The sequence below is a fragment of the Myiozetetes cayanensis genome, unplaced genomic scaffold, assembly GCF_022539395.1.
Source record: "Myiozetetes cayanensis isolate MyiCay16 unplaced genomic scaffold, myiCay2020 scf5-8, whole genome shotgun sequence".
NCBI lineage: Eukaryota > Metazoa > Chordata > Aves > Passeriformes > Tyrannidae > Myiozetetes > Myiozetetes cayanensis.
In genome coordinates, this window is record NW_026087742.1 from 51118291 (window position 1) to 52271723 (window position 1153433).

The following is a 1153433-nucleotide window of genomic DNA, read 5'->3' on the forward strand; positions in this document are numbered from 1 at the left end:
AAAACATTTTACTCATTAAGACATAAGGGTCTTGTCCTGAACTGAACCATTGCTCAGAAGCAACAGAACGACAGTGGTTGTTCATATTTTTTCTTTCCCTTTGAGCATATGTTAAAGATCCAGGGACAATCTAACTCTTAATTCTTGTCTAGGTAATTACCTCCTAAATAAGTTAATCAGCTTTCTTACCTTCTAAAAGGATGCATGAGTAAAAAGCAATTTTTGACACTAACACCTTGACATTAAGAATAATGTAAAGTGACTGATGAGACAACATAAATAGCAATAAGCCACTAAGAAGATTCCCTCTCCAGTTCTTGCAAACGTGATTTTAGATCAACTGCAGTTTCATTTCTTCAGCTACACCTTTTTGGCAGTACAAAGACTTCCAAAGTACAATTTTTATGACTTTGACAGCTAGTGATGCTATATGCTGTATTTTGCTGCTAAGTACCCAGCATAATTTTGCTGAATTTTTAAGACTATTTACTACTTCCTATTGAATTCCTTTTTCCAGCTTTTTTGTTATTTTTGGGTGCTGTATAGTGGTAAAAAACATTAAAAATATTTACATACAGTAAACTTTATGGGTGATTATCTGAAAGACTGTGGTCCTATCACAAAAGAGCTGATTGTTGCTGTACTTTACCTTGACTGTACCTTGACTTTACTCTGAGGGCCACCACTAAGCTGCAGCTGGCACAGCTGGCAGCAGCACACCTGCTAAGCAGAGCAGGCTAATGAGAATATCTCACACCAGCACGCTTTTCTTTATGGTGGATAATATGGTCCTTCAGCAGAGGAAAAGTCCTTGTCCCTATCTGCAAAGTCCAAACTCTGTGTGGGTCCGCCACAAGCCCGTTCACTGCTTGCCCTGAAATGACAGCTGCAGTTAGCAAGCAGCATTACATAGCAAAACCTTGCATTTATTTGCCTTCCTAATACTCCTTTTTGAACATTTGTATGCTTTTTTATAGAATTCTAAAATACAGGCATAGAAACTGAAGATAAAACTATACATCTCTTGCTACTTTACTTTTGCTGTATAAAATATTATGAATATTCTCCTCAGGGAGCAAGTATACAGCTGGTCACCATGGATTATGAAAATGGTCAGTCAATATTTGCTCACCTTCAAGCAAGGAAGGGTAGAATTTTTAAAAATTAGATGACTCCAGCAGTCTTTTTCATGTCATTTGTTGATCAGCTCTGAAGAGCCATACACTGGCAAAGTCATACCTTTTAAAGTGTCACAGCTTTTGGGGAAAGTGTGCTGTTCTAAAGAGCCTGTATCTTATGTATGAATATATTTTACAAATAAACACTTTCTTAAATATGTATTGAGTAAAATCTGTACAGATTTTTCATTTTCTAATAAACAACTACTTGTTAGTAGTTTAGTCTCTTAAAATAGACTACAAGTCTCTAAGAATTTGGTTAACAAATCCTTACAGTGTGATTGTGTGATAAAAAAACCTTTTCCAGTGATCTTTTCACATTAGGACACCCTAGGTATTAGCTATTTGCATAAGTTTGGTGTATGTTCCTTATAGTTTATAATGAATTTTTTATCATTAGTCCTGAATCTAGACTGTTATTAACTAACAAGCCTTACTCGTACTGAACTGAGAATTAACTGGCAGAGAAATTCAAAATCTTTATGGAAAATGAGACAACTTTACTACTTGTGTGTAGAAACTTTGAATTATAACTGTAGCAAAAGGGTAAATATAATGATTGCATAAATAAAACTATCCAAAATTTTTCACGATTCACCCTAATTAAACAGGCTTTCAGTGTTAATTGCCTGATATTTCACTTTCAGATTGATTAGGACACTGTTTTCATGAACACTGGAATCTTGCCCATATAAGCTTCAGTTTTTTGTTTGCTTTATAATTTTGCAGCATTAGAAAATTCTGAAGCCATCTTATTGACAGAAGTCAAAATTTCATAACCTCTAGACTGCATTTTTTCCGCCAGATACTCTGTAAAGAAGTAGGAGAAAGGTAACAGATTTTGAAGGTTCTTATTAACATAAACTAGCTGGCTATTATTGAGTTCAGAATGTCATTCTCTAAGTTTATACTCTGAAATAACTTTGATGTTTCTTAAATTGTTTAAAATATGTATAAAAGTTATAAAGCTGTTGATTAGTTATTCAATGAATTAAATATTTATTTGAAAGTAGTACTTTTCCTTCCCTATATTTTGAAGTCTAATGGAACTTATTTGGAATTTAAATATATATATATATATATTTATAAGGCTTTTACCCCCAAAATTAATTTCAGTTTTAGTATTTAAGAAGAAGCTAGAAATTGGATGACTTGTAAATAGTAAATCCAAACCTCTATTGAAAGAAAAAAATTGTCTCATATACCTTGGAGTTCATAGACTGGACCCTCTGCTCCCTTAGACATTCTTTTCCCTAATCTTTGAAAATATTTAAATACTAACAGTTTTATATCATGCTTCAAGATATGTCTTGCAGAGGTAACAATCCATATAAAAGAAAACACAGTTCTTATATGCTTAATGTTCCAAAAGTTGTTTTGAATCATTGCTAAAATATCACTGTGGCTGGAATGTAGCTGTTACTACACTTAATTGTACTTACCTTGGACGCAAATTTCTGAAGCTCCTGAGTTGATCAGTTATTTCAGTTACTTAGTAATTTCAGTCCAACTACATGAGTAGCTAGTCAGAAAAATAAAATTTAAATTATGTTTCATGCAAAGTTTTTACACATTTTTAGTGTATGGCTCAGAACTGTAATTTCCTGACAGAGCTCTCAACCAGCATATCAAGTTTATTAGTTTATTGAAACAGCATCAATGTTGCCTTAAGGAAGGGACTTGGGAGAAGCCCTCTGAACCAATGCCTCCTTACACATACCCAAAGCAGGTCAACAATTTTTTAATTCCTCTGTTTTTCACCCTGCTTGTTCTGTAGGTTACTCAGGAAACTAGGGCATATAGAGGGTATAAAGTAGTTTTGATCAGGTTCAGCCAGAGAGCTGGGGAAAAAAATATAGGGTTTGCCTGATGTTACACCAGTTTCTCCACATGAAAAATAAAGCAGTGAAAAATAGTCAGAAAACAGAAGGATGAAATTAAGAATGGAAACCTGATAGCATCTTGAGAAAAGCCGAAGTCTTCCACTAAAGTTGAGTATTTGTAGAGATGTTTTCCAAACCAGAAATTAGCTGTGATCCTGAAGGCTTTGGTAACATCAAGTTTTATTTGTAACTCAAATTTTCCCACCTTCTGGTAAGACAGTCTAAAAGGTTTGTTCATACCTGAAAAGGGGACTTTTAAAAGTTGTCTACGCTACAGTTAATTGAAACTAAAAATAAATATCTGTTTCTTTTGTAAAAGAGTTGGCCTTGCTCTGTTTTTTTGAAAAGAAAAAAAGAAGTTTATTGAAAATTAAAGCAAGTAATTAACAATGTCTTCTCCCTTATCCCATTATAGAAAACCTTTTGTTTCCCAAAAGAGGAGAACATAAGCTGCTTTAAACATAACAGATCCTAGCTAGAGTAATCTGAGTTGTAGGCTATGCACAACTGAAGCTGAAGCTTGTTCCATTTATAGTCATTCTCTAAATGTATGATGAAAGCAAGGAAAACAAAAGATTTTCAAGTCCTCCATCCAGGGTTGCAAGAGAATAATAACAAAGCCACAAGTCAGGCACTTCAAGATACTGCTGTATAGTACAGGATACAAAAACGTACATGAATGCACAAGCTTTAGCGCTTTGAAAGCCAAGGCCGGCACAGGGTGTGAAGCTTTCAACAGCTGTTTCAGAGTGGCTAAGCTGCCAAATAGTGACTGTCAGTGGGAGAAAAAAATCCAGCTTTTAATTCGGTTCTTCTTAGTGCATTCAGTAGGTGCACTTGAAGTGTCTGTGTTCGGGCCTTGTTCAGCTTGAACCACACTTGAGGCTCCTTCCACTCACCTGTGTTCCTGTGTTCTCTGCAGGGACAGCAGCACTGCTTTGCTTACTCTGCTGATGACAGTACACATACCCCTGGCAATGGAACAGCCCATTAGCAAATGGTGTCAGGAAAAAACTGGGCTGTACGGAAATCAATAAGAAAGCTTTTCATTCACTATAATGAAGTTAGATTTCACACTGCAAACCAGAATTCTTACACTTTGGCTTATTGCAGTTCTTTTCCTTAGCATTCAGGAGTTGAAAGGATTGATCTGATGGCACCTTTTATTTTTAATTTACTTATGATGGAAAACTCTTGAATAAAAAGCCCATGTTTGGCAAAGAAAGAATTGTGGGAACTTATTTATGAAATGAAATCTCTACTATTTGTATACCCTCTGTCTTACTGAAAAAGTAGTTGGGACTTTTCTGAATGTAGCTACAAATACACTCTTGGTCTTGCTTGCTGTGAGTGTTGGAAAGGGAAATACGATAAACAGATAAAATTACAACCAACACTAAACTACATCTCTTGTCTTTAGTACCCTAAAGTGATTAATGCTTAGTGTCCCAAACTGCTTCATTCTTTGGAATAAAAGTCACAAATTCTCTTATTGTTTAATTGATTTTGATAACTTAAATGGGGGAAATAAAAAAGTATTCTGCTTATTTAAATGAATCTAAAATAATTCATTTGATCTGGTTGATAAAGAAACAGTGGAATACCAGTGGAAAATTAGTATTTTGGACTATTTAGAAGCTGATTTGTTTCTTTCTTTCTTAGTATGTTCTAATATTTCACTGAAGATAAAAGAGGTAATTCTGAATTTAAATAGAAATACAAATTCTTAAAATTAACATATACTCCAGAGCATCAAAACAGTGTTTCAAGTAATTTGATTTTTTAAAATGTTATTTTTTCATGTATTTATTAATGTACATACCAGTAAATACTTTTGTTTAAAGTATATAAATTTACATTAACACACAATCTACTCTGAGATCACTGCTTTTACTGCATTGTCAGTAGTGATTAGGCATCATAAAATATTTTATATTCATAGTGTATTTAAATTTAAGATCATTTGATTTCAAAGTATTTAGGCCAGATTTATTTGAACATTATTAGGTAGGTTACTGAAAGGAGCTAGTCTTGATTCTGATCCAAGACTAGGATATTTCCATTGCCTCAGGCCCGGGTGCCATCACACAGTGGGATGTCTTCTCTATCTACAACTTAGATACCTGGTTTGAGTTGGTTAATTCAAATTTTAGGCTGTGACTCAGGAGACCACAAGTGATGTGATTTCTACTTAAGGACTCAAACTGTAAATTTATTTGTCAATAGTCCACTGATAATTCACGTGCAGATGTACACTCTTTAAAGATGAACTCTATTAAGTCAGAGGAATCCTAGCCTCAGTACACCTTCCTTCATTCAAGCTATCAGAATGAACAATGTTGTACAAAAGCCACAGGCCTTTCTTGCCTTTTTTAGAAAGGACAAAGACCTTCACAGCAATGTGTGAAGTGATGGAGCAATGCAGCACATCAGGAAGAATACTGTGAAGCTCTGAAAAAAGAGATATTTCTATTTTCTAAAACATCGAAGTGAGGATAAACTCCCAAGTTCTTAGGGCATTGGCTACAGACACATCATGCACAGAGCTGTATAAATGCTGCAGAAAGTGTATCTTTTATACAGTGCTTCCCTCTGCTTCAAGGTACACTAGGATAGAAAAGTCTGGTTCTTAGAGCTCCAGGGAATGAGTACAAATCCTCAAAGGAGGAGACCTTGTTTGTTAACAGTTTGGCTCATGTCTATGGTAATTTCTACTTCACTACTAAGAAGTCTGTGAAGGGCAGGATAAAGATTATTTCAATTTTGCTCACCTTTTTTTTTTTTTTTTTTTTTTTTTGAGGAGGAGGAGGAGGAAGAGGTGGTGAAGGGCATGACCCATAGTACTTAGACCTGGTTGAAAACGAGATTGATTTCAATGCTCAAAGAACAAACCAGGAAATTTGGCGGGACTGAAAAATGCCAAATAGTAACACACATTTCCAGCCCAATAGCTGCAAAGATCTCAAACACATCTAATCCAAGCGAAGAGTTTATTTTAGCTTTCCACATTTACAGTAACAGGCACCTTTCACTCAAGGCCTAAGTAATCTAAGACCTTAATAGCTTTTCACTGCAATGTGAATCATACTTTCCTTTACTCATCCCCAGTAATAGAAATCTGAATTTGAATTATTGGAATAAGACAATTATAGGTAGTTTATGTTTGTTGCAGTCTTGTTTCTATGATTTTGAGAGAAGATGACCATAATTTGTAACCCTGGTAACAGGGACTGCACATACTTTTGTTAAAGCTGACCTGACAAAGTGCTTGCTACTCTAGATTTCAGTTGGAGTGAAAAAAAAAAGAAAAGAAAAAAAAAGAAAATGAGATTAACTCATCATTTGGGAATTTCCTTCTTGTTGTCACTGTTTAATTATTCAAGCAGCATTAGAGAATGAAATATTATAAAAGGATTTCAATAACAGCTGCTTCTGCTGGTGCTATTTTTAATTGTCTCAATCTTAAAGAAAAAAAAACAACTTCCTTTAAATAATGTTTCTGGACAACAACACCAATGTTTCTGGATGATAACACCAAAAATCACCATCCATTTAAGAACACACTTGATTACATCACATGCCTAATTAGCACCTATCCAGATTACTTAAGATTTGATTAAACATATAGTTATGGCAAAACCAGACCTAACATTGAATAACTGCATAAGACCCACAAAGACCCCAATCTTTGTGAAAGATGTGAATCATGACTCTCTGCTCCCACTGTAGTAAACAGAAATCGAAGTTCTTTAAAGCTTGTAAGACGTGCTTTGTAACTTCTAGCATCTTGTCCTCAATTAGCATCAGTTTACAGCTGAAACATTGGTCTGTTAATTTAAATTGATTTGATGTGATGGAGCAGACTGTGTTCTAAATGCTTTTTCCTAAATCACACTCAATTAAATAAAAAGCTTGTGATGTGTTGATGTGATATCAGTACCCAGAAGGTGCAGGGTTTGGCTGCATTATATAAATGTTTCTTTTTTAAAACCAGACCAACAATCTCTCTACTTGTACTATATCCTTTGAATATCACTGCTGAAAACATATTTATCCCCTGAAACATTCCTATTCTAGTGATCATAGTCCATTATCCACCTTTTTCTCAAACATATTGTTCTGTCTGTTAATCTAGTGTACATTTTACCCACTACCTGCCTGCATACATCCAATCTCACAATCATTTTGCACAAAGTAGTGAATTTCATCCTCATAGTCCATTTACCAGGTATTTCTCCAGCTCTTAGATAAAACATTCTATTATCTAAGCAACTGTCTCACCACTGTATTTTGCTAGCCAACAGAAAATGCATGCACCTATGTCCAACCCCCTGTACATTTTTTTTGTTTTGTTTGTTTGTTTGATTTGTTTCATTTTTGGTGGGTTTTATCAGGTTTTATTTGTTACAAACCCAAACCCCCTCTACTGATACAGAGATTTGTCAAGACTTTACTTGTACTCTGTCAGGTCTGGATTGAATCACTGGATCCCATATGTTTCTGTGTCTACTAATACTAGTTAATGACTGATCATAAATTCCAGGCAACTTTCTTGGTTAAACTTCTTTAGTGCACAATCAGGTCGTTTCCTTTTTATGTAATGGAACACCATATGGTGCTGCTGATAACACTGTAAAACCTGTGTGTGAGCCTCCTTGAGACACAGTTGGCTAGAAATATTTGACTTGGAAATTTTTGACAAAAATTTCTGTGCTGCAGCATAGTAGGATTTTGTGATGGCAACATTCAAGGACAATGCAGAGGGACAGGAAGAACCACTGACGCATCTATGCAATTTCTCAAATATGCGTATACACTGTCATTCTTAAAAATTAGAGCACAAATGTATCTAAAACTAAACATCCCAGAAAACATTTACCATTCCTGTTCCTTTAGTAACAGAGAGGACTCAGGAATTAGGCTATGTCTTCAAGACCCACAACCCTCTGGCCTTGCTGAACTGTGTAGCTGGCTACTGAAGGAGAAACTTCCCTGTTTGCACTGAAATTTCACCTTTTAAAACCTTTTCAACCCCCTGCACTTTTGCTGTAAATTTTCCAGCTCTGAAACGAACATGCGCCTTTCAGCTTGTGGGCAGAGAGTTGTTCAAAGTCAAGGCCCTGCTGCTAGCAAGCCCATTGATCCACTGGTGTAAAGCCATTAAGTGTTGATGGCCCTTGATTGCTCTATCAAAGCTTCCCAGCTATAGCCTCCTCTCTACATGTCAACCTCCCCCTCTAAAATGAATGCTCTAAGCTGTGCTTAATGTTACCTTCAAAATGAAGTGTAAAACACAACAGGGTATTCACAAAACACTAATGCCAATTATATATTGACATCGACATATAAATCACCCTTTATTTTTAGTCAAAAGAATTGTCAGTCACTCATTTCCATCAATAAAAAGACTTGAAAATCTAACAAAGCGATAGGGAAGAACGGGGTTTGAAAGACTACCTCAAGTGTGAGTATAAGCAGAGAAGTGCATCTCTGAGAAAATGAATGGATAATAATATTCTGACTTATAGCAAAAAAGGACAATCTCTTACTAGGGATGAGCTAAATAAAGGGCTATATGAATCTCAAGTATTGTCAATCATGTGTCTGAAATGTCCTAAAGAGTCGAGTTTTACATGAGACTTTTTAATGAGCTCAGCTCGACTCACTTTTTGGCACAGTTCATACAATTACTGATGATTTGCACACAAAATCAATGAAAATTCCTATAATAAATTATTGATTTATTTAATCCAATTTCACCTAGTCAGGCATATAATTACTCACAGTTCTGCAAAAACACAGACCTGTTAAAATCCAAATATGTGTGAAATCACCAGTGCTTCTCAGATTAGCTTTAATCTGTTGACTAATAACATGCAGATTGATATTCCCACTCAAACAACCCTCCATCTCTTCAAAGTATACATGTATATTGAAACAGCAAATGGATTTTATATTTTATCCTCTAAATAGATGACAGATGCTCAGCTGGTGTCACCTGATAGAGCTTTATTAAAGGAAATGTCAATTTATACCAGCTGGTCCATGTGACTACATGTCTAGGTGAGAGTGAATTTTTGTTACTTGTATGCGGAGTTCTTTGTTCCACTTGATTCTTCTTTAATCTTTACTAATTAGAGTTAGATGAAAATTGTGGTTTGTGTTAGAAACAAAAACTACAACCTAATGTTGCCTTTATATTTGTCAAAACAGCAGTATTTCCAAACAATACAGAGAAAGGAGAAGCAGTTTTCAACTGAGTTAAAAAGGACAGTGAAAAGAAGAAAAAAAACGGTTGCAGGGAAGAGCACAGAAAACTCCAGAAGGACTAAAACTCAAGAGCAGAAAAATTCAAGCAAAAAGAATTTCAGGAACAAACAAATGGAGTTACAGTGAACTGCAGTCTCAGATGTTTCCATACATGTTTTTTTTTCTCTGTGTTTCCAGGAATGGCATGAATATATACAATAGATCAGTCTATCCCAGTCAGAGTTATAAATGAGTTTTGGTAGGTAGCTTCTTGATACTTCTTTGCAGTTGTTTTCAAGCTACTTTTATGTCTCATTTTGATATGCAAATAACATAGGCTCAAATGTTAAATCACCTACCAAATACATAACAATCCTATTTCATTCTACCTTTCAAAACAGTCTTTTCTGCTTTTGCTTTTTTAAAGGCACAAAAGCTCTTCCATTCAGAAATATGAATTCTAATGAGAGAGAAATATGACTCTAAAGTAGGCTATGTAAAGTAACAGGAGGATTCTGAGATTAAACCCAGACAAGTATTTAAACAGTTTAAACAAAAAAGAATTACAGTATTTTTAAAAACAGAAAGGTTTTCACAAAGGCATAATTATAAATAGGAAAAAAATATACAACCAAGTGATCGAAACAGTGTAAGATTGCACTGAGACCAAGCGTTCCTCAGACTCTAAAGGAGCTGAGTCTCAGCAGAATTTTTCTTCTCCTTGTTTTTGAGATAGTATTTATGTATACATGAAGAGATTCTTGATAATGCATTCACAAGTGTTACGACCAACCAGGAAGCGAAGAAAATGCATTTTTTGCCTACATATAAAGAAATGCTTATAAGCAGAGTCCCTATACCACAGTGTGAGAAACTACCACTGCAATAAGGGCTGAGTGAGAAAGCTTTCGCAGCACAGTACCAGCTGAACTTGGGCTGCTGGGAGAACCTCTTGAAAAATACTCTCAGTGTCACTCTTAACGAATGGTTCCACCAGCGGAGGTAACGGAAGTTACCAAGAAGTGGTGGCACAGTCACAGGCCAATGTGCCTGTGACTATATACTTCTCATGTATCTATATCTATATCTATATATAGAAATAGATACATGAGAAATAGGAGTGTATATTCATATATATATTCTTCTGTGACTATATATACTCAACACAGGAAATTCCACAACAGTGTATGCTGAAAAATCATGTTCTCACAGCTGTCTTACTTTGTCATTTTTTTCTTTAAATGAGCACAGGACAATACATTCTGCCCAAAAGAACTTCTATTTCAGTAACTAGGCAACAAAGGTAGATCAGTGATCAATTATGTCACATTTTTTGAGTAATCAGTGCCTATGGCATCAAGGTTTCCATCTTATCCTTGAGTAGTTCACATACCACAGCTTGCTAATAATTGGCAAATAGAAAGGGCTTTCCTTTATAAATAAGTGAATAACAACAGTGGCTCAAACAAAGTCAGAGGTAATATTGAATTAGGAATAATTAGCCACGGTAGAACCATACTCACATGAACAAATTAAAACAAGCAAGGTCCAGCTACCTCTGACAAGGATCCTGGGACATAATTGAAAGCACTCAGCAAACCAGCTGTCTGGACAGAAAAGGAAGATAATACTTTATTCAGTTAAAATTAGCAGATGAACCTCAGAGGCCAGAAAGCAATTACTTTACTGGGAATTAGGCTCAGCCACACCCCAGTTATGTGACGGGGGTATAGATCTCTGTGGCCACAAACAGGCAAACTTACTTACAATTCACAGAGCTGTACTGAGATTACGGTATCTGCTTGTAATTTTTGTGGGTACTCTATAGACTATTTCAATGCTGAAATTGCAAAGCAACTTGGAGATCGGTACATTAAAATTTTATGAAAGTTGATCAAAAAGATTATTTTAAAAGTTCTTCTGGGAAATGTTTATTTGTGCATTCTACATTACAATATAAATTACTGTGTGTTAAAGATTCTAAACAAAGAGCATACCAAATGCTCAAAAATAATTCCTTTTCTTATATCATCACCTTTTCAAGAAGCATCTCTCCCTTGAGTTTTTAAGTGTGGTTGACAACTAGTGAAATACTGCATATCACAGGCCCACTCTCCTGTCAAAAATAATCACTGACTTCAATGGAGCTTGCCAAATTTAGATCAGCAGATCCAGAGAACTGGACCTCAGATATTATAAGTTTGTTCAAATTATTTTTAAAACCAGTAATTTTTCGCAACTGTGACTCTGAAGATTTGTAGACTTCACAGTGGAGTAACTAAAAAAAAAAAAAAATTTGCTGCTGGACTACAACTCTGACAAGTACATAAAAAGGATTTTTTTTGTTACTGTGCTATTATGTCTACCATGCATTGGACAACCTAATGTAGTCCATCGTGCCTGTAGCTTTCCTCAGCTTGCAGTTTATAGTGTTATTATACAGCCAGCAGCCACCAACAGTTGCTGAATATGCTTTTGAAGTTCAACATACGAGCTCGTCTCACTCTCTGACAGACATTGAAAATACTGTCTATGGAGTCAGCTCATTTAGTTAGAAGATGTAGGTATACCTAGAGGTACATATGTAGGTTTTCTTGAGATTTTCTTAGAAACAGCCCACATATTTCAGAAGAAACTGAATGTACTTCTTAGCTGGAGGGACAGTGTGGATCAAGCTTAGGGGACTATGAAATGCTGGCAGAAGAGAGGTAGAGACTTTTAACTTAGAGAATTTGTTTTACAAAGTTTATCTGGGGGAAGTATCTAACTCAACACTGTAAAATTTTGAAATGCAAGCACATAATTAGGAAAATGTTTCTATGAAATTTAATTAGATCTGTATGATGTGAAAACTGGATGACTAATCATCTCCTGTACACAAATACTTAGTGCACATATATTTCAAATATAAAGTCTAAGGAGTTCATACACTGTCTGCAATATATATTAATGACTAAAATCTTCCAAATATGTGTTCAGATATTACTGGGGGAGTAAACAATACTGTAAAAGGGAGTTGTCATTTTTCACAGAATTCTAGTTAGGGAGTGCAAATGTGGTATGATGACTAAGGAGCTGTTACTCATGGGAGTGTTATTGAAATGTTTTACTGTAATACAATGCTTTTATTCTCTGTTGCTTCACTGGACTAAGGTAAAAAAGGATATGTATCTTTAAGGAATGGAGGCTATTTGTAACTGGGTGTATAAACTTAAAGGAAATCAGAAACAAAACACTTAATGATCTATTTCATAGAACTATAGAATGACTTGGATTGGAAGGGACCTTAAAGATCACCTAGTTCCAAGCCCCCCCTGCCATTGTCAGGGATACTTTTCACCAGACCAGGTTTCTCAGAGCCCAATCCAACATGGCCTGGAACACTTACAGGGATGGGGCATCCACAGCTTCTCTGGGCAACCTGTTCCAATGCTTCAGCACTCTAACAGTAAAGAATTTCTTCCCTATACCTAATCTAAACCTACTCTCAGCTTGAAGCCATTCCCTCTTGTCCTATCATTACATGCCCTTGTAAATAGTCTCTCTCCATCTTTCTTGTAGGCTCTCTTCATGTATTAGAAGGCTATAATAGAAGGCTGCAATTAGGTCACCCTGAAGCCTTCTCTTCTCCAGGTTGAACAATCCAAATTCTCTTAGCCTTTCCTCATATTGGAGGCACTCCATCCCTCTAATCATTTTATCCCTTTTATTCATCACCTCTAAACATCTCATTTGTGTGAGAGCAGTTAGGCCTGCACAGCAATATTTTGCTAGCATTATTAGGTCAACATTAATGATACGTCCTCTGCTCCAAAATTAAGCTCTCTGTTGTGGGAATACATGCTCCTCCTTCATAATTTTTTTTTCTTCCTGGAGCATAAATTATGTTCTTGCTCAGTGCACAGTAAGTGGCTTTTGTTACTGTATATATTATATGTTTACTTCCAGACATGTATGATAATGAGTGTTTCATAAATGTATATATACATTTGAAGGGGTCTATAACAAAAAGAATGATAATTAATCACATAACCCCAGACGCAGAAAAAAATATAAAGGTAATTAAATTTTCAGTTCTCATTTATTCTTAAAAATAATGTGTCTTTTTCTTAAACTCATTACATATTTTGGAAAATTTAGTATATGTTTATTGAAAGAATTTAGGCTTTTAATTTAGGAACAACAATGTGTATTCTGAAGAATCCTCATTTTTATGAACTATTCTATATGCATCCTCTTGATGTAACTGCATGGGATTAAGTTCTCAGCCATACATTCTATTTATATAGAAACATTTGTAGATATATTGAGAGAGAAATTCTGAATCTCTAAAAGCAAATAAATGAGAAAATAAATGACCTACAAGAACCAGCCACTGAGTTGGTAATCAAATCTACAGCATCAAATCTTGAAAGAAAACCACAGGATTGCATATTAAATACTTGACATTATTTTCTTTTCTCCCAGAGAGAATATGACTTTCCTGTGCAAAACATTCAGCCTGTAGTTTGTGTCCTGTGCTCTCAGCCCTTCAAATTGTTTAAGACTTTAAAATTTAATCAAGGGATTTCTTAATGGAGGTGAATGAAGAGTAACATCAGAAATACATTTGACAAAAGGGTAACAAATTTCTATTTAATTATTTACAATGGCCCTATACTGCTACTTAGAGACACAAAGTAGTCAGACTCCCAAGCATCAGATCCAGCAGTCTGAAAGGACAAGGGCATCAACTCGTCCTCACATCATGCAAACAGTTTTCAAGATTGCATCTTGTTGATCTTGATGAAATTACAAGTCTAGGATCTGATGCAGCATGCCAGTAATTTATGATCACAGGTCACTCCAAGCTGAATGCTTTCAGGGCACATCAAGCCTACTTGTCATTTGCATGCAACTCATTTTATCACCTAAGAGATGTTTTTCATCAGGCCACTAGGCAGGCATTTGCAGTTCTGGAAGGCCTGTATTTAAAAAAAAAATGACCTCTTTTCACCCATCACAACATTAAAACAAACATCAATGCAAAATGTAATACTAAAGCAATTAACCTATTATCTTCAGGTCAGGTGTTTGTTATTTTGCCATTTACAGAATGACAAACTCTCCCACTTGGCTGCTGATGTTTGGACTGGGCCAGCTGTCTGTTCTTTCTAGATGCTGTTTCAGTGTATTATGTGACTATGAAGTGCTCTTCTTCCTGCCATTTGGGATTACTCCTAGTTAACTCTATAGATGAGCAATTTCCCTATATTGCCTATTCAAGGAAAAAAAAAAAAAAAAAGGTAGGTTCTGTAGCTATATGTTATATTGTTCTTATCTTGAATTTTCTGGGGCAAGTGGGGTTTTTTTGTGGGTTTATTTTTTGACTTTTTTTTCCCCAGAGGAATCTCTCTCACTCCTAATGTACTAGGAGGGGAAAAAATAAGTAAATAAGAACTTTGATATTGTTATTTCTAATGTTATGCCACTGACAGGGGCCACAGGTTTCCTATAAGAAGAGTAACAATTTAGAAGAGCAAGGTAACATTTCTCAACACATTTCAAAATTAAAGGCTAAATTATAGAAGTAATAATGCCAAGCTCCATATAGACCTAATGGAGGAAGTTTAAATATTTGAATAATTCTGATTATGGGGGAGAGGAGGCAGATGGCAAGCAGTTTGCAACAGGAAAAATTTATTAGCACTAGCTTAGGTATCTTCAGTCCATGTCTTTGCTAATCATCCTAGGTTTCTTTGCAAACATCTCCAAAGGCAAATTCATCCCACCCAATGATAGGCATATAAGATAAATAAGAAAAAGTCTCTTAAGGGTTCCAATTTCTGTCTAATGGCTACGGGGGAAGAGCAGATGATTCATTCGGATTTAGACACAGAATTGATGGTTCTCTGAAATTATACAGGATGAATCCTGCATCAGGCACGTTTTGACTCTAGTTGCAGACTGTCAAGTGGGTTAAACATTTGCTGTGGAATACTTAGTGCACAGCTTCTGTATGTCACAGTGCACTCTAGCTAGCTACTACACAGCAGAAGTCTTGCTTTTAGTCTGCAGCGTAACAGTGGAAAGGTTAACATGATCAAATAAAAGCATTCTAACACAAGTAAAAAAGTATTATGTCGGTACTACTTTTAAACTACTCAGAGTAGTTTAAAACACACTCAGTCCATAGCAAGTTAACTTGCACCTCTACTGATGATGCCCACAACAGGGTAACTGTTGCAGACTATCCTTCTTCCTTGATGCATTTAGACTACATGATACCAGTCCAGTAAGATTTCCGTCTTAGTAGGTGATCTGAAGATCAAATCTAAGTAAGGTATTTCAACAGCAAATAGATTTGCATCTCTGTTGTGATTGTATTAAGCATATGAGAGTTTGATCTCCTGTGCCCACAGACTCTGAAACAGAATAGCCAAAAAATGCACGTGAATACATGTTTAGTGAACAATCAGAGAAAGGTTGCAACCAGAACTTATTTAGATTCATTTATATACACTTTCATGGTGATTTTTTGGGGTTTGGGGGCAGGGGAACATTGGCAATTAGTCAAATATCTCTCCACTTTTTGCCATTTCATGTAATAAGACAAACAGCTCAACTAAACTTTCTGTCATGTGATTCTGTCATCAACTCACACACAACAGAGGGGGAAAAACCCTCTCCTTCTCTACTGCTACTGAAACTGTCATACACAATTATAAACCAGGTCATATAATTTCCTCTAGAACATTTTCTGTAACATTCATGGGAGATGAAGGTGCAAAGAGAATCCAAGGGTGTATTTTCACTTACAGGAAGAATCTGAATTAGTGTTTCAAAAGTGTAAGATTTGTTCCTTGTTCATATCAGAGCGAAAGATCAAGTCTGTTTGGCCAATGAAGTTAGTTCTAACCTCCAGCAAATGTAAATAGATATTGTAAGAAAAACAAAACATTTTTTCCATGTTCTGTTTTCCTATAATACATGTCTATCAAGCTTTGAGCAAAAGTAATAATTAAACTAACCATAAAAGCTTGACATTTAATGTTGAAACAGATAATAAGGGAACACAAGTAAAAACTTCCAGAAAACTGAAGGTGAGTCATAGCACCTGGAATCATTCGTTGATTCTGTATGAGATTTAAAGGACAAATCACATGCAGATTATAAAAATATAATTTTATAATGGATACAAAAACTTGGGTGCTGCAGTGCCACACATCTGTTTTATATACTGTTGAATAATTTAGTAATGAATTTTAAAATTAGAATACATTGAGAAGGGCCATTAATATTGCATGAAGCATTGTTGAATTACATGGTATCAAAATTACATCTGTTATAGAGTGTTTCTTCCAGTAATGGTCACCTATGTTTATACATAGTCACTGCTTTTCTTAATTGTAAATATTTTAGTTACATTCTGGAAAGTGAAATCAACAGATGTTGTATAGTATATAGCTCTTCCAGATGGCAAATACTCCTGCTTTGATAGCCTAAATCAGGCTTGTTTTATCATCAATACCTAAACCATCATTACAAAACTGTTTTTTTTTTCTTGCAACTATTAAGCTGGGAAAAACACGTTGTAAATTTTTCAGTGTGCCCTCAGAAAGATGACGAACACTGAAGCCTTAATCCTGTAAATTTCTACTTGATTATGGTACACATTTGATGTTCTCTGAAGTTCCCCAGGGAAGGGTTTGAAAAATGTGAAAACTATTGCTGTTGAAGAGAAATCGGTCCTATTTCTTTCTGTATCTGTCCAAGTGTCAACATCTTTATGTTTTACACTGCCGTGCTTCTATGTTCTTACCAAATAAAAACATAAGGCTTTCTGAAACAGTGACTGGAGAGTAAAACCTCATCTTTGTTCGTAGAATGTGAAAGGATGTCTGACTTGTACAATGAATTAATTTCTACTAATACGTTAAACAGTATTATTCTATAAAGATGATATTGGCTGGTAATTATTGCTACTACTTATATTGAATAAAAAATATTTTCTCATATTCTTTCAGTGAATGCTGTCTTTATAATGGGACATAATTACTGAAACAATGTTTCAAGAAGCTGATAGACTCTTTAATTAGCATTTTGAAAGTAATAAAATTTTCTACATTTGATCCTTTTGGTTCAGAAAGGCTCAACCCTTGGCATAGCACTGTTGCAAACAGTTATTTTCCTTACTGAAGCCTAATTACAGATATTTAGGTATCTGCCTTCCCAAATGAAGCCTATATTCATTTTGCTGCAATATTACTGTCAATCTCAGCACAGTTGTGAAATATAACAACCCAGCCTGTTGAATAAATGAAGCAAAGAACTTTATGTTTAAAATAATGACAAAAACTAAAAAAAATATTCAAGAACAGAGTTTTTTGGTTGATATTAAGGTACCTTCTATGTTTAGTCACCTGGTAATTCCTTGGACCACCTCCTGCTTCTCTAAAACTCATTGAATCAAGTTGACTTTGCAGGCTTCCAGCTAGATACATAGCACTGATGCATATTGTTTTTTCTCCCACTCCTGCCTCAAAACACAAGGTCATATTTCCACTCTTCTGTCCCTTGATGGGTACCCTCCAACTGAAATCTGTTATGTAGCCATCTGTTTCTTAACTACTAGCACTCTGCAAAACACATCTGTAAAAGAATCTAAATCTTTCAGAGATACCAGCTAGTGCTTTAGAAAACCAGTTTCCATTTTCTGCACCCCAGGCTTGAGAGTGAATGTATCTTCTGCCTATTTTGACCTTCCTTATTGAGCAAACACTGGTTTTTCCTTTGCACTTCTTGAGTGAATAGTGAACATTTCATGTAATTTGTCTGTGTTTAAAGTCCTGGATGATACAATTATTGTAGTAATGTATCCAAGACTTTCTAAAAGATGTTTTCTTTCTCATGTCTGCAGCTGAATGCACACTGAGTATAAACCATTAAATAATCACAGTGCTAACAAAAGTCCAAGTTTTGGAAACTGAACTGTCACCTTCAGGATTTTGAGAAGGGTGTTCCTCACTGATACAAGAGGGGTAAAAGGATGAAACTAAACAACTTTTCTTTCTTTGTGATATTAAAATTTCTGTGATTGAATTTGTCCCCATTATTAAAATTGTAAGAGCTCCTTAGTCCACTTATTCTTTGTCTGATATTTATATGTGTGTGTATAAATATATGCTCACACAGAGAACAGGCGATTGGAGGCAAAGAATATGAGAGTATGTGTTCGAATTCCTGGGCAGGTGACTTCAGGTGTTACTGCCTGTTGTTCTGCAGTTCACAGTATGTTGGTTGACAGGTGCCACTCAGCTGCTGTCTTTTTATGGAAGTAGATAGATGCACAGATGCATTTTGGCTGTGGCAGAAGTTGGAAGAAGAAAGATGGTGGTCTTTTAGAGGGAGGGAGAGAGTAGAAACTTTCCAGGCATAAACAGGAGTTTTAGCAGTAACTTACAAGATGAGCTATATAAAAAAGAGATGAAGAAGAGAAAAGTATTATCACAGCCCACGTGCTATCTAATATATTGTGCGTGGGTTTTTATTTTTTTAACACATCATTAAGAATCACTGCATCCTACTACATCCTAAAGGCCTTAACTTTTAAGCAAGTGGGGGGAGGGAGAGACTAACTTGAAAATATATTATTAATGTTATAATCAGGTGTCTGGTTGATAGAGAGAAATAAGCATCTGTTATAAGAGAGGTGTTTAAGATCAGTGGCATTGCTAACTTCAGGGGTTAGACCATAGAAACAGCAGACCACAGAATAAATGCCCAGTATGCTATAGGGAATACACTGTGAGCCATATTTATAGCTAATACAGCAAACTAATCACCACAAAAGGTAAATTACTATGTCTTACATAAGTGTGTTAGAGTGTAGGTAAATTATCTGAATAGGCTGTTGAGTTATTCTGAGTCATTCTAGTTAAGACTAGCTGATGGAGATAAAAGGTGGATGGTGCATGCTACAGATACTAATAAAATCCATTCTTACATCGTTTCCTATTCAGGATGCTTGCGGCTAATCCACAATTCAGTGACATACTGAGTTTGAATAGTTCCTACAGGACAGTTTAAATTATCATGTGCTCATATAAATATATGATGTAAATATGTGTATTATATAGATTATACAATAATTATTATTTTTCATTAAAGCACCAAGATCATGATATAAAAGATTAAAAATTCAACATTTTTGCAAACCATACCAATTTTTATCGGTTCTAGATTGCAAACGTCAGGAACTAAATACGATTTTCTCTCAGATTATTAGTATAGGCAAGGCCTGACACTCTCAAAGGCACCACTTGTTGTCAGAGGTCTACGTAGTATAAAGTAAAACTGATAAAACATATGAGAGAAACTGGGAGAAATAAAGATGACTCAGTATAGGCATAGACTTTTTTTTTTTATATGCAAAAATACAGTAAAACTTTATTGAACACTACATATACTAGCCTTAATTTTAACTGTTTTGAGTTAAATTCTAAATGGAAAAAAACATCAGTAACGTGTGTACTGTTGTTTATTTAGTACAGATCCATAGCCTTCAATACATTTCAAAGCATTATTTGCTGCTTTCTAGTTTTGAATTAGTCTCGCAATCTTCCTCCAACAGAAAACTACCAGCTGTGACAATTAGTAACTCCTCTTTTTTGTCATAACAAAACATGTAGTGCCATATCCAGAGATAAATTAGTCTGATGGGTTCAGAGATGGGAGTCAGCAAAATCAAAGAAGGAATGAATTACCTAAGAGCAGAACTGTAAGACTGAGAAAAGACTCACGCTGAGAGTACCATAGCATGCATAGATGTACAATGTAATCAGCATAACAAAAATAATTGCTTTACTTTCAGCTGAAGACTACAAAATTTATGTCTAAAATATATAAATGAAAACAACTTTTTCTTAAAACTTCTGAACTTCTTCTATTTTCTGGCAAGTTGAAGTATCTGTTATTACTAGAACTATCTCAACTTTTAGCAGGTAGTTCATTCTCTTGGTTTCCACTAACTGCAATAGATATGTGGTTTGGATCCCTACAAGAAGAGATATCCACTTATAAATAATAAATATATTTAAGAAAAAAAATATTTTACACATCTGTCTTTGTCACCACCTCAGATTCAATGCAGCCTCAGAGATGATGTCTTTATGGACATAAATTGCCTCAAAAATTATTTCCATTACTTCAAGATCTGTAGTAACTTATAGTAACTGGGAATCTACTGTATTTTTGAATGGAAGGATCCCTGTTGGCATTGAAGAAAACAGAAAGATCTACAGTTTTATAGACAGAGATTTGATATACTGATGCCATTGAGAGTGTGAAAGTAAGATGAAAAAACCTCACAAGTGCTGTGTCTGGCACGGGGCATTGCCAGATAACACTGGCCAGCAGCTCCCCACCTGCTCCCTGGCATATCCCAGTACAGACACAGGCTGCAAAGAGGAAAATTTATTTTCATCATCTGAACTCCACCAGACTTGTATCACTGATACCAGGCTGTTATACACAGGCAAACAAATGTAGTCCTACAATAGCAGACAAAGTAACCGTATCAGTTCATAACCAGGACTCAGCAAACTAGCACTAGCTACCTCAGCACAGTTACAGTGTTTAAAAAATGTAGCTTTTCAGAATGGCACGTGCCTGACCTCGCCTTAAAAATAGCATTCTGCCTCTGACCTGACAGGAAAGCTGCAGGGCAACATGCACATCTTACCCACAAGGAAACAGAGGGAAAAACAAAATACAAATGTTTCACAAGATTTCTGAACCAAAAGTTGTTCTGTAAGGATGTGATCTCACCTGAACCGGTTTTATAGCTCTACAGTATAGATATTATATATATATGTATATATATGTATACACCTTAGCTGAACACATTTGACACCCTTTGCAGCCAATGAGAGAAATAGGCACTCTTCAAGGCACAATTCCTCTTACTGTTGAATAGACCTGTTGGTTGATATTACCAGGGAAAGCATTCTCTATTTACTTACTGCTTATTTGGATTTGGTTTAAAAAAAAAAAAAGTACTGAAATATAAACCAGAAAATTAACAAATTCCAAGGAGCATGAAATCTTTGTACAATTCTAGGAACAGCATGGTGCCTCAATAAAAGAGGGTAACTAGCTAATTAAAAGCCCCATTTTATTCAATTATTCACAAGTTGCAAGCAGTATATGAACCCACTAGAACATAAACCCAACTAGAAGTAAATCCAATAAGCTAGTACATAAACCCAACTAGAAATGTTCAGTTACAATAGACAGACCATCACAGTCAACACTGTGTAGATATTTAAAGAGCAAAACATATGGCCTGTATCATATCACAGATTCATGAAATGATTTGTGTTGAAAGAGATCTTAAAGATCATCTAGTTCCAACTCTCTGCCATGGGTAGGGACACCTTCCACTAGACCACATTGGTTATGGCCCCATGCAACCTGATTTTGAACACTCCCAGGGACAGGGCATATGCAGCTTCTCTGGACAGCCTGTTCCAGTGCCTCACCAGCTTCACAGCAAATAATTTCTTCCTTATATCTAACCTAGGTCTACTCTTCAAAGCCATTACCCTTTGTCCTATCACTTATATGCCCTTATAAAAAGACCCTCTGTAGCTCTCTTGTAGACCCCATTTTGGTATTGAAAGGTGCTATAAGGTTACCCTGAAGCCTTCTCTTCTCCAGGTTGAACAGCCCAGCTCTCTCAACTATGATCCCAGGAGCAGTGCTCCAGCCCTCTGATCATCTTCATGGCTCTCCTCTGGACTCAATCCAACAAGCCTGTGTCTTTCCTGAGCTAAGGCCCCAGGTGGGGATCTCATGAGAGCAGAGTAAAAGAGCAGATTCACCTTCCTCCACCTGCTGGCCACACTTCTTTTGATGCCGCCAAGGATATGGTTGGCTTTCTGCAGGTGCAGGTTGTTGTGTCATCATGAGCTTCTTGTCAACAAACACTCCCAAGTCTTTTACTCAACCTGTATTTATGCTTGGGATTGCCCTGACACAGGTGCATGACCTTACACTTGGCCTTGCTGAATGTCACAATGTTTGCATAGCTCCAAGCCTGCCCAGGTCTCTCTGGATGGCATCCCTTCCCTCCAGTGTGTCAACCCAACCACATACTTTGGTATCATCATCAAACTTTCTGAAGGGACATTCAGTCCCACTGTCCATGCCATCAACCCCTAAGGAATGCCATTCTTCACTGGTCTCCACTTGGACATCAGTCTGTTGACTGCCACTCCAGAAGTTACTAAACTTCCATGGACTGCATCTTTCCTCAGTTCCACCTGCCTTAAAAATATGGAAGAGAAAAAACCCAAAACAAATTAAAAATTGCACTAAAAACATTATTAAATATTTAATTTTAAACTGAGAAAGTAGCATTTTGTCCATTGGTCAGTAACTGAAAGACACGTACCCATGCTACTCAGCTCATTCAATGGGATAGTAAATTTAGGCTGGTTTAATCCAGCAGCAAACAGCAATTCTCTTTATGAGCAGAGCTGTCTTGAATACTGCATTGAGGAGTGGACTCAACACTCTGCTTTATTCCTATCCATGCCTCACCTGACTTCGGAGGACTGGGCACACTGAATAACATTTATCCCAGCTAGTTTTAGGTACCAAATCAAGAACTGTTCCCATCAGCTCCTCACACAATCAGTGGAGAGCTGAGTCACCTATAGCAGCACCTGTTGCAATTTAGACACTTAAGTTAGGTGTCTAAATTTAAGTGAAATTAATACAGTTCTGATTAACTGCATAAAAATGGTCTCTGAAGGCCCAACTTCAGACATAAAGGTGTAGGAGGGAAGGTATTTACTCCCACAGGCAAATTTTTATCCAAAAAATTCAGATGTGTTCAAACCAAGTGTGTGATGAATATGAAACTGGCCTACGTAAGAAAAGGGATGGTACCTTAGCGAAAAGCTGAAATATTACTGTTGCTAACATGGGAATTAAGGAAAGATTCTTATCATATTTTGTCATATGTTACGTAACTGAAAACACAGAATTGCTTATCTGACTTCAGTAAACACAGTCCCCAAAGTACTTGGCTTTCATAGATTTTCAACAAAAATGTGTGCAATGTTTAGTTAGTCAGCACAATAGTGGTTTTTTTTCTTGATATACAATGTATGGCAATATCAACATGGTGATAAAGACAGACCTGTCTTGGATTGTATTTTTGTCTTCTGTCTCCAAATAATCTGTCAGGCAGTCTGTCTAAAGCTTTCTGATTTTCTGAAATAGAAGGTATTATGGAACTGTGGTAGGCATTCCATAGCTAAGGTTGAAAGTACCTTCCATTATAGGCTCAATTAGGCCCTTATATCTAATTTTAACATCAGACTATTCTATTAGAAATTTCTCTTGTGTGGTGTTCTGAAAGATGATGATTTCTCTTTTCCCTTAGAAAGTTTGAGGGTAATTGGACAAGGCATTTGTGAGATTTGAGAGGCTGTAAAATCAGTGGTAATTTGCATGTTACATTATCCTAATGTATTTCAGAATAGCATATCCCCAAAACAGCATGTTGTAGAAACAGCAAATGTGATTTATTCTTCTGTCTTCACCAAGAACTGAGGAGTTTATGATCTTTACAGGACTAGACAGAACTACTAGGGCTAGGGAAGAAGCAGAGCTTAAAAGATTCTCAGGAGCTGGGTTGCTGTGAGAGCTTTTGTTTAGCAGGTACTCAGCAAAAGCAGGTTGTGGGAACATCTTCCTGCCTGAGAATATTTTAAAAGAGAGAATTGGGAATAAATAGAAATATTAAATTAGGTTTTCTCTTACTAAAAAAAAAAAAAAGCAAATCTCTTAAAAATCATTGAGTCTAATTTTCAGATATGTCTTTCCATTAGTTTAGAGAAACACTTTATCAGAAAATTCTTCAATAAATAAGAAATTTGAAAGTCAGGAAACTGTAGCATTTTAAAATAAGATTAATGAAACCTAAAAATCAGAAACTCTAACATTCTTACGTAAAGTACCAACTCCTCTGTTATTCTTTTCTCCTGTTCTTGGTCATGTAGCTTTCAGGTATAGTTGAAATGCCATATCTTGACTTTTAAGTCATAAACCACAATGTTTTACTACTGAAAAGAATAATGTTAAAATATAAGTACCATAAAATACTGGGAAAAGTATTACAAATTTAAGCAAAAAGAAATTATATTTTTATGCTGTTCTATTCCCCTTTCCCTAGCTTCTGAGGTATTCCCTCTAAACTTCTGAGAATATACATATATATAAATTACGTTGTTATCACAGGTAATTTATATAATTTCTAATGTAAATCTCATGCTTTCATTTTTCACATTTTACTCAAAGAAGGCTAAAAATCATAGATCTAGAGCAAGTGCCATATTTATAAACCTGTAAACTTGGCAACAAAATATAACTATTACAAGCTTAAGACTAAAATTTACCTCCAACTTGCATACAAATAAAAGATTGTAGTATTATAAACATGATACCAATATTTTATACAACTTATTGAAGGGTTAATGTACTCTATTTAATACAATTTTCAGTATTATTCATAGAATATAAAGTTATGCCTCAGAGTAGAGACTGACTATTAACCCAGTTGCAATGCAAGGTATGGAAAGGAAATTATTTCACCTAACTTCAATTACCTAAAATTTAGTTCCCATGTCCAAGTAGTAGTCTAAAACTCTATTTATCCCATGAAACTAGAGAACACCTCCAGAAAGTAATATATCCCTTTTGAAGATCCAAGAAAATGTTCAGTTTCCTTAAAATAGGGATTCTCTTTTTCAAGTGCTGTAGGACACATGAGACATGAAGATTGGGTTGGCAGAGACAACAGAAGAGACCCCTTCAGAGCTGTTGCTGAAACCAGCACAGAGCACATCAAAATACTTAAAATGTCACTGGATTCAAAGTTTTGGGAACTGAATTCCACCCAGCTGCCAAATTTAAACTAACTGCACAACTTTCTTAGTGACTTAAATTAGGTAAGAGTATTGCCACCCACATTCACAGGCATAAACATAAATCTAATGGGTGGATTTTTTAGCCATATGATCTCTTTTTTCAAAAAAACCCCATGTTACCTGGAGAGCAGTTATTACAGGTCTGCCAATCTATGTACAGCTATACTGTTACAGAGATTCAATGAATATAAGAGTGACTTTTATGCCAAGGAAAGCAAGCATAGAGAGTTCTGTATGTCCATAACTTGTAAAAAACCCCTGCTATTTAGTAAAATAATTAACCACTTTCAAAAAACATGCTTTCGGTCTCATTGACCTTAAGTGTATGTTAAAACTTAGCAATTGCAAAGCTTTTTCTGAATGAGAGCTTAAAAGATGAAAGTTTGACATAAGAGAGAGAAAAAGAGACTGCCCCAAAAAATTGAAGATAAGAAAGCTAAAAATACTTCCTTCTCTCTAGAGTAATATATTTTCTTGGAAATACATAATGATCTAACTACAGTGGTGCTCTTCTTACAATGAAAATTTATTCTTAAATGATTTAGCAATGGTAGTGTATAATGAATAAATTATATATGAAGATTAAGTAAGGCAGCATTGGAGTGTCTATTGCAACTTTTTTTTTCAACAGAATTAAGCCAAGGATACTTTAATAAGGGTTCTTACATTTGAAAAAGCTGTGAACAATCTAATAGCTCCAATGCGTGAATGCAGTTTTACACAGATAATTCCCCAATTCTTCACTGTATTTATAGCTGCATCCTAATACGAACTGATATTATCTTACGTATCATATAGAAGGAGCTCTTAAAAGAATTTAAGATATTATTTTCTTGTTAAGATACAAATCCTGAGGTCTAGAAATGCTCCTGTAATAACAGATTTTTTGAAAGTTTGAAGTGCTTTGGGCAAAACCTATTCTTCCTCTTTCATGTGCAAATGATGGCATACCCACATTTGAACAGTTATAGGTGCCTACACTTAAAAGATCACTGAAGTAATCAATATTAACCAGCTGATTTGGTCTACAGGTTTCTTGTACCATAAAAGAATTTTGTGTAGAGATATTACGTCTTATTTAAAATTATCCTTCTAATTCAATAAGCTTTTTGACTCCTCTAGCTTGGTCATTTTAACTCCAAGGGAGTGATATGTAAGACTGCTTGGTAATCAGCAGATAGCAATCATATTTTCAGTTAAGTGGATGCCCTACATGCAAGTATGAAAAATAATGATAATAAAAAAATTCTGTGTTCTTTAATCTTTTCCTAAATCAATATGACATATTTTGCTCCATGATATCATTCGTCTTACTTCAAACAATTACTGATTATTACTATCCCCTATCAAAGGACTAGCAAAGAGAACCCGTCTCAAATGAATAGATTCTCTTAATAACTGAGATCTACTGTGCCCAGATTTTATTTTTTAAGCTGGCAAGAAAAATTAGCTCTACCTTTCTTTTAAAAATCCTCTCCTGCAATCAATTCAAATTACACTGAATAGTAAAAATAGTGTGAGAAACTGGAATTCTTTAAAATAACATATAGTTGATAGACATTAAAAATATTATTAAATCCTTCTTCACCTTTTGCTATTTGGCATGGGAAATTTAATGTTTCATTTCAGTCTACAGGGGTTTTTGTGTCTGTACAGTACACGAAATTGAAGAAATGCAGAGTGGACAACTCTTCATTCAGAGAACTAATAAGCTTGCTAAGCCATAAGCCCTGCCTCAAATGAACTATCGTTTTTCACTTTTCTTACACATTTGGGAGGCATTAAGCAATTTTTCCTATGAAGGAAACTTCTTTCCCTATCCAAAGGAAGCAGTGTCCTTGTACAGTGTCTAAGACAAATATAAGCTGAGGAGTGTGTGTAACAGAAGTGCTACGTGTGGATTATATATGGGTAAAAGCCCATGGTGAAAATTTTGTCTCTCAGATATCCTCTGACTGCAGGAATCCTGGACAGAGACAGAGATTCTGCTTTCTATCTGAAGTGCTGTATGGTTGTGAGTTTTAGTCCTTTATCATAAATCTTTAGTTTGCTACAGGATGGTAGAAAGTGTTATGTAGTCTGTGATATACAAGGTCATATAAAATCTGTGTTCTGTAGACCTATCCTATATGGGGCACTTACCTACAAATAGGTTTTGAACTAGATTATTTCCAGGCCTTTTTCCATTCTGTGATCCTACTATTTGACTTTCAGAGGACAGTATGTATGATTAGTTCTACAGGTTATACATTTCATCTCTAACACCTCAAAAATACCTTTGTCCAAATTTTCAGTCCTATCACTGAATTTGCTCCATGCTTCTTAAGAAAACTGTTAATTCAGAGGTCTGAAGCTTTGATGGAGTACTTGAAGGAGAGCTGAATCTGAGGAGAGAATGTGGCAGTGATACCAAGCACTTCCGTGAAATTCCATGAGAAATTCCATATCTGAAGAAGGATGAGGAGATAGCTAGCTATCGATGCTGATTAAAACACATTTTTACAATCAGAAACAGAACCGTGCTGCTCTACATTACATTGCTGAAGTCTGAACATGCATTTTGTTAAATGCAAAATAACTTTCCCATTTATTTCAGTGATTGTCGGACTAAGCCCCTGACAGGAGACTTGTCATACTCTTTAAATACAGGGCAAACCTTCTCAGCAGCACACACTTCCAATTCTCAGAAGACATTATGTCTTATAGAAACAAAAAATGAAAGTTGCTTCTAGTTTGTCTTCTCCTGATACAGCTAAGTCTCAGAAATTATAATTGAGCCATATATAGCAGAGAGTGGGTGAAAAGGAACTGTCACAGCAAGAAAATAAAGGTGACCTGATATATGATACCTTTCACTCCATCAAGGCACTTCTCAGGAAATACTGACTGGCACTTTAAGGAAATGAGTATGATGATATTCCAAGGGAGCAGAGGGAAAGAGAGATGTTAAACTTGTCTTTCTTTCTTTAAAGGTTATTTCTAATTTTTCATTTAATCTCCTTAATGAGAGGCCTGTTGTTGCCCCAGACTTACTTGACTACTTCAGCAGGTGACAGATTGAACCCCAAACTTCAAATATTAGAAGGTATTAGCTAATTAAAGATTTTTATAAGAATCATAAAGGAAAAAAAAAAACCATCTACAAGCATTCAGAAAATTCAAAATGTTCAGAAGGGAATGACCCATTCCTGAGTTCTAAATGTGAATTTTATACAGCTGCTTTTCAAAATAAAAGTGTATAGTCTCCAGCATAAAGCACTGCATGGACAGTAAATATATAAGGATGCTAGAGAAGTCAGCCTAATTACAGTTTATGGGCTATGTTTCATATTCAGTGTCAGGTTGCAAACATCACTTTGAACCTGGGACGTGCATGTCTTCTGCTTTCAGCTTAGCATTGAGTTAAATCCCACAGACGGTGTTATGAGAAATTCGTGCTTTTATCACAGAGCAGACAACAAGAGTCATTAAACTTTGATGACTTAAATGGGATAATGTTCAACAAAGAGACGCATGCAATCCAAAATATTTTTCTTTTAAGTTTGTGTCTGAAAGATAGCATTAGTAGGTAACCAATTACCTTGTAAAGGCTTCAGTAACTGTTGATTGACAATTATAGCAGAATTATAAAGGTTTGCTGAGACTCTTCTCTACAGGATGGGTGCTCTCCTTAATAAACCTCCTTGTCCACCAGTTACCCATAGGATAGGACCTAATGAAGAGCATAGAAGCTTTGTCTAACTATTATCTTACTTTTCATCCCCAACAACTGATGCATCAGGGGCATGCACTCAGGTCTCTTTTCATTATGTCCATGTGAGTGTCTGCTGGATTACTCAGTTCACATACAGTCTTGATTTGGCCTTCTGTTAGCAGAGCATGACACATTTATATGTATCTCTTAAAGACTGACCGTAAACCCAGAATGTTCTATTATGTTTTTGTGGAGGGTGTTCAAATGACAGTAGAAGCTGAGCAAAAGAAATTACATTAAGCAGTGTTGCATCCTGCTTTTAAGAAGCAGTAAAGGACAGAGACTTATGCCCTGAAAGGGTGCCAGAGGTTGTAGTTACAATGCTAAATGAACCCACCCTGGGGAGCTGACCCTGTCTAGACCAAGAGCTACCTAAAACTGCTTCCTGCTGCTGAGCACTACACCAGAATAGTGCTCCATGTTGCTGAGCAGTAGTTCACCAGAGCAGACTGGCTACGTCCACAACACACAGAAATCAGTGATAACCTTTTCTGAGACTCATATGGGCAAGGTATAATGATAGTGGTTGGTTTTTTTTAATTTCTCCCCAGAGCAAAGTGAATAATATGAGGGCGCTGCAGCAGATCACCAAAGTGATCTTTTTACAGCATGAAAGTGAGGCCATGGATTGCATACCCAGAGGTGTGTACTTAAGGCATATGTGAGGTTGGGATAATATTGAAGTGAGGAAATAAACCTGCTTCACTCTTGTCTAACACAGCTTAAAAAAAAAAATCAGATAAGTTTGGAGGTTTGCTACTTGATACATTGTGAGCTTCAGCATGAATTACCATTCATGCAAACTGGAGTGTCAGGGAACCTGTATACTAGAGGGAACTTCGAACTGAAACTCATTAACACCAGAAGTGTACTCATAATGGGCAGCGAGGAAACATATTCAAGCTAAGAGAAGTTTGGGAGTACATATTCCCTTGTGTATCTGGGGAAAGTGTACCTGGAATAGCTAATTATCCTTTCAACATGTATCCATTTCATTTTAATTCAGTCGTACTTAAATACTAAGTGATTTCTTCTCCATGATGACATGAAGCAAAGTTTAATCCTGTCAGAGAAGGCACCAAGCTCTAGAAGGGAACAAGAATGCAAGAAAATAGATATTATTATCACTTATAATATTTTATACCAAAGTACAAGAGCTTTCTGGGTTTTTTTATTTTTTATTTTTTTTACCCTTCTAAAGTTTCATGATGTAGTAACTACATTTTCCCTCCTTACCTTGCCACCATCTATTCAAACTTTTTCTCCATTCCTTCTTTAAGCATTTAGTTAAAAAAATTACCTTCACAATTAAAAAATCTCTTGGGGTTTTGTTTTGTTTTTTTCTTCTGAAGTACAGTCTCTACATATTAGTGCTAAACTGAGATGGTCTCTTCTTACTGAGAGTGATCCAAGTAGCACAAAATTCCTGTTTGTAAGTATACATCACTGATACTTCAATGCTTATCACTAAAATTAAATAATAGTATTAAAACCCATTCTTTTTTAAGGAAGATATGCTACCCTGGCATTGTACTCTCTCCTGATCATATGATCAGATCAAAATAAGAGTTACTTGGGGAGTGTGGAAGAGTAAATGATTTACAGTGAACAATTTAATAATAATTAGTCCATTTTCTATGTATCAAGTGCCCACAAGTAGCTTAACACTTTCTTAACTGTATTTATTCCCTGCAAATATTTACCACATATTTTCTCTCAGTTACAAGGATTTTAAGCTCTTCATTTGAACTGTTTTTCAAAATGCAGTGTTATTTTTCTTGACAGAGAAATATTTGTTCAATGAATGTATAAATGTAAATGAACTCAGGTATCTGGTACAAATATCTTAGATTAAAAAATTCACAATTTATTCTCTCAAAAATTTGCAATGTGAGCAGTAAATAGATTTGTTCTATCAAGTTTTCACTAGAATGCCTGCAAATATTGAGAACAACTAGAAGACATTTAATAGCTATATTCTGTTTGTTAAGGTAGAATGGGAAACCAAATCAACAACAAAGAATAACCCAATTCTTCCCTCACACCCGAAACAGGTGTGATACTAATTTCTTTCTTAAGCCAGTTTCTTCTGTATAGTCTTTAAGGTTTTGGCATAAGTTCAGATGTCTCTTTATTTTCACTTTTTTTCTCTAAAGCTCTCAGATATACACTGAGCAACCTCGTCTGCAAAAAGCTATCTATAGCAGCATAGAGGTGGGCCTAACCCCTTGGCCAAGAGTCCTTGTGACAGTAGTTTAAGAAGTTTAATGCGGCCACTATTTTTACTAGCAAAAGTGACAGCCCTTTGGCAGAGCTCTCATAAGCTCTTCCCCCTCTCATTTCAAAGTGCTTTACTACATGTTGCATATTCTTCCTCTAAAAGCTAGTTAACCAGAAAGGATCAAAACAGCTATTAAAGCCACTTATCTGTTCTGGGCTCCTTGCAGTCTTTCCTGATGGTGATGAGGCCCTCCATATAGAAGACTGCTGAGATGTTACAGTGTTTACTGGTATCTACTACTTTTCAATCCTGTTATGCTTTTGCATCATGCTGAACACACTGATCACTCATTTGTATTGCACATGGACTCATTCAAGCATAAACAAGGTTGAATTCATCCAGCTGTTACTACTGTTTTTGACCATAAAGGAGAAACAGCTCATGAATGACCCTCCTTTTTTTTAATCCTGATTCCTTTGGCATTATTTTTCTTTAACATCATCTGTAAAAAGGACACAAAGATTATTTTACTCAAAGTACAAAATTCACTGTAAAGCTAGACATGAATATCTGCAACTGGTGGGCATAAGGCTAGTAAAAGATTGAGAGGCTTAACAGGTCTTTCATTGAAAGGCATTGTACAGACAGAAGGTAGCTACTGCTGCTGCCACCTGATATGCTGACAAAGACTGTAACTGTTGCTCACTTTCCCTTTTGTAGTTATATTCACAACTTTTAAGTGCTGAGATTTGGTTGCCTTTTTCTTTCACGTCTTTTATTTTATCCTTATCACTTCAACATCTTTTCTTGAGAGATTTGCAGGCAGGTTATCACTGAAGCAGAATTCTCAACATCTTTTTGTTCTTATCATACCCATACTCTCTAAAATTAGAAATGCCTTGTTTTAGATCAGCAGAGCTGGTTGTAATAATCATAATCAGTCAAGAGTCCAGATCCCCAGACAAGCTTGTAGGATTGGGGAACATCCAAGGTTGAGCTGGGAAATTATCAGGAAAGAAGGACAGGATCAGGACTGCAGACAGCAAGAAGCATCAGACATAGCCTAGAAATTTCTGGGCAGGTCTACAGTGACAAGACAGGTCTGAGTCAAACCAGAAAGACAAACCTGCAATGTGTTGTATTTATCCTGCTTTCACCAAACCTTTTGTTTATTGAGCTTTGCTCAAATTGCTACCACCAGAACATATACTAATCAAGTGGGAAATCCAAACAAATAGTTTGATTTGATATACCATCTCTTTTTTTTTTTTCTTATCATAAATTTGCACATACTGTGTGGTACCTACAATGAGAAAGAAAAGCATGAATTTTCTCAAGAACACATCTTTTTTTCCTAACATTTTCACAGGTCTGTTTCCTTGCTAGCTGCATGTTATTGCATTTGTTTTGAATATGTGTTTTGCTTGACTCATAGCCATATTCTACAGTCTTTTCCCTAAGTATCCTCAGAATTATCTTGCTGAATACCCATTCTGAAGCAAGGTCTCATCTTCTACTGTCTCTGTAGTGATACTTCTTTTCATGTTGTCTCCAAAGTCATTCTCTATTGCAGTTACTGTACTTTTATAAACAACAGATGCTCCTTGACCCTTAAACAATTGCAGTCAAGATGTAGTATCAAAATAGGCCACCTTGGCAACAAACAAACATAAAATACCCCATTCCAAAGTCTGGACTATAGATCATGCTTTTCAGTGCTAACTGCTCTGGCTGGAGATGTGAACATAATTCCAGCTCTTCTGCCTTTTCTCTGGGTTTAGAAAAACAGAGTTCCAAGAACACTTGAAATTCTGGCAAAAGAATTAATTTAATGAATTATGCTCCAGTGAAAAACAATCATACATGTGGCTAGTGGGTAAGATTCGAACTCATACCAATAAAAAGAACAGTAGAAAGCAAAATACACTCTTATACTTTTGAGCTAACTTTCCTCTTTTCATTTATCCTAGAATTGTTTTGGCTGTAAAATGAAAAAAAAAAAAATCCTCCAGCATAATAATAGCTGTTTTTCATCTTTTACCAGAGAAATTGAAGAGGCTTTACTTGGTAATTACAGGTCAAGTTTTAAAAAGCCATGTGAAGATAAATTCTCTCACACCTAGTCTCATTGACTTGTCCTTAGATTCTGTTGGGTGAAATCAGTAGAGTTTCATTATTAGTTTTTCTCAGGCTTTATGTTTGATGTTTTCTTTTCTCAGTGGAATTTTTAAAATAGGTTTGTATATTTTTATTTTAAAACCTATGTTCCAGTCATGTACTTTTCAATACATAGTTTACAGACACTTGCATATTCAGGAAAGCTGGCTAATGGAAGAAAGCTATATTGTCAGAGAGTTTAATTCTGCATGTCATGTTTTCATTGTGAAAGGGTTCAAGGGGCTGAAAATCATTAAAATTTACTGTCACTTAAATCCTTCAGTTACACCTACTACAGCTGAATCACAGATTAGTTCAAAGAGACCCATGGCCTGCTTTAAGTCTGGTAAAATGATTAAGATGATCTTTCCTGGCCTTAGAAGGTATGAACCTCTGAAATTACTTATATATGATATGTTCGAAAACTATGCCAGTTTAAGCCTTGTACCAACAGAGTGTAATTTGTACACATACACAAATGTGAATTTCCTTTAAAGCAGACAGGAGAAAGCTGATTTGCATGAGTTTGCACACCAAGGACCCTGAAGACAGTACAGGTCAAACTGGGCTTCCAACTTACTTTAACTTAGGCCTTCTTAACTACTGGCATAATGATTACACCAATTTACAGTTCCTTTATACATTAGCAGAATTAAAGCAAGTAAAAAAAAGATTCCAAGTGAGTTTAATGAGAAGTGCTCTAATTTAGAGGACATTATGAATAATTTTTGGACTTTCCCTGCAGAAATTAATGGTGTGAAATGTCTAATAATTCACCTATTTCATCCCATACAGTACAATAAATCTCCCTTGGCGTTATGTGAGTCTATCTTAGATGAGAAAGTAATGAGAAGGTGTCTTAGAAAGCAGCACCTACTTGGCCAACAATTTGAGAAAAATTTCTGAACTCATAGAAGGGGAAATCTATAATAGATTAATAAGACATACAGCTCAAAAGAAATTTGCTGTTCAGAAGTAAAATATATATAGCAATAGAACCCATTCTAATATGTCTAATTTTGCTATACCGTTCATAACAGACTGCACATAAAATTCAGCAATTTTGATCCATTTCTAAGTTTCTAACAATGTGGTACCAAAGGTAATTTTATTTACAGTATATTACTAAGATATTTTTGCTTTTAGGATATTTTAGAACATTATTATATAAAGCAAGAAGTAGACACTGTGATCACCTTTCCTCTGAAATGTGGACACTCAGAAAAGACAGCACTGTACTAGCTACTCCAGCATTGCTGAATGTAGAGTGAAGCCCCAAGACCAACTTGGTATTGCCCTATAGCTTCTATATGCAATATTCATAGCAGGTTTTTTCAATTTAAGTGTCCTAAAGAGAGCTAACATACAGCTGATGAACACTGACAATTCAATTTATTTTTCCCCAGTGATATAGCCCTGGAATATAATTTCTTATTTTCCAGTTTATTCAATCTGAGACCACAGGTTTGGGCATACTAAAACATAAGTTTGTTTACTTGTTTCTAGTTTAGATGCATCCATATAACTTTCTAGCAACATACTATTCTTTCCATTATTTGATTTTCTCAGTCTTTATCAGTCATGTTTTAATCCGTATTGTACTAGTAATGTGAAAGAGATGGGTGCAAAAATCCAAGACCACTCAGGAGAATTTTGTTTTTCATGTTTAGATAGGAAAACAGGGAATGGTTTTAAAAAAACAGAGGAGATATTTAGATTAGATATTAGGAAGAAATTCTTTACTCAAGAGGGTGGTGAGGTTCTGAAACAGGTTGCCCAGAGAATCTGTGGATGCCCCATCCCTGGAAGTGTTCAAGGACAGGTTGGATGGGGCCATAAGCAACCTGGTCTAGTGGAAGGTGTTCCTGCCCACAGCAGAGAGGGTGGAACTAAGTGATCTTTAAGGTCTCTTCCAGTCCAAGCCATTCTATGATTCTATGATTAATATCTGCACATAAGGCAACCAGGGGCAGATCTCTATTCCCCAAGACAAGTTTAATACCAAGACCGTTTAAATCTAGCCTCTTGTACAGCACATTGGCTATATTCACATTGCTATCCCTCTGACCCCAAGGCATAAACACCTTTAAGTCTTGGAGAAAAAAATTCAGGTCAAGTATCTGAAATAAAGTGAGAACTGTTTTGAGCATTTATGTGAGAAGGGCAATGCTTAACCAACAGCCACAGCTAGTCTGGTGGTCTCATCTGTCTTTCCAAACATACTAGTAATTATTGGGCACTGTTCTTTATTAATATATTTTTTAAAAAAAGCACAAAACCTACATTAGTTATGGCACATCATTCAAGAAAAATAATTCTATTTACTGTATAAATAGTCTAGCACCTACTTTTCAAAACAACATCTATGAAGATTATCATTATATGTATATTTTTATTGTACACATTTAGTAACTCTATCACAAAATCACAGAATGGGTCAGGTTAGAAGGGACCACAATGGGTCAACCTGTTCTGATGCATTGTCATCCACACAGTAAAGAAGTTCTTCCTCATATTCAGGTGGAACTTTCTGTGCATCAATTTCTGCCGATAGACTCTTGTCCTATTGCTTGGCACCACTGAGAAGAGCCTGGCTCCCTCCTCTTGACATATACTCTTCAGGTACTTATAGATATTGATGAAGTCCCCTCTCAGTCATCTCTTCTCAAGGCTGAACAGGCCCAGCTACCTCAGCCTACAAGTAAGAGAGATGCTATAGTCGCCTAATCATCTTTGTCGCCCTAAATCAATATGTTATTTCTAATTTCAACCTACATCTACTGCTGATTAGCAAGGAGATTTAAAAAACATTGACAATGTCTTTCAATGTTAAAAATTTACTGGAAGCTTTTAAAACTGTCAGGTTTTTTGCAACAAATGAAGTGTACTGCTTAGAGGAAAGTAAATGAAGCTAAACATGTACTTGATATTGATTCAGTCTACACAACAGATGGCAACATGGATGCAAATAAAGTGCTTGTCCTTTTATTATTATTAGTTAATATTTACATCTCTAGAATGCCCAGAGGCCTCAGTCAGGAGCAGAGACCCATTATGGTAGACACTACACAAATATGCACCGGAACATTTTGTTCCAGTATCATCTTTCTCCTGCTGCACACTAAACTCATTGATGACTCATTTGTACTGCCCAGAGAGCCATTCAAGCATACAGAGGGTTGATTTTCTCCAGCTGCTCTGAAACGTTTTTAACCTAAGCAGCAAGGGAAGGAAGAAACAGAAGAAAGCAAGCTTCATAAATACAAAATTTCACTTTGAATGTTTTGCCTTATGTTTCTTATAACACAGATGTGTTGAAATACCCCCTCTCTTTCTGGTTTCTCAGGTTAACTTCTAGTTTCCCACTTGTACACCATAAGACTTGTTTTCTAAAACCTGCCTCCTTCCCTTTGATGCATTCTCCTCGCTTATTCTCCACTGCTTTCATGGCATGTCCTTTTACCAGATCACCCTATATCCTCCAAGTCTGGCAAGACACTAGGAGCAATACAGGAGTAACAAAGATATGTTATTAATTGGCTAACAAATACTGCTCTAAATATTAACTAAACTGGTGCATTCATTTGGAAATTCAAAATGTTCCACTGTGTTCATCCTGAGTGTGACATATTTTAATTACTATAGTCAATATTTTACTGTATCGTATATGATCAGTTCTACAAAACAATTGATTATTATATATAATCAGTTTTTCACAGAAAAGCCTCTTTGGCACTAAGTTTTTGTCTGAGGGCAGTTTCTTCCAGGTAATAGGAGTGAGCCCCTCCACCCTCGCATCCATCCTTGTCCTCAGCAGGTGCATAGTTCTGTCTCTCACAATCAAGCCCTAGTGGAGTTTGAAACTAGATTTCAATCAACTGCTCTCTGATCCTGTGGATGGGTCTTAGCTACATTTGTATACAAGTTTTTCTCTCTCCTCTTTTTCTGCTTTCTCACCTTTTAGAAGGAAAAATTGAAAGACTTTTTTTTAGAGGTCTACTAAGAGTTTGGATGTTTAAGATTGAAACAGGAACCCATTATTCAGCTCACTTCAAAACCAGTAGAAATTCAATTACCTAAAAAAGAGGAATAGTTTTTATGATTTTAAAATTAAAGACATAGAAAAACCAGACTTTGAATGGAAATTTTGTTGCAGCATAAACTACAAAGTATTATAATATTACCCTTATAATAATCCTAAATGCAAAATATTCCTTTGAAAAATAAAACCATTTTAAAATTCAAGTAGCATTAAAGAAATATTATCAATGTAATTTTGATGTCTTATAAGAAAATTATGCAAATGCAAGAAAAAAAAAAAAGCCTTAAGAGAAGTATTACTTAGACTTAGTATTAAGAATGTCTACTTCTTAAAGAAATTAGGTGTTCCTGATGACATTTAAAGGAATATAATTCATTACACTTAGTCATCACTAGGATTCAGAGTTAATATCATACTGCTATCTTATACCTCTTCAAAAAAGTCACAGATGATGATTTGTGCGTAAAGTGTCCCACAGCATTTATTTGATGAAGTGTTAATTAGTTTTATTGCTGGTAGTATTTCTCTTTAGTAACTCTTGGGGCTAAAAGAAATATATCTGTACAGGTTGCTGACTGGTACAGCTTTGTCTAAACTTACTCTCAGAGTCACTAAAACCAGTTAATAAGTACATTCACACTAAGTTTTTTGGAAACTATTGGCTAACATCAGGGAGCACTGAGGTCTACTAACAGTCATTACTGAGGTGATCCTTTGACTCACATTTTTGTAGAGAATAAAAGAAACCCCAAGGCTAACTGATTATGTGCAATCTTCATGTACCTACTCCTATGCAAGACTGGTAATACTGTCCCAGCTATTATACTGTGATGCACTATTACAGGAAATGAGAAACACCACAGTATTCCCCCAAAGAAAACAAGAATATGCTTTCCTTTTACTAATACTTTCCTTTTACTAATACTAGCTTTTGTCAGGGGTTGTTGCTTATAAAATAGCTCTTGTAGGATTACTTAGTTAGGTGTATTCCCTGTAAATGAAATAGAAATGCTAGGTCAAGCTTTCATCTGGAAAATTGGGGGAAAATTATATTGACTGCTTATCTCTGATAAGTAATAATTCCTGATTCTTTGGTAATAATTCTGGCTTTAAAAAGAACAGGAAATAGTGAATGCAAAAATTGACCTAGAAGTTAAAATAATGGGAGGGTAAAGTTGATCCATAATAGCAAATAATAGAATGATGTTATTTGTGAACTTTCCTACCTCGGTGTTTTGACAACAGATACTGTTTCATTATCATGAAAAGCTGTTGCTATTCAACCATTATCCATGAGCTATCATTCCTTCTATTTCCCATGATTTATTGGCCAGTATTGATAACCTACATTTTGCACAAGATGACCTCTTGTCCTTCCAACAGGTGTTGTTCCAGAGGATCAAGCAAAATTATTGCTCTTTATTTGGCAAGGTTTCCTATAGAGAGTTTTCTGGCTTCAAATGAAGCATTCCCAACTTATTTGAATATTGCCTTATAATACTGCCTTCTTACTCAGGTCTAAAGACATTATTATAATATCAAGGGGGAGACTGTAAACAGATATACAAGAATCACATGCTTCTAAGGAATGAGAGAAAAAATTCTTATTCCTTCTGGAATAAAGCTTTGGATCAAATCCCATCAAGTAGCACTAGTGGTATCAGTTACATAACTAGATTTTACTGCCCAGCTCTTTGGTTTATCTTTAAGTTTCATGCAAGCAACAATTCTGGAATTCATTTCCAAGCCTTGATTTTTGTTATTAAAGGGGAATGTGTTGGCCTAACACCACCAAAAATGCCTTAAAACATGTGCTGTGAACTGCACATGTTCTCCCTAAGTCCCTAACACATTTTGGTAGCACAATGAGTGACAGAGGAATTGCAACTCCACAGCCAGAAGCCTATTATCTATTTCACAGCAGCGATCTGAGCCCAGTTCAGCTGGTATTTTTGTCAGTGGCACATGCCTAATCACAAGTTCTTTCTCCCTACCTCATGCCAGCTATGGTAATGCCATAACTGTTCACTGACAGCCTTGATGACCTTCCTTTATAGGCAATTCAATTGCACAAGATAAAAACCAAGAATGATGAAGATATTGTGTAAGGTCACACATTCAGATACAAGAAGTAAATCATAGACTTCAATTGACAATAAAGCTGGAAATAATGAATGCCACTGAGAGTAGTTCTCAATATATATATAAAAAGTTCTTTTTAATGTTTTTAAAAAGCTATGTAACTATGGATTCAGAAAGTCACACAAGATTATTCTGGTGATGCAGATCGTAGCAGCCTCTGCAGCAAGGAGGTCAGTTTCTATTCTTGTTTATGTCAAGGACTGAAAACAGTATTCCTGGTTGACAGTGGGGACCAGGAAGGAAGAATCTCACCCTTAAAAGCTTGTATTAAAGACAGGACAATGAGTTTCTTGTCAAAGACACTAATTTCAATTTGTGTGTAGTTTAGGACCCATTTTCATTATAGTTATGGATGGTACATAAAGATGTCACTCTTCTGTACTCCACTATGACTTAATTTAGCTTTATTATAAACAGTGTGTAATTAGTGTGGTTTTTTTCTGATATGAAAGAAGAGACACAGATAAAGCTTTGATCTATGTATTCTGTATTGGGCTTGCTCTCTGTCCTTGTTTGTTTTTTGTTGACACAATTCAACTGGATACTGATGAGTCACTTACTGTAGCCTAACATATTTGAAACCAAATGGGTTTAAACAGTACGAAAAAGCAAATGTAAGGCAGAATTATGTTGCTAGTATGGGTTAGAGGAATTTTCTTTTTGGCACTCTTTTTGCAAAAAATGATGAAAGTTTTAATATGCCTTGCTACTGAAAAAAAAGAAGAAGAGAGGCTGTAGACTGTTTTCTGTTACAGAACTTTATGAGCCACTTCATTTGCCATGTGTCACATTTATCAAATAATGCCTATTAATAAAGCTAATCTTGAGCTTTTCGCTAATTCTTATGAAAAATCCTTAGCACCCACACATGATATAACCTTTTTGTAAATGTGAGTCATTCACTTAAACCAAGGAAATGTTTATGGCAGTGTAAAACATTAATTAGCTATCATTCTAAGAAGATACCAGGAACTAATGTTCAAACTCCTTGTATTTTAACAGATGTCAAAGAGATTAAGTCAAACAACTAACCTTTGTATGACAAAAATGTCATAGAGGAGAACAAGTCTTTAGTTTAATAGATATTAAACACAGAGAAAGAGCATGCAAAAGCAAGCAAAAATCTATTCAGCAAAAGGAGACACAGTTATTTCTATATAGAAATATGTTTAACATTGGATGTTATTCAGGGTAGTTCTAACCTTCAGTCTATGCTTCACATTGCTTGGCCAGCATGTGCTAGTGCCACAGTAAATCCATCCCTTAGAATATAGTCTGAAAATAAAACTAATTTTAAATCATGATCATAGTTTATTAATCAGATATTAAATAATATAATGTAGTGACTCTGCATTGCCTTCATTTTGGGTACTGGCTTGTCCTCAGTTAAATAATGCCCTTGTAAAATTGCAAGGCAAAAATAAACTGTTTTTCTCTTAACTAAACAGAGATAGCCCTGTGATGTGAAATTACTGAAAAGATGTGATTTGGGAAAATTACAGTTCCTTGCTTAGTATGTATTGTGCATGCCCTACAGCCTTCCCTAACCAGTAGCTCCCAATTTCATTTAAATTGTAATGATTTCCTTTAAGGACAATTACGTTGCCTAAGAGCAACGTATGCATAATAATGCTGTTCTGGCATGGTTCAATATAGGATGCAAGTAATAACTGTTTATTAATATGATAATTAACTGTTAATGCTTAGCAACCTAATTACATCTGTTAAATAACTTACATTTTTGAGCCAAATTCTAGCAGAAAGAATTCTATTAAAAATAATAAAAAGCAATGAATATTATAGTAAAGGCACAGTTGCAGTTTAAAGTGCTGGATTTTGACTAACTTACATGAAACAGATTTGGAATTTCAGCATATAACAAAAGAGACTGTAAGGATTTCCTTGTTCTAAAAGAAAATGGCTCAGTGTTAGAATCTGGGTCTTATTTCAGGAAATGCATGAATGAATACCATAAAATATGAAGAAATTAGTAAAAGTATGTGTACTCTATAGGGTTATCAGAAAGAGTAGAGAAAGGCTCTTCAAGCAAGAGTTGCACAAGTTTCACCATTATTCACTGGAGCGGCAACTTGTGCAGCAAAAATCACATTTTCAGCTCTGTGACTGCTAACTTTTTATTATGTTCTTATATCTTGACCATAACATGCTTAAAAATATTGCAATTACAATTTCTGTTATTGCTCTTTTATAGACCTTGGAACAACACCTCAAGAAATAATTCACCCTAGAATATCTAGAAGCACAGATAAGAATTAATCTAGGTATCCTGAAGACAATGCCATATCACAGGATTCTGTACTTCAGGCAAACCTTAAAATCATTTGTTTAAGATAGAAGTGGAAATTTTCCACCTTTTGTTTCCTATGGCAATTTGTTTCGCCCATAGTTTTGAGGACATTTTTGCATGGTTTATCTCACACTAACTGTTGGTCCAGATTCTTTTATTATAATATACAGTTTTTTGAAATTCTGTCTGCTCTTCTCTTCTGGATATTTCTTCCCCAGCCCTTTCCTCTGCTCATCACTATTAAGTCAAATAAGAGCATAATGTAAAATAATTTTACATGATCCGTTTGATCTCCTTTCTTTCATAGCTCTGAAACTGGATTTATAACCTATCTCCTATCAGCTTCATTACCCCAATCTATCATTCCATTCTTCAGGATAAAGAATGCAGCTGGATTCAGTATTCCAAATAAGTTCTCCCTACAGTTTCCAAACATAACTTATTGAAAATTGTAATCATCAACAATCATTCAAATTTGATTTTGTTCCAGAATTAAGACCAACTGGCATTTGCAGAATACAATGTCATACCAGCCAATGTCACCTAGCTGGCAGATAGACATTTATTGACCCAGTACCCTAAGAATTCATTGGCATGCTAAGGTCAACATACAAGGGGCATATTGAAAAACATTAGGAGTGCTCAGTAATACAGGAATTGATTCAGAATACCTTGTTGTGATCCAAAAGTTTTATATTAACTCACTAGGCACTGGATAGGACTTTACAATATAGACATTGCAAAATGGCAAAAATTAAAATATATCTTAATAATGGTGATTTGAATCACAAAGATAATGGTAGGAGAACTGACCGATACAAAGTGTACTCTCAAAAGTCATATTAGCCCTACTCTAGAAACTTTCATTTGTAAGAATTGAAAGAATCAAAAAAAGAACACTGAAATTTGTGACCTTTCATCACAACCAGAATAAATCAACTCTAAAATAAAAGGGCATAACACTAGCACTCTGCATTCTCCACACTGAGGAACCTCATTTATCTCTTAGAAGAGAAATGGATTCTTGGCAAAGTGAGCTGGCTGACAGTGTTCTGACTTGTTTGAGCCAGCTATTTCAGGGTGATTCAGTAAGATCTATTAACACAAAATTTAAGATCCCTGACTTTTCACTTTTTATTTCAGAATTAGAAATTCTGCTGCAGTGAGGTCAATTAAACCCTGTATTATTATCATCAAGCTGATAAAGTAAAAAAGACTTTTATTTTCCTTTAACTCATTTATGAATGCTGCAGCAGACTATACTGAGCACGAGAACTGTATTGCAATCAGAACTGGTAGATTGAGGAATCACCTGGCATGAATTTATATACACATTAAATATTAGGATTAATATGAATCCCAGTATGATTTGAGTGTTTACATCCTTCAGAAGAATAGTACTTGTATCCCTCCAGGTGTCTCTGCTGTAAAGAGAAAAAGAAGGAGATACAGTTGCTTGGCAGTCAGGTTCTGAGTGTCCTCTGCTTGGATATGGAGGAAATTGGGTTCTGGTTCTCGTCAGCCTGCTTCTGATTTTCTAATCCAAATATCATGCAGTGTCAAAATGCATAAATAGCTCAGGGCATAAAGATTTAAATGAAAATCTGTTTTTATCAGCTGTATGACCCGTTCACTGACCTGCAGGGTCCAGATTTCTAAATTGTCTCCATTTGGTTCTTTTTGTACATTGGTGAGGGTGCAATAGCAGAAAACATCCATGACAAGGCTCGCTACCAGGGCTCTTCCCTCACCTGAAAACTGGAGTAGGAGAAAGGCATGGGTGTAAATACTAAGCAGAGAAAAAGACTGGAAATAGGTTTCTCTTTTCCTACCCAAACTGCAAGTTGTCTTAACTGAGAGCTTCCTGGCTGAGTAAAGAGAAAAAGGCGTCCCTTTCCTCTAGCCCACAGCTGCTACTCTCCAAAGAAGGTCCATACACTGTGCTTCAGGAATGCTGTGAGCATGGCTTTGGGGTCAGGCTTGTATGAGATGCCCATCTGCCACCAGCCCAAGTCATGATGTAAGAGATGTGAGGGCTACTCATCTCCCTCCCTAGGGGCCACTTCTCCCGTGCATGTGTACACATCTATGAAACTTTATAACTCAAATTTAAGGCATTAAACAAGAGTAAACAAGTGATGAATTGTGTGCTTTTGGGATGTATTTCAACATACAGTAGTGGTTTTTATGATGTTCACTCTTCCTGGTTTGCACTACATCAGTCATTTCCTAATCTCCAGACATAAAAAAAAAAAAAAAAAAAATTCAAATAGATGAAAAATTACTCTCCCATTCCATAAGAAAAGATTTGATTGTATTTTCCACAGATATCTGGTCATGTAATTTTTTGTAACATGTTTAAAGCACCAGTGCAGTGATATAAATAACAAGGAGAGAGTAAAAATGAAAATCACTCAGTTGTTTATATAATCCTCTCCACATTGTTTTGTATCATGGAAAATCTTTTCTTGTCTCTTGGTATGTTTTTCCTAAAAATCAGTAAAGTGGAGAAAGGTTGGGCTGTCTTACGTTAGTCTCTTTAACAGACTCTAGATCACTTTCATTTAGTGAATGACATTGGACCTTACAAATGACCCCGAATGATATTCTCTCTTAATGTTACTTTATTGTTATTTATTGTGTTACTAGAGCCTGAATGCAGTAATCTGTAGACTATGGGAAACAAGACTGCTTGGCACTTCTCAAAACAAAATATCATATTCATAAATTAATACTCAAACACAAGAAAGATAAAAGTCCTGCTGTAAAAAGAATAAATATAATCACTGCTTTGTTTATTATTTATTTTTCTCACAATATTTTTCTCTCTTGACAGAGTTTTCTTAGTACACACATATATAATACAGACATGATTAAAACTGTTGATGACTAAAGAAGTGTAGGAATAAAGGCATTGTGATGGAGAACACTATAAGGTGACCTGAAGAGATTGGGCAATTGGTTATGTAAACAGTATACAGAAGTAAAAGGAAATATATCTTGAAATGGAAGGTAAACTTACTTAAAGGCTTACAAAGAAATATTCTTGTAAGAGATAAAAAAAGGAAAACGTTTTATTTATAAGTATTTTTATATATCTACATGAACTCCAAGCAAACAATAAAAATTAGTACTGTGCCAATGTTCTCATCCATTTCAAGCTGGTGAAGGATTTTAGAATAATAAAAGCAATATGTTCCTCAAATCTAGCAAGAACTAATATAACAACAACCCACAGAGAATAAGAAGAAGCATATAGGACTAAGAAAGGAAAAAGCTTTCATAGAGAAAACATTTCCAGTCTCCAGAATGCAAAAAATGCAAAAATCATTTCATAAATAAATGTATTCATGATAATGTGTGGCTATATTCAGAATCTTAAGATGTGAACAAAATGTTCTCAACATTTCGTTATTAATTTTCCACCACCATTGTAAATTAGTTCTAATCTCTTTTTTTTTTTTAAAATTATATAATAGGTAACAGTATGTGTAATAATTGTCTCTCCACAGCTGAAATTGACTTTATTATCAATCAATGTCACAATAGTGCCATAAATATTTGTACAGTGTCATAGCTCTTAAATGATGTCACAGCAACACATTAGCATTATGTAATACTAAAGAACTGAGGGTCACTAAACAGTTTAGAGACTTTACATTTACTGCACAACTTTTTGGTCCCTTGGAGCCATTTGATACTATTTTCTTCTCCTAATCCACCCATGAATAAAAGAGAAATAATTTTGATATCTGCACCTGAGTTAATCGCACTCGCTGGTCTTGCTTTAAAATCAGTGGAGAAAACCAGCAACTTTCAGACCATTGTTCATCTCATTTTAAAGTGAGTGTCTAAAATAGGTCAGAAGCACTGTACCATGAAAGGTCTTATATCTGTCCCCTGACTAGAAAAGGAGCCTAAAAAGGATACATTACATATAGATGTCTCCAGTGTAGATTTCTAAAGTTAAGTGAGATTAATTCCATTAATACACTTTAAATCTTTATTTTTTTTCTGTATAAAATCCTGGTTACATGTGTCCAAAAGTACAGATAATGCTCCTACGAGCACCAGTGCTCACAGTGCTTGCTTCATCAAACATCCTAAGATTCTGCCAGAGCAGCACAAAACTTTCCCAATATATGTACACTTTAACACTTTGGGTCTCAGACAAAACACCATTGTCTTCAAGGTAATATTTTCTGAAGAAAATTAATTATTAATATCCTCAGACAATGTTATGATAAGAAAGAACAGATTATGTCACATAACTTCAGACATCTAAAAATTACAGATGTAAGACTGAGCCAGTCACTCTAAGTTCCCTTGATAGTAACTCGAAAGAAATTTGCACCTCCAAAGGGCCATCCATCTGACCTACCTTAGATACCAATCTCAGGATGAGAAGCATCATTCCCTTGAGGTGTCCATTTCTCTTCATGGACAATAAAGAAAGAAAAGGGCAAGATAGAGAGATTTAATTTTTTTAAAATGCCAAAATTAATGCAGATAAATCTTAAATCTAGGAGGAAAAACATTAGGCTACTTTATACAGAAAGCCTATAAGAATATATGAGCCAAGGAGCCAAATTAACCTGTGTTCAAAACAGAGAAACAGTACAGATTTTGGTGAATTTTTTAACATTTACTAGGCTCAATATATATTCAGTATAATTGACCACTCAAGAAAACTCAGAACACTGTAAATAAAAAGAACTTCTGCTCAAACACAGAAATAAAGTACACATATTTCATATAAAACCACATATTTCATATTTAATGATATGAATATTTTAAGAGTTCAGACTTAAAAAAATTTGATAGGCTCAGTTTACCTGCACTTTTAGAGTAATAAATTAACCCTTTTGATACTGGTGTCATACCTATAGAAAAGATTAGAGTCAACCCCCTCCCTCTATGTAGGAGACTTTTGATAAAGAGTCCCAAGATTAAAGCCAAATGCAGAACCTGGCCTACAATGAGTACATGTTCAGGGAAATTTCTTTTGTTTTATTCCAGATTTCCATCGTTCTAATTTGCTAAATTGGGCATGAAGTGGTTGGGTTATTTTGGCAATACTACCTTAAACATAAACATCACACCTTTATATAAAGTGTAATGAAATAAAAGCATTCTAGTAATAACAAACAATCCTCATATAGTGATATTTAAAAATCTACAATAAAGGATGATGCATGGAGAAAAAAGAAGGAAGATTTCTTATATTCTTCAGCTGGATGTTGCATAAGGTCAGGTTGGATGGGGCTTTGAGCAACCTGTTTTATTTGAAGATGTCCCTGCTCATTCCATGGGGGTTAGACTAGATGATCTCTAAAGGTCCCTTCCAGACTGTTCTGTGATTCTATGATTCGGTAAGTTAATATTTTCATAAATGTGTATGATTTTCTGTAGAGCAAACATATGCAATATCTGTCCTGAAGTCCATAGGAACATTAAAAAAATTGTTTTATGTCAGGCTTTCAAATGGTCTTGGTGTAATGAGACTGCTTTCTACACAGGTTGCACTACAGGTCTTTCCTCGCTCATTCTGGTCATATACTGACTTATTTGTACAATGCAAATAGTGTATCTGATATTTCACTGAAAAGAGACAGGATTTACTATGGTCAGGCATGAGAAAGGCTCACAGGACAGGAAAGAAGGGACACAGGAATAAGCAAGCACTAGAGAGTGGGAGAGCATCAGGGTAAAGCCAAAGACAGACCTCTGATGTGCAAAGGCACATCAGCTGAAGTACAAGACTAGTATCATCAATGCCTCAATGCATCAAAAACGTCAATATAATTTCATTTTAAAATACATTTAACTACATTTAGAATTATGATATAAATGTAATACCAACAACTTACATTGAAAAAAAATTTTCTTTTTAGTCCATTTAGATTTTACACTTTTATGTGATAGAAAGTTAATACTCTAAGAAGTTATTGAAAATACCATAGAATCATCTTTTTTAAAACTGTATTAGATAGGGAAAACATCTACAAAATTTTTCCCCCAGCCAAGTCATCTAAGAATTTATTTTAAAACTCCAGTGAACCCAACTCTGTTGGGTTGGAACCCAACTTGTTAGCAAAAAGCTACCCACAGTATATGGCCTAATGCATTGACAAAGGACAGAAAGAAAAGACTTTATCAAGACCTGGAACATATAGACTAAAGGAGATACAATATTACACTATGATTTCTGAGCACTGTAGGGACACTGGAACTGCACACAATACGAAAAAGATGATGCAAGACTCTATTTTGTTCGAGTTTATCAAAAGTTATATCAATGCTAACTAAATGAGACTATGAGTAAAATTTTCCATAGTGATAATCTTATTTCATTCTTTTTAAGTGTCCACAGGGGACATTAGAAGGAGAACACCAGGTCAGATAAGCCACAAGGCGGATACATTATAGTCATTTTAATGGTGTAATAAAGAAGACAGAGTTATGATCCAAAAGGTAGGAACTGAGCACAGAATTCCCCAGTCCAGATTGGTGCAGGAGCTGAACAGAGCAAGAGAAAGAAACCTAAAGGAAAGCAAGGATAAAGGAAATATTTGGAAAACATATCTACAGTAGACAGCTTAGAATTTAATTTTCAACATAGCACAAGTACCATTTATATGTAAAATGTGGGTTTTTTCTTACACAAGACTTAAAAGAATTCAACTACAACATTATTTCCATTTCACAAGTATCATGGCTTTCATGAATATTTCTTTTACTTTTTACAAAGTTATTGTATTCAACAGAATGGTCAATGGTCTCTCATAGTGAATAAGCACACAAAAGTTGTAGATTCAGGCTCCACACCTGGATGAATTGTTCAGCAAAATGCAGCTGGACTGTGGAAACCAGTTCTGTTAAATTCAGTGGGTGTCCCCCAAAGAAAGTAGCTGGGAACTACTTATTTTACTCATAACGCTTTCTTTAATTTCATCCTTCCTGTGCACCACTGAATCCAACAGGCCTCACAAACAACTTCCTATAATGTAGAAGAATTAATGAGAAAATGAAGTCAATGTACTGGATTAATGCTTTCCAAAGTCACAGGCCATTAAGTAGGTGCCCAGAACAATTTTCATACATGTTCTCTAATCATCAAAAGGTCCTTAGTACCTAAAAAATTACCTCAAGCACGATTTATTAATGCTTATCATTAACTTACTGCTATTGCATTCATTTTTTTGGACAGAAAGTTGCTGCCAATCAGTCTTAAAATAAGCTTAAAAATCTTCCTACTTTTATTAATATCAGTTAAACTGCTTATGATATTTGATGGCAGGTTTTGACTCTGAAATTAGAAAAACATTGGATGATGATATACCAGTAAGCACAAGACACAACTATAATGACAGGATTTGTTACTGTAAATGCTGGGGTATACTATCAAACAGAAAAATTCAGGGTGAGAGCTTATGAAGGAAAGATTTTAAGCATATTCTTCTCTTAAGTAATGTACTTTATTAAAAGTAATACATGTTTCTTATGATCATTGTAGAGGAAGTTATTCTCTAAAGGAATTTGAATACGTAAGAGCTGATGGTTAAAGACTTGCTGACACTGGAGAAAATCCGAACGTAAGGATTGGATGAAAAAATAGTAAGGACACTAGTACAAGAATGGACTGAATTGCATATGAAGGTTAGAGCAGAAAATTGGGGGCAATTAGTCTGGAACACTGCAGAGAGGCCATTGTGCCTGGCTAGGACGTTTGCTGAGACTGCAAATCACATATTTATTTATTTCTGCTGAACTAGCCCTCTAAGTAATAAAGTGCTACAAGGGCACAGACCAAGAACAGTAACATAATTCATGTGAAATTAAGTCACAGCAACCAGCTTATAGATAAATGGATAAAGAGGTACGTATTCTTCTGGCATAAATTGTGTGTAACGTCATTGCAGTCAATGGAATTGTGTCATTTTACATCAGGAGAAAATTTGTTCTACAACACAAGCAATAGTTTTGACAGTTATGTCCCATTTTCAGAAAAATCCCATTTGCAGCTTCTCGTTGATCTGTCCAGTAGTTCTGTCAAACGGTTAGAAAGGTCCTCCAAGAACTATAAAGGAAATCAATTTCCCTGGTGGTGATATCTGAAGACGAAGGTACGGAATGAAATTCTGACACTTTTTACACCTGGAAATTTCACTGAGCTCAGCAGTATCCTTTTATGACACACAAATTTGGTACATTGTTTCCTACAGTTTCTTGCCATTAAAATATCTGAATATTTGAGTATAATAATGATAATATGTGTATATTAATAAACATAATATCTCATAAATATAGATTATTGACAACAGCAGCACTGACATTTCCTCTATATATAGTTTGATCAGTAAAGGAATGAGCTGAGACAACTTGTCCAGATTGAACATTTAAACGGTTTTATTCTTTAAAGAAATTTCTATTTGTTTTCTTTAGGCATTTAGAAATTATTTTGTAGTTTACAGGAGTGATAATTCTTTATTTCAAAAATTCCAGAGATCCCCAAACACTCAAAAATTGAAATACTTGGCTCTGTACAGACATTGCAATTCTTTCATGCTCACATTTTGCTAATATTTGTTTCTTTTTGTTATCATTTTTTGTTGTTGTTCATCCTGGTATTTCGCAGGTAAAGAAAAAAGTTAAATCTCTTTGAGAAGACAAATGGATCTAAGAAGATAAACCTTACTTTTTATTCTAGAATATTTCCATATTTTTATTCATATATCTGACAAGTCATGGAATCCAACAGGAAAACAGAAATGCCTTTTACTAAAAGGGAAAGCTTTGTTCCAGAACGTATTAGTAATTTTCTAAATATTGTTACATATCTCTTCATGATCTTTCAACAAGCTACATGGACTTCTGAGAGTCTCTTACACTCTTTAAATTTCTTCTTTAGTCTGCTTAAACACAGATGAAACAGAAAGAGAATAAGAAAGTGTTATTTGCAGTGCTACTTGGATCACAGACAGATACTTACACTTGTGACAAGCACCTTTTCATCTTTTAGAAAACATGACATCTGTCCATACACTGACGTGTAACATTAATGACAGGATAACAGCTTACATTGGAGGTCTGGGGAAATTTGAAACTTAAAAAAAAAATGTAGCCTGCAGTGCTGAAGAATTCACACTAAATTTAGACTGTATACTAGTGATCTGCTATAAATATATTTTGGTGTGTCACTGTCACATTAGGCTACATCTGCAAAAGGACTTGTACACCTAGCACCGACACTGTGGCTTTACTATGTCGCTCAGAAGCCTTCTGGACTGCCCTGTTCATCTATAGGACACTGAAGACCTTTATTCCCTGTCTAGTGATCTCCATAATAGAGATTCTGATACTACTGTACTCCTTTATGCTTATACCCTGGTAAGGCTGTAAAAGGGCTGGCCTCACCAGGGACTTCCAGTATGGTCAACTCTCTTACCTGTTTGAACAGCATCACACAAAACACCTTTATCCAGTCCCTTAGTAGTCTCCTGGGACAGACTGAGAACTGAATGCTCACCTCTAACACTGGCCTCCTTTGAGACGACTACTCTATTCCTATGTTAAGAGTGGTTAGGACTCCTCTGCAGACTTTCCTATTGTTCAGTTTTTATTTGTCAGGTTTTGCATAGCAGTGTGCAAAAGTGGTGCATGGGGGTCTTATAGAAAAGAATTCTTGTGTCAAAGAAACAGGCATGTCTTCTTGAGTAAGGGTTTGATACCTTTCTCTATCCTCAGTTTTCAAAGAGCTTTACTATTTCATGTGAATCCCTAACTGGCTTGTAAGTTTCTGTGACACCTCTCTTTCCCCATGCATTGAAAAAAATGGAGAAAACACAATTTGTCTGCAGAGATCTTAGAAATTAGGTATTGCAGTACTTAGATTCTTCTTTGGATCCTTATAAACCTCCCTGATGACCTGGAAAAGAACAAAATTGTACTGCATTGATATCCTGCACAGCATCTGAATTTCAACATATTGCTACACACATAGAGATGCAGATTCAAGGTATTCATTTCTGATGGCCTCACATCCACATGGAGAGGTAGGTGAAATGTCATAGCTGTTCAGAAAAACTTTCTCTATCAGTGACTAATGCAACGGTATTTGTAAATACTAAAGGACTTTATTTCAAATCCTTTTCAAGTTAATGATAGTTTTCAAAGTATTAAATTGAATTCACCCTCTTGAAAGGTGACAAAACCAGTGAAGTTTCACCAGGTAGGTAAGTGATTTGGTAGCAACAACTTTTATCTATTTTTCATTTATATCAAAGGATCCAATCTCCTTTATAAACAAAGGAAAGAGTTCAAAAACCAGTGAAATGCAATCGCCCAGAGATGACATGCAGCAGATTTCCTCTTCTCCTTTTTTTTTTTTTTCAAATTTAAATTTACATAAAGCACTGGCAGTGGAAAAGAATCTATGAGGTGAGATAAATTGTCTGCAATTGATTTTTTTTTAATTCCCCTGAACACAGCAAAACACATCGTGAAGTTTCAGGGTGAACTACAGACAAAGTTTTAAAAAAGAGGAAGGCTAAATTAGGCCCTTAACACATACACAAAGTTATGAGAAAAATTAGTTACAAAAACACTGATCACTAGCTGTCTCAGCTAGGCTGAGAGCTGCTTGATAAGCAATTTATTTGGGTAGGGATATGTGACTGTTACTGACAGAGGTATACGCAAGGGAAGAAAAGGTGTTCTCCCAGTGAAAGGGTTTAAGATGTCAATAAAGCACATGTTTATGGCAGTGACATTAAGCAGTTGGGTGTGATTCACGATTTTAAAAGTGAAAGTCATTTAGCTTTGCTAATTACAATAACAGGTGCAAAACTGAAGAATTCTTCAACTATTTATGAGGTACAAAGTGTCAAGACAAAGCATTAGAACATTTAAGATCTGACCATCAAGGGTTTTCTATTAAAATAGTCTCCAGCAGAGTCCCACTAAAGGGACTTTAGAAGCATCCTCAGTCTTCCCTGCTCAGTCCCTCTCTTGCATTAAAGTTTTTTTTTTAGGTGCTGTTGGTCTTTCAGTTGATTGTTTTAGCACATTGGATGGGTGTTTGGGATGTGAGAGGCCTTGACTGGATATTGTGAATTAGATTCTTATATGCCTGCAGAAAGCTTGATTCAGTGAAATACAAAGTCCTTTCACAGGATGACCAGTTCACAAACCACAGATATCTCAAACAATTCACCTGAATTGTGACTTCCCATCCCTTATTTTCTGCACATGACACAAACATGAGAAAGTGGGCTGTGACCTGTGTGACACTTACAGGGGGTTCATACACAGATCTATTTTGTCCTACTTAATCTTCTGAAATTCACTGTTACACTTCCATTTCCTCTATAGATGTGAATCTGTTTTCAATCGCAACATATTATTCTGTACAAGACAGTAGATAAACAGATGGTTCTGTGGTGGAATATATACATCTGGTCACACTCCTACAAATACACCAGGGATGATCTGCACACGTTTATGCTTAACAGGACTTCGAAAAATCACCTATTTCTTTTGGCAGCAAGGGGTTTTGATTACTTTCTGAGTAAAATACAACAAAGTCATTACTCTGTTTTCTGAGGCACATACAGATAGAAAAATCTAGGAAAGTTACCCTCTGTCTAAGGAAGCAATAATTAAATACATAGTGAAGGAACTTAAAGATGTTTTTACATAAAACTGATCTCAGTTGATCTCACAGAATTACAAGTTATATTAAACAGTAGTGCAGGGAAAGGAAAGTCAAAGCACAATATCCATCAAAGTAGCATGGCAAGGTATATAAACAGCCATTTGATAGCTATCAAGCACTGGATGCCACTGCAATGGCACTGGCAATAAATACAATAAAATCCTGTAGTGGTTATCCACCATCATATGTCTGGCATTCTCATACTAAGTGGTACTGTGCATGCTGTGCTGTCCTTAGGGGAATGCAATTAACCCTGTGGAACCTTGTTGTTCTTATTGCTTCTACAAAGAAGATTTCCAGGGGAGCACGTGATTGAAGCCACGCCTACCTTCTGGAAAACACCTGGGAGTTGCTCATCTATTTTATAAGTAAGGGAAGGAAAGCAGTAGCTAGCAGATGCTCCCTCTGTGCCTGGGCAAGAGCACCTGGAAGTCAGATTTTAGTTTATACATCGTCAGTTTTCTACCTGCCACCTTAGCACAATTCTCTTGCCAGCAATTAGCTCTTGTGCCTTAAGAATAAAGACTTTAATGAAATCCACCATAGGAAAGAGCCCTTGTCCTTTCATTTTGCATCCCCATTGGTCAAACACTTTGGATAGGAAGGGCCTCTCTTCTGGGCTTTCTTTTCTGTTCCCTGTCCATCTTATTTTTGCCCACCTGCCAGTATATCTATATGAATAAAATCCATAGAAATATGCAATAGTTAGTGGAGATGTACTGGAGAATTTGCCACTGAATAATGCCATTTCATTAATTAAATTAGGCTGCTAATAAAGTTAATGATAGAAACAATAGTTTTGGCAACAAGCACGGAGAGCAGTGGAGAAGAATGTGATTGCTACTTGGATCATAATTACCTTTAAAATTGCCATTTTGACGTTCATAAAGCGAACACTGCTTTGAGGAAAGAGATTGCTTTCAGAGCTGCACAGATCAGTAACAACTACAGAATCCGGATAAAACAGGCTGCTTAAGATTCTGGATGTGAGTCATGCCAAATTTTGTACTCCGGAGGGCTCAGAAGCTCACAGCCGGCATCTTCTGGAAACGTGTCACCTTCGGTTGCTATTGATCACTAGCTACCTACCGTTGTGCTGGAGATTCAGCTCACCAGCAACAAAGTACTGTTGACACCAAGGGTGCTGCACAGCAGTGTACACAGCTTTTTGATGACTAAAGTCAAAAAAGAGATATCTTTGAATAAGGTCAGAAATTACTCCGTGATAACATGTTTTCATGTTATCTGTGAACACATCACCACAGCTCAGTTGACAGAGGTGAGAGACTTATCCAAAATACTGAGAAACAATCACATAGACTATCTTGTTTTTTAATACTGAAGAAAAGAGCTTTTTTCTCTTGCTTTTTTTAATCTTCATTTTTATTCAACTGAACTTGCACTGCTTTACTTCAATTTTACATAACAACACTTTGTGAAAAGTGATTTATTTTTAATGTATCAGCAAAATATTTCATAAAGGTGGTCTTTCTAAGCTAGCAAAAAAAATGGAAGTTTAAAATAATTTCTATTAAAAAAATGGTATGAGATAACTATACATGCAAGAAAGATGCAAGGTTGTGATAAATGGGATGTACACAAGCCACCAGAGTACATGCACACACATCAATTCAGTTCACAGCCTAGTCAATCTATGCACTTTCTGCTTAACTCCCTTCCTGGAAACTTGTCGACTGTTAAGACTTTGCATCATGTTCCCTCTTGAATTCAAGGTCCAAAACTTGGCTACAAGAAACTATTATTTTTTGATGTATTCACTGGAGGGAAAAACCTGTGCTGGTTGCACCTACCTATTCTCTGCAGCCCTTGAGATCATGGCAAGGGTCTGTTCAGTCCTCTGGCAGGCAGGAGAAAAGTCCTTCTGAGACCATCGCTTATCGTACTCAAGCAGAAAAAATAATTCATGCTTTGAGTAATTATCTGACTTTTGTTCCCTGAAAAATCCTTTACAAACCTACACATGTCCCTTAAAACAATGGTAAAGAGAGTATGTGGAAAAAAAGATGCTGAAGTCAAGAGAAAACACCATTACTAGACATATACAGAAAGATGATGCATAGATATTTTATCTCAGACCATTTGTGGACTTTTCTGAAGGACGTATCACCATGGACCTGGTTCTCTATTGTCTAAGTTTCTGCAGTAATTTCCCACATGGTTTCCTCCAATGTTAGCAAAAATCTTGTTCAATTTAGAGTAATGTTAGCACAGTCATTATCTAACTGGTTATACTTTGCAAGGGGCAAAGTTACTGAAAGACAGTATTTTTCTTTCCGGTATCAGCATCATTTTAGTGACCAGCAACTGACTGACTGACTCCAGTTTGCTTTTACAAGGGTATTTGCACTTTTAGTCAGATTTCTAATTTTCCAATGGCAATTAGGAATGCTTGGATAAAATTTATGTTAATGTCAGGCTTAGTTAAAATGTTTGTCCTGGAGAACATGCAACTATGGGAAACCAGAGAAGGGGGAATAAGGTTTTTAAAGTCTAAGGCCCAGTCTTAAATTTATGCTATATATTTACCGTAATGGAGGAAAGAAACACCGAGTTATTTACAAAACCTGGAAAGAACTGCAATCTGCTATTATAGGAGGTAAGGTTTAGCAGGCTTAATAAAAAGATATGCCCTTCAGACTGCTCTCAGTTTGTCCTATCATGTCTTTTTCCATCTTCAGCCTTATAACATTTTCTATGCCTTGTAAACTGATAGGAATTCATTCCTCAATGGCCATACACAGAGGTTAATAAGCTCCCAGCAGCAGCTGACTTGGCACTAGAGAAGAAATACTCTCCCCTACATCCAGTTCAGAAATGTTACCTTCATATCCCCTTCCCTGTTTTGGGAAACCTTTTCCTTTTTCCACCTCAGTTCTTCTGGATGTAGACTGGCAGTGTGGTAAGGTTTTCCTCTTGTCCTGTGTCTGAGAGGTTGTTCATTGTGCAAATTGCTGGTCAATGTGATGTGACACTGAGCCAGCCAGAGACATGAGGTAGGTGTGCCAACATTATTCCTTACATCAAAACACAAAATAGGGCTTTTAGTGTTAAAAATAATCATTCATTAGGTCAGAAGGTAGGATAGGGTAACTATTACAATAGTGAAAAGGATGATTTTCTGGGGAAAATAGCTTAAACCATTTGCAAACAAATCTTTCCCCTATCCACTGCGCATGTCCTTCCTTCTGACCTTGTTCTCCTTCCTGCAGTTTTCACAGCGATTGCAGCAGACTCCCTCTGACTGTCTCGGAAAGTTTCCTTTCTGTCACCTCTGTGCCTGTGCTCTCTGCTTTCTCACTGACTCGCACACCAGCTGCAGGCTCCCTGCCTGCTCCACCCTGCACTTGCCAAAGGTTGCCCAGCAAAGCCTCTAAACTCGCTCTTGGAGATAACACCACCTCTCTTTCCCTTCAGAGGGTGTAAAATCCAGGACAAAACAAAGCAGCAGCTTTTGACCTTGCTGTCCAGCCTAGCCTTTCAGAAAAACACCCTGCTCACAGAAACTGTGAACAAACAAATAACTCAGGCTGTTTAACATGTCACTGTGACACAGTGGTGAGCGGTAGGAAAGGCTAAAAGAATTTAAGAGATTATTAGAGGACAAGCAACTAATCCTGTGTGTATTTCTCTCACATTTCTTACATAGTAAAATGTCATTCACTTGTGCAGCCAGGAAGCAGAGAACTTGCTTGTTTAAGAAAAACAGATCAGAAAGGTAGTGAGGATTTTCATTCCTCAGAAGGATTCCTTCTAAGGTGATAAAAGAACATAGTTATCTATACTGGCACAAACAGCAAGATGTCTCTGCCTTGTAATATTAGAGCCAAAATATGACACTTTCTGTGCCTTAAATTCAATTTTTTTTTATCATTGGAAGACGTGTACAAATTCCACTATAAAATAAATGGTGCTTTGCACCGAGTGTTGAGAATGTTAGAGGTTAAAAATACTCTCTACCTTCTGCCTCATCCATGCCCTGTCATCTCTATATATTTTCATACATATGCAAGTTTATGCTGTAAAATGTTCCTAACAAGAATTTGCTATAAAAAATGCTATGCATTATACTTGATAAAATGCTAAAATAAAATGGAATCTAAAAAAGCTCTGAAAAATACCTTGGACAGCATAGGATGCTGCACTAAGAAATGTACCTCACAGGAAACTGCAAAACCCCTAAACTAAAGCATGGCACCAATCAATCCATGAGGAAAACTAATATGCATGGTGCGTGGGGATCATGTACTCAGTGAGCACATTCACATGATAAGACTTTTTATCATTCGAATGTGCTGCACCAGAAGGGAAAGGATAAAAAAGTACACTGTCACCAATTTGGAATGAGGTCTGTGGCAGTCTGCTGGAAAAGATGCCAACCATAAGAGGGGGAAAAAGAAGATGTCTAAACTGGCAAGACTTTCTAGAAAAAAACCAAACAAACTACTAAACAAAAAAAATGCACTTGAAAGAACAAAGACAATTGTTAATGACTTTTTTCTTACTACAGATTTTTTCAGTTATAATTCTTAAAAGATTTGGAGACAGTAAGTAATGTAAATGTTGAAATGTCCTCAATTTATTGTCTTTTTATTTTCCTACTCCTTGCAATTTAATACTGTAATAGGAGCAACATTGAAGGATTTTTTCCATCTTTCTCATTCTTCCACATCCTCAGTTCCTTAAACAGTCATGAAAGCACCAAAAGAAATATTAAGCCCTGTAATTTTTCTAGTATGCCACTCTTCCAACACTCAGTTTTCCTAAAGTTAAATACTCCTTTTTTCACCATTCTGAAGCTTTCATAGGCACAAAGTTACAATGATAAAAATAAAACCTAGCAGAGCTATCACTCAGTGCATTGAACCAAAGAGCACAAATAGGGCAGGAGTAGAAAAGAAAAGAGAACTTAAAAAAACCCAAACAAACCCCATCTTTTTCCAAATTAGTTCCCTTTAAAAATGCATGTATACATGAATTTTTTACTTGTGTCTTTTCTTCTAATTTGATCTTTACAGCAGTGAAAGAAAAATGCAATATACCACTTACTTCTGTTTTTGGCTTTACACAAATGTTTCTCTGTTTTTCAATAAATTCTACTCACAACATGTAAGTATCTGTGACAAAGACCATCCCCCTGGAGTGGTACAGGATGCATTGCTAAGCAACATTTTTTTTTAGTTTGCTTTGGTTTTGTCCTTTTGTTCTCTCTCAGAGTTCTTTCGGTTTCTTGCTTTCTTACCATGTGAATACAGAAGGAAGTTCCACTAGGGTCTCTCTCTGCAAATAATATGCTATGTAAAGGATTCAGATTTCAGAAAGCCCATGCAGAAAACCATGACATTTTTTAACTAACTTTGAATCTGTTATGTTCAGAGGCAGAATCCCACTGGCAATTGGAAATACAAATTCAAAGTGTTTCCACTCTAGATTACCATTACTCTCTGGGTGGATGGATCTGCTGTAGTCTCAACTTCAGAGCAGAAAATTACTTACTTTCTACTTTTTTCCTTCCTCTGCACTTTGTGTTTTATTTGTAAAACAAATCTGAGCACATAGGCTAGAGGGGAATCACAGAGCACACCAGAAAGGTCCCTAACTGGGAGATCAACAGTGAGGACTTGAAGACGTGCTAGAGTATGTCAACCAACTGTTGACACAGCCACAGCTTGTCTGATCCTCACCTAACTAAAGACAGAACATATACAAAATAAAGTTCCTTATATTGTTGAAAATCAAGCATTAGCCTGAAGTCTAAATGTGTATCTCCATACTCAAAATGTTTGAAAATTATTAATGGATATATATGATCTAAAATTGACAACCTGAACAGCAGGAATGCAAACACTCTCATGTTTATATACCTGTGGTGGTGCAAAGTAGTCCCAGCACAGCATACTTTGCCAAAAGTTAAAAACACAATATCAAACTCAGGTGCTTTCCTTAAAGAAAAAAAAAAAAAACAGTTTAGGTTGGTTTGGTTTTATTTTTTTTTTAAACAGGTACAAACTGCTTCTAAAGCTGCCGTTTGAGAATATGAAGCTTTTCATATATGTGTTTCATCATAACATGTCTTCCTGCCTTACTCTTTTATTGAGACCTGCATTTCTGTTGATCCCGGTGTTAGGTGTGACATGGCAGTGGTTTCAAGTAGGTTTGCAACTGACCAGCAGCAGTCTGAAATGTTTCCAGATGTTTATGACAAAATGCATCTCTACAGACAAGGAAATCTTATATTGGTATGATGCTGGCAGCTTCAAGGCAACCTTGACATAAATTTCCTGCAAACATATTCCTGCCATTGCGAGCTGTGCTATCCTATCAATTCAGTGTGATTATCTAGTCCAATACCGGGAATCCACATTTAATAGATGGTTCCAGCAGCAATCCTCTGACACCATCAGCTAAAGCTTGTTCTCTCTATCTTCTTTACCCTCATCTATATTGCTGTCTGTAAGAGTTTCCCAGTTCCATGAATTGGTATGTAAGGGCAGGTATTTGCTTCATAAACTCCTGCTGTTTCTCAACTGTTTGCCAGTGCAAAGGAGGATTTTCAATACGGCATGTAATTAACTATTACTGAGAAAGTAAAAACTAAGTGTAGCAGAGAAAAATGTGATTTGTCAGGGTTGTTCCTTCCTACCGTTTTTTAAATTGCACCATGTCTCTCCCAAAAATGAATTCATGAAAGCCTACAGTATTTTTACCAGTGAACTATATTTGTGGAAATGGAAATTCCTGGCTGCCCTCCAGAAAAATAAACTCTCTCTGAACAGAAATAACACCTCAACATTCCATATAACAGTAGTGCAAATAATATAGGACACTTAGCATGCTGATAGTTCATGGACACCCCTTCTCATTTTAACACAAATATTCATTTGTAATGAGTTAACAAAACTAATTTTGAGCAAAAGTTACATTTTGGGAAGTAGTTACACCAAGAATTTCAGATTTCACACTTGGAGCAATTGTATTTGTGTGATTCTTTCCACAGAATCCATTTTTTCAAGCACTGAAGGTATTTGGTGGGGACAGCCTGAGACACTCTGGCAAGTGCCTTTAACACTGAACTATATCACCCTCTAAGGGCACCAGAGGTCAAGGCATTAGACCACTGACAACTTGACAAATGTACAACTTCACTGTAATACTGTCAAATAACAGCATGTATAAAATGTAAATATTCTCATCAATGCTGCAATTAAGCTTAAAAATATTGTTGTATAACCACCAATCAAAAATATTGTTTTAATTATAAAAAACTTGCATAGATTTTGCTCTCTTTCTCCTTTTGTTTCCTAATTCATATCCTTTCTCTTGGTGTTGCCTATATTTCTGCTTCAATCTTGGCCTTTGTGACTATAGTCCTTTCCTTTTTTGTCAGAATATGCTTTTGCTACCTAGTGCTTCCTAAATGTGTATCATCTCTACAGCTAAATTGCATAAAGCATTACTTTGCTACCAAAAAAAAAAAAGAAAAGTATCTACTACAAGAGATTTCATTCTACTAGTTGATGCTCCCATGGACTGCTTCCATTTCCCCAGTTATTTCAAGATAGGAAGTCCATCTGTTTGCTTTTTTCACTTCTTTCCTTAGAGTTCACACTTTACCTCCAGATACCCTGCTGGAGCAACTGTCTTCGTATACCAAAACCCTCTGGAGATGTATAAACATTAGTGAGCATGTTAGAAGCACTAATGTGCAGAAACTTACCCTCTATTGCGTATGCTGCCTCTTGAGCTCTGTCCAGAGAGCAGTCAGTCTCACAGTGCCCCTCCATCTGAAAACAAAAGACAGTGGATGATAGAAGAAGGGTTCTGTGTAACTGCATCAACACGTTTTTTTCCTCCTGAACACATTTACCAGGCAAACACCCAAATATAGTGGAGCTGTGCCTAATGAAGCATCTCCCCCTGTGGGACTGTGGTCTCTGTCTCTTCAGGAAGAAGCCCCGGATGATGTGCACTTCCCCCATCCCCTCTACCTTTGTCCCTTATAACTGGATGCACGATCAGCTCTGTTGGTCTTACATGAGAAAGTAAGGCCTTTTGATTACACTGGTGGGTTTGAAACAGTATTTTTAATTCTTTTACAGTTATTATTTTTACTTGATTACAATTAAGATCGTGTTCCTATTGTCCTTGTCATGAAAGTTTATGAGAGAGTCACTAGACTAGGAAAAGTGTCAGTTTACAGTTATCCTCTTTCCTTTAGCTCAATTTCTGCAAGTGTTTGCAACTTTCCTTGTCAGACAGTAATTCACTGGATGCAGTAGAGTTTTTAATTACCTCAGTCACCATTCTAATACTATCAATACTCCTATAATATGTACCCAAATAAATATAAACTTATTGTTGGATGTAAGTGATGTCAACCTTCAAAATGGATGGTCACTTCAATTATAACAGAGTCATAAAAGGAAGATTGCTTTTCGCCAGTATCACACTTTCAAAGATTACGTTTAAGTAGTTAACCTGACAGCTTTACGAAAACTCTGTTGTAATTAAATCCCTGTATCATGTCTTGTTTGATTTTATTTCATATTACACATTTTTTTCATTTAATTAACATTAAAGCCTCATTTGGAAATGGTATGTTTTTAATGCAGCTCATTTGTAAAACAGATAATAAATTACACCTTAATGCTCCCATCACATTCAAATTCTACTCTTGCCAGACACATGATTGAATTTAGACACAATCTTAGATATTTCAGTTTTTGAAAAACAGTATGAAACTGTAACAAGCAGGAGATATTTCAAAGATTTTGTTTCCTACCATAGGTTCTGTAGATTTGTTTGATGAATTAAAAATTGTTATATCCTGGGATTAGTTAGGTTTTAAAAATACTTTTTATAAACTTCTTAGTGTAATGTGACATGTTACAGTAAGCAAAATTAGCTAATGGCAACTATTTAAACATTTATTGGTCAAAACTACATGATACTACAAACTTTTTCCTTATTTTCTATTATGGCAATTTGTCACCTTAACAGAACTAAACACAAGGTTTCACACTAATAGTGGGGTTTTAACGCTTAATTTCTTTAAATGCCTGTGATTAAATGAACAGCCTTAAGGCACCCAAGTATTTTGTTGTGACAGTGTGTTAGGATTTCAGGCGTCCCAAAAGCCAAGTATTCAGTAATATTTATACATACATATATATAAATAAATATTACTATAGCAACTGTTTGGCTTTCACTTTGCTTGTCAAAGCCTTAGCAGAAAAGATGCTGGTTTGGGGCTGACATGCAGTATTTAAAAACAGCCTCTAGATGCCGCTGTTTACTGCATTTAGAAGACGGGCGGCAGTTGAGAAAGAATAGCTGTAAATTGAACGAAATGCATTTGACAAGTATTGCTTGAGCCTAAGCCTGCTCTCTTGACGTCAATAGCCAAGATTTCAGCAGTTTCAGGGAAAACAAGTAGAGCTTCTATATTTATCCGTAAAACTAAACAAAAAACCCCTTCTCTTCACCAAATAAGACTGCTCTTTGAAATACAATTAAATAGTTTTCATTGCATCCTGAGCTATAAAATGTACCATAGGATTGCTTCCTAATTACAGAAACTCCTTCTTACATACACACACACATACTTAATTATTCCGGATGTCTTTGTTTAAGAATGACACTGTATAAATATTAATATTTTTTTTCCCAACTATGCTTTGTTCCATGGTCTAGGTTCATTGTAGCATAATAAATTTGAGTTTATTAGATCAGTTGCTTCTATTTAGATGTAAATTTCTTCAAGGAGGATTAATTACTCTGTAATTCTGATTTTTTTTTTTTTAATTAGGAAAATGGAGACATTATCTGACATTTCTCTAACTAAAAAGAAAAATAATGAAGAACACCAAACTCCAAAGAAACTTCCATTGTGCCTCCATATCACAGTTCACAGAACATAAAAATTTTGTAAAGTGTCTGGGTACTTTTTTTGGGACTTGAGTTAGGTTAGGTAAAGTTCCAGGAAGCCATTTAGTGATTGAAATGCTCATGCTCAAGTTGCATATCCCTCACAGGAGCACCTTGGTCACCTCTAGAACACATGTGAAGAGTATAGAATTCCAGAGTGCTACGTTTCAGAAATGAATGAGGCCACTCTTCCCTTTAAACCAGTCAGAGAAGGAAGAATGTGACTACCATGGTGATTTATCCACAAGCACATGAAGAGCATGTAGTTGCATGGAGAGATATTTTGAATGACTTTCCTATTTTCACCTCCCAACAGATTCTCTTAAAGATACAAGAGAGTCCTGCTTAGGAAACTGAAAGTAACTATTAGTAGGAATGTTTTTGAATTACATGTTATAGACCTCTTAGAAATGATAAACAAACCACCAAGCGGACTTGAGTCACTGACTAGAAATTCGTGACAGTTCTCTGATGAAAGAAGGAGAGCCAGAGGCTTTTTTCATTTGTTCAGTGTGACTCAAGTATGCACCACCCTTCCATCAGAAAACCTGCAACTCACTGATTGCTCTTGGCTTACTGACAGTATGGAGGATTTTCTTCAATGACAGTTTCATGCAAGGGACATACTCCAAGTTCATGGAGAAAAGAATGTAAGCCGAGACTCTCCCTTCAGTCTTTCCACTATGTTTGGGAGTCTGCATTCACACACACATACAACCTGTTAAAGCAAGACTTTAATCATATTATCAAGATGAACAGCATCATCAGGAGACAGTTAAGATATTTTTTCAGAAATTAGGAGTTGTGATTTTGAGTCTATAAAGACAAAAACTGAGTAAGGGTCTTCTGGGCTAAAGGAACACTAAAATCATTTAAACGTGAGTTTCATGGTTGTGCTTAAAAATAGACTAAAACAAAATTCACTGGTTTACACAAAGTTTGATTTTGTAGGCAGGCACTGTCTTATCCCATGAGAAGAGGAAAAGCATCTTATTTGTAGATCTTGTAATGGTTTGAGATGTGTTGCTTATGTAGGCCAAGAGTAAGAGGTTTTTGAAAAGCCATAAAAGTACAAATTCAGCTTCTCAGAACTTTGTAAATTGAAGCAAGTTGCAGACAAACTTCCTCCAGTTTGACGACATTAAAGTTCAGACTTTCAGGATTGCAATATAAGGTAGATAGCTATATATTGTCCATAATTTACTTGAGACAACTAATATATTTTTGGACCTGTTTTTTGAGACTTTTTTAAGCACATAGCTTCTTAATGGTCTTCCAGTATTATGCAAGATCTGCTGCACAACAAAGCAAGTTGTATCAGTGTTAATGAGAACAGAATTTGTGACAGTATACTTTAAATTGGGGCTGCCTTAAGCTAAGTGGAAACACTGACATAATCATTTGTAATGCTAACTAGAAGAATGTAATTTAAGAAAGAATTATTAAAATGAGCCTCACGTCTGTATTTAGTGGGGAGGATCTGGGTTCTAAAAGTTACCTCCTCTTAATAATACTAAGACATGCAGGTCCTGATCTTGAAATGAGTTCCATATGCCTTAAAGCCCATGTTCAGCCACAGCATGCTTCTGCTTCATGACCAATTTTTAGTTTTCCACTTTTAGGAGAACTGAAACATATGGACTTCTGAAAGAGAACCATTAGGTTCAACTTCTGTAGGCTGACTGAAAGCCTATATCCACTAATAAATAAAAAATAAATAAAACAGAAAGATTACTCTCTAGCCATAGATGTGTCTCTGCCAAAGAATGCCGAGCTTTGGCCAAAGCTCTCACCTTATAATATTTTACATTAAATATTTCTAACCAACAGATGGGTCTGGCTGAGGAATACCTGGATAGTTGTTCCATGGAAAAAGTATAGAGCATTGAGCCATCAGAGACCAAAGTGGGGTGACAAGCTCTTTTGTAAACGGAATGGATTTTCACTCCCATTCAAAGGTTTATATTCAGGATCAAATACTAAATGGGGAAGAAAATGGAAAGCTCACAACTCCACTGGTTCTCTCATAGTAGTATAGGTATGTGCACAGAGAAAGATTCTTGCTATACCAACAGTAAAATACATGTGCCTATACATATATATATATGTTCACTTAAATGGAATCATGTTAATAAGAATTTCATAGTTTGCAGAATAATTTTTTAAACATTTATTTCTATCAGTAATGGAAAGCATATTATACTGCTGAATACAACTGCCTCTCTCGCTGCATATGCTGAAGTCCTCTGGTATTCACGTTATCAGGAAAATAAAGCCTCTTCAGTAAGACCTCCTACATTTTTCAGTCAAGAATCTGCTGAACAGTAATGTAAACCAGACAACAGATAAGTTCACCTTTGAAATTACTAGTGTTCAGTACATGAAGTTTACTAAACTATGCAGGTGTTTTGGGGGGTTGACAGAACTGCAGAAGAGACAAGAAAAAAAAAGGGTTTGCAATTACTACTCCTCACTGTTATGGTATCAGAGTAGTTTTAGAGTGACTGGTACACTTTGTTATGCCTGAAAGTAAAAGACCACCCAATTACAATAATGAGATAAATGTATAATTTTGTATTACACCTTCATGTGTCTTCCCCTACCACCACATGCATTTCACCTGAGCGTTCAGTCCAAGAAAATCTGCTTTCTTTTTCTATTGCACAAATTTACTGTCTTCAGTGACAAATAGTTACATAAGTATATACTATACAGAGTGTCTAAAGAGAACTGTGACTAACTTGAGTTACTGTTTCCCAAAATATTATCTTGGAAACAAGTATCCTCTCCTCATCACCTCTTGCCTGAGGTTTGCAAGCACAGATATAAGCGAATCAGAGAGAAGGCCTTTTGTCTATCCAAGCTTTAAAAAGATAAAGGGGAAAGACGGAGATATGAAAGGGAATCTAAGAACTGATCCCTGTAAATCCATCTGAAAATAACAACTTTCTGGCCTATGTCAGAATGAACTTTGTCCGGAAAAAAATGTGGGACTTTGAAGCTATTCCTAATGTTCCATTTTTCAGATTCTAAGGTATCCTCTATGGGAGAGATTTTCCTTGCTCACACAATCTGAGTCTACCCAAGCCCAGGTGCTGGGAATAGGGAGATGGGTGCCTTATTAGGCTTTGCTGTGGACCACTGTGGCACCCTCCTGCCTCTGTTAGGACTAAAAGCAATCTAATCTACCTGTCTAGACAAGGCTTTGTGCTGGTCTGATCCCTTTCTTTGGTGCTGCTTGTGACATCCAGAAATTTGACAAGGAAAGCAATTATTGATCAGTCTGAGGTGTGTTTTGCTGTGATAATTGTCTAAGCATGACTGAGTGATGCCCCTATAGATAGGTGCTTACTTATTTCCTGAGGCATGTCGTCCTCAGAGCGACAGAAACATTGATAAGAGAGAGGACAAAATGACTAACTTAGATGGAGTTTGTGTTGAAACATCTGCTGCTTGTCAACATGGGAGGCAGAAGCAGTGATTTATTAGTAATAAAAAAGGAAAACCAATGAAAATCTCTGTCTTATTCTTTCCCTATTTTCTGACTAAGAATGCCCAGGAAGTTCCCCTGAAGAGAAAATACTGCCCCATTATCTGTATATTTTTACTTTGCCTACATTATAACTTATCACATACATGGTAACACATTATTTAGTTCAAGACTTTGAGTACCTTCTGCCTATTAAGGAATATGGACAATAAAGTCACTAAATGCAACTGTGAAAATCTATGGACAAGTCAAATTGTGATCATCTAGATTTTTTTCCTCTTGCATAGAATACAAATATTTTTAGAAAATTGAACTGAATGTAAATTACTGAAAAGATATTTGGTAATGTTTCCTATTCTCTGAATACATAACAAACACAGACCTGTAATTTTTCCTCATTGTTTTCATGAGAGTAATTTCATTTGGATTAATCCTTTCTTTCAGACTCAGCTCTGCATGAGCACTCTGCAGAATTCTGGCTTCCACATAAAGAGAAGCTCTGAGAGAAACTGGCCTCCAGAATGCCAAAATTGCTTCCCCAGAACATGGTGGCATGTACAGTCAGAACATTGTTGCCCATAGGAGGAAGGTACACACCTTCTCTTTTACAGCTTTTGAGCTCTGAAGAACAAAGGGTCTTTGAGAATCACAGCCACGCCACTGGGCCATGGAAAAGGGATGTGATGGAGGAATCTGTGCTCTTCCCTTCCGTGCATATGCATAGTAAATAGATGGGCATCATCTGCTCAACAGTAGGGTGTAGCTTTTGTAGTATTTCTACCACCAGAACACACTCCCCAAAAATAAAACCTCAAAAACATAGATGCCTTGGTTTAACTGGAATATTAAGAAAAGCAAAAGTATTAGAAATTAGAAGAAGCAATCATAACAGCATGATGCTTTTAAACAGAAATTAGTCATCTGTCTGCCTGCCTCTCTGTAATTTAAAGAATGAAGATATGTCTATGTCAAACGAGTTGTTTTTTTTCCCCAGAGGACATAGAGTTTAATCAAGCCTTAGTAACCTTTTGTAAATGGTGAGGCATGACTGACATCAGAGTAGGATTGAAAAAGAGAAGATATTTAGGTTCAAATCCAGATGTAAAGATGTCAATCTCACTAATGCAAGTTAGAGTGAGTATATATATTGATTTAAACTGAGCGTTTTCTACTTTCTGTGCAATCAAGAAGTAGGTCAGAAGTTGAAAGCAGAAAAACAAAGTAAATGCCTGTCCTGGTAAACCACGACAATGCCTGAAGGAGGTCTCATTCTATATTTTGGGTCTCATTCTGATCCTGTCAACATTGCATCAGCACAACTCCATCTATCAGATCTACATTACCGTTTTGATGGAAATGAAATGCCTCAGTAAAGCTTTCTTCAGACATTTTTTCATCTGAATACCTTTAGACTTCCTTTCTTTTTCTGTATTTTTATTTGTTCCCTTTTTAAACAATAAAGCATCAATAAGCCATCAGGTTATTTGCAGGTTTTGGAATATTTTCACCTTACTCAAAATCACATTGGTTGGAATCTGCTTCTGTGTTCTGATTCATCAGGTACTTCCATTGTAACAGGTGACATGAGTGTAGCAAAGAACTAAGCGTTTTTTTTCTCCTGGTGCCACGTGCAATTACATCTATTTTAAGTGGTCTGATAATTACATTTTAAACAGCACTTATTATTCTCTTTTAGTTATATCCAAATGGATTTTTATTGTTATAGTAAATAGTTACTAAAGCCCTCTGAGGGAGAAAAAGCTCCACACATTTTCAAGCAAACAATTCAAGCCTGTACATTAATCTCTACCTTTAAACAAACAGCAATAATTAATGGGAGTTGGGCACCTTGCTGTATTGTACAGTGACAGAGATTAAACACTGGCACTGCAAAATGCCAGTTTTCAGCTTGTGCATTTGTAGACCCTTCAGAGCCACGAACTGACATTTGCAATCTTTGTCAGTCAAAAAAAAATGGCAAATTCAGTTAAATTTAGTTCTGCCATTCAAACGGAATGAAGGTCATCACCTGCCCCTTTTGTGATTTGATTATCCAGGGACTGAGTTTATTTTCCTGAAGAAAGATACATTAAAAGGGCCCAATTCTGCAATTATTGCTCCATCTCAGCAGTTCAATTGGTTTAAATTATTAATCATTAACTGACTTAGCTATTGTTTATTTAAGAGTACAGATTAATATATAGTCCTGAACTGCTTTTTTTCCTTTCCTAGAGCTCTCACAACCATTCTAAAAAACAATTAAATACACTTTGAAATTACAAAAATTAGTATATTAAATAAATATAATTTATAATTCAATTACTGGCTTTTTGAAATGCTATAGTTATGTATCATTTACATTACCCAAAATATTTTGATTGACTTCATTTGGACTACTTATGTAAATAAAGACTCCAGGTCCAATCCTTCTACCCAAGAAGAGAAGGAAACTCTGAAGCAAGCTCCTGAATTCCAAACCATTATGTGCATAAAGCCAGGACCAAAGCATCATGCTTGCAAGGAGAAACATGCTTGACATGCTCCACAATCCTCTCCATATGCTGCTCCTGCCTTTATGGCATTCCCATCTCATCTTCACTGACTCCCTGAAACACTGGGGTTAGGAGTGCAGCAGATTATAAGCACCACTTTTTGACCCAGTACTTCTTGTAAGAAGTGGGTTTCCTGAGGTTACTGTGAGAATCAATTGTGGCAGAAGCCCAAGTCAAGGACACAGCAATGTCAGTGCCAGTTAAAAGAGAATGAATGTCTGACCTTGTGGAAGTGGACTACTTCATGGATTAAAAACCATCTGTAACAGGGGGAGTCTTCACTTCTTTGCCTGCCACACTCTTAATCTCTTCTTCTTCCAGAGACAACAATGTAAAGAACACCCTGAAAAACCTCAGCAGGACCACTAATTTGGCCTTGAATATTTCCTATTGCATATGGGACCAAGGATATATGTACCAATGATTTAAGCAGCATTCAGAAACAAGATTTCTGAGGATAATATTAAGGATTGCTAAATGATTAGCACATAATCTGCTATCTGAACACAGTGGATTTTAGTAATGCATTTTTTCACTATGCTGGACTGAAGGGGGCATCCTATAGGTGCACCACAGGTCAGGTTCCAGTGTTACAGTGCTACGGCATGAAATAAGAAAGCTCATTCATTAGCATATGAATCAGCTCTCCACAGAAAGTGGTAGAACTGCAGAAGAGGAAAAGCCATTTTGCTTTAATAATAACAGCCTGTAAGAGGCAATCCCAGGTACAAAATGATCAAGTGACCAGAGCCAGTTCAGTGAAGAATGACAGCATTTTATGCTCAACACTTCAAGATTAAAGTCTTTAGTTAGCAAAGCATAATGTGAATCACTTTCATGTATAATGCATTGTGTGAGCCCATAGCCACTATGATACAATGTAAGCAATTCCATTTAGTGCAATTTGACTATAGCTAGTACAGAATAATTGGAGTCAGTTTCTAGCATGCTAGAATTTGAGTCAAAAACGGTATGGAAAAGAATTTGATACATAATAATACCGAGCTGCAGATAACAAGTAATGATGTGGATGGATAGTTAATATTCTATACTGTGCAAGTCATCTTAATAGGTTGTGATGTGATTATGAGTTCAGTGTTCTTACACACAGACAAAAAGCTAATACATCACAGCAGAAAGGTGACTATTAAGAAACAGTATAAATAATGACACAGAGCTGCATTGGAGGAGAGTGTAACACCAAATACTGCAGTTTTCTCAAATTTAAGAGTGAGGGAATAAACATCTACTGGAGGATAAAAATGGCTACTCAAGAGAACACTGGACATATTTCAGAGCAATTTCTCATATTTCAGAGGTGGCGTTAATGCTACACTGGGCAACTCCAACTCCTTCTCAGGAACTCAGCCCTTTCCATTCTTTTTCTCTCATTATTAGAAGCAGTTGTGAAAGTTCTCACCTCTTTGATACTCTGGGCCTCAATCCTTTGTGCAAATACTACGGTTTGAAGACCTGCCCCTTCCATGAGGTTAATAATGTATGATTAGCTAAAGAACTACAGTGTTTTAAAGCAAGTACATAAACATTAACATGACAGATCTGCATGTAAACATCTTTGGCTTTCTAAAATTACTACAGAAAACGGCAAAAATGTGCTATTATTGCAACTTGTGACTGCGTTCGGTTTAAAACCAATGGACACTAGTTTATTGACTTTTTTTTTTCTTCCTAACTTTACATGAGTCTACCCTGTGTACCTGAGAAGAGCTCATTTATGAGTATGTGCTAATCGGTTCCGACTACAAGTTTAAGTCATCCCTGAGCAAACAGAAAACTATTCAGCTTAGCAATAAAGTTAAATAATTATTACCAGGCTATGTGATGTGACTACAATGTGACATTGAAATGACTATGGCGTGATTAGAATAAGAATGTTATATGCCTGAGATGTTACTAGAATGAGGCTATAAAATGTCTGTGATGCTATACTGCTGTGATATGACTAGTGTCAGGAAAAATGTGTGCATTATTAATGCATACATAAACATGCCGTATTTCAGAAGTAGACTGCATTACACAGAATGCTAGTAGTTCTAATTACCTTCTTTATTAATGGCTGTTCTGCTTTGTATTTTAAAAGGTAAAAGAACTGTGTACTTCATTCATTCATAGAATTTTTTTTCTAAGGTTTGGCAGTAAGGTTGCTCCTTCATGTCACTTGCTTGACTTTCAATGCCAGGGCTCTAGCCATCCTTCCTGTATTACATAATGAACATTCTTCTTGAACTATTATTAGATTCAGTTCCCTTTTCTAGTGTTACTTGATATCATCAAAACCGGGATCAATTTTTTTCCATGTGTATCTGTAACAGAAGTCTTTTGGAAACAAATACAAAGCACAGCAAAACTAAGAGCGTTTAATCTTTACACATCATGGGATTAGAGGATGTGCAATGTTCACATACAGCGTCTGCATCCGTATGACTTGCAAGGATATGTACATTTATCAGTATGCCACACAATTCCAAGCCATGCAAATTACTGACCTCTGACAGGTGCAAGTAGCAAGTTAACAGTGCGTCCTACATGCAGATACATATGGGAGTCTAAGGGTAGGAGCCTGCGTCTGAAAATGTAAAATCTTCAAGGTAGAACTTGGATCGTTAGCTCACAACGCTATCAACTGAAAATATGCAAATCAGATAGCACCACATAAAGTCAAATACTGATGTTATCTTTGTTTTTTTCTACACAGATATATTTGGAAGGCTTAAACAGAACCAGAGGCCAGTGTGGCCACACACCTGGGCATACTAAATTAGATAGGTTCTGTCATACAGCTTGTAAGTTCAAGCTGAGAAAAGCTAGCAATAAAAGCACAGTCAAACGAAGGTTCATTCATGCTTCAGAAAACGTTGAAAAAGGCACTACATATAATGCACTGTAATCATCTTCTTGTCACACTTTTGAGGTCACTCATATCGTAATACATTGGCATTTTATTACAGTGTCTTCTAGGCATGTGATGCTTCTTTGTGGCTAGCTGGGTAATTTACCTGTGTCATTTATGGGGAAAGGGAAACGATCACTTTTATTATTTATCAAACCACAGAGAGGAGGAATCTTTTCCAGTTCAATGTTTAAGCAGACAAAACCCAGACCAGCAGAGCAGCTCTCTTCCTCCCTCGGCGAGTGTCTCGGCTGACCCTTTGGGAAGGGGAAGGAGAAAGGTGTGCAGGCGTAAATGGGAGCCGAGACACAACTGGAGTCAGAAACGCCTGAATAATAGATGAAAGGGCATGTATTAAATATAAGGCCGAACCGGGCGGAGGAGGGTCGGGGCAGGCGGTTGCCTCCGACCCTGCGCGGCGCCGCCGGCGGCCCCGCGGACACCGCGCTCCGCTCCGCGCCGGGCCCGACACCCCCGCGGGCGGCGGCGCTGCCCGCTCACCGCGCCAGCGGGACCGAGCGCGCACTGGGGCAGCCTCCCCCTTCCCCCTCCCCAAAAAACCAAACAAAACCACACCACCAACCCAAACCCACATCAAACCCTGATTTTCCGGATTAACCCGGAGTTACGCGCAGACCTGATGATGCTTCCTGCGCCCTCCGCGCACACCCCTCCTGCGCTCCCCTCCCCGCGCCCCCCCCGGTGCGCTGCGCCCCCGACCGCGCAGCGCCTGCCCGCACGCCGGGTGGCCGCGACCCCCGCCTGCCGCCGTCCTTCTCTCGCCCCCCGCTCCCGCACTGCCACTCCGCGCCCCTCTCCCGCCGTTTTCCCTCGCCTCCCGCCGGTCCCGTCCGCGCCCCGCGGAGCCCGCTCGCCGCCTGGCCGCCCGGCCGGGCGGGGAGCGACGTGCCCGGCGGCCAATGCCGGGGCCGCCTCCGCCGCCACCGCCCCCGCCGGCGCGGGCCAATGCGGAGCAGCGGGAGGGGTGGCCTCGCACCGCTCCCACCCTCCCTCTGGGCTTATTGAGAGTTATATCAAGAATTTCAGTTCAGAGAGAGAGAGAGAAGGAGAAAGAGAGAGCGTTTGTGAAGGAGAGAGGCTGGGAGGGAGGGAAGAAGGGAGGGAAAAGGGAAAGCGCCGCCGCTTCCTCCCGTCACTAAAGCAATAACCTATTAGGATTTTTTTTTTAATTTTTTTTTTTTTTTTAATGGGCAACTGTCACCCCAGAGCTAAAGAGGGAGAAGAGAAGCACCGCCAGACCAACTCTTGCCATTTCCAGTCAGAAGTTGCAGACTTCATGTAGCTGCCTCTCGTCTGCCGAGAGAGGGATGGGAATGGTGTGCAGTGCAGAGTGGAAAATACCCCCCCTTTAAGAAGTGCACCGGATTTTTCTCTTGCTGTTTGTTTGGGTTGTTGCGTGCCCGTTAGACACCCAAAGGATCACCGCTTCATAGGAATGAAACGTGGAGAGGATGACTAACGACAGAACTGTGAATTTGTTCCCTGGAGTTGCTAATTTGCCACCCCGAAGCAACACATATCTCGAGGACGAAGCGTTTGGCTGCTGCTGATTTCTCCAAAACTGGTGGTTTACCAGATGCATTGTGCTGTATCTGCTGGAACAGATCATTGCTTAGCTGCAGCAGATCGTCAAAGGTAGACAACTAACGTAAGTGCAAAGTTACCTTTACACTGGGATACATTACCTTTAAAGAAAAAACAAAAAGCCAACACGCAGTATATTTATCTAGGAAAGAATCAGTGTTTGGGATTCAGTTGATGGTGGTGGCAAAGGCTCACCTAGTCGCTGTCTCTGCATCCCTACCTGCATTACTCTGCTGGAAGTAATCACGGGCATCAGTTCCCGTGCAGCTTAATGCAGATGAGATTAGTGCTCAGGGACTGCCCAGTTCCGTCAAACTGTAGGTGCCGGCAGCTTTGCACCCCGGTAATTCGCGGTTAGCAGTGCATGCAAACAGAAGTCTGTCCGTCGCTTTTTTTTTTTTTCCACCTGCATTATTAGTCTGCAGTATTTATGTGTGGCAGCTGCTAACATTATCCTGAAGGGAGATCGGTGTCAATGGGGAAAGGCTACACCTTTTTTCCTCCTCATGTCGTCAGAAAATGTATATTCCCCTACCCGCCCCCCCCCCCAGCCGTAAACATGCTTCCTGCCCCTAGGTTGCATTTGGAATTTCCAGCCTCCTGATTTAGATTGTTTAAAAACAAACAAAGTTTCGGTTATTAAACAGGAGAAGTATCCGACATCTGGAGAGGAAACACTGAGCTGAGAGCGTAAGAAACTAAGTCCTGTTATTGTCTCATCAGTTAACAGGGATGTGAAGTAGCCAGTGTCGACTGCTGCAGCAGCAGCAGCATGTCCGGGTGGTTATTTCCCAGTACGATGGCTTTGGAGGGGGATGCAAGACACAGGGCACAGAGAAAAATGTGGTTAGCAAGAGCTAAAAATTATGTATGGAAGCAAACAACAAATTACATTTGGCAGCTGACACAGCAGTTGGAATCCAGAAGTAGTCCGGGAAGGTTTTCTACTTGCACCAAATGACTGGGTGGAGGAGGGTAGAGGGGGAACGCACCTTACGGATTACACGGTGTACAGAGAAATTATTCAGAAAGTACGTGTCGAAATGGTAGTTATTTTCATTCATGCTCTGTGCAAATGCAGCTGATGGGATATTGGTGCATTTGTCCAGACGGTTGCTTGTAAAAGGCAGCAGTAGGAAAATGTACTGCTGGAAGCGTGCATTGCAAAAACAAGTAGTAGTTGGAGATTGTGGATTTATCATGCCTAAAAAAACCAATAATGCTGTTCTGTGTGGTTGTGTTGACAGTGATGTCTCCAAATAAGAAATGAGATGTAATGCATCCTGCAGTCCATGCATGCCTCCTCTTGCAAATCACTCATCATTCCGCTCTGGAAACCTTTAAGTCCTAAAATCCGTGAAAAGAGAATAAAAACATTATCATGGACCTGAGGGATTTTTACCTGTTGGCTGCTCTGATTGCCTGTTTAAGGCTGGATTCTTCTCTAGCTCAAGAACTTATTTACACTATTAGAGAGGAGCTGCCTGAAAATGTACCCATAGGGAACATACCAAAGGACCTGAACATTTCTCATATCAATGCTGCCACAGGGACCACTGCCAGCCTTGTCTACAGACTGGTGTCTAAAGCGGGGGATGCACCTCTGGTCAAAGTGTCCAGTAACACGGGGGAGATCTTTACAACGTCTAACAGAATAGACAGAGAAAAACTCTGTGCTGGAGCTTCCTATGCAGAAGAAAATGAGTGTTTCTTTGAACTTGAAGTGGTGATTCTCCCTAATGACTTTTTTAGGCTGATTAAAATAAAAATCATTGTAAAGGATACTAATGACAATGCACCTATGTTTCCATCCCCCGTCATAAATATCTCCATCCCAGAAAACACTCTGATCAACAGTCGCTTTCCAATCCCATCAGCAACAGATCCTGACACAGGTTTCAACGGTGTGCAGCACTATGAGTTGTTAAACGGGCAGAGTGTCTTTGGACTGGATATTGTAGAAACTCCAGAAGGAGAGAAATGGCCTCAGCTGATTGTGCAGCAGAACTTGGACAGAGAGCAAAAGGACACCTACGTGATGAAAATCAAAGTGGAGGATGGAGGTACCCCCCAGAAATCCAGCACAGCTATCCTGCAAGTCACAGTAAGTGATGTCAATGATAACAGGCCAGTGTTTAAAGAAAGTCAAGTAGAGGTTCATATACCAGAGAATGCCCCTGTAGGCACCTCTGTAATTCAGCTTCATGCTACAGATGCAGATATAGGAAGCAATGCAGAAATCAGATATATTTTTGGTGCCCAAGTTGCCCCTGCAACCAAAAGATTTTTTGCTTTAAACAACACCACAGGGCTGATTACAGTTCAGAGGTCCCTAGATCGAGAAGAGACTGCTATTCACAAAGTGACAGTGCTGGCTAGTGATGGTAGCTCTACACCAGCCCGAGCAACTGTCACCATCAATGTCACTGATGTAAACGATAACCCTCCTAACATAGACCTCAGGTACATAATAAGTCCCATCAATGGCACAGTGTACTTATCTGAGAAAGATCCCATCAATACAAAGATTGCCCTTATTACAGTTTCAGATAAGGACACTGATGTGAATGGCAAAGTGATCTGTTTCATTGAGAGAGAGGTCCCCTTCCACCTGAAAGCAGTTTACGACAACCAGTACTTGTTAGAGACCTCTTCTTTGTTGGACTATGAGGGCACCAAAGAATTCAGCTTTAAAATTGTGGCTTCTGATTCTGGCAAGCCCAGTTTGAACCAGACTGCCCTGGTAAGAGTTAAGCTGGAGGATGAAAATGACAACCCTCCGATTTTCAGCCAGCCTGTAATTGAGCTGTCAGTTTCTGAAAACAACCGGCGTGGTCTATACTTAACAACTATTAGTGCCACAGATGAAGACAGTGGGAAAAATGCAGACATTGTTTATCAGCTTGGTCCTAATGCCTCCTTTTTTGATCTGGATCGAAAGACAGGAGTTTTGACAGCCTCCAGAGTTTTTGACAGAGAAGAGCAGGAGCGTTTCATTTTCACTGTTACAGCCCGAGACAACGGCACCCCTCCTTTGCAGAGTCAAGCAGCTGTAATTGTTACCGTGTTGGACGAAAATGACAACAGTCCCAAATTTACTCATAATCATTTCCAGTTTTTCGTATCAGAGAACTTGCCAAAGTATAGCACAGTGGGGGTGATCACAGTGACTGATGCGGATGCTGGGGAAAATAAAGCAGTGACCCTTTCCATCCTGAATGACAATGAAAACTTTGTGCTGGATCCGTACTCTGGAGTTATAAAGTCCAATGTTTCCTTTGATCGAGAACAGCAGAGCTCTTACACCTTTGATGTTAAAGCAGTGGATGGAGGGCAACCTCCTCGCTCTTCTACAGCAAAAGTAACCATAAATGTGATGGATGTTAATGATAATAGCCCCGTTGTCATCTACCCACCTTCTAATACTTCTTTTAAGCTAGTGCCACTCTCAGCGATTCCAGGATCGGTGGTAGCCGAAGTCTTCGCTGTGGATATAGACACTGGCATGAACGCTGAGCTGAAGTACACAATTGTAAGCGGCAATAACAAGGGTTTGTTTCGGATTGATCCAGTGACAGGTAATATCACCCTGGAAGAAAAACCAACTCCTAATGATGTGGGGCTGCATCGCCTAGTTGTCAACATAAGTGATTTGGGTTATCCCAAATCCCTGCATACTCTTGTGCTTGTATTTCTGTATGTAAATGATACTGCTGGAAATGCCTCTTATATTTATGACTTGATACGCAGGACTATGGAAACACCCCTGGATCGGAACATAGGGGACAGCAGCCAACCCTACCAAAACGAGGACTATCTCACGATCATGATTGCTATTGTGGCAGGTGCCATGGTTGTCATAGTGGTGATATTTGTCACAGTTCTTGTTCGATGTCGACATGCATCCAGATTCAAAGCTGCCCAGAGGAGCAAGCAAGGTGCTGAGTGGATGTCTCCCAATCAGGAGAACAAGCAAAACAAGAAAAAGAAAAGGAAGAAAAGGAAATCTCCAAAGAGCTCTCTTTTGAACTTTGTGACCATTGAGGAGTCCAAACCTGATGATGCAGTTCATGAACCTATCAACGGGACAATAAGCCTTCCAGCAGAGCTGGAGGAGCAAAGTATAGGAAGATTTGATTGGGGCACAGCACCACCAACAACCTTTAAGCCTAACAGTCCTGATCTTGCCAAGCATTACAAATCTGCCTCTCCGCAATCTGCTTTTCATCTCAAACCTGACACTCCAGTTTCAGTGAAAAAGCACCATGTGATTCAGGAACTCCCGTTGGACAACACCTTTGTTGGTGGTTGTGACACCCTTTCCAAACGCTCTTCCACTAGTTCAGATCACTTCAGTGCCTCAGAGTGCAGTTCCCAAGGAGGCTTCAAGACAAAGGGCCCCTTACACACCAGACAGGTAAACGAGCACTTTTACTGGTCTATAAGTACTGCATACAAGTGCCCGATCAACCAGTATTAAAAGTGCCACTGTGTTGTGAGGTGTTTTTTGTTTCAGTCTAATTTAATTTAGTTAACATTATGGGGGGAACAAAAAAAAACCAAAAAACCACCAACAGAAAAACCACAACCAACAAAATCAAAACACCAAAACAAGAACAAATTAACAAAAAAACCCTTGACCCCTTTATCATTTGCCTGGGGCTTAACCATGTGTTTGCAAAATGCATCTGATACTTTGGGTTTTGAAGAATAGTTATCGTTAACAATATGTTATGCCTCTCTGCATATGCACATACATGTGCATAAACAACACTGAAAACCAACTTTTTTTTTTCTCCCCAGTACTTGACTGTCCAAATGTAAAAGTTATGGAAGAACTGTTTCCCTTATATGCTAAATTTCAGTGAGAATATTTGACTGTTTCAAGATTGAAGGGATATGTACATTCTGTTTGAAATTTCGAAGTGAGTTGGCTTGAGTTTCTTTTACAGTTCAAGCTGATTTGGAACCTTGATAAGTTAGTGTTAATAAAGGGGTGAATTGGTGAATTTGTTTCCCTAACAAATGCAGCCAAATTTCCAAGCTACTGCATCAGTGAAGCACGTGGTTTATTGGTAGGATATAACTAAGCCATACAGAAGTCTTCCTCTGTTTGAGTTCAACATGCTTTTGTTGTAATAGATGAAAGTTGGTATTGCATAGGCAGTTTGCTGCGTATTTTAAAAAATGGACAAAACATACTTTTGAAAGGAATGCTTTCTCTGAATACATCTGAATTATGCAGGGGAAAAAAAAAAAGTCAGTCCATTGTTAATATTTTCTCATCTTAGTAATGCATAAGCGATCTGTCATAGCTCATTTTAAATTGTGAAACACGCCATATGAAGAGGGATTAGGAGGCTGAGAGACTCATATTTCAACCAAATCCAGCATTAGTTGTTTGTTTTTTGTTTTTTTTCCTTAGGTCTAATAATTCCTTGCTAATAAAGATTTAAACGCGGTGCTGTCTAATTTATTTTATGGGTGCTTGTCTGCGGCCGCCGCGGGAGCGGCCGCGCCGCCCGTAGATGGCGCTGAGGCACCGCGCGGCCCGCGCTGGCTCCGCGCCAGCCCTGCAGTAGCTGGGGGAGGAACAGGGGGCTGGGGCTGGGGGGTGGGGGAGAAGATGTGGGGGGGGTGGGGTGGGAGGGAAGGATCGAGCTGATATTCCAGCCAAAGAACCTTTTATTTAATGGTAGTTGCACTGGAGCGGTCAGTAGTTAAGTTTGCGTCTTTGCAAGGCGGCTTCCTCCGTGCTCCGCTTTCGCCGCAGAGACTCGGTCGGTTGCTGGGGAGTCGCGTCCGTGTTCCTTGCGGGCGCTGTACCCTCCAAGTGATAGTGTTTTGTCTGAATTTAGTAGGGATGTGAATCCTTGGGAATCAAGTGAGACACGTTTAGGGTTGTCTTTGCAAAAAGATTTTGACAATAGCCAAGTTTAGGTAAAGTCATCCTCTTGCTGTTGCATTAGCCTTATCTGAGATGAATGTGACGTTCCCAGGACTATGTCTTGACTTTGGGTTTCTGTAAGGTGTCACACTAACAAGATGCTAAGAGTAAAACAAGCGCTTTTGAGACAGTTCTATTAAAGTAACTGCTCTAAACCAACTCATACTTACAAAGACACACTGAAAACACCACAGAAGAATCTCACAAAACCTTAGTCTTTCTAAAGGACTTTATAGAAGGGTATACTCCTCAAGACATCTTCAGGCTCTTACACAGCACCATACTCATACTGTCAGCTTAAGTTAAAAAAGAACTGATTTTTAAAAATCCCAACAAATTTATAGAAGAGCTCTGTGTAATCTGTGGTTACTCAGCTGAAGTTTTCTCCCCAGTTTTAGTTACAAAATATAACACCCCCAAACCACAAATTCCTTTTCTGTTCTGCAATGATTTTGATTTAGCTTAAATTAGCTTTCCAAATTCTATTGGGAATGTTAGACTTAACCCTCCATAGTATCTAGAGGCAGTTAAGACCCCAAAAATTATTTACCTGACTGAATATATAAACTCTGGACAGTGAAATTGAACATAAAGGGGAAAAAAACCCCACACCCAAACAAAAACTATTGGCAATATTTCCACAGTTATCTGTGTTCATTACATTAAATACACTGGTGTCCATTTAATAATAATAATAACAATATCAGTCAGTATACCTGTATATGGATCTGATTCACATTTCACTGAGGTCTTAGTGAATAATTTTTGAAGTCAGCAGATATGATTTGCATTGTTTCCTGCAAAATCCGTATTATTATATGTAACTAAAAATATAAGTCTTAGGTAGACAGTTATCTAAACTGAGCTTCTGTATTTTTATTATGTAAGAAAAGAGATAGTGTCTTTTTTTTTTTTTTTTTCTCCCAATGATGAGTGTTACAGGACATAACCTTTTCATGCTTCCTTTTCAGTTTTGGCTGGAGGAGTATAGTCAGCAATAGTAGTAATCATCAATAGTATTTGTGTCTTTTCTGTCTGTAATTCCTGAAATTAGGATGCATCTTAGCTAATATTCGTTGGCACAGGAGTTAAATATACCTTCATAGGTGGTTTTTTTTTTTTTTAGATTTGTGATAGACTATGGCCTTTAAGCAAAGTATTCAGACTTAAAATCTTAATGGATAGTAGTGTATGCTAATGCCACAGTGTCTGAAAAACATTTTTAAAATTTCTTTAGGAAGCAACATGTAGTTCTGTGCCACTGTACTGTTTTCTTCTGGTTTAACGTAACTAATTTCTCTGTATCTAATGTTAGTTGTGTTTAATTACACATATATTCAGAAAATTGTCTTGATGTGCTTTGCAAAGAGTGCAAGAATTGTTGTGGAGGATGTTATAGTAGGAAAACATGAAATACTGGTTTAATACATATCTAAGAAATACTAGCATTCTCCATTTTTACTTACATTTTTTTTTTCAGTCCAAGGTGAATATACATGCAATATATCTTGCAGATATATTAATATTAATAGAGAGGTAAAACCTAAGTCCGCACTTGGACTTGATTCAAGCAAAATCCTGTTACTTTTGATGGGACTTTGGCCCCAGAAATCTGTTAGAACTGCGTCCTAAGTCAAAAAACTTTTAGAATTAAAAAATATATTGTTCAATAAAAACCTCTTAGGTGCCTTTTTTTTTTTTTTTTTTTTTTTTTTGGTGGCATTTTCTGTGCAAACATCAGTACATTTAGTGGAAATTCTGTGGTTAAGTCTTCATATGTAACTTTGAATTGTACAGACTGACGTTTCACAACTACCCAGTATAAAAACCAAAGCCTCCTTCAAGTGCCTATCTTGCAGTAAACCTGGTGGATGCTCTGAAAGGAGCATTTTTGAATACTTGAACTTGGGATTGTTCTAAATGCTAATTCACGTAATTAGGAGTATGGAAAGGATGTTGCATACCACCAGCTCATATAGCTAAGCTTCCAAAATGAGTGTTATGACTCATAAAGAATACTGAAATCTATGCAGGCTTCCCAATCAGTGTTCTTTTCAGTATTTGATTGAACTTTAAAATGCACTTCAAATTACTAAGTCATTACACCAAAAAGCTATACAGAAATACAGAAGAAGACGACATGTATTCTTCTGTATGAAAGACTTCTTTTGAAAAGCAAATAAACAGACAAAAACTCCTACTCAATGTCATTAGATTAACAATAGATTAAATAAGAAAAGAAATTAGGGCAAATTTACTGTGGTTATCCCAATTTTAAATTATAACAACTTCATTTAATCAGATTTAAAGCACAGCAGTGACAAATAACACAGGTTTAAAAATATGTATCAGTATGGGTTATGGGCAAAACCTTCAGTCTTCATTCCTAATCAAATAGGATTTAGGTGTGTGCTTAACTTTCATTTAAAGTGGTGGGACTGAAGTAGTTCTTTAAAAGTCCAAATGACTTCAGATGTTGTCTTCAAGAAAGACAGCTGTAAGCACACTATAAGCACTTTTCTGAATCAAGGTGATAATTTATAAATTTTGGAAATGTGCACAGTTCTAGTAGATTCAGGAAAGCTAAATATATGTTAACACTGTCCATTTATTTCTGTGATCTAATGGCAGAAATTAAGGATTTGGGGCTTGACTGACACATTAAATGCATTCCATATTAAAATATATTTTTAATCTTAAAGTCAGTAACATAAACTCTGTGAAGGTTGCTTTACTCCTTTTTCAGTCAATGGACTTTTTGCCTGATCAAGGAACAAGTAACCAGGATCCCACTGATCAATGCACATAACTTAAGCTTTATGTGGAAAATGTAATTAATGTTCTTACTCTGGAGTTTTTAAATTTGTAAGTTTAGGTTTATGTAAGAGAAAAGAAAAGCTGAAAACATTAATGACTCCTAATTTGATACGCTGAGACTGGCAATTTCAAGGTGCATAAGTTGATGGAAATCTGCATTGGAACAGCAGTGCAGAGCTTACGTCACCTGCAAATATTAAAATTCTGTAACCATAGCATTCCACAATTCTGTGTGCAGTATTATTTTTAGTGGCCTTGTTTTACCTCTTAGTATAAATAAAAAAATTAATTCTGGTTTTGATTTTGTATGCTTAAGTTGGTTTATGTGTTAGCATGGATATTGGTCTTGAGAGAGGAATAGTCACCTGGAAAAGTGTCCTGCATGTAAAATTTAATTGGTTTCTATTTCTGTATATTTATATATTTACACTAAAATATCAGAAATTGTGAAAATGTACCGTGTATTTTTTTCTATTGTTGTATAACTGAAAAATAGGTTAACAGATTTTGCTCAACTGTCTAAAGAAATTCATCTTTGAGCTGAGACCAAGCATGGAAAATTTCAACTGAAAAGAAAAATTTTTTAGAAAGTTAAGAGCATGTGAAAACTGGGGGTTATAATGGGAATCTGAATATAACCCTAAGCTATAATACCATTTTCAGTAGTGAATGTAGACATGCTAAACTCGAGTAGGAACATTTTGTTTCTATCTGTATACAGATAGAGACAGTAAAAGCTTAGGAAGCTTCATTTATCTTTAAACATTTCCCATGCAAAAGATTTTTATCAGAATCACTGAAGTTTCATGTGTCCCAAGCCAGAGTTTCACATATGCTAAGAAATTTGTGTCACGCATGTGAGTGAAAACTGGATCTTGAGAGTTTAATACTCTTGGAATTTTGTGATAATGTTCTTTTGTGTGTAAGAACAAGGGAGGATCTTTTTAGTTTCCATTTCAGATTCTCACTTCCAAAGAATCTCTCCTAGCACAGCAAAACCATATCAGCCACACTTTATTGACAGCAATTTTATTGTAGCTAGAGGCTTACAGTAAGCTGTTTATTGCTGTTCCCTAACATGGTTGACAGCAATTGGGGAATTAATTTTCTTGCCCCTGATGTGCTTTCTTGAGTATAAATGACAGATGTTAAAGATATGAAAACTGTGACCCATTTACATTCAGCAACTCCTTATCGGTGCAGTGTGCCTGTTTGAAGTGAAGGTTTGAGGTCCTGAGTAATACTGCTTCATCAGTTCTAGTATTCTTATTTTTGCCATAGAACTGTTTACCTAGATATATACAGTCCAAGGGCCAGATACATAGTGCCTAATGGACTGATCCTCCTTTAGGCAACTTCTGTTCCGGAATAGCTGAGTTGAAGGTTCACTTATTTCAGGAGATGCTGTATCTTTTTACTTTACCATTTAATTGCACAAAACATATAGTAAGTAACTGACAAAATGTACATAGAGTGTTGTGAAAGATCTAACAGAAATTACAGATGATATCTGAGTTTTTGGTTTCACTTCTTCCACAGAACACCTTGGTGGTCTGGAAAAATCTATACTCTTAAGTTTTCTTAGTTGCTACTCAAGTACAACATCTTACATGCATTCTGTAATGTTCATGTCTTCACTGAATAAAAACCTAACCTACAGACAATCCTTACTTTTTTTTCCCACTTTTATTATTGCTTTGTCTTTTCAGTGTGTGGCACAATGTATGTAAAGTGATTTATCCCCATACACTGATGTGGGCACTTGGTCAGTTCATTTCTGGTTTACATGAGATAACATTCCACTGAGTGGAAAAAGATTTCACAGTCTGTAGATAAGAAATGAATTCATACTATCATATTTTACTGGGAGAAGGACATCTTTTGTTTGTTTCTGTTGGCATCTTTTAGAAAGACATTTGAAATGTAAGGGGGTTTAGCATCTTGCCTGAGATTTTAAGGGCTTGTATAGGCAGAAAATGCATATCATTTTAAATGTTCCTTTATAATTAAAATAGTATGCAAAAAAGTTCTTTCTGATAGAGCCGAAATAATTTTGTTGTAATGGATTGTTTTCTAGTCAGCTATAAACTCTCTCTTGAGGCAGAAATAAGATATTTCTGATAGAAGACACGTCAAATTGATATTGCTACACTTTTTCATTGGTCATACAATAATGAAAATTTCAAATAAATAAATAAATGAATTGTTCTGAATAGCAACATTGTTGTAGCCATACAAAACCATGTGTAGATTATTCCTGGAACCACTGGGATTCAGGAAAAGATAGGGACTACTATAAATTTGATACAAAATTCATATTGATCTTACTAAAATATCTGGAATGTCAAGTCTTGGAATGATTTGGCCTGCATTCTCAATTTAGCGTTTGGGGTTTGTGTGTACCCAGCATTATATGTGATAATACAGAGAAAGGTAGTTTGTAGTGATTTGTAGTCATAGTGAGGAGTCTAAATTGTACCAGTCTCAAAAGTTATCCATTCGTTGTTTCTTCTTCTTGTTTCTTTTGCAGCTAGTGAGTTACGGGGGAGATTTGTTTTGAAGTCTTGGCATGGGTTGTCCTGCATCTTCTGTTGCACAGAGAGAAAACTGAGTAACAGAGCATTTGTCAGGATTTGTTGGCATGTAGAATCTGCAGTTTCTTATGACCTGATGTTGTAGCTTTGCCATTTCTTTTGTGAAATGTCACACTGAACTTTTTGTGCGTAAATATGAATATTATTACTTCAAAGTTGTTTGTAATATGCACACTTCTTGTTACAAGAGGAATATAAGGAGCCTTTTTTTAGAGTAACAGTTCAGCATTGGAAGCTAAAACAAAGCTGGAGTAAATCTCCTGATTTATGCCATCTGCAGCCCTTTCTGATATTAACTTCTTTATAAAAGCAAAAGGATGATGTTTAGATAATATTTCCAAAATCTAAAAAATATTTAAAATTATTCAGTAATGAAATTAATTAAAAATAATTTTACTTTTAGCTTAATTTAATAAAATGTGGAGGATCAGCTGTCACATTTTTCTTCCTTCCTTTGTTTCCTCCCCCAGGTTCACAGAAACAAGATCTAGGTAAAATTTTAAAAAAGCAACATCTACCCAGTCAAATAAATTAAATTAAATATTCTCACTGGCTGATAGTTGAAAAAGGGGAGGTGTTGTTATTGATGTGTAAAACACTCTGTTGCCTGAAACCGATATTCATTCATTTGCTCTCATTCCTTCCATTCAAATTGTTAGATACAGCTACTTTATTTGTAATTCTGCAGGATGTTCTTAGTACCTCCTAAGCTTTCATGTGTTGCTAGTAAGAAAATTCTGTGGTTGATTTTCTTAATTACTAATTTTCTTAATTGTTAAAAATTCTTGAATTTTCCATCAAATTGAACTAATTTAGCCTATGCCTTCCAAGATCATACAACCTTTGAAACACCAAAAAAAGAGGAAGACTGCATTTCACTTGTAAAATAATATTTGCCATTCCTACAACCTCTTCTTGATTGGTGGGTAGCAGTAGTAGCTCTTAAATGGCTAAACCAAATAGATGCAAATTTCTGTCTCATTGTCTGTGCTTCTTCAAAGCACATAAGGTTATGAAGACAATTGTGTTTCTGATGTAAAGGTTCATTAGGATACATATGTCTCTTATTTATGACCTATATATCAAATTGTTATAGAGAGTTTTCATTGAGATTTCTTAAGAGCAATAAAGAATTTGCTACTGAACTTCATGGTGAAATGCTTTCACTGCTGAGTTCTATCTTCTCTTACCAGTATTTTTTCGAAGAAAGTTTTCACGGAAGTTTGGTATTGCAGGAAGGGGTCCTGAACTCCAGAAAAGGGTGCAGAGTAATGAATTTTAAGAGAACACCTGCTTCCTGTGTAGAATAGGATGCAGAGCCCAAAAGGGAGTGATATTTGACTTGTGGTTTTAGTGGCTTTACATTCAGTGGTGTAGGCTTTGGGAATACTGTTGTTATGCCGGTCCCTCTTCTTGCAATATGTAATGAATATATCTGAACATTGTGGTTACTTCAGATGCCCAACCTCTGACTGTGGATCTGGCCTTATTTCTGTAAAGTATGTTCACAAAAAGTATAATCTGTACAGTTTTCACCAGTATACTTAGTTTGTAGTGCCTGTGCACACATTTTTCTTCTGTTGACATTATGGTGGGATTCACCTTGCCAGAATTATAATTGTATATCAAATCTAATCTGCTAAACTGGGTTCATGATTTACTCCACCCTGAAGAAAATACAGTGGTTTAATCTGGTTGCCAAAGCTGATGAACACAGTTGGGTGAATATATCCCACATCCAGTGAAGAGTATGATTCAGGGTGATCCATATTCTTCATTATCCAGTTTTCTCACTGAAGTCAAGAGACAGGTTTTAAGGTTATATATTTCTTTAAGTGAAGATAATATTTGAATAGTGCATATGGGAAAAAAAATGTATAATGTACACAGTTTCCTTTGAGAAAGTCTTCTTTAGATTATGGCTCAAATTCAAAGGCTCCCAAGTCAACAGAAGGATTCTTGCTGACTTTTTATTAAAATGTTATCTGGCCATCAGCTATCTATTTTAGAAGATGGTGCAATGAAACAACACTTACTTTGTTTTGAAGCTGTTCCAAGTATTTCTGTTTCTCTCGCACTTCGTTTTCCTTGGTACCTTGTTCTGTGAACATAAGTACAGGCCATTCACATTATAGTGTAAAAATGTTTCTTCTACCTCTCTGTAGCCATGTGTCTATACCAGTATGAATCTTCAGTTAGTTGTCAGATTTCAGTTTCACCATTGCAAAAGTACAGGTCAAAATGTCAGTGACTTTACCAGCTAGTGCTACCAGTAAGAAAATTTGAAATTACTTTCAGTTTATGACAACAGTACCCTGAAATATGCATCATACTGAAGTTTGTGGCATCTAGAGCAGCAGGAGGTAGGCAGTGTACAAGTTGCAAAGCCCTAGTTATCTCCCAACTGCCAGATAAATAAATAACAAACAAAACACACACACACACACACCACCCCCCCAAAACCAGCAAATGAAATCTGCATCTGTCTAAAGACAGTAAACCTTTCCTGTTCAAATTTAATCTCTGTACTGTACAGGAGATGGACTTTGCTGTTTGAGATTTCATCACTTTCATTGCAGAAAGCTGTTACATCTGTCAAATATTTCAGTTTGAAATGAATGCTTGATTTTTTTTTCCTTTGTATTCTACAAGAGCGCCAGGTCGTCAATCAGCAGAAGTACAAAATGAGACAACATAGGTGATCCACTGCTGTGATTGGCATTTTATTTTTATTTTACAACATCTTTTTTCTTCCTCAAACTTAAAAACGGCAGTGTTTGTCTATACTGTGGAAGCAGATGATGAACATGCATATAGTGAAGGGAAGCCATCCATGATTCACCTGAATCCTGTTTGTCATGGCTACTCATGCGCATTCTATTGAGAGTACTGGTACAATCCAGCTGGTTAGTGAAGCTGCAGGTGACTACCTGTGTGAATTGTGTGAACATCAGTCATGTGAGTGAGATGAAAATACGTTGCATGAATGGGATTTAAATGCACTTAGTTTTGTTATTCTTCATCCTTGCTTTAGTATTAAAGCATTGAAACAAAAGTCATGCAGTATTTAGCTAGTAGAGCAGGACCACTTCTGAGTGGGCTGTGTAAGCTTTCAAATTGCCTCCATGCAAAGAGGTGGTCCAAAACCTTCAGTAAATAATATGAATCTTGTAATATTTTTAGTTTTCTGATCTGTTTCACTGGGGGAGAATCAGAACTTTAGTTTCTTAATGTGATTTTTCAAATTCTGGACTAAGAAATTGGCAAAATCATAGGTACTTCTTGGGAGTTTTGAGGAACTGATGCACTTTTATACTTTTGTGATGTGTCTATTGGTAGCATCCCCAATGAACATCTCTGGATTTCACTGGTACTCAGATTTGCTGAAATCTAGGCTTTGGCCTTCTTCTGTGCTTTAGGAGTTCATTAAGAAATATTCTAATCTGTCACAGAATACCAAGAAACTAATGGCTTGTGGAATATTTTAGTCTTCAAGCTTCCACTATAAATGATATGGAAAGTAGTGTCATTTGTCTGATGCTTAAATACATCGCCTTCCTTTATGAGATACTGTCTCTGTCCTTTCTGGTTTCTCTTTTTAATCTCTTCTTTTATTCTCTGAGGACACTTATTTTCGTAAAACATATTTATGCACATATTAGAAATCTGACTTTTCTCCTCAAATGAACAGTACCACAGTAAAGAAGTGGCACATTTTATGTTCGATCTGTTCTAGTACACCTGACTTATAAGTCCCCACAAGGACTTTTAATGAACCAACTGGCTTCTTTAAGATTCAAAGATTTGAAGCGTGTGGAAGAGTATCTGGATAGAAGCATAATATGGGAAGTAAAACACTTGCTGAACTAGATAGTTTCTTGCTGTGTCTTGTTCCAGTAGCTTTAAAAGAATCAAAATAGAATTAATTATACTTATTAACACAAATCTGAGAAGAAAATCCCTTCCTGCAGTATGTAACATATGTTTTCTTTCTCTAGCTTGGTGGCATACTAAATTTGGATTGCAAAACTGAGCTGAACGTTTGGCAGAAGAGAAACTAGGGCCTAACTTCAAACCATGGATTTGCAGACATGTTAGCTGGGACAGCTCCTTGTTATAATTGGAGGTAGTAAATGTATTAGCCCTAAGCTGCATCTCAAAATCTGAAGTATGTTTAATTTGGTGGACTTGTAAGGTCTAAAAGCAGGTATAGGGAGGACAGAGGTGGTTGATTTTGTAGTGTTACGCACTTGCATTTTAATACTGACCGAATCTGATTTACTTGTATTTGACACTATATAGGCATCCTAAATGTGCACAATAGCGGAGTTAAACTAGTTTCATATGGTATAATGGTTTTTATGAATAATTTTCCTTCATACCAGTTAGTATCTCCATTATAGACATACACAACTAATCATCTTCATATATCTTCACCTACAGCTGCTGAAGTACTGGGCAATACAGTAGTACCAGCTAGCTTCCTGCATTTCACCATCTGTTTTTGTAACCATCCTGTATCTATTGTAGTTGAAACAAGTTGACAGAATAATAATTTAATATATGTTTTACTTGATTTTTTTCTTTTCTCTATATAAGATCATTCATACTTTTCTTTCATATGGCATAATAAATTCACAATTTGTAATAGGTGTGGTATCTCACAGACTTATGATAGAAAATTGATTCTGAAAACAACAAAAAATGGAAATTACAAAGCAGAACAGTGGACATTGCAACTCAGTAACTCAATAGTGCTTCTTGAATTCAGCAATTTGAAAGTGAGGTTGGGATAAGAGATGAAAACACTCATATATCTTTACATTTCAAAATGGTTAAAAGATGACTGGACTTGTAGGAAAACTTACTCTTTTAATAAGAAAGCTGGCAGTGCTGCTGTGATATACAGATAGTCAGTGATCCTTGAGTCTGCTGGTTTAAAGCAGCGTGCTGAGCACTTTTCAGCAGAGCAGTTTCATTCAAGGCCTGCTGAAGCTTTATAGATGGTGCAGATCACCTCCAGACAAAGTACTTCTTGTTGTCATCTCTGATTTTTATCTGTCATAAATATGTCACAGAAGTAATTCCAATTTCAGAACTTTCATTCTTCGGATCAGTGGTGACCACATTAAAAAACGTTCTGTATTCACTATCTCACCCTTGGTATTTTTTAAGATTTTTGTGTCCTAGTGCTAAATACCAGCCTTAGTTGTATTCAGTATTGTGGAAGTTCATTTCACTAAGCCTCTAGCTACTGAAAAGTGTTATATCTTACATCCTGCTGTCCTCAGTAAAGATAGTTGGGGGTCAAGAGAGCCCTCTGCACTGTATGTTCTTGCTTTCTGCTGCTCATGACATTTGGAGTCTGATAGGGATGCTGTGATAGCACCTTCAGTTAAAAGCCATAGGCAACAAGTCTAACAAAGAGATCCTTAAGAGTGCTTAACATTATGCCATTGCCTTGCTAGAATAAAACCAGCATGAGAATAAATTGCCTATGTTAGCTTAATTGTGATCTTCACCTAAGTGCTACTCATGAGACCTTAGACCTAGCAGAAAGCCCTAGCTGAAGTATCGAGGCGGTGTTTTGGGGTTGCTTAAATTTATCATATTTCTGTTAGAAAACTCTGACACAATTCTATTGAAGCTTTAAAGCCTTAAGCTTTTGCTGCTTGTTTGGGTTTTCATTACCTTTACATCTATACAGTTACACAGATAATGAAAAACCTGAAAAACCTGCATATCGCTGCATGTAACACAGCTCTGCAACTATTTACCACCTCATTAGTTTTTTCAATAGCAAAGATAAGTTAGCATTCTGTCAGGAAATTTGAACCACCACCACATCCTGCTGAAGCTTATAAGGCACGGCATAGTAGCTTTCACAAAGTGCATTAACTCGCGCCCCAGAAGATGCAATCTTGTAAACACAAAAAAATCATACGGCTTTTTTTATCTGTGAAGCCAATATGTTTGACATTTTGCCCTGTAAATGTTGCTGCTCTTAGAAATCTTTTAAAATACAAAGGGAGAAATTCTGTTTTTGTCTTATTCTGCACAATGCAATTGACTGAAGTGAACCTAATCTCATTTACATTTGGACTGTGCTGTGAGCTCATTACTCTTTAAACATGATGTGCCTTTTTCTCATTTTTGTTAGGATTCTGTCTTCACTGAAAAAGAAAAGGTGCGTTTTACATCAACATTGCTATTGTGAGGTATCTGTCTAAATGTAAAATCCTTGTGGAGACAAGAAGCAGGTATTTGTACCTTGATGTAGCTTGATGTAGCTGGTTGAGGTCAGCCCCAAACAGTACACCTGGGGTTGATTTCTACTGGCTATGTACACGTGAAACTACAATACCTTATAATTAGCAGGATTTTATGCTGCCTTTTACACTATCTTGCAATGAGATGCCTTTGAGGATATGAATTATATATACTTATTCTAGGTCCTTGAAGACTTCTAAAGTGATGCAAAGTGAGTCTCTGTCCTACTGTCTGGCAAAATAATTTAATTTAGTCCTGTGGCTGAATTAAAGTCCTTGAACTTTCTCATAAAATCCTGGCAATATTAGCAGAGGTACGCCTAAGAGTTCCTGCCAGTCTTGCATCACTGTCTGGTATAATTCCAATGCATTTTCATAACTTTTCAATGTTCTACAAAAGTTCAAAAATCCAAGAAGCTCTGAGGCATTGGTACTACTGTTTTGCAGAGTATGCATGATTGCAATAATGATTGTGGCTGTATACAGTGGCTATAACTCAGTATCCCCCATGAGGAGTAATATGAATCATCAAAATCAAACATTAATTCAACACAGGCCTTTACCTCATGATGGTGATGGTATAGATGTGCCTATATTAAACTTTTACTTCTGAAAGATGCAATGTTTTATAGGAAGCAGGATCAGAATAAAACATTTGTGCAGTAGTTTGAGTAGTTTGAGTCTACCTGCTCCTAAGAATGCAGTTTTCAGTGTGTGTCTCCCACCTTTGTTAAAGTGTCTCCTGAAACTGTCCATAGGTTTGGGTTGCTGTCAACTGATGGGTTACCATTGCGTTAAAAAACACCTATAAGATTTGCTGTTCATTTTAGATAACTAACCTATGTAAACAGTTGTTTTATACATCTTAAAATGTTTGTATAGTGTTGCCTCATCTCTTTATTTTTGAACTAAACTGAATGACATTTTTTGGTATTTTCTACTTCTGAACTTTCTAGGTAATTTGCTTTCTTCATATACTGCACAGATGCTCAACCCATCCTCTCCTTTCCAATATACTTTTTTAATTTATTATTCTTTTCCCCGAAAAAACCTACCTACAAGACCACGTATTTGATAGAGTCAGTAGTTACTCAGTGTGAGACATTTCCCATTCCTATGTGATACCTGCTGGCTGCTGCTTCCAATTATGCCATATGCTGGAAAGCTAAACTGTTGAAGTATTGGAGTCAATGTTATAATCAAACTAGTTAAGAAGGTAGCAGTGTGTCTCATAGAGGGTTCTGGACAATGTCTGATTTCTGCCATAAGCAAAATACTGACAAGTTCTCCTTTGTTTTGCTGCTTTTTCACGTAGCAGAGAGCTAGACATACATTCATTATATTGTAAAATCATAACCTTCGAGATCTTGCTGAATCTGCCCTACAGCTATTTATCACATGATTGCAGGGAATGAAAATAGCATTCTTCCTTCTACTAGGAATATGTTGCTTACCTTGGGGCAAGACAGTGCATAATTTTATGTGTGCCTAGTTTTGCTGTTATATATAGACTGTTTTGAGATGAATCAGTGTTATCATTTCCCAGAATTTAGCACTAGTGTTTTAGCAGAGCCAAGGAGATTTCATATACTTAGGCTCTTGGCTGCAGAAGTGACCAGGGATCGCAAGTCTGAGTCACATTTATATTAATGCCATTTTATAGTCATGGACAAAGGCCAAAAAGATTCCAATATAATTTACTCCCAAGTTAATTTTTTAAATTATTATTATTTTTTTGGGTTAGGGCTGCATGTAGTAGTCTCTAAGTAAAGGCTGTCTCAACCCAATTCTTATTTCACATCCATTCATTTCACATTTGTGAAATTACAGCTATTTTAGTGGTGGTTTTGCTTATAATCAAGAATTGAATCTGTCTCCTCATGTTTGTGCAATAATCCCTTTTTCTTCCTCCCACAAACAGGCAGCAGGAGACTCAAAGATCTGTAAGACTCTTTTTTCCTTCCTATGGCACCTGTCCTTCTCTTGCAGCTTCTTCTATAATATCTGGTTTTTAATAAGAAACATTAATTCACTTTAAATAGCAAGAATTAGGGAAGCTAAAGATCAGTCCCTCTCCACAATTACCAGCTTTACTATTGAGTTGCTTCTCTGATGCTTTTATAAGCATAGCCCTACTCTAGCTGTGTACGTAATATGTTGACTTCTTGACTTCTTGAGTTACTTTTTCTACAGGGTGACCTGCAGTGTGTAGTTGTAAGCACATTCTCTGATACTACATGGACACTTTCTGTCATGGCCTACTTTTGAGCTACTTCTGCATATAAACAGCATTTTTTAGGTATTGTCTAAAGATAAACATTTCTGGAATAAAATTTCTGAGCTATGTAAATTGAGTTTCAGTTTTTAGTGTCTGCAATATTTTAATATCTTAAGAACAGCAGGACACCTTGAGATTTACAGAAAAAGACTGAGGCATATATTGATGAAAACAGTTGAATATGCAAGTCAGGTTACATCCACTCTTTTAAGGAATAAAATACTTCCAAGTGTAGTTGTTTTGATAATCTGTGCCCTTAACAGGAACTTGTACAGTTATAAAATAAGTCTTGTTATCTTCTAATCACAAGGGACAAAATAATCACGTTTCTAGTCCGGGGATCTGTGGTATTTTTAAGTAGTTTAGCACAATGGTGAGATGCATTATACTTAATCCAAACCCACTGGAGCTTCCTGTTATGCTGTTCCAACTTGCTGTGTGAATTTTCTTCAGGAGATTCCTAGTTGTTCAAAGCTTAATAAAAACAGACATCAGAAAGGGAGAAGTTTGTTTTTATTTCCTTCTGGACTGAGTTAGCTGTCCCAAAGTATAGGTACAAAAGCAGCAGTCCACTTTTTCAGACTTAGCTGAGGCAAAAGTACTGTTAAAAATTCTGCAGAACATACTTAGGCAAAGTTCTCATTAATTTTATCGAGAATTCTGCCTGATTAAGACCTATTTCCCCCTTATCTCTTGAGTTTCTTGGACAAACTGTGTTGACTCTGATCCAGTAAAGTAGAGCAAGCTTCTTAGTCTGGCACATTAAATAAAAGCTCAACTTGGAAAGGAATGCAGTATTTTGTCTTTGCATTTCAATCAAGTTGAAAGTCCTTATTTTAAGCTTAGGTTGAGAATCATCTCCCAGTAATGTAACATCATTTACAAAGTCAGGTGATAGATGCTTGGAATGAATACAAGAGTATGATGGGGCACGTCTTTCCTGTTATAAAAACAAAAATAAATAAATGCAGCGTTCAGACTTCCTTATTCAGTTCTGTCAGGCAACTCTGTTCTGACTTCAGTGCTCCTGCTGTTTTGAATCATAGACCTTTCTTTTAACACAGACAGGGTATTATACTAATCTGCATGCTGGGAAAAAGTCCAGTTGAGAGTAGCTGGAAGTCTAAAGGAAGTTTCACTCTTGACCACAGCCCGGTTTTGAATCAAGATTGCTAATGTAGGAAGGCTTGCTACCTCGGGAGTTGTGGAGAGGTCTTGCACCTCTTTCTCAAAACTCTTTTGTCCTTTTTTCCTCTCATTTTGCTTCCTTTTCTCTGGGAAAATTACTCATATTTCTACCAGTTTAATAATCAATAGAGTTGGACTTTTTATTTCTAAAACAAATGAAGATTTTTTTTTCACTTGTACTGAGACTTAAATCTCTGCCAAAAATTTGAATAGAAATCACCAACTGTTCTGTAATTTTTAAGCAATTACTGTTGAATACACACACTGCGATTCAAAATGCTGTAAATACATAAAACTTCAGCAAGAAAAATCTAGCACAAATCATAAACAATTACTGGTTCAAATACTAATATACATATTTTTGATGTTAATACATATAAATTATGAAACATAAATACATTGTCAGTAACTCCATGAATGATTTATAGTCTTATCACATGTTGAATAAGGGGAGACTGCATGTACACTGAATGCTTGTAAACTAATTTATCTCACAGGAGTAGTGACAGTACTCGGTTTAATATACAGAAATACTTGTTAAGAAGCATACCAAAACAATATGGTGAGTTTAGTCCAAGATCATACCAGAAGGTCTGTCCTTCAGTTCTCTGAATCATAAGAAGAAACAGATTGTTTCAAACAGAAAATGAGGAATAACGTAATCTAACCAGTCTGCACTTTGGCAGAGTCGTTATAGGATGGCTGAGGTTTCTTGCCTGTTCTCAGCTACTGAAATTATTTAACACAATACTAAAGAACTGACCATTTAAATTGAGAATATGTTTTCTTGTGAAGCAATCATCTTGGTAGGTTCAGACAGGTCTTTGTCAATGGGTAGTTACATCATGCTCCTCAGGGTCAACCAGCAGGGTGAACCAGTTGGTTGCATCAGCTGTCACTTGGGAACTGTAGTATTTAATAGATGTAGGACAAAAATAGATACTTGCTTCCATCACAATTTTTATTTCTTCTCCTGAAGCCTTCTGTCCATGATTCTTGTTGAACTTTGAAGTCCATAAAGTTTTTTTCTGGGGCTTGGGAACTGTCACTTTACTTTTTAGAAATCTATTGATTTCTGTTTTGTGACTCCTGCGTGGTTTTTTGTGGGTTTTGGTTTTTTTTTTTTTTTTTCCTGAGGCAACAGGCTTAGCTTTTCTGCCTCTTTTAAGGCACTTTGGCTTATGTTCCTATTATCTAACCAAAGGTATCAACAGTATATTACTTCTTTTCTCTTTCTTACCCTGACTGCAGGCTTACTTTTTTTTTCACCTTTGCTTTATTTTGAAGGAGAATGAGCAAATACTCCCACAGAGTAACTATTACTTGTTATGCAGTGAATCATATATCGGTTGCATGTTACTGGCTTGTCCTGTTTTATCAATAGCATTACCTATGTAGGCTCAATTAGCCTATTTGGTTTTGGAATCATAAGCTATAAAGATTTCCCCTTCCCTAAACTAGTGTATTCTGTATAAATGAGAGCTATTTCAAACAGAACAGGCAAAAATACTTATATGAAATATAATGTTGCATAGCTCCTAAAAATAAAATAAAAGAATTATACATTGTTTGTCTAAATTTAAAAGTGTTTTAGAATGGAGAAATACCATTTTGCTATTTCAGTGAAGGGTAAAATGATGTATGTAGAAATAACATCTTAAAGATGATGTTTATTTTCAAAACAAATAATAGAACATTGATTAAAAACTATGTGCATCAGATATAGTATTCCTTATGTAGAAAAGTTGTTGAAATAGATATAAAATGTTGATGTTTTCATGGAGGAAAACGTGGCAGGTTTAGAAAGCTGGGATGCCAATACCACATCAGCAGCTATTTGCATACTATTGTCAGGGACAGCCATTCTGGAGACAATTCAGTGAATCAGAGCTGTTTGATTAATCAAATCAAGTCTCTGTTGTAGCAATGCAAAGAGGTTATGTCTGCTGGCAATCTGATTAGAAATCAAATGTTTATGGATTAATGAACACAAAACAATTGCTTCTAAGCCTCTTTTCAAGCAAAATCTTAGGTCTTTAGAAATGTGTCTAAGTAGGAAATGATTAGCCGGGTCTGACAGCACAAGGGAGAATTTATCCCCTCAAAATACACTCTTTATAATTAAAGAAAATCCAAGCAATTAAAAGCAGTCAAAACAAAGCAAAGCACAAAATCTGTAAGTTGTGTTATTTTATTAACATATGGAAATGTAAGCAAATTGCAATGATAGTTACATTACATTATAATTGAACAGTAAACTTAATAGAGCTATTTCATATTAAGTGAAGATCTGTCCAACAATCTGCCTTTTAAAGAGCAGTCCAGGCCTCATCTTTAGATGACCTCACACTTTAATGTGCAAGAAAGAAGCATTCTTTCTTTCTTAGCAGTTGTTGTTTGTTAGATTATCTTTGAAAACTGTGAACAATGTGCATATTATAAAAGGAAACGTGTAATCCATTTGAGTATAAAAGAAAGTTCTGCTTTTATCGGAATTGACTCAGAAATAATTCAGGTACAATTTTGTGTTCCCTTTGGTCTCTGTTACTCCAAGAAGTTCCTCTGCTTTGGTTTGATATTAAATTAGCAATATCTAAATGCCACCGTTGTCTGCTTCCACTGAGCTTAACAGTTAATTTTCCAAGCTAAAATAAAGAGATTCTTGCTTTCATATTTTATCCCATCCCCACGGTGCAGCAGACCAATAAGAAGCATATAGTTCTTACCGAGTTAAGAGAATAGAAACACTTCTCTGAAGAAAATTGCCTGGCTTTGACACACTGTAGAGAAAATCATCATTTAAAAATGGAAACAGCTGGAATGAATATCTTTCTCCTGTCAAAGGTGAACATTAAACTGCTCCCTGATTTGACTTTCCCTTTATTTGTTTGAAGATGATCATCATTACTTTACAATGCCTCTTCCACTTCCTAAGGTAACAGCAATAGCTTTACCTGCTTGTTTTTTGAAAACTCAGCTATGTGTAACATTTGATCCACAAGTAGTTGCACTGGCTTCTGTGCTCAACGTAACTGAATCTTAAATTCGTGGGGAATTAAATTTTTATCAGAACAGTTTAGAGTTAGCAAAAGACTTCAATTAAAATCCATGGGAATTTTACAATTGATATGAAGTGCTTTTGAAAAGCCTTCACTTTTGCCTCACGTTGTTCTCGTAAGAATCACTGAATTAAATCCTAAGGGTGTTGTCTGCTATTTTATTTGAAAGATGATTTAATCTAGAGGTTAGAATGTTTTAAATGGAAACAGTGATGACGGTAGTTAATCTGAAAAAAACTCTAAACAAACCAACACCAAAACAAAACCTGCAAGAGATCAGCCACACTGTCTTAAAACTTTTAACAGCTATGAATGTGGTATTTGTGCAAGGAAAACTATGAACTGGCCTCTTTGATCAAATTTCATACTGTGTCACCATCTCAAAGTCGTGATTCTCTAAGTGTATAATAGTGAATTGTATTTTTTAGCTGCTTGCTTTAGTTCTATTAATTTTGATTGGTTAGTTCTATTAATTTTAGTTGGTTGGCTGGTTTAGTTTTTTGAGTTATTGTGGTTGCATTAGTTTAATTGGGCCTAAAATAATTCAAGCAAGGAGCATATTCAGTCATCATGTTGTCTTGTGACTATGCATATGCATAGTAGATATGAAAACAGGTACATATATGTGCTTATATCTACAGGATTATATATACTTATTGAAGCATACTGAGGATTCTATCTTAAAGAAAAGACACGATGGTAGCCAAAGATACATTATTTATGTTGCCTAAAGAATATGCACTGGTATGTAGTTAATAGCTCAAGGAAGCAAGTTCAAAGTTACTTTTTTCTAAAGTAACTTTTAGAAAGACCAATATTATTTCTGTTATGACTAAACCAAAAGTACTTAACGTTTTCAAGTTGAGAAGTTAACCAAGTCCTCAGCCAGTACTGGACAATCACGTTGTTTAAGAAAACAAATGAGGATCTCATTTCATTAATTTCAAGACATATTTTGCAGGATAAAAACAGGTGCCAAAAGTTACAACTGGACATCTAGTGCAGTTTCAGTCCAAATCAATGTGAAGTTTCTCACAGAGACCTATGGCATATATACATCAAAGGTGAATATATTCTGTAGGTATGCCTTTACACAAAAGCGTGATAGAAGGCAGATGAGATGAACAGTTTATAACTTCCAGGCTCCTCCTTAGCAAGCAGTTCCTTGACTGTCTCCCTGCTGTTTATAGTCTAAATGAAAACTCAAACATGCAGGGATCTTAGAAAGGCATCACGTAGAATATGATAGGAGAGTTTCTAACTGGAAGAGACCATGAGGCACCTTCTTATTCCATTCGGGTTTATTTGCATTTTACTGTTTGTTTATTGATGTTAAAGTCTTCAGCATTGGAACTATATGAACCTTTGGTCCTGTGGGATCTGGACAGACATTTTCAAAATTTCAAGGAAACAGCATGCTGATACTGAGAGTGAGCTGTCAAGTACCACAAGTTCCATGTGTAGGTGTGTAGAACTGTTGCACTGTGCTAGAAGATAAATTCATTGCCGTCAGTATGGCTTGTACTGTTGGTCATGGCATGGTTGGATGCTGCATGTGCTGATGAGAAGGCCTGTCCTCAGCATCTCCTTAGAGAAAGTCTACATTTCAGTGTAGTTTGGGCTAATGTAGGCATCAGTGCAGACTTGTGTGACTTGTTTTTTGCTGTACATGGTATCTCCTGCTACTAGTATGAACTTTAAAGAGCTGCTAGGGTCAGATCCAAACCTTTTTTTTTTTCAGTCAGACTTCTCTGTCTGATATTGAATGTGTTTCATTGCTCAGCATGTGTTAAGGTCTCTTAAATAAAATTCATTGAGCCTTCTAGTTTTGTGTTAGAAATTACATTTTGCTAAGTGTTTTACTGTAAGAGTAACCTGCTGTTCTCAACGGCATTGCAAGGAGACATGGCTGATATTACTGTAGATTATTTCTAACTGTATTTTAAATGTTGAAATTATTATTACAGTGGAAAGGATAAGATCTTGCTGGATTTCTGAAGGATGAGATAGTAGTGAAAGTATAATACTTCCAAGTCAGATCTGAGAAGCAAAATGTTACAACTAAAAAATATGTGAGATACCTAAGAAGAGCATTATTTTAAATTTTATTCTATTTTGTGATTGATTGTGGAGCTTTCACAGTTTGTTTTGGGTTTTGTTTTTGTTTTTTAATTTATTTGCTTATTTATTTCCCTTTTTTTCAGAATTAAAATATCTAAATATTTAGTCAATTTATTCTTAATTAAAGATTATGGTTGCATATGTCACTAAATACAGACCTTAGTGCAACTAATGAACAAATAAACTTTTGTTTAAAGGCTTCACAGATAATCAATCACAAATCCTGGCTGGGAGCTTGTAGCTGTTACTTTTTCATGTCAGTAGAATTAAGCCAAGCTTTATAGGTTTAAATTAATCAAGCTGATGAAAGGCTGTTTTTTTTTAATTTGTTTGTTTTCCTAAAAAAGTGGATGAATTTGACTTCTGTCTATATGGGAAGAGAGGGACATACGTGATTAGAGATAGAAATCTGTGCATGTGCGTGCATGTGTGTATGAGAGAAAGAGAGCATCCAGACAGATAGATTACTTTGCAGTGTAAAAATGTTGAATTAAAAAGAGAAATGCTGGTGTTTATAGAGAATCTTGTATTTGACGAGAGCAGCCCTGGAAAAGAACTCTCCCAGTAATCTCTGTTTAACTGACTCAAGTGGAAGAAAGCCAAGTTGTTCAGTTGCACAATGGGTTGCAATCATGTGGGAGAGTTCCCAGTTGGAAGTTGAAAACTGAAAACCTGACATGCATAAGTGAATGAAGCTACCCTGTGTGATGTGTTGATTTAAGATTTTTCTCTCCCTCCTTAAAAATAGAACGGGGCTCCCCCCTTTGTCTGGGTACTGAAGAGGCAATACTGTGAGACACAAAATTAGTTTAAAATTGACATTTTGGACATTGGTGATAATTTGTCCTGACATTATGGCTACTGTTTGTTTTTGTGACAAGCAGCCTTGATCCAAGTGGGCATGGTTAGAGCCAAATTTAATAGACAACCATTGTAATTTTCTGCCTTGCAGACAGCAGAGACTTTCTAATGTTCCTTCACCACAACAATAAGGGATTACTGAATAACAAGTCCACAGGATTGGGGGAGGATTGAAAGGATTAATGGAGTATGACAAAATTGCACCTGAGGGGGAGAATCTTTAGCAGTTTCTGTATCCTAATGTTGTGGTACATCAGGCAAATTGGCAATTGCTACTGATCTTTACACATACATGTCTTCAAATAAAGTGGGTGAAAGTCAAGCAGATGCAGCTATGTAGCTAAGGCTGTCATAAACATTTATGTTATCAACTGCAAAAATCATTTAATACTATCTTTTTAAGTGTTTTGATGATCAACTATATTAAACATCAGTGGATTGTAGGCACTGTACTCTAAATCATTTTTTACTCCACTATAACCTCTTATCCTACTAAACTAAATCCTAAAAAAGATTAAAAATGTAGGGTTAGTCCAACCCTTCTCTCCAAAGATAATTAAGGAATACAGTTCCTGTTTAGGAAGAGTATTTTCAGCTTTAGAACTCAGCAGTTCCCCCCCCCCCAACCAGAAAACAAACATATAAAAATTGTTTTGTAGTCGCATTCATGTGGTGACCTAATGGTAACAACCCCCTCTATCCTTCTGATAAAAATCCATTTCAACACAACAATAGCAATCTTAGCCCCAAGTTCTTACCAAGTATTAATTTTTTTTAATGAACTGTTTAGCACTATGAAACATCAGCAGTTTGAAACATCAGAAGTTTGTTAGTAGATGCTTGATTTCTTTTCATACTGGTTTAAACCAAGAATCCCAATACTAGTGGCAGTGGATTTACAGGAAATTGAAATAAGGAGCAATAAGAGCAATAAGGGCATTATTCATCTTTACTTTTAAAACTATAACTTTTCTTTGAAAAGGAACTTAATATATATAGTAAACATTGCTCATTACCTCTCTAAGAAAAATATAAACTTGGCAGCATTTTTTGGACTTAAGTTGAAGTTTTAGCTTTATGTTATGTTCCTAACAACTGAACTAGCCTTTACATCATACTAGTTTTCCTTTCCTCTCAGTTTGGTATAAACAGACATTAGGGAAAATAGAAACTGGTGCAAATAGGTAAACATATACCTATGTAGGTCTACAAAAGAAAGACTAAATTAAAGAAGAGAAATCACACAAATACAGTTGCTATGTGAGGTCATCTCATGTATTGTGAATTGTTTAAGGAAATGTTTCTTCAGCAGCACTGACTGAAGGTCATGTTGTTATTTGGACTTTTGACTAGTGGAACAGCAAACGATTCATTAATTCCATTAGCCATCCTTTCTGCACACTGGGAAAAGCAAATGTAATCTGTCAACTATTCCTACTGTATACTTAAGCTGTCAAGGATCCTGGAAGGCTTCAGTTATCCTCTTTGAAGATATCAAAGGAAGGGGTGGACTATTTTGTGTCTTTAAAGAGAAATAGAGAAAAAATGTGCCACATAATGTAAGCTAAAAGATTTTTTTTTAACCTAAAGTGACACTCTAATACAGAAGCACAGGGCAGGTTTCTGACTGGTAAAGCTTCTGGGTTTTTTTGGTTTTGTTTTTGGGGTATTGTTTGTTTGTGGTGGTGGTGGTGTTGTTTGGAGTTGTTTTTTTTGGGGGGGGTTTGGTTTTGTTTTGGGGTGGTTTTTTGTTTTGTTTTGTTGGGGTTTTTTGGTGTGGTTTTGTTTGTTTGGTTTTTTTGTATTTGTTTTGTGTGTGTGTGTGTGTGTGTGTGTGTGGTTTATTTTTTTTTTTAAGAAGTCTTAAAAGTACAGGCTGTCAGCATGCCATTAAACCTGTCTTGTCTCCAGGAGCCATGCCAGGGACTTCTCATTTCCCTTCCTTTCAGGCTCCTGCAGCAGTTCATAGGTCTCACCCTGCGTGCTGCTGCATGTGGTGGACAGGCGAGTGTAGCATGACTGAAGTCAGTGGGCACACTGCGCTCCTAGCATTGTATATTAGGCAAAATTGTGATGCATATTTTTATAGCTCTTCACCGTGAAGTTTCTGGTGGGTTAGTGGACAGCAAAAGTAAAAAACATCACGTGGATCTGCAAAATTATTAGTATTTCTTCCTGCTGTTAACATGGATGACAGCTGAAAGCCTAGTACTGCATTTAAAATGAAAAAGCGAAGAGGGGTTCCAGGATTAGTAGCCCAGCCAAAAGTGGATTGCATCTGAATTGCAGTGTCTGTCCCTGAAGTGATTACTGCTATGGGTAGTGTTTTGCAGACAGACAGTAGTTTTTCTCCATAGAAGAGACAGTTATATTGAAAAGGCAGTGAGACTCTTTGATGTAAGACATTTCATTTTAACTATGCTGAAAAAACAGTAAGTAAATCCATGTAGGGTGGATTTTTGCAAATCTGTGTAGGAATGGATTTTTGTCCACCTGACCCATGTGCTGAAAAGAAATAATGTGCTCTCTTCTGCAGATCTCAATGTCCCAGACATCCTTGGTGGTGGTTAAAAATCCACCGTCGGTTATTACATGTTTCAGCATATTCCTTTTATTTCAGCAATAATGAATGCAAAGCTGTCTTGTCCTTTGCAAATGCTTTGAGCTGTTCAGATAACACATTGCAGAGTGGTTGGACACAAATCACATAACCCTACTGTGCTCTGTTTGAAAGGAAAGTACAACTTTTAATTCATTATTGGCTAACTAATTTTCTAGTATGCTTTTCCCACAGTTTTGAGTGACAGTCCCACACTCCCAATACATGGTTTCTTTAATTGCAGTGCTAAAATTTGACTTTCTCTTTAAAGATGTAATTTTACGTCCTGATGGTAAAATATTTAGTAGTTTACTGCTCACTCTTCTATCCTGAAAAGGAAACACATTTTTCATACTTCTTAAGGCATAACTTTGTCACTGTGTGATGATTTTCCTCTAAAATATGAAAAACTGTAGAAAAGGAGATCCATCTGTTGGGAAAGTTTCTCTCTGTGTATGATATGATGTAATGAGTAATCATAAATGTAAAACACTTGATGTGACGATTTCCTATATAATGATTATGCAGTAGTTAGTAGCCACAGTATACTATATTACTCTTGTTACGTATTTTGGAGGTGGACGCTATGGATTCATAATACAGTTGAACTTGTATAAGTAGTGTCAGTCCATCTGAGGGAGACTCTTCCCCCAGGTTGAGAATTATGAATTTACAGTGTTGATTTTTTGAACCTTATGAGCCACTACAGAGTGGAAAATACTTAAGGATAGCAGTGTATGTACTTCTGTATGTTACTGAGTGTTAAAATAAACAATCAGTTGATTGTTAAATAAACTAATATATATATATACAATGCATTATATTTATGCAAAAAATAGCTGCAAAAATCAGGTGAAGTGTTTCACTTTTATTGTAGTAATAGGCACCATTGCTATGTATTTATCTATGCATAGTTTAGGAGAGAAGAAGATGCTGTTGATGATTCTGTAATATTTCCTTCATTGTAGTGGCTATGGAATTGAATTCACTGATATGTATAGTAATGAATCTTTAAAACTATCCTTTATAATCAGTGTTGAACAGTGCAAACAAACAGGTGTCCTTTAAAAAATGGGCTTTTGTACACTTTGAGTAAAGAACTACCTAAAAAAGGTATAAAGTAGTTGTACGTTCAAAATGTATTAAATTCCATTTTTCCTTTGCTATATTTTGTAAAACATTTTCATTGTAAACAGTATGCCTCTCACACATGTCAAATCAAAGCTCTTTATTTTAGAAATATATACCTAATGTATAGAAGCTTATTGCACTCTCATGCAATGTATATATTGTGACTTCAAAAAGTCTGTACTGAACTTTGCTTAAACTACTAGTATGTGGATTTCTTTCAAATTTATTTTTAATTAATGATATTAAGGATAAGATCCTTTCTAAATGTACTTTAAAATTCACAATAAAGTTTCAGAAGTTGTTTTGTACAATGTTGAGGCTTTGTGTTGAATTTTCTTGTTCAAATCTTTTTAAACTGTTACCTTGGCTAAGTTCCACATTCCTCAAATATGTGTAAATCTGTGTTTAAGATAATCATGATTTAAATCAGGTGTGCCATATCACAAAATACTTCATTCCATTTATTTCAGAGGTATGTTCATTAAATTAGGGATTGCTACTCCACTGAATACAATGTCTCCTGGCACTTCTGTAATATCTGTCGGAGATACAGTCTGGGTTCTAGAAACTCTCTATATTGGACTTCAAGGGTGAGAGAAAATGTATACTGTATTTTGTGTATGTTCTATGGCTCCTAATTGAAACAAAAATAAATATGACAATGTTGGAGAAAAATGCAGTTGGTAGAGCACACAGTCAAGTCTATTGAAAACTTTAATTTTTATTCTCCACATCTTTGTTTTTAAAGTTATTTTATTGGATGATTCAGCAGTTGCTGAGGTTGGTGGCATCAATGGGGAATTTGCCTGAGTAAAGAAGTAATTGAGGTCTGTAAAGCTTGGAATAACAATTGCTTTTTCGTGTCTGACCTTCCCCATCTGGAAAAAAAAGTGACAATTGTTTTCCTCAGATATAGAAGTTTCTATTTAACTATATGTTTAGCAATGACTGAAATGGTTAAGCAAGAGGATAGAATATTTTTTTCTTTTGAGGACAAAATAGTCTTATTCCTCATGAAATTTAATACTGTTTAGCTGTTTACTTAGCCAAAAGAGGACTAGGTTTCTAATTTTATGGATGAAATCTTTAAAAAAAATAGCATTGCCACTGTGAAAATGTCTAGTGGCACAGTTTTAGATAATTTTTGTACCTGTTTGACAACCCCATATGGCATACCTGTATTATCATGAGATAGTAATTTTTCAAGATGCTTTCACTGGCACTGCACATCTCCATATCTGAAAACATATATAGTTTGATAGTTTCCATTCAGAAATCCCAATATAGCTCCTTAACTATGGTTAGCTAGAGTTTTGCACATTAAAAATGTAATTCTGATGTCAAGTAAATCTGATTTGAGAATGAGCAAGAATGTATATGTCTTTCAAAATCCCCTATTTAACTTGTCTGTTTAAATAGGTAAAACTTCTAGAAATTATTTCCCACTGCAAAGCTTCAACTAAGGTCCAAGGCAAAATTAGAACTAATTATCTTAATGGCAGATAATACTCAGCTGAATACTTTACTTACAAAATGCCTTAACTTTAATGGTGCTATTCCTACAGAAAATCAGATCTTTCTTTTTGAATTACTCCTTCTTAAAAGACTGAAGAACAGTTTTTAATTTTCTGTGAAAAGAATCTGAAATTCAGGCTCTAAAGAGAACCCTCAGATCTCTACAGAGAGATATTTCCACCATACTTAACTATTTTTTAACAGTCTTTAATAACGTTTATCTCATTAAAGATCTGCTATAGGGCTAACTCGACACTCAATTATGGTGAAGCACTGATACTCCAAATGAGAACCATTTTCACTTTTAATTCTGGAAATCGAATGGATGTTCAAATATTCGCATGTGAGGAAACACTGATGACCAAAAGGAGGTAGGATCATGCACTTTTCTTGCAAATACAGCCAGAGAGCAGAAATAGGGCACCAACATTATTGCACAACAGAATAAACAAAACACTGTCATCAGGAATGAAAGTTGGCGCATTGCCTGTTGATGGGTTTGATGCTACTCGTCGCCTGCTTGGCTTGCTGATGTTTTGAGACCCATAATTGTCTCTTGATGTATGGCTTTGTGTCTTTTTGCTAAGGTTCACATCTTCGCCTTTTCGTTATGAATTATGAATCATTTTTATTGCAATATTACTGCCAAAGTTAAGTTATTAGCCTAATTTGGAACCTGATTGTCTAACCCAGGCTCATATTAGCTGGCAGCTAAATCTGCGAGGGGCCCTGTTAGTTTCAGTGTTGCACAGTGCATTTGTAAGTGCTCATTGGCATGCCAGGGGTTGTGTCATCCAGTGCTGAAAAGGTGAATTCCCTTCTGCAGAATCAGACTTTAGCTGAGGTTGAGGACTCCTGTGTTCATTTTTTAAATGATCTGATCTCAGGGACAGAAAAATGATCCCTTGGGTCCGTAAGCTGAAGTCCCTTCCTGAGTTTCAGTTAGTAAAGTTTTACAGTACTTCAATATCTTGGTAAAATGGTGGTAGAAAGAAAAGTTGTTGTCACATTAATTTGCCTCAAGTAGGGCAGAGTTCCTTTATAAGGGGTTTTTAAGAGATGTACATGAGACTGATGAGCTCCAGTTCCTAGGCCATTTAGTCAATACTAAATACAATACATCAACATACATTTTTTTTTAGCTTAGTAAAAGTCAGATTATGGCCGAAATGAACTAAAAAATCATTCTTGATAGCCATCATCAAAGGAAAAAAAGACAATCAGTTTATTATGGACCCAGGGGGATAATTTAATTTAGTTTTTGAACACAGATAAACTCAAAAACAATACCCTAGAGAATGAGCTCTAAATTAAATCTCATTTTGATAATTTGAACATTTGAATATTACATTTTTTTTTTAGGTTTTGAAGGCTTTTGTATATCAAGTGATACCAACAATCCATGAAGTTAGATGTTAAAAGGCATCCAACAGTCTGACTCAGTCAATTATTTCTATATGTGTGAATTTATTTCCATTTTATTTTCTTAATAGGAGAAATTATTTTGATGATGAAGTTTCAGGAAGTGCTCTAGTATCTTTGCAGCTTCCTTAAAGAAAGAATTTTCCAACAGCCAGTGTTTAAATATCTGATAAGAGCCTTCTTCATAGGAAAAGGAGTAAAAGGATTTGGTCTTTGAAAAAGGCCTCCCCTAGATTTTTGATGGGGAGCAGATTTGCTGTAGGTACTTGTTCGATTTTATTCTTGCATATTCACTCTGCATTTATTACAAAATGTTTTCTTGTTTGCAACATGAAGCAGGATCTTGTCACAGCACTGCAAAGGAAAAATATGTAGTGGGCTTGGCATGCCCTGACAATATGCTTTCATTAAAACTTTAAAATGTAAATGTATGGAGAAATACGTGTCATATCCCATCACAGAGCTTCACAGCTATTGCTTTCATTACCACTAGTATGTGGCAGAGTTGCTCTTCTTTTTATAGTTTGTTTGCTTTGTAAATGTAACTATATACAGCAAGTTATATTTGGGAGTGAATGTTTTGCGAACCTCAGCTAATCAATAGGAGTTGGTTCCAGCTCCATTAGATCATTAGCAGTTCAAATTAGTAACTAGTGAATATCATATTTTTAACTGCAGTTTTTCTCCCCCACCCGAGTTCTTTCTCAAACTTCTTTGCAGCACTGTTTTCAGGTCACTACTCTGTCTTCGCAAAAGGAGTGAATGGATTAGAATTCAGGTAGAGGAGAAATGTTAAATGGAAGTTACTCAATACTGCTTTCACTATGGCCAGAAATATGTTAATTAAAAACCGTGGAGAGCATAATCTTTTCTGAATCCAAATGGCTATGACAGTTCCTACAGTTGGGAGGTATGGGGCATGCTTTAATGAGTTACAAAGCTATTTAGATGGATCAGAAAATACAGTGTAGAAAGATTATACAAGTGAGTCCAATTCCAGAAGTATCATATCATCCCTCCTTTTGCCTTCAGTTTTTTATTTCAATGTTAAATACTTGAAACACAATCTATAATTTGGAACATATGTTAAATGCAAAAATAAGAGCTCATTTTGCTGTCAAAAACATTACTGATAGTACATAGCAATATGCCTGACAATAGCATTGTCAGTGGTTTGGAAAGCTTTTTCTGCTCCAGCTTCTTCAAACTAACCTTTCCAAGGGTGTGTTCAGAGATCACAGCGACAAGCTTCATTTCATGCCAGAAAAATCATAAATTCCTTGGTAAGAGTGGGTAACCACAGAACCCAGTTGGAAAACCTATCCTAGGCTATTTTTTCTTTTCAGACAGGAATGTCACTGCTCTGTCCTTCATGGGAGATAGTGGTGGAAGATGTTGGGAGTTGTGTGTGCTGCAATGACAGGACTAGGAGACACCGTTTTACAACTGGTACTCTTGGTATTTATTTCCAAGTGTGCTTTTAAACTATGGTTGTAATACAATTATTTCTGCCATTGATATTCCTGTTCTTATAGAAGTCTCTGACAGGAGACTTACATCTCTATGGTGATATACCTTCTTACCGCAGCGTATGCAGTAATAAAGCATCAATAGTGCTAAGTCTTCATGCTGCTTTGTGTTTTTATGCTTTATTTTAAAAAGTATTTTGACGTGGATTTTTTGTGGCTTTGTTTAGCTGTGGGTTTCTTTTGGGGTTTTTTGTCTTCTCTTACTCTGGCCCAGTCTTTCCAGACTTCCAAAATTATTGATTCCCCCCCTCCCCTCCCATTAATATTCTTTCTTAGATAGTTTCTTTTGCTGATATAGCTCTTTTTCAGGATGACAGAGTATTATCTTGTTGGAGGCAAATGTTGACATCACTTAGAGTTATACCTTTAGTAATGGAAACAGTATATTACTGTTCTGATCCAAATCACTTTACAAATACCATTGTAAACATCTTTGCTATAGACCATGACAAGAAATTAGGTAGTCTGTCTTTGTAAGTGTGACAAGAATGTCAAGCTACAGTAGAAATAAATGGGAAATCAGCATCATTTAAGAGAAAAACTTATTTACTGTCATATCCAAAAACAGCTGGTTGCCAAAAGCAAATGTTTCGCTTAAGCAAAGGCTTGAGCCTTATTTAAACAGACCTATTTAAGGTCTTTAAGAAATAAAAAAGAGAGAAAATTAAAAAATTATGTAATTATCAATAAAGATACAAACTACACTGAGAAAAGTAATTTCAAAAACTCCTTTAAACATTTTCTCTAAAGAACTAGTGATACAAAATGCTATGTAAGAGGAATAGTTTCAGAGAAATAAGTGCTGTCCTCTAGTATTGTCAACCGCTTGCTTCTGCAATTATCTTGGATTAATTTCATTTGACTGAATGATCTAATCACCTAGACACCCATTATAGTTAGTGGAGAGGAACAAACAATTTAGAAGCATTGATTGATCTCATTTCATCCTGAAGTAAGGGCCCAAAATCAGCCATATGAATTTAACCCTAAATGTTAAATAGCTCATGTATAAACATGAACCCTGTAGAGATTTAAAGCTATATGAGGTCAGTTTTTTTAGGCCTTGTATTTCTTTGAATGTTATAAGTATTTCTAACCTCAATATTTCTCTGACATGGCTGTGAGTTCAATAAAAATAATAATAAAAGTAATTTCTTGGCAATGCTCTTCATTTAGAAATGTGTAAGGAATAGAATTAAATGGAGCAGAATGTTTTCAGTAATAGCAGGCTGAAGTCTTGATAGTCATTGTCATTGCAATACCTTAACAAAAGGCATAAGTGATGATCCTAGCATTTCAGTTATTCTTTAATAGTAATGTAATATATGTGCTTTTATGTCAGTTGACCATTTAATGACAACTGATTTGTATGTTGATCATTATCTCCTTTGAAGCAGGTGAAGGAGTTAATTCTTAGGACATTTTTAAGAGCAAACTCTCTAACCACCAACTATTTTGACCAACTTTTAATAAAAAAAAAAAGAACATTAAAATTAGATTTTTATGCGGAAAAGTGGCTCTTTTACCTTTGCTACATGGAAACATTGTCTGCAGCCACCTGTGTCTGACTTGTGTCTAACTTGCTCTAAAAATTGGCATTTTTCTCATGGCTAGCCCAGAAAACTCAAATCTGAATGACAGGCTCAAATTCTTTTTTTTCTTATGCATCATCACCAATTACACGAGCCAGACTAAATTGTTCAATTCAAGTTTATGTGTTTTTCTCATTCTCTGAGGAATTTACACCTCTCTAAAGATTTCCTCACAGATTTAATTTTTTTACTTTTCTGAGTGGTCGTGTTTTACTTCATTATTAAACTCTAGATGTTGTGATTGAGATGAAAGAAGCTTTATTGAAATATTTTTTGAATTTTCTTTGGAATTGCACCTTACTGGAAGATAACTCTAAAGATTTTTTTCTGTGAACCACAGTGGCAGCACCATCCTGTCCAAGCCCCATCTCTGTAACACCTTAAGGCACTTAACACCCTAAGTCGAGCTGGATTCCTTTTATGTGTCAAGAGTGCTGGGGACCGGGATACCTTGGTTGCTCAGTTGCTCTCAGTTTTATAGGTTTGAATCCACTGCTTCCATTCTTTTTGTCTCTAGGGTGAAGAGGAAGATTTTAGCTTCCAATGACAGCAACAATAACCATAATGTTTGAAAAAAACAAAGCCAACCAAACAAACAAAAAAACAAAAAGAAAAAAGGAAGAGAAAACCAATTCCATTATAAATTAAAAAAGAGAGATCAACAAGTCTATGAATATGTAATTTCAAAGGCCTATAGATTTTCAATAAATGCTCTAGAATAATATTTATTTCACAGCAGGATATGATCAACAGCTGGGAATTTATAGAAGGATTCTGAGCTCTCAATCCATTCTTTTTTTTCCAGCTGCTCTGCCTTTGGGAAAAGTAGAGCAGTCTGGAAAAGACTACAGCAGATCAATCCAGAAACTCCTTTAGAGACATAGCAATGAGCAAAATATATCAGCATTTCTCTACTGACAATAAGCAGTAGATGATCCTTTTCAAGACTCTGTTACACAGTAGTAAAAAGACATCCAAAAGCTTAGCGTGCCCATGGGGCTTGGGAGTCAGATAATTTCTCTCAGTGAGTTTGCATGCATAAGTTAAGGACTGTATTCCGGATGTTAGCTTTGTTGGTATAATACAGTCTCATAAAAGAGAAATATATAAAACTAGATCCATTACCATGGAAATACTGAAAGGTCATTTCCATGGCAACCATGGGAAGCTCTCATGCTATAATTTTGAGGAAGCCTGTCTTTGAAGTTGCAATGCATTTATATAATGGGACTTGTTTTAAATTAAATTAAATCTGTATATGTAAAGCGATAGACATTTTGAAAATTCTAACTTGGTACAACCATTTGCTGGAAAAAAGAATGAATATCAAAGCCAGATGTGTTACTCATTCTGACTGTAGGGAAGCTTTCTGGTATCATTTTATGCTTCATGCTGTAAATAGCTGAGATTTTTTTACTGAGAACAGTAACCTTTCAGGATTCAGGACTACTATTTCTGTTTTCCATGGTTTCCTTTCCTGACAAAGTCTGATGCCAGAACTTCAACCTCAGGAGAATGCTTTCTGCTAGATATGCATATATTTGTAATATGAGAGCTCATTCAGGAACAGTGATAAGATAATTTCAAGGATCTACCCTTATGAAGAAATTCTTTAAAATCAGTACAAAGGGCAGGGTTCTGTAGAAATGTCTGTGAAATCCTGTGCATATCCTCAGTTTTTGTTCCTTAGTATCCATCACCACAATTTTTTCAGGTTTTCTATTTAGACAGTCCTTTATGTAGTTCTTTTTAGAGACTATTGAATAACATAAGAACTGCATAGACAACTAGCCTATAAATGTTGTTAAAAAAATCTTATCTGAATAAATAATTCTCCAGTGTGATTTTTTTCACAGTGAGAGACACAATGTACTGTTTCTATAATACAAGAATGGAAAAGTAGATGGAGAAAGAAGAACACTAAGGTATTTAAAGGTGTTTTTTATGGTACTAGAACATACACACACACATACCCTACCATCATTGTGGAATTCCAAGCAAATATAAAGTTTGCTTGCAAAATCTTTGAAAGTTTGCTGAACTAACTTTAAAAAGTAAATCAACTTCAGGATCCTCAAGCACTGGAGGGCAAGAAACCTTACTTAAAATAATTTACATAAAATCATAATGAAGGTTGGAGCCAGACTACTTTCTTTTTCTCTTATCTCATCAGAACCACTGAAGCAAAAGTCAGGGCATCTACTTTTACATACCTGCTTTAGATTTGAAACAGCAGTAAGCTTTCAGACATCCTACTCCCCAGGGTTGCCTATGAAGTCAATTGGAAGAGTTAGTGATATCTAAGGTTAGGCAGATTCTGCACTCCAGGTCTTGGCCACAAAACTATTTAGGAGTCTATGCCCCATTAAATAATTGGAATGCAGTCACTTAAATGTCATTGGAATGTAGTCACCTAAATGTCTTCCCTAGTCTGACTATGCAGTTATTTGATTACAGAGGAAGCCCAGAGCTGCAGCCTGGGAGGGCCATCACCCTTTGTTTTAGTAATAACATCAGCTGTAGGGCTGTGGCTGCACTTTTCTAAATAAGGTTCTGGATACTGTCCATATATTCTTCCTATCAGGATTTCATAATGCCTCCCAACCATTAAAACTTTTACCTTTCTATATTTGAGTGAGTTGAGGATCAAAATGTGTTAAAGCCAGCATTTCTAAGTTTTCACTAATTCAGTGGTTTATCAGTACTCACTTTGAAAAAACTTGGGACTGGCTTCAGTCACAGAGTCGGGGAGTCTAGGACAAGGAGTTCTTGCTGAAAATAGTATCTGCTTACATCGGCATTAACTGAAAATCAATTTGAGTTGTTTATCAGAAGTTTTTTTCCAAGTGGGAAAGAAGAAGTGATGTACTGATCTGAATCATGGGTCACTCTGAATAAGGTTTTCCTAATTTGACATCCTGACTTTCAAGGTGCAGGTAAACTGAAAGAGACAAATGAAAATATTGTGATTGTTCTCACATTGTTCATCATGTCAAGGGGACAGCCTTGTTTGGAGTCAGCATACACTTTATCACAAAATGTAGTACATCCATGCACTTCAGACTTTGAAATTGGAGATTTTTCAATCATCAAATACTCTAAATGCACAGAAGGCATAATTTTTTTTTTTTTTGGTCTTTGTATGCACATATGTAATTCTTTCCACCTGGGAAGCAAATATTCGAACTCATTCAATATTTAACTTATATTAGTTTAACTCAGTGATACTCTCCTGGATATCTCATTTTTTTGGGCAGTCCCAGATTGGCCATATGAAGAGGTATGGAGTGACTGAAGGATGTTGTTAAACACTGGAACGTTGGTTTGTTTTTTTTTTTTTTCTTCTTCCTCACTTCTGCTAATTTTCATTGTTGAACAAAGGTAAATGTCTTGATAGCAGAAGATTCTTTTGCCATGATATGACCATGATAGGTCTGTGGAATGACATTTAGTCTGGAATCTTTCCAAAAGTTCTGTTCACATCCCATCTTTTTTCACTTCTCTTAGTTTCATATATGATACAGAAGCCCCCTTTCATTTTTTTAATCATTTCAGGTGTCAGTACAATCAAATAGCATTTATCAAAAGTATCCTGCTTTACAGATTTTCAAGAAAGCAAAATATTTCACATTTAATTCAACAGCAAGTGAAAATCAGTCTGACTTTTCTGTTCCCTATCTTTTTTCTTAAGTTTCACTTCTCCAGTCTTCCCCACTGGAAAGTTATATTCAAAATTATAATTTTTTTGGCAGGAAAGTTCTGAACTACTTTCAACAGAAAGTGTACTTATACTTTTAATTTATTTATTTTATTTTACCATCTACCGGTGCTAAGAAACTGTAGTTACCTTCCATGTTTTCTTTACATTTGGCCAGATCTGAAGCAAAGTCAAGGAAAGACTTGGAGAAGTTTCAATGGTTTTGGAAGAAACTTAATTTCGTTTGTATATAGCTAGAAATATCAGAGATTCATGAACAGAATCAATCCTAAGGCAAATACTGAGATAGAGAACATAGGAAGAGAGACCCCAATGACCATTTGTATAGGCATCCCTTTGTGCCCTCCCATGACCCAGTTTTTAAATATGTAGATGGCTTTCTTATTTTCTCAAAACTGTTCCTACTTCCAAATCACAATTTGGCTGCTTTTAACCTTTCCTGCTTCCTCCCTCCCTCCCTTTTCTTTTCAGATAGGTTTTTAGAAGACTAAATTTAGTACAGTGAGCTTGCCAACAGTCAGTTGGCCCAAACCACCCCTGACCATTTGTAAAGGTAGTACTTTAAGCAGCATTCTTCCATGTTTTCCAGCCATTAAAGTAAGGAATGAAGCAGGGCCAGACCCATTTGGTCTAACCTTATGGGCCCAATCCAGGTCTTTTCCAAATTTTCTCAGTGACAATACTGGTACCACGAGGAACTTTGCATTTCTGGGATTTGGAAGTATTAGACCTGTTCCTTTGTTTATTATTTTTAAAGGATATGATTATTAAATGCATAAAAATTGGTCTGCATTTCTAAACTAATAATTTTCATCAAAGGAGGTAGAGTATGTTACTCGATATTACATCTGATAGTGTTCAATTGACATTTTTGAGATTAAATTATTAAAATGGGTCAAATGGTAGTACTCTGTTTTGAGCTCAAGAACAAGAATCAGAACCATATTTCTTTGTATATTTTCTGCTCTTGATGCTTTGAAAGTTGGAAATTGAAAAATATAAGTTTGATAACTACAGAGGATATTTATCTGCTGAAAGGTCAAGCAAAAGGTTATCCTGAGATGACATTTTTGAGTACTATATGAAAAAAGGGATTATGAAGTTTGTAGAAAGAGATGCAAGGAGTGAAGAAGCTTTATTAAAAAAGCATCAAAAGTGAAATTATCCATAATTTCAAATTTTCTGGAGAATATATGCTAAAATGTCAGAAGAATAATATTAATTTTAATCATTATTTGTCAGTAAAAGAGATGAAATGCACCACCACCACCCATTATTGTTATTATCTGATTTAGTGTTTTGATTACAGACAATGTTTATATAAACAGTAACTTCAAGAGTGTACTGTCACAGCCAGATCCCATGTGCCTTGCTCTCTGCATTTGCAGAACACTTTACAGCATTGACGGCAATTCTACAGACAATCCCTTTTAGCAAATTAAAGAAAGTTGTATATGTGTTTTAAGATCAAGTCCCCAGTTGAGAACTCAGGAAACCAGAGACAGAATTTTGAGTGTGTCAGATGGCAAAAAAAACCACAAACAAACCTGTAGGAAGATACAAGAGAATTTTAAAATAAAAGCTATCCTTAGTCTGTATTTTCTAGTATGAATGTGACAAAAAGTACTATAATTGAATTGGAGATTAGAGAAGATTGGGCTTGAAACGGAAAAGTTTATAAAAACTTCCGAGTGGAAGATATAATGAAATCCAAAAAAACAAAGTGATGGTCATGCCAACAGAAATTAAACCTAGTCTTTCTCACTCTATTGTAATATAATTTATCAATTTATCAATTTTCACAATATTTTTTTTCTGATAGTAAGAATAAATATACAGGGGGCATCTCTTTTTTAACAGGTGTGATAATTGATAATGCTATTCACAAAAAACCAAAGAATCTCAACCAATTGCCTCCAATTAAGCTGCTCTGCTTAGGGATATATTGGGTACAGGAGAAGGGCAGAAGTGGGAGCAATCAACAGGAAAGAGAAATCCCTTCATCCTGGGCTTATGAAAAGCCCTTGGTCAGTGACACAAATTTGAGCTGCCTCATAAGTGCTGTTTAGGGGGCTGAGTTGAGAAAAAGGGATCAGGAACTCGTTTCTTGTCACCTCCCATATCCTCCCAGGACACATGGAAGGATTAAAGTCATGATGATTGTTTATTAGTTACTGACTCTAGACCAACCAACATTTATCTTTATCCCATTGTCCTCTGACATACTATACTACCCAAAGGCCTGGTTCAAGTATAAACAAACTAGATCTACCAGCATTTCAAAGCTACCCATTAGGGGACAGTCATAGCACTGTCACTCTCTGAAGTTCTTGCTTATTTGTCTACAGTACTAACCACGCTGTCAGTGCTAAAGTAAGTGATATTAAGATGATAATATAACCAATAATAATGCAAGATATAAGGTCCACTTTTTTCATCAGTGAAAATTGTGCTGAGTTAATCAACTCTGTCAGAGAAAATTTGGCTTTTTTTGTCCTTTCAGAAATATAAATAGGATACACAATGAGTTGTTAACAGGATTATGAGGGTGCTATGTCTATTACATGTAATCTTAGTATTTTTATTTATTTTTACATTGAGAGTTTTTTTGAAAGTCTTTTTTTCTTTACATTCTTGTAATAAACCATTTATTGACAAGATTTTACAGTTATAGCATAACAGGCAAAGTGACTAAACATGTAGGAATTCGTAATCCCTATCTTAATTTTTTATTATATATCCTTATATTTAATAACCTTGTATAGAAAATACCTTTAAAATCTGTGTGGTTGTATGGGCATATATATAATTTAAGATAATATTTCAGGTAATATTTCAGTAAAATAATATATAAATATTTAATAATATTTAATTTAATACTTATGTAATTTAAGTAAGATGATTTGGTGTGGCTTACATTTTCCCTATACAGGTAAGTAATTTACCTACCTTTTTGTTTCAGAAAAGCATTGCATAGGTCTTTTTACCTGCTCCCATAAAATCCTAGCTCATGTCAATGAGCTGCAGTTTTTTGTTTGCAGGCATTATCTCTTGTCTTCTCAATACTGAAGACTTTAAAACCGCTTTTTGTTGTTGTTTTTATTTTCAAGATGAAGCAATATTTATCATGTTCCTATTGATAATAATAGAGATTTTGTGTATTACTGCTGTGGGTCCCAGAGTGTGTTGGATCCATGTTTGATCCAAATTACACAATGCAATCAGATAGTCATTACTAACTATACTGAAATCACTACCTTTGTGGAGCGATGAGCTAGCTGATAAGTGTACAAAGAGCTAACATATCTTTGTAAATAAGCATTAGAATTACTATCTTGTGGATATTTTTCATCCTTCCTGATACTTGTGTTCATTTCCAAGTTGCACAAAAATATTTCAGAGAGATAATACTGATGGTAAAATGATCAGAAAAAAATTACTTTGAAAATCCTGTAAATTCCTCTACTTCTCTCAATGACTTTTCCATCAGTGCCAGTAGGAAGTCAAAGATGGCTTTTCTAATTCCCAGCCCTATGAATACAATATCTGAAAATCCATGTTTCTGACTTTCATATTTAGCTTACCAATAAAATTCTGCTGTTCAGATTTAGATAAATCATTTTGCTGATGATGCATAAAATAAAAATTCAGCTTTTAAATGAGGAGTAATTCTGATCATGGTAAAAATGTAGTATTTATTGTTAAAGGAGACTTTCATGACTCTCCAATTGGCTGGGCAAATAGGTCCTTCTGAGAGGGAAGGACAAGAATTGGTCCAGCAATGACTTTCCTGAGTTTCTTTTTTAAATACTCAGTGTAAAATACCTGACCTTAACCCTGCTGAAAAGAAGATCCGCTTTAATTTCAGCAGGCTTTGAATGTTGGGCTGATTAAAGATTACAAAGCACTTACTTCTCAGTTCTTGTAAGTACATTTATGGGAGTTTCTAAGGTTCTGTTCAGCATGTACAATAAGTACCATGATAATACCCTGCTGAGGCAAGACACTTTGAACCTGTCCTCTATCATACTTATTCTGACTGTGCAGATGTGAGGTCTAGTTACCACCTGGTGTTGTCTTTTTCAACGTTAGAAACATGTTCATTGTATTTTGAACTTAATTTATTTCAATTTCATTAAGAAAATACATTTTGAAATCTAAATTGGCTAATTAATACACAAGGTTTTCTTGTACTCTTAAGGACAGGAACTGTGAATTGAGTGTAAAAGGAAGGTATGAAAGTCAAAATGTCCTTATAAATAAACCTTTATGCTTCAAAAATAGCTTGATGGAATCAAACACTTCTTTGAAATAAAGCTCACATATGCATTTGATACAATTTTTAATGGCTAGTGTCCATGGGTGTCTTGAGACATCCCATTTCCCGTTTCTTGGCAGTTTATAACAACTGATGCTGTATAAGTGTAATCCATCAGAGGACACCTTTCTGCAAATTTCTACGCTCTGCTATTGCAGAGCTCCCTAAGGGCTCTGGAGAGACACAAGGAGAGATGTTTATTATGGGCTTCATTTATTGAAGAAAACCGCTCCCACATTTAGTGGGAGGATCACAGAGACACAGTGAAACTCGGAGAATTCTCTCAGCTCTAGATTTGAAATCTCCCAAGCTTGCTTGTTCTTTTATTTGTCTGTCATTATGCACAGAACAGGATGACCACTGTTTGCCTCCCAAGCCACAGCTGCCGGCGGGGGATAAGCGAAAGGCCCGGTGCAGCAGAGGGGAGGGGAGGATGTTTACACAGACCCAGCCTGCTTGTAGTTTATGCAGGAGGAACTGCTATTAGAGATGTACAAAAATGTTAAAAGGGAGGATTTCTTCTAAACCTCTGCTTTGTTGTCTTTCTGCCTTGCAGAGTGAGCAATTCTCCACCTCCCTCCAGCTCCAGTGGGTTTCTTTTAGCTGACACTGAGCTGTTCAGCTGGGCTGGCCCTGGGGAATCTCATGAAGTGTTAAAAGAGGTCTTTGGTCCAGTGGGCAGCTGGTGAGCTTTCTGCATAGCATGGGCAACTGGGGCTCATTGCTGCTTGGTTGCAGTCACTTCTCCCTTCAGTAGTGTCGCCAAACAGAGGTGTTTCTACATTGGTGCTCAGGCTGTTCTGAAAATGCAGGAAAGAAAAAAAAAGTCCCTGAGCCCTTCTGGAGCTCCCCTTCCTACATCCCTGATGATTGCTACAGATTTTGCAGGAGTTGCCAGCATGCAGCCTTTGGACCTCATGCTGGATTTTCTTGTGTGTGGCACACCTTTGAATGGACATCCCAGAAGTCTGGGCGGCACACACTGTGTCAGACTTCAGAAAGATATAATTCACTTTTCCTCAGCAAGTTCAGTGGGCTCTTATCACCCTTCCTGGACACCTGGCAGCATAAATACACAACAATCACTTTGCTCCCTAGCTATACCCTGATTACTGTCATGGGTGTGCAAGGAAGAGGGAAAACCCTGCATGTGATCTTGTGTATGCTTCGGCTGCAGTTTGCCCTTTTGCTTCTTTGGATTACCAAACATTATGGGTATAATATATTGGTATTTTTTTTCTCTCGTATGCTAATTTATGTAAGTATGTGAAACTATACTCAAATACTGGATCAGCTCATAGACAAGAACAGTGTTCAGTGTGGGGATCATCTCACCTAAACCTCATTGTCTACAACTGAAATATTGTACCTGAGCTGTGTATTTGGTTGTAAAGAAACAGAGAATAGGGTGTCACAAGCCATTTGGCATTTTCAACAGTGTAAGATGGCCTACAGTTCCTTATTTTGCTCCACTGACTAAGCATACTAATGCTGTGATGAACTAATATTTCTTACAGGATCAGATTATTTGGATTTCATATATGTGGACAGAAGAGCTAGTTCAGTGTAACACATTTATGTCATAAAACTATCCCCCAGGAATGTTAATTGCTTTAACACAAAAAAGTTAAAAAGTTAACATTTTTTTTAAAAAGGTGTCTGTAATCTAGAGTAGCTATGTTATAGGGAAATGTTTTCCTTTATAGTATGCATGATATTTAAAACTATGCCATAGCAAACTGTTGTTATAACCAAGCATAAGGTTTTCCTCAGATTGAATCACTTTTTTTGTCTTTCTGTGTATGTTTCTTTACAAGCATATTTGTTTCTTTCATACCTGATTGTGTATCTTATTTGCCTGTTTCTACCTCTGTTTTATCTGCCTGTCTAATCTGTCTAACCTATTTTAGGCTTTCATAGCAAGCTTATCTCTTCAGTATCTAGGCATTAAATGCTTCACTTCATTTCTGAAGGCTTTCATTTTAGTTAAATGCCTTTGAACACAGTTAGAAAGTGTTATTAATTAGAATCAGCAGCCCAGTAGAACTTCAGGTACTAATTAGACATTGCCCTTCCATAAATTCTTTATAACTTTCCTACAAAAAGAACATTTTAGCTAACTCAATAATTTGGAGATGGAGAAAACCATTTTACTTGCTTTTGTCAATCTTTGCTGCATACATATTAGATATGACATGGTTAGATTATTCTTTTTTGTAGAATTTAACCATAAATCTTGAAAATAAAGTTCTGTTGTCTCAATTATTGTTATTAAATTCATAGGGAATTTAATGGAGACAGTGAACTTTAAAAACAGTCATCCAATGACAGTTTAATTCTAACATTTTGTTTCCTTTCATGTTTGGTATGGTTTAAAGGGTTTATTTGTTTGTTAGCTTTTATCTCTCCTACCTCATAGCAGTAACCTGCCTAGAGTATTTTGAACTACATTTCCTTTTTCAAAACAGTATGACTGTACTTATACAAGTCCTGTAATTTTCAAGCTGAAAACTCAATAATAGGATGGTAAATATAGTGTCCAACCTTTTATGTGAGTATGACAAACTGTTTAATGCATCTGGTATTGTAGCACAAAGCCCAGTGAGCAAGAATTTAAATACTTTAAAATTCTCAGAAAATATCTTACTGTTTACTGAGAGCTAGGATATCACAGGGAAGTAACAGAAGCTCTCTTCACTGAAAAGCAAAACTTGCTTTGCAGGCATTGCGGCCGCAGTTAAAGCTACAGAGCTGGTGTGTGCTGTGCCCCCCCGGGGCTGTGTGAGCCGTGGGTGGCGTAGCGCTGTAAGACAGGGCTGCCCTGCCCACCACAGTCTCACCGCTTCAGCTACAGCTACATGCACGTCCTGCCTCCAGAGGTTCAGTGCCTGGGTTGTTACTAGTGATCCTCCAGATGTAATCACACTTTGCCGGCCTTCTCATAAGATAAGGAATAGATAATGTTTTCTCCTGGTAGTGGTTCAGATACAGGAAAAGAAGTAAAATATGAGAGACTTCGGTTACATACATAAATGCTTTCCTTGGCGTTGTTTTTTGTTGGGTTTTTTTTTTGTAGTACTTGCAGGACACTTCAACAGATCCTGTGCACTTAAAAAAAAATAAATTGACATAGTGCTTTAAACTCAGTGGGGAAAAATACAATACATGCTAAATGGGAGCTGCTTGAAGTCTGATTCCATGCTAATGGTTTTGAAGAATAACTCCTCTGTCTTTTGTGCTGTAAATTTCAAACTGCATTTTTTAACTTTGAAATTGTTACAATGGGAATGAAAATTGGTTGTTATATAGAGTAAATGTGTGGCTATTTGTGAGATGAGGCTAAGACACATTTGTTTAACTCAAGCAATAATCTTTTATTTGCACCACATTAATCTTTACACCAGAGTTCTATTCTGCATTGTGTATTTCTTTTCTAGTATGAGTGTTCAATATTGTTTCCTCCAAATAATTCTGTGAAAGCATGAGCCTTCTTGCTACATTTGGACAATATTCCATTTATTATGATCCATTTTTATGACCTTTTTCTTTCAAGTAGGCCCTATAATTCATGTATCTTGTAAAGTCAGGGAAAAGTGAGTGTATTCTATGATTAAAATCGCAGCTAGTATAGTTTAGCCTCTTGACACAAGTTTAAAATGATCAAGTTTTTCAAATTATTTTTCTTTCCATTACTTAAGGTGCTGAATAAAGAATAAGTAGATGTTCATGAATCAGTGTTACAGTAAGGGATATCCCCAATGTTTAAACTGAAGCAAAGAAATCCATCCTAACAGTAGCACTTAATGGTCTTGAAAATCATAGGATATTCATCCCACTATTTTTACTATAGAGAGATCAAGGAAGGAGCTTGTAAGACATTTAAACTTTGCTTAGATTTTGGCTAGAAATTCAGCACTAGCATTTAACAGAAATGGACGCCCAGTGTTTGTGGAGGGCCCATCAAATTACAGTAATTTGTGAATCCATATTTAAATTTTCATCTGTATAACACCTGAAATTAATTTATTAATCTTAAAGGAAAATGACAGTGCACTTGATGAACTCCAGAACAACATGCCAGTTCTAAAGATGGCTGCCTCCAGAAAGGTTTATCTCAGCAGGCTGATTTCTATACCTGAAAATAAAAGTATCATATTCAGATATCACATACATATAATTAGAACTGAATCTTAGATCTCAGAAATCTCCACATAACCTCTGCACATCTGCAGCTATCTCTGAAGTCATGATGCTGAATCCTAAAGAGCTAGGAAAGAAAGCAAGTCTTTGTCAGAAGCAGAGCCTTTGCTATTCTTCAGGAAGGAAGCTTTTGTTCAGCTCAGTGCAGTGAGTTGCAGCTCAGCAGAACTTTTTTTACTTTGTTTTTGGCTGCAGCTGAGATATTGATACTTTTTCAATGGATCTTTGAGGAACAAAATGAAAGGTTGTGACAGGGCAAATATTTTTATGAGGTCCTCAGGGAAGGAAAAAAAGGATTGATGATCATAAATTCAGACAGTAATCTGACATTCAGAGTTCACCTGAAATCTGAACTTTAAACTAAAGGACATACAGGTCACAGTTAGCACATGTAGTGTCACAACCACATCTTTCTTCTTTCCTCATTACTTCCAGTAGAGCATACGATGTACACAGTAATCTGAGTGAATCATAACTCCTTAGAGAGTCAGATTCCTGTGAAATAGACACTCTTCTCTTAAATCATATTAGAGTGAGTTCTTCTGCCAGTAGACCACCAACTCTACACTGTCATTTATCCACAGAGACTTATATGAAGGAATGATCTGGAAGTCTGAACTGGATATCAGCCACAGTATAACACTCTGGGTGCTTCCAGTTGTGTCATTTGACACTGGAGCATCTGTTACTTCTTCTTATGCTCAGAATACATGCTAATACCCAAAGGAAAGCTATTTGTGTCAATGTGTACATTTACTGTATTTTTTTATCTATACATACATTTCTGATAAAATTAAACTTTGTAGCTATACTTTAAGAATGAATGGAAATTAGCTAGCTATGTGAGAAGAAAATATTCTCACTATATATAAACTGTAAACTTAGAAATACCTGACTCATTTTCAGAAGAATACAGTTGATAAACGCGTGATATCTTATCTCTACTGAAAAGTGGTGTTGGCTGATGAAAGGAATGGAATACAGTTTGGGACAAAATAATCCTCTGGAGGTGAAAATTATCTGTGTAATTGTTAAGAAAGTTTTCTTTCTTTAAACTGATTGCTTTATTTAGTCAGTTTAGTATAGGAAGTCTTTATTGTGCAAATTGCATATAAGTTTTTTTTCTGCCCTTTTTTAGTCTAAAGAGATCTCTTTTGTGTTTGGGAGTTTTTGTTCGTTGGGGTTTTTTTTTGTTTGGTTTGGTTTTTTGTTTGTTTTTGTTGGTTGGTTGGGTTTTTTTTTAACATCAGAAAAGACTTTTCCTAAAGAAAAAATAAGGAAGATTAATTCTTCATTGAATCTGTTCCACCACAGTAGAGTAGTTTCTCTTGTGTTGAACTTTTAGTTCAGGTTGAAAGAGTAAACCTCCTTCATTAAAGCAAACCATTTAAATTTTTAAAAAGTATAATGTAAAAAATAGTTTTACAACTCAATCCACATCCACCTAAGCATTGCAGGGCTGATTTCCTTCAAGCATGGATGAAATTCCTTATATTGTAATGGCAAATATGTTAGAAAGATATGAGTTCAATGCCCTGCGCTTTGTCCAGAGTATGTGACTTATGCAAGTATTTTCTCCTGGTCTCTTCAGGGATGCCTCAGTGATGATGACAGGTCTAAGAATCCCATCCAAAGCATGAGTTGTTAGCCTTTCCATTCTGACTACTTTGCTCCTGGGCATCACAGTCCTTGTAAACAGACATTTGCAAATTTTGAGATGAAGAAGACTGAAAAAAATTCCCTCCTCTCTCTGTGTGATAAAATACCAAAGATGCCTAGTTACAGAATGTTTTCTCTCTCTTTAGGCATTGCTGACCACTGGTGTAATAGATTCTTGATTACTTTTGAAAAATGGAACTTTCATCCACTTTGTTTTTTGGTGTGTGGGTTTTATTTTCTTTCTTTAAAAATGGTTTAAAATACAGGCTTTTGGGCTTGATGACAGGTATAATATATTGCATTTTCAAAGGAGTCTCACTGGAACACTACAACTTTCTGATGTTAATCCATTTAAAAAGTTCTAAACAGTTTTCTGTTTATCTTGTACAACATAGAGAAGAAACAGCTCATAGCATCATTCCTACTGTCACACCTGCATCCAACCCACCCTCCACATAACTCTTCAGTATGAAGAATTTAGTGGTCTGAGCTCTTGGGTGTAAAGCAGTAGCTGTTCGACTCCTGCTGTCTCTCTTATACATTCTCCAGATAATGTAGTATCTCTCAGTTGACATCATCCTGAAAATGTGCCTTGGATGGATTTTTATTTTTAAAGCCATGGTTTCCTGTACAGTCTGCTCCATCCTGGATCCAGTTCAGTACGGAGGAAGGCAATTTATCATTCTTTAGACTGATTTCATAAGATGGCATGGCTTGGCTCCTGTGAATTCAAAAATGCTGCAGTGTCTGCAAATACGAGCACCTGGAAGTGATGCCTTGTGGTGATCTCATGCCTAGTAAACTAGGATATCTAGAACTCTCCAAAGTGCTCTCATCTTCCAGCGCTGTACCAAAAGCCTAAGCCTAAAAGGCAGTACTGAAACAATAGCTGCATTTCCTAAACAGTGGACCCAGTGGCATCATGCCATTGCAGCTCAATGGATGAGAGATTGCATCTACTGTTCTGGATTGTCAACTGTGAGGTACCCCCTTCCTAAGAGGGAATAACTGTCATCTTATAAAATGTCAGGTTCTCTCTGTCCGAATTCAACCTAGAAAGGAGGGAGCATGACGGCAACAAAGATGACTTAAGATCTGACAAGATCTGTCATCCTCACTGGTTGATAAAGAGAAGAGGATATATACTGTTGTGTGACTAACAATGGCAATAAAAAGTCTGAAAGATCCTTCTCCACAGATTTTCCTGCTACCAACAGGGATTAGAAATGGTTGCTCACCGTGCTTTTTCTTATACAGCAGCAAAACCATCACGTGTTTTGTTTTCCAATGATTTTGGCTTGTATCAAATGTGAAGCTGGCTCACAAACAGCTTGTAAAAGAGAGAAAAGTGAGACTTAGCTCCAGCCTGAATGCTTTCTCATTAACTTGGCATGAGTATGATGGTATTTCAACTTGACATTGACATGAACATTTCAATAGCTGGACAGTAAGCTCTCTGATAAAGCTGTTGTCTAACTAGGAAATAAGGCTCTCATACAGGGCAGCCTCTTTATAGCAATTAAAGTAAAAATTAACCTTTCTGAAGCTAAGTTTCTGTTTGAGGCGCCAAAACAAGAAGTGAAAGCAAGGATTAATTTCCCAGCAACAATCTAAGCTCTTTGCTTTCCAAATTAAAATAAAACTCAAACAGGATTTTATGAGAGGTATTTAGATGCATGTGAAAACATAAATATCTTAATTGTCCTCATTAGGTTCTGCTTCCAGATAAGAACACAAACAGGTCTTACATGTGGAAGCAAACCTTTCCTAAACTTGGGAAAATTCAAAGCAAAATAAAGAAAAAACCCACACAGAAAATAATGATTTTTAGAATAGAACAAATACAGTATGTTTTTTTAGGAATAGACTTTGACAAGAGCTGGCTGCCTCATTATGCTTGGCATTTTTTGGCACACAGTTTGAATATAGTACTCTTTCTGAGTACACTGCATAAAAACATAGCTTTGATATGGCTTAGGATGTCTGTTTTGTGGTTCTCTGTATATTTCTCAGTTTTGCATTAGTTGCCATTGTGTTTCTTTCCAAAATGTACATGAGAATCTTTTCATCTGTCTCTGCTTTTTCCAGTTCTGTGTTTCCTTCTCTTTGGTTATAAGCATTTTATATCAGCCGTCTGAATCTCTTTTACTATACTAGAGCGGCGCCAAAAAGTGATATCATCTGGAAGTAGAGGCTATACATTGAAATGGTTCCTAAATCATATATTCCATGTTAAGAATATTTTGGGGTAATAAAATTTATGTCATGGTTTGTAACTAATGTGCAAAAGACTTGCTCTGTCAGACTGTAAGTGATATCCACAGTGAGAGCCCATCATACTTAATCAGTTTTCAGTCCTTCCAGTTATATTTTTTTCATCTGAATGTTTATTATCAGTTGCTGTACATTCACCCAGTTATTTAGGTTTCAGTAATCTTCTTTCTGAATGTATGATCTTAAACCATTTATTAATCTGAAGATTAATCTGCTTTTAAAGAGTACTTTTTTCCCTGATTAGCATCAAGAAATCCATATTCCTTGCTGCTTTAGATGAATGGAAATTCTTCTGGTTTGTATGTGATGGCAAACTAGGACTTCTGCCAGTTCCCTTGATTGTATTAGAGAAATTCCAGACAACTAGAAAGTAGTAGCACCTTAATGCATGTTTAGTATTGTAACTCTCCTACTGATGCTGCATTAATAGCTGTCATCAGAAGTCTTGTATAAAAATGTTGATCAGCAGTGCTATGTCTAATGGCAGTCTCCTTTTGAACAGGCTACAGAGAGAGGTGAAAAAGGATAGACGATTGTTTTAGACACTTGTCCTTTATTTAGAACAAAAGAGGGGTGAAACTGTCACTTTAAATAATAGTTTTCTGCTTCAGGAGATAGTTTGTTGGTTATTCTCTCTTCTTGTAATGCCAAAGTTGATTTTTGTGTACCAAAGACAATAAATGTAATGTGGGAGCCTGATACATATTCATAATTTTGCTTTAAGGCTAAAGTGCTTTCCTTGTAAATTCATCTAGCTACAGATATTGTAAGCACCAAAAGCAATTACTTCACGCCATCAGTTTGCTCTAAAAGAGAATACCATTAAAATCCTTATTCTATATTTATTGTTCTAACAGGGAACAAGAAGAACGTTCTGCTGAGAGACCAGTGCAAGAACCAAAATTAGGATGCTTTTATTCAATTATATTTGACAAAACTGGACACCTTTTTTTTCAATATGTGTAATGTAGTAAATGTATGTACCTGTCAAAAACAATTCATAAAGCACTCCAGTGGTAAATTGTGCTAAAGTGGGAAGGCTAGGCAAACTTAGAAAAAGAACAGCATCCTTTCCATTTGCAAGGAAAGATATGAGAGTCAGAAAAGAATGCTAATTTTTCAAGTCAGTATTTCTATTCTCTGGTTTTTTACTATATAACACCTAGAAACAATAATCCATTGACTGGGTTCTATACAGAGTTCAAAAAGATGTGTCCTGCCCCCAATACTTACATATAACATAGAATTAAATTCTGTATAAGATCAAAGGGACAGTGGAAAACAGGAAAAAAAAAAGGAAAAAAAAAAAAGAAAATAAGGAGTTATTTTATGGTAAGGGACACTTATAAGTGAAAATTTAAAAAAGAAGAATGGATTAGCTTGCTAAATGGGTAACTAGGAGACATTTCACCAAGCTTCATACACATATAAAGAGTTATTTGTTTGAAAGTGAATAGAAGACTGAAGCTGGGCTCACAGGCTTATCAGGGACAGAGGTAAAACTCTCAGTATGAGAGAAAAATGACAGAAAGGTGGAAGGTCAGCAGTGGATTTTCTTGGACATTAAAAAAAAATTCTATGGTAAATTAAATAATAGAGAGGAGACAGTCTTCAAAAGAAGCATAAAGCAAGGAACATGACAAAACCATCATACCAAGTCAATTACCTTTTCATAAGTACTTTTTGTGACTGCTAGTCTGTCAAAATGGCAGTTGTTGAAACAAGGGGGGACTGTGAATATGTGAGATGGGGAAAGCTATATGCTAAGTTTTTTAATATACTTTGGGAGATCCAATATTCAGATGCTAGCCTGGAACTATCCTTATTCATGTTGCTGCCTACACTGATAACAGTAGTCACTGATTCACTTTGCAGTCAGTGGACACAGGCACCTCCAGAGCACCATCAGGAAAAAACAGGCAAGCAAAGTAGATGAGGTTAATCACTTTTTTTTTCAGGTAGTCCTGGGCTTTTTGCAATTCCAGGCAGTATAGAGGATACCCTAACTTGTAACATAAACACCTTGTCATAACATTATGCGAGATGAGTCTTACCAATAGTTGGATGGTGAATGTAGATTTTACTGCCCCACTGCCAAAAGGTTACACACTATGTTAAAATCTTCTTGTGCAGATGCTGTAAAATATAGCCCTTTATATAGTCATGTATCTTTCTGTGCATACATCATGCATCTCATTTGGAGACATCTGAAGCAGGAGCCTTCTGGACCACAGGCAGAAGCTTTATGAGGAGAACCACAAAGAGCTTTTAAAATGTTTTTCAGTGGACTGAATTTTGTACCAAGATGTTCACAGACCTTGTTTCTTCTCCATTTAATGACGCAAATTTCAGGAACTGTTTTTCTGTTTAATGCAGGTAATGTGAACTGCTGCAAAACAAATTACATTAAATACATTTGTATACCATATCAGATGAAAAATACAGTTAAAAATACATATTTACAATTAAAAAGATAGAAAGAAAATTATTTTTAAATTAATTTAACTGATTTTTTAATGAGTACTGACAGTTTAGAACTGGTCTATACAGATTTAATATCTAAAGTTGTCTTTTTTAAAAAACATAATGCTATAAACAGTCTGAGAGTGTCTTTGAATGAGTAGTTGCAGCTGAAGAAGAATCTAATGCATGTGGAAAGAGCATATTTCAAAAGATCTCCAAGGACAAATCCCTATTTTTACATAGATTTTCAGATTTCATTCTTTCCTGCCTCAAATCAAAAAAGATTTGCTTAGGTAAATTGGAATTTTCAGATATAATTTTTAATTGTTTTTAAAATTACCCTCAGGACAAAGTAGTTTCCTATGCAGCATTGGACTTAGGTGCTCACTTACAGCTGTGTAAGAAAAGAGACCGTGTTACCTGGATCTGTCTCACGAGGAAGGACTTTCCAGAGCCTGAGCTACATGGTGGTAAGGAACAGATGTGCCATCTTGGTGGTATCAGAACTGTGGTTAGAAGATGATGTTACACTTATCACTGCATTACCTCAGAATGACAGTAGTTTGAATTTAGCTGTCATTGCTGTCTTCTATGAAATACGAATTTGTCCTGTCCTCCTAGCTGGCAAACATGTTGGATTAAGTGACTTGGCCAAGATGACATAAGAATTATGTAGTTGTAGTAGAAATGAACACATGCTTCCTTTAAGCATATTCAGTTGCTTATCAAATCAGATCATTAAAAAAACCATCTCCTCCCCAACCCTCACCCTCTCATTTTATTTGATTTTCATTAGGACAGGTGTCTCAGGTATGCATAGAGAGAAGATCTGAACTCTACTGAAACTGGGGTTATATGTGGCATAACTGCTAGAACCCTGAAGCAACTATATAATTTTATGAAGTTGGTTAATTTAGGAGGAAAGTTTCTACTTGGTATGATATCTGTGAAAAAAAGAGTTTTGCCTAACTACCAAGGAAAAAGAGGAGCATGAAGTACAAGGCCACCACACTGGAAACCCTTACAGCTAATCCAGTGGGGAGCAGACATCTTCATCTTTTTGTCATGGTTCTTCTTGCTATTTAAAGCTCTCAGCTGGTTTTGTATGTCAGTTTTAAAAACTTTATTTCAAATCCTGGTTTGGCTTCTCTGTTTCTATCAAAGCTTCCCTCCAAACACATTACCATCTCAGCATGCTCTCTACCTGCAGACCCATTACAAGGTCTCCTTCATATGGTAGGATGCACTGCAAACCATCCCTTCCCTCCTCTGTCCATGTACACAAGGGCTTTTGTTCCTGCAAATGGTTTTTGTTTTTTAAGTGAATTCTTGTCAGTGTGAAGAGGGTCTACCTGTGTCAAGATGAGAATAAGAAGTAGATTTGATTCTGGAGGTCTATATGAAGTAGATAATTTAAAGTTTGGCTTCTATTCATTAGCAGTACTGGCCATCCATTAGTATTCCAGACATATTTTGGACATTAACCATCTTTGTTGCTTTAGTTACATCTGTACTAATGAAAATTCCTGTAAAACTTTCACAGCAAAAACCACCATTAGTAAATTTAAGATAGGGAACCTTTCAATTCATTGTTTTTAATAAATGAGAATTTAAAAGAAATTAGATCTTCTCTGTGAAGATGCTGTAGTGCCAGTAGGATAGTTACAATGAGCTATTGCAGTCATTGTCAAAAGCCCTTTAAAATAAGATTAGATCATTTCATTTTTATACCGTTTTCAGTTGGTGAATTGTAACTTTGTCTTATGAGTACTATTTAATATTCAAATTTCACTGTAACTTGAAGGAGACAAGTAATAGTTGTGATAATTTAAGATTAGAAGTATTTGGATAAATATGGACGAGAGTTGTAATAGATCTGAATTGTCACCTGAGATTACATAACCTGATTTATTGTTCACTGAAGAATTGCAGATAACAGTTTACAATATATTTTCATATGTAGTCTTTTCATTGTTTCCTTTAGTAAATTCTCGTCCTCTGTATAGCAGAAAAAAAGAGTTTTATTTTTTCCTAGGGACATGCAAGATTTATGGAAAATAGTTATTTTCTATGTAGAAGAACTGATATTATTTGCTCATTCACTTTGATACAGGGACGGACAGTTATGATCTTCATGTACTTATTTATATTTAATGCATCTTGTTTCTCCTTTATGCTCTGGAGTTGCTAGAGTAACTGCATTTGTGAAAATTTGCAGTTAATTTAATTTCCATTTGCCAAGTTAATAAAACCACTATAAAAAATTGCTTCTTTGTCAACCTGCTCTAATGATGATGGTGACCAGATAGGTTATGTCTCTGCTTCCGGAATCAGAGGGAGACATAAAAGGATTCTGGTAGGAAAGCATACGCTGTGCATAAGTGTTTTTTGCGTATTTTTGCATTGATTTCCCAACCAACTTTTCCAAACTTTACTATTAAAATTTAATGTCTTGTTTAACAAATACTTTGTTTCAGTAGTCATGAGACAGATAGTTATTTTCTCTGCTCAAAGCAGAGAAAAAGGAGGTCCTTTTTTCTGAATGCATGATCACACGGAGCACTATAGACGAACAAACACATAGTCACTTTCTATCCTGCTAGGCATACAGTGGGGCAAAGGCAAGGTTGTACCTTCTTTTCCTTATTCATCCAGGCCTGTAGCCTTTTTGTCAAGGGTGCTGAAGTACATCCAAATTTATTTTCTGATGCAGACTCCTGCTGACTGAAATCTAGGTCGGAACCTTGTGACCTTACTTAACATGCATTCCTTATGCTCCTCAGCAGCAGCATTGTTTGATGCCGCATTGTGAGCTTGTATATCAGCTGCTGAGAGGCACATGGCACTGAACAATTTTGGCTGTGCCTGAAACAGTTTTTACAAACCTTTCTTACGCAAGAGCTCGAGAGTTAATGCACTGCCTATTTAAAAATATCATATTCCTCCAGGAGTGCTGAGTTATTTCAGTAGTGATCCAGCAGTGTCTCGTAGAAGAGGAAAATAGCTTTCTGAGGTTACAGCAGAGGTCTGGCTTCTGGCAGTGGACAGCAGTGAGTGTCCAAGGAATGGTTTGATGGCAGGGAGATCACAGAGGTGACCTTCCGAGGTGGGGGGTTATTTATCTCTTACTGCTCCATTCACAGCAGTTAGCAAGCAGTTAGTACAGGTAGAAATCAGATCTCCTTCATTTGATAGCAGGGGCAGAGGGAGTTAATGCAAAGTAATGGGAAGTAGAACATGAATCAAGCAGGAGAAATATAACTCGAGTATCAGAGAAACTACTTAGCAATAAGCTGTATTACAGAATCAGGCAGCTTCCCAAGGAGAAATGACGGATTTGTATTGCTTGTGGCATTTAAAAGTGAGCTGTGCATACCACATGAAATACACTGAGGAGGTCTCACCATCTCTAGCAGAATGGCAGATTAGATTAGCATCTCTAGATACGAATATGTTGCTGTCCAGAAAAAGATTTAAAGAATTTCCAGAACAGCTTAAAAAAACACAACAGAAGGAAAATCTGTTAACTTTTCTTTAAAATCTGTCTTGCAGAAATTACCTTCCATCTGTGAACCATAATTTTGCGTGTATATCTTAATTTCTGACACTTATTCAGTGTTATAAAGTTCATATAATAATCTGTATTCAATTACATACTGCAAGACTTATACTTTATATATGTATTTATGTGGTTTTTTACAGAACCTGGTGACTTAAAATATCTTGCATGGTTTTATTTTACAAAACTAGATTACTATGTATTGTATTCTAGATAATCCAAGCAGTATCTTTCACCAGCTCTAGCTCCATGGGAGTAGTGTACTGTTCAAATTAAGTAAGCATGTCATAACCTGGGCTCTCATTTTAACCACTTGAATAGATTTGCCTTGGGTCTGTTAATGATTACTTTGTCCATAATGTCATACACCCTGTAGGGAATAAATTCTCCATAGTCTGAAGCATTTACTTTCAAAAATATTTAATATGCAGCTGTCTGCTAACATACATAGCAAATCTCCACGTGATGCTATGAAGCAGAAATAAGGCACTTACTTAAAAACTTCAAGACATCACACAGTTTTGCTATTGAACACTGTTTAAAGCTTCAGGCACTTAGGTAACTTGATTCTTATATGAGGGAAGAAATAGATTTACTCAGAAGAAGTCAGAGAGTGCTGTGCCAGGTGCTTCAGCTGTAGAAAAGCTTAAAGCATGGAAGGAACAATGTAGTAGCAAAGCAGGCCTGCTGAATAATTCATCACTGTCTTACACACTTCTGCTGCTGTACCATTATTTAGGAAAGAATATTATATTGTTATTGATTACAGCACTTGCTGACACGTTTCATTTGCTGGAAGGTGTGTGTGCATGCTTTGTATTTCCAACACTTGCACCATCACCAGAGAAACTCATGTCTGAGCTCAATTAAAATTTAAGAGGCTGGATGTTATACAGACATGCGCACACATACTCAGCATTTACCCCTAACACCTCCAGTTTGGGCAGTGTGAGTTTGCTTCTCATGTCAGAGGAGCAACCTTCCCACAGATAGTATTTTTGAAGTGATGAGAAACATTTCTTAAGGAAGTACAAGCAGCTTTGCCTTTACTATAACACTTCTGGGAAAATTACTCCTTTGTTATACTAACCTGCCACCCTGCACTGCCACAGGAGCGCATCCCAAAGGACCTAGGAGCATCCTCAACCGTGAGAGGAGGCTCTCCTGTGCTCTGATCATGGACAGCCCCATTTACACAAGTCAAACCCCAAGGGTGCCCTTTACTTAGGCTGCTGCAGTTGCTGGTGCACATAAACCTTCGTCTGCTAAAGTCCAGAGGAACTTGATGCTGTTGCAACTAGTAATACATCTTACAAGTAATACATGAACAATGAAATGAAATCTTGTTCCTCACATGCTTGAAAACAAATATATGTATGTATATATGCATGCATATATATAAAATCAAGAGAGATAAGAAACAATTGAATATCTACATGGACTATAGATCAAAGTGAATACATATATATGCCATTATTTGTGCTTTCAGATTTATACTGGAGCATTGTGAGATGTTTTTAGACTTTTGATGATTTTTAGAGTTCTGAGACAGTGAAGGATATGTTCCTCAGTTAAGGAGAGGAGAAAGCAAGAAATAAACCAGAAATATTTTTCTGATTGGTTTATTCCACACAGAATCACAGAATCAACCAGGTTGGAAAAGGCCTCTGAGATCATCGAGTCCAACCCATGACTCAACACCACTCTGTCAACTAGAACATGGCACTAAGTGCCTCAGCCAGTTTCTTCTTAAACATCTCCAGGGATGGTGACTCCACCACCTCCCTGAGCAGCCCATTCCAATGTCTGATCACTCTCTCTGTAAAGAATTTCCTTCTAATGTCTAATTAAAACCTCCCCTGGCAGAGCTTAAGACCATTCCCTCTTGTCCTACTCCTGGTTGCCTGGAAGAAAAGACCGACGCCCACCTGGCTACAACCTCCTCTCAGGTAGTTGAAGAGAGTGATGAGGTCCCTCCTGAGCCTCCTCTTCTCCAGAGTAAACAACCACAGCTCCCTCAGGTGCTCCTTGTAGGGTCTGTGCTCAAGTCCCTTCACCAGCCTTGTTACCCTTCTTTGGACACTCTCCAGCACCTCAGTGTCCTTCCTAAACTGAGGGGCCCAGAACTGAACACAATACTCAAGGTGTTACTGGACCCCTTTGTTTTCAAGGGATGTTTCCCAAGGCACTGTCTGAACCAGACTCCTGATTAGGCCAAAGTCTGCCCTCCGGAAGTCCAGGGTAGAGGTTTTGTTGATGCCCTTCCTCACTTCTCCAAGTATTGAAAACTCTATCATTTCATGGTCACTGTGCCCCAGACAGGCTCCGACCACCACATCTCACACCAGCCCTTCTCTGTTTGTAAACAGCAGGTCTGATGGGACCCCAGCCCTGGTAGGTTCATTTACGAGCTGCAACAGGAAATTATTCTCAATACACTCTGGGAATCTCCTAGACTGCCTCTTCTTTGCCAGATGAAAAAGGTATTGTGATAAAATCTAGATTGTCTAGAAATGGTATTGAGAACATCCCAAGTGGCTGTGGTGAGCTTTCTCTCAAATGTTCAGCTTGTAAGGGATTCTGTGACTAATTCTGAACAGCACTGAAGGTTGACTGAAAACAAACTGCTTGTATCCTGGAGGAAACCCTTTCCCTTTGCAAGTCCAAATAAATAGCAAAAAACCACCCCCCCAAAAAAAAAACCCCAACCAAACAAAAAAACCCACCAAACCAAAAAACCAACAAAAAACCCCAACAAACTATAAACAGAATACAAGGGACCCTGAATGTTTTACTAAAAGGATAGTAAGGTTTCTTTCCCCTAATTGAAAATCAACTTGGTGGAAATAAAATTCACTTTGTACCAGAATTAATCCATGGTAAGATACTAATCTGTTGAAGCAAATGGTTGCTCTTCCAGTGGTTTTAAAAGACTAAGGGCTCACTCCTACTGGCCAGTTTTCTCAGGTGGCAAACAGTGATTAAATTCATAAATATCTGCTTCTGCTCAGATTTTAGAATAGCTGGTTCACACTTAGCAGGTCCAGAAACTTAGCATGATCCCCCAACCCATCAGTGTATGTACACAGCATATCCCTATTGGGGATACACAAGCTGATTTGGCAACAATTGAATGTTTTTAACTCTCTAAATACTAAATGAGGATTGCTCAGAGGAATATTCAGTAATACAACTAGCAAGTGTTACTTGTAGGTATGTTGTTGTTTTTTTGCTCTTTCTTTCTTTGCCCAGAGGAGAATTGGAGAATTGGATAAAAGTTAATATTTGGGTTTGTATATTTATTTTTTTAATTTTACTCTTTAAAACTGTGATGGCAAGACTGAAGGAAAGCAGTATGCTTGAAATAGATTTCTTGTGATTTGTGCTTCCGGTACCTCTGTGGATATTAAATCAATATCTGAATAGAAATTAGAGAATATAATTTTAAAAAACCTTTCTTCAAAATGTTTGGCCTTTACAGTGGTAATAATGGGTGAATGCTGCAGATTTAGAAGTAGATGCTTCAAGGTTTTGATGCTTTTACATCATACATCTCTGACTTCCACTATTTAGTTATTGTGATTTACCTAAAAAAAATCCATACATAGATTTAATCATTGTTTTGATTCTTGGCAGCTAGCTAAAACAAAAAGCAATAAATCTCTGAAACTTATAGAGCATGTTGAAAGCTACAACTTAATCATTATTTATTGTCTAGAGATTTTGGTATATTTGATTAATTTTCAAGATAAGTGCCAAAAAAAGAGGAATTCAATGTATCTTTTATAAAATGCTCAGCAAAACTCACAATAATATGGTAGTGATTAGTGCAGAGCAATGCTTGCAGCAGTTATATAGTGCCAGTGATTATACTTCAGATCCACTATAAAAACAAGCTGTTCCTGATGTGCTCCTCAAAAGTAGGACAAAATGTTCTCCATTAGTCTCTTGCTACTAACATCTTTCTTTACGTCACATCTTGATTTTTCTCTCATGCCATCTGCAGAAAAACATGTCTCTCAACCTTCTAGATCCTGAGATGGCAATATTCAGAGATACAAGAGGAATTAGGCCGTGTTAGAAGAGAATCTTGTCATGATGGTATTGAAGAGGCTTTTAAAAATATACAGACAAAGAAAAAAGCTGCCAACTTTTTTTGATTTTCAACTTCAGTAGAACTAATTGTAACATTATTCACATAAAAAGTCAGATATAAAATCCACATATAAAATTTAAATATAAATCAGATTCTGTAATTTTAGTCTATTTTTGCTGCCAAAATATATAAATATTTACGTCTTAAATCTTGACCTTGGTCATTAAGATTTAGAGCAATGTGAGAACAGAATGCACTTTGGGGGCAGCTGAATGTATATTTTCTTTCTCTAGAAATGAAAATATTTCATAAATATTTGCACATAAATATGTACTCATTGTCAAACACACTCATGTATGTTTATATATCTTGTATTGCACAAAGAGGGCTCCCACTAGGCAGTGAGCATTGTGGACTATTCTGACAATCTGCATATGTCCTCTTGCCTATATGTCCTCTGCAATAGAATGCTGATGGCATGAGCCTGGACCCAGCTGTCCTGCTAGACTGACACTGCAGTGCTGACCATTCCACCAGCCCTTGCTAGCTCCAGGGGCTGCTTTGTACATTTTCAGCTGCTTTTATAGCAGGTGAAGAAAGAGCAGGAGTGTGTCTCTTCTGCAGGGCAGCACTGGGATCTCTTAGGACTGTTGGTGGTGAATGCGGAGTGGGAACAGTGTGGGAAGAATTGAAATAATACACCTAAATTCATCGAGCTTTTCAGATAGAGGAGCACCTGTGACCTAGTGACACAGTGAATGGTGGTGCTTTTTTTATAACATACATCGCTTCCTGACATGATAATGCTGTCTGTGCCCTAAAAAAACTAATGCCACTCAGCTACATTGAACAACTTGGCTCAAGAAGCTCAAGGTCTCAAGGTATTATTCTACCTGTGAGAAACATGGCTGGTTTGGAAAAGATTAGAGGCCTTAGTGAGGCTCAAAACTGTCCTCTGCAACACAGTGACAAACTTGAAGCTTCACAGTGAATTATAACTGTTGTGATTGCAAGGAAGCACCTACGGACAAAGAGGCAAGACAGCTGGGAAACTGGATGCCTTTCCTGAGTTGACAGAGAGCAAAAAATAATGGAAGATGCAACTAAGGATCTTATGACAAGCTGAGACATTGTATGATGTGAAGTTTTATTGAAACCAATGAAAACCGGTAGAACTGAGCGTTAAAGGAACATCTCAGTCATCATATGTCCATGTATTATTCCCTTTCTCTCTCCCATGTGGTTTCTGATTTGTTGTGGAGTTTTTTGGGCGTTTTTTAGGTTGGTTTTTTTTTTTAGTTGGTTGGTTGGTTTTGGTTTGGGGTTTTCTTTGTTTTGTTTTTTGGTTTGGTTCTGTGGGGTTTTTGTTCATTTGTTTGGCGGGGTTTTGTTTGTGTTTTTGTTTTTCTGTTTGATTTTTGGTTTGGTTTTTGGGTTTTTTTGTGGGGTTTTTTTGTGGTTTTTGTTTGTTTGGTTGGTTTTTTGGTTTTTTGTTTTGTTTTTTTCCAGTGAGCATCTTCTTTTGCTTATCAGGGAATATTTAATTATCAGCTACTCAACTACTATCCAACTTTCACTCCAGGTACGGTTTTTTTTGGTTTTGTTTTTGGTTGTGGGTTTTTTTACATGTTTCATACTGACTTTTTATCCCAGGAGTTTTTATCAGTGCTTCTTTTTTTGCAACTCTCACTGGCATCATCATTTGTTTTTTTCCTATTCCATTTTACTTTCAGTTCTTTATTTCATTCAGCAGTGAGAAGAGAGATTGGTAGGTATTTTATGCCAAAAAGTAAAGGGTTGGAAACAAAGGGTTTTACAGAAGCAGATAGAATTATTTATTGTTGAAAAAAAAATCTCAGTGGTATTTTAAAATTAATTTAAATATTTTCAAAAATCACAATGTTGTGAAACAGCAGCCAGGCTGATGAAGGGACTTGAGCACAAGTCCTGTGAGAAGAGGCTGAGGGAACTGGGGTTGTTTAGTCTGGAGAAGAGGAGGCTCAGGGGTGACCCCATCACTCTCTACAACTCCCTGAGAGGAGGCTGTAGCCCAGGTGGGGGTCGGTCTCTTCTCCCAGGCAATCAAGAGTAGGACAAGAGGGCACGGGCTTAAGCTCTGTCAGGGGAGGTTTAGGTTGGATATTAGAAAGAAGTTATTTACAGAGAGAGGGATCAGGCATTGGAATGGCCTGCCCAGAGAGGTGGTGGATTCACCATCCCTGGAGGTATTTAAGATGAGGCTGGAGGTGGCACTGAGTGCCATGATCTAGTAATCACAGTGGGGTTGGATCAAAGGTTGGACTTGATGATCATCGGAGGTCTCTTCCAACCCAGTTAATTCTATGATTCTATGATTCTAGGAAATAGCTTAGCGTAAAGCAGACTGATGCCAATAGAGGGACCACTAGTGACTTATAGTCAATTGTTATTAGAGCTGATTGGAATCTGTGACTCTTCTGTGAAAAAAATGCCCCTCTCTCTGGGATTAACCAGCCTTAATTTATATTTACAGTATGAATACAGCTGCTGTTGCCACAAGATATGATTGCCTTTCATATTCTGGGATGTACTATGTAGCGTAGTTTTAAAGATTTTTCTATTTTCCATTTTACAGTTAAGAACCGAGGCATGCACTGCTTCTGTGGCTTGCTCAGGGTAACATGTGGAAGTCTGTTTCAGAGCAAGGACTTGAATTTCAATTTTGTGAGTCAGTGCCTTAGCACTCAAACAGTTACTACTGTGACACCTCTCTAGTAATCAAAGACCAAAACGTGAAGAAGGGTAAAATGCCTGTGGTGTATCAAACTTTGTGTTGAACAAGAAACAGAGGGAAAGAATTAACCTAAAAAAAAAGAGTATAGTTCTTATACTATTGAAACTGGGCCACTTGGGCACCCAGGGATTCAAGATTCGTGGATTTAGGACAGCAAACATGAAGGTGCTTGGTTGTATATCCCCATGGTTGAACAACTCACCAGGGATACAAGAGTCTTAGAGGTCTGCTCGTTGCACTGTTCATGCATTTTATATTAGAAAGTTGTCAGGTAAAGAAAAATAAAGGAAGAATAATGAAAATTAAATTACCCCCTCCTCCCCCTGAAATATGCTCAAGTTAAATTTTAGTCATAAATGTAATTGTTTATTCTGCATTATTCTCATGGAAAGTAGATATCTAAGACTGCTTAAATGAGAGGTTGCAGGCATGCTCAGCACGATTAACAAGAACATAGTGTGCTATGCAGTCACAGTACAGATAAGCTTGATCAATCTCTGCATTTTTAATCCTTTATGCAAATATTTTATTTTGCATTTATTTTATAGAATGCTATTTGTGCTTGCTGTGCATAAAAGAGGTACGTTTATGTGTATCTAAATGACAACTGTCTGCAGTTTCTCATGTTACTGTGCCCCTGAGCATAATGAATAAGGGGTGCAAAGAGAAAATATGGTCAGCAATAATATTGTCTCTTTAATTATTGTCACATCAATACAAGTACACGTGGGTATGTGCCTTCATGGACATGTGTTTTCATGGACATGATTCCCACATAACTCTAGAGTTATACAGAAAAACAACTTTACATTTCACTGTCTTATGAAAAAATATATATGAAAATTGGGAGCCTTAACAAATGTGTACACCAACCTTATTTAAGAACTTGGCCTTGTTATAGAAAACAGAGTTTTAAGCTATGAGGCAGTACTTCGGGAAGCTTTTTTCAAACAGTGGTCTTTTGAGACCAATGATCTGAAAAGTTATGTGTCAGGAAGCTGTGACACAATCATATATAAACTTTAATGAGAAGACAGCTCTTTGTTGATTTTCTGATTAGAATATGTGCTAATGGGTTAGGGGATTTTTTTTTTCTCCTTTCCCCTCTGAATTGAGGGAATGTTGGAACATTTCTAAAATAAAACTGAATTGGTTGATAGCTCCTTTCCTTCCCTTCCTTTCTCTTACCTTCTGCCACTATCTTCTATATCCATGTATATCTTTAAGGTGCTTTTTCCTATTTTATTGTGGTTACTCCTTTGACAACTTTCAGCAAATATTCCTTTGCCAGTATTCTTGACAAGTTTTATTGCTACACTTCAACCTCCTACTCCACTTAGGAGTAGAATAATGTCAGTCATCTTGCTCTAAAAAATAAATAAGGTAAATGCCATTTCTTTCCCTATTTGTAAATATGTTTGCACTGTAAAAAAATACTAGTTTTTGGAGGATGGCCCTATTTTGGAAGACTTTATAAAGAATATAGTATTGGATTTTAAGATTTGGACAAGACAGCATCCTCTTGACTGACACAGCGAGGTTTTAGCAATGACTTGAGTAAATGTGCCTCCATTTATATGCATCTATAATTTTAAAGATCCACACCACTTGCAAATAATTGTTCAATTCCTAGTCGGTTTCAAGACTAGGAAATAGAATCATAGAATCATTTATGTTGAAAAAAGGGGCTAAGATCAGCAAGTCCAACCATTAACCTTACACTGCCAAATCCACCACTAAACCACATAATTAATCACTACATCCATATGTCTCTTAAATACCTCCAGGGATGGTGTTTTCACCATTTCCCTGGGCAGCCTGTTCCAATGCTTGACAACCCTTATAGTGAAGAAATGTTTCCTAATACCAAATCTAAACCTCCCATGGAACACCTTGAGGCTGTTTCCTCTTGTTCTATCACTTATCTGTTGTTATCTGGGAGAAGAGACCAGCCCCCACCTCACTACAACCTCCTTTAAGATAGCTGGGCAGAGCAATAAAATAAAAATAAATAAATCAAAAATAAATAGAAGAGATAAAGTATGTTACTTAGCTCAGAGAACAAGCAATAATGTCACGGTTCCCATCCCTGCAGCTAGATGTTCCCAAAATCAAGATGACCATTGCCTTCCAGTTTGGGAAGTGTCTCCATTCCTGGGTAAACCCTGAACTATGCCACAGTGCTATCTACGACAGCAATAGTTGCCTTAAAACTGACAAGGTCTTTGCCACTAAACATGCTGAATGTGTCCTACTCTTTTAGGTTTATGAAGCTGGATGAATTTTTGTTTTTTATGGTTCAACAACAGTGTAAGAAGGAATACTGCATACTGAGAAATGAGTTACACATATATATGTGTATATATGTTTGCATATACACAAATGGGGACAAGGCCCAATAGGGACACTTGGTTAATAGGGTAAAACAAACATGACTGACTCTAGGATGCTATATGTTTTTGAATAGTCATTATGAGAAAAAGCAGTCATATCAGAAGAATTAAAACTAATATACTTAACATCCACTGCATGATAATTTGGTATGTATTGACAGGTCTAATTACAAGAGTCATTGTTAAAAAACAGAGCTTTTTTTTCTTTAGCCATGCATGTGCATGCAACCTGTGTTAGCAACATATGTTGCTGAATATTCCTATGTTCCTATGTGGCTCTTCTAAAATATTAACATCTAGTAAAATCCTTATTTAAAAAAGTGTTGGGGTTTTTTTTTGTGCATAAGTCCACATGCATGTTGATATAGAAACTCACCGTATGTCTTCCTACTTCCTTGCCTCCTTTCTTCCTTCACACCTTTCTTCCTTTTTTCCATTAGACATAACTGTTTGCAGATTGCTATTGTCTTTTGCCATCCAGCAGGGACATCAATCATTTTGAAGCTGAAGATATCTTGAGGAAAATGCTCAGGTCTTTTCATATTGAAAAAAGTTTGATTTAATCAGAGATTTGAAAGCTGCTTTCACCTGTCCACAGAGCCTATGAATTTGACTGCCCTTACGTTGTCACTGTAAAATAAAAGCAAAAATATGTATAAGTAAAATATGTACACAACAGACATTCCTTTAGTTTTACTTTTTTATTGCTAAAGCAGCTTGAATGGCACAACATGGGCTCAGTTACTGAGGATATGGAACCGTGAGAAGTATACTGTTAATTTTATCATCTCAGAGAGAACCATGACTGGAATACATTTTTCCAGTTTGGTACTGGAGCAGAGAATACAGCTAGGGCTGGCCTCTGCATCTGCTTGGAGCACTCAGGACTTCATCTTTGAAGCTAGCTGAGGGACTATACTGTCATCCAAAAGCAGAGTAGATTTTCTTCATTTGAGTATTTGTGCTTACATTTCTTCTGAATGTGATAGGGTCAAATGAGGAGAGCTATGGAGCTTTATAAGCTCTATGACATGCTGTGGCATTAAAGTTTGCCTAAAATCATATTTACATAAGCATGCTTGATTTTATGCAGCAAACATTTACATTTATATCTTGATTGAAAAGACAGAGGGTCTGGCTGCTTCTGTAGAGGTTACTATGATACTCTGGCAGTAATGTAAGTCACCTAACTCAATCCTAATATGTAGTTCTCCATTATTGACATGTACATGCCTTTCTTCTTTTCTGACTGAGTTCTTCCCAAAAATCTAGCATAAAGTTCCTGAGAAAGTTAGTTATGGAACCTTTGAAATTAAGCCAAGTCGGGAGCCTGTGTAACTAAGTAGCATTTTCCCCACTGCTATTGTAAATTATTGCCGTCCTCGTCCTCCTTCTATCCCTGTGGTGTTTCCAGACTAGAAACTGTTGAGATGAAAAAGAAAGCCATTTTTGTTGTTGCTTTTGTTGTCTGGGGAAAAAAAAAAAATCTAAAAAATCTCCACTGTGATTCCAGATTTCAGAAGAGTGGCATTACGCTTTATTGAAATCTTTCCAATCATTTAATTTGTGGGATAACACAAGGGTTAATAAAAGTATTATCCTTATTGCATTGAAGCCAGTTCACACTCCCAGTGACTGCTGAACAGGATCATCTTTTACGCATGCAAAAGGTACAACTCCTGCAGTACCTTTTCTTTTTTCCTTTTTTTTTAAAGAAAAAAGTTTACTTCTCTGATAAAATCAAAATCAAATTAATTCTCATGGTGCTTTTCTGAGACAATAGTGGTGATAAGTCACAACTGTTACTGAACATCTGTCTAAAAGCCAGTGACTACCAGCACTTTAGTATCTCATTTATTACAGTATTTCTAGGTTCATAGAGAAGCAAACACTACATTCTGCTCTCCTTGAGTCAGTGAGAACTTTGCATTGATTTTGAGGGAAGAAGATGAAAGCCCAAGTGCAATATCTTGGATTGCACATTTTGATTATCAACAACAAATATTGACTTCTTTCATGGAAGGTACTAAAGATTGTTTTCCCCATTTTACAAGTGACAAAAATCAAAGTTGAGAGGTTAAATGCCTTGTGTTCAGCCACAGGTAGAGAACATGGAAGAAGTGAGAGGCTCAGGGAGATCTTGATGGTCAGCTCTGAACTGAATCTTCCAGAAATTTGGCAGTTATAGAAGGCAAAAGATGAGACAATAGGCATATACTGACTGAAGGGCCAGGGAAATGCACAGAAATCCTTAGTAGATTAAGTGAAGCATGGACTAAAAAGAGGCTAAGAAAAATTTCCAGGCATGACTATTGCAGTTTGTGCTGTTTCTATTGGAAGCACGGGGGAGCACCTTTGAAGTCAGGGCTTTAGGAGTGTGGGACCCGTGATCTTCGTGTTTGCTACTTGATGAGGTTTGTCAAGGTCACACATTGTTTCACGGGCACAGTGGAAAGCAAAATTGCAATGTGCAGATACAGGAGCACTAAGTCTGCTACAGTGTGCTCAGGGTGGCTGAGATTGATTTAGCAAGGTTTCTCTAGATGACAAAGTAAGAGAAGGAGCTGAATGAGAAGGCTAGTGGCCCTTTTAACCTTAGAATATGAAACTTTTTGCACTGATCAGTTTTACCAGAAAGCCTTCCAGTGAAAAATAAAATATCTTTAGTATTAAATTCTGTAACCAGCAGGATGGCCAGCACAAGGAAGAGGATTTTGTTAGTTTTTTGCCTAGAAGATCCAGACAGTTTTTTGCTGTCTGGAGTTTCTGCAGAGGGGAAAAGAGGAAGAAAATAATGGCTATAGGAGATGAATGTTGCACAACCTAAATTGCTATCTTATGTTTCAAATTTCTGCTTTTATTTCATGAGAGTCCCAGTTTACAGGAAAAGTTACCTCTCACGTTAAAATAAGTGGTAAGGATTACTTATACAGAGCTAGAAAGAACATAGTGCCTTTGTCTGGTAATCCCCTTGACACATGTAACATCCCTGTTAGCTAGGAGAGGAAGGACTGTATGTTAGGTATAGAAATTAGAAGGAGATAGGACATGTCTATAATTGATCCCTAACTGTCTGCAGAAAGAGATGTTTGAAACAAGAAAAATGATCCTGTTCAGCAGTGGGTTTGCATCTTCATTAATAGAGCAAAGGAGAAAAAACTCCAGAGAAATTACAATTATTTTGGAAAAAAAAAAAAGTCTGAATGGACAGTCAACAGTCATAAAGTGTAATGTGCATTTCATATATATACATATATATGCACCCATGTGTATCTATTTATAAATTCTCAATATATAACTGAGAGTTACTGGGCTGCTGAGGACTTATGTTAAAAAGATAGACTTGCATTTAAATGCTGATCTCAGCTTTCCACTAGGGACCACTAAAAAGTCTTTCAGTAGAAAAGGCTGGGATCAGCAAAACATGAAATCATTATAGCTGCAGACTTTCTAGACCTGATTTGTATTAAGGTTTTGATAGGGACAATTGTTTAAGGATAAGAGAGTTTTATCTTACCTTGAAAGCTTAATCTTATTCTATGGCAGAACTCCTATATTCTCACAGTAAGGTCACCAAACAAGGACTGAGGCACATACCTGCCTGCCCTCTCCAAACTGACACCCACAAAGTGCTGCTGCAATCTGACTCTTGAAGGATGTCTACACTAGGAAACCCAGAAGTATTTGTCTTGATTCCATCATTTTTTACATCATCATTTATAAAAACATACCTGCTTTATGATGTAACATAGATTTAACACAGGTGAGGTGTCAGTCAGGTGAGAATTTATTTGGGTGAGTGCCCTAGAGGATATACTAATTTTTTCCTTCTTCAATTCCTTTACAACAAGAAAGTTAAGGTGATAACTCCACTGTAATGGAGTGAGTAGGATTTTTTCAGCCTGTCAGGTTCTTTAATTATTCTGTCAGAAATTTGGTCATACAGTGATGCTGTCATTTCCCTGCAGCAGAAGAGTGAGGAGCTAGCATGAGGTGACCTGCAGCACCGGGGTGACCTGCTATCAAATATCCATGTGCATAGCTCCAGAGAGAAAGGAATGTTGGCCACTCTTAGATTCAATTATGGGAAAAAAATAAGGTACCCATGTTTATGGTAGATTTTTTTTTTTTTTTGCATAATCTGAAGTGTCACTGAGGAATTACACAGGAACATAAAAGGATTCCATACTAATGTAATTCTGTGGAAATTTGGATGAAGTATTGTGGATCATCTGGCCTTTACCTGTGAGCTGATTTATCCTTCAGTGCAATCAGGTCATTGGAATGATTTCAGACCTGGGTAGTGTCCCTATAATCTGCAACCTATAGAAGACAGAGATAATGCTATAAAGAGAGAGTTTGTAAGATGATTTGCATTGGGATTTGCAGAGGTAAAAAACATTCAGAAAGTCAATACTGTTTAGAATAACCTTCCCCCCCTCCCTAGCATATATTTTTGGAGTTAAATAAATCCTTTGTCCTGACTTCTTGCTGCACCCACTTTCTCTTGCTATCATCTGACAAGAGATAACTGCTCATTCTTTTCTCACTTCTACGTGATTCTTGAAGAGGTAGTACCTTCCAAGGCACTTTTTTATACATCTCTTCTGTAATCTTTCATGGCAGTTTTTTACTTAGGTATTAAGTTGTTTAAAATGGGGATTTTCTCTGGGTAGCTTACCAAATCCACCTATTCACTACTCAAAAAAAAAATTTACATAAAAACCATAGTAATCACTGTGACTTCACAAGAAAGCTGATTCTTGCTCCATTCTTCTGAAATATGAGTGAACGGATGTCATCTGAAGTAAAAACTATGAATAAGAATGATAGATATAATAGAGGGATGCTATAAAAAGTCGTTGCATGCACGTGGTAAGCACAGACCTTGAAAGAATCAGTCATCTCATAATAGGTATAGGTGCTTGATCTGTTCATATACAAAACAAGACTAGGAATTTAACATGTTGAGAGGGTCAGAGCTGAACTTAAGTGCCGTTGCCTGTCTGCATGTGTTAAAAATAGCAGCATAGAAGTTGACTGTTTAAGCTCCTCAGTAATGCATGTCATGTGTCTGAGTCTATAATTTGGCATCTGGGATATAGAAACTGTTCTCACTAGAAGATTTGCTTATAATCCAATGATAAATGGCAAAAAGTGTCTTTTCTTAGAAATGAAAGGTGGTCAAGGAAACAGGCTTTAAAATCCTTATTCTCATCCCCTTTTTTACAATGAGTCAATTGAAGTATTCATATGCCTGATGAATGACAAACAGGAACATTGTGACAGAAAGCACTCCGCTTGGTAATCTAAATGCTTAGAGCTAGATCACATCTCCCAAGCTGCTGAATTTTAGCTATATGTAGGTGGATTGTAGCCAAACAATGTCCACATAGTTTGTGCACTAGTGTATAATTAGCCAAGTGCTCAAGTTTTCCTTTTTGTTTTTGATCTTTCACATGTGATAGCTAATGTTCTGTACATGAAAATGAGACAAAATGCTCTCTACAATTCTTTCAGAGTATTTCCATTTATAGAGATGTCAGAGAGCTTTTTTGTTATAATTCTGAGGAACATGAATATCTGAGCCTCTGAACTGTTTAACATCTTGTGCATGCAAATCTAACACAAAAGAATCTATTTACAGCTTGACTTCACAGCAGATTGCTACCATATTAGCAAACACCTTAAAGTTGTTTGAAAAAGTGATGATTTGTTATTTCCTTTAGGCTGTGTATCTCTTACTTATATATGGCTGCTTTTTTTGCTTTTTTAATGATACTCCTATCATCAGCACCACCACCACCCAAAAAAAAAAAAAAAAAGACTTTCATAGTTGCTTTCTAAGTTGGTGAATAATATACACAAAAATAATTTAAGGTAAGACATGGAAACTTCCTCCTTTAGAGTCTGCCTGTGCTTGTCTTAAAGTTTTTACAGATGGCTGGAAGATACTCCACAGAATCTTAATGCAAATTAGAATTTCAATATGAATATGACTGAGCATGAATAGAGTGTGCAACCAAATACATCAGAATAAATTAGTAAAGAAATCTGTTTTTAAAATATCAGTTCAGTATTTGATCAATTCAGTTTCTGCTTTAGAGGTAAAAACTAATGTGTACTGATTAGCTTAAAGACAAAAATAAAAGGAAAACTAAATGAGCATTGAGACTATTTTACAATATCATGCCTAGGAGTGGTTATTTTGGGTCAAGGATATTTTGAAGGAGAGGGCAAGCAAGGACAAACAAGAAAGCTTGCTCATTGCTCCTATGTGGTGCCTGTTCTAAATTTGGCTGTTTTCAGGGAATTCAATCCTAGAGTGTTCAAAAGCAGTGCTGAATGAACAAAAGCATGTCTGGGAAAAGGGGACCAGAGTCCTCAGTTGATGTGAATTATCATGGTTGCACTGACACCAATTAGGCTAGAAGTAGCTATGTACAATATTCTAAAAACACACACACATGTATATTAAATATACATATATCTACAAATTAAAATATTTATATTAATGAGGAGGAACACAGAATCAGACCTGTACATTTTTAATGGGCATGGAAAGTAAACCTATTCAAAAATAACACAAATTTTTTTATAGTTAAATATAACCTAAATAAAGAAATGTGAAAATAAAGACTGTTAAATGTTACAACTTAGTACAAATTTCAAAGTAGAAAACTCATACAGAAACAAGATTAATTTTAGGACTCCACTCATAAATTTTAGGAGCCTTAGTCTTGGAGATGAATTCAGTTGCATTAAATATTATCCAAGCACTGTTAAGGCCACACCTGAAGTACCATATCAAGTACAGACCCCCAGTACAACAAAGTCATGGACTTACATCCAGTGAAGGGCCACTAAGATTTTTAGAGGACTTGAGCATCTCTCCAGTGATGAAAAGGCAGAGAGATCTGGAACTGTTTAGCCTGAAGAAAAGAAGGCTCCTAGGAACCATACCACTGTGTATAAACACCTAAAGTGAGGGTTCAAAGAAGAGGGATACAGTCTTTTCAGTGGTGCCCAGTGATAGAGTTAATGGGCACAAACTGAAACACAGGAGGTTCTTCCTGGACATGGGGAAACACTTTTTAACTCTTGAGTGCGAACAAGCACAGGCACAGGTTGCCCAAGGAAATTGGGTGTCTCCGTCCTTGAGATCTTCAAAAGCCATCAGGACATGGTCCAAGGCATCCAGCTCTAGATGTCTCTACTTGAGCATAGGGGGTTGGACTAAATGGCCTCCAGAAGCCCCTTCCAACCTCAACCATTCTGTGCTTCTGTGAAACAGGGCTGCTAACTGGTACATTTTTGAAGATTTGAAACTTGCTTTATGGTGCTGGACTCTTGCCACAGTATGAAACCAGAGGGCTATTCTAGGCATGCATCTGAATTTATCTATTAGAAGACTTTAAAACTTAAGGCAAATAAATATCTTATGCTAATGTGAGAATTTTATGTGTACTTTATGTGTAGTGGAAATCATACTTGTGCAAATAGAGTGTAAAGGATATAGCTGTGCTAACTAACGTGCTAATTCCTCTTCTGGTAGAAGAAACAAAACCAATTAAAATGCTAAAATTAGAGACTTCACATGAATGTAAAACATTGCAAGACTGGGGTGGAGACAGTGTTCCTAAGTGGGATGTGAAATAGCCAAAACTGAAACTGAAGCTACTGCTTGGGTGTGAACTTGACCATTCCTCTTTAATAAGTGGTCTGTTTTCAGTATGTGCTAATAAGAACATATAAAAGCATTGTGTCTACACACACACCCACACCCACACCCACACACACACACGTGGAGTATCTTAAAGTACAAAATATGAAGAGTATTTTGGAAAGAGCAATCAAAGGGAGAAAAGCTTGTATGAGAGGCTGACATCACAGCTTTTTCAGGTAGCTCTTGAAGAGACTGAATATGGAAGGAAAGAGCAGGTGTTCATCTGAAATAAGGTCACCAACGAATAGAATACCAGACACAGTTTGCTAAAATTGGGTCTGACTCATTTTGGAACAGTATGAAACATTTTTTCTAAAAAAGACCAGTTCTGAATAGGATTTTTTTCTCTGAAGAACTGGTTAGTCAGTCTGCTTTTAGAACATCATGTGAAGGGCTGAGTTGTTGAGAAGTGCTGTCATTAAGCCATTCAAGTTTTCACTATAAAACCTTTGCTCCTCCTGTCTTCATGAGATTAGTGAAGGTTTGCTAACATAATAAAACGATGCTCAAGTATTTTGTCTTTTCAGCTCTATTATATTCTGTTCTGCCACTCTTCAATCTATTGTATGCCTACAGAGCATTATAAATGTATCAGAATATCATTTGCAGTTTATCATTGTCAAAATATAATGCAGCTGTGATTAGCAAAAGCACTGAAACCCAGTAAATAATACCAAATCTTCAAGAAAATTCCAATTTAAGACTTCCTAGTTGTTTAAGAAATGTAACCCTGTGTTTATTGTCATAAATAAGCACAATGCAAAACAAGTTTTAACATGAACAGACCTTAGTGATCAGAGATTTAACAAAGAAGGATATATTAGGCTGCCTTTTAAAAGATAATTTCTTCTCTGTGCTTCTCTGAAAAGTGTGGCTATTAATCAGTCAGGCATTGTGTGTAATCTAGACATTGAATTAAGTCAATTAACAGAGAAAAGACACTAGATTATGGGAGGTAAAAGACTTGGACACCTTGTGGTATAGAAAAGATTGATTAGGAGAGTTGGGGGTTCCAACTAAGCAAAGAGTTTCCTGTGTGGTCCTTCTTCTGAATTCTTATCACTCCTGTCTGCTGATGTCCTTTGCCCATCTCTCATTCTTAATGCTTCCTCTGACTAAAGTCCCTCAAGATGCTTAGATTAGTTTTCTTGATTTATTCAAGCCTGGTTAATCTCAAATAGCTGTTTCTCATGTTGACCTGGCCCATTATTTAGTTCTTGTACTCACAGTTTTAATTTTTGAGATTTTTCTTTTAGAAGAATTGACTAATGCTTTTTTAGCAAAACAAAATGTAATGGAGTATTTTTAAACAAGGGAGATAGCCTTTTTTTTTTTTTTTTCCCCTCCTATTTGGCAATATCAGATGATGTATTAAACAGATCTTTAAAAGTCTTGATGGTATGGCTAATATCATCTTCATTGATATTACTGCTAGCTATTCAGATTTTATTACTTCTTTCAAAATGGAAAAAGACCTCTTTTGTAGGACTTCAAAACTGGAACAGTAAAAATGAAGGGAACCCATGTTCTGTATTATTCTGTAATTCTGCATTATTCTGTAAATTCTAATTAACATTTAAAAAAAGCAAATTACGAACTTTTCTGACATCTTGTAATATTTTACATTGAGACCATTTTTACATTTGAATTTTACATTGATTTACATTTCACTTGCAATTTTGATTGCTTTTAAAGCATGTAAATTAGCTACTAATACACTTATGCTATTCTCAGTTCTGTTGATGCATGTTTAGTTACTGATAAATTACAGAGAAGATCACCCCAAGTATGATGTCTTTTACGTCTGATTAGAAAATGCATCTGTATGGTTCACGCTCAGACGAGATTCATATCTCTAAACTGTGTTAGGGAATATTCTTTCTAGCATACCATTGAGTTTATGTTAAACTCATACATAAAAATGGTGATAAGATTACTGATGATACCCATATTTAAGATTAAATTGTCTTACAAAATACTAGGGATTGTTCTTGTTAAGAATTACAGTCCATTTCTAGCTGTTAAATGCTTAAAGTGTTCTGTCTTGATTAAAATTCTTAACCTATTAATACCTTAACAGATAATTAGTAAAATTCCATTATCTGTGTGAGCCAAAAAATGACAAAACAACAATTAATGAATTTTCTTTTAAAATACCGATATGGGAAAAGTGGGATGATATAAATTTGACTCTTTGCATTTGTCTTTGAGAAGGTTGACTCAGGGGATGAACTTGGATTTGTTAGGAATCTTTTGTCTCTTATGGAATTCACTTAGAGCATAAAAATGTGGTAACTTCAGCAAAGGGTAAAATGCTAACCCATTGCAACAAATTCTAAGGCTGCTTTGGCTTCAGAGGTGACCACTAATTCATCCTGATTGCCTCACAAAAAGGCAGTTTATTCTGCTTACCTGGTTGTTCTCAGAAAAAAATTCTGAGAACCCTGAATGTAAATGCTCCTTATTCATTTACATTGTGATGAGAGCTTAATCTAAGTAATCTTGTAATTTTTATTATTTTCTTCACATTCATATTTTGTACTTTGGCATTTCCCTTAAATGTCTTTGTTTTTAGGAGTGGATCTTGATAGCTTGGGATATGTGAGACTGAACAGTCTCAAACTGAACAGGAATTTTACTACCAATGTGCCATAAAATTTCAGGCATGGTTTAGGGTCTTCAATTCTTCTGTTTATCTTTGTCTCTGTATTTTTGTCAATCATGTCCTCATTCTGGATTCTCTGACAAGTCTGTGGACTTTGGTTTCTATCAGGAGATATGGTCAGTTCAGTTAGAAAAAGCTCTCAGCTGTATGCCAAAAGCTGCAGTTATTATTTAGAACTAACATGCGGTGCTTGGGTTTTTTTCAGTGCTTATTCTGGTTCAGTTTGAAGGCACTGGGCCAAAATCATGAACAATATGAAAAGCTATAGTTCTGTTGATATCAGTGTATTCAATCCTCTAACTCTGAGCATAGACTGGCCCACTGCCTATGCATTTTAACTTTCAGAGAATCTGATACCAGAGCAATGGACATAGAATGCATTTGCCTGTCAGTCTTTTTCAATTACTTGAGAGTCAGTATGGTATACTCCTCTACAGCTGTAATTAGAGTTCTCAAGGGATAGTCAAGACATGGAGCTTTCATTTCAGACAATGCTTGTTGCCTCAGGGGGGAACAATAAACATGCAGATATTCTTAGACAGCCACTGGCACTCACAATAGCTATTCCTATATATATAGGATCATAATGCTGAAGAATATTATGGTTTGTTGTTCATTTTTTTATATAGTTGCCAGCAGCATGAAATGGCAAACTAGTCCAAAGACTGAATTCATTCAATAAACTTCATCTAAGCTAGTATCAATAGCCCATTGAAATGGTAAAGAGAGTCACATAATAAGTTTACAAATATGCATATATAACACGATTAATTTCAAAGTTTATTCTTATCTGCCTGGCATTTCTTTTTAAATGAACACTTCTAGATTGGTAGATCTAAACAGCAAGTGAGAGATGGAGTCTGCTTAGGGTTTCCTTCTTTTGGGTCAGAACTTGCCCACACACTGGGAAGACTGTAGGCATCAAAACAGTCCTCTGGTGCCTTCCTACATTCTCCCTAAGGATCAGCCAAATTTGTGCACGATTGACTAGGAGTGAATGCTGGAACATCTTAGCAAAAAGAATCATGGGCTCTGTTCTCATCAAATACAGCTGAGTGCAGAAACAAAAGACTCTGCTATTAATGGAATCACTTTGTTACAGGATGCTTGCATAGAGGCAAGATGGGCCTGGATGCTCGGTCTTGGGTGCCAATCCATCAGCTCACTGACTACTGCAGATAAAACCTGGGTACCAGAATGAACTGCCCTTTCCCTCTCCCTCTGCATGTGACAGTATGACCTGGCTACAGGAATCAGAGATAGAAGTGGAAATGGTCTGTCATTCCTTGTCATAAACAACAGCTATTCAGAAAGAATTTGAAAAGGTTCTAAAGTGGAAGCAAAAGTGCATTCCTATTAAAAATGTCATTTATTTAAATACCAAGATCACTGAAAGGGTATTTTATTCATTTTCTTGCTTTTGAAAAATTGAAGGAGTGTGTCTTAGAGTTTCACCTCAATGATTGCAGTACAGAAAACAAGGAAACAAGAGGTCAGCTGTTAGTTGTCAGTTTTCTCATTACATTTCACATCAGAAAATTAAGCTCTCTGTGATTTACCATTTTTGTTTATTGCTTTCATCCAGTTTGGGAAATTCCACTTTTTAAAAAATTAGTATTAAATCTGCAGAATCCTTTATTCTGTCAGAATATAAGTAAATTAGGATAATTCATATTTAAATTGTTATGCCTTCTGGTTCTGAAGATACCTTGAGTACTGTTGCTAAACCATTCTTTCAGGCAGTATAATGGCTATCAGTGCAGATAATTTATCCAGTATGTTTTGTTTAAAAGCATTGTTCTTTTAATTAAGATAGGAATCTGAAGGGTTATTATTTGTGTTGTCTTGGGAGCCCCTGGTGGTCTAGTGGTTAAGGGCGCGGCGCTGTCACCGCTGAGGCCCGGGTTCGATTCCCGGTCAGGGACACTCTCCAGGCTGATGGAGCTCGTCAACCCTGTAAAAAGGCAATCCATCTACGTCCTGAGGACCTCACTGCCACCGTCCAAGCTTGCTTGGCCCCGGCAGATCAACCTTAGGATTAAAGGGTGGGCTCAGTTCCGCTCACACTGTGTCTCACCTAAAAAATCCAATGCGCAGGCTGGAAGGTGTAAAGACCTTCCCCGGATCTTTGCTCACAAAGACTGGACATTATTATTTGGTGGAGATTATTAAATGAATGACAACATTTTTCAGAGTTGTATTTTAATAGGTGTGGATGCCTTTTACAGGAGCCTATACCGTTTCTATTCACAGAATTTCCGTGGAAGGAGTGATCCTTGTAACTTCAACACCTTAAAAATACTTGAATGACTTTGTTTTCAGAGTTTACTGTGATCAACCAAGTTTCTGCGTGACTAGATTGAAGGAAGAGTGAAAGGTCTCTTGCATCTTTCTTTGAAGCAGTATATCTTCATCTTCATGTGACTTTATAGGTATATTTTTGTGGTCAGGGCAGAAATGGTTTTAGGATGCATGTATACTGGAAAAGTAAAGAGGGATTGTCTGGAGGCCCCATGTGGCCTACATTTATAAAAACAATGACAAAAATGAGGACAGATGTGAAAAAAGATTCAGGTATTTTTAGGGACATATATTTGATTCACTCACTCCTTCTGTAGTTATCTATGAATGGAAAGGTGGAGAACTAGGTTTTGAATACTTACTATTGCTATTCTTCCAAAGCAAACTTTCATCTGTGAGGTGTCCACTGTTCTTCCACTCAAGCAAGAGAGGAAAAGGAAGGAGAAAACATTAGAGGTCTGCTGTGAAAAACTAATGAGCATAATATAGTTTAAATCTAGATGTGTAGTGATGCATTAAACATTCTTGTTTTGAAGATGAGCTTTGGAACAAGAGAGGTTATTGTAGTCCACAGCTGAAAGACAAGGAAGATCAAATTAGGGGCTATGAAAAGAAATATAAATACCTGTCATCAAAATTCATCTGCCTTGTCTAAACCCAAAAGATAAAAGTAACTTAGTCTTGCCTGTCAGAAACAGAGAGAGTGGATTTAAGGTGAATTATCCCTAATTTGTGACATACTTTTAACCACTAAGGGCGGGTTTTTAGTTAATAAGAGCATGATAACTTTGCTTCCCAAAATCTCAGCTGCACATCAGGGTAAGTCACAAGAGGATAGGGTTATTACACTAATTGTTTATGAATTGATCAGAGTAACCAGATGAACATCTTACGTTCTTTAAAAGGAGGAGACTGATGATTAGGGGTTTTAAATTTTTAAGAGTCAAATAATTAAATAATGAAATAATGGAATAATTCCTGTCTTTCTCCCAATTTTACTGTCAGGCAGCACTCATCTGCCTCTGATAAAAAAAATAAGTGAGGTGATTTTAAGGATTTAACTTCCGTTATGGGATTTAAACTATGTGCAGTTGATAATATGCCTGCAAGGTTTGGGAACCTTATTGGTCATATGTAGTTTAAGTTTCATTTCATAAGTTTCTAGGAATTACTTTGTAAAGTGTTAATGAACTCCAATAAAACTAAAATACATAGAACTTGACCTAAATACATCCTTTATTTTTGAATACCAATTTAAAACACTTGGTAAGAAAAATTTTAAAAAATCTTTTTAGTTCAACAGAATTTATCAGTTTTGATTATGAATGTCATCAAATGCATTAAATAACTTTGAAGGTTAAATCAAATTTTGAAATTATATTTTGAATATATAATTTAGATAACACCAGTCCCTTGGCTTTTTAAGGAAATTTTGGGTTTATTACATTCATTTTCAGCTCTCCTTCACGGATTACTGAATGTTTCTGTGCTATAAAGCAGTCTTTTTCCCCACCTCTCTCCTCTCTAAACTGTGCTCTTGGGCCAGTTTCAAGGAGCGTGCATAACTAACTTCCTTCGCATTGGTGCAAATAAAATAAACTGCTGGAGTCTTTCTTCCCTCAAGTCAATAGCTGGGTAACTGCATGCCTTCTCATATTTATCTGATTGCATATATTGCTTTACTAGAAAATACCTGCTTTATATGTTTATCTTCTCAATATATTTTTTGCTTTGTCCTCCTGAGTCTTAAGCCATATATAATTTTCTTTCTTAGAAACCATCTTCCAAAGAGAACTAGCTTCTTTAAGGGTTGCGCCTTTCAAGGTGACTCACTGTAGACAGACTCAGTGACTTTAATTTGCCTTTACCTTCCTCCAGCAAAACAGAGATCACAATTCAGTAGTCTGCTGGCAAGAAAAACAAACAGTGACAACCTCGAGCACTCCAGACTTCTCAGAGAACATTTGGAGTATAAAAATAACTGAGTTCATATTTATGTAGTTCACCTTTTGGTTTTAGAACAGTTTAAGTCCACCTGGGTGATATTTTCAAACTCTTTCCTGCAACTAGGGAGTTGCATGTGTATTTTATTTACAAGCCACATGGCTTTCGTCTTCAAAATGCTCATGCATTCCTATAAGTAAGAGCCTAAAAGCACAGAAGAGGCTACAAAATATGTGATAAATCCTGGTAACAAATATGAAATGTGCAACTTCCCTTGGACTGACTATTCCTTCCTTTTATTGAGGAGGGAGATAAAAAAAGAGGAGGGAATATTTGCAGTTCTTTACTCAGTCATTTTATTCTCATTTCTGCCTCAGCAAAGGTGAGACAGTTTATCACAACAAATAATCTGTTGCTACAATAGGAATCTTCACTTAGGTCAATCAGTCTCATATACAAAATGGAAATTGAAGTGCCCCTGTGAAGATTTTGTTTATCCTCATTGTATGAATCTTTTTTCACTTATGCGACTTCAGCATTGAGCCTGAAATAAAGTCAGTGTGAGTGAGGATAGTGTTTTAGAGGACTATAATATGCTTATTTTAAAAGGAAGAAAATTCTGGAAGAAAGCCTCCTTACTTTCTTATTGCAAATTGAACTGAAGCTGAGATGCAGCAGTAATGCTACCTCTGCCATTGCAGAATGGGAGCCATGGGGGAGCAACACTACAAGAAAGCAAAATTTGAAATCTGTTTAGGCAGCAGAGACCATGAAAGCCAGCTTGCATAACAGGATAGAACTGTGAAGACATTTCAAGGTGTGTAGCCCTCTAGTGTTTTAAGATCAAATACTATGAACAGTGGGATCCAACAGCTTTTCTCCAGCTAAGAGAGCTTTCTGCTGTGCCAAACAACTTTTGTATTTTCATTCCCAGCTGAAGTGTAGCAATGAAGAGACCCGATTCAAGTAAATTACTCATGTATCAGCTGCTTGCATATATATTACTGATATGGAACAAGTTACAAGTTCTAGCAGCTTTTATAATCAAGGCAGCAGCTTGCTAAAGATGACATACTTTGCATGGACAGATTTTGTCATTTATTCTACTGGTTCCATACCTGCCAGGTATGGTATATCACATAAGATCTCTTTGTATTATGGTGCTTTACTAAAATCCTGAATTTAATTGAATTACATTGAAAGCAACGGAATCATGCTCTTTTACTTTCAAAATGAATTTGACCCATTGATCTAATTTTGTTCATTCTATTTTATCAGTCTCTAAATGTCCCTGCTTTCTGAGGGAAAATATTTCCATAGAGGTGCCTGCTTACCTCTTATGGAAACTTAAAAAAAACCCTCTCCCCCCAACAAAAAAAGCCCCCAAACACAAACAACCACCACAGCAAACCCCGGTGGGGCAGGAATGTATCACACACACAGAGCATTGCTGACTGATGTGTGGTCACCACTAACCTTTCATGCCCTTATTTTTGTGTCTTAACAGCACCACACCATACCAGCTGTGGCAGTGTGCTGGTTTCGGCGAGGGAAGAGTTAATTTTCCTCGGAGTAGCTGGTATGAGGCTGTGTTTTGGATTTGTGCTGAAAATGGTGTTGATAATATGGAGATGTTTTAGCTATTACTGAGCAGTTCTTACACAGAGTCCAGGCCTTTTTGCACCCAGCTAGGGGTGCAAAAGAAGCTGGGAGGGGAAATACACAGGACAGCTGACCCCAACTGACCAAAGGAATATTTTGGACCGTATGGCATCCTGCTGAGCATATAAAGGTGGAGGAAGAAGGAGGAAGGGGGGGATGTTTAGAGTGATGCCATTTGTCTTCCCAAAGAGTGATGCCTGTGATGGAGCCCTGCTCTCCTGGACCTGCCCATCCATGGGAAGTAGTGAATAAATTTCTTGTTTTACTCTGCTTTTATTTATCTGTTAAACTGTCTTTATCTCAACCTGATTTCAAAGATTTATCTCAAAGTCTCTCACTTTTACCCTTCCAGTTCTCTCACCCATCCCGTCAGAAGGGAGTGAGCCAGCATCTCTGTGAGTCTGAGCTGATGGCCAGGGTTAAACCACAATAGGCAGATGCACCACAACCCATGGCACCATACCCAGTGGGGGCAGTGAGAAGTGTGGGACCCCTTGGCCAACAGACAGGGCCCTCAGCCAAGGAGAATCCTGGGTGCAGAGACCAGGCCTGGACCATGACCGTGTATGGTCATGAACCCTAGCTCACCAGTCCACAAAAGGTTCCCTGGAGGTAGCAGGTCTGTGAGGTGAAGCCTTACCCTGGAAGCTGGGACACTACCCACAGAGACTTCCTGGTACAGGTGCCCTCCCACCACCCCCAGGTGAGTGGCTGTTTTTCCACTGGATGTCCCTGAGTGATCCTTTGGCCCTTTGGGTGGAGTGACTCGATCTGCTGGTCTGACTCTGCATGTGTCAGTGCATGAGTGCACACTTTGGGTCATCATCCTTGTCCATATAATAACAATATCCCCAACAGGCTCAGTGCATCCATAACCTGTGAAACACCATGAGAGCATTGCCATAGTCACCTTTGATGTGTGTTAGTTTTGGCCACTGTATTTAGCTGCCAATTAAAAAGTATGTCTGATTTTGTTGCCTGAGTGAAGCTGTTTTCACATACCTCCATGACACCCACACAATTCAGCACTTTACCAACATAAAAAAACACAAGGTGAAAACAGTAAAAGGATTAAGGAGACTGATATGACACATTTTTGTTATTGCCTTAGAGTGGAAAGGACACATTCTTAGTGCAGAGCCTCTGGCTCGAATGCTGTACTTAGGACATTGTATACAGTTATGGTATTATGTGCTTTAAATAAACCTGAACTCAAAAAAAAAAACACAAAAAAAAACGCAACAAAGGGATGTTTATAGGTAGCAAAGTAAAGAATTATAATTTTTATAATTTAACGCAAATTTACAAGTAACAAAAAATGAGTGTAATTACCTAAATACACACACAAAGATAATAGTTTCCTGTGTGAAAAAAAAATTTCTTTGGAAGCTTTTACTATTAACTATGGTATTTGTAGAACAAATGACTTGGTAGAACAACTTTGACTGCCTAATTTTTTTAAGGATTTTTTTTAAACTTAAAGTACCAAAATGGTACATCCATAGCCAGTGTGTTAGTCTTATGTGCGACAGTAATGGGATATTTAAGAAGGTATGTATAAAAAAGATTTGATAAACTAATACACTAGGACTGATTTGTTTCCAAGATTTATTTGTAAATATTAGGCTGAAAAACATTTTATGTATCATATTACTGTGAGTGAAAAAGAGGTACTGAAGATGCTAGGACGAGAAAAATAAATCCACTTCAATTTTTCTCTAAGTTGAGAATGAAATCAGAACTCAAGTTGCTGAGTATATCTCTGTGTTAGCTCTGTGTGTGGGATGTTTTCTCTGTGATGTTGGTAACCTAATGGCAAACATCATAAAAGCTGTACAAAAAAAATAACAATAAAATTGTTGGCAGAGCATATGCAGTCACCCAGAGCAGCAGAGGGGATTGTTCTAGGACAAGTGACAAAGTTTCTCCTGGTATATACTGATTTGTCACTTCCCTTGGGAAATAAATACGTCAATGCGTTCTCTGCCTTATGTGTAATAAAATACCCTTCCAGCCAAAGAAACAAATAAATGCCTCTCTCCTCCTTCCTTTTCCACATAATAAGAAAAACCGAAGTTATACTTTTTGTCTCCGAGCAATCTCTCAAATAAGAAGCAGTGTCCTGTAATTTGATTCAGTTAAGAACTAACCTCCGTTCCATTATTTAGGAATGTCAAATCTAAGCTTATGGGAGAAAGATTTTGAGCGAGAATGGTTTTAGTGGGCACAGTTTATCTTGATTTCACATGCAAAGTAAGAAAAAATGATGTACAGTGAATCTGAAGTCAGTGTATAACCGGCATACAGGTTTGCACTTGTTCACAGTGAGCACAGTCCATGCAACAGGGTGAAGTCACGTGCTAGCAAAGAGCTCATTCATTGACTACTCACTGCAGAGAGTATTCCTTGAGTGTCCAGTAAACCTACAAATTCACATTTATATTCCAACATGATCCTCTGAACTGGAGACTAGCATGAGTTTAGGATAGCTAGACTGAGAGTGCCCTGTGCTTGATTTATGCCATTCATCTCTTGGACTTCAGTATTCCTGGCATGGAGGAATTTAAGTCAAGGTGGTTTGTGACTTTCTCAGTATTGCTACACTGAGTTTCCATCTGCTTTATTCCTGTAAAAGAACGTATATTAATGCTATCCCAATGAATATAGCTAACTGTGAATGTAGCCTGATTCTTCAGGAAGAGCCCAGCTGTGGTGGAGTACTGTAGGTTACCTCTGTTATATTGTTTCCATATTGCTGTGTTTAAGGAAACTTCTGGTGGAACTTGGTGCATGTGGGTTGAGTAAAAAATATTTTTTTTTAATTTTAGTTTCTAGGGTGTTTTTTTGCAGGCAGTGCTAAAAAAATGTATGTAATAAAAATTGGTTTCAAAAATTGTGTTCTCTAGAAAATGTTTGTTATGAAGGATTAAGCTGAGCTTCAAAAGCTTTTTATTTTAAAAGACAATCCTGTATTGATCAGAAAAGTGTAACTAGCAACCATTTTCTTGTATGCTTAGATTAAAAAACGAAAAGCTGGAAGGGACTAGAGCTGTTCTGTTTAGTGTCAGTCATTAATTCTAATGTTTCCTTTTGGTTTTTGGTTTTGTTTGTTTTAGTTTTGTGAGGTTTTTTTGGTGAATTAGTTCTGTTCCTTTTTGGAAATTTAGTTCAGTAAATTTGTGGAAGTAAAGATAGGGATAAAATAATTGTAAGTATCTGTTGTATTCAAGAGATAAATTTTGCCTTTCCAGTTTATTACTTGTTTCTTGACTGTGTCTTAGTTCAGAGTGTCACATCTTGAAAGCTCTACAGTCATTTTAGGCCTCTGAAATGTCCTCATGAATACTTAATTCTGCATTTGTAGGAGAAGAGTCTGTGCTGGAGAGATCTGTAACACCATTCAATCTGTGGCCTCTAGCTCTCATGGCAGATTGTGCAAGGCTGCAGAATAAATTAGTATTATTTTGAAACACCGTTTGCCCACTGGAATGCCACCCCTTTAGATCCTTGCACGGAGCATATAAAACAGCCCCTGATGCAGACAGTGATGTATGTTCCACTCTGGTTCTCCCAGTTATTGTCATGAAGCTCTCTTTGCCTGCATTGATGTTTTGTGAGAACAACAGAGAACAACACTGGTTCTGAAATGTAAGTGTGTGATGAATGTCATTTATTTTCATTTCTTTGTTTCTGTGTAAAGGGAGTGGCTAGGTAGAAGTGAGGCAGATTTATTTTCTTGTGTAGGGAAGGTACCAGAGCATGTGGTAACTAAGCAGGAGCTGTAGCACAGGCAGAGGACAGGGAGCTGATGAAAAGTGCAGAGAGCAGATGTGATGCAGAAGTAAAAACTTCTCAGGGACCTAGAGGGTACTGCACAGAATGTGGTGCAACCCAGATTGAGTCATCTGGTCTGAAACAAAGCCTGGGGAGAAGGAATTGCTTTCAAATATATGACTCGGGATACAGCAAATGGGACATTGTTTATAATACTGTTTTATTTCTGTTTTATTTCACCAATTCTGAAATTTCTCTGTTAAAAATGTGTAGTTGAGTGTTAGTTCAAGTACAAATTGCTTTAATGATTACGAACCTTTTGGAGTATTTTGGGTATCCCTTATCCTAAAAGGGAGTATCAATAAAAGTAAATGGAGTACTTCAAAGGTCTGCATGCCTTTGGCTCTTGTCACAACAGATTGACTATTTCAGATCAGAAATGCATATTTATTTTTTAAGCAACCTCCATGAATTACTTGCTCTAAAAATGAATTCTGTAATCAGTGAGCTATCGGAATCAGGCAGATGTAAATCAAGAATGGCATAGCCTCTGCCCAAGATTTTTTCTTTTTCTTCCCCTCCCCCTTTGTTTTTAACCATTTAGACTTTTTTTCCAAAAAGGGAAAAAAACCCCAAAGAACAAAACAAAAACAAACCCACAAACAAAAAACGCCAAACCACCTAGTTGGCATTCAAGGTGCTGCTCTTTATGAATGTTAGAAGCAGTGTCTGGAAGACCCAAATATGCTTCTGGAAAATGTGAAAATAAGCAGTAAGAAAAAAAAGTGGGTTTTTTTTCTGCTTTTTAATAACTTCCAACAGAATTAACTTTTTTGTGCTACTCATGTATGCCATCTTTAATGTACTGAATGCCATACTGTTCAGACAAACCAGAACCAGTAACAAAAACAATTCAATTAGACAAGACACTTAAGCACTTTACCCTTAAGTGTAAATTGATAGGTGAACTGAGCTCAGTGGAATTTTCCCACTGAGCTCAGTTGTGCTGGAATAGATAAAATGTTACTGGTTTGTGTACATGTCTTAAAAGTGAGGGGGTTTGGCACATGCTCCAGCAATTCTGGCAAACATTCCTCTTGCCCTCTTTTTTGCTTATGAATTTCCTGAGGGTTCTAATTAATAAACTTAGTAAGAAAGCAGTCACAGTCTATCGGCATCCCTAATGGACTTTCATTAGAAGGGAGGCCAACTTCTTGCCTGTTTCTGATCCTCAGTTTATTGGCTGCAATATCTGATTTAGATCAGAAACATTTATTTTTTTTCCAGATTTCTGTAATTATAAATTCCTTGCCAGACAAATCCATTTTTTTACATTTCACAGTGAATTAGTGTCTCTACGATGATGTCCCTCTTTTGTGGAAAAGTCAGGGGCTTTTGCAGTTAAAAATACTCTCTTTGATTACAACCAAACATCCAGCTTCAGAACACCTGAGATGACACATAGAAAGCAATATATTTACACAAGATATTGGCTAAACATACCTATGAAATAGAAGTTTCAGAGCTCAAGTATAACCTTGGAATTGGCTCTGTAAGAATGGCTTGTTTAAAACCTCTCCGTGTTTAAAAAAAAAAAAGAAAAAAAAAAACTTAGTGCTTACTTTGGCATTTGTTTGCATAGATTTAAAAGCTTTTTATAGGAGATAACCTTGACTAATCTTGTTTTACAGATAGGAAGAGAAGGATACAGCTCTCCTAACTTCATTGAACAAATCAATAGCAAACTTACACTTAGAAATTCAGGCCTCCAGGCTGCCTGTCAGGGCTGTCCATGCTAGGTCCCACTTCCAGGCAATGATATAAAATGAAAGTTGTCTCAGTGACTATTCTGGATGGACTTTTATTAGTGTTGTGTATTTACCGAGGTTTGTGTCCTTTGACATTTGTGCACAGCTCTCACAGTTGTTACTATGTGCATAATGTAACACCATAATGTAAACCAGATGCAAAGTTGCTAGAAGTTAATGGGGTTTATGGTAAAGACACTTGCGTGGCAGGTTTTGGCTCTTGTTCTTGCTCATTACCATTGAAAAAGCTGAGAGAGCTGGTCCCGTTCAGTCTCAGAAAGAGAGGATTGAGAGGGGATCTCATCAATGTCTATAAGTGTCTGAAGAGAGGTTGTCAAGAGGATGGAGCCAGGCTCTTCTTGTGGTGCCAATCAATATGACAAGACACAAAGGGAAGAAACTGATACAGAGGAAATTCCACCTGAATATGAGGAAGAACTTCCTCACTGTGCTCATGACCATGAGCTGGGAACAGATTTCCTAGAGTGGTTGTGGAGTCTCCCTCACTGGAGACATTCAAGAACCATCTGGATACAATCCTGTGCAATGTGCTCTAGGATGACCCTGACTGAGCAAGGAGGTTGGACCAGATGACCCACTGTGGTCCCTTCCAACTTTACCCATTCTGTGAGTCTGTGAAAGAGGGAAAAAATCCCAGCATGGAAGAAGGTGGAAGATTGGCAGTAATTGATAAGGACAAAGACTTATCACCAGATACTCTGGAAGAGTATGAGCAGAGGTCTGGGAGCACGAGAAGTAAAAATTTAAGTGGTCATAGGGAGAGGGGAGGTCCATTTACACAGCAGCATTATTTGAGTGAAAAAAGGAGGTCAGAATGCAGTGGTGACATGGACAGTAGATCAAATGAAACTGAGAAACAAAAAGCAAAACGCAGCAACTAATATTTTCCTAGTAAGGCTGTGTGACATTCCTGAATAATTTTAATGTGAAGCAGAGTATATTCCATGGTCAAGGTTCTCCATGTGAATTCTCACTAAATCAATGATAAATTTAAGTTCAGTTACGATAATGTTTTTTTCCATACAGAGCAAGAAGTGTGTACATGAGGGCATTCCCGCTCCAAAATCAGGAGGTGAGGAATTGGCTGCTAACAAATAGGACAAGAAAGTGGATTTTAATATTGTAGTCAGTCTTGGGTCTGAATGTGAATTGAACAAGTCTGATCTAAGAGCATTGGATGTAACACAGCATGCATCCAATTGCTGGCAGCACCCTGGGCTGCATATCTCCAGAGAAATATCAAGCACTCAGCAGTGGAAGAGAAAGATGATTTACTAAGGGAGGCTTAAAAGTGTATTCGGTCTGGGCTCTGTTTAACCTCCAGGACCTTTGTGAGAACAAGAGGCACAGAAGGTAGGGAGTGAACAAAGAGAATGGGAAAGGAAGGATAACTGAGTCAAAAGTGGATACAGGAGAAAAATGAGAAGGACATGAGTGAGGATGAAGTTGAAGAAAGATGGCTGGCACAAGGGATAGAAAGAACCATTGTGCTTTGCAAGAAATGTGGAAGAAGTTTCATTTTAGAATTTTCCACTCAGCGGTATCTAAGGCCCACAATAAACATTTCATTATTTTTACCACTTCTGGTAGTATATACAAAAAAGTACACATTTGAGCATCTGAGCTTGAGCCTTCCCTCATGTATTGTTTATGCAGTGGTAGGGGGGTAAAGGTGGGTGCCCTCAGCATCTCACCTCTTCCTGGTGCAAGATGGTTTGCTTAGGCTACAGGCACAGCATGGAGATGCAGTCATGAGTGAGGCAGGGCTGTGAACCTTATGGGTACTGAGACTCAGAGTGGGCTCTGTGATGGAGTGACAGTGAGTCAGGGCTCTTATGGCATTGTGATACCAGGGCACTTCTGAGAGGTCCTGCTCAGAAGTGTAGAAGAAGCTCAGAAAGTAGAAGAAATGGCTGCTAGGTGAGCGGCTCAGAGAGGCCATTCAGACCTCTACTCTATCCTTTCTCCCAGCTCAGCAGCTGTCATATGTTTAATCATCTTCATTGTTTTGCTACATTTCTCTGGATGGACTTTTTTTTTGAATTCTGCTCTTTGAGGCAAGGCAAGAACATAGACTCTTTAAGGTCACTCTATTTAAAGGTCTTATTTTCATTATTGTTATGTCTTTTAGTACTCTGAATTCTTCAGACCTTAATAATATTGTAGCGCTTTTGACTACTGTTGTACATGGAACAAATGGTTTTATTAAACTGTCCAAAGTACTTTCTACATCTTTCTCTCTGAATAGGTGCACTTAATTTAGAACCCATTTGTACATAGGAGCAATTACCATTATTTCATCCAGTGTATATTGGCTCTGGTCTACACTGAATTTTATCTGTTGAGTTTCTTAAATGCATAACTTTATTCAGCTTTTCTGAAGTTCTCCCTGGTCTTCTCTAATCTTGAGTAACCTATGTCACTTTGATTGTGAGTTTCAAAGGTTCCATTAATACTTTAAATGGTTTTTAATTTTTTGTTTTGTTTTGGGATTGGCAAGGAAGTATCAGAATTTGTACATTGAGAATACCTTTGTTCAGCAGAGCTGCAGTAATTGCTTCTGTCTCTTGTAGTTTGAAGAAAGTGAAATAAAGTGAAAATACCCATTCATAACAAGAAAATGTAAAGTCAAGTAGGCACAAAGTTTTTAATATTTAATTTTCCACATTATAAAGCAGACTCTTCTTCTCCGCCTTCCCATAAATGCAGAAATGGATAGGATTAATTAAACATTAAGCCATTATTCTTCCTAAAAGAAAAGTCCTTCCTGGTCATGTTTGATATAATATATTCCCAAGGTGATCTTTCCCCCATCTGAAGTTTCTCCAGAATTGGTTTAAAAATATTAATAATAAAGGAATAAATATTTTGTTATCATATTGCTCTTATCTTTTTTACTAGGGAAAGGGATATTATTTGGAAATCTTCCTTAATTAAATAATTGACTGGAGGATTATTCCATAATGGAAATGTTATGTGACATTCAGTGCAGCAGTGATTTAGAAATGAGACAGAGAGTCTGTGAAAGGAAGAAGATTTGTAGGTCCTTAGGCTCTAAGGAAAAAGCATATTTACTTTCTAGTCTATTTGCCTTCTAGAAAAGGAGAAGGAGGAGGGAAGGAAACCAACAGAATAGGGCCACTAGCATTTTTAGCTAATGATATGCAGTGTCAAGAAGGTGCTATTTGTATCTGTGAGATATTGCTATGGGCTGACAGAATAAGAAAACAAGAAACATATGAAGTAAACTCAAGAAAGGAAAAAGATGCCATTCAGGGAGAAAATAAACCAGATAATTCCCTTATATAAAAATATATATATGTATATATATATATATGTATATATATTGCATTTTGTAATCATGAGCAAGCATATCAACATAGCATTGCATTGGTTATTATTTCTTAGTTTATCTGTATTACTAGCTTTGTTTCTTTGCAGAATGTTGTTAGATTAATGGATCGTTCTGGTCTACATTTTAACCATGATAGCACTGATTAAAGGTGATAGTTACTGACATATTTACATAAACCTATGGGGAAATCGAAATTTTCTCTATAGATCTAAAAAATAAGGTGGTGGATGGAGTGGTGAGAGAAGGAGATAGGTCCATGTTATATATTTACTGATGGGATACCGGTAAATAATGAATTGTTAGGAACTCTTCAGATGTAGGGAGATAGGAATTTTAAAAAACAGTCTGAGCATTTGCCTTCTCCCTTTATTGCTCCGTGGAAGCTCAGATGAATTTTGCTGATACTCTAACTTAGACTTTATCTACTCTCTTATGAGCTATAACTCTACAATTTGTAGCACTGTATTTTAATCTCCCAATGGTATATTTACTATCTTAGATCATATGTTAACAGCACAGTGAGTCCCAGAGGAGGAAAAGGGAAACCCATCATTGCTCAGATGTATAAAACCTTCTCACAGGCAACATCACCAATGCCTTTCTAAAATGAAACCAAAAGGAAGAGTGGACAAATGATACAAACTTGGGGTGCAAATGTCAGTGGGAAGGGATATGAAAATTAGATAGTGGTCCAATCATTAATGTGACTACGAGAATTCGGTCTAAGGTAGGGCCTTTCTAGCTCCCAACTGCCATAACTTTGATTAACCTTGCAGTGTTTCAGCACAGGGTCATGCTATCCTGTTGACACTTTTCCTTTGAGATGTCAGTCACATTTCAATAACTTTCCAGTGTGGGATTGTAAGTCCTGTCTCTTCATTGACTTTGAATGAGGCAGGTTGCTTATGAATGCAGCTTGAAGTGTCACTCAGATATTCTTGCATTGTGTTATCTTTGATTGACTTGTCTGGAGTAGTGAAAAATTCAGGGTATCTAACTGCCCCTATTTTGAAAGTGAGGACTCTCCATGTGGGGGTTTTTTTTCTCTATTTTTATTTTTAATTCCTGAAACTATCTTGCCCTTCTGATGATAATAAGATTTGGTGTTTGCTTTTTTCTTTATACTCTTAACAAGTACAGGGGAGTCCTATCCTGCACATATAGCATCTTAGCATTTCTGTCTGGAGTTTAGGTTCTCACAGCATGAAAAGCATAAGCTCCACTAATGGAAGATAATACGTTAATGATAGCAGAGAAAGCCCCATTTCAGAAGAGAGCATAAAAGAAATTCTGATTGGTTTAGCCTTCAAGATAGCTTTTAGTTTGTCTGGCTTGTGTAATTCCTAAGGGTTAGGCCCAAAGCCATTTAAAAAGAGCCATCAAGAAGAAAGGAAAAGCATTTCTGGTTTTTAATGTTTATTCTTAGCAACATCAACTGTAGGTGGTTTTGTGGAACTTTCACTATGTATTAGAAAGCTGTGTCCCAGGACAGTGATTGTTCCAAGGCTGTGTTATTCAATACAGTGATTTATAACATATGACTCCAATTATAATCCAAGAGTTTCTCCATTTATTTTAAACAAAATAAATATTTCCCTGCTGTAGCCACTTGAGATTTATAATCTTGTTTTCAGGAGTGCCCTGGCTCACATAAACAGACTTCCTCCCCTTCCAGTGGTAACAGAAAATGCAGGGCTAGTGGTGAAGGGAGGGGGAACTTCTTTAATATAAAATAGTTAATATCTGTTTCATAAATCTGGTTCCCAGGCAGTAAAGGAAAATGAATTAGAAGCATTTTTTTCAAGCTGCTGCTATAGCTGTTCTTGCTTGACTGAATGGAAAGAAGTCTATAAAAACAGCTTGTGATGGAAACTAGATGTAAAACAATAGCAAACAAAAAAACTCTTTAACAAGTGTAATCTGTTGTCAGTGAAAGGCGAAGACATCATTAAATTCTCAACAGTGCTTATTTTTCTAATTTAAGTTGTAGAGGAAGCAGTCATGCTGAGATGTGAAAAAGGAAGTAGCAGCTGTATCTCAAGCATGACCATGCCAAACTCTTGCATGCGTGTCCAAAGCTGAACCCTGACTAGATCTGCAGCCACCCATGTACTGCACAGGGAAAGTGCTGTGACTGGGGTGGAACCCACAAAATTTACTGCCATGAGGAGAGAGCAATTTAATCAAGCTAATAGAAGGGACGAGGCAGAGTCTTATGAATCATCACGCATGATTTCAGCAGCACAAATTAAAAATACCCCATCGTAGCTCATAGTCTGATGAGTATGTCACTTTGCTTGGCAATAGGAGTTGGAATGTTCTTGAAAAAGAATTGAACTGTATTTTCTCACATTACATCAGTCCTTGAACTACTAGGTAATTGGGATGAATGGTTCTTCCTGCAGCCAGGTTTCATTTTATAAGTAGTTCTTACAGTGGCACTCTGTATAGACTTGCATCTGCTACAGGTGCTTGAGAGTTTCTGTCAGATCACACCCTCAGAAAAAGGAGGCAGAAGAACATCTAACTTTTTGATCCTGATGGGGCTAAAGTCTTCTCTGGGAGTACAACTGTTGAACTCTGTTGAAACAGAGACTCTTCCCTGTGTCTTCAGAACACGACCTTAAGTGTGTGAAAATCTTTAGCGTATTGAAGTGTCGTGGGTAGATCTTGGCCAGAGGCCCAGCCAGTGACTCTCTCACTACTCCTCCTCAGCAGCACAGGCAGGAAATAAGGAGAAAAACCTCATGGGTCAAGGGAAAGACAGGGAGATCGGTTACCGGTTACCATCACAGGCAAGACAGACTTGACTGGGAAAAAAAGCTTTTGATTTATTGCCAGTTAGCATAGAGTTGGATGGTAAAAAAGAAAGAAAAATTAAAACAACCAATTCCCCCTCACTAGGGGGAGAAGGATGGGGAATGGGACTAAGGGTCAGTACATAACAGCTCTTCTGCTGCTCCTTCTTCTAAAAATTTTCCTCTGCTGCAGTGGGGGTAATCCATGGGCTTACAGAATCCTTCTGGAGAAACATGCTCTGGCATGGGGTCCTCCACAGGCTGCGGGGAAATATTTGATCTGGTGTGTGGAGCTTGTCCTTCTCCTCCTTACCTTAATATTGGCGTGGCTGTTTCTCCACTATTTTCCCCTTCACTTCTCACTGCCTGTGCCCTTTCTGAAATTTATTTTCCCTGGGATACCACCTCCTTGGTTGCAGGGCTCAGCCATGCCCTGCCATGGGTTGGCTAAGCTGTGTGTCTGGCAGGGAGCAGCCCCAGCTGCTCCTCACGGATGCTGCCCTGCAGCCCTCCAGTATCAAAGCCTTGCCACATTCACCTGATACATCAAGATATGGCACCTGAGAATGGTAAGATGGTGTGTGAGTCGACACAGGCAGGGAGCTGGAATGACCACAAATTCATAGCTAGAAGGCAAAGAATAAATTTAGTTCCGTTTCCTTTGTCTCTATATTTTCTCTAACATTTATTACCTGAATTTTAGGAATCCTAATGTTTACAGAAGCTTTGAGAACTTTGGCAAAATAAATAAGTTCAGATTTGTCCAAATGTTAGTGCTTTGACAGGAAATTCTACCTTCTAATACACATTGCAAGCAGATGTTGTGTTTTATTGTGTGTTACTTAATGGTACCAAGAGATTAACCACACTAGAAAAGGCAAACTGAGCTATGAAAATGTTACAGGTATATATGGACATTAGTCCATCATATAGCTTGGAATCGTGATTTTTCTAAAGAAAAACAGATTTTTTTTTTTTTAATTTAATGATGATTTAATTTTCATGAGTAGTTATGTGTGTTTCTTACTACTCTGGTACCTCTTCAAGCATTTTGGAAAATAATGTCAGCATGTTTTCCTTGCAAGTAGTTTCTTTTAATTTTTTTGTTTGTTTTTTTTTATATAACATTGCATCAGTACAAGAAATGTGTCCATATGCATACATGTGTATCTGATGCGTGCAGTATAATACATGTAATATAATGAAAGAATTCTTTCTACAGCAATATTATAACCATCATAGTGGTAAGGAGCTAATATGCTCAAGAACAGTTCTTTCTAAAACATACTGAAGCTCTGTGTGGTACAAACTTCGTTATTCATTCACCTGTCTTGAAATGTGGCAGAGAAATAAGAAAAAAAAAAAGTATTTCCCAGTGGAAATGGGACAGCCACGAGCAAAAAGACAGAAAGCTGACATGACTTGAGATACCATACTGTGGGCCTTTGTCTAACTGCTGAGATCTGTGTATTATCAAAATACATGGCTGTAGAAAGTTGTGTTGGTTATCTTTCTGAAAGTGCTCAGGAGCAATTTTCTAATGTTGCCATCTAATTTTTGCTTTAATATCTGATACCTACTGAACTATTTCTCCTGACCTAGATGCATGTATTTTGATGCAGTTACTGAAGAGATTTAAGGTACGCGAGCAGGTAGGATCTCTCTGGAAGCCTGTGAAGGCGGGTAGCTTCTCTTCATGGCTAAGCTTAGTTGCTCATAGAAGAAACTTATCATACTTCAGAAAGCTGAATTTGCCCAATACTCCTGATGTACGTGTAAATGAGTGGATAGGATCACATTTAGTCAAATATCTAGTGAATAATAAGTAGAGGAAAACTGAGGGAAGGGATTAGATTTTTATATTAGTCTCTGAGTGGGAACATAAATTTGCATTTTCATTTACTAGACAGATTTTTTCCCCCTAACTCTTCAGAATTGTGCAATTTCACCAGGAGCTTTACCTTATTTCAGGATGAATAGAAGATGTTAGAAAGCATCTGTGTCTATATCCAGTACTTTTTTTTCTTTGCAGCTCTCTGTGTGCAGGGTGTGTTTAAGCCATTTTTGTTGGGACATCATTTTCAAGTCTAGCAGATTTGGTATCATTAGACACTCTTCCCTGGTACTTTGCCAGAAGGGCTCTACTGAGGTTTGCAGGGTAGTGCTGTAGCTACAGGACTGCAGGACTGTACCATGCAAAGCAATAGCAAGGTGATATGCATTTCTGGGATAATGACAACAAATTCATCCTAATCACTCTGGAAATGAGTGATTTTTTTTTTTAATTTTTTTTTAATTTTTTTTTTTTTAATTTTTGGTCTAGTGACTCGACTATATGTGAGTATTCTTTGAGCAATGGCTGTTATCTCTTGAGTTGATAAGTCTGGATCATTAGCCTGCTTTTCCAACCACCTCTCATTGTCCCTGAATGCAGCAAAGATGTAGTGGTGAAATGCTACTATTAAGTTTTTCTTAGTTTTGTCTTCACTGCGTAGGTCATGTAATTTGTGTGTGAAGGTGTCCCCGTGGGAGTGGGAAACATCATTTTCATTCCCATCAAGAAAAACAGCTTCAGCCCAGTTCAGAATATGTGCCAGGCCTGTTAGATAAAACAGCAACCACTACTTCAAACTTTGTGTGTGGTGCCAGACTTTTAGACATGATCCAAGAGTGCTTACTATGGAAACTGATCTAGCAAGCCTTTTTCATGGATTTGAATGGACTAGAGAAGGAGATACTCAGTCCTGAGAAGGCAAGGAAATTGATTTCATGCCTGCATCAGGTGTATGACTGAGTTAGAGAAGCTTCATGGTGACTGCACAACCTCTGAGCTTCAACAAGAGACTTTGTGAGTACTCTTAGCCAAGGTTAACTGACATGTAATTAGATATGATCTGTTGATGTAGCTCAGCTGTGATATGTCTCTATACTAGGATCACTGGAGAGTGGGAGTAAGCCAACTTAGATAAGAAAAAAATACTGATTTTTAAATAGAAGTAATTTTTTTCAGGTTAGATGTTCAGAAAAGCTTTTCAGTGGCAAAGATGATTAAGCACAACTGTTTTGTGATATTGCTATCACTGCAGATCTGGAAGACATGAACTTGTAAACGTAGTAAGAATTATTTTCGAATTGGTAGAGTTAACTTGCAGCTCTAGATTTGAAAAGCCCACAAAAGAAGTTGCTTGCCCTGAGCCATTTAGCAAAAGTTACATGGTAAACCTGTTGTGGAAGAGGGAAACTGTGGCTTCCCAAACCCTGCCCTTCATTTGAATAGAATCCTGGGTCCACAGTTTCTGTTCTCTATCTTCTAGATTTTTATTTTTTTTTTTTAATCTGTGTAATAGTATTTGTATTTCTATCCCGTATACACATATTTCTTTCTGGCTTCTATTTGTTATTTAGATGTTTTCCATCCAATTCTGAGCTAGGGGTTTCGCTAAAATTGTTGTTGCTGGAAGAACTGTGAGGACAAGATACCTATTTTGTTTGAGTTCCTTCATTTAATCTTGAGGGGAAATAAAATTATTTCCCTTTGATGTTTAAAAATGTTCAGTATTTTAAGCAGTAGCTATCATTCCTGGCTCTGTATGCTTATGTGCCTCTGGAGAGAATAGCTGTGAAGTCCCAGGGATGATTCTAACTGGAGCTTCAGTGCCATAGCCACTCCTGGCTTTATTCTCACCATGCATTCACCCTGGGGCAAATACGGTTTTAATTTCAATCGTATTTGCTTTTTATTAATTTTACTTCATTGTATAGTCTCATTTTAATTTCACTCTTGCTTTCTTTTCCTACAGAAAAGTTGTGCTGAAACTAGGAAATAAATTAAAAAGAATCACTGACACACTAGGAGATACACAGCTCAATAACTCATTAAGGTTTAGAGATGCTTATTACATATATTCTCAATTTTCATTCACAACATGCGAAGTGCAAATTCCATCTCTCTTTGACTGTGCACGGTTGGTAAAATGAGTTACATTTTTTCCTTGCACAGGATGTATTGTCTATTGAGATCCATGAAAATAAACACAATAAAAATTCCGATGAAATGTTATTGTATAGAATAAGTGGCTGCTTTAAAAGTCTCACTATTTCAGCTGCATTAATTGTACAAGCTGGAGAATTTATTATTTTTTGAGGAAAAAATTAGGAACTTATTTGAATTATTCATGTTTTAAAAATGGCCTTTATGACAGTTATTTTCATAACTCAATTTTACTGCGAGTTTAGCACATACCAAAACTCCCACTGAATTGAGAAATTAGGATAGTTACTATTTTACGTATTTTCATGCTTTCTTTTAAAGAAATAGTCTCCTTTCTGCTAATATGCTGCACATGGTAATGAATGGGGAACTACAAGCCTACAGAGTCATGTGATACTTTTCTTCAATTCATCAGTCTGTAAGATTCTGTCCTTAGCATTAACAGGATAGCTGGTTTTGCTCTGTAGAGTGGGAGAGTCAGAAACTGAAAGCTGTCTCGTTATCCTGTCTCTGTGTTCACTTCTTGGACCACATGGAAATAATTTGATAAAGAGTGTCAAGTGCTTTGGGTGCAAAGAGGGAGTAAGAACTAGAGGACAGGGTTTTTCTCAGGTTGCCTGATGCATGCAGATTAGTCTGGATCTTCATCCAGACTGCTTCTCACATGCTTCTCACAGTCTGAGTCCAAACACTTATATTTAGCAGCTAGAATCCTACTATCTTCCTTGGAATAGTGACTCTAGATCTGTATTTATTCAACATCTTTTTAAGAATCTCATTTATGTTATCAAAAGGGTACTTTACTTCAGACTTGCTGCTCCTCTATTACAGTAGCTATATTTTTGTCCCTGAGTACAGACAAATTAATTATTTCTTGATATATGCCAGGTTATATTGCACTTTCTTGACAAAATAAACTGATTTAAATATGTTGCTTGTAGTACACTTGGATGCTGACCCTAGTAAATTGTGGTGACATCCAGAAAATTACTCATTAGGAAGAGGTATTTAGAATAAATGTACTGTAGATTGAAGAAGCAAATGTGCTATAAATCTCATTTTTTAATGTGTTTGATTTAATTTACAGTTCTGATTCTGGTGCATCCTCATCTGAATATTGCTTTCTTCTTCAACATTTGGAACAAAATATATGTCAACCTAGCAAGATACTGTGAATATGAGCTTACCTTTGACAGGTTCTTGGGCTTTGAAGGAAAGTAGGAAAAGATGTTTGCCCTAATAAAGGGATTTTTTGAAACAGAAGAAAACATTATTTTATGATGAAAAATTACTAAACATTAAAAAAAAAGAAAATAATATGCCATATGGCAATTATACCAAAAGATAGAATTTATTACCAAATAAAACTGTTGGCTTGTGCATTTCACAGTTTCCACCATTCCCAATCAGTGTGTTTTGAGAGGCTTTCTGTAGGGTTAGTTGCCCAGACTTCTGCAAAAACAACAGTTTGTCCTTATTGCAGGAGGTGTTAAGAAATCAAATCCAACTGGAGCACCGAATAAAATTACAGACTCATTTTGTCCCAGCTGCGTGACACATGCCAAGAGCTGATTTTTCAGTGCAGACATTTAAAGAAATGAATACAGAATTCTATTTGTTCTCCTACTGAATGAATTATCCTTATTGTGTTTTTCATAATTCCATGGTCTATTTAATACTTCAGCAAACTCACTTTTTCCTTTCACCTCAGTGAAAATGCTATTCCACGTCCTGTTTTACTTTAATAACTAGTCTCACCAAAATTTAAAAAAAAGTAACACCCTATATAAAACTTGAGTTTGATTACTAAATAATGTTTGTATGTGACAGATTTAGTTGTGACTGATTTATGAGTGATACCCACAATGACTTAAAAGAGCTTCATACGTGACATGTTTTAATGTTGCTGTTGTTTTATCAAATAACATTTTTTCTGAAAATAAATTATGAAATTTCAAAATTATGCAGTCATTGGCAACACAGAAAATTCTTGTGAAATTTCTTCTAATGTTCTCACATCTCACAAAGCCTGCTAATGAATACTCACATCACAACATGATTTTGAAGCTTTAAAAAAATGTATGTTTAATATTTGAACCTTTGTGCTATCAATTTCCTTCATAATCTACAGTTTTAATTAGGTCACATTATGGAAAGTATTTCCCTTCTTCCTCCCTCTCCCACCTACTGCAGCTGTTCCTCTATGGAAGTGGATGTTTGCACGATCACCTCAGATAAGATTGGTGCTCTGTAACTGTGAGGCTGAGGTGCAGTTAACATGCATTTAGCACGCATTTTTGAATTACATGCATGTAGCTTGCATACAAATTGTAGCATGGCGTGTTTATTTTTTTGTGTGTGTAAACACCTGCTGAATGATCTTTCTCAGTGTATTCAGCAATGCTTACTGCATTCAAATTGTATTGCCAAAATGAGGGTGAAGGGATAAATCTGAAGACGTGATATTCCGTCACTTCCACTTGGGCATGCAGTGTAACTCTCACAATTAAGTTGGCAGAGATCCTTGAGACATGAAAGGGGATTCTTCAGCAAGGACAATGGTGTTTTTATTTGGCAGTAGGGAAAGATGCAAGGGAACACAATTAAGCTCCATACGCTTGTGCTGAATGGCATGATTTGGCTATATTTGTTCACTGATACTTTGCTCCTGTTCCTGTGATTGGCACAGGGAGGAATACAGGAGAACGAGTCCATAGAAGTTCCCTTCACAAGGACAACTTCCTTATCTATAACCTGTCAAATTCACTAAAAGCTACTGTCAGTGTATTAAAGCCTTTCTGAATGTACTTGTGCTATTTGTTCACTGGTTTGGTTCTGTGAACAGAACGCATCCTTGAATGTCTCCTGTCTCTCAGGCCTCTCCTAATTTGCCATCTTTGGCATTTAATGTCAAGGAAATAGTATAATGTGAATTTGTGAAAAATATTTTCAGCAAGTTCATGCTGATACGGAATTTCCCTGAGAGGCAACATTAATAATGGGTTGGCACAACACATTTGCTGGAGTGGGTTTGATGCCTTGATTGAGTTTCCGTGGTGCGTTTGTTGTTGCTTTGGGGAACATGTGGATATTGGGTTCAACAGACCATAGAATTTTGAATTAACCTCTCTTTTTCTCTCCATGAATATAATGGCTTCACAATCTGTTCTTGCTTTGGCCTTTTATGTAAGGGAAGAAGTGAAGCTTTGATTTTAAAAAAAAAAAAATCTGCCACTTTTCAGAGCATTGTGAGGAAAAGTAAATATGCATAAGGAAACATTGATTCATAAGAATCTCTTAGACTGCTTTCCCTGAAGAGTTTTCTACACTGATACTCCATAAAATATTTATTGAACCATAAAGTGCAAAAGATGAAAACCATTAAGACTAAGTTCAGAATATGGCAGATCCAGTTCCACCCATTATTTAGGAGAAGCCTATGATTATTGTCGGAAGTTCTGTAACACTATCAGAAATCTAATTTTAGGTAGTTTCTCCTTTTCTGGGAGTTGTAATTGAATAATGTAACTTTATAAGATGAAGACTGGAAAATAATAGATGCTTTTTTTTTTTTTTAAATTATACTCTGTTGATGTTGCTGTGCTCAGAATATGTTCTTCTTGCCTTTTCAGTCAAGGAATTGTCTTTGAGAGTCTCAAAATACCAGAGCAACAGTCTAATCTGTGCATTATTTCCAAAACCTATGAAGTTCCTTTAGTGTATGTGTGTGTTTGTCTGACAGATCAATACACTTGAATGGGAGAAAGGATAGCTGCTAATAGAAGATAGTGGTTAGAGGCTGTGGCTGTATTCCAAGGTGAAAAATGTTCTCAGGGTTAACTTAAAGGGAAAATTTGCATAATACCTACTAATGTAGTGATTTGTAAACTGAAGTACAGAGTGAGTATGAAATTTGTGTTATTTAAATATGACATAAGTGCCAAAGTACATAACCTTAGCATTTAATTTTACTCCTTAGATTGAAATATTACATAGAGGGTAAAGATTAAATATATTCTCCAATATTTCGCTATGTTTAATCCCTTTTTGCTTATCAAGACAAGTTATTTTAATTTACTGTCTTCCTACTTTAGCTCAACCTCACAGTATTTTGGTTATTGCTCTCACAAGTTTGTATCTCAAATGTTTATACCTAAGCTTTGAATTCAAAATTAATTGAAAAAAAGTAGTCTGTGATAATGTTATATTTTTCATTTTATTTTAAAGAAAACCTGTTAGGAACAGTTTTCCAAGTTTATTAGTTTAATTCTACATTAACAACAAGCCATTGGCAGGTGCGTGAATGTTCTACCTAAGTACTGGATGGGATGACAAAGAATTAGTAAAACTGTTTGATACTTCAGTGATTTGTTTCCCCATATCCTTGTGGAAATTTGTGTGGGTTTTAGAAAACGGGTTAAATTGGGAGAAATTAAATTAACCTTTAGGACAACCTGTCTGTGTTCCAGACCAGTAATAAATGATTTGGGTGAAATTTATTTGACCTAGGAATTAGCTGAAATGGTGTCAACCATAGCTTTAACTGTTCAGAAAATGGTGTTTAAGACTTGTACCACGCTTTTTTCCTTACTGACAAAATGTCCAAAGTGGCAGTTTCCTTCCTTTGTTTATAAAACACTATATCAAGCATAATATGGCTTTTCACTGGTCATTGTATACACCAGGATTTTTTTCCAAATTTTATATTACCTTTATTTTTTGTAATATCGAGGAAAGGAAGAAACCGATAAATTGATCTTTGCATCAAGACAAGGTTAAAGTAGCATAAGCATAGGGTGAAGCTGGAGGAGTAGGGAGCACTGTTTTATTATCATCTGGCTTAACATTCCTGCTCTTTTTGCTCTTCCCTTTGCATATACCAGCTCCACAGGCAGGAGACTGAATTGCTCTTGCATGGACCTGATTTTCTGAATGGTCAGCACCTGTTACTCTAAGCAGAGCACAGAGAAATGAGAATCTCAACAGTCCTGTAAAAAGCTAAGAAACATTTATTTGATAGAGTCTTTTCCACTATTTTTATCTCTAATAGTGGCAAAAGAAAATTTTAGCAAAAGTTGTCATGATGTTGCCCACACAACTGTGCTTGATTTGGTAATCCAGCTTCTTGCTTGACACAAAATGTGGGCAGTTGTGGTATCAGAAAATCACGCTGCTTTTTTGCATGCAAATAGAAGGCACTTAACTTGTCACCATATGGAACAAAAGCAGTTACCAAGGATGAAAGATAAAGCAAGACAATTAACATGCTTGTTGTTTGTCAAGAAGCAACCTTCTATGTCTCAGAATACTGTAATTCAGGTTTCATGGTGAGGGTTTTTGAGAATCCACCAGAAGTAGTGATTTGAAAGATTTACTCATTTATTGCAGTGACAAATGCAATGGAAACGTGTTCAGAGGCTTACTTTATAGTCAATTGCTTCTTGTAACTGATTAATTTATCTGGTATTTGACTAGAAGGAACTCAGTATAACATTATATTGATGTAGATCAATACAGAACAAAATATGTTGAATTTCATAGGCTTGACTATACAGCAGAGCTGATTATCACTGTGTCTTAAATATCAGGTATTTTCTTTGGTAGGATTTGACACCATTTGAACATGATCTTTCTGTCATTGTCTTACAGCATGTTAATTTATAATGATAAATGTAAGGAAATTGTACGCATATAGAAATAATATAAAGAGATTGCTTCTAATATCCTCTCTTCTCTCACATGATTTTGGTCAAGGATACAATAAAGGCTACACTTTGAGACAGAATATTAGAAAGTTGGTGTTTTAGAGCATATCTTCATATTTTCTCTGATCTAGACTAAGCAAGACTGGTTCGTCTGCATAGGGTAATACAGCTGTATGTTATTTCTTCACTTGTTTTATTCTCAGGAAAACTCCAGCTCTTAAAGTCATTAAGAAAATGCTCTTAACAAAAGACCCATCAAGAGTTTGTAACTGGTCACACAGAATTAGTTTGCAGTCTGCAGTCCTCATGGTCCATACTGGGTGCTTTGATGCAAGTCTGAGAATTAGGGATGCCATTAAACCCTTTGCTACCACAGGTTTTTCAATCCTGAGTGAAAGAAATCCTTAATGTGGCATGAAACTTTCTTTTACCTGGGTTAAAGTCTGTACATTTTGTCCCATTCAGGAAATGCCCTGGCATTTTCTCCATCCCTGGTGGTATCATTGCATCCTCTTCGTGTATTGTATAGGGAATATAGGAACAATAATAGACCTGGAATCCAGCATATGTACCTATCTATGCTGGAAGTCTCTGTGTCACATACATAGGATTTATAGTTTTTTTTTTTTTCTGAATAGTATTTTCTAATTTTGGAGTAATGAATATTCAAACCATGTGTTTAGATATGGCAATGTTATTTTACAGTATCCCTTTCCTTGCCACAATTTTTCTTTAATGTAAAATTTGCATGCTACTCCACTCTAAATGTTTCAAATATGTAAAATAAGAAGATGGAAAAATAGAAAACATAAATTGACATTTTTTAAACCTTTCTTATCAAGGAGAATATTGTAATAAAAACGAAGCATATATATTGCTGTGAAATGATATCACTGTGAAACGACTGAAATATTCTGAAAATAGATACCATGCACTTAAATTAAAAAAATAAGAATGTGTTGATAATCTATAATAAAAAATACCAAATTGATTGGAAAAGAAAAAAAAAAGAACAGAAATATTGTTGTTTGCAACAATTAATGTTCTGAAATAGTGTGCTGTACCATGCATTTATATGCCTGTATATGTGTATATCCATTACTTATGCAGTTATTATAATACTGGACTAATGATGAGAAAGTGGAGCTAGAGAGAATAGGTTACACACATAAAAAAGGTTATTTTGTAGCTGACCTCGGTGATGTAACTGTTGACTTACTAGTTGCCAACAATAGCAGCAACTTGTCCAAGGGTTGAGATTTTGTTTTCTTTTTGTGTGTCAGAGAAAGCAACCTTAATTAAGATTTGTGTGATGACTGTAGCTGAATTTTTCTTCATTTAGTCACAGCCTTGAAATTTCTTAATAGTACTGTTTATAGTATGCTAATTTGAGTTAATTGTACTGCACTAGATGAGACACTGATTTAGAAGTGCTTATAATAGTCCAATTTTGAGTGGAAGGAGACCCTTTCTTGTTTTATTTTTGTAGGCAAGTGTGTGCTCTGACCTGGAATTCATGTAATAAATAATTTTGAACATTGTCACAGGTGTCCATTTGAGTTAAAATATGTTTTCCTTTCATGTTGTCTGCTCTAATTTTTTTCTGATGTATGGTTCGTTATCACATCGTTCTGTGTGCAAGTATTTTTATAGCATCAGGTTTTGTAGACATTTCAAGTTTCATAGCTGAATTTCCTATATTCAGTTTTGAGTTTTGTATTCAAACTGTAAGCTTTAAAATACCATATTCGAATCACTCTTGCAATTTTTCAGTGGAATTTGAATCTGTCTGCACCTGATTTATTCTCCAGTCTGGAAACAAATGGTCTGATGAAGTAATGGTTGAGAAAGTAGCAAAGAATTCCAGAGTTCTCTATAATTTCAGATATAGATAGCTACCTATGGCATTACAGAGGTGAGGGCTTGACTCTGCAGAAATGATTTATAGTAGTTCTTAAACATGCAACTAGTATTTCTGACAAACTGTGTGTGTAAAGGAATACAGGAACTTATCTTTAAAAAAGGTTTTTTCCTCCAGTTTGCACAGAAAAAAGATTGGGAATAATAATATGGTTGATGATCCAGTGCCTTCTAAAGCAGGATTAACTATACCTAGGTCATTCCTGACAGATGTTTGTTTCTTAAAGACACCCAACAGTGGGAACTCCAAAGCTTGCTTAACAATCTGTTTTAGTGTTTCAGTAATCTTTCTTACTGTTAGAGAGCTTTTCAGCATCTTGGTGCAATTTAATTTGACTAGTTCTTTATCATGGGCAAGACATTCCTATTTAGACCTACCTCAATGTCTATACATTAAAAGGTTGCTATCATCTTCAGCATCTTCTTCTTTAGCTTTAACAGTCTCAGGGTGTTAAATCTCAAATCTTTCCTTGTTAGTCAGACTCATGAAAGTTTTTCTTTTGAATTTTTTCTGTTGGTTTGTGTCTTTGAGCTTCCTCAAACAGGACAGAAACCATCCATCTCAAGTTTTCCCAAAAATGGAGCACAGCAAAAGATTTATCTTTTGTATCCCACAGGTACTTTTCAGTTTTACATATCCAAGATGTGTTTCTTGAAACAGAATGACACACTTTCCAGATTGCATTGAGATGGGATCTCTAGATTCTTCCTTGGAAAACCTCTACCCATGTAATTTTGCTATATCTAGATTTGTTCCTGCCTTTCAGAAACTTGCATTCTGACTGATCTTCCATTCTGACTGACCCTAACTGGGCCATTGGCAGGCCCAGTTATGTGTAGTCTTTAAATGCAGTAAGCACTCACTCCTTGACTCATTGTTAAAACTTCAAGCAGGCCTGCTAGAGGGGAAAAAAAAAGGAAAAAAACCCACATTTTTAGCAACAGTGTAGGTATGATTACACTATATGTAATCAGTTTTGTTAGTAATACTGAGACAAACTTCCCTTTTTTTATGTCTGAGGATTTTCTCAGGGGCCAGGGGTACACACATAAATGACCTTGCTCATGACTCACCTCTTCACAAGGTCTGTTACCTTGTGAAGAGATATTGAGATATTGAATTCTGTTGACTTGTTGTGTTCTTAAAGGATTGACTAATTCTTAACTACTAATTAATTTTCGTCTTTTCTTACATGCTTTTCATGTTTCCAGCTACTTAAAAATCATGTTGTTCATTTGTTCCATGACTTTTCTGGGACTTAATAGGTGACAGAAAAATTTGTTATTTCTAAGTTTCTGCTTCCTTACTTTTTTTGAAGATGAATATTATGTTTTAACTTTTTCCGTTTTATTGATATTTCGTGTGGCCTTCATAGACTTCTTTTCTTATGGCAACACGGTTCTGAGATGGCTTTATCAGTTCTCTAAGTACCCTAGGAGGAAGTTCATCAGGAACATCTGTTCTGAAAACTAATTTACTTAAGTACTCTGTAACCTTGTCTGTCTATATTTTTTAATTGAAATCATTCTTTTGTTGTTTGTATTAATTTTACTAGTCACCTTCTCACTGTTGACCTTTTTAATTAAAACTAGTGCAAGGAAGACATTAAATGCTTCACATCTGTCAGTAACTTTTTTTTTCTCTGTTGGGTAGCAGAACAGCTCTTTCCTTTGTACTCCTCTTAGTCAGTTTGAACAGATTCAGTTTGATTAGTGCAGGATGCAGATATTTTAATTATGTTTTGTCCTCCCGGTAGACCAGTTTATTATGTCCACAGAAGGGATTTTTTTTTTTTTCATTGACCTTCCTGTATTCATGTTCATGCCAAAAGTTAAATTGCTGGTATTCCTGGAAAGTCTTATACCAGTAAGTACACATTATTTAAAAAAAAGGCATTCAAGCCTAAGCCAGGACAAGTTAAATTCAAGAAACTTGACAGTTTTGTTTTTACTGAGTGACACATTCAGCCCCTCGTTCACACACAATGATAGAGAACACTTCAGCAATTGGAAATCACTGTGGCATGGTCAGTCAGTCAGAGGATTTGATGGTGTGAGTGTTCTTGATCCTCTAGTCTGTTACAAGAGGACATTGTATATTCTGGAATAGTTTTATTACATTTAAACATTTTTCAGTCTTAACTGTTCTACCACAAGAGAAGAGTATCATGAAGCATGATATTAACATGGATATGTTAAAATGAATCAAATGAGAGTAACAATAACAGCACAATCTTAACAGCACAATCTTACCTCTTTCAGAATTAACTTGGACTGATTCTCCGTGATGTGTTTAAATTTCATAATTTTTAAAATATAATTCCTTTTGATATACTCCTGGTAACTGTTTTAAAAAAAAATACTCAGCAGACATTCTCCCTAGGGGAGGACTCACGGGAATGGTTCAAAGCTGCACCAGGGAGGTTTAGAATGGACATTAGAAAACACTTCTTTGAGAAGGTGGTCAAACACTGGAACAGGCTCCCTAGAGAGGTGGTCGATGCCCCAGGCTGGTCAGTGCTTAAAAGGCATTTGGACAGTGCCCTTAAAAACATGCTTTAACTTTTGGTCAGCCCTGAATTGGTCAGGCAATTGGACAGGGTAATTGTTTGAGGTCCCTTCCAAATGAAGTAGTTCCATTCCATTCCACTCTCTCAACACATAAACTGGCCACGATGCCACCCCTGCAATTGAATCAATACAGGTCTTTACTAAGGAGTATGCTACTGCAAATACATTTCTCTTTCTGCCGTTGTCACTTGATCTCTGAATTATTTTTTACATGAAAATCTCATTAGTAGAATTAAAAAAAAACTAAAAAATAAAAATTGTATTTGATTATATCTGTGGTAGTAACATCACTACAAGATGGATGAAGATGCTTTAAAGCAGTTAAGAGCAGACGGAATTTTCATGAAGTGAGTCCTTTAGAAATTTCTCTAGCATCTGAAGTGGAATAAGGTTTTACTGTTGTATGTGCAATTTGCAGGCTACCTATGAGCTGAAGAATGGGAATGTTGACAATCAAGAGAATATACTCCTGGATCCTTTTGTCTTCAGGTGGGACAAGAGTGTTGAACGTGATGATAAGGACTTTGTAAATACTCATATTTACTATTAGTCTCTGGAAAGAGGAACTTTCTGGTTAGACGAGACTGAAATTTACAGTGCTGAAAATCTGCCCTAGGGAACTTAAAGGAAGACTCCAAAGCTGGAAGAGAGATTTGTCTTTTGCTGTGTATATAGGAGGGAAATGACAGCAGAAGAATCACAATTTACAATATGTGTTCTTCAGGATGAATATATAAAGACTTTTTTTTGTTGTAACTAGACAACTTGGAGAAAAACTTACTTGTTGTAATAATACAGATTGTCAATGATGCCAAGGCTGCTAGTATACCATAAGCACTTGCAGACTAAACCTGTGATAACTAAATTTTATGGTAAAGATATATAAATTATTTGTGAGATTTTAATAAATCTACCTAAAATGTAACTGCAGTTACAATGACTTTAAATTTAGTCCAAGAGTTGAAAAATATCTTAAGTCAGCAAAATCTAAATAGCATTAAGGTTACTGCAAGAGGTGGAGCTGCTTTTTTTTTTATTATTTATTTTATTATTTATTTTAATTTTTATTTTTTATTTTATTTTGTTCATTGAATCCCATTAACCGCTTGCTGTTGCTTGGTTAGATATGTCAGGTGCTAACTTGCTGTAGGCAGCACAGGAGTGAAATGAATCAAATGCTGCTACAGCCTTGGGCACTTAGCATCCATGCTGTTTCTTAGCATCGTCAGACATGTCATTCTGAGCATAGATAATGGTAACTTATCACAACCCCATATAACACAAGGGTGAAATCAATCTCCCCAAGCTAAACCTGAAAGAGTTGACAACATATGCTAGAATATATATGTTGTAGCTTTCATCATTCTATTCATTAAATACTGTTTTGGCTAGCTTAACAGTTACAGGCCAACAAAGCAAAAACCAAAACCCAAACAACTAACAGTAAACTATTTCATTTTATGGCTTTGAATGAGATGCTGGAAAACAGTACTGTGGAAAGGGACCTGGAAGTCCTGGTCAATGGCAAGTTGAATATGAGTCAGCAATACCCTGGTAGCCAGGAGGGCCAACTGTGTCCTGGGGGCATCAGGCATTGCCAGCCGGTCAAGGGAGGGGATTGTCCCACTCTGCTCTGCACTGGGGAAGCCTCACCTTGAACACTATGTGCACTTTTGTGCACTGCAATATAAGAACGATATTAAACTATTAGAGAGCGTCCAAAGGAGGGAAACAAAGAAGAGCCTTGAGGAGAACTCGTATGAGGAGCAGCTGAGGTCACTTGGTCTGCTCAGCCTGGAAGAGACTGAGGGGAAACCTCATTGTAGTCTACAACTTTCTTGTGAGGGGAAGAGGAAAGGCAGGCACTGATCTCTTCTCTATGGTGACCAGTGACAGGACCCAAGGGAATGACCTGAAGTTGTCAGGGGAGGTTTTAGGTTGGATATTAGAAAGACGTTCTTCATGCAGAGGGTGGTTGAACAGTGGAACAGGCTCCCCAGTGAAGTGGTCATGGCGCCAAGCCTGACAGAGTTCAAGAAGTGCTTGGACAATGCTCTCAGGCACATGGTGTGACTCTTGGGGATGGTCCTGTGCAGGACCAGGAGTTGAACTCGATGATCTTTGTGGGTGCCTTCCAACTTGGCATATTCTGGGATTCTGTGAAAACATACTGTATTAATCCCTCCATTGGTGTCATATTTACAGAATTCTTTTACCATCTTTCAGGAAATGTATAACCTTTCCACTAAATCTGAACTGACTGGAGGCAGGAGTCCCATCAGCCTCCCAATACCTGAAAACAATCTATCTAAACAAGGTCACAAATTTCATTGTTTAGTTGGGAGCAGTGTAGCATGAGAAGACTTTGTGCAAATCCTGCATTATTCTTTAAACCTTACCAATGAAAATCTTTGGCATTTATCTGTTGATTAAATTGCAGGTTTGTGCAAATGCTGAGTAAAATTTAGTTAATGCTGAAGCCTGGTGCAGAGAGCTTGCTTTGGAGTCAGTCTAATTGTTGGAGTAGAACTTGATGCTAAAATTACTTGGCAATCAAAATAGAATCTCCAATTTTCAAGGTGTAAGTAATTATCCAGTATGTACCACAGTATGTGTGTAAACATTGTTCTCTGATTCAAATACATTAATTTTAATAACCAGTTTTCCTCTGTAATGGAATCATATTTTCCTGTTTTACTATACCTTTTTATCAACCTTAAGCTCCAGGTATTATTATTAATAATGATTTTCTTTTTATGTACCAGTGTATTGAGTAACCTCTTATTTTGAATTGTTCACTTTTAAAAAGGAAACAGTTGAAGATAAAATTACAAAACTCCATGAAAAACTAAGATGCAAACCTAATAATGCAGTATCAAGGACAGTTTCTATGGTCAGATTTTTACAACAAAGATTAATTAAACCCCAGCAGTTCTTTTGTTCTTTTTGGTTAGGTTGAGAGGTAGTCATTTATCTGGAGTCTGAAAATTAGAAGGCCATAGCATCAGGTCCACAAGATTTGCTCAGTATTTTTGAAAAGGACTGAAATTATTGCAGTCCTTCTCCACCCACAGTCACAGGGAGTTCATCTAACACTCATCCCCATTATAGTTATTTTCTAATAGACTTTTTAAAAATTTAACAGATTGTTCTCTTTGCATTTAGAAGTTTTGCATTTCTTTACTCTCAGTTTGATATTGTAATTTTCCAAGGTAATTCTGAGGTAGAAATAAAATAAACAAAACTGTATGTATGATTACAGTAGATATTGAACATACTCTGTCCAGAATTATCAGTGCATAATTCATCATCTTAAGAAGATTTTCTTGTCATGGTCTAGAATTCAGTGCAGTGAACCTCAACCCTTTGAATGTTGAATTGTTAAGACCTGCTACACATATTGAGAAATCCTGCCTCTTATTGATTTTATTTTTCTTGGAGAAAACCAGTAATAAAAATGTATTCTAGAATAAATTTAATTTGCAATTTTTTCTCTACTGCATAAAAGCATCAATTTCTAACTGCTAAAAAGTTATTGGTCTTATTCATTTTACTGAAACAGAACACTGTTCTGTAAAATTGCAGTGAAATCTCTGGCATAGCTGTATTTTTGGAGAGGTAAGAAGACAACTAGATGAATTGTAAACCAGAAAACATTTCTTTCTTTTTGTGTTGATACAGAGAACTCATTAAATCTCATATCAGGCTTGCAGGCACTGCAGAAGGACAGACATTTCAGAGATCTCCAGCCTCTTAGGAACTTTGGAAGTTAATGAACCATCCTGCAGTTATTATTTCATGTTTTATTAGGGGTTTGCTCTGGGCTTTTATTTGATTTTCAGATTGTAGTGTGATCTCCTATGTGTGAGCACTGGATGACATCAGCTTTAGAAATGCTGTGTTTTCCAGTACTGATGGGCTATACCAAAATCTTTTAATGCTGTTTGAGTCTTTTATGATTCTTCAAGTATCCTAACACCATTAAGCATTTCAGACAAGGATCAGTAGGTTTTTGTGGAGTTCTTCAGAGACCCAAGAACACTTTGGCCATGGTGAAGTCTGTAGCAGTAGGATCTACCAGGTGTACTGGGATCTCTAAATATTCTAGTTTCTAGCCATAGCATAAATAATGTTTCACCTCCTTCAGATCCCCCAGACTAACTGTGGTCTCCTGCTTGTCTCAGAAGTGCCCTGTTTGAGGTGTTTTAATGTCAGGATGAAGGGCAACCAGTTAGTATGAGGAGGAGGACATAAATGCCTCCACCTCCTTCCCCTTGTCCTTGGTAGCCTGGAGAGGCCAGCAGGGGAACATTGCCTCAAATTTAGAGAAGCAAATGGAGAACAAGAAGAAAGAAGGAGAAAGAAAGGAAAAGGGTCCCAAAAATGGATTATGATGTTACTGAAGAATCAAAATTGAATAATTCTTACTTTGTTTGGGGTCATTCATTATAGTTTCTCTCATGTTTGTTTCTCCAAGACAAAGGTGTTTAAAATAAAAAAAAAAACCCACTTTGTTTTCTAAAACCATAAGAACATTGCTCTAATGAAAGCTTCCATTAAGGAAGTATATCAGGAAACAGTTAAACATCTGGCAAATGTAAAACCCTCTAAGGGGAACTAAGAACACCACTACAGTCATTGGTGTTTCACCTTTAATGTAGTTTGATTTATCCAGCATTTTTATGTAGACACATAAAGCACAGCAATAACATTGCCATTAGAAATGATGATTTACCTTGCATGTATTATGTGTTTGAACTGACAGGTCCATGTCAGGGGAAAAGGAAGTTTATTCCTGGATTAAACTAAGTCCTTTAGACATAACACTTAGAAGTCAGTTGCAAATTTTCCATCTCCTTCTTTGAACTTTTGCTCAGAAACCCAGGGTCAATTTTCTTCAGCTAGAAGCATCATTTTGTCCTTTTCACGTATTCTCTCTCATACCCTGTATACATTTGTCCTTTTTTTAGAGGCCTGTAATCAAGATTCTCATCTTAGTGTTTTTGACTACTAAAACAAAACCAGAAAAACAAAACAACTATGATTTTTCTGCAAATATATTTATCTTCTGAGGTAAAATGAATATTATTGTTCGATATCTTTGGAACCTAAGTAAGAAATTGAACAATTTGAGACAATTCAGTGAACACTTTTCTTGTGTAGGGGAGGGGGTTGAGGAGGTAAGGAACTAAAAAGACATTTGTTTTAGAGCAATCAGGCCTTCTTGTGCTGACATGCAGGCTTTTTCCACTCCAGTTGACGTGGTTAGACATCGTCTGACACCCCTGGGGTATGTAAATCAGAGACTGAGAATTTTAGACTTTTTACTCTCTGGAGAAATGTACCTAGTACTTTAATGATTATTTATCTTTCCCAACTGTACATTTGCTTAGATGCATGCAGGTTTAAATATATTTAAATCTATATCCCCACTCAAATCTTCAGAAGACAAAAAACTTTAGTCTGTATGGCTTGTTAACATTTTCCTATACATTTTCCAGAGGTGTATTAGGAACAGCCTGCTGTACAGCTGTTCTCCTCCAGCTGAACAGGTTCATAGGGAATGAAGAGCTTAGAGCAATTTGTAGGCAGTGAAGCAAAAAGAAAAATCCACAAAGAAGCAGCTGATGTTAGCAGCTTTTAAAGAGAAGGAAAGGAAAGGGAAAGAATAGGAAGACGAATGTAGAACAGAGAGAGAACACCATTTTGGAAGAAATCTGAATTACTGTTTTTCAAAACCAAGGAGAAGCTACAGTGCTTACCTTATAAGCCATTCTTTATCGTTTCATGCTTTTTACTGCTTGCTGAACAATATCTGCGCTCAGCATAGACAGTTGTTAAGCCAGTGCTTTACCTTGGCTACACAAATGGCTGGGAGCTCGAGGCTGGCAGCCAAAGTTTTGTGTTACAGCTTTGTCACTGACGCACACCCAGGACTCAATCAGGAAAGTGTTTAGGGCATGTTAAATTTTAAGGACATTTTTTAATCCCACTACTTGTCATAATTCCTTTCTGGAATGAAACCTGCATGTTAAACTCTGCAAACCAATCCTGCAGTGCCTGTTTTCTTATGTGTTAAATGGGAATAATAACACTTAATTCTTATGTGTGTTTTGTATTTTAATTCAGGGCATTTATACATCACTTTAAGCAAAACTCTTAACATACCAGAATTGTGGCTTATTATTGTGTTTCATTAGCCTTAATAGGAATTGTTGTATGTGTAGCTCATAGGGATATACATCTAAATTTTCATGGCATTATACAATTGAAAATTTTAAAGGGAAGACTTTCAGTATTAATTGTCATTAAATCAATATAACAGAGTCAAGTTTGGCTCCTTAGCTCAAAAATCACATGGGGCTTATTTTCAAGAGGTCCTTTAATGCCTCTTTTTTATTTATTTACTCCCATACGAAGTGACTGTGAGACATTAACAGTCAAAGCTATATGTCAATATACATTTTATTTACTTTCCAGAGGGACCAATGAACTAAGGAAAGCAGTGATGGGATGTGAAACACCTATGATCAAGGTGTAAGAGCAGCTCTGAGAATACTAGATACTTTTATTTAGATGTTTTCATACAGGCATTATTTAGAAAGAAAATAAATACTTCCTGATGTACAGATAATCTCATAAATCATTAAAGAAAAAAATGTGAGAGAGAATAAATAAAACCACTTAAAAATGTTGTGGCTGCTACGTTTTTTAAAAACTCATGTTAGTGATTTTAAATTGCCCATAAGAGTACATCTGATATTCCTGAGGTATGTAATAGATGTGATGCAGTGTCATGGCTCAGAGGGACCCATTATTATATGTTATTGGTTCATTTATTACCTGAGGGTGAGCACAGGCAATAGAACAAGATGTCAAACTTACTTTTAACCCTTGGTCTTATAAGAAGCTAAATGAAGGGTTTAAGTGTATTTTAAGTTATTATCCTTAGACTTGTCTCTCTCCTTCTCTGTTTGCAACTGGTGGACATGAATGTTATCCAGTTTTCAATGTCAGCCCCATATATTCTGTTCCACTTAGACCTGTTGTTTTCACCACAGGTCCCTTCAAGCTTTTTCCTCTGCTTTGTGTGACAAGCTATAGGTTGTCAGATAACTTCAACAATCGCTCTTTAGGGGAAAAAAAATGTAAAAAAAAAAAAAAAAAAAAAAAAAAGAGAAATACTTCACTTCTGAGTGGCAGTAAAAAAGTACAAGACTGGCATTCTTTTTGAAATGTACACAGGTCATAGACCATAGAAAAGAGTGTGGCACCCATGCTTAAAAAGAAGAATAGGCTCTTTTGAAATAAGGGAGAAGAAAATGGCAGAATATTCTTCTATTTCAGAAATATTATTGCCGTATGTCAGTACTTGCAGTGCTGCTAAAGCTTATTCCTTACTGAGCTTCAAATACAAACCGTTTGTGTAGCTCAGACAGAGGGTAAACCAGGCCAAATCATGCCTTTGCTTTAGAGAAGGCATGTGGACTCTGGGACAGGAGAGCAAGGAAATAAATTTTACTATAAATTTGGAATGAAACTGGAACTTTGTATTTTGTTGCACTTTCCTGCTTCCATACCCTACCATGAAAAGTCTTCAGTCATCAAATAATGTAAAAAGTAATGATGGAGGCTGATGGAGCAAGGACTATGGTGCTGATAACCTTTCCTTTTTCCCTGAAAAATTTGTGTTTCACAGTAAGATACTAATGTGAAGATGTAAGTGTCTCTTAAAAATAATAATAATAAAAAAATGAGTGAATAATAAGGCAAAATAATGAGGCAAAAGAATGTGGTAAACATTTTTTCAGCAGCTTTAAGATTCGAGTAAGCAGCTCCAAAAATGCTTTATTTAAGCCAAGGAGACCTCTGCTGTATTGGGTAAAAAAAAAAAATACAAGCTCCTATGACTTTGACATTAGAAAACACTGAAGGTGCTCATAGCACTAAGCTATAAAACATATATATATATATATGTGACAATACATATTATACTACTGCTAACTGCTTAATTCAAAGTTGTATTCTGGTGTTCAGATTCATTATTTTATTTTCCTTGTCTGACAGTTGTTTTGGGGTGGTGAAGAATGGAACATTTTTAACTCTCTCCTCACTGAAGCTGATGTCATTAAGTGCCCTAGACTTTACCCCATACACATAATTCTACCTGTTGTTGGGTTTGAGTAAAGCCAGCTCAGCAACAAAGAGAATTATTTGAAAGAACTTTTATGTTGCAGCTCTTTATTTTACTACTGAGGGTTTTCTGTGTTTAGTAACTCTATCTTGGGAATCCACCTCATTTCTTGGCTGCAATGACCTTTGTGTTTATAATGTTTCACCATTTTCCAAGCAGTCAGTTGAAGGTGAATGCTGTAGTATTAATATATTTATCATCAATTCATGTGACCTGAACATAATTTCCTTAATCCCCCCGGTCCATTTCCCTTTTAAGCTTTGCTGTAATGCATTTTGTTGAAATCTAGAAGTATTAGGTTCATTACTTTTCAGAAGCTTTATGATTTTAGTCTTCTATTGCAGATACATCAGTTTGCACTTTTTATCATTGTACACGACTTTCTCCTGCTAAAAGTTTGAGCACATATCTGTTGGTTATATCGTATCAGTTGTTTCATACTTAATACTAAACCAGTAATACAGTATTCTCTTTCTTATACGTTTTCAACCATAGATCTGAGAGTATTTTGTAGAGGAATTCGGTATTGATAGCCACCATTTACGTGTTGGGAAAGTGAGGTACAGGAAGGGAAATTAATTGCCCACAAATTAAACTAAAAAAAGCTAAGATAGAACTGAGCATGGAGGCCACATTCATTACCCTCTCCTGCTTCCAAAACATTGAGGTTACTATGTTCCCATGAAGATAAAGGAATATTTTTTTCTTAAATGTACAAGGATCCTTTTAAACAACATCTCGTACCTTGATTTTTTTTTTTTCTCTGTAGGATACATTATCCTTGCTTTTTTCTAAGGAAATTAAGTGTAGGTTTGTCTTTTTCTTAAAGATGTTTGTATGGATTTCTCCAAATATTAATTCAAATTAAATCTTTGTGTTCAAAATGCCTGTACTCAAGAATAACCAGTTTCAAATTTGTTTTTCATTTGGGTCTGGCTGTTTTACTACTTAACGAGGTAAAGATGAACTGGAATAAGGCCTTTGGTAAGCAGGGCTATCTGATAATGTTTGTTTATTGTCCAAATAGAATTTTACAGCACAAAACAAGGAAAAATTGAGGAGAGTTACAAAAACTGACACACCTCTTTTTGTCATCACACTGCTGGTGAAACATTAAATAACCAGTCTTTTTTTAAAAAAATTACTATTTCATTAAAAGTAAAAAAAGCCAGTCAGTTTACTAGTGACATTTAAATGGATTAGTGCCATGTTGTCTCTGTCGTATATTCTGATACTCAGAGTTTAACAAGAAAATACATGCTAAAACACAATCCATGTTTGAAACAGAATGAAAATACATTTAGCTCACTGAAAGCTTATTTACATGGAGATGTTCAGGAGAATTAATCTGTAAAAACGAATTTAAAGTGGATTAGTTAAACCTAATTAAGTCCTTGTATAGATGTTCATTCAGAATAAAAAATGCCATGATTTGGTTTAACTTAACTCCCATCCAAATGAATTACAGCTACCTGATACTTAATATAGTTTAAATAATCCACTTTAAGAATTTAAAGCAGAATAATTTTGCTGCATGCTTCTGTGTAGACAAGGTCTCCGGGAGAAATCTGTCTGTCTGACCCTTTCCCAGCTCTTAACATCTAAGTGTAGACAATAACCTAATTTCAGAGGTAGTCTGAAGTCTTGAAAAAGGTATTAAATCACATTGAATTTGGAAGTGATCTTTTAGGAAAGGACAGGATATAGATTTATAAGCTGTTTATAGAATCACAGAATCAACTAGGTTGGAAAAGACTTCTGAGATCGAGTCCAACCTATGACCCAACACCATGTTGTCAACTAGAACATGGAACTAAGTCTTTTCTTAACACCTCTGGCGACAGTGACTCCACCACTTCCCTGGGCAGCCCATTCCAAAATCTCTGATTACTCTTTCTGTAAAGAATTTCTTCCTAATGTCCAATTTAAACCTCTCTGGCACGGCTTAAGCCCATACCCTCTTGTCCTACTACTAGCTGCCTGGGAGAAGAGGCCGACACTCACCTCCCTCCAACCTCCTTTCAGGTAGCTGTAGAGAATGATGAGGTCTCCCTTGAGCCTCCTCTTGTCCAGACTAAACAACCCCAGCTCCCTCAGCCTCTCCTCACAGGACTTGTGTTCGAGTCCCTGCACCAGCCTTGTTGCTCTTCTCTGGACCTGCTCCAGCACCTCAATATCCTTCCTGAACTGAGGGGCCCAGAACTGAACACAATACTCAGGTGTGGCCTCACCAGCGCTGAGTACAGGGGAAGGATCACTTCCCTGCTCCTGCTGGCCACACTGTTCTTGATGCAGGCCAGGATGCCATTGGCCTTCTTGGCCACCTGGGCACACTGCTGGCTCATGTTCAGCTTCCTGTTGATTAGAACCTGCAGGTCCCTTTCTGCCTGGCCACTTTCCAGCCACTCTGTGCCCAGCCTGTAGCGCTGCAGGGGGTTGCTGGGGCCAAAGTGCAGAACCCAGCACTTGGCCTTGTTGAACTTCATTCCATTGGATTTGGCCCATCTATCCAGCCTATCCAGGTCCCTCTGCAGAGCCCTCCTACCTTTCAACAGATTAACACTCCATCCCAACTTGGTTAACAGGTATGAATTTAGGGTTGGAGGGACAGAATATCTTCTGATGGTACCTGCTGCCATCAACTGTGGGAAAAATCTAACTTTTGTTGAGGTGAACATAACCCCTCTCCTGGAAAGGAATAAATTGGGTAGGGTCATTCTCTGTGGGTGATAGGAAGTTGGAACTTGGATTGTAATTATAATTACCTATCATCTCTTCAGAATATGATAATTTCTTTATTCTGAAATTCCTGTTTGTGTACATTCTGGTAATAATCCTGAATTAACAATAAAGTATTTAGAAGGTTCTTTGACTTTGTATTTTTTTAAAGGATGGCATTTTTTTCAAAAATTTGGAGTATCAACACATATCACAATTTTTGGGTGACAGAAGACTTCAAGCAGACATAGGAACAGAAAGATTCCTAAAGAAAAATAACACCCATTTCTGCCATAGCTGTGCTGTGCTTGAATAAACATGGAAGCTTGGAGGAAACTAGGGGCATAGTCAAAAAATTTTGAAGAGACTACTCCCATGAGGGAGCTTCTTAGTATTTAAAAATGAAGTCTCTCTTGTGGGCAGGAGAGGCTTGCATTGCAGATGATGGCAGTTATTAGGAGTATTGTAGGTAACTTCTTCCTGTCCTAATTTTTTTCTGCCAGTTTTGCAAGATGTTGCATGATTCCAATACTTACCCTTCAGTTGTAGTGGATTGTATTTTTTCACAAGACACTTAGGAACCAGCATTATTTGAGGCTAAAATATTTTGAGTGATAGATTATATCCCCTTTCTTAAAACAACATAAAGAATGATGTTTCTGTAACACCTCAGCTTGATAAATTTCCCAATCCATTGAGGATGTTATCAGAACCACTGTAAGGTGAAAATGCTGTACACATAGAGAGGGTAAAGCCATTGAAACTTAAGAGAAAGACTGATAATTCTGTGTATACAGTAAGCACACATAAGGTGCTTTCATTTTGAAAATGTTAGCAGTATTATTTTCTTCTTTAATTGATTTTTACATGACACAGTTTAAAAGACAGATTTGTTTCTCTTTTCTCGCTTGGTAGGAAACATCAGTGGAGAGAAAACTTCCAATAACTAAAATGAAATGCATCACAGAAATGTTCATTTCAGCAATACTAACTTTACACACTGATTGTACTATTGGATTTTGAAAGAAGAGAAGGGAAAAAGAAACTGTGAAATAGTAATAGAAGGAAACAACAGAACGATTTTGAGAACTGAGAACTGTCCTTCACATTTCACCTTTATGTGAAATAAATTACAGAACCGTAATGAAAGCCATTAATGGTCCACAAATGTACTTCACGTATATGGATCAACTCTGGAGTAACTGAAAAAAATAAAATGAGAAAAAACCAGATTTAAACTCTGCGGCTGCAGAATTGCAAACATACACTTGATGCTTACAGAAAAAAGTCCTCTCTGCTGAGGGTCCCTGGCAGTATGAAACAGCAAAATCTGCCTTGCAGTATCTTCTACCTCCCCTTCAGGTCCAACTCCCCATCCTCTGCTCTGTCTCACATCTGTGAGCCATTGCTGCTTGCCATGTCCACAGATAACAAACCATACCAAAAAATAGTAAGTTCTTTTCTTGTGGCTTTCTGTGGGGTGAGATGTGGGTACACTGGTACCCACAAGTCAGGAGTGGGAACTGAGCCCTGAGTGAAAGAGGAAGGGGAAAAGGGCAGTTTAATTGGCTTTTGCTTACACTTGAGTTCAAGTACAAATATGATAATGTTTGTTGTCTATATAGGTACATATTTGTATCATTCCTATGTAATCATGCAGTACATCTGAAGAGTGATGTATCTGTTTACTTCCCATTCATAACTTTGGAGCTGAAAATGCTTCTTCTCTTGTTTTTTTATGAGGGTTTGTGTTTTTTATTTTTTTGTTCTGCATCTGCAGTAAATATTGCTTTGGTAAATATCTTCTGAAACCTCTGAATTATTAAAGTATAAATTAGGTGATTTAAGAGCAGAACATTGTTTATAGAAGTGCACTTGTCAGTTTTAGGGAGGTAAAAAGGAATAATCCTATCATGCCAGTAGTCCCTCGAGAAGACCTTACCTTCCTGATAACATCCATGTTTCTTGTAGTTCAGAACACTTGTTAAGCTGAAAGGGGGAAAGAGAAGTGCATGACATTCATAGTTATTGTAACATAAACCATTTCTTATCTCTCCCCTCAATCCCTCTCCTCTGCCTTCCTTCTGTCTCCATTTACAACTTCATTATCCCTCATGCCTACTGGGACCATAACCTTAGTTGTAAACTCTGTTCTTTTTGCTTCCCTCTGCATATCTAAGACAAACTGCTTCTTTCTCTCTTTTTTTTCCCAATAGTCTAAAAAAACCAAAAAAGCCCATTTCTTTAAATGTTTTAGCTTCCTTATGTTTTTGTTTTTGTTGTTCTTCTCTTTTTTTTTTAGGCTAAATCTTCTGTCTCATCTCTCTGTCTCACAATTCCCATATCAGCGAGTCCTTGGTGCCAAAATTGCTAAAGACACTACCAATTTTACCAGCTAGTTCTAGGGGATGTTTTTGTCATAAAACAGGTATTTTTCCATTGTACTGTAGAACTGAATGCCTTATTTCTTTTCTTTCCTGCAAAAGACAATCTGAGAGATATTTAATTATGCCAGAATGCACTGTTCTTTCAATCTGGACTGGCTTTCAGTAAGCCTGGAAAACATCTCTATGCTATTATCAACTTCTCAACTACTCACCAGTCATTTTACTCACACTTAGTAGCATATTTCATGGTTTTCATCTTAATTAGACACTTGGTGGTGTGAATTTTCATTTTTCAAAATCCCAAATGAGCCTGAAGAACTTTGTCAGGATTTTTTCAGAAGTGTTGCTATCTTGGAAGAGCAATCCAGCTTGCACTTTACCCGATTTAGATTTACAAAGTAAACATCCTTGTGCTTAAATCCCATGGGTATCTGATCTGGACAGGTGCTCTGCAAAGGAGCTAAACACACACACACACAGGCAGCAGTGAGTTTAGCTGCAAATAATCATGACCACAGCCAGTTTCATTCAAAACACATTTAGAATATAAAGTGGTGCTCTCTTTCTTTTGGAGCATTTGCCCAGGAAGTGACAAACTTGGGAAGACCTATAAAGTTCCTTTGTAGGTTTAACCCTGAATTGTGTTGCTTCACTTCAGAAGAATAGGAACAACATTTGCATATTTTGCAGAATGTTTTGAGATCTTCTATTGAAAAGAACTGTTTAAAAAAGTTGTACAGATTTTAAAATGAAGCTTTGAAGTGTCCATAATTTTGCATTAATATTTCTGTATTAATAGTTTTGAGGTTCAAATTAATGCTGTTATAAATGGCAGCACTTAAATGTGCCTTCTATGTTCCTAACTGTGCAATCACCAAGCAAATGTGGTAGTTAGATATGGCAATTGTACGTGGGAGAACAACTAAAAGTATGAAGTTAATGCAGCAAAATTAAGGACCATTAAACCTCTATATGGAAACTTATTGAAAAGTGAAGTGCTTAAGGGAGGATTAAACTACAAAAAAATAAAGGCATTTTAATTTAGAATGAATGCATCTACCTATAGCTTCGTGTGTCTTAATTTCTCTACATTAACTTCTTAGTTTTAATTGATTCATTTTAACTTTCTAAGCTGCAAGCAGTCCCAAGTGATACTAATTTTTCAAAAAGTATGTCTTTGGAAGCTTTCTCTTTATAGTTTTATATTCTTCTATCCCATTCCTTGCAAGTAACCCAAGAAAAATTTTTATTTAAAAAATAAACAAAAAGAAGAATAGTAATATACATTCTGTTGTCAACTGATTATGACAGCAGACATGACCATCAGAATGAGAAATTTCCATGTTACAGACATGTATAAAATGAAAGAAAATTCATATTTTACAGGTAGAGATTAAAAGCTTGAGGGGAATTTCAAAGTTCATGAATGATGGACACAGTGGAAAATCACAGAGAACAGAAAATGAAGACCAAGATAATAGTAAAGGACATCACATAACTGCCCACTGAAATTGAATGTTCAAACCTGACTATTTATGGTTGAAATGAAAAATACAGATGTTTGTGTGTTTGACACAGCCCAATTTAAAGAAGTACATGAAGCTGTGCTATGCCAAAGCTGGGATTTATTGCATTCCTTTATTCAGCTCGTTCCCAAAACAGTCTTTCTCTTTATTTCTATGGTGTCTTTTCAGGCTTTACTGACTTTGGAGGGATTCAGCTTGGGTTCTTGGTTATCATTTTCTCATCCCTTAACCAAAACTGCCAACTCTGTGCAAAGAAATACACAGAACTGCCAGATAAACAGTCCCACATGTTATACTCTATAGTCAATAGAAATTTCTTCTCAGTCATTGCTATGGAAACTCTGCCACCTTTTCACCATTGCTAAGGCTACATCATGGACATGAGCAGTACTGTGTTGGTCCACTGGAATCAACATTCATGTTTGTCTTAAGCTGTTTCACACAATTAAATAAATGTGCAAACAGCCACAGTGGTGACAGAATACAGTAAGAAACAGAGATATCAATATCTCACATAGAAAGCCAGCAAAGTATTTTCTAATTCTAAGAGTTACCACTTTTCTGAAGGACAAAATTTCTGCTGGTTATTATTGCTGGGTTTAGATTTTAAAGGACCTTGCTAGTGTCACTTTAATGTATTAGAATGCTATTGATTTATTTCTTAAATAATAACCTATACAATTAAGAAGATTAAAAAATTCAAGCCTTTTGTTGTTACTAGAGGGGTTTCTTATCATGTAGTACTGATTTAGTTGATGCTAAGTAAATTTATTTATATAACTTGGTCATTATTGTTTTTTTTTTTTAATGTTTAATTAAACATTAACAGTAGATAACAGGAAATAACAGATGAAAGCAATGCAGCACTTCAGTTTAGGGTCACCTAACTAAACTTCAGTGCAGATCTTTACAAAGGTGGCCTGCTACAAGGGCAGAAGCACAACAGTCTTCATAGATAGATGCCAAATCCCATGCATTTACTTTATCAGGAGTTACAGTTGACTGCCAGTCCTGGGGCTAGTGCTTTTTCTTGTGTACCCGTGCATTTTGTTGTTAGAGTGTGTAGACTTGCATTCTCCATTTAGAGAAATCAATGCTTCTGTCCATCCCCCCTTTTTTTCCCCCTGCCAACCATTTTTCTTGTCAGTTCGCTTTCCCCATTGCTGGGCGAGCAGCTTATGAGAAATAAACCACTAAGGCACATCAAACCTTATAAGAAGAAGGCCAGGGCAGCAATTCAGTAGCTGAGTTTTTTCAGTCCATTCTCTTTCAAGTGACTCGTTTAAAAACGAACAACAGATACAAAACTGTAGGGTGTCTCTAGTTAATATTTAACAAAACTATAGAAAGACCTTTTGCCTTAATAACGCCAGTGACATGCATTTTGTTTATCTTTCTAATTATATATTTATAGTTGACATGAAAATTCTTCCCACTAGACATAGCTAACTGCACAAAACCCAGTTGTGTATTGCTTTTGTGACACTTGTTATTATAACACGATTAAAATAGTACATTAATTATGCATCCTGCTATAAAACTGAGCACAGAAGAGGAAATAAATATGTATTAATAATACATTAGTTATTAATCTGTGTACTTGTCATTTGAATGAGATGTGAACTCCTGTATTGTCAGTTTGTGAGGACCACTTACCTGCTTTTTAAGTCCACTTACATCTCACTACCATGGATAGATAAATTTTTGTTAAAAGTCACCATGTGCTACAAATGAGTTAGCCTCAAGCCCAAAATTGCTATATTACAAAGCTAAAATTTTACCTGACTGTGATAAAATTACGATGGTAGCGTAATAAAGCAGATTTACCACTAGGCTGGGCCACATACATGCAGTCAACTTTCAAATCATTAAAAGTGGTAGACACCTTTCTGAAGCAATAAGAGTGATTCTGAGTTTTTATTTCTGAGTTTGTTTGCGCCACTAGAAAAAGAATTTTTATGCTAAAGGAGAGCCAGCTAAAGCTTATATACTTGATTAAAAATATTGCAGACATGGGTATTTTAAAACAAAAAAAACAGTTGGTCTTGAAAAGTACATAATTTGATTGTATTGACTTAACAGAAGATTGTAAGGTTATGTGTGTATATCTCAAATGTGATGATGTTACACCTACTTTGTAGTAACCAAAGGGTTCATAAATCTTTGCACATCAAGCTGTCATTTAGTTAAAGGACAGAGTCAGTAGATTAAGAACTAAAATTGGAGCCAATTAACTGCGGCAAACTTTTATTAAATGAAACCATTTACTTTCTTTTTGGCTTAAGCTAGAATAAAAATTAGTTTATTTAATGTAAGAGCTGCTTGGCAAGATTTTCACTGGGAAATTAAATGTGCCTGGGACTATTGATGCCAATGAGGTCAACTGTCATGGAATGACCCACATCTATATTATTAAAATTTGCTAATTTAGTGACGAACATTGAAGGTGGATGGGGAGAGGGAACCCCAGGCAAAGGGCTTTTCCTTTTACCCCTTGCTCTGGGGGGAGCATGCCCTCCCCCTGGCCCCCCACCTCACAGTGCCTCATGGCCCCCAGAGAGACCAGGACGCCAGCAGCAAGCAGGGAGAGCAGGTAGAGAGAGTTTTATTGTTCTGGTAACTGCTTAAATACTTTTTGGGGGGATCACAAAGTGACCATTAGGAGTCCAGGAGGTCTTACAAACTACCAATAACAATAAGGGGTTAACAACCAATAGATGAGTTCCTAGTTATCTCTTAGACATTCCAAAGGTACAGGTAAGGGATCTTGGGAAGGAGAAAGGTTTACACAAAGAGTTACACCACCATTTTGGGAGCATGTTCACTTTAAACAACATTAGAACTTCAGCATACTTTTCTATACCAAAAGCATACTGCAACAATCTACGAAAGAAGGTGAGTGCAGGAAAATGGCCTCTGAAGAATACTTTTAAATCGTAAACTTTGTTCATAATATAGTTTGGGAGAGCCTAGTCCTGGTTTTCCAGGAATAAAACTATTCAAGGGAGTATTTGTGAAACTTCACAGGTGGTTGACTTTTAGTGTCTTGGTGCATTTGCTAGCACTGATTATTTTCCTGGTAGTGGTAGTGTTGTTGAGTGAATGCCCAGAAGATGGAGTTGTCCAAAGACGTATTTTCATTGAAGATTTTAGTTTCATCATTAAATGGCTTATACAACAACAGTAACAATATAATAATATGTATCTCTGACTTGGGATTTGCACCAGGGGACCTAGGAGTATATGAACAAGAATGAATATATGTGAATATTATTTTATTTACTGTGAAAGTGAGACAGGGTCAAGTGGAGTGTCATGACCAGAATTTCCTTTTAGGTCATGGACAGCATCACACTATAGCTCTGTTCTCTGTAATGGCATCTATGGTTTGGCACATAAGTTTAAATTTTTCCCTCATTCTGAACAAGGTTCTGAGTTGTGTATCATGGACAAGTCATCTTTAAGAGTAGTGATTCCAAACCCCATGTGAATGTTTATGAATAAACTAAAAGAGCTTTCTCTCTTCCCATCTCTCTTTTCTTCTATTGTCATATCTTAGTTTTCTCTGACAGAAGACAGAAAAGATCACCCAGTCAAGAAAGCTGTCTGCCAAAAAACAGATTCACCTGTCTATAAACACTTCCTGATAAATATTTTATATACTTTAAAAAAACAAAACTGAACTTGCAGTGGTGGAAAATAGTGGTCTCTTTTTATGTAATCTTGTCAGTCCATCATTATCCTTACTCTTGGAAAGCTGTTTTTTTTCTTAGTGTCTAACCTGCATTTCCTTTTATTTAAGTCAATAGTGTCCTCTTCACTTTCCCTTTTATAGAAACTGTCGATATATTGAAAATTGTTCATGATCTTACATATGCAAAATCTTGACTACAGAGTATACCAAGGAGTGGATCTATTCTTTCTTTCATCACTATGTGGAAACCTTTCAATCGCTTTCATTAGAACACTCAGAAAACATTTTAGTATTTTTCCTTGAAAATGTGGTCATCTATCTTCTTCCTTTCTAAAACCACTCTGTTCATTATAGTGTACACCCCTCTAGTAAGAGAGATGATAACACGAGTGCTGATGAATATTAGCTTGAAAACAAGAAAAAGGCAAACTGAAAAAAGGCCTCCACATTGATGTTATAGCCATTCAGCTGTTGTACCATTGAATTTCCTTAATTTAAAACAATGTTGCACAATTATATATTCACTGTTTGCTTTGTTTTGTAAAAACCCTGGAGTGATTTCTGTGAGAGGAAATGAAAAGATCTGGCTGGCTGCTGTATACTTGGGCTGCTTTAGGGCACTTCAGAAGAAGTGGGTTTGCATTACCTGTTTGGATTTTTCCCCTTTCTTTATTCTCTTCCTTTATTTTTGGAAGAACAAGTAATAAATAATTATATTCCAAAACTGTGATACTGTATCGTTCCTATAAGAATCATGTCCTCTGTTTACTAACCTTATACAGCAACAGTGCATTCATTCAGTTAATTTGCAGGGATACTTTGGCAGTGCTGTATTTTCATAAATGCATGCAAATCCTTCTGTTTAAAGTGCTAGGTCTTCTTAAGTTCTGCAAATACACTAATGGTGTTATAGTTGACAGACCACAAAATACTAAACAATATCAGGAGGGTTATCCCTTAATTCCCGCACTGCTGCATAGATGGTTTCTGTGTTTAAACTAACCTTTCACTTTTACTTACTTTGGTAATGTTCATATTTTTAATTAAACCCCCTCCCGTTTTTTCTGGCTGTTGTTGATTGTGCTGCACTCATCCATCAAGGTTGGTGAGACATAAAGACCCTGACACTCCTAGTGGATTTATTAATGGGGGAGAGGATGTTTGAGTAATTTCCCTGGGGCTTTATAACTTCTTTAATTGCAGGAATACATAAATTTTGTTCATTTAGACCATTTCTCTGGTTACCACCAAGAATTACTCTCTATATGTGCATGCATTTTAAAGTGTTCGGAAACACTTTGAGCAATGGAAAACAATACATGCCTCAAGCAAATTTGAAACCTGTCTCTAATTCCAGATAGAAGGTGTTCCAGTTGTATCTCTAGACAGTACAACTCTGATAAATCTTTGCAAAATCCACTTTTGGTAGGTTCTGTGGCATCTCTTTAAAATTTTGCTCAGATGACAGCTGAAAAGAAGTCTACAATGTAATCTGTAGGATCTGGATAGACTAACTAAAAATTCCTTGTGAAGTTAGAGAAAGGTGAATTGGAATTGGAGAGGCTTCCTACCATATGCATCGTCTAAATTATATGATACTTGTTTTATAATATAAAGTTGAAGTTAAAGGTTAGGTGGTAAACATATATGGAATATGAGCTTCAGGAATATGGTTTCATGGGCGTTTGGGATAGTTCTTGCTTCCCTCCCTGCCTTGGCAGCCAAGAAAGCCTTAGTTTTCTTTTTCTATAACATCTGTGGCTTCTAGGTTTTATGGGGCTGGTAAGTTGTAGATATTTTTGACTGGGCATCATCATTACATGTATACACACACATACATGCAGACCCATGCATACACCTACTTTCTCTGATAAGCAACCATAGAAGAGATGTCCAGATGCTATAACGATAAAATAAAAATGATATATTGTATCAAAGCTACTGATCTGGGATTTCTTCATCCCAATGTTTTAATACTACACCAAAGCATTGCGACTCACACCCTAGATACAAAGGAAGTCTGTAGTGAAAAAGAAAGGGGGGTAAAAAATGACAATGTAACACTGAATGAGCCCAATGTTATTCTGAGTGGTGTGAGTGGCTGAGAAAGGACACAACAGCGTAAAATTGCTCTTTCATTTTCTGTTCTTGCTTGTTACTTTTCATGTTTGCTTGGAACCACTTTTATGAGTAAGATAAGTTCTGATAAAGGAAGTGGTGACACATGAAGTAGCACTGTGACAAAGCATAAAGTGATCATTGTCCTTACTTACTCTCACTACTCTTTCACACCATTAATGGTGTAACTAATAAGACTTAGGATCTCACCTCTGTGCTTTCTGTGGTAGTGTCCTACTTGAAAAGTGACAGCCTCTGCTAAAGCACCACAAAATACATTAGGTTATTCTCATCATTCTAAACAGACACGTCTTATTATTTCACACTGTGAGGAAGGTTAAGTGACTTGTTTCAGCTCAAACAGGAATTCAGTGATTATGACTGGGAATTCATATACTTTTTGGTACTTAGTTTACTTGAAATAGCATTATAACATTAACAAATGTGAAAAATAACTGCGCATATTTGGCACTGAGGCAAATTACTAGACTGTGATAACTAATTTTAGAATTATTTACATAAGCAGTTCACTTATCTGTACAAAAGTTGTAATTCTCTTTCTGTTAATACTGAGATTTCTTTTTCTGGTTCCTTCTCTTCATTCCCTTTGGCCTCGTTTTTCCTCCCTCAAAGTTCTTGTATCCCGTCAACCAGGATATGCTCCTAAGTACTTTGCTTTCAATAAGACAATGTCATTTTGTAGCAGATGCCAGTTCTGTGGCAATGGGTTTGCCATATGTAGGATGGAAAAAGTCCTTTCAAAGATGAACTGGTGAAGGAAAAGAAGAAAACAGCTCATATGTTATAGAAACAGAAGGTTTTAATGTTGTTTAAACATATCTTAAAATGGCTTTTCTGTATTTCTGCAAAGTCACTACTTCTTCTTCCCGACACCCCCTGCAAAGAACTCTTATCTCCCATGCAGGAATGTCCTGGGAAGATATCCTGAGGTCTTCTCATTGGCCTTTGTTAACCCTTTCCTATTGGCTATTAACTCTTTACCTGATTGTTTTTTCTGTAAGACCCTGACCCTGTAATTGGTTCTTTTTTAATCCCCCTAAAAGCCTTATAAGCCCCCATCCCCACAATAAACTCCTCTTTTGTCCATTCCTCTGCGTGGTCTGTGTGAGCTTCTTATGGGTTCACAGGCCCACGTGCTTGGGGGGCAGGGTGGGAGAGCATAAACTTTCAGAGAATGGCCTAACACCCAGGACCTAAAGGTTCCCCCTCCAACCCATCTGTCGTACAGTTCCAGCCGGTGGGACTGTAAAAAAAGTACCCATGACAACTGATTCATCCTCCACAGAGACCACACATAGGACCTAGGAAATGTCTGCGCTTACAAAAAGTGGATCCTGTCCCTAGCTCAGGTTTGCAGCACAAAGTGCCAGAACAGGTGCCAAGAGAATTCATTTTGGCTTGAACTTTCTGAATAAACTAATGTGTGATGAGGAATGCAGTCTCCATTGACGTTGCTTCCTGCGTTCTTGCTATTTAAAGAACAGAGGAACAAGATCCAGTCCACAAAGTGTGATCATTTTCCCCAATACCTGATTTAATAGGAGTAATTTCTACTTACACTGTGTCTTTCTATTGAGAAGCTCACACTCTACAAACATGAATTAATTAAGCTTTATACTCCCTCTGTGCAGCATACGTAGACTCAGGAATAGAGTGGTTTAACATTATGCTAGTGTGCCAGTTGGGAAATACCAGAAATCTGGTTTTCTTAATTTGCACATGCCGTGGGGCAGATTCAGTGGATGCCTTAAATGCAAGGACTGAAAAAGACCATAAGGAGTATGGCATTAATACTACCTGTAGGTTTACAGTTTGAGGTAAGGACCCCTGCTTTGGGAGAACTGGAGTGCATATGGCAGTGAAACAAAGGCTGCTCCCTTGTGAAAAGGTGTATGGCAGAGACTGCTAAGGTACAAGGTACACAGCCTTTCCAGTGGGCCTTGAAGAAATTGACTGTTGCAGTGATCTGTACAGTTTTGCCTTGTTGTCTTCTCTCAACTCAAACCAAGTGAATTAGAGATACATCATCATAATGATTTCCCTAAGATCCAGGTGGTGGCTGTGTTGGTGGTGGTAGGTACATATTTCCTGGTGGGGCTGAAAGGGTAAGAGCATTTCTATTTGGCATCACCTGCTATGACATATACTCTTGTGGTATGTGACAGCCATAAATAATTTGGCCTGTCAGACTGGTTCTGTGTATAACCCCTGGTATTGGACACAGAACAGTCAGCTGAGCTTAGGAATCATGTCTCCTGGTTTTGTTACTATAAAAGTTGTCTAATAAATTCTTTTTCTCTTCGAAGCACTATTTTTTAATGTGCAGTAACTTTTGATTTTGTTTTCCAAAGTAGTATCTTTGCACTGTATAAATAATTACCTCAGGTACTAGGACACTGTTGCTAGGAAAGCGACAAGAGAGACTGTAAATAGACATTAAAAAGAAAGAGCTTCTTCATTTTAAGAGTAATGGCTAGAAGACAATTAAGACCTAGCTGCTAAATCGTAGGGCCAGGCCAATACACATTGGGACTGCAAATTGGAAATGCTGCATTATTTTTAAATGGTTGTATATCTGCTACAGCATCCATATCACTTGTTAGTTCTCTAAACCTGCATAACTTATTGCAGTGAAAAAAAAAAAAGGAATGTAATTTAATCTACCTAAAGAGAAAATATCTTGATATTTATCCACTATTAAGTATATGTCCTAATTCCATGCTGTCCCTACACTTTGATTTACAACAAATGACTCAAATGTCTTTTAAAGCCTTCTGGGAGGGAGAGTGGAGGACATGAGGTGCTTGAGCAATGCCTGCTGAAGGCATATGAATGACTTAAGCTTGGAATAGGCATAATATCCCAGTGTGGAGAGTCTTTCTGCCCTGGTAGAACTTTCTCTTCTCCTTCTGGAAGTCTGCATGCTTTTGCAGTATTTCAGGCTATTTACTAGTCTCCAGGGGTAGGCCATGGGGATGCAGTCATCGAAGGAGATAAAAGCTCCTCAGGTCACCCAATACTTAGGAAAACATGAGGTGGTTTTATTCTCCTTCTTCCTCTTGTGCTTACTCAGTAACCCTGTACAAATATATCTTTCCTCTAGCATGTAAAGGGACAAAGGAAGACTTTTTAATAATAAAAACTGGATAAAATAATGTCATTCTTTGTTTTAACCATTAAGAGTCATTGGGTGTTTAATTACTGTAGCATTGATCCCCAACTAGCATTTCAGAGCTGGAAGCCACAGAAATGGGTTCCAATCCTACCTTCTCTAGAGTCCCATTACTCAGTATGGGTCAGATTCTGTCTAAATTCTGTTTGTGCTTCAGGGTCAAACTAGAACTTCATGACAGACTTATGGAGGGAAAAAAAAGGTGAGTCCTGCTACCATCAGAGTTTGCCCATCCAACATTACAGTAAAAGTAATTTGGACTTGTCAGGTTGTTTTGTAGAAGTTCTGTGACTAGCGTGTGCTGCCTTGTCCCTAAATGGAGGCAACTGGCCTAAATCAGGTATGTCAGGTTATATTTAACTATTACTTCTGGCACAGAGTGAATCCTCCAAGTGAAGTAGAATTCAGAAGGGAACGAAATACCTTTGAAGTCCTCTAACTGCACTCGTAACCACTCTAGAACTCCTTGAACGGATGCAACAGGAACCTTTGCGGAACCTTTTGCAAATTCTAGTTGGAGTTTAACTAAAACAATTTCTTTACACTTTCAGAGTTTCTTGAGTATAGGTGCTATAGTGTCTCCAAAGAAGGGCAGTAAAGCTGGTGAAAGGATTAGAGTGCAAGGGAGCTGTGGCTGTTTAGCCTGGAGAAAAGGAGGCCCAGGGTAGACCTTATCACTCTCTATAACTACCTAAAACGAGGTTGTGGTGAGGTGGGTGACAGTCTCTTCTCTCAGTTAATAAGTAATAGGAGAAGAGGAAATTACCTCAAGTTGCACCAGGAGAGGTTTAGCTTAGGTATTAGGAAAAATTTCTTCACTGAAGGGGTAGTAAGGCATTGAAACAAGCTGCCCAGGTGAGTAGTGGAAACAACATCCCTGAAAGTGTTCAAAAATATTTGGATGGCACTTGGGGATATGGTTTAGTGGTGAACATGACAGTGCTGGGTTAACAGTTGGACTCCATGATCTTGGAGGTTTTTTCTAACCTTGACAATTGCTTTTTAGTATGTGGAACTTCACTGACACAGATTGTTGGTAGCTGAAAAGGGGAAAAAGAATGGCTTTCAGTTTGATTCACTGAGTTTTCTTCTGAGTTAAAGTTGCTACAGTCTGGGCATCTATGTTCAGTTTAGTTTTCTGTTTTGGTAGGCAGTAGTGTTAGGAGGAAATGCTTGCATTGTGTCAGAAAGTAAAATTGTAACTGTGCCACAATGAGTCAGACTGAAGCAGTACAAAATGAAAGGGAAAAAACCAGAAAAATGAGGTGATGTTAAATTCCCCAACTGATTTTGAATTAGAAGCAGAAATATGCTTTGGTTTATAATCATGATTCAGTTCTATCACCCAGGTCTCCATTCCAAAGAAGACCACATTCATTCTGCTGAAATATGGAAAACTGAAAATCCATTTTGATGTCGTAAGACGAAGTAAAAAGGGCTGAAAGATTAATAATAGAATGCCAATGTATACATGTAATTCAGGCTTGAACCCGAGGGCAGTCCTTTCAAGGAGTTGAATGACATCTGTGTGTAATTTAATAAATGACTGTTGTAACACAATTGGAGAAGCTCTCAAACACATTGTGTTTGTGTTGATTGCTCAGTTCAATTACTGTAAACAATGTAACGTTATAATAGTCACTGAAATAAATCTAGCCTAAAAGGGTTGGAAAAAGGTTGGAAATATCAAAGCTACATTTATTCATAATTCAATGATTTGTTGCCAGACTCACCTAAAAATAAAAGGTCATCCTTCTATGAGTATATCTGTAGCAAGGTTACCAATTTCAAGAGCTTAATGACAACTTTTAGCTGATGGTTAGAATAGATTTTTTTTTTCCCAGCATAAATATTCACAAGTTACTGTACACATAGAAATACTTAGCAACAGGTAGAGGTTAAATACATTAATTGGAAGACTTTTGTTTTTACAGACACTCCTATTTGAATAGGGCTCTGAGTAACCTGGTCTAGTGGAATGTTCCCTGCCCACTACAGGGGGATTGGAATTAGATGGTCCCTTCCAACCCAAACCATTCTATAATATATATAAAGAGGTGGATTTACAAAGGAAAGATAGATGAACTAAAGTGTAATTTAAAATTAAGCATATTTATTTTACCACTCGGAATAACCAGGTGGTTCATTAGATAATAAGCCAAGTTCTTCTGGAAAGTCCAATTTTGAGATGAATCACAATGCTCCAAATAATTTTTCCCATTCTGTTTTTTCCACATACTACACTTGGTTTCTTCTATTAAAAATGTTTTGTTTGCTCCATAGATCTTCATGATATCTGAATTTTCATGCTTCTTCACCCCGTATTTTTCCTAGACTTCTTGCGTAATTTAGTTACTTCGTATCCCCAGCCTTTTCAGCAGCAGTGGCAGCCTTTCCTCCTTCCCACGAGCTAGCCCAACCCGAAGCAATGCCTTAAGGCTGAGAGGACAGGATGCAGCTGCCTCTAAAAGCCTGTCAATGATGCTTCTTTTTAAGCCACTAAGAACAGCTGCACAGTGAGGTGGATTTACACTTTATACTTTTTTTCCCCTATATGAGGAATTACTCAAAAGCTGTATAGAATAATGAACTAACTACTGATGCATGAAGGCAAATGAAGACTGCCTTATGCTTAATGGCATCCTAAAGACAACCCTCCATTTTAGAGGGAGTTTTCCTGGGGAAACACTGTCTAGGTCAGATGCTGGGGTTATTCTTTACAGGGAATTTGAGGAGATTCATATCTTGACGTGACAGTCCTAGAGTAGGAACAAATTTGAGTTAGCATTAAATCTACAGCTGGTATCTTACATCCTTTGAGCACATAATTGTTTCAGTCTTGACGACTCACACAGTGCCTGTAGACTGCAGCAAAGCAGTTAATTTGGGGCTGTAATGTATAAATTACGATGCATTTTAACATCAGTGGGGTATTTTTTTTATACAGAGCAGTGTCTGGTGACCAGTGTGCCCCGCCCCCCCCACCCCTTTCCCAGCACTCCTCTTTTGTCTCCAGGCTCCATTAGTTACTAGCTTTATCCAGTCTGAGAAAAGCAAAAGGGAAGGGAGCAAGCCTGGCAAGGCTGTAAGCTGATGTTTCTTTGCCTGCTTGCTTCCATTTTCCCTTTTCTTGTTTATTAATATTGTAACTGTCATCCACACGGCAGCTGTGCCTGGTTGGAGGAGTGCAGTGAAGACCCAAGCAGTAACACAGCAAAAGTGGATGCTGCTGGATGTTTATTGCTTTGGTTAAAAATGCCAAGTTCAAAACATGCCTAACATTGCAAATGAAAAGCTATTGTGGCCTTTCTGCAATTTCCAGCTAGTCTGATTACAAAAAAAAAAAAAAAAAAAAAAAACAAACACACGTATTTGATGGGATAAAGAATTTCTGTCCAAACGACGGTCAGAAATAGTTGGTGAATAGTTTGGTAATGACTGATCTAATGACTCAGATGCTGTCTAACACCAGATATATGGGATGAGGCTTGAGTAGCCCCTGCCCACATTGCTTCAAAACTGAAGCAATGTCTTCAAAACTGAGGCCTTCAAAACTGAGTTCTTATCTTGAAAAAGAAAACCCATGGGCACGTAAGTGAGTTTTGCAAGGAACTGGATGCAAAGGATTGTTTTAAATTCCCCTAATACCCCAACATTATTACCTGTAAGAGAATCTTTTTGGTTTTCTGTTTATAAATTTATTTTTAATAAGTTCACAGAATCACAGAATGGGTGAGGTTGGAATGGACAACAGTGGGTCACCTGGTCCAATCTCCCTGCTCAAGCAGAGTCATCCTAGATCATTTATATTTTTCCATATGCATCAAGTTAAATCTTTTGTGATTTTGTGACAGATAAATTTGCCACCTTTAAATGGGATAACAATTTCATTAAATTCATCAATTTTATTAAATCTCCTATTGCAGAGATCAAAACCTTTACCTGGTAAACAGGCTGGAGAAAACATTTTCAAAATGATTAAAGGTTCTTTGAAAATGTAATTCTAACAATTAAAAACAAATTAACTACCAGTTAACATGATTATGTGCACTAGAAAGTAAAACCAGCAGCTTCATGTGATGTATGTTCATAAAAATGAGACATCAAAGAAACTCAAAGCTATAAAATGGTAAGAAAATATTTAGAAAATTAACTTTAAGTTGTACTGCAGGTCATTAGAATTCATTTGAAAAATCTTTAAAAGATATGTTCAGACTAGATTTTAACGAAAACACTTGCTTTGGTGCCTTTAATAAATTTGGATTAATTGGTAAGAAAACATGAAATGTCAGATGCTTCAACATGATACAACACCTTTCAAACACCCAGTGGAATTTCAGAGTAGCTACCAATATGTTACTTTGCCAGTGCTGGGAAATGATTGCTGTATTTCCAAATGTCATCAGAGGAGTTGATTCATGTCATATACAAGTGAGTTCCTGAATATTCTTATGAGTTTTTCCAAACATCTGAGTTCCTCAAGTTTTGGCAGTTACCTAAGCCATAGCTAAATAACCCACAAATGGGTTGTAAATCTTCAATCCCTTAAATCCCAGATTATGTGGGTGTGTTCAGCACTTAGATGGGAATGAAATCTGGAAAACTCTTGATAGATACTATTGTGTTGAAGTTTTCATGTGCCAAAATATCTGCTGATAAAACCTCCAACAGTGCTGCATTAATATATGCATATAGCTGTTCATATACTAAAGCTTCTGGTTTGTTAAAAGCCCTGCCTTTTGAATCTGGTATTTTTAAATCAGATATTCTTCCTTCTGGGACCCCTTATTGTCAGTTTTCTCAGGATGAGTCTCTCTCACTTGTGCACAGAGCCTGTCAATTAGGAATAATGCCCAGGACACAGTATGCATGCTTGCATGGAGAAGGAGAAGTAGCAAGGACTGATGAAATTTGTTCTTTAGTTTTGCTTCAGCATTAAAGAAATTATATGATTCCTATTCCTTTCGGAGCACTTGACTGAAGAAGGGGAGGCAGTGTGCTAGGAGACTCCACAACCTGAAGCTGAATGGCATACTATTCAAGAGGTGGGATACATGCATCCTCTTCTTCCATTGATTATTTTCTGCAACTCTTTTGTTCAGGCTGATGGCTTTTGTAAAGCTATTCTTAAGCACTTTAAAGTGCAAGGGGAACCTAACAACGTAAGGCAGATCTACCCAGTCTGCAACCGGGTGCCAGACAGATATGTCACCACTGAGTATTGCAAAGGCTTAATCCTTCTTTCTTTTATCCTGAGCTAATTGGCGCTATGATTAGAAGAGTGGCTGCAGGCCATGACATGCGCTGCTGTTACCAGCAATGGAGTTAGACCAGTACAACAAGAGAAAGTATATCCTTCACCATTAAGCTTTAAACCTCCTGTGAAAAAGGCAGCGTTTGTTGGCATGGGATAAAATAAACAGTGTCCCTTTTCATGGAACATCACTGTGTGTTGTTCTGGTAATATTAGATCAGATAGTGAACCTGCTGAGAAAGCATTGAGTGAGATTTGTTGGGGCAGCTGCCATATACAACGACCCAACTACAAGGGAAATGGTTAAACCTTTCAAGTTTGGTACCCTGGATTCCCAGAACACTGGGGAAAAGGGTCAAGTTTCATCTAAAACAATATTAATTTTGGATTGCTTATTTTATTAATAAATTAGGTGCTCAATAGGGTGAAGGTTTTTCTTCTTTCAAGGAGTTGGCTTGTACTTTTGTTTGGAACAGATTAGAATTATGATTTCACTGAGGAAATGTAATATCATCTTAAATATTTACAGTATGCTAATTTTATGCTTCTACATTGGCAGAGAAACAGGATAGCATTAATTAGTTTGACTTATTTTCTAACAGAAACATGTTCTCTCCCTTTGGCTAGCACTATGTATTAGTAAAAAACCCACATTCATGTCCATTATTTGGCCCTCAGATAATGCAACACAGTTTGCATCAACATGGCTAAATTTTCCCGTGTTCTTTAACCCTCCTCTGAAAGAGGATTGCCTGCTTTGGAAATTGCTACTGTTTCCTCCTATTTCACGTGGAATAAATAAGCACTACTTGGGGACACTATTTGGTTCTACTAAAGGAGTCAGTATTGATAACTGTGTGACAGTGCTTGACCCCATGTGTTTATATTCTAACTATTCAGAGAGCCTGTGGCAGATGTCGTATGACCACCACCAGGGTTAATACTAAAGGAATAGCTAAGTACTTGTACTGAACACAGAACTTAATTCACTGGTTGCCTACATAGATGTTAGACAAAATATGGCATTATACAGTAGTTTTAACTAAAAAGACTCCCCAAGCATTGAGACAGGTTATGAAGGAGACTGTGAAATACTTTTTTCTGCAAGTCTTTAAGTATAAGGCAAATATCTAGTAGGCATACTTAATCCTGCATTACATTAGGAAGATGGACAAGCTGTTGTCCAGAAATTCTAACAGTGGTTGATTTCTATAACGTTAGGATACTTCCTTTCTGCCACTTATGGCATGTGTGAAAAAAAAAAAAATTTGGAAGTCTCTCTTGTATTTAGTAAACAGTACCTAGGGTATTTTTTGCTCACTGGAATGGAATTCCAAAGTAGTGATTTTTTTTTTTTTTTTCATCCCAGAAATACTTCTATTACAAGAGATACCTTCAGGTATTTTGATACTGAGACTTTCTCTGTATCTATAAACTAATCTATAGCCATGGATGCAGATTAATTTTAAAATATCAAAAAAGAAATTTATAAATACTTGGATGCATTTTTCTTTGATGATTTAAGAATGCCCAAAGGCATTTCCTATTCATATAAAATACTTAAAAAGATAAAATGGTTGAATAATTCTTTACAAGAAAAAGCCACATAAACATTTAAGTTCATAACTGTTCAGTATAACTGTTTGTGATCCATAAATTGAAAGCTCTTAATGTTAATCTCTGACATTCTCCTCCATCTTCCCCCTCTCCACACACTCCTAGACCTCACACAGGATTGCCTTGGGATACACAGTGCTAGGAATTAACAGTGTTGTTCTCCCCTGTAGAATTACCAGTATCTTGGAATATGACTAACATGATATAAGTCACACTTTTTGCTTAACCACCATGAATTATGTTTTCCTTTTTAAAGAAAAAACAGTTGAAAATTTAGTTGTAGATTCAATGCAAAAAAAATATAAAGATTCCTTGGAATTCTAAGCACCAAAATCTTATCCAAAATCAGCATGAAAAAAGAACTTTAATTTTTGTGTTAGTTAAACATCTGACACATACTATTGCAGTTTTGAGCATAAAAAGAAGCTTCTTAGATGGTATTTAGTGTTTATAATGCATTTGTCTGAGCAGATGTTCTTGTAAAATTACCAAACCATTCCAAATTATAAACATAGTTCAAATAAAGCTTGTTTCAACTCTGTGAACAAGACTGATTCTCTCTCTCCAGAATTCCTAGAATACAAACATTATTGATGCAGTTTATGTTGTATGTGGATTGTGACTGCTGGTTCTCTCTCCTTTTTGTTTTTTATTCCTTAGTATGTTTATTTATAGAGGAGTTATGAGATTGTGATTGAAGGTGGAAAAGACTGTTCCCTTGGGCTTGAAAAGTGACTGACCCCAATCAGAAGGGCTTGTTGTCAGTGATGCTGGAATCTCTTCATGAGTGAGTGGAAAGTAGTTTCCTGTCAAGTTTAGTTAGGATTGGTTTTTTTCTCTTCCTTTTTTTCTTTTTCTTTTTTTTTTTTTTTTTACCCCTCCAGCATAGGCAGTCTTTGTTTTTACGTACAGTGTGATTCCTGCGCTGTCTTAAAGATACAAAGAAGAAAGCCTGTGTTTGAAATAGAGAGACTGTCACAGTCTGGTCGCCTTTATCTTCTGTCTCTGCTGTTTGAAACTAAGCTTGATTGTGTCTTCACACAAGTATGTTGTACTTGGTAGGGTATATATGAGGCTACACAGGTAGAGATGTGTCTGATGATGCCGTAGTTGGATGAAGGAATAAAGAACATGCCTTTGAAGAAGCTAATTCTCTACTGAATGAGCTGCAGGGAAACAAACATACAAAAAATTCCTTCAGTTTTCCACACTGGACAATTAATATATGTGAGGTTAGGGTTGTGATTTGCTTTTTATTTGTTGCATAAATTTATAAAGTAATGTACTTCAGTTGAGGGGATTGGATCCATGTTTGACAAGACATCATTACCCCTTTCTGAGAGTGACTTTCAACATTCTATCTGTAAAAAAAAATCCGTTTTTCGTTGCAGTATTTTTCTCAGTATGATGGTCTGGCACTGACCCTTTACATTTGGCAGAACCAAGCAAATACAGTTCTCAAGTAGCCATTTTATTTCTGGATGTTTCTGGCTATTATTGCTTTTATTGTTCCAGTAGTGAAGAACTTTAACTCCTGTCATTTTCTTCCTCTAACTTCTGCTTTAGGAGGAGAAAAAAGAAAGGACAGAAGGAAATTACTGAAGGAGAGTGACATTTTTCACACTTACTTTTGATGGTCAGGGAATTTATTGAAGTGCTGTTCTTGACAGGATGGTTTCAACTGCAATTCAAGCCTGGCCTCAGACCTGAGTCAGAGCCTGGATCTGACTAGGACAGTGGGGGGTTTGCCTCAAACCTTCTTGCAGTTCCAACTACATCAGCTACAATCACAGCTTCCTGTTTTTGTAGGCTGTTGTCAGAACTTGGTTATTAGACTAAAGTGCTCCGAGACAAATGGTGCTCTGTCATAGAAGTGCCAAGTGTTATTAATTATTAATAAAATATTTAATTAGATACCACCATGCTGGTAGTGATCATCTGCAAATCCAACGGGCAAGCTCTGAGATGGTTGGTATATAACTGATTTGAAGTTTTTTTTTCCAGGATTTTGGCCAACTGTCATAAGGAATTGCATTCCCTTACGAAAAAGCCAAAACGCTACAGTGTGTCTGAGGATTGCTTCTGTTTCCCGTACATCTCAAAGCAACTGCTTCCTCTCTCTCTTTGTTTGCTACCTTTTGACATGCTTACAGTGAGGAATGATTGAATATCTGATTAACTTCACATAAGAAGCATTTTTGCCCAGTTTTCTGACGAGATACCGAACCAGTCCAAATCCTTCGAATCTTATGCAGGAGGTAATCCCACGATCCAATGTCAGCATAATCCCCCCAAGACAGCTTAAATATTTGTAGTTCTTTCTTAAATCAAGAAATCCCTTGGGGTTTATACCAATCCCAATTTAAAAAATGACTTGACCTGAAAACCCTGGAGGAATGTTTGAATAAGGTTGTCTTGCCTCTGGCATCTTGGCCAACTTGCTCTAATAAGATGTGAATAAGATATACAAGGTCCTAATTTATAATATGATATGAAAATTATACATTCAGTGAAAGGCTGGAGGGAAAAATAAAGGATGGCAATGGTAGTAGAGACAGTATTTATTGTGATTACTAGAAGGGGGCCTTAGTGGGCTGGGATTATTGTACTTTAAGTGAAATTGATTTTGTTCATGATTTGATTTTAATCTAGTTTAGATGAATCAAATTCTACAAGGAGCAGATATTTAATTTAGTACATTAGGATGAAAAGGACATCAGTTCAGAGAAGTTTAATGCATATGATGTGATAAAAGCAGTATCTGATTATGAGGGCTTTTTTATAGTAATTCCTTGTTATTTCATTACTTATTGGATATTTTTTTTCTCTCCACATAATTTTTTTATTAAATACAGCCAAGATTCTAGTCTCCTTTATGATACTTAGGCTGCTTGCCTAAACAAAAACAATAATAATGCTAAAAATTGGACGTGGACAGGGAGGAAGACAGAATTCTAGACTTACCACACTGATCTATTAGAGATCTACTATTGGACCAAAGTGAATATCATTGCTTGGCTCCAGGGCACTTGCTTCAGGCAAGCTCCTTTGCAGGACGAGCCCTAGCTGTCTTGTTACTGACTGCAGTTGTAAACAAAGAGTCTGTAGAAACCAATCTCCTGCAATTTTCCAGTCTGCTGTTTTCTAATCTAGGGGAGTTGGAATGCTTTGTAATTCAGAAGAACTTGGTTCCTGTTGAAGAGAGGTCTCCTACACTTTAGCAGTTAGGACCAGATGGATATTTTTTCTTCAGTTAACACCGGAGTTGGGAAAGCCATTCATGATTACAGTGCAAAGTTCCGCTGATATATATAGATACACATAGGTTTCTTTTTCTCATGGAATAATTTGTGTGAAAATATTCCTATTTCATTCTCTGTTGCCTGATATCCAAGTGTATCTAGTGCCTCTTGTTGGAAGAAGGAAATGCTGTTGATTCGCTGGCTTCTTTGCACCTTTTCAACACTGTTCTTTGGGTTGCTGTAAATGAATCAGAAAAAACAGTTTCTTCACGGAGGAATGTTTTCTGTTTGGGTGTTTAATGAACAGACTTTTTATATGCTTAAGGAAAAGATTTGCTGAGATGGAAGGGACTGCCCTCTACATTCACAAAGGTCGGCATGGGTCACAGTGATCTGCATGAAAAAAAATAAAAAGGAATAATGAAGGAGAATTCCTACATCATAGATGCAGAGCAGGACTTGTCAGAAAAGCATTTTTATCAGTCTGGGAATGCTTGATTATGTGTCACCTTGCTCGCTTACTTGTGTTAAAACAAATTATGAATGCTTTTGCCCTCTTTGTATAAAATATAATTAAGATTTTTCATTTCCTGAAATGCTTTTCAGCAAAAAGCAAAAGGGGGAAAAAAAAAAAAAGAATGAGACGGAGGAAGAAAACAAAAAGGCAGTTCTGCAGCCCTGTCAGCCTGTGTCCAGAGGATGGGACCTTCCCTTTTAATGCTTAAATCTAATCATGTGTCTCAGGCAAAACTGCAGCCTCCTTTAACTCCCCCTTCCACATAACAAGTTGTTCCAATTTAAAACCAATTTAGTTAAACTGGGACACTGGTGGATAATTGTCAGATGCCTCCTATTTGGAGGCAGAATTCACTCTAGAGAAATCTCCAGAGACGGGTTTACATTGACGTAAATGAAATTAAGATTTTAAAAGAGTGCATGCTATCTGTAGAGAATGCATTGGATTTCCTCCTTATTTTACTGTTTTAAAGGTAGTATCTATCACCTGTTTCCCTGGTCCAACAACTGTGGTCATTGTGGTTCCCCGTCAGAGGCTGAGAGCCAACATAGGAGGCATTTGAAAGACACATTGAGAATTTGGTCTGGCATGCCAGAGAGTTGCTGTTTACATTTCTAGTTTGGAATCTTGGTTCATTTTTGGAATGTCCAGTAAATAACAGTCCCTAAGAGGCTGGTGAATTAGCAAAAGTAGATGGTTTATTTGTTAGTATCTTTTACAGTGTGCCAACAAAGAATGTGTATTGTTTCTGTCCTTAAATACTTATGTGTTGTAGGCTGCAACTTCAATTTTAGTCTGCTGTTTTGAAGTATAATACTTTTATTATATCTAAATTGTTTTGTCTCGTTAACTAATTGGCATTGGCATATATTTTGGATCACATGAAGATCACTTAAGGTTTGAGTCAAGCTATGTTAGACATGGCAAGGGATATAGCATTGAATTTGATCCGTGTCTTATCAATAATCTTGGATTTCTACCACCTGCAACAACTATAGTTTCACTGTCTCCTTCTTTTTCATTGAAATGCTGACAGTAATGAGAATTTTGTTGTCATTGCACACTATAAGTCCTGTACTGAGATTGCATCAGTTCATTTAGCAAGAGTTTTTCAGGGACCTTCTGGTAGAATTGATTTCCTTATTTTGGTCCTTCCGTTTTATGGATTCAACCTGAAAAGCAGACTTCAGTGAAAGAGGTTCTACTCTTATATCTATTTAAAAATTCGCCAGAACATGTTATGCTAGGGAATCCAATTTTCTTTGTAGGTAAGTGTTTTTTAAATTTGCAGAATGCTTTTAAACATTTTATTTCAGATGACAATGCTAACTAGCATGTCTTTAGGAAGAGAAGGGTAGAAGGGAGGGGAGCAAAGTCAACATGTAAATCTGGACGTTGCGTTGATGAGATAAACCAATATGGTGTAATAAAAAGCTTGTGTATATTTGTATTTTTATAGTATCGTATTTCCTTGCTCTTACTAGGCCTTTAACTGCCTGAAACTGTGAAAGCCTGTACTCAATGTCACAGATGTGTCCGGGAGAATGCAAGCGGGTTGACATGTACTTGTCAGTGTCAGCTGAGAAAAGAGCTGGCATGGATTGCTCGGTGGAACAATGAAGGAGGTGGTGTCTCTAGGACAATAGCATTAGCTGGCAGAGCAGATGGACTGCTAGCTTGGGAGGTCTAACTAATCCACTGTCATAACAAAGAACAAGAGTTTATGCTTTACTTGGCTAAAATCTGCTAAAGTGAAATAGAAATTGGGATGTATCAGGAATCCTTAGTTAGGGCCATCAAGTGCAATAATTTTGCCTCTAAAAGCTGTTTGAAATTTTCAGGATGAGTGAATGTATCAGCACAGGGATTCATTACTGTTAAGCAAATCCAGAAATTTTAACTATATAAGTAAACTCTCCTAAGTGAAGTGATAATACAATTTCTTGAATAAAAATCCTTTCACTAGGAGACTGTCATCAGTTCTTTATAACTTTGTCAAAATTAGGTCACCTGACATTTTCCCTTGCCAAGATCTGCCTAACCTCAAATTTTTAAAAATGTTGAGAGGCAAAATACATTATTAAAATAAAATTTTAAAACCACTTGTAACTGTGTGCTAGAGGAAATGTAGCCCCTCTGTGCTTTGAAAAATGAATCTGTAATTTGTAAGAATGTATCTTTTGCTCTTTCTTTTGGAAAACCACCCACAGTCCACTCATTCACAATTAAAAATACCTCGGTTTGCTCTGGCTCAGCAGCAACATTAGAATTTGGCAGAAAGAGTCTGTGATTTGTGTCTGAATTGAGCTTGCTTTATCTCTCAAAAATCATTGGTGTGACCTGACTGCACATGAACCATCCCTAAATAGCTATATCCATGTATATGAGGGTAAGCATCTCTTTTCTTCCAGTGTGATACTTGCAGGGGGCTCTTGGTCTCCAAAGGGAGATTGTCTTCTGTATTTTCAGTATTTGTCTAGGTGATGTCCAAAAAGAACTGAGAACTGCAGACTGGCTCGGTTGTAGTGAGGTGATGAGCAGGTGTGGAGTAGAAAATGGGGGACTTGTATGAAAGAGATACCTCGATCAGCAGAAGGAAGAGGAAGCTCTTCCTTGATGTGTGCATAAATCAGGAGCCACCTGAGAGGCGCAAGGTGGCACATGGGTGGTGCCAACTGCTGTTGCAGCTAGGCAGCAATGTTAAAACTGGAGGTGAGAGAAAAGATGGCAAATAATATTGGTACGGTAAACAGGGCTCATGGATCTGAGGGAGCAGTAGCAGAGTGTGGATAGGAATGGTGACTGAGTAAAATGTTGATGAGAAGCTCAGAGTTGGACAAGAACTATGAACTAGAAGCTCAGAGTTAGAAAATAATCACTGAAAGTTTGGAACCTTCCATCTGTAGGCTTGCTGTGCTATTGATGGTGAGAAAGCCAGGTCAGCTGCCTATGTCAGATATGCTGTCACCCTCTTCATTGCCTGAAAAGTTATCTGTTCAGAGCCTATGGGAGGCTGTGCAGTGCCAACTGCTGGAAAAATTGAGACCCCGGAGCACTGAAATTTATTTTACACCTCCCTTTTTTTTTAGTTTCAACAAATGCACATCAGCCTTCTTTTGTGAAGTATACCCAGCAATGCTACTACATACAGCACAGTGATGATGTGTGGATAAATCTGTTAATGTTTAGAAAAAACTAAAAACTCAAGTGAGAGAATCAAAGCCCTCAAGGAATATTTTGGTATCAAGTCATGATTTGAGCTGCATATTGGAAGGGTGAATGGGTGTATTCACTGAACAGTGAGGATAAAGTAAGCACAGACTAGCTACTGTGTAACAAGCAGTGCATGGTCTGTACGCTGACTGGGAAGAAATTGCAGATGTCATTTGCAACATTTATGTACAGAGAGAGGAAAAGAAAACAGAAATGTACAGAGAGGGGAAAACAGAAAATTTGTTATTCTGGCATTGACTAATTTCTGGTTACCCGATTTTGTGATGTGAACTGTCTGCTGTATAATTTCAGCTGTGCAGCTTTCAGAAATATTCAGGCTAGACCTACTCATCTTCCTTACTCCAGAAGGCTATAAACAAACACCCCAAACCAAAACAAAAACCAAACAGCCCCCCACCACCCCCCCAAAAGCAACAACAACAAAACCCCCAAAAAACCCAAACAAAAAACCCAAACAAAAACAAACAAACAAAAACCCAAACAAAAAAAAACACAGACCAAAAAAACCCCCAAACCTATCAAACGAAAAAAAACCCCAAACCAACCAACCAACCAACAAAAAAAAAAAACCACAAAAGCAAACAAAACACAACCAACCAATCAAAAGAAAAAAACACAAAAAAACAAAAAACACCACAAAAAAACCAAACCAAACCAAACAAACAAAAAAAAAAAAAAAACCCACAAAAAAACCCCAAACCACCTACCACAAAAATCCATGTTTGCTGGGAAGGGGTTAAATAATAAGCCATTTTTCTGTCTGCTTTGCTAATCTGGACACTGTGTTAGATTCACAATTGCCTATGAGGTTATCTACCCTGTTAAGGCTCAGAAGAATTTTCAGTGATGCTCATTTGTAGTTATACCTGCTGGGGGAAAGAAAGAGCTTGTGCAATTACAACTTCTCTTATAGCCATTGCTTATCTGAGTCTGCCTCCGAGTCAGGAAGCCTATTCTGGCTTGAGCAGTGCAGTGAAGAATGACTCTGCTGCCAACAGAATGGAAACTCAAAACGAGATTGAGTTTAAATCCACAGCTGGGACTTGAGCACTTGGCACCAGAGATCATAAGGTCATTGCAGTAAGACAGGGAACGTTCATGCATAGTGTGTAAGGAACACATCAGCTTGCCAGTCCTCACTGCAGATTTTCACTCTCTGGTGTATGTGTGTCGTAGAATAGTTATCCATTTTTTCAACCTGCAAGAAAAAAACAACTCTGTATGACTTTTTCATTTTTATGGTCAGACAAAATTATTTACCTGCAGTAAATATTTATTTATGAGAGTTGTCACTTCCAAAAGAGTAGAAAATGGATTTTTCTATCTTTTTGACAAGCAAAAGATACAAAATGTCCTATGAAATATGATTACATTGCTCAGGATAACAAAAGTCACAAAACTGAAGGAAACTTTTTTTTTTTTAAAACACTGTTTGAGATTTGTGTATATGTCTTAGTATCTTGCAGATTCAAGATTGTATGGCCACTAAATTTAGTAATAATATTAAATTAAGGAAAAAAACCAGATAGTTTGCAAAGGTAAAGCTATATTAGTAGATAGTTACAGTCTTACAGATTTTCTTTTCACTGTTTATTCCAGGTTAGATGTATTACCTTGGATAATTTTTGATAAATGACCAAAAGAGAAAGTGCTTCTTTTTAAAGAGGCAGTGCGGCCTCTGAAACTGGAGGTGCATATTAATCTTACAGCTAATAATCCTGCCTGAAAAATACATAAAATGCATTTTAATAGTATCATAAGTAATAATTTCTTACTGTGAAGGAGAGGTGAAAGCTTCACTTAGACAGAAAGCAATCTTGCTTCAAGGACTTACAATAAAACTTGGTACTGTACAGGAAAACAGGCACAGGAGCATATTTGTGAATCTGCAGAAGATTGAATTGGCAGGAATAGAATTGTTTGGTAAGATAATGTATTCAGAAGAGAAAACATTTACTTGCCTTTTACAAGCTCTTTGTAACTTTGATAATTACTAATGTACCAATCTCCTAGACATGTTTTGTCTCTCTTCTGATAAGTACAGCGAATTTGTCAGAGATATTTGTAAAGCGTGAACTTTATACAGTATATAGAGAGTATATAAACTATACTTTTAGACATCCGAATGCTCACAAGAGAGAGCTGATGAACCCCCTAAGCCTTGAAAAACACTGCTTGCTTGGGATAATTGAAATGCCAGACATAAAGCCATATTAAACTGAGCTTCATCAGTTAAGCCTCTCACAGAGCCGCATGGGCTGTATAAAAACTAGCAAACTAGACAACTGGTATTCTAACTTTTGCTTTCAAATTATTGTGGGTTTTTTTTATGGTAAAAGGGTGATAACCAGTGTCTAATAATGCAAGTAATGAACACCAGTGATAGACTAAATGTATGAAGAAAATCATAAGAACTCCAAAAGGTAGAGATGAAAGCTCTATCAATTGATTTAAACAGCCTGTGACACTGGAGACTATTAAAACGAAAGGGAATCCACATTTGAGAGTCTTATCATTTGAGAAAACATTCAGTATGAACTGGATGAAAAAAACCCAAATAAAACCTTTTGTAATTTGCTGAATCAAAAATTTAAAAAAAAAAAAAGTTTCAAGAGTGCTGGCACGATTTTTTCTGAGTTTAAATGTGTTCCCTGCAGTTGCTCAGTGAAGCTGGCATTCTTGACAGACCAGCAAGTTCAGTTTAGTGATCAGCTACTTTGAGTTTTAGAATCTGTGGCTCTGGTAGCATTTGGGATACTTCAGGCTGTCCCCATTGCAGAATGGGAGACAAATACAGTGAGAATTGGGCCTCTCAGCACTTTCGTTCTCCAGACTCCCTGACAGAACATCCCTGGCATGACTAACTGCCCTGATGGGAGTTCTTAAAACTTTCTTTTTGATTCACTGGCAGTTCATCTACTGCAGCAAGCATAGACCCAAACATTTTTGGGGTCAATGAATACACGGTCAGAGGAATTCGTCAGGGAAGCTGAATAGAGCTTTCAGTAATGAGGAAAATGCCATTTTTCAGTGACTTCCCTGTCATTTTTTATCTGTTTTGTAGTAGCGTCTTCTTACCTTTGCTTGACAAAGCTTTCCACCTATTCCAGTGCTATTCAAACTTTAATTTACTCTGAACCAATTTTGACTGCCAAATGCAGAATTTATTCAGAAAAACATTTTTTTCTGGCTATGATATGTTGAAGCATCTTCATATTGTTTTAAATCCTTTTTTGTTTTTCTTTTTCTTTTTCTACTGGCAGGACAGTTTTTCTAGCTGCAGCTTTCCATGCTTCTCAAAATGGTGATTAAACTCACAACTCAGATACTGATTTACTGCTAATAGGTCATACTCTCCCTCATCCCCAATGAAATTGTTTAGCCATTTCTTATCACATGATGTGATCATGTTTGTTTAACAGTTTCCTACCCTGCTTCAATGGAGTTCTCTGTTGCATCATTTGCTGACAACCAAGAAACCTGTAAAATAAATAACTTAGTTTAACCTTCACTTTACACAATGTTCTTATAAAACATGTTTTGTTATTTTAAGTAGTCTTGTTCTACCAAGTGACTGACACCCTGCATCTTCGTAAGTAATTATTAAGGTTAGAAATATGGACCTTTGTTTACTTGTCACTACCTTTGCAAAATGAAGATCGGACTCTTAAAATATGATAGGACAATAGTCATTCAGCTCCCACCTCTTAACCTTTCATTCTAGCTTTCCATCTTTCTGTATTAACCACAGTGCTGTCTTTCATTCTTATTTATTTTTATTGTACTTTCCCATCAGTCTTGTGGTAATGCTGCTTTCTGAGGCTTCTGTGTGCAAAACACACATTCTTGCAGTAATTGAAATTTTGTTTATTCTGTTTCAGGGGCAAGGGGGTTTGAAGAGAAGTACCAAGAGGCATTCTCTTCATAGTTTCTCTTACAGCTGGCTACAAATTATATTTGACTGCTACTGTAGGCAGAAGTATAGTGTAATGACAAAAGAGTATTGATAGATGAAGGAACCTATTAACTGTTTGTGGCTGTGATTTTTCTCATCTGTGGTGCGCAGGTTTCAACATATATTTTGTGAAACAAGCCCATGGCTCATACACACTACAAAACAGTTTCACATGGTTTCACTCATACAGAATACCTTTGTCTACTAAAGCTATTGTGGAATTATGCTGCTGACATTTCAACCATTGAAAGTGGCCTTTCTTTGTTCTAATTAGACAGCTGAGACTGTCAGTTTTTGCTGTGGAGTGAAATTTTTATGAGATTTATGGTGGCTGCTTCTTCAAGAGGCATTAACTGTGAAAGGACACATGTGAGTATAAAAACTTGCCACTGTGCAAACTGTTCAGGTTGTATTTGAGAGTGTGAGGACTGCTGCTAGAGACATGCTGGCACAGGATGAGTGGTTGGTGTTGCTCTGCTCAGCCAGTAAAAGTGGGGTGGTTTCACAGAATCTTCTTCAAAAATTAATTGTATGCATCCCACACTTGTCCTGTGAGTACAGCAATCGGGGGCTACCTTTGGCGTCACTGTAGAAACTTCCATGGCCATTGGCAGGACACACTCTGTAGACTGTATTTAGTCATTGATTGGAATAGGCTTCTTTTTGGTGTTTTTCTAAGGTTCGAGGGAGAAGGCTCTTCCTTCTTTGGAGCAGTACATCTGTACACTACATGACAGGATTTGCTAGCTCTCAGGCTCCTGAGTACTATGAGTTGCTGGACTGTGTGAAGGCAGGAAAATATTACACTGCTGAATTTCCACCAAATACCTCATCTACTTTTTGCTTCACTTTGAGTTCAGTGTTTACAACTCTTGAGAGAACAAAGCCTTGAGGAGTTTTCAATAAAAATAGACAGAAGGGCGATATACTAGCAGTTGTTGAGGAAAGAAATGCAGACATGATATATATGAAAATCAGAGCTCAGAGCATACTGTATGTAGTGTGGCGGGATCTACCATAAAAGATACATCTCTGCTTGTCAGTGACACTGAATTTTTAGGATCAGATGATTTGATATTTAAAACAAAACAACTTGCCAAAATCATTCCTTTCATATCTTCCAGTAGATACCCTCCTTGTTCAAATCAATAAAATACCCATCCTCAGCTTTCACTGAGCATGAGCCAAATGCCACCATCCCCTAGAAATGTGCTGTAAGATTCCAATATGTAGCTCCCTTCTGCTTATATACCAGTAAGCTTGTGATAAGTTCACTTTAAACCAGATTTTCTTCCTGTTCCTTGCTTCCTTACCCTCCTTTCTTTACTCATAAGGGTTTAATTTCCACTAGCTTGCCAAAAGCATAATTATACTTGCTGCATATAAATACCCAGTGGAGATCAGAAGAGAAGACAGAGAAAGTAATTTTTAGAATTCTAAAAAAAATTTTCAAATGTAAACTGAAAGTGCCGACAGTATTGGAAGTGTGTGGGCTGGATAACTAATTTTCATGAAGGCAGGCTTCATTCAAGGGGAAAATATGGTTAAATTAGACACACTTAGGTAATGAATTATTTGCATATCTCTAATGAGCACTTCAGATTACCTGCTATTAGAATTGTAGTACACCCAACCTAAATTTGGATGGGATACCACCTACACAACTCTCAATTTCAGGAAGAAGAATTACGTTCACTTTTTAGTATATGGGCAGTTCATTTGACTGTATAATATTGTGTGTCATAAATGCTGTCAGTTTAAATAGGATTTAACTATCTGTATACGCAGAAAATACAGTTTAGATTATGTGGAGAGTCTTTGTTCTTTGTGTTAATTTATGATTCATTGAATTCCAGTGAGGCAACTTTAGCAGATTGAAATTGCGACAGCCCCAGTAACATTTAGTAAGTTCTGCTTGCTGATCTGTGTTTGGAAAAGAACAGAATAGTTCTGCACAACGAAACCACAGATGCACAGTTTACATTATTTAATTATATTTTGGCACAGGCTGCATTCCTGTTAGCATGTCTTAAAAAAAAAAAACCTTCAGATCATCAAGGTGAAATTCATATGGTCTGATAGGAAATCCGTTGTAGTCAATGAAAAGACTCCTGTTAATGCAAACTGACTTTATATTAGACTGAAAACCATCTTCTGCAGAGTTCTTCTGAACTCTGCAATCACTTATTTTTATAGATTGCATTTTCTCTAATTCTCCTTACTAAGAGTGTCTCTTACTGATCTCTTGCTCTCTATTTTGCCCTAATATCTTTCTCCACTGCATCTCACTGTTAACTTTTTTAGGCATCTATTCATGAGTCAAATCCCTCTCTTTTGTCTTCATTCAAATAACTCTTCAAAACTCATCCCTTTTATGGAGCCTCTAGGGAGAACTCACTGACTTTAAGAAATCTGAAATGCAAATAATATACTTTGCAAATATACAATATAGTTAATCACCTTCAGTGGAAAACTGTGGTTTTCCAGCACACTTGGGAATATTCTTTTTCCCATATGGCTTTTCTGTATGCCCCTTTTTTCATTCTCCACTAGTTTTTGTTCATGGGCACTAAAGGACTTCTTCATTTGTTTTATTATCACTAAAATTTTAATATTTTTACACAAGGTTTCTCACCTTATTTCCCTATAACATATATGATTAACATATGGGGTTAATATATTTATGAATATAGAAATCCATTAAATACTCTGATGATGATGTATTGTCATACTTCCCTTTATCAAGTAGTGATATTTTAAAAAGATATATACAAATGCATCTGAATCTCTGGTCAATGTCAGAAGTAAAATAAATGCTAACACTGCAAATACAATAAATTATCCTGTAATCTTTTCTGATTTTTGAACATTTGTTTTATGTTACTCCATGCAAATATAATGATTCTCTTGCATTCCTTCCTATGGATATTAGTGAAGGGTTCATTAGAAAAATACTGACAGCTGTATAGGAATGAATTCTGAACCTTTCTGAATTACAAAAGATGAATAAACTAGCTGAAGGTAAAATATATTTCTCTAGCCTTTCTGTATGTATTAAAATATATGACATCCTTTTCCTGTCTGTGGCAGGCCATGAGTGACATTTGAACAGCAGCTCTTGTTCACATGTGGCATACCTAGACTGTCTCTGGATTTCTCTTTAAAAATAAGAACAACCTCTTCCCCAACCCCCCTCAACAACCCTCAAATCCAACTCAGAACAATTACGTAATGATGCCATTTCCAAAGCCCTTTCTTTCAACACTAGAAGCAAATACACAAGTCATTCTTTTGTTTTATAGAATCAATACTGTATCTTATTTGCAAGAGTTTTGCATACATATAAAGATTATTTTGTTAGAAACAAAGACTACCAGCATCCTTTTAATGGTGAAGTGTTTTAAATATCATTTGTCTATTATCACCAGAATAACATCATCACATAAAGTTACTCAGTTTTTAACAAATCCAATTAGATGCTAGATCTTGGTTTATACCTTGTAATACCATCACAAGAAGCAAAAAACTTTACTGATTTGCACTACAATTCTTTTTTGTGTATAATGCTTAAATATTAAAAAACTTCTTTTTACTCATACTTCGCAAACAAGGTTAAAAGTAATAGATACAGAAAACATATTAAATCTAGAAGTATTTGAAATTACAGGCTCAGACTTTCCACAGCTGAGTTAAGAGCTCAGAGTTAAATATGATAGGGTTATTATGGATCTGCTTACTAATAACTGTGATTATCACAAATGAAAAGAGCAATTGTTATATATAAACTGCAAATGGGTCCTCACAAAACAGCATGTTATCTCAGGACCCATGTGCAATGCAAATATAACGTGGTAGTTGTTCTAATAAGGCTTACTGAAGATCTGTTCCAGCAACTTTCTTTTTTGTCAAATGTGTGAAACTAAACATTTATCTATGAAGAAAATATAATGATAAGAAAAAGTAGGGCTGCTTGGCATAAGATAATATTAAATGCAAGACACTTTCATGATGTTCTCTTCAAGATCAGAAAATTATTGGTTATCATTGGATATGTTTCAACAGGAGGTCTGACTTTTATTTTTGTCTTGAGAGAGGTTTCACTTTACAGTTGACATCTAGCTTTCACATCAAACCTTCACATGTATAAACAAGATCAAAAGTTTTGAAAAACTTTAAATTCCTCAGTCAGCATTTCTTTTATGAGCTCAGTCATAATGCTACTTTACACAGTGTGGTATGGCTGTTTCCCTTGATTCCTTTTAGTTATTTTTCATGACTGTGAAAGAATTAATGGTGTTACAATCTGAGAGAAATGGAGCAACATCAGAAAGTGGGGTAAAAGAATGATCTGAATCAAAAGGCCGGGTTATGTAAAGGAATAGCTTTCATCGATCAATGAGGAATAGACAGAATTATTTGGATTGTCATACTCTGTTGCTTTTCAGTTTCTCAAATTGTTGCATTTTTTAAGATAAAAAACAGTGACTCTTCATGCGTAAACCCGAAACCCAAATCTTGGATAATCTATGCAAAACCAAAGCTAGGAGGCAGGAAGATAAGCAGCAGAGGTGCTCCTGGGAAGCAGAGGAAGTGGGCTGTAGGGTTCGACAGCAAAGATTCTAAGGAAGGGAAGTCTTTGTGTTAAATTCTTGCACAATCACACGTAGGTGCTTCTCAGAATCCCTTGTTTAGTTTTGGTTTCCTTTTTTTTATAGACAAACACAGGATCAGAAAATGAATAAACAGTAAAGCCTTAAAGTTGTATGATTTCTGAATACCGTACAGTCTCTTCTGTCATTGAAGGATCAGATTTTTTGTTGGTGTGAGCCAGTATTATTCCATCAACCTTGAGGCTGCATTAGCAACAGTGGGTTCCAGAGGTTTACATCAACTAAAACTGGTTTTCAAACTGAATTGCCTAACTTTGGGGTTTTTTTCTTAATCTATTCAGAAACTGGTTTATGTTGCATATTTCTTCCCCTGACATTTGTCTGACCTTAAATAGTTAAAGTTGACACCCAGGCAGGATTTTCTTAGTGCACAAGTCCTTGAGATATGCATTTAGGTGTTGTCTGTTTCTGTTTTACTAACTTGTTATGTAGTTCATCTAATTTCTCTAAGTTGAGCTGAAGGGTTTGTATTTGGAGCTGTAGTTATCAGTGGAAGTAAATGAGTTGCCACTAGTTACAACACTTTTCTTTTTTTTTTTTTTTTTTTTTTTTTTTTAGTGCCCCTTATACAGCAGTAGTCAGGAAGCCAGGAACAGGATAAAAAAAAATCAAAATAATTGGATGGTGGAAATCTGAAGCTACAGCAGAGATGTCTTTTTTTTTTTTTTTTTTTTTACAGGTAACTGTAGAATTTGAATAATTTAACCTTTAAAATGTTGTTTATTCTGTTGTGATCAAGAGGAAAAAATGTCACTCCTTTCTTTTGCTTATGCCATTTACAGGGTATGATTACAGATGCATGGTGTAGGTGCTTTTGTACAAAGAGCCTTCATCTTGGTGAGGAGCTTTACTCTGTGAAACAAATCAACTAGAATACTTAAAAAATACATTAAAAATAATAATAATAAAAAAAAAAATCACACTTGGATTTACCTGGCACCATTCTGAGCATTTAAAGCTGTAGAGTTTGACTTGCAAAACTAGAAATGATAAATCTGTCATAAACTATAACAAGAGCTTTTGGGTTTATTGCCCAAACCATGATCATTTCTTGCTTTGTTAAATAGGTATTTGTGGTCACCCCGTCTCTTTTACTCTCGAATTGGTTGCTGCCTAGGCATTATGTGGGACAATGGCTCCCTGTGGGCTAGGGCTGGCAGCTGGAGTTGTTCTCTAAGGGGTGTTAGGGAAAAGCCCCATTGCCAGGAGCAGGGCAGCTGGAAAGTGGTAGGAGGAGCCCCACCCCTGGGCATTAGGCCCTTCTGGGGAACTGGCTGAGACCAGGCTGGGAGTCAGGCCAAGGTCTGGACTAGTGGCAGAAGACCTGGGCACAGGCAGGGCTGCTGATGCAAATGGTGATGATGAGACATAGCACCTACTCTCCACACTATATAGTACTTGTGTTCTCTTCCTTGCATGCACAGTGGTGCACACCATTGAAATTGCAGTTGTATGTGGCTAAACCAAAAGATGTTGGGATAACTGGTTCCAGGTGCCATAAAATGATCTGGTACCATTTTGCTACCTCCTGAAGCTGGAAAATTGTTGTTATCTTGCCTTTCCTTGAGGAGATGCAGTTCAGACTGTCATTGTTATGCTGTGTATTAATAGTGCTCTGTGCTGCCTGGTACTAGTCATTGTGGAGCCTTATTCATAGTGTCATACCCATATGTGATTTGTCAGCACTACTTCACCACTTGTGGGAAGATGGTGATGTGCTGTCATTAATATTCCTATTCTGGGAAAGCCAATAGAAAGTGTTCATGGAAAAGTGCAAATAAATCAAGGAAACAGCTTTTTACCCAGAACTTTGTAGTAAAACTTTGTGTGCTTTAACATGTGACTAAAACACTCAAAAAAAATGGCTTCACAATGTGTTACCTTTGTACCTTCCAGAAAAAAAAAAAATTTTCTGGAACATAATTCTCTACCAGGTGTAGAAGATATATTCTGTTATATGCTGCACCACTGCAGATCGTCCACTGAAAATACTTTGCTTGCTGTATGAAGCATGGCCTGTAGCATGCCTTAGGGCATGGCACTTGTGGGGCTCAGGTGATAGCCGAGTTACTGTATATGCGCCGTATACTTGCTTGAACTTACTTCAACATAAAGCAGCACATTTACACATTAGACAAGCACAAAATGGTCCATGTGGAACTACTTTCACTTGAGGCAAAGTGTCCTTGTAGAGGTTTGAAGTGTGGAGTGAATTTTATAATTTTAAATTGTACAAATAAGCAGAAAATAATTTATATTATCTTTCCTGTTTCAGGGCAATTCAGGGGGAATTCCTTTTTCTCTACCTTTTTTTTTTTTTTTTTTTTTTTTTGGAAGGGTAGGAGAACTAAGACAAATTACCTTTTTCTAAGGATGTAAACCAACTTTCAAAGGAATATAAAATATAATAAAAAATGAGGGAGAGTGGGCCTCTAAAAGATTACTTGAGATGTGTGATGAGTACATTTATTTTGTGTTTTATTATGTGGAGCTTTTTGCCTCAGTTTAGATGAGTGGAAAAGGAAGTAACTGTGTTGGGTTTGTGGTCTATCAGAAAAAGTTCTATGCACTTCTCTTTCTCTGGAAAAACCCTAGTTATAGGATGTACCAGTAGCATATTTGAAAATATTTTAAGATCAATCTTACGGGTTGTATCACTTGCATTCCTACTTGAAATGCTGGCATATGGAGAGGGATAGTGTAGTTGATATTTATCATTTTACCTTACAGCTCTTTGGGCAGGTGTGCTGTTCACAAGAGTTTTTAAAAGGTTTTTCACATCTTATGGGCTAGTTCTTTTAATTCAAATATTTTATCTTCCCCCCCCCCCGAGCTTTCCAAAAGATACTCACCAGAACATAGTAAACAATCTGAATTATTTGGAAGTAGTGATTCAGGTGGAAGTATCATTAGTGTGCAGTGGCAGATCTCTGAAAACTGCAATTCATGAACAGCGGCAGTAATTCAGAGACCAAAATGTGGTCCTTTGAGCTTTCAACGTACTCTGACTTGCGAGAAGTAAAACTGAAGTCTCTCTGTGGAAGGCATTGGAGAGAACGAAGCCACTACATCTCAGTCACCATACTATAATAGTATGCTGCAAGTAAAATGCCTGCTGTAACAACTGAAGATTCCTTTTTTTGCCGGGACTATGAAAGCTTTGGCAGTTGCTTTTTTCAAACCTGGAATGTCTGGTTTTCATGGAAAGATCAGGACCATGTAATGAGTGGTGGTCTCTTCAGCTGCCTGGGCCTGAATAGACAGGGCAATCTGGAAATCAGTCTCTCTAGCATGTAGTTCACTATGTGTAAGGCCCCCATTTTAATTTACAGTTTCTTTGGCAGGGATTCATAAATCTCCATTTCATCCGTACAACTGCTGCATTATAATGGAGCTTTCTGTGGTGCTGCCTCTATCTCCACGAAGCCTGCCTCTCAGGACATGCAGAATTCAGCGGCAGGAATCGCCCGATGCCAGTCCTTGCAGATGTGTAGCATTATTGAAAATGCACTAGTACCTCACATTGCTATGCAGTTCCATGGTCATTAAAATTTTATCATATAAACCCTGCTGTCTTCACTGAAGAGGAATTGAGAGCCATAGCAGAGGATGATCATGTACTTTATCAGAATTTTCTGAAAGGAAAAACTGGCAGGTTCAGAGCAGGAAGGAACCAGGATTACATTCCCTTTAATTTAAATATAATATAATATAATATAATGTTGAAAACCTTTCGACTGACATTTATCTACTGTAGTTCATTTTAACTTTTTCCACAGAGTGGCTCAGTGTCCCGTGGTTGCACAAAAGTTCAAACCAGTTGCACATGATGTGATTTTCATGTGTTTCTCCTGCAGGGCAGGTACTCATCAAAGCATGCAACGGACAGCTAAAGCAAAAGGCAGCAAGGTATAGATTATCACATTGATTTTTCAGGGGTCAGGCTATCAGATTAGTAGGTTTAGAGTCTAGGTCATTTGTGCTTCCCAGCACTGATGCAGATAGAAACTGGCAGGCACATAATTAAGCAGAGAATTCTGCAGGTAAGACAATTAAGAAGTTTCAATTAAAAAAAAAATTAGCTAAGCCATTTATTGGCCAAACTATTTTGATTCTTGCTTAACAAAAGATCAAATGAGATCAGTTTTGCCTGGTTGTGATTTTACCAGGATTCTTTTTCTTAGTATTTTGCTTGTGTATGTATGGTTTCCTTTTAAGTTGGAAATAAAAAGAAATTAGAGAAAGAACATTACAGAATTAATTACTTTTTTTAAAAATGTAGGAAATACTTAGAAAATTACTAATCTGAGTTAACCAGGAAATAGACTAAAAATGGTGAATTTCAACTAAGTTTTCTGAAGTAATAATGCATTTTTTTCCCTACTGTCTTGAGATAATTGGCAAACAGAAATTGCACATAGCTCCTACTGCAGAACAAAGAGAATCTTTCTGAGTTTCTCAGCACCTCTTGTACTAGTATCTAATTACCATAGAAGAAATATTCAGAATGCAAAAATTTGAATCCACAGCCTGTTGCAAACTTTAGATTCACTAGTTTTCCCCTAAAGAGTGGTTAGGTCCATAAGCAAAATTTGAGGCCCATATAATTGTTCCTTAAATGAGTAAAGGGAAAGACAAAACCAGTTTTACTACAGGTAAAAAGTATTTTTGTTTTTGTATTTCATGCATACAGGAACAATTTTAGTGTTAGGTGGACTTCAATGATTAATGAATTCGGGAAAAACAAACCAAATTTTCCTAGAAGACTGGCATCTAACTGTTCTTTCTTAAAAAGTAAAAAGAGGACTTTTTTCTGTAAAGAGCTAGGACTAGTGCCAAACACTTCAAAGGTACTTAAAAGAAGCACAAATGTTTTCATTATTTAATGAAATTAAGGAGCACAAAGTAAATGTTTTTTCCTATTGAGAAGTAATATTTATCCCTAGCATTGACAACAGTGAGTATTGTATGGATGTTACTTCTTTATTTTTTTCTTACTTTTTAATGTAACACTGGCTTTAGATCAGATGGCTAACTAACAAGTTCTTGAATTACCTTTTTAAGTGTACATATTATCATTGTGATTTTATTTCACTTAGGAGCTAAAAGTGCTTGTTTATTTCAGGTCTTATCTTCTCATTCTCTTATATATAAGTGCACCTTTGTTTATCTCTATGTCAGGCTAGCTTTGTCTACATAGAAGTACTTTTTTCTGTTGGCTTTCCCTAAGTTTTTTAAAAACTTAACAATTTATATCAGGGAGGATCTACTGCTACAATGAGGAAATGTTGCGAAACAACAGACAAGCAAAGATATGTTGATGCTGAAAAAACTACCTGTCCTCTCTGAACAGCTTTATGTTCTTAGCTACATATTTTTTTCTTTTCTTATTTTTTGTGAGTGATCCTACATGTGCAATTCTCTTGAAGCTCTCCAAAGAGGATGTGAATGGCAAAAAGCTGTGGAGTGGCCATCTGTGAAAGAAAGAACTTCTTCCTCCAGTGTGATAATCTCCATAACTTCATCTTTGTCCACCCTTGTCTTCTACTCTTTGTTCCTGGGAAAGGAGGATGGCATGTAGACCATAGGGTTTGAGAAGCTTAGGAGGAATGAGTATGCTTCCTTGGGGCCTGCTTCTGGTATTATTTCAGATCACTGAGCTTATTCCTATGGGTTTGAGTGCATTAGAGAAAAATTAACAAGGAATTTTGCATGAAATATTTATCTTTACTTTTTGTCTTTCACTATACTTTATGATTAGGTTTTTTATGGAGATTGTAATCATCTAGGTGAGTATTATCAGTTACTTAATGAAAAAAACAGGTCACTTTAACCAATTAAAAATATCTTCTTTAACATGATGAAATTACAAGAATTCCACCATGTGCCTACTTTCTGTAAAAACCAGCTACCTAATGATACATCAGATCTCTGATTAGTAATTGGGAACAGGGTTGCAATCAAGTGTTTTAAATCTAAAATTTGAAAATATTTTGAAACTGTCAAGGCTCTCCAAATACTTAGAACATTATTTTTCTTGCTTGTGCTTGTAGCGATGTTTAATATACTTGTAGATGAAGGCTGCTTCCTTACAAAAAAAAGATATGCCCTATTTTTTGAATGCATATAACCTTTTGAAACTTGTAAGCTGATGAAATCTATTTGGACTTGTTTTCATGGATCTAGCAAAAGAGAGCTCTGTGATCTCGGTACTCTTTCTTTGCTTAATATCAGGTTGTAGGTCAAAGCCTTCATGAAGTTCTTCAAAGAAAGTACTAGAAGAATTCCCATTATAAATAGTAGCAAAATGACTTGGTTCTAATTTGTGTCTTTTTCAAAACCAATAAAAACCTAGTTCACTGAAATATTAAAATCAAGTCAACGCAAAACATCAATTAATGAAAAGCCAGTATGATTGAGATGACAAGCATAATTTTAATTTCATTCAGTAGAAGTTGCACTAAAGTGTAAGCAAATGAGAACACAGCTCCCCCTGTGTCCCAGGAAATTTGACAGGTTTCACTAGGGGCATTTCTACCACCTTACAACCATCATCATCTTATTATTTCTTCCATTCTCTTAGCTGTGGGAAATATGATGAGTAAGCAGTCTCATAAAGTATATTGATCACCCATGAATTAGTCTGCTCAAACACTATTTACAGCTCACGTAGAACTTTTAATTTCTTTAAACATGAAAGCACTTTTAAAAGGCTGGTTGAGTCTGTATTTTTCCATTTTACTTACGGAGAAAATGAAGCAGGGCATGGCTAAGTGGATCTCCAAGTCATGACCTCAGAAGGGCAAATTAAGTGACTTGAACCCTCATGTTTCTAAGGCTAGAAAGGGAGAAAAACTTGGCCAATTTCTCCTACTGTGGTTGTGCCTGCTATTTCTGTAAAAGCATATTTTGTGTAATTTCTTCCCTTTATATTTATTCTCTAAAAATAACAACTTCTTCCACACTTGTTCTATCTCACAGCTTTTTCATCTCTACCCATCTTCATGCTGTTTCTAGGCTTGAAAAATGCATGCATACAGGTCAACCATTGAAGAGTTCTAGGGCTGAATACTAGGTTTTCTTGTTCATCCACTTGGTCGTGGTGTGCAGTCATTCTTAGGAAAATGTACTTGTAGGGAACTCTAGATCAGCACTTCAGCTTTAAACTGATGTAGTACCTCATTTTTATCTCTTTCTGACAGTACTTCAGCAGGAGTTTTCCAGGATTCTGGGACAATGTTTTGTGCAAGATAAGATAATATAGTGCACACATACTGATTCCTGAAAGTGTGCTCTCTAGCATACCACGTTGATAGCACAGCAAGTAAACAACAATAACTAACTCTCTGGCACACACATCCGCAGCTATTGCTGAGGGACACTGCCATCCGAAACCTTTTCTTCCATGCAGTGCTACACAGCTGGGCATGGGCACTGTGATTTATGGTCCCCTGACTGCAGTTCCAGCTAACCTTCTCTGAACCAAATTTTGTTTTTAAAACAACCAGTCTCAGTTTTGTTCTTTGTTTGAAAAAACTGAGTTTTCCACTAGATTTGTAAAGTTCAAAATCCTTTTGTTTCAGTGACAAATACTTCTTCCATTGAGTCCTTTTACATCTCAGGGTGGAACCATCCCCAGGCTGATTTAAAGGCAAAAGACAGAAATGGGACATTTCAGGCTTCTTCTAAACAGTTTAGATGAAAACAATGTGGTAACAGTTCCACACATTTTTCAGAGGTGGCTGAATTTGCTGGATTGCGGAGTCACTGACCAGCTGTCCAGTGAATGAGACAGTAATTTTTTTCAATTAGAAACTCATACAGTCAGGAATATACTTCAGCTATCATGGAGGTAAAATGGAAATTCACCTCCCATTTTGGAGATGAATTCCTCCGCTGCAGTAGAGCAAGCGGCAAGCGATGGAACTGTGCATCTACTTACAGACATCGAACTTATTTTATTATTTTCTTTTTCTTTCTTCCTTTCAGTATTTCCTAACTATTTTTTCTAAATTCATTTTACTGTTGGCTGACTGTCACTGGTCACCATAGCAACAACCTCTGGTAGCAGCAAGTCTGGAATGCCCAGTGTGAGCATCTTCATATTTGAGCCCTGCCAAGACTATTAGTCCAGGGTTATGTGTTGGTTCAACACTGTAAGATTGCTCTGGTTTTCTCCCTGTTAGCTGTCTGCCAGTCTTCTTCTCTTGAGTTGGTTCCTTCTCTTTCCTAACTTCTCTGTTGGGCAATCTGGTGTTAATTTTCATTCTTTAATCTTTTTGTGTTGGTTATTTTGGAGGACTGATTATCTTAAATATCCTTTAACACAATAACATACAAAAGGAATTGCATTAAAAAACCCTTTTTTAAAGTACGATCATAATGAAAAAGAAGGATTTTGAGATGATCTTATTCTTTGGATGAATATTGAAGGTTATTAGAAAAATTCTTACTTGCACACTCTTTAAATGCTTTGCATGGATTAACAGTGGTCAGTTTTTTACTAGGGTAAGGTGAAGAGAAATACATTTAGGCGTAGTGTGTTTGTAAGCAAACAGCTAGTATGGAATAGATGTGAATGATTCAGCACTTAATGTCAGCATAACAGTCTTTAATTTTTTTTAAACTGCCATGATCTGACCATAAAACAATCCCAAACAGCAGCTGAAACCTTGCTGCAAAGCAAAGTAGCAAAGTGGTTAAGAGTACTTGGATGGGAAATGAGAGCTGAAAGAGAAAACTGCAGTGCAGTGATTGGTTTGATTTGCTGAATAAATTGCTATGTTCAGATTCAATTTGTATCAATAAGCAAAGCACTGTACACCTGCAGAGCCTGTCACACTTAGTATCCAAAACTCTGACACAGCTAGTCTTAAACAATCTTTTTACTGTTGTCAATAATGAAAGTTAAAAAAACTCAAAGCACTTCACCAGAAATTCCAACAACTAAACTTAGAGTACTTGCATTTTTATTCCATACATGTGAAAAAAGTGAGTAATGTTTCTTTGGAGAATTTCCTTAAGGAAACACAATACTTTTAATAAATATATGGAATATTGCAGTATTCTCAATGGATTATTTTAAAAGTAGCCAAGGGGTACTGTTCATTCAGTAGAAGGATTTCTCTTTATTAAACCTGACTGAAAGCTAGAAGCATAATATGCTGTCTCCTTAATACAGTGGAAATTGCACTTCGATAATTTGTAACTATGATATAAAATGAGTAAATGTGTAGGCTTTTACATTTGCACCCAGGCAATTGATGTTTATCCCTGTCTGTAATCCCTGTGGCATTTCAGGATTGAAAATAGCTGGTTTCTAGGGAGTGCTTTTCTTCATTTTTTCTTGGTTTTGTTTCTTGTTGTTTTTTTTTTATTTTTTTGTGTGTGTGTCTCGAACCTCTTTGGATATGTTTTGCAATGAGCAAATCATTCAAAATCTGAACTCTACATATTTGGTGGATGGCTTTGGTGGTTTTTTTGTTTGTTTGTGTTGTTGTTGTTTGTTTGGTGGTTTTTTTCTTTTTCTTTTTTTTTTTTTTTTTTTAGTTTGGAAAAATCCCTGCAGGTTTCTATGGAAGAGTTCAAACTGCTGTGATGGGATTTTTCAGAAGAAATAGAACTGAACACTTATAAATGATACAGAATGATATTTATGAAGAAAGGGGAATGATTAATCTTAAGAGAAGTTATAATGACTCCAAGGTGTGAAAGCTTATTTAGACTACACCTAGTAGATTTTAAGGGAATTCCTCAGGCATGTATAAAGTTGCAGACCTAACTGAGAGCCTATGAGCTTAATATTTTCTGTTGGGGAATTTGATTTATTTCTAGGAGAATAAAAAGAGTTTAAACTAAGCATTTGTTTGAGGGAGTAAGTAGAGGGAGTTGATGCTAAATACCTTTTGTCTTGACTCTTTGGGCTGCTACGCTCATATCTGATTTTAGTTAGAATACTTCAGATTTTTTCTGATGGTAAACATGCAACTTTTTGCACAGCCCAGCACAAAGTACAAACTTGGAAATATTGCTTCTTAATTACAGTTCACATTTGTGAACTTGGGGTCAGGACACATTTTGAAAAAATGCCTATGTGTCAAATTTCAAAGTGCATTTGGCAGTTGCAACCCAAAAGACTTATGGTCAGTTCTATGAACTCTTTTTCAGTCTTCCTTAATATTAGTTTAACACCCTCATGTTTGATCAAAATGTTTGATAGTTAAATATTCAACATTGCCATTTTCCTCTGGACACCTAAACCAATATTAAAACAGAGTAAATATGAGCAACTTGTTTAATTATTGTTAATGGTCCAGGCAAATTCCAAGACTGAAAAAATCAGCAGTTATTACACATTTAACAGAAATGTAATTTTATTTATTCTTAGTATTTTCAGCATTTGAACTTCAAATATTTTGACCTGCTGCAGCCTTCTTCAATAGATAATTTCTTTACACTGAAGGGAAGTTAGGCATCAGGAAGAAAGCAATGCTGATTTTTGATAACTGTCTCAAAGAAGGTCTCCATAATATAAAGAGGAATTACAGTCAGTGGTCAGAAGTATATTATTAATTTGGAATCTGTATCACCAAGTATTCTGGGATAAATTTTTAAAGACATACCCTGCATCTGAGACCTTCACATTATAAGTTAGTTCTCAAAAATAAGGAAAGTATTATGGAAAATTAGTCTTAAAAATTTGTACTTCTATGCAAAATAATATATATTAAAGGCCGTATGCAATGATTTGGATTTACTGGATCTTTTTCATTTTGGAGTAAATAAAAACTCAGCAAACGAGCAAAGGAAAAAAAATTAAAATCAGGGAGGAAAAAAAAAAAAGCAGGCTTGGTTTTCAGTGGTGGATGAAATCCAGATGGCAGTAAAAAAAAAAAAAAAAAGGGAGCTAGGGGAAAGACCTTTGACGGTGGGACTGACCAGTCTGTTAAACTGGGTTAAATTAATTTCTTTAACCTTGATCTCTAAGTTTACTTACAGACCTAGTTAAATTGGTGGCTAGGCTGGCTCACCATACTTCCTTCAGGCTACACAGAAGGAGCAATTAAACACTCTTTTATGTAGTCACTGCTGGAAACAGTAGAAACTGTGCCACAAAGTGTTTGGCTGCCTGGCAGAACTTGTACCTATGCACATAAAGAAATAAAAGCTATTTCTAAAATAGAAATTCAGAGTCCAATGGATTTATTGGCTGCAGCTGTGAAGGTGAATGGCTAAAAGCAGTAACAGTAGTCATGGCCATTCAGCTGTGAAGATGCCCCCAAAAAATCCACCAACAAACAAAAAAAACCAGCAGGTTTTTGCTGTGTTCTAGGATTGGGGATTTTTTTGCTGATAGTGTTTTAGTTCTGAGCATGAAAGCTGTATTTTGTGTCCACTTTTTAGATAAAGTCAGGTGTTCTGACATTTACCATAAGTAAACAGGATAGTGTGAAGGAAATTTTTGATGACTCCTTTGTTTCTCCTAACAGAAACAGCAAGCAAGTTTTCCACTAGTGGCAAAACATTCAAGATAAAATATACATGATGGCATTAATTGCTACAGTGTATGAAAAACTAGATGGATTGTTGTACTTGTGTCATGCTTTGAAGGCATGGTATTTTCTTACATAATTTTTAATACATCATTTCGTTAGAAATGCCATGGATATTAATTCAGCACGTACCATACACAAAGAGGTTTACCTGAATTCCTGTCAAAAATCTCTTAATTTATAGAAATCTTTAAAGCACTTTAGCCAAAAGGGTCCTGTGGTGCCACTGTGTGTTACCAGATTTTGTCATTTTAGTGTATCTATGTTCTTGACAGATGGACTCTTCTCTGTCTTCCTCTACTTTAGGGAGCTTTGCTCTTTTCAACCATGTTGTTAATGAAACTAAGGAATCTCTTCCTACACATCTTTATTGACACTCATGCTTTAAAATGGAGAAACAGACCCTTGAGTCTTGATTTTTTGTTGTTGTTTTAGAACAAACAGGCAAAAAGCATTGACTTACTGCACAAAAGATATCAGATGATAATGCAAATGATGATTCAGAAGAGGTTTTAAATGCAGTGCAAATAAATATGATCACAGGTTGTGCCTTCTCAGCTATTTCTTGATCAGTTGGCATTGTATGTGTTTCCTACTCAAAGCCATTAAGCAATTTGTTTACAATGAAGATGGTTAAGCTGCAGAAGCCAAATGACTGAAACAGAATTACCATGCTAGTCAAGCCAGTATTCCCTGGAGTACAGAGAGAGCTTCCTGAGGCTGTGCCTTCTTGAAAGGTAGGTAAGAACCTACAAGTCAACGAGAAATTGAGAGGATATTCAAGGATCTTCCTGCTTTTCTGGATTGTGAGCGGAAGGATAAATACTGAATAACAGCTAAACAAGTCTAGCAGTAAGAGATGAGCAGCTTTTTTTTTCCCTCCACGTGACAAACATTTGCTTCATTCATGCATCATAAATCTGCAGCTTGTTGTCAGTTTTTCCATAGTCTTCCAGTACAGAGCCCTGGAGCGTACCCACACTACTTGTTCTTGGAAGTGAATTGAAATAATGACTGTGATTCACGCTGAGGTAAATGGAAAAGGGAGGAACTTGTAATTTGTAGTGGCAAGATAAGTACTGTTCATGAGCTTGCATTTACTTGCTCTTTGCAAAGATTTCCCTCCACGCCCCCCAAGGTGTTATGCTGCATGTGCTGCTTTTCATTTTAAACTAGATAGAGCCATTTACATTGCAGGGAGTTTATGAAGAGCAACTTGAGGTCTGATTTTCTTCTGTCTTTCTTTAACACAGAGTAATACTAAAACACTAACAAACTGAAATGGTAGTATTTACATTGTTCCAGTGTTACCAAAAAAAAAAAAAAAGAAAGTGCTAACCATTAATTCATTAAGTTTGCTAGACAGTAAGAGATGCCTACTGCAGAGATTGGGACTTGTTCTAGAGGGAGTTAACCTTAGAATATTCCTTAAAATGGCATTTCAACACACTTGGCAGGGGAATTGGTGAGCTTTCTGAGGTGGATTGTTGACACCTGTGAGAGAGCTATGTTTGATTTCTCCCTGTATTGGATTTATGTGGCAAGGCTTTGGTAGTGGGGGGCTACAGGGGCAGCTTTTATGAGGAGCTGCTAGAAGCTTCTCCTGTATCCAATGGAGCCAATGCCAGCCAGCTCCAAGACAGATCCAATGCTGATCCAGGCCAAGCACATCAGTCATGGTGGTAATACCTCTGTGATAACATATTTAAGAAGGGGGAAAAGTTATTGTGCAGAAGTAAATTGCAGAGAAGACAGGAGTGAAAATATGTGAGAGCAACAGCCTTGCAGACACCCAGGTCGGTGGAGAAGGAGATGGAAGAGGATCGGAGCAAAGATTCCCCAGCAGCTCATGGTGCAGGCCATTGTGCATCAGGCTGTCCTCCTGCAGCCCATGGAAGTTCATGGGGGAGCAGAGATCCACCTGCAGCTGCTGGAGTACCACATGCTGGAGCAGGTGGATGCCCAAAGGAGTCTGTGACCCCATGCAGGAGCAGGCTCCTGGCATGACCTGTGGACTCATGGAGAGACAGGAAGGAGCCCATGCTGGGCAGATTTTCTGGCAGCACTCATGACCCCACAGGGGACCCACATTGGAAAAGTCTGTTCCTAAAGGACTGCACCCCATGGAAATGACACATGGAGGCCATTCTCCCCTAGCAGAACTTAATGGAGGACTATCTCCTCTGGAAGGAACACCATGCTGGTGCAGGGGAAGAGTGTGAGGAGGAAGCATTGGTAAAGATGGTGTGTGATGAACTGACTGCAGCCCCCATTCCCTGTCCCCTGTGCTGCTATAAGAGAAGATAGAGATTCAGGGATAAAGTTAAGTCCAAGAAGGAGGGAGAGGTGAGGGGATGATGTTATTAAGATTTAGTTTCGATTCTTATTATTATCTCTCAATTGGTTGTTAATGAATTTGGTTAATTTCCCCAATTATGATTGGTTTTGCCTGTGACAGTAATTGCTGAGTGATTTCTCCCTGTCGTTATCTTGACCCGTGAGCCTTTCATTGCATTTTCTGTCCCCTGTCCAGATAAGGAAGAGAGTGATAGAGAGGCTTCAGTAGGTACCTGGTGTCCAGACAGAGTCAACCCACTATACTCCCATTTTGTTGCTTTGGGAACGGTTGCAGTTCTTAGCCTTCCTCTGAATTCTGCCTTCCTAAACAGAATTTCAGTTACACTTTCTTTATCGCAGACATTTTGGGATGTCACCTGGTAATTCTCATTGACTTCACAAAGAACTCATTTGCAATACACAGTCATTTTAGGTACTTGACAGTTATTTGATTTTGTTTCAATCAGATCACATATTACATGCCACAGCAAATTGAAAAGATTTCATAAACACCTGTTATGAGTTGTGGGTTTATGATTTAAATTTACATCTAAAATAATTTGTTTTCCATGATTTTATTATTCTTTTTTTTCCCCCCCTTTAATCATACTCTGTTGGGATCTTTCTCAATTCCCATTAAATAGATAGGATTCAAATATAAATTGAGAAATAGATATTAGTTTCTTGTTTATGAATGTTATGGAATCTCAGATGAAGACCACCTGATTATTTTATGCTATATTATTTTTAAAATTTTTCTTTTCTTTATCTCTATATCTTTAGTTGCCAGATAGAGTTAATTGCAATGATAAGTGATGAATAGACAATGAGTCCCACTAGTGGCCATTACCTGCAACTGGTGACCAGTTCACATTCTAATCCATTACTAGCAAGTGATGGTTTAGGTTCATTTTTGTAAAACTGCCACTATATTTCAGACTTTGTAGTCCAGTAAGATATGCTACTATAGATAATGTTTAGAATTAGATTTACAAAATCTTATGCTTTAAGAATAAAGGGAGAAGCTTTCCCCTTAAAAGAAGTTTCTTTTAAAGCCACTCTTTGCAGAGAAAAAGCAAACTACATACACATCAAGAAAGTAGCATATGACAGACATCAAGAAAAGCCTGGAATATTTCTCTTTTTTTTATCAGATAGCTTGAAAGTGTCAAATAAAGGCTATGTTGTTCTTTTCATATTAACTCGAAAATTCTTAGCAATTCTTGGGTAGGAGGAAGAAAATATTCATGGATTGTTACATTATAGTCACAGTTTCTGTCATTTCCCAAAATGCACAGCTGCTGTGTCATTTTAAGATTTAGAAGAACTGCATTTACGTTTTAATGATCAATGGTGGCTCTTGATCTGAGTCATTAATGAGATTTTGACTGCAGCTGCATTTAAACCTTGTATATTCTGCAAGAGACAGAGTATGCTTAGAAAATGAGATTTCTGTCATGGTAATAATAAGTTTTACATGCTCAAGCTGAGAGGATTCACTCTCATGAATCCCCTGCTCTACCCTGTGGAAGGTTACACAGTACAAACTTTCTGTTAAATGAGAAGGGGCAGAGGGAGAGCTCTTGCTGCTATTTCCAATACAGCCTTTTGGTCTGCAAGCACATAGAAAATGGCCTCTAGGTGAAGGTACCTGCCACTTCTATGTTGAGAGTGAAGTCGTAGAAAGTCTCCTCAATGTGAGATGTGATTTTGTACCTTGCTCATTTATTAAAATGCTATCTATTGCTTTCTTTGAGGGCATCAGAGTACCTTGAGAATGACAGATTGAGTGCATACAGTGTCACTTGGGGATGTTTAATATATTGTCATAGATATTTGGGTATAGTTAAACTGCTCTTAAAAAATAGGAAGTAATGACCTTCCCAAACAATGTCCAAATTATAATTCTATTCCCTAAAATTTCCCCTTATAATTGTTCTTGTATTATTATTTTTTAAATAATAATAATGAGTATCAGTGGGTATCTTTATCAGTGATAACTTGCTTACAGTTCAGTGGAGAAAAATATAAACATTTTTCAAGCTAAAGAGTGAGTTTCTAACAGTGTTTGTCTTCTTGCATACTGCCTTCTCTGACATATGAATTTCATTAGCCTTTCTATCCTTTCACTCAGAGACTTGTTCTATCTACTTCAGATTCTTGGGAAATTTCTCTAGTTAATTTCTTCTTGCCAGTAGGCTAAATTAAATTCCCAGTACAACAAAAAGAGAATTTTACAAATTAGAACTTGGTGAATATGTCTAAAAAGCACAGAGAGAACCATGATAAAGTTTTCTTCTAAGAGTGTTATAATGTTGTATTTAGACCTATTGAACAAGGAGTTCAGTTGAAGAGGTGCCTCACTGGGTCCTTTATAAAGCCATACCTTTTTCAGGCAATCTGTAGTTATAGTCTAAATAGGCCAGCTGCTGTTGCAAAACCAAAGTACTGCCTATTAAGACATGAGAAGTATCTTAGAGGAACTATAGATTGTTTGCAGAATGTTGGGACCAATCTATTACTTCAAATACCTCACTTACATGAAAAATAAATCTGTAAATGCCCAAGACATTATGTAGAGAAGTAGCACAAGGAAAAGTAACAAATCAATTAAATGCTAGCTTTCTTTTGGACAGCATACATCTGCTACTGATTTCTAGTAAGGACATGAGTCACAATCCTAACCATTGTTCTAGAAAAAATTGTTAAAAATGTACAAAGTTAGGAATAAAGGTGTCCCTATAGGCTATTCACTATTTTGAGTTAACTCTGTTGGAATTTGTTTGGCATGAGCAGTTTAGTAAAAGATACTACTTCTAATTTGTTCATAAAAATTAAGGAGAATGCGAGACAATGTTAAGGTTGACAAGACCAATAACATCTTTTTGTTATCGCTGTCAAAAATTTTCCACTGTTGATTATTTTTCCATCCCATTTGTTCTATACAAATCTTCAGTATGGCCAAATGCTAGCTCTTGGTTCTTCAGCATCATCTCATTTACAGCAGAGAGTTTATCCTTTGGTTTTTGACATGCTACGTGGCAATTGCAGCCTGTGCTAACACTAAATCTTACCACTTGGGCAGAACTTAATAACAAGTGAGAATTAAATAATTTCATACAAAACCCCCTACAATTCTAACCAGTTAATTCCCTTGGAATATTTATGACTACGTGATTCTGAGTCATTTATTTTTGAGCATGGGTGGAGGACAGAATACCCATATCCCCTATCCTCCGTTTTAGATATCAGACTATAACTTGTTTAGGACTTTCTATTCCTTCATCCCAGGTCAGAAATTTGCAGAATCATACAATCATTTAGATGTGACAGATCTTTTAAGATCATAGAGTCTGAACATTGCCAGTTTTGGAGATTAGGAAGAAAATGAAGAAGAGTATTTCAAGAGTGAGCTCTGGTTATCGTGAAATGAAAATCCAATGAATTTCATAAACTAAGGAGAAGAATGATCCAGATTGTCTATCTCAGCAGTGGTTCAACAGAGTCTTATTGGCCCAGACATTGCTTTGCATTTTTATAATTCCTCTTACTAATGATTTTAATATCAGGGAAAACAAAAAAATGAAATATCCTGTGTAGTTAATGTCCACTGCATAACGTAAGATGACGACTCTGTAATGCCCCTTATAAACATAGAACTTACAAAACTGACCTTCCTGGATAAATGTAAAAGTATTTAAAATTTTAAATTTAAAAGAATAATTTAAAAAAAAAGGTACACATACATAAACTACTGGCTAAGAACAAAATCACAATTTAAGGCCTCATCCTACAAACACCTTCCTCAAGTAATTACTTACTCATGTAAGTAGTGAATATCATGGTATTAATTATATGGATAAGGTTGCACACCTGGGTCCTTGGACTGGGCACTTTGAAATCCTGACCTTTGAGCCTCCTGAAAAGGGGCTGATTTTGAGACATGAGTGGTTTTGTAGAAGCCATTACAAATCTGATATTACCTACATTTTAATACTAGAAAATTTTAATGTGGACAAAGGAAATAGTTACAGATCAGATTCTATGCATCTAAACCCAGAGATAAGTTTATGCTAGGACAGTAGAAGCAGAGAATTTGTTATTATCTTTGCTACTGCTGGGACCCTATGGTTTATTTTGGCATTTCTTTTTCAAAGACGTATATGCATAAACCATATACTTACGTTAAGTACAAGTTTTATGTTTAGACAATATTAAGTACGGTTAAGCTTTTCTGATTGCTTAACTATTTGGATGGAAATGTGGCTTATATCCTCATCAAAAATAAAAAAGCTGTCCTTTGCCACTGGTGTCTTCCAATCACACCATTCCGGATTGAAATGTCTGAGAAAAAAAGGAGCTTTTCGCTTTTCAGCTGTAGGAAAACCAATTCAGAACTATTACGCATAGCTCAATCTCCCACACTGAAGAGGGGAAAAAAATCCCTTTTGGATTGAAGATAAAGTGTAGTGTATGCCAAATCCCAAATACTGTGTAGAGAAAGCTACGAGTAAGTGAGTGAATTCTGCATAGGATTGAATATGATTGTCTGTGTTATAGAGTTGTAATATATCGAAGAGCATAAAATTCAGTAGGTCTTTGTTTCAAGAGCATCTATTAGTTTCAGCTTTGGTTCTGAAGCTTAACTTGTAATTGGGTAAATGAAATTTCCAGGTTTGGAAGGTTCCCTTTTTAGAAGTGCTGAATGACGTCTTGTAACATTCTGCACATTAATTTTTGTCTTTTAAAATAGCCACAAATTCTCTTTTCTGTTTCAAGAACACGTTTACCATAATGGACACAGATATGATGGTACTCCCTGGTACTTCTTCCAAAGCTCGTTAGCAAGTATACAGTGACACAAAACAAAACAGGGTGCCCTTTCTTTACTTAAAATAGTAAAATATATCCCATCCATACTTCATTTCATGCACATGTCTACCTAATCTAATTGGACCTGAACTTTTAACATGAGAAGATTGTTTTAATGGTTACAGAAGTGTGTTTATTTGTCTATACCAGACACAATTTATAACAATAGAACATGTGCCTAGTATGAGATATAGGAAAAAATTACAGTATGTTGTTTAGCTTCAATATGCAAAACAAGAAGATATTATGTATTTGTGTAACATGAATGAGGTAATATGGGAAACCTAATTTTCTATAACCGTAATGAAATCTTTTATCTTTTATTTTAATATTTTGGTGAATTTTATTCTTCTTTGCTAAGAAAGGGAAATCATATTAGTTAGAATAGTTTTCAATAATTATGTTTGATTTTTCATATGAAAATGTTTTTTTTACTTCAGGCCATACTTTTTAACTGATGACAAGATTTAGAATGGAGGACTTGACTTCAAAAGTAGGCTAGCAGACTTGGAAAGGTAGCATGAGCATCTAGGTGAAAACTTTTTGTTGCAAAATAGTGATCATTTAGGTAAATCTGCTTTTCCTGATCAGATGGTCTGCTACTTCTTTTCACAATATGAATTGTCAAGAAAGAAGATAAGTTAAAACTAAGTGGTTGTTAGTAAAATAAAATGGCCAAAATATGGCTGGAAGTACAGTGCAGCATTAGGGTATTTTTTTTGTTTGTTTATGTAGTACTTAAGAAGAAAAAATACAGTAGACTCTTTTCCTTGTAGGTGGCTTTCAAATTAAAGCTAATTCATCATTTCATGATGGTGGGATTGTAATCAATGAGAATTAAGCCTTAGTAAAAATTTTAAAGGTGAAGAACAATACACATACTAATTATTCTGAGTTCATGTTTGTAAATATTCATAGATTAGAAATACCTCTCATATTCATGTGAAACTAGAAGTATTCATGCTTTTTATTAATATAGGATCCATTTCTTCTAGGCTTTTAAAATTAAATTCCTTATTGTTGCTAACCAACTCCTCCTCTTTGGCTATTGAACATTGTACTACAATAGCATATTTGTGCCAGAATGTGCTCAGTGCATGTCCTGTGGACTGGATTCAGCCTAAAACCAGTTTTGCAGACTAACTAAACTGTCAGGCATGTCTAAACCATATGGTGAGTGCAGTGTGTATGTCCCAAAGACAGCACAAATATGTAATCCACATGGTGCTTTGTAGCATTGCTTGGGATATACCAGTTCAATATGTGAAAGGTAGAACATAAATTTTTTCTACAGCCCAGGTTGGAAGAGACCTTCAAAGGTCTAGCCTTCTGTGGAAAAGAGAATTATCTAGCAACTTACCACATTGCATCTTGAAAACCTCCAGTGAAGGAAATTGTTGGGGAAGAGAAGGAGACAAAGCACACCACATTTCTATGTAGTTGCTAGTCACATCTTAGCTCAATGAGGGCTGCCTGTCTTCTCTCAGGTGTTGTCCCTGGGTCAGGTACCTACACAGGCTCTCTGCAGTGTCCAGTTTGTAAGTACTGTCTGAAGTCAGCTTCTGTTCAAGGCAGTTACAGTCCCCAAGCTGACCCTACAAGAACAGCTTTTCCATGTCCTGCCACCACCAGTATCTTCATTTACGTTCCAGTTACCCCCAAATCCACATAGAATTTAGCAGGTTTTGTGCTGGCTAGATAAGTAGGTACTTAAAGCTTTTTTCCCTGTCCTCTTCCCCCCTAGCTTTGAGAATGTAATGAAATTAATAACAGTGGAAGGAAGAATTTTTTGAGAACGGTGTTCAAAATCTATGATCCTGCTTCTACTAAGTATCTCTCACACTCTCCTTTTGATTCAGTTTTCACTTAAGAGATCTGATCCGAGGAGAAGGTCTTCTATGCTTCTGCCTATCATTATTTACTTGCGCTGAAAATCTTCATTTAGGAAAAACTAGGTAAAGAAGAAGCTTATGAATTAGAAAAGAAATTGTTTATGAACAAAAAGGGGAAGAATAGTTTATCTCTGAGCAGCAAGACAAGCAGAAAGGATAAAAATTTGGTAAGGAAGCTGTGGAGAATAGGAAGTATAAGAAGCAAAGTGCCTTTTGTTTGGAGACATTGCATATGTCTTCCAGCTGCAGGATGTAAAGCAAGATGTCAGTAGCATAGCTGGAGGTTAGGATAGGGCTGGAAGACAATTGGGCCACACAGAATCAATTGTATAGCTGTCGCAGCAAAAATTAATTTGGTTCTGCATCTAAAAATTTCACAGTTGCTCCAAACACATGCACAATGCTATATAGCTTACAGCAGTGGTTATACTAAGTGACAATGGGTGACAAATCCAGTTGGCTAACTGGAATGGAGTGGATTACAATAGAACATAGAACAATTACTCTGCACAAGGGAAGCCCTAAGTCCTAATACTAAGATTTCATAGGAGATGCTAAGATACTGGGTTTAATACCAGTAATTAGAACAGAATAGTGATTCATTATTACACAGTCTCCCTCCAAGGATGCCCAGATGTCTCAAGAGAAAATGCCAACATAAAAAGCAAAGAAAAGAACAAAATAATCAAACAGCCAGAGATGGGAAAATCCACTTTCAGGGAACTTTTCTCCAAATTATCTTTTAAATCTCGAAACATGACACAGAATCTTTCTTTCAAAACCTTTTAACAGTTGGTCTGCGTAAGATTCCCAAGAATATAAGAGTTATAAGTGCCAAATTCTTCTTTGAATCTTGGTAAGGTCTTGACATCAGTGACATCCTGTGGCACTGAGTTCCATAATCTAATTATGTGCTGCATTAAAAAGTATGTGCTTTTATCAGATTTGGAGCTGCTGCTTTTCACTTTCATTTAGTGTCCTTTTGTTCTTGAATTATGAGATGCAGGACTACAGAAGCTCCTGATCTATTTTCTCTTTGCCACTTACCATTTTTACACTTTCATCACATCCCTCCTTATTCATCTTTCTTTTTTTTTCCCTAAGGTTAACAATTCAATCCTTTTTTTTTTTTTTCTTTTCATATGAAGCCTTCCCTATATGCCTAATTATTGCAATTGCTCTTTTCTGAATACCTTCTAATTCTTCATCTTTTTGTGATGGGGTGACCAGTACTTCACACTCTTTCAGAGGAGGGAAAATTATTGATTAATATAGTGATGTTATACTTTCTTTCTTTTTTATTGCCCACCTCATTTCTTATGCATCTTGACATTTTATGTGCTTTTTTGACTGCAGCTGCTCATTGAGCAGGGCTCTTCAATGAGACCCTAGTGTTTTTCCTAAGTTAGTGCTCATAATTGAGCAAAAAAAGAAAATCTGTTGAAGGTTTGAGTATTTTAGTTTTTGGGGGGTTTGTTTGTTTGTTTGACCCATATGCCTTACTTTGTATTTAAATAAATTATTTTCACCTCTTTTAAGATGGACTATTCATTTACCTTTGTCACTTACCTGTCAAGTTTCCTGTCTTATTCAGATTTGGTTAACAGAATTTTCTTGTAAACCATAAATTTTGCTACATTGCTGTTCACCCATTTTTTTAACTTCAATTAGTTATGTTTTGAACACCTGGCCCTTGAAGTATCCTGCTGTTGAGTTTTTGCTATAATGAAAATGTGCTGCTTTTTTTTTTTATCTTTGAGAAATGTTTTGCTTCATTTTGTATCCTATCCCAAAATTACTTAGTCTCTGACTGAGTCTCTTGAGAGGAACATTGATCTTTCCACATTTATTCAATTACTCTAACAAGGTTAAGGGCCAGATACCTTCACAATTAAAGCTAAATCTTTGAGAGACAACAGTGCTCTTTGTGACCACAAACATGGAAATTAAGGACAGAGGAAGGAAAAGTAATTCATTCATCATGTTGGGCAGACACATTCAAAATTAAGATGTGAGAAAGCTTTTAACATAGCAATTCTTAGCACTGTCTTGGTGATAATCCTAAAAAAAAGGAATATAATCAATCTAATTAGGCAGAAGTATATGAGTCTACTTCTTACACCTAAGACTTTGTCTGAAAATAAGAAAAAAGGAAACTAGTTCTAAGGTCTAGACAGATGTTATTTTCAAGACTTTCTTTCAGACTCTAATATGAACCAAGATATTTTAAGATGTGGAATTCCTAAAGTTCTTGTTGGAAAGGCAAACTTATTTTGAGGCTTTATATGTCCTGACATCCCCTAGGCCTGCTTATTTCCTGGTGTCTCTCTCTCTTTCTCTCAAGTGTTCCCCATCCTCTCCCTGAGAGAGTCTATGTCTGCTTCATCAACCCTGAATGCCTACAGTATGCAACAGACTTCACCACCTTTCTTCACAAAGAAGATTGCTTGCACAAAGAAGGCTCCTCAGACCGCTTGGGACACCTTGCACAGATGCATGCCACTGCCTTGAACTCAGAATGGACACTAAAAGAGATCCTGAACATACTGGTGGAAATGTGATCAGTCACCTGCAACTCAGACCCCAACCTGCTTGGTAAAGGAACTATAAGGACAACTAGAACTTCTCGCGATAGTCCCATAGTTTTATCTGATGGAAATACAGTATTTTCCATGTTATAGTCTACCCAACCTAAACCAAACTATTTTGGGTGGAATGCACTTTGAGAACAGTTAGCTGCTGACAACAGGTATCAAGTATTTATTTTCTGAACAAGCCTGTGAAAATCCTAGTAACCCCTCAACAGTACTGCTACCTGATAAGAATAGAGGGCAGAACAAGGAACATAATAACATGGCTATCTGTGGACTAATTATGCAAGCACTTATCTCTCTTTCTCTCTCTATATATGTACACATATATAGCTGTGTGTATAAGACTATATATACAATATATATTCTTTTTCCTTTAGCAAGATATTTTGATATAGTAAAATATAGGATGCTGAATTATAAGAGAGTAACAGTAAAACTTGCCACTGTGACCTTTTTTGTTCATTCATAGGAACACAAAAATTACCAGTATAATATAGCACAATCAAAAATACAGTTTATTATTCGAAGGAAGAATAGGAAGAAAACTCAGTGCTCTTCCCTTAGTTTTGGAAGGGTCCAAAATACCATAGGGCTTGTGCAGCATAAGAAAGTGACAGGCAGAGAACATAAACTGTGCAGTCACACCTATTAATGAACACAATGTTATATTAATGACACTTTTACATCAATTATAAGAAGAGAAACTGTATTGTGTGCCACTTAGTTAATTTAGAGAGAAAAAATTGTATACCAAAAATATGAGCTCACTGCAGTCAACAATTTAAAGTTGAATGCTTTTCACAATGTATTTGCAAAATAAACAGCAACCTAATAGAAAGTTATGCAAGTCTTTACAATTTGCAGCCAAACCTAAGAAAATGACTTAACGTTAAGTGATTGGAAGCAGAGTTTTGTGGAAACAATGCATATGGAAAACAGTGACAATACTGTGCCTGCTGCTGGCTTCATACTGAAAATATCCGTGCTTTGCAATTGCTGTGGGTTAATATATCTCTTGAAATGTGTGTATATTCAGGTAGTATTAAGAGATAAATATATGCATTTTCAGTGGTGCTTTTTCATTTGGGAGAATGTCACAGAATACTTTCCAACGTCTCTAGGAGGCTGTTACTCATTAACCAAAGCCTGTACCCACTATTTCTCATGTAATCCACCATGAAAAAGTACATGAATAAACCATAGTTAAATATTAAAATGCTGTCTGAAATGAATCCGTATCCCTACAGTATTCCAATGCAGAATCTGTACTCCTTTTTTTCAAGGATTTTTTTTTCTTTTTTTTTTTTCTCTAGACCCTATATAAGAATTAATTTGAACATAGAAAAGATTTATCGTTGCTTTTCAGGCAGGTTTCTTGATTCTCTACTTTCCTTAGGAGGCTATGCATCCACCTATGTTTCCCAGAGTTTAGAGGGACATCAGAACCCATAAGAGATGCTGCATTTTTCAAATCAAATGTTTTAATGCTTTCCCTCCCTCCATGCTGTTAGTCCCCAGTAATGACTTCTTTTTGGGCAGTGCTATCAGTGGATATTATTTTAAAGTACAAGACAGAAAGTGAAATAACACAGTGTAAATGAAATAGCACAGTGTGAATAAACCATAGAGGGTGATACTGGATAACATGCCTGTTTTTGGGAAAGTCCTGCTTCATCCTTAAATCTGTGACAAGATTTACTAGTTTCAGATCATGGGAGTTTTTGTAGCTATTGGTAGCAGGCATGGGTGGTGTTTTTAGTACCTCTGCATTTCAATTTTATGTAAACCTTATTGTAATTATGGTTTTTTTTTCTTTAGGCTAAGCAAACTAATAGAATTATGAGGCACAAAAGGTAACCTTCTAAATTTAGGAGTTTTTTTCTTCTTTCTTTTTTTTTTTTTTTTTTACCTGAGATTCACAGCTATAGAAGTGGATGTGTAAGATACTTCCTTACCTGTCTTCACTTAATCAAGAGTTGGGACAATGCATTTTTGCTGTCCTAACAGGTTTTTCCACATGTATACAATCATGTATAAATGCATGCAATTGTTCTATTTATTTCTTACAATATCACATAAAGGTAAAAATTTTATCAGTAAAAATCAGCAGGAATTTTGGTTTTTTCCTTAAGTGTAACTCAGATTTCATCCAAATATGTCAAAGATACTGTTGAAAAGCTGGTTTTTATGAACACTCTCAGATCAATTGGGATTTCACTTCTTTTGTGTTTTTTTGTTTAGTTGTTTGGTTGGGGTTTTTTTTTTTTTTTTTTTTTTTATGATGGCACTCTATTTTTCAAAAACATTGAATTTTTCCTGACACTTTTAATTATACTTGTCTGTGTAAGACAAACCGTGATCCTCAAACCATCCTCTCAAAACTCTCAGAGCAGAATTATATATGGTTCCCACAAGAAAAAGGCTGAAACCACTAAAGCTAGATGGACAGATACATTAATTATTACATTAACTTCAAATATTTTTTCCATACCAATACCACTTTGAGAAATGGAGAATCTATCAAATCAAGTATTTGACAGGTAACTTACAAGATATCATGTCATTTATCAGTTAGACAAGAAAATACTCTCCCAGCTGAATCTTAATCAAAGAAACTTCTATCTTCATACTAACACAGATTTCACAAGACACTTGGAACTTGCCTATGTACAAGGTGTCTATATCCTCTTCATCCATATTAAGTAAATTAGTGTATCGTTAACAACATGTGAACATTAGCAGGTGAGAATGTTGTCCATCCCTAGAATGGATTGCCTTTTGAAAACATAAGTATCAGAGTGCTTCCTTTGAATTTTCCCAGTTGATATGGAACCCACGGCTGAATCAGTGGAAGTTAACTGCCTTGTAATTTAAAATCAATGGTGGCTTCACTCTCCTATTTGCTTTTCCTTGTTCATCTGTTTTATTTCAATTTCAGTTTTCACTGATTTTGAACGGTGAAATCAGATTGGCCCTTAATTTTTAGGTTCCATTTTGTATTTCACTTAGCACATACAGTGCCACTCATGCAATAGTAAGGTAGGGCTACAAAAGGCACAGGGAGAAGAGAAAACACCCAAATCAAAGCAATGTCTTTTTTTTTTTTTTAATTTAAAAATATATCTATTCAATTAAATTCTTTTTATAACTTCAAAACTATGTGTATTTTCAAGGTACTGGATTTTTTTTTTTCTTTTGTCCCAGGCTAGTTTTGGGAAACCAATTTAAAGATTTGAAGTACAGCCAGAAGTGTTGATCGTAATGTCAGTGTTACATCTCAGCTTGCTGTCATACAACATAGTACTTAGTCTACAAAGGAGACAACTGGCAAAGCAACTTGTTAATCCTATGCCTAACTGTGAAGGAAAAAATTTAATATAGCAGTAGTTAGTTTGCATGCAAACATCTCTGAACTGCCTTGTAAATTTTAGCCCAATGTTTGAAGTTTGCCCATAACATTAGCTGAGAAATGTGGGGTTTAAAATAGAGTATGTTATATAAGTTCTTCCCACCTCCCAGGAATTGGTAAATCCAAGTAAGAAGCCCTGTCACGACTGTCAGTTTGAAATACTTCTTGTACTGAAAACCTATAGGACACATCTTGTATTGTTCCACACCCCTGTGCTTCTTCTTAGAGAATCCGTTCCTCGTAATTGCTATGGCGGAAGCAGATCTGATTGGGATGGATAAACAGTGTTGTGTTGAGTAAAACTAATTCCACTCATTTTAATTAAACTTTGGTTAAATATGAATTATTAGTAATTGCTAGATAAATATTAAAAAAAAAAATTCAAGCACTATGAATAGAAATGCCTGACTTCTTTCAAAGCAATTCTTTGTATATCTAGGTCAGCTAAACATTTTCTTGTACACTTAGAGTAGGTTTGTGGTCTTTATATTATATTGTCTATGAGATCACCAACATGTATCCTATTAATGGAACTCCAAGATAAAGCTATGCCATAGTCATTTCCCTGCTCTTAGTACAGAACATACTTCTTTTTTATGCTATTCAACTATTCAACAACTTCTTTTTTATGTATATTCAACTATACTTTGTTTTTGGTTTGCCTCTGTAATTTTTGTCTACATTACGTGCATTCATTTTGCAACTGAGACAGAAAAAACTTTTTCTTCTTTTTCTGTCTCTCATCACTTTTCTCATTTACCATTCTTTAACTAAGTAATTTGATAGTTGATGCATTCATTGGTTAAGCCTTTTCTTGGCTTGGTTAAAGGGGAGGCTTTCTGAAGTTAATTTTGAATAGCTGGCTTGAAGTTCTCAATAGGTCGAATTATGACACATAATTTATGACTGCCATAATTAGTTGTGATGTACGGAAACAAATGCTTTTAACATTAAATCCTGATACAAAAGGAATCTATAATTTCTTAGATGACTGAAGTTGTGTATGAGAGATGATAAACTAAACAAAATCAACAGCGTACCAGGAAATAATTCAGATATTTAGAATATATGTTTTTCTGTGTCCCAAGAGATCAAAAGAAAAGTATTTGAGTGGTACACTTCTTGCTTCTCATCTGAAGACTTACTAGTTGTCAGTTGAAGATCTGTATTGAGCCAATTAAGCAAAATATACGATCTTTGTCCCCTTGGTAACAGTTGTGTTTAGTACAACGCAGAATGCGTTACTCTAATTATTACTCTGATTGGCACCTTAGTTGGCAGTCTCAGAAGAAAGGTCAAGGTACGGCTAGCCATGGGACTGATGTACTGTCTTACAATCCGCAGCCTCCTTAGCTGAATGCTGCAATGTATCAAGCAACCCTGTGCTTTTTAAATTCTTCTGATGTTTTAGCAAATTCTGTGAATAAATACCATATGTATTTAATTTTTTTTTCCTTCCTTTTCTTTTATGCTTACCTGCAGATAGCATGCTTACTGCATTAAATCTAAGTGAGGAAAAAGAAAAGTGAAGTGCCAAGCTAGTGAGAAAATACCTGCAAACCGAACACGTAACAAATTTGTTTACTGTTGAATGGTAGTGTTTTATACAGTGGAATATTAACACCACCTAGGCCAAGCTACTTTGGGTATTTGAAGAAAGTACATATTAGAACACCTAAGTTTAAAAATGCCTATTCCATATATAGTCATATTCTATGAGGTGTAGGAATTCTTAGAGGATGATTCAGAGCCCTAAATTAGTTGACTAAAGTTAGACAGTGTGAATGCCTCCCACAGCAGCAATATGTTGTAGAGGGACAGAAATCAGACAAGTGAAGAGAGAAAGGGAGGAATGGAGTGATAAGGACAATAAATGAAGTAAGTCTATAGAGAACTTTATAAACTGTTAGAAATTGTCAGAAGCTTTTTACCAAAAGGGAGATCAGTTTGCTTGATGTACCACATGCTCCAAACCACGTAGCATCTTCATAGTTAACTGTAACAATAGCGTAGGTATGACACCTTCAGCTGTGAATATCCATACATACATTTGTTGTATCTGTATTACAATTGTTCCTGGAGTCCCCAGTCAATAGTGGAGAACTAAAGTACAGATATAAATAATTCCTTCTTCAAGGAGCTTACAAGAAAAATAGGATTCATAGGTGAAGAATAGGAATGCAAAGGGAAGAAGGAACAATGAAATTACCTGCACAAAGTCATGAAGGATAATAATTCTTTCTTACTCTAACATGGACTGTAATCTATAATCCCCACAATTTCCACATTGAAAAGCATTTATAATATACACAACTTTTGGGAATTAATTTGTTTTAAAAATATTTTGCCTTTAGTAAAAGAGAAAGTATTTGTACTCACAAGTAATGGTACCACAGTAAACAATCTCATTTATGTTCGTAAACATTGGGTAGAGATCTTGAAAACATAGTCCTTTCACAGTATTTATGGGGTTTATTGTATTTTATTGTATTCTGTATTGTATTAAAATAATTCATTTCGGATGTAAGCACCTTTTTAAAGAGAAATCAAGAATTCTGCATTCATCTGTCCATAAATTTCTTAACTTGTTAGCCACTGTACAAGTAGATAGCAAATTTAAATTTTTCATTCTCAAAACCAAAGGTTGTTAAAGGACGGACATCCCACATATCCCAGACTTTCAATTTTTTTAAATTTTTATTTAACATCTGTTTAAAATCTTTCTAGCATTTAGTGGGATTACTACAAAACTTTCTTGTCATGCATGGACATATATGCATGCACATACTAATGGTTTATATCTGTCCCTTTACCCATATATCCATTACATATCCATTAGTTACATACCTACCTTATATCTATATATCCATCCATTATCTTATCTTGTGTAGAATAAAAACATTTGACATGTTGAGATCCAGGTATCTCTGAGAAAATTGCCATTAGACATTGTTGTTATTGTGCACATTAAAAGAATTGCACAACAAAAAAAAAGTATTATTGTTTGTGAAAAAAATGGGAAGCAAATTCTTCTGTAAGAATTGGTAGAGTCATTATTTTACTTACTGTTCTCTTTGACGGACTTTTGTTCTGCTGACTCACTGTAAATTGCCTCAGTTGATACAGTTATGAAAGTTCATATCCTTAGTTTTGGTAAATCTTATACATGAATCAGAGACTGTAGATCCAGGGTTTCCCATTTGTAAGTGCTGATAGTACACGTAGTCTGATATCAATCTATATAGAGTGGCTCCTTTTATACAAGTACACTATATTGGACTAGAGCAATACATTCTTGATGGTATGTGGATTTCTTAAATTGCATGGTATTTCAGATTTGGGGTTAGATTTGACCTGGACCATCTGTTGAAGACATAATAGCTCTGTATATATTTTATTTTGGCTGCAGTTTATCATCCCATGCCAGTTCTTATAAGTCTATTTGATCTTACTCTGTAGAAAGCTTCAACTGGATACCGGTTTACCAGCAGAGAACTGTTGATTTCAGCTTGCATTCTTTTATTTAGCAACATTCAAGAAAAGTATTTAGGCAAGTTGTCTTCGGCCTGAAAATACTGAAATAAATTTATATGGCCATTTATTCTACTCAACAATATATGTTTTTTGATTAGCTAGAGAAAAAGCACAGGCTGTATTTGGTGCCTGATAGCTGTAGTTTTCTTTAGATAGGCTCATATATTTTGCATCTTAATAGACAGAAAGTGAGCTAACACAAGTTACAGAATTACATATTTAGCTATGTGATCCTTATAACTATTAAATATTGAGATTTTTACAGTTCTAGAAAAAGTTCTAAATGTTAAAGAACAAGAAAAAGTTTAAGATTTGTTTATTATTGTACCTATTGCTTTATGGTCCTCCTTCTGTCTACTTTTTCTTGCTTTTTTAGTCATTTTAATAGGTTGTTCAGTTATATTGGATTGAGAATTTATTCTTGGGTAACAACTGCTGCAATCAGTCACTATTTTCTTTGTTCTGGTGTAAAGAGATAAGCCCTTTCATTCCACCACTATCAAATTTCTCTTCACTGTGAAGCAGGAGGCAGACACTGTATCACGGGACATATCAGCCCTGCAGATGTCACAGAGAACATTCCCAACATGATGCAAATTTTATATTTTGACAACAGAAGGACATATGCCATACTCCTCTTGCTGATGTCCTGATAAACCTAGACAGTAAATCTGGACATATGGAGTGGATAGAACATGGAGTCATGTTCTAAGAGCATTAAGTTTAGATTCAGCTGGAATATTCTGAGCTACTTATGCTGTTCTTGATTTTCTGCTCTCTTACAACATTCATACTGAACATATTTGCTGGTTTATGTACACAGTCTTGCCTAAAAGTGACAACATTTTCTACATGTCTGAAACACAAATCAGAGTACCTCAAAAATGCAGTAAAAATGCACTAGTTTCTTAGAAAGAGCTAAAGCAATTGGCTTCCCTTAGTAGATGAAACTGTGTCTAAACTATCTTGAAAACTGACTCTGTCTTCCTCCCCCCACCAAAAGTTATTTGGAAATAAATAATAATAAAAAAACCAATTGTGAAACAAAAATAGAGGTTATGTTAAAATAAAATAAAATGGAAGTGGTTTACCTGTTACCAGAATGGTTAAAAGTTAATTGTGGTCTAATCCTACCAGACAGCTCAGCCCCACACAGCCATCTGCTCACTTCCCCATAGTGGGCTGGGAAAGTTAATCAGAAGGGTTAAGATGAGAAAACTTGTAGGTTGAGATAAGGACAGTTTAATAGGTAAAGCAAAAGCCACACACACAAGCAAAGCAAAACAAGGAATTAATTCACCACTTCCTGTGGGCAGGCAGGTGTTCAGCCATCTCCAAGAGAGTGGGCTCTGCCATACATAACATGGCTCTGTCATACATAACATGGGACTTGGGAAGGCAAACGCCATCCTTCTGAATGTCTTCCCCTTTCCTCTCCTTCCCACAGCTTTATATGCTAAGCATGACATCATATGGTATGGAATATCCCTTTGATCAGTTGCGGTCAGCATTCCCTGCTATGTCCCCTCCCAACTTCTTGTGCACCCCCCAACCTTCTTGGTGGGGTGAGGTGAGAAGCAGAGAAGGTCTGAGCTTGTGCAAACAGTGCTCAGAAAGACAACTGGATGTTATCAACAGTGAAAAATCTGTCAGAAATCTAAAACCTAGCACCATACAGGCTACTACAAATAAAATTAACTCTATCTCAGGCAAAACATACACAAAATTAAATTAATTATTTATCTCATTTATGCCTTGAACCTAATGTATTCTTCATATAAATACATAGCACGATAGTTTCAAAACCAGTTTCTGTTCTTGGATCCAGTGATGTACACCTCAGGAAAAATCACTAATGTCTAAGTTATCTCATGGAATGAAAGAGAAAAAAAAGACATTTTTGTTTCATACCTTTTCCTTCATGTTTAAAGTATAAAAATTGATTTTCCTATAAATGTGTAGTTTCTCTTACAAACTGTGACTACTCATCTGAGGCTATAATATATTTCCTTGGGTCAACTAAAGACAGATAGGATTAAATATAGTGTAGCTCAGCTTTGGGTTTTTGTTATTTTTGCTGATAGCAATTTCATCTCACTGCTTGTGTTTCCATGCAACCATATGTTTACGTGAAGTCAAATTTCACTTTTTTGATGAATAAAATCCTTCTAATTTCCTCTCACATCAGCTGTAGAACTCATAACTACATGAACTCATAAGTGTCATGTAGTTAAATCAAGAATATCATAGATTTGGAACTTACCAGAACAATTGTGTGGTTTGTTTTGTTATTCACTTCCCTTTATATTGTTTACTTGCTGAGAATTTGCTTCCTGGCATTCTAGAAAAATACCAAACTCCAAGGAAGTTTCTCTTCATTTTTACCTTCTTGTTCAAGTGCTTGTGTGCATTCAGCAAGAGGATGCCAGCTGCATGAATTCAAGTAGCAGAGACTGCAAGAGCAGATGATTTTAGCAGAACTTATTGCTTTCTGTGGTTTTACATGTTCCTTATTGGAACTTGTTTTCATGTTCTGGCTAACAGTGTAATATGTGGCAGTGTGAGATGGACAGCTGTTGAGCACCAACAGTTTAGAGTTCTGGAAAAAAAAAAAAGCATGCCAAGCATTTTTCTTTTTATTTGACAATATGAGGAAGGACAGCTTTCCGGCCATTTTAACAGTTATTTACAATCATTTAGTTTAGTGTCTGTGGAAATACATAGTGCAGCTCAACTATGCCGTGAAAGCCTTTCTTTGCTTGAGTGTTAGTGTTGAGCTGTCCTGCCTTATACAAGCCAAGTGTTTTTGAAATGGAGCCGCTTACAGAAATCTCAGAATGTCTCTGGAGAGATGTGCCAGGACAGAGGCATATTGGTTTTGACTTAGGAACTTGCAACCATTTTTCCTAGGCAAATTAAATATTACTAATGACAGCAGTTCTACAGGAAAACACAAGTGAACATTCTGTAGATAACTGCAGAGGAGGGAGAGAATATATCTTCTCTCTGCCTGTTGTTTTCAAAGTCTAGTCTTAGAAAATTAAAGGACAGGAGAAAAATAAATTATTAATACCTCTCATGAAATTTTAAACATACAAACATATCTTGAAATACAGTAGCAGGAGGGTGATAAACCCACACCCTTTCCCAGTTTTTTTCAGTAGTGGACATGTTTGTGCAACAGCACTCAAGCACAGCTTCTTACTGCAGGTGCTTTTACCATTTGGGGAGTTCACTGCCCTTGTTTTGTTAGCCTCAGCAGTTTGAAAGTGTTGGCTCACCCACAGTGCTTGCAAATATATCACTGTCCATGCTGCCTTTGCTTTTTGTATTTACTGGTGTCTCATGCTTCAGGGTTTCCGATGCCCTTGAGAAGCTGTGACCATTTTTTACATCTGAAAGAGTGCCAATTCATTTATTAAGACAGAGTCTGTGAGGCCTGGATAAATGTATTCTATCTAACATTTAATAAAACATTAAATTAAAAATGTGACTTATGCTGTGACATACTCAGCATTATCCTTCCAAGGTTTATATTTGAGTGTTGCAGGGCCCCACTCTCCAGAAGGTAACGTGCTATCCATCTAGCTCTGAGGTGACAAGGCCACTGATGTTTTTCTGTGGTGGTTGTTTAATAATTAATTTTTCATTGCTAGTCTGTTCAATAAATGGATTGCAACATTTAAGACCAGTTTAATAGGTTTATAGGTCCCTTATAAATTCCAGCAATGATAATAGTTAATAAGAGAATAATGAATTTGCACTCAAAGATCTCAAGATCAATCAAGCAAATTAAATCTGGCCTAAGCTGTGGCTGCTGGGGTGGGGTCTGTTTGTTTGTTTGGGGATTTTTTTTACTATAAAATGTACCCTGTGTGGATAAGCCTATCTGGTGATTTGTTGAATTTCTTAGAGTTGCACTTGTCGTATTAATTTAAATCTTTAATCTGAGGACGTGGCAGGCATATGAAGTGGCACATTAAAGCAATATTATGTTGCAGACGATGTCTCTGAAGAGGGTGCCATTGTGTAGGGGAATGCAATAATAGGAATAATAAAAAAAAAGAAATTGCATTTTGATCTTTCCACATGCGTTATTACAATGCAGTTTGCCCATTTAAAAAACATATAGCTCTGCTTGTAGAGGCAAAATCTTTCACTGGGCTTTGTCACATACTCAAAATGCAAAGTGGAAAAAAAAAAAAAAAAAAAAAAAAAAAAAAGTCCAGATGGAGAAGTCTTGCCAGTTACTATTAGGATTCACAAACATCAGCCCTACAAAGAGGGAGTCTGTTGCTTAACAGGCGTTTGCTTGGCATTTAAAATAGATGGTTGTTGGTCTCGTTGGAGTTCCTGGTAGTCAGAGATAACCTCATTAAGAAAGTTAATAAAGGAGGAAGGTACATTTGGTTTATCTGCTTGCTTTATGTCTCACCCAGGGCCTGATTTTCCACTTCTCTTCAAACTTTTCTATATAATCACTTGAACTGGGGTGATTCTGTCGTTTCACAGCCATCTCCACAGCTCTTTATTATTGCACACACAGTACACTGGAAAGGGATTCAAAGCACTGTTATTCATTCTTGGCTCTGAAACTATCTTACTGAGCATCCATTCATTTCATTATCCATTTTGTACATCTGTAAAATACGAACTGAGCTGATGACCTCAGTAAAATGTTTGAAGTAAAAATGCTGGATAAGAACATACTATGTGAGATCCATAACAGTAGAAATTTGGGGCATTCATTTTTTCAGAACTTCAGTATCTGACTTAAGACCTTGTCTTACCAGTTCTTTTAAAGTAATCCTGCTTAGACAGTAATTCTGCTTGTCAAAATTCTGTGATATAACCTGAAAAACAAGGATAGGGTGGGGTCCCCACACAGCAACCACATCTATTGTAATATAGATTCTAAAGAAAACAATCTTAGGAAGGATTACAGATCTAAAACAACCCCTGTCAACCACTAGGCATTTCATTCGTGTTCCTCCTTCTTGACATAAACCAAGACTACCATCTCTCAACGTTGCCTGGGCAGCAATTGGCTGTGGCTGCTGCCCTAGTGTGTTTGCTGAACAACTTCTAAAGAGAGCATAGGCTGGGTACCCATATGAAGGTGGAAAGAAGAAGAGAAGGTCTTGGGAAATGCATCTGTTGTGGTTCTTGAAGATATAAAGAAGCTGAAATATTATGTTGCACTACTACTACTAAACTATAGACAGGGTGCAAGGATATTGTAGCAATATGTAAAGTTATAGTTAAAGCAAAAAAATAGTTACTATCAATGTGGATGTCTATCCTGGCAAAAGTAGGTATTTCACTACTGTAAGTTGATGGGGTGCCGCAAACTGCATTTGCCATGCTGTAACCCATCAGTGCCACCTGCTGTTATTGCAATATTTGCCATTTTCAAATTTGGACTCGCAATTATAGAATCATAGAATAGTTTGGGTTAGAAGGGACCTTTAAAGGTCATCTAATCCACTCCCCTGCCATGAGCAGGGAGGAACATCTTCAACTAGATCACATTTCTCAGAAGCCCATGAAACCTGACCTTGAATGTTTCCAGGGATGGGGCATCCACCACCTCTCTGGGCAACCTGTGACTACTTAGCCTGTGATAGGAGACATTGGTGACCTATTTCTGCACAGAGCAGTTGCTGGTCATTGGCTGGCAGTGAAGTTTTTCTCCCAGTGGTGAATGGTCATCACTGAGAAGCAATGGGCACTGATCAGTGAATGCAAATTACACTTATTGCATAGCAGCTCATCAGCAGGGAATATTCTGTGTAGGCTCTTATTCTGGGGCAAGGAGCTGCAGAAAGCAGTTACTGCTTCCTGCCAGCAATAGGTCCATAATTAGTTTCTGCAGTTAGCTTGTGATTCACAGCTGGTGATGAGCAGCGATAGCTTACTAGTGAAGGATGTAGTGACTTCAGATAAGAAGCCTGGGACTGAGGAGATAGGAAATGTAGTAGGAAAATGGGATTATTGTAGCTAGAAGAGAATAAGGTAGCCATTTTTTTTTTTTTTTTTTTTTTTTTTTTTTTTTTTTTAAGACAGAAGATGTAACAAGATTTTGAAGTAGGAGAGGAGAGAGCAGATAGGAAGAGGGATTACAGCATGGAAATCCTAGACTGAAATTTTAAGTCGCTCTCCCATTCGTCTTATGCACTTTCCTTTAGTCTAACAAAGGTCTTGATATTGCTGTGACTGAAATCCACTTAATATTTATTCTTTGAATACCCATGCAGTTTCAATGAAATCATTTCTGAAACATAGTGGGAGATTCAAACTCAGTGCATGTGGGCCTACAGATCAGTCACTGAATCCCAAGAAATACTATTTTCTAAAGGGTGGGAGGAGCACTGGTGGGTGGCTTGACTGAAGATAAACATTCAGAATAGATGTGGTAATGAGATTTGTTCTTGATGCATTTGTTCTTGATAAATGCATAGAAAGAATAGCAACAGCAAACCTATGAAGCTGGAAATATTAGGGGGAAATCAGAACATTTAGCATCTATTCTCTCTCACAGAAACTGTAGGAAAAATTATTAAAAGTAGTATCTTACTGATGGCTCCATATAGGCAAATGGCATAGTAATTTGTTTAGTATGTTTTTGACTTTATTTTATGATGTTAGCAATAACACTGCAAACACTGCAGTGATGCAGAATGATAATGTGCAAATGCTTGCATGAATTAGTGGCCTTTTAAAATGTATCCTGATGCTACAGAAGGCAGGGAGGCATTTATTACAGTAGCCCTTATTATTAAGAAAAATTTTACTTGGTGTGTAAGATATCCCTTTGCTGCCTAAAATAAATTTTGAAGAGGGAATGACTAAGAGGTTGTATTTCCTTACCTGTTAAAGTTCAGTGAAATAACTCTTCAGAAATCAGCAAGGTGTGAGTTCTGTTTAATTTGCATACTCAGTTCATTCCTGTTCCCTGGGTATGTAACTCATATGAAATTAACATTAGCACAATTACAGTGTGGTCACCTTTAACTCTCCTGCTCTTGGAGCTAGTTATTTCTATGAATTTGGGAGTGACAAATCCTGTTCCTTGCACTCTGCCCAACACTTTTCTGCATTGGGCAGAGTGCAAAGATCTGAGCAGGAAACCTTTGCTGCTATGGACTGAGGGTCCTTCTTTTGCCTATTCAAAATAGATTTTTATTTCCTGTAGTGCTTTCAGCCTGATGTAATTATAACCTTCTGGAAATCAGTGTTAATAGTCATTCATTTAGGGTATGGAATCTTACATCCCTCCTTAAATACCTCTTATGGTTGGACATGCTATTTAAAAGGCCGGGCTTGTTAATAAAGTATGGTATGTTAGGTCTCAGTTCATTCTATTTTAGGTTTATGAAAAATACCATTTCAGATCTACAGTATTGTAACATTTGAAAAATGCTGACTTGTTAATCATTACATATTTCTGCAGAGAATGCTTTGAAGACATTTGCTTTTAGAAAGACATCAGGTTATAAGCAGACAAAATAGCTCTTCCAACTCCATCTAAATTGTTTCTTCAGTGCTAGTGCTACTTTCAGAGGAGGTGTTTAAATGCCCACATAATAAATTTCAGGGGGGTTATCAGTGCCTTACTTTAAACTGGGGATCAACAAAGACTTACTTTTTAAAAAAATTAGTTTCCAAATAAAACATAGCAGATAGTTAGGTTTTTCTTTACTGACTGAATCTGTTGATTTTCAGGCCATGCCAGGGAGGATCAGTGATAGTCACTCGGAGTCTCTTTTTTTTTTAACAATAGGCAGTGTCAGAGGGAAATTCAGCGAACAACGAAAAGCTCAAAAATGGAAATGTGGCAACATTTCCAATGAACCTGTTTCTAGCCCACATTTCTAGTAGCAGAGTTATACAAAAGAATATATACTGTCCAGTGTAGCAATTGATGGTCTTGTTATGCAAATAAACACCTAAACCTCCTTTGAATCCAGCTGGGCTCTTAGCTTCAGTGACTTCTTGAAGGAATATGATAAAACATGCTTCCCAACACCAACTTTCTCTTCTCCTGGGAATGAGCTACTAGTTATTATGAGAAGGTATTCACCATGGTCCTCTGATTCTGACAGACCTGATCAAATACCTTCCTACCAGAAGCGTCCAGCGTCTTATTCCCTGGGACAGAAAAAATGTGTTTCTGCCTCTCTACTCTATTACTAGTGTTTAGATTCTAATGGATTGGTCTTGCGAAATTGAATTCATACCTGCTGATAGCACCAGCTCAGGCTTGATTCAGTCAGCCATATAGATCATTTATGGACCATGGACAGATTCAGGGCAATGCTTCTTCAAAAATAAGTAAGAAAGTATGGTATGAACTCTGTATAAATCCACATCAGACTTATAACAGGTGGGTTGAAGTGAAAGTACTTTAGAAAAAAGATTAGTGTACCTTGTGGGAATATGCAGATTAATGAAGTAATAAGGACAGAGGGCCAGATCCTCAGGGCATTGTAAATCATCATCACTTAGCTGAAGTTACTGAAGCCATGCTGATTTACAACACCTACAGAACTGATCCAGTAGCAAATCCTTAGTGATAATGTTGGTGTTTTCTCCTAGTAATAGAGCTGCAGGCATCTGGGATGACAGTTGGTTTGTGGGGCAAGTGTAGATAAAAGACAACATGCATATTTAGAGCATGTGGGGAACTTAAGACTGAAGAAGACCTTCTGGAGTTTCTGTGTTCAGTTCCTTTTTACTGTTCCAAGCAATGACATCTTATCATCTCATTCAAATTTTTCTTAGAAATGAAGTGGTTAGTTGAGGAAGGATGATATTTTAAGCACACCATTACTCTGAAAAACAGATTTTATGGAACTTTTATCACATGCTGCCCTCTGGTTTCTTTTATGATCACTTTTGCATCTTTCATTTGAAAAAAGGAAATTGTCTATTAAAAGGGGGGACTGTTTGCAGGTTTCTTCTTTGCTGTTGTGGTTTTGGGGGCATGTTGGTTTTTTGCGGGGATTTGTTTGTTTTATTGGGTTTTTTTAAGTTGTTGGTTGTTTTTGATTGTTCGTTTGTTTGTAGTTTTACCCCGTTAATTCTGTTGTTAACCCTCTAGAGCTGAGGGAGTTGTGGAAGAACAAAGTGGATGTTCTTGTAGTTCATTCATCTTTCAGGATGTTAATAATGTATTTCCAGAGTATATTTTTTATAAAGGCTGTGGGACCTATAGACACTGCTATGTTTCTAGAACTGATAGCACATAGGAACATGATAGGAAGGCGCTACAAGTAGATTGACTTGGTTCTGCTTTGTACCGCAGTATGAAGCTGCACTTACCACATGAAGTACCTGTTCATCTGGGAGTGTCCAGCACACCCCAGTCCTCTGTGCTGTGTCTACTGAGCAAGGAATTTGGTCTGCCTAATTCTTTAGCGCTGGCAGCAATGTGCAGAGCCAGAAGGACAACAGCTTGGCTTACATGTAGCATGCTGAGTCTGCAAAGACCAGATAGATTGAAAGACTGTCTACTGACTTGTAAATTTAGAAAATTTGATAGTGAATCCTGTGGCATACTGAAAATGCAGAAGTGTTCTGTACTGTTTATGAATGCAATATAAGAATAGGATTACACTTTAGATGAAATCAGCTTTTCATGCAGAAGTTCTGAATAAACTCTGGAAATTTTTGATTAGTAATGAAGTGTAACCTCAGCTCCACAAACATTTGAAATTGTGTGTTGCTGTTTTTAGCTAGAGATTTTTGCTTGCTTCAGTTACTAGAGGAGTGCATGTGACAATGTGGTGTGAAGGGGGGAAGATGTGAGAGAAGAAGAGAAAGGAGGGGTTTTTTAATCTTCCAAAATGCAGTTCCTGATAACTGATAGATAAGATAATATGGATAAGCATTTAGTGTTCATTCCCTAAACTCAATCTGTTTTATTTGAATGTATCAGTTTCTCTATCTCCAGAGAAGAACGAAAGTGAACACTTTGCTGTTAAGTGCTTTACCTTTTTTTTTTTTTTTTTTTTTTTTCTGACTAGCTTTGAGAGCCTTTGGGGTCTCTTTTCCTGATGTTTATTATATTCAGTTAAGGTACCACCAAATCTTTGCAAGGCAATGTATACAGAAATTGACTGTTATGAAGCACTAATAAAAGTTATCAAGCTTGTTGTCTTTCCTAACCCCCATGTTCTTATTTTCATGATCAAATACAGTATATTTGAATTAGACCTGCTTTATTTATTCAGCTAAATTGTTTTGAAATAATAATGCCAACAAAATATTTCTGTGTTTTGCTGGAAAACTATATTTGTTTTTCCTAAGAAAACATTGGGTCTCCTGTAGAGGTATAGTTACATTTGAAGTCTGGAGCTAAATCATACTGACATTAAAGAAAGCCTCCCGACAGTAAATGGGTTAAAATATCTTAATATTTAACTGGTGAGTTTTGATGTCGTGGTTTGGGGTTTTTTTCTTGTTTTGTTGGGATTTTTTTGATTTGTTTGTTTGTTTGTTTGTTTGTTTGTTTTATTTTGTTTGGTTGGTTTGGGTGGTTTTTTTGTTGTTATTTTTTGCAGGGGGAAGGTATTTTTGCTGTTTGTTGTTGGGTTTTTGTTTTTAATAAAGGCAAATAATTCTAGTCATGAAGAAGTTCATATCAATATCTCATAAATCAAGGTTTTAAGACAGGAGACTGTGTCACTTGCAGAAGTAGCATTATTTCTAATTATATTTTAAGTATCAGTAGTAGTGCATCAGTGGTAGTGCCAGTATCACTGGCTCAGTATTCCTGAGGAGTGTGCACCGGAGCAGATAAATTTATCCAGGTCCTTAGGAAAGTGCCAGTGTGAAGGAGCTTCAGAGGAATATGGGCTAATTTTATATAGTGCTACTTCCATGATCAGTTGCGTTCATCACTATAAAAAATTAGTTGGGGAATGAATTGCATAGTTTCTTAAATAGCTCACACATATGAAAATACAATTTGGATAATGAATTCTCAGTTTTTGAAACTGTTTGCTAACTCTAGTATTTAATGGAAAATGGGGCATGTTAAATCGGCAGCAACAGCTACACCCAGCATTTATTTTAGGATATTGTACAATAGAGAGCACTTTTTAGACTTATACAATGCAATAAAAGTGATTAATTGAACCAAATTGACTACACCAGGAAAATGAGATTAAATTGGTAAACCTGAGTGTTTCACAGATATGTGCATATTCTCATTGTTATAGAATGAAACTCCCTTTTCATAGTACGTTGGACTAATGTGAAGATTTCCTGGTCTGCTGGGTGATGTACAAACTGTCTTCAATTCTCCTGGGCAGAGAGCGACAGTGAGTCTGTGGATGTTTCTAGCTGTGCTTTACACCGTACAAGACAACAGCTGAAATGGATCTGCTGTACTTTGTGGTACAGAGGTTTCAATACTGTAGGTACCAACAGTTCTTTTTGAACTACACAGTTCAGTTTAAGTATGGAAGATCTTATATGTTTTATCCAATTGCTTTGTGATTATCTTGATTAGAAAATATTTAATTAGCCACTACAAAACTAGTGCTACACATGCACTTAAGGACATCTGAGAAAATCAGTTGAACAAGTCAAAACCTCAGAAGAACTAAATTAGGGTAACAAAGGGAAAAAAACCAACAAAAAACCCCAACCAAAAAAAACCAAAAGAAGTTGAAATTCATTGACTTCATTACTTAATAGAATGTGATCTTGTAGATCTTTGAATTTAATGCCATGTTTAATAGGAGATTTAGAGCAAATGATGGAGTCATTTAGTAAATGGTATTGTAAAAAGTACTGTGAAGAAAAATAAAAATCTGGAAGAGTCTTTACACAGACTAAATTTTTTTTAAGAAGTCCTTAAAATGTTTCTGTTTTACTTCTATGTTGCAATTCACCATAGTATATTCCTTTAAAAAGATTGCACTGGAGCAGTTGGGAAAAAGATTCATGTTTTGCATTGATCTGGTCTCTGCATTTTTTTTCTCAGGTGTATATCTGCAAGGAGAGTGTTTATCCCTTTGCTGGTAGCAGCTGGATATTGGGTAGGAGGTGAGAAGGAAAAGGAAAGTTAAAAAAAAGGATGAGACTTGCCGCACAACAGAGACCTGAATTTTGCTGGGCTGAGCAGGGAACAGAGGTGTAGCCAGTTGTAGGAGGGATGGAGAAAAAGGCTGCTCTGTTTCTTTTTATGTTATTTTTCTTCCCTAAGGAACAGTCACTTCTATGGCATTTTTTTGTAATAGGCAAGCTATTGAAAGCTAGCTGCTCTGAGAGGAAAGCATGAGGAAGAAACATAGCAGGCAAGAGAGATTTGTCTGTAGTCTTATTTCTGGTACATTGAGAGTTTTTTCCATGTTATGCATCTGGTTTTTCAACTTAATTTCTAATACAGATCAATCTAGAGGAAAAACAAAAGAAGATAAAAATGAAAAAAAGCCTTATTTTACATTGCTTGTAGAGATCACCTGAAAGAAAGAGAATGGGCAGGTTTACTTCCAAACTGTTGCTGAATGAAGTCTAGTTATAGTCAAAAAAAAAAAAAGAAGAACTTATTAGAGATGCTCAGTAAGGAAATATATAGGATAATGACAGCTACAGGTGAGTAACTGGGTCCAAAAGTGCTTATGACGAAACCTTAATGTATCATAGTGTATGGGTACATGAATATTCTAAGAATAGGACTGTAGAGGAAGCATGTGGATATCTCTCTTTCCATAAAAGCTGGATTTAGGGAAATTTTCTGAGTTACACTCCCACTGGATCTGACCTTTTTAAGACTGAAACAAAACCTAAAATACCAAACTCTTTCTATCTCCCTGTGCAGTCCAGTCAATTCATAAAGGCAGGCAGCTCTCTGACAGGCATTTGAAGTAACAAGGTTATTTACCTTAGTTACATGGCTTCTAAACCACTAAATTAAGAGTGGATTTTATGTATTTTATTTGTAATGTAATTTCGTCTTCATGCAGGATGATTTTTTATAACCTGCAGCTAGACAATTCATTGAGTTGGGTAGGGGATGTTAATATGTTCTCCAGTTTTTTGTGCGTAGTATACTGGGTCCAGAATGAGTTTGTGGCTTAGAGCCTTTTCCAGCCATCTACAAACAGCAATTTTCATTCACTGTAATTAGGACTGAGTTTGATATGAGGTCAACAGCTGATTCACTAAGTCCCTTGACCTCCTTTCAGTGTCTTATTTCAATACTGCATCCTGTCCTTTTTATCTTTTGCCCCATCAGCTGAGTTCAAAATATATTTTGACTTACAAACATAAAATTCTCTTGTGACATAATACTTTCTATATTAACTCACTTTTTGTCTCTAGAAGATGAGAATAATATTTTCCAAGAAAGAGCTAAGCTCAGGTTCCACTGGTGGGTGTATATATCTGTGTTAAATTGCTTGACACTTAGAAGGGATGCAGAACCTTTTCTGCAATTTCCATGCAGCCTCAAGTCTATAACTGAATTGTGACAAACTTGAAATTTATTTTTTAAGGATAGTTTTAAAAATTGACTTTCTATTTGAATTCCAAACTAGATAGGTAAAACAGGTTTTTTTTTTCCTGAAATTTATATTTTCAAAATATTTTTGAAAAGTTGCAATGAAATTTATGAAATTTGACAACACCAGGCCAATCTGGCATGACCTTATTTTATCGTGCTTTACCAGTCAACCTAGAGTTCACACATTTTTTTTATTCTCTGTATGTCATAACTTTTTTAACAAGGTGAATAAGCATTACACTCTTATTCTTCCAATTTATTTTATTATAGTTTGTGATACTCAGAAGCATCACAAGGATATTCAAGGTTTTTATCATCTGCACAATTTTTTGGTATGTAAAATCAGTCTTACTGAAGTCAATAGCACTGCTTTGTGTGAAGGTAGTGGTCATGTTCTTTTTTATTATGCATATCTATTACAGTATTAATGAATACAATTTAGGGTATTGAACTTGGTAATTCTTTGGGTGAGTTCACAAGAAGGACACATTGGACTGAATGAAAAGTTGTAAAACTTCAGTCAATAAACCAATTAATGTATCAACAGTGTACACTATTACACAGCAGTGCAGTAATGCTGATCCTACAGCAGTCTTTAAGGTTAAATATGGAAGAGGAATAGCATATTACTATCCTTTTTTATTGTGCTGCTAATTTTTTAAAAAAATAAATTTATGTGAGAGTAGTGGAAAGTAAGAGCAAGTTTCTTCAAATTATTCTTTTCAAATAAATCACTTTTGAATATGTCATAGCTTAACACAACAACAAAAATAAACAATGAGAATAGTGTAATTTAAGAGATTGCTCCAGCTTCTTAAAACGCAATTTGTTTAGGAAATTAAATGCCTATTATAATATTCTGAGTACTATCAATGGAATTAAGTGAGGTTTTTATTTTCAGGAAATGATAAGATGTGTTGCAGACAATGACACACCCTGCAGTTTCTCTCCCACCTTGTTTTAAGATTAAGAGCCTCAAGTATCATTAACAATCAAGGCAGGCTTTCCTACAGGAATGGTATCATTACAAATAAGTAGCTTAGCACTCTGTGCATGTTAATGCACAGAACAAATCCTAGCACCGATTTGCTAGCACTAAAAACCATTAGAACACAGGCCCCAAAAGGGGCAAATCATTGAAAATGTACTAATTATCAGTCAGGCTCTTCAGAAAGACTTTGGGTTAATGCCAGATGTTATTAAGATTTTCAGAAAGTTTAGACTAAATTTTCTGGTTGGTTCTACCAAAGAAAAGTGTAGGTAAGAGAATGTGTTTCATGCATGTGTATATTGAAACCTTATGGATTTATGGAATTTTGTGTTAAAAGAAAGTCCATATTTAGTAAGTTCCAGGGTACTGCTGGGATAGGAAGGACTAGCACACTGTGCCATTTCTGAAACCTATATTCAGCCTGTGCTTGGGTCTTGAACCTGGTCCAGGTTATATCACCATTGTTACTTGTCTGTCCTTTGTCAGGGAACTGAAAAGCAGTCAGCGTAAAATAATAAATGAGTAAATGTTTACACCGATGTCATGGCTGGTGCACTGCAGACTGTCTGGGGCGGGGAGCTTGTCTGTGAAAAATGGACAATGTGGGAATTTATGGCTCTGTCAGGTCATTCTTATGTCTAAGGGAATGGGGATAGTGGTTATCGACCAGCACAGAATTTATATCTAGGATTGACTATCGTTTTTCAGTACAAATGGATTGTTTCTCACATGTCTCATAAATAATGTGCAGCTTTTCATTCAAACTGATGAGTATACCAAAAAGTTGTATTTTCTGCTTTCTTTCTGCATAGTGTTCAAACAGTGATGACATTTTTCCACTTTCTTCTGCTGCTTTTATATCTATAAGGCCTGAGAGAGGAAATAAGATAAACAGCTATAGAAATGCGTACTTGCTTATTTTTTTTGGAGCAGCCAGAAGCCCTCTGTTGTGGGATGTGTACTGACACTGTCTCTCCTCCTGGCTGAGTCAATGGTGGCGGGAATGGGTTCTCTACACTCTGGCATCTCAAGATGAAAATGTTCCAGGAAGGTGGTAGAAACTGAAGGTTTTACTAAGTAAATGGGGCATTCATTGGCTTCAGTGAAACTGAATTCCTTTTTACGGTGCTGGATAGCCCAGAAGGGTCTTTAAAGCCTTGAAATAACCTATTCAGTCATGTATGAACTGATAAAAACAACCACTCATGGTCAAGTAAGTTTGTTCTGTCTAACTAAAATAGAACCATGGGAGCAGGGGAGAATGGGAGAAGATGGGATGCTTCAAATAGTCATAAAAATTTATTGTAGGCTTTTCCAGCCTACAGGAAGTGGTGGAAAACACTGACTGCAGCACTTGTGGCTTTCAAAGATTAACAAGGAAATCCGATGTCAGTGTTAAGGTATATGGAGTCTTTTCTGGTGTGATTGTCCCTCTGTCCTCTTCAGAGTTGAGGTAGTATTCACTCCTTTTCTCTGATAACTGTGTCAGCCCCCAGATCTGTCTGTCCAGTTAGTGCTTGTCTAGCAGCTGCATACTGTGGCAGGCCATCCTGGTGGCGATACAGCAGCTTAAGTTGACATTCTCAGTTTATCTTGAGGTGAGCCAGCTTTGCTTTTGTTAGGAATGTAGCCACAGGCAGCACAGTGGCAGCTCTTTGCTGAATTGCTTACTCAGCATCTGCTAGATGGGGCAGTCCTTACTGGAGTGATATAATGGAAACACTATCACATAAAATGTGAGTGGTAGCAACTGTTATATAGTTTACACCATGGAGGTAAGATGCCTCCTGAGGATTTGCACCTCACAAAGCACTGAGAGCTGGGAACAGTGCTTTTTTTTTTTTAAGAAGTGGTGGTATTGGTTTTGGTTTGTTTGGGTTTGGGGGGGATTTTTTTTGTTTATTTTTTTTAATTTGGGGGTTTTTTTGGCTGTGTTTCCTTTGTTGTTTCCTTCAGCTTCATTCTCCCTCAGAACAAAGCTGTACCCATTCTTAAGATGTAAAGCTATATCCTATTGTTCCTCTCAAGAAAGAAAATTCCGTACTACTGATTTCTAATGCTTTACCTGTGCTGTTGTACCAATGGAAGTAGTGCATGGACTTATGTTAGAATGCATTACTTTTCATAATAAGAGCAACTTGGATTTAAAAAAGCCTGAAATGGATAAACAAATTGGTTTTTTCCTAGTCATTATTTTAATTTATTTTAGTATCCTTCAAGTGTGTTTTAACTGCTGTGTATTAATTTGGATTCTTTTTCCCCTGAGTCTTTGTGAAGGCAGATTGTGGTTGCAGTTGTAGTAGATCACCAATCAACATTAAAATATTTTGCCTGGATTTTGAACTCTTAATTTCAGGGTTAAAGGATATTTGGATTAGGTATGAATTATTTCTTTCTGCTGTTTGAGGGAAATACAATTAAGGCTGGAAACAAGATCTTTTTTTGCTTAATAGAGAATAGTGTATCCAATATGTGTATCTTTATTCTCAAAGTCTTAGAAGTGAATTCATTACAAGGGAAACTAAACTAGTGATTCAGTGATAAAGCAGCATGTTTCCACATGGCAGATTTAAGTTCAAATTTACAGCTTTTTCCTCATGTTTTGGATTAGCTGTTAATAGGCAGAAATACTATAATTTCTTAACCATTTATCCTTTGTCATACACTGGATTGCTCTACTTGAAAATGTGTGCAGAACCTCTATTCAAAGGATGATACCTATCCAGGAGTTCCTGCACTGAACACCTCCTGTCTCATGGTAAGGGACCATTCTAATAGAAATGGTAAAGAAGTTCAGGGTGAAACTGTTTCTGAATTCAGGTCCAATGTTTGCTGTTTGAGACATTTTTATGGTTGGATTTGGGGTTTGTTTTTATTATATTTTCACTTGAAAAGAGAACTTAACTGTAGCTGAGCCGTAATACTTCAACCGTAATACTTCGGTATTATTTCAGTAATACTCTTTGCTTGCTATAGTCTGCTAGAGATAGTTCCTTGGGAAGAACAAACTCCCCTCAGATGCCTCTGAACAGCCAAGGTTTCTTTTCCTTGACCTATGGATTTGATCCCAATCGACAGGAATCCTGGAGCACAACTGATACCCTCTCACTTGATCTGTCTGGAAGCAAATTGTGTCACTATACAGCTGGTAGGCTTAGACAACATACATACATAAAAGGCTCAAATAAAAATCACTGACCTTGTTTGTTTATTCTAGCATGGTCTTTTGATATCCATTATAAAACTGAGATGAAATGCACAATAGTGCTGCAAGCAAAGTCCTGTCATGGACCACCAAAGGGATGTGTGCCCAGTGATGAAGAGCAGTAGAAGTGTTGCATCTCATGTGTGATGCAGAGTTAAATATGCCTCAAGCTCTCATATATTTGACTGGCATAGCCTTGCCATTCTTTGTGAGCTTCATCCTTTATGAATTGATATACTTTTCACAGCATAGTACTTCCTTTCTGTATCCCCAATGCCAGTGTAAATTTTGTTTTTAATCCCCTGGATTCTATCCATGTGTCTAAAATGCATCTCATGAGCTCAGTGAGAGCTTACATCCAGTATTTTGAATAAGCAAGTAGGATTTTTTGAATAGTACTTCATTTGTAAGTATTTCCATGCATGTGGTCAAAATTCTGTTGATAGCATGCAAATTTCTGAAGAAAAGAAAGATTATGTGTTCATGATTTACACAGAAAAATTGTCCTTCTTTCTCCTGATAGTTGCTTGTGGGTTGAGTTGTTTGTTTGTTTTCCAATAAAATAGATTATGTATTTAGAGGTGGCTGCAAGTATGTGTATTTGTAATCATATAATAGATATGATGCTGTACCACTCAAAAATGATATGCTGTGATAAAGCACTGGGCTGAGATCTGGTGTTCAGTCTCTTAACTTCTTTAAAGATTTTGAATAACCCTTGGTAGCTCGCTTATCTCTGTAATTAATTTCACATCTATGAAGTAAAAGATATTCTTACTTTTCCTCTTCCCTATATATTTCACTATTAAATAGACGAAAGGTTTTTTTTAAAGCGTGTTTCTGTTAAACAAATTGAACTAGCTGTATCTTATCTGGATTTTCAGTTAATCCTCTAATTTACTCAAATGAGATTATTAAAAGTAAGAATTAGTCCTTTTTCACTGTTGTAAAAGAGAAAGGAGAAATAGAGTCTTTTTAAGTAATAATAGAAGTAGGAATCATTATGATTTAAAAAAAACCAGAGAGTTTTATTCTTGCATCAGGATGAGGACAAATCTTTTATTTTTTCCTTTTGCTAAGTAAAATTTATTTTCCATTTGTATCCCATTGATCAGTTTTGGGTTTACAGATAAAAACATAGTGCTTGATTAATGTATATTTGCATTATGTAGAACAACATATACATTTTTAATGCCCTCTATTCAAATTATAGCCTAGACTATTTTTATAGTTCTCCTTACTATGAAACTCGTGCCACTTCACCCAGTGAGTGATTCAGTGTCTAAAATCTGGCAAAGAAAATAAACATCTAACAGCACAATGAACAACGATGTTGTACCTTTCAGAAAAACAATATTACCTTTAAATCTCTATTTTGTCTTCACAGGGCTTGATGCAGAATAGTCCATTGTATTTAAGTATTGGTGCATATTTTTACTAGAATGATTATTCAGGCAGCTTAGTAATGAGTAAGAGAAAAGCGAAGTTCTAGTATGTTGTCCCAAAAGCTAGCATGTGAGTCACTAAATAATCAAATATTAGGGTAAGATCTGAGAATAATTAATGATTTCTAAATGAAGGTTCTGCCACAGCTGTGTAACATGAACTGTGTCAGGATTTGACAGTACCTGGGAAGACGTTTTTAAAACTGTAGTTGCATGTAGACGCTTACCTTTTACTATAAGAATGTATTTTCTTTACCCATTAAAGTACAAAAACAGCTTCAGCTTCCAGTATAGTCTGTAAATGAGCATTTAATTTGCAAGATACATTTTCTTTTGCCTTTGAATACCCCAAAATAGGGTTTTGATATTTTTTAAATTCTTGATATTAGTCTGAGAGCCAAATAAAAATGCCAGGGCTACACTTCCAAACATCTTTCATCCTGTTTGACAATAGCATATGTATGTGCTTCAATGTCTAAGTTTTGGTGCATGCAAAATTGGAGTTTGATTATGTGACAAGCATCTATTCCTTATGCTCAGTGATTAACGTTATTAATGTTGTGCCTGCAATAGTGGCTATTAATACTACTATTTTAAAATAAACAGAATAGAATAGTTCAGTTTGAAGGGACCCACTAATGGGTGACATTAGATGACAATGTAATCCAACTGCCTATTGGACTTAGCTCTAGGATATAACTTAGGCTGATTCTGACAGAACTGGGTAAATACTTAAAATAGGTAAAATCTTTATCTAAGAGGTAAATATTCATAAAAATTATAGAGGTCATATATCTACAGATAGTATTTGCAAGTGATGAATTTCATACTAATTCAAAATTCAGGACATCTCTGTTGTCAAGGCCAAATTGCAGAAACAACTTCAAGCTATTTAGAAAGGGGGAATAAATCCAAGAGCAAACTGTTTACCTTGCACAGATCACATAGTTACTTAGCTAAAGGCACTGAAATACTTTTTGGCACATGCTGATATAAAGATTGCCTAAAGTCAGACAAGAGTTTGAAAACTAGAGTTAGATTTGTCTTTTTTAATTTTTGTTGAGTTTTAGTTGTGTGAATAACAGCTTCTAAAAATTCCTATTGTTTGTTATAGAAGATCAATCCTCAGTTTGCATTAGAGCAACTATTTTGATTTTCATGCATGTCACAACCTTTCAAATCATTGTTGCAGTAAAAGCAACCTTACTCTTCTGTCTCCCCTCTGTCTTTTTTTCTTAAAATATTTTAATTTTTATCTCTGTTACAATGCAGATGTTGAGAGTTTCTACTTTCACCTACGGGAATTTCTGTGATTCTTAGTGCTACTGGAAGAGAGTAAGTTTAGATTGGATGTTAGGAAGAAATTCTTTACTGTGAGGGTTGGTAGACACTGGAACTAGTTGCCCAGAGCAGCTGTGGATGCCACATCCCTAAAAGTGTGCAAGGCCAAGTTGCATGGTCTAGTGGAATGTGTCCCTGCCCATGGCAGCAGTGTCAGAACTGGATGATCTTTAGGTTGATTCTTTATGTGATTCTGTGATTATATAGTACATGACCAGCCACCTTAATTTAAAAGACGAGTAGAGATGTTTTGGAAGGTTTTTGTCTTACATTGATAAAAGACAAACCCTTCTGCTAGCATTTCTGTGTAATACTGAAATCCTAAGCCACTGAAACTGTTAAGAAGGTGGTTGTGACTATATCTGTGCAATGCAAAAAAATTTAAAATATAAGAAAAGTTTAATCATGTGAGTTTTTTTAAAATTTGTTGCTATTTATAAAGATTATTTTAATTTCTTTTGTACTAATCTGTGTTACTTTTTCATATAGGTTTATTCTGATAGCTGATTTTAGGTTCTGAGGTTCTGCTTCAGTGCTACATATTTTTTAATGTAAAAGAAGAATCACTAAAATTTAGAATCTGGGAAATCTACGTTTCATGTGATATTTGAATAGCTTTTACTAAAATATAAGTTGTGTTTTTCATTTTTCTTTTGGAACACAACAAAAATGAAAGACTCGCTTTGGAATCAGCTAAGTCTTAGTATGATTATTCTTTATATGGTGAGTAAAAATAGAAGGAATATTTTAGTAATTTTTTTTCTTTTCTCTGGGAAAACATTTTGGAATGGAATAGGAGATTTAAGGAGATGCTTAGAAAACAAGTGCCACCGTAAGTCAACAGATTTTTAGCAGACTGTTTTCTTGTACAGCCTTTCATGACCATACACTGAGACAGTATGGATAGTGTCTCACCTGACTAGCATCTTCCTGGGATAAATAATCTGAGCCTTTTTTCAACCATTTTTCTTAGTGATGCTTATGGAATGTTTTGTTGTGCAGGTAGAGAAATAGCATATCTTTGTTGCTTTAAGGGAAGTTAAAGGCAATTATGTTGCATCAGATTTGTGAAAGACAATTTTATATGAGTCTGGTGTCACCTGCATCCAAAGTCAGAGACCTTTTGACTTTCAATTTCTCTCCCTTATAGTAAATTCAAAGTATTTGAATATTGAGACCTTTATCTCTGGCAACTTTTGAGATAGCATAATATTGTTTCAAAAGCAAGTGGGAAATTTTGGAACGTGCCTCCAAGTCCTGGTCTGCCAAGTCCTTAAGTTAGTGTCTGTCTGCAGTACAGACAGCTGGAGATGGAGTTGTGGATGTGGAGGAGAGATTTGTTGGTGTATACTGAGAACCTATACAAGCATATGGAAGTTCTAATCCCTGGTTCCTAGTCAAGATGAGAAGCAACATTGCTTTATAAGTGTGCAGTTGCATTTTTTCTTTTGTGTTGTTTCAATCTTTTTTGAGAATTAATTACACAAATAATTCAATGATGTGATTTTTTCAGCATCAGTGATCTCTCACACATGGACAACCTTAAAATAGCTATTATATTGGTTTGATGGACAGGAACATGATAGGAAAACTTAGATTAGCTTGGAATTTCCAATTAAATAGTGTGACAGCTAACTTTTAAGACCAGGGAAACTAACCCAGTGGTGTATTAAGAGGAGTGACTTCAGAGAATATGTGACATCTTATTTCAAATCATTTCCCCAATGTCCAAGAATATCATCTTCTCCGTGTTTGGATACGTTGAGTAAAATCGAATCCCCAGATAGTTTGTCATTATTCATTCTTGTGGAAACCATTGACACTGCTCTTACTCTTCAAATTTGGCACAAGCTCTTGCACAATTTAACAGTGCTCTGTTCTCATCACTGCTATGTTTTTGTTTATCAGTACACTTTATTCTTGTTCTTCAGTTACTCTATAAATGATGGATTTCAGCAAGTTTTTGAAAAATGAAAACTTAACATTCTTTGGAGGGTTAATGCCTCCTGTCCCTGTGTCCTCTCTACCGTGCACAGACTATTTTTCAATTACAGCACTTGAAAGTGTTGCTGTGAGGTTTATACCATGCTGCCTGTTCCTCCACTCTCTGTGGGAAGTCCTGGTTAGGCCTCCGGCTTGTCTCACACATGCACCAAATTGTCATTCAGAACAAGAACACAATGAGTTGCTACTGCTCAGAGTGTTAGCTTACATTCTGGCATCCTTCCGTTGAAAGTGCTTTAATTCCTACCAACTCAGTAGATATTTTTTGTGGAATCATAGAAATTAGGATTCCTAAAAGCCTATTGGATTGTGTAGCCTCAGCCTCAACTATAACAGGAATTTTCTTGATTTGAAAAACTGGCTTTTGCCTTTCATCTTACTAGACTGCAGGGCCTTTTTTTGTGTGTGAAATCTGTTTTTCTCCAACTTTTCTTTCTTTGATTTTCTTGATTCTTATATTTAGCCTTCAAACAGCTTTTGTTATGTATCTTAAATGTTTCTTGGGGTTTTAAGCCTTCATCTTAGAAGTTAGTATTGCAAAGGAACATATTAACAAGAACTGAAAACATTATTAGATATTGGAATGCTTGGAACAGGAATGATATATTATTTTCCTGACTTCAGGGGAATTTACAGTTATTATCACCAACTAAATTAGTATGCATATGTATTTTAATGCATAAAAAGTTTTACTTAAAAAATGTGTGCTTTCACAGTATTTGAAGTAGTATGCAAAACTATCAGCTATTAGTGGATTTTTAAAGTTGCCATATATTTTGAATTTTCTAGTGCTGACGAAATGAGATAATTTATGAGGCAATTTGCAGTACAGCATAAATATATAGCATTCATCAGATAAAAATGGTTGCTGAGGAATTATACCATATTTAGTAACATTAACTTTTTTGCCCTTTACCTAATGGCATAAAAATGCTTCTGGAATTAAAATGAGTTTTTCCTTGAAATATATTATCCATTAATATTGCTTGTAATTTCTATTATGTATCACCAATTATATCTTGGCACTTTGCCTATCATAGTGGATATGCTGTTAGAGTTGCAAAACCATTTAATCCAGAAGACCTGGTGCCTGGAACAGTGTGTTACATTTACAGCAGAGAGAGAGAATTTAGGGAGAAATGCAATTTTCCAGAAACTCTTGCTAATGGAGTTTGGATGCCTACCAGAAATGATGCTAAGGAGATCTGAGGTATGAGAAAGAGAGAGAGAGAGAGACCTTCTGCTCAGTTGCCATTCAAGCTGTAACCTGCTATGACAGTTGTCAACATTGCCCTTTCTGATTTCTCCCAGTTGTATTCCATTTATTATAGGCACATCAAAGAGACACCTGCTGGGGAATCCAGAAGAGAGTCACCGCAGGAGACTGGCTAAAAGATTTAGTCAAAAGTATCCTTGCCCCCTGCTATGAGCAATAATTTAATGAGCACTTCAAGACATCAATATCAAAATAGGTATGCCCCTTGCTTCAGTGGAGGGAAGAGGTGAGAAGAGTGGGCTTCCAAAATGCATCCTGTGTTTTTTGCAGCTGGAATCTGGGCCCTTGTCTTTTTGCCTTGTTACAGTGAGCAGAGTGCAGAATTAAGTTAAAAGCTTGACCTGTTATACAGGGTGCATGATGTTTGAAAGCAGACAAACACTGCAAGCTTTTCTTACTGGCTCCCCAAAGATTCTTTTTTTTTTTTTTTTCTATTTGAAAATACAAGAGTGATGAGAAGGTCTGTATCTAAGCAGGTGATTGGGGTTTTTTATTTTGTTTTAATTTTACAGGAGAGATAGACATTACTAAAGCAATAGACAAAGGGTAATATACAAATCTCAAACTGTTTTGTGGAATGTGAGATAAAAATTAATGGAATAAACCAATACAAGGCCTTTAGTGGTTGTGTGAGATCTTAAATAAAGGTAATAATTCTACATACGAATTATCTGAGTGGCTTACTTTTGCTGGTTTGGAGAAAGGATCCTTGTGCCCTCTACCAGTACAACCTCTTCCAACTCCGCTTTTGCTAGAGTGGAAAAAATATATAGCCAAAGAATCACAAACCACTCTTTAGAATAAAGCAGTTACTTGTCTGAAAGCAGCTGAGCAGAGCTCTGGTACTTGTTTGGGGGAGCAATGTTAGCTCCTCATTTAAAAGGACACTTCTGTAAAGTACGTTTGTAACCTCATTTCACTGATTGCATGAAGCAATGGGGTTTCACGGTGCAGTAATTTTCCAAATATTGTGCAATAGTTGTTCTATGTTATCTCCTCCAAACTCAGATAAAACAACTAAATGACTACTAGAAGAACTGCACAAAATGCACACATGTCCAGCAAATCATCCAGTGAAATACCAAGAAAATAGCACTACCTGGTGCAGGGCTATGCAGTTTTGTTATTTATTTGCAAATCCAGTTAACTCTCTAAAATATGGACACATGTTAATATTTAGCACACATTTCACAGGCACAGACTTAATTATTTAACTTTTGAGCCACAAAACTATCCTTGTATTAATGTCCTGTCGTCTTGTTACAGATCAGTGCCAGCCTTTTAGATTATTCACTAGAGTTTACAAAATCTATTGTTCTGTGATCCTAATTTAGTTTCTTTTCAAAGAGAAACTGTAGGAGGCAATCACCAGTACACTAATATGGGGCAAGCTGTTATTAATAACAAATCAGAACTCATTAAAACACAATGTTGGAGATATCAATCCTGTATTAAAGTCAGGTTATGCCAGTGCATTTCTGTCAATGAAGAAGGTGAATAGTTCACTCAGGATTGCTAGTGCAGTTGCTCGTAATTAGTCTACAGGATGTTGGATGTCAGTTTGTTACATTTTTAGCCTATTTATGCCCCAGGGGCCTGAAAATTCAGTTTACCATATCACATAATGGACCTTCCCATTATATCCTGTCTTGTTTATTTCCAGTTTTTCCTTTTCTTCCAGTGAATAAGGAAATCTCTTCTTTACTTACTTTACAAAAAAGCCTCTTTTTATGCAAAACAGCATTATTGAAATGAACTTGATCAATCCCATTTTCTCCCTTTTTCTGGGTTCTCCCATGACTTTTCAGCTTCAGAGAAAATAGACAGCTGGCTTTGTAGCTTGTAGGAGTGTGGATATCACTGAGGTCTAGATAACATTAATGTGACTGGGAGTTAATTTGCTTGCCTACGTGCTCTGCATTGTGGGGTGCATCTTTAGGTATAACAGTTGTGCTGGAAGAGCAGTTTGCCTTCAGAGCTGGGTACTATGAATAAGAGGAGATAAGAGGATTCACAGCCAGAATAATTTCTAACTGATGCTGTTAAACCTTGATTTAGGATATTTCTGCACAGCTTGGCCCATGCTCACAAAATGAAACTGGTGGACTATGCTGAGATCATAGGCAGTGATTAAACATTTATAGTTAACCGTAGTATACTATGGTATTGCTGCTGCCCAGAGGCAAAGCATTGTAATGCAGATTCAGTATTCAGTATTGCTGCTGCAAGAATCTAAAATAAAAGGGGACTTAAGAGTCTCTTCGGCAGTATTGGCTCCTGGCTGTTCTCAGAGCTACATATATTCCTATTCTTTATTTTAGAAGGGATGAGGAAGAATAGGAAGTGAAGGCTGCTAATAACGGTTCAAAACCTGCAGTTTCCATCCTTTGTCTGCCCTTTGCATCTGTCCTCTGCTTAAATTTACTCTCATGTATATTACATTATTCTGCTTTTGTAAACTGCTTTATACAACTGAAATTCTGTAACCCTAATGCAAGTAGTTAGCTGTGCTGGTGGTGATGGCCCAGTTGCAAGATAGGTACTTTAGTTAGAATGTCTGCTTTTAGAGGGCCACCGTTTGTTAGGGAGATGGATGCAGACTTTTGGATTTTAAATGCATTCCTGTTATATCTGCGATCCCTTAAGGTGTATAGCTGACAATCATGTTGAAAATGCGGGGCGTATATGTATTGTTTATTTTTAAGTGATTATAAGAAACGATTTCTTGGCTGCCAGCAGCAGCTGGTATTATTCAGGAGTTCTGTGTTTTGCTTTGTTTGTATTTATTTGCATACCAGAGACTACTGTTTGCATAATAAGACCACTTCTAGTTTAAGTCCCTGTATGGCTGATTGCACACACATCTCAACGTGGTACTTTTTGTGCTATGTAGAGATTCAGTTCAGCTTTCTTTCTTGCAAAGTGTTGGCTTGTTAATGTTCATTGTATCTGAAGAAAATTGAAGGGTCATAGCAACATGCTTTTGATGCTAAGTATCATAATTGTTATGCTTTGAATTTCCTGACACTGGCAGGTTGGTGGCAGAGGAAGAGAGGAGGCTACTTAAGGGCGTAGACCATCGCATCTTCTTTATACACATGTAGCAGTTCTGATCAGCATATGCTAATTTATTGCAACAAATGGCATTGAGGAAAGAAAACTGGTTGTCTGCTAAAGTCTCTTAGAGTAGGAAATTCTAAGAACAGTTCCTGTGGGACAGGCAGAAAATATTTAAACCTGTTTTATTCTGCACTTAGTGCTACAACATTGGAATTACACTTCTAAAATCACTTTGTAAGCATGTATACCATGTTCTTAAAGAGGACTTTTATGATGAAATTATATAAATTATGATATGATTAGCTAGTGTCACACTTGGGGCTAATAATTAACGTGTTTTAAAAAGAATTACCTGTTGGGAAGGCACCTACTGCAGGGGTAATTATGCATTGGTAAGCTCTTAATTCATATGCAGCTGAATATAAGCATGTCTGAAAGTTGAGCATGACCTTTTCTTGGAAAAGATTGGGGATTTCAGCTGGTTTCTTAGAAAAAACAGAACCCAACTGGTCCCAGTATGAGATAAACAGCACCATCTCATAACAGAAGTACTGTTACTATCTTAACTGGTATTTGTATTTTCTATGAAATTTTGCTACCCTAAGAATTCCTTGAGTGGCAACTGTGCTTCATAAGCACGTGATTCAAGTCAGCATTTGAAAAAAGAAGAACTGAATAATCGTTGGTCAGAAAAATGCAATTAAAGGCAACATCTTGTTTTAATGCAGAGTTTTGAAAACAGGGATGACCTTTAAAGGTTGTATTGTCTTTTTGTGACAGAATCTATGCAAGCCTGATTTGTCACAGCACAACACCATCACTTGAGGAGAATTGTGGAACTTCTTGCTGTTGCTTATCTTACTCTTTTTCATCTTTCTTATTTTTTTTCTGCTTTTGTGTTTACCCTATCATTAAACATAAAGACAACTTAAGCTTTACAAACTAGGAGGGAAAGGGACAAAGAAGTGCAAACTCACATCTGTATGGACATCAACATGTCTCCTTTCTGTGGCCTGGAGAAAAGGAGAAGGAGAGATGAAGCAACTGCAATACATAATTACCTAAGGGCCTTAATAGGTAATGCCATTACAGAGCGTGGGTGTGGCTTAAGGGCTAAGGCAGGGGATTGGGAATTAGGTCTCCTGGAGACATAGGAGTTTCTTCAGATGATTTGTCCTTGACTTTAGGAGACTTTTTTGTGGCTTGTTTTGTTTGACTATGTCATAATATAGGGGGTTTTTTGTTTGTTTTGTGTGCAGGTTGTTTGTAAAATGCTTTGAAATTCTCAGAGCCAAATGACTCTTACTGCAGGCAGTTGGCAACATTTTTATACTTGTGTTCTGCAGAGAAACAGTGAAGGACAGGTAGAAAGTAATGCCTTTCAAAACTGACTTTCACTGCCTTGCAATGTGTGTAATCATTTACCGTGGTGTAATGTGAGTGTAAAAATGCTACGAACTGGAAGAAAACAGCATTTTATGCTTATTTTATCCAGGTACAGATCACTACACAATGATCAAGACAGTAGCAAATCAGGCTTTCCTGATAGATATAGGATACCCGTTATGGACAGAGTAGCCTGCTATGCCCACAAATTCTCTTGAGAAACCCTCTTTTTCTTAAGGAAGACATTTCTCATGGGAAGTTTCTAAGCAATCAGACATAACTTTCCCCTTTCTGTACAGTCTACCTCAGTGATGGCTTGAGGCTTCTTTCTGAAGGTGGAATAGGAGAATATGGCATAATTGTTGAGATAACCATGCGTGAATTAGCACTAGTTGTTAATCTGATTTATTTCCTCCTCCTGGGTGTGTGCTGTACGTGGTGGCAATAAGGGCTAGATTAGTATCTCTGCTGTCTTTTGTTGAACAGTAAACCTTTGCTTTCTGTTGCTTGCAAAGCTCAAGACCCTTTTTTCTAGGTGGTATGTCTCTAAAAATGTGGCCTGACAAAAGAGGCAGTACTTTCCTGCATCCCTTTCACTGCTCACCACATTGTATAATGATGTAGGAGTGATCTATTTGCATTCTCTTATCCGCTAGAATCAAGTCAGGTTGGACTGCATGTACAGTGGCTGGAAACAGGCCCAGAGAGACGGAAGGCTGCAGAGTTAGTAGAGATAGGAAAGAAAATAGTTTTCATTAGTCCTACATGCTGTTTTTGCAGGGGGTTGATTGGTTGGTTGAGATCTTTTGGTTTGGTTTGCGGTTTTTTTGTGTTTGGGTTTTTTGATGTTGGTTTTGGTTTGGTTTGGGGGTTTTATTTCTGATTATAACATACTGTGTATATGCAGTGATCCTTTGCTATAAATTGTGAAGGAATAATTCCAGATATGTGGGAAATAGCCTATGACATGAAGTTTTAAGTCTTCAGTAACACTATCATTAGAATCTATATTTTAAAAGATAAGATAGGCTAATTCCATGAAGTTCCTTCGGTATAAGATCTTGTTAAAGACAAAATGTGTCTCAACCTAAAGTCATAGTGTATTCTTCAGGTAATGCAAAACACAAAAGCTTACCCAGGTGTATTTCAACCCAATAACCAATATATAGAACAGATGCCTATTCTATAATTGATTTTAGGGAGGGTTTAGATGACAGATAGTAGATCTGTGTTGGGAGAAAGACATGTGATTGACACTGTTGATCAAAGAACTCATATTTACATCTGCAAAGGACGCATTGAAGTTAGTCCACTTGATAATTCATTCACTCCTTTCCTTAGAAGGCAGCTTTGAGAGTGGCAAATTTGAATTTGTGATTAATTTGTGAGTGAACAATATTTTGGCTCTGTCTGAGTCTCAAACATGATAGGATCCCAACCATAGAGGTCAGATTTCTTTGGCTGATAGCAGACTCTGGTTGACTGCTTTCTACTGTGATTCTGTGAACCATATCAGTATTGAACAGAATAAAACTGCTTTCATGCCTATAATATCTGACTATCCTGTAGAATAACTTTTGTTTTAGCCAAATTGTGCTTGAGTGGTTTCCCAGAAAAGTTCTTTTCTCTTTTTTCGTAATCTTGGTTTTTTTTATGATATCTGGTAACATAGCATGTTACTTGCATAAATGTGCAGGTTTCTTTTTATTAAGCTCTTTCAAGCAGCATAGTGAGAAATTCACCTTTTCCTCAGGAGTCATTGTATTGTTCTGACTGGGACTGAGTTTCTTTTTTTCTCCCCTCATCTTGCGGAGGAGCAGAGCAATAGAGCATTTTGGTGGGTACCTCGTGTCTAGACAGGGTTAACCCACTACAGTCATCAGTGCCCAGTTGTACATACTTTGTAAACATGTTTTCAAAAATTCTGTTGAAAGAAAAATGTTGCACTTGCAGGCAAGTCTTTTTGTGTCTTTGTAAAGCTAAGTGTGCCAGAATAACCTGTTGTGGATGTTGGCATGGAGAGGAAAGAAAAAAATTTGTTATGAAGCAAAAATTGCTGCAGTGAAAGGCTTAGAGGGGATCATCTCACTCTCTGGGACTGCAATAAAACTCCAGTGAAAGTTGAAGTCAGATTTTGAGGTGATCAGTGAAGCTTTTTGCCTGTGCGTGAAAGGAGCGTGTGGCTTCATATTTTCGCTTACCTATGCCTCGGTAATACTGCCTAGAACTGTATGGTTTTTTTAGTGGCAGACAGTGAGATGGCAAGTTTAAATAGGGGTGTGAGGGTTGATTATGAAAATGTGCTCTTGAGGAAATTGAAAATTTGGATAGTGAGAAGTCCTCAGATGGGAAATGGTTGTCAGTAGCTACAGGGATGTTTTAGAAATCACCTGTGCAATATTTAATGAATCTTTCTGAGCTCTCCAGCTGAGAAGATTATGCCTTAAAAAAGAGAGTGACTTAAAATAACAGAGAGGGCAAACCTTCTCTAGCTGTTCAGATAAAGCTTTGTGGCTAATTTATTTTATTTCTTCAACAGCTGTAAAGGAACAGTTTGAGAATCTGCTAGGCCAATTAAGACCCATGTGTGTACACATTTAATTTGTATTCTAATGTTTTATGTTTAACTGTATTATACGGATATATGAGTATGAGCAAATTGTCTTTCTTTGTTTTGTTTTTTTTTTTTTTTTTTAAGCAAGTCTAACAGATATGACCAAGGTTAATTTTATCTGTTTATTGGGGGAAAAAAAAAGAAAAATAAAAGATACCTATTTAAAACAAGTAGTCTGTATAAAAAAATAACTAACTTAAAAGAAGAAATGGAGTCAATTATTTAAAGATGAGATAATCTATAAATAGGTACTTGCCTCGCTATTGAAATAGCAAAGCTAAACAAAGCACTGTCCCTACTCAAGCATTGGCAATCTCTAAACAAACTGTAATGTTCTCTTGATTCCAACATGTAGTTCTTTTCTAAACATTGTGCTACAGCTCACATGTAATAGCAGCATCCTTCTTGCTGTAGAACAGAATTCGGTTTTTTACAATCCTAAGTAAAGCAAATAGCAAGTATAGACAGCAGTAAAACAGGCAAGGATGGTAATTTTTTCCAAGAATTACTTTTTAGCTTTATATTGATAAAAAAGTACACTTTCATATAATACCAATGCTTAAAGGTGCTTTTTGGCCATCAGGTGGAAATGGAATATAAATGAATGTCAGTGAAACTATTAGAGGCAGTTATTAACATCTCTATGACAAAGTATGCATTGGTGTAACTACTGTACATGCACTGGAATTTTTTCAAAAACTTCTTCAGCTTTTTAGAAGTGTAATGGTCTGTGCATGTTGCTAGTGGAGAATCTTATCCTTTGGCATGCAGTTCATTTAACAAGAAGTGAAGTAGTCAGTCGTGCATGGATGTGATATGAATATGTATTCTTTTCATATATGGGGTTCTCTAATGAGACACAGAAAATTTCAGTGTTTTTTCTTTCCTGCTTTAAAAGTGATTGTAGGGGATCTTGACTCCTGTGGCTTCACTGTTTATTTACTTTATTTTTTTTTTCTTCTAAGTGTGGCAAGCTAGGAGATGCGTATTGCGTATCATGCTGTGTTTTCGGTTGTCATTTTGAGATGATCTCCAGACAGTAAGGTCAGACAAGAAGTGTATGCCAAATGGGCCAGACAGAAAGAAGATGGGCAGATGATTTAAAATAGAATAAGTAGATAAATATTCCAAACCTGTAAAGTGGTGGGCTTTAATCTCTCAACCTTCTTTATTACTTTTCTTCTCCTCACATACAGAGTTCCTTTTGAACAAGCAGGTATGCTGCACAGTATAAGAATTTTTCATTAAGGTGTCAGTTAAGATTTATTCCTAAATCTTAAAAATATCAGTATATTCATAACTTTATTGGCTTAGGCATTAAAGATGATTTTTCATCAGATTTTGTCTCTAAATATATCTACATGGTTTTGTATCTAATGACCATCTCCAATATTTTTTGAATTTTAGCAAAACACAGTATTTCACTTGTACTTTGCACCTCTTGAGTAAAAGTTCTGCTCAAACATTTCTTAATTAGTTAATCTGAAAATCTCATACTTTTTCAATGAGGAATAAGTGTTCCTATCTAAATGTTTCTGTTACCTCATACTAGGAAGAATGTGTTGCACCTAAAGAAACAAACAAACAAAAAGGGATTTTTCTCTGTCACTGCATATCTAGGAAGTAAATCACTAAACAGTGATTAGATTAAACTTTAATTTGAAATGTAGCCGGCCACCTAACAAAACAGCTTCAACTAACACTGAATTTGCAAAATTAGCATCTACTATCTGTCACCCAAGCCTCACTATGAGTGCCACGTTATACAGAAGTGTGAGAGTTTTACTGCACAGAGACAATCCCTGGTCATTCTCTCATGTCATATATCTAAACGAGTTGACAGAATTTCTGCCCAAGGAGCTAAATTAAATACCTGGATTCTGAAAGTATGCAGGGTTTAGCATCCCATCAGAGAAAATTACCTAATTATAATATTTTTACATGGTCTGCATAAATGAAACATCTACAGCAGTACAACTCATATTTTCCAGTAGCTAAGGGTTAAACATGTCTAGACGAGAAGGCTATCCCAGAATGCTCTTTTAACAAGCAGTCTCCTGTCTCTAATTCTCCTGAGTCTGCTCCCTCTACTGCAATGACCCCTTTTGCTATGATTTTTTTTTCCTTTATTTTTATAAGTAGGTTATCTCAAGTTCTAGTTGTAAGGAAATTTGTATATTTTTAAGACCAGTAGTTCATAAACTGTAAAATACTGCATAGTTCAAGCAACTGTTGTTTTGTTTTGTTTTTCTTTAAATATACATGAACATCTCAGAGGATAAATTAAATTCCCTACTATGGAAGTGCAGAAGAAAACATATGATATATGTTGTTTACAACCCTTACAAGTGTGTTGCCTCTATCTTGACAAAGAGAAACTTTCTTTAAAAAAAACAGGATAGTGTTCCTACTCCTTTCCTTACTAAATTCTGGTTTGACATGTTTGTTCTCCCTTCTGGATCAGAGTTAGATTTTACATAAAATGAAACAGATTTATATTATAGGTTAAATGAAGATAGGCCTATCTGGGGTTTCAACTTTTAAGACTAGTCAGGATGAATGTCCAGCAGAATCTGTTTCTCTTTTATTCTAGTAGTGCTACAAAAGGCAGTAACAATTCATTTTGCAACTGGAGCACTGAAATTCTTTAAAGTTCGTATTTTATTTGATTTGACAAAAATAGGAGATGACTTTGCTTGCAAGCTCATATCAGCTTCTGTTTAGAGTAGAAACCTAAGTGGTTAAATACTGCAAGTTACCACAGTTTATTGTTTTGTATGAACAGTGATGTCTACAGCACTGAACAGTGGAACCAAACTAACTCTTCTGCTTTAAGTGTAGGACACTAAGACTACGCTGTAAATCTTAGACTAACAGCATTCAAATGTAGTTACTGACTGATATCATTATTAGATGATCAGTCTAATGTAAGATTTATGAAGACAAAAGAGCATAGCAAAAGCCCTGAACTGCTGGTTTCCTTAGGTGAAAGGAGGATGAATTTCTAGCAGGCGCTCATCTCCCCACCAAATAATCTAAATGGTGTTTATTTTATATTACACTGATACAATAATTAATTGTTTTGATATTATAATATAGTCACTTTTAAAGATAATATTTTTATCTGAAGAGGTTAGCATTCTAGAAACTTTTCTCTTTTCTTCAGTTTTTAACGGTGTATGTTCCACTATGGAATTGAATGTGAAGAAAATTGTGTTTGCTTAGTTTTACTGGAATCCACCACTTCTTACAAAGTCCACTCAGTGTGCTATTCCACAGTTGTGTAAGCTGGAGGATATTGAAAATTATTTTCTCTCTGAATCATGCTTGTCTCAGTTTGTCCCTGAAGATGGGGAAGAAGATGGGAAAGGTAGAAGAGCATAACTTTGAGTGAGATAGAGTATAGAGAAACTACAAGAAATAGAACTGATAGAATATATTAGGAATATCTTAATCATCATACTCTCACTCTTTTACAGCTTTCCTATAAGCAGCTCTCAATGAAATGTGCATTCATTAGCTTGCTGATGTTCATAATGGCTCACAGATGCAGTATCTCAAAGACAAAAGTCATGAGGGCTTGAATAGTTTTCTGCTGTTAGTGGTAACAGAAACTCCAATGAGATAGAAAATAGGATAGATATAAAGTGGAGAAAATATCTCTTGACCACTTTTTTTTTAAGATAGTGGAATAGAGTTACTGCTTATTAAAAAAAAAAAATCAGTATTGTTAAACTGTTCAGGAGCTGCAAATAGTCACCTCAATTCCTTGCAGAGCAGTAAGTTAAGTATGTGACTGAACTTGCTGGGGTAGACTCTTAGCTCCAACTGCTTCTGAAGATGAACTGTATGTTCTTCTGAATTTTTATCTAAAATATCTTTTTCCCTCTTTAGCTCTTAGCTGGTCTCCAAAAATATTCATCTGCTTTTTTATCAGACTGAGAAACTATACAGACTCATTTGGTGTTAACTACTAAGATCTATCACACAAATATTTATTGCAGAAAATTCTATGAAAATAATTATTTTCTTTCTGGAAGGGGAAACACTATCTTCTGTATGATCTGTGTATGTTAGTTGCAAAGGATGAAGTGTAATACATTATAAATTCATGACTCCAAGAATTTTCCCCTTTTTTTCTGCTTAAGGTAATTATAATTCATGTAACCAGACCTACTGTGAAAACAGTGTAAGGTCTGAATAATACAAATCTACTTTTACAATAACACAACATTGTTGCATGTATAAAAACTGAGGTCTTCATTTCAGTATTACAAAGCTGAAAATAACCACCAGGTATTAATTTTCCCAAAGGGTTGTCAGTAATGGTTTCTAATAAAGCAAATGACTGTGTCTGTAAACCCATACATTCCCTTTGCACATTAAGCAGTGAATGGGAAGTGTTAGCAAGAAGGGATTTAATGCTCAGCAGCTCTGGTGGTAAACACAGGTAAATATTTGATAAGGCAATGTTTCCTAAAGACAGTAACTTCCTTAGCTCTTCTACATGGTTTTCTCAAAGACTATGCATTATAGCTGCAAAAAGATTGTTTCTGACAGCAATGTTCTTCATATCAGAGCATTGTCAAAACAGGTATGTACATAAGGACTAGAAACAGTTGAAATACATCACTTGCTGAACATATTGCTGGGTATGCTCAATCTGGCTGTGGAACTGCATAGCAAAGTTTAAGGCACTCACACAACAGATGTAGTGACTCTGGGCAGTGAATTTGTATTGTTGGAATTACTATTTTTTAGTAACTGTTAGGCTTGAAATATGTTTTCATATTTTGTGTAAAGAAGAGAAATTATTCTTCTCTCTTGCATGAATTCACATTCAACTTTTGTATTTTGACCAACATTGTTGCTATGTACCTGCTAAAGGTTGGTGGAAGGTATTTAAAAAATTTAGAAAAGAGAAAATAGCCTTTCTTGCATTCATTCTCTGATATGATTTCATAATTTATCGTTGTAGTCATTGAGTCACGTGCTCGTGGAGTGGAATACATTATCATGTGTATTAGACGACACGGAGACAGGATTGAGTTTGCATAACTGTCATATACTATCCAGGTATCTCCTCTTCCTCTCTGAAGTGAGGAGGGAAATCTAGTTATCATCAGTAACAGGAGGGACCTGTTTTAGATCTCTCATTGAACCACTTCTGAATGGCTATTCACACTCACTTAACTGGGAATCTGGACTGTGTATACATTAATTTGTCTCACAGAATTTGATGTTGTCACTTGAGTGTGTTACCTTTAACTTCTGCGCCAGAAAAAGCATTCAAACATCTTTATAGTCAGGTTTAATAACCAGGTTTAATAACCAATTCTAAGTCTAAACCATCTTGACAGAAACTTTTGAATATTTGGTAGACATGTTTGGATTAAGAGGCCAGTTCTTTTCTTTCTGGGAGCGTTATAATAATTAACAATGTGTAGAGAGGTGGAATGAGTTTTAATTCTGTAAGCTTTTGCAATGCCTCCAATTAAAAAGATGTCTAATTTGGAAATATTTTTTTTTGCACCTGAGAAGGCCTAAGAAATGTGGGTCCTTGTCTCAGGCCTGGGGAGGCATATGTGTGAACATTAAGTAGTTGGACTTCTAAATGCCCAAAATGCTCTTCCAATCTATTCTTTGATCTTTTTGTGATTCAATTCACAGGTTTGTAGTATCACTAACAACTCTGGGTTGCTTTGAAGCATAGTTAAGGGACATATTCTCTGAAGGAGGCACAGAAATAATAGATTGCACATTACTATACAAAATCTGTGTGCCCTACTTAGCATGTAAAGAAACAACCTGTATTTACTCTTGGATCTAACTAACTTCTGTGATTCTAGTTGGGAACTGCAATGGCAAAAACAGTCTGTCTTAAGTGATCCAGTGCAGATCCTTCTCTATTCCAGACTCCCATTCCCATTTCCCTTTCCACCTCCATCATATCCAGGCAAAAATAGTTGAGCCACCTGGTGCAGCATATCTGCAGGAATCAATTTTCATTTCCCACTGGCAGGTGAGCATCCACTTTCAAGGTGAGTCAGTGGAAACTGACTGCTCCTCTGTTGTAAGCAGTGCACGAATTACAAAGCATTTCTGATGTGTTGTGGAGTGGGGGAAGGGAGGGTCATATCAGTGTAAAAATGTCTGGTTTGCAAGCAGTGCTACTGTAGATAGCAAAAAGTCACATCAGAGTGCAAAAGAGGGATTTGTATCACTGACCTCCCAGCCTGCAATGTGTACTGTGCTTTACTCTCTCTGTGAGAATTGAGAGTGTGGTACAGCCACCTGTCAGCAGCCTGCTACTCCACGCAAGAGTAGCTGGTAGAGTCAGGATTCATCTGTGAAAACATCTGTGTAATTAAGCCGAATGCCGAAGAACATGAGAGTTCAGATGATAGTAGAAAGTTTCAAATATACCCTTAGATAGAGAGATTTGATTATCACATGGTTTTCCCAGACTTGGCTAAGTAATTCAATAGACATTGATCAATTGACAGGTGTGTATGCCAATTGCATTAAGAAGTGTTATACTGATGTTAGGATAGAAAGAGGTAATCTGTTTAAAAGATACTTTCTTGTAAATACACATCATCCTCACGTTCTGTTCAAATGGGCATTATGCAGCTTTCTACTTTCTTCCCAGTTGCAGCTTAAAACAGAAGTGTATGATTTGTGGTACAACGTAAGGATTTAGTTAAAAAAATCCTATTTCTACTTACAAATAAAAGTGTTTTCAAGTACAAAAGTATTCTAATTGCAATAATAACTTGTAGGTGGTGCATACACTCATTATATCAGTATTAGATGAAGTATTGGTATGGCAAGCATGAGAATACCAATGCGCATGATGCCTAATTGCAATATGTTGTTTTTTGCAGAATGTAATTTTCTTTAAAATGCCTACAGATGTTTTAAAAACAAACATGATTCTCAAAACACATGCTTTCCTGAAGATTAAAAGTGCATACAGCTGTTGGGGCTTGTTTTTTTTATTGTTTATTGTGGCTTTTTCCTTTTAAATCACATTTTAATTTTAAGGGATTGTGAATGTCTTACATTAAGGATTATATTGGGCTTGGTATTAACTGAGAGGTTTTTTCCTGTAAAAAAAAAAAAAATCTTTCCTAAAATCATGAATTCTAAATTTCTCTTATAATGTGCCAGATTCAGCTGGGAAGCTAGTGAATGTGCACAGATGTGAGATAAGTTTTGTCCTACCCTGAAGTTTTGTTGGGAACTTTCAATAGGAGCCCATTTATGAGAAAAGCTTCATGATTATTCATTTATTGCCTTTTTTCCTGTCATATTGCAATGATACTATTCATGTCACAATTCAGTTTCTACTATTTACATTTTAACCTATGAATACAGTCAATTTTGCTGTTGAAGAAAGAATTGCATAGTGTTCCAGTAACTCATCTGCTAACATAGTTGGTTTTGATTAATGGACTCAGTCTAAAGGATTCTCTACTATGATGTGTGATACCTCTAACAAAAAGAAATGCATTTTTCATCAACACCTTGGAAGGAATAATTTATATTGTCACATATGAATGACTTGTTCGATTGTTGTGTTTCCTCTGTCATACTGAGCTACTCATTTAAAGTGTGCAAGGAGTACTTACTGGATAAAAACTCAGCTAAATAATAATATCCCAAAATATTTAAAGCAGGTCAATTAAGTGTGACCTTATTTTGTTTTCATTATTTTTTAAAAATAAATTACAGTTCCAATTTTAATAGCATGCTAAGTAGTGTTGAATACTTGAGAATAGTGGCCAGTCTTTTAAATGTTAAATTGGTATTAAAACTTAGATACTTTGTCATGTACACAGGCAAAAAACCTTTTGATTCTAGCTTAAATATCTGATCATCACATAGACATGTTTATTAATTAACACATATATTAAAAAATACTTAGCCTGACCTAGGACGTAGATTTGCACTATAAAAATGCTTGTATCTATATTTGTTTTGTCAGTGGACGAAAAGCCTAATGCATGCACACAGTATTTCTTATGCAATTAATTAATTTCCTCTTCTTTATTTGGGGTAGAATTTCTTAAAAACATACAAACACACTTGTCTGATTTGCCTCTCATTTTAATTCTTGCATAAAGATTCTCTAGGCTTTCTGATCTTCTCTTTTACATATTTAATTTTCCTCAGATTCTGAGAAGGCATTGTATTGAGGGAGTCAACTGGCACAATGCCCACAATTAACGATAAGCCTTTCCTTGTCATTCTTTCTCTGCCTCATTGTAGGCTTTTATGAGTAAAGTAAAAGAATACAGCGTATCTGTGCTTCTAAAAGCAAAATCTGTCACTTCACTTTTTCTTCCAGGGAGAAGGTGTGTAGCTGAAGGGACAGAGCAGGACAGTCGATGTCACTAACAAATGCATAGCAAGCTTGCTTCTTTCTTTTTCTCTCTTATACTTACTTATTTTTAGGGGTTGTGGTTTTTTAATTTCTATTTATTTTATTTTTAACTGTATATACTCATAATTACACCCCCCCTCCCCACCCCATCTTTGTAATACTGTAATTTTGTTCCACTTACAGAATTTTTTGAATAGGACTGTGTGAATGAGCTTTCACAGGCATTTAGATACTACAAACTGATGTCAACACAGTATCACAGTAGATTTGGCTTTAATAATTCTATATGCAGGATCATGTTTTGGGAGGTTGGTAAATGTTTGCTTAAAGATCCTGTAGAGTAAGGTGTATTTCCTCAACCTCTACTCTTATAAACATGAAAAAAATTCTTAAGGATTTATCTAATTTATCTAATTGTTCTTAGTGTGTTGCATACCTGTTGTGTGATTCACAGGAAGGCTCTGAATGACCCCTGTGCAGTGAAAGGTTTTGAGTAATACAGTGTTTAAGGCTTTATGTAATGCCACTTCCATTGGTCATGTTGTTCCATGCTGTTCTTCAAGGTCCAGATGCAAACTCCAGCGAAGTCAGTAAAATACTTTCTTCTTAGTTCAGGAGACTTTTTAATTGGTATTCTCCGATTTTACTGCTTTTTCTAGGGTTAAGTTTTAAAGCCTCTACACTCCGATTTCAAAAATATCTAGAGAGCCCTTAACCTGACAAGAGATTTCTCACAGTCTAACAGCTATCTGAGGTTACACTTAATTAGCACTGGCTTTCAGTTTTTCAGTGAGGGGGAAGAAAAATCTTTTGATTCAGGGTAAAGAAAAGGGTATATGGACATAGTATATGCTAGCTTCAATTCTTTGTTGTAAATTATAGCATCAACCAATAGAAGGACCTTTCCCAACTGTAGAGTTTGTTTTTCATACAACATGACATTATTTAGAGTTGAGTCAATAGCATATTTAGTAGGGAAGAGTTGGTTTTTTTTTTCCTTACTCTTTAAAAAGAGTGACTGTGTCTTAATGATTTTGCAATTGTGTGATAGTGCTAAGAGACCTATTACGACAAAAGAGTAGAACAAGTATAGCATAACTTGTCAAAAGATTCATTTTTCAGGAGATTTAATAGATTTCTTGACTGAAATCTTGGGAGGTACTGAGTCTATCCAATTTCTAATGTAACTTCGTTGTGTTACTAATGTAACCTGAGTGTGTTTTACAGGCTTTGAGGCAAATATATGACAAAATGATGCCTATAAGAAAATACAACTACTATGTCTTATCTTCTCTGGAAAAAAAATGGTACTGTTTTGCAAAATATATATTGCAACATACACAGTGGGTAGCTTTTAAAAATAACCACCACATAATCAATATAAAGAGAAGAAAAGGTGGTAATAGTTGATGATTCATTATAACAGGTGTGACGTAATGGCCTTCCAAAATAAAACTCTGCGGAGTTACTGGAATATAACATTTTTAAATAATTTACTTCTTAAAATTTTATAAAATCTAGAATATTATGATCCACATTCAGATTGCTTACTATACACATCTAAATTTTATATTTGTTGAATATTTATGTAGGGACAGGAATTGATAATAATTTCATTGACTTACTCTGTTGAACTGGATATCTGCTAGTGGAAATAATACCTGAGTAACATACCTGCCACTTTCATTGTATTGTCTTACCATATATTCCTGTTAGAAAGTTAAGGAAGTAAATTTAAAACATGTCCGTACACTGTGGTGGTTTTGTGCATTTTTTAGAAAAACTTCTGTAGACCTCCGTTTTTATCTATATTAAACTCTTGTATTTTTCCACTGGAACACTATTTGCTAGGTTACTACCAGAGTTTTGATAGAACTATCAATCAAAATCATTATAGAAGGGAAAATAAAATGTGGACAAAACAACACAGCAGGACTGGCTGTGAACAAAACTTATGGCCTTTTTTGTAATGTCGAAAGGACGCTCATCGGAATGCCCTCGTTTGGATGCAATTGAGCTTCAAAAGGGCAAGACAGGTGCACTGTTTTCAGGAATCACAATTTATTTTGTGGCACAGTTCATAAACTTGCAGCTAAATGTGAGAACAGAACACGTTTTGGGGGCAGCTCAATGTATCTTTACTTTCTCTAGAAACAAAAATATTTAATCATATTTTTGTACTTCCATACCTGAGAGAAGAGTCTTCTCTAAGAGATGTGCCAGGATGCTGTCTGCTTGGCTGGGATAGTTCAGCACTTCAAAAACCTGGACAGATGGGGTGCCAGCTCATGAGAGACAGCATTCTGCTGGGCTTCAGAGAAGCTAAGAGTTGAAGGTGGGGCACTGTATCCAGCTGACATACCAGTTCTGCTGCTAGCTTATGTTCCAGCAAATGAGGAGATGATGACAAAAAAGAAAAAGAAAAAAAAAAAAAAGGCTAGGGAGCAAAGCTTCATCCATCAAAGATAAGTATGTCAGTTGTGTTCCAACACTTAAACCTTTAAATTGACAGGTTTTGGAGGTAGGAAAAGTCTTTGAATAGACCTTTACTTTCATTTTCCTACTCTCTGTGTTTGGTCCTGCACTTTCCGCATGTATGTGTCCAAACCACTACTGAAAGAACCCTCTCAGTCCTCGGAATGTCTCAGAATCTCTTCTATTTTTGCAGTTTTGCTACTATTCCTATAAAAATCGTAATGTCCTTTTCTGGTTTTGTGGCCTTTATTGGAAAGAGCTATGGTTCCTACACTTATTTTGTTCTTTCTGTACTATTCACCAGCACAGCTAGTTCTCCTGTTTTTAAAGCATTCGTATAGGAACAAATCAGCTGCATACAAATGGATCTGCACTGATGTACCTTCTGCTTGCAAACAGCATAAGGCAACCAAATTTCTACAAGAGATCAAAGAGCTGGGTTATGTGGGTAAAGGTGTGCATTGGAGACAGAACAGCTGCTCCAGATTCTTTTGAACTTTCATCTTACACTTCCCTGTTTCCAAGCATGGTGTCATGGCAGCAGTTTTTCACAGCCATCAGAGACTGCATTCTTTCCCAAACTGTTACCAGGCCTCTCGTATAAGGCTTCTGGCATATGCTTGTGCTGTGTAATTGCAGTTAAGTGTGCTTGAGGCTTATGCAGACTAAAGTACTGTGTGTTGAGAACTGAGTTTAGCACTTCTGAGGTGAAGTCACTGCAAATGGGTGGTGTACAATGGAAAGGCTCACTGTCCAGTTGCTTAGATAAAAAGCAATTACTTCTTCCATTTGTACCCTGGTATAATAGTTCTGAGCTGTCCAACAGAAGTGATATTATAAAACCCCACCTTTATTTTAAAAACAATGCAATTTTCTTCCCTATTTGCAATTTGAAAAAAAATTGGAAGGCTGTATGCTCTTTCCTGAGCAAGTTGCACCCACAGCACAGTCCAGGGACCCTACACTGATGTGGGCTTCTGCACACAGCTGATTGCGACTGGAAATGAAGATGACTCTTTGTCTCTTCTGTCATGTTGAATTCTAGGACTGGCATTTAAGAAGCCCTTTTGAATGAGTAGCTTCAAATTGATCCAGTTTGTTGAAAAGCTTGAGGCCCACTGAATTGAAAAATAGCATTTGGAATGGAAAAAAATGATAGATTTCAAGTCACTATGCAAGCTTTGTGAGACTGGATTTTGCATTGCAGCAGTCATTTAGAGTGTGCAACTGCTTATTTCAGCATTCTTTTAATTCACTGACTTTTATTCCAGTAAACTTAGAACAGGAAAATATTTTTGTATATGTGTGTGTGTATGTGCATATCTCTGTGTGTGCATATATGTATTAGTAACAGCTATATGTAAGAAATACTTATTTTAAACACCTCCTGATGTTTAAAAGCATTTAGAAGCTATTCAAATTTATTTTTCTGAGCATATTGCAGTTGTGAATACCATGTGTTATGTATGGCTTTATGCACATCTGTAGAAGTTGCAATATATGGTTAAAACCCTTAGTTATAAACCTAAAGGCTGAATTATAAGATTTGTGGATAGCCAATTACTATGGATTAGTAATTTATTAAGACACTATTATTTTACCAGCTATTAATAAATACAAGAATTGTTAATGATGTCACGTGAACACACACTGATAACTACTAAGCTTTGCTGTTTTTTCCTTTCAGGAGGTCTTGTGACTAGAATCTTGTAGTTTTTTTTCTAATTGTAACATCATGAATCAGCAATTAGCCTTCTGCTCACAGAAAAACTTCAAGCTGTGCACTTCAAAATCAGATGTTGACGTTTTTTAGTAAGGTTGCACTATGCATTTATTCTGTTTTAAAAACAATCTAGGCTTTGTGAGGACTGTTAAGACTTACTGTTTAAAAATTTATTTAAACTGCATATTTCCATGTGTTACCCCTTTTTCTAGAATATGTTAGTTTTGATTAGGGGTTAACAAAATGATCTAGAAAATTCTGTTCTTCAAATGTCACAGCACTGATCACAGCCATAAATTTATTGTGTGTCTTCACAGTCTGTCTGTTCTCCATCTTCAGAAGAAGTTGCCTGCCAGGAGAGCAGTCTCAGGCCATACTGACATCTTGAGCCATGTTAAGGGATTGTAGTAAATTTTCACAATTCAAACAGTGGACACTGTACAGGCTAGTGAACAGTTTGACCATGCTGATACATATGTGCCAAAGTTCAGAGCTGTGACCTGCTGCTGTTCAGATTACTAGGACAAACGTAACCATTGGGGCCAAGATTAGCAATTTAATTAGAACATCATGTAAAATTCATATCACATGTCATTTGCTGAATAGGACCTATGTCATTTTACATCTATTATATAGAGGTGAAAGGAAAGGGAAAGTCAAGTAATATTTATGTAAACAATATAATTAAATTGCTAGTTTTTAGGGTGTTGCATAATAATCCTCAGGCTTTATAATTTTGATGTATTTCCTATGTTTCATCACAGTAACACTCTCCAGGGTGAAATGCTTACATGGAAAATAGCAACAATTTGGCACTGTCATGTATTACAGTTACCAGAATAAAAATTCAAAGACTCATAGAAAGTTTGCTGTAGAGGAATACAGTTGGTGCAAGTGGCTTCATGTGCAGCTCTAGACTGAGCTCTGGGCGAGCAGGAGCCCAAAACAATGGGCCATGAACTTCTGACTCATTGCATAACAATCTTGGGGACCTGTGGCCCAGCCAGGTGACCAGACACTTAGAGACATGGCAGGGGCCAGGGGCTTCGGAGAAAGAACAAACGTTTTGGGTGCTTGGACTGTTAGAATATCAAACCCAAGAGTGTCTTTTGTTTGGGGTCCCTTCTAAGAGGCACCAGCTCAGGCCATTGTTGCGCCGTGAATGAATGGCTTTATGGAATGAGACATCTATGACTCTGCCATGGGAAACCTGGGGCCGAACTGCTAAGGAAACCTCGTCTGACTGAGTGTGAGTGAGGTGTGTGGGGAGTCAAGGGCGGATCCACTGGGTCACCTGAGCCTCCCACTATGAAGGGGCTTCGGTCCCAGCAGTGACAGTCTCTGGCCTTGGGAATGTGACTGCCAGAGAGTCTCTGAATGAACAGACTGAGAAGTTTCCTTAACATTGTAAACATTTAACTGAAGATCAGGGATATTAATTGTTATGAGAAGCAATGATAGCAAGAATCATATTGGGGATAAATTTCCAATTTAGAGGTCTAAAGTAATTCCTCATTATTAAAAATTAGGATAAAAATATGACAGAGATGAACTGACCTCAGAGGTGCCTAACTGGTACAGTGGGTTTATTCTGCATGATACTGGTAACAGCTGGAAACAAGGTGCTGGGTTTAAATAAAAAAGTAATTTGCCTGAAATTTTCTTATGAGTTGCTAAATTCTGGATCTGTATTCTGTTTTCCAAGGTATAAGTTTTATAGCCTAAAGACCAGCATCCTCTGTTATATACCAAAGCCATTCAGACTTCCAGTTGCTAATAGCTGGTGAAGCTTTCGTCTGTCCTCAGACAGTACAGTGACACTGGTTCCAGAGAGATGCTTGCACAGAAGGGAGATATGTAGCAGGACCATGAGGAAGAAAATAGAATAGTTCCACTAAAATGGTAGTTTACTATGGTTGCAGAAGATGTATTCTTACGAAGACACTTTTTGCATTTATAGATGCAATATGCCCGAGAAGCTGATCAAAGCAGTGACTTGCAATTTTGTGATTAGTTTATGGGATAACTCAGAGTTGACATTTTGTGGCTACACAAAAATAGAATAATTTGCTCCTAAGAAAAAGTGTCATACTTAAAATTTGATATTTTCCTTTTCAAAATGAAAGAAGCCTTTGGCATAAAATTTATTCGAGGTCACATTTCACCTATAACCTGTTCTGTTTTTTTCCTTTCTCAAACCTGTACCTAGTTACACTTTAATATTTGCAGTCTCTCTAGATTGTCAACATCATTGTATAATAACCAACTTATTATAGAAAGCAGCAAATGCCATGCTGCCAATCACTTGTCCATCACACTAACAGGTGCACTGCCATTGTCAGTGTCAAGCTGAATACTGGGGATCAGTTAGACAGGTGGAGTAATTTACTTATCTTGTAGTGGCAGAAGGGGCACCTTATCAAGGAAAAAAGAGAAGTGACTTCCCTTGGTGCATTTGGTATATGGCTGTATAACTTGGATTTATAGTCTCTGTATAGAAACTGATGTGCAGACTAAATTTTACTCTAAGGGAGAGGGGCTTCTTTATGTTATTATGCAAGAGTATTTCTTTTTCCTTTTTCTTCACCTTATCCACTGTCATTCTCACCCTCTCCCCCTGCTCTCCCATCCTCAACCTTTCACTATTGTCAACCTAACAGAGTGCTAGATGCTAAATCCTTGAAAGATCTGTCAGTCTATTTGAGTAAAATAAATAAGAAAAAGGAGTCAAAGTACAATGAGAAGGAGCAATTGATGTGTATTAAATTTTTTCCCGCTGCCATTTTTTTTTGGCAGTGTCTGGAAGAGAGAGGTCCAGAGCATGGTTTACCATTTCATCTGAAGAATAAATGTAGGAGTTATTCCTGCAATACCAATGCCAGTCTTCACCTGTCCTCATCTGTGTAGCTATGACAGCTGCTGGTTAATACCTAGAAAGTTTTGGGGGACATCAGAGAAAGAAGTTTCTTTATTTACCTGTCTGTAACATGAGTGTGCTGGAGAAATTCTCAGGTATCATCTGTGATCAGTCTGGAGCTTTAAGCAGAAGAGCTAAGTCTGGTCTTTGTACCTGTAGCTTCTGACTAAAGCTGTCTGTGGTCATGGTCTGTGGTCTGGGCCAGTTGTCTAGGCCAGTAAATAGAGCTGTAAGAGCAATCTGTGAGCGTTCAAAGTCAGAATGGTAGAGACAGCCTCAGACTAAACAGTGGGAAGGAAGAATTCATGGTAATGATTTTGAAATCTCACTTTTATTGAAGCACAGAGAGCAGTGGCTTGCTGGTAGATGAGATATACTGTAAGTTAATTCTAAATTACTCACAGGAGCAGTCCTAGGAGTACGTGTCCCCTCAGACTATGAAATTCAGGGTTTAAACAAACTTTATGTTGCTAAAGTGTCAATTTTCTTTAGGGTACTGTTAATAATAGGCTTGACCTGTGGGTTGACAGGGGGTTTTGTGGTACATTGACTGTTTATCAAATGACTCCCACAGTCTCCAACTCCATCATCTAGGTATGTAGTTCAGCAATTCATGTTAAGAGCTGAGCTTTCCCTTATTCTCTTTTCTCTTCACTGTCTACCAAAATGTAATGGGCAGTACTAAGGCTTCAGAGGGTCTTGGGCATAATATCACATTGTACCTTATCTGGTCTAATTCCAGGCTGCTGCCAAAAAGGGTGCTCCCAGTCTTTATGCCCTTGTACTTCCTGTTACTTATCTTGTATCCCTTAAAAGGAAAATAAAAAATGTTATTTTCACAAATCAGTAAGAACCAACTATCTCCTACCTGCAGGAGTGCTGGGAAATGAAGAGGACTAGGATTAGCTTTTCCAGTGGCAGGCAGCAGTTAGATGGAGGATGAAACTGCACCTCTGCAGCCCTTCCCTGTTCAGCATGCAGCCCTTGTGGATATGCATCTAATCATTTCCTCTGTTTACTTTGCTATTATTCCCCAAAAAGCAACACAAGAACATTGCTGTCATGCACTAACTTCTGAGGGTTTTTTTGACAGTGCTATAATGTTATCTCTGTTTAACTAGTACTACGTTTACAGGTATTAAAAAGCATTATCCACCTCCACATTCTGTTTACCAGAACAGCATGAAACCCCAAAGCCTGTAATTGCAAAAGATTTTTTTTTTCTCTTTTTCTTTCTGGTGTAATTTGTGAAGTTCAGAGATACTGAAAAGTTTCAAGGGTTTGATCCAGAGCATTTTCTTCTGGGTTAGTATTCTGAAATTCAAGTTGCAAAACAGGAAAAGCAGAAGAATATTTTGCATAGATGGAAAAATGAAACAAAAGCAAACAGTGCTGAAAATATCTCTTATACTGGACACTTAAAGAAAGCATTTTGTTTTCTCTTGATATATTTTGTTTTAAATTGGCATTCTTGCACTGTATTCAGAAACTGGGCTCAGAAATCAGATCAAGGTCAGGTCCTGGAAATGAGCCTGAGGCTCAAAAAGCCCCAGGCTGGATGCACATATCGACTGCTCATATTCTGACACTGCAACTAACACAAGACCTTCATATTCCAGGCTTTCCCCCTTTCTAGCTCCTTTCTTCCTAGAGAAAAGAAATGTGGATGCATACCCTGACTGCATGCTAATCTGTATGATAATTTGGTAAATTAGGACGCTAAGGAATGGTTAAATGCATGCAAACACAAAATCTCCATCACCATTGTGGGTTTTGTCTTTGCATAAAGAAAACCAGAAGCCAGGTGATCCCCTCTTTGGAGGGATCCATGTTGTTTGCATGATGGGGCTGCCAATGGGGAACTGAAATTCAGTAGAATACAAGGCTTAGAAACAAGAGAAACTTGGATTTGGTTAAATGCCATTTTGGCTAATGCCACTGCCACTTTTGTTTTAGAAAGTATTTGATGTCTGAGAACTGAAACACTAAGAACACCCTTTAAAGGTACAGATCAGAAAACACTCTTATTTCTGTTTATTCTTAATAAAATTTTCAACAAGAAAATGACTGCAAATATTTAAATTAGATAAGAAACCTCCACAATGTCTGAGAATGAAAATTTAGATTTGGAGTCCCCGATTCATTATTTTTCTCTCTCACCTGAATGGAGATTAGAAAGGTTAGTTCAGTTATCGCAGCTACATTGACTTCGTTTTCAGAGGTACATTTTAAGGTAAATTATGCTATTCACTTACAATAAGCACACTAGTGTTCTCTGCTGCTTGCAGTTCTCTCTATAAATGAAAACTGTCTCTAATGCAGGCAGTCCAGCTCTTTGCATGACACCTAAATTCCCTTTTTCTCTCTTAATCTTACAGTTCTGTTTCTCAAAAAACCCTCACCACACCATCTCCCTTTCAATGCCTTTTGAATATTTCTTCTATTTCTACTGTGTAGTACAATCTAAAGAGAACACAGCCTTTCACCAGTTCTGATATTATGCTTTCCCACCTGGTGATACAATTTTGTCTGAACTATAACCAATGCTTTCAGATCTGGTGTGTAAAGCTAAGTGTCTGCACCCACAGTGAACTGAATAAAAATTGTAGTTAAATATACCACACATGGATCCAGGAGCTGAGCCGTTAAGTGTCAAGTCTGGAAATGTTGGTCTGTGTGTTCTGAAGCAATGAAGGGAGGAAGAAAAGGGCAAAAACAACGGAAAATTGGTGAGGACTTTTTTTTTTTTTTTAATCAGAATACATTTCTGATGCTGTCATCAAAGTGTGCATATGAGAGCACCTCTTTAGAAAAACCTAATTTTTTAACTATACTGCTTCAGTAGCAAAGCTGCAGTGTAAAATGCTAGGAAGTTCTTTGTCCCTGGATTGCCTTTATGTGTTCATAAAGACTCTAATAATAACTACATTTTTTGAACTCTGTACACATTGCAGAATTCAGGTAGTGCTTACTGCACTTACAAGCTGTATACAATGTGACATGTTCAGATACTATATTATGTGTGTTTTTTGTTATATTTGTTTAATTGAGTAATGAAAAGACACCAAATTTTAAAGTGTTTCTGGTTTAAAGAGTGAATACCTTTTTCTGCCTGAAAATTTATATTCATAAATTTAGTTGACATAATCTCATTGGGAAAATAAACACAGGTTTTGTAACTGTCCTGATGAAGATATGCAGACCTTCTAAAAACGTAATTCCTTGCTTAGAATACAGAGAGCAGAAAACTTACTTATATAGCTAAGATTGTTACAGGATTGAAACCCCAGAGGCCACCTCTAGAGATGGACCATGTATGTGGTCATATATGTGAGGTGGTTCATTTTTCAACAATTTTTTCAACAACTTGCCATTCAAATATTATCTCATAAAGACACAGGGGATTTCTCATCTTCTGTTGTTAACTTGAGGAACCATACTGACAACTGCTTATAGAAAAACAGGTTTGTTTGGTGGTTTTTTTTTTTTTTTAAAGCTCAGCTCCCTGTTCTTAGAGTATGTTTTAACAGAGATGTCTCAGATACAGTTTTTTTGGGGGAAGGAATACTTGTATTGCTGCCAGCTTACATCTCCCACTGGGAGCCACTGTGGAGCAAGGATTACCTCAAATAGGTTTTAGCAGATTAAACAAGCCACCAAAAAAAAAACTTGCCTCTGTTTTTCCTTCCTCTGTTTACAAATAACACAGTGGACAAAAGGAAATAAATTACAATTTAGTATATCAGCCATAACCATCCTGTATCTCAGGAGGTTTTGCTCCAACTTCTAAAGATAATAGCAAATATATATATATGAGATCACACTTGTAGGAACTTATAGCTTTTGTTATGCTGCTGCACTGTTGCTACATTATAATTTTACATTTCTGTTCTCAGTCAAATGTTCTGTTGTTTTGCCTCTGCTTTCAGGAACTGAAAGGCATTTAAATTTTGAAGCAGTGTATACTGACAAACCAGTTATACTAAACAAGATTCTTACTAAACAAGAAATTTTGTTTGCTTTTACACTGTCAAAGTGGGAAAAAAAAGAGTAAAGCCTCTGCCTGCACACACAAGCTGTGGTTCTGTATATGCAGTTGCCATTCTTTCTCGTTGGTCTCCAGGGGCTGTAGAAGTAAGTTGATGGGTTTGGGTTTAAGCTGATCTTTGAGTTTCAAGACTGTGAAAATGTTGTTCATTCATACTCAGAGCCAACATTTTACCTGTTGTAGAGAAATGTAATCCATATAGTATCTTACCGTGTGCGGCCACAGATCACTGCTGAGTTTCTGTCTGGGAATGCTGCTCTCTGTGAATAAAGCAGAAGAGGTAGAGCATGTTTGAAATTCTACTTGGACAGTAAAAATAAAATTCTGTCTGAAGGGTAGGCCTCATCCAAAAGACTTTATCTTGTTAAATTGTTGCCTCATGCCACATCTGTATGTAACTGTGGGCATTTTTCCACATCTTTACACTACCTTCACCATTCTAGCTGTTAGAATCCATAATCAGTTTCACATTTGTTTCCAGCTAAAATCTCTTCTTCAGTAGCTTTAGCCTTTAAAGGTGAGGTGATACAGCTTGCTTCACTGATGTGTGATTACATATTAATTATACAGTACAAATTCACTCTGTTGAAGACGTTTTATAGGATTGCTTGCTTTTTGCCTCTAAATTGGTCAAAAATGAGTAAACATTTTGTTTCTCCTACAATTTTTATGAACAAATTGTTCAAAATATAATTCCTAAGCCTTTAGAAAACAATTCCATATCATTGGACTAATAAAAATTCTTCCTATTTCCAACAAAGTAAAATCTTTAAAATGTGTGCATAAGGTCTATTTATACATTTTCAAAATTTTTTTCAAGGGAAAAGCAATCACTTAATGCTTTCTGGTCCTGAATTACTGTAACAGGTGCCCAGCAAACAATATCTGTTGCTCTCAACCTTTGTGCAGTCCGCATAGTTTATAACATCATTCTTTCTATTGGTGGTATTTTATACTGTTAGAACAAGTGTAAAGCATGTTTGAAGCATGCTTCATGTCAAGCATATAAAGCTAGTTATGACTGAATTGGGGAAAAGGAACAAACAGTCAATTTTCACCAAAACTTAGCCTAAGCTTCTGCAAAGTTTGTTTTTGAAAAAGTTTCTTCATATTATTTGAAACTAAGTTAACTTCTACAGCAATATTTTTTATTGTGGATGAATGATATTGGAATTAATTCTCATACACAGAAAGCATGATGCTGTAAATTATATAATTCTCGAAATGCATTTAGAGTCAAAAAGGTAACTTTGTGAAAATGACAGTGTGGAGTTCCCTATTTCTTCCTTCTCAATGATTTCCCTATTAAATGTGTTTAGCTTGCAAGTCTAGAAATCATTTTTCTAACTACCAGCTGTTCATACTGAACTTCCGATTTTAAATCGGTTTCTCATCTCTTACCCGCAGAATAGAATTTACTTACTGAAACTTAGATGCCAGTCCTTTTTGGTTATGGATGAGGCAGGAAGGGACCCAGCTCATTCTTCCATGGGACAGCTGGAGTGACATTACAACTGCCTTGCAACTATTGTGAAAACATTGCTAATGAGGGAACAGATGCAACTGGACATAGAAACTGTTCTGTGGACTGGAAATACATAATTTTTACATTTTATGTTTTATTTGTGTTCACCAAAGCAAGTTAGAACAAATGCAGGTGTGATTATCTTTCTTTCATATAGAGAGAGAATACAACTGAGACATTAGAAGCTGCATTATTTAAACCCACAAAGGCTGTTTTTCATAGTCTAATATGTGTCACTTTAAGATTGATTTGCTTATCTCTGTGGCTAGTAATAAACAACATTTTACATTTCTGAGTAGTTGCCTTACAAGATAGCAGAGCTGTAAATTGAAGAGTTGTCAAATGGTACTTGCTTGTCTAGGAATCATTTATTTAAACTCCTTTTATATGCACTTAGGTCCTTTCTCTTTCTTTCCATTCCTTAATAGTTTTCCCCTGAAACAGAAAGCATAATCATCTTGATCTCTTTCACCTGTCTACCCAAGTGAAGCCAAAGCTTCCAGGTCTGACTATCGCCAGAATTATGTAACTGTGTAATCTCAGCTGGTACATCATGTCTGTAGGCTCTTTTCTCCCTGTCACCTATCTTCTTTTCCAGATAGCACAACTTGGCCAGTATATGTTTCAGTAAAACACAAAGATTTAAATCAAAACTTTAATTCCCAACTTTTACTAAATATTTTGTTTGGCAGAACCTTAATTACACAATAAATGAGTCTTTTGGAAAAAGCCAACTGCTTTGTATAAAACAAGCTTCTGTTCCTTTATTGCTTTAGGGGGAGAACAATGAAAATTTACTGTTACTGGCCACATCAACCTGAATGAAAGCCAAATAGGAAAATTGAAAATGATTGTCAAGTTCATCATATCTAATACAATAGAAGCAAATTAGAGTTATCTGCAGCAGCAGAAGTAGCAGCAGATTGCATTATAAATCATCATATCATTGACAGTCAATTACATTCAAAACTTTTCAAGCATGAGGCAGCAGCAGTGTTTATCTACTAACAAACTTATTCAAGCCAGAAAACACAGTGTGGGTGCATAAGGACAATTTCTTGGGAATCTGAAGCATTTGCATTAAAAAGAGAGAATTTTATCAAAAACGATATTCCATGAAGAGTAGAAAGGATGAATCCTGAAATTCCAGCTTTAAACCCAATCTACCTTTCTTCTTCCACTACAGTAAATACACATTTGACTGTTGCCTGGGAGAGCCCTCCAGTAATGTCAACTTCTCTCCAGTCTTCTCTGCTTCATTACCACTGCTGCTTTCACAATATTTCTAGTTCCCAGCATTTTCCCCCTTTCCTTGTTCTTTTTTTGTTGTTGTTGTTTTCTTGTTTTTAATTTGAAATACATTTTTAGTTTGTCTACAGGAATGAAGAGTTTTCTGTAAATTATTGAAAGTAAATTACCTTGCATTTTAGGGAATCAGTGACTCACCTAATGGATAATGTCATTTTAATTAAATAAATTCTAATCAAGTAGATTATATAAAAATTAATATAAATTGAGAGAAAAGTCTAGACAATATTCTACCAGTCATTTTATTGTATGAACTCTCAGAATTGGACTGAACCTTCAGAATTAAATGCAGTTTTTTTCTCTACTGAAAGTTACAATGAGTGTACTTTCTGGCTGTTCCCCTGGGCACCAGGGAAAGCACAGAGCAGGAACAAAAACTTCTGGCCCTAAGACAAGGGTTTGTGATTTTGCTATAGTGGAAAAGATGGGGAGAGTGCTCTGTATGATGGTCCGTCTACTTTTTCGATACATGCTGAAAGCCCTGAAGCCGTAACAGAGTGTAATGCAGGGTTAGTATCGATCTTATATCTACACACCTGTATTGAGTAGAAGAGATGGTTGAGTTTTAGGGAGAAGGCCCTAAATTTATTTTTTTGTAATCTCCAGAGGCTCTCTAACATCAGGTCTCTTCATATTTTTTGAATGACGTGAGAAAACTATTGCAATATGGCAATGAATTGCTCTAATATTAAAGCGGATAAAGAGTCAAGGTTGAGAACTGTGCTGCTATTTTGCAGAATAAAAGATTTATTTCTAATAAGAAATAAGAGGCTTCAGGCCTAGGGCCTTTCTCCTACAAGATGTCTTCTCTGTGCTCTGAGAGCCACTGTCTCCATCCCATTCTTGTCAGCAGAGTTCGATTGCACTGCGTGGAGATGCACTTGCGATTCATTCTCAGTTGCAGTACTAAACCACCAAGTAATTTTTGTCACTCGCCACACAACCCTCTGTTTATTTGAGGTAAGAGGAGAATGACAATGAAGAGCCATGTTGTTACAGTTGCCACCCATCTCTGCTGAATTTTGCCCCACCTGAGAACTGATCTGTGTGTCCCTCTAAAATTAAACCACCAACTGAAATTCTAGACTTATCACTTCTTGGATAATTAAACAAAAAATAGAGGTAACTGTAGAAAGTGGTTCAGATATTAGAGGGTATAATCATACCAAGAATCTAGAACAAAAACTGAGGTAATGTAGGTATCATGATTAGTTGCCTGAAGATAGGTAGAATGAACCTATTAAGTCTAAGATCAGAATGAACATTAACAAAATCGACACATAATTTTAAAGCACTGTTAAATTAGCTGAATAGTATAAAAGAAAGACTTCTACATAATTGTGAAATCCAATGTGTGCATGCAATTTTACATGTCTTGAAACAATAAAAAAAATCTCTTAGTTAATGTTTCTATCAGGGAAGTAAGGAATGTGGACACTCTGGAATTCAGATATTCTGGTTATTCTGCTTTTCTAGAACTGTGCCATTGACCTAACAGTACAATATTGTGTCTACCCTATGGGTCACAGCCTGTGTTGTGAAGGAGTCTTTGGGGCACTAGATATCTTTGTTGAGGTAACTGAATCTCACCCCCTCTTTGGACTGTGGTTACAATACGAAATTCTAACTACAAAATAGAAGACAATTATGCATTCAGCACAGTTTTCTTTTGGTTAGATGTTTCACTGAGTATGGGCTGAAACCTACATTTCTGTGGTTTAAACAAAGTTTTGCATATTTTCAAAGATTTTAGCATATTTTCAAAGATTTTCAGCTTTACTAAAGTCTTCACACAAATCTGGCTGTAAATCATATCTTTATTTATCCATCTCCTTTGCCTCTTTTAGCTTTTTATGAAACACTCTTGCATCCACTACTGAAAGAATGAATACTAAATTTAGTATTTAAGTAGTTTTGTAGAGGATTATGTTCCATATCCTTACCATATTAAGAAACTGTGGTGTTTGACTGGCTTGTTTGCTTTTAAAGCTTCTGGACAGCTGGGGTATGACAAAAAAAGCTTTTCTATATGCTTGTTCTGAATTTTTTTGGACTTGGATTATCAAGTAGCCATAAATAAACCCTATTGATCCAGGTTATTATTTTACGTTTGCTTTCACAGATTTCACATACTGAGTTCCATTGTGTGCCTTATTCCAGAGGAATAGGTCAGTGTAAGTTATTCCATGGGTGACATTCTGAGAATGAGTTAAGCCAGAAGTACTTGATTGTTTACAAACATGTATTTCAGTAACCATCATGAATAAAATACTGCATTTCAAATTGTCGTTTTGATTACTTGAAATTGAAAGTTACTACCATTGCGTTATCATACATACAGAAGCAAACTTGTGATGGGAACATTAATTAAGATCAGTGGTAGTGATTTGATCTCAATAACATAAAAAACTATTCAAATCACAGGGGTTTTTGTTGTTTCATTTTGTTTTGGTTGTTTTTTTTTTTTTTTCCTTTTTGAATACATTATTCAACTTTGACCATCTTTTGGAACAGTTTTTCAGTGGTTTTCTTTTAGCTATGCTCATAAAAAATAAATAATGTCTTGGTTTTTTCACTTGTACTACACGATCCTGCTAATATTGACTGAAATTAGTAGGACACCTATCTTGCTTTATGCTGCATATGCTGGAATTGGTTTTGGAAGCCAAATTTTCTGCTCACTAGCTTTAAATATTTGATTTGGTTTAATGTTCTGAGCAGACATGAACAGGGTTTTTGAAAAGCAGTTCTGACATATTGTTAAGTAGTCTTTAGATTGTAGGAATTTGTTGGATACTTTGTTTTTTCTCTCTTATTGAAGTGTATGCTTTGCCAATTAATTTTTGAGATTATGTTCAAACTCTTGAACATATCGCACCCTCAAAACCATGCCATTTCTTTTTAATGCATCCTGAATTTCAGCCTTTTCATAAGACTTTGTGTTGTAACAGTATCTTTCCTACAATTGTAGGCCCTTGAGGTTCATCTTTACTAAATGCAACATGACTCAATTCCTCTATTTCCAAGGAAAAGTTTTTAAAAGCTCTTCTGTTTTGTAAAGAGATGCCATATTTTTGCATTTACTTTGGATTTTTTAGTGGGTTGGGGTCATGTTGGCATGAGGAAAACTGTCTTACTTATTTTTAGCTGCTTCCCAGTGGGAAACATCTTATCTGTAAAAAGCCCAATTATAATCTACAGAAATATGTATGTTCTCAGAATTCTGTAGTGTATAGACAACATGCATAATTTATACAACACGTTTGGAATTTTGTACCTTCTTTCTATTATTTTGTAGGAAGGAAAATGATAGATTGTCAAATGATGCTATATGTTTTAATTTTTTGATAGAAGAAGCAAATATGTTTATACAAGGTCACTCAACGCCTGTAAGAAAACTTATTAATGTGAGAAATTATTTGCTGAGGTAAAGCACCTCTGTTAGAGGTGTAAAATTCATCACTCCAGTCTTGTTTAGTCATGTACAAAATACACTGTAAATCTTGAAAATTCAAGGGAATTAATGTTTTAGCAAAAATATTTTCAGGCTATTCTAGCAGGAACGCTAGGGATTGATGAGAACTGGTTTTGATGAGGTTGACACAAACTGTTTCTCTGATGTGATCTGAAGTTTATGTTGCCACATATGAGCTATAGTTGGTTGACACGTGGTTGAGTATGCAGTGATTCCACAGAATGTGTTTACTGTCCTCCTGTTTGTAAGGCAGTAAGATGAGGCTCTCAGGTAGTTGTGAAGTAGCTAACAATGATTTTGGCAAGTGAAATTGCAACTTATGAGATAAACTATATGCCTTCTAATAATGTAAGATTTCTATTATACTATATAACACTTTTTTGTTATTTTTCTTTAAATAAGTTCATGTTTCATGTTGTGGTTGCATTGTCTAGCTCCCAAGTCAGTCTTCTGGAGTCCCATTACGTTAGTATTCATCTTGTTCTGTATATCTATTCTCTATAGTTTTAAGGAAAACAATTTGAGTTTTCTTCTTAGTTGCTAGAGAGTATTAAAAAATGTGTTTCCCAGGATTTCTGAGTTCAAATTGCAAACCAAGCTTCTTCAAAATTGTGATCACAGAACAGAACACTAAGTGTTTCTAGTTATCAAATATTCTTCCCTCTAGATAATACTGTATCAGTATTTATAGCAACCATGTTTTTGAATGGTCAGCCATTAATAATTGAAGGAGAGAAGGTAATTCCACAATGTATTTTCAGATTTCCTGAAAATGATGAAAAGTTTTTGCGAAATAAAAAGATCTCTGGGATAGGGTGTATGGTATTGTTTTGACATTCTGAAGACCTGAGTTTGTTAGTGTGATCATGACTATATAAGCCTCAAATTATGAACATGTTTGAACAACATGTTTGAATAAACATTTGGAACATACATTTCAGTCTTCTTCCTCACAGAGAGGGAAATACCTACAGCAGAATAAGGATAATGGACTTTGACAAATTTAGGGAACAGGTAAGTAGGTTCCTGAAGGAAGATCATTGAGAAGTGGAGACATGGGCTCTGGTAGGTGTACTACTGCAAACTCTTTTGAGAGATGGTGTAAAAGGGACAGGCAACTCTGTAAAATACCATTATAACTGCATCAGAAGCTCTTTGATAACCTGAACCAGAAAGAAATTATAAATTAAATGAAAGAAAGATATACATAAGAGGGCATAAGAATAAAGAAAATACCAGGGAAATAAAGATAAAATAAAGTTGTGCAAAATGTAACTGTATGTTAGTAAGAAAGTGATAAGAAATAATTAAAGGTTAGGTCAATCTCATATACATATAAAAATTAGAAAATACTATCTTTCCATTGTAAAAATCATAGAATTATAGACTGTTAAGGGATTGGAAGGGACCTGAAAGATCCTCTATTCCCAACCATCCTGCCATGGACAGGGACACTCCCCGCTAGGCCAGGTTGTTCAAGGCCTTAAATATAAATAAGAGAGAAAATATAGGATGATGTAAAGAAAACTAAAGAATTTAGTGCTGTTTTTTGCTTCAGTCTTAATGTACCATCATACAGAATTATTTGACCAATGCCCAGTGGAAGTGTTTTAATGAGTACATAGGGTACATGAGAAATATGAGGACATAGGGACTTATGAGGAGGTACATGCTGAAGTATGGCTGCCTAAAAGAAAGACCTTAAAAATAAAATTAATGAATACAATTAAAAATTAATGAATGAGAGCTTTCTTTGAATCTTTTACATTTTGCGAATTCATGAAGGAGGGTTCAAGGAACGTAAATATATTTCTGGGCTTCAAAATAAGAAAAAGAGAACCATGCTGTCATGACCAGTCTGAACTGAATCCTGGGTAATAGTCTAGAGCAAGCATTTAATGTGTACAAGAAGTGAATTTAGCTCTAGAAATCTTTTGACAGGGCAAAAGATCTCTAGAAATCTGTAAATGTAACACACCTTGAGTTTAGTATACCCTTTCATGTTATCCCCCATGACATTCCTGTAGGCAAACTTGGACTCTGTTTCGTCATTATCCTGTGATGTATTACAATCAATCCATTACTGCTAGTCTCCCTTCAGATTATGAAAATATGCGAATAGATTCCTGCATTGATCTGACCTGGACAGAGTATTATTTTCACTGTGTTCATTAATAATGTCTGATAGACTAATGTATCCTTGTAAAACTTGCAGATAAAATAAGGATTTCAACAATGTGTGTGGGGCTTGTTGAGGATCAGCAATCAAAATTTTGGAAAACACCTTTCAAGTGACAAGTTCATATTCATTCAAGATTTGTGGGAAATGTTACACTCAGAAAGGAGAAATAAAATGCCCTAAGCTGAAAATATCTTGCTAAATAGGTAATAATCAGTCAGAAATGAAACATGAATTAACAATGTGATTCTGAAAATATACGAGCAGGTTTACTGTGTGCGAGATGTGAAAAATAATTATTCAAGTCAGTGTTTCTAAGGCCATAACTAATATGTTGAGTAGTTTTGGTCATCACAGTTTAAAGAAGAGCTGAGTGACCAGAGGAAGTCCAAGAGATAAGATTAAGAATGACGAGGGACTTTGAAGACATGACCTATAAATGATATTGACAGAACTTGTTTTATTTAATTTACAAAAAAGAAGACTCTGAGAAAAGATAACATCTCTGTTATGCAAAAAATTTGTTGCAAACAGGACAGTGGTACTGCTTTTCTTGGCCATTTAATGAAAGAGAAGAATAAATAGTGGTAAACTACAGATTAGGGTTAGGGTAAAAGACATAAAGGTTATCAGGCAGTTAACCCCTGGAATAAACTACTCACAGATATTTTCTTTTCTGGAGTTTTCTTCAAATTCACCAAATGCCAGATAAAATAGTCAAGTATAAATTCTTTTCTTCATTTTCTGTAGCTGAAGTAGATGTTCTATGAGAACTCATTTCCCATTAATAAATATAAATCCATAACATTTATGTTTATTATACCAGGTTTATTTTTGTGGCATTTTTGTGCCTCAGTTCCTTATGCTTACAATACAACAATACTTTTTCTACATTTGGTAGTAGTGGTGAGAGTATATGTACATGAAATATTGAGATTGCTTGGGTACTGTGAGAATGGAAACCATATACATTTACACTGTAGAGTGATAGACAGCTACTCTATGTAAAGTCATTGTAAAAATGACATTTCTTTGTCTTGAATTCTTGCTTTCTATTTCTGGGAGGTTGGAAGATACAGTGGCTTCACAGAGTTGTAAAGGAAGTAGCTAACCTCCGTTGTGCCTCTTGGGACCCTTTGGACAATTTTTGGAGAAGTGTTATTTGCATATCTCCAATCAACTCTTTGGCAAGTATGGAAAAAGTTTCCAGCTGCCAGTTTTGACAGCCACAATTCTGGCAGCTGTTAGTCTTGAAGGGGAAGGAGGCAAAAAAAGAAAAAGTAATGGCATTGGTATTTTTGCAGAGCTTGGGTGACATTTAATATTACCTACTGAAAATAATAAAAAAAAAGGTGTGAATGAGAAGGAGAGAAAAGGGTTCCAACTCATGGAGCAGATAATAGTAATTTAGTATATTAAAGCAACTCAATTACTATTTCATCTCTGAACAGTACCACTTGTAGCTTGTTAAACTGAAAGTAGAAATAAGAAATTACAGGCTGAAGGAATGGGGTTAAAAATAAGTTTTCCAGTGGGCTGGCAAACTACAACAACTTTGGGGAAAGTAGTTTAGCAAGTGTAATTTTTCTCTTGTTATTTTCACAAGAGAAGGTCTGATACTTCCAAGTATTTCTTAAAAGGGAGGTTACTTTAATATAAAGGTGTGGCAGGAAAGCCTACCCCTGATAAGACCTAAAGTCCAACAAAATGCAAGCTATCAACTGCTGGTGCCAGGGTGCTGTCTTGGTGTGCTAAACCCATCCTGGTTCACCAGACTTCAAATACGCATCCTGCTATTGAAGTAGGATTTGACAGATAAGCTAGTCTGCTGGCTTGTAGATCTGTGACTAGCAGTCAATCACTTTAAACTACAAAGGTCCAGTCCCCTCTTATGCAGTCATAACATAACCCTTCTTGGAGTGTATGTGTATTCCTCCCTTGTCTGGGGATGCCCTCCAAGGTTACTCCTCCAGGCTGAGAGAAAGAGATCTCCCCACAAGCATTGGTGTAGGTGAGTTACACTAGATCTCTACTTCTTAATTATTCCTTTTTGCTAACTTTAATGTAACTGCTTCAATAATGCTTTGTTACAGTGCACTATACGACTTTATGCTATATTATACTCTACTAGTAGATTTTTAGCATTTATATTGTATAGTAAATAGTTCTGATGAAAATATTTTTCTGACCATTTTTATAAAATAAATTATTAATTTTATATAAATATTCTCATTTTACCAATCATTAAAAACCTGTGGAAAAAAGGGGTTCAATCACACCTCTATAATTTATTAAATTTAAACCATTAACATAATCTGAGGCTAAGATTGGGCTTAGCCACACCTGAACTCCTCTCTGAGAAGGGTTTTAGAAAACAAGAGAGTCCTTTCTGTACCTCTAGACTCACCAGCAAGGCTTTGGTATTTAATAAATTTGTCTAAGCCTTCCACTCCCACCTGCGACAAAAGGTAAAGATATGTAATAATGATTGTATGGAATAAATAGTTTTTTAGGCGTTTGAAGGATTTAGAGAGAAAACTTTATGAAAAGGAGAGATGCTGTCTCATGTCTTTTATTTGTATTTGCAATATTTTGATTTTAAACAATAAAACAAACTATCTTTTCAATGAACTGCAAGCTAATTTTAGGAGACATCATGATATGGCTTGGCATTGGTTGCTGGCCATTTTAGTGGGACTTGTATTTTCATTCACTAGGATACTATAGTCTTCTGAATGCAAAACTGATGTTACAATAAATTTTGCATGATTAAGAACCGTGTATTTTGACCTAAAGGTCACATTACATTTTCTCTTGTATTGAAGTATTATGGATAATATTAATCTGTATTTGTCTTTTGTTTTCTGCTATATGTTATCATGATGCATTGCCATTACAATAACAAATAGCCTGTCAACACATTTACTGGACCGTAACCCTCTTGGGATAATCACTGAATTTTCATCAAGACTGCAATGATTAGTGTTTCTGATTATGATAATCAAATAACTAATTAGCTATCATGTTTCAGAAAAGACATAAAATTAAAAATGTTTTCAGAATATGTTAAGACTGAAGTTTTTAGATACTTCCACTTTTTTTTTTCTTTTTTTTTTTTTTTTCCCCAGAAAGCTTTGAACATGTAGGAAGAAATGGAATTTGACACATTTTACTGAAAAGGACTTGTTTTTCACTCTGCCCTATACTTCTGTTCCTTCCTTTTTGAGTATAGGTGATTAAAGATATTGTAAAATTACTACTGGACTGTGTAACACAAGGCAAGACATTTTGCATCCGGTGCTTGTATGTTTCTTTTCCCTTTACTTTATATTTTGTGCCTTTTTCAGATTTTCAGAAGTTTTAAGGCCTGATTAGACATCAGTGTATAGACAGAGATAGGTCTCATCTTCACAGATTGCCTCACAGCAGTGCTGCACTGGGAAACAGAGATGGTGTTCTTCTCACCTTTATGTCAATTTTCCCCTTTTGTATTTGAATGTGATGAAAGCTTGTAGTGGTGTTTCATTCAGATTTCTTACCTTCAGAAGTGAGTCTGACTGGAATTTCTGACTTTTGTAGGGTTTTGTTGTTTTTTAAATTATTTACTTATTTGTTTAATGATATGTCAGAGAAAGAAGGCAATACAAGGAATGCTGGAATTTGTTAAAGGATTCATTAGGCATTAGGCATTTACACTTCCTTGTCCTCTTCCAGAACTGCTATTGGATCCAGATACTTGTAATTGCATTGTTTTCCACGCTGTCCTTCATCTGTGCTCATTTTAAATGTCAAAGAAAGAGGTGGTGACATTATGCTAATTTGTAATGGATTCTAGTGTTACAATGCCCCATTTCTTTGACCTCAGCAAAGAGCACTTGCTGAGAAGAACAGAGGATGATTACCTCCCCTCTGAGCATGAACTAGCTGCTATGGCTGCATGACCTTGGATTTAAAGAATAAACTCTAAAATTGCTGTGCAGAGGTTGTACAGGTTTTGTGCCTAAAACAAAGAAAAGATTTCAAAGAGAATTTTTTTCTCCTCTGTGGCTGAGTTTATAGATTCTTCCTCATACAATATATCTCTTATTCAGAAATTCACCCGTCTAAGCTTGTGAGATCAGTTTTCAGTAAACGTGAAAAGAAATGTGACTCACATATATTTAGGATATGCTCTTTAGGAGATATCAAGCTTTTATAGGAGGATTAGATAAAAGACAAAGTATTGCAGTTTATTATGAGTTCATAGCTGGAATTAGACTTTACCTGTATCAAGATAAGGATCTGGCCTGAAAGATTGCTGTGGTTTGATCCTCCTGCAACCTAAATGCAGGAATTATTGAGCTCCCAACTACAAAAAGACTCTCAAAGCAGGCCCTGAAACTATATCAATTCTATATTGCTAGAATATAAAAAAAAAAATGGTGGCAGGATCAAAGGCATAGTTCAACCATTACTGCTCTTTTTAAAAAAGAACTGAACAGGGTCATGTGAGAGGACCCTATGAATGGTGGAATTGAAGGAAGAATTCAATCTCCCTTTGAAAATATACTGGCATTAATATGATTTTGAAGACCATGAATAAGAAGCTCTGTAGTCAAAGCACTGCTGCAGGAGCTGGTTTTTGGCCTTTTTTAAGTCAGTTACAATTACACTGGAGCTCCAAATAAGAGGTGAGTAGAGCCTGAGGACATGATTCTGAATTCATTCCCATCCCAACACTCCCCCTCATGCTCTGTGGGAGCGTAAGGGGGAGTATTGTGTTATGCAACAGTGCTTCACTTCTTGATTCTGGTTCACAGTGAAAGATAAATCCATTGTGCAGCTTCCTTATTTCTTCCGAATCCAACAAAGCAAAACCAAAGAGAAAAACCCAGTAAGCAGATTGGAATTCCTTTTGGGAAAAATAATCTGTTTTCTCCAGATATGTTCTGGTACTTTGATTTTGAAAGATTAGGTGCCTCACACTTGGTGAAAGTCAAAGGCTATTGAACTCTACCCATGGAATAACTGATTTTTTTATATAAGACTTTTGATTTTCGATCTTGAGACTAATTATTTTTTTCTCTCGATGATTATCAGATCGTTAATAGTACTGAAATGAAATGTCTAAGACTTTCAATGCCTTGGTGGATTTGATTTTTTCCATGAGTAGAACAGGAAAAGTAAAATTGTGTCCTGAACAGATGCAGAATGAATGTCAATTATAAGTTACTGTAGCATTTTTCCCTCCATCTTATAGACAGATTTTATATGTTCTTGAGGGAACAGACCTTAGCTTTAGTACCCTTTTGGGTTTCATATATTTTAAAATTTCAGAGTGGGATAGACTTTTTTGTGGGTTTAGAAAGATAGAAGAAAGGAACACTGATCTTAGTAAAAAAAAAACCAAAAAAGAAGCCAAGCTTTTCAGTCATCCTGAGTGTCTTTCTGTCTTCATATCTAGTATGTTTTCCCCCCTTGAAGCTTGTTTCCAGTTGTTTGTTCTGCAAAGTTGGCAGAGGAGAAATCTTAAGACAGTATAGAAAGATGATTTTAATGTTTATTATATTCTTATCTTACATAGGGCAGGTTCGTGAATAAACTTACTTCAAAATGTCACCTTTATTCTGGTCACATTCACTGTCCTAAGGTCCAAATAAAGTATGTTTTCTGTTGTAAAAAGGAACACTTATATGGGTGTGCACACATGTTTGTGCAGATAATGAAGAGGGGGTTTTTTTGTGTGCTTGGAATATCCTTAATTTTAGCACCCTAATACATTATTAAAATCTACTAAAATAAATGATATTTCTTTTAGCTTTCTTTTTCCATAAATTTCTTAACATACACGAAGAAAAAAATTGACTTGTTTGCTTATATCTGTAACAGCTGCTGAAATACCTGTGCGTTGAGTAGGGTGCTTAGAAAGGTATCTTCCATTAAAATTGTATTCCAGTTTTATATAAGGAGAGGTAAATTTGAACTCTAAGTTAAAATACAGCTGGTTTCCATATTTAGACAGGCAATCACTTATTTTAATCAGATCCCAGTATTACAGTGTCATACTTCACCTGTTTCAGAAATAAATTTCTGTTGGAATATACTGCACAGGAGGTAAGGTTTTTTTTTAGCACTGTAGTAATGTCATATTTAATATTATATATTTAAAAGGAGTTAATTCTGTGGTGTAAGGCTAAGTTCATAAAATTCTACAAAGAAAATAGTATGTACACACTTAAAATGCTTTAGTTCACTCGAGTCAGTCTACTTAGCAGCAAATGGAATGAAATCCTTTAGCTATTAATGAAAATATCTGATGTGTTCTTCCTAAGGCAGTCTTTGGACCAAAATGGCATTTGTATTCATCTGGTTGTAAAGTTACAAGTGTCTACATTTCTTGTCTTAATTTATTTTAAGCATAATGTCAAGGAAATCACAGTGGCCTGTAATGCAGATCTGTAGAGCTGTTATCCTATTGTCAGTTAAACCTTTCATTGAACGGTTTTTGGCAAGACAATAACTGTAGGTGGGGAAGTAGCAAGGCAGATCCCATTATTGTTCAAAGCATATTTTGATGAGAACTTCTTTAAATGCATACCTGTGGCAACTTTTCTGGAATAGATGTATAAAATTCAAATACAATGGCTTTGAACCATTGAAACCAAGAAAAAGGCACAGAAAATCTGAAAAGTGTGATCCATACAAAACTGTTTCTGCATTCCTTCTGCTTTGTGAATAGTGACTTGAAATTGCATCCTTTAGGATAAAATAAGATGGAATTACGTATGGTAATTGAATGTGAATAATCTTTGTGGTTGGGCTTTGAAATACAAGATTGGCTTTCCTAAATGTGAGGTTTTGCTTACTGTTCTCCAGTTGCTTGTTTTTTCTTCAGTTTTTTCCTTGGCACACTTAATGTTTTGTTGGGTTTTAGCTTGACTACTCTGGCTTGTATATTACAGATCATTTACTAGGAACCTGCTGGGTTACTTTCAAAAAGGGTGCCATTCTTATGTTCTTAAATAAATCACTAAAAATTCCATCGTAATTGTACATTTAATGTATTATTTGCAAACCTTTGCTGGATTATTTTCAGTGGGTAAGTGAAGTAGTGGTTCATTTTATGTTTTTGCAGTATGTTGGCTGTTACATGTGCAAATACACTGTTATACTTCAGTTCTAATTTAAGTATTGTCAAGTAATATCAGTTTATTTTTTCTCTTTTCTTATACACGTTTAAACAAGACATTTAAAAATAGATCTGGTTTAAGAGTAATTTTCTCTGATATTTTTAGGTGTGTTTAATTATGAAAATGTGCCTTGGAGACGAGTGTTCTACAAGTACTCTAACTGGAATACAAAATGCAGTGGGAAAAAAAATGTTATCAGTATTTGATATCTTTATGTCTCAATTCAGTCTTACTATCACAGTTTAAGAGTTAAAGGAAGAGAATTATTCTTAATATGACATATATCCCTGATTTGATCCTTATCCACTGCTGGTTGTTGCTTTCTGCTATGAATGCTATCCCTCTTTGCAGAGGCCTGGGAGCCCTTGTCAGAGAAGACTCAGGCAATGACAGCATTCAGTACCTCAGCCTTATTTGTGCCTGCTATCACTAAGATACCTGCACTATTCAGTAACAACCAGACATTTTTGCTGTTCTTTTCACTATCTGCATCATAATAGAAATTCTTGTTGTCCTTGCACCCATTGCAAGTATTAGCTTTAGGTGGGTTTTTGCTCTTCTAATACCAACCCTTTTTGCCCTAGAAGTGCTTCTAAATTGCTCCTTTTGTAACTTGTTCTGCTTCCATTTCTTGTAAAATGACCTTACCTGGAGTACTGCCTCCAACTCTAGGGTCCCCAGTACGGTAAGGACTTTGATCTGTTGGAGTGAGTCCAGAGGAGGACCACCAGGATGATTAGTGGGATGGAACACCTCTAATATGAGGAAAGGCTGAGAGAATTGAAATTGTTCAGCCTGGAGGAAAAAAAGGCTTTGAGGTGACCTAATTGTGGCCTTTCAATACCTGAAAAGAGCCTACAAGAAAGATGGAGAGAAACTTTTTACAAGAGCATGTTGACAGGACAAGGGGGAATGGCTTCAAACTGGAAGAGAGTAAGTTTAGATTAGATATCAGGAAGAAATTCTTTACTGTGAGGGCGGTGAGGCACTGGAACAGGTTGCCCCAAGAAACTGTGGCTGCGCCATTTCTGGAAGGGTTCAAGATCAGGTTGGCTGGGTCTCTGACCAATTTGGTCCAGTGAAAATGTCTCTGCTCAGGGCAGGGGGGTTGGAACTACCTGATTTTTAAGGTCACTTACAACCGAAGCCATTCTATGATTCTGTGATACTTAACATTACTAGTATATGGTACTAAAAAGAAATTACAACTTTGTAAGTATTCTGCTTCTCAGTCTGTTATTATCCTGTTATATTTGAAACAATATAAGTCAGTGCAGGTTTACTTGCATTTATTTGCTGTGATGGCCTAACAGTCTTTCATGGTGTACTTTGGTCTTTGTCTGAGTAACTGAGTGCTTATTCAATTTGGTTTGAATATATTTCAGTAGTATTTAACATATACCAAACCTGACTGAGTATGCATCAGGCATGGTGGGTAAGACTCTGCATCCTTTTTCCAATAAACACATAATTTGAGAACACTGTAAGAATTGTTACTGAAGTTGTTGAATAGGCAAAATGGAGTCTTCCATCATGAGGTTTCAACCCTAGAAAAATGTAAAAGTTGGTTATGTGCTTTGCAGGAATAAAATGGCTACTGATGGTAGTAAGATCCTTTTCAGGTGTAAAGCTATATAAACATATCCTTATGGGATGTGTGTGTGCACATTTTTATCTAAACATACACAAATAATTGTTTGATTGCCTTTCTCGTCCCACAACTCCCCCTATTTTCATCTGTATTAACTTTTGAAGAAATTTCCCAGTTTGTTTTCTAAGGAACTTGAAGTGTAGTCCTTTCCTTCCACTCCATGTTCTTTAAACTCTCTTTCCTCACCAAAGGATGTGAAAAAATTTAATTCCTACAGAGCTTTTCAATTTAGAGCATGGGGTTCTTAATGAGGGAGTAGAAATTAGTGTTACTTTAAGCAAATAAATAAATAAAACATGGTTTAGTGAGGAATAACTGGTGTATCTGAGAGTGCTAACTCAGTTCTGATGTCTGTTGGTATTTTAATGCATCCTGCAGCATAAATATAAGACTCTTACCTTCTTAATTATAGCAAACACATTTTATAATGGTTCTATTGATCTTTTGTGAACAATGTTGATCTTGTAGGAAGGGTAGATGGAGCAACTAAATAACAATGTACACTGCTATTACTTTCTAGCAGGGTACTGGCACTGAAGTGCTTCTTAAACAAAAATATTCAATTATTTGTGCAATTGATGTAGCACATATTTTCAATATTATAAAAAGTAAGTGAATACCATTCTCAATTTCATGACTTGGATTGTTATCAGCTTCTGTCATTCACAGGAAATTACATCTTGAAATCTCAATAGATAGTGTGTAGCTGCTGTAAAAGCTAGCGAGATGAGGTAATGCCGTGTAGGCAGTACAGATTGTCCCTCATTGAATACAGATTGAATGTAGCGTTTGGAAGAACTTTTGCCAATAACTGAAAATAGTCATTATGTAATTAAAATTAAAGAAATGCCTTCTGGATTGAGTGGCTTTTTTATAGGGAATTCTAACTAATCAGTGATCTTAAAATGATAATGATATTTCAGGCTGGATAAACCTTGCAGAAATGTGGTAACAGAGATCATGAAGCACAATCAAAGTCAAGCTATTTGACCTTTTTTCATTCACTTTCATTCACTTATCAACACCTTTTTCATCCACAAGTGCTAAGTTCCGGTACTGACAAGGAAATCTCTGAACTTGGTTAGAGAATCTGTTCTTTGTATTAAGCTATTTTTAAATGCTGATTAGATATAATAGCTAATCCTGAGATACAAAACATAGAACTATGTAGTTTTTTCCTGGTCTTGAACCACTTTTTAATCTAATCTTTTCTTATTTAAGTACAATTTGGATACACAAGCTGACTGCATAAACTGTCAAATATCTCATTCCAAAGACAAAATCCTTCTTACATGACTCACAAAGATAGTTTTGCATAATTCAGTGCAATTGGAAAGGATATTTGATAATAAGAATAAAGGTCAGAAACATGGGAGGAAAAATGGTCTTCTTTTTACAAACAAAAAGCATAAGTACACTATGTGCTAAATATCATGCATCGTTGGATGGGGGGATGAATTCTGTGGGATCTGACAAGTTCCCAGTACTATCTAATGGCATTTTAAAATCTCAGGTTTTATTGTGACTTTTCAGAAATGCTGTTTGTTACAATTTAGTAGATCCTTCAAAGAAATTACACGCTCTTCAGGAAAATGAACAGCTATACAGGCAAGCATGCTTGCTTGTACAATTGAGGCTCCTGAATTCATTCTGTCTCTCTCACAAGACAGAAAAGCAGCAGTATTTCAAAAGAAAACATTTAGATTTTTACAATAGTTCTGTAAAATAACATTATTTGCTGGCAAGGAAGTAAACCCTAAGGGTCCTATTCAGTGACTTTGATGCTAAGCAATACCTGACTGAAGTTAGTACATCATTTTCAAACATATTTGTCATCATGGAATATTCTTAGTTTATCCATTGTTAAATATCCCCATCATAAGAAAAGTGCTGGAAACCCCATGAAGACTTATAATAAGTAGGTAGACTGGAGTTCAAGATACCATTTTAGGAAAAGTTTGATCTGAGTCTGGCAAAGACTCATTTATTCTGAAGGAGAAAGGATTTTTATGGTCTCCTTTCTTTTGGTCTCCAGACTCCTTGTTGCAGTTGTTGGCTGCAAAGAGGAAATGTTTATAAAATTGTCACAGAGTAGGAGGGAGGATATAAGTCCTAACTCTGTGCTCTGCAAGGCTGAGTCACACTTCGGTTGATGCATTCTAAGTTCTAGTCTGTCGATAATTTGGACCACTCTTGGGTCAAAACTGGACCTCCTGTCTTAGCCTTGTGTCCTGCTTGTAGTCTTGTTGTAACAACCAATGACCCAACTACATATTATCTCTTTTCATGATTCATATTATTTGCAGGATTTAAGACTGCTGCCATCTGAATAGGGGTCAGTAACTGATGTTAAGTAGGTCAGGATATGTTGATAGTCTTTGGATGGGGCATAAGGCCTTGTCTCTCCAAAAATATAGAAATAGGAAGGAATAGAATATGTGAGATACTTGTGTTTATGTATTCAGTTATTCTCTTGCGCAGTCACATTTTGTATTAGCTTAAGAATTGTAACATATAGCAGTGTATGTGGTAAACAATAACGGTAATCTAATGAGAATGTTTGAAAGGTACACAATTTCCTAAATGGCTGACAATGAAGACTTTGTGCGTAGTCAATGTATAGTAATGCAGAACTAGGCAGAGCTCTAAAAGAGATACTTAGTCTGGAGCTGAGGTTTTGTGAACTATTCAACTTTCCCATGTAAAATTATTGGACTTTCAAACTTACTGATATTTTCAGTGATTTCCGTGGCTTGCTCTCTCTGGAGCACTTGATGTTATTTTTTTCTAGAGTGAAACTTTATGTGTAATCACCTTGAGCTATGAGTAGCTGACTAGTTTTTCACAATCATTTAGCAGTCAAATTCACTGCAGCTCAGCCTACTGAAGTTGACAGTATTCTCACAACAGTGCATGAAATCCCTACGTGATAATTTCTCATTTGTAGAAGACTGGAAAAAGACATTATGAGGTATGTTTCAAGGGAGTCTTCATGTTTGTGTCACTGACTTTCTCCTTGATCACTTCAAGGGTTTTCTTTTATGTTGCTGTTTTCTCGTTAAGTTTGTTACCATTTTCAACCATCTGGTTTTTTGTGAGGGTTTTTTTGTGTGTTATTTTACTATGTCTTCTATGGGCTATTAATTTATTAATATTAGTTATATAAAACTAAACAAGGAAAAAATATTTGACATTAATATCATGAGGTAAAATGTTCCTAAAAATATGCTGCAGAAATACCACTTTTCAGTCATCAGTTCAAAGTACTGCTTAGACTTGGCAAGTCTTATTAGATTCTGGTGTTGGAAATTTCTTTCAGAGGTTTCCTAGTGCTTTTCTATTTCTATTTTATTCAGGTTTTGGTTTTTGTTTTTCTGTTAAGCTCAATAATCTGATTTTCAGGATGCTCTGACAAACAACCACTGAGCATGTCCAGGTCAGACCACACTGTATCATGAACAATGTGTTGCAGGAACATTGGGCTCAGAGTAACTGTCATTGGAAGGACAGGATAGTCTTCATTTAAATTATTAGAATAATTTAAAATGTTTAGACTATGCAGTTTATTGACAGGTGCAATACAGGTCTTTCATAAGACCTACCACCACTAGCAGATTTGCTAATAGTATCAAACTCAATTTCATAAAATAACGCAATTACCTTTCTTTGGCTTTCTCATCTAATTTGATTAAAGACTTCTCCTTGAATTCTGAGTGCTTTTCAACTCTCAGTTAGAGATTCCTTATTTAATACAAGATGGGGGTATCTCCATTTAGGTTTTTTTCTTATGACACAAACTACTTATTAAATGGGTTACTTAAGGTGACAAAACTGTTCTTGCTTATTATTTCCTCAGCTTTAAAATTGTTATGTCAAACCTCCAAGTTTCAAATTTAGCATGGCAAGTGTCAAACACCACTGTCCAACTGTAAATAGAATCTGTCTCAGCAGGTGTGGGTTTTCAGAAGATTCCTAGATACAGATTAATTTAACTTACCTTTTTTCACTTCTTTTAATTTAATTGATTAGTTCAGCCTTAGTTTATCATTTGGCATTTTCAGTTTTTATGCTCAAAGCCATGTGTCCCTTATGCAGCTCTTCTAGTCCTCAAAAGACATTCAAATACAAAAGGCTTTAAACATGGAGATATAAAATTCCAACACAAACATGGAAGTTGGAAAGTATCTTCTGACTCCCCTTCTGACTCTTCTAACACTCAAGCTGTTAGAGTTGATCTACCCATATATGTAAAAAAATAGTTTATGTCTGGGTTTAGGATTGTCTAGGAATGCTTAACTGTGAAGACTACACGAATCTTCATGGTGATTTTGGCAATGACAGCAAAGAAATGGAATAGGAGTCAAGAAGCTCCTAGAGTATAATTTGAGAATTGGGCTTGCCCATTATCATCGCAATAACAGGAGTATGAGTGGTACAAAATGGAGAGACACTAGTCTTCCCTCCCTCCTCCACCTTCATGTTGCAGGAAAAAAGAAAAAAAAAAAAATGCCCAGACACCCCTAGTGATATCTCATGTCGATTTTACATTGTAGTCCAGCAATATGATTGAAGCGTATATAAACACATTACTGATCAAGTAGATGCCAATTTAACTATGGCAACGTTGCGTTCAGTGTGGGCTGAAATATTTTCAACCCTCATCCTTTGTGAGCTTGAGTAGACTGGTCTAGAAGCCCTAGCTCTCCCATTCCACTACCATGATTGTCCAAGGTTATATTTGGGGTCTGATTTCAGAGGCACATGGGACTGCAGTGTAGACAGAACAGTGGGAATATGAATTGTAAGCACAGATGAAGTATAGATTTCTCTTTCAGTGTTGGGTTTGGTTCTGTTTTGATTCCCCCCCTTCTCCCCCCTTGCCCCTTTTGGGAGATGGGCTTGTTGCTTGGGTTTTTTCCCTCTAGAAAAACAAATCAGGAAGGACGTAGTTGAATGTATCTTTGGCTCATCTAGTTGTGTTTATAAGAATATGATCTTTCTCTGAATTTCTCTATCCCTTCAGATGCCTCTGAATATCTGAAGGTATGTTTCTCTAAGACAGGAAGGTAGAAACTTAAGGAGTTAAAATAAAATATCAGCAATTGATAAGAAGGTCAAAAAGATTTCTTTTTGTGTGTGTTTTGTGTTTGATTAGTGTGATCGTTAAATGCTCAGTGGTTTACAATTTCAAGAGAAGTTTAAATCTTTGTGTCTGTGTACTCACAAACCTGAAGTGCCTTCTACGAAATATAGCTTATGATACATACATGCCCATGCACTCACTTTCCCTGAAAATTGGAGAAAATTTTTCTGCCACTCAGTCTTTTCTTGCATTTTTTCACCTTTATACAGCAAAACATTAGTGCAGTTCTCTAATCCTCGTCTTTTATTACCTCAATAAATGTTCTTCTTGGCACACTCTGTTTGGCAACAGCTTTTACTGCATGCTCAAATAAAAACCAGTAAGGAACAGCATACAAAGACAGTGTAATATAAGTGTGAATTAAGAACCTTCAAACTGATTTTGCTGCCTTACCATTCATGGAAATATGCACAGAGATCCTATTTTAATAGATGGCAGTGTTTGCTTGTCTTATATACTTGCTTGTATGGTGAATAAGGCATAAAAAAATACTTCTGAGGGGATCTGTCCTACCTGTAGTAGAATATAAGGTTGTGTAATAATGAGCAGTAAAAAACATATTTCCTTGTTAATTGTCTTCCCAGATCAATGTTATACAGATCTTCTATTTAATGTAATTTTTGATCTTTTCTTGAGAATTAAAACTGTTACAGGATATTTGCCTTTTGCTGGTATGGTATCTAGGCAAAAATAATCACAGATTAAACATTTCCTTTTTTTAAATACTCAGTTTCTCATTACTTTGCACTTGAGTTTTTATCATTAAACACCATGCCTTTCACATTAAACATTAAACATTAAACACCATGCCATTCACACCATGTGTGAATGGTTATTATTGCTGTTTTCTTTTATAATAATTATTTCCGTGAAGGGTTTTCTTTTTCATTTCTAACGAAGGCATTGCACTGATCTTTTGTTTTGTAAAAACTTTTAACAGAATAAATTTTGTAATATAACAAACTTTGTTATATATCTCAAACAGATAAACTAAGAGTTTCTTATTATGACTAATTCTCACCAGTCTGAGTGAGGACTTCCTTTTGAATTCCATCTCCTTGACTTGCTATACAGAAACATGACTTAGAGTTTTCCTCTGGAAAAAAAAATCATGCTAGCTTTATTGACAGTGAAGTAAATGGCTTTGTCTAAATTGATGTATGTGGGATACTTCCAGCTTGGGGTGAACATTTTGCCATATCTCATTTCTCTCAAAGGCCTGGACCTCTGTAGCTATACATGTGGTTTTCCATGAGACCAGCACAAATTTTTCTCAGTGTCAACACCAGAAGTGGATCTTTCTGTGAGTGACAATTTCTTCTGTGGTTGAAGGGAGTTAATTCAATTTCTTATGATTGAAAAAAATAGGAGACACAATTCAGAGGAACTGAAATCAGACCATTGTAAACAGAGAGGGAGTTCTGTGTAAGGTTAAGCACTTATGTAAATGTTTGTCATAATGTGGTATAATTGGGTGAGTCAAACAAAGTGTGGGGATCATAAAATTAAAATTCCAAAATCACAAGTGTTCAGAATTCATACTGTGAACTCCAGAAGCACATTAAATCTTTTTGTAATGCCAGGTGGTCTGCTGTTTATCTAAGGATGTACTTTTAATTAAGTACATTTAATTTTTAATTAATATATCACTATAGTAATTGGTATTCAAAAGTATTCAAACAAGTATTCAAAAATAGAAATTCTAACAGATTTATAGAATAATGTTTATTTTCAGGAAGCTTGATGGTATCTGAAAGCAGGTGGAAAATTAATTTAGTTCACTTTAAATCTGGGAACAACTGGAATTTGAGTGCAGAGTAGAACTGCCTGGAAAATGGAGGAAAAAATACCATTCCACTCCCATCACACTCTTCAATTGGGATTATTTTTTTTTTCCTTTAATGGATCTTTCTAAAACTTCCCCCTCCTTCCTTTCACAGAGGACATATTATTCTTAAATATTTATAAAACTTCTTCCTTTTTTTTTTTTTTTTTTTTGTCAGAACAATTTTTGGTTTTGTAGTAATTGTCTCCTGGTTCAGCTTGTGTCCTCTGGCAATTACCACAACAATCTCTGTATTTAAGATGTTTTAAATACACTAATGTGGTGCTTCTTCCATAACTGCTACCTCATTCTGCCAAGTTTATAAAGAGAACTTCATAAATATGATGAGTAAATTATTTACTTCTTCCCATCACAATAGATCTTTTTCACTGGCAGTATGAATGAGTGAGTGAAAATTTAGTAATTTCATTGGTTAACTAAATAGTTTAGTTTACTAAAATAGTTTAATTAATCTCAATATTCATCTCTTTTAATTACTCATTTAGCATACATAAGAATGGTCCTAATACACTGTGGCCAAGAGTTCCTACCCCATTATGTGGCAGATTAGGACAAACATATTGTGTATGTATTACATATTTATGTTTGTGCCTGGGTTCTGTTTCTCTGTTTATTTTTGACTTTTGTAATCTGGGATCTAAGTGCCTGCTGGATCAGGGGCTGTATTTATCTTTTTATTCTGGAGACCTTGATGGACTTCCATTCTGCTCTTATATGTGAAAAAAAGACTTTTTTTTAATTTTTTTTTTTTTAGTTTTTTTTTCCCCTGTGTATTACCAAAATTTATTTTTCATTTCAGTGACTTCAGCTGACAGCTGAAATAAAGTAGTTGGTGTTTCTATGCCATTTCTGTAGATCTGAATTGTTAATTTTTATCTGGGAGGTAAAATGCATGCACTTAATTTGTTTTCTGAGGTACTTTTGTGAAGCAACTACTGAACAGTGTATAAAATTGATCATAAGTTGTTTTACAAAGCTTTTAAAAGTAGGTTATTTGAAATAGAAGACAAAATATAGAATAATTTTATAGTGTCCATTTTAGACAAAGATTTTGAACTCAAAGTGGGAAAAACCGTATTGGGTAAAATACACAACTTGTCCCAAACACTGTGATGTTAATTATAATCCCACTGGAAGTCACATTAGGCTGTGTTTCAATGCAAGTAGCTGTTCCTTGTCAGTATGTTTGATGCTTCAGCTGAAGCAGTTTTACCAAGTCATACAGTGTGCACTGTATGAGTGTCTCTGATAAGACTTCTTCCTTGTAGGGATGAAATCCAAAAATCCGTGTCAGACAGAAATCAAAGGTCTCAAAGTTTGAAGGATTGATGGAAAGAGATTTTAATGAGTGTGAATTTCAATCTTTACCTTTATAAATTTGGCAGAAAGGGTAAGCATGAAATTCCTGCGAGCAGATGTCTAGGAGACATGTTTGAAAATAAAAAGCTTAAAAGAAAAGTTTAAATAAAAACCAGGCATAACATTTTGATTGAAAAAAAGAAATACTTTTCCCATATTTTACCTGGAAATGTAACTCAGATTTTGAGGAAATTAGGTATATGCCTAAATGAAGCTGGATGAGATCCCCATTCCAATTACTTCTCAGTAATTTGCATAAAATTTAATTGATTCTATTCAAGTAGCTATTTCTTCTTATTTAAAATACATAAGAAATCCCACTACACAAAAACAGCCTTACTAAATACATTGCCAAGTAGAAGACTCAAACAAGGGAAATGAGAAAATGTAGCCTACTTTTTCTCTTTAATTTAAGCATGGCATCACAAAAATGTTCTGTAAGGTGAGGTTAATTTTGTTAGTGATCAGTTAGTCATATAAAAATAAACTAATTTTAATTGGTCATACTTTTGCATCCATATCTTTTATTATAAACTCAATTTTTTTCTAATAATTCTATTCTGATTTTTTTCCTGTTCAGCCTATTCCAGTTTTTCTTTGCTAAAAGTTGTGTGCCTGTGCCATACATTGTATATTACTACTTAAGGAGCTAATTTTAAACTATGATAGGCAAATCATTTGAGGTAAAATAAAGGTAGTTGCTCTTTCTTCATGTAACACTCAAAGTAAAAGTGGGTAATAAAAACAAAGGAGAGAAATAAATTGGAAGCTTGTTAATCACAACAACTGGGTTCCATAGCCACTAATTCTAAAACTGGTATTTGCCCGTTTCAATTATTTACTCTGAAATAAAAATGCAACTATGAAGCAAATATGGGAAAAGAGTTGAAAAATTTACTGCAATGAGCAGACCTTCTTGGAGCAGGTTATATGATATACTGAAGTAGGAGTTAGGTCCTTTTCATACTATGGATTTTTTTTTTTCCAATAAATATTGCACTGAAAACACATATCCTTATGATATTCTTCAGAAATCTATGATAAAGATGTCCCTTTCTTACATGAACTTGGGCAACAGCATGCCTGTGCTTCGTGAGGTACAAAGGCTTCACAGGTAGTGAGGATTTGAAAAAACTCTGCATGACACCAGCACAGTCTTTTCCCAGGTGTGATACGAGAGAAGAGCCATTTTGTACTCAGCTGCAGGAAGCTAAAACTGGCAGTGGAGACTCTTCATCTGTGGAAATTCCCCAAGCTTGATTAGACTAGACAAAGCCCTGAGCAACCTGCCTGTGCCCTGAAGTTAGCTTCTGCTTTGAGCTGTTAGACTGGATGATTACCCTAGTTCTCTTCTATCCTAAATTGTTTTACAGTAATAAAATTTTAAAATTTGGCATAATGGCTGGGCTCAGAGTGCATCTTCCTAATGTGACAGCATCATGCCCACACTATTGGCTATAGCAAACTATTGTGCTTTAACTATGACAGTTCAGATGTCTGAAAACTATTAAAATTAAGTACGGCAGCTCCCCACAGGCATCCCAGAACCTTTTGCCCTATAGTGACCTAATCAGAGACTTACTTTCCTTTCTTATTCTCTTCTACATTTTCATCTTCTTGAAAAAGTGCTCCTGAAGTCCAAAGGTTGTCATTTTGACTGAAGTTTAGCTTCAGGTAATAACATGTGCACGTAATGCTCATTGTATGCAGAGCAAGCCTTGCTGTTGAAGTTTAAAAAAAAAAAAAACCAGCAACCAAATCCCACAAGAAATTGTATACTCTTGGTTGTTGTTTATTAGAAATAAGATTTTTGGAGAGATGAATACTTTTAGAGAAAAGTTTCCAAATCCTGTGATTGCAAATATGTAATTGCCAGTAACAAGTGTATTAGCCCCTATTTCTACAATAACAACAAAAAATGAGTCTGTCCTGCTTCTGCATTTTATGTCTTGCTTTTGATGTCAGAGTTGCGAGCTGTTAGTAGCTGGAAGAGCCAAAATATATGCATAGAAGGGGTTTCAGCAGGTATGAAACAATTCTTACTGAACACTGACAGAGCCTGACCCTCCACTTTCTACTACCCATACGCCACCATCTTTCCTTAGAGGCTTTGCCAGTCTCCCTAAATGAGGAACCAAATGTGACAGCTCAGCTGATGGTGTTGACATTGGCAGCAGGCTTGACGGACAGCACCAAACCTTGCCGTGGCCTCTCTCCTGCTAATTAGCTGTTCGAAGGAACTCTGTGTGCCACAGGCACAGTCTTATCGGGAAAGGACATCTTTGCTGTTCACCCTGACAGCTGTGATGCAGCTGTATGTGGAGCGAACTGAGCACAGAGGGGGAGGATAGGAGGTGGAGGAGGAGGATTGAGAGCAAGCGACAGCTCTGGTATCTTGCATTGCAGCCGTCTGGAGCTCTAATAAACAATTGGAATGGAGAAGAGAGAAGATGGAAATGGAAATTTATAAAATGGGAATGTGGTTTAGGCATGAAATGAGGAAAATGGAGAGGAGGGGAACAGGACTGCCCTGTGAGGGCTTTGTGAGGCAACTGGAGTTATATGTTCTTGAGATTAGTGCAGGTTGAGGGATTTAATATACAAGCCATTGTGCCTTTCTATGGGTTGTGTGCATGTTGATGGATAATAATGGGGTGTGATCCAGAAAGTCCCACAAGTGATCAAGTGGAGGAGCAATATAGGCCTGAATAATTTATTGAGGTGCCATAGATCTGATGGCTTTGGAAACAGGATGAGGGAAGGAGTTGAGAAAAAGTGCTTGCTGTTGTTTTGAATAATTAGAGGTGGGGAATGAGAGAATTTGAGAAAGTGCTTCTTCTGTTTTTCAAAGTAAATACTCTTGCTGATGCAGAAATTCTTAAGTGGTAAAATTTTAGAACTTTCTTATTTAAGACTGGAGTATGTTCTCTATAGGCTGCTTTGGAAGACAGGTTTAACTCAGTTAAATGTTAACTACACAGTACAGAAGTAAAGGTACTAGAGTTGAGGATGTAGAAGATTGAGTTGAAAGAGTGGCATTTTCACCACTGTACTTTTGTTAGTTCCTGTTAGTTTTTGTTGTCCAGTGGTTTGGTTTTTAAAGGACTGAGTGAGATCCCATTTTGGACCTTTTGTGATGCTGAACTATAAGTTTTAAACTTACTAAGCATCTTGTAATACAGCTTTAGAGGGGCAATTCAAGGTTAAAGTAGGTTTGCAATTTTTCAAAAAGTTGATGTCATTTAGGAGGTAAAAAACCAGTTCAGAATAAATAAGTGAAATAAGGATAACAGCAACATTGCCTTCCTAGAAGTCAGTCTAAACATTTTCTTTAACGTTGAGCATTAAAAAAGAAAAAGTTATTACAGCATTAATTGATTTTCCTCTGTGTTCTATAGAAGCAGAAAGATTAAGATAATTATTTTGCTCACAATATATCTTTCCTAGGTAAAGGTAAGGAGTGATAGATTGCCTGAGAAAGCTTGGTTGTAAAAAGCTTTTGGTATAATTTTACAACTGAGTGGGTTAGTTTGTGATAGCATTGAGATTTGGGATGCTCCTGCAAATTATTTTTTTAAGGTTTTCACTTTTTATTGCTGATTACCTGTGGGTTTTACTACATGCAACTTCTCTTTTCTCTACTGACATATAGACAAAGTAGCTAACAGTATGCTGCAGTGAGTAGTCAAAAGTGTTCCAAAGCAGATGTTTCTATTGTATTAGCAAAGAAACCACAGCTCAGCAATGCTTTAATTTTTTTACACTTAGTACCCTGCCTCTTTTTACCTCTTAGCCTGCACTGAAGAAAGAATATCAGGTTGCCCAAAAATAACAGATATCAAAGATGATTTTAATATAAAAAAAATCCAGAACAATTAGAAAAGATGAACTTATACATATTCTCAATCAATACATACTCTATAGTGAGACTGCTCCTGCAACTTTTATTTGTGTGTATACAATGTATCCTGTGCTATATTTACAGACACATGCAATCCCTTATGTGACATTCTGTTTATTTTCAGTCCTAATTTGTGAGGTAATCCCAATTATTATACTGAAAACTTTAGATACTCTTCTTAAATATTTGATATACCTACATAACCTGAGGTCTCAGGTTTTATGCAAGTCTCATGACAAATGTGATATCAATTTTTAGTGAAAGTAGTTTGCTCAGGTTAAAAAAAAAATTACATGGTTTGTCCACTGTTTCTTACATTATTGTTATTTTTTAAAATTTTTAAATAAATTTTTTAATTAGTAATTCAGGAGATAATAATATCTTTCACTTTTATTAAGGTTATGCAGAAGCAAAGATAGTATTTTTAGGTTCTTGAGAGGTAGACCTTCACGTACCTTATGAATTGCCAATGTTTTTGATACTGAAAAAAACTTGGGAATTTTAATGAACTTAAAAGTCTCGCAAGCTAAGGTTAGACCAAGTTGTGCCTAGAAGATGGACATAGCCTGCTAGTCATGAAGTGGTGACTTATAAAGGCCTTTAAGGATTAATGTGTTTAATAGTCCTGCTAATGAGATTATGAGCTGAGTAACAAAAAGACGAGAGAGGGTGGGAATTTTTAACCTTTTAACCTTGTTATACAAGGTTAAAAATGACAAATCAGTGAGGTGAAAGGAGAATGACAGTTTCTTTCATTCTGTTTTCACCACCAGTTTTTGTTGTTTCTTTACTGCTGTTGTGACTAGAAGGCAGCAGAGCACTCCTCTAGACACTGGAATTTAGACATACTTATGAAGAAGAAATATATCGGTAGGAACTATGATTTTTATTTAGCTTTTCTATGGTAGTGAGTTTTGTTTTAATCTGTGAACTTTTTATTGGTGATATTATAATAATCCTCAAGCCACTGATGCCTTCTGCAGTCATAATCTTTCAGATTTCTTCTCTGTCTGAAATTAAAATGGAGTCTCTGGATGCTGCAGATACAATCTGTTTGATGGCATGTTTATGAGTTTCTAAGAGATGAACAGGAAGGAGTTGTTCAGAGAAGCACAGTTTTTCATCTAATATATCAGATATAGTGAGTGTACATTTCAGAATCATATGTATGTGCATTTTCAATTTAATTAATAGACATATATTAGGAATGCAGTTTACAGGTGCATTAAATTGTGTGCTTTTTTATCAAAACAATGTAAGTATTAATAAGCAACAGAGGGATGTTTTTGTGTCTTTTTTTTTTTTTTCAAGAAGAAGGTTTTCAGGTTTGGTTTCCTTGCTCTCAGTCTCACTTTCTTTCACATGTTCTCCTGCCCTCTTTCTGTCACACCTGTTGCATGCATGTTGCAGTCTCTCACATGCATGCTTACTGTCTCTCACACTCTCAGGTGTGCTCTGTCTCTTTCATGTGCTCTCTGGCATGTAGTATCACTCAGTTCTTGCTGGCTTATCCTTACATGCTCACTCTCTCGCTCCCTCACTTTCCTTTGATTGCATGATTTCTCTTACACTCACTCCCTTTCTCACTTATTCTCTTGAACTCTGATTCTCTTTCTTGCTCCTCTGCAGTTTGTATCTTTGTCTCTTTTATTCCCTCATCCCTCTCAAACTTACTGTATCTTTTTTTTTTTTCTAAGGAAAATACGATCTTTTTGTTAGCCAGCAAATGGTCAGGTATTAGTGATACAAGATAGGTTGGTCACCAGGCATAATACTGCTTTATGAACCTTCTTAATTGGATTCACATGTGAGATTTTTTTTTTCCTTTAAGGTGTTCCCTCCCTCTTCCTTCAAGCCCCCCAACCGTTCAATCACATCATTGCTTAGAGGCAAGACAGCATGGGAAGAGGGAAGAGAAGCTCATTTACCAGCCCTGGTAGACATAAGCATCATTGTACCAATCAATCAACAGATATGCTTTCCCACTGAGACTCCCCTGTGACCTTGAGGAGTGTGATAAATGACTTAGAGGATAGAACAGACAGAAGGTTTATGATAAACCAAAAACTTATGTTCTTCTGGGTGATGAAGAAAAATAAAAATGAAGAGTGAGGGTAGATACGTATTTGGCTTGAACAGGAGTTGATAAATTCTGTAACTACCTTTCATGGTACTGGCTGTGGTTAGAGACATTTACTGTCATGGTGATCAAGACTTCTTCAATAAACCCCACTTCAGTGTTTACAGTACTTCTTTTTGTGCAGTACTGCAATACTTTATGGCTCTGAGCCCTCTACTGTAGATGAAGTTTGTAGCAGTTATTGATATCAGATTCCAGAGGCAACATATCTCATCAAATTTATGTTGAGGGAAAATAATCAACAGAGTGAATCACTTAACCTGGATTGACTTGACTCATTCTGAAGTCTGTAGCACATTAACTCAGTCATGAGAAGGTTATTATTAATCATAAATGTTTGATACATTAATAAGTGCAGTTACTTACGATCTGGCTGTAGATACAATTTCAGCAGATTTTTAAAAGCCATTTTTACATACTTTATATGCTTTTATTTTATTAATAAAAAATTTGAAGCCAGAAATATTTTGTATCCGTTATGTATCTATGGATTGAGTACAATATGGGAAAAGAGTGCATTTTCTTGCACCCACCAATGTGTGTCTAGTCATAGCAGAAAACAGTGCTAGGAGAAAGATCTTTTGTCACGTCATTCATTCTTTGTGTCTCCTTCAGAATGCAGATTGGCATTTTCTTTACTGATTCCTCCCATTCCATTTTTCTCTAGTTCTTTGACCCTTGTCACCGTGACTATCTGTATTTGCCCAGTGTTAAGCCCCTAGTGACAATGATTGCTCTTGTGTATTTCAGCCAGCCAAACCACTGGTTTCATACTTAGATTTCTTTTCTTTCCAGCTCAATTTAAAAAAAAAAAAAAAAAAAAAAAAAAGCAAACCCAAAACCCCAAAAGCCAACTAGTCATCTTCCTGATGAAATACAGATTGCGAAATGCATGTCAGAGGTTAATAATGCTTGTTCTCCCTAATTACCATTGTGTTCAAATGCACACAGTCCATAACAACAATTTTCTAATCTCACTGCCAGAGTTTAGGAAATTATTTCCATTTCAATTTCTTTTTTTGTTCTGGGGAGAAGTGGGCTATTGCAAACAAATTTGGAAACTACATTTTTTTCTGATGACAGGCTGCACCTTGCAATGCAGGAAAAGGTATTTTGATTCATTAATCTCCATAGCAGTGGTAGTAAACCAAAGGCTAATTGAAAGGAGGTGGCATGTGTTTGGGAAGCAGGCAGTTAAGTGTCATCATCATTCTAATGATATTGAAGTTGGTCAGATTTACTGCTAAAATGCCCAGATTTTCCTTCTAGTAGCCATAGTCCAGTATTTATCTGATGTTCTAGAGTGCCTGGATAGTAAATAAAAAAAAATATTACCTTGTGGAGAGTTGGAATAATTTACAGAAATATAATCCAATTTAGAAAGGATTAAGTGACAAGACCTGTAAGGTCCTAGCAAATGACAGGAGATAGCAGTCTGTTGCCGTTTCAAAATACTTAAGTTTACCAACAAGGAATGTGCTATCAGACAGCAGCAGGTACATATTAAGAAAATAAATCAGAACGTTTGCTGTTTCTGGGGCTTTTTATGAGGTTAGTAACTCAGTCCTGTAGAACAATTAAAATCTTCAGCACCTCACTGAAGGTGAGTTTTGAAAGTGTTAAGTTTTTCTCACTCAACAGATTTAGCTGAACTTTTCATTCAGGTATAGCCAAATTGGTACTGCGTAGCTTTGCTGCCCACTCACATCCTCGTTTGCCCTAATGAGGGCCCTCAGAATGGTCTGACAAGAGAAAATGACAGAAAAGTGTGATTATAGATTAGTCTGGGGGGGTGGAAAAGTAGAAAAAAAGGTTTAGGTTGTAAGCCATTAAGTATGAATTGTACTTACTAGATGCTATACTCTATGAGTAACTATACGCAGGTATAGAAAACAAGATTGTAACTTTCTATCCAGTAGATGTTTTGTATGCAAGATATTTTACCTGTCAATACCAGAGAGCCAAAAAATGGTTTTCAAGAACTTCAGCTTTCCCGAGGAAGCTTTTCTTTTCTTTTTTAAACACTGGATATCGTGTTGAAATGTTGTCCACTTGGAATAAATTTCTTTTAGTTGGGTCAAGTGTGTGTCTACCAAAAGTAGTTAAAATAAAAAAGAGAAACCAAACTTTTGAAAGTATCTTCAAGGACAGGGAACCATGAGCATCTGGGTATTTTTATTAGTTTGGGAACACAAGTCATGTAGCTTTGTGTCTCAAAGAGATAAGGGAAATAGAACAGAGACTTGAACCCAGGTCGTTAAAGCCCTAAGATAACACTTTAATCACTGTACCTATCCATCCTTTGGAGGAAGATTATTAATGCAAGTATTTTCATCTTCTGTTTTAAAAAATCAGTTTTCTTATAAAATAGCAAACTATTCACCTCAGTGAAGAGTTTCTGCAGCTCCTACCTGGATTTAATACAAATTAAATAATAAGTTCTTTGTGTTATCAATGCCAAAAGCTTTCAGACCTAATTCTGGTTTTATTTATCCTGTAAAAGAAAGATTAGCACATTTGAGACTAGAATGCATATTCCTTTGTCTTTATATGGCAGAAATATGGATATATTTGGCTCATTCAGTTTATTGCTGGAAGTATGAAATACTAGAGACCAAATTTTGAGACACCTATATAGTTGGTTTAATGAAAACTCATGATTTTGTAGGGTGAATGCAAGGTGAATTCGGCTAATTCGGCTTTAAAACTAACAGTAACTCTGAGAAGTGTTAAATATGCTTTAAATGCAAAAATAAGCACAGTTTTATTTGGTGGGCAATAAAATTAGTGTTTTGCAAGGAGAGCACAGTAAAACCTGAGCTTGATAGACTAGCTCTGTTCTTAGTACTTTTGAACAAAACTATGCACATCAGTTTACACAGGTAAACTTTGCTGTAGCAAGATTTAGTTAATAGGAACATTATGAATCATAGTGATGTAATGTTTGTTAGAATGTGGTGGTTTAGGTATAGTATAATGTGTGCCAGTTATGTATAGGTTGATAAGTGTGGGAACTTGCTATATGTGGCAAACATAAACCCAAAGCAAACAAAAACATTCTCATTTTGTGATATAAGAAATCAGATCTTGTGGTTTTCCTTTTTCCCCTCCAGTGAATAATTCCAGTGCCAATGAATCCTGGTTCATGTTTTGTAAATTTTAAATGATTATTAAGCTAGAATCACCATGACTGGGTAAGGGCAAATGAGTAAATGAAGATAATTGAGGAAAAAGAAGCCAGTATACTACCCGATCAATGGTGACATTGATTCTAAGTAGAATTTCTTAAAATAGGTACTCAGAAGTTATGCAACCATAGCTGGAGCTAAGGGAAGGATGTACCAGAGTCATTACCAATAAGTTCAAATTTCAGATATTGGTTATCCTTTTAGTAACAGATAAAAACCCCACATGATTTTAAAAAAAATAAAATAAAATCCCATAAGGGTTTGTGATCTGTATATTCCTAAGTCCAGCCTTTAAGAATTAAAAGAAAAAGAAAGCCTCTCAAACTGTAATGAAATGTATTTTATTTTTCAGGCACTGGGCCCTTGCCATTTCATTTCATTACCAGGATACGCTGAGCGGGCTGGAATCAGCAAGAACTACAGGCAATGCAAGCTGATGATAAGCATTTCATCATGGCCCTAAACATATTAAATTTTTAGCAATAAATTTTATCAACAGCATCTTCATGGCTGGATAGCATTACTCCCCCCTTCTTTCTTCATCCCACTCTCCCCTTGCCCCATTCGCTTTTGCTCTGCAAATACAACTTGTACTTGACTGTTCTAGAAACAAGTTTTTAAAAAATCAATAACTAAAAAAAAATGTACAATTTAGCTAGTCCAGTAATTATCCTTCAGGCTATTGCCTCTACTTACTGAAAATGGGGAAATAAAGTTACAGCATGAGCAAGGGTAACGATAGACGAACTTCATTAGGTTTTGTGACAGTCTCCAGATTTCTTCCTGAAACTAAAACATATCCCAGGGGAAAATATATTCAGTTGAAGACCTCATTCCAAGACATTTTGTCTTTATAGAATACTGATACAGAAACAGGAGGTGCAAGTCTAAAAGAAAAGGTTATAGGTTTGATATTTCTAATAGTATAGTCAATAAAACATCACCAATTTCCAATGGCTGCAACGATGAGATGGCCAAAAACCAGAAGTTCCTGAAGACTGGGACTGGGAGAAAACTTTATCTACTGCACTACTAGGTGATGTCCTAGTAATCAGTGACAGAAAAAAAGGGAACTGTGAAACAGAGGGAGAAGGTGATAATTTTGATTTAGTGTAGCAAAGGGCTGGTCTTTCTGAACACTACTCTGGGTAACTGTAGTAGCATCTTTGATGACAGAAAGGTGCATATTTGAGGACTCTCAAGGCATAAAAATCTGGGGCTGGTTAGAGGCTAATTAGTTTCAAAAATGAAGACTCCAGAGTAGCTGAGGGAAATCCTAACTGTATTAAGAATGAATTATGCTCTTACATAGTGCTATAGTATGGTTCATCACTGCAAATGTGGTTTTAAACAAGTACATTTTAAATTTTGTCTGGTATTAAATAGTGAGAGAGTGGTCTGCTGGGGAAGAAGATCACACTCACAGATGTGTTGACTGCTAAAGCATTGTGTCTAATATCATGATGTAAATCAGGAAAACCTGAAAACAGGAAGTAGGAAGAATGCTTCAAGATCCTAAAGAACTTTTTAACAACTGAGAACAGATTGTCCTTTTTCTCCTTCTCATCCTTTTTAAGGAAATCTATCCTGCTCCTCTATCTGGTATTTCTGGTTCCTTTTCTTGCTGTTGAAAATAGAACCTGTTTGCATATGAGGGAGTAAGGGTTGATAACAGAGGAAATTGGAAAATAAGTGGTCATATCTGCATTTTGTTTAAAAACCCCTCCCCTGTGGTTTGAGAAAAAAAAAATGTTATAATAGGCCTGGAAACATGGCTAGGATAGATTTTTTTGATAGGTACTTGTACCCTATTAATGTAACCATTGCTTGGACTCAAAAGTAAAAATAAAAACATAGTTAAAAAAAATTAGTGGAAAGAATTTCTCTGTCAATACTTAGATAGAATACTCATATTTTTCTCTAATTAACTATTTTTCTTTTTTTTAGATTTTGTTATATAGTATAGCCTTTTGACTAGATTTTTTGACAGCTCATCGTGTGCATATTTCAAAGCCTGATGTAGGTGACATTTCTACAGGTTGCTTTGGGAAGACTTCAGGAAATAGCGGCTGCCATTCTTGGAGGTGGGTAAATTATTCTTGAAAGAAAGTAGGGAGCCTAGGTAACTCCTAATATGGTTTTCATCGCTGTGGTATCTGAGTGTTTCATACAAGTAAAGATAACAATAAAGGTTTTCTCTTTCTTCCTCTCCTGCTGGGAAAAATACAGCAATGGCTCTATGGGACATTTGGCACAACATAAAATAAATGATTAGAGCAGTGTCTATGCACTGAATTTATCAGACACTGGCTTGGTCCCTATGTGGCTACATTACATTTGTCCTTTTGCAGGAAGTTTAGCACGTAAAAGGCTACTGTAAATAGGGAAGGAATCATCTGCTCTCTGTATGTCCATAGTGCATACAAAAAGGATTTAGCTTAAACTGCAGCATTGAAAACTCAGCTTAAAAGTTTTTTTTCCTATGATAGTTGTAAAGCATCATCACCTGAAAATATATTACATGGAGAGATAGAAGACTAGTCATCACTGGATGTTTATTAAGGACAGAGTCGATAAATATCAGTTAATAAAACCATTGTCGGAAGTTTTGTCATGTCCTCGAGTAGAAAATAAGGGTATGACATTCTGCAGTTCATTCTAACCTTTTAATTTCAGAACTCAAAGAAAACACTAACAGTGCTTTTTATGCAGAAAATAGATATGCAGCTAGAACTTCAGTTATAGGTGTTTTTGAGTACTTTTGCAAATGGCAATCTCAATCTCGTAGACTGCTAAGTCTCCCCCAACTGTTTTTGTTTTGTTTTTTGTTTGGTCAGTTGGTTTGATTTTTTTTGTTTGTTTGTTTGGGTTTTTTGTCTTTCTGCTAACCTGCCTTCCTTTCAATCAATAAATTTAAGAGCAGCAGCAATCAGGTTGCTCAGAAATACTGTCCCTCAGTGTCCTAGCTCACTAACACATTTAACCTTCATGGCCAAAGCACCTCAAGAAAAGAGGCAGCAAAATTTAAAAGACTGGTTGTTTCATAAAAATGTTTTGGTTTTTCCTTTCACCTATGGCATATTAATAAATACTAGAACTGTGTTTTTTTCTACTCTTCCAAGGATCAACAGGGAAAAGCTCTTTCCATTAGAACCAAATACAAGAAAACCTTATGGAAAAGTAGATGAACGTTGGACTCTAATAGAAGAGTGGCAAGGTCAAGATGAAAAAATGTATAACCATATTTAATAATTTATTTGTTATTTCTTGTTTCAGAGCCAGATAAGATCTTTATTCTGTATGTGCTCTGATTTTACTGAAATGTTTTTCAATTAAGATATGGATGAAAACTTGTGTGTTCACCAAGTGGTAGTGAACACTTGACATATATAAAGCTACCCTTAGAAATATAGAAGCAATAATAAAAAACCATGAATGCATATGTTATATATTATAATGATAAAATTCTTAAGAAGCTGAAAGCAATTACTTGGTTCAAGAATATTTAAAAAAATAAACTATGTGAGAAAAGAGTTTCACATGCTGAGGTGTGAAAATCCTCAGTTTTCCTTAGGCTAGCATGATCTTCATTACTCATTCAACCTCTTCCTAAACCCTCCCATTGTAATTTCTTTTTTTGTTGTTTGTTTTATTAATATATTGGCTTAGCACTCATTTCTTCTTTCTGTGTTTTCTCTAATATTCACAAAGGCAAATTAAATCTGTTGCATGACAACATGACAGTTCAGTAGTTTCACAATTCCTACAAATATTCCAGATCTATTGCTGTCATAAATGATGCTCCTCTGTGACTTTCAGAGAGCAAAAGCTTTTTATAGGCAGCTATACGATTTGTCCCATTCTCAGTTCTTCAAGTGAACACAGAAGAATTCTACTCCAGTATGGCAAAACTCCCTGAGAAATCATCTCATGCCCATCATGGATTTTACACCTCCTGATGCTGTGCAATACAAAGCTTCTTTATAATTTCCACATGCCTCTGCTGTGCCTTTAGTCTCAAATTTGTTTGTTTTATTTGCAGTGAATGGTCTTCAAACCAAGGCACCTAACTATATCGACAATTGCATATAATCTTGTGATTATGTTCCCTTCCGTTTTCTTACCAACATGTTTTGTTCTGTGGTACTGCCATTGCCATTCTAATAAGTATACATTTTAAGTAAACAATTAGAATTAGTTTTTTGAGGACAGTTTCAGTTTTCCCTGTTTGTATTGCTTTGTAGTGATGTAATTTTCCATATGTCATTTTAAAATATTTAAAGCTACCTGGCAAATATTATTGCTAATTATCCTTATTGCTTCTCACCAATGTCATTTGAGAAGTTATAAGAAGGTAGTACTTAGTGGAACGACTCAGCACTAGACTAATGAAGCTATTTTGCCACTTTCCAGATGCTGTTCTTGTTCACTTCCAATAAAAGTGCTTTAAGTGGTGGAAAAGAAATATGAAGTTATGGAAATAAAATACAAGGGATAGTGGCAAACCAATGCATAATCTTGCAGGCTATCAACCATCCATATTTTTCCTGAAAATCTGGAAAATGTTGGCCTTTATCTCTCTCTGCAAAACTTATTTCTAGATTAAAGTAACTTCTTTTAATTTTTAAGTCCTAAAACAGTTGTCAGTCTTCATTAATTTATTAATAGTTCTTCTCCCCTTCTTCTCCCCCTGGCCTTCAGTATCCCCCTACCAAAAAACCTGTGAAGCTGCAAATTATGGTGTAATGCTACAAGTCTCCTGTCAGTATGACTAGGAGTTATTTTCAGTTACCATCTATCCTTATGAATCCACATTCTGCATTTTCTAATACAACACTGCAGAATAGTGATAGTGTTGTTAGATGTTGAGAAATGCCATGTAGACATAACAAGCGTTCTTCTTGGTTCTGGAACGTGACTTAAAGTATGGTTATCATCTACCTGTCATAAAACAGTGACTGAAGATCAGTTACCTATTCTTATCCTTTCTGAATAATCACCTTTTTAAATGTAAATGTAGTAATAATGGCTATATGGTAATACAAATACATGAGTCTTGACATTACCTGCTGCAATTTCATGAGTTTTTCAGCATACTACAGATACAGTCTCAAGGATGCTGAGTAAAAGGGGATAGTAATTTTCAGCTACCATGCTCCTAATGTGTACTTGTCTTATTTGCCATGAATGCACATTCCACCTGACATCAGTCATAAACTTCAAACACCTTTTCTAGGGCTGTGATTTTCAGTCTGCATAGAGTTGTTTCTTAGAACTTTGCACTTCGCTTTATTGAGTCTCATAAGTTTTCTGCTGGTCCACTCCTCAGTTTTATCCAGGTTCTTCTGAATTGAGTGTCTTCCATTTGTTAAGTCAAGCACTCACCCAACATTACTGCCATCTTCACAGTTGTTGAGAGTGCAGTTTGTGTCATCATCCAGTGTGTAAATTAAGTTACTAAACAATTTAGAAAAACATATCTACCGCTGGGATAGTCTGCTTGTTACCAACTGTTAGCGAGGTGCCCAGCCTTTGGCTTCATGTCAATACAACCAACCCTCACCCTACCTAGCAGTGCTTCTTTTCTAGTCCTTGTCTCCTCACCTGTCATAGGAAGAAAGCATTTGGTATAATATCTGTAGGTTTGCTAAAGTCAAGATAGGTTACATCCACTGTCTTTTGCAGTGAGTCATTTCATCAGAGGTATCAGGTTGGTCATATCAGATGGTCCAGCATGACTTACTATTGGTAAATCCATGTTGCACATTCCTGATTACTTTCTTGTCCACATGTGCTTGAAAAAAAGGATTCCAGGAAGACATATCCTGTGATATTTCTGTTGTCAGGGGCCTATCTGAGGCTCATATCATTGTTCTCTGTGTCATTTTTTTCTTGTCTTTTTAAGGATGAATGTAATTATAGCATTTTCACAGCCATCAGAGATCTCATGTAATTGCCATGGAAGTTATAGACAGTGGACTAAAGTCACATCTGCCAGCCCTTACAGCACTCTCAGGAGAATCCTGTCAGATCTTAGGGATTTGGATATATCCCTATATATCCTATATATATATCCTATATATCCCTAAGATATATCCAAATATTGTCCATAAGCTTTTGTAAGCTTTTCATTTGGAATTAAGAATAAATAATTTCTTGTTAATTATGTCATATAATTATGTCTCCTTCTTATTAATTTAGTACTTTTCTTTCTTTTTATATTGAGATAAATTGATCTTAACAATTCATTTTCACACTAAAACTGTTACCTTGAATTTTATTGTGGCTGATGTTCTGGATTCAAGAAACTGATTCTACAGATCAGCTTTGCACATAAAAATAATGGAATTTATGTGATTTCTTCATGTGTAGGTTCTCTTTCTGTTACTCTACTTTTCTTTTGTGTTTCTTTCTTCCCCAGTCCCCACCATGGCTGTTGTCTGTTGTAATCCTGGAATTTTACCATCAGGACTTTTACCATCTTGCCTATGTTAGGTGTTGGCTTCTCCTTAAGTGACAAGATAGACAGTCTGCAGGGCTTCTCCAGTTGCTGATGGCCCAGAATACAGGTATGGCCAGGAACTAGATGAATGCCATCCATACAAATTTAATTAAATGCTCACAAGATGCTAATATCTTCTTAAATTCCCTTTGTTGTTATAGTTCAATAATCCAGTGTGAAAAGATCAAACTCAAGGTGCTGATTTTGGATTAGATGCTGCTTGCTCTGGGTTTGTGTTCTCACTGCTAGCAAAATAGAATGGGTTGATCTGCAAGGTAAGGCAGTAAGATTACACGTGTCTGGCATAGGGGCAATAAGCAGATTTCCAAGATGTCTGAAGAGACAGAACATAATATGAAGAGAAAAAACTGAAAATTAGTTTAATTTCACTGGAATAAGAAGGGAATTGCTATACTGAGGGCATGGGAAAGGTTAAAACACAAAGCTACTAGAAGAAATGTGGTGCGTAATACTATAAATTAAAAAAATCACCTTGAAAATCTCAGTTTTGTCCTTTCTTTACCACCACTCCAAACCTCAATATCCTTTATAGTCATGGCTAAACTTTCATTATGGCCAACACTTGGACATTTTCAGTGTATTTCAGCATTGCTGGCATCTTTCCTAAAAGTGGCATTTTTATAACAAGACAAAAATAAAAGAGGAAAAAAGTGTCCTGTTCACCCATTTCTCTGTGTGAAGGTTTCACGTTTGTGGTTTTAATGCAATTAATCAAAGACCAAATGCATTTGTATTCTCTGAACAGTTCAGGAATACTTTCATATTTTTTCAGTGTAGCAGTGTGAAATGGTGCAGGATGCCAATCCTAATAGTTCTGGGAAAGATATTGTTCATGCTAGGACAGTTCTTATGGGTTTTGTTTTAGATGATGGATTGCACGTTCTCAGTCATTTGCAAGCCACAGGCTTTACATGTGCTGTCTACATTATCAAATTTCTCACTCAGTTTGAAAACCACAGCGTTTTAATTGAAAGGAATGCTAGCCTCTCCAGCTCTATCAATGTGGCAATGTTGTTAGACTCTGAGAAATGGCCTTCCCAGTTCAGAAAAATGGAATAATACCATACAAATGTTTTCACCCTTAGTAACCAATGGGGCTGAAAGGTGAGCTGGCACACATTCAAGTGCAAAATATCAAACAGTGAACCCTGTGCTACAAGAAACTTTTTAAAATTCACTGACTTGGAAGAGATTGAATATCTGAGGGCTTAGCAATGTTTAACAATGGTGTTATTCTCCCTAGAACTGCAATAGAAAAGACTTTCTCCTTTGAGGCTAGTTTAAGTGTACAACAAAGATTACTGGATCCGTTTCAGTAAGAGAAGGGATCAGAGCAAGGGAATTGGGCATTTGTACAGGAGAAGTTCTAAGATCAGATTGGTGCAGCTCATCAAATGCTGATTAGTTTAGCTCAGATCTCACACAGTAAAACAAACTCAGTAAGAAGTGAATGCTTTAGGGCCTTGACCCTTTGAAATGTCTTAAGATAAGCAGTATGTTGGATTTTGAAACAAAACAGAGACTCTACTTACATCCATACTTCCTTTCTTAGTAGTTGAAAATAGTGCCTTTTCCAGCGGTTGGGAACTTACTTTTGTAATGGCAAAGTATACGTGGTTTACACAATGTTTAGGATTAACTGCTGACATACAGATTTTGTAGGTAATGAATTTAACTTCACAGGCTGCTGGTGTTCTGGCTCTCCTCTTCTGATCTCTGTTCTGAGGGAACAGGGATTGTTCTTTGACAAGTTATTTACACAGATGCTTTTGGAAAAGTTGAAAGCTTGTTTTAGTTGAGAGGAAAGAAGATCTGTGCAGATTTCAGGAAATGTGAAAACATTACTTAAAAGTTTTACTTTTCAAATGCATTCATTATTAAAATACATACATTAACATTTCTAGGGTATATTCAAAGCTTCTCATTACAGCATTTATAAAGACATCAGTTTAATAACTATGTGTAGATAATAAGGTTGACATGAATTAGGGACGCGGGCTAACAATGAGATTGAAATACATGTGGAAAAAAATCAATTTTTGGACTTCCCCCTAAGTAATCCCTAGTATTGTACAATCTGAATTTTAATTAAAAAAAAAAAAAAAAGGTCTACGTCAGAAGTTTTGACTGCTCTTTGCAAGTGCAATCTGAAATTTTTATAAGATTTATAGAACCGTATTTATTCTGAAAGTTCAGTTCTGAGATTGTTTGGATGCAAATTTCTCTTTCTGGAAAGCAAGACCACAGTATTTCTCCAAGTCCAGTCACTTATTTGAAGAAGTGGTTGCTTGATACTATTCAGTAAATATTCAAGGCAAACAGTTTAAACCTGCACTGTTTCAGTTAATTTTCTAGACATATACTTTGAAGAATTGTCAGGGGCGGACCACTGATGGTACAATCATTAATTTTATGCCTGAAGGTTCTTTGATTTTTTTTGTTGTTGTTTTTATTTTTGGTTTTGTTCTGTTTTGAATCAGTATTAGTATTAATTAAATTAAAATAATGTCTTTACAGAGACATATTCATTGTCTTTTCTGTCATTTCTCTCCCATTAGTGTAATGTTAGGAGTGATCTGGTAGACCTGAAGAGCAAGTAGTTATAATTTATTATGAGCACTTTGTTTTGACTTTCTTTCCTTCTTTGAGTGCAATATAGGTATCTTTTGTAGGCTTTATTGTGGTAGATGTCTGATGAACCGTTTCTTTAATGGATCTCAGGGGAACTGTAAAGTGACTGCTTTGGCAGATGCTCCTGACCAAATCCTCTGGTTCTGTGACTACCTGTTCTTTTAAAGAACTTGTTTTCCTAAGTTTTAAAAAGTCAAGATCCTACTCAATGTGCCCCTTGTGGACTGATAGCCCAGCTTCCAATACCATAAATCATCAGATCATTGTTCCAGATAGTGAAAAAGTACTGGTGTTAGCTGACTGTATAATAAAGCTGGTTCTAATGGGAATTTATGTTCATCTCATGCTCTTCCAGTTCAGGAGAAGAATACGGAATGAGATACAGCTCCTGTCATATAATATTCTAGCCTTGTCTTTGATCTATCAGCATCAGTTTTGACCACGCTACTGCCAAAAAGGCAAGTTGTGCTCTTTTCCCTGCCTCCAGCTGTCTGTTCCTGCCACCTCTCTTGTGTCAGCGGTAGTGATTGTTCAGCTCTTCTGGGAAAAATAATAATTTGGAGAGGCAGGTCTAGTTTTTAGTCAGTTCAAGGAACTGACATAACTGGTGAGCTACGTGATTTAAGTACTGACATAGCAAAGGATGTGCCTAGTAAAACAGAAGAAAGTGGGAACTGTCTTTCTGATGGCAGCGCAGTGTGAGATTACGTAAACCTTGATGAAAGTTTACAGAATTAAAAAATTACTCTTAAAAGGTTTGGTTAAGATTTGTGAGTATTTGCTAAAATCTGGAATTCAGCAAATGGCAACTGCTTAATTCTGTTGGTATATGCCCTTGTACCCTGTCCTGTTACTTGCATTTTCACTTCTAGTGATATCTCAGGATGAGCACAAACGAATTAGATAGTTGGGTTTGTTTTTCTTTATATATATTAATGTATGCTGATGCAATTCTTGATTCATTTGTATGTAGGATTTTTCAAGGGAAAACTAAAATTTTACTTTTAATTCTGAATGTGCTGAAGCTCAGTTTTTTTCTGGTGAAGTCAACAGAAGGAAAAATGCAAATTCTCTCTACTACTCTTGATGCCTTCGGGTGGTACAGTTTGTTTTCAGAGAAGCCTGGTTGTCATGGGAGACACAGTGGGAAATGTAGTGTTTTGAGCTAAAGACATTCTGTAGCATCTTCTGTTGAACTCTGTAATAGTGAGACTATCACTGTATGGACAGAATACTAAATAAATATGTTGCTACTATTTGTATCAATCGGACTTCTTAAACTTGTGTTTTGTTTGGTTTGGGTTTGGCTTTTTTTTCCAGTTACTAGATACTTAGAAGTAATACTGAAGAGTCCAAAATATGTGTGGTTTGAGTCACTAAGTACTAGTCTTTATTAAAGACAGAATTAGAAAACAGCAAATTAAAAACATGCCATAAAGCCTCACAGTTGCCTCTATAGGACAGTTCAGCTTCAGCTAATTTCTTTTTACTCGTATGATCATTTTTATCTGTTGTTTAAGAAATTATCCTGCATAGATATGAAACTGTGGGTTTCTAAATAGCTGTCAGGCTGATTTTCAAATAATCAGAAGCTGGAAGAAAGCTTGAGGGATGCTTACTTATCTCTTGCTTTTTCTAGAACCAGCATGAATTATTTGTTGTAAATTTGGGTTTGGGATCTGTTTTCTGAAATAAAGAACTGCCTGTTCTTTTTTTTCTTTCTTTAGAGGAATGACCAATTCTGTATAATACACACAGGAAATTACATGTTAGTTTTCGTCCTGTGAAGGAATAAATCCATTGTAAATCCTGATAACTGGATGCTCTTGAGTTTGTACTCGAGTCATTTTACAAAAGTTGTTGAGATGGCTGGACATGATACACTGAGCCAGCCAGGTCCTTGACCTGAACTGAAATGGTCATGCCTCTGAAGGTCATCTGATCCAACAACCTACTATGTGTCACCTGGCACATTCAAATATTGGAATTTCTGTCTGTCAGGCAGAAATATGATGAGATAGGCTTGTCTTAGTCATGCCACCTAGTTATGTTGTATACACCTGAAGTGTATACAACACTGGACCTGGAAACTCTCAATTTCTGCAATTCTGAAGAAGTTTGACTGAATCTGTTGTAATTAGGGCCATAGTACTTACTGTAGAAGTTGTCATTTAGTGATGAAATAGTAAATAAAGGATTCTAACTTGAAAACCACACCAGAAAATTTTGAAAGTGACAGTGCCTTCCTCTTAGGTACTCAATTATCACAAAGGAATTTAAATTCTCAGGCAAGTTATTGTTGAACTTTAGCTCACATTTTCAAGTTGTTTATTTTCATCTACTGAGGTTTTCCTCCAATCCCCAATCAAATGTAGGCCAGGAATTTATTTTTTCCTCCTATTTACCCAAATGCAAATAAATAAGTAATATATGTACATAAAGAGAGGGAACACAGGGTGACCTGCTGTGATGGCCCATTCAAATAAAGCTGTGTGGAGAAAAAAAGATTTTTGATACACTTGATAATTAGAATTTGTCTGAGGAGTAAAAACAGTTAATTGATGGATCCATATAACTAAATTGAAGAACTTAGTGCAATACTACTGCAGTAAATTCTTTTTTTTTAAACATAGTAGACAAAATTTCTGCAATTAAAATGGTTAATTTCTCTTCTCTGTCTTTAAATTCTAACATGATTTTCACAGTTTCTTTCAGCCTTCATGAAATTATTTTCTTTTCACACTAAAATGCCCATTTGTACTTTAAGTTGAAGGGGTTTTTGAATTATTTTATTTTCCTAAATTCACAATTTAGAAGATTCTGTATAATTAAATACTGGAATTGTATCATAGCACTACCTGCAGTTTACTTTTGCAAAATCAGATACAAGTAATTGTCATGGTTAAATGGATTCTAAATTCATTGATATGATAATATTTCCTTAAGATAATATTGAATTTTATGAAAATACATTAAAAGTTATGTTGGATTTCAGAGTTAAGAGCTTCAAATATCTTACTATGTTATCAGCTGCTGTAGTGCATCAGAGGATTCTCTATCACATTGGGGAATATTGGATTTGCACTAGGACACTGAATGTCAGTGTAATATAAAACTTGCAGAACTGGTGGTTTTTAAAGTTGTTAATATAATAGACTAATTGAGTGAATTATTTTTATGTTTTGTCAGTAGCCTATGAATGAAGAGGCTTATCTTGGCTGCTTAAACTGAAACTAAGTCACTAAAATGTATCATCCTGGTCAGTTCTATATGATTGTTTTAGGCAAAGGGAGGGAACAGAGGATTCATACTTTGCTTCTGTGTGTTTGTATGCCAACTGTCACATAAATGAATGATTTAATAGATCTCTAATTTTCACAGTCTAAGCAATCCTTAAATGATGGGGATTTTGAAGGACTTTTTCCTCTTCTCTAAGTAGAGTATCTCACTACAGGAGGGATGATTTCATGATGACTCTGCATTAAAGAATAGAAATTGTTGCTTATTTTAGCAGAGTGTTGCTTATTTAAGCATAGTATTGCTAATTGTTGAACATCAGCCACGTAAAAAGTGAAAATTTTAAGTGAAATCAAAACAATGTAAAATTTCAATTTAGCCCCAGAAGTGGAACAGGTGACTGATCCATCTTTGTAATGGCAAGTCATCTTTATTTGAGGATCAAAGGGAGGATTCTGTTTAGGATGGCTCACTCATCTTTTCCATTTTCTTGTTTTCCCAAGCAGGACATAAAACTTAAAAGTCAGAAGAGGTGAGTTGTGTTACTTGTAATTCTGGTTTCAGTAAAATGTTGGTGAAGGTATTGATAAGTGGAAATATCGTAGAATATATTCAATACAATTATGTAACATAAATTTCCTCTAAATAAACTGTGAGTATACCTGTGAATGTAAATTTCTATCAAGAGCCATAGTTATGACTGTGTGCTTTCACAGAAAATGCCAGAAACCATCAAAACTACTAGACATTCCCCTCCAAAAAAAACCCAACCCAAACCAAGCCACTCTGTGTTTGCTTGCAGTAATCAAACTGTGAAAAGTTGGACTAAAATATTCCATGAAAGATATTGACTATCAAAGGAAAATTTTGAAGAATATTGAGTTAAAATAAAAATTGTTTTGGAAATAAATTAAAAAAAAGAGATTAGAGAAAAATCTGTTTTCCATCTCTGTATAATTTAATCCAACAAAACAGACTTTTCTCTTACCTTGTATGCATCATATCATAGCATTAAGGAAACTTGTTGGCCTTCTGAATATTTTAGTAAGCAAATACTTCCATACAAACTGGAAGGTGAATCAAATCAGTTACCCATCTGATGGTATGGAAAATGTCTTTGAATAATCATAATAAGATTACTCTTGTGGAACTTTTTGATAGCAAAATGATAGACAGCTGTGCTGGGCTCCATCTGTAGCAAAAGGAGTGGCACTTCCAGAGAGCACATCACCATAATAGAAGTTGGAAAATTGAGTTGGAGAAACGTTTCTACCTTTGCCAGTCATGTACTATTTGACTGTAGGGACTTGGGCACCCTTAAATTGGTATTAATGGTTAGTGTATTGGTTATTAATGGTTGGATATTCAGCATACATAGATTTCATTTTGGGTTTAGGTTTGGTGGGGGATTTTGGGGTGGTGTATGAGTTCTTTTTTTAATTGTTTCAGGAAGGTGACTAGTTTAGGACACCATCCAAAATCTGGTGGACTTCAGACACTTTGGATGAGACCTAAGATGTCTGCTCTATATATCTGTTAATCTATTCTGTTTTCTTTCCAACATTCCCTGTTGAAATACTGTCAAAATGAGGGTTTGTGCCATTCAAAGAGTTGCCACTTTGAAAACTAAAAGCAATCACTACATTGCTAGACATCTTTTAAAGATGAAATTAATTTGATGTTGTGGTACCTATAACCCTAACCCAGCCAGCAGTAAATACAGAATATTGAACATATGCTTTCCTGGCTAACAGTCAGACTTCTCTAGCAGAGATTCTTTTATGCATACACCCTTTTATACATTCCATTTTGAGCTAATGGAATAGTGACAACATGTTTTCTAAAGAAAACCTGTGTATGAGAAAATTGCTTAGACATGCATAATCTTTTTTCAAGAAGCTGTCAAGGATTTGTATTGATGCTTGATGGTATGTTATTAACATGCTTACAAAAATAATTTAAAGGCAGTAGAGCAGGGCTGTTTATACTATTTGTGGTAATATTACCATTACTAATTACATTATATTGTAATACTTACTGATACAAATCAACCCCTGGCAATGACAGGATTAGTGTGGGATGGTATAACAAACCAACATTTTAGACCTTTGAGTTCAGTTTGACATGATGTTGTTGAAAAGTGTTTTTCATCTCCTTGTTTAACATGTGTGGAACATGTTTGTTATGCAAATTACTGCAAAGAAATAATTTTTCTCTTGACTTCTGTTTTTACTTTAGGCCTGGCCTTTGTAGAATTAGTAAAAAAATTAAGAGATTGAAGACTGTATTGTTTGTTAAAAATGTTAGGTCATGTCTATGAAGAAGTACAAACTGGGAAGGTGCTATTTCTTTTTTTCTTAATATAGAGATAATAGATGACAGTGGGATCAGTAGAGATCAGATATCTAAAGGTATCAACCCTTAACTGATTAGGTAAGCAAATGTGTTAATTGTATTATTATATATGCGATGGGTTAAACCTCAACACAACACCTTCCTCTCCCTCTAGTATTAACATCAGTGTAAGAACTGGGAAAAAAATCTGTGGAATTCAGAAGAGAAAATAAGATTAAACTTACTAGAAACAAGGTATATGAATAATTGAATAGAAATGTCTGTAGCAATGTGGTTTATTTATGTAAATCTTGACAAACTATTTTTTTCAGTTTGTGAAAGGGAAAGTTACTAACAGTGGGCTCAGTCAGTCATATCCTAGGCATTGTAATCAGGGTAGTTTCTGAAGTTTATTTCAAGTATTGCTTCGTTTCTTTGATATCCTGGCAGTCTTCATAAGGATTACTTTATTACCATTCTTTATAGAGAGGAAAATAAACTGATCACATTAATCTCCTTGTAATTTTCTTCTGACTATAGTCAGAAATATACAGTTATTTCTTTTGAATGGCAACAGTATTTAACAGTATAAACCTCCTCCTCAGTGAGGGCTGCTACTCCCTTCTTCATAACACAGACTTGATGTGCTACCTGTGCAGAAAATCTCCCTCTATATATTTATTCCCAGAATGGATTTAAGCTTTTAGAATTCATGGGATTGGAGTCAAAGCATTAAAATGGGGAAAAAATGAGTAACCATAATGCCAATTTCAAAATTGAATAATACCTACTTTTGTGACTTTAGGAAAATGTAGCTTTTAATGACAAAGAGTCTTCCCACCATACTAGCATCCTCTTCTGGGGTGTAAAGGATTGTACTATCCGACATAATATGTTCTCTGAGAGAAAGAGAAAATGAAGGAGGAATTTATTTATTGCTTTTAAAGAGAGATTCTATTCCACTTGATTTTTTGTTTGTCTGTGGGTTTTTTTGGTGGTTTGTTTGATTTCTTGGTTTGTTTGTTTTTTTTTTTTTTGGTTGGTTGGTTGTGGTTGTTGTTGTTTGGGTTTTGTTTTTGTTTTTTTTTTTTTAGCATACTGTCACTTAGCATTTAGAAATCTCTGGAGAGTACAAAAACTGTGCTCTTTTTTTCACATTGCATGTAGTTTGCTAACTTACTGTTGCTGCTATTAAACCACTCTCTCCCTGGAGTGTTGCTGTATGCTCATACAATTGACCTTTCTGTAGTTTCACCTGAAGAGTTTCACTGTCATGAGAGATGATACATAAACCCTTATCCTCCACTTTTTTCAAAGTATATCCTCAGAACAGGTGCAGTGCAATGAACAGCCATGCAAAGAGTCAGTCAGTGTTGGTCAGGTAGTGGTTTGAATCTTTGATCTTTTTGACCTTAGTTACCAGTAAGTACTTTATTTGTGTTTCTAATAGATAAATCACATCTCCTTTGAGCTTAATTGAAACCACAAATTTATTTAATGTAGTTGTGATCCACACAAGCCTAAATAGTATTCATCTGTTTCTCAGGAACCACACATTATTCTTTGTCTTTCCCTTGCCTTTGAGAGGAGGGTAGAATACTTCACAGGTCATAATTCTAGACAACACTGAAGAGGCAAACAACCACAATAATTTGATATTTGCAGAATGATAATATAATTTTTTATGACTGAAACCGGTTATAAACTCTTATGCTTAACAGTCAGTCCAGATCCATTTCAGTCATAAAGATTTGCACTGTACTAAAAAGAGGTACATTATTAATTATCAATACATTATTAATTAAATACCTACAAAGAGGTATTTAATTAATAATTGGATGATGTTGTCCTTATGTGTGGATTGCACCTAGGTGTCTGTGTTCAAAATAAGAGAAGACTTCTGCTGGAATTATATATTCATACCTTACATATGATAAAGTTTTATATCTGTCAAATGGTCTCACATCAGGAGATCAGCACTACTTAGACATTATATAGACAATAAGTAGAAGAAAGCAATGAATTGACTGTAGAATATGAAAGGTGAACTTGCTGTTATGTTTGCACTGTCTTTGCAGTGTTACTTCCTCCTTACGTTTCATTTTAACCATTACTAGTCAAGTACCAGAGACTTATTTAACAAAGAAATCTGGGGCAAAGGTAGGGGATATAGGTCTGTGAGGCAATGGTGACTAAGAGATGTGAGTCTTATCAGTAAAATTTTTGATAGTGTAGAGTATTACGTTACACGTACAGAGTTGCGGGGGAATACACATGCTTTGGAAATCAAAACTGAATTATGAAGTCTCTTTTTTCTATCTTCTGATGGGGAGAAATTTCTGTCATCTCCAAGACATTCTTGTTGCTAGATTTTTTGTGTTCTTTGTTGACTGCTAACAGTAGTATAGGTAGATTCCAGACTAGGTTAAAAAAAAAAAAAAAAAAGAAAAGAAAAAAGAAAAGCAGTGAAAATGTATTTCATTTCTTTGACAAAATGTTCATTTGTCTTTCTGAAAACATGCTTACTTGCTATACAGGAAAATAATTGCATGTCATGTGAACCTTTTAGTTCTAACACTGACATCATATTCTTTACTTCTTTTTCATTCTTTTAAAAAAATTACAGTTTGTCTTCTAAGGTTTTACTTCATCCTTTAGAAATTTACTTTGCCTATGTGGGTTTTTTTCGTTGGTTTTGTTTTTGAAAACATACCAAATTGCTTATCTCTGTAACTCATGTAGTTGCTGCTTTTACTTCCTAATGGTTTGTTCCTCTTCTGTGATGAGAAACCATCACCAGTAAATATTATTTATTTAATATTTTTTGGTGTATTTTCAAGTCCTGTAAATTACAGCATTTAAAAATAAAGGAAAGCTGTAGGCAAAAGAATGACAAAGTAAATTTAGACCTGTCTAGCAGGCAAAGAAGGGACCCAGGGAGTTGGCAAGGACTTCATCTGGTGCTGCTTCTTCAATTAAATGTTTGCTGTGGAGGTACTTTATGTGTGTATTAACGTGTCAAAGTGCAAATCAGTCCATCATCCTTATTTCTCCTTTCTGTCATCTGCTAGCTGTTTTATTTCTTCACTATAATTAAAAGATCAGTAGTTCATTATGCTTGAATTCTTCATAAATGAAGGGAATTTTAAAGAATCTTCACAAATATTACAGTATACTCACAGAAAGATATAATCCTGTGTAAGAATCCGTGCAGAACTGTATCATTGCCAGACTGTATGCTAGTGCATTGCAGCTGCTCTCAGGCTCTCTAAATGAACAATTAAATGCTGTGCTGTCCTGTGAGTTATCTCCTATATATACAAGTAAGTACTGTGCTGTTGAAGAGAAAAAATGAACAAAGGAAATTACCCTTGCTAAGCTCTATTAATGATCAGTCATAAATGAGTCTCATAGTTTTTCTTAGGACATTGTTGTTAGCACTACCTGATTTGACAGGTTATATTTATTTTTATTTCTGTGCAAGAGCCTCCCATAATATTTCAGTAGGAGAAAATTGAGAATTATGGTGGGGTAATTATGTTACTATATTACAGCCAAAACTACATTAAATTCTTTTGAATACAGAAATTTCTTGTTTGTGTTGTTTTCTTGGGTTTTTGTAAACTGTATAATTGTCATTTTCCTGAAATGAGTGACCAACAGTCAGCAAAATGAATTTATTGAGGCACACAAGTAATGATTTAAATTTATTCCACTTAGGCACTTACACGTCAGGCATATGTTGCAGGTTGTGTGAGCCTCACTAGGAAAAATGGGCATTGAACCTCAGTCCCTTAACTCCTTGTTTGCTGGGAGTGAGAGACATGGTTGTTCAGAGCCCATATGGGTCTCAGTTTCAGGGAGATTTGCCTGATTAGAAAGTTTGTGTACATGCATTTCAGTTGTGTGATTCAGACAGCTCCACTTCCACATGCAATTGTGTAATTCAGAGAGCTTCACTTTCACAGGCACTGTGCTACAATATCTATCAGAACTGTTTAAGGATGCCAAAATCAGCGTGTTAGGTGTCCAGGTAACCAAGGTTCTTCAGAATGGAGGCTTTACTTATGAAACTGAGCTAAACTTTTGAGGATTACAAAGTTGAGCAGGCTTTTTTCCTCAGGCAAGGTTATGAATTCTAGTGTCTTTATTTTTTAATATATGATCCTAATGGAAAAGAAGAGGAAAAAAAATAAGAAGTTTGATTAATGGAAGAAGCCTAGAAAGAGCTACGTATGAGAACTGATCTCGGAGCTCTTTAGCTCGAAAAAACGTCCCATTAATTTTAGTGGGAGTTTTGACTGCACAAGGACTTTCAAGTTCAAGTGCTTTCTTGTTCATTAAAGGATAGAAGGTAATTAGAAATAAAGCACAGAAAAGATTTTATATAGTATTGCTTTTGTCAGCTGAAAAAAATCCATATTATTGTAGGAGTTTTAGGCTAATCTTCTCTCTCCCTTTCTTGCATAAAATGATGACACAGTAGGTTGTTTTCATTACCTTAGAGGTCTGTGCTTCTGTCTGTTCATTTTATTGGGAAAAAGCAATTGGCAAGTTTTTTCTCTGTTATCTTCCTTGCTGTTGGATTGCAATCTCATCTTTGATGCTGACTTTGTCATTTCTCTCTTCCATCCAAACTGTTTAGCTCAAGATATTCCCATAACATTTTTGTTTGTAAATGTTGGATGATAAATGAAATAAAAAGCTAGTGTGCATTATGGTTGAAGGATTTTGCTGATGTCAGCTCATGAAATAGAAGAACAGTTGGAAAGAAAAAGATAAAGCTGCACTAAGTTTTACAGAAACAAATCTTGCATGTTTTATAATATCTTAAATTATGGTGACTTTTGAACATCATTTAGGGAAGAAGCTATATATTCGTAAGACTTCTTGAATCCAACCCTGAAGTTTAAACATATGGCAGTTATAAACCATTTCAGGAATCATGCATTTAGGTCATCATGTGATGGGAGTACTTTCTACACAGACCTCAGGTACAAGGGACTAATCTTCTGTTAGCACTTCATACTTTGTAATACTTAAAAATAAATTTATTTTACTTGTTCCTTACAACTACTTTTCTTCCTCTCCTCTGTATCAAAAACTTATTTTCCTCATCCTCTAGCTGTAATTTATTTGTGTGAAGAGTATGGTCCAAGTTTAATTCTCTTTGGAACTGCCACTTGGAAGGCTGAGAGCAGGAATTTCTTTCTGTGCTGATGGGCACAGGGAAACTCTAAAAAAGGGCTGGGGATCCAGAGAAGCTATTGTGAAGCTGCTGCTTCCTTGGTTCTCTTTGCTATCCCTGCAATACATTGTGGTCTTAACCATTCCCAAAAGCAAGGAAAAGTGAGAAAGACATATTTCACTTTTGATGTATCAGTAGTCTGCATTTTGTAGAAAAAAGGCATTGTATTTTATGATGCCATGAATTTGTCTTTTCAATCTGCAAATTGTTACATGAATGAGATATTATTTCTGCTCATTCCTGTATTATTTTGATGGTTTCCCCAAGCTTTCAACCAGCAAAGAGAATGGGAGAAACATTCATTATTTGTTGCGATGGAAATTTGCCTTGTGATTCCTTTCCAATTACTTTTAGGTAACTACTTACTATTTCTGCAAAGGTGACTTATTTCAGTAAAGGGTGACTTTCTAACAAATAAGGAGGTATTAGGTGATATGGACTTTGCTTTTAAAATTCATCACTTTATCAAAGTGGATAAAACTGTGCAATATACATTCTAAAAAGAGAGTCTGGTCCACAGGGACTCTTTCTTTGCTTTTTTTACCAGTTTAATTCTATTGCCTCTGGGTGAATTGCTCTTCATTTGTACTCATGTAAATGAGGGAAACAATCATATGTAAAGGAGATACAGGCAGATTTTAAAACTAGGCATTCTCAGTGGGTTTACCTTACTGTTAAGCTATCCCTAATAATAGCATGGATTATGTAAGTGCTTTTTCATTCAGAGTGTAAGACCAAGTAATGTTTCTGCTTGCTTAAGATCAAAACCATTTCTGATTGTTTAAAGTATTTTAATTTTGGGGTTTTGAGGGTTGTTTTCTTTCTTTCTTTCTTTTTTTGAAATTTTATTTTTTTTTATTTTATATGACAAAGAAGGGACTTCCTGAAGTTAGTTGGAAATGTGGCTTCAGATATCAGAGGAGAATACTTCTGCTAGATAAAATACTTAGGATGACTTTTTGCTTTCAAGGGGATTTCTTGGAAAAGCTTTCAGAACTGTGATACAATTCTCAAAGAACACAGAACTTGTGTAAAATATCCGAGGTATCTGTTGGGAGTACTTTGGAAGAGACATGTGTTTTCCATTGCAAGTAAAAGTACTATTTGATGTAAAGTTTTCTGAGGATTTTGCTCACTATACACTGGTAAAGGAGCAGATGAACCATTCTGTACAGAATACTAATGTTCTTTCTGAATATGGTGCACAGAGTGCTTGCTTGCAATTTGGGCATATTACTCTACAGAGAATGGATTTGAAATTGTTGGACTTTCCAAAAACATTACTCTTAATGTAATGTTCTCTCTCTGGGAAGCTTTTGTTTTTCAAATAAAATAGAACAGTGCAAAGGCCTGGTGCTGGGTTGATACCTGACTTTCTGACTCTCCTTCCAAATGCATGTTGCTCCAGCTCAGATAGTTCAGAATTATCATGGCACTTACTCTGCTGTCAGCTCAGTTCCTCTAGAAGTGGGCAGATTTGAAGGTACTGCAAACTTGGTAACCGACCTAACGTTCCCTCCACAGTTCTCTTACAGTCACTTGTGCAGAGTCTTTATGACTCTAGTCCTCAGAGATGTGATATTTTGGGGTGTCTGAGTATTATACTCAGGAGTGAACTTGAAGTCGTACATAGTGCTATTTATATTCAGCAGTTAGTAACAGAGCATGAACATCCATTAATGCTTCCACATTAAACGCAGCTTTAACTGCAGTTTTAAAGATATGATGGTTTTACTTTTTAGAGTTTCGAGGTTGATTAATAATATCTTAATAAAAAGCTTAATAGTGCATTAAACTGAAAAAAAAAGAGAAAAGTTTCTTCTTATCATGAGACAACTTGGTAGTTCACTAAACAGAACAATAAAAACCCTCTGAAAATCTGTTGCCTAACTGCAGCAAAATGTTAAACAATTAGCCTTCAGAAACCACTGATGTTTGATATAGCATTTTAAATGTTAGCACCCATATGTTTACTAGGCTATGTTAACACTAGGCTATGGACTCTGAAGTTTGTGAACCCTAATAAAAAGTTATTTATCTGTCTTCAGTAGAAATTTGCTCACATTTTGCTTTCTGTATTACCAATATTGGGCCATTGGGGAGGTGGGTAATCTGAAGATCTGTAGCAAGAATGACACATCTTTTTTATTTAAATATTATTGCTTTTTAGGCACTGAATTTTGGAGATATGCCGAAGTACTTGTGGGAGATTTGGGTACCTGACAAACCATGGGTGGTAAGATATCAGATCCACTGAAATAAATAAAGTAAACATTTAATTTTTTAGATAGGCATTTTGGGCCCTGCTGTCACTGAAGTCAAAACTCCTGCAGGGCTCATAAGAAGTGCATTACTTGCAAATTTATGCAAGTGTGTTTCCATTATTTTCAATATTGTCACACTGGTGTAAACTTGAAGTAATGCCTGTAGTGAACTAGAACTCTGCAGTAGCATCTGATGGGGAGAAGAGAGAATTGCTCATCTGAAGTTTATGAGACCAGTTCTCTTATCTTTAGACAAGTAACCACAAGCAAGTGGTCAGTTATTGCCTCTCAGCGCAGTTAGTGGTTCACAGATGGACCTACTGAATAGTACCTTTCTCCAGGCATCCTCTTGAAAGTCTTGTTTAGCACTTGCACTCAATTCCAACCCAGTAAGCCAAGGAAAATAGCAATCACCATGTGGACTTCTCAGAAATTGAGTCTGGCAGATGCTGTCTGTCCTCCACTATCACAGTCAGTAATCAGAGGACTAAGATTCAGTGCTCTGATTTCTAAAGCGCTGCATTAAGGAAGAACCATGGTCTATTCAGATGGGTACTTTCTTTGCTGTGCAGAACTCCAGTCCAATCTGTTGGTTTCCACACTGAATTTTTGTGTGAAATAAAGGACTGTAGAATCTGTCTGCACTTTTTAAAGAGAGTCTCTCCAAAATTAATACCAGAAATCTCCATGTATGATATATTTAGTCACGTTTGTTCACCTATTAAAACTAAAAAATTACAGTAAAATGTTGTTTCCTTTATCATATAGGTCTCATTCCCCAAAACTAAGCACTTTTTGGCAATGGTTTTAAGCTACATCAGAAGAAAATTTCCTGGAAACTGGAGTTTCCAGTATCAGTTATTAAATTTAAAACTACATTTTCTACCTACCTACTGGGTGTTTGAATTTTTAGACTTAATAGTAGAATATTTTAGCTTCAGTGTAGGCATTTCAGAGATAAGGGCATTGCTTTCAATTTTTAATGCAAAAAATATTCTGAATAAACTTTGTTGAATCTCTGTAAGTGTACTATAAAATTGATATAGATTAAAAAAATCTAGATATCTATCTATCTCCTTTCTAAAGGTAGAGATTATGGTGGCTGTAAATTAATTCATTACTACAAGAATTTTGAAGGAAATTTTCAGGGACAATCAGGCATTATACCTAATTGAGACTAGGTAATTTAAAGTGAACACTGTAATAAGTGGAATTCACAGTTGGACTAGATGATCATTGTAGGTTCTTTCCAAATAAAATATTTTATTCCATTCTATTCAGCAACAGACACCAAAAGTCTATGTGTCTGTAGGTATATATAAATTCTTATTACGGTGATAGGGAACAGACCACACTGAGGTGGATTCAGGCAGTGGAATACCATATGAGCCTAAAAATGCACGTATGTTCTTAGCTCACATTTGGTATATCCTTTTTTTGTATAAGTACTGAGTACAATGTTTCATCACAAACTGTCAAATCTAGTATTTTATTTTATATTAATTTAAAAATAAAATATCCTGATGTACTTTTTTATTTAAATCTGTAAGAACAATATATATGTAATCCTTCATGACTGAGTCCACTTTTTAAGTGAAAGTATATTATCAATACATCACATTGTAAAACCTGGTCTTTTAAGAGTTTTACATGTTAATGTTTTTTAAGAAATTGGATGTTAATTGTTAGAAAGAAAGTTCTAAAGTAACTAAACAGGAAGCAAGTTCTAAGCTCTTAAGCTAATTTATGGAAGATTCTATGGAAGTGCCCTCAGCCTTTCCCTAAGAATTGTTGTTCTTTGTCAGACTAACTTCTTTCAGCTGAGTTCAATACTTAAAGAGATTTAAACAAAAGGTTTAAGTATTTCCCATGCTTGTTCTGGGTTTTAAAAAAATTGAAAAATTTATTCTCTTTACCAGCTGATAGAGACCATGGAAAACGTTTTCTAACAGCTGACAACTAGCTGGCTAATCAGTTTAATTAAAGTTTCTTTTTTGTACCTGTGAATATTAGGCTTTGAAAAAAATCCTATAACTTGTTACTTATGGAAAGCATTTTAGGTATTTTAATTTGTTTTTATAATTTTTATATTGATAGATGTTCATAGTCTGAGAAATATGTCTGTGTTGATGATCTGGAGAGTGAATGAGGACTGAACATTTTGCAGTGCATTACTGAGTATGAATAAAGTTGTATTCTTGCTTTTTTTAAAGACAACTGAATTACCTATGAGTACTTTGCACATCTAAGTAGCAATTACACAGCCTCTTTCAAAAGGATTCTTGGCAAAGCAAATCTCCATTAACATTGTATGTAATAGACTCAAAAAACCCTCTTAAAACAAGTTTCAGACCTAATGGATTTTCTATTTCTTGAAGTTCAGTTTTAGTCATTGCCTTTAATGTTGGTGGTATCTGGACCTAAATATTAGATGCTGAAGCTCTTAGGTAAATGTCTCATGTATCTGATAAGCTGCAGTGAAGGCAGCATAATTTTTGGGGGAACTGGGCTGGAGCGGGATGGATGCACGAATGGAAACACAGCACTCAGTGATGAATAATAGAAAATGTATTTAGAGTGTGGGAGAGATGAGAGCACGTGGATAGCAATTTGTCTTTTAAGAAGCTTATTCTACAACACACACACAAGCATGCATGCACACACGCGCACACACACACACATACAGACACACAGACACCAGTTAAAGCTGCATTTCCTTCAGTCCAATTCAGACCGGCATACAGAGGTACAGGACACACACTCCAACTGCACACCGTCTGGGTCCCGGTTCTCGACCAGACTCGTGTGTCTATGGTTCAGGCTCAGCCTTCTGTGAGATGCTGCATGCCCATGGATGTGTCCACTCATGAGGAGTTATTGTCTTAATTCTTTATGGATTTATAAATCATGCTGTTGGCATATACCACTATAAGCCAAACTAGCCATGTGGCCTCACTAGTCACATAGCCTCAGGCCAGTCTCCGTGGTATCATCCAACCATAAGGCCAACTAGCAGTGGTCACTGAGGTTTCTATCACCCTGGTCTCCCAGAGTGCCTGAACCAAATGTGTTACAGAAGTATGAAGTCAACAACAATTATACGATAGAGTTCAGCTAATGCAGCTTTGTTCTACATCTCATACTAGGCTAATTTTGTTACTTGCAGATGGGCAGATGTAGTCATGGTTCCATTTTCTGAGCAGTGCTCTTGAGTAGACTCTTATCTTCTTACGTGTGATCAAAATGATCCCTTCTAGGAATATAATGATACTTTGGCATTGACAACATTAACATCTGTTCCTTGAGGGTGGAAACACCACCTCCTGCCCCCACAGATTAACACACAAATCTGGGAGTATGCATGTATAGGAGGGAGAAAAAAGAAAAGAATAATCAAAAGTAGAGGGAAGATTTGTGAAGGATATAATATGATCACGAATCTTTTGGCTGAGCTTGACCTAAGTAACAGAATCTTTCTTTGAGAGAGGAGAGAGATGCAGAGCTGTAGGAAATGGGCAAAGGTTAAAAAAAGAATCCAAGGCTGTTCAAATATCTCATTTGGCACTATGTTCCACATAAATGACTTGATTTCCAAACAGTAGATTGTGGAGGACTATTTATTTCCCTATAAAAAGAAAAGAAAGAAAAAAAAAAAGACTTTTCCCTGCTCTTCAAACTACATGACAATAAGTACTTGAGTCAGGATTCTGAGAAGTGGGCTGTTATGCAAATTTTAATTTTTGGAGTCTGCATATAGAGATGCTGTTATTAACCCTGGCAGAAATTTTCACAGTTTTTATTTTGTTCTGATCAGAACTCTTTGTGCCTATTAACCAGTAAAAGAAGTATCTTAATTTGGGTGTAATTCAGGAATATTGAACAAACACTGATCTTCTTTGTAATTAGATTTTATTATGGCTCTGTTTTCAAAAGTAAACTTCTTTGCAGTTTAGAACTCTCATTGAAATTAATTGTGAAACAGCTCTTTCAAACGAATCTATATAGATGATGGTCAATGAGGTACTACTCTTCTGTCTCAAATGTGCTTGAAGGGAAACTGAGCAACCTCAGGTTTATACAAAAATAAATGTTTACATATATAACTTGACTTCATTTCTCTCCCTAATTAGTAGCATGCCATGTATGATTCTCATTTTTGATTCACCCCCCTTGGTGCCTGAACCTCCCCTTAGGGATTCCAGCTGTTTTCCTCTCCTGCTGTAATTGAAATGAAACTTGTTGCAGCCTGTAACTGATAGTGAATCTAACCATCTAATGTTTTATATGAGACAGATGCACAGCAGAAGCACATGAAGTGGCATATGGAAAAGCAAGTGCCCTACTGAGGCAAAGACAGATCCGTTCTTGTTTTGTTAAATGATATTCCAATACTTTGATCAACTAGTTCACCTACACTTTAGTAATTTAAGAGATATTCGTAGAAAATTTCTAGTATATGCAATGTATTAATTGAAATGGTTAGGCCATATCTTTCTGTCCTCATGAAGAACTGTGCTTCCAGACTGCTCTTACATATTTGCTTTGCCTGCTCTTTTCTCTTGAGATGTTAAAGAAAAGTATTCTAGTTTCTGTCTCAGTGTTGTTATGACAGATGTAATGGCTCATAAGGGAATGTAACTCTAGATGTTCTCTCTCACCCTTGTTTTGGCATCTAGTGCAAATCATAATCTTGTATAAAGAGTGCATCTTTTGTCTCTGGTGAAGACATTTGCTAAGGATCTGCCATTGGAAGCAGGGTGCTGCTGTCTGTTAGTATTTCAATATATTTCTGTTCTTCTTTCTCTCTTTACTCATATAATGCTTCCATTCTTAGAATAAAATAACAAGATATTTCTAAGTACTATCCTATACCTTCCCCCCTCCCCTTCTCTCTCTCTCAGTTTCTGGCATATAAGGAAAAAGAGCACCAGCCATGAATTTTTATATATAAGTAATATTTTAAGATGTGGGGTTTTCTTTGTTGTTTTTTTCTCCCCCTCTGTTGGGGATCTACTCTAGTTTCTACACTAGAAAGGTTATATAGTTTAAATTGCATTCTTCTACCTCTAGCTTCTTTTTATGACTCAACACGCTGTAATTAAATATAGAACTAAAGAGAAGTTGTAGGTTAATAATAACTTTGTTGGCTTCTGGATTTCTTGAGATATTTTGAGGCATATTTTCTTAGCAGAAATAATCTAATAGTCCCCTGTGTGGATTTCCTCATATCTTGTTTTGAAAGGAGCCTCACATGTTCCTTCCAGTGCTACTGATAACAAGGTGTTATCAGCACATCTGAGTCAGGCAGACTAAGACTTTGAGGAATTGCATCTGTAACTAACACTGAAGACCTAGCTTAAGTCAAAAATCACACTTATTCTGTACTGTTTCTTACTCTAAATATGGTTGCCCTGTGTAAAGTTCAGCAGGATTTCTCTTGGGGTAGCAAAGTTCCTTTAGGTATATATAAATATTAGCTTTCTGATGAATACTTATAAAGAGATTTGGAGGAAAGCTAGTTATTCTGTAACTCCTCAGATAATACCTGGTTTCTCAGGGACTGGAGTAAAAATAAAGGAGGAATTAACTTCTTTACTCTGTTCACAATCACAGTGGAGACTATTCTCATTAAATATTTATCCATCATGGAGGAGGAAGAGAGCAGAGTAATCAAACAGTTGGTGTTAATTTAAATGTCAAACCACAATTAGAAAAAGCATCCTTGCAATCAAATTTTATTGTGGTTTCCCAATCTGTGCTCTGAAAATATCCTTCACTCAAGGATTTCCACTCTGAAGGAAGAGAGGAGAATATGATATGGGTTTGACTCAAATTTCATGAACTTTTTCCTTTTTCTGAAAATTCCATAAACTTTCTGTGACTCAGTAATCCTTCATAAGTAAACCTTCATAAGGTTAACTTGAGGTTGTCAGTTATTTCTTTCAAATAGATTTTCCTCCAACTTGATCAGCTTCTACCCTGAAAGAAAGATCTGAAGCCACTTGCTGCACTTTGTGTGACCTTAGTGAAACCAATACAAGTGACAGCAAAGGCAGAAGTTGGTGCGGTTTTTTAAGTGGTTGTGGTGGTTGTTGTTACTTTTTAACATCGCTGGTTCCTTTGGTTTTGGGGAGATGCTTATACGCAAAGTAGTTCTGTTTTTTGATGCTATTTCAACATCAACTCATCTCATACTGTTTTTGTCAGATTATTTGTCTGATATGATTTCTAATAGCATCATCAAAACACTTTGAGTAGTTAAATATAGTTCTAATATTCAAATGTGTAGTGTTTAAACAGATTACCTTTGACTTATGATTAGCTTTTCTGTGCATTACAAAGAAAAAAGTGATGCATTATCATTTGAAATATTACCAAAAAATGAAAAGTATTAAATATATTAAGGCTAGGCATGTGATTATTCTTAATAGGCTTACTATATACATGGAGTTCTATTCTATCATCATGATGAAATCTAAGTTGGAAGGGACCTCCAGAGGTCATTTGATACAATATCCTGCCCAAGGAGTGCAAATTTAGATCAGGTTGTTAAGGGCCTTGTCCAGTCAATTTTTGAATATCTCTAAAGCTTGCCAAGGACTTGCTGGGCAGCCTGTTCTACTTGGGATATCTTTTTCTTTCATACAAAATTAGAATTTCCCTTGTTGCAGCTTGTATCTGTTGCTTCTCATCCTCTCACTGTGCAAAAAGAGTTTGGCTCCATATTCTCCAGACCTTTCTGTTAAGTGGCTAAAACTGCAGTAACTTTTAGATCTCGCGGGTGAGCACATGCAGTTCTCATAGGCCATTTTTATACTTTCTGGTCTTCTGACCAGCTTGGTGCCCTTTGCTGAGCTTGGTAATGAAGTTTTTACTAATATGCAAATCTAAACCTCAACTAGAACAACTGGGGCCATCTGGTCTTGTCCTATATTTTGTTGCTTGGAAAAAGAGACTGACATACTGAATAGAAAAGAATGATTGACTCCTAGAGCTTTCTGGTTGCATTTTTACTGTTGCAATTTGTTCCTGGTTTAAAGAAACACTGCTGACTCATGCTGAAATGGTTGCCCACCAGAATCAGCAGGTATTTTACTGCAAAGCTGGTTTCTATTTAATTGGCCCCCAGGCTGTACTGCTGCATGGGGTTATTCCCTCCTGTGCCAGGGCTCTGTTTGCCATTGCTGCACTTGAAGTACCTGTTGCCAGTTTATCCAGTTTGTCAACTCTGTCTGAATAGAAGCCCGGACTTCCAGCATGCAGAGTGCTTGCCCCATCTTGGTGTCATCTGTAAAGTTACAAGGGATGCCTTCTGCCTCATAATCCAGCTTAATGAAGGCATCAGCTGCAAAGGCATCATTGGCTGCATTATCCACCCCTATAAACAAGCTGCCCATTGGAACCATTTGCAACTGGAAGCCCAAGCAATTTTTCCAGGCACCTTGGAGTCCATCCATTCAAACCGTATTTTCATCAACCAACCAAACAAAAGCAAACAGGTAAGATGAAGATGCCTGTTTTTCACCAAGGCAGCCATCTCATCACAGAAGACATTCAGGTTGGCCAAGCTCATTTTGCCATCAGTGGGAGCTCCTCCTACTCTTATGTGCCTACAGTTTGAGTGTTTGCCCCACATTTTCCTTTGTTTTCCTTTTGCTGATAGCATAACTTTCTTTTTATGCTTCATAGTCCTCACTACTATCAACACCAAGACAGTATTGGCTTTTGTAATTTAGCTGAGCACAATCAGGATTTCCCTGTTATCCACACTGACCTTATACTGTGCCTGTTGGACTTAATGGGCATCACACAGGATTTTCCTGTACTTTGAAGAACTTGTCACTGATGATCAGTCACCTCTCCTGAGCATCTTTATCCTTCAGGGCAGTCCCATTAGTCCCCACCAAGCAGATCCCTGAACAAGTTTAAATAAACTTTTCTAAAGTCTAGGTTTGCAATTTTTTTTTTTTTTTTTTTTTTTGAGTAATAGGTCCAACTATGTGTCTTCTGGTCAGTTTGTCAGACACCTGTACACCTGTATCAAAAACCCCAATTCTTAATGCTTGATTTTTCCCTTTCAGAAGATGCTGGGGTTTATTCTATCTCCTCTGAGAACCATCCATGTGATTGTGAGGCTTTCACCAGTTTTCTAAAGGAGGCTTAATTTCCTCTTCTTGATCAATCAGTCTTTATCAGACACTCATCACTCAGCACCCACCCTGATTGGTCACCTGCACCAGTGCAAATATATTGACATATATGTTTAACATGTGCATACAAAATATCTATGAACATATTTAGTGTCTACCCATGCTTAAATACTGTAAGCAAGTTCATCAAGAGAACAGACACATTATGTATATTGTTCTGCATTTGTGCACAGCAGGAGAAAGAGGAAAATGTAAGAAACTTCCTAAAATACTGAATAATTATCTTTTTGATTTGTCATATTGCCTTCAGCTTTTTATCTCCTACATGCTTTGCTGGCATTCTTATCTTTCAGCCTGATTTTTCAAATGGTACAATGTGTTTTTGTTTTTTTGAACATCATTGAAATGAGAAACAAAAAACAGTCATACATATGCCTGGCCAATTTGATGCTAATGATTTATTCTTCTTTCTAAAGAAGGTGTTGAAATGTTTTGAAAAGGCTGGTCCTGTATAAGGGTTCAAAACACAAGAGTTAAAGAGATACAGCATTCATGTTCTTTTCTTCTAGAACTATAATCATATATGAAATAAATTTTAAAAATCATCAGCATATAGTATTCTAAACACATTTGAAATGTAGTACTGAAATGTGTTATCAAAAAAGACATTTTTGCATACTCTCATGGATTTATTTTCTTTAAAAGCTGTTTTTCTTTGGGGAAAATAAAGAGATAATTTTCATGTATTTGAATATTTTAAGGAAGATATAGCTATTATTTCATGTTTCAAAATGAGAATCTTTTCTGGTAAGGGGAGGTGCCACAAAGGTTGTCTAAGTGGCGTTTTTTGATACTCTATTTATATGAGAAGTCTCTTGGATACTCCTGCTTTTATATCACTGTTTGTGCTATTTTGTTTTCTTAAACCACAGCTTATCATTGTAGGTGGGGAGACAAGGAAGTATTCATGAGAACAGTTCTTCAGAAGTTTTCTTCACCTGTCCTTTGCCTAGTAAAATAAATTTACTTTCCATGCTGAAGGAAATGCTTTCAGTTGTATTTTTCCTTGAAGAAGGAGAGAATTGAAAAGAACATTATGTTCTATAATTCAGAGGTTTTATGATCTAGTGGTAAATGCAAATGTGAAGTAGGATTAAAATAGATTACAAGTGTGATTCATGATAACATCTATTTCTTTATTTTCTTTTTCTTCTTTATTTTTTCTTTATGTGGTGGGGAGGTGCATTTCCTTTGATTGAATATTTTTTTTTCTGTTGATGTTTACCTGAGATGATGTTTAAGTATCCTGCCTCAAATGCTTCTAAATATTCTTTTTATTAGAGAACATGCAGGATGCTTTATAGCATCTTAAATGTTAGCACACTCTGTGTTTAGACAATAGATTGAAGCCTTAGTACTTCACTGCCTGAAACTGGAGCTTAAATATCTATATTGTGGATACCTAACTCTGGGGTCTGGGTTTTTTGTTGTTGTTTTTTTCCAAATCATATCCAGAGAATTTGTTAAAGAAGCTTGGGAAAACTATGCTTACAGAGGTTCAAGTGGTGTATGGGTTGCCTTTAGTTTTTATCCATCTTTTTTGTGCCATGTGACATGAGATTATGTTCTCAGACCTGTAAAAAAGAGCCCTTATGGTTGTCACTGAGGGCAGAATTTAGTAAGGTTTCAAATGCAGAAATTGAATAGGAACATGAAATGTCAGTGCAGACTCTCAAGAGAGTCTTGCAGGGATAAACAGAGGAGGTATATGAAATGTAATTCAACACCATTTTTGTCAATGGCTGAAGAACCGTAGATAAGGATACCTTTATCCTCATTTAAGTAAGCAGACATTTACCACTGACCTTCATACGCTTCTGGATTTTACCACTATATGTGAGTGAACTGGAATTTGGCCAAGTATGTGCCAGTGGTTCTTCTCATCAGTAGAAATTCTGGGTAAAAGCTTTACTACTATTCCCTTCATCAGGGTGAGATACACAGCCCTTTAAAAAGTTTTCTTCATTTGTGATGATTCACCTGATTTGAGCAGAGTGGGGTAAAACATTTGTAGTGACTTTAGTAGCCTCTGAGTATTAAAGTTATTAATAAGAAAGAGGTTTCAATTTTTTTTAATACAATATGTATTAGACTAATTGTTTCTGATTTAGGATTAGTGAGGCTTCACGGATAGGGGTAAAGTGGATAAGCAGTCACTGATCTCTGTAGAAAAGAAATGGAAAGTATTTTATTCTGAAATGTTTCAACAGTGCTGAGTCTTTGAAATCAATTTTCTTGGTTTAATACAGTACTGTTTCAAGCTGTCATATTTCTTATATATTGCACCACTGTAAACCCTCACATCCTGGACCTTCCTTTATAAGATTGGGTATATATGCTTGGGTATGTGAATGCAGCAACCAGGAAATAGCACAAAGTGAAATGGCTGTTACTGCATGTTCTTCAGCATTACAATGTACTGCAGATCACAGGGATTTATTACAAAAGTGGGTTGTTGATTTTGGTTTAGAGAGGGTTTTTTATTATTTTTATTTTTTACGGGAGGGGGTTCTTTGTTTTTCTTTGTTTTTCTTTTTTTTTTCCTTTGGTTTTTCTTTTTTTTCTTTGTTTTTTTTTTTTTTTCCCTTTTGTTTTTCATTGGTTTTGTTTGGTTTTCTTTTCTTCTTCAGATGATCTTCACTTTGCTTTTTTTTTTTTCCTACCCTTCCATTGTCAGAAACAGTATGGCCATTAATAACTACCTAAATACTTACTTAACTGTAGGTAAAAGAAATCATTATATTTTGCTTCATACCCTCTCTGTTTCTCCTCTTCCCAAGATCCAACCTGACCTCTACCAACTTCTGTTAGGTTCAGAATCAGAGGCTTTACAAAGATGAAAGCTGCCAAGTATATTGGCTAGCAATTCATTTGTACACTTTTCAATTTATAGAACTGTCCCTCAGCCTCAGTTTTTAATTTGGTGCTTTAGATGAAATCCTATTTGGGGAAATCAATGAGAAGTTAACCAAAGTCTAGCAGCTGCAGTAGTTAGGAGTCGACAGCTTTGACTGCATGCCAAACTGACATCTAGGTTTAGTTTTTCTGTTTTACTTATTCTCCAACCTTTTGCCATATTGCCTAACATTGTTCTATCAAGCTTTTGTACTGGGAGGGGAGAATTAGTATGCTTAAGAGAGCATTGCTTGTTACCTTATACTGTAATTTTACAAAGACAGAAATATCAAATAAAAAATACAGCAAAAATAGATATTTAACAATTTCTGACAAGCTTACAGCTGCTATGCCTGTTCCTTTGATACCCTTCAATGCTGCTGATTTAAAAGAGGCTATTGATTAAATCATATCATTGGTGGAAAGTAAAAGGCCGAAGATGAATTTATACAACACAAAAGGATACATACAAAAATGTATTATTCATGCTCCCTGCATACAAAATTAATGTGGGTCAGTTCATGTTTTCCACATAATTTCTTTACTTTTTTTTGTGTGTTTTAAAATATTTAAAACCTTCTTGATGAATTAATATGGCAGTTAAACTGAATGCTAGCAATGAAATTAAGACAGATAAAGTAACATGATGTAAATTTCCCTCTCCCATCTTAGTAATGAATTTAAATATATAAATATACATATAAACATATGTATAGAATATATATAAACGTTAAACCCACAAGAACTGTTGAGGAATACATTTAGTGCAGGTAGCTCGCTGTACAGCTGCGATGCCAGGTGTAGGTTGGCATAAAAAAGGACACAGGGACCTGTGTAGGCGCCTGGGGACCGGACACCCAGAGACACGGCAGGAGCCGAGGGCTCAGAGTGAGAGGGTATAAAAGCCTGGGGTGTCCTTTGTTCAGGGTCCCTCTTTGGAAGCACCAGGATGGGCTGTTTCTGTGTTACTGCGCTGTGAATGAATGGCTTTATGGAATAAGACATCTGAGACTCTGCCATGGGAAACCTGGGGCCAAATCGGTAAGGGAACCTGGTCCGCCTGAGTGTGAGTGGTGTATGTGGGGAGTCAAGGGGGGACCCATCGGGTCACTGGAGCCTCCTGCTGTGAAGGGGCTTCAGTCCTAGCAGTGACGGTCTCTGGCGATGGGAGCGTGGCTGCCAGAGTGCCTACTGGGTGCTGGGAAGTGCCTTCTGACTGGGAAGTTTATTTATCCAAAGCAAAAGACTATAATGTTATCTACATATAGCCACATGAGTGCATTCTTATTATATATATTATTACTCACGTAAAAAGTAGTATGCTGAGATCAGTTAGTAAAGTGAGTGAAGCGTCTTGGAAAGTCACAACTGACCTGATAAGAGAACAGGGATTTTCTGTGAGCCTTACAGTGCCCATATCCATTTCACTATGTAAATCCAGCCTCCAGATGTCCATGAAACTGAAAACCAGGCATTGTAAACAATTTGATAGTATTGCAGTGACAGAAAGCAAAGGTTAGAGGGATGAAAATTAGAGACTATGATGCAGAGAGAAGGAGGGAGCAATGGGTGCCTGCTCATAGCAAAGTTCCTTCACTACTTGCATGAAGTCCCCTGGCAAATGCGTTGTAGTATTTAACTCCATATTCACTGGAGCCATGGGTTAGGAAATGGGTAAAGCAAACGTTGTAGCAAACTGCTGCTGTTCCATTGCAGCTGTGGCCAACATTGAAGGCTCTTTTGGGGAACCTCTTATGTTGTGCTTTTATTTTATTCTAGTTGGCTGAATCTGTCCTGCTGAAAGGTCTGAAGGAAGAGTAGGTCTTTGATCTTACTCTGATTAAAGTCAATACAAAATTAGTTTTGAGTTAAGTGGCCTAAGTTCTTCTATGGAGGGAAACCATTTAAGCCTTTCCAGCACATTAGAATATTTCCAAGGTGAAATGGGAACTCAAAAACTTAAAGCTTACCCTTTTTTACCTAAAATTCCTTTTTTTTCTAGACACTCGTTAAGCAAGCGGAGATTGCTTTGACACGCTATTATTCACTGTAAGGTTGGAGTTTAATAGAAAGTCAGGAGCAGTAAATTAGATCACTTTTCTGTATCTCTTACTGTACTTTAAGTACTACCTCAGTATTAATTCCAGAACATAAAGCCATAGTATAGTTCTCAAATAGTGATCTAAAAACTGCTAGTGACCCTCTGTTTTAAAAAAGTATGCCAAAGTTAACTAACAAAACCTTGAGGTCAATTATATTAATATTGAAATTATTTATTGTTATCTGTGATTATAGTTGTCCATGTCTTTTCCATATTGTTATCAAAGAAGCTGACAACTGAAATTAAGTACAGTATCAGAGAAGTGTTTCTTTGAGTTTTGGAGTTGGGGTTTGGTGGTTTTTGTTGTTTGTTTTTTTGTGTGTGTGTGTGGTTTTTTTTTTCCCCCTTTATTTTCCTTTTTTTTTTTTTCTTTTTCATGAATATAACAAATCTCAAATTGACCCATGGGATTTCTTCCCTAAATTTCCTTTGGGGTGTCTTCTTCAGGTAGCAGGGTTAATTTCTTTGTCTTTTTCCTAATCACTCTGTTATCTTCTTCAATTTTTTTTTTTTTTTTTTACTTTCTTATGATAATAGAATTCATGTAAGCAGAAAGCTGTTTATATTTGTCAAAATAATAAGTACTTGGAATGAGAATTTGTCTTTTGTCTAAGGTTGGAAGTACACTTAAAAATAGAAACAGTGAGAGAGCAAATTACCAGAGGTAGATTGGCGTTTAAACAGGTTAACATCTAAACTGTAGAAGGCAATTCAAAGGCAAAACAAAACAAATTAGTTTATAACTTCGATGCTGGAGAGACTGTCAGTACCTAAGGTTTTTCAGGTAAGGTTTATATATCCAATAATCTGTCAATGTGGATGCACAGGGGAAACACCAAACTTGGCTGAACTAGACATTTTGTTGTCAACCTGTGAATTCCAAATGTGCTTAGGCACAAAGGGAATGATTCCTGTGAAAAGATATATCATGCAGTGAGAGGATTTTAGGAATGAGTAGCTGTGAAGTACAGTGTGAAGTACCAACCCTCATTGTCTTGTTGCTTGACAATGGACAGAGGAAGAGCCAACCTGCAATACAGGGCTCTAACAAAGGGCTTTCTTGAGACAGAGCAGAGGTCTGTCCAGGCAGGAGCATGATCATAGCGTGCATCCTTTTACTTTGCATGTGAAGAACTAACATTTTGAACATATTCAGTGAAATTGTAATGTAAATTAATCTGACATCACAGACAGTGGATTTCCTTGAAGCCAGTGCAGTCTTTATATGGCAGGGAACACAAGATTTGGGATATAGGAAAAGGGGGAGAGATGAAACATGAGAAATCATGGTTTAGTGGCATATTTTAGGTCATTCTGATATGTGCATGCTCTTCATTTTCTGGATTCAGTTACAGTACTGTTATTTGCCCAAATATGATTATGCAAAAGCAGACTTAAAAGATGTGTGTAGAATCCAGGTAATAAATTGTAACCCATATTTATAAAAAGAAAAGGAAAAAATACTTTTCTTCCCCACAAAAATTAACGGTGAAAATTAAGTGGTAATTTCAAAGAGGTGTTTAGCTCCAGAGTGATGGTACGATCTGGTCCAGGAGAGAAATATGCATCTATTGGGTGTTTCCAATTGATCAACATATCTATTTTCCTTCATGCCTGGCAGCTACTGCCTGCCTGTCCCAGCATACACTTGCAAATTTAAGTGTGCAGCTTCTTCAAAAGTCTGCCTTGAAAGTGGGTACATAAACGCCCAGTGCCCTTTATGGGTCTTTACGATCTAAGCCATATTTAGAAGCAAGTTTCTCATTTGCCAGATTACAGATTCTTTTTGTAATGCTGCTTATATATGTGGAAACATGGCACTGGGAAGCTTTTGAACAAAACAAAACAAAAAGATGAGAGAGAAACGTGTGATTTTGTTTATTATTAATATTATTATTAAAGAGCCTGAAATCTCTGCAATGAACATACCTCCCTCCAAGCATTTAGTTCTTCTGTAATAAGTACAGTGATTTTGAAATAGAATTGCCAAATTGAAATAAATAAACAGTCATTCTAACAATTGTTTTACACTTTTGTTGTAGTGACTGGATTGGGACTTAGAACAGATTAAAAATTACAAAATGCATGATCCTGCCCCAAATCTTTATCCTAATATTGCAACATTCAGAAAACCTGAAATAGCTATCTGCAGATTACACGCAACTTCTGCTAGGTCAATGGCAATTTTTCACGTCTTGTGTAATGAGTCTTAGGGTGCACAGCTTGCAATTCTGCAGATATTTTTTAATATGTAATACTTCATGATTCTTTCCCTTGGAACCAGCTTCTTATTCTATTTATACAGGTCATGCTGTGTAATCCACAAAGATTCTGTTGTCTTTGCTTCTGTGAGGAAAATATAAATTAGTTTATTGTGAAACCAAAATACAGCTCAGCACCCCACATAAGTGCATTCTGCATTGCAAGCATTAATGATGTTAGGTTTACAAACACCAGCAGGGTACGTCAAAAGATGGACTGCTGCCTAGGCTCTCTGAAACAGTTATTGAAACCCAGAATGCTAGCATGAAATCCATGGAAACTTTACCATGATTTTGTAAAATGTCAAATTATGCCTGAAGAAAGATGGGCAGCTGTAACTCATAAGCACAGTAGGTACAGATGAATTGCAAGGTCAAATCTCATTCTGGAGTACAGCACGAAGATTGATTTTTATTTCATTTTTAACTCCACCTGAAGATTAAAAAATAATGAAATTAGGTTTTCAAGTTTATGCACGACTCTTTTCCATAGAGTGGAAAGGCCTTCTCAGAAGTCTCTCTTTTTTCTCGTAATTTGTAAGGATAGACATTTTTGTAGCTATATAATGAAGATGACTTAGGAGAGTAAAACTTCTGGATCAAAATCTGTAATTCTGAAGGAAAGGAGTTAATGACCAATTTTCATGCAAGTTTTCATGTGCTAGTCTTAAACTCTTACATCAGTTTTACAAAATGAATTTACAACAGATCTATCAACCTGTTCTATCTTGAAGAAAAAAAATCTGTAAAAAATATGTGAGCTACATGGAAGGTATCACAGCAAAAAACCCCAAACCAACATATTTAACCCCTTAATGTAAGGGTAGGATAATGAACCAACTAATCAGCATCAGGTACTTCTGGAAGCTTAGATTAAATTAGCTGACATCCATTTAGGTCCCAGAAAATGCGATACTCTTAGTGCCCTTCTGTTTGTTTTTAGCCACCTCTGCCATGTCAAGTAAATGAATTCAGGAACTCAAACATTCCTTCATCTTTAGATCCCATTTCAGGTGTACTGAATCTGATGTTTGATCCATTTGTTTGGGGCTGGGCACAGGATGTGGATAAAGAGTAAGATCCAAGGACAGCTTTTCAATTCGCTTGATCTTTCCTCTGACCTTGAACCAAAAGCAACTAAAGGAATTGCTTTGAAATTGGAGGTTGTCCAAGCATGGAAGGAGATTATTTGTTGTTTTGGGTGTTGTATTCTTCTGTGGAGCACTTTGTGAACTCAGATCCGCTTCCTTTTTACTACCTTTGTTTACCTATTGTACATTAACCCGGCTGGCAACTAAGCCCCACTCAGTCACTTGCTCCCTTTCCCTGTGGTGGGATAGAGAAAGGAATCAGAAGAGTAAAAATGAGAAAACTTGTGGTTTTGAGATAAAGACAGTTTAACAGGTAAAGCAAAAGTTGTGCATGCAAGCAAACCAACACAAAGATGTTGTGGGGAACCATGTCAAAGGCCTTACAGAAGTTCAGACGGATAATATTCATAGCTTTTCCCTTGTCTACTGATGTAGTCACTCCATCATAGAAGACTAGGTCTGTTAGACAGGACTTGCCCTTGATGAAACCATGCTGGCTGTCTTGAATCACCTTCGTGTTCTCCATGTGACTTAGCACAGCTTCTAGGAGGATCTGTTCCATGATCTTTCTAGTCACAAAGCTCAGGCTGAGATGTTGCTTTTGTAAGCAACCTGCTTTTTAGCTTTTGTAAACATGGGTGCAGTTTTTCTCTTTTTCCAGTTACTTGGGACTTCACCTGACTGCCATGATGTTTCTAATATCACGGAGAGTGGCTTGGCAACTGGATCAGTCAATTCCTTCTGAAATCTGGGATGCATCTCATTGCGCCCCACAGACTTTTGTGTGTTCAGGTTCCTCAGGAAGCTGATTTTCTCTTACAGGCTCTTTGGTCTCCCAGTCTGCATCGTGCTTTCTATCCACTCATGTGGTCTGGGAAGAAAGGTTGCCAGGAAGACTGAGGGAAAGCATTTGTCAAGTAGCACAGCCTTTTCCTTGCCCATTGTTTCCAGTTTGCCAACTGTGTTCATCTGTTGGGTAAACACTTCCTTTGACCTTCCTTTTCTGGCTGACATACTTGTAGAAGCCTTTATTATTCTTTGCATCCCTTGCCAATTGCAGCTCCAGTTGTGTTTCCCAACCCCTTTCCTACACAACTGGGCAACATCTGTATACTCTTCCCAGGACACCTGTCCCTGATTCTACTGCCTGTGAAAGTGCCTGTGTCACTGAATGTCAGTTTGTTGAATGTCTCTTGTTCTTTTGCATTGGTAAATGTCATCAGGTGTGTTATTTTCTTTTGTTAGGCTAAATGTAGATTACATTGACGTTTGCAAGTCAAATTCATGTCTTACATTGTCTCTAAATATTTTTTTCTCACTGATTGTGATTTTCAGAGTAATATTTGGACTAAGTTTCAAAGCAAAAGTAGCTATACTTTTGAAGTCGTTGTCATGACTGTGAGACACTGTAATATTAATGGTTAATGACTCAAAACCATTGGCCATTTTGGGAGGTGGCAGAGTGCTTTACTGGACCAAGTTTACACCCCCTGGCCAAGGCAGAGGAGGAGAGTTTTTGGATCTGTGATGGTGAAACCTCTGTTCTGTGTGAGACAGAGGAGGTAAGCACACACCACTGAAGGCTCTGGATTTTGAGCTAGATCAGGGAGAAAGACAATAAGGGTTGACCCTGTGGAGGCAGGATAGTGCTTTTTATCATACCAGTGACATCAGAATTGCGATAATCAAGTCTTGTCTGTGGATGCAGGGGTGGTGGTATCTTTCCACTCTTATCCTTTCTTTTTCTGTCTTTCTTTTCCTTATACATTTTCATGTGTTATTTTTATGTTTTATATTACCCTATTTCTACAGATAATAATGGAAATGGCTACATACCTGCTTTTAGTTGCAACCAAATTGTTCTGAAACAAACTCTACATATATATAATGTGTGTGTGTATATATTTGCAAACACCAGTCATTTGGTGCTATTTCAGTCTTATCTGCCCCAAAAGAACTGTTAACAAGAACCTGAGTTACCCTCATCTTCAGGGGCAGCTTGTAACAATGAAGTCACTTCTTATATGATAGAACAAACTTTTTGAAGTTCCAAATAGTTACCTCTGTAGAGTCTCTATATATCTTGGTTTGTCTAGTTGTGAATCAAGACCCCATTAACAAGATTTCTTCTGATCTCTACTGGCAAAAATAAAGTACCTTCTAAAGAAGATAAGATCTAAGCTATGAAGGTCCTCAAAGATTAAAATCTACAAATTAATCTTCAGTTACTCTTCCTACTGGTCCAGATTTAAGTGTAGTTTAATACTTGTGACCTCCTCTGCCTAACAAGTGATTCACAGTATTCCTAAGTGCAGCCTGAGATTGAAGCCATCATATAAGTCTAATCTAGATGGACAACAATATGACCATTTTTTTCCTTGAATTAGTGCATAACGGTTTTGCGTGATTTCATGGGGAAAAAAAGAGTTTTGTTTAATAAAAATAGCTTATTTGGTTTTGTATTCTTTCAGTTTAGAAGTATTTTTTTAAAAATACTGACCCTGTGAGTGTGGTATTTGAAAGACTGTATGCCATGGCCAGCTCTTTAGCTCTGACATCGTATGGTTCAAATCAACAACAGTTATACTTACAGCCTTCTGTGGAAGATTTGCTTGTAGAAAGATTGTTGAAACTGTCTAAATAGACCCACAAGGTCAAATAGCAAGGTGAATGATCAGGAATCTAGTATCAGAGGCTGCTTTTACTTGGCAAAAGAGTTTACTTAGTGATGTGCATTGTTATGCAACATGATAAATGGTTATAAATTCATGAATACAACTCAAGCTACAGTTTAATATAATAAATAATTGCAAAATTAAACATAGGTTAAACCTTTGATAATTTGCATTTGGCAATTTTTAAAATATTTTTGTTTGTTTTGTTTTTTGTTTGGTTATTTGTTCTCTTTTCTTTTAATACCTTATTGTCTCAGCCCATGTACATTTTTTTATTTTCATGTTCAGCCTTCCAGAGGTACTTAGGCCTGGCCATTGAATGAACAGAAGATTTAGAGCAACTAGTCTTCTACTTTAAGAAGGGCTGAATGCAGAAACTAGAATTTTTGTTTCATTTCCTTTTGTAGAGTTCTCTTGTAATCCAGATCATTCAGTAATACAGGGAACTGTAACTCACTTCCTTGACAATAGAGAGAAAGTGCAGAAGCTCGAACTGGGATGACTGCTATGCAGTAATAGGTTCAGCACCTTATAAGAAAACCTTGTGCAGGCACGCTAATTACCAACAAGATCATGTAAATATATTTGTCTGGTTCCCTCACCATAGCTGCAAACTGTAGTTCTCTATCTAAGCAGTTAGTCCTGGCCTAATATGTTGGCAGATGGCATGCTGGTCCTTTTCCAGTAGAGTCTGCCAGCTCACAGGGCTACCGCCCACTCCCTTCCTCTTTCCCCCCACCTTGCACCTCCTGTATCTTTTTAATACCCTTGCATCTCCCCAGAGCTCTTGGAGGGTGGTATATTTAGAGAAAGGACAGTTTCATGTTCCAGGAGATTTTAAAACTGTAGCCAACTAAGGCTTAGCTGGCATGCTGAAGTTTGCAGGAGCATCTGTCTGTAAAATATTCTGACTCTACTTCTTACTGATCTCTGTTGGAGGCTTTGAGGGGGAAGCTTGCAGTTCTTGTTCTACAAACTGAAATAAAAAAAAAAAAAGCCCTTAAAAAAAAATCTGTAAAGTAGTTGAAACCTAATAGAAAATATATTTTGCTAGTACTAAAAAAGACAGCCGCAAGGCTACTACTCTGTCTTCTCTCTCCTGCTCATCATGATTTATTCAAAGAACTTATGCCCTCAACAGAAATTTTGGAATAGACTTTTTTTAGGATGAAGACTGGAAATAAAGAGTATTTAATATCTGAAGTAAAAATACACTTTTAGTGTCCAAAAGAGAATTAAATCTGAAAATTAAAGTAATGAATGTGACAAAAAAAATTCAGCAAGGTGTGTTTGTGAGAGATTTTCCTATTATTAATTAGTACTCATATAACGTTAGAGAAAAGTCTATAATTCTAAGCAAGATCAGATTCCCCTTAGAAAATGGTTGACTATGCTTCAAAGGCAATGCCAATTACAAAGAAAACATGGGTAAATAATGGGTTTCAAAAAATCTTGTTGGTTTAAAACCATAAAATAAATTTATATGTAGTCTTTATTTTTAAGCATATTTACCAGCTATTAAAAAACTCTTGGGGCATCTCTATCAATTGTAATGACACAGTTTTTATGGGAAGACTAGGTTCAGTGCTTTTACATTTTAACTTATGGTGCACCTAAATTTCATCCACTATTTGCATGAAAAATGTATCATTACATGAAGTTAATTAGGTATCTGTCATTGCCAGATGCTGCTCTCTTTTAAAGATGGTGACATTTCAGCACTGAATTATGACTGGATTTGAATAAGGAGTTACAACAGACCTTTTCTACACTACTGCCTTATCATAAAGCACACTGGACCTAAGTAATTGCAGTTTTCTTCATGCCGTTTGCAAGGAGTGCTGTTCAGAGTAGAGAATAGGACTCAAAATCTGTGAGGAAAGCTAGTACTTTAAAACTGGCAGAAGTCATAGCTGCAGTTATGACTGAAAGTTGGCAGGGACAGACTTTGGAGTAGTTTGCTCCAGCATGTCTATCCCTGCACGACTGGCTTTGTTACTGGTCAGCAAGCAGAGGAATGAAAGCAAAGAAGGAGTAATCAGAGCAACAATCCTGCTTTATTTGTAAATTTTCAGTGAATAAAACCAAGAAATAATATGAAAAGTGTGATGATCACTTCTTTGGTGAATTCGTGTACTCAAATCCAGGTGGCCTGGCCAGGTGAGGTTTTTCATATGGGAAAGTTTCTGACTTACTCTTTTGTGCTTCAGTGAAAACCAGGATCTTGTAAGCCTGTTTTATTTCCTATGCCTATAGCAGCAGAGATCAAAGAAATATTCTTTATCACCTCTGTGCTCCATTTGAAAAGTTGATGAGCTGTAGAATATCTTTTTGCTTTGGTTGGTCTGCACGGCAGTTCCCTAGAAGGGTATTTGCTTCATGTGACATAACAATTCCTATAGGCAATGTTTTAAATTCCCAGAAACAGTCTTTGAAAGAAGATACCCAAAATGCAGGCATCCTGGGGTGTTTTTTTCAGGTTTTGTTCGTTTTTTGTTTTGTTTTGTTTTTGTGGGTTTTTTTTGTTTGGTTTGGTTTGGGTTTTTGGTTTGGTTTGGTTAGGGTTTTTTTTGAGTTGGATTGTTTTTTTTTTTTGGTGGGTGTTTTTTTTGGTTGCAGGTGTTTTTGTTTTGTTTTACCACATGTAACTGAATAAAATTACACACAGAAGACTGTGATGAGTCAGTAGTATATCTACTGTCTTAGTATTTACTGGTTTCATATAGTGAATCCAAAAGGTGCTTGGTTCTGCTTATACTATGTCAAATTATTATGATATGTCTCTCAGTCATTTTAGGACAATTTCCACTGTTACCATAAAGTTGTTAGCAATGTAGAGGGTTGATAGAGTAATATTTTCAAGAATAATTAATTACTTTTATTTTAGTTGTTTTGTTTGTGTTTTTTTTTTAAGCCTTTTTTTTTTTTAAGTGACTGTGGTGTAGTACTATATTTTCATAAGTTCATAGATGGCAAAGGTAATACCTAAAGGGAAAAGTCCTATAAACTATAACCAGTTACCTGCACACTGTACTCTCTCATTTGAGGTCCCTGCAAGATCTTTGGTTTCTAACCACCTTCTAATTGTATCTGCCTTCCTGAACAGCTTTGTCTTTTCATAGAATCATTGTATTGTTTAGGTTGGAAAAGACATTTAAGATCCAACTGTTAACCTAACACTGCAAGTTTACCACTAAATCATGTCCCTAAGTGTCACAGCTCCGTGTCTTTTAAATACCTCCAGGGATTGTAATTTGACCAGTTATCTGGGCAGACTGTTCTAACATTTGGCAACCCTTCTTGTGAAGATATGTTTATTAATACACAATCTAAACCTCCCCTGGTGCAATTTGAGGTCATTTCCTCTTGTCCTATCATTGGGAAAAGTGACTGACATCTGTCTAACTGAAACCTCCTTTCAGGCAGTTATAGAGAGTGATAAGGAAGGTCTCCCTTGCATGATGCTGGGGAAATTCAGGTCTTCATCTTTACTCCAAATCGTGTCTTTTTTAAGCTAGGTGTTGAATCTGGGAGAGATTTCCTGCATATCACTGCAGTGCTAACAGAGTTATGGTGCCTCAGTAATAGATTTTCAAATACTGCTGAAAAAGAAAATGCATGTATTTGTTTTTAGATCTGTCTCTCTTAACAACTGCAGAAAAGCATAGTGAATGCAGTAATACACACTTACAAGACACAGTTTCACTAGATCCGTCACAGGATGTTAAACAAGTTTATTGTTTGACATATCTTTATTAAAATGCAAATTCTGGCATTTTCCCAAGCTGGCAATCCTTTCCACTCAATAGTGTGAAGCAATAGAACCCACACAACTGTATTCAGAGGGAAAGTAATAGTGCCAAGGCAATTTCCTAAAAACAGTAAAAATTTCAAACTTGGGTAGAGAAAAAATCATCGGGAGATTCTAAAAGGAAACAAATAGAATAATAATCTGGCTTTCCATGTTGTCATTGTCCTCCCTTTCTTACTCATCAACCAGTACTTTATCAGGACTTTAACTGTTCAGTACTGACCTTCATGTTTTGCAGTTGTATCTTGTAACAAAATAATAACTCAAATAGTGTCCTAAACATTTTTTTAATAAAATGTTTACTTTTTTACATTTTTATAAAATATTTACATTTATAAAATGTTTATACTTACCAGTATAAGTATTCTAGCTCATATGTATTTGAATACAATTTACATAAATTGAAAGAAATTGTGCAGTTAAATTGTGAACTAAATGAAGAAAAAGGGGGAAACATTCAGTATAAAGGAATGGTGTTTGGCTAATGTTGTGGGCTCTGAGGTGTTCAGCATGCTATATGGAAGGGAGTAAAAAGCAGTGTATTGAATTATTTTCCCTTTAAGCAATTAGTATTTCTGTTAGCAAAACCTTTTTTTGTTGTTGTTTTTAATCCAACTAGTATCTAACAAGCAGTTCAATATTAAAAAAAATCATTAAATAATTCTTCAAGTCACACTGTGACACCAGTGTGAAAAGTTATACTAGTAAGATAATATTTAGTAAGTCATGAAGAAATGAGATTGTGTTAGCATAAGTAGGGACAGATAAATAATTATTGGCCAAAGGTCCCTATTTTATAAAGCAATGAAAAACATCTAGGGGGAAGGACTTAATGCTTCTTAACCTATGCATGTAGGGGTACAGTTCTGCAGATAAAGAGGAAATTAGTCCTCAGTCCAGGGATTATATGCTATGATAAGATACAAAGTAGCCCTAATAATTGCAAGTAACACTGGTATTGTCTCCTGCAATTTATCCAGAGAAGTCAAAATATTAGTATAACATTAGAATCAAGCAGAGCTATTAAAATCTTGTTTAATGACAGAACCAGAAACATTAGAGTTCTTTTGTACATTCGTTACTAGACATGCTGAATTGTTTAAAAAAGGATTATAGAGCTGACATGGCTTTATATCTGATTTATTTTAGAGCCAGATAGTTGTGGGATTTACAGTTGCCAACATGGGAACTGTTTGACTCTTAGCAAACTATTCTGAAAATGGAGAGTGAATGGAAAGACTACTTTTTCTTGTTAAGACCAAAAGGACAAAATGTACAGTCTTGGCTGTGTCTGCCTTGACAAAGAGCCAGACAGGACTCAGAAAATCATTTGGGTGACACATGGTAAAAAAGAAGTAATGTTTTAGCTAAAGATGTAATGTGTGAAAAGGATTACCCTGTATCTCCAGCGACTGCTTTACATTTTCACAGCCAGAGAAAACAGACAGAGCTAGAGCCTGGCTTAAGGGTTTAGATCTTTATTTCAGCCATAATGAATGCAACTTGGACTTTAGAGGAAGGGCTAAACTTTCATAAGCAACATCTTAATATTAGGAGTGAAATAAATCATGGCAATTTTAATAATTTGAAACTGGCAGGTGAACAGAACTCTTGCAGGCTTCACCTAATAAAGAAGAATACCCTAATCGTATGCCTGTAGAGTCCAAAATATTTAACAAACACTAAAAATCTCAAGACATTATATTCTTTTAAATTGGGTTTATGTAGACTATATTTCATACTCACTCCCATCTTCAGGAAAACATAACATGTACCCTGGAATAAATGTGCTGTTAAAATCTTAGAAAAAGGAATAATTCAGCATTAGATGATTTGATAAAGCTGTTTAATTGTTTGATAATGAAAGTTAATTTCAATTTTCAGGGCAGTAGTCATCCATATAGTCTACAAATATATATGTTTAAATTATAAAGTAACTTTTGATAAGTTGGGCACACTGCTTGAAGATCTCTCAATACAAATGGTATACAGAAACTTGAAGATGTTCGTATTGTGAGACAAGCCAAGTGGCCTTACTGGCAGGTGAACGTTCCTTGCCATGGAAGATTACACTTGGCATGCATACTGGCTGCATTTCTACAACCAGAACAAAAAAAATCTGAAACCTCACTTGTCTAAAATGTAAGGACTGACTAATCATCACATAATATATCTGCAAAACACAGTGACTAATCAGGTATGCAAAGGTTTTTTGTTTGGGAAAGAAATAAGCTATTGCTTAAATGGGTGAAAGAACCAAAGGAAAACAAAATCAAGACATTTAATTTTTAATTGGCATTACTGATGTCAGATCCTAAGACATTTTTAAGGTATTCAAAGTAGGAACATAAACCCACAAACTATAATTTTAATTCATTACCTACTGCAAGATGAAACTAAGCATTCATTCTCCCTTGCTTTTATCAAGACTCCAGGTTTCTCATTCAAAGGTGAATGTTTCTAAAGTGTGTGCATCTTTCAAAAGCTGAAAGATCAACAGAATTAATCAAGACTGATGTGCCCTCATTTCTGCTAGTTCCTTATAATCCATCAAAAATATTTCTGTATAGATTGATTTAGCCTAGGGAGGATTTGAAAAATTTACAATTGATAATGACCACTTGCTTGAACTCCCAAAGTTTAAAAATATGATGCATATATATTCATACTTTGGGCACAACTACTAATCACATTTCTTCCTGAGAGCCATATATATATGTAGTAATTTTATTTTGTTTATATCTATTTTTCAAGTATACAGTACAGAATGAAGGCAGTAGGAGATTCCACTATCAGTTTGTATCATCATTCATGTTTGCAAGTCAGGGTTTTTTCTTCATCCTCCTCTGTAGTCACACAAATAAATACTAATTATTCCTATGACTCCTTTTTTCCTTACAGTTTTTCTTTCTTATTTATATTTTTATTCTTTTTACTTTATTAATATTTTTTACACATTTGATTTTTCTTTTTTGTTTGTTCATCTCAGAGATATTAGAACTTCGGTCATTAATGTATCTTCATCTTCCACAAGAACAGAAAAAGGTTTAGTGTTTTCCATTTGACTTATTGCTTTGCATTTATAAGGTTATTTGCAGGTATTTTTTCATGCCTCCCATTCTATAATGCAAGAGAAAGTTTGTGGCTTGTTATCAAAAAGTACATATTAGTCTGAAGAACAGGAAAGTCAGTAGGAAGTAAGGAACATTTTAATGTTTTAGTTTGGAACATTTTAGCTGTACAGGAAGGCAATGAGCATTATTATGAAGGTTAAGCAAGAATAAAGCCTTAAAAAGAAACCCTCTCTTAATCAGTATTTTTCCAGATGATGAAAAGAAAGCCAAAGAGATGAAATTGACAAATGTAGCATATAATGGTCCTTCTTGGAGCAGTACTACAGGGGCCTCATTAGTAGACATTTTAGTACAATCATTTTTACCCCTGTGGCTGTCACTTCAGACTACTCAGAAAAGGTGGCTGTAGGAGCTAATCACAGTGATGCCTTTCTCAATTGTATTTTCCTTGTAAAAATGAGGCACAGGAGAGTTAGTAAGTTCTAATTGAAATCAGAATTATCATTGCCATGGATGGCATGCTGTGTCTGTAGGGTATGTTTGTGCCAGTGGAAAATTTCCTTCTTCCCCATAATAAGTTTGGAAGCTTTAGACTTAAATGTAAAGTTGTGCTGAAGTCAGTATTACCACATATTTTATTCTGCTATTTTCAATACCTTTTCCATCTTGCTGAACAGAAGTACAGTTGTTAATTTATGTTTAATATTGCTAGCTGTTGTTGATAAGGGGAGGGGCAGACTTCAAGGAGATGTGCCACTTACATTGCAGTTTAAAGTTTCAGTGGGCTCTCGCATGTAATTCCTTTTCCTTCAATATTCCTCTGTTTCTCTTACAAAAATAATTATAAGCACCATTTTCTGCTTGCAGTTTATTGCTACCTTGAGAGACAGAACAAGATCGCCATTGCTAAAAAAAATTGTTTAAGAACCAAGTAAAGTTTTATAATGGCATTTTAAAGTAGGGGAAAATCTCAATTTTATTCAGCTTCAGAGTATCTTCTATTGGTTCATCGTACAGATACCAGGGAAAAAAAAAATAGGAGATTCCTGAAATTAATTTCATTCCTTCCACCACTGAGATTTTGTGGTAGTGATAGAGTAATAATCACTTTCTGTAGCAGGTATTAAAAATATCTTATGCCTTTTTCTCTTGGAAAGTAGGAATGTGTTAGAAAGCAAAACGGAGAGAGTAAATTATTGTTTAGAAATTTTGACCTCCATTGGAGATGTCTTTGAATCTCTGTTCATGCTCTCTAGTTTTGAGAAACTTCGCAGTTTTGAAGAACTGACACATCTGACTCCTAAAAGGAAGGTAAAAGGAAGAATCCCATTCTACTGTATGAGTAATTGGTGAAGCCTAATTAAATTTTCAAGAGTTTTCTCTGAAAAAGGATGATATCACAGTGAAAAAGTGGTGAGTCTCTGTGAGCACATAGGTTTGATACATTGAACCATACTTTGGTTTTAGTACAGCCTTTTGATGGTTGAGAAAATGGAGGATGGCTCTCAAATAAGGTTTCCACCTAACATTTTGTGTGTGTGTGTTAAATCCACTTTTACCTGTCTTCTAATGCCTTAAAATGAGGTTTAGAAGGTAAAAACATTTTACACCATGTTGTCGTTCCTTGGATTATCAAATATTGCCATAACTAAACATCTGAAAGTGAGCAGAAACCACATCATTGTTCTTAAGACTTAGAATCCAGAAAAACCTTTCAGTGAGTTAATGAACTGTGATTTTCTGGTATAAGGGTAAAGAACCCACTATGGCACAGCAGTTATGTGTCATCGTTATCAAGCAAAGGCATGCTTAGAAAATGAGAAAAACTCAAGAACAGAAGTTCTGTCAGTATGCTATCAGCAAAAGGGATATTCACTTCATGTGATTCCTGCTAAAGCTGACAGTTGAAAAGGTGAAGCTGTTCACTGATGAACTAAATGTAGACCTGTTAGACACCACCTGTAATGTGGCTACTTTATCCGTGATCTCCCCATCAAGGAAACAAAATTGTGTTACGAAGTAAAAACTGGGATAGCACAGAGGTTTTTTGAATGCTTCTAGTTATACAGAATTCTATTGAGGCAACAATAAGCAAGGAGTGTGAAAATAGGTAGCTGTAATGGAAACTATTTTTCAGCTTTAACTGAAGCAGATGCTATCGCATAGGATTTGTGATACTTACTTCTGAGGAGGTGAGCATAAGGAGTGATTAACCCAAAAGGTTATATTGACTGAGGTGAAATTAAGGTCAACAGAAGTACAATAAATCCTTATGTTTCTTGAATGTCTAAGTCCAAGTGCAGATATTCTGAGTGGTTTTATTTGTGACCAGTAGAACTATTTTTGTGTGTGTGTGTGTGTGTGTGTGTGTGTGTGTGTGTGTGTGTGTGTTTTGTTTTGTTTTGCTGGGGAGACAGTATTGTGGTAATGATTTCCTAATGTTTTGCAAGTGTTGGGGAACTGAGAGAAGTAATTCTAAAGCTGAAATCTATAGGGATAAACAAAGATTTCAGAATAACTGTTACAATTGAGCCATAATTGTTTGTCTGCAAAGGGAATGCTTTTGTTACTACTAGAAACATTGATGATTTTAATCATATTAGCAGGATTTAAGTCAGAGATTGAAACAGGAAAAAATACTTTAAGCAAAGTGTAAGTTAGTACTTCAGGAGTTAGATATGAGAGACAGAAATAATTCTTGTTCTCTTTTCACATCAGTATGAGACAAGTATCAGAAAATGAGCCAAAAGATGTAGGAAGGAGCTGGAGTGAAGAAATCAACACAGAAGCCTGTTCACTCTTATTGACATTATGGATGATAATGCGAGAGCTGAACTGACTTTCTAGTCAGTTGTCTGTGTCTGAAAAACTAAATAACCTTTAGACTAATTTGGTTCATTTCTCTGATTAATCAATTGTCTGGTTCCCTTAGTGCAATTAACGTAGCTTTTGAATTTTCTTTTTTAATTTTTTTTTTCTATTGTCCTTTCATCCTCTGTCCTTCTGTGAAGATGGACATACTGAGAGAGATATTGGAAGCAGTTCTGTTACAGATAATAAATTCCCTTTCCTTCTGCCTCCTTCCCCCAAATCCTCATGTCCATGTGCTATCCTGAAAGCACGAATAACTAAGAAACCAAATAATAAAATACTGGTAAGAATTTACTACAAAATTATTTTAGAGGAAGCAACTACATCATTTACAGATGTAAATCTTCAAAACCAAAATGTTTTTCTCTTGACTTTCCTTTTATTTTTTGTATTAAATTTTTCTTTACAGAATAAAAGAAAATGCTGAAATGTCTTCAGCATTTTATTTCTATATTGATTTTTTTAAAAGAAAATTCCATGTTGTCATAGAAGGTTTTATTTAGATCTAGCAATGTCAGGTTAAAGATAAGGGGCACAGATATCATGAGCGTTGCATTGAAAGAGCCACAGATTCTTACCACATTCTTGTTCCCAAGTTACATTCAGTGTCTCTCTGTGTGCTTGATTTTTGCATACTTAAACACTTTTCTAAGTAGGACAGTCCTCAATGTGGGCTTGCATACAAGATTTTAATGATTTTCTTCCCCTCTCATAATAATTTCTCATTGGAAGAATGTTCTCTGAGCAGTTGGGAATATTTTTTATCCAGAAGAAAAGATATTTCCTTTCTTTCTCTTTTTCTATTTTTAAGGCAAATAATGTTAATAAAATATGCTTGTATCATACAGCCTTGAATATCAGGAAGGGCTTTGTATTTTATAGCAATTTCCAATTGCTTTCAGAGACTAAGTTAGTTTCAAGAGACATTCCCCAAGCTTTGGATAAACAACTATCTATTATAAACCACAGTGTGTAATGTGTATTATTAATGATGCTTTCATAGGGCTGTCCTTCTTGGAAAAAAAAAAATTGTCAGGATCACATTCGAAGTGAAGGAAGAGAGGACAGCAAAGGACAAAGAACCACACTACAGCTTTACATTCTGTTAATGCAGATGTTGTAATTCATCTTTCAAGTCAATTACCCTGCTGGAGGCTTATGGGGAGAGCACAGACATTAATATTTCCAATAAACCTGATTGTAGTCAGATGAAATTTCAAACAGATTTCAAGCGGGAAAGAAAAGTAGGTCAAGAGAAACGGCCACTACAAATTAATGAGCCCACTGATAACCTCACCATTAGCACCACTACTTCCATAAACCAATCCAATGATGTAGAATCAAATCAGACACTATTTCACTGAATAAGGAGAAAATACAGTAATTATATATATTTTCCCACTTTCTTTCTTTTTAATACACTGAAAAGTTTGCTGCTGAAGCAGGTGGAGTAAACTTTTAAAATCCTTAAATATGGGGAGTTTGGTGTGGATCCTTAGTTCTTTTTCTATGCTTTTCTGTATGCTAAAGCATTTCTTCTGTAGAGAATTAATTGTGGGTTTGTTTCATAGAAGTGATGATATCAGAGGTATCTAGAAAGACGAGACAACCGGGGGCCAAGAGGAGCTTTAACTATTTATATGTGAATCAACCTATTCTGTAAAAGGATCACCAAATAACAATTTTATTTTTGAATGGGAAATGTGAGAACCGTATTCTCTCACTCTCTTGCTTTACTGTTAAAAAGCATCAATGTATGTACAAAATAGATGCTAATGTGTGTGTGTGTCTGTGTGTGTGTACACATACAGTGACTTCAAGATGCCTCAGTGGTTTTTTATACACTGAGAAGTCATCGCCCAGATAAAGAAATGAATCCTAATATTCCCTACATCTGATGTACCATATGTACACGTATGTACACATGTGTAGTATACACATATAGACCAGGACAATAGACACTACTAATTTTAATTGGTTTTACTATATTTACTATTTTAATCTTTAGCTTTTTCATGTCTTTCCAAGGTGATTACTTTAGGATCACATTGCATAGAAAGGAGAAAAAAAACCACTACAAAACCAGGGAATTTCCTAAAGGCTACATTACCCTGTAAGATGTCAGGTGGAATATGTGTTTCATGTTGCTTCTTGCTTTAATGTGATGAATCTTTAAACATTTAGAAAATTTTGTTTAAGTCTCTTGGAAATTTATAATGTAAACATAATATTGCAACTGAATATAGGTAACTCTCTATATACTAGGAATTTAAAAGAATGGTGTGATTGGAATGTGATGGGAGAAGACTCCAAAACCAGCCAGCTTCAAGCCTCAAACTGATTCTTGACTGTATTGACTGGATTCGTTAACAACACACATTGCCAGCAGTTAGCACTTAATCACTATCAATCATCCCTGACAAACTAATTTTAAATTAGTTGCAAGTGTACAATGCCACTGAAGTGATGCCGTTTTAGTTCGTACTGATAGCTATAATCCATCAGTCCAGGGAACAATTTGAGAGGGAAAGCCAGAACAGAGTCTTGTCACCTTCTTTCCTCCTCATCCTTTGCCATAAAACACCATTGATGTTCTGTGCTCCTCTGCCTATTTCTCCAAAAGAAAATTGGGTGATCTCAGCTGCTCTTGATATTTAATTTTGGGATGAGGGCTTGTTCTGGTTTTGCAAATTCTGCAGGATTATTCTGGTTCCATCAGACACCCTGCTTGCTTGCCTTCTCTGCAGGATTATTTTGGTTTTACCAGACATCATTCTTGCCTACTCTGCATCCTTAGTTCTTATGTTGCAGAGTTTAATAGTTGAGCTTTTTTTATGCACCTCATTTGTGCCACTGTATCACAACTCCATCTGCATCTTTGCCAATCAAGGCTATTATTTATATATTAAAGCTGAGCTGCCTTGCAAGATGTTATTAATGTTTTTACAATGCAAAAATATGCTTATATACTTTACCTCGTTGTGCTATTTTAGTGTGTTTATGTCTGTGTTGCAAGAAATACCAGTAGACATCTAGTTACTGCATGTAACAGGCATAATTTCTGGCTATGGTAAAACCAAATCGGGGTTTGGAAGCAAGGATATTTTGACACGTTGAAACTCAGTCTCACACATGCGTCAAAAAAAGGTTAAATCTCTAGTCAATTTCTAGTTGGATTCTATTTATGTTTAAAAAGAGTGTCTTATTATAAGCTACATGTATTTCAATAGAACCTATATGGTGTATTTAGCAGACAAAGACCAAACTGCTTCTGCAGAAGGAACTTTAATCACCACCTTGTAGCATGAAGACTAGATGGCAATCACTGAGTTGAAAATAGGACTCTCATTCTGTGAGCGACAATTAAAAATCATGAGTCTACTTTGATCACAAAGTCATAGGATTCCTGACAATCACAAAGCTATTATGAATATGTCTGTGAAAACTGTGTTGACACATTTTTTTCTGTATTTTTTCTTAATATCTATTCATTCACATGGGTAAATTTCAATTTTCCAAAGATAATTTACTTGAAAGATTGAAGGAGAGACTTGGAAACACATTGTCATTGGATGAAATAGGGAAATTGTTGCTAACAGGAAGCACCTTGTGGTATTGAACTGAATCTCCTGTAGCATTTTTGAAAACCCTCTAGAAATCGTGTGCATAAGTTAGCTCTGTGTGACTAGGAGACAACTTTACTCAAAATAACTCGTGGCAGCTAAGCAGCAGATCACCTTTGGCTGTTACTGTGTTTGGCTATAGTAGCATGTTGTTTTTTGTTATTTTGTTTCTGTTTGGGTTTTGGTTTTTTGTTTTGTTTTTGTTGGGTGGGGTTTTTTTGTGTTTTTTTTTGGTTTTTTTTTTTTTTTAAATTTATCACTGGGCGCAGACAGACTTTCTTGCTCATTTCTCATGCCCTTCCCTCCCTTCCACCTTTCCTCTTACTTTTTCTTTCTTTGAACAGGCAGATTTGAGGAGTTTTATGTCTTTACTTTTTATATTAAGATAGTGTAGATAACTTGTTAGGGCTCTCACAGGAACTCAAGTCGAAGTGAGCAGCTAACAGTATTTGTCGTGGTTCAGAATGGAAAATTAAATTGTTGATTTCAATATATGCAAACTGAAATTTGGAAGTCAGATGCAAATCAGGTTATTTTAGAATATTTTATATTCTAAATATATATTTATGTATTTATATATAAAAATATATTTTAGAAAATCATTCAAAGTTTTTCTCTGTGTTTTGTGTCCCAAGTGGAGCTTACTCATTTGTTCAAACAACTAATGCTTGAATTGCCAACCATCTCCTGATTCGTGATACTCTGCTACCCATAAGGACGTAAAAGAATGTCCTTATGATATCATTTGTTGGGTGCAGCCCCATCCAAGGTACTCACATTCTTAGAGGTAGTTTTTACACTCAACTAAGTGACAGAAATGCTTGGAAGATTTTATTGCTGCTCTTTTTTATTATTTCAGGCTATAAATAGTTTAACATCTTTGAACCTCAGTTTGCAGATATGTGAAATGAAAGCTTTGAATCATAATTAACTTCATTGTAACACTGAGGTGACCATGCAGAAGAGTATTGGAAAATTTTGAAAAATTACTGAGTCTATTTTTTTTTTTCCCATAATACTTCCAAGGACAGTTGGGAAGAAAAAAGATGTTGACCACTCTCATTATGCCAAGTTGCATGGGAAATATACATTTTCTTGACCATTAAACTACATAAGTCTTAGGGTTTCATAGCTGAGTAAACTCAAAAATATTTATAGTTATTCTTATAGCACATTTATACCATAGGAAAATATAAATATCCTTGTACTATAGAGAACTGTCTCATTTAGAAGAAGTGATTTCATTGGAGTAAAGGTCAAGTATTTTATCAGCTTCAGTGAAACCAAGAATTTATGAAATACTATCAGCCCCATGTTGCAAGTGAAATGTAAAGGAAAAAGAAATTCCAACTGTCACTAGATGCTTTGGTGTTTTCTTAGACCAGATGATGGGATCATACCTGCTTTGGGCAAATCTTCATGCTTTGCAAGGTATAAAATGGAAAATGAAAAGATACAAGAAATGATATTAACAAAATAAAAATCATTTAATCTGGGGAATTTTTCTAGTTTTAGTGGAATAGAGGTTTAGGTTCTCTAGAAGAAATTTCAGTTTTAGAGAGAATAAAATCCATTATACTTATCGCACCAGGAGTCTATCCAGAAAACATTTTTTGCCTTGTTATCTAAAAAGTGGTCTCATGAGAGAAAAATGCAGAGGAGGTGAGCTCAGTAAGATTTTAAACATACATGTTAGGAGATGTTCTGCTAATTTCAAGAAGGTGTATGATTAGTAGAGTGAGATGTGACTTTTTGTTTTAGGTTTTCCTAGAAAAGTAGGGTTGTGTCAGGTATGAAGGACAAACAAAATTACTGGAAAATCTTTCCACTTTGGATTTAAGAGCTCACACTTGAGGAAACATTTGTATCCTCTGTTTTAGTAAAACAATTTGATATCTGCATTGAAATGCATTTTCAGTTAATCTTTGTCTCGAGGCCAGTGAAGTGCTGTGAATGTTGAATGTTCTTTGGCTAAAACATTGAGCACACACCGCAGCCATTCCTGCTGTGTTGAAGACCAGCTGGGAAAAAGATATGTACTCTGAAGTTAAAATAGTCAGAACAGGTCCCCTACTTGATAACAGCTGAGTGCTGTAGTCAAATACAGCTATTGCTGCGGGATTCTATTGATTTATACTGGACGAAACTGGTGCTTTTATCAAACAGTTTTGTGGCTACTCAGCAGTCTGTGTCAAGCCATAGGCAAAGATTTTCAGGAAGTTCCTGGCATCTAGACAGACAGAGAAAGCCTGGTTATTAGACCAGGCAAATCGCTGAAATCACTTAACAGCATGCCTACCTTAGTCAGGTGGAAAGCCACATTCACATTATTCGGATTATACTGCAAGATAGCATAGCAGAAAGATTAGGCCTTACAATTTTCCAGGTAGTGTTTAAAATCTTTTCCCTAGCTAAAGGATATAGCTGACAGTTCACACTCCAAAGTCAAGTTAATCTGTAACATTATCCACCCATTTTGCGCTGAGCAGTCCCCAAAGCAGTTTGTAATATGCATATGAACTGAACCATTGTTGTGATCAAATTTTAAATACCCTTGTGAAATGGGAAAAAAGGAAAGATAAAATAAAACCCTGCTGCTCTGGTACTGAAGATTGACAGCAAAAGGGAAAGTATTGCTTCATTGAGTGCATGGCTCTGGCTACACTGGCTGCATTAAGTTGCTGGTGGGACTTCCAGTCCCTCCTCTAATGCATGGCTAATAGCTCAGCAGTAACTCTGTAGAGCTGAGAGATGAAGCTTTCCTATTTCAAAATATTATGAAGTTGCAGCAGTGTGAAATTAGACTGATAGTTATCTTAAATTTGCTTCGGACAAGGATACTTGGTGAATACAGCCCATGAATGCTTCTTTGTGTGGTAGGTATTCCACACTAGCTCACTGCAGCATCAGCAACAGTGCAAAGCGATAGCAATATATATGTTACATTTTCTGGTTTTGATGGCTTTTAAAATTATTTCTTGTGCTGAGGATCACAGATCTGTTTGAAAGTAAGAGGAGAAACCAAGCACAAGGAAACAATTGCCATTATGGCAGAAGGTAGAAAACAATACATCCTTGTTCATTCTTCTGACATGATGCCCTCTCCTAGAGTGGCTGACACCATAGCTAATTATATCTTTCTGTTTCATAGTAGTGAAAGTCACTCCTAACTTTACTGTAGATTCAGAATTGATCCCATTTATAAAATTATATAATTCACTTAAATACCTCACCACTGTTAGTATGTCATGAGATTAGTATAGGACAAGAGGACACAGTCTTAAGCTGCACCAGGGGAGGTTTAGGTTGGACATTGTGAAGAAGTTCTTCACAGAAAGTGTGATTGGGCATTGGAATGGGCTGCCCAGGGAGATGGTGCAGTTACTGTCCCTGGAGGTGTTTAAGAAAAGACTGGATGAGGCACTCAGTGCCATGGTCTAGTTGACAAGGTGGTATTAGGTCATAGGTTGGACTTGATGATCTCAGAGTTCTTTTCCAACCTAATTGATTTTGTGATTCTATCTTGTTAAATTAAAACGCTCTCTGTTAGTATAGTTTTCACAGTATGGCATGAATAAATAAATACTATAAACCCCGCAATTTGTGTTATTGCTGGTAATATTCCTTCTTTGTCTTCTTATTTACTTTTCCTTATCATTGACTCTACTGTGGCTTAGTCTTGCAAAAAGAAAGTTAGAAAAAAATTATTTTTCTCTCTTTACTTCACGTGGGCTTGGCAAAAAAAGTATTTAAGCCAGACTTTCTCACAGAGCAAGAGAGGTCTGAGATGTATTCTCCGCCCTCCCCTCCCAATTCGAGAACTGTATTTAAAGTATTACTCTGTCTCTGTTATTTCTGTTATTTGACAGAATGTGTTTTAGAAACATATTGAAACAATCCTGAAATTCAAGCAATGGGAACTGATGTCTAATATGACACTTACAGAACCAATGCTGCTTATTCAGTATTGAGATGATTTTATAGCAGTTTCTTTTCTTCCAAGAATGCATGGGCACTACAAAGACATTCAGCTTTTCAACCTGAAAGTTACTTCTGTAAACATCGCATTATCAATTTAAGAAAAGCTCATCACTGTGGGAAAAAGGAAGAAAGCAATGGTGAAGCTTCCACCTACTATTGCACAATCTTAAGCTTGGTGATATAAAAGGTATGAAGTCAACAGTCTTCCTTTAACTGATAAATTAGAATGAAATATGATGTAACTTATAGGAATTGTGTTGGTTCCAAACCAAATCCAAATGCAATCTATAGAGGTAAAATTCTAGGATACTACTGAGTTTTCATGATCATTAGAAATGAGTGTGAAAAAACAGTGTTACCTAGTTGTGCAAAATCAACAATGAAACCATTAGTTAGTAATACTGTGACATGTCTTAATTTATTTACTCATGTTATTGTGAAAGTCTTTTTTTATGTTAATATTCATGTATTTTATCTTGAAATTAATGTAATCATAAATTCTGACACAAGTATTGTTTGTATAGCAAATGGTCACAAGGAGTAATTCATTAATATTCAATGAGGTGTCAATATGTGCAGAGCCTAGAGCAATTGTAAACTTCATTTGACTGTAGATGTAAATTTGTTGCAGTGCAAATATAACTGTGTATAATTGTATTTATCAGTCCCAAAGCATATGAGGTTGAAATGTATATTGTTCTTTTATGTTTGACCTACAGTGGTGTAATATGAAATTATTATCATGACAAAGAATAAGTTTTCTAATATTCTCTTAACATCTTACTCTGCAAATATAGTTAGAAACAGCTGGGTTATATTATGAAACTTTTGTTTTCTTTTTTATTTATTAGTTGAGTTACTAATTCAGAAGGATTTTCACCTGTGTTAGAAACTTGAGAAAAGAAAGACAGAGAAGGACATGAAGTTATTTTTGAGAGAGGCATTCTCAGAAAAACATCTGTCACTCTTAATTTTTTTGGGTCTTTATTAAACTGAGAATATAAATCCTATTATTTTGTTTTTAGACAAGTAGGCTAATTCTTGATATACATCTATACAGTTGAAAATGAATGGAGCTGCACATTGGCAGCTGGAAACATCTGCTTATGTTAGTCTTAAATTAGTGCACTTTGTAAGTGGAAGTAGGCAAGTGAATCCCTGAGCCTTGTGATAATATGGATTTCTTGACTTTTCATAGGTGGTTCAGTGGAAAATACACAATAAGCTAACATAAATCAAACATTGAGCTCAAAAGAGTCCTTTTATTAAGCTACTAATGACCTGTATTATATGATTATGAAATACAAAAAAATAATGTTGAACTTGCTGCATATTGAAGGTGCACAGAACCTTGTCACTCCAACTGCTAATCTTTCTTTCAGATCTTATAATCATGGAATCACAGAATCATTTAGGTTGGAAAAGACCTGTAAGATCATCAAGTCCAACCATGAACTGAGCACTGCCAAGTCCAGCACTAAACCAAGTCCCCCAGTTCCATGTCTACACATCTTTTAAATACCTTCCAGGTTGATGGCTCAACCAGTTCCCTGGGCAGCCTGTTCCAATGCTTGATAACTCTTTCCATTAAGAATTTTTTCCTAATATCCAATCCAAACTTCCCCTGGCACAGCCTGAAGCTGTTTCCTCTTGTACTATATTGTTTCTGGATTGTCAGGAGAAAATGGAATATTAAGAGAGAGCAAAAGGTACATACACAGCAGAAATGCTCATATTACCAAAAACAATTTGGGAGATCAGCAGCTAGGGATACCTGCAGTTCTCAGCAGTTCTTCCTGGAAGATTACTACCTGCTGAGAAGAAGAAGAGCTTGTATCACTGTAGGAGGACATCACAGAAGTAGGTCAAATGCCCACAGGTGACTGACCAATATGGATATGTTAATATGTGGATCTTGCTCATATATTTTCTTTCTGTTCATTAGGGTTTTTTTGTTGGTTTGTGTGTTTTGTTTTTTTTAATAAGTGTCTTAGCAGTGGACTCCTTACAACTTGCCAGCCATCTGTCGTTTAGTAGAAGTCTTCTGATAGGAGACTACTTGCAGTATGTTGATACCTGCTTGTTAGTCAATTCAACTACTCTGTTACCTGACCTTCAGTAGTAAAAACTGCATACAGTATGTTCACATGAAAGGATAATCTAAAGAAGTCTTGTTTGAAAATGGTATTTCATGATAGAGCAGTTAACTGGAGTTCCAGATTTGTTATTTTAGGATTGTTGTTTTTGAAGCTGTGAAGAAACATGATGATACATTCAAAGTTTATTTTAATTGTGTAAGGATATCTTGCAAAAGTTGTTTAACTCATTGAACTGTTACAAAACGTAGATTTTAATAGCTTGTAGGAATTTCAGCACTCCAGTTATGACTAACAGGAGTAGATTATTTAGAGGGAACTTATCAAAAGAATGTAGGATTTTTTGACAGAATGAACAGTGGAAGCAGTGATGGAGTTTATGTGGACTCAGGTGATTTAACAGCCATGAGCTTTTAGTTTCATGGGGGAAAACAAAACTGAAAAATAATTACAGCACAAATACAGATTAAAATCATGTTTTCAGAGCCAAAGTATATAGATTACATTAAGCTTTCACTGTTATCTCGCTTCAAGCTTTTTGATTCTTTATTCAAGATAGTAGAAATGCATTTCTGAGCCATTATTTCAAACACTATAAAATTTATATATATATATATTTTTAAAAAATCTAAATTCTCATATTGATGTAACACATAGGAAGACTTTGATCTTGTCTGATCCTATCTCAGCACCAGATGCCTAAGGGATCTCTTGTACAGATATAGCACCCAAATCTCTTTCTCTATCAATAAAGTAAGATTCCATTTAACAGCAGTTAGGATATGCCTTTTTATTTTGGTAGACTATTTGCCCCACAGGATTTATCAGAGAATCTTCAGTTTTGCATTTCCTTTATCACTCAAACTAGAGAATACTGTTTTCATCCAATTTAGATTGGATTTCTTGTGCAGAAGACAGAACTGCTTTTTTAGCTGACCTTTCATATCTGTTTGAATATGTCCAGTTGAAAAAAAGTACCACTCAAAGCAATATTCCTTCATTCCAACCTGTCCCATTGTGTATAACTTCTCCCCCACCTCTGAAAACTAATTAACAAAACAGAAGAAATAAGGTAAAACAAGAGGAACTCTGTGAAGTGGCACTCCAGAAGTTGTATCATATTAACGTTGTGTCATCTGTACATCATGAAGATCTCAGCCTTAATTTTTCCAGTGCCCTTTGCTTACCTGTAACTTAATTACATGATAGTTCCAAACAAGTCTATGCCCTTGTCCTCTTTCCCTTTTCACATCCAAAGACTTGGCTGATGAACAGTGGGGTTCCCCAGTTTACTTTTCAAGTGGGAGACAAGTTTGACTTGGCAGTGCTACCAACAGCTAAAGCAGGCTGGGGGCACAGCTTAACTACCTGTCACTAATTGAAGGTAGAAGACTAATGGCTACATGTAATATTTCCACAGTAATGAGAGCACTACGCTGACACTGCTGTGTTGCTCTGTGAGAGACCAAAATGTTTTACAGGGATGGCAAGGCAGTACCACTCTCAACTGCCTCCACCCACACAGCCTAAATGTCATAATGTAGTGAACAAGCTGACTTGGCTGAGAAATTTCAGGCTGCTTCTTTTCTAGTTCAGAAATGGGAAGAAAATTGGGACTAGTGGAAAAGCACTGGCCAGCTACAACTCAGTGCCAGGACAACCACTTATCCAACATCAAATGCAACCAACAAAATGTCCCCATGCAGACAGCGGTAATTACAGAGTCCTAGTGATGCCACATTAGCATGATTGCTTACATTACTTTTAAAGGTATGCTACTTCGGTGACAGAGACGTGGTTTCACCAATAAATAACTAACACAGCAAATTTAGTGTGAAGAGTAATAGAGGAAGAACCTACCCCAGTGAGTTCAGTGTAGAAAGGAAAGACTGGACAGCATCCACCGTCTCCCATCAGAAAAATGAACAGGTTTCATTCAGGAAGCTGAAACAAATCACTGAAATATAACAGGGGAGAGAGCAGAGTTATCTCTTTAGACTTCCCAAAAGGTGTTGTTTAACAGCTCCTGTCTGCATTCAGATTTAGTATAAAATATTTTTTCTCAGTCATACAGTATACTCTGGCTTAGAAATTCGTTTTGTCAACATGAGCATGTTTACCGTTGCTTTCAAACTCTCTAACTAACTGACTTGGCAGACAGGCAGCTCAGCTACCGAGAAATGTGGGACAGCAACTGCATCTGTCTGCCTACTTTATAAAAGGAAAGGAGGAGAATTCATCTGAAACTTTATAGCTGCTCAGGGCAGTCTCACTGATCATTGTCCACCCTTACACATGTTAGACTTTAAGGAAAGTAATGAAGATGGTAATAAGGTGTGAATGGTATATTATGATGCATGATTTAGAAAAAAAAAAAAAAGAGGAGGTTGTGTTATTCCAGGTAATTTGGACAGGATTATACATTCAGATAACTATCAGGAAGATATTCAGCTAATTCGGAAAATTTACCCTTGTAATCTGTTCTCATGTTCCTTCAGACCTGAAGATATTAATCTTTTAACAACCAAAATATTACAATTAGAAAGCCCTTGCCAAGATTTTAACATAGAAATATTTTTGTAGTGTTCATTTGGCTGTCCCTTGTTATTGAACTCATAAAGTGCTACTTCCAGGCTAACGACAAGTCATAGGTGACATAAATGCTTCTTAATTAATATCTTTACATCAGAGGAAGTATAAACAATGTTTATGTGCCAAAGAATCATCAAGGTCATATAGTTTCAGGAAGAATATAGATATCAGATCACACAAAGGTACTTGCTTGGTCTTATCTCTTCTATTTGGTCCAACTGCAAGACTTGAATCTGTCTCATATTTTAGGAAAATGTAAGTTCCCAACTGAAGCAAACATTTGAACATGCTTTAAACACTATTCTAAGGGAAAACCTTTTTCTTTCTACTATTTCAACTTACTGGCCATTAGCTTATACATTTTCTCACAGCAGTATTGAGATATCACCCCTGCATCAGTATCTTTCTCACTTCTGATTTTGTTCCCGTATGTCTGTAAAAAATTCTTAGCTGCACTGGTACATCAGTCATATTGACTGTGGCAGTATTTATTTGTATATTTAATTATTTTATTAAGGAGTAGGAATTAACAAATTGTACTTTTTTGGAAAGAAAATTTAAACCCTGAAAGTCTTTAAAGTAAACACCGTTATGTTCACTAACAGATAAACTAAGCCTAGATTTTCATACTATACCCCATTAGCCAAATTATCTGATTAACAACTTTATCAATGAAATAGAGTTTAGTATTATTAGTGGTGATGTTACTTCTGTCTCTTGAGATTAGATGTAAGCTGCCTATGGAGTAGGTTTGGACATGGTACAAAGGCTGGTGTTTATATGCATGCAGTTTTTCAGTGCGCAGAGATTGCAGACATTTTTTTGACAATTATTTGCTGTAACACTTAAAAAAGTGGTAGGATGCTACTGAAAAAAAGGTCTGTGTGAGGGGTAGTTACTGAATTCATATCAGATGAAGTATTCACAGAATTAAGGCTAAAGGACACACAGAAATAGCTGGAAGTGGTGGGAGACCCCTAGCTGTTCTTCCCTGTAAATCTCAGCCTTGATCCACAAAGATTGTTACAGCCTCTGAAGGGGCTGGCTGGTAGTGGTGACTGTTATCCTAAAAAACAGATGGCAAAGTGAGTGACACCTATAAGTTTGCAGGCTGTGTTACTTCACTGACAAGATGCTAAGCCCTTCTGGCACTAAAATAAAAAGACAGGTGTTTTTGACACAAAAAAGGAGTATTGAAACTATGCCTCAAGCCGTGTGGAGAGTCGGAGCCAATTTTTCAACTAAAAGTAACTAAAAATCTAAATTGGGGTATACATGTAAAAGCACGACAACTTCAGACCTTTCCCATCAATAAGTTTTTTATGAGTTCTAGTGCCTGTCTTATGCCTCTAGAATTAGCCAATTTCCTTTTCAATTAAACTGTAATTTTCAAGGCTTGAATAGATGGTAGTTTCACTCTGGAAATCTTGTGCAGCTCAATCCTAAGTGAATGAAATGGCAAGCAGTATTTTTGGGCTTCCCTTTAAGTCTGGTGATAGAATTCTTCAATTGCCTCTATGTCTGCCTTAAATATGGTATGAAGTTAATCAGGTGCTCACATACCACATATTATGCTTGCAATTAACTATGTCAGGTTTAGAGATTCATGTGGCCAACAGGGAAATGGCAATGGTGTAAAAAACAGTGTAATGAGTATACTTACTTTAAAATCCATTTTCACTTCAACATATTACTTTGTTTAAGAAAATATTAAAGTTAATAACATTTAATCTACTTGCTTGAATGTAGTGGTATTTTTCAAAAAACAATGAAAATAAAGCTTCAATAATCGAGTACTACCAGACGGTAAAATCTCCAGTTCAATTCTTTCTCAGAGAAATTAGGTTTCTATCTTTTTTTTTTTTGCTTTCAAATTTAAAACACCAATTTATGTTTATGGATGAAAGGAAACTGTTAAGTAATAAAAAGTGCTTCAGGTATTCACCAAAATAAAATGGAATCCACTTGAAAAAAAGAAACAAAAAGGAGAAAGAATGCCTAAAAAACCCAGCAAAATGTTTTTTCCTATGAATTGAAATGAATATCCAAAACTTACTTTAGATTTGCATGACAAGACTTTTTTGTATCTAGTAGTCTACTTTTTGTTTTCAACAAGTACAATGTTCATTAGAGTTACATAATAGGAATCAGTGCCAGATTATCCTGTTCTATTTCCCTCTTTTCCTTCATTTAGTCAGCATAGTTGTTTTCTTGGCAAATACTCTCCTTGCACATATAGATATTTTTCAGCTATATAATTTATTATCAGAGTCCTGATGAAAACTGTGTCTCCAGCCACTATGTATTACTGATTGTAGGGATGCTTTACAATATACTGTATTATGCTAAGGGAACTGAACAAAATAGTGATTGGAGGGTATAGCTATTTCAGTGACAGGTGCAGAACAACACATGGTGAATAATATGCTGGTGACCTTTTGCACATTAAAATAAATTATAAGACCGTTTTATTTTATTGTTCCTCTTGTTTTCCTCCAGTGTCAATGATGGAAAAGTGACATTTAACACAAAAAACATTTTTGGGTCCTAAAGAAGCCAGCATCAGAAAAAGCATGGCTCCTTTGTTTTCTGTTAGGATAGTCACTTAGAAGGGGGAAATCCATTCAAGACTATTTTTTCTTTCTTCCTTTTCCATTTGAAAAACATTGGATAAAATCCTTGGATGTAGGGACTGGAGCCAGAGACTTCTCTCACCTCAGTCTATGTTTGTCCTGTTAGGCTGTCTCATTTGCTCCTTCGTTATTGTTTTTTTCCACCTTTTCCTTGCTATTTATGCACTTCTGTTATGCACAAGACTGTTTCAGTTGTGTGTTTGAAGCGCCATATACTACCCAAGCTCATCTCAGAATATTTCCTTTTGGTATGGACTTGATTGTTTTCTTCTTCAAGGAGTGCATAAGATATTGATATGTTTGATAGATCACTCTCCTTCTTCTAACCCTCAGATAGTTTATTTATTTTTAATAGTTCCCTGGCCAATAAGTGTAAAAAATTTAGTATTGCTCATGAAAAAGTAATTTCCATTTTATGTCTTATAATTTTTGCTAACAACAATATGAAACAAGAGAATTGTTTCTCAGCCATCATCTCATGTACATATGGATCTCTTTTGGATTAATGTCAAATTTAAAGTATTCTGTGATACTAGTTCTTTTTCAGCAGTTGTAGACTTTCATCCACGTTATCATTCATGGTATTTCAAGAATAGCTATATTCAACATTGCATGGTATGAGTTTTTAATTTGACCTGAAAGAGCACTGGATTGCTTCTTCATCTATCTTCTGTACTTCACCCGGTTTAGTTTGGTAGACTCAGCGCTCAGTGAATGTACTTGTTCTCTGCATATCAAGAATTCACGTGAAATAAAATCCTTTACTGTGTGAAAAGTCATATTGTCTATAGGACTACAAGTTTCTAAGACTTCAACCAAGCCTGTGAGCTTTAAAGTATAAAATTCTCTCTGATCTGTATCCTTAATGGTACCCCTTTTTCACCAAGGCAGCCATCTCACATCATAGAAGACATTCAGGTTGGTCAAGCTCATTTTGCCATTGGTAAATGCATATAGGATCTCTTCCTACTCTGTGTGCTTGGATGTGGCTTTCAGGAGGGTTTTTTGAGTACTGAGACTAGGCTGACTGGCCTGCAGTTCTCCTGATGATCCTTCTCCTTTTCCTTGAAAATGAGCAGGAGGAATTCTACCATGAGTCTAAAATTCAGCATTGATGTATCTTTTTGTGAAACTGGAGAGCAGAGGCTTGGGTTCATGTCACACACAGTCATTTTAGCTTCCTCTGTAGTTGAGGTTAGGTGGTGGTTTACATCTGAAACGTGTGGGTTTTCTCCAAAGAAAGTAGGTAAGGAGATTATTGATGCAGTTTACACTAGGTGACTTGAGTTGTGATGTATAAAATTATATTAAATGAAGATTATGTTTAAAGTGTATTTCATTTTGTTAATTTCTGTTCTTTTATATTCTTCTATGTTCTAAAGACATTCAACTGTCCTTTGTTTCTGTAGGAAGCAGCAATGGTTCATAAATGGTTCATTAAAGGTGGGAAGTTTCTAGAAATTATTATTAATTTATTATTTTTAAAATTAATTCTCAGCAGTTCTGGCTTTGGGTAGTCTATAGATTGTCCTGTCAGATAAATCTAAGTTTAGGGATGTCCAAGTTGGGTAAAATTCAATTACTCAAAACCAAGTTTGCAAAGGTCATGAAGTCTAACTGTATCTTGATTTTCTTTCTTATTTGTGTTATGGCACATTAACATCACACTTCACTGTCTATCATTATTCCTTACCAAGCACATCATTACCTTGCAATTTTCTTTTAAACATAGAGGTAGATACTCATGAAAGCTAACATAACCTCTTGGACTGTTGATATTTTCACTGACAGTCTTCCATCCTAGTATTTTCCATCCTATACTCCAGGGTGTATAATTTTACATCTGATTCCCCATACAGTTAAAATATATTGTCTTGAAATGCTGTATCTTTAATCTGTTGATGATAAGAGTGTTAGTCTACCATTTTTTCTCCTTAATGAAGTCATGCATTTCTATAAGTTTATTGAATAATTTTGTATTCTTTACACACTATAAATTATTTACAAATGTTTATGCTGCAATCAACCTCAGAAACAAACCCCCTAACTACATTTCATTAGATTACTCTGTAGAATAGTATTAAGCCATTACATATATTGACTAAAATGTTAACTTCAATTTGTTTAAACAATGGAATGACACCTGTGCATCAATATTACTTCTCAAGGAATGTAGATCCTACCATGTGCACAGAAATTATGTAGACTTCATCTAGTTCAATATTTTATCAGATAAAACTGTTAACATATCAGTGATATTGTTTCATGTTGTTTCATGTTTATAAAGATAGGAGAGGCCATGTGATAGTCTTAACACGCATTTCTGCATTTCAAAGGGTGGAGGATTTCCTCTTATTGATTGTTCCTTTAATTTAAATCTCTCTTTTAATAGAATTTTTTTTATTTTAAAAATAATCAGTAACAGTGAAACTCTCAGAATTTTTATTCTTTTATTTTAATAATTAAACTTGTTATTAAAGTAGTATTAATGGCTTTTATTTTGATATGTTGAACTTCAGTTTGTATTCATTGAATCTTGGTGTACTTTTGCCTGTTAAACCAAAAGCATTTATCAGCACATTCTTAATACAGTAGAAGGTTTTTATTTGATTTTGTTTTTGAGATTCTCACTGGTGCAGTTCTTGAGCCTTGAAACTGTCTTCTATAGCTCTCTCAGCTCCCTCACTCTAATAGTTTTTAAAGACAAACACCATATTCTAGTAATAAACAATCCTGCATGCAATAAAATGCATGGTCATATTTTGATATGAAAATCTACAATAGGTATGTAGGTCTTTTAAATATAATGTAAGTAAGAACCACATTAGACTTCTTGTTTGCTGTATGTCATGGTTTAACCCCGTTTGGTAACTCAGCCCCACATGGCTGCTTGCTCACTCCCCCTAGGAGGATGAGGGAGAGAAGCAGAAGAGTGAATATCAGAAAACTTGTGGGTTGAGATAAGGCAATCAAAGCAAAATAAAAAATTAACTCACTAGCCTGCCCTGAATTATCAGCAGTTTCTCCATAGCCCCATACTGGCTACTACGGAGAAAATGAACTCTACCCCAGCCAAGACCAACACACTGTCTTGTATTTGGAACTCATGTTCAGCTGATTTTCTGTAACAGTCCTCAAATCCTCCTGGATGTTGTTGTTTCCCCAGCTGTGTAAACATGCTCTGTAAGAGTTTCTGTTTATTCATTGTCCAACAACACTCCCATCCCACATTTATTTGGTTTTTTACATCTAGTTGTGTTGAAATACATAGTTTGATTCCCAGATTCCAATGTAATTCAGAATTTCTTCTATTGAGTCACTTTGTTTGTTCACTTTCCACTAACCCTTATGTCATATGTGAACTTCATCCCTCCTTTCTTTTTTTCATCCATTCACTAAAATCTTAAATCATGTTGCCAAGACTTAGGATGTGATGGATATCAGTAAACCTGCTTGATAATGATTCTGTGTTTACCTTTACATTTTAGCAATTACTAAGTAGACATTTTTATTTTTTTTATATCATTAACTAAAAAAAAAATCTTGTAAAAAAAATTGTTTTAGTTTGGGAGAATTTGTTTTCCATGAATCTGTTACATTAGTCTTTTCCTACTCATGTCTGCCTTATTTTTTGTATCTAAATTCCTAGACCTGTATTACTTTGCTTACAACTAGAATGAAGTTGGCTTCTCCAGCCTTCTATGTCTTCTTCATCGTTTTATATTAAAAAACTAGACACTATGGAATATTTTTTCCTTTGTGTCACTCATGACACAGTGTCACATCATGATTGTTTTGAATTTAATGTCCACTTCTGAAAGCTGTTTTCCCTTCTATTCCAAGCTCCATTTTAAAATGAGCACTGTTGTCTTTGGTCATTGTATGTTTTGGGATCTGGTAAAACATATTTTTCCCTTATCTGAATCTGGTCAATTTAAAGGTATCTACTGTCTATGGTGTCACATTTGCATGTCACATTGCTGAACTGAGTCTTTAACATGGAAGACAAATTAGAATTTGGAACAATAAACATTTCTTATTCATAGTACTGAAAGATCAGAGATCTTCCCCAGAGCTTATTTTGAATAAAATATTCAGCACAAAGCTCTGCATAAAATTACAGTGCAGCTTCCAGTGCATTTGGACAGTCTGTTCCCAGTTTGCCCATACAGAACTGTCCCCAACTCAGTATAATATAAAAATATTGCAGAGGCACATATGATACATTCCTGAATGACCCCAAATATATGACATTAAAGATGGAAAAAATGTTAGTACTCTTAGCATAAAGATAGCATTGTCTTTGCAGCCCTATACTCTTCCAAACAAGAGCACAAGATTCTGTAATGATCACAGTTAGTCTTGACCTCTTTTATTATTGTGTTATTTCCAAAACAGTTTAAAACATTTGACATCATAACAGTAAACTGGCGTAGTATTCCGTGAGGTGATGGAGGCTGTAACCTATTCAGTTAAGTATGATAATTCAGTTAGCTTTTTTAGGCATAAAATCTATGAGTTTGTAATAAAACTACTCAAAAGCAAAATACCATTAAGCAGTATGAAGCGATTTTCCTCGACTGATATCTGAAGGGTTTTTTGTTTTGTTTTTGTCTGGGTTTTTTTTGTTTGTTTGTTTGTTTGTTTTTAGAGAGGAGTGGGTTTTGTTAGTTTTTGGTTGGTTTTTGGTTGGTTTGGTTTGGTTTTGTTTTGTTTTGTTAACTGCAGCTCAGTATACCACTGAGCACAAAAAGCTGCTCTATTTGTTCTGCTTTTGGCTGATAAAAAGTGTTATGTCATGATTTTGGCTGGTTTCAGTGAGTATTGTATCAGGTATAACAGTTTAGTTAGATATTTGTAAGATTGTGTGTACTCTTAAGGGATAGAAAACAGTTATCATAGCTAATCTGATAAGTGTTCCCCTCTGTAAACCATTTCCCACGCATGAAGGACAAAATTTAAGTTCTGAACTAATAAACCCTAAAGAGATAGAGTCCCTAGGAATTATAATTTCCAGTCCTGCTTTTTAAAATTCCTTTGTAATCTCACTAACCATTTTAACACCTTGTCAGACATTCAGGAACTTCCATCTGTGCAGCCTAGTGCATTTGTGAAATAAACCCATCTGTACAGCTGATTAAAAGTTGGATGTAGTCCATGTTTTGTCTTTATCCTGAAAGAAACAGTATTGCTGCAGCAGTTGTTGATGTAGGGCCTGAATACCAGAGCGGAATGCACAGGGCTAATGGAGCAAAATAGCTTTTAGTGTTTTCATTTGTATTTAATATTTGTTTAAAATAAAATCAGAACAAATTAAGTGTGACAAGCAAGACTAATTAGAAAGGCTGCAGAGTTCAAATCTGCAGTTAAATGCAGGAAGCAACTCTAGAATTTCAAGTATGTGTTAACAGCAAGGTGAATCCAAGCAGATAGCAACTTCATGTACTCTTCTTACTCTTGTACACACACGCTTATCTTTATTCTGAGAGTGCATGTGTGTGCTTTTCATTGCTATAGTATGCAGTTTTCAACTGCATGTTTTAAGGAAGGTGGAGAAACAGTTGCACAATTCCCTACCTACAAACTAGGTCAGTAGAATAACTGCATCTGATTACTTGATTTGCATCCATATTTTGTAGTCAGAGATACCATCTCTCATATTTCTATTTATAATCTAACTGCCACTGCTAAAAGTTTTATGGGTGCAAAGCTGTGCCTTCAAAAGGTTTTAAGGAACATCTCTTGTTTAGAAAAACAGAAAGAAACAACAAAACCTCACCCAGCCAAGTAGGTTACTAAAAATGTCAGATGAGAAGACATGAATAGGAAGTGAATTATCCTCTCACAAATCTCATGGGCATATGGTAAAGAAAAAAAAAGAAGAGACTTTAAGAGACAGAATGAGAATCTTTGTCTTGTGATTTTTTAGTATCCTCAGGACAATTGTTGTCACACATCTTTCTCCTCCATTTCTGCACACAGAAATGTGCATCTGCTTTTTTGATATCATGAGAGATGTAGCAGAATTCATTTCACACTGAGTGAGGATATAAGTAAAATAATGACATAGGTTCTGATATATGGATCTGTGAGCTGATGTTAATGCAAGCAAATAAATGTGTGATGGCACATCACCGCACAAATGTGCCAGGTCACATCTTACTGGTGCAATGCCAAGCACTTATTTCCTCAGCATTGCATGAATGTGTCTATGCTGCAGGTTATTCCAAAGGTATTGCAGACAATGCTTTCTCAAGGACATATGTCATGTGTTCATTTTGTGTTGTATGGGCATGATCATCAATGCTCTCTAAAGTACAGGAGGTACAGTACAGCAGTAAAATAGTATTCATCACTGGACGCTCAATGTACTGCAAGACCCTTTAATTCTGTCACACCAGTAAAGAATGTCATGTGGTCTCATATATGAAACTGCATCTAAACTTCCTTGGTTATGAGTTAGGTCTTTTGCCCTTCATTCCAACCTAAGTATAGGACTCCATTCTGGTTATCTGCAAGGACTTCTGAAGTCTATATACTAAAAGGACTTTTCTGAAGTTACATAAGTGCAACTTCAAATACAGCATGACCTTAGAAATTTTAGATAAGAAATATGGAGGATTTTAGCTAGCTAAAGATGCCAATAATACTGCATCAAATGTCATAACTCATAAATGAGGGCAACACAGTGTTTTATACTGCTAAAAACAACAACAAAAAAAGAGGAATAGGAGTGGGTTTTTTGTTTGTTTTTCTCAAGGCAGTTACAGTAATTAACAGAGAAACAAGACCTTAATTACAATGTAGATGCATCTGATAATTGTATTTGTTAGCAGTGTTGTATATTCAAAAACCAAAACAAAAGAAATACAAAATCTCAGATCCCAGAGTAATGCTAGAAAAGAGGAAAAAATCCAGATGTTCTAGTGAAAGAATGATATGGATGGAGTTTATTCAAATAATCAAGATGAATAACTGTTTAAATATTGAAAATAATCTCCATAGGGAATTCCTAAGGTGTTTCTCCTTAGATGGAGAAAGGTGAGTTTGTTTTTTCTTACTGTTGAAGTTGAAAAGTGAAAACATGCTTAATCCTGGGATAGGAAATGACAACTATAATTATACACTGCAGAATTGCTGCCCATTGAGTACTGTTTTGTTGAATATGGTTCACTTTTGGTGATAATAACAGTACGTCATTTGGTGAATTGTGAATTCCCTCAAGGAATTTATGATACAACCCAGGAGCTGAGCAAATCCCAAGTGTTGGTGTCTGACTTAAACTAAATAAATGCAGCTGCTGCCTATATAGGACAATTGTCACTAAAATATTTTTAAAATACTGTGTTTGGAATTTCAGTTTCAGGTTGTCCTGTTAAATTGGCTTGAATACACTTTAATTTAATTTTTTTTTTTCCCTTTCCCCCAAGGCAGTTTAATAATGTGTGTATGAAAAGGTGATAGACATGGTTTTCCCCTCCCTCTCCAAACACGTTGTTTTGTCTACGCAGTGCTGAGCCATCAGCTTTGGGTGTATCATCTTTACCTGCTCACAGATGCAGAGGTTGATTCATTCAGGTATAATCTAATAATTACCATTATTTGAGGAGGTTTTCCTTAAAGTCGAGGTGCATGCCTGGTGACTCATACTTTGTTTTCTTTAATAGACTAACAGCAGAAAACTTTCTCATTCCAGGTGGATTGAATGACTAAAGGTGCTCCAGGGAAGTACTGTACTGAAGACAACAGAAAGAATTAATTTAAGCAATGTCATATGTAAATCCCTGTTGCCTTTTCACACCAGAATGTTAATTCTAGGGATATGTGACCCCACTGGAGTTTGTGTCAGTCTCAGACAGGTTAATATAGAGGCATAGCACAACTGAGGGAATAACTTTTAGATTTGAATAATGCTGACTTCAATATGATAGTGACAAATTCACCAGTGGTTTACACTGGTGTAACATAGGATGTCATTTGAGTTATGAATTGTATAATAAAGAGAAGAACTTGTCTCAGTGTTTTTGCATGAAAGATAAACAAGACAATTTTATATAGTCTCATTTATGCAGTGCAGTGTCAAATCAAGCTGAACATAGAAAAAGGTTTTGGGCATCATGTTTGCAATCAACTAAATTTAAGGGGCTGAAACTTAACATTTATGTTTGCCTCCCCTGATATATTTCCTGACTAGACATCTTTTTCAGCCAAACTGTTTGAGCAGCTGATCCAAACTCATTAGTGTAGCAGTATTTCAGCAAAAGTCATGCTGATAGCTATTGGTTCATTAGTGCCTGAATCCAGAAGGCATATAGAAATAGTTAGAATCAACTGACAATACTGGCTTTGAATGTGATACACATACGAATAGTTTAAAAGTGTTTTAGGGGTTTTTGCCTGTATTTGAGAGGTGAAGATTATATGGTATTTGATGGGATTGCTAATAGATTTACTTTCTTATTGTATGTTTATTTCTCACACCAAGTTACAAATCAGATACCACTTACTAACAATGTGTTTATTGTGATCTTACTAAATTGTGGTGTTATAGTAAACTTATCACATAATTTCATTGACTAAAACTGGCATCTGTAGTTATGAAAATTAATGTATCCCTCCATGGTATAGTTTGTGTAAGGTGAAGCTAGAAAAAGATCTTGAATAACAATAGTTGCAAAGTGTACCAACCCACAGAGCAAACTGTCAACATGGTCAGAGGATAGAAGAATCATCAGAGAACTGGGAGAATCAAGAATCTGCCTGTCTGTAGGATATAGTGATGGGATGCCATTGGTCTTCCTCCCCTGATTCATCTTCGTCATAGATTTGTGTTAGTAGATGGAGTTTAAAAGGCAGAAAAGGGAGGATCCCGAGCTGTAGCACCAACAGAGAGGAGGTAGGGTAAAATAGACAAGAACCAAGGCATATCCAAGCAACATCTCAAACAATGGGTGAAATTCCCTCAGATACCTGTTAGATGAGGTAGCAGTATCTGGCTTGTAGAGGAGTTCTTAGTCATCAAGAAACTCACCATGCCTAAAAGGGTAATTGCAGATTAAATATGCTGGTAGAGCCTGACAGTGGGAGCCTGACAGCTTGACAAAGACTGGGGCAAAAAGGAGTGAATGTGAAGCAATTGCAAGAAAGGAATCTGGTACACAATTTTTTTCCTATTTGAATGCAGGAATAGCTTGAGACCTCCTGAAAATATTTTGGTATGTTGAACAAATATCCATGGGCCATAAAATATTCATATTCACCTTGTAACATGTCTAGCACCCACTGAAGTAGACACTTCAAAAACATTCTTCAAGCTTTTCTAAATTAGACTTTTAGGGGTGATTAATCCCACTGGTAACTCTCGGATTAACCTACTGGATTTTTGTGGAGTCATACAACTTGTTTTGCACCAAAATTACATCACGGTAAATCCAATCCCATAGTGTTTTAAAACACCACTCCACAGTTAAAGAGTTCAACCATCGCATTGGTTGTATATAATCTCAAGAAATAAAAATGGTGACTTAGCATTGAAATAGGTTATTTTGCATGCAAATATAATTTGTAACTGCAAAGAATTTGTGTTTATCCTGAATATTATCATTAGAGAAGGAACATATGGAACTTCCAGAAAATGCATAATTTCTTTCTTCTGCGGGTGTTCTCCTATCCCTACAGGGGGATTAAAACAGGGACTCTGACCATGTTTTGAATTGTATTAGTGAACTTTCCCACTGTGCTTTCCAAGTTGTGTAATAGACACACAATTCATCAGCTGGATGCCAAAGTTTCTATGACAGTTGTACTATGGTATTAAATTGTTTCTGTTTCAAATGGTTTGAAATGATTTAATCAAATTAGTGCTTGGAGCAATTCTGAGAAGAAGTTATTCTTTTCAGCAGTTTACCAGGTCCTTAAATTATTTATTTTTTTTTCATTTATTGTCATATTTTAATGGTAGATTTCTCTTGAAAGATATGATTTGACTGCAGAAACTATCATGGCACATGTACGTGTTAAAATAATACCTCATATAAACTATAATCTCAGAGGGTGAGAGTATATTTGAACTACTAATGTACAGTGTAGCTACATGTGGTTTGTAGGTCAAAGTATAATAGTGTGAGCATTTTTTGATTGGTAAAAATTGTAACTACAGTTGTCCACTTGGCTCCAAGAATCCTATGCACTTGGGAAAAAATAATAACATGATTTTTAACGACGTCAAAGTACTTCAGGATATTGCTTCCCCAAATATTAATTCTTCTATGCAAGTTCCACTTTCCTCTTAGTGCTGCCCCCAATTAAAGCTTTAAGCACTTAACCTCTAGTTGTGAAAAAAGCGGTTTATGATGGGTGTAATCTTATTCCCAGAGGTCTAATTATCTCAGTTGGTTCCCAATTAATCCATGAAGTTGTTAGGTCTTCCTTTTAATTAGATCTGTTCTTCTTGAAGAACAGTTTTATTTTTCATATTTCACTTTATTATTTCCTTCACTGGAACCCTGCAGGGTGGGAATTCTACTTTGAAATATTCTTATTTGTTTGATTACTGGTTGATGCTTAATGAAGATGATGTTCTTTACCCTCAACTTGCATTAAAGTTCAGTTTGGAGATTGGAATGAAAGTCCTTTAAGCATGAAAATTAAATGTAAATATGTACCAAGTGAGAGTGTGAACACTTCCTTTGTTCTAAAGCCTTTTTTTTTTTTTTTTTAATTCATGTTAAAGCATAATTATCTTTGGTCCAATCTCACAAAACTGAAATTGAGGTAATTCTAAACACATTCTGAATTAGAATTTTACTGGGGTTTTTGTGTTGTTTATTTTTTGTTTTATTTATTTATTTCATTAATACATATTTTAAAGAAGATACATATATGAGGAAGTTGGATATAAAGTCTTATTTTCCTTATCACTTTCACCTGTGAGAAATCTTTTCATATAATGGGAACCTCCAGGCAGGAATAGAAGCTATATTAAGTAGTCACAAAAACACTCAGTAAATGGAATATTATCTGAAGACTGTTGGGAATTTCCCTTACTCCTCCACTCTTCTGTCAGCTCTGCATGATAGAAAGCTATATTGGTTTATCTGACAGTGTCCTTTCCTCTGTTGTGTCTCAGTGATATTCCCTTGCTGTCTTCCATCAAAAAATCAGTTTACCCACTGGAACTGTGACTCACTTCTAGGAAAAAAAATATCATCTGTGGTCTTCTTAACTTGCAGAATTCAACCAGTCAATGAAACTTTATTCAGTATATGTATTAGACAGTATTCACTGACCAAAATGTTGGTTGTTTTTTTGGTTTTGGTTTTGTTTTTTTTTTTTTTTTCCTGTGATACACGTTCTGTTTTAAAATCTGCAACAGTTTGCTCACTGTTTATTTTTTTGTATTAGTTGTGCAGGTAATTAAATAACTGTCCATTCAGAATTCACCATACCATTTAAGGATTACTTAATAATCAATTACTATTCTTTATGCATATATAATAAAGTTCATGGAAGAAAGCAGTGTTCAGTAAGACAGGAATGAAATTAATAGCCACTCATCTCCACAAACACACATTTTAATGAAATTACATAGGCTACATAAATGAGAATGGATAATAACTGCAGAGAGACAAGACTGTGATATATTTTCTACAGTAATTGGTGGTAGTGGGTGAAGTAGTCATCATCTTGTGGTTTTAGGAGGAAAGGTATATAAAAATACTGGGTCATCTTGTGACTGTTGCTAAGACATCTATTTCTTCTATCAAAAATTAAGAACCCTGAAAAGCATTTAGAATTCCATCGGATTTCATTATATCCCTTTACACCACAAACTATGCAGAGACGAAATCTTTGTAAGGTATTATTAATATAAAGAAGGTGGTGGTGTTTAAGTTACTAAAGACAACGGCAAGGAAAAGCCAAGTACATTGTTCTCTTCCTCACCTCTGGATATAAGTTAACAGTGGAAGTCTAAAGGATTTTTTTCTGCTCATTAGCTTCTGTATAAGGCTCTGACCAAGGTTTTTCATACCTAAACCCTTCAGCATTTTTGCTGTAGAACAATGTGGGTGGAAGAAGCTTGGAATTCACAGATTAAGAACTTACTTCACTGTTTTTTTTCTCTCTTCCAAGGAGCAGTGTGATAATCAGACAAGAGACATGTGTAGCTAGTCTTCTTAAGGGACAATGTAGAAAAATATTAGATTTTCTGTGGATATTTCTTCCCTAAGATGAAAAAATTGGAAATGTGTTTGTGGGTATGCTGTCTCTGAAGAAAATTGCTTACTTAAAGTAATCATATAGATTTTGTTTTGAAATTCTTCATATTTCCATTCAGGAGTTTCTTCTCTGTTCTCTTACCTTTTTGTAACACCTTTAATTCTGTTATTTTCATAGAGATAGCAGTCATTCTAGCAGTGTCTAGTCAAGTCTGCAAAGGAGAAGGTGACTTCAATAGCAGTTTGAACAATCATCACAAAATATTATTTTAAAACAAAACAAAATAACTCCAGTGACTACACTTAGCTTAGGTAATTTTCTGTTGATGTGATGTGCCTTTTTGCTCTGTGCAAAAATTGCGTAATTGTTAAACAAAACAGAAGCCAAAAAAACCCCCACCCCTCCTAAGCCCTATTCACCTTCCTCATTTTGAAGTTTTTTTCCTAGAAGCAAGGAGATCAAGTTTACTCTTTTTCTTCAAGTACGTAGACTACACATTATGTTATCATACATAATATTATCAAGTTCAATGACACAATAGACCACTTTAGAGTGAATCAACTGAAGCTGAGGTCTTGACATTTAAACCTTACAAGATTTTAGAATTTTGCTAGATCTGGCTCTTGTCCTGTGCTGGATGTCCTGGAATACAGGAACTCATTTTACCATTCACCTGAATCAGTTTGTGTAATTTCAAACCTCTCCACATGTAAACCAGGTCTCAGTCAGTGAACACCAGTTGTATCTTCATTTCTAAAACTTGCTCCTGATTCAAACAAAAATATTCGTGTAGGTGAACCCCTAAATACATACAGTTTTTAACTGATCTGAATATAATGTGGATTTCTGAAAGTCCCAAAACACTTAGTATGCTTGAACTATTGGTACTACATTTTTAATTTTATCAGAAGCTGTATGTTACCCGATTTTCCTGCTAATGGGTACTTAGTTGCGCACTCTGCAACAAGCATGAAAACAAAGAAACAAAATGTTTATGGGCAGGTGGAACAGTGGCAGGAAATTAAATGTAGTTGTAGCTACATTTTTAGGAATATAAGAGTAATATAATACTGCATTGCTGTGAATTTGTACGTATATATTTAAGTTGGAACAGTAGTAAAATACCCAACATTTTTTGTGTGTTGAATTTCACATAATCAGGTAGATGACCATTTAACCATATTAACGATCATGACCATATTAACATCAGGTCTTTTAATTATAGCTAATGTGTGCAACATAAGTATATGAATATTTTGCTCAACTCCCCAAATGTAAAACCTAATGTAACAGGAGGAACATGAAGGGAGTAGAAAGCTGGTGTTTTTTTAATGGAAATAGCTGATTTTGGACCTTGCTCATACCTAATCAAAAATCTTTAGACATTACAGGGAGGGAACCTTTTCATCCATCCCAATCTTAAACTTTCACCATGTTATCATGATCTCTGGTCTTCAGACTAGCAGTGATACACAACTATTTTAGCTAATGCTATTGATGCACAAAGCAGGTGTCACAGGGGATGAAATAGAACCAGCTGCTATACTTTCTGTCTCTATTAGAAATAATATCTTTACTGATACTTATGCAACTGAAAATAATGGAGAAATGCTAGAATTTAGTTTGAAAAAGCATTACAGTTGTCTAGGACAAATCATTGGCTTCTGCTCCCGAACAGACCAGGATGTCAAATTTGCCAGTAGATGGCATTACCCTGCCCCTCAGTTATCAGTGCTCCCTCAAATTCATGAAAAGAGAAATCAAGTCCAGCCCCAGAGCGGTGATCTATGAAAGTTAAGTACTCTTGAGGGACAATGTGTTAAAGCTGAGGTTGTGGCTGTTGGCAAGTAGATTAAAAGAAAATGAAGAAAATATTAATTTTGTGTAACTAAAATAATTTATACAGATATTTTTTAAACCACAGATTTTTTTTTTAAATGCTGTTTTGTGTTGTAGATTATTTCTATTAAGTGTATGAAATTTTTGAGTTTATTTTTTTTTAAATGTGGTTCTTAATTTTGAAGTCTAACCTCTGAAATTGCTCAGACAGACCTTTGTTCATTATGCAGTAATTAGAAAGGCACCATTAGCATCTATACTGTGAACTTTTCAGTGTAGTTCAAGACACGTAGTAGTATAGCCAATTAAAACAAAAACATTTAAGTGGGTAAGAAAACTATTAAAGCTAATTCATTAGACCTGCATATTTTAGGGTCAGTGGTACAGAACATGCACATCAAAGCAGAAAAAGCTTGAGTTGGTAATATGCCCCAAAGCACTGAAGTGAGCAGCATTGCAGATTGTGAATTTGAGAGGTAGGGCAGCCTTAGGGTACTGATTACATTGATGAGGATATGGTAATGACTTAAGCAGCTGTCAGGAGTTACAGAGACCAAAATCAACAAGGATGTGTGGCTAAGTAACAGATGCCTTTAAAACTGTCTGGTTTGTTACTGTTCAGCAACTTAGAGCAAAACTTTAATGAGGTGACCCCTGCAGTATTTTGTACATAGATTAGGGGTGTCTTTTTTTTCAATTTTCAAAAGACTGGTTTGTTACAGCAGTGGATGAGCTCAGAGAGATCTGATTTTAGGAGCTACCTAAAAGCTGCTACCTATGTCAGGTCAAAGAGCAGAAATGAGGGAGAAAGGTGATTTGGAGGAATACTGAATAAGAAATTAACTAAGTCAATACAGGATCTTTACAATGCCTAATAAAAATACATCTTAGAGCAGATACCAGTGATCCTTGAAGGATCACTTTAAGGCTGGACAAATGTCAGATTGGCCTAGTGTCCAGTCGTATTGCAAATACACCTGACATTCTGACCAGAACCTGCAGACTGAGAACCAGCAATAGAAATAGGTGGATCAGCAACTTGAAGTAATCTAGTGACTGAAATCATAATTCACTTTCAGAGAAATTTGTTTCGTCTCAATGAAGTTATCCATGTAAAAGTTAGGTGCTGGATCAAAACTAGTCATCCAGGGCTGTCTATGGTTGTTGTAGAAAACCAAGCATTTCAAGGGAGTGAATCATGCTGTCCAAGTGTCTAATATCTGATGTTTGAATTATTCTCTGGAAGATCTTTCTTTTTTGTCTATAGAGGTGGACTGGATGAGCAATTTAGAATGGGTGTCTAGCTAGTAGAATGCTAAAATAACAGACTATTAGAGAGAGTTAAGTGATAATGTACCTGTGACAAATTGCCCAGTTGGTACAACTAGGTTAACTATCTGCTCATAACTTATACATTTTTCTATATTCCCATACTCCAGTACTTGCAGACCACTTATTAAGTGTATAGAGTCAATCGTCTTTTTTTCCCCATGCTGTAGTTGCTACAAATGTTCCACCAATAAAATTGAATTGTGCTACGTGGGTAGTATTGTCAGTAGCGGGGTGCAAAGTGGTATCGGCCTCAGGAGAGGTGTGGGCAATCACTGACACCTGACCTCAGTTAAGCTTATATAAAGTGCTGAAAAGGCCTCATACTGATTATAACAATTCTTCAGGGATCGCCATCCTTCCCTCCTGCAGCTCATATACAGCTCTTTTAATGAGCAGCTCAGTGATCTTGTCCACAGCAAGGCTGGAAGTGAAGGTAGTTGAGAACCAATCAGTGATGTGATTAATCACTGTTAACACAAGAGCAGGGCACTACTGACTGTTGGTATGCACTGTTTGATTTGAATGCATTTGTCTGGGGAGGTGGAAGTCTCTCTTTATTCTGACTGAAGCAACCCTGCTGCTTTCAACAGCTGCTGAAATCAGACATGTTTCATTGCTATTAATTCAACAGAAGAAATCGTTATCATTGTGCTGAGGTGCTGGACACCTGTTATTCTTTCTTGTCTCAATTCTAAAGTCAAATTAATAAGATTCATATGCTCTCAGTCAATAAAGTTTTACTACGTAAATGGCTTTGTCCTGGTCAGAGTTCAATGCTTTCATTTTACCTTGGAAAGTGATGCAGGAGGTATTCAAGCTAGCAAGACTGAAGAGTAAATTAAAAAGTGCGTAGTTCTCTTTTATACCAGATGTGAATAGCTCTCTGTAATGATACTCTGTGTGATAAAAATCAAGGATTTGGGTATCATTCTTGCATCTCAAAACTACACTGCCTCGTCTCTACTGTTTTTGGCAGAACATTATTAAGATTTTTTTTTTTTTGCTTGCTTTAGCTCCCTATTGAAGATGATGGATGTTTACTTCCTTTTGCTGTCAGCTAGCCAGTGAATAGCCAATTGAGAGGAGAATATAGGACCAAACCCCTTTCAATTTCACAAAGTCTTAGAATTTTAACTGGGGAGGCAAGCACTAAATCTATCCTAATTTATTTACTGTGGGTTGCCGTCCATCACCCTGGTATATGAGTGCCTTCTAAATGAAATAAATGGCAATAGGGAGTCTGTAGCTGAATAATAGCACTCCTCTTGTTTGAGATAATTAAAAACCCCATCAGACTCACAAAAGGGTTTTATTGTTTGTGGAAGTATTTCTCCTCATCCAAATTATAAAATACAAATTTTCAGTATTAAATTCATTTGTATTGTGAAATGCTTTCTTCAGACAATTGTTTTGTAGAAATTTATTTAGTAGAATTTGTAGAATGTTGTGACATAAAGATCCTCAAACTTTATATTTTCTGAGTTCTTCTGAGAACCTCTCTCATAGCCATGCAGTTTCCAAGTGGTATATTGGACTCAGCAGTATAATCTGAGTGTACATATCGCAAGGAAGAAATTGGATGACATTATGTGTAGGGTTTTAAATTTATTTTTATTTCATTATAGAGTTTTTATGATAATTTATACAAATATTACATAAGACCAAAAGAGATATTTCTCTAATTTGCTAATTTTTTATTGCTATTTGGACATGATTTTTTATAGCTTGGAAGGCTATACTTTGTTTCCTAAATAATTAGAAGCTGCAAGGTGGTTATTATTATTGTCATTGTTTTTCTTAAAATATATGCTGTAATTTAAGTTATCATATACGTGGCGTCTTAACTGACTTGAGAATATTGCAGAGATAAATGTTCTATTCACATTTTCAGGGGAATATGATCAGGCTACCTGCAACAAATTGTTCTGTCTTCTGCATTCCATAGTATGTAAGATCAGGAATATTTCGTTTATGCTGGTATTTATGGGGGTTTTTATCATTTTAGTTCTTTTTAAACTTTGAGTGGTATTAGTGATCTGATCAATACAGAATACACAAAATTTTGCCTGTTTCATGTGGATGGTGTCTGTTTGACTAGTTATCTGTAGGCTAATTGAAAAGGGGCTTTTATTTTTTTCCTCTCTTTCTTAAAGAATGACAGTGAGTAAACCATGCAGAAAAGTAGTATATAGAAAATTTTGTAAAATTTAAATAGTTTTTTTACATTCTTTAAGGAGAAACTTAAGAATTCCAGGTATCCTGAATATACTAAATAGAAATGTGAAAATAAACATTTATCAACACTTATCTGATGATATATATATATTAAAAAATATAAATATATATAGTATATGTTTTGCCTCCAATATTTACTTGCCAGCAACACTTGCTCATTGCTAGCATTTCTCACATATCCCATGCCCATTTTTTGCTGTGTCTCTAGCTGTTTAAGGTGTTTTGTTTTCTGCTCTGGTAGTTTAAGAACAGTACATAGTATGAAATGTTAATGAAGTACTTAGTAACCATAATAGAATACCTGCTTGCATTTTGATTGACAGTTCATTATATAAAATAAAGTCTCAATCAATAAATTCTCAGCCATTTGTCTGGTGAAGTAGACAGACTATTACGCTTCCAATATTTCTTAGAATACCAGCCAGATGGAGACTGGTAAGTACCTTTTATACAAAAATATGACATGTAATGGAATGTTGGTCTGTTGACATGAAAACTTGAGCATGCTCCGTTTATGCACTGCTTAAATAAACTGATTCAGAAAATGGAGATTGTAAATATTTTTTATTGTTGGATTACTCATATTACCCAGAGCATCAGTGACCAATACCATGAATGGGCCATTGAAAGATATTTTTTCGTATTGTAAGGGCAAATAATCTGTGTCACACCAAGCTGTTTTCATAAAACCTATGTTGTAACGCGTATATTGTAACTCTGTTTAAAAGAAGCACTTAATTCAGATGGCTAAATCAAAATTAGATGTCCAGGATAACATTTTCATGATTAAGAAGTTGGATTACATTTCTGAAGGCTAGCTTGGACCATTGATCTACTTCCAGTATGTGAGCGAGTTCACAATGCTGTGAATCTCCCTGATTCTGATTTTCCTTTGATTCTGCTGACTTGATCATAGTCAAGCCACATTACAGAATAGTGGCACTTTGGACAACTGATGAGTTTTGGCTGAAGTACGGCTTTAGTCGTCATCTAAGATTACATTTTAAGAATAACATTTAACATGTGATAAAAATAAAAGTCGCAAATGTGAGTGTGTTTTTTTTTAATTTTAATTTTACCGGCTTTTGAAAATATGTTTCTTTTGGCTTAATTTTCAAAATTATGCTCAAATAGGAGCTATGCAGTGTGTTTTGAAACAAGTGTTCTATGTAATCATCTAAATCTTAATTTTAGAGAATACTGAAAATCCTTGCTACCTGGTCTTGAAAATGTCCTGGTTTTTTAATTTCATTTGACAAATTATAAATTATAATAGGAGAAACTTTTTTTACTTGAGTTTATATATTCTGACAAAAAGTTTTAAAGTGGTATTAGAAAAGGGTTAGTATTTATTTTTCTTTTTTTTTTTCTTTGTTACTAAGGAAGTTTTTGAAAGCAAGAAAGTATTTTGAAAGCTGTTCAAGTATTCATAGTTTGGGGTTTTTTTGGAGATGGGGGGAGGGATTCTTCCTGGTAATTTTTTAATAGCTATGTGGTGACTCCTCAATTATTTGCATGCTTGAAGTCAACCCAACCATTTCTCATTCTCAGTTACAGGTTCTTAAAGTTACAGTTTATGTTAAAGAGCTGAAACTTGGGATATTATTAAAACTGTCATTCAGCAACTATTACTCTATTTAGCTTATGATTCTACAAATATTATCTCTTGACATCTCAAAGTTTGTCAATAACTCTTTGCATACTGGAATGTGCAACATGCTTAAGAACTATTTAATGATGCTTCATTAATTTCACTAGAATGCTGGGAGGCATATTTTCCAAATGACATACTGATATCACTGTTCTGGGAATACATCGTGTTTTGCAACAATTACAACATCCATAGGGCAATAAATCAGTTAACTATATTCCTCTAGGCTCAGAAAATGAGCTAAATTGCTGTTTCAGAAACAACTTTTCCCAAGCTCATTTAAAATGAGGAGGTTTAGGAACGAAACGTGAGTATATTGAAAGGCCAAGTGAGATGTGTGTCTAGGCACAGTAGAAGGGCATCCTGGAGACTGTAAGCAGGATTCTTTCTGTCACAGTATACAGCTACAGATAATGACAAAAATGGACTGTAAATGACCTATTAGTATGGAGAAAACAGAAACAAGAAAATAAAATAGGTACTTATGTTCTCTGCATTTTGATCAAGATGATGGCTCCACAGTTTTCTTCCAGCTGTGAGGGTAGGGAGAAAAAGTAGAACAAAATGCCCTGGTCAAACTTTGTTTTAACTCCTAAATGACCCCCTGTCATTATGAATTTCTAAGTCTGGATCCCTTTGAAGATTTTGATCTCTGTGAAATACTGTGATGTTCTGGAAAAAAAAACCCAACAACACACAAACAAATTATTTGAGTACCAAGAAACATCAAGAATTATTCCTTGATTATTCAAACAAACACTCATATATATAAATATTATGCACATGTGTCTATATGTAAGTCTCTAAGGGTTTTTTTACAATTTTTTTTCAAACCTTAATGTCACTTCCAAATGTAAAATAACACAGCAGAATTGTCAGGTACTCAAAAAACCAAAAAATAACCCATTTAACAAGGAAGCATTATAACCTTATAACAACAATGTTTTGTGCAAGATATGCTATAGTGCGTCGTAATGCTGTGCAGCTTTGACTTGTTGGGCTTTTATTGTGTCATGTGTGGGAGTGAGTGCATATATATATATATACACATCTATATATATGCATCTTTGGAGATGTGAATAGGTATAGATATATGCATATATATATATATAGCTATCTATATATATCTTGCTCAAGTTCATTAATCTTCAGAAAGTCATACTTTAAACACACTTGTGCACCCACACATTTAGAAACACAGAATTTCTAACATTTTGTAGTGATAGGGAGACTTGTTAAGTAATTCAGTATCTCATAGGCAAGAGAGCTACATATAATGTGCAGAAAATGTGTTTGGGTCTTGCTTCGCCTTTTATTGTTACATAAACAGAGGTTTGAAATTAAAGAAATTTTGTAAGTGTAAAACTGAGTTATATGTAAAAAAAAAAATCTGGTATAATTAAAATACAGGAAAATACTGGAGCATAAACAACGGGAAATCATATAAATGAGCTGCATATTTCCAGTCCAGTGGGCTGTCTGTGGAGATTGGGAAGTGTATCTGCAAAAATATTGACAATCTTCTTCAGTTCCTGAGACTGAGTAAACTGCAAAGATTTCTTCTAAAATAAAACAGAAACAAATTTGGGATGAGATCAATGTCAACATTCCGTTGCTTAGCTGGGCTGAAAGAAACTGTGAACATGACAGAATCTCCAAAGTACCACTGCTTCCAAATTTAGTGTATTTACAGATACAGTGAGAAATGCATTTTTTCTGTATTTAGCTAATTTAACTCTTGGGGAGGACTGATTAATATATTTAAATGTGTCCTTTTCATACATGAAGCTGCACCTCCCAGAGCTGATAACTGATCCTTAGAGTTATTCATCCCTTTACGGATATGTCAGAACAGCAGTCAGAGGTGACTCCTGTTGACATGCTCTACCAAACTTTCAATTCATTCACTCAGCAGTGGGTGGGATAAGACCTACATAATCTTGCAAAATACTTGTTTATGCTTGATTCCTTGTTACCAAGGTATGTGAGTCTGCTAGATATAATTAGCACAGTAGACATGCAATGTGTATGCAGTCCCATGCATACAGGACAGGCAAACTGCAATGACACCTTGGGTTGAAGAGTACACATACATGTCTCCCCCGATTGCATCTATGTAATACATGTAAATGTGTATACATTAAAAAGATGCCATAAAACATAACAGATTTATTTTTTTGCCTATAAATTCCGCCCTTTTCCTTATGTGAAACTGAGTCATAATCTTAAATTAGCCTGTCTGGAAAACATTACAATTAGTATGTGCGTGTATATATATATATATATATATATATATGTGTGTGTGTGTGTGTGTTTACTTGTATGTCAGGGTTATCTATCAGTTAATTTTGAAAAATGTAAAATATTTTCTTGTTTGTGAAAAAAATGCCTGTGTTGGAACCTCTTACTGATAGCTGCAGTTCAGTAAATAAGCGTTGCTGCTATACCATACTTAATATGATCAAGACCTGGGTCCTTGTGAGTTGTCCTTTGTGTCAATCTGCAATAATAACCCAGACTGTGGTACACATAAAACTGCATTTTCTTTTTCTAATGTAACCTTTGAGAGAAATGCTGACCATTGTAGGTTTTCTGTACAAAGATTGGGTTGACAGAACATACATTTGATTTCTGTCACTAGATAATTGAAAGGATGAGGATCAATTGACGACAGTCCAGAGCAGAAAGATGTGGACTGGTTGAAAAGGTTCACTACAGGTGAGCTATGAGAATGATCAGTTGTCTAAAGAAAATATAATCCATGAGGAAAGTTGTAAAGAACAGTGGTTGTTCAAACTGGACAATAACAAACTTCTGTGGGCATAACAGATAAAGAACTAAAATCAGCAAGGGGGATTTAGATTAGACTTTACAAAATATCTTTTAACTGTAAGGATGCATAAGGACCAGGTTATAGGTTTGAGGAAGGTTTTGAAAACTTCACTGATAAGAGTTTTTGAAATTAGACTGATATCAACTGGGATTGAAACAAGTGTAGTTCTTTCTGGGGGGAAAAAGGGAAATATGAGCTACTGATCTTTGTAATAGCCATTTTCTTCCATGATTATATCCTCAGGACTGGTTTCGGTTCTCTGAATTAACTAAAATAGATAGGGAGTTCTTTGTTAGAGTAAGAGAAGTTTTCATTGGTGTTTTTACAAAGGAATAATTTTCTCTATGTATCTGTCCATTGTCACCTCATGTCATATGCTAATGGGAGAATGGTCAAGATTATTACTTTCAAAAATTATTTTGGGCAAATGTATAAATGTAGTTGTTGTTTTGCGCTGTAATGAAATTTACATTTTTAAAAAATTTCCACTGTAGTTGTATTCTGTTATCTTTTAAATGCTGCTTTTTCTCAGAGGCAGGAGAGACATACCTAGATCTGGTTTCTTGTATTTATTTCCTAACCCTAACCCTTCCCCCCTGCCAAGACACATGATTATTATGTGTACAGGAAAATAATGTTTGGGCTTTTGAAGTGAGTAGCTATGAAAACAACTAGATCATTCAACTGAAATTATATCCTAACTCTGGAAAACAAAGCATGAAAGTAATGATGTTTTGCAGCAGTATTCCCAGAAAATTCCTTGTGAACAGAGCTGACTTAACAGGACAGAGCTGACTTAACAGTGTGAACAATTCAGTTGGACTTGAACTGTTGAACTATATGGTACATGTAGGGTGAGAAACATGAACCAGCAGCAGGATATTCTCTTCTACATCCTTAAAATTAGAACCAACCTTCAGCTGAATCACAAAGAATTAATTTAAACAGGAATATTTGGGAGGCATAGGAGGGCATTCTTAGGACCTGACTTGGATATTGAGAGGTTAAAGGGCTGGAAATGGAAAAAACCCCTGTAAATAGTGGTTTGGCAATGGATTGACAGTCATCTGCAGGTTGCAAATGTCGGAACTGATAAGTTACTGATTTTTTAATGGGATTTTGTGTTATGCAGACATCTTTTTACCGGTGTTTGCATTTTTCCCAGTCAAATAATATTTTACACTAATGTGGCATGTCTGTTTTGATTTGGTTTTAAGGGAGCTATTCTAGGGGTTTAGATCAAGCAGTGAAATTGCTCCTGTATGCAAGTTTGTAAGTGATTAGTAAATAATATAAATACCTATTTCATTCAGTTGGTTGACAAAAGTCTAAAGTTGTACAATAGCAGGGACAGAAAAAAACCCCTCAAGTAATCGAAATGTAGCAGATAATTATTTTTTTTAGAGAGGTAGATTATGTCTGAACAGCAAGAAAGTAGATAAAGGAGATTTATCAAGGCACGGTGGGAAAACTGTCGCAGGTGTTAGACGATTAGAGAGAACAAACCCTCTACAAAAGTAGAAACTAGACTGTATGAAAGGATGGAGATGCACTGCAGTTGGTGGAAAGATGATAGATAGCCAGAGAGTATAATTGGACCAAGTCATGGAGGTTTTATTTGTTGACAGGTTTTAAGGGTTTCAACTTAAGCTTTTCTTCCTTACAAATAATTAAGTCCATTTTCTCTAATGCTTTTACAACGTGCAAAGTTTTAACCTCTGAATTTAATAACTTTGCACTTTATGTAAGTTAGACTGTATTTCTCTCTCTCACAGAAAAGATTGGCCTATTAATAGTGTCCTTTTCAACATATGGTATTATATTCTGTCAGTACTTAAAGAGGACATGGTTCTTTTTTTATCCTGAATCCCACTTGTACTTGTAAACTGATGATGCAGAGTTATCAGTGTTAATTTTGTTACAGAAATCTTGCCAGATCTTTCTCATTGCCTAATGATTATCTGTGCTCTAGCTTGTATTCTATCAGTTTCCCAGAATTCACTGTTCTTTTAACCTTATTGAGTGATTTATTTTTGCACTCAGCAGGCTCTGAATATTAATTTTTTTATATCACAGAATTGAATTTTTACATGCATCTGTTTTTTGTGATTTTTAAAGAAAAAGAAAGATGTGCACCCTCTTTTAGACTGTTTGTGGTCTTTTTGCAGAAATCTCCACATGCTCTCTGATTCAATCATAGGAAGGATGGAAAATGTCTCTAAACAATTTGCAATCCATGATTTTTAAATTTCTTTTGAATAATACCATAAAATTTAAAATTTGTAAAATAAAAATACAAATAAAAATAAATCTTTCTTCTCTCCTAAACTCATGGTATCTTTTAAATATTAAGGAATTGTGCTTCCTCAAAAACATTCATCCTCTATCCTCTACATCAACCCCTCCTTGCTAGTATTGACAGTCGTTAAGTTAAAGTCCTGTGGCTAGTTCTTGTATAACTCCTTTAAAGTTTATATAAAATATGTAAGCATTCTGATGGAAAAAAGTCATAAAGCTTACACAAGCAAATGCTGATAAATTAATATTGAGCTATTTAAGTAATATATGGTCATATCTGTCCAATATGTGATGGATAAAGACTGAATACAAATTAATTCACATAGTAGTACGTGGGAAAATAGAAGCGCCTAGAGATGATTTTTTTTTTCTTTCTGTAAATGGGATTCAAAAACTCTGTAGATGATCAGGAGCTAAGGCAGAAGACTACTTAAAATATTTGAGATAATAGGAGAAAAGAATCTTAGGATGTTCCATTATTTGAGCTCAAAGAAAAGTTCAGTATTGAAAGAATTTGAGTGCTTCATAACAGAACATAAAGAGTTTTTGTGGGAAAAGAAAATCCATACAAGAAACCTGAAATTGTAATGAAAGATATGGTAATGCTGCCTCAATTTGCCAGGTATAAATTTTTTCATGTTTTTCCATCAACTGGGAGTGGTGTCCAGAGCAGGAAGAGTAACTGAAGTAGACTTTTAGCATTTGCATTCTATTACAGATATTTAATGGAGTTTAACTTGAGTTGTAAATAGCTAATACCAATCAAACTAGGGTGCCTTGTAAAAGCTTAGAGAATCAAAACAAAAGTCATGCCTTTGATACGGTATTACTGTGACAAGTGCACCAATACAAGGTTAGCAGTAGTTTCACTGTACTGCAGTGTTCACCTGACTAATCTTTATGAGAGGTTAGAAGTACTGTGGTTTCTGATGTGTGGGAGACTCAGATGTGTAAATAGTGTTGTTTTTTGGAGGAGTCTTGACCTATGCTTTTGGATAGTAAGAAATATAGAAAAAGGTGTGATTTTTGCAATTTATATAGATACTGTCACTGTGAATAAAATCGCTGTGATCTCTGTGGAACTTCCTCTAGTTTCTTTCTGAAGATAAAAAGCAATCTTGCCCCATCAAAATACTTTAACGTATTATTCACAGTAGAGATAGGATATGATTACAGGAATCAACAGTCACTTACAATAAATGCATCATTAGTATTTGGTACTTCCAGATACTAAAAAGTCCTCCAAAACCCTTAATCCCAAATCAGCTGAGTTGAAATATCAAGTAGAGATATTTCAGTGAGCTTCTCTTGCCCCCCTTATACACCACATTAAAAATTGGAACCCTCTTCTCTTGCATTTTAAAGCAGTTCAGTATCTGCTATGACATGCTGGAAAATGGTTTTTGTTTCTTAGAATCTAAAGTTATTTAGTAAGTTGTTTTTGTCCTTTACAGCAATCAAATATTGTAAGTGTAATTTCCTGTCTGTATCAAAAATACTTGAGGTTTTTTCTTACACACCTGCTGGGCTCTTGGACACAAATATCAGAATTATAAGAGTCTACTAAAGAACATAGACAAAACCAAATTAAAATGTAAAAATAGTAGTATATATGAGTATCAAAATCTTTGGTGATTCAGGCTGCAAAGAATTCTTGAAATAAAATCAGCTTTTACTTCTTTAAGACTCCAGTGCACCTAAACAATTACAGTATCTTACTGGTTGAGAGGAACAAATTATAATTTTGGTGATTTGTGTTAATCAAAAAAGTACTTTCATTAAGGGTGCTCTGTGGTAGGAATTTTGTGGTTTTGCATAGAAAACAAACAGGTTTTTTAACTTTTACATAGAAGCCGCTTGTCCTAACTTCACCTTTGCTCTGCTTTCAGTATTTCTTTTATTTTACAACTTTCAGAACATTCCAGATAAATGCTCATGGAAGCATGAGGAAACATAGTAACAGAGATGTTTTATCACTCAAGATTTTGAATGTTAATCTTCTTACTTTTTTTTTAGAATGAACCCACATACATCATTTGTTCCTCTCAGCCTCCAACTGTCAGAACAACTATGAGATTTGAGGCTTTTCCATCCTAAAGTATGCCTCAAAGTATCTTGACTGCTTAATGTAGAACATGGCAAAATAAACAAAATTGTGTCCTGGAAATGCAGGAAGGTTGGCATGATTCCATCAGCTGTTGACAGATCAGGATTAGGTGGCTGAGTTTTAAAAGGAATTTGTTTTTCTCATCACACCGATTTCCACTTTTCAGGTTATATTCCTGGTAGATTACATTTCTGAGTTGATCTGATGTTTCAAAAGCATGGAAAATAAAATCTATACTACATATTCCATATACTTTATTGTTATCTTTTACAAGTTGTAATTCAGAAAACTTTCTGTTTATGAAAGAGAGCTATCTACCTGTATTTCATTTTATTTTATTGCCTTGTTGCTTTTTTGGTGCGTCTGGATATTTAGCTGAATGTTGTCTGTTGCCTGATGTTGGCTCCTTTGTGGAATCTAAAAAGCTCAAAATCATGTTTACAACTGTTGCTTATCCAAAGAAATTGTAGAAATACAAATAGACACAAGTAATTATCCTAAGCCTGGGGAATACTAGAAAGTTTTCATCTCTTGTATTTGGTATAAGTGAATTGTGTAGGTCTCTTGTATGCAATTTATATAGATACTCACTTTGAAATATGGTGTTTTCCTTTGGTTGACAAGTGAGCTTGCACATCCTATAAGGACCCAGTATGTATGGAAAAGAGAAACATGTAATTTTAAAAGTTGAGAAGGAATACATTATTGAGGGCATATAAAGAGAGAGAAATTCACTACCTTGAACTGAAAATATTGTGAAAGAAAGTAGGTGGTTTGAAATAGAGTGACAAAAAGCCAGTTTGATTTAAAAATACCCAAACTAAATAATTATTACATTTCCCTGATTCAGAAGTGTATAAAAATATTTTCTTCTATTGTGTCTTCCCCTTTGCATCTTCATCATAATGACACTTAAAGCCTCATTATGTTTTTAAAGTGAAAAATTTTGTCTTAAGATGTATGAGCATGACAGAACGATGCTGTATGATTTTGCTTTGAAGTTCTGAAAAAAGTTCTTCACATTGTGTGACAATTTCTTAATAGGATGTTGGTGGAGTGGAAGCTCAGTGATTTTCTGTGTGAGTGGCAAGGATTTCGTTTGAGTTAAAGAGACTGTAAAAACACACTGTAATGTTCAGATTGATCTAGACACTATCTATAGCTGTCTTTATTACGTTTGCTGCTTTTGGCATAATTTATTTATGACTAAATTCCTTGGTGGAGTCTCAGGAAGATCAAAAAGGGATTTTCTCGTTATTAAAAAATCCCTGCAAAAGCCAACCCAAAAACTTATTTTAATTGTTAAAAGCTTTACTAGTGTAAGAGGAAACTCAAAGGGCTAAAAAGAGTGGATATGACAAATATCATATGTAAAAGATCTGCCTTAGCATAGTACACAGTGAACAGTTAGTTTACTTAGGAACAGATTATAAAATTGCATGTTGTTCAAAGGAAGTCTTATCACCACTAGATTATTTATACTTCACTTTGAAAAGTAAATAAATGTTAAGTGACTCATACTTTCTTCTTTCTTCTGAAAAGACAAATATAATCTCCTGCTATCAAAAGCTCTGTATCATTTATGAACTAGATTTCAGTCTGATTTGTTTTAAATTAAATTGCTTAATATATTTTATACACAATCCAGAGACTTATGAAGGAACTGTTATTCATTGTTACATTGGAAAAATGCAGTTTTATATTAAAAAAAAAATTGTGATGAAAGTCTTCTCATTCATCTTTATGGTAACTCTGTTGAAAACAGTATAAAGCTGTAGATCCTGCAGGTACCATGTATCATGATGGGCAGACGTTGATACTCACATTTGACACTGTATTGGACCCTTCATGAACAAATATCAAACTCGCTCCTCTGCAAAAGCATCCACTGGTCCACTGCATTAAGGTGTTCTATTGGAGCAGCCTTTCCATGAAGTTCTGGGACTTACCAGGCTCAGTGTGTTTGATTACCATCAGACTCTGCTCTGCAATGTTAGGCATAGTCATGGCTGAAGTGGTCTCAGGAGCAGATCTTCTGCTCATGCACGGTGTCACAGTGCTATTGACTTCTTGGGAGTTGCTGCCTTATTTGACTGAGGTCTTACTTCAGAGGATAATCAGATTTATCAGTGTCTTTGCAGGAGTGTAGATGATTATTCAAAGTACAACACAGAGGATCAAGACTTACTTCTTGAGAAGACTACATTGAAGACATAGATACCTTTGATACATGTTGTGGAATTTAATACATAAACAAATGTCTTTTCGATGTACATGCTTTCTAATTAGGGGTTTTTTAGAATTACATTTTTATAAACAACATTTTTCTTGGTCACACATAATAAAAATCTACAATAAAGAGAAGAAGAATTTTCACAGTACAGTCTATTCCAAAAGATACACTTTCCCCCTCATTAAATGAGGCTTCAATTTGTATTAATTAAACTACTTCCTGGGTGGTCAACGATACAAGGTGAAAATTTTGTTAGGATATTTTACACTATAGATGAACACCCTGGTGTTTTATTGCTAATTTTTGCATTTTCACTGCAGTTCCTCATTGCTTGGTGAGCTGTGAGATTATTCTTTACTCTTATGAAATGGGATAATATGCCATAGACTGTTAAATGGGAGATCTTTTTTCTAAGATTCAGTTTTTGACTTCAGTGTTTATGCTCTTTACATTTAAAAATAGTCATAGTTTTACTCTACCACAAAAGAAAGAAAGAAAAAAAAAGCATATCATAGTTTCACAACTTATGGCTCTCTGTTTGAAGTGCATTCCCTCTGGTGTTAACCTGGTTAAGTAATGAATGAATCTAACCTACTGTCTCAGAATGTACCCATTAACCAGAAGATCCCCTCTAAAGGTCCAAAAGAAACAAAAAAGATAGAAGTCCAATAAGGTAAACTGCAAAGTACCTTGTTTTAGAGCTTGCACCACTGCCTGCAGGCTAACAATTTTCTACAAAGATTGGCTTTTAAAATTCTAGTAAACCTGCCAAGCTCAGGGTTGGTGCTTAGTCTGTGTTTTTTTGCTTTGGAGGGCTGTGGAACTAGTTTTGAGATGTGATTTAAATCAAAAGTTATTAAAGACAAAGGGGATGTTGTAAAAAGAAAGCAAGGGAAAAAAAAACAATGAAAAAGAAACCGAACCAACCCTATACATTACAAAGCTGACCTTGCATTAGCTTCCCTCTGGCAAAGAGGAGATATTATTTCACTAGAAGTTGGTTGATAATGCCTGGGTAGGAATCATCTCACCCAACTCAGTTGCCTAGGAGTTGTCAAATTGTAAACTGGACATCTAGCTCTTCCTGGGTCAGTGGAAAGAAAGTGACACCACGTAATTAATACCCTTCAGAAAGAGGCACCTGGGAGTGGTGTGCATTGTCTGGAAGAAGTATTTGAACTGGATAGAAAGGGAGCCTATATAAGTGTATGACGTTTAGATGACTAATCTTAGATGGGTAAGGCTGAAATGCTTTGTTGGCAATTATCCTTAATATGTGCCTTGCTGCATATACAGTTTCTCATACGTAAGGTATTTATCAAGTACTCTGTATTAGAACTCAGCATTATTTCCCAATTGGGTTACAGGAGTAATTCACAAAAATATTTAAGAATAACTAAAGGAGGAACCAGGTGGTATTTTTCCTTTCTTTCCTAATGTACCTTAAAGAAGTTTGCCACCTTATCTCGTGGTCAGAATTTCAAAGAAAATTTTGTTTTCTCTTTCCTTTCTTATCAATGTCTGGCAGAGTTGTGTTTTGGGTTTTGTTATGTTGGTTTTTTAGGGTTTTTTTGTTTGGTGGGTTGGTTTTGGGGGTTGTTTTGGTTTTTGCTTGGTTTTGGCTGCTTATTTTGTTTTTATCTGTACCTTGTATTCTTGGAAATCATATACTTATTTGGGAATATCTATGTTCTGATTGATTTGGTCACAAAAGTGTTCAGATCTTTCATATCAGTTTTTCTTGTTATAAAGTGTAAATAATGGATTCAATAGCCTTTACCACATAGATCTTCGAGTACTACCACAATAAAATGTTTTCCACCATAGAAAGTATTCATAATTTTTGCTAAAGAAAATTTGAAAAAACACAGATTTGAAAGTGAAGGAAATCTTGAGACACAAACTCCATGGGCAATATGATGTTATATACTATTTATTAATTAGGAACAACATAAGGTTGTGTTGCATTTTGTTTGTGGTATTAAGCTAAATGTTACAGTAGGTAGAAAGGAACAGAAAGGCCTTCTTGATCCTATTATGTACAGTACTAATGCAGCTATTTGTGTAAACAATTCAGTTAAAATACAATACTTAAACCTTCTGGAGTTAATTTTGTGTTCAATTACCTGTGTTCATTCAGCTTAAGGTGGGTTTTATTGCTAAATGTAAACAAACAAATTTTACAGACTAGATTTATTCTGCAAAATCGGGACTTAGAACAAATTGAAAAGCATTGCCAAGGGGGAAAGTCATGCCTTGTTTTAGAAGATTTGCTGTAGTGTCATATGAGTGATACATCTACGTTTAATTTCAGCACTGTGGTGGGATAGCCTTGCCTAGGGGACAAACTCCCACCCAGCCACTCAGTCACTACTTCTTCTCTATGGGAAAGAGTGAGAAAATCATCTGAGAAAGCTGGTAGGCTGGGATAAAGACAGGGAGGTGCTTACCATTTACTGACTTGGGGAATATTAATTTTCTCATGACTTAAAGTATATTCAGGTAGTATGAAACAAAACCAAATACTAAACCAACACTTTTCTTCCCCCTTAACCCATGCCCAACTTCACTCTTGGTTCCTCTTCCTTTCCCACAACCACCACTCAAGCAGATCAGGAGAATGGGTGATTGGAGGTTATGGTCAGTCCCGCACACCTCCTCTCTGCTGCTCTTTCCTCTTCACATTTTACCTCTTCTCCAGCATGGGTCCTTCTCATGGGCTGCAGTTACTTTAGGATAAAACTGCTGCAGTGCAGGCTTTTCAGCTGGCTGCAGAGGAATGTCTACTCTATTGCCTGGACCATCTGCTCCCCTTTCTTCTTTTCACACCTTGGTTTTCATAGGGCTGCCTTTCACACTCTTTGCCCCACTCATGATTCTATTGTCCAATGGTTTACTCTTTTATAAATGTTTTCCACAGGAAACATCAGCTTGGCCAGTGGGTTCAGCTGTGTCCTGTGGTAGGTCCATTTGGAGGCAGCTGAAGCTGGATTTGCCTGGAATGAGACAGCTGACTTCCTACTACCAAAACCTTGCCATTTAGACCCAGTACAAGTGTCTATAGAAAAAAATAATGCCATGCATGACTGCCTTAAGTATTGAGAAAGTTCTGAGTGAATGTTTCCAGGAGATCTCCTTGGAGTAGCAAATGGACCCTTCCTGAAGTGAAAAAAAATTGAAGGTGATGTTGAAACAAAGAGAGTATGTTTTCCAGTGCATTTGAAGTATGAATTGAGAATTCAGTTCTTTTGAATTCTCAGGCTAACAAATTACTGCTTAATCAAAAGATGTAAATTTAGGAGGGAGAGAAGGCAAGTTTAGCAGTCATATGTGGGGCTTTTTACTTGTTTAGATAGTTATCTCTGTGTGTGCAAAGAATGAAAGTCTCTGATTGCTGTAAGTAATTTTTCATTCCATTGCTAGAGGAAATGTTGAAGTAATTGCAGTTTTAGCAATAGTCAATGAGTATTTGTAGTTGCAAGTTCTGTGACTACTACACAGAAACATACATTAACCAATATATAGAACAATATCCATATTTGCCTGATCATATTTTTAAGAAATCATATCAAGTGCTGTAGTCTCATTTAAAGTCTCTGTGAAAATAGCCACAAGGAGCATATCCACCCCTGCCCCCTTCAGCAAAAAAACCCCAACCAACCAACCAAGCAAACAAAAAAGACCCAGTAGTTCTTTAGTAGAAAGACTTTATTATACAGTAGACTGTATAAAAAAGGAAAATGGCACAATTTCCATTCATTAACATGACTTGGCTTTGAAATCCTCTAAGCTGTTATCTTTTACAGAAAGAAATTTTCAGTTTGCACACTTAATAAGATTGTGTTATTACATTGCAAGGTAACTTTTTTCCTTTTTCTTACACTTTTTTGAAAAGTGTAAAAAAAAATCCTTCATAAAAAGAATTGTTTGTGAATCTCATAGTCAAAGAACACTCTCTGTTATTCGACTCAAAGACAAAAGAAAATAAATGTTCTTGGCCTTGCCTGTCCCTCTGAAAGGAAGGCTAATCATGTATATTTAAGTTGAGTTAATTGTATGCAATTGATGTTTATTATGGTACATCTTGAAAGCACTCATTTTTTCCAAACTGACTCTGTCAAGATTATGATGAAGGTAATAATATGATTAAACCTGGTATTAACATCAATAGTGATATCTTAGAAATGTTTTAATTGTTGATGGTGTAAGAAACCTTCATTTAAATCTTAAAATATCTCTATGTTGAAAGACTGTAATTAAGGCAGTGACCAAACATACTCCTTGTAAGGTATGAATTGCATTTAAATGCAGATTATTCTCCAAGTTTTGTGGACTGGGTTTTTTTTTCATCCTTTGTGCAAGTTATTTCAGATGGGCAGCCAGATGAATTGAAAAAACAATAGAGTGAGACATGGAAAACAATCAAGGTATTTTTCCTTTCCTAGCTAACCTTTCTACAATCATGCTTGATCTTTAGAAACAAAATGAAAAGTGTTCTCTTCCATTAATACTGAGAAAATATTTCCCTTGATATACAAGACGTAGCGATACATTTAAATAACATTGTGCATAGAAGAATTCTCTGTGGGAAGCTTTTATTTCTTCTTGAAAGTAGCTAGTATATTATCTTCTGAATAAGTATTATGGCTAAGTAAGTAATCTATAGACATGTAGAGTGTTTTAAGAAGGTGTGAACTAGTCCACTCGCAGAACAGAAAGAGGGCACTTGGGGCTTAGATTCACATCACTTATTTTGAGGCACCTAACTGAGAGGGGTGAAACACAAGTGTAGGTGTGCCAGTTTTCAGTGGTTGGAGTGTAACTGAGATCTGAACTGGCTTAAGATCCCTACCTATCATTACTGATTCTCCAGGAAGACTAGGAACACAAGCCTAGGCATTTTTAAAGTCCCTGCTTAGATGTTTTCTATTCCAGTGTTTTTTGGCTTTTGCTAGCAGTGACAGGAATAGAATGAAGAATGATTTTTCTTTTCTCCAACCATGTGATATTGTCAACATAAAAGCAAAACTAACAATAACTGTGTTTGAGTTATTTCAAGGAAGTGAGCCTGAGAGATGTGTCTCTAAAACCACTTTAGTTAAAGGTTAATGCTCATTAGCGTGGAGTCAACAGCACTCTTATAAACCTCATAGTTTAAACTAAATGACAGAAAAAGAGCTAGTAGTACACTAGTGAGCATTACAATAAAACATGATGCATTGCATTTATAAAAATAAAAGCAACGTACTTTAGAAAACTGGATAATGTTTGCATTTGATATATTTCAAGTGGAGTTTTGTCCACATTTCTTTTTGCAGTCTACTATGCAACATTTCTGTTTCTTAAATGATACAGTGAGCGAGATTTTGTTGCTTAAGATCAAAATATGAGACTTGGATGGGTAAAGGTCACGAAATGCATAGGTTGGCTCACAACAGCCTGCAAAAGGGTGGTGGGTTTGGAGAAGGGGAAGAGACAGCCCATGGTACATTGTTCTGTATGAATGCATGATTGACTTGCCAAGTGCAGGCTTTTTTGCAGATCTGCTCCAGCAGTGATTTAAAGACAGGAACTAACTCCAGGAAGAATGAAGCAAATGTTCTCTACACTGAAAGAGGTATTAATTCAAACTAAGGGTGAGCAGAGGCCAACTTTTTTCTAATCTTCATGCCAACCTTTTTTTCAGGCAGTTATTGGGACCTGAACACCCGATCAAAAACAGCTTTTAGACTGAAACAAGTCAGCAATACTCTAGCTAATCAGCACGATAACATTTTCTTGAATACTTTACTAACAATCCAAAAGCACAGCAATTGCTTTTGGAAAATGACCATGGAATAAGGAATGAAAATAAGTAAGACTCTGAGAAATAAGAAGGCCCAGAACAGTCTGAAGTTTAAATTAGTTCTGGATTTCCATTTAGGACTTCTCAAGTTTCATTGCTGCTTTAATACTTCAGAACTATAACTGGTTAAACAATAAAATTCCAATTCATAAGTGAGAAGGTTTTTTTATGATGGCTCCTGTTCTGTAACCCATGAAGGAGATTCAAATGAAAAACAAAAAAACCCATTTCATGACCTGGAAAGGGATAATGAAAAGTAGCTGAGAAACAGATGTAAAGATAAAACAAAGCTGTTGCTTTTGTAGTTGCATCCAATCTCACACATATCTAGCTGTTCACTAGCAGAAGTTAAGTACCTATACCAGCTCCTGAAATAATCAATAATAACAAATATCACAGTCAACACTCTGTAATAACTTTAGGCATTTCAAACCAGAGGGACACATAACAGAACTCTAAAGATTTTTTGACACATTGCAAGTAAAATAATAAAATAAAAATATTGTTTTGTTTATTTGTTTTTCCAGGTTTCTATAATTGCTGATAGTAGAAGGGACTTGCATGCTTCATTTGAACAGTAAATTTATTTGTAATAACAGTTCTGAATATCACAGTATTAATACTTGAGGCGTCCCTTGAAAACCCCAAGAAGTGGAAAATCCTCTGTGGAATCCATGGAATATAAATTCTTGTTTTAGATACCTAATTTTGCATTTTTACTTCTTGTTTGAATGAATTTTTTAGAGCTGAAAGCATGTTAAGGCCTACTTCCTCTCTAGCATATCAAATAGTGTCTGGCTTCCATATTTTAATGTATAATAACCCAAAGTGGTACACAATAGAACTCTAATTCAAGACTGAGTATGATATGAGTTAAGGACAGAGGAGATCTCATGGAAGAGCTTGAGTGAGAAGTATTAAAGTGTCAGTGTATGACAGGTATTTTGGTGCTGAGTTTCTTTGACGATGAGGATTAGCTGTGCTTTCAATTGGTTTTCATTTCCTTGTTGTAGTGGAATTGTAATTAGTTTCTGTGGGCTCAGAACTTCATCCTCTCTTTTGCAGCAACATTGCCTTGCACATATAAAGGTGGTGAACCTATTAACATAAAAGGAAATGTACACACGCTCCAAAAGTCTTTCTAATAAATATTTCCAGTAAGGAAAGCCGAATGCTATGTATCATTCTTTCTCTGTATATATTTATATAATTTATAAATAAAACAAAAGTATTTCTTTATATACCTCTGTATATCTCACAGCAGCAGCAACTGGCAGCCAACCATTGTTTTTGTACAATAAAGCTGTCCTTATTTAAGTTGTTCTGGATGGTGTGACCACTCCTGTGATTAAACTAAGTTAATTTTAATTGGATCACCTTAAATCAATGACTCTTTATACACTTTGTAAATTTGTAAATATTTTTTCAAGAAAAGTATTTTTATGATGTTCTGTCCCTTGTAAATGACATCCAAACCAGATGTCCCTCTGGTGTCAAGACATTCCATTTTCATGGGTACAAGAGTATATGTGTGTTCATGCATTAATATTTTTAGACATTTGTATTTAGAGTTTTGTATATGAATTGATTTTTTATTTAGTCAATGGGAAAAAATAGAGATTCTGTAAACATCATTTGTAGAATGCTTGACCCCCCAAATGACATGTGTTCTTCAAAACAAAACTGAGTAATTTAGGCACTCTAAGAGGGCCCCTGTATAACCAATATGGACTTTTTTGAAAGAAAAAAAAAATTGGTGTGTGTTTAGTACAGGATAATGTGTATGGCAAATCAGAGTCTTGAGATATTTGCAAAATCTAAGTGTATCACTCACACCACCTCCTACTGTCACTTTTTGTGTATGTTCTGATGCTTTGCTAGAAACAGTTAATTTCTTACACTTTTCTTGCAAGATTTTTCCAGAAACAAATTAATGTCAGTGATTAATTTATTGGTATTATTTTACTTCATTAATATTTACCTGTTACATCTACTTACTACAGCATGTTGTATTTCCGTAATAATTTCTCCACCCCTTTTGTTTTAGTGGTTTTTAATACTATGTAGATTATATGCACCTCTCCTGCTGACATGTCTGTTGGTGTTCTCTGAACTTCCTTTCAAGAAAAGGACAACAAACATATCACTGAGCTCCAGCTGCAGTAAGCTAGAATAGAAGAGAGAACATTTTCTTTGTATTCCATGGTTCCTTTTTTACTGCAGTCTATGCACTGTAAATCACAGTCAATTTGCCTCTTATGGAAAGTATTTTCCAACAACAGAACTAAAAATGTTTCTAGCTTCCATTAAATATCAATATTTAGAATTATTTTACTCCAGCTGTAGTTATCAAATGAAACTTGTTGTTGTCCACGACACTTTCTTTATAATAATTTCTTTTTCTGTTACAATAGAGTAATCTGTGATTTTGGTTACCTATTTACAAGGATGGTACAAAATGTTATAAATCTCTGCTCTGTTCCAAACAGGTTATATTGAGCTATTATTATACAAAATTGTCCTTTTTTCGTACTATTCCATTGATGTTAACTCAAGTGACACCAAAACATATTTGTCTTCCAAATTTAATTGTTTTCATGTTTCCTCACAGGACCTTTCCCTGTCCCACCTTCTGGTTTCTTCTCTCTGGTTAAGCATTCCAGCAGCTCTCACACCCTAAGAGCTCTTCTAAGCTCTCACATCCACCTGCCACTGTGACTCATATAAAATGTCTCTGCACAGTTTAAGACAAGAGATAATAAATATGTCCAGGCCATAGGGGATCAGAAAAGAGCCACGAGACAGTACTGGTCAGCATGATGGGCAGTGGTCTCAGCGTGAGAGCAACCTAACCTTATGCTCCATTATTCCTCTGTGTAAATGCTCAGCAAATATCACAATCCCATAAGCAGTTTGTGGCAGGTACCACATGCTGCTGTAGGTCAGCACATAACCACTGTGGAGTTAGCTTTTACCAAATAATTTTTGATAACCCCCGCTAAATATTTCTGAACAGGTTTTTCTACCAAAAAAAAAAAAAAAAGTCAACACTCCTTTTGTATATTTTCAAAAAAAGTTAGACTTACTTTTATTCTTGGAGGAGCCTGGATAGGCTTCTCCTTCCTGTAGTTTTAAATTATTGCTTCATTCAGTCAAAATTCTAGCTCTAAGGAACCCTAGCTGAATTACTTATTTAAACCTACTATTCCTTCTATATTTTCAGCACTTTTTCTGGAAAGGTTTTTCCATTTCCTTAGTAACATTTTCTCTTTGATAATAGTACATTATCCTTTAAATATACAAATTTTATTTGCTTTTGTCTAGCACATAGTTGAAGACCATACAAGCAAGCGGTGGTAATAGCTCTGTAAAACCTTTATGTAGGGAAGGACATGGCAAAGGCAGTTGTCTTTGCAGATGGAGAACATATGTCGGTTTCACACTGAGAGTGTAATTTTGTACATGGCAAAGAATCCAAGTTCTTGTCATGTTGTCTCATGGGTTGCTTTTTTTTTCTTTTCAATTTTTTTTGTTTAAGTTGAAACAAGATCAGAAAGTCAAACTAATGCAGTGAATCTGATTTTTTGATGTTCCCAAAATAATAGTAAAATATAAACCCGGAACCATTGTCTAACAATAATGGATTAAAAAAACCCACAACCCCTAGCCCCAAACCCACCATAAGTGTAAAACACTACCAAGAAAATGGAATATTGCTATGCAAGAAGAGAAGTTTTATTCTTTTAATAAAATAGTCTAAATAATGTGGAATATTTTCTTAAGTTTTAGATTTTACTTTCTAGTTGATTTCCTGGGGGTCTGATGTATACCTTCTTTTACTGTGGTATATTTCTTCTGAAGTATTGAAAATTTTCTTCCCAAATGCTCTTGGCATTAGAAACAAATTTGAAGAATAAAAGTCTTAAATAGAGCAACATGATATCTTCAACCCAAATTTACAAAATGTAGGCCATAGAGCAAAGCTGCTACCAATGAAGAGTGCAGTTCTGAAGTTCAGAATGTTTCCTACTTCTCCATATCAACCTCCAGAGAACAAGGATTCAAAAAAGGGTATCAGATTCATCTCAGTTGCAGAGTGTAATAACATGAATCATCATTTTTTGTGTGCAATGTGAACGTTACATTCCTGTAGAAATTCTGCCAACCTTGCTTAGATGAAACACTGAATTGGCAATAGCTGCAGATTAAGTAGTGTGGTATGACAGAGGAAGGGAAGGCTTGTCTGGAAGAGCAAAATATATATATACTAGTAAGACTGCTCATGTAGTAGATAAAACTCTCTTCCCAATTTGAGTGCTAGGAATATTATGAGTCTTAGAAGCATTATCAGCCCTTCGTAAAGTCTGTCTGACTGCGAAGTAGATGCTGCTTTTTTTCTGCTTTTCTCAGGCAATATTTTTCTATTTTTTATTCTTCTTTAGGATGTCACTCATCATTTGGAAATGATCAGAAACATTCCTTGCTGCCAACCCAACCCAGCATAACACTTTTAGAACTTTCCTGCAGGTCTCTGGAGAGTTAGCAGATAATTTGGGTTATTCAAGTTTACTGATTCAAGGACTCAGTGCAGGTGTTCATTCATTTGGCACATTTCCTTTCATTCTGATAACTGAAAAGATGGTGTTTACCCTTTGGGAAAATGTCTTTGTCAAGTGGCCATAAAAGACGTTTCATGTTAAATGCTATTTTACAGTCCTAGGTGTCTTTGTTTCCAGCCTGTGGTAAAAGGGGCATGTTATCAGAAAAACGTTTTGTGGTATTTTTCTACTTCATAAATATTCTTTAGGAAGATACTGTTTGTTTGCAGCTTCAGGTTGTCAGAGAAGTACAGTGTGACATGTAGTAAGGGTCCAAGTAGCAGAAATAGGTGGACAGAAAAGATCCCAAAGCTATTTTATATGCTAAGTCAAGTGCTTCTGACTGAGATGCAGTTAAAGAGCAATTGTATCGTTTGCAACCAGAACTTGTTAGAAGGTTTTCATCACCAATCCGTGGCTTTAGAATAAGTCTTCTTTTCCTGAAACGGTATATAAGTTGTCAAATGCTGTAATCAACCAGCTCATCCAGGCTTATAGCAAAATTAAAAAGCCTTGGAGACTTTCTTGGGGCTAAAATATTGTCTCATTTTTTATCATATCCCAGAATGTACTGTGACCTCTTAAGTTGTGACAAGACCGCTTCCACTTTGTCATTTTATGGAATTGTAAGTGACTTTTCAACCCTACCACCATAAATTTAGTTGAGGGGCAAGTTTCAGTCTACAAGCTTAGTTTCACTGAAGCATGTGGAGTCCTGCATGGTGTCACTAGAGCAGGCAGATGCCAGAGTTTTAGCTGTAAGGCAGAGTTTTCTGTATTCAGGAGGTCCTTCCCACTTGGATGTGATGCCCAGAGCATAAGTCTAGAATTAGTTTGTTATCCCTAGAGTATTTGTAATTTTTACACACATTTTTCCTTATCATCCCACTGTGTACATGTATATGCTTCAACACATACAATATGTTTGTACATTAAATTCATGTGCATGTGTCTACCCATGTACATAAATTGCCACATAGGAAGCACTGTTTACTCTTTTCTTTCTTGTCTTCTCATTGCTAATAGACGTAATGTAAAAATATCATATTCACAAAAATGGTCAAATGAAGTTGAAAACAGTTTAAATAGTTGTCCATTAAAAGATATACTTCCACTGTATTTGTGTTCTCTGAACATCAATCTCTTTGATTTTCTGTATTTACACTGTTTGACTCTCTGGTATGCCAGATAAACACTTCTTGAAAAAGGCAAGATGAGCACAATTTGAAAAGCGAAAGACATGTGGGCTGAGCAAAGATGGTGTCAAAATACTAAACTCCAGCTCTTGAGACATAGGAGGTATGATGAGACTACATTTCCTGTTGGGCTAAATATTAGTGTTATCCTCAGAGATGTCCAGCATATAATCTTTACAGAAATCTGCCTCAGACTTGTCCTGGCTGGGTAATTGTACTTGGGTGAAGAATAATTCCTTCCCCCCAGATGAGTACAGAGAGTAACTGGGAAAACTGTCTATAGATAGCAACTTCTGTTCCTCTGCCAGCTCTTGATGGTTGCTCATCCCTGTGTAATTGTTCGTAGTGTTTCATGAAGAGCCTGTTAATCCCTATAGGTTGTGTAAAGTGATTCCCTGTGGATGATCTAATCGAAGCAATTAAGGTGGGTTTATTATTGCTGTTTAGTAACTGGACCCATATTCTCCTGTTGTATTCTGAGACTGAAAGAAATGCTGGCAAGGAAGAGCAATGACTATTTCTTCTTTACAAGTGTGGAGAGAATTAAGTGGTATCAAAGCTAAGCTGATAATCAGATGGGTGAGTCGGGGGTTAATTTGCAATTAGAAGATTTTCAAATTTATTAGCTGTTTCTCCCTTAATTTAATTTCTGTTGAAGGTCAGTTTTTGCCTTGATTGTCTCTTTATTTTATCTATAAAAACAATGACTCTGATAAAAGGTTTTACTGAAACCCAGAACAGAGCACAGGGAAGACTTAAGGGAGCACATTAGCATGTAAAAGTGAGGTATTCATCTCCAAGGTGACAAATTTCATGAAGTCCTGTAGCTTCAACAAAAGTCAGTGATAACTGGACCTATGCTGGTTAGGCAAGTAATGCATTGGTGCTGTAGTACTGCAGCACTGCCCATGGCCTGCTGCCTTGGAGGGACTGCTGACATAAAGCTCTGGGCACCTTGTTGCCACTTGCCGTTGCTGTTTTGTGTTGGGAGATCTTCTCTCTTATTGGCATAAGCTGTTCTCAGGTAGTACACAAAGGAGCACAGAAAGTGTAGTAAAGATCAGCTCGACATATAAGAGCTTTTCAGTGGCATTGAGGAAGAGATATTTCATTTTAATTATGTTTTTAAAAAATTCTGAAGGGATTTTTGACTCAGCTGCTTAGCTTATCTGCCGGCCATCCAGAAAGAAGAGATATGTACTATGCTAGGATGCAGGTCAAGGTTGCCACATTCTTTGTAGTCCTTTTATGTTCATGTTCTTTCTTATAAAGTGGTTTTAATTTCCTTTCTTAAAAAACAAACCTGAAATATTGTTTTCCCTGATAGTTCAGCTAAGGGTTCTTACAAAAGGCAAAACAGTGTTTATATTGATTACTTTGCATTTTCTGGATATTATCATATGGAAACAAGATTAGCATAGCTTGCAAACTTGCATTCATTTGAAGAATTCAGTATAACACTCATGTTCTCTGTGTGTGTGTGTACATACACAGAGACACACACACACACACAAACATACATATACAAATTTGCATGTGTATATTTGGAAGCTTAGGGAGAACCAGAACTAGGAAGTGTCTTATTTTCTTAACCATTGTGCCTTGTCACATGTAATTTGAGACTTGGATTCTGTCTTACTGAAATACAGCTGCATGTTGTAGTGAAGGTTATAATCATATATTATAATCTTAAAATATTGAAAGTGATATTGCCTTTATAAAATGTTTAGTAATACTGTCTTCTTAAAATGTTGAATGTCCATGGCAAAATTTGACTTCTTAGAATAAAAACATAACTTAGCCTTCCATTCAAAAACCCCCTACATAATTTCTCTTTTGATCAGTAAAAAAATAATAAAATAGCTTAATCAGACTGTCATATCTGCTGTTACATAATATAACTAAAACAGTGTGTTCTGTTAATTCTTATAAATAGTATAAAAGCAATTCTATTTGTGTTGCTCTTCTAGTTAAAGTGATGCTGAACATTTGTAGTGGTGTTGGAATAGAGAAACTTTGTTGTCTTTTTTGCAAAGTACAGTTCTGAAAACTTGATCTAACATAGTCAAATCAGTTGTTTTACAGCACTAAATCTGTGTTGTCATAGCCAAACAGTGTTTATCCAGGGTTCAGACTGAAATGTATTTTCAGTTGAATTTTTCCTGTCATATTGAATGACTACATACAGCTTCTGTGTGCTGTTAATAGCTTCGATGTGCTGGACAGCTATTTCAGCAGTAGATGGTTTCCTCTCTTGCAAGGCAGAGTTTCTGAACTAAAAAAACCTAACCAAACAAAACAAGACAACAAAACAAAATAAACCATGTAAGTAAACTTTTTAAAAATTGTGAATTTATTAAAAGATGGCAAAAAGTCTGACACCCTAAAACTGCTTCTTTATTACTTTCTTAGTAAGTTTCCTTACCTGAGTTTACACATCCAAATGGGAGCAAAATTACCTGATCTATGTGAAGTACTAGGCACCTATCATCTACAATTCCTCTTATTTTAAGGTCAGTCAGGTAGATCACAGGACTCATGCTCCTGACATACCTGAAAAAGAAGACAACCTGGCTAGCTTGCATTGAAACGCAACTTCTAGACATTTAAAAAGTTGGGTGATTTGTTAGTTGAGAATGTAGGTACATATGAAATATTTATGAAATTTGTATTTCAAAAATTGACTAATTATTGAGTGGCTTTTATTGGTCTTTGTTGGTCTTATTAAGTATCCCGAATATGGAGGGCGTTTTAAAGAACCAGTCTGATGTACAGATGAAAAAAAACTAAACCACTGTAAAGTATGTCTTTTAGCTGAATATACCTTAGAAGTTATACTTTAAAGTCCTCTGTGCGACGTCTCATCCCTGATTCTTAAGGCTGCTGTTGTCATTCTAGGCCAGTAATTGTCTACATCATCGAGATGTTAGTCACAAATATCTCATTCCTTGTAGAATAATTGCTTGTTACTGCTATCTATTCAAAAATATGGTTCTACCATGCAAAGACACACAAAAGTAACACAGATTAGCTGTAGCCACCTGGCCAATTAGAGGAGTTGTCACAGCTCAGCCAAGAAAAAAAAAAACCTCAGGTCCAGGAAATCTCACACAAAGAACACCTGACAAGCTGCAGTGGAGAGGTCTTGCAGATTTAGCACAAAGCTTATGCCTGTTGTGTCAATGACAATACTGTATCACCAGGATGTGCAGTTAGAGCCTGTAAAAGCAAGTGATTAAATTAAATTATGGTAAATAAGGGAAAATTAGGACTAATATGTGTTTAACTGTAGAGAAGAAAGATTCATCCTGTTCATTTTATTGCTTTTACAAATATCTGCTTACCACATTCCACTGCTTGCAGCATAGATTATTTTTGTATGATATATTTTATGTTATTTTTGACATAAGTATGTACAACATCCACAAGGGGTTATCTATAACCAAGGTTCCTAAGCTTTTGGTACTATAAAGCATCAACTATGGTACAACTGTGTTACCAAGGAAAATTAAATTGCTTATTTTTGGCTATTAAATCAGATTACACTCTTGAAATTTGAGAGGCTGTACATGAATAGTTACCTTTTGAAAAACTTTACCATTAATGTTGCTATTCTGTTACAGTTTTCCTTTTTTAAATCACAGTGATCACACTGGACATGATTCTTTTCTCACACAATTGTAATAATGGTATTGATTTCAATGGAATTATTATTCATTTGCCCAGTGTGAGCAGAGAATCAGATTATGTTCTTGCCATGTTATAGGAACTTATTGCTTTTCCTTGTCAGACATTATCATGATAATTTTAGTAGGGAATAGGTTAAAATAATCTTCATCCAGTTGGGCAAATTGAGTCAGCCTGCTGCTGTGTTATATAGCCCGTCTGTTCTGCCAACTTATTTTTGATGATCTTCTTAGAAATAGCTGCTTTTATGCCAGTGACTTAGGGTAGGTTTGTATGTAATTATGCTCTTAGTAACATTGCAAGTATAAAGAAAGAAGAGGAAAAAAAAGGCATAGGTCTTTTATGGGACCTCTTGTAGGCTTCTGTCTCATTATGTTAACAATCTGCCTAGAGAACAGTGTCAGATTTAGAGAGCAGACGAGATTGATTTACTTTTCAGGCCCTTCTACCCAGCCTAATTATTGCGTTACAAATGGCGATTCTTTCACCCCTCCGAAGGAGCACTTTGATTAGTGTCTGCAATGCAGGTGCCAGGGCTTAATACGGTAAGTGCATGTCAACTAGTTTCTTTCATCACATAGTCAAACTGTATAAAAAAGCCATTGCACAGTAGGAGCTGATACATGGCTTTACCAGAGTCTATATGAGCTTAAAACTGATAGGGTTAGAACAGCTACGAAATTTGCCATCTTGTTTTGTTTAATTTTTCTTTTGTTATTCTAGTAAACACAAGAAAAATTGATAGATACCAAATAGAAATTATATCGTGAATAGGTAGCTTGCCACTGTAGAATTTTATTTAAAATTCAGATCAGATTTCTCCCTCTTCCCTGCCCCCAAGACAAGATTGAATGGTTCTTCTCACAAATTAAGTTATAGTTTCAACATTATAGGCTCTCTTCTCCACTCCTGTACTTGATGACTTGACCCTTTTTGAAAGGGTTTTATTATTAAGCGATAGTAGACTAGCACTCTTTTTCATTGCTTAAAAATTAATCTATAAATAGCATTCTTTTTTTTTCAGTTAAGAATGACTACATAAATACAGGACTGGATTCGTAAATAGAAACATAGGATAATTAGCACTAACTCCTTTAGTCAACATTTGTACCAAATTCAACAGAATTCACATCAGACAGTAGACTTCCCATTGACTTCCTATTTATTTTAAGTTTCTCCCTTGTTTGATATGTTGTCTCATTTGCTAGAAAAACAGTTACTTTTTTTTTTTTTCACTTTGTGCATACTAAAGAGAAAAATGTCGTAGCCAGTGTAGGATCCTTTCCTATATAATTTTACACAAGCTAGTACTAAAGAAAAAAGGGGTGGAACAATAGGGAGATTATAGGAATGCTGCTATTCTGAGTGGCACACAAAGGTGAGACTCTTGAGACCGCTGAAGGTAGCGTAATGTTTCTCAAACACCTGTGCATTTGAGTTCCTGGCTCAGAGAACACCTGCTTCTTCCTCAGCTGCCCCATTCCCCTTGGATCCTTATTATGAACTCTCTGAATCCTTATTCCACATTTAACCATCATTGCATGTTAATAAGTATCATTTACACCTCAAATGACTTTCCTATGTTCAATTTGATATATGTTCCTTTTGAATTATGTCTGAATTTATTCTGAAGTTTGCAAAAATTGCTGGGTCTTCTTAACTGTTTGGTGTGCAATGTATTTAATATAATTATCAGGAAACTATATCGGTAATCATTGAAATATTCTTAACTTAAACAACAAATATATCCCATGCCCCATTAATAATGCTTTCTAATAATTTCTGGTTTATCTTAGATTCTTAGATTTTTTTTAAATTTTATTTTCTAATCATGGATCATCATATAGAATGTAGCTGTCAAGACTAGTATTTATATTATATTAAAAAATTCCTCTAAATTTAATAAAATAAATGAAAATACAGAGACAAATGTCAAGTCCAACAGGACTGAGGTCTCCCAAAATATACCTGTAAATTGTTGGCAGTCCAGTAATTTATTTTAATGTAGCCAAATCAAAATTTTGCCCAATTAAACTAAAACATTACATTTGTATTTGTACACCTGAATTCACTGTAGTAACCTGTGTTAAACATGATAGACTTAGCATACATGTATGGACTTGTTGAAACCAGACATTACTGATGAGTAGGAATATAAGAACTTAGAAAGGAGATCAAACATTCACAGAAAAATGTTCTGGTCTACCCACATTTTAAAATTAGGCTACCCATGTCATATCATTACAGTGATATTGGTTACAAACTTTTTTGTCATTTTCCATGTAAGATCCATTGAAAATTTGCTTGCATTTTCCCCAAATTTTTTAAATTTGCATAGATTGATCATGGCCCAGAGGCTGAGTCAACACTTTAAATGTGTATAGGTATCACCCTTTCTACAGGTGATTTCTCTTGGAGGTCCACAGACTTTGGATTCTTCAAAAATAATCCACTTAATGGTGCCTGTTTTGAATGTTTCTTGTAAAATCCTGAAAGGCATGTGTAGGGTACTTTGCAGATTTTTGATTTCCTTATTAAGCTTTGTTAGTTATATTCCAGAAGTATTTACACTTCCCATTTTTTGTTCTGGTTAGAAGTTCTGGAATACAACACAGTATTATAAAATACTTCTTTTAAGTTACATGGCTTTCATAAAGATATTAGGAAGAAATTCTTTACGGTTAAGGTGGTGAGGCACTAGAACAGATTGCCCCGAGAAGTTGTGGATGCCCCATCCCCAGAAGTGTTCAAGGCCAGGTTAGGAAGGGTTTTGAGCAACCTGGTCTAGTAGAAGGTGTTTCTGCCCATGGCAGGGAGATTGGAATGAGGTGACCTTTAAGGTCCCTTCTGACCCAGCCCATTCTATGCTCTCTGAATTCAAAACTTTTATGGGCATGATTAAATCTTGTGTAAACATATTAGAGGCTTTTACTGTGCACTGGTAAACTGGAAGCTGAAGGAGATTACTGTGGTCTGAACACCAAATAGTTAAAGGACTATTTAAATGCTAATGCTATACAGAGACCAAAATTTTTATCCAGTTTAAAAGAAAAGACAACAAGCAAGCAAACAAGCAAGGACAAGAATATAATTTAGGTGCTACAGAATAAATGCAAGAAATAAGGAATAAAGGATTACTGTGTTTACTATTGGACATTAACTCTCTATTTCTCAAGTAAAATAGTATCTATAACCTTAGTCTTTTGCTACTTTTTTCTGTACTGACTCACTCGGTCACATGCAGTGTGTGGTATAATTTTAGGTTTTGGGAGTGATGCTTATGCTCAGGGTGTTTGTAGAATGTGTATCATACACTTGAGTGTAATTTAAAAAACAATCGTAAAGGAGCAGTGCCACTTTGACTTATACATCTTGCAGAAGAATGAGTTTGAAATTTGGTTTCATAAACTTTTAATAAAGTAGAAGTCAGGAATTTTAATGGACCACACTTTCTCCCATGTGCTGAAGAAACCTTAAAGTAAATGAGAATGGAATTTGACTGTATATTTTCAGCATGTTAAGTAACTAAATAAGAAAATCCAGAATAATCTCCAGACTTGTGAATTTTAATTCAAACCTTTGATTCAGATTAAGCAATTACTTATTTTTAGCACTTATCTGCTCATATTAAAGTATGAGGAGTTTCAAAGCTGCAGCAACATATTATCGTGCTTGCAACACTAATTACAACATAGCTTTTTTCAATTGCATGAGAACACAAAGATCATCTGTGTCATCATTCTTGCTTGATGCATAATTATGACCCAGTACTTTAATTTGAATTGTCTAAAGGAGGGTTGAATTAACTTCCTTGCCAGTAAATATAACAGCTGGGATTCTGTTAGTTCCCCGCAGAGATCTCCAGGCAATATTTATCAGAAATTTCAAGTGCAAAATAAACTGTTGTGCTATAGCAGTCAGTCTGCACAGTGATATGTGTACAGCTGTAATAAGAGGCAATATACAGTTAAACAGTGTGAATTTAATCCTGTTAAACTTTTCCTATCAATAGTACTTGAACATTTCAGGTGTTCTTATACATCAACGTTTTCTTCAGAAATACAGGTTTTATGGCAGTGTGTAGCATATAATTTGTTCCTACTGTAGAAAGAAACTATGTTTTGGGTCTTTGAACAAAGAAGTTCTTTTCAAAAAGGAATTAATGTTGATAACACAAGCATTGATGCTTTGTTTATATCTGCATGTGTCTCACATAATTTCTGATCTGAATTTTTAGTCACCTGTCTGGATTTGTTAGTGTGCTTTTATATTTGTACATTAAGGACATCTTGAAGGTTGACCAGGGGGTCTTGCGCTGGCTTTCTAACGTTAGAAGGTTTGATGCTGTACTCTTTCAGTTGTGCAGAGACACTTAAAAGTGATAGCAACAAATACAATAGCAATATTAATAACAGCAGCACTAGTACTACAGGAACAAGGCAGCTGTAGGAGTGACTGTGGCTCTCTGTGTGCTCTGTGCCAGCCTCGCTCCTCTCCAGTGCTGAACTGTTTTGTCAACAGCTCCATCTGCAGCCCATGGGCAGCCGGGAGCCGCGCTGCCAGCCCAACACAGCTGTCTGGGAAAATTAGATTTGAAAGGCAACACCTTAAAACACCTTTTTGCGGTTGAAATTTTGGCACTGTCAGGTTTTATATGATTTCTGAGAATATAGCCGTAGGCTCTGTCAACGGGAACTCACTGGGAAAGAAGCAGACAGAGAGCAAAAGGAGAAGCAAAGCATCACTGCTGCTGAGGGCCTGCAAGCAGGCATAGTAAATTCTCCAGTTAAATATGTACACAGCAAATTAACCTGAATCTTTGATATTATTTCTTTCCCATTCCTTCCTGTAAATATGCTTTTATTTGCAAAGGCCAGTCCTACGCTTTTGGCCACCCGGTACTGTGTCCCTTCTGTGACGTGAGAGTAAGAGCAGTGTAACTTACTCTACTGGAGTTGTGATTTCAGTGATGTACCTTGTATGCCCAGCAGTGGCAAAGTCAGTAGGGCTTCCTTCAGGGTGTGGGGCAGAACTTGAAATTGCTTTGGTCTATTTTTAGGCAGGGTCTGTAGTTTGGCAACACTAGAGGGCTGTAGAAGTCTTTTTTAGTCACCTGCATGTGACAGGTTTTTTTAGTTTGGGTTGGTTTGTTGTCTTTTTTTTTTTTTTCTAGGAGTGGAAGTGGTACTGCTAATGATAGTACTTGTGGAGGGCAGGAGATATGAATGCCCATGCTAAACAGGTTTCAACCCAGCATTAGTGTTAAAAGGCTTTAAATTATCAGAATTCAAGGAGTTAAGTTACGAGTACTTATATTTATGTTTCCTGACTTTTAATAATGTAGTAATTGTCATTACTTTCTAGAATCATTCAGCATAACATTTGTATCTTCCTTATTTTATTTATCAATTTAATTAATAGCAAGTGAATGAAGGATTTTTTGTTGTTTGTCTTTTTTATTTATTCTTTTTTTGGTGGGAGTCTTAGAAATGTTGGGTTCACTTTCATACATGGAGCTATTTCTGATTCTCCAGTCTCTGTGTATATATAGTGTTAAAAGTCTGTATGTTGTCTTCAGAACACCTTCAGATATCTTTTTTGACCTATTGGTGCTCTTGACAAATTAAAATGCCATTCACGATGGACAGGAACATTAGTCAGTAGGCAACAGTCGTTCCCTGGCCACAGAACACAGTATACAGAAAACCTTCCCTTCCCCTTTTCACTTCTCATGACAGCAATCCTACCTACATGTCTGTATAGATGGATGGGGCTTTGGTATATTTTAAAGATTAACAAATTTAGATCACTTCAGATAGGTGTGAATTCTGCAGTGAAAGAGCACTCATATACCTTGTCATTATTTCCCTATCACTCGAAGGTGCTTCAGTGCTGTCAGTAATCTTAACTCATGGGGAGTGAGTCAGTCTCTCAAAAAAGCAAGCTTCAAGTCATTTTGGGCTTTATAGGTCAAAAACAGCACTTCAAACTCCACTTGAAAAACAACAGGCAGCCACAGCAGATTTGGAGAGCAGATGTCAAATGCTCATAAAGGGATACAAATCATATCAAGTAGAATAGCACCTTCCTATACCAGATTGTTTCCGGGTTGATTTAATGTGAGACCTAATGTAGGGTTCATATTCATAGCCAGATAGCTCCTTGCTAAGGACATATTTGCAAATGCAAAATTATGGTAGCATATTATAACACAGAAATATAGTTATGCATTAAAAGAAGAGTTTATCCTCATAATTTTCTGTGTTACAAGGTCATATAAGATTGCTCTCAGAAGGGAGCAATACTGCTCAGTAGAGTTCAGTTTCACCTAGGAAGAAGCCACCTCTACTCAAAACTCCACTCACTTGGCATTGTTAATACCACTGTCTTTTTGGGAAAGGTTCAAGGATTGTAATATACTTTCTTGTAGATTCCAAATAAGATAGGAGGAAGTCAGATGCAGAAAAAATTGTTCCTACATATTCTTCTGATCTAGAAGTCTTTTGCAAGTCTTTGCAGAGATGTAACTTTATGTGCATTATAAGTAGAACTGTTTTTTTCTGGAAACAATTCACCCTGCTTTCAAAGATAGTGAACTCTAGCTTCCATTTCAAACACTGTATTTTAAAATTTCTTAATAGCATGCTATATAAACAACAGTAATTAGTATCTAACATACTCCTGCTATCACTGCGGCTAAAAGAAAATATTGGGACAGTGTAGTTCAGGATTTCAAAATATTACATATTTTATTCTGATCTGATGGTGCATACACTATCTGTCATATTTACAGGGAACTTCAAAACCCACTAATCTGATTAAAGGGCAACAGGACTTATTTAACTATATTTTTGCTTGGCATCAAGCAGGGCTTAATACCCTGTGAACTGACCATTCAGGATGATCGTGTTGAGCTCAGTGTGCATTACTGATGTAATGACTCACTGAAGGTAAAAAGAAATTTTGTGATTTCATTTATTTAGTTTCTGGTTTTGATTTATCTGATTTTGTAGGACTTTTCCCAGCATCAAGTGGGAACAACATGACCAGCAGCTTCATATTTGATTATACAAATAAAGTACAAGCTAAACTTTCCAACATGAGGAAAATTAACTAAGAGGGCATTTTTGCTATATGAAGGAAATGGTTCTTGCTTTTCTGGTACTTTGTGTGTTGAGGAATTAAATTATAATTCCTATTGTATCATTAATTCAGTTTTCTGGTGCCATATAAGTTGGTAAGAGGTTGGTAATAAAGACATAAACAGCTAATTCTGATCAAACCTGGTAAACTGATGTGAATTCCACTGTGAGCACTGTAAAATCCTGGGAAGTTGGACCATATTTACAGATGGGAAATTACTGCTTCAGGAAAGCAGTCACTTTCTATTTACACATGGGAAATTACTGCTTCGGGAAACCAGTCATTTTCACAAAGTGAAAAAACTTTGCAGAGAGAAATACTGGATAAACAATGGAATGTGAGCTCACAAAAATGAAAGGTTTTTAGAGATGTGGCTATGCAAATATTGGGTAAGACTCAGCAGATTATATTGCCCTGGCTCTTGGCATTAGTATGAAGATTTCATGAATATTGTGTCCTATTCTGGTGCCTCAGTTAGGAAAACAAAACACTAAATGTCAATGAAGCACAAAGAAATGATTGAAAGGATTCGAACACGTGCTTTGCAATGAAAAGTTGAGCTTAGTCTAAAGAAAGAAAAGTGTACTTAGGTATTTGATTAGAAGCTATAAATGTCTACATGGAGAACAAAAATTTGTTAATGTTCATCTATTAAGTCTGTAGGCAGGAAAACGTCAAAGTGTAGTGGCTAAAAGCAGAATATAGACCAAATCAAACTAAAAATAAGCTGGATATTTTAACTAATCCTGGAAACTACTTTCTGATGCAATTGATAGATTTTCTGTCACTGGAAATAAAAATGTGACCTTTATTCATTTTCTCCCTTTAAAGATATAGTCTAAATCAAGGAAAAATATTGAATTTGAAGCAGAAATAATTGAAGTGTGGTATCTATAATGTACAGGAAGTCAAATAACCACAATATTTCCTGTCCTTAGAAACATATTAACCTAAAATAGAAAACATACACACTTTCCATTTCTTTTCATTTCCTTTCTATATCCTAACTGTTAAACTATGTGCCAATTTGTTGTCTACTCTTGAAAATACTGTGTGTAGAGTGCTTCCATTTATGTCAATAAGATTAGGGGATCTTAAGGTCATACCCTTAATATAAAATATAATTTATTTGGATATTGGCTACCTTACACTTGATACCATAACAAATTCTACTTACCTGAAAGCATACAGATTTTTTTTTTTCTTCCACTCAAGAATGTATAGCATTGCACAGTTGACCAAGTGTATTATGGGAGAAGTTCATCTTTCTATAGAGGATTAAGTACTACTCTTCCCCAGAGGCAAAATGCCAGATTGATTTGATGGACCAGTTTACCATAGCAAATTGTATATTCCAGAAGCACTTTTGACCAAGAGTTATTGTTTGTAGTATACCATCTGTTAAAAGTCTGATGTCTCTAAATTTAGATGATTGGTGCAGTCAATTTGGATAGTAAATTATTCATTTAAACACTGTAGTGGACACTTCAGCACATGAAAGCCTGTTTCTGCTTCTTCTGAATTTTAGTTAAGTAGGATAGAAAATTGGTGGATAAAAGCAAATCCATTTTTCAGTACTTGGAACCTATACAATTACTCACATCCACAGAAAATGGTGTATCAGTAGAATTGCAATTATAATGTGAGTACACTAATTTGACACTCAGGACCATAAGTTATGAAGAATGAACTCAGGCACTGCAAACTAATAGTACTGTGATTACATTACTTTGAGTAGACAGTTTATAGGATTTAACATCACACCATGTCTGTCTTTAAAATGTTCTATCCTGAGAATGGGAGAAAGCAACACAGAATGTGCAGTTGCAGATTTTTTTAGTTTCTCTTTCTTAATACCTCACTGTCCTTGTAACCAGTGGGAAAATGTGTAACTCTTTTGAGACCAATGACTAGCGACAAGTCTTACTTGCTGGTTAAGCTGTGTAAATTGACAGGATGTCTGGGCTAGACTGGTGCTAGGTCAGTAGTTTGTGACTGCCCACTGGGCCAAAAAACAAAAATTGGGAGTGTCTCAGAGGCTTGATGTCAAAACTGAAGTTTCTTTGACTGTGGAATTTACAGACAGCCCACTCCTGTACTGCAACATGTCCTAAACCTAAATTTAAATGACAGCTGCAGACTGAGCTAAAAAGTAATGATAGGACAAGGAAGAAAAGCTTTAAACTGACAAAGAGTAGGTTTAGATTATATATTAGGAAGAAATTCTTTACTGTGAGAGTGGTGAGGCACTGGAACAGCTTGCCTGGAGAAAATTGCAAGTGCTCCATCCCTGGAAGTGTTCAAGGCCAGGTTGGGTGGGACTTTGAGGAACTCGACCTGGTGGAATAAGATGTATCCCTGCTGGGTTTTGCTGATAATGTTTTTCAATTGTTTGGTTTTTAAATAGCCTATGCACCAACAGATAAGAGAATATCAGGAGCAATGGGTTGGGTGGGGTTTTAATTTCTTTTGTGCTTCTTCTATGACAGCCCTTGAGATAAGATAGACTGTACCCTCTCATGTTCTGTGCTTCTGTCTCAGCATTTCAGGTTATGCCTTTTTTAGCTCTCTGAAACAGGCTTTGCTAGTATTGTGGACCCATATATGCTACCTATCAGCAGTTTCAAAGCCTTTGTGAGCATCATATCTAAGTAAAGATGGCATTGCTAAGTAACTTTGAAAGGTAGAAGTGAAACACATGTAGTACATTAGGAAATTCCAGTGCTGTTTCAGATATAATTCATGCTGGAGAATTAAGGAAGTAGCTCAGAGCTGACACTTTTCCAGGAGCATCCACAGAAGTCAGTGGATGGTCTGTTACTCAGGTGTATACATGAAAGCAGGATAGGCAGCAGTTTTAGTTAGTGTGATAGATAGCAGCTGATTATTACATAATGTATAGCATTCACAGGCTTGACTGCTTGTTCAACAGAGTCTTGCATTGTAATTTGTTAATTTTTTAAAAATTCTGTTGTTAATGACCATGTTACCTGTATGATAGAATAATATAGTGTTTTTGTGGTGTGCTGACACTGATCCCTGTTGCTGGAGATAGATGTTTCTGAGAGAATTTTCAGATCAGGAGCACTTGAGAGTTTTCAATTAAGACTTTTGCTTTGGTGAGAGTTTTTGTTTGAAGTAATGTGGTGAACACTGAAATATCCACTGCTGATTTGGATATGTGTGTCATTGATAATGCAAGTTTTTCAAAGGTGTTAAATAAAAATTTAAAGATAATGTACATAGAACTCAATCATAAAAGCAGAAGTCAGAATTCTGTAATGTTTAATTTATGTGGGTGCTTTTCTGTTTTCTTTCCTTCCAGATAAAGAATGAAAGATATTGGTCCAATAAGAAGTTTCCTTATTTAGAATATAAATGAAAATAACAGTAATGTGTGGTTTGTTGGAGGGGGACAAATTATTGGCATTTTTAAAAAAAGTAACTACAGACTGCATGCACATAATTATGAAACACTAATTACTTAAAGGTCACAGAAAGAGTTTTCAATTTTTTTAATATCCCATGGTTCCTTTTTATAAAACATAGTAATTAAATTCCCTGTCAACCAATTTCATGTGGTGTCATTTCACTGCATTATTCTACTATGTAGAATTTATGCTGGTATAGGACTTCTTATTCTGCTGTTTGCTATTTTTGCTGATTGACACATGTCTGGAAGACACCTTAAGAAACAATATAATTAGTCTATTTGCATTGCCTGGAATTAGGTGACCTTTGGTTTTGGCAGTAATTAGACTGTCCCTGCTGTACACTGTTACTTGCTGGTAGTCACTAACCAGGCAGAAAAGGAGTCCAAGCAGCTCATTTAGTGAGCTACAAAAGCTTTTCAAATGTCATTAAAATGAACAGGAAATTATAATTAATAGTGCGGTCTCATTTTATGGATGTATCCCACAGATAAAACATAGCCAGCAGCAGTTATTTATTTAGCCAAAAAACCCCTTAGGATAAAGGGATATTCTTGAACGCTACAGCACCTGAGAGCATGTGCGTGTTCTGAGTGTTTTCTTCTCAGGATGTGCTTACATACTGAGCTTCATTTTTATCAAGGTTATTTATAACTGTTTCTGTAAGGCTACTGAAAAATGTAGGTAGCTACATCTTTCAAAGCCACACCTCTTGCATAATGCTTCAATGTAACTTGGTTTTTTCATAAAAGATATTAAAAGACATTGTAGTAAATTTCAAGTAATATTTTTTACACTATTCACAGAGACTAGAAAAATCCCTTAAAAAACAAATTCCCAGGTATTTGCATGCTTGATCATATATGGATGATATGCCCTGCAATAACATAAATCTGGATTGCCATTTCAACAAATTGAAGGTCCATGCTTTCATTTCTAGCAGCTAATTGAGGCACCCAAGTTGATAGACTGGATTAAATAGACTCCTAGTTTAAGTCTCGCTTCTGTGCTTCAAGGTACATGGTAGAATGAATCAAAGTCACAAGGTACGAGTAGCAAATGACTCACCAGAACTGTATTTTACACAAAATATCAGGACTGTGTTGAAGAATTACTGGTAAGTGATGGCTGCGTTGCATCACCTGGTTAAAATAATTGATCTATGCATTTCTGTGATTGACTTGTAGCACTGTAGCATCAGAAAACAAATTAGGCGTATTCACAGGATAGTATTTAAACCCAGAAATGACCACAGTCAACTAACTTTGATGATATACTGTCCTTTTGTTGATCATAACTGCTGTGAATTAAAAGTCCTTTATGCTCATTCATGTTGAATACAAACAAGGAGGGTTTGGGTTTTTTTCAGAGTATGACTGGAACCTTATTCAGGGGGTTTGCAGACATCAGTCCTTAATATTTTTGTGAGATAAGTATGTATTATCTATTTGTATATACACTTCAGAAGAGTTATTCTCTTAGCTGAGTGCATTGTGTGTATACTGCCACTCTGCATGCAATTTTATGTCTCTGACTTCATAAATAAGCATCAGATGTTAGGAATTTAATTTAAATTCAAATTAATGTTAACATAATGTAGAATTATATGCATTTGAATTAAGTGATTTTTTTAATCTAAAGCAGCAGATATGTTTTTCACTGCTGACACCACTGCTTCAAATCCTCAACCAGCAAGGGGTTTGGAAAGGTCAGCAAGGTGAATTTTCTTCTCTATCTATTTTTGTCTCTGAATAAAAACTTAAGGGTAAGTTATACAGAATGTCTAAATTCAACTTAAACATCTGATTTTAAATTTCAAGACTGAAATACACTGATCTCACCATTTTCTAAACTTTGGCAGCTGTGTCTGAGTATCATCAAAGAGTTCAGCTGAAAGAAAAAATAACTTCAGTATCTAACATTGCAGCTCTGTAGTCAACCCCCCACTAAGTTCACTGAAAGAATGCTTTAGACCCACGTTACCATGCTACCCTGTCTTTCAGTTGTTTGTGGCTTTTTTCCCTATCTTTTAATTAAGAAGCCAGTTTATTAGAAGTCCATATAAAGTGTTGCTCACTCACTGAAAGAGTTAAAACTTTAGAGTGTCACAGCTAAGATTTCTGATCACTCAGAGAACCTGAATCAGTTTTGACAGTAACTGTAGACAGGTGGTCACAAATATGAATAAATTAATTTAGAACATTCAGCACTTGCTATTAAAAAACAGAAGGTTGACAAGTTGCAAACTTTTTTTCCAGAGGCTTAAAAAATATCTTTTTTTTGAAACACTGGTTCAGTGGGATGCCAAACTTGTAAATGGAACTTTCAATACAAAATGGTTATTTTCACTTTTTTTTTTTCAATTCTGTATTAGTAAATTTGATTTTTAAAAAATATTAATCACAGAAACAATCAGTTATCGATAAAATTACATCATGTGGATGTGTGCCTAAACACTGTTGGCAGAGGGCTAGCCTTTAATAGATTCAACTGTCTAAAGAATTAAACACCTCATAATTGTCTGATGAAGTAGAAAGATATAAGCAGCTCCACAGGCTGCTGATCCTCACCCAACAGGTGAGGACAAATATATAGATATATAGAGATAAATATTATATTATATATTATATAAATATGTATAAATATTAATACATAAATATATATTTAGATATATTTGTAGCTAAATACAAACATGTCATAAACTGTCTTTACTTTTTTATCAATAATTTTTGACAACATATATGAGTTAAATTTAACTAGGTTTGCGCAATGAGCTAAGATTGGATCCTCAATTTTAATAACTATTGTTAGCTGACAAGTGCTCCAAACGTTTCACATTGTTTAGCTGCCAGTGGTAAAATATGTGAAATTTTGTCTCTCATTCAAGGTATAAGAATGGAAAGCAGCTCCTATACCATGTGATTCATCCCTGAGATAGTGACATTGTGTTATAGCAGTTCATTAGTTGCTCAAAATATTCATTGATCTCTATACTGAAATAAGAAATCTGAAATTCTTAAACAAAACAAAACACTTTTTTTTTTTGTTTCTTGTATTAACCCGATAATACCTTTCAAGATTATTTTAGGAATTTTCCCATCCAGCCACATAATTTTAGTTCATAAGTTGCCAAAGGTCATGATGATGATGTTTCATTTTGATAGTAAGAAATTATATAGTGCATAAGTGAGGGGTAGAGAGTAAAGCTTTAAACAAACTGAGTGCCATGTCATGTTACTTTCTTTCATGAACAGATTTTTGTGTTTGTCATTTCAAGTTTTATTGAATTCCTCATTTTTTGAGCTGCTGGGTGAAGGTAAATGATGCTGACTAGCCTACTTTAAAACAACATTATTATAAAAAAATTCAGTGGAAAATATTTGTCTAACTGAGGGTTAAGATAATACAGACTGTTACTCTTTTCTATGTATTGTATTATTTTGGCAGTATTCTGTGGATCTGTGGAAAATGAAGAGAAACACACACATGCCCCCGCACACCCCTTTTCACAGAATCCAAAACCGTAATTGCAGTACCTTCCCTAGATAATGAGACACAAATATAATATTTCTGAATATTTTGTATAATAGAAAATGTTTGTGCAAATTTCTGATGTGATCTATCTACCTACACATCCATATGTTTACAAAGACATGTAAAAACACAGATTTGCTGTGCAGACACAGATATAATGGCTGTGAAACTGTGAAATATTTTCCCAACTGTATTTTACGACAGATTATTATTAGAAGTTGAAAATCAAAGCTTTCTAGATGAAATAAGAAAAAATAATTTTAAAAATATATTAGAGCATATACTTTAATAATTTCTAATTATTTAATGTGTGGTTAAGAAGGATTTGAAGGGTACTCTTGGTTTTGTTTGGTTTTGGGAAAACAGTATGTTATCCACAAACAACTTCCCTCAGCTATGGCTGGTGTTGATGTCACAGTTATATTAATGTCATCTCTGTTAAACCTGTTAGGGTAGCAGGTGCAGACTGAGGGGTTGGTTGAGCATGGAAAGTGTCTGCATTTCTTGTGCACAGCATTTACTATCTATTCAAGTTTAAAATTGCCTGGAGTAAGTCACATGCTACTGACATTCAGTATTTTCAAATTCAGAAGGGCCAAAAGTTTCTTGTCTTTTCATCACTTCCAGTTTGGGCAATTTATTTTCCTAATCAACTTCTTAAAATATGACCTTAGTTATTATAAATGAGGTGAAAATGTCTAGAATTATAGCCCACATAAGGTTCTGAATGTCAAACCTACTAGAAAACTACGCAAAGTACTATCCACCTTTTCAATTTCTTTGTATTTCAGAATTGTTACAGGAGAAACAGAAATAGGATATGCTTGTATATAGAAGTTCTAGATGTACAACAAAGATGTTTGTCGAAAATATTTGCAAAACTGGGATTTTTTCATTTGCATAAGGCATGGCAATTTTTTTTGCAGTAAAATTGATGAAAAAAGTGATTCTAAGTTCATTTGTCTTTAATAATTTTAAAAAGACAATACATGTTTTGCAATAGCTTTTTGAAATTTAGTTTCAAAAGTAGTTTGATTCCATGACAAGTGCAAAGAAGAGGCTTTGTGTTATGCCATGAATTTTCTAGCACTCTAGAAATACTCACAAATGCATTTGTAGAATATATTTAGCTCAGAAGTCTTTGTAAATTATAAACCTGTGAAATTAGGAATTTAGGAAAAAAAACCTCAAACATTTTCTGACCCTTGGCTAAAAAAGTATATAAATCCCTTATTAAATCCATTGCTAACTCTGGAACTACTGAGAAGGGGATTAAGCCTATAGTTTGGCTCAGGATTAGATTTTAAAGTGATTTACTAGCATTATCTGAAAGGTATATTTCAGTATTGCAACTGTCTCACCCCCTGTAAAATGAAAGAAGTCAATGTCAAACATCGTATTATCCTCAGATTTTAGTTTCTGTATTTCTAATAATAATAAGTAGTGGAATTTGCTGTAGCTAAAACATGGATGCATACAAAGTATCAATTCTATTTTTATACGTAAATATAGTTGGAGTAACTTATGTTAAATTGTAGAATTTATAGCAAATAATCCCAAGGTGTTGATTACTCTTAGTTTTAAATCTGCAATAGTTTTAAATACTTAAAAAAGAAAATAGGGATAGAATATTTAATCTACAGATATTTCCCCTTCCGTATTTCTCATTTCTCTCCCAAGTAAGAAACAGAATACTTAGAAGTTCTTTGAAAGTTATTAAAACAAAGTGTCATCAACAGCCTAAGATGTTAAAATAGAAAGTTGTCACTGACATTTTATCTATGCAAAAAGAGATTTCTAATCTCAGGATGTGGAGGTAAAAATGACAGATAAATGGTAAATAGAAGTACAGTATAAAGGTGTCACTTCTCCTTTGCATCTCTGGCTGCTTTCCTCCTCAGCCTTATTTAAATTTATTGCTGATTTTTTTCAAGGCTATAAAATCCTGGAGTGTAACACAACCTCACATAATGCTTCCCTCAACTTTTATTGTGGAGTTATGATTTACTATTGCAGTAAAACTCTGCTATCCAGTATTTTCTAACTGCTTTTATCTCTTCTGTTGATGAATAAAATGTAAAATGAAATTCACATATGAATATATAATTGAAGACAAAGTTACTTATTGCAAAATAGATTTAGATGTGGTAGTTTAACACTGACACCAAAATGTCTCACATTGTGTAATTCTTATATTTGGTATCCAGGAGCTTCAAAATTTAAGCAGACTGTTAAAAAAAAACCCAACCAAACACAAGACTTTGACTCTGTAATTGCAGGGGCATGCAGTAATTTCTGTGTTTGACTTCTGAATCAAACAATTTGATCATTACTGCTCTTCATAATAGAGTTCAAACCTGATCCAAAAGCAATACTATTGAATCTGTTTCTATATATTCCAGTTATGCTTCACTTCTTTTGATCAAGATTTACATTTCTAAATGCTAGAATTCTGAATTCTTTGCAAAGAAAAAGCCATAAACCATTTTATTTGTACAGAAATTGTCATGCACCAACAAGAAAAACAGATTTTACACCTGCTCACTTTCCTCTTCATTCATTACCTGTAGATTTGCAATACTTTTCTCAGCAATCTTGCATGAAAATAGAAGTATAAAAGGAAGAAAGAAAGAAGAAGAAGAAAACAGAACAATGCTGCATATTTCTCGCAGATGTGAGTGCTTTGAATGCCACATCCTCAAAGATCTGGCATCCATTAAACATGCTGCCCCCTGTGGCTTAAAAGGAAGTTTGGTTGATGTTAAATTCAGTGAGTTTTTTGCACAGGTCTGTACAGTGGAGCTGCAATTTAGCATAAAAGAACAGCTTGTAGTCTAAAATGTGCGGCATGCAGAAACTGTCAGATGCACAGTGTGGACACAGAGAACGGAGTATGTCCGAACTCCCGTGTGCAGGGATTTCTGCATGAAACTAACCTAGGCATGAATGGAGACGGTACATACCCTGCTGAGTTGGCTTTTGTGCTTTTATTGCAGTGCTTGTAGCAGACTTACATACTGTTTCTCTGCTGGTTTCCCTTCTCAGATGAACAGTGGGAGCTGCACTTACTGTTTGCTACCAATTCTTTGTCCTGTTTGCTGCCCTGTCAGATTTACTTGAAAGAATTTTCAGAGCACTGGAAAAAATGTTACAAGGAGGCTGCCATTTATAAGAAGCATTTGTATTAGGGTTTTTTGAAGCCTCTTTCTGTTTTTTTCATGAATGATCTCAAGCTTTTGAAATGTCTCTTCCTTCTGAATTGGAACTAAATCTGAAAATTCATAGGAAGGGATTTATAAAAAATAGTTTCAGATTAATCACTTTTATTTAAATTCTATTTTGTACTGTAACACACAGAATAATATAAATAGAAAATTAACAAGATGACAGTTCATGACTGCCTGTGACAGCATAGTTTGGGATTTGCTAACCTAGTAGATCTCTTTCAGTTCTATGAATAGTAATTTCAGAAGAAAGGATTAAAGACAGTCATCAGCAGCAGCTTTTTGCTTCTTTGAAACAAAATTTCAGCAAAATTACAACACTCTGAGATGTTTCACTGTTCTGGTAGAAAAAGTGTTTAATATACAATTTTAAAAGTTATTTGCAGAAGTAGACTGCCATTTTGTAACAAAGGTGTATGCAGAACAGCACTTTGAGTTTGTGCCAGCTTTTCTCTTCAGCGTGGATTGCTAGAAGGTGAAATGGTGCTGGTAACCTTGAATTGCTCTTATAAATCAGTAATCCGATAACAATCCTCCACCTGCATTTTTCTTTCCCTTCCTATGGGGTTTTAACTTAGATTGAATGAATGGACCACCTCATTTTTGGTGTCATTTTTTTAGTGAACTGCATCATTTGCAGACAGAAAAGGCAAGGTGCAGACCAGAGAACTGTACTCTTACTCCTGTATCACCCTGTGGAAGCTAACAGAGGATTTGAATTAAGAAACAGAATAGCAAGTGGGAATGCTATACTGAAGGACTGTGCCACTCAGACTTTTCCTAAGCAACTTACTGAAAAACATGAGGTTTATATAAGTACTTAGTAAGTCTATCTCAGGAACATTGTAATAACAAGCTTTTAGAAAGGAGATTTTAATTGTAACAATTTGAGAAATTAAAACCTGTGACAGAGTAAAGGAAAGAGGCTTGTCTGAAGTCAGGAAGCAGAGCAGGGTATAAAATTCATTTTTCCCAATTTTAAGTCACTACAGCAAATTCTACCTTAACACCAGAGGTGTGTATAAATCACTTTTCTCGCTTAATCAATTGTCTGCCATTGCAGAGGAGTTTGGATTGGTAGCATCTGTTTTTCTCATTTTCCGTCTGCCTTTGGCAAAAAGCTTAGTCTTCTGAGAACCAAAGTGCTAACTAAAGTCTTTGGGCTTAATTTAAGAGCTTGTGGATGAAGCTTAATGGTTTATGATATATAGGAGGTCAGAGCAGATGATCTAATAGTCCCCTCTCACCTTAAACCATATGAAACTATGTAGACTCTTGAATATGATAAAGCTAGTGCCAGTGTCACAGATCACAGTGATAAATGCTGAACTAAACCTTCTGCTTGGCTGCAGCCTGAGAACAAGACTGTCTATGAACATCGAAGAGACGCAGCCTGCCCCTGTATGCCAAAGAGCAGCAGTGAAAGAATCTGAAATAGCAGCACCTCGTGTTATAGCCGGCGTGTTTTGCAAAAAAAGAAATCTGTTGGAAAGTAAACTCATATTTGAAGGATGTATGTTAAATGTTTAGCACTTCAAGACTGTGGCTCACCTAAGAGATCACAGTTTTTGTTCACCAGAATGAAAACTGTTATGTACAGAGGACATTAATTCTTTTTAGTGTCTTTTGGTTTTGGTTTAGATATATACTCTGTGAACAGATTCACTTGAAAAAGATTAGTGAGTGTGAAGTAAGGGACTGAGTTTTTTACGACCACTGAGTTGAGGAATTTCTGGAAAATACAATGTATGTGGGTTTCCAAAAGGGTCTGAATTCATTTCCATGTTGTCTTGCACCCTGTATGTACCACCAAAAAATACTGCTTGAGAAAAGAGTTGCATGCCCTTTTTGATGGGTATGGTATTTCAGTCAAAGCAGGCTGGCAGTGGAGGCTCCGTTGAACTTTGCAGAAAAGCTGCTGCAGAACAGAAGCCGATTAGAAAATGCATCAGAGGTGGAATAGTTTCACTTTTGTGGAAATAGATCTAGTTTTTTGTATACATATCCCAGACAGGAAAAAGCTGCCACTCTCAGACATGTGAAGGCAAAACAGAGATAACTGACACCCATATCTAGCTCCTGAAATATATGTGCAGAGGCAACACCATTGCATTTCACTACAGCTGTTGTCATCCTTTTCCCCCTGCCCGCTCCTTCACTGAGCAGCATGACTGCTCTTGCTATTGCTTTGAAAATTTACTCAGCATGTAGGTCTTGTGATGTGGGACACTGCACTGCTAGCTCAGCTGCCCTTGTGCAGTGAGAAGGGCTTTACACCTTATAAAAAGCCAAAGACAGGTATTTAGGTAAGAAGAATTTTGTGGATTAGATTTCTTCATTTTTTTCTCTTTTGAATTCAAATTCTTATATATTGTCATTAAAACATGGAAATGAATGGAACAGGATGACATTTTATTAAGGGTGAAGAGGAGATGTTGCTATAATCAAGATATAACAAAAAAAGGTTGATAGGGATTTTAGTTGTGTTGATGTAGCTGGGAAATGTCCTTTTTAATCTGTCGGATTGAAAGAGTCCATCAAATTTAGGCAGCATCTGGATGTAAAACCTGGAGGAAGTAACCTAGAGAGAAACATTACTTAAAATAGCATTATTTTAAGTGTCGCAATAAAAATAAGGAAAACAAGCAAAAAACTGCAAACAAAGCAAGCAACCAGCACAATATTTCCTCATATGTCAGTTCCTACATGCAAAAGCAAATTCTAAATGCACAGAATTCTTCAGATGGAGACTATAACTTTCTAAAGAACCAGATAATAAAAAAAGAATGTTGTCCTATCAAAAAAAAAAAATTAAGGACAAAAATCTAATACACATTTCTGTTATCAAGACAGATAAATATCTAGCAAATATCAGGTAAATATTACAAGTAAATATTTAAACAGCATGTCCAAAGAGAAGCAACAAATCTGGTGAAGGGTCTAGAGGACAAGTCTTATTAGGATCAGCTGAAGAAACTGTGGTTTATTTACCCTGGAGAAAAGGAGGCTCAGGGGAAACCTTGCTGCTTTCTACAACTACCTAGAAGGAGGTTGTAGTGAAATGGGGGTCTGTCTCTTTTCCCAAGTAGGAAGTGACAGGACAAGAGGAAATGGCCTCAAGTTGCACCAGGAGAGATTTAGGTTAAATATTAGGAAAAAATGCCTTCAGTGGAAGGGTTGTCAAACATTGGAACAGGCTGCCCAGGGAACTGACAGAGTTCCCATTCTTGGAGGTGGTTAAAAGATGTGTAAATATGGCACCTGGGGACAAGGTTTACTGGTGGACTTGACAGTATTAGGTTTTCAGTTGGACTCAATGATCTTGGAGGTCTTTTCCAGTTTAAATCATTCTATGATTTTAATGTTCTATCTTTCAGGAACACAAAACTTTCCCTGAACAACCATATTGACTGAGAGACTATAAATCTCTTAGTCTCAGAAAGAGACTAAAAATATAAAAGCAGCTTCATGGAATAAATTCTCAACTGACAAAACTGGGATTTTGATGGGATTTTAACAACATATGGCTGGCTAACATAAGTTTCTATCAGAATCACAGAATATTCTGAGTTGGAAGGGACCCACAAGGATCATCAAGTCCAACTCTTAAGTGAACAACCTGTATATAGGGATCAAACCTGCAACCTTGGCATTTTTAGCACCATGTTCTAACCAACTGAACTATGTTCTTCATAGTATGTTCATCATAGTATGTTCTTCATGTTATTCAGAATTTGTGCATCACCTGATCTTTAGAACATTGTTGTCCAGATTCCTCCCTTCCAGTTTTAGCACAGATGAGGACTTACATAATTTGTGATTTCATGGTGACTCTGCAGATCTGTTGAAATCTGATTGGAGGTACTAATTAATTTCTGGTTATACTAGAAATGGATAATTTTATAAGTAAAATGTAATTGTCTTGGATGGTACAAAACAGTCCTCCTTATAAACATATGGGTTTGTTACAAATATTTAATTGAAGGAATGGCATTACTATGAAAGGTGGAAGGTTTGGGGGTCTTTGGATTTTTTGTTTGGTTGGAGTTGTTTGGGGTTTGTTGTGTCTTTTGTTTTTTGTGTTGTTTTTTTTTTTTCTCCCATTCAATTTATCATTATTCATATCCAAAAAAGGAAGAAAAAAATCTATATTAAAATTGAAGAAAACTAAGCCACATTTTTACCTACATATTAAAAGTAAATGTTGACTTATTTTATTATATAAGTGTACCCGAGTGAAGATAGGGAAATATTATGCCTATATATAGAGAAATCTTATACAGCTAAAAAGAATGAATATCATTGAAGGACACCCTAAATCATCTTTTTCCTTTTAGCTTTATGAAATATAAATCAGTGGTTTTGAAGGTTTCCTTAGCAATGTTACACTAACTAAGGGAACCATATCCTTCCCTAATCAAACACCAGTGATACAGTAAGTCACTCTTACTATGATTTTGCAGAAGTTACACTGCCTGGCACACTGCCTCTTAGGTTCCAGGAACAGTGATTTCCTTGTCAGCTTTTCTGGTATGAGAAGTTTTTTCTTACTCTTTGTGTTTAGCAGTCATCAGGATACACTTCTCAGCTATGCAGCTGGGATTCACTTCTTATGCCAGCATTACATCACTTAAGTGTATCCTCACTGATGAGGTTTTGGGCTGTGTGTGATCTTCATGTCCAATTCCACCTTACATTTGCAAGAATTAAACCTCACTGAGGTATCCTATAAGTCTTAATAAGTTGTGATAGAAATGACAGATTTTTCCTGAAGAATTTTCTTTGGTTTCCCCACAAACATGATTTTACATTTACTAACAGCCCTTTGCCATTTTCTGCCAAGACAACATATTAGATTTTCTTATGATTGTTTGCTGAAAGGAAATGGTTAAATCAATATGAAGATACTAATTTGCATCTGTAAAGATAGAGTCTGAACCATGGAGTATAGTCTTTATAAACTAAAATGTGCATTTTGTGTAAACATGTGTATATGGACAACCACAAGTTATTTTGTGTAAATGTGTATATACTGTCAATCACAGGTTATACATGTAACTTAATATTGGGCATTAGCTGAAATAACACATGTTGATAGCTGAATATTTCGAGGTGATGATGGGCTTGGGCACATAAAATTTAGCCTTCTCTCAGAGGAACACAACAAAAAACTTTCTTAAATATATTTCTGGGTATGAACGGGTAGTATTAACCTTGTGTTGATAACAAAAGGCAACCCACTTTTTATATAGACCTTGTATTTTTTCAGTGCCTCCTATATTATTAATCAAGAGGTGGAAATGGAGTCTGATGGGACAGATGAAGCCGTCTGGAGTTATCCTGTTTCTTTCTTCCTGGGATGAGATAGGGGATAGCAGAGAACAATTGCTCACCCTCCATGAAGGTCCTCTTGCACATGGATCGACTTAATTGACTTTCCTGCTTAATACTCGAGACGATGTAGTGATTTGATAGAACAGGTGGTATCACTTAACAGATGGATACTGCATGCTATCTGTCTTTAAAGAACTGAAGTGATGATTTTGATTTGCTTATCTATACCTTGCTGTAACTGGGTTTTGAACGAGGTCTTCCTAATTATGAGTCATTTCACAGCTGAGTGACTTTATTCTACTATTAATAAGTCGTACTAGCTCTTTAGTCACATGTAAATCTATTACTGCCAGCAAGTGTCCTTTCTTTCTTCCACTCCAATAGTTAAGGTCTTTCTAGCTTCTATTTGTTTCAGCACAGTAAACATCAGAATAAAACAGCCTCAGTTTACTGTGTGTGTGTAGGAGGAGACAGATTGGAGAGCAGGAGCTCTCTGTGTGCATAGGTGAATTTTGACCTTATCCACATGCAAGGAACATATTCTTCTCAATGCTAGATAATTCCTTGATTGAGAATTCAATGTCAGTTAGTTGATATCTTCATTTCCTCAGTCTAAAGAGGGCATGGAATAGCATAAAGGGCACATAATTCTGTTATCTGGTTAAGATTAGAAGTTTGTGAAAGGTGGGTATGCTGTTACAGGTTATCACTAAATTAAATTGTATTTACTGGTGGGTAAAAATGTTGTGAACTAATTTCACCAGTTTGTTTCAGACCTTTTCATTTAAACTGACAGAAGCAAATTATGGTGCTATAGCTCATTCATCCATGATTTCACGCTCTTGCACCCTAGGAAACAAGAGGCAAATCTCAACGGGTTTCTCCATGTTAAAACATTTTTAATTAGTAAATAATTCTGAAGCTGCAAATTCAAAGCAAATTTTCACAAAGCAAGCCATATTGTCACTTCCAATGACAGCACTTCCAGATTTCTCAATGACTGTGTGCATTGGTTCACTTTTCACAGCAGCTTTCTTTCCATAGAGAGGGGAGTCAGTCCTGAACATGTTGTTGTTTCTTGCCAGTTATACTAGCATACAAATTGAGCCAAGTATGCCTTTGTGGAAATACTTCAGTCACAAACCATGAGACTTATAAATAGAAACTAAACACAGAGGAACTGTCAAACAAATATGCACTTATTTTAATGGAAGTGCGGTCAAAAATAGTGTTTTCTGATGATGGCTTTAACAGACAGACTGAAAAACAGAAACTTGAATGTCTTTGTAATGTCATTTTGCTTTAATTCAAAATGAATAGAAACAATTAGAACTCTTGGGCTAGGATAAAGAGAATATAAATAAAACAGGAAAAAACGTGAACCACGGTTCCAAAAGATTTTAAAAAAACTTGGCAAAGATGATGGAAAAAGTTGTATAGAAAACCTAGAGTTGGTTTTCACTTACTTTGATCTTCTTCCCCCTGGTAGGACTGTGTCCTGTACTTATGTGGATGTCATAGAAAGGTGTCCTCTCTCCCTAACTATATGCAAGTTGCTGTGGTATATCCACTAAAACCAAATTATAATTAATTATTATTTTAAAGTTGCAGAATCTAGCACTCAGAAGCCAGTATTAATATTGCTCACTGGAAATTCAATTCAACCCCCTGTTTGTAGGAATTACAATGAAGTATTTAATTATCTAATCATATATCAATCATATCTCTAGAGAATCTTGATCCTATTCGGTGCACAAAATCTTCAGTCCAAGTTAATGAGCTAAACTCAATATTTCCCTTCCTTCTAATTTTCTATCTGTTGATGTTATTTGTTCCAGTGTTCATATCCTGTTTTGAAGGAGAACTATTAGTTTTCTCACAGAATTTGCTATGACATTTATCACTACTGTTTCTTAATGCTTTCAAATATTAACACAGTGCAGAAGCAAAAAGTTGTTAGTACCTTTTGTGGCTTTGAAGAAGTGGCACATAAGCCACTGTTGTTGTGATCTCAACTCTCAGACCCTGAATTAACCATTCAGGAAATAAAGAACAGAAACTAAAAAGAAATTACCTGTCTTCACTAACATGTCATCTTACTTAGACAAGGTCATGCAGACATTGGTTTTAGTCAATGTAAAGTAAGTGGCACTGACAGGAAGTGATTCTTCCCACTGTAAGGATGATATCTTAAACATGGCATCTTTGACAAATGCCCATTTGTCTCCAGTGACTTGATAAGTAACCTATTATTTTTATCCTAACTGGTCATTTGTAGAAAATGTAACAACTTCCTTAGTACCATATACACATTCTGTATGGTGAAATAAGCATAAAGTCTTATTGAGTGAGATTCATCATATAGCTTTTCCAGGGATGTTTTTTTTAACCATTAACCAATACCTTTTAATGCCTAGATTTGAAACAAATGATTCATTCCTGATCACTGATATAATACTATTTACTACTTCATTCCTAAGAGAGTTTGGTCCTATTGCGTTCAGTCAGGGAGTGTTTTGTCTTAGACATTTTCTTTGTGAGTTTCTCCTTGTCTCTTTCATCCATTTGTAGTCCAAACTGCTTAGGCCAGCTAGAGACTTTTCTTCCAATTCCTTGTAACAATTGCTTTCTTTCACCACCTTCCTCTTCTCTCACTGGTAAGAATTGATATCTATTCCTATTTTGTCCTTGGCTTGTCATAGAGACTTGGTCTTACCCACTGTCTTTTTGCTGCCTTTCATTTCATTCTTCTTCCATGCTACAAGATTCAGACTACTTCCCTAACTCCAGTCCTCCTCTTTCTATCCAATTTCAGTCCTCTCTCTGTTATGCTTTTTTTTTTTTTTTCCTAGACTCAAACTCTTTGCCACTGCCCTGGTCAGTGTACATACCTTATATCCTTTGCAGTGATCTAGCCTGTGTTCCCATGGTGATCTATCTTTCGCATCTTGCATCTGGCTCCAGAAGAGAAAAGAAAGTATTGTTTCCCCATAAATGACTGTATTCTGGAGCAAAGCAATGCATTAAAAATGGCATTCCGGCTTTTTTTCTTGGATTTTTGTTGTTAAAAGAAGATCAATCAATAAACATAATTAGAAAGAACCCCAAACCTAAACCAAACCAAAAAAACCAAAGCACCACATTTAAAGACATTATGAAGTCTGGTTGAAAAAGTAACTACCTTGATAACTGATCTCCCCCAAATCACATATTCTGCAATTTATTGGAATAAAACTGTCCTGTACTGTCTACTTTCTTCAGAATTCCATAGTCTAAACTGCTGTGGAGCAAAATTAACCTCCTTCTAGTCAGTCTCCCACTGCTCAGAGAGTTTTGAATAGCAGCAGGAAAATATGACAAAAGGCCCTTGTCAGTTTTAACTCTGCCGTAGCCTGTCAAATCTTTTGGTTACAGTAGTGGCACTCCAGCTGTCTGTCTGTCTTTTGATTTAGAAAACAAGCATTGCCTTTGTTCAGTTTATAGTTTTGAGACCTTCTTTCAGATTTTTTTTTAAAAGCTTAGATTCTGCAAAAGCTCATAAGGGCTTGGAAGGAGTGAATATATTCACTAATATCTTAGAGTAAATTTCCAGGTTGACATTAATTTGATTCATCCATGTAAGCGGACTGGAATTCAAGCATTACTTTGCATTTTGATATCCTGATATTTCTTTATAATGAATATCTCAGAGAGTGTAATGAAATTAACCGAAGTACTAGAAACATCACAAGAAAGTGATCCTGCTGAGCCTTCAGGTGAATGAACACAGATAGACAAATGGGCTCCTTTAACATTTGAGAGTGTCTCACAGGAATTATGTAGGTGGGTACTGGCATGTAGGAAGCTAAAGCATTAGTCACTTAAACATTCTTTTTTCTAAGAGCTTTAGAAGATTTTTTTTCTGCCTATATACCATTATTATTTGTATTATTGACATCACTTCTAAGAGTGCATATAATGATGATTCATGTGAATACTGGATAGAATCCTCATCTTGAAATCTGTAGCTTTCTTGTTGCTTCAGAACAAAATGGCAAGTGAAGGAAGATCTTTACCCTGTCAGGCTTCACTAATGTATTGCAGCTCCCATAGTGTTTTCCTATAGTGTCAGAATGCTGTGCTGACTATGGGCACCATTAGAAAATACCAGCTAGTTCACTAACCCCTATACCCAGCCTTTACTTTAAAGCATTTTAGAAATAAGCTGTTGTGCTGGAATTTCTTTATCCAAGTTCTTTAAACACAACAATTGCGAAAAAATCAAGCTGCCCTCTCTCTCCTTGGCCTTGAAAGACCTGTATATTCTACCTACCTCCACAGCCAACTCCATTGGAATTTGAAGAATTACTTCAAAGTTTGATTGTTGGTATCCCAAACCCTGTTAAACTCTGGACAATGCTTGGGGAATTACTTTCAGAGCAATATTTAGGGTCTAAAGGAACATGTCTGTTTAATCTGGCAAAAGCCATCTCAGCAGTGTTATTAAAGCACTGAGGGAATTTTCAAATGCTTGTGTCTTTGTTCTTCTTCCTTCTGGCATCTAACCTGAATTGCTTCCAGATCAGAGAGATGTGAAAGTCCCTTAAGATTAAGGGTCTCTTTGTGAGAGTGTGTGAGTGGCCCTGCACCACACCACTGCCTTTCATTTCTCTAAAACCTTCACCTGCAGATGACAGACAGTAGTGACTGAGTGATAGCTGTTAGAGGGAAGGTGAAAGAGAGAAAACTGTATTTAGAGTGCTGGCAGATTCAAAAATACATGATTATTCTTCCATACCCATCACAAGGCAAGATAGTGGCCATTGAACCAGCTTTGCAAAATTGTGGCCATTTAGGCGTAGGAGGAGAGAAAAGCATTTAGGCATCCTATGTTACCTGCTTTAGTTAGAAGCTGTCCTTGCTATTTTGCTCTGATAGTGCCCAAGGTGCTGCAACTTGCTGATTTCAAGTGTTGGTAAACAATTTTAAGATTAGATGATGCTTTTGATTTAAGCAAATAGGGAATGTTAAAGCTTTCAATATCCTACCATATCTGTACTCAACCAGCTCTAAAAGAATTTGGAGTAACTCTGTTGAATCCATGCGGTTTGATCTGGGCATCTGTATACTGGGAATCTCTAAGTTAATTAATACATCTTGCACCTGGTAGGATTCACTCAATTGGAAAAAACAAAACAAAACAAAACAAAACAAAACTAACCAGCAAAGATTTAGAATAATGTTTAGATATCCTTGCTATTAACATAGCATGTTAGTCTGATTCTAAGTCTTAGAATAGCAAAGCCTGGAAGCTGATATAGTAGTTATTTCTTCACCAAACTGTGCCTAAAAGATAGGAAACCTATTTCTGGAGTTTACAGGGATGTTGTTACTGGGCAGAAAGATTAGGATTTTGCAAAATATTTTTTAGAAATGTCTAGGTTTCAGCTCAATCCTGTTTCTTGCCAGTCTCTTAAAAAGTGTTATTTGTAGCAGGTTTTCAGAGTTATAAATGAAACAAACCTTCCATACCTCTTACATTACCGATTATCTAAGTTGATTTGTTCACTGGTGTTGGGGTTTTTATTTCCTAAAATGAGTGGTGCTGTAAGATTCTTCCTTGCATTAACAAGGATCCAAACCTTATCATCGATATAATTTTCTATTTCTAATCTACATATTTCAAGGCATTTGATCAAGATCCTAATGACAAAATGTTATGTAAGGTTATAATAAACTATGTATTCCATAGAGAAGGGTGATAAAATCATTAATATTAGGTACAAATATGGTTTAGTTAAAGATATTGATAACAAACCTCCAACCTGTCAACCTCAAAGATGCTATGCCAAGATATATACCTAATCAAATTTGCCTTGAGAGCAATCCTGAAAGGAGTTTACTGTTGTAATATTGTATATGAACTGGGGAGGGGTATTTTCACTTGAAAAGTGATGCAAACATGCTATTTTCACTTAGATTGTATTCTTGCATTTGCCTCTTTGACATCATTGTGACTCTATATACGTGTGATTGTAGGCATAGTCTCTATCAACACATGTAATTTATAAGTGCAACCAGTACTGTGCTGTGTAAGTGCTTTTAGATCCAGGACTCTCTTAATCATGGAGAATAGATTTATTAAAGAAAGGAAAAAAGTATATTTTTAACAAATAAAAATGGATCTGTTTGTTTTTCCAAAACAGGGCCAAAATGCTGAGAATAGTAAGTGTTTCTAATTGTAATCCAGAAACCTCTCATGATATGCATGCAAAAATTTCAACTCCCCAGTCTAATTAATTCTGCTCACTATGATTCTGACTGGCAGGTCTTCTCTAGGCTGAGCTTTTGTGGTTCTGCTGTTCATATTTCTTAATTATTTTGGTCAAAAAGTTCTCTCTATGCTCATTTGCATCATTTAATTTCACTTGGTTATGAATGGATCCCAAGCAAAAGTCTTCTCAGAAGAATTTTCCACTAGTTTTTGCTTCTTTAGCCCTGGATTCTTTCACTGGTTTTGCCAACATGAATACTTTTCTGGCACACCTGCTTTTGCTGCCTAGATTGTGTTAGCTCTTCTCTCAGAATCAATCATGAGCAGCTTGCAACCAGATGCCTGATTAAAAAGTTAGCAGACCTTGAGTGCAATTACTTCAGCTCTATGGCATTCACACATTAAACCCAGTGTTAATTGTTTCCCATTTTTGTAACGATCCTTTTAATAGGATAAAACCAGAAGAGATCATTTCTTGAAGTTAAAATAGCAGAAAATAAAGACATTTACTCTGATTAATCATCTCAATATGAAATTAAACACAATCATAAGTAAACATAGAAGGTCTTTGTGCTAGATACCAGAGAAAGTTGTCACTGGTACTGTGTGAAGTATTTATTCTGGAGCCTGGCAGAACACACACATTTGTGTGTGTTTTTTGAGTTTAGACAGAAAACAGGATTGAGCAAAGTAGTTCTTGAGTTGCTGGTTTGAAGGAGTTTCACACCATTATTTATATAAGCACTATTCATATATTATCATAGATTAGTGTCCATATTGTGCAGTGTGTAGAATTACTCATATTTCTTCAGAAATGAATAGTCCTGTGGTTTCACTTAGATTACTCACGTATGGTATCATGTCACTTTAGCTGTGATTTTTGTATATTTTAAGAAATCTTAATTAAAAATATCTCTATAGTGGCAATAAGGGACAACCTGAAAACACAGTGGGTGAGCTGAGTAGACAATCACAGATTAATGACATCATCTAAGATTAAAATAACTCCTGTAATTATTGGAAAACTAACATTTAATAGAAGTTTTTCTGCAGAATATCAGAGTCATAGAATCACAGAATGGTTTGGGTTAGAAGGGACCTAGGTACAATCCCCCTGCTGTGGGCAAGGACACCTTCTGCCTAGACAGGGTTGTTCAAAGCCCCATCCACCCAGCCCCATCCAACACTTCCAGGGATGGAACCTCCACAACTTTTCCGCTCAACCTGTTCCAGTGCCTCACCAACCTCACAGTGAATAATTTCTTCCTTATATCTAATCTAAGTCCACCCTTTTTCAGTTTAAAGCCATTACCCTTTGTCCTATCACTTATATGCCTTTATAAACAGTCCCTCTGCAGCTCCCTTGTAGACCCCATTTTGATGTTGGAATGTGCTATAAGGTCATCGTTCTCTTCTACAGATTGAACCGCCCAACTAAGAATCACAGGATCTGCTGAGTTGAAAGGGACCCACAAGGATCATTGACTCCAAATCCTAGCCCTGCACAGGATCATCCTTAAGAGTCACAGCATGTGCCTGAGAGTATTTCTTGAACTCTGTCAGCCTTGGTGCTGTGGCCACTTCCCTGAGGAGCCTGTTCCAGTACCCAGTCACCCTCTGGGTGATGAACCCACTCAGCCTGTCTTCATAGGAGAGGTCTTCTAGCCCTCTGACAATCTTTGTGGCTCTCCTTGGATTCACTCCAACAAATCCACATCCTTCTTATGTTTGACTGTCCAGGTTGCTGACAAAGATGTTAAACAGAGCCGGTCCCAGTACCGGTGCCAGAAGAACGTCAGTTGTCACTGGTCTCCACCTGGACATTGAGCCATTGAGTGGAACTCTTTGAGTGCAAGCAACCAACGAATTCTTTATTCGTCTGTCAAAACCATGTCTCTCCAGTTTAAAGATCAGGATGTCATGCAGGATAGTGTCAAATGTTTTGCACAAGTCCAGGTAGATGTTGGCAGTCTCTCTTCCCACAAACACTGTAACCACATTGTAGACGGCCAAAAAGTTTTTGCTCTTAGTGAAGCTGTGTTGTTTGTGACCTATCTCCTCCTTCTTTTCCATATGCCTTAGAATAATTTCCAGGAGGATCTGCTCCAAGATCTTGCCAGGCAGTGAGGGGAGACTGACTGGCCTATAGTTCCCAATTCTTACTTATTTGTCTTTTTTAAAAATTGAGGTTATGCTACCCATTTTGTAGTCACTGGACTGCCATGACATCTCAAATATGATCGTTAGTGGCTCAGCCACTTCATCTGCCAGTTTTCTCAAGGCCACCGGTGCATCTCATGTCCCAAGGATCTGAGTAACCCTCAGATTTCTTAGATGTTCTTGAATCTCATCTTTTCCTACTGTGGGCAGCTCCTCATTCTTGGTCCCTGCCTTTGCCTTCTGTAACTTGGATGCTGTGGCTGGAGCACTTGCTGGAAAAGACCAAGCCAAAAAAGATGCTGTGCACCTTAGCCTTCTCCATATCTCAGGTAACCAGATCTTCTGTTTTCTTCTACAGAGGGCCCACATTTCACTTCTCTTCCTTTTATCACTAATATACCTATAGAAGTTTTTCTCGTTGCCTGTGATCCCTGGGCAGATTTAATTCTATCACATATATCCTGTTCTTGCCATCACTTGATAATGACTATTCCTGGGTTTATTTTCCCGAAGACGCCCCAGCTGTTTGCAGGAAGTTGACTGAATAAATGTAATTCCTACTTGATATTGTTTTAAAAATCAAATCAGGAAAATTAATAACTTAAAGTAGAATTTATAATTATAAAAGTGCAATCAGGAGATTAAATAAAAGAACAATATATTATGAAAATAGGAGAAGAAGCAAAGGAAGATCTGCTGATTTTTTAAAAAGGAAAACATATCCTCAGAAACAACTGTAAAGCATAATGATTTAGATCCATCAAGCAGGACACATTGCTAACCACAGTAATCATGTGGAGCTGGTACTGCTACCTTTGTTATTTCCCCATGGCCCTCTTGTTGTCTTTACTTCATCCGGTCTTCAATCAGATTGTAAATTTTATAAGGGAACAGCATTCTTTCCTACGTTATTTGAGTATGACCTCTCACAGGACCATTCTTCTGTTCTCTCTTCCATCCTTCCCCTGCTCAGTATTAAGCCTTTTATAATCAAGTAAAGTAAAATTATAAACATATTTCTTCCACTTCAAATTATGAAATAATAAAATATTTATTCTTTGAATAGCATTTGCCATCTGAGCATCTTAAATTCGTTTGCAAATATCATGCTAGCTTTTGAAAACATCGTGCCTAGCTGGAAAAAAAAAAAAGGCATTGATCTTTCCCATTTACTAATGAGCAAAAATGTTAAGTGTTTCTCATCACTGGCATCTGACAGCAGCTGGCCACCATCAGGAGGTTCTCAATACCTGGAAGATAGACCCCAGGTACCTTATTCTGAGTCTAATTGGAACCTTTCTATTGATTACAGTGACTTACGTTTTATTATGCATGAAATGTGTCACAGAGTCTGTCTTCTAACTCCATGTCCTGTACTTTAACCACATGATCACCCTGCATCCCTCGGGTGAGAATGACTACTCACATTTCCTCACATGTTAGCTTCTCTGTCATTTTCAGTTTAGCTTAGAAACTCAGGATCATGAATTCTTTAAGATGCTACTTGTCTGACCTGGCCCCTGATTTTAATTGTTAAGATTCAGGCTAGCATTCCAGATGGTCCCCTCTACCAGGGCTGCACAAACTGGACCTGGTCGGGGTTTTGCCATTTTTAAGGAAAATGCCAACTGTTAGTCATTTTGCTTGTTACTGAATATCATTTGGGATGATACTAGTGGGCAAATTCCTAAAGGATATTTGACATTACTGCTCTGGTGAATATCTGTAGCCAGTGTTATTGAGTAAGCAGTTTCATCTATGCCTGATAGTCATCTTATGGAAAAAAAGACTAAAGGAAAAAAAAACAACCTACCCAAGAAATTAGAACACATCTGTCTTTCTTTTTCTTCCATCTGTCAACCCAGGACATGTACCATATCATTTTTTTCTGAGTGTGGGAAACATTTTGCTTCCTCATTATGAAGTTAAACATATACACCCTAATTTTGTATTATTTTGTTAGTTTTACTGGTTTTGTTAGGATTGCTATTCAAAATATGTTATTACGGAGGGCTTCTAATTTCAATTTTAGAGATTTTGAACTATGCATTTTCCGAAGAAATAATGATAAATAACCTTGTCTCTACAGAGCAAAGCTCATATCCTCTGGTCTTTTTCAAAGTGGACACAAGGCATTTCTCTGATCTGCTACATATATATGTTTAAAGCTCTTGTTTGCGTTTGATGTAGAATGAATTATTTAATAATTGTGATTGTATTCCATTCAATGCAACTAGTTACAACTAATATTGTCTCTGGCTAGTCCCATGGGAAAAAAAAGGTCATTTTGTGATAAGCCCTTATCCAGATGTAGTCTTGCCTGCTTTTTTTCCTTAATTACAAGAAATCTTACAGAGAAATCCCTGTTACCAAAGAGAGTGATCTAATTACCTTACCTTCTATTTTTCTCCTATGCAATGTTTCAGCTGTTGTGACTCTACCTCAGTGCAGTGTATGTTCTGTTTTAAAGAGTGAAGTGAATACATCTGTGCCAAGTGGGACTTGGCTGTTCTATAACCTTCATATATGGGAGATTTGATCTAACCAAATGTGATGCATGTTTGACACCTTAGTAGTTTGGTTACTTTGTCTTTACATAATGGAGGTATTAACAGAGTTATTACCTGTCAATGAAATCAGTATTCCTTACTGCAGTGCAAGGCCTCCAGTACCTTTTGAAGAATAACTGGAGGATTTGGCCTTTAATGAAACATGCCTGTCATTTCATACTGAAATGTCGATCTTGCTTTGACTGCCACATCATTTTTTGCTACATTTGTTTTGGACATGGTGTAATTCAAAAGTTGGGGGCAGGCTTCATTTATATAGTTTATTAATTACACATAAGAATTTGATGTCCATTTGGAAACTAGAGAGATAAGCTATTAAAAGAATATATATTTAATTGATTCTAGGAAATTCAGGCACAGGAATCTACACACACGGACAAAACAGTGACACACAAAACACTTAACATCAACCCTAAATGATTATTTAATATACTTAAAGCTTGTTTAAGAACCCATAATCAGATTTAATTTTTTTATATCTAAGGAATACTTATTAGCACATATTGGAAAAGGAGATCCAACACTACGAGGCAAAAAAGTAGATTATGTATGATCAGTGTCTCCAATACAAAAGATAATATGTGAGTAATGTAATTTATATTTGAAAGGTTGCTAAAGTCAGAAAACTCATAACAATGACCATTAGAGGACAAGAAAAACTAGTGATTTTATTAACTGTAGTGTTAGTGAAAATGCTGATAAAAAAAATCCCAATACTTTTGAGGCCAGTGGAAAACTTTCCCATGACTTTACCAGGCTGTAGATTAGGCCCATGTTTATTCCCCCTTCAAAAGAAATTCAAAAATGTGTGAAGAACTATTAAAGTCTCAATTTCAGAGAATTTTTAAAGCATTGTTTTGCCTGCTCTTTTTATTGCTTTTTTATACTACTAGTAACTGTAAAGTAATGACATCTTCCTCTGCTCACTCTCTCTAGAGAAAATAGGAACCTTTCCACCTTACTATTTTTTGAAGAACTAGGTGTGGTTATCTGCCATTTTTGACTAGTTATCATCCTACTTGCAGTTCCTGTGGAAATATCTCAGACTTCCATATCTGTGATCTGTCAACAATAGCAATCAAAATAGGGGGTTTGGATGCATTCTTTACATGCCTTGTCAACATGTGAAGACAGAGATAATGTGGCTTCCACAGGCATTGAGTTCTGTGATTTTTTGTGCAGTTTGATAGCACCTTAATCTCAAAGTACCACCATGCATTTTCATCTGTCTGTCACAGAAAGGATCACATCAGAGAGGATTCTGATCTGCTTCTATGTGAGAAATTAATATTAAAACAGTCAGTTCAATTTGCCCATACATAGAAATAATTTATTTAACAATTGTTCTAATGCTGAAATCTCACTCAGAAGTGTGTTTTGTCAGTTCAGTAGGTAGCTAGTAGTGTAATGTAGAATGCATCATGACATAACAGCAATAATAATAATGGCCAGTCTTCGCGAGCGAAGATCCGGGGAAGGTCTTTACACCTTCCAGCCTGCGCATTGGATTTTTTAGGTGAGACACAGTGTGCGCGGAACTGAGCCCACCCTTTAATCCTAAGGTTCATCTGCCGGGGCCAAGCGAGCTTGGACGGTGGCAGCGAGGTCCTCAGGACGTAGATGGGTTGCCTTTAAGGGCTAACGAGCTCCACCTGCCCGGGAGTGGCCCTGACCGGGAATCGAACCCGGGTCTCGGCGGTGACAGCGCCGCGCCTTTACAACTAGACCACCAGGGGCTCCATAACAGCAATACTTGTAAATTATTGGTTTAGGTTTAGATGCAAGCTCTTTGCACTTCTATTTTTAATATTCTCTGGAAAATGAAGACACATAGGGCATGTGTATATACCTTTACAATATTTTTGTGAGGTGCAATTTCATTCCATTGTGGCTCTGTTCTTTTTGTGCTTTTATTTAAATTACTATTGTTGTGTAAAATAAAATGTGAAACGGAAGGTTTGTGCTTGTCAGTTTCTCTAATGAAAAGCTAGCATTTGCAAAATATATACAAATTACCCTTGAAATGTTAGTAAATGTTTAGGTCAAAAGTCTGCAATCCTTGGATATCTGTATTAATTAACATGGTTGTGTGTACAAGGTGGAAAGTGCACAAATAAATCTATCAGCTTTAAACACTGGGATCAAAGGTTATGGCGTCCAAAAAATTCTGTGAAATGAGAAAGTTGCTAGTATGCATATTTGAAAAATATATGCACCGATCACTAAATTGTTTTATATTAAGTGTCCAATGTCCTGCTTTCTCCTATTTTGTAGACAGAAAATGGACAAGTCACAGGCCAAGGTCGTATAAAGTTAAGTAGTTCTCAGAATGTGACTTGGTGAATCTATTTCCACAGAAGCTAAGTAAAAGTAAATGGGTATTATCATCAGTTGATGTAACCTCAAAGACTTCTGCGATGTTATTCTTTTAGGTCACTGAAATTCACCAGTGTGAGTTAACTTTACTAACAATAATCTCAGGCAGCCCAAATTAGGTTAGTTCATCAATATCGCACCATGAACATGGAGTATGATTTTCTGCTCATTTCAAGGGGAACAATGGCATTGGCAGCATTACCTAAAACTATCCAGATGATAGAGTTCTTTTTTTCTATATAACTTTTAATGTGTCAAGAGTATGCCATATGTAATTTGTGGAAAATACAGAAAATTGGATGGAGTCTAATAATAATAGTGATTCTTGTCGGGTCTCATTTGACTTCTACTTGAGGCCAGCAGAAAATATATCCTAATTGTTTTTTCTCAGTGTAAGATACCATTGAGAGTATCTGCTATTTTGATAGTACAGTAGTACCACATTCACATGGCTGATTTTCATGCAAAAGTCCTTTTTCCTCTTTCCCTTTTCATCCTGTTTGTTAATACATGAAGTTTTAGCTTTCTTACTGGCTAAACTGCTGATGTATTTTTTTTTATAGAAATCTCTGTGTGGAGACACCTTCGTAGGATTATTCTTAATTTTTTCTCTTATTTGGGATTATAATTTTATGTATCAGAGACCTGCCCCTACAGCTCACATCACACAGAAATGAAAGACCCATTATCAAAACAACAAAAAAACCTGCACATTCAGCTACAGAAAATAGGAGCATTCACTGTGGATTTAGTTTTTCAAGCTTTGACTTGGAAATCATAAGGTATTGCAAGAGAGATGTACGCGTGTGTTATGTGTGGTAGAAGTTCGTATTCAATATTTGTAATATACATTATTCCCTGAAGAATCCTAAGAGAAAAATCCTAAGTGAAAAGCTGGGGATTTATCTATTTATTTTCATTTTCTCTATCACGTGTTTGCATATGCAAAATGAAAACTCCAATGCTTTGTGAGTTCAAATAAAAGAAACAAATCCTGGAATGAACTCAGAAAACTGTCCTTAGAAAGCAGTTCCTAAGGACATCCTGCCCTTATGACAAAACATAGGGGTTTATGGTGCAAATACTCTAGTTCTTTTCCTATTAGAGATGCAGATATAATTTAACAGAGGTGTTTTAATTAACTTATAGGGTGTGCAGTCAATTGGGATAATAACATTAGTTTCAAAATTAAAATATTCTAGAAATTGCATCTTTCCCAGGATGCACTAGCTTAACCATATTATCCTTGACACTCATGTCCACTTTCAGCTTTTCCAATGTGGATCTATTTATCTAATGTGACAGCTGTAGTGTCCATTGTGTTGATAGATGTACATCTGCTTTCTAGAATTATGGCATGTAAAAGGTCTTATCCTCAAAGGGCAATGCTGCTGCTGCTTCTGCTTTCTGTGCTTGTAGGAGAAGACATGACTACTGACTCAGAATTAGTTTTAATCTAGTGAGCTGTCAGTGATAGATACCTGTTACACGCACTACTACTAGTTCAGGAAGCAATGTCCTGTTGTACTATTCTCCAACAGCATCCTTACATTGAGAGCCTTCTTCCTTGCCCTCCTCCTTCCTCCATGCTAATACAAGATATCCTTAGAAGCTTTATGAGAATTCTGGTTTTTTTTCCTGCATTTATTAATCCTTGATGATCAACATGACCTTCTTAATTGCATTTCTGCAAACTCAAATAAAAGTGAAGATTGCCATCATGATGTCACTTTGAGCTCTGGTTACTTTAGAATGTGATCATTTAAAGACCTTCAGATTTTTTTTTTTTTCTATTTAAAATAGTGTTAATCTGACTGCTCTCTGATATAAGACTTCTTAGTGGACAGCTGGCCATTTGCTGCTAAATCTGAGGATATTGAAGTATGTTTTTCTTCCTTTTATATACATAATTAAACCCAAAGCAATCAAATTAGTTCTAATATAGAGCAAGGGCTGCATTGCCCCAGGCAAAAGATTGCTGCCTGTACACAAGATCCATGGCCTGCTTGATTTCCAAGGTTATATGCAGTACTAAAGAATGCTAATGGAACAGAATTCTAAAGGCGTTTTTATCACATCTTTCTTTTTCCTGAAGATCACTGGAAAGTTTCCTGCTTCTTTGTACTGCAGAACCCTGCATATCTGCTGCAGTCACTGACAATGATGAAAGCATAAATACACAGCGCTTCTGAAACACAGTAATATGCAGCCTCAATAATAAGGTGCAGTATTAGTAATGATTATTGACATGATACCACATGTATCAGTTTGCTCAATATAATTAATAAACCTTAGTTGATGTAACTCGTTAAATACTATAGACCTAATTTATGTTAACATCATAAATTAAAATGCAAATATAGCAGTCGATATTTTCATATATGACAGTAGTAGGGTTCTTTTTATAAGCAGCCTCCAGATAATGTCCAGTCCTCAGATGGGAAACATTCTCTATAGTTTCTTCTCACATTTGAAAATGTAATTTATAGTTAAAAGAAAGTCCCAGAAACTTTATTACCCTGTTCACATTACTGAAGCTGGATGAGTTTTACAGAATGTAAATCAGGGTAAATATATTATTATAATTTAACTTGTTAATTTTCAGCAACAGCTGTTTCTACATTTTAGTATTTCATATGCATTATTGATCAACACATGCTTTTACTAATGTAAAACTTCTCCGAGTGTGGAGAAGTTATCCTGGTTATTGTTGTAATTGGTACAGCACTTCTGAAACACTTCTTCAATTGAGTGCACTTGTAATGTGCATTATCTGTCTTGCTAGGAGTAGCTCATCACCAAAATCAAAATAAACAAATAAACTGAAGATCACTGAAGTCTTTAAATTACTAAAGATCACAGAAAATACAGTTCTAAAATGTTTATATGTAAGTTAGTCTAGGATCTTTTCGTCAGTGAGATCTGTTCCTTCAGGTTCTTGTACCTTAAATATTTTTCTTAAACATAACTAAAATTTCAAGTGTTGAATATCTAAAGTCAGGTGCCTAAATAGTTATGAACATAATGCATGATCTAGTTAGGTTAAGTCGGGGCATTTAAATTTGAAAACTCTGAACTTCATGTCTCTCTGCTGTCAAGGGTTATAACAACAGAGCTGTCAAAGGAATTATTCTGTCTTAGGTCTTCTACTGTGCCCAAGTTTACCTTGCCGTCTATGGTAAATGATCGAGTATGAGAATGTCAAAAAGGTATTTTACTGTTATTTTACAATCAAATATTTTTAGGATGGCTTGAATGTTCATTACAGCTGCCTCTCTTTCTCCATTAACCACAGATCTGTTTAGAAAACTATCCAAATTACAACACTAATTTTTATTAGGTATATACAAAGTTGTTCAACTTTTTAGTGAATCCTTTCTCATTTTTTTTCCCACAGAGTTTCTGGTAAGAAACATGTAAAAAATATATCCATCTAACATGGTTTACTGACATCTAGCCATTTGAGTGAATAATGTATCTGAACACTAGCTTAGTTGTCTACTGGTAATACAACTGGCTATTTTCTTTTATGTTGTATTGTGTACAGCAGTTTCCATCTTTTCTCCCCACTTGTTTTTCCATGCATCTGAGATATGAATTTGCATAATTATAGTCTTAGAACTGATTTTATGAATCTCAGACAATTAATCAGAAGAATGGGGGCTAAGATTTAAAATGTTGAAAATTTATTAGTGTTTTACCAGACACCTAAGTTGAACAAGGTAATACTCTGATTTGGACTAGATTAAACTGTAGAACTTATCTTTCCTGTTAGGTCAAATTTGCCTTCAGTCAAGATATTTGTAGGTAGATAACAATGCTTATTAAGAAAAGGAGTAATTGCCTTCTAAGTGGATATTAGGAAGGCAAAACAATATAAAACATATGATAGTACTGTATTTAGTGTCTTTAGTTAAAGGTTTATCGGTCTTTTGAGTGTCCAATTGGAAAAAAAAACTCCTACAAAACACAGAATGAATTTTTGGTGTAAAGACTATAGTTTCATGAAATAAAATGAAGGAACATCGCAGTGTAAACACAGGAAGAATGTGATATTTCTTCAAAAGATGACTGAAACCACAAGATTTCACTGCAAAACTGTCTCTGCAAAACTGAAACAAGTCCCCGACTAGGGAGGCTGTTTGTTCTCCACATTCAAATGTCCTTGGGACCATCAAGCTGTCATTTCCTTCCCAGTCAGTTGGTAGACTGTAACTGATAATATTTTTCACCCTTATGAAAAGGCCAGTTCTCTGCAGCCTAGGTAGCAACAGTGATACAATAGGTGACTATGTTTATGCTTTCTTTTAATATATTGCAGTGTAATTTACAGACTTCTATGAAATTTTGGTACTGAGAAATTGAGCAGAAGAAATCAAATTTTTGCCTAGTATAACAACAATTTACATTCTGAAATCAATACCAAAATTATTACCTTAGGGGGAAGAAAAAAGTAAATACCTAGCCACTCCAGCTATTTATATGATAGCATGGTATGAGGAAGTAGCATGAAGATTCCATATGAATTGCTTTTTCTTCTTTCGGTCTTATTTTAGCTTGAGAGGTTGGTCACAAACTTAATCTATCTTCATTATCTTGGTTCTGTGGGTAAGATATGAAGATGTGTTTGGAGAATGGATTATCCTGTGATGCAAGCAGGATCCTTGAATAAGGACTCCTGTGAGGACTGCATGAGGAAGTTTGGTTTAGATGTAGCAAAGAAAAAAAACAAACCACCAAACCTATTTGTCTTAGCAAATTGCAGGAATCTACTGCACAATTTGTACATAACACAAAGTTGAGCCAAGATTATCAGGGAGAACACAAAAGCGGCTTTGGCTAAGAAAGTAAAATGATTTTATCTCAGATTTATATTCTTTTGTGAGCTTCAGTGAAACATGAAAGAAGAAGGTGTATTTCAGTGAACTGAGTTACACAAAGCCATGTTTGAGGTGCTTTGTGGCCTTCCTGTGAGACACTCTAAAACTTTCAAAGAAGGTCAGAGTCCAGAACTGTATTTTGATTTGTCTTTCCAATTTGGAGAATAACATGTAGATTGTAGATTTTAGGGGCCTTTCACCATGCAAACAGAAATGCAAAATCATATAACAAACCAATTATAAAACAAATTATTACAACTACCATATGTTAATTCAAAGACCTTACCAGTTCATTCAGTGCAGCAAATACAAACATAGATATGTTTTGTCTAAGTTTCCATTGTATTTTAGTTTAAAAGGAATCTCCTTATCCCAGATCACATTCTTGCCACATTAAAAAAGTGCACTGCTTGTGCTTGCAGTGTCAGAATTAAAGAGAAAAAGTATTTATGAGAAAAGAAGGGATTAAACTATAGCTTGCTAAAACTTTATTTTAAAGCTTGGTGGTGTGCCGTGGCTCTCCTTTCTTCTCCTCTGAAACTGTTATTAATCTGTTTTTGTGACTTGACCTCTATTTACAGTCTTGACCTTGTACAAAAATTTTAATTCATGTTTTTGTACATGAACCAGGAATCTCTGCTTTGATCCTGGAAGGAATAAATTTGATCAAACAGACATTTTCCACAGAGGCATTTGGAATGAAGCATAGATTTTTCTTGTGTCTTTACAACATTTCTTAAACATGTTCTCAAACATGTTCATAATCAACATTTAATACATTATGGGCTTTTTAGGGTATTTGTCTACTGTTTACACTTGATTTTATTTTAGTATGTTTCTCCTCTGACTTCTTTATTCATTAGTGGGGTTTCAGTACATTATGTCATCTTAGATGACATAATATATGACATATATAATATGACGTCACTATAGATTCTTTTGGTATTTTTCCAAAAGATAAATTGTTTTTTTCAAGTTTCTCTTTTAAGCCTCCATATCAACAATCTTTCCATAAAGAAAATATTCCCAAAATGTTTTCTTTGAAGTTGTTTTTCCTTCACAATATTCCTTTGTCCTTTTAACACAAAATGTAGCATAGTAGTTCAGAAGGGAATGGTAAACAGTTTTTGTTGATGTAAAATCTCCATATCTGAATTCAAATGTCTCAATGACAACTAAAGACATGTCCTGCTTGAATATGTATTCTGATATGCAAACCTACATCCCATTCCATAAAGCTTAATTTGACTTGCTGTGAAATGGATGTTTTAGATGTTTAGACTTCTGCCAGTCTGGAAAATCAAGGACAGAAATCAAGGCTTTTAACTTACAATGGTTCTGAGTGGAGAAGAGGGCATTTTGTTTAAAGTACCTGATTTGTAAACTCAAAAGGCAGCTGAGCTTGTTAAAATTCAGCAGGTTCTATTTGCAACTACCCAGTGTAGAAATGTTTTTTTAATTACAGCGTGGTTTATAACAATGGATAGGATCTGTAGCCAAATTTGTCCCTGTGAGACATTCAGCAATGGAACAATAGTATAATTATTTCTGGGATCCCTGATTAGCAAAAACAATACAATAGTAGTACAAAGCTTGAAAGCTTGGGTTTTGGAATAAAAAAAGAGCAAAAGCTCCTCTTAATGCTGATTTCTGTAACTTGCTGTTTGATTCAAGCACATAATTGGAAGTAAAATGCTTTTTAGAAGCTACTGTACAAAGGAAATAACTAAAGAATTTTGAAACCTAGTGCTTATACTTCCTACATTAAAGTTCTGCTTCCAACACAGCTTGTAACTCACCTACCACAGGACATTTCAAACACTCGATATCACATGACATGATCTTTCCTGTACTTCAGGCTTTTAACACTCAGATCCACAAAATACCTTACACTATTTGCAGCCCACTTTCTGACTATGTATAAGGGTGTCTGGGAAAATAGGACAGTAGCAAAAAAGCTTAGTCTCATAACAGTGTCCAAACCTCACTAATATTGGCCCACCTTTTCTAGAAATCAATGCTGAGGTATAATTCCTACCAATTCACTTGCTTAGGTAAAGATTTCAGGATTTCTATGGAATTAAATTAAAAATTGTGGTTTCAGAAAACATTTCATACAGCTAAGATTGTAGAAAATAAAGTACTTCAGTACAGAGTCATGTTGTCTGCTCTGGAAAAAATATGAAACTGCCCCAAGTATGTCCAGGTTTTCTTTTATTTTCAGTTAGAATTGACAGAATCACAGAATCAAATAATGGCTGAGGTTGGAGAGGACGTTTGGAGGCCTTCTAGTCCAACCCCCTGATAAAGCAGGGATAATTATAGCTGTTTGTCCAGGACTATGTCCAGATGGCTTTTGAATATACCCAAGGAGGGAGACCACACAGCCTATCTAGACCACTTGTGCCAGTGCTCAGTCAGTTAAAAAATGTCAGGAAAATGCTTCCTGATGTTCAGAACCTCCTGTGTTAGTTTGTGCCCTTTATTACCTTCCCTGTCACTTGTCATCATTGAATTCCTCATGCCAAGAAAGGGTGAAAAATAGAACAGAAGAGTATATAAAGAGCATATATAAGCTTCAACACAAATATATTTTTAAATATTTTCAGTGTCTCCAAATAAAGTATTGCAATGAAGAAAAATGCAATATGCTATGTCAAGCACAGCTTCTACTTTTCTGTACTTGATCCGTAAGGTTAGAATATCCCCAACCTCTGCCATCCATTACTCATCTCCACACGAGTGTTTTTTGTTGCTATTTTTATTGGCATTTTCAAGTATCACAGCTATAATTTATATTCAGTAATTCCACAAATTACAATTGTTACAAAGTGCTAGGTACATATGTGGCTTTGCTGTTGCAGGAAAGAAGCAGCAAGAGCAGCTTTGTGTGCCTTTGATTTGATATAATTTTGGTTGTTCTGCGTAAAAAAAGTATTGACTGGTTGACCACCTGGTCCAAAAACATGAAAAAAACAAAATGTTCTGAATAATACTTGAACTGTCCTATTTTTAATATGAGAGTTTGCTGTCCTTTATCACCATCTGAGATAGAGTTAATTCTTCTCTGTATCTCTTGTGGGAGTGAAGCCATGCCTCACTTAGATGAGCTTTATAGAATCTGCTGCAATAAGTGATTAAAAGAAGAATGATTCCATGTAACTGGTACTAATTGTTTTCCTGAATTTTAAACTCAGCCCAGGTTCAAAAACCCATTGAGTCAAATTGTTCTGAATGATATATTAAAATTAGTTTGACACAGGTTAAAATTGTATTGCTTTGACTGAATTCTCCTTTCAGTTCTGGGTTTAACATAACAATGATGTGATATTCGCTGATAAAAATAAGGACTAGATGTTTTTCAGAACCTGAAGAAAATCCATATTTCCCCCCCCAAAAAAATATTTGTTCATGATTGAATATATCACAGATATTTAGATTTGAATTTTGGCCAAGTGTTGGGACCTGAACCATAACCTTACCTCATGGTGTATATAATCCTGCATATGTTGTAGCATAATTGAAGTTGTTATCATTAGTCTCAGTGTTGTACTGACTATAAACCACATTACTCAAAATAACTTGATTCTGTCTTTAGGTAAAAAGAATTCAAAGCTGTGTTTGGTTGCACAAGGGAGTAGATAAACACAAACACAGTCTAAGTATGCTGTAGGATTTTCTTCTGAAAGTAGAGGCCCTGTCTCTACTGTTGTGGAGACTAGAATGTCAGTGTACCCTCAGTGAGGGGCTCGATGCTGGATCTGGACTGTGCATCACCGCTTGTACCTTGCCCATACCAAATGTGCACAGGGTGTGCATGTGGATTCACTGGCAAATTCCAAGCTGGACCAGCCAGGGAGTAGAAGGTCCCATGCCTGGTCAGGGGTATAAGGCAGGCAGAAGGGCTGTGCTGATATTTGCGGGGGACCCACAAGTACAGCCTGCTGGTGGGATAAGTATGTGAGTTCTGCATGTGTGTGGTGAGCACCCAGGGACATCAGCTGGTGAGCTGGTGACCTGTGGAATGTGTAAGGGAGGCTGGGATCTGGCAGGGGTGTTGGGCAAGCAAAAGGGCCGTGCCAGTGCTCAGGTAAACCATAAAGGTGTGTGTGTTTGTGAACCTGTGCAGTTTAGTACGTGTGTTGCACCTTCTGCCTCTGCCAGCCTGAGAAAAGAAGGGAACCTGTCTGCCTGTGCCTGTGCCTGGTGTGAATCCTGAATGTGGGGACTGCTGGGAGCAACACCTCATCTGAGGCCATCTGTGTAGCCACAGCTGTGGCCAAATCAGTGTCCATGTGTGTGGCTGGGATACATGCTTAGTTTGGCTACTGCAGCAGCATTGCTAGTGCAAAGGAGACAGTGGCAGATGCATCTCTCAGCCTGGGCAGAGACCTCAGGCTGGGCTCCAGCAGCCAGGCAGGAGGGTTCTGGACTGGGCAGTGGAGGCAGTGGCCTCATATCACATCACTCTGTCATAAGCACTCAGTACTTGGAGTGACAGTCTTTCCTTGCGATTTATATGATATGCCTAAGCTTAAGCTTTTGCTTTGAGTCTCCTTTTGTAGGAGGGTTGTTCCCCTCACTGTTTTGATGGCACAACAATCTAAAGTTTCTTGACAGACTGCATGTTGTCTGTCCATCATCTCTGGAACTGGATCACTATTTACATGACCTTTAGATTTTTTTTATAATCCTTTATAATGATTTGTGAAGTCCTTGATGGGTGCTCAGAAAGCCAAGACAATATGATTTTTTTTAACATTTAAAGTATGGATTTAAAAATTTATAGCACTATAAGCTAAGAAGTTACCAGTATTGGTGTCAGGCCTGTGTCAATTTACTGGCTGACTGGTTCCTGTCTGTCAGTATAGATTCAGAACAGATTTCATTTAGTATGAGGAGTTTTTGTTACTCAAGATCAGTATTTTTACTACATAACTTATGTTATTTCATAACTCATGAAACAGGACATTTTTGTAGTTATGTATTTTTCTGTTTATTTAGGCAGTTAATTAATTACAGGGGTTTAATTATTTTGCAAAACCTAAAAATGACTTTCTCACCTCCCTTATTTTAGGGTTTTATTTTCTCGGTCATTCAGATTTTCTCATAGAGTCTTTTAGGTTTAAGAGCAAATGAAGGTAATCTCCTTTCCTCAGATCATAGTGTAACCTGGGGCACAGAGGGAGAGATGTCCCACCACAGTGAGCATCTTACTGATTTTACTAGCAACATAAATTCTTAGTTTGGAAAAAGATCTCGAAATTTATGTTTCTGAAAATAAATGCAGGAAGAGAAGATTTTAAGTTGTGCAGTTAGCTACATTTCCTTTTTGCTCATATTGAAGGGAAAGAACATGCTAATGATTAAAAAGATTGTTCAAGGTGGTAGTTCCAGAAGAAAAAGTTGTAAGAAAAAGTAACAAAGTGTGAGGTAGAAGTTGTTTTAGTGACATATAGAGTTAGGTTCTCTGTTCATGTAAATGAATACAGCCCAATGACTCAGAGGATCTATTTGGTTTGCTGCATCTGGATTCTAATCCTAAAGCTAGAAAAGGAACTTAAAAGCCGAATACTAATTATAAAATCACAGCCAAGAGCAAATAGTATTACACTTATTTCTATACTGAATAACACAGTAATCCAAAGTTGAGTTAATCATCTATGTCCACCCAAGGGAGATGAATAAAAAGAAACCTAGTAGATGATATTGATCATCATATAAAATAGTAGTAATTACCATTAACAAATAGTTTTTAATAAGCAAACATACAGTTAGTACTATTAACTTGAGGTTTTTCTCATTAAAAGAAAAATTTAAAAAGAGGAAAAAAACCCAGGGGAGTTGGAGCCTGGTGCTTTTTCAGGATGGATACAAGGCACCTGATTTTAACTACTTTAAAAATTGTTAACTAGTGGAAGATACCTGTTGTAGTATCTTCCTGAAGTTCCTTTCTCTTCTGGCTCTGTAGAAATCTTGAATCATTAGCCTAGATATAACCTAAAAGTTTCAGATTACTAATATTGATAAGAAGTAACCACTAAACTAAATAGTTATTCAGCTTAAGATAAACTTTTTGAATCTCTCCTTTATCCTAAATCAATCAAGCTAAACAGACCACTGAAGCTGCTGAAACTCATTTTTGTGGGAAGATGTGCTTAACTTAATTTAGCCACTCTCTTGAGATATTCTTGAACTAGTTGTTTCCAATCCTTCAAAGATGCAGTGTTTTGATCCATGAAGACCTGTAATATTCCTTTCATGAATCCAACAGTCACGGCTGCTAAACAATTTGCAGCGGTGCTTTCAGCTCTGAAGCTCTTGGGGAATCCCTGTATCACTTTGTGGCCACAATTCAAAAAGTCAGATTATTTCTCCAGATGACAGAGGCTCAAAATCAATAGTGGTTAACTAATCTAAGTGTACACTGCAGGACTTTTTTTTCTTTGGAGATGACTGCAGGTTGTTTGTTTTCTTTAAGTTCAGGAAAATGTGTAATTCTGCCTCTCAATCACTGTGTTCTTTTGAATGAAGTATATGCTGTTTATTTTTATTTCTCTTACTGAAGTGATAATTGTTTATTCTGTTATTGCATCCTGTGAGTCTTTGCTGACCACTGTGACTACACGGATACATTATCAATCCTAATTATCCATTTTAGGTAGATAACTGGTATCAGATAAATATCCTTATAGATAGGTATTTATATATGCTACTATTCCTGAAACATAACAACTATTTTTAAGTGTTTGTTTAGTTTAGTGGACTTCTTCTTTTCCAGTTAGAACAGATTTGAACATCAGAAATATATACTTATTACATTTTCAGATGTAATTTTTTTTCATAACATAGTTTGCAGCGGTTTTTGCTTCTCAGATTTTTTTTATAGATCATGTTTTTAAAATTATGAGAAATATACCTAATTTTCTACTGATCAATTTCTTATGAGTAGCATACTTCACTGATGAGCATTTATAGACCTTTGAAATTTGGGTCTGCCATCTACCATCTCCCAATCCAAAAGCAAGCCAAACGAAAAAAAACCCACAAACAAACAATAAGCAACTGTGATAATAGTAATTGCCTCATAAACATTACCAGGGATCTATTTGTATGTCAAAAGTTTAAAAAAAAAAATTGGTCAGGATAACAGAAAAGAAGAGCACTAATCAGTGTGTCCTGTGCTCTTCTTTGTAGTCCCAGCGCCGTGTTACATTTCACCTCCCTGATGGCTCCCAGGAAAGCTGCAGTGACAGTGGTCTGGGAGACCACGAGCCAGTGGGTGGTGGAACCCTGATCTCACACCCTCTCCCTCTGGTTCAGCCGCAGGACGAATTCTACGACCAGGCTTCACCGGACAAGAGGACTGAAGCTGATGGCAATTCTGACCCCAACTCGGGTGAGTCACCATCACTGCTCTGCTTATCTGAGTTGCTTTGCTAACTTAGTTACATTCTTTTTAAATCTTTGAGCTTTGCAATGGTAGAGATGTTTTTAAGCATGTGCATGAATATTTGGTCATGTTATCTCATAAGGATTATTTGGAAATAATGTAGTTTGCCTGAAGTGCCTCATGTTGCAATTTAACTGTGGAACCAAAAATACACCCAGTGGAATAAACAACTTCATAGCAATTGTACAGTAAGTAAGAACAGCTCGGGAGAAGGATGTCCTACAAGGTAGCAGGTTTTTCTTCATGTTTGTAGTGTTGTTGCTATTTAACTTTCTACTTTGTTTTAGGAAAGTAATTCTAAATATCAATTTAAAGAGCAAGGACATGGAGGTTGCACTGTCTTTTAGACTAACATAGGAAATAGTAAATCAGTGAAGGACTGAAAAGTTTAAAGAATCCACATTTCTGTAACACACAATTACCCCTTCTAATAGCAAGAATCTCAGGGTTTCTTTGTTAGGTTGGAATGGCATGATGTTCTGTTTTTTGGAACTGTCAGATATGTGTTTCTGTACAAATATTAAGGATGTGCAGTTTGCCTAATTTGGGAATTCCTACCTTTATTCTTTCCTTCTCTATAATACGTTTTCATTATTGCTTTGTTTTTCTGACAGTCAACACTTAAAAGTGAAACAATGTCTTAACCAATACTGTGACTAGTATTTTGACATTGGAATGTGGAATGTGGAGACTTGGACATACTGAAAACAGGGAGGGGGCAGCGGTACTGCCCTTAAGCCTCTTGTTCTCTGTCTAGAATGTGGACATACAGGTTAAAAGTCTTATCTGTGCTCTTGGAAGGTAATTGAACTTGAGTTCTCTTCCATCCCAGGAGTATAGAAATAAGAACTAGTTTCTGTCTTTGGCATTTCTCCCTTTTGTATAGATGATTAAGTTGTCACTGGGCCTGTACAAACCAGGAAAGAAGGTGTCCTTGGGATCTGATGAACAATATTAAGGTCCATCTTCTCATTTGGGCAGAGCTGGATCTGAATTATGACATTTACATCATGGCAGATGAGAACATGACCCGTGGAATATTGACTTTGGAAATATTTTTCTCATATTTTTATGGGAAGACCAAGAGGTTGTGTTGGATGAAACCTGCAAGAAACATTTTGAAATGCTTTACTGTCTGAGAATTGCATTCTGGTTTATTTTCCCCTATTATCCTTTTCTTTTCTTCCTGGATATGACACCTGCATTTTATTTTCTTTACCAAAACAGAAATGTTGTTGGAACTGTGATCTCAAACCCTTGATCTGTAGAAATACAAAGAATGATAAAAGAATAGCAACTATGAATGGATTGACTCTGGAGCAAGAATGTATGTCTGCTTAAGCAAGTGAAGAGCTTAAGTGGAATTATCCAGTTAATTCTCTGACCATGTATGAGACTTGTGAAAGATTTAACAAGATCAGAGAGGAGTTTTCAGGCAGCATTTCATGTTGCCACTGTCACATTAGCTTCACCGACTCTGAATTGCACATCTCTTCAAAATGTGGCATAAAAATCCTCCAGGAGAGTTAGGAAAAAAGGACTTAGTAAACTTCATAGCAAGTTATTAAAAAGGTGGTTTGGGAAATTTTTGTTAAGCACATTGTGCAAACATAGTATATTAATCATGATCAACTTTTCATGCCTAATATGGATGCTAATAGATGATTAATCAGAATAAGTGTTCTTAAAAGCTATATGAAAAGTTTTAGTATGTCTGTGGTTACACCTGGTTTAGCCCTAGGGATGCTAAATTCGTATCAAAGTTATGAAGATCTAACCATCAAGCTGTAGTGATGATTACTGAAGTATTAAAGCATAGAATTTTTGCCTATTATCAGACATTGAAATAGTACATTCCATATCAGCAAATCTCACAAACTAAGAAGGGAATGATATGGTCATTACTGTGACAGAAATCATCCTAGGAAAACCCAGGCCAGGATGGGAGTGATGGTGCTCATTAGATGGATTTGACTTTTATATGCTATTCAGTATCAAGCTGTTGCCTAGGCATTGTGTCAAAAGTTATTTTGCTACTGGATGCACAAGTTTTTGGATGAGATGTGAAATGGAGTTTAAAGCAGTTTATGGTTATTGAAGATCCTGTGGCAATTTTCAGAAGAGAGAAATGCTGTCTGGTGTTGGGCAAAGTTACTTTGTGGGTATTTACATGAGTTCATAGTTAAAATAACTGGTGTAATATAATTTGAACATTGTATTCTTTGATACTTCTAAGCTGAATTTCTAGTTTTATTGCAGTGAAATGTTCAGTAGTTGTATTTAACTGTAGAGGTAGTTTCCTTTCAGTGGCTGTTTAAGGAATTGCTGTTTATGAAAATACTTGGGTTGCTCTAAGGTAAAAGATACAACTATAAAGTAAGGAAAAAATCATAGTGAAGAGGCATAGTATTACCATGTACATGTACTGCTACCAATTTTGGATGATAAGTGTTGCAGAACAATACTTTATTTCTATTTTAAATGCTTCAACTGAAGAGAGAGAGAACAGTGATTATGGGAATGATTGCTAATGACCTCTACACAAAAAATACAGATTTGTTCCACTGTATTTCTATGAAAGTTAATTCTAGGTAAAAGTTTGCTTCAGCTCATGAGAATGTGATGTTAATCTTGATAGTAAAGTCCTTGTCTCATGCTGAGAGCAATTTTGGTTAATGGCTTTAATGCTCAGTGAATTGTGTGGGTTTATTGTACACTGTGAATTTACATGAATAAAAGTACAACCATTGTTTCTCAGTATTAATATGTTGCTATTTTAATAGATCAGGGCCCAGGTCTTCAAAACCTGAAATGTATGGGGGGAAATGAGCTAAAAGTCTTGCTAACTTGCTAAACAAAGATATGAGAAACCTTATTGTTATATTTGCTTCCAGTCATTAGCTTCTACAGAGACACAAAAAGTACGATTACACGATTTAATGAAATAAACATACACAGTGAGAGTACATTCATCTAGCTAACCTGAAAACAGAAGTCTCTCACACCAGGGGAAACTGAAATGAAGAAAGAAGGCAAATACTAACACTGTCAGCCACACACTGTCACCGTGGTTATAAGGAAAAAGCACCAAGACAGAAATACTAAGTCCTTTATAATGATATGTAAGCTCAAGTTTGGTTTGCATTACTCAAACCTGTCTTCTTCATTTAGAGTCTTTTATTTTAACTTGAGGGTTTCATTTATTTTTCTTAGATATGCTGTCCATTTCACTGTTGTTAATTGATCAGTATTTATTGATAGAGGAGTATGATAACCTGTCAATTGAATCTTCCTTATAGTTCATTTTTGTCTCATTTGCAGCTTGATACACTTGATTCCTATAAAAAGTAAAAGAAGATATTCCAAAGGTCTGTCATCTGAGTCAAGTTCATTACCTTTTAGTATATCAGATAAGAATGCAGAAAACATTCCAGTTCCTTTAAGATCTGAAAAAAAAGAAAAAAAGAAAAAGGTCTCTGTAAAATAGTATTTAGTTTCACTACTTTATAGCATCTCTTATTACCAAAATTCTTGGTTTTTAATAGTTTTAAATGTGCATATCAGCAAGTGCACTTTTAACACAAACATCTTTAGTATCAGTTCCATTAAAACTGTAGAGCTCTCTGATGTATTTTGAAGTGAATTATTTCTTCAGTAATCACTCAAAAGAAAAGTATGTTTTTGTTTGCCAGCGGTCAGGTGCAGAAAGCTATTTTTCATTACACAACTGTGTTTCTCATCGGTGTGAACAAACAACGCAGCCTATTAGTGAAGAATTCTTCTTTCACTGTGGTTTAGTAAAGGTTTTTCAGGGACTTAAATTTAGGCTGGAATTGTTAACATATCTAAGGGTTTCATGTGGCAAAGCTGTGCAATAGAATTGTATGAAGGAAAAATGTGCCTCCTAGTGTAAAAAAAGGGAAAAAAGCACTTTCATGAAAATACTTGATAAATCAAACTTTGATAGCTGCAAGCTGTGGATGTGATTCATTTTTCTTCAAAGAGATAAAGAGGAATAGCATATATTTAGTGAAGTGTTAGAACTGCTCTAGGGAGAAAGACTACTATACACTATGGATCAATCTGTGCAATAATTCCACTGGTTTAAAACCAGACAGAAATATAATATTTATGTCTTCTGATACATGTTTATGAAGTTAAGTAAATGCTTGCCTAATTTCTACACCACATTAATAAGTAGTATCAATATATGTTACATAACACAAACTAATAGCTTTATAAAAACAGGGAGCTGTAGAAAAATTGTAAACCAGTGTTTTGAAGGTCATCCTTTTTATTTAATAAAATTAAATGTTCTGTCCTATGTTCTTAGTTACAACTTTCAAAGCAGTTCCGTGTTCTTAGAAGTTATGTTATAATGCTGTCTTTCAATAATAATATTTGTGGATAGCTTTTTTATTTTTGGTATAGTAAAAACTGTGTGGTTAAATTTGCCTGATAAGTATCTGAGTTCCCACTTTTTACTAAACCTAATACTATGGTTTAGTCAAGTGATGTCAGGGGTATTAAATCATACTCTAATTCCAGTAATAAGTAGGAATATCTCTGTGGCAGTGGTTTAATTATGATTAAGGTTCAGAGTCATGGCAAGACTGTCTTGTATTACACTTGGTCATATGATAGTGTCCCATGTGGAGAAGCTAAACCGTTCATGCAAAGAGCTTTGGTTTTACAGTGTCACTATCATTACACCCAGTGGGTGATGATGGTTTAACCTTGTGAGCATACCCTCTGCTTAATCCTGTCTTTCATTTTGCTGCCTCAAAAGTTTCTTATTTGACAATACTGGAGTAATCTATAGCTGAACATCCTAAGGTGTAGAAAGAAATACTACTCTGTTAATGCTTAGGTCCATAGTAGTTATTGTGTTTTCATAATATGAGAGTATGTGGACTAAAATAGGAACACTTACCTTTGAGTCATATCCTCCATTTTATTAAACACAAGTTCATACCTTAAACAGAATCTAACGCTGTCACATTTATCTACAGGCAAGCAGATTAAGAAAAACTGGAGTCAAGTTGGTGAATTAGCCTACAGAAGAGCTATAAAATAGTCTGAAGCCTGAATTCAATCTTAGCTATTTCTTTAAAAATATAAATAAAATCTGAGAGGCATAAGAAGGAAGTATTTCTAGCTCTTTACATCTCCTTGCTGCCTCATTACAGTGAGGATTTTAAAATAGTCTTGGTTTAGAAAAGCCACTGTGCTACATCAGTTCCTATTCTATTCTCTTTTCCTCCATACAACAAAGCCAATTGGAGTGTAAATCTGGATGCCATAGCCATTGAATGGGCAGTGAGAGGGAACTTGTCCCATCACTTCTTCCAGAGGAACACCTAATATGTCTGAACTTTCTAACTGCTGCTGCCATCCAAGATTAGAACTTGCAGGTCCTCAGCAGTGAGATGAAAAGGTTAAATGGGGCAAGGGGACTCTTAGAAGGGTTAGAGGATTAAAGGGAGGGGAAGGTTGCACATTAGACAAAAGTTAGTGGTTTTGACTGCCATCACTGTTGATATGTAGGACAGATGCTTTTACCAGTGGTGCAGGTTAAAACAAAAGAGTGATTCAAGAAATTAAGAATTATTTTTCTCCTATAAGTATTTTCTTCTCACAAGGATTTTCTTCTTATAACTGTAAGACCAGATCTACTGCAGAGATTCACAGATTTTTTTTTTAAGTGTCAAAGCACTATCATTATCTAGTCAAACCTCTGCCATAGCACAATGCTTAGTATTTCACACAACTTTTCTTAAACAGTTGTTTTGAAATAGTCCAGTGATTTATTTCCACTGGTGTTTAATTATGTTTTACATGGGTTTACATGGCAAGGTTGTGGGGAGGGGGGATGAAGAGATTGCTCCTGTGAGAAGAGACCAGAGGCTGCCCCCATATTAGACAGAACCAATTCCTGGTGGCTCTAAACCTGACCCACTGCTGCCCAAAGCTGCACATCTTCTGAGAGGAAGGAGTAAGAAAAATGTGAGAGAAACAAACCTGCAGACACTAAGGTCAAAGATGAAGGAGGGAGAGAGTGTACTTCAGGCACCAAAGAGATTCCCTCGCAGCTTGTGGAGAAGACCACTGTGTCCCCAGCAGCCCATGGAGGACCCCACCCCAGAGAAGGTAGGTGTGCCCTAAAGGAAGCCCAAGAAGAGCCCTTGCTGGAGCAAAAACTGTGACCTCTGGGGAATCCACTCTGGAGTAGTCTGTTCTTGAAGGCTGGTATCCTATGGAAGGGACCCATACTGAAGCAAGTAATCAAGAACTGTATTCCTTGGAAGGGGAAGAGTATCATGAAGAAGAAGCAGCAGATACAAAGTTTTGTTGACTGACTACAACTCCATGTCCCTCTACACCATTCACTGGCTGCGGCAGAGGCAAGCTGGGTAGGAGTCAGAAGAGGAGGGTATCAAAGAGTGAATTTGAGTCTGGGAAGAACGAAGGGGAAGAGAGGGGCATGTTTAGTTTTGTTTTTCTGGTTTCTCACATTCCTACTCAATTTTTTATTGTTGATAAATTAAACTAATCTTCCCCAGGTTGAGTCAGTTCTGCCAGTGATGTTAACTGGTGAGTGACCTCCCTGTCCTTATCTCAACCCATGAACTTTTTCATCTCATTTTCTTCCTCTGTTTTGCTGAGAAGGAGGAGTGACAGAGGAGCTTGGTTGAGTATTTAAAAGCACCAGAGTATTAAAATTGGTTTAATTTTCCCAGTTTCAAAGCATTTATCTGAAGTTTCTAGCTCTTGTCTGTGTGACTGTACTACCCTTTGTCAACATGAAATCTGTGACTTCCAGAAGTGCATAGATATTTTGAGGCCCAAGGGACTGTTTTGATTAGTATGACCTCCTGCATAATACAGGTTAGGAGTCTTAATCAGTAACATATAAAAGCATGTGTCTTCTGCTAGTGTCTAGAGAATATGTTTCAGAATGATTCCTTGGTTTAATGATCTTCAGTGACAGAGGAAATAGTACTATATTGCTTATTGACTTCACCTGAATCAAATTTTGACCTTTTATTTGATAAAGGGGATGTTTGGTGTCCATAGTTCAGACACGGTGCTCAAGTCTTCTTGAACCTGTGATAAACTGGCTTTGTAGTATTTTGAATGTTGCTACATTTCTATCTGTTTTTAATATGGATCCCATATCTGTATAGCACAAAAAAACCCAAAACACAAAAAACAGAAATCAAAAGCTAGTCTTAAGTTTCAAGTTAAATATTCACAATAAGAAAAAAAGAAAAACATATCTTCCGAACTGCAGACTTTTAAAATCAGTTTTTCTCTTTATCAGTTATTTTTCTGACCTGAGTGGGTTCTTTTCCATGCCTCATAAACATGTTGTTCTACCATACTTTTTAGCAGTAGAACAGCAACAGATTCTTCTATTCTTTAAAGACTTTCCATAGGAAATTAAAGTAAAAAGTACAACTGAATAAATATATCTTTAATCATGATGGAATATATTAGAAATATATTAGTACTCTAGGTGCTCTCTCAGTTAACTGTGTTTGAGACAATGTGCCTTTTAAAGGTGTGATAGTGTGACTATGGCAGCAATATTTGTTTTATATTTTTGAGGTTACTTTTTCTGAAATTCAATGAAGGTTATCATTGCCAGCTTTGACCCTTTTTTTACCTTGATACTATGATTAATTTTCTGATGTTTCACATTCTCTTACTAATGGAGTCTTAGCAGTGTAACTCCCTATTCACAATGACAAGTTGATTAGAAGAAAGATTATAGTTGTGAGAATAAAGGTGTTGAATTTAGCATGGCACTGTTAATTTCAGCATTCAAGTTGTTCCAATTTTTAAGTATAATTAGAATTGTTGATGGTTGCAATGAGAAAAATAACTCCATGCAGGAGGAAGAACCCCATTGCACGAGCACACACTTGGGCCTGACAAGTAGAAAACAGCTTTGTGGTTAGAGAACTGGGAGTCCTGGTGGACAGCACATTGACATGAGTCAGAAGGTACCTTTTAAGAAAAGAAATCAACCTCCTGAACTGCATTAGGAAGGGTGTTGCCAGCAAGCTGATGGAAATGATGCTTTCCCTCTGCTCAAAACTGGTGAGACACATTTGAAGTGCCAAGTCCAGTGCTGGTTTTTTCAGTATGGAAGGGAAATGGAAATATGGATTGAGTCCAGCAAAAGTCCACGAAGATTATTAAGGTATTAGAGCATCTGTTACATGGGGAGATGCTGAGAAAACTGCGACTGTTCATCCCAGAGAAGGGAAGGCTTAGGAATGATCTTATTAATGTGTGCAAATACCTTATGTTATGGGGGGAAGGAGACTAGAGAGAGAGCACCAGACTCTTCTCAGTGGTATACCAAATTAAAGAAGCAACACTGGGCACAAACTGTAATACAGAGAAGTTTTCTTTAAACATAAGGAAAAAACCCACATTTTCTTACTATTAGGACAATAGAACTCTGTACTAGGTTTCTCAGAGAGATTATGGAGTCTCCATTTTTTGGTATTTTGAAAATCAAACTCAATGTGATTCTAGTTGACCCTGATTTGAGCAGATAGGTTGGACTAAAGAATTACCAGACTTCCCTTCCAATCTCAACCTTTCTGCAGTCCTGGAAGTTTATTAAATTTGTCTTGTATAGCTTGAGTACATACAAATGTGAAGAAAGAGGAAAGAAAAATCTGTATTCTCTAAGGTAAATGGATTATAAACTTGTAAATTTACGGTAAAGTATCTGGTGTATGACTATACACGGTATAGGAACCAAACATAAATATGTACAATCCAAGTTACTGATTTCTGTTCCAGTTGCCTAAAAATAACAAAGGAGCTCCATTTGTGATACCATAGGGTATTCAGTACACATCTGGCATATGCTCCTCAGAATCTATTTTCTAGGGGATACCAGGCAGGGTAATGAAAAGCTGTCTCAAATTACACCAAAAGCAGCTATAAGACAGCGATTACACCAAAAGCAGTTATAAGACAGCGATATTGAGACTCAATATCTGTTAGTTAGCCTAAATGCTCTCCACCATGCTAGGCTTCAGAAGAACATAAATAAAAAAGACCAATGTCTATCTAGCCTCATACTCTGTACTGGCAGTGGAAGAAGCTATATGCAAAAGGCACTTTAGCTCCTGAGGCAGATATCTGAATTGGTCTAGTAAATTTTGTAAAGTGCCTCTGTCCCACCACAGGTTATGAATGAAGACTGTAGGAAGTAATCAAGTGATACCTGTGTTAGTTCCAGAAATTAATGATGAACTCAGCTCCATATCCTATATTCCTGAATTTGGATACTTACATTTAGAGGTCTAAAACTTTATCCTAAGTGCCTAATTTATTTTAATTTATTGAGTACATTTAATCTTAAAGCAGGTACCTAAAACAGGTTGGCTAAATTTCACTCTAGAGTCCATTTACCATATTTCTATTGAGTGTAATAGAGCTCAAACACCAAATTCACGTATAGGCTTTTGGGATGGAAATTCATCATGGCTAGGCTTTGCGAACGAGGATTTGAGAAGGGCTCTACCCACGCTTGCTACAGGCGTGCTGATGGCTAAAACGGCCAATGCGAGATAGACAAGTCCGGTTGCAGAAGGTACAGCAGAAAGACTCCCCAGGTGATATCAACAAGACGCAATTCTTTCTGTGTTGTCTTTTCTCCTTGAGAGTGATCCTGCGTGTGTTCTCAAAAGAAGCATCAGTGTTATAGATGGTGTGTCTCCTCTCCGATTGGAGGCCAAGGTAGACCAGTGGTGGTGATCAATATGGCCAAGGCTGAGGGATTGTTTCAGGCAGTCCTTGTATCTGCTCCTCATGGCTCCTCTCTTTGGGCAGCCAGTGGCAAGTTCCCCATAGAGCACGATCTTAGGGAGGCGGTAGTCCTGCATCCTGGAGACGTGCCCTGCCCAGTGCAGCTGTGTTCTCAGCAGCATGGCCTCAGTGCTCGTGACTGCTGCCTGTTCAAGGACAGACGTGTTGGTCACATAATCCGTCCAGTGGATGTTTAGGATTGTATGGAGGCAGCACTGATGGAAGCGTTCTAAGAGACGCAAGTGGTAGTGGTAAATGACCCATGATTCGGATCCATATAAAAGAGTAGACAGTACAATGGCTCTGTAAACGCTGATCTTTGTACTTTTCTTCAGGTGTTTGTTTTGCCACACTCTTTTATGGAGTTTACCAAAAGCTCTGTATGCCTTTGCTAATCTCCTCAGACGGTAAGATTGATGCAGAAATAGACAACAGGGATGGAAATTAGCTCTGGAATATAGATGTATAGGACTCATATTATTTGCTATATGTAGGCATTTGGTGCTCCTTGAAATAACCTGAGATTACCTAGTTCTTGTTAACTGCACTCCCTTCTTTCTTGTTTGATATCCACATGCAAATATTTTGGGTATCCCAGTATGTTTCTAAACTGGTATTGCATGCTAATGGTGAGTCAGGAGAAGTGAGTTTTAGTCCAAGATTCATTCAAGAAGGTGTGAGTGCAGGTGCTATGTGTGGACCCTCTTGATGTATCTATGAGTCATTCAGATGTGAATTGTAGGTAGATGTGAATTAGTCTGAGTTCCAGGTGTAGGCAGTGGAGACCTAGCCAGTATCATAATTGAGTCTAGAGACCCATTCAGTTACTAAACATGCATCTAATTTAATGTGAGAGGCATTGTTTTCCAGACTATACTGACCACATTGCATTGTATGTAGAGGAAGCTTAGACACCTATATTTAGCTGATTACAAAAAATCTAACCTTTTGTGTGAGATGAATCTCAGCTGTTCTTGTTGCTAAGGATATCTTCATATCTTTTATGAGATTTATCAGGCTTTCTTATCTATCTACACATAACATTTTTCAAAGGAAATTTTAAATTTTGTGCCTCATTTCTTAGAGTCCTAATTGAATAAAAATGCCAGTTACATACCTTCCTCTTCCTCCTTTTTTTTTTTTTTTTTTGGTAAAATTGAAGTTAAAACATCCTATCTTCTTAAAGAGCAGTTTGAAAGAAAGATTTCTAATAATGTTTTCATTCTTTAATCAGTTTTTCTTCCTTCAAACAATCACCAAATGTTTCTGGTAAGTAGTGTAAGTCTCATGGCATTTTGAAAAGCAGCATGTCTTGAGGCGAAGATGTTGTATTTTGACTGTCTTTATAAGAATACCTATGTGAGGCATTCATGGAATCCAGGCATTGCTTCCTTAAAACAAATAGCTTGATAAGCTTTTGCTTTCTAGGAAGAAAGTCTAGTCCTTTGGTAGAAAAAATGTGTTATTTTGAGAAATACCTTTATATATCAGTGTCTTCGGGTTTGACCTAGTCTTGTTCAGAGACTAGGTGTTCATTTTGTTCATTATACTTATTTTATGGCTTTATCTTTTTTTCTCTCTCAGATTTTATGTTTGCTTACCCACCACTCCCACTCCCCCCTCCCAGGAGAAATCCATGCATAAGAAGAGAGGTTCCCTGAATAAAATTTGAAAATTCTGTTATATAGGTAATGATTTTTTTTTTTCTTTCAAATATTTGCCTTCTGTTTTCATGCATACACTTGATCTGTTTGTTTTCAGCAGGAGGAGAAGGGGAAGGAAAGATAAATTAAATCGGAAACAAAAAAGGAATTATATTTATAGACTAAAACAAATGTAAATAAACCTTCTAGAAATAGGAGTAAGATTTGAATATTTTCTTAGCCTAAGCTTTACCCCCTTTCATACTGATCCAGGTAAATACATGTTAAAAGAAGATAAGTAAGGAGAATGAAAATAATAATAGAATGCTTTTTTTTTTTTCCACTGTGCATAGCATGTTAAATTTATTTATTCTTTGGTTGCAAGGTGAAGGCATGCCTTCCAGAGAGAATCCATTCAGATGCAGTAGCATCATAAGCAACCCAATTTAGGACATACTTACCTTTGACAAGGAAAGGGAATTATGTACAAAGTCTTTTCCAAAACTTTACAAAACTTTGGGCTTTTTCCCATATGCAAACAAACAAACAGATAAAGACATAAATAAATCTTTAACTCTTCAGGAAGGTCTGAAAATTTTGCAGCTTTGACAAAAATCTTTTTAATATAAAACCCTTGCTGCATCAGCACCAAAAAAAAAAAAAAAAGTTTCTCCCAAAGGTGAGCAGATGCTACTAAAGAAATTTCTTGTGTATACCTATATATTATTTTTACACCTTAGTCAGTGTGTTTATAGATACATGATGAAGTATTACACAGCACAAGAGGAACTGGTATGGATGTGAAGCAGCTGGTTCTAAGAACACACTTCGCTGTGTACACTCCTGCGGCAGTTCCTCTGGACTTCTGTGGCCTCATGGACTGCATACCCTTGGTTACTGAGCAATAATTCTGGTTTCATTACAAAGGTGACTAGGTACTTCATGTCAGAAGTAAACTCCTGCAAACTATTTTTTTTTCTCCATGAGATAACTCACCTATCATTTTAAAGAAATCTGCATTACTGAACTGCCATCAAAATACTGCATACTCAAATATTCTCAGCATACTTATTGTGATTTTAAAATTCTTCACTTGAAAACCACTCAAAAATGTCATTTTCAATACCAGACTTGAAGTTAAATTCTATGTACCTACCATTTAGGTGAAGGATTCTTTCTGCTCACTTGTTGATGTGCTCAATTACTCTTTTAGATTACATCTATGTTGTCTTGGATCTAAAGAAAGTGTTTAAGTTCATTGAGAAAGATTGAATAACTTCTTTCTTTTACTTTATCCTTACTGTACTGAAGTATTTCATTGCATAGCTACCCTTATTAAATAATGTCACAGAGATAACTATTGAAGACATACTCTTATATCAAGTAAAAACATCAGTTATAAATGATTCATCCATCTAAAAGAACTGGGAAAAATTAAAAACCTTCTCAACTTTATGATAATTGCATATTTTATAATCCAAGAGCCTAATGGTATGCATGTTTATCACTTCACTTTTGCTTATGTAAAATGTACATATTTATCACATGACTGACAAAAGAGTATGATGGAATAAGTGACCAGTTTTGAAGTTTCACTTTTACTGAATATTAACAAATTTTAAAGAGCAGTGGTCAATTACTGTATTTAAGGTAAAGCAATTTATTAGTCAAAACATGTTAAGTTGTTGCAATGCAAAATGTACTTGAAAGATGCGAGAGCATATTTCAATTTTACCAAAGACTTACACTTCAATACAACAAAGGCTTACAAAATGGATTTTGTTTTTGGTGGAGAAACCAGTACAATTTGGATGCTTTGGGGTTTTCTTTTTGTTTAAATATATTGCTTTTGCAAAACTGTAACAAAAGCGGTTGGTTTTAATTGGTAGCATTAATGCAAGTCCCTTGAAACCCAGGCACTTAGAGTCATTGTGAGTGTGAATATGATCTGGCAAGTACAGCATAGTCATTAGCTAATGGATTGTAGCTACAGTTTTTCAATAAAAATGTGTAGGTGGTTAGTAGCAGTATAGTGTTACCAGCAATTTTAAAGTCATCTGTAGGTTAGTTTGTGAAGTTAAAAGTGTAATCAAAAATTTCCCTGCACTGCCGTCTTTTTCAGCTGATTTAAGTGCAGATTCCTTGGATCATTTGGAAGAGGAATGAAATGACTCAAGAATAATCACCCACACCACAGTGGATGAGTTATTGGAATGATAGTTTTACAGTTTATGTATTTTTTTTTCATGGGAGATGAAAGGAATAGTATAAAATAGTTGCTTTATGCTATTGCTCCGGGTCTTAATATTTTTTTTTATATACTACAAATACTTATTCTTCATCATTACTTCACTATGAATGGAAATCATATATTTCTAGTTGTAAATAGGCATTTAATAATATGAATCCCTGTTGCATGAGCAGCTACACTGTTTGGAGACATATTAATAATACATTTTGCAGAAGACTGAAAATATCTAACATATGGTATAGATGAATATAGGTCACTGTGACAGCTGTAACAGATAAATATATGCATATCTATGCATACAGACATGCACAGATATAACACGTTCAGCTAGGGTACAGAGATGTTCAGATAATCTAGATGTTTACTAATGGCACTGACCTTTGTCTACCCAACTTTCCCTCAGCATTTAAAGAGATAGTATGACTGGATGGACATTGTTAAAAATAAGCTGTTGCATCAGTGGCTACATTCTGTTGATACTCTCTGCAGTTTAATTAGACTCTTAAGGTCACATTCCCAGGAAATTCTACCTAGGAACCTGTGCTCACTTGCTCTATTTCTGAATAGGTGGACTACTGTGTTAGGCATAGGATACCTGTTCAGTTCATCTTTAGCAGACCTAACTAAAATAGTCCCTTTAGGGCCATGAAGGTGGTGAAGGGTCTAGAGGGAAATCCATACAAGGAGTAGCTGAGGTCATTTGGTTTGCTCAGCCTGGAGAAGAGAATACTGAGGCAAGACCTCATTGCAGTCTACAACTTCCTTGTGAGGACAAGAAGAGGGACAGGTACCAATCTATTCCCTCTGGTGACAAGAGGGAACAGCATAAATCTGGAACAGTCTCCCCAGGGAAGTGGTCACAGCACCAAGCCTGCCAGAGTTCAGGAAGCATTTGGACAATGCTCTGAAGCACATGGAAGAGGTCCTGCCAAAAGAAGGGAATAGACTGAAAAATCCCAACTCTAGAGACACTTGTGAGTTTATCCATGTTATTTTGCAAACAATGACAACATTATTACAAAAAAAAAAATTGCACTGAATGAAGTTTGCTTAAACAAAAACTACTGAAGAATCCTACAGTGGGCAAACAGTAAGTTGTTTTGCATGCTTTATTAACTTTTGGACTGAAGGGTGATCCACAAGAACATGCATGAATTAAAAAACCTCTATTATAAGAGCACATTAAAAGTAAAGAACCTTTTAAGAATTAAAAATTTTGGAAGATATCTTAGTACAAAAGAGACTTATTGTCCACAGTCTTTAATTTTTGGAGGAGCATTTTCTGTGGCTTTTAAAAAGTGTGTATTTCTCTCTTGCTTGACAAAAAAGTGTATTCTACTCTTCTGTCTAATTTCATTTATTTAGTTAGTTGTTTGTTTGTTTATTTATTAACACTGAAAGAATAAATCCTGGTAGCATTGTATGTTGATGTGTGTCCTTATCTCATGTCTTTCATTTAGAAATCAGTATATTGAGTTCATGCATTTTTTCAGTGGGGGAGGTTCAGAAGGGACTGTTGATAATGCCTACTGTGTTGGACGAGTATAGGGAAAGAAAAGAAGAGAAATTAGACTGATATTATTGGAGTAGCAGCAGAGAAAGGAATGTCTTGGAAGATGTCAGGTAAACTGCCAGGTGAATAGATTATGCACAATGGCATAGGTGTTGTGAATGAAAAGACAGAGTGCTGTGGAATTGACATCAGTATAGGTAATTCTTCCATATACATTGAAACATTTTGAAACAGCTCTGTGATACTCAAAAGTTAGAAAACTCTTTTATTTATGACTCAAAAATGTCCATGAATCATTCTGTCAACTGAACAAACTTGAAGGGAAGATTGCCTCTTCTCAGAAGACTGTAAAAAACCAGAACAAACTGGAAAACAACCCAAATTGAAAGAGAGAGTGCTTAGCTGGGGTGAAACATGAGTGCCATGGTGCTTAATTCAGCCTCCTTCGTTTTGGTCTTTTCCAATGTTTGCCTACTACAAAACGCCAACCTACTCAGTGTTGTGTTTTGGTACTATGTATATGACATCTCATAAATCTGGCAGGACACTGACAGAAGTGTTCTACTTTTCTAATCTGTTTGCCCATTAAAATCTGTATAATTAGGTCAAGGCTGTGAAAAGGGGAGTAGCATGCCTAGACTAGCCAATGGTGTTATCTTTTAACACTGACCTCCAAAATGTACTGGAAAAAATATTTGTATGTTACACATTTCTTCTAACACTAACAGTAGAATAAGAACAAGTTTTTGGTGGTTTTTTTTCCTTTTCTTTTTTATGTCATATGTGGCATTGCTTACTCGAATGTGTATAATTCTTATATATTCTGTTCAGTGCATCTGAGATTGAAGTATGTGATATGCAAGTGAATGTCTTTAACATGTCAGGCATAGAAGAGTGTGTTTAGTCTTAGTAAAAAGACGTCAAAATACTGTTTTGCTGTGGGTTTTTTTACAAATAAATTTGTACTATATTGCGCTTTAACCGGATTAAATAACTGGATCATTTAAATTATTTTACTAGATGAAAAAATTCAAATCTCTTTTTCACTGGAACACGTAAGTGACTTTAAACTTGGGTATAGTCTCTACCTAAGTCATTAGTACTGGGGTTTTTTTGATGGAGTTTTTTCCACAGCTTTGATCATTTAAATTAGCCACTCACAGTCAAATAGGGTTAAATGGTGCAGCTAAGTGTATGTCTCCAGATGATACTTCAGTAAAGTTTCAGTTATAAATAGGCAAGAGAGGACCTGTTAGAAAACAAAACAAAAACCCCAGACTAAAATAAATAATTGGAAATAATCTTAAACTTCTTTCTGTATCTGAGGATAACCTGATAATCCGCCTTCTGAAAGGTTTGTCAAACCGGACCATTAATCTGTGTATCAAAGGGCCAAACTGAAGCAACTTGAAAAAGGACTTTCTACTCTAAGGATTGTGCCCCATAATAGAAACTGAACCTTTTTAAAGAAGAAAAAAAAGCAGTGATCTTCAGTGTTAGAGTTTTGTTTGTTTGTTTGTCTGTTTGTTTTTGAAGGTGCTTTTCAGGCAAGACATTTGAGAAAAGTTGTCCTTAATTATCACTGTAAGCACATTTGTTTGATTATACATTGATTGTCCTCCATAGACAACAAAAGTGGGTTAAGGAAGTACTAGTATGATCAGCTAATTATGAAGCCCTTGGTTATTTCTAGATCTGTTTTACATAGTAGGTTCTTTAATAAACTCTACTAATCCAATAATTTATATTCAGCCATTCAAAGTGTGATACAGAATGAGTACCTTATCTATTGTCATCTGTTGTTTGCTCAAATCTTTTTATGTGTTTCTTACAAAACTTTACCACTTAATACTCTTTCAACTCTTCTGAAATAACAATTCATAAGGGTAAAAGAGACCCACCAATTTTTTCTTCATTAGTATGTTATGTGGTAAACAAATTTGGCATGCAAGAATTATTTCTCTGCATTAAGATTAATTCAATCATTAGACTAACGTTTGCTGGTCTACAAATACCCATTTCAACCTATTGAATTTATTATCTAATATCTGTGGGCACTGATTAGCAGTTTTACTCATTATTACTCTGAACCTACTAAATAAATCATGGCCTTAAACTGTTTGTGTGATTGTTCTGTGAACTTCTCTTAACCTTTCTGACTCAAGTGTTTCAATTTGATTTAAAAAAGATAAATATTTCATTTTTTGCATTTAATCTTGACTGTAAATCAGGACAATATATGAAAAATTCTCAACAACTACACAGAAGGAGTCTCTGTCCCCTTTCCCATTACTCAGCCTGGCTATATGCAAGGAAACAAGAGTGTACATTTTTATTTTGCTAAATACTCATATTTTTCAACCTAATATTTTTATTGCACCCATCCTTTTTTTATTATTTTATTTTATTTTATTTTATTTTTATATATAGGGTGTGGTTTTCCAGGATTATATAGACAAGTGTTGTGTACAGGTGCCCCATCTCTGTTGGTGAAGGGGGGTCTTAGGGTGGCCTCTGTGAGGAGCAGCCAGGGCTGCCCCATGCTGGACACAGCCAGTACCAGCTGCCTCCAGCCCACCCACTGCAGGGCATGGCAGAGCCCTGCAGCCAAGGGGGTTGCATTTTGGGGAAAATATACTTAAGAAAGGGTAAAAAGTGTTGCCTGGCAGTGAGAAGTTAGGAAAAATGTGAGAAACATCCCTACAGACAGCCAGGTCAGTGAGGGAGGGGGAGCAGGTACTTCAGACGTGGGAGCAGAGATTCTTCTGCTGCTCTGAAGAAGGGGAAACCAGAGCAAGTATATCCACACATTAGGAATGAGGGAGTGAAACTGAGTCTCAAAAAAGAGAGACTGAGTGGAAGGTGTTGGTTTACTTTCTTTTTCTTTGTTTCTCACCACCCAGCTCTATCTTAATTGGCAACAAATTAAATTTTCCCAAACCTATGCCCATTTTGCCTATGGCAGTAATTGGTAATCACATTTCTCATCTCTGCCTCAACCCACAAATATTTTTGTCTTACTTTCTCTCCTGTCCTACTCAGGAGGAGGAGGAGTAAGAGAGAGCCTAGTTGGGCATCTAGCAGCTAGGCAAGGCCAACCCACCATAAGTAGCAGTTTAAACCAGTTGCATAGGAATATAGTATCAGACTTTAGATAGAAATATTATTCAATAGATGCTCATCTTTACCAGTGAAATCCCTGTTATTATTATGACCAGTTTTTAACCAATCCAATATTCTTTTACTTTCTAGATTTCCAGTGTCTCAGTTTCTATTTTATCTTCCTGAGTCTTCTCCAATCTATCTTCTCTAGTCTATTTAGTCCATGTTTGCATATAAGAGAAATTTGTCAGATAGTAACTCTGTGACATTGCCATACAGATGTAAGTGAGGAATTTTGGCAGAAGATGTCATAACTCTTCTTGATTATGCATAATGAAGTTTTGAGAAACTAATGATGTTTTGAATGTATATATATTTGCATTTCAGAGAAGGATACTGTCAAGTCACTGAGGCAACTCTCTTAAGTATAAAGTTTCAGAACAGGACCTGTGCTGAAAGGAGTACAGTTCTCCCCCTGTCTCCACCTGAGGTTTTATTCAAGCCTTTGCTTCCCAACAAAATCATTCCATGCTTTCTCCTAAAAAAGCTGTACTATTCTCTGTTTCCCACCCAGGAAGACAAGCTTCCTCAGTGACATATGAGAATATTGTTGGAGTCATAAAGCCAAAGATAATAAGCTGTGTCTCATCTATACCAGGGTCAGTGGGGAGAGGTAGCAGCGAGAAACTAGAATCTGTTAAACACATATTGTTTCCCTGTTTTCTTGCATGAAGAAGCTATAGAGAATTGAAACCAGTCTCCTATTTCAGCTACTTACAAGGACCATAACTATACCATTCAAATAAAACGCTTCCATTATATAAGGTTTTGCTTTATTATATATGTGTAAAAGGGAGCCTGGGAAGTAAAAATATGAAATTTACCAATCTGTTTTGTGCAATAGAAGCTCTTACAGGCTCCAAATGACCTGTGCTGTGCTATCACTCACCTCATTTACACTGTTTCCCAGAGTTTTTGGAGACTGCTTTACACAGTGATACACTGTAATAACACTGCTATGAAATATTAATATTATTTCTTTAAAGGATATTTTTTCTTTTAGTTCTTACAAGACTACAGCTATAAATAAAAATAGAAGTCCTGCATTACTGTCATAAACCAAAATTAAGATGCCAAATGCTATCTGAAGCAGTTCTACTTTTTGAATTCAATCTTTCTCTTAAACATAGTACTATAAGAATTTAATTTTCTTACTTTATCAGAACAAAATGTGTTGGATTTTTGAACTTCTGGATTTTTTTTTTTTTCTGGAAGTGGAGCAGAAGACACTGTAGATGCTTTGTACTGTGTTCTGTTTTTCTCCCTCCCCTCTGAACTATAATACATTGCCATTTTGAATTACTTATTCAGAAACTATGAAAATGAATTCTGAATATTAAATAATGTATAACTAAACCTGGAAAATACATTTTAGAAAACTCAAGGGTTAGAGTCTTTCAATTCACAAAATACCTTTTTTTTTAATCCAACAGTACTATTATTATTTATTTTCAGGTGAGTATATTTTTATTGCATGCCTGTATCTGAAAATGCATTCAGAGCTCTTTTTTTCCCCCCTAAAATTACTGCCCAGACATACAACTGTGAACAGTTTAAAAGTAAAAACTGTAAACAGCTGTCACAGAACACAAGATTTTGCTTGCAATCATTTTTTTCAGAGTACTGTAAGAGACTCGGCTTATGTTTCCCATTATAGAGAGCCTCATTCTCTACTAAATAGTGTGTAGATCTTTTGTCCCTGGTGCTTTATTATTTCATCCTTTGGATCTTTTTCTTGCTTGGTTGAATAGTCAACTATTTAACATGAGTTCAGATAACCTTTGAAAATGGCTTTTCCTGATGTTTGGTATTCAAGACCTGTTCTCCAAGTACAAGCAACAGCACTCATGAGAAGGTTTTTGGTTTGCTTTATTTTGGTTTTCTTTGATTTTTTTTTCCCCCTTTCTTTTCCTTAACCTGACTACAAGGCACGTTTAGGAGTGTAAGCCCACAATTTCTTACATCACTTCCACCTGTCAGTGCAACTAGAAATCCAGATGTAGAATACAGTGAGCAAAATAAAGAGGTGAAAAAACCAGCACAGTAGTAAATAAGAGATGAATGGAGCAGTTTGGTCAGTATGCCGTGTTTTGTGGTGTTAAAAGAGAGCCTTGAGTCATTATAGTACTTCCCCGGGTCAGTGTCTCAATTGTTACGCAGTCTCTTGAAACCTAGCAATCCATTGAAGAGGAGTATCCTTTAAACATTCATATAGGTGATACTGCCATCCATCTAATTGTTTTTATTACTATCATAGTTTAACTATACTGGAAGATGCTTTCTGTGTCTTCTGGAAGTAATTCAGAGGTGTATTCTCAACTGTCCCATTTACAGAAAGATTATGCTCAGTTATTTGAGCTCAGTTGTCTCTTCCCATCTAATGAAGTTGTCCTTGTTGTTAAATAATTTCTTGTGATATAATGATGGGACTCAAGGTAATATTACAGCTGTCATAAAGGAAGTTAAAATTCTGTAAAATTAATTGTTGTTAAAATTAAAAACTGTTGTCTGTTTAGTATGCCAATCCTTTTTTAACACAGGATGTTTCTGCAGCCAGGGAGAGTTCTACCATGATAGGCTAAGTTCTGATAGATGATTGATTCCAGATTTTGATTTTCATGATATTCCTCAAATGGGATTAATTCTGAGCCATACAGGAAAAATAGTATCTGACTCCCAGCAAGCAGTTAAAATGGGATTATATTTTATTTAGGTCTGATACATGACCATGACCATGTAATTCCTTAATTAGAATTGCTTAGTGTGTTGGGCTTTACATGAAGTTCAACCTTCATTTCAGTCAAACTGCTATTAAAATAAGTCAGACTTTATAAGGCAGTGACTTGAAAATCATGATTCTTGTTACTAAGTTTTTAAACCATTCAGTTTATTGCTTTACCTGTTTGAAATGTAGCTACAAAGGAATAGCATTAGATTTTTAGTCAGCTTAGGCAAGTAAAGCTTTTTCATGTGCTACGACTTCTTTACAGAATTTTCCAAAATACACTGTTGTCTTCATTGAGACAAAAGACATGCTAACCACTGAAGATGGGTGGCAGAATCAGTTGAACTGTGGTGCATGAAAAGTGCTTCTTTAACCACTGACAAGTGTTATGTAAAAACATAGCTCATGATGCTAAGAAGTAGCATGCTTGCTTTTGTGGTGTGTGCTGATGATCAAAACAAGAGACCAGAAGATGAAAAGGTACTATATCTGTGGCTACATGTTATTTGAGATTTCTATATTCATAATATGTTGAGGAGAATGTATCATATGTTTTATTTGGTTCTGATTTAAGTTTGTCATCCACCCTGTCCCCTCCCAAGCCCGCACACTGTGTGTGTGTGTGTATGTATGTATTCCTGAGGTTCTCTCCTTTGAGTGTAAAATAAAATAAAAAGTAATAACACTGAAAAGCCGATGGGCAAAAATTGATTCATAAATGAGAAGGTGGCATTCATCTTGGAGCTCTTATTGGAAACCTAAATCTCAGTAAATTTGTAGCCTAAGGATACAATGGGCTTAAAGGATTTCTGTCTCTGAAGAAAAATTAGAACGCCTTTGAGGTAAGGTAAATGGAATAGGTTGTTTGGGCAAACGTGGAGCTCTAGCACTATTAAATGTTAAGCACCATCAGGGGGTATCTCAGTCATTAACAAGAATGGCATGTTGAAGATTGTTTCAAGCAGGAGAAGAGTTATGGATGGCTATGTGGAGGTGGCACAATGCCATGGGGAAATTATGTCAAGCCAAAGGAAGATTTTAAAAACATATTGTGGGAAAAATCCTACTGAAACAGTGTCCTTTCTTTACATCACCCCAAATAACCCTATATTGTCTTTTAAATAAAGCAAATCTGAGACACTAACTTTGAAGTCCCTTCTACAACCTTGTGCATGCCAGTTCCCCTTGATCTATGGCATATCTTGTCTTCACTTGAAGTATAAACATAAGTACCAACTTAATCCAAACATAAGCATGTTCACTTCCGATCCAAGTAGTTAGCAGTCTTGACTGACTTGGAGGTATTTTATGGGCCTTGTGTGTTAGTTTTGTATATAATTAAAAGGGATCTCAGGGGTTTTGTAGGCAGCCAGTAAGTTAAGCTATCAGGTGTGAGAATAATGTGTTGCTATCTAGGGAAAGAAAGATTTAGGAGCCAAGCTAGGATCCGTGTTTCAAGCCAACAGAGTTTGAGAAGTGAGCAGACATGAAGTGTTATATCTCTAGGCGGTAGTTACCAGTTTTCTCATTACGCTAGCACATCCTCCTGGCTGCTCTGCAAAATGGCCTTGAGATTAGAAGCTCTGCAGGAAGCTATCTGTGTTCTCACAGTTGGAAATATGTTGTTAGGATGACAGCAGCTACTTGGAAAATGAGTACTAAGATATTCTTCAGCATCAAGAATATTTTCCTTTCCCAATTTGCCTTAAGGTATTGCTTAGAGAGAATAGCAGGTAGTGTGGTCTGTGCTGTAATCCTATTTGAGAGTAAATAGTGAGAAATACCCTAAGTTTGTCTTCTAATGTATAATGTATAAATTGTACTGTGGGAGGACCTTAACACTTTACTCATAGAGTGATCTTTAGTTTAGTAGAGAAATACACTTCCATATCTTCACCACTTCCTATATCTTTTGTTATCAAATAATACTCTTGCAGCTATTTGCACTGGATTTATATGGAAAGGTTTTCTAGTGGGGGGGCCTGCAGGGATGGATTCTGTAAGAAGATGCCAGAGGCTGCCCCCACATCAGGCAAAGTCAGCTCCATCTGGCTCCCAGACAAATCTGCCGCTGGCTAAATCTGAGCCAGTCAGCAACAGTGGTAGCACCTCTGGGAAAGTATTTAAAAAAGGGAAAAAAATGCTATGTGACAGAACCTGGGAGAGATAGTGAGAATATGCGAGAGAACCACAGATCAGTGAATAAGGGGGGATAGGAGGTGCTTCAGGCACCAGAGCAGAGATTCCCACGCAGACCATGGAGGTCCAGGGTTGGGCAGATATCCACGCTGTCCATGGAGGGCCCCATGCCAGATCAGGTGAATGTGCCCTGAAGGAAGCTGCCTTGCTGGAACAGGTTTCTGGCAAAGCCTGTGACCCTGTGGTGGATCCGTCAGGTTAATCCTTGAAAGTCCATGGTAAGGACCCATGCTGGAGAATATTTTGAAGAACTGCAAACCAAGGGAAGGATCTATGATGTAGAAGTTCATGGAGGCCTGTATTCCATGTGAGGGATCCCACACTAGGGGAGGGGAAGAGTGTAAGGAGTCCTCCTCCTGATTTAGGAGGGAGTGGCAGAGACAACGCATGATGAACTGATTGCAGCCCCCTCTCCTTTTCCCCCTGCCCTGCTGGAGGGGAGGAGATGGAAAAAACTGGGAGTGAAGCTGAGACTGAGAAGAAGGCAGGGCTGGAGAGAAGGCGGTTTTAGATTTGTTCTTACTTCTCATTACCCTATTTTGTTTAAATGGCAGCAAATTAAATTAATTTCCATAAATTGAGTCTACTTTGCCTGTGATAGTAATTGTTAAGTGATGTCTCTGTCCTTATCTTGACCCATGAGTTTTCCTCTATATTTTTTCCCTCTGCTCTATTGAGGAGGTAAAGTGATAGAGGGCCTTGGTAGGCACCTGGTGGCCAGCCAAGGTCAACCCACCATACTACTAAAATCAAATACTGATTATTTGTAGGAGAGTTGACAACACAGTGACCTTTCAGCTTCCTTTGAACTGAACTGTCGTTAACAGCTGTACAGCCCACAGATACAAAGGTCTTGTTTATCTTGCTGTTACTGTACACTGGGATTTTAACTGTTCTTTTTTATTCAACATCCTTACTTTGAACTCTATAAAAAATATGGTATTGGTCCCATTTATAGTGTTCTGGGGGTGTTTGATCCCTTTTAAATGACACAGGGAATAAAAGATTTCATCAGACCACTTAACTTTTGTCTCCTCTTCTCCTCAATTTCTGATTTAATGCAGAATAGAAATTTCTTCCTGTCTGTTTTTTCTTTTTTGTTTTTGGTCCACTTGTACAAATGACAGTCACATTAGACCAGATATGCATACAATTTTAGGTACAGTTTCTGAGACTACCATTTACTTTGTGAATACTTTCATAAGTATATATACACCAGGGATTGTGTCTCTTTACTTTTTTCTACAGTGCTAACACCATTTGACAAAATGAGAGATATTAATAGAAACAATGACACTGATAAGCCAACTGAAATATGAGCTATCATAAAGCAGTGATGTAGTAGCTTCAGGTCTGTTGGACACTTACTGATGTCAAAAGTGAAAACATCAGTCCTGAACAACTCATGGGTAAAGGGGATAAAGTGCTGGACTGTGACACAGATTATCACAAGTTGTCCATTTTTGCAGATGAGGTGCAACTACATACATCTTGATACTTTCTTTACTTAAATAAATACCTTATTATTGATAGTTGTTATTGAGAGTTTTAATTCATGTGATTTTCATTGTCAACTAATACAGTAGAACTAAATGTAAATTCATGTTGAGAAATGTGAATACCTGAATTTTTTTAAATTACCATTATATTGAATCTACAGTTGATACCAGAGTTATATAATGGTCTTTCAGTAGTATTATGGAATGAAATAATCCACTTTTTTGGATATAAGTGTGAAAGAAATAACATTACTATTATACCTTGTGCATGTTCAGAATACATAAATACCTTGGCAGAGTAGTACATGAAGGCTTAGTATGACTTGCAGTGTAATGGCAGGATGATGGGTGGGTAAATGGGACTTCATTCACTCATATTTCATCTACGATTGTTTGGAAGAAATGCAGCTTCAAGAAATGAACACATTTTCAGAAACTGATAACATAGAAAATATATGTAATCATGCATATAGAAAACTAATGTGGTACTTCACTGGATTTGCTAAGCTGTCTTAAGTGACAAAATCGTGCGACAATTCTTAACCAGCTTGTTCAGGGTATTTAATGTCTTTAAAAATTAAAACTCATTATACCTATTTCATATTTAATACAAGCCTTAGAGTTCAGGGACTAAAAAGCTGTGAAAGAAAAAAGATCAGTTTCAGGCTAAGATGTTACTCTACTAATCTTGCAGAAACAGATCCAGGTGATGTGAACTTTTATACAGTTTGCACTGAAACATCAACTTGGCAAGAGGAATTAAAGATAAAGAAATGCGTGCAAAGCCCTGAAGTGTTGGATTCATTCCTTAACTAGAAGTTTTAGGCTACATATTTAATGCATAGCTTCTGAAAATGTTAAATATCATACATATTAAGACTACTTAATTCAGATTTATCAGTAGGAGTTTTGGAGGCTTGCCACATACAAAGTAAAAGAGGTAAGCACTCCCTTGATATTAAGAGGAGCCATCACTCAAAATCATTTCTGCCTAATTTCAGACCATAGATTTGCATGCTGAAATCCTATGGAAGATTTGTGTTTCATTCAAAAGTTTACATTAAATCCAGAATAATAATGGCCAGTCTTCGCGAGCGAAGATCCGGGGAAGGTCTTTACACCTTCCAGCCTGCGCATTGGATTTTTTAGGTGAGACACAGTGTGCGCGGAACTGAGCCCACCCTTTAATCCTTAGGTTCATCTGCCGGGGCCAAGCAAGCTTGGACGGTGGCAGCGAGGTCCTTAGGACGTAGATGGATTGCCTATTTAAGGGTTAACGAGCTCCATCAGCCCGGGAGTGGCCCTGACCGGGAATCGAACCCGGGTCTCCGCGGTGACAGCGCCGCGCCCTTACCACTAGACAGAATAAACTGTCCTGATTACAGTATCGGTGTATCATCATGAAAGATATTTGCCATGTCTTTTCAGAGTTTGAATTATAATGCCTGCTAACACCAATCGAGGCCATTGCCTGTTGTGGAATTTTGTTAAACTGAGATTATTGAATGTAAATAATAGCACTATCAAAACATTGTTATTAATAATAACATAGTATCTGTTTCTTCCAAGCAACTGTGATATTGATTGACAAGGAATAGCTGTAGAGCAAACTTTAAATTACAGTATTTATTATGAATGTGACTTACAGTTAATTATTTAAAGGATACATTTTGTCCTCATTTACAGTATTGGAGTTCTCTGGAGTTGGACATGCTCATTAACAGCATAATGAGACTCTCAATTTAAAAGTTTCATGTGATTCATGTTTTGAATAAAGATGTTATTCTTGTGAATAGAGTTTAAAACATGGAACATGTGTACAAGAATCAGACTGCATATTTTTGAACAGTTACACTGAGATCAATTTTTAGTTATTTGATTTATAAATAAACAAATATAAAGGAGAATTTAGGCACCTATATTTGATATGAGGGTACAGCATTATGCCATTTGCGGTCCAGTTTTTCCCAGTTTTTGGTATAGACAACAGTTAGAGCATTCCACAGCTCTGTTATTCTCTCTTATCTTGTATATCATAAATTCCTTTATGTACCTAACCGTTAGTTAACAAACCTGATACCTTACTAAGGACTTAGGAGGCAGCTGAGGCTTATACCTGATCCCAGGAAGCTGAAAATTTGGAAAATTATTTTTGACAATCTATATGTAGCTTTCATTACAAAAGAACAGTATTCAAGAAGTCAGTATGCTGAGGAAAAGTATGTCTAAGATCAGGAGTTAGAAATGGTAAGAACAAAGATTTTGTGCATCACTAAACTTCATTGTCCTCTTTGAGGCTGTGATTCACAATTAAAAATCCAGTTCTAAGATTAAATGTAAATAGCTTCTGTGAACCTGAATTTTTAGCTGAGGCATTAATAATGCTAGGGAAAGAAAATAAGGAGTGCTTGGTTTTACATAATAGCCTATTAATGGAGAATCACCCAAGAGTGTAGGAGATTGTACATAGGATTACTTTGAGGAAGGAATGCAAAATTCATTGCGTCAGAGAGATGAATATTGAAAGATTCCCCTGAAATGTGTGGGATGCTGGGGTCTTGTCCTATGACAGGAGACTACCTTCTGTGTTCTTATAGAGACCACTGGACACATTATAACCATAATGATATAATATATAAAAAAAGTTGTAAAAGAAGTATCAGCCTATCCTATTCCTGCTTCTGGGGTATTTTTCTGGGTTACCATTTTCATTTTGTGTGTAAATCTGGAAAGCAAACTAGAGAAGAAGAAGAATGGAAGGAACTGGTCATGTATAGTAGAAAACAAATGCTTTCAACAAGGTAATAAGTGGAGACAAGCAGTGCAGTCTTCCCTGACTGCAGAGAAGACACAACAGTTGTTCAGAGAGATTTCTTTATAGTACACCTTCATGGAACATGGATTGGACAGCCCACTGACAAATTTTCATAGTTTCATGATAGATGTATGGTAAAGCCTAGTTACTAGTCTTGTTCTGAAAACAACCCATGGGCAGATTTGGTGCATTGGAGAGAGTGATAAAGGGATCAAGGATTCAATAGTGCAAGCTGAAGAGGCAGGGTTCAGAGTCAAGACTAAGAACCAAGAATGCAATAGGCAGAAAATTGCAAGACCATTTACAGCTTTCAAGATATGCTCATGTAGCTCTTACTTTGAGGCATCCAACTGCTCACAAGGCATAGCAGGTGTGAGTGGACCAGAATTAGTGTCCTATGTGTATAGTATCCAGGTACTGCCTGAGGAATGACTGGCTCCTCTAACCTTCCATCTCCAGGGAGGCAATGATTTTTTAATTAGTCACAAATTAAATAGTTTAGGTAAACAGAACTGAAACATTTTTTTGGCTGTTTCAACAATTTCAGGTCTAACCACACCAAAATCCTCTGTGGGCTTCAGTACACTGAAGAGGAACAGTGAGGATGAAAGAAACTTGGGATGTTCACTATTCCCTTTGTAGATATCTCTTTTAGAATAAAAGAAAGCTTAGCAGTTGGTGTAGAAACCTGCCAAAGAGGTCAGAAAGACAACTCAAAAACACACAACACCCTTCTTTTTGCTATTTGCAGCTGGGGAGAGAAGAGGGTCTAGTCATCAAACTACAATTTCATTAAGGAATTAGATAAAAATTCTATGTGAAAATTCTTAGTGTTTTCATTGATCTTCTTGATATTTTATAGTTTTTCTTGGAAAAGATCAGAATTATTATACCATCATATTATAATTTTGCTTCTCTTTGTTTTCTGTTTCTGTCTGGTTTTTTTGTTGTTTGTTTGGAGGGTTTTTTTGTTTGGTTGTTTTTTGTTGTTGTTGCTAATTTTTTTAAAAATGTTACCCTTCTCTGGTACCCACCTTTTGCTTACATTTAATCCCTAAAGCTTGTTAATTTAACATGTACTCATATAATCTTTTGATTTTTGACCATGAATCAAATACCTTACTGGGCATCAGCAAAGTTTGCTGAACTTCATAAATCTAAGTTTATAAAGAGGCAGAACTTTTACTCTGTAAGCATTTTTCTTTTTCTTTTTTTTTCTTTTTTTTTTTTTTTTTAACCAGTAAGTCATCCACTACTGTACCACTCAAGCGGAACACCCAATCTTAGTAAAATATGAAAGCAATCTCCTGTTGCTAGAACAGGCTGCTTCTATTTCGGTTGCTATGGAGCTCTACAAGCAATCAAAATGCAGACATGAGCTGTGACACACCGCACCTCACATGTTCCATTGACAGAGACTGGGGAACCCAAGACCGTGAAACATCTGTACAGGAATGTTATATTCCCACACAGGCAAACCCTAACCTTCAGCCAAGAATTAAAGTTAACCTTAAAAAACTAGTTGCTCTGAATTTTCATACTATGGGCAATATACTTTTATGCATGTAAAGTAAATTTAATACGAGATGAGTAAAAACAATCCCAACAGTGCTTGCAGTGTTTTCTTCTTAGTGAGACTTAGTAACAGAATATCAAATATTGCAGAAGAACAAATCATGCAAGTATACATAATGATAGACTTTTATGATATTCCTGTGATTACGTGCAAATTCTCCAAGTTATTTCTTTACTTGTTCGTGTTCTTTATGTAATAGCCAGTTTCTACCGAAGTTTTCTCTTTTTCTTGGAAAGTTAAAGATTTTTGTTGTACTTTGTGAGAACTTGGTATATTTTTCTGTTTTCTTTCCTTTTGTTGAATATTTGATAAATTTGACTTTTTCCTTAAAAATTTAAGTAAAAATATTGGTAGCAATATTTTTTTATATCCTGTAGATGATAGGTATAATATCGATGACATTTATTACTTCTGTATAGACATGTTCTTTAAATTAAACCAAATATATGGGTAAAGGCTAAATGCAATATGAACACAGGGAGAATATGCATATTTTATATTTAAAAATTGGCTCATAAGCAGTGGGTTTACAGTATATCTATATGTAATCATTTAGTTATTTCTGAACATATGCAATATATTTTTACATATAAAACACATATCAATTTTACCATCATATGAGCTTATTAAAAAAAATCTTTGAATTATTTCTTTCTTCACTATATGTTTTTCATAAACTCCATTTCATCAACTAGTGAATGATTGAAAAGCACTCTGATAACTTTACATTAGTAATTGTTCAGTAAATTAGATCTTTCTCTAAGGTTTCTAGTAAGGATTTAGAAATATAATCAAAGCTGTTTAAGATTTGAGAAAATGTAAACAAAGAAAAATAATTAAGAAACAAGAGGAGATATTTTGTAATAATAAAAATGTTTTCATTTAATATTTTCCTAGTAAAGCCTAGCTATTTTTATTTTAATTATATGTGGAAACTCTTTTGGACAACCATGCTACATTTACCTTGCATTTTTTTATTTCAATAATTTCTTTTCTTCAAGTATTTAATGCCACTCAAGATAGTAAAATTGAAAAGCAGTTAGGCTGAGGCAAAATAATTGATGTTCCTTTAGGTTTGCCCCATGAGGATGCTCACATAATAACCCAAATCCCCTTGATTTGGGTCTCACAGTTTAACTTGTCAATATGTAATTATGGTTCCAAAACAAAACAGATTACTACTCAGTTCTATTGTGGTTTCAACCATGCAGAATGGAGTGGATACACCCAAGGCTGGTAAAAGGGATTGTCCCATTAGCAGTTTTTTATGTAGTGACCCCTGGGGACTGGGACTATACTTGTGTGTATCAGTTCAGCTATCTGAAAGAAGAATCCTTTTCAGAACCCCTAAAAGGACTGGAACTTTAATTTAATTTTAATACCACTAATAAATTTAAAAAGCAGTGGCACTTTTTTTTACACAGTTGCTGTTTATCTTTCTTTAATGGTTGTTGGAAATATCTTCCCAGGTAGACTGGCTAAATAACTCTCTACAGATAACATTTTTGTCACACCAAAGCATTTTCTGTTACAGATTATAATTGATTTTTTAAAAACAGTTTTATGATGTTTTAACATTAGTATGGATTATCAGCAGTAGTGCAGTTTCCCTCACAAAGTAAAGGGGATCAGTTATGGTAACACCTCTTCTATTAGTATATTTTTAGCAACTCAGCAAACAACATGGAAAATGTTCATGCATTCTCAGTTCATCCTCACCTCCAGTTTGGCAAGTGGAACTCTTTAATCCCAGCAAATAGAAGTTACTTGATAACATGATTATAGTGAAGTTGTTAAGGGCTTCTGTTTGTTGTACTTTGATAGATTACATGGTCTTTCTATTAAACCAGTATATTTTAAAAAAGGATAATAACCACAGCAGTGAAAAGCAATTACATATAAACTTTTTTTTTTCTATGCAATATCTATCAGGAGTTTCATTTTAATATAGTTTAATTCAGATGGGAAGCCTGGTGGCTCAATGGGACTCTCCAGTCTCTGCCAACTGAACCACACCTTTTAAGGCTGAGGAAACCAGGATCTTCTGATAGGAGAAAAATTCCTGCTATTAGCCACTGCCTAACTTGAATACCAATGGCAAGCACCAGTCATACACTTCAAAAATCAAGAATGTATGGCATGTCAGTAAAATTATAATTGTGTCATTGTCATTGCTGAGATTGACTCGTGAGCAGTTGTCTTCAGGCAGCTTGACAAGCTACAGCTTCAGCAAGCAAATGACTGTTTAGCAGAATATGCTCAAGCAATGTCTGTCAGAGCAGGTAGACAGGAGTAAAGGGAATTGTGTCAGACATATCTAACTCCATTTTGACCAACTTTCATTGGAAAAAAGCAAACCATCATCTTCTAGGTCTATAAATTCACATTAATAACTGCTCAAATGTTCATGGTTTTCGTTTCCACATTCAGTTTTACCTGAAATTTTCATGGATTTTACTACCCTACAAATTCCTGTGATACTGAAATTAGTAGAGGACAATTTCAGGTGAGCTGACACTTAATCTTAAACAGTAATAATATATTATCAACTAAAGAATCCAATAAATAACAGAGATTACAAGCATCTGTGCTGCTTTTTAATGGAATAAATCTGCATGAAGGCCAAAAAAATTATATGGAAAATACTGTCTTTTAAATAATTGCTTTTATTTACAAGCTAGATTGCTTTTATATAAGTAAAAACATTAGAAGCATGACCAAAGTTTTTTTAGTGGCTTTCTACTTACTAATTAATAGAATTTTGCAAGCACTTCAGTTTAACCAGATATTGCTGTGTCCTTTGCTTGAATGGAAAAGCTTTCCATTTATTGATATTCCATAGGCACTTACCTTTTAAAAATTTCATATTGTGTTTAAGTTGTTGCATTTTTCCCTGTGCATACAACTCAATAGTTTTCATTTATATAAATATAATTATGTGTGCACTGAAGCCAGAATGATTTGAACAGTTAAGGAAACAGGAAGGAAAGTATACTTTTTAAGATACAGGTCTCATAATAGGTTGGTAAATGTGATTTTTTTTTTTTTTTAAGCTTAAAGTTTAATAGACAAAGTATAGTAAACACCATATTGTGTTTGGTTGCCTTGGTGATAGCTTTATTCCTGCAGTGTATCAAAACATGTAGTTTGGTTACTTGGAAGCGATGAAACTTGCTAGGAATTACATGACAGTAAATCTTCAGATATAAATTGTAAGTTCACTTTAATAACATCTGCTCTATCTCCTTCTCAAATTCTTTAAAAATACTGCATTTACGCTTATCCCTTGTACATTTTCTCTAAGTTCTCTACCTCCATTTTCCTTGCTATTGGAAAGAGATGACATATGCTAATGTTTTGCATTCTTTGATTAAGAAGAAAAAGCTACATTAGGAGTATTTGGAGAAAAAATAGACGTTTGGAATTAAGGTTTAGTCCCTCAACTGTCATCAGCTTTATTTTTTGATTGGTGTTATGGTCTTTAAGCGAGCTGACTATGTCTTAACAATGACTTCAAAAACAATGTTAATACAAATAAATTTTGAAATCTGGTATTACAATGAATATTCGTGGAAATTCATATTATTTTTGTGAGAAGATACAGAGGAATTCTTTTACCTAAACAGAATTTTATGTGCAATTCTCTGTCTTTTCAAAGAGGGAATAAGTATCTCTATTCAAATAACCATGTGATCACAGTCTGGATATTTACTTTAAAAGTTTTAGGACATTTTTTCAGAAATAAACTCATTAAAAATATGTATTTCAATGGAATTCTGGATTTAAATATGGTTTCAGAAAATATGCTTGAAAGTTTGTGTTGTATTTCATTGGATTAGTTTCCTTTAAAATTCTTAATTTTTGGCCAGAAACTTATCAGACTTCTCTTGTATGACTAGTGCTCTGTAAACCATTTACTGCTTGTGCTTCCATCATCTTCTGAATGCTTTTCTTCTCAAGGTTTTAACATTGGCTTGCGAGGTATCTCCACTACTATCACCCCTTCCAAAAAATTCCCTTTTTGGAGTTTATATCACACTTTATGTTTTCAGATCATTTCTCCTGCTGTCTTCTCTCTAAATTACAACAAAAATGCATTTTGATTAAGTCACTGAATTTAAGTGTTCTGTAAGTGTTAGACTACTCGAACAGCAGTTTATATCTTTGTGTTCTTGAGGTATGGCAAAAAATGCAAAAATTGCATGCATAATTGGTAAAATAAATCCTAATAACCTCTGATTTAGTCCTATATTTTACTTTCCATATAGTTACTATCTTGGGGCACCAATAGATATTAAATGCCTATTTTGTTGAAGAAATCTAGTAATGTGCACTGCAGTTAATTTATTTGGGAACAGTTAATCACAGGGACTCAGAAGAGACCATTACTACTCCTGTTCTCTTGCTGGGGGGGCATACAGAGTGAATATGAGTGACATGGTGCTTTGTGGTGGTGAGAAGTTTCAGTCGGTCCTCACAAGTGGCCCCCCTGAAAACCTGGAGGGTGCAGAACAGGCACAGAGATACACAAAGTGCTAAGAAACTGTCCTTGTTAGTGTTTGTATAATAGAAAGTCTTACGAGAGCTGCTTTAGTGAAGGTGATTTTGGAGTAGTACACATAGTATTATAAAGTATATATAAATTCCAAATAATTCTCTTGGCACTATTTTTTGCATTTTTTTTGAGGAAAGACATGTACTTTTGCAATTAAATGTAGGTGTTAATGATCTTATGTAGCTGCTCTGTTCACCTGGAATTATCTTTTCTATATGGCATCTAAAAGTTTGAACCAGCCAGAGATTTGATGCATTAAATGCATCTGAGCATTAAAATCTATATAGTCTGTTTTAACAACATATAAGTTTATTTTGCTTTCAATTTTATAATTTACATGGGAACTTTTCCATTAGATAAGAGCTGCTTTTCTACGGCCTTCAGGTGTTTTCTGTACCATTGTCTTATTGACAGATTTCTCTGTAATCCCTAACACAAAATTAAAATCGACCTGCAAACTGAAACAAGTGTTAAGCGGTCAATTCAGTCTCACTAACAGCATTTTTTCTTCCTATCCTTTATTAGAATACAAATATTCCTTCCTAAGTACTTTAGTGAAATTATAAAAATTTTTCAATGTTAGGCTGCAAAGACAGGTTATTTTATAACTTGTATTTCTGTAGGTAACCTCTACCCCAATATTTAACTGTAGTAGAGAGAGAGAGACTTGTTGATTTGCAACACTACAATAAGCTTCTGCTTCTATAATAGCTGCAATATATAACATTCATAAATTACAACAGTAGCATCTCTGCTGACAGCCCATAACTTCGGTTAAGTACAGCCTGAATTCTTTCAGAAATCTTCTCCCCACACAAATACTGTAGCCCATGATCTGTGCCACGTAGTCATCTTGGTGAGAACTTTTCTTATGCCTCTCATTTTAAAAGCAGCTTTAAACTGTTGTTTCATTCCTTGAAAACTTTGCTTTTTTCATATTTTTTCTTTCCTCTTCACTGCTTTTCATTTTTTCAGCACCACAGTGGTAACAAGGATACCAGATCTAGATGCATCTTTCCAGGACCACACTCAGTGCTTATATCTATGGTGGCCCTGTTTATGCTAGACCCTTTATGCTCCCTGATTAGCCTCTGTATATCCATATTGGTACACTGTAAAGGAAAAGAAAAAAAAAAAAAAGAAAAAAGAAGAGAATCATGTAAGGAGGAAAAAAAAAAAGGTGATTCAATACTGGACACCTGGACGCTACTGTACAAGCACTGAAAATTGAGACAAACCAAGAGTGCAGAGAGGTTTGAAAATATGAAATTGAGGCAGGTATTGCTGCTTTGCAAAAAAGACTCTCTCAAGAGACTACAAGTTTATGGCATCCAAGCTTAAGAAACTGGCAGGTGGTTGAGTGATTCAGTTGCAACTAGCTTGCTGTGCAGAGGTGGTAATCTAGCAAAAGGAGCAAACATGGAAATACAGATTATTTTGAATTAATTTATTTCTCTAAAAATACTGGTGTAATAGAATAGTGCTTTGGCTAAAGATACAAGATGCAGAACCTTACTTTTCATTTATTCACAATTAAAACAAACAAACAAATCAAAAAAAGTCCTACCTGTGCCCTCTTTTATCAGAGTAGAGCTGTGATTTTGAACTTCTAATAAATATTTGCAAATTTGATTAATTATTGTAATTTTAAATACTTATTTATTTTTCATAAGTCTCTAAAAGAAATAGGATTTTCTTTTGACACATATTGCATATGTGTTGGTGGGTGGGTATCTTATTCTATTTGTATATAGAAAGGTATATAAAATTATGGTCACTTATGTTTTAGAGAATATTAGCTTTAAGATTAATGGTTGATTCAAACTGTGAGAAATTTCTGACAGATCCAAGGCAGAAAATCATTAGTGAATAGCTTTTTGTTACTGTTGTTGATCAGATAATTAACTTAGGAAATATTAGCCCATGCAACAAGAGAATAAATGCTTGAGTAAAACCACATTTTTTATATAATCTCTGAGATTTATCATTATGTAATAATACATCTAATGACTTCCATGATTTAAAATGATAGAGTAAATTATAAGAAAATGACTGTTTAATGAAATCCAGATGGAAGCTTTTTGTCTCATTGGAATTTTCTCCCATTCCCTCTGCTGTGCCACCAAACCATTCTAGCAATTTCAATTTACAAAAGATGTTGAGAATAATGTGGGGAGCTTAATGCAGTAAACCACCTAAAAAGACTTAACTTTTTCCAGAGGAAAAGGTCTTTAATGATCTTATGTATTGTTTCATCTTCAGAAAAAAGAGTTGAGCTTTTAAATCTTACGCAAAATATTTTTAAAAGTTATCTGCAGATTCCAAGTACTCATTTTCCTAGTAATGTAATCCTACCAGATTTTTATGCTCTGGTGTGGCTTTTGTTCCTTCTCAGCATTTGGGTTCCTGATACAGATAGATGTGTAATGATGTACTGAAGAGGAAAAGTATTAGATCTGGCAAGGGCTTTCACTGAGTTGCCTTAATTTGTGTCCAGTAATCTCTGAACCTCAAGTATTGGATTTAGAACTTTCCCCTGCAGAAGTAATCCTTGGTTGCCTTCCCCTACTCTACTCAGCACTAGTCAGTACTCCTTTAAATACTCAAATAGTCACAAAAGCAAGTGTGGGTAGAACCCTTCTCAAATCTTCGTTCACGAAGCCTAGCCATGATGAGTCACAAAATTTCTATTGTAAGCATCCACCAGGATTTCGATATTAGTGGTGAAAAAGGGAAGTATTGATGCTGTAGTTAGGGGATAGTAGTGTCAACCTAGTAATTAAACTGTATGCCATGGTGGAAGAAGTTACAATGGTTAATCATCACATCGCCTTGAACACAGGAAAAGTGTACAAAAAGGAAACCTCGGCTCCTGGCTGTCTTACTATTTGAGTCAAACAAAGATTTAAAGAGAAACTGACCATATTTGTTCTAAGTACTTTTGTATTAATTTTATATATATATATATACACTATTCTCAAATCCAGGAATACATTATATTTTCAAATATATAGCACTTTTTTTTTTTATGGTGTCAGAGTCGAGACTGTATTTTAGTATAGCAGTGGACAACTGTAGTGATCAAAACAAAGACAAATGGTGTTGTGCACTTTGGTTGAGCTTTTTCTTTTAAGACATGTTTTATGTTACTGTGTCTGGTTGCAGTGGATTGAACAATGAAAAGAAGTTCCATCCTCTGTTAGCATTATTATTTTCTGTGTTTCAAAAAGTGATTAATATTCCAACTCCTTTATTCTGTCTTCTTTCTAGTACTACATAGAAAAAGCAGTGGAGAAATTAACATATTAAGAAAGAAAAAATCCTTGGAAGGTTTTACATTCAGCAAGATTCACCTCTTCTTGTCATCATCCTCTAATTTTCTTTTTGCAAAGCATTCATGTCAAGTTGGTATAGATTATATTCCTTCTACCATAAAAAAAAAAAAGAAAAAAAAAATTTTCTCCTTAGGAAGGCTTTTCTAGAATGCCTGGAACAAAGTTTAACACAGTTTTGAAATATATTTAATTGTAACAGTTTATAGCCCCCAGTATGGATATGACAAAACAATAGTAATAATGCGGGCCCATTTGTTATGAAAGCCAAAAAAGATTAATGAAGGAAATAATGTTTCCAACTTGTGCAGAGAACAGTGGAATCTCCAGAGGGAAATGGCTTATTAGAACCTATGTTCCTCTGCCTTTGGTTAAATTGGCTTGAAAAAACTGTTGGCTGGAAAAACTGTTCCAGAAATCTCCATATGGTGACTGAGAGTGAATGAATATTGCACTGCATTCTGAGCAATTACACAATCCTGTATGATTATAGAAAGCTTCACTTTCTCAAATCAGCATTTAAATGTTATATTAGCTTAGATAGCTTAAACAAAGCCAATTACTTATATGTATTGATAAATCAATTGCAGAAGTGTAGTCAACAATATTGGTTATTTTTTTGCAATCTATCAGTCCTATTAGAATTGTCATGTTTGTGAACTGCTATAGGAGCAACTTCTCTACCTTGATCTTAAAAACTCATTACTTTTTCTTCTATCAAATTAAATTATTTTGTGTTCTAATTTATTCCTATTTGGTGGCATATTGTACTGAATAATTGTATATAGAACTTTTCAGGGCGTTAAGAATTAAATATTTCATGCTTACTTACAGATAGATAAACATAAAAACACAAAAAATTTGATAGACATACAAACACAAAGCAATACTGGAATCTTAGGAGAAATTTGCATATACTTCAGGAGAATCAAGTAACAAGGTTGTGAGGATGTGTAGCAGCAATAAGGCTACCAAATAGATATTTCCCTAATACTTTTTATTTCCAGTATTCTTATTTTTATGTTGCATTTATGTTAGTTACTTGGAAATAACTTGAACACTAACATTTAATACCTTTGATATATTTAGGTAGTTCACTAATTCTACTGTCTGCCGGCCTAGTTACAGAGAAAAAATTATCTTGACTGATCTACTTGGTTGTTTGGTCTAAAAACCTATGTCCAGTATTAAGCTGAAAAAAAAAACAAAATAAGTATTAATTTACCTCAGCAGTTACTTAGATTGTTATCATAAAATATGTAGATGCATAAGGGAGTGTTGTACAAGAGATTGTTTTGGGGTGGGGCATAGGGGGGTTTGATTGGTTTTTTCCTCACAGATTTGGTAATAAAAGTTTTTACCATTCTCTCCTGACCTGTATGCAAAATCAGAATGTTTTTAATTGCATAACTTGGCAGTAAAATAGCTGTTCCTCTAATTGTTTTAACTCATGTTTGAGCTGAATGAAATTGAAAAAAGTAATTAGTAAAAAAAACCAAACAAAAACCCAAACAAAATTAAACAAACAAAGAAACAAGCAAAACCAAAACAAAAACCCCAAACTCCAGATTTTTTAATTAGTTTCATTATGGTTTTTTGCTTACTCAAAAAAAATATCATTGTGAAGACCCTTGTGACTGAAACAGTGATAGACACCCAAGAATAGGAGCCTTTCCCACTTTGGCTATTGTAAGTATTTTTATAATAGAAGCATTAGAAGCATACAGGGTGTACTTTGTTTATTTAAATTAATGATTTGAAAATGTGGCCCTAAGCTGATGGACTGGAGTAATTTTTTGAATGACTATATATCCATCCAACATTTGGATGTAGAAGCATTTTTGTTACAGGAATATTTTCGTGGTAGTGGATGTTTTCTTCATCCATGTAAAAAAAATACATCCTCAATTCATTTCAGGAATAAGGCACTCAAGAGGTTAACTAAACCTCATTTCTATGGTGAGAAAAATAATTGCTATTGATTAGCAGTTGGTGCAACATTGCTGGAAGGGCTATTAATGCCCTAAAGTACAGTACAAAATGGTACTGAAAGCATCATGTACTCCCTAGACTGTCCTATACTAACCATTCCTGTGTTCGAGATGTCTTCCTGACTTTGCTTATGATTCTCAGGAGCTTTGTTATACTCAGTGATTTTAAATTCTATAGAACATTTAATTAGTTAAATGGGGACTAGGGTGAAGGGGAATTACCCAGATATAGAGGCAGCTGTCTTTCCTCTCAAACAAAATTTGAGATCTATTTCATTAAGAAAGAAATCATTAAAAAATTTGATTTTACAGCCATATATTTTATGCAGTTTCACTGTATGCAATAACAAAGTGACAGCAAGGACTGGAAAGTAGATGTTTCTTTCCTTGTGCAGCTGTTTTGTATTTCTCAGTCAGTGTATCCTCACAGTGAGCAAAGAATACACTGGACTTTGCATAAGTGGTATCACAGATGATCTACTCATATTTGTCACTTATATTCTAAGAGAATTGCTTGTCAAGATTTTTTTTTTTAATTAAGCTAAATAAGGAAAATGTTAAAATTAGAACAGAAGTTGCATATCATAAGCTTAAATCTCTTTTCACTTAGATTGATACTAATCCATTTTTTCTATATATCAAACTTTATATACTCATCTTGACATTTTCTGACTGTTTCAACAACAACAACAAAAAGTTGTTCAGTAAAAATGTCAAGCACAGTTAGGTGCTTTAGGGCATTATTTAGACACTAGGTACTGACTTAGAACAGTGTGGTTGGACTCTCTTGTGTCTGGGTCTGACTCAAGAGATGCTTCTCCTGCACTGCCAGGTGGTTGTGATATGTCAACAATCAGTGAAGGAGGAAACTGGAGGGAGTCTGAGGGTGACATTGCATGATCCATGCAGAGGTCCCAAAGGAAGGTTCCAATCCCTGTGGCTTCTATACTTGGATTACCTTTGTTTAGAAAAATTTGCAATTGCTAAAATATAAACTGCAATTTCATTAAAACTTTTAGCAATTTGATTTGGTTTTTATTTTAATTCAAGTTCTCTGGTAGTAAGCCATTGTAATCCCCTAGCAGTACATTTGTTCTAGCCTCAATAAATTGTTTTCAAAACTAATTGCTAAAATGGACTTTTCTAGTAGAAGTTGAGCAAGCGGACATGACGTGACAAAGTTTTGAATTTTTCTTCTGCTATTTCTCCTTAACTTCAGTGTACTGTCACTCAGTCTGCCTGAAGTGTTTGGGATTAGAAAAATATGGTCCAACACATAGATTTTTACAAGCAGATATAAATGTAGTAATAGAATCTGCTATATATAATAAATAATAATAAATAAATAAATAATACCCATTCTATTTATGTTCATATATAAACATATTGTTGCCTTTAGAAAAAATAGTTTATTTTTCTCAGTATGAAACTATATATCTTTTGTTTATTACTAGTGCTAATAAAAAAGATCTTAAATATTAATTTTATTGGGAGGAACAGTATCTTTCCTTAACCTAAAGGAGCTGTCATTCAGATTAATACTTGTAAACTTATTATTTAGGAGATACAGGATAGAACAGTAACTTTTCTAGATAAATGAATGTTAGCACATAATGCAGTATTTCACACAATAACTAAATAACTTAATTCCTTCTTGTGAGATATCTTGGAAGGCACTTGACTGTGTATAGTAACACTACTAGACTTTCTAGATTGACTAGTTCCCCTGCCTAAAAAATCTGTATTATTTCAAATTAAATCCTTCCAAGTTAGCCATCCATAAGTGAGAAGAAATGAAACATCAGCTGTCCATCATGAAACAGATATCTTTACAAAGAAATCCAAGTGTGTTGGTGGCTTTGTTGGGCTACACTTGTGTTTGAAGTTACTGTATAAAGGCAGTAGTGATTTGCAAAAGCTTACTTCAAAAATCATGCTGTCATTTCTGATTTAATAGGTGAAGCAATGTTTGTTCTGTCTTTTAAAGCTATTACTATTATTACTAAAACTATTAATGCACATAGAGATCTTTTGAAAATACTGTTTGAGAGACTGAAATGTTAGTGGTTAATGCCTCAAACATCCATTTGCAAAAGTAGTGGGTGTTTTGTGACCATGTGCAAGGTAGCAGCCCAGGTGCAGAGGGCATGAACACCAGAGGATCACCACAACAAATCAACGTTTGTTTAGCAACAGGCTAGGTTTTGAGCCAGATAAGGGAAGAAGCTGATAAGAAGTAGATGCCCCTAGATGGGATAATGCTTTTTATCATACCAGTGTCCTCCCTTACACAGCTGACTCAGGTGTGAAAACTCCCCCTGGGTAAGTACCAGGATAATCACACTCATCCCTTCTAATGGGGCATAACTGGCTCAATTACACTAGCTGGTGCGAGAGACAGTGTATATATGCAAATAGATTTCCTTGTTCTGGTTAAGATGATCATTAGGCTGCTATACTGCCTGAAACTTAGCTGATATTAAGGGTACACATAGTCTATTTACAAAATGTAATGTCTTAGAAGGAGTCCTAAGCAATCAAAGATGCCTCAAAGGCTGCCAAACTGATTTCTAGAGCCTTCCACCAGAGGGCTGCGCATGGTCCACAGTGTTGCAACAGACAGTGTAAAACCAGCACCCCTGCCCCCAGGGGAGACACCTCGATATTTCCAAGTAAACCTGATCGTATATTAACCCATTGGACTTTGTCTTTTGTGGGCTTCCCCCACGCCCCGTGGATCAAGACTGTGAACATCACTTTGACCAACGGAAACTGAAATTGCAACAATCAAGTCTCATCGCTGCATTCACGGGTTCATATGTTTCCTCTCTACCATCTACTTTTATTACTTCTTTCTCTTTCTTTCTTTTTGGTATACATTTTCTTAAGTGGTATTTTATGCTTTCATAAAATCCTTTTTTTATGCTACATTTCTGCAGATAATAACCAAACCAGCTATACACCTTAATTGCAAACAAATTGTTCTAAAATAAACCATATATATAAATGTATATAAATATATATGTATATATTTATAAACAGTGGTCATTCAGTGTTATTTCACTCTAATCCACCTCTAGGAATATGTTAACAAGAACCTGAGTTATCCTTGCCTTTGAGGGCAGGTTGTAACATACTGCTATTTTCTCAGCCCTCTCTCTACCTAATGCGTGTTTGTTGCAACTTACTTTTCCAGATATTCCCAGAGTTCCCTCTATTTTAAAAATCAACCCTAATATTGTACTTTACAGATGATCTAAACTTATTTCAGTGATGAAAGAAACTGTTATAAAATGTTGAAAGAACTTAGGAGTAACTTGAACAACAGAGTTGCACACATCACATTATATGGTGACAAATTTCACTGAGTACTGAAGCAGAGTACTTTGAAAACCTCTGCTAAACATAGACACAGGTAATGATAAACTAATCAAATGCTTTTGTGGATGACTGTCATCTAGCTTTACCTAAGAACAGACAAGTTGTCAAATCAAGCTAGTCATTGTTAAGAGTCACTCAAGAAAGACTCAAGAAAACAGTTCACTTGAATCTCTTTCACATAAGTAATATATTTTCTACCAATTATTTGGTCTGAAAAACACATAAATAGAAATTCATCAATCCTGAATTCACCTTTTCATTTCCACGAAAATAGTCTGATAAAATTTCTAGAGAAAACTGTGGTCTGTCTTCTCAATATTCAAGAGTTCACACAGAAACCTTGACTGTTATCTTTGGGGAAAGAAGAATATGCCATATTAGTGTATTTATAAAACTTCTTATAGGTGTCCTTTCCTTAGCAAATGATGATTTTCAGGCCTGTAGTTCTTGTGGTCTGTTTGAAGTAACCTGAAAAACAGTATTTTGCTTCACATTATGGTAAGGAATTTAACAGTCTACAAACATATGCAAATAGATTTCCCTGTTCTGGTCAAGATGATTTTTAGGCTGTTGTACTGCCTGAAACTTAGCTGGTATCAAGGGTACACAAAGTCTTTATAAAAAGATGTAAATCCCTGTCATGTCAGTGAGTGTGTCCCGTGGGAATGTCTCTGACCATTTAAATGTGAGAGTGTTAGGAGCACAATATAAAAGTAGGAAGAAACACTAAAAACAAGCTATACTTCACTTGTTTTGCATTAAATAAAGGAATTTATTACATTTTCCTTTGGAGCTTCTTTACCCTTTTTCTTCTTATAAAGTGAACTTCTCAAATCCAGCTTCTTAAAAAAAATACTGAAATGGAATCTCAGTGAACTGTATTTATTACAACTGATCTGAGAATTTTGCAAGACTTAATAAAATCAAGAGCCTTTCCTTATTTCATGGTTCCCCAGCACTTGATTTCACTAGAACCTTAATGCTACAATAATTAAAATAATAAACCAACATAAAAATGAACTCATTGCAAATAGCTTTATCTCTAGTCTATACGTTTGTGTTAGGAAAAAAAAAAGATTATCTCTGTTGAAACTCTACTTTTGCTCAGGAATAAGTTAGATTACTGTGTGCTCTTTAGCTTGACTGCCCAAATGACTAAGTCCATAACTGTAATCGTGATATTCTTTATACATTTGTAAATCTTTCTATGGTGAATTCTTTTTTCTTTATAACTTATGACTTCTGAAAGATGTGAAATGATTTAATAAAATAGATAGAAAGATAGGGAAAAATTGTGATAAGCATGAAATCCAATGTAAGATGTAATTTTCCACTGATTTCAAGTCTACTTTCAAAAGATATAGTTGGGTAGAGGCTGGGGTTGAAAATAATTAGTTTTTATTGTCTGTGTTTGCAGGGTGAATTGGGACACAGTCTGAACAAATGACGTCTCTTGTAAAACTGTATTAAAGCAATTTCTAGAAGAAAATAGAAGAAAAGCAAGATATTTTGCTATTGGTACACAAGTCTTAGGAATTTACAGTTGAAAATATTAATGACTTTTGCATTAGACTTAACTCCAGGAGACTGAGAAGCAAAATGGCAAATTATGATTTCTTAAATCATATACTAATTAGATTTGTATAGCTTTCTCTACTTTTAGTTGAGTTTTATTATTTTTTCTGTAAGATCTTCAAACCAGTTCCTGATCATTGTAGGGCATTTGTGGAAAAATTGTGTAAGTCATTAGCAATTCTTTTTATTGTTTCTAATAATGGAGAAACGGATCTTGTTTAGTCTCTGGCTAGTGTCATAGCAAACAGAGTAAAATAAATAGGAACACAGTACTATTACCAGGACTGGGAAGGGGGAATTGATATTCTTTAAGTAATGCAAGCAAAGCAGTGAAAAGATGTTTGTTGTTTTGATTTGTTTGTTTTTTTGGGTTGTTTTTGTTTGTTTGTTTTTTTAAAAGGAAAGCATATTCTTCTCTGTTAATTTTCATAATTTCAGAAGTATATGAAGGACCTTTTTCATCCTTGTCCTTATTCTTCTATCTGAAAACCCATTTTTCATTTTAAAGAGGTAAGTCTCAAATTAAAGACAGCCTCCAGATATTGCTGATCTGCCTCCTGCTGCTGCCCAAGAAAGGTAGATGTGAGGCACCACATGTGGTAGAGAAAATTCTGCATTATGGCTGGATTAGAGGAGCAGTAGTGACAGGGACAGTGTCAGGACACTGAGTATTACTATTGCTATTTTACTGCTTTGTATTTGTCTCTTGATGTTTGTCTAGTGCTGAAAGAAGGAAAGGGACAATTGAAGTGACGTGACCTCTCACCTCATATGTGCTGAGACAGTCCTCTCTGTGTGCTATGGACCCAATCACTCCCTGGGAAGCATAACATAATTTCAATTGATTTTGGTGGGAGTTGAACTGAGGCAAGTAAGGGCAAAATTTGGTCTTTTGGCTGCTATGGTTCTGTGCTTGAAGATTGCAAAGGCAAATAAGGGTCTGTGTGATTCCATTCCTTCTGAGTAAACTACTGTTTGAAAAAGACTAAAAAACCAGAAACTTGCTGCAATGTCATTATCAGTTTGAAGCCACAGCTTGTGTCACTGTAGAAAGAAGGGGAACATAAGCCAAGTTTTTGAAAATGTCAAGAATTATCTCTGCTTTGTCAGATTTGAAAGTGGCATCATGGGGCTTAATTAGACATCGTGTAATAGAAAATTCAGGGGTGTTAGTCAGTAGTGAGTGTCTTTCACAGAGATATAAACATTCATGCTGCTACATTATTCGACATCTTTCCAGTGAGCTTGTGAATGACCTAAAATATAAAGAAAGATTATTCTGCTATAAAATGTCAGGCTGATGCTCAAGTATAATTTTTTCTCTATTTCTTTCTAACAGATCTCTCTAAATCTACTAAAAGAATCAGCTACAATGATTAGGGTTTTTAAATATAAAATCTGAAATGCTCTAACTGGTGTTTTGTTATGGGAAAACTTAAAAATCCACTGTAATTCAAACAATTTTTTTTTCTTTCGTTTTCTCTCAGAGGCTTTAAGTTTGTAGGAGGTTGAAAATATTGCATTCAGAGTTCAGCTGTGCTTTCCTGAAGGTATATGTGCATGAGCTTCAAAAAAGCCCTGATACAATTGAATACAAAAGTTTTTCAGCCCCTCGAATTTTGGGCACATTTTTGAAGAAACTCAACTTTAGGGACATGTCATATCTGAAAATTATACAAAATAATTAATTTTTTAAAAGTCAGTAAGTACAAGATAAGCCCTGGTACCAGTCTTTTTATGTATCATTTCATATCTTTTTTTTTGCCATCCAAATTATTATATCTTTAGATCATACCAAAAGACTGAAATTTAAATAGTTGCAAAGGAGACATGCATACCTGATCATATATTGTATTGTTTGGCTGTTAATGAAATGTAACCAGAGATGAACCTTTGCAAAATGCCACCTAAGATTCATGAATGTAATAATACACTTTCCTTTCTGTGATGCTTGAATGGATACTGAACTGTCATAGAATGAACAGATTATGATCAGATGCATGATGAATGGGCTGTTTATATTTTTTCAGTAGTCATTGCAATTATAATTAATAAAATAAGAGATTTCCCCTCCGAAGTTGGGATTGTATTGATATAAGACTATGATGTGAAAGAAGTCTGTCCTAATACTTGAAAATCTCTGTCTTCTTCAATTGCCCTGGTTTACAGAAGGGTTCTTTTTCCTGTGTATCGGAAGTTGCTATTTTCCTTCAGAAATTTCAAGTATTCTTTGTTCAATTAATGAGATTTTTTTTTTTAATTATGCTGCTCCAACCTGAGATTATACTTTTTTATTTAATGGGTTGCTGTAATAAAAATATCTTATATCCTCATTGATATCAAGGGACTAGAACAGTCTTAATACAGTGTAGTTGTCACATTAAAGGGCAGTTACCTTGAACCCTTCATGTTTGATCAGTCTGCCAATGCCCCAGGAAAGCTTAACACCTTGTGCCTGATCAGTCTGTCGGCATCCCATTATGGGAACTCCACTGAACAGAGCTGAGGGAGGAAAGTGTTTCAACTACCTTATTCAATGACATGTGCTGACAGCATTTCAGAGTTGAATTCTTTATTATAATTTAGAAAGAGGGACCCCCTCCTGGATCTCCCCACTTTGGTCAAGTACGTTATCCACTGCTGGCAACTGCTAATGACCTTGAAGGACTCAAGCTAAACAATTTACAGAGTAACACACTTTATTAACAAACACACTAATAACATAGAAAATTGTGACAAATTAAAGTTCAAAGATTGGTGGTTATAGTGACTGACAGCAAAAATGAATTTGAAGCAATATAATCTAATTTGAAGCAATAAACTCTAATCACCAACAAAACCTAGTTTGAGATGATCATTTAGTGTGCATAGGGTATATTTCTTACCCAATAGGCGTCCCTATGGGGTAGAAGGCAAGTTCAGCCTGTCGACTGATCCCAGAAGTTATGATGGAGTCTTCCCTAGCTTCTCTCCATCCCTAACTCATTTTTATACTATTTCTTTACCTTTAGGTGAAGCTTGAGTGATTCTAGTTATAGGTGCTTTTGTTGCTGATTGGTGTAAAATTTTCTTGCTTCACATTTAAAGATATAGTCAATTTAAAGATATAGTCAATAAAATATATAAATAAAGATATAGTCAATAAAATATAGAGTACATACCCAGTGAGGGGTGGTCTTGGAACAGCTTGGAGGCAGGTAGCTTTGGGATGGAGGTGTGTGTTAATATTACAGTGAGATTGTAGTGAACCAAGTTCATTCAAAGAAAGCTATTTCACCACAATCATTGCTGCAAGACATCTCCTATCTCCGTCAGTCAACAGCTGCAATGCGGTTTGTCGGCTACATGGTACCATAAGTTTCCCATCCCTGCAAGGATTATGACAGAGGCTGCCTGCAACATCTTCACTCCATTCCACCCTCCATTTCACTCCACTCTCCATTTCATCCCTCTTAGTATGTGCTTAAGGTCACAGGCTGTGTTGTGTGTGGAACTACCATGGAGCAGATTCCGTATGTGCCAGCCACATTCAATCCAGGAAGTAGCGATTGCATTTCACCCTATAATTTTTGTAGTTATGACTTGTTAGAATGTGAATATAACTTTCCAGTTTTCTTGATTTTACCCTCGGTTGTCTTCCTGCAGTAGTATTCTGAAGACTGATCAGAGAATGGGGAAATCTTTTGCCCTGGGCCCATGTATATGCATAATGCATCACTTCACTTGATGTATGGAAATCTAAATGGTAGAAATATAGAAATTTATAATGAGAGATACCATTGCAACTGTATGAAGAAATGCATGACAGTATCTGTTATGACATCTGCTTCTGGGTTAGAAAACCCGCAATAAATACTTTTGAAAATCTGAAAAAACACAGTTTAAAGCTGGTTTTTTTTCAATCTTTGACCTATCCAATAGTTAATACAATCATGCATTAGTAGAGCAAATACTATATTACTAATTCTATTACTAATATAATGTCATATTTTGCCATCAAAACAGCAAGAGCTGTAGATGTAGCCATTCAAAGTAGTTGAGCATAGACTTCATTTGGTTTGATTTCCCATTTTAACAGAAATATACTTTAGCCCAGCTGGAGTTTTGCTATGAAGAAAACTGAGAAAGCACTATCACTGCAACATGTACAAGTTTTCTTTTTGCTGGCTTATTAGCGGGCCTGTCTCTAATTGTGTGTACCTTTTAAACATGCACTGCATATGGAGAAAACCCTAGCTCTTATATTAGAGATGAATCATACTTTTTAAAATAAAAACTGTCCTCCTAGGGTTTTCCTTTGTATAGGTTAGGAAAAAAAACAACAGGAAAAAAAACCAATGAGAAAAAACACACAGAGAGTAAAACAAACCCAAAACAACAAACAAACAAACAAGCCAAAAAAACCCCAAAAAACAACAAAAAAACCTGAATAAAAAACCAAAAAACCCAACCCAACCCAAACCAAACCAAACCAAAACAGAAAAAAACCACAAAAAACCCACAAAAAAAAGCAAAAACCAAAAAACCAAACCCACCAAACAAAAAAATCTGAATATCTTTAACAACCAATTTCATAACAACTGCCTTTTCTTCCCAATTTTCCAAATAATGTGCTACATTGTAAACTGTCACATTAGATTATATCCATCATGTAGCACTATAGCACCTGATTTGACATAAAGGGTTGTGAAGGCAAGTATTAAATATGAAGAGAGGAAGAGGGTTTTATAAATGCCATGGATGCATCTGTGTCTTTGTATATCCACTTATCTTACTATTAATGTGTAAAAGCCACATTTTGCTCACATTAAGATTTTGACTTAACCCCCCTATGCCAAAGACATTTTGAGTGCAGAAGAAAGCTGTATCCTTAGCTCACCGTGCCACACTACAACACATTACTGTCTCTGTTATGCAATATCAGTCATTCAAAGACTTGTCTCTTGACATTTGAGTGTTTTACAGGTATTTTAATTCTGGAAAGAAAAAAAGGCTCTTTTCCCCACTTTTTGTCATCTAGGCTTCTATTGTGTGTGTGCGCTTATGAACGGGGTGGTTTTTCAGCTACAAGCAAAGCTTGCAAGTCTTAAAAGTACTTTTGATTTATTTTCATCTTCCATCATTTTTTATAAGTAATAGTATACTAACAGAATAATTTGTGTCCAAAAGAATCAAAACTCTGGAGGTCACCTAACATAGCCTCTTCAAAGCAGTGTTAAATTCAGAATTATATATGGTAACATGACCTCTTCCTTTTTCATGTGTAAGCATTGTATTACCGTAGTTGGCAACTGTCACACAGATCATGTAACAGTATCCAAATTTTTCACTTTATAATGAGTCCTTTCTTTTTTCTAACTTAGGTTTGTGTTGTGCAACATAAGCAAATTTTGTACCCAAGAAAATAAGATATTAATAACACGGAGTAATAAAATTCTTTAAAAAAAATACACGTGAAAGTAACATACTGTGTTTTCAAAAACTAAGACTTTATTTTATGTGTAATAACTAAAAAAGATAATTTTTGTCTTAATGTCAACTTTGGGTCAAATCAAAAATTTGGTTTTGTTCATTACATTCTGTTGCTTAGAACCTCTTGAGAACTGTTCCCAGTCTAGGGTAAGGCTGAAAGAAAGTGTGTCTGAAAACTAACCAAATGCTTTTATTTTAGCAGTGCAGGACATGGTGCCCTTGCCTTATTTAAAATGCAGTTTACATAGCCAGATAGCTTCAGCATCTGTTTTAGTATTTATTCCTACTGTTCCTAATGTTCGCTAAGAAACATTACTCATATTTCCACCTGTATTTTCTGTGTTGGAAGAGACCTTGGGAGATTGTGTAGTTCAGACTCTGCAATGAAGTCAAGAAGCAGGACTCTTGAATAGTGACTATGTTAGGATACTCATGGTTTTCCATAACTGAGTCTTGAAAATCTCCAGAGATGGAGATTTTGCAACTTCTTTGTATGATCTGATTCAGTGCTGTACAAAAGCTTTTCCTAATGCTGAGTAAACATCGCAAGTTACAGCTTGTAGCAGTTGCTCCTTGTTTTACAGTGAGGCATTGACAAGAGTTTCACAGTTGGAGCTGTAGATGTTCAAGTAGTTGTAGGCTTAATGTCCTCTTAGCCTTCTCTTCAATAGACAAAAAACCCAGCTCTCTCAATTCCCTCTGTTGGGCAGGCACCTCACTATCTTGGTTGTCTTCCACTGAGTACTTCACAGTCCCTCAGTATCTCCCTTTGAACTAAGACACAAAACTGAACATATATTCCAAGTGCAGCCTTACTGGGATTGAGTTGAAAGTCATTATTTACCTCTACCAGCTGACCACAGTTTGTCGGACATAATCCTGTATGTGGTTTGCCACAGTTTGTTCCCACTTGACCTGCCATTCACTGTAACACCCTCATCATTTTTAGGCTATCTGGTACTCAGCCAACTGCTTCTCAGTCTGTGTCAGCTCACAGGTTTATTCTGTCCTAGGTACATAGTTCTGCATTTTGCTGAACTTCATGAGATTTCTGTTAGTCAAATCCTCAGCCTTGCAGTCAGTCTTATCAGCAAGCTCTTCTAATATCCTCAGCTGAATCCCATCAAGTCTCATGTATTAGGTTTTTTTGAGCTCTAGGATATATATAAAATAACCTGAGGATAAATGTAAACACCAAGTAAAGGTTTCAGAGTGTGAGTAATATGACTGCTTTTCTCATCAATAGGCAATAGCTTTTCACTTTCCTTGGCCCCACATATTCCTCCTGTGAGCCACCATCTCAGATTTCATGTTTTGATCCTCATCTGGTACTCATAAATAAAACAGGTCCAGGCAATATTAGTTTCATATATGAACCAGAAGGAAAGTTTCATTCCTCATGGATAGGGCAAACCCCCAAACAGATAGAAGGTGAGTTGGTGGGGAAGATGGCCAGCCTGGCTGAACAGGGAGATTTTGAAGGAAATTAGAGGAAAAAGGAGAGTTTACCAACGGTCTAAAAAGGGCTGGCTACTCATGAAGAGTTTAGGAATATAGTTAGGTCATGTAGAAAGAAAATTAGAGAGACAAAAGCACAGTGTGAACTCAATTTAGCCACTTCTGTTAGGGATAACAAGAAGTGCTTCTACAAATACATCAATAGCAAAAGGAGGGGCAAGGAAAACCTCCATTCTTTATTCAACATGGGGGGGAACATAGTCACCAAAGATGAGGAAAAGGCTGAGGTAATTAACACCTTCTTTGCCTCAGTTTTCAACAGTAAGACAGATCGTCCTCAGGAACAACTGGCCCCTGGAGCTGGTGGACAGAGACAGGAAGCCAAATAGCCCCCCTGTATTCCAGGAGGGAACAGTTAGCAACCTGCTGAGCCACTTGGATCCTCACAAGTCTATGGGACCAAATGGGATCCATCCTAGGGTGATGAGGGAGCTGGTGGAAGAGCTCACCAAGCCACTCTCCATCATTTACCAACAGTCCTGGCTCTCTGGGGAGGTCCCAGATGATTGGAAGTTGGTGAATGTCACACCAATCCAGAAAAAGGTCTGCAAGGAGGACCCAGGAAACTACAGTCCTGTCAGCCTGACCTCAGTGCCTGGCAAGGTTATGGAGCAGATCATCCTAAGTGCAATCACACAGCACCTACAGGATGGACAAGGGATCAGAGCCAGCCAACATAGGTTTAGGAGGGACAGGTCCTGTCTGACCAACCTGATCTCCTTTTATGATCAGATGACCCACCTGGTGGATGAGGGGAAGGCTGTGGATGTGTCTGTCTGGACTTCAGCAAAGCCTTTGACACTGTCTCCCATCATATACTCCTGGAAAAGTTGGCAACCCACGGCTTGGACAGGGGCACTCTGTGCTGGATTAGGAACTGGCTGGAGGGTCAGGCCCAGAGAGTGCTGGTGAACAGGGCTGCATCCAGCTGGCGGCCTGTGGTCACCAGTTGGTGTCCCCCAGGGATCAGTGCTGGGCCCAGTCCTGTTTAATATCTTTATTGATGATCTGGATGAGAGGATTGAGTGTACCACTAGCAAATTTGCGGATGACACCAAGTTGGGGGGGGGAGTGTCTATGCTGGAATGCAGGAGGGCTCTTCAGAGGGACCTGGACAAGCTGGAGAGATGATCTGATTCCAACAGGATGAGGTTCAACAAGGCCAAGTGCCTGCACTTGCCAAGTGTCCTGCACTTTGGCCACAACAACCCCTGCAGCGCTACAGGCTGGGCACAGAGTGGCTGGAGAGCAGCCAGGTGGAAAGGGACCTGGGAGTTTGGATTGACAGGAGGCTGAACATGAGCCAGCAGTGTGCCCAGGTGGCCAAGAAGGACAATGGCATTCTGGCCTGGATCAGGAATAGTGTGACCAGCAGGAGGAGGGAAGTGATCCTTCCCTAGTACTCAGCGCTGGTGAGGCCACACCTGGAGTATTGTGTTCAGTTCTGGGCCCCTCAGTTCAGGAAGGATATTGAGGTGCTGGAGCAGGTCCAGAGAAGAGCAACCAGGCTGGTGAAGGGACTCGAGCACAAGTCCTGTGAGGAGAGGCTGAGGGAGCTGGGGTTGTTTAGTCTGGAGAAGAGAAGGCTTAGAGGTGACCTCATCACTCTCTACAACTACCTGAGAGGAGGTTGGAGCCAGGTGGGGGTTGGTCTCTTCTCCCAGGCAATCAGCAGTAGGACAAGCTCTGCCAGGGGACGTTTAGGTTGAATATTAGGAAGAAATTCTTTACAGAGAGAGTAATCAGGCATTGGAATGGCCTGCCCAGGCAGGTGGTGGATTCATCATCCCTGGAGGTTTTTAAGATGAGGCTGAACGTGGCACTGAGTGCCATGGTCTAGTAACCACAGTGGTGTTGGATCAACGTTGGACTTGATGATCTCGGAGGTCTTTTCCTACCCAGCTAATTCTATGATTATGTGATTCTATGACTTTTCCTGTTTAAAATCCAGAGACAAAATTTTTTCGTTTAAATGGTTTTGAGTAGCCAAGACATTCCAAAGCATAGAAATAATAGAAACAGACCACTCTGGAAATGCTATCAGATTTACTTATTTTTTATTCACAGTATGATAATTGAACCTGTACAAATATTGTTGCTTCAGAAAAAGAAAATAAGTATACATAGTTTCCTATGAATAGGGGGAACATTGTTGAAATTCTTTCTGATCCGTATTTGTGGTACATATAGCAATGACAGTCAGTGCCAAGTTCTAAAATAGATGGTGTATTTTTATTGTATAACAGGAAGAGTCAAAGTCTTATGTGGAGAATAAAGTATTGCAAGTAATTAGTAATGTATAAAATAGTAATTAAATAATGGTAAGTTGCATAATCACTTTCTATTGATACCTGTTATGACACCAGTATCCATAAACAATACACAAATGAACTTCATGGGTAACAGTAGATTAAAAATTCAGTTTATTCACTACTAAATATACAAATCTGTAATTTTGATGTATCACAAATTACGTATTTGTGTGGAGATAAATTTTCATCCAAGGAGCCAATTCTTTATTCACTTACTATCACTCCAGTACTTTTTCATATAATCCTTTTTTTCTGTCTGTAACACTGAGTCCATCTTTTGTGGGACTTTTTTTTCCCCCTTATTTAACCTCAAATATCACCCAGAAATTCATGGGGAAAAAAGAATGACAGGACTAAGCAGATTTTTCTCCTTAGTGAAACTAGATTTTTTTACTTATGATGCACTATTTTTATCACTCTAGAAATTTGACTTGGTGAACTTCTGTTAGCAAGACAGATACACAATTTTAGTGCCAAATATGATTAGAATAGTTGTGTGTTAATGAATCGTTGTATAATATTTTGACAATTTCTGATGGACAAATTATGTATACTTTTCACTCACTGCCTGATAACTTCAGTGATCTAGAGGAATGTGTCAGTGTTTCTGCAATTTGATGTACAGTTGATTTCCCCATTCCCTCAAGCCATTCCTTTAGGAAAGCATTATGTAAAATGAGAAAATAGAAATTGTTTGGGTTTTTTTTTCTGAAAACTTGGTCATACAAAACATTTATAGAACTTCATAAATATAGTCTTTAGCATTGAAAATTGACTCTTTCTATGGTTTATGTTCAGGAATGTATTCAAGATCAACTACTAATACAACACATAGGGAACTGAGTCTATGTGAATAATGAATAATGAATAAATAACTAAATGCACCACCTAACAACCACTGGCTTTTCTCCTATCTGTTTACTACCTAAAATAGAGACCATTTACAGTATCATGCTGTTATGACGTTTTCCTTGGACTATGCATTTTTGCTAATGAGAATTGTGATGGCCATTTCTGAACTATTCTGGTTTTACTTCCGCACGTTTTCCTATCTTTATCACATGGTGAAAGCTAAAACTAGAAATCGTTATTGTTTTGAGAAAAAAAGAGCACTAACAAATATTTGAAAGACATTCAGTGTTTAATTTCTTTGACAATATGGGATTATAACTGAAGGAATATTCTGATGACCTAGAAATAGTCCTTTATCGATAAATTTGGTTCAATTTTTAATGTTGCTAATGTCATTATAACACAGCAATTGTTATTTCTCTTACACATTGATAAAAGAATTAATTCTACATAGCAAAGTGAAATATTGTCACAGCTCAAATATTCAATAAAACATGATGCAAAGAAAAAGTCATGTGCTTTTTTTTTTTTTTTCTTATGGTAAAACTGCAGCAATGGGGCTGAGTCCAGGTCCTGTATTTGGTCTTTTCACCTTTGTTTTAAATATCCATATTAATAGCCTGAAAATACAGAGAGTAATGAAGTAGATATTTTTGCAGATGACATATTTCACTTTAAAGAGATATTCATTCAGGATCAGAGAAATGGGGGGGAAGGATTAGGTATCCAAAGGAGATGAAATAAATGGCAAATGAAACATAATACAATACACTGGAATTGCAGGGAAAATAGCTTAAATTTAATTCAATACTATAATTTACAGTTTTTAAAGTGGATATAACAAATTAAAAAATCCATAACTGTATATGTATGATTTCTATTGGTACAGAACTTAAGAAGCATTTCAGTTCAACATATGGATGTATTAAGACAAAAAGACTAGTTTTTAGTATATGTAAGAAAAGGGATAACAAAGGATAGAAATGCTTTAAATACCTCTTCTAGAACACTATGCAATATTGTCTGTCCTGTATCTTAAAAGATATAACAGAACAAAAAGAGTTTCAGCTATATGTAATGCAGTAATGAAGTATGTAGAAAAGTTCTAGTGAAAGAAACCAAAACTATTGCAAAGGAAAAAAGAAATGAGGAATATTATAATAGCAGTTTTTCTGATATAGGGTATAAATCACATATTTCCACATATCAAATTCTACATGACTGAACACAAGAAAACATGGACAGTAAATTGAAATTAAATGTTGTGACATTCAAAAATACTTGTAGGTTTACTGTTGTGTTCCATGCACATGTAAATGGTTTATGGAGCTCATTAAGGCAAGACAGGGTTTAGATAAAAAATTGAGGAGGTTTTTAAAAAAATAAATAGTGACACTGACAACATATTTAACTTTTAAAAAATTATAAACCATTTTTTTGAAATAAATATTTTAATCTAAAGTTTAAAGTATGCTCTGTATTTTAGACTGAATAACTCTAGATCTGTCTGTTGTAGGTTTCTTATATCTTCCTCTGTGAGAGACAGGATATTGAACTAAATAGCTCTTGGACACCTTCCAAAGTATCAGTTCTTTCTCTGTGCTCAGTGCACCATGTGTTTATAGTAAAGCTCTACTAATACTGGTTCTAAATGTAGGTTCCCTGTAGTGATGCACAATCCTTATTTCCAAAACTGAGAAGGGAAAAGGAGATGGGAATGCAGCCAAGGACACTATAGATGAAGGGAAACAGGTGATAGAGTAAATTATGTAGATAGAGTAAATTATGTAGATGTAGGCATGCAGAATATATCAGTATAAGCCCAGGCAGAGGAACAGGATGGGTGATTCAACTTTAACTTGTTCTGATCTTTAGTCAAATACCTAATAACTAAAGTAAGACTCAGCTTTGAGTCATATTTGCTTCCTGCTACATGGAGAAGAGAGGATGTTAAGTTGGAGGCTCAGCTTGTAAAAACTTTAGGTACAAAGCTAATTCCTGGCCAAAAATTAACTTAGTTATACCTGTCATAAGTATTTGCCATTGCATGAAAAGCAGCTTGTTTGAAATCTTTTCCTATTCTACATCGTTTTGCCAAAGACAGTCCCCAAGGTCACATTGTCAGCTGGTAGAATTTATCATTCCTAAATAGTTTGTCTGTCAGATATATCTGATAGACCTCTGTGCATTTCTTATATTTTCAGAAGATACTGTATTGGCAGCTTTATAGTTCAAACTGTTCCAGGCCTTTGTTTTTCAGATTCTGGCACAAACTCCCAGTCTGAAAAACTTTCATAAGCGTTTCTAATAAACCACACTAATTACATTGCTAATGGCTGCCATTTAATTCATTCCTCTGAATTTTCAGATTTATTCTGTTGTAAGCTTTCTGGTCACTATCAAGGTAAACAATTAGAAGATAATCTGCCTGTTACTCAGCCATCAGCACATGCTGAAGAGACACTAGCTTCATAATAAGAGAATGGCTTCATCCTTCATGCAGTTAAGAACTTCCAGCTGACTTGGCTGTATTTGGGGCTCACTGGATAAAGAATTCATTATATCATTAACTTTCTTTCTGGATATAATTTTAAAAATAAAATTATTACAAGCATCAATGTTCAAGAATATCTGACCTATTGTTGCTGTCCCAATACTGAAACAAGTCTATGCCAAAAGCTGCTGGATAGAGTGTTCCAATATTGTAGCAGGCCTGACACCAGGATATGCATTCCCACCTTTTTTTTTCTAGGATTTTCTTTTCTTTTGAGCAGTCTCCAAATATTTTAATATGAAGAATTTTTTCTTTTCATAGGCAAAATATTTGTCTTTTCCAAAGTGCTAAGACAAGCATCCTTGATATCGCTGACAAAAACTTGCTAGGCCTGAAAGTAACAAAAATGTGCTGAGGCATAATTTGTTCCATTATTTCAAAAGATATTAGTTACTTGAGCTTAGGGCGAACATCTTCTCCCTGTTCTTCATGTCTCTTAGCCTCATCCTTCAGCAAATTCTAAATGCAACTTAGATTAACTGGGATTCCTTTTGTTCTTAAAGATTCTAAACCAGTATTTACTGTTGACAGAGGGATTCGGGTAACATATGACACAATCTATAAGATCTACAATATGTCCGCTTTATTAAAAGAGTTGTGACCTTTTATAGTCTCTCTATACAAGGTCTCGTGACCAGATGCACATAATTGGTTACAAGCAACTGTCCAGATGTAAACATACGTTACAAATACACCAATAATTGGTTTATAACAGGTATCTAGGCAGAATAAGATAGTTATTTACTTTTAAAAACCCCACCTTCTTCTTGGCACAGATTTCCTCTTGTTCTAGCTAGAAAACTCACAGCCATCTTGGCACTTACAACTTATAATAACTATAAAGCTTTATTAAAGCAGCAAAGTTTATAAAACTGCAGAACACAATATAAATTGCTCATGTATCCATCATGTTCCTCCCACAATTTACCAGGCTACCTAGTAGCTTACCAGTATATCTGGCTAATTTTGTACCAGATGCACTGCAAGTTTATTCTAATGTTATTCTAATGTTAATTCTGTGAATTTCATGAAGTCTGATTTAAACCTTATCTGTCTTCATTTTATTTTGGGCCACAATGACCTTAGTTCTCTGCCCTAGTACTTCATGTGCCTTAAAAGCATTCTTAATTCACAGAAAAGAAATATGTTATGGTTTTATTAGTTTTTACCTTTCTGGTGCACTGAGAAAGGGAAATCTCCTCTGCTTCTGTTTTTTTTTCTGAAGTTCTGATTATTCTTTCAAGACTTTCAAGGACAAGGTAATTTCCTTTTCATTCTAGTATGGAAGACAGAGGATCTGAGAAGAAGATGAAAGAGAATCTACTGTTCCCCCAGCTATACTTGCATCATAAGCCCGTTTTCCTTCAGTTCTTTTTATTCTTACAGGTGCTCTATTTAATTATTATTTGTTTGATTAACTGTCCCTCTAATTGAAACAGGAGTGGAAAAACACGTGGCACTGAGATTCAGTTGTCCTTCTGATTTAATTGACTGCTAGGTAAAGTTTAGAAAAAAGTAGGAGAATTAATTTAACAATTAGTTTTTATATTTTTAAAGGGAAGAAAGGATAGGTCTTTAAAGCAAAATGCAAATATTAAATTAAAAAATGCAAAAAATGTTTTCTATTTGGAAAGTATGTGAAGGTCTTGGTTATACCTCACTTATGGAAATATTTATTGAAGTTTAGATAACAAATGTAATTAAAATTAATTTTTTATGTACTTAGTACTTCCATGTTTTGACTGACTATACTGTATTAAAAAACAGGATGCAGAACACTAAGACTTGAAATACCCTGACGTGGCCAGTACAATACACACTACCTATTGAAAGCTAGGATTTTTGACTTAGAGAAAATATTACCAATGCAACTAATGAAATAGGCACCCTGAAATACTGCCATTAAATTGTAAGCTCACACATCTCACCAATTCCAGTAGAACCTCTAAAGCTGATTTTGGTAAATAAAGTTGTAACATCATGTTCTTACATAGAATCCCCTCTGGTTTTACCCAGAATCTTACTGCTGAAATTGTGGAAGTTACCTACTAGGAAGTTATATAGTTGAGCCTTTAACTTAATAAATGGTGTGCAATAATCTTAGTTGCCAGACATCTATAACCAAAGACTCATTAAACCAAGCTAATTAAATAAAACAGTAAGCCAAATAATTAAGATGGAAGTCATGACCTGTAATGACCTCAAGTCCTGTCTATGACACAGAATTAATCTTTAATCATGCCTAATGGCTGCTTGCATATTTAATACCTGCTACAGTTACTATCCTCCCCAAAGGGAATCTTCAGTTTCTTTCCCTCTTTCCATAGTTCCTTTGGGAATATATGTTAATTACTCTTACAGAGGAACAGTTGTGCAAGTTTTCTGACCTTATCCTTTTCTCTCTCTCTCTTTCTTTTTTTTTTCCCTTCATGACTGTCAAGAGTGTAAGTGTACATCAACTTTTAGTTGTTTCTTCAGTGGGATCATATATAAGACTAGCCTCAAGAGTTCCAACAGCATAAGTTGAATTTTTTGAGGGTGAATGGAAGTAACAGTTTGTCACAGGTTCAGGTCAAATTTAATTTCTTGCTGAAATGACTTGGCCAAACTGATACAGCCATATCAAATGTGGTATGATAATTTAGCGGATGTTTTTCAATAGTCTTAGGAGAAATTAGAAATTTTGTTGCCAGTCTTCTTGTTTTCTCCTGCTCTGAGCAGGAAGTGCTTGATCGTTAGGTTTTGTGTTCATTTTCACATTTATTCAGTTCTTTGATTCTATTTATTTTTAGAAGGAAGAAAGTTGTTTCTCTTAGAGTTTTAGATCCCTGTAAGAATATGCCTTGTCACATTTCATGTGAAATTTCACATTGTCAATGAAATTTCTATTCTAAGCTCACAGAACACTTCTCCCCTTCAATGCTTCAGAGAAAGATAAGTATCATGAACATAGTTTAACTAGACTGCAGCCTTTCCAGTATAACATACATTTAAAGAAACTGTGATAAAGTTGTTCTTTTCTGCAATCAGTTCCACCTTTTGAAGGGCTGCTGTTTCCATAAAAAAGTGCTAGGGAACTAGCAAAAAGAGGTTATCTTTTTTTGCAAAATACAACCGTTTTTTAGAGAAAGAACTTCTATTCTACTTCCAGTTACCAGAAAAAAACAAACTTCTGAATAACCATTGTGAAGCACCTGTGGCTATTAACCTTGTTCTGTATTCTCCTGCATATGTAATTTGCCATTCAGTGGTTTATCTTCAACTCAGTCTCTGAAGGAGCTACGAGGAGATTTCATTTGTGCATGTCTGAAATCAGGTAAGCATAGTTTTTACATGTGATGTTGGTTTTTTCCATTATCAACCTAATTCAGTAAATCATTGAAGCATGTGCTTAGTCTTCCATATCTTGTGGACTTCACATATCAGATATTCAGCTACTGTAAATTAGCATAATTTCACTCATAACTGAAACCACTTTGATTTACACCAGCTTTAGAATTAGCCTCAGTATCAAGAGCTACAGGTGGCTCCTGAAGAGACTTAAATTTATTGCTTATGAAGTGTCAGAGTTCAATACTCTCTGATCAAGTTCTTTTAGATGTTCCACATGAGGGTTAATGTTTATATCAAAATTACTTATTTGAAGACAGATGATGTTACATGGCATTTCTGATTTAGTGGAGTGATACAAAATATACTAAAAACACAGTATGAATGTAAGTTATGCTTAGCAAAATATGGCAATTGCAAGATACAGTTCAATCACAATGACAACGTGATAGCCATTATCAGTCTCCACAGTATGCTCAATGAAGTGAGGTTTGCATTCTGTGTGAACTCATTTTTCATTTTTTCCTGTATTTTCAAGTTTTCATGTATCTTCAGATATAGGAAGGTGGAACACTTGCACCATTTGAACCTTCGAATCTGGCAACTTCCTAATTTTTATGTTTAACTATTCTTAGTCATTATATTAACTGTCGTAGATGATTTAAATCCAGAAAAAAGAAAAGTTAATTTTTTTACTTTCCAAAGACAGAAACATGAGACTGTGTCTGAGCCCATTACAGAAGGACTGCATACGCATAGCACCAGCACAGAATTAAACACTGCATTATGAAGCTAAAATAGGACAGATCAAAAGATTTGCTCATCCTTCTGTATAGAAAAAGAAAAAATATGTTCAAAGCACCCCTTTCACTGTTTTAAAGTACTTACTGTTTTATCTGAGTGACTTTCAGTCCCCGTTCTTTCGGGCAGTGTGGATAAATTGCCAATTGCATGAGCAAGCACCTGACATGTATGAGGCAAGTCAAACCATTCAGAAATCCAGTGATTGCTCTGCTACTTTGGATGAGTTCCTGAATTCATACCATATAAATATTTTCCTACCTCTGGATGGGAAGATACCCTTCCAAATGACAAGTAATTACTAAGTGGTAATGATGAGTTATGGTTACAACACATACAGAATGTAGTGCAAGTCCAGAGAATAATTATCCCCACACTTGGAAAAATAAAGTCTTGTTTCAAGGTTGAATTTGTCTAAATTCAAGTTCAAGCCACTTGGTACTGTTTTTCAGTCTGGAAGAGTGAAACTTACTGCTATCTGACCTTTCGCTTGGGATGTGCAAGCACTTGCAGACAGTGGCCAAGTCACATAGTTGTCTGGCAGATGAGCTCTGAGCTGGGTTCTGTGTTTTCTTGGCATTTACTGATGCATGCCTGCCTGGTTTTTATCATTTTTTTTATCATTGAGTTTTTATAATTTCAACCAATGTCAAGTCTGTAAAGTTTAAAATATTTTATCATCTTATGACACTGAAAGTAATAATTCATATTAATTCTCAACTACTTGTTGAGGTACCAAACGGCTCCCAGGGGTCCACCAGGGCAGGGTCTGGCAGTACCTGTCCCACTGCCTGAGCCAGGGGCAGGAAAGCCAGGGTACACAGAAGCAACATCTCCATTGGGATGGGAAGAGGTTGAGGCCAGGCTGTGGATCCACATGTGAGCCCAGCTCAGCAGTTCCCATGGCCAGACAGTGCAGGACTCTGGGAAGCTGGAGACTGACCCCACTGTGGAGTTAATGGGGCAGGGGCTGATAGCCCTTGGAGACTGACAGCCCCAGGGTACTGACATGGGGTCCTGGGCCAGAGGCAGGGTACAGGGAGGCATCTGGAGGCCTGGGCAGGGGCAGTGAGCCCTGTAAATGCCCTCAGGGCTCTGAAAATCCTTTTCCTAAGCCACTGCTTTCTTAGTATCCTAATTTCTAAGTACAGCATTGATAGTTAATTCCCAGGTGCTTTTATTTGCACTATTAAAATGCATCTTGTTAAATGGGCCTTTGAGCTCAATGATCCACATCATTCTGTAAAAGTAACGTGTCCTTAGTATTTATTACTCCATCATTCTTTTTGTCATCTGTAAGCTTCACTAATAAAAATACTAAATTATCCAGTAAACTACAGGTAAAATGCACAGAAATCATGTTGGATTTACAAACCCTCTCTGCAGGACCACAGCAGGACCTGACTCAGTAGGCCAGCACTGGCAGCAAGAAAAGTAAGGGGCGAAAAGTAAACCTTTCTCATTCCTACTGTGTTTCCAGTAAGAAATTATGCTGTGTCCAGAGTGAGGGAAGTCATTTGGCCCCAGGGTTCCTGTGTCACTCTTTTCGGGTTTTGAAGCATTAAAGGACATGGGACCCATTGTGTTAAATGGAGACTGAAAGTTTGGTAGCGGTAATGCTGGGTGGTGCCAGTGTGTGGCTATATTTTGATGCAATGCTTCAGTACCAGTGAGCTTGTGGGAATGATGGATGATGATGATGATGAAGCAGTGTCAAGGACATTGCAGATTTACTGTTCTGAATGACTCTGTCTGCAAGGTCAGATTATGGTATGCTTTAACCATTCTGTATAATGAGCTAGGAGATATGTTTTTAATCATTAGCTAGATTTTGTGAACTCCTCTGTCAGATGCCTAGCACCTGCTCACTGCAAGTCACACTGTTTCCAGCACTTTGTAAAACCTGTAGGGGTTTTGAAGGATGATAGGCTTTCCTTTACTAGTTTTTTTTAGCTATTAAAGCTGCTTTAAACCACTGGCCTTATTTGATAAGAAGTCCTGCTGTCACATGTTTTTGCCTTTTCTAAATCAAATAGAACACACAGAGATGAGCTGTACTTGGGGACTGAAAGAACAAACAGTTCATCCTGTGAACTAAAATGTCTGCTATGAAAATATGGGCATCTTGAAGACACAATAAAGTGCTAGCAGTAGTGGAGCATTAAAATGTATATAACTGTTTGCCGCTTTCTTTTCCTATTCTCTCTCTTTGAAGGTAGATAGGAAAGTAAGCACATAAAAGTGAGCTAAATTAATGAAAAGCATGAGTAGAACATCTGCATTTCTACTCACGTGTCATTGGGATGGAAAGCTTTATTTGAGTGCACCTTTGTCTCTTACCTAGACAAGTAGGATAAGTCTAATGAGTGTGAGCAGACATTGCTTGTATCTATAAACCCTATCAGTGCCTTTTGTCAGGCAGAAAAATAATGATAAAAAGGAAAGAAGATTAGCCTTTGACAGTGACAATTCTCTATAAAAGACTTAAGAGTCATTGATGGTGTTTAATGTGTAATGTACTGGATAACATTTACCTTTATGATGAGACTTCATAAAGAAACAAAAGCATTGGCTTAATGGGTTTTAGCTGTAGTTGGACATTGTATGCTGCAGAAATCCCAGCAGAGCTTGCTGTTCGAAGAGTTCATTGTTATTCAGTTTGTTAACATGACAATGATCAAAGATATCCAGGCTAAACCACTCATTTATTTTAATTAAAATAACTGTTCCAATCTGTTATAGGTTTTATCCTTATAGTGTGTATATCTAGCAAAAGACTAATTGGTAACCTTAAAGTTACAGAAAAAGGCATAGTGTGTTCTACCTCCAGGGGCACTGTGATTTGATGCAGAAGGACCAGTGTCTTTAAGAGCAGCCCATTTTTTGTTTCATCTCACTTGTCATTTGGTCATGACTGAGAGGTCGTGAGAGGTGAGAGGTCCACTGAGAGGTGGGCCCCTGGCAGACAACCAGGTAGCTTGGGACTTTATTTTGTGTTACAGTTGAAAATATGACAATAAGAAAAGGCACTAAGGAGACTGATATGTGTCTACTTTAAGCTGTCTTTCATTTCAGAAAAGCATGCAAAGGCTGGCTTTATGTGAGAGTTCCTATTGGTTTGTTCAAATTAGAAACAACTCTGTGGTAGCTGGAGGAGTAGGCATTTTGATGGGTGGAGTTACTGTATGCCTTCTTTGCTTTGGTCTTTGCTGCTAAGGCCAGCTCTCTGGGAGGAGAGAAAATTCTAGAGAAAGTTTGGCTTTCCCTTGGTTGAGGAGGATTGGGTTAGAGATTACTTAGGCAAACCTGACACCCACAAATCCTTGGGCCCCAATGGGATGCACCTATGAGTGCTGAGGGAGCTGGCAGATGTTATGTAGCTAAGCCACTCTCCTTGATCTTTGAAAGGAAGGCCAATGGAATCCTGGACTGCATTAGGAAGAGAGTGGCCAACACATAAAGTGGCGCAATTCCGTCCCTCTACTCAGTCCTGGTGAGGCCACATCTCAAGTACTGTGTGGAGTTCTGGGCTCCCCAGTTCAAGAAAGAAAAGGAACTACTGGAGTAAGTCCAGAGGAAAATTTTGAAGATGATTAGGGGAGTGGGGCATCTCTCCAATAAGGGAAGGCTGAAGGATCTGGGACCATTTAGACTGAGACCATTTAGGAGAAGATACAACTGAGAGGGGATCTCATCAACACATATAAATATTTTAAGGGTAGGTGTCAAGAGGATGGGGCCAGACTCTTCTCAGTTCTGCCCAGCGACAGGACAAGGGTCATTGGGCACAAACTTAAACACAGGAACTTACATCTGAATATGAGGAAAAACTTCTTTAATATGTGGATGACAGAGCACTGGAACAGGCTGCCCTGAGACATTGTGGAGTCTCTGGTGATATTCACAACCCACCTGGACACAGTCCTCTGCAACCCATTCTACGTTAAACCTGCTTTAGCAAGGGGATTGGACTAGATGAGCTCCAAATGTCTTTTCCAACCCCAACCATTCTGAGATTCTGTGATTCTGCATATTGATTCTTGGTACATTTTATTTGCCGTGTGTCATGTCCTGCAAATTACTTATATTTCCTTTAAATTACCTGACCTTTTAGAATTGCAAAATAATTGTCTTCCTTTCTGTGAAAGAGGGGCTGGCACTGAACTGATCAGCTTGCTTAGCAGTTTGAACATCATCAGAACATTCAACCAATTGCTTAAGAATAAAGAACTGATGAATGTGCATATTCTTTTCTGTTTTATAACAGCTCTTACACCACTCTCATCTTAGAACCAACCTCAGAAGCTATGATTATATGCAAAAATAATATGTGATACAATCTGCCTTTTTAAGAACCTAATTTAGTTGTATGATTAAAGTTCTGGTTCTGATCTTAAATCTTTAGTTTTGGCTAGGCAAGACTACTGTTTTATCTACTGTGTCTGAATGACAGTTACTGGACAGAGAAAAGGATAAGTTACGGGGGGGTGTGATTCTTTCAGTGGGAAAGTAGCAACTGAAACTACCACTACCATTATGAAAGTGTTCTAGTTTTCTTGCTTTCACTAGCAGGAACCAACTGTCTTCTAGGAGTCAATGTGACTCTGGCCATCTTGGAGTTAAATTAGTGCTAGTATAGTATTTATGATGAGTTAACATTGCTGGTTCACGCCTGAGCCTGCATCTCGCCTAGGTGGGTACATGAATTACTTAGGAAGTGCAGTTGGGCATCAGGCTCAACTGGGAAGTCATACTTTTAGCTGCCACCTTCAGTGCATGAAGCAAAGCAGGAATACTCATATACTTGTGCTCTGGACTCAGCTGTGAAGCAGCAATCACAAGCTGAGGTAGCTAAAGGCCTGATTTCCAACTGCAGCTTCCTGTAACCTGAGCTGTCTACTTGGCGTGTTGGAACTCAGCAGGCTTTCCTTTAAGCCTGGGAAGCCCAGTGAGTATCAAGACATGATATCTGTTGTCTGGAATTAAAATGTTCAGTTGGTGAATTAGGGCAAATACTAAGCCATGGCCTATTTCCTGTCCTTGGCTGCATCTGAAATCAGACATAAATAATAGTCATAATTTCAATAACTGTTGTGATGGTTGTTTAAAGTGAAAGTGTCACAGTGACTGAATAGGAAGTCTAGATTGTTTCCCTGAACTTTGTTAATGCACTTTTTTTTTTTTTTACAAAAAGTTGATTTTTTTCTCCTTTTTTCAGGAAGAAAAGGCTGGTTTATATGTTACTATTCGGCATTGTCTCTTTTCCAACAATGAATTGTCTAAATACTAAACTATATTTCCATATCTAAAAAATCAAGATCAAAACAAACTGGTTTTGCTGCTTTTGAAGTAAAGAGATTTTTAGAGAAAATATGCCTAGCAATTTTAACAGTGTACATTTCCCTTTACTTCTGAAGTCCCTGTTATTTTTCATACATCCATTTCCTGCACTCCCCAACCCCACATGATTTTATAATCACCTTAAGTAAATATTTTTTTCCTTAAGAGCAAAGTATAAATAATACTTGTATTACATACATGGAGTGCCACTAAGGACAACTTGAGTACATACTAACTATATAAAACTTAGATTTACTTCAGTGGGGTCTTATGACAGAGATAAGATTTCCTTATTTTATCAAATACTGTGAAACAAGAAAGATTTTCTTTGTGACAGAGACCCTTGTTCCTCAAGCCTTATCTCTCTGTCCATATTCCTGCATAGAACATAGCTGTGAAATAGTATTTATATTCAATTTTCTCCTGCTGTGGCTTACCCCTCTCTTGTAGTTTTGTCACAGTAGGTGGTAGAAAAAACCTCAATAAGAATTTCGAGACAAGAAAAGCTTCAGGACCTGAAAATAAACCAGAATAAAAATATAACAATGTTATTTATTTTTACAGTATGCTTGAAATAATAAACAGTAAGAACAAATGATAGGGATAGGAAAGATATATTAAGTAAGGACAGGTAAACTTTAAAAACCCTACTTCTTTCTCTCAGAAGCAAATCTGACTTACTTTTCCCTGACTTTTTTAATCTTATTTTCCTTTCTTCTGTTTCTCCTTCACCACTTAAGATTTCCACTCCATCAGTTAGGCCAACAGCTGAATCAGCTGTTGATAAACATTAAGTGAGAGAATGAAACCTAGAAGTGAGTGGGAGCTCAGTGGATGGGTATTGAGAGATAAGTAGATAGAGTAGCAATCTCTTAAAATGATAATGAGAGATGAAGTGTTTATAAGTCATGAAATGATAATTGGAAGATACTTATGATTTTTTAGTTCCTGATGACAGCTTGGTGTTCAGCTCTCTACTTGAAACACATTATGCCAGATTATCTCAGAACTGTCCAGTCTGTGGTCTTTCCTTAGTTTCTCTACATTATTTTGCTCTGTTACTCTTTCACTGTCAAAAAGAAAAGAGTAAAGTAGTCACAGAAAAGTATAAACTCTGTTTTCCTTATATAACTGACTTGCCACTGCTGAATCAACTCTCTATCTTATCTCCATTAAGCATATGTGGTACTTAGAATCCTATTTTTTTTTCTAACTAATAAAGAGGGTGGACCAATGCAAATAATGCAAATAACTTCTCAAAGGGTACAGCGTTCATGTGTGAGTTTTTATTCTAGACTGGCTTTATTTTCATCTTTTAGACTAAATGCCTATTAGTGCATTAGGGTGCATTAGAATTATGTCTGTGGTAATAGGTAAAGTGGCCCAGTAGAAGCAGATGTATAGAGTGAACCAGGTGGTGTCAAAGACCCTGTGTCCTCACTGAACATGTTTTAGGGTCTATATGTGTACTCTTGAGAGTAGAACTTGTTTGATCCTGTGGACTGAGTTGATGGTGGACTGACTGTCACATTGCTGGTGTCTTAATTTAATCCAAGAAAAATTCTACTTGTGTGCTCTAATAATTTTCTGTGTTGAGCCAAAGAGCAGTAAATGGGAAGTTCAAGATAGTCCCTTCAAAAATGCACTTCAGATCAAAAGTAAAATGCTAGTATAGATGATCCCTACTTAAAATACCTAATTAGACTATGTGAATAGATATTTGGTAGTTAAATCTTGACTTACATTGAAAACTACTTAACTTAATAAATAGACCTATTAAAATCAATAATGAGACTGCTTCACAGTAAGTGCTACCCAGTATGAGTAAGAACATTAAAATCTATCTTAAAGTAGTAATAACAGTGTTCAGGATCCATAATTGATGGACTCATTTGCAGACCAGAATTAATAAATGAGCTTTCGCCATACTGAAAAAAGGAAAAATTTAAGCTGTTTCAACGTGTGCTTTATGGCTTTTATGCATAGGTTTTCTGGACTGTAAGTGTTTACTTACCTATGGTTAATACAAACTTTAGTAAAAACCAGTCATCCCAGTATTAAATATTCATGAAAGTGGCTGGTTACTGACAGCAGTTAATATAGTGGTGATTAAAGAGCACTTTGAAGGTATGTTCTCCAAAGTAGACTGTTTAGGACATTTAAGCTTAAAGGAAATGGCCAATGGCAAATAAAAGATTTGTCTTACAACAGTATTTCTAAAGTCACTAGTCAATGCCAAGCAAGGTTGACAAGAATAATAATATATAATTCCTTTTTAAAAAGTAACCCCAAAACTCAGGTGTTTAATTATTGATCCAAGTAATATTTTCCTTTCAAACTCATCCGGGGGCTAAGAGCCATTAGTTAAAGCATCTGACAGAAACTCTTCCTAAAGGATTAATGAAATGAACTCTTCAGCCGTTTGCAAAAAAGGATTTTTACACTAGTAGATTAAATAAAACAGACATGTAAAGCATACTGAGTCACTTAGAAAGAATAATAATTACACTAAGGTTTCTTCCATTCCTCCTTTTCCTGTACACTGCTTCTGACTGATAAGTGGTACATTCAGCTAATCCAATGGTAATTAATGATGCATATAAAAACAAAATAATTTTCAGGCCACATCTGCTACCTTTATTCATACTTTATTACTTCACTACCCAACATGTCTGTTCATATATATATATATATATATATAAAATAAAATTGATTAATAAGATACTTCTCATTCTAAGGAAAAATATAATAATTGTTTGTTGCTGTCTTTTTCTTCTGACTGTTAAAACATTTATGAATTATGTGTACAGAAATATTTTAGAGCAACTATGAGGCGTGTGTAAAGTACGACAGTTCTGTTGTGACTGTCTGAGAAATCTCTACCTTCCCGCCCATTCTGTAAAGTCAGCATAGAAGTTTTAAAAAATTAGATACCTTAAATGCTTTCTGAAAATCTAATTTGGTGCCTGTCTGTATTTCTTGAAGCCTAACATCTTTAAAAATCGAGTCCAAAGTGACTTCACTGAGATATTACTGGAAGAGAAAGGACTTTAACACAGATCATAAGTTTATGCCCCAGCCCTTAGATCACTTCTTTACAATACTTTTTCAGTCTTTCTGCAGTCACAATTCTTATAAATGTCATTGGGAGCAAAATTACTAATATTGGAGTTATGAGCCAAGAGTGGGGAAAAGCCAACTTAGATAAATTTTATTTTGCACTCTTGCAAGCTAATCTTCAATAATCCACTTTATGGTACTCTACACCCTGTTGAATTGTGGGATAAAAAAGTGCAACTGACATAATTCACCACCTTGCATCTAAAGGCAGACTCTCATTTGGAGAGTGGTGAAGTAGGAAAACAAAATTAAATTGGTTTGGTTTAGTTTAAGCCTCAGGAACTGTAATGGCATATGCCATTTCACCTAAACAGGTATTTTTAGTGTTTTGTGTAGATCAAAAGCATACTTCGGAATTCCTATCTATTGTAAAATTAAATAGATACTTTCACTTGATTGTACACCAGGAGTGAAATTATGGCCCCATTCAATATGATGGAACATTTTGCAATTGACTTCAAGAGGAGCTAGGACTTCACCCCAGGAATGTACTTTCAGGCTAGCTAACATCTTTTTTTAATGTACCCCCTACATTGCCTATTAAATATTCTTGTCATTACAGAACACAGAAGAGCCCATTTTCCAATTTGTCACGCTCTGATGGGCACTGTTTCATAGAGCTCCTCTCAACCCCTGTTGTTTCCTACTTACTAGTTAGAGCATGAAAAAGCCAGTGGGTCAGAGGTTGCTTCCTCAGGCATCACGTATACCTTCTAGTGGCTAAAGGGGTATGAAGGCTTCCTAAAGGGCAACCTGAATTTAGTTACAGGCTTTTCACATACCTGTTCCATCTTTTATTTGAAGATTTTTATTATAGGCATGGTTTAGTAAAAAAACCACACGATTTGAAACACCTGGCCTATGGAAGTCATAGGGAGAGAAGGCAACACGGGAAAGAACAGGAAAAAAAAACGTTCTGAGTGTCTCTTATGACACCACAAAAGGAAGAAAAAATATACTGAGTGTTATGAACTATTATCTTTTGTCACTCCTTTCAAAAAAAAAACAAAAAACAAACCCAACAAAAAACACTCTAAAGTTTGTAGTGCATTTCAATAACTCTGAAAACAGATTACCTTGCTACATCTGTAGAAGCACCCTAGGGTCCCTGAGTATTGATGTGTGCTGCTACCTCTGCAACAGTGCTGTGGCTGCTGCTGTTCCACAGCACTGCCTGCAGCTAAATGGAAGACAGAGCTGAAAGAAAGACCCATAAACCCAGTTATTTTCACCCCAAAATGTTTACTAAGGGATACAGAAGAGCTGGACTTCACCACATTTAAATCTGAGAGGATAAAATATGACAACTGAAAAAATACTGAAGCTGACTGCAGGATTTTCTTGTGAAGGATCTAAACTGCTGAGAGTTCAGAGAGGTTTACTTTGGATTTGATGGGAAAACTTAGGAGCATCACCTTATGTAGTTAGTTTAGTGAACATTTATCTTCTATGCAGGTATTTATATTTAAGAAATGTTTTCATTTATTTGTGTAAATTTGTGTAAAACTACGTTTACTTAATTGTAACTGAGAAAATATATGGTATTCTGTTCTTATAATGTTCCTATCAGACAAAAAACCCCAAGAACCCTATTAATTAACAAAAATACTAATGGTTACAGTCTCATAAGGACACAATTATTTGCTTGTTTTTTATGGACACATTCAGAAATAGAACCCCATGTCACCAAAACCCAGGAATTAGATTTCCTTTCAATAGTTTTTCCTTTCAAAAGTATTAATGATTGGCACATTTTCAGCTATTAAAAATTGTGCAGGTTATAATTTGAAGGAAAATAAATAGAAAACAATTGTGGGTTTCGATCTCAGAACTTCTACTTTCTTCTAATATTTTTTTTTATTTGGTTTTCAGAACACTGCATTAACCATATATTTTTCCTCAAAATCACTCACAATTTTCTCTGATACAATTGTGTGCAAGTCTGCAGTCTATTTTACTGCTTGTGTAGATTAAAAGCTCTGCTTAGGGCTTATCTTCAAAGCATTTTACAAAGTGTTCTCCTAACTGTATTCAAGTGTGCAATGATTTTTAGAGCCTGAAGTGATTCTTGCTTAACTTGGGAAGGTTTAGGGACTTTTTATGCATAAGAGAGATGGTTAATATAAAGCAATTGTATGGGCCTGATCCACCAAGAGAAAAAAAATCCCCGAGATGACCTGCACATCTAATGCACTTGACAGTTTTTAAGCTGACATACTCGACATACTGTATTGTTGCTATGGGGGCTCTACATTCCACTGTCTCGACATGGCCAGTATATATATGTACAGAAAAAGACTGCTATATCCTTACATCAGAGGATTTTGTACAGTTTATCTTTTGGGATGTTCTAAGTCACTGCTTAAAGCTTATTAATGCATATGTACAGTGTTCACAGAGAAAATAAAAGCCCTTTTTTTCCTTCATTTTTATTCAAGAAACACCAGAAACCTCAAATGCTATTGCATCCTCACTGTGTGAGGGCCTACAAAACTATATAGTAAATATATTTCCTTTTTTTATTTTATTTTTTTTAACACCTTAACCAAAGGGGGAAAAAAAAAAAGGAAGTGTTTATATGCCACTTTTACATCCAGGAGTAAGATTGAGGGACTGGGTCATTCAATCAAATATCATGTTAAAAATGTGTTATCTCATTCTTGTTCACTTTTGTTCCCATATAGTACCTAGCTACCAGAAAAGTGGGCTAGTGAACTGGGTGTGCGATTGGGATTTTTAAAATCTCATTTTTTTTCTAGACTCCTATCCAGTAGACTCACCATTACACTTAATTTTATATATATATATTATATATTTTATGTATATATAGACAAGTCAACCATATTTATGTTTTGCCTCTAAAATCAAAATTAGAACAAAACCTTTCAGGGTGCCTGGGAATAAGATCCTAATAACTTCAGTCTGAGCACTTTTCAAGAACATAATTTTAGCAACTTCAATCCCTTTTGTTTTCATTATTTATCACATTTTAGATAAATGCAAAGGGTGAGATAAATTAAAGATTACATCACAGTGATTTTCCATCCGAAGGGTAGCAGTTGGATACTTGAACTGAGGTACTTTATTGGCAGTGATAACAGGTCAGACTTTGGCTGTATTGGTCTATTTAGTGTCTATGTAGTTAATTAACTGTTTTTACCAGAATTTAAAAGACACAAGACTAATTCTGATGCTGTTGTTGAAGTGAAAGAAAACTGGCCATATTGAATGTATGGATGAGTGATTATCTCACAGTGCTGAAAAACAGATGGGACCAGGAAAATGCAGGACAGTATTTGTAAGCAATGTAAAGCTATCCTTTTGCACTAAGAGCTAAACCAGGGATTAGCTTCTCCAATAGGCAGTCATTCATCACCTTTTATATAGATTCTTTTTGTACATATCCACATTTTCAAGAGTTAATGTGAGTATAAAGAATTGGGTATGAAAGAGAATGTAACTAGTCTGTTCTTTGGATATACAAATTGTAGTCAAAGGACTTTGAATAATTTCCAAGTCTTGTACTTACCTTTCAGTGCTACAGAAACATATTTGCAATCAGAGCTTAGGCAGGTCTTAGTTGTGCCACCTTCTCTAGAAGTTATCATTGGTTTAAATAAAATAAAATTATTTTCTATATAACCTACAGAACTAGTTTCATACCTTCCTTTGTTTACCAGTATATTTACTGTGAGCTTTTCAGTATGGATAACTAACTGGTAGAAGTATTAATTAATGGGGTAAAAACAGTAAAGGAATTGGTTTAAAAATCAGCAGCCTCATAGGAATTTTGATATCATCCTACTTAAAAACATCTTTGGTGTGAATGCTTGAGAGATTTCTACTGGTGGCCTAAACTTCAGCCAATCAATTTCTCATTCTCCAAGCATTTCTTGTACACCTGAAGTGTACAAAAATAAAGAGTAAGTATTTTCCACCCATCCCTAGCTCTTTTCAAAGCTAGATTACCTCTGTTGTCCCTTAAAAACCTCTGCAATCATTACAATGTAAAAATGGCAAGTAATGAGGCATGTGAACCATGAAGAATGGGATACTGAGCCTTTCCAGGGAGAAGTTCAATTCCCAGTTTGAGAAATTAGAATATGCTTGCAGGCTTAGAAATATTTTTAGTAGGTTGAGGAATAGCAACTGCAAAAGAATAATTGAATGTTCTTATAAAGATTGTAGTTACATTATGTTTAATCAAAATGGTTCATCTACTTTTTTTACTGTACTGCATTGCTGTCTGTCTCTCTAATATGAACATTCAAAGAATGAAAAGAAAACAGGAAGACTAGATCTTGGGTAATGTCGAATGAGGGTTTTTTTCAATCTTTACTGGTATACTCTGGGAAAAGAGATGTGACTCATCATTGTCTTGCTTTTCCAGGGGTAAAATGACTGTACTAACAAAACTATAGAGATGTACAAATGAAAAGATAAGTAATAATCATTATTATTTAAAAAGTACATTTTTGTAGTACTGTTGGACGTTGAAATATGATGATATTGCTGTTTTAAGGATAAAGTGATAGCTTCATACATATGGCATTCAAAATATGCTTATAATTTTTATTCTTGTAATGATTTTCCTGAAAAATGTTTAGCAATTCACATGGACTAAATTGTGTAGGTTAAATATATCGAAAGGTAACATTATAATTAAAATATGCAAGTCTGCAGCCTATTTTAAGGAAGAGCAACCAATATTTGCATTAGGAAGTAATTTCAATTGTATAAATATGTTGTATAACCTAATCCACCCCAAATATCATGTGTTACTCTGGATGTGTCATTAAAACCTCTTTAGGATCTAAGTGGTAGCATTTAATTGTCATCAACCTCCTGTCATGTACCGCCCTAATATTAAGCTCATCCACCCACCCCCTGCTAAGGTTAGATACCTTTATGCCTCTGGATGACTGTGCCTCTGTCTGCATATATTACAGGGTGAAGAGAGGGCTTTACTTCACCAACTTGGGCATCCACTGTTTCTGACTATATTGTTTTCTGTAGCGCAGCTATGTCAAAGTCTGAAAACACCTCCATAATACTTGAGTTACTATACAGTCTGGGCTGTTCTGTGCTTGGCTGTGGTCATCCTTGGTCAACACAATTACAGAAACATTCTGTAGGGCTCAGGATATTAAGGAACTTGGGCTATGGACATATCTGAACATACCTTTGAGCATTTCTGATGTAAATAGGGCATAAGTCTAGCCTAAAAAGTTGGCATGTATGCTCATCAAACTATTGGCAGGTACCATATGTCTTAGTTCCCCTTTCACAATGCTGTATGATCAAGACAGGAAAGGTAATCAATACTTAGCATTGTAGACAAAAATCATAGATGGGCCCTTCATATTACTTTCACCTAAAACTGTGGGTAAAAAACTTTCTGATTTATTTGCTTTGTCTGAAAAGTGGTTTGGTCCAGACAAAGCATCTGCACTAGACAAGGACAAACAGTGAGAGGAAGCAAAAGTGATAACCAAGGACATTCTGTCTATTATGGTATTATACTGAACTGTCAGAAAAAATTAAATCAAAAGGTTGTCTGATCTCAGAGGAGAATCATACAGAACTTTAGCTAACATATATGCTGTTCTGCCTTTTCATTTTAATCAACTTTTTTTCTGTGCTCTCAATTTTTACTGTTATTCAGGATTGAGAAATGAATAATTATGACACCATTTCAAAGGATGCAAGGCATGCTAAAATCTTTTTAGAAGGGGATATTAGACATCATATTTTGTTCAAGATTGGTTTAACTGCCTTATTAAAAAGAGAAAATAAACATATATAAAGGGAAGGGATAGCAGGCAGAGAGACCTTGACAAGCTTGGGAGGTGGGCCCATGGGAACCTCATGAAGTTTGACAAGGCCAAATACAAGGTCCTGCCTGTAAGCTGTGGTAAGCTGAAGCACAGATACAGGCTGGATGGGGAATGGATTGGGAGCAGTCCTGAGAAGAAAGACTGAGGATATTGGAGGATGAGAAGCTTGACATAACCCGTCAGTGTGAGCTTGCAGCCCAGCAAGCCACACATATTAAATGAAAAGACGTATGGCCAGCAGGTTGCAGGAGGTGATTTTTCCCCTCTACTACACTCTTGTGAGATCCCACCTGGAGTACTGCATCCAGCTCTGGGCCCCCCAACACAAGAAGGAATGAGCCCAGAGGAGGGCCAAAAAGATGATCAGGGGGCTGGAGCACCTCTCCTATGAATACAGGCTGAGAGAGTTAGAGTAGTTCAGCCTGGAGAAGGGAAGGCTCAAGGGAGACCTACCTTACAGCACCTTCTGGTATCCAAAGGGGGCCTACAAGAAAGCTGGAGAGGGACTTTTGAAGGGCATATGTTGATAGTACAAGGGGCAATGTCTTCAAACTGAAAGAGGGCAGGTTTCAATTAGATATTAGGAAGAGATTCTGAGGATGGCGAGGCACTGGAACAGGTTGTCCAGAGAAGTTGTGGATGCCGCATTCCCTGGAAGTGTTGAAGGCCAGGCTGGATGGGTCTCTGAGAAATCTGTCCCTGCCTGTGAAGGGGAAGTTGGAAGTCAGTGATCTTTATGGTCCCTTTGACCCAAACCATTCGATGGTTCTATGATTATTCTATGAAATAATAACTGAACTATTGTCACAGTACAAATATTAGTGAGGGAATATTCCAGTACAAAATGCTACTGTGAGTTTTTAAATGCTGTATTAATCCAGTAAGGAATACAAAATGTACCTTGGATAGTGTTAGGCATACAGATAGTCTTTCAATAAAATATACCTAATAGACATAACTGAGTCCTGTCAAACATTGTTGTAGAATTTCAGAAAGCCAAAATTTGATAAAGAGTAAATACCTATCTAGGAAGTGATCTACAATGAAGTTTTTTTAGGTTGAGTAGTGTCAGCAAAGGTGCCCTCTTCTAAGCCAGGAAATTTTGAATGGCTGTTTCAGGATGGAAGAGATGGCACTTGAAAATGAACATGACTGCTTTCTGAGTTTTATGTAACCCTTCTGTGTCTTAAATAACATTGCTATATCTTTCCAGTGGTACCATCCTCATTCTGTATTCTCAGTAATGTTGCAATATTATTATGTACTTTGCTGATGTCCGATTGCAAAGAACCATTGCTAATCGGCTTACTCCAGCTTCCATATATAACTTTTAAAGAGCTTATGAAGGTAACCCATTGAGATTAAGGAGGCATAAGGCCTGTTGTTTTCAGGTACCTGACAGAGAGATGGAAATGAACCCACCTTCCCATGCAGTGCAGCAAAAGTAGAGCAGCTTTCTATCAGTAATTCTCATTTATCTTTAGTGTGTCAGATTCAGCACTTTATCATCAAACTCACTGTCTTATCACTGCATAGTCTTGTAACAGGAATAAAGCAAAAACTGAGTTGCAAGAGGTTTAGATGTTTAATATTTGGTTCAATATTTAGCAGTTTGTTTTTTCCTTAGTGATTTAAGACTGTCCTTTATGCAGTTTAAAAAAGACTATTGGCATAAGAATAAGTATTTAGAAGACAAGTATGACATTAAAAAGATAATTTGGTGTTTCCTTTAGAGAAGGTGTAAAAATACTGAAGGTGAGTGAGGAGAAAACAAAAAACTCTTCTGCAAATCAGAGTTTCTACTATGATTATACAAATACTTCAAAAGAAACAGTGATTATATTTCAAGTCCTTCAGAAAACATGTTTGACACTTTTCACCCAGTAAAAACTTTTGGATTACAGTGCAAGAAAACAGCACTGAGATGATACTATGTCACTACCAAAAACATACAAAGTCTTTTTGGGGGGTTGTTATTGAGAAAAGACTAAAAATGTTTGTAAATTTAACAAAAAAGTAATGTAAAAAAATTAAATTACACTTGGTATAGTTTAGAAAACATACATGCTTCTGAAAAACAGACAAATTTCTTAGTTCTTTTTGCTTATTCCAAATTGTTGATTTTCTCTGCAACGGCTAGTAGTTAAGAAGCTAGTATGTCTGTTGCCTTTCTTTCCATTTCCTTGGTGGTAAAATATTTTCCCAGAAAAAATGTTTTATATATGTAAATATAAAAATGTGTTTAGGACTTGATATGACATTGAAGGGCTTTGATCATATAAATTCATGTAACTGTGTAGATGTCCATCTTCAGTATAATTAAGAAGAAATACTCATTCTCAGAAGTTTTAAACTGGTGTATTTGGGGATAAAAAAAGGGCTGTTTTGTAAAACATTAAATTTTTTTTTGCATAAATAGAAATAAAAGCATCCCCCCCATTCTTTCACTGACACTAATATATTGCCACACTGACTCCCTGTGTTCTTTCTGTGTTTCAGTCTTGTCTATGTGTAATCAAGCTAACTGAAGTGCTAGCCATGTCAGCACAAAGCTCAGAGCAAATTCATTTACTTCATTTACCTTCTTCTTTTGAATGTCCTTCCTCTGTCCAAACAATTAACACCAGAGTAAAGCATAATTTTTTCCTCCAACCCATGAGGCATATGAATGCATCAAAGTAGGTTACTCCTGTCTTCTCTGTCCTCTCAACTTTGAGGTGCAGACAGTGACATTCAGGTGCTCTGAAATGATGCCAGAAATTAGAGTTTGAAAGGCCAAATGAACTGCATTCAGAACTATTTTGAAAAAAAGTAATTGTTAAAAAGAGGAGTGATCTCCTTTCTAGCATACACTTATACACCCATATTTCGTATAATGTCCACTGAATGTGCCCATCTGTCTATTCAGCTTGTTGTCCTGATTGGTGCAAACTTTTCAAGTTTAACGTCTTTGCTGCAACAACTGTAATAGTACTTGTATCATCCATCATGTATCAACGTGTGACATGTGTGCCAGCAAGTGACACATGTCACTTGTTTTGCTCTGTTGAAAGGAAATTATGTTTGCTTTACATAAGAAAGTACTTTAGGCTAACAAAGTTAAACTTTTTGACAGAATTCAAGGAAGCGTAGACAGCAGGACTGAAATTTTAATTTCTGAGTATCTCTAGCTCATGCGTGCATGTTGATTAAGCCTAAGGAGACAATAAAACATGGCTGCATGAAAGTAATGTTTGATGTCTGATTGTTTCTTAGATATGATGAAAGATTATTTTTCCTCTGTGGATTTTTTTTGTTGTTATGTAAATAATTGCCTTCCTCTTTATCTGATCAAATCCAATTACCTCAGATCTTCCAATGCCCAGGAGCTTTTTGCTCTTTGTTTTTGAATATTTCTCTGTGTTTAAACATTTTAACTCTTGGAAAAATGTCTCCTGTTTTCTACTTTTTAAAAGTCTTGGTGTTCCACTGCTGAACTAAAATCTTTAATCCAAACTTTTTGAGTCTAAATGTGCTTTATTTCAGGTAGCCAAAGAAACTACAGGTAAGAGATTTAAGTTCCCCTTTTTCTCTCTTATGATATTATCTCCCCTAATGTAGCTTGTACCCCCTGCTGAGAAGCATTACCAATAAAGACAAGAGAAGCACAGACATGCAAATTTAGTTTCTAAGAGTCACTGCAAATTTTTAAATGTTGTATTTTTAAAGGCAAAGCCCTGTAACTATTCAAAATGAAGGTAACTGCTCTGGGAGCATCTAGGAAATAAGTGAAAATGTATATCTCACATTAAACATATTAGGCTTGAGAAGTTCTGTATATGTTTAGGCTAAGATTTTCCATTCTGGCTAGTCATCTCAGGACCATGACTTGAAAAAATCCACCAAAATGGTTTCCAGCAGCTAGGCTGGAGAAAAATGTGTTGCTTTTTAAAGCTAAATTGTAAGTGACCTTGAAACTTGGCAGAGGAGTGCCATTTGTGTCATGAATGTTTCTTTTGCTATCCTGTGACAATCCAAGTAAATTTAGCCAAGTTGAAAAAGTGCATATGTTCAGTAGATGCTTACCAGAAGCTCACTACTGTTAACTCTAAAAAAAGTCACTGAGCATGTATTCATCTCTTACAGTTTCCTATTACTGTCCAGATGATGAGGTGCTATGCTCAAATACATCAAAAATACCTCATTCAGAGCTGCAAGGGTAAAACTAATCACACCTGCTGTGATCTGCTTTCAGCGAAGGCTGGCTAGGAACTCAAACAGGAGCAAGGGAATTTGTCTTTCACCTGCTTTCTCCCTGTCCCAGCCCCTTTTCTCCCCTCCCTCCGCAATGTAACTGCAAAAGGTGGCTAGCATGGCATTTAACAGCCAGAGTTCTACATTGGTAATAGGAGTTTAGGGAGAGTTTCTCTGGATAAGTAGCAATGGAGAGAGCAGCTGGGGAAAGAGGCAGCAAGTGAACTGAATTAAATTAAATGAGGAATTATGGGACTCAGAAGGACACAGTTGCAGAAGATGTGGAAAGAAAGGAGGGTTGAAAAAAAGAGAAGGTTACTTTAAATAACATGTAAAATGAAATTTGACATAAGAAGCTGCAGCCCTGTGACTTTTTTTTTTTTTTTCCAGAAACTGGTTACTTTTGGTACTGTGTTTCCTCAAAATCACTCTTACTGTTGCTAAGTTAAACTATATAGCTAGAATTTTCCATTTCCCTTAAGCAGGGTATTGGTTTCTTCGAAGAAATGGTGCATTTCAATCCCTCTCAGTCTGTCAGTATCTGAGGAGTTATTAACTTAGTTTACGTTTTCTCTGCCTTTCAAAATCTGACATGGATTTGTCCCACATCTCCCAGAGGCTTCCATGTGCAATTAGCCATTGGATTCACTGAGTAATTACTTCATTTTTCATGTAAAATGTGCTTGATATATTGTATACTTGGGAGTGGAAGGCAGAGATAGGTCAACAACAGTTAGAGGAGATTAGCAGAGAGATTCTCTGCTGCTGTGGTAGCAATCAATCCCCAGGGAAGCTGGCTGTGCGGGAGCAGTACCACTCAAGCCTTGGCAGTGGTGCCCCATTTGACTTTGCCACTCCTCGGTGGAATTAATACGAGTGACTGCCAGGCAGATTTTAATCCCTATCTAGCTATAGAAGCCAGCAGATTGTAGAAATGGTGGAGGTGTTTAAAGAATGTGCTTATAAAAAAAGCAGATACTTTTTTTTTTTTTTTTCTCAGTGGGAGCTGTGAACTGTTTTAGAAGCTATCTGCCAGGCAGAGTAGTTTCGGTGTACTTGGAGGGAAATGTAGAGTGCCATATCTATTCAGACAAGTATTATTTGTACTCACTGTTTTGGGTTAATAGCTTTTTAAATAGTGGGTTTAAAATAGTTAGACTATAAAAATTTTGTGGAATAATGTGACCTTTTTTTCCCTGAAAAACAAAAAGCATGGAGGGACTTCTTTATGAAGAAACATGAGCTGCTGAAATTATATAGAGAGATATATGTGGTATATTCTGATAAATAATATAATGAAAATAATTATATAATGAACTATCAAAACATTTCAGTTGTTATGGAACACACTATATCGATTGTATTTTTATATCAAAAGTATCAATGTTGACAATGATTATTCCTGTGGTTTTTCATGAAGTGTTTTATTTTTAAATTCTTCTAAGATTCAGGTTATTAAAACTGAATTTCAGAGGTTAAAGGAGAATTATAAGGAAAATTAAATTATGCTTTTGAAGATTAAGTTATTTAACCCTAGGCACAATTTACCAATGAGCATAATGTTTTAACCACTCTTTAGAATCTGTGCAGTGTTATTGGAATTAATTTTATTTAAAAATAGTAATTTTACATATAGAAATAGGAAAGAGGAGATTGTTTGGTGAATCTGTACTTTTGTATATGAGATCAAATAAGTGATTAAAATAGTACTATTTAGCCTTAAAACTAGTGGGTTTTGGATGACCTTTATCTGCCAAGCTTGTGCTGTCAAGTCTGTCTTTCAGTATTCGTTTTATGAGAAACTAGAAGTCAGAAATATTAGATTATGATGATGGATACTTACAAGCTTTCTGCAGATAATGAAGATAATTTGTAACAGGATTTTATTTTACCCTACTTTGGAACATACTTAACTTTTTACTTTTATTTTATCAACTTAATTATTCTAATCAATGTCACTATATAAAAAGGTCATTGTGCTGAGGTTTTTTGTTATAACATGATATTTGTGATGCACAAAAAGCCTTGGTGTGTACATATAAATTCAATATTCCACAAAAGCTCAGTGTGAGCATTAAGAAATGAGAAATTTATATGTCCCTATTATGAATATATATTTATATGTACCTATTATAAATATGTACATACGTCATATAAGATGATATGATTTTAAATCCGAGAACAGTTCAGCAATATATGTTCCAGTATTTAACTAGCTTGTACTCCAACAACAAAGGGTAACCACCTGTCCTTGCTGTCTCTTCCTGAGAAGTAACCAGTAATCGCAGTGTCTGTATAAGTAAAGAGGATGACCAACTGAGTCTCTCATCAACAACAACTTGCAGTACTCTGGGAGTGATGACAAGTTGTACAGGATTCAGGAATTTACACAACAGGACTTTTAAGTAATCATATATTTCCTGAAAGTTTGCCAGTACTGTGAAGGAGTTTTTCATTGAAGGAATTTTTTATAACTGTATGTGTTTATAAATTTTTTTTCCAACAAATCACAAAATTAAAACTCACTTTTTAAAAAATTATTTTTGCCTTTATTCTAACTCCAAACTTTTAAAAGAAAAGGAAAAATAGACCCTGAAATCTAGAGCCTATAAATTTCTGTGACATAAAACACTTAGCATATAAGATTGTTAAATTATATCAGTGAAAGTCTATGACTATAATTTTGGATATGCTGATAGGGTTTGACTGTCTGATTTATGTGAAGCAAATCCAGACAAGTGATTAAAGTGCAAATGTACCCTTTTCTTCTAATTTTATAACTTTTCAATTTTTCCTGTGCAGTAGAACGGGAACCCAAAAACTGAATTTCTGTATTAGCAGTGAAAAAACAGCAAAACATTTTCAAACTCCAAACTGTGAATCATGTAAAACAGCTTGTTTGGTTATTACCATAGTAAGATTTGAAAAAAGTCCATCCGGGGAAAAAAAAAAAAAAGGTTGTTCCTTAAAATAATTTTCAAAATCAGCACTGGCTTTCCCATCTGATTATAGTGACCATAATCTGTGGTGTCATCCAAGTAATGTAATTCCATTTTTTAAATATAATTTTTTTCCTCATACTATTGCTTTCATTGAGGAAATGTATGTGCTTGATGGATATGGAGAAAAGAGAGAAGGGAATAAAAAATCCAAAGTTCAAATAATACTGAATATTGTAGACCTATTCTTTTTGTCATCTTTAAGTCAGCTTTGCTAGAGGTATTCTATCTTCAAATCCACCCTTAACCTTATCCAGGATGTCTTAAAATTGATGCCAATTTTTTTGGCTGATATTCTGAGTATGCCCAGTTTGGTCTAAATGCAACAGTCATTTAGATGTCCACATGCCCTATTTTATAACAAAAGACTAAATAGTATTCTGGCAGCTAATATAAAATCCTAATAGTAAATGTGTATATCAGAGACAGTACTGGATATTTGTAACTAATATACAGGTTTTGTATTAGGCCAGTTTTGAATTATGTCTTTCTAAGGTTCCCTAAGCAATTCAGTAACTGGTAAGATAAATTTAGCTTTAGGTACTTAGTCTTTTCTTGTAACATTTTTCAGAAACAGGAAGTTAATCAGAAGAGTCCCATGCCTACAAAAAAAAAAAAAAATTCTTCTATCTATAAGGGAATTAAGGAACAAAGGAAAACAAAATCCAAACAAACACCACCACCCCACCCTCATTACTTTTAGAGTTTAGTTGTCTTCCATATTTAATATTTCCTCAATTACACTGTTTGTTTTTATTTCCCCTTTACTGTGACTGGAGATAAGTGCAGTTTAGGGCGAAAGTAAGATAGAGAGTAAATCTGTTTCCTCTCCTTTGTGATCCCTGGCTGGCTTTCTGATGGGTAACTGGCTATCCAATATTTTTAGTGCACATTAGAGAGGCACCAGAGAACACCCAATGATATTGATTGCAAGGGTATAGTCAAGTCAGAGGCTTGATCTTAACTACACTGTATTCCTACATGAGGAACCTAGTAGAGCTGCATTATTGCTACAGTACATGAAAATGAGGTAGCCAGCCAAATGTCTTCTAATTCGTCTTTATTCCATAACCAACACTGCTGCAGGATAATTTAAGAGATGAATCTAAGATTCTCCTTTTCCTTTTTATTTTCTCAGATTGCCTTCTCTGGAGTTGATTTTTTTTTTTTAATTTATTATTGTGCTCGAAACTTGTGTTTCGGCTGTAGTTGGACAATTTGTGATTATCTTGGGCTGTAAAGGTTGCTATGACTTTCCTTACTTTCCTTTTACACAAAGTTTCGGAGGCTAAACTCTCTCAACAAGGAGAAGAGAGCAAGATCCATTCAATGTCGGAGGAGCTTTAAATGATTATTTTCCATTTTCCAGTACAGGTTCCTAAGTAGTAGACTCTAAGGATTTTAGACTTGAATTTTACTCAGTACGTCTTGCTGCAGACATTCTGCTCAATATGGGAAGTTATTTAAATACTTACAGGAACCGAGAGTGAAAATATTACTTTTGCCTGATTAGAGCATCTATCCACAAGATAAATGTGCAGCTTTCTGTTTCTCTTCCCATTAATTTTTAATTGTTTATATGGAGTAAATTGACAGAACCTCCCAGAATTGTTTCTGGCATATTCTTTTGTAAAGTATAAAAAAAAAAGAGTCATATCTTTGGCTTGGAGTCTTTTTTTTCCCCACAGCCTTTTAGGCAACAGGGCAAACAAATAGCTAAACCTGTGTTTTGTAAGACTGAGCAGTTCGTAACCTTTTTCCTCCTTTTGTCAAACTTGAAAATGCTGTGATTTAAACCTCAATTTGTTCTGTGTTTTTGTGTATTTTTTTTGTTAGTTTGGTTATTTTTTTTTAAAGTTCCTTATAAACATTGACTTTTACACGTTTTTGAGATTTTATATCAAAGAATATGAAATATATTACATGTTTAGGTAGCACAGGCATTCACTGCCTGTTTTTTTTCTTTATTTTGTTTTCTACTAACATTCTATTCTGACTTTTATAATCCAGTGTAAAATATCAGCATTTCTGCAATTACTAGGGTATCTTACACTGTTTCAAGGTAAGAAATTTGCCAGCTATTTTCAAGGTTGATTACTCACTTTCAGCATCTATTTAGAAGATTAATCTGTGTAATACTTTTTGTGTGGATCACTTTTGATTTCCTAAATATAGCTTTTTGCACTTTTTCTTCAACTGATGTCAAATTGATTAGACACTAATGCCCTAGTATGTCTCTAGACTGTTTTCATCTGAGAAACGGAGACAGCCCTCAGAGATTTCCAGCTGAAATGAGTTAACATCTGAAAGAGCTACTAAAGTGTCCCTACTTTCTATCTACTCTACTCAGTCATAAGAACTATTAACCTTGGATTAACCTTTCTGTTAACTTTATATTTTCAAATTCCTTATAAGCTCCAATGAGAACTGAAGTCTAAATTTCAGCCAATGCTCACAAAAATTTTCAGGTAAGTAATTTTCAACAGTCTGACTATAAATGTGAGAAAAAAGCTAAGTTCATGGGCCATGCTGGCAAATAAACATTCAGTATAGCTGTGTGTAAAAATGTAACTAATTAATCCTGTGGATGTTAAATGCATTCATTAAAGTATTATCTGAATGTTCTTACTTTGCAAAGGAAAGCGAATGTATGCAATGCCCAAGCTTCTGAGCTGTGTAGACAAATTGAACTTTGCCTCCTCTGAGTAAAGTGACACATAATTTATTTGGTCTTTACTGCAAGTGACATTGGAATTATATTTTGAAGGTGATGTCCTAGTCTATTTGGATAATGTGTACTCCAACTAATGTATTTAACCAGTAATTTACGTTTCTACATACACTCCTTGTTTAGTATTTTATTACTAAGTCCTTCCTTCCTTATGCTCACCACTTATTTTATCCTTCCCTTTTTGACAAGTTTCTTTTAATTTAAGTCTATGGCTATTCTGATATTCTTTGAAAGGCTTTGTTAATCTTATTCACCCCTTCCTTTTCTCTTTTTTTTTTTTTTTCTTGTTGACCTGTCTCTCTAGCTGTTCCATAAAAATTCCTAATATTATGCCTTATGCCTCATCTCTTCAAATAATCTGTTCTGACATGTTCTTCTCCTAATTTCTTCTTAGTTCACCTATTTGTACAGTCTTTTTATCTCTTTTCCTTTAGCAGTGTCCCTGGTTCTTTTTTTTTTTTTCCTTGTGTGTCTCATCTGTGACTTCTCTGGAGACTTGTAGCTGATCTGCCCTTCAGAGCTGACCATTTGTAGACAGAGATGATGAATGGGACAGAGGGTTGGCAAGGAAGTGCCAATTAAAGAAGCACAGCACTTGCTGTTCTTGTGGAAACTACATTGGGACATCACAGTAGTTAGAGTAACAAGTGAATAAATGTCTTGAGCTTTCAATTACCATATATGAGAAAAAATACTACATTTCTAAAAACTCTCTGTAATACTGGAACCAATCTTGTACAATGGTATATTCTTGACATGCTTGGATAGCCAATCACTCAGAGTAAACATCAACAAGTAATGAAAAACAAAATCTGAACTATAATCTAATATGTGTGAGAAAAGGGCATATTTGGGTTTAAAGGAAATTAATAACCATTGTACAACATTGTTGCTTATTAAACTCTGAATCTCTATCACAGACAATTCTTCATTTTCGTTTTCCATTACTTTTCATTTATTTGAATATAACACAGTAATTTCTCTAACACAATGGTGATAAAATAATGTGAACATGAGCTTTTTAAAAACAAGAACTTACTTATGATTGTCTCCTTATTTATGACTCATGTTTCTTGTTTACATAACTAAACAGTGATGGATAAATAAATAACTTATATTAGCTTTTGATGGGAAAACTTAAGTTATGAGTAATAAATAAACATTTCACATGGTGAGCGGTAGGAAAATACCTTCAGGAAAATTTGTAGTGGCCTTCCAGCATGTGGTGTTTATAGAGAAAGCACTCAAAAACTATGTGATACAGAAACTTTTTTTTCTCCTTGTTTAACATTTATGTACTGAAACTAGACACATATATGAAAATGATTCATGAAACTAGATTTGCAGAAGATTCTGGCACATATAAAATCACGGTATCAAGATACCAGATACAGTCTCTTGCTTATCTTTGGTGGTGACTATAGATAAATCATATCTTTTTTTTTTTTTTTTTTCCTGCAGTCATATAGATATAAATAGGTGAGTTTAGTACAGAAACTCCTAAACTGATATATCTTGGATCTAGAAGAACCAAAACTATTGTTGCACAGCTCTGTGCCTAACTGGTAACTCCTGACAGGAAACTGAACACAGACATACAATTTCTGTATTCCAAGTCTACTGATAGGTTGAACGCCGTATTGCAGCTCAGAGGTCCCTTATCCAGTGTGAGTGAGCAAGGCATGTCCCAGGTTCAATTATAGAATCACAGAATCACAGACTATGCTGACTTGGAAGGGACCCACAAGGATCATCAAGTCCAGCTCCTGACCCTGCACAAGACCTTCCCAATCAGGATTATAAAACATTTCTAGTAGTGATGGATATTCTAATGAGATTATTTAGCTAGCAACACCTAAGCAAAAATCTTGGATTTTGATTGATTTCACTGAGATTTCATCTCTTTAGCTTGACTTTAAAAATAATTGAATTTTTTAAATAAAATACATGTATGTAATAACACTAAGTATGATTTAAAAAATCTGTGTAAATAGATTTTACATGAGTATATGGAAATTATCAGAAGTTGATCATATAATAAAGATTTTGTCACTTTTGAAGGTTACTGTATTTTGTGTAACATTAGCACATTGTCAATACTCAATGTATTGAATCAGTTCATATATTTTCCACCAACTCAGAAGTGTTTCCAATTATCTATTTCACAAAGCTCAGGAGTGTACTTTCAGATAACAGCTGACCTCCACAAGAGGTATCGTATTTCACCTAACCACCATCACCTAATTGACCTGTAATAACTGTATTGTAATACAGTTGTTGTATGTTATAATTTTCACATGTGGTTTTTTTCCTTGAATAGGATACCTTTTGTTGGAAATTTCTTTAGATATGCTACTTAAAACCCCCCCAAAGAACCAACAATCAAACTCCTACATTTTACTGCCAGCTTTTTATACAAAAGATGGTAAAAAAATCATAGGTGATGTAATGCTGCTTTTCCCTCACTTGGATTTAGTTATTTAAAAAAATAAATCTGTAAACTAAATATGTCTCCTTTATTTGAGATATACTGGAAAGTGAGAAGGAAAAATCCAGTTCCGAATGTCAGAGGGGCACATGATGTGACTACTATTCAGTATCAAAATAGCCAGTATCACTGTGATAATTTTTTAATGAATTTACCAAACCCCATTGTATTCTTAATCCTATTTACTCTATGTTTCCTTGTACCTTAATTAATCTCAACGTGTTTAGAACCTTAAAAGATTTAAATCAGCAAAATTATCTTCTGTGGCTCTTTACCCAAAACAAAGAGCAAGTGAAAACCCCAATTTGATGGTATATATCATTAATTTCTGCATTCATACATGACAGTAATCTGTGAATGGACAAAATGATGCAAATTCACAACAGTAGGAGGAAATTACACATCAAATCAATGTGTTCTGAAAGTTTTCTTATAGGGTAACTTTTGCATCTGTGATCTCTTTGGCTGTCTTTGAGGTGTCTTTGAATTCCTGCTTCATGTTTTTCATCCAGAATTAAGGGAAGAGAAAGGGAAAAAGAGGGCAGTTAGGAAATTAGAGCAGAAATGTGTAGGAAATCAGTTTTGGTTAGTTTTGCAATCTGTCCACAAGTGGTGATGTTTAGAATAGTATTCTTATCCTAACACAACTTTACTTAGACTAATCTAAGGACTACTTTGCTACTTACAATGTGTAACTATTGGTAACTTAGTAGTGTTCGCTATGTCAGTACTGTACTTAGAAACTGAAATGATACAGAGGTAGAGGTACAGAGTTACAGAAGCTGCACAGACACAAATAAGTTGATATTTCCTGAGCAGCTGAAAAGCCCCTCAGTGACACTCCTTCACATTGTTCACTATGGTATTTGTTTCACACTACACAAATGCTTTGTCAGTCGTTAAAAACTGAGCTCGGTATGAAAATGGTGTGTCAGAGCAGTCATGAGCCTCACAGATCTAATATTTCTGTTCCTATTTCAAAATGGGATTGTATAGTTTCTGGAAATGAGTGACAGGAAACTTCTGTTTATAACCTGATGCAGAAGCAGCAAAGCTCATCACGGTCCATTTCCTTTCCAATTGTTCAAGAAAATAAAAGCTGAAAAATGTGAAGGAAATGCTAAAGAAGCAATTTTTCACTCTGCTAATAATATTCTACAACACACAAAGCCAAATACTCCATTTTATCTCTGTGAGTAACTCAAATTCAGACTTGTAAAGGGTGTGAGTGAGAATGATTTAAACATAGGTCTTGGTTTAATTTAGAACTGATTGCTCATTAATCCTTGGAATAGTTATCCAAGCTGTCTTCCAACTGCAGGGGAGGCAATTGGCTTCTATCATCAAACCCTGCTGTGCAGTACTCAGTTCTTCTCTGGCACAATATTTAGCCTTTTGTTCAATGTTTACATACAAAAAATTATTGAGAAAATATTGCTTAATGAGCTAGTATAGTTGGATCAAAGGAGTTAGGCATTCAGTGTCGGCAAGTCACTAGCCTATGTGAACCCACTTGAGTTGTTAGATGTAAAGCATAATTACTTCACACTTTTGATTTGGTGAGGCAGAAACCTCTGACTCCATGGAAACTGAGGGACTGCTCGAGCCAGTTATTCAAAAACAGGAATAAGATGTGCAGAGTCTAGATTTAATTGTGAATTATTACTTTGTCTTGCTATGAACCACAATTTGGATTTTTCTCTTCAGCAGGATAAAGAAGCAACACTTTGTAGCAAGGGACTGAAGAATTCTGTGAGATGGTTGGGTCTAGTTTAGTTTTTGGCTCTTCCCGATGAAGAACTCTGATGTCTCCTTTCCACCAAGCAAAAAAAAAATTTCCAAGAGTGATTTCCAATCAGGATACACATTGTATGTTTGCTTGAGCAGGTAGAAATGTTTCGATTGGCTCATTTAAAAATATAGGCTATTTGGTGACCAGTGTAATTCTTTCTGTGTTGACTGAGGTTCTTCTTTAGTTTGAGTGACAAAGACTGAATTTTTTGAAGGTCACAAAAAGTGTTGAAGGATATAATCTTGGTCAGATTAGAAACCAGACCATAAACTGTCCATCTGAGAGAAGAGCTTTTAATTGAGCAGTTCCACTGGTGACCTTCTTCAATATCACCCTTTTTAGATTAAAAGTATCACACAAGAGCCCAAGCTCATCAGCCTTTACCTTCTGACATGGCAGAGAAATAAAATACAACAGAAAAATAATAGTATAACATCTAGAATGACAACTATTTTTAGATGGGTATCTGAGGTGAAAGAATAGCTCTGCATGTGTGGAAAAATGTCAATATAAAACTGTTGTTAGGGAATTATCAATCAGAATGGTATTTATTTTTGAGAAATATATGCATTTAAATGTTGGTATTATCATGATTAGAAAACAGCACACTAGTGAAGCCTAAATAAAGAATACATTTGAATTTCAGGACTTCGGGCCTCCAAGTAATTTCAAGGAGCCTGAGGACAAGGACTTTTCGTGTTATGTGGCTTTTTATATCCCTGTTCTGGCAGCAAAGGACAAATTGAGTAATAGGAAACTCATGCCAGTCAAAAACATTTTATTTAGTGTAATCCCTTGTCAGGCTAATGTAAAAGCATATATCTTATTTTAATGGGACTGCCACTGATCTGTCAAATAAAAAAAGTAAGTTGTGTAGCTTAAACATGTTAGTATTTCAGTCTTAAAAAGACAATCAAAGGCAAACCATTGCTGCTTTCTACAGGCATCTCACCAAAACTTCTGACAATGGTCAGAGAAATTAAAACAGGTCGTCTATCATGCAATCAAGTCAGAATTCAGAAGAATTTTATGTGTTGTGAGCTCAATTATTGTAGAACAAAAAATATTAAAGGAAAGGATATTATATAAGGAGATAAAACAGAATAATCATACTTTCAACATATGTATGGAAATTTGGTTATTATTTCATAAGCATAGATCTATGAATTCTGTAGAGAGATATTATATTGCATTAGTTGTCTATCTGTCCTATTTGAAATATGACATGCTGGTTTGAGAAATAAATAACATATTTGGGTTACGCTCATAAAATATTTAATCCATTTTTTTCTGCCAATTCTGCAAATTTTAAAATTTTCCCTCTGAAGATAGTCAAGCATCATTCTCTGTTCTTTGCTAATAAAGACTGATAGCAAAATTGTACATATGTATGAACCAGATATTCTGCACTACAGTTATGGAAATGTTTTTTATATATGCATTTATATTCATTGTATATAGTATAGTGTATTATTACTTGTATTCATAGTATAGTATTGTCACATGATGGTATGAAATACATCTGAAATACATCATGTATGGTATAAAATGTCTGTTTTCCATGGAAAAGTTGAAATGTAATCATTATTTTAGTGAAAACCAAAAGCTTCTCTCTGAAAACTCATTTCAATCTAACTGGAATTTTCTATAGGAAATATGTAACCATGTTTAACCTTGGGAGGGGTGGGTTGGCTATCATACTGCAGTCTCTTCCATCAGAGTGCTGGCTCGGAAAGAAGGTGTAAATTTTAGGAGTAAGAGGAAAATCTGACTGCCTAGGCCAATTTGTTCAGACAGGGTGGCTCACAAACTCGCTGTTGAGCACGTTGTAGATGGCAGAAATAGATGACCTCTTATCTCATCTGTGTCACTTCAAATAGTCTCCTATTATCTTCAAGCTTATTATGCTCCTACCATATTTACCTTCTTATCATTTAATTCTGCTAATCTGAATGGCTAGCCACAGTTCAGAAAAGAAAATATTGAGATATCTGGGTTTCACTCTAAATCTTACCATCAGACCAGCCAGGTTCTTTTCTCTTCCCCTTTCTACTATTCCCAAAACATTACTATTTAAGCTTTTTTCATGGCTGTCAGAGTAAATACATGAAACCATCTTTGTAGGTATTATGAATACATATAAAAATATACCAAGCCCTTCTTTTTAAGTACTGGAACACTAACACCCCAGAGATGTAATGGAAATAGTGGGATAGCCTATAGAGTTCACATATTTGAGTGCTTCTCCTGTCCTGTGAACACTGGGAAGTGGTACGACACCTTCACCCAGTAAATTATTTCAGTCTGTTAGTGAGTCCACATGATCTTAGTTAAATATGAGTACTCTTATGAATAGACTCATTTTAAATTAAAAAATTAATTACTTTTAATTATTTTTCATGTTTTCAGACATTCCTAAACTAGAATTATGGAGTCCTTTTCTTTTCACCTTTTTTAAAAAATAATTAATTAATTTACAATTCTTTATTTGTTTTACTGACCAGACATAGAAAGGGGTATCCCAGACAGAACAAGTAAAAAGAAAGGCCATCTGTCAAAATTCTTTTTGAATATAAAATTACAACAATTAACATGGAAAAGGTGGTAAGTCATAGACTTCAATGCAGTAATTTAATGGCATGTTTCGTTATGCTTAGGGAGAGACAAAGTAACATCTTTCACCTAGTAAATAGGCATGCTTTTTAAAATTTTAATATTAGTGGATTTTTGAGTCCTGTGCATTTTACTATCTCATGTTCCCAGCAGCCATTTTGTAGAGTTAATGTCGTGACTGCTTCTCACTGCTGAACATCACAAGCTGACATTCAGTTTATAATCAGACCTTCAACTCATTGCTTGGTTTCTGACTTCATGTGTCTGACTGAGCCAGTGATCCCTACTCTTCTAATATGTTGCTGCTTAGATGGAATATTTCATTGTTAATCCCACTTGATAGGATAACTCTCAGTGCTAACAAAGTCTGTGTTGAATGGAGATCAGTGTCAAGCATCATTTCAGTGTAATGATTACAAGGCGGACTGTTCTACCCCTCTCCTCTGTGGGTAACATTTATTTAATGCACTCACCATTCATTATTGCTACAAACAAACAATGTATCATATATGGAAGTAATTTTAATCTAAACCACAAATTTTATTCTAACTTGGATTACTATAGAAATATTGATGAATAGAAACAGGTGAAAATGTCAAACCCATCACAATAAAGTTATTCTTTGGATATCACAAAAGACCCAGCACTCTAATAATGCTATTATATTCTCTTAGTAGAAGGGTTAAGCCAAGCAACATTTCATAAAACATGAAATCAGCAATAAGAAGGTAGACTAATCTAAACTAGAATGTAGAATAATTTGAAGTAGAACTGGCAAATGAAATATGGCCTCTGGTATTAACTAAATAGCACAGACTGTTTCTATTTTCGCATTAATATCTTAAGCAATATAATTTGGAATAGCAGCTGCACCTACCACTTTGGGAATTATCAATAGTTTTAATCATAGCAGATAAAGAAGTCCCTCAGCTTTGCCTCAGGGTCCATTATTTTTCTAAGCAGTACAAAGCTGCTGTTGTAAATTCCTCTGTCTCAGGTCTTCCCAATTAATTGTAACCACTACATACCATATGTATTCTACTGTCTCCAGGTAGGTGTTATTAATACAGAAGATCTGCATTTATTATCCATTGAATTGAACTTCTTCAGGGAAATATAAATTAAATTGAATTATTACATACTTCCTTAGGTTAGTAATAAATGAGAAAGATAAAAGTAATCTTTTTTGATACACTAATTCCTTTTAAAATAGAGGGATTCAAATAACATTAAAATGACATGTAAAGAATTCTCATAATATTAAAAAGATATTTTCTTAGCCTTAGCAAGGATCAGTTAATGTCTTTTAATACCATCCTGTTTTGCCATGTATTGCATATTATGTTCAGTTTAGCAACAATAGCCCACAGAATAAAATTATAAATTATATATTCTACTTGATACCCCTTATTGACCAGGAAATCTTAAAAACCAACAAAAAACCCCAAACCAAACAAACAAACATGTTGTCACGTGCGAGACCCAGTGGAAACTTCACACACACCAATATGATGTTTTGGAAGCTTCCTCTTTATTGGAAATTACACTTACTTATATACAATTCAATAACTACCACATATTTGACTACTTAACCTATTATTGGTCACACACACAAAACACACACTGTTCACACGATTATTATTGGTTAGTCAACATATCTTATTTTCTAAATTCTTTTCCTTCTAAATCTAACCACAACACTTCTATTCACATGCCTCCTGGCAGGTTCAGCTTAAACTCCCTTCTGCAAGTGTTGTTTTTCTCATCCCTGTAGATGTCCAGTCTTTGTCATGTTCTCAAAACACTTAGTCCTTGAGACTCCTCAGATTCCCATTAGCTGGTTTACTCCTGCCTTAACCCAAAAGGTCTCTAATTCTCCTACACAAACAAAACAAAACAAAAAAAACCAACAAAAAAACCCCCACCAAAACAAAAACCAAACCAAACAAACAAAAACCCACAAACAAAACCAAAACCAACCAAACAAAAACCAACACACAAACCCAAACCCCATACAAAACCAAAAGAAATGCAAAAGGGGACATTAAGTGTCTATTTCTCTAAGCACAGTATTCTGGATATGGATTGGTGCTGGTGTACTGGCACATAAGAAGTTTTCACAACAATAAAGTTGTCTTGTGAGGTTAGTTATCTGTCTTTTCAGTTAGTATAGGAAAGTGAGGGACTGTATCTTTGCCTGGAACTTGCATTTTAGTGTCTATACTTCATTTTAAGGTGAGTCAAATGTGTTGCTTCCTAACTACAAGTTTTTTAGCATCAAGTGCCGAAATATTTATTACTAGTGCGTATTATAGGCAAATTAATTTTCACAGAACTTTTGAGGACTTGCTTAGAGTAGGAATATGCTCTGTATTGTGAATTTCAAGGAGTATATACAAAGCATGACTCTTTCAAAATTCATAAAATTATGACATGTAGAAGCAGTCACTCAGATATGTCTGCCTAGATGCTCAATAAGCTTTCAGTGCTTATGTTTATGAAGTGCTTATGAAGGTTTTTCTTTTATAAACTTTACTCAAAATGAGTTGAATCTGCTGCAACTCTATATGGGCCCTGCAATATTGAAAACATTTCAATCAGTATACAAGTATACAATGTATTGTTTGTATGTATTTTGTATGCATTCTCTGTATGCATAAGTGCCATGTATTTATGTTGTAGATAGAAAGATACATTAAAATACATTCTCCTTGTGGGTTAATCCTGGTAGGTGGGAATGGGCCCATAGGAGCCTCACAAAACGCAGCAAAGCCAAGTGCAAGATCCTGAACCTAGGCTGGGGCATCCCCCAGTATCAGTACAGGCTTGGGGATGAATGGGTTGAGAGAAGCCCTGCCGAGAAGGACTTGGGGGTACAGGTGGATAAAGAATTAGATATGAGCTGGCAATGTGCATTTTCAGCTCAAAAACCAAACAGATTCTGGGCTGCATAGGAAGAGGAAGTTATTAGTCAAGCAAGTGGTGAAATAAAACTATTTCAACTATATGGAAGCTTAACATTTACTTGATAACTCAGGATGGATCATGTTTTATATATGGCACAGTGAAGACAAGCCCCCAGAGACTATCAGTGTGGATGAAAATTCCCATGAGTTCAGGGAAGTTTAATACAGATATGCTCCAAAATTCTGAAAAAGAAAGTTAAAAGATAAATTCTTGTTAAATAGTAGTTTCCAAGCAAAACATTTTGTGTTTCCCACTTATTAAGTGATGGAATGCTGAAAGTCAAATGATTTTTACTGCTAAGTCATATGGTCTGCTCATATCTGAACTGTTCACTTTGCAGGGTAGTATCTCAAATTCATAAAGTTAATAGCAATATCTGCCTGGGGCAACACACTCAGAAGCCTTCTACATAGACTTTAGAAGATGGATTACCACCAAATAGCATTTCAGCAGTTCAGATTGTGGATTTCACATGTGCTGACAGCAAAGCTCTGCTCAGGGTGATCTAAATCCTTAGGTGTAGGAGCAAGCTGCTACAGAGTTGACGTCACCAGGTCAGGGTGAGGTCTGACCTAAGTGAGATTTGCAGTATAGCTTTCAGGACTTTTCAGGAGACATTGTCCCTTCTTGCTTGTGAACCGTTCCTGGAGTTTTCTCTCTTTAAGTTGTGTGCTAATTATACTGTTTCAGTGGTAAGAATTCAATTTGTGTTATCCCAGAAAAAATCTTTCTACATTCAAGATAGCATCCATGACTTGGTATTTCTCATTGCAATCAAGGGCTTTACCTGTTCTTTCATAACGGGTGGTACATAGTTCAACCAACGTGATCCCAGTTCATATATGTGTTATTTCAGAAAGGATACTTTGATCAGATTGGATCTGTTCTTGCGATTTTGCCCTTTGTACAGTGTTTGAGTCTATTTTTATTTTTAAAGCTACAAATCAGCTAGCAGCACAGATACATCCAAGGAGTTTGTATCTTTCTGTAAGAGTTAAACTGAACAAATGGTCGTGAACTATCCCATATTAACATAGAAACTTTTCTAATTTTAGTAAAAATGAGTAGCAAGGTTTTGTTTACAGGACAGTGCAGACACAATTACTTAAGATAGATATTGCTGTCTTGCAATGCTTCTTTAAAATTGTCCTTTTGGTGGAATACCCCTGTTTTAGATCTTTGCACATCTGATTGTTCTTTTTTTTTATTTTTTTTTTTTTTTAATGGGAGATAATGTTTTGTTTCATTAGGGAGTAGATTTGATGCTTGCAAAAAACTTAAATGAATTTTGCATGTTTTTGTCATATAGGCTGTGTGAGCGCAAAAAGTACAGAAACACAGTGGGGCATCAGGTCCAGAAGGTGAAAGCTGAAAAATCTGCTTTTTATTAGGAGAGATTGTATGTAGTACTCATCTTTTTTTTTTTTTTAATTTTTTTTCTTTTTATATAATAGCCTTGGAAGACAGAACAATGGACTCATATTTTACTGGTGTTTTTTCAAACGACAGGAATGTCTAAAATGTAAAGTAATGCTTTAAAACTTAATGATAGAATTAAAGCAATGTAATACCATTACTAGAGGACTCCTGGTTTGTTTAAGTACTTGAAGTAACAAAAGCCAATTAGAACTTATAACCTGTAAGATACTGGATACAGGCAGTAGAGAAAGTATCCTATAACACCAGGTTCTTCAAATTAAATCTACAGTGTATTAAATTAAGTCCACATAAGATTAGATACTTTTATTTCATTATGAAGCTTTGAGATAAACTTTTGCTTTGAACTTTATGGGAGGAGAGGTAGATGTACTGACTTTCACAATTTCAAGGACAAAGCAAAGCTTAATCTTTTCAATTTCAGGATATTTTTAAACTAAAGAGGGTCACATCATTTGTATTCTGACATCCTTCCTATTGTTTTCATTAAAGAAAGAAGAGTGAGAGTCTGAGAAATCTTGAGCTGCACCTGATAAGAAATTTTTAAAAGATGACCCCAACCTGTGGGGAGGATGATTTATGAAATCATAGTTTTCATTATTAGAGTTAGTGCTGACTCTGTTGTTTTTGATTGATATGCCTGGAGCTTATAGGTTTCATTTTTTTTGTCTAAAACAGAGAGCAAGGACATTGGAATTTTACTGGAGAATAGTTATGTAAAAGACATCAAGGTACCAGAAAAAGTATCACTGAAGATAAAAGGGCTCCAGAAAAAAAGCATTCAAGTTTTTTAAATTACTGTGTAACATATGTAAAGTTTAAATTTTTAACAAAACCTAAAGGAAAACAATATTGAAAAAGAAGGACAATTTACTTTTCATGCACAATCACTGAATGTAAGATATTCCAGATAATTTGATTCCCATCTGCATATCTGTCACTAAAATTAAAAAAGTAATAAAAATCCCCTTAATATTCCTCACTGCCCCCCCCCCCAAGAAAAAATTCCTGCAAAAAATTGCAAGAAAAGAAAGTATAGTTATCATATTTACTATATTGGCATATGTGTGGTACCTACATGGACAATACTGTGCATACCTCTTCTACTAAAGTTACAAAAATTTATGACTGCTCTTTAAGATATTTAAGATGTCTAAACTGAGTTGACAGCAAAATATATCCTACATTAAGATGTAGTTAACGTTTTGTAAACAGTTCACACATCCCATTGTCAATGTCCAGGTAAAAAAAAAAAACACAACAACAGCAATAAACAAAACACCAAGGTTAATTTGTTTGGAGGACTAACTGCAAAAATGATTAATGTATTTTTGTGAAATGAAATTATTGACTGAGACCAAAGTATATTTATGGAAATCAAGATAGGAACATGCACTATAGTAATATTTTCTATAGTTGTTATTATAATACTGTTTGCTGGAAGTTCTTGTGCAAGTTATGGAGGAACATACACTCTGAAAGAAAGATCATATTGCAACTCACCTATCAGGGCCCAAAATCATAAAATCATAGAATGTCTTGGTTTAGAAGGGACCTTAAAGACCATTTAGTTCCAACCCCTTTGCCCTGGGCAGGGACATCTTCCTCTAGACCAGGTTACTCAGAGCCACATATTTTGCTGTCTTGTGATACTTAGATTTATAAGTACTGATATATATGCTACCTATTGCTAAACATCATGGAGCTGAGGCAAAGAACTTTGCGTTGGAGTCATCTGTCTGCATTCACTTTGCTGCAGAAGCCATAGGAAATGAACAATAAGGACAATTAAGCTAGATGCAGAGTGAAACTACTATACCACAGCCAGAATGTGCATCAGTTTATCTGCATTGTCTGAGAGCTAAGAACAAGCAGGTGGTTACTAATCCCATGGATAGCTTGACTCCCTTGATCATATGCCTCAGCCTTAAGTAAGCCCTACTGCACAAGTAAGAGTTAAGGTGCATGTGCCCACCTAAGAATAAAACAAGATGAGGAAGATGTGGAGAGATGAAGAATGGAAAAGATGTTCTTCTGATGAGAGGGTTCTAATTATCTTTACTTATGCTCTTTACTGCATAGCTGTGAATATCATGTGCATAGCAGCTTTTAGACACCCAAACCATTTATAATTCTGTTATTAACGTGTTTCATGAAATATTAGCTTCATGTTGTAAGTCAAAACCTAACAAGCTACAATTCTAGCTACTGATTTTAACGAAAACACTGTAGACTTTAGTTACCCTCTACACTGCCTAGTGTCACTTTCATTATTAACAAATTTCAGTATGAATACAACAATCCTGGTGTATTTTTAATATATGCAGACTTTTATACTTTTGAGCAACTCAAGATTAGTCAAATTGTTTTGAGGGAATTGCTGTTCTAAAATGTCACTGATAATAATTAGACTATTGAAGAAATTGCTTTGTACAACTGTCTCTTTTTAGAATAGATTCTAAATACTGCCCATAATTGCAGTGCTATGCATAGTAGTAAATAGTCATTATGTAGAATTGTGTGAGTGAGGAGTTGGTGAACTTCAAGGAGCTGAAGATATGTTCTTGACACCACAGTTAAACATCAGGAATTTTCTTAGATCATTAAAATAATGAAATGCGCAATTCTTCTAGTACCTGGTTGGTTTTTTATTTGTTCATTTCTATAAAATAAGCAGATATACTTTTTTTCATTTCTGTTTGCGTGCATGAATTTTCTTTTGACAGATTAAACAAACAGTCCAGGAAAATTATTTCAATTAAGTTTTGTAATTTTTCTGGTGTGATTTTTCTTAAAGAAGCCATACTGAACTGTATTCAATATTGTGTACAAGTTTCAACTTTATTGTAATCTACAGTCTTGTAAATGAATAATAGTTTTGGGGACCATACTAAGGTAGCTTCCTTGATGGTTAGCTATTAATATGAAACTGTTCCTGGACTGAAAGATCATAGAATCACAGAATGGTTTGGGTTGGAAGGGACCTCTGGAGATTATCTAGTCCAACCTCCCTTCAGGTTGCACAGAATTGTGTCCAGGCAGCTTTTGAATATCTCCTGAGAAAGAAATTCCACAGCCTCTCTGGGCAACCTGTGTCACAGTGAAGCAGTTTTTCCTCATATTTAGGTGGAACTGCCTGTGATAAAGTTTGTGCCCCTTGTCCTGTTACTGGGAAACTGAGAAGATTCTGACCTTTCTACATTCCATTTAAAGGGATTTAATAAGTAATTTTTGTAATTTTTTAACAAAATATCTCAAACAATGTTCTTTCTAATACCAAAGTCTCAACCCACACATTTGTAAACTGGTAACAGTTTCTATGCAGGAATTTAGAGAGACCCATGTGCAAGATATCTTATTTCTGTGACAGAAGAATCTGCTTAGGCAAAAGATGTTTTATTAGCAGGGTTTAGGAAATTTAGATGATTCATTGATCCCCATCTATTGCTTTTTTGTGTGGAGCTGACTCTTGCTTGTGTTTTCATTAGGCATGTTCATTTCACTACATTTCAAGAAAGGGAAAGCCTGTTCTTTCCCATTCGAATCACAGCTCTGGACAGTCCTAGTAGAAAAATGTTACTCTTATTGATTTGTAGGGTAATATTTTTATTATTATTTTTCAAGTTCTTATTTGAATTCATACACTATTTATTCTAATCGTAAAACTTAACTAATTTCAGTGATGTTCTTTTTCTTGAAGTAAAACAGGGACAGTTTTGTACAAGCAAAGGAGGTTGCACTTATTTGTCATTAGTTTTCTATTCAGTATTTTAGAAGATTACATATCAGGCTCTGGTGGAAATTTATACTTTTTTTGTCACATTTATGACATCTGATAGGAAAATATGTTGCATTAAGAAAATTGCTTTATAGACCCTGGGATGGGTTGATCTTCATTAAAGTAGATTTCTAGTAGGTGTCATCCATGGAAGAAGACATACTCTGCCATATTTGCATGAAGTGAAAGGAAATATGTGCCATGATTCTTCCAATCTGTTAGATAAGTATTTAGGACACCTCTGTACTCTGATTCTCTACATTGATTTTAAAGGACACTGATATGGCTACTTCACACTTATATGTGTAACTTTTAAGTGTTCCAAAGTTAAATGGGATGATTCTCTCTGCAAGTTGTACATTATAACTTTAAACTAATAAAAGTTTTGTAACACATCTGAGAAATATATGTTCATGAACTTAATTTTTTATTTACTGGGTCATAAAATTTCAGCATTACGTATTAATTTTCCCTTATAGAAAAAGTATTTCTCAATTTATTCTGAAAATTAATTATACCAAGAGATAAAATACAACCATAGTGTTGATATTAACCTAAAAAAAAAAAAAAGATCCCTTCTTTTCCCTATTGTTTTGGAAAGGACTTTTCAAAACCTCCAAAATTTATTTTAGGTTTGTTGTAGATACAGTAAACATAGGCTGATAATGTAATTGAGAATAGTCTGTCCATTAGGAAAGACTATCTATGAAATTCTGAAACTCTGAATAATTTTATCCTTTACTAAATTCTTTTGTAATTCCTTCCTTCTCCTCCCCCAGTTCTCGCATGATAAAGTAGGATCCAGTGCTGAATCTCTCTGAATCAACTAGAGGCAAATTATAAGTAATGCCTTGATAAAGAAGTAATCTTTCTTCCAAGTACCTATCTTTGGATACTTTAGGCTTAGCCCCAGAATAAGAGAATTAATTTGTTTGGCATGTGAAATGGACATTTAATAGCTAGATGTTGTTGCTTTTATTATTTCACCTTGGAGATGAAAAATCTTTTGGGATTTCAGGTACATGCACAGTTTAAGAGAATGTACTAATGATTTAGAGAACAAAGCCTTAGCCATTACTCAGGGACAACTCATGATGCCAAGGGATGAAGAATTCAATCACATTGCTGACACTTGTATCCTCTTCTAATAGTTTCCCTTTATTTTAAGTAGGAATTTTTATCCATGAGGAACAACAAGCAATTTCTTTGTTCTTGTTATGCATATAAATTAATGGGGGGACGGGAGGGAAGAGCCTCTAATGACAGATAAGTTTTAGTATTGCATTCTCTTCGTAATACTTTGACAGCATTGACTAACATTTCTTTACCAGAATTCATCCCTGGAATATTATAGGTTTTGTATATACTTCTAGGAAACATAATTAAACAATAATTAAATATTTCTGACTGTGGTGTTCATCAAAAAGAAGCAGAGATAAAACATGTTTTCTGCAATTAGTAATTTAAGTTAGTCCTTTCATAATTTGATTCTTACACCTGTTTAGGTAGAAGCCAAGTTTAATCTGTTGTATCACACAAGGAAGATAAGCATGGATGTAATAGATTAAAACACAAGCCTGTTTGACATTTTAAAATTTTAGAAAAACAGAACTTGTATGTACAATACAGATCAAAGACAAAGTAGAATATTAATTTAATAGAATTTAGAAATTCCTGTAAAAATGAATGCAATCTAGAAATACAGTCTAGAAGAAAAGTCTTGCTCATTGAATACTGTGTAATCGTACTAAGTCCTTCCTTAAAAAATGAATTAAAATTCCTTTATATGTGACAAGTTGACCCAAAGATTCCTAGGCTAGGCTTCAGTACTTTTCTTAGCCTACTTGACCAAACAAGAAATCTGAAACCCCACACTTTATTAATAGAATAAATCTCTCATTGCTTAAGTCAGAAGTTCCAAACCAAGGGTTAGAATTTGTACTTGAATCAGGGTATTCACAGGTATGTTCTTTTTCAATTGAAATTGACATTTTACTCCAGAGATAAAAGGGCCAGTACTAACTAAAGGCAACATCTATCCATTATAGCCAGCGGTTCTCATTCTGGTACCAACCTGGTCCTTAAATATTCTTCTACTTCTATTGTCTTCCTAATGGCAATTATTTTATATCCCACCTCAACCTTTACAGCTCCTCTGTAATAAAGCAAGGAGGAAGCTGATAAAATATGTCCATAAGTATCTTTAACACAAAGGTATCTTAACCAGAGAGAAAGAAACACTGTAGTAATGAATTTTAAGGAGGAAAACCATGATACATCTAGAAAGTTGGGTATCTGAGATGTTTGTAATTTTTTAGACAAACATATGAATATATAAGCATTTGCACTTTTATTTGCCTTTTATGTCACATACATTTTTTAAACTATTTTCTGATTCTATGATTGTATTTGCTCATTATTATTTTGACTGCATGAAAATAGTAGTGCAAGGAGAGAAGATATTAAATATTCTTATATATTTCTCATAGTCATTTGACAGCGGTCATGGGAGAACAACCATGAACTATGTTCTCCCAAATCCTTCTGTCTCCCCTCTGTTCTTGCTACCTGGGTAGGCTGAATCTGTCTCAAACTTAGAGCTTACTAAGTTTCTCATGGCTTTGCCTGTGTTGATACCTGCAGTATCTCGCTCACTCTTTTGCTGTGGGATGCTCCTGAAATATAATGTATCTCTGATTAGAATTTTGTAATACGGCATTTTAAATTACCAAATCCTATGCTAGATTCCCAGTGTTCAACTGAGAACAGTGAGAATAAAACAAGAAAATTCCAAATAAGATGGTGTTTTCCCCATTGAACTCTGTAAAGGAACTAGTTTTCAAGTCTGTGGGCCATTTTCAATTAATTTGTCTGCAGCTGCCTAAAAAAAGAATTTCCCTTGTGAGGAAGAATCCTTTGCTTCTGCGTTCTGGATCGGTGAATTTTATCACTTTTGGTATTCAGAGGAAATCTTGTCTAGGGGGACTCAAGTATTTTATCTTTATTTGCTCAGACCTTTTGGGTTCCATAGTGGGTAAAGCCTGAAGTGAATCTATAAATTGGAAGTTGAGGTAACTCTCAAGACATTACATCCATCTAAAGATTTAACTAGACTTTTGTGATTACTGTAATTACTTACCTTCATTTCAAAGACTGCTACCTGCAGAAATGCTCACCAATGTAAACAAGCTCAGATGGTCCAAACTTAGTCCCTTCCACCACTTATTGTCATTTTATCTGAATACGTTGAAGACGATCAGTCTGAATGTTGGCAAAGTAGCTTACCTAGCCAGAATAATTGAAATTGTGCTGCAAACCAGGGAAAAGAGAATCTGTATACCAAAGCTCCAGATGAATGATTATTTGACTGTCCAGCCCTGATAAATAGACATCTTAAATCTTTAAAACTGAAAAAAATCTTCTATGACTTTAGTGCATTTTGCCTTGAGGAATTTCAGTCAGTTTGAACCTGAAATGCAGTCCAGGGATGAATATTTAATTTCACTTTCCTTATAAGTGAATCACTTCTACAAGTCTGTAGGTGACAGTTTCAAATTTCAGCTCAAGCAGGCAATCATCAGAGAATAACGTTACAGAACAGTAGTAAAGAGATCTGCAATCCCTTGTGAAAGCTTCTGTTGACTTACTAATCAATATCATCATAACAAGCAGAATATGTAAAATTATACTGAATCAGTGCTTGAGGATAACAGAGAAATGCATTCTTCATGTTTTCTTGGGTTTGCAGTTTATGACTTTTTCCTCTCTAAATGATTCAAAGCAGTACTATTTCAACCTACAATCCAGATGTGATCACTGAGGGCTCATGATCCGCTCTTAGGACTTTCACACTTGTGGTCAGAACTAATCACATTTATCTCAGATTTAGTTATCTTTGGGCTATCTTCTTACCTCTTCTAGGACTAGGGTTGGATCAGAACTTAGTTGACCGGTTTTTTCAGTTAGCATAGTGGAACCTCCTAGACAAGCACTGGTCATCACTGCTACCTTCACAGGCTGAACCTTCATTAAGCATTTCTGCATCAATGGTCAAGAAAAGAGTCTGATGCAAAGGAAAGGTCCCTGTTACTCTGGCCAGAAAAAAAAAAAAAAAAAAAAAAAAAGAAAGGATAAATTACATCGACTTGAAACAGAGCAAGGACAGAATCATAGACTCATGTAGTTATAGAATCACAGAATGTTTTGGTTGGGAAGGGACTAGTCCAAGCCCCCCTGCAATGACCAGGGACATATTCAGGGATCAGTTTGCTCAGTACTTCATTCAACTTACCTATCTTCTTTTAGTTTAAAACTATTATCCCTTGTCCTATCACAACAGTCCGTAGGAAAAGTCTGTCCCCATCTTTCTTTCTTATAAGCCTGTTCAAGTACAGAAAGGCTGCAATGAGGTCTCCCCAGAGCCTTTTCTCCAGGCTGAACTAGCCCTGCTCTCTGAGCCTTTCTTCATAGGAGAGGTACTCCTGTCCTCTGGTCATCTTTGTGGCCCTCATCTAGACCCCATCTAAAAGGTCCGTGTCTTTCTCATGCTGAAGACCTCAAAGCTGGAAGCAGAACTCCAGGTGGGGTCTCCTCAGAGCAGAGGAGAGGGACAGAATCACCTCCCTTGGCCTGCTGGCCACAGGTTTTTTGATGTAGTATGTTCTGCAAGCACACATTACTGGCTCATGTCCTGCTTTTCATCCACCAACTCCCCCAGGTCTTTCTCTGCAGAGCTGCTCTCAAACCATTCACTGCGCAGCCTGTATTTGTGCTTGGGATTGCCCCTACCCAGGTAGCGCACCTTGCATTTGACCTTACTGAACCTCATGAAGTTCCCATAGGCCCACTTCTTAAGCTTGTCCAGGTCCCTCTGGATGGCATCCCATACCTCAGTCATTTTAATTGCACCACACAGCTTGGTGTCATCTGCAAACTTGCTGAGGGTGCAATCAATCCTACTGTCTATGTCATTGATGAAGACATTAAACTGTACTTGTGCCAGTACAGACCCCTGAGGGACACCACTCTTCACTGTAATTTTAAAACTGTGAATGGTTTTGCAATGTTTCATTGTGATATAACACAAAAAAAGAGACATAACTGAGTCCTGATGGTGTAATATCATAGCATAAATCTGACACTGACAAGTTGTTATGGCAAAATAATTATATGATCTCTGAGTTACTCATCTGCAATGTTGCCCTGTGTCTTGAACAATCACAAAAGGGCATAAATAAATTATTGTGTTTAATAAAATGCTTCGAATTGTTAAAAATCATATTCCTATCTAAAACAATAAAACCTCAATAAATTATATTTTAAAATTGATTTAGAAATGCATCTTTGAATAGTTTCAGATTATTGCTCATTGCCTGCTTGGTTCCATTTGGTTTCATACATGGTATGTTGTCTGTATATAGAAATTTGTATTTTTGTATTTGTGTATTGGGAGGTAAGCTTGTGTGCAATTTTCTTTAATATTTTTTAGGGGGGTAGTTTGCCTAGTTTTCCTACAAGATTTCTAATGAGATGAATGAAAAGTAGTAAATGAGATGAATGAAAAGTAGTAAAATATTTTTTTCAAGTGGATTCTAATAGATTGATTTCTGTAACTTAGTGAGATCAGTGGATATCCTTATACATTCCAAACCTAACTATTAAGTGCTTTACTGGATATGGTCCTAATCACTTAGCAGAATCTCTGTGGTTATAGACCCAGACCTTTGATTGAAATCAGCAGTTGGGGCTGAGTGGGAAAAAAAAAACCAAAACACAACAAAAAAACCTCAAACCAAACCAACAAACAAACAAAACAAACAACAAAAAAATCAAATCTCTCCTCTCACCCCCCAATAATTGTCGTAGTGATTTTAAAACAATTTTAAAATTATTTTTGGTTTTGACATAAACCTATTAAAAATACTCATTTTGAAAAGACTTCTAATGTGAGGAGTAAAAGAATGTTTACTGGCTCACCCAGTGATCAGGTGGCTTCCTAATTAACATACCAAATGTAGATGACTGTCAATATGTTAGACCTGTGTGCTTCTCAATAAGGGAAAATGTATGTAACTCAAAAGGGAAATGGAGCAGTAATGAAATGCTGGTGTTAATTTTAATACATTTTAACAAACTTAGGTCTATAACATCCTTTGCAGATTTCAAAAGAAGCTTTAACATAGCATTAATTTTAACTCTAGCATAAAGGTGAATACATAAGTAAATCTAGGGAGGCTTTTAAGTATTATCATTGATGTGATTTATAATTCCTTTTTATATTTCTTAAATTCCTTTTTATATTTCTTGCCAAATCCTGTTGGTCAATTTTGTACTTCAAAAAGTCAATTTTCCTCATAATAAATGTATTGAGATCATGCTCTGTGTTACCTCTTTGAAGGGTAAGGGCCTAAATAAAGAAAAAAAATGGATTATTGTTTTTGCCAAAAGGATGAAGAAAGGCAGAGGCTTCTTGATGTGATAATAATTAATCAGTCACCAAAGGGTAAATAGTATTTGCACTGAAGTGAATATATTAAAGTATTGGTAATATATCCTTGAAACACGTACTTTATGATATTGATAAAATATAATTTTAGAATTAATAATAAAGAAGATAATTATTTGGACTTTTGATCTTCAGTACATTTCTACACATGTTCTTCTACTGAGATAGAACTAAGAAGAGCTTCAAACAATATTCTTTACCTTCAAAAACCTTTTGTTCCCAGAAATTTTTATTAATATTGACATTTACTGGGACTCTGCTGTCGTGACTGGAAATTCATAATCTAGTGTCCTTTACCTTCAGGTGAAAAAGTATATGCTATTAGGCTCTTTATAATTTATGCCTTTTTTTCTTTTTTACTTTGTTTTACTTTGTCGCTTTATTTCTTTTTATTTTCTAGTCAGATATCTGTTACTTTTCCACACAATCTGTTTTCAACAGCATAGAAGTCTTTTACCATTTCCCTCTTATGTTTTGTTGGATTGCTAGAAAATGGCTGTTTGAGCTTCTGCTGTGAAATATTTGGGAATCAAATCCAGGTTGCATGTCAGATAAAATCTCTACCATGTTAGAGGCTGTGAGTTTGTAGGTGACTGGTGAACTGCTGCATATGAGGTTTTTTTTAGCTTAATGTTTGTGATTGTCTGTCTTCTTAAGATTTTAGCCTTTACTGATAGAATACCGTTGTATCCCAATGAATGCTACACACTTATGCTGGGTTAGAAACTGCAATATCTGAGCATTAAAAAAAAAAAAATAGTTCAAATATCATTCAGATTATGATCTCATCCCTTTAAAACTATTAATGTAATTCTTATTCATATTTTTGCACAAGACAGGACAGACTAGTATGAAACAGGCAAACCTTTTACATAAAAAAGACAAAAAAGCAGAAAGAATAAGTGTATGTAATGGGAGTATTGCCAGAAAACAGTATTTTATTCCTAACTAGTCTCTTTAAGGCGGTTTTATTTTCCCACCCAAGAGTAGTAAATAGGAGAGCTACATATTAGATGTTTGTGTTATATCAGCATATATAAATGTGTATCTATCTCAGCTGTAACTTATTGGTTTATGCTTCCACAAAATCCCTGAGTACACTCATCATTACCTTGAATATTTTCTCTAATCTGGAATGTACTGCCATCTAGTACAACTTTGAAAAAAGATCTTGATGTAAAAAGAATGTTACCTCTGTTCCTCATGGTGCAGAAGTCTGTAGCATATCACTGTCAGTACTCAGTATATGTCTTAAAACATACTAAATTCCATTTTTATTTTTATTTAAGCAACGAATATACACTTCCTCACTAAAACTGGAAGCAAGAAAATTCAGTACCACCTTATGCTAAATAATGTTCTTAGTTTGCATAAAAATTGCAGGAAACAAATAATGATTTAAAATCTTAGGTAATGATTCTGGATAATTTTGTGTGGCTTTCTGAAGAAGAATCTCAGTCCATGCTTTATGATAATGTAGGAATTTTAGCTGTAGTCAGATATCAGTAACAATATAGAGCACATGCAAAATAAATATTCAGTAGATTTACCTTTCTCATATAGAATGTCACATTTCTTGTCAGAATGAGAAAGCTGTGTATCTGCTCTGCAAAGCTGTGGATTATGTCTGTAAACCAGCTATGAACAAATTCAAAACAGCTTCAACCCCATTTTTCTTGATTTAAAGGCAATTCTGAAGTTTTAAGGAACTGGTCTGGTCCTGTAGTTGCCTTGAGATTTTGCATTTCTCTAAGGGCCCAGACTAAGTAAAAGCCTCATAGAAAGCATTGCAGCATCTGTAGCAACTGGGTTTGACTTTATGGCTGACCAGTTATATTGGGAAAAGCAAGGAAAATGAAAAACTGTTGTGCACTATGGGAGGCAAACAGCTCGTTTACATAATATCTTGACCTCCTGATCTGCTCTTGTGCTTTCAGCCTTTTCAGAGCAATTTATGTTTTCAAGGCATTTGCATAGCTGTCCTCCTGCAGAGCCACTGTCCCTGGTTTCTGCTCTGGATGTGTTCTGCTAGTTTGAGCACTAAACATTTTAAAATTTACGAAGTCTGACAAGCAACTGGTGACATTATGATAGAAAGTATATTTTTAAAACTATTAAGTACTTACTGTGTATATGTTCTATATTTCACTTATCTTTTGACAGCAGAGTAATTGCAAAATGAACATTTAGATTGGATTGAGGAGACCATAAGCTGGAACAGCTGTGGGTGGGAAGAAAGACAGCCTTGGTTGTACATGCTTTGCACTATGTCAAAATAAATAAATTAAATTTGTCATGGTGGCAGAATGCACAAGGTAGAAATGGTACTTTCTTGGTAAATCCTCATGCCTGAACTTTTACAGCACTTGCTATATGAGAGGTTAATTCCTGAGTCTTGGGCGAGTTAAATAATCTTTTAGAGTGTCAGTTCGAATATGTGCTATTCATTGACTATTGAGTAGCCTGCATCATAGCCCTACCCTACATCTCTTAATTCAGTTTCTGAAATTGTTATTAGATGGCTTACTTAAGCACAAGCTTAAGTATTTTGGTGGATCAGCAGCACTCATATTTATCAATTATATTTCATTGTATTGTATAATAGAATTTTCACAAATATTTATTAAAAATATTTGCTGCATGTGAACAATATTTGCTTCATTTACTAGCTGTTCTGAATACATGTGTGTTATATGCCCAGTTTTATTTTCAGAAAACTTGGTCAGGAATGTTGTTGGGAGTGTACCAAAAAAAAAAAAATAAAATAAAATTTTGAACAGTCCTTTGAGTTTCCCAGAAAAGAAGACTCAGAAACGTCTATGAACAGTTAATGCCAAGCTTGTTTTTAGCTTGAATATTAGGGTTTGTGCAAAATATTTCTAAATTCAAATGTTTTAGAATTACTGTAACCCAAATATAGGTGTGTGCCTGAAGTATTTCTTACCTAAATGTAAATTTTATTGTTTTGCCAATTTTAGTGTTGAATATAAACTCAAAAGTATTGTTTCTTTTAATATTGAGTCTAACTAGTTAATCTCCTTCTAATGATGTGTGCTATTTGCCTCATTAATGTAATTTCATCGTTATTCTGTATTATCTTCAGTACCAGGCTGTTTTCCAGCAACAATTGCTATATAAGTCATACTAATTCGTACAGTTTCACTGGCCTAATATTCCACCGAGATACTACTTTAATTAAAACGTGACCTTATTTTTCATAACTAAATGTGAAGCATAACCTTTTATCCTCAAGGAGTGTCATCAAAGGTTGCATCTTAGTTCTGCATCAGATCAATGACTGTCATGCAGGGTGAAGCTCTTATCCTCTGTGAATGGCACCTCATGGTAATTTATAACAGTACCTGCCAACTCATCGATCTTTAGAGACACACTGCAGTCATTCTCAACCTGCTTTAGATACTTTCATTTAGCACTGCCTACCCATCACTCCCCGATGATAGTCAGGAGGCAATTCATAAAATCAGAGTGAATTACAATGTTTATATGTGTCTTAGTATGAAAGGCAGTAAGCAAGTCTCTGGAGGCTGAAATAAGTTTGTATATTTCTGTACCATCAATTTATTTTGTTATTGTACCTGGAGGGGAAAGACTTTTGTTTTAAAAGGTGAGCAGTTCTGCTTCAGAGTTAGGGAACTGTGAAGCAAAGCTGAATAGTTGGACCTATCGCAAGGGAAGAGTGAATGGAACACTCTGCAATAAAAATAGTTAGCCTCGGGTCAGCATAAAAATTCATTGCCATGGCAATTGAGTAAACTGTAAGAAAAATAACTAACAAAATAACCAAACAAAGTGCGTACTGGCCTATATGGATGTTAAGTAAGCATTTTTTCCCCTAATAAAAGAGACTTTTACAAGAGTTAAAGCTGTAAACTGGAAACCCCTACATTGTCTATAAAGGATATCAATATCTGCATCATTATATGTGATGCATTCAACAGCTAGTTCCGTAACTATGGAACTTTCCTTATGGAAAGTGCCCTTATGCCCTGACCTGCATGCAGCTCTGAGCTACTGCTCTTCCTTCAGCCTTGCCATTTGATGGGTTACGTTGGGGTAGAAGAAATAAGAGTGATGGAAGAGTAAGGGCTACTACACAGGAAAATGCAGAAGCTCTTTCAAGAGTGTTGCTGGATTTAGGTAACCATTTTGATTTTGTCCTTATTGCAGTTGGATATCTTTAGAGGGAAGTATTTGCTTTTTCTTTTCTGTTCAGCCAAACTAAAACCAAAAATGCCTTTCTTGAGCTAATATTAAAAGAAGTTAATTTAATGAAATAATTTTGTTTGCTTGTTTTGCTCATTGTTTAGTACCAATTGATTACTCTCATAAGATTTAATAGGACCGGGTCTAATCAGAAGGTCAACTGACAATTACTGTTACTCTCTGGTACTGTTTAACTCAGATGACAGAATGTGCACCTACAGAGGCAAACATTTCAGTAACCATTTGCATCTCTGAAGGTATTCTAATTTTTTTTTCCATTCCTCACCATTTCTGTGAGGTCTAACTATAATAAGAGGGTACATTGCTTTTTTTGTATCATATTGAAATAATATTATGGAAACTTTGGATCTGTAAATTTTCCAGGTAATAAAGTTTTAATAATAGAGAAATCTTTGTATAATTAGAAGGTTTAGTAAATTGCATGTTGTAGAATAACTAAAACATCTTTAAATTGACTAAAAATTGACTTTAAATTGACTAGAGAAAAAATAATAACAACAAGCAAATAGATTAAATAAATAAATACACTAATAAAAAAATGGGTTTCTATTACAAATTAATTTTTTTAAATGCATGAATTTTATAATCAAGCCTCAAAAATCACAATGAAAGAAACATTACATTACAAATAATTAAAAATAGTAATAAATAAAATCTATCCATCTCAGAAAAAGGAAAACAATACAATTCAAAGCAGTAACTTACACCACATGTATTATACCAGCTATGCAAGAAGCTATTTCCAAATTCTTCCAACATAATTTTCCTTTTCCCTTCTGCCGCTACATTTTCCAAAATTCAGTCACTGTTTCATCATTTCTTACATTGCTTCCCACTGTTGAAAAATGTACAATTGTATTAGTAAAGCATCACTCCCTAATGAAAAAAAACTAATGAAAACAAAAATGAAGCCCTACATAGATAGACATTGATAAAAGGATAAATTGTGTATTGCAATAATTAGTATTTTCATTTTACAGTTTATTAATACTTTGTTGAACTCACTCTTTTCACGAGAGTTAAAAAAAAGGTTAATTCTTCTGTGAGTATGATCTGTGGATTAGTGTTGCACACCATAACACTAAACTTTTGTCCTTGTCTATCTTAGTTTTATTTTAATCTCCCAAACATAACTTACCTGGAGTGTTTCACATTCCTTTTATTGAATCTGTTTCATACTAGTGTTCCAGTTAAGAAGGAAGGCAATTTTTCTTCCTTCAAGGCAGAAGGTTTTCTAAATCTTAGCAGTATGTCATTTTGACAATGTACTACAGAATGGAAAAGAAAAATAGTAATAAAGTATGTTCATGTCCTGAAAACTGCCTTTTAAACTTCTGTGCCAAATTCCATTGGTGTTTTTTAATTGACTCATTAATTTTACCTAATTTCTAAGTGAAAATGTGTATATATTTATTTATTTTGTGGCCTTGAATGATCAGTTTGAGTTTTAACTTCACAGGTGAAGATGCCATATTCTAACATTAACCTAGGGTTTCATACTTGTCTGGAGTCCTTGAGAGTGCTACAGTAAAATAGTGAAGTAGAATAATAGATATATACTAAAGGAAGCTAAGCCTCCAGTCCACCAGGATTTACAGTTGAGCTGCTACCAAGCCAGTCCTTCTGTTCCAGCACAAGGGATTCTACCTTTTCACATACATGTCTGTGACTTTGTAATTTTTCAATTCCCTGACAATCCTAGAAGCCCATTCTACCAACCTTCTGAATGATAGTCGTGTCCTCCAACATAGTGATTGCTCCCCCCCCCAGTTTGGTGTCATTCATGAACTAGATGGGAATGCATAACATATTTGTTTGGACTTAATCTTGTTTACCTGTAACAGATAAGATTATCTCATAGAATCATAGAATCATGGACTGGTTTGGATTGGAGGGGACCTTTTAAATCATCCATTTTAACCCCCCCGTGCCATAGATGAGGACATCTTCCACTAGAACAGGTTGCTCAGAGCTCCATCCTGGACTTGAACGCTTCCAGGGATGGGGCATCCACAGATTCTCTAGGAAACCCTTGAGGTGAAGAATTTCTTTCTAATATATAATCTAAGCCTACCCCCTTTCAGTTTAAAGCTTGTCCTGTCACTACATGCCCTTGAGAAAAATACCTCTCCAACTTTCTGGTAGGCCCCCTTTAGATACTGGAATGCTGCTGTAAGGTCTCAAAAAAGCAACATCTAGAGTGGGATGTGTATGTTTGTGGTTTTAGAACTCCTTGGTTGTTTGAGGTAACTTCATCAAGCATAAAACATTTGCAACTTTAATTTTATTACATTTTTTCCTCAGTAATTTTTAGAAAACATAACAATCATGTGACTTCCAACATATACTTTTCAAGTTGAAGTCATACACTGTAATGCAGTTTTTCCACTTATGCAGAAGAAATCAGGTATTCTTTTGCTGCACTAAGTTGTTGGTTTATTATAAATACTAACTAGTGCCTTATATAAGCTGTTTGTTTGATTGTTTGTTAGAACATGAATCTGTGAACAGGCAAAATGTTTTTCTTCTGAGTTACCAGAGAACTCAGGGAGGGTAATACCATTTTTTAAATATAAAGAAATTCTGAGGGTTGTGTTTGTTTTGGTTTGGTTTGGGTTTTTTTTTCACTAAGTCCTGCCTAAATACAGTATATAAGTGATTTTAGCATTCTACTCATGCAAATCTTCCCACCAGGTCTCAGTAATACAGGCTAGATCATAAAAGAGCAATTCCAATTTCAATTTCTCTTTTTTATTATCCAGGCTTCTAGCATTCATATATAGGCAACTAAAGTATTTCTGTTCAAGCTTCTTGGTGCCTTGATTAATTTTATTCTTGACATCTTGATTTCACACTAAATGAGTGTTCATTTGTTTCTCCTTTACACCCTCCTTGGTAGTTGTTAGTTTAATGTCTTTAACTGGCTGAGTCAGCTGATTTCCCACAAGTTTGCAGATTCATTCAGATGGATAAACAGCAGTTGTGCTAAAATGGACCATCACCAATAAATTCTTGTGCAGTGACTGGAAATATATGAATAATCTTGTATTTATGCTGTGGATAATATTTATTTTAGTAATGTAAGTCAGGCATCTGGTCTAAGTTCCACAGGCTTTCTCTATAGTCAGTGTAGAAAGGTTCTCTAAATTCAAAAACGCTCTTAAAATTAAATTAGTGATCATCCAGAATCTCCCTGCTGATGGAAGAAACAGCCTAGATAAAGTCATCTCAACTGGAATACCATTTCTCATGTTCAGGGATAGAACTCATTTAATGATTAGCTGAGTCATCTGGAAATGGTTATTTCTTTTCATTCACTAAACATTACAGCACACTGCTGACATTCCCAATTGAAGACAATTGAATTCTGCCCAATGCAAAAAAAGATATTCCATCCTATTATCTCTCTGTTAATGCAGGATACTCTTTCTATCCTCAGTAATGAGTCCTTCAAATAAATCTTTTTTCTCAACTCATTAAATTCTTTATGTTTGTGAGTAGCCATGGTTATCCTGCAAGACTAGCCAAACAACTGTTTTCAGCAATTTTCTCTACTTTTCAGTGAAAAAGAATTAATTTTCTATAAAAGGACCTTCTCTGCGTGTGGAATTTTCCATGGACCTGTAAGCATATGTTCTTGTCATGTTCATTCTCATCTCATTCCTGTCATTTAGAATATTTCCATATCTTTTAACCTGTAGGGATAAGTTGGCACCCTCTTCTTCTGGTTTCCACTCTTTGTTCAGTATTAAGTGAGTATAAATCTGAAATCAGATTATCAAATTATCAAATTCTCCTCCTTTGTGCTTTTTTATTAGAAGATATGTACTAACCCTAATCTCTGCAATCCACACATCTTTATTTTGCAACATAGCCCCCTCTTTGTACGAAGAAAAGTCCTTTTGGCTTTAGAAAAGAACTAAAAGAGAGCACCAAAGCCTCTTGTAGGGCATCTCCTCTATTTCATTGCTGACCACTGCGGTATGAAGCAAATGACGATACCTACAAAATGTCATCATCTTATGTTAGACATTTTGTTTGCCTGTTTTTAATAGAAATTGTTCTGCATCTCAGATTTCTGTCATTTCTGTAACCACTTGCCACCTTCAAAGCTTAAATAAGATTGCAAACCCATGCTATTGTGCACCATGTTTATTCTAATTTTACATTTACATCACAAAACTTTTTTTTCTGCTCTCTACTGCTTTGTAGCATTTCTTTTAGGATCAAGAGGGCAGGGAGAGAGGGGCATATATTATGATTAAATTAAAACTTGTGATCTGATTAAAAAAGTGGTTATTACTAAAAAAGTGCTTATTACTGTCTAGTGTCATAGTAAGGAAAAATACCTGGGACTCCATTTCAGTGGCTGTACTGGCTGACTTCATTGTGTCTATTTTAAAAATGTTTAAAAAAAAAATTTGGGTTTTAAATGCCCTGGAACAAGACATTTAAAATAGATTTTCTTGTTCTCTACCAGTTAGTCAGCTGACACCATACTGAGAAGAAACCATGTTGAGTCAGCACCTGCTACACGCCTTTATAACACTTTTGTTTCAATTGAATGGTAAGAGTCTCCTGGAATAAAGAATTTATGAAGAAGCAAAATTTAATAACCTGTTTTGCAAACATTGAAATCCAGTCTTTAAGTTCCTTCAATGCCTCAGTTTCTCCATCTATAAACCAAAAATAATTCTCTCTCTATTTAAAACAGAATACTATAGGAGAACCAAGCATTATTAACATCCCTATTACTTTTACATTTATAGACTGCAATCTGCATAGTGACTCATGATACAAAAGCAGTTACTTTATGTAGGATCCTGTGACTGAAAGTACAATGTGGTATTAAAGGCAAACATGTACAATTGTAGATTGTCAGCACATGAGAAAAACAAAAAAACAAACCACAACAAAAAAAAAAATCCAAAAAAACCCTATCAATGACAAAAAAATAATCACCCACCAAACCCTAGAAAAGTCCTTTCTTTGTAGATAATATATGACTGGATGTCTTCTTTTCTCCTGATAGCTCGGTGCTAGGGCTTTACCAGTCTCCAGGGTAAATCAAGATCTGCATTTAAATAAAGATATTAATAACTAAAGCTAGGTTTTATTTTGCAAGGATGGTAAGTGTTGTCAGGTACTTAGTATAAGAGAGCATGTGAAATGAATACTGAATTTCATTCCAAAATATTCAGAAGAGTTCATCTTGTGTCATCTATCACATCTTGTATAGTAAATTATAGTTTATACTGTAGGTAGTATAATAAATACATTATTCAGGAATTATTGGTGGGATTCAGTTAAAGCAATTCAAGTTTAACTTCAGTGTGTATTGCTAAGAGTTCTCATACGCTAAGAGGCAGCATATGTTCATTAAGGCTTGTAAGTATTACATAAGAGAGAAACAGAAAAAAAAAAGGCCCCCCTCAAAAACCAAAACAAGAAAACAAGAACTAAAGAAAATAAACACAGAGTAAACCAACTTTATTGTTGGAAGCAAGCAGCTGTGTAATTTAGTTTTGGAATAAATGTTTAATGTGAAATGAGAGTAACAGTGTTCTGAAGATTATGTAAAGGTTTGGTTAAGGAGACTTTTGGGTGTTATGCAAACAAAACTCTGGTTCCATACCTTTTAGTTTGAGGGACAAGAAGCAGAGATACAGGGCTATAGGGTGCTGAGCAGTGATCAGATGCCTGAGCCACATTACCAAGTCCATGTTTAGTGGGAAATCCTCCAGAAATGTGACATCTTTCTGGATGTTAATAGAATGCATTAAGTTTTAATGGGATGCATTGGGAGAATGAAAAACTGCCCACTGTAGGAGATAAGGTTTGAGATCACCTCAGGAACCTGAACGTGTACAAGTCCATGGGATCTGATCAGATGCATCTGAGGGTCATGAGACAACTGGCAGATGAAGTGGCCAAACCACTGTCCATTGTATTTGAGAAATCGGTGAAGTTCCCATGGACTGGAAAAGGGAAGCATAACCCATATTTTTAGAAAGGGGAAAAAGGAAGACTCAGGGGACTACAGGCTGATCAGTCTCACTTCAGTGCTCAGCAAGATCATGGAGTAGGTCCTCCTGGAAACTGTGCTAAGGCACATAAGAAACAATAAAGTGATTGGTGACACGCAACATGGCTTTACTAAGCTCAAGTCATATCCAGCAAATTTGGTGGCCTTCTACAATGCAGTTACAGCAATGGTATAAGGGAAGAACAATTGCCGTGTACCTATCTTTGCTATATGCAAAGCATTTGACACTGTATTGCATGACATCTTTGTCCCTAAACTGAGGAGACATGGTTTTGGCAGATGGATCACTTGGTGGATAAGGATTTGGCTGGATGATTGAGCTCAAAGAGTTACAGTCAACAGCCTGGTGTCCAAATAGACACCAGTGATGAGTGGTATTCTTTAGGAGTTGTCCCCATATTGGGACTGGCACTGTTTAACATCTCTATTGGTGACATGAACAGTAGGACTGAGTGCAGCTTCAGCAAATTAATCAATGACATCAAGCTGTGTGGTGCTGTTGAAATGCAGGAGAGAAGGGGCGTCATCCAGAGGGACCTGGACAGGCTTGAGAGGTGGGCATGATTGCACCTCATGAAGTTCAACAAAGCCAAGTGCAGACACACACTTTGTGGGCGGAGAATTGTTTGAGAGCAGCTCTGCAGAGAAAGACTTGGGGTGTTGGTTTACCATAAGCTCAACATGACCTGGTAATGTGCACTTGTAGCCCAAATAACCGATCTGGGCTGCATCAAAAAAGGTGTGACCAGCAGGTCAAGGAAAATGATTCTATCACTGTATTCTCTTGTGAGGCTCCACCTGGAGTACTCTGTCCAGCTATGGCAACCTAAGCAGGACATGGACCTGCTGGAGCGTGTCCAGAGGAGGGCCACAAAGATGATCAGAGGGCTGGAGCACCTTTCCTATGAAGATAGGCTGAGAGAGCTGGGGTAGTTCAGCCTGGAGAAGAGGAGGCCTTATAGCAGCCTTCCACTACCTAAAGGGAGCCAACAAGGGAAACCATAGAAGGACTTTTTGCGAGGGCATGTAGTGATACGAAGGAGGGAGGGCTTTGAGCTGAAAGAGGGTAGGTGTAGAGATATTATAAAGAAGTTATGAGTCTGGTTGGTAGGTACTGGAACAGATTATCCAGAGAAACTGTAGATGCCCCATCCCTGGAAATGTCCAAGGCCACATTGGATGGGTCAATGAGCAACCTGATCTAATGGAAAGTGACCCCACCAATGGCAGTAGGGATTGAAACTAAATGATCTTAAAAATCCCCTCAATCACAAATCATTCTATGAAAGTTTCCATCTTTATATCTAATCTCTTCACCTAACAGCATAGAGCATCGTGCTGCACTTGGGCCTTGTCACAAGTTAACAAAGTAAAGAACCAAAGTCCTCTTTGCTTTTCACTAAATCTTGTATCATACTTCATTACTGACAGTTTTGGAATTCCTATGCCTCTTTACCCTTCTGGAACTATAAGTTGGTGGGGTTTTTAAAATAATGCTTTGAAATCCTCATTTTGTAAGGTGGCCATAAAAGATACATTTCTACTTTCAGACTGTATAACTCTCCTGCCCAGCAAAAAGTATGGCTAGGGATTTAATTCTCAACATGACACAGCCAGCATATTTCCTCCTAATTTTGCTTACAAATAGTATTTCCATCTGTATGGACTGGGAAACTGAGAACTGGGAATAATCCAAAATCAAATTGTTTATATTCTGTCAACTTACTATATATTTTGATTTTTCATTGTTTAAACTGTATAAATCTTTTCAAAGCTTTGCCGTTTAAGATTGATTTCTCAAGACAGTGTACAGCAGTGCAATTATACTGAGATGATCAAGCTTCATGCTGTTTTTAATCTGCTTTAGGAAATACAAAAATAATTAATGAAATAGCTGACTCGGCTCACTAAATTCCCCTGGCTCTAGCTGGACTGGCTTGGAGTCAGCAGGAGTCCTTTTTTAATGGGTAGAGCTGCCTTACTGGTGTTTTCACCACCACATAGTCGTTGCTGCTCAGGTGAAGGACTAAGCAGATGATAGTCTTTGCCTGTGACTTTCCTCTTCCAGCTGCAGAGGTGGATGGAGAAGCAAGTGGTTCCCTTCCTCCTCAGTACCACTCCTACTTGTTTCAGCTGTGAGAGTTTGACCTAGAGGAATAAAATGGTGCAAACGTACCCGTACTTCAGCTTCAAATCCCATGTGTCATACCAGAAATATTTGGAAACTGTTAGAAAAATAAAAGATAATTTTTTAATATTGGAAGCACAATTTATATCACAAAGTAGGAAATAGATTATGTGGGAAAAAAAAATTAAATAAGTAATAAAATTTCTTAGGATCTCCAGGATTAATTAGTCAAGGATCTTGATTAATTGGTGGGTTTTTTCCCATAGAAATAGAAATGGTGATATCCATAAACTAAAACAGACACTAACACAATTTAGTGGATAGTAAATCTAGTTTCAGCTGAGTTTATATTATCTGCCATTCATGTTTGTCAATGAAATACTCCTCCAGCGTGTACTAACTGCAGCCATGATGAATTCCTAGGCTTGTGTGAGACGTCACTCTGTGCAGAAATAGGCCTTGTCTTTGGCCTGCCCTTGTTCTGGTAGACTTGCCTGTACTGGAAGGTCACTGCAGACAGCAATTGTTTGGGGTTTATTAATTATCTATTATGTTGCCTCTATTAAAATTGTGACAAAAATGAATTGAAGAATACTGTCACTTTATTGGTTTAAATAATAGCTGAAAGTATATTAATGCTTATTCATTCACACATGAGGGGGAGGAACTGCTGAATGTACTTGAAGCTTTGTGGGTTTTAAGTTAGGATCCTTTGCTTCTCCAGTGAACCTGTAAATAAAAGAGTACCATGCCCCAGCAACCTGTGATGTGTAATATTAATTAATAAAATGACACTAGAAAAAAGATCTTTGTCATATTTTCACTTTATATTATTATACTCTCAATAGTTGTTTCTGCAGCACTTCCACTGTGAGACAACATAATGTGCTTTTGTCAAAGTACAATGTTTCTTTGTGCTGAAAACAGATATATTGCTGTCTGCATTAAAATAAATTAAATTGTCAACTACAACTATATCCCTAATTGTTTAATTTTCTGGCTTTTTCTAAGGGGACGTAGTGAATTGAAATTATCTATAAATCTGGGTGAAATTTTGTTTTCCAGTTTTTCAGTATTTGATATATACTGATGTATGTCCAGGTAAAGACAGTTATTTTCTTGGCTTTATTGTTCTCTCTTTGTTACAGTGAAGATTCTTGAGGTCAAACTCTCTTGCCTGCATAAATCAAAAGAACTCAGCTTGCTCTAAGGCACTAGCTTAATTTCATTAGGAGTTTTTCCAGTTTTTCCAGCCTAACTTTTTCCATTAAAAGACCAAACATTTCTTTTCTTTTACTTTTCTTTTTTCTTTTTCCCTTCTTATTATGTAGCTAAAAGTGCTCAACAACCAATAATAAAAATACAAAGTTAAGGAGCAGGTTCGAGGAAAGGAATAATAAAAATAGGAGGAAAATGTTTAATAGAGAAAAATATTCTGAAACACAAATACTGAATAGCTTGGAACCCAGTAAGAAGATGTACCATTTCTATAGTGATAAGCTGCACTGGGGCAGGAGTTCATCAGCTGAGATCTGGCCCAGTGTGGTCTGCTCTCAAGCCCGATGTTTTGTTTTCTAGTATACAACTGCGACTGTAAAAATTGATTTTTCAAGAAAGAGGGTGGTGTTTTTTTGTTAGAAAAATCAAATTCAGCAAAACGTTCAGAAACATGCCAGTTCCAGTGAATATTGTCCAGAGAAATATTTCCCACATCTATCAGTCATTTTCAGAAAGGGAGAGGAAAGACCTCCTCTGCAATATTTGGTAACTGGCATCCACTGGCATGTAGAGAACAGTTCATGCCCCTGTTGTGCCTCATTAGTGTAAGGAACTACAATGTAGTACTCCTGAGGAATGCACAGCTCCAGTCCTTGCTGGCTTCCTCTCTCCCATTGTTTCTTATTCTGCAATGGATGTAGCTCTCTTCTGACTATTGAGAAACTTTGTTTCTTCAATTACTGTATAAGAAAGTTTATAAAAACTTAAAAAGTAAATCTTGATGGGAAAATGATTTCCCAGGCAGCACTATTTGTGGTCAAGACTGGTTTACTGCCATGGCTAACAGTATATCTCTATCTCAGATCAGCGTATATTCCCAGTAAGTGACTGGTAAGCCTCAGATTCTTTAGAGAAGAAGTTTAGAGTTTTGGATATAATATGAAAAATATTTATTTCCATCTATTGTTACTTTGGACAATTTTGTGACGTTCTGCTAAATGCAAACTGCTCCTCGTTACATTATTTTGGTGGTTTGTTTTTGAATGTTCATTCACATGTTTATTTATAAAGACATTGCTATATGTGATGGCAGTTGCAATCTCAGTGAGAATAATAATCAAGCAAAGCCAATAATCATTGAAGAAATATATAGGAAAAGCTAAATTAATACCAGAAAAGTGTAGTCACACTACAGTGAAAAAATACCCACTTTGGATACTGTGTTTATGATGAAGTCTCTAAAGCATTAATAACTACATGCTCACAAAAGGAAAATTTGATAGTTGAAGAAAAGGAAGCAATGCGTATTATTAATGAACATCATAAAATATGTGAATTAGTAGTACAAGGCAAAATAATGTATGAGAAAAACTCAATGCTAATAGTCTTGCAGGGGAGGAGGTGGAAGCCCCATTGCTTTAGTTATTTAAAATGGAAGAAAATTCAGCATTTTAAAGAAATAAACTGGTTTTTGCACCATACTGAATGCTACACTGTTCTTTCAAAATCAAACAGAAGTGGATTCCGAATTTGGCAGATGATGATGACAGTGTGAGTCTGGTGCTGAGTGCATAGTATCACATAGGTAAGCTGATCTTTTGAGAATATCATCAATAAGTCCCAAAGGAACTGCCATCCAGAAGATCTCTTCTATTTTACTTAATCAGTACTAATGACCAGACAGTGAAGAAAGACAAGCTTTTCCAGTGACTGTACCCATTTTAATTCTGAAATGCCCTTAAGGTGATTCTTTTGCTCCAATGACTTTACAGAGAAGGCAGAGCAACTTAGATGCATTTCTTTAAAATTATCTAAGTTCTTTATGTATCCAGTGTAATTTGGAATTTGGAAGTGATTGGGGGACCTTTATAAATCTCAGTGGCTTGACAAAAGGGGAAAGAGACAGTACCTGTGGAGGCAGATGAACTATGCTTCAGTTGCTGTGTGGGAATAACACAAGAAAGAAAATAGTGCATCAGATTGTGTGGGTTTACAACATACATTTTCTCTCCTTTCATGTGATAATATATTTGATATTATTTCCTAGGGAAAAATCATATAGAATATTAATTTTTCACAGGTTCTCAGGGAGTATAATGAATAGCATTAGATGGGGCTTGCAGACTCAAATATATGCTTACTTTGTAATATAGTCAATTTGTATTAAATTACTGGTTTTCAAAACAATTTTGTTTCAGCTTGAACTGACATTTTCAGAGTCAAGGCAATTTAAATTTAGCAACTTGACTGCACTTCTTAATTCAAGTGCACGTTTGAAAAGATTGAAAAAGCTGTTACAATAGCTTAACTCTAGCTCAACACTTTGAGAGCCAAGAGTAGTGGAGAGTTGGAATTTATTCCTCTCTCAGCATAGGCTGCTAAAATAATCTCAGGATTAAATCTAGCATTTTGAAAGTACACCAAAAAAAATAGAACTGATACTTTTGCTGCCCATCCAGGTCTTCAGTGAGACAACTGGACTTCCAGGCTCTTCTAGTAAAAAATAAACTCTTAATAGTTCCGCAGGAAAACTGTGGGTAGTTTTGGGTTGTTTGGTTGTTTGGTTTTGGTGTAGGTTTTTTCATTTGTTTTGGAGGTTTTATTGTGGGTTTTTTTTGTTTGTTTTTCGGTTTTTGTTTGTGTGTTTGGTTGGTTGTTTTTTTTTTTGTTTTATTATTATTATTTGGTTTTGTTTGGTTTTGACTTTTTTTTTTTTTCCTCAATTTAATCAGGAGAAAGAGTAAAAAGCAGAATTAAAAATTCCAAACCTTTCTCTTACCTCCATACTTTTCTGGACTGCCCTGATCACATCCAGATGGAATTTTTGTGAAGAAAGTTGAGAAGAGATATATTTGAAATTGCTGTAACTCTGCACTGTAGCATCATTAGATGTCTGCAGATTTCTAGATGCAAAAAAAATCATCTGGGAATGGGTTGGATAGAATACTAGACTCAGACAAAATCTATCAGATTCATTTTGCAGGCTGTACTTGCATGCTCTGATCTGTTCGGCAGTGTTCTCAGTCACAGAATCAAAGAATTATTAAGGTTGGAAAATACCTTGAAGACTGAGTCCAACCTTTGACCAATCACCACTTTGTCAACTACACAGGAGCACTAAGCGCCATGTCCAGTCCTTCCATCCAAGGATGGTGATCACACCACCTCCCTGGGAAGTCCATTCCAATGCTCAGCAACACTTTCAGTGAAGAAATTCTTCCTGTTGATCAACCTAAATCTCCCCTGGTGCAGCTTGAGGCTATGTCCTCTTGTCCTGTCACTAGTTGCCTTGGAGAAGAGGCTGACCTCCACCTGGCTACAACCTCCTTTCTACTTTGAAGAGTGTGATAAGGTTCTCTCTGAGCCTCCTTTTCCCCAGGCTAAACATCCCCAGCTCCCTCAGCTGCTTGTTGTAGGACTTATTCACTAGACCATTCACCAGGTTCATTGAACTTCTCTGAACATGTTTCAGCACCTCAATGTCTTTCTTGAAGTGAGGGGCCCAGAGCTGGACACAATACTCAAGGTTTGGCCTCACCAATGACACATACGTAGGGACAATCACTTCACTGGTCTGTGGTAAACAAGGAATATCTTGTCTTTAATATAGTTCAAGCTCACTGAATATTGATCAAATAAAGTGGGACACAAGAGAAAGAACATAATTCGATGTTGTAAATTCTTCTTACAGAATGTCATTTCCCATGGATCTGCCAAGTTAGGGGACTGTAGCTTTAAGATTGATGATAGTCTATTTCGCAGGTTGTAAAGCCTAACTTGTCAATTATTTTCTTTTTTAATTAAAATTTTAAATATTTTTCCAATTTTAAAAAATGAAATGCTAGGGTTTTTTTCAGTTTCTGCTTGATGATTTTAAAAGTTTATTTCAACACAAATAAAGGTGAGGTATACTGATAAATGAACTGTGAGTGACTTCATAGTGAATTATTTAGTGATATACATGAAGCAAGACGCCCCTACTACTTTTCAGAATTCTGGCTCTTGCATCAAGATCAAAGCAAACATAATTGGAACGATGCTAACAATGCTATAAAATATAGAAAATTGAGAGATGGAAAGCCCATTCCCTTCAGGTTGTAGCAGAACAAATCTTGAAAAACAAGTGTTTCACAGCTACCTAAAAATCAAATAGAGAAAGCTCTGTGGAACATTTTGACAGTCTGTTTATCAGAAATTCACTGTGTCTGGGAGGAATTCAGAAAATCTATTTACATTCCTGCTTACTTTAATACATTAAACATTTTCAATATATAAACCTCTGTGTGGTGTGCAGTTTAATAGTGATTCACTTTCTTTTACTCTTTTACTCTTTTACTTTTACTCTACAGTTATGTATTTTCTATCCACCAAAAAAATAAAAAAGGGAATTAATTTGGAGTTATTCTCATCTAAAAAACCTAGTTTTGTGGACTGCTAGCCTTCTACTTTAGAATCTCAGAAATATTAATGAATTTACTTGTTAAATCTTCATGAGACATTGTTAATGATTTTTTAGAAGATATCCCCTATGGCTTGGAAAGATTTGAGTTCATATTTTTCTTCGGCATAAACTGCAAGAAAGCCTGTGAAATCTGCCCAAGGAAACATGGAAACTTACCAGAAACATGGACTCATGCTTCTACTCCCTCAATAAGGAGAAATCTGTCTCAGGCTGTTTCAAAGTTGAGATGCAATGCAACACTGAATCCCATTTCATGGGTTAGGCTACACGCTCCAGTCAAGTCCTTTCCTAGGATGAATTCTGAACTATTTGCTCCTAGTTCTTGATAATTAGACCTCTGTTTCTAGGTTAAAAGAAACTGTGGTATTCACCTGCATGTTGCCTAAGATGAAGGATTGGGAAACCAGGTGTATACTAGTGTTGAAGAGTACTTGCTATGTAGAATATAACGTCTGTGTATCCTTCTGACTTCTGTGATTATTTTTTTCTTGTTCTTCATAAATGTAAGCCAAGAAGCATATAATTGTCAAAACTTGCTCTATGTAGGAAATGACTGAAGTGTTTCATGGTATCTTTCACTTTCATATTGTCACTGATTTATGGTTAAATGCATTTGTGTGCCATCTGGAGACAAAAATTGCTCTACAAGTCTATCAGAAGAGATAAGTTCCTTTGGGAAATAGGTTAGGGTTAGAGCAAAATTAGTAAGTCAGAGACTAAGGTCTTTCAAGTCTCTGGATACTAAATCATTCTTGAGATGCACATCAGAGGGCAGAATTTGACCCCTAGCAACAAATCTGAATAAATATAGAGGATATTAGAGTGTTCAGGGAGAATGGAGAGAATAAAAATCTATTCCTAAATATTTAGGTGTTGTGTAAGGACTTTACACTCTAAAAAAAAAATTTAAATCTCTACTTTTATGGGAAGGACTTCAAATTTAGCCTATTACCCTATTACAGTGGTCTTGGTCAACACCAAATATGTTGCTGGGTCTCAGAGCTTTCGTCATTATTTGAGATTTTCTGTGTCTTTCTTCTGTGACTTACTTCTGCTGCAATACAGGAACAGTCAGTGTTTACTTGATATTTTAAAAAGTCAGAAATCCTATTTTGTTTGTACAGTAAAAAAAGCAGTAGAAACTTGCAAACAGAAAAATGTCTTTCAGTTAAAAATTAATTTGTTCACTAAAAACTGTTACTTTTAAAATATTTACAGTACTTACTTCCCTAAAATACTTTCCCTTATGATTCAATCATATGTCTCCTCCTACTCTGTGGTTTAGACCTTTCTTGGTCCTAACAAGGTGGTAGGAACATATTTTTTGCCTCTTGCTTTACTGTTATCCATCTCCAACAGGAGCCCTAGCATACTAGTAGTGTAAATCGATGTCTGGCTTTATCCATCTGTTTTAAGGCAGCCACCCGAAGCACAGAAACTAATTTAGGTGCTCTGAAAAGCACTGAAGTCAGGGTCACAATTCCTAGGTTTTTCTCTGTGAAGAAATAAGCATTTCCAAAGGATGGTTCATTCATATGTGAGTCTCTGTCTTTTCACAGAGGTCTATAGGAACCTACTGTGTTCTCAGTAATTACCTGAAGTTCAGCTGGCTAAACTGAGCCTTCATTCTTATGCAAAGTGACCATGAATGGGCAGATTTGGAGATTTAGTTTGAAAAGGGAAATAGCAATGCAAGTTTCTCTGCACTGCCTAGCCAGCGTGCAACAATCCCGAGGCCAGGACTGTGCATGAGGCCTTGGCTATGCATGGCTAAACACTGAATGCTTGCTCATTCGGTGCTTGACACTGCTGCTCAGACTGCCAAGAAATGTCACAGTTCTTCTGGAGGTTTTGTAAGAAGGACAGACTTAGCCACAAGGAAGTTAACTAAGACAACTCCATTTTAAAAGGAAGCATCAAGGAATTAACTTCAGTCCAATGAAGTTGCCCAATTAAAAGGCCATAATTGTTTAATTTGGATGTGTGTGTTCGATTAGTTTAGTGTTATTCTGTGTTTTGTAAAATGCTAAGAAAACTCCTGTGAAAATGGGTTGGTAAAGAAGATTTTGGGAAGATCTGGTCAGACAATGGTTTGGGAACCAGCACTGAGATTTTAAGTCTGGAAAAGGGAAAGGGAATGTTTGGGAAGGGAAGGTTTGGAAAGGTTGGAGAAGGTTAGGGAAAGTTTGGGAAGGTTTGGGAAGGTTTGAGAAAATTTGGGAAGGGAACTTTTGGGAAGGGAACGTTTGGAAAGGTTGGGGAAGGTTTGGGAAAGTTTGGGAAGGTTTGGGAACATTTTGGAAGGGAAAGTTTGGGAAGGAAAAAGTTGTTACTTCGTCTCTGTTTATTCATAATGAGACTTGTGGGAGGGAGTTCCTTGAACTGACTTGATATTTAGAAAGAGTACCCAAGGCTAGTCTATCCTTTTAAGAAAAAAATATAAATATTATTTTTGTTCAAAAATTTCAAAAGGAATTATTTAGTTAAATTATGAACAAAAGACTGGTTTTATTTAAAACCCTCACTGTTTGAAAAACTATAATTAAAGTATCATGCCTTATTTCTAATTCTGATTTGTCTTTTTATTTTTTGTTCTGGCTTCAAGGAGTCCCTCTTCCCAAGAGCAAAGAACAAATAATGTGTTTTGATGATAAAGACTGAAAAAGAAAATAGGAAAAAAAAAATCCCTTCAGAATGGAATGGAAAAAGAGAGCCTGGAGCACAATCAACAGAAATACAGAATGTCAATAAATTTGTCCTTTTTATCAGATTCAAAAATATAGATATCAAGGTGTTTGTTTGCATCTCTTTAATGAGGCGGTGCTGGAACATAGCCCTTCTTCCAGTAACAGGTAATTTAGGGATTAGCAAAAGCAGCCCTGGAGAATTGCTGTGTTAACCTTGTAGCCAGTCTTCCATGTCTGTGTATACAGTTAGATTTTATTTTAAAATTGCTTAATTTAACAGAATTAGAAAACTCACCCAGGAAAGCCTCATGTAGTACTCCCTGAATTGTCTTGGGATCCACTCAGCATTTGCTGTTGAACAGAACCCTCCCCACAGCAATACCTTTGCAACTTCTCAGCAACACGGCATTCTGATATGTATGTATCAATAAGCTAATGCATGTCAAGACTGCAGAATGCCTATTCATATTTTTGATCATGACATATGTCTAGTGAGCTCAAAATTGGGTGTGTGCTACAAAATTCTATCATCTGTACTGATGTTCTCAGATAACTGAAGTAGGTATGTTAAAACTTTGACTTGGGCCACTACAGTTTACTGAGCAGATCAAATCCTGTCTAATAATTACCAGGATGGTAATTTCACAGAACTAAGGAAATCTTCTACTGGTCCATCTGAATAAATAGTTGGGTTGTTTTGGTGTTTGGTGTTTTGTTTTAGTTTGGTTTGGGGTTTTGTTTGTTTGTTTGTTTGTTTGTGGTTTTTTTCCCTTAACATCTTTTACATTAAACTCTTTTTGTGTACATTCTACCATGTTGGTAGTTAATTCATAATGGGTAGCATAGAAAATATGGAAAATTCACCTGATCATATATGAAATCTTTTATATTTTTTTCTGGGTACTCATAGTAGAAAAATGTATAGAAGTAATAACCTGTTTTACTAACAAAAATGTGCAAATCAAAACTAAGTGCCACCAAAATCAATTAAACTTATTTTTATTCATCTAAACATGGCATAAGGCTGTTCCTCCTATAAATTTGGAAAGCTGACCTCAGTCTTTCAACTCTGTGACATTTGGCATATGACTTTTATTATGGGTATCACCCTTAAATGAAATGTCATGAATTTTACTCACTGCAGTCAACCACAAAATTATTGATGTGGACAATTAAGTGTTTTGTAAGTAATGGTAACTTCTGATTTTTGTAATAAGTGTAAGCTCTATAGCAGGTTGGCTTAAAGTGCAGCTTATCACTGTGCAGCTGTAAAGTGAGTGGTGCTTACAGAATGCTTTTAATCTACGTATAGTAAGCTATAGGAAGATACAGTGAATTTTACTTTCTTGTTTGATATTGCTTATTTCTTCATTCTGCTCAGAATGTATCTTTATTACCAGTGGAAATGGGGAGGGTGGAACACTCTCTCTTTACTTCTTTTCCATTTTCTAGGTTTGATAGCCTTTTTAGTTAATCAGAGAAAGGTGAGTGCCTTCATTGTGTTATAAATGTGCAGCTGTAACTTTTACCGATTTTAATACACAGCATAAGTGTACAGATATATATGTGCACTCCAGTACCATACTGAAACATGGAAATATACTGTTGGAAATATTAATAGTTATAAGTCCAGCTATATAAAGACAGAATTCTTCAGTTAAAAAATCCTTATGTCGCAAGAATCTAAATTTTTTTGTAAGTTTGTTGCGTTATGTATGCCCCAGAACGAAGAAGGAGTAGTTTCTTTAGAGATTGTGATTCACAAAAACTTAAATATTGGGGGGGGTGGGGTGGGGGTATTAAATTTATTTAGTAGTTTATTTTCCACTTGGCATTTTCTACTGAGTAGTTCAAGTGTACGGATTTACCTAGGTAAAGAGGAGAGAGGAAAAGAAACCAGACTTCTATTTAGGGTGGGGTTCCAACGAACACTGAGACGAGTGTCATTTGAGCCTCACCTTTATAAGAGTATTCTCTTTCTCATTGGATTCATGGGTGAACATGTCCTGGAAATGTAGTTTAAGGACAATCTCTTCACACAAATTACAGGATAACAAGGTTCTGTACATTTTTTCTAACATTTCACTGACTAAAGAAACATTCAATGTATGAGGAACTTTTCTCCAGATCTTTTTAGTGTTTGATGAAAAATTAATGCATGTTTCATAAAAGATTGCATCAAGTACTAGGCTCTAGGTATATATTCTGCATAAAGACGTTCTAAATGACTTTTCTTCTTTCTCTGCTGTGCTTGTATGATCAATTTAAATATTTGTGGAAGTAGAAAACAAAAAAAAATTAGTCAGGTTTTTATTTCATAAACTGAAAAGGTTTAAAGTTTATTTCAGTACAAATTTATTTATTTTTAATAAATAAATCCTAAGTTTTTCATAAACTGAGAAGATCCACAAAGATGGGATACCTAGTTTACAATCTTTTTCTCCTGAAAATCCATACATAGAAATAATTAGAAATGCAGAAGAACTAGAAAGATGACAAAACTTAAAAATGTAGTTCCAGGACAAGCTCCCAGGACTGGATTTCTAAAGCCAATTATTTTTGTACAAAATACATAAGCATTCCTGAAGGTTGTGACAAAAATATTAAACATTCTGTACAGAACAGCAAATTCTGTCAAGCCATTTATCCTGCCTGTGATGACAGACAGCTTTTGAAACCAGAATTTCATATTCCCCTGCTGGACCATGGCTACCTTCTATCCCTTTTGGGCCTTTCATTATTCCTTCAGGCCTAGTCAAACAGAAGTGGCATTTATAGAAGACCTTCAGCCCTTTTTTTCAATTTCTTCCCTCTGCAATCCTCAAAAAATTATAACATTCTTTGTGGAAATGGCTTTATTTGGTATTTATGCTGAATGTGGTAGATACCTCTAAATCTGATGAAAGAGAAACTGTCACAAATAAAATATGGTCTTTTGATCTGCTTTCAGATTTGAAGAAGCAATTCTTTTTCTATGGTGATGAATTAATGTGTGCAGTGGACAGGCTTCTGCATATCTTGTGGGACACCGTTTTTCAATGCCTGGAGTTAGCCTGGCTAAATTTTCAATTTAATGTTCTGATGGGTTTTGGCCTCAGCAGTAGCATTGGGACACCCTATACAATTCCTATGGGCATTGCTGGCACTCCAGGACAGGCTTTGAGCATAGGCTTCCATGATTTAAAAGTGTAAGGGAGGGCTAAATCAACAGGAGATATTCCCTGGCACAGCGTCCTACTTCTGCACTAGTTTAGGTGTACGGGGTCCAAAGGAGAGGTCTTGATGTAAGGTGGGTGCTTTCAGGATTGGACAACCAAAGGCATTTTCAAAATCCTGTCTTCAGCACCAAAATAAGGAGATCCTCATCTCTTCCCTGAGACTTACTTTGAATTTAGTTTGTTATTCTTTTATGGTTGATGGAACTATTCTCGTTTACACCAGCTGAAGATCTGTGTTAAGTATGCACTTAGTTTGGACCACTGCATGCTTTCCCACCTGAGCTCTTTTGCACACTATGGCTCATGGAAAAATATTTGTCAATTACTTTTAATTACTTTTAATTACTTATTATTAAAAGATTTTATTAATAATCACACTAACTATGAGTGTGATTGTATGAAAGTGACAGCTGTACCTCTCTAGCTGCTGTATTATTTTGGGCTGAACTTGATCAGTAAAGCAGGTCATAATGAAAGAACAGTGCATTTACAGGTTGTTCCCGCATGCCTTGAGGGTTACCACTCAAGCAAACAGAATATTGAGGTTTGTAACTCTGGCAACAGAACAGGTTTTAAATGGAATGGAAATGATGACATGAGAATAGGAGCTTCCAGGAGGGTTATGTTGTGGTTGAAGTGCAGAGAGAAAAATAGGGTTGAATCAGCAGGTGATGCTGGCTTTACTTTCTAAGCCGGCAGCACTTCAGATAAAAAATGTACTCTGAGAATTTCTCATTCTGATCTCGGCTTAGCTATCAGCATTGAAATTCTCCTCTTCCTGAACTAGTTTTCCTTACTCTACCCACCATCATCTCTTACAATCACTATTTCAGAATTGTAGTCTTGCCAATCAATTTATTGGAAAACTATAGTCTTCTGTATAGTTTCAGTGAGTTGGAATCACTTCAGGTAAGTAAAGCCTTTCAGGTGTTCCTAGCAGTTAGAAAAAACTGCTTTATAACTTGCAGCTGTAATTAATTTTTATAGCCATGTGGCCATTCACCCTTCCCTGTCTCTGTCTCCATGTTACATTCAGTTCCCTTATTTAGGCTTAAGAACAACTTAGATTTTTCTTGCTAATTATTAAATCCAGTTCTTGGGAATTTTTGTTTGTTTTTTTTCATTGTTTGTTTACTTCTCTGGTTGGTTTTGTTTTGGTTTGGTTTTTATGATATTGATCTCCATTACAAATATTTTAAAAATATTTTATTTTTTTGTGTGAGTGATGCCTACAGTATGTGTTTCACTAAGTTTCAAAAAATTGAGAATTTGTGCATAGTAGAAAAAATAGTCAACAAAACCCACTGAAGTGATGTAGATTTTAAAACTCTAATATACTTATATGCATACATGTACTTATTCTGTTAGGTAGAACGGTAGTTAGTTTGGTTTTTTTTTTCACTGAGCTTCACTGTTATACTGAAGAGAGCAGCTGTCACAACAACAATATCTAAACAAAGTCCTAGATTTTTCTTACTTTAAAAAAAAAAAAAATAGAATTTTTGATCATGTCACAGTCTATCAGGATGAACACCTATGAAGGTATCACCAAAGTCATAGAAAATACCATTAATTATTTTACTTGCCTTTTCATCCATTCCTCTTTGCTCTTATGTACTTGCTGACATCTGTACTTCATGGCATGACACACAACCTTCCCTGGAGCAGAGCCCTTTGAGCATGTGCGTTATTGTGTTGCTCAGCTGGATGGAATCTATTGCCCTAGGTTAGCCCGTCCGTGTAGGCAGCCACTTAAAGGAGAATGATTCAACTTCTACCTAGAATGTGTAGCAGGACCCTAAATTTGTACTGGTAGCTTTGTCTGTACAAAGCAGAGAAAAATCTCCAGTAAAAGAAAAAGTATGCAGATCAGGATTCCTGCTTCTGGCAAATCACAGTTTATTCAGTGCAAATGGTCTTAAGATAATGATCCAGAGGGAAGCAAAGCTTTGCCATATTTTTATATTGATATGGTTTTATTGTGTTGAACTGACTTTTCAAATCAAATAAGTACTCACCCATTTGTTTCTTACCTTCTCTTCACTAGGAGGGTAGCCAAACCACTGAAATTAGGAGTATGTTTTCTATTGCAATTTATAAACACATAAATCAGAGTCTATCAAGAATGAATAATCTTATTTTTATGCTTACATCTTTTCTTCAGAGGCAGGAAAGCAGGCTAATAAGCAAGGATTGTCTCTTTTTGTGATATTATAGTTTAATTATCTCGCTGCTGCTTAGTAATGCCATGAATACAATTTTGAACAAGCCATCATTAAATCTGTTTCAGTTTCTGTATGGTAAGCTATAGGAAGAGAGCTAATAACGTTGCAAGAACAAGATAACACCTGATTACTTGCCTGCAACATCAGTTTTCTGTAAAATCTTATCAGAATGGTAGGAAGATGTCAGAGATGATGTGTTCATTCTGTAGTTCCTGCTCCTTGCCAAGACTAGGGAAAAAACTACTCTTCTTGGTCTCAGTACAAAGTGAATCTCCTTCATCTGAGTACTGTTTAAAAGTCATACTTTAATTTAGAATGCTAGATATTCTGGAATTCCTGCATCTTCCTCTATGCCATAAAGAAACAAAACACGATAGTCTTAAGAAGATAAACATCACAAACCAGTCAGAAATTTATTAGAAAATGTATACTTTTGCAGTTGTGCTAAATAAAGACAAAATAGAAAGGCTTCAAGAAGTTTATGCTGCGTACTCTGTGGACTTCCAACAAAATGGTATTTTAAAATGGATAAATGCCATAAATGTGTATTTTCAGATTTCTGTGACTCTGGCAGATGAGCACAAATTAATTTATGCCATAAGCATGCAAGCTTCTGAACCCTTCATTGAATTTCACCAAGGGCAAATAACTGCTATGAAAGTATTTTCATGCTTCTGTAGCTGTGCAACTAAACAGAACTCTTTTACAATATTAGCCAATGCAAATCAAAATTGTCAATATTCTGTAAGTAGAAGAAAAAGGTCTCTGTTTTTGAGTGAATCCATGTGTGAGGCTGTGTTGCAAAGGCATTTGATTTTCTGACTCAAGCTTGTGTTTTCTTTCAGTAAGTCAATGACTTCACCAATCTATGCAATAATCTGAAATTTTAGAATGATCAATTTCTTTTCATATGCCTGGCTATTTACATTGGGTTTATTGCTTCTTTATCAACAGGCAAATGGAGTTTGTGAACACCTCAGTTTTCTGTAACAGTCAATGCTTCCTCTTGATCCTGCAGTTCTTGCTGAAGCAAAACATCCACTCTCAGTAGAATAAGGGCTACAGAGCCTTCTGTCCTTGCTAAAAGTTTTATCCAGTGAATAGAATTGGTAGCACAATGTAAAACCTATGAACCATGACTAAGAAATCTTGATTTCCCTTAATAAATCTACGACTGACTATTATAGGACTTACAACAATTCATATGACCTGTTTCCATCTATCTTTCCATTCTTTCTCTGTTTTGTATATGAAGATAATATTAGTCAATGGCTTGTCTCCTCAAAAGTTTGCAAAAAAAATTTGGGGTACCTGGTCTCAGTCAAGAACTCTGAAGGATACTATCATACAAAGAAATAATAAGTAAGATCTACAGTAGGCTTGAAAAATGACAATCATTTATTTTTGGTGTGTTAAGTAAATTAGACTTACAGTCCACTTGGAGAAGTCGGCATCAAAAAAAGAAGCTTTTGCCTGTCAGCTCCTTGTCTTTAATTTCTGCTCAATTTTTTTAAAATTTTTTTTCTGCTTAAGAAAGACAGGGATTTTATTCACTCATTCCCACCTTCAATTGCACAGAGATTGAGGAAAAGTTGCTTAATGCTGCACTTAAATATACTTCCAGCAACACATATCCTTTAAGACCTGTGTTTACTGACAACACAGCAAGTAAATGCTGTGAAGGTTAAGCAGAGAAGTTAAACAAAAAATAATCCTCCTACATATTCTTCCAAGGGCACTGCCTGCAGATTATTAGGACAGGAGAATGCGAGTCTGACATTATGAAAGTAAGTGTTCTCCGGTTCAGTCAAACTAAAAGAAACACACACACAAAAAATTTTTTTCTTTCTTCCTTAACATGCCCAGGCTTTTCATTGATATCTTGCATATAGGTAGTTATTTCTCTCTAACAAACAATTCTTATGGTTTGTTATCTCTATGGAGAACAACTATTGATTCAATCATGTCTTAAGACATAGTATATTTACTTCTGATGCTAATCAGAGGGGAAAAATACAATTCTTTTAGATAAATTCAAGATCATGAAATCATAGGATTAATTAGCCAGAAAACCCAGTGTTCATTCTTTCATTCACCAAATTCTTTAGCAGCATAAGGCACTGTTTCTTGGTAATATCATGGTGTGAAAGTTCAGTTACAGAACCTTGTAATGGGATATGACTGAGTATATTTTGAGGAAAATTAACAACTTGTGTTTTAGTTTGGTCTTAGCTCATTAAAATACTTATATCTAAATTGGTTTTGTAAAAATAAAGAACTGGACAGAAGACAAGAAGAAGATTTGTAAAGGAAGGAATATATGTTGCGGTTATCCATTACATTACTAATATATGTGGTGAATATTTACACCAAGGTACCTGCTACCTGAAGGATGCTACTTATGTAAAGTGTCTGCATTAAAAAGACTTATTAGCATACTTAGTCCTTATTAGTAAACTTCTGCTAAGGACTGCACTGCAAAACAATAGGACCTTCAGCTAAAGTTATTCATAATAGCTAACAGAGACAGAATACTTTGTCTGTTTCTAGGAAGTTAGAAAGCAGGCTGTTGTTAACCTAGGAAGAGGAAATTATTTCATCAACTAGGGAAACTGTAGCTCTCTGCCACTGAATCACAAAGGAATGAATCCAGATATATTAGTAAAATTATTCATTTTTAAGTCAGCTGCAGCAACATATGAAAACTCATTAACAGAGAGGAAAGTAAAAGGGGATTGAATACCTTAACAGTTATTTAATTTCTAAATAGGTTTTTTCCTTACAAATTATTATTTACAAGGGCTTGCATTGATGCCTTTTGAATCTCTTTTCCTAGCACTAATTGCTTGCATCTTTAATTACTATCCAACTCAGTCCAGTGCTTACATATGAAACTTAGGTTAAATCAACTCTTTTATAGAAGTAAAATGTTCATATGTTTGCATTTCTTTAAAAATATTTTAAGCTATTATTTTTAAAAGAAAAGGGTCCTATTAACTTTGTGATAGATCTCTGTGTAAGTAGTAATTAAGATACTATATAATGTTAAGGAAGCATGTTAATATTCACATCTATTAGAATGAATTTGCTCTATCTCTAGTATTCCTGAGTCTCATTTTGGAGTAGATGTTCATCTTTCTTTAAGCAAAACCTACACAAGTGAGCTGTGAGAGAGAAGGATATAGAAAATAAAATCATCATCATCATCATATCTTTTTAAAAAAATAAGATTATCTTACCCTTGATTCAAAGAATTACAATAGTGTTATTCAATAAACCTTTCCTCACTGGCAGTTCTATTGCATTTAACAGGGGTTTCAGCTAGGCAACACATTTGTCAGTAATACTATTTTGTGTCATCACCATATTATCTCATGCAAGAGTGGGTAATGGAAATTAATATTGTAGTGATACACAGTGACACTAATTGGACTACCTTACTTCATTATTATGGAGGAAGGAGGATTGTCTAAAATGTGGTTAGAAGACTTGCAGGAGAAACAAATACAATGCCTCATGAATGCATCTGCCTAAGCTACTAATAATTTACTTGGTTTTGCAGAACGTTATTAAAATACCTAAGTATATGGTGCATAAAATTGCATTTTGTATGGGATCGAAGAGAAATAATAATAAAAGAAAAAAGGCAAAGGAGTAATGAGACAGGCTTAAAAGTGGAGGTGTAGGAAGATGAGTGTATGATAACCACATGAGGAAAAAGATCCACATCAGCTTGAATGACATGCACTTAAAAGTTTCTTCTTTGTAATCGCTTCTTGAAAATGCTTACCAATTTACAGAATATTTACTGGTTATATTTCTATTTGTCTTTTCCACTTATCATAGTCAAAAATAAAATAATCCTCCCTGTATACAGCTAAAGGGATCACCTAATAAGATACTAGATAGACCATTTTATTCACTAATGATTATATTGTAGGCTAAATCATGCCTGAAGATAATTCAGCTGAATTAGAGTTTTTTTAAAGTAAACGTCTTCAGCCACTGATATCCATGTGGTCATTTAAGTGGGCTTCTGGGACCTGAAATGGCATTTATGGTAATATACTTCTTTTAAATAGATATCTACCTACTGTGTATTCAAGTTTAGTCTCAAGTTGTTAATATGATCTTTTATTCATTCATAGACTTTTGAGAAAAAAAAAAAAAAGCTATTATGCATTTGTTACAAGACAGGTGCTGGGAATACTTGTATATGTAATGGCATATAGTATTATTTTTTCATAAGGTATGAGTGAAATAGCTGCAGGCTTTTTTTACCCAGAGGCCTCTTCTCAAGGTACAGAAGCTATTTCATTTCTCACTGAGATTATAGTAATGTTAATGGGGAGTGGGATATCCCCCATCCACCATTCTCCCAAATAAGTATTTGGTTTTTGAATTTAGTGCCTTTCAGCAAATATTTGGAAGAAAGGCTGTAGGCTGAGTCTCAGAATCCCAGTGGCTCAGAGGAGCCAAATTATATCTATTTCCAAGTCACAACATTTTTTTTTTTTATTAGTTCCTGGCTCCCCTGATTTTGTTTTCTTTTAATGACTTTTTGACTCTTCCATCCTTTTTCTGTAGTAACTGAGCTTTGTGAAAGTTAGTATTTTATTTTGTTCTGAGTTTATGCTTGAACTAAAGAGGATGCGAGATTGTTCATGTATCCACTCCAGTGCACAGCCCCTAGGAAACTTGAATAAAAGTAAAGATACTGGAACTTGGAGTAAATCAAAAATCAGAAAACCAGATTAACCTCCTGTGACTGCTAAGCCTCAGGGAACCAGGTCATAAAGAGGCAGAGCTATTATAATTGAAGTAATGGTGTTACATACTATAAACAGACCAATGCAACCATAAAAATGGTTGTCCATTCAAAATACTCCCTGTATTGTATACCCTGTAACTGTGAGGAGGTTAGATGTAGACTTTCCTTTTGATATGACTGTGTGAATATATGTAAGGCGTGATTGGAGTTGATCAAATTGAGCACAAAAGATGATTCATAGTTCATAGTTCATGCATGTTGGAGTTTTTATGTGTGAAAAAGAAAGCTGCCTCTTTCTAGATGTTAAGCATACAAGCAAGGTCTCAGTGCACTGGTGCTCAATGCATTTTGGGAAACAGTAGCTGAAAACATCTGCTTTGTGTCTCTTGGAATGAGAATGCCACAAGCCAGTCTTGCATTGTCAGTGCTCAGGCTCTCACACTGTATAGAGCTAAAAGACCATGCTGTGGCAGAAAGGATGATAGACACCAAAAAAAGCCACATGTGCCTTATCTTTTGAACTTAATGATTTCTTGTCAATGAACTCACATGTCATGGATTTGAAACTGCTTTTAGAATGAGTTCATATACTTATCAGAGTTGGCAAAGAGACAGGGGGAAGAAAAATAATTCCCTGCTGTTTCCTTGATTTGCTTTCCTATCCCTTGCATTAAGATTTTATAGGATCAACTTGAAAATATGGCTTTGAGACTTCAAACAAATCAACAAACACTGAAAGAAAGAAAATGATTGCTTTCGGTAATATATTTTATTTCTTTTAAAGAAATAATGAATGACTTCATTTACTTTTAGTACCAGTTAGTTTTAATATTATTTATACTCTGAATTCTGCAGAAGTTATACTCCTAACTTGGTAACCTATCAAGCATGTTGTATTGGATGATTGACTTGCTGCAAATATGCTGGAGTATTACATGAATGTTGCAAATTCCTCATATCACTCTTGAAATTAGTGTCAAGAGATAAAATTATTGACATGAAGGCTGATGTTTCTGCAGAGACAATTACAAATACAATATTTTAATTGATTCTGTACCTTTCCAATAATAAAAATGTTATTTGTTGAATTTTTTTGAGGAGAGAAGGCCAGTTCTTCCTTAACTCCTTTGCAATTTATGCTGCTGTTTCACTAAAGCTGTGCCCTAGTTAATATTTATGTGCTAGTGGTTTCAGGAAAGACTAGAGTGATAAACCATGCACAAGTACTTTTGCACTAAACTTGTTTACTGGGCGTAGAAATGTTTGTTCCTATAAGCTTGTATTTAGAACATAAAGAGCATTCAGTAGGTCTACAAACAAGAAATTATATTCAGTATTAGCAAACAGAAGTGAAATATAATGATATACGTAACAATTACTGAGAGCGAAAGAGTACAAACCAAATTATGCTGGAGATGCAGTTCTTGAAACAAAGGGAAAGAGAGAAAAGGTAAGGGATAAGGAAATAAGGTGTAGCTGCCTCGGATAGAGCCAATTTTCTTCATAGCAACTCATATGGTGCTGTGCTTTAGATTTCTGACCAAAACAATATTTGAACAACACTTGGTAAGACACTTATGTGCTAGCATCAAGGCCTTCTCTGTTTCTCACTGTGACACACAATTTTGTGACACAATTTGTTGAGAAATAGGTCGGGAGCTGACACAGTCATGCAGATGATCCGAACTGACTAGAGATACTCCATACCATATAATGTATTATAAAAAGGAAAGGAGGAGGTTTTAGGAATGTTTCTTTTGCTGGGGAACTTCCTGGCAGTTGGTGAATGGTTGCCTTGACATCACTTTTTTTTGTTCTGTTTTCATATCTTTTTTTCACTTTTCCTTCACTTATTAAACTTTATTTTTTTAATTAGAAACCCAAGTTTTCTTGCTTTTATTCTTCCCTTTCCACTGGGAGATGGAACAGAAGGAAGTGAGTGAGCATCTGTGGGGTGCTCAGTTATCCACTGGGATTTACCCACAACAGAAGGGAATGGTAAAGGGAAGGAAAAAATTCATACTAATTTCTGGTTCTCATTACTTTAGGGTATATGTATTTTTCATTTGTAGCGTATTAATTAAATTATGAGGAAGAAAAATATAAAAGGGTAGTGAATTACTCTGGTTGTTATCAGGTACTTCAAGATTACAATTTCAAGGAAGAAAAAAGTCCTAGCATAGCTTTGTACTTGGAGTTGTACAGAACTATATTAATTGAAACTGTAGCTGTTCCATTGTGTAAAGGATTGAATTATCAAACTGCTTTTACAAGCCTTACTATTTTCAGGTTCTTTTGACTACTTAATAGCACCAGAAAGCAGGGGTTTTTTGAAATTATTGAGCTCCATGGCTATCCATGTAGTTGTTCTTAGAAAAGCAGACCATATTCCTATTCAAATGCTTATTGTCCCTTTTTGTATGTAAACTAAACTCAGGAAGTTTCACAGAGAGGAACAGATGCTTGTGCAGTTAATCCCTAATATATGAACACATACTTTTTTCTGAACTGCATTAAAGAGATTGTCTTCACGGTTTAATTTTCTTATATTAGACTCCTGTCCTCTGACAGGAAGCTGAATAGATGACAGGAACTGAAAATAGGTTTCTGTGATAGACTACACAACAAGTGTCACCTTCAGTGGTAGCCTGCAACGCGAGATTTTTCAAGTATTTTTCTTTAAGCAGTGTTACCTTGCTGTACTTCTAGATGAAATCTGTTAGATTATTTGCACTGGAAAAGTACTTTAAAAGAAAATGACATAAGAACTAATACTTTCTAATACGTTACTGTTCCCACAAATAGCTCTTGTGCATCTATCTGCTACTTCCTTAAATAACTATCTTTTACCAACTAAGCTAAGCACTTTTGTGCCTCTTTAACCTGTTTCTTTGTAGTGCCCTTATCTGAACCAAATATGAACTTGTCTGCATTTCTGAGAGCTAGCATATATATTTTTTTCTTTTTACTTAACTTTAAGGTTTTTAAACTTTTTGCATAACTCTCTGTAACCCAGGGACTGACCTGACTAGCATTTCATCTTGCAGTATTACTTCTGCTGGATATTGTAAACGATGAAAACCTTCATGGCTTTCTCTGCCTTCAGAAGCAAAAGAGTACCTAATCAGAGCAAGATATATTCACAGGAAGCTGAACCTTACTGGCTGGAAAGAACCACTGGAGATCCTCTGATCCTCTACTGCATTTTAAATGTCTTGATATCCCTGTGGAGATCCCACAGTTCCTCTGGGTAATGTCTTTCAGTGCTTTCCCACTGTCATGATTAAAAAAAAATCCTCATGCCCATTGGATGATCTCCCATTTTCCAATTTGTGTCCATTGACTCCAGACTAATCACCATGTACCTCCAAGAAGACTGAGTCCATCTTCTTTGTGCCTTCCTACCAGGTATGGGAAGATATCAATGAGGTCTCCCCTGAGCCTTCTCTTCTTAAGGCTGGAAAGACCTTACAGCCTCTCGCAGCCTCTCCTTCCACATCATGTGTTCCATTCCCCTCATCTCACCAGCTTGATGACCTTTGATGGATTCACTCAGTGTACCAGTGTCATTCTTGTGCTGGGGAGCCCAAAACTGGACACAGAACTTGAGATGTAGTCTCACAGCTACAGAGAAGGATTGTTTTCCTGGACCTGGTGACTGTGCTTCTGCTGATGCATCCTAGTTTGTCATTTTTGGCTTTGCTTCAAGGGTGCGTTGATGATTTAATGTTCAACTTGCCCATCAGAACCTTCAATACATGTCTGTCAAGCTGCTTTTTACCCAGCCAGTGCCCAGCCTATAGGATTACATGGGATTATTCCCTCCCAGATGCAGGATTTTACACGTTGCTAACTTCATGATGTTGCTTGTCAGCCCATTGCTCACACCTGTCCAGGTCCCTCCAAATAACAGTCCTACCCTGAAGCATATCATCTGTTCCTTCCAATTTTGTATCATCTGCAAATATGTTGAGAGTGTCCTCTCTCATCTGCCAGGTTGTTAATAGTCTTTGAACAATATTTGCCCCAGAAATACTGTAAGTTGGATTTTTTGACTGCCAATCACAGTTCTTTAAGACCAACAACAGTGCAGCCTATTTCTGTCCCACTTCATTGTCTACTTATGCAGTCCATAGCTTGTGAATTTGACTGTGAGAATACAGTGAAAGACTGTGACAGATGCCTTGCTAAAGTCAAAGTATGCCACATCCACCATTCTCTTTTCATGCATACAACCAGTTCTCTCATTGTAGAAGGCAGTCAGGTTTGTCAGGCACAATTTACCCATAAGGGGAACTCAGTGATTAGCATGCTTCCTGTCATGATGCAACTAACTCTTCTGAGGTTGACTTTTTGCAACCTAAATTGTGGGAAGGAATATTCTTCTGCATAAGGAGCAGAGAGATGAAAGAAGCCTTTGGTCCCCAACATTTTCTGTGTGAATACAAATACATAGAAGGATCTTTTGTCAAGTCTCAGTCTATTTTATGTTTGAGATAGGTCATGATGAAGGCTTACGTTAATTGAAGTCTTCTGTCCCCACTCAGAGATTTTCAGTAGTAATTAGCCAACCCTATGAAAGATTAGTGCTCCTACTCTAAACCAAGTGATGTAGTTTGCCTTTCCCTCCACCCCGTTATGCATCTTGTGAGATTCATCTCACCTAACGTTACCTAGATTACCTCTTTAGGTCCTGAAAAGAAGTAGGCTTTTCTAGGATATGATTCAACTAATTTACTACTAACAGCTACCTGGTAATGAAATGAGATCATACTCTAAAAATACTAATTCTTCTTACTGTGTGTAAAGAATTCTTAGTTGTAGATTTAGTCAGATAATTCTCACACAAAAACATTTCTTTTGAATTTCCCCAGGATATTTCTATTACAATTCAGTTTTTATTAAGTGGATAGGAGAATGTATAAATCTAGATTTACCTCACTTCCAAAATATTCCAATTCAGAGGTCCTTGAAGATTTTGCATAGCTTATGGTACATTCAATCTCACACTAATAAATATATGATTGAGTGTCCTTCTGGTGCTATTAGTTGTGTTCTGTTTGCAGTCTGAACAATCCATTTCCTTTTGCTGCTGCTAGCATTCATTGTTTAGGCATTTTGGAAACATGTCATATTTTTAAGGGATTCAATCTTGCCTGAGTCAAAAATAATGGAGTTTTGCTATTGCCTTCGATAAATGCAGAATCAGGTCTTCAGTCTTCTCACTCTAATGTGATTCTAATTATGTTACACTTTTGTCCTTCTTCTGTGCTTTCCCTTGCAACATTAAACTTAATTTGTTAATTACCCAGCATTTGCAAATTACAAGGCAAATCTGGAACTCATTTTCTTTGCTGTGCTTGCACTGTGTCCTCCCTCTTAAAAAAAAAATGAAGCAATAAGCACATGAATATTTTTTCTAAACTTTGTGTCCCATATAAAAATCATAGAATCATGGAATCATAGATCATCAAGTCCAACCCTTGATCTAATACTGCCGTGGTTACTAGATCATGGCACTAAGTGCCACATCCAGTCTCATCTTAAAAACCTCCAGGGATGGTGAATCCACCACCTCCCTGGGCAGCCCATTCCAGTGTCTGATTACTCTCTCTGTAAAAAATTTCTTCCTAATATTCAACCTAAACCTTCCCTGACACAGCTAAAGACTGTGCCCTTTTGTCTTACTGCTGGTTGCCTGGGAGAAGAGATCGACCCCCACCTGGCTACAACCTCCTCTCAGGTAGTTGTAGAGAGTGATGAGATCACCCCTGAGCCTCCTCTTCTCCAGACTAAACAACCCCAGCTCCCTCAGCCTCTCCTCACAGGACCTGTGCTCGAGTTCCTTCACCAACCTGATTGCTCTTCTCTGGACCTGCTCCAGCACCTCCTGAACTGAGGGGCCCAGAACTGGACACAGCACTCCAGGTGTGGCCTCACCGGTGCTGAGTACAGGGGAAGGATCACTTCCCTGCTCCTGCTGGCCACACTTCTGATCCAGACCAGGATGCCATTGGCCTTCTTGGCCACCTGGGCACACTGCTGGCTCATGTTCAGCTTCCTGTCCATCCAAACTCCAAGATCCCTTTCTGCCTGGCTGCTCTCCAGCCACTCTGTGCCCAGCCTGTAGCGCCGCAGGGGTTGTTGTGGCCAAAGTGCTGGACCTGGCACTTAGGTATACAGTATACACTGGTATACAGTGGCCTCCCTTATAATGTTGTCAGTTGACTTTATACAAATTACTTTACTTTAGCTTTGCCTTGTGTTTTGGATTTGTGTGGCCAGGTTTTGGTAGCAGGGGGGCTACAGGGGTGGCTTCTGTGAGAAGCTCCCAGAAGCTTTCCCCATGTCCAGCAGAGCCAATGCCAGTCAGTTCCAGGATGGGCCCTCTGCTGGCCTAGGCTGAGCCAATCAGGAATGATGGTAACATCTCTGTGATAAGATATTTAAGGAAAAAAAGTTGTTGGTCAGAAGAAATTGAAGCCAGAGAGGAGTGGACTGAGAACATGTGAACAGCTCTGCAGACACCAAGGTCAGTGCAGCAGGAAGGGGAGGAGGTGCTCCAGGTGCCAAAGCTGAGGTTCCCCTGTGGCCTGTGGTGAGTCAGGCTGTCCCCCTGCAGCCCATGGAGGTTAATGGGGTGCAGAAATCCACCTGCAGCTCATGGAGGAGCCCATGCCAGAAGACATGGTTGACCAAAGGAGGCTGTGACCCTGTGGGAAGCCCATGCTGGAGCAGGGTCCTGTCAGGGACCCACTAATCCATGGTGAAAGGAGCCCATGCTGGAGCAGGTTTTCCTGGTAGGACTTGTGGCCCTGCAGGGGACCCATGCTGGAGCAGCTTGTTCCTGAAGGACTGCAGTCCATGGAGAAGTGACCCATGTGGCAGTAGTTTTGTGAAGAACTGTTGCCTGTGAAGAGTTGCCTCACGCTGAAGAGGTTCGTGAAGGACTGTCTCCTGTGCAGAATTCCATTCTTTACATGTATTTCTTGAAATACTGCTTAGCACCACATCTGAGCTGAGGTAATCACTACTGTAAATCTTGGATTAGTGATAAAGAATATCTTCTGAAGGATTTTTCAAAACTTTATATTGAAAAAGCCAACCATCAAACTGCTTTTTGTAAGAAATCAAAATCTCTTTGGTGGTTTTCTCTACTTCTGCTCTATTCATGGAATTCTTGATACTGTCAACAAGATTGTCAGTTGTAATGCAGATATCTGTCCAACAGGAAGTGTACTGAGACCACAGGATCAATTTTCATAAGCAATTGAGTAGCCATCAGTCTGAAATGATGTTTCATTTGGACATATTAATGAACTGACTCACATAAAAATTAATGGTCTGTCAGAAGTTGAAAAGTCATAGTCCCCTTACCAGTCTTTATACCCTTTAGTCAAACAAAATGCTTTATTTTTCTTCTTTTTTTTGGTCTCATTAATTTTTGTAGTATTCCTTTTTAACTGTCTTCTAAGTCTTGTCCTACAGCCTTATTTTTCACAAGATATTTTTTTGCTCTATGTTTATATAGTATCAGGCACATTTAGGTCCTCATATTTGACTGCATCTCTTGGGCATTAAACTAAAACACTAATAGTAAATAACGACTTCATCTTCAGGCAAAGTGATTTGAAAAATGAATGTAGCAATGTTTGGTTCTCCACAATCATCAGAATGATTCTTTAACTGTTCACAGCCTCTGGATGCACCATCCTGGAAGTTCAGGTCTGAGATGACATTTGGAAGATTTCCGGGTTTGGAGTCTTGTCTCTGCAGCATGAGTTCCCTGATGCATCCTTACTGTAACTGCAGAGCTCAAGAGCACTTAAGCCAAGTATTTGGGGCTCCTTCCTCCAAGAACAGAGGGCAGTGACAATCTGGCAGCCCTGCAGCCACAGATCTGGGACTAGAGTAATCCTACTGTGGGGTCTTCCACCTGCCAGCATTTGCCTGCAGCTCTGCAGCTCAAACCTCTGCCCATCACCTGGTGTCTCCTGGTTGCAGAGTGTGTTTATGATGTGCATTCACTGATAATTTATGCCCTATGAACTATAATAATTGTTTGTAGTATTTTTAGGAAGCTAAGTTTTTACTAGACTCTGACCTGATTCATTATCAATGGAATGAATTTTAATAGTCTTAAACTTTATATAATATCAAACTTAAAAAATTATAGATTTGCAATGTTTCAACATTTTTATTCTGTCCCTTTATGGCAACTTCTACAGTCATTACTACAATGAAAAGTTACATTATCATTCTCTTTCGTAATTTCCCATTACTGACTACATGCCTTACTGCAAGGTCATAGTTTCAAAGATGAATGTCTGATTTTGGCTATGTACAGCTGTAGTTGTTCATGTAATAAAAGTACTTGCAGTCAACTGTGTACACAAGGCCTATGGGCTGAAAATTCAGATTTGAGCCAAAGCTGCCAAATTAGTCATCCTAGAGACTCGTCAAATATGCATTCTTTCTCTCCATTCAGCCTTATCCCATGTCTTTCTCACCTGCAAAATAAACCCCATGTAATGAGCTCTTAGTTATTCCCTTTCTTTTTCCCTCCTTCTCTCACTCTTCAGTCTATCTAGAGCTTCTAGGAATACTTACTGTAAATGTACCACCATCCTTTCAGTTAATCTGTTCAGTGGTAAATGTAGGCATATATAGTAATTTTCAGCTGCCTTCTTTTCAAGTTTAATTCATATTCTAAACATGCATCAACCAACTCTTGAGTTCGCCACTAAAATAAGGATTAAGTATTCATTTGGCATGCTTATCATACACTGGCTACTGCTATGCCAGGGGAGCCAGCTGGAAGAAAAAATCTCATACTGGATTTTTCCAAGGACTTTTTTTCTAAAGAAAAAAACCTGAAAAATCAGTAAGAAAATAATAATAACAATACAAAGCTTTACAGAATGACTTGGAAAAGGTGTTTTTCCTTGCTGCTGGATTCAACTATCCTCACATTTAAACCTACTGATTTTGAAGATATATGATTTATTTTGACATGAAATTCCTGAGACCTGCAGCAGTTTAGTTGCTCCCATTAGCACATGAAACTGACTAAAAGTCTCAGTGTTATACAGCAGGGGCATCTTAACTGTTGTTCATCATATTTAGTTCCTCTTATAAAAATACTCTAATTCCCAACACTCTTACTTGAAAAAAAAGAAACCTACCAGCCAACCAAAAGAAAAAAACCCTCTATCCAAAAACACCCACAAAAGCCCCAGCTATTAGAAGAGGTCACTACAATTTCTTTACTTCTAGAAGCTTTCCAATAGTTAAAACTGTCTTCTTTTTATGCCTCTGAGCTACTGTATGCAAAAGTCAGTCCTACTAAGATATAATTAGAAGTGTAGGATAATTCTAATGCTGTTTTACAACTGATGAAGTCTGCTTCAGCTCTGTCTACCACCTGATTACCATGGAAACCACTGCTGGCCAGCAGAGTAATTCTGATCAAAAGGAATTATTATTAATCTTCCCAGTCAAGGGTGGATGGAGATTTGGACAGCTTACGTTAAATTTTCTGGTACAGGCTGAAAGGTTCAGTAGGGGTAAATATTAATTCTTAGTCTGTTAGAGAGCAAGAGTGTTTTGTTACAAGTACAACTGGCTGTCCAAAAATCAGACATTAGGAGATTGCAGTATGAGCCATGTAGCATTCAGGAATTGGATATAAATAAAGGTAGTTTTCTAGATGGTAAAGAACTACAAGAAAAACTGACATGAGGAAATTAACTGTCTGTTTCAAGGATAGTCAAATGATACTTTAAATCCAAATGCTGGAAGGAAAAAGTAGTAAGAATGCTGCACACAGCTTAGTATTTAGACAGGTAAATAGCTATTTTTTGCCAAAATACACTTGGTTAGAAGAGCCGCTTTTGATTTTCTTAAAAAAAAAAAAAAAGGAAAAAAAAAGAGAGAGAGAGAGAAAAGAAAAATGTTTGCTATACAGAGACAATAGCCATGTTTTGTAATAAGCATTGAAATCTACTTATTTTACAGACATTTGAGAGGAGGTTATAGAAGCCTATTTCAAACTTCTGCTACTTGAACAAACAACATTTGTTGTTTATAGTAAGACTCTGAAAGCAGAAGAGAGGCCACCATTCTCCAGGAATTCCATCTCTTGAAACCTGTGCAAATTGATCAGCATTTGGTGTTTCTGGATTGAGAAAATTTTCAGTTCACAAATTGATATTTATAGCAGACAACAATCATATAATCATTGAATGGTTGGTCTTGAAAGGACCTTTAAAGGTCAACTAGTCCTGTAATAAGCAGGGATATCTTCAACTAAATCAGGTTGTTGAGCCCATTCCAACATGACCATGAGTGTTTCCAGGGAAGGGACATCCACTACCTCTGTGGGGAACCGGTGCCAATGTTTCGCCACTCTCATTGGGAAAAAACTTCCTTATATCTAATGTAAATTGACCAATGCTATCAAAAACATGATACTTGTACATAAAAATTGTAGAATTTCAATTGCCCTGTGGTCCATATTCAAAAAGGCTAAAAAGAAAGGATCCGAAAAGACAGAAAACATCGCAAACTTAGACTGAGGAAAGAATAAATGAGGAATCTATACTGAAAATAATTGCAATAATTTTGTTTTGCTGTATGTAGAATAAAAAGTTATTTTTACCTTCTAGTCAGTAAATAAGGGTTATTTTACCTCTTTTCTCTCTTGTTTAGTGGAGGAAAGACAATTACACACTTAGTTCCCAGTGAACAATTAAATACATAGCTAATTAGCAATTATTTGTCTTAGTCAAGCTATTCTTCTAAGCTATTTCTGTATACAATGGATTTAGGTACCTTTAGACAATGATTTAACTCTATCTTAAAATGGTGTTACTAACCTAAATTTCTAAATGACTTTTTGTTTCCTTTAACTATAAAGGCAGCGTGGATGATATGTTCAATTTACTTTTAGAAGTACCCTGAAGTGTACAGGAAGGTGAATGAATCTTGCACTTGAGGATCTTAAAAAAAGACTGAGTTACTTGATAGTTAACCACTTGTTTTGTCTAATCCTGCACCACTGACTTTTAAAAAAGCACAGGCAACATTGGTATAAGTATTCAACTCCTTATCGTTTTCCCTGTAGAACAGATTGGACAATTAATATTAGGCTGGCAACATACTAAAGCTATGGGGACAGGAGAGTTGTTTTGTGTTTGCATTATGGTTTTATTTTATGTGTGTGTGATTGGATTAATATTGACTGTCTAAACATAGATATTCTCCTAGATTCACATAAATAAAACATGAATAAGGAAACATTTTGCCTAGTCTAATGATTTGGAAGATGAAAGTAGGTACTGATACATTGGAAGCCAAAAACATGGAGGGACTCTGTACCTCATTATTGTATTTTCTAATATCAGGCTTTCAGTTTCCCAATGGGAAATAAAACAGGACTTTTTTCTTACTGTCTTCACCCTTGGTGGCCAATTAAAAGCTTTTTTGGTTCCGGATGAAGATTTGGCAGGTCTACTGTTTTGGCCATAATGTGATGAGGAGTATAATGAAAGTTAAAGTTAAATTAGAGTTCAGCACCTGTGGCTGGCTTGGCTCTGTGTTCACATTTGACACCAAGCCAAGGCAAAGCTAGAATGAGAATCTTCTAATGTTGTTTCTTGGCAGTCAAAGTCACCTTAAATACCAGTTAATACATTTATCTTTTCTCATTTATATAGTTTGCTCTAGTGCTTTGACTTTCATCTTGCTCAAAGGGACAAACTAAGACCTTGGCATGTTTCCATTACAGGTTTGGCTGAAGGATTTATTCAAATTGAAGAGAAATTTACTTTCTAAATGGCAAAGATGAACCCATAGCAGTTATTGAAATTTATTGTGAGGCACACTGTTTCTTAAAATCTTTTTTTTTAACTTCTAATTTAAATGGGTGTGTTTATTTAATCCGTAGTGGTAACTAAGTCCCACAGAGCCACTTGCTCACTTTCCCCTCAGTAGGATGAGGGAGAGATTTGAAAGAGTAAAAGTGAGAAAATTCATAAATTGAGATAAAGACACTTTAATAAGTAATGCAAAAGCTTTAATAAGTAATGCACAAGCAAAGCAAAATGAGGAATTAATTCACTACTTCCCATGGGCAGGCAGGTGTTTAGCCATCTCCAGGAAAGCAGGGCTCCATCATGCACAACAGTTACTTGGGAAGACAGAAGCCATCAATGCCCCCATTTCCTTCTTCCCCCAGCTTTATATACTGAACATGATGCCGCATGGTGTGGAATATCCCTTTGGCCAGTTGGGGTCAGCTGTTCCAGCTGTGGCCCCTCCCAACTCCTTGTGCACCCCCAGCCTCCTTGCTGGTGGGGTGAAAAAGCCTTGGCTCTGTGTAAGTGCTGCTCAGTGGTAACACACTCCCTGCATTATCAACGCTGTTTTCAGCACAGATTCAAAACACAGCCTTGTACCATCTACTGTGAAGAAAATTAACTCTATCCAAGCCAAAACCAGCACACTGAGAAATTATATTTCTATTCTGTGAAGTCTTTTAAGATTTTTGAAATTTTCTGGTCTGCGTTTAATACAACTAAGAGTTTTGAAAGTCTTCAAGAGAAAAGCAAGACCTATTTATCACAGAATGGCCATTTTTCTCAGAGAATGGATAATAAACTGTTTTTCAAAATTACCATGAAGGAAGCCAAGCAGGCACTTGGAGCTAGCTCTCTAAAGTAAAATACATCTATTTATTGACTCTTTTGGGTTAGGTTTCTCTCAGTCTCATTGTGGTTGTCCTTCTTTGAACTTTTTATTAAACAGACACTGGAACAGAATCTTTGTTCTTTGTCAGGAGCAAGTACTCTAAATCTTCCCTTTTATGTAAATCAATATGCCAAAAAATGGAGTAGGTACACTTAGAGAGCAAAAAGAAATGGTATTTACCTTACAGGCAGCATCCATGTACGAACTACCTATATAGACTCTGATTACAGTCTACAGAAGAAAAAGGTACTCCTAGGCATAATTCGTCTTAACCTAGAGGAGATATCTAAGAGATCAAATAAATTTCATGCTAACAGCATCTATTTCTCTCCATTGATTCTAAAGGAGACTAGACTGATTAGTTCTGTGCCTACATTGTAGTTTTGCTTCAATTAGATAAGATTAATTATGCCCATATTGTCTCTATGGTCTAATGTTTTGACAATTCATCTGGAAACAGGTGGGGAGACTCAGACCCCTTAGAAATACTATAATGGGTCCATAAAATGTTGCTGGTACTTCACAGAGAGATTAGATTAACAGTAGAAAATGACTGGGGTAGGCAAGTGTGCTAACTTGAGCAATATGAGATACTGAAAGCAAATGTTCAGACTGTGTTTAGGAAAATATAATACCTTTAATTTTCTATCAGTGAAATACATGTAATTCTTGAAAACATTTCTATATCTAAAACTGTGCCATTTAGTTACTTAGTATCTTAACTATTACTCTTAGTTTCTTAACAAATTTGTGTATATATAAGGTCTATTAAAAATAAAGTTTGTTAAATTTCTGTTCTTTCTATACCTCTATTGCTTTCAATGTTAATGATTATTACATTACAAAAATTGTATGTGAGCATTAATAGATTTCTATTATACTATCCTTTGACGATATCAATATAAACCTCTAGTATTAGTGGACTACATGGATGTGAGTATTTATGAATGCACATATGTAACCACGTAATACATAGGTAAATGCATTCTTAGGTAGGCATGGGTATATGTTTTCATAACTGTTAATCTGGCCTTCTTAGAAATGAAATCTTTAGTAGTAGTCAAAACAAGTGTTCCCGTATCACGGTAGAAAGATTACAGGTTACATGCTCATTTTTCATGATTATATAATTTTAATCTCCATCTCAATCTCTTTATAGATGCATCTCAATAAATATATATTGGGAAGTTGCTTATTTTATTTCTATTTGCTTTTCTGGGGTTGTGGTTTTGGTTGTCTACTGGAATTTTGGTAGGGGATTTTGCATTATGTTTTTTTTAATCCGTTGATTTCCAGCTTACTGCTAAGAAATAATATATAATGTCTGTTGCATTTCTTACTTCAAGGCATTTTTCTTAGGAAAATAAATGTTAAACCCAAAGTAACAAACCCGATCTAACTGGAGGAAAACCAAAAGCACTTTAAGCTTTTTTAAATAGGAAATCTGGGACACTATAATGTAAGTCATGCTTAAAATATGTGTTGAGATACAGTTCTGCTTTCCTTCATATGCAAATATTATATATTTGAAGGGGAGAGATTCATAGGTGGTTTATTACCTATCAAGATTTATCTGGCATATTATAGCTACAGTCCAGAGGGTGGAATGCTACAGAGATCTATTAACATAACTGACTAAAAATAGAAATTGAGAACTGAATCTTCAGATAATGGGTCACTGCCACAATTTTCAAGACTATAGTTCAATCTGCAACACTGTACTTATACTACAGCTTCTGGTAAAAAAATACTGCAGTGAAATTTTTCCTCTAGAAAAACAAGGTGCAATTCTTGCTCTTCAGGAGACCAGATTGTGCTTTAGAAAACCATAACTGTCATTTTTTCTACCCTTGTTTCTAAAGGAAAGTAAACTATGCTAGTTGTGAATATCTGACTCATTGTTTCTTTCTGCAGTAAGTCTTCCGTGTTAGCCATTTCAGGGTTGACAGCTGAGTAAAAGGTATCTCCATCCATGTGTTTCCATCTCTCCCAGATTTTGAGAAGAAGTTTCAGCCCACAGACAACAGCTAGTAAATGCCTTTGGGTTAATTTTATCCTTTTCTGACCTGCATGCTAATGCTGATAATAGCAGATAGCAATCATGTCTGAAGATTCAAAAGGACTGCAGATCATTCCATTCATACAGTCATAGGTAAAGGGGTATCCATGCTAAGCGTATGTTTAGCTAAATAAATTTGGTGTACACACTAGTTGCAATAGGTGTTCTACAGATAATTTTTATGTGGACACATGCTATCCCCTGTGAAATTTGTGTTGACTAAGGAAATGCACCTTATGAAGCAGCAGGAACTTGCTGATTGTTTAATCAATATTTGAACTCTCTAGTCTAAATAAAACCAAAACCTGTTTGAGTTCAAGAAGCATTTGGACAATGATCTCAGGCACATGATGTGATTCTTTAGGGGTCCTGCACAGGGCCAGGAGTCGGACTTGATGATGCTGATGGGTCCCTTCCAACTCAGTATATACTATGATTCTATGATTCTATTGGGGAAATTGCAGTGATGATAGCACTTATAGACAGTTTTATTAAAATACAGCTAATTCCCAGTAACAAAACACTGATGCATACAAACATCTCATATCCATCTGCTTTTGCTAAAGCTATGGTCACCCTCCCGATGCTCTGCAGGATCCCAAGGTAAACAGCACTGCATTCGCTCAAGGAAAAGGGAAGACCATTTGCATTATGCATCATTTACATTACAGAATGACATAATACATCCTTCATTAGTTATGAGAACTCCCTCTTCAGCAATTTCCCCTTAACTTTCTTAATTCTTAATGTATAGACGTGTTTGCGTGAGGACATTTGGCAGCTTCTTTTCAAAAATGTTGTTTCCTTTCAAGTTTGTGTAAATTCAACTTGCAATATTTCTCTAATCCAAATGAATAAACCACATCTGTAAAGACATGTTTTTATCCTTTGCCAGTGATTATATCAGCTGCAACACATTCTTTAATTTAGATACCATGCTAGTATGGTGTTCAGTTATCAGAGAGTAAAAACTGGAAACACAGGACTGAGGACATCATTGCCCCTTGATGCAATAGTCATACATCAACAGGTGCATTCCAGGAACCTGAGTTACTACTGTAGCTGCACTGTGAAGAGAGGATGTTAAGACTGCATTTTGTTGGACTACCATATGAAATGTAATCATCTGTGATATGAGGGACATACTGCCAGTAGAAATGCCTCCTGTGATCTCATGTAATAAAATGTAAGCCTGCATACTTAGGAAGTTACTTAAACAGTGAGACTTTTATCCTTGGCCTGCCTCTTGTCTTAATGATTTAATTTAAGCTAACACAATATGAAAGGTACTTGACAGTGTATGATCTGAGCACTTGTGAAAAAGGAAGAAGCTAATCTCGTGAAAGTTGTTAATAAGTCTTAAAGTATTATCAATGTTTTAACATATTATTCACTTTTGTATGGTATTAGGGAGAGGGGATTTGGCTAATGTGATAAGAAACCAATTAATATGATACAGAAGCAAGTATATGATAAGACCTTTGTTAGGAATACTGCTGGCTTTGATAAAACCTCCCACACAGTCATTCAATAGCTTCTTCGTTGCAATCGTTACAGGTTTTTTCTAATGTCCACCAGAGAAGAACATAGGGATTTTTTTGATGCTATTTATACATCTTGTAGCATTATCAGCAATGAAGTAACTACTTGGAAAACATTATATTTCCTCTTTCTTTGGAAAACATTTCTAGTATCAGCCCACAGCTAAAACTCATGGGTAACTGACACTTCTTAATTGTATCTGAAATATTTAACTCAAATGTTATTCCTTCCATTATGTGATCATTTGGAATATTACAATTATCATCCTCCTAAAATACAGATAATTTATTATTTAACCTGGAGTGAAAGAAATGTCTGATTGCATACTTCTCTTATGAACCTCAGGATAATCTTGGTTTTGAGAGATGTGGAACTCAAGTGGTTTAAATAATACACACATTTATAGGCAGTAAGTATGCTTCAGTAAACACAAAAACATGAAGACATATTTTAAATACAAATCCTAAAAAATGTTATATGTTCTACATGTTCTTATATGCATATTCAGCAGTCTATACTTTGCTGAGTGTTTCAATAAATAAGAACAAAACCAATGAAATATGTTTCCTTTTTACTGATGATCTTATCCTATGCATTAGAGTGTTTCAATGATTTCTAAGTGCATATTAATATGCCTATTAGAGTTTAACAGTGGTGAAATTTAAAAGGTTACATTGCTAGATTTTCCTTTATTTTTTAGTCTCTTTCGTGTGCTGCTGCTGAAAATTTTTGTATATATAATCGCTAACTTCTCCTTACTACAAATGTTGGTTTCCTCGTATATTGTTAAGTCATATTGGAGTCCTATATCTTTAAACCACGCAATAAATCCTATGTTGAAGCAATGCTGAAATTATTTTGACAGACATTTGTAATTTTGGATTGTGATTTGCCTGGGATCTGTAGAAGTTTGTCATGTTGTGTCACTATAAACTATAATATGTAAGGCAATGTATATTTCCATTAAGGCAAGTCTGTTAATGGCTTAAAAAGAAAAAGGAAAAAAAAGGAATATTTTTTAAAAAGAGATCGTTAAAGAGGAAAGAAGCAGTGTAGAGCAGGTGAATAAGGAAACTTAATTCTTTCTATCTCATAACACAGTCAAGACATTAAAAGAAATGAATAGTGGAAAATCTAAAGCTAAGGAAAGAAAGTGAAAATTACTCTTTCCATACATGAAGTCCATTTTCTTTAATTTCTTTCTGGTCATAAGTTTGGCACTCTGTGCTGGAAAACAGTAGAGCTAGCAGATGCTGCCTTCTAAGGCATGTTCAAATATGGTCTCAGCTTGAGTTCAGAAGACACAACTGACTTCATTTTAAAATGGGGGAAAAAGATGAATGCAAGTTTTAAAATCTGGGTGACAGCAGCTAAAGGAAAAAAATCGTATTTTTAGTCAAAAATTTTTGGAACTAGTTGCTAAAAGGAAGTTGTTAAACACTCATTTGGTTTTTAAAACGAAGAATTAAAGCCTCCACCAACGTGCTTCTTTTCTTACTTCCCCTCTCCAAATGTATTAGATGAAGTTGCCCTTCATGAAATAGATGTTGAACTCAAGAACCTTTGAGATTAAAGCATTACTATGTGTATTTCACTTCTATTTTAATTACTTTACCTTAAATATTTTCTTTTAAATTTTTCCTTTGCATTTCGCATTTTCAGTTCACTACGTTCTAAACATCACTGAGCTTGTAATTGTTTGAGGCACAAATAATAAAAGCTAATTTGTTGACATTCCCTGAAACACCAAGAAATCCAGCCGAGACTTAATGGATTTCTCTATCCCTTCCTTAAGAGGCAGTTTCTAGTTTAATTCCTTCTCTGGCAAAGTATGTTTCACTGATGCATAAATTCAGGGATCTAAAGGTTATGAATATAGCTCTTTGCTGTCCTATTTATTCATCTGGGGTCATGAAAGCTCAGCCTGAGATACGAATCCCTTTGTAAGACAAAAATAGAGGATACAGTAAACAGAATGAATTATTTTCTTTACGTAAATAGCAAACACATTCACTAATGTTATTCACTACTGTTAAAATTTTGATAGATACTACAAGTAGGGCCTCTCAAATAATCAAAATACCTGACTATTGTCAGATTAAATCTGTGAAATGTGAAAAGCATTATGAAATGAACTTCTTCCCCTCAATTTTCCAAACAACTGTATCTTTCTGAGGTTGTTGATGCAGATATTCTTTTTTTAAAAAGTTTCCTTCATAAATGCATACATTAATACTTAATACTCTTTATACTGTTATCCAACAACATAATTGCTGTTTCTGATTGATATAATGATATTTCACCCTGGATTGTCTCAAAGTCATTTACTTATTTTGGTTATTATGTTTAATAATGCTCTAATTTTCTAAGCATGAAGTGGATTGAAAAAAAGAAAAGGTCTCTACTTGGGACTGATATAAGTGTAAGAGAAAATAAGAATCTTAGTGAATTATCTTTAAAGAACATTCTGGATAGAAATGAGGATTTTGGTGTTTCTAAGGGAACAAGCTTTATGTTGTTGTTCTTAAAAGTTATGACCAAGACCTGGAGTGCTGAAATCAGTCAAGGAGTGGGGATTTCATAATATTCTCAATTCCCATGTTGCTGCTGCCAGCAGAACTCAGGAAAAAGATTTTTGGGGTGTTACGCCCCGGTCCCAAAGCCACATGCTTGCCTAGGCATTTACTTATATTTAGACTCCCAATAGTTTGCCCATGAGAAATTTTGATGGAGTCTTAGTTTTCTGATACCTTGAATTCATGTCCGGAGAAAACAGTACCACTCTTTCTCTAAGAGAATTTCTTTTAATTTAGTGAGAAAATGGGTGTTTCGGCAAAAGGTCTACAGGAGCAACATACAACCAAGGAAAAGATTCCACAAAAGCATTGCACTTAAGAGCAGGCTACTAGGAGCAAAAGAGCTTCCCTGCTTCCCTCCAAACAGCATTCTAAGCACTGCTTTTACACCCTTCCGAGAGGTTTACCAGCCAGCAGACATCGCTGTGGAGCAGGGAATCTACTTTGCACCCAGCAAACACTAACCCCTTACAATTTAGGTGAAATGCCATTCAATTGGTTTTAAATTACTTACAAGAGGACGAAAAGAGTAAAGGAAGAGACATGAAGAGAAGAAAGGAGAAAGAGAGGAGAAAGAAACAGTAACTGCCAAGAGTTCACATGTTTGGCAGGTTCCAGGAGACAAGGCCAGACGAGATGGAGCCTGTGTGTGCCTCTTTATAGAGTTTGGCTACTGTGGCCACTCCTCCCATGTGGGACATCTGGTTCACTGACCCCTCAGTGTCCCCCTAGCCCCAGTGAGCGGTGCTGTAGCCGATCAGAGGCTCTGGAGGGCATGGTGAGGTCTGACAGCCCAGCTACGTGGCTCTCTGTGCTGCCATGTGCGCTCTGTGCAATCCGCTGCAGGTCAGCTGCAGGCCTTAAACGTGATACTGATACTGCCACAAGGCTGCAGACCCGACCATGGCCCCTGCCCTGACACCCTCACCCCCCCACCCCACAGAGAAGATGGTGGTTCCGATCCATCAATTAAACAACCCGGTGAATTACAAATCCAGACTCTAACAAGAGGGAAACCCAAAGAATACAAATAGAAATAGAAACCTTTAGGGGTATGTGTACATACAGAAAAAACACAAAGTATTTTAAATTTGGTGCCCACATCTGAGAGAGGTGTGAAAACTCCTGTTATAGTCAGTGAAGATCCAGACACAGTAACTAAGCACCTAAGGCTTGATTTAGCTGCTTACACAAAGGTACATGATATTATTTATGATAAAAATCTGTGTAGGTCGTGTTAGACATATAGCTCTGCCACCTTTGATGGAAACTTTCTTGATGAATTCTACTAAAATAAAATATTTAAAAATCACATTTTGTTAGTTTATTCCTTGCTTAATACTCTTCTGCTTAGCAGTAATCAATTTCCACACTGACATAAAGCCTTTGGCTTTAACTCCCTAATTTATCCTCTTGGGAGCCACATAAGTGCCCTGCAAAGCTAAAAGTTCATTTCATCTTTCTTTAATTGCACATTAATTTCATGTAACTTTTACATGAACATCATTGAAAAGCAAGATAATTTGACCTATTCTTTTATAATTAAAGAACTAGAAACACAGAAAAAAAAAGTTGCTGAAATTCGCCTTATATTAATGAATTAGGCTTTTAATCGATTATGCATTTAACTTGTCATTTAAAACTCTGTTAATTATAGGTTATCTTTTTAATTTAGTTGTTAATACATTAATTCTCATTTAATAAATGTAATAATTAAAATATATAGTGCTTTATCTTTACTTCTGTGTGACAGCTATCAACCTACGTTGATAATTTATGCAGTGCAACATCAGAGAGCACTCACAACAATTATATCATTCCCTATATAGTTTAGAGTCATCAGAAAAGGAGGCTAGCAGGCATGATTGCTGATTAAACTATTAAATTGCAGTTCTTTCCGTAATTTTTTAATCTGTAAAAATGTAACATAAAATCTTATTTTTATTTGCTACAGTTGGTCTGTCTCCAAGGCTTTTCTTTGCCTCTCCACCTCCTGTCACCCCACAAAAATGACTAAACCTCAATTTGAATTCAGATGTTTTAAAATTTGAAGGAAGATGGCAAATTTATAAAATATAGCCTTGAAACTCCTATTTTAAACAAAAAGTGTGCTGATGTTAAAGGGGAATACCCAATAAAATGTTCTGCTTTAAATTAATTTATCTGTTAGTAACTTTGTGTATTATGAATGTATAGTGGATCTGGATAGTTAATTTTCATCATAGCAGCTCATATGATGCTATGTTTTAGACTTCTGACCAAAACAATAATGATAAGCCACTAATACCTTAGCTTTTGCTGAATACTATTTGCATAGAATCAAGGCCACCTCTGCTTTCCAATCTGTGCCCCCACAGTGAATAGATTGGTCGGTGCACTATAGACTGGGAGGTGAAACGCTTGTGCAGATCACCTGAACTAAACAAAGAGATACTCCATACCATGTCACATCATGCTCAGCAACGAAAGAGAAGAAGTTTTAGGAGGGTTAGCAATCTTTTTCTATGGAACTGGCTGAGCATCTGTTTACCCTTGGGAAGTGGAGAGTGATTGCCTTTACATGATTTTTGTTTCCCTCTTTTCTTCCACTTATGTAATAATTCCTTCTATAATCTTTTTATATATTCTAAAATTATTTTTTTTTTTAATCTTGATACCAAGTGTTGGATTTTTTCCTTTTTTTTTTTTTTTTTTTCAGTGAAGGTTTGATGGGGGAAGTAGTGAGTAGGTGTGTGGTGCTCAGCTGCCTATCATGTGGTGCTTAGCTGCCCACCAGAATTAACCTGCAACAGTATAACACCTTTTTTTTTTTTTTTTTTTAAATGAGGAAAAATAACTCATGGCTATATGTGCACCTCTACTTGGATCACCATGATTAAAAGGAGAGAAGAAATACAATATGTATTAATTCCATTACGACTTTTACAGTGAATGGGGAAAAATCTGTCCAACTCATTTGTGATCAGTTTTTTAAAGAAAATTTGAGACACTTCCTTGATTAAATTATGGGAAATGGATTACATATATGTGGAATTGCGCAGATTTGCTCTAAACATGGTAAGTATTGCTGAAGCCAAACATGTGATGTGTGTGAGGGACAAATCATGCTAGCTTAGTCATTGACTTCTAAGTACAATCTAGAGTAATAGATAGATAAATAGATAAAAGAAATACTTGGAGTAGGGTTCCTTACCAACCTGGCAAAAGAAATCACGGATCTAGCCAATACTCCAGAGTCTTGGTAGTTCCAAGGTTCCATGAACTTTTGTCTTACTGTTCCTGGTTATTGTTTGCATCCATATCTAATTCATTATTCTTCCTCTTCTATGTCTTTTTAAGCCTTTTAGCTTCCCAAGCTGTCTATTGCAGTTTGCAACAGTGCCCCACTTTTCCCATCCCTGTAACAAATTTATTATTGCAATTTATTAAAAGAACTTTTTGAGATTTGAACCTTTTCACATTTAGTACTTAGATGCAGTAGCCACAACTTGTCCTTTGAACTATTAAGTTCATGTGAAAGCTGATGGACTATAGGCTCTCTTGTCTAGTGTCCTTGTGTCGTGTAATCTCTTTGGCATACATCTGTCCAAATTGCTCAGCACTGTGAATAACTTTCAGTACTGCTTTTCTCCAGTGGTAGTGGGAGGTGTGCACATGCTGGAGTAAAAATAAGGCTACATAGCACAGGTAAGAGATAGTAGAAGTCAATTTGAGCCCTTTATATTGAAAGCAAAAAACCACATGCTTTAGAATATCTACTGTATGCAATTATGTTTTTATTCTGGAAGCTGTACCTGAAAACAAAACCAGAACCAACCAAACAACAAAACAAAACAAAAAACCCCACATTCTAAATTAATCACTACTAGAATCACCAATCCTAATTCACTTTTTCAGTGCACATTCCTTTTAAGGTAAACCCCTGCCATGGAATGGAAACGAGAACACTTAGTAACATTACTTTTCAATAGGATTTTTAATTTCACAGAATTATCAGTCTAAGTTACATATCCAGCAAACATTGCTTACTTTCAATATTGAGGTGCCATACACTTTTGTTAACACTTATTTTTATTAAATTTATAAAATGTATTTAGGAAAAGAGATTTTAACAAATGCTTTCTATGACCCAGAGTTAATGTTTTATATCGTAACAAAGTATCCAGATCATGTAGAGACACAAATATTGAAACCTGATGCAAGATTAAAGAGTATGACACTTGTTTGCAAGATACAAAGAGAATGTAAGAAAATGAGTTTTCTTTTACTAAACAGCAGTTAGTGTAATGACTTCTAAAGCAAAAGGTTTGGAGACTATTATTTTCCAAGTCTCCCTACATGACCTTGCTGCTGAGAAATGATTATAATATATCATTTCAAAGAAGAAAAAATTGGTTCTTACTATATTCTGGTCACTGCACAATGAGAGAAGTGGTGAGGAAAATATTGCTTTGAAGGCAGTGTAACTCTACATGTTTAGTAGAAAGAAAGCAAACCTCATCTGTCATCTTTGCGGAAAGTCCCCAAACATGGTCTTCTTCAGTGATCCTCCCAACAATCCAATGATCAAAATGATCAAAAGGCCAGTGGCATTGCAATATTTTACTGTTAGTTATTACCAGGTATCAGGCTTTTACAGGCTCTGGAATATGTAAATAAACTTTGCTCTCATACTAACACAACACAGTTATAGTCCAGGCAGTTGTGTTACCTTTGTGATTACATAATAATGGCTCAGCACATGGACACATTCATTTGATCCCGATTCCATGTGCTTTCCTATCACTGTAACCATGAAAATGCATTTGAAATTACACTTTCTTCCTTCAAAAAAAGGCACAGTATGTTGGTTAGATCTGTTTAATAGCCTATCAGACATAATTTAGTTGTTACAAGGAGCATAAATTCATAGCATTACACAATCTGGTTTTTGTTTATTTAATCCTATCATTTTAATCTGTATTCTTATGGGAGAGTGAAATTATCCATGAAATGTAATGAAATCCTGATCTTGCTAGTGTCAAAGGAATTTTGTGATTGTCTTTTTTTAAATAAGAAATTCACGTTATTCAGAACTTCAGTGGATTCAGATTTTCCTCCCTTTTGTTTCATTCAAAAACTTATTGCTTAAATAATGGCTCATCTACAAATTTTTATTCACAGATTAAGAAAATTACTTCCTCCTTAATGCCTGTTCTTTAACAGTTTATACTTTTATGGTCATTCTTTTCCAGATCTCTCAAAAACATTTGAAAGCAAACAAAACAACAACAACAAAAATTCCAAAGATACCTTCCAAGAAAGTTACTTTTAAACCATGAGATTTGTGATTATCATCTAGCTGGTGTTGATAAATAGTTTAACTCTTACGCATAAGAAGTTGGTGTAAAATTGGAGTCTTGGCAGTATTTCAATGACATGCTAAAAATATAAGTTAATTCTTAAGAATTTCAAAACAAGCATCTGGACATTGAAGTTAATAGTGTCTCTCCCATCTCTGGTCCTTTTAAGCCTTATGTTACAAAAAAAATGTGAAACCTAGGGGCGAGTGAGGTGTATCTATGATATTATTTGTTGCAATAATAATACTAAAAAATTCAGACTGGGCAGCTACTTGGCCTCCTGCAGAACCATGTCACATAATTGCAACTAATGATTTATCTAGCCTTTGCTATAGCATCTGCAGTGATAGTGCCTTGACCAAATGCCCTTAAGGAGCTTATTTCTGCAACAAATTGATCTTTAAGTTAATACCTTTTTCTTATTTACTGCCACCACTTTTCTGTTCTTTGCTTTTGGCCAATGCCCCATCCTTATCACTTTCTAGACTAAATAAATCCCTTCTTTCCTTTATATACTATTACCCTGGAGGTACTTGAAGAGACTGATCATGTCCCTAGAGTTTCCAGTTTGGTAGATGGCACTAGATCATTTAGTGTACCTTCATATGGTTTATTTTCTGGTTGTTGTGTTTCATTTTGTTATCGATCCTTGTATGCCTGTAGTTTGTTCTGTCTGACTCATTATCTGTGAGAAATAGCATTGCAGATATGGAGCAAACAGACTCGTGGTGAGGACATGCAGCTACCCCGCCCAAAGTGGAGCAGCAAAAGTGCTTTTCTTAATGCAGGGTGTTGTTGCTGTCCTGGGGGTGCTGGTATTATAAGAGACGTATCCTTGGGGTATGCCACGTAGTGCAGTTCTTAGTGATGCAAGAGACACAAAACCAAGTAACACTTGAGGCTCCATGTCGAATTTGAGAGTTGTTTTTTGAGCTTTACTGTGTCTACACTGGGTGATGAAATGAAAGCTATCCCATAGGTGGCACATAGATATTGAGGAACAGCAAGGGAAAAGTTCAGTCAGGATGCTCGTACTACAAAATGCTAGGCACTTTTTGTTTGCAGATTGAGACTAGTATCAGACACATACACTCTGTAATATTTCATCTTCTTTTTAATTCTGTCTTGATATTCTTACATTACAGCTAACTATGCATCTAATTGTATACATATTCTTATGGTAAGTCAGGGTAATAATTTCTAGCTGGGCTGCTTCTGAGGGTATAAATTTGAGTCTCTTTGTGGCATGTCATGTTTTAGCATTCTTTCAGTGATGAGGCTTTTGCCGCTCCTAAAAGTGAATGGGCCTGGAGAAACCAGGCCTGATATACTTCATACCTGTCTCAGCTGATAGCTTTATAGATACCTTGAGGATGAGATTGATAAGTTTACACCTTCTCCGTGTATGTATGTGCTAATTGACGTACTCTCCTCACATATCATTGGATTATAGTGGTGAAATTGTTTTATTTCCAACATTCCTTGGGAATCTCAGCCTCAGTGCAATATAGTAGATCTTATCTCTTTAGTTGCCTTTTTTTTTTTGGGGGGGGGGGTGTTTTCTTTCTCTGAGTGTGTGCAGCTGAGGTGTTGACTCAAGTGAGAATATTTACATCTAAACAAAAAATAATTTCCAGAATTTCAAGGGATGTGTAAGACTTTTATGGTAGTATTACAAAGAGAGCAGGTAGCGGAAATCTTGTATCAGCTGCCACACTTTGTAGCGCTGCTTTCACCTTGCATTCGTTTCTAGCAGTTGACTGCACCTGCACCCACCCCAAGGGGCTGATCCCATGCCAAGTAGCAAGAATGGCTCATGTGCAGGGCATCACTCATGGCTGACTCCTCTCAGACCAGATTTGCTGTATGCATGCTACATAGCACACAGTCCTGGCTCTCTGTAATGTCTATGTCACCCTAAGACAAAGCAATAATTTTTTTGCGTGCTCATTTTTTGCATGCTATCTCAGTTCAAGGTGTCTGAAATACTGTAAACGGTGTACTGCAGTCCTCAGCATGAGAATTTTAAAGCATAAAAGAGGGTGTGAGGGAGGCCTTTCATTTGATGGGACCTAAGGACAGGCAGGAACGTTTGCAGGTACACGACTTGCGGAAAGTATGTTAGAGCACTACCGGATGTAGTCACACCTATGCAAATGATCCCTGGACCAAGCTCTCCTCAGAGAGCTACATAAATTTTCTTTTGAAAACAATTAAATGGTTTAGAGAGATGTGTGTAGCAATGAAAATTAGGGAATGAGGATATGAGGAATAAACTAAGCAACAAAGCTGTTTAGCTTACATAAAAGTATTTGTTGAGTATGGTTTGAGATGTTTTTCAGTCTTTATCTCATAAAATTGTATTCCATAGTTTTCTCATTTGTAGACTGGGTTGCAGAACATAATTTTACATGTATCAAATTGTTTTACCATACAGATAAGGCAACAATGTATTTTGTCCTGGCTATCTCAGAGCAGTGATATTTAATGATCAGACAACCTTGTTCAAATGAAGTATCTATTACTTTAACAGCAGATACAAACTTCCAGAAAAAATAATATTTTAAACAAAAAAGTGATCTATGTGTGGGTGTGCCTCACACAACATTTATTACCCTTTATGGCAACTCAAACAATGTAAGATATGCTTCTTCCTACTCCAGTGTGTCAGCCTGGTTCTTTTGAAGAATGTCCGTTCTCTGCGGAAAAAGCACGTATCATTAATCTCACCATAGTTCTTGCATTTTTATGTATTTTGCATACAATTCCTGTGCAGATTTAAAATAAGTTTGTGAGGCTGGTATTAGGAAGAATTAAGTTGATAATTTCTACATCATCCCTTGCAAATTTTTAGCTGCTTATTTTTTTATGCTTGATCTTGAACAATTCATTTGCATTCTATCTGTAATGTAATTAATACAACAGAACTTTAATGTGGCAGTTTAGATACTTTAAGGATATTTGTATATTATTTATTAATTGTTTTTTATTGCTTTCTAAGAGGAATATCTGCTGAGGTTTTCTGGTTCTTTTTGAGATTGGGTGAGGAGAAAGATACCTTAAATGTGTGTTTATACCAAGGGCAATGTGCATCTTATATTAGAATATTTCTAACTGTGTATTTTTGCACTACCCAGTCATCTCTTCTGCCCAGTATCTAAAGAAACTTTCTTTAGTCAAAATTGCCAGGCATGATAAAAAAAGATTAAAATAACAAATGGCTACAGTCATTCCTAAGGGAATGACTTTTCCAAGCTCCATGGGTTCTTCCAGTTCAATGGACATACCTGAGGTAAAGGAGCAAGCTCCTGTATCAGTTTGTCTGTCCAGTATCACTCCAGTGTTGAAGGTCAGAAGAAAACTTAATGGACAAATACAGTACCAAGCTAAATTACAACTTGACACTAGCAGAACAGCAGATCAGCACTGCACCATCATCTGGCTGCATTTTGAAACTGATGTTGAAAATTTCATCTAATGATCAGTTGGCTTTTTTATGTCTTCAGAGGCTTTTCATCTAGCTGTTACAAATTTCATTCCCTTCCTCATTGCCCAGTAGTGCACATATCCATGTTACAAACCCATCAATGTCAGTTCATAGTATGCAAATTTGGTATAAATTTGGGATGAGGTAGAGATACATTCCTCAACAGAGAAATATACACTTGGTGATATCAGTTCAAGGCTTTCATAAACAACAGAGAAAGAACATGGCCTGGGATTTATTCTGAAAATATTGAAATTGTTTAGGATAAAAGTATCATTAAGGTTGGAAAAAATCTCCGAGATCTCTGAGTTCCAGGGATGATGAGTCCACCACTTCTCCAGACAGCCTATTTCAACCATCTTATCAGTGAAAAAATTCTTCCTGATGTCCAACCTGAACCTCCCCTGGTACAGCTTGGCCATTTCCTCTTGTCTGTTGTTAGTTGCCTAGGAGAAGAGGTCAACCCCCACCTGGCTACAACCTCCTTTCAAGTAGCTGTAGAAAGTGATAAGGCCTGAGGCTTCTTTTCTTCAACCTAAACGACCCTAGCTCCCTCAGCTACTCCTCATGTGACTTACTCTCTAGATCCTTCACTAGCTTCATTGGCCTTCTCTGGAAATGCTCCAGTACCTCAATGTCTTTCTTGCAGTGAGGGGCCTAGAACTGGTCACAGTATGGTGTGGCCTCATCAGTGCTGAGTACAGGGGGACAATCACTTCCCCACTCCTGCTGGTCACACTATTTTTGAAACAGGTCAGGATGCCATTGACCTTCTTGGCCACCTGGGCACACTGTTTTCTCATACCCATCTGGCTGTGATACAGTATCTATTTTATTTTAAATATTTATAATTAATTCAATATTCATGAAAATTACTGAATTTTTTAAAAAAACTGAAAGTTGTACCAGACTATAGGAAAATACTGGAAAGGTTGGAAAGGAAGGTGTCCTTAGACTCAACATAGCACAGTTAAAAATACTCTATCCTGAGAACAAAAATACTGGGTTTTATTTTTCTTCTGCACTCTTCCATTATTTTTCTTCTCAGTGAGAGACATCTTTTCTTCTTCCTCAGAGAAACTTCTTGTTCCTACTTCCTGCTAACTACAGAAGTCAAAAGTAATGACCACTTTAAAGTTTTATATAATGGTTTCAAGCTCAACGGATCCAATAAATTAACGAGTACTATGGATCTCCTCTCTTTGACTTACTGCCTAAAGCCACCTTCAGACACAAAAAGAAAGGTTTTGCTTTCCTAACTGGAAAGATTCTTTTAAAATCAAAAAGAATAGAAAGATGATAAGTAATTCTGAACCTTTCAAGTAAATGACAAAACTTTCAATTGACATCAGCAAAGGCCAGGTTCACCCTTCATTCTTTGTGAGGTTTGAACAAAGCATGAAGATAACAAGCTATAGGAAACAGGCCAGGTCTGCCTTCTTGGTTCTATTTGTTGCCCATGCATTCCCATGTCCCAGATGGGAAATTGCAAATATAACTGCTATGCTTTCTTAGCCATTATAAATCTGCAGTGCAAATCCTGATTCAGCAGTGCTTTAATACTTATGAGTGTCTCTCTCTCTCTTTCCCACTGACTTGAAATTTTTATAGGTTCTTCATTGTGACTTGGAATTTGAGCAGATGTGCAGAAAGATGAACACATCATTACTCAATCCTGAGGGATTTTTCACATCACTGTATTATAAGCTGCTTAACTAGATGGTGGGTTTTTTTTTTTCTTCTTAAAAAAGAAGAAAAAAGAGAAGAACAGGAAATGTAAGCATGGGAAGTCTATTGTATCTGTACTGATATATCTGTACTTTCAGCCTGTATAACTGGAGACTTATACGTGCTTACAGGGAAATTGTAGAGGTTCTACACCCAAGAGACAAAACAGTATTGTAAGACAAATAAAACAGGGTGAAAGTCATCTTTGGACTAAGTATTTCATGAACTCAGGAGGGTTACGTCTGTCCTTATCACAAGGCTTAAACACAAAAGCAAATTATAATTACAGAACTGTAAATATACATGGTACTTTAGTCACAAATAGTAAGTCAAGGGTACCTTCTCCAGTCAATTTTTTATGTATCAAAAGACCTAATTACAAAAGTGACTGTTTCCCCTTCAGCTGACAAAAGGCAGCACAAAAGTATCCACTTCACACTTGCACTGTTCATTTCTTGTCCTAACCTGCTTCACAGTTGACTCAACTTAGTGGAAAAATGAATTCTTTAAAAGGTTTCAAACATTTACAAGATAAAGGGAGATACACTACTTTTCTATATGTAGAATTTTATCTATTTTTACCTACTTTAATTTGCTTATTTTGAAAATTATTTAAATAATTAATCTACCCCCAGTATGGCTGTCAGATTATTATGCATAGTTGATTTTTCAGGTACTTGGTGCTGAAGTTGCAACAAGAAGTCTGGGGGTAATTCACAGCCTTGGGATGACTGATTGAGTGATCAGAATTCTCTGGCCCTCCATTTGCAGGGAATGATGAGGGAAGAAACAGCAAGAGCCAGCAGATCAATATCTGGCTCTGAGTCTGGTGTCACTGGCAGATTTTTGGGGCTTTTGATCTTCAGTCAGTCTACATAACACCAGGCCTGCTGGTGACAGATAGGGTACACCTGTCTCAAAGAGCAGAAAGTATCTTTACAGAGAAGATAGCAGGGTTCATTGAAAGAGCTTTAAATGAGATTTAAAGGGGGAGAGGGATAAAACCAGGCTTGCTAAAGATAAGCCTGCGAGAGGCACTCCAGTGTTTGAGGGACAGTGTGTTAGTGAGGTCTTTCAGTCTGTGGACATACCTCAGGGGAGACAAGGGATGGAGAGCCATGTGGCAACAAAGATGCAAGGGTTATTGATGGGGCCAGTTCTGTAGTTCTGTTTAATATCTTTATCAGATGAGGGGATCAAAACTGAGATATTTACTTCATGTAATATGTTATTTATTATGCCACATAGAATTTGAATTGAATAGTGCAGAAATTATGTGATAGTAATGATAAGCACACCTTTTTTAATGAAATAGGACTGAAATAACACCTTTACTAACATCAGCATATTTGCAATATAAATAATGGATTTTTTTTTTTTAAATTCATGTTGATTTACTTACTCACTTCATAATATCACCTGTGAGAAAAATCATATTTAGCAAAAAAAAAGTACTATATATCACCAAGAATCTGCTTTCATTAGATCTGTGCTTATTTTATGGAACATATTTCACTGTGCCTTGTGATACGTGGAATTTTACTTTAGGAATGTGAGAATCTTAAAATTAAGAGCAAATCTTCCTGACTATTTAAGAAGTGTAACAATCATTGCATCTGAATTGGGACTGAATGGTGCCTGGAAAAAATGTATAGATTTGTTATAGCGAGGCTATAAAAATTGAATATAAAATCAATTTGTCTATAAGACATTCAGTAAAGCTGTAAAGTTAAAAGTATGTTTTGAAGTGCTATAGACTAAAATGCCAAATCAGCATACCAGTTTTTTAAATATAATCAATAGAGTGTCAAGTTTATAAACATGTTTGCAGAGATTTTCAGTGATTTACAGTGGCATATTCACTAATCTCTTCTTGGCTATTTCAGGTTTATATTCTTTGTATGTATGTATCTATAAGTGCATATCACTATTTTAATCAGTATGAAAATATAGCACTGAAGGCTCAGACCTTCCATTAGACATACCTGAACAACTCCCTTAAAGCTGATTGGAGTTAAGTGTGAAAACATTTGAGGGCTGTTCAAACCTAAAGGCTCTTCCTTAAAATGGTCAAAGAAAGTCAAGGTTAAAGTTGTTGAACTCAATAAGGCTTCAGTAGTGTATAAAAATGGTAATGTGATGCTAGACTTATTTTTTTTTACTTCATCAAAATCCCTATAGTCAGTATTTTATAATGTTTATAAAGGTTAAACAGAATTTTAAGTAATTTTTCTCACCCCTCATACTGCAAGTGTTAGCCGGCTGTAAGTAAAAAATGGCTTTGTGGGAGTTAATTGACTCTTCTAGCAATAATTCCATGTGTCTTGAAATATATGTCTTTGTGCATATGGTCACTATTGCAGGAGAGAAGTTATTGTATGTTTTGTATTTGATATCACTGTGACTGGGACAAAGGATGGGAATACAGCTATTTTTACTCTTGTTTTCCACAGAAATACTTACTTTAGTTGTCATTCACTTACAACACTTCATCACACCCACAAACACACACTCACTGTTTAATGCTTTATCGTTTAATCATTCATTTAACAAAGTTTTTAAGGCAAGAAGTTTAATTTATCAATTGTGTAGGATTCTCCTCCTCTGCCTTTCTTCTTCTCTAAAGTAGGATTTGGTACTTCTTGTGCAGTGATGTGAAGGTAAAAACTGAAGTGTTGTGTTATGTATTTCCTTAGGCTCATTTTATTTGTTTTTTAAAAAAGAATTAGAAACATAATCCTTTAAAAGGCTCTATGGTGGAATACTTTTACGTCTTCTCCTGTGGAAAAGAGCCAAATTGTGATACATCAGGATTAATTTCAGTTTCATTGCTCTAAGAAGTATCTAAAGGACTGTACTCAGATTAATATAAAATAAAAAATGTGAAGTAGCTAACAAATAGGATATACAATCTAAACATAATCTGAAAAGTCAAAATCTTGCATATGTATATGCTCTGAACTTCTTGAGGGTTTTTACTTGTGTATTTTCGGTTCTCTAAAGTTGCACAGAAAAGATATAAAGTGGAAATACATAGGACTGAAGATAAAAAATGCTGGTCTTGAAAGTTTCAAGCAAAAGTAAGAAGAGTGGGTTTATTAGAAAAGTGGATAGAACCAAAACTGATTAAAATTTCCTACAGTATTTCATGAACTTTGCTCTGGTGTTCTTGTTTTCAATTTATCTTCTAAACATATTTTTTTTTCTCATAGCCACGTGTTGAGAAAAAAAGATCACAGTAGTTCACTTAACAGGTTTGTAAGGATGTTTTTTCTTTCCACCAGCTATCAACAGCTCACTGTATTGTTCAGCATTTCAAACATAAATTTTGCTTCCTCTGCTCTTCTGTTACATTTCTTCTCACGCATTCACATTGACTTGCTCTCTCAAGCTCTCCATTTTCCAGAATTCTGTAGCATCTTACCCAGAAATATGGGGCTACACCAGACCCTTTCCACTGCTTAGAATGAGTAACTGAAGGCCTCGTAATTTATTTATCTAAACCAAGAACCTAAAATTAAGTAGTGATCGAGGTTCTGTTGCTCCAAATTTCCCCAAATTTTGTGGGTTTCTGCACCTTTTCTTAGGTTCATACCTGCATTATTTGGGACTGTGACCCTCTGGATCAGACTGGCTCTGCCTACTCCACACAGTGTCGAACTGTGGGTTTCCTTAGAGCCCCAGCTGGTACTCCTGTATCATTAGTAACAATAGTAACCTGAACTGATCTGAAGGCTGTGTTGCAAGCCATCAAAGCACTGTTTTTTAGCATGAAACAAAGGGTGAATTTTGTGTTTCAGGTTGGTCATTTCTCAAGAACAGCAAGGATTTTTTAGGACACCAGTGTTAGCCAGCCAGGGAAGTGCTGATAGGGAGCAGCACAGGGTGCAGCTGTGGTGACATCTGTGCTTAATTTTAGGAAGGGTCCCTGACACGAATGGCCCTGTGTACTGTGCTGGGATTGAGTCCTAGTGAGAGCTGGTTAAAATGCTGCAGATGCTTCTGCAGTTGCGATGGCTAGCACTCCAGTTTACTTCCTAGTCTCATTTATTTAACAGCGCTGATATACCCTGTTTCTTATCTATGTATTCCTATAATACTGCTGAACAGTTACATCACTATTGTTAAATCTGATCCAATCTTTGGCATTTAACTGACTTCTTTGTACATTCTATATAGGAAGATATATCTATAAAAAAACCACACACACACACACACGTAAATCTAGATAAAATTGTTTTCAGTGCTTACAGATATTTTTCAGTGAAATAAAAAAAAAAATAGCCTCATACTCAGTGTTTAGCACTCTATCAGCATTTCTTTGCAGTAGTTACTCTTTTTTTTCCTTTCAGATAACATTTCTCCCACCAACTCCAGAAACTTTTGAAGTATTTGCCTAACCCTGGAATATTTGTTTATACTGTTTCCTGACTTTGGTCATCAAGTTTTATAAACCATAAAGCAGATACTTTATAAACCACAAAGCAAACTACAGTACTGGGTTTATCTTGGAAAAAAAAAATAACCTTAATGCTCTAGCAATTTTCCCTTTATAAGCAATGTCCCTATTGCACTGTGGATGCCAAAAGCATCACATGCTTCTTTTCCTTAATCTCTTTAGTAGGTCCTAAATTTTAGTTGTGATTTATAGGCTCTCAGTAACTAGTTTCTAGTTTCATACTCAGCAGTATCACGGTCCTGAAGTTGCTGACCTGCTCTGCAAGCAGTTTAGGTGAAAATCGTGGCACCTGGCTGGTTTCCAAGCATGTCTGGACTTCCATTATTCTGGAACCCTAGGGTTCAGTTATTTCAAACCAAAGTAACTTTTACAAAAACTTAAATAATAATTACAAAGAAAAAGAAAGAAAGAGCAAGAAAATTTCAGAAAAATATCCAACCTAGTGACTTAGGTCACTTAAATACTTCGACCAATATTTGGGGTACTGGTCTCAAAGTGGTATTTATGCCTTGTATCCTTGTATTGTGTCATATATATCAAAGCTGACTCGAAGAAAAATGTACGTGAAGGTTCTTTTTATTTGAAAGGCCGACTGTTGCATTCAAGGTTTTGACCTTTCTTTTTTTAGTATTAATGTAATCTAGAAATAAAGCAGTGATTTTTTCAAACACTAGCTTACAACTCCATTACAGGGAGAACAAAAACTAAAGAAAAATGCCTTCCCTTCATTACTGCTTTTTGATATCCTTCACCTGATGAGGGCCTAAAGTTGAATCTAAAACTGATTGGCCAGGTGTGCTGAGTTTAGACTTCTTGAAAGAAATGGCATGTGTAAAAGTACCTGTTATTTATTCAATATCTACTTTATTACTTCATTTTTTGAACATCTATACCTAGCTGGCTTTAGGAAAACCCCTGTGCAAAGCATTAATACTGCACATGATTTTGTAAAAGTTGTTAATATGAGATGTCTAAAACATATCAGCTTTTTCCAAAGTGCAAGGAATCTCGACCAGACCCCTTTTTAATGCCATAAAAAGTATCTGGCTCATTCAGTGTTCAGTGTTGACTTGTTTTGTAGTAAGTCTTTGTTGCTGCAAAAGATCTGGATTCAGATTCTTCTGAGCTGTTGGTATCCGCCTACAGTCACTCTCTGTATTGTCAGTCGAGATAATAGGCACTTTTAGGGAACAATTCCTCTGACTTGGTTTAGATATTCATTTTCATATGTGATTAATCACATCTAGGGGTTTTCTGTTTCTCTGAAATGACCATAAAGGAGCCTAATTTGTCCCCAGATACAGATACCTGTGGAGCATGTGAAGTTATTTGACAGAAATCCTATGCCTTCAATTTGCTGAAGCCTTAAATTTATCAGTGAAAAATTATGTTTAATCTGTGAAGCAACACTGGTATGAATTTAACATTCAAATGGCATTAAAATTCTCAGAAAAGTAACTGAAAGTACCAAAAATAATCCACAATTTTAACCTTATTTTAAAGATTTGTGCATATAGTTTGCTTAGTTGATAGCAACCAAGTCATGATTAGTATTTACTGGTCACAATTGCAGCAACTTCAACAAAACTAAATGTTTTAGTACCATATTTAGAAATTTAGTGACTTTATAGCAGGAGACATTAAATAGCTTTTCCTTCATGAATCTTTACCTCCCAACAGCCACAGCAGCAGGTATTGCTTGCTTCTTGTTCTTGTTATTCTTTGCTGCAACACACCATCTTTCCCATAGTGGACCATAGTGAGGAATGGTCAGCCTCTCTTTTTTATTTGCCAGTCTCTCTCTCTCTTTTTTTTTTCCTTTTTTTTTTTTTTTTTTTTTTTTTGTGTGTGTGTGTTTATTTTTGTTTGCTTGCTTTTGTTTTTTTGTTTGGGTTTTTGTTTTAGTTTTCTTGGGGTTTTCGTGTTTCCTTTTGGGGCGGGGTTGTTTGGTTGTTTTTTTTCTTTTTTTTCCTTAACCATGCCCTTTTAATCAAGTCATTTCTATCCGTTACACAAAGGAAAAGTAAACACATTTAAAGACTTTTCATGCAAAGCCATGTGAGTAATTTAGGGGTCTTCTGTGAACTTGCACCACAGGAAACAGAGGCCACCAGAGAGTATAGGATTTGTAAAACCCAAAAGCATAAACTCAAGGGCTACCTGAGCAATCCTTTTGTGTGAGAGAATTTTCTGCTTAAGAATCCACTCCTTAGAGTTTGTCTTTATTTGGCTTTAACTGTGTATTTACTAGTTGACACTATAATTGAAAGAATTTTTTAACTGGGGGGGAGGGGCAGTGTTTGAAGGTTTTGTTGTGGATTGTTGTTTGGTTGGTCTGTGGTGGTTTTTTTATAGGAAATAAGGAAACATTGCTTACTATCCTGCAAAATAATACAAACTGCAATATATGATCAAGAGGTTCAGATAAGTAAAGTTCTGATCTAATAGCCAATAAATGCATATACTCTAAGCTTCTGGTTTTTTCCTAAATATCAGCATGAATCTTGTTAGAGATTCAACCCAAACTGTTTGCCTGAAATGAGTCAAGCTAAATCTTTCATGTAAGAAATCAGCTATGACTGTAGGGAGTTTACTTGATTACTTTGTAACCAGGCACAATGGAAATAGACATTTTTTTCAATGAAATCAGTAAGTTATAATCAAACAGTTAAGCCTGTGATGTGTGGCAAATCCTGAACTATGTTTCTCCTAGATTGGGATCACATGTGAGGCAGCAGCAAACTTCTCCATGGCTGTTTGCATTAGATGAATGCTGCTCGAGGGCATAGCAGTGGAATTGGCTTCCACCGCTTATGCAAGTTATATAATGTACTTGGAATGGAAAAAGGATGCTTCTCCATTAGAGAATCCAGAAAGCTGTGTCCCTTACTGAACTCAGTGTTTAATATGCAGGAGAGAGCACTGAGAGGGGAAAGGCAGGGAGAGAGTGAGCTGTAACATAGGGCTCTTACACAGCTTCGTAGCAGTTTGGGTGTTTGTTGTTTCATTGGGTTTTGTAGGGCTTTTTTCTTTTCCTATGCTGTGTCTGAGCATACTAATTGCTTCTTTTGCTCTTCCTTGTTAGTTCTGTAAGTTCTTCAAATGCTGTACTGCGCATAATGCCTTACACTGAGTGTGAAAGTGTGAAGGTCAGCTGGTAGTATGGCATCTCTTTAGCGGAAAGGTTTTACCCTCTAGTATTCTTTACACATGGTCTTTTCAGTTATAACAGTACTTTGTATTTCACTTTTTACTTGAATGCATGGTCTGTTTCTGAGGGACATTGTTTCTTTTTTTTTTGCTTTGTTAAGCAGTCTTTTTTTTTTTTTCCTTCACTGTGCTTGTGTAGGTCATGTGAATTGTGGCCAGAAGTTTTCCTTGGAAGCCTTGGCTTGAATTTATTTGACTGAGGGGCCCAGGCACTGTTCTGTAAGAATGCCTTTATGAAAGGCCCATTGTTGAAATTTTGGAACAGTGGAGAATATATTAGTGCAGTCCTGAAAGTGACTGTAAAAATGATAGTATGGCACTGTGTACTTGTGTTACCTTTACTCTTTCTCAGATGGGCTCAATTTCAAGCAAAAAAAATTTTTTTTTTTAAATGCCAGGTCAACAAAATCAGCCTAGAATCAGGCAGCCAAGCTAATGTGTGTTTTCTGATTATACATACTTTGTGCTTGTAACCTAATTAAAATCCTTGTTGCTGTTTGAATTTGAAAATAAATCATACTCATTTGCTTGTATGTGAACAGTAGAGTGGCAAACTCACTTTTCTACAGTAAAAATGAATGTGGGAAATAAAACCATAATCATTAATAAGATCCAGGTTTACCCTTGTCATTGGTTTGACCTTTTGTCTGCTTAGAGTCGATACTCCTGGTGTGCTTTGTAAAGTAATTTTAATTCACAAGACACACATAAAACCTGATTACGGGTAGATATTGAAGAAGATCAAGCATTTGCACTTATTATTTTGATCTATTAGCTGTCAATGGTGTCTTGAATAGGTATAGGTACATTTTATAATAGTAGTTATAAGAATGCCTATAAATGTTCTGCCTATAAATCACCTGCTGTACCACAGATGCATCAAAGCAGCGTGATCTGGAGGATACAAAATCACAAAGGTTTTGGAAGTGAATACAAATAATGTACTTTAAAAAGCCAATTTGTACTTGGTTTCTTAAAATTTATGTTGTTTTTAGGATATTAATATTGCCAAGTCTGAGATACATTGTCTTTCTCTTACTTTAAATTTTGGTATTCCAATATTTATAGGGGATTTTCTATGATTAAATGAAAACAGGATATTGATTTAAAGTGCTAGGAATGAAGAATTTTAACATAGGTGAGTTTAACCTATTATATTTTTTGCAGCATGTCAGCTCTAATAGGAACTCCAGTTTATAACAACATGAATAGTGACATCTCTGCACTATCCATTAAGAAGATTTAATAAATAAAAATCTCCAGGTCAATTGACAGCAAAATTTCAAATAATTATAACTTTCAAATACTTAAATTAATTGAATGAGTATTAATGGTTAAATCAAATTACATGGGCATATACAGTTTCTCAGTACAAGGTACAACAGAAAAATCTGCTTTCATTTGTAAAGATTCAGAATATTGGGGTTTTTTTTAATGTCAAAATAAAGTTATAGCATACTTGGTATGAAGTAGCTGGACTGCTAAGTAAGTAACATAGCTCTGTTTGACCTGAATTGTCAGTTCATATTTGCAATCTTTAGAGATAAAATTTATTCTTGGGTGGTGCCGTTTTCACATATGTAGTAAAAAAGAGTACCATCGATTTGTTGTAAATGTCTGTTGCTAAACAGATACTGAGTATTAGAAATAGGCTCAGAACATCCTTTTTAGTTTCTAGTTTTACAGTATTATTTAGTTACCTGTTTTTATTTTAAGCTGTCCATCCAAGGTTACCTTTTTTTGCCCCTCTGCCAGCCAGATTTGGATTTAGAATATAGCTTTTTTTGGCAAGAGCTGGCCTATATAAAAAAAAGAAAACAACCATGAACACGTGTTTGATCATAAATATTTATGCTTTCCTTTATGCAGAAATACTTGTGTGTTAAAATTATGGGAGGGTTATTTACTGATGTTATATCAGAATATTAATAATTAAATGATTCATAAAACATATGCATGTTTCTTAACACTGTAGTTTTATACCAATATATATCCCTCTGTACATCCATCTGGCATTAATTAGTAATAGGTAAATTACTGTAATTTTAACGTAAGAGAAATAAATGTGTCAGCTGTGGACTGCATAGTATTACTGTATCAGCTTTCAGCACAGATTTTACACACAGCACTATCCTACATGTAATAAACCTTATTTTTAATGGTATTAAGTGTTTTTTTTAGTATAAATCTAATAACCATTTTGATTGAGCTATACATATGTATATATAAAATCAATAAATTCTTAGATACACTTACGTAGGAATTGGCCAAAGAACATTCTTGGTGTATATATGCACAAGGATATAGGTATGGATATGCATATATATAACACACACACATACACCTACACACACATATGCATAAAGAGAGGTATATATACAGTAACTCTAAGAATAATTCTCATATCCTAGAAATAGTTGGATTTTTTTGTTCTGAAAAGCTTTTATTATTAAAAAAACCACCCTGCCAACAGCAAATGAAAAGGATATGTTAAGCAAGCAAAGAAGTGAGAATTGGGACAGAAAGAGATGAAATGGATTGCCAGTGATTACAGAGGAAGTCTTTGGCAATTGGGAAACGGGACTTAGATCTCTGATGTTTCAGTAAGAACCTTAATCCCACAATTTCTGTATTTATTTCCTTCACATGTAAAAAAAGAGTTCACCAAAATTAATTCAGTTCAGTATGTTGTAAATGGGAAATAAATAAGTAGAGTTTTCACTTAATTGAATTAGATTAAATCATGGGATCCGAGTAGTTTTATTTTTTTCTGGACACTTATTTACTCTTCAGAAGGAAAAAAAAAAAAAAGAAAAAAACACCAAAAAACCCCTCAAATCCAAGACTGACCAAACAACAGTTTTCAGCCAAAAAACCCCCAAATCTCACAAACAAAAAACAAAAGTGTATTCTAATTTGTACATCTCCTTTGTCCTGGAATGGGCAGCATATCAGTCAGTAACATAGAGACTCGCACTGATGAGCAGTACAGGTTGCCCATTGAGTTCACTATGAGTCAGGAGATGATTTGCTTTTAAGCAGAGATGCAGATCCAAGACAACAACTGTAAATGCAGGTGGAAAGTAATAATTTATCTAAATCAGACCTTTATTTAGCCAGCTGGTGACAGCTGGCACAGTCTGCAGTGAGATGGACCAACTGGATCATCTAGGAGCTCTGCCTCAGGTTACAGGGGTACATGCACAAACAATCTTAATTTGATCTGTTTGGCTGAGGTACCTTTTCAAGGCAGGATTCAGCACCTGTGGAGCAAAAAAATAATTCCAATGGTGTATTTTGAGGGGAGATAGAGAAGGCATCTGAAATAAAAAGAATCTCACAATTGTTTCTTCTCCAGGTTTTTTTTTTCATAATGATTTATTGTAACATCATTTTTATGAGACCTTAATGAAAGAATCAAGGTCTCATCTGGTGTCAAATGCCTTTAAATGCTCCTGGACATTTATCTGTTTTTCGAATGTGATTTTCATAGATGGACCTAAACCTTGGTTAAGCAGGAAAGCCTTTCATATAATTCAAGACGGTTATACCAATGATCTTTACATTCCTCTAGCCTTTAGTAGTTTGAATACCATGCTGCTTTTTGACAGGTATCTTCTCTTGCTTCAGCGCTGTAGTTTTAGCATATCTTTGGTTATTTAGTTCAATTATAATTTTTCCAGCTTATTTCAGCGTATTTTTATGATCTTTCAAGTCCCATTTGAGATCTAACTTTATTTTGGAAACATTATTTTGTTTGACATTGTTTCTTCAAAACCTTTGTTTTCTCTTTAGGATTCAAGTTTTCATAAAACCATCTTGGTTTCAATGTTGAGGATTTTTATTTTTGTTTGTTTGTTTTCCAAATAATACAATATGGCACCCTTTAAAGCAAATAGCATTAACACAAACGTGTTTCATGATAGTTTGCAAAGGGGCTGTTTAAGCCTATTTACAAACAGTTCTTTGCATCCATATAGTTTACTCAGTACATTAATATATTTGTAATTTATAATACAAAACATCCATGTAATAGATGTGCAAATGTGCTATTATGTTGTCACTGTAAATATTTCGATTGTGTCCTCTAAACTGAATGGACATTGTCTAGTGTCTGGCCTGAATGCTTCAAGAACTTATCATTTTTTGGTATTGTTGGTTTCATTAACATTTTAATTATTTTTTAATCAACATAATTTTGAATTAAGGAATTCTTACTACTTTTTCTTCAACAAAACAAAAAAATATGAAAGAACTCCATCAGTTAGCATGGAAGATCAGGCAAGTGGAAAAAGTCTGTTCAGACATATAGATTTAATTATTTAAATACTTAAATAATAAATATTTATGCATGGTTATTAATAAATCATTTTGAAATATTCAATAAGCAATATATTACTATTAGTTTTTCATTCTAGATCCTTGCATAGTCTTCATGACCACATTATGTAATCACCTAATTTATCTCTGATTTATTTCCCACATATGGTTTCACCAAGGTAAAGCAAATTAATCTTGGTTATTTAATGTCATTTGCAGTTTTAATTCCCTCCTACTGAACCTGTATTATACATATGTCATGACAGTGAATTACTGGTTTTCTGGGCTGTTGTTTTACCTGCTTCTTTACCTTCTTCTGAGAGAAAGAAAAGAATTGTGTAATATTTGAAATCTAAAAAAGAGTTTTATTTTTATTACTAGTATTTCCTACTCTGTCTCTCTGAATCTACTAATAAAATTTTTGGTTTTTTTTATCATTCCTATTTCTGTTTGTCCATATGTCACATTGGCATTATCTTTAGGGCATCTGTAAGCAACAATTTTATATGAATTCTTCATATTTTTATTTTAGTAGAATCTCTGTCCAAGTGACTACCACAGGCTATCCTTACAGTCCTTGTTTTAGGACTCATACATAATCCTGGACAGTGAGCTCCTGGCAAAAAATGGAAATTATGTGAACCTAATGGAAACAGAGACAGCAGAGCATACTTCTGTGGTTATATGTTCTCACATGCACAACCAATGTTCTTTCCTTTCCTGGATGCCCCAAGTCAAAATAACTCAATATACTAAGGGAGAGGATGGAAGAAAGTAAAACACTGTCATTACAAGAGTGTCTGTTGCACATAAATATGCCTTGTATCTAAAAAGCCTAAGAAACTCACTAGTTCCTAGCAATACAACAAATATGTTTTCTGAATGTCCAGGCTAGCCGTGTGCTTTTCCAAACAATTATGCACGTACCACAGAACTTGAAGCAAGAGTATTTGTATGCATACTGTATCTTCTTGTCAAGGCTGGACTCTTAAAATGTTTTTCTAACCAGTACAAGATGAATTATTCTGCAGATTAATTCTGTTGTTTATAGGTTGCTGTAGGCCACTCATGAAGTCATGAGCATGGTCATTCAAATACAGAACACTTATAAATTCTGGCTTCAAAGAATACACATAAACTTCTTGACATGCAACACTAACTTGAATCACCCAACCTGAATATCAATGGCTGTGCCAGGTGTTGTGAAATAAGATGGCTTTTTCTGATGAAAGCAATGAAACATGATTGTAGCTGACAGTTCTTGTTGTCACTGATGTTCTTGAAATGTTATTGGCATAACAAAAGACAGATGACAGCAATTCATGGATCCAGGAAAATCATTAAAATAAACAGTAGTGATAGTTTAAAGAAATCACATGTGCGCTGAAGATTGTATTTTTTTTGTTGTGGAAGATGATAAAGTTTTGAACTGCTCACACTTTCATCCTTTAGGGCAATTAGATCTTCAAAATTCTTGAATATTTTTAGCTGTTACTTTAATTTTAAATGCTAAAAATATATAATCTTCAGTTCTAAAACACTGAGTGCTGTGTTTAGCCCAGAGAGATTCTTTATAAGTAATATTGCTCTGACAAGAATGGAAGTCCTGGTAAACCCTTGATTAAAGTATGGTGAAGATCATGGCTATCAAATAGGGCTTTACTTAAAGTAGGAGTCCCTCTGCACCTGACTGTGGTGCTGCTAAGAGCAGTGAGACACTAGGGTGTCTCGTGCCTGGGCAGGAGCAGGGGCTGTGAATTTAAAAAGAACATGCTCCATGTAAGTGCAGCAATTCAAGATAAAATTTGAAATGTTTATAAAAGCCTCTATTAGTGGACTTGGATTTAGAGTTGATCTGTAAATGAATTGTGAATTCAATTTTATTATAATAAGGATAAAATGTTTTGTTTTCTGATGTCGAGTGCAGTTGCAATTTCAAATCTAGCTTTAACAAACCTTTTCAGCTCATTTCTAGCCACCTTTTGAGTAGTTAAGTATTTTCTATAGAGCAAGGAATACTTGCACAGCAAGAATAGACATGGAAGCAAACAAACAGGCCATCCAGAAAGTACCTATGCTGCTCTCCCAGCGGGATCTCAATAATGGTATTTGAATTCAGTGATTGAAATAGTGAGATCTTCTAGCAAGGAACTCATATGCACTTAGTGATTCAGTTTTAAAAATCCATTTGTAATAAATTATTTCATGATATTCCTTTAATTATTTATGATACCAAATGGTCATTCAACATTCTGACTCATGGCTAGATCCACTTACATAAACACAGCTATGTATTGCATGACTTTCAAAGGTGCTATGCATTTTTACATTATTCAAGCCTGGTTTAAAATGGCAGTCAAACAGAGGCCAAAACTGATTAGCTCTTCTAAATTCTGAGCCATAATTTAGGACTGTAGCATTGAAAGACTTGCCTATATTATATATACATGTGATACAAAAGTAGATATGTTGTGTTCAGAACGTTTGTTTTAAATAAATACATAAATATTGTTATACTCTTCTAGGAGTTTTTGTTTGTTTACTAATTCTCCTTAAACATACTTACTTGATTAAAATTCTTTACCATGATTAAAATATAAAATAATACATTAACAAGAAACTCTATACTGCTAGTCTAACCAGTGGGGTTGCATTTCAGATAATCTCCTCTTGGGAATTAAACTGTGGAGAGCTACCGGGACAGTCTTCTGCAGTAGGTAATAAACCCTCCAGTAAGCTGAGGTCTATTTTGAAGAAATTGTCCATTCAGAATGGAAAGGAATCTGCTTGTAAAACTTGAATGTAAACTGGGATAGGCAGCTTTGAGGTGAAGAAACTCTTTTTCTGTTATGTAGAAAGCTAGCTGGCATCATTAGAGTCTTCAAATATGACACTGACAATTGAGATGAGCATCTGGTAGCATTTGATAATGGTCTACCACTGGAAATAAGGTAATAAATATCCTCATAATGGTTCACTGCCAACAGTACTCATTTATGAGTGAAACAAGATGACCATTTATTTTCCCAGTTGGGCAATGTTGCAGATTTGTGTTCTGTTCCTTTTGGTGAAGATCTGAGAGGGCAATTAAAGATATATTATTGCAAACTAAGTGCATTGCTTTCAAATACTCTGTGTGACAGTTCCTGTCTGTAATTACGTTTTAATGTCAAACATTTTGCAGATATATTCACGTAGGAATATATCTGAACATGCAGAATCCAGCTCTTTCCTCCTTACTACAAATACATGCTTTCTGCATTTAAAGAGTAAAAGCATAAATTTTCTTTTGTAGGCTGGAGGAAAGCTGCGAATTGTGCTATTTTAACAATGCAAAAATCAGCTTAAAGCTGATTCATATGCACTTAAAACAGCCTTTGTTTCTGCCACCTCTGAAACAGAAAATACTCTAGGGTCTGGATTCAGAACCAAGCTTATCCAACGGAATTGTGCATACTTGCTGAAGTGTGCACATTTAGAAACTATTCTTAATTATGAATGCAGTGTTGGTTTTTTGTTTTGTTTTCACAGTGGTAGTGTGTTTCTGGATACAGTAGAAATTCTGCATTGTTTGGGCAAGTATCTAATGTTAGATCTCGAGCCTTTAGGCTTCTGGTATAAGTGCTGGAGAAAGAAGGCGTGCTTCTCCACTGTGGGAGTAGCTGGGTTAGATCTCAGCCTCTTTGTGTTGTCATAAGATTATGACAGCTTTGTTAAAAGCTTTCTCTTGTGTCATTGCTAGTGTGTTGAGAGAAGAAGCTAGGTAATTCCAGTTCTCTGTGAGAACATCTGTGCTGAAGTGCCAGTCAGGACTGAGACAGTGTGTCAGGAAAGACTAGCAAGTAGTGCCCATTTGTCAGTGCAGTAGTCTGGATTTGATGATTTAAAAGATCACTTTTACTGTGCTTTTCCTAGTTAAGATACTGTGCAGACATCTGGGGACATTTTATGATCACTAGGAGGATAACGTGCTTTGCTAAACAAAGTTATAAGGTCTGCTGCTCCTGGTTTTTCAGTTAAAAAGATCTTTTTCCTTTTTTAAGTGTGTTTACATGGGGAGGGTAAAGGGTGAAAAACAGTAAGGTTGTTCGTGATAAATGAGTTGCTGCAGCAAAAGACATTGTATTGCTCACTATGTCTACTTGTCGTTAAGGAGAAATATAGTTGTAACAGCATTTCAGTTTCTGCATCACATGCATTTAAGTGCCTGTCCACTAAGGACGCCTGCTTCCACTGATTCAAGTAGGAAAGTTGGCATATTATTCCCCAGTGCTCTAAACTCGATGTTGGCTTCTATTAAATGCTGCCAGACAGGCAGAACAATATTTGAAACAAGACTGTTTGAACTAAAGTGTAATTGCACTCATTTAAAGTCTTATTACAATTGAAATCTGACTTCCTCCTTGTAATTTGACTTGTAGAAACCTCTCAAAAACATTACCTTTCGCCACAGGCTGTAAATTTAAATTCTGCACTAGGTAAGCATAATGAGAAAAGAAAGTTCTGACATGGCTGGAGATCATATCAGGTCTGGCTTGATTAATTATTTCCACTTGATCAATCAGCACCTTATTTAGATAACTGGAGGCACTCACTAGTTAATTTGTGAGAGTAGAACAATGAGGGCAAGCATTTACATGGTCAGTCAATACTCCAATTAGTGTTAGAAAGCCAAATGCAGGCTTGAAAATAGCTAGTAGAAGAAAAAGGACTGAAATAACACAGCAGCCTCTCCGGTTTTAGATAGTCTTTCTCTGATTACACTGCAGTGACTCTACTCACTCTCTTCTGAAGTATTTACCTAGTCCTTCTAGTCAACTACTGCATTAAAAAAAACCAAAAACTGTTTACTTTTTAAACTAGTTAAAATAAATACCAGAACTGCATTAACATAACGACCCTTAAATTTGCGGCTGTATATCTACTCACTCAGCTTCTACCTTAACTGCACTTACTTTCACCTCCAAGATATACGCTAGTTCTAGGAAGTAAAAAACTTCAAAATGTTGCAAGGCAGAAGTTATGAGAAGGATCAATTACTGCTCCATGTACTTTCTGGTGCAGGGATTAATTCAACTGAAAGATGAGGTGGCCAAATCTGAAGACTGACTTCTGCATTCAGAATAAACTCTCTGGCCCCAATATCAGATATAGTGGGATAAACTGGCAGATGTTTAGGACAAACATTGTCCAAAATTACATTGCTGTTGTTCCCCATAGCGTCCAAGCACTGACAAAGGCCTGTATATGAAAAAAAGAGAGAAATAATCATTTAATATACCATTATATTTCTCTACCTTCTGCTTGCAAAAGGAAAGAAGCCAGTTTCACAGTCTGACATTTCAGCTAAACCATTTTTATCCAAATCAAACTGATTTTAGCAGAATCTTCTATGATCAAAAAAAGTTTAGAAAATTAACAACACTTTTAAAAAGGAAAATTTTGAAGTTTGGAAATATTTAAACATGCATGATATCAATGATCCAGCTTATTGTGTCATAAATTTGTCTATGAAGCAACTTTTTTTTTATTTTTTTTTAAATATTAGATAGGAAATTTTGGAAGGATAATTTTAGTTTTGAGACTGATGAAAGAAAAAACCCAATCTTCTTACATACATATTTCTTGGATTTTTTAAAAATAGAGCAATAACGTATTTTATTACTTTTATATTTGATACTAATTTTTATAATTAAAATTCTAATTTTTCCATAAAATCAAGCAGAACTTGACTTAGATGAGAAGCCATCTTGAAAATCACCACCACAGTTGCTATTGTTGAGTTCTGCAAAAAATGTAAGCACAAGGATCATATGGGGAAGAAAAAAAAGAAAAAATTGTATTATCTCAAAAGCCCTCAGTTAATTCAAAATGAAGCTGAGAATCCTCACTGTTAGATCATGGGTTAAACCAAATCAAGTTCAAAGGGGGTTTACTGAGTTTTGAATTGTGTGTAATTAATAGGCCAATTGTTCAACCATACATTTGGGATCAATATCAGCAATATAAAAGATAAATTATAATACTGTACACCTACAAAATTTGAGTGTACCCCTACACATTTCTAACTGCCCTCCAGTAACCCAGGAAGCTCTAACTGCATAAGCACAACTATATGTTTATGTGCACAGCCAAACTTGTGTCTGATGGGATTGCAGGTGTGCTGGCTTTACCTGTGACCTGTACCCATGCTTCTCCCTACAACCCATGGCTGGTGCAAAAGGTCCATTGGGCTCAAACAGGTACTCCAAGTTGTGGTTCCCAGCATGTGGCACCCTTGCAGAGCCATCCCTCTAGCCAGATTACAACTGCCTATGGTATCACATGAGGCAGACACCATTAGACCCAGAAGGAGGTCAGGATGGTGGTGGGATGACTTGAGACAGTGTCATGTTGTAGTTGGAGTGCTGCTCTGTTACCACTTTTCTGTTCCAAGGTGTCTCCCCCATCACAAAATATCATGTTTCTTTATTCTTCTTGTCAAACTGACCCCTTTTCTCAAAAACCCCTTGGTAATTATCTGACTTTTTTAAAACCTAACTGATGGGCTGATGGTGATTTCATGCAAAGCTTATCACTGATAATTCTCTCTTTCGGGGTCTCTGGTTCGGGGGCATATTCTCTCAGAATTGTATATTGCATTCACACATACCATTAAAACTGACTGTCCTATTCATTATTATAAACTGTTGCTTACCTGAACATGTTAATAAGAGGAGTCTTTGAGGATTTCTGCAAATTATCTGACAAGGGTTAAGGCAAAGAGATTCCAAGAAAAATAGAGGAATCTCAGGAAATATGTTAATACTTTGATTTGGACTCACATCCTAATACGGACTACCTTTCATCTATTAGCATGGCTATACCTCCCACAAGAATGAAGTATATAAAATAGAATTTAGTTAAGTTTCCTCTGACAAAGTAAAGCATGGATTTACAAGATAAAAAGTAGATGAAGGTATGTGGAGGAATAAGAAAAGGTGGTTGTGTCTTTTACTGTGTTTCATGTGTATCCACTCCAGACTGATTCTCTTCCAGCAACTCCTGAAGAAACTATAGAAGTGCTAATGTATGCCCTTTACACATGGCTGTATGCCAAGCCATAGAATTTTGCTATAATTCTCCCTTCCAACACCTCTTACCATATTGAATTTGTCCTTGGAATGGATGCCATCATTAGGAGTGAAGACTTAATTATAGCCACTTAGAGACAGCTTAAGAACTGTTGTTTAATTTACTGCAATTTTAGAGTGGAAGCTAGATGGTAGTTTGGAACTTCAGCAGTTTTAAAACACTGACACATAAGACACTTAGTCAAAGGTTTGTGTAGCACAAATTCATTCTCAAGGAGAAGTGAAAGGAATAAGGGTTCTCGAACTAATTTTTTTTAAATCACCAGTGTGTATACCTACGTGTAATCAGACCAAACCTTCTCAGTATAGTGGATTTTTATAGTTGTCTTAACTAGTCATTCTGGCTGGGATTCATCTTGCCTAGCTTTAGACAGGATGAACATCTGCATTGGTGATAGTTAATACTTCAGAGAAAGATGTCCATTTTAGAGTATAATTCATTTGTCTATTTTAGATGGCTTCTTTAAGTAGAAATTAATATTAGGCTAGATGAAATTGTCTTTCATTACAAAGGATGCCTAGGGTGATTACCTCAGCTGCGGATATTTAGTTTTGTTATAATGAATTCCATTCCAGTTGCCTTATGAACCGTACAGCATTTGCTTCTGCTCAAAATACAGGTTTGAGTTTTGCGATAGATTTGGGGGTTGTATCTGACAGTATTTAATTTAATCTTATTACTTTAGTGTCTGTAATTCTGGGCTCTCTTTTCCAGTCTCTATATATGCAAATTTGAAAATGTACATAATCTGTCATACTACTGGAAACATAGTAGACTCATGGTAACTCCATTAGCCTATACCAGTTTTATATCCAGATTGAAGTGGATTATATTAGTGTGGTGATTTTTAAAGATTGTTGTTGTCATCATTCTTTATCTCTTTATAAGGGGATCCTGCTGGGCAGTCGGATATTGCCAGGGATTTTGATTCCTTGTTCAGTAACTCAAATGTATTACAAGTTCTCCATTTCCCTTTAAATGCCGAGAGCAGGGCAACATAGCCTAATACAATTTACTTGTACCTTAATACAGAGTAAAATTTCCAGATTGCAATTGGGTATCTGTTTCTCAATTTGAAATTAGTGAATAATCACAGCCTTAGCAGTTTTTGGGACGTTGTCACTGTCACTGGGTGATTTCCAAATCTAAAATATTCAGCACAGAGAAAGAAAAAAAAAAAAATCCCTGTGGATTGGAAATGAAGAGCTGATTTTTAACTGACATACACCATGCCTTCTTTAAGTAAGATCTGACTGGTAAATGTGTTTTGTTTTTTTCATATTTCACATTATTTTCTCATTCAGTCATTTATTTCTACGTAAAGAAAAGAAATTTCTATTTGTGAGAAATATATTTTTTACAGATGACCTTGCATTAGATTGTTGTTTCCTCCAAGTGAACTTTACTGGTGGTTTAGCACTAGTATAAATTTTGTTTCCAGTTTCCCCTAGTAGCAGACTAGCACAGAAATGGCCTTCCCTGCCTTTGTGAAAGCTTCTATGTGGGCATGTCAGAGAGGAAAGTAGGTAAAATCAGATCCTGAAGGAAATTTTATGATGCAGATTACAGAATTTTTCTAGTTTGTTTATTTGCTTCGGTATATTTTATATATCAGGACACTGCACTATCTCTGGGTTACAAGACTAGATTCAGCCTAGAAATTAATAAAGTGCTTCATCTCAGATCAGTGGTGAGCCTAGTGCAGATCTGAAGGACAAGAAAGCACATTTCATGCACTTTTTCATTTCATTTACCTTCTCTATAGTTTTCTGCAACTGGTGTACTGAGACATTGAACAACACTACTTTCTGGAATTGTAGAAGGTCTAATATCAGAAATTCAGAGGAAATAGAGTTCTGTGCTATGAACATGTGCTAATTCTGTAGCTGGGGAGATGGATGTGAATAAGGAACAAAATTTCTTTATCCTTCTTCAGTTCAGATGCTGCTCCTGCCCTGCTTAACATAATGGTGAATATAATATTACAAAGTTTAAATAAAGTTGATGGCTCCTTTAAAAAAGGTATTTTCAGTTATCAATGATCTACTTTATACTTGGCTTGTGAGTGTGTTCAGAAAACCTTTGCAAATGTTCTTTAATGATACCTACAAGAAAGTAATCACTTTACACATAGTGTTGTGAAAATTAAAATAGTCCCTAACCACACCACTTTCTTTCTTTTGTGATGGTTTATTATAATCAATCCATCTTCATTTTGGGCTCCTTCGTGTGGAAGTACTTGATAGCCATCTTTCAACAACAACAATATTAACTATGGAAAAATATTTTTTCTAAATCACCATTGCCCTTACCACTGAATGTATTTTTTCCTCTCGCATATAAATACCCACAGCTCTAATAATTCTCACTGCTCTCCATTATTTTTAGCTTTGACTTAGTATTATCTGGTGAATATTATTAGTTTTAATGTATTTCAGTACATCTTTTCTTTCTAAACTTCAGTTCATAACTGTTTATGCATACAATTAAAGTTAATTTAAATCTCAGCCTTAGCAGAAATTATATTTAAGGGGCTTCTACAGTCTGCCCAAGTGTGTTTACACAAGAAAATTTTTTTTTTTCTGTTTGATGTAGAAATAGACAAAAGAAATTGAAGAAGTTCCAAAGAAATTAAAAAATATGGGATTTTAAGATAAAATGTTAGACTATTTCTACTATTTCTTACCAAGATTTCTGAAGCATGAAAACACATAATCCAGTATTATTTAACTGCATGGCATTCTTCACTCAGACAGTTAAACAATTTTCTTGTTTTCCCCAAAAACTTTTCCATTTCTGCAGAATCTACAAATGTTTTAAAATTTATTTTTTCTTTTTCTTCCAAGAAGAAAAAAAGCAACTGCATCATGGTGTAATAATTTTATTCCTGAAAGCAAGACTTGAAGTCAGTTAACTGAGCATGATTTTGTCTTTACAATTCTTTTTCATTTTATTTCTGCTTTGCCCTGGGGTGTTCTTAGATAAAAGTAATGCTTATAAACAAATTAGTTGTCATTGGTTCTTTGTTGTCAGGCAATCTTTCATTCATGCAAGAAACCTGAGCATGTACATGACCAAATTTCTCTAATTTAGAAGCTGTATCATAAAAATTTTTAGTATATGCTAAAAGACTTGGAAGTAGTATTTAGTTGCTGACAAGGTCTTTCTCTTATCTATAAAGAACTTAAAAATTACAACTGAGCAGCCAACCTCTCTTTACAAGGGTAACTTTTAATAGGTAGAAAAATTAAAAAATTCATTTCAAGTGTAAGTTATGAAGACAACTCAGATCCTGTCTCAATATCCCTGTGTATTCACATCTGACAAAGTGACAAAGTCTCCTCTCATTCTTAAATTAATTTGGTAGATAAGTTGTTTACTGTTTTCATTACGTAAACCTAAAGAGGGCTCGATGGCTTGCACATGGTCATGTTGCTGTGTTATATTGAGAATTGACCAATTATGAAGATAGTCAAGCACAGGAAAAGTCTGCCTGGAAGTCTCTGAAGTCTCCATCTCTAGAGGTTCTCCTGACTGGATAAAGCCCATAACAATCTTTGCTAATCTTAATTTGCTGATTTGAGCACAAGACCTCCTGAGATTCCCTCACAATTTCAACTCCTTGACTTCTCTGTTCTTTTGTGCAGCAGATTTGTTGTTCCCAGGACCTGCTTCCTACCATGACTTAAAGGCCAGAGTAATTGTGGTTATTACAGGCAAAACAAACTTTATCTTCTAGTGTTAAAATATCTGACCAAAAGGAGATATTTGCCAGCTCAAGTACTTTGTCAGTGGGGGAACATCCAGGAGTGCCTCTGTAGCTCTGGAAGTCATTGTGTTCATCCTCATGACCTCATTTCACTGCTTTCCAGCTAGCAGCTGCAGATTTGAGGGGGAAGCCTCAGGTAATTTAATCACTTTGATTGAACATGTGCTGTCCCATTTATTTTCTGGAAGTTAAAAGAGGTCACACTGGAATTTTTTGCATGTCCTATAGCACAGCTACAAGAGCACAACTTGATCAAGGACTTGTTTCTCATCTTTACTCTGTAAACAGAAAGAAAGTTTGCTTGCATATATTTTATATAAAATACACAAAATAATTTATTTTTCTAAGAAGTGAATTAAATATTTATATGGAAGCAGGTTATGACTGAGTTTGGGCTTTATTTGTTTTTTGGTGCTTTTTTGTTTGGTTTGTTGTTGTTGTGTTATTTTCTTTTGTTCTGGGGAAAGTCAACAAGAGGAGTGGGATTTTCCAGATTTAGACTTATTTGTCTGGAGGTAAGAAGACCAACCAATTAATTTTTTAATTAAATCATCTGGTTATAATGCCATTCCATAAGTAATCAAGTTGCTTTTCTTCCATTTTAGCTTTATGGCTTTATTATTTATATAGGGCCTCCTGATGGTGTTTTACAATATTGAGTGTGTTACTTTTATCAGGTTCATATTCTTGATTTTTTCATCAGCTTGGAAGTTTCCTTATAAATAAAAAAAAAGTTTCAGAGTTGGATGAAACTCTAGTGATGCTTTTCATTTGGTGCATAAATTCCCTCATAAATGAAAGTCTGAGGTTTTTTTAATAATTTGATAAAATTTGTAGTTAATGTATTTTACTTTAGACATGTCTGACAAGCTTTTAGACTAACCTGTAAACACAGATATCTTAGTATGTTTGCTGGTTTTGGTAATATTACTGTCAATGTGTCACTTTATACCTAAAGTAGTTGCCTCTGAAGCTAGAGGGCTTTATGTTTGTTTATTTGTTTCTAAAAACATACAGCTTAGAACATCTGTTGACTTAAATGCACGTGTCTAAATTAAAGTTGATTATTTCAATTGTATAATCAGTATAATAAATTAGTTAATACATTATTGAAAATACACTATTTTTTCACTGTGTAATTAACAAGCTTGGAAAGGTATATTTTGTGCATTTTGTGCCTCAGTAGAGGCTTCAAGTGTCTTTTCCTGATGGTATTCCGTAAATAGCTATTGCTCCATAAGAAATGAAATCTGCTCAATGCTTCCGTCTTTTATGTTAAGATTTTATACTGTCATTCACAAGCATGTGATTGAAACACCTTCCACGTAACTTGACTATCAATAGCAAATATCTAGTGACAACATAGGCTACATTTATCCTGAATAAAACAGCTCCAAGGAATATTTCCAGCCACTGGAACTGAATTGTCTACATTGTTAAATTGTTAGATTTGTCCCTCATGTGGTTTTGGCCCAGACCAAATGAGACCCTTCCAAGCAGCTCCTGGGTACAGTCTAGCAGTTGGAGCAGACCAGAGACCATGCCCAGTAGGCAATTCAGATGTGCCTTATCCTGACCTGATTGTTTTAGAAAGCAAAAGAGTTAATAGCAGCAGCATAAGCTTTTACATACTGGTGTTTTCAGTGCCAGAAAACAGTCCCGGGATATGTAAGTCATATCCTCAGAGGCTTGTTCTCCTGTCTTTTCTGTATCAAAATGTCCCAGTGAAGACATTTTATTCCTTTATTTTTGTTTGTAATATGCTTTGCTCATTTTTTTTGGAGGTCTTTTGGCTACCATTTTCCTCACCATTGTATGTTTCATCTTGAGCTTTGTGAACCATTTTGTTCTAGAGATACTACTACCAAGGTATTTCACATGAAAAGGGTTTGAACCAGTCATCACCATGTAAATTTACATCCTTAATGGAGTTGTAGGAAACCAGCATATGAGTGAAGTATTGATGTTTTATATGATATATTTGATGCTTGTATAACCATGTGGTAAATTATGGCAATAAAGCATAATACACAACATGAGTTTATGTTCTAATACCACACTATAAAGTGAGTAAATGACAGAGAACGTAGTTCATTTCTAATGTGCAAGTTCTGGGTGTTTTTGCTGTCTTATTTATTTGAATGTATTTAGATTCGTTGCGGCAGAACATGGATACTTGAGTTGCAGCAAAGTTATTATGTAAAGGAAAGACAGAAGTTACACACTGATCAGATCTTAAAGCTGGTTTTAAATCTGGTTATAATTACATGGTTTCTTGGTGCCAAAAATAAGAGAGCAAAAGGACCATAGTATCTGAACCATTACATCTGAATTCGAAGAGCTAGAAACTGTTATATGAATCAGTGATGGGTTATTCCTTTACTAGAGGATCTGAAAAACCTTTATAAAATATTATGTTGCCAAAGTGTTGAATGACAACAATTGCAATATTTCATGTTTAAATCCATTTTCATTTAAACATATAGTTTTGTACTCTCCTTTGTCCTTTGGGCTTCTCAGTGAAGTGATTTCCATAATCATTCCTATAAAGAGGAGTTAGAAATGTAGCCCAGAAACACATTTTGAATGAGTATATCTGTTTCTGTGTAATTCAGCTTTCTCGGGAAGTATATTTTTAATATCTGATGACTTTTGCTTATTCAGAGAGTAAGAATGTCATATCATTTACAGTTTTGTTCCCAGGAAGGTCCATTTTCAGTCTCCCTGCAGCAGCATTTACTCATAGAACTATTAATATTGCTTTGAAACAACTTCTGAAGCGCTTGCATGTGTCTGGAGAAAGAGGAAATTTCATGTGATTTAACTCCTCTGAAAAATTGTGAGGTCCTGTTGCTACCAATTACTGTATTTTTTGCTATATTTTTGCCATGAATTAGTCCTATGTGAAACTTGAGGGATGTAATATTAGATTAATGCAAACTATTTTCCAGATTTTTTTCCGCTAGGTTTTGAGAGAAATAGCTAGTTCTTTACAAAGAATTATTAATAGATCCTTAATAATCTCCTAATTCCATGCATTGGCCTTAGGAGAACTCTAAGTACAGTTTTCATGCACTTGGTTCTAAATCTTGTTCTGCAATGTGATTTATTTGAGATTTTCTCTGTCATTTCATTATACCTCATTATCAGTACAAAGTAGCCACTACTTCTCATACCTGTGCAGGATCCATCATTTTTTCACCAAATGATTGGTTTCTTAGCTGCTGTTTAAGTATGGTATGGTCTGTGATAACTGTTTGTGTATTGATTACACTGTACCTGTTGTCGTGTGTAAGACAGTAACCTAAAAAGTGAGTATGTTCAGGTATGTTTCCAATTTAACCTACAGCCATTCAGAACTCTTGTCAAGGTTACTGTTTATTTCAGACATTTGTAGCTTCAGGTATACTCTGGGAGGTTATTTTTTTTCTTTTCCTTCCATATAATATGCATGCTGTTGTCCCTTGTTTTTATTTGACTTTTAAAGTGTGATTCAGTAGAAAAATAAGTACTAAGTAGAGGAGAATACGTGTGTGACTTTTAAAGAACCATTTCCATGAACATTCAGAGTGCTCAGAGGTGTTACTAAAATGAGTATTCAGACAGACATGGTTTCCACTCAGAAGTGATGTCTAATCTAAGACCAAGTAGAACGGCTGGTTGTGATGAATAAGGACATGGTGAGGAAGGATCACCACCCCAAAGCAAACAGATGATGGGTGGTACTTGTAGTGGCTAGGACTTTACTGAAAGTGCTTTTATGTGACAGATTAAAGCAAAATACAAAAATATACCCAGAATAGCCAGCAGCAATAACTCATTTAGAAAGAAGTTAGGAGAACAATTAATTGGAGAATTCTTCAAAATATGTGCTAATAAATTCAGTGCTTTGCTCTCACTGATTGTACGTAACACTACATCACAATTTATCTATCATAGCAGGTAGTTGTATGAGCTTGTCAGTAATATGTTGCAGATAGATTTTTACCTCTTTTTTCTTTGCAAAGTTCTGTGCAAAAAGTTCTGATGAGTTTTGGACAGGTTTTATTATTATTTTATAAAGCCTTGAATTTTAAGTTCTTGTTGAGAAGTAATTTCACAAATATCCAAGAGCATAAGCGGTGGAAATCAGTGCTTTCAAATTTCGTAAAAAATGACTGCTGGACTCAGAGGTATGAATTATTTCTAACTAAATGTTGATATGTTGTAAATGCTTTGTGCAGCTTCAGTGACTTTCTCCGGTAGGAGAAAATGGAAGTTCCTTTACATGCCTTTTGAATTTTGTTTTAAGGATCAGACATAAGATCTCTACCTTCAAGTGAAATTTCAATGCTAAAGCAAATTAACTGCTGGAGAACAGCTTCTTCATTAGGTCATATTTTCAGTGTTCTATGTAAAATGGTATTCATTGCCTGGGAGATTTTGTGAGGAGAAATGGGAAAGAGAGCAACAGGGTGAAAATAATTAGGAGATGTAGATTAGAAAGCAGTGCAGTTAGAAATGTTGTGATGGTGAATGCATTATGGCATTTTAGATAGATTAGTAACAGTGCTAATAACTTTTTTTAAGGAAACGTTTGGAATCTGGTGAAATGAATGAATATGTTTGGTACTTCTCTAGGAATATTTAGGAGTGAAAGTATTTTGAGATAGATAAAAAGGTTACGTTCTGCCTCTTGTTAATCTTAGAGGATATTACTAATTTAAGATAGATTCCTTCTCCAAGCCATGGTTCAGTTTGTCTATAAAATTCTCAATTAGTGCACTTCATTTACTTTTGTGCTTGAGCACATGTAGGTATGAGTAGGCAGGATAGTAGCCAATGTTCTCCTTTCTACACGAAAGCTGAGCACATAGTATATTTCAGTCTTTTACTGACCGGAATTTGCCAATAATATGTTGCAGAGAGAGACTTACCTTGTCTGATATCTAAGAACTTGTTATTTAAACAGCTTATTAGGCTGAAAGCTAATGATTAACTGAATTCAAAGCTAAACTAATTAAGACCTCTTTAATCTATGTGATGCTTTAGGACGTGTTTCTATTGTGTGTAGGAAGAATTTTAAAAAGCCTGTAAAACTTGCTTTTCATTACGAAAATTTTGTTTCCTGTGAAAGACAACAAATAGTTGTTGATGATTCTTTCATTATGAGGAAGAGATAATGTGAATAGTAGTAAACCACAATGGAGAAAATTTGTGAATGCTGATGATAAATTACACTAGTTCCTAATGATGTCTTTGAGCAATTTGGAAATATCACAATCCTTTCTCTAAATACTGATGTTCATCTCACATATTTCATAATAAGGATTTTCCTATATTTGAAGTTGGTAAGATCTATTTTTAGTTAAATTCTCCAGATGAACTCTTCTGGATTAGTTTGTTTTCCTACCCTGTTTCTACTTTAACAATCTGAAGCCTTTGCACATAACTTGTCCACAGAATCATAGGAAATGGATGTGAACCAGATGGTGTAGTTCAGTGTTTCTGCCCTAATTCAGTAAATTTCTGTTTCTGATTTTCACTGTAATCAGTGAAATTCTGATTTTCACTGATTATATGAGAAAGTACATTCTCATATAATCAGGGACTAAGGTGCTGTAGAACTAACATTTTTAGAGACGGGAAAATTAAGTTTGTAGTTAGTCTATTTTAAGGAAAGCTTCTTAGTGGATTAAAGGTTGTCTACAGATAGGATTGTCTATATAATTAGGCTTAGATACATTCTATGACTTGATACCTTGTCAGGTGTCTCATTGGAATTTTATTAACTTCTAGCTGGCTGTTTTTTAAGGGAAGATAGTAGCTGCAGAAAGTGAGTCAGTTTTAAGGTATGCAGAACTACCTAAAGATGTTCTCACCTTTGACCATACTTGCTCCTACATGTGTCAGTTGATTGAAGAACTGGTATTATGAGTACAGTCACCAGCTTCTGAATGGGGAAACAATATAAATTTCTGCAGTAACAATATCCATCACTGCAAGTAAATTAGATTTCTAAGGTATTTTGATACTGCAGAGCATTTCTAGACAGACCGAGTTTTGCTGAAATGTTTTAATCTGCCTTCCTACAAAACTGTGCTATCTTCCATGTTGAACCCTGGTTCTAATTTAGCTATAGTGTTGCCTGTCTTTGAAAATCATTTTGGAAAGGAAAAAACTGCCATTTGAAGGTAACAGTTGCTCTGCAGTGATTATCCACCCCCTCATGTCAGTGTTACACACATAAGATTAGGTGAGATGAATCCCATTGATACCTAAAATTGTGAATTCCTGTATCTTCTGCTGTTAGTCATAGCCTCTCATATTAATCCACACAAGGCAGCTCATGACTGGAAAGTTCAGGTTTGGCAGTTTAATACTGCGTATTCTTTCCAAACATCAATTTTCTCCTTTTACTTTTATTTTGGGATGGCAAATATATTTTCTGACATTCAGCCTAATCTTCCATATATTTCAAAAGTGCTTTCTAGAAACTGTTCACGCAATTTATCTTCTGAATTGTCCAGTTCACTCAGCAAAGCAATTACTATGCAAAATTCTAGGCTTTAAGCAAGTTTTTTTTTTTATTTCTATTTTTACTTTTACCATTACAATTTATGACTTTTGTTCACTGTATGTTTTTATTAAGTATTTTCTCTTTCCTTGATTTTGGTTTTCAATATTTGCATGTGCCTATAGTCTTGCTGAGTTGATTTGATTTGATTTGATTTAGTCATATAGCAAAAAAAGAGTCTGTTTTTCCTCTAATTTAAAAATTTTTACTTTTTGTCTGTCTTATTTCTGCAAATCTTTTTTTTTCTTTTTTCCTAAGAAAAATCGTTCCATTTTTGCAGCTAATCTCAAATTATATTGGTACATATTTAATTTCCTTTTCCACATAACTTTCCAGTGCCACTTTGGGCAACTGATATGTTTTTTGACAACTCATTTCTTTTTGCTGTGGAGAGGATAAATTCATTAGCCTTCTGCAGATATCATGCACAATTCCAGTATGAGCCAGGGATAGTCCCAGGGCCTTCTGATGTTGTCAATATCAGTCCTAAAATAAAAATGCTGATCTGGACTGCCTAGTCATGTCTTGCTAAAGCTTCTTTCCTAACTTGACTTTTCTCAAAGCCACGGGATATTCTTTTCATAATCTTCTTCACCTTTGTGTTGTTTCAAGTTGGCAACTTTTTTTGGTCTTTCAAGCTGGCATCCCCCTGAGAGATGGGAGGCTGCAAAACTCTAGCAGGTTTTTCAAGCACATAGACAATAGTTTTGCCAGGTTTGTTCTTTCCTGAGAACCATTAGGAAAATATGGTGTAGACAGAGTCTACAACATGACAGTAATGGGAGAATCATTTAATTCCTGCCTGTGCTAACTGATGAACCAAATAAGGAAACAGAAAAAAAAATTACCTAGGAATCCATGGGACATGAACACAAAAATAGGGGAAACCTCTTCCTAACCATGACTATTTGAGAAATGTGATTGTTTAAGGCAAAATTTTTACACCTAAATATGCCATTAATTCTGATAAATTCTTAACCACTGTTTTCTTTTCCATTCTGCTTTTTAAGCATCAATGTTCCAACACCATTTCAATGTTACTCTCTCATTTCTAGAATTCTCTCAATTTAACCACTTGAAGGTACATGGCAAAGGTCCCCTTTCACAGAAGCATCTTTATTTAATGCATTTAATTACATGATTAAATTTTTAAGCTTGTGTCTAAGTTTCACAGAGGTCAATGGCTCTTAAAGCTCATGCTTGAAGTTGAACATGTGTTAAAGTGCTTCTCTAAATAGATAGATTTAAACACATGCTTAAGTGGTTTCCTGACTCAGGGACCAAATTATATCCAGGGCTAAAATCGGGTATCCCTAGTGAGATTAATCTAACATACACATATGTTATATTTATTTATTATCACATATTTATTAATATAAATTTTAATTTTATTTCATTCTTTATATTGTAACTGCTGTTTCCTCTAATGTTTCACATTTTAAAATGAAGACTGTACGAGTTTACAATTTTTTTTTTAATTAATCACACTTTGCTGAAATTACATATCTCAGCATGTCATCTCACTCTCTGAGTTCTCATAACAGTATCATGTAAAACTGTCTTTTATTCCTACCCCACACAGTGTAAGCAAGACCTGCTAATGGCAGCCAATCTGGAGCTTCATACCTTCAAAATAAATCAGTGAAGAACCATACTTCAAAATAAATCAGTGAAGAAACTGTTGTCTACATCTTTTAAAATGTGTTTGGATATAGAAATAGGTTGAGATTGGAATGGAGATGATGAAAAATAACTGAAACTTGTGTTGGATGTTTTCAAGAGAAAGAAAACAGGAAAGAAAGTTTGAGGTAGAGTCTAGACATTAGTAAATTATCATTTATTCTAGATGAAGCACAAATTAACTTCATTTGTATCTGGGGGAATACTACTTTAACACATCTACGGCTAAGGCTAACAGTAGAGTCTAAGCATTTTGGGATGCCATATGCTTTGCACCTATTAAAAATAATCCATCACATTACCTCCTTCTGTCCAAATCCTGTATGATTAACTCTGCTCCCTCCAATCCAAGCTATTCACAAAACATGGACTCCTTTAACAGTATCTTTTTAAAAACCTGATTGCTGGCCAATATTTTTGTTTTTTTTCCAGGGATGATTTGTATATATGTCCGCTCTATAGAACTGCACTGTTGGAAAAAAAACCTTTTGGCATTTTGTTTATTTTGTGTTGTAAGTGAAGCTACTCATCTGTTTAGAAAGCACCTTTGAAAACTCAAAGCTTAGTACTTCACTTGAGACTTTTCACTCATATTCAGTGCCTCTGGCTTACAAGCAAGTGTCATATGGTTGCAATTAAAAGGATGTCACAAAAACTTCATTGTAAGTAGGGTAACATATGCTCTTAAGGGGTTTGTTTCGGTTTCCAGTGCTTTGAATCCTGCTGGGGTTGGGAGTCACATCTTTCACAGCAAGTCAGCCTTCCTGCCTTAGATATGTCAGCTGATGGGGTGCCAGTTAAAACATCTTCCGGAAATGTTGACAAATATCTGAAGGGAGAAACCCGACTTCTCCAAATAAACAGAGATGACTGAGGAATAGGAGTGGCAAGTTTTGCTCCAGAGGTGGTACATCTATCAGTCAAGCAGACTATGTGTGGCATTTGAGAAATATTTCTTGTTGAGGGATAGAAAAGGGCTTTCAGTAATTCTACCTTCTGCTGTAGGAACAGCCACAGGCTTGCCAAACGAAAGCCAGAAATAAAGACAAGTAATTAAAAAACCCCAACCAAACAGAACTCACAGAGATGAGAGAGATATAATGAGATGTGTGACATTCATGCTTATCATAGAAGGCTAAAGCTGCACAAATTCAGTCCTGTTACAAGAACAAGCTAAATTAGTGAGGGAGGCTCATCTTGCATGCCTACACTCTTAAAATGCATAGCTGCAAAATTTGTTGGATGTGTTTACAAAGAAATGCCTTGCAGAGCTATTTTCTCATTATGAATTTGTTAGAACAGGGCAGGCATTTGACTCAAGTTCTCAATTTACTTTGGCACATGTACAATCAAATTTTTCTAGATTTCAGCATAATCTTTACATCTACTATTCAAAGAGAGCAAGGAAATCAATCTGCAGATTGCACGTTCGAAGGCTATAACAACATATTGCCGTTTGGTCTTCCTTCACGCACATTTTTTTCCCTGACAGAGATGCACTCCCTTCCCCCACTCCCCATCCCTCTCAGCCCCCCTGCCCCTTTCATTTTAATCCTTTGTTTGGCAATTGTGTTTCCCTTTCCATATGGCTCGCATCTCAGTGCACACTAGTAATTCAGCTCTGGCTGTCAAAAAAGGTAACAGTTTAATGTGCTGGGCAAGAAGTAGAGATTCTTAATTATTTTCCATATAACCCAAATATATTATTTCAGTTGAGAACATCAGGGAAAAAAAGAAATCCTGCTGCAGACAAGATCCTATTTTGGTCTGTTGTATGACTGAACTCATCATTACTTCCATAAAAGCCTTAAACATATTCCCTTTGCCATCTGTGTTAAATTTCTAAAGGAGAGAGGTGCTAAACTTCCAGCTGATGTTCAGATAAGCTAATATTTTAGCTTTGCTGCAAAACTTTTGTTTGGTTCCTGGAAGTGATGAAGATCATTTACTAGGTTAGATTTATGACAATGGTGTCTCCACAACTTATAGTAAATTGAAATAAAAATCCTTTGCAATCTATTTTCTGACACTAATGATTACTCTCCCCAGTGAATTCTGTGTTTATATAGGGGAAATTCTGTTTAGAATTGCAAAGTTTAGCAATGTTTTACTGTATGTCTTAAAAGTGAGAGGAGTCATAATGTTGAAAATATTAACTATGCAAGTAGTACCAAGATTATTTAAAAATTCTTGGTGATGTGCTTTGTTTGTTTGTTTTGTTTGTTTTTGGGTTTTTTTAGTGGTTTTTTTTTATTGCACTGAAAATCTCACAAATTTATTTCATCCTGTTAATTGTTGTTGGCTAAGTTCTTTGATTGCATTCTGCCTATACCATACTCATTCTATATCTTTATCTGTAGTATATCCTTACAATATCACATCCTGCTATAGTTATATTAATCTAATTTTAGAAAGAAGTACAAAAAGAAACAACCTTCAAAAAAAACCACCAGAAAAACAAAAAAAACCCCACATAGCCCTCCAAACCACCTCCACAGCCCTATTGAGATAAGTAGAAAAACATACTCTGAGGAAGACCAAAACCTGACATTATGAATATGGGTTTTTTAGAAACAACATTGATATTCGTTAACAAAAGTATTTTTTATCAGTGGAGTGATTTTTAATAAGTTAAGAGCAGAATGGTCCAAGAGTAGTGTCAACATTTGTCTTGTGATGGCCTTAGTCAGAAGACAGAGCACTCCTTACACTCAATTTAGTGACTTGCAGTGCTTTGTGAGGGTTTGACCACATTATCCATTTTGGTCAGGAAAGGAGATTTGGGCTCATGAGATTTTGGGACAAGGACCTGAATTGATTCAGGGCATGACATTAAACCTGTGGTAATCTACTTTCATTCTCAAAAAAATCTAATACTGCATTGCTACCTTTGTATATCAATAAATGCTGCAAGCAAAGAAGAATGTGAATAACACGTCAAAAGTATATTTTGTGTTTACGATTTAGTCTTACAGAACTATGTGGTAATTTGTGTTTTCCACTCATATTTACCTCAAAATAAACTTTATTTTTGAAGTCTTCTTCAGATACTTTTTTACTTTCCTGATAGCAGTATCAGTGGTCACAGCTGACAGAAGTCTATATTTTTAAGCCATGTGTCATATTGACCGTATTACAAAATATGTGGGGAAAAAAAGAAATATGGCATATTATATTGAATGCATAGAATTTTATTATTTCTCTGGATAAGGTGTCCTGATAAATCATTTCAGACACATTAGTTGCTCAGTAGTGTGGAATTTTTAATACTATCACCCAGGACTATCACCTTTAATACTATCACCTTCAGCTTGGAAGTGGCTTACAGTTACTTCTCTGTCAATATTTGTTTCTTTTTTCTCCATGGATGAAGTAAAAAAAAAAACCAAACAGTAATTCTCTAGTGGATACATCTGCATTAGCATATTGGTTTGAATCAGTTGTACTATTTTAAAACAAATACTCTGATGGTTTTCCTTGTTTGTTTTTTTTTTTTTTCCTCCGTTGTTTTGATCTGCAGAACAGTTTCAGAGCATCAATTTAGTTTTAAGGTAGACTACTTTCAGAGAGAGATAAATTCTGGCAGGTATGCACCAAATGCTTTCTTGCCTTCTTTGACATCTGAAACAAATACTGGATCTTTGAGGGGCTTCAAGAGACACATGTGATTCAGTCCACAGGGCTAAATAGAATAAAATTCAGAGCAACAGTCTTCCCCCCGGCAGCTTTTCTAAGGGCCGTAGTACTAACTGATGTGATTTACTAAACCATTCCTGTTGCTTCAAACTACTTGCTAGTAATTTGAAACTTGCTATGGGCATAGCCAGTGGTAATAGACAGGACTCTAAAAGCTCAAAGAGTAGATACCCCATGCATTATGACAAGAAAAACCTTGGGAAAAAAACCTGAGAAAAATTGAAACATACTTCTTAAAGAAAGTTGCAATTTTAGTGTAGACATTTTAACACCTTTTAGGTTGAATTTTCACTGAAGTGTAAGTTTTCTGGGAAGAAAACAGAACTATAATTATCAATTTTGTGAAGGTGGTGATGCACTGGAATGATTCCCAGAGAAGTTGTGGATGCCCCATCCCTGGATGTGTTCAGGACCAGGCTGGATGGAGCTCTGAGCAATCTGGTTTGGTGAAAGGTGTCCCTGTACATGACAGGGTGATTGGAACTAGATGATCTTTAGAGTCCCTTCAAACCTAGGCACTATTTTCAAGCTCTAAGTGGATATTTTCTCAAATCTGTGATTACGAAGTGGCATTCTTAATAACTAAAATTAAAAGCATGTATTCTGTTATGGAAAAATCATCTGCACAATTCTCATTCACCTGTTAAATTCAAACCATTATACACATAGCTCTTCACATCAGTTGGGAAGCTGTGAGAGTGTAGGTAGTATCTGCTTAATACATACTGGTAGTGCTTTTGTGTAGATTGAGAGTAGTATCGATTCAGTAGAAACACACAATGGGGGGTACGTCTTTATGTAGATTATCTCATTGGTTAGCCAATAAAGGAATATAGATGATCTTAGCTTGAGTATTTGAGAAAGCAGAGTGGTACCCCATTTGAATGAATTATCTTAAGCTTGCCCTCAAAGACTTTCTCTGATCAGAGATTATATCAAAGAATTGGCTTACCTTTTGGGTCATACAAGTAAAGATTTTTTAGTTTCAGGGAGAAAAAGAAAACCACTTTGATAGAACTGGGATAATTGTTTGATGGGTCTGGATCAACCTGCCTGAGAATACAAATAAAACATATGTTTGTATGGTAATGATTAGAGAGGATGATATCAGATTCTACAATTCATATTAATCACTTTTACCTTGGATTCTTTTTATGTTAAGTTGAGTACTGGTCAAGTACATGAGTTCAGGCTGTTTTCAGTGTATTTTCAAATAGCCCAGGGTTGCTAGTTTGAAATATGTATTTTAAATTTATGAAAGATCAGATTTGTCCTCATTCCTTTGTGGTACAGATTTGTGAGCTCTCTGTGCGCAAACCACCACTTTAAAAATAGTGTCAAAAGCATTTGATGTCAAGTACAATGACAATGCACTGGTATTTGCGATCAAGATTTGCTCAACATAAGGAGATCTGTGAGATCTACTGTATGGCAGTCATGAAGGGTGATAACCCCTTATAAACATCACATCTTGAGATTAATAAACACTACCCTGGCTTCAGCATCTGGAGTGTGAGTTCCATTTTGCATAGAATGACCTTGGTTGAAGTACTGAAACAGAAGTGTTCCTGTGTGTGTGTGTGTGTGTGTGTGTGTGTGTGTGTGTGTGCACGTGCTCATGTGTGTGTGACTGAATTTATGACTTGCTGGTAATACCAGCTACAAGGAAATAACATGCCTCACTATATTATACTTTCTTATCAATTTTATCAATATTACTTTACAGCATTGTTCATCCAGGAGATGTACAAAAAGAACATCTTTACCTCGGTTGTTCCTAATGCTGTTTTCTTTAAGATAATAAAAGAAAACCTCTCTGAAAGATGTGCTCCTACAATCCTTTTTGTTCTAGGGCCAAGTTTAATAGCTGCTGATGTCAGCTGAAAGATTCATATTGAATTAATTGAATGCCTAGCCTTTATTAACCTTTATCCAAAATGAGATAGACAGTAACCTGTTGCAATAGACAGCTAGCAAAAGGTAGCATACTACCAACTTCTTGTGATTGTCTGAGGTTTCTGAGTTGGTATGTTTCCACACTGGCCTTATAGATATTTCCTTCTGAATGCAATTCATCTTCATCAGTTCTATACTGAGAGAATAGAACCTACTCACCAGTTCTACAGCCAGCAATATTTTTATTGTTGTTCAGAAAAGATTCCTAGGAGGAACACTATTTTATTTTTTTAAGGAAACAGTGCATGCTTTTGCTATTATGAATTATGAGTTTGATATATGAGTAGAAAAATTGTAACTGTCATATATTTTTAGGGACTGCCCCACTATTTTGATTTATTTTAGTAGTGTTTTTCAAATTGTCCAGAAGAAGGACAGGAATGGTATTCATTACATGTGTACAGTGTTTCTTTGATGCATTTTATTAAATCTTTAGAATATGGTCCTCAAGACCTGGCTGACCTACCACTGCAATGTTAAGGAAATGCTTGTAAGGCAACATATTTTCTTCTACTTTTGAACTTCAGTTTTATTTTTCCGAGTCAATAAACTGCATTAGAAAACCTATGAGGCAATCTGTTGCCGAAGAGCCAAAGGTGTGGAAAGTTTAGAATTTGCAACCAGGTGTTATAAAAAATAATGTTCTGAAGAGCTAAAATTGACCCTGGTTTACATCACATGATGGAGTTACACACACACACACACACACACACACACGCACAGATTAAAAGAAAAAAATCTAAATGAAATAATAATGAGTAAAAGAACAGCATGATATTGTAGTTGTTTTCAGATACAGGGCCTGATTATTTCTCAGTGAAGTTTTTATTCAAATAGTTTGTACCCAGTGAGTGCCTTCTGATTCATAACATGACTTAGAGACTCCCATCTGCTGAACTGAAGTATTCCACATGGTAAGTTTAATAAAATAGCTGAGTAGCACACTTTAGAACCTAGTCACATAATAAAGCTACATAGCTGTGAGTTTTGAGACCATCTGTATTGTGAATATAGCAACAAGTCATTCACATCATTTACCATACAATAACAGTCAGGGAGCTATTTTAGGAGCAATGGCCCTTACATTGCAGACATCTAGCAAGACACTACAAAATACAATTTATTTACTTCAGTGCTTCACAAAGATTAACTTTATCCTTGGGAGGCTAATAACCCTAGGATCCCTTAATAGTCCATGCAAAGAAATAAGCTCTTTCCATTGACTCTGAGCAGAATTCTAACTTGAAGGGTGCAGACCATTCGGAAAGAGTACAGAAGAGATCAAGAAGAGATTTCAAAACATGATCTACTTGTAAAGATTGTGGAAATTAGACCTGTCATGAAGGGAAGATGGCAGAGGTATATGAGTGTTTTAAAATACAAAACAGACTGCTGAAAAGTCTGTTCTCCAAGTACACACTGAATACGGCAAAACAATAATGAAGTAAGGAAGATTTATATTAAACAGTAGGAAAAATCTTCCAGAAGTTATAGACATGGAAGCATGCTGAGAGAATTTCTCTCAGTAGATTACAAAGTCTCTCTCACTGGTTGGCTTTAAGAGCACAGAAGACAGACATCTGTCAGAAATGCCATAAATATTTTATGACTTTCTCAAATATGGTCTTATTTTCTTGTTTGGGCTAAGGAGATTTCTGTCTTTATATAAACTTTAAGTTTTGTAATCATTATGCTTGTTTAGTGTGCAAGAATTAAAGATTGTCAAATGCTGCGTTCCTTCCAGTACGAGATCATCAGCCCATGGATTCTCTGATTGAATTCTTGCCTCTGAGTAGCACTTCATACATAATGCACTTGACACTATATCATCTTCCTACAATACACATAAGTATTAAAGCATTTGATGTTATTACCTTCAGTATTGTTTTAGCTTTCCTGAGAGATTTGATTCCACAGTGATTCTATTTTTCCTATGATAATTCAATTTACTAGTAAAGTGTTCTGAACTATGAGTCAAGTATCATACCTGGTTTTCATTCTAGTACTTAAAACTTTTTCATTCATCTATTCATTCACTGGTTCTACTGAAAAAAGTAGATTCACTGCTATCTTTTCAATGCAATGAAGTTATTGTTATGGTTGATAAACATATATAGTATATCTTATTGAATTTATTTATCTTATTTTTTCTTAATGAAATAGAAAATAATTATCATGAACTAAGTTCACTTATTACAGCTTTGTAATTCAAAATTATTTGTTTCCATGTGTTTGCTTATAAAAAATGTTGTGGGTTTGGTTCTACAGGATATGTTAGATGAAAACTATAATAAATAAAAAAGAGAGAGATTAAGATTTCAAATGTAAAAGAATGGCTGTTTTCACATTTTAAATAGATATAGAGAGCAACATTTTCTTTAATCAGTAATTCCTTGAAAGAAAACTTCTTTAATATTGCCCCCAATTTAAAATCTCAAAGAAGTATTTAGAATTTATATCTTACATTGTTATTTCTTAATATTCAAATTAACTCTACAATTTTTGCAAGCAATTTAATTGTGATGTATACATTGGACTTAATCATGACAACACCAAGGGTGTTACTGATTAACAATTTTTCAGGAGGTACAAACACAATGAATTTCTGTCCAATACGACCTTTTGTCCTTTTGTTATGACATTTATTAAACTCTCACAGGCATTTTATTTGAAGTATTTAATCAAAGTTTATCTGGCTAGGAAAAAGAAAAGTACTATAAGCACTGTGAAGGGACTTGAAGTTGAGAAATATTAAAGAGAGAAATATTAAAACGGTCACATACTTACCCTCTGTTTGTGGATCTGACCCTATATAGTCAAGTTATTAATATTGCATTTAAAGGAAAGATCTTGAATTCACTAAAACCACACAAATGTGAATGCTTTTGTAGGCTATTTAAATTATTTTAATTTTTTACAAAAATAGTTTAAGATCATCTTAACTCTTAATCTGGCATCATTAAACTTTAAATCATACTTGGCAAAACTATATTAAAGTTTAAATCAGCATGACTTCCTATTTCTTTTTATTTTATAAATTAGGTAGAGTAGGGAATCTTTTTTTTCTCCCTCCCTCTTCCCCCACTAGTACAATAAGTGCAATTCAAATTGTACTTCACATCCCCAGATGAGCTGTTATTTTGCTATTGGAAAAGTCCAGCGCTTATTTATCATATAACAACTAAATAAAATAATTAAAAACCCTCCATAAAATATTTGGATAATTATGTGGTAATGTCATTTGCTAGAAAATATGCTTTATTTTCACAGTAGTAGTAGGGAAGCCAGCAAATGAGAAGGTCAAATTATTGTCATGTAAAACATTATGAAGTTGCATGATGTCCAGTAGCACAGAGGACCTAAATCAGCAATAGAATGGCCAGGAGAATACAAAACACTACGGTATTGTGTGAAGGAAGCACAAGCCATCTTCTTTGTCATTCTGATCGGTTTTTTCTCTTTGTTTTTTTCTGTGGGCATGCTTTGCTAAGAAAAGTTACATTAATTCAGGCCACGGAACGTAAATCAGTAGAAAGTCAGAAGAGATTTCTATTTTTAAAAATCTTTAGTCTAATGAAAATTTGCCTGTACACATTATTCCTGGGCGTTTTCTGCAGGGGAAAGAGCAGTGATAGCTCTTTAGGGTTACATGTTCATATGATCAGAAGCATTTTTATTTTAGAAGTTTAGAATGAGGGAAATATGCATGAGCATATATTTTTTTTTTTAACAACAACAAAAAAAAAGCCTAGTATTTGTGATCTGAGGAAGAAACCTGGAAATGAAAAGTTGTCTTGAGAACTGAAAGAAAGCAGAAGAAATATCTAAGCAATCAAATATGATTTTTTTTTCTTTTTTTTGGTAAGCTGGCATGAATTTTGATCCTTGACTCAGAATTTTAAGTGTTTGAGATTGGCAGTGTTTCATGTACGGAGTCTTCTTGGGATAAATTTTCTTTCATCTTGTTGATGAACCATGAAATTGCAGAAATCAAATAGAGTGTCAGGATTGTATATAAAGCACAAGCCCTTTTTCTTTGTTTACACCAGTGGACAAAACAATGTACCTGATTAGCTAAGCCAAGGAGAAGCATTCTTGCAGAGATATGTTGTAAGTTTTTTTCTCTTGGATTGAATCAGTGAACCAAATTCTCTACTGCTATAAATTGTTGCAGATTGCAGTTTTGTTAAAGAATTGCTACTGTGCTGTCTGTGCATCTTCTGTTTGCTTTCTTGTGCTTACTGTCCTATAATTCTAGCCAGAGTTCTCTCAGAATTAAGTTTACCTCTTATATATCTAATTCTCCTGACAAAGCCAATTTTGTACCACTGAGGACTTTAGAACTGGCATCAGACTACATATGTATGTAGCAAAGGAAGAAAATTTATTTTGCATGCATTCCTCCAAAGGGAATCACAAAAAGGGGGGAGAAAAAAGTGGTTTGAGTTGCTTTGGTGTAGAATTAAGTATCTGATAGAAATGTAAGTTTTTGCCATTGGCAGAAAGATATGGACAGTCTTTCTGAAGAATTAACTGGTATTAAACTATGTGTCTAGCAGGAATAATTACATCTTGTAAATTATGATCTTTCAAATCCCCATAAACAATAGCAATCCACAGTAGGTGTTATAATGCTAATGATAATTACATAAAAAGTATTGACATTGCAATTATTAGAACTTTTTTTTTTCTTAAGATGCTTTATCTCTTGTGGTAATTCAATTTAATTAAATCTTTGCAGATTAGAAGGTATTTTTTTAAACAACTGTGTTAAATGACTGTGGTAATTCAAGCAGTAATAACTATCAAGGTCATCCTTTTTCTTTTTCCCATCGTATCCAGTCAGTTTCTTAAAGCCTCTTATCATTTAAAGGAGAGACAATAGGCAATGAGGCAATATAATTTTTTTTTTTTTTACAGGTGAACTCAATAGAATTTGCATGGCAGTTAGAGAATGTTTTGATGAGTGTAAGGAGATATCCTCTTAAAAGTAAAACAAATCTGTTAGATTTGGGAATCTTATACCAGAGATTCAGAAAACCCAAAAGGAAATCATCTCAAACTTGAGTACATTCACTTATATATTCATTGGTATTATAAATAATTATCAAGAACTTGCATACATGCTAAATTTTATTTTACACCTACTGAGCACTTTGACTAAGTTAAAAAAATGTATTTAATTCAATGCACGAGTCTTTTCAGAGCTAGCTTCAGAACTACAGTATAATCTTGGGTGTCCATAAAAGAATGAATGCAATGTGGTGAAGAAAAAGAACATATTTTTTTGTCATTGCCTTTCCTTTAAAGCGAAAAAACAGGTATTTGACAGGTGCTTAGAGATTTGGAACATTCAAAGTGGTTCCAGTAGAACAGAATCTGTGAACCAAGCACAGGTGAGATGATACACGGTAAATGCAATCTAATTTTGCACCTGTAGAGTTTATTGCATGTGCCTCATCATATCAGCTTTATCTGTAGTACCTCCTCCTTTGACTTGCTACTAGATATCCTGACTCTTGCAGACCATCCTTCATTATTATCACATCTTTAAGGTCTCCACAGTGGTGGAGACTGCCATGGTCTTGAACTTGAAACAACCATTGGGAGAGGGTAATATAGAGTAGGACTTCAGTAGAATTTTTCATGTATGATGCTTCTCAATATCACTTGCTGTAAAACCTCTACCATAAGACTACAGATGTGGTGGTATGAAAAGTTTTTGATCCTAGTTTAATTCTCTTCATTTATATGCTTTCTTTTTAAGACAAGGAGGAGAAAAATTGTGAATATTACCAAGTCAAACAAATTCTATATACAATTCAAATTATACCTCAGAATCATGTAAAAAGAGGTACTTGAGAGAATGTGACTTTTTTTGGGCTAAAAATTCCTTAACAAATAATTTCTGGCTAAGGATCAAGTATTTTAATGCAGAAATAAGTTCTTGTACATCAAAAGATCTGCAATTATGCTCCTTTCAGTAGCTTGACCTTCCCACATTTTCATCTGCTAATCTTTATTTTCTTTTAAAAATGGCAGACGTTTACATCATCAATTTTTTAATTTTTTTTGCCCTTGGAAAAATCCCCACATTTTAATGGAAAATTTTCAATTAGGCCTGTCAAATCTGCTACGGAATTTATGCTTTGTTCATGCTAGTTCAGGTAATTGGTTTCTCACTTCTGTTTCTGTTTGACCTATAGAAAAGTCTGGAACAAATACATAGACAGATAGAATGTATATACCGTAAGAACAGATGACAATAAAAAACACCAGCATGTTTAAGAAGATATGATAGTTTCCACCTCATACTGAACTTAAAGTAAATTTTAGAAGTACTGTATAAAGGGATTGTCTGTGTTGCTCTGTGTAGTCCCATAAAAATACCAGTGTATTGTTTAATAAAAACAGGATTTTTTTTTTTTTTTGTTCTTCTTTTGCTATGGGTTGGGGAAAAAACAAACATCAACAAATAAACAAAAAAGTAAAACATCATAAGGTAAATTATAAAAGATTACATTAGTGAGGCAGGCAGAAATAGGGAAAATGTTAAACACCACCAAAGCCATTAACCAAGGCAAATATTTTGTTTCAGTCTTAAATGTGAAAGTCAGACACACTGCTGGATTCTAATAGCTGGATTTACTATTTAGCCAGTTGTTTCTCTTCACAATATCCAGCCACCTAGTGACTGATTTGTGCCAGGTGGCATTTCTCCAAATATGTGATATTTCCGTGTCTCTGTTCACAGCTTTCTGGAGACAGATAGATAAAAATAGAGCAGCATATCATTCTACCTGTGGATAGATGAGAATGCATATGAGACTGTGCCTAATTTAATGGCAGCCTAAAAATGCAATAAAAAGCAAAAGTTTATTAATGATTTTAGGGTAAATGAAATTGGTATTAGAAAGCTAGAGAAAAGCTAAGAGAACATACTAAATGTGTTTGAAAAACGAAAATGTGCAAACCAGAAGGACAGATCTATAGCAAATATAATAAATCACTGTGTCATAGAAGCTTAAAAGAAATACTATTAACCCTCCTCATTATCACTGTTCATAGCAGCTTATAGTGAACTTTAAATAGATATTCCATTACAGTCAGGTGTTAAAGTGAAAAAAGACACTAGATGACTATCAGATTGACAGGGTTCACTTGCTTATATTGAATCACAGAACCCAGAAGTTTGCTGTAGTATACATTTGTTCCCTACCAATTTGGAGCTTCAAAGGTAGGTCTCCCCCACAGAACTACAGAAAGGCAAAGAAATCAAGGTTTCCCATTTCCTTCTTTGTGCTGAGGACTCCCATTCAGGAACTTGATGTAGGGCATATCTGGCCACTGTTAAACTTCATCAAAGGGACATTGTTCTCAGATAGAAAGAGTCTTAGAAGAAAAAAGCTTGGAGGTGGTCTCCTTACCAACTGGGAATGAATAATTTCACTCCCTTTTTTCAGTGGGTCTGAAATAGGAGCCATATGTTGGTGATATGACAATGTTTCCAGAAGGGAAGATGAAAGATCTTAACTCCTTTGCAGATGAGATATCCCAAAAGAGTGTAAAACAAAGAGGATTTATAAAAAATTGCTTTTTTATGTGAATTTGGACAAGAATAAAAGGATTAGAAAAATTATGAACAGTAAATGTGGCTTTTATTGCAAACAGTTTTGCATCTGAGTAATTTTTGTAATAGTTAATATTTCTACTCTCCTAACTACATCTTCTCACTGAAGATTTTAAAGCAGTAAAAGAGCAACGCATAACATATGTAACCTGTAGTTGATACCTTGGACTTTTGTGTATGTTAGAAGCATAGGACTAGACTGCTGCAGAGCATTACTGTGTTCAGGACACAGAAGTGTATTCATTAAGGACAACTTACTCTTCTTCCTTATAGCATTTTAGATCCACTCTCTACTGTCTGTGGAAGAAACTTGAAATTAGCTTTTGTTAGCATTCCCCAATTACTAAAATATAGTTATTCAGTAGTTTTTAGAAAAGTTCATGGGATTTTCAAACCCTGCTGTTTAAAAGCTGTAGAACTCGGACTATTAGTAGATTTTGAAAAATATGTTTTCCTCTTTGTTGCTCTGTCTCCAAGGTTTTGTAGCAGTATTGATCTTCAAGTCAATGCATCATTATGTTGTTCTGTGAGACCATTCATATCCGATTGCTATGTAAGTGCAGCCACTGGAAAAATAAAAAAGTGTATTTTCAAGGAAATAATACTTGGATTACAAGCAAAATCAAAAGAGGGAAAAGCAAGAAAAAAAATGTCACTTGAATCTACAATCAATAATATTTGACCTTATCTGGTGCTTAATTGGTTGGTTCTTCAAGTCTTTAAAACGGTGGATTACTTGCCCTGGTTAGTGGAGCTCTTTTACAGCAACTATGTACCTTTGTATTGAGTGGGGCTGTGTGCCTGGTCATGATTATATTGTAATGGATCATTCAATGGGAAGAATTTACTTGAGCACTGTTACCTCTTATTAAGTCACCACATGTTCACAGGGCAGTACAATTTTTCTGTTCCAGAAATTAAAGTTGCTGCTGACGCAATAATATTAGGAGAAAATTTATAAAGCAGTGTTATCAAACTGTAAAGATTAAAGATGAAAAAGAATAATTTGCGAGCTCTGGAGAGCTGTCTATACTTTTGCTTAGTATTGTTTTTTAATCTTTAAATTTATTGCATTATTGCTATGTGGAAGTTTACATGTGTGGAAAAATGTGCTTATCCATACGCATGGGCCTACACAAGATTGAATGTGTCCTGTAAGTAGGATTATGATTAAGAAACTGTATGTATATACATCCTTGTGCTTTATGTGGTCTTCAATAAAGAATATTATTTCCTTTCTTATTCTAATTCTTATACTAGTTTTAATTTTATCCTTGTTAAAATTTAACTTCAGTTAAAGGTAGATGATTACCAGCTACTGAGAGCAGACATCCTTCAACTAATGATACTTTGCCCAAAAAGACTAAGATATTTATTACATATAGTTCTGTTCATTTTATTTCTTGCATTTAACCTTATTTCTTCCAATTCTACGAAATGTAATATTTTAAACTAAAAGCTCTTCAGACTTCGTTTAGGTCAGAGTTACATTCCGGTATATCTTTTTATTTTTTGTCATTTACAGGATTTCCTCTTCTTACTAAACCTCCAGTTTTACAGGGATTTCAGTAATGTCACAGCCAAACATAAAAATCCTAAAAAGAACTCATTATCTAAATTGTGTGTCCCCATGTAATTATGCAAGTCATTCAGCAAAACATTTCTGTTATCACTAAACAGCCAGTTGGCTCCTGTATGCTGGTATGTAACCACGATGACTTCAGCTGAGGAGATGTTTAGTGTTGCAGTGCCATAAAATAAACACAGAACTGTTGACATGACATATTTAGGACAAAAGAAGCATAGATACAGTATTTAGAAAAAAAAATGGCATGCTGAGTATTTCTAGTTTTGAGACACTGTACAATTTGTTCATATAAATCCTTTGCAGAGTTTCTTTTTCAGTTATAAATTCAGAGCATACCCTACAGCACTTTCTCATGCAGCAGCAACTAATTGAGGGAACTCTTTCTATTATTTATGGACTTTACATTAGCTTAAAATTCCTCATATTTCACAGTTTCTTGAGGATGAAGGAGCATAACCTTGATCTAGATTCTCCAGTTAGATTCATTTAAGTTCATGTAACCTTACTACTTCTCAGCCTATGTCCCAATACTTTTATCTGAAGAAAATGTTCTCCTTGAGCTGAAAGAGCATGATGCATCTTTTAATAGAATTATTTTTCAATGGAAATGTGGCAGGACAGCAACTGCAGCAAAGAATTTATATAATGTTATATGGAATGCAAAGCATCTAAGACAAGAATAGAGACAGCTTTAAAGATAGCTGATTATTCAAAACTGTTTTGTAAGTTGTAGATTCATACCCTAATAAGTGTTCACAGTGCAATTGAGTAGATTTATCTGGAAAAACTCTGTTGTCTTAAGCAAAAAAATTATTTTACAACAAAGTCTGATTATAGGTCTATGTGCACATAAAGGAAGTAAATAAGACATCTATATATGGAGAATTTTTTTAAATTGGAAAGACAGCGTGTTTAATAGTAAAACCTATGTATTTGACAGTAAAAACCCTTATTTTCTTAATGTATAGCTTTTTTTTTTTCTGTCCTACACATGTCATTTTCTTTTACCCGACATACATTTTTGGTTTGGAGGACATTTTTCATCTGGGTGACCTTTCAAACAATCATCTGTACGCAGACAAGTGTAATGAATCTTCTGTTTTCTCTTTTCAGTTCCACTACGTATTTGTGACAGGATAGTTCATTACAGTGTTTTCTACTGGAAGTTGCCTCAAACTTTTTTTCTAATGAAAGGATTTTTTTCCCCTCCTTTAAAAAATGATTTAAAAAATCAAGTGTTTCTGAAAAAGTCTGCCAAGAACAGTGAAATGTAAGCAGTACATCCAAGGTCTCTATAAAATGTGACACAGACCACGATATTATTTATGGTAGTAACAATTAATGTAGGAAATACATTTACATGGGTTTCAAATGCAGACCAAAACCTCTGGAGAAAATAAAAATAAAGCCACACTAATTCTTGCTCTTAGTCCAAGTTTATTTCTACAAATTGAACATTTTTATTGGTTTGCTCACATATATGCCTCCAAACTATCAAAATTACACTTCTATTTTTATCAGCAGAAAATTACACAAATTATAAGAAAGTCTTTGATGTACTTTTATTGGTTTTGCTACAGAGAATCCCCATACAATAAATATTCCTGGGACCATTTCATGGCAATGAGACCTGCTGGATAGGCTGTATCTGTGTGAACCTATGTAGTCAGTCTCAGAAGAAGCATGGCTGCATGCTGCCTGCATGCTGGCTGTCTGCTGGGAAAAGTCCCTGACCCACTCTCTCCTCCCCACACCATGACTGGGAGAGGTTCTTCCAGGACAAAATCATTCCAGGCATAATCTCTAGTGCTGTTTTCTGGGGGACTTCTTTGGTTAGTTGGTTGGTTGACTGGGGTTTTTTGGGGTTTTTGTTTGTTGGTTTTTGGTTTTTTTTTTTTGTTTTGTGGTTTTGTGGGGGGTTTTTTTGTGTGGTTTTTTTTGTTGTTGTTTGTTTGGTTTTTTGTTTGTTTTTGGTTTTGTTTTTGTTTTTCATTTAATAACTGTGAGACACTGAAATAACTGACAGGTTTCCTTTAGTGGTTTAGCCTTCTAGGTTCTTTGACTGGATTGCCTAAAACCAAAGGGAAACAAATGATCCCAACTCTAAAACAATCTCTGTTAGAGACATATATATGGATAGACATGAAATTACACCTCATTTCAATCACACCCATTTCTCTCACAAAAAGAATATGATCAAGTTCAATTAATTGAAGATTTTGCATAACAAAGTGCATATATGTCAGTGATGTAGAAAGTAAACTGTTAGAAATTATCCCTCCACTAACCAATATTGTGAATAAAACAAAAAAAAAGTCAAAGCTATACTTTCTTTTTATAATGACATCTGATATCTAGAATGTAAATCCAAATTTGAAGGTATTTCAGATGAAATTATGCAGGAAAATGACTGAAAAACTGAATATACTCCAGTGATTAGCTTTGAAAATTTGTTCTGAAATATCTTGACTATCAAGCATTTCATTTGCTATACTTATTACTGGACTTTGCAGTCAAAAATACCATGGCATTAAGCAGCAGGAATGTTGGTCAGAGATGTTAATTGGCAATTAAAGGAGAGGATTCTGATATTATTTACACCACTAAACTTGAAATAATGTTAGTAGAGCTCTTACCAATTTGAGTTCAATATCTGGTTTGAATTGGGAATTGGCAGTAACTGAGATAAGAATCTCAGAATATTATTTTAAACAGTTTTTCATGGATGCTTCAAGGGGGACAAGCAAAGAAAGGAGCCAACTGCAGCTTTCTTCAAATAGCAAAGAATAGGGAAAGTGTATTCTCATTCCTTATTCATTATTTAACCCTTACGATTTTTTCCTTGCATCTTCAAAAAATTTCTATCATCAGTTACTTTGAAAAGTACAAGTATTTCAAACCTTTTGATTATAGATTGCCAGGAGTGTAGCTTTCCATGTGTCTATTTTAAATATCTAAACTGGCCTTAGAGAATCTAAAGAAGCACCTCACAGGTCTTTTTGATTAGCATTTATAGTATTTTGAAAGTGTTGCATTTTTTTCTCTTCTTTGAACACCCAAAGCTCATCTGGATAAAAGAGGACTTCTGTACACTTACATAGGGACAGTGGAAATTCTCCAAAGAAATCCTGTGGTTCAGTGAAAAATTCCATCCATACAAGAGCTGTATAAACCTAACCCTCATGACTACACTGCCAAAAATTCAAATAAAATCATATATAAACTGGCATTGGGTCATAGCAAAAGATACAGTGGTTATTGCTGTGCAGTGATGGATAAAATGTCAAAACCAGATGCTGATTCATGAAAGTCCTACTACTTCCAAAATGAGCAACCTTTACCTTGTCTTCAAAATCTTGGTGGGGTAGGGAACTGATTCCCTTTCTTGGTCTAGATAGATTTTTCAAAAGCTCATTCCCTACTACTTGCTATATTCACAAACTGTTTGTGCTAGCTGTTTGCAGGATTTACAGCAGAAGGGATTCAGTCTGCATGAGAAATCGTTGTCTGGAATAAATAGCATAGAGGTGGTATGCACAGCATAGAAGACAACCTGAGGTGAACGATGGCCAAGAGGGTGTGATGGGAGTTAATTACGTGTGTTTTACTTATAAGTATTTTACATCCTTTTGTGATGTATAGGTGGCATGATACACACTGTGAATCTTGAACATTTACATTTCTGTTCCAGCTTTGAGGAGGAAGAAATACTGTGCTCTGTATTAATTGGATAACTTTGGCTCAAGCTTTTAAGTGTGACAAATGGAGATGTGCCAAACTGGCTGAAAGTAATTCAGGCTGTCAGTGAACCACAGTGCCTGCCAGTTTGCAGACAATTTCTAGTCTTCTTGGGTCTGTCACATCTCTTTCAGACTACCTATTTACCATCTGAATAGAAACCCAGCACTCTGAGACATAAATAAACATATTCGTCTTTCATATGAGAGTGTTTCTTTGAGGCACTGTGTTACACTGAGTCACACATCATGAACTAACCTGAACTTCTGCAATGACACAAATAACAGACAGGTCTTCTCAAGCAAACAACAATTAAAGTGCTGCTGGAAGCCAAAGAATGTAATTAATAATGAAGCAGCTTTGTGGTTGCCACATAATTTTCTCATGTTGTAATGATGTTTGTGTTAGGTTAGCTCATTCTCTCCAGGACACCTGAAAGTATATTTACGATAGAACAAACAACTTACCTTTGCGGATGTGACAGCAGAAGGCTTTGTTGCTTTATGAGTCTGGTCCAAAGATGCCTTATGTTCCTTAGTTTGCAGGAAATGCAGGGTAAACCTTTTATTTACAAATAGGGAACACTTGCCAGAACAGAATAAAAAAGCAGCTGATTAATCAGCATGCAGCTTTCATCTTGTAAGGCCTAGCTGCCTGAACCTTTTTAACATTTGGAAAATTAGCCTTGGTGAGAGCAATGTTGTGTGGAAATGCCTTTGATAGCTCTGTGCTTTAGTCTATCATGCTTTGGAAAGGGGATAGCACTGGGTTTAAAAAAGCCTGTATGATAGAACAGAGAATGTTCATGGCTAAGGAAAAAAAATTCCTCATTCTAGTTCTGTACTGCTGCCCTTTGAAGCAAAATGAAAGGAAAGCTTGCTCTGTCACTTCAGCTGATAAAATCTGCTTTCTGGAACATTACCAAGTCTGAACATATATCATCTATGAGAAATAAGGCAGACAAAGGATTGTATTACTAAATAGGCTTGGAATATCTAGGCAACTGCTAAGAAAACACAAATAAGGAACAGTGCCCTGCTAGTTCAACCCTTAAATTATGCAGCTGTTCATTACCAGAATTATATATCTCATGCTGCCCTTTGGAAGGAAGGCATGGTGCACAGAGCTGGAACAATTACTGAATTATAGTACAATAAGAAAGGCCTCCTAAAGTGTCACATGCATGTAGAGGAAGATAAGAAAGACCAGCTTAAGTTCTTGGCATTTTAAAGAAGGCAATCAAGAAACCCTTTGAATTCTTTGGTTTTCTTTTCCTGCAGTTCATCTACATTTTTATGCTAGTCCGACAAAGCATCCCATTCATATGTCAGCAGTCTCGTCTCTGGATGCATTAGTGTTTATTACAGGCTGAATTTGCAGATGCTACCATTTGAAAACAGTAATAGAGCCAGTTGTGTGGCCTTAATATTTATATAATTACTAATGATTTCATGGTCCCTTCCCCAGTGTTTCTGAAATAAAAACAGCTACATTAGCATGGTCAAGCATAACAGAGCTCAATACAATCCTGTAAGCCTAAATTGTTTTGCTGTAACAGGCTTTGAATTTCACTCTGAAATAAAATATGTTGTGTTAATCAGCTTACTGTTAATGAATGATTTGGGTGACACATTTGGCACATTTTTGCACATTTAGCTATGATCTGATTTTTTTTTAATATTGATCGCACATAAAATGTATACTCTGAAGAGTGGACTGGAGTGTCTTGAATCTTTTGTATTTGAAAATATTAATTTGCATTTTTCATCTCCCAAAAACTTATCTGGGACTATGATCTGGAAATTAGCCTAATAGAATCTTTATTATTATTATTATTATTATTATTCCTTACAGTTATATTTCTAGATACTGTTTCTCCTCATGCATTTGGATTATACTGAGAATACCCATAAACACACAAAGACTTTTGATGCAGCAAAAGTCATACAATATTTCTAATGGGTATATTACTTATAGAGAAATAAAACCTGTTGATAAAGAGTAAGAATTACTCTCCTGGTATGTTTAATTCAATAGTGTTGTGTGTGGCTATGTTGTTAAATTCTTCCTCATGTAGACAAAGGTAAAACCATAAAGGAAGGTAATTTACTAATGCATCAGGTTCTCTATTTTATTTCATTCATTGAGACAAGAACATTTCAGTTATTTCTACATTTTGAAATGAAAAAAGAATTAATAGATGTTATTAGACTGGGAGAGCATTAAAAGATATATGGAGGTTGTCCCAGTTTAAATGAGACAAGGGTCTTTTGCTGAGGATGAGTTAGGAGAAAAGACTCAAACTTCTCTTTCTAAGCAGTTATAAATCCAAAATTAAGAGGCTCCAATTGAAGGAAAACAAATTATGGAAAAGGGAAAATAACAGCCCTTTATTAAAAGGTATGTGTTTATTAACAGAAACATGGAAAAAAAACAGGTAAAACAACCAAGCAATACTGCTATACCCACCAATAATCCCCTTCAAGAACAAACCGATAAACCGGCAAAAGGAAAAGTAAACAGTTGAATTTTTGTGCCCTTTGGTGCAATTCCAACCACAGTCAGCAGGGGGCGCCATTGGGTCACTGGAGATGCAAAACTTGTAATGTCCTGTACCATTCACCAGGTGGCGCTGTTGGATGACTGGAGGTGCAGAACGTGTAATGCCCGGTGCCCGTCACCAGGCGGCGCTGTGAGATCCCTGGTTGCCACCACATGGGATGGGGGAAGGGGGAAAAGCAACACCCTCCAGGGTATGTTGGAGAAAAAAATAACAAAAAAACTCGGTTCCTCTTCCCTTCCCACACTGGGAAAGGAGAGAGGGAGTGGGGGGGAGGGGGGGGGGAAGGGAAAGGAAGGAAAAAAACCAGCAATCAAACAGAAAGTTCTCCCAATGGAAGAAAACTCACGATCTTCAGCTGGTTAGAATTCGCTTTAAGCAGGGCCTGCAGCCAGCAACAGCTGAGCTGAGAGCAGCAGCAAACTCCCCTCCGACAGGAAAAAAAAAAAAACCAAACCAAAAACCCAGGCAGCATCTACAGCTTGCAGCAGGTCCTGAGCCCACTGGCACACCAGCCTCTCCTCTGACCTGCATTCCACCCACACCCCCCAGCCGACCAAAAATCCTCCTCCCCCCCATTGCCCCAGAGAGGAGAGAAAAAAGTAAACCTTAGCTCCTCCATCTACCCGTTTCCTAGGAGACTAATCTCTGGGCAATTAGTGGACCAACCAATTCTTTTGTTCACCGGATAGCTACCTGATGGCATATACAGAGGGCACACACAGCAGGGGGAAGGGAAAGAAAAATTCCTTGCTAAGAATCTGAACTATGACAGGGGTTTTGTTCATCTGGTTTTTGTTCTTTTGTTTTGTCCAGAATTAGAAGGTGATTGGTTCAGTAAATTATCTGTCAATCAGGATCAAATTTCAATTAAATAGTCTATAAAAATTTTAAAGGAATAATTAAGGAAGATGAGTGTTTTAGAGTCTGTCCCTCTGTTGTGTAAATATGATAAAATTTAAGAAAAGGTAAAGGCAAAGCAAACCCTTTTGATTGCAAAGACAAGAAATAAAAAAAAAAAAAAAGAATTACTTGACCCTTAGAGGATCCAGCTGATAGAGTTTATATGTCTGGAATTTTGGAATGATGTGTGAACACAGAGAGAGATCTGATAGGCTTACTCTGTGGCTGTGCCTAAGAAACAGGTTCCCCATTATCAGAGCTGAAAAACACTTTTATTTCTTTTATCTCAGATGCTCCTTAACTATGTTCACAGAGTAGCTTTGCTGGAACTTCTAAGGATTCTGTGTGAGGGCTCCTGTGTCTTTTGTCTTATATTCAGATTCCTTTGCTCTGCTGTAAGCTAGTCACTAAAAGCTTGTATCACTCCTAAATTCAGTAATATCTCTGTTGTATAAACTGGGCAGAAGTCACTTTTCCCCTTGCGACTTTCTCAGTGATCCAAAGAATAGGATGCTTGAGAGGGAAATAATTAACAAAAATATCAATGCTTGTCACTGTGTCCTTGAACAAACACCTCAAGTAGTAAAGCACTTATATTATACAGGAAATTGTGTCTGTGCTCTGCAATTGTCGTGGTTTTGCCCACCAGCCCATCCCTGGGGCTGAGGATGGTTTTGTCCAGGTGATTTCCGGACAAAAAAAACAATCAAAACTTTCAGTGATGCCTTTGCTAATTACATCTTTAAGAAAATGGAAGAGAAGAGTTGTGTTGCAGTTGAAATTAAACAGCCATGTAGGAAAGGTGGCAGTGGGCCCTGAAGTGGGCCAAGGCCTCCTCCTCCCCCGACCCTGGGCTGGAGGGGGGCAGGTGCGGCACTGAAGTCTCTCTTCTCTCTTGTAAGAGAGTGAAGAAAAAAAAAACTTTAGAGGATTGCTTGCTTGGACGAGAAACTACTGCAGAGAAATTCCAGCGAAGAGATAAGGGACCTCCAAGGTCAAAGTTGGCAGACGGAGGAGAGAGAAGAAAGGTTCGAAGGGAGGAGAGCTGCTTTTTTTCTCCTTTCACTCTCCCTCCCTTCAGCAGGGAAAAGCCTGAAAAATAAAATCCCTGCCACTTGTAAAAGCTTGTTAGGGTGAAGAGACCCCCCATGCGGCTCACAGAGGAGCTTGTGGATGTGTCAGAGATTTGTGACTTTGACAGAGAGAGAAAGCCTTACGCTGGAGCAGAAGCGGTTCAGATGAGGCAGAGTCCTGTTGAAGACTTTGTGACCCTTGAAAAGGACGATGCTTATACCGGAGCAAGGACGACTTGGATAAGATTGGGATCTCAGTGAGAGATCCGTACTGCTGGTGCTGAAGATTTGTAACCCTGAAAGAACCTATGCTGGAGCAAAAAACGGCTCGGATAGGGATGTTGGGATCCATGTATGGAATCCATGCTAGACCATGTTGGAGAGGTCTATCAAGGACTGTTTTCCCATGGGGAGGGACCTCCATAGGGAAACAGGGGTGAACTCTTAAACCATTATCCCCTGTAACCCTGTGGAAGAAGATCCATAGTAAGCAAGTGTCCCCTTGCAAGCCTATGGAAGAAAACCCTTCAGGACCTGGATAACCCCCAGCCTTTGGTTTTAGCCCAGGAGAGGGGTAGGCCCAGCCCTGGAGGCCAACACAGAATGAGAGAGAAATAAAGGAGTTCCAGCTGCGACGAGAGTGCTGCAGATTTACTGGAGAGAGAGCTGGAACTCCAAGAATGGAAACGGAAACTGCTTCTCCTCCTTGGACTGATATAAAGGCAGGGGGGAGAAGTATTTTTCTGTAATTACATACCACCTTTTACTTACGTAGAATTGTTGTAGATATAATTCTTTAGTTTTAGCTTGTTAATAATAAATGCTCATACCTTTTTTTCCCAATTCAGTCTCTTTTTGTCTACATAAACCTTCTCTCAACTGATAGTAATTGTAAGGGGGGTGTAAAAGCAAATTGAGCCAGGGCAAAACCACGACAGCAATGACAGCTCAGAAGTCTTTTAGAGACAAAAGACTTTTAGTCTTCAAGACGTCTGCCCATCTTCTACATGGTTTCCAAAACTTAAGCAGACTTTAATCAGAAGCAATATGCTCTACCAAGCCACATGAAAATCCACTATTGAGAGACAGTCATTGTAGCTCTCTCTTTATCAAAACCATTCTGTGGTAGAGAAGCCCCCGCAGGCAGATCATGTAAAGGATTCTGGTCTCAGGTCCACATGCTCATGGTTCAAGTTACATTTGGGCACCACTGTGCCTGCACAGTTCCTCTTTTAACTGGCGTTGGGCTGCGAGTGGACTTGCTGCTTGTTATTTGCTCATATTATTTGTTTGTGGTCAATAGAAAAGGTCAGAAGGGGAACTTCGGCACAAGAAAGCGGATTTTGAAAATGTTCTGAGTAATGAGAGACTTTCTGAGAGGAAGCACGATATGAAAATTTATGGGTTTAATGGAGTATAACAGAGGCTCCATAGGCCCATGAAAATCTGCAAATAGCATAGGTATTATTTTAAAAGTAGAAATTGTGTGTTATTAAGATCTTGCCAATTCAGATTTGAATGATCTTTGCAGTTGTAAATGAAAGCCATTGCTAGTATACTCTCTTAGGTTGCTCACTGAAAATTAAACTGTGAAAGCTTGCTATTTTCACTGTTTTAAGAATAAGTTTTCTTTCATGAAAATTTTGAAGAGAATTGCCAGACTGAAGTAGTACCTTTCAATTGGTAATGTTACTAGCCTTTAAGATTAGGAGCTCTGGTTTTTATCTTCCGGGGTATAGTTTGAATAATGTCTGGATATTTGAGCTTGGTCTCCCAAATTTCTCTGTCTTTTTAATCTGTAATATTTCTCTACTTGCCATATTTTATTTAGGATTGCAATTTATTGTAGGAAGTAAAATGCTATGCAAATCTTTTGGGAGAAAGACAATGTTTCAATTAAAATACAATAGGTCAGCAAGTCATAATTTTTTGTTTCTTGTCCAGACAGTTGTCTGTTTGGCAGTAATGTATGTTGGAAATATGTATTTGCAAGAAATCTGACCTCATTTTATTTTTTTTTTTTAAGTGGCTGACTTTGAATAGTATTGGTTTATTCTTATGTCTGTCTTACAGAGACAAATACTGGGAGTGACACCCTCTAACTTTAGTGCTGCTGTAACAGCTGACATAGCTGGGGATTTGGTTTATAACGTCTGAGAGCAGTTCTTCTTTGAGAGAAAAAAAAAAAGAGAAAATGATTTACATTCATTTTGTGATTCTTTGTTCCTATGGAAATCCAAGACACCTTTTTTTCTATGAGATGAATTTCAACTTTTCATATCTCTTGAGAATGAATTTCAGGCACTATGGGAGAACAAAAGAGAGCACTTCTAAGTAGGAACAGTGCTCTCAGCTCAGATACAGAAAACATGACACCCCCCCACAGGTCTGGCTTGCTAGAGGGGTTACTAGTCTGTCATCTCTAGCACAGTTATCTCAGTACTTCTTATGAATGACATAAGAAGCCTCAAATTTGGGCCTGTGAGCTGCAGATAACTTTTCCTGAGATCAAACAGAGAAAAGAATGTCTATTTTGGCTTTAAACACTGGATTGTAAATATAGGGCTGTTGTTCTTGCTATTGACAAGTACTTCTTTGTACCTCTTTCACTGCACTCTCCAAATTCTATCATCATCCATTAGCTCAAGACGACCTAACAGGAGATTTTTTTCATTATTTGCAGCAACTTTGAATGCTTACCTTCTCTTTATGGCTGCTGCTGCTGTTAAAATATTCATATCCTTGATTTTAAATAAATAAGGTCTCTTATGTTTCTCTAAATCAATGTGGTTAAAAAAACCTTTCTCCCAGGGAATTTTGGATGAATGCCAATTTATCCTTACAATAAAAAGGCACTTTCCTGCTGGAGATTTGTATGCACTGGCTGAAATGCAAGGATGATTCTGACAGCAATTCTAGGGTAAATTAGGAGTAATTCAGCTGAAGCCAATTGATACTGATGTAAACAAGATTAAAATCAGCCTTTGCATATATGAAACGAGCATGTATCTTACCATGAGTCACAGTGTTACACCAGAAATGTGTTGCAATGAATTTTTCACTAAATATTTCAATGTTGGCAAACATTTCCTTGGAAGATGTCTTAAAACAGGACATAGAATATTTAAAAGGATGTATCATGTATCAGTGGGCAATAAAGGATTCTTTTGTTGATGCAGCAATTGTTTATTTGAGTCATGAGACAAATGGAATAGCTTGTGACAAAAGAGAAAAACATATCCTCTGTGAATTCTTTTATTCAGGAAGGAGGGATAACCCTTCTTTCAAAAATATCACTCTTATTGTTATGATTCATCATAGCCCCCATTACAGGAACCTCATCCTTCAGTGGTTCTTTACTTCAGGGAGGTGTCTAATGTGTCTCTCTGAAAATAAATTAGTTTGCACGTTTTACTGTCTTTTCTTCTTGCCTTCCTCATTTAACAGTCCAGAAGAGGCCTAGGTACTGATAGGGCATCCATCGCAAGGGTATTAGAGAGCCATGTAAACCCACTACATTGCCCAGTAAGGTATGGAAATTCTATTATCCTCATTTTATAGATGAGCAGTAAAGACATGGAGGAACTAAATGACATAGCTAAGGTCACACAGATTATCTTTGATTTAGTAGAAATTTTGATATATCTATCTTCTATTTCTTCATCTGTAGAAGCTAAGGATGCCACATATACACCTGATCTAGGCACTTTGAGTAATTTAGTAGTCAGCAGGGAGAAGTAGACACTTTCAGAGCACAATTCATCTCGTCGTAAAGTCTAAAACAGTTCAGATGAATCACATTGTAGAAAAGCCTGTTTAAAGGATCTAGATGATTAGCTGAAAGGTATTCTTTGATTAGAAATGGCAGTATTTAATCAGATAATTCCTACTTCTAATGCCTTGTTTTACTAGATGAGATTTTTGGAAAGTATTCATACTGAAAAATCCCACCTTCTTGCTCACAGTTTATATCCTTAATTCTGCATATTCTCTCTGTAAGGAATTATAAATCCTTTTATCTATCTTGTATTGGAAACAGTACATTGTGACTATAGTGTCTTAATACTTTATTATGGTGCAAACTTCTACTGTACGTCAGATGCCTTGACTGTAGTCAGACATTAAGAAATGAAATATAAGACTATAGACTTCCACTAATATGCACAATAAAAATAAGTCTGCTGATTTTCTTGTGGAATTTTTGCTAATATAAGAATTTAAATGTTGGGGAGGGGTCCAGAGTAGTCTGTTATCATAGACATGGTGTCATCAGATTTTTTGTCATGACAATACCATCCTTAGTCAGCATGCTTGTAGCAAGAGTGGGTAGAGCCCTTCTCAAATCTTCGTTCGCGAAGCCTAGCCATGATGATGACCATCCTTAGTTTACAAAATCATGTGATGTCTCTGTTTGTTTACCAATGATCTTCACCTTTTCCTCTGGTTTTAGTCTCCTAAATGAAGAAAGCTAGTATCTCCTAGCCTTCTCTAACAAGAAAGACTTCTTTTTTTTTTTCTTCCCGTAGTTCTTCTGATAACTTGGTCTATACTGAAAATACTTTCCAGTATTATGTAGAAGCACATTGCATCAACCCTTCACCTATATTTATATTAAGGTCATTACTGAAAATATTATTCAGGATTAGTTCTGATATTGAATTGTGTGGCACCTCTCTCCAGCTCCATACTTTTCCTTCTAGTCATCTCATTGAATCTCATTGAATCAACCTACAGGTTCTATTAGCCTATTTTCTTTCTAAAATAAAATAATTTACTATATGGCACTTCATCACGTGCTTTACTGAAGTCCAGAGAGATGAGATTTACTCAATTTTCTTTGTTTCTAAAAAATGAAGTAGTTTACCATGATAATCTCACATTATCTGGCATTCTTAAAATATATGTGGCAGATCTTCCTGTTTATCAGTTGTCATGGTGTCATATTTTCCTTTTATAATTCTGTTTAATTCCTTCAGATCAATTCTTATAGGTCTGTGGTGACTTGTGTTTACTTTTCTCCTCTCTAAGTTTGGCTGTACATTTATGACATCCCAGTCAGGTAGCACACATCTCATACTTCACTTATTTATAAAATGGGTTGGTGTTGATTTAAGATTTTTCCTCTGATTAATTATGCTCATTCTTCTGTGGTAAATACCTCCCCAGTAAACAGCAGGTACCAGACAAAAGTACACAAAGTATGGACAGGGAACCTTAGGTGATACACAACAAAGTTAGCATGAATTTAAGCAATATTTCTAGTTGGTGGTGTGACTGCTGCAGGCCATGCTGAGGTAGGTATTTGTGCAACCAAGTGCTGAAGTCATCAACCTTGTCAACAAGGAGATCTTACTACCTCCACCTTTTAGCTGTAAAATAATAGGACGCTCAAGCTTAGAAAACTAACAGAGACCCAGAGAATACACTGTCAGTGCATAACCATTAGAACAAAGAATGTTTTTAATGTTACTGCCTTCTAGGAAAGGGATGTGCAAAACAGTAGTGGACAAAGTACCAAGATGTTTATGTCATTCCCATATTCTTTGACAACACGGGTATAGAAACTGACAGAGAATAAAGTTCCTTTGAAAGTCAGACTACTGATAAGTTGCAAAGTGATTACCTGAGACTGTGAAATAGATTAATTAACAAAGGAAAAAAATGCAATGCTTAATAAAAAGTTTCGTATTCAAAGTGCCTGCCAGGTGTTTTCTGCTTTCAGTGCTATTTTTCTCCCCACAGCAGGGAACAAAATTTTCCATTATAAACAGGAATGCTGCTACCACTTAATGCCTGAATGGGGAACCAAACGCAAATTACAATGCAATGAATCTTTTCAGACTTTTTTGAAAGGTTTGTCATCTCACCCTGCACTCAAAAAAGCCATCAGCATTAGTGGAAGTTTCAATAATTTCTTTTTCAGTTTTACTGGCCCAGCCGTCTGTCCTACAGCTTTGGTCCCTTAATACTGCAGAAATCCGTACTGCTGTGGTGAGAGACATACATTACTGTAAATGGGAATGATGTCCCTTCTTCTGTGAAATTTCATTCTATTTTTTTGTGTCACAATGCACAACAATAAAAGCAACCAAACAACCAAACAAAAATTCTCTAGAGAAATTGTCCTGAAACCCCTCAGCATGTACTTTGAGACTATCTAAAAGCCTTGCTAGCAGAGGGGTTCTGTTCTTACCAAATGGAATCCACTCAAAAGTAGCAGAGCTCTGGAAAAACAAATCACTTCAATGGGCTTAATTTTGCAAGTGAAAAAATCAGTGGTTTGTTGCAGCAGTTAGTATAATCTAAAAAACAGTTCAGATTCACTTCTGTATATTTGTTTTGGTGAATTATTATATTTTATTGACTGGACCAGTTGACAGGTTTGACAGGATGTCTGTTAATCCAAAAGAGAAATTAGAAAATACATGTGTCTATGCTTCCCATGTAGGTACATACATTGTAGACATCTAAAATTTCAATCTGAATCTCAGTCCTATACTTCTCTTCCCTGTAGCACTTCATCAATTTGAGCTTTTAAGCTGCAAAGATACAAGAAACCTTCTCTGTGCATAATCAGTTTAGATCACAGAACTGCAGAATCATCAAGGTTGGAAGAGACCTTCAAGATCATCTAGTCCAACCATCAACCCAGCATCACCATAATCACCCCTAAGCCATATCCCCAAGTGTCACATCCAGACACTGCTTGAATACTTCCAGATGACTGTCTCTATAGCTCAACCCTAGGCTGGAATGAATCCTACCTTACTTAGGACTCTGTGTTTAAGTAACTGTAAGTTTTATACCTAAATAAGTTACAAAAAGAAGACATATCACTCATTTTAAGTGAAATCTGGTAACTAAAGTCAGTGATATAAATGTGTAAGAGAAGGATTTATCATCCGGGCAGCTGAGAAGATGGTGGGAGGAAATATTTGTTTGAGAAAATAAAACAGGAATACTGATGAGAACTGAGTTGAAAACATGTCAAGAAAAGAGAGTAAGCAGAACTGTGTATAGAAAGTATGGAAAAAGTAGAGTCCAGAACTTGTAAAGGAGGAAGTGGTGTGGTATGTAGGGAAGCTAAATGCTAAAGGAATGACTTGCAGGTCACAAGGGAATTGATCTGTTTCCTTTAGTGCATGCCTTCCTAAATCAGGCTTACCTGTAAAATTCCACTGGTGTTCTATAGAGATAAAAGACCAAGTTTTACACCCAATGAAAATGGTAGCAAAACTCCAATCTATTTCAAAGAAGAAGGGGTATGTGACCAATGAATGCGTAGAGAAACAGCTGCCTGCTTCTGTTATCCCACCAAATAAATTGGCCTAAAATACATCAATTTGCCTATTTGTAAAGTATTCTGGCATCTCAGGTCATTGTGCTTTTAAGCATTTGGCATTGTTTTTAAATTACTTCCTGCCTCTGAATTTGACATTAATAAATTAACTCACTTGATATAAGAGTAATAATCTTCTTAAAAGTAACTGTTAATCCCCTCATGACTACAGTTCTATAATAGTTCCTTTTCTAAAGCTAAATTGTTGGCACAAGGCCATGCATTACTTGATAGTGTTTGCAGGGAATGACAGGGTGTCCTAACGAAGTGTCAGTGATCCTCTTCAGTATTCTTTGTCTCAAATCAGTCATTGAACCCAAGCTCAGGACAAAGTCATTAACAGAACAATAACTCTTACGTGTTTTGACAAGACATTCTATAAACGGTAATTAACATCTGCACCTCCGTTCCTGTCAGGGAGGTGAATGGAAATGCTAAGTGAGCTGAATCCAGCAACTGGTATTCTTCATCTGCTTTTCATATTTTGGTAAATTACCTTTTTTTTTTTTTTTTTTTTTTTAATACAAGAAATGAAATGTATTTTCTCTCAGGTTGTTTATCTGCTTCATAAGTTTTTAGTTCTACAACAAGTTCAGTAAACATAAATCTGTTCGTATTGTCCATTATTTTCAGAAGCTTGAAACTGATAAACCTATGACATACCTTGTTGAGTATGAGTCCAAAATTATATTAAGCATGTATTTTTTATTATTTTTTCTTTATTTATTATTACCATAAGGAAAATAAAACCAGTTTACCTTCAGTTCTTAAACTGGAACCCAGAAAAAAAAGAGGTCCAATGTGCTGCCAAGTATTCACAACTGTGATGTTATAGGAATTGTCAGATTCTTATGTGCCTGGGCAAGGAATAGCAGCTTCTGGTCACATTTTGTAACAATAAGGTTAATTCTAAGAGGCTAAGCAAGTCTTAAATTTTGTCTTTTGCTATTATTAAACCAATTGTTTAAGGAAAGAAAAGCAGTTTTCCTTCATATGCTCCTTCCCAAAAACTGGTTTACACATCAACAAAATTTCCCAAATTTCCAATGATTTTCTTTTACTGCTTGAAAAACCAGACCAGTCATAATGGAGAAGGTAAAGAGCTTGTTGCGTGTGTAAATCTTAATGATCTGTGCTCATAGAAACAATTCTTCTTTGAGCATCTCAATTAATCCATTTAAATCTATTAAAAATATATATATATTTGCTAATACTCTGGAGGGGTTGGTTTGCTGCATTAAATAGAAAAAAGACACAAGAAAGTTTTCAGCCTCTATTAAATGTCAACTCACTATTCATGTTAAATGTTATTTGATTTCCTCTTTATAATCACAAAGATATTTTTTACAGTCTTCCAGGTAAGATTTGAAAACCTGGAAGCTAAAGCTCTTGCCAAGCATTAGAATAGGATTTTGTGGCTAACCAAAATTATTTGGTGCATACAGATGTTTCTTCTGTATTAATTTTCAGTACATTGAATGTAATGACTATGTGCAGCACAGATTAACTTTCAAGCATGGTTTAATAAAATGTGTTTTGACTCAGGGACATTTGTTTAATGGGAGTTTTACTGTAAACTATATAAGCTCATTAAGAGACTTATGGATATCTCTTCTGAAAAATTATGTAAATGAACATAGTTTTTAAAGAAAAAGAAGAAACTGTACCATTTGTGTAGCACAGATATAATGAAAGAAAGCACTTTCCAGTATTCTCTGTGTAATATGTGTGCAGTTCTGACAACTCAACTGGCACTGAACTAAATTTTACAAAATTAACTAAATGAGATGTCATTATACAAGCAGAATTAGGAAATGGTTCTTTTGTCTCTGGATTAGTTTAAGGACATCTCTGACATCTGTGTCCTGTGATATTTATCAAGGATTCATTTTTTTGTAGAAAGGAAGACAAAATCAACAATATAATCAAGCTTACTAGGTACCTAATTTAAGCACTTTCTTCTGTCAACGACTTCAGTTATTCAGTCGTGCAGCTTAAATTAGGAGAATGAGTACCCAGAATTAGGTCCAAATTCAGCTAAGACAAAAGTACTTCAAAAAGTCTTCTCAAGTCAGTTAAACTGCTTATTTACATAATAGCACGTATGTGTAAGGCACCTGCTACAAATTTGCAACAAATTCAGTTTAACCTAAATTTGATTTTGGTCTTATTTGTATTGAAAAAAGAATACAAAAACACAGAAGTGACAAGAAACACAAATTAGTAATAGGGATTCATTAAAAAGATACATTTCAACTTAATGTTTCCTCAGATAGCTGTAATTAACCTAATTACAGAATGAATTTCATAATTTTATACACAAATAGTCTTAATTATCTTTCCTAATTAACACTGTGTTTTTAACACCATAGTATATATATCTGCATTTCCATATTGCTCTTAGATAAACTGCTGTTGATATTGTCTTCCTCCTTGCCCCCCGCCGTGTATTCCTTAAAGGAGGCAATTCCTGTTTCCTCCTTTTTTTTTTTAATTATTATTTTTTATTCAAAAGTCATGGGAAAAATGTTTAGTTTGACACTTTCTCTTCTACAGACATTAATCTAGTGCTAAGGAAAAAAATACTTAGGAAATTAGACTGAATGTTTACAAATATTAACAAAGTGATACAATTTGAAATGAAGCTACACTAACCATTCCTGGTGGCAGTCTTATGTTATAAATTTGCTAACTGTCCCAAAATTAATGGCTTGGAACCACATTTTCCCAAGATTAAAGCCCAGACTTGTTACTCCTGGAGAAAAACAAACTGATAACCCCAGTCAGGAGTGCCTCATAAAACTGAGATTTGTTTGATTTGAGGAAAAAATAAAATTTACAGTAATGAAAAGATACACTGAAATCTGGGAACAAATTCCTGGAAGTCTGGAAAGGTAGTAGGACAGTGAAGTTGTACATCTAGAGTAATTTTTCTATGAAAACTTAGTTTTAATGAAGAGATCTACTATTTGTGATTAAAGAGGAAAACTCCTGATGTGATACTATCCTGGTTTTCTTTTTACATGTTTCTGTGGTGGATAATAAAAGCAGTAAGATTAGGTCTTAGAGGCTGTAGTTCTCTAGTCTTTTTCATCAAGTTCTAATGGACATTTAGCCTGGTGCTATTTCTTAACCTTCCTTGAAAGAAGAGTTTTGTGCAACTTTAAATCATGTGGGATCCTTTCAAAGAAAAAGTTACATATCATTAGAATACAATATCTCTTGTAAAAAAAAAATCTTGCAGTAGACTAGGGAAACCCTTGTTCTTAAACTATTAAGCATATATTAAACTAATGGTTAAATATTATTAATAGTGATATTTCAAGATTACATAAAAATTTACAATATTTGGGGATTACAAAAGAACTGAAATATTTGGGGAGATTACTTAATGACCCATCAAAGAAGATTAACAGAAACTGACAATTCTGCTAAAATTTAATAGATGGTTTGGTTTTCATTAACCCTATATATGGGTTGAGAATACCCTGGAGAGAAATAGAGTAAGTAAAACCATATGCATCTGTTTGAATATAATCTTTTTCCCTACTTTAAAGTTCAAATAGATTTGTGGTGCAGTAAATAAGTAACTTACACATTTCTAAATCCGGCCCATAAATACAACAATTTTTCCTTTTTTTTCAGTTCTATTTTTTCCAGACTTTTAATTGTATGATCTGTCCTACTTTCAAGACTTCAGTAAGCCTAAACAATTACAGTCTTCTCTCTCTTATAATTTGCAGCTTTTCAGGGTGTTCCACCTCTTTGAAAGTACAGAGGACTAGAATAAATTTTAAGTATTAATTTTATGAAAGAAAACTTGCCTATAGCACGCTCCCTCTAGTAACCCTCTTTCAGGCTTCCCAGAGTCACCTTTCCTGAGTATACATGAGATTCACTGCCATTTGGGTAATTTGGATGGTGCAGTTGTCTGCTGTTATTTTCACTGGCTGCTGGAGCCATTGCTTATAGTGGAAAAACTCAGTTCAAGAGACTGGAGTGAATTAGTCTATCTTCTGCTATGGCAGCAAAGATCTAGACTCATCGCATCCACTTTAAGTACATAGATCTGGATGTAATTGCCATACATGAATTCCCTATTTATTAATGCACAGAAACTCACACCTCCAGAAAGTGAGTCAGGTCTTCAGAGAGCTGACTCACTTAGTGCAAATGCTTCTCTCCATGGATAACAGGAGGTTAGGATGACTCCATACCCAACTTGAGCAAAGCTTATACTGTGAGTGATTATATTCACTTCAGTGTTCACCACTCTATTCTTTTAATTCTGTTCTTAAATCAAGAAAAAAGAATTAGATGGATAAATATAATATATATATAATATGTATAAAAGTAAAAATAAATGAGTAATATATATACAAACAAAACATATCATATATATAATTGTATAGATAGCACAGTTCATCATATATATATATATGTATACATTGATAAATTGTGCTTTTGTTCAGTTATTGCTTAATAAAGCCAATATCCTTAGTTCGGTAATATCACAAGATATTTGTCACATGCACTCAAGACATAAGATTTATCACAGGTATTTATCACAAGTCAGAAGATCAGGATTTTGCTGTAAGATGGAAAATGATCAGCAAAACCAGCTCTTTAACTTAGACTTCTTTTGAAAATCACAAAAAATCAAATGAAATTCAACTTGAATGTTTTGCATTTTTTTCTGCTGTACATGATTTAATGGTCAGGCATTACACCTGTATAAAAATTTTACAACACTGTGCGGTGTAGAAATAAATGTTGTTCAGCTCAGTTTCACAGCATTCTGCCAGCTTTTCTCATTTTGAATATCTTTTTTCATATTGAATCCTACCTTTTCTCAAATACAGTTTGTAGAAATTACTAACCAAAATTTGATTTTATGATAAACAACTGGCTGAGTCTTGCAAATTGAAATTTAAGTTACTTTTGACTGACAGCAGGTTTGTGTTTGGACCATATTAATGATCAGAAAATGTGATCATGTCATGGTGCTGTCTCAGCATGTTGCCCATAAATCGATTCAACAAAATATTTTGATCAAATATCATAAATATTAAGGTGTGAGAGAAAAAAATATAGTAAATGATTGTGACCATGGGATGCTTTATGAATATTGTATTATCACCATCTATCATCACCTTTTGGGAACAAAGACTTCTTTTAGGCAGCAAAGTGAAGAGCTACATAATGAAAAAAGATTAATGCTGAAAATTAATATTATCCCAAATATTTGAACACTGGCTATGCTTTGGTCTCATTAAGTGATCCAGTCAAATTTAGAAGGTTCATTTAAATCCTCTAGAGTTTTTATATTTTAGATTGTCCTGTTAAAATTAAATGTATGGCATGAAAAAAATGCCAATTTTGAGGAAATAAGATTAGATGAGATAGCATTTTTCACAGGAATATCTTGAGTGGACACAAAGATGGATGAGTTCCATGCCATGCTGAAGACGGGTGCAAATTTATCAAGATATGCTGTCTGCTCTTTGTGTGCCATAAAGTCTGTCTAAATAACAATATCCTCTCAGGGAGAGAACCTGCTGTTTTGGCTGCCCATGTATTGTTGAATTTGGACTATCTCCATTTGCAAATGTTGACTTTTCATTTGTGCCCAGAGAATGAAATCTGTATGAGAGATGTGTAAAGCATTTAATCTTTATTTATTTGTTAACAAATGATTTTTTTGGCCAAATCCTGTTTGCATTTCTTTTCTCCTGCTCTTACTGCAAGGTGACTGTCTGCATCCACAATGTGACACTTCAGCTAAGAATATGAATTACAGTCGTTTGTGGGGGTTTGTTTGTTTATTAACTTGTTTTTTTGTTTTAATGACAGAATGCATTAAGTCAGAATAACAATCCCAGATATTATTTTGCATCTTCTGTATTTCTAGAGTGCACTACAATTGGCTATATTTGTCAGTGAAAGATTATACAAAATAGAGTTTTATATTCCTAGTTGCTGCTATGTAGATTTTTAAAACCAGAAAGACCCACTAGATTATCTAGTGAACCTACTTCTTTAACTACCAAGTATAAAGTTTCACCCAGTAAATTATAAAAATAAAAATAAGAAGTGACATAAAGATCTGAACAGAGGCAATATGCAAACCATGATAACAAAAATGGACTTTTAGAACCAGTGAAAAGCACTGAATCATTCAGGTTTGAGCTGTTCAGAGGGAGCTCAGTACCGCTCCAGATTATGGTGCTTTGTAACAACCTCCTATGTCATCTTCCTACACCCATGTTGCAAGGACCATGCTCTTGTGATTTCAGTGTTGTAACTTGCTTGCAGAATGGTCACAAGCTTAATGTATGTCAGTATGTCTATCTATTCAGAAAGACTAGAAAGCACTAAGTAAACTTGATCCCTAGTATCTCACAAGCTCAGCAGACACATGAGTTGTATTCAGTCAAGATTATGAAATGGGCTGCTTGCTATCTTCTCTGGACAACTGAAGGCTAGAATTTGGTTAAATCTCTGTGACTTTTCAAGCAAAAAAGAGAAACTACAACTAAGACTTAAAAACAAATTTCTTACTCTGAGATGTCCCTAAGAGTTGAGCCCAAATAAGTTCAGTATTACATAATTTCTGTCATAAAAACACCATAACTAAACCTGAAATGTAATAACATAGAGCTGAACTAATTTCAAGAGTGTGTTAAGATGGCAGAGGCAGAAATGCTATTATGTCCTGCCTATAGACTGGCCTTTCCTTTTCCAAACAAACTATTTCATGGGATTATTAGCAACTCTTGTAACCCAACTAAACTCTGCTGAAATTCCTTGTATGCTCTGTCTAAGTGTATTTGCTTAGACATAGCAAGAGGCAAATTTAGTCTTGTGGTACTTACTTTGCATCTGGCTGGACAGTAGGTAAAGCATCTGCAGATACAGGCCACAACATTCCTTCAAGATATATGTAGGTAAGCAGGTCTAGGAAGTCAAAGACTTTATTTTCAAAAGCATTATAAAATTAATTCCCTTTCTTGGAAAGTGTCTTGCCTTGGAAAATGCAGGGAACTAAAATTTTATTTAGGCTGTCAGTGCTTCAAAGGGTAGACTCTATAGCACATGTCTACTTCATGACCATGCACCCATGGAATTGCGAAGAGGTTCTTCTACATGTTTGTCAGTGAAGAAAAAGTGATGGGAAATAAGCACAGAAAGTTAAGTCAGATAAAAATAACATATTGACAGAAGAGCCATTACTGATAAAAATGTGCCTTGTAAGTCATAATAGTATTGAATTTCTAGTAATGATATCAGAAAAAAAAAAAAGGAAATGAAATATAACAAACTAATTAACATGTGTTTTCATTGTATCTTTATAGTGAAGCAGCTATAGGTGCAAGGAACTCCAGACAAGAAATAGAGAATACTTTCTTAACTTTTCCTTTTCTTTCTTAACTCTGAAGAAACACAGACATGAAGGAATTGCAGCCATCAGAAGACTGTGTAGAAACAGAAATTCCAGTACTTGAATAATGTTGCCTTCAAAATTTAGCTGCCCATGTAATCAAAGAAGTCATGCATAGTTTTTAAAATTCCAGTTTGGATCTTAGACATCTACATTGCTGTGGAACCCATCTGAATCCCTTAAGTACTTCACAGAATTGTGTAGAAAATCTTATTCTGCCAGGTTTTTCTGTTTTTTTCAGAAAATGTTTTTATTCCTTCTTTTCTGTATTCTGCGCCATGCCACAACCCCTTACCTCTCCTGCTTCCTGTCCCTCCTGTCATTGTGCTAATTAAGGATTCTGGCAGCTTATCTCTGCTAAGTAATGCAGATATAAGCTAATCTTACAGTATCATTTGTTTCAGCTGTGATGAAAGGGAAGTTTGGACCAAGATAGGGAACAGAAAATAGCAGGGGTTTCTTGATATGTACGTGAGTACGGAGGATAGAGCTCCAGGGAAGCAGCAGGTGACAAGGTGGTAGTAATGTCTACTGAAACTGGCAGTCACAATAGTATGAATCCAGGGACCCAGGAACAAGGTGATTTGAGGAGAGAATGTGAATTTATCAGCACTGACTGTGCCAGGTGGAATGACCAAGTCATTAAAAATATATATTTTTAGTAGTCACTGAATCTTGCTGCTAATTAATAATACTAAGGAAACACCTCTAGCACAGCATTTATGTGGCTTTGTAGTCTTGGATTATTTTTTTAACAGATTAGAAATAAAGAATAGAGTTTCTTATTTATTTGGCTGATATTTAAAACCAAAAAAAGGTCAAAAGAATCTTTTTAGTTATAAACTGGTTTTGAGTTTTTATATTTAATATATAGAGTAGTTGGAAAACCTCTATGAAATGGAATAATATCATTTCAGTTCCAATATATGTGTGGAAGGCTGTAAGAACACATGGTCTCAGAAAAGGTCATTTACTAAAGTAGCACAAAAAAGCTTAAAAAAACTTCCTGTATTTGAGGTTAAATAGAGCTGAAAATGTTGTTGCTACTGGTTTTCTTCTCTTTTTAAGATGCAATATGTAAAGTTAAATAAATATAGTTGTCTGAAACACAGCTGTGGCCATGTTCAAATCCATTATACTTAATGTTAGTGCCCTCAGGAAAAGAGTACCTATTCATTTTCTTTGATACCAAAAAAAATCTCACTGAGGGGAACTTATGTTGTGGTCTTGAATCTTTCAGAATTGAAGAATGAATTTTCTGGCTTTAAGCAAGAGAGTTTTAAAGAAGCAGGTTGAAAAGCAGCTGGTCATCACACCAGAAGCTAGTTGCTAATTGCAGCAGTAAGTTAATCAATGAAATAGCTGTTTAGCTTCTGGGTATAATAAAAAGAGATAAAAGACCACACAGAAACTCCAGCATTAGGGTATGACCGGATCTTGAGTGGCATACGTTATTTTCCTTCTTACACCTGTCTGCTTTTGAGTAGACAAATCATGCATCTGCTTGACAGCTATTAACAGAATAAAATAACAAGCGTTTTGGGGTAAGATCTGATATAAATATTTACAAAGACAATTTAAGGGAGTGTTTGTTATGCACTTTTGTGTTTGCTTTCAAAACATTTAACTCTAGAGACAGATGGCTTGTACAGTTTTATCAGCACTTGTGTCATTATATATTCAAGCAGCCAAGACTGATAACCAGCCTCACAGATTATGGATTGTTCAGAGAACAAACACTTTGAAGAAAAATCCCCCCCATATCAATAAAGTACTTCAGTATGGAAAAGCTTGATACAGAAATTGCAGTGACATTTTTGTGAAGAGAAAGGAAACAAATTAATGCAATTATAAAATTAAAGCAACAGGAACAGGTTTTTAAGTGGTGTTGCTGTATGTGGTAATGAAACAACTTTAAAAAATTGGGTGAAAACTATTGTTCAGCAGTGGTGGAGGAGAAATATAATTACCATTAAAGCAACATTATGCTTTCTCAATACATAGCAGCCAACTTGTCAGTTTGAGCTACCCCCAGAAGATCTCTCTCCTATCATGTTGCTCATGATCATTTCACTTTATGTTACTAAATAGCAACCTGAATAATAAAGGTTCTTAGAAAAGAATAAACCTTCTATGATTGAGAACATAATAAAACAAAATAGAAGCTGGAAAAACCCTGATGGTTCAAAGACTGTCTTTTTTTTTTTTTTTCCTTTGTAGGTGAGATCCCTTTTTTTTCTTTTTGTCTTCTTCCTGAGTCTCACAGTAGGACATTTGTAGAATTCCCTAAATCATGATCATCACCATTATTAGCAATAACATTTAACAAAAAATTATGCTTGGCCTTAACTGGAAATAATTGTGACAGGCACCACATACATTATGAATAAAGCTGCCTTTTTCCTGGATCAGTAGGCATGATCATTCGTTGTAGTAGCTTAACAGTAAAATAGATTATTCTAATAATCTGCATTTCTAAAAAAAATTACTTTGTGGATTTCTTTTTCTCGTGTGATGGCTCAAATCAAAGTTGATTAAAATAATGTTAATTGTATATTAGATGAAATCATGCAAGGCATTTAGTAAACTTAAAACTCACAATACTTTAGTAAGGCAAGTAAATATCCCCTCTATTTTAAAGATTTGTAAGCATGAGAGAGAGTACTGGAAAATACCCATATTCATTTGAGTAGAGTCTGAGCCTTTTCTCAATTCTCTACATATATTTTATTCATAGATTTATACATACAGGCATGTGTAGAGGTGTGTGCAGATTTATAACATACCTCACAGCTATTTGAACAGTTATACAGCTAAAAGAAGTGTCTTGCACTGGGAAAACAAGTGTCCCCTGGGATTCCCAGTCCTCCCCTAAAAGGAGAGGGTCTTACTCTGTCTCCAACTGTCACTTGGTGTGACTGACATCCATACAAAAATTGTAATTTACCTGCTACAGAGCAGTGGTATTTTGTTAAACTGAAAAAACTCAAGGAGCAGTTCCTGAACAGGGGATCGTCTCAGCATTGTTACCTCATTCCTGTCTGGTGCTCCCAGTAGTAGCAGATATCTAAATATTCTAGTACTCTTTGGAAAGTCTATCAGCTTAAAGATGGCTAAAGTGAAGGATGTTTAAAATTCATTCTGAGTTTAAAAGCATTAACTGTCTAGCACTGTTATTGAAGAAAGCAAAACACAGGAAGTAAATCTTCCAAAGAGTTTGACGTGTATCTTATAGGGCCCCATGCATATTTATTCCTAAGTAAAACCAGCTTATTGCTCATTTAAATTTTAAATGGAAATGATATTCTTATCTCTTGAAATTTATTTAACTAAACAGAAAAAGTAACTAACATACCCTTCAGAACGGAAGACTCTCCTACTAACCTTTTATTCCACTCTGGATTGGAAGCACAGAGTGCATGCACTGTATTTCTTGAAATGTGTCATTCTGTGGTGGAAGGTTTTCTTTGTGTTTGGAAAGTTTTCATCCCTGACACACCTTTCCTCTTTGGTCAGCAAAGTAGTAGTGCACTGTGAGAATAGGCAGGTTGAAAATAGTTCTGACACTTCTCACTTTTTTCCTCTGAAATCGGATAAAACTAATCAAAATTAAACTTTTATTGTCAGCTGGGAAAAAAAATCTTTTAACCTATAGATTAACCTTTGGAAATGTTAACAATATACAGTGAGTACTTTCTTTACTTATTGTTGTTTTGTTTTGTTTTCTCACTAAGTACCAGCCTCAGTTTAGTTAGAATTTCATTCTAGAGGATTCAAAGAATAGTTTTATAGAAAAAAGAATATGTCTATTCCAGGATATTATGTCAGTTCTCATTTTAGAGCTGTAGTTCATGGTTCTCATTGAAATCTCTGCTAGGCTTCTACTTTACAGTTGTTTTTTTTCCCTAATGGTTCTGATTTAATTATTTCATCTTGTATTGCTCTAAATGGAAAGTAGCTTTGATTCAATACATTTTTCATGTTCTAGTTTCTAGCAATTGGGCACTTTCTTATATGGGGAATGTGGTAACAACTTTTATTATAGCTTATTATTTTCTGTCACATCAACAGGGTACTGTATATTCTCCAGATATTCAAAATGAGAAGCTGCACAAAGATAAGACCAGCTAATTACATTGTAACATGTGGAAATGTATGTAGTGATATTTTTTATATCTGTGTTTAAAAACAGTGAGAAACAAATAGGAGTATCCATAAAATTAATTGAGTTAACTTCAGTGTTCAGGAAAAGATATGTTACTAAGGGTAATTTATTGTATATGCATGGAGTACAAGCGAATAAAATATTCTTTGGCATTTTAACATAGAAATCTTTGTTAGAGTGTCTTCACTTATCATTTTGAGTCTCAATTATATTATTATAAAGATACACTTTTTTTTTCTGATACAGCACTGACGTTTTTCTTCTGATTAGTAACTTTGCTATTCATGACTACCTCCTAATGTTCTTTCTCAAAAATCAATCTATAATTTCCTTCCTGTCACTGGGCTGTTTAATCAAGGAAATATGTCTCCTTAACTCTTCAGATGTCTGCAGCACTATCCAGTTGATTTACTCCAAAGTTAAGAAAAGGCATCTCATAAGTCTTGTTCAAAATTACAACACAGTTAGCAAAGAATGACAAAGCATATCTCAGATATTGAGACATATCTAATGAAGACAGAAAAATTGATTTCTCTGCCTTTTCCCTGGCTTCCTCTTCCTTAAAAATCCAGCCTGATCAGATGAGCAAAGTAAGCTAGAGCAAAGTAAGCTATCTGAAAATGCACTAAGGCTGAGAGGAATTTAGTGTTACTGAAGACATGGATGACCTGATATAAAGAGGCCTGCAATTGGCCACCTGTGTCCTCAGTAGTGTATGAAAGATGATCTGGATATTTAATATGCATAGTACTTCAGCAAACTTCATTTCTGTCTCCTGTGGTCTTATATTACTATCTTTCAAAGAATTATATAAAAGTTCTTTAGCAAACGCAAGATTTACGTAAGCTTTTTTTTTTTTTTCATTTACCCCTTTACTTTTGTGGTTGTAAAGCTGCTGAGATGTGTTTAATTGCCTCTTTCCACACAATGTTTCGAAGTGTTTCAAGATTTCGTATGCAAATGTTTGACTTATCTCTTACTTGTTGGGAGTGGGCATCAGAATGTGCATCTGCAGGGTAGGAATCTAGAACTATGAACCAATCTGTAAGACAGCAGACATTAGAATAATCCTGTCTACAGAGCATTCCTCCGAGCAAACACATTTTTGGATAGTATAAATGTTTCTTAGTTTGCAGTAGGCTGTTAGTTCACCAAGGTTCTGCAGCAGTAAAGTGAGTTGAAAGCAGAAGAGAATACATCCAAACTGTAGGCCTTTATAAGCAGCATTACTTCTTACCCAGAATCTGCAATGGTATATTCACTTCCTCTGACATTTCCACTTAATTAGCTTTATTTTCTTAGTGTGACTGAAAAAAGGACTTAAGTTTATTCATAGCAGGATCTAAGACCAGTAACTTAGGGATAATAGAACTGTATTTCCACTTCCAGAAACTAGGTATGTAGGATATACAGGGAGTATATGCCCTACAAAGCAATTACTCTCTAATAGAATGAAAACGTATGTGGGTTTTACCAGCACAATATTTTGTTGCAGAATCATGGTTAATTTTCTCATGAGGTCTATGTTTAAGTTTAATGACAAATATCACAACCTAATATTATGTCTTTTTTTTTTAACTTTCTCCCTCTTTCTTCTTTGTCTTTGTTTTTCATCTACAGATGGGCCTCTTGGGCCACGAGGATTAGCTGAGGCTACAGAGATGTGTACTCAAGAATGCCTGGTTTTGGGTCACTCAGACAACTGTTGGATGCCTCCTAGCTTGGGCCCATACCAACAGCCAAAGTCTCCTCTCTCCACCTTTGCACCTCAGAAAGAATGGGTTAAGAAGGACAAACTAGTTAATGGACACACATTGACCAGGACCTGGAAAGAAGATAGCAACAGAAATCAGTTCAGTGATCGAAAGCAGTATGGTTCCAGTGAGGGCCATTTCAACACTGGCAACCACATGACTGACATTCCTCTGGCCAACTTGAAGTCTTATAAACAGGCTTCGGGAGCTATGGAGAGTCCAAAGGAACATCAGCTATAAGAAATGGTTACTTTAGCCTACTTAGACTTGCTAATACTATGTGTGTGTCAGAGCTTTATGTACTGGGTAGACCTCTAGAACTATGCTTCACCCAGCAGAGATATGCATATCTTTATGTTAGCGCCGTGGAAGGTATGATGTCCTGCAATATGAAAGAGTGTTTCTACTAGTTGTGTGCTTTTGTTAAATAGACATGATTAAAATCTGCAGAGATCTCTCCAGTTTGCAAATATCCTTTTTTTTTGTTTCTTTGGTTTTTGACCCTGGACTGCTGCTATGAACAACAGAAGATGCATTTGGAGAGTGAGACAGCGTGAAAGTTCATCGGATTGCAAAGATTGAAAAGCATATCCAGTTGGAAAATTGTACTTTTGTTGTCACTGATCTATGCTGGGACGTTTATACTTGAGATCATATTGCAAACAATTGAAGCTAAACATTAAACTTATTGTGCTATTAACAATGTTAGTGGACACTTATAAGTCAATCAGCATTCAAATACTTGTAAATAGAAACAATTATTACTTACAACTTTTGTGTACCTATAATGTTCACTTGAAAAGATACTGTAGCATATTTCTGTGTTTCACAGTTGCTTTTTAATTTCTTTCATTGGCTTCCTATTCTTTTGCTTTTATTTTCAGTGATGGTGTTTCTGTGCTAGTAGTCTGTCTGACACACAGTGTTCTAAGGAACTCAAACCACTTGTGTTAAAAGTGATGGGGTGGGAAGAAAGGTTGGTTGCAGAAAGGGAAAAAGAAAAATTTCTTTTTATGTAGTAGCAAATGATACCAGCATTCAGGTAGAATTTCTTTTTATTTTTATTTTATTTGATATTAAGAAGTGAAAGAACTTGTGTAAGGGCTTAAAAACTTGGCAGTTTTTTTGTTTGATTTCCATTATGTTTCATAAAACAGGGAAATTGCAGAACAAAAGAATATTTAAATGTGTGGTGGTGGGTGAGGGGGAAAGCTATTCATTTGGGATTGTATATCAAATTAGCTGTAGTCTGTCATTTAATGAGTGGTAGCTGATGTTGATCCCAGCTGAAATATATGGAGGGAATTCTACAGGAGCAAAATACAGTAATAATGTTTTTCCAATTGGGCAGGTGTGTGTCTATACCTAAGACAGTATGTATTGCTGAAACAGCAACATTTGTGTTGATCTTCATCTGCGTTAACGTTGTAGTAACACAAGTGTTTTTAGACCATAGCCACAGAATATTTAATGTGTTGTGCCTTCATGATGTAACAGAGCATTCTCCTGGTAGGCTAGTTGGGGGAAACTAAAGGGTTAAATCTCTAATTATTGCTGTTTAACTGTTTGTTATCATAGTTGGTCAATGCCTGGCAGGTACCAGTATCATGTCACCTCAGTCAAACCAGTAGAGTGACTTCTAATGTTAGTGAGATCTAAGTTGCACGCAAAGCAAATCCAAATCCAAACATTTTTAGATGGTTTCTTTTAAGGCATGAAAGATGATTTACACAAATAAATAGCATGCAAAACAAAAAAAGTCCTTACAGAAAAAAAGCAAAAGTTACTTATGCCACAGTGAAACATCAGTCTTAAAGTAACAAATTTAGCTAATTTGAAGATGATTTTATTCTTATCAAAAACACAAGTTTTTCTTTTCTTTCTTTATTCTTTTGTATATAGCAGTTCACTTTTCTTTCCCTCCACAGTATAAGAGGCTTAAAATGGGCTAGGGGTGCATTGCTTATTGCAGTACTTATGTCAGTTTGTGAGGGGTGTTTGATGACTTTGACAGAATAAATATCTAACCAGTTATCCTTGTTACTGCTTTGCCAGTTCAACATTATTTAGTTATTCAGCTTTTGCAATAAATGTTCTGAATTCCTGATTGTGTTGTGTTAGTTCTTGGGCAGATGCCTTAGGGACTTTATTCCTGTTAATTTCTCTTTCTTTCTGTTATTGTTGTTTGGTTTGTTTCTTTGCTTCATTCTGAATTTCCAGTTATTTTTCTAAGCATGTCATGGTCCATTTAGTTCATATAGATATGTGTAAGACTGGAATATGCAACAAATGAGAAATCCTGAGGGCCGTATTCTGTCATTCCTATGCAAGTGGGAACTTATTCAAAATGAGTTATTTGAATTGGGTAAAGTGTTACTTAATCAGCACAAAAGTGACAGAATCTAGCCCAGATTTGCTAGACCTATGTAGGCACATGTAATAAGCATCCTTGCATGAATCTTTGTACAAGTACAGGGGTAGCAGATAGGAAAGTCAGCACTTACCACACTTTGGTCCTTCTTTTGAGAGTAAAATAAAGTCATATCAAAATACAGTAAATTCTTTCCTATAAGGAAGATTTGTGTGGTTATATAATATTTTTTGTTGCAGCACAGTTTAAAAAAAAAAAAAAGTATCAACAAAAGTAACCTGTTTTTGAACACTCTGAGTTTTAAAGACAAGGTACACTGAGTTCTATATTAAAACCAGAAATACAAGTATTTCAAAACCCAAATAGCACCAACTAGTTTAAATTGGGAGTGCCTTTTAAAACAGATTATATCTGAAGACATTCCTATCACAGACAGAAAGCAAATGATGTGACTGTTGCTACAGAAAGTGAACTATATTAACTTCCAACCTTCAATACTTTGTGCTATTATCAACCTAGCAGGAGGAGCTAAAGCAAATATGGTTTTAAACTTAGCAGGTGGAAATTTTCTCATTTAATTTTCTCCAGTTCTGTATAATTTTAGAATCTTAAGGCCTTACTCAACTTTGAAATAGTTATTAAAAAAAAGGACAGGAGAGAAAGCAAGGAGTAAGAGGGAGAGAGAGAGAGAGGGAGGGAGGCAGGCAAGGAAGGAAGGAAGGAAGGAAATATATATCTGCAGCACTGAGAACTGTATCTTAATCCCATTTAAACTGAATTAATGTTTTCCAGATGTCTCTACAGAATCTGGATTTGGCACTAAACATGTATTGAGTAAGTGCCCATTCATTCACAACCATTTGGTTTGCTCAATCAGTAGTACTAGCACTGCTGTCTAAAATTCAGAAATAAAGAAAAAAAAAAAGAAGAAAAAAAGAAATTCTGTGATATGTCAGATGAGGTGCTTTTAAAAAAAAAATCTCATTGTACAGAATGAGATGGCAGCTTGGTATTGGTGACCATTTAGTTTTCCTTCTTTGGGGCTAAATATTACTTAAAATTAACAATAACCTGTCACGATACAGATGCTTCTCTGATGCTAGTTCTAGCTTTTTTTCTTCAGACTGAGCGTCCTTTATTTATTTATTTCATAATAACACATTTGAAGGACTGCTAAAAAGATTTGCCAAAGATTTTTTCATAATCCTTTAGTTTTACTGTCACTTACAAAAGCCCCTAGTCCAAATAGAAAATGGAAAGCATGTGTAGACATAGTTATTTAGTCCTACTTAATGCCATGCTGTGCCAACTCTTGCTAAAGATAGAGCAGTCAGGACCATGTAAAAAAACCCAGAAAGTTCAGGCTTGAACTGTGAAACATTTTCTAGTAGTTTAAGCAGTGTTGTGCTAGGACAGATTGCCTAGAGATGGTTTTGGAATTTTGAAGAAGGGAAAGGGAAAATACCTAACAGGAATAGCTGCTCTTTGTCAGAGTGAGAACATGTACTAAATGCCTTCTTGAGATCCTTTACAGACAATGTGACTTGAAGAGAAAGTATGATGGAGAGGTCACTGAGCCTCACAATATGAAGAAGTCATATTAAAGACAGATTTTGTACTGGATTTCCTCAGAGAAATAGGTAAAAAGACTGCTTACTCAGTGCCAGTAGTTGGACTTCACCTGGAACTCTATGGAAGACTGTGGGAAGGCTGACAAAGAAATATGTGGAGCGGAATTAAGAGTAAGCAGAAATATATATCAATTTTAAAAAATAGATATGAAGAAAATTATATTCATATTACTTGCTTAATGTGATTATTAACTTTTAGTAAGTTATTCTTAGGAATCGTGATCAGAAGGAATCTTAAGGACTTTAGCTTGGAGTAGACTAGACTAAGGGATAAACTTAGGAAGCTTTGGATACATAAACTGCATAAATGCAGGAGATGTATATCTATGTGAGAGTAAAGAGCAGGACTGATAAAGATTGGTGGAGCTGATTTGAGAAAAAGAAATAAGGAAAATTATATCATAACATTGATCAGAAGTGTAATTTTAGGACATTTTGAGCAAAGGAAGGCACTAGTTGCTTTAATGAAAGAGGAGACACATCAAGAATCATTGAAAATGGTAATAGGCAATGTCAGGGGATACACAGGCCACAGAACTCATGACATGCCAGAACACACAGAGATAGGGTCTGATAGCCTTAGGCAGTAGCATCTGATACATCAAAATATGTTACAAAAGTATTCCTACTGGCATGAGAACACAACAGTAGTGTCATATCCAATTCAGGCAGAAGTAGAAATTTTGATTTCTCATGACCACAAACTATTTACCTGATTCAGATGATAAACTAGCTTATGATGTGTATCCTTTCATTAGAATGAGGAAATAAGCAGTGAGAGTTCTCTAGCATGTTCGTACATGAGCCAGTTCAGACTGTGAAAGCAACTGAGTACTGAGTATTACAGATCAATGCTTTCTTGTTTAATGTACTTTTTCTGTGGAACTGTGTTCCAAAGTTTTGACTTGAATTAATTAATATGCTTGTAATCATTACTGTTGTGATGAAAAACTTAAAAATGGAAACCAGTTCTAGAGCACAGAAAGGCATTTTAATATACAGAAAGCATGATACAACATCACCCAGAGGTGTGATTCAGCTCAGTATATCATGGACAGTTGAGCTCTAACCCAATTAACATTAGTTTTATTAACTTGCACTGCTCACCACCTTAGTGGATATATCCATCAAATATAATTAGCCCTAAACCCACCTCTTACTCTTCCTCCTTTTCCAAAAAAACCCTCTCATTGGTAGATGCTTCCTGGTAAAATTATAAGACATCAGTTTTGCACATTATTTGAGTGGATTGATTTTTTTTTTCAGTTTGACTTCTCTGAAATATAATACCTTATTTAACACAGTTGCTTATATTATAAAATGCTTTTCTTATAAGACACCATTGTATACTTTGTTTTCTACCAATTGAACTGAAATTAAGATCATAACATAGAGGGCCAGATTCTGATCCTTCAGGCTTTACTGAACCTCTTACAAAACCTCTTACAAAGTAAAATATCAGGACCTGTCCAATAATTAGTAAAAGGAATAACAAGTCTTTTAGTATGCAGTGGACTAGCAAATGCTTGAGAATAAGCAAATTTGCAATTTCCAGGTTTTTAAAATACAGTGTAGTTTTCTTATAAGCTTAAACACTAGCCAATAAATGAAGAATTGCTAGCATTTTAATTTTTTTTTTAATTGATACAAACACATCACTTTACTGGGCAGTAATAGAATGTATGTGCTGATATGTATCCTCATCCTGCAAATAATCTTCAGCTGTTGAGACACTGAGTGCACTTAACTTCTTTAGAACACAGGAGTAAGCATCCTCTTGTAAGAGAAGCTCAATATTTCACATAACTGGGTCTGCAATGAGAAGAATATCACAGACACGCATGTCATATGCTAAGTTTTGAAGCAAGAATGCTTTCTTAACAGCAGCATCTCATGGTTCTAATTGCAGCTTTGAGCTTATGCTGCTACCTAATTGTACAATAGCAAACATAAGGATGTCTTTAGCTGTCAGAAAGGATCTCAAATTCTCATTGTATGTTATGAAAAGAAAGGACTTAAAGAAAGTAATATCCCTCATTTTAAAAAATAAGTTGTTTGTTCTTTTTTTTTACCACAGCCATTCTTAAATCCACCTGTTGTGCCTAGGTATTGCAACACATTCTAATATTGCATGGCATGTAAATAGATACCTTAATTACTCATAATGATATGATTATATACACACATATATTATATATATTATATATATATATACATAAATATTTCAGTCACATAATTACTCAGTATTATTTAATGGAATTTTGGGACTATGGATTTTGTTGTTTGATGTACTTTAAACTGTATGAAGCAGCATATTATTAAGACTATCCTCACCAATGCTTTTTGATTATTTATTCATTAAATAAAATGCTTTCTTTTGCTTGTTATAATCCTGTTTGTACAACCATGTGATAATGTTAAAATGGGTAAGTACTGTACGGGAATTATAACTGTTTCTTTTCTTGTCTAAATATATACCTATAACAATATTTATTAGTGATCTGAGTTTTAAGAATGTGTCTTTTTATGTGTTTACTATCTCTTTATACATAACGCAAATTTAAAGGAAAGTTGAGAAAACATTTCTTCATACAACTCTGAGTCCCTCAATAGCTTTGAAATGACCTTTTGCCTTTATACACAAGTGAAATTAGTATGAGACTGGTACTTTAAATCGGCATATGAAAGTTTCATAAAAGAATGCATAGTACAGTACTTAGATTTTGCTTACTGTAGATATCATAAGTAAACATACATTCTTAATTTCTCAGGTAAAGATATATTAAGCCTTGGATTAGATAGGAAGAAACTCTGTACTCCAAGGATAATATTTAGAACAGCTAATTTAACAGATGAGTCAGAAATCTGGTACACTACATAGCATTTTTTTGTATTTCATAGTCAGCTTCTGTCCTGGTATTGTAGAAAGAATCATCTAAAATGTGTACCTCTTTGAGGAGCTCAAACTTTTATTTTTGCCAAAACTGGGAACTGTTTTTGGTAAACCTTAGATATATTGAAGTTAATGGGAATTTTATTGATTATTTAAAGAAGCCAGTAGCCAGTATTTTACCGGCATTTGAGTCTGTATTACTTCAAAGAAACTCATCTGCTGTTGTTTCACTCATTGCAATATTCCATGGAACAATTATTTCCTTCCATTCCTCTTCCTTCCCTTTCCTTCCATTCCAGTCCATTTTCTGTTCTACCCTGTCCTGTGCTTTCCTTGCACCTTATTGCCTTGGAGGTTTTCCTGAGAGGTAAAGTGCTACAATGCCGTAAAATGGTAGTCTGAACTTGAGACAGTTGAGTATTCCTAGTGTCTACCCAAACTGGACAGTTCTTTTATGTTTTGGTTACATGACCCTGAGATTAGCTCAGTTGAATAGAGCATGGTGCTAATAAAAGCAAGGCTTTTGGTTTGATCCACATATGGGCTTAAGAGTTGGACTCAATGATCCTTGAGGGTCCTTTCCAACTCAAAATATTCTGTGATTTTAGGGAATGCCAGATGAGCACTCTTTACACCAGCCATTTCCTAAGGTTCCCTCCTACAATTTACTTTTTCTAACAGCAATCCTCAAGGATTTCAACAGTAAGCTGAATCTTCTGCTATGTTATATTTACCTGTGCCACATCTTTCGCAGGGTATAGACAGGGATTTTTTTTTTCTGTTCCTTTTCAGGTAGGGAATTGAAAGTTGAATATGTGTGGCCCTACAGCTATGTAGACATTTTTGACATCTTGTCAAATGGGTACTAATAGAGATGAAGGCTGTTGACCACATTGCTCTCACAATGGATAACAGGAGAGAGAGTGTGGCAGGAAGACAGGAAAGGGGATAGCATAAGGCCATATGTGTAGAGAAGAAGTAAACTATTGTAGCATTGTAGTGTAAGTTTGAATTTTGATGAAGGAAATTATTATGAAAGGGCTTGAAAATATGTTCTAAGACTTCTTCTCTCTGTAGAACCATAAAAAATGACCCACCTACCTATATAGGTTTGTGAACACAGCATATTTATCTCTATTTTCTTGTAAAAAAGGGGTATCCAGAATCATGGCAAGGCTGTACCATTCTTCTCTGAATTTCTTCCATTTGGTATTCACATTCCTTCAAAGAAAACCTTTTCTTTTAATTACTGTTTTTTAATTTATTTTTGCGACATATCTCTATTGCCCGCTATATGAATATAGAGACCAGAAACAATGCCACACAGTTTCAGTAACTGAACACTGAGTTTGACAACTGAATTTTAAATGCTTGTAAAATCATTAGCTATGGATAAGTAATCTGTAGGCCCAAATGATTAAGAATTATCTTCTACCAATAAGCAAAAAGAAACAAAAAAAAAGAAGGAAAAAAAAGACAATACACAAAGAATTACACTCCTCATAAACAATTCAGACTCTTCTAGACCCCACAAAAGGGCACAGCTGGTAAAGATACAGGTGTAATGCCATGAAGCAAATGGTGGATTTCTTTTCATGTGCAACATTCTGCAGAAAGGTCTGGGTTATTAATATGTCTGATATTTAAATTAATTTAGTGTGAGATTAAAGAAATCCAGCCACATAAAATTACTAGAAAAAATTACTTACTTTTTTCCTATGGCAAGTAACTATTTAATCATTATGTAATAAGAACAATATCCTTCTTATACTGGGTAAGAAGAATGTTTAAAGAGAATTTTCTTCAAGTTTATATGTATATTATTTTATGGTTTTTTTAATGCAAGTTTATAGTTTGCTTTCTTTTGGGGAGAAAAATTCTGAATTCTGTTTACAGTGTTTGTACTTTTTTTTTTTTTAAATTTGTTTTTACTTTTTTTTCAGGAGTATTATTTACCACGGGGAATGGTATAGTTGTGTGCTTTTACTTCATGATCTTGTACTCCTAGGACACTTAAGCTATCTTCAATAGGAAATTCTTCTACATTATTGATAAAGATCGTGCATAATTACTGTCTATCGTGTGGTGTTCAATCACCAAGAGAAAAAAATAAAAATGAAACAAGGCAGTCACATGAAGATAATTGCTTTATTCACACACACACACAAAAGAAAGAAGCAAAAAAGAAAAGAACCCGTACTGTGCTATGAAAGCAAATTTACAATGGTCTATTCATTCAGCCAGAACTACCTACTTGATGAGTCAGCAATGCACAGTTTCCTTCCTTCTTTAAGAACAACACCAAAAGAAACTGTGAACGTGGTGGGTCTAAACCTCATTCTGAAAATAATCTGAAACATGAGGAGACCTGGATATATGGATTTTAATGGAATATAATCTTAAGTAGATCTCTGGCTCCTTAGTTTTAGGTACATAGTGGAACAACTTTTAAAATTATCTCAAATTCTCTAATGTACACAGCTATGTTTGAAGATCTCCAGAAAGAATCCTTTTATTCTCAGATTTAACCACATTAGATATCTGCTTTATGGAGAATCGGATTGCAGAACCTATTCCAAACTTTGCAGCTGACAGCTGCAAAGTCTCTGGATACTCTACCATGTCAAATTACCCATCAGTAATACTGAAAATGTGGAAACCTGTAGGCAGAGCAACAGTGAAAGAGAGATGAAGCTAATCTGGTTCAAGCATCCTCTGGTTCAAAAAGAAAGCAAATAAACTTTGTGGAAGGATGGGAGAAACATATATTCAAGATTTTTAGATTTCATTCTTTTCTTTGTAAAACATGTAGCTGCAGGGAAGTATATTGCTAATATCACATTTTCTTTGGATGTCCTACTATGTATGGTTCAATTACCATGCTAAAGGCTAAACTCAATAAACTTACAAGCAATAATTCTATACAAATACACATTCAGTTAATATATGGTTCTTGTATGGAAAGTGCTAAGAAATTGAGTTTCTCTGCATTTGTAGAATATCAAATGCGTGATTACTAATTATAATAAGCTTGCAGTCACAGACTCTGTAATTCTTTAGTCCTGAACAATTTCATAATTACTGATTCAACTACATTAGCATTGGGAGTAGACATGGATGATTTCAAAAGGGATACTACTGATTTAATGAGGTCTCAGTCTGTACATTTCCAAAACTACAGAAATTCTGTTCAACAACCAGCCATTCATGCTTTTGGGTATTTGAACCAATAAATCAACCAACTACCAACCAAAAGAATCATTAAAAAATGAACACAAACAGAAATGAGAATGAAATTGCATTTTTAATTACATGAAGTTACCAAAACACTATTTCCTGACTAGTTTCCAACAGTCTGTCTGGCTTTACTAGAGACAGGTTATTGCTGAATATATTGAATACCTAAAGCTGCCATTTGTGATGGTGGTTTTGTATTTTGAATGTTTATGGCACTGTGATTGTGCTAGAATAAATATGACAATAGACCATGGGCACAGAGGGGCTATTCTGAATTCATTGCCCTTGTCTTGCATTTGCCACCTCCTTTTTCTGTGTGTGATAAACAGCAACTAATCTGATCTTAAGGTTGTGGAGCTGATATTTTGCCAAAAGAAAACAGTTGTCAGTTCTGTCTAGAGAGGAATTTGTAAAATTTTTTGATACTTGCACTTTCTTTTTCTTGAAGGTATCTTTATTCTGCAAAGGTCCCTGTATTAAAAACTGCCTTTGATTTCAGTGGGAAACGGATTAGATCAAGCAGTAGTTTTCATGTCCATGGTCATTACACCAAATAAGGATGAAAGGATATGTCAATCAGAGACATTGTAAAATCCTTAAACTCATATGCCCCCAAGTAATCCTGCTGTGCAACCAACAATTACTATACATAGAGGGAAAGGGGAACAAAATTCTTAACATAAAAAGATTTAGACTGCTTAAATTATAGCATAGTGGTTGCAGATCTACCACAGAGCACCCAACTGTACATCAGCACTACCTCTTCTCATGGTTTACCTCCATCAGTTTTAATAGGGTTTTTACTGCTTACAGTGTGGGATTTGCACATGTTTGTAAGTTCCTCACACATCTCCATCCAACAAGCTGCTCAGGGACTCAGACAAATATTGGCTTCATTAACACATTCACTGGATAAAATCGATTAGATTCTTATTCTCAAAACAAGATACCTAAGCCTGAGCTGCAGGTCAATGGGGTCACCTTCATCTCTTCCTAAGTGGAGAATGGTGAGAGCTAAATCACAACATTTGTCTTCCAACCAACAGACATTCTGAACAACAGGCTGAGCACTATGAACTCAGTTAGAATGTCCTCAGATTGCTTTTGAGCCCTGTCTAGAACAAGCATCGGTAATACGGAAGACAAGAACTACCTATATCTTTCTTTAGCATTCCAAAGAGATGTTATGCTACATTAATCCCCAAACGGTAAGCCTACAATAGGGTATTTGCTGCATCAGCTCTTACTGCAGAGGACTGTAGTGTAGGTGACAGATGTGGGAGGACCTCCCCTGACTTATTCTAGCCCATCCTTGAACATCAACACAGCTGTGCTGAGAGACCTCTCAACACCTTCACAGCTGCTGCTGGGGAAAATTAAACCCACAGCAGCTACTTTCACAAAGTGAGAGGGTTTTGAAAGGAGCCAGAAAACAGGATAGGATGGGATGAGCTTGACTGTCTGTAAAGAAAGAAAGAAAAGGGAAAGCGAAAATAAAGGTGTTATACTTGGTATTTGTGTTTGCTGTAGCCAGGATCAGGATAGATATTTTCCTGGGGAATGTCTCCCTATGATGTCTGAGACCATTATGCAACAGTGGGAATCAATCGTGAAATGTTGATGCAAAAAGTGGGGAAGAGTAGGGAAATAACTCCAAAGAAGAAGGAATATGCAATCCAGTTTTTAGGCTGTCAGACCCATGCACAGGTGCCTTGCTGAATATATGTTGTAAAGGAAGCTCCTCCCTCATGAGTTCCACTGGAATCTGAAGAGATCTCAGTGTCTAATGGCAGATGTATTCTGACTATAGATAAATATCTTTCTCTGTGTGTGTGCACGTCAATGTGGGAAAGAGACCATTATTACTCTTATGAGTACTAAGACATCTAAAACCCTAAAGAACATCTACTTTTAGTCAGATAAACCACAACTATTTTGACCACTATTTTGAAAGAATAATAAGATGGAGTTTTTCTTCTAATATTTTTTCTTTTATTTAGTCATAGTGATCATAATTTCCCTGCATGTTTACCAATTTCTGATAATTAATTTCACAATGAGAATTTCCAAGTCAAAATGTAAAAAGAAGTAATTAAATAAGAAAATAAACAAATAACATATAGTGAAAAGAAGATATATTCATTCCTGTGCTGGATAATTTGAATTGAATATTTTTAAAATGCCCACGGAAACTTTTTATTTTGTTTGTTAGACTGAAGAGTTTTATTGTAAATTCAGAATGTAACTGAGGGTGTACATGAACAAGTAATTTAGTTCCATGAATTCAGAGAGACTGAAAGCCTGATCTCAAGTCTATGGAAGTTAATTAATCATTTTCTGTCATCACGTAGAAATTAAAACAATTTAATAAAATAATTAATTAGTTTGACTATTTAAAAACAAAATGTGAAACTAGTGTTATTAATTAAAGTAAGGCTTTGAAATAAGTGCTAAATATTTAACTTCTCTTGCTCCAGCTGCAATTAACACAGACACTTTAAACTGTTTCTCATCAACTTAAGTGTGAGACAATCCTTAGGAGCTGATTTTCACAGAAGAATCCTTTCTCTGCCATTTACCAAGTTTTTTTGGTTCATTGTCCTTCAGGAGTAAAGAGAATAGCTCCCAGGTATTGTCCTGAATTACTGTAAAGGATAGAACAGAAAAAAGAAAAAACCTCAACAACACAAAAAAGATAATCAAACAACAAATAAAGAAAAAAATAAGCAACAAACCATGGGGTCATCCCAAGTATATTACAGGGATGTCTTTTTCCCATTGATTTTGTGTGTAGTCCTAATAGTAGCTGTTGAATTTTTTACTTTTTTTTGTGTCTTTTCTTTTGCTATGGATGCAGTTCTTCTGCATGATCCTTCTGCACAGGATCATGAGCATCAGAAAGGCCTCTGAATTGCCAAGATCAGATTTGCATTCTGTTGCCATAAGGAAACCAGATCCAGCAATATTATCATCCCTCACCCTCACTCTGCAGAGAAACAGAGTTGACAGGGGCACTCTTTGCTGGCTTAAAAAGTGGCTAGATGGCTGGGGCCAGAGTCATGGTAAATGGTGTTGCATCCGGTTGGTGTCTGGTAACTAGTAGTTTTGCCCAGGACTCAATATGGGGACCAGTCCTGCTTAATATTTTCTTTGATGAGCTAGATGAAGAGATTGAATGCAACCTCAGTAAGTTCTCAGGCAACATCAAGTTGGGTGGGAGTGTCAATCTGCTGGTGGGTAGGAAGGCTTTGCAGAGGAATCTGGATAGGCTGGATCAATATGCCAAGATCAGTGGTATGAGGTTCAACAAGACCAAGTCTTTGGCCACAACAACCCCATGTAGTGCTACAGGCTTGGGGAAAAGTGGCTGGAAAGTGGCCCAGAGTAAAAGGACCTGGGGGTGCTGGTCAACAGCAGCTAAACATGAACCAAAAGTGTGCCCAGGTGGCCAAGAAGGCCAATGGCATCTTGGTTTGTATCAGAAATAGCGGGGTCAACAGACAGGACTGGGGAATGATTGTCTCACTGTACTCAGCATTGGTGAGGCTGCATGTCAAGTGCTGTGTCCAGTTTTGGGCCCCTCAGTTCAGGAAGGACATTGAGTTGCTGGAGCAAGTCCAGAGAATGTCAGTAGAGATGGTGAAGGGTCTGGATCACAAGTCCTGTGAGGTTGTAGCAAGGTGGGGGTCAACCTCTTTTTATAGGCAACTAGCAATAGGACAAGAGGAAATAGTCTCAAGCTGGGCCAGGGGAGGTTCAGGTTGGACATTAGGACGAATTTCTTCAAAGAAAGGGTAATTAAACATTGAAATGGACCCTCAAAGGAAGTGGTAGAGTCACTGTCCCTGCGGCTGTTTAAGGAAAGACTTAGTGCCATGGTCTAGTTGATGTGATGTTGTTTAGTCAACAGTTGCACACAATTATCTCGGAGGTCTTTACCAAACTAATTTATTCTGGGACTCTGTGAAAACCAAACACAGAAGCTAGCAGAGACTACCTTTTTACTAGAGACCTTTGTAATTTACAGTAGGTTAGCAAGATCATGCATGTTTCTGCTACAAAATTTAAATGCAACTGACTCCCTTCAACCTGGACCGTGATGTACCAGTCCTACCTGTTTTAGCAGTTTCTGTTACTTGAAGGTGTATTTCAATGTGTCCTTGAAGTGTTTCATCTGTCTTTCCTGGTTACATGTTACTTCTTGAAGTCCACAGCACACCAGCTGCTGCTGGATGCCAGTGTCTTCTATCCTAGATGCGTGACCAGCCCAGTGCAGCTGTTCTAAAATGATCATGGCTACAGTCCCTGGAACATAACTCTGCTCTGAAACTTTTTTATTGAAAATTTTATCCTACCATCTGATGCACAATATGGTCCACAGATGGTGCAGATGACATTTGTCTAGGAGTCATGTATGTCGTCACTAGTCCATGTCTTCAAACCATTCAGCAAATTGGATAACAGATCTGCTTTATAGACTCTTAATGTGATCTACCAATTAATGCTGAGCTGCTGTTTGACCCCAGAGTACTCTGCATACTCAGTCTCATTGAGCCATACAAAAAGCGGTATTTTTTCTCGAACTTTTTAAAGTGTTTTTGATTGTGGTTGTTTTTTTGTTTGTTGGTTTGGTTTTTTCTGGTGTTTTTTTTTTTGTTTGTTTGTTTGTTTGTTTTGGGGTTTTGTGGGGTTTTTTTTGAGGGGATTTTGGTTTGTTGTTGAGTTTTTTGTTTGTTGGTTTGGTTTGGTTTTCTTAATCTGGTTTCCATTGTTTTAAACCAGAAGCATTCCAGTTACTTATGCCACATGTCTGTTAAGAGTGAGTACTTAGCAGATGTAGTTAATTTCAATTTCTTATTTATTGCTATAAACTGCTAAGTGCCTCATGTAAGGGCCAGATTTTGATCACAGCAGGCATCAGGGACTTAAATGTCTTATGAATCTGAGGGTGTAGATAAAGAAGTAGTCTAATGCTGACAGGACATATAACAAATATATATAACAAATACTGTGTGCAACTAAGGTTATATAACTTATCTCTCATGTTCCTATTGTTCAGGAAATCAAAAAAAAAAAAAAAAGAAAATGCAAAAAAAGGAAGCAAAACATCAATACCCCCACCACATCTATTAACTTATTAGATTTTTCCTCTTTCCTTTGTCTATGGAGAAAACTTAGAACATAAGGGGAAGGTTCATCTCAGCAGCTGCTTTCCTTTCATTCCACAGAATCACAGAATGGTAATATTATCCTATTATTGGAATTTTCCTTTATTTTTTTATTTTAAAAGAATGGAAGAGAGCAAAAGAGAGCTCAAATTATGCTATATTAATGCATTACTGGTATAGAGGGTACCTTTTTCCTTTAGATCTGTAAATTATACAGTACTAGATTTTAAGTTTCTCATATGGAAAATTTCTTCTGAGTAGCTGTGTTTTCTTCTAGACTATATATTTCCATCTTAGTTATCTTTTTTTTTTCTCTCTCTGTTTATAATCTATTTTACTGTGGATAATCACAGCTGACTGATGTTTTAGGTGATGACACTAAAATCATATGCTGCTTACACTGCACTTTCTGTTTTTGCACAATTTTAACATTCCTATCTCTAAGAAAAAATAAAATTCTAATTTACAAACTGAACATATGTTTCCAGTGAGCTTCCCAGGTGTTTAGCCTCAGTGACTACACTCAGTTTAGAACCCAGAAACACAGATGAGTAATTCAACTCACATTATTCCTTATCATGTGTTTTGCCTATAACACACCTTATCATGTATTCAATGAATCTCCTCCATATTTGTCTACATTTATTAGGTCACATTGAAGTTCATGTTTTTTGTTTTCTTCTCAGAGGATGTAGGCATACAATTCAATTGACTTAACAAGTATGTGGGGTCAATTGTGTTTCTACTGTTTTTTATATTTGGTTAGTTACTTTGAAAGGTGATATATTGCTTTCAGTTCTTTCCTGTGATACGACTGTACAATAGTCTTAACTGTTGGATCTGTATGTGTCCCTAAGATGTAGACATCAGGTTGTTCAACATGTTGTCCAGCGTGGTAAAAATACTCATGCTAATACTGTCCAGTGTAAGCCTATTTCCAGTTTGGAGATTTTTTGTGGTTTTGTCTGTTTGCTTGTTTGTTCCTTGTTTCTTTTGGGGCGTTGGGGTTTTTTGCTTTGATAGAAATGTTTCACTCACTTTGTATTCTCTGCAAAACTTAAGTGAGTTCACGAAAGGAAAGAAGGAACAAGACACTTCCTAAAAAATAAAATAAATCATTAACTGCTTACTCCAGCAGAAACTACATTGACTTTCAGGCTTTTTCTCCTTCTGTGGCTACACAAACAAAATTACATTCTATCCTCTGCACTGTTCTCTCCATTAAATATTGCTATTATACAGTGGTGGGTTTGTTTCTTATACATAATGAATAAAAGTGTTTATAAATAACAGTTCTTTTTCTTTCCCATCCATTATCCTAGGACCAAAACTAGCAGTGAGTGAAAAACTTCCAAATACAAATATTTCAAATTAATTGAAGCCCTTCCTCTAAGAATACAAAGCGTCTGCTTTTCTCCCTAAGGATTTATTAATTTTAAATGTCTCTGTATATACTTATTTCCTTCTAATTTTAAAATACCCTCAGAGGCTGTGCCAGAAATTTACAGCACAAATATAATGTGCTACAAAGGAACTGCAATATTAACTGGAGAATATCACAGGTCATCTAAGTAGTTTTAACAAATAAATTTCAGATGCTCAATGCGTGTCAAGAAAAAGCCAGAGTTTAATCACTTAATGACATGTCTGTGTAGACATAAGCAAAGGTCTAGCTGATCCTGCTTTGGGGTATTACGACTGACTCTGTGCACCAAAATTCTTTAAATTTTTTTCTTCTAAGCTTCTCTTTTAGAGCAAGGATTAAGTTTTTAGAGTTAAAATACAGCATAACTGTTCAAAAGTCACAGTCACTGTAGTACTACTAAGTAAGTTATGTCACAAATTTCTGTTTGTTTCTAGTTATCTTGTCAATATTACATGAAACAATATAGATGGTTTGTTCCTATTTTTCAAATAATACAAAATTCAGATATCAAGTTCAATATTTTTTATTTTATTTTTGCTCCAGAAATCGTCAAAAATATCACCCTTGGAAAATGAAACAGTTGTTTCATGAGGAAGGGAGATACTAAAGCCTAATCCTTCACAGATTTGCATCTATTTTTCTCTAAGCCTCCTTTCTATATCCCATGTGATAGACCTACAGAGCAAAAGACAAACATCTCAAACTAAACTTGTGGTGATTGACTGTGCAATAGACTTGATGTATCAACCAGTTTTACATGAAGCTAAGAGAGATTCCTTCTTTCAGAGAGGGGAGGAGCACCTCTGATTTAAATGAGCTGAAATTATATTTACTTATAGTTGAATATTTAATGTGTTTTGTATATCTCAACAGGCTTTTTGAGTGGATTGAAGATGGGCTTTTTTTCTCCAATCTTAACATTTTGACATTAAGATTTTCAGAGCAGGCAGATACATTTAAAGGACCTTCAAGGTTCAGGCAATTCAAATGAGAAAAATTTCAAAAGTCTCATTGAGTGACTTTGCCCATTCTTTCATTGCATGAAGATGACAAAAATCCCGACTCAGGGATGGTTGATTACTGTCATTGCATAATGTTTCTACAGGTTTAGTGATGTGATTTGTGTCTTATTGGGTAAGAGTGCTGAATTTTTATGTTTATTGAAAAACTGGGTAATCCTAGGATGCTGATGTTTTGTTGTTTTGGGTTTTCTTTCCCTGTTTGCTGAATATTTACCAACATTTGAAGATTTCTCAAGGGCTTTTGGAGAGAGAGTTTGTTAATCTTTAGACTGCTGGAATAGCATTTCCAAATGACATCATGGTTGGTTTCGGTTTTAGTTTGTTTGTTGGGAGTTTTGTTTGTTTTCTACTAGTACTGGATAAATTTTTTAACGCTTTCACTCCTGAAAAGCTTTTTGCTATGATTTTAATCTGGTCTTTTGGAGAAAAGCAGGACCAAAACTGTATAAATAGAAAGTTAAACACCAGTTTATTTTTTCTTAGATGTAACTCTATTACCTTTTATGATTTTTGAGAGAAAAATTAAAGTTACATTAGTAGCAGAAATAAGAAAAATACTTTTATTATGGTGACTATTAATTGTTCTGACTGTTGGGAAATGCATAATGCCTGCAGATTTTTATTGTGAAATGGATGCATTTTAGGAAATGTTGTTGCTGAAATAAACTGTTCACAGGTCGAAGAAAGGCATGAAACATTTTACCTCCTGTAGGTCATGTTGTTATAGTACTGGGTAAATGTTGATACTTACCTCTAATGACTGTTTCAGCAACAGCTAAAGGGATTTTGTTGGGCCAGTTCTGCCAGAGCATGTCTGAAACTTTCACCCTAAAGCAGTCCAGAAAACCCAACCACCCCTCAATGATGGAGGTGCATATTGAAGCGTTCTCTTTCAGAAACACATTTCACCCTTTGTTCTGTCTTTTCATCAGGAATAGAGTTAAAAATAAAACGTGCATTCAGTTTTGCATTCATGAAAGGAGAGTGCCTTGTTTAACAATTCGGATGCTTTTTTCTCTCTTTTCTGTTCATGTTCTGTGCACATACAAACCACTGTAAGACATCCAAGCATGCAAAGATATACAGCTCTACATCCTAGCATTTAATGCACTTTCTTCAATGGGACATAGAGCTTGACTCCAGATGCAGAGACACCATGTTTATTTTATATTCTACACTATGTCATAAAATGTTGCAAACAGTCCCAAGATCTGAGCTGCACAATTTATTGTTCATGTGTAGTATATAGGTATTAGGCTTGATTCTTTTCTGAGTGGATTAGAAAAAGGATTAAGAACTGACCATTTCAGATATATAATCCTGATCTTTGCTACAGAAAATCCCCCCTCCACAACAACAACAACAAAATCAAACAAACAAATGAAAAGAAAACAAAAAAATCCCCCCCCCCAAAAAAAAAACCAAAACAAAACCCAAACCAAAACAAAACACACAAAAAAGCCAATCAACAAACAAAAAAAACCACCAGGGAAAAAGTGCTAAGAATGCTAATTTCTGTTCTGTTAAGAATACTGAAACTCCAGAAGGGTTATCAGACTACGCCAACTCCATGTGCCATCTTGAATTACAACTCCTATCTATAAATTCCTCTGCTGAGAAAGGAAAAGAAAGTAGAGCTGTTAGGTAGTAAAGTCAAGATGCTCAGACATTCAGGAAGTCTGCTGAGGCCTCAATCAGACCAGCTCCCTCTTTGTCTGCTGTCACTATCTTCTACAGAAGGTATTGTAAGAGCTGAAGAGCAAGAAAAGTGTAAACTGCAATGGAAAGGGATTTTTTTTCTCCTTCACTAGATATAAAGCCAGCTCCCCTTTGTGCTTTTGGTCCATGTTGCAGAGAAAGAAGCATTCGCATTCCAATGAGTGACAACAGAACAGCATGTGCACGTTTTTATATGATACCTCTATGAGATTAAATTTACTTATTGGCATGTCTTGGGAGTTAAACTTTCTTCAGTATTTCTGATTTATGTAGTCCCTAAAATATGACATAGTTCAGTTGCCTCAAGTTTTGGGATTTATTTTTCCTGGTGAGCTAGGGCTGATTAGAAAATATTGTTGGTAAACATTGTTTGTGACCTAAACTGACACTCACAGCAGGAAATCTTTGGGATAGAATAACGGTTTCAGTGGCACACTTGGTCTGGGGGGCAAACAACAGTGCTGAATCACACTGAAGGAATGTAATGAGATGGTAGAGAGAATCAGGAAATATGATAATTTCCCCCCCCCTCTGGGATTTCTTGTAAAAATTCTGTAACAGAAACTTATGACCTAGGAGGGTAGAACAGGGAGTTTAGAACATCTCTTTTTAAATACGAAGCACTTTAATTTCTTAAGAGGTAGCACTATGGTTTTCATTGTTGAGGTCGAAAGCAGTGTCAGCATTTCTACATTGCAGTAACCCTGACCATAACTTTGTTGTGAAAAGAAACTGTAAGACTGCTTGCAATGGCAATCATGCAGAGACACTCTGCAGGAAAACTTCTGGACTTACTCCAGTCATTACACATTTGGAAAGAGCTTCACACAAAGGTATTTTGTGCATGAATAGTCCAGAGGAATAGATTTCTGGACCAACTGGTGTGTAGCTAATTCTAAAAAGTCAGTTTACCATAACAATTATTTTATGAGCTGTAGAGCAGATCTCATTAAAGTAGGGAGAGAATCATAAATTAAAGGAGAACCAAACATTAATATGTCTAATGCTACCTCTACTTAATAGGAACATTACAAATGGTAATGAGGACACTGTTCATCTTTGTGGGGGATGGTGGTAAACATGGTAAAAATAGACAGGTATTATATTCTCAAGCACAATTTTCTGATGTCATTTCTTCTGTACATTTTTTATGATACTACATAACAGATTTTTTGTACTCAGAGACTCTTGAATTATAATTCTGATTATTTTGTCAAGTAATTTTCTTATCACCTTACTTTGTCCTTTTAGAAATGTCTGTGTGTAAGTTAACTATACTTTTACCCCTGCCAGAGTTTCAAACATGTCGTTCTTATTATCCATTTTCTCACCTTTCTTGTATTGGTTTTGGTTTTTTCATTTTCCTTTAAATCTCAAAACACCTGTACTCATCTAGTTCTGTACAACAAGGACATTTGTGTGTATGTTGGTACACTCAGAAACTACTTAAGATAATTGGATGAAAAGGCAATAAACCCTAAAAATGACATATATGTTTTTTTCCTGTGAACCTGAATTTTGTACTTCTCTCCCATGAAGTTCATAAAGTGGATCCAGTGTCCATAAAGACTACAATTATGTGTAAGAATTTAGGGTTTAATCTAATAACACTGTAAATTGCTGTATGAAGGACTGAAGGTCACCTGTATCTGTTTTCATGTGGAAATTAGTTGAATAATTAAACATTATTTTTACATCTTATTTGCAAATATATATTTCCACAGATTTTTATATATTTACAATGCTCATTATTTAAAATACTATTTTTTTTCTTCAGTTTTAGGTGCTGAATTCATTCATTTAACTGTTACTTTAAAAAGCATTTTAATTTTTACATACCAGTTGTGTATACAAGCCAAAGATCCTTTTATTGTCCTTTACTATTCAACTTTTATTCTTCCAACTTCAGCAGTAAGTATCAAAGAACAACAATAGTAGTCAGCAGGAGCTTTCCCATTGACTTCAATGAAACCATATTTAGACCTGAGCTGAGTACATTTGAAAATCTCACCCCCTATTAAGCAATTCTGAAAAACACCACAGGGGTGCCTAAAATTCAACATTTGTCATCCAAAAGGAGAAAAGTCTTCTGGGCCCTTTTTTAATAATGTTACAAATAGCTATTTCTTTCATACTGCTTTTATCAGTCAGTCTTGTATCTCTGTGCAGAGGAGGTTGATATCATACTTCCCACTTTATGGACAGAGAGATGAATGTATAGTGAAGGAAGCGACTTGTTCACCTCAGCTTTTTTACAGACTTTCAGTACTGATCTATGGTCCAGAGTGATTTAGATGAGTAGTGCCTATAAAAAAATTGAGTCTGGAGAAATAATGGCATGGATCATTATGATTTCAAGTATGTTTCAAGAGTGTTTCATGCTTGAAACATGAAACATACTTGAAACGGGGAAGTGGTAGCATGAATTGGTGTAAGTGAAGCAGGTTCAATCGTAATAAAACTGCTTACAGTGCTGTGCTTCTGACTTCAGACTCAGTAGTGAAAGTGCCTTTGCTGGGCACTGACTGCTATAGGACCTTGTGATTGAGGTGAATAGTTCTGACTCTTCAGACTAGTGGTAAATACAACAAAATTGCTTAAGAAGGCTTAAAATTTGTCTTTTTCTTTCTTGTGTTCATATGTATTTGGTGATCTCTGACTTTGCTTGTGCCTAATTAGAAAAGTTTGAAAGTAAGAACATGACACTGTTTAAGTTCATATGAAACATCATCACAGTTTTCATTGTTTGTTTGTGGTGCTGGCTTTTCTACTTCACAGTGACTCTGAACATAAATTGTTCAAGAAAGGAAACTATAAAGCTTGATGCTTCCCTTTTTTGTTGTTGTTGGTGTTTGTTGGTTGGTTGGTTTTGGTTTTTTTGCCTTTGTGTGTGTGTGTGTGTGTGTGTTTATGTGTGTGTGTGTTTTCTTGTCTGCACTGTATTTCTGTCTCCACTTCCAGGTGCTAATGTATTAACCAGGGTGTGTGAAAGTATTATTATAGTATCTAATACAAACTACATCAATGAAAATAAGAATGAAATAAAGACTGGGCCGGAGCTCCAAGCATCCATATTTAGGTTCTGTTTCTCTTTGTTGTGCAGATTTATTGTCAAAGCCTTCATTACTGCCAAGGGAGCCCAGAAGGAAATCCAGCTTGGGGCTTAGCTCAATTGCCTAATCATAAACCTTTAGCACTAATTTGAGATTTTCAGAGATAATCAATAAAGATTCATGGATGATGACATATGAAGATATACAACACAAGACCTATAGCAACCTCTCTCCACTCTGAAATATCAGATAGTTTCTAGCCAAGGCATTCCTACAACTTAAATGGTAATGAATAGAAATATAAGGGTAGCTGAACTGCTCTGATTATTGACCATAATTTGATTTTATAATTTCAGTATGTAGACATACAGATACCTTCATTAAGGTTTCTTAATTAAAAGTGGAGTTTATCTTCTATAGTGGGTATATTGCATGAGTTTGCAGAAACTGGATTGATGGAGAAGGTCAAGAAGCATTCCATAGTTATTTTTTTATTTGCAGGAAGAAAATTAGGAATAAATCCAGCACTTCTAATCTAACCAATTAACTTGAAAAGAGTGCAGATTAGAACACGCATAGCACTAGAGTCAATGAACTGATAGAGTACAGTTCAGTTCAAGAGATCAGCAACTAATATCATGCTAGTTGCCTTATGAAGCCTACTTTGACTTCAAATGGATTTCCCAGAGAGTAAGGTACTCCTATAGATGCTATGTTATATTTTTCATCCCTGTGGAGATATGTAGGTAACCTAGACTATTTAAAAAAACAGTAGTTGTCTTCTGTGTTTAGGCATCTGAGTTTAACTCTTAATGTTCTAGCTGTGAGGGAAAATGATTAATATTGAAGTCTGAGTTCCTTGAGAAATTATGATAGAAATAGCAGAAAATAAAAGGTTGCATGTAATATGAAGCATAAGCATACACTTATCTAGACCTTTGTTAGGAAGTGTTAGAAAAATAATTAACAAAATAAAAATAAAACACAGAAGATGAAGATATTAATGGGGGGAAATGTGCCTGACCAAAGAAAAAAGAGAAACCTCAAAAAGTCAGTGACTTAATGATCAGTAAACACAATCTCATTTATGGCTTGTAACATATGCTGGAACATTTTTAAGAAAATAAAGACAAAAACATCCATAAATGAACACTTGAAATGAGAAGAATGCTTTGATGTAGAATTAATTTAATCTCTTTGAATTTCTATACCATAAACACTCATACCTGAGTTAACAGCTTCGATCAGAATTTATTATCAGTGAAGAGAAATAGACACTTTCATAAAGCCAGTCTCTTTTAGGCATCTATATAAAAATGCCGTGAATCTTGCTTTAGAACTGTTTTTCTCCACTGAATAAACTGACAACTTTCTTCTTCTAACTTTCATGAGGAAAAGCAGGTCTCAGACAATGCTGTCACTAGATATCCTTCATCCAGTAGAGCTCTTATTTGTATGGGCCTGTGGAAACTCTCTCTGTTTTATCTATTTTGTATGTAGGAGAGAATCACTGAAAAACTTATGACACTGTAAGTTTAATTGACACAAGCATCCTGAACATTCCCAGATATATCTTTGCCCTCTTAGATGTCGCTGCATCAATAAAAATGTATGTAAGAATCTGAAGGAGTGTCAGCTGAATGAACATCAAACTAACCAAAGTATAAACAATAACAATAGAAAAAAGAGGATATTCATTATGGCTCCTGGTAAAGAAAAGCTGCTGACTGATGAAGTCAAGTTAGGGAAAAGTGAGGTCTATTTATATCCGTGCAACTTTTCTCTATTATCATCTTAGACCACTGTAAAAACATTTACTGTAATTACTTTATAAAAAGAGGGGCATAATTTCTCTCAAACAAAGTATGTATTTGGCATTGTTCAGAAAAGCAGAGGCCAGGGAAAGTTTAGTCTTCACTGGGGCATCTGGACACTATAGGGATAAAATATTAAGACTGTTTAGCTGATAGATAGTAGGGAGGAATGTGGTTTTTCAAATATACCTGTTTTGTTCTGCTGGAGAAAGAATTTATTGGGTTATAAAAGGCAAAATATGAGCTTCGTTACACAGAAAAAACAGAATATTAAATTTGCCTAATAACTATACATAGTCATAAGAAACCATAGCCTGTATTTTTGTAGTGGCAGATGCACAAAGTACAATTGTCATTTCAAAATTACACAATTTTTTCCTTCAACCTTAAGAGAAATTACTCTGAACAAATGTTAACACATATTCAATGTAAAAAGGTGTCCAAATATTATCATATATACTTTCCTGTAAAGAAGAGAAAATCTTTTACTCCATATGGTAAAGGGTGAACTGGTTACAGATCTTACTGTGGCATGCCTCTTGAGGATTCATTTGTTTAAACTGTAAGAAGCAAATGAAGCTGAACTTCCTTCCTCTATGTTGACTGTGTTCGCTGACCTCTGCTAGAGCCAGAAGTACTGCTGTGAGATGCTGTCACTTCCTTCACAGTTGTAACTTGGCACTGTGGCTATTGTCCCTTCAGCAGGGATCCCTTGATTTGGTGCAAGATCAGAAGGCATTGCCTGTACCTGGCATATTTATAAACTAACATATGTTGCTCTGATTCTGAATCTTGACTGTTTAGGGCAATAGAATGAAAAATAAGAGATCTTATACGTGCCTACATATATACTTTTTTTTCCCCTCCATAGCCCACTATTTTAAACCTATTATTTGATTAATTCACATTCCCTTGTTCAAAATCTTATTCAAGTTTGATTTAAATACTGTATTTAAATATTGCAATGTGTGGCATGAAGAAAGTTTTTTTGCCAGTTCTAAACACTTCATACATAATAAAATGGACAATTCCTTTATAAAAGTGATGTCTTGATGCATTACAGTTTGGCTACCTTACTTTCAAGCAGTATTTTGTTTTTGTTACAAGATACTGATGCTAAGGATCCAAGCATAATTCTGCTGTTGGCCAGGTTCCTTGAAATGTGTCTGTATTCTGTTTATAGGTATCTGTTTTAGTTGTGATTATAAAGATAAAAAGTTTATTTGATTTTAGTAACATATCTTTTCGTTCTTTAGCATGAATCTGAAAGCACAATTCAAAACAGGACTTGAGGTGTTTACACAGTGAAATAACTTTGCAAGAATTTTATCTGTTCTCAGTGCTATGAATACTTCTCAGTAAGAGTATTATTTAAAAGTTAAACTATTCTCAACTAAATAAATTCCTATGTAAAGAAATACAGTTAGGCTTCATTATGGGTATTTTATAGGCCTCAGCAAGATGAAGTTTTTAGAGTACATGAAAGATCCATATCAAGGTTATCAGAAGCCAAAAGGTAGACATGATGGACACAAGAAAACAGAGAAAAAGGAAGAAATGATTTGAAAGCTCCCACCTCAAAGTTATTAATTTGATATCCTAGGATTCTAGAAGAGTCTTAAATGGAATAATTCTTTTTGCCACTGCAGAAACATTAAAACCACTCCCATTCTTATTTTTGGTGTGTTCCTATTTCAATTTTATATATATGCATATATAATTCCCATATTCATTTCAGTGTTCATACATTCCTCACAATATATATCACATAACCTATAAAAAGCATAAATGGTACAGGAAAAATTTCAACCACCATAACTGAAGACAAACATAACATGGTAAATCAGCCTACAGATTTGATACTACTGCGTGAGATGCTTGAAGAACTGTATTTAAATTATATTTCCTGTCTCAGTCTTGTTTGAATTTGCAATACCTTTCTTGGAATAAATCTGCTATCTACAGTGATTTTAAATGCTTAAAATAATCTAAATAAAAACAAAGTTTGACCCTTAAAATATTTACGGAATTTTTAAAAATTATTTTAGTCTAGTTCTTTCTAATCTTTAGTCTAGATTGTAGTCTACTAAGACACAAAATACATAGGAAAGGACCATATATTACACTTTTGTTTGTCTATAACACTTCATAATATATTTTTTAAAAAATTAAAGAGTTATAATTAGATTGTGAACTAGCATTTAGTTAGAGCACAGAATACACAACTCTTAGTTTCCTTTGTTGCATCTCACCATATGTTTTTGCCCAAAAATTAAAATATAGTTCTATAGTTCTAAACTACTACCGTTGTATATCACAATACAAAATACCTTCTGCCAAATTCTAAATAAGATAGGCATTAATTTGATTGGTAATCGGTGTTTGTACCTGTGAAAGTCCGTAGAGGGGTAAAATTGCAAGATTACAGCTTCCATAGTATTTTTCTTCTTTTGTGTCAGAAATTGCAAGAAATTGCAATTATTTGGGAGATGTAAGTTCGTGATGGAAATATGATAGTAGGGAACAATATACCATTGTACTTCTCTCTTATTAGCACTTTCAGATCAAACATTTGCTAATGAGTCCACGAAAAAATGATTAATAAATATGTATGAGTCTATATGCTTTCAACTTTACAGCAAATCACATTGGTTGAAATGTTACAGTAACCAGTAAGGTAACCACCTACCTATTTTCACTTTTGTTTTTTAAAATGAAGGCTTGTTAAAAAGATATACTATACTTTAAATTGTAGTATTGTTTTTCCCACTGAATTTCTGCTCCTAGATTCAAACTGCCAAAGATCAGTCCACAACCCTATTCCAGCTGTCTGACTTATTTTTTGCTCTTGTTTTTGTTTCTCATTTATAAATTGAAAAGGGTGTGGAAAAACACATTTCTATTCAAATGAATCCACTTCTACATAATGAAACAAATGCTGCAGTGTGATCCCTTTGAGGCAAACAGCTCAGGAAAGCAACTGCAAGCTTTTTCTTATTTCACTGCTATGCTTTATTGCTAAACTAAAACACTTCAGGGAAGTATTAAATATGCATGCTATTCTTTTTTTTCTAATTTTAGTGTGAGAATTACCCTTAGAACTGTGTTTATACAGTATGCAAAATATAGCAGATCTGTGGCAGAGTTAAGAAACCCATGAGGAGGTATCAAAGTTTATGCATCTTACTTCAAATTAAATCTCTGCATCAGCAGGGTATTTTCCTCTTATCTTTTATAGAGGCAAGGAGACAGATTGAGAAATGTGTTAGGTGCCTTGTGCTTCATCGTCATTTTTATCCTTCCCTTTTTAAAACTAAAGAGACTCATTAAAACTATTCATGATAAGCTCTAAAATGTTATTTGCTATGGTTGGTTTTTACAGTCCTGTGACATATTTTGCTTTTTCTAGAAGTCCTGAATCAGAGTAATTTTAAGTGTATGCACAAACTAAAAATATTATGCCTTACAGAGCCACCTTTTCTAAGTATTTAAGCTTTTGTTTTGGACTTAAAATCTTCAATCTGAAGTCAATTTATGTTTCACTAGGGCTTGATATTTTTCATGGGTTTAATTTACAGCAGTCATTGCCAAAATTCCTTCTCCAAATAATATACTGACTGTTTTTTATTTGAAATTGGAAGATAAAAGTAATATAATCTTTAAAAAATTGATATAAAATTGACACTTAATTAGTGACTTAATTCAAGTAAGTATATAAGCACCTGCTTCAAACTGAATACTTAATTTGAGTACTGTCAAAGTCAGCAGGAGTTAAGCACCTCCTTAAAGTTAAACATGTATTAATATGCCTGGAAACAACATCCACAATTATATATTTGAAGGAATACTATATTAATTTGCTAATTTGATGACAGAGAAGGACTGTGACCAAATGGGAGGCAGTGAACTTGCAACACAGCCCTGATAACTTTTTAAGGACACTTAACCAGGTTGTAGGATACTAAAGATAAAGCTTTTGTTTCTAGTCATGGGTAACCTTGAGAAAATAGATATTTCATTATTCACTTAAGTACTTTGAATCATTAGCTATTTTTGTGATAATGCAACAAGAGATACCTGCACGAATCACTGAGTGAATCTGAGTCTCTCATTTGGGCTAATGATTCTGCTTACATCTCTGTACATAAAAGCTAAATGATGAAATACTAATGGTCATCTCCCTTGAAGGTCTGATCTAAATTCAATTAAAATAATTAGACAACTTTCCACTGAGCTCAGTTACCATAGGAGCCTGCTTTTTCAGATTTTACTGAAACAATGTTCCTAGGGGACTCAATGTGAGTTATACATGGTCAAGACCTAGATATAAAGCAAGGCACTTGTGCAGCAGACTTATTAGAGTAACTGAATATATTTTCTATTTTTCCCATTAACATATAGTCTTTCACAAGGTGAGATTGTGTGTAAATGTTTTTTATCCAAACCAAAAGCAAATACATTTCAAAAAACAATGTGTACAAACACATGAAGTTGGAATATGTGAGATAGACTAACTATGAAACAGCATAATCAAATATAACACAACTACATTAGTAAGAGAAGTACAGCATATTGTTTGAATCTCTGTTTTTATCAGTCCCTTACTGGACACTGGGCTTCTCATGTCTTACATATTTTGCAATACCTAGTTAGTCGTACCCCCTCCTCTTCTGGATTATATATCATGCTCTGTCACTCTAAAATTCTGTTTATTCTCTTATGCTGGAATGTCCAGGCTTTGGCAACCACTCCAGAACCATCTTTACTAATATGGCATTTTTTGTTTTGGTGACACTCTTGTATATTGCTGTTTTGCTGTTCTGGATCTTCTCATACATTATTCCTCTGCTATTACTCCTTAAATATTGACATAATTCTTATTAATAATTTATTTAGTTCTTTGTGAGACAACTTAGAATCTGATTTTTCTTTTACAGAACTAAATTGTGTATTATTAACAAGCAAATGGCTGTATCAGTTCTATAAATTTTCTTCTGGATGGGTAAATGCACTGCTGTGCTCACAGTCAGCTCAAGACTATGTACAGTGTAGAACACTCTTAAAGTTTCACAAGGGTGTTTAGTAAGGATCTTACACTTATTACCAGAAGAGTAAGACCTACATTCAAATCCTTGTCAGGTGGAAGAGGACATGTTTTCAAAATCTTGTGTGAATACTCTACCTATTGTGTTAATGGGCAGCATGATGTAACATGTGCATTTCAGTTTAATTGATTTTGTGTTGTATATCTGTTTTTTTTTTTCTTGTTTTCTGCTTCAGATGTATTCCACAAAGCCTGTCTTTATTCAAACGTTTGTATGAAAAAAGTAATTACTTCAATGAAAAATGTCACTAACATTTCACAGATGTGAACATTTTTTCTGGATTATTGAAAACACTGTTATTTCTCTATAGAAATAACAGTCAAATTATCTAGTTTCATAACAAGTAATTGGAAGAATGGAACTCTGATAATTTGGAACTGGCAGTGGTCTACAAATTTTCCCTTTTCCATATGATTGAATTCCATCTGGCCTAAGGCTATGTTAAGTTAAAGTTCTTATTGTGTAAGGACTATGCACTTGTAAACACAGGAATAATCTGTGGTCTCAGCCAAAACAAAAATAAAATCCTTACAATAAACAAGAAAAAACACACTAATTGTCACTGATTTGCATTACTGATTAACAAGCTTAAACAAAGAAAAAATGTCATAAAGAGTGGATTTTATTCTCCACACCTTTGAAAAATATGTAAGCAAACAAAGCACAGTCATCAGCATAGTTCATTTAGCACCAATTACATATCCATTATAGAAAAAGCATTTGCTAAGCTAAAATGAATAACAGTTAGGTTTTTGAGATTAAATTAACTGGAAGACTGGTCACAGGTATATCCCTGCATCGCACCATTGTTAAAAGTGAAAATATATATTTTTTTCTTAATGTTGTTTATTTAACTATATGTAGAATTTGTAAGTTATATGTACATGAAATATAATGTGTATACTAAAACATATACATATTATATATGCAGTTTATGTACACTTATATATGGTCTATATATTTATATAGTTGTGTATAATTTACATGTACATGTTTTTTTGTGATTCACATAGTCAAAAAACAACTACTAGGCCTGTGTTTTTAGCCTGACACTTGCAAAAGCTGTTTGTTTGTTTGTTTGTAAATGGTGTGGGGGGGAGGGCGTGTAGATATGAGAAAGAGATGTAAGCAAAATCCCTGATTTTAGAACTTCTGAAATATGTCAGTTAATGATAGATGGGTAGAAAACTGAACCCAGAAGTTATATATAAGCTCCACTTCTACCCTGGAAGAATATGTAAATACATATAAATATTTTCATTTAGGAATCAAATTTAAAGTATTATTTTTCCTTTCTGATAAGGAGTTGACCTTCTGGCAGTGTGAGATGTCCACTCATGGAATTAAAAGCTGTAACAATATCTAAACTATTCATATATTTTGAATTATATGTAGTGGCAGCAAAAGAGAGTGATCTAATTAGGTCCTTTTCATAAACTGATCCATTGCCTTCATTTTCAATGAGAGATGAGGTTCCCAGACATCTCAGATATGCTACTAGACCAGTACTAGTGTAATTTCTAGTGACTTTCTCCCTTTTATGTGTTTTGATTGTTATGTAATGTATGGTTTAGAGTTTTTTTGAAACTACTTAGAGCTTGTAAATAAGGTCCTCCCCCAACTGCTGTAGGTTATAGGCTTTAGAAGTCATCAAGTCTGATTTATTTACTTCTGTTCAGGAGTTAATGTCATTAAGTCTATGATGTATCCCTCTCATTGTGTAGGCAAATGTAATTTTTTCAGGAGCTAATGTAAACTTCTTAATAAGTCATCCTGACTGACGTCTCATTGTGAAGTCTTTGCTCATTGATTCAAAACCTATCTCACAAAACTTCTATAAGTGTATAGTGATAAGGTTCAAGTCTGTATTCATATTTGGCCACTTCTTAATCAGAAGTACATTTTGTTGAAAAGAATGGAGCAACTAAAGTGGCCAGGGATCTAAGCTGATTTGATTTAAGACAAGCAGAGAGTAAAAGATTGTTAACATTCACAAATTTCCTAAGAGATAACAAAAAAGCTGCATGATAATCCCCTGGCTATCACTCCAAGATGTACATACTAGAGATAAAAATAGAAAGGATCACAAAAAAATTGTATATGTAGTAGGAAAACAATATGATGAAATTAAATCAGTCAAAGTTGATATGAAAATCAGAAATTTCCAAGCCTTTGATCTGTTGTATTGGACTATAATTGTGCTGGGGAAATGCTATATTAATGGTATTATATAAGTCAAACAGGACAAAACATAAATATGTGGGATAACTACAGATAAGAAAGGCAGAAAAAAATGACTGTTTAAAACCAAAGCACTTCTAATTTCTTGATTTCATGACATAGATACTAGAGATGGAGGAAGAATGAAGCCAAACATAAGTATATGTTAATGCTGTATCAAGTAAGAAATATAGGGTGCTTAGATTGTCTTGGGATTCCAAATAAGAGGATAAGATTGTTCATGTCATGGAGTTCAGTCAAAAAAAATCCCCAATAACTGGAATTTAGTCACCTACAACCTCTTTAGTGCCACACAGCATTTCAGTCTGCCTACTTTCTGGGACTGCTTTACCCTGAAATTCATTACTTACTTTTCTTCTTAGCTTCAATGCACACTTGCCAATGACAGTTTAATTTGTAAAGCCTGCTCACAAGTGTCTGTTTTGAAGGAAAAGGTACTTCTCTTCAGGTTGGAATGCAAATGTGACTCATATGCATGATCCAAGACCACCAAGAAACCCCAAAACATAAATGTGATTTACCACTGTCAAGTTTGTGTATAAATATTATGTCTCACTTGATAGCTGTGATGGAGCTTTAGCATGAAGTAGGAATTTATAAGCTTGTTTTTTTGACCCTGTCAGATGAAAAGACTTTGAACTTTATCTCCCAGGACACTGCTGTGACAACCAGTCTGTGGAGTATCCTCAGTAATAGATATTATATTTTTTGAAGATATATCACTGTGCTGTCATGGATGGGCCTGTAACGGAGTTAGGAGGAATGCAAGCTAATCTTAGGGCTCACGTGTAGGGATGGAACTAGCGGAGAGAGATTACAATAAAAATGTTGGGCTCAGATTCGATTTTCAACTCCTGTTTTGGTTTGGAAAGAAAAATCCCTACTGGATAAGTCTTATCCTCTGACAGTGATGAGAAAAACTGATTCAGGTAGGTGAACAGGACGTTTATGCCTATCATCTCTTACCAGTTCTTATGCAGAAATTAGGATCTGAATCTTCACTCCCTCTGTAGGGAATTTGATTACTCCTATTCTTTCAGAAATCTAAATTTTTGCTATGATAATGTATCTAAATTAGAAGGTCTGTGTTCTACCTACAGTTGTTTTTCATTAACTGAAATAACTGAGATAAATAAACATGCACATATATTAATTCATTAAAAAAAGGTAATAATTTGCCTGAGCTGAAAATATTAATACATGACACTTATGTTGACATGTACCAATACATGCCAATGAAGAATATTGGGAAAATGGTCACATCTCATACTACATTATGATAGAATATTACATATGATATTTGTTTATAGGCAGTCAAAAAACAAATAAAATCATCTCTTTGAAACAAGTAAGAAGAATTTCATCTGTTCTAAAAAAATACATTACAAATAAAAAGAGTAAAAAACTGTTAATCTATTCATAATCTCATTCTGATCCTTCTTAATCAGTAAAGATTATCGTAACATTGACTTCAATAGGTAAGGAAAAAAACACTGTATGTCTTTAAAGGAAATACATAATCTGTTTACCGCACTTTATAAAATAACCATAGACATACATAGAAGTGTTCAGCTGTTGGGAATAGGTTCATTCATGTTCCTTATGACTGACAGATTAAAAAATTCCTTGGTCCATTTGAAAACTGGTTTAATCAAAGAATTAGCTCATACTATTTAGCATCTGGCCTACTGTATCATCAGTACTACTTTTATTTCTTGTTTTGCAATGAAGAGGTTTAAATTAAACAACCAAATAAATAAGTAAAATACTGATTTGATTCTGGCGTATCTAACCACATGAGAAAAGTTTCTCTCTATCTTACTGCTGTGTATCAGAAGAATAATTCCTTCAACCTTGTTAAACAGAATGTCTGCATGGGCTGCTGATAATTTCTCAAGCTTTAATCATCTCTAATACCAGGTGACCTGGCTTGTAAATTTATCTGCTCACCCCAATCTATGGCTTTTTTAACTCTCTGTATTGAGTTTATGTGGCAAGGTTTTGGTTTCAGGGGGATGGGCTACAGGGGTGTCCTCTGTAAGAAGATGTCAGAAACTGCTCCCATGTTGGACAGAGACAATCCTATCTGACTCCAAGATGGATCTGCTGTTGACCAAAGCTGAGCCACCAGTGGTGGTAGTAGCACCTCTGTCATAACATATTTAAGAAATGGTGAAAAGCACTGTGTGCCAGCAGCTGAGAAAGAAGAGTGAGAATATGTGAGAGAAAAAGCCCTGCAGATATCAAGGTCACTGAAGACATAGGGTGAGGAGATGCTCCAGGCACCAGGCTAGAGATTCCCCAGTCCTCATCTCAGCCTGTGAGTTTTTTGTCATACTTTCTCTCTCTGTCCTGTTGATGGAGTAGTAGTGATAGAGTGGCTTGTTGGGCATCTGGCAGCCAGCCGAGGTCAGCCCACCACACTTTTCTCATAAAGCATCAGTAGGGAAAAAGTTCAGTAACTGCTTCTTTATTGGTGCTCTCTGTGCAACCAACAAGAACAGATGATGAAGCCCACAGTCAAAACTTACATGAGCATAAATATGTGTACAGAGGGATAGGAATGAAAAGCAGCAGTGAAAATTCCTCTTCTGTGTTTTTTTTACATGGTAAAACTAGACTGCAACAGTACTGTTTCAAATGTCTTATATCACTTTGGAAGTAAGTCCTTGTCAGGTGGAAACTCTGAAACATGAACTCCTGAACATCACTCTGACCAGAAGTGTTTTCCCTTGGAGGAAGAACTAATAATTTTTGGCAATTTAAGTGATGTCACAGTATGAATAGGTACCAAACATAGTAATAATCACAAATACTCCAAGTAGAAATTATTATGGTGAAATAAATATCACACTAAAATCTTTCTGTTTATTATTTACTCTTTAAGTTATGTAGTAGCCTTAAATCTGTAGTTTACGGAACATTACTCCTCTGAACTACAATGCATTTCATCCTGGAATTCTTCTTCATACATCTGTCATATTGGACAAAGTGTCAGAAGCTTTTCATCCGAATGAATTATTTATAAAAATTTCTCATATTTTGAAAAACATACATGAGTTTTTTGACATGAAAATCACATGAAATAAATGAATCTACGAAGTATTAATGGTGAATATTGACTGATTACTTATGAAATGAAAAGTTGGTCAATTTTTTCCGAAAAGGATTGCCTCATTTAATTTCGTTTAACTTCATTCCCTTTCTCTATATTTATATCCTATTAATCCAGCATTCAACACCTGGTTGTTACTGCTATTTCATGAAAGCCACTACAAAGTATGGAAGGTCATGTCAGTGACACAATTTTGACTGCCCTCAAGCTACTGATTATTTTGTAGGCTCTGTTTAATTCTCTCTTGTTTTCAAGAAAGTCATGTGTGCCTGCAAATGATGTGTAATGTTTGTTATTTCTGGTTGAATGCACTTAATTATCTCTAAAAATCATTTAATCAACAGATGTCTCCTCCCCCTTCCTTTGTACTAATCATTCTCCACATTTGTGAACCTTTTTTTTTCAGAGTCCTTGTGTTCTCTTATCTCTGAAGTATTTCTCCTCCAGGGCAAAGCTCTCTCTAAAAACCAAAAAACATGTAGCTGCTTAAAGCACACTATAAAAGCTTTGCAAACATTCCCTGGTGCATGCTTGAATACATGCACGAGATCTGTCCAGACAGCTTAAAAGAAAAACATAGGAACAAAAAAAGCACATAATTTTAGTAATTTCTGCAGTGTGTTGTGATGATTAATGTTTCAAAATAGCCTGCAGTTCTAATAGCACTATGTTATGTGCAAGAGATCAAAAATTTCAAGGATTCACAAATCAGGAGGTGTACAAAGGGGAAATTCCCTTCATAAGGTTAACACTACAATTAATAGGGGTTACATTTTCTGATAAATCTTAATGACAATATGAGTAAAATATTTAGAATCGTATTTCAACGTGGAAAGATAAATGAAAAACATTGCCTTTGCAAAGTCACTGTTAATACTGTGAAATCACCTCATATCTTTTAATGCAATCATTACTTTTTAAGTGCTGATATGGCAATATTTTAATATATTGCTGTTATAGTACCTGTAATATGAATAGAAGTAATAATGATGAAAAATTAATGTATATTTTTTCTTTATTATGGAACAAAACATTGTCAGCTAAAAAAGTTCTGCTTTTGGGCTTCAGAGAAACACAAGTGTTTAACACAACCACTTAGATTCATCCCAGGAAATAGTTACCTAAGATTTCTCAAAATTATGCAATTCTCCAATTTGAGAGAATTATTTTCATGCCTTTGGGCAAATATAAAGCTGAAATTATGATCAGTCTGAAAGACAAAACAATGACACAGTTTCAAAAACTGCATTTCTTTTGAGAATCTGTTGATTCACAGAAATGCTCTATAGGCTTGGTGACATAGAATTTAGTCTTTTAAAGAAATATAGAAATAATGTTACAGAAATAGAACTCTTTGAGAGAAAATCCTAACAAGTGTTTTTTAGATCCATGACCAAAAGAATTGCTCTATACTTTTTTCCTTTAGTATGTAATTTATCCATTTCTATAAATCCATAAAACAAGCTTATGCAGTCATCTCAGTGAGAAATTCAGTCAGTTTGTTGTTTTAATTTATGTAGGCTTATTTTTCCTGGACCCTTATATATCCAGTATATGTTACAGAAGACAATGTTTTTTTCATACCTATTAATCTTAGACCAGTACTACTTATCACTGTATTGTTATTAGCCATGGTGCCTAAAAACCAGAATATGCTGAGTTGAAAGGGCCACACAAAGATCATCGAGTCCAACTCCTGGCCCTGTACAAGACTATTCCCAAGAGTCACATGTGCCTGAGAGCATTGTCCAAATGCTTCTTGAACTCTGTCAGGCTTGGTGCCATGACCACTTTCCTGGGGAGCCTGTTCCAGTGCCCAGACACCCTCTGGTGAAGAATTTTTTTCTCATATCCAACCTAAACCTCCCCTGACACAACTTCAGGCAGTTCCCTTAGGTTCTGTCACTGGTCACTGCAGAGAAGAGATCAATGCCTGCCCCTCTTGTCCTCATGAGGAAATTGTAGACTACAGTGAGACCCCCCTGAGCCTCCTCCAGGCTGAACAGACGAAGTGATCTCAGCCACTCCTCATACGGCTTCCCCTCAAGGCCCTTCACCATCCTCCTTGCCCTCCTTTGGACACTCCCTAACAGCTTCATGTCTTTCTTATATTTTAGTGCTCCAAACTGCACACAGTATTCAAGGTGAGGCCGCACCAAGTCTTTACATGGTACAAGCACATGTCACAACTGCCCTTTCTCCACAGAGATGACATTGCAAAGACAGAAAAGGTGGATATAATGTTTGTTACAAGGTAGGTACTTCATAGGATAAAGTACAAGCATTTATACTCCAGTATAAATGGCTCCACAGGTTAGTCTCCCATCATAGTCTATTAAAGAGAAATAAGCACTCTTAAACTGCATACCTAATTGAGAGGTCTGAACCAAACAAAAGATATTGCAACATATATGTGGCTATTTCCCTTCATTAAGTGCAAAAGGATGGCAGGGATACCTGCTCACATAGAGACTTCTGCAGTGTAGACATCATGGGAAGAAATTTACATTAAATATATCCAAGTCATGAAAGAATTAAGCTGTTCTTAAGGACGTTGTGGATGTTTCTACAAACAAAACATCTAATAAGGAAAAGGTAAAAATAATATCATTTAGCATTATATGACTTAAATATTTTAATATATTACAGTTTTTAGTAGAAAATATCTGCAGCATAATCTATACGTAAATTCAGACCAGGACTACACTTTATAAATTTGCTAGTACAGATGTTTTGGAGCAAAATATCTGAGCTGTTAAAACCATATATTTTGTTTGTTTAACTAATATTACTCAAGAAAATTGTGCAAATTTGCTAATATAAAAAAGTCCTTTTGGGCATACCATTCTGTACCCATGGGTTCTGCTGATATAGCTGTTGTTTCTATGTACTGCTAATATGGCGACAGGCTGCAGAATATTCAAGTCTCTCAGGGAAACAATTGCAGAAGTCATTAAGGAAATCTAATTTTTATGGCCACCAAGTTCCCCAAACAAAGTCCCCTTTTTAAAAGTCAGTTTGAAAGATAGTCTGGTGATAGTTAACCTTTAATGCAAATGTTATACCTTCAGTAATAATGGCCACTATGAAAGAATGGATGTAACATATTTATTGAAATATCTGTCTGACATTGTGATCCTAATGAAAAGCAAAAAAAGCAGATTTCAATTATTAACTTGTAACACACTTGGTAACAAAAATGCTACCTAGACAGAGTTTAAATTATTCAGTAGTAATAGGACTATTGTACACTTGCCTATTGAGACACTGGACCCATGATGTGATTATCCAAGTTTTTAGCCTTTTTTTATAGATCCTTGGGAGCTATCCCACCTAGGACACTCTACTTACTAAACAGTAGAGCAGTTATCTTTAATTACTAAATGCTGGGAACTTTGGAGTTTTTCTTGTCATCACCCATCAGATTTTCATCACCTAAATATTCTGTGTACAGCAATATTATCTATCTTTTAGCACAGTCAATAGAGAAATAATAGCAATTTTACGGAGTGCAAATCATCATCATGGGAAGAAAGGTAGGATCTATAGAGAGGAGAAAATCATCTTCATGTAATCAGTCTAGTAACTAACTAGTACTTTTTGCAGTGATCTTACCAGTTTCTCACAATGAGGGAAAGGTTTGGGGCCCTCCTCAACAGCTTTACCTTGAAGCTTATTGCAGATATTGCACCTCAGGTACTTGTACTTAAATGTAAGTTGAATGTATGTTGAACTCACTTAAATGCAAGTTCATAAGCAATGCTGAGAAAACATTTCTCTGTCTCTGCTGTTGAGTTTGAAGCATTGGCAAGAAGAAATTGGGGAGAATAATGAGCAAAGAAGAGTATAATTCTTTGGTTTGCTGATGAAGACATGGTTACATAGGGAGGAGAACCTGGGATCAGATCATCAGTCACAAATATGAGTATGATTCTCTGGCCACTGTGAAAACTAGAGTGTTTTTTGATTTAAGAATGCTGTTTGGTTTCTTTTTTTTTTTTTCAACTTAGCCTCCAGAAAGAAAAAAATATGTTCTAATTTAAAAGAGGGGTTAGGATCAGTGTTTATTTTTTTGTCATAGGATCCTTAGGGAAAGAAATACAAATGCTAAAATCCAGTCACATTTGAAGCATACTCTTAGGAGAATTTAGAATCTACCACCTCCTCTAGCTGACCCTGCTTAGGACCCTTCTGTCTGGCTGCATTAATCATTGGCTAATTTAACATTTATGAAGTGATTCCATAGGATTTACTACAATTATAACAGTGACTAAATTATAGATCCAAGATGGCAACGTTTGTACTATACTTCCTATAAGGTGTTTAAATCAATTCACACACACATAGAGACCCAAAGTACATAAAAGTACATAAAGTACATACATAAAGTACAAAAGTACATACATAAAAGTACAAAGGTATACCTGTTAAAAATTCTCCTTGAGTTCAGTGAAATACATGTAATATCATTGTGTTTCTCAATGGGTGAGGGTTGAGCCTCAAGGAGTGGGGATATCAGCCCAGGCCCTGTCATAAGCTTTCAGTGATAGTCCTTCAGGCTTTGCAGACTTAAGAATTCACCAGTTCTGAGAAGCATACCACTCAGAGGGAGGTGATGGACACAGCCTGCTACTGTGCAGGAGAGCTCAATGGACCTCACTCAGGACAACCATTTAGAGGGTCTTGATATGGTTGGCTTTAGTCATCAGTCAGTTTCCAACCTGACCACAGTCCAAGTCAGTAACTGGTGAAATTTTTCAAAAGTCCAGTAACAACGGTACCATTCTACTTGGACTACAGTTCAGGTAAGTAATGCTTCAAGGCTATCAGGAGATGAGTGATGATTTGTTCCCCTCCTTGGTGATACAGTGGAAGTCCCTGGTGTGACAGTGTCAGCCCTACCTTAGCCATGTGAGAGTTCCTGATGCTGGCTAACTCATTACACAAATGTCTAATGGGAATTCCTGCAATTGTAGAATGGTCTGAGGAGTGGCAGCAGAGTATGCACCACTGTGGACATACACACACAGAGATATGGACACACACAGAGGGCAAGGACACAGCTGAAACTGTGGCTACACGGATGTCCACAGATGAGGTGCCTCCCCCTGCAGCCCCCGTGTTCATGACACACCAGACACAGATACAGATGGCCACATCTCCTCCTCCTCTTAGGCTGGCAGAGTCAGAAAGTCAAGGTCACTCGTGCAGCACACACCCCACACTACCCAGCTTCACAAGCGCATCCATATTTATGGTTTCCCCAACCACTGGCACAGCCCTTCTACCTGTCCAGTGGCCCTACCAGGATCCTGGCACCCCTTACCTGCCCCACGGGTCCCTAGTTTACTGGTTGTTCCAGCCTGGAGTTTACCAGCAAATCTACACGCACACCCATGCACATTTGGTAGACAGACGCATGAGCTGTGACCCATGGTCCTGCTCCAGTGCTGAGTCCCTTACTCACCCTATTTTCCCTCTAGTATGTACTTTTTTGGGAGGCACACCATTCCTGCCCCAGTGGCTGGAGGCTATTCATGCCACTGGCTCCAGTAGCTGACACCAAGACCTACTGGTTCCAGGAGCCGACACCAAGGGCCAGGGGTGCTCACAACCCCAGTCTGAATCCAGCAGCTGGCACCCATTCCCCTCATTCTGGTTCCCTTAGTAGCTGACACGGAGTCTTTGAAGCAGTACCACTCATAGGATAGAGAGTGAGATTACGCAGAAAGGTTGTTAAGAAAGGATGTAATAAAATAGGACAGAATGTGGAGATCAGGCCCACAGCTCAGCCAGACAGGTGCACTGATGGACCCCATTTTGCACCTGACTTCCCCTTTTACATCTTTTTCTGTCCCCGTTTTGTTCAGAGACAGAAGGTTAAAAAAAAAAAAAAAAAAGACATAGGGGCTTACAGAAAAGATATAGAGAGACTTTATACCAAGGTCTGTAGTGACAGGACAAGGTAATGATTTCAAAGTGAAAGTAGGTAGGTTTAGATTGGATATAAGGAAGAAACTTTTTACAGTGAATGTGGTGACACACTGGAAAGAGGTTTCCCAGAGAAGTTGTGGATTCCCTGTAATTTGGGATATTCAAGGTCATCTTGGATGGGGCTTTGAGAAAACTGACCTAGTGAAAGATGTCCCTGCTTATGGCAGGGTGGTAGGAGTAGATGATCCCTAAAGGACCTGTTCAACTTCAAACATTGTGAAATTCTGTGATTCTATGAGAATCACAGAATCATTCCAACTAGAACAACAACATGTAAAGAATCAGCAAGTACATGATGACACTTCGGATCACAAATTTTAAGCAAACTTTTCAAATAATTTATTTAATTTTCTATGAAGAGATACGAGCTGTGCAAAATTAGTTCCTAGGTAACATCTAGTTTAAACTCTACTTTCTGAAATCTTTTAAACTATCTATACTGTTAGCAATTGTTACAGTGCTAGGAACATCGAGTTTTTTTCATCCTCACTTCCAAAATCCACAATTTTCCCATATATCGATTATATTATTGCATCATAATTTTTATGAAATATAAGTAATTTCTGAACATGAGTTTTAGCCTACCTTTTCTACAGCTTTGCCACTTTGACACTCCTAGTACTCTGGTCTGTTTGCGTATATAAGGACAAAAATCGTGAAAATGTCTTTTTTGTCTTAATTTGCATTCACCTTGTACTTATTTAATGAGGGTACAAATAGTTACACTTGTTGAAAACTGATGGAGAATCAAGCCTGATTGGTTTCATTTACACCTATGTGATGCAAGTGAATATACAAAAGAGTGCAAGGCAATTAACTGGAACCACAAATGCCCATTCAGCTTTCATGGAATTCATATTAAACTATTTTATTCTCTATTTTCCTGCATTCCTTAGGTGTGCATGTAAAGGGGAATGGAAGGAGAAATTTTATCTTGGGTTTTCTGTATTAAAGTAAGGAGAAACAAAAATAATCTCCTATGCCAGTCATATATCAGTGAAAGTGAAGTAGGTCTAATTCTGATTTTTTGCTGAATTTTGCTGAATTTTGGTTCCCCTTCTGAATCTTTTGTGCTCATTTTTGGAACTGAGAGCATTATCCCCAGTTGTGCAATAGAAACAATTTGTTCCAGAGTCCTTAGCCAATAGTGTTCCAGAAACAAGACGAACTACAAAACAATTCTCCCAGTACGTTTATCAGAACAATGTGATACAAGCCCAAGTGCAATAGTAGGAACAAAGCACTGATGATATTTCTAAAGCACAACTTAATTAAGTTGTTGTTCATGCAGTAAATACAGCATCAGATTCCCAGGCCTGTCCTACTGTGTTGAGGGACATTAGAGTTACACAGCAGACATTGGAAACAATGACATGCTTCAGGCATAATGAAGAAACCTTGGGGGAAAAAAAAGGCAAATGAGGAAACAAGGGGAACCCATGAAAGATAATGCAGTACAAGATGTTGGATCAAAAGCTATTTTTATTCCTTTTTATGCAAATGAATTTTCCAAGGAGATTTTCTGTAACAGAAATGAGTAGAACGAAGATTCTATACCAAGAAGACAGTTACAATAATAAATAAATAAATATGTGAACAAAAGTGAACTAAACTAAACTAAATCTTTCATGTGCATTAAATTAAATTAAACTAAACCTCTCAGTGACAAGCAATGTCCCTCAGGGGCCTGTATTGGAACCAATGTTATTTAGTATCTTCATTAATGACATAGACAAAGAGATCAAGTGCACCCTCAGCAAATTTGCAGATGAAACCAAGCTAAGTGGTGCTGTTGACACACCTGAAGGATGGGATGCCATCCAGAGGGATACCTAGACAGGCTCGAGAAGTGAGCCCATTGAAATCTCATACAGTTTATCAAGACCAAGTGCAAAGTGCTGCACCTGGGTCAGGACAAACCTCAGTATCAGTACAGGCAGATCTAGATTAGTCCTGCTGAGAAGGACTTCTTGGTGATGGTGGATGAGAAGCTGGACATGATCCAGCAACATGTGCTTCCAGCCAGAAAGCCAATTTTGTCCTGGGCTGCATCAAAAACAGGGTGGCGAGCAGTTTGTGGGAGGTGAATTTGACCATCTACGACACTCTGGTGAGACTCCACCTGGAGTACTTCATCCATTCCTTAACAGAAGGATAAGAAATGAGAAAAAAAAAACCAGACAGAAGTTAAAAGAAACCAATATGCCTTTGTTTTTGTGATTTTTTTTTTATTTGTTTGTTTGGTTGCTTGCTTTGTTTTGCCTGGTTTTTTTCCAGAGTACAACTGGTTAATCAATGTAAACACAATTAAATATGTACTTGGTGTTTTCTTAATGCAATTTTTGATCTATACAAATATTTATCTTTTTTCTTTTTTTTTTCCCATTCCTCCTCCCCCAAAATGTGTTTACAAATTGATTTTTGAGATAATTTCTCTATACTGATGTATAGAAAATTTCCATGTACAGTGTTTCATGAAATAATGAGTATACTCTATTAATAAAGCACTGAATGGAATCTTGCATTTAAAAATGATTTTCTTTTTCTAGTATTGTTTTAACAAGTAGATTCACGAGCCCTGTAATTAACAAAAAAGAGGTATCCTATGCATGGATCAAAACAATTCCAGATATTTTTAAATTTATAATGTTACAATCAAGGATTTTTGGGTTCAGACCTCATTGAAGAGGGACATACAGGCACACAGTTGGACATATAAGCATATCTGTACACCAATTAAACAAGTTATATTGTGAGTGGGTAAGTCTCAATATCCCAGATATATACTGAACAAAAGAAATCTGATTCTCTGATACAGGAGTCTTTAAGAAAATAGTTACACATTTTCAGGTTGAACAGTTTGGATATTAAACTCTTAAGGTATTAAACTTAATGAAAACAATTACATTTAAACATTTACATTTTGAAAGTTTATGTTTAAATGTCTCAACAGGTATAACTGGTTTTTTATTCTTTTGGAAGTTTTGTATGTGTACTAAAAAAAACGTATTGTGGAAAGCCCTTATCTTGGGAATAATACTATCTTAAAATCTTCCTGTCTTTTTAATATGTCTAAGAACACTGAAACATGAAATCGTAACGAATAACATTTCTAAGAACTACACCATCTTTTATAACCACATTGTTTATATGCAACTTTGGGGTTATTTGGATTAATATTTAACATATTTACCAGTCTTACCCTTTCTATGATGAATTTAATCTCTCAACACTGAATTCTTAGACCACTGATTTCTGAGGAACTGCAGTGACTCATATCACATATATCTGATATCATATATAGCAACTCCAGATAAAAGGGCAATGTTGCACTCTACACTTCTTTATTGCTCCTATCTTCTGTAGAAAGTCTGGAACTACTTCATAGAGATCTCTGCAGGGTGATTGCAGTTTTCCCTTTGAGGAATTTCAAAGATAGTTACCTTCCAATAAGGATTTTCTATATTTCTGTGAGGCTTTCACCTTGAGAGCAATGTGCCAGTCATACATGACAGAGGACACTGTAATATGCTTACACAAGAGATAGTACATTGTTTTTATTGAGTTTAATCCTTTGGTATTTTCAGATAGCATTTAAAATATTTGACCAAAGTTCTCATTCATGCTGCTTTTTCCCAGTGCTTCCAAATCCCAGTGCGTCAAAGTCTGCATTAGTTTGAAACAGACCTAATAGCACTTTTTAGATATAGAAAATAGAAATTGACATTTTTTATTTGTATCAGACTTTTGTTCAGTAACTCAGCTTATAACTACTTTTCTCCAAATATTTAGAACTACAAAATTGGTAAATTAATATCTGACTAGGAAATTTTTGAGATCAAGCTTTCATACACTGTGCATCAAATTGAACCTACTTTCTTTAGCAAACTTTTGAAACACGTAATTGATTTATTCACTGCCCATCTCAAGTACATTCACAAATGAAATTGCATCCTGTTTAATACCATTTTTCCAATTTTAATAAAAGGCAGTAGTGTTTGTACTGACTAGATAGTTCTAGGATGCTTAGAACTCTTCTGACCTAATCTTGGCTCAGCTAGTTCTATCTTGCTGTAAGAATTCACAAATGTTAAGGGAATACCTTACTCCTACCTTAGCAGTATAGACAGTCTAGCAGACAGGCTACAAGAAGCTGAGAGAAATCTGTCTGACATTCAAGAAAAATAGTATCTGAATCTCATGGTAGGCTACAGATGGCAAGGACAGCAAGACAAAATTGTGTTCAGCACAGAATTGTGGAAGGACATTATGACTTGTTAGATAAGAAGGATGGTAAGAGAGAAGTGGCTCGAAGGGTAATGGGATGAAATCAGGCTGGAGTAAGGACTAAAGCAACATACAAGTGGATGTTCTTTCTGTAAGAGGATAATGAGTTCGATCAAGGGATGTAATAGGAACCTAGGGTTATTAGTCCTATGAATTTTCTCATAATAGGCAACATGAACTAAACAGGATGATAAACCTTCTATAAAAAGATTGGGGTTTTTTTTAAGGATACAGTTTGGTTATTTGATAACTGTATGGAGTGATAAAGTAGAATACTGAAGTGGCATGTGATGGATTTATTCACATACAGCTTCGGTGACAGTAATATAAAACTTAATCAAGCCAGGTTTGGAAATGGGTGCATATAACTAATATGTAGATCATATTTTCTTGAAAATTTGCCAACTTCCTGGCAATGGGACTACTCAAACAACTCCAAAGTAATAATTCTTAGGACACATACAGCATCTACTAACTACTTTCTTTCCTAGAAGAATACGGAAATAAAGATGGATCTGACAGAAGTTGAACCAGAACCTGAGACTTGCATATGCTTTGGTAAAAGCCTACTTTAGAGTTAAATGTTTATATTTACAGCTAACTTAATTAAGATAGCACCTGTAAATTTTGACGCATTTAGTTCAACAATTCTTTAAGATATTTAGTACAGGATGCTGCAAGCATCATTAGACCAAATTGATAAACCGACCACAAAGATGAGAGCAATTACAGGATTTAAAATCAATCTGTTGATGTCAATAATAGACTTATCATCCTACTGACTTTACAATTCTTCAGTTAAAAAAAAAAAAAAAAAAGGCAAACCAAACCCCCCCCACAAACCACTGCCAAAAAACTCTCACCCATCCAAAGAAATAAAGACAAAAAAACACTAACCCCAGATGAATCGCTGTCTGGAGATGCTTGTTTCTTTATTTCTTTCTACTGAGTGCAGAGGGAGCCTGGATGACAGCTTTTGACCACAGAACTAATATTAATGCAGATAAGCTTTTCTAGAGTAATTTTACCTATGGTTTTACATTGAAATGATTATATAATTTTAAGCAATATCATATCCTAGAACAGAAAATTCTAAGCAGAACAGCAGGATGAATATTGGCAGAGGAGCAAGCGACTCCTTCATGTCAGCAATTATACTAAAAGTTTCATAAGTACTTTCACAGCATACAGTGGAGGTTCACCTGTTAAAGATTCATTCACTAGCTCAGATCTCTCACTGAGGCTGATGCAGAGATACACATCTGTTAGTGTGCATTTTTTGGTGTGGTTCCTGTAGATCAATATTTGTCAAGCAGAGGAAATTTACTGGGGTATATCCTTGCCTAGCTTGGCAAAAATACTCCAGATTAAATCACAGTTGAAACCTAACTAAGAAAAAAAGATGTTTCACTGGATCTGTCTGGGATGGCCTTTATTTCCTTCATCACACCCTGTATATGGCGCTGTGTATTGGATCTGTGACTAGGATGGTGTTAACACACCAGTATTTTGGCTGTTGCTGAACAACACTTGCACAGCATCAAGGTCTTTTTCCACTCTGCTCCACAAGCACATAGGTTGCCTGCCGGTGGGGTGTTGTGAATAAATTACCTCTTTACTTGCACACTTAACTTTTACTCCACCTATTGAACTGTCTCTGTCTCATGAGGCCATGAGGCTTCTTGCCTTCCACTTTCTCCTCAGCAGAAGAGGGGAGTGAACAAGTGTAAGTGCTTGGCTGCTGGCAAGGGTCAACTCACCATAGATGCAGATGTAAAAAAGGAGACAATAAAAGATTAAATATTTATTCAATATGATGCCTCTTCACTTCCATGATTGTTTCCATAAGCATATGCTTGTTTTATTGCTGATGGTATTGCAGTAGTGCTAGTTTTTTGTATATTTTGTAAATGAGAACCTGTCTTGAGTTCAGATTGAGTTAGGTATTGACTGAAACAATAGAAGAGAGCAGTGTAAAACCAGAAAGGGAGAAGATGAGTAGCTGAGAAGTATGTCCAGTACAAGGTAGCAAACAAGCATAAATACTTTGTATTACAAACTCTTCTATACCAAACAAGGTAGAACAGTCCCTGCTGTCAATAAATCCTAAGGGAGAGGCAAGCAAGAGATGCTACCTGAAAAAAATTGCTGAAAACCTGAGAGAAAAATGTAACAGCAATTTTCCCTCCTACAACATTTTAAAATAGATTTTTTAAGCAGGGTTTTATAGTGAATGAAGGAATTAAGTGTTAGTAGTTAAAAGTTCCTGGAATGAAGTGTTAGTAGTTAAAAGTTCCTGAGTGTTTTTTGAGGCACTCTTTAGGCATATTAGTTTGTGCCAATCATTTTCATGAACACATTATGACAAATAAGTCAAGTTGCAGCCTAGCCCTTTGTCATTGCTTTGCCATGATCAATCACTAAACACTTCTTACATGTTTTTCATCCATTTTCTCTAAGCAACACTAATATTTATTTTAAAGTTCTTTTAAAATAACATTTACCATAAAATTAAAATTATAAACCCAACTATGAAAAAATGAAACTGCAAATGCAAGTGCATGTGTGCAGTCACTGAGCCAGGATGACAGTGTTGTGTAGATACTTGTGCATGTGTTCCTTCATTCTACTTAGAATTTACAGTTCCATCTGGTTAGGTTAGTTTTCAGATGTTAAATGATTGAGAAAGTTTTCACAAGAAAAGTTACTTAATCTTTTTGAAGTCTTTATACTTTTGAAATTGCAATTGTAGATATTCCTCTCCAAACTTCATTCCAGTAAATTTACCAGTATGCATACATGGAATGTAATCGGACTTGTTTCACCTCACACATCTTCTCTTTGTAACAAAAAGACATGGAAGGCACCCACAGATTTTTTTGTCATCTGCTGCAGTCTCTGTAGATATTCTTTCCATTATCTGCAGAAGCACATCTTTGGTGCAATGGAGGAAGGCCAACTCCTTTACTGGGACACAGCAATTTTCAAGACCCTTAGCATTTTCCATCAATGAGACATTTTTTTCCTGTAACTTAAAAAGTGCAGTATACTAAATCCATGTTCTTAATTATTATTTAAGTATTAAGACTAAGACCTGAATTTTTATTCTAGACTTCTTTTATTACTGAAAAATAGTACTGATGATCTATTCTAGGTAAGAACTAGCAAAATAGAGCTAAAAGATTCTTCAGATATCCAATCTTCAGAGAATCATATAATCTAAATTTCAAGAATGCCATTCTCCACAATCTGTTTCCTGAATTCTTTTTCTGTATCTCACTGTCTGTTTCAGAGTGTCATGGAATTGATCATTATACAGTTTTAAATAGCTTATCTATTTCCTAAATACCATTTGAAATAAAATTCCTGTTGTCCAGGAAAACCAGAAGACGTTTTGAACTAGTGTGTCAACTGTCAGAGAGTTTCGACAGCAGTATGCATAATAGTATAGCGAAAAACTTTTACACTTTCATCTGTTTCCTCTCGAGATGACCAGCAGGAACTCATTAACTGAACTTCCCACACTATGCTATAAAAGTGTTGGTCCGACAGACTATGTTGAGGTTTTAATGGGACTTTCATCTAAAAAAAAAGAAAAATATGCTAGAGGTATTTATAGTATAAGCTCTCACTTTATTCAATGCAACCATGCTATATTGCAAGTTTTTTTGTGACATACAGAGGTACAAACTGTGTTTAATAAAAAGGAGGATATGTATGCCTGTATAGTTTGCTGAAAGGATGGAAATATATTTCATGGGTATGGTCAAAATACTGTAGTGAGATGGAACATGCTTCGCTACAGTCAGTGTCATTACTAAACAATTATTTAAAAGCCATGGGAATTTCAAACAAAGGTAGTTAAAACACATAACCAAGCTGAAGTCATCTATGTCAAATGATAGGTTAATAAAATGCCTTTAGGATTCAGTTTTTATTTGAAAGAGAGTATGTATTCCAGGCCAGATCAAAGATAGAGTTTAGATATTCCAAGGTTTTTCGAATGGCTGTCACCACTGCATAACCACAGAGTCTAAAAGTTTTAAAAGAATTTCCCTTGATTTCAAGCTATTAACACACTAGAATAAACTTTTATTATTAAGGATAATGGCAGTCTGATTTTTACTTTTGAGGGAAGAGAAGTTGAAGAGAGACTCCAGTCATTTTTGGACCTAATCCCAAACCATAAATTGATGAAGCAATTTCAGCCAAAGAAATCAAACTAGCATGTTGTTTTTTTATGTTTCAAGTATTGTTCTTGAGAGTTATCTCATTTAGTACAAAGCTATTAGATTTAACAGTAAATTAGGACTTTTATATCTGATTTACAGATTGTGGACTTTTTAAATTAATTTCCCTCAAAAAAGGCAACTTGAAAATGATAATGTTTTGTGATCTCAATTTAAAGACAGTCCTGTGTTTGTACTCAAAACTGTTATGACTTCTCAAATACAGCAGAATTCATCCGGTACATCCAAGTATGACTAGTTCTGAACAAAATACCTGAAATATACATTAAAGACTTTTATGTGTTTAAACTACAGCTATTAGCTTGCTCAAGTGAAATATTGATATAATTAGTCAACGTACTAAAAAAAAAAAGAAAGAAGTCTGCACCATAGAAACTGCAAAACCACATTTTTGAGCAGCAAGTTTATTAGTAGTGCATACACTAATTTTTTTAGATACACTACAGATATAGTGTAGAGATACACTAATTTTATGTTAATTTAAGTCTGGATACCAGAGTGTTGGTATTGTAGATATGATCTATAACTTCATTCTCCAAAGTAAACTTTTGAGAACTAGACTGTAGACAAGCACAAGTTATGGGGTTCAAATCAAGAGTAACCACATGGAATCTTATATCATACAGAAGGTTAAACTATATATTGTAATGATCCTTTCTGGTCTGATAAACAATGCATAGGGGAACCTTCTCTGAGGTTTTAATTTTACTCCTTATTACAAACCTACTCCCTAAAAAAGCACTGGTAAAGGCTGGTAGCAGAAAATAACATATAACTTCCTTTGAAAAAAACCCCAACACTTTAAACCAGTCTTTTTTGTTATTTAAGATATGAATATTCCCATGTTTCTAGATAAATGATTCTAGGATTTTTATATATTTTAAAGGAAATTACTCTCTCTCATTTTTTTCCCCTTCGAAAAGCATTTTGTATCCATTCTCAAAATTTTTTTGGCAGTTTTTGCACGAGCATAAGAGTCTAAGCTCTTTAATAATGCTAGAATGTGTAATGTGATCTTCAAAAGGAGAATTAACAAGAGAATATGATGAATTTTAGGCAGCAATTAGGTTGTGTGCTTTGACAGACAAATTTGGGCAAATAGACTAGTATTCAACTTGGTTAATAACAGCAGATAGCTATACAATTAGGACTGTAGTTATTCAGATCCCATAATTCAGTTAGCAAATATCAGTAATACATGGGAACTATAGATGGGAGCTAGAAAGTTCAAACGTGTTTGTTATAAACTTCTGTGATTCTGATAGGGTTGGTGGGAATTTTAGGTTTTTAGCTTATTGTGAGCTTTGTTATTTGCACTTTCTTATATCCAAATTGTCAGCCATATAAGAACAAGAGAACAATCTGTCTGTGCCAATGCAGTATGTAGACTTTGCTGTGTACCTGCTTAAATGTAATGGCCACTGATTTCCTATCTGAGAATTTCTGTTTTTTTATAATACATGTGAGGTGGCATAGCAATTCAGTAGTTATTTAAAGCCTTGTACCAAAACTACAGACCATCCTGAAAAGATTGCTGGCTCAATACCATGTCAAAACTGTACTTAGAGTAGGATAATTTAACTGACTGGGACCTTATTTGTATAACCCTAAGAGTCCAAGACAAGAAGAAAGTCATTCTTAATATCAAACTGTTCCCTCTTAAATGTTCAGCAAACTGCTAAGCCAACTATTCAGTGTCTACAGAAAAAAAAACAAAAAAAACCCCCAAAAATTCTTAATACTCCCAGGGTTACATTTCCTCCCTCTCCTTCTGCATGCTACCCCCTTCTTTTTTTTTTTTTTTTCCCCTCTTTCTGCAGTTATAAAGAAGTTGTGCTGCAAGGAGAAATTTCACATCTTTCTAACATGTGTTATCCCATTAAACAAAAGAAGTGCATAAGGGGAAGGACTGGAGCAGTCTCAGTGGAACAAATAGCTATTAGACTGAGTCCAAATGGGGAAAAATCTCAATTTATTGCATGATATAGTGTGCCAATAATCCTGCTCATAAAAATATTTTTCTACAATTTGGACAGCTGACACTGTAAAACCAAATGCATCTGAGCTTCTTAATACAATCCATATATCACACTACAAGCCACTGGACTTCTACGAGTGAGTCACAGACTTACTTCTTTTCTTTCTTTCTCTTAGGAAACTAGTTTATTGCAGTCTGGAAGTAAATATACTTTATTTTGAAGATTTTTCTTATTGCATTTTGCTGTTGACACAGTGGAGATGTGAAAGCTAACACAGGGATGCTGTGGATGGCTGCATAGCCAGTGTTTACTTCTCTGTGGCAAAAGAAAAATAAAATGCTTAACCACTTTAAACAATCATTTTATTCTCCAAATTGTGTATTATGCTAACTCATAAATAGGTGATGCCACTTGTCTCATCATTTGAAATTTTTATAAAATCATTTACTATTGAAATATTTTAAAAACCTAATTTATCTTTTAAAAAAAGCCAAATATTTGTAATTCTGTCTTTGGTTGTTTGCATTTATGAAGTTTTCATCTTGGACTTCTTCCAATTAATTGGAAATCCATTTATGAATAATATTTTAGTTGTGCTCTGCTAGAGTCACACAAGTACAGGACAAAGGTACAAGGTACAAGGTAAACATCTGTACATGTTCGAATTCAAAGAGTCTGTGTAGTTTTCAAGTCACACCAAAAGTGTTGATCACTGGAGACCTCTTACCCTCTAATCTATTGTCATCAAGTTAGATTTTTTGTTCTGTCATCAGAATTTCCAATCACACTAGTGAAAGAGGTGGGTGCAAGGAAATAAAGTCATAATTCATAACCCTTAGTTTAGTTCTTTCCTGAGGCAATGACCATGTGGAGGACGTCTCAGCCACTACTTTTTGACAGTGATTCTTATTGAACTGCCTAGGGATTATTTCTAGTGAAGATTCCTAAATTAGGAATCACACCAGCCCATTTCAGACAGTCTATGAGTTCCTAATGCAAAAAGCAATTTGAGATTTATAAGATTAAAATAATAAACTTATTAATTACAATAAAGTAGGTAGCATGTGGGACATAGATGAAAAAGTTATGGCAGAAAGCTTAGTGTTACTGGGGGATTTTGTACATAGCAGAAGTGTAAGTGCCAGAACATATTTTATGATATGTAGCTTCATTTCTGGTTACAGAGAATTTCTCAAAACTCTCTGACTATTTTACATGTCAGCTGTATTCTTATAATTGAAACTCAATCTTGGTAATTTATGAAATATTTCTGGCACAATCCTGTACATACACTCACAGTACCCAGCTTAGTCTTCCATGCCAGTAGAGTAGGTATCTCAAACGTATAAAATGTGAAAGCATTTTAAGATGAATACTGCTGATTTGGAGGACCTTGGTGAATAAAATATAATAGGCACTGATGTCATCAGTATTAACAATTCCTTTGGAGCAGTTTTTTTTTGTAGAATGTAAATGTAGATTAAGAATAATTGGTTTATAGATGAAAAGCACTGAAATCAATGCTACATTGCCAGAATAGTGAATGCACAATACAATTAATTATGAAAAAGTTATATAAATTTACAGCTATTTGATTAATTATAAAATTATTTTCCACACATTTTCATCTGAATGTGCAACATGTTTTAAGTTTAAACCACTAAGCTTTTTAGATGTCTGTGTTTATTCTGTGGTTGACATTGTCAGCCTTAATGCCGGGAATGAGCTGCTGTATGGACTGGTCAGTATCTAAAATCTTCATTACCAAGTTGCTAACTACCATTTGTGATTGCCAGGGGTCAGGCATGCTCCCTGGCTTTCAGCAAATCATTGTCATCAGAAACTGGAGTAAACAGTATCAGCCTCCAATCCATATAACTTAAATGGATTCAAACTTGAATATGTTTCAAACAATATCAGCCTCCAATCCATATAACTTAAACTGAGAAACATACACCTACCATTTGGATACTCTTCAAAAAAAAAGTATTGACATTTTAGGTGATGCATCCATAGTTTAGATTGATCACAGCTATAAGTTACCACATGCAAAATTTCAGAATGCTAGACCATTGCTCTGCTTTAAGATTAAAATCAACCTTATCTCAAGACATGTTAAAGAAAAGCAAATATTTATTAAAAAAATCCAAAACATATGATATACAACCAAGTGACATATATGATAGAAATAAACTCTAAAATATACATGCTTTTCCCTAAGTAAGATCCAGCTCCAAAGCTTTCTCTTCCCTTCTCTATATAAAACTGATGGATTGTGGATACTCACCCAAATTCATTATGCAAATTCTCCTTGGTTGCAATTACAGACCTTTGGTCAATCTTACTTCCTTCTAAACTGCATTCCTTTTTTGAGGGTGTTATTTGTATTTTCCTCTTAAAAAAAAAATTTTGTTTTTTTAGTACTTTTGATATCACCTCAGGTTATATACTGTCCTAATCACCTCAGAAATTCTAAGAGCCCTTTGGTAGACTGTCATATCTTAAACTTGACTCAGCTAATAGTAAATCATTATCCATAGAAAGATGAATCCTTTCTTTTCTGGACAATCAATAATCTACCCTCATTCTAAAACCAATCTGTATACAGAATTCTTTAGGACCACATGAATTAACAATCATACTTGAATTAAACGTGGAAATGGAGTTAATGCATGCCCCTGAAGCTAACTCAAAACTGAGTCCAGAGAAGAAGTCTGTGTCTCTACTTAAAGATAAAAATAGGTCCAGAGACCAATCCCTGGTGCAAAGCTCATGTGAAAGTGTCTGACTTTCATCAGCAATGTTTAGAACAATATTATAACAGAAATAAGACAAAGTGGGTTCATTAGCACTTACTCAATTCTATTTGGGTCTCTTAGATTCCAACTGAAGCCCACACAAATATAAGACAATATTTTGTGCATTTTTTTTCCTAGTAAATTGTGTACAATAATGTTGTTATAATAATGCAGTTGAACAGAGTGGTGGTTTTTACTGTATGACACTGACAGTATATTCATAGTCTGTTGAGGCTATTTTGGAAGGATGAGTTGCACTAACAAAGCCAAACCAATACAACCCCTTGAAAATGTTCTCTTGCAGTTGGTATCCTCTGATCAGGGCATTGGCCATGTTTCTTGGAGCACTTGTTTGTGCTCAGTGATTAAACTAACATTGGCTGAGCAGTGCTTGAACTTCCACCACGACTTTCTCAAAAGTATAGATGTAGCGAGTAACAGTAGATTTAATAGTGATCCCACCTATCTTAGAAGATGAACATGATTCCTTAGGCAATTACATCTTCAGCATAAATTTAGAATCATAGAATATGCTGAGTTGGAGGGGACCCACAAGGATCATCCAGTCTAATTCCTGACACTGCACAGGACCACTCCAAGAATCACACCATGTGCCTGACTGTGTTGTCCAAACACTTCTTGAACTGTCAGGCTTGGTGCTGTGACCACTTCCATGAGGAGCCTGTTTCAGTGCCTGATCTCCCTTTGGATAAAGAACATTTTCCTAATATCCAGCTTTGTCTCCCACGAAACAGCTTTGTGCTGTTCTCTTGGGTGCTGTCAGTGGTCATCAGAGAGAAGTAATTAGTGCCTGCCCTAAATTTAAATCAGATGTTGTTTCCATGTAATGCAAAACAGCTAGACAAGTTCTTTATCATTATTTACAATTTTTAGGAATAGGTGATGTTTAAACATTTCACTCTCTGTAGTCATTTACTGGGAAAAGTATTAATCCTCAGTTGAGTGTGTTAACCATTAAACACTTTACTGAGTGACCTAAAGCAATTGTACCTCATTGCCTTCTATTTGAAGTATGGTACATTAAAAACATAATTTAAAATCAACTGGGTTGCATTTTCCCCCATTTTAGGTTACTGCCATAGCCACTGAACTGTAAAACAAAATTGGGAATCAGTTTATGTAATCCAATCTGCATTGGAACATGTGTCTAGGTCTGTCTACATTTGTAGTCATCTGAAGGACATCTAACCTACTTTAAGAAAGAAAAGACTGTCATCCTCTGATGTCCAAGCCTTAATATGTGTATAACGAAAAGAGGTAAGCAGCTGACTAAGACATTCTGGATTTCACTTTGCTTGTGTACAAAAATGCTTATAGCCCTATACTAGCTTCACTGAAAAATCAGAAACTTACTTTAGGTGGTCTGAATTGCCTCGTTGCCAAGTCAGGTGCACTAGATTTCACTTTTAGTATCTTGATAATGTTGCATTCTATTTGGAATCAAAATATAAAGTAGTCTCACTTTTTTTTTTTATGCAAAATGACCATGACCTGACCCTTAAAAACAAATTTAAATATGCTAGCTTATTCACAATCATATTTGAATAACAAAATGGTACAAAAAGCAATTAACATGAATTAAAACATAAATTTTAAACAGCAAGTTCTTAAAAAAATTCTAATCAGACACCTACTGACTCAAGATCTAATCCTGCTGTCACTGAATTCAGGTCATATATTTTAATTTCTTCTATCTAGTTTGCTAGTTTCTTTTTCTTATAATAGCATATATGACTACAGCAGCTAAGTGTCAGTGAGGAAATAGTAACTATTCTAACAGCTGGCCAGTAATCCAATTTTTAGTGTCTCTACTTCTCTTAAGGCAGTTATAAAATATTTTTATTTATTGTGATTTCAACTCCATCTTATATCTTTCTTTTTTGTGTCTTCTGTTTTAAAACCTCTTCCATTCCTCAGTGCCATCTTCACTGATATTTGGGGAACTTAATATTTTAATTGAAAGGGTGTTCAATCTAGGTTTATTTTAGTCTGGTCAGATAAAGTTTTGGTCGTGTTGTTGGGAAAATGCTGCACCACATTGTTTTTATTCTCCCTGCTACAGTCACACTGACAGCTCCTACAGAAAACAGTTACAAATGCAAGTCATCTTTAAGAGGACAAACATACTCTATGAGATATGTCAGGTATTAGAGATCGACAGAGATTAACTTTGAAAGTGTCTGATAAGAGATGAGTGTTTCAGTAGTCATCACATTAAGAGATGTTCTGGGAGAAGATGGTGGTGATTTGATTTTATTTTTATAAATAAGGAGATGCCCACATTCTGAATTTGCTTAATTGTTTTACTGCTATGTTTACCGCAAATCCAAATATTACAAGATTTCAAGGGAATGCCAAAATGTGATGAACTATTCCTATGAGGATGGGATAGAAGGGTATCTTTTATTTTCCACTACTGAAAAAGATTATTAATTCTCAGTAAACACTCAAGTGGCAGTCTTATCTGCAAGAAAATTAAGAGAACAAGTAGTTCACTTGAAATCCCCAACTTTAAAGATATTCTATTACTAAATGTATAGGATTTAGTTGGTGAAAGATAACACCAGAGACATATACCAAAGAAGCTACAAAATATAAGAGAGAGATAGAAACAAATAAAGTTTTCAGGTTAGTTTAAGGATAAAACAAATAGACTGCTCAACCACAACAAATACATAAATTAAGACCACTGACACCTCAAAGTTTCTTGCTTATGAACATTGCCCTTTCCACAGAAAAATTTAGGTTCTCATAGCTGTTACCAAAAGTCAGTCTTAGTCCATTGTTTTAATTAATCTATGCTCGTTATGGAAGAATGGTAGACTTGCTATGAATGGATAGTCAAAAGAGAAGACATATCATTAGTAGAGGTTTTAGAGCAATTTGCAGGATACTGAGACTCTATCCTAGTGAAGTTCTTTGATATGTAACAATAACAATGACATCTCTAAATACAATCTTCAAATAAATACTTGAAGGCTTGCAAATCTGGTGCATAACAGAAAATATCATTCTCAATAACCAGCTGCTTTCTCATTTCTTAATAAATTAAGGGGTGTTACACAGAACATATGGCCTTATGATGATCTACACATTCTTCCAAGATTATGAAAAAATTCCTCTTGTTAGAAATGAGACATGTATTTACAGCAACTTATTTAAAACAATAAAAAAGTAGAAAGTGGATTTTGTTGTAGGAAAATGCACAACCTACTTGATCTTTCCCTTTCCTTACCTCTTCCTCTCTATATGTATACTGTATAGCTGTATAAAATAGATAGCGTGAAAACATATGCTGTGTTTAACTCTACTTCCTTAAGGTGAAACTATGTCATTTACTGGTATTTTATTGGATAGTTAAATACATAACTGAAAATTACATTAAATTTGAATTAAAAGTAAAAAGGTAAGAATTAATTACTGAATTAATTAAATACATAACTGAAAATTACATTGAATTTGAATTAAAGGTAAAAAGCAGAATTTGTACTAGGAATATTTAGTAATCATAAACATATATATTATGACTCCAGAAAATTAATTCTAGATGTTACACTTTAAAAAAAAGCCACCACCAAATGCACATCAAAATCTATAAACATGTGGATATTCCCCCACAGACAATCAGAAGTAACAAATGATCATATATCTCTCAAAAAAAAAAAAAGTAGTTCTGAAAAATAGACACAATAATATTTAAATTAAGAATTTAAACCTACCAATTAAGAAAGGAAGATGAAAATCAAAGGGAAGAGAAGGGTACAAAGAACTGCTGAGCTCCAAGATGAGAGGATATAACACATATTTTGCCTGTTTTTGTTTTGTTGTTAAAGGGATAAGTAAGCAGGTAATTTATTTCCTATCAACAGAGCAATGAATAGAAGTTGTAAGAAGTGATAATTTTCATTACAAACATATAACAGTATGTACCTGCCAAACCCATGTCTAAATTATTTTAAATGCTTTCTCTCAGTGATCACATCATGAGAGTTTAAAAATGAACTAGAATATGATTACAGTCTGGTCTGTTTAAGGTCTCAAATGGTTATGGAAAATGACCTTCATGATGCTCTCTATAGGATGCATATTTGGGTTGGATTAAGTGATGTGTTGAATGCCTGGTGTATTAAATTTTGATCTGGAAGGACAGATATTGAAATTTTAACAAAACCAACCAGCAATAGCCTTCAAAAGAACCTAGCAATTTATGCTACTGAACAATACTGACAAAAAAAAGTTAAGTGGATGTAATCAATATTTTTAAAAATGGGAACCACTGATATTTATCAATCTTTTCTTTACTAATAATAGTTTTATTAGGAATTGTTATGAAATAAGTATAAAACCTCAGAGTACAGAGAGGTCGAAGAAATACTAATTCAAAATAACACTGCTATTTTTAATTATCCTGAAAAGATGTCATCTTCAGCATGCCACATACTTAGAAAAACAAACAAAAAATATTGAGTTATGTAAGGGGTTATGTAAAAGATAAAATTTAAAAAAATTATAGCAAATCTGTTGTCATTACATTCTGATGGTGTACACAGCAATTTATATGTCCACTATCAGATCATGAAAGTGACCAAATTTTAAATTGCCCCCCAAAATTTCAAGTGTCCAGCACTCATCATGTTTTCAAAGCAATTTATAATAAGAGTAAGTAGCTTAAAGATTAATGCATAATTCAAATGCTCCTGCTGACTTAGTCACTGCTTACATCACAGATTTAATGCTTTTGTAGCTAAGGACATAAATAGTGGTGCATCCCGGTAAATATAATTTGGCCATTAGTAGTAGAAGGTTGTAGACCTTGCACTGACCTGGCTCTGTAGGGTCTCAACACTTGTCTCAGCATGTCCTGTTGGCTGGTTTCAATTCATTGTTACAGCCAGCACACTTCAGAGAGCAATTAATCTCAGCCCAGAGCAGACATTTACATTTGACCAGCCAATTCTTTGTTGCTTTAATTATATTATTACAGATTTCTCCCACGTACTGTAGATGTGTCCCACAGCTCCTTTTCTGATTTGGCAGCTTGCCTGTGCCAATTGTCCTTGTGACAGTGTAACATAGATGGTGCTGGGAGACAGAAACCATCTGAATCCTTCCTTGGCATTTCCTGATGAAAGAATAGGTAGAAACTGTAGACAGTATGAACTTAGTCTGAGCTCAGTTTACCTAAAAATACAATACAATTACACATAAAGCCAGGTCTTCTTGGCTTTTAGGCTCTCAGGATTTGCCTAGGCAAATGGAGATATGAAGAAACAGGAACACTTGCCTCAGCATAGAGCTTTCATATATCTTTAAAAAGATCTTAAGATTTTTTGTTTTATTTTACATGCACCTTTCCACACATTTTTATGCTCTTCAAATGTTTATGTTCTGAAAAACAGAAAAGAGTAATTTGTAATATTTCATGTCTATAAGTTAATTACCCAAAAAGGGAGAAAAAATATGAAAAGAAAAAAATCTACAATAGTTCAAAAGAAGCATAAAATATAAGAACAAAAAATATAAGGTTGATACAAATTTCATAAACATATTTAGAGAGTTATAAATAAATTTTACCTGTACAATAATGGTGTTGGATATCCCACTAACAGTACTACATATTCAAATATTTACTTGTTATGCTTGTTAATGTTGCTTATTTTATAAGGTATAACCCTGAGCTCACTAAAAAAATAAAGAACCAGACCTCAATACAAAAGTCAGGTACAAATGTACCTTATTATTCATAAAATAAATGAATCTAACTCTAAAAAGTTAGGAAATATATCTATAGAATAAATCCATTAAACATTTACAAAGGCATAGTTCTAGTGAATAAGGGTCTCCAGACATATAAATCTATGGGTCAGGTCTTTTAATTTGTCATAGCTCTGCTGAAGTTGGTGGAGTAATATTTTTCATTGGATGAAAATGCATTTTAAAAATATTTTTATTCTCTGTTATCCTATTATTTTCTTGTTGTTGCACAGAATCACAGAATATGCTGAGTTGGAAGGGACCCACAAGGATCATTGAGTCCAACCCTTATCCTGCAGAGGACCATCCCTGAGCATCACACCATGTGCCTGACTGTGTCGTCCAAAAGCTTCTTGAACTCTGTCAGGCTTGGTGCTGTGGCCATTTCTTTGAGGAGCCTGTTCCAGTGCCCAATCACCCTCTGGGTAAAGAACCTTTCTCTTATATCCAACCTAAACATCCCTTGACAACTTCGGTCCATTCCTTTGGGTCCTGTTGCAATCTTATCTAAAATTGTTATATTTATTAGTAATGTTATAGAATTACTTTGTGTGCAGTCTGAATTTTGTTCAGCTATTTGCCATACAATACCTTCCAACGACAGCTATGTTTTTTAATCTATACAGTGAATTTTAGCTATGTGGTTCCCATTAAAGTTAATAGGTAATGCACTACTGAAATACTTGTTTGCCATTTTGAAAATTTATGAACAAGAAACAAAATTAAAAAGTTCAGTGGCTGCAAAAAGAGTATTTGTCATTAAACTTGTTTAGTATTAAGTAGCTCAGCTTGCTGAGCTGCAATGTATATGCTTCACTGGACACTATAGTTTTTAAGTCTGCGCTGCTGGTTATTTCTAAAACCATCTTCCACCAATTCATGGGTTCTAGGATAATATGGAATGGACCTCAAAGTGCACAGTTATTTTCAAATTAGGAAGGAAAATACTGAGAAAGAGAAGGTTACATCACTAAAAATCTAAAAAAAACCCCAATAAAAAATTCCATGCGTGTTCTAAGTATTGCTTTTAATCTCCAGTCATAAACAAGTCTGAGCCTACCTTCCAGTACACAATGTATTTTTGTTTAATTATCTGAAATTCAAGAATGAGAAATATAGAGTAATGAAAAATGAAAGAAAATCTCAAATATACAAACGTTTTATTTGTCTTTTTTTTTCCCTTGAATGTCATAATTACTAAAAGAGACAGCATGCTTTTACTGAACACTATTTGAAAACACTGCTTGGCAAAGAAAGTAATCAAAGAAGGATCTTCTTCATTTTATGAATATAAGACATGAAGGCAAAAGAAGCAAATCCTGAAGCCATTACAAGAGTCAAGTTAGAAGCATTAGGCTACAAAACACTCATACATTATTAAGTATCTCAGCTGTGGCATTAGAGTTCTTAATTTTCCTTTCCACTGAAATAAAAATTTTATTTGTTAATTATTAAATGGGACAATTAAGGGGAAAAAAATTATGTTCAAACATTTGTGAATATAGGAAGTTTTGAGAAAATGAAAAGTCAGCTATTCACCAAATACCTTGCTATCTTGGAGTGATCTCTAGGGTATCCCAGTACTTCAGAGGTCTTGCTTATGTATACCACATGCTTAGGGTCTTGATTTTGTACTATATTAAGAGGTATTTAGGGGTTGGATATGTAAGAAAGAATGTTAAGAGACCAAAAGGGGAAGGCAGATGTGTGATAACCTGCACATTTACAGTACGAAGGAGAGATAGTGGAGTGAGTCTCAAGACAATATAATTTCTTTACTTTGAGACATTACCATATACAAGCCCTTTTCATGATTTGCATTCGTGTCATGGGTTGTCGTAAATAACATCTTGGCCACCTGTCTGTTTGGCACTCATGAGCAATGACAACACTTCTGTTTGTAGTGTAAAAGAAGGACCACGACAGCTGGTCTACCACCAAGTGTCTTGCTGCTTTATTGACACCACTCCTATTTTGCTAGTTTGCATTTTTAGTTAGGTAATTTTGTCAATACATTAGTGATGGCTTACTTAACAATGTTCGTTCAACACTGAAACCTTTTTCATTTTGGCAAGATAACTCTGAGTCCTCAGTTGAGATGGGGCCTTTAGTGCCTCCCTGCTCCAACCAACACATATCCACCCTGGGCTTCCCTCACCTCGCCTATGACCCAGGACCCCATGTTAGTCCCTCAAGGCCATCAGCTTCTACCCCAGTGACACTATAGCAGGACCAGTTTCCAGCTCCCCACAGCCCTGCCCTGCCTGGTCACAGGCTCCACTAAGCAAAAAACACCCCTGGGCCCATGGTCACTCTCCATTCCCAGGAGACATTCAGTGCTGGGACTGTCCCTGGTGCTCCCTGGCTGACCTGGTCCTGTCAACCAAATGACCAGTGCAGCATACTGGCAATATTCACCTTGAAATTGTCCAGATTTGTGTATGGGTTATCTTGGAATATTATAAAGCAATGAACTATCACTCACAGTTTTGGTACATTTAATTTAATTTAGGAAATTATTCCTGAGTGAATCATCCTCTGGGTGCACATGTGCTTCTATAGAATAGTCAGCCAAAGTGGGTCAGTTATTGAGATATAGACAGGAATGTTTCTTTTTTCTTGTCTTCTTTGAAACCATTATGGACATGGAGGCTGATCCAAATACACTTAGGGCCTATGGTATTAGATAGGATCTCTGTATATCACTGTCATGGTTTAACCCCAGCCATCAACCAAGTCCAATGCAGCTGCTCATTCACTCCTCCACCAACAGGATCAGGAAGAGAATTAGAAGGGTAAAAGCTGGAAAACTTGTGGGTTGAGATAAAGACAGTTTAATAGGGAAATCAAAAGCTGCACACACAGGCAAAGCAAAATAAGGAATTAATTTACTGCATCCCTTGAGCAGGAGGGTGTTCATCCATCTCCAGGAGAGCAAAGCTCCATCAAGCGTGACTGGGGAAGATAAACAACATAACTCTAAATGTCCCCCACTTCCTTCTTCTTCTCCCCACTTTATAAACTGAGCATGATGTTATATGGTATGGAATATCCCTTTGGTTCACTGGAGTCAGTTGTCCCGGCTCTGTCTCCTCCCGACTTTTCATGTATCCCCACTCTCCTCATCAGTGTGACAGTACTAAGAGCAGAAAAGGCCTTGGCTCTGTGTAAACATTGCTCAGCCATAACAGAAACATCTCTATATTATCAACCCTGTGTTCAGCCCAAACCCAAAACACAGCCCCATGCTTGCCACTCTGAAGAAAATTACTTCTACCCCAACCAAAACCAGCACAATCACACAAAAAACTACCTTACAGAACACCTGTAACTCTATGGGTGCTGTTGTGAATCAAAATGAACAAAAACTGTCGAGGAATGATAAGAAAGTCATGAGGAGTTTTCAATGTCACGTATTTCCAGTAATAAATATCTCTCTCTGGCTTTCCTGAGTCTTCAAGTTTGAAAGGAGTTCCAAGTAAAAGGCATGTGTCACATGGCAAGAACTCCGTAACAGAGTGAAACCCTAATAATTGTCATTGGTTTGGCTTTGTTTACTGCTTGCTCAGTGGTACCAACCTCTGTACAAACTTCTATGAACACAAATATATTCCTGTTGTTTTGGTAGTCTGGAAAAAACTGAGAGAGAGTATTCCACCTTTTCTGTTCTGTGTGTAAGAAAGACATGCAGTGATCCAGGGGATACCGTGCAGTGTAGATGCTGTGCAGCATGTGGGGAAGTAGCCTGCTTCTGTATTTTAAGTGTGTTACATAGACAATAAAAGAGCCTTATCTATATCTATGGGATAATATGAATAAACTCAATAGGCAGCACTTAGTAAAAATATATCATTGTAAATATAATGCAATATCCTAAGGTAATTGCATAAATGTGAGTCACCTAATACAATTATAATGTTATAACAAACCATTTCAGAGGCAAAAAATCTTTATGCGTGATTAAATAACAAACTTTGCCTGAGCATGCTGAGGATTTTTTTAAATTGCATCCATCCTTTTATTTCAGTTTCTTCTTCAAATAAAAGATGAGTTCTATATAACTTTATCTTCAGTTTTTAATTGTATAGGTAGTGTTAACATTTTATCTAAAGGAAAAGACAGAACTGAGACCACTAATGGATAAAAAATTCTTTCCTTCTTCAAAGACAAAGAACAATATACTTTTAAGTTTAGTGATGTAACTTTCAGTAACATAATACCTCATTATTCATGACATTTTGTCCATTATAGCATGAGATTCCTCAAAATATAGAAATAATAATCCAGCAGAAAAGTCTAGCTAATTATCCATTGTCTGAGAAATTGAGCTGGTGTAATGGATGAAACATCAGTTACAGCAATTGGTGGTGTCTACTGGCAGAAGAAATGTGTCTTTGAAATTACTGTACCAGAAACCTCAGAAATCTAAGTCTTCCTTGCCTGCCTTCTAGATGTGTAGAAAAGCTTGTTTGCAGAAGAAAATTATATATATACACAGATATATATAAAAAAATAAATGCCTAAAATGTATGTTACATTAACATTACCTTTGTAGAACGTACTATCTACTGACTTATTATTGTTTTTACAAAGCAATTATGTAATTCTATTAGAGCTTAGGGGTAGAAATAAAAGGAACATATTGAGAGTAGAAATACATGTTTTTACAAATTCGACTTTAGTCTATTTTTTAAAATATATATTATTTAGAATGTATTCTATTTTTGTTTGAAATACACAAAATACTTTAATTGCATATTAGAGTTAACAAAAGGACAACATAATATGAAACGCTTTAACACCTAAGCATGACTACTTAGAAACTTTTCCAGTCATAGGTAGCTAAAAACTTTGTCAATTAAAATTAACAAGTAACTAGCAGGGAAATTTAGACATCTGGGATTCTGCAACAAGAAGCTTTGACAATTATACTGGGAACTTCTAGGACAACTGAAAGGAAAATAAGAAGGACAAAAAAACTGACTAGAAAGTAAGGGAAGTGATGGAAAGGAACCATGTGCACAAAATTTAGAAGTGGAAAATAACAGCTTTAGATGGGGACAAAGTGCCAGAGTCAGTGTATTCATGTGAAAAGATAGAAGATAAGATTAGACATTTTTATAAAACTGATTTTGATTTAATTTGAGAAATAAGACCTGAGGAGAAAGAGAGATATCCTACATTAAATGTTAATAGATTCTACTGTAAGAAAGTTGGGCCTGAGTTCTGCCTTCAGATAAACTACAGTGAGAAGTGTATGTAGTATATAGGCAGGATTTGGCCCTTTTTCTTTGCCATTTTAAGGTGATTGAAAATAAAGAGAGGTCAGAATAAAAGAAGGTTGGACCAGATGATCATTGAGGTCCCTTCCAATCTGGTGTTCTGTGACTCTGTGATGAGATAGCTGGAGGATTATAGGCCAAGTCTCTTTTCTCTGTAGTCTGTTCTAACTCTCTTTAATTTATTTTGAGCTGTGCTTCATTTGCTATCTCTGGAAGGGTTGTAAGCTGGCATTCTCATAGGAGCTGGAAAGGAAAATATGTCCTTAGGTAATAATCAAAGATTTTCTGATGGAATGGTGACAAAAAATATTTGAACTGAATCAGTTTTTTGTGTGCCTGCCTCATATTGTGTCTTTTTAGAGGTCAAAACTGGATAACAAATTTTATCAAAATATTATTTAGCTAAAACTATTTGTAACACTGGCTTTTCTGTTTACAAGTATTATCATCTACACAGGGAAAAAAGAAAGAAAAACAAAAAACCAAGAAAACTCAAACACAGAATCACCTGCAAAATAGAAGTATTACATATGAAAATATTTTTTTTTGTTTGTTTTGAGAGTGTTCAAGGCAGTTGTACTTGTGAGGTTCCGTTGGTTTAGACCTCTGCTCAGTTCACAAATTGGAGAGCACCCTTATGAGAAACTGTCCCCTCTTGTCTGAAACAAAAGTCATGACTAACTGAAAGATATACATACTGAACAGTGAGTGACAGCATGAAGATTCAGCACAGTAGGAACCAAGTATCAATGTCTAGAAAAATAAAAATATGTGTTTGAATCTAATCTAAAAGCTAAATATTTTACCATGTGATTTCTTGGATCCATTCTAGAGGCAATATTGTTTAGGAAAAACTGTCTAAATCCTATATAATCGCCTCATAGTCATTGGAGTGTTCTCTTATGGCAGAAAGTTTTACAAGAAACATTGTTTTGTTCACATTTTATTGTACTCTTACAAGTTAGGAAAATGAAGCACATGAATAAACGAATTGACATCTTCAGGAAATAAACTAGCTTATACATAGGAGTACTGAGGTGAGAATAAGATAGGTACACTGTACAGTGAACCTCCAGGGAGAGGAAAAAGAAACAAAAATGAAAACTTGTATGAAGATATAAATTAGATTACAAGATTGTGCCTATGGATTATTTGGTATCAGCCTATTTCAACAACCTTGGTATTAATTGGGAAGTCTTTGTGGTATGTTTTAGAATGGAGACAAAGTTGAAAGGTTTATGATTTAGTAAATGATTGCTTTCCTAAACTACTGTGTTGACAGCCCCCAACATGGAATAGTTTTTGCCTAATCTATATTGAATTTTAACCAATGACTAAGGCAACAGTGATGAATTATTGAAATAACAGAAGACAATAAAGTCAAATATCAACAGTCCACAACTCTCTTGCGTTGCTGCATCTTGAGAATAGTGTTACTGTATACAGAAATGGTAGGTACACAAAGAAATAGTAAAAATGGATAAGAAGGCAATAGTAAAGAATAGTGTAAATAGTAGTCCAGAGCCATAAATGCTATGATCAAAGGCACAGTAAATTGTAATATAATATGGATTACTAGCTAATATTTTGAAACAAATAAAACATTATTGTGATAGTTCAATCTACCTATAATCCATTTATTTAAAAGGGCTGTGACATATATACAATTCTAAAATGTATTTGATGTACATGAAGTCTTAAATGGTGTAGATAGTGTCATCCTTAGTTACTGTTTTCCATCTACCATGAACAATAGTACAAGGAGGCATAAATGGATATGTTATCTACAAAAAATGAATTGACCTGTTGTGTTCCTCACACAGGTCTATAGTGGTATAAAAATCCCACTCTTGCAATAGAAATATCATGGTCCATGTACCTAATCTGATATCATTAACTGTGTTGGTGAAAAAAGAAATTTCTTACTCTGAAGTTTTTTGTGATCTTCCTGAAAGATAAAAGACTACAGAAACTTTAGAATATTTACTGTCATACTGAGTGGTTACAAGAGTCCTGAAACTGAAGGCTATGATATGGAAAAGTGTGTTGAATTTCATGATTTAGAAAACAGTTTAAGCAAATGAAGAAAAAGATTTGGTAACTAGATTAAAACAAAATAGGGTTTTCCTTTTGACACTCATGCTTGTACAGGGCACTTTATTGCCTGGACTTCCCACAGATCTTTTGAGAATTTAAAACACTAAATTATTTTTTTCTCTCACCAATGTATCTTTCTTAGCACTAGAGCACCTAAATAGTGAAATTTTTCAAGAGTATTTTAATGAACATTTCATTAAGCAAAAATACTGTTTTCTAAACAAAATCTTTTCAATGAAAAATCATCTGCAAACTGTAATATTTACAAGATGGAATGCCTTCTCAAAAATGGAGATATTTGAGCAATGTTCCCCTCCAATAACAATAATAATAACCCAAATAATAATAACGCTATAACAACAACAGCTACAGAGGCAAGCTACAGATGCCTGAGACACTTTCACTGTTGAAGATGGTATATTGTTCTAGACAATCTAGTGGAAGGCACCTACATTTAGGTACAGTGAGGTTTTCTTGTCTCACATCCCAAGGGAAATTTCTAAACAAAGGCATATAAAACAACATTCCAAAGAACCTAAACTCTTAAGGAAGTAAAAACCTAGTTTTCTTGTAAATCCTACTAATATCTTTGAAGCTTTGGACTGTCCTTACTATGGTGAATATAAATTATTCAATCTTAGAAGAAATGTCAAAACTAGACTGAAACAACCCAGTTTCTAACTGATTGGAAATGTATTTGTGCTGACAATACCTTTTAAATGTATGAAAAGGAAATAATCTTTTAAATAGAATGTAGGACCTGCTATTGTTAAGTAAAAGATTAGAAAAAGGGTTGACCACAGACATAAAATTTTTGCTATTGCTGTCTTGTCCTATAAGGTAGACATTTATTTAATGAAAAAATTGCTACCATATTAAAGAAAAAAACAACGGATCCCATGTATCAGTTATCAAATGGTTTATAGGTTACCTTTTACTATAAAACAATTCAGAAACTAATCTTGATGATGCAGTCAGACTTGCTTCACAAGATTGTTTTCAAGTGATTTTTTTTTTTTCAGTTCTACTAACTGAAAAGAAATGTAAGATATACAATCAGGTAGGAGAAGGCATTTTTCATACCAACACAAGTATTACATTTACATTTTTTATTCTTGTAACTTTAAGGAATGTTACTTTCAATTTCTTATCTTATGCCTCTGAATATTTACAATTTATTAAATTATGCAGAATTTTAAACTTCATTTCATACATTTTATTTAATCTTTATAAGACATATTTATTTTCCTTGTACAGATGTGAATTGAAAATATCTTAAAAGGCCAAAAATTAATAATCTGAATAATTCACTTTTTTTTTTGACAGATTCAATAAAACACGAGACAAAAGCATTTCTAAATCACTGTTTTTCATATATTGTGCCAATTACCATTTCAGATAAAAAAATGCTTATGTGTTAACTGTAATGAAATTATATATTGTTAATATTCATTAATATTCTAACCATTTTCCCGTAAGAAATACTTAGTAATCTAAAAAAGAGCATATGTTTGTACAAATTATATTCTCCCTTAAGATTTTGTAAGAAGTTCATCATAATAAGTAATTAGCTGGTACTTCTTTAGCTTAAACTTTTAGATTAATCATAGAAAGGTTTTGTGCATAACCTTCTTGCTAAGAACACACTTTAATGTGACAGGTTTATCTTCAATTAGTTTTTTTAAAGAGTCTTCTTTGTACTATTTGTCATGTTTTGGTTTAGTACAAAGGCAGGGTATTCTTTTTACATATATATTGATGTAAAAGATATTCTATTGAGCATACTGCTTTTAGTTAATAATTAGTGTGATAACATATTTTTTTTCTTTTTACTGTTTGGCTTCTTTTGTATGCACAGTTTGGCTTTTGATGATCAAGATGACAAAATAATCACACAAACACTGTAACTAAAAGGTAAGCCCTGTGCTGCACTTTGAAGAAACATATCTTTTGCAGTTTTATCTCATTATTTGTAGATGTCAATTAACCCTATTTAATATATTTTCCTACAAATAGTTTGCATGTTTGAATGGTTCCATGCCTTTAGGGTGAGACAGAAAAAAATGTCTGACTATAAATTCCAGTCTTCTGTACTTTTATTTGACATTATCAAAATGTACCACAGAAGCAAAATGTCATGTTATGTCATAATGTAAAATGACAAGCTCTGTACAAACACATGAACAGCAAATCTTTTATCTGGTATTAGTGAAATAAGTAGCAAAGGTATAAATGTCTTCATTTACAAAGGATCTGGATACTATAACTAAAGACAAGTGAAATCCTTTTAAAGAGAAGCTTTTAAATGACTAGTTGTGTATAAAGTAACATGAGACAGAATGGGAATGCTCTTTGGAATAAAATAAATGGTGTCACCATTTAAGCAATTGCTCCTTCATGTTGTCTGAGCATTCCCACCTGGCTGTGTAGTATGAAGCATAGGGTATTTCTGGTGTGTCCAATGTGCAAAGGAGAGCTTTCCAGTGGCAGGGTGTAATTTATCAAATAGCGGATCACTATGAGAATGTGATGACCACTGCAAGTTGGTTACTGGTAAATTCTCAAGATAACATTGCTGTTTGTGAATAAGCTTTTCCAGTTGTCTCCTGAAGACAGATCTGCATTTGATGCAATACAGAGAATGAAATGAAGTATTGCAGTACAGAAAGAAGTCGGTTATGAGTCTATATAGTCTCATAGAGGTTAGAGTAAAACTAGCAAGGATTGAAGTAACATTATCACTTAGAAATTAAGATATTCCCCAGGACAAGACAGTACAAGAACTCAGATAAAGTTGATCTTCATCCAGATGAATATACCCTGTATGAACACAGATTTATATGGATTTTGGAAGTATAAAGAAGGTAAATTAAACAAAGAAATAGACATTACCAAGAATTATATTTTAACTGTTAATTTTTATATGCATAGTCATAATATGTTGCGCTTGGTAATAAAAGCAATTAGTGTGGTATTTGTTACTTCAACATCTCTCTCTCAGAAGCCTAAATCTTAACTCATTGTTTTAGCTCCACCAATAAAGAATGCAGAGATAAAATAGCTGTCAGAGCAAAAGTTACCTCAGCTATCTCAGATACTTATCTTAGGTTACAATGATAAATTATTTTATGGGCGTTTCTTTTTCCTCCCACTGATTATGAAGAGAACTCAGGCCAGATAATTCATCCCCTATGACACTTCTCTGATGACAGCATGAATCACCCTCCTAGTTCTTGTTTTCCTCTGTCCACTACAGAAAGGAAGTTAGATAATTATTTCATGTGAATTAAAGGGGAAGAATATAGTCCTACATTCTCAACTGTTGCTGAGTTCAGCTCTGAGTATACTAGATGATATACTGATTATCTTTTACTTTTTTTGCCTGTTTTTCTTTCTGTTCACAGAATAAAAACTGCAGAATTACTCTTTCTTTTCTAAGAAGGTATCTAACTTAATTTCTAGTGTTGGAGATTTACACTGAGGTTTTACCTAAAATTTTTTTCAGAAACTGATAAAGTAGAAATAAATCCATAAAACTAACCTTATTTCCATTTTGGTTTTGTGAGGGTTAGAGGTAATTTTTGTCATATTATGGAGCTAAGTTTTGGACCTAGGCTGAAAATAGGATTGATAAATCAAGGGATGTTGTTCTCAGCTATTGCTGAGAAGTGCTTACTCAGCATCAAGGCTTTTTCTATTTTTCTATTTTTCTATTTTTCACATTGCCCCACCAGTAAGGAGTAGGTCAAGAGATAGGTAGGGGCACAACTGGGACAGTTCACCACAAATGATATACATTGGCATTTGATGTTGTGGTCAACAACAAAACCTGGGGAAAGAGGGAGAAAGGGAGGATATTCAGATTTATGACATTTGTCTTAAGTCACTGTTACATGTGACGGTGCCCTCTCTGTTCCTAGAGATGGCTGAACATCTGCTTGGCTATGGGAAGTGGTGACTGAAATCCTCATCTTCCTTTGGTTGCACAGATGGCTTTCCTTCATTTATTAAACCATTTTTATTTTTACACAAAATGAAGTGCCTTTGCACTTCCAATTATCTTTACCATCTTATCACAGGGATCTGAGTGAGCAGCTATGTGGGGCTTAGCTGCCTACTAGGGTTAAGCCACAACCACCTCTGAATTCTTATGCATAACCCGTTTTTCAATTATTTGTGTGGTGGAAATCCTTTTAAAATTCAGATTACCTGTTGAAAATATATTTGCATCTACAAGCATATTTAGTATTTCTTTATTATCATTGCATACACCATAGGGATAAAGTGACTTAAGCATTCAGTGGAAATATTTAGCCCTTTTTATAACATTACTATACTAAAAATAGATCTCCTTGTCGGAAAAAAAGAAAAAAAGAAAGTTTGATTTAACTTCATCTTTACCCTTGCATCCCTCTTTAGAAATCTACATATTCATTACAAGAATTTATTCCAGTTCTTTAGATGTGCACAGAAGCACAGGTGCACATGGGCACACACATAAACCAATTACAGCTCTATAAGATTAATTTTTGAATTAAGTTGGAAGCTTTATTGGAACAGCTGAACTAGTTGCTTACCAAGGAAATTTTCCACAGTTACAGAGCTGGTACTTAAGTATCAATTCCATTAATGACATAGGGCAGTCAGGCAGTGAAGGAAAAATGTAGTGGTATGTCACTTGGAATTCTGTACAAGTGAATGATCATTGTGATCAGATACATACAAAGGTCAACTTGAGTTCTGCAACAATATTCTAAGACTTTGACATAGCTTGATCAATCTCATCTAATACAATCCATCTGGGCCCATTAGCTTCACTTTAGGTGCTGGCTTTGTTTCTTTTCATCAGTGGATTTACACTACTGCATTATTATTTGCTTGGGGATTTTTGTCTGGGGTTTTTATTTGTTTGATTGGGTTTTTTTCCACAGAGTTCAGATATTCAACACATTAACTAATGAACTAAATATATGGATCATATGAGCTTTCTCTGTGAGGACAGTGTGTCAAATGAGCTTTCCAGTGGTGTCGTGTATCAGAAAGACAAAGTCTGAATAAGAGTTACAGAATTTACAGCAGTGTGGTAACGCTATTTATTAAATATAAATTTTACACTAAAAGACAGTGAAAAACTTGGATGACAAATACCATACATTCTCCACCTAGAAAGGGTATCAAAAGTAATCCAGAGAAAGAATTAAGTGCCTGCAAGTCTGTTTGAAGCTATGAAAATACAGAAAATTAAGGAAAAATATTAATTCTTTTTTGGAATTGTATTTCTGGCCTGAGCAAAACCTCAAAATCTCTATGAAAACTCTTTGATAATATTTATTTTGTAGCCTGAAGCCAAATTTCTAGCCTTTTTAACTAGTAGTTCAAGTAAATTTTCCATATTAAGTTCTTGTTTTCTGATTGTCTTAAGAAACTTCTGATCATAAATAGTGATATTAAATTTGTTTTCTGATCATGATAATTTACCATTACTTTGCTGTCAGAAGAAAACAATGATATAGTCTTTTTGACCATGGTGGTTTTTTTTTTTTCCTTTTCATTTTATACACTACTGTTCTTCAATAAAAATTTTATCCTGTGTAGATAGATGAAACCATAAGGGCAGATCTCAGTCTTAAACTAACATAGTGACATACTTCAAATGTTGTACGAGCTTAGAGCTGAAATCGTAGACAGGAATAATTTTCTTTTTTGCATGTATGTACACTGAAATTTGAATTGAACTCAGGTGATATCTAGAATTTGGTAGTAAACAAAGGTTGCATAGTGTAGAAGTAAATTTTTTTTTTTTTTTTTTTTTTGTACTTTGAGGACCTAAAATATATCATAAAAGAGTTAGGGTTAATTTTTCTCCACAGTCTCCATTTCTCAGCTGTGCATGCTCAGTATATGTGATAACTACTCCTTTTCTAAAGATTCATTCTATTTCCCTGGTATCTGTTTAGGTTTAATAACACCTGCTAACAGAAATTTTTTTACTAGAAGAGTGGTCAAACATTGGAATAAGTTGCCCAGGAAGGTGGTGAAGTTGCTATCTCTGAAAGTGTTCAAGAGGTGTCTAGATGTGGCACTTGGGGATATGGTTTAGGGAGGAGTATGGTGGTGCTGGGTTGATGCTGGGACTAGATGATTTTGGAAGTCACTTCCAACTTTGATAACTCTGTGATTCTGTGAGAAAAGAGTTTGAAGAGTTATTCTCTTCAAAAATAAGAAAAAAAGTAATTTGTTTCTGTAAGAAAGGAGCATTTTTCTCTGTCCTGAACACTTACAGGTTTTGGGAAAAGGAGGAGCTTGTATTACAGCACTCCCAAAGTATGACAAAATTTCACTCCAGGATTGTAAGAAACATAGAGTAGAGATGAAAATCTAAGGCAGAAAAGTCTTAAATGAGAAATACAAAGAACTGATAAATGTGCAGAGTTGACTGGAAAGTTGGGTGTCAGAAAGCAAAATAACAAGACAGATGTATTGATTTTGGTATTTGTGTGGAAATTACTAGATAAAGGACTGAGATCTTGGGGGAAAGCTGCTGTGAAGGTACAACATCCACTTTTTTTTCATATCTGTTCAAGCACTGCAGATACACACTCTTTCCTGAAACAGAATGTTATTTATATGTGTGTGTCTGTGCCTGTGTCTGTGTCTGTGTGTGTGTCTGTGTTTTTGTTACTAACACCTTTCCATACTTAATCCTTTTTTTTTTTCTGGAAGATGCCAACCACAGTTCTACTTTGAGAACTTACAAGTACTTATTCCTAAAATCTGCAACACTTAATCTGCATAGAAGTTTTTAAAGTTTAGTAAAGTGAGATGGTACTTTACGGAAAAACAAGGGGAAAAGGAAGATTAAGCTAATATATTGATATAGAATAGAAACTTCTTATTAACATTCTTTTTTACAAATCTATGCAAATTGTTCAAGCTCATGTTATTTTTATTTCTATCCTAAAAGCTAAATAAAATATCAACAGTTATTCTCATTAATTTCATTGAACATAGAGTATGTAGATGCTTCACCAAATAGCTTTTGTGTAGACAGACTTAAATCAGTGAAGTATGAGTTGTAAAACTCAAAGATCTTCTGGATCTAATAAATGCATGAGACATGAATTCTGTTTGCCAAGGCTTAGCAAGCGTTGTGTTTAATTTGTTGATAAGGGTAAATAAATTTCTACCTTCATGTCTTTGAGAGTGCATACAGAAGGCAAGTGGAAACGTAGTCAGGATTCTGAGGTGGAGATAAGAATGATGGCACAATAGATAAATTGAAATGTTCAAAGGTAATGTAGCTGGATAAAAGTATCATCTGGACCTTGGGGCTTACAGTAGAAAAGTGAGTGCAAAGAAGATCTGGACATGTAGTGAGCTAAAGGAGAGGCAAGATTTGAACAACCACCATATTCTGGGCTGCATCAAAAAAAGCATGGCCAGCAAACTGAAGGAGGTGATTCTCCCACTCTCTCTCTCATGAGACCCCACCCAGAATACTGCATACAATTCTGATGCTCTCAACATAACAAAGATATGGAACGGTTACAGCAAGTCCAGAGCTGGGCCAGGAAGTTGATAAGGGGACTAGAGGACTTCCGCTACGAAGGCAGGCTGAGAAAGTTGGGGCTGTTCAGCCTGTTGAAGGGAAGGTTGTGTGGAGACATCATAGTAACTTTCCAGTATCTGAATTGGCCCCACAAGGAAGCCAGAGAAGCACACTTCATCAAGAACTGTAATGACAGGATAAGGAGTAATGGTTTCAAACTGAAACAGGGGAAATTTAGGTTAGTTATATGGAAGAAATTCTTTACTGTTAGGGTGGTGAGACACTGGAACAAGTTGTCCAGAGAAGTTGTGGCTGTCCCATCCCTGAAGTGTTCAAGAACAAGTTGGATGGGGCTTTGAGCAACCTGGTCTAATGGGAGGTGCCCTGCCCATGCCAGGGTGGTTGGAACTAAACGATTTCAAGGTCCCTTCCAACCTAAAACATTCTACAATTCTATGATTCTAGCAGAGGCAGAGATTACTTGGGAACTCTACAAAACCTGTGACTCAATGAAAAGAAAAGAAGGAATTGAAAAGGATAGGAATTTCAATTACCACAGTTGGCTAAGGTGGAAACATTGTTGATTGCTGCAGATATGTGTTGAATGGTAGAGCTCCACTGTTGAGATTATGAAAACCATGACTATCACTTCCTTTACCATATACTATTATCAAGACATCAGACAGATGGGGTACAAATTAACTGGAATCTTCATTACATGCTCTGCTTCTTGTTTGTATCATCAGCCATTTAGCTTCTTTTCTTAGTGTCATTTTTCTTTCCCTACTCAATGCTATTTACTTGCAAGATGACATTTACTTATAAAGTGACAGTCTTTTTCACCCTCAAGTGACATTTCTATGGCACACTGTGCAAATGTTTGGCAAAGATTTGCTGGATCGATTAGAAGAAACAAAGGAAAAGCACATAACAGATGTTGATTTTCTTGTTACTGTGACTATTGTTTTGAAAGACTGACACAGAATTTCCAGGTTTTTCTGTCTTCTTGGACAAAATATAAAAAAACTTGCCCAACTGCAACACACATACTTTCATCTTCATTAAACTGACTCTGAAGGCTCTTAATGAGGGAGGCTCTATGTCATCTTTCACAAGATGAGTTGTTCTGAAAACAGCAAAACCACTACAGGACAGTCACGCATCAATCATGGAATTAGATGAACTAGGTTGCATGTATAAAACTGACCTTACAAAAGTTTTTTCTCTAATATCTTATCAGTCAAAGAGCCATTTTCCCCAGCATTTCATTTTTTTAACTATTGTATTTATTTTTCAGGAAAATAGATTTTCAGTAAAATCGTGAGCCTATTGGAATACTATCATTTTAAAGTATCAGTTTTCTATTCCTTTCGTAATGAAAATTTTCTGAAGTAGTGGATACATGAATGAAAAATGTGTTGATATGATAATGCATCAAGTGATCTTCAGGGTCTGTTTGATGTGTTCTTTTTTATTTGTGCATTTTCTTATTCATTGCAGAAACAAGAAAGAATTAATCTGGTCTTGGCAAAACCTCAGTCATTAAAGACCCTGTGCTTTTGGTTGAATCTGTAGTTCACTGAATTTGGCACCACGAGTTTATAATCTTTTAAAGAATTTAATTTTAATGAAAACGGAGTCAAATGTATCAAGTTGCCATGTTGGTTTAATAATTTTTTAAAATAGTGAAAAACCATAGCTATAAAAGGTATTTGGATAATTATACTAAACAAAGAAAGCACTCATCAAACATTAGAGGTTACATTTAATTGTCTAACCTCACTCATCTAGAGTCATTTTATATGACTGAAAATGTCTGGGAAGTCTGCACAGGATTTGAGATACACAGCCCAGATACATAGATTTGAAATACACAGTGTATCCCTTGTGGGATACACAAAAACTTCTATAGCAGCAACTGGATGCCAAAGGGGATACTCTAAGGTATCTCAAATGACTCTGAACTCCTTAAGTACAAGATGCTCAATTTTTTTCTTGCTTGTTTTTTTGTTTGTTTCTTTTTTCATTTGTTGTGAGAAAAAAATTCTTTGCCTAGTGATCTGCTTCAGACCAAATATGGGATCAGTTTTCACAATGGCACTTAGAGGTGTTTTTCCTTCAGTTCTCACAGTTTCTTCTTTTTAATGAAGCGTTTTCAATCAGATACTCGATGTATTGAAAAATCACTACTTCAGTAAAAATCTGCTCCTCAGAAAGGGTAAGCCACCTAGATGCTAAAATGTATGGGCAGACTTAAATTAATCAAGTCCCCAACTCACCACACCTAATGACATATAGTTAGTGCCTTATTTCAGAGGTTAACTGATCTACAGTTTTAAGTGTAGCTCTAATTTAGTTTTGGACTAGTGTCTCATGTGATATAGAAGTCAGTGTAACACAGAGTAGTTCTCAGACTAAAGATATCCAGCTAAAAACATCCAGAGAGTAAAAATGACTGTCTACGTTCTGCCTTGTCTCTTGAAAGGAAATCAGTCTTCACTTGCATTTAAAGGGAGATTTTGGCAAGTATAGTTCCAAGTTCAGTGCTTACATAGATGGGATAAATCTAGCTTTTGCTGTACTTCCCAGAGTAGTGATTCCATGTGCCCTAAAGCAGAGTTTCCATTCAACAAGCAAGCTGTTGTATGTGGCTTGTTTCACTTTACTAATTATAGTTAGGTATGGTCCTTGTACGAGACATAGTGACACTTTAATTGGAGAAAATACAGCCTCTCAGACATGAGACCAAGAAGAGTTGACTGTTACTGAAGCGTGGCCATCCACCAGCAGCTGGGATCTTCACTGAAATGACAGCCCCAGTGATAAGAATGGGCATATTTAGATGCTGATATAATTTCTGCAATTATTTCTAGGAGTTTTCCCCAGCTCACCAGTGTCATGTAAGTTTACTCTGAGCTGAGCTTCCCCACAGATTTTTCTCATTCATGGACTAGTCTTGATTAAATGAATTTTCAGATCCTGAATCATATTGCAAAATAAACTCTTATTCTGTCATCCCTATTATCATGCCTCCCTATGAAACTTTACGTAATATATGCAATATAGTAAATTCTTTGTTAATCTGATTCTTGTACTACGTTTTAGTTAATTTTCCTGAATTTCTTAAATTCTGATTATGGGTATTTGATTTTTCATTTTCTTTCACATTCTGGGATGAATGGATACCTCAAAGTGTGGTTCGTGTCATAACCTCAGAAAGGCTCTGAAAGTGTCCATTTTAATAATGGAAAACTAAATAAAAGGACAAAATTTCAACTAAGATCAGTGCTTTGAATTACTACAGTCTTGTGAGTATGATTCTATTTGAATTAATTTTTATGTTGGATATGAATTCATACGATGCAAAGGAGAAGTGAACAAACAATTTACATTATGAAAATGTCATATTTTGAAATTAAGCACAGTAGGCTGGACAATGCTGAATAGATCTTTTAAAAAATTGCTGCCCACACACTAGTACACATTATCATTCTTATCAGAATCAAACAATTAAAGTTTATATAATTTTTACCATATGCGCTATACGTATATATGTATTTTAAAAATATTTTTATAGTATAAGAATAAACAGACTTTGTATGCTCACTTATATCTTAAATAAAGAGTGAGAATATTTTTAACATGTTAAGATCGCATGCAAATTTCCTCTGAGGAGCTGTGTGCATTAATGCGATATCATTTTATTTAATTAGTTCCACTTTTAAGAAATGTTCTGTAAGTGTTTCATCTTTCACCACCACTGGAGTCCCCAAATGTGTTGTATGAATTTGTACAAGTAGTAATAATCTCTATATTATCTTTTGAGAAACCAGTTTAACTAAAATTAAATTGCATTACTTTTTAATCTACTTAAAGATATAAAAATTATGTAATATTAAAGGTTATATTCAATATTAAAGGGTGGTAGTTACAGTTACTAATGAAATATAGAGTTGATAAATGATAGGTTTTCATAGGGCAGGAAAAAAAGATGATGACATATAGGGGAAAAAAAAAAAAAGGAAAAATAGAAAGAAAATTTAAAAAAAAAAAAAAAAAGGAAACTCTCACTTTTCCAGTCCTTAGCTTACCTATCATCATAAGACAAAAATAGTGAACAGATGCTTCAACTAGTTGCATAATTAGATTCTCTATGTTTGTGTAGAAAAATAAAACATTTATTAAAAGGCCATCATATAAGAATTACGAGAATAATGACTGTCCTTGGGGAAAAAATATATCCCTGAGTAATTAATGATGAAAAATATATTTGAGGGAGAGGAAGAAAAATAATGAAAATAATGAATATGCTTTTGCAATACAAAAAAAAATATGAAACAGCCTAATCAAGGTGCAAAGCACAAATTCCTGTGGAAAAAAAGTTTTATTTAATCTTGTATTGTGTAGGCAGATGGTAATGATATAAGAGCTGCTAATGCAGTGAACCTTATTTCATCCTAAGTTCTGTACCAAGTGATAAGCCTACGCAAATTTAGTATCCTTATATGGTAGCATATTCGGTCACATGAAGTTTCAGATATAAATATTACAGAACTCCGAGGCTGCAATTAATCAATTCAGTTGTGCTTTGAGAGTTTTTTAATCAGTTTCATCTCAATTCTCTGAGCACTGTTTAGGGCTGTTATCAGTGAATGTTAAAGTACGAGCATTAACTGCAGTCTGTTAACAGGTGTTTATTTAGTTATGCCTAGGAGTGAAATATTTCTCCTGAGACTAGAGTTTGAAGGAAACTCATTTACTAGATAATTTTCTACAAGGGTGTATATTTTCTTTTATTTCATTTTATTAATCTAATAGAAACTAGATCTAGGTTCTAATGACCTTGAGTTAAAAAACACTCAGGCAAAAACAGAGACTGAGATAACAGTACAACATAGATAAGACAATGACAGCCGTAGAAAACCATTGCAAAAAAATTTCTGGTCAGTGCTCCACGTCACATGATTAAATGCTGGTCTTTTCTGTTAGACAGAGATTGATTTAGCCCTCAGTGTATACCACAATTTTATTTTTTTTTTTTTTTAGTTTAGCTTGAAGATAATTCTTTGTTTCTGTAAATCTTTAGGGAATGGCCTTGCTCCATCTATTTTTTTAATCCTAAGAACCCCTCAGACACTCATTTAATTGTTGGGTACAGAGAGTGAATTCATAATAAACAAAATGTCTCAAAGGAAACAAAAGAAAAGAGGAAGAAATAAGAGTCAGATGTGACATCAACTCAGTAAAAAATTTTTTTGTACCAAATACACTAAATATTTAGAAACAGAAAAGAACTGGTCAGAATAAGAGATATTTGGAAGATAATAATACCAAAGTTAATTTTGTTTTGGTTTAGTTTTGGTTTATTTTTTGAACTTTTATGAGAATGTAAGAAGAGGGGTTACCCCTGTCATGGAAAGAGGACACTTATTTTCACATTCACACAATATTTTACATTAAATGCATTATGAATGACAAAGTAAACCAAGCTTGTTTATCTTAAAAAAACATTTTAAATATCTATAGTCAACTGTAGGTTGTTTCTGCAAAGGCAGCTACAACCAGTTAACAGACGATAAAGTACCTCTCACTGACAAATATTGTTGAGATGTACCATCTTTCTTTGTAATTTAATCCTTCAGTTTGAATATTATTCTAGATGTAGCTAAGAGTTGAAGCTAAATTCTGAGTCACAAGTTATGCATATGGTGAGATTCTGTGCATTTTTTGTCTCTGTTTTGGTTTTATGTCTCTCTCCTTTACCACAGTTCAAATTTGACCATAGGGTTTTATAAGATTTCTCTTTTTTTCTCTTGCTCTCTCCCTTTTTATTTTCTTTTTTTCTTAAACTTCCTTCATTTCTAAACCATGTAAGGATCCTGGCATGTACCATCTTTCACAAGTCAGAACGATTATTTCTACAGTATTGTCAGGTTAGATAAACTTTCCATCTTGTGTTAAATCCTGAGCTAGAGTGCTTAATTCTAACACAACCTTGCAGAGTATGACAGTATGACACTAGGAATCTACTGATACATGGAGGAAGTACATCTGGAAATTGAATGACTCATTGAACTTTAGAATTTTGAAACCTTTATAGGTTTCAAAATTTATTAGCATAACTCATGTTAAATGATAGGATGAGTCATATTTTTAAGACTTTTTTCAGATACATGATAGCTATAGACATAAACCTGTATGTATGTACATTTTTGTGTATGTATATATAGACATATAAATAAGTGGGTAAGTAGAGACATAGCAACATATAAGCATTAAACTGATATATACGCTTACAACAAAATTATTATTTCAAAGATTCAGATTCATAAGGGCTTTGATGATGATGATGATGATAATGATTTCATTAGTGGATTTCTGTTTTGGTTAATGCTGAAGTTTTATTCTATGTATATGTTTAGCTTTCTTTTAGTATGTTTGCCAGCTGTTGAAGATCAATTTGATTGTGGTGTAGACATGGAAGTGTGTGTGGCATATTACTGTACCAAGAATGATAATTTTACTGCAAACTTATGGAAATTCATGGCAAAGTTAACAATTCACTTAAATCCACAGTTATGAATAACTGAAAAGAGGTGACCATGTCACGATAATTCTTTTAATACTTTCCACCATTCTATGATCTAAGTAATAAATGAACTCTCAAAAAAAAAAAAAAAGATTTGAAGCAATAGGCAGGAAATTACTGTGTAGGGAAAGAAGGTTAAATGTGGAAGATTTATTCAAGGAGGAAAGAGTTTTTGCTCAAGGAGCTTTTCTCTGCTGGGAAAACTAGGCCTAGGAAAAACCCATCATGGGAGAAAATTCTTTCCCATGAATAGTGTTACCTATTTTCTGCCTATCTGTTTTATGTTAACTCCCCTGTCGCAAGAAAAGATAAAAGTTCTCATAGACATGCTTGAGGTCCCAGCTGGGAGAGAAGAAGACCATAAAAGCACAGGGGAAAACACAGTCTTGAAGTTATGTACATGCAAAAGGTGCAAATAAACACCTGTTATAAAAGCACCAAAACAGGCTTCCCACTGCTTTTTGACCCTGTTATGTTTGACTTAGCTGTGTATCCAAGTTTTCTGACTTTGGAATAAACTTTTCCTTAATACCTTAGCCATGATTTGGTCATCTGGGTCTACCTGTGTGAGCACCACTTCTGGCATATCGAGGTTTTAAGAACTGACTTGGAGCAAAAGATTACCAATCTATTTAAGCCTTAAAAGACAGGCTGATTACACCTCATTAATACCTAACATGAGAAAACATGAGGAAAATATTTCTAAGATCCAGTAGAAAGAAATAAGCCTAGATAAACTGAGAATTTAGAATAGAACTAAAATACTCTTTTTTAATAATTATGCTTTTTTAATCATCATTGGATGTGCAGGATTCTTTCTCACTTGAAGTCTTTAACCCAAAAAAGTGAATTTTTCACTGAAAATTCTGTATTTCATTGCAAAGCTGTGAACTTGACAGAGGAATTTTCAGGTGACATTCCAGTGGCTTTGGTTATAGAAGAAGTCAGAACAGATTAAGACAATGATTCCTTCTGGTGAGAAAATCTATTAATGAGTACAGGCTTCCAGCAGTGACTTTTTTTTTTTTTCTTCCTTTTTTTCTTTTTCCCTTCTTGGTTTCTTTGAACCTCTCCTTGGTAAAAGGAACATGGCATTAACTTTCTACTTTGCTGATGCCTTACTAAGTACTGTTTAGTATACCATAGCTAGAGAGTGAATTAGGTGAAAACTTAGGAGAAGAGAAAATGGAGACAAAAAAGAAGAGGAAGCTTTTTTCTTTTGTGTTTGATTGTGGGTCCCTGTGAAGGAAGGCAACAAACTAAAATGCATTTAGAAAAAAAAAAAAAAACAAAACACAAAAAAACCCAAACAAACAAAAAAACCCCCCACACACAAAAAACCCCACATACACACACACACACATACACAAACAAAACAAAACAAAAAACAAACAACAAAACCACAAACCAGAAAACAGTTGATTTCACCTGTCTAGTTTACCACAAAAGAGATTAGGATGTTTTGTGTAGCTTGGTACAGGGATGAATGCATATGACAACCTTGAAAGAATAAATTTTTACAGCATTACCATATCTATTGCAATTCTTTAGTCTTAAACAATTTAAAAATTAACCCTGCCATCTTCTATATCCACCCATCTATTGTACATGCCTCAACTTTTATAAATTGCTAATTCCTTGATGGGCAGTTAGATACACCCTGGCAAATTTCTGTCTGGTGGTGTGCAATGGAGAATTCTGTAGGGCTCTGATTTGTAACTTTCATCAATTGCTCTGTCAGACAAATGTTTCAATTAATATCATTATAAGTAGAGGTGCCCTGTCTAGAATACAGGACAGCATTTTTCACATGGAATGAGGTTGAAATTCCAAAAGGCATTTTATTTTTCCAAGAAAAGTGAATTTCTTGCAGTTAAGAACTACTTTGGGAATGTTGTTGGTAAAATACAAAGCTAAATCTAGTAGTTATTTTGCAAGTACAACATTTCTGCTGGTGAATATCCAAATATTACAGCCGATAATCACACTTGCATCTAAAATATTTTAAATATTTTCTTCATGTGTCATCCAATTTGTCCTGATATTTTTATTTTTCAGCCCAATATATGTTATCATATTTTACATGCTACAAACCTTCTACTCAACTGGATGATAAAACTTGTAATTTCAAAGAAGTCCATATATTTTCTTGTTCCCCTGTCATAGAATATTAATTGTTGTTATTTAAAGATATTTAAAAGAAATTCGGCATGGCTGATACTGCAAATTCCAGCATTTGTAATATGGAAATTGTCTTTGTAGTTAGATATATATTTTTCATTAAAATTCCTATTATTTATACTGCTAATAAAAAGGTCTAATGAGTATATCTCCTAGTAAATATCAATGGCTTTATCTAATAAATGATGTGAGGATTCTGAATATTGCTTTTTGAAGTATCTAACTATTCTGGAGTGGGACACACAATCTCTGATTTAGGTGCCTAAACACCTATGCAGAATATAAGGAGAGCAAGGTACCTCAAAATGGAATGTAGAAACCAACATTCAGGAAAGAAAATATAGAAGCAGAGTGCATCTCTTCCTAAATTGTTACCAGCAGGACTGCCACTTGGAATTGAAAGTCTGGAATTTTCTGGTGAAAGCAGACCAAAAGGCAATTCTCTCCTTCTCTGAGAGCGAATAAAACCTGTATTAAATTCTGCTCACTGGAAAATTGTCATAAGCGTTGATGATAACAAGCATCGAAATCATCTCCATTTTGTCCAGTCTTGGTATGCAATTTGTAGGTTCTGAGTGATACTAGGCTTCTATCTATTCAGGCTCATAAATCTGAAATGTCTACAGAGGTGCAGCTTAAATAGTGAGGTGAGCATCAGTGATAAAAGGAAAGTACTAATAAAGGTTAAGTGACGCTGACTTGAGAGATGCTCAGGAACAAACCAATTTAGCCTATGATGTCTAAATTCTGCTGAATTCCCACTCCAAGGACTGTGGTTGCTTGTTACCACTAACATATATTATGTTTTCACCTGTTATGGGTATCAGTCACTTTTTCTCTGGGAGTTGGCAACTAGTTTTGAAGAAAACAAACTCTTACTCTTCAATATAAATAATAAAGAAAGACAATAAAAGTATATTTTAAACTACTACCTATATTAGAAACTAATAAAATCTCTTTAGGATATCAGTAACCACAGTTAATTGCCATTGAAGACTGTAAATTATTTTGCTGTTTGTAGAATGAAAGTTTAGACTCCCTGAATTCTCTTTGCACTCTGTAACCATAACTTGGTATTTATAATACTTTAAGACATCATGCTTTTTAAATGGTGTTTAAATGTTTAGGGGGAAAACCCCTTAGACCTCAACATTGTAATATTGAGATTGTATTTTCTAATGAGAATTTTTCAGCTTGACCCTTTAGGCATTTCTTGTTCATTATCTTGTCTGCGACCATTAAATATTCTGGAAGAAGATATTGAGCTGATACCATTTCTACTCTTAGCGTGTTTGTTTTACATACATTGCTCATTTCTCTAAATGGAGATAAGGAGGGCAAGAAAGAATTGGCACCAGTATGCTATTTGTTGCTCTTGCCATATGCCTCCCCCTAGCCCCTTCCCCTTCGTGTGCCCTGATCTCTGCAATAACTGCTTCTAAAGGACTTTATTTCTAATTTCTCCTTGTCTCAAATCCTACATCTGGGTATGATATGAAGATCTTGTCAGAGAAAGTGATTAGAAAGGATGGACAAAGGAAAACGACAGGCACAATGACATTTCAGTAGTGATTGTCACAAGGAGCTGGATTTAAGCAGACATTGACAAGACTGGGCTGCAGGAAGTTCTGCATGTTATTTGAACGCACATTCACCAGTGGCTATTGCATTAGCTATGAAAGCTAATTAGCTTAAGGAAATACTAGAAAGAGAACATGAAAATATGTTACTAGAATGACTGTGGATAACTTTCTACAAAAAAAAAAAAAAGAAACTAAAAGCTTACGAAACAAGCAGTCCTTAGCTAGGAAACAAGAGATGGGAAACAGAAGAAAAATTATTCTGGAGATGTACTTATATTCTCTCCCTTACTTTTTATCTAGTAAAGGCATGTGCATGAACCATGTCAGTATAGCATATACTCTTTACCATTGACCTTACAGAGATAAGGTGACCATCTAGCAAACATCTGGTAAATTCATTTCCATCAAAGACATCAGGTAGTCTGCATATATTGAAAAAAACCCATTGAACACACTGTGACATTTAAACAGCAAGACCTCTCTTCTTCCTTGTCCACATTGGCTGAGAGTCTGAGAGTATCAACTGTCTTATCCACAAGAATACAAATACCTTTCTTCAGACAAAGGTGTATGCATGTAACAAAGATCAGCAGAGTACCCAACTGCTCTTACCTTTGTAATTTATTAAACAAAACAAAATAAAAATACCATGAACTAGATATTCAAGGTGAGAAACACAGATATTTGTGAGGTTACTTTTACTGGAGTGGCCACAGGGTAAAATTTATGCCTTAAAAAACTATAGTTTTTATAATGAGTATGTACGTAGTGCCTCCAACTCGATTTGACAATGAATGAATTGCTATTTCCTACAATTCTTATGTGTAATTTTTCTGCAGATATTGAGGAAATAAGATTAATTAATACTTAAATTCCATATTTTTGAAAGTTAAGAGATACAACAACTGGTGGCAGTAACAATTCTTCTAGGTCTAAGTGTTTTCTTGCTCACAGACAGATAAGTCAGAAAAACAATATCTTCATCTTCATTATCTTCAGTAATGCAGGAAGAATCCACTGCATTTATTGACTGAAAATTCTTTCAAAATTTTAATTATTTATGGGGTTTGGGATGAGTCAGAAGGGTATCAATTTTGTTATTTAGTAAATTATTAAAGATTCATTGTATCATTGATCAAGCAGAAGCAAAAGTGCTGAAAGCCTGAAGATTATTCTGTTAGATAGCAGGCAGCTCCCGCAAGATGTTTGAGAAATATCTTTTTCTTTCAAATTTGAGAAGTTGCCATCTGGAGCTGTATTCCCACTTTTTGCTGAGCAGCACTCTCTTGGCTAAGGAGTAAAGTCATATGTACTTTTTGGTATAGCTTATTTATGTACTCTTGAGCTTCCCTTCACCAAGCAACTTTCAGTCAATCTTCCAAAAATGGGGATTTGCAGAGGCAAATCTCTACAGAGATTGGAAGGCTTTTCATGTGGAATGGTCTGGGTATATCACCTCTGCATAGCCAGTTAATCCACCATCTTTTCTTTTACAGAGTTTTTGGTTGGTATTTCATATATACTGATAAGAAAAATAAACCGAATGAGACTGGAGCCATAGTCTGTTGTGCAAACTCGTGTAATACAGTTGAGATTTGAGATAGACTGGGAGTGCAGTGTAAGCAGTCACTGCTTTGTAGTTGTCTATGCATGTAACGTTGCTGAAATACACACTTTCAAAAAACTATAGTTTTGCATAGGCAACATACTGTCAAAACACTTATTTTCAGGACAGTGCGTAAAGTCGTATATGAATAGCAAATCTTCAAAGCACAACTTGGTAGTTGTAATTAGCATTCACTACTAGAATGCAGCACAAGATAAAGTACTAAAATATTTTTAATGTCAGAGGGTGTTGGGTGTTTATAGGGGTTTTGTGTTTTTCATCTTTTTTTCTTTTAATCAGGACATACTCTTTTTTGTGACAGATGATTAACTTTGGAGATAAGCAAATCATTGCTGTAGTCCTGGCATTAATAACGTTCCATACATCTGACAATATGGGATAGTACATATTTTGGAAGCAAAAAGGAATGTTTACTATGTTTGTGCCAGAAAAAGATGTTTAGCCTACAGCTATTTCATGGCAGTATCAGTGTTCAAGATCTGAGAGAGATGGAACAGAACTTGCTTACTTGCAGACTTTTGTTGTTATTTTTGCATGGAAAATAGCAGAAAGAAAGTCTAAAAAGTCCTTCTATCTGAACATTCATGGCATTTCAGGACTAACAGTAAGCATAATTATTTACTCTGTATAACTGCTGCAGATAAGCATCTGTAAACTTACTTTCTACCACCACTTCTCATTCACTTGGCCTTTTTTTCTCTAAGTAACAGTGATGCAGTGGAATTCAGCAGCGCACAAACTCAACTGATATCTATCTCAATTGATTAACTGTCTAGAAGATTTGATTTTCAGAATAGGTACCCAAGAGAGCTCCAATTCATTAGTGGTTGTCCACATGTGATTAGAAACTGTGGGAGGTCTAACCCCCTCTTTTAATTGATCCAATTTCATATTCCTTGTGGTCATTAAGTGTGTTAATGGTAACTTAGCACCTGTATTAAGAAACCAACTTAACAACATCCTATAAATGACTCTAAGTCAGCAGGTGCCAAATTTAGAGGGAAAAAAAATGACATGATTGCTGCTCTAATGTTACTGCAGGAGGTATATGAAGTAATAAAATGCTGCAATTGTTTAATCCATCATGATCAAGCAGTCATCATTTGATGATAACATGATTGTTATATTATTACTATCCTTTGTTACTGATTGCCCCTTCTTTGCTCAAGGGTGTCATTCCTTTTTTATGTTAATAACTACACTTTCATTTATGCCACTTTGTAAGGAAGTAAGACTTTCTACTTTCTTCACTGTAATGATATCATAAGATTGCAGATAGCAGGCTGTTTTAGTTATAGGTTATGCCAGAAACATTCACAAATTCTTTATTCTTGCGCTGTGTTTACACAGTCATTTTACTTGAGAAGTCTATTTGTAAATCCTATGAAAAGAAGCTCCCACTCTAATAACCTGCTATTTCTAATGTTGATTTTTTTTTTTTTTTGATTCCAGAAGGATTGGCAGTACTTTAAATAAATTCTAAATGCTATACAACACAGATTTTTTGACCCATTATACTGAAATTTTGATTGCTGTGCTATTTTTAATTAGTCATGTAAGATTTAAACTTTTCATTTAGGAAGACTGTCCGAATATTTCTCAATTCTTCTGCCAAAATACATGTGGAAGATGACTGCTACCTAAATTTTAGGGCATGGCTAAATGCCACAAATACAAATTCTTAGAATTGTACCTCTTCACATGCTCAAATTTGCCCCATTCTGAGTGGCCATATGCCTAAACCCTGTTGGTTTCCAGAAAATAACTGGAGAAATGTCTGTGCTCCTTAAAGGGTTCAATCTGTGAAGCACTTTGAGAATGGTGCATTCAGCATGCACCTCCTGGATTAGGCTGTCATACAAAATGGAGTTACTCTAGGCTTTGTTACTGCACAACAGTATTTGGCAATAATATCTGATAATATCTGAGAAATCGAAGAGCATTTTGAGCAAGAAAAGGAATTGGGTCTGTTTTAAGCTGTGACACTGTGTACCCCATATGTTTAGAAGGAAATACTGGAATAAGAACTACTCCTTGGAACTAGTCTGCATTTAAAATACTTTAATTAGGAGAACGTGAAAGACATAGGTAAGGGGAATAAAGGAGTAGAGAAGGTGAAATGGAAAGAGTAGGGTTTAGGGTGGGTGGCTTGGAGGGTAACAGAGAAACATTACCCTCCCAGAAAATGGATGAAGTTTCTGATGTTTCTAATGTTACATAAAATCAGCGTCATTTGCTTCTGGGCCAACCCAAAACATACAAATACATTAAGTATTAACTTTAAGCCTGATGCTCTTCAGAAAAGAAAATACATGGTGATTTGAAACAGAGATGTACAAATATGGAATGTTTCTCCTTTCCATTATCAAGTTACTAAAATTTTAAAAAATTCACACTGCATATACATTGTGCCACTTACTGTTAAACTGCTACACCTTAGATATATTCTAGATGGTTCCTTGAAACACTGGAACATCCAGATCAAAGGCAAACCATCACAATACACTGAGGGATGTTGAGAAATACATTTAGTGCAGGTATCTTGGCAAGCTGCAGTTCCAGCTGCAGATTGAGCTCTGAGTGGCAGCAGAGCATGGGGACCTGTGGCATTGGCCAGGTGACAGGACATTCAGGGACATGGCAGGAATCAAGTACCCCAGACTTTTGCATGCTTGGACTGTAAGAGTATAATATTCCAGGGTTTCCTTTGTTCAGGACCCCTCCTCAGAGACATCCAGCTCCAGCTGTTATTTTGTTATTTAGTTATTGCACCAAGACTAAATTATTTAAAGGATTGAGATGTCTGAGGCTTTCCTATGGGAAACCTGGGATCACGATAGTAAGGGCATCTGGTCTGACAATGTGAGAGTGGGGTCTTTAGGGAATCAAGCAGGGCATCTGTTGGCTCACTGGAGCCACATGCTGTGAAGGGGCTTTGGTCCCAGCTCAGGTGGTTATGACTGCCAGAGAGGCTCCTGGATGGTTAGGCAGGAAAGTTTCCTTAACAAGGGGAATTATGGTAAGAGGACGACAAGCACATCTGAGAAAATAATTGGGATGCTGGTTGCTATCAATTGCTATTTCTTAAATTAATATGGAACTCCACTGATAGAGTGTACCTCTTTCCTCCTTTCCTGAAAAGCAGCAAGCATTTTGCTTATGGTTATGAAGGTGTGTTACTTTCTATTACTGTGCAGGAATGGTGGGAAAGAGGTTTGTTCCAACAGCTGGACTCTGTGCTTAGCTGAGAAGTGTCAGCTGAGACACGGTGTTAGCTGACACTTCTTGAGAGAGACGAAGCCTGTCTCCCTTAGAGAGGTAAAAGTGAGTTCTTTAGGTGTTCAACCAGAAGCTCAGCATTCTTTGAGCACTTTAGAGCAATGTGCTTGGCTGATGCATCCTTTGCTTATTAATTTCTCAGGAGTCAGAACTCTTTAGGTGATTTGATTTGTGAGACCTCATTAGGTGATTGGTTTAAAAAAGAATAATCAATAAAATGTGAGTCTCATATAAATATTTACATATGTTATACCTATATTCTTATATAGTGATATCAGATTTGTTTAATTAGATCAGCTGAATGAACAGATTGTCACGGCTGGCATAATGGTGTGTAATCAGCAAGTTTCTGTGTCAAAGCCCAGAGTCCAAGTTTAATATGCAAGGGAAATGTAGCATTCTTCACGCTTATGTTTGATTCCACACTATTTTACTCTTTGGAACTGATAATATGAATATAGTTAGTTCAAGAAGGTGCAAAATATGATTCTATTAACATTACATTACAGAGTAAGTTTACATAATCCTTACATTCCCATCTGTGTCACATCTTGATGCAGAACAAAAATGTTGCCAGACATTCTACAATTATGTAGTTAAATGAGAAAGTGTTGGAAACATCTGTAAAATCCCACCACAAAGAAAATATTAATGTTTTGTATTTTTATCCTTTTTGAAAAAAATCCAAGAAATTGCAGCCATAACTCTAGACAAGAGTATGTGCAGCAACCCGAAGAGAAGAATAAGATCATGAACACTGTTATTGAGCCAGAAGGAGGGCATTTGGCCTCAGTCTAGTAATGAGAGAGGAAAGGGAGTGATACAGGTATAGGCCTAAAAATTCCCCAAAATGTCTTTTTTTGCTTCCTGGCCTCTTTTTCTGATTTTCTGCTCTTCATGCAAACTCACAGAAGCTAAAGTGAGTAATGTAAAAAGTGAGTAAGTAAATTAATAATTATCCTGCCCTAGCCTTTAGGAAAACTTAAATCTGTTGAAACTTGTCTCTTTATTTCTTGATAAATTTCCCACGGGAAAAAAATTATTATTAACTGACTAATGAATACCTGGGTCATAAATATAAATGATGAAGATTCTGTAGACAACTATTAGGTACAAAGTGAATAATTTAATTCTTCATTAACTCCTTAGAGTGAATTTTCTATTATCTTGCCAATTTTTGCTTTCATTAGTAAATTTAATTTAATCCTTATACTTCTAATAAAATATCAAAACAAACAGAAACAACTACATTAATCAAAAATGTGTAAATAGTTTTCACAGAATTCCATCCAAATTCTCAGTTTGTTTAAACTGATTTTCATCTTACAAAGTCAGTGATATTTGTTCATAGCAGTTGAGGGCTTGGCTCTTGATATCATAGAAAATGTACTTGCTTTGGGACCCTACCTGATATTGCATTTTTAAATTGCTACAAGCCTGGTGCATTGATAGCCTGCTGTGAGCAATTCAGACTGGGATTTTTTTATTTCAGCTCAAAATGGGAAATGTAGTCTACACTGAGAGATCTTAGAAAAGTGCAACTATAATTAGAACTATACAATGGATGAATAATTGGGAATGTATAGTAGCTCCAGTTGATGTAGAAAAACACATTCTACTGATTTGTTCTCCCATTAAAAAGTGTTGCTTTATTCTAATCAATGGAAAATTCTTGGTTCATGAAAACTGATGTATGAAGAATAACTATCTTGCTTTTTACTGTACTTTACATATACAATAAATTTTCACAGATTACCATTTATGTATCTATGTGCTGAATGTTTTATTATAATATTTGGGATGATGAGCAGTGCAGAAAGAAGCAAATTGTCTTTACCTGGTCACAGGGTTTGAATGAGCTGAAAGGCTTCATAGGAAAGAGAAGAGTGCTCTGAACCTCAGGACTGAGAAAACAGTGAATGGGAAATATAGCACATGCATATGTGCATTTGTCAGCACATGTGGAGACACCAGAATTCAGGTGGCTTAATCTTCTACTGTATCCTATTTCTATAATTTGGCAACAATTTCACCCAAGAGAACAGTTTGCTTGCCTGGTTTCTAGGCTCAGAGAGAATTTTGAAATCCAGTGTACTCCAGGTCCTCTGAAGGACTCAGTCTAATGGGCCTTTTAAAAATAAGCCTACCAGGAAGACTGAGGCCTTGACAACATGCAGCAGTACCTTCCCTTTTTTTCTAAAAAGAGTTGCATACTTTTTATGTGCTTACTGGCTTGAGTCCTCACTGCAATCTTCAGAACAACTACATCTATTGCATTCTGCATAAAAATACTTTGCCTTTTTACAAATTAATTTGCTTGGTTGAAGTTATTGAAGAGCAGAATCAGATCTTGTATGAACACTTCAGGAATAAGACAGCATTTTCTACTGTTTGGAGATGGTGATTACTCTTTGTGACTAAGCATAAATACACCATGTATTTTTATTACCCTTTATAAACATGTTTTCATGATGAGAATAATTTGGATGATGTTGGGGTATTGTGTTTTTAAAGTTACATTCATGATCGGTAGTCTTCATTGTGAAAGTTTTTGGATCTACGGATCTTGGATCTACAGATTTTGGATCTACAGATATATATCTGCCTTAAATGTAATTTTTGTCTTCATTTACAAAACAGATAAGATTTAAATAGTTTTCTGACATGGTACTTGTTTTTCTGTAGGCTAAAGCCTTGTATGTTTCCTTTTCGTAGTTTATTTTTCTTTCCTTCTGCCTCTTTAAACTCATATGAAAGAAACAGAAGTCAAATGCTTTGTCTGAATTTTGCTTGTTAAACCTGCTTTGTTAAAAAAGTGGGATCTCAATATCAGCTCAGTTGGCTAGAGTATGGTGCTAATAACAACAAGCTTGTGGATTTGATCCCTGTATGGGCCAGTCCCTTAAGAGTTGGACTCGATGATTCTTGTGGGTCCCTTCCAACTCAGAATATTCTGTAATGGATCTCAGTAGGATTCTGGGCAAAGCTAGCGAAGCAGGGTCAGCTGCTGGGCAGATTAAGTTCTTCAGGACTTTATGCAGTGCAATCTTGAAACCCCATGCCAGTCTCTTTGGACATTGGTTCACTGTTTTCCTTACAAAAAAGTTCTTCTTTTTAGCAAATCTGATCCTTACTTGGTTTTGCTTTTGCATTTCACATTGTGCTTATATGATGTATTAGTGTATGCATGTTTGGAACTGTTTTCTTTTAAGTAATTTCACACATTTCTCTTTAAATACTGTCAAACAGACAACTGAATTAACAGGCCTGAAAGGTAGCATCAGTGTCCTGATCACGGCCCAAAGAAAGAACTTATTTAAGCTGGCTTTGTCAAAAGGAAAGCTATAGTATTCTAATAAATACAAATGCACAGAGACATCTCAGAATGCTTTTATATTGGTAATTTTTAATGGCTGCCTTTAGATATCATATTACCTTTTTCATCACCACCCACATAATTTTTCACACAAATTCCAGAGACTCTTTTTTATTAAAACTTTTTTTAAACCTATTTTATAAAGGATTTTTCTTTCTCAGTTTAGGTAGTTCTTTTTGTCATACTCTACTACTTGTTAGGAAATTAATACTTAATGTACAGGAGACTTCCTTCTTCAAGCTTTTACATTCACAGTGGAATACACAGATGGCAAAACATAAACTACAAAAAAGTATCTGTGCCCTAAATGTTAATATGAAATCCTAGTTTTCAGTCTATCTAGATTTACTAAGCCGAAAGCTGAGATTTCACTAAGTTTCTTGTTGCACCAGGTAACCTGCACTTCTGCAGATTTAGTTGTACACTGTCATTTGATTGCATTCTGTCCAGCAGTGTTCTGCCTACCTGAGAGTTTTATCTTTATCTTTTTTTTTTCCACTTTTTCTTTATTCTTATAAAAGTACTTACCATTTAATGGGTCTTCTAACTGAAGCCAAAGGTAGTTGTTTACACTTAAAAATATCTTTCAGTGAATTTTTCATGTACTGGTAATAGAAGAACTGTCTTTCAGATATTAGCACTGCAGAATAAACCTATGGTTAATACTTTATTTACACAAACTGAAGACATTGGCGACCTTGAAGCTGCATTGTGTTCAGTACCCTTATTATAACCTTAATTACCAGGGAATACAGTGCTTTAAAGAAAGACTAACATTTCACTTTAACATCCACAATAATCTATTATAAAGCCAGCTAAGCCAGTCCCCAAATACAGAGAAATGTTATTACATGCTCAGCTAGCTGCCAAAGGGCCATGAGTCAGTGGCTTACAGTTATCAAAAGTAACAAGGTTGTTCAGAATTTCCTCTAACAAAGCCAGCCAGCTTATGAAGGGATTAAGCTCTTTGATTAGAACAACTGGAACACATCCTGCCCTTTTAATTAGCATTCCCTTTCACTTGGTTTAGGCTGGCGATTTGACACTCTTACTAGCCAATGAAAGAAAAGACTTTCAGTTTTGGCCTACCCATGAGTATTATAGCAGTGGTATATTAGCGTGCACGAGCTAAATTCTGAGCAATCTTAGAGATCATGTTCAAAGGCCTATGAAAATCCCCAGAGCATTATGTCAATAGACACAATGTAATGATAATGATTGCAATGTGGGACAGTGGACTCTATGAGCCTTTAGGCCTGAGGCCACAATCTTTCTACCTTCTATCCTAGACAACCAGAAAGGTATTATGCCAGCTTTGTTGGTATTTTAGGGGTTTACGTTTTAATTTCTAACATAAAGACAAGTCAGACAAAGCAACCTGTATTTGCAAAGGTGAAGAAAATAATGAAAAATGTTTTGAAAAAAGTTAAGTGTTGCTATAAAGAGAGTTTGGTGTAGAAACATTCACACTTGAAGTGCTGAAAAGGAAAAAAAAAGGATGTTATATTGGAACACAAGCACTGGTATCTTGATTTTGTATTGCCTGCCCTCACCCTTCCCCTGTTCTCTCTCTCCCTGACCTGATACTTCAGTGTTGGTTGGTATTTGATAAAGATTAAAGAAACTACAGGAGACCATTGTGCTCTCCAGACTTCAGTTAGTTATGCAAAAGTCTGAGTGTTATGCTGAATAATTACTGAACGAAATGTTTATCAGTGTTTTGCAAGTTGCCTACTTTTCATTGATGGTACTTTTCATTGAACTATGTTTAAAATAAACCCTGCTGTATGTTGCTCCTCTTTGTCTCAGATCAATTGCTAAAGTGCGTACTTGAGAATGCTTACCCAAGTCTTATCATTCTCTCCTTTCTTCTATTCTTACTTCCATATGATATCAAAGGCAAAAAATCCAGTTTTGTTCAGCACAAACATTGGTGACAATCAGCTGAAGAGCAGGTGCTCATCTCCTACTCTCCATCCACGAGACATTACCCCATCCACAGATCTGCCCTGTGACCTGATTGTGCAATCGATCCCTAACTCAGTTCAATAAAAATTGTCTGTGCTAGAAAAGTACTAACTTTCTAAGAATTTGGGCTAATCAAGATCATCTTGACTTAATGAGTTATCTGCAAAGTGAGTATAATCTAAGTCAATAAAATCAAATTTCATTTTATTTTCTGTATTTCTCATTCCTAGAAGTACAAAAGAAGCACAAGTATCTGGTTTATATAGTCTTCTTCTAGAGCACTAAACAACTAATTTGAAAAAATAAAAGTTCTCTCTTTCCTTTCTTTCTTTTTTTTTTTGTTTTGGTAATATAATAGCTGAAACGTTTGACTTCTGCACACCCAGGTTGGATAGCGCTCTGAGCAACCTGGTCTAGTGCAAGATGTTCCTGCCCATGACAGGGAGGTTAGTCATAGATGATTTTATGATCTTTAAGGTCCCTTCCAACAATAGCCATTCTATGATGAACTCGTATTAGATTTCATGTATTACCTTCCAAAGCTACCATGTCTCCCACCACATCTTTGTTGTCCTGTAGTGGAGCATGGAAACAGATAATATAGCCCACATTTTTGTGAGTATTTAGATGTTCATTTTCAGTACGCAACAGGACTTTGGACTCACTAGGAATAGATGAGGGAACTTAGTTATCACTCCTCTCAAATTTTGTAAGTTGGCATCGTTTTCTTATGGCAGAAGAGCAGATTATTTGATGACTCATTGCTGGGAATTAGAGTAGCCTGAGTTTTGTCCATTGTCCTTTTACTTTGAGTCTTTCCCCTCTTATTGGGTTATTTGGCTGGCTACAGGCAGAAACATAAATTACTGTAAAAATCAGTAGCTGAAACCGCATTCTTCTCTTAGCACACCTCTTGCCCCTTTCCACAGTCTGTATTTTTGTGTGACCCAATCTATTCTGCCTGACAGAAACATTCAAAGGATGTGCTTGAAGTTCAGTTTTCAGACCTCTACAATATCCTAAACCATTTTATAAGCTAAATTGTCCATGTTTAAAAAGTCTGCATTCTAACAAACAAATCTAGTCCATTTTCAAGATAGTATTAAAAAGAAAAAAAAAATTTTGAGATTATTACTGTAGATTAAAAAAAAAAATTATTTGCCCTTGAGAATAACCTTCAGAAAGCAGTGTAAATGTTTTTTATTTAAGAAGATTTTCTGCTTTAATGAAAGAAAAAATTTAGTTTCAGATTGCCTGTCAAAAGTAAGATTCTTTACAATGATGTACAAAATGCCACCACAATGACTTTTCTCCTTGATGTGTATTTTTAATGATGAAAGGCATTTTTAAGTTTCAGCACAATAATTTAAGTCATGTACCTCACTGTAGTCTTTTTATAGCTTGACTTCCTATTTCTTGTTTTCCAGTGTAAGTTGTTTTTTTTTTAATGCATCCTGGGGTCTAAAAATCATTTGAAAATGACAAACCAACTAATTTCAGATAGACATTTTCAAAAAGAAATTTTCTTGAAGGATGAGAGATAATGAATTTAAGTGAAAGAATTTCTTTTTTTTTCCTTCTTTTTATAGAACCTGTTAAGACATTTAATATTCTGAGAAATAATACTTTTAATATTTTGTTTCTCTAATAGATGAATAACATAGAATTAAAATAATTCAATAGAAGCTATAAGGTAGGCATCTTGTTTCAAGAATATTAGTATAGAAAAAATGTGGATAAGTGGCAGTATTACATATAAAGATAATAATAGATGACATCTCCTGAAAACTGGAAAAGAGACAAACAAAAATAATCAGGCAATTTATCCAGAATGTGAGGAGAGATGGGAAAAAAAAAAAGGATACAACTGTGTTCTATGCATTTCCTTAGATATTTGAGTTCTTTCCTAGAACAGGATTGAACACAGATAAATACTATGTAAAATACTGTTCCATTTCTCTTTTGTGTGGGACAGGAATGCCTAATAAAGAATTGAATACACAGAAAAAGGAAGAGTACACTTGTCATGTGCTAGTATGACTAGAATAACATATTGATTTCATCTCTAAATCTACACACATCAGATTTAAATTAAAAAGGGAAAAGGTAAAGTAACCTCTAGTAAAGAAATTACCTGGGAAAAATTCAATTGCTAGGATGCTTTGCTTGTGTCCCACATACTCACATGCATATATATGAAGACAAAGATATAGTGTGTGCACAGACACACATACAGTTGTGTGTGTTTTTGATGACCCACACACATAAATATACTAGAGACAAACTCATAAGGAGACTTTTCCCTAAAGATGGAAATGTATGTGTATCTTACCAGCTATCTAGTTGTCCTCCACTGTTTCCAACTGTTCACTTGCCTAATTGATGCAAAAAATGCAATTTAATGATAAACTAATAAATTTTTTTGTGTTTATATTAACAATTTGTAGCTGAACTTCAACAACAAGAGAAGAGAAAATATCCATTTTTTAATCTGTACCAGTGTAGTTCAGTCTTCCAGATGACCTTTTTCCAGCTTCCAAAAGGGAGATTTAAAAGAAAATATTTTTTTTTCCTATAAACTGTTTGAATTCAAAATCTGGGGCTTTTTACAGATGTGAATCTCTATTTTGCTACTTTTAAAGGAGGTCAGACTTTGTGTTTTCAATTACATATATTTGAAAATTTGTCTAAATTTGTATGGAACAGAAGATGATTATAGTTATGGTAGGGGCACTATGCAGTATTGAGGCTCAAGTTAAGCTCCAAATCAATTCAGAAAATAAGAACTCTTTCTCAGATAGAGTGAGATAGTTAATTGATAGATTGTTTAATGATTTTTTTAAAATTACCACATCTCAAAAGGCTTTTTTAGTACTAGAAGATGGGCCAGAACTGACCCTAAAGTTAGAAAATAAATGCACTGAATGTGAAGAACCAGTTGACTATGCACATGGTATTCTTGCTGCTACGAAAAACCCAACCCAAACAAAAACAAACAACCAAACTAAACCTCACCAAAACAAAAAAACAACCAACCAACCAACCAACCAAAACACAGAAACCAAAAACTGAACAAGTACTCCACATAACTCTGAATAAAGAAATCATTTGATTTTTGCAAAAATTCATGCTTCTTTATTTCTTATGTATAAATAGACTATTGATGAGTTTACCCTCTGGAATTTGTGTTGAAATATCATATTCTGAGCAAGTATTAGAGAATACGCCTAGACAGTGAAGTGTGAACTCATACATGTGACCAACTGTACTTTAAGCTATTTCTTATTCTCCTAAGCTGTTTTCATGCTTTGAGCACTCTTAGTTAATGTTACTATTCATAATAAAATACTCAATATCGTTTACTTCACTACTCCTGCTGCCCTAATAATTACTTGCTCCAAAGATCAAACAGCAAATTCGAATGACATGGTTAACTGCAAATGTGAATGTTAAGGTAGTCAGACTCAAGCAGTACTTCAAATAGGAAAATAAATTTCGGAACAGCAAGACAAATATCTGACCATTGTTTTCTTCTAATTTAAACTACAAGATATGCAGATTAAGAACCCCAGTGGACACAGACTACCATAGCTCAAAAGGGAAAAGAGTTTGGGCTGTATGTCCACAATATCAAGAACTTCTATTATTTTTAAATATCCTATTGCTCTCACTACATGTTGTAGAGCAGAAGCTTAGACTGAGTCATCTTAGGTGCCCTCCAGTATTTGTCTCTGGTAACCCAGCCTAAAAGCAAAGGTGTTCGTCCTCTTAGGTCATTTACTCTAAAATCTCTATAATTATAGGACCCTAATATCCTTCCTTCTAGCAGATTTATTCATAATCTGAGTAATAAACAAGATACAGTTTACTGACATTCCATTTGCTAATGAACATCTTGAACTTTGTGAGGACGATAACACTGTACACTTATAAGAGGTCTATCTTTAGGAAATCTAGCTACAGTAGCCATGGGCAGGAACCCTACTATGACAGAGAAGTAAGTGAAGACTGTAAAGTAATCCAGGCACGACTGAGTCTAATAGTGCTAGAATATGCTTCCATTTGTCAACGTTACTCATTGGAGTAAAGCCAAATTTACAGAGACTTACAAATGTAATATAAAAAAGTCAAAAGCAAATAACTCAATAATTGAGTCCCAAAAATATGTTTTCTAGTAATAGTCATCAAAATTCATAGGAATCCTCCTTTTTTATATTGCAATAAAAATATTCATTAGTCCTTACAGAAAACATATGAGAGAACAGCTTTCCTAACGCACCTAATCACAAGTACAGGATTGCTTAGCTAAGGAAAAGGAGAAAAGGAAAAAAGGAAAAGGACAAAACCCAATCCTCCTTTCCTTCTTTCATGAACAACCCACTGCTTTTGAGGTAGGATATTCTGTCTGCAAAGAAATAACAAAAAAGACAGGCTGAGTGCCTTATCTGTTTGTAAGTAACATATGAGAAGAAGAGAAATGTGAATTTGATCAATTTTCTCCCACTAGCACTATGTAAAGATTGTTCATACTTTGAAAATTTCTTTACAGGACTGTTTTTACATCATGGGATTTAAGATTCATAGAATAATTTAATTATTTCATTTTGAGGAGCCTACAAAGGTCATCTGATTTAAATTTCTTCTTAACTAGATTTGACTTTCAAGCTAGAGCTTGTGCATCAAGATTCTATCCAGTTGAGTTTTGGGTATCTATAAGAATAGAGATTCCTCAGCAATTTTGGGCCACCTGATCCAGAGTTTGACTGCTCTCATAGTGAAAAAGACATTTCTTAATATCCAATTGTAACTTTATTTATTGATTTTTGTCCTTGTAATTTAAAACACTGAAGACTGTGTTTTGGTTTTCCCCATAAATAGCTTTCAAGGAACTGAAGACATCAGTTGGATCTTCCCTGGCCTTCTTTTTTGTCCTTATATATTTTGCTTCAGGACCCTAATTTTTATGCTATCTCTTTATTGTTTTCACTACTCTAGTTGCATACTCACAAGTGCCAAATAGAAAAAAATAATCTTGTTGACTTGCTGGTTAGACTCTTACTAATACTTGTCAGTTTGTTGTGGGTCTTTGTTACAACAGCACACTTTCCTCATGTTCAACTATTGTCCCAAATGTGTAAAGTTTCTTTCTAGTAAGACTGGTGTCCCCCAGGGATCAGTGCTGGGCCCAGTCCTGTTTAACATCTTTATCGATGACCTAGATGAGGGGATTGAGTCCATAATCAGCAAATTTGTTGATGACACTAAGTTGGGAGGGAGTGTCAACCTACCGGAAGGCAGGAGGGCTCTGCAAGGGATCTGGATAGGCTGGAGGGTTGGGCTGATTCTAATGGGATGAAGTTCAACAAGGCCAAGTGCCGGGTCCTGCACTTTGGCCACAACAACCCCTGCAGCGCTACAGGCTGGGCACAGAGTGGCTGGAGAGCAGCCAGGTGGAAAGGGATCTGGGGATGCTGATTGACAGGAGGCTGAACATGAGCCAGCAGTGTGCCCAGGTGGCCAAGAAGGCCAATGGCATCCTGGCCTGTGTCAGGAACAGTGTGGCCAGCAGGAGCAGGGAAGTGATCCTTCCCCTGTACTCAGCGCTGGTGAGGCCACACCTTCAGTATTGTGTTCAGTTCTGGGCCCCTCAGTTCAGGAAGGATATTGAGGTGCTGCAGCGAGAGAAGAGCAACCAGGTTGGTGAAGGAACTTGAGCACAAGTCCTATGAGGAGAGGCTGAGGGAGCTGGGGTTGTTTAGTCTAGAGAAGAGAAGGCTTAGAGGTGACCTCATCACTCTCTTCAACTACCTGAAGGGAAGTTATAGCCAGGTGGGGGTTGGTCTCTTCTCCCAGGCAACCAACAACAGGACAAGGGGACATGGGCTCAAGCTCTGCCAGGGGAGGTTTAGGTTAGATGTTAGGAAGACATTCTTTACAGAGAGGGTGATCAGGCATTGGAACGGCCTGCCCAGAGAGGTGGTGGATTCACCATCCCTGGAGGTTTTTAAAAAGAGATTGGACATGGCCCTTAGTGCCATGATACAGTAATTGGAGTTGGATCAGGGGTTGGACTTGATGATCTTGGAGGTCTTTTCCAACCCAATCTATTGTATGATTCTATGATTCTATGATTCTATGACTGTTCCCAGCTTGTATTGTTTAATCAAGCTATTCCATACAGGACTTTGCATTCATCTTTCATGAGTTTCATTAGATTTCTGTTCTTACAGTTTCTCCAGCCTGTTGAAGTCCTTTGATTTGCAGCCTTGATCTGTGGAATAATCCAACAGACTTCTCAGTTTGATAGCACCTGTGCAATCAGATGGGTCCAATTTTTTTTTGCCTAATTATATATCAGATATCTACTGGCATTGACACATCCTGGGGTATTCAAGGTATCACACTGGGTTAACAGTTATGACACAAGACCTTAAGAAAAGTATGGCCCTTTGACAGCAATAACAGCTGATCAGAGTGAATTCCCTGTGCCTCATAGATGCTTATGTGTAAGCACCTGAAGTGAGTAACCGTAGTTCAGTAGTCCTCATGCACACACTGACCTTGAACTGTCTGTGCTATCATTACAGTCTGTGAGGATCTGGAAATTTGTTTACTTGCCACATATGGGTATCTAGTGCCAGATGAGATCTTTAAAATGTCCAGAGTATCTGTACGGAGACAGCAGATGGAACAAAAGACCTGCATGGGAGATCTGTGTAGTCCTACAGAAGCATTTAAGGTCTAAGAGGACATGAGAAAGCATTTCAAATGGGTTGTGTGCCTATTTAAAAAAAAAAAAGATCAAATCTGTAATAAAGTGGAACTGAGGAAATCTAAGGAATTAGTTCAGCCTTTAAGAGACACGAAAATTTAGTCTTCCAAACAGCTTTCTAGACTGTATAGGCCTAGTTCACTTGCTCAAAAATAGGCTCTGGATGCCATTTGAGATATGCTGGGATATCTAACATATACACACAGAAGTGACAGATGGGATATAAAGCAGACCTATATCATCCTGGAGTGACAGCTGGAGAATTTGGAAAATGGCATGAGATGAACACATTTAAGCAAATTGTTTGAGTCTCAGTGACTGCATTGACCATAAATTTAATCAGTTGACTTAAATGTAGTCATCTATTGCAAATTTACTTGCCCTAGAGTATACAAGCCATCTCACAGGTATGATACTTAGGCCACAATTCTTTCAGGGGACCATTACAGTTCTGAAATAGAAACTGGAGGACAGAAAAAAAACCACCCAACATCAAAAATAGTACTAGCATTCTGTGTGTAGCGGAACTAAATCCTACCTAATGCGTGTGAATCTGAATTCCACCTCCATATAAGATGATAAAGTACATAGGTATGAAAAGACTAGAAAGAAAATTACCCAAGTGAACAAAATATTGATGTATCTTTTTACTGATAAATATGTAATTATGCACTGTGAACCTTATGTAACACAGAAGAAACTGTGCTTTATGTTTAGCAGAAAAGTCAAGAATCACAGAAAGATAAAATAATGCTTATCAACCAATCCATTTGTAAGTGTACAATATAGTAGTATTTAAGCAATCCTTTTTTTTTCATATAAAACTTCAAAGTAATAAGAAACAAATCATTTTTTCACTTGGTTTACTATGCAGTAAAATGATAAAAAAACCTCCAAGACTTTTCTGAAATGATACTACTAACAGAGATACCAGGTGTGGTTTACAAGAGCGTAAATCTTCCATCTGCTACATATTCAAGTGTCTCTGCCTTCACATTTCTGCTAAAGATGATCCCAAACTCATTTCTTAGAACTACTAAAATGATGGGTTGGATATCTTGGAAGAGGAAAAAAAATATGTTCTTTACAGATACATGTTGAAAGTTGGTAACTTGAATTTTTGTGCCTTCAGGGCGTCACTGATGGAAATCAGGGAACATGTCAAAGGGAGGTATAAAATATCTGGTTCTATTTTTATACTTATATTAACCCATATTGTAATACTGCCACTTCTAACCTGTAATTAAGTTTGCAAAAATTTTGCAATAATATTAAATAAATAATAATATTTTAAAATAATTGTGTATACATCCAGAACCACAAAGGAATTCATGTAATTAGCAAAGCTGAAATTACATTTAGTCACTTAAAAGCAACATTCTGGGGAACTTGTTCCCTGTCCTATCACTTAATTCAAGGTTTGCTGCCTTTTCTCTCTTCTTATCTGTGTAGTGCTTATTGATTTCAGTTGTGCCTTTGCATATTTATGTGGAACAAAGATTTTGTGTTATTGACTTTAAAAAACCACCATTTTCTGTTCTTACGTATTTTCTTCTTGAAGGTGTATCTTCAGATTTATTGCCATCTCATCAGGTTTGGGATTAATCTTAATTGCAACTGGAGGTTGTGATACAAAAATGTGATATTCAACAACATACATAAATCAGAATTTAATTTATACTCTGGCTAGATGGTTGGAATTCTTACCATCATTTCTCCCCTCCAAAGTATACACTCCTATTTTGGAATTTTCATAATCCATGTTCATCAAACTCATTGCTTTCTTATAGTTGCTGCCTTCAAGTTTACTAGCAGTAAAATGGTGTTGCAATTCCTTGGTTAGAAATGAAGATGAACTATGCAAATGTTTTTTTTAACAGTAAAGAGGACAATAAGAATTTTAACTTGAAAAAAAATCAGGTTTTCAGGTACCATGCTTAAATAAATCATCAAAAATAAAATGGATATGATGGGTGACATCAAAAAGAATGATGATGGTTCATTAATCTTGTTGGTATATTGCACAATGAAGGAATGATATGATATTCAATAATTCTGAAAGAAAAGATAATTTTAAATATAAGTTTTATGTCTTGAAGCAGATGTATTTAGACAGAGTTTAACAGCAAAAGGCAGTATAGTTTAGCATGTTGTGGTTTTTATACATATATATATATATATGTATGTATATGTGTGTGTGTGTATCTGACATTGTGTTCCTAAGTTCACACCTCTGAGGCTGTTTGAAAGAGGTACACTTTAAAGAGGTATGTAATGGTAGGCTTTAATTTAATTGATTGTTCAGAGAATTGAATGAAAGCTCAAAGTTAAGACCAAATGGAAGTTAGAGAAAATTTTATTACAGAGAAAACTGTTTCAGAGCATTTTTCCTATTTTTTCTAGAAAACACTGTGGTATGTGAAGTATAGTTTGCACTGAATATTATCACTGTGTAAGCTTGCATTAAGTAATTTTTGGGGAATCTGGATTTATTCTGTATCTCAAGTTTTCCTATATTAAAAACATAAGTAGTTCAGAGAGTATCTCTAGCATCTGATGTATTTCTCACTCCTACCCCAGTATTTTAGTTGGATATCTTAGTTTGAAGAATAATTCTTGTGGTATTCCCCTCCCAGCCTCCTCCCCACTCCTCCTGTTTGCTGGCTTTTTTTTCCCCTCAAGCAGAGAAACCAATTTTGTTCTAAATTTGCACGGGGTTCAAATACATTTTACAAGATAGCTTCCTGGTTTACTTTATTTTGGCTTTTTCTGTTAGCTGCCTATTCTGCTTCTGCCTACAAGTTGTTGGTTTGTCCTACATTAATCCTATCATCTTCCCTGTAGAACATTATGCCATTACTTGGTGTATAAAGTCTCAGTAACCTGTAAAGATGACTGCAGCTTAGGAATCAAACTTGAGAATTAAATTGTTTTTTAATGGCATAAAATCTGAGTTGTCTCATACATTGAAGTCCAGCTACTACAGGACAAGCACTCACATAAGGTCTAGTTGGCATGTAAAAAAACATGTATGTGTAAACAGCACTTGTGATATTAGCATAAAATGCAATACAGATACCTATGAGAAATAAATCTACAATTTAAAGAAAGAAAAATATATTGATTTTTGATATCAGAGTTCTTTATTTAAACTAATCTGAAATTCTTGACCAGAAATTCTGATGGAGAGACAATTCAGTCTGTCTCCCTAGAATATTGGAACAATTAACAGTAAATAAACAAACATAGTAAAATGACAACCAGCCTGGAAGATAGCATTGCAATCTTTATATATCCTCTGCTTTTCAGAGATTCTTCACAAACTGCTTTGTTTTGAACTTCTGTATATTTCTTCTGTGAGTGTCTTCTAAATAGTTTACTATCATACAGAAATATTAATATTGTCCTTTTGTGTTGCCCTGTTATGGTACAACCTGTTTAAAAGTGAAATGAATAAATTATTAAGAGTACTGAATATTCATTGAAACATATAATAAGTCAATAAGTGTTCTTTAGTATGCCAGAAAAACAGTGAGATGATTTCACAATCCTCTCTTTTAGGTAAGTAGGTCCTCTAAACTTTGTACAGAAGCATATATAGATCTTCATAAGAGTAATGATTTAATTTCAATGGATAATTCTATTAATATTTATAAATAGTAAATAAACCCAACTGTGATTGTAATTGAAAAATAAGTGCTTCGATATCTACCATTCCAGCGCACATAATGATGCCCTGAAACAATAACAGTGTGTTTCTGAACTCCTGTTTAGCACAGAACATTGTGACAAGATTTGTCCAATAATGTAGGACTCTTCCTTTGTTATCAAAGAAAATGCCATGTTTTGCTTTCCATCTCAGGGTAATAATCTTATATCTGAGTTCAGGGACTGCATTTTCAAACCATCATATTTTAGTGTGAGCTACTGACAAGCGGAAATATGAGAAATATGAAAAAGTCTATCAACAAAACCTGTATCCAAAGGACCTTTAAAAGTAACCTTAAACTGAGTGACTGATTGTAAGCTTATGATATTGGAACTGCTCACACCTATCTCCTAGAAGACGTCTGTAGATTTCACATACATTTCATAACAGTATATGTTGCAGTAATGCAGACTAACCCAATTTTTTCAGTATCAGATTTGCCAAGGCACCTAGATGATCTGTGCAATCATATGGATTTATGATCCAAGAAAAGTAGAAATTCCATGAGGAGAACATAATAAAGGGAGAAGCACTGAAAGAAATATCAGTTCCCCACAGAAAATAGGAATGAGTTTCTGATAAGTACTTTCAGTTCAGATATATTCATATTTTCAGAACTATTTATTTTATAGTGAACATCTTATTAGACTTCCTAAAGTAGTTACAAAGTAGGTATTGTTTTCCCATTAAACAAGCTCAGCCTAATGGGAGAATAGAGTTCATTTTTACTCCTGGGATTTTACTGACTTAAGGTTGAGGTTGTGGCAGTGTGCTTCAGTTCACCGTGCAGTGTAAATTCACTGGCTAAGCACCAGATCAAAGAACTACAGTACTGTTCAAAGTGCAACACACTACAGTTGGACTTCCAGAGGCACAAAAGAAAAAGGAAGGGAAAGGCAAAGAAGTAAGAGATGGAACAAATTGCTTAAGGTTATAGCATAGTGGCAAAGCCCTATTGATATACAGAAAAAAGCAAACGACAAAGCCGCACTACAACTCTTCAGTAGTATTTTTCTTTTCATTTCCAGGAGGGAAAATACTTAAAAAAAAATTAAAAAAATATTGATCCAAGTATACCATAAAACAGCAACAGAGGTATTGGAGAGGCTAGAACATGAAGTAGCATGAACTACTGGTTAGAACACTTCTGTGGAAGATGGGACTATTTGGCATAAATATACTCTTTCAATCTGCAAAACTGTGGATATCAACTTCAGTAAATCTGTGAAAAATTCCTGGCAGGTGATTGCTGTAACAACCAAATTACAGAATGTTTTTGGATCAGTGATAAAGAAGTTTGCCTTTTGCCACTGCGGGCATTTTAAGACAGCAAATTATACTTTTTATATCAAGTTCCAGTCTAAAGTTAAAATATTTAGTTTACACTATTTGCACTGGCACATTCTTTTTCCAGTAGGAAGAATGCAGTCATTTGAAGGTATGATGGATAGAACTGTTCTGTAATGCTGACCATCTATTTTTAAGGTGATTATTTTAGACTAGGCTGTTCTGTGTTACATGGCTGGAGTCAGATGAGAATTTCAGCCTGAAGGATTTTTTTTCTTTTTTTGAGAAAGAAAAGTCTAAATGTATGTTTATGTGATTCAGTTGAAACTAGTTTTATTTTATTGGTTTTAATACTTAAAGTACAAAATCTTGTAGAATGCAAGGCAATGTTCATGTGCTAGAAGGCTGGAAGAAAGGTGTCACTGTTTAAGACTGGTGATCCCACGATGATGATGATGATGATGATGGCAATGATAACTTTTCTTGCTCAAAGTATTTCAGATTCTTTTACGGAGAATACAGTGAGAAACTGTGTACTCTGGGACAGGGAGCCAGCCAACATCTTGCAGCTTTTTTATAGTCTGATAAGAAATTCTCTTCCTCTGCAGTATAACTCTAGTGCTTTAGCCATATAGCGACTTGGAGTCAACCATGTTTCTGCTGGATGCCAGTGTGCTATTTCCTTATAGAACTGTTGCATCCACTGGCACATGCTGGGGTGTGGGATTTAGCAAGCTAGAAACCCTGGCATACAATAAAAATGTGTAGTTTAAAAAAAAAAAAAAGGCGTATGGAAATAAACTATGTACTTAGCAAAAGAAGAAAAGTATTTTCTAGCTTGCAGGTATATTGAAACAGAAACTTAATAACTTTGAGTAAAATAGAGAACTGTTTGCAGGAATTACAAGCAAAACCGATGCATAATTGCATGGTGTCCCATAGGAAGACATTCACCTCAAAATCAGTACTTGAACAGATGAAATACACGCTACTAAACTATGTTAACACTGTTTATACTATTAAAGTAAAAAAAAAAGATAAAAAGAAAAAATTAATTTCTGTGGAGAGCTTCAAATTCATTTGATAAGAGAATATAAACTAGTTATTTTGCTGGAGAGATTTAGTTTCTAATTTAGATAAATTTCGTTTGTTTGACTTTTTGGCTTTCTTGCCTATACCGAGATGCAGATTGCAATTCATTTTGCTACAAATCTAAATATCTTCAAACTGAAAAACAGCAAAACATGCAGAAATTGTTGTCTAAAAATTAAAATGCTTGAAGCTTGTTTATTAGCACTTCTTTACTTGCAACAGATTTCTGAGATGTCCACACTGTTATGTGTTTATAGTGCTTTGTGCTTCAAATTATGACAATGCTTCAGGATGGATAAAGACATTGTGTAAGGCAGTCCACCACAGTCCTTAATTTCCATTTGCTCAAATCATGCAAATGCAAGGATGGTGGCGTACAAGGATTACAGAAGACATTTTAGTGATCTGTATCATCTGCTGCTTTGGCCATAACAACAAGGATGCTGTAACACTGGAAGAATGATACTTGATAACACTGCTAAATAAAAGAGGATCAAGGAGTGGTGTCTTTTTTCTGAGTTCTAGTAGCATCCCCGGTCTCCTCTCTCTTAACAGCTAGGTCATTCTAGGAAAAGAAGAAGAAAAAAATAACCAAAAACAGTCACGGAAGATGTTAATGACTCTATTTAGTGTAGATGGCAATGTTTTGGCAGCAGGGCACCTCAGGGGTGCCCTCTGTGAAGAGAGGCTGGTGCTGCCCCACATAACCAGTTCCAGCTGCAGGGCATGGCTAAACCCACAAACCCAGGTGGTGGCATCTCAGTGGTAACATATTTAAGAAAGATTAGAAATACTGCACAAGCAATGAGGAGTGAGGAGAAAACTGAGAAACAGTCCTGCAGACACCAAGGTGAGAGAAGAAGGTGGTGTGGGAGGGAGGGAAGAGATGCTCCAGGCAGTGGTGCAATGAGTCCCTTGCAGCCCATGAAGGACCACAGAGGAGCAGATATCCACACTGTAGCCCATGAAGGACACCACACTGCAGCAGATGAACGTGCCCTGAAGAAAGCTGTAGCCTGTGGGAAAGACACATGCTGGAGCAGAGCAAAAATGTGGGGAGGAAGAAAAGCAGAGAGAACCTGTTACACACAATGCCCCATTCCCTGTCTCTTCTGTGCCATTCAAGAGGGGAAGGTAGAGGATTCGGTAATGAAAGAGTGAATCTGAACCTGGGAAGAAGGTGTGTGTGAGAGAAAGCAATTTAGTTTTTTGCCTTAGTTTCTCACCATTCTACTCTGTTTTAAATTAATAATAAATGAAATTATTATTCCCTGAATTGAGTCTGTTTCACCTGCTAGAGTAATTGGCAAGTTATCTCTCTTTCTTTATCTCAACCTGTAAGTTTTTTCATTTTATTTTCTCCCCTTGTCATGTTGAGGAGGCAGGGAGTAAGAGAGCCAGTGAGTAGGGGTCTGGCAGCTGGCCGAGATCACTCCACCACAGTGATGAAACAGGGTGTCCAATCAGTAGTCCAGTGTGTGAATTTGCACACTTTTGCCCTTCTCTTATTTAAAAACAATGGTATACCCAAAAATAGAAGGTATGAGAAAAAATTATCAAACACTTTCTTAAGGTCTGAAGAGAAAAATCTTTCCGACCTCAGAACTAAACTCTGCAATAAAAAAATATCTTTAGGAAGCTACAGTTATATTTTTTAAAAGGCAAGAACACCTCCTTTTGTAGACTCAGAAAATGTTTTGCTCATTTAGCTTGACCTCTTGTATAACATGAGCAATAGGATCTCATTCAGTGATTTCTGCAATTAGTCTTTAGCCTAGAAATCCTATCTTGACTTTTTCTGATTTAGGTCTGCTATTAACTATTGTGTCTATAGGATATCTCTAATTTTAGTAAAAAATAAATATTAGCCAGTGAGATTTAAAAATTTTGGAAATTGATCCTTTAAACTTCATGCATCATTGTCTCTTTTTATTGTTCTAGGATGGTTAGTTCTTTGATGTCATGTATAGAGCTGCCCATATGTTGCTTGTAACCTAACTCGTGGTTTTAGAAGAGAATCTCATACAGTAGAGTGAGGTAAAAGTTGATAACACTTTCTAATAGACCAAATATATACAAAAAATCTAGAAAAGCCGAGGAGTGAAGATCCACTGCCTTTGTAAAAAAATCTTCTGAAGTTACTGAATACACAAAATTTCTGATCCTATTAAAATCAGCTGTCCCCAACTACAGGCTGTGTAAGTCTTCATTTAATAAGAATAGAAGTTCAGTTACCATACCATTCTAGAATTCCTAATCCTAGCGTAAAGGCTATTTCTCGTTTGTGAAAAGAACTTTTATTAATAGATCAGTGGAATAAAAGAATAAGCAAATTAAAACCACAATTCTCATGCTATCTTCATACCAGAATTTGAGCTGCCCTGAAAGATATCCTGCACGTGCGCACACACCCACAGAGAAGGCTGTGGGTGGTAAATTCATTGACAAACAGTTAAAAATAAAAGGCAAAGCCCACTTGTTTAATTGCTCTTGTCGCCTGCTTTCACAGTTGGCATTTTCTCAAACAAAAATGAAGTACTCTTTTCCAATATCGACTTTTAGGACAACAGAAATGTTGAACTGTTTACAAACCAAGTAAACCATTTCCAGAAATTTTCACAAATAGGTTTTCAACTTTCAGGTGAAACATTGGAGAGAACTAGAAAAACAGTAACAGTCACCATCAGTGACTTTAAGTTAATACGTAAATTTGAACTAATTATCATCGGTGTTCTCTGTACAATGGCACATACCAGGAAATTGGGTATATTAAAGTTTTTATGTGATACAGTAGGATGAAAGCCCTAAATTGTTTCACTGCTTTCCAGTGAGCATAACTATTTAGCCAAAAGTAATTTCACACATTCTGTGATGAGAATAGCTCTTGTTCTTTAAAGGTCTAATTGGTGAGTGGACCAAAACTTATTGCCTAAATTAGCACTATGTTCTCAATTGATTGACATGATTAGTGAGTAACAGCAGCTGGTGAATTATGTACTCCAAGTACTTAATTTTCTCCACTGACTATAACTGAATCTTTGAACTACACTGTCAGATTTCTTAGTCTGCATTGTTGATTTCAACAGCTGGATAAAATGAATCCCCTGGCCATACTGAGACACAAAGTCTTGGAAGGCATCAGTAACAGTTTAATTGTACAGAGGATGTAGAAAACATCTTGAGGATGTTATTCTAATTAATAGATTTTATTCTACTTAATAAAGAACTGATTGGAAATATGGAGGTGGGACCTACCCAGAAAGGCTAAGTATCAAATTTATAGTCTTCAGAATAGGCAACTGGAAATGCAGCAGAACTGAAACACGAAGGCAGACTTGAAGGGAAATAGGAATTTCTATGAAGGGTTTGTCAGAAGCTCTGAAGGAAAATATGAAGTGTTATAAGTGATAAATCTGGCTAAATTGCATGCTTTTCACTGATCTGAAACAAAAGAAGAAAACATTCAGAAAATGGAAACTATTTATCTGAAGGGCCGACAAAGATGTGTTATTTGTGACTACATCTACTTGACAGAATACCTTAGCTTTTGGGATCCCTTCTAAACTTATGATTTATGAAATACAATGGCCTTTTGCAACGTGTCAGCTTATATTTCTATGAATACCATAGGTAGCTTAAATGGTTTTTGTTCCCCAATTCCTGTTTTCATCTGTGCTGTTCTTTTAATTCACCAGTTTGTGGGAACTGAAACAGACAATTCTTGCTGTGGATTGCTTATGAAAGTTTTTTCCCCAAAAGTCACTTATTTTTAATTATATATTTAAATATTAGGGAAATGTTTCCCAGCTGGTGGTTGATTGTGCCTAATGCATTATAAATTCTGGTTTCTCATTAGCTGCATGTTACATAGGGAAAATGCAGTTACATAGGGAAAATATGGAATGAAAAATCAGTGATGGCTGCAGTTCCCAGTCTTCAGATAATAATTTGCTTTCCCATTCTTTCCTCCTTCCTTTTATTGAATCTTATAGTAAAAGTGACCAACTACACAAAATTTTAAGAGCTGGTCACAGACAAATAACAGTAGTAACTCTGCAGAACTGCAGCTTATAGGGAATTTAAAAGCAGCTGCAACATTAAGCAGCAGCCAAAGCTTGTAGTGTCATTGAGCATGCATAAGAAGTGAGAACAGATGGGTTAGTGAGGTAAGCAAAAATCTTCATAGGTGTCCAAAAATTCAGAACTGTGATGACTATCAAACAATGAATTATAAACATTTACTTTCAGGAATGCATTCCCTTCCTGACAAAATATTTAGAACTGATAAAATAGTATTTTTTTATTTATTTTGTAATTTTTTTAAAAGATCCCTGCCCATCACTTACTCATCAAAACAGCTCTCCCATTTTTCAACTGGGTTTTTTTGAATGAAAAAAAACTCAGTCTTGCCTCACTTAAGGATCTTGTTTTCCCTGAATCTGTTACATCAGAAGAAAAGCAACAGGCTACATTTAATAATTCTTTCATTAATGGAAAAATTATAATAGATTTGATGAAATATATTTCAGAATCAGAATTACCTATCAGAAGTCTGATAGTTTTGGCTAAAATCAAGAACATTCCGCTTTTCTTTGTAAGACACTGGGTAGTGTGGATGAAAACTAGCATCTCTATTCTACATGACTCAAATAGATCTGAAATAGTGAAAGCACAGTTAAGTGAGATAGCACAAGGAGTTGAACTCAATTATGTAGACAGGAAGTTCAGGCAGATATTTTAGAACATAGCATCTTATATTGATAGTACAGAATACTGATGCTGGAATTTTCTGCACTTCACTTTCTGACAGAAATATTGGGTTGGGGTTTTCTTTTGTTGGTAGGGTATTTTTTTAAGTTTCTAGGAAAATGGAATTGTTGTTTTCTGATCAGCACTAGTTTCTGGTGCTATTTTGATAGTATTTTCCAAGACTCGAATTTTTTTGCTTTTCATTTAGAGGCCCATTGAAACTTCTATTTGAGGTCCAAAAGCGTTTTCAATCATTCTGAGGACTTTATATATATATCTGCTAACTCATGAGCTCATGACTGCAAAGTATCTTTTGCTACAGCTATTGAAATCAGTAATAGAGCTTTCTTGACATGGTTTCTCATTAAAAAAAAAAAAAAGTGAAATGCAGCTATCGACTGAATCAGTAAACTTCTTTCCCATGTTTTTTTTCTGTCTTTACAATTGTTTGGCCTCTACTCCTACTGTAGTTTCACTGCCTACACATTTGATAGCTATAAAATATTTAATGCCAAAGCAGAAAAAATAAAAAACAACCTCCTTCTGTCCTACTTTATCTTCTACTACTGTCACTAACTCTTACAAAAGAAGCATCTTACAGTCTGAACATAGGTCTGCAGAGGAAAAATGTCTGAGTTAACCTTTAAATACTGTAGGTAGTTGCTGCCTTCTCTGTCAGAGAAACGTACCAAAGGAAACTTCCTTACAAATTGTTTTTGAAAGTTACACAGGGTAATGTGTCCCTTAACAAGCCAAAAGATATACAAACACTGAAAACATTCTATTCTTGAAAATATTATGAAATCTTCTGCACAGGTGGACTGAGAGTTTAATTACAGCAACCTCTGAGTGTCACAGACATCACTGTTCTCTTAGAGCTGGAGAAACAGCAACAAAAATATACATCAGAAACTAGTTTGACAGATCTGTACCAGTTATGATTGCAATCAGATGCTTGCTATTTCATTTATGTCACCCAAACATCCAAAAAATGTTGCAATATTCTTACTACTATAAGGATGTCGATTTTTAGATATCCAGTGGAGTATTTAAAGTACAGTAATAAAAAAAGTCAATGTGCAAAGGCACAATTAATGATTTAGTTTATTTTAAATGATGCTCTGAGCGCTCATTTTTTTGTCATATATGTGGAAAAAACATACACACCACTTAATTCTCATTCAAGAATCCCCACTGTTGAGATGCTGCATCTCAACTGAAGAATTCCTCTGCAATAGCATTCTAGTAACAATCTATGGTCCTGAATACAGAATTGCAGTATATTGATGTGCCTTTTTCTCATATAGAGCTAAATGCTTTGTCAAGACTGGAGTGAATCCTACTATGTTGAATATGAATACAAATGACATAATACTCCCTTTGTTTCAATGCTTCCCTTACCAAATACAAAATCACTGTTTGCTATTAAAAAGGAAAAAAAAAAAAAAAGCAGACAATTTTCATAATGAAAAATATCTTTCCAAAAACCATGGGTAATGAATAGTTACCTTTGTAGGCATCACTGTGCCACAGTGGAGCAAAACAATAACTGTCATGAAGAAAAGCACTCAATAAAGTAAATATCACTGTACTGATTTTGTGGAATAGTATGTGTATAATGTCACAGCAGGTGGTATTATCCTCAAAATAATATACAACACATACGTGGCTTAATCGCATGACATTAAGTATTTGTAGGTCCTGCTTATTTATATGTGGATCCTACTTGTATTTCAAGAATCAGTGGGGATTTGCACTTCTCTTCAACTTCTACAGTATCTTGCAATAATTAGGGAAATGTTTAAATGGGTAAATGCAAACAGGCTGAATTTATTCCAGTAATGCTTAGAGGTGGCTATGTGAGACAGCTATAGTGGGGAAACCAGTTACTTTGATGTGGCACTCACTGTGCTTGAGGTAGAATATCCTACTATATAGTATAACTTTTGGTCAGAAATGTTGATTTGCCATCATTATTTTAATTTGTTCACAGGGTGACTTAGGATGAAATGTTTGGTTTCTGAGGAAAATATGAGGGCAGCTTTGTTTTCAGAATGCTGATCAAAGTTCAAACTACATTGGTTAGTTTATGTTATTCACTATAACGTAAACTGTGCAGAAGGAAGATGAAGTTCCCTCTGTAGTTTCTGCTTTACACTTAGAAAATTCCTTAATCTAGAAGACATGCTAAAATTTGTTTGCAAATATGACAAAAAAGTGTCAGTGTATTGCTGAACAGAAGTGGGGTTGATCAAGTGCTTCATATTCACAAGAAAGCTTAAACAAAGACCATTCTGCGCTTCTCAGATACTTTATTCCTAAAGGAAGATGTTTTGTAAAGTTTGTAATTTTAAGACTTTGGTATTTTCATCTTACTATCTTGTTTAAGGATTTGACATAATTATTACATCTCCCTTGTGTTTTATGGATAAGACTTATATAGCCAGGTTCTTCTTGTAACCACTTTTAATCATTCATTTCTAAAAAGGCAATTACAAATTCCCTATCCATGGTAAACATTTAACCTCTCATGTCAGCAGGGCCTATCTTTGTTGTTCTAAAGAGATTTTAGCTGTGAAGTGCAGATGGATTGAATTAAATGTTTCAGCTCCCTGGAAATTATATGAGCATCCTACCAACATCAGTCTAATCAGAAAACTATTTCCACTCTTCTGCCTTAAATAGCATCAGTCCAGGATGTGTATAAGGAGGGGAAGAATTGCTTTAACAAATTTCTCTACCAGCTGTCCCTCAGATGGTACAAAGTGACATTGCTAGTGAATAGAAGGTGCTGACTGTTATCTGTGCTTAATAGCATCTCTCACTAGCCCCCATTCAGCTGCCAGTTAGCACAAAGCCATGTCTGCATGACTTTTAAAGGGTCTGCATTAATACACCCAGACAATCAATGGTTTCTGCCCCTTCCACAAGGACACTGGTCTGTTACCATTGCTAGATGCTGTCAACAGAAAATGACACAGGAGTCACAAAAGGTAAAATGGTGTCAATTTAATCAGTGAACAGACAAAAGGCAAACAATGCTACCCTGGAAAGGAGTATAGCAAGGAGACTCAGAGGTTGGCTTAAGCCACACTTGGCAGGTCCCAGTGAAACCAGATTGAAATTCAATGATACAAAATCCACCAATGTGACACACAGGCTGAGAGCTGTTGTTTCCATTCAATTAAAATCAGTGACTGCTGCTGGCATAAAATAAATTTGACAAAATACCAAGAGAATCTTTATTGTAGGTCAAACTATTTTCCTTCTAAACTGAAAGAAAATAACAGTGGGAAATGAGTTAGTGCAATTGTTGTCTAAATTACACGAAATAATATTTAAAAAGTCCTCTTGCAACTGCCTTTTCACTGTGAAGTTAAACAAAACTCTACTGATTGAGATGATTCCACTGTAAAAATTGAGCAATTTAAAGTGTTTACATATTTATGAAAATGAGCTGCAAGAAGTTTGAGATTCTTTCTTTTTGAATTCATACTGTGTTTTGCCCATAATTTCTCAAAAACCTGCTTGTTTTCAATGATTTATAGATAAATAACATGTTCTTATTGTGTGGGAAATTGGTTTTACAAACAGTCTATTTATGTATTTCTTTAATGTGAGTGTCTTATACTGTCAGGATGTTGTAACCTAACTGTATGTCAACAAAAACTTTTCAGCTTCCTCCTTCCTCTATGTGATCGTTCTCTCAAGGAAACCTAGGTGTTCAGCTAGGGAGGGATCCAAATAGTGTCTGACCTGACCTGCCTGGTTTACGGGAATGACTCTCACATGTCCTGCAGCCTCCATGCGGGTCTGCAAACATTTAGGCTCAGGTTTTCTTTGTCCAATCTTGAGCAACAAGCAAGAATTCATAGATTTCTTTTCTAGCTGATCTAAATCCAAAGGGCTCTTTTGTGTTCCAAAATTCTGTGTCACTTAGAGATGTTCTATGTCTCCCTCTGCCTATACAAGGAAAAGTTAGTTTTCTCATATTAGTTGGGATAACTTTGGTCCTTCATGTGTACATAAAAACAATCATGTCATGAACAACAAGGATAATTGTCAGAGTTCAGAAAACTCCCCAGATTCTTTTGTCTTCCATGTAAACTATGAATATGAAATTAGAAAAAAAAAATCTTTATTTTTTTGCAAACATGCACTTTAAAAAAATAAGATTACAAGATGCTCAAGATGATGTAACTTTCATGGTCAGGTGAACAGGCTATTTATCAATTATTGGTAATATATGAAGACTTACGTTAGTAAGATTTTTGACTAATTTATAAATTAAAATTTCTTGTTCTGTTTCACTGATTATTTGTTGTAATATAACAAGGACTTAAGAGTATTTGCAAAGAGTTTTACAAATGTATAATTTCTTGACCTACATAATCTGTCTGGAAATGATTTGACTATTCTGAAGACTTTTCTGGTCATCCACATGTCATTTCTGCATGTAAACTACTTCAAAGTAAGTGAAAGTAACTGTAATCAAAATGACTTTGCAAGATGTAAAGTGACGAGGGCAGGTGCTGGCCTGGTAATAGCTCTTCAGTCATATGGCATCCTACTGTGTACAACAGCTGGACTGTGATTTATGAATGAGGATTCGTTAAAAAAACATCACTATAATCCTGCATGGACAATTAATCTGGTGGGAAGCCACCTAAATTTGGATCCAATGTAAGGCAGACTGCTGGTCTTCTGAAATAACATGGTCAGCCTCCTTGATGAGCAAGTAACTTGTGTTATAAACACAAGGAAAGGGAGGGAAGGACTAGGCTAGGCCTGCAGTCAATACAGCTGAGAGCACACAGCAGTAAAAGCCATGTGGCTGGGCTGTCAATAAGGTCCACCTGGTGACCCACCCACACAGGGGCACAGTGAGTGGTCAGTAAACCTAAAGTTCCTCCTAAAGGGAGTGGCCACAATAGCCAAAAATCTATAAACAGACGCATACGAGGACTTCATCAGCCTGTTGCCCTTGAAGCTGCCAAAGTGCGATCTGCATAGTCATAACTATATTTCTCTCTCCTCTCTTTCTTTCTTTATCCTTTCTTATCTTAATCTCTCTTTCCTAGCTCTTGTTAGCAACTTAAACATCTATTTTTGGTATTTCACTTAATTTATGGGTATTTCACTTAAGTTGTATGGAGTTTGTGTTTGCTGAGTGTAACAAAGGATCCCTACTCCATAGGAATGCTTGCTAGTCCTAGTAATCTGTTGTAATGCTTTTGTGAATTGGGTTCTTTGTACTGGGTATTATAGTGAAATGCTTTTCTTTGGTTTGCATGTTATCTCTGTAGAACCCATTTTGCCAAAACACCTATTTTCTCACCAAAATAAAAGAAATCTCCTAGAGAAAAGTCTGTAGTCTTTTCCCTGGATGTGAATTCAGGGTATCAAAAAAACAAACTCTTTGCAAGAGTTTGTATGAACAAAATCTCTTGAAGCCTAAAATTAAAGTGTATCAGCCAGTAGAGTTGAATCAGGGTGTAACAACAAGTAATTAGTGAAATGAGTTGAAGATATAACTGCCTAAACCTAATGTGATATTCAGAACAGGTCACCTACCCTTAACTTTATCTATACTAACATCAGGAACCTGAAAGATAAGTAGTTACCACAAACTAGATGTGTATGCCTCCTATAGAACAGATAGAAAGTGTGTGAGTTGGCTGCACGAAGGAATCGACACCCACAACTGCTGTATGGAAAACAGCTAGAAGATTTTATTGTCTTTAGGGGAAGAGGAATGAACAGGTGAAGGGTCAGGGTAAGAAGGGCTAAAGGGGTTCTCACACAAAATGGCTCTCGCCTTATATATGGTAGAATAGGAAACGTACTGGAACAAGAGGTGGGGTTTAGGTGGAGCATTCAAATAAGAACCATAGAAGGAAAACATAACCTTACACAGTACTGCACCAAAAATTAACCAATAAGAATACAGGATTTACACACATGAGGAATAAAGCATAAAACATATAAAGGCAATATAATACACAATAAATAAAATACAGAATTAAGAATTTCCAAACCCCATACTAGAACTTTGGATGGGATCACTTGTGCCTTGGAAGTGCACCTTTTTCTCTTTTGACAGCCATTTTGTTTTTCAGCCTAAGATCCTCATTTTTGTGATCTTCAAAGGTATCTAATGTGAAATGAAAGCCTAATTGTCGTGGTTTTGCCCACCAGCCCATCCCTGGGGCTGACGATGGTTTTATCCAGGTGATTTCCGGACAAAAAAAGCCAATCGAAAAGTTCAGTGACACCTTTGCTAATTACATCTTTAAGAAAACGGAAGAGAAGGGTTGTGTTGCAGTTGAAATTAGGAGCAGCAGCCATGTAGAAGAGCAGTGGGCCCAAGGAGGGCCAAGGCCTCCTCCTCCTCCCCTGACCTGGGCCGGGGAGGGGCAGGTGTAGTGCTGAAGCCCTCCTTTTCTTCTGTAAAAGAGTGAAGAAAAAAAGTTTAAAAGACAAACTGCTTGGACAGAAACTGCTGCAGAGAAATTCCAGCGAACAGATAAGGGACTTCCAAGGTCAAAGCTGGCAGCCAGAGGAGAGAGAAGAAAGTTCGAAGGGGAGAGAGCTGCTTTTTCTCCCTTTCGCTCTCTCTTCAGCAGGGAAAAGACTGAAAAGTAATCCCTGCCACTTATAAAAGTTTGTTGGAGTGAAGAGACCCCCTATGTGGCTCACAGAGGAGCTTGTGGATGTATCAGAAATTTGTGACTTTGACAGAGAGAGAAAGCCTTATGCTGGAGCAGAAGCAGCTCGGGTGAGGCAGAGTCCTGTTAAAGACTTTGTGACCCTTGAAAAGGACGATGTTTATCCCGGAGCAAGGACAGCTCGGACAAGCTTGGGATCTCAGTGAGAGATCCGTACTGCTGGTGCTGAACATTTGTGACCCTGAGAGAACCTACGCTGGAGCAGGAAACAGCTCAGGTAGGAATGTTGGGATCCATACTGCTTTTGAAGATTTATAACCCTGAAGGGATGAGGTTTATGCCGGAGCAGACGGCTCGGGTAAACTTGGGATCCGAGTAAGGAATCTGTGCTAGACCATGTTGGAGAGGTCTATCAAGGACTGTTTTCCGTGGAGAGGGACCTCCATAAGGAAACAGGGGTGGACTCTTAAACCATTATCCCCTGTAACCCTGTGGAAGAAGATCCATAATAAGCAAGTGTTCCCTTGCAAGCCTGTGGAAGAAGACCCTTCAGGACCTGGGTAACCCCCAGCCTTCAGTTTTAACCCAGGAGGGGGTAGGCCCAGCCCTGGAGGCCAACACAGAGAAGGAGAAAGAATTCCAGCTGTGATGAGGGTGCTGCAGAGTTACTGGAGAGAGAGCTGGAACTCCGAGAATGAAAACGGAAACTGCTTCTCCTCCTTGGACTGATATAAAGGGGGGGGAGAAGTATTTTTCTGTAAATACATAGCACCTTTTACTTAAGTAGAATTGTTGTAGATATAGTTCTTTAGTTTTAGCTTGTTAATAATAAATGCTCATACCTTTTTTCCCAATCCAATTTCTTTTGTCCGCATAAACCTTTTCTCAACTGATTAGTAATTGTGTGGAGGGTGTGAAAGCGAATTGAGCCAAGGTAAAACCACGACACTAATATAATGATGTCCATTTCTGAGCAACATCAAGCTTTATACAAAAGTATGATGCTGAAAACCTTCTTTAATGAGTTTTAACAATGTAGCACATCAGAAAATATGTTTGGAAATTAGAGTCATGGTGCTAAAAGCAAAATTGAAAGTAAGAAAAAGAAAAATTGAAAGTAAGAAGAAAGCTTTTCTATCTTCCAGTATACAATCACTGGATCTCTTATGTGCCTGAATTTTTTTACTTAGATTTTATCTATTTGAAACAATATCTTTCCTAAGGAGTATGAATAAAATTAATACTTCTAGTGGATCTGAACTGTATCTATAGTACACGTGACAATCATAAAAAGTTTGTAAATGTGTTAACTTTTGTCTTCATAACTCCATCAGCAGAATTCTTAAACATTAATGAGAATAAAATAAAAAGAGTCAAAAATATTAAAAACCAATTTACATTTAAATTGTAGTTATACAAAAGACAGTAAACATCTTTAATATTTCACAAAAAAACCCCAACCAACCAAAAAACCAAACCAAACCAACCAACCAAACACAGCCCACAGCCTCCCCCCACCTCTAATTGTTCTGTCCTAGGTTTTTTTGAGACTGTGTGTGCACACACATGTGAATAGATTCCAAATGTAGCAGTTATGTGCACCTTTCTGCTTTTGTCATGAGCCTGACTTCAAGACTTTTTCCAGACAGCATATTTTCCTCTCTTAAGGTAGAAGTTTATGTTAAGTACAAGTTTAAGTTAAGTACATCCTGAAAATTACTATTTAATTCTTAAGGGAGTCTAGATGATATTACTTTTATGGATATCAACACAGCAGAAGTCTAAAGTTATTAAGGTTAATCCTATTCTATGAATATGTTTGAGGAGTGGTGTTACACTTGGTTTCAATACAGATGTCAGCAAAATCTTGCACACAGAGCTCCAAGAGACAGTCACAGAAATAATATGATTGTTGTCAAGATTTCCTTTTGTTATAATAGTCTTTTATTTCCAATATGTTGAAATACATAGGATAAATTTTGATCTGTTGTATTTTGAGAGTAGAGCACTAACTACATTAAATAATACAGTTTGGACACTCAACACCTGAAAAGAAAGCAGTCTGATCTTGTTTCTGATCTGAATCTTTCATAACATTTTTGGCGTACCCTTGGATTTTTGACCAGAGAAGTGTAGTAAGACGTCAGAAAAAGAAAAGACATTTCAAAACAGTAATACAATAAATGACATATTTTGCCTGTTTATAGATGAAAAGTTGCCTATTATTGATGCAGTAAATGGTTTTCAGTCTGAATGGATTTATTTCTTAACTGCACTGATACCTCAGAGAAAAAGAGGATAACATGCAGAAAAACAAGCAGTAAAGCATCAATCTTTAAAACACAAAGGCAGTGGGACAACTCAGCCACTTATTATAAACCACTTCTCCATGGCTGTGTAAGACATAAGATTGTGCTCATACATGACTCTCTGTAGAACTAAATTTAAAAAAAAACAAAACCGTTTGGGGGGTGTTTCTGACAGTTGTATAGCTCAGATACACAGTATTATTCCAGGTTATTCACAAGCCTATTTTATTGTTATTTCGTCATTCTAGTATTAAACATTACAAATTATATTTTTCCATTACTTCATTTGGTGAAAACCATCTTTTAACTAGATTCATTTGTGAATTACTTCCTATTTGATCAAAGGGATTGTTAAAATAGCATAGCACTGTAACTGAATATCCAGATTGAGTAAGTAATCCAATCTCATAGCTGACCCTGTATTCAGCCAGGGACCTCCTGAAGTCCCTTCAGCATGAACTATCAAAGAATACTATTCAATTCTCATCATAGCAATACTTTTTTATTCCTTCCCATTCCAAGATTTACCCAGAATTTTTATAGTTCAAAAATACTTTCCTGGTTATCTGTACACTGTCATGGGATACATATTCCTTGTTCTGCCTTTACAATGTAAACTCTGCCAGACAACATTATAGGCAGAATCATCACTGAAATCTATAAATCTACAAATCTACACATCACTATAATTTCTACATGGCAAACAGTCAAGTATTTTCCTTCTCAGGAAACCATTCTGTGTTCTATGCTTAGATTTATTTTTCCATACTCTTATGAACTCTTGTACAATAGTTGCTTCAGAGAATTTCAGTTTGAGAATGTTATAGCAAAGGGGGAGGAGGATTACACAAAAGTCTATAAATTAAGAATTATTTCACATTATGAAGGTATCTTGAAATCTCTACAAGAATGAAAATATTGAGGGTTGTGTGAGTACACGGGAGAAACAGGTTCTGAAACATGTACATGTGGAGGACAATAATAGTATTATCAAGAGGAGTATTTTTGCAGACAACCTAAGCACCTCTAAGAGGATATGAAAGAATCTGTGTGTACAAAGAGGAGCTGAACCCTGAGTGACAAGATGCAAAATGCAAAGTCTGGGTGGAAAAAAGTGGCTTAAGACACATAATTATATGTTGACTTGTAAAGTCTTTACTTTGAAGTTGCTTTTGCTGTATTGAGATTTTGCTTTAAAGTCACTTTGGCTGTATTGAGATTCTATCTATTTCTGATAATCATGTCTAAAAAGAGGAAAAGAAGTCTGAAACCAGTGTAATGTTTTCAATACAAAATAAACAATTCTGTTTATGGGGGCTTCAGATGTGTATTAGGATGTCAGTGATGGGTTTGAGCCACTGATTTCTTTGCATGTATTGCCTGCATAGCCTTCACTTTTACCATTGAACCAACAGGAGTGAATACATTTTGTTTCAGTAGACACAGTCTGCGTATCTTTGTTCTGTCTGTCTGATATTTGGGAATATTAGAGGCTCTGTTGCTCAATTTTTCTCTGTTAGGATCAGGCAATACCATTTTTGAACTGTTGACTGGCATAGAATGTAATTTATGAGAAGCAATTGACTTTTTTTCTTTTTGATGATGATGATGCACACAACCTCCTTGAAAACAGGCAGGATCAAGTACTTCTAAGTACTTACATCCTTCTGCTTGAAGATGACAGATGGCTTTGGTAATTCTTACACCCAGTTTCTGTTTCTCAGGAATCCTGCAATTATCTTGTTTTCTAACTGCATGAAGAAACAGATAGCCTCTTGATGACAAAGACTAAGAGCATCTCAGACTTCAAATGAGTGTATCAGGTCACTATAAGCAGGACCTTATGTAAAGCTACCTTTCATTTTTTGGACACAGAAAGGAGGAAAACAGTGCTTTCCTTCAGAATGCTTTTTCTGGTTTCAGATACATGATTCAAACAGAGCGTTTTCAGAATCTCCCCGTCTATATTAGGACTGTAGTCAACCTCAGCTATTTTTGTGGTCATTGAAAGATGATAGCATATTCCTACAAGTCCACCTCTGATGATAATTTTTTAAAAATTTTTTCCTCTTTCTCTTAGAACCTAACTATGACTTAGGTTCTAATTTAAAGTATTTCTCCAGTTGCACTGAAGGAATCTGGGTTCAAATGTCTGGTGTCTTCTTCAACAGTTAAGTAATAAGAAAGAGGAAGTATTAAAGAGTGAATAATGTCATATATCTTAAAAGTCCCTCGTCTTTTCATGGTCAATGGCAAGCTGAATGAGTCAGCAGCACCCTGACAGCTAGGATGGCCAAATGCGTTCTGAGGTGCTTTAGGCACAGCATTGCCAGTTGGTCAGAGGTGATTGTCCCACTCTTCTCTGCACTGGTGTGGCCTCACCTTGAATATTGTGTGCAATTTTGGGTACCACAATATAAGAAAGATGTAAAGCTATTAGAGAGCATCCAAAGGAGGGTCATGGAAACGGTGAATGGTCCAGAGGGCAAACTGTACAAGGAGTGGATGAGGTCACTTGATTTCCTCAACCTGTAGAAGAGGAGACTGAGGGGAAACTGAGGGCTCAGTTGTGGTCTACAGCTTCCTAATGAGCAGAAGCACAGGGGCAGGCACTGATGTCTTCTCTCTGGTGGCCAGAGGACCTATGTTAGAGGACCTGAGGGAATGGCATGAAGCTATTGAGGAGATGTTTAGGTTGGATATTAGGAAAAGGTTTTTCACTCGGAGGGTGGCTGGACACTTTAACAGGCCCCTCAAGGGAGTGGTCATGCACCAAGCCTGACAGAATTCAAGAAGCATTTGGACAATACTCTCAAGCACATGGTGTGACTCTTGGGGATGGTCCTGTGCAGAGTCAGGAGTTGGACTCAATGACTCTTTTGGGTCTCTTCCAACTCAGGACATTCTATGAAATACAATTTAATAGCATTTCAGAGAGGGAGCTTTAACATCTATTGACTCTCTCAGAAACGCTGTTTTGATACTATCAAACGTGTGTTCATACTATCCCCTCCAGGTCCCACTGCCAGGTCTCTTTCCCCAGTTCCCTGTGCCTTTGGTCTAAAAGTTCATTTTTAGATTAGTTTAATAGACTTTTTCTGAACTTTATCTTCAAATGAAGATAACCTAATACTTGCTGAAAGAATTATATACTGGTTGCCAGAGATGGAAAAATGGTTTTCTGGGAATAACTACCTCCTTAAGCTTTCTTACAGCTTTCATTTTTATTTGTAATGTACTAAATGATGTGAAAGCCTTACTATGTGGTGGAAATTTTTATTAACGAGAAATCCAGAAGTGGATAGATGCACAAACAGTACAGACTCCCTAAGAAAATGTTTTAAAGATTCATATATACCATAGGTTAAGTAATTTTTATCCCAGTCTAAATAAGTGTGATTTTGTGCTTAAGGTTGCTGTATATTGAATGAAATGTTGAACAAGCTCTGAAAGATCTTCCTCATTTCCCACTACCATGCATGCATGGACAAAATCAGTCAAGCTAGGAAAATAAAGAGATAATGAGAAACTAAGCATCTATTTGCATTCCCAAGAGGCTCTGTTTATTCAGATGTGATATTTCCTCTGTAAATTTAGTGGTTAAAAGGAAAACTTCACCTGAAATCCTGGATGAAGAATTATTGATGCAGAAGAAAGGGATAATAAGAAAGATAGCAAAATGACCTTATTCTCCAAAGGGGTAAAAAGTATAAAATTAGATCCTTTATTCCTAAAGGAAACAAGGCCAAAACCCCCCAAAAAATAACTCCCCCAAAATGGGGGATATGCAAGAAGTCAGTACATAAAATAATTTTTTTTCTGGACAGATGGATAAACTGACAAATCCTTGCAAATGTCTATGTTCCTAGTTAAAACAAGAGTTTACTTTTCTAAAGGAGTAGAGGTTGGAGTTTTTTCAGGATTGTAAAACTTCTATTTCTATTTAAAAGCTAAAACAAAAAAAAAAAGGTGGGCATTTACTTTTTTTTATTATTTAAGTACATGTATTTACAGCAACAATCACTGCAACAACTAATCAAATATGGGGAGACTTAGCACCTGAACTTGAATGAATACAATTACACACTTTAAATAGATGCCTAAATGCCTTATGTATTTATTCCAGTATGTTTTATGTGTTGTGATCTAAATGCTGAAGAAAAAGCTTCTCCTTAATATGCTGTTTTTACAAAACCATTTGTTAATCTCTTAATGTAACAGCAATGAATATTACTGAAGACTATGCTGAAGCTTACTGACATAATTTCTGAACAATAGTAAAGTGAGAAGAATCCATTCTGATCTAATGTCAGTTATGTGAAGGTAAGCAAATCAAAATTTTATATTAAAATATAATTTTAAGGTAAAAATGTCTAAGATGGCCTATAACTGCTTCTGTTAGATAACAGAGATGCACTAAATATTGTAACAGCTAAACAGCACAGTCTTTCACTGTCCAGTCTTTCCATCATTTGGTCCAAATCAAAGCCTTGTCTGGCTTTTAAAATTATTTGAACATCTCAGTTTTTGAAGGCCTTTCATCTCATCCTTGTTTCTTCAACTTAATAAAAAAGTGAATGTTGACATATTTTTATTCTGTACAGATGTACAGGAGCATTTACAGCATGTATTTTTCATAGAAGTTTGCTAATTGAAACGTAAAGTGCAGATTATACACATCAAAAACACATTTCCAGTGACTAAATTAATCCATGTTATTCAGGGGACTACAGCAATAATTTTTTCTTATTCTTCCCTCCTCTGCACCCCCACCTTGCCTCACCCCACAGGTTATAAAATAAAAGAATTTTATCATTCTACAGCATATGCAACCCAGTAACAAAATCTTTATGTGGGCTAAATATCAGATATGGCACAATTCCAGCTTGTGCTTGAGCATTTTACTCTCTGTAGTGTGCCCTGTTTTCCTATCTTTCTGTTAATTTTATTTCCCTTAGATGACAGCTGACTGGTGAAAGGAAAGAGTGAAGGCTTGTGGGAGTAGGAGTGGGCTGTTTAAATGTGATTGGAAAGAACTTAACTCTGAATAAAATTATGTGCTTATGTTGAGTCAATTTACCACCCATACACTTTTTGCATATAACTGAAAAAGAAGAGAGAATGAAGGGTGCGAGGAAGACTAGAAAATTAAATACTGTAAAGATATCAGTAAAGAATTAATTTAAAATAAAAGTAAGTTTTTTCTTTCTAACCTGAAGAGAGGAATGTTCCATGGAAACAAATTTCTAGATGTCTATTTCTTTATCTCTAAATATCCTGGATACTCTCAGTGAAATGTAGCTTGCATTGCAGTTTACAGATACAGTACGGATGCTCTTATTTTCTTTCTGGATTTGTTCGGAAATGAAAACACCTGGTTCTATGAAAGACTTTATGTGAAGTCTAGATATAATTACATAATATTTTTTAAATGTAAATCAACTAAGTATCTGTGTTTTATTATCTTCCACCCTTCCCCTGTACCCATTCCCAGTCAGTGAAACACAGGAAGGAAAGAGAACAGAAAGGATAGTTTTGCACTTAAAACAGGAATTCACTTGTTTGATTTGTAGTACATCATATACTCCCCAAAATTACACTGTTTACAACCAGCATTTGCTGTTTGAGAGTTCGAATATGGATAGGATTTTCTTAGAATTTACAAGTAAATCTGTTTCTTAGTATATGAGTTAATTTGGAAGTTGTTTTTTTTTTTTTAATTTTGTCACAAATCTTTTAAATAATAAAGTATTTCTTCAGACCTTCTACTTGCAAAATCTCACTGCATGTTGTTACACAGGCATTACCTGTAATTTGAATACTCATTTTAGGATTATATTTATATTTAAGTTTTTTTCTAGTATTATATATATGACAATTTAGCTTCAGTGACTTTTTCCTCAAAATGGCATCTAATTTCACTGCTGAACACAAGAGCAGTACTATTTTTGAGGAGATTGTAGGCCAAATTTTATTTGCTTTAAAATTCTTGCTGTTTTTGCTACTTCCCACCCTCTTTTCTTCTTTCAGATGCATTACCCAATTCTACTTCTTTTAAATAAGGAAAGAGAACTCTAGTTAGTACATATTTCTCTGTACTTGAAGCAGAAAACCAAGTGTTGTATACCCCCCAAATTTAATTTAATTCCCTTAGATGCTCATTATCCAGGACCTGGAAGGCTAGAACATTTATTCTGTTGATTTCAAAGGTTACAGAATTTCAAGCTTATCCTGTTCTTGCATAAATAGGTGAAAATGAGAAAACTCTACTCCAGACAGCAGTTCAAAGATACCTGATTAGGTTTTATAGAGCAACAAAACTAGCAATGTCAATCTGTGAGCTCAATTCGAGTTTCCTTTCGTAAAAGCATCAAGGCTAGCTGAGTAGAATAGAAGTGATAAGAATATAGTTATCATTCATCTTATCCATTTGTTATTCTTACCTGTTATATACCACAGATTGCTAAGAGCAGGAGCTTGACAAAAAAGGAGTAAAGGCATAGTAAAACTGCCACCGTTTAATATTTTGTAGAACAGTTCACCTGACTAATCAGTTTCTTGGTTCAGGTTTTTCCAGGTATTGTGATGGAAGACACAAGTATTTTCTTATGATATTAGGCCTTTTATCTGGGGGAATCAATGGCCGTATTCCCTTGCTTAGAATCACGCATTTGTTCAATTTGATTGTAATTCTGATTAGGTTCCCTCCCTTCAGCTCTGTCGTAACTCTCTGTTGAGAGCTACTATAGAGTAACTTTCCAGAATCAATAAGGATACCTGATGTCATTCCTGTTTTTGATGCCGGGTATACTCTTCAGGTCTAGGTCTTTGGCACACTGAGAATTTAGCAAACTGGAATGAATGTTATTTGCAAATATTGCAAGATACCATTTCCATATACCATTAGCTTTCAATGTCTTTTCAATGCTGTTATCATTCATGATGCTGATGATGCTACTCATTTTTTTATCAAAAGTGCTAATTAACATTACATAACACTTAAATAATAGGTTTAATAACGTGTTATTTCATTAATACTCTTCATTACATCTAAAACAACCTCAGATTGATTACTCTTCCTTTTCTTCCTATTTATCTACAAATTAATCTTTCAATTTGAATTCATGTATTTATTCACAAAAAGATTCTTATGAATTTTTCTGATGAGTTAAAAATTATTATGAGTTGTACATATTTTTGGTAATTTGACTAAATTTTAATGATGTTTATATATGAGCATTTTTATCATAGCTTTGAATTAGGTTTTCTACATTTATCTGATTTAGAGATGCTTTATAATAGGCTAGAAATCCTGTAAATTAGTCCTGTTTCAGTTGATCTAGTTAACGTTCATAGCTATAACGAGTAAGGAGCTTTCCTGAGTAAAAGGATCAGTTGAATTAAAGACCAAGGAACCTAATTCAGTAATCAGAAACCTGGTTAAAATACTGGCATTTGTATAACACTTAACAGACACTATCTAGCCTAGTCTTCATCAAAGAACTGAGGGAAAATCATTGTCTCCCTAAGGTATAAATATGCATATGTATATGCAGGCATGTCATGTTCATGAATATTATTTTCATTTCTTTGTATGCATACAAAACAAGGAAAAAGACTCAACTAAATTCCAGAACAGGAAAAGGAACAAGGAATAATGCACAGAATTTTGAAAATCCAAAATACATGTACCAAGCCAGTATGTGTGTACATATATAGGTACATTTTCAAGTGAGACTCACTGTCGTGAGTTCTACCACTGCCTTAACATAATAGGGTTTCAAATAGAGGAATACTGTAATGAAAATTAACTTTCATAGTCAGTTTTGGCTTCCTCCTCCTTCTGTTGTTTGTTCCTTTTATATGCAAACACAGGAAAGCTCAGAGATCAGAAAAAATATTTTTTAATGTCCAGCAGAAATAGTACCACCCAACTCAGTTATAAGATTTTTTCTTATGGTACTTATTAAATTTTCTCAGCAGGTTTTTATGTTCTCCATGCTCAGCAACAACCAGCTCTTCACTTCCATAAAACAACATCTAAGCTCCACAAAGAATCCATTATCTGTGGAATCATAAATACAGTCCTTACACAGGAGAAGCACACAGAGGAAGCACTCTCATCAGAACCATTTGATTAGAATACCATAGGAAAGTCATCTGTCCCTCTGGTGGAGGTGGTTAATATCTTTAGCCTAGTCATGTAGAACTGTGATAATTGAGGTGTCTCAGCTTGGTCACAGTCTGTGATGTTCTGTAGTTTGTTAGCCAGTGGGACTAATACAGCTGTATTGCACTAGAAGTCAAATTGTACCAGAATGCACAGAAGTATCACTCAGGAAAAGTTTTTGATGATTTGCTCATCTAGTCATTTCTTCTTGCTTACTAATAACTGTTGCCAGAGATTTCTTTCACCTTTCTTCTAACCTTTTTCCACTTTAGCTTGTTAAGATTTTTCTACTTTTTCTTTTTTTCCCAAGATATGCTTCTTCATGGAAGTAAAAAGTTTTCACAGAAAATGCTAGTTATGATAAAACTTTCTAGGCTTCAGGGTGAAATTGTTAATTATAAAAGGCCACTACATAGAATAGACCACGGGGCATAGTGGTTCAGCTAATCATGTCAAAAGTGAGCAAAATTTTAATGTCTACACTAAGCTTTTTAAAGCAAGAATTAAGTTTGGCTCTTCCTAACGTCAAGCAAGTACCCTCATACCTTCTTGTCTTTGAAGGGATTATTTGCTTAGTGATAAATTTGTTTTATGCTGTCAGGAAATATCAATAAATTTCAACCTCTTGACATTTTATACGTGAAAGAGAATTCTTCTTTACAATACAATTTTACCATTTCTGATTAAATTTACTTACTTACCACAGCCCAAACTTATGGTGATCTCCTTATCTCTGACAGCTCAAATGCTGACTTTTTTATCTTTACCCTACAATAATTCAAATAACATTGTTATGGGCTTGAATTCTAGTGAAGTTCATAGCTTTTTCTGATGTAATTTTTCAAAAGTACTCATTTTCTATGAATCCATACAAAAAGTGTTATTTACAACATTGTCATTGTACAATAGAAAAAAAGAAATAAAAGTGTACTTGAAATAAGCAAATGAAATATCAGATCCTGTCTGAACATATGTAAGACACAACTCCTGCTGTTTAGCTGACAGCTATAATTCATTCTCAGTTCTCCAAATAAAGACAAATTATACAAATGGAGTGAGTAGCAGACAAAGAAGGTTCATTTCTTTAACTAAATATATTACATTTGGAATGACCAAAAGTATTCCCAGTAGTCACTAGCTTCTACTCCATAGGTCTCTCATGGGTTCTGTATTGTATCTGCCAGCTTCTTAAACACTGGACATCTCAGAGGAACTCAAGTGTCACTTCAAGCTTCTGTTTAGGCAACTGGCTCAGGTTCTGTATACCTATTTCTTTTTGACCAAGGTTAACATACAGGCAGTTAGGTCATGTGAATCTTTCATGTACCCCTCATCAGTGCAATTTCATTCTGAAAATGTTACTGTCATGTAAAGTTACAGTAAGTAGAGGGTGCTTATTATATATTTTGATTATTTTTTTAATTGACATTAATAATTCTGGTAATAATGTATTCTTATAACCACAATAACATGATTCAAACCAATGTTTGATATCTATATGAAAATGTAGAAAGTTGGAAATTTAAACCAAAATTATTAGTTAGTATTCAAAATTTATGTAAACTGCTGTGATATCATATTTAAAAAACAGTAGCAATTTTTATGGCATCTGAGCATTCAGGAAGATTGCCAATCGTAAAATGAGTTCCCAATGCCAAAAGGAAAGTGCAATTTATAGTTGCTGAAACATAAAGCATCTGCTGTGTTCTGTATTCTTTTTCTATATTTTTCCCTATTAGTTCTTTCTATATGATGCAAAATTAGGATTTTTAAAAATTGTTCTCATCAAGCTTTGAGGCAAAATGTCTCAGTTCAGAAAACTATACTTATGTATTGTTTTGTCTTTCTTTTGCTTTACAAAGGGGATTGCACAAAATTTCTTTCTGAACTACCTTATATATAAAGTCACAGAATACAAGTTTCCTGTGTTGCCTGGGAAACAGCTTTAAGTAAACCAAAAGACCCACATTTAGTTCGGTATAAAAATGTTGACTTGGAGAAGTATACTGATATAAGTTTGGAGCTTTAAGTATGGTGGTATCTATTATGCAACTGATTAAATTTCTGCAAACATGGGCTGCTCTATATTATGAAGCTTTCTGGTGGGCCCTTTGCCAGAAAAGCATGGAATAACATTATGGACTCACTGGACAGTTGCCAAGGAATTTTCTACCAGGCAATTTGTGAACTGATTATGGATCCTTCATAGGCTACAGACAAGTTCAAAGGGATCATTAATTACAGAAAAATCAGGCTGAAAGTTGCAAGTATCTGCTTTTAAAAAAGCATCAAGTTCAAATGAATCACAGACTTATCAGTTAACCCAGCTCCAGACAAAGCACTACGAAACTGGTAGATATCATCAGAATTTCTTTGGATTACCATGCTGGTGTTTTTCTCAGGACACACTTTACTAGCCCTGTTTGCATCTAGTGTATTTTTAAATGCTGTAGAGCATTCCTTCTCTAAGCCCCCATAATATCTTTCAGCCTGTTTGGATTTCCTCAGTACCCTGGGGCATTTAAAATAGCATCACACTGGAAATTTACATAGCTGAATATATCCCAAAGTTAAAATATTAAAAGGAATTTAGGGCTCTTAGGCTTCATTTCAGAGATCTGCTAATTTCATTTGCTAGTATGCAGGAGTCATGCCATTTTAGATGCCCCACGGAACTTACTTCACCTGTAGCTGCATCATCGAATTCTGCATCACAGAAAGGCTTGGTTTGGAAGAGATATTAAAGATCACCTAGTTCCAACTCCCCTACCATGTGCAGGGACACCTTTCACTGGATCAGGTTGCTCAGAGTCCCTCCAATCTGGCTTTGAACATTTCCAGGGAAGACACATCCACAACTTCTCTGGGTAACTTGTTCCAGTGGCTCCTCTCCTGTCAAGTGAAAAGGGGTAGAAATTAAGGATTTCCTGTTTCACCTGTATTAATATATTTTTTGTCTATTAGCGTCCCCTTCCTAGGAGTTCAATGCCTTTAAAGTCCAAAAAAAGTCCGAAAAAAGTCCAAAGTGTCTCCTAAGGGGGGACCCTTCACTGGACAGATTCACTGAGCTGGACAGGACTTTCGATTTATGGGGACTGCACTTAATAGCAATGAAGAACCTTCTCAACAAGGTTTCTCCTACGAGTTATTCTGCTGTCAACAAGATTACCAGCACCATGGGAAAAAAAAAAAAAAATGACTAACTCTTAGCAGCTCACGAAATAACTTCTATTAATACAAATCTGTGACGACTTATAGGGTTTGCATTGTCGATGATAAAGTTTAACTGCAATATTCCACTTAACTAATAAAAACTTCAAACCAGAAGCGCTCTCTCCAAAAACAACACAACTCCCTAAGAAGCAACAGTTCACGATAACACCTCAATACAAAACTCAAGCAACCCCCTCTGTGACAGATCAACTGAAAAAGGCTAGGACAAAATTTAAACACCCTCGCTATCACAAAGCAAAGGAAAGAATATATCTGCTTCTCACTAGCACACACTTTAACTCACTACCACCAAGAAATACATACCTTAAGGCAAACCATGTACAACGAGTTGGAGTACACAGTGTAAGGCAACAAAGTGCAACATAGAAAAAAAATAAGGTAAAATACATATAAGGTATAGGACAAGCTAAAATTAGTAAGGCAAGGTAAAATTAGTATCTATAAGGAAAACATATAAAGCAAAGTAAAAAAGATGAAAGCAAAGTAAAATAAGTGAAGTACAATTAGTAGGGTAAGGATAAAATATATATAAGGCAAAATATAAGGAAGTAAAGTACAATTAGTCTATAAGGTAAAGATAAAATATAAAAATGGTTGCTCACCTTGCAGCACCCTGAGGAGTGGAAGGAGAAAAGGCAACCAGTCAGTTACCCCCGCAGAAATGATTTTTTCTTATGTCCAATCTCTTTTCATAATATTTTCTTAGGCAGTTTGAGTAACTGCAGTCAATAAACTAATTTTTGGAGTGACAGACAGATGACATAGGCCTAAGGGTCAGCTTCCTGAGTTCCCATCAGGTAGGATGTTTGGGAAGAAAGGCCATGCTGTCTCCATACCATTCCATCCTTTGTTGATCCTATCAGTCTGTTGCTGGGAAGTCTCCCCTGGTGCTGGGGTCTTTTGGGAAGCCATCAGGAGTCTCTTTGTCCCTTTTCGATGCAGCCTTATCACCTTACAATGGGTTTCTGGGAATGTCCCCTCCGGGTGCCGGGGTCTTTCCCGTAACTGCTCAGGACTGTGGCTGTGGCCTTAAATTGCTCTATCACCTTACACCTCCTTCCAATAGCCTCTATGGATGTCTTGGATATCATAGTGGCCCCTTCAGTCTTTCAAAGAAAGGATTTTCATGTCTTATTCCAGTAGGGGGTTAAGGCTGGTAAAATTTGGCTACTTCCACTTACTCAGTGGTAAAATATTGATGTGTATAATTTCACGTGCTCCTCACTCTTACCCGTTGAGTGTATTATGTTCTGAGAATGTCTGACAGCACTGTGGTATGGATGTGTGCGTATCAATGCAAGTTTGACTAGACTCTGATATGTCTATATGCTGGGCTGATGTGGCCAAAGGCTGTCTAAACTGAAGTTGGTTCATAACCAAGTGGCTTGAAGCATATGTAGAGTGAGTCTGAAAATTTCTATGTATACAGGTGCGTACCTACACACTCTTCATTTTTATGAAGAGTTCTGATTATGGTGGAATTTATGGGAAAAAATTGAAAAAAAAGTATGAAATAATGGAAGACCTTATTCTCTTATAAATAGAGAATTAGTTCATAAAATCCCTGTGAACATGTTTTTTCTTTGCTGTGGATGCCCTTGAAACATCTGGGATGAAATACACAAATTCTATATAAAAAAATTATCAGTTTTACTTAATAATTTTGATGCCTACATCACATAATTTGTCTCAGCTGTTTCAGGCTGTGTGAGTGAATCCAAACAGTAAAAAATATTTTCAAGAGAACATAAAAATACTATAAATGTGTTTAGATACACTGATGGTGGTTCAGAAACTTATCTGTGACAAAACCTGGGAATTTTTTTCCACTTTTTAAAATATGTGTTCTCTCATTATTTTCAATATGAATATTTTTTACTATCCTTGCAAAGCAGTCTGTGTGGGACTTTGTGTAGCATGTGTTAGTGTGTGAGAAAGGACTAGAAGTAAAGAGTACAAAAAATCTTTAAACACTTCACTACTGTAGGAAGTAGCAAAATAACACATTTTCTGGTGACCAAGCTGACTGCTGGTTATAACATCTTGGTACTCACCAGAGTTGTATAAATCTTTTGAAATTCTCTAATACTTTCTCGTGCTCTAGCCACTCAGTATATTAAAATCATATATAATAAAGTCCAGAACTAGTCTTCTTACATGATATTAATTATGCCCATAAAATGCCTAATGGGAGAGTCAACCCTGATTAAGTACTTTCAGCACTATTAGCTGTAATAAATTTAATATACAGTTGGCTGTAAGCATTATTTACACATACACCATTATGGGCTGGAGTTTCCAACTCCTTTTAATTTCTTACTGGTTAGTAAATTAACATCATGCACTGTATGGTGAATGTAAAAGAGATCAAAAATTTCAGTAAACTCACTTTTGTCGTATTTGCCAAATGTTGTTCTGATATACACACCCTGTAATAGCATATTAATCACGTAGATTTGTGAGAAAACAGGTCACAAATAAATTAGCTATAGGGTGAGAAAAAATTTTCACTCCACAACCAAGAACAGACTGAATCTTTCATCATTATTCTGTTGATTCAACTGATTTACAAATAGTAGCCATACTGTTAGAGGAGGAAACCAGGGAGAATCTTTGGTTATATAGTGTTGTACTGCAATACAGGTGGAATGTCTAGAAGACTTGCTAAATTATGTCAGTAAATACAGAGCTTTTGACAAAGTAGTAACAGATAGACTACTTTGTAGTTACTAGTACTACTACTAGTAGTCCTACCTGTTACTACTACAACAAAGTAGTAACAGGTAGTACTAGTAGTAGTACTAGTAACTACAAAGTAGTCTATCTGTTACTACTACAACAAAGTAGTAACAGGTAGCAAGTTCTACAGGAACTTGCAGTCTTGATAGCTACATAGCCCTCTTTTAGGTAGCAAGACAGACCAAGTAAGGATATAGACATTAGAACAAAACAGAAAGCATATTAAAAAATATTGTTATGATTAACCCAGACTTTCCTTCTCAATAAAAGCACATTTTTATGGAATTTTTTGAGATCTGATTTATCCTTTGGAGATATAAACATTTTGATAGATTAAATAGGGTGATTTGAATTACACATGTTAACTAAAATTAGATGAGATCAACTGAGAACAAGAAGTAAAACTGGAGGTATGAATCACTAACTGTAGACTATGCATCTGTACAACTAGAATGAACCTTGTATTTATCTGTATGGTTGGTCTTTTTTTTTTTTAAAGAATGCCTTTAAAATATGTAGTGTAAATTATATATATTTATATATATCTACACACATGTATTTATTTGTATGGTTGGTCTTTTTTTTTTAAAGACTTCTTTTAAAATATGTAGTGTAAATTATTTCTCCTTGTTTTGTGAAAATTAACACTCCTCAGCTTTCATGAGAACTGTCATGTGCCTTGATTTGCAGTAATTTTCTTTGTCTTTTGCTTAACAAGTAACCTTGAAAGCTCAGAATGTTTCTGTCTTTGTAAAGCATAAAACATACTACAGTTTTCTAAAAAAGATTGTTAGTAACAACAGTATAGCTATATTTTCTATTAGTAGTAATAATTGTAAATTATTAGTATTTTCAAGGGGGAAGTTCATTCCCTGTGCCTTAGTCTGAATGATAGGCTTTTATATAAAACACAACAAGATGAGAGTATAGATAAATATAAGAGTTTATTAATGAATAATTCAGATATTTTTAATTTTACTGAGAATAAGTCAAAGACAGTAATTCATTGTTGAATCCTAGTGTGCAAGTAGTCTCAGCATTCCAAGGAAATGAGGCAGTTTATCTTTATTCTTAGAATAGCAGTAAGTCTTCAGGAAGAACTATTGTCCTTGGTTGACACTCTAGTTTTGAAAGTGCATAGCTGTGAATGCAGATGAAGAGACTGAGTGTGTACAAGGGCACAAAGACTTGTTATAAAAAGTGACATATAAAGAAATTGGTGTCAGAGACATGACAGTCCTTGAGGACAGTAGAGAGACCATAACAAGAATAGTGTTGTACAAAACAATATTTGTTTCCTGTGCCTTGGGCAGACTAATTTTGCTGCTGATGTGTTCAGTGGGAGAGACAACATGATCCACTCAAGTTCTTTCACTTGTACTATAAGACTTCTGGTTACCAACTTCTTTCCCATTCAAAATTACCCAAGTACAGAAAATACACTACACTAATGATTATATTTTAAATTAGGGTCAAATTAACAAGCTGTCTTATTTCACAGCAGAACACTTTGAACTTTTATACTATTTATCTTCTGTCTCCCTTTGAACTATCTAGACTTTTTAAAAAATGCTTTGGAAGTAGTCTATAATATAACCTAATTTGACCTGACTAACTAGTCAAAGTTCAGGTTTCAGTGCTTTTTTTCCAGTAGGAGAAGAAACTGGTTAATTTGAATTGTGAATTTCTGTTGCAATTTGGTTTGCTTATAAAAGAGACACAGATTAGTTTTTTATTCATGAACATGACTCAAACAAGGGACATCACTTTTATTTCTTGTATTTTTTCTACTGACCAACATATTGTTCCCCAAAAAACCTTTCCTCTGCCCTGAATTCTACTGCTAGTGCTTCTGCACTCTTCCATTACTCTTTCACTGCTGATAATTCTACTCATGGACCTACAGAAAAACTTAGAAATTCTCACTACTGCTCTCATTCTATTTAGGTCATATTCTTGAGCAGGTCTCATGCACCTTTGCTTTGCTTTGCTCATGTACACATATTTTTGCCTACCAAGGGTATTTGAGTTTCAGGAAGGACTCCTGTTTCTACAGTATTAAATAAGGAACATTGATTATGACCACCACAGTTTCAAAGGTATTTTCTTATCAAAGAAAGCCTTCTTTACTTCTCTATGGCTGAGTTACCAACTACAGCTGGGCTTACTACTATGCGACTGAGAAAAGTAATCAAGAAGGCTGCATAAAGCAGGCTCAGATCATTAGCTCAATCATTATTAAACTTCTGGCAAGAAATGGCTTGTTTCACTTATGACTTTTTCATAAAATAACTTGGTACAATTTCCATTAGAGTGCCTTTCAGGTACTGATAATAACATGAATGTGTAGATGTGGTTATTCACAATAAAGGGCAAACAGAAAAAGACCCAAATTTTATTATGCAGTCTGGAGAATGTTACTTGGTGAAAAATTATCTCTGTTTTATTTGGACATAAAGGTGTGAATTTATAGTTATTATAAATACCTCACTTAGAACTAGATATATCTGTTAGATACAGTGTTGTTCACATCTTTTTCTTCATTGGTTTAACTATAGAAAGTGAAGTCTCTCCTCTATCTATTCACTTTTTGTCTTTCCCAACACACATGCAGATGAATGGGATTAAAAACCTGATGGTATCTGTACTTAGACTTGTGCTAAGTTGTAGAAAGCTGTAGACAGTGGGAATGTCCAGTGGCTGAAATGCCTTTTGAACTGACATCTGTCATCCTGTCTATCGTATTTTTGTTCATTCCAGTACTCAGCCCTTGTGGGACTGTGGGACAATCCAGCACAAACACTTTATATGTGTGATCCACTTTATCATAGTCTACAGTCCTATCTGTGCTGTATTAAGGTTACCTAATAAGTCACCACATATTTTGATGGAACTGAAGTGACCAGTCTCAAGTTGACTAGCTAGCTGTCTGTGGGATCATCCCTGTAAGATGTGATTATCATATGTCTACATGTCAGACAGCATTTTAGGCAGTCTCAGACTGGGCTATCAATCTAAAATTGAAAATACTCCCTACTTCACTGCAAATGTACTGTAAAAGCAATAGGGATATCAATTTCTGGTTTGGATCATTTCTTAAGACCATAATTTCTCTTGGCACTGCTGATGCAACTAGTGATTTATTTCTTCCTAGTCTACCTGCATGACATATGGTCCCATTACTTACTTCCCAGCCTTTACCTTTTACTTGGTGGCATCAATCACCTAATCAGACTAAATTGATTATGCTTAATTGCAAAGTCATTGTGGAATGCCTTGTGAAGGAGTTTATGGAAGTATAATAGGTAAGGGACCTTCTGTAATGAGAAATTAGACACCTTGCTCATATTTACATATTTCAGACATTTTCAGTGCTGAATTCAGCTGTTCAAACTAAGCATCTGTCACCATTCAGGATGCTATTAGTGTTCTTCTTTTCTTCAGTCATAGAAAACAGGTTTTCAGAAGATGATGGTTAGTGTCTACCAGCTCCATGAAGATGTCTCAGACACCTTTGGGTGCTGTAAATATATAGATTCCTTAAATTAGATGATTGTTCCTCAGTATCATTTCCAACTGTCCTTTAATTTAGCTTTTTTTCATTTGTTTTAAATGAATTATTGCCCCAAGAATTTTGTTTTCTTCATTATTATTGCTTATGGATACTGCCATTGCTGCCAGTGTGTTTTCTGAAGTTTAATAAGCAGCAGGAATGTTTTTTAAAAAATTATTAATAAGCTTACGCTTGCTGTTAAGATCAGGTTCTTTAAAATTATTAGAGATGCCTCCGCCCAAATTAAGGTACGAACAAGAGCATATGCCAAAGTCAAAAGTACACATTTTTTAACAGTAAATGTGAGGTAGAGAGAGATGGAAAGAAAGAGAGAAAAGAGAGAAAGAGGTAGAGAAAGAGAGTGACAGGATAGAATAAATTGAAAAAAATTTCACCACTCCATGAATTCTGACACCATCCAGTTGATCCTCTTCTTGTGGTCTTTTCAGTGATGAGAGGCCCAGTCTTGTCAAAGTGATAGTTGCAGTCTGAATCCATCGATGGAAGCCCAGGGCAGTGACAGAAAAAGCTGTGGTGGTAAAGGAAGCCCTGTGTAATGAGGGAAGAAGCCTGTTGTGGTCAAAGTCCAATGTGCTGAGGGATGACCATGTTATGATAAGGGAAGAAGCCTACGAGGCCAGAGTGGTCAGGAAGGTCAAGTGTGGTGAGGGAAGAAAATCAAGTGTTGAGTGAAATCTGAGTGTGGTCTTTTCTTAGGTCTAGGCTAGGTGGAAATGCCCCTGGTACTTTTCCTGGGCTGGGGAGTTTTACACAGATGACTGGATCAGGAGACATTTCATGTGTCTTTGACACCTTTTAAGATGTTACAGCTGCCTGTTAAATCAGCGCAGTTGACTCAATTATGGCCCATCAGCAGAGATGAGTATCTTCAGCCTGTGTATGAATTGTTCCAGTAGTTCCCAGGAGGAGAATTATCACAGCTGAGTCATTTCTGTAAGGACAAAGAAACACTATCCTGCCTGGCAAGATTTGCCACTTTCCTCATCTTATCCAACATCCAGCCTGTAGCCTGAGGTGTTGAGTGTGTACACTCAGGGTAGTTACTTTGCACATTGCTTGTCTGACCCCTCAGCATTCCCGTCACTCACACTAGTGGATACATTCTTTTCCTGGGATAATCATAGAATCATAGAATAGATTGGGTTGGAAAAGACCTCCAAGATCATCAAGTCCAACCCCTGATCCAACTCTAATTACTATATCATGGCACTAAGGGCCATGTCCAATCTCTTTTTAAAAACTTCCAGGGATGGTGAATCCACCACCTCTCTGGGCAGGCCGTTCCAATGCCTGATCACCCTCTCTGTAAAGAATTTCTTCCTAACATCTAACCTAAACTTCCCCTGGCAGAGCTTGAGCCCATGTCCCCTTGTCCTGTTGTTGGTTGCCTGGGAGAAGAGACCGACCCCCACCTGGCTATAACTTCCCTTCAGGTAGCTGAAGAGAGTGATGAGGTCACCTCTAAGCCTTCTCTTCTCTAGACTAAACAATCCCAGCTCCCTCAGCCTCTCCTCATAGGACTTGTGCTCAAGTCCCTTCACCAGCCTGGTTGCTCTTCTCTGGACCCGCTCCAGCACCTCAATATCCTTCCTGAACTGAGGGGCCCAGAACTGGACACAATACTCAAGGTGCGGCCTCACCAACGCAGAGTACAGGGGAAGGATCACTGCCCTGCTCCTGCTGGCCACACTGTTCTTGATACAGGCCAGGATGCCATTGGCCTTCTTGGCCACCTGGGCACACTGCTGGCTCATGTTCAGCTTCCTGTCAATCAGCACCCCCAGGTCCCTTTCCACCTGGCTGCTCTCCAACCACTCTGTCCCCAGCCTGTAGCGCTGCAGGGGTTGTTGTGGCCAAAGTGCAGGACCCGGCACTTGGCCTTGTTGAACTTCATCCCATTGGAGTCAGCCCAACTCTCCAGTCTATCCAGGTCCCTCTGCAGAGCCCTCCTGCCTTCTGGTAGGTTGACACTTCCTCCCAACTTGGTGTCATCAGCAAATTTGCTGATGATGGACTCAATCCCCTCATCTAGGTCATCGATAAAGATGTTAAACAGGACTGGGCCCAGCACTGATCCCTGGGGGACACCACTGGTGACCGGCCGCCAGCTGGAGGCAGCCCCGTTCACCAGCACTCTTTGGGCCCGGCCCTCCAACCAGTTCCTAACCCAGCACAGAGTGCCCCTGCCCAAGCCATGGGCTGCCAGCTTTTCCAGGAGTAGCACATCCTTTATCTTATCTCAAATTCGCTTCACAGTCCAAATTAGCAGGCATATTCTGGGAGAGGTGGGCTTCAGTGAGCAGTTGCTTCTTGGCACAGTTTTCTACAGTGCAGAAAAGCCTTTCAGTGATTTCAACAATATTTAAACCATAAACCATTTCAGTATCTCACACTTGTGAAAATATGGAGATGTACCAATAAGTTAATTAATGGATAGCTGGATAAATATACTACATATAGTTTCAATAAGTTGTGTTAGCTTTGAATTCAGCTTTAAAGGAACCTATGGTGACTGCAAAGAAGTTTTTTCATAGAAAGGATCAGCAAGTGAAGAATAACTAAGATGTACATGAACTAGAAGATGCTTGTAGTTAACATAAACTTATCGCCTACCAATATGCTAAATTCTGAACCCTAATACTACGTGAACTTTACTTGTTTTGTGCATGCAAAACAGGGAGTGTTGACTTTTCTACCACGCCAGATGAAGGGGAAAAAATAAAAAAAGGTAGAGGCACAAGGGTATCATTTTTTCTTAGTTTAGTTGCATTCCCTAGTGATTCTACTGAGTGATGGAAGTTTCATATAAAGATCAATGACACTGAAAACTGGTTTATAACTCAGTTTGACAGTGGATATAGTCTCAGAATTGCTTTGCTGTAATCCACCCTGTCTTTCTCAGTTAGCAAACATTTTCCCAATTACAGTTATGCCAAATATAGGCAGAACAGATGCTTCTCATAAGCAACAACTAATTTCCAACTGCAAATTTATAAATATAAAAACATTGATTGCCAATTCAAAGTGCATTACATCAGTGGTTAAAAGAGAAGACAGAAAAATGTTGTTAAACTATGATGTGGCCTCATCAAAGCCAAAATCTTTATCGATGTTTCTGGAGAAATGGGATTACAGTGACAGAGCTGAGCAAAGATTAAACTAAAAGTGGAGCAAATCCTGACAGAATCCATTCAGATAGAATTTCAGTTCCAGTTCTCTTTGGTGGAGAAAGATACATTAAATAGAACAGTTATCGTAGATGTAGAGCTATGAAACAAATTCCCACTGAATAGTATATACCTGTAATTTCCACATAAGTTAATAATAAACAACCAAGTTAGAGATGTGGAAAAAAAAGTAGAATTCCACATTCTTCCTCCTATGAATGCTATCCTTTGGGTAGTAGCAGTAGTGCATATGCTTTCAGAGATGTACTTCTTGCGAAACATTAAGAACAGTTCTACCAGGTCTCTAGCCCAGTATCATGGTACTAAATGTGTTTAAGTGCCCAGGAAGCAGCATAAGAATATAGCAAACTGCACAGTTCTCAGAACAGTTTATTTTCTTTATGATACTGGCATGGCCACAAAAAAAATAGTCTAGATACAGGTTGTGCAAGATTCTTGTTCAGAATTAAAAAAGTCAATGTTTTCTTTGTCAGTTGAAGCAAATAGAAAAGGACTATAAAAATATACAGGTTTAACGAGAAAAAGAGGGGGAAATGCTGATATGTCCAAATTATCATAGATACTGACAACTACATTTTATTTCTTTGGGAACCAACCATATGTTTCTTTGGTCTTCCAGTCAGTCTGTCTGACCAGTAAAGAAAACTGATTGTTATTTCTAATTTGAAAGCTTTATAAATTAAATGAACAGCATAGCATTTTTTACTTTTCATCAGCATGGGTTCCTAACAAGCATGTAACAAACTCACCCTCAAGCTTGGCATAGGATACCCAAGCTTGAACTTCTTCACATTAAGAAAGATATTGAGGCTGTATCTCCCAGTTTCTAAATTAGTACAAATATGAAATTTCATAAGGATAACTGTATCTTTCTTTTTTCTCAATCCTCACTTCCACATTTTTTCAGTGGAAGTAGCAATGTCTGCTGAATGTTGTGCTGACCTGATTTTTTAGCCATACTAAAGAGTCTCTTCTATTACAACTGAGGCCTTGAGGAAAGCAGGACTATGCAGATTATTAACGGGGCTAAGTATCAAAGCACATAGTAGCTCAACTATGCCAAATGGCAACAGTCCTGACTCCTCATGGCAGCATCTTGAGAAATTTCCTGGGCAATCTTACATGTCAGCAATTTCATCTCAGGATATTTTGAGGATTATAGACTTGAATTTCGGTACTTAAATCACTTCTGAGTGCCACACTTGGTGCCCAGAAGCCTCACATCTGCAATCCAAAGCTTAGATTAGTATTTTTGTCTGCTTTTATGGCTCTTAACTTCAAGTTGATCTAGTATGAATTTTAGTTGCAGGTATTTTGGAAGAATAGAATATTCAGAGACTATGATGTAAGTACTCTTTATGACAGATATACTTTTTTTATTTGTTTCCAATAGTATTCCCACCTAAAGGGTTCAAACAAAGGATATTTCCAAGTGTAGAGTCACTGAAGAGGCAATTAATACAGTTAATAAAGACAATGGGAATAATATTTTATCCTTTATAATGTTCTGGAAGATGGGTAACACCAAGAGCCTGAAACTGCATTAAGAAGCAATGCTGACTTACAGGCAGGATAGATTACACTCAATACAAGAAAATAAGTACGACTCTGACCAAGACAACAAACTCTTTTAGTCTTATCTATACAGGTTTGATAAAATTGACTAAAATTTTGAGAGATTATCTGTTTAAGGAAATTAAGTTTAATCTCTTCTTTTCTGGTAGGCTTTATAGGTTTGCTTTTGTTCAAAATTATATTTGTTTTATGAGAGCTACCTATTTCACTAAATAAACCCCTGTAAGACTCCAGCACCCAACTTACAAGCTCACTGAAGGGGTTTTACTTTAAAAATATACAAGGCTTCAAAAATTTCCTCACTGAATTTATCAGAAGAACCTTCAGTTCTTTTAAAACCTTAAGAGAGAGCACAAAGGAGAAATGCTGCACATGTTTTCTCAGGAGGTACTTTTACTGGTAAACTTTAGAAAACAAAGGAACTTATCAAAAGTTTAAAGGGTAACATTCAATGAAAATAAAGCATTCCATAAAGCTAACCCACACAGCTATGTAAAATCCAACTGGTCCAGTCCTAAATTACCCAAAATATCAAGAAAGGAAATTAGGAGAAGAAGAAGTAAAGAAAGAGAGAGAAAAAGAGAATTACAGCTACCACCTTTAGGTCCAGCATAGGTCCAGCTACAGAAGTCAAGAAGATGGAGGGTTCAAACAGGGTGGAAATCACATCTTGCTGCTTTTATTTATTCTGGCCCCCTCTGGCCACACCCCCCCACACCCCCCCTCAACCCCTGGGTGGGACTTCTGGTGTGTCAGCCATCCTGGGGCTGGGTCAGGAGCTCTGGGGTGTGGTATAGGCAGCGCTCCCAGGCTGCTTTTGACTGATAGCTGCTGCAGGGGTTGCCCAAGGAGACTCCAGGGGGCTGGGGTATGGGTTACAGCATCACCACTATGAAATTCTGTGTGTACCTCCCCACCCCCCTACTATGGGTTGATCTGAACCAATAATTAACATAATAATACCATGTCTCACAAGCCCCTGAAAAAAGCCAAGATTATAAATACAAGGTAACTAAAATAAGTAAAATTTTTGGAGGCTAAAGTATTAATTTCCATTGCAAAAGATCTTGACTACTTGCTCCAAGAGGAAGAAACTTACATGGACATTTGACAGAATCCTGGCGTTTACATGGAATAAGTGCAATCAGCCTAGCAATTGTGGCACAGGTTATTGCCTTTTCTTTTTCTTTTTGTTTTTAGTCCTATGTAAAACAGATTCTGAAAAACATTTAAAGAAGGAATTAACGAAAAGAACTATGTGCATTCTGTAAAGCTGTCACACAGTTACCATCTGAATCTTGTATGCAGAGCTGGTGACCTCATGTCTTTCCATTTCTCTCTCTAACTATATGACTACAAGTAGGTATAGACCTAAAATATACATAAAATATTACATAATAGAACATATGCAATACACGTAATAGAACTACACAACAGAGAGCTGAGGGAAGGAGTGAAGCAGTTTCTGTGCGAAGAAACATGAGATACCATGGACTTCTAAGGCTGCAAAAGATTTTGCTGGGAAAAAGGTGGAAGAGAAAGGTGAAAATATAATATGATATGATGTGTAATATAGAGAAGATAGGTAAGGAATGGAAATTTACTACATAATATTTGAACGACGTTGAATCAGAAGAAGGAGCAAATATTTTTAATTAAGCTATAGGAACAACTGTCACACAAAGCATATTAGAAAGGAGAACACATACTTACAACATGTTATGTGCAAAACCAAAAATGCATTCAGAAAAAAACTGATGATCATAACAAAGGGCTATTAAACATAGTGTTTGAATGTCATCTAAACCTTAAAATTAAATAAAAAGGCAGCAAATTGCAGAGTTATGAGTTTTTACAGGCAAAAGTATTATTCTTTTCTTGGCTTGCTGTTTTAAATATCTAATTGATAGCATTAATTTATATGGAGGTTTGGTACCTGTCTTCATGTACTGTATTGACAAAGAGATTAACCATTTACTTTTGGGCCATTGTCCTCACACTAGGCCTTGTTTTCCTCCCATTTCATCCCATCATTGCAATAGTAGCAGACACTACAAAGCTCCTCACTGCTGCTTTTAGCAGCTGGAGGAGAAGCTTCTGCAGTGGCTAGGCAGTATAGATACAATTGTGTGAGGGGACAGACGGAAGGGAATATCTGTGGAGAAAGCAGTTGCTGACAACACTTGTTCCTCAGTCAAGGGTATAAGAATGTAGTGTCGTTCCATCCCAGATCTACAGGTCTTCAAATCCCTGTTGACACCTGACACTCCTTTTGCCACCATCATCTTCAAAAAGATTAGACTTATTTCCCTAGTTCCCTTACCTTTACCTCACTGAACCCTCCTTCTCTTGTCTCCTTCCCAACCAGAAAATATACATTGACCCTTTCCACCTCCCTCATTCCTTATTGACAGTTTCAAAACCCTCCACTTGTGTTTCCAAACTGTTAATCCTCTCTCTAATTAACACTCTCAATGACTCAGTATTGAATTTTTCACCTCCAGGAGGAAACTGAAGCGAATCCTTGTCCATAAGGAAGGACAATTCAATTTTGCTTTCAGAATGCTGAAATATCAAGAAGACGCTTCACTATCCGTGCCCACATTTTCTTTTGCTCATTTCTTTTTCTCCTTGGGTATTTTTGACATGACCAGGTGTGCATTGGGAATAGCTATTAGCTATTCCCTTGGCTGAAACATTTTGAGTGACCTTACTGATAGTTCTGTTCTGTTTAAATTAAAATGACACAGATTCACCAGAACCCTTTCCATGGTTTTGTCTATACTGATTTTAATAGCAACAGTGCAAAAGCCCATGTATAAAGAATGATTTCTCTCAGATGATGAAAACTTACTCTCTGATCATTTCTTCAGCTCGTGCAAGTGGTGATGGGGAAACTAGCTTAGTTTCTGTACTGTCTGTCATCTTCCATTATATACATATTGCCTAGCATAAGAAATGCCAGTAGTCAGGTACGAATTCTGTGTTCTATTGTAGTACACAAGCAATTATAACATTTAGAAGTGAAACCATAAAAATTGCTTTTACTGGTTCTTTCCTGAAAAATTTAATAAGAGATCTTGGTGCAGGTACTGCAAATTGCATCCGTTTATCGTGTTTTAACACAAATTACTTCAGACCTCATAATCTACACAAATGCCCTAATGTGAAAAAGATGACACTAAAAGTTGCATTAGTTTCAGAGAAATGTATTCATCCACTTTACTATATATATCACCTTTTTCCTAAGAAATGTAGTTTTATCTCAATGACCTGCTGACATAAATGAGGATTTTAAAATTCTGGAGTGATGAGAAGATCTGCTGAAAGAGTTTGTGAATAATAATTCTCACATCATCAATGAACATTCTCCAACACCTGATGGTGATCTAGTTGAAACTCCCCTCTGGGAATTCTGCTTTTCACAGTGCAGAGATAGCACATTTAATTCTTACATAACAATGTCACAGAGTTAAGGTAGTTAAAGCTCTGAAAGCATTTCCAAGACAAATTTCTCTTCTCTTTTCAGGGGTATATAGCGGTAAGTTAAAAAAAAAAAAAAAAAAAACGGCAAAAAAGAAAAAAAAAAGAAGCAATGGTTGCTTTGAATTTCACACAAAGAGTCACAGAGAATGTATCTTATTTAGTGATTTAACTTAATAGATTTTATGCCAAATTTCCACACAATCTACAGGAATGGAGAATTTATTGACTCTGACAAAAAGTCTGATGTCCACTTTGAACTTATGACAGTATTTTTAATATTCAGATATTTAAGCAGTTACCTATAAAACTAGTGATATATCCACATGCAGGAATTTTTAAGAATTATGAAGATGCACATAGTAATGGCAACACTTTGAACTGTGCTGTACTACTGATTTAAGACTTTAAAGAACTTGTTGCAAAATTATATGACATTTTAATGTCTGTTAAGGAAGTTTAAGACAAGTGAATCTGGAAGAACTGTTGAACATTGAAAGTGTCAGCCTTTTCTGGATCAGGATACATACTAAACCAGGTATTTAGTAATTAGTTGTCTGGTTGTGTTCAACTCCATGTCAATGATAATGTCTTCTCATAATATTTTACTGAAGCTATTAAACATCAGTTGTCAGAACAGGTTAGGAATGTGTATATTATAAAATGTGTTGTGGTGGCACTCAGGCTATGCAACAGGAATCTTGTTGCATGGGTGTGGTCTCAAATTCAAATACATCCCTTGCCTATGTTAAAGTATAAAATCCACAGCCAAATGACTTTGAAAGAATACCCTTATAGGAAACTCAACCCTATGGTATTATTTAGTACAGGTGCTCACTATGTTATCTGCAGTTTCAGATGGGTTAGGCACATTGTATCTGACCCAAACAGGTATGTGTCTTCTTTTAGGAAATTCTATGATGCCACGGGTGTCTCTGAGAAGTTCAGCTGTCTAACATTAGCTCATTGGGATTGGTAGGTAGCTTGGACTGCTGACTTGAAGCTGTTTTCCTACCTTAACACTGTGTGAATGCAATCTCTGATTCTCTAGGCAATAATGAGCCATACTGCAGCACACAATTTTGCAGTTATTGAATTACCAGATCTGCATGTCTCTTTAGGAACAGTTAAATGTTATGACTATGATCACTTGGGATCATTCAAAGTCTGAAATGTGGAAATGCTAACTACACTACCACTGAATTTCAGCTTGGATACACAGAATTCAATGTACGCTGGGTTAAATAATGACCTCCAAGAAGGACAACTTAATGTGGGAATAATTAGCTGATCTAAAGTTGGAATGATCTTTTCTATGCTAACATGCCAGTATCTTCCAACTTGGATTCTTCTCAAGGTTTACAGAACAAAGAGAAGCTAAGAATGCAATGTTTTGGATAGATCCTAGTAGTTGCTGAGGAATAGAGTGGAGCAGTGAGTATGAGGACCTACGTGTGGTTATTCTGTATAATAGCCCTATGCTTCTTCTATGGAAATAATTTCCTCATTTGCCTTTGGCCAGTTTGGATCAGCTCTCCTGACTATGCTCACTGTCAGCTTCTTCTGTGGACCTGCTCATTGGCAGAAACAAAAGCCTGCGACTTGGAGTAAGCACTACTTGGCAACAATCAAATCATCAGTGTAGTATCAGTGTTATTCTTATACTAGCTAATGAGAAAAAATTAACTCTGTCCCAGCTGAAACCAGTACAACATCCTCCCCCATACTCCATACCATGGAATATCATGTTCCAAATATAAACTGGGGACACTTGGCTGGGAGGGGATGATTGCTGCTTGGGGATGGGCTGAGCATCAGGCAGCAGCTGGTGAGCAATTTATTGTGCATGACTTGTTTCTCTTGGGGTTTATTCTTCTTTCTCTCTCCTTTTCATTACAATTATTAATATTATTTCTATTTATTATTATGATTGTTTTATTTAATTTTGTTTCAATTATTAAACTGTTCTTATCTCAACATGTGAGGTTTAGTTTTTATTTCTAAGTCTCAACATCACTGGGGGCAGGCGGCTGGTGATGGGATTGGGGATTGTTGGTGAGTAAGTGGTGTGCATGTTACTTAGTTGACAGCATCTCAGCTCCTTCTAGTTGTCCTGGAAATTACATTTAGCTCTCCAGCTCACACTGATAGGATGTTTCCTGATAAATGGCGCTTAGTAGATAAGTTTGTTGGGAGAACAGAAGCTGCACAGGTTCAAAGATCTGTGACCTTGGTGACCTACCTGGTCTTTTCTGTCAGTGGTGTGAAATTAGAATATTTTTCCTCAGTGCAGTACAAGGTCAATTATGTGAACCCGTGAATGGTACAGATTCTTAAAACAAAACCAGAAAACACACTTTCCAGAACCAGAATGCCCTGTCCTTTCTTTAAGGTTAGACTGTGCAATTTATTTTAAATACCACTGAAGGAAAACATTTTGCAAGAGACACGAAGGAACAATGGCATTTACTCTTTAAAAGTGTTTTTGAATTGTTAACCTTCCATCTACTAAAAATGATCCTGGCTTACTGGGCAAAGTATTATTCCTATCAAGAAATACTTATTTGGACAATGTGAGCTATCCTCTGCTATTTATCTGTATTATTCAGTAACACTGATAATACAGACTTATACCAAGGTAGAAACACAATTATTTACTGTTCTCTTTTGGATTACTTTCACTCTGTAGCACAGAAGATTAAACATAATCATTCCAGCTGGAAACATTTTTGTGCTTAATCAAGGACAAACTCCAAAAATAATTTTACCTGTTATTTATATGGTTTATGAAAAAAAATAAACAAGCAACAAGAACAGTTAAAAAGAATGTCATTAGAATTCTTTATAATAAAATACTTAGTTGTTTTTTTTTTTTTTTAAGAAACACTGTTTTCACATTAAAATGTCATCAGTTATGTGGAATATATAGACTTTTTTTTTTTCCTATGATTTGGAATGCATTTGAGGTATTACACGTGAAATATTTAAGTTTGGATTGGTTTTTGCTTATTTTTTCTTTTTTTTTTTCTTTTTTTTTAATCAGTACATTAAGAAAAATATATTGTTTGCTTATCAGAACTAATAGTATAATAAACGTGAAGGTACTATATATTGCTGGCTGTCAAAATTTTAGTCAGTTTTTCAAAGTTACTTTGAAAGGTATAGCATTATGTTAGCAATTTTGAACGAAATTTGAACTTGTAAATAGATATCTAAATAAGAGTTTAGTAGACCAACAATTTTTTTCCAGGTCTGCAATGAACACTGTGGCTGCTCATACTAGTTGTCTTTCCATGTCATCTTACTTTCTATTCTTTGCCTCTATTCATATTTGTTCATATTTGGATGCCCATTTTTAAATTTATTTTTGGTGACCAGAACAATTTGTTTAAACAACCTATAAAGAAAACAAAAGCTTTGTTTCAGTTTTTTTCTCTTTACTGGAATCAGCCAGAAATTATGGGTTAATGGATGGTGAATTAGAATGACAAGATTTTTTTTTTTCCAATTTTTCTTTCAAAAAGTGTAAATGGAGATTTCAGTGAAAACTTGCTACACAGAGACTTTGACATACTTTCCATCTTTAGTCTATTAAGGACTTTTAAAGATTCTATGCCTTATCATAATACTAATATATAAGATATAATAATAATATCTACTTATTGCTTAGCATAACAAGAGCAGATTTATATTTTCTGGTTTTCTGACATTATTGGTTATCTTTGTAATATTTTGTAATGGTGGGAGAGGTGAAGGAGTGAGTTTTTCTGTGGAAATTATTCAAGTGCTGTCTCAGTTTGTGCTCAGTGCCAGAACACTGGCTGTCCTGCAGAACTGAGACCTGAAGGATGGCCAAGATCTCACTCTGCTTACACTCATTTCAGTTACAAAAAGCGAAGATCTGGTGTAATTCAGGATCTGGATTTATAAATCTGGAGTAATATGGAGATTAGTACTGTTATTTTTTTGCTAATCAAAATAGACAAACCTTTTTATGTGCCAGTTTTATCAGCTTTATACAAGATGCAATGCACTGCACATAACCACATAAATGTATCCTAGGAAATGTCATTCTAAGAAAAGTCACACTTTTCCCATTACAACCACCCCACACACTTAGAGGATCTTAAGATAAGAGAGGCACAATATAATTCTCTAATACCATACCAAATTTTTTTCACTTGGATGGCTGAATAGTTCAGAACAGCAGTTACCTTGAAAATAAATGACTGTGCTGAAAGGAGAAATAATTAATTCAGATAAACTAAATAAACTCTGTAAACTGACTAATGTAGCAGAAATTACTGGGTGCTGACACTGCTGTTTTAATTATTAAGTCCACATTAATTAATTTCAAAGCTACCTTTTTTGAAATCCACAGCTTGACCAATATTCAGAGGATAAAACATGCCAAGAGCCAAATTTTGCACAGTAACATTTCTGCAAAGGCTGGAACTGTCTTCATACAACTCGATGTGATGAACATTAAAAGAAAGTGACAGTTTCGATAAAAAACACAGGATCTAAATAATTGTGCGATACTTCCTTGACCACAAACTGAGAAACAGAATTTGATTGTGTCAAACTATTTCTTTCACAGAAGGAGCTGGACTTTTTTCTAATTGTCAATATGATTCTGAATATAAAGAGAACTTAATGTCTCTTTGAGAACTGCAGTAAAATCAGTCATCATGACAGGTCATTACCTTGCAGAGCTACCAGACACAATGAGATTCAATCACGACCCACTATGAGATCAGAACCTCACTGAACCTGAGTTTTGCATGCCCTGTGCTGCATATTCCTCAGTGCATCTATTTTGCTGGTAGTGGATTTTTTTAAATATTACTTTTTGATAATTTGAAAGGCCACTGGATTTAATAAAAAATAATTTCTCAATAGGTCAATTTTATAATTCTTTCATTACACCTATTGAAGCAGTGACATACAGTTCCAAATGGGTGAGAATGGACATCTACCAACATTATGTGCTATGTTACATTTAATAGTTAGTGTTGATGATTCTTGTACATAAGAACGTATTATAAAACTTATTTATACCATACTTTGTTTCCTAAAACTTACCACTTGTAAAGGACTGTTTCAGATAGTGCCATAACTGAGGTTCATTTTTGAACTGGGAATGTTCAGCAGGGATTTTAGTATCTATACATTACCTAAAAAGACAGAAAGGAAAGTATTATATATTTAAAACTGTGTGTTGTAGTGATTAGTTCCATAAATTGCTAAAAAATTTACAGCCAGCAAATTTACATCTGCTGCATCGAACAGCAGACAGCAGTAACATCAATACAGTAACTAAAAGCTACATTCCCACAAGGATTTTGTTCTCTAATCCTTCAACATTTTGTTTCATTCTTAAAATGAAAACACCTGTAGCAATGATTTCTCCTGACAAGCTGAAAGGCATTGAACAGAAAACAAGTTTAATAAAATGCTTTAATTACCATCTTTAGTATACCTTCACCATGTATAAACACTTCTTAAGAACATCTTAATCACTTGCTTTTTCTTGTTTTCACTTGAAGTAAATTTAAATTTTTTTGAGAACTCTACACATCCAGCTTCAAGGATGAGGAAAGAATGTCTTCGAGAAAATGACAGACAAAACAGCTATAGAAAAAACCCTTAGCAACACTTCATGCCATATACTTGAATTAAAAACATTTAATGGCAGAAAAACTTCTACAGAAACTTTTAAAAGCAAGCTTTCCTGAAGTGGAGTTGCTTTATCAGGCTATTCCTTCTGAGACTGTCTGCTACAAAAATTCCATGTAGACTAAATCCCTGCCTAATTAAAAAAGAAAAAAAAGTGGTTTTATTATTAAATACTTAAAAAAATCTTTAAAATTACTTTTAAAATTATTTTTTACTCTCAAAATAGAAAAAGAGAGATTACCAGTTACCATCCCAGACAAAACAGATCAGGAAAAAAAAATATTTATTGCCAGTTAAAAAAGTGTAAGATTGTGAGAAACAGTTTAAAAAAAAAAAAAAAATCAATCCTCTACTTCTCCCTCTTGAGCAGTGCAGGGGGGATGGGGAATTGGGGAATGAGGGGTTGTGGTAATTCGTAAGTTTCTCTCTAATGCACTTTCTTCCTCACACTATTTCCATATGGGTGTTTCCCAAGGATGCAGTGTGGATATCTGGTGGATATCTGCTCCACCCCAGTCTCTTGGCAGGCTGCAGGGAAATAGTTTGGTTTGGAAAGGACCTTAAAGATCTCATTCCAATCCCCCAACTGTGGACATCTTTCACTAAATCAGGTTGCTGAAAGGCCCTTCAATCTGACTTTGAACACTTGCAGGGATGGGGAATCCACGATTTTTCTGGGCAACCTGTTCCAGTGTCTCAACACCTTTTTAGGGTTCACACTGATCCCCTTCTCAAACTGTTCAAAATCGTTGGCATTGCTTCCCTCAAATATATCAACCGCACCACTCAAATTAGTGTCACCCCCACATCTGCTGCAGGTGCAACTTAATCCCTCTGTCTACATAATTAATACAAATATTAAGCAGTAACAGTCCCAGTACAGACCCCTGAGAGACACCACTTTTTTCTGATCTTCATTTGGACATAGAGCCATTGACTGCAATTCTTTGGATGTGATCATCCAGCCAGTTCCTTTCTCATCAAATGGTTTGTCCATCAAAACCATATATCTCCAATACAGCAGCAAGGATGCAGTGTGGGGCCTTAGCAAATGCTTTACTGAAGTCCAGGTAAATTGTATAAATTGCTCTTCAATTCCACCAGTGTAGTCACTTAATTGTAAGAGACCACCAGATTGGTCAGGCACCATTTGCTCTTTGTGAAGCTAAATTGGCTGTTTCTTGTCATCTCCCTGTCATCCATATTCCTTGATGTACCTTCCAGCAGAATCTCAGGTCCTTCTTCACGTTCACATGATTGTTTCTCGTGCTTTGGGTTTTTTTTTTGGCATGTTCTCATAATTTTGTGCAGTGTTTTCTGCCTTTTCTTAAATATGTTTTCTCCACCACATTGACTGTGGCACCTAGCCATGTCCTGCAATGAGTCAGCTGGAGCTGGCTGGAACTGTCTGTGTCCAGCAGGGTACAGCCCTGGCCACTCCTCACCAAGGCCACCCTGACCCCCACTGCCAGCACCTGGACACCTGCACCCAAAACAGTGATGTTCCTGATAGTTTTATAGTAGCATAATCTATGCAAGCATGACAAAAAATTAGACATTAAACATATAATCTACTAAAGATCTTAATTTCTATCATATATGTTATTTCTCTGATTTTCCCACTTTATTTTTTTGCTTTTCTCTTTTTCTTAATAGAAGAAATATCAGGTTGCGAGGGTTTTTTACCTCCTTCCATGCATACATCTATGATTTTGCTGTCTTCCAGAAAATGTTGTTACTAGAAGAGTTTGTTCCAGTATGCCTTATAATCATAGAAATCTTTCAAATTATAGCATGATAAAATGATAAAGTAGATAAATTTAAAAACACAGTGATTTAAAAACACAGTGATTATTTTGAACAAGAATAAATTTTAGTTGCAAAAATCATTTATTTTCAAAAGTTGTTGTCTAGCCAGAAAAAAAATCCATATTGTGACTTAAAAATTCCTTTTTTCCCCTTTTAATGAAAGAAAAACATTTAATTCAACTAGGAAAATTTAGTTTCTGTGATAAATAAAAATATATAAAAGATTAATTTTTAAAGATAAATCTAAACATTTTAATTTTGATAATTTTGTCATTACATTTTTTTGCAACATAAAGAAAAAGAAAATTAGATTTATGCTGGTATATATTTGTAAGATAATTGCAAGAAATCAGATTTGTATCACTTTTTTCCAAGCTTTAGGCATAACAACCTTTTCTATTCTTCTAATAGCTCTTAAATTTAGGAATTGTGGTTTTAATAATTTTTTGGAGGGACATGAATCCAGAAAAAATATGAACCTGATCCTGTGAAATATTTCCTGGAATTCCCTGGTATCATACAGATATAGCTATCATCTACATTTCCAAGGGTGAAGCATCTGTTCCAACTTGCAGAGCTCTAGCTTACAAAAAGGTGTCATGGGCAGCTTATCTGCTACTTGATTTTTTTTCAGCTTACCCTTTAGTACTAGTCCAGTGTAAATGAGATAATTTTAATTTTTAAAATAATTTGCCCTTTCTATAGGTTTTAATCTATACTTAACTATGTGCAGAAATAGTTTGTTCTTCTAAACACTGGATCATAGCAACTTGAAGTTTCCCAGATGGAAATTCTGAACAGCTGAGTTTCTGCTGTTTGCTTCCTGGTACAAGAAAAAGCATTTGTAGATCAAGCAAGCAGCAGATGGAGAACAATTGGAGTATATAATTATTCAGCCTGGACTCCTTTTAAATGGGAAGCTTGAACTTTATCTATTTGGCTGGAAAGAAAGAGGAATAGAGTGGCACATGGCAGATAAACCTTCCAAAGATCCCTTAAAATAAATCTAGGCAAATATGAGAAATAACTTCATCAGTTACCAGGGTCTCTTTTTCCATGAACTCCAAAATCTGGCAAGTCATTGTTGGTTTGTTTTTGAAGGTTGAGATTAATACACAGCCTACCCAAACACTTCTGTATTAATAAACTACATTGATTTCAGTATGTTACCTGAGGACTCCATCTGGTGACTCTCCTTTACTTTGCCAGATTTTGAAAAGCTGCAGCCTTACTGTGATCTAATGCCAAAATGTAAAATCCACTGTAGGAAAGTATTAACACATTGTGATTCTTGCTCTGTGGAAGTGAATAATTGAATTCTGTGACTTTTTGAAGCTGCCCTCATAGGAGCATTACATTTTGTAGGCTGACAGCTAACAATAAGACTATATGCCAAAATCAGTGCCTAGAGAGCTATGATTATTTTCATTAATTATTCAGGATTAAATGGACATATGAAGGAAAATACAGAGGACATCAAAACAGGAGTAATAAAGTATTATGAGAAAAAGAAGCCAATCAGAAAAATTAAAATAACCAGCAAAGTGGGAAATGGAAGCAAATAGAGGACAGTAAAATATAGCAGAAGACAAATGGGAAACATTGTACCTTCTTAAGGTATCCAAATTGCCTTATGAAACTATATAGTCAAATCAGAAATTACTTGTATATTTTCCATATAATATTTTTCATAGCAAAGAAAGAATAAGGATAGAGGAAAAATGAGGGAAGCATTGGTTTATACTAACAAACAAAAAAAAAAAGATTAGAATTACAGCTACATGTAGGAAAATTTACTTTTGTTTGGAAAATAGGTTCTGGAAACCAAAGTCAACTTATTGACTGAGGAAAATTTTAGGATTACTGAAGTTTTTATTGTGTTAAAAGCTAGGGAAAAATCAGGCCTAAAGCCAGCAATTTAAAAGGGAAGGAACTAGGAACAAGAAGAGAAGTTAAGCAGGAATAAAACCTTAGTAGAAATGTTACCTATTTCCTCCTACTTTTTTGAGTTCTGTCTTCCACTTATCTGAAGTTTTAAAAGTTCATGCATTTCTATGAAAATGTGGCAAATAAAAGGCCCCAGATGCACACACAATATGATGAAGACTTCATCTTACATTTTCTTTACATATTCAAGTATTTAAGTCCTTTTTTTGTCACTTTGGAAATGCTCAAACTGGAAAATAGGGTCTTTGTGAATATGTATGAGGCTCCCTTACCCAAACTAATTTAAGCTAATTCAGGAAAAGCAGATGGTTTCTTCACCTGTGCATCACAAGCAGTCTGACTGTGTGCTTATTCCTTGCACTGACAACAAGACTTCCACAGTACTCTCGTGGCCTCATTTCTAGATCCAAGTCAGACATGACAGTGCTGAGGCATTTAGCTCATCAAAACTAAGATGAGACACTTCAGGATACAGATGTACACCTGTGTGCCCTGACAACTTTTGAAGTAAAGCAATGAGGTACCTATGGAATTTAGGCCAAGTTCAGATAGGTGACAGAGATTTTTCAACATTAGTTAAAGACTGAGATGGTTCATGTTACTCACCATTACACCTCTCTCAGCTAAGTCCACTTTTGGGCAGTACAGAACAACTGAGCAAAATTAGATAACTCACTCCCAAATTATGAATCAAATATGCTTAAAAATTACATTTATTCATTATAATATGAACTAATTTGACAATATTATTAGGATCTTGCTCTTTGTGAAGATCATAATTTTCATGGGTGAAAAGTAGATTTCATAGCCACAGTTTAAAAAATAATAAATCTTTCCTGAAAAGTGAACCTCTTTTTCTAGAGTCAGTGGTTCAGATACGCAAGGACGTAGGATATAACCATAATTAATTAATCTTTTGGTTACTTTTGAACTCTACTGTATTTTATAGTTTTGATTTTACAGAATTAAATACAATGCTTCAACTCAAAAATTAACAAAGAATACATGAGCAAATAGCAAGTCTATACATCATTGAAAGGCAGTAAAACTATGATATAGATTATTTTTTATTTTCTTTCTATGAAGAGGAATGTTTACAATTTTGCTTCAGCCAAGCTGATGTGGGTGCATATACACACACCATCGCACAAGGGCATGTTGGCATATACGCAACTGCACATACAGACATGGATGGGGTAAAGTAATGAACAAAATAACAGATGTTAATGCTCTGTCCTTTCAAGTCAAAATGCTGACATCTTTAAAGTAGCCTTAACAAAGTGATTACATCTGCTATATATTTAATAGGTTTTACTACCATCAGTGTGACTAGAATTTGTATCCCGTGTGCATTAATCATAATTACAGATGTGTAAGATTTGTTCTACAAGAATTAAAATTCTATTAATTTGATTTATATATTAAGTACACTGTGGAGTAGGTAGCATGTATAGAATAGAAATATGCAATTTTTAGAATATTTGGTAGAGAAAAGGACAGAAGCTTATAAAGAAACATAAAAAGTTGATCTCAAACAGTTGCCAATCAACAGTTTACAACTGAGAGTGAGAATTTTTCCCTGATTATTGGAGTTTATCTAACTTAAATGACAGTAAATGACTTCTATCTTTTCTAACCTTAATCTTTCATAATCTACATAGGTACAGTATATACTATGTTACTCCCACTGTACTGACACAAGGATCTAATCCTTTCATTCTGCTGCAAAAAGTGCATGTAGTTTTCACCACTGCAATGTCATGGCAATCTGTGCACATAGCAATGATCTCATTGTGCCCAACATCATCCTATCATCTATTTTTGCCGTTTTCTTGGTTTTGTTGTGGTTGTTTTGTTTTGTTTTTTATTTTGAGGCTTTTTTGTTTGTTTGTTGTTTTTGTGGTGGTAATTGTGTATGATTTTTGTGTATGTTTTTAATTCAGAAAAGTAGAATACGCAATTAAAAAAACAAAATTAACTAAACTTATCTTAAAATTCATACTACTAAGGGCAGAGATTAAATTAGCTTACAAGAAGCAGAATATGTAGGATTTAGAGCAGAGATAAGTAACAATCATATAGAGAAAGAAAATATGGTGGTTAAAGATTTGTGAATGTGGCTGATGTTTTTTATTCAAACTTTCTTCTGTTAAAAAGGGACTGTATAGAAGAAGCAATAGCCAGCATGAAGTGGCTGCACTGACCTTGTTGAAAGAAAGCAGTTAAAAGCACTGGGACACATTTTTACACACACCTTGTGGCTATATCTGTTACTGATATAATCACAGTATAATGTTAATATAAAATAAGTCATCTATGATCATTGTTTGGAGAGGAAAATTAATTATACCTAAGGACTGTGATCAATAATTCTTCAGCTGAGGGAACTCATGAATCTACATCCTCTGCTGTGGGCAATGTAGAAGAAGAGTTTGAGTATTCACAGTTTAACTGTGAAACAGCAGATTTCTATTTATTTTGTATTTAAGACACCGACATTGCAGTCATCCTCTACTACAACTATATTAATATCCTGAAATTTGGAAAGGAAGAAGATTAAAGTGGAAATAAAAACAGAGAAGTAACACTGCTGTATTTCTTGTTGGCATCGTTTTAGCTAGAGGAAGTAGCATTTTGATGTCTCTTCACTGTGGAGGTTGAAACTAGCAAAAGACAAGCAGAATAGGATGACATAGATTTCTATGTCAATTGCTGAACTGTCCTTTTGATTTGCACGTAATTTTGGAACACGTGAAAGAGTCTATACTTAGATAAACTAAAATCTTCAGGACATGAAGAAAGTTGCTTTGCTTATTGAAGATATCTGATGTCCGAAGATGATTTTGTAGATCTACTATCTATGCAAACAAACAAACCAAGAAAGGATCACTATTAGTTAGGATCATTTTGTTTAATGATAGAACTATCCAGACACATTTTTCATGCAGCACAGTCCGTATATAGGCTTGCTTTGCTTCTTTTCTTGCTAATATATTTTTTTCTCACCGATACACTTGTTTTGTGTATCATATTTCTTTAGTTTTCTTTTGCTGTTCTGTTTACTGCTCTTGAGAGAACTGCTTCAGTAATCTGAAGATAACACACTGGAGCTTCAGTATGAATAGCCAGGATACTGGAAAAGACAGTATATGCATGTGATACCAGGCTCAGGAAAGCATGCAAGTGTCTTGGAGGACAGGAATAGAATTTAAAATAATCTTGATAAATTGGAAGTAGGTTTGAAATAATAGGTAATAATTCAACAGGGACATCAGCAAGATACTCACTTAGGCAGAAATAATAAGTTGCACACATACAAATGAGGGAACAACTGTCTAGGTAAAAGTTCTGCAGGTCTCCAAGTTAGAGAGATTGTCAAGGTCAACATTAGCAAAAAACAAGGATCTCAAGGGTTGTGTGTCAACAACACACAGTATTGTTAAAATTTGAAAGAAAAATAAAAGTGGATATTGTAATAAAGCATTTATTCTGGCCTACAAAATGCATAAAGATGTCTTTCTAATAAATTCACAAATACACTTGCATACTGTGTGAAATTTTCCTCTACCGGGTTTTATAATGAGTAGATACCAACTGGTGAGAGTACTAACTGCAGCAGAAATACTGATTGAAGGTCTTGTTATTATAACCTTCAAGGAAAGATAGTATAAAGAAAAGATTTAGGTAGGATGTGTTAATAGATTTCAAGAAAATAAAATGCTATTTCAAAGAAAGGGTTTATATACTCTTTGTATCAAAAAGAAGTAATGGGCTTAAATTACAAGGAAAGAAGTTTCACTGTCTAGTACAAGACATAATAGAAATAACTTTTGGAAGGAAAAGGTAACGAAGAACCAGAAAGTCTGCCAAAGAAACCTGTCAACCTTCAGTCACTGAAGTTACTTCTAAGCAGATTAGACAAATGTCTTTTAAGAATGGATTAGTCTTCCAACATGTTTTTCATACTTAACATAATGTGAAGATTCTAAATTGACTTAAGATGAAAAAAACTTTATTCTTCATTCTCTTCTCTCTGTGTTTTCTTCTTTCAAGTCTTTGATATTTCTGAGATGCTTCAAGTTAGTTTTTATGGACACTTGAAAATAATTAAGGATAGCACTGAGAACACATGAAGTTGCTTATATATTGTTTTTCTCCCTGTGTCGTATTTCAAATAATTTATTTCCTGTTCTCCTATTTTTTGTGGGTTTTTTTCCTTTTGTTTTTTCCAGCACACTATTTAGTTTCCTACATAGGTGAAACCATAGTGCATATTTATATAATACAAATAAATATAAACAAAACATGTGAATGGTCATGAGCTGTGTTACAAAAAATATTTGTAAAAGAATGAGAACTTTTAAACTCTGGTTGTATTTTTTTTATTTTATTTTTTTTTTCTTTTTCTTTTTCTTTGTTTTTTGGTTGGTTGGTTGGTTGGTTGGGTTGGTTTAGTTTTATTTGGGTTTTTTCTCCAAGAAAAATGAAATAAAAAAATTTGTCCCTTCCCCAGTATAAACATTAAGCACAGTCTTATAAGCAAAGGTTTGTGACACTCAGCAGAAGAAAAATTTTTGCATTTGAACAGAAAATATAAATGCAAGTTAAAATATACACTCCACTCAATGTCATATTTACATGCTAAACATAGTGTTTAAAGCTGGATTTGCAAATCAACAGAAGGAGAAAGGAAAACACCTGCGATTTGTTCATCTTCTGTATATTCTGTAAAACACATCAGTCTGATGATAGTCGAGGGAAGGTTGAAGGTGTGAAGTCTGGATATATGTTCTGTATATTTAGTTACCAGCTCGTGCATTAATTTCTATAATTTAAGAAGGCTGCTGTGTCATATTTGTGATAGTAGTCCTAACAGCATACCACGAGAAAATATCTGCTGAAAAAGTAGAAATGTATCTGTAATAAAACATAAAACATTTCTATTTCTATTTGTACTTTTCTGAAATTTTAAAAATTTATAAATTATATTGCTAAAGGACAATATTGCAGAAGATGATTGTTAGCAGCATATCTGCAGGGAAGTGTGTATGTTCATGCATGTGTGTAGTCATCTTAATGGAACTGAAGCAAAAATAATCAGGTAAACAGGTTATGGTTCATTAATAATTGTCAAGTAAAGTAGAAAAATAAGGAGTCAGACACTTCTGCTACTGAATTCCTCTAAATCAAAACAGTCCACTAAATCACAGAATGGTTGAAGTTCAAAGAGTTTTCTGAAGGTAGCCCTTTGTTCAAACAGGGCCACATGTAACAGCTTGCCCAGGACCATGCCCAGACAACATCTTAATATCTCCAAAGACATTAACTACATAACCTCTCTAGGTAACTTGTGCCAGTGTTTGGTCACTTATCATCATAAAAAAGTTTTTTTTCTGTTCATCATGAACCTTCTGTGTTTTGGTTTGTGCTCACTGCCTCAGATCTGTCATTTTAGGAGATGCCTCTTGAAAGGATCTGTCTCTGTTTTCTTTACAGATTCCCTTCAGATATTTGTACATATTGATGAGATCTGCCCTGAGCTTTCCATTCTCTAACCTAAACAGTTCCAGCTCTCTCAGCCTTTCCTCCTATGGGAGAAGCCCCATCTCCTTCATCATCTATGTGGTTCTTTGCTGGACTCTTATTTCTATTTCTACTTGTACTTTTGCAGCCCAGAACTGAACTCTGTTCTCTAGTGGTGGGCTTAGCATTGCCGAGAAGGGAAGGATCATCTGCCTTGACCTGATCTCAGGACTCCTCCTTTTGAAGCCCAGAATAGTGGTTGTCCCTCTTTGCCACAAGTGCACAGTGCTGACACAGGTTCAACTTGCTGTCTGTTTTTCGCCCCTGCCAAGTCCATTTTTCATATCTGCCCCCAGCATGTACTGATACATCAAGTTATTACTCCCCAGGTGTGGAACTTTGCACTTTCCTTTGCAGAAGTGTCCACTATTCTATTCTTTGTGAAACTGAGCTGTGCCACTCACAGAAATGCTGTACAAGGTCAGAGCAGACTGAAGGGGTTCAGTGCCTCCATCACGGGAGAAGTCATTGCAGGATGAAGGGAAAGAGTGCTTAAAGGTACTCAAACATTACAGGAGGATATTGTTCAGGTGATTGTGGAAATGTGTGAGACTCATCCTAGGATGTCTGGGGGAAGACCCAAAGATGGGAGAATGGGATGGGTCTATCTGGATAGGGGAGGAAGCAGCATGGAAAAAGAAAAGAAAATCATGTTCTCATGGGAAAATTCTGTTTGGAGAGGATGCCACGAGGTCCCCAGTGAAGCCTCTGCTTAAAGCAACATCAGCCAGAAGGTATGACAGTGTGGTTCAGGGATCTCTAGACTGGTCTTGAGAAGCCCCAAGGATGCAGACAACACAGCCTCTCTGGGCACATTGCTGTTATCTGGAATGTCCCCATTGAGAAAATCGTTGCCCTTTCTCTCCAGTATGAACTTATCTTGTTTCAGGTGAAGCCCACTGCCTCTTATCCAACCATCATGTACTGCTGTGGAGAACCTGGCTTCATCTTCTCAATATGCAAGTTGCAGCCCTGCTGCAAAGATCTGCTCTGGATCCTCACCTGGGCCCCTTTCCCCTGAAAAGCCACCTCCAAACTCTTCAGATTCACTGTGTGCCTGCACCAAATGCAGGACATGGTCCTTTGCTGCTTGCTTTGCCCCAGGGCCCCTTCTGCAGAGCTGCATAGGTATATATCTGTCTCTGAAGGTGAAGAAGCTGGTTTTGGATCAGAGTAACAGGGACAGCCTACTCCAGACTTGATCTCTAGGGACAGCCAGGTTAGTGCCAATGCTGAGCAACTGTCCATGTTTTGGGAAGCCTCGTAAGAACAAACCTAAGAGAAATGTGCCTTGGTTTATGGATTAGTCCTTTTTTAAACCATTACAAGCATTTTTGTTCAAGGCTATTCTGCATCTCTGCATCTGTGTGTGACTTCTCATGATGGTGAGACAAGCCAAAGATCCATACATTGGTTTTTCCACTGACTTCTTTCTGGAAACAGTCTGTCCACACTTCCTCTTCAACATTGCTTCTAAACTCCCATTCCTCCAGAGCTTTTGGTCAGGGGAAAAATTGTGCTAAAGTCAGTCTCCTTCTGGATTTCTACTGAAAATCCAGGATGCTTGAGGTTTGGAGTTTTGCTTTTCTGAGAGAGATCAAAGTGTATGGATCAACAAAAGTACCTCATTTCCTGAGATGAGTTTTTTGACCCAGGAAACATGCAGCCAAATGAGCAGAGAAAGACCCCTCCTGCATGCCAGCCACAGCCATGGGCTGGAGGGAGGGACTGCAGGAGGGAAAGCCTTGTTCTCCTTCACACTTCCCCAGTGCTTAAGCTGGATTGGGTAAGACACTGCGACCAGCTCTAGTGAGCTGTCAGAAGGTCCTGGGTGAAGACCTGGCATGCCCAAGACCCCCAAGCCCCCACACTGTCTCCCAGACATGACCTGGTTTAGCACAGGGTACATGAAGGACACAGCCAGGGAAGGCAGAGGAAGTCACTGGGAGACTTTAGTGCTGGATGGCCCAAATATATTCCTTGTACCCACAGTACTGGGACAGCCTCTGCATGAGACCCAAATCTACTCACCGTTGGGCAGAGAGGAGAGAAGCATTGGAAGAGGCTGCTTTTGCTCAGTGCCAGGACCTGCTGTTCTACACCAAGCCAAAGACTGAGGACCAAGACCACTATCCTTCTGGAGGCTGTGTGTCTTACATGAGTGACAGAAGAAGTCCTGGACAAAATGTAAGGGGTCAGAGCCTTAGGATTATCAGGTCCTGTGAAGAGAAACTGGTGCCCTGTGCACAAGCACATGGGCAATGGTCAGCCCAGCAATGCAGGTGGTGGAGCCCTGGTGACCTCTTCAGTGCCAATAGAGTGCTACTTGTCTCCTCTGATGGCTGTCAAGGGAGAAGGATACACCCCTTGTTTCAAGAGGGAAAGTCCTAGAGATGACACTGATTGAAGTTGGAAGGGACATCTGGTGGTCACCATGTCTAATCCCCCTGCTGAAACAGACTCACCTAGAGCACATTGCCCACACTGAAAACACACGTAGAGCTTAACTCTTTGTATAAAACCAACAACAGTTGGAAATAATACTGAAATTAATTTGATGCTGTTTAAACTTTAAAAATGAAAGGTTACAATGGTAAGCAATTTTCAAGGTTCTTGCTGAAGTCACAAAACCTTACTAGTAAGGTGGTGAGGCATTCTGGATCCTAAGAGAACAGTCCTCATTAAAATTTCTAGTGATACAGTTTTGATGCAATTAGGGTGAAGTTCCTTTCTCAAGTTTATTTACTGAAAATTTCTTGTCAACTAGTGTATGTGTGTAGGCTGAGGAAGCAAATGTGACCATCCCACCTGAAGACTAGATCATTTCTTTGGAGTAAAATATATATTAACAAAACAGTGAGGTTCTGTTTCTTTAAAGTTGTTCTGGGCAGACACAATCCATCCCCAAACCTGATTGTGAATGTAATGCTCCTGCTCATTCACATCTTAGCTATTTTAACTGTTTTATCTTCCCTATTGCCTCATAGATTAATCTTTTTTTTTTCTTTTTTTTTTTTCCTGGTAACACTGTGACCTATTTTTTTTTCTTCAGAAGTGAAATAATGAAAAGGCAAACTTCAGTCTAGAGCAGATAAAGTCATTAGTTTTTTAGGCACTGAGCTTCAACATTCAGTTGTCATTTAAATTTTGTCATTTTACCTCTGTTTCTGAGTTCTATAAATTAATACGACTCCCAGGTAAAACTTTATATTGGTGAAGCTTGACAGATGTTTTTTTTGTCTGCTGCTTATAGCACCTTACCATCAGTTTTTTATGGCCACCTCCTCCCTTTTTTCCTAGCCAGTAGGTGTGCTGGAAGCATGTTTCAAGTGCTTTCCCTTCTCTTTTCTGCTTTGTAAAGCAAAACTAGTTGGACAAGGACTTTTTTTTTTTTTTTTTTTTGTGCTGCTGGTACTACTTGCTGTTATTTCACAGATTTCTAGCTATAACACATATAATATGATGATGACTTCATCTTACATTTTCTTTACATATTCAAGTATTTAAGTCCTTTTTTTGTCACTTTGGAAATGCTCAAACTGGAAAATAGGGTCTTTGTGAATATGTATGAGGCTCCCTTACCCAAACTAATTTAAGCTAATTCAGGAAAAGCAGATGGTTTCTTCACCTGTGCATCACAAGCAGTCTGACTGTGTGCTTATTCCTTGCACTGACAACAAGACTTCCACAGTACTCTCGTGGCCTCATTTCTAGATCCAAGTCAGACATGACAGTGCTGAGGCATTTAGCTCATCAAAACTAAGATGAGACACTTCAGGATACAGATGTACAGCTGTGTGCCCTGACAACTTTTGAAGTAAAGCAATGAGATACCTATGGAATTTAGGCCAAGTTCAGATAGGTGACAGAGATTTTTTCAACATTAGTTAAAGACTGAGAAGGTTCATGTTACTCACCATTACACCTCTTTCAGATAAGTCCACTTTTGGGCCTTTTTTTGGGTTTAGCCTAGATGCAAAACTCCATGTTAGGGATTCCTATATAAGAATGGTTTCATTAACTGAGATGACAAAAGTAAGGTCTGATTGCCTTGCCAGTATTAGTAATGAGCACACTAGGTGGTCATACTGACTTTTGTAGACCACATTCTTAGCAATCTATTTCTTCACAGGTATTGCAAATTTGAGCAAGTATCAGGCATCCTGTCAGTTACATTGTAATAATAATGGCCAGTCTTCGCGAGCAAAGATCCGGGGAAGGTCTTTACACCTTCCAGCCTGCGCATTGGATTTTTTAGGTGAGACACAGTGTGCGCGGAACTGAGCCCACCCTTTAATCCTAAGGTTCATCTGCCGGGGCCAAGCGAGCTTGGACGGTGGCAGCGAGGTCCTCAGGACGTAGATGGGTTGTCTTTAAGGGCTAACGAGCTCCACCTGCCCGGGAGTGGCCCTGACTGGGAATTGAACCCGGGCCTCGGCGGTGATAGCGCGGCGCCTTTACCACTAGACCACCAGGGGCTCCCAGTTACATTGTAGTTTTTGCACAAAACCAACTTGAGTTTAGTCTCCAGCCCAAAGCTCCCATCCCACAGGTAACTGTACTGAAAGTGTTTTTTCTGGCACCCAGAGTATACCTTAAGTATTTAGCTTGATTAGCATGTTTCCTAATTCCTTAATGCTCTATGATTGTAATTTTTATGCTCTTGTAAATTTTAAATTTGCAAAGCAAAATAACTTATAAATAAAAAGAGGATATGTCAGCAGCGTAAAATATATTAAAAGTTGTCAAGAGGGTCATGTTCAAAGTCTCATTGAAAAGTGTTAAACTTATTCTAGTTCTATTTGTGTGAGTAATGGGAGTCAGGATATTGTGTACAGGTCCTAATTATTTTGCCAGTAAGGTTTTATAAATCAATTAAAAGTCATGAGAGGTCAATTATAGTGTAACCAAAAAGTAATTCTGAAGCTAAGTAATTGTTTAAATACCTAGGTAAAACCCGTAAAATTTCTTTTCTCAGATTCACTATCTATTTACACTCTATTTGCAGTCCTTTTTCACTCAGCCAATTTACAGATACCTATGTGTAAGATAGCATACTCTACCTCTGTTGACTTAAATAGAACTTATTGGTTCATCTGAAATCTAAAAAGTTCATTAATATAAACCATCATTATGCCAGTAAAATATATTAGATTGCACATTCATTTTATGGCTACCGCTATACATTTGCAAATATTTAATTTTTTTACTATGAGTTCAAAAATAACATTAGAATCCTTGCAGATATGACTTTTATCATCAAGTCCATTCAACATGGGGATGGAACAGATTAAAATTAATGCACTTTTTTAGTAGAAAAAAAGGGAGGTTTTAATTTTGATGGACATTATTAGAATGTTACTTTTAGATACTGTGGACCAAAAAGCTGATGTAGAATCTCAGACTACCCAGTATGCCTCTTTCAGCATCTGCAATGGTCAGGCTTGAGAAGCCAATGACTTTCTGCTCACCAGTAGATGCTGTTAGTAAATGAACAAGTACTACAGAACACTTTTTTTTTCATGTTATGCATTTTACTTTGTATTCTTAAATAATTTTCCACATTTTCATTCAGCTGCATGGAACAGGCATGTGGGATGACTAAACATGCAAAATTAAAAAGTTCTGGGTATGTTTTTCACAATGCAACAAACACCTTAGTTTTGTAAACTAAATGAGTTTGTGAACTACAGATTTAGTTTTCCTGTACTACCATTCCCTGGAGCTTAAATCCACATGAAAGCAATCCACAGAGAATGCAAAAGATGGTGGGGTCCTTGTAGAGAGGAGAAAACACAAAGCTGTAGTTATTTCTTTACTGTATCTGTGATAAATCTGACTATGCCAAGAGATAAGTTTAAGCACTTGCATAGCTGAATTAAGAAATGCCTCACCCTGCTGTCCTCACGAAAGAGCAGGTGTGGCTTCTGATTCATACAAAACTAACACCCTACTTGAGCACTGCTGCTTACTGAAGGGTAGCTAATTCAAATCATGGAATTGTAGAATCCTTGAAGTTGGAAAAGATATTTAAGATCATCAAGTTCACAAGTTAACCTAGCACAACCACCATGTTCACCATTAAACGGTAAAAGTAAAGTAAATCCAGGGTGGAGATAAAATCTATGACGTGTTTTTCTAGAAGGAAAATTAAATAATTTAAAAGTATATTAAGATATTTTAAAAACTCAGTGCAAATAAAGAAGAGGATCTGGTCTGTGCTTTTGTTAATTAAAAACTCATGGCACATCAAAAGTGTGCAGAAATCAGAGCATATCAACACAGCCCATTTGTGTCAACAAAGTTATCTGATTCATGCTATGTGAGAATCATTTTAGATTAATTCATTTAGTTCTGAAAGATCTATTAAAAAAGTCAATTAACAGTCAGTGGAAAATATCTTGGAACTCTTGCTCTTCTATATGTCTCCATCCATTGATGTCTAGTTAGAATTTGCATTTTAGCATAAATATACCCTCATACGGAGCTAGATGGCATGATGATTAGGTCACACACTGGAGGTATAGGCACAATTATCTTAGGAGAATCAACATGTGTTTTACATTTGTCACAAGCTGGTGTAAAACTACTTTATGCAGTGAAGTTAGTGCTGTTGTCCTCCATATTCCTCCGTGCTGTAGCCTCATTGGTGTAGGTATCACTAAGTACGCATGTGGCCTAGTAATGTTTAGCTCAAGATAATAACAGAATAGTATCCTTATACCCTCCAGTAATACTGGGCTCAGTGTACTTTATGTATTACCTAGAGCCCAAGGCATCTTTAACAGACTGAGCCCAACAAGGGAGACACGCAAGCATCTAATTTGTGAATCTTGATCAAATTTGAAAGTTATACTATTTAGTAATTTACAAATATCCCAGGCATGCCCAAAAGCCTTTCATTACAAATAATTCCATAAATATGAGGCAATGTTATGGAGTTTTTTAGGATTTCAGTTTGTGATTTTTGTATTTGTTGTGTCTCATTTAGACAACTAAACTTCATCTAAAGTGTTTCTGTTGACCTGGGTGTTGCAATTTACTGAGAAAGAAAAGAGATTGTTACTTTTAGAAATTGCAAATTAGGAAGGACAGAGACTAGCTTTGGTGGGCATAAACCATAAATACATGTCAGCTCTTACTCTTTGCTCTTCATGCTAATAATTAAATGAACATTTAAAAATGAGATTGTCTGCACCTTTATGACTAATGTATTACAGCATTTATAGTCCTTTTGTGCTGCTTTTCTGTCCTGTTTTTAGCCAGTTTTACCAGCAGCTGATGAGACGTCAGTCTTTGTCAACACAGGAATAAGATGGTTCTTGACATTGGGGTTTTCTCATTGATTAAATTGTCATGGTGTATTCACAGCCTAAATGCTGCCTTCTGGTCACTGTCCTTTTCTTGTGTAGAAAATGACCTTTGTGAATAATTGCATGCCCTAGATGTGTCAAAATGAGGAGGATGCAGCAATCCAAAGGAGTAACACCATAGAAAGTATTTGTCCACTGATTATCTTGTAAACTGGGAGGAGGAGCAAAAAAGAACCAGAAATACTTTTTTGCCAGTTTATCATTGAAAACTAATTTAAGGTGCATTTAGGAAATTTTATTTGTACTTTGTATTTTGCTTTAGAATATTTAATGATTGCCTTATATTGCTTGTAAGGATAAGTCTAAGTACTTTTTCGACCCACAGGTCCAGTCACCAACAGTAAGTCTATTTTTTAATTATGCTTCTATTTGTGTGGCTATCAAAGCATTATAGGTAATTTATAATTTTAGGACTACTATATTTTATGTCAATATAGAAGCATCTTAAGAACTACTATTCTGAGTGGAAACTTCTGGAGTGTAGTGTATTCTGGCTGCACTCCAGCATTTTTCCAGTTATGCTGTGCTGTAGGACTCAAATGGGATGTCAGTGAAATTATATATTTTTTCCCTTTACCTTAATGAATTATCCATACTTGGGACTGAGCAGAACTCTATAACTAATAATTTTTCTCTGAAAATAATTAATCTGATGCAATTGAAGACTTTCCTTGCAACTTTGTTGACTTAACAGAAAGTTAGCAAAAACAAAGCAGATGGGTAGGTTGGAAGGCTTGCATGAATGCTTGTGTTTCTGTCAACTCACATCCCAGTCAAATGACTGACACGTGGTTTCCCTGGATCCCTGAAATCCCACCTGTTTGGGTGTGGGCTGCCCAAGTGCCTGGGAGCTCTGGCTAACTTATAGTACAACTGGTAGTATAGAGGAATGCCACAGCTCCATGAATAACCTAGGCTGTGTGGTTTCCTGGGCAGACTGTTTCTTGGCTGACTATTTTTCTGGACCTCTGCCCAGAAAACAGGCATGGTCCCAGTTCCCCAAGCTAGTTGGGCAGATCTAGATTTCTGGCCTACAAATGATTAAAGATATGCATTCTGCCTTCTCTGAAACAACTTTTCTTCAAAACATCTTTTTTGTTAAAAATTCACCTTTTGCATTCTTTATTCTGATTTAAAATTAAGAAAATGCACCAAATTCTAAAATTTCTCTAGGGACAAAATTCCAATTCCAGAATCGAATGACATTTCAAAGAATTAAGGAATTGACTGCAAGAGTCAAAAATTAGAATCAAAAAAGTAATCAAACCAGATGAAAATTTGGAATTTAGGAGTGGAAATCACTAAGAGTACTATAAATGTGTAGAAAATTTTAGAGTTGTAACCTAACTGTAACTGCAGAGTCACACGGTAATTATGTATTGACAGTTCAGAGGTCTTATATATTGATTTCTCCAGAAGACAATATGTTCATTCCTCTGAAACATGCTAGAACAGAATTTTGCATGCAATAGTGAAGTAGAAAAACATCTAAGAACAATTTCTTCATATACATACAGTGCCTCTGCTTGTACATACCACAGATGCACATACACTTGTCCCTGTCAGAAGTACTAAACACCATTAAAGTAATTCTTTCTGTTCTTACATAAATCTTAGGCTGGGATCAATGTTTACTTCTGAGACACCAATATAGGTCACAGAACATCTTAAGAAAGTACCTCATTCAGAATCCAAGACAGAAAGCAACCCTCCATCTTATTTTGGAGTATCATCACAGCAAAACTAACAATATGTAAAACATATTCCTAAATCTTATTATTTATTTGTATAATATAATAGAAAGGAATATTCCATAAGTAACAGACTCAGAGAAGCAGAATGTTTTCATTTTGCTGATCTGATTTCTGGCTAAATTTGTAAATAAATGTCCTTCTCATAAATAAAAGTTTGGGGGATAAAAACTCAAAACATTTAGAGTTGAGGTGTTGCATCACTGATTTTTTAGTTCACAGTACACTGAGTGAGGAAGTGTATTCAATCAGCAGAAATTATAAGGACATATAAATGCTAATTTATTAGGTTTTACTAGGATTCCAGCCTTTCTATTTAGTCTTTGGGACACATATATGAATTAATGCAGTTTTTATCTGTGTGAAACATAGGAGTTACACTGATGACAAAACTTTAACACAGACAGGTGGACAGGGCCTCTTAGACCTTGTCACCTGCATAGTATTTTCTGATCAGGCCTGGCTCCCAGGGGCAACAACACATTGTACACTGCTTCCAGACCTCATTACTTGCCGATAGACATGCTCTTATAACCTTAAAAAACACTTTGTGGGGAAATGGGAGGATACAGGATGGGGGGGAGGGAGGTGAGGGGGCAGGGGACGGATTCAGCACTACCTATACTAAGATTGCCATCAGCTTAAGGCTTCAGACTTTGCTCAGAAGACAGTAGTCATGACCTTGATCACTCTGCAAAAAGTAACTCTAATATCACGGTAGTTCTGTACTCCTGACGTGATCTGACTTGGGATTCAGTCAACTATCCTCATAAATGTGAACTGCAGCAGAACTCTAAGTCTGTGGTACTAGAATGAGGAACTCCATAGTGCATTGGCAAAATTAACTATCCAAGCAACATTATAAGTAATCAGGGATGCACCTAAGGAATAGAACATTTACAGAGTAGATGTTCACAGGTATATTTGAACTTGATTGTTATTCACTAGGAAGTTTTTATGGGTCTAAATTCCCCCCTTACACAGGATATGGCTAGATGAGATCCAGTCATCTGTTCACTCAAATTTAACTGGCAGGGCTCAGATACAAATAATGCAGAAGAAAACTATAAAGTCTTGTTGTGAAAAAAAAAAAAAAAAAAGAGGAGAAAAAATTAAAATGTCAAGTAAAAAGGATGAATTTACACACAATGATGTAATTGGTGGGGGAGAAGAAGGGTAAGAGGAAGAAAGCACAGCTTATTGAAAACACTAACTAAAATAACTAAATAATTTATTGTGAAGAAAAACATATTTATTGGGAGTTTTAGGTGTTATTTGTAAAGGTCAAATTAGCTCTAACCTTATGAAGATCTCTGTAATCTAGATGTATTCACTTGTGTAGCAAATATGGCATTTGTCCAGCTTTTGGGTGAAGATTGCATATTATTCTTCAAACATTACTAAATGGAATGGTACTTTGACAAACACATGGAAAATATCATTCAATTTTCTGTAAGCTGTATGGAATATGGATATAACACATGCTAGTCTTGATTTTCACTCAGACATTAAAATACTGAAGTCATCTAATATTTTCTTAAAAGCAAATGATGTTGTATGACTGAAATTCTACTTTAACTCTATGCTTATAATGTGCCTACTCCAAGAAATGTAAAATTATTAAATTCTGTAGTCCAACCCTCAGAAAATTAAATGGAACTTTCATACCAGTAATTTGTTTTTAGAAGTCACTTATGGGAGTCTTAAAAGACTAAAAGCTTTTCTTGCTGATTATGTACATCTGCCTCATATAGGCTACTTACATGTGAAATGCTGCCTCAAGTACACTTGATCATACTATTTCAGAAAAATATGTGTATTGGAGTTCTTTAACTGAGGAAGAATTAAAAATATTTGTGTTCTCATTTACACTGCTGCAATTTGGCCTCTGCTTTAGCAGTAATGCTTTCAAAATTATAGGCAAGTAATTCATTGCTTCCTTTTCCTGTACATTTTAATGCAGTCTAAAGGTTCTAATTCATCTTCCTGACTATCAATAAGTATTTCACTAAATGTAAGTGCTGCATTAGCAACAATGTGCTTTTACTACATTTGTACTTCAAGCATAGAAGAGCTAAACTGTTTGGGCAACATCCAGGTACAACACTCTACAGATTAAATAGGTTACTGTATTTCATATAGGTTAAGAATAATGCTTCTTATTTTCAAAGGAGACTGTTTTTTTTAGTCTTCCATTAGTATCCCTACTGATATTCATCTTATTATTACATAATTTCTTAAATGCTGCTGGTTTTGTCCATTGTTTCTTGTATCCCTGAATTCTATTAAAAATGAAACACGACATGTTCTCCAGAAATTACCTTTACAGGAATAAGTTCTCATTCTGTAATATTTCAGAGCAGTCTTTCTGCTTTATTTTTATCATACCTGAACCAAAATTAATCTTATTTCTATCACAATTAAAAGAAATATCGATTATAATATTTTGCTTAGGAACAAATTTGTTTTCCTTTTCAGAAGGTCAGAAACCAGCTAGGGGCAAGAAAATCATATTTCATGGTTAATTCCTAGATGTATATTGAACTGATTGTTATATGTCTTGTCATACTAACATAAGAAAGAAAGCAAAAAAGGAAAAGGTGGTTTCCTAATGGAGAAGGGAGTAAGATGGAGTACATAGATGAGAAACTGCTCTTTATTCTGAGGGTCAAATTTTACTTCAAAACACATTTATTGGTCTGCATAAAAAATAAATGACACTAAAAAACCCAAAGTGAAACAACAACAATAACAAAAAATATAATAATAATATAATCCAAAACCTTAAAGATGTGATTTTAATACTTTAGTTCCTAATGTGACTTAGTAAATTTTTAGAGTGCATTTGTCCTGTGGGTTTCAGTTTGCCCAGTCCTTTCTACCTCCAAGTAGATGACTGGATTTCTTCATGAGGAAGTCTCTTGTTACATGTGGGTCTTCTACTTTTTAGTGACTATTGTTCCTGGAGGAGGTCTAACAGAATCCTGTGAATTCAGTTTTTCCTCTACAGAGGATACTTTACTTTGAGCAATGAAAATCTTTCAAAATACCTTCATAATAGAAAAACTTTGAGTGTTAGGGTGATTGCAATTTGAGGGTATGGTAAACTTTAGATGACAAGTTTAATCACAACAAATGGCATAAATACCTTCTTTTTATTACCTTTGAGTTTTCTTGCTTATGGATCTATGAGTATTCTCACTACACCTTTGTGATGTGTTCCCTACTCCTATCACCATGTTGACAGTTATTGCAGAAAGTCATGTAGGGCAGTATTTCTAAATAAGAAACTAGTTGATAATGTGGTAACCAAAGAAAAACTAAAAAAAAAAAAAAGGCATTCTCTCACTGCACAGGAAAAGCAGAAGCATTTAGCTAAACTGACAGCTAAAATCTGCATCCAACTTTTACTACTTCAAGGGACTCAATAAAGTACTACTACTAAAAGGAGTCAATAAAGTGCTAAAATGTCATACAACATCAATTTGCATATCTATTACAAGTGTTTCTCCTTTTTTAATCAGATATTTTTAATAAAGGAAATTAACCCACTCACAAAAAGTGAGTAGAGAAAGCAACTGTTCACAAATGAGCAGAATGGAGGTTTTCTAAAAATAATAAAAATTAGTACAATCTAGGATTCAAAATGGGAATGCTATGCAATATGAGCAGTTTCAAAGACCGAAAGGAAATCTGTAGTGGCTTAACAGTGAGCCAAAAAGAGCCAAAGATCCTTTTATCACTAGTAGGCATTGGCACAAAAAGTAAAATCAGCTGATTTAAGCCTCAGCTGGATATTCAACAATGCACATCATTACTGTAAGTATACATAATGTCCTACAGGCAAGATCTTCAGAACAATTTACTGCAACTCATAAAGCATAAGTGAATGGCATATCTGGAAGGTATCCTCCTGTAAAATGCAGCACAGGATGATACTTATTGATCCCTAATTTGGTTTAGTCACCAAAATTACTTCAGTGTTGTATTACTCTGTTTCATCTTTGAAGAATGTGCCATAGCCTTATTCTTATTCTTGTTAAGGTCCTTTTAGTCTAATGTGTCCACAAAAATGGACACATAGGGCAGTAGTGATGTGTGGGTTTTTTTATGTGTGTGTGTTTTTTGTTTGGTTGGTTGTTGTTTTTTTTGTTTGTTTTGTTTTGTTGTGTTTTGTTTTTGTTTTTGTTTTTGTTTTTTTCTAGAAGGAGACACATAAAGAGATACAAGAGAATGGATTGCATTTGTCAGCTCCTTACCAGAGAAATCATACTGAAACCTGCTATTTTCACTCACAGCCAGCAAATGATTTGGAGTCACAATAACTGATTGTTGAACAAGAGCAGCTGATCTTAATCTTCTTCGGTTTCTCATCATTTATCGTTTTGTTCATTCTTGGTTGTCACATTTTGTAAAGTTTCTGAACTAAAAAAATTGGATAAATGCAGGTTGATATTCAGGATATTTACCGTAACATAGTAAAATAGCCACGAAAAGTAAATAGCTCTTTTCTGTCTACTGCAACCTGAATCAAAAAAATGTAATTAATGCTGTCATACTATACTTAAAAGAACCACTGTGATTAAAAGATAATTAATGAGAATAGAAGATCTATTAATCTTCCATTCTAACTCTTCAAGGATGAAAGCTAATGCCTATTTATACAGCACTCCTTCCTAATATTAAGAGTAAAGCTCTTTTTGTAAAAAATCTGGCTAAAATACCTATTAGATTAAACAATGACACAACAATTCTGAAACATAAAATTCGAAATTACCTGTAAAACTTATTTTTTTCCTATAGTACTTTTACCCTTATTTTCAAATAAGTCAAATCTTCCATTTATTAAACTTGTTAAAATGATATATCTGTATTTTGTATGTAAAGTGAGAATACAGTACTATAAATGTTGTTGCTAAATTAATACTACCAAATGTTGTTCAGTTCTTCTCTACCTTTTTGTCTTTCTCTATTTTTGGGAGTATCTGAGAATTTGGAATTATCATTTCTAAACTTTGGACACTGAAATTCAACACTGCACCTCAGAAAAGTTTAAAAAACTGTGTATGCAAAAGTGCATATTTTGAAAGATGACTTGAGCTTTGCTATTTATATCCTTGCAGATTAATTCTTACAAGATAGATGATATAAATATTTTTTGTTTATGTCAATAGACTAATATTACAAGTACTTGAGAGCCTGTGTATACCCAAAGCTAAAACAGAACTTCCAGATAATTGATAAAATACCAAAATACTGAAAATGCTTTGCTCTAGCCTAGTTGTAAATAGTGGATGCAAAGGTCACTTGTTTGAAGATAAAACAGATTGAAATAATTATAAATTACCTATATGATGTTGAAAAGCTTGATTAATAAGATTGTGCGACCCAATTCTGTCCAGAAGCTATGTAATGAAGATTATGGTTGTGTAATGAAGTGGCAGGCCTAAGTCCTGCTTTTTGAAGTTTGAAACATAAGGCAACATTTGACAGGTGAATAATAATAATAATAATTTTTTAAAAAGTCATTTGGAAAAAGAAGAATGCATTTAAGCCTCCTGTTTCCTACTCAAAATTTCAAGATGTAATATAAAAGTAGTCTACTATTATAGAATTGTTTTGTGTCTTTATTTTTACACTGATAGACATTTTTTGCAAGGCTCACAGAAAGAAAATTAAGTGTAATTGTCCCCTTGCAAAATTCTTTCTGTTTCTGGAATGATTTTGACTAACAGAGATCTTCAGGAAAGTTGTTACTGCTTTGTAGAGTGACTAGAGCTTTTTTCATTTCACTTATCTCTGGTTTAGAAGAAATGTTCAGGTATCTGTTTTACTTGGATTATGCAAGAAATAGGGTTAAAGGAGGCTTGGGCAGATCAAATAACCTGTGGACATAAAGCCGAAAGCCTCTGATGTTTCTTGAGTAACTGGATATGTTCTGGCAATTTGATTAGAGTATTTCTTGTCAGTGAGAATGTTTGTAGTTGCCTCCAGATAAGTGTTAAAATGTATGCTCTTGTGATTAAATAGGAGGAGCTAATTTAAAATGTCAAGATTTTGGCAAGCTGGCAGGACAGAAGACTTTATATTGTGGTGTCTTTAAAACAGCTAGAGGGCAAGACAGAAACTATTCCAAGTGACTTTGATAGAAAATCAGGAGAATGAGTTAGGGCGATTTTTGCTCTCATTTACACCAACATAAATTTGGAGTGACTTCACTGACATAGATAGCTAATCCCAACATAGTTAAATATAATATCTTCTTTTTTCATTATGTTTAGAAAATAAGTAATAGTAACTGTTGTAGGTTATAATTTTGTTATAGGGCAACACTGAGGAACCAGCTGACATATCCCTTTCTCCCAGACTGGGATACAAGACAGGCTGTCTGTGCATATGACTTAAGGTTATGATCCAGCCCCATGTTGTTGTTGTTTAGGTTTTACAATGTTCACTATACAGTTTGCACAACACGTAAGAGACATGACACCTGCCCCAAGCAGTTTACAGTCTAAAATTAGATATGCTACAGTGAGTAACAAGTAATGATTTTTGTTGTGGTATAAGAGCTGGTGGGTTTGTAAAAAAAAAAAAAAAGAAGGGGAAAGAAGATGTTATTACAATAAGTTTGTATGAATTTTCAACTTCCAGATCAATTGTTGTTGTAGGTATTATACTAGCTAGTCAAAGAGCTTCCAACAGCTAAAATAATTTATCTGAACAAGAGATTGTGAATGCAAATTAAACAGCACAAGAGGACACTAGAGCAAGATACCAGTAAGATGTACAACTTATCACCACCATTAGATCATTCTAATTACTGTAGAGGACATGGTATAATCTTAATTCTCTTGGCTGCATAGACTTAGGACGATGGCTAATTTAGGAAAGACAGTAACCTGAAATAAAGGGGATGCAATTAAAGCTGGGGTCTGTGAGATTTTTATTTAATTCTTCATAAAAATCCTACACTCTAGCACATTCCAAACTTTTTGCAATGAGATGTTAAGTGGTTTGTAGAGACAGAATATCAGAGGAAGATGGACAAAAGTTCTTTATTTTTAGTGTTTACTTTCAAATTGAAGCTGACATTTATATCAGTAATAAAGTTTACCTATCTGGTTTTTGAACAATACTTTGGCAACGTAAAGTAGTGGTGTGTTTGTGCACAAGGAAAGTATTGTGCTCATGTGGTTTCTTCTGGAAGGATTCATGTTGTTCTTTATTTAGAGATAAGAAAAACAAAACAAAACAAAAAGATAAGAACAGTAGCTCTAAGCGACCCACATGGTACATTCATCTTGACTCCTATGTCAACTTCTGCGTATTAGGTCTATTTACTTCCTATGCCTACAAACTCTGAACACGTGAAAGGACTGAGGATCAGCTCAGTGGGAGGTTAAGCTGCCAGTGTTCTTTTTCTTGCAATTCAGATTCTCCAACAGTCTATGATATCTGTTGCGAAGACCCTTTGCTATGAAAGGTTACCTCTGTCCTCAGGCCAAACTGCAAATGTCCAGCTGAACTCAGTTTTGAGGCTATTTTGGAACAGTAGAAAGCAATAGAATATTCTGATAACCCAGGACTAGCACTGTTTACTTAGTTTATAAAAAGTAATAGGATGTCTGGTTAAACTAAATAGAAAGTATGTGATTTTTTAAGCCCCGTTTATATTTTTTATTAATACAATTATTGAATTTTCAGGAACTCTTCCTTTCCTGTAGAACTTAAAGTCTGGAACGTAGTAAAAGAACTTTATAACATTAAAAATAAACTATTTTTTTCAGAAGAAATAGTGTTATGAAAAAGCAATAACCTTGGTCTCTCTAAGCAATGGGGATACTGTAGGAATTCATGCCCTAGTGGAACCAGCAAATGGAGCAGATGCTGTTGAGAGCATAAGGAGATGTAGTTTGATCTTCTGAAGAATCTCTAGATTTTCTTTCTTTCTGAATCAGACATGCAGATCTGCTTTCTTGTCATTGCTTCTGCAGTTAGAGAGAGAGATAAGTTGGAGATAAGTTTAACTACAACTCTTAGAAACTTTATCTTCTGAAATATCTGCTCAGAGATTCATTTGAGTATTAGGTAACACCCAAATAGGCTTAATCAGTGATGTAAGAAATACTTTTTTGTTACTCTTTCATTTCTGCTGCAGTGCTTTTTTTAAGGTTTGATTTTAGACTACTGTCTAACGAGAACAAACAATTATGCAAATGAAAAATTAGATACTTCAACATTTCAGAGAGCTACTACACATTTAATTGCTACAAGAAACCACAAAGAATCAGTTAATTCCAGAATAATTCAACATCTGTTAACAGATTTAAAGAAGACACTGAATTTGTTGTAGATCTGTAAATACTCAGTAACTTGGCAGGTGGTATTTTTATGGAGCAGAGAACAAAACCGAAAAAAATAGATGAACATAATTTTTTGGGGGGTAAGGGAAATTCTTGGAGCATATATAGAGAAAATATTATAACTTTTTATGCTCAGGAAGCCTTTGTTGTTGCTCTTCATATGGGTTTTTTTTTTTAATTTTATTGCAACTTTGGAGCTCATTCCATTTCGTTTTACATATGGAATTGTCTGTACTACATTTGCTTTTTCAGTGATTCAGGTATCCCATTTATCACATACTGCAGAAATCATCAGGCAGTTTATTTCCATGGGACATTATAAAGGGTGTTACTGTCACAGCAGAGCCTGAGGGAAGAGCTGGAGATCTCATGGAAGGCTGCTGATCTCTACAAAGTTCAGTTTATGTTGCGAGGAATGACACATGAAACCTCTGCTTGGAAGTGTCATCTGAGCTGACACAATTGTCAGATGACAGGCAGATGCATATTGTGTACAAATAGCTGAGAGACACAACTGCAAGGCAGGATCACTTGGGATCGTGGATGGTAATTCCTGAAACAAGTCATTTGTACGGATGTGGTTTTAACTTATGATTCCCAGTTTGCTTTCATTTTAAGGCAGTAAAGGCTGAGACAAATAGTCTTTGAAGTCTGAAATAAAAATTCAGAATGTTCAAACATTAATAATTTTATTAAAATATTTTTGTAATAGATAATCTAGTAGAAGCTCAAGAATGTGACCACTTGCATGAAAATAGGTTGAGGTTAAATTGTTTTTCCTGGTAAAAGTATATAACTAGTGACCATGGACAGATGTCTTCCATTTGTGTTAACATAAATGATTTGCTATTGTTACCCATGACTATGCAAATGACTGAGTCTTAGGCAAGATGGACTTTAAAAATAGGCAAGGAAATCAGTGGTCTGTGGTAGTAAGAAAGAGAAAACAAAGGGTAAAGGGTACTTATGATGATGATGCTAATTTACCTTTCTCTGAATTTTTTGACATTATGCAGAAAGGGAACAAGGAAGGAGATGCAGCTGTTGAGAATAGTTGTTGGCAGCATATAGCCCCTTATTCACCATCAAGAGGATTCAGTGAAGCACCACTGGGGAACCAGAAGGATCAATAAGATAAAAAAAAAAAAGTGGGTTTTAATGTATGGAGTGCTGGGGATTTTTGGTACACTTAATTTTCTCTCCTACTCTTGGTTTCACCTACAGAAAAGTAGTTTCCAGACAAATCTCTATGTTAATCTCATTGAATCAAAATGAAAATGAATTCTTAAAAAAGAAAGTCTCTAGAATGAAAAACTATTAAAAAAAATGAGAATTTTAGCTCAAAGTCAGTTATCCATGTTTGATAATGGTCAAGACTTTCCTGTGTATCTCGAATGCACAGTGAGGAACACAAGCACTGATGTAATCACATATAACTATTAAAAAGGTTTTTTTTTAATTATTATTAGCCAACCAGCAAAATAAATATTAGCTAGCTCTTTGGCTATACCCATGTTAGAAGAAAAGACTAGTTAAAATCTACGCAGTAGAATTCTTAAAAGATTAAACTCTTTTAACTATTGATTCTCCTCATTCTCATTCCATTTTCTCAATTTGCACATGGAACATTTTTTCATGGCACTCTGCAATCTCCAAACAAATTCTGACCACTGATTAATATTTATTCCTTTCAAAGTGCTTTGTTTTTATGAGAAAATAAATAAAACAAAAAGTCTACTGGGGAATACTTTGCATCTGTTTGGGGAAGACCTCTACTTAGACCTGCTTCCCAAAAACTGAGAGGGCATGATACTTTCCAACTTATTTATTAAAATGCACTGACAAAAAGAAGGTCTACAGTGTGCAAGTGGAACTTGTCTTTGGAGTTAGGTATTGACCATAAAGGAAATTCCATCACAGCACAGATGGGTTTGAGGTGAAATATTGAACTTCACCCATTTATAACTATCAATGTTGTAATTTAGGGTAGTCAAAGTCCCACCAAAATTTGAAGAAAATTCCATACTTCTTGTGGCTAAATATTTAACTTTTAATATTGTGGAAATAATTTTTAAAAAGTTCTCATTAAACAAAAAGACCCAACCCAAACAAAAAAAAACCTACCAAAATGAAAGACTTGTCAAGCCAAGGAGTAGTGTTTGGACTTAAAATATTTCAGGAATAATGATCCTACCAATGATCTGTTGCAGGTGGAATAATATCAGAGGTGAAGCTTTTGTACTGACTTTCTAGCACACTATGTCAATGAAGATTTCCCTGAATAGGCACAATTTCATGGCAAAGCTCTGCTGTGTACTTATAATACTACAGCTCTAAGCTCATATGTATATTTATATTGCAATATCAGTTCAAATCAGGAAAGCAAGCAAAATCAATACAGTTAAACTTTTTTAGCATGAGCTACTGTGTCTTCATCTCTCTGCTGGAAACAGCAATGCTGGCAGAAAATTGATATGTGTGCCCACTCTTCTCCAAAATATTATATGTTGTGTGGGAAAACAAGGCAACACTTAACATTGGTGCTAACCTGTGCAAACATATTGAATGCACTAGACAACAGTGTACATCCTTTCAATGACATTTAAGGTATATAGACATGTAAATATGAATCACTCATACTAGATCAGTAATGCAGGAGACATTCATGAAACATACTCTCAGAAAACCACATTTGAATAGCTAGTCGCATACGTAGAGAGACAAACACGTTTCTAGAGCAACTTGCTTTTACAAGGAACAGACACATGTGATATAACCTTTCTTTGCAGAAACCAAAATATAGCACTGAATTTCCAGACTATATCAGTGTAAATTGTCTTCAGAATTTTTCTTCTATATTCAAACACAATTTAACTGCATAGTCTTGAAACGTGTATGCGAAAATTAGTGGGATATTCTTCCAGTACTATTCTCATAGAATATTCCTGTTTTCAGTTTATAATATGCGAGATTATGCTTATGAATATGTGCCATGGATCTGGTACATATTTTATCGTTATTGTGATTAAAAAATATGAGGTCAAATTGATTCTTTTTATTCCTTATAGTATCACTTTCACATTTTATTGCTTTGTGGTTTGAAAAGAAATCAGAGCATTTCCATTATTTAGCTGCATTTAGTTAAGGAGACAAAAATGAAAGATTTGAATCTTGCAGAATAACATTTTTTCATCTGTCAGTTTTATATTTGGAAAACTGTCTTCTGTGCAACAGTAATAAAACCTTTATATATTGACTGAAGAATATTTCTTACCATGAAAAAAATAAACTAAATTCTACTGAGGAGGACCAAACTTCTGAAAATATTATAATATTTGGTTTTTTACATATTTTCACAATATTTCTCACTACAAAAGGTAAAAAAATATTTACTTTATATCTTGGTTAAGAATTATTTCCCTAAACTCAGGAAACTTACTTTCGTATATAAGCTATGTATTGCACAAGATGACAGAAAAAAAATATAGAATGATTTTTAGCTTCTTTTAGTGTCTTTCATAAATATTTATAGAACAAATTACTTGTCTCTTATGAAAAACTTAAAACATTGTTGAAAATTACTTCCTATAAAATCTACTATTATATATAATCTTAAGACCTGTAAAATTTTCAGATAATATATTGGAGGCTGTAGTCTGATAAAAAAAGATAGAATTTGTCTCTTATCATACTTCTAGCTGAATACTAGATTAGGATAAAACCGCAAATAACCCCTGGCAATACAGAGTGCCATTACAGATTCCCGTTGTATCACAGAGTTGTGGGTTATGTTTTGCATAAGAATTCCTTGAGGCCTCTTTCTTATCTGGAAATCAGAAGCTGAATATGTCAGTATAGTGGTCGCCTGTATGAAGTGTCAAGCTTTCTGGGATGGACCTTTTGTTTCACTCAGAATAATTTTTGTCCTGTGGCCCTGCATGTAAATCACAAATAAAATCTCTCAGACCTTGTGTATTTACTGATAATGCTGTAGAGTTTTTTATTCCTCCCAGATTTGGCAGACTGAGACACTTCAACACAATCCTGAGCAAGAAGAAGGCATCAGCTGGGTCTTAGGAAGCACTCAGTTGCTAGTATGTGAGGCACTGTTCTGGGATCATTCTCTTCCATTTTTACTGGCTAAATATGTCTTTTAGTCTTCATGTGCTTGATAGAGACTGTCACATTAGGGAAGAGGGAATAACGGTCCTATGGCTGTATAGGGATTGTGAAGGGGAATTGCTGCCATTTCTGTATTCTCTTCTTACCCCTCCCCACTCTGGAAGCTGTCTGCTAGATCTCTTGCAGTGACAATGCCAAGGCAAACTTCCAGTTTCAGGAATTGTGCTGGACATTTTGTCCAGAAGGAAACTGTGAGAGACAGTATCAAAAACTTTGCTGAAGTACAAAAAGGAATAAATATGTCTCAATGGGCCAACACCTAGAAACAGCCATTTCAACTTGGAATAATTTTGATTTGTTAGTGTATTTATATCCTGAACAAACAACACTCTGCCATTTGAAAATACTCTTTTGTTCTTTATATCTCTTCTAAGTATTAAAATTTTACTCTGGTACATCACATGAACAGCATGAAATGTTTAACTAAATGTTAGCAACCCATTTCTGCAAAAAAGCTGTTCCTTCCTTCATATTTTAAACATGGCTTCAGGTTTCAGAATGAGGGAAGGGAGCCAAGACAAATATAGTTCCCACCTCCATAATCATGACAGGTGAATTTTTAAGAATACAATCTAATCCATCCATTTAGTTCACTTTTCTGAACAAAGACATTTACAGGTCTGTCTCAGGAAGAGAGGCTGCCATTCAGACATTTTTTTCTGGATTTAAGACTATAGTGGATTAAGACAAAGAATAGAGATATTGTGGTTGCTGATTTATTTTGATTTGTTTGTTTCATTTGCTTTTATTTCCATGACATTATCCAGAATGCAGGTATCCAAATACTCCAATTATTTAATTTCCATGGCCTAGTGTTTTAAATTGTTTGTATTTGTCTATGATTCATAATTCATACTCTGTGCTCTATGCTACTAAGTTCAGCACTTCAGCAATGGAATAGTCATCCTTTGAGAATATTAACTGAAGGGACAGATGTAGTGAAATAATCAAAAATTCCCTGAGATTAAAAATTCTATTCTAGCCCTCCAGATATGCTCTGCAAGAAAAAGAAGGAAAGAAACTCAGGGATGAAATAGCCCATCACTACATGCAGCTTATAACCTCTTGCTTAAAGGCAACTTTGTCCCACATGCCTGAAAGTTAGATAATAGGATGACTGTTACAAAATTTATTCCTAGAGACAGCTGGGAAAATACAAACCTGGACAGTGGACAGCTGTACTCTGAGAATTAGTAATAAATATAATAAAGGGTAAAATCAGTAGACATCTGGATAAACACAATATATTGAGGAAAATAACCACAACTTTTCTACAGGGAAATGGTTTTGGAATGGTTTACAATTGTTCTGGATTTCTTTGAGACAATCATGCAGGTTAAGATGATCTGGGTTGATATAATTCCATTTCATTTCACACAGAGATTAAACTGCATTTCTTACAAAAATTCCTTGAGAAAGCTAAGAAAGAGCTTAGATCTTAAGGACACAACAGATGTGTTCTTGAATGGAAAAAAAGAAAGGGAAAGCAGAAAGGGAAAAGGGAGTGAAGGGGAGGAAAGGGAAGTGAAAAGAAGGGAAAGGAAGGAAATCTAAGGCAATGCAAGACCTAGTGACTGATTTTTATTTCAAAGGCTGACACTCTTAGAGTCATTCAGGAATATGTGCTAGATGCAACATACTCTTAGATAGTAAGGAAAAGGGCATGGGCAGTGAAGTTATAACTAAGTTTCTCAGTGCAATAAGGAGGAGAGCTGATGTTGGGATACTGAACAAGGCTGAGTGGCAAAGCAATGGAATTAGTGCAGTTAAGTGCAAAACCATGAACATGGGAAAAATCTTGGTTTCTTAATTAACAGTCATGGATTTTGAATGACAATAAGTACCTTGGATGAGATGCTGGGGTTATTTTAGATAACTTCATGAAAATATCTTATCTGAAGTGACTAGTGATACAATGAAAAAAAAAAAAAAAAAGGACAGCACCAATTCCCTTCCTTTAAAACACGAAAGCACAGATAGAAACCACTAAACTGTATCCCTCCATAAATCCCTCTTTAGGTTGTGTGTTGAATATTGTGTGCAGTCCTGGTTGATATCTTGAAAAGGCTATAGTAGAACAGAAAAAGTTCATAGAAAACAACAAAGATGACCAAAGGGTTTTAGCAGCATCTTCCATACTGGAAACAACTAAGTAAACAAACCTAAACCAACCGAAAAGGAATTTTTTTTTTTTTTTTTTTTTTTTACATAAGATATGTTTAAACTGCAGGGCTCCTTGCTGCAGAATGCTGAGTATGGTGAGAGTTTACAGTGATTAAAGAAAGGAACCAGACAGGTTAGTGAAAAAAAAGTTCAAAGGCAACTTATCTGGCTCATGAGGTTGCTGATCTGCAAATTGCTGTAATCTGAGAGAGGTGTCCTTCAGGTTTTAAATTGGATTTTTTGGCTATATTTAGAGTCAGATATGAATAGCATGAATGTTTAGCCACCTCCACTCTGTTTGTTCTCAAATGGTTATAAAAATATGTATAGTGGAATTTTATCAATGTTGTCTTCTCATATTTTGTAGCATTTTGTTTTCTATTCCACTACCCTGCAGTCTCTCCTGGAAAGCTTTTGGTTTACTTGATTTGAAAAATAAAGTGGTTACATTTAGGCTGAAATCTCAAAAATAGTTGCAATGAAAATGGTAAAATCAGAGAAGACTGAAGTGCATTAATTTTAATATTAAGAAGTATGTGCAGAAAACCCCCCAAGTTATTAATTAAATATTGCAAGATACCTAACTAAGAATAGGAGTGCAACTTTATATTGAAAAAATTAAATTACTTGAAGGTTATATTTAATCATGAAAATCCAGATGGTATTGCTGAGGTGTTATTTTTACTCATCCCAAACTGTCTAATAAATTACTTAGTTTCACTCAGAACACAATAAACTATGCTATCATCAAAATCAGTTCTTATTAGCTGCATCAAAATAAGCAGGACTTGTTAACTACTATGTCCAGGAGGGACATGAATAAATGAATGCCTGAAGTTTCTGAAAACAGTGTCACTGCACAGATTGAATGAACTAAAAGGATGATGTACTTCAAAGCTGAACTATAGTAAAAATTAGTAAAAAGCCATCACCCCATAGTGCAGGCTTTCTAACTAGGGTAATCATTGTTAAAACACATCAGTAAATGGGAATATTAAAAAAGGTCATTAATAATAGATATTTCTTAAGAGAGTGCTTACTGATAGAAAATACCAAAAATCTCCTGCTCTCTAAGAAGAAAAGTTTACATTTATGTAGTATATTTTTTCTTTTTCTTTTTAATCCCACACAAATTCTATTAAGCCAAATTATATAGATTCTTTAAAATAATATATCATAATGCCATGGGGCTATTAAAATGGTAACTTGCCAGCTATGTAATTTTGTTTTCTCTTTCCTACAGAACCTTTCTTTAAATTCCTTATGCATGATAATGATAATTATAATAGTTTTTTGCAATTGGTGATCACTGCTAGCTTTAATATCTGTGAAATAGTTACATTTGTGTATATATACATGTGTCTATACTGCTGCTGAAGTAGTTGTGCACATGCCTGTTTATAAATCCATGAATTATCTCAGCAGATTCAATGTATAACTGAACTACTTGAAGTTAAACATCTGAATCCAGATGGCAGGTCCAGGACTCTATGTACTTAGAAGACATTAAACACACCTGGTTTATTGATTTGAAGCAAAGTATATAAGGAGCAAATTAAGCCCCAGTGAAGCTGATTGTATTGTTTGAACTGACTTCAATAAAGTTTTGATTAGTTTTTCACAGGAAGGATCTAGAACAGGTTTTAGGTGATTTTCTTTAGATAATAGTCCTGAATAGTCATGTTCATTTTCTGAATTTTTTTCAGATGATGACTATATGGAATTTAAATTCTTTATACAGAATACAAAAATGTCTTGTGAAAATATACATTCCATCATGAAAATAAATTATATATCCAAGAGCTGAAAAATAAAAAAGGATTGCCATTAGAGGATCAGAAACACTGTAGTTCAGATCTGAAAAACAAAAAGAATGATTGAGGCTTACGAAAATCAGCTACCCTTGTCTAAAGGCAGTCTCAGAGAAGATTGTTGCATATATACTTCCAAAAATATAATATTTGATAACAAAGAACTTTCTATTCACTCACAAGAGCATAGAATTCAGTGTCGAGAAGCTGAAGTTAGGTTTATTTAAACCTGAAAAAACCTACAAATATTTTGAGGTATATTCAGACAAGAGTGGAATGTCTTATTCAAAGGAAGTAGGAGAAAATATGTTTTTACTACTTTCTTAAAGTAAATCTGATTTTGTTTTGTGTTTAAATGTTTTTGAGGGTTTTCTCTCTATATATTTAATTCTAGTTTTCAGGAGAAAATATCTAGCCTGTGTATATGGACAGAAGGTTTGTCCTTTCTGGCTTGGGAATTTATGACACTTAGTCCTTATATTCACACACTATGTACATGTGTTTGTGACATAATTTTTTGCATTATATGTCCAGAGTTACTTTGCTTATAAAACACAGCTCTCCCTGCTTCCTTAGAAGTTTCAACTTGTTAAGAAACTATTATCTTTAAAGATAGTCTAGAAGTTGTTGAAGTATTGATGAACTAATTTTTTTTCTCCTTTAAGCTTTTTTGAAGAATGATCCTAATTCAGGCACTGTTATTTTGCATCTTTACAAATACATGTTCTTGGGGGACTTTGGTAATGTAATCTATCATTAACAGCACAAAATAAATTACAAAATATGAAATATAATTTATCTTCTCGTATAAACAGTGTGCAAACTGTTCCTCGAAGTGGATAAAATTAGAGTATGTGTTCATTATTGCTGAAGACTGTTGTCTTCTGGCTGACATAAGGCCATCTTCCAGTTCTCTTAATTTTCAGTGCTGGTGGGACATAATCACTGATGGTGACATGTGGCATGTGTCACAATTATACCTTTGAGATCCAACAGATGTTCCAGTAATTGTCTTTCATATCTTTTGAGTTTATTCCTTAATTCTTCAATTTAATTTTGAAGGAGACTTATAAATTTGCTTAGGTGTCTAATACCCAGTCTTATCACAGAACCTGGGTGCCTAAATGTCATTAGAAATCTGGCCTTATTCAATGGAATAGATGTATAGAAATGTAACTCAAATTTCAGCAACTAATGTCACTGCCTTCAAGGATTATGAAAAAAGGAAAATGATACTTTAGTTCAGAAGGGATATTAATTTATCTGCATAGTACTGAACACATAATCAGAAATGAAAAAAGGCCACAACTGGACTCAGAGCATTAAACTTCCACAAAATCAACAACAAATTGGACAAAAGTGCTTTAGTGTTACTGTAGTACCCATATAGGACCAGTTCCAAATTCTGCTATTCTCTGTTTTCTCCTAGGTGTTTAGGAACGTGCATATGACCACTGAGGAATCCTCCCCCTTTCTTAACAATAGTAAAATGTGTTAGTGAAAAATTATATTAATTTGTACCTGTTGGTCTGGTAAAAAGAGTTATTAACCAAAACATAACCTTTCAAAACTTACTTTGCATTGGTATCTTAGCAGCTAAATTAAAACCTTTGAAATCTAGTGATAGACAGTGGCAGTAAGAAAGAGTCATCCGTGAATAAAATGCTCAACTTGTTTATCAGCAAGTGTGTATAATCACATATTTTAAGAAAAATGTAATACAGAAAGATGGGCACAGCAGTTGAAAAGTGAGCAGTACTGAAGCAGGATGTTAAGAGCAGAGAATGGCATATGTGACACAGGAAAATTTTGAGACCTAGAGGCAAGGTCAAATTGTCTATAATGTCTCTAACTGTAAGAAGTTCTCAGCTTGCAGCCTCTGAGCAGTGAAATCTTCTGTGTCATATTTCTTACCCGATCCCATATTTCCCACTTTGTCTGTAAGATAACCTCTGGTTATTGTGGTATGTTGTTTTGAGATGAGCATTGTCAACAATATGCGCTGTCTGTAAGCATCTATGCCATTTGCCTCAATTTACTATAAACTGTTCTCTTCAGGCTCTTAATTCAAACTATGCTGCTGATTCTCTCATATAATATGTAGACTATTTTATTAAAAAAAATGAGTACCAAGCTTAGGAAAGCAGAAAGTATCTAATCACCTGCCAGTTTTGCAAGTATAAAAGCAGGTGGTTTTCCTTACTTCATGCATAATTTTCAATTATTGTGCATTTCAGTGTTTGTTACATTTCCTATCACTATTTTGACTCTTGGTATATTTTAATCATAATAATTTGTACTATTAGATGATTACAGAGGTATTTCTAATTGCTTAGACTAAAAACCTGCTTCTCTTGACAAGTACCTACCACAGCCTTTTCTCTATACAACAGATCCCCCACTATATTCCCTTCTACACCTGATGGTGACCCAAGGTCACGCCGGCATGACAGCTGATGTTTTTCTGCATGGAGGTACTTTGCAGACCCATAAAAGGACAGACAGAAAACCTTATGAAAGCTTCTGAAAATAGAGACCTTCCTTCTCTGTTGTCAGAAGGTTACGCAGGTACTCCCAGGTAAGTTAGCTCCTCCTCTGAGTGAACTGTATAAAATGTACAGATGATAGATCTTATATGTTTTGTACTCATGAAAGACAAGCTGGTTTTAGAGGAAATAGTCCTTTTGAAGATCTTAAAAGCCTGCTACCTTTCCATAGCACTGTGGCATTAAATGCCTTTTTGTGAAAACTCTTGTAGTGAGAAATATAGTTCTTCTGAGTAATAGCCTTCTTGAGTAATGACAACCTGCTTAAATTGTTCAAGATAGAAAAACGTAATACAGAAAGATGGGCACAGCAGTTGAAAAGTGAGCAGTACTGAAGCAGGATGTTAAGAGCAGAGAATGGCATATGTGACACAGGAAAATTTTGAGACCTAGAGGCAAGGTCAAATTGTCTATAATGTCTCTAACTGTAAGAAGTTCTCAGCTTGCAGCCTCTGAGCAGTGAAATCTTCTGTGTCATATTTCTTACCCGATCCCATATTTCCCACTTTGTCTGTAAGATAACCTCTGGTTATTGTGGTATGTTGTTTTGAGATGAGCATTGTCAACAATATGCGCTGTCTGTAAGCATCTATGCCATTTGCCTCAATTTACTATAAACTGTTCTCTTCAGGCTCTTAATTCAAACTATGCTGCTGATTCTCTCATATAATATGTAGACTATTTTATTAAAAAAAATGAGTACCAAGCTTAGGAAAGCAGAAAGTATCTAATCACCTGCCAGTTTTGCAAGTATAAAAGCAGGTGGTTTTCCTTACTTCATTTTCAATTATTGTGCATTTCAGTGTTTGTTACGTTTCCTATCACTATTTTGACTCTTGGTATATTTTAATCATAATAATTTGTTAAAAAAGCACATAAGACAAACAAAAAAACCACAAACCATAGAAAACTTAGAAGCATTTTTACCAGTGAAATGTGAGAGCATTCTTTAAAACATGAGAATCTGACCAGTGAGGTCAACCACTTGTGACAGGAGTGGATCCTGTCCCTTCTCGCAGTAATATTTCCTTTCCAGTTCCCAATATTTTGTAACGGTTTCAAATTGTTGGGGTTTTCTACATAAATAGCTGACAACATTTTGTTGTGGATTAACACTTGTAGGTAGCTCAGCCCCACACAGCTTCTCACTCATTTACGCATGGTGGGATGGGGGGTAAAAGTGGACAAAACTCATGGGTTGAGATAAAGACACTAATAGGTGAAGTCAAAACTGTGAATGCAAGCAAAAGAAAAAAAAAAAAAAAGAAAAAGGAATTAATTCACTACTTCCCACGAGCAGGCAGATATTTAACTATTTACTGGAAAGCAGGGCTCTATCATGCATGGTGGTTGCTTGGGAAGACAAACATCTTAACCCTAAAGTTTCCCCTCTTTCTTCTTCTTTCCCTGAGCTTTTGTTGCTGAGCATGATACCACATGGCATGGATTGTCCCTTTGGTCAGATGGGATCAGCTGTCCCAGTTGTGTCCGCTCCAAGTTCTTGTGCACCCCCACACTCCTCCCTGGTGAGGTGGAGTGAGAGAAACAAAAACATTTTCTTGACACTGTGTGAGCACTGTTCAACAACAGCTAAAACACTGGTGTGTTCTCAACAGTCTTTTGGTCACAAATCCAAACCAACATAGCACCCTATGAGATACTACACAAAAAAATGCCAGCCAAAGCCAATACAATCTACACTCCTCAATGTCATGTCATTGCCTCATTAGATATTTTTATTTTTTATTATTCTTTACTTCCCATCTTATGACACATACACAGACATAGTTTGCTTAGTTTATGGGCCATTCTTGTAAAAGTGTCCAGAAAAGACTCATTAAAGTTCTTTAGTCCATGATTTCGGTTTTATCTGTTATGATAGACACACTGTGCTGCATAGAGTTAGGAGGCACCAAAGCCAGCTCATGATGGGTCACTGCTGTACTTGCACTGCTTTTTGGGAGGCTCATCCTCCACTAGTCTGTGTGTTTCTTGCTATAGTACTTGTTATACCATGAAACTCAAATAAGGGGCTATAAGATTTCAAAGAAGAAATGCACATCAATTGTACACACAGTTAAACATTTTTGTACCCCTTCATAACAACTGCATTTGTGTTGTTGTTCCATAAAGAAAATTGATGGGACATTTTTAGGATAAAACAAAAACTTGGAATTCCTCTATACACGTATACAGAAACCTCCCCAGTTTTGAAAGGAGAAATTTTCAGGCTGGCCATTGGAAACAAAAGCTGATACTCAGGTAGGGTAAATAAAGGCACCAAATAAATTAATTCAACTCTATTTATCTCTACCAACTGATAATTTGCCCCACAAAATGATTCAAGTGACAAAAATCAGATTTAAATACTCTATTTAAAAATGAGAGCAGAGGTTCAAACAAATTTATGTCTTATTCAGACCTTTGTGAATTTTTTTTCTTGACTTTCTAACTGGAATACGGAACCCAGGCCAACCATCAAGATTACTAAAGATTTGCAAGTATAAGAAAAAATGTATAACTTCTTCATATAGTTTAGCATATCAGTGGGAGTACATATTAAATTTGATTCCAGAAGTTAATAAGAGGTCACAATTACTTCATTTAAAATAGCCAAGCAACCTCCTTCCTCAATTAAACAACACTAAAAATCCTAAAGAAGATCTGAAAACTTCTTTTTATACATTAAAATGCATAGGAGACAGAAGTCTTTTATTGTACCTACTGCCCCAGAGTAAAGTTCTTTAAGGAGCCCCTGGTGGTCCAGTGGTAAAGGCGCCGCGCTATCACCGCGGAGACCCGGGTTCGATTCCCGGTCAGGGCCACTCCCGGGCAGGTGGGGCTCGTTAGCCCTTAAAGGCAACCCACCTACGTCCTAAGGACCTCGCTGCCACCGTCCAAGCTCGCTTGGCCCCGGCAGATGAACCTTAGGATTAAAGGGTGGGCTCAGTTCCGCGCACACTGTGTCTCACCTAAAAAATCCAATGCGCAGGCTGGAAGGTGGAAAGACCTTCCCCGGATCTTCGCTCGCGAAGACTGGCCATTATTATTATTAAAGTTCTTTAAGCAAAAAAGGCTACAGTAAACTTAATTTAGTGCATCTCCCAGGCCACTCAGGAAGAGTTAGACCCCCTGAGTCTAAAGCATCTTAGCCACAGGTAAGAAACAGAGGGAACACATTGTGTTAATTTACCTTGATCATTAATAGCCTTATTGGCATGCCAGAATGAGCAATTGCTGATTGACTTTTTACTTTATAGGTATCCAAGTCCTTGGACTTGGGTATAGAGGTTGAGAGATGGTCATGAATGATTCTTCCTAATTAGGGAAAACCAAAGGAAACTATATGCAGAAATCATGTCTGGATAGTTGTCCATGGGACATATGGCAGAATGATAATGAATATGTACTTTACACTTGCACATACAGTCGACAAAACCAGTTATTGATAGGCAATATAACACCCAGCAGTGCAACAAGGGTCATGTACTTAAAGATTACATTTTTAAGTTTCCAATGCAGATTTGTGTGTTTTAATCACCTGGTGTGCAAAAAGACTACTTTATTGCTTGTACAGCTAGGTAGGTACCATAGATAATTAGAGCTGTTACACACAATACCTTTCTCTGAAGTCATTACCAAAACAAGATCAAATCTAAAGTGATGTGAATAAATTGGATGTATTTATGTAAACTGTTATCATTTGTAGGCAAAATCATCATGAAGAATAATTGCCATGAATTTTGTAGCATTGTACTCTAAATGGGTTCTATACTTTGCAAATTATTCCTTTAAAACCTTACCAATATAAGTTTCATCCACATTGATAATAAAATACTCATGTATTCATTCATGAAGTACTGACAATACTATTAGATGATTACAGAGGTATTTCTAATTGCTTAGACTAAAAACCTGCTTCTCTTGACAAGTACATACCACAGCCTTTTCTCTATACAGCAGATCCCCCACTATGCTCCCTTCTACACCTGATGGTGACCCAAGGTCACGCCGGCATGACAGATGATGTTTTTCTGCATGGAGGTACTTTGCAGACCCATAAAAGGACAGACAGAAAACCTTATGAAAGCTTCTGAAAGCAGAGACCTTCCTTCTCTGTTGTCAGAAGGTTACGCAGGTACTCCCAGGTAAGTTAGCTCCTCCTCTGAGTGAACTGTATAAAATGTACAGATGACAGATCTAATGTGTTTTGTACTCATGAAAGACAAGCTGGTTTTAGAGGAAATAGTCCTTTTGAAGATCTTAAAAGCCTGCTACCTTTCCATAGCACTGTGGCATTAAATGCCTTTTTGTGAAAACTCTTGTAGTGAGAAATATAGTTCTTCTGAGTAATAGCCTTCTTGAGTAATGACAACCTGCTTAAATTGTTCAAGATAGAAAAACATTTAATTGTGGATAATTGAGAATTTTTTAAAATGTAATCTTTATGAATTCATGAGATCACTTGTCATCTCAGACAGAGTACCTGTCAGAATGGGAAATAAAACTATAGATTCAAACATATTGCAGGAGAGAAACACTGGCTCTTATGACTTCTTTCTGCTTACTTTATGTTTTAAAATTATTTTTATTTTCAACAGTAACAGTAAGAAAATCAGGATTAAAAATTAATATTGTTTTAAGTGTATATTGAACGTCATTAAATGTTTATGTGTTTATTGAATGACTACAGTAAGCAGCTTAACTATGGGACATTCTGGCTTGTAAAAAGGATTATGGTACAGAAAAACATTTATTTGAGAGATGAACCAGTATCTTATAGATAGAGTCTGGCTAAATTAAACTTATGCAGAGAAAGAAGAACATTTTTTCTTTTGGAAATATAAGATAGAATAACAGAAACCTGTGACAGCCAAGAGTGAAGGAACGTAACCAAAAACATTTTGTTTAAAAATGCAAAGTTAAAGCACATTTATGTTTTAAAACACTTGTAGGGCCAATCCACTCAAAGGAAATTTCATTCCTTTCTTATATCAAAGTATAGTAAACAAAGGAGATAAATAAAAGCAGGACATTAAATATAAATGTGCACGAGTATAGTAATATTTTTGCATAAGGTGCTAAGACTTTTGAATATGAAGAAATCTCAATTTTAAACTAGACAAAAGGAGTTTCTTTGTCAGTCTTCAAATATTAATAGTGAAGTGAATATCTTTACTAAGGTATTGTAGTTTGGATTTAAGGTGTTTTGCTTTTTGTAGGGAATTTCACACTAAAACACTAAATTTAAACACATATTTCCATGTTTGTTTGGAATAAATTATTTTAAAAAAAAGTAGACTGCTACCAAAAAAGAATCCCAAAATTGATATTGAAAAAAAAAAAAGAAATTTCTTTATTAAGGTATACTTAGAATCATAAGAAAACCTAAGACTAGAAGGACTCCCTGAGTAATGGATTGCAGACTATTTTTATCACATGCTTTCTTGTCATATAGACTTGAAAATTTTCTGTTACCTCTCAGATCTAAGTAATTATACACAGCAGCATTACTTATGTGAAAACTCATTCTTTTTGGATTTGAATGGTTTCTAATTACCTTACAATAACAATGTAAAAATGAATGAACATTATCTAAAGGCCAATTTGCTCTGCCTATGAGCTGCTACTATAGATTCTATAATACTGCTGTAGACTGAATTGCGGGATATAGCTAGAAAACTGATATTGTACTAGGATTTTTGGACTCATTGTATAAGAGAACAATAAGGAAAATTATATCTTTGGAGATCATTCGAATGGCTTAGATATGTAAAGATGGAGACTGTTCTCTGCTGAGTATTTTATATAATTTATCCATAAATTATAAAATCTTTCTGGCATACTGAAGGTACAAATTATCTGTAAACTCAAGTTTTTTCACTCCTTTAATAAATTTGTGTTAAATACGCAAACAAAAAAATTACTGCCATTCAGTCTGGAAAGCAAACAAATGGAGATTAATAAGAAAGAAATTATAAAAAAAATAAATAACACAGAAGAAATAAAAGGAGAATGATTGTTCATAATTTCTTCCAATGATGAGCTCTTAGTATGTTAGTTACTAACGTTGGGAACAGTTTAGTGTTCAGTTTAGTAGTTTCCTTCTCCTCAGTGCTGGGGTCTCCTTGACTCTACTTTTAGTATTTTCCTATCAGTCTACTTGACTGTTGTGGGCTCTCAGCTAAAATTTGAATGCTGCATGACAGCTTCCCAATGGGAATGGAAAGGTTAGAAGGGAGAAGATCTTGTTTTTTCATCACAAATACTTATTAGATGGATTTCTGCATCTTATAGATTGCACCTGTAGAGTTATTCAACTTGTCTTCAACAACGATAGCTCATTTATGGAAAATAATGCAATAATGCAGCTACTAGGTAAAGTGTTATATGGATATGGTTGATCAAATCAATACAGAGGATATGAGTAACTACTGAATCCTTGTAAACAGCAGAAGAATAAGTTGATTTTTCTGCCTTCTCTGTATCTTTCTTGACAGAAAATGGCTAAATAATTCACTAAGGAATCTGTTTTACTATTACATGGTATAATTATGCACCACGGCAATAGATGTGCGGTTTGTCAGTGACTTTGATGGTCGATTGAAAAATTATTTTCCTTCTCTAGTTGTTAAATGAAAAAAACCAAAACTATATATTTTTCTCATGCATATTTTCTTCCACCATTTCTTGTCTCCACAAAAAACCCAAAGTATTCAAAGATATGCATATATACTTATTAATATCTACCGTAACTTAGCAACTGTAAAGACAACTAAATCAAGAACTCTGTGTTCAATTTTCTACTACAAGTCCATCTTGGATTATAAGTACTAGTAGAAAGATGCAGATGCGAAAAAAATTTAAAATAATCAGTTCTCATCAGGATCCATAATGTTTCCATGCAGTACCTTCAAAACAACAAATCTTTTGGCCTTTCAAATCTTCCTATTATGCTGCAGCCACAACTATGGTAAATATAATATGTGAGCAACCTATTAGCAGTGAAAATGCTGTTAGCTGAGTTTCTTGCTGTATATTTATTATAAATAAATAACATTAAATTAAAACAAACAAACAAGCAAAAAAGAAAAAAAAATTGAAATCCACCACCAAATCTGGCATAGTGGTTTTATGTTTTCTTATGTGCTCCTGTGATGCAAATCCGTGTTCCAATTGTTAGAGGATGAATTCATATGTCTTTATTAGTATCTTCACAATATTCACTAAAAAATCAAGTCTTACTCAGAATTGTATTATAGACAATGGCAGATTAAGTTGTTTTTGTCTGTCATGATATTCTGATCCTCATTATGTTTGCACTTTCCAAACACTAAGGTGTTACTAACACACAAGATAAACAGGTAAAAACTCACTGATTAACAATGCTGGGCTAAGCTGAGCAGAAATCTGAAGAAGACTAAGGGAAGTAGGATATTAAATATCAAACCAATATTTGCAGGTAGGTTTTAGCATAGAATAAGAAAGAGAGTAAGTTTGCTGAAGAGAAAAACAAAAAGGAAATGATGGACTTGAAATGGAATTACTGGAGGACATCAGTAAATGTGAAATTAAGAATATCTTTTGTTGCTTCTATGTTTGCAAGGTAAGTGGTCATAAGAACAAGTGTTTTTCTTTAAACCCTCAGGTGATTGTATGGATACAGATTTAATGTATGCGTTTGAAGGCTTTCTATTATGGATTACAGGAGGAGTTGGTAACATACGGCAAAGCCAAAAAATAGACGTGATGAGAAAGCTTTTCTTGACTGTTATAAAATCAATCAGTCTTGTGATGTACTTTAAATGAGGATAATTGTGACCCTGCAGACTACATGATTTTCAGCCTGTGAGCAGCTACTTCTATACGAGCTCAACAAATATGCATTATTAAAATTTGTGATAAGTTGCTTAATGTAATTTCATTATTTTCTTATATTTTATTAATTAAACATTATTGTAGAGGATTTAATATGTGATTTTGAGAAGTAAAGAAATTATTTTCTGTACCTCATTTAGATGTATATTAAAAATTAAGTTCACTTTTCCAAATTATGCTGGTATATGCTCAGCACTATATAATATCTTTATTATTATCCTTCTGCCTGTAGATCATAAGGCAACATACAAGATTAAGATCACTGTACACTGCAGTTTACCTAATTGATTGCTGCAAGATTCATTACATCAGGCATACTATTAGAAAAAAAAAACATTCCATTTCACTGCTCCTTGTCTTTAAATGGGTCATTCTGAAGCTTTAAATTAAAATGGTATTCAAACCTCTGTTTAAATCTTATAGTATCTCAGTGAAGTTAATTAAGAAGACATCTAAATGTTTTGGTAAATAAGAAGGTATTGGTGAGTTGAAGTCTACATCAACAGCAGAAAAAAATCCAGATACTTAATATCAGCCTGGCTTCTGGGTACACACAGAAGCTTTACACACAATGTAATTCTTTTATGTAAGCACCATATCTTCTCTAATAAATTTTTATTCATAATTTTATTTTCACAAGTACATTAAAGAATAGGGAAACACTAACTAGTATATGATGTGATGGTGTAAAAACATCACAAAGAAGGCTCGGTTATTATCTTCATGATAAAAATCAACTCCTGATCCCAGAAACAATGAAATGCCACAATAGTTTGCTTTCAAAGGAGCAGGATATCACTCTACCTGTATAATTAAAGTTGGAATATATCTGTATGTCATGTCGAGAAAAAAGAACTACGTTGAAGTTTACATGGGAAAACTGCATACTGCAGCTCAGAAAATGATGACTGTAACAAGTACTAGGAAGAAAGACTAAAGTAGTAAAGAAATAGTGTAATTTTCTCTACCATCATTTTTTTTTAATTCACAAAGCTGAAGAAAAAATTATTTTCTTGGCAAATTTTTAAGACTTCTACTCTCCAATTAACTTTTCCTTTCTATGACACATAGCTATTGAATGGTAAAAGTTTCAAGCTCTTGTTTCCTGTTCAAAAATGTTTTTAAGTGCAGTCACAGTTAAGTGGAATCCTGTAATTTCAAATGTCACTAGAGACTGGCCCAGTGTAAAGAAATGTCCTGTAAAAAGAAAGCTTGTAAAGTATATTTTCTGTCCTTTCTCAAGATAAACCTGCATATTCTAGCTGAATTTTAGTATATTATCAGGGAGAATATATACCACCGCATATTAATGTAAATGATTCCTGGAATTCTATTCCTTCACATACAAACCACATAACACAAGCTCCATATATTATTGCATTGTTTAGACTTAAAGATAATAGATGCTTGCACTGACAAAAAGGTTTAATTACTGCTATCTGTCAAACCTTAAAAGATATGGAATGATACATTATTCGTATGACTTCCTTTTTTAATGAAAAAGATACAGAATATATTTAGTGCAAAGGAAATTTCCCACGGCAACAGATCCCAATTTCCAGGGCTTGCATACTAAAGGACAACATTTAGTCTTCACATGAACACTTGTGAGGTTTCTATTAAAGCCTAAGGGAAAGCTCTGATTCTTGATAATAAATAGTTGCAGGGATACATTTCTATATATTTATAGAGAACATAGCTGTTTTGTCTGGAAACTTTAATGAAAGTCACTTTTTAAATTGAAATACTGACACATATATGAAGACACAACTCCCCCCACTCCATGTCCTGATGAGTTTAAATCTTTAGCTATTAGTCTCTAGTCAGTATTCCAAAAGGAAGATAAATAATGGAAACAGGGCCTACTTTTACAATGCCTACTCTTCCATCTGGGTTTGAATTTTACTAATCTGCTTCTCCTGTCTCTCTTGTTGCCATTTTCATTTTATTTTTGGTCTAGGTGAAGCCTTCGTTTCTGCTGACCCACTTCCACATCGATTCCATTGCAGTCCTCTCATGATTTAATTGTTTCAAATCCTCAGGTTCAGGGTTTATATTACTTTTTACTCATCCACAATCACCTCCCTAAATTTCAGAAGAAAAGCAGTAATTGAAAATAGAGAAAATAGGAAGTCTACACTCTACAAGAATAGCAACAAAAGGTGAAATCTCTTTCCTTCAAATGTTCCAGGCCTTATGGGATTGTAAGGAAACAAGAATAGAAACACATTGGTGCACTAGTAATTGCATTAGTTAAAAGTGTTGAGAATGCTAAACTCTGAAATGAAAAAATCAGGTATATGTTCATGAAAATATATTTGAAATAAACACATATTAATTAAAAGAGTAATCTAGAATTAACATATTTCCTCAATCACACAAAATAATGAAAATAAATTATTTTCTAGTATGGAATCACCCCTGCTCCTCCAGTCTAGTTTTGATCAGCACTGTTGACTCAGCCTAGTAGGACACTCTATCTGGTGGTTGCAATTTCTGTACAAAGCAATTTCACCTCCTCTCAGCTTTCTACACTATCTGACAAGCATGTATGTGTTCACCTGAGAAGGTAGCTATTGTTTTATTACTTACTGCTTTCTAAATTAGAGAGCTTAAACCTTGCAGACCTATGTAGCTGTGAGTCTATCTCTTTGGTCACTCACTGGTTACTAAAGGATTTTCTAATATTGTTGGGGACCTAGCCGTCGGCATAACATGTTCTGAACTTCTGCCCCAAATATATGATATTAGTGTGAGTTTAGAAAGAATTATACAACCAAATTAATTCATAACTCTGTTTTCCATCCAGGAAGATGTGGTGAAGGTCTCACTTACCTGAGTATGTTTTGATAAGCTTCATGCTGTGATGCCATACCACTCACTGGTCACTGTCCTCATACTTCCAATAGGTCCACTTATGAATTCACCTTTGGAATACCTTTTTTGTGTTTCCCTAGAAACAAGTAGAGGGCAGTGGAATGCAAAGCACATTAAATAGCATGAACATACATACACTTTTGCTGTAGCTTGACTTCAGCTAATGGGCTAACCAATGATAGGAAGGATTTCATCTCTACCTTCCAATTAAATTGCATCATCAAGTCCAACTCTTGATCCACTAGCACCACTACTAGACCATGGCACTAAGTGCCACATCCAGTCTCTTCTTAAATACCTTCAGGGACAGAGAATCCACCACCTCCCTGGGCAGCCCATTCCAATGCCTGATTACCCTCTCTGTAAAAAATTTCTTCCTAACATCTAACCTAAACCTGCCCTGGCAGAGCTTGAGACCATGCTCTCTTGTCTTACTGATAGCTGCCTGGGAAAAGAGACTGACCTCCACCTGGCTACAACCTCCTCTCAGGTAGTTGTAGAGAGTGATGAGGTCTCTCCTGAGCCTCCTCTTCTCCAGACTAAACAACTCCAGCTCCCTCAACCTCTCCTCACATGACTTGTGCTCAAGTCCCTTCACCAGCCTGGTTGCTCTTCTCTGGACCTGCTCCAGCACCTCAATATCCTTCCTGAACTGAGGGGCCCAGAACTGGACACAGCACTCCAGGTGTGGCCTCACCAGCACTGAGTACAGGGGAAGGATCACTTCCCTGCTCCTGCTGGCCACACTGTTCCTGATCCAGGCCAGAATGCCATTGGCCTTTTTCGCCACCTGGGCACACTGCTGGCTCATGTTTAGCTTCCTGTCAATCAGCACTCCCAGGTCCCTTTCTGCCTGGCTGCTCTCCAGCACTCTATGCCCAGCCTGTAGCCCTGCAGGCAGTTGTGGCCAAAGTGCAGGACCCAGCACTTGGCCTTGTTGAACTTCATCCCATTGGAGTCAGCCCATCTCTCCAGCCTATCCAGGTCTCTCTGCAGAGCCCTCCTGCCTTCCAACTGATTGACACTCCCCCCCAACTTGGTGTCATCTGCAAATTTGCTGATGATGGACTCAATCCCCTCATCTAAATCATCAGTAAAGATATTAAACAGGACTGGGCCCAGCACTGATCCCTGGGGGACACCACTGGTGACCGGCCGCCAGCTGGATGCAGCCCCGTTCACCAGCAATCTTTGGGCCTGGCCCTCCAGCCAGTTCTTAACCCAGCACAGAGTGCCCCTGTCCAAAGCCATGGGCTGCCAGCTTTTCCAGGAGTATATTATGGGAGACAGTGTCAAAGGCTTTGCTGAAGTCCAGATAGACCACATCCACAGCCTTCCTCATCCACCAGGCAGGTCACCTGATCATAAAAGGAGATCAGGTTGGTCAGACAGGACCTGCCCCTCCTAAACCCGTGTTGGCTGGCTCTGATCCCTTGTCCATCCTGTAGGTGCTGTGTGATTGCACTCAGGATGATCTGCTCCATAACCTCTGCCAGGCACTGAGGTCAGGCTGACAGGCCTGTAGTTTCCCAGGTCCTCCTTCTGGCCCTTTTTCTGGATTGGTGTGACATTCACCAACTTCCAATCATCTGGGACCTCCCCAGAGAGCCAGGACTGTTGGTAAATGATGGAAAGAGGCTTGGTGAGCTCTTCTGCCACCTCCCTCATCACCCTTGGATGGATCCCATCCAGTCCTATAGACTTGTGAGGATCCAGGTGGTTCAGTAGGTCACCAGCTGTTTCCTCCTTGATTACAGGGGGGCTATTCAGCTTCTTATCTCTGTCTACAAGCTCCAGAAGCCAGCTGTCCTCAGGACAACAAATATACTTTGGTTAAATTTAATTGAATAAACATGTTACTCAGAGGAATAAAGAAAAAAGAATCCTAAAAAAAAATTACTAAACTTTTATTCTCATTAAAATTGATGTTCCTCAATTCATCAATTTTAAACATAACAAAAATCAATGAATGAAAAACTTACCAAGACAACCTGGAAAATAATTGATTTTGTGTGAAGTCCCATGATTTAAATAAGTGGATTTATGTTATCCAAGAGGAGATTTTTTTCTCACAAGGTTTAAACTAGAAAACTTTGTATAAATTAGTTATAAAAGATGACACCAGACATAAATTTGAGCATGGGCTTGATTTGTGCTGGAATTATGATACAAATTTTCAAATTTTCAGTGTATGTGTTCTCATATTTTTCTGACGTACAAGAGGTGCTATACAGCATTATAACTATCAGGAGCAAACTGGAAAAATTTGAAGCTACATGGAATAGCAGTGCAGTAGTATCCATGCACATGAATGTTTATATGTGCAATAGTACTCAGAAATAGTAGTCAATTTTCTAGGACTGAAAATTGTGTTAAGTCTTCTCAAAACAAATCTGACAAAGATGATGAATTTCTAGAATAAGGAAGACACAATAATAGTTTGTTCTGCTCTGGGCTTATTTTAAGTCCTGTGTATTTCTGGCATAGAGATGCATTGTTGCTTTCTACACATTCAGTGGCTACCACTTCTGGTATAATCACAGAAGCAACAAGAAATGTAGGTAAAGCTGTTTTCCTTTCACTAGAGTTCTCTAGTCAAGATTAGTAACATTTCAATATTTGTTGCCATGTTCTACACCATTATGGCAAGTGACTTTTCTGGTCTTAATAAAATTGTGACATGCCTTTGAAATCTCACTTTGTATTCTTCATTGTCTTTATGAGAAACATCTCATTGATATCATCCTTACATTCTTTACAAAGCATTGATCTTTGTCCTGAATGAGTCATCATGTTTGGTGTTGGTTTTTGGTTTTTTAGGTTTTTTTAATAAGAAGCTTTAGCTTAAATTTTTTTTTTCCATAAGGTTTTATTCTTTTTTAAGGGGATGAAATGGAGTATGTTTTTATTATATTCTTCAATATTTGGCCTTTGTTTGATCTAATAGAAATGTATTTAATGCATCATAAACTACTGTTTTTCAGGAATAGGGCTTCAAGCTTTGTTACTTGTCCTGGTTTCAGCCGAGATAATTTCCTCTCAGTAGCTGGTACAGTGCTGTGTTTTGGATTCTGAATGAGAATAGTGTTGATAACACACTGATGTTTTGGTTTATCCTAAGTCAAGGTCTTTTTTTTGTGTATCATGCTCTGCATGAGGTGCACAAAAGAAACTCAGAGGGAGGATAGCTTGACGGGTTACCTGAATTAGCAGAAAGGATATTCCACACCATAGAATGTCATGCCCAGTATACAAACTGGGGGAGTTACCCAGAAGGGTAACAATGAGGGTAGTTAAACACTAGAACAGATTTCTCAAAGAGGTGGTAGATGCCCCGTTCCTGGAAACATTCAAGGTCTTGAACAGGTCTCTGAACAACCTTATTTAATTGAAGGAGGTTTGGACTAGATGACCTTTAAAGGTCCCTTCAAATCTAAACAGTTCTATAATTCCATGATTCTGTGGATATCTACTATTTATGTATACTTTGATTTATTCCTTTTTTCTTTATCCTTGGTCCCAAAAATCACCTTCATTTTTCCTCAGAAATAACCCTGGATACAAGAAATATGAACATGATGATGAGTCTCCCTATTTAGGAGAACAGAGTTCTGTATTTACTCCTACTTTCCTGTTTTTTAACATATGCCTCATAAAATACAGATCTCTGTCCTATTGGTGACATTCCTCTGGTGAGTCTCTTTTATACATCTGCAAGTTTCTTCCATTGTGATATCACTTGTCACCGGGACAAGTAAAATAATGCACAAGTCATTTCCCATGGGGGTTGATGACTAACCTATTTGGATTGTTTGGTTACCCCTTGGAGCAGTACATACTTGTAGACGGGTTATGCTATTGAAGGAGTGGGGTCTGGGTAGAGCAGTAGACTCAAAAGATGTGGAAAAACAGAATTGAGATGTAAACATCTCTGACAGGTCCCTTGATCTTACTCTTCTTGATGGCGAAACCGGCGTTGAGGAGAATCTGGATGATTTTCTCTCCTTTCTCAAAAGCTTCCTTTGCTGTGTCCCCCCATACAATGATGTCATCAATGTACTGTCCTAGCAAAACCAGGAGATTTTCAAAAGGTTGCAGAAGAGACTTTGTGTTGTCCATTTCAACCTGATAAACCACTGAAAGCTTTTGAAGTAGATTGATAATGAAATATTCAAACTCTGAAGGTACCCAGAATTGTGAGAGCTCCAGGAATTAGATGAAAAAATAGCATTGTTACAAGGAGCTTTTTAGCAAAGAGGTTGCTATGAGTCAGAACTCATTACCTGAAGCTGTAGCTGCCTAAGAAAATGGAAGACATCTTCATTGGTAAGTTCATATGATGATATTTTAAGCTACGTGGTCAGGCCAGCTTAGTTTCTTTGTCAGACAAGTGATCTCTGTACTGTGCTCCTTATTGTATTGTAAAGGTCTGAATAACTGTATTTTCAATGACTGGTCTGAGAGACACTTGAGTAAGGATAAGATAACCTTACTAACGAGCTCACAAAACAGCTCTTTCAAGTATAGGGGAATTAATAAAAAAACCCTCATACGTCTGTGTTTCTAGAACACTTGTTTTAAGAGCAGTGAATCAGGAGAAAAAGGCACTATATTCATTGAACATTTTTTTTTTTGCATTCTTTTTTATAAATAAGTATATTTCCAGCTCGACATCACTTAAAATATCTGGAGCTGCAGCTGGGGATGCAGTTATGTCTCCACAGTACAATGAAATAAAAGTTAAACAATAAGCAATAGATTCTGTCATACACCTCTCAGCAGAGATCTGGATAAATACACAAAGAAATTATTATGGGGGTGTCACTACCATTTTTCAAACTCTATTGCACTGAATAATACACAATGAAAAGGAAAAGAAATTACTCCCCTCTGTGATCCCATAGTCAGCAGATATTTTGTTGATCTAGTACCAGTCAGACAAAAAGGTGTTCGATCTTACATGAGCACACACCCAAAGGCCTTTAATCTGTCATAGTCATTAATGCCAACGACATTTTCAATGACCTGATAGAATCCTTTAACTCTTTCTAGACAACGTTTTGTGACATATCCATCCTTCCAATTAAATCTGATGATCACTTGGTTGAGTGAATATTCTCAGGAGCAAAGGGACAAAGTGTTCTCCATTGCCTTTTAAATTACAGATCATGATGATGGCCACATGACGCTTAATTAGCAAAATACTGAATGGAATGCATTTTGTAATTCAGCTTCCAAATGACCTTTATATTACAGGATTCAGTGTTGTGTGGGTTAGTATGGCACTAAATGTATCAGGAGAGATAGAAAGAGACTAAATATTGCATTTTTTTCTTGTAAAGATTTACAAAAATAAATACATGACAGAAATACAATTTTGTATTCTGACTCTCCTCTATGTTTTAATGGCAAGCATTTGACAGAGAATTATTTTTTTCTTGTGGCATGTGTACAAAGCTAGAAAGAAATTCTGCATCATTCAGAAAATTCACTAAAAACAAAAACTGAGGAAGAGATATTTATGTATCTTTATTAAACAGTCTCTGAGGCTTCCAGAAAGAAAAACTTAGGTGTGCTCTATCTCCTTGTGGGTTTATGTGTAAATCTTTCTATAGTGTAAACAGTAAGCTCAGGATGACTTATTTTGACCACTATCCTCAGCAACTTCACATGCTGTGCAAAAAAGCTTTTGAAAGGTTCAGTGTTAGTTATTATGGAGACAGATGGGATTTGCAGCCAGCCTGCACTCCAGATAACCTTACAACAATAGCACTGAGAGTCATGAAGTTACTGAGCTTGCATAGTTGTACAGCCATGGAACCGAACATGCAGGTATCATCTGGCATCACTGTGAGCCAAACTGTAAAGAAATTTAAGTCTCTTTTCTTCACGAGGCCAAATAAAACATCCTGATGGTTCTGAAGATGGCAGTTCTCTGTCTTGTAGGTTTCATACCCAAATGTGTATTGGAATGGAGATGTACAACGAAATCACTACCCTCCATGACTACATGGTAAAAAGGGAATCAGACATACCTACACTTCTGCAGGTGTTCTTGCCCTTCTATTTCCATTACCACTGCAGGTATGTAGAGACAGATAACAGCAGAGTAAAGGTCCTCTCTATCCAACTGACATTTTCACAGTTACGGATGACCTTTCTATTTCTTCAGTGAGTATTTTCAGATCACTTTGCCCCAAATTGTCTTGTCAAAGTTAGAACTGAAACTGGAAAAACACGATCTCCAAGATTATAAATCTAGGCAGAATATGTCTACTGAATTGAAGATAAGTGCTGTAAGCTATCTCCTGTCCTTATGTCTGCCAGGTTCAACAGGATGAGAGCCAGACAGCAGACACTTATGAGGAGCAGACCTTCACACAGAAGACAAGGAAGTTTATTGAGAAAAGTAAAGAAAGCATAAAAGTTTTAAATATGAGAAGAAAACAGAGAAATGTTTCCAGATGTTAGTGTATGAGGTACTGAACTTCCGTATTATGCTGTGTGGTCAGGAGAGAGGGCAGATCATGGCTCAGAGAAGCAACAGCTTCTAAGCAGTCAAATATTGGTGCCCCATAGAATTTTTTTCTTCTCTCATTTATTATCCTTTCTTCATGATGCCCCTGCACAAGTGTGAATGTCTACCAGAAGCAAAGCAGTAGAAAGTGATTCTCAGTAGAACGTACATTTTTATCTCTGTTTCATATTTTCCAGTTAGTGATGATTTAGGAATAGGAGTGATAAAGCTCTTTACTCCCTTATTCCTCATTAAAGATTGTACCATGACATTTTATCTCAAATTCAAGGGTCTACTTCATGTTAGGTACTGCCAAGGTTGTTTGATTATAATTTTGAAAATAATTTCTTTTATGGTCCAGTGTCTTAGTTCTGGCCAGGACAGGGTTAAGTCTTGCTAGGAGCCAAGAGTGGGCATGGTTAGGACCCAGAGGTTATTCTGTACCACTTCATCTTATTTTCCGGGGACGGGGGGAAGGTCTCTCTTCTGGATCAACATATTGTGGTGGAGGGAGGGTGGAGTATTGTCTCGGGGGAGGGTCGGGGGTGGGGAAGAGGAATTTGAGTCATTGGTCCCTTTCCTGTACCTTCTGTCATTAGTATTGCTGCTGTTACTGTTTGTTTTATCTCACTGCTGTTTCCAGTAAATTGTTCTTATCTCTTATCTCTTCCAGTTCTCCTCCCCAGCATGCTGAAGGCAGGAGGAGGACATTCCTAAACTTCAACATACAGCTACCGTAATTCCCAAAGTCTTTGCTCCCCTGCTAGCCTTAGGCATTTGACACAACAGGATGTGGTGGTAAAACTGTTGCCCCACTCCTACCCTCAGACCCCACTATGATCTTAGAAATATTTGTCAGGCCTCAAATCTGATGAATAGCAGCTGGACTAACCTCCTCTTGAGTTTACCAGAAACACTGTCTGCTTCCAGGAACTTATGTTGTCTAAAGGGCACATGTTTTTCAACAAACAGCCATGGAAATTTATTTTTCTTGCCTCAATAACAATACAAGCAGAACAACAACTTTGTTATTAAACTTTCAAAGCAAATTATTGGCTTGAATTGCATTCAGATTGGAAAATTATTATGGCTAAAACCAACTCTCTTGCGACCATATAAACAGTGGTCCTTAATGAGACCTTTCAAGTTCTCCTGGACTGCAGCAGGCTGTTAGATTTGTAAGTTAGACTTATAAGTGAGTTACTGTTGTGTTTATAGTAAATTCGATCCAGTGCTCTTAAGTTTCAATGCCGCTAAAACCTTAGGGCATAAACTATTGGTCAAGCCCAGGTCTAAGTTTGTCAAGAGGCTCCACTCTGAACCTTGTGACTCAACAGGAGGGTCTACCTTATTCCTTTCTACACTAACCCTTTCCCATCCTTCCCTTTTTCCATCCTTAGCCTCACTGTAGATCATTTTAGGTTGATTTTATTTTTAGATTAATTTTAGATTTTAGGGGTTTTTTGTGTGTCCTTTTACCATTTAGTAAGTATCATGTTTCCACTATTACATTAAACCTGCTTTTGCTGATACCTTTGCCAGTGATTCTTTGATCAACCTGAAAGACTCATTTGTGACACAGAATTACAGACAGCAAGCAATTTGGAAAAAAAATCAGTAGAAAAGCCAATCTCATCACATGACAATGACAAGGAAGAAGAGAAAAGGGATTTGGTTGTCCCGGTTAGATTGAAATTAGGCTATCAGTTCTGATGGTGGGAGGTCTACTCGGCCTTCTCTGTTTAATTCTCTGTCAAGCGTGCTGGGAAACACGTATATGCATAACTCTATGACCCTGCTGGAGCTGCTGAACATCTTCTCAGCATGATGTGCAAATGCTGCTATGCTCTTTTAATCTAAATATGTGTAAAGTATGAGAAAAGTAATGTTCCATATACTGCAGTAATAGACATATGATCTGTATCTTGCAGTCAACCCATTCTATGAAAAATTTAACTATTATCTTGGGTATTTTCAAAGTCATAGGAAAGATGAAGAATAAAAAGGATCTGCATGGGTTTTTGTATATCCACTCAATTTGGATATGGAAAAGATCATTCTGTGTGTTTTCTTCTGCAAAATTGCCATAAGAGGGTTCTAGATTCTTTAGATTAGTTAGTAAACTGTTCTCTGGTTTAAGTCTTTTTTACTTAATCACTATGCAGAAACAACATAGCACATTGGTGTGTCTGCCCCAGGAGTGACTTCTAGCTGTCATTGCATTATAAATCATTAAAAAAGCATTAAATTCATAATGACCCTTACATTAAACTCACTGAATAGATTATAGTACATTTAATGGCCCATGCCCACCCTTTTGGTTGGTGAGGTTTTTTTTAGATTAACAATACTTACACTTGGAGACTTGTTATTTCCACAGTTTTCTTTGTAAGTGGATTGTGTTGGTTTTCACCTTGTTGTATGTTCATGGCTTTGGGTAGCAGCTTTTTGTAGGTTTTCTTTGTAAAGGATAAAAGCTCACCCTCCCCATCATTATTTCTCCTTTGAGTTCTCTGAAAAAAATGCTTTCAAACACTCTCCTTTCCTCTAAACATAAAGACAACAAAGAACAAGCTGAAAATATAGCAACTCCCTTCCCCCAGTATTAGCTTTCCTTTCCTTCGGTAAACCCTAGTGGTTTGAACTATCATTAAAAGGAATTTGTTTTTCTTCCTCTTTAAACCCTCCCTATTAAGTGAGAGTTCTGCAGATCACAGAGCTACAAGTCAGTTGCAGAATACATGTTGCAGTAAGTAGAATTAACCTCTTGACCTGCGGTTCTCCTCTCCTATGATGTGCACAAATTTTTCTCTAACCATGGAGAAGTTTTTACAAACAAAGGATGGCCTTTTGCCATTATTTCTCACTAGAAGTCAAGCTAGTGGTCCACAGATTTCAAATTAAAACATTTTTAAACCCTAGGCTAATTCAGCTGTACTTACTGAAATTACTGTTATAAATTTTTACTAAATATCTATCTTTCCAATTGCAAAAAATAAATCCACCTTTAGTTTTGACTTGGGAAAATGAAATGGAGCATTTATACTAAAAAGCAGGTTTGTTGTACTTGTTCACTAGTGTATTTACAAGTGGCTGCATATATTTCTGAATGATTTTTTTAGAAAAGTATACCCATGAATTTGCAGAAAATAGTTGGAAATGAAACTGTGACTGTCAACAAGAAACAACAACAATCTGTTTTTAAAAAATAGTAACAGAGAAGAAATTATTTGACTAGTTCTATTAGGAATGGTTTTGCAATAGTCTGAGATTCAGTTGAATGCAATAAAGCCTGATAAATTTTAACAATACTTTGGGCCTGACATAATTAAGCCAAAATACTTCAGGAGAAAAATTTGTTCTGTTTTCTACAAATGGAAGCATCAGTATAGTGAATTTAAGATGCAAAGACAAACTATTTTCTTACTGATAACACTAGAACCAAGAATGAACATCCTAACACTGTAAATGGTGACCTATTGCGCATTCCTTGCAAATGAGTGTTTTAGGTCAATTTTACAGCAAAGATAAAATGGACTAAGTTTTGTGTGTAATTTGATAATTATTTTTCAGATGAGTGAGAAAAAAACAGTAAAATTTGAATAATTGCTTTCAGGATCATTTTCTGGACCATTTAGGTAAAAATTATTTTTCTTGAATAACTAAAAATCTGCATACTTCTGTAAAACTGTGATCCATTACCTTATTTGGGTTCTTGGTTGTATAATTACAAACTTTAGAAAAGTGGCATGTTTGTACATCTGCTAGGAAGATATATGCGTTTTCAAGCACCTGAGTTTTCTAGTGCAGGCAAATCCTAAAAAGTCTCTGGGCTCTTCATTGTATGGCACATGTGAACTTTATAAGACTTTAAGTACTGCACAGAAAAAAAAAATATTCCTTTTGAAGAATGGTTGTAACTAGTGGAATGGCCTCTTAATCCAGTTAACAGGTTTTAATAATTTACTGTCTTAACCCTGTCACGTTACTTCTTCAAGTACATGTTCTTAGCTCATGAGAATGAAAAGTAATCTAACTTCAGCCTCTAATGAATATCCTGGACTGGCTTATTGTTGTTGCCATGTTCTGTAACAATGTTTCTAAATAATTTCTATTAGTAATATACTGTAGCTTGGTAAGCTTCTGCAGCTTGATAATGAAGAGGATTTTAAAAAATATTTTTAGAGTAATATCCCCATAGGCAAAGGGGTTGGTTAGTGCATATGAAACTTCTTAAAGTAGAAGAAAATTTCTATCAAGATATGGATGAATATATTTAACCAATACAATTTAATACAATTTTAATTTTAAAGAAAAGTAAAGAGGTATTTTCCTCTGGTGAAACTAACTGGTTTTACATCATTCATGCAACAGTTGTGAGACATCTCATTGCTTTCAAGTTGCAGGCACTGTATTGTCTGGGGTAAAACATTTTACCGAAAAGTGTTGCAGTATTTTCAATAGCCTCACTTTGTCTCTCTCAGGGAAAACAGGTGATCTTTTCTTCTGCTATGGCCAATGAAAGCCCAAGGGAAAGGAAGCTCATCTGGGAAGATGATCTGTCATGAAAACAGAGGAGCATCTGTGTAGGTGTATGTATGTATATATATATATATATACTGTAAGAAACTGTGCCATTTGGTGTTCTCTGGGTAGCACGGCAGATGTGAGACTGAATGAGAGATTTGAAGAGGAAGAAGCAATTGTTTTCATGAATTCTTACTTTCTCATAAGGGCAGGAGGAGAAGAAAGCACAAAAGCTCTTAATGGAACACATATTCCTATTACCAGGAGACTAAAAGGGAAAATCGCCTGCATCAATAAGGCTGAGTATGGTTTTCTAAAATGTCAGATAATGAGAAGTCTTTGATCTTAAAACTATAGTGATTTTTTGATAAGAAAAACCACTAACTTTCAAATGTATGTCAGCCTTTGTATAAGCAACTTGTAAGAAAGGGAGATTTGTATTTCTCTGTTAGACTGCTTATTTAGTAACAGTAATGACAAAAAGTGGTCCATTAGAATTTACTAATGTTCCAGTAATAACTTTTCTGAAACAGATGATCAATAACTCTTTCTTTTTTTTTTTTTTTTTCTCTAAAGGGGAAAAAATCTGGTTGTAGCATTACACATCCCCAGTTCTAAACTGGTGGTTAAACAGTTTTTCTCTTTCCTGAGCTATCAGGATAGACTCATAGGTTTTGTTCCACACTTCTCATTAAGTCACTTTCTAGTCTGGTCAGGCCAGATTCTATCATTCTATCTGGCCTATTGGCTCATGTGTGATACAAACTGCTTTGAGATTTGAGCCAGAAAATCAACCTTTTTCAATCCTTTCCTAAAGAAAAGCTGAAGTATCTGAAAGCATGAAGGCATTGAACTCAGTACTCAGATCTATCTGCCAGTTTGCAGTAATTTGGAGCCAGATAGATTAGACAGGTCTGTTCACATTTGACAAATTCGAAGTGTCAGACTTGCTGTTAATGTACAGAATAATTCTGTGATGTAGAATACTTGTTGTAGACATGACAGATGTAAAGTATGACAACAAGGTCCGTGGCACCTCTGAGATGCCTTGAGCTGGAGGTGTCACCTCTCCTTTCCCACAAGTCTGTTTTTGTTTAAGAATCATGGTAATAGAGAAAACCATCCCGAGACATTATGTGCTCAAGAATAAGTCTTTCTTTCATATCACCTTCATCATCATGTTGTTGCTACTTGAATTTTATGTAGCATCTAAAAGTTCTTATGATATAAAATTTCTATTTTACTTATTTCTTCTTTTAGTGGTATTTGGTGTATAGTTGGGTAATCTGGATTTTAATCTTTTATCAAACATTTCAGCATATGACAAACCCAGTTTAAAATGGTGTTTTACCATTCAGTGACAGAGATTAGAATTAGACTTTACATTTTTATTAAACTTTCTTTTAACTTAAACTTATTAGTATATTTCGTGAGTTGTAGATAACAGAATTCAATATAATGTTATCAAGTTTTTTTTTGGGGGGAAAAAAAGAATCTTCCTTCCGATACTTGCACACTGATTTCTTGAAAATTTTACTTTCTTTATAATTTCTATGTATAAGCTTAGTTTTACTTCCTTTTATCTTCTTTCTTCTACAAAGTTTATGTTTTCAAGAATTTTTTTGTTGTTGTTTCTCCTATATGCTTATCATGGGAACAATTTTATCACTAAATGGTCTAAGCATTTCTAAACATCATGTGTCAGTGCATTACCTGTCTGTGTTTTCTTCATTACATCTGGCTTAGATATCACTATGACCTGTGCGTCAGCACCCAGTTTTTGGATAAGTGGCTTTTTATTTGTCCTAAAGTCTGTGATGATTCTAGAGACTGTAAGATGCTTGCAAGATGAAGTTATGGTAACTTTCAATCTGTAAGTTTAGTGCTGCTGAGGTGGAATAAAGGTAACATTGAAGAAGCAAAACCATATATTGCAATTATATTGCAGGATAAATAGCCACAGCTTGCACTGAATATAGAACATGAATAATTTTGGGAGGTGAAAAGGTGCACCTAGCTTTTCTGTTCAGCATTGATTTTCACAAGAAGAAGTATTTAACATCTGTAATTTGGCTTCCTGTCAAGCCAAGAAAATTATTAACATGAGAGAAAACAAGTACAAATTTTGCTTTCTGAAAATGATCTTGTGATTTTTATAAAAAAAAAAAAATAAGGAATGCTAAATGTGTATCTTGTTTTTTCTTGTGTAAAAGTATAGAGTAATTTTAGAGTAAAGTTAATAAACTTTTCTTCCTGCTTAGAAAGACAGGTTTCATAAAAGTATTTAGCTGACCCATCTTTAGTAGTTATAGCTGTCCATCTACTATCATTTTTTTTAATAACATGACAAATTCTATTTGCTTCTTTTAGGTTAAAATCACAGTTTCAAAATAACAAATCACTAACTCTGAAATTACAACTTGTCTAACTGTCTCATGTTATCATATAAACTTTCAAAATTGCTTTCTCATTTTGAGTTCTTATATAAACTAATTTCAGGCTACTGAAGCCAATTCCTCTTCATGCATACTGTGTAAGTTGACCAAAAAAAAAAAAAAAAAAAGAAGAAACAATAAATATACAGCAGCGGATCACTTTTTACTTCTTTTCCTTTGCAATCATTCCAGATACCTTCACGAAGAGCCATAAAGACAATTTTATGATGTTTCATTCATCCTCTTATGCATGCAGATGTTAAATTTCACTGGATTCCTTATTCGGATTACATAACCTTTGGTAGCTCTTCTTCCTTGCTTCCCTCTACCATTCTCATTTTAACTTCACTTCTGGTGCTATGAAACGTTTTGACTGAGTGAAAAAGGCAACCTGTAAGTCAGAGGGTGTACTCTGCTGAATGTTTAGTATAACAACATGTAAACTAGAAAATATTAAAGAAAAATATTCATGAGGAAGAGCATAGAAGCAAATAAAGATACACCTGTGTTTATCTGTCTGGATTATATGATCTAAGGAAAACTAGTAGGTCCTAAGCAGAATGTTCTGTGAACTGTGGTACTGCACCCAAACCTCTGAAAGACTTTTAATCTTGTCCTTTTGAATTGCATAGTATGACTGAAGGGTATGCCAGATCTGTGCCACTTCAGCTAGGTTGCCTTAGTAGATCCTTAGTAGGTCAGTTGGGAGAAGAGATCCGTGCCTTCCCCTCCTCTTCTACTCACGAGGAAGTTGCAGACTGCAATGAGGTCTCCCCTCAGTCTCCTCTTCTCCAGGCTGAACAGACCAAGAGACCTCAGCCACTCCTCATACAGCTTCCCCTCAAGGCCCTTCACCATCTTCGTTGCCCTCCTTTGGACACTCTTTAACAGCTTAATATCTTTCCTATATTGTGGTGCCCAAAACTGCACACAATATTCCAGGAGAGGTCACACCAGTGCAGAGCAGAACGGGACAATCCCCTCCCTCAGCCAGCTGGTGATGCTTTGTCTGATGGCCCCCAGGACATGGTTGGCCCACCTGGCTGCCAGGGCACTGCTGACTCATATTCAGCTTGCCACTGATCAGGACCCCCAGGTCTCTTTCTGTGACACTGCTCCTCATCATCTCATTCTCCAGTTCCATATTGTAATTGAATTGGGGAATGAGGTTTCAATGTAATAATTCAATAAAGTACCTCCATATTCAGCTTTTAAAAATATGTCTTGTGCAATTTAATTCTTCAAAATTATTATTTGTTCTCAATTTTTGAAGCTGTAGTATTTTGCCTAAAATTAAGCACTGTGTAAATCTTACCAAAGCTTTGGTATCTGTCATTAAGTCTGGCATTTATTTTTATGACAATTAAACAATTCTAACAAGAGTTTTAAATGTTTCAGATATGTGGCTGCCAATTTGCAATCAGGCCTACTTAAGTGTAAATCTCTTGTCAACATGATGAGAAAGGATAATCCAAATATATTATGGATTTCTTTGGGTTTAAATGGTTTAAAGTTAAATATGGAGAAATACCTCTTTCTGTACAGGTTACAGGTTATGTGGACTTTAGTGTATGTGGTTTATATATTCTTATCATAATTTTTTTTAATGTCTCTAAATAAATTAATAATTACATTACTTTTATGAAAGTACAACTATTCAGTAGATATTTACATCACATAACCTGCATACCTAATTAGAATAAAGGAAGAAATAAACTTATGAAGAATATGACAAAATAAAAAATGAAAATGTATAAATTGCCTCTTGACACAAGGTTATTTTCTGTCTGGATAAAATGCAAATTATTGTGTGAAGCAGCAACAGAAAAAAAAGGTCTTATCTTCTTTTATATTTTATGTTTTTAAGGTACAAAAATGAAGCAAAAATATACCAAGGAGTCATGACACTTTCAATTTCAGTCTACAAAAATATCATAAAAGAATTATAAATGCTGATAATATGAAACTGGGGAGAGTGTCTTACACACCATAAAGCTGTGCTACCATTCAGCAGGACCTTAATGGACTGGAGAACTGGGTGGAAAGAAACCTAATGAGGTTCATCAAGGGCAAGTGTAGGGTACTGCACCTGGAGAGGAGTAACCTCAAGTACCAGTAGAGGCTGGGGGCTGATCTACTAGAGAGAAGCTCTGCTGAGAAGGATCGTGGAGTTTTAGTGGATGACATGTTTACCATGAGCCATCACTGTGACCTTGTGGCCAGGAGGGCCAATGGTATCCAGGACTGCATCAGAGAGTGCTGCCAGCAGGTTGAGGCAGGTGATCCTCCCCCTCTACTTGGCCCTAGTGAGGTCACATGTGGAGTACTGTATTCAATTCTGATCTCCACAGTTCAAGGAAGACAAGAAGGTACCGGAGAGGGTTGAGCAGAGGGCCACAAAGATGATTAGGAATCTGGAGCGTCTCTCTTATGAGGAGAGGGAGCTGAGCCTGTTTAGCCAACAGAGAAGACTGAGAGGGAATCTCATCAATACATATAAATATCTCAAAGGCAGGTGTCAATAGGATGGTGCCAGACTCTTTTCAGTGGTGTCCAGTGACCTGACAAAAAGTAATGACCTCAAATTAAAAAAGGCACTGGAAGTTCCAGCTCCAAATGAGCTTCTTTACATTGAAGGTGCCAGAGCACTGAACAGGCTGCCAAGGGAGGTTGTGGAGTCTCCCTCTCTGGAGATATTCAAAACCCCTTGGGATGTGTTCCTGTGTGACCTGCTGTAGGTGACCCTTCCTTGGCAGGGCAGTTGGACTAGATGATCTCCAGAAGTCTGTTCCAACCCCAAAAATTCTATGATTCTGTGAATTTTTTTGCTACCTGTTCTTGCCTTCTTCAAATTTTTCTGAATGTCTAGGAACATTATTTCAAATAAACCATTCTTTATATACATATTCCATAAGAAAAAAATGAAACTTGTACCACTCTAACAAAACCACAGCCCAATAAAAGTTTCTGTAGTACAATTTTGTTTCATTTTATTATTTCTATTCTATTTATTTCAGATAGATTTACATGCATTTAAAAGCAAATGCAACTTGCCTTTGCAAATGAAAGTGCTTGACAAGTCCAAATAAAAGTATCAGCACTCCATAAGAGCTCTTTACTTTTCAGAATCAGTTCACATGACTGGGTCTTAAGGGTAAAAAAAGTAACAGACAGATACTAAAAATGCTAAGCATTCTGGGTGGTGCATTATGATCATTCATAAAACAGTTTGTTTAAAGGACATGTTTTATTATCATCTTATTAAACTAACACACTGTTTATGTGAATATATAATATCTTGTATAATAGCATAATAAAATTTCAACTGGATAGATAGCTATGATGAAATGAGTATTGCTTCAGTGGTGCATGCCATCTTATGGAATGCTAATGCCAGCTGAAGTAACATTTTTTTGGTTCAATGAATTAGGCTATCAGTATCCTGGAAGCCATCTCAGTAAGCATGCTTTTATCTGTTTCAGTTTTTAAAATATCCTGGGTCAAAGACATACTTACAGTTACGTTAAGTGTTGGATATAAGAAATCCTGCAACCCTTTTTTTTTTCCTTTTCTTTTTCCTTACATTTTCTCTTCTAAATCTTTTATTGTAGACAAAATTCCTAACATTTTAATTGTGGAATTCTAATGTGAATTTTTGAAAGGATTACTGTAAGTATAATGTAGAGAAGTGAGGCTTTCAGGAGTTTCACTTGTTTCTTTGTTTTGATTTCTTGAGGGTTTGCAGGATTCTTTGTTGGGTTTTGGGCTTTGTGTGTGCGTGTTTTAACATGTATACTGAAGTGCTCCTCATTTTGATGTTCTGTTTGAGTTTTTTCAGTGGACATGTGGAGCTTCTACCCATCATTTATGAAAAGGCCTTGAGGAACTTCTACAGGATATGGTATGATTACTAGCAAGCTAAGCTGCATGTACACCCAACAAATCAGATTCAGAAGCCATATGCATGTGCTAGTGGATTCCTTATTAGCTCACGTGTAGTTATATACTGCTTGCATTTCATTGTTCCTGAACAGCTTGAATCCTCAATAGAGAAACTATGGTTTCATGCATCTATTTTGCAAATTTGTCATTGATTTAATCAGTGTTGTTTGTGTAATGGCTTTAAATTAAGCATTTGTGCTCCTAAGACATTTAGAAAATTGAACACCAAGAAATGGCCCATGTGGACAATACCACTGATATTTTTGCAGTGCAAAATCACACATTGTTTAATCTCATTTCACTAATTGTCCATCCATCTGAGTTATAATTTCATTTATGTACATCAAATTATGCTGTGTAAATAAATAAATAAATAAATAAATTAAGTGCCTTAACAGGAGCATTCAATAGGATTTTAATTCCTAGCTATTCCACAAGCCCTACAGACTTTGATGTTTAATTAAAAAAAGAGAAAAAAAAAAGAAAAAAAAAGAAAAAAAAAAAAAAAAAAAAGAAAAATAAACCAACCAGCAAATAAAACAATCAAAACCAGACCAACCAACCAAAAAAAGAACAAAAAAATCCTGATAAGCCATTCCAGAAATATCTGTTTGGTTTTCTAGGAGACCTCTGTAAAATTAGGGACTCTTAGCACAAATAATAAAGAATAATTCTGGTTTCCGTTGTGAACACAGGCAGAGTTGGGGATAATTAGGTACCTTCTTTTTTTAATGTGAGTAAAGAAAAGGTTTCAAAAACATGTGCAGTTAGAAAGATGGCATTAAATATCTGTCAAAATTGTAAAAAGGAAAGTAGAATTTTTGGGATTCAAATTCAGCAGCTCTATGCAATATTATAGACTAACACAGCTGAACTTTAATACTGTTATTTAGGGGAAACTGGGACACTAATTGCAATTAATTTCCAACTTTAAATGTCTGCATATTTATGTTTAGATATGTTTGTAAAGTTTCTTAAAAGTTCAGAATTTCACTCAAATCCCTGAATGCCATAAAGATTGAATAATATTTTTTTTTTTAGAAATCAGTTACTGTATATCTCAATGCCTCTATCACCTTTGTTTCTGCATTCTTCATCTACAAAATGTGGAAAAATGTGTTTGTCATTCCACAGGAATGTCACGAAAGTAATAGTGGCATGATGTTCGAATTTTTTGGAAGCATGTATGTCAGACTCAAAGGAATTCTGATATTAATGGAATAAATTCTCTTTGCTGTGCAAACAAACTGGAATTATTTCTACTTTCAACTGGAAATCTATTCCTAAATTATTCTGGCCTGTTTGAAAAGAATAATTCATAGTTCAATCAGGAGTGGCATTTACCTTCTGTTTTGTTACACAGTGATTCCTGTGTTTTTAAATACAAATTAGATTAATAAAATGTTGCATGTGCTTTATATATTTTAATAGATAATTGTTTTAGAGTGTCACAGTTTTCTGTCTTTTCATTTTCATTTTTGTTTTCCTTTTCCTTTCTTCCTTCTCTTCCCCTTCTACTTTCCTGTCCTTTTCCTTCTCATTTATTCTGAATCCCTACAGGTATTATGGTCCTTGAGTTTATGGACTATAAACTTTTTTTCCTTTCTTTAAGGAAAAATAGTCTAAGTTGACAGAAATTGTAAAGCATGAAGGTAAGAGTGTTTGACTGTTTCATATCTTTACTTTGCAATTGAAATTGCATCAAGTGCTAAACTTACAACATATTCTCAACTTAATATAAAAGATGTATGGCAATAAAAAATGAGTAAATATTAAAAAACGGTTATTTTGTTGTATGTCCTGGTTTTTTTACCTATAATAACCTGCTTCGTAGGTATAAAAATGTTCAAACTAGTTTATTTTTTTCATTAACTATTGTGTAACGAAGTTAGTTTTAAAGACTTCTTCCTCTCCATCATTTACTGACAGTCCTGGCTCTCTGGGGAGGTCCCAGATGATTGGAAGTTGGTGAATGTCACATGAATCCAGAAAAAGGGCGAGAAGGAGGACCTGGGAAACTACAGACCTGTCAGTCTGACCTCAGTGCCTGGCAGAGTTATGGAGCAGATCATCCTGAGTGCAATCACACAGCACCTACAGGATGGACAAGGGATCAGAGCCAGCCAGCACGGGTTTAGGAGAGGCAGATCCTGTCTGACCAACCTGATCTCCTTTTATGATCAGGTGACCTGCCTGGTGGATGAGGGGAAGGCTGTGGATGTGTCTGTCTGGACTTCAGCAAAGCCTTTGACACTGTCTCCTGTAATATACTCCTGGAAAAGCTGGCAGCCCATGGCTTAGACAGGGGCACTCTGTGCTGGGTTAAGAACTGGCTGGAGGGCAGTTGCATTTAATATAGTCTTCAACAGAATTTCTGTAAGTGATTCTAGCTGAGAATCTGTCCCAGTGTTTTCTCATTCTAGTACTGTCTTCACATTTAAGAGAGTTTTCAAACAAGAATGTTAAAAAATAATATTACACAATAAAATTTTATGATTTCTGGAGGGTTACTGTTGTCGACTTTTTTATTTTTTTTAATAACAGAGGATTCTTAGCAGTTTTAGGAGTGTTTCTCCTCTAGTTATACATTTATACTCCCCTATTCATTCCTTATTTTAAAATACACTCTCATTGTATCCATTAGAGACTGATGTACACATATTTCAAATGAAAATTGTCCCTTGGAATGAGATATGTAAGATTTAATCCCTTCTTGATGTATAAAGGTAATTTTGAAGTCAACAGAGCAACTCAACTGCTGTTTTCAGGAACAATATATAACTACAGAGCAAAAGTTTAATAAATCATAGAAATCACATATTTATGGATTAGACCATGTTTTTTACACATGTTACTGATATTGTACTTGAATCATGACCATAAGCCAAAATGACTGGATTTAAAAATACAGACCTGATAAACAACAGATTGGAACAGGAGGCAAAAACATAGAGATGACATTTATTGACCATAAACCTTTTCATATATTTTAGAATAAAAGAAACTGGAAGAAATTAATGGACTAATTTGACCTTGGTATCATAGCCTAGTAGGGGCAATGACACTATTCTACTACAATTTGATCTAGGCTATTTTGCTTCTAAACCTCTGAAATTTGCAATGAATGTAAAAAAGATGAAAGTGTTCATCTCTGTCAGATTGCTTTCAGTGTAACAGAGAACTTAGTAACGAGTGGGAGACAACTAATTTTTCTCCATGCAGAAGACGCTGACACATAGTGATTAAGTTACCATTTTACCTTTTCAGTAAATTAAAAATGTTGAATTTTTGACTGTCATAATGAATTTTATTTTCAAGATTCTGAATCATTTCTGTACACATCCTTTTAACTTCTCTTAGTATGTCAGCACTTTTCTCCAAGTGGACACCGGGATGGAAGAAAATATTCAAGTAACAGCTTTACATGGTCTAGATTAATTCCTTCCTCTTTAGTCAAATGTTTGTCTTTTCAAAACAAACCTAAGGCCCATTGCCAAATCATTTTTGCCTTGATACTGTACGAAGCTATGGTGATCTGCAAAAAAATACATTGATGTTTTCCAAATCCATTATTTAATTATCAGTATCATCTACATTCATTGTTTTAGTACTTTTTATTTTAGCTACTTTAAAGCAACTGAAGTTTGTAAACTCTATAGTAGCTTAGCTGTGAATGTTCAGAAGCCAACTAGCTTCTCAATTTTCAAATACCTCTTTATGTACATATAAGAATGTATGTAGGCTAGGATTCATTTAATGGTACTCTAGAGGTTAGAAAGAAATAAGCATATAAGCTGTTATTTTTGGGCTACTTTTCAGAGTCAAGAAAATGATTTGTCTCTAGAAGGTGCTTCATTTGACCTATGTTAACCACTTGAACTTTGTATGAGAAGAATTGCTCATTGGAGGTTTCTGATCTGGGGTTGTTTAGTCTAGAGAAGAGAAGGCTTAGAGGTGACCTCATCACTCTCTTCAACTACCTGAAGGGAAGTTATAGCCAGATGGGGGTCGGTCTCTTCTCCCAGGCAACCAACAACAGGACAAGGGGACATGGGCTCAAGCTCTGCCAGGGGAAGTTTAGGTTAGATGTTAGGAAGAAATTCTTTACAGAGAGGATGATCAGGCATTGGAACGGCCTGCCCAGAGAGGTGGTGGATTCACCATCCCTGGAGGTTTTTAAAAAGAGATTGGACATGGCCCTTAGTGCCATGATATAGTAATTGGAGTTGGATCAGGGGTTGGACTTGATGATCTTGGAGGTCTTTTCCAACCCAATCTATTCTATGATTCTATGATTCTATGATCTTCTCCAGTGATTAGAAAATGAGACTAGGTTAACTACTTCAGTCATAGACACCTATGACATAGATGATCAAATAAAGAATTTGAATCTTGAGATGTTACTACTTAATAGACAGATGTTATAAATGTCATATATTTGGAGCTAGGCAAATATTTTAATTAGTTTGTGAGGCAAAAGGACAATTAACTGGGTCTTTTCCTTATTCCTTAAATTTCAAAAAAACCCAAAACCCTTAGAAGATACTTATGGAAGCATGTATGAATTTTGTATACTAGCTTTCTATGTAGTTCATACTATCTATGTCTATTGGAGCAAATTGATGATTCTGGTGCAATGTTCAACAGATATTGACTTGAAAATAGCAATATAAACATTAAAAACACTCAACCTAAATGTGCTTGAATTTATGCAAGCACGGTCAAGCATTATTTTAGCTACAGATGTCATGCACTTACAGCTTCCTATATTAGCTATGTGTATTTCATATGTTTAGTGTTTAAGTTCTGTCTCCATCATGGTAGACTTAGATATTACTGTTGACATTTAAAGCAAATTCTCAACTCCCTGGTTAATGCATCTTTATTAATAGTACTGCCTCAAACATTTTGCTTCTTTTTACCCAATGCCCAAATGCACCTTTTTTTGTTTGTTTGTTTGTTTTGTTTTTTGTTTACCTCCAGTTACATCTTTTTTTCATAAAAATCAAGTAGGTTTTGTAATAGTTCTTAGAAGAGAAGCTTTAGTTTTTGAGAAATTTTCAACCTGCTCTGTGATCATGTAAAAAAATTATAAATTCACAAATGAGCTCTTACTAGAAGTAAAAGCCAAACAGATGTTGAGTTGAATGACACATCTGTTGGCTTGAGAAAAAATTATATGTATGCCAAATTGGATTTGCCCTTTATTTCTCTTATGAGACAGAATCTCATAACTGAAGCAGGCACAACATAAAAAGAAAAATAATGGCTTTTAAGTTATCAGTTCCATTGCAAATTCATTTAATGATATTATTTTTCTTTTTTTTTTTTTAATTAAAACCCACTTCATTTAGAGATGAACTGTACTTCAAGATACATGACTAGGCCTTTAAAAATTGCCATTGGATATATTTAATGACATCTTAACAGTCATTATAAAAATATAGAATTGGTTCTTTTCACCAAGAAAATATATTTTGGTGACCAATATAGTAATTAAAATCAGTTTATAATTACATAACTAAACATTTTAGTATTATAAAATAAATGGCTCAATTGATTTCTAAGCAGGAAATAGTACTGAAACCACTATAATTTCCTAACAACGTAAATAAAATTTTACACTGGAAAGAACTATGCAAGCAGCTTATCAGAGAAACTTCCCCACGCACTCAAATCATAAAAGGGTTTGGGGTTCTTGAGGGTTAAGTAAGAATACCATTTATTCAGATGTTCTGAAAATGATCTTGTTACAGAGATGATAATACACTTTAAACATGTAATAATGAAACATCTTAATAACATTTATTAGTGAAAGAAACTGTACAGAAGTTTGGAAGATAGGAGCAAAGGGACTCTGAATGAAATTCAAAAGTGACAGTTTTGAAGTTGATTAAAAACAATACATCTTTACACAACACATAATTAACCTGTAGTTTTTATTACCACAACACATCCCTAAGAAAGGATTTGGATTGATAAAAGGATTAGACAGTTATGTAGATAATGAAAACACTTGAAGTCACATTAGAGAAAGAAAAGAGTTAAAAAAAAAGAAAAAAAGGATTTCAACACATAATTTAGTCACTAGCTGAAAGCTGATAAATCTTCAGTATTGTGCAAATTATTTAATAATAAACATTCATTCTTCAAAGACAAATGTGTCCTAATCCACCTTTTTGTTTTGAAATTTTGGTGCAATGTCTTCTTCATCCTTGTCTCTCTTGAAACTGCTGAGTTTTATTTTTATATATTTTTCTCAATGAAGTCTGCTTGCAGGTTACCTGGTTCCCTGTTACTCAGTGTAGTTCTTTGTTATTTTTGTAACTGTTTTTACCAAACAATATAAGGTCACACTCCTTTAGTGATAACTCACCACCACAATTTCTATTTATAATCTGGAATCTCTGGTATCATTTCACATTTGCATTATTCCACTCCACAAAAATTATTCTAAAGTCACAGGCAATTCAATTATCTGAACATAGCTGCTTCCTACAGGTTTAATTAAAGTTTAACTCAAACTAATTTAAATAATGGTTTCCTGTTACTAGATCATTGTTATGCCAGTTAAGCAAACAAACGAAAAAAACTCTAGTCAATACAAATCCAATCAATTCACAAGACCTTGCATGGTTTAGGAAGCAGAAATCTGTTATTTTTCATTAGTAAAAAAAACCCACCCCAAACCATGTTTACTGGGAAACTCATATTAGCATCAGGATTTTAAATATTTTAAATATCTCTTCTTACTATTTAGGGTTAAATAATCGTTCATTCTTGAATTCTTCTTCCCATTTAAAGATTCACTAAGGTTAACTCAATAATTTGGTGTAGGGGAGTAGCAATATTTGAATCATAGAAAAATTGTACAACAGAAGAGTTTGGTAAGGATATCTGGAGGTCATCTAGTCCAACTCACTGCTGAAAAATTAGGTTGCAACAAGTCTTGTCCATGTGAGAATTGAAAATCTATAGGAATGAAGATTTCACAGTCCTTCTGAACAACCCACTTCTTTATTTAGTTATCATTCCCATGAAGATTTTTTTCCCTATTTGTGGTAAGAATTCTTGTTCCTGAAGTTTGTGTACTCTAATTCTTCTCCTTTTGCTTTGCACTTCAAAAGAAGAGAGCATCTTCCATGTAAGTGTCTTCCAGTTCACTGAAGAAAGCTGTATATCGTCTCTCAGCTGTATTCTCCAACCTGAACCAAATCAACTTCCTTGATGTCTTTCCATGTGTCGTTTTTCCCATGCAGATTAGTAGGGTACTGAAGGATAAATAGCTAAGTTGTTTCAAATGTTTGCATCCCTTGTTTTGAAATACTTTTAAAATGGACAAAAAAGTTTTATTTCCTATTGTACCCAAATAACACATGAAATGTACATGTGGAACAGTTGATCAAACTGGCAAAGTATGCCAAGGAAAATAATATAGAAATGCTAGGACTAGTTTTAAACAAGTTAAAGTCTGACTAATTGTACTTCATGTTGCTGATGTTGGACTGTATCTGTTATCTGACCTATACCTCTCAAAGCTACCTCTGAAATCTTTATCCTATGCTGAATATGACTACAGGTATATTTTAAGTAATTTTTGAATTACTTAGTAGCATTGAAATATTGAAACCATCATTATATGACAGTTGATATTAAAATTTCATGTCTGAAATTTTCTATTGTAAACCATAAGATGAACTTTCCAAGGACCAGAACAGACCTCTGCAATGGAAGAAATAATATAACTTCCTTCTAATACTATAGTTACTCAGAATCACAGCAAACATATAGCAAGGAGATCAAAGGAAGTATAAAAGACTAGAGTTGCAAACACCATCAAGACTTATGTCTCTTAAGAAAAGAATCTGAAAGTGACCTTTTTTCATTATCAAAGACTAAAGTTCACATTCTGCAAATAACACCAGTCTTGGATGTAAAATCAACCAAAGTAAACCAACTGAAAGTAAAAAAAAAAAAAAATCCAGGAAACAACTATGTAGACTGTGGTAGAGGAAACTTATGTGTCTTCTTATTTTAGATTTAGAAAAAGTGAAAAGCCAAAATCTTTCTTTTGAACTGCAATGCTCTTAAAGATCACTTTTAAAGAACATTTCTTGAATTATTGTTAGCAATTTTAGGAGAAAACCATGAAACAGCTAATCAACTCTTTGTCAACTGCTTTTTTTCCACTACTACCGTAAAAACCAGCAAAACACAACAACGTAACCTTGTCCTTTTCTCTGTTAACAATTCTATTCTGTTTTACAGTCCCAGGACCAGATGGCAAATGACTGTCTGTGGAGAACCATTCATAATGGTAGATTGTGCTGAATTTTTATCCCATAATGTATTATCAAATACTTCGTGGAAATATCTCATGAAAATATCTCATTAAAACGTAAGAGAATATTTTTCAGGAAATTGTCATTTTAGTTCTAGCATAATGATCTTGAACTCCAAGTGAGATATACAAAATACTTCAAAAACTTAGCCTGGGAACTGAAATTATTAATTCTGCCACATATTAAAAATCACACACTTGACAGATGCAGCCTTTTTATGGATTACTGCAGTTTTTCATGTTGTCCCTTCCAAGTATTAATGACTCTTTCCCTCTCTTCTTCAGGGATTAACAATTGCTTCTTTTTAAGTTCTCTGACTCAGTAGCATAATTAAATTATAAATAGAATAACCATGTTTAATGCATTTTACATTAATTTTCCTTTTTCTTGTCTTACATGCTTGAAAGTTTGTTCTTTTACATCTTTACTGTGTGATGCATAAGCTTCTCCCTAAGAACCTTCATTTCTTTCTAGGTTAGATCAGTCTAGAATCTGTCTATGATCAGAGATCTAGATGGTAGAAGACTGAATCACACTTTGGCTGTGACTTTCTCTTTCCCGTGACTCAAATTCTAAAAGCAATTCTTCAGTTTTGTACCAAAAAGTTATGTGAAAAAATGTGAGGCCCAAGTTACTTGTTTGGTTATGTTTTTACAGTTATGATAATGCCCTCTTTTTTTCAATTAAAAGCTAATTACCCTCAAAGCAGAGAACCTGAGTTGCGCCATTGAGGTCAGCATCTGGGACATGCCACTTTGTAAACACAGTTCAACACTCCATAAAAGGAAAAACAGATATGATTCATCATACTGATATTTCATGTAAAGGGAGAGAAATAAACAGGCAGGAGAATTTTTTTGTTTTTCCCAGATAATGTTTTTGTTTCTCACACCTAATAACTTAATAAAACTTAATAAAACATGACTGTAATGAGGATGTCAGTTCTGATTAGCATGAGTAGGTAGTATGGTGGGCGATAAGCAGCCCTGCCAAATTTTTTACCTCAAAGTCAGATTCTAGATCTAATTTGTTAAGTAGTTTGAAGAGAAACACAATCCACTGAAACAGGAAAATACTATTCCAGACCTGTTTTCAAGCTGCTGTGCTTAGGCAAGCCATATATTATCTCTACAGCTCCATTTCTGCACTACTAATAGAGTGATTAGCCTTAATAGGAAAGATTTGTGTTAGCCTTTTCTTTTAAAATGTAATACATTAAAAGAGTGCAGTAAATGTTAATTGTTTGTTCTCTCTTTGTATCATTTTCAAGACTTTTTACCTTTCTTCCTTCCATTTCAATAGGTCTTGAAAGCCAACACCTAGGATTCTCTTTTCTACTTACTTGAAACAACAGCTGGTCTACTTGGTTCTTTACCTTTCTATCAATGTACTTAATTTTTCGTAGTTTTCCAGTATTCCAGATTGAGAACCCAGTCCATCACTTATTGATTCAGAGCAAGAGAAATCCTTCAAATATTCAGTTCTTACTTGGTTATGAAATACAGGCAGCACTGTTCATCCAATATACTGATGACTTTCCAGTATATCTCTTATTCATACTTTCATGTTTAACTTTCACATTCCTTTCAGTAGTATTGGACTATTGGACTTTGTCCAAGACAGGATACTTTCTCAGTTTTTGATCGCTTGTTTGTGTTTTTGTTGCTTCCCCCCAACAGCATAGAGTGCTATTTAAATATCCTAATTCACTGTTTTCAAATGTATCTTTCTAAAGTGTTTCAACTACCATAACTCTTGTATTTAATTTTTATTGTAATATCCTTTTTTTTTTTTTTTTGATTGCAGACCAGTTTTGGTCTCAAGACTATTTTGTAACTTTGTTCCTGAAAGTATCTGCCACCTTCTGTCCTTTGTATGTGCTTGAGAAGCAAACCCGCTTTTAATCCCCAGAATGAAACTCACACAGTCCTGTCTCTTGCCAGTATTTGGTACATATGTCAAGTTTATTTTACCCCTCATGACTTATTTTCTTGGTTAGCAGATGATCCTGTCTTGTGTCCAGTATCACAGTTACCTGTATATCATCTCTATTTGTTTTAGACCTCTGAGCATTCTTTACTGTTTTTCATCACATGTTTTCATCACTGGCTTTTTATATTAGAAATTCATATAGAACATATCAATAACCAGCTCTTTATTGTACTGTGTTGATTTCAATTAGATCTGTCATGTCACTACTTTCTCCTTATAGTGCAGATAATATTGTAGCGTCTTATCAGCATGTCTTGCAACAAGACTGTAGTTCCTCACGGAAGAGAGATGCCGCAAAGTGCCACTGTACTCATCAATTTTCAGAAGGTTTCTCATCTGGTTTAAGGCCTTTCCTTCCTTCAGACAGTTTAAGAATAAAGTTGATATTCCTTTCTTAAATTTATGCCTTTATTTTGTGATAAATCTTAGTGATTTGTCATGTTTTAAAAAACTGTATGCTGGAAGTTGTGAGTTTACCTTTCAAGGCACAAGGAAACTGCATTCACTTTTGTGTGTTCATTTGTGTTTTCTTTCTGTATCAAGAATCCTATCTACAATATCCATCTTTCAAGGCATTTATAATACAGAATTAGCATAGAGATGATAAAAAAGGATTTCCCTAACATACTCCAATTTGCAAATGATGTATTTAATCTAAATTATAGTTCATTAGAAATGTGTAAGAAATTACCAATAAAAATTTATAACTGAGATCTTTATCCTATTAAGTTTATTTTGTAACAATGTTGAGAACATGAACATTTGTTCTGGAATACTTTGAAGAAATATTTCTACCTCAGCAGTATAATATCTGTGTATTCTTAATAAATGGAAAGTAAGTCTTCTGTATGCATTATGAAACACTAAGAGGAGGAGGTTTGATGTAGTTATGTCAGATTGTTTTGATCCTGTGGGAATGAAGTGAGGGACCAAGGTAAGAAGCATCTGCCATTTAATATGTCAAACTCACAGAGGCCAGCGAAGCTGACAGACATTGAAGAAAGCATGTTTTGCAATCTATAAAGATTAGAATACTAATTTCTGCTGCATTTGTAAGTCACACAAGACATGTAAGCAAACTAACCTGCAGTCTTACTCACTGTTTCTGAGGCTGCTAGTGTACACAGTGAAGTAGATAACATAGAAGTGATTTTTTTTTTTTGTGGATTTAGTGTTCTAGCTCAAACCAGTAATGGTGCTCCCCTTAGCTGCCATGATTATTGTTAAATATTTTGCAGAACAAAACCACAAAGTATGTGTGTTTTAATCTTCTTTCTCAAAATAAGGGAATAAACAGTGACTGAAAAGTCAGAAATTTGGCTCTGAATGGCTAAGTCTTGACTGCAGACAAGAGACGTCTTGTTATAGTAATGATAATTTCTATTAAAAATTAGATTATATTACTGGAGTGAAACAAAATTTTTTTGAAACCCAAAAATACATTTTTTAACAAATAATTCACTATCATTTATGTCTTCAGGTCTATGGCTACTATTTTACAAACAAAACTAAGAAAATAGTGACTGCTTAGAAGTTTAGAACATAAGTGGCAAAAGAATTAGATTGATTTTTAAAATTTTGTTCACCTTTTCATTGAAAATCTCTATAAAAAAATTCATTCTTTCATCTTTTTCATATTACATTACTCTTAAAAGATTGTTTAGTTTCTACGGATGTAATGATTTTGCATCACTTCTTTCAGTGCAATGGAAATACTTCTAGTGAAGCAAGACCACTCACTGTTAAAACCTAACATGATGCATTTGCACAATTGCAATGTACATAGAGATTACAGCTTATGCTTTAATCATAATCATAATCAAATAATAGCTTTAATCAATACAGCTACTATCGACAATTATGTATCAAGCTCAATTTATATGTTTGTTGCAGACAATCTGCATCCCAGCTCAGCTGGTTAGAGCATGGTGCTAATAACACCAAGGTTGTGGGTTTGATCCCCATATGGGCTATGCACTTAAGAGTTGGACTCAATGATCCTTGTGGGTCCCTTCCAATTCAGAATATTCCAAGATGGTGCAGAAGGCTTAACAGATTTTCACATGGCTCTCATCTTCCAAATCTCTGTAATACCAGGGAAAATCTTACTTATTTTTCATTAAATTAATTGAACATAAAGTTATTACAATTTAATCCTGTCAACATTAAAAGGATAATTTTTAACTGCATCTCATTAGCTTCAAGTCTATCCGTTAATTTTTCTGCAATTACAAAGGCAAGATGGATAAAATATCAAAATGCTTTTATTTCGATTATCTGATAAATAATGTGAAAGTAAAAGGAAATTTTGAGGTATTTTATACAGACCCCAAGAATTTTTATGAAAATGAGAAAAAAACCGAGGACAATGTATTGCAAAATGGAAATAAAACTGAGAATTTTGAGTTGTAAGTTGGAGTTCAAAGATTTTTTAGAGCCAGTGTTCTTTAATGTTTTTGTAAATTATCTGGATACCAGACTGAAACGTATATTAAGTAATTTGCCAATGATACTAAACCAGGAGGAGCTATGGACTCTCTTGAGGGTAGAGAGCCCTTACAGGGAGATCTGAATAGACTAGAGACCTGGGTGAATACCAGCTACTTGGAATTTAAAAAGAGCAAGTGTAGGATTTCCAACTGGGACGGGGTAATCCGGGTTATGCTTACAAATTGAGAGATGAGTGGCTGGAGAGAAGCTCCACCAAAGCAGAACTGGGGATTTGGGTTGTTGGCAAGTTGAATCTGAGTCAGCAGCGCCCTGGCAGCCAAAAGGGTCAACCATACCCGGAGTGTGTCAGGCAAAGCATTGCCAGCCGGTCAACAAAGGTGATTGTCCCTCTCTACTCTGCACTAGTGTGGGGCCACATTAAGTGCTGTGTGCAGTTTGTAGCAAACAAGGGTTACTTGATAATAAAACAGTAAGTTCAAAACATTTATTTAGTGCCTTTATCCATGAAATCTTTCTTAAAACAACAGCTAGACCCATATAACCTACAATTTGATGAGATATCTAAAGAATACAGTATTTTTAATATTAACGGTCTACCTAAAATGTCATGGAATATCTCAAGTTGAATATTTAATACATCTGAGGACAAAACTACCTATTTGACTTTGATACTTTAACATAGGCAGAATCTCATTGTCAAGGCTTCCTATGATAATTACCCCTTTCCAGGCAAGACCATCTAGGTGTTTAGCTTCTGACAACTGTGATTTTAAAAATCAGATTTAAATTAGGTGTCTAGATTAAGAGGCTTAGCTCTCATATCATAGGGTTTAATAAATTCTACAGGCCTGATTTGTTTACCTGGCTTCACAAATACACACTCAAAACAAGGAAGCACTGTGGTTTTATCTCTGTTTCTTCAAGTCAAGGTTTACCTATGATCCCATCTTTTTCTCTTGGAGCATTACTTGTGGTGCTTATACTAGTTAAGCCTATTTCTTTCACTCATGAAAGTAAAGTAAGTCCCATTCCCTGACTTGATTTTAACCTCTGTTTTCTAGCATTTTTCCCATACTTTAGCTCTCATTTTTGTTCAGTCCATACTCAGACTGTTCCTTCCTTGGATTCATGATGAGTTCTACTCCAAGCTTCTGGGCAATAGGCAAGTATGATGATCCTAGTCTTTAAGTATGTACTAATTATATTGCTTAAAATAACAAAAATAATAGATGTTAACTTTGATTTGATATAAGAAAAATACATTACAGAATGTGCAAGAATATGCTGTTTCAAAAAGTGCGGTATAAATCATATACTTGTATAAAGCAAATCATGCTTTAACACTTAGATTCTACAGAGATTGTGCTATAGAAATACTGAAGAGAAATAAAAATGCAGTTTTGAATAAAACATCAAAACAATGGTGACAGGAGGGATGTATCATTTTTTTGTACTTAATGCAATGTGTTTTAAAGAATCAAATATCTTTTATAAAATGCAAAAGATTTAACATGATTGATTTTAATTATTTTCCCAGCTAAGAATTCTTTCAGAATTATATGGGGTGCTATCATAATTTTTCTCAGAGGACAGAACACATTTCATTTTGTTTTGTGGGGAGACCTAGCATTTTCTGAGAATTGCTCATGGCTCTGCTCCCTTTAGAATCCTTCAGATTGAGTTTCACCAGTTTTCAGAACAATTATATTAAGTTTTCTTCCATGTTCTCACTTCCCTCTCTGTTTTTCTTTGAGTCAAACCTGTCAGCTTTCCATTGATTTTGGTTTTTTAGGCTGACAACCTGCTATGTCTGCCACAATTAAAACTATGGGAACTTTTGCCACAGAGTTGAAAATCCCTAGATACATCATAATTTTAAAAGCCCTCAGGGGCTGCATAATAAATATAGCGTGAAACATCAAATAAGAATAACTGGAAGAATCTTTTCTCCTGAAATCTTAAAAAAAAAAAAAAAAAATAGAGAGGGAGAAAATGTGTTTGCATACATGTGCATATGTTTGTATGTTGTTTATAAAGTACTGAAGGTAGTATTTAGCCCTGCCCCAACAGCAGCTCTCAAGACTTTCCTTAAACCTTGTGACTACAGGCAGCTGTGGAACAAATTCCAAATAATTTAAATATCTAATGCCTCATTTTAGAAGCATTCAGGGATGCATCAAATAGTAATATGCAGATCTGTCAGTGACCTTATGAGTGATCTGAAGTAAATTGCTTTGCCACTCTGAGTCTACATTTCTTTATTTTTAAAACAGAACTCATGATTCCTCTATCCTTCATAATGTTCTCTGAACTCAGTAGAGAAATTATTATGATGCTGAAAAATTTTTATTAACTGCAAAAAAAGGAATTGTTAAATGACAAGCCTTTTGAAGGCTGCTGTACCTGATCTTTATGTGCTTTTTCTTTCTTTCTCCTTTTTTTTTTTTTTTTTTTTTTTTTTAAAGTGCAGGAACAGACCATAATCTGATAAACTTGAGTTGTAGCATAGTCACAAAAGCAATGTGGTATATTTATGTTTGTTCATTTCATTACAAAGTTTAATTGATTTGTGGTATTCATAATCACAATTTAAAATAAATATACTTAAGGTAAGTGGCTGAAATTAGTTTTCCAGTAAACAAATTGAAACACAAGATTGAAAAACTACCGTATACTAATGAAGCTAAGACTTACTTTTGCATAACTTCATAAAGAAAATTTACATCTCTCTCTGAAGTATAGAGGTGTAGTTAGTGTCAGAGATGTATTTCTAGACTAATATAGCTCTGTCTTCATCTATGTTCTTTCATTATTAATAGTTATCTTTGCAGTAAAAATATTTTAAAATATGTCTTGAACAAAAAGAAGTGCTTAGGCAGTAATTTCTGTCTACTGCACAATGTATTTATTTGTGTGCAGACTGTATATTTGAGTATAGTATTTATTCAGCACACAGTATTATTTAAAACATGGCATGTTTGGACTGCCCGTAAAGTACTCATTTCAAGTGTTTTGCAAATTGCCAGTGAAATTTATCAAATTTATCAAACCATGCAAGAATTGTAGCAAGGAAAAGCAAAATAGCAAAACTGTTCTCTACTGTTTCTACTTTCAGAATCTATGCTGTTACCTCTGTCACAGGCCAAATAGCACCATGCAGTTAAATGAGACTCATCACTCATACTTCTAGATGATTCTAGTATGTATCGGAAAAACAAAAGAAACACAGATGAAGGGAAGACTTACTGATGAGCACTGTACCTACATGTGCCCTTCTCTAATGGCTTAATTGTGCATGGAAAAAAGCACAAGGAAATACAGAGGAAATAAAAACTTTACACCTTTTTAAAACATTTGTGGCAGGAAGTCAGAATGTGATAGTGAATCAGGTAATGGCTTTGGGCATGTGGAAAATCAAAGAAATTGTACTGTGTGAGGCCACTGGTAGTTCATGCTGATTATTCCAATTAGAAAGCATCATATGTAGAAACAATGCCCCTTGGAGAAAAATAACCATAGGAGCCAAACATCAATCAGAAGCCTAAGCCCAAGGTCAAACCTTCATGTCATATGTGTAGGCTGCCAGACAAGGCTTGGGCAGGGTCAAAGTGCTGTGAGGGCCAGTAACTCCCTGTGGGCTGGGGACCAGGAGCAGTGCAGGCCCCCACAGGGGCCATCAGGGCAGGGCTGGCAGCTTACTCATTAAATCTTCACTATTATGTAATTGAATGGTATAATGTTCTCCTAGTTACCTCTTTTAAAATTCCCTCTTTGAAAGTCTGGTCTTAAGGTTGATATTTGGTCTTTTTAGAAGAGGGACTAGGGTTTCCACACAAATGCAGAAGAAACTCCACAGGTGTACTACTGTGTCTACTCCAACACAGACCTCTATCCTGTGACATAGATACTAGTTATGATGAATTAGATGATCTCCAGATGTCCCCTTCAACCCCAACCATCTGTGATTCTGTGATTCTGCGATTTCTGTAAAACTATTTTGTTGACTAGGATAGATGTGTCTATCTTCCCCACTGAATTCAAAGCAAAGCCAAACACAGAAAGTTCATAAGCTTAATAACTTAGGTACCTGAATAACTTAGTCACCTTTTGCAGAAGACACTGAGGAAAACTTTTATCGTTAGGTTAAATTATTTTTTAAATTAGGTTAAATTATTTTTTACTACTTAAATCAGCTTCTAGAAGTTCCTCCTTCTTCTCTTTCAGAGGCCCTAGAATACTCTGCATGGCCTCCCATTGCCACTCCAGAAAGGTCTAGGTCTCTAATAGTTTAACACCGTATCTGCCAGTCCTGGCACATCTGAGATACTCTACAACATCTCAAATAGGCTTAGATGTCTATGTTCACATAAATGAATAGCTCCCAGTGGTGTCTGCAATGCTACTTAGTTGACCAGATGTTTATGTCTATTTTAGGATGAGCTGTACCTGTGTTTAGCTGCTCACAGTTAGATGTTTAGTACCATTTTTAGATGTCCTAGCTTATCTATGTTGAACTGGCAGATATGACAGAAGAAATGACTTCAGCTCTTCTGCAGTGACAGCTAGAAGTCATATTAGATACTTTAAGGCATCTCAAATGACACCAGACACCTACATTTAGACAACCAAATCAATCTGCTAGTTCCCACTGCGCACCAAAATTATCACTGTATTTAATTCCTCTGGATCACTGTTTTCTAAAGTAAATTCCCATCAGTAGGCTAGAATGGAAAGAAACTGCACAGCAATTTGCACTGGAAATTATGTGCTCTTTAAAACAGAGAGATAAAATATACCAACAAATCAAAAACTAAATGAGTACAAATAACTAGAAAAAATAAACACTGAATGGAAGAGATTATTACTCAAAAATGTGGTAAATTCTCCAGCACTTGCTACTTTTACAGATAGGTCATTCTTCCTCCTATAAGATAGATTTTATCTAATAAGATTTAGCTGAAGGAAAAGATGAAAGTACTGTAAAGAATTCCATGACCTTTGCACTGACAAAGCCGGATTAGGTAATCATAAAATTCCTTCTTCCCATAAAAACTTTCTGTTAATCTACTGGAGAGAAAGTTATACTGTAGAAAGAGGTATCTTTAATAGAATTTCTAATCGCTGTAGAAATGAATTGTTCTCTCGGGGAAAGAAGAAGTTTTTTCCTCAGGGAAATCTTGCAATGTGAAATGTTTAATTTCACTATAATTTTTTTTCAGAGAATGGAATCAGTCTGGATCTTACTGTGATGATACGTTTCCTTAAAGGGCCAGTAGTAGTTTAATTTCAAAATTTCTAAAGCTTGTGTAGTCTGCCTATTCAATGGGTTTATATTGCCATAACTGTTCACACAAACCGGTGTATAGCAAATGATCAAACAAAACCTACTTTTTAATTATTTTCATTTAATGGATAGAACGTTTATAATTTCTTTTAAACGTATGCAATTTTCTACACCTTAACTTGAGAACCTGATTAAGTGACAGAGACTTCTGAGTGACATGAAACTGCTATGGATAAAAGCATAACAGGACTGATTCTGAGTTGGTAGAAGGACTATATAAATACCTAGCCTCATTCATGCATTTTGAATTTTAAGTATTTAAAAATGTCTTTCTCTCCAATTGCTGGGTGTATAAGGGAAAAAAAAGGAAGAAAGAAATATTGTAGTTATCTTCAACGCAAACAGAAGTGTTGTCAGTCTGTTTATAAGTTCAGTTACAAAGCTGAGAGAAGTGCTGAAAGAAGTGTCTGGGAAACTGAAGTAAGCTGCATTCCTGAAAGTGAAACGCTTGGTTGATCAATCTAAATGTATCATCTCACTGAGGTGCACAGATCTGCAAATTTAATATACAACCGTAGTTTAAGAGTGACAACAGAAACAAGAGCTGTCTTTCATTCAGTAATGGACAAAAGTCAAAATATCCCACAACACCAAAGTAAGTTTAATCACTGAGAAGGCAAACACCAGTGTTTAATACTCAGATGAAATTCTAGAACAAAGATTATCAGACTTGGGTCAAGTATTTTCATTATCACTCAGCATTACACCACAGTCACACATTAAAGCATACCATGGTGTACTTTGAAACAGGCTATGTAGCCAAGGCTAGCTGTGAATTTGGAATGATGCTGCATGGCAATACTAAGTTTCAGGTCTATTGAGCAGTTGTGCTTACAGCATTCCTCTACAGTTGTGAGACATGGATCATGTTCTGTTATCATGTCAGCAGATTTGATATTTTCTAACTGGTATTTTTGTTGTGCTTGGTAGATTCAATATCATAACCAGGCTCAGCAACTAAACACCATAAATTCTGTTAGTATTTATCACTCTCTGCTGGACTTGCTCAAGTAATCTATGTGGGTTTTTTACTGTGTGACTAAACTGAAGTATTCGTGATTCCCGCAAGACCCTAATGGGTTTCAACAAGTCCAAATGTGAGGTGCTGCATCTGGGTCAGGCCAATCCCAGACAAGGGTACAGACTGGGAGAAATTCTCACTGAGAGCAGCCCTGAGGAGAAGGATTTGGGGGTTCTGGTGGATTAAAAGCTGGACGTGAGCCAGCATTTTGCCATATCCTTGGTTGCATCAAAGGAAGAGTGACCAGCAGGTCAGGGATTTCATTCTCCCTAACTACTCGGTACTTGTGAGACACCACTTGGGCTACTGTGTCCAGCTCTGGGGACTCGGCATTTGCTTACCATGAAGTTCCTGTTGTCTAATTCCACTGACCTCCTTAGGTCCCTCTGGTGGCAGCTGTGCCCTGATGCATACTGATGCACACACACATGCAGACACATGAACACAAAATTACCCACAAACTTGGTCAGGTGTAGTTTGTCTCTTCCTTCTCCTGGTCACTGGAAAAGGTATGAAACACGATGAGACCCAAGACAGTCCCCTCAGGAACTTTACTTGAAAATGGCCTTTAAGTACACTAAAAGCAATTCACCATTGTTTTATCAAGTATCTGAATAACTTTTGTTGTTGTCTCTTTTCACAGCCTCTGAAAAGATCATAGAGGTAGAAGGGTTCAGATAGCACACACTGCAATTAAACAATACATTTTGTATGAGATGAATTCTGGCAAATGTGATGTTTTCAAATATTTCTTTGCATTAGAAGATAAAATAATTCCCAAATGGATCAGAAGTTGGTTATCTGTCTTTCTTGTGGATTCGTTATCCTTAATTCACTGTTATTAAGAAAACAGGGTTCAGTAATGCAGCTATTTTAAGCACTTTCATATTTTACATTTATTTGCATTTGCTGCCAAAATTATTACATTTATGGCAAATTGACTTTGCAAAAGAACCTGTACACATGCATATTCACTTCTACACTTCCCACGCTGACAGCTGAGGTACCAGCTTGTTACAAGTTTTTAGTGGCCATCTTTCTATTAATTGATTTTTTCAGATGTTTTATCTCATACTTCATTATCTATTGCCTTTGCAGAATAACATACTGAATTAACTAAGTTCTCATAACTACCTAATAAATAAATAACAGAAAAATGTAGGAACTGATGGCAAGTTTTGATATTGAATATAGAAGGAACACGAATGACTTAGAAAAGTTGGTGAAAAACTTCACTGATAAAATTATTCAGAGTCAAGGATGGTAGCATCTGTAATGATGGAGGAGGACCTCATTATACAGTACAATTTAATCAGCAAAGAAATAATGGAAAGAAACACTAGTGAATCAGTATAAATGTGTGATGCACCCAAAACTACAACTAGCTTTGGGGTGTTGATTTCAGAAACATAGAACCAAAAGAGTTAAAGAGATGACTGACAAAGTTGCTGTTGAAAGGCATAAAGCAGATTCCACTCTAGGAAGAACTAAGAGGATGACTTTTCAATCAGAAAAGAAATGAGAGATTTACTTTAAAGCTTGTGAAGTTATGACATGACATGAAGAAAAAGAATGGATAATGAATATTTATAGTTTCTCAAAAGGGAAAAAAAATAAAACACAGAATATCTTAGGTTCAAAGAATAAGGAATAGTATTTTGGCTAAACTAGCACATATATATAAAGAACAGCTAGGCTATGTAAAACAAAAGCTCGTATGGATTCAAAATCAAGTACAAAGCACATGGTGTTGGGGGGGAAAAATTGAACACCATTAAAACCAAATGAATAACCTTTGTCTTGGGATGTCTTTCAGCTGCTGATTACTAGGAAGAAAATCAAGGACACATAATTAGTTTCTTGCACTTTTTACACAGGCAACATCTGACTGCTGTATAATGGAGAATAGCAAATGAAGTAGACCTCTGATATGACTGTTCTTGTGACAGTTTATCAACAATACTACTTTTAGACTATTCCCATGCTTCTGCTTTACTAAATTCTATAGATGAAATTACATTCATTGCGTTGCTTAGATGACATACCCTAGTAGGGAACATTATAAGGTATTTAGAACTATTACAAAAAACAATTTTCATTCTTAAGATCTGTCGATTAATGACACTGAACATTCACATTTCAGTAAGGCGAGGACAGTTTGTATTAAATAATTAAATTATTTTTATTAAGTTTTTACATTATAATGAGAATCTGCTGTAAGCTGCTGTCTATGTCATTCTGTTCTGCTCTTGAAGACCAGAACTTCACATTCTAAAGTAAAAAATATTGGTTTTTCTCAACAGTTATTTGCCATCATCTTGCAAAGGGATACATGTTTTCCATGCCCTTGATGATATTGATGAGACTTGTTGGGTTTTTTCTTTTTTTGTTCATTTGTTTGTTTGCGTAAGTTTAAATAATTAGGATGTAGGAAAGAAATATACAATGATATATAATAAAAATATGGTGATATACAATGTTGTAATGGTGTGAGTCACAGAAGTGCTAGTGAGAAACCTCTCACTGTATGCTATGGATTGAAAGCCCCTCTAACATTGTGTGCTTCAATATGCTTTGGATACTGGTGCATATACAAACGCAGTACTACAGATCTCGTAGACAGATTTGGTCTTTGGTTAAAAGGAAGTTAATCAGTTTTAAATTTCTAAAGAAAGCTGTTCTAATTATACATATATTTCATGAATGAGAGATGTAATTACTAACAGGTGAGGGGGAAGGGCCAACAGTGAAAGTTAAAAGAAACATTAACTTCCCCCATCACCATTACAACTGTATGATGCTGCATGTCATATGACAGCTAATCTACTATATTTCTTCACAGTGTTCACACCTCCTTCCTAATCACTACTGCACCCAAAATGAACGCTGTAGTGAACAACCTTTAAATAAAAGTCTTTAATGTTCAGTAAGTTATAAACCAGATAATTTGTTGCACTAAATATTTCAATATTTTGTGATTTTTTTCATTCTATAATGGAATGTGAATTTATTCTAACAACGAATTAAAAAGACCAGCTGTTGCCTTTAGATATTTTCTTGGATACATCTACTTATATATTTGAAATTCCATTTTTCATTGTGTAAATAGTTCAATGAACTTAATTCAAATGGAAGATTTTGTTCCAGTAAAAACTAAATTATTATATTGAAATCACAATAGCAAAATTAAATGGATTTGATTTTTAATTAAAAAAAGGGAAATTACATTTCTATGAAATATTTTTCATTATAGAATAGTCCTTCTGCTAATAGGAAAATGTTCCAAGCATATTTATTGAAATAGCACTAGTTTTTTTTATATGGCCAGTAATCAAACTCAAGCCACACTTTAGGACCTCCACTTATTGGCCTGACCAAGAGGATAAAGGCCAAGTAGTCAATCATCAGTAAATTTACAGCAATATATTAATATGCTCTAGCTCCATCTAGCTTTACTTTTGGGATAACTCACATCAGACAGAAGTTCTTTTTTGCAAACAGGACAGGAGTTGTTTTGTCTGAACTGATCGTAGAACAGTTTCAGAAGTAAATCTTGGGGTCACAATGAAGCTTGAGAAGTAAGGTCCAACTTTTCTTTGGTCCCGTAAAAGTTTGGGTTAGGGTCTCTAAACTGCTTACCAGTAGCAGACAAAAATGCAAAATGTAGATGCTTTTGCATCTTATTTTACTATTATTTCTTATCTAATGATTTTATTTTGGATTTCTTAAGAGCCTTTGGATAGTGACACAAAGACTTTAGAGCTATTGTGCTGAAACTGAAGTTTTTGCACTCTTTTGTGCATTTTATAAACGCAAGGACAAAAGCCTTTATCTTCACTTCTGGAATCAGTATAATTGACTTCAATGGGGCTAGTCATATAGGAGTATACTAATAGTTATCAAGAATGCATATTTTCTAAAGGAAAAATATTATAGCACCCAAAATGGCCAAAAAGGGTAAGGAAGCAATATAATTAAGATCACATGATTAAGATTTGTTATACTCCTCACTATCCCCAGCAATCCAGCCTCCTTCTGTAAGATGAAGCCATAATGCCATTATGTCGAGAAAAAAGAAGCTGGAACAGTGTTCAAATGACACCATTAAAGACAAATAGCGATCTTGACAGATAAAAGCTTTTTAATATCATATCATGGTCTAAATTTCTTCTCCTTTTCTTAATTATTTAGGAGAACCATGACATTTTAACTTCACAAACCAAATATGAGAATTTGCAGACTTCTGTAAAAAAAATGTGATTCAGGTGGTAAAAATCCTTGCATCTGTATGTTTATATTTTCTGGATCAATCATCCTTAGCATTGTTAACAGTAATCGTTTTCCCAGAAATAAATTTTGATCTCATATTCCCAGAGGAAATAAAGAAACAGAGGGACAGGCAAATATTTTGTCTGCTGTTCTGTTTGATGCAATAGCATTTGCAGAGTCTTTGGTTATAAGAATCCAAGTCACCGAGACCAGCCTTCCTTTTCACGACTTTTCCTTTTTCATTATATTTGGAGATTCTGAATTGACCTTTGCTTTTGCTTGAATTTAATTTTACACTGTTGAAGGCTAAAAGTGACCTTAGTAGAATTCAAAAAATTTTGAAGTGTGCTGAAGGTGCATGCTTGGCAAGTTGTTTTTCTGTTTTAAGATGTTCTGTAAATGAAAAAAAATCCACTGAAATTAGAACAAATCTATTTTTGGAATCGCTCAGCTAACTTCATAGTAAGAGCAGTGAACATGTTAATGTGTTTACAATTACTTTTCAGGAAACCTTAAAGCCCTCAACTCCTTGATGGAAAGATGTATGATTAACAAGGATATGCTGTCATTCTTCTGGAATTTCAAAGAAATAAAAGTCAGATATCACTGAAGTATGCCAGAAGGTTAAGTTAGAAGTTTCTACTCTGAGACTGAGATGTCTCCATATTTATCTCATTTTTATTTAAAATATTTTTAATAGAATAAAATAAAAATGTACTGATTTACCTGTAGGTATATCTCTGAAATGAAATAAAAATATAACATGAAATCTATTCCTTTATGTCATCAAAATATAAATATGGTTTACAGCAAAACTATACATTAAATAACTAGTGTAAGGCTATGTAATATTTTTCTTTAGGTTCTGAATTCCAGAGTCACATTAATAAAACACATTTCCAAGACATACATACTAAGACTCAGTTTAACTCAAAGGCCAGTCAATTTATGATGCTGGTGAAGTTCCTTCTGGGGTAGTAGGGCCTCCTTAAACACCACCACCTGTAGCCTGCATCAAGACCTCCTCTTTTAAGAGGAAAAGAAGGGTTGTTGTAGGAGACTCCCTTCTAAGGGTAAAGGAAGGCCTGATATGCAGACTGGACCCAACTCACAGGGAAGTCTGTTGTCTCCCAGGGCCTTGGCTAATGGACATTACTGGAAAAAACTCCAGTCTAATAAGGCCCTCTGATTAGTATCTGTTATTGGTTGTTCAAACTGGTAGCAACAAAATAACAAAAAGAAGTCTGAGGGCAATCAAGGGAGACTTCAGGGCCCTGGGATAATTGGTATGAATCAAGGGGACAGGTAGTGAATTTCTCGATCCTTTCAGTAACAAGGAATAATATTGATAAGAACAGGCAGATCCACTAGTTCAATAAGTGGCTCCAAGGTTGGTGTGATGAGAAAAATTTGTGGGTTTTTAGACCATGGGATGACCTATTCAGCACCTTATCTACTGACACCTAGCATGATGCACCTGTTTCAGAGGAGAAAAGGAGTTCTAGCACAGGAGCTGGTAGGTCTCATTGACAGAGCTTTCAATCTTGGAATGGGGAAGGGGACAAAACCAGTCTCATCAGTAATAAGCGATGGGATGGTGTGGAAATAAGCACTAATAGGATTCCTCGCTCTGCCTGAGCAGGTGTTGGCTACAATGTACCACAGCTGAAATGTTTCTCATGCCTGCAAAATAAAGAACCAACAAGAGGACCTCAAAGCTTTGGTCCAGTCCAAGAGATTTGACATCATTGGCATAAGCATATCCTGGTGGGATAAGTCCTATGACTGCAGTGCAGTCAGTGCAGTGCAGACAGTTACATCCTCTTCAGGACGGATAGGTAGGTCTGAAGAGGTGGAGGAGTGGCACTGTGTGTAATAGAAGGGTTAGAATGTACGGAGCTCACAGCTGGCAGTGGCACAGTTGAGAGCCTCTGGGTAAGAATCAGGGGACAAACAAATAATGTGGATGTCACTGTGGGAGTCTCCTATAGACCTCCCAGCCAGGACAATGATGCTGACAAATTATTCTTTGAGGAACTAAGGGGCACTTCCAAATCAACTGCTCTTGTCCTTAGGGGGGACTTCAACTTGCCAGAAATTAACTGGGAGCATCACACAGTTGGTACAACCCAGGCCAGAAGATTCCTAAAAAACCTGGATAACAGCTTTAAGGAACAGGTCCTAAGGGAGCCAAATTGGAAAGATTCTCTCCTTGACCTGCTGCTTGTCAACAGAGCAGATCTCAAGAGCAAAGTGAGATTGGTGGCCAACTTGGCCACAGTCACCACAGGGAGATCAAGTTTAAAATCTTTGTTGACAGCAGGAAAAGTGCCAGCAAATCTTCAACTCTGGACATGAGAAGAGCAGATTTCAGGCTGCTCAGGGAATTAGTAAGTAAGGTCCTCTGGGAAAAGGTTTTTGCTGGGGTCCATCAGTGCTGGTTACTTTTCAACCATCACCTCCTAAGGGCACAGGAGCAGGCAATTACCAAATGTCAGAAGTCAAGCAGGAGAGGTAGAAGGCCAATTTGGCTGAGCAGGGATCTTCTCTTGGAAATAAGGTAGAAAAGGAAGATGCATTCCCAGTGAAAGCAAGGTCAAGTGACATGGGAAGAATTCAGAGATGCTGCTTGCCACTGTAGGGAAAAAAATAATGTGGCCAAAGGTCAGCTAGAGTTGAAGCCGGCCCGAAATGTGGGGGACAATAAAAAGAATTTTTTCAAATACGTTGATGGCAAGAGGCAGTATAGAAATATCATTGGCCTGTTACAGGATGAGGATGGTCGTCTCACAAACAGGGACAGAGACAAGGCAGAGGTGTTTAATGTTTTTTTGCCTCTGTCTTCAACATGGATGATGGATCAAGAGGGTCTCAGTGTCCTGAGCTGGAGGACCACGAATGGGAGAATGATCAACTCCCAGTCAAACCTGAAATGGTGTGGGATCTGCTGGTCCAGCTAGATCCCTACAAATCTATGGGGCCCGATGGGATCCATCCAAGAAGCCTTAAAGAGCTAGCTGATGTAATCAGAAACCTCTCTTGATGATCTTTCAGCAGTCTTGGGAATCTGGAGAGGTCTCAGCTCACTGGAAGCTGATGCATGCTGTCCCAATTTTCAAGAGGGAGAGAAGCAGAACTCTGGAAACTACAGACCTATCAGTCTCACTTCAGTGCCTGGTAAAGTTATGGAGAAAATTATTCTGGAAAGTATTGAAAAACACCTGAAAGACAATGCTGTCATCACCTACTTGATCAAGGGAAGCCAGTTGATGTAATTTTTCTGGATTTCAGTAAAGCTTTTGATACTGTTTCTCATAGGATCCTTCTGGACAAAATGTCCAGCAAACAGCTGGATAAACACATCAGGTGGTGGGTGAGCAGTTGGCTCACAGGTCAAGCACAGAGGGTGATAGTGAATTGGGTGACATCAGTTTGGTGACCTGTTGCTAGTGGGGTTCCACAAGGCTCCATCTTAGGCCTTGTGCTCTTCAACATCTTCATAAATGACTTGGACAGAGAACTGGAAGGGACATTACACAAGTTTGGAGACAACACAAAACTGGGAGGAGCTGTTGACTCCCTAGAAGGCAGAGAGACCCTGCAGAGACCTCGACAAATTAGAGGACTAGGCAATCACCAACCACGGGAATTCAACAAGGGAAAGTGCTGGATTCTGTACCTGGGATGGGGCAACCGTGGATTTATGTACAGACTGGAGAATGAGGTGCTGGAAAGCAGTGCCACAGAAAGGGATCTGGGGGTCCTGGTCGATGGGAAGTTGAATCTGAGCCAGCAGTGCCCTGGCAGCCAGGAGGGCCAACCGTGACCTGGGGGACATCAGGCAAAGCATCGCCAGCTGGTCAAGGGAGATGATTGCCCCACTCTATTCTGCACTGGTGTGGCCTCTCCTGGAATATTGTGTGCAGGTTTGAGCACCACAATGTAAGAAAGATACTAATCTATTAGAGAGTGACCAAAGGAGGGCAATGAAGAGGATGAAGGGCCTTGAGGGGAAGCTGTACGAGAAGCAGCTGAGGTTACTTGATCTGTTCAGCCTGAAGAAGAGGAGACTGAGGAGAGACCTCATTACAGTCTACAACTTTGTCATGAGGGGAAGAGGGGGCGCAGGCACTGATCTCTTCTCTGTGGTGATGAGTGACAGGACCCAAGGGAATGGCCTGAAGCTGTGTCAGGGTAGGTTTAGGCTGGATATTAGAAAAAGGTTCTTCAACCAGAGGGTGGTTGGGCACTGGAACGGGCTCCCAGGGAAGTGGGCACAGCACCAGGAATGACAGAGTTCAAGAAGAATTTGGATGGTACTTTTGGGCACATGGTGTGACTTTCAGGGATGGTCCTGTGCAGGGCTAAGTTTGGGTCCCTTCCAATTCAGCATATTCTGTGTCATTCTATGTGATTCTGTGATTCTGTATAATAGCAATAAAATGGTCTCTGACCAATAAAAGAAACAAACATACACATATATATATATATGCATACATATGCATATATGTATTTAAAATTTAAATTTCCAGTGTTGTAACTCATCCTGTGACTGCAGAGTTTTTCCTGTAACTTCTGAAAATTAACAGTTAGCAATACAGTAAATTCTACATACATAAACACTGCTTCATGAAAGAATTCAAAATATGTATGAAAAGTCTCACAAAATCGTAGGCTAATCACACTTTCTGCAATAAAAAAGAAGTGATCAAAATTTGAAGTAGTATTCAGAGGTAGTTCTTTTGTCTACGTAATCCAGATGTAAATTTCATCATTTTATTTCTTAAAAGGAACAAAAAGCAACATCAAATTTTGGATTTTAAAAAATATAATAACTATGAGAGCTAGTGCGTTCAAAACTAATTAAGTTAGGATATACATCAAAGTAATTTTCATCAGATTCTGTCCCAGTATTGCTGATCTATTTCTTAACAAAAAGAAAACTAAAACTGAAATTCTAATTCTGAAAAATTTTATTATGAAGTAATTTAAATATTTTGTAACATATTGCCCTATTTTCTTTCTGTACTTTTGTATTCCACATAAGTACCTCACTATGATCTAGGATAAAAGATATGTTTGTAACTACTTTTTTCCCCCTTGACTGATGGCTTTTAAATATTTTTAATTGATGTATCTTTTTTAGAATTGTGCCTATACAATCAGTTCTTTCACATAAGTGGACTACTGCACTTCTGCCTTCTGAACCCAAGCTGTGTTTCACTGGTAGTTATTGTTGTAAGTCCAAAGCAGAACAACTCTAAAAACGTTCCACTGACAAAATTCTGCTGTGCTGAAGCAGTAGGCCACCATCTGCATTCCTCTTCTGAACTCATTTTTAACTAATATATTGTATAACTGAACAATTCTCTCCTATACTTGGGTAGCTTAGTCTCTTTTTCTTCATCATTTCCAAACAGCTCATTGTTTCCCTTGCTATTATCTCCACAAGACTGCAAATTCTACAGAACTGCAGGTGAATTTTAACAGAAGTGAGAAATAGATACAATGGATAATTTAAAGCAAGATAGACCTCAGTGGAAAGGAAAAGTTGCCTGCAGAGTGAATGTATCCAAATTCTAATGATGCTTTATCTATTGGAGTTTCTGTCCTGCTCTGTTTTGAAAGATATAGTTATTCTCCTCTACTTAATTTAATTTACCATTTCTGAACTCACTGCCAGATTTCCAGATCACCAAAATTATCATCTTAACATCTGCCTTCTTCTTCCTTTATGTCATTGTAGATAGGATTTTTTTTTTTTTTTAATCTATCTTTGTTTTTTCACTGCCTCTAACAGCTTGGTAAGCAGCTTCTCACCATCCTGTTTCACATTTACATTTGATGCCAAGTCCCTTTCTACTGATTATCTTAGCTGGAATACCAGAGGGTCAGGGAGGAGGGGAAGGGTTTAGCAGTTTGCAGTTATGTCCTGCAAACAAAATCATCTGTTATTCAAAAGCAGTATGTGGTGCTCAGTTCTCAGAACTGCATACAGAACTGTGCTTTTACTTTTGCCCTCTGACCTTGAAAATACCAAACAAAATGAACACCTGAAGAGTCAGTATATATGAAATACTCCCACTCAGGTATAGAGATTCAAACGTAACTGATTTGAGGATGGGGCTTATTTTAGAATCCAGGTTTTTTTATTGTAAAATATAAACTCTCTTCAATCAGTCACGGTCTCTGAGTTGGCTTAAGTCTGAAAATTACAAGAAGAAAGTAAATACTGACATTCCACAAAATGCCATGAATAATATTTATATGGTTGACTTTTGTCACCATGAGCTTTCATCTAATACAAAATATCATTCGTTATAGTTAAAATAATATATTTATATATATTTTTTATATTTATATATGTAATAAAAATGGAGTGGTTAAGAGAGGGTTTGTATATTTTTCAGATATGGTTAGAGAACAGTTCTTTTGGCCATGCTAAATAGGTTTCCAAATAAAGACAGTTTAACCTACAATATAGGTGTGGGGTGGAGGATGGTAACACTAAATACTCCAGGAAACAAACCTGAGATAATTTTGACACTCAGGTGCATGATGACAGCCTTGTTCTGTTTCATGATACAGAGTAATTTTTATGCATTTTATCCAGGGAGATCATATATACCATTAACTGTCCATCTAATGTCTTCTAGATATTCTGGATATGCTATAGGAAGCTGTAAAATAAAAGAGAAGTTGAGATGCTGATGTCATTTTACTATTGTCACAATGTGCATTGAACAGGTTTTAGAGGTACCACTTGGGTCAGGGTCAATTTCGAAATCTTCTCCAAGACAGGAAACATAAAGTAATGAATTAATCACTTCATCATCATTAAAGATTAAAACAGTGCCCTGCACTCTGAGGGAAAAAATGTGCCACAGTTCCTCCAGAAGCCCTTCTCCTGTGAAAGTTCAGACTGGTGGATTTGTTCCAGTGTACTAACCCTTCTCTGATGATGCAGATAAGTTTCGGTATAACAAAGAGGGGAAAGAAGAAGTTTTTGGAAGACAGTAGGAAATAATGCAAACTTGGGTCATAATGTGCATATGTTTTTCCAGGGAAGATCCTAACTGAGGGACTTGCAAAGTGTTTCTGGATGTTGGTATTTACTAACACTGTTATGGAGGTTTAAATGCTAAATTCAGAAGTGATTGTCTGGAAAAAAAAAAAAAAGGCATAGTAGAAGAACTGTGATAACATTTTGATGAACAGTTATGCTCTAGAGATGATGTATGGTTGAAATTAATATGTATTTAAATATTTAAAGGTTTAAATGTAGGATAACCACACTGGATAAAGAAACATGTTTCACTGGGTCCTCTGTGGATTTGTATATGTAGTCCCACTCTTTTAGATATTGAACAGTGTGTTTTACATGAGGCTAACAGAAATGTGTGGATAATCAACCAGCTATGCAGATATGTGCATTCAGAACTCAGAATTAATTGTAGTTTGAGGGATAGTTTTCCTCACAAACATATGAAACTGGTATCTTCAAGTGGATGGAGGTATTTTGATTTTCAGAGAGCAATTTATTTCCCTGCTCATACATGTCTAGTTCAATTTTCTATGTCTTAGGAGTCAGAGTCATCTACCTTCTACAGAAACAATGGGGAATTCATATCTATGTAGTCTGGCAGTTAGAGGGCAGTGAGGATACTCATGGGTGCCTAAAACGTCTCTGGATACCAGTGTTCAGGCACCCACATCCCACTCTCAGGTTCAGAGAGAAACAAAGAACTGTTGGATTAAATAACACAGACTAAAACTTATTTGGCAAGTCTATAAAAATCAATAAATTGTCTCAATTCAAAGAGATGTGAAATACACACAGTATGTAAAAACACTATGTCTACGCAGGCTGCAAAAATATGTATTTTTAGGCCACATAATAACACACATCCTCAAAAAATAAGACAAGAAAATAATGTCCTAGAAGTTGAAAGAAATTAATTCCCAGGCTACATCTATATCTCAGACTACAAATTGAGCATCAGTTTTTTATATGAGAGAATGTTGTTCTTAATGCAATTACATTTGATTATTCTGGTGGTTAGCTGCACACATGTGCCTGTCATAGAAATTGAGCTTGGTACCTAATTGTCAGTAGTAGAGATATTATTGATAATTACCATAAAGCATAAGCTGTAATCTCCATATACATTGCAATTGTATACATCCATCATATTAAATTTTAAAGGTGAGGAGTCTTGCTTCATTAGATATATTTTCATTGCACTGAAAGAAATAATGCAAAATCATTATATCCATAGAAACTAAATAATCTTTTAAGAATAATGTGATATGAAATAAGCTGAAAGAATGAACTTTTCTAGAGATTTTAAAGAAAATGTAAAAAATACTTTAAAAATTTAAATAATTTAAATAAATTTAAAAAATTTCAACCTAATTCCTTTGCTACTTGTGTTCAAAACTTCTAAACAGTTCACTATTTTCTTGGGTTTTTTTGTAAAATTATAACCATAGACCTGCAGACATAAAGGATTATTTTTAAAAAAATGTACTTTTAGCTTTTGAAAAACATTTATCGCATTCCAATTCTATAATCTTATTTTCAATAGAAATTCATCATAACAAGACATCTCTTGTCTGCAGTTAACATTTAACCATTAAGGATCAAATTTCTGGCTTTTCAGTCACTGTTTATTCCCTTATGACTATTTTGGGAAAGAAAATTCTATTTACCCTTAGATTTACCCTTACATTATTACTAAAATTCAAATGATAAACATGACTTGTGTCAGAATGCAGTGGTTAGACTTGGGAAAATATTATTAAAAGTATTTGCCAAAATTCTTTTGAAAGTAAAATAAATCCTGTGTAAAGGCTCTTACTATTCCTTTCCTGGAACATTTCAGTGAACTAGTCTGTAACTACAATATATACTACAAATGGAAATCGAGCCATAGTTATCTGTGCAAATGTGTTCTCTCTTAGATATTCATCATGAAAAACACATCAGCACTTCTGAAGGAAGTCATGAGTCAGCAAACAGTCAACAAACATAACACCGACAACATTGAGCATTTGAGCATTACACTGAAAAATAAAATTCAATTAATTATTTCTGCAACTGATAATTACTAAACAACTAAGATATGACAAAGTACATAACAATATCAGGTTCAAGTGTATAAAGCTGAGGTCCTCATTTCCTTTGTTAGTTTTAGTTTGATAAATCCTACTTTCAGTGAAACAACCACAAAACATCTAATTAACAAAATTGGCTAGGTTTTCATGTAAAATGCACATATTTTCTCTAAGCTCCAGCAGAAAAGTGGACATCCAGTCATACTTCTGACTAGTGTATTTATACTTATTCCCTTTCAAGTGTTTTCCATTCTTGTTGAATCCACATCTCTTGCGATATTCAAATTCACCTTTTATTTCAGTAATTATCCACAGACATTTTATATTACAAAAATATCTCTACAGATCCTTCTTTTATACAGGGAGATCAATGTGTATAAATGTACATGTATGTAATAAAACTATACATTCTAAACTGTCTATACTGTAGCACAAGGACTCACAGAAAGAGTGTTAAAAATAATTTTAAAAGCTTGGCATACCTTACATAGTGTAATGCTCCCACTGCACATCAAACACCTTGAATATGACAACCAGTAGTTGATTGGATGGATACCAGAGTATCTGTCGCATGATTCAAGTGACAGACCTTAAACTTTTGCCAAACCCTTATAATCCAGCTGGCTCATGATCCTGCATGACCACTTTGGAGTACACATAACCAGTTTCTATTATCTTACGCTGTGTACAAAACACCTGCTAACTTATCTACATACAAAAACCAGTCCTACATGACCACGCCTGCAAATGCAAAAGCCATTTCTACAGACTATTTAAAATTATCTGCATACAGTCTAGTAAATTCTACATCAGGAACTGACTTGGGAAGTTCTTGGGGTGATCACATTCTCCAACCAACACGTTACTTAACATACATAAGGAAGAAATGGTGTCTGTACTTGGCCTAAGCACAGCTGGACCTACCTAGGCGACCCTTCAGAACTGTCTGAAATATTTACCTGGAAACATTAGACAAGTGCTTAACTGTAAAGGTGGTAGATATAGTGGTAGGAATCAATTCTCTTGTCTGAAGTTGGTTCATCATTTCAAATTTGTCCACTGTCCACTGTCTCACCTATGCGGAGTCTAGCTGCATAGCTGCTTAGGACTACCTAAAGAATTGGGTAAAATGCATTTCTTTGCACACAGATACACAGGTACACAGTTGTTATAATGTTAAGACAAACATTAATTTCATCTTTTTAACATAATTATAACTTAAATTTCATAAATGTTGGCATAATGTTTTCCATGTAGTTATAGATGTTTAAAGAAACATTCTAGGGAGAACTGTTAGAATGAGCAGAAATCTTACAGTGGTATTGATAACAAAGTAGAAACCAGTACTTAAGTGAATAAAAAGGATCCTCCTGGAACTGAATACATCTCATTCCTACATTCTTAACTGTTATTTTGACAGAATTTAAGAGATGTGTCTTACCTCTTGACTTCTCTAATTCTAATAGACTTTGAAGTTCTCTGAAAAACAGCCATTCATTATTTAGGACAGATGAATATCTTAAATAATATTTAAAGTAGCTGCATAATGTGGTGATAGTAGCATGCTATTATTCTAGAGTCAGGAGAAAAAAATCATGCATGTATGTAAAGATATTACAAATTTAAACTTTTTGAAAGAACTTTATTTTGTCAGTGAGGGTCTTTTCCATGGGCTTAATAGAGATTTGAACATAGGTTTAATTGAGATGTCAGAATACCATTTTCACACCAGTCAAATGCAAAACTATATGGACTGCTTTGCTCTAATTTTTTTAAGATTCTCTGACAATCAAGTCAGTTCTATTCGTATTAATAAGTAGGTGATTAAATGGGAAACAGGGAAGAGGAGGTTTTCAGTTCTTTGTTATTTTTAAAGGAAACAAATTGTCATATCACATAGAAATAGTGTTGTTTCTTATATATGTATGAAATATTTTGCATTTTGCCAAGTTTGTATAATATATACCTTATCTGCAAGCTAGGTACTAGAGATTCTATTGCATCTACAAGTTGCTTTGTTGTAGAAATGTTTACAAAAATTATTGAATGTATTTTTGGGACAAAATGCAACAGTTTGTAGTGTTGTCAAAAACAGAGGTGAGGAGTAAATTTTTGAAATTTTTGTTAATGAAGTCAATTCTCTGCAACAGCATGCATCACTTTGCATACTTTATACTGAGGCCTTTACTGAAAGACTTTCCCAAAACCTTACATTTCTAAAGGTTTTAATTTCGAATGTGAATTTATGGATTTTATACCAGTTCCTCCCTTGGCCATCACTGTTCTTTAAAAAAATTAGCTTTTCCTCAATGCGTTTCACCCTGTGAATGTTTATAAATGATAATCATAGTCACCTCAGTCTTTGTTCCCTTCAAAAGGTTTATTATCTTCTCTCATAAAATAGATTCACTTACTAGTGCTCTTCAAGTTTCAGTTTATTTTCATTTTAAACAGATGGCCAGACAGCATAACTTATTGTAACTTAATTTCAGCAGTAAATTATGAAATAGCTTGAGTATTCTCTGTTGTTACTGGAAGTATCTCCATAATTTATCTCAGAGTTTTCTTTTTTAATGGTTTCATCATGTATAAGGCTCCCCACCATACTATGGTGACTGCCTTTACTTACTTTCCAGTTGTTTCCAGCTGGCATTTTTCTGCCTTACAACAGAGGTTCCTGGGACCTTGAATTTTGTACTACTTTAATCTAATTTCTATTATCAGAGCGTTTAGGGTCATAAAGTTCTTTCTGTATGAAATCCCAGGTGTTGCCCCACAAATGTTGCGCCAAAAGCAAATATATAAGTGCAAGGAGCCTGATCACATGAAATTCAGGTGAGAAGAATACACTAATTTCTAGCAATGCTACACAGAGACTTTCTAGACTTTACACCTTTCCTTGTTGTTATTGTGACCTTTACACTGCCCTTGGGTGTTCTAGTTCTTTAGAGAGAAAATGGGGGAGATAACAGTGTCTTCAGTATCTCATGATCCTTTCTGAGAGTAGTGTGTTTTTAACACTGATGGTTCTCCCTCCTCATACAAGGTCTGCTTGAGGTTTTTTTCTGTATTTGTTAGCATGGTCTGCTTACTTGCTCTTTCTACATGGTTTTACACTTCCCTGTTACATCCAAAAGTACTGTATTTTGCATATGTTGAAGACATATTCTGTGTTTTCCTTGTTATTACTAAAACCAGTTTTAGCCAGCTCCAAATGTTGTGTTCCTTCATTGTCCATTAACTGACCAAGTATTTGTACACTTGGTACCTTTGTTATTTTCACGTGTTTATACTTTGGGGGACCTGTATGTTTCACAGGTCTCCTTGAAGGCATCCAATATATTTGGTTGAATAGAATGTGTTTTGTTGGGGTTTTTTTGTTTGTTTGGTTTGGTTTGGTTTTGGGCTTTTTTTGGTGGTTTTTTTTTGTTTTTTTTTAATGGGGGGGGGTAGGGTTGGGGTTTTTTTTTTGTTTGTTTCTGGTTTTGTGGGGTTTTTTATATGAAGAAAGCTGCCCCCTGGGCAGTGTTAAAGAATGAAGCAGCAGCTCAGGGAAAAAAACCAACCACTCAAAAATGACTTATTGGGAAAAATCATTGTGTCACTTACAAGGTCTCATCATCTTAGCTAAGAAGGAAAAAAAAGGGAAATAACATTGTGGATCTAACCTCAGAGGATTAATTTTTAAACTTTTTTTGTTCATCTACATCCCTTTTGATCTGTTGACTAGAAATGTATGACATCACTGACTGCTGACTACTTTTTTACACTGTCTGACTCTCATGTATGGTCACAGAAAAAAATCAAAGGAAATTAGTGTTGTGCTGAAGAAAAGCTGCTTCCTGTGTATTCTTTGACTGGTTTGGGGGACAACAAATGTATACATTATGCTACTTAGCAACATCTTCTATGTAGCTATGCAATAATATCCATTATTTACTTTCATCTTATTGGTCCTCTCTACCGCTTGTATCACAAGTTTTCATGTTCTTTGAATTCTTCGCTCTGGGTATCTAAGGACCATTCTGTATCTTGACTTTATGGCTTGCTCACCATTATTCTGAAGTCATGCATAGGAAATTAAGTCAGTAAATGACCATAAAGTAATCTTTCTCAGAAGTGCTCGACTACATTAAAGCAGATTAGATTAAAATAGACATTTCATACATTTCTTGTTGCTAAAAGATTCTTTGTCAGAATTAGATGAGTCTGTTGATTACAGGGAAAAATCTTATATCAATCTTAAAAAGTATATGGCAGTACTTTAGTCAATAATTGTCAAAAATTAACTGGATTGATTATAAGAATGACAAATGTTATTGACACTACTGGAGAGTAGTTCAGAAAAAAACAACCACCACTTAGAACCTGTATAAAACACAAACACCAACCAGGCACCCGATTCCTATTGAAAGTAAATGGGAACTGGTAGCACAAAATTGTTTATACCTTTGAAAATCTCTGTCATAAAGAAGTTTACCTCTAGTGATCAATCTTCACAAGTTTTTAGTGTAAAGGAACTATTTTTATCTTAATGAAATATGGATATAAAACCTTGCCTTGGTGATTCCTTGCATGTTGACAATCTTGAGTAATGTTCCTCGAGCCTTCTCATCCATTATTACAAGATCTAACACAAATTCCTGGGAAATATTACAGAATCAGATTGAGGGAACAATCTTCTGTTTGTCTCCTGCAGTTTTTCATTCCTAAACAAAGCAAGTGTGCACACTAGCAAATGAAGATAGTACAATCTTTCTTTCACTGTACACTCATTTTCTGTTGATGTCAAGAATCACAGTATGTTAGACACTGAAGAATTAGAAACATTAGTTTTCAAGATTGTATTTAATGTATGAAAAAGGATTTAAAAGATCTGATGTGTTTTTCACAAACAAGTTTATATTTTTCCAGTGTCTTCCAACAAAGTAACATGCTGAATAAATTTCTGGAAATAAGCCTGGAGACTCACAAAGCAAATTTTATATAAAAGGTCTTCTCGCCTTTGTATTGCATGCAATAAAAATACTATAGTAGGAAAAAGTGTCTCACAAATAAGTCATTGATTACTGATATAGCTTGTTCGTTCCTAACACACAAGTGAGTTGCTCAAGGACAGTCCATCCGTGCAAACCTCGTTATTTTCTATATATTGTATCATTGTTGTATTGGTAGAAAACTCACCACGGAGAGGGAAACAAGCTTCATGCAAGTTAGTAATGCCTAGGACAGTTTCAACCACATAGAATGGGTCAAATATTGAGCCTGTTCATTTTTTTTACTCTTTTGAAAACAGTGGTAGTACTCTTAGTGCCTTTTCATCCAATAAGTTCATGATGACAGCTATCAGAAAGGATATGACAGATGTAGTCTCACTTTGTTCTTGAATTCAAGAACCTGAGACTAAATTTCCATTGAGATTAACTGATTGTTAGTATGAAGGTTATCCAGGAGAGAGATATCTTCTCAGTTCCTTCTACCAAAGCTGCTCCACTACACATAAAGTGATTAAATATTAACTAGGCATATGTAAGCCTGATTTTATGACTTGGTAGTTAGAGTATTCTAAAATAGAAGAGATATATAACCTAATTATAGACATCTTAGCATTAGGAATTAAGTATTTGGTCAGGGGAAGGAGAAGGAAAAAACAAATAAAAACCCAAAACCAGAGAAGAAATATACCTTTTCTAATTTTAAGGCCCTACAGTGTTCAGATCTTCCAGAACTAGCCTCCACTCCTGGTTATCAAAGACTGTATTTCTGTGGATCCTCTGTTATATCTGATAACTAGTTTGTGGCATCTTGCATTTTCACAGAGTGTCTAAAATGGCACTAGCCTCCCAGTTTAAGGCAAGTGAACTAAGTTTCTAATCAACACTGCCAACTGAGCTTCCAGAGTTATTTGTGTCACTATAAAAATATGCTTGGTCAGCTGAAGAGTTTTGATATCACTTACAGGCTTTGTATGAGTGCCCTACTGTAAGTATCAAGTGCTAATTAAAATGACATGGAGTATCTGAGACATCTCCTTGGTACTGGGAGATATGACGTAAACTCCATGGAAACTTTTGCTTCTTGTATTCAGCTTATGTGACAAATTTTTGGTAACAGGAGGGCTGCAAGGTGACTTTTGTGAGAATCTTTGTCCCCCATGTTTGTCCGGCTGATTCCCAAGTTCCAGCTAACTCCAACAGTGGACAAAGCAGAGTTTATCAGTGACATTGGTAGTGCCTCTGTGACAACATATATAAGAAGAGATATGGAACACTGCACAACAGCAACTGTGAGAGAGGAATAACAAAATATGAGAGAACCAGCGCTGCAGACACCAAGGTCAGTAAAAAGCAGGGGAGAGGTGCTCCAGGCACCTGAGTAGAGATCTCTCTGCAGTCCATGGTGAAGATCATGACCTTGCAAATTGTTTCTCTGTAGCCCATAGAGGTCCATGGATTTTGAATGCAGATTAAGTGTATGTTTTTGTGGTCTAACCTATCCACACCTGTGTTTAGTAATGTGTTCTGAGATGTATTCCCTTGAGATGCATAACTGGAGTCGAAGATGGAGACGATGAGGCTGACACACCATCATCATTTTGAAGCACAGTTAATTTATTTGCTATCTACCTGAAGACCATGGAGGAGCCCATGGTGAAACAGGTGGGAGTGCCCTAAAGGAAGCAGCAGCCTGTGAAGAGCCCATGTTACAGCAGACTGCTTGCAAAAACTGCAGCCAATGGTGAGGAGCCCATGCTGGAGCAAATTTTCTGTCATGACCTGTGAGCCCCTCGGGATCACCCGGGTGCAGGGCTGCATCCTGTGGGAGACCCCCCATGTTGGAACAGGAGAAGAGGGGAGGAAGGAAGATGGAGCAGCAGAGATAACCTGTGATGAACTGCACACAACCCCCCTTCCTCATATCTCTGAACAGCTCAAAGGGGAAGAGGTGGAAGAATCCAGAGTGAAGTTGAGACTAGAAAGTGGATGGGGTTTGGGGGAAGCTGTGTTTTTAGATTTGTTCATATATTCTCATTATCCTACTATGTTATGAATTGGCAATAAAATTATTTTACCCTAGTCATGTCTGTTTTACCTATGAAAGTAATTGCTGAGTGATGTCCCTGTCCTTATCTTTACCTGTGAGCTTTGTGTTTTCTCCCCCATCCTATTAAAGTAGGGGAGAACTTGGAGGACACCCAAAATCAGCTTGTCGCACTCCTCTACATCGGCAGGTAGATAACAAGATTCATAGTCCAAGATATCTCAAATGATACTAAATCTCTATTTGAAAGAGTTGATCTAAGCACTACATAGCTACCACAGGACATATTAGAAACTGTTCCGTTCCTGAAGTAATGAGGAGTTAGTTAACTAGCTGAAACCAGATATTCCCCTGTGCATGGGCATGTTAGACACTGCTAGACACTGACAAGACCACTGAAAACCCCTGACAATCCCTAAATGGAGTGGACTTCATTTAAGGCTGTGGAGTCATGTAGACAAGTAACACAATATTGACAAGTTAGTATTTAGGCTACTGTCTTTATACGGCTTTTGCAAGGTCTTAGGAATGAGATGGTCAGACTTCCTTAGGCTGAACTTTCTTTAAACACCAAGAACCTAATTTTTACATGGTTCAAGTTTGTTTGTTTGATTGGTTTGGTTTGGGACTTTGGGTTATGTTTATGTGACAGAATTTAACAGGAGAAACAAGCAACTATTTTGTTCATAATTCTAATGTGGTGATGTAGTACAGAGAAATACAGGTCCATTATGACAGCAAAAGCTTTGAGAAACAGGAACAGAAAATAAATTAAAAAGATATGATAATGCCAGAGGCATGTACCAGCACTGGAGATACTATGTCTTTAAACAGCTCTCAAATAGTCAATTAAATAATCTCATATGTAAAATTGGATGAAACACATTTCAGGGATAATCAAGAGAGTAAAGAACTGTTGCCTACTATAACTCTTCTTTCTGTAAAACAGTACTAGTTTTATATTTTCTGGTTTTTTTGTTTGTTGGTTTGGTTTGGTTTTTTGTTTGTTTGTTTGTTTGTTTTTCTTTATTCTGTAATAATTGAATCTGGAGTAATAATAAGTATTTGGATGAATTATAAAAAAAATATGTTTGGGGTTTTTTTTTCCTGTTTGTTCACAAGATCTTCAGTGTAAGCAGCTGATAGGTAAAACAAAACCAGTAAAACTCATGGACTATCAGTTGGCAGCTAAAAGCCAAGAAAACACCCTAGGATATCACATAAGCCTTTAAGTGAGCAAATGCATCAGGGCTCTTTTGACTGTAATATGCAATAGACAGATAGTCAAGGCATGCACTGTTTTAAGATACTTGCAATGAGTCGTGCTGTGTGATCAATGTCAGAAAAAGAGCTATAGCAGTACTAGTTTTGAATAGTGATAGTGCTAATTTATTTACCCTGTTTTCATTTAGACAAAGTATTTCAAACTAGTAATGCCACTAGTAATGTAATTGCCATTTGCATGATTTGGAGAAACCATGTCAATTATGGAAATCAGTGAACAATTTGTGATAAAATGATCCCCATGGTATCCCTGTAAATTGAATAACACTAAATATATGTTCCAATTGATTAGATCTTTAGATGCAGATGCTTGGCAGTAGTGAAAAACTGCCTACATTAGGGAGGGTGTTCCTAAAAGGAACAATAATAAATTCATATATATATATATACATATACATATATATATATATAAAAGTTTTGTTTCTGCTTTCTCACCTTCTTCCACCTCCTCCTAGCTATAATCTCCTCTGCAAGTCAGTATCCAAGTCAAACAGAAAAGTAATTTTAATGGATTCAATGAAGGTGCTGGACCTGCCAGTTTTTTAAATGTTCCAGATTTGACTGCAGGCTACATTCATTGTGACTGTTCATTGTGACTATGGCATAAGATTTCAAAGACAATGCAAGACACTGCCCTGATATAACTGACTGTAAAAAAAACCCCATATCTGTTCTGCAGAAGCTAGCATTGTATTCCCTTTTTACAGATGGAAATTATTATAAGTAATAAGGTCTTATAAAATCAGGACTACCATTTTTTCAGGACCGCCTAATTCCCAAGATCTGCAAGAAAATATTGAATACTTTAAGAAAGTCTCAGAGTTTTATAGTTTCAAAGTTGGAAAAAGAAAGTTTACTCAAATGTTCTTTCTCAAGGAGGCCACATCCCTTCATTTTCTTTTAAAATTACTAAGATTTTTCTTTCACAAAAAAACAACCAACCAACCAACCAACCAAAAAACCCAAACCACCAACACATAAAAAAACCCCCAGACACCCTGAAAAGACATTGAAGCCCAAAGGAATTGAAAACTAATGTGGAAATGCACTACTCTGTATGGAAATAACCCACTCAAACCTTTCTATGAATATCTATATCTATATGTGTACGGCAGTAGATTTTGGGTTTAGCACAGGGGTTTTCTTTAGGAAAAAGATTGCTAGAAAACAACACTCCCATCTCAATTTTTTCATGTCATAAAGAATCTAAGTACTTCTATTAATCTTGTCAGGGTGAGAATCTAGCAAGACCGTATACAGTATCCATTTTCTATTCAGCCTGAAGAAACATGATTATTTGTATTACTTTTTGCACTATGTATGGGATAATAAACCCCAACACAATAATAATGATTAATTTTTAACTGGCAGAATAAAACTGTTCAATAAAACAAATTTGATGCTAATCAAGATGCAAAAGTATGAGAATCTAATGTGGAATGTATTACAATAATTGTGTTTGATTTGAAAATGTCTTTATCATAAAGCTAACCTTGGAAATCTTTCTGGAGTATTTTCATGCAGGTAATTCTTTATCTCTTTCAAAATAGAAATGAAGCACAATGGAAGAATATCAATTCATTTTGAGGGGTACAAAATTCAATGAAAAAGAAAACTGAGAAGTTTATAAAATTGCCATGGTGAATAAATATATGAAATATTTCTTGTGTGGTGTTTAGAGCATTAGATTGTCCTTCAAAGTCATATTGTGCACCTTTTTCTGTCCAGTCTCTCTCTTCTACCTTTTTTATTTTCTTTCTTTTTAAAAGTAAATGGTTCTGGACTACTTTTTAATTATTATGACAATTATTATTAATCTTGATAAATAAATTACATTATAGCATAATTTACCTTTTAAAAAGAACAGATTCTTTTACAATCCTTCCTAACATTATATTTTGGAGGTATAGTAATTTTGAAAATTTCAGGATATGTACTACACCAAGGAGTTAATTTTCCTCATCATTAATCCTTTTGGTTGCCATAACTCCACTACTTCAAAGGACTTCTAGTAATAGAAAACTAGGTTGTAACAGCCCTCACACGGAGAAAGCTATAGTTTATCTTTAAAAAAACATAAAATCTATTGTTGTCCTATTTAAACTTTGAGAGGTTTTACACAGTTTATCATGGCTTAACATAAAAGTGTCCTCCCTTTTCATGTAAAACCAGTTTAATTATGATAAACAAAATCATAACAGTTAGAGTCAGAAGTCTAGTATGAGGCATATCTACTTACACACTCCTGCTGAAGAGCCCCACTTGCTCTTGGCCTTGTGAATATCTGCCACTTAACTGTCCTATGACTGATTGCAATTGTGCATCCACAACTGACACCTGCTCGAACTGACAGGTTATTTGTGAGCCTACATGAAGTTTAAAGCAGATTATGTGCATAACACCTAATTCTAAAACTAAAATAAAAACAAAAAAATTTTCATTGTTCAAGTGGGACATATGCAGAATTTAATTCTGTCCCAGGAAAATTCTAAGGTGAAAGTATGACATTTTTATGCCTAGAAAAGCTATGTAAGGTTATTTTTAGTTCTTTTATGGCTCCCTCTGAGTCTTGTATGGCTTGACTGAAGATAACTAAGGGAGCCTGGATTTTCAAGTGGAAGGATACAAAATTAGTCCCAATACTGTTTTTTAATTCTCTAACATAATTATTATGATTCAACATTTGAATTGTAGTAATCTATAGAGTCCCAACCCAGGGATTATGCTGAACACATTTGAAGAAAAGATGGTCTTTCTTCTCCCAGTGGGTAAAAGTATTTTGCTCTCATTTAAGATGACCAATATAAATAATTTTAATTTAGCAGCCTGTTAATAGTGTTATCACTCAGATTCATACACATCATTTTGTGGTATCTAATTGAGAAACACAGCTTGCAGCTAAAGATGGGAATCTTCATTTGGTTACTCTGCATTTTCCCTGTGGTCTGTCTTCTTTGCCATGATGCATTTCATCGCTTTATGGACAAAGCAGTAGAGAATCAAGCTTAAAATTTCATGTTACTTCTCCAAATCACTCATTATGCAATAACCATGCAGTCGGCTTTAAATATTATTCTTTAAAGAGGGATAAATTTGCCTTCAGGTGTGGGAGAGGAGCTGGTGTGAAGTTGGGGGATATATTTTTCATGTGCCTTGCATATGTCAACAAAGTTACACAGATTACTGTGTAAAATATAAAGAAGAGGAGAACTCTAACTAAATGTTTTCTTGATCTCTACTACATGCATTCAGTTATCCAGCATGAGATCAAGCAAGCATACTCACATGGGAAGGGTAGAAATACCAAAACAACCATTGTGTCGCTGTATAATTATATGGTGCCGGTGTGCAGAAACCAACCCAGCTGCTCTCTCACTCCTCTTTCTCAAAAGAACAGGGGAAGGAAAATAAGATTAAAAAGTTTGTGCATTGATAAAAAGACAGGGAGAACACTCACCAGTTCTCACTCATGTGCATGGGGAGGATGCAATTAGTTTATAATAGATCCTTTCTGCCAGTCCTTCCTACTTGTACTTTTTCCATGCTCCAGTGTGGGTCCTCTCTGTGGGCTGCAATCCTTCGAGAGAAGCCTGCTCCAGCATGAACTCTCCTCAGCCTCTCTTTAAGGAGTGTCCACTTGGTTCAGTGGAAGGTCCTCTAAGAACTGCAGTGTGGATATCTGCTCCAGCATGGTCCTCCTTGGGCTGTAGGGGAACAACCTGCTTTACTGTATTCTTCTCCATGGGCTTTAAGGTAATTCCTGCTCTGGCACCTGGAGCACCTCACTCTCCTCCTTCTCCACTGGTCTTGGGTTGTTTATCACTCTTCTGGTTTTCATTCACTCTTCTATTTTTCTATCACTCTTCTGTGAGTCATTTTCTGTTTCTTAAATATGGTTTCCCAGAGTTGTCGCTAGCATCGTTGATGAACTCAGCTGTGCCCTGTAGTGGATCTGTTGGAGATGGCTGGAACTGGCTCTCTGTTCAGGACCAGGCAGCCCCAGCTTCTCCTCACAGTGGCCAAAAACCTTGTCACTTATACTCAGTGAAGGAAACTGACAATTTGTTCCTGCAAATTATCAATAACAATGATAACTACCCACATACCGATGGCTTCTTGGAGCATTATTCTGTTGGTCCTAACAGATTTTTCCTTCCCCAATGACGTTGTCTGCTCAGTCATCTTTCTACTTTGTTTTTGGTCTCTGACTTTCTTCATCCTACTTCCCTTTCTCCTGAAGGTATCATCAGTGTCTCTATTTTAGAAAGGAAAGAAAAAGAATGAAGGTTATCACCAAGGATGGGGAAGCTATGCACAAAATAAAAAATGAAATATGGTATTTCCTTGAGCATTGAATTTTATTATCTGTTGTATTGGTTGCAGCAGCAAGCTGTTTATGTGTATGAGAAAGTATATTTAAGAGACTCCAAAGTGTTGCACTGTGGTGTGTGTGTTGAGGGGGAAAAAATAAAAGGTGTGAGAGTGAACATAGAATCATTAAGGTTGAAAAAGACTTCCAAGACCATCAAGTCAGTAACCTAAAAATACCAGGTCCACCACTAAACCACATCCTTAAGCACCACATCTGCATGGTTTTGAACAGTTCCAGGGAAGGCGATTCCACCACATCTCTGTGCAGCCTATTTCAGTGATTGACCACCCTTTCTGTGAAGAAACCTTTTTCCTAATATCCAATCTAAACCTCCTCTGGCCCAACTTGGGCCCTTTCCTCTAATCACAGAATCAGGAAGGTTGCAAAAGACCTTCAAGATCACCAAGTCCAACCTTTAACCGATCACTACTTTGCCAACTAGACCACAGCACTAAGGGCCACGTCCAGTTGTTTCTTGAACACCTACAGGGATGCTGATTCCACTACCTCTCTGCTTGGCGCATTCCAATGCCTGACTACCCTTTCAGTGAACAAGTTCTCCCTGACGTCCAACCTGAACATCCCCTGGCACAGCTTGAGGCTACGTCCTCTTATCCTATCACTAGCTGCCTGGGAGAAGAGGTTGATACCTCCTGGCTACAACTTTCTTTCAGGTAGTTGTAGAGAGAAATAATGTCTCCTCTGAACCTCCTTTTCTCCAGGCTCACTTAGTCACTTCTTATCAGAATTGTGTTCCAGCCCCTTGACCTGCTTTGCTGCCCTTCTCTGAACACCTTCCAGTACCTCAATGTCTTTCTTGTAATTAAGGTCCTGAACCAAACATGGGATTTGAGGTGTGGCCTCACCAGTGCAGAGTAAAGGGAGATTGCAGTACGGAGGTTCCAACTGTTAAAAGTGGCTTTGGACAAGATCCTTCTAACTAAAAATATATTCAGGATTTCCTATTTGATATTTTTCTTGAGATAGAGTGCCATAAACATCTTCTTTCTCATTTACAATGTAGTGATTTAATATTATGGCAATATGCTTACTGCTATGCACAACTAAAAATTATATCGGTCCCTTTTTTATGCTTTTACCTTTACTTCCTTTTCAGCAGTTTCATTTAAAATCTATTAATTTCCTTTTCATATGATAGGTTACTCGATTTAAATTTTTTTTAAAGATTTTATATCTCTGTCTACTTGTTTCACCTGTCCTCTCACCTAGCTCAACTTGTAACACTATAGATTTTACTTTTCCATTCAATTATTGGTCCTTTCCCCCTGCTTTTTTCTGCTCTACCCATCAGCATTTCTCACCTTCTTCTCAGCACTCTGTACTTATCCTTTGATCCTTTTACTACAAATATCTTGACTGTCTTTCTACTTTTCTGCTTTTTTCTTCTTTCTCACCTCTGTTCACGGTTGTATCACACCTCTTTTTCACTTAGCCCATCTCATAGTTCCATCTTCTCATTTTCTTTCTTTTTTTTTTTAATAATTCATTCGGTGTAGCCAAGAATTGATGACATAAAAGGATAAACCTGAAGCACATCAGATTTTAGGAGGCTTTTTGCAGTCATCTGCTTTTCTGATAATTAATATGAAACTCTTTCCACTTGCTTTCTCATTTCTATTTCATCACTGAATTTACTCTTTGTGTGAACTGGAGGAAAAGTAATTTAGGCCTCTCTTTTCCTTTTTCTTAACAAAAAAGGAGGGAGGGAAGGATAATGCTAAATCTCCATGAGATCTTCATTCTCACTTTCAGTTGAAGGAGGCAGATTATTAACCCTACCAAACCTAGGGATGTATAATGAAAGCAAGGTAAAACTCTCTTCCCAGTATAAACCCCTTTCTTTTTGTAGTGCTTTTCAAGAAGAATGCATTCAGTAATGTACCACATGAATTTCTCTCTCCTTGTGTTCTTTTGTTCGCTTTCAGCAGGTGCTAACTAATCTTTTTTCTGTGAATTCAGAATGAAGAGGAGTTGCTTAGGGAGCAGTCCTGGGGGGTGAACTTTCTTTCTATATGTATGCGTGCAAGATTTTAAGAGGGTCAAATGGAGAGAAATACATACAGGAGAGCAGAAAGTCAGACAAGGATAAGCCTTATATGAAGCTGGTTCCCTAATACATAGATTACAACATACTCCATACAATATTTTACAAAATTTGATTATCTATAATGTACTTCAATCCCCTCATACCACCTGTAATCAAGTATATATTTTCCAAATTTATGATAGGAATGGAGTTTTACAACTTGAAGTGGTTGATGACCTGCCTTATGGATTGTGGTTCGACAGCTATATAAAATTGTAGAAGGTACTACAAAATGTGTAGAACTAGACAGCTGAAATATAAATACTTCATTTCAATCAATATTTGAACAGACTTTTATTGGAACTTGATGATAGTTACTTAAAAGTTCCTTGTTTGCTTGTTATTACTTTAACTTTTTGCTGAAAATGTATGATTTTCATTTAAATTAGTAATTGCTAATAATAGTACACCAGAAATAGGTGGTTTGAAATATCAAAACATACTGAAGGGAAATGGCTTGTCAGACAGAGTCTACGAAAACATCTTAGAAGCTGGATATCCACCCATTCCCGAGAAATAGAGAGTGTTTTATCTGTTGCCTTTATACTTCTCTCGTTGTTTGCTTCCAAAGATTGTGATGCCTCAGACCTTTTTGGATTTTTTTAGCTTTTTGTAGATTTTAGAGGTAGTTGTGTCATTGTGTCTTCAAGTCCAGAACTTTGAAGGAGCTCCAAAGACTTTATGTGCTGTGAAGAAGATGAAGATAAGGAAGAAGAGGTCCCAAAAACCCCAGACTAAATTCCCAAAAGGGCGTGTCGGGGGGCAGAACTGAGCAGAACTAGGGGTGGATAGCTCTGGGATTGGATGGACCTCATTATAAAATCATTGAACCGCATGGGTATCATGTGTATTCCCTGGGCCTCTAGGTCTGATTAAAGAACCTAGTCTTTTTATCTTATCTTATACACTAAATTGGCCTGGAGTCTTTTTCTTCATGGTCTCTTGGGCAACAATTGCAAAAGCTATAAAATACATAACAAAGCTTTATGCCTTCCTGGGCATCCCTTTTATGGGAATGCATAGTCAGCAGTGTGCCCTGGCTGCCAGGAGGGCCAGTCGTGTCCTGGGAGGCATCAGGTAAAGCATTGCAAGCTGGTGGAGGGAGGGGATTGTCCCACTCTGTTCTGCACTGGTGTGGCCTCTCCTGGAATATTGTGTGCAGGTTTGAGCACCACAATATAGGAAAGTTATTAAACTCCTAGAGAGTGTCCACAGGATGATAACAAAGATGTAGAAGGGCCTTGAGGGGAAGCTGTAGGAGGAGCAGCTGAGGTCACTTGGTCTGTTCAGCCTGGAGAAGAAGAGACTGAGAGGAAACCTGATTGAAGTCACAATTTCCTCATGAGGGAGAGAGGAGGGGCAGGCACTGATCTCTTCTCTGTGGTGACCAGAGACAGGTCCTAAGAGAATGGCCTGAAGTTTTGTCAGGACAGATTTAGGTTGGATATTAGAAAAGTATTCTTCACCCAGAGAGTGGTTGGGCACTGGAACAGGCTACCCAGGGAAGTGGTCACAGCACCAGGAATGACAGAGTTCAAGAAGAATATGAATTGTACTTTCAGGCACATAGTGTGTACTCTCAGGGATGGTCCTGCATAGGGCTAAGGTTTGGGCTCAGTGACCCTTATGGGCCCCTTCCAATTCAGCATATTCTATGATTCTGTGATATAAATTGCATATAAGAGAGATTTAAAAAAAATAAATAAAAATTTAAAATGATTACATAGAGTATAACTCCACAAAACTAACCTAAAATTCCCTAAGGCCCATGAAGTATATCCATGAAGTATATTCTTTTCTGCCTTTTATCCTGAACACTTCTATATCACATGCTAAGTAGGAACAAAAACCTATTAAATCAAAAAACAGCATTCTGAATGAATTTTACATCCTCTTTTTCTAAATTAAATTAATTAAGCTTTGTTCAGTGATAGAAAAGACTTTATTAGTCTTCTCCTTTTGACATTTTTCAGAAAGAAGAAACAATGAGATCAAAAGTTAAATAACCACTTACAGAAACAACAAGTGGACAAATTAGCTGGTGGTTAAGCAAATGTGGTATACCCCCCTTATTATTGCTTCAAAAAATAAAAGCAATAGCATTATGTTATGATACTAAAAAGCAGCAGGGATTAGTTCCCATAGACTTTCTCTGTGTTCTGGTGCACTTGACTCTTAATTTTCTTGTGCTTTACTGCAGGTATATTTGTCCTTGAAAGCATTCTCTCTGAATATAAAGGAAGATGAAGTTGTAGTCAACACCAGACTTGAAAATTGTCCAAAATGACTGTTGCTTGCAGCATACTTGAGAACAGATTTCCTTACTTGCATTATTTTGTCTCTGGTATATTCCTGTGAGTGTTGTAGGAGGAAACTAGTTTATAGACCACACAGGAAACCCAGAATATGGCTATCCTTGCAGACTCCTCTGCTACACCAAAATGACTGTATTCAAGAATACCTTTATTTGGAATCATCCTAACAGATATTCCCATCACCCTGCCTTACCAGCATGGATTAGTTCCCATATGCATCTGTCTTAAAAGTCTCTGACATTGTCAAGATGACAATGGTCTGACACAGGTCTACCTAAGTCACCTGTATTGTAATCGAGTTTATCACAATTACTCTTTCCATCTATACCTCATTTATTACTCACCACTTTACCACCCAATATCTGAAGCCAGAATAGCCAAGATTAAGGTTTGCGAAAAGGCAATGGTGCTGCCTAGAGCTCACTGACCCACAGAGTTACACATCTGGGCCAAAGTCTAATGTGAGTGGGTTTTATGATCCTGGGAAACATTCTTGTGGTTCCAAATTCCACGCCACTGTGGGATTAATTTTTTAGTCCCTCAACTACAGTGCTAGCACAACACATGGGGAAGATGAGTCATTGTCGGATTCACATGGGTCACTCAGAAATCCAATGCTTCCAGTCTGTGTACTGACCAACCTCTTCTCTGACTACACGTTAGAAAATATAGTTCAGAGCATTCAAGGTATTTGTACGGTGTTAGGATTGCACAGTGTCACCTTGCAGAACACTGGTCAACCCTTCCTACTGTTTCTGATCCATTTCTCAATGCCATCAGTGCCAACCCTACCCCAGGTGTTTCTGTTCATTAGCAATAAACAGACATATGGAATAGATCTAATGATATTTTAGAACAAAGGATTGTTTATTAATTTTCCTTTCATACAATACTCTTTTTAATAAATCAGAATGGTTTCTTTTTGGACACCTGCAATTTGCAATTAGCAAATAAGCATTTTCCTGGAGGTTGTAAGAAAGCTGCCCAACTGCTACCTGTATCACTGCCTACTCTTCTACCCACTTCTCACTTCTTAACAGGCAACCCTCTCGAACAAGAAAACAGAGAATACCGATTGCCCCAAAATCCAGCTCCTGTAACTGTTGGGGTTTAACTCCTGGCTGCAACTCAGCACCACACAGATGTTCATTCACTCCACCACTGGTGGGACGGGGAAGAGAACTGGAAAAGTGAGAAAACTTGTGGTTTGAGATATGGATAGTTTAATAATTGAAGTAAAATATAATAACAACAATAATAATTATAATAATAATAGTAAAAATTGTAACTAAAGGAAAATAACAACAACAACACATATATAAATAAAATCCAAGATAAACAAGTGATGCACATAGAAAACAATTGGTCACCACCAGCAGATTGATGCCCAGACTGTTCTGGAGCAGCAGCCTCCCAGCAAGCTTTTCCCCTAGTTCGTACGCTGAGTATGATGGCATATGTTATGGAATATTCCTTTGGCCAATTTGGGTAAGCTGTCCTAACTGTGTCCTCTTCCATTTTCTTCGTGCACCTCTAGCCTTCTTGACTGCTGGGCAGCATGCGAAGCTGTAAAGTCCTTGACTTAGGGCAAACAGTGTTGAACCAGGACTAAACCATCAGTGTGTTATCAACATTAATCTCATCCTAAATACAAAACACCAGTTACTAAGAAGAAAATTAAATATCCCAGCAAAAACCAGGGCAGTAATGTAGGTACCATGCATGAAGATGGCTCATAAACTGATGTATTCTGGGTAAATTCCCTCCAGATGTTTGGTTTTCTAAGGCAGTTCTTCAGGAGTAATATGACAGATCAGAATAAAGGGAAACAGTGAGAGAAGTTGCTTTGGGAATAAGTAATTTGAGTTTTTTTAAGTAGAGAACCTTTGATTTTAGTGACTCTTTTAAGAACTATTTGTGGAAATAACTTTTTTTTTTAATATTTAGACATACTTGCTTTCATCTTTTTGTTTTGTTTTGTTTTTGACAAAAATTCAGACTGATCAAAAAATATTTTATAGAAAAAGTATTGGGGTATTCATTCAATTTAAATTAGAAACTTAACTTTGAGAAATTGTTACTGTTGAAAATTAATTCAAAAGTTTAAACTATATTCTTACAGAATAGTGTTTTTAGTCGTACTTCTAATTTATCCCCAATTCAGTACTGAAATACTCTTACTATCCTGACATGTTTCCATAGATATTTGAAATCACTGTTGTTTCTAATGTTTCATTTTGAATATTATCATATGAAGCATTCTGTGTTTCTGTAGAAATCCAAAGTGTAATTTTTTTTTATGTGTTACTGTAATCCACAACACTTTTCCGCTGTGATGTTTCTTAGCATCATAAATTTCCTAGGTATTTTGAAGAGAAAAGTAAATAGACTGAATTCTGGTTTTACTAATTGTGCGAATAACCTGTATAATATTCTTTTCACATGTAGTTGGTCAATAATCCCAATCCAAATATTTCTAAAAGTTAGTCTAGAGACAAGGCTATATTCAAAATCTTGTTACAGGTCAAAGGGAAAATGCAGCTTAGATGAAACTACGAATTTTTGTTAGCCTGTTTAGTGCTTTAGAATCATAGTATTCCATATTGTCTCATTATTCCAGGAAGAGTCTTTTTCCTAAATTTTTACACAAAATAATTTTTCATAATGATTATCCTTTTTCCTTACTCTTACATATTCTTTCAGTATTGTATTCAATATGTATTACTCTTTCAGTATCACTATGGATCCTAAAGCTGGCCCTCCAGCCTACCTCAAGCAGGATAAAGGTGTGGGTAATGGCACATTTAGAGCACCTTGAGGTCTCCCCTAAGAATAATGTGATGTTCTCAAGGTGGTTTCTTTCTTCCTCTTCAGTGGTGGCATTGTATTGGATTTATTTTCACATTTAATTTTATCTCACTCTTGTTCATTCTGCCGGCATTCCTAGTTGAAGTTTAGAAGCTATTCAACAGCCTCTTCCAGTCTCATTTGACACAAGAGTCTCTTGGGTTTTGCACAGTTACCATTTTGTATGTGAGACTTTTATCAAATGTGATGTTCCTAGGGCTGCTCTGACAGACCTTCACTGACCATTTTGAAAATGCACACAAAATTGCAGAACATATTTATTTTGTCAGTGGAAATCAGTCTTTTCCCCTTTCTAATATTCTGATATCAGCAGACCTACAGTATACACTTCCAGGTGTCATACTGCATAAGAAAAACATTCTTCTAGAAAACTTACATGGAACTTTTTTACTGTCAGTAGTGAGTTTTTTTCCTTTCTTTTGTCCTTCTAATTTGAGAATTCAACTAACCAACTAACTAACTAACTAACTAACAATAATAATGAAAAAAAGTTTTGAAATAGAATATATGGCTTCCTGGGACAATGACATAGGAATGACTTTTGAGTTCAAACACAGGATTTGCCCAGCATCAGGAGATAACATTGGGTGGAAGCCACTTCTTTCCTGTAATGAGCATGGACTAGCAATAAGGTTGATCCTTTTCCTATCATTGATGTTAAATTATGCCATGGTTTCCAAGAGATCTCTCCCAGCTTCTGGGAACTGCTAAGATTGCTCCAAGTCTTTTTCACAATGATTGTTCTTTATATAGGGTAGGCCTATGTGGTAACAGCAGGAAGACTGAAAGCATGTCCTGAATGTCTCTGCTAATTTTTTAAAGAAGATATTTATGAATTTCAGGTGCATGAGAAGTTGATCAAAACTGTAGACTTCAGAATCTTTGTCTTAAAATTCAAAGGAAAAGGTAAATGGCTGAAGGATCGTCATGGAGGAAATATGTATTAAAATTAATAAGCTGTACAGAAAAATGGCTTCCCTCCAAAAAATCTGTTACAGTGCTCCAAGTGAAGTTATCCATCCCATTCACTGAGACAATAGTATTATGATTGTAGACTGTCTGGCTTTGTTTATGGATTGCCTCCAGTCATTATCCAGAATTCTGAGTGATGTAATGCCTGGGGGATGTTTGTACTGTGAATGTTAGTATTTAGCTAAAGAAATCTTTGTTGATCAGACCTGCAGATGCCCTGTAAACTTCAGTAACAAATGATTTTGCCTGTCATCCTTTCCTAATACACATGTCCTCACTGCTCCAGCTTGGTTGCAAGGTTTAGTTTTCACCAAGAACAGTCTCCTTAGTTATTCGCTACACTCCATAACACATTGTTTGACATCTGTTACCTTCCCACATTATTAAAGTTGGTTATTGTAAATTACCCCAGCCTAAATAAATATGTCACATTACAAAGAAAGATCTGCACTTAGATTGGAACAGTAAAGCTATGTTTGCTATAGAATTACAAAATATAGTCCTAAAGTGTTGTGGGGAAAAAAAGCATCCACACAGTGGGGCTACTCCAGGGATGAATGCAAGTCTTTCCTTACATTATCATCATCATGTGAATGTAATGAAGGCACTGTTGAGGGACCTCATTAGGAGTGATATTTTTTGTTTTACTGTTAGTGTGAGGAACTTGAAAACTACTTTATAAAATGGAGATTCAACTCTTTCATACACTTTATGGGTTAAAGCAATCCAGTAAGTGGGAACAGCTGTGACTTTAATCACATAAGAAATAAACCCTTCTATTATGCCCTGCTGAATGCAGAGGCAGAATGCAATAACTAAGCACTGAAAGGCAGGAGGCAATCAGTGGGATATTTATTTCCTTTTGTTGTTACATGATATGCTGATTTCTGTTAATGTTGATTTTTTAAAAATTTATTATTGACTTAGTTACAGAAAAATTCTAATGAGTATTTTAAGGTATATAAAGGTTAATGTCTTATTCTTCAACTCACTTTTAAAACATATTTTGTTTTTTAACACTTTATAAATTAATTTAATCATTTTTTATACTCTATTTTGCATTTTGTCAGTTACAATACAGGAACTACAATATGTCCCACAGATTTCCTAATCTCCATAAACCTTTCCTTCTAAACTTATCCAAACAGAGGTGAAATATTTACCTGTAGAAAACCCAAGTACAGAAGTATTTTATTTTTTACAAATATGAAAGACTTTCTAGACATTTATGGATTATTTTTGCCTAAGTGTAAATTCTAATTTAAGGCCAGTAGCTATAAGTGATGATATTGCTCTGTATAGTGGGGAAAAAAAATAATTATCTTTGAAAAAAATCATGGCATAATGGAAGCTGTCTTTGTGGGGATGATAGAACAAGAAGGAAGGAAGTAGTATGCTCTAGGAGGAAACTATACTTTATAATTAACCATAACATTTTGCAACTCTTATTGCATTTGTTTTCTACTGCAGATCTCTAAAATACTTTGCTTCTGTAACTGCATATATGTCAAGCCTTAAAAATGAAGAAAGGAAGGAATAGAGACACAGTCAGGAGCATTCATCCCAACTAGCTTTAGATTGCTGTACCTGAGCTAGTTATCTTGGGGTTTTGATACAGGTAGGTTCTGTCTGTATCTGTCTTCAGCGCAGCACTAATGTTAAAATTAGGTACCTCAAGTTTGATCTTATTCTAAAGCATTTGAAGATGCCTTAATTAGGTGAAGCAAACTGAATTCTAAAGTAGTTATTTCTCTCCATTTATGGAAATTGAGCTCATGAAATCTAACTTGGGTAAATACCAGCGTCAGTGATTTTTTTTATCAGCATCAGAAAGCAAGTCTCTGGCAATGCTGGGAAGAGATTTTCTAATGTAGTACTTTATGTCCCAGTGCAAAATTTAAAGTAGACATTGTACTAGAGAGTGAAATTAGAATGATGAGAAATCACACAAACGTAGAAAATATATTTGGCTTTGAAATACAAGTAAATACAACTTCAGAACTCTTATATGAATAAACCCATTCTGTTACCCAAGAGAATTTAAATGTTAAAGTAAGATGATGGAAAAATTACCTCATGAAGTCCCTTCTGCCTGAGAAAGACCATTACATGTTTTTAATGAGTTTTACACCTTGCAAATTAATTGACAATGCCTATTTCAAATACGTGAATTAACAATACAAGCTTGAAGTGATTTAACTACACAGGGATAACAATGGCTAGAAATAATAAAAAGATCATAGAATTACAATATCACAGAGTATATTTAGTTGTAAGGGAACCAGAAAGATCATTGACTCCAAGAGTCACACCATGTGCCTGAGAGTATCATCCAAAAGCTTCTTGAACTCTGTCAGGCTTGATGCTGTGACCACTTCCCTAGGGATCCTTTTTCAGCACACAACCACCCTGTTGGTGAAGAACCTTTTTCTAATATCCAACCTAAACCGCCCCTGACACAGCTTCAGGGGAGTTTCCTCCAATCCTGTCACTGGTCACCACAGTGAAGAGATCTGTGCCTGCCCTTCCCCTTCCCCTCATGAGGAAGTTGTAGACTACAATGAGGTCTCCCCTCAGTCTCCTCATCTCCATCAGCTAAAAAACGTTCATGACATTTTCTTAAGCTTGACAGACTTTCACCTAACTGGAGAAGGTTTCTGATCTATGATGGGTCTGCAAGACAAACTCTGGTGTCTGGAGAGGTAAATCAACAGAGTTTAGGTTGTGAAAGTTCTGGAAGGACTGCTTCTGACAAGTGTGGCTGCATAACAGATACTTCAAGGAACAGAAGCTACTGATGTCTGGAGAAAGGAGGAGAGGCTATGGCAGAGCACAAAATGGGAATGTACGTGGTTGGGTGAGATTCACGGAACGTGGTTTCAAGCAGTTGCAGTATGTTGTGGGAATTAGACAGGCTAAAGGCCTGAGGGAAAGAACCAGACCTTAACAGCAGGCTTTGGGCTAAGCTGAGAGAGAGCAACTCATTACAGGATTGGAGCTGCTACCCCAAAAGAAAGCCTGCCAGGTCTCCAGGTAACAGCAAGCAGCCAATCAGATGCTGAGGTCACAGGTTTTACCTTAGAAGGAAGTTTTACCTTATAAGGCATGTTTTCATGTTTGTGTAAAGGTTATAAAAGGGCTGCATCCCTTCAATTAAGTTGTCTCAGTTTCTCTCCTGGCTGAGTCCATGTCTCAGTTCCCTTTACCCTCCTGAGTCCATAACTCCATGCTACACCTCAGTATGTATGCCTACTACCAAGTAAGAATTTCTTCTTGTGTGCTGATGAGCAACAGATACTTTCAGGGAATATTTTACCTGACTTGCCTTAGAATAAAATTATTTGTTCCTTTCAGTATCATTAACTGTAAAGAGGGCCTGGTGTGAGTAATCTGAGTTGGATGCCTTTGTTATGCATGTTTAATTTTGGCAACATTTTGGTCGAAGCCATCAGTTTTCTCATTTACTGAAGGATGAAGAAAGAATTTCCATCACCAAAATAAGACAAAGAAGGCATATTTTGAGTAAAATCTACCCATCAATATTTAGCAAGTCTTGTACATCAAATGACATGAAATCCTCAAATGTCCTTCAAAAATCTTTATAGAGAGAGTACATAAACTTCCCAGATCAGCATGGCTGATGTCCAGGTAGTTTTTTAGATATCTACTGTTTTCAAAGGCTTGATGTGTACAGACTTCATTTTCCTTCAGATCTCATTCTTGCTTTCACTAACTTTTACCTTTTCAAGTAACATAAATAGTTGTCCTTCTTCCAATTCCTTGGATATTTGGCCTGCTTGAAGATTTGTATCTCCTTACTTTACATTTGTCTTTCCATGTCCTTCTGGTTTTGTGCTTACAGATGAATTACTTGCTTCAGTATTTAATGAAATTGTGAACTATATCAATCAAAGTGTACAGTTCCCTTGTGTCCTTACTTAGAGCTTTAGGTCATTCATGTACAGTGGCTATTTAACTGTCAATTTCCCATTCATCTTATCCCATCTCCATAGTATTTTCAATTTTTACAGAGAGGAGAGAGTCAGACAGTACATGTAACACATGGTGTAAAATGTTCTTTTAAGAAATATTTTCTTAATAGGACTGATTACATTTAATGATTTTGTTGTTCAAGAAATACTTTTTTAAGTATATGATAAGAAATAAGCATTAAGAATTGCTAGAGTAAAATTTCAGACTGGGTGGAGAATGAGTTGAGAAAAGATCTGAGGAGAAAGGCTTTGGGGGCTGGTGGTATGACACAGCAATATGTGCTGGCAGCCCAGACAACCAGCTGTATCCTGGACTGCATCAAAAGAAGGGCAGCCAGCAGGTTAAGGGACATGATTCTCCCCCTCTGCTCAACTCTCATAAGACCCCACCTACGACAGTATGTGCAGCTCTGGAGCTGTCACCTCAAGAAAGACATGGACCTGTTGGAGCAGTTAAAGAGGAGAGTGATAAAGATGAGCAGAGGGCTGGAACACTTCTGTGAAAGACACACTGAAAGAGCTGAGATTGTTCAGCCTGGAAAGAAGGCGGCTCCATGAGGACATTGTAGCAGTGTTACAGTACCTAAAGGGGACCTAGAAGGGATCTGGAGAGAGATTTTTACAAGAGTATAGTTTTACATATAGTGATAGGACTAGGAGTAATGTTTTTAAACTAAAAGAGGTTAGATTTGGATTAGCTATTAGGAAAAAATTTTCTACTGTGCCAATGTTGTGACACTGGAACAGGTTGCCCAGAGAAGTTGATGATGTCCTATACCTGCAAGTGTTCAGGGCCAGATAGGATGTGGCTCTGAGCAACCTGGTAGAGTGGAAGGTGTCCCTGACCATGGTAGGGAAGTAGTCGGTCTTAAAGGTCCCTTCCATATCAAATAATTTTATGATTCTATGAAAAATTGTTCTACAATTTATTAGTTGATAATTTTGTGGGTTTTTTTCTTTCTGTGTCAAATGACATTAGTTTTTTCGCTGCATGTACCTACAGTACATTTACAGCGCACTAAAGAAATTTCTCTGATTACTGAGAAGGACTACAAAAAAAAGTTTTGGAAATAAATAACACAGAGGTTCTGTTCTGTAAATACCAGTTTTCTCCTCTAATTTCTTTTCTCTGACATAAAATTTGAATTGAAGACAGTTATCCATTTCTATTTTCTAATTTGATATAAGCATACATTTTCAGTACCATTTTATGCCTCAGTCTGCACATGAGCATAATAAGAAATGGTGCCTTCCTTTCCACAGTGTCATGTCTTTCCTCCAGCTTCTTAGAACTAGAAGGTAGGGTCATGGCAAAGCAATGCTGCAGCACAAGGGATATATGAGTTCTAAATGATACATCAGGGAGCAAGAGACAGCAATCCAGAGCAGGTGGAATGTCCTCCTCCTCTTCAAGTTTCTTCAGTAAATTTGAAACAACACAAGATCTTTGATTAAACACTACAGTTTTGAAGTAAATTGAGCTAGAGATGATGATTTCCTCTTTACTGAAGAGGATATTTGAAATGGAAAAACCTCTGGCCTTTCTACTTTCCAGTCACCAAAAACCCCATGGTATAGCATCACAGGAGCCTCACGCTAGAAACAGCTGTCTTCCAAAAGATGTGACTGATCTTAGCATCTTACAGTGACCATGTCTCCCCTGACTCCAAGGGAAATACACAGATTTACTAAAGATGAGATTTTTCAGATGTTAACCGTTTCACCCAGAAAAGGGAAAGAATGTACTTTTCCTAGGAAAGGATGAAAACTCAAGCCCACTATGGTACACGACAGCTGCTCAGAATATTATTTTCACTATGAATGTCTCTGCAGAAGTTCAGTCAAAACTACTATTGGTTTTCCATAGAGTTTTATTCTTCAAGCCCTTGTATGAAAAGTGTGAAACAAACTGTTAATGGCACAACTATGACAGGATTTTGAAGCTCTTGATCAGGCTCCATAGTCAACTGACAAAACTATCTCTTCTCTCTTCCTTCTGTGTAGATTGTGTTGTGAACTAGGAAGGATCAGATTAGAGTTTGCTGTATATTGACAATCAACCATATTTTTTTCCTGACACAAAAACAAAGTATCAAGTTCAAGAGTATACTTTACATATACAGACTTATGCTACTAAGGAATTACTGAGTTTGTAAACATTTCCAAGCCAGCTTCCTTGATGGAGGAATGGAAACAGTTATGTGGAGGCTGTTATTCTCTATTGTGACATATAGAAGTAGTGGAATACTTTAGATGTAAATAATCTTGCAAAATTCAAGTATCTGCAACACAGATATCTAGAGCTAGAACAGACCTTTTAAGAATACCTTCAAGATTAATGGAGAAAAATAGGTATACATAGAGGGCAGTTAATATATACTAATTTAGAACACTACTCAAGTTGAACACTACTCCTTCTCCAGAAATGCCTTGTTTTTCTCCAGTAATCATAAAAGGAAATAATGCCTAGAAATATGTACTAAGATATGTTCCTACAACCTAGCTCTGTTATATCACTAGCTTTAATTAGTCATGAATACAAATAAATATGCAGATTAAATTTATTTTAACAGCACTATATGCAGAAGATGAAGACTTCAAATGTATTGTAAGGAACACTAATAAGAGAAAAGAGAAAGATTTGCTCTTGAATTATGGTTTCCTTTACTGTGCATCAATGAACTTCTAGTGAAATGAACTATATTATTTGAAATTAACTCCAGAGGTAGAGATAACAAAATTTGTTTGGGAATTTGGGTTGGGGTGTATATTTTTAAAGGACAGAATGCTCCCAATCTTGAGTTACAGATTTTTCTTCAGGATAAAGAATTCCATAAACCTTAAATAAGGTTCCACTTTACTGCCACTAAGGAAGGGGTGGAAAAAAATTACAAGCCATCATTAAAACTCATCAATTAGAAGCCAATTCCACACATTTATTTTAGGTAGTATTTGAAGAAGTAACTATTGCTAATTAAGGCATGCACAAAAAAAAATCACGTCCTACACTTTACAGTGACTATCCAGCTTACATTTCAATCTTTTAACCATAGACAGTAGTATTTTTCAGAATAATTAAACCACAACAGCAGAGCTGCTCTTCAGCCAGCATAAATTTTATTATCTCTGTGGCAGTCTAGGAAGCTAGCTGAAGGTCTAGACTAATCCTATTAATATTCATAATTTACATCCTTCCTTTCTCTTATAACATTATTTATAATCTTTTTTAAATTCCTGGTTCTCCTGACGCTCTTAAGATAGCCAGTAAGTAATCTCTCCGTAGTTTACTGAGCAAATGCTTCTCAGTTTCAGCTGATGGATTTCTTTAATTTCCTTATGACTGGATCAGAATTTTTACATACATGTCATTTCATTGCAGAAAGGCAGTGCTGTTTTTTCCCATTTCTTTTTTTGGCACTTTACATAATGTCAGACATCCGTAATAAATATAAAATTTAGCTATCTATTATCAACATTTTTTTCTGAAGAACTTATTCCAAGTTTCATTTCAAGATAATCCTGCCATAGAAATAATTTCTTAGTTACTGTTCAGATGATGGATACGAAAAGAAATGGTTTTTCTTTGATTTTACAATTCGTGTAGAGCAAAACTGCAAAATTCCCGTGGAGAGGAACTGATAAGCTTGCTTCTGAAGAATAGCATGCATCTATCAGTATCTCTCTGTCTGTTGGTTGGTTTAACTGTGTTTGCTTAACTGTCTATGTTTAAGACATCTTTCTGTGTGAATTCCCATAAGCATCTTGTCCTTTCCCATGGCTAGGTTTGACTCAGATAGTATCATCTGAATGGACTTTAGCAAAAGAAGAAGATGCCATCCAAAGTGATTAATACCCTCAAAAGTCGTCCCTGACCATTCAGTTTGAACACAATTCCAAATCCTTTATATATGTGAACAAACACCTTTTCTAGTGAACTGTCGCTTTATTTGGGTATAGTGTCAGAATCCACATAATTTGAGTCACTGCAATTTTAGTTGGATGGTGATTCTTGGCACTGCATGAAAAAATTTCTACTTTTGCTTGGAAAATTAAGATACTGAATACCTGATGTTTTGGAGAAATATTAGAATTCTTTCTTCTGTAAAATAGCTTTGTAGCTGGAATTAAAGAAAATATTTATTAAGCTCCAGACATATGACACAGATTAGAAAACTACTACGATGGAACCAAATGGTAGGTTAATATTCTAACGTGATAGATTAATCAATGTAAACCACATAGTTCAGTTGAAACCGCTGTTCCAAATTGCCAATTTCATCTTCATCCAGCAGAGAAAATGCCAGCCTTTCTCTCTGCAGTAAAATCTTCTTGTTATAACAATGAAGCAACTCCAGAGTTACTGTTATTGTGAAACATCTGGTAGCTACAAGATGTAGCTCCTGTGAGATAATCACATCCCTGCAAAATTAGAAGAACTTACGGAACTTTGTTGTATTTCATGTTTTGTAATACCCCTGAGTGTGGTTGGCTCATAATTCCGTAATCACTTTACCCCTGCACCAGAAATGAAACCACAGATGCTACACTTTAATATAATGGCCAACGCTTAACATAAATAAATGATCAGAATAGCAGCATTGTTCATATATAAAATATGTACACCATAATAAATACCACGGGATTGAAAGTTGCTGGAAACACACTAAAATAGGTGCAGAAAGCCTCATTATGGACATCATTAAATATAGATCAGGAGATAGAAAAGTAATTGTGAAATTTGAATTGTCTCTTTTTTTTTTCTTTTTTTTTTTTTTTTTTTTTTTTTTTTTTTTTTTTTTTTTTTCTATTAGAACATTTTCTTCCCAAAACAGTAATGTGGTGTGGAATAACTTTGGAAGAGTCTTTTTCTTCAGCAACTTAGAAAAGAAAAAAGGATAGTAAAAACCAATGTATTTTGATAACACAGCTAAAAGAAACATGAGTCTCTAGGCAAGTAAAGCATAGATCAACTAAATAAAATAAAATAATTTAAAAAAAAAGAGGGAACTGGATTTTTTTCCTTTAACTTTTCTTAGATGTTTTTCCATTTTCTTCTAAACTATCTGAAAATAAAAAGGGAAATTTCCAGCTCATCAGAGTGAAACAATGCCTGACATAATCACAATAGCCATTGTTGATCTGTGAACACCACTTACCTCATCATCTGATCTAAGCAGCTGCTAGAAAAATTACTGAGTCATAGAATATAAGGGATAGTACTGATGTTACAAACATATATAATAACTAAGTTATTAGAAAAAATGTATTTTTAGATATTTATTACTTTGTTCAAGCAATAAGGAAGTTGTAATAACTGCTTTTTTAAAAATAGAATGACCACAGATGAAGAATAACTGACACTTTTGGGTATTACTGTACAGGAATGACTGGCAATCCTAAGGTTGAGCAGAGGTATTCTTGGCAGGTAATGTTAAATATTTTAAGAGCAGTTTCCCCTGGGATAGTTCTGCACCATCACTTACCACTTCTAATGCATATTTTAGGAAATACAGAGTATATCAAAAGGACTTACATTTTAGTCTTACAGAAAACATCATACTGAATTATATGAGAACAGAATCAAATATTGTTTAAGCAATGTTGACAAAAATGGCACATTCTCGTGTTAAAAAACAGCTAACAGAGGTCTCTTGTGCTTCTTTCATTGCCCATACTACTTTTCTGGGACCTGCAACTTGCAAAGACATTTCTACTTCTTCTAATGTTATAATTTTGATTTTATATCATTTAACAATCATTTAATATTCACTAACAAAATGATAACCTATGGTGACAGGCCTCCTAGTACCATGATATTCATTATCTGTTGCACAGTTGGGCAAACATTAGCAACAATGATTTATTTTTATTATAGAAAAAAACCCAAACAACAAACTGGTTTACTGGTTGGTAGGGATTTTTAAAACTTTGCTATACATTTTTGCATCATTGTTCTAGACTTAAATTGTATGGCAGAACACAGTTTACACAGGTCTAAGTACTAAATTCCCTCACTGAGTCAGCAATATCTGTGGGGATATTGGGGCCCATCTCTGCTATAATTTTACCCGGCATTTCTTAGGTAAAGTCTCTCTAAGTTATCTTCTTACACTAAACAAATGCAGCAATTGTGCACATGCCAACAAGAAGCCTGGTACCACAGCGTACACAAAGAGAAAATACACTTTGGGAACAAAATAAACTGTGCTAGTACTTCTCAGAGCAGGGAATGTTGCCATCAGCTAAAAAGCTTTAGAGATGCAATTGTAATGTGTGATTTGAACCTCCAGGGAAAACAAAACAAAATGAAACAAAACCAAACCAACCAACCAAAAAAAAAAAAAAAAAAAAGGCAAAACAAAACAACAACCAGAAACAACAAACAACACCGTCCCATCCCCCCCAGCTTTCTATGTTGGTTTGGTAGGACATTTCTAAGGCCCATTGCATTTGTAGTGCACAGTAGTGGCATGTTGGCATGTTCAGTACACAATAAAATGATACATACTATTTCTACCTACCTTTCATTCTAAGACCTTGTAAACAAGAATTTATTTGTACTGATGGGAAGGGAGGGCTACCATCAGCATGAATTTTAGAAGGTCAAAACTTCCCCTATATCTGTAAAGCCTGTTACTGAACAGTACTGAATCTAACAGAAGATAACATCTTAAAGTAAGAACTTTATACTTCCTTTAGAAATACACTTTATTTTTGCCTTTTTGTCTCTCTGGTACAGTGTGAGAATGATGTATATATGGCAGCAATGGAGATTCATCTGGTGAGTTTAATGGGCAATATGTTACTTTTTGCAATAGTACTTCTATACCATATGGCACACTCAAGTGTTGGAGTCTCTTCAGGTTTTTGATGGTTCTATGTATCCAAAGTTTCAGAAATTCTCGAGTGCTTGTTGATCTGGAGTAAATATAACCAATGACACAGTTCTATCTTTTTATTATGGTACTAAAATATTAATGAGATATAACTTTACTCTGCACAAGTTTGGGGTAAGCATCTTCAGAAAATGCAACGGACAAGCAAATATATTTCCAGTGGACAAGAACATGGCAGCATGGTGAGCACACACAAAAAAGCGGTATCTTCTGATTCTACTGAGTTTCCATCTCCTAGTAGAACTAATGCAGCCATAGAGCTCCTGTTCAAGTATACAATCAGCCCGATTTTCAGCTGTACAGTGTGTGTGTGAAGAGATATTCCCAGAGTGGAAAGTGACTGCAAGCAGGCCTGTGGGAAGTGACCGGGTTCATGAACTGCTCTCCTTGGTGGATGAGGTGCAGGATGAGGTTGGCAGATTGAGGAGTATTTGAAAGTCTGAGAGGGAAATTAGAGCAACACCCTGCCATCTATGATGCAGAGAAGCCTTACCCTCTAATCAACACTCTAAGATACTCTTACAAATAGGTACAAGGCCCTAGGTACAATACACGAACAGAATAATGAGGAACCTGAACAAACAGTCTTGTGAAGATCAGAGAGACTAACCACTCAAAACAAAACCTACCATAAGACATGTAAACAATGGTCACTGCTGATTCCACTGTGTGAAATGGAAGCACATGTTTGCAGACTGGACCTTTTGTGCATCGAACATGGCACAGCCACCCAGTCAAAAGAGGTGATCATCCCACTGTGTTAGTGCTGCCTCATCTGGGTAATACGTGCAGTTCTGGGCCCCAGAGTTTAAGAGTTTTGTGAAGGTCCTTGAATGCATCAAAAGCAGGAAAACAAAGCTGGTGAAAGGGCTGGAAGGCATGTCTTATAAGGAGTGACTATGGACTTCGGGGTTTTCTAGTTTGAAGAAAAGGAAGAGCTGAGGAGTGATCTCATTACTCTCTACAGCTTCCTGAGGAGGGAAATGTTGAGTGGGAAGTGCTGAGCTTGTCTCCGTCTGATCCAGTGAAGGATGCAGGCACAGATCAAAGCTGCATCTGGGAGGGTTCAGATAGGACATAAGGATGCATTTCTTTACTGAGAGGTTGTTGGTGCCCTAAGCCCATCTGTTTAAGAGGTATTTGGACAATACCCTTAACAATATGTTTAATTTCTGGTCAGCTCTGAATTGGTCAGATGATCAATGTAGCTCTCTTCCAAATGAAATCATTCTATTCTTCTATTCCTCTATTCTTCTATTCTTCTATTCATTTCGTTTCGTTTTGTTTCGTTTTGTTTAATTTCGGAAGTTAAGTTTAGACTCCTCAGAATTACAGGAAATGGTGAATTTTAATTTTTATTCACTATTTCTACTTAAATTTACTTTGGGAATATCTAAATGTCTGAAGAGAATTTATGCTTTTGTGCCTCAGTTTCCTATAAGAAAATGTGATTGTTTTAATTTATCAATTTTGAAATGTATGATAAACATACACAAGTCTCATAAAGCACAAAATCGAGTATTTGCTATATGAATCTCTTTTGCTACCTGTTACTATCCCTCTTGAAGTCAGGACAACATTATGTAACACTGGTTTGTGGTTTTGTTGTTGTTGTTGTTGGCATTGATATTTTCATTTTTCAATTTCTCTTCATTTTTCCTGATACTCCTCCCTAACATAGCTATATATTTATATATTATGGATACTATTGGGAGCCCCTGGTGGTCTAGTGGTTAAGGGTGCGGCGCTGTCACTGCCGAGGCCTGGGTTCGATTCCCGGTCAGGGCCACTCCCCGGGTAGATGGAGCTTGTTAGCCCTTAAAAAGGCCATCAATCTACGTCCTGAGGACCTCGCTGCCACCGTCCAAGCTCGCTTGGCCCCGGCAGATGAACCTTAGGATTAAAGGGTGGGCTCAGTTCCGCGCACACTGTGTCTCACCTAAAAAATCCAATGCGCAGGCTGGAAGGTGTAAAGACCTTCCCCAGATCTTCGCTCGCGAAGACTGGTCATTATTATTATTTATTATTATTATTTATGGATACTATGATTTACACTGGCTTTAAGATTAAATGTAGCTGAGAGAAAATAATTATTTAGTATATTTTTCCTTTTTTCTTTTTTAACTTCATGACTAAAACCAACCAAACAAAGAACTAAAAAAGAACAAAAAGACTCCAACCACAGAAACTTACAAGGTTCAAGTCTGCTAGGTACATTTTATAACACAGCAGCCACATTATCATGTTTCTGATTTTTCAACATTTTTATTGCTTTTTAAAAAAAAAAAACAAACCACAGTGTTTTACCTATTTTGGCATGGTTTATTAAAGGCTATTAAACAAAAAAATAGCCATATAAATGAAACAAATGTTTTCATATCTTCAGTGTATTCTACTTGAGCTGATCGGTTAGCTTTTTAAATATGAGCATTTTGTAGCTTGTCATGGTTTTGCTTGTTCTGGGAAACTAAGCAGGAATTTTTTCTTCCCCCTGCCCACGGTGTGAAAGGGATGTTGAATAGGCAGGTTGACTGTGGCTTGGGCCACTGACTAACACAAAAGAAGTGGCTGGTAGAGCCACATTGCAGGTTGATGGCCCTCAAGATCTTGTCTGTGGGGAGGGGTGAGGAGTTCTTTTTTACTTTTTTTTTTCCTCCTCTCCTGGGAAATGGCAGTGACTCCGTTGTTGCCTGAGCTGGAATGGGGTCTGGGTGGTAGAAGCTCTGAGGTGGTTTTGTTCTTGGCCTGGCTGCCGGCTGAGAATTTTGCTTGGGTTTTCATTGGCAAGGAACTGTTTGGGAGGTCTCCTCTCCTCTGTTTATTCGGCAGCAGTTCTTGTGCACATCAAAGAAGAGGGGAAACCACACCACATAACTCAGCCAGTAGGACAAAGTGAGTTCATGTTGGGAAGGACCTTTTTTTTTTTCTTTCCCTTCTTTCTGCCTTTTTTTCCAGTGAGAGGGAGGGAAGACCTCAATTTTTGGCTTCTCCAGCACACCTGGGCCCCCCGACATGGTGACCACCAGTGATCCAACAGTGCCCCCTGCTGACTGACTCAGGGCACTGCAGGCTCTGAATCTCCAGTGATGCAACAGCACCCCCTGTTGACTATGGTTAGAATTGCACCAAAGGGTACAAACTGAACTGTTTACCTTTTTTGGTTTTGGTTTGTTTGTGTTGAATGGGATTATTTTTGGGTATAGGATTATTGTTTGGTTGGTTTATTTGTGTTCTTTCATTGTTCTGCCAACACAAATGTATCTTTCAATAAAGGGCTGTTATTTTTCCTTTTTCCACATTTTTCTCAGTTGGAGCCTCCTAATTTCAGATTTACAATTGCTTAGAGGCCAGGAGTTTGGGTCCTCCTCATAACTCATCCTCAGCAAAACACTTTTGTCTCATTAAACTGAGACATAGCTGTAGCACAAGTTGATTATTGCATTCAATAATATCTCATACTAAACATACCACAGTTATAGTTAAGAATTTCTGTACACTTTCTTTGACTTTGACAGTAACTCTTGTTACTGGGCAAAGTAGTTGAAGTTCCTATTTTAGTTGCCTGAACGATTGCAGTGAAGACTCAACAACAATTAATACAGGCATGTAAATGCTAATAATGCCCAAAGGTCTTTTAGTTATCGTACATGAATAGGCTTTAATTTTACATGTTGACTTCGTGAAGGCATTAGTATTCAGACTTGTGGAACACCAGTTTTCAGAGCAGGTTTACTTCAAAGGCAAATTCCAACAACACAGACTTTTACAGGAAACACTGGGAATTTCTGCTTCACAGATTAGACACCAGCTCTGTCCAGCCTGGCGCTTATGTGCTGCACTGCTTGCTCTGTTAATTCTCTCACAGACAAGAAGTCAGAGGGAGGAAGAGCTTTGGTTTGGTTACTTTAAGTGTGATGTATTAGATTTGTTGCTGATCGGTGGCCTTTTACACATGGACATACGGTGGCTAGGATTTCCTAGCATCTTACAATGATCAGGTTCACCATCAGGAAGTTAATGGTGAAAAAACCCCAAGATTATTTTGTAAGTAATGACTCATTATTTGCATCTGCAGGAAAGCACTTAAGAAGGTTACAATGAAAAACAAATATGAAGGCCTACAAGATCAGTACAAACATCATTTGGAATGAAGAATGAAATTACTGAGTTACTCAGTGTTAATTTTTTTTTTTTTAAATCCTTATGAACAGAAAGAATATGGATTCCACATTGAACATAGATAAAAACACCACAATTAAATTTAATGTATCTATATGGAAGATTTTATGAGATTTTTTTCTCATTTCAACATTTTTCTATCAGAGTAACCAAATCTCATCATATTTAGTGAGTCTTACTTTTATCCAATACTTTAAAAAGATAATTGTATCCACAACTGTTATAACACATTAATTAAGAGAAGCACTAACATGATACAGCACTAATTCAATTTGTTCAGAAGTGCGAAGATAAGACTCACATTCTGTTTTTTCTTAAAAATAACAGTGCTGTCTTCTCTTTCTTTCAACTTTGCCTACAGGGGAACCTTTGCTATTGAGCAGCCATAAAATTACCACCAATACTTTCAATGGATAGCTACTTTTCCAATTATGATAAAATGCTTAAAATGTCTACCTTTTTCAGAAATGAAGAAAACGGTAACATATTTTGTATTATTTCCCACAATACTTATATATTTTCAGCCTTTATTTTAGTTATGTAACTCTATGACTAGTATACCTATATACATAGAATGAAAAATAAACTTAGCTTCCTAGACTACAAAACTGAATATCTTTACCAGAATTGATTCTTGTATAAAACCAGAACTCAACATTTTATAAAACAGCTAAAACTTGATTTTCTGAGTAAATCTGAGTGTGACATGAGATGACATGCAGGTAACCCCAAAATTCCAGGCAGTGGAAGGATCTCAGGAGAATTTATTCCAAAGTTGAGAACATTAGATTTAAGGAAGAAAAACTTTACGGCATTTTGTATAACAGGCCTGAGAAAGACACACCTCCTGTTCTCTTCAGGGCTTTTATCTTTGCTGGCCTCCTACTTTTTGACCTTTTTCCTGGCTGAAAGAAGTATGTCGTACAAAAATTGCTACAAGTCAGTATCCCAGTGTAAAAGATGAGGAGAGCTACACAGCCATTGACTATCTGTGCTTTATTGGTTTTAGGACTACTGTGCTGTGCCAGTGTGCATACTGTGCAAAAAATCCACACATCTCTAGCTCTGATACAACCCCTTAGTGGTCAGATAACTCACTTCCCAGGTATTTCCTGAAGCTTTTTAATTTTCAGTGAATGAGTGCAGAGTTGATTTTCAGTTTGGGGTTTTCTTCTGCTTAAATAGTGTTTTTTTCTGCTACTTCTACTTTACTGAGTGAGAGGACTGTGCATACTTTTACAGTGTTTTCAAGCCCATTGTAAATGTGGGAGCTTTGGGGATTAAAAAAAGGGCACACTTATTCCTTTTAGTGGTACTAGCTATTGAAGAAAGAGGAAAAAGAAGTAGCCTAGAAGGGGGAACTTGGGAGATGTCAGTTAAAATAAAGAAGCTAAAACCTCATTAGTTCATCCTGTATCCTTCTCTAACAATGTCTGAGTATCTTCAGCATCTCTTACTTGGCATGTGAGTCCATTCCCCACAAAAGCAGAAGGTACAGGAAGGTCCTCACAGGGCTGAATCATCATTGACAACATTTTCATACACAGGATACCTTAATTATATGTAAAAAGAAAGTGAGATTAAGGAAAGATAATTAACAAAATGAAGGAGAAAATATAAAATGGAGTGTGACAGGAAAATGTAGTTGAATGGATTCTGAGAAGAGACATGCAAAAAACCAAATCAGAATTGGTGATACAGGAAAAAGGAAAGAAATTGAAAAATAAAATAAAATTAAAAAATCCAGAAAAAACATCAAGTTCACAAGTAGGGGCTATTTGAGAAATACCTCAATTGTTTCTATGAATCAAGTGAGGTTGTTGAATTTTTAAAATGATTTGGCAACTGACTTCAAGTTGTTACACCTGTATGATTAAGATCTCTGATAGGTTTTGTGTCATCTTTCTGAGTTCCTAGGGCACCTCAGTTACATTTCAAACTAATTTGTGGGCGACATAGTTTAGTCTTAGATCTCAGCTAAATGCAATGAAAGTTTATGACCCCTGCTTATTTAAACCTGCAGACATCAAATCTACATTTCATAATCTGGAGCTGAATATTGCCTAAATGTATAAATTTAAATATGATTAACTACATTTTATATTTCAGATTGTATGCTCTAACCCTTTTCAGCCTATAAAAGCTTGTTGATATCCTGAAATTATGTAATGACATTTGTTGAACTGCTTTTCAGCATAATTTCTGAGGCAACTTTAATAACCACCTTGACAGCCTTTGATGAGTTGTTTTTTTGAATAGATTTCATTACAGTATTCTTTTTTACCTCATTTTCCATGAGGAGAAACTAGTGGCCTAGTTAATGCCTGTAGCCAAATGATAAACATCATAATAAAGGCATATCTGCAGAGATTGTAATGGTTTATTATAAGCACAACAATGTGAATTACATGCATTCTAATAAGTACCCTATTATTTATATAATATATTTAAAGCCTTACCTTATTGGTAAGTATTACAAAGTTTAAGAATGATGAAAACTCTTATCCTGCACTTATGCATACTGTTTTCAGCCATTTTAGCCACTTAACTAATATAACACTGCACTGAAATGTTAGGCAAGGAAAGTGAGGTGAGGTTGAAAGCGAGGCAGGCAGAGCAATTACATCATGGACAGACCTCCAGCACCCAAACAAGAAGAGCAGGGCAGGGCTAGTGCTGATAAGCAGGGTCATCTGAGAATCCCATCACAAGGCAATGTAATGGTTGATGAAGCAGCTCAGACCCAACAACGTGCTAGGGGTGGCAAAGCATATCTACATGTCAGGGGCCAGAGCTCAAAGAGTCATTGGGGAAAACCCTAGATGTGATTTCTCAAGGCTCTTCTCCCAGCAGTGTGCTTCAGCTGCACCATATCAGAGATGATCTTGAAACAGGTAAGTAAAATCCTGGTGAAGGGAACCTTGCAGAACAAGGTTACAGATAAAAATTGTTACAGCCCGGGCAGGGCAATTGCAGTCTGTTGGTGCATTCAGGATTTTGACATCATTACCAGATACATTTTTATAGTTGAGTGGAGGACTCTGATTGAGGCCTGATTGAAGGGACAGAGCACCTCTCCTCTGAGGAAAATATGAGAGAGCTGTTGTTGTTCAGCCTAGAGAAGAGAAGGCTCCAGATAAAACTGACCACATTGTGGCCTTTCAGTACTTAAAGAGGGCCTATACAAAGATAGAGATAAACTGTTTCGGAGGGCCTGTTGTGATGGGACAAGGGGTAATGGCTTTAAAGTAAAAATGGACCAGTTTTGATTAGATATAAGAAAGAAGTTTTTTTAATCGGGATGGTAAAACACTGGAACAGTGCCCCAGAGAGGTGGTTGATGCTCCACACCTGGAAATATTTAAGGTCATGATGGAGCCAGCTCTGACAAAACTAATCTCACTTAAGATGTCTCTCCTCACTGCCGGGGGCTTGGACTCAATATACTCAATATATGTAAATATATACATGTTTTTATGCCTGACCCAGGAGACCAGGGTAAAGGAATGTTGGAAGAAAGACTTTCCTTTACTCAAGGGGGATTGAGTTAGAGAACTCATAAGCAACCTTGACATCCACAGGTCTACGGGCCCTCACAGGATGTATCCATCAGTTCTAAGAAAGCTGGTGGGTACCATAGTGAGGCTAGTCAGATCATCTTTGAAAGGTCATGATGATCAAAAGTGGTGCCCAAGGACTGGAAGAAAGCAAATGTCATCCCAGTCTTCAAAAACAGTAAGAAGGAGGACTCAAAGAACTCGCAGCCAATACTACCTCAATCATTGGAAAGATGATGAAAAGCCTCATTATGGAGGCAATCTCTATCCACATGGAGGACAAAAAAGTGATGAAGATTAGTCAGCATGGATTCACTAAAGGTAAATCATACTTGTTCAACCTGATTGCCTTCTACAATGAAACCATTATGGAGGAAGGGAGAGCAGTGGATATTGTCTACCTCAGCTTAAGCAAGATTTTTGACATTGTCTCTCACAGCATCCTCATAGGCAAACTCAGGAAGTGTGAATTGAATGAATGGACAGTGAGGTGGATTGAGAACTGTCTGAATGGCAGATCCTAGAGGGTTGTAATCAGTGTCGCAGAGCCTAGTTGGAGGCCTGTCGCTAGTGGTGTCCCTCAAGCTTCAATACTGGTTCAGTATGATTTAACTTATCCATCAGTGACTTGGGTGAAAGGGCAGACATTCTTAGCAAGTTCATTGATGACAAAAAGCTGGAAGGAGTGGCTGACACCCGAGAGTGCTGTGCAGCCCCTCAGAAGGACCTCAACAGGCTGGAGAGATGGGCAGAAAAGAACTGTCTGAAATTAAACAAAGGAAAATGCAGTCCTGCACCTGAGAAAGAATAACCCCAGGCACCAGTACTGGCTGGGGGTCGACCTACTTGAGAGCAGGTCTATGGAGAAGGACCTGAGGGTTTTGGCGAACAACAAGCTGTCCGTGAGCCAGCAGCATGCCCTGGTGGCCAAGAAGGTCAAAGGTATCCTGGTATGCATTATGAAGAGCATTGCCAGCAGGTCAAGGGAGGCGATCCCACTCTCTACTCAGCCCTAAGGAGGGCACACCTGGATTTTCCAGTTCTGGGCTCCTCAGTACAAGACATGGAGCTCCTGAAATGGGTCCAGCAGAGGGCAGCAAAGTTGATTAAGGGACTGGAGCATCTTTCTTACAAGGAAAGGCTGAGGGAATTGGGCCAGCTCAGCCTCAAGAAGGGATGACTGAGAGGGGACCTCATCAATGTATATAAGTATCTGAAGGGAGGGTGTCTAAAGGATGGGGTCAGGCTCTTGGTGAAGTACATAACTCATATCATTGCAATAATAACCATAATTGTTTGATGAATATTTAGCTTTTACTGTGTGTATGTAATGAATAATAGATTATGTTGTAATAAACTCTTATGCCTAAATATACATATAACACACCTATACAAGGCGTAGCCTTGTAATGGTATAAACCATGATATTGCCAGATTAAACTCCTGTTGAACACAGATAAACAAAGTATTTATGTTTAATTTATATCCTTAATTTCTGAGAATGACCTCTCAATATTTTCACATCAGTTCTTGCTTATTACCATGTCAGTTCCAGAAAAACTGTGTCAAAACCAAAAATATTACAGATATTCTAGTAAAAATTGCAAAATTGAAGTTATTCCTTCAGGATAATCAAACGTATTCATAGATAAATTTTATTCAAAGATGCTACAAAAATGTTAATGTGACTTCTTTGCTATGAATCTTAAGCCCCTATGATTAAGTTTTTCCTTGTATAAATGATCCTAGATATTTAAAGGATATGGCAGATTATAGAAGCTCTCTATACTGAAAACCAGTACAAGTGATGTCACATGGCTTCTCTCTTTTATAAAGTGCTCCACTTCCCTCCTTCACAATGTCAATGTTCTTTTACTTTTTAGAAGCATCTATGTTTTTCCAGGACTGTAGTCCTGCCTTAACTGAAGGGAATTTTTTTCACCTCTGTTCTCATATGGATGTAAACCAACTGAAATCATGTTCCTTTCCCGAGACATTTACATTCAGGGCTACAAAGCACCTTACCCTGGAGCATCAGGCTATGACAGTAACAGAGTCATTTAACACATTGACAAATAAAAGGAGAGAAAATTCATTTGAGTGTTGAATTTCTGGTAGGTAGGTTTTGTTGTTTTTTTGTTTGTTTGTTTGTTTTTTGTTTTTTGTTTGTTTGTTTGTGTGGTTTTTTTTTGTTTTTTTTGTGTTTTTTTGTTGGGTTTTTTTGGGGTTTTTTGGGGTTTTTTTTTGTTTTTTGGGTTTTTTTGTTCGTTTTGGTTTTGTTTTGTTTTGTTTTGTTTTCTAGTAACAAAGCTAACAAAGCTACATTACAATAAAGTAGTTTATCACATGACATATAGATGTTTGTGTTTAACAAAAAAAAATCAACCCCTCAGCAGTAGAACATATGTACCAATAAGTTATCATACCATAAAACCATAATATCACCATGGTATTCATTCTTTTGTACTCATATGCACATGTTATGTTCTTATTCCTGCTTTAATACTACATAAGGCCAAAATATCCACTGACTGAGACAGAAACAATGTCAGGTCTCCACATATATCTTGTGTGGCTAAAATGCAAAACACTGTGATGGAATGTTCTGTGAGCAATGATTGATATAGAGATGGTTATTTTGATATTGCAGGGTCCTTCAAACATCAGTGTCAGATAAGTTGAGCAGCATTCTCTTTTCACCAAGGCACAGAAAAGATTAATATTATAAAGAAGGTGACTAGTAACAATTTACTGTACATCATTGGTAGCACATTTCACAATTTTAACCTTGAGATACAACATTTGATGCACTGTCAGATGCCACAGTGAGAAAAAGTATTCCTCATAGTAAGCCTCAGGCAACTTATTGGTAATTGGTTTCACGAACATTTACAAAGTGATGAAACCATTTTTCCCATTTATATTTGAAATGTCTGTCTCAAAAAACATATTGACCTACTAGGCAGAACACAGTCATATAAAGTGTTCCATTTATTTTTGGAAAAATCACCATCAAAAACCTAAACTCCTGTGCTCAAAGTCTTATTTAGGGGCAAAGAAGAAGCATTCATTACATGTAACTAAAAACAAAATTAATGAAATCTGAAGACTCTCATAATAATGAATTCAGATCTAATTGTGATAGAAAAAGAAAGCACAAAATTGTAGTTAAAATTATTAGATATACACAATCTTATGTTCTCTATTCCACTGTTTTGCAGGGTCCTGAGACTGGTGGTTAGATTGGTGGTATTGGACTATTGTGAAGTCATCAGCCCCTGGAGTGTTTGTCAAGAGAAACATGATAGTTGTATTAATGTTTTCTTCTTTCTCACTTCAGGGTCCATTTGGGCCTTTTAAAATGTTTGCTAATACATTTTATACTTTTCTCACTCTCCAATGGTCTGCATCTCAACATTATATATGAATTTATTATATATAGTGCCTTGGTCTTAGTTCTCCTTGTTACATTACACCTATGACCAGTTTTGTTCACCTCCAACTTTATGTTTCTGTAACTAGCCATGGATGAGTTGTTTATATCTCCAGTGCCAACCATGCGTCAACCTTAGGCCTTATCCTTGCATGCATTCAGGAGGATATCTCTCATTCTTCTTTATGCTACTTCCTGTGCTACTTCTGAAGGCCTCTGCTATCGACTAGGCCTGTACTTCTCTACATTACATATCATTAATAGCTCATTCTTCAGAGAATAATTGCTTGTTATTGTTATGTATATGAAACTATGGTTGTACCATACAAAGATTAAAATTATCTTTTATTTTTATTTTTTTAGGGATTTTTAATGCTTTTTTTTTCTTTCTTAATATTACAGTGACAAAGACATTGAAGAGATATTCTCTGTTAATTTGTCAATCCTTTGAATGATGTTTTTCTCTTTGACTGTATTATTCTTTTAGTATGTCTTTTCTGTTATTACTCTATTAACTTCTGTATACTTGATATACTTTTGACAGTTTAATATTATTTCCTCTTCTATATAGAGAAACATAAAAATAATCTAGAAATAAATTTTGGTGCAAATAAATTCCCTTTAAGTGTGTGATCAACGGACTCCTTTGTTTATGCTGCGTTGCCTATGTACTCTTTTATCTGATCTGGGTACCGTCACCATTGTACCTTGGACTGCAATCCAATGGACTATGATTCAGATTCACTAATATGTCTTGTTAAGGCAGCTGAAGAAAATACTTCCTCAAAAGCCTTTCTTGCCTATCACTTTATCCTTCTCCCAGATTTTCATTTTATTATATTGTTTGCTGTATTGAACAAGGAAGCATGGACTTAAATAATATTTGATGTACTGAAGTTTAACTGAAATTGAAACCAAGGGACATTAATAATCCAAATTAAAACTTTTTGCAGTCTAGGAGCAGAAACTATTTGGTTCATATTTTCTTGTTAAAGAGGAAGCAGTGTCATAGAAGAACTGGTGGATATATTAACTTTATCAGTCTTATAAACTTAATTCAACGGATATGTCACATCTCTTGTTCTTCTTCATCTGCAAAAATAACTTGGATTTCCACTAACATGTGAAGCTGAATATATGGTTAGTTGTATAAGCTTTTCTCAAAGAAAGAAATGCTTGTCTGTGCTACTACTTAAACACAGCAGATCTATTTGTTTACTCTCCAAATAATTGATGTGCCTGTGTCTGTGCATGGTGTAGTTGAAGGCACTTTCATTTCTCATTATCAGGCAAACTATAGCTTCAAACAGAACAGAATATTTGATGTTATCATTCCACTGTCTTTTTTAAAATGTGTTCACTTTATAAGTTAAGAGACCTCAGTCAAAACTCAAGAACTAAACAAAATTTTTTCCCACTTGTTCTTTATATAATCCACACTATCATTTAGATGCTGATTGTTTAGCTACATGGATTTTCTTCCTCAAAACTTCATAAAACCCAGCTGGTTTTATTACTTTACAAGTAGTGATGTTTTCTATTTTCATCCTATCAATAACATAGTGTTGTGAAAAAGAAGGGTAGGTAAAATATTCGAAATACTATTTATATTTTTTCCTATTCAGATCTAAAATAAGTGTCAAAACCTGTTAATTTTTAAAATATGCCATAAATTTATCAGAGTACTGAGAAATTAGAGATTTTAAGAAACTGGAATAAACCCACATATTTTTACATGCATATTTAAGCACAGAATTTTATACAAGATCCCAGTAAAATGTTTTATTCTTCTACAAAGCTAGTGGAGAAAAATGAGCAGTTCTATGATTTGATGCAGATCTCAGGTGGACAGAACTGTCTTTTGAAAATCTTTCTCATTTTCTCCATTGACATTATACTAAATCCCAGCTTTTCTGATGCAGATACATTGATATGCCCATTTTGAATCAAAGATGACAAGTAACATATTAAAAGAAAGTTCTGTTACTTTAAAAGTTACTGCAAAGCCTAATTGTGTCAGATCAGAAGATGATACAACACAGATGGTTAGAACATGAAGTAGTAAGTATTCTTTGGTTGAATGTTTGTGTGTTTATTTCTATACTTTGATGAAGATAGTCAGTAGCATTATCAAGATAATAGAAGACTTAAAACATGAAAAAAATTAATTTGAACTACAATGAAAAAAGACACATCATCCAAAATGTAAAGTTACTATAAGAAATGAAACTCCAAATTATCAAGTTATGTAGTAATCTGTTCTCATCAGAAACTTACTACACCTTTTTATATTAAATAATTGCAGCTATTGAATATATCATCTATATGTTAACTATGCGTAGGCTCAAAACATATAGTAACTTAAACTTGACTATCAAAATCAAAAGATGTCAAAGGTTATAAGATAAAAGACAGGATGAAAGATACTAGAAAATAAGACTGCTTTTTCTGACCTGAGCCTCATGAACACACTGTGAAGGTTAAATCAAGCACATGCGAGGCACAGATTGAATCATAAGGAAATGTTGTTCTGTTACCCAGAAAAGTTTCAAGACTCATCTCTTCTGGGACATATAACACAAAGTAAGTTGTCTCCTTAGGAGTTATAGAAATGAAATGTGCTCTAAGCCCTCTGTAATCAAAACTAAAAGTGGTATGATGGAGTTATATTATTTATAAAAACTTTAATCTGTAACTGTACTGTTTTGTTCCCTTCGGATATCTTGAACTGTTCTTAAATTACATATTTTTAATTGGTTGGAGTTGTTGATGTCATTTTCTAAATGGCAGCATCTAGGAACAAATACTGCTTTTGATTCACTTTTTAGCTTCACAATAATGGGCAGACATTAATAAGAATGACTGACTTGTATTCAGCAATGTCTGCTTTCATTTTTATTCCTTGCAGAAATAATATTTACACTGTTGTACTCTTGTGGTTTCTATTTGCTCTGGGGACCAGAAGAGGAGGTTGCAATTTCCCGTTCACTATTATCTGCCATTAACGTCCTTCCTTTACAGTATTTGCAGGTAGAAAAGAAATCTGTCAGATGTTTGTTTGCTAGGGTTTCCTCCCCCCACACTACTTCCCCTTACAGCTTGGTATTTTACAAAATATTTACAAAGCTTCCTGTGTTTTGCATCTGCTCACATGACCCGTAAAAGTCAATAAAGTACTCTACAGGAAATCAAATCACAGATAATTCCATAAAAATAATCATTGCATTTAAGAGGAAATTCAGAAGACACCTGTCTCTTGCTTTTTTTTGAGAAAAACTCCCCAAACTATCTTCAGAAATCTAAAAGTCAAATGTGTAGATTTGAGCCAATCACTCTCGTTTCTCTTTCTAGTCAAGAAGAAGGAACCTCCACAGAAACATCTCTTGTTTAAGAAATATGAGTTCATTGGCTATAAAGCTGTCAGGGGCTATAAAGTTAAATTAAACCTATAACTTCTGTACATCTAAAATTTTTACACCTATAAGCAGTGACTATTGACAGGAGCACCCATGCTAGCTTTTCCCACCTATTCTATAGACTGTACAAGCAGGTCACTAAAACAGGTTTCTGTATTATAGCAGCATAGTATATTTGCATGCTTTGCAAGTGAAAATGAGCCTGGTAGTGCTCTTTTGAGCAGATATAAACATAAATACTATACTTAATACCAATATGATCATACTTGGCTAAAGCCCTTTGAACCCAGGAAAGAGATGAACAAAATTATAAAAAATTATGTGAGTGTGAAAACTTGAAAGTGCTGCAGTTAGTGGCTGAAAGTGTTTCATTAGTGTAGGCTAAAGAGATGCCTAGTTTTTCTTCCTTGGATATTGTATTTTCAACTGAATGTTAGTTAAATTAGGTTTGCCTTACAGTAGAAAGTTATTTTCTTATTAAGAAATACGTATACTATTAATCACTTGCAGAAAGGACAACCCTATACTCCAGTCCTAAATTGAAGGCTCTTTCTTAAGAGCACAAGTATTTTACTTATAATGTCTGATATCTGCTATATAGAGAGCTCAAATTGTGTGATCAAGTAATTTTGCACTACAGTGTGATTTCTGAATAAAACAAGTGGCAAAGAAGTTCTGTGAAACTAGTTTTTAGTACTTATTATATAAATATATACAGTGTATATACATACATATATATATATAATTACAATTATATTATGAAATATCAAGAGGTAAGTTTGAGTCCCTTTTACTGGCCCTTCAAATCTATACAAATCTTCTATTTCAGAACAATTTGAAATCCATCTATTTCAAATAGATACAGATCTTTAGAGAAAAGTATCTCTGAATGTCTTTCAACAGAGCTGTTAAATTAACAAAATGTTTGTATGGTTGTCATAGATACAAAACTCAATGACCTTGGAACTCGACGTTTTTTCTGATTATGTTTCAATCTGCATATCAGAAAATTGAAGCAAAAGGGTTTTTCTTCAAAAGTATTATTCCAAGAAGTTTTTTTCTGGAAGAGAAGTTAATTACTGTTCTTATAAATCAAAAGGAAACATTCTGAGTCAAAGATAAGTAGAAATCATGCTGTTTGAAATAGCTAACAACCTTAAACTAGCCTTGATATAAAGGGAGTACTTTACAAAGAGTTAGCATCATTATTTTTTAAGATTTATTTTAAATCACTGGCATATAGAATTTGTGTTCCTGTTTAACACGAGCCATAGAAATAGTTCTAAGACTTTTTTCCTCCATTTTTTTTCTTATTTTCTTAGGTGTATCTCTTTTAAATCCAAACTGAAAGAAACTTTGACCTTTGTACTTCTTAAATTCAAGGCTAAGAAACCATTTTCTAACACCTTTGGTAAGAACCAGATTCACTGTATCAACTTGCAGTTGCATTTGGGGTTCCTCAGAACTTCTTTATTTAGTTACACTTAAGATAGTGTCAAATATTAAGTATTTAACATATTTTTTCACTCTTCAAAGAGAAGGACTATATAACAAAACTTATGTAGCCACAAAATCATACTTATTCAATCTTATTTCCGTGTTATTGGCTCTGATCCCCTGGAACTCATTGAAAAAGTTGCCATATAGAGCAGTATGTCTTCAGAATATAGAAAAGACTATTTATGCACTGTAACTTTTTCAGCCACTTATAGCACAGAGTATACTATTAAGAGAATATTTAATCTGTTCTGCACAGAATGTATGTGTTGGAAGGTAATATGTCTTTCAGGAATGTCTGAAGATCCCACAGATAATGTATCATCTGCTAGACTCAGTGATCTCAGAGGTTGTTTCCAACATAAACCTTTCAATGATCTCTGATTTCAGCAGATCAGGATGGACACTCAGAAGGCAGTAGATTCTATCCAGCCCATTAAATGCCATCTTCCTTGGTAGGTAGGAAGTGAATATCTGGAATATTAATGGTCTAAAAGAAAACTTCTTGGTAACTTTTTTTTCTGAGATAAACAACTTTAATTATGACAGCTATCCTTTTGATCAACAGGTTCTTTCTCTAAAACGTCTTTTAGACTGTGCAAAATTATTCCTGTCAGAACAAAGAGCTTAACCCAGAGCCATTATCACACAGTTTCAGGAACAGTGTCTGGAGATTATACTGTTTGCCATAGGCATTTGATATAGCTGTTTACTCCATGCTTTTGCTGATGATTGAAGTTAGGGAAGTCAGAACTGAATTACAAAATATTTTACCACTTTGTGTGTGAGTACACAAAAATATTATTTTTCTGTTGAATTTCTTCTAAATCCTAAGACCAGAGTATTTCTCTGAGTCTGTCATGATGGTATCATTAGTAAGCTATTCCAGAATCTTATGTCAAAGATTTTATCTTCCTAATAACCTCCCTCTCTGAATGTGCATATAATATAACTTTATAAGTTCAAACAAAAAAGTTTATTACTGTCTTTAATTACAGTGTATGTTCCATTTGAAGGTCTGGCAAAAAACCAATACTTGTGAGTTATTCTGAAAAGATATCAAGCACTAACTCAACATGAGAGTACAATATATGAATCCAATTGTTTAGATGTAATGTCAATAGTCATTTTACACTGAAACATTTTCTGGTTTATAGAGAACAACACAGAAATAGACTAAAATATGTGTACGTTTATTGTGTTTAAACTCAATTTCTTCCAAGAGACCTGCACATCTAAACAATAGCATAGTCACTGAAGACAATAATGTTTACAGATTTGATCCATTTTGCCTAGATCTTATCTTACTTGGTATATTGTATGCATGATATTACACTGTTTGTTGACAGTCTGGTTTTAGGGGTTTATGTCTTTCCTCCCTCCTCTATACCATTTCTTACCACTGTAATTTTATCAGGAGTCCCATTAAAAATTGAATAAAATTTCCTATTTAATTCTGGGTAATTTACTAACATTTTATTTCCAGAGTAGAGATGATGATGAATTGAAGCACTAAAATTTGAAACTCTCTTTAACTTGGAATGTTAAAAATATCCTCTGACATTCAAACTAAGACAGTAGTTCACACCCTAAGCAGCAATTCAGTTTTCTGAATTATAAACGCCACCTGCAATAAGAGATGGCACTCAAGTCAGCCTAAAATTATCCTTGGTTCCTAGTTTTATTTGTCTGTACACAGGCAGAGGTGTCATGAGGCAATTGGTAGCTACTTGTCTTTAAGTTTTGATTACAATTTGGGATTAGTCAACATTATTTTATGGGTTCAGATAGAAAACAAGACTTACTAATGAGTGATTAAGAAAATTGATTAAAAGAGAAAATAGGCAATCTCCTCCATAGTAGGAGAACAGATTCTGGCTTTTTATCCAGCATTTTCTAATAGGACAAAAAAAAAAAAAAAAAAAAAAAAAAAAGGAAAAATGAAAATGTACTTACATTTCAAGGAAATAGGTATTAAACCACAGTTTTGGTCATCACTATAAAAACTCTGAAGTGGTAGGCTGAAATGATATTTTAAGTTTGGGGAGTTTTAGTTAGTAAGTTAGTTAGTTTAATATATATGTATATATATCCATGATAGTATGTATCATTTCTGGGATTTATGTCCACTAATGGCTCACATGAGGATAAGTGAAATTTATGGCATGAGTATCAGAGTGTGTCACACTGTGCTGAGGTGTGGATGTCACCACTGCAGGGTAAAGTAAGCTGAACAATCTTCTAACTGGTATACTGTTAACGCATGTAACGTCCCCATCACAAATTTAATAAAAATGCTCAAAAAATTTCCTTACAAATTTAGATGCCATAAACTTGTAAAAAATAATAAATTTAGGAGAAATTAGGAAGAATATTATACATGTTTAGGTAAAATGTGCTGAATTTTTACAGAGGTATTCCTATCTAGGAATTAAAGTAGCTCCCATTCACTGTAATTTATTTTCTGATATTGTGTAATGAATACGGAGTAATGAAGCAACTTTCCCAGAATTGGATTCTTTCTCATTACTGGTTTTGTTCAAGTGTCATTTTGAAGTGAATCTTCTGATTGTCCCCACTTCCCGTTTGTTGAATTTACTGAGTAGTTTTGCTCACTACAAAGTAGATTTCTGTAAGGAGAAGCTAAATAAGAAACTAAGTTTTATGAATGAGCTAACATGCTTTGGCTTCTCATTGGAAAGCAAAGCTCTGAACCTTGAGACAGGTTTATGTTATGTGTTTAGTGAATTTGCGATAAAAATGTCCTCACTCTGCACCCTTTTCAAGCAGGACAGACTTTGTCCAGGAAGAACTCTCTTGTAACTTTATTACTCCATACCTATGTACAGACTCTCCACTGACACTCGGCCTGAGCTTTCCTGCCAGGCAGATGTTTCTTTAGCTCCCCACATACCACACACCCCCATGTGACTGCCTCCAGCCACCGAGAACAACCATGCTTCAAGCAGCTCTCCACCTTGACCTTGTGATTCTTTTCACACACACACTAATCTTAGCTCTGGTTAGCTCAGGAACATACTATTTTTGCTCTAATATTTTCATCTTCTTCTTTTATCATCCAGGTGGCTGGTGTTGTCCGTCCAGCCACTCCTGCATAGTGAGGCTATTCACTAAATGGAATTAGTCTAAATCTAGTCAAGAGCAAAAGCTCTGAACCTCACCTGATGCAGATGAAGCATCCCCAGCACTGATTACTGTAATATACCATTTCCTATTCTCTCAGAATGTCTTGATAGTAGAGATATAGCCAGTAAGAACCAGTCACCTGACACTGAATGTGGTTTAACTTTTATTTGTTTTGGTAATTTATTTTAACTGTTGCAAGTAACAATTCTCATCTAGAGTAAGAAATTTCTCATGTAACCTTTTTCCTGGTATTTCTACAAGGTATTTTCCTGATTAGTCTCTGAGCTAAGATTCACGTTCTTAAGTTACTTTTCTAGTGCTCGCTTAGATGTGCCTCTCTACTAGGTCTGGCTGAGATGGAGTTAATTTTCCCACAGCAGCCCTCACAGTGCTGCGCTTTGCATAGTAGCTAAAAAGGTGTTAATAACACACCACTGTTTGCTACCGCTGAGCAGTGGTGCCACAGCATCAGCACTGTCTCTCCATTCTCCTCCCCCACCCCCATCAAGGGTTGGGGGTGGGTAAGATCCTGGGAGGGGACGAAAACTAGGCCAGCTGACACAAATAGACCAAAGGGATATTCCATACCATATGACATCATCTCAGATATAAAAGCTTAGGACATGAGGAGGAAGGGGGGCATTTATTATTTAGTGTTTGCCTTCAGGAACAACTGCTACACGTGCTGAAGCCCTGCTTCTCAGGAGGTGGCTGGATATTGCTTGCTAATGGGAAGAAGAGAATACACATTTTTGTTTTTTCAAAAAGACTGGTGGGTTGACCTTGTCTGCATGTCAGGTGCCCACTAAGTTACTCTATCAATCCCATTTCCAGCAGTACAGGAGAGAGAGAATAAACTGGAAAACAACTTGTAGGTTGAGATAAGGGAGTTTACTAAAGCAAAAAAGAAAGCTTGCATGTGCACAAGCAAAGAGAAAAAAAAGTCCCCTCCCAGGATCAAAATGCTCCTGGCTGTATCACTAGTGTGCATATCAAAAAATAGCAGTGGCTAACAGCCAGTGGACTGATGAGGCTTGCTATTCTTTTGGTGACGTCCCTGATACAAGCCCACAGTAAGCAGCATACCTCTCTAGAAAATACATCAGGTCAGCACATGGATGTCTCCCTTCAGCAGCTCCATCTGGATGGAGGCGTTGACCACCACCGGGGTAGATGGTGCAGACTGCTTAGTTGGAGTTGCAGCTTGTGCTCTCAAATGAGTGCTCACCATTCTGCCTTGAGAGTCAGGTAGGGTGAGTGCCCTTGACCTATGCAAACGATCACAAAATGGTGCCCAGTTGCTGGGTTTTGTGGATTTCAAGTCTCTCAGCTCAGCCAGTGGAATACCTCTCACTTGAGAGGCATAATTCCCTGTATGAACTGCCACACAAACTGCTATGCCACACCATGGCTGAAATATCACAGCCTGTTCCCAGGGCTCCTTGTTGCAAGGCTCCTGGTTGCTCAGGTACCCTAGGGACTGCCTTTCTGGGAGTGGGGAGTGGCTACTCTCACCCTTGGCCCCACCCATGCCTGCTCAGAAGCTTCTGTGTGACCTCGCAATGTCCTGCAGTGTCCCAGCACTGGAACTTCCCCGACTTGGGAAATGTACCCCACATGCTCTTATTCCCTGCTTCTCTGTGAAACATGCCACACTGGATCTGTTCGCCTCAGCAATATTGATTAGCACTGAACCAGGCTCAGTCAGTCCTTCAAACGTTCTTTACACAGAGACTACTTTAGCAATTTGATAAGAAGTGCCTATTTCTCTATGATGCCTAGGTCATGAACAATTCTGTAGTCCCAGAGTTAGCCAGTACATCTTCTGGTGTCAGGGGATGAAATTGGTCTCAAAAAGAAACTATTCTTAATTTCATCCTATTAGCTTACTCTCTCTGGCTGACAAATGCAATATTCCTGGCACAATACTACTACCACAATACTGTAGTTTCCTTTCTTTGGTCTTGATTCTATTATTAGATTATTGAAGACTGCATAGAAGGGTCAGTACACAAGAAATAAGGAAATATTCCTAATGCCACATGGAATTTTATTAGTCTCAAATCTCGGATTTTTCTAGTTAGAAGTAGACATTACACAATCATAGGCATTGAGATCCTAGTGGCTTTTCCATGTTACAAGTGTAATAAATAAAATAGTCAACTCATTGCAATTTTTTGCCTTAATAAAAAATTTGCTTTGACAAAGTGGTATGCCATGAGCTTTGCTTGGTAGATTAGCCATCCAGACCTTCATCTATTTTTGACCAAGAAAACAAAAAAACTACAGATGGACGATGCTGTTTATGGCATGGGGGAGGAATGCAACACTTCGTTTGCAATGCAAAAATTTCAGTTTCTAAAGAAAACCACCTTATTGGTATCAGAATCTACATTTGTAAACTTTGAAAAGCAGCTGAACATATTTACATAGGCATTTAGCAAAGCATTTGGTAGTCTAAGAGGCCTTGTAATGTGAATTTAAGCACTTAAATTCAGAGCAGTGGCTAGATAAAATGATGCTGTATATTCTCTCATTTATGCAATAGTGAAAATCATCCTATTACTTCCAGACATCTTCACTGTATTCATCTGCATGTCTCTTTGTCATGTTATGATTTTTTTTTATGTTGAATAGAAAGAAGTTTGTCTAGGGTGCAAGTCACCTCAACTTTAAAGAAGCATCCATGGGTAAATGAAAAGAATCGTGAAATATGAATATCTTCTTCTTTGTAATGACTACAAAGGGAAAATAAACACTTGTGAATATCAAAAATTCCAGCATCTGAAGTAGAGTAGAATGTGGAGCTCTTGAAACTGATCTGTTTCATTATTAATTTTTATTTAGTGTAAAGTATACAGATATGTCAGTAAATCTCACTCCCAGCTGACAGTGATAATTTCAAGAAGACAAAATCAGTTTCCATTCTCTAGCATATTTTTACGGTGACCTGGTATTTTGTATTCCTCTCTGCATAGGGTCCCTCTTTCAAGTGGGGAGCTAAAAAGCAGATTCATCCCTGATGATCCACCTTCTGATAAAGTCTTTTCTTAGCCTAAGGAAACTGTTTTGCTCAAATTACTTAGTCTGAAAGTCTTTTTAAAGCCTAGATATTTGGCTGCTGGAGTAAATATTCTTTGGGTAAATAGGTTTAATGATCAAAATCAGACAGCAACAAAATGCTTTTAATGTAATTGTATGCACTCTTAATGAAAGTACAAACATCACTGAGAGTAGTCCTGTTATTAGATACTGAAGTATCTTTTCTTTGCAAACCAGGAGGTCACAAGTGAGAGCTATCAGTCAGCACAGACTCCTTAGAAAGCTTTCAGGGTGTCGGTAGAGAAAAAGCTGCATGCTCAGTTACATAACTTTATGTGTTGGGAAAACATCATCAAAAAATTTAAGCACCAAAGTAGAAAAATAGGTTTAGAGATCAAACCTAGGTTTTGGTTGGTTCTTTTGTTTTGTTTTGTTTTGGTTTTTGTTTGGGTTGTTTTTTTTGTTTTTTTGTTTTTTTGGTTTTTTTTAAATTTGTATCCTGAATTTAGTTTCTAAGTAAAATTTAATTTGAGATAGTTTTTGAAAGGCTATGTCAGATTTTTTGTCTTATGTGTCTCAAACTGCAATATTATAACATAAAATGCTACACATTTTCCCACACAGAAAGGATCTCTGTGGTTATTGCAGGAATTTTCAGGTCTTGTTCAGGGGTACACTTGTCCAGCAGTACAGGTGTGTGAACAGCTGAGTAACATTACCTATATGTGAAAATTAATTTTAAGAATGATACACATTTAATAGTCCTACTTTCAATATTTAGAAATTGTAGGATTGGAAAATACTCCACAAGTTTTTTTAATTATCTCCTTGCATCAAGGTTGAATAATCTATATAGTGTGATTTGCAGTAGATTTTTGTTGCAGATTGTCCTATGTACAATGAGCATAGAATTAAAATATTATTTTCATTTTGTTCTATACCTTGTTTCTAGATAAAAGCTATCATCACACAGTCTGTTTCCTCTTGAAGGCTAAATGATATCTGTTCATTCAATGCTTTCAGTAGACTGTTGTTTTCCTTTTTTTCTTTTTTCTTTTTTTTTTTTTTAAGAGATGGGAGGACTCTGTCTATATGGTCCAAGTATTTGGATAGAAATACAGAGGACAAAGACTATGCTTAGGACAATAAAGCTAAATTATTTCTTATGCATTACAAACATATATATTCATGTAATTCACTCTTGCCTTCCATGGTGATAGGGGACTGTAATTAATTTTCAGATTCTTTTTTGCAGAACTGCTAATTAGTCATGGTTTCTCTTATATTGATTCACCTGATTATTATTGTTGAACTACAGAATCCTAGAATTTCCCTTATTAAGTTATTTAATTTCTAAGTATGTTAGTGTTTTGTGTTGTTTGGGGTTTTTTTGGTGTAAGAATTGATATGTCCTATCTTGTTTTGCAGTGTATTGATAGTATTTCACATTTTTTTTTCTCTATGAAAATGTGGAAGAGTTCTTGATTCAAGACAAGTTTTTTCAGAACTCAGTAAAAACAATTGGAAAATATGGATATGTGTGATAAGAATAAGTGTTCTGCTGAAGTTTCTTTTAGAAATCTGATTCAGCTGATTATATCAGAAGAATGAACTGAGAGAAGCAATGTATAAATGAGATAATAATGTATTTAGTTTGTGGGGCAAAATAAGTTTTTATTTGTTTGCTCTTATGTATCAGTGTAGATGTACTTCAAGTTCTGTAAAGACACTCTAGAATGCTGCTGATTTTGGATTGCATTAATCATATCCAAGTCTGCTATGCTTCTATTACATTAACTGCGGATAATTCAGAAATTTATACGTAAATATCAATAAAGAATTTCAATGGAAAATTCAGTGGACTTTATTCTGTGCTGTCATAAAGTTACTTTCTATCTCTGACTAAATGGGAATGAGAGATGCGAGTGCTAAAAATATTTCTTTCTACATTTCCAGTATCATAAAGTAGCATGCTAATGTTGATATTTACAAGAAAGAAAACCAATTTCCCAGAATACCTGCTTTTATACCTTGGTACAATCTATTAGGTTTTGACTCTGTCTACAGTAGGTTTTCTAAGAGGTGCCTCTGAGCCTTTGTCACTAGAGAGCAGAAGGTGGACTTGGTGATTAACCTTCCTCCACCCTATCTGAGGGAGGATGATTCTCTTTCCTCTCATTGTAATAGTTTTCTTGGGTACTGTTCATTAGTTATGACCAAAGAATGATGGCATATAGTCCTATTGCTACAGGATGGCTCTGCATGCAAAAATCTAAATCAGTGATAACAGCCTGAAGTTGCCTGTATGTGGTGTTACTGGAATTGTCTGCTATTTTCCTCTTGATTTTACTCATTCCTTTTCTTAGAGAAATGAAATATCTTCCTGTGACTCCTTGCTAACAAACCTCATGGAAAGCAAGCTCCAGGTACCTATTCACATACACAGTAGGTTATTAACTCTCACTAAGGGAGAAGAGGGATGCTTACCATAGTTTAGTCTAAGCAGATAATAAGAAAACCTGCAGGAATCTGTTACTGTGAGAAGCTACAATAAAAAGTTTTGATCCTGTATTAACCTCTGCGATTGCATTTATGTCTGCTTTCTAAGTGGTTCCTAGTCTTACTGAACTGGTTTGAACTTTTGTACTAGTTCACTGACCAAAGATACAGTATCAGAAATAATTTAAAACAGCAGTATAACATACTGAAACTTAAAACCATAGAAGTTTAGAATAAATAGCTTTCCCAGGGGTCAACATTTTTGATAGCAGCAGCATGCATGGATTTATACAGACAGAATATGAATAAGTGGTTTCCATCTTATTTTATTTTAAAGAAATCAAGTTCTATGAAGCAGTATATGCTTAGAAATTCTGATACTGTAAACTCCTTAACAATTTGGTAACTAATTTCAGTGTGACTTTGAGAATAAAATTATGCATCTCTTATCTGAGCTTTAGTATTTACTGGTTAATATGAAATTATGAGGTTGGAAATGCAAACCAAAGGGAAAGGAGAAAAAATAAGATTCAGGGGCCTCCCTCCCCTCCAGGGCAGTTATTGTCCTGGCAGTGGTCCTGGTGGGTGCTGCGGCTTGCTGTGATGCTTCAGTGGCTGCGGCTGTAGCGGTAGCAGTAGCATTAGCAGCAGTATCAGCAGTTGCATCTTGCTGTGACTTTGTCAGCAGTTACTGCTTTCCACGGTTTCATCAACAGTTGCTGCTTGCTGGCTGGACTCCGCTGGGGCTGTGGTTTCAGTGAAAAATAGGAGGGAGGAATGGCAAATGGCAGAGGCACTGAATCTGCTGGATTTGATGGAGAACTATCCCTCCATTGGGGCTGGCAATTCTCTGGGCAAACTGTTCCAGTGTGCAACCACCCACACATTCAAAAGCTTTTTTTCTTGTGTTCAGGTGGAAATTCATGTGTTTTAATTTGGATTTATTGAGTCTTGTGCTGTTACTAGACATCACTGAAAAGTCAATCTCCTTTATGCTCTCCCATCAAGTATTAATGCACATCAATGAGATGCTCCTGAGCATTCTCCTTTCCAGGTTGAGCCATTCCACCTCACTCAACATCTCCTCATATTAAAGATTCTCCAGACCCTTAACCATCTGCATGTGGTGGACTTGCTCTCCACTATGTCCATGTCTCTGTTGTACTGTGGAACCCAAAACTGGATCAATGTAGCAAAGGAGGCTGTTGATCATCTTGTCAGTGAGGACATGTTGCTGGATCCTGGTCAGCTTGCTGGACCCTGGTCATTCTCCACCAGGACCCTCAGGTCCCCTTGTTACCAAACAACTTACATTTTTTTTTTAAAGAGTCTGTGCAGCAGTGGGGGAAGATGTTGGGAAATTCTTTCAACTTTCGAACAATAGTGTTTGACCCCTCTATGTGGGATTAATGCTTAATTCTGTATCATTTAGTGTTTAGTACATATGCTAGAGATTTATGCTTAGTTTTGTGTTTACTCCCTACATCTGTGACTAATAGTCTTGTGAGACTTAGTGCTTCCCTATACTAGTGATTAATAAGTACTAGCAAATACCTTAGGTTTGAGAACAAAGATTGTGTGCCAGACAAAAGATGATTAGAGAAGTATACCGTGACCTGGCCACATATTGGAGATATTCTCAAGGATAAAACATTTATTAGAAGATCTGGTGCCATAAAAGGAAAATTTGGGAAATGTGATGTTCTCCAAATGATCACCAGAGACCCTCAAAAGACCCTACTCATATCCAAATAAGTCTACAGAAATAGCTAGCAGATATGCATGTATTGAGGAAATTTAATGAATATGTAGTGAATATGTAGTGGATACATATCTTTTCATGACTATAACTTGGTTTGTTAGGTGCATATTAGGTGGGGCTATCCCCCATGTACCCAGTTCTGCAATAAAGTAAAATCAGCTTTCTAACCTAACAAACTGGTGGAGAGTTTGTTTCCTGATTTTCAGTGATACCCTCTGTGCTGCTAATTTCCAACCAGTTGGGCTCCAGTGTGACCTTGGTGCAGAACTTGGTGTATCCCTTCATGAGGTTCCTATGTACCCAATTTTCTATCTTGCTGAGGCCTGTCTGAATGGCAGCATACCCCTCTGTTGTATCATCTACTCCTCCCAGGTTTGTATTATTTGTGAACTCCCTGAGGATGATTTACTCACCAATTTTCATTAATGAAGGACCTATTTTAGCCCCTGACGTTTATCACTGGTGATTGGGCTCCAGCTGGGACTTGTGCCCAACCTTCCAGCTAGTTTTCATTTCACATCAATATCCATTTATACAATCCAACTCATTTATCTAGCCTAACCCAATTCACTTATTAATCCATTTGGACAATTGTGATAAGAATCCTAATAAATATAATAATGAACTATTTGGGTATCAGATGAAGTTATCTGTGAAGATATAATTTGAAATAATCTGAAATTATTATAGAGCAAATATACGAGGAGTAAAAAGGAGATATAGGGGAATAAAATAACTTTGGAGTAAGAAAAAGACTTTCTGAATTACAGAAGGGCATTTTAGCAAAAAAAACCCAAAAAAGGCAGTCAAATTTCAGTCCCAATTTACAGTGATAAAAAGTCGGAGTTATATAATTGATAAAAAATAAATGTCAGTGGATTAGAGGTAGGCAAGTAGAAGGAACATAAGGCCCAAACATTCATTGGGCATTGTTAAGTTACCAAAATATGATACTGAATTTTTTGTTTTATATAGTCACATCTCTCTTCTTTTAAGAACTCTTCCCACTGTGCACTTTAAGTTATACTTGCACAGTAGATTTGTCACCAGTTATCCTGTAAATGCAGAAAGAAATTCTTAATTGAATGAACAGAGTGTGATTCCATGCAAATTTTTTCTTCTCTCAGCCAGAAAACCTCCTAAACTGAACTCAAAACTGAGAGGAATTTTAAGATGCTTCATGGAAATTTGGGATTCCAAGACTATAAAAAAAATTGAATTAAAATAAATTTCAACAGACATCAGCAACCCTGAGCAGCAATGCAGCAATATGATGAGATAGGTGTAGTGACTTCATTGCACTTCAAATAATATCATTACTACCTTTGACTTGATTGGTTAATGATAGGGACGAGGTAATAGCATGGTTGAAACACAGCGCCAAATAATAAAGTTTAGAATATCATACGATCATAGAATATGTTGAATTTGAAGAGACCCATCATTTTTAAATATAGCTGTCAATATATGATTTATCATTGAGCTGAATAGCCCTCCAGAACCTTCTAACTATACTGACCAGGCATCCACTGATTACACTGTCAGTTTAGAATTTTGAGGTTTTTACTCCATATATGTTCTATGTTCACAAACACAATAAAGAAAATGCATATCAGCTGAGATCAGGAGTTAAATGGTCAGCTGGAAGAATGGCTGAAAGAGCTTTGAAACCACTGTGGTGTCATAACAGCTGGATTATACAGTAAAAAAACAAAACAAAACAAACCCAAAAATAACCCACACAAAACACCAAACCAAAAAACTACCAACAATAAAAAAGGAAGTTTTGCAGATCTTTCTTGTGAGATCAAACATTTGCTTGATTCCTTTTTACCAAGAGTTGTTTTGTTTGTTTTGTTTAAAGAAGTATTTTTTCTTACTTCTGATAAATGCATGAATAGAGTCTGCAGATACAGCTCTGTCTTCAGCATTTCAATAGTTTTTCAAGCCATCTAGCATCAGGCTGATGTGAACTGACAGTACTTACACCCAGGTGTCATTGTCTAACATGCCTCTTGACAAAAAAATATAGCTTGGCACATCTTATTTTTCTGTTTCATCTCTCCATGCAGCGTTCCTTTTCTTAACAGTAAATATTAAAGGAATATTTTTTAGTATGCAAAAGAATTCATGTTCATTAAGCCCTTTTGTGTGCCTCTAAATACTCATAATTTCTACATATTGATCTCCCTAGATACTTTGTATTCTTCTATAACTTTTTCTCTGAGACTATTTACTATACTACAGCTTTGAAAAATGACGGGATTTTTTTTTTCTCTAATATAATTCCTAGATGATGAAATGAAGGGTTCAGGAACATGGGAAATTTCTGAAATAGCTGATTACCTGATAATTTACTATATGACTAAAGAATTGCAAAGATTTTCACTGTCAATGCATAAAGTAGAAACCTAACAAAATTTTATTTCTAATAAGAGACAGAAATTATATGTAAAGCTTGAATAGGTCAGAATTATGTTTTTCTTTGATGCTTAATTTCAGATTTACCAATTCTATCTATACGTACTGTATCAATGGTTGATCAACAGTAACAAGCACTGTGTAAGATGGCCCTAATATTATTCAAAGTAACTAATTCTGCTGTTTCTGGTGAACAAATTAGGAAGCTACAAAATGACAAAAGAAGTACTTTTGTATACTGTCAATGAAGTGCACAACAGTAAAACACAATAGTTGTGTACAAAGCAGAGGAGAAGGAAGCAGTTTAATAGGGGAATTGTTCACTGGCATGAATTTAATGTTTGGGTGACCAGTCCTTAAATCTGTACTCTCTTTATTTAATACATTGCAGAAAATTGTCCTGAAGAATATCCTAATCTAAGGGAAAAAAAAAAAAAAAAGTGTTTCATACTTGTATGAAAACAGTAAGAAAATCTACAACAGCAGTTGAACATATGGAGATGACGTCCAGCCATCAAGGGAGGCGTGAGACAGTACTGAAATAAAAATCCTACAATGTAATCCAATTAATGCCTAAGGTCCTTTAATTCTCTGACCAGGCAAAGCATAATAAAAAGAGCAACATATCCTATGTGCACTTTAGATGTTAAAGGAACATGAGATACAGGTCATGGTGAGTCAGTGAAGAAGAGCAGAAAAGGACCGCATTCATGCAGTTGATGGTTTGATGATAATGTGACAAGAACCAGTGGAGAGGTAGAAAGACCTGAAATGTCAGTGACGATAACTATGCAAAGCTGATTTTCCTAAATATTATGTGACATGTTAACAGCAACATAACCAAATGTAGCAGACAAGTGCACACTATCAGAGACCATCAGAGACCTAATAGTTGAGACAATTATAGAATGGTTGTTCAGTGATGCACACTTTGGTCACAGCAAATGTAGCCAAAGCAGAAATCTGTGTCACCTAGAACCAGAGTTGTCAATGATAACCATATGACATCTATCCCATGTTGATGTGTACTCACCGCTTCTTTACAATATAAATGATATAAATTTTAAATACGAAGTGCTGTATGTGCAGTGATGACAGGATGGCATAAAAATGATGGAGCCAGACATGACAATAGGTCAAGACACATAAAACAATAATGAATTCTAATTAAATATAAGGAAATACAAATTACCATGAAGATCAACAAAGATTGAAACAAGTTAACCAGGGAGATTGTTCTATATCTGTCCCTGGAAGCAATCACAGAATCACAGAATATGCCAAACTAGAAGAGGCCCACAAAGATCATCAAGTCCAGCTCCTGACTCTGTGCAGGACCATCCTCAAGAGTCTCAACATGTGCCAAGACTATTGCCAAGTGCTTCTTGAACTCTCTCAGGATTGGTGCTGTGAGCACTTCCTGGGCATTCTGTTTTAGCACCCAACCACCCTCTGGGTGAAGAATCTTTTTCTAATATCCAACCTAAACCTGTCCTGACACAACTTCAGGCCATTCCCTTGGGTCCTATCACTGGTCACCACAGAGAAGAGATCAATGTCTTCCCCTCATCTTACCATCATGAGGAAGCTATAGGCTGCAATGAAGTCTCCCCTCAGTCTCCTCTTCTCCAGGCTGAAACCAAGTTACCTCAGCCACCTCTCATAAGGCTTCCCTTCAAGGTCCTTCACCATCTTCATTGCCCTCCTTTGGCCACTGCATTTCTGTGGCACTGCTTTCCAGAATCTCATTCCGTAGTTTGTATGTACATCCAGAGTTTCCCCATCCCAGGTGCAGAATCCAAAATTTTCCCTTGTTGAACTTCATTATGGTTGGTAATTGCCCAGTCCTCTAACTTGTTGAGATGTCTCTACAGGGCCTTCCTACCACTGAAGGAACTGACAGCCTCTCCCAGTTTTGTGTCACCTGCAAACTTGCTTAGTATCCCCTCCAGTCCTGCATCCAAGTTATTTATCGAGATGTTGAAGAGCACAGGGCCTAAGATGGAGCCCTGTGGAACCCCACTAGTGACAGGTCACCAGTCTGATATTACCCCATTCACTGTTACCCTCTGTGCTCGACCTATGAGCCAATTGCTCACCCACCACATGATGTGTTTATCCAGCTGTGTACTGGACATTTTGTCCTGAAGGACCCTGTGAGAGACAGTATCGAAAGCTTTACTGAAATCCAAAAAAGATTACATCAGCTGTCTTCCCTTGATCAACTAGGTGGGTTACCTTGTCATAGGAGAAAATAAGGGATGACTGGACACAACCTTGGCCAACCTCATCCAATGTAATCTATTTTGAGCAGGATTTGGGATATATATTCTCTGGATATTCTTCACAAAATAAATTTTTCTATGCTTATAATATGGAAGATTTTAAATTTCTCTATGGTGGTGCTTTTGTGGTTGTGAACTTAATAAAACAAGCTTTGTAGAAACAGATATCTCTTGGCAAGAGATGAAGTATATAAGGTCTGGAGAGTGCAAAATGGTTTTTTTAGAGTTTGGTTTTACTACAAATTTTGGATGATTCATAAGGATTTTATTTATCTTTTAGTGATTAAGTATTAATGTTGCATGTCCATCAACTCTTCATTGTCCAATGGTACATCACCAAGGTGGTGAATTAACCTGGTTCCAGCATGTCTGGAAACAAAAGAAGGGCATAGCACAATTTTAGTGTTCCTCTGCTTGGATCTTACTCTTTGTGTTGGATAATATTCATAAAAATTAATTTTTATGAACTGTTTTACATATGAACTGCATTACATATTTGGTTCAGAGTTTACATACTCAATCTTTTTGCTTCACTAGTGTCTCTTTCTATCCTTGTCCCTCCTTTTTAACCCATAAAATCAGATGGCTGTAGAAGATAAAATATTATATATAAAAATTTTTCTTATATGGATGCATTGAAAGTAGTAAGAAATTATACAGTCAAACAAAATAATATTTTATAAATAACAGTCCTAAGTTTTATTTCCCTTTTATAGTAGTGCAGATAGAAAGGGAGAAAGCAGAACAGAGTGACAACAGCGATTATTAAAATAAACACACACCACCATAGGATGCACTTAACTTTTATTACTGTGAAGGAATAATCATTGTCCTGCCTTTGTTTTCATGATTTTTGTACTTAAGCTAGATGTCACCTTACAAAGGTTGGACAGCTCTTTCAAATAAACCCCACATATTTATTATAATTTATGTTCACTTTCCTTTTGTGATTTTCCATTGCTATTAAAATTGTTTTCTGCAGATTTGGCTATTTCAATTAGCTTGTTATTCTAAAGGTTATTTGTCATGCATTTGTTGGACATTTTTATGAAGCACTGTACTTCATAACATATTTTTCCCTTTTAATTCAGTTTTATATTTTATCTTTTATATATTTGAAACCATTCTGGTCTTACATGCTAAAACATATTTCATTCTTTCTTCTGTGGTGATAAAACACTGATATTAATCACAATTATATGAAGATTTCTGCAAACCTAAAAAATAAAGAAACAGATTTCAAATCTGAGTCTGCACTAATAAAATGTGCAGGACATGATTTGTACTTCATGTTTATCAATCCAGAACTGAAGGAATTGTATATTCTAAGTATATCAATTTGAACAAGTAGAACACATATATTGGCTAAAAGTCAGTAAAACCTTATTTTATATATAATTGTTTGTCCATCTGGTATAGATGATCCAAACAACAAAACTGTTATGAAAAATTATAAGTCTTGGTCCACTTCCCCTATTAGTATGGCAATAAGACCACGTTGTAATTGTGAAATAAATATGCTATTTGGTTAAAGACTGACAAATGTGACCCTAAACTGAAAGGTTTCACTTGGAATACACTTGGAGTACAGTGGAATGTACTTGGAGTACAGTGCAGCTACTTCTTTCTTTTATTTGCTCGGGTAAGAAAAAAAACATTATCTCTGAATTTTAAATTGTATAGGAAAAAAAAACCCAACCAAGCACAGTAAGACACAATGTCTCCTTCCGTATATTCATTTACAATAGACGACTTTAAAGTAGTACAGATCTTCTTGCTCTTTAAAAATCTGTTTTTTTTTTTTTTTTTTTTTGGATAAGCAAAGAGGAAAAAAAAATTAATCTAACTATTTCTTCTTAAGTAAAGCTAAAGGATCTGTTGTCATATGCAGGGCAACTTGCTATGCTGCAAATGGATTTCTGTGGTGAGTTGACCCCATAGAGCAGCTAAACACCCATCCTGTCTTTTATTCACTCCCCTCTGCTGGAAAATGTGGAGAAATACAGAAGGAAGGCAGAAGGACTTATGGATTGAGACAATGATGGTTTAATAAGAAAAGCAAAAACTGTGCACACAGGCAAAGCAAAACTAGGCAGATCCCATTGGCAGACACATATCCAGCAAGTTCCTGAGAAGCACTACCTCATCATGCTTAATGGTTACTTGAAGAGAAAAAAGTCATTACCACAAATATCCTCCCTTTACTCTTCCTTACCTTGAGCTTTTATTGATGAGCATGGTGTCAGGAAGTATGGACTACGCCTTTGGTCAACTGTTTTGCTATGACTCTTTCAAACCTTGCCCACCCCCAGTCTACTCCCTTTTGGGAAAGAGAGACAGAAAAGGAAAGTCTTGATGCTGTGCCCAGAGGTTATGAACACAGTTTCAGCCACAAATGCAATGCATGGCATCATACAGACTAATAAGAGGAAAGCTATCTCCATGGCTTAATTACAGTAAGACTCAGTAAAATTTCTAATAAGAACAATGCAACTTTTATATGAAACTGAATGTAGACAGATGACAGTCATCACCTTCACCTGTGTTGTGATGAGTTCTTTCAAGGAAATATAAGAACCAAATTGTCTTCCAGTTGATTTTCATTCTCAGCATTTCCACAAATTGTCTATAACACTGTTTACAGTCAGTCTTTGGGGGTGAGGGGATGTGGCAGAAGTGGGGAACTGCAGGAGTGGCTTTGGTGAGAGAATATCAGCTGTCCTCTGACAGAGCTAGTTTTAGTCGTCTCCAAAACAGACCTGATGCTGTGCAGACCAAAGCACAGTTATAACATATTTAAGAAAGGGAAGAAAATGCTGTGCAGCAATTGTGAGAGGTGAAGCAAGAAAAATATGAAACAGAAAATATGATACCAAGGTCAGTGGAGAAGGAAAGGGGACAAGATGCTTCAGGAGCTGGAGAAGATATTCCCTTGCAGTCAGTGCAGAAAACCACAGTGACATAAATATTCAACCTGCATCCCATGGAGGACCCTAAATGGGAACCAGTGGTCATGCTCTCGAGGAACCTGCAGTCTGTGGAGAGCCCACATAGGAACAGGCTCCTGGCACAAACTGAAGCACATGCGGGTTGAAGCAGTCTGTTACTGAAGGACTGCATCCCATGGAAAGAACACATGCTGGAGCAGTTCTTGAAGGGTTGTATCCTATAGGAGGGAACCCACACTGGAACAGGGGAACAGCATGAGGAGGAAGGAGCAGCAGAATGTTTTGAACTGACTGCAACCCTGATTCTAACAAATTTACAATTCCCCATGCTATTACTATATCTTCTTTACACAATCTTCTGGGTTTTTTACATATTGTCTCTACATCTACACTCTTTTCTGATTGCATTTACATCATTGCATTTACATTAAACCTCTGTGCCTCTGTGCTTTTTGCATTACTGTATAAACAGTTAATAATCTTGTAACTTTTGTATTACTGTATAATCAATTCAAATATTGATCTTTCATCAAATTTTGTAAAGTAAGCATTTCTTAAACAATATTAGTAATCTTGACTTTTGGTCTCATTGTAATTTTTTATTACCAATGATCAATCCTATTTCTTTTCCTATTACACTTTTCCCTTTAACTTGCTAACAGGGATTTTTTTGTTGTTGTTTTGGTTTGCTTTGATGTTATATTATAGCACTTATATAATTTCTAAACAGCTCTTTTAGATGATTGTATCAAGTTAGAGGTCCCCAGTCAAAAGAGGCCTTTCCCATTATTATTCCCTTTCCCAGATTATTACCATCTCCAAAAGCTTTGCCTTAATGATCTCTCTTACTTTAAGAAAATAGTTTTCAGACTTCAGATCTCTCACCCTCCATTTCAGTAGCAGTTTTAGTCCTTCACTTCCTCTATTCCTTCACTGCCCCCTTTTCCCCTCAAAAAGTCTCCTGCATCACACTCACTGATCTTCCTCAATTCCCTTATTATGAATTTCACCTTTTTCTTAACTGGACAAGTACTTCTTATGTTATTTACCTGCAAACTTAGTTTTTCTAAACTTCAATGAACTTGCTCCAATCTTAGTTAAACTCAACCCTTTCAGCCATGAGTAGTGATGGTGGCAGCTTCAGTAGAGACTTTTTGAAGTACTTTATTGCCTTATTCATTGTTTGTATTTCTCATGTATACTTCAAAATATCCTGAACTGCAGATTTCCCCAAGGCCTTCCCTTTGATAACAAGATGCCATTCCTTGCTCTGAGATATCACTGACAATACCTCAGAGTGCTGTGCAGTCATTTAAAAGTACCTCTATAAGTTGACGAGATGGGCAGAAAAAAGTTCAAAAGATGGCAGATTTTGAAATTGAACTAAGGCAAGTTCAGGGCCCTTCACCCAGGGAAAAATAACCCGATGCACCCATACAGGCTGGGGGCAGACCTGCTGGAAAGCACCTCTGTGGAGAAGGACCTAGGAGTCCTGGTGGACAACAAGTTGTCCATAAACCAGAACATGTCCATGTTCTTGGGCCCTTGTGGCCAAGAAGGCCAATGGTATCCTGCAGTGCATTAGGAAGAGCATTGCCAGCAGGTCAAAAGAGGTGATCCTGCCCCTCTATTTAGCCCTAGTGAGGCCACTTCTGGAGTGCTGTGTCCAGTTCTGGGCTCCTCAGTACAAGAGAGACATGGAGCTCCTACAGTGAGTCCAGCAGAGGGCTATGAAGATAATTAGGGGACTGGAGCACTTCACTTATGAGGAAAGGCCAAAGGACCCAGGCCTGCTTAGACTGGCGAAGAGAAGACTACTGCTTCTTGACTCCTCCACTGTATATGGACTTTTTTTATTAACATGTTGTTACCATGTGAAAATGCATACTCAGATTTCACATTCTTGCAAGAGACTAACATATTCATTTTCGTGTAATTAATATCTATATGTCTCACACTGATTGATATGTTCATGGCAAGATTCAGTGATGGATTGGACATAGCAGGGACAGATGGACTCCTTCAGCATGCATCTTCACATATGGTCTGAATTCAGATTATGAAAACATCAATCTATACTGAAAAAATTATCCTTAAAATAATTTTTTAAAAAAGAAATTGTTTTGCTGGTTCACAAAATGAATGAATAATCCAGATTTTTCTCTATTGATTTCTCAGCATACTCCTTCCAACAGTGTCATAGTTGAATACATAGTTAGCTTTATCTATACATGAATGGTCTTGCCTTCTGCTACCTGTCCAATACAAAGTAATTTAATTATTATATTAAAAAGAAAAATAGAATTATGTTAATATTACTATATTAGCTACTAAAATTAGAAAATACTTGTTACAGGCAGCAAAGTGCTGACACTAAGGAACTTGTTATCAAATGTCACATTCCATGTCCTAATGATTAAGATTCGAGATTTGCTTAATTAAATAATTATGTTTACGGAAACTAATGTAATTTTAGTAATTATTTATGAAATCATCTCAGAAAAGGGAAAAAAACCCACAAACCCCCAAACTTTTTATTATTTATGATAACCAAAGAAAGACTTCTAATTGAAAGGCAACATTAGCCACATGAAGAAATAAGTTTATAGGCATTGCTGACTTCAGTGACTGTCTGTAAAACACAAGCACAGATTTACTTGTGTTGTATGCCTTTTTTTTTTTAATTTGACATTAACAGACACATGCCAAAATATTTTAAGATTTAAATAAAAGTAGATCACATACATTGAAAGATTTTTATAGATAACATGGTAAATATGTCCCATATCTAAAGTATAGCACCTTAAAACTGACTAAATCTGCAGATGCTTTAATTAAACAAGATATAAAATTAAATTCTTTTAGCAACAAGCACTTTTTATATGGAAATATTACAGAACATAATTCTCATCTGATCTAAGAGAACTTTGTAGGTTCTCATTCCTGTCTTTGTTTCGGATGTTAGCCCAGACAATTGCGAGTTACCATAAATTCATGCAATGCATTGGTATCTGGTCTTTGAAAGCCTTATGTCTAGAAGGCTGAATTCAGTGGCTCAAACAGGTGTATCTAGGTATTGTTTCAGAACTCAGGATATTTAATCTCTCTCTCCACTTATCAATTCAGAGGGATAAAAGTCCCCCAGTTGTGTCATTTCTTCCAGTTTTGATCTTATGTACCCGAATACATCTTAAAAGCCAATAGAAATCTATACTTAGATAACTAAATCAAGGCCAGTGAGTTTTTTCAAGGACAAGTACATACAGACACTATATCTTTTAGCCTACTCCTTCATCTACTGTGAAACCCTTTCTTTCAAAACTTGATGTAATTGCCTAAACTTGATATAATTAACCAATTGTGCTGGTTTTGGCCAGATTACATGAAATTTCTGCTTTCATGGAGATGGCTGAACATCAGCATATAGATGGGAAGTAGTGAATCCATTCCTTATTTCTCTTTGCTTACCCACTCAACTTTTCCTTAATCTATTAAACTGTCTCCATCTCAACTTTTACCCTCCTGTTTCTCTCCTGCATCCCACTGAGAAGAAGTTAGTGCCTGCATGGAGCTTAATTGCCAAATGGGGTTAAACACCACCACCAGTGCATCTGAAATGCTACAGGGTATCTGAGAAATCCATATAAAGCTAGAAATTATGCTCAGGACCTATAGAAGACTATATAGAGCAGTAACAGAGGAAATGTAGGATATCCCACACAGACACTGAAGATTTAATATTATGCAGGTGTATTGGGTCTGGCTGAGATGGAGTTCACTTCCCCATAGCAGCCCTCACAGTCTTGTGCTTTACATTGGTAGCTGGAAAGTATAAACAAGCATATTAGCTACTGCTGAGAAGCACTGGCACAGCAGCAGCATTTTCTCTCAACCCTCCTCCTCCATCAAGGCCAAGATCCTGGGAGGAGACACAACCAGGCCAGCTGACCCAAACTACCCAAAGGGTTATTCCATACCATATGACATCAGACTCAGATATAAAAGGTAAGGGAAGGAGATGGAAGTGGGGCATTCATTATTTACAATATTTGCTTTCTTAGCAACCACCATGTGTGCTGAAGCCCTGCTTCCCAGGAAGCGTTATTTTCATCTTCACTTTTGCATGTGCAAACTTTCACTACTGCTTTGGTAAACTGCCTTATCTCAATCTGTGAGTCATTTTCCATATTATTCTCTCTCCCCTCTCCTCCTGGGAAGGGAAGTGATAGAGAGGCTTGGTGGGCGCCTGGTCTCTAGACCAGGTCAATGAACTATATAGCAGGCTAATTAAATCTTAATTGTATAGCCTTTCTTTCATGGTAAAAATACAGCTGGGGCTTTGATTCAGTCTCATAGATGTCTCAGATACCCTATGGCATTTCAAATAACCCTAGCAGGGGAAGGGTGTTAGACATAAATGAATCGAGCCATTAGAAATTGGTTTTTGAATTCTTTTAGAGAATGGCTACTAAAATCCCAGTTCTAAAGCCTCTATTTCATCTTGAAATTACACTTTTTATCATATAAACTAATCATAGTAAGATTTATGCCTGCTGTACACATTCCACTCCAAGTAAAACAATATATGTTTTATGTCTGTAATTCCTACCTGTTCACATTAATATCAATATTGCTATCAAACACTTATTTTAGGGGTAATAAAAATTATTACTGTGAAAAGCCTTTAAATAATGCCAATAAAATAAATATATGAAAATAAAAACATAGGTCTTGCCAAATATTTGTTAAATTATAGGAAGCAACTTTGAAATATAATAAATTTTTTTTAAAAGTGTCCTTTTGTAAGTCTGATTTGAGATACATATTTTACTTTTCATGTTCAGATTATTGTCTGTTCTCTTGCACAATTTTTAAAACAGTCTGATTTCCAGCTGGCAGATTTTACATCACAGATACATTTCTTTACATTGTAACCAGGTCAATCCCAAAAATGTGATATGTTTTTGAGGCAGAATGAAACAAAGTGTGAAAAGGGCTCTCACAATGACAAGGGAAAAGATTTGGGTTTAACTGTAAGTATTATTTTTCTTTTATCAGTTTTCTTTTCAAATTCATGTCTGTGGACCAAGAACCTAGGTAGAGAAGGATGTAGATGTTATGCCTTTAAAAAAGCCCTCTGTTTTCTGCATTTTAGCTGTAGAGGTATGGCACAGAGATGTCTAGTTTTGATGTGTTCTAAAGTATTTTGAATACATACTAAACTGGGAGTTGTAAAAATATGACTGGTATACTGGGTGCATTAAGAGAATCTGCCCACATTAGGCATGTGCACATTATGAGTTACATCATTGACTGCATCTTCAACACCAGACCATCGCATGAGATTTGTTTAAACAGTAATTTTTGAAAAGTATTTATCAAGATGTTTCACAGAAGCTTTTGCTTGTAGTTGTGGATTTCAATATTATAAACTACTTCACACAAAAAAGTAATTAGATCACTTGTTCGATGTTCCTAAAATACTCCTAGTCACAAAGATACTCTTTTGTTTAAACAGTTAGGTAAAACCACATCTCAATTTTAGATTAAATGTTGACCTTCTGAATTGCTAATGAACCTCCTTTAGTCTGCATTCTCTGCATCACCTATCCTAAATTCAACTCTTAAAATTTATATGATGTGCACTTTTGGAGAATGTTCCTATTTTGGGTAAGACTGTATTTTTGAGTGGAACGATAGTAAAGCATAGAGATCTCAGCACTGGTGGTTTCAGATAAGATATCAAAATTGTCACTCAAGACGTGTAACTCATTTGTCAATGAGACAAACTCTATGTTTGTCTGTGAAAACTGATAGGCACACAGGTAACCCCAGGCACCAGGCTAAGGTTAAGGTTTTAAGGAAAGGTTTGTTTTTGAAGTTAGAGACCCTAATACACTGCAATACATCACTGAATGATTATGCAGCAGGTGGAAAAAACAAAGCAGGAATTTACATGCCCAGAGCAAAAAATAATAGAATCACAGAACAGCTGAGGATGGAAAGCAATTCTTGAGATTGCCTAGCTGGGCTAATTTTTTTCTGGGGTGGAAATAGTTTTCTTCATAGTGGCTAGTATGGGTTGATGTTTTGGGTTTGTGCTGAACACAGGGTTGATAATATAGAGATTTTTTTTATTGCTGAGCAGGGCTTACACAGAACCAAGGCCTTTTCTAATTTTCATACTGCCATGCTGACAAAGAAGTTGGAGGTGCATGGTAGGCTGGGAGAAGACACAGACAAGACAGGTGACCCAAAGGGATATTCCATACCATATGATATCATTCTCAGTATATAGAGCTGGGAAGAAGAGGGAAGGTGGGGAATGTTTGGAGTGATGGTGTTTCTCTTTCCAAATCACCGTTACATGTGATGGGCCCTGCTCTCCTGGAGATGGCTGAACACCTGTCTGCCTCTGCAAAGCAGTGAATTAATTCTTTGTTTTAATTTGCTTGTGGGTGTGGCTTTTGCTTTCACTGTCTTTGTCTCAATTCATGAGTTCTCCAGCTTTTACCGTTACTATTCTCTCTCCAATCTGAATGGTGGGAGTGGCTGTGTGGGACTTGGCTTCTGACTGGAGTGAAACCAAGATACTAGTCCAAACCCCTGCTCAATCCCTGTTAATTTCAGCTGGTTACTTGTGGTAATTTCCAGCCACATTTTCAGTATCTTGCCAGGTGGAAAATGGACATCCTGTTCCAGTGTACAACCACCCGCACACTCAAAAAAGTGTTTCTTTGAGTTCAGGTCAAAATTCATGTGTTTTAATTTGGGTACATTGCATCTTGCTCCTATCAATTATTAAACCTCGTGAATAAGATCCCACTGAACCTTCTCTTCTCCAAGCTGAGGAGCATCTCCTCACTCAGCATGTTCTCATATGAAAGATGCTCCAGGCCACTAACCATCTTCCTGTAAACAAACCATGATCCATGTTGGACATGGTCATGGCCCAGTGTGTCCAGGTCTCTCTTGTACTGTGGAAGCTAAATTTGGACCCAGTACTCTGGATGTGGCCTCCCCAGGAAAGAGAAGAGAACAAGAATCATTTCCCTGATGGCAACATTACTCTTACGGCAGCCCAGGAGGCTGTTGATCTCTGTGGCAGCAAGGGCATGTTGCTGGATCCTGGTCAACTTGCAGTCCACTAGGAACTCCACATCTTCAATACAAAGCTGCTTTTTCACTGGTATGTTTCCCAGCATGAATTAATGCATGGGATTATTTCTACCAAGATGCAAATCTTCTATTTGTCTTGTAGTGAATTATGTGATATTCCTGTCTACACATTTCTCTGTTTTGTTGAGGTCCCTCTGAATAGCATCACACCTATTTGGTGTATCAACTGTTCACCTTAAGTTTGTTTCATCTGTAAGTGTGGTGATTTGGCCCTGGCTGACCACCATGTGCCCACCAAGATGCTCAATCACTCCCCCTCCTCAACAGGACAGGGAAAAAAATGTGACAAAAAGCTCATGGATTGAGATAAAGAGAGGGATATCACTCTCTGATTATGGTGATGGGCAAAACTGATTCGACTTGGGGAAGCTAGTTAAGTTTACTGCCAATCAAATAGAGAAACATAACAACAAGTAAGAACAAATCTAAACCCACCTGCCCCCTGCCCCTCTGGGGCCCTTCTGAGTCCCAGACTCAACATCACTCCTGACTTCATTGCAGTCAGTTCATAATGCTTTCTCTCTCTTACTCCTTCCTTTATTCAGCTGTTGTGTAGTTTGAATGATAATTCAGAATGTGTTTCATAAGACACTATCAACTAAACTCATGCTTTTGTTTCCTGTTTCTTCATATGCTTTATGACAGGCAAGCTTTCATTCTTTCCTCTGTTCTTACTTAATCCTTCAAATTCTACTGCCTTGAACCATTTTCCATAAAGTTAATGTTCCATAAATATCCTATATATCTTTCTCAAGACCATAAACATAAGCAGTGAACAAACAAAGAATGAAGCCTAAATCTAACACTGAAGAGAGAATGTCAAATTATGCATATAGGAAAGATGACAGATGACAACTTGATAATGGTCTTTGTAAAATTCTTTCTTTATGAAAAAAATATCAGGAATTCAGTTACGTTGTATATAGAATATTTGCCATTCAATTGAGAAGAAAAAGCATATCTAAACACAGTAGGACTTTTATTAGTGTTTTCAGAAAGAAAAAAAAAAGAAAAAAATAGTTCATGCTGACGAGAGAGCACCAAACATCTGAAGCCAAATGACAATAAAAGCATTTTTTTTTAATAGCTCAAAATTAATTAACTAATGGTACCTTGGGCTTATTTATTTGTTTTCAGACATAAAGCTATCTTTACCATCATTATACTATATGTTTCTGAGTGTAATATTTTAAGGTAAAGAAAGCAGATAAGCAGCAGTTTTATTTTCAGAATTCATGTCAGTAATTATTATAACCAGTTAGCAGGAAATTATGCTTTTTACTAAATGATCACATGAGTTTAGTTTGTCAAAATGATTCAGTGTGATATGCTGTGCTGAGAAAATCAAACTTTAAATTAGCCTCTTGGACCATCAAAACCAATTCTGGTGACAAAGCCTTGATTCTGTGAAGGAGTTCACAAAGTTAATCCAGTTTTATTTAGACACATCTCCCACAGCCTTTGTAGTCAAAATTTTAATACTGTTTTGAGGGAAGAATGGAGGAAAACACACAGTGAGTGCAATTTCATTTAGACATAATCTGGTTTTACTAGTTCTTCAACTATAAACTGATTATTTCTAAGGGGTTACTCATGCAACATTTATTTCTGAGTGATGATTTATTGTATCCCCAGAGAACACTCAGTGAATAGAGAAAGGTTACAGAAGTAGCATTAATGCCTTCCTAGGACTATGTTGATTTATTAAAAAAAAAAAAAAAAAGAGTCATTGCGAACCACAGGGAAGGAAGCTACTAAGCTGTATAACTTGATTAGGTAAAAAGAGCATTAAATGTGAAAATCTTAAACTCTTTAGCTTTGCTCTTCTGCATATAAATTAGAGATTAGGTAGGAGCAATATGAGCAGTCCCTTTGTAATACATAGGTCTAATTACAATAAATTTAGAAAAGTTTAAGTGTGTAATATGCACAAAGTAGATTAAGAGTGCATGGTAATTATAAAATGTCTAGGCTTTTTAAAGCTTCTGATGTGACAGATAAAGCTACTCTTTTTTTCTTTTTTTTTTTTATCTATGGGAAACCTAAGAATATGCTTGCAGTTTATTCTTTCTTGCTTTTATAGCAAGTGTATGATGTTTAATTAGAAAGAACAAGCTGGAAAAAAAAAGGAATAAGAAAAGGACAAAGACTAAGTAAAATCCATGCAGTAATTCAAACTGAGTTGTCTACCTAAGTGGCCAAAAAAAAATTTACAAAAAGCAATCTAATATCATTGGTTTTACTGTCAGTACTAACAGATCACAAATTAACTGAGTACAAAACATAATTTCTTCTTTTCCTCATGAGAACTACTCTTTCATTCTGAATATGTATTATTCAGCTTTATGAAATATTATCACATCACTTTGTGATGTACCATTCTATAGAAAACTGTGGAATCATGTTGCTCCTTCCCATAGCAACATGGGAAGAAGAGGACAACTTTCCTCATCGCAGCCCATTTCCTGTCTCCTATTTGTTCTGAGGCCCTGTGGTCCCTCCCAGCTTCCTCTACAACCATCACAGTTTACAACTAAATAGGAGCTGGTGGCTTCAAAGACAGTGACAAGGTCCTTCATCTGAATGTGTTAATATGCAATTTGATGACCTAGTTTCCCTTTATAGCTGCAGTTTCACAATGTAAATTATTGTCCTGGACTAAGTGAAAAGAATTGAGGGAAGTAACAAATTAGCAAATGTGAAACTGATCCCTAGCTTCTATAATATATTCAGGAGGAAATTTGCAGCAGATCTTGACTTAATATTTAACAGATATATATGTAAAAAATGTTGATTTGAATGAACATGAATTCAATGGTACTAGTAATCTACTGTTGCTATAATCAGTAGAATTCTTGTGGATGTTAAATTTCAATCTATAAAATTACAAAAGAATTATAGTAAATATTGACACAGAGAGGACAAAATAGGAAGACACATGAAACTTGCTTGATAATGTTTAGTCCCTGAAAGTATTGTAGTTCTGAGTAATAAATATGAAAAAAGTATAAACCCATTTTTAAAAACAGCATAATACCATTTAAGAAAGTAGGTGATGTGCAATATATAGGACCTGATGTGATGAGGAAAATAATACATAGGACACAAGTTTGCTTCCAGTTGTCATTTAACATAAAGTGCAAAAAGTATAAGAAATATTTCATGGATCAAAACTTCAGTAAAGAATGCTATGGTCTCTTTAATGCTCTCTGAAGACAAGTTACTGTTAAAATAACTAGATAAAAATTTCCAAGACCACTCCCTTATTCATTGGAACATTGGGTACTTCGGGTTGGAAGTGATCTGTGGAAGTCTCTAGTCCAACCTTTTTTTTGAAGCAGGGTCAGCTGTAAAATTAGACCAGGTTGCTAAGGATTCATCTGTTTGGGTCTTGAAAATTTCTTAGAGTAGAAGCAGTATATATTCCCAGGACATTGGCCAAGAAATAATATTTCTTGAGAGAGAAGAAACCATGCAGCTGGCAATATGGATTAGGCCACAGAAAGTTGTCAAAAAATGTGCATGTCTGAAGACATTCAGTGTAAGGGTTGCAAAGATTCATCGGAGGCCACTGAACTAGAGATCCAGACGCAAAGACGAATATATTACTTTTTCTTAGATACAGGAACTAATTTTACAATTATGGAAATAAATTCATTGAATATGTGGAAATGCTAATTAGCAATAGATCTTTGAAAGTGGTTTTTAATCACCAATAAGGAAATTATTATTATTTTAAAAACAATTAAAAAAAACCCCCACTTGTCATCTATACTTGCAAGAGAAAATAATGTCCAGTATTGCCATAATATATTTGAACAACATATATTGCTACTTTGTAATTAAAAAAAAAAGAAAGGTAAGGAATACCTTTCAAATGGTCTACATTTCTGAACTTATTTAAAATATAAATAGTTAACAGATGAAGTTACACATACAAGTGGTAGCTAAAGGAAAAGAAAGTGAACAAACAGTGCATATAAAACAAACTCAAGCTTTGAGTTAGTGCTATTTTGTGCTAATTAAAGGTCAACGTAACGAAGACAATTTATATAGTACTATTGTTGCTAATTACTTATGACTAGGATGATTTTCACCTATATTTTAATGATCATGAAACTTATTTGAAGTTCTGTTAAAATTTCTAAAATGCTGTTTTAAATATATTACCATGCTTCAGGCTGCAGATTCCACTCTAGTACTGATCATTGCACCACATTAATAAAAGGTATCAAATAGTATCAAATACACTATGTACCTGATAAAGGTTCAACAAACACATTACATGGACTTTGTTGAATGCTTTACAGAATTTAATAATGGGTATCAAACGGCTCAGGCCCATCCTTTAGAAGCTGATAGATAAAGAGAACTGATACTCAAATGCAGCATATTTTTATCTGTAATATATTTCATTAGTTATCTACAGATCATTCACCATTTTTGTACAGTGCTACTTTGCTATAACTTGACATCCAAAACCACTCTGAAAGGCAAGGGAAAAGCACTTGAGGAATCACAAAAGAAAAACTGTAAAGTCCTTTTTAACTGTGCTGGTACCTCATATCAGTCTCATCACTGCCAACCTATACTACCAACAGTGGGTAATAATCAGAGGGATAAATTATCTTGGGAAGTCTCCTGCTAATATGCCTAACCCCAGGCCTAGGAAGACAGCAGACTTTCCTGTGGGATGGGTCTGACTGGCATACAGGGCCCTCAGTTCCCCTCAGAAGAGAATCATCAACTACGACTACTCTGCTTTTTTTCTTAATAGCTGCGATTGTGATCCATCCAAATAGATGGGGTGCAACCGGGCGACCCTCCAGACAGATCTTTTTCTTGAGTGTCATCTGCCTGACTCTCTGGGTCCAGGGCCTCACACCTGTTCTTTAAGGGCACCCAGGAAGGTGATGGGTATTGTGAGGGGATTCGTTTACCTCTTCAATCAGGGACCTGCTTCCATTCGCCCCCATCTACTTGGTTTGCTCCATCTACCTGATGGCAGGAGAGACAGAGCTTCTCTGACTCCCACTGAACTTCTTTTAGGATTGAAAGGGTGCAACTCTACCAGTCAATTTCCCTTTCACTTTACCTAATATTCCTTAGTCTCTCTACTTCTTCCTTAATCTCTGCCACTAAACAGAGCAAATCATTCACCTGATCGCATCTTATGCAGGTGTCTTTCACACTGTCCTCTGGTACTAACACCAGGCTCAGACACTCCCTACAGCCAGTTGTACATGATAATCCATGTGAGGATTTTTATCTCTTAATAGAAAAAACTTAGAAGGTAAAAACCCTTGAAAATACCCCAGCATGCCTAATAATGATAACTGGAAAGTAGCTGATTTCGTTAATCTGTTAAAATGACAGCAGTGTCCTGTGTTAAATACTGATTAAAAACTAGATGCAGCCAAGTATGTAAATTACTATTTAGGATTTATGTGGAACTGAGGCTTCTCAGAAAAATGCAGCCAAAAAAGTCCCTCTTTACCAGCCATGGAGAAAACTGACCTCAGCAAGGGTGTGATTCCTAGCCATAGATGCCCAGTAGTGTTTGATGCACTAGAAACTGCTGCATAAAGCCAGTAAAGCAGGATCCAGCATTCATAAGAAACTGGCACTTCTCCGGACAGCAGCTTGGTAACTCAGGACATTACAGAGCATTTCAGATAACACTGACACCCATGCCTAACAATGGGATCAAGCCCATATGACCCAGATTGTAGATATTTGAAGCTGGTTAGACCTAGATTGCTAAATATAAGCACTGACATGAGAGTCTAACTCCCACTACAGTAATTGAAAATCTAGGATGCAGTTCACCATCCCACACAAGAATCTAATACCATTTGAGATGCCATTCACTTGCTGCTTCGAAAGCTTGTTTTTTTACTGAAGTCTCTTCTTAAATAAGCAAACTCTTTGAAAATGTCTCAAAAACTATGGGCTACATCTCATATAGCGTACATAGGTACCTACGTACAGACAACTAAATGTATCCATGAGGAATCTGGAGACCTATTTGTCTGACCAAAGGCTGGTATTTTTGTTAGGGAGAGATGATAAGCTCCTCTGACTGGAATGCCTAGAACTCTAGATGAAATCCCTCAATGTTTTTGGTTTTAGAAGGAGTGATCCAATCTAGGTGGCTTAGCAATCAACTCTGCGTAGGATTCAAAATCCCTCTCTTTAGGATTCAAAAATTCTTCAGCGTTTGTTCGGGTTTTTTAATCGTGACATCAGATGTCATTCAAATTTCAATCATAGTGATATATAACAACCTTAATATTTGTTTTAAGAATGACTAAGTAAGAGATACTGTCTGCTCCTCTTTGTATAGATGTGCCTCTGTGATTCTGTAACATATACTCAATAGAATTTTTCATACAGAAGACACCTTTAAAGGACTCTGAACTTAACATCCTATGAATAACCAGTCAAGGAATTTGCAGTGAGTGCCCAAGTATAATTTCTTTAGGATGACAAAGGAAGAAATTAATAAAATAAAATTGTACAGTATCTTAAAGAAAATTCAGAGGTCGAAATTAGGGAAATATTATATCCTGGGGGGAAAAAAGTAAATATCATATGATTTGTTGCTTTTCACAGAAGCAGATCACAATGTGTTAAATAATTCACATATAAAAGACTAACTTTATTTAATACTAAAGTCTATTTTTTTTCTATTTCTTCTAAAATATCTTCCTTACAGTTTAAGACTGCATTTAACATAGTGAATATTTATAAAACACAGGAAATTAGAGCATGTATACTTAAGTTGGAAATTGCTCTTATTTTTGTTTGTGTCTGATATGAAGATGAGTCCAGTGTCAGCACTTAACAAATCATGTTGATTACTTTCGTGGGAGGTGCTGTGAGATTTTAATGACTAAACCTGATTAGAGTCTGAAATGACAGATCATGAAAAGAGCATAGTCTTTAAATTAGGTGGTTAGCATTTTGAGTCAGAAAAAAAAAAAGGACAGAGAAAAACATGAAGATATTTTATTGAATCTTAGCCCTGCTCTGAAGTGAATGCACTGGAAAAATAAAAATCTGCTATGTGATTCTGGTACTCCTTCCTACAACATGCAGTAAGTTATTTTTCACATTCACTGTCATAGACTATCTTTTAAACCTACATTTTATGATTTGCTTGTAGTACTCAGGTGTCTTAGGGAAAAGGACACCAAGTTCATACAATAAATGTGGTTTGTATTTTTTTTAATGGTATTATTTTTGGTTAAATATGTATACTATCGTGAGGGGGTTGTCCCCACGAAAGACCCTAGGGCACACTTTGTGTAGGAGACAGTCACACAGAGTGACCCACAAAATGGTGTTTATTAAAACAAGATGTCAGTTTATATACAGGGGAGTATAGAAGAGTCTGGAAGGAGGGAGAGATTCTTGCTAGGAACATCAAATCCTAAGGGTCAGTGATAAGGGAAATGGAGGGATTGGCCACAGGGATATGTCCAGCCATCTATGGAGAGTTGATAGTTAGGGAGGAAGGGAAGGAGGGGTCTGGGGTACAAACAGGGGAGTTGTACAGAAGTTTGTGAGGCTGCATCCTGTAGCTGGGTCTCTAGGCAACCCCTCGCAGCTGCAGTTGTTCTTCCTCTGAGGCTTCCTTGCAGCCTTTCTGTATCTCTCTCCATTCTCTGTAGGCTCCTGCTGGTCCACCTCCGACAGTATACCACATATATATAGTTGATACCTTGGCATTTTGATGTGTTGATTTTTTTAATTTTTGTAGATCTTAGAAGTAGTTATGTAGTAAATGTAGATTTTAGAATAGCAGCATATTATCCCTTTACCCTTAACACACCAGCTCAAACCCCTGTTACCCATTCCCATATCAATTCCCTAAATTCCATAGCCTGTTTAGTCTCTTTTTCAAGGTAGAATTGTAGAAGAACACCCTAACCCTATGGAAGAAGATACAGCCATAGACTCAACAACCTTCAGGCCTAGAATTCTGGAAGGCCTCCAAGGACATTATGTGCTCTGAGGAAGATGAAGATGAAGAGGGGGTCCCAAAATGCCCCCAGACCCAATTTCCAAGAGGCATGGCGGGGGCAGAACCTGGGTGGTGGCTGGACGGGGATTGGGTGAAAATCATTATAAAAACTGTGGACATCTGTATTTCGGGAACGCGTGTTGCGGTATTCCAGAAAGCCTGGGGGCTCATTAAAGCCTTTGTATCCTTATCTTATCTCCTACCTAATTTGGCTTGGAGTCTTTTTTTCCCCCAGCCATTTAGGCAACATAGTCAACAGTGAATCACACACAACACCAAAATCTGTATTTCAGAAGTTTAAAAAAAAAAAAAAGAAAACAAGTAGTAATTTTGTCCAAGTAGAACCTTCTTATCTGGTAAACCCCCTTATCTTTCTCTGTATGTATTGAATTCCTACAAAGCATTACAAAATACTGAGTACACACTATAAATTCCATTACTGACCAGGAATTCAGTCTACACTGTTCCTTTTATCTTGATTCTCATTATCATTATTTGTAAACAAAGTACCAGGAGTATTTAGGAAGTATTTCAAATGAAATATCTCTAGGGAAAAAAAAAATCTTTTCTGGTAAAATAATTCAAAAAACCCAAAAAAATCCCCAGCAAACAAAAATGACTAAGCCCCCCAAAATCCCAAAGGGTTTGAAACAGGCTTTACTTAGAAAAGTTGTTGTAAAGCCAAGTCTAAAACAGTCTCAAAATGGGTAAATAGGCAAACTGAGATCAGCATGGGGGAAAAAAAAGCAAAAAACCATTCTTTTGATTATTCTGGTTAGTGAGACGTATCTACTCGAATGAGCTCTGATGCCACTGCTAAGCTGACTTGTCTTTGTCCTAGCATTGTGTAATATTTTGATGACTACATTGACAAGGGAATGAAGTTAACAAGGTGTATTCAGACTGTGCCTACCACTCAAGCTGAAACAAATGTTATTATAAACATTGACATCCAACAAAACCAACAGAGTGGATGCCTAAAAGAAAAATAAAATTTTTGACCCAATACTCCTCTTTTGGAAAGGTTCGTTACAGAAACCTTTAAAGAAGTACCACACAGGAAAATATACTCCAAACACACAATTTTTTCTGCTGCCTCATATTGTCTGTTTGGTGATCTGGGACTTAGTATGTTGACCATGTCAATACTTGCCTGATAAGGTGTTTACCTATATTGTTTGTTCAGGTTTGCTTTTGGAAATCCATTTTTGTAGCTGAACAACAAAACAGTGCTTTGTACTCACCCACTGTTCTCAGGAAAACCTATTCTCTTTTAGTACTAGAAATGGTAATTTTGTTCCATGGAACCCAAGCTGACCTGAATATATTTCCATCTGCAGCAGTATCTCTTGTGGGTCACTGCCCATCAGTTGTAGGACTACCTTTTGTAAGAAATCTAAAAATTTTCTTCTAAAAGAAGCCTAATTCCTCTCATTACAGAACTGCATTGTTTGGAATTCAATAGGGAAGTATCCTGTGGTGAAACAGAGAGAAACAACAAATCTCAGAGAGATTTGTCCATGCTGTATATTTGAATCTTGCAATTAAAGGAAAATCATGAATGTGTTGAATGTGATGTGTTGAACTAGAATGTTATTTTCCCTTTTATGGTAAAACATTTGTTCTCCTAAGTGACATATGTCTAACCTACTGGTAAACTGACCTGAGGATTAAATAATCATTATATGTACACTAGCAATACTTACACCTTTATAACAAAATACGAGACAAGGGCAAAGTACATATCTGGCATAACAAAGGGCTTGCCATCTGTTGGTATAGATTTTGGAGTACACAGCTATTGTCACTTAGTGATTTAAATGAAAGATATGAAAAAGGAAATTTTTTTTATTACCTGCAATAGGTTTTTTACACTTTTATTTTTTCATCCCAAAATTATCATCTATAACTATTTTATTTCTTGTATAAATACAGCATGTATTTTACATCTACAGTGTAACTTTACTTGAAATATTCTCATAACACTTGTTTATCTAGAGACAGAAAATGGAAATAATCTCTTATGAGATGATACTACTCCTTTAGAATCCGGTGCAAACTAACTTGAGAAACAATAATCTATCAAGAAATGTTTATGCAGCAAAATTCATCACAGCACAGATTCTGTGACCTTCCATGTTGACTCTTAGCTTCAACTGTTGAAAATGTTTACAGATATAGCTTCTGTGGAATCAATGGAGTGACTGATGGCTAGTCAGGATAAGAATGGTAGGAACTACAGGCAAAGAATTCTCTCATCTTTAACATCATCTATACATACAGCCCTTAGTCTATCAACCTGCTAGACCTACCTCTCATCCTTTCAGGGCCTGTTAGGAGAACAGAGACCAGGAGATTTGCTAACAGTATGCCATCATTCCCTCAAAATCTAGCTGCCTATCTTCTTAGAGAAAGAAAGGTGTGAAGCTAGGTTATTAACCTTTTTAAGATGCAGCCCTTCTGTCTGTCTTGCCTTCTGAAGGCTTTTTCTTTTTTATTTATTTTTTTTAACTTTGTATAAGTTGCCTGAATGATCAGTAAGACAAAAAACCTGCAAACAAGAACTATATTTTTTGACAGATCAAGGATACCCTTCTGAGAAGCATCTACATTGTATCTGTAAAACAAAATGGAATGAATTTTCAAGTGGATTGATGATTGAAGATTGGTAGTGTTATTAATTTTCAATATACTCCCAGATATTTTTCCCATCTGTTAACACTCTCCAGGATCCTGCTGAGCACAGTCTGTGGGATAACAGTACCATAAACCTCCTCAACAGGCATATGTACAAGTGACACTACATACAGCTCCAATCATTTTTCAGTTTCAGTGTTATCATGGTGGGAGGCTCATGTGGCTGAATTGCTACCATGGGTAGATACAGGGGGTTTTAGGAAAGACAGGAAAGGAAGGCAAGGAGAGAGAGTCATCCAACATGTGAGACTGTAGCAGAAATGAATGGAGCTCTGCTTAGGGATGGGTGATGCACTATCTGGGTTGGGATTAGAGTCAATTAGGATTAGTGAGTAGACCAAGATAGACAGTATTATGGTGGGTGTCCACTACAGACCACCTGATCAGGAAGAAGTAGAGGTCTTTTGCAGACAGTTCACATAAATCCCACATTTGCAGAGAAGTTTTGGATGCTCCATCACTGGAAGTTCTCTAGGTCAGGTTGGATAGGGTTTTAAGCAACCTAATCTAGTAAAAGATGTCCCTGATGGTGGCAGAGGAATTGGACTACATGATCTTTAAAGGTCCCTTCCAACTCAAGCCATTCCATGATTCTATGATTTATACATATTGATTAGATTCTTTGGACTTGCATTACAGTAACTGAAGAGCTGGATAAGATCTGGTGCAAATGGAGCATCCAAACCTACAATATTCTTCAGTAAAAGGAAAGAAAGTAGGAGTACATGTCAATGGTTGACTGTAAGCCTGAATTGACAGCAAGATTTTAAAAGACAGGCAACTGGTGTAAGAGAAGAATCTAAAATGGATCAATATCACCCGTTTGTCTTGTTCAACACGACAAAAGTGGAAACATGAATTACAAATTATCCCAATGAGTATGCAGTATGTTCATCACATACAGTGTGTCTAGGAGTTGTACTTGTATTTCCAGTTTCATGGATTGACATTGGTGCCAAAGAAACTCCATAAGATTTTGCCCATGAGATTAATATTTCTTTAGGTTGCTTGGATTGGTTGGAGTGTAGGAGGAAAACAATATGCTCCAGATCTGGCATTCATAAACAAAGTCACTTATGGTTAGGAACCCAAAGACAACTTAAGATTTTACCAACTGAACACAAAATCTTATGAGGAGGTGGAGCGGCTCATGTCAAGCTTCTTCTTCCTGATTGTGTTAGGAATACAATAGAGAAAGGTGCAAGAAATCCACATACTTTGAATGCTCTGGACACAGTTCTTTGACAGTGCTCAAGAGGGAGGCACTCTGTTGGACCTACTGCTTACAGATAAGAAAAAGTGGTGGTGGATGGAAAGGCTGATAGAAACTTTGCTATTACTGTGCTATATCAAGAGTTTAATGAAGAAAATGAGTAAAGCAAACAGAAACATAAAAAATGGTTCTAGTGAACGCAGACTTCAGCTTGCTCAGGGAACTGCTAGGCTAGGCTAGGCTGGCCCTTGTGGCATACTGCCATTCAAGGGCCCAAAGACTTTGATGATCTTCCAGGACAACCTCATTAAAGCACTAGAACACTCTGCCCAGTACGCATAAAATTAAGTAGGCATAGCAGGAAGCCACCCTGACTGTGTTAAATGCCAAAAGGAAGCATATGGAAGATAAAAGTGGAGAAAAGATACCCAAAAGGAATATATAGAAAGTGCCATATAATGCAGGGATGGAATTCAAAACGACAAAGCTCAGCTGAATTTCCTAGTGAGTGATATGAAAGGCAACAAGAAGGGCTTCTATAAATACATGGTAGAAAAAAAGAAGATCAGGGAATTTTCAGGCACATAAGTGATGAAGAACATAATAAAAATCATCAGGGTAATCAATGTCTTCTTTAACTAAGTCTTTGCTGTTAAAGTCTGCCAGCATGTCTAGTAGGCTTCCATGCTTGATAAGAGAAATCAGACAGAAGCCCTACTAACTACAGAGAATGTTCAAGATAGGGACCATTTTGACAAACAGGACATATACAGATCAATGGTATCAGGTGGGATGCATCTGAGGATGCTATTGCATCCAAATTTAATATCTTTAGTCTAAAGCCTAAAGCCTGCTTCTGATATATCATGGTTCAATCACAGCCAGCAACTAAGACCCAAACAGCTGCTCACTCTCTCCCACCTGATAGGATGAGGGAGAGAATTGGAAGAGCAAAAAAAAAGAGAAAATTCATGTGTTCAGATGAAGACATTTGAATAAGTAAAGCAAAAGACACATGTGCAAACAAAGAAAAACAAGAAATTCATTCACTATGTCCCATTGGCAGGAATTCAGCCACCCCTAGAAAAGCAGAGCTCCATCCTGTGTAACAATGACTTGGGAAGACAAAACAACATCACAAATGTCCCCCTTTCTCCTTTCTCTCACAGCTGTACATGCTGAGCATGAGGCCATATGATACAGAATTCTGTCTGTTGGGGTCAGCTGTCCTGGTTGTGTCTCTTCCCAATTTCTTGTGCACCCTCAGTATCCTCACTGGTGAAGCAGTATACGAGGCAAAAAAGGCCTTGAACTCTGTGTAAGCACTGCTCAGCAGTAGCTAAAACATCCCTTTATTATCCACAATTGTTTTCAGCACAAATCCAAATTGTAGGTCCATTAATAGCTACTATGGAAAAAAAATTGACTGTATCTTAGTAAAATCAGCACACAGTATTAGTACACAGTTAAATGAAAAGTGTTTGGCAAAGGATTTAACAGAGGGTCCTGTTTTTTCTACCTTATTTCAAGATACTTAGTTACTCTAACCATCCTGTGCTTGTGACTGTGTGTTTTACATCCTTCAGAGGAGGACTGAAGTTTTCAGAGATGTGGTTTTCTGACAACTTCAGAACATTTCAATTTAATCTGGCATACATTCTTGCTGTGGTGTTTCTGAGTTTGTCAAGATTCATGGCAAATGCTATTATGCAAGTACTGTAACATATACTGCAGCAGTGGTAAAAGAACTTATGTAAAATACCTTTCTATCTGCTTACTAATAAAAACTATCTAATTACTGGTGTGGATTTGAATTTGATTCTTCTCATGTCTAACACTTCTGAGAAAGCTGTTTCATGTTATTGCAAGCCACTGTCATAATTCTGAAGGTGGTGACAATCAGGACAATCTCTAATCTCTGTGAAAAGTCAAAACTCACACTGAGCATCAAAAACTGAGAAGGAGATTCCCAGGAACTGCAGAACTTGAAACCATGTTCAGGTTTAAAGTGATTGGAAACAACTGGCACAGATTTACCATGGCCAAACTGTTCTTGACCAGCCTGGTTTTCTTCTGTGATGAAACTTCTGACTCTGTGGATGAGACAAGAGCAGTGCATATCATTTTCATTTTCCTTTAGCAAGGTCTTACATAGTATCCTTATAGACAAATTGGTGAGAGATAGTTTGGATTGACATTCTGTAGGTAGGAATGAACAAATTTGGCTGGACTACCAGATTTTAAGTGTTAGCACTTAAAAATCTGTCAGTCAGTTGTACTCTTCAGTAATCAGCAATATATTAACAATCTGGGTGATGTTGCAGAACTGAATGGTACCTACTCATGCACAACAGGTCCCTTTTATCCCCCTCTCTATTCTCCTCCTCTTTTCCCTCTCCTTGTTGTTTTTTCCCACCTCAGTTCTTCACCTGCACTCCTTAGAAGTTTTGCATAGTCCCACATCCCCCCCACAAAATCCATATTATTCATGGTCCTATAGTTTCCCCCTCTTCTCTGTTACAAAGCCCAGGTTGGTCCTCTTTAAAGCTGTGCCTGGCATTTCTTAACAGTCCATCAATTAGCAAATGTAGAATTTTGGTCTTCATTAGTGTTTTGTTTATCCCTTGCTTATCAGATTTGTGTGTCTGTGTGTTTTGTTTATCTCTTTCCCTGTTACTTTACTTTATAAAAGGTCCTTGACCAAACAAGCTTAATAAGCCAGATTTTCTCCAGTTCCACAAACTAGCCACTACCCACTGAGGAACAACTTTTTAGAAAAGGACTTGGGAAAGAAGAATTTGAACATGAATCACCAGTGCAACTTTGTGACATATTAGCCAACTAAATACTGGGATTCATAAGTAAGAATGTAGCTTGCAGGTTGAAAGTGAAGATTATTACCCTCTATGAGGCACCTGTGTGACCCAAGTCTGTCGTATTGCCTCAGGTTCCAGGTTTGCCAGTACAAGAAAGGCACTGAGAGTCCAGAATAGTCACAGAGAAGGTCAGGGGGCTCAGACATATGACATACAGGAGACACTGAGAGAACTGGTGAAACTAAAGAGGGATGTCTTTCAAGACTGATGTCTTTGAGTTCTTAATGGGAGGTCAGAGAGAAGACAGACCTTTTGGTGTTCACAGTGAAAGGACAAGAGGTCAAGGTCAGAAGTTGAAACAAGAGAAAAATTATTTCTAGGTATCAGAGAAAAATTCTCCACAGGGAGTATTTAAGCACTGGAATAGGTAGCTCAGAGAGTCAACTGAACAAGACACTTAAAAGTGTGACCTAACTTTGAAGTTAGCCATGCTTTGTGAAGGGGAATAAACTAGAGGACCTCTAGAGGTCCTATTCAACCTAAATTATTCTAGCATTCTAATTTAAAGGTCAGTATTGGCCTGGAATAAAATGTTTTAGGGAATGAAAAGGGACATTCAGTTTTATTTGTAGAAATTTGAAATGTAAATTTTGAATCTGGGTGAAAAATAGTACTCTGATTTAGTTTAATTTTTGCAACAGTTCTGCAGAACTCATATTAGCCTGTTACAATATATTTACAAGGAGTGCTCTAGGGTTAAGTTATACATGTTACTTAATTTTACTTGATCTATGTCTGATTGCAAGTGACTGGACAATAATAAGACCTTCCTCATCCAAGTATATGTGAATTAATAAACTATCCTTAGAAACCCTAAGAAGTACACAAGCACTAGTGTGTCCTTTACTGAACTCAAATTATGGAAGTATTCTGAGTTTTTGTTTCATCTGCCTGGCCCTGAGGGAACAGACAGTTGGCATCACAGGACTCAAGGAGGTAGAAGCACTTTTCAATGACTATTAGTGACTTTGGAGTCTTTCTGGAATGCAGTGATGGAGTAAAAAGTTCAAGAGTAAGACGGAATATTTCCCACACATTTTAAAATCTGCTTTTGTAAAAATAAAGGTATCTGCCATAAGAAGACTTCCAATTTATTTCTGTTTCTTGAAATTTGCTCTATCAAATGCTTTTTGTTTCAAATTATACTATCTATAAATTCTATCTTAAACTGGAGCAGGAGTTCTCAGTCTATGGCCCTTCTTTGCATGCAGTTTGTGATCAGTTCAAATAGGGCTTCTTTAGCTTGGCTGAATCACAAACTTAGAAGCAGGGAAGTATTGACGTAGAAGCTGTTTCAGAATTTCTTCCTCTCTAGGAAGTGGTTCATCAGGTATCCAACAGAGTGAGAATATGGCTAAGGTTGACCCTGATTGGTCTCAGCTCCATAATCAACTCTTGCCCAAAATAAAAACAGCTCTTCTCAGTTCTCTGAGGTTTCTAAAATTTACCTTCCAGAACTAAGTAATTTGAAGGTTTAAAAGATGTTTCAAAAAGCCAAGAAAGTTGGACACTCACCACCAGAAAGTTTACTTAGGGATGCTCTATGACCAAAGTCATCATGAAACATTATTTAAGATTTTCTATGAATACACATATTTTAAGAGTAAGTATCTCTTAATTTCCAGTTTTTGGACATTAGCACATATTTCACTTCTTCTTTCATGTGTTAATCTATCACTGAATCTCCTCCTCAAAGAATGCATATTTTTAAGGGTAAACTCTGGAAATATTATACAAGGAAATATCCTATTCTGATAGGGGAGATTCCTCACAATACAGATACTCTCTTTTGAAACAAGAATGACTTTAGTCTTAAACATATACAGAATCACCAGCTCTAATGCTTTAGTTCTCATGGTACCTAGTTATAAAGCTGGAACAACTAAGACAATAGCCTTTGAGAGAATGTTATAATTGAGAAAAAGTAGAAGAATCAAATGAGGCTCTTTGTGGGGTATTGATGAATGCTGAGTATACATACCAGGAGGGGAAAAAAGTTTACAATTAATATATTGTTTTAACACAAGCTGCAATGCATATAGTATAGGTGTATGAAGGCGAGAATAGCAACTAGACTAACTTGAAAATAGGCAATTATTTTTGTTGAAGGATATCTAAACTACTCATTTCAATATCACATTGATTTTTAAGCCTCCACATAACTTATGATAAAAATGCTGAAGAATGAATAGGAAGCTGAACTAGGATTAAAGTTCACTTTAAAATTCTCCTGACCCTTTGGGGTATACTCATTGTTGCTTTTTCACAGCAGACCACTTCTAGTTCCAAAAATGACTTCTAGCACTACAGTATGAGCTATTAGTTTCATCTGCAAAGCCAAACTTCTATGAATGCTTTAACACAACTCAGATTCATTTATTGAAGTCTCTCAAGTCAATCCTATATTCATGGGCATTATTACAAAAACAGTTCACTTATATGCAGCAATCTGCGTACACATAAATAAAAGAAAGGTTTATAATAATGGCCAGTCTTCGCGAGCGAAGATCCGGGGAAGGTCTTTACACCTTCCAGCCTGCGCATTGGATTTTTTAGGTGAGACACAGTGTGCGCGGAACTGAGCCCACCCTTTAATCCTAAGGTTCATCTGCCGGGGCCAAGCGAGCTTGGACAGTGACAGCGAGGTCCTTAGGATGTAGATGGGTTGCCTTTAAGGGCTAACGAGCCCCACCTGCCCGGGAGTGGCCCTGACCGGGAATCGAACCCGGGTCTCGGCGGTCATAGCGCCGCGCCTTTACCACTAGACCACCAGGGGCTCCAAAAGAAAGGTTTATTTAGTTAACTAAAGCACAGTTCCCAGTAAATAAACCATATGTTTTCCTTTAACCCCCATAGCTAGTATATATATTAGCAAAAATTTTTATTTCAATAATCAGGATAAGTATTATAAATTTCTAATCCAGTACATTGAGAATATATGTTCCAGAAATGTGATGCAAATAGGTTAGCAGCAGATGTCAACTATGCTCTTTGCTCTATAGGCTAATTTATTACCTATTCCATAGCTCTCAGCTAAATTGATGTTGTAAATTCAAGATCAGACACATTAGTTTCTGAGAAAAAATTGCAACCTAACTGCTTCTAATTATGTAAAATTATCTGGGAATAAATAGAGAAAAAAATCAACCAAGTAAAATTAAATAAAAATATTCTAGGAAATAGATATTGATAATATTCACACATGCTGAATTTGAAACATACTGCTGTTGCTACAACAATGTGTGGTGGTTATTTTTTGAGCAACAAAATAAAACTCTGTTTTCATCACTTAAATTTATTTTACTGCAGTAGAGCATTTACACATTATAAATTTACTTAGTAATAATTTTCTGCATAATCAGAGAGTCAGAGGCTTACTGTTACTATGTCTTCTATTATTATGTAATGTAATGTAATGTTATATTATGTTACTCTATGTTATGTTATGTTATGCTATGCTATGCAACGTTATGTTAATACTCCTTTTGGGTTAAAAGCATCACCTGGAACTTCAGGCTGGAGACTGAGGCAAATGTTTCAGATTTTCACAATGGAATAAAAAAACCCAAAGAATATCTGTATATAATGTTCAATGCTTATGGGGATGGTTTGTTAAAATAAACACTTGAAGATGCTATGAAAAGTTCATAAATTTTTCTTCACCTGAAAAGATAAATGCAAAGTACAAATCTATAATCTTGCCTTGGGCTATATAAACCTATAGAAGAATAGGTAAATTTATGAACATAAGCTGTACTCTCTCTGTATAGTCTTGTAGAGACAAAAGTTATGAGACAATTGGAACTAGAGATGGCAATTTGGAAGTCTGAGATATTTTTGAAAAGTGAACAGAAACAATGATGATGAAGTGACAGAAAACCTTACATAGCATAAATTTGTTTAAACCATTATGAGGCTTAGATTTCCTTTAGGCTATTCATTAATAGAAAACTACCCAGAATGACACTATATTTCAATTAAATTTATAGGCCATTAATAGCAAATCAATCTCTATGGTTTTAATCAAAACAGAGACAAGAGACTAACCAAATCTTCTATGGCAGGTGGTAAATGATCACTGCATTATGAGAAACAATTCTTAGCCCATGTCATTGCAGTGCTCCCCAGATAACAGTGTCACAATAGGTATGCTTCATTTTTCCTATATTTTCAGGTATTGGTTTAATCATGAAAATCTGATGTACCAGTGGTCTGATCTGATCCAAAAAAATCCTATATACTTTCTTGTACTAGATTAGAATATCTCCCCTTAAATGAGTAGTGTACATATATATATATATATATACACATATATGAAATACTACTGTGTTACTTTTGGGAGCACCAAATATGAGTTTCACTTCCTGAACATCTGGTCCAATGCTTTTATATAGTGTACTGAAATTAAATTAATTTCCTTTATCTCTTCCTCTTCCTTTTAACATTAATTGTTTTGCAAGTTTCTAACATATCAAGTACACTGGCTTAAGAATTATTTTAATGAATATTATCAATATCTGAAAAACTGTATTATTTTATCACATTGCAATTCTATGATACTGTAATTTTTTAGAGCCAATAGGAATACTTCAACTGTGCTTGGAAGTGCTTTAGTTAGTCTGAATGAAAAAAAGGTTAAGTTGTTTTTTCTATCACCATAAATATCTTTCACCCCAGTGTCCTTTTGTGAAAAAACTCAGTAAGTAAAAATGCTTTGAAGGCAGGTTTCCTAATCAGATTTTTATAAAGAGATATCATTCATTGCTCAGCTTAACAGGGCAGTTGAATGCCAACTGGTAATTGAAGTCCCTCTGAACAAAAATAAAATATCCATCACACTTGTCATTAAAAAAGAAGTAAAAAGGTATACAAATGAATGTGGTTTTCTTTTGAGCCAAGGATTTTTTTTTTAAACAGAAATACTGATTTATGCAACCATCAAGTTTGAATGCATGCAACACAACTTTCTCAGATTGAATTTCATTGATTTTCTATAACAATGTCAAGCATTCAATGCATCACAGAAGCTGTGAGACTGAAATAAATAATCCCTTCAAAAAGAAAGTGATTCTTCCCTTCTTAAACACATAAGTGAACATCTTGTTCTCCTGTTCCCTCACTCTGTTGTAGCTTAAGCTGTAAGATTTTAGAATTTCCTAATTCCCTGTCTTCATTTTCATTTAAGATAACATGCTTTGTTTTCCTTATGACCTTCTTTATGCTCTTGCCTCTAGGACAAGTTGTTAAAACTATATGCCTTTCTGTTTATGAAATGTGAATAGAGCTAAAGAGTAAAATAAATGCCAGTAAATTTAGCTTTGAATGTAGTTATATGTGATATTGGCAGAATGTGACTAGCACAAAAATAGCCTTGAAAGATATAATTTCACATGTAAGATTCATATTTGAAAGGTGCGACAGACTTGTAACACATACTGCATATGCAAATTATTATTTCTAATGAGATCTGCAGTGTTCCTGATCACACTGTCAGTCATAATCACTTTTCTGATATTGTTAGTTCTGGCTATTTGAGCTTAATATTTATAGCCCAGAATTGTCATTTACAAATTTGAGGTTGATGGGTTTTGTACTCCACAGTAAATTTATCACTTTCTTTGTTATTGATTTGTTAGTTATTTACTCTTCTTTTTGATGCATATGATTTAAAGTTGGTAAATAAATTAAATTGCACTACAACATTCATTTCAGGCACCTTCAGATGTTATTTTGAAATTCCTACCTTGAATATAATACCACACTATTGCTTGGCAGGAGTGACATACAGTTTTTCTCTGAGTGTTTCCATGCAAACACCTACTACTATCTCTGAAGTATTTCACTGATGTGCAACTAGGTTGATATGAAAAACATAATGAATTATTTTCAGGTGACACTAAAGGAAATTAAAAATCCAACTGTTTTGCAAGAAGTAAGAAATATAATGTAGAGGATTGGATTATCGTCTCACCATTATTCAAGAACAAGAAATTAATCAGTTCTTATTTCTTGACTGGTGTGACACCCTGTGTCTCAAAGAGTTGCAATTTCAGCAGTTTCCTCAACTGCAAGTAGGCCTTCTATTTTAAATGGCTATAGCAAGTCAATACTAGCACTCATTTCTAATCATAATGGTCAATATTTGTACCTAGTACTGAATTTGTAGAAGCAATTATTTCCTTGGATTCTGAACTCCAGATGATGATTCAACAACCTCAAAAAGAAAGCCCTATTTGAAAGGATGACCAATGAAAATCTAGTGCAAAAGTGATTGCTAATTTACTATCTAATTTAGGCGTCTTATTTCTGAGATTTTAATTAGCACAATGTCCCTCCCTATTTTTCTTACACAAAGGAAAGTATGATGAACTTCTTCAGTGGGATATTTGAGCAGAGACACAGTTTTGATTCATCTCCTACAACACTTGTCTCCATTGTTTATAAAGGAAGCCCACAGCAACTATGCTCCTTGATAAGAACAATTTGTTTGAAAATTTGAACGCTGTCATTTTACCATCTACCTCTGACTTTTGGGGTGGTTTACAGAAGTAAATATCTAATACAACATAAAACAGCCTGAGAATGACCATAAGTTTCACTGAACATAGAAATCAGCTCTGCTCTTACAGCGTCCTCACAGTTAAACTAAAGAAATGTGGATTAGAGGATTGGACAGGAGGTAGATTGTGAACTGGCTGAAAGGCAGATCCCAGTATTGTTTAACTTGTCCATCAGTTACTTGGATGAGGGGATAGAGTGCCTCCTCAGCAAGTTGACTCACAATACAAATCTGGGAGGAGTGGCTGATACCCCAGAGGGCTGTGTGGCCCTTCAGAAGGACTTCAACAGGCTTGAGACAGGGGCAGAGAAGAAATGTCTGAAATTCAGCAAAGGAAAATGCTGAGTCCTGCATCTGAGGAAGAATAACCCCAAGTACCAGTACAGGCTAGGGGCCAATCTGCTGGAAGACAGCTCTGAGGAGAATAGCCTGGGCATCATGTTGGACAACAAGCTGTCCATGAGCCAACAGTGTTCCCTTGTGACCAAGAAGGCCAACAGAATCCTGGGATTCATTAGGAAGAGCATTGCCAGCAGGTCAAGGGAGGTGATCCTGCCCCTCTGCTAAGCCCTGGTGAGGTCACACTCGGAGTGTTGTGTCCAGTTCTGAGCTCCTCAGTACAAGACTGACATGGAGCTCCTGGAGCAGGTCCAGCAGAGGGCTATAACACTGATTAAGGGACTGGAGCAGCTCTTACAAGGAAAGGCTGAGAGAACTGGGCCAGTTCAGCATTGAGATGACTGAGAGGAGACCTCATCAATGTATGTAAGTATCTGAAGGGAGAGTGCCAAGAGAATGGACCCAGACTCTTCTTGGTGATGCCAGTCAATAGGACAAGAGGCAATGGGCAGAAACTGATGCACAGGAAGTTCCACCTGAATATGAGAAAGAACTTTACTGTGTGGGTGACCAAGGACTGAAACACGTTGCCCAGAGAGGCTATAGAGTCTCCCTCACTGGAGATATTCAAGAACGATCTGGATACAATCCTGTGCCATGTGCTCTAGGATAAAACTGCTTGAGCAGGGAAGTTGGACCAGACAAGGCACAGTAGTTCCTTCCAACCTGACCCCTTCTGTAATTCTGAGAGAAAAAAAGCGCAGGAATGCAACACAGCACTAGGTACAGTCAACAGAAACAGGAAGAGCTGTAGATATATCAATTCTATCTGAGAGCCTGTTCCTTTTTTTCCAGAAATTTTATGAAATCTCATTTTATTAATTATGTAATAACTGTACAATAAATTACTGTCTTCAATGTAGATTGTCATCTGAAATTGTATACTGCCAGAGTATACTGGACAGAGAAGGGAATGAGTATACTGGACAGAGAAGGGAATTGAATATAGTTTGTTTGTATGTATGTTTATTTTACTTCTGCGTGTCTTTCTTCATATGCTATAGGCAAGGAAAAATTGGTTTGTTCTGAAATATTTGTTATTATGTCTCCCTGTCCTTGACAGGAGAAAAGATGGTCTTTGTCAGCACAACAGCTTCTTGTGATACAAACAGAGTGCTTTGGGAATAATTTAACAGATGTTAGTTGAAAATGACTAAGCCTATTCAGTTGGGGAATAAGGTGGTGAAAAGTTTTATTTCATACTTCATTATTAAAATGGAACTTATTTCATCAAATACATGAAAGAGATCTGGATATCTTTATAACCTCAATAAAACCTCCTTTCAGGTAATTGTAGAGAGGGATAAGATTCTCCCCAGCCTACTTTCTCCAGATTAAGCATCCTCAGTGGCTCCTCACAAGATTTGTGCTCTGTACACTTCACCGGCTTCATTGTCCTTCTCTAGATATGGTCCAGTACCTCAATGTCTTTTTTGTAATGAGGGGCTCAAAAGTGAATATAGTATTTGAGGTGCAGCCTCACCAGTGCCAAGTACAGGGGGATGATCACTGCCCCGGTCTTGCTGCCCACACTATTTCTGATACAAGCCAGGATGTCATTGACCTTCTTGGTGACTTGGACACACTGCTGGCTCATGTTCAGCTGGCTGTTGATTGACACCTCTAGGTTCTTTTCATCTAGGTAGCAATGCAGCTGCTATTCCTCAAGCCTGTAGTGCTGCATGGGGTTTCTGTGACCTAACTGCAGAACCCAGTCCTAGGCCTTCATGAACCTCACACAATTGGCCTCAGTGCATCGATTCAGATGCTTGTCCAGATCCACAGCCTGTCCAGATACCTCCTTCATAGCCTTCATACCCTCCAGCAGGTCAACACCCTGGCACAAGTGGGTGTTGTCTGAAAACTCACTGAGGATACATTCAATGTCCTTGCCCAGATCACTGATAGAGATATTAAACAGAACTGGCCCCAACACCGAGCCCTGGGGAACCCCAGTAGTTACTGACACCTAGCTGGATGCAACACCATTCATCACCACTTTCTGAGCCCGGCCATTCAGCCAGTTTGTAGCCCAGCGAAGAGTGCACAAGCAGCTATGTATAGCCTTTATATGGTTATGACCAGACTGTTGGTTAAACCTGGTTTCTAATACCAGATCTGCTCTTCTTATTTTCAGTGGCTGGATCTTTGTCATTTTCCTGCCTGCTTTGCTGTTAACCTCATCTTCTGACTTGCATTGCCTTGCAGAGTAACTCTCTTCTGCTGCTCCATCACCTTTTTCACATTCCAATGTCCTCTTTTTCCTGCCAGATGGACAGGAGGTTGCTTTGGCTTCATGTCCACAGGTTCAGTCAGTAATGAGTCTGAGCACACATTCCTGATTGACAAACAAATACAGCTGGTCACACAGATCAAAACAGCAGTCACATAAACATGAATAGCACATCCACTTTGGTTCTGCCTTTTCAGTTGATGAGGTTTAAAGAGTCTGACTTCCTCTACTTCCTTGAATCTAAACCTATTGGGTATCAGACCCATAGCCTGCCTCTCCAGATAAGGTCACTCACACCCCTTACTCCATTCACTGACTGGTGAAGTTTGCTAGTGGCTCATGCACATATGAACATAAAGAACAGAAATGCACCAGGAAAAAAAGGAACAGTGTCATAAGAATATAGGACAGTTTGCTCTGATCAGAAAAAGGACTTCATAAAAGTGTATTGATCAACAGGTTGCTTACAACTGTTGAGTTTACAGCTGCTTACAACCAGTGAGTTTGAGCCCCTTTTCTGTCTTCCCCTGCCCAATTTGTTCCTTCCAATCCACCTTCATCCCTGTCTTTGATCTTCTCCCTACACATCCCATAATAAATTTCACACTTTTTCACAATTTTCTTAGGAGATTACATATTAATTTCTAAATAATTCCATATCTATTTTTTTTTGTCCCAAAATTCTATTCTCCCTTCATCATATAGGAAGTGTTATTGTCCTTTAGACAATAACCCCATTTAGTTTGCATGGGTTTTTAGGGAATTTATTTTGCTGAATCATTTTGGTGAGCTTCACACTAGGAAAATTGATCTAATAATTGTCCTTTAATAGTTTTAGAAGTAACTGGGTCAGTGTACTCTCACTGACTATGTTGTCAGGATTCCTTCACCTGTAATTGCTTCCCTTATCCTTTCCGTTGTTTTGTTCAATATAACAAATCATTAACCTTTTGTGAGATAACTTAGGCAACAAAAGACATGAAATATAGGTCCTTGTAAAATATCTTATTCAGTAAATGTCATACAAATTTTTTTGTATTGCCCTTATTTTAAAATAGGTAAATATTTTATTTGAATATTTATTTAATTTCTATATGTACATACATACATAAGAATGCATTCTTCAGATTCTAAAACTACTTTAGCTCCATACTAATCCCATATCAGAGCAAAGTAACTCTATACTAAGCACATGCCAGCTCTCTTTTCCATGGTTTCCTTCCAAAGAAAACCCACCTGCATATTCCAATAGCAGGTGCTCTAATATGTACTATATGCCAATCTGAAAAGCAGGACACTATAATAGATTACAGAAGCATGAAAAAGAATGTCTAGACGGAGCCTGAAGACCTTCTGCCTTTGGCACAAATAAGAATTCTTCTTCTTCCGTTTGTCTTCAGAGTTTGGGTAGTATGGGAATAGAAGTCACAAAGAGTTTCACCATTTTCCCTGGTTTAAGCAAGAAATCAAGTAAAAGTTAAAGTGAAGAACACAGACATTAGTACTTTTGCTAAGTCTGAGAGCCACAAAAATTGAGCTGTAGCCCAGTAGAATAGATGATAACTATTCAGACATTTTTTTCACTGTGAAAACAAACATTTAAATATAGCAGACTTGTTTCCTATGAGTGGCAGAATTGGTGAAAGATGTTTCTCAAAAGATCTCTGTAATTTTTCCCAGTGCTTTTTTCACCATTATATCACCTGCATAATTAGTGTCTTCGCCTATGTGCACAGCCTGAGTGCTGGACTGTCTGTATGAATGTGGTGTCTTTTCAGTACTCATATGCTGACTGTCCAGTTCTTCCTACCAGCTTTTCAAATGAGACATTAAAATTAATTTTTTTCTTATGGTCACTGATTTTTTATGAAAATCATTTTTGATACCCTAAAATTTCTCTCTTGTTGTGTAGAAATCAGGTGAAAAGTTATAGAGGTAATTGGATTTACACAGACAAAAAAACTCCAGAACAAACTGGTAACTCTTCTTTCTTCAGGAGACTAGGCTGAAAGCATAAAATTTGAAAAAGAGAGCTCATTATTATTATCCTCTGTATATTTACAAACTTAAAAAGTTGTGGATGTGAAAGACAATAGAGAGCTATTTGGTTTATTTACTTCCTTGGTATATTTTTTATGTCTAAAGTAATTGCTCAGGAGGATGGAGATCATAGGAAATCCTACAGATCTCAGACAGAGTACTGGTTTTGGCTGTCTGGTTTCTTAGATAAGCAGATAGTAGATATATTTTGTCCTGGAAATTTTTTCTAAGTCCTTTTCAGTAAAAGAAAAAACAAAACCGAACTGAACGTGTACTATTTTATGAGAAGAATATTTTATTTCTGCTGGCAGAAAAGCCATTGTTTTCTGAGTCTTGTCTGTGCACTGTCACAACCACATACAGCCTGCTTTCTTTCCCTCTTTACTTCTTTTTGTGAGAATAGTCTTTAGGATCACTTTCATCAGCCTGTGGGTAGACGATCAGTACTTGATGCAAGAAACATAGAAGACATCAGGAAGCCTTAGCATCTGAAATGGGTGGAGTTTTTGCAAAGGAAATGAAACTGAAAACTGAAACAATGCAAGTAGATGAGATTTAATATAAAGATATGCATAGATTTGGACAGCCATAGAAAAAAGCTATTTCTATCTGACTTCTCTTCTTCATACACAGATCTCTTTTACCACAAGGAGAAAGCTAATGGCACAAGTCAAGAAGTTCCCATTATATAAGGAATAATGACGACTTATGAAATTTGCATCATTCATATGGGGCCAGGGTGAATGCTAGAAGTTCCAAATGGATGTCCAAAACTGGAACTCTGTCCAAGACACTCAGTGCAATTTACAGTGTTACGTGGAAATAGGGAAAGTTATCAGGGAATGCCATATGTGCGTGAACCACGAATAGACACAAAAAACTTCCAGCATTGTTGGAATGACCCTCATTGGAATGACCTGAGGTCACAGCACCTCAGTAGCATCTGACCATTCAGTTAAGCTCCAGATACAAACTGTGGACTCCCTTGAAAAGTATAATAAAAGAATAAGACTTTTACCTCTGTCATTTCTTACTCACATCCAGAGGTTCTCCAAACAGATGGCAAAACATAAATCAGCCAGTATTTAAGCAAGTCAGGATTTTTCATTGTTTCTGTGCTTTGCCAAAGTGACTATGATCACTGTGCTTAGGACTCCTTTTTCCATTTCTAGTTAATCAGATATAGTCAGAAGAGTAAAATAGAGAAAAAAATATTATGAAACCCACAATCTGATTTCTTTTTTGGCTGTTTAACTTTGTCAATATTACAAATCACTATGTTTTTATTGATAAATAATTATTAAGGTAAAACCCCCAACCTTTAAACCATTCTACTGTAGAAAGATAAAAAGCTAACTCAGCTTTTTCATGCTCATACATAATCTTTACTCAGAAGTACCTCATTGTTCATAGTCTCTAATTAGGTATCCACAGATTCATCAGTAAAAAGCTCTCATGACCAAATATGAACTTTGATCTGCTTGTCAGCACTTTTATCTTTAATACATCCTTTATCTATAGTAGCAATATTGTAATATTGTAATATCATGAAAATTGGAAGAGGTTTGTGTAAAACAGCATAAGAAATGCAATTCTATATATCTAGTGAATTTATTTTGTTTACTAGGAGAAACGGTTTTAGCAATCAGTTAGTTTATTTTTGAAAGCTGAAAAACAGGTTTCAGAAAAATTTAGGAACTGCTAAATTATTTCAGGAGAATGCAGATGATTTATCCTTGACTTAGATGCTGAAGAAATAGCTTTAAAAAACAGATGGTCAGCTATAGACATGAACCTGTTTTACGGAAGAGCAGAAACACTTTCAAAATCTTAAGACTGTCCCATACTAAAGATCCAGAAATAACTCCTTAAAATGCTTTATATCTCCAACACAATATGGCTAGGATGAAGCATGACAGGCTTTCAGGTCTTTACTCCAAGGGTTATTCTCATCCTAAAGAATCACTGAATAAAAAAAGAACAATTCAAACAGTACTCTCAGCTCTTGACACTGATGTGATCATTGGGCTACATAATCAGAGTTTCCTTTTATTTCCTAATCTGTGATTCCAGTGTTCCAGTACTGGAAGGTTGAAGTATTTTTTAAATTCCTGAATTTTCATACTCAAACAATTAGACATTCTTCTTGAATGCACACCACTATCATCACTTTCTTTTCTGTATTCTATTAGAAGGAGGAACAAAACCAGACATTTGAAGAGTAAATTTTTTTACATTTACCTTACAATGAGATGAATAGCACCCAAAAGTAAACATTACTTTCCACTATCTATAAATATTTCAGATTAGTGGAGATGAATTTCACTGCAATTTCAAATTCCTATGACAACATGAAATGCAAAATGCTAAGGTAGTCTATTTTGTTCAAGAAGAAAGTGTTTCCTGAGGTCAACTCAGTGGAAAATATTGACTATGCTGTGAAGTCTTCTACATCCAGTACTAATGTTCTAAAAAGGACTGTAGGATCCAGTGCAAAGAATACCTGATATGTTGTTTTTAATGGGACTTAATAATGAACTAGGTGTCCCCTTTTTTAGCAGTGCCCATGACTCTTGGAATGTCCAGAAGAAGAGCTCTAGATGAGGCTGACTACAATTAAATAGGGCGAGATGTTTTGATATATGCAGATAAATGACCAGGGATCTTTGCCAATACAACTTGTCACCAAATATCCTGCACTACCTTTCATTCTAGTGGGTTCATCTAACTTACAGCTTTATGTTTCCTTATTCATAAAAATAACTGACACCAGGCAGGAGCACCACAAATCACCCACCAGCAGGCAAAGACACTCCTGTAACACTGTTCCTTTCCAGAGCAGAGTTTTCTTTTCATTCACGGCTAGGCTTCGCGAACGAAGATTTGAACTACAACTGCTATCTAGCAAAAAACAAGGAAGGCATAAAATAAAATTAGAAACCACCTCTTTACATTCATAAAAGTGCATACATACATAACACATATTCAAGTGAGACATCATACTGGTTTCAAATACTTATTGCTTGACAAGCGGACATATGTGCCTTGGCTTCCTCTCACTTTTTACTCTGCTGGTAGTATAGAGCAGCTGTGACCCTAAATTTAAGCTAGGATTATGACTGTTATCTCTTGATAAATTTGTTCGCAATTCTTCAGACATTTTTGATGATTCAACACCACTTAAAACTGGCATATATCCAGATCTCTGCAGAGTCTGTGGTTATGCTGAGCTTGTGAAATGTCTTTATTTTGTGCAAAGACAGGGATCTGAGTATTAGAGCAAACCTCAATTTCATTTAAAAACAAAGTCAGGATTTGGACGAAAAAGGTGAGTTCAGATCCTTCACTACCATACATCTAAAGTAATTTCATAGATTTTATGGATGTTAGAAATATATCAGAGCAAAACCACCAGCCTAACTAATAAAAAGTAAAAGGGCCTTTATATAGTATATATTTATATAAATATTTATATATTTATAATTTTATATATTTATATGTTAGATATATTATATAATATTTTATATATATCTATAAAAATCTGTCCTAGGGTATATCAGGCACAGCACCACCAGCTGGTTGAGGAAGGAGATTGTCCCACTCTGCCCTTCACAGGTGCAGCCTCATCTTGAATATTGTGTATAGTTTTGGGCACTTCAATATAAGGAAACTATTAAGCTATTAAAGAGTGTCCAAAGGAGGGCAACAAAGAGCCTTGAGGGGAAGCCATATGAAGAGCAGCTGAGGTCTGTTCAGCCTGGTGAAGAGAAGACTGAGGGGGAGACCTTGAGACCTCATTGCAGTCTACAGTTTCCATATGAGGGGAAAAGAAGGGGCAGGCACTGATCTCTTCTCTGTGGTGACCAGTGGCAGGACCCAAGGGAATGGCCTGAAGTTGTCAGAGAAGGTTTAGGTTGGATATTAGAAAAAGGATCTTCACCCAGCATGTGATTGGGCACTGAAACACGCTCCCCAGGGCAGTGGTCACAGCATCAAGTCTGACAGAGTTCAAGAAGTGTTTAAACAATGCTCTCAGGCACATGGGGTGACTCTTGGGGATGGTCCTGTGCAGGGCCAGGAGCTGGACTTGATGATCCTTGGGGTTCTCTTCTGATTTGGCATTTTCTGTGATTCTGTGGTGTATGTGTGTATATATATAAAATTTCTGCAGTATTTATCCTTGCAAATTTTAACTGGTTTTAAATTCTTAGAAAATTGGAATGAAATCTTCCTTTACAGTATGTTGTATTACCTATAGCTCCATAGTTACAAATACATTTTTCACTTCAAAAAAGAAGGAAAGTAGTGAAGATTTTAGATTTCCATGGCTTCAGCAAACATTGAATAAAATATATCAAGTTGTAGATGTTATACTTTTGATATTTTTTACCTTTAGAAGTGGAAAAAAAATCAGTATGCAGAATGAAAATTAAAAATTAAATAACATATTTTTCCTTTAATTTTTCCATTAGTATTTTATGAGTTGTTGCTGAAGCTGAAGTAATTTGAATAGCAACAAAAAAATTCTGTCCTTATTTGTATCTGCATAAGTTAGATTTAATTCTTAAGAAATATTCCTTGACAGCATCTACATAGATTCATGGGATCAAACACAATTATGCCTTTCAGATATACTTCCAGTAATTTTAAAGTGTGTTGCTTTTTAAATCACTGCCTGTAGGAACAATAAAATGAGATTCAATGGCAACTTAGCAGCTCATCAAGTGCAGTATGATATTTTCCTTGGTGCTGCAGGATACCTATGAACACTTAAAAATAAGCTTTGAAATGTGCCAAATAGTTTTATTTAATATGGACACTTCAGAAATAGAAGAACTGATCAGCATGTGGGCATTATGGGCATTGCATTGCTCTGCCACATTCTAGCAGCATGAGAATTGAAAGAGTTCTTTTATTAAATTTCTGATTAAATGTCTGAATGCTTGTGGAGAATGAAAAGTAGGACTACCATAAATAACAGTGGAGCAAACTGAGTACATTTAGTTCACAAAAATATTTGGATATCTCTTCTTAACCAGTATTACTCATAGTAAGCCTTTTTGTTAAAGACCACAAGCCCATTTGCTTGGAAAAACATTTATAAAAAGTATGAGCAATGAACATCTTGTTTATAACATTCTGTGCCAAGATTGCACTCTGCATAGAAAAAGGGGCTAATCTGAAGATTTAAAAGAAATACAGTGTCCCTAATATTAATTTTGCACTCAAAAATTGGAATGCACCATGTCATAAACACTACACTTCAGCATGCTTTTGGGGCTGATATTAGATACTGATAGGCATATAAATATACCAGACCAATTAATTCATTAAATTAACTTTAATAAAAAGTAGAAAAGGAAAGATGACAGGCCAGTCAGTCCTACCAGTTAATAACTGTAAAAGGACAGTTTTGTGGTTTACACTGACAAAGCAGCTCAGCCACAAATCCACTTGCTCACTCCTCTGCAGTAGGATACTCCCCCACATACACAGAGCTTGTTCCAACCCAAAAATAAAATATTCCAGTGAGATCTGAATCCAGTCTTTCATGCATAGCACCAGAAGGGCTTCAGTGATGAAAATTAAATGTATCCCAGCCAGAAACAGTGCAAAGAGTGACAAAACTCCTGAATTTGAGTGGTTGTCTCAAAAGACAAATGTTTTCATTGAGAGAAGCAAGCAAAGCTAGTAGCTTTTAACAAGCACTCATTCTCAGAGGGAATGATGACCAGATAAGTACTAAATTCTGATAAAGAAACTGATGAGAGTATCTGAACATTTTTAAATTCATAATCCTTCCTTGGGTGATAATAGACCAGCACATAAAAAGTTATCTGGTTTCATTGGTTTGAAATGTTTTCTCACTTTCACATTCATGTCTAGCATTTAAGAAAGATAATCTGACTAAATTAAAACCAGAATTTAGGGTGGGACTTAGAAATCTGAAATCCAGACTTTAGAACCTAAGATTAGTTGCTTATTTGTAGTTAATTTTATAGAATCCAATTGATTCAGACATATTTTTTAAAAATGGAAATTACCCTCTATCTTACAGTTTTCCACTTCTGTGGGTACTTATATGCTAACGTTTTTTTGTTGTTTAGAATGAGTGTTGTAAGATTGCCCTAACTTGTCCAATTTGCTGCTTTACACTACATCTAGTACCTGCTTTGAGAGTAAATACATTATATGTGGACCAAGTTACTTGCAAACAGGTAGCATTACTAATAATTTTACATGCAAAGCAAACAGATAAAACAAAAAAATTCAGAATTCTTAGTTAAAGCAGTACCCTGCAATGCAGGAGAGAACTGAGATGTCCAGATGGTAATTTTCTGCCCTTTAGTTAAATTTCAGCTGGCAGATCCTCCTAGTAATGACCTTAAAAGGATTTTATTTTCTTCTTGAACATAAATACTTACATTATGCTGATAGTTTTACTAAGTATGATTTTATAGATGTCATTTAATTTTGGTTTATACTGGATCTTAGACCAAATCTCATATTTCAAAGGACAATTTTAAGACTGAGAGTAAAAGTTATTCTGAAGTCATGGTGTGTCAGCTCCTCTTGCTGAAGTAGCCTCCCTTATTTTGACATTATTAAAAAGGTTATTTGGGCCAAAGAGTGAGACAGTCTCACAATGAAAATGCTTGTCTAGCTTAGCAGGTTAAGGACTTGCAGCTGTGTAGGAAAAGCAACAGTTTCTACTCCTACTCAAAAAAATATTTGAGGCATTTAATATTATGCTATATGGATATAAGTTCATAAAACACATTTGGTAGAAAGCACAGAAACTCCAGTTTTTAACAACCTACCTTATCTATACAAAGACAAGGTTGCACTTCATAGTACATATATGAGCTCTATTGGACCACAACTATGCAACCTGTTAGTCACCTTCTAAATTGCCATCACTAGCAAATGTGTGGTAACTCCTGACATGATGGAAAAATAAGAGCTTCCTTTCTTGGAGAGTCCTTGTTGCTGCAGTGCAAATGCATATAAAGATGATTGCTTGCACTTTTTTGTTTGTAACACTGTGTAATACTTTTGATGTGATTTATTAAGTTTGCTAAATGCATGATCTTGCCTAATCTGTAGCCTTGTAATCCCAAAAGCCAAACCACATAAAATACTGTTTTTCCTCTATCATACAAAAGTGGCATCTTAATTTTCCAATTATGGATTTAATTTTTCCTGGAATTATTTGCATAAAAATTGAAAAAAGAATGATGAAACATCTAGTCCATCTATAGTGGGTGATTTTATGATACATATTTCTGTGGTAATGTGTCATTGTCTAAACCCACTTGGCAACTGAGCTTCACATAGTCATTCACTCACTCTCCACCTCTCCTCCCTTGGAGTTAGGGGAGAGAACTGGAAGAACAAAAAACGAGAAAACTCTTGGGTTGAGACCAAGACAGTTGAACAAGTAAAGCAAAAGCTGCATGCACAAGCGAAGTAAAACAAGGAATTCATTCACCACTTCCCATGGGCAGGTAGGTGTTCATCCATCTCCAGGAAAGCAGGGCCTCTTCACGTGTAATGGAGACTTGGGAATTAAAAATGGAACATGTGCAACCCCTTACTCTTTCTTCCCCCAGCTTTATGGGCTGAGCATGATGCCATATGGTATGGAATACCTCTTTAGTCATCTGGGATCAGCTGTCCTGGCTGTGTCCCCTCCCAGCTTCCTGTGCATCCCCAGCTTACTCACTTGTGTGGAATGAGAGGCAGAAAATCCTTGAGGCTGTGTAAGCTCTGCTAAGCAATAATGAAAACATTCCTATGTTATCAACTTCATTTTCAACACAAATACAAAATATAGCCCCTACATAGGTACTATGAAGAAAATTAACTGTCCCAGACAGCACATAACTTTAACGGTAGGTGGAGGATGAGATGTCTGCTTCATTCAAATCACCTTATCAATGACTATCTCGATGTAAGAGGGGATAATAAGTAAAGGGGAAAGCAATAACAGAGAGATGCACACCTGACAGACAAGGAAAACAGGGACAAAGACCAAAAGTCTAGAGTTACTAATTAAAAGGCTATTAAGAACTTCAGGCACAGATTTGGAGAGAGACAACCTGAACTATCTAAGTGGTCAGAAGAGGACCATGAAGATGTGCATATTCAAATGTGACCTTTGGTAATAAGCAAAATTTATTAAATAATTTATGGCAGAGGCAAGGCAGGGAGGAAAAAAGTGGTGAATAGACAGGAAAGAGTATGAAAGGGTCTGGCTTTGTGTAATCAAATTTCAGTGGCTGTGTTGTGATGGTAGATCACTGCCCCAGTGTGCCCACATTCCAGCCTCTTGGGGAGTGTCTTTTATCTTTCCCAAACCAGGTGTGCATGGGATTTTCTGGCAAACTCCAAGCTGAAATAGCCAGGGAGTAGGAGGCCCCCGGTCCAGGGAGGGGTATCAGTCAGGAGGAGGGGCCATGCTAATATTCGAGGGAGAGCTGAGAGTGTGGGTGCGCAGGGGCTCTGTGTGTGAGTTCTGTGTGTACAATGAGCACCCATCAGGACCAGCCAGAGAGTCAGGAGTGGGTAATGGGGCTCTGATTCGGTCCAGGTGTGCTGGTAGGCAAAGGGGGTGTACAGGTGCTTGGGGAATCTGTGAATGTCTGTGTGCTTGAGAACCTGGGCAGTGTTGTGTGTGCGCTGCATAGTGACCTTCTGCCTCTGCCAGCCCAAGAGGAAGAGGAGATGTGCCTTCTGTGCCTGTGTCTGGTGTGAGTCCTGTGTGTGTGGGCTGATGGGGGGCAGTGGCTCATCTCTGGCCATGTGTGTGACCAGCTGTATCTGCGTCCTCTGGGCATGCGTTTGTGTGCATATGTGCATATGAGAATCCAGCAGCTGCCCTTGTCCTGGAACAGACACCTTGAGGTACAGTATGAGGCTGGTCTTCAGTGACTAGACAGGAAGAATTCCTGTTCCCTAACACTGCTGGAGAGGGTGGCCATTTATAAGCTGCTTTAACAAGAACAACCTGTAATCTTGATATTTCTCATATTTATGATCACAGAGTTTTTATTGCCAAAATGGGAAATAATCTATCTCTATTTTACAACTATAATACTGGAATTTGGCCTTGCTTCTTTTGTGGACACAACTTACTTGTGTGTTTTTACTTTTTTCTTATAATTTTCCTGTTAACGTGTTATCCTTCTCATGGAAACACGGATAAATTTTAAGTTGGCTAATTGCTCAGACCTGAGTTGGAGGCATTTTGTGGTCACCTTATATTTAAGCACTTGCAAACTAGGTTCAAAGTTTCTCAGACACTCTTCCTGAATATGAATTATTCCAACAGGTCTGAAGATTGTATCTCCACTCTTTTCTTACACAGTCATTTGCTACTCAGTCAAGTTGCAACAAGTTCAGAGGATTTAAAGGAGCAGCTTTGGCCTCTCAGCAGGATACACAGTGATGCAGTAAACTAAATGATATTATGCTGCATTAATTTTTCAGCCCATTTATAACTACTAAAGAATAAGTGGTTAGAGCATCCATCACATTAGAAAGAAAATCCCTTTCTCAATACCAAATTAGTAAAAAAGAATTGGACCTAAGTAGAGCCACCAAGCCAAAATCATACTCTCTCTGGTGCACCCAAGAATAAAATCGATCTTTAGAAAGTAAAGTAAGTTCTAGAATACATACTGACACTGTTTTGGCAGTCAAGCATTCAATTGCTTGACAAAACTTGGAGACAATTCACTCTAGCTCCGTTGAATCCTGTCCAGGTATTCTTCCATTATAGGGATAACAGCTTTCAAAACCTTTGTCTCTTTTTTCAGTTATTGCATTTTCTGTATTTTGCCCCATAAGTATTCTTTATCTCAAGAACTTGTGTTTGCAATAATCAAACTTTGAATTAAACTTGTAAGTTTATGGGGAAAATAATCACATGCAGTATTTAAAATTTTGAGAAATTATGTTTTCAATGGACAAACATTCCATGTACTTTTTTTTGTTGTTTCTGTACTTAGACATTTTAATCTTCATGAGAGGGGAAGACATCACAATAGCTGAGAGAAAATGTACTTCTCCAACTGTTAATTTGACAAAATATAATTTACCCAGTCCCCATGTCCCTCACACATAAGATAATTTTGAATGGGGTTAATTATAAATTTATTTCTGAAGTCCTTTTTTTTTTCCTTTAATTGATTGATTTCACCTCAAATACATTCATATATATATACTTGCTTTTCAACATAAAGATAAGCAAATAATAGCAGTTCTCCGTACCCAAACATACTGAAAGAGTAGTTTTACTCTGTAAGCAGAATAAAGTCACACTTGTAACAATTGACACACCTAAAAAATAGGTACATTTGACAGGAAAAAAAAATAAACACACGCACACAAAAATATCCTGAAAACAGCACTTGAAAATTCTGCCTGTAGATATTTAGACCTAGTAACTGCTAGCAAAAGTGTTACAGCTATTGTTGAGTGAATCTGTAACAAGGTAATCAGAAACTGGTTCCTCAACCAGAAGCAAAACTGTATACAGACCACTGCAGATCAGTCTGGGGAGACTGGATTGTCTATGGAAAGGAACAAGAAGGTGGAATTTGTTTTTGCAGATCTCACGTATTAGTCTTGCACATTTATAAGACATTTTCACAGGCTTTGTGAAAAAATGTAGTTCTCTACATTGAAACCTTCTTCAGCTGTCCAGAGGGATTTTATCATCCAATAAAGTAATCTCAGTCTATTACTGAAACTCAGGTTGAATCAGGTCTTTGGCAGTGGTTGGATTTTCTTCAGGTTCTCCTATAACTAATTCTGTAAAAAAATTATTCATCTTTACAGATAAAGTGCACGAAATACCCGATAAGTTTCTTTCTTTAGTTCTCTCTATTGTGAATATTATGGAATGAAGAAAATATCTAATTTGATACAGATGACCCATGTATTTTCTTTCTTCTTTTCACTTCAGAAACTTATCTGTGACTATATTCCTGACAGGTCTTTGCATATTCACTGTTTCTAAGGATTTCACTGCCTAACACATGTAGATTCAGATGATTTAAGGTTATCTATTTGAATTTTTTATAGCTTTTAATAATAAATGTTGCAGAAATACCTGGAAGTCTTAATAGACAAGACGATAACAAGTTGGCTGCATTTACCTCAACTTTAGATACTGAAATCAATAGCTAAAGTAGTGACTTTAGGCTCCCCTTTCTGTCTATGAAGACTAATGGACTTCTTCAGGATGTGATCTAAACCTTATTGAGGGGTTTATAATTGTATGAACAACCTTTGAAAATAATATATTTCTCTCCACTCGCTGTGAAGCAGTACTGGGGTAACTAGGTTAGATATGAATGTTGACATGGTAGTTATCTGCATTTAGTCAGATGAATATCAATTACAAAAAAGAAAGTCCTTTCCCCAAAGAATTTGTTATCTAAATAAGCAAGGGAGAAGTGGAGATTTAAAGAAATTAAATAGCTTGCACAAAATCAGAACCTAAAGTATCTCTTGAGTCTTATGAAAGTGTTTTAGGAAGAAGGCTATGTCTGTTCCAATTTTTGATATGCAGTTACTCTTTCAAAGCTTCTTTAGCACCCTGGAAAAGTTCTCATATTACACTGCTATGTTGATGACAATTTTTCTATGTTTATTTTTTATCTTATTTCCATTGTACTAAAAATGCTGTTTGATTCACTTCTACATAGAGACCTCATAAAAAATTGAAAGGCTTCAATAATTTTAAATCATTCTACACTGCATATAGAGATTTAAATTTCAGTGCTAATTTTTTATTAGCACTTTAATTTGGGAGGTACTAGGCTTGTACAAGATTTAAAATTATTGGAGCATTTCAAATTTTTATAAGCTTTCCAGTAAAGATGTGACTATGGTTCTGGGCTTCTAAAGTGTAGCACAATTTAAATTTAATCTAAATTATTTAAGTGTTTCAGACTTCAGGGAGATTTTCAATCTTTCAAACTGGGATCCATGTTCAGAGACTAGAGTAATCTTATAATGTAAAGTGCTTTCATCATTTTAAAGACCAGCAGGCAAGATTCTGAACAGGCCTTTTTTATTGTCAGTTTGTTAATTTAAATTATTTGTCCAGTGTATGGAAAGGAGAAAAGTAAAATAAGAACACAAAGTGAAGACTGTTTCCCCTAGAAAGTTTAAGATAACAATGATCACTCCTGTTAAGATAGAGGGTAAGGTAATGTGAAAAACACTAATTTTGTAACATATATTTTGAAACTTACTTTAAGGTGTTACATGTTCTATAGTCTCACTGTGCCCATTGATTTAATGTGTACTCATTATTTTAAAGGTTCAAAGACATATTACTTGCTGTCCTCTTGTTGAGGACTTTGTTTTGCCTGGAGAGGAAGCAAAATGCATTGAGTGATATTTTGTTTAGTCTTCATCTAACATGAACATGTTAACTTCCTGTAAAATCAAAAAAGAATATTCCATTTCTACATCCATCTTTGCCCTACCATCAGCAAAATATTATGGCATTGAATACATATGGGTTTCTGATTCATACAGTCTTTTGAAACAAAATTTCAGGGACCATTTTTGGGTACCCAGGGAAGAATTCTGCTAGCATCACCAGCAAATTTGTAACAGAAATGTCTCCATCCATCTAACACATGAACATAACTAATTCATCTGGTCTTTTCCATCACTCTAAGAGTTATTTTCTGTTACTGGAACATCATTTACCATTCAGTTTGCTTAGTCAAAGTAATCTTATTTATCTTTCATGGCACTATAAAAATTCTGAAGGCACAGAGTAATTGTAAAGTTAATATAGAAAGGTGTCAGAATCACTAATTTTTCAGGAATGAGCTTTCAGATTCAGTTTGAGCCAAAGTTACATTAAATCTTTTGTGCATATGTTTATCAAGATGCACCAAGAGCTTTTGAGGAGTGGTCAACTGTGATAGTGAGACAACCACTAGAAACTCTTGAACTAGATGAAGCAGGTGGGAAAATGTCCTCTTTGATCCTCTGTTTTGGTGGATCAGATCCAACCAGCTAGTGGACAGTCATGTAATTTGTATCACCCTAACCCAGAAAGAGCTTTAAAGATATATTATTTGAGTCACTAAAGGAGTGGAAAATCTAAGATGATTCTTTTGGGTTGAAATAATTGATAAAGCCAATGTCTTCCCCTTTCTGAGTGTTTTTGTTTTGATAGTAGAATCTTATTGTACAATCCCAGTTAAAACCCATTTGCCACTCACCTGGCTCAGATGTATGTAGAATGTATAGACAATATCTATACTGAAGAAGCTACTGACTATGTAGAGTGGAAGTTGATAATTAGTAACAGGCACTAAATTAAAAAAAATCTCATTTGAGAAAAATGTGTAGTTTTTCTCTGCACACGAATTTGAGATTATAACAAACCAAAAGGATTTTAAAAAGTCTTGAATAAATATAACAGCTCTGAGCAGCTTTTGGGTTAAAATCTGGAGTGTAACAAATAATAAATATTTTCAACCTATTAAAATTTGAAAAATCTACTTTTCTGTTCTTTATAGTGTAATTTAAATTTCTAATACCATATCTGCTCTAGCACTGTCCCTCTGTATAACGGTACAAGTACAACCACAACCTTAGTTTTCCATTTGGTTATTCAATATGAGATAAAACTTACTGTAGTTTTCTGGTCCACAATTCTTCCTTAAACAATCTACCTAGCTATTGGTCTTCCTGCAGTCTGCTTGACTAGGTGGGAGATCTTCAACAGGAAACCATAAAACTGTATTCCATGTGATCTTCAATAAAGAAATCATCCTTCTTCAGTAGTATTTATACTCTTCTGCTATACACAATTACTATGACTCTTAGTCCCAACAAGTCAAATTTAGGAGTCATTCCTTCCAAACATTCTGTAGCCTCCAAATTTATTTGACTGATGTGACATTTGATATATCAAGAAAATAATTATAAAAAATTGTGTTCTCTTTTTCTGTAAAATCAATAGTTTGCTGGAATATTGTGTGGTCTTCACTGAAGAATATGAAGAGCACTCCTAAACACTGTAACTCTATTGCTTATTTACACATACTGTTAAATACCTTAAAGTGCTCTAATTATTTACTAGCATGGTTTTGTTTTTTGGTCTCCAGCAATTTATATTAAGTTCTTGAGAGTTAGGATGGGTCACAAGCCATTCCTTATAGACAAAATAGGGAAGTCCTTACTTTCTACAGAGTGTATAAAAATTTAATAGTATGGATACCAGCTGTTTGGAATCAGCTGGTGTGACTCAGAGAATGGGCCCCAGTACTTTTAATATGTTCATTTAATTCTTTGGGATGTGGTTTTCAGCTTACGTGTTGCAAATAATTATGCATAAACCTTCTTTACAAGACTGAAGGATTTAATTTGTTGGGAAACCTATTTTTAGTCAGAATTACTGCTCAACAATTTGCCTGACCATTGCTTTCACCCTTCATAAATGGTATGTCTACTACTTTCCAGGTGAGAAGAGGGTCTAGTAATACCCACAAGGCAACAGTGTTTCTGATATACCTTATCAGGTTACACATTCTCTGAGAGAAGCTAGTGCTGTGGTTATCTAGCGAGTTCATGGAGTACAGAAAAACCCTTTGAGAAAGGTATGTGAATGACTGTAGTCTCAGGAGAAAAGAAGTACATAGGAATAAACATGTCCTCTGATCATCATCTACTTCACAAAAGGCAAACCTGAGGATAGGTCTTGTTTTGGGACTGCATCCTAGCTAAAAGAGCAATCCCAAAGTAAGACACACTAGTCAACTTCTCATCTGAACTAAACAGAAAAAAGTTCTTGGGATGTAACTAAAATAAAGGCAGCCAGGCACAGTCAATTTCCCCCTCAACCCCCCCCGCCTCGCTACAGTTTTGGTTTTGCATGTAATCCCCTCACTAAGATTTGAAAAGCAGTAAATGTTAAGAAGTCTTTGTGCATGTTATGGTGTTGGTCTAATGTTAACAATGGTTTCAAAACTTATAGTCCTAAGCAGGAGTGTTTGCCGAATTCTGTAGGGTCCAGAATTCCTAGTCCAAAGTCATGATTTGAAAGGCTGAGAAGTCCTATAATGCTAAACTTACAGATTTTACCTCATCAGTGCAAACCGTTATTCTGGAAAAGACGTGTAATGAGCTGTTGTTATTATTGTTGTTATCATTGTTCATATTGATATGAATATTATTAATAGTACTGTTAATACTATTTTGTCTTGGACAACTCAATTCTTTAAATGAGTTTAAATTCTCTAATTCTAGGTTTACTCTGCTGCTCTCTCAGATGGTTAGGCCCAAACTGTTAGAGGCATTTGTGTGGATGAACTTTGGGTATGCTATTCCAGTGAAACACTTGGCATTAGTATCTATGTGGTTATGTTACAGATATGTGAGAGGGACACTAAATATGAAAAGGAGTTAAGCAGGAAAAGGAGTAGTGGTTGAGTGGGACCATGAACACTGAAAACTTCATAAACTCACACAGATCAGCTACAGAAGTCTCTTATTACTGGCTCCAGTGACTTAGTGTGAAAAGTCTTGGGAAGCTTCCCTCACTCTCACTGTCCTGGGGACCCATCCAGAAATTTGCCTGGCTCACCAAGTGTTGTGGATTTGAGTCTAATTTTCTTTCTTAAAATTCAGTACTACTATACCATTGCTCTATAAACTCATTAGTTGTTTGTCTAGAATCAGCTAGTTCATTGTGGCTGTTCCACATTTCTCAAATTTTTATTCAGTTCCTTTCTATTTGCAAGTAGGTCAAGGATGGATTCTCCTCTAGTGTTTGGCTGTCTTTGGTTACTAAGAGATAATTCCTCTATAAATGGTCTCTTGTTATTCTGAGTACCTTGAGATTTTATCCAGGAATTTTTCATTCCTGCAGGTCTCTAGTCATATACCATCTGTCATTTCTTCTTTGTATTTAATTCCTTGCAACTTTACTTAAAAACTGAACCGTTACATTTGTTAAGGACTTGTGGAGTTCTCTCATGTAGGCCTGAAGTTGTCAATTACTTTGGAAGAATCATGCACTTATTTTTGGTCAGTTTTGGTTTGATTTCCTTTTTTTTTTTTTTTTTCTTTTAGTATGAGGTAAACTAGATCTACCCAATACTTCTGGGCTATTTAAAATCCTAATAAGAATTCTACTTACAGCTAATTTTCCTACCTATACACAGTTCTCTCTACAATAACTTGGAATTCTAGTTGCGAGAACTATCAGGCTTACTTTCAATAAAACACATTATGCTACTGTAATACCATCATTTAATATTATTTCTATGTCTTTATCTTCTCTGGGTTTTTTTTTGCAATTATCAAAGAATGCAGTTCATTACTCACTCTTTTTTTCACCTTTTTTTTTAACATGTACGCCATACTAGATTCAGTGTTTTATTAGCAACAGTTTGGAATGTCAGGATGTACCAGATGGAGTTAAAAGGAAGCTATTTTCCCTCTTCTAACTACTAACAGTGGTTTAACACTTTTCTGAAGAAATATACCAATTCTGAACTTAGGTTAAGTACTCATATGTCAAAATATGGTAGGTCTCAGCTCAGACTACTGCAACATGCATGACTTGCAGCTGTTAGCATTAATAATACAGAACACGGAGACAATGGCAATAGGGTCCTCAGTGTTCTAGAAATTATGATAAGCAAATCTTTGACATGATTATTGCATCAGTCTATAGTTTGTGAACACTAATAAGATGTACTTTGACACAGGGCATCATGTCTGAACTAAAAAGCCATTACCGAAATTATAATATAAATGAAATGTGGAATGAAAGGTTAATAATGAGTGTGCCAGATGCTATACTCTGAATGCTTAGAATATTTATGGACTGTTCCAGTCAGGTGCAATGGATGCTCTGGACACATGGAGCATTTGAGAAATACAACATTGGAATATACTGAATAATACAGTATGATACAGATGTTTTCTAGGGGATGGTAGTTACTGAATTCCTGACCAAGCACTGGAAAGGAAATTGGAATTTCAGTCATGTGGAAAATGAGACCTGACGCAAATTCTACTACCGGTTAAACAGGATTCATCTTTTTACTGATGACTGGAAAAGAGTATTATTTTCATCTGATTCAAAACCAGAGAAAGATAGGAAGAAAACAATCAACAGAAAATGCAAGCACTTTCATGGACAATCATTCTAGACCTATTAACTGACTTGTGGACTTAATCTGCCAATATTCTACATACTAAATAGTATTAACTCTTATATATATGCAAAAACTTTTTACTGCTTTAGTGTATACTTTTTTTGCTTGTGGTTTGTCCCAAACAATGTCTCTGTTATTTGAAAAGTTATCTGGTCACTGATTAACTCTGAGAAGCAGACAGCATATCTGTGTGTTATTACAAGTACTAGGCTATAAGAAGGGATAAGTGCAGCTGTAAGAGGACTGAAGTTTTGTGTCTTGGTCTAGATGAAAAGCACTCATTTAATCAGGAAAAATGATGATCAAAGACTGAGATCTAACTGGAGGTGCTACCAGGAAATCATGGAGAGATGGGAGGGACAAGTAACTTTGATATTTATCAATGATTTGTTATTTTTCCTCAAATCTTGAAACACCTTAATCTAAATCGAACTGTTAGCTACTTTTAAGTTTTGGAAAGATGAGGAGAATTCAGAAGAAGGGACATGAACACAGCCTGGAAAAGTGTACTAGTTGGCTCCTGTGTTAGACAGTTTACACTATTACTCTGTTTTTCTTTACCAGGTGGAGAATAATACTTCTTCATGCCATAAGGTAATGTCACTGGCTGATGATGTCCTGATTGCCAAGAGAAACGCCTATGCACTAGGCAGCTAAAAATTTGATTTACACATAGCTTGGAGCAGTGTTCCCTGCTTGAGTTGTGTAGGCTTGGATAAACGAGCATAAATATGCCTAGTTTTAGCTGATATGGAAAATAGATTAGTAACAGATGTTAACAGATTTTTTTTTACCCTGATAAGCTTAATTCAGATACTAATTTAAGGCAGTTTCATCAGATAAGTCAATAGTGTTGATAAATCAATACTGCTGTGAACTTATCTGAATATTTTAGACAAGTGCATGCAATTCTGATATAAGGAAATCAGTTATGAATAAACTTGTCATATATATATTAGAGTTTTGCTTCAAGCCTTACTGTAACACATAGGACAGGATGAAACTCCAAACTGTGGGCATTTGGCTATTGCATATCTGCATGTAGGTGCCAAAGCTCCCATTACTGTTAATTGAAAAGATGACCTTTACTGAATTGCTCACACATTCATATCTCATACCATTTTACTCCTCTAACAGTACCCAGGACGTCAGCATGGAACTGTCAAATGTGACACAAGAACTACAGGAGACTTACAGACTTCTGGACCAGCACATGGAGGTCAATGGTGCATTTTACCAAATTGCACTAGATGTCTTGGCTTCAGCAATGGATTCCTGTCCCTAGTTGTTCAAGTCAGTGGAGTCTAGACAGTTAATTAGCTTAATCAGCACTTTATCACCACATGCGCTTCACATTTACATAGCTTCTTTGTGAAGATCCATGTGCAGGCAAACTGAATGCTACTCCTATTATTTGGTTCTCAAATTGAGTGCAGAATGAAAAGGATCATTTGGTTCAACCACTCTGATAAACCAGGGCCACCTAAAGTCAGTTGCCCAGAACCATGTCCAGGCAGCTTCTGAGCATCTCCATGGAGGGAAATTTCACACTATACCTTGGCAACCTGTGGCAGTGCTCACTCAACCTCAGAGTAAAAGAGTATTTCCTGATGTTCAGATGGAACCTCCTGTGTTTCAGGTAGACTCATTCCTCTTATTCTGTTGCTGAGCATTGCTGGAAAGATCCTAGCTCTGCCCTCTTTGCACTCTATCTTTGGGTATTTCTACATATTAATAAGATTACCCTGAACCTTCTCTTCTCCAGCCTGAACAATCCCAACTTTCTCAACCTTTTGTCAAGGGAGAGATGCTCCAATGTCTTAATCATCTTGTAACCCTTTACTGGACTCTCCAGTATGTCCATGGTTCTTTTGTGCTGAGGAGCATAGAACTGGACACAGCACTCCAGGCACGACTTCACCAGGGATGAACAGAGGGAAATGGTCTTCTCCCTTTAACTGATGGCAATCTTTTGCCTAAGGCAGCTGAGGACACCATTAATCTTTGCACCAGGGGCTCATGGCTGGTTCCTGTTCAAACTGGTGCCCACCATGACCCCCAGATCTTTTTCTTTGAAGTTGCTTTCCAGCTTGGCGGCCCCAAGCATATATTTGTGTCTGGTGGTGTTCCTTCCCTGCTGCAGGACTTTGCACTGCTCCTTGTTGAACTTCATGAGGTTCCCATCGGCCCATTTCTCTAGCCTGTTGGCATACCTCTGGGTGGTTGCATGGCCATCAATGACTCCTCCCAATCTGGTGTCATTAGAAAACTTGCTGAGGGTGAACTCTGTCCCATCATTCAGATCATTAATGATGTTAAGCAGGACTGGACTAAGTACTAACCCCTGGGGGTACACCACTAGATACTAGACTCCAACTAGATTCTGTGCCAAAGATCATGACCCTCTGGGTCTGTCCATTCACCCAGTTTTCAGTCCACTTCACGGTCTACTTATACAGCCCATACTTTATCAGCTTGTATATGAATATCTTAAAGGACACAGTGTGAAAGATCTTGATGAAATTCAGGTAGATAATATCTACTGCTTCATCCTCATCGGCCAGGATAGACATTTCACCACAGAAGTTCATCAAATTGGTCAAGTATGTGTTCCTCTTGGTGAATTCTTGCTGACTACTTCTCATCACTGTCTCGTTTATGTGCTTGAAAATGAGTTTTAGGTTTAGCTTCTTGAAGACCTTCAGAGGGACTGAGGTGAAGTTGATCAACCTGTGGCTCCTTGGGTCCTACTCCTTAGCCTTTCTTAAAATAGGATTAGTATTGCAATTTCCCTGCAATGACATCAGCAAACTCTCTCAGCAATTGTGGGTGTATCCCTCATGGATCACGGATTTATGTATGTTTGGTTTGCTTAAATGTTCCCTGATATGATCCTCTTCCACCAAGTCTACATCTCCTTTGCTCCAGATTATTCCCCTATGTATATTATTCACAATAATATTTTGGAGTGTATGTGTAAACCCAAGAGCCCCAATGGGGTGTATCACAGTCATTACATGAACACTTGAGGGAAACTAATCTCAGAGCTGGCTGTTAGCTAACAGTCCTGAGAAGCAGACTGTAGTTTCCCAAAGTCATTGAGGAAACCAAGTCTCATTCAACAAAGAAAAAAAATAATTCAAAATCCTGAATGCCTTTGTGAATCTTGGCCTTGGGCAAAATTGGTTTAAACTATCTTTTTTATTCAGGCTGTGAAAGGTTTTGAAATGGACTTATATTACTCTGGAGACAGGTGCCAACCATCCATTTATAACATATCCTAATATGATGCTTTTTCAAGCCCATTTCTTACAAATATTTCACTATACATGAAACTATAAAATGTTATTTCAGCCCAAGAGAAGTAATGACAATTTTCTATCAGGGGTGATGGGACTGGGGGTTCAGACATGTACGTGAGAGGTGAAATATCTAGTTTACAGACTTCAATTTAGTGTTTGCTGAATACAAGATAGGATATGTATTACAGAAAAGATTAAATCGAAAAGGCATTGTAAGGCTGTGTTTTAGATGCTTTTCTTCAAAGAAAATGTATTACAGGCCCAGGCCTTATCAGGAAGCAATAAGAACTTAACCTCTAGTCTGTTCTTTAGATAATACTCAATGAAGTTTCCTAGATATTTAAGTCTTAAAAATGGGGATGACAATTAAAGTTTAATATCTTCAGTTAAACTACCATGATAATTTTTAAACTTACTGACTATGAAATGATTACAGTTGTATTCTCCAACTTGTCAAAATGCAAAGTTTTAGCTCTTTTTCATCCCTTGAAGTGTTATAGCTAGTGAAGTCATCAGTTTTCTTGGTTTTTCTAAGCCAAGAAAGCTGCCACCTGTCTGGTAAAGCTTGCAATTAAGATTTTATTTGATAAAAAGTTGATGAGTTTGAGGTCTGTTAGGATTTCTCTTGAATTGCCAAATCATTTGGTTCATATAATTCCAGAGCCAGCAGATTATACAATACATTTTTGTCATTATTAATCTGAGCTAGACTTGAAACAATCACCTAGAGGTAAAAAGTATCCATATCGTATTTCTAGTCCCCTGAGTGAAATAGCTCCCATAGGGTTCATACTTAGCAATAACAACAGTTATACTGAGCAGAAAAACTATGGAAGATTTTTTTTTTTTTACCTCTCTCTTAGGTAGATTTATTGCCACCAGCTTTCATATTCACACCTTACAGGCCTCTGGGTAATAGAGCTTTTGTCAGAAAGTCATATTCAGCAAAACTAACAAGTAACTGTGGATTCTTTTTTTTTTTAACTTGATATTAAGGAGCTTTTGGTGACAAAAACAGATTTTATGGCATAACACCAAAGCTAAAAATTATGTTTGTCCACAATTATGAAGTAATTGGGAAAAAAGTGGGATGCTAACAGTTGAAATACTGGAAGGCTTGAGACTTGTACAATGTAAATCTCAATATGTTTTCCTTCCATAACAATTTACTCTAGAGGTTGTTCTTCAATACCATTCACACATTTTTTAAAATCTAAAAATGGGCAAAGCAGCTGTAAACAGCTGTAAACCAGGTCTAAAGTGATGCTGTTACTCTGTAGTTTGGATTAATGAATTAGGCTGTATGAAGAGATGATATGAAGGGTATCCATGTTGCCTGCTGTGAGAGCATTTTTTAGACTGCATATGGATGAATATTATGAGAAACAAGGGATAGCATCCGTGTCGCCTGACCTGCTTAAATTCTGAGGAACATTTCAATTTATGTGACCTTTCACCATACACTTGCATAAATATTTTGTATACTATAAAAACTTATGATGTGTAGGATAAAATATTGCACAGAAGCTTTATTCTGAGGAGGGAAACATTAAGGTACTCACTCAAGGAAGTTTCTGTGGTTAGGGAAGATCTAGCACGCAAGAGAAATTCTTTCCCATGAATAGCATTGTGTATTTGCTCTGCATTGTTTGTGAGAGAGGTAACCCCACACTACAAGGAGAATTAGGGTTCTCACAGACATGATTAAGGGACCCCTGTGGGAAGTCAGGCAAGCCATAAAACAAGGGGAAAATACAGCCTTGAAGTTATGCAGATGCAAAATATGTTGTTACAAAAGAAGCAGAACAGACTGCTTGTATTTTTCTGCCCGATGTAAAGTCCAGGCAGATAACTTCCACTATATTTTAGAGTTCTTGACTTTCAGAAATAAATTTTCCTCAATGTACACTAGGCCTGGTTTTTCTGCTATTTTTAATACTTGTATAACAAAAATACTACAATTTTTTTTATATTCATTTTACATTCATGCATTTTTGGATTTTATTTTGTATTTTTCTTTCCTGTAGTTCTTTAAATATCCTGGTGGATATTTATCAATAACATCTACACACACGATTTTAATAAATAATATTAATATACTTAGGGGAGGGGTTTTTTGTTTGCTTGTTTGGCTTTTTTTCCTATACATTCTGACTGAATAAGTGTCCTGAGTCATAATCCCTTAAAACAAACTATATAAAAAACAGTTTTTTAAGACTGGAGATGAAAAGTCCAGATAGCTATCTTAAAGCTGAATTTTAAAGGGAGTTAACAGCAATTTTAAATTAGTATCTAGGAATGTTACATGAGCACTTACAAGTACAAAGTTTTACTCAAAGCTCTCCTGCACAGTTTCTATTAGTCTAGGGTATTTTTATTAATAGTCTGAGAAGAGATTAAAATTGGCAATTAATCATTTTAGGTAAAAATCAGAACACAGGAATTAAGGACATAATTGACTAAATATAATTTTGGTACTATTTGATAGGATATTTGAGGCATTTATCGGGGGAAAACAGGTATGAGACAATATCTGTAGAAATTCATGCCTTCGTTTCTGCTGCCAGAGAAACTGCTAGAGGACAGGTGACAATCCCAGAGCATCTGTGAAATGGTCCTAAATTTAGGTGTCTTAATAGGCCATTAATAAGCATTGGTAATTATCTACATGTGTTTTCATCCAATAAAGTTTCATCTTTCTTTTAAGTCTAAAATAAGTATTCAGAAATTATACCCTCTTTCTTTTCTTGCTGCAAAGCAAATGCTCTGAATTTGAGATTTTTCCATATTTTTGTCATTAACCAGTTTGACTATTTCTAATTATGTTTTTCTTGCTGTGTGTGTATGTAATTTTGTGAACAAACACAAAGAAACCCCATGTAGTTTTGCATTCAGCACACAGAGGTATAATCTGCTCCCTTTGCTGGAGGAAATCCTCAGTGATGTGTTGCCAATATTTTAACAAGAGACTCTCACAAATCATTCTCCCCTTAAGCCTGTGTTAAATCTGTGTATCAGGAGTATGTGTACTCCAGAGAGGAATGGCAATAGACTCATTTGTTTCCAATTTAATGTGCAAATGCATTCTCATAAACATAACCAAGAAAGATAGGATCTTACTTGGCAAGCAGACTGGTATGAAGCTCCTGGAAATATCTAGACTATGTTCCTTCACAAAAGCAAACTGATGAAAAATCTGTGTGCAGATAGGTTTACTAGGATAACACTGCGCTTTCAAACAGCATGTGAGTAATACTGTTACTCACTGAGATATAATACATGGTGAGATGTTTGTTTTCCTCACTATGGTATCTTCCATTTGGTAAACTCCTTAGTGTTCCCAAATTAAAAATGTTGCAGATACCGCTACACACACACACACAAAAACAAAAACAAAAACAAACAAAAAACCAAACAAAGCATTAAAAAAATTTTAATATTCTGAAAAAACTTTCCTCCATCTCAAGTTTCATTATAACACCCTCATAATACCATATATGTATCCATGTGCTTCAGTATTTCCAGGGCAATTACAAGGGCTTAGAGTAGCACTATTATGTGAGGATTATCCTTAAGAGTTTTCAAAGAATGGGGCTAACATAGTGCTATACTCCTAAGGATCTTCGCACAAATAAACGATATGGGAAGAATGCAAACACTCTGCATAGGTCTTCCTCTGACAGGGTCTGAGGAGCTCTCACAAGAGCCACAACCATCAGGTTACTGTAAATTTGAAAAAAGAACCCTGTTGTTCTTTGCTCTTAGAGCTGTTTCCCATTACATGGATAAATGAAATATTTATCAGATGAGAAAAAGAGATACAAGAGAAGTAAGTGTGACACAACCTGTTCTAGTACTCGTGCACTAGCATCAGTTTTGTGTGATTTAAAATTGTGGCACACAGGCTTAATTTTTTTCTAAGGCCATGAAGTGTATATCTCCTCAACTGCAGTTTTCTAGTATTTAAATGAAATATTACATTAATTTTGCTTAACTTTGAATAGAAAAGGTATTTAATAAAGCTATCAATACCTTAACCATGAATAGTTCCCAGAAATTTGACTTAAGCTTTATGCTTACTCTTTCTGATCAGGAGGTATAAAAAAATACTTCACAGAAATGGAATCACTGATAAGTTTAGCCTGGAGAATAGGAGGCTTGGGGGAGACCTTATAATTCTCTACTCCTACCTGAAAGGAGATTGTAATGAGGTAGAAGTTGGTCTCTTCTCCCAGGCAATAAGTGACAGGACCTGAGGAAAGTTGTAACGTTTTGTAAGGGATTTGATTGGATAATAGGAAAAATTCCATCACTGAAAGTGTGGGAAGGCACTGGAATAGGCTTCCCAGAGAAGTGGAGGAATCACTATTCCCAGAAGTGTTCAAAAAGCATGTAGATGTGACAACTGGGGATATAGTTTAGAGGTGGACTTGGCAGTGCTGGATTAACTCAGCTTTTGATCAATTGGATCAAAAAAGATCAAAGATATGGTGCAGGTAGGAGACACTCAAATGATAAAAAGGAGAGAGGATTACAAATAGGCAGTTAATTTTCCTGAATGCACAAGAACAGTGAGAGGAAAAAAAAAAAAAAAAAAGAGATACAAAGAATTGAGAACAGACAAGAATTCTTTGGGGAGGGATGGAAATAGTGTGAATATGTCTATCTCTGTGTGTGCTTAGTTTATTACTGTTTTTGTCTCTCGTCTTTGTCTCCACTGAATAATCTTAATATGTTAGCCTGGTTCTGGCCAGGACAGGGTTAATTTTTGCAGTAGCCAGGATGGGGCATGGCTAGGACCTGGAGGTTATTCTATACCACCTCACATCCTTTTCTGGGGACAGGGGAAAGGGTTGGGGTAGAATGGCATAGGGAGTGGTTGGGTACTGTCAGGGTTTTTCCATGGTGGGTGAACAAACACGTGATTGGTTTACCTTTTTTTTGTACACTCTGTGTGAGTTAATATTTTACTGCTACTGTTGCAGTTTTCAGTAAATTTTTCTTATCTTAACCTGTGATCTTTACCTTTTGTGCCTCCAATTCTTCTCTCCATCCCACCACAGGAGGGGAGGGAGAGGTGAGTGAGCAAGTGGACCCTGGTTTGTAGTGATTTAGTGGGAACACTAAATTGGGGAATAACATTCCTAAACCATGACACATAGTAACCTCCTACAACAGATCCACACATTTTGGATATCCTTACAAGGTGATATATTAGATAAATTTTGGCCCCACTGAACTGAGTGAGTATTTTGACATGGAAGTCAATGAATTCAGCATTTCATTGGACTCTTTGAGATATATAACATTAGCCATTCTGACTATATATTACAAAACCACACTGTTACTTAAGATCAGTCTAACTTTCATTCCTTCCTGCCAACTTAATACTGTGTGTGGTGGTGCATACTTATTTTCACTTAATGACCAGAGGACTGATTAGGATGCAAAGAAGGATAACAAAGTTGATTAAAGGCTTCCTAAAATTCACTTGCAGAGAAAAAAAGCTTTAGAAACTACATATGTCTAGCTTGGTTAAGATATAAAGAAAAGTTGATCTGATAATGTGAAGAATGGAAATGTTAACAGACTGTTACAGAAAGAATTAGAAGGAATGGTATGAAAATACCCACATGAAAACAATGTTTTGAACCTCACAGAATAAAATTTAGGCAGTGGATCTGATTAACAACAAGACTCTGAAAATTATATGAAAACTCAAATATTAATGCTCACTTCATCTTTTCATAATACTGTTCAAAGAAATAACAAGATGACATTGTTTGGAGTGTGGAGCTCAAAATGGTGAATTCTAATTTGAACTTGGTTACTAACTCATAAGAGAAAGTGAAGAGATTATTTCCTTCAAGGCAAGAGTTCCTAGGTATAAAATGGTGATAATAAAAGTCAACTCACTTTTAGGAATGTGGGGAAGAGAAAGTGGCTTTAAAATATTTAGTAAATTTATAAAAATGAAAATGGAAAGTGTATCAGGATTTTCTGACTGCTGCCTGAAGTAGCAAATTGATTTCCTAAAGGCATCATAGAATACAGATATTGCAACAGAACACTGAGGGTAAAAGAAAAGTTTTCAAATTTTGCTCTGGAACAGATTAGAGTTAAATGTCATTTGAAAAAAAATATAAGGAAGTTTTTAACATTGAACTATCTCAAGGCTCTATGAATATGTCAGGCCTTTAAAATGGATATAAACAATATATTAATTACATGCAATAAATACCTTTCTTCCATTCACAAGAAAGAAAATTTTGTTTTATAAACTTGTATTGGTCAAATTATGTTTGATTGTTGTTGTGACTGCTTTGAGAGTTTTAAAGGATTCATTACTATTAACAAATATAGCACCGGTGAATCTCTGAATAATTGTCTGCTTTAATACAGATAGCCATTTCAGAAGAGAGAACACAAGTTATTTTCTCCAGTGGTCCCCAGGAATCAGGTTCATTATGTGTGCATGTGCATATCCTTGTGAGAGGTATATAGACCATATGCTGTATGGTCTAGCATCAGTTTTAAGAGAGGGAACATGGCTAGCAGTGGGTAAATCCGACTCTTTAAGCAAACCATCAAGTATAGCAGTGTGTACTTGCAGCCCAGAAAGCCAACCACATCCTGTCCTCCCACTCTTGTGAGCCTCACATGCAGTGCTGTATCCAGCTCTGGTGTCCTCAGCACAGGGAGGTCATAGACCTATTGCGTGAGTCCAGAGGAGGACCACCAGCAAGATAAGAGTGATGGAGCACCTCTCCTAGGAGGAAAGGATGAGACAATTGGGATTGTTCAGCTTGAAAAGAAGGCTTGGGGGTGACCTAATTGTAGATTTCCAATACCTGAAGGGAGCCTGCAAAAGAGATGGAGAGAGACTTTTTGCAAGGGTGTGTGGTGACAGGAGAAGGGGGAATGGCTTTGAGCTGAAAGAGAGTAGGTTTAAATTAGATACCAGGAAGAAATTCTTTACTGTGATGGTGATGAGACACTGGAACAGGTTGCCCAGAGAAGTTGTGGATGCTTCGTCCCCGGAAGGGTTCAAGGCCAAGCTGGTGAGGCTTTGAGCAATCTGGTCTAATGGATCTGTCCCTGCCCATGGCAAGGGGGTTGGAACTAAATAATCTTTAAGGTCCCTTCCAGGTCAGACCATTCTATAATTCTGTGATTCTATGATTCTATGCTATTGGCAAATGTAGTGGCAGGGGAACTTGTAAGGTCAGCATTTATTTCCTCTTTCTCTTCTGAATGAACTAATTTTCAACAGATGTAGTTCTATAAACAACACAACAACATTTAAACAAGACATTATTTATGAAATTAAGAATGTAAACAACTACATGTTTAGGCTGGAATATATTGACTGCAAAATATGTTGACTGTCCTGATGCTAAAACCAGGGAAAACAATTTAAGCTATTTAAAATCAGAATCATTATAAGCTTTATCGCAGACAATTATAAATCCCTCATGACATGGAAATAGATTTTTTAAAGAATTTTGCATAGTATTTCTTCCACAAATATTTTTGTGAGTGTCTTCTGCATACATTTCTGTAAAACCTATCAGAAAATTTATAAAATCCCAATAGAATAAAAAAACCCCACCAAACCTAAACAAACTAAAACAATAAAATGAACTAAAAATATTCTATGCTTCAATTAAGAATTTTATTTTCTCTTAAGAATGAATAATGGTCAGTTAAAATTAGTTATCAATTGAGATTACTGAAAGATAAAATAATAAAAGATGGTTAACTAGAACCATCTGATCAGCTTCTCTCTCCTACTGTGTATTACTGATTACATTTTTTGCATTTCATGCAGTCATCCCAAAGTCAAGATTGCATCAAAGTCAGTACTTATGTCTGACTAAGAATGTATGCTATTTAACTAGACTTATATAATGTATTTTCCATTGTTTAATTATCCTCACTCTTTGATATTTGGGCCTTATGCCCTTAATGAATTTGCTTGTCTTCAGCTTCTGTTGATTTTTACTTGATGTTCCTTTCTCTTCTAAGCTAAAGAGACCTTTATAAATTACTGTTTTTCTTCTAAGGAGTACATAAAACAATATACAAATAATCTTAGTCTTCTTTTCACGTATTGCATTGTCTTATTTTTTAGCTATACTTTTCTGAAAAAAACCCCACCTTCTTGGTTGTAAAGAGCAAGGTAAACTTGTTTTTCTTGCTCAGATCTGCTTCACCTCATAAGCACAGTCAATGCCCCAAATTTGGAAAAAAAGTGCTTGCCAGCACTCGCAGCATAGTTTTCTGTAAGAAGAGTAATCAGGACATCACTTTTTATATTTTAACAACAACTCTAAAAAGGTGGTTATTAGAAGACTGAGCAATATTTCAGTACTAAAAATAATGCTGTATGAAAGAAAATGTAAAATCCTGTTCCATATACCCAAATTCCTACTCTATATTCTATAATGCCAAGGATTAAAGCAATTTATGAAAAAATATTTTTCTAAGTATAATATGGTTGCAGAATGCTATACAGAGATGTACATGTGTCTCACTATTATTATCCTTAATACTGTCTCAGAAACACTTTCTTATAGATCAGGTTATGGTGTCTAATTATGCACTAACAATTCTGTTTCTACAATATTTTCTTTAACGGTATACAGGTTAATGTGGAATCCAGACCCTCAATATAACTGTCCCATTTTGATCAGTATTTCCTGATATTTTTTTTAATTTCAAAATGTTACAACCACAGATTATTATTTATTCACCTAGTGATTAAAATTTTGATCAGAGTAGATGCTGTATATATTCAGGTAACACATAGCATATACTATAATAATATTTTATAATAATAATGTAATAACATATAAGATAACATATATGAAATATGTATTATATATTAGTATACAATATTAATCACATTATCTGTCCAGAGACAAATATTACTTAAAGCATCACCACATAATGTTGATTTACATGGATAATCACTTCTGATAACTCACCCATTTCTTAATTCTTTAAATGGAGGCATTATCTTTATTATACAGTTTTATTTTTTGAAGGAGAGTACAGTTTAGCTTTCCTCAATTAAAAAATAAATCATTCAGCACTCTAATGTGCTTGGAGAATTAATTCACATTTTTTTTGGCAAGGCCTATTTGCTGTTATATCAAACTGGCAGGGACTAATTATATTCTTTTAATTCTTTATCAGTCGAATAGTGTATGAGTATTCCATTAATGTGCCAATACTAGATGTCAGACTAACTGTCCTAAAGTTATGCTATTATCATCTTGGTGAAGAATATTTAATGCGTAGTGTTAGTTTCCAAATGCCAAAGATTTTAGGTAGTATGTAATTACTAAATAATTACACTTTAGAGCTAAAAAATTGAAGTAAAATAAATGTACTGTTATGGTCTTGACACCTACAGAGCAGTATACAGCAAAAAAAGCCACATCAAATATAGGAAGAAACTGTTACCAAAAAAACGTTCTCCATCATTAAAGAAAAGTATATTCCTCCAGATCTGAGTGATAAAGCTTTTTTTCTAAGTAATAAATAGGGTAAAATGAAGTCTGTCATCTCAAAACTTTGCTTTATATGTTTTCATGGAAAAATTCAGGAGAGTATGAAATTCTCATTAAATTCCTTCCTTACATGTTTCCTTTTTTTTAGGATAGACAACTTCACAGAGTCTTCACAAATCTGACACTACCTGTTATCTTCATTTCCCTTAATGAAGGTGGGGCAATGACATATTAATCTGAAAGACGATATGATGTGCCAGCTCTTTCAGCTATGAATCTGTTACTCTAGAAGAGCTTTCGTTGTACACATCACAAAGTAGCTGCAAATTTTTATTCCGGAATGATAATGCTTTCAATCTCAGTAATGATTTAACGAGTTTCTGGAGCCAGTGTGCTCACATCCTGCATACCCTGAAAGTGTGTGTCCATCTTCAAGACAGTGCTGGAAAGAAGGTTATCTGTTTTCTACATGACGAATAAACTCAAAACGGAAATGTATCGAGCTTGAAGATTCCCAAAATCTTACCTTCTGTTAGTATAATCTTGAATCTTCTGCTATGTTAACAATAGGGAAATGTACTGAGAAATGGCAAACATTTTTTTCTTCTGGTGAAGAAGCACACTTATTTTGGTAATCAGTGGCAAAAGACAGTGTTTGGGAAGCAGCTCTGTGACTGCCACTGAACCTCTTTCTTTACAGCATAAAGTCAAGGACACTGCTGGGACCCTTTTCTTTCCCAGTCACTACTACGATTTTCCCAGCTTATCTTTCTACCATTGTCAGTGTTTTCCTACTTTGGCTTTTCAAAATCAGGCCTTGTTGTCCTTTTTTCCCAGTGTATCTGAGAAGAAAATTTATTAATAAATTATAAGGATTGGGAAATAATTTTCAGCTACAAATCAAGCATATGTGTTAAGATGGCATAACTTGTACCAAAGAAAGTGTGAAGCATCCTTTGCCATAGAAAAAAAAAGACTGCCATTATTATTTTTTATTTGTTACAGAGAAATGGTACTGTATATACCTTTGGGCTAATTCTTACATACTATTCATCTGTGTACTTTTGTCCACTTGGATAAACCTAGCATGCATGGATGATTTTCTGTCTGAGCCGTTGGGATTAGAAGGTGTTGTTTGTTCATTTGCTAGGAGTAAATGAGTCAAACTCAGCAAGTGAGATAATGGACCAAATAAGGCAATATTAACCTCTATTTTTCACTTCATATACCTTGTCCAAATTACTTTGATATTTTAGTAATTTGTTATGGCAGGCTTTTTGACAATAGTATTTTCCAAATTAGGAAAAGGATAATATTTTTTCCTTGTTTCATTATCCTATATAATGAAGTATAGATTGTATTTCACAAACCAGAACCCAGAAGATACTTCTTGCTAATTCTATAAGTATGTAATTAACATAAACCAGTGAGCTTTTGCCAAGTTATTATACAGTAATCATGAAGAAAACCAAACTTTTAAACAGTTTTTAATAATCATCCATATGACTTATGATGAAGCATCACAGAATCTATCAGGCAAAAGTAAAATGGAAATGCATTTTGTTCTAAACTATTGAAAATCATAGTCTATGATTCTATGTTATTTTAGCCAGATGGCTTTCCATCAATATGATTTAACAGTGAAATGTTGCATACAACTTTCCAAACATGCTTGAAAATTATTTGCATTTTTAAGGAGAATATTTTCATAGAACAATTCAGTATCCTGACTTGGTAGGGAACCAAAAGGATCATAGAGTACAGCTCCTGCCTCTGCACAGGACAGCCCCAAAAATCACATTATGTGCCTGAGAGTGTTGTCCAAGCACTTCTTGAACTCTGTCAGGATTGGTTCTGTGATCACTTCCTTGCAGAGCCCATTTCAGTGCCCAAGCACTCTCTAGCCAAAGAACCTTTTACTAATATCCAACCTAAATAACCCCTAATACAACTTTAGACCATTCCCTAGGGTCCTGTCACTGGTCACCACAGAGAAGAGATCAGTGCCTGCCCCTCCTCTTCTTCTCATGAGGAAGTTGTAGGCTGTAATGAGGTCTCCCCTAAGTCTTCTCCAGGCTGAACAGACCAAGTGACTTCAGGTACTCCTCATATGGATTCCCCTCAAGGCTCTTCATGATCTTCGTTGTTCTCCTTTGAACACACTCTAATAGCTTAATATCTTTCTTGTATTGCAGTGCCCAAAATTGCACAAAATGTTCAAGGTGAGGCTGCACCAGTGCAGAGTTGAGTGGAACAATCCCTCGACTGGCTGGCGATGCTTTGCCTGATGCCCCCCAGGACACAGTTGGCTGTCCTGGCTGCCAGGGCACTGCTGACTCATACTCAACTTCCCATCAACCAGGACTCCCAGGTCCCTTTCTGTGGCACTGCTTTCCAGCATCTCATTCCCCAGTCTATGTACATCTGGGGTTGCCCAGATGCACAGTCTGGCACTTATTTTTGTTAAACTTCATACAGTTGGTCATTGCCAAACCCTCTAATCAAGGTCTCTCTAGAGTGAGAGAAACCTGGAAAGCATTTTACTTTCATTTAAAAGTTCAGCATCTGTCTAAACATGTGTGCTCTCAAAAAAGTGAAGTCTCTATTACTTTTCCTTCCTAGGGCAATTAGTGAGCATAGAGGGAATATGCAGAGAGGGAAAATAAATTAAAGAAATATTTGTGTAATCCTGACAGTACACTGGAAGTCAACAAAATCACGCCCTTGGGATTGTGTCAGAGAGAGTCCCAAACTACTTTTCTGATGCACTTAACAGCTGCTTTTAACAAATATCTTGTCCCTCCAGTAAATATTATTTTCACATTCCCTAACCTATCTCTTTTTTTGCCAAACTGAGCTTAAACACATTTGCTTATGTGATTTTTCTAATGTGAAAGAAATAGCATGTGTCATATTGCAATTACAGATCTGTATTTGTTATAAAGTCCCCATTTGTGAAACAAAAATAAAATAAAGTTTGCAAACAAACCCTATAATGTTAACTGTAGTCATGTATGCTATGTGGTATACCTTTTCAATAACCTTTTCATTAATCAATCTGTGTAGTTGCACATCAATTCACTTTTAGTTTCTGTGAAGTAAGATAGCATGCAAATCCCCTCAAAATGCCAGGCAGTAGAAGGATTTTAGGAAAATTTATTTCCAAAATTGAGAACACTAGACTTAACAGAACATTAATCCTAATGTCACTTCGAACACCAGGCCCAAGAAAGACATGCCCCCTGCTCTTCTCAGGGCTTTTATAATTTCTCCCCCCACCATGGGGGGCCTTTGACATGTCTGCAGACTTACCTTTTCCTCACATCAGGGAGAATTTCTCTGGAATGCAGGAGGAGAAAACATCTGTCTGCAGGGAAAGATGCCTCTCCTAGGCAGGAAAGCTCTCTTAAGCAAAACAACCTCTGTTCTCACCATAATTCTTCCAGAAAGTCTTCTACCTTTACAGTTTCATATAATTTAAATGTTTGATTTCGTGTCTCTTTTCAGTGAACATTTTATCCATATATCACTTAGGACAGTATTTGTCACCTTGCTAGCTCTATTCCTAAAAAATTCTTCAGGCCATTCTCTCGGGTCCTGTCACTGGTCACCAGAGAGAAGAGATCAGTACCTGCACCTCTGCTTCCTCTCACAAGGAAATTGTAGAGTGGTATGATGTCTCCCCTCTGTCTCCTCTTCTCTAGCCAAGTGATCTCCACCACTCCTAGAATGGCTTTTCTTCTAGGCCCTTCACCATCTTTGTAGCCCTGATCAGATCTTTCTCAGTAGTTCAGAGAAGAATTAACGGGTTGAATTGTGGGTCTGATAGCCAATATTTAAAATAAAACTATGGTAGGTTGGTCCCAGCTAACATCCAAGCACCCACACAGTGGCTCATGTCTCCTTGCCAGTGGGACAGAGGAAAAAAATAGGAAAGAACAAAACTAAGAAAACTTACAGATTTAAATAAAGACAGGGATATGACTTGTCAAGCATTATTTTAGGCAGAACAGACTTGGCTGTGGAAATTTAGCTTAGTTTATCTGTAATTAGCATAAATATTTAATTACTGATTTAGGTATTGGCAAACTGACACCCTGCCCCCTGACCAACATGGGCAGCATGGCCAGGTTAATGTCCAACTGTCATATGTGGGGCTCTCAAATTACACTGCAGCTGGTGAGCCAAGGGGCAGCATGGATCTTACCTGCATTCAAAAGTAATTTGCACGATTGACTGCTGCTGTCAGGCACCATGGACACCAAGTGTTCCTGACAGTATGCTGAAGCCACAGCATCACTTATGATCTATGTTCATTATCAGCAATTGGGTGAGTTTCCATATGGGCACATTGCTGTTCATCTTACCTACTGCCTCAATAAACCTTTGTCAATAAGTTGTTGTCAGGCTACATTAATGTTCAGACCGCAGAAACAGAGATGACAAACATTAAAATACCTCTCCTCGCCCTTTCCCAGGCTCAATGAATTCCTCTCCTTCTATCCTACCCCCAACAACCCCCCCCCTTTTGTTTTTTTCACTTCATTATTTATTTCATTTAAGATACTTCTTGTTCTGCCTTATCACCACAGGATACACTCAGTCCCTTCAGCAAGACAATGAATAATGCAGAAAGTCAGGGTCAGTACTTTGAGGTTCCTCTCTGCTGCTCCTTGTTTCTCACCCTTTTCATATGCTCCAGTAGAGCTCCTCCAGGGGCATGGTACCTTCAGATGGGTAATTACTCTGCCATGGAGTGCCTTCTCTGACCTTGTTATTCCCTCATTTCCTCTGCTGTTCCCTTAGTTGTTCTCTCCTCCTCACTTCTTACAATTTCTTTTGCCCTTCTTACATATGTTTTCACAAAAACACAACCATCTTTGTTGATGTGCTCAGCTGTGTTCTGTGTTGGGTCCAATGGAGCCAGCTGGGACTGGTTGCATCCAGCACAGGGCAAACCCTTGTCTCTTCTCACAGAGGTCAACCCTGTAGACCACTGTAACCCACATTTGCCATTTACACCCAACACAACCTTTCAGCTTACAGGAATAGACTGCAATGACTCTAAAACCAGAATTTAAAATTAAACTGGACAACTATAGAGCCTGACCTCGATGGGAGGCCACAAACAGCAGAACAAATTATGAAAGAAACAATAATTAAATAAATTGAGTTGAATGGAAAGTGGATAAATCAAAGCAAAGGATTAGGAAAGACAGATTGTGTCAGACTGATATAATATTTTCTTTAACAAAATGACCTGTTTTTATAGACAAGAGAGTTGTGGTAGATCTAATCTATCTCGACTTCTTTACAACACTTGATATGGTACCCCATGGGAAATCTTCACTGAAGATGGTAGTGCATCCATTGAAGGCTGAATAAAGAATTACCATGCGATAGAGAGATTAGTAGTAGAGTACTCAATGGATTAATTTTGTGGCTAATCTTTAGTACCTTGCTTAATGACAGTGATGTAATTGATGCTAATGGATTTTTATGATGACAGAAAGTCTTGGAAAGTATAAAGCAATAGAAGCACCTGAATGTCTCCTGGGAAGAATAAGACAAACTTGAAAAAATAAACAATAAAAATGATAACATGATGTGAAATCCACTTCCACTTGGGGAATTAAAACCCCCTCTCTGCTAATAGGTAAAGATCTACCAGCTGGAAGACAAAGTGGATAAAGGATTTCCCTACATTTATCGATAATAGGATGATTTTAAGTCCCCATCATGAGATGAAAAAGCATTATCTTGAGGGGTATCAGGCAAAATATTTGAGGTAAAATCAATATAAAATCATCTCAAGAAGTCTAAAAACGTACGTGAAAGAAATGAGACTTAAAGGGGCAAACAATGAACGTAAACCAAGTGTGAACAGAAGGTGTGAGGCATAATGGTGTGTGAAATAAATTATGAAATGCAAGAGGAAAGTACTATCTAATTTGTTTCATCTATTTTTCTTTTAATGAATGAGCTATAAAACAAATATAAATGAGTCTGTGAAAGCACCCCTGTTTCCAAATTAATAAATCAAATTATTTTAACATACTTAACTTGTACAAAATTAAATCAAATTGCAAACAATGAGTTTGTAATCAGTATCTCAAGTGAGAATCAATGTAAGCACGTGCGAGACCCAGTGGAAACTTCACACACACCAATATGATGTTTTGGAAGCTTCATCTTTATTGGAAATTACACTTACTTCTATACAATTCAATAACTACTACATATTTGACTACTTAACCTATTATTGGTCACACACACAAAACACACACTGTTCACACGATTATTATTGGCTAGTCAACATATCTTATTTTCTAAATTCTTCTCCTTCTAAATCTAACCACAACACTTCTATTCCCATGCCTCCTGGCAGGTTCAGCTTAAACTCCCTTCTGCAGGTGCTGTTTTTCTCGTCCCTGCAGATGTCCAGTCTTTGTCATGTTCTCAAAACACTTAGTCCTTGAGACTCCTCAGATTCCCATCAGCTGTTTTACTCTTGCCTTAACCCAAAAGGTCTCTAATTCTCCTACAAATCAACCTATTAGTGATACCTTATTTGAAGAGCTATTGTATAGCAGATGACAGAGAATGAAACAGGAATTTTGTTGAAAATAATCTAATTAACCAATAAGAATGCTCTACAATCAACCACACTGTAGCTAAATAATGTCATAACGTTCAGAAAGGTAACTGTCCAATAATTCTGTAATTCATTCTGTTTAGAATTGGTGAAAAAACTCCTCATATGTCTCCATCTAGGGGTATCATAAATTATTTTTAAACAAGTAATTTGATTTACAGTATAACTCAAGAAAGTTTTCATAGATTATATAATTTGAATTTTAATTTATTTAATTAATGATATATTATATATTATATCACAATTATTATATATACAATTAATTAATTAATATATTTTTATATTTTATTTTTAAAATTATATAAATTTTATATATTATATAATTACATCTTTTTTAATGGAACTTTTTTCTTCTTCTTTTCACATCATCATTAAAACTCTTAGAAAAGACAATAACTTTCTCTAAGAAAATTTTCTCCTTTCACAATTAATGAGAATTTCTGTAGTGAGCTTTAATTTATTTTTTAATCAACCAAAGAACATACTTGAAAAAAAACTTGTGCAAGTATTATATCTATCACATAGACCACAGGAGGTTTATCAGATAAATATATAAAACATTATCACAAAAACACCTGTTCTTGAATGTAAATCTTGCATTTAAAATGTCATGCTAAAAAGAAAGAGGATTAAATTAAAACTTCAATCTTAGTCTAGCTTTTCATTGTCACTTTAAAGTGAAGCCATGACAGCAATTTCACATGTTTGTAAAGGAAATAAATATGTTTGGCCTGTTTTTACACCTTTATATATATTCCAACTGTGAATGATGTGACTGCTTTTACACATCTGAACAATGTCTAATGACATTACATTTATCATATCTGTCTCATCCTCCATCTGGTTTCCAGAAGATTCCTCTCTTTTGTAGTATTTATACCATGTTGTCCAGCCCCTTGTAGATGTCTCAGATACCTTATGACATCAGAACAGGCCTTTATTGTTTAGACAGGTGAATACTATGGTGTTTTTCAAGGCTCTTGTCTTAGTCTCAGACCAGTTCTGAGACCAACAACAAATCAAGGTATAAAACAAGGCTACACTGAAGTGAGTTTAAATGGATTATAACTGAATACACTGAGAATCTGACTTGTTGTCCACATACTCTCTGTGAGCAGCAGGTCTGAAGATTTTTGACTTATGAAAGTGTACATTGGATATGAATACCTGTTGTAGACTTTCTTTTAAACTGCAGGGCCCAGACATGTATTATAGCAGCTTATGCCTAGAATTGCCTTGTTTTTTCTCAAAAACTCTTTAATTGTGGAGTAAACACTTCAGATGTCAAAGTCCTGCTGTTACGAATCCTGCAACTCTGAAATGAAATTACAAATTCTGCTTGGGTGACAATGATTAATTCTGTGTGATTATTCTTTTGAGATCTATACCTATGACTGAAGTGGAAGTATCGCAACTGAAATACCTAGTAAGAGTCTGTATTTGGTTTTCCTGTATGAAATTCCATGTTCTTTGTTCAAATATCTTTTAAAGTATGGGTTTTTCTTTTTAAATCTTTCATCTTTCTTGGAGATGATAAACAAAATTAAATAATCTGATTTAAATTTTATAATATTTGTTTTATCTCTTTGACATGCAGCCAGTTACATTAGATTGACTGCATCCAGTTCACAGTTTCTCTTTTTAATCTGGATTTTGTATTTTGTAACTCCTCTACATTCCAAGGATGTCTGTCTGGGGATGAAAGTCTTAAATGCAGAGCTTCAGTTGCTTTCTGATGTGAATTCGTTCTGTTTAGGCATCCATCCTTTCATTTGGATCTCACGAAACAGCTTGATTAAAGGTACTTTTATAAAATGATGGCCTTGCATTAATGTGTTAGAAAGAGAAGAAACAATTATGAAAATATGTTCCCTAAAAATGACGGTGAATGAAAGTACCAAATCCTGTCATGACAAACAGAGATACGAAACAACAGTAAACAGGAATTAACTCCAAATACGCAGCAACAGCAATTAATAAAAAATAAAAAGGTAACTCTACAGTGTAGCTCTAATGGATATCCATTGATACTTAAAATATTTATTTAAGCAGAAGTTTGAATAGAATAATGATTTACCAGAATAATACTAATTTTGTTTCAGGAGAAAAAAGCATTGAGCAGAGTGCCAATCAGCAGTCTGTGCTTACACTAAAACAAACCCTGCCTTTGACAGATTGTAAAGTATCTTTCACTCATGTATCCTTTAGATTGCAGAGGTAAGGGTTTTTCTCTGTTTATTGTATGTAGAAAATTAAACTTATTGATATTATAGGTAAAAAAATGAAAAATATTTTTGTCTTTAATTATTTTATAATTTTAAAATCCTCTCTCCTATAATACTGTAGAAATATGGAATGATCAAATATCATCAAGAAAAATATGTTTATATTTTGATAATTTTCCCTTGTGGTCTATGCCCTTGGACAAAGAACAGTAAAGTAGAAATGGCATAGAAGCAATTAAGTGGATGTCTTGTGCAGAGCACCATTTGGAAATGTCTTATCAACACAAGTAGATGGCAAGGCTACCCTAGAATTTTCTATGCAGGTAACAGAAAAAAAAAAAAAAAAAAAGCTTGTGATTAGATGGGTGTATGGAGTGAGAAACTAATTTGACCTTTGATTAAATGATCTCACTTTCCTGGCACCATCACCTATCTCTCAATTATATTCTACTAAGAAAAAAAATAAATTTGGTCATTATTTTAACTGACATGAAAGGGCAGCATACAAGAGTTTCAGCTTTCACTGGTTCCTGCAGACAGTGAAATGGGAAAATGAGTGGCCCCTACAGTTTGCAGCCTCTTACTTATTACAGGCTGTGACTGCTGCAAGCACAGAGGGTATAATCAGCTTGTCAAGAGTCTGCTGCTGAGAATACCAACATATGATCACTTCTATTGCTTCAGAAGACTTCTTAGGAAACTGTGGCATTGCATTTGCATTTAAAAAGGCATGTTGTACAATTGCAAAGAGAGTTTATTTCAGAAAATACTGCAAAATAGTTCTTAAAATGGTTAATTCATTCTTTCCCATGAATACCATATAAAGAGATGCAAAAGTTAATATGGTTGTATTGAAATGCTAGGTCAAAATCATTTAACTAACAGCTATTTGTAGGGGATAAAAGCCCATTCAGTGGTGAACATGATTTCTTGGACAGGGCATGGTTGGTACTGTACTTACAAAGTAATAAAACTCAAATGAATCAAAACTTGTATATATTAAGTATTTTAGAACTTCAGAACGTATAGCATTGCAACAATTGTTAGTAGCTCAAAATTGGGCTCTCTGGTAGCAATGAAACTTCTTAACTCACAAAGACCTCTGTTACATGGAGATGAATGCTAAACACCAGCTGCCCACAAAGTAGAAACCTTTCCACTGAAAAGAAAAGTAAAGGCAAAAGGAGTTTTGTCAGATCCTAAGGTCTAAAAAGAGACAGATTAAATGTTTTAGACGAAAAGTCCAATTTTTAAGGAAATAAAGAGAGGCGGCTTTGGAAGTCACTGAAGCTCCACTGATTTGAACTCAGCACAATACTGGGATTCAATACATGTATAAAGTACTTAAAATATTGTGGACAAGTAGAAACAGTGCTAAAGCTCAATTAAGTAGGAGCCATATACAAACTATGGAAACTTTCTGGAGCCATAGAGATACACATAAGCAAAGAGCACTGAGGGGTTAAAAGATATATGAAGGGAATTAGATTTCTGAAATAGGATGCTAATCCCTTTTAGCTTCAGCTGCTATATCAAGATTAGAAAAGGGGATAAAAAGCCTTAATAAGGACAAACACTGTGAAAACTAAAGTATGTAATCAAATATTAAACCATGCACAATTAACATGCCTGACCTAAACCATTCAAATATGAAAGCTAAGAGTAAGTGAATTATAAGCAAATCATGAAAGGAAAGGCCAGATGTTGTATTTCTTAAAGAAAACTATTAGACCAGAATATAGACTGGCAAGCAATTAGTTTATGCAGGTATTATTTCTCAGTGATTAAATTAGGAGAAAAAAAGACAAAAGAAAAGGATTTAATTTAATATCAAAGAAACTGAAATTTATTAATTGAAGAGATTAAATTAGATACAGATAAATTCTTTATAGTAATAAGGAAAAAAACAACTGTGTCAATCTAGTTCCCTTATTTCGGATGGAGGTTTTTTAGATTGATTTTGGTTTAACATTACAGATGTTGTAGTTGGGAAAAATCATACGTGGAAGAGTTATCAACAACAGATGACATTCCCTATGAGAGGATGTACTTAAAAATATATATATTTAAAATGAGGCTGAAAAGGATACCATGATCCCATAGGCTCAAACTCCAAGACAAAAATAAATTAAACTTAAGAATACCTGAAGTCCTTGTGATCTTGTCAAAGATACTGTATTTCTTTTCTAGCCTTAGAAATGTATGTGTCAAGTTCTGTTAAATCTTGATTTTCTTAACTTCAGAACTATTTCAGACTAAAGTTAGGTTTCAGAATATCTAAATAGGTATCTAACAGAAGATGTTGCAGTGTGGAGAAACAGGTAGCTAAGCAGAGCCACAAGACTGAGAAGATTCAGACAGACCAAGTTTGCCATGCTCAGGTTCAGTCTGGCATAGAAAGGCAATCAAAGATATAGAAATTGAGGAACATAATTATCACAGAAATAAATACTGGAAGCAGAAAAAGTATCTAAAGCAAAACCAAAACCACATTGGCTTGAGCGTTACGTTATGCTGCACTGCTATACAGCTTTCAGACACAGCTACCTTGTTTGCAAAGTCCTGTGCATGTTTGCAGCCATGTGTGGGAAGGCCTGTAAAACATTAGTGGCAAATAACTAAATAACTGCTAAAACTGATCCTCCATAGAGAAAGACAAACAAGCTGTTCCTTGTAATTTAAATGGTTTCATACTTTTACTTCCCTCAAGACTTTCTTAACCTTAATCTACCAAATTCCCTTAAGTTCTATCTGATTTCATCCATTTAACAAGAGCTATTATGAGTTCAGGAAAGAAAAACCAGAGAAAACATAAGAAAGTAGAAACCTCTTCCCAACAGTTTATTAGAGCTCTCAGTTAGAACCATTAGTTGCTCTGATTTCAGTTTCTAGGACTGTTTTGAATTAAACAATCATTTAGTAAGAAACTTTCATAAAAGATTCAAACCTCGGTCTCTCTTACGAGATTAGTGGGTCCGCAATATGGTTGAGTTCGCATGGTGATATTTGATCCAAGGTTGGACTTGAGGATCTTGGAGGTGTTTTCCAACCTTAATGACTCTACGATTCTGTGAAAGGGCTAGCCTTTGCTCAATACAAATGCTTTACCACTCCCTCACTGTTGCTTTAGTCCTGCTTTAGGTAAACAATAATTCAATTCTCATAGTGTTTGCATTTGTATACATGGTCTCATTGTCTTGGTTGAGTAATAATGCACCTTTCTCTGCTGTAGAAGGGATAGAACTGAGACTTATAAATACTTGATCAAACTGTGAGGAAGAAGGAAAATAAAGTAAAACTAATAATTTCCTAATTTATACATTAAAGGCGGAAAAAAGACAAACCACAACCCCAAATAAAGTAACAAAAAACCAACAGATAAAATAAGAAAATAAAATGCTATGAATTACAAAAATACTCTCTATGATTAAAAATATTTAGGCACAATTATATAATGAGTCTCATACACCCACACTGATTTGAGAATGATTTTTATAGCAAGCGAGATTCAGTTACTCAGAGATAGGCAACTGGTGCATTTATTGGCTCTTTTAAGGTATTCAAGCCAGGCCCATGAGGCTAGTTGCTATGACACAGAATCTACCAGAGATCTTAAACTTTCTGACATGGCAACTGGAAGCAAAATGCATATGCAGTATCTCAGATTACATTAAGCAACTGAACTCCTTCTAGAGAGGCAATAGAAGAGAATCATAGGGGAAATTGATCATGTTAAGCACCAGTGACCAAAATTTGTCACATAAAGAAAGAGTTTAGGAAAAAGCTATGCAGCTAAATAAAAAGATTGAGTGATCATTTTTAGAGAGGAGTAGTTTAAAAAGTCAAAGTAGTATCTAAATAAATAAACACGGAATTTTGGAAAATGACAACGCAACACAAGTCAGAAAGAGTTTGGAGAACAGCTGTAGAACAGGCTGTAAAAAGGATCCTAAATCTTTTTTGAAGGACGTAGAATGTGATAGGTCAATTGGTAACAAGAGTTCTTGGAATCTATTAGGACACAGTTCAAAAGGCAAAAAGGTGGTGGTGTTTTTTTTTGCACTTGTGCCGACCCTTCAGAAAATGGAAGAGATTCCCATGTTGTAATTGTTTTGAGGGTTGTGTTTCAGAATCTGTTGCAAACTGACATTTCTGTAGATCTTACGCAACAACAGAATGAAGACTAATGGATCATGCTAGAAACCTAAGAAAATCAAGGAAGATGGATCTGAGCAATCAGCTATACAATATAGCTGGTTTCAAATCAGTAGTGCTAACTACTGATTGGGAAGTGTAAGAAGAAGAGACTAAACTAAATATTTATGAAAAGAAAGTTTGTGCAAATTTTTCTGAAAAAAATCCAATAGATACTATGAAGGTTCACTAAAGGAGTTAATGAACAACAAACATTGAAACAATTTGTCTTTCTTTTCAAAAGTCATTCAGTAATTCTATCTAGAAGGGCCCTCAAAAAGTCTCATAGTAAATATGCAAAGAAGTAAAGGAAGTGCAATAAGAGGCAAGCTTCTAACATGGAGAAGTACCTGTTGAAAAAGAAGAAAAACAGAATCGGAATAAAATTTCATTTCTGTCAAGAAGAAAGGGATCACCAAAATTCCCTCAGGAATTCATGCTGTGTACTATTCAATATGCTTATAAATGTGACATTTAACTTGGTTTTTCTCTTTCTATATATTTAAAAGTAAGGAGATCCTGCATACACTGAAAATAATTGTAATATTTCAATACCAAGTACAAAGGAATGGCTTATTATTTTGTTTGTATAGCTGATCTCACCTCTTAATTTAGATCACGATGCATTTTTATGATTCTTATGAAAAGAATAGACCCAGTTTTTCCCTTGAGACTATGTATTAACTGAAAGGCTTCATATATAAAATATCTACATAATGTACATCTCTCTGGTAAATACATATTCAGTCCAGAAGATATGGGAAGGCTTAGCAATATATCAGATTTTACTCTTACTTTTACTAAATTTTCAGAATTTCTGAAAAGTTGTGAGTGGGGAATTGCTATTACCACAATTACTAAAATGGTTCTCAATTACTAAGTACACTTTTGGGATAGTAGCATAATCACCCTAATGCTGCACAAAAATTACATTTAATTTAAATATAAATTAGATGCAACAATTCTATTTTTTTTACTCAGAAGATTTAAATCAGCAGAAAAATACACAGGTTTCATAAGAATGTTTCAGATACCGAATTTAATAAAAAGAAGAAATATTTTCTTCCTTTATTCCCAACACCCTTCAAAAATTATTCAGAATTTCAGCTGGGGTTACCTAATCCAATATGCCATGTGCGGGAAGGAGAATGTATGTGATCACCAGTTATCTTTTACAAAATTATGGAAATTAGTACTATCAGAGAACATATGGGACTATTAATATACCAGTTTGGAATTAATTGCAATGAAAACATCGTAACAAATCTATGTAGGAAGTGTAAGTTTCAAGAGTGCTAACTCTAATTATGAGAAAGACTGTCTCAGAGGGCCTGTTGTTTACATGGTTTAACTGACTTCAGCTGTTACATCTACAAGGTAAGGCAGCCTTTACAGAGAAGTTATGGCCCATCTTATGGGACAGTTTGTTTGGACAACTGTAGCTGAGTACAAAGGTACTTTAGAGTAGGTTGTAAATAATTCAAGATTATAAAATTAATATCTATTAGCTAGTACATACTCAACAAGGGATTGAATGAGATATTAGGGATTTCATGAGATATTATGTTAAGCCCTAGTGCGGTCAGAACTCCCTATAATACACTATAGTCCTTGCAATACACCTAACAAGTCTCTACTGTCCATGAAAGTATCAGTCAGGAGGAGCAGGGACTGCATCGTGCATGTGTGCTGCAGCTTTACCAGGACCCACCAGCTCTATCATCAGTGGTAACACTGATGGCTTGACTAGAATATCCTGAAAGTTATCTTGAAAGTGATGGACCATTGAACCTTTACTGTTTAATAACATCCTAGAAGAAGAAAGTCCTTGATATATCTTGCTGATTTGCATCTCTCAGGAGATTATGTTTATTACTTGATCTTGTAACATACTTTTCATCTGCAAACAGCAAGTAGGGGTGAAAGAGAAGCCTGAAGCTGCTTGAGATTGTTCTAATGAGTGAAGCCTCCTTGAACTGACTTTCAGAAAAGACATTAATTGCAAAAAGGTCTCATAATAATTATAGTATCTTGAAACATGTAAGTTATCTTGGCTATAAAATGGGGCCTACACAATCAAATTATTACAGGCACAATATTAAAATGTCTCTTTTTTTTTTCTTTTTTTTTTCTTGTGGTTTTCTCCCACTATTATCATGTTCTCATTAGTCAAGTAAAAGTATTTCATTTTTAAAGATTTTATAGTAGATGAGGTTTATATTGTACTTCAGGGGCTGCAAGACTAATAACACACGTCTTCAAAACGTGCAGTGAAGCAACAGCACTTTAAGTACCCCATACATGTATTCCTGCATTTTGCGAATAACATGAAATCAAATAAACCTCTAAAGATGTAACAAATTTTCAGAGCTTCTCATCCCACAAAGAAGAACTTATATTAGATGTGATCTTAGATGGTTTTTTTTCCTTTTTCTCCTGTTTATTTTCTTTTTTTTCTTTTTTTTTTTTTTTTCCCCTCAAGGGTAAGGCAGAAAATTTCATATTAATTGATAGACTGCTATAAGTGGATTATATGGGTAGTCTATAGCAGCACAGAATGGCTATGAATGAGATTTATGGCCAGGTCAGATCACTACTATAAATTCATGTTGGTTATTTCCATGTAGGATATAGGTTGAAAAGGATTTTTTTTCCAAAATACCTGCCATACATAAATAAGACTTTAAAATATTTTTTCTTCCCAGAAGGTAGTAGTGAAAGCAGAACAAGTTTTTAGCTAAAAGAAAATATGAAACAATTCAGCCAATTTTACCAACTGCAATTTATGCCATTCTTCCTCTGTGCTTTTTCTCCCACGATAGCTGCTTATTGTAGAGCTCATTGAGCTCTACTCTTTCCCAGCTATACATCACTTATGCTTAATCATTCTACTTCTATCAGAACTTTTAAAATGTCCAGAAAGTATTAAAGATAGCTTTTTACCTCCAGTTAAGTCTCACAATCAGATTCATTTCTGTAATCACAAATACATTTTGCTTATAAAGTCTCTTCTACTGTGGTGGAGAAGTGTAAAACTAAACTAATAATTCTTTGCATTGACAGCATTTTTTGATGCTGCCATAATTTTTAAAGGGCTATTTAATGCAAAATTTCTGAGAAAAACAATTACCCTTTAAATCAGTTTTATTTACAATATGATGACCTTTGGAAAAAAATATCTCTGAAAGCATGATGTTTTGATATGTTCAATCTACCAATTTTGAATGAACAACTTTGATTTATGGACTTGTAAAAAAAGTGAATCTGCTAAAAATGTTCAATATTATGCCTAATGTTTTCTACTCTTAATTGACATTTCTGCTTAACCAAAGTTACTTCTGTTCAGTTCTTCTCTTATCATATAATAATAAATAATAAGCCGCGCTATCACCACGGAGACCCGGGTTCGATTCCCGGTCAGGGCCACTCCCGGGCAGGTGGGGCTCGTTAGCCCTTAAAGGCAACCCACCTACGTCCTAAGGACCTCGCTGCCACCGTCCAAGCTCGCTTGGCCCCGGCAGATGAACCTTAGGATTAAAGGGTGGGCTCAGTTCCGCGCACACTGTGTCTCACCTAAAAAATCCAATGCGCAGGCTGGAAGGTGTAAAGACCTTCCCCGGATCTTTGTAGTACTAAAATATAGTGCATACCTTTATAGACAGTATTTCTCCTGAGTTAATTCTGGACATGATGAAACTAAGAACAAAATACTTCAATTCAATTGTAGATCTTGTGTTTAGCTGACTCTCATTCCAAACTGAAAAACCCTTTGCTACTATTAGAGTTCCTTTGGTTTTTTTCACCTTCAGGTTCTAACAACTGCTCAGTCAATCACCTCTATGACTCCAGTGGTATCAGGGATCTTTGTATCCAAATTTGACACAGATACCTTTGACTCAATCACATTCCTGTTTCAATGACCTGCAAAACTTTTCCTCCAGACTGAAACTATCTGAAACTATCATAAAACCCAAAGGTATGTGATACAATTTATCCCCCTCTTCTTGTCATCTGCTTTGGTTTTTTTCAATCTGAGAAATTATGAAGACCAGGTGAGAGACCAACATGTGTAACATTGTGGTAGACATCTTCTCTTACTATGTTGTGAAGAAAGGAAGGTAGAATAAGACATCTTCAGAAAACTGGAAAAAATTCTCATTATCACAGTCCCTGGTTACCATCAGGAACTTTCTGTTGAAAGGGTGGTACCAGTGGCTAAAAGAAATCCAGTAGGTTTTTGGTCTGTGTTCAATAGAATTTCTTGACAGACATGACCAATGACTTGAAGAAGCAGTCTGGACCTGTTGCTTAATGTTAAAGAAGAATTGGCCTAAGTTAAGGAGGTGGTGGCAGCCAGGGATACAACAACAACAACAAAAAACCTGTGAAATTTAAGGTCTGGAGAGAAGGGGACAAGATGATGAGCAGTACCAGACCCCAGAATAGGGGAGCAGAGTCTGTTTGTTTCAAAGTTCTGTTTTGAAGGGTGAAGAGAGATAGTTAATATGTAAAATATCCTCAAAGCAAAAGAGTAATCCATTCTGATATGTCAAATATCAAGGGATGAACTCCCCAGCAGAGTAAAGACATATTACCCAAGTTTCCAGGAATGGATATAGCTGTTTATATTCTGCAGCAGAGAAAAATTGCTGTGAACTGACTGAAATCTCCATTCCACATCTCCCCTGCTCTACCTGGGGAGTATGAGATAGAACAGTCAAGGAATGAGGAGTGAAGTCGGGCTGGTCAGGGATCATTTTCAAGCACATGAAGGACAAGGTGGTTAGCAACATGGATTTACCAAGCCTAAATTATGCTTGACTAGCTGTGACTGATAGCTGTCTGTGGTGAAATTAGTTGCTAGGCAGATGAAGATCAGTAATGTTGTTTGCCTTGACTTTAACAAGGCTTTTAAAGTTGTCTTCCATGGTATCTTACAGCAAAACTGGTGATGTATGGTTTGGAAAGGTGGGCTGAATGAACTCATGTCTGAACTTAGAGACAATCTAGAACCAGTTCATGCAAACTGAATTGCTGATTGCAGCCGCTAATGATCTGTAAAAGGAAAGTCAATTTACCCCTTGATAGAGATTACTGTACCAAATGTAGCAAAAAGCTAAGTGAAATGTGAAACATTTGTTGTTCAGTGGGGAAGATACTATTAGTGTGTCCAGTTTCTTTTTTGGGGGTAAAGAAAATAGGTCTGTCTTCTGTTAATTTTTTAATCAGACACACACAAGAACAATTTTCAGTTTTGTTTTTTTTGGCTGTTTGATAATACAAACATTATACATGAGTTTGTTATTTTGTATGCAATTTCACAGTTCCTTTCATCTGTATTTACCACCTCTTAGATGAATGAACTATTTAAATGATGAAAAATTGTAGCTGCCATGGTTGACATACTGTCAGACTAAATAATTTATTAAAGTACCCTTGATATTCCTACACACCTTGATTGGTCTGCCTTATATTTGTAACTTTTCTTTACTTCTGCTAAGCATAATGTGATTTTTAGCACTAGAGGGTCTTGGATTTTTCACTGAAGTTAATAAACGGAAAATATGCTCCATGTTTTTCTCTCTTTTCACATTATCTGCACACAGATTTTATTTATTGGGGGGGTGGGTTTTTTTGTTTCTTTGGGGGGTTTTGTGTTTTTGGGGTTTTGATTGTTTGCTTTGGTTTTTGGTTTTGTCTTTTTGTTTTACTTTGGGTTTGGTTTTGTTATTTTTTTTGATGGCCAATCTTAGCAGGATAGGCCATTTTCTTGTGTCCCGTTCTTAGCCCAGTAATTCCTAATGGTTTCTAGGCTGTGCTAAACTCCACAAAATTCCTTTGGAATGTGTGAAAAAACCCCTGTGCTTCTTTCTTTTTATATAATTTTCTCTCCCCTTGTCTCTCTCTGTCCACTATTTATTTGTTTTGATTGCGTGCTTGACTGTTTAAATATTTCCCCTCTTCGTTACATTTGCTTTTTCTCTTTCCTCATTTCAAACTTCAGAATCTTTTTCCAGCTCTGCACATTCATTTACTCTGAAAGAAAGTTCAGTTGCCTTGTCCAGAGTGCAGCAGGCAAAGTAACCCTTTCTCTATGCCTTTGCCTCCGTTGTGTCAATTTTTTATACAATACAACTTATATTTTACAGTCAAAATACATATATGGGAAAATATGGTGAAGAATTATGTTTATATTTGTGTATATTTGAAATGCCTGTATTTCTTGAGAATTATGAAATTGCAAATAAGTTATGGAGTTCTTATTGAGTGTCTGACAAAAAATATACACTATAATCTTGAAAGCTACTTAAGTCAGAGAATTCTTATTTTTACATTGCTTGGATATTAAAAAGATAATAATTCTAAACTTTTTGAATTTTCCTTGCTTTAGAAGAACTTGCTTTAGTTGTCTCCAAGAGATACCATCCTTACTTTACATTTCTCATATGGACATGTAATTCCTACTAAAAATATTCTGGAGTGTCTTTTATAAGCATTAAATCATCACATATAAAAAGTTTGTTATCTTCAACTTCTCTAACACAAAAAATGAATAACCACATCAGAAATCAAAGCATTTGACTTTTGATGGGGTTAAGCTCCTTTTCAAACTCCATAAATGCATTAAAAAGTCTTGAGTGAAATCCTGATCTCACAGAAATCAATGTTCTGACTTCAACAGCAGATTTTGGGGCCAGGAAGGTTGTGTGCAGACATGAAAGAAGACTCATCTAGAAGATCTCAGCTAGTTTTACTTTCTTCAATGGGAACTACAGGTGGGGTACAGGTTTCATCCTGAATCTTATTAAGAAAGGAACAGCAGCACATGCTGTAACAAAGAGGTGTTAATAATAGTAACAACACAATAGATATAGGATGAGAAATATATATAGTGAGTAAATCTTGCACTCCTTCACATATTGGAACCCCATTTGTCCAGATTGCTGTTGGGTAGCCATGACAGGCTGCACATACTCCATCTGTGGGGAGGTTCACCTTCCTCCCAGTAGCGCAGTTCCTTATATCTTCCGTAGCAAACAAAACTGTATAACTTGTTTTTGACAGGCATCTCATCGTTAATGCCTACCACTAGCTACATGTATTTCAACACTGTAGCCAGCAGCAGTATATACCCAGACCATTCCAGCTTTTTCCTCTTTACTACCATACTGAGATTCTGTGGAATTTTTTTATTTCCTTCTGCCAACTACTGATCTTAAAATAGCCTGGTCAGCATTCTTCCATTTAAATTCTGGAAATTTAGGTTTAGGAAAAAATATGCAGAAAGCTGTATCTTGGCCATTTGGACAAAGGCCAGTGTAAATATGAATATCAGTGAAAAGAACTACTATTTCTTACATGGTTCTTTTTGGTTATTACATATGTAATATATACATATATGGATATTGATAACTATTTTAGAAGTACAGTGGTAATCTTCTAAATGAGACCTACCAACATGCTGTTTACATGAGATGACTTCTGTTGGAATAGTTAACAGTCATGTTGGTTTTGCAGGTTTTCCAAATGTGATCTAAAAATTATGCCTAACAATGGCAGAATGGCAGAATGCTGATGGAAGCTCCTCTAGAATGTTTTATGCTCTATCCCATGGCATTCCCTCTTAAAGCAAGATTAGAAAATGCCAGCAAATGAATAGACCTTCAAAAACTTCAAAAAGACTTCAAAAACTATATATTCACTTAATTTATAAGTCATAAAACATAATGATTTCTCAGTCAGAAACGTTAATTATTTCTGTTCTGGAATCCCTCATGAAAGTAATACTGAATAAATAAGGCCCATCTAAGAAAATTGGGTAGTGTATTCAAAGGGGAATAAGTGTAAGGAGTGTAAAGAGAAAAAACTATTAAGAAAGAAAATGAAAGAAAGAGAAAATGAGGGAAAAAAAGGGAAAAAAGAAAGGCTAAAAATAAAGAAAATTAAAAAGACAGAGACAAATACAAAGAGAAAAATACAGAGAGAAAAATGGAACAGGAAAAGGAAAAGGAAAGAGAAATTAAAAGGGAAAAGATAAAGGAAGGCAGAATCCTTCACACAGCAACATGCAGCAATTATTCATCACTAATACACATATTAGTGGACTGGGACTAACATGATATTAGATTAAGCATAAACCCAATCACTAAGCTTTCATTATCCTCAGTACCACCTACTTAAGACATTCTGTTTCCTGATCTTCTCTCAGTTAAGTGTTATGGTTTAAATCCAACCAGTAAGTCAGCTCCACACAGTGCTCACTCACTACCATCATGGAGGGATGGGGAAGAGAATCAGAAGAGGAAAAGAAGACAAGTGGATTGAGATAAGAACAGCCTAATAATTGAAATTATGACAGTAATAATAATAATATGAAAAGGAAAATAACAGATAGAAATAAAAGCGAAGAGAAACAAGCTTCTCAAATGAAAAACAATTGCTTGCCATCAGAAGATTGAGGCCCAGCCTCTTCCCAAGCAGCAGCACCCCAGTCAGCTTTACCTCTAATGATATGCTGAGAACAGCACCATGTGGTCTGGAATATCTGTTTAGCCACTTTGGGTCAGCTGTCCCAGCTGTGTTCCCACCCTTGCATACCCCCAACCTCCTCACTGGGGAGGGGTGGTGCGAGAAACTAAAAAGTCCTTGACTTAGGGTAAGCTCTGTTGAGCAACAACTAAAACATCAGTGTGTTATCAATGTTATTGTCATTCTAAATCCAAAACACAGAACTGTACCAGATACTAAAAGTAAACTCTATCTCAGCTGAAACAATGACAAGGGGTAAGTGCCACTTTGTAAGAGCAATCTTAGGGGCAGTAGGGCTTTAGGACCTAAAGCACAGGAGATAATTGAGCTGAGATGGCCCCTTTTACATTATTAACCCTGTTTAGGGCAAGACAAAAGAAAACAGAAAGGTTGACTTGGCAAAATTCTGGCCATTTTTGTAAGACTGCAATGAAACTACTGTGTTGCTGATTAAACTCAATTAATAGAGCAGAGGATGAATTACCCAGTAAAGTGAGGTTAAGGTGGCTACAGAATGACATTAAAAGAATTGGTGTCTGTGTCTGTTTTGGGAACCACAATCTGGGGGAAGAAATGTAGGATGAGGACAAAATAAATAGTTATTTCAGATCAGTTATGGAAGTGATGAAGCAGGGAAAAGGAATGACATCAAGAGAATTTATATATGTAAAGTTTAGAAGGATATGCATAGGTCCTAGGATTTTTAGGAAATGAAAAAACAAATGAAAGATTGCAAGGATGCACCAGCAGAAGGATAGGTATTGATGACCCTAGTAGCACAAAAGGCAAACACCTTATCCAAGACATCTTGTACTCATGCAAGGTTGTCTGTGGAATCATAGAGGAGACTTGAGGTCCTTAGATGTAGTGAAAACTCAGTGATTTGGAACAGCATAATTATAGTATCGTGCTACTAGTAGCTATTTTGACTGTAGATGGCTACATTTATTATTTTTTTACTCCCATTGCCATAGTTGTCTTGCACGTATCTCACAATTAAATACTGCTTTAACATAACTATATTTACCTCCCTGAGTTATACGTTTCAGTCTATATAAGCTATTACTTTATATAAGTTATTAAAATCCTTATGAATATATGCTTCAGTCAAGTCAGGATCCTCCTTCTCTGGTAACACCATTGTGTGCTCCTGTCTGCCTGCCAGCAGTTTTGCTTTGGAACAGGCTGATTCTTGATGGGTTTTGAGCTTCCATCTTATTCTTTGCTACTCATAGAGTTTCTGTATCTTCTTAAGTTCTTGCATATTTTGACTCTTATGTGACTTCAGTTCCTTGTTTTTAATGTGTAATTAATAGTAACAAACTTGTAATCTCACTACATTTCTGCCTCCCCTCCCTTCCATCCCCTCCTTCCCTTCATTCTATGTTTCTGTCTTCCTTTTTTTTCTTTATTTCTCTTACAAACAATAAGGAAAGTTATGGCTTATAGTTAGCTTATTTCATAACTAATTGTAGAGTCATATTGCAATGCTAGAGAGAAAATAAATATTACAAGATTCATACATCTGTATTATGTAAAACTCTGTATCTTGGTGAGTACTTGGTTGTTGTGAAAGCCCTGAAATACTGTGCCCATTCTTGAATGAGTTTAGGTACTTTATATAACAAATATGTAATGTCAACCTACTCTATGTAACACTTCTGTATGTATAATTTAATGAAAAAGTTTGCATTGTTTTAGCTCCTCTCCTCCTCTTTCAAAATAAATTAAATTTGGGATATGCTTCACACTGTCAGCAAATAATACTTGCCAGCATAGTATATTGGAGACAATCTTTTTTTTTTCTCAGCCATCATTGCCATTTTTTACATCAATAGAAATGTTCCTTCACTGGCTTTTTTGTGACCTCGGGCTGAAATAAGGGAACAATTTAGTGATAGACTATGATATTTTAATTCCTTTCACTTTAAAATTGTCTTGGTTTACTGACCGTAACTTTAGAATATCCTCTACATTATTTTAATGAACTAATTCATTTGCCATGATGATGTTAACCAACGCATTTATAGGCTCTAGTTCTACAATTGATCAATAAATATATGTTTGTTAGGTGCTTTAAGTATGAACTATGCTTATGAAGTGCTGAATATTTTTCTTACTATTTGAAAAGATGTTGCTAATTTATGTATATCACTTCATGGCCATGAGTTACCAGATACGTCTCTTTCCTGGTGTGTCCCTGTTTCGACTTAAAACCTCATGCCACGCAGCTGTTGACTCACTCCCCCACCAGCAGAATTGAGGAGAGAATCATAAGGGTAAAAGCTGGAAAACTCCTGGGTTGAAATAAAGACTTATAGGCAAAGCAAAAGGCACACATACAGGCAAAGCAAACCAAGGAATAATTCACTGCTTCTCATATGCAAACAGGTGTTCACCTGTCTCCAGGACAGCAGGGCACTCTCATGGTAGCAGTTAATTGGGAAGACATTATGCTAAACATTCCCTCCCTTCCTCTTTCTTCCCTTCTTTATATACTGAGAATGATGTCATATGGTGTGGAATATCCCTTTGGTCAGTTTGGGTCACCTTGTTCCAACTCTGTCTTCTCCCAGCCTCCCAAGCATCCCCAAATTTCTTACCAGTGTGGCAGTACGAAAAGCGTAAAAGGCTTTGGCTCTGTGTAAGCCCTGCTCAGCAATAACGAAAAGGACTCTATATTATCAACCATGTTTTCAGCACAAATCCAAAACACAGGCCCGTACTAGCCACTGTGAAAGACAATTAACTCTACCCCAGCAAAGCTAATCCATTTCTTTGGGCAGCAGTCTGCAAAAGAAACGGGAGTACATAGTGAGCATGGGGGCAAGGTAGAGAGGAATTCAACTACTCAGAATGCCTAGCCTGAAAATCAGTATGTCAGGAAGCTTCCAAGTGTAGGTGGGAAGAAGCTGATAAACCCCAGACCTTTTTTCATATTCATGTGCAAGAGATAAGGAAACAGAAAACATTTGCCTCCTCCTGGAAGTCTTCAGATTAAAAATAAAATAACACTCCAACCTCTTTCTAGAATAAAATAGGACACAGTGAATGAATATAGACTCTACAATCAGTTTGTACATCAGATTGTACAATGCTTGATTTGGTCTACATCAATTCCTGATATAAAGATCAAATTACTAGACAATTATGTTAGAAACTTTAGACGAATTGCTCATCACAGGAACACCATCTTCTCTAATTTTCTTTTGAAAAATGCTCTCACTGTGAGGTATTTTAAGACATCTAGTAAATTGAATCTCTTAAAAGATAGAGAAAGGGGGACCCTTGGCATAAGATTCAAATTGCTTAACATCTAATGGGTAGGTTTTAGGCATCTCACTTACACAAGTCAGTACAAAT

The 1153433-nt window shown here is 35.8% G+C and overlaps 1 protein-coding gene, 3 long non-coding RNA genes and 1 other non-coding gene across 19 annotated transcripts; 3 read left to right on the plus strand and 2 right to left on the minus strand.

Moving 5' to 3' along the window:
* Positions 1 to 45445: 45445 nt before the first annotated feature.
* On the minus strand, positions 45446 to 73088 carry LOC126648469 (uncharacterized). 2 transcript variants are annotated; one of them, XR_007630813.1, is made up of 4 exons: positions 67663 to 73088; positions 61366 to 61432; positions 59513 to 59590; positions 45446 to 46349 (listed from the first exon to the last, which is right to left on the minus strand). It is a non-coding gene; the product is annotated as an uncharacterized LOC126648469 (long non-coding RNA). The 2 variants fall into 2 exon arrangements; XR_007630814.1 differs by lacking the exon at positions 45446 to 46349 and adding an exon at positions 50282 to 51842.
* Positions 73089 to 73597: 509 nt separating this feature from the next.
* PCDH9 (protocadherin 9) lies at positions 73598 to 753793 on the plus strand. Of its 14 annotated transcripts, none has more exons than XM_050331424.1 (6): positions 73598 to 74197; positions 75381 to 78550; positions 368676 to 368741; positions 504859 to 505060; positions 516536 to 516639; positions 747169 to 747302. In XM_050331424.1, the coding sequence occupies exons 2-5, from the start codon at positions 75515 to 75517 to the stop codon at positions 516610 to 516612; spliced, it is 3381 nt and encodes a 1126-aa protein (XP_050187381.1). In that variant the 5' UTR covers positions 73598 to 74197; positions 75381 to 75514; the 3' UTR covers positions 516613 to 516639; positions 747169 to 747302. The 14 variants fall into 14 exon arrangements, with proteins under 14 accessions (XP_050187381.1, XP_050187379.1, XP_050187383.1 ...); XM_050331422.1 differs by lacking the exon at positions 747169 to 747302 and adding an exon at positions 518717 to 519029; XM_050331426.1 differs by lacking the exon at positions 747169 to 747302 and adding an exon at positions 518717 to 519020 and having other exon boundaries at positions 504985 to 505060.
* Positions 753794 to 807444: 53651 nt separating this feature from the next.
* LOC126649652 (uncharacterized) lies at positions 807445 to 873619 on the plus strand. Its single transcript, XR_007631113.1, has 3 exons — positions 807445 to 807605; positions 816418 to 816473; positions 873519 to 873619. It is a non-coding gene; the product is annotated as an uncharacterized LOC126649652 (long non-coding RNA).
* Positions 873620 to 966389: 92770 nt separating this feature from the next.
* On the plus strand, positions 966390 to 969145 carry LOC126649649 (uncharacterized). Its single transcript, XR_007631108.1, has 3 exons — positions 966390 to 966602; positions 968204 to 968295; positions 968573 to 969145. It is a non-coding gene; the product is annotated as an uncharacterized LOC126649649 (long non-coding RNA).
* A 120765-nt stretch (positions 969146 to 1089910) lies between these two features.
* On the minus strand, positions 1089911 to 1089983 carry TRNAH-AUG (transfer RNA histidin (anticodon AUG)). Its single transcript has one exon. It is a non-coding gene; the product is annotated as a tRNA-His (tRNA).
* Between the last annotated feature and the right edge of the window lie 63450 nt (positions 1089984 to 1153433).

What these genes read in the sequence shown, in the direction of transcription:
- PCDH9 (XM_050331418.1), top strand. Translation starts at nt 75,515, where the DNA reads ATGGACCTGAGGGATTTTTACCTGTTGGCTGCTCTGATTGCCTGTTTA. An exon ending in GCCCCTTACACACCAGACAG is followed by an intron (nt 78,551 to 368,675) that starts GTAAACGAGCAC and finishes ATTGCTTTTTAG; the next exon opens with GCACTGAATTTTGGAGATAT. An exon ending in CAATTCTGACCCCAACTCGG is followed by an intron (nt 505,061 to 747,168) that starts GTGAGTCACCAT and finishes TTTCATCTACAG; the next exon opens with ATGGGCCTCTTGGGCCACGA.